Here is a 1153433-nt window from a genome sequence, read left to right on the forward strand (position 1 = left end):
AGGCTCCACACTGCCCGTACAACAGTTGCAACAATCACAGACCTGCATTTTGAGGGTCTTCCTCATCCACCGTATTCACAAGACCTTGCCCCAAGTGATTTCCATATGTTCGGACCACTCAGAGACGCAATGGGAGGAAAGAAGCTCCGTTCTGATGAAGAGGTACGCCACGCGGTGCATGACTGGTTGCGCGGACTACCAAAATAATTTCTTTCTAAAGGAATTTATGCACTTTGTAAGCTCTGGAGGACTTGTATTGAGTGTGGGGGAGATTATGCTGAAAAGTGATACAGCTTTGTACCACTTCTACACAATAAATAATATTTAAAAAATATTTAAAGTTTTCATCTGACTCAAAATGGCTCTGAGCACTATGAGACTTAACAGCTATGGTCATCAGTCCCCTAGAACTTAGAACTAATTAAACCTAACTAACCTAAGGACAGCACACAACACCCAGTCACCACGAGGCAGAGAAAATCCCTGACCCCGCCGGGAATCGAACCCGGGAACCCGGGCGTGGGAAGCGAGAACGCTACCGCACGACCACAAGATGCGGGCTCATCTGACTCACCCTCGTATATGTGTGACTAGGCGATACGTCCTCTTTCGATCTTCTAGCTTCCTTTTCACGTCTCTAGTCAGTAAATCCATAAAAATGATGAGAAAGGTTTCTCTAAATCACAAACAACTTATTATACATGGTGGCCCGGAAAACAGAATTCAAGGGTACAGAGAAATGTAGCACAGGAAAAGAAATACTACACTAACCTGAGTATAGCACATGTTGAAAGTGACCACCTTTATCTCTTGTCTCTTTTGGGCCCATGTCACCAAGTAGCTGAAGCCGGATCGAAGCTGGACTGTTGGAATTACTGCAGTCTCATCCGAAATGCTCTGCTGCAGTTCTTGAACAGTATGAGGGTTGTTGCGATACATCTCAGACCTGAGGGCTCCTCACATGGAGTAATCTGACATTGTAGATCAGGCGACCTCGGTGGCCAGCTGGGACCACGACCAGACTGACTTCTGCTAACAATTCTCTCAGGCGTAAAGAGTGTGTAAACATGCTCCAAGATTCGGCCGGCTGTGTGGGTAGTTGCTCCATCCTGTTGGATGTAAGATTATAGGCATACATTCACATCCAATCGTATACCCCCGTCTGGCCATTTATAAATGCCCCACCGAGCCACTAGGGGCGTGCAATAAGTAATGCTACACATTTTATCTCGGCCAATTTAGGTTGAAAAAATGCAGAATTTGTTGTGGACATCGTGGAAAATTACTGCTCTCCCCCTTTTCCCCCCTCCACTCCCCCCACCGACGGTTTCATGAAGTTCCAATAGATGGCGCCATTATAGGAAGCCTTCAAAATGGCATCCGTAACGGACATGGGTTCCCATCTGAGAACCGTCATTGAGTTTCTTTTGGCGGTGAAGCAGAACATCGCAGATATTCAGAGGGGCCTGCAGGATGTCTACTGAGACCTGGCACTGAAAAAGCACACCGAGTGTTTGGGCGAGCCGTTTTGTCATCACAACATCATCGCACGAACCTGTTCGACCTGCCGCGTGCCAGCCGGCTGCACAGAGATGTGACTTCTGCAATGTTCGAACGTGTGGACACTCTCATTCGACTGGTCGAAGGCTCACAAACACCTCGCTGCTCAACTGAAAGTCTGACGGTACTGATGACACACCGTCCTGAAATTTGGGTATTCAGAGGTTTGTATTGTGCAGCCATCAGAAATTGAAGAAACGACTTCAGCATGTTTATCGCCACAAAATTGCAAACAAACTCCTCCTCCTTCTCAACTACAACGCAAGGTCTCACACAACTCTGCGCAATCAACAGGTACTCAAAAAACTTCATTTGATTCTTCTCCTACATCCACACTACAGGCTGGATCTCACCTCTACCGACTTTCATCTGTCTGGCTCGCTGAAGGATGCCCTCGATGGGAAGCACTATGTGGGTGACGGGGATGTTATTGATGTAGCAAGACATTGCTTCTTAGGTCGGCCGGTAGATTGGTAGCATGTGGGTATAGAGGCAGTCCCAGCAAGATGGCCTAAGGCCGTCGCGTTGAACAGAGATTATACGGAAAACTATGGTTTTGTAGCTAAGAGATTGGGAAATAACTGGTGTATTGTAAACCTGAATAAAAATATCTCTGTTTCAGAAAAAATGTGTTGCATTACTTATTGCACGCACCTCGTGTTTGTTCTTCGAGAAAAACTACTAACGATGTCTGAACTTGACACGACAGTGATGTACAGACTCTGCTGATTGTCGTCCTCTCTGGTTGCGACGGTTATCTTTGGATAGCGGCTGTGGCATCTTATGTAGATGGTTGTGCGAGAGCGTTTCGCAGAGTGGGGAGGAGTGGGCAGTATGTTGTGACCCGAGGAACAGCACGGATTCCAAGCACTTCATAACGGTTGTCTAGGTTAGCAGGTACAGATATAGGAAGTGAGCTACGGTTGTGCTCTGAACATGATCGCTGCACTTGGTGGTTGAGCAACATTTGTGCTATATTAAACTTTATTGCCGACCTGTGTGGGCTGAATTGGATTTAACTATGATACCGTTGTGGATTACATCGGCACGCACAACCTCCAGGAGGGAAGTTGTTTCTTTATAGGCTTTCGCAGTAGGTGGAGCATTAAATTTATTGGCACGATTCCTCTGTGAGTTCAAGTGCTTGATTTGCTTAACTGTCAGCTCCTGCAGTCTTCGGAGTCGTGTGGATGATATTTTTCTGGAGGTCAGATGGTACATCGCCGCACTCATACATTCTACACACAAATGTGAATAGTCGTTTTTTTGCCCATTCCTCCATTGATATTAGAAATTCTGGTGGAATGTTATCTATCCCTTCTGCCTTATTTCACCTTAAATCCTCCTAAACTCTGATTCAAATACTGGATCCCCTATCTCTTCTAAATCGACTCATGTTACTTGTTCTATCACGTCAGACAAATCTCCCCCTCACAGAGACCTTCAATGTACTCTTTCCACCTACCCACTCTCTCCTCTGCATTGAACAATGGAATTCCCGTTGCACTCTTAATGCTACTACCCTTGCTCTTAATGTCACCAAAGGCTGTTTTGACTTTCCTGTATGCTGACTCAGTCCTTCCGACAATCATTTCTTTTTCGATTTCCTCGCATTTTTCATGCAGCCATTTCGTCTTAGCTTCCCTGCACTTCCTATTTATTTCATTTCTCAACGACTTGTATTTCTGTACTCCTATATTTTCCTGAACTTTTTTGTACTTCCTTCTTCCACTGATCAACTGAAATACTTCTTCGGTTACCCATGGTTTCTTCGCAGTTACCTTCTTAGTACCTATGATTTTCGTTCCAACTTGTGTGATTGCCATTTTTAGAAATGTCCATTCCTCTTCAACCGTACTGAGCTATTCTTTATTGCTGTATCGATAGCCTTAGAGAACTTCAAGCGTGTCTCGTCATCCCTTAGTACTTGCGTATCCCACTTCTTTGCGTAGTGATTCTTCTTGACTAATTTGTTGAACTTCAGCCTACATTTCATCACAACGACATTGCGATATGAGTTTGTATCTGCTGCTGGGTACGCCTTTCAACCCAGTATCTGATTACGGAATCTCTATCTACCTATGATGTTGTCTAACTGAAATCTTCCCATATCACCCCGTCTTTAGAAGTATACCGCTTCCTCTTGTGATTCTTGAACAGAGTATTCGCTATTACTAACTGAAATTTATTACAGAATTCAATTAGTCTTTCCCCTCTCTCATTCCGTGTCCCAAGCCCATATTCTCCTGTAACCTTTTCTTCTACTCCTTCCCCTACAACTGCACTACAGTCCCCTATGCCTATGAGATTTTCATCTTCCTTCATGTATTCCTTTCAATATCCTCATATACTTGCTCTCTCTCTTCATCTTCAGCTTGCGACGTCAGCATGTCTACCTGAACTATCGTTGTCAGTGTTGGTTTGCTGTCGATTGTGATAAGAACAAACCTATCACTGAACTATTCACTGTAACACACCCTTTGCCCCACCTTTCTATTAAAAACGAATCCTATTCCTGTTATATCATTTTCTGCTGCTGCTGATATTACCACACTCTCACCTGACCAGAAATCCTTGTCTTCTTTCCATTTCACTTCACTGAACCCTACTATATATAGACTGAGCCTTGTATTTCCGTTTTCAGATTGTCTAGCTTCCCTACCACATTCAAGCTTCTGACATTCCATGCTCCGACTCTTAGAACGCTATCTTTTCGTTGATTATTCAGTCTTTTTGTCATGGTAACCTCCCCCTCGGCAGGGCTATTCCGGAAACTTTTTCCAATGGAGAAATCATCCTGACACTTTTCAGTTACAGGCCACGTGTCCTGTCTTTAATGCAGTGGTTTCCATTGCCTTCTGCATCTTACCGTTGGTCATTGCTGATTATCCCGCCCTTAGGGGCAGTTTCCCTCCCCAAGGACAATAGATTGCGCTGAACCTCTGTCCGCTTCTCTGCCCTCTTTGACAAGGCCGTTGGCAGAATGAGGCAGATGCAAGTTCTTATAATAATAATTGTAATCGTTGCCTGATGAATGCTAATATTTGTTATTTTTCAGATCACAAGAGTTTTTGCCTTATGTAATCTCTTATACTGACCCGTACAGAAATTAAACATTTAACCTTATATCTTGTGGAAGCATTTCATTAAGTCGCTTTGAGTGCAGTTTGTTGTAGTGTGATAATTGTACAAATTCTATACAGCTTTCCTTGAACCGATGAGCTTGGTTACTTAAAATCATCTCACTAAGTGCATGTTTTTAGCAGCAAAATTTCGGTGGGTTCTTTATCAGATAACCTTCGTTTCAAAAAATATTAAATATGTCAAGTCTTTGTTTTTAATTAATAAAACCTGGAAGCTGTCACTATGCACATTGTTAATGGAGACACTGTACAACATGATTTCACAAATAGGTTAGAATTACGCATCGACTCAAGTTTCGGTACGGTCATACGAAAGCACACGTAAATCGATGATTATTAATTTCCATGCTTCAGTATGGGATTTCGTACTTTGTGCTCGCCTGCGGCCTGCTCGGGAGAAATCCTCCATACCACAGTGACTCAGATTGGCAGGTATGATAAACCTCAACTATCTCGGATAACGGGTCGCTCTCCCGCCTCAAGTGAGCTGCGGTCTGCAGAGATGAGTAAGGGAAAAATCGATATGTGGTAACTGATATCGAAATCTGTACTCTTACAACGTATCTCAATATGAATGTTACGCAACGGAATACTAGAAATTTGCCTACTGAGATGAACCTTCTCTCAAGTCCATTTACATCACGAATCGCACTTGTAAAATAGTTAAGACCAAAAGAAATAAATCTTGTTGCTATTTGACCATCCAGAATAATAAAGAAGAACGCATCTGACAATTATGAACACGTCTATAGAGGAAATGAAAGAACACGTCTATATACGATGATGAAGAAATTACTGACTCCTACAAAAATTGATGTTTCATTCCATAAACGTAGCGCATTACATAACTGAAACATATCTACTGACATGCCTTCTGTGTATTTTTAATATGTTCTAGGTACTCGAGTCACCTGCAACCATTGCAACTGCAACACTCTCCCAGCGATCGCCATCTATAATAGAGTGGTGGCGTGAAAGTGTTTTCGTTCAGCGATGTGCAGTGAACACATTAGTTCTACGTATCAACAACACAAACACCAGTGCCTCGAAAAGCATTCAGTTTCAAACCTTGATAGTTAAATGAAAAAGCAAGGATTCAACCAGCTGAAATGCTTACAAAGGAATAGGCTATTTAGCTGAATGATAATCATGATTGTCAAAAGGAAGTGCTGTTGCTGACACCGACAGACTTTATGTAACATCAATACATTCAATTGTAGTGCCAGAGCTTCTATATAAGTTATCTCAGAAAATAACTTTCTCGATTAAGAACAATCACTAACAGTTGTAAGAAACACTGATTACGAAATCGTAACGCCACTAAGGCACGTGAGATCCCGTTCACCTGCATTTTGGCAAAGCCACCAAAATTACTGAACCATCAACTTCCTACACTGAAAACAAACAATGCTTGCTTAGAAAGCGCATCCACTGTAAGTGAGAAATCATTTCCCACAAGTTCAAATACACTCACAAACTATACGTGAAGAGAAAAAAAAAAAAAAAAAAACACAGACACACAAAATCTGCTTTCCAGAGTCTGCCCCCTCCCCTTTCCTAATTGTTTAGAGCAGGTATTATAAACATAATACGAATATGTCACTAGTAAGTATATGTAATGCAGATACCATGGATTCGAGACTAAGACCACCCGAATCCGGCAAAGTAACTCGACAAGAACTCAAATGTTAAACACGATCGCAAATTTACGGAGCATTAAATAACATATGACAGAATAAGGAGAGGCTTTACAGTCCGGAATATCTATGAATAGTCCGAATAATTGGAGTTTAACTATTAACTCAGTTTAAAGCCGCGTGGTTTTCAGAAGCAAAAGTGAAAACAATAAATCACGGCACAGAACATTCCTAAATGCAAAAGGTGAAAAGTCAAATTACTCTGTGGCTCAAAACATGCCATATTGGAGCGATCTCGCCAAAGCAAGTGTGGCTGTGCGTCTACGACAAATCAAGCAGATTGCCCATCGTCCCACAAAAGAATGCCACGAAACAACCCATCTTAGGTCTGGCCGGAAAGAATTCCCTCTCTTGCTTTGTCCATAGTGGCAGTGACCAGAAACTGTCATATCAAAAACATCACAGACTTGAACTCATATTTTAAGGAGAAAAAAATACATTAGCAAGAAATCTATCGGACGAAGAAATTCGGGCCATAATTATTATAGTACTCATTTATCTCATTCTAAATATACCGGTTTTAAACATTTGCGTGCACAGGTTCTCTCTCACTCCGGGTTTACTGTAGAGCCCTAATGACTGAACACTAAATAGCGTACATAGCAGTGGTGAGAGACTTACGTTGATATTATCGGCGGTGCTTTGTTCATTGTGTAAAATGGACGCGGTATCATTCCTCCAACTGGTGCCAGATATTTCTTTGCTTTGAACACTTTCATGTTGTGATTCGCGAATGCAGTGTAAATTAATGAAGGTAAGGAGAGTGTCAAAGAGGTACTGTAGCAGTATTTCGCTGTTAACACTGCTCTTGTGCTTTATTTTCTTAGGCGTAAAAAGTTGACACTGTTAAAGTGAAGTACATAGATGAGCCAAACCATTATGACCAACTGCTTAATAGCTTACTTGTCCGTCTTTGGAAAGAAATACATCACTAATTCTGCGGATCAGGGAACCGACAGTTTCTTGACAGGTTTGTGGAGGTATGTGGCGTTAAACGTCCATGCGCAGGTCATGTAATTCCGGTAAATACAGGCCGCTGATTAGCTTACGGGATGACTGCGTGATGGTGCCCGATAACGACCCAGAGGGGTTCTATAAGATTTACATTTGGTCGCCGAGACATCAGACTGAGTTCAATGTAATGCTACTCAAACCACTGCAGTAAGGTTGTGACTTCGACATGTGGACCATTATACTGCTGAAAGATAACGTCGCCGTCCGGGAAGACATCAAGCATGAAGGGATGCAGATAGTTCGAAGCTGTCAGCGCGTATTCGATTACTATCAAAGGTCCCATTCAGTCACGTGAGAATGTCTCTCACAGCATAATAGTGCTCCCACCTGCCTGCGTCCATGGCACGCTGCACGTTTCTATCCGCCGTTCACCTCGATGATGGCATTTGTTGCGACGACCGTCGACGTAGCGTTTCAAAAATGTGAATCACCCGAAGAGCCTACACGTTTCGGTTGAAATCGGTCGCAGCCCGATATTCCCGTACCCACTGCAACCGTAATTGACGGTGTCGTTGGGTCAACATGTGATCACTTAGGGTGGTCTGCGGCGATGCTCCATTTTCAACAACTTAGATTAACAATGTGCTACGGATCACTTGCGTGTGCACCAGCATTGTGCTTTTTCGACAGAGATGCCACGGTTCACAATCTCTCCTGCCATACTGAGCATACAAGGCTGCGAACCCCACGTTCTGTGAAGAGTCGTGGTCGGCCGATCATTTAGCGCCTAGTGGTAGCTTCAGTGTCCTACTGCTTAGGGCAGTAGCACGTGAACGTTCGACCAGCTTCGCCGGTTTCGCTTTACTCGTTCAAAGGTTCCGGGTGATAATAATCTGGCAGTTGTCAAAGGCGCTCATCTCAATGGATTTCCCTATTTGCAGTCTATATCTTAGCTATTGCGATCCACCGTCCGTTTCCGCTCCGCTACCATACTATTGTTTCCGCGACACATGCCAGCAAAACCATCAGGCTGCATCCGACGTCGCGGTGCACAGTGGTCATGGAAATAAGCGTGCGGCATTGCGGGCCGGGAGTCTTCCATTCGGGAAAGTTCGGCCGCCGAGGGCAAGTACTTACTGCATTCGACGCAACAATGGGTGACTTGCGCGTCGGAGATGGGGATGAAATGATGAAGAGGACAACACAACATCCGGGCCCTGAGCGGAGAAAATCTCTTGCCCCAGCCGGGAACTGAACCCTGGCCCCTTGGCATGGCGTTCTGCCGCACTGACCACTCAGCTAACGGGACCGGACACAGTGGTCATAATGTTATGGGTTACGAGTGTACATGAACCAGCGAAGAGGAGGGCTCTGGTTGCCACTCCCCTGGACAGCACTTTGGGCTCGGGCTGAAGGTGGCTGCAGTTGGACGGAGCGAGTGACGAACAACCGGTGCGTGCGAATGTTTAAAGGCTGTACATTCAGAAGCTCATTACTGCATACTAACAAACCTGAAGCCCGAAACTTCACCCGCTATCGATTTCTATGACCGATAGCCAGCTAATGTTCTTCTTTCCCCTTAAGATGTGGTCAAGTTGGTGATATTTCCCTGCTTGTGTGAATAGCGTCCCTTCCTGTGTCGACCGCTTCCGCTATTTTATATCTTTTCGTCCACGGCCGTAGATGTTTGAGAGACGTCCTCTGAGGGCACGAAGCACACGAGCTTTGAACCATTTCCACTTTTAATTTCAAACCCAGTCTTTGTCTTACGTCAGTGACGTGTCAAGACGTGACGGTTGTAATGAAAACCAGGAGACCTCCCCAGGTGTGATAAAGTACGAATTACAGTGTCAGGGAACACGCTGTCACGCCTTCTTACAAGATTTTTCCCGTATAATCTGTAGTAATTTACCAGTTCTCTTACGGAAATAAGTTACGGGTGTACCTTCCGAAACAGATCTCTTATCCTATAGGCTGACTACATCGACGCTACCTTGCGGGGTACAGGGCTGAGCAAGTCCAGATCGAATACGCTCCGTCCACTAACAACCATTGCTGTAGTACACTTGACATTCTGCATCTGGTTTACAGGTGGTCTTGCACGTTCGTTTAGACAAATGCTGGGCCAGTCCCCAATTTTGGTTTCAGGACACAGTATGCGCATCTGACAATAATATTAAAATAAATTAAATTTTCCAGATCATGAAAAAGAACTTGCTCTGTTTGACAGACAGACAGACACAGATACACAGACAGACAGACACAGAGAGAGAGAGAGAGAGAGAGAGAGAGAGAGAGGGTATGTACAAAAAAAGTGGTTCAAAGGGCTCTGAGAACTATAGGACTTAACTTCTGATGTCATCAGTCCCCTAGAACGTAGAACTACTTAAACCTAACTAACCTAAGGACATCACACACATCCATGCCTGAGGCAGGATTCGAACCTGCGACCGTAGCGGTCGCGCGGTTCCAGAGTGTAGCGCCTAGAACCGCTCGGCCACCCCGGCCGGCTACGTACAAAAATATCACAAATGTAATACTGTAGGGGGAACGTGGTCAATTAGTTTAAAATATGAATAAGAAAATATTTAAAGAAAAATACCGAAATTTCTTTTTAATTGGATTCTTGGGTCATAGCTGCGAGTCGTTGAAACGTTATACCATCTCATGGAATTGTGCTTGTTAACACTAGAAAACCGATCAGCAGTTAGACTACAGTGAGCAGCCATCTGGGTATCAAGTGTCTATTCCGATTGTGGAGGGGGACTACAGTGAATTATTTTTCGTTCAAAACAAAAATGTAACATTGTAGACAGTGCATAACAATGTGCTGTTCAGCAGCTGTTCTCAATTATTAGGCTGTTATTGCTGTTTTAACTTTAATGACTTACATTTGAACTTATATCAGAGATGGAGACATCAGAGAGCATAAAATATCAGATATGGACAAAAAGAGGAATACTATTTAAAATAACAGCAAAAGTTAAGGATACAGTAATTCTGAATGTGGGGTAACAGCTTGATCTGCGTCTGAAATATACCTAGTTACTATTTTGTTTTGTTTAGATGAGGATAACAGATTGACTTGGACTCACGTATTTCAAGAATTATGAAATAATAAATGTTTGGTGGTCTTACAGCAGAGGAAACAATACAATTTTGTTTTATTAAGCATTCGAAGGTGTGCTGAAAAGTAATCCCTTCGATTTTTATCCGAAAACCCTCAAAAGCTTTTTAAATAACACAAACGTCTCTCGTGAAAAGTAAACTGTTCTAAAGTGCAAGCCGTTGGCGTGTGCGTTGTCTCAGTGCGCTCGTAAATATAGGTGTTTACTGTTGGAAAACAATTTATTAAGGCAGTATTTTAGCTTCAATAAGTAAATTAGTATCTATTGTGATCTATATATGGAAGGTTTCGATTTCACTTGTGTAGTTTTCGTGGAAAGTTAACTGCTCCAAAGTGCAAGCATTTGGCGTGGGTTTGTTTTCGTTACTGACTTCAGTAAGTTATGTGATTATTCAATAATTTCCGGGTAGTGTCTGAAGAGTATAGTTTGCATTCGGTTCGTGTTTTCTGTGTTTCTATACTTCCGTACAGTTACTTTTCCATATTGTGCAGTAAGGTCGTCAAGTGGCGTTTCTGTTTCCATTAAAGTATTTATACATAATTCAGTGATAGCGCCTGTTCAAATTTGTCGTAAGAAAATATCCAGTCTCTTCAGTTTCTTACTCGTTTCGTGATTTCCGCCACTATAACCTACGCCAGCAATAAACTTCGCGCTGTTTACATTCACCTGCTGCTACATTCGCCTGACGTCCAGAAATTCTCTGCTGTGCTAGGTCTGGAGTAAAGTCAAGCAGAAAGGAAGGAGTCCTGCTGCTAGGTAGCAGGCACGGAGGAGATGTAGGCCAGTTGCTACAGGATAGGCTAGGAGTCGAGTACCTGCTCGCAAGCATTGTGAAACCTAGTGCTAAGCACCGAGCCAGGTGGCGCAGTGGTTTGACACTTGACTCGCATTCGGGAGGACGACGGTTCAAACCCGCGTCCGGCCATCCTGATTTAGGTTTTCCGTGATATCCCCAAATCGCTCCAGGCAAATGCCGGGAACGTGCCTTTCAATGGGCACGGCCGACGTCCGTCCCCATCCTTCCCTAATCCGATGAGACCGATGACCTCGCTGTCTGGTCTCCTTCCCCAAAACAACCCAACCCTAATGCTAAGCTTAGCCTGGTTACAGAAAACCTAGGGGCCTTGTGCAAAGATTTTGATGGCGAGGATCATGTTCTAATAGCGGTAGGAGTAGGAAAGAGCCTGGCTAGCAATTCGAACTATAGTATTAGGTGTGACCTGGATGTAATAGGTGCCGCAACAGCTCACACTCATGTGGGGTTTGTGGATGTTTTGCAGCACCATGACCAGCCCTGGGTTAATACGGCTGTCAACCGTGTTAACAGAGAGCGGGGGCGTGGGGGGGGGGGGGGGGGGTTACTCTTGGCAGAAACCAAATCTAATATCTGTGCTGTGCCTGCAATTGGGAGGTGGGATTACACTAGTCAGGGCCTGCACCTGAATAGGAGGGGGAAAGATAGATATGTTGATCTTCTTGCAGAAAATGTAGGTGGAGCCACATGCACACAAGACAAAATACCTGCGATTACTGGAGTCACAGGGACACATTTTTTAGTTTAGAGTCTGGTTACAGACAGAGTGCTGAAAGAGATTAAAACAGAACAGTGCCATAATGTCTGTAGCACTATCCAAAGAAATAAAAATTTTTTGTTTCATCAGAACATTAGAGGACTGAAAAGTAAATTAGATGAGCTTCTTGTATGCCTAAAAAATGGGGTAAATTCTGAAGGTATAGATGTTTTGTGTCTCTCTGAACACCATGTAACCGCAGGGATGGAGAAGTTAAATTTGAGGGATTACAGGTTAGCATCTTATTCAGGTAGAGTCAACATGGAAAAAGGAGGAGTTGCTACTTATATAAAAACTGGAAACAAAGTCAAACATATTGAAACAAACAGTTTTTGTGTGGATGAGATCCTTGAAGCATATGCTTGTGAGTTGCTACTGCAATATATTTCTATAGTAATTGTAACAATCTACAGACCCCCTCAAGGTAACTTTCAGCTATTGATGAAAAATCTTGAGGCATTATTGGGCTACCTGTCAGACAAAAAGAAGCAGTTAATGGTTTGTAGTGATTTTAATGTAGATTTATTAAAAGATACGGATAGGAAAAATGAACAAGAATCTTTGTTTGGTTATTTCAATCTAGTATCTGTTGCAAATTTTTCAACTCGTGTGCAGCAGGATTGCAGGTCACTTATCGATAACATTTTCATAGATAGTGCTCCGGCAGAAACAATTAATGTGTACCCAGATGTTAATGGGCTATTTGATCATGATGCACAGTTCATGGAAATACGAAAATAACACATATAGCACCTTACAGGATTCAGGCAGGTCCATAAAAGGCAAGGAGGCTTGTTAATGCGAACAGGATACAGAGCTTTAAGTGCAGCTTAGAAGAGGTAGAATAGGATGCGGTACACACAGAAAATGATGCTGATACCAAATTCAATTTACTCCAACGCAAATATGTCTCAATATTTGAGAGTTGCTTTCCTGAAAAGTTATCCAAAAAAACCATTACAAAGTCAAGTAAGCCATGGATTACTAAGGGCATTAAGATATCGCATAAGAGGAAGAGGGATATATATGGACAGGCCAATAAGTCAGGATCCGACGTTACTTGCTTACTACAGGAAATTCTGTAATATTTTAAGGAAAGTCACTAAGAGGTCGAGAAGCTTATGTGTTCTGACAGAACACATCAGATAAGATTAAAACTATATGGAATATTGTCAAACAAGAGACGGGGCAGCCTGACAGTGCACAGCATACTACAGCAATAAAGCTAAATGATGATGTTGTGACTGATAATTCTCAAGTTGCAAGTATTTTTTACAATCACTTTCTGAATGTAGCAGCAAAAATAGGGTTAAGGGGTTCAGTTGAAGAAGCAATAAAATATGTTAAAAATGTCATTCCCAGAACATTAGGCCTTTAGAAATAGCACCAACAACCCCCACTGAAATTAATGGAATTATAAATATACTGAGAAACAAGACCTCATGTTATGTTAATGGAGTCTCGGACAGAATTTTGAAGACTTGTTCTAATTTAATAAGTGGCGCCCTTAGTGATATATGTAATGCTTCGCTGGCATAGGAAATTTTTCCAGACAAATTGAAATACGCAATTGTCAAGTATCTTCATAAGAAAGGGGACAAGAGTGACTTAAATAATTATAGACCAATCTCATTGCTGACTTCATTTTCGAAAATATTCAAAAAAGTTATGTATTCAAGAGTAGTCTCACATTTAAGTGAAAATAATTTACTAAGCATGTCACAGTTCGGATTCCGGAAGGGTTACAATACTGAGAATGCTAACTACACATTTACCCATCAAATAGTACAAGCCTTAAATAACAAATTATCGCCAGTTGGTATTTTTTGTGATCTCTCCAAGGCATTTAACTGTGTGGATCATGTCACTTTCTTAGGAAAACTCAGGTTTTATGGAATTTAAGGCTATGCACACAGCTCGTTTGAACAGGAAGCAAGAAGTTGTGCTGAATAGCACGAGTAATGTTGGGAGGGTGGTAAATTCTAGTGAATGGCGAATTATCACAAAGGGGGTCCCACGGTGTTCAAGTTTAGGACCTTTGCTGTTCCTTATTCATGTGAATGACCTCCCACTTAACATTCAGTAAGCAGAACTACTACTTTTAGCAGATGACACGAGTGTTATAATAAATCCCATTCAAGAAAAATCAGCTGAAGATATTGTTAGGGATCTCTTTCAAAGAATTATTAAGTATTTCTCAGAAAATGGACTCTCCTTTAACTTTGAACAAAACTCACTATATACAGTTCTGTACACTGAATAGAGTCATACCAACAACTGATGTAGCATACGAACAGGGCTCAGTTAACAGGGGACATTTCTCCAAATTTTTGGGTGTTAAATTGGTGACAACTTTAACTGGAAGAAGCATATTACTGAGCTTCTCAAACAACTAAGTTCAACTTCTTTCGCTCTCCGTATAATCGCTAGTCTTGGTAATAAACAGATCACCCTCCTAACGTACGTTGCGTATTTCCACTCAATAATGTCTTATGGAATAGTTTTCTGGAGTAACACACCACTTAGACATAAAGTATTGATTGCACAAAAGAGAGCAGTGAGAATAATTAGTGGTGTTCACCCAAGGATGCAATGTAGGCACGTTTTCAAGGAGTTGGGTATTTTAACTGCACCATCATAGTACATATATTCGGTAATGAAATTCGTTACAAATAATCCAGTTGCTCAAAATGGAGTACATTATTCAGCAACAAAACTGTTTGATCATTTGCCCACAACATGAAGTGTCTGGCAGGTAGCAGATCAAATTTTAAATCTACCTTAAAATCATTTCTTTTGGACAACTCCTTCTACTCCATGGACAAGTTTCTCTTTCAGAAATGGTAAAAAAAATTGTACCTCTAAATGTGGTTGCATGTGCAGAACTACAAATTTCAGTAATATTAATATTTGCACTATTCACGTGTGTACACATATCTTGTAATCTGACTTGCTCCACATCATATCGGTAACGTAATCGGGAAAGTAATCTAAGGAATATGACATTACTAAAACTAAACTAAAACTTAACGTTCTACATTTTAATCTTCATGTCTACATACTTACATTGGTGCCCTCTGCAGCTAGAGGGCTCCGAACTGTAGCGCGTAATACGACGTTGTGTAGCGTAACTATGTCAGTAAGTGAGGAACACAGTGCTGTAACCGACTTTCAAATCCGAAGAGCTCATCCTTCAGCACGACAATGTCGGACCGCACGCGAACGCTGCGACACCTGCAACCATCAGACCCCCTTGTATTCGCTGTCATTAATAATCCTTCTTGAAGTCCCGACTTTGCCCCATCATTTTTATCTGCAAGGAACACCTTCGAGGACTTCACTTCGACAGTGATGAATCAGTCAAAGCAGAGGTAAGGCTGTGGCCTCGTGAACGATGTCAAACATTGTACAGTGACGGTATCAACGAACAGGCCTCTCGTTGGGAGACATGTGTTACCCGACAGGGGGATTATGTTGACTTACTTGAGTATTGCTCATCAGTGTGGGATCCGTACCAGATCGGGTTGACGGAGGAGATAGAGAAGGTCCAAAGAAGAGCGGCGCGTTTCGTCACAGGGTTATTTGGTAACCGTGATAGCGTTACGGAGATGTTTAGCAAACTCAAGTGGCAGACTCTGCAAGACAGGCGCTCTGCATCGCGGTGTAGCTTGCTCGCCAGGTTTCGAGAGGGTGCGTTTCTGGACGAGGTATCGAATATATTGCTTCCCCCTAGTTATACCTCCCGAGGAGATCACTAATGTAAAATTAGAGAGATTCGAGCGCGCACGGAGGCTTTCAGACAGTCGTTCTTCCCGCGAACCATACGCGACTGGAACAGAAAAGGGAGGTAATGACAGTGGCACGTGAAGTGCCCTCCGCCACGCACCGTTGGGTGGCTTGCGGAGTATAAATGTAGATGTAGATGTAGATGAAATATGTATAAATGAAAAATAAAAATGTGGAACGTTAATAACATTTGATTAAAAATCTTTGTGCGTGAAATCCTCAGTGGACGCCCTAGATAAGGAAACAGTCAACCGGCCAAAGGGAAAGAGGCCGGTCATTTATCACAGCTCATTCGTTACTTCACAAGGGTCCAACAATGTTATTGCAGAGATACCAAAAACACTAACAAAATAAAAGTGAATCAGGAAGTTTCCCCAAAGTTTCTTCAGTAAAACAAACTGATGATTAATTACTTAATTTAAACTGATAAATTCTCCAATTTTGGATGGACTAACAAGCAAGTTGTACAGTCAGATATAACTCAAACACGAGCTTAGCGCTGGGCGAACAATGACAGCAATGACACTAAAGTTTACAATTCCAGCATTTGGTGGCCAAAGATGTGCTTGACATTAACGAATGTAACTTACAAGAAGTGTCGTAACATAAAATTTCAAAAGTCTGGTATCCGACGAGCTGAGGCCCGTTAAGTACTAATATTTTATATACTATGTACAGGAAGGATTCTCAACTCGAATATGCCAACATTTGATCAATATGAGAAGCCCCTTGCGCACAATCAGGGTACTGACGTGGAAAAATAATAAAATACCATTTAACAAATTGAGCGTTACACCAATATTGAAACTATTACGTTAAAATCAAACATCAAACGGAGAAAAAGGGGCAGGGACGGCCAGCCAGGTCTGATGGAGCTGGTTCACAATAGCGGACACTCCTGGTTAAATTAACGCCTTATTGCTACGAGATAGAAACTCGACTTATGAGGGATGCCGTAGCAAAGGCAGGAGGCCGCAACGTCTCAGAGGCTGCGATGAGAAGGGAAGTGGCTCGCCGAACGCGCCCACATACACAGCCGACGCGGACCGGCTACGCCGGATGATCCGGCGGGTAACAGGGCCTTCAGACGCTACGAACAGCTCGGAGAGCCGAGAGTAAACAAGCAGACATATAACCCGTACATAATTATTTTAAAACATATTAACAATTCTCATACCAAGACAAGAAACACAGTGTGGGCGAGGCCGCAAGCTCCAACCAAACCTTACGTATTGCAGTAAGAATATTACGATAAGAATTTCTTAGAGGGTTAACCGGTTAACCTTACAACAAAATATAACAAAAATGTTAATGTAATAACCAAAAAATCACAGGGCTACCCAAAGAGATTAACTTTTAAAAGATAACAGGCAAATCGTAAGGGTTAACAATCAAACAACTACAATAGTAATTATATTTAGGACAATAAACATTAATTTTTTTCAGAGGGTCAAAATTTCGCCAGAGTTACGGAAATTAATTACCTATTGAGCCAAGATTCACTGAGCAGCTAGCCTTTGCTTTATCACGGTCATAGGCAATTTTGTTGCCGTTACATCAATCGGGGAAGCAACAATGTCCGATAAAAGTATTAAGACTCGTAAGACACGATTTATGTCTCAGTGGTCGCTAATACACGTGGTGGCCTAGAACATATGACACAATTAATTTCGGGTCCTAATGACAAGATAAACAGACAGTGCACAAGTTACAATTAAAAGAAATTTTGCAGCACATCAAATAATGCACTCGGATAATTCCAAACAGAGGCATAAAAAGGTAAATTTAATACTTGAGACACAGTGACGGAGAACCATATGCAACCCAGCGCAGTGGGAGGAGCTTTAACACGGCAGCACATGTGTCAACCAAGTAACAATCACCTTACCCCCAAATGGCAGAACAGACGGCACCAGAAAATGAACAGCACTCCAGCAAGTATGCCTGCTCAATCCAGGATAAACCGTCTGCGTCCACATTAGGCCCAAGTACAGCCGACCAACACAACTCTACCGACCACCGGCCCCTTACACAATCGTGCTCTCGTATGCTCCGTGAAAGCTCGCCGTACGTCACTTTTGCATCTTGTCTCTCTCTCCCTGATTGTGACCGACTGCCTGCCCATGTGGCCAACAAACCGCTACAAGAAGCTACAAACCAAGTCTCAACTTGAGAGGCTACTATCGTTATCTTTTCCGGTGGCAACTCTTCCACCTGTTGCCTCTAGCAGTCAGGCCAACTAGATATGTTGCATGCCAAGCTAGAGCTTTTAATATTTGTGCACGGGCAATGTTGATTTGACTTATCGGAACCACTGTACATTGGTAGCAAAGCCCTATACCCAACTGTTTTGCTATAATTTTTTTAATTATTTCATCGCAAAGTGATTTAAGCGCATCAGACTAATACATTTTAAATATGCCACTGTCTGTAAACATTTCCGATCGACTCACTCCACCTTGGCAAGACCACATTCCCATTCTATTGCATTTCTTTTTATCGGAGCTCGACAATTCTAGTAATAGGGAGCTTATAGCAAAAAATGACTGAACAAAATGGCTATCCTCTACTGAATGAGCATGACCACCGTTTTGTTTCATATCTCCTCTTTTATTTTCTGAGATTCTACCACAGCACTGATACAAAATTTCCTCCAATACATTTAAATATAAAAGAAAACAAAGAATTCTCTGCCCAGTGGTCATAATAGTACGTACACATACCGATATCGTATGGTCCCTTAATATTTTCCTTATCACTATAGTGCACTTTCTGGCTTGGTACGGATGTCCAATACTTCTCTCTATCTTTCACTTTCCTAAGCTCATTAATTAATAACCTAGAGAATTTAGTAGCGGCCAGGCTATTCAAAATAAAATTCTTGCTTTTTGGTACAGTACTTGTAATTAAGTCGCCACATTGTAGTGTTTAACAAAAAAATAAAATAAGAGAGAAGAAAAGAAAAAGGCTGAAAATGTGAGAAAAATTGTAAGTGAAAATGGGTTTTTTAAAATCGTTAATGACCGTGAAAAAGGGAAAGAATGAAAAGCAAATCGGACTTCGTGTTGCAGAAAAGCTATCGGACTTCGTAATTCGGAAAAGCTGTTGTTGGGTTGGTCCTTGTGGCATTTTTGAGCAAAAGTTAAACCAATTTCCACTACAAAAATTATTGAAAAAGAACAGAGAATAACAAAACGTAACTGACAGGGGGAAATGGCGCAGATAAGATTTCATCCTAAACCAGGTTAACATGTCTTCTTTCGTGCGGCGTCCAGGTCTACAAAACTGTCCTACTTCATTTCTGCGTGAAAAGTCTGCTCCGAAATCTTGCAATAAGTTTCATTGTCCAGGAATTTCTAATGTACACAAAAACCGTCTTGTTATTAAATGCAATTTATTTTAGTTGCTTCTCTCCATCCTCCGAATTTCATAACAACTTCCACAATGTCTACACATTAATAAGTTTTTTCGTCTTAATAAGATCACGTCTGCATTAAGCTTCCGCTGTCGAGAGACAATTGAAACGGATATAAAAACAAAAAAGAGTTACAATTTCAGTATTTTCTCTGCCGTCGAGCGCTCATACGGCTGCGACGGTATAATTTATATCTGAGGGAACGAGTGTAGCGCGGCGAAATTCAAAGTCCCGCTACATCGCCCCCTCGACTGTCACGCTAAAACATTTAGCGTGGCAGCCCAGCAAACCTAAAAGTCAATATATGCATATTTTCATTGGAAAGGCCACGTGCATCCATAGGGGATAATCTTTGCCAACACTTACTTTCTAAACCTATATACTAAATACAATTATTACAGTTTGGAACCCTTTAACAAAATTAATATACACATATTTACATAGTGTGTGTTTGAGCAAGCTGCTCGCCAGCGCAGTTAATGTTGTGCGCTTCCAGCGTTGGTTTCCCAATGCATTTCTGGCAGCATGTAGTCTTTGCGCATGCGCAATAGCATCAGTGAATTTCGCGTGCGGCAGTTTCAAAATTGCTGTGTTATGACAGTCTTGCACAGTATTCACTTTCACATAGTCTTCATTACAAGTTATTATTCCAGCATAAATGGCATGTTAAGTCCGGTGACACCATAAGATTGAACGTGTGCGTGATCTGAAGCAACGTCCATGTATTCTGTTACGACACAACACTCCATGTCCTTGTGCGTTTTCATGACTATTGTTCCCGGGGCATATATGGTCGATGTAGTTTTTAGCCTCCCCATCGCCTACGACAGGTGCTGAGTTTATTGTCTCCAAAGCATCTGAAGGCCGGCCAGGAACAACGGCGTCGATGTTCGCAAAGGTAGGTGTTTCACCACGTTGTTTACACTTGCCAACAAACGTTCATTTTCAGTGTGAAAATCCTCATTATCGTCGAAGTAAATTGCAGTTTATATCGGTTTACAAACAGTTATTTGGTTTATGCACCATAAGTTTCACAAATAACACAAAATTCGTCGTTTATAACGTTCACAGTTTAACACTGTTTGCAACACTTTTTTGCCATATTTACATTTTAACAAAGTTCACTGTGTCCCAGCATATTTACATCGTTAATTATGAAAGCTTATTCTTAGTGGTCACATTTCAAAATATGTTGACAATATGGAAAGTTTTAACTCATATACAAATACATATAAATTTACAAGAAAATTGGCTTTCTCTTATTGGGATTTATGGTCATTTTGATTTTTTTTATTAAGGTTTGGGCGTGCCAAGGGATATCAAACTTATTATTTAAAGCACGGGCTTCCCTTCATTTATTATTTCTTTCTTTCTTTTGATTCCATATCTTGGCTAGTGATTGACCAGGCTTGTAATGCCATCAATATTCATGTCTCTTTATTCATACCTGAAAGTTTACTGTCACACAATATATTCTTACACTCCATAAACAAACAATATCCAGCTGCAGGAGGTGGTAGGATAAAGGCGAAAGAAAAAGAAGATAGAATGGAAGAAACTATTCACTACCTATAAACTACCAAATCCTAAAGCTACTACATAAAAGAGAACATAATACCTTACAACGTTTGCGTCACCTTCAAGGGGTGTGTGAAAGGAGGTGCTTACCATTTACCAAATCATGTGTAAATGTAAGTGTCCTTACGTCAAGTCTGTGTAGTGTAACCTCATGACAGTTTCTCTGTTTGTGTTCTGACTGTTCATATGACTAAGTGTATTATACATGCATGAGTAAATCACATAGCTGCTCAGTACTTCCTCGATATCTCCACTTCTTGTGGATACCGTCTATACAAATGGAAAATATATCTCACAGAGATTGCCTCTCTCATAATGTGTATTATATAATAACATATCAAATTTCCTCTCAAGAGTTCAACCATGAACTTTCTTCTACTTTAGTGAAGGTTAAACATCATGTATGTTGTATATATATATATATATATATATATATATATATATCATTTCTTTCTATAAAACATAAATAAAGAACATAGTATTATAATTGACAGTAAAATGTCTCTTTCTCAGTGTCCGTTGCTCGACGTCGGCTGCACGGGTGGTGCTCCTTTGCACTTACCTTGCATTACCTGAAAAGTCAAATGTTGTCTTCAAAGTAGATATAATATTGTCATCTGTTTGCTTAAGTGGAGGTGTTGTACGAGTCGCAAAACGGCCTTAATAACTCTCCTATCTTTTGCTTTCTCAGGGTTTTCTGTCGTGTGTAAGTATAATAAAGGCTAACATGGCACTAAATTTCACATTCGTAATTTTTTTTATACAAATGTATTCACATGAGGGCTGTTTAAAAACTATATTCCTTAAAATATCATTCTCCTGTCTGAACACGAACTATAAATGTTTTCTTCCACACAATGGCTTAACAAAACTTAACGAAAGGTTACTAAGTTACACTTCTGAAATGAAGTGTTTGTTTCCAAGTTACATTCTTATTACACTTCTTTCAACAGCTGTAATCATCATTACGTTAACTCCGCTTTTCTTGCATTCGTTCATTTTCAAGGGCACTGTGAATAGATTCACATTTAACGTCTTGTACTCACATGTTCTAACTCATCACAAATGTTTTCTTTCAAACTGAAATTCTTATGTAATCTTAAAGATGTAGACTATTTACTCACTTCTCTATGTAGCACAATATTACCAAAACATTCTCACTCATTCCTTACTCACATATCCATCATAATATATATATCCGTACACATTAAACATATTCCTCATCAAACGTTAATATATCACATACGTGGGGCCATTTGGCACTTCCATTCTCATAAAACTTCAATAATATTTTCCTCAAATAATCTGTCTCCATCAACTACTTCACAGTAACTTACCTTCTTATATTAAATTAAATATTAACTCATTCATACTGATCATTCATTCTTACATCCTCATTCATTCTGCTACATACCTATGTCATTACTGATCTCAATAGCTATTATCTCCTGTCATTAGAGTGCCTTGAAATAACTAACTAATTGTTCATTCACCTTATAATTTACAATTAACAACAACTGTAACCTGCGTAGACCTCATTCCTGTATGAATATCTTTTCTCATTCAGTAAGTGTACTCACCTGAGTTTACATTCTCTTCATAATTATGTGTACAACTGTAACTGCAGTATATAATTTCCATAAATTAACGTTTGTGTTCTTAGGCTGTATAACTTAATGTTCGTGTATTCAATACAAATATTTACGATCTCGTTTTCACACCGACTTGCTCATGTTCAAATCAGTTGTCATTATATTATGTTGTTTTAGTGCACAAAGGGTTTGAAATGTCTGTGGGGATGCAGCCCCCTCGGCTTGTGAGATAACGGGTATTCTAGGGAGTAACAACCTGGGTGAGGTATGCTTGCTATTCTGAAAGGACCTGAATATAATAGCTGCCATTTTCTGTTCAGTTGTTTTAATTTTGTAGACTGGGGATGCGAACGCCAAAGAACAAGGTCATCAACCTGATAGGTTTGTGTATTTGTAACATGTTTGTCATACTTCTCTTTCCTGATCTTGGCTTTATTACACAACATAGTGGATGCCTGTCTTACTTTCTCTTCCAAAGGTGTATGAGTTGTGGGTGCGGTTAGCTTTGGAATGGGTGTAGCCCACTTGTTCTGTTCAGGTTTGATTAATAATAATTCCTGTGGTGGGTATCCTGCTGAGGCATGAGGCAAATTGTTTACTATCTGCTCAAAGGGTGCTTAAAAATTCGATGCACTTTGTGTGTTTGCGAGGTGAACGTATTCTCATGAATTGACCAAACTCTCTAAAAATCCTTACGACTGGGTTCTCTTCCGGGTGAAATGCTGATGTAAGAATATGTTTGATGTTATGTGTGGCAACAAAAGATTTCCATTTTCTTCCCGTAAAATAGGGTGCGTTATCCGTGATAATGCTGTGGGGTTTGACAAACCTTGTAAATTAACTGTTAGTCTAACGTCTAGTAATAGCAGATGCGTTGACAGTGCGGATAGCATACAATTTTAAGTATTTTGAGAAGACATCAAATACAGCAACGATGTATTTCACACCTCCACGAGCTCTGGGATAAGGTCCGGCGATATCCAACGATACTAACTCCAAAGGTCGGGTTGGTACAATAGGATGTAATTCATTCAAAGATGATCGGTTGAAAAATTTTGCTTTTTGGCAGATGATACATTTACGAACAATTTGCAACACTCTCCGATGCAGATTGGGAAAATAACAGTACTGTACTATTTTATCAGTGTATTTGGTGACTCCGTAGTGTCCCCAAGTTCTGTGTGTGAACAGAATAAAATCGTCAACATGCGCGTCGGGTAGACAAACACACCAATGGTGCAAGTCTGGGGTACGCCTATGAAAAAGCACATTTTTGTGTATTGTGTAATATTTTTGTAAATGTGAAGAAGGATCTGCAAGTAATTTCTTTTTTATATTTGACCACCTAGGGTCGCTGTCCTGAAGTGAAGCAAAGTTCTTGCACATATTGCGGTAGTATGGGGCGTATGTACCATCATACATAAGTAAGGTGTTAAAGTCTGATGTTTGCTCGGAAAGTTCCGAAAAATCCTGTATGCCTTGGGGCAAACGGGACAGGGCATCGGCTATTACGTTTGATTTACCTTTAATGTAAATAATTTCGAAGCTATATTCTTGGAGTGAAAGGCACCACCGGGTGAGCCGTGAATGAAGCAATTTGCATGATAGCAAGAAAGAAAGGGCTTGGTGGTCTGTGTATATGCGAGTATGTTTACCCAAAAGAAAGTAGCGAAACTTACGGAATGCCCAAATAATGGCAAGAGCCTCCCGTTCCGTCACCGAGTACGACCTCTCGCACTCAGTGAGCGTGCGGCTCGCAAAACTTATCGGTTTGATGACAGATTGTCATGATTCGGATTGAATTTGAAATAGAAAAGCTCCAAGGCCGTATGATGACCAATCCGTGGCTAGGCAAAAATCTGACGTCATGTCAGGGTGGCAGAGGAGGGGTGCGTTCACCAATGCATCTTTAATAGCCTGAAAATCAGCTTGGCAAAACTCTGTCCAACTCCAAATTGCGTTCTTTTTCAGTAAAGTTAGCAGGTGAGAGCTGTTCAGAAGCTGTTTTGAAACAAACTTCCGAAAGAAAGAAGATAAACCTAAGAATGCTTTCAACTGTTGGCGGTTTTGTGGAGGAGGGAAATTACGAATAGCATCAATCTTCTTAGAATCGGGACGAATGCCTTCCGGCGAGACAATAAGGCCTAAAAACTTGATTTCACGCCTTCCTACTTTGGACTTCGAAAGACTTACTGTGACTCCAGCTTGTGAAAATTTAAATAAAATTTGCTGTAACAGATCAATATGTTCCTCCCACGTATTTGTTGCCAGGACAATATCATCGACGTACGCCGTGACGCGTGACAACAAGCACGGGCCGAGAACGGCGTCAAGCGCCTCGATGAACACGCCCGCGCTTACGCGCAAACCAAAAGGCAACACACAAAACTGATAACTGCGTCCTTTACAAAGGAAAGCAGTGTATTTACGACTCTCATTGTGAAGGGACACCTGCCAGTACGATAAGCGGAGGTCAATATTAGTTAGGTATTGCACATTATAAAATTTTAGCAACTGTTCATCCAAGTTGAGGTGTCTTCTGTTAACTGGTATAATAATTTTGTTGATTTCACGTGCGTCTAGCACCAATCTGACATTGCCATCTTGCTTGCCTACCGCCAGGATAGAACTGCAATAAGGGGAATGTGATTTTTCTATGACACCCCAGGTCAACTTACGCTCGATTTCACGTAAAACTGCAGGTTTCCTCGCCCATGGAATATTATAATGTGTCCTACAATAAGTCTTATGTGGCTTAACATCCATTTTGTAGCTATAACCTCTGATTACACCAGGCCTCTCACTGAAAACTTGTACATAATCACATAATAATTTGTACAATTCTTCTTGCTGTTGTTTCGTTAAATAGTCAGATTCGACACATTTCTGATACAATAAATCCTGCTCAGTCTCCTGATAGTCTCAATCTTCAGGTGTTAAATTACATACACTAACTATGCTAGGATATACCAATTGAAATTGACTTACTTCGTAATGTTTTTGTCGTGGTTCAATCGTCTTGTTAAGTTCAACATTAATTAGTTGTTCTCTTACGGATAATTGACATATGCCATTACTTACATCTATGATCGCTTTGTGTTCATTCAATAAATCAATCCCTAGGATGCAGTGTACGATAAGCTTGTCTACAATCAGAAAATTACACTTGAACTGTGTATTGGAAAATGTGAAGTTAACAAGGGCTTGCATGCGTATGTTCTTAGATTTAGTACCTTTGGCACTAACCACGTGGCAATTCTGTACAGGTAATGTAGGTATGTTTATAATTTGTTTCAATTCATTATAGAATGCGGTTGACATCACACTTGCAGCAGCACCAGTATCGAATAAAATTTGTACATCATAATCGTTAAACTTAACCCATGCCGTAGCTTGTATGAATTCTTTAACACAACTGTCTGATTTAATGTTTATCTCGTCGGTTAATTCCTGTTCTGCTGTCATTTTGTCATCGTACCTGAGGAAACAAACCGTCTCAGCCGTTGCGCTCTTACAACACCTCACGACCGAAGCACGAGCGCTTGGCTCGGTCGTCGACTGTTTTCCGTCGTCTGCTGTGTTTGGCTGGGTTCATTGACCAGCTCCACTATGTTTACATTCCGGCCGGTTGGCGCCCACGCGTCAGCGGATGGCGCGCCGCAATTGTTATTGGTACTTCGTGGCGGGGAGTGCATAACTGTACTGGGGAACGGCGGTGGATTCCGTGGAGGGTTATGATTTGTCATGCATGAATTTTGTGTGTTCCACATATTCTGTCGGTGATTGTTGGGATTGTTATTGTTTTGGTGGTAATTATGTCTGTTATATGTCATGTTCCTGTCAAAGTAGCCCGGGTTGTACCAGTTATTCTCACGTCTCCTATTGTTGTTGTTGTTGGTGTACTGTTTGTGATTTTCATTTTGCTTGTAGTTACCATTTTGATATGGGTGATAATTATTGTTGTTATTATTATTCCACGAATTTCTGCGGTTGTTCCTACTGTCATACACGTTTCCATTTGAATATGTTTCGCACGCTGGCATCGTATTGTGTCGCGGCGCGGACGGATGGTTCCATCAACCACCATTACAGCGGTTCCTTTGGGGTGGGTGCTGATTTCGGTTACTAATATGAGTAAAATTTGAATGGCGTGAATCAGCCTCTGTAAACTACGTCCATTTGATCTAAGAAGTTTAAGAAAGTCTTAACGTCATTCTCTGGTACTCCTATGAATCTGTCTCGATATGGAAAAGGTAAGTGGCTCTTTAAAGTGTGAATTATCGCTGGCAAGTTAGCTGGTTTGCACCAGTAAAGTGTCTTGTCTAGGTATCTCTCAAAGTATTGTCTTAACGTCTCTTTTTTAGGGTCATAGGTCTCGGGGTTGCACACTTCTCTCCTAAGACTCTGTTGCTCATTATCGGACCAGAATTCGTCCAAGAAGGCTTGTTCGAACTGTTCAAACGTAAGGCACCGCCGTTTCATAGCGGCACCCCACTTAACTGCTCGTCCTCTCATGAGATTGGTGACGTATCTGATTTTATCGACTTCTGACCAACTACGTGTATAAACACCGTCAAATGATCTAATAAACACAATAGGGTGGAGTTTGTGCTTGCTCTCACTGGAAAATGTCTGGAAATACCCATGTCTTACAAACGTGTCATCGGCCGTGCCGGTTGGCATAACTGTATTGACGTGGTTTGTGTCACTTGCTGCTCTAGGTGTTGTATCGTAATATTGCTCGTTTGGTGGCAAACAAAGCGGCACATTGTAATTTTGATTGGAAATAGGTGATTCCACAATAGGTGTTCTGTCTGTGTCATTAGCCACGGTTTTAGCTGTTTTGTCGTTCCCTGACGATGCGTTTGCACCAATCACCAAACACGGCACAACATTGTCTCGCAATTTTGTCACTTCGTCTTCTATGTGTTTTGTCTCGTCTTTAACATGTGTCTTTGCTTTTGAAAGTATATCCTGTGTAACTGTTTCAAGTTTTTTGTCCAGATAGTCGTCACACAATTTACATTCGTGTACAATTCTCTCGGCCATGTTGGTGTCGTTGTTTAGTGACGCGAGGTCCGCTCGATCTTCAAATTTTTCTATCTTTTCTTAGAGGTGGGTTTGTTCAAGAACTACCATTGTGAGCTGTTGGGTAATATTTCCCACTTCTTCAGTCAGCTTTTCTTGGGTGGAGCTAGCTGAAGTGTGGGCCTGAGCTAACTCTTCCACACGGGTGTTCACTTCCTGCTGCACATTAACTATTTGAGTTAACTGATTCTCACGTCGGGTGATATTGTTTTTTGTTTCATGTGTGAATGTAACCAAAGTTTCTTCCTGTTTAGTGACTCGGTAGGACAATGCCTCAAATCTCTGGCTGAGCTTTTGAGTGGTGTTATTTAATTCTGTCATCTGTTTTGTCGTTCGTTCAAAATTTTCGGTCATAGTACGGTTTAATGCGTCAAATTTTTCGTCGCTTTTATCTAGCCTTCGTTTAAAGTCCTGACCAAGTGCGTCCAGTTTTGCGTCAATTTTCTGACTAACGTCTCGTTTCATGTCTGAAAATAACTCTAATAGTCGGTCCAGTTTGTCAGTCTCCTGTGTCCGATTTGTGTCACATTGCTAAATTTGTCTCGTATTCGGTTCTGACATTGATATTGACAATGGCGCTGACGGTCTAGTCTCACGTCCATTCCACTTTTCGTCATTTAAAGTCGCCATCTGTGTATTATCACAAATGTTGCGAGTTTGAGGCAAAATTATTGCATTGATCTCTGAACTCGTCCATGAAGGGAAACGCGGACTTCCTTGTTGGTTGAACGATGAATCTATGTCACTTAACTCATCTGCCGAAACTATCTCTACCTTACCGCGTTCCATTGTAATAAGATGTATAATCGTAAGTCAAAAAGCGAATAATATAAGTCTGATTAATAAAGATTTTGCTCAGATTTAGGTTGAAATATTTTCTCGTCAATGTAAATGATTGCTCTATTGCAAACAATGGTTGAGAAAGATGCAGCAGGGCGGACAAAATTTTTCGTAACAAATGACTGTTCGGCGGTCAAATTCACGATCTTTATATGCAGCTACAACAATAGTATAATTACCACAAACTACAATAGAGATAGATAATTTTGGAAAAATCTAGAAGAAAACTACAGGATGTGTAGAAAGGGAAAAATGGATTCTGCAGTTGGTTATTGAATGCTTGAATGAAACATAATTGTGTGACTCACCATTAAATTTTCTTTCCTGCAGCGGCTGGTCAATCACTTCTGTGTAAATCGTAATCGTCAAAATATGGATTTTCTTAATACATCTCCATCGGATAATCACCAAAAGATCTCAAAATAACAGTTTTGCATCAATACATGCCATGCAAAGAAAAACAGATTGAATTAGTTACAAAAATTCTTTACAGTATTGTTGTATAATCATATGCTTAGGTACAATAAAGTTGGTCTTTTAGTTACTATTTAAACTTCAGGATTTTTGGTTATTCTCTGTTGGGAAAAAATACAAATTAAAGTCTCAAATTTGCTCAAAAAGGACACATCCGAAAATTGCGTCCTGTCACGGTCGCCAGTTGTACTGGTTAATAAAAAAGAAAAAGATAAAGAGAAGAAAATAAAATAAAAGGGTGAAAATGGTGGGAAGGAATGGTGAATAAAAAAAGGGTTTTGAAACCGTAAGTGACCGTGAAAAAGGGAAAGAATGAAAAGCAAATCGGACTTCATGTTACAGAAAAGCTATCGGACTTCGTGATTCGGAAAACCTATTGTTGGGTTGGTCCTTGTGGCGGTTTTGAGCAAACGTTAAACCAATTTCCACCACAAAAATTATTGAAAAAGAACAGAGAATAACAAAATGTAACTGACTGGGGGAAATGGCGCAGATAAGATTTCATCCTTTACCAGGTTAACATGTCTTATTTCGTGCGGCGTCCAGGTCTTCAATAATCTCCTACTTCATTTCTGCGTGAAAAGTCTGATCCGAAATCTTGCAAAAAGTTTCATTGCCCACGAATTTCTAATGTACACAAAAACCGTCTTGATATTAAATGCAATTTATTTTAGTTGCTTCTCTCCATCCTCCGAATTTCATAACAACTTCCACAATGTCTACATATTAATAAGTTTTTTCGTCTTAATAAGATCACGTCTGCATTAAGCTTCCGCTGTAGAGAGACAATTGAAACGGATAGAAAAATAAAAAAGAGTTACAATTTTAGTATTTTCTCTGCCGCCGAGCGCTCATACCGCTGCGACGGCACAATTCATGTCTGAGGGAACGAGTGCAGCGCGGCGAAATTTAAAGTCCCGCTACAACATTCGAATTACACAGATTAAACATGTAAAATAAAACAGAACAACTTACTTTAGCCAAAAAGTATCAAAGCTTCCGTACAACAAAATTTCTACCCAGATTCACAAGTCATAGACCTTTTGATTAAATTTCAGACGTAACCTTTCCTAAGAATCTACCACATACTTTTAAGGATTTATGCCCATCTCCCACTGCAATGTAAGTCTCATTGTGTTGCTGGGCAGACAGCTAATTCACCTTTTTCTCTGTCAGACTATTAACATTTCTAACTTGCTTCACACGAATGTAATTAATAATGGTAATTTTGGTATCATGATGACTTAATTATCTTACACACGGATCCCCAACTGAAGTTTGCACAAGCAAAGCAGATTGAAACAAAGTCAGTACTCACCATGTGGAAGTGCTTGTCCCTAATTCAAATCCCGCACACGCAATTCTTACATATTATCAGCTTAAAATTACAAGTGCAAGTATCTCAGCTTAAAATTACCGCACGCAAGTATTTCAGCTTAAAATTACCACACATGGTTTCACTGTGACCGTTGGTCACTGACAAAGAGTCCTAAGTTCCCCATGAGTTTTACCTGTCTACCTTTGCATGGATCTCCACCAAAAAGTTTTGTTCTCGTCGATATTATGAAAATGGAAATCATTACTTCTAGCTACTCTTAAATATTCCACATGCATACGATTCCCATATTCTTTAGTTTTACGGGGCACACTGAAAATAGGTGTTTCAACTTCAGGAATCAGCAACAGATTGTCGGACCATGGCCGTTCACCAGGCCATCCCTCGCTTCCTCAGAAGTGGGGGAGGATCCTGTTGCCATATTGCTGCTCCACATTCTATGCCTTTTATGCCTTTTAGTTCTCTGGAATACTTCCTTTCTTTGGTGCTGCCAAAGGTGACCAGGGGACTGTTTCAAAGATAATTACATATTCTACATCCACTATCTGCGGTCAGCAGACCACAAACCATTCACTCATTTCTCAAACATCACAAAACTGGATATAGGGATCTGTTTTTGAAGGAAGGGCACTTATGAATAATTAAATATACAAATTTTCCTTATTTTCTACATCAGTATCCGGTTCAAGTGCACTGAATAAAATTGTGTTACCATAAAACCACTGTTCTGAGAAGAACAACGAAGTATGTTGTCATACAACGGGTATTACTGTACCCAATGAGGCAAATCTTTTCTATGTCGTGTGATAGTGTACTGTGTCAAACTAACAGGCGACCGAAGCGCCACCCGGCGACTAGACAGACACGGGTCGCCCCAGTAGGCGAAGACGTAAAAACATAGAACAGGCCGACAGGGCTGAGTGCGGTTTCACATAAAAACAATACGGAGGCACTAGTTTTGAGTACGCCTCCGTAAAAGAAACCTGAAATGAACTATATTGCCTATGAGTGTTCTCAAATGCCGTAAAATTTAGGATCGACAAAGATCTGATGTTCTCAAAAAGTGGTAGACACTTTTTTTTATAGATCACTTCGACGTGGTATAGTTCCGTTACAACTACTTGGATCACATTGAACGTTTGTTACCAGACATACAGCGATGAGCAATACATTCCAATTTATCTGAATTTGTTGTGATGTCGCAGTTACTATCAAAGAGCAAAATGCCAAATGGACACAGTTTTGTGATTAACTTTTTCAGTAGTTGACCCTGGGACGTTGAACTGCCATTTGTAGAATCCATTACCATGAATTCCATCATGTAATGAACGTGCTAAATGCATAGCTATAGAATCACTTTTTGCAAAGATAATTTAATATCAACCAGTGAGATAGGTTTTCTCTAGTTGAACTATGAACATACGTCATACGCAAATCCAAGGAAGTGTTGGCTTGGTTACTTCCTTTAGCAAGAAGAGGTCACTAGCTTTGAGTGTCTGTAATTGAATAGCCAGGTTTAGTTAATATTTCTTTCTCCGGCTCGTTTGATAACAGCAGGCACTGTTACATATTTATTAAAAACAAAATTTACGTAATAACAAGTGAATGCTAAACATGCAGATCTTAGAGTCTGTCCGAACATGGAATAGAAGCCTGGACTATGAGCAGTACAGGCTGGAGGAGAGTAGATGAAATTTCGTGATAATTAATAGGGAAATACTGAATGGAACCGGAAACAACAGTAATTTATGGCTGAACGTGATTAACATAAGGGACATAAAGGAATAGTTAATTCGCTAATAAAGGGAAATACTAACATAAATTATCACTTCGCTCCCAAAATTTGCGCATTTGGCTGCAGCTGTCATCCCCTCTTTAAAGACATGTAAATAAAATATTAAAATTACTATGAAATTGCTACATTGAGGAAGGAATCGTTGCTGTAACACCTTCACGAGCAGGAATTAAATAAACGTACTTATTCTTCGACTGCCAAACATTAATTGGTCAATTAACGTTGGTCATTAAACATTGCTAGAACAGCTACTCAGTTAACGAAATTGGGCCCTGCTTCTGCTCTGACCCTATTAAACGTGACACTACACATGTCTTTCAGTTAGCATTAGTTTAGAAAGAAGATATGGGGTAGTTACTTTGAAAGTCTTGATGCGGAATAAAAGGCGCCAGTGTGGGCCGCAAGACGCAGGAACACCTAATTTGGCGTCTGGCACCATGGCACAGCATCTAGATGTGCCCGCTCTATTCTGCACCGTGTGGTCGCAGCTTGTCAAATGTGGGACGTGCTTTTCCTTAGCTGGTGCGAAGAACAGTTGGGCTTGCATGCTGCCGCTCTCTACAGCCATGAGAAACTATTATAGCCACTTCATAATTAGGTTAATCAGATATTAATAAACCTCTGAGACTAGCAATATTATTACTAAGCCAAATAACTTGGACTATAATTTGATTCGTGATTTTGTGCGTGTTCCTAGGGCGTACGAACTATATCAAATATACGCTAGTGACGCTCCAATATAAAGGTCTTTCCACTATTTTTCCGGTCGTAATAGTAATTAATTAAGAAATTAGTAACTTTCACAAAGACGTTTTCCTTTCTAAGGATGTACTTTGTGCTAAGTTTGATGGTGATTTGCGCCACGAGTAAACTGGAGTAGCAACCGAGAACCGGCCCAGAGCATTAGAAGAATTAAGTATTTGCTGTCCTAACGGAACTAACCAGTCTGTCCAAAACTGCACATGTACGTAGTTACATTGGCTAGAAACAGAACAGCAGATCATTATCAGCAGCCGGTTTTTTTTTTCTTCTTCTTTATAGATATTCGAAGTTTCTAGTACCCTTCACAGCGAGAATTCTGCCTCACTACGAGACGAGTTCTTTAGCCGTTAAGACCTTTTTTTGATACAATCTGCTAATTATATGGCTATTTCGTTCACGCGCCATGATGATCCATTTTAACTAAGTGCTACAAGCATCAAAATATCAATAAGAAATTTCTGGTCAGTCGTAAAACAGTTACTGACCTTGTTGCCCGCTTGCTGCGACTCTCATATTGGCGTCCACGGTCGTCTGGGTAGAAAGGCTCGCATATTTCGTATTAGGTTTAGGTCCTCCGAGGTGAACAGAGGAACTGTAACAGTAGAAACAAATTAGCCACACACAAATATAGTCTTTACTGGGCAGCGATACTTACGTTGCACAACTACACTTTGGATGTACTTGCATACAGATGCAATAAAAAATCAGCCGGTCAAGACGTGCATTCTAAATACGTCACGAAGACTATGTCCGTTCTGGGCACCACACTGTCAATCACTGTAGTAAGCACTTTTCTCTATGCGAAGGCTATAGGCGATTCCACTTAAAGACTAAGTCTGATCTGAAGCTACGAACAGCAAACCTGGGACTCCGTTCTAGCACTGTCGTATCCCAGCTTCATTTTGTACATGTCCTCTGATTACTTATGCGTGTGCTTGTTCTTCACTGAATGAACGTGCTGTCCCAGTACCATAGAAACTGTTTCGTATCCAGGCTCTTTTGAAATCTTTTTTAGTGGCCTTTGAAGTTTTTCAATCGTCTGAGCTTCATTATTCATGTAACTGTGAATTATTACGTGTGGCTCCTGAAGAGGGGCAGCAGCCTTTTCAGTAGTTGCAGGGGCAACAGTCTGTATGATGGACTGATCTGGCCGTGCAACACTAACCAAAACGGCCTTACTGTGCTGGTAATACGAACGGCTAAAAGCAAGGGGAAACTACAGCCGTAATTTTTCGTCTCCTACTAAAGATATGATTCGAACTTGTCGTCACACTTACAGGGAGTAGAGCAGGCATGGTAATACGTTACGTGTTGTGCTGGAGGGGGTAACACAGTTCTTGTAAGAGTTGACTACAGACGCAGTCAAATATGTATATTTTGACAATAATTCAAGTTGTTGTTGTCTTCAGTCCTGAGACTGGTTTGATCCAGCTCTCCATGCTACTCTATCCTGTGCAAGCTTCTTTATCTCCCAGTACCTACTGCAACCTACATCCTTCTGAATCTGCTTAGTGTATTCATCTCTTGGTCTCCCTCTACCATTTTTACCCTGCACGCTACCCTCCCATACTAAATTGGTGATCCCTTGATGCCTCAGAACATGTCCTACCAACCGGTACCTTCTTCTAGTCAAGTTGTGCCACAAACTCCACTTCTCCCCAATTCTATTCAATATCTCCTCATTAGTTGTGTGATCCAACCATCTAATCTTCAGCATTCTTCTGTAGCACCACATTTCGAAAGCTTCTATTCTCTTCTTGTCTAAACTATTTATCGTCCACGTTTCACTTCCATACGTGGCTACACTCCTAACAAATACTTTCAGAAACGACTTCCTAACACTTAAATCTATACCCGATGTTAACAAATTTCTCTTCTTCAGAAACGCTTTCCTTGCCATTGCCAATCTACATTTTATATCCTCTCTACTTCGACCATCATCAGTTATTTTGCTCCACAAATAGCAAAACTCCTTTACTACTTTAAGTGTCTCATTCCCTAATCTAATTCCCTCAGCATCACCCGAGTTAACTCGACTGCATTCCATTATCCTCGTTTTGCTTTTGTTGATGTTCATCTTATATCCTCCTTTCAAGACACTGTCCATTCCGTTCAACTGCTCTTCCAAGTCCTTTGCTGTCTCTGACAGAATTACAATGTCATCGGCGAACCTTAAAGTTTTTATTTTGTCTCCATGGATTTTAATACCTACCCCGAGTTTTTCTTTTGTTTCTTTTATTGCTTGCTCAATATACAGATTGAATAACATCAGGGAGAGGCTACAACCCTGTCTCACTCCATTCCCAACCGCTGCTTCCCTTTCTTGTCCCTCGACTCATAACTGCCATCTGGTTTCTGTACAAATTGTAAATAGCCTTTCGCTCCCTGTATTTTACCCCTGCCACTTTCAGAATTTGAAAGAGAGTATTCCGGTCAACATTGTCAAAAGCTTTCTCTAAGTCTACAAATGCTAGATGTAGGTTCTGCCTTTTCTTAATCTACCTTCTAAGGTAAGTCGTAGGGTCAATATTGCCTCACGTGTTCCAATATTTGTTTCAATATGGTCCCTATTTTGCTTATTTTTCGCACACTACATTTTCAGAGTAACAACACTTCAGAAAAGACAAATTGAGTTTTAGAAACTATGTGTAGGAAGAGTATTGTACATTCGCTACATTCACCATATACGATAAGCTGAATTTAAATGGATCCTGTAGTTAACGAACAGCCATTACGCGGACTCTATATTAATTTGTATTCAAATTCATCTCCCATCATACTATTAGTTACGGAAATAATTCTTCTTACTCATCCTCTGCTGTTAATTTCCGTTGCTGTTTGTAATTAATTTGAAGCCAACATTGCTCTCTTCTTCACAAAAGCGGAAAATTTCGTAGTGCGTATTTCTGAATAATACATTATATTCCAAACGGAACAGAATATTAAAATTATTTTTTAATTACTTCGTAAAATAACTGTTCTGTTTAGATATCCAATTTAAACGAGAAACAAGGAATCACTATCAATTTATGATATTTCGCACTAGCAGAGAAGTTATGATAGAAGACAGATCACTTCATCAAATCACACTTTTATACGTGTGTTATATTATCCCGTCCTGTTACTATGTGCTACAGTGTTGCCACTTGGCCGTACCAAGGCATTATTCATACACCCTCATCACTTTATATGGCCTTCATTTGCATTCCCATTGTGTAAAGTCACATTGTAAAAGTGTAGAGGAGTTATACTAATTGTCCGTGGACGCAGGAACAGCGAGCTAAATTTCCCACACAATTACTTCGCAACTTACATTATGTAGAGATTATCGCTTTTTGTTCATCTGACACACTGTGACCCCATTATAACATGGCAATATCTTTGGGTACGAACAACATGACCTACCAGCAGCCGGCAGTTGTGGCCGTGCGGTTCTAGGCACTTCAGTCTGGAACCGCGTGACCACTGCGGTCGCAGGTTCGAATCCTGCCTCGGGCATGGATGTGTGTGATGTCCTTAGGTTAGTTAGGTTTAAGTAGTTCTAAGTTCTAGGGGACTGATGACCTCAGATGTTAAGTCCCATAGTGCTCACAGCCATTTGAACCATTTGAACCTACCAGCAGCTCTTCTGCAAACTCTGCCATACGTCGGCTCATGGAAGAAAGTTTAGTTCAGTCGCTACGTGTGTCGCACGAGAAAGGTTCGAGCCTCAGTCGGACACGTGGTTTTGTTTATTTGGAAGTTTCCAAATTACTTACTCAGGTACAGAATGATGCAATAATTATAAAAACAACCCATATGACGTGTTTAAGCCATTTATCCGCCACAGTTCTCTTCTAGGAGTGGTGGTCCACCAACTACACCTCCCTATCTCTGCTGAGTAAGACATCAGCAGAGCGTTTGACAGAGCCGTGTGTGTGTGTGTCTTTGTTTGCATGTATGTGTGTGTGTGTGTGTGTGTGTGTGTGTGTGTGTGTGTGTGTGTGTGTATGTGTGTGTGTGTATGTGTATGGCAGAATGATCTTTATCGGTCCCCACGGCTCATATGCTTCAATAAAATTGTACTAAAACGGATTAGTTCTAAGTTCTAGGGGACTGATGACTACAGATGTTAAGTCCCATAGTGCTCAGAGCCATTTGAACCATTTGAAATGACTTGGGAAAGACCGAATAGGCTAGGTAAATTGGAAAGACTGGTGTCTTGTAAATCAGGTGTGGAAAGGTGAATTCACGGTAGACACGGAACGATTGTCCGATTGATTCTGCCAGAAGAATGGAAAATTACTATGTGCAAACATCATCACTAGTCAACTGTAGAAAAGTAAAAGATTCCCGGAATCTGTTTTATACCAACAATCAGCTCACAAACGGTCGATAAGTCTCGTATCCCGTTTGCCTTTGCTACAGTTCCGCACCATACGAATACTCTGCGTAGTGGAGAGTAGAAAGCTTTGAGAGACGCGGGGAGTGGCTGCGCGGTTTGAGGTGGCCGCTCCCGCCAGAGGTTCCAGTCCTCCTTGGGGCATGGGTGTGTGTGTTGTTCTTAGTACAAGTTAGTTTAAGTATTGTGTACGTCTATGGACCGATGACCTCGGCAGTTTGGTCCCTTAGGAATCCACACGCATTTGAACAAAGCCTTGAGTGCTGTAATCTGCTGCTATCTGTAACACCTCTGTTGATCATTGCGGCAACGTCCATTCTCTACATCTGGGGGGGGGGGGGGGGGGGGAAGAGGGAAGTGTTCTTTTCGCAAGTGTTTTTTCCTCTCTGTGAAGCCAGCACAAATTCTGTGCCTCAATGAAAAGGCACTGGGAAATTCTGGTCAACGATATCGGTGTTAACAAAATTAATAACTTCAAATCTGGCAATTTATTTTACAGTGCTAACCTGTGATCTATCTTCCAGGTACGCAGTTATTAAGAAATTCGGTGTTACACTCCTGCTCTGCCATTAAGTTTCTTCACTCAGACAGTACCCTCATTTCCACGTCTGTATTTATCACAGTCTGGCGGTTTGCCTTCCTCTCTTCAGCGTTTTTTGCTACGTTTAACCACTGAGGTACATTCTCACAACATTTTGCAAAATAAGAGTGTCCGTGTGCGGAGCAGCGCGAGACTGGCGGCCCACCGCTTTTACAAACAGAAAAGAATTTCTCAAGAACATGCAGCTGCATGGTGTCACAGCACACAGGGATCTGCATCTACTAGACAAGTTAATACTTGCAATCAATGAGGATACTTATTACCAGCATTAAATATTTTTTAACTGACAGGTACAAAACTTAGATTGTGATGGATTTAAATCAGTTATAAATGAAATGAGAAGTATCGCTCCAGCATCTGAATGACGTGCATCATCACACATAAATACATCGAAAAATCTGGAAAAATGTTGCTTTTCCTCAGACTTGTCATAGAGTAACGCAATCAAGCCAATTTTTATTGGTAGGTCCAGATCTAGATTGAAGTGTTTGTTTGGAATGGAAAAAGAAAAGGGTTCTTTCAGTGAAACATTTTCATTTCCATTAACACATCATTTATTCCTAAAGCCATGACATCCATGCCTCTCTACTGATGGCGTGCATGTTTCAAACTTCATTTCAGGGCACAAAATATAATAATGGGAAAACTAGCTTACTATCACATTCATTTTCTTTAGGAAAGGGTTACAGTAGTTACTCCTTAAATAGGTATCTCATCCATACTGAGGTTTTTACAAATTTTGGATTTTTCCTCACTCTCATTCTCTTTCATCCTAATGATGGCTCAATGGTCTAATAGTTGTGGCGTAACAAGCTTGCTACGCCACACTGGGAAGGCAGCCGAAAGGCACGCGTACACACACGCCGACTGGCGTCAAGTCTGGAACAGGATACGTTATGACTGCTATAAAGAAAATACGTAGCTGTGGAATATACTTAACTTTATTCTTTGGTGGTTTACAAAGTTCTTCTTGAGACATTTATACGATAACTCTCAAACTAGGTAAGGCTAATGGCGCCTTGCTAGGTCGTAGCCATGGACTTAGCAGAAGGCTATTCTAACTGGCTCTCGGCAAATGAGAGGAAGGCTTCGTCCGTATGGTCGCTAGCAATCTCCTCGTACAACTGGGGCGAGTGCTATATCGTCTCTCGAGACCTGCCTTGTGGTGGCGCTAGGTCTGCGATCACACAGTGGCGACACGCGGGTCCGACATGTACTAAATGGACCGCGGCCGATTTAAGCTAACACCTAGCAAGTGTGGTGTCTGGCGGTGACACCACACTAATCACATTCACTCTTTGCCCTAGCAATTGATAGCAGTTCACATGAGCACAATTTACTTGATTAGTATGCTATTCTTAACATAATTCACACACATTCCGACTGTACAAGGCAATGCAAATAAAACAGACATCTATTGAAACACAGAACACTAGAATTTTAATCAAGAGACAAGAATAATTAATAATCATCCTTGCATAAAAATGAGAACATATGCTTTTAACCTCATTTATTCCATATTAATACATAATATACGTGATAAAATGACACATACACAATACCACTAAGGAATATAATGAAATATCATCATACAGAAATACAGATTTTGTTAAAAGTTAACCAAGAAATGTAGAAGAGTGTTCTTTGAGTTCAAGACTATTGGCCATGTGTTGATGTGCACAAAAATGTGATGTAAATTAAGTTCCAGTGGCAAACAATGAAGTAGAGATACTAAATTGAATCTTTGTAAACCATTAAAAAATGACCTCCAAAAGTACGCAAGACGTACACTCTCTGACATAAAACTTGTCCGGCGGGCGGCCGCTGTAGAGGCTAAGTCCGCGACACGGGGCAAATAAACTGGCGAACGCGCTAATTCTCTAAATCCGGCTATCTGCACAATCTGGCAACGCTGCAATCTGCAACACTTCCTAGAGGAAGTCTTGTCCCATGTTAGAGACAGCATAGATTGTATACGCCAGTGGTCTAGCGGTAACATGAGTTGTTTCCCTGTACAACGTCTCTGGATCGAGACCAGCTATTGCAAAATATTTTTATAGCCTCTTCTGTCGGAATGCTGAAGATATGACTTTAATGGTAGTGCAGATTCAATCTATTTCACTTTCTGACACACCAATAACAAAATTTTATCCAGTAACCATTTTGCGGCATATTTATCGCAGACTGTCCTCCTCTGGACTCCGTATGCGCCAAAGCTCCGGGATCCACTTGCTGGCTACCAGCAGCAGCCGTGGCTACAAAGGCGGCGCAGCGCTCCCCCGTTCTTTATCGAAAACGCCTGCTACCGCTCATCGCTTTTGATAATTTAAAACTCTTTATGTTGCTCCACAGAAAATTTCTACGATTTCCATGCACGCTCGAATGCAACGGAGATTACTGTATTACATTAATCGCCAAGAGCTGACTATAGCCCGAAATTAATTTTATAGATTGGGACGAAATTAAAGCCCCTCACTACATTCGGTGAATTTATAAATGCCTCATACTTCGTTTCTTTTTCTTTCAAAGTCAATTATTTGTGCAACTTTTGGCCGATATTCTGATGTTTTCGCCAAGGCAGAGTGAGCTTCTGTGGTGTAAAGTGTGTTACAATTTTTGTTTCATTCCTTATGGTAGGTCTACGCGACAAACTGTGCGAATACCTTGCAATGCATGCTCTAGAGCAGTGCAGGAACACTGCCCATTTCGAGTTCCATGTATGGATTCATGAAGTATTTATCGTTGATCGGAAGTAATAGTTAAAGTCATCAGATATAAAGCAGAAGAAGTTATCGTTTTTGAGGTTTCAGAGAACGGAAAGGAATTGCTAACACCGGTGTCAGAAAACCTATTCAGTTAAAAAAATTTTGTGGAGAGGAACTATATTAATCAACATGTTCACTTCATAAACAACCACCTGACATGTTAGATCTATATGACGAACAAAGCTCAAATTCGTATCGTTGACGATCGGTTTGAATGTTTTCAGAAACTAGTTTACAGTGGAGCACCTAGGCATTTACAAAGCAGACATCCGTGATATTAACATAATTTACTAAGTCGAAATCGCACGAAGATTTATGTGTAAAGGCATTCTTCCAATTTCGTATCAGGAATTTTTTATAGCAGTTGGCAACTCCATTAATTAAAATAGAAAATAAACCGTTGTTTTCAGCGGGTTTCAAATGGCTCAAATGGCTCTGAGCACTATGGGACTTAACTTCTGAGGTCATCAATCCCCTAGAACTTAGAACTACTTAAACCTAACTAACCTAAGGACATCACACACGTCCATGCCCGAGGTAGGATTCGAACCTGCGACCGTAGCGGTCGCGCGGTTGCAGACTGAAGCGCCTAGAACCGCTCGGCCACACAGACCGGCTCAGCGGCTTTCACCGAGATTGGTACTGCCATCTCAGATAGCACTAGCATCGCAATGCAAAAGGGAACCGCTGAGCTAACGACACACTGGCGGTACCATGCGGACTATAGTCAATGCGATAGTGCCTGATCGTCAAAACGCAGCATTAAACACACAGACCGGTGTTATTTATGTGAAGAACGTCGATCTTGGTGTCCAGAAATTAAATACACTTTCTGTCTCACCTTCGATGTGAAAAACCAATGCCAAGTGAATTTAGCGAGGTAGTGCCGGGCTACACCCGGAAGTAAATGCACTATCACAGTGTTGACGCTGCCAATTCTCAGCTCTATAACGCCGCACATAACTATACCGAGGAAGTCTGCGTCTTCATAAGTTTCCTCCTTGAAATCGGTATGGTCTATGACATACAAAGTGACCTGATCATTGTTTCCATAATGTTACCCTCTTGTTTGGCTCCTAAACGATGAATAGATTCCAAATGCATGCCTATGAATGAAAGTAGTTGTTCGAACCCTTCCTGCGTTGTTTTTGTGTTTTTTATTTGCTTGGATTCATGAAGCAGACTGTAGTGTCTCCCCCCCCCCCCTCTCTCCCCCCAATCGAGGGTTAGGTAACAAAACTAAACCGTTTTTTATCCACTGGCATAATTTATTCAGATAGAATCAGCACAAGACTATCAAACAAAGCGTTCCATTTACAGTTGCAGCACTCTAACCAACAGCTGACCCAAGAGTATTTCACAGTCACGGTCCGAAATTAGCAGCTCTCTGCTACTGTGGCAAACTCCGTACTACATTTTCGATCCCACACCACCAGTTTATCTGGTAACACTGTGTTAAATCAACAGGAGTAGTTGCACAGTTGTGCCAGCGTATCTGTCTTCCCATTGTCAACTTTATGTATCTCACTTCTTCTGTAGCGTTGATCACGAGGTGCCGAAGTAAATGGTGTATTCTGCATCACGTAACATTCAGTATTCCCTTCTTTCATAGCCACTCTTCATGTGCATCGATACCAAATAGGGATGTGAAAACTCTTGCGAATGAGAGAATGACACTAATAATCGTAACAAGAACAAGCAAATAATGAGTGAAGTTTATTGCAATGCAAAACTAGAATGGCTGTGAAAATGAAAATCTCTAAAAATAGGTTGATCATTGAGTTGGCACGATGCAAATATCTTCTTAGCATTTTGTTACTGAATTTACTTCTAGATGTTTGCAGAGAAAAAAGAAAATTCGGTACTTCTTTTAGTGTAATATAATGTGTACCAGCAACTACCCTTTCCTTAGAACACGACTCAAGCAGGTCCCCAAGTAGCTACCAAGTCACTGCTGCATACGTTCCCTGATATTGTTCTGATGAAGGTTAATGCAGATAGTTCCGATTATGAAATACAAAACGTATTGCAGGTTAGTTCCTAGGATCGTAATGTTAAATTTGCGATGTAGATGGCACATGAACGTGACGACTATCCAGATTACTCGTCAATTAAAAAAGACAATTTTATGGGAATTGAGCATTGTCCCACGGCACCAGTGCTGAAATAGAGTGAATGACCACAGACGTGCTAAACACTTTCAAAAGGTCTGCCAAGTACCAAAGACAGTAGCAATATGAAGAAAGCATTGGACAGATCAGAAAGGCCTTACTGCTATCCACAGCCTGTTTGTGTCAGCCCTGATGGAGGTGAGCTTCCAGAATCCAACCCTATAGCACATTACACCACTGAAACCTACGAATGAATTGTGTACTTATACCGATCAGCCTCAGAGAAATTTGTCATATATGACATTTGTTATATATATCAGGTGTTATTATGGAACTCATTTGGTGAACTCATTTGGTGGATTCACAAAGAAAAATGTAATGTGAGACTACTGAAGAAGAAAGGAAACGATGGGAAAATGGACTGATGTGGATTTTTATACGTGCTTATCTTTATAGCTGCCATAGTTAATACATCAATAATAACCTCGTTTATTGCTTCAGTAACTGTTGATACCGAGATGATGTGAACAACACAAATTCGTGTCACTGACAGTTAATTCTAGTCTCTTCAGGAGCTTAGTCTTGTAATGTTGTTGATGTAAATTGGTATTCACGAAGAATACTACTGTCGCAAACCCTGAGAGGTTTCCATAACACATATGAAACGGAGGTTTAAGAATAGTCTCTTAGTTGTGACCTTTAGAACAGCAGTTGCCGCGTTGTGTGGCCGCGCGGTCTGGGGCCCTGTCACTGGTTTCGCGGCCGCTTCCGCAGGAGGTTATAGTCCTCCCCCGGGCATGGATGTGTGTGTTATCCTTAGAATAAGTTAGTTAGTGTAAGTAGTTTCTACGTCTAGGGACTGATAACCCTAGCAGTGTGGTCCCTTAGGCATTAGAACTCAAAAAAGAGCAGTAGCGGAAGGAATTGATAAGATAAAGCTTTTGCAGAAAAACTGGAACTAGTGAAAGAAAAACAGCTATAGTTACATATATTGAGCACTTTACTGCAGCAGTGCTCTGTCTGCACAGTAGTAAATACTGCCCTTACCATAATCGTAGCTGACGTATACAGCTCGCAACGTGAAACATGAGAGTACGGCCACCCCTTGCCTGAAGCGACCATTTTGAACTGAAACGCGTTTCCTAACTCAAAACTACTCCTTCTGTGGTAATTATTGACAGTATTTTATCGAGATGACAAGAAAATATTAAATGGCTGTAACAGATGAAACAAAATCCCGCAGCCGCAAATCATTCTCATACCAACACAGCTGCCAAATAATGTGTACGACGTTGTGAGTCCTTGACTACGTTAGTGGCAATAAGATTGCATTTCCTTAGCAGGAATTCTTCACGAACTGAGGGGGATACAATGCAATCAATGCATCATCAAATAACAGAAAGAAAGGAGAGAAATACTTTAGGAGTAGACGCCTTGATATTTGAATTAATTTTCGGATGTAGCTGGTTTTCTTTTTCAATAAAGCTATTGTTTCGATTTCCAAACAACATTTCATATCCTTCTTACTTCTGCCGCAGCAGTTATTTTGCTGTCCACATGGGAAACCCCGCCTACGACTACCATCGTTTCATTTCCTAATACCCTCTGCATAGCCTTACTTAATCTTACTACTGCTCATTACTCTTTTATTAGAGGCTATACACCAAGGAAAGACATCTACATGTAATGTTTACCGTGATTCAATCAGGAAATTGTGCTTATAAAAGCGGTCAGAACAGCTGAACGAGCCTTTCAATTTGCAGCACACTCCAGACCGAATGATAGAAAATAATATGAAGAGGTGCAAGTTGACCATAGCGAGCGTGGGGAGTGTTTGATGTAGTGCCGTGAAGTTCGACCAGTTTCCGTCGAATTTAGTTCCTGATAGATCAGAATGTGATCTTGATACAAACGCATCAGTTTACTCACATGGGAACCACTTCCAACGTGTAATTGATAGAATACCTGCTCACGTTAGGTAGCGTTTCGCTTGCGGCCATCACTAATTTTAATTTCAGCAAATTCTTTGATGACGCACTGAAACGTTTTCGAACTTTTCTCATTGATTCCTACCTCAGAGATTTCCTAAAGCGTTATATCGTGTGTTAGTCACACCGTAAGTTGGAAAACCATAAAGCTCTGACTTCATGTAGAGCATCAACTCATTTGAGCAGCGATTCGAAAATACAAAAGACCACTTCTGAAGAGGGGCCTGCTGACAGCAAGTCCTGGAATACAACACTGTGGGCAGTTGCGTAGGATTAGCTGAGCGGTCTAGGCGCTGCAGTCATGGACTGTGCGACTGATCCCGGCGGAGGTTCGAGTCCTCCCTCGGGCATGGGTGTGTGTGTTTGTCCTTATGATAATTTAGGTTAAGTAGTGTGTAAGCTTAGGGACTGATGACCTTAGCAGTTAAGTCCCATAAGATTTTACACATTTTAACATTTTTTTTGAGCAGTAACAATGCCCATGTTTTACGGCACAAGATGCAGAAGTGATTTATATGCTTTTAGAAAAAGTCATTTCATGAATGCCTTCGAGTCCGGTAGCGTATCGGAAGGGTGTTTCTTTGATGATAAAAAGTTGGGTAAGACAGATCTCACTAGTTTCGTTGGATTTGAGAATGGGAGTCAATTTCTGGGTAGTCGAGTGATGTGATTACGGTCAAGACCGACTGCTATTTCTACAACACGCTGGCTGCCGCAGCATTCCAGTTTCGTCAACACAAACACCACTCGACTGGGCACACTGCTCACCAGGTCGCATGCTGCGAGTGACCGCGTCAAGAGGGCGCAGTGTTTTTTCAACATGTTACTCAAGTAATAAGTCAAATGGATTATATGAATATTATAAGTGGGACAGAAACCTTAATTTAACTTTTATTGCTTATCTGTGGTCTGAGTAAAATGAACAACAGTATCGTTTAATAACTTGCCTAGTTATTGTCATGTCTTTCTTAATAATGATTCTTAACAAAGCATATTAACGAAATTTATGTTTTTGTGATCAGATAACTGAAAAAAGATATTCTTTTATTTTGTGGGTCTTCGTTTCTCCACTGAGAAGTAAATGGTTCTCTTTATAAAACGCGTGGTAACGTCACAAGGGCAACAGTCCCAATTCAGTCACAGTGGAATCGAGGGAGTAGGGTGCGTGTGGTTGCACTGATTGAGTATGGCAACTACTTGGCATCAGAAGCTGGAGAAAATTGTGGAGTACTGGCAAGAACAGCTAGACGTTGATGGAAAGAGTACCAGGAAAGGGGCTATATAGGGTGGAAAAGAGGAAGTGGCCGTGGGACCACGCCCAATTCCAATAATGTTATCTTCTTATATAAACGAGTAATCTGGATAGTCGTCACATCGCAAATTTAATATTACGTTCCTGGGAACTAACCTGCAATACGTTCTGTATTTTTCATAATCGGAACTATCTGCATTAACCGTCAGCAGAGCAATGTCAGGCAACCGAATGCAGCAATGCCTTGGAAGCTAATTGGGAAACTGCTTGAGTCGTGTTCTAAGGAATGGGTAGTTGCTGGTACATATTATATTACACTAAAAGAAGTACCGAATTTCTTTTTTCTCTGCAGACATTCAGAACTAAATTCAGCATCAAAATGCTAAGAAGATATTTGCATTGTGCCAACTCAATAATCAACCTACTTTTATAGGTTTTTATTTTCACAGCCATTCTTGTTCTACATTGCAATAAATTTCACTCATTATTTGCTTGTTCTTGTTCCTATTACTATTATCATTCTCTCATTCGCAAGAGCTTTCACATCCCTATTTGGTATCGATGCACATGAAGAGTGGCTATGAAAGAAGGGAATACTGAATGTTACGTGATGCAGAATACACCATTTACTTCGGCACCTCGTGATCAACGCTACGGGAGAAGTGAGATACATAAAGTTGACAATGGGAAGACTGATACGCTGCCACAACTGTGCAATTACTCCTGTTGATTTAAAACAGTGTTACCAGATAAACTGGTGCTGTGGGATCGAAAATGTAGTACGGAGTTTGCCACAGTAGCAGAGAGCTGCTAATTTCGGACCGTGACTGTGAAATACCCTTGGGTCAGCTGTTGGTTAGAGTGCTGCAACTGTAAATGGAACGCTTTGTTTGATAGTCTTGTGCTGATTCTGTCTGAATAAATTATGCCAGTGCATAAAAAACGGTTTAGTTTTGTTACCTAACCCTCGATTGGGGGGAGGGGGGCACAGCGGTCTGCTTCATGAATTCCGTGCAAAAAAAAAAAAAAAAAAAAAAAAAAAAAAAGAAGCGCAGGAAGGGTTCGGACATCTATTTTCATTCAGAGACATTCATTTTTAATCTATTCATCATTTAGGGCCCAAATAAGAGGGTAACATTACAGAAACAATGAGCAAGCTACATAGTATATGATATAAAATACAGATTTCAAGGAGGAAACGTGTGAAGACGCAGACTTCCTCGTTATAGTTACGTGCGGAGCGTCTTTCGAGTTAACGAAAGTAATGTCCCGCCTTACCTCTTCTTAAATCTCGAATGAAATGAATGCCATGAGGAATCGAATATTTGCTGACTGCGTCTCTTCTTGCTTCCATCTCTACCGACATATTTCTTCATTCTCGTGCTAATCATGACATTCTATATATTTGCTGCAAAAGATTGCACGTGGACACATGCAACATCGAGGTACAAAGCGTTTGATAACTCACATATTCAATTCAAATAAGCTTTTGATGGATTTTTACTTCGTTTGTACTTTGAGATGATTATGGTTCAAATGGCTCTGAGCATTATCCGACTTAACTTCTGAGGTCATCAGTCCCCTAGAACTTAGAACTACTTAAGCCTAACTGACCTAAGGACATCACACACATCCATCCCAGAGGCAGGATTCGAACCTGCGACAGTAGCGGTTGCTCGGGAGATGATTATGAACGCTACGGAAAATTGTCTCACATGCTTTATGGTGAATGAGAAACAGTGAATCATCCGTTTTGATTTCACTATGTTGAAATGATATAATGTCAGCGTAAAAAGCCTTCTTCCACGCCGGAAGCTGAAACTTGTATCATTCTGGATTAATGATAGTTGAATGCCTCAAATGTATACACAGCCCACAAGGCGCCGTCAGAAACTATCAGGAGAGAACGCCGCATAAAAACCAAACGTGGGCGCGCGTCTCCCCTCTGAAGAACCGTATCGAACAATCACGACAAACATTTCGCGTAAGAGCTGTCTGGTAAGAAAGCTAAGAATTGGCAGCGTCGTAGCAAGTATTTGTCAACACTGTGATAGTGCATCTATTTCCGGGTGTGGCCCGGCACTACCTCGCTAAATTCACTTGGCATTCGTTTTTCACATCGAAGACTCATACGATATAATGCACTGTAAGATGAGACAGAAAGTATATTTAATTTCTGGACTCCAAGAACGACGTTCTTCACATAAATAACACCGGTTTGTGTGTTTAATGTTGCGTTTTTGGGATCAGGTACTATCGCATTAACTGTAGTCCGCTTGGTACCGCCTTTGTGTCGTTAGCTCAGCGGTTCCCTTTTGCATTGCGATGCTAGTGCTACATGAGATGGCGGTTCCAGTCTCGGTGAAAGCCGCTGAATACGTTTTATTTTCCATTTTAATTAATGGAGATGCCAACTACTAGTAAAAATTCTTTATACGAAATCGGAAGAATGCCTTTACACACAAATCTTCGGGCAATTTCGACTTAGTAAATTATGTTAATATCACAGGTGTCTGCTTTGCAAACGCCAAGGTGCTTCACTGTAAACTAGTTTCTGAAAAGATTCAAACCGACTGTCAACGATACGAATTTGAGCTTTGTTCGTCATATAGGTCTAACATGTCAGGTGGTTGTTTATGAAGTGAACATGTTGATTAATATAGTTCCTCTCCTCTAAATTTTTGCAATAGCATTTAACTGTATAGGTTTTCTGACACCGGCGTTAGCAATTCCTTTCCGTTCTCTGAAACCTCAAAAACGATAACTGTTTCTGCTTTAAATCTGATGACTTTAATTATCACTTCCGATCAACGTTAAATACTTCATGAATTCATACATGGAACTCATGCATTCCAAGGTATTCACACAGTTTATCGCTTAGACTCACCGTAAGGAATGAAACAAAAACTGTAACACACTATACACCACAGACGCTCACTCTGCATTGACGAAAATATCCGAATATTGGCCAAAAGTAGTACAAATAATTGACTTTGAAAGAAAAAGAAACGAAGTATGAAGCATTTATAAATTTATCGAATGTAGCGAGGGGGTTTAATTTCGACCCAATCTATAAGACTAATTTCGGACCATAGTCAGCTCTTGGCGATTAATGTAATATAGTAATCTCCGTTGCATTCGAGCGTGAATGGAAATCGTAGAAATTTTCTGTGGAGCAACATAAAGCGTTTTAAATTATCAAAAGCGATGAGCGGCAGCGGGCACTTTCGGTGAAGAAGGGGGAGTGCTGCGCCGCTGCTTTCGCCATGGCCACTGCCGGTAGCCAGCAAGTGGATCCCGGAGCTTTGCCGCATACGGCGTCCAGAGGAGGACAGTCTGCGAGAAATTTGCCGCAAAATGGTTACTGGATAAAATTTTGTTATTGGTGTATCAGAAAGTGAAATAGATTGAATCTGCACTACCATTAAAGTCATATCTTCAGCATTCCGACAGAAGAGGCTATAAAAATCTTTGCATTAGCTGATCTCGATCCAGAGACGTTGTACATGGAAACAATGCATGTTACCGCTAGACCACTGGCATATACAGTCTATACTGTCTCTAACATGGAACAAGACTTCCTCCAGGAAGTGTCGCAGATTACAGCGTTGCCAGATTGTGCAGATTGCCGGACATAGAGAATTAGCGCGTTGATCAGTTTATTTGTCCCATGTCGGGATCGGCGCGGACTTAGCCTCTACAGCGGCCGGCCGCCGGTCAAGTTTTAATGTCAAAGAGTGTATCATAAAGTAGAAAATGGTACATCTAATCCACAAATTACACACAATAAAAATATGTTGAATCTGAAATTATATCAGTGGTCGAGTTGGCAAAAATATGTCGCTTGCCTGATAATTTTTCCATCAATTTCGACAGACAAGATAATAAATCTACTTTTACAAGTGTCAGTGATAGATCTCCTAAATTAAAAGTCGGTCCGTGAAAGACACACGACATCCCACACAATAAATTACCAGTTCGAAGTTGTAGCTTGTCACATAAGACTTGTTTCACGCACGCCACTTTGTTTGTAAGAGGAAGTGAAACACAGTTACGATTTTGGATGTGGGGTGGATTTTACCAACAGTACCTGAAGGACGTTGTGGGGCAGAACTAGTTTTGACAAGATTTAGTCCAGTTAAAAATTTTTCACGTACACTTCCATTGGAGACTACCATCTAGTATTTCAATACGTTGTCTGCGCTCTACAGACTACCACAATAGCAGACCATAGTCAAGAAAATCAATCTTGGATTTGCATGTTCACACTCTTCACTCGCTGATAGCATCAATAATATCAGCTGGTCCACCAAGAACATACACGTTCAAACAATGTTCCTATGGTCATGAACAACTCAAGCTCTACATAGTCCAGTCACTCAGCTCGAAAGTGTACCTTAGAGCACATTCTCCGTACTGAGATGTAATAGGAATTGTCGCCTCACATGATAGGTCGTGACAGCTAAGTTCCTACATTGCAGCTATCTCAATTATCAACGTCTCCCTCACTTGAGTAATTTTTGTTTCCTCAGAAACTTTTCCTTAGGTAGCGGGCGGTTCTACACTTGCCCAGCATAAAACTGTCAAAAGGGAATAAGCGCTACAGTTCATCACATCTCATGGGTAGAGAAAGTATCAATTTTCCTCATGAAGAACCAACGTAGACGTCACAATGATAGCAAATGTGTATGGAAGTCTTTGGCACGTGATTATTAACGTTTGCATCCCAGCGGACAAGATGATAGGCGGATTTCCAAAGACCGCTGGCGGATAATCTCAGCGTCTGTTCCGGGGACAGATTCCCATCGGCAACTCGTAGTTTGTCAGCGTTGGTCCAGGTAGCGGGACTCCTGTTGTAGAATGCAGCCAACAGCACTCGCCGCATGTTTCTGAGTAACTAGACGGGAAAGTACATATATTTCCATATGTAATGGATTAGAAAACCTAAATGGGCTGAAAAGGTCAAACAAGAGAGAAAGTCATACTTTTGACTTTATTATTAACCACCGCTTACACAATTTATTCGATATGATCACCAAAGAAGTGATGAGATGCTACATCCGTAAAACGAAGGCACCAACAATTTCTCGCAGCAGTGTTCCTAAATACTCGCTTTCAGATCAGGTAGGAACGGAATTTGTTACTGGTAAACGCGTTCTTTTAAATATCCCACGAGCCAAAAGTCACATCGATTCCGATGAGGTGATGTTGCAGGCCATGCATCGGAGAAACCTCTGGAAAAAATACGATCGTGGAAGGTTGCATTAAGCTGATCTTTCACTGTGAGAGCGACATGAGATGTTGCCCCAGCTTGCATGAAAATAGTCGTTTCCACACAGTCGCGTTCTTCCAAGGCACGAATCACATGCTGTACCAGGAGACCCTGAAATCGTGAAGACGTCACGGTACGATGTAAGGTTGTTTATGTGTAGGCTCTTGAAAGAGGAGTCCATGCCACAAAGCCGCATACGGCGCGTGCAGTGGCTCTTCGTGCGGTTTAGCAGCACCCCAAATTTGCCATTTCTGTTATTCACAGCATCCTGTGATGTAAAATGTGCCTCGTCACTTCATAGCATATTGTCCGGCCACATGTCACCAACTCTTGTCCATGCCAGAAACTGGAGAGCATGTTCGGAACGTTGCTGCGAATCATGAGGTTTGAGTTTCTGCACCGTCTGAATCTTGCAAGAGAACCAGAGTAAACTAGACCTCAAAACTTTCCGTACTGTATACCATTGGATGGACAGTCCTTGTGAAACTGCAGAAATACTAGCACTACACGCGGCAAGCGTTGCATTGTCAGTTACAGCAACAACCACCTCGTCAATAGCTTACACCGGGATGGGACGCCTTCCTCTTCCATATGCCACATCGAGATCAACTGTGTTTTCGAATTTCATTTTTGTCTACTTTGAAACATTTACTGACATAAGGTCTCTCCTCAGACCTTTCGGTCGGCATTACTCTCAGTTCTGTACTATAATTACTGTCATTCTCATAAAACAGTTTCAATAACAGCGCACGGTCTCTCTTCTCTATAGCCATGCTGATCACTCACGTTACGGCTTGTCAAACGGCAGTGCGAATGTCCCAAACGGTGTATAGCGCCAAGTTTCTATCCCGTGGCCAGAAGTGGAGTCAATTTTTTTCGTCGTAAATTGGTTTCGCATGACGCATAAGCATTTCTACCAAGTTTCACTGATATACGATAATAGAGGCTATACTGGACATCCACGAGTAGCTGCACTTAAATTGTAACAACCTGGTACATGTGTCACCTGCTGCCTTACTTGGTTTAATGTCTCTCAGGTTTTTCCTTATACGCCGCTAAATGTGCCTGTTAAGTATCCAACACAGCGCAGCAGTATCACAAATGAGGGCGGACGAGCATGATATAGGCAGTCTCTTTAATAGATCTGTGGTATCTTCTAAGTGTTCCCCTAATTAAACGTACTCTTTGGTCCGCCTTTCCCGCAACATTTTCTATATATTATTTACATCTGGAATTGGTCGTAACTGTGATTCCTAGGATTTTAGTTGAATTCACGGCCTTTAGTATTGACTGATTTATCGTGTACCCGAATATTAGGGGATTCCTTCACCCACGTAGGTGTCCTCAGACTTTCCATTATTTAGGGTCGACTGCCAATTTTCGCACCATGCAGTTAGGTCTTTTGGGTTTTGCGTTCGTTTAAATCTGGTATGCTTTCTTCGTTGTTTCTGCAACAGTGTTCTGATCTGTTTAGTGTACCATGTGGATCACCTTTGTCGTCTAATAATTTATTGGGTATAAATCTCTCAAATGCTGCCGATACTATTTCTTTTAATTCAAGCCGCATTTGGTTTACAGTTACGTTGTTAACTTGGAAGAAATAGAGATTGTCTCTCAGAAAAGCGTCAAGCGAATTATTGACTGTTTTTGTTTTTTAGCAGATATATTTCTCGTTTATTTTTTTGGTGAATTTGGGAGTTACAGTACTCACTCTCACTACGGCAACCCTGTGTTGAGTAATACCCGTATCCGTTTTGTTGCTCGTCATCAGCTCAGGAAAATTTGGTGCTAAGAGGTCATGGGTGCTTTTACAACCGTTTACTTTTAGATTGGGCTCACGAACCAACTGCTTGAAATAATTTTCATAAAATTCGTTTAGCACAATTTCGGATAATGTTTTTTGCGTACCTCCGGATTTAAACGTATTTTCGCTAATATATCGTGGGTATGGGCCCTTAGATTCTTGAGAATACCTCCTCACGGTTCTAGTTGCATATCAGACCCAAATCTATCCTACACGCTTCGCGCAGCCGACATAGCATTCTCCTCAAGGTTTGAGCTCTGCAAAATATCGTCCTGCGTGTTGTAAATATTTTCCTGCTGATCAATATAATGTTACTTCTCCACTACACTCATCCTACGTACGTTCTATACACTCAGTCGTGTTAACTTAGGCATTGCCTAGCATCGTTAGAAATTTAGATATGCAAAACACACCTGACATATGATCAGCAAGAATTCAAAAGCAAAAAAATTCCGTTACCTTGCCCATAAAATCATTTCAGTAACCACTATAATTAACTAAATCTATTAACCCTCCTAAATATTTTCAATACCGGTAACAATCCCATTCATAACGCCAAAATGGACCTAATAGAAACTAACACAAAACCAGAAAAATGCTGCAAGACAAATATATGGTATAATTAAATGAGCAAACAACTTAGGATTTTCCGAATTTCTAGTATTTATGGAAGTTATAATTAAAGATTTATTAAAATTTTAACCAAATGAATCGTTACCAGAGACGCTAAGGGCTCAACCATTTCCGAAAAATTTTGGGCAGAGAATAAGTACAGGATTTTCAATTTTATACTTGAGTTACAACTGAAGATCAAAATCTCCAGAGTGACTGAAAACCTGCGCGGGGGTCGCCAGTTCTACGTGAAGTATTAACTGGTCCTTTGAAATAACCCCGGTGGTGTCTGAATTTCCTGCATAGGTGGGTCTGCCCGATGGTCAGTTGGTTCCCAATGGGCTCAATTGCTTTAATATAACTGTAGCACAACTGATTTATAGGAAAAGGATATCCCAGGCAAACAAGAGACAAAATTAAAAGCGGATCGTGCAGCTATGGAATGATGAAATGAAATAGTAGTCCAAATTAACGCCAAATGATTTTAAAGTTCTCTGATAAGGCATACATGAACAAAATTAATCTGGGAGTCTTTCCGACGTTGAAAAATACAGTGTACACAAAAACTGACAATTACTAACATGAAATAGTTCTCACCTAACACTTAATGACGTGGCGAAGAATCGATAGGTTAGGTGCTTTGGAAAGACTGGTATCTTACAAGTAAGTTATGGAATGATAAATTCTGTGTGGACACAGAGGAACTGCCTGCCTGAGCCAGAAGAACAAAAAATTTCTAGATGCGCAGAACATCATCAGTCAGGCTATGAAGGGTCCCTCAGTAATTGAAGAGAAATGTAAGAATCCCGGAACCTATATGATCTTAACGACGACCGCATATCTCACCTTATTCTTCACACTGGCGAACAGAAAGCTGCGAGTGCCATGATCTGATTTCTGCAGCACATCAGCTGCTGACTGCGGCAGCGTCCGTTATCTCCATCTGCAAGCGAAGTGTTCTTCTTAACCTCTCTGAAGATCTGCAGGCGTAGGGCTTCACTCACAATCCCTAGACAAAATATTTGACACTGAAAAGTGTTCTCTTTCGTCTCCGCAAAACCTACGCAACTGCCATGCGCCAGAGAAAAAGCTCTGCAAAATCCTGGCCGACGATATTCTTTTTAACAAAATGAGTAACTCCCTACCTGGCAAAAGTTTTTGCCGTGTTAACCAATCGTCCATCTCCGAAATACGCAGTTGTTTTTCAACTGTTCTGCGCTACACTCCCACCGTCGTCGCGACTGCACAAATATCGCTTCGCCATTTTCCCCCGGCAGCAGAGCTGATCTCAAAAGTTTGTGTACATATTGTCCCGGCTAGTTAAGAACCATTCCCTGCCGTGTGGGTCGGGCATAAAACATTTCTGAATCATGTTGTGAATTTAATTGTGTGAACTAGCAGTTGAAAATTGATCTCGTTTTCTATTTCCAGAGATATGTCATACACTTACAACCACGACGGATCCAAAGACTATGGTTTTATTTATTACTCGGGAATAACATAGCAATCGGGCTCAAGTCTATTTTTCTCTAATTTTTTTCCCCAAATAATTTGATTTAGTTACCTTCGTACTCAATACGCCTTCGTTAAATCCTATTATCTGTTTGTAAAAGATTGATCAGCTTTTCTCAGTAACCCTTGAATATTCACTGATATAATTGTCTGTGTACTAGCTGATTTTTGGGAGTTAGAAAACACGAAGAAGGTCTCGTATATATTCTGTTTCATTGACACATTTCCTTTCTTAAATTAATGATAGATGGCACTGGAGAATCAATGAAGGAGTTGATTTCAGTGTGTGTCGTTTCGGTATAATCAGTCGGTACTACATTCCTTCGCGTTCCTGTCACCAAAGATTTCCCATGAAACTGTCCTTTACCATTAATATCTGATAAATCATAAATATAGCTCTGGCTTTACAATGTCTAAGCTTCTTAATTCTCACGACACGATATTAATTATAAGTTCGAATTCTTTAAATGTCTGTTCAGCACAAATTTAGTCTTCTCACAGGCACTATATCTCACGTCTCGTTTATTAACAGAATCGCCTTGACAACGATCGGCAAAGATAAGGTTTAACTACTTTCTGTACCAGTATCTCAAAATAATTTGTTATCCACCAATCCAATGTCTCATCCAGTTATCCGACCGATATTTAATTGGACTTATAATCCCTAACTTCCGACTACCACGGAAGACTACGAACTTGCACCATTGAAAACAAAGACTCAAGAGAACTAACAATGCCGCTCATTGGTTTATACAATATATTCAAAACAAAACGCAGTTCTGTTATGTCTTCCTTGGATTCCCTATGTACTACTTTGACTTACCCTATTTCAAATATCTACTCTTTGTAAAATTTTAACTGACTATTACTTCGAAATACAACTACCTTGTTTTGGCTCTTTGGTCATTTCATAGTACAGAATTTAATCTCATATTCGTTTCTGAATACCGACTCTCTAAAGAGCGGTTACAACTCCCAGTTCTCAGTTAGGTTTACTTGACTTGAGCCAATACGCTTCGATGGCCAACACGAACGGTCTGCTGCCATCTCTGCAGTTGTTAGCATTCTCTAAACTGAGGTCTCGCCGGATGTGAATAGTGCGATGTTTGTGTACATCTGGTTAAGGTTAACGATTAATATGCCCCGTAATGGTACTTTGACTACCGCGCCTCCGCCAATACAAAGATATAATTCACAATCGCGCACGCAGAAGAGCGCTGCGCCAGCGACCGATTTTTATAAATAATTTTTATGTTATTTTTTTTTTACTTTTCCGTAGGTTTTCTTTTTAACAGCTAATTGATTACTCTCTCTCTCTTCTCTTGATACGAAAGACGTGCATTTTTCCGCGCTGTGTTGAATGTGCTTTTGGGTGGAAATTAAAATTATATTACAAAGCGAGGTTGTTTCAATAGTGATTCGAGGTGGTTATCGCCAAATTTGTGAATTGATCATGACAGTGACAACTTGAAGAAGTTTTCAACAGACGGAGAAAAGTGAAAGACGGGTCATCCTACAAGGGAATTAGGACGACAGCCATGAAGACTATATTGTAATTAGTACTGCGTTTCTAACAAGATTATAAGGTAAATTTCCACTAGTTTCTCATGCTATTTCCGTACAGTCGCTTTTTGTAGTGTTGCCGACCCGGTCTGCCATGCACGGTCAAATTACAGCACTATCGCAATCAATAATACGAAGTCCGCCTTATCCGTAACTGAAACCACCAAAATTCAAAACCTAATCAGATTTTCTATTTTATATTTTCACGGCAGAATCCCAAGTAAAGGAAACACTACAATTGGCGTCCTGGTGACAGGACTTACAATCTCCGGATTTAATACAAGTGCAATTATTATAAATTTTGGACATTTTATCTAATTTTAATCACTTAATAGCATCAGAAAATGAATTTGGACTAAGTCTCTTTCATTTAAATTGTAACGTTACGTGCATGAAATTTACAACAATATTGTTTTCCCTGTTATTAACTCGTGTTAATTTTCATTTTCATGATGAGGAAATTAATTTGTTAAAAAAAAGGAAAAGGATAACGTTCCATAAAATAATTTGGACGGACGCGAAAGAAAAATTTTGGATTCAAAACTGTATACCTGATGCTACATTTGCAACATAAGACTGAAGAACAAAAAAAATTGGTGAGTACAGAAATTTACATTTTTTTCAGTTTCAAGCAGCCATCTGCACTTCCTTTATTCCGATCCATTTATTTCGAAATTATTTTTCCTAATTGTAGTAAAATTGATTTACTATTATTGCAAATGATAAGTGAAGAGCATATTCACAGTCATTTATTTGTGAGAGGGAAATTTCAGTACCAGTTAAATAATTCAATTTCTAATTAAAAATCATATAGAAATATCCATTTCCATAAGAGAAATTTCAGATTTCAACATATCATATTTAAAAAAAATTTTTGCCATTGGAAAATTTTATTTGCAGTTAATTACGAAAATCGCAAGATGGACGCTAGACGCGAAGAAATTGTTTCCGCGGACGAGCTTAGCGAAAGTGACACACTGCAAAACATGTCTGACAGTCAAATGAATACTGAACTTAATAATGAGGATGTTCAAGACATAATATTACCGGATCGATTAAGACAACAACCCCTATATTTAAACAGATATACAGGCGAATGGAGAGTGAGTACTATGCGACAAAACGCGACACTGACTACGTCAACTACAGAACCAGACATCAATCAGACACAAAAAAATGACCAAACCTCCAGACACAGGTTCCCTGACATGCTCAACCAGATGCTGAAATTACTTGGTGACCAAAACAGAAAATTTGACGCCTTAGACGACAATTTAAAACGTGACATTAGGAAATTTGACACTAAATTTGATGAACTGACACGGGACATAAAACAAAATTTTGAAAAACAATCGAGACAAATTGCCGACTTGACAGAAACCACCAGTAGTCTTGGAAGGAAATTTACTGACTTATCAGACAAGGTTACGAGACAAGAAAAGGTATTTATGGAATTCAGTGACCAGACAAAAATTGACTTACAACGATGTGATGAGAAATTGTTAACAGTAGTTTTTGAACAACAGAAAACCAATACCCAAGTTGACGAATTACGACAGTCACACAATTCCCGAAAAACAAACCAAGAACACTTAGACCTGACGATTACAGACCTTTCAGACAGATGAAATGATGTAACATTGGAGCAGAAATCCTTACAGGAAAAGTTAGAAACACTTGAAGACAGAGCAGATGTAGCATCTTTAAAGAATGACACAACTCTAGCAGAGAAACTTGTACATAAATGCAAATTATATGATGATTATTTAGATGAGAAGTTCGAGACAATGACACAGATCATTTTAGATAAGACAAAGGAACAAGTAAAGAGAGAAACAGATAATATTCAGAAAGAGGTACGTAAACTTAAAGAAAATGTAATACCAAGTTTGTCAGTGATACCACAACCCATAACAGGCAACCAAAACACAAATGAGAATCCGAATAATGCTAGACCCAGCACACAGCCGAAAATAGGATTACCAATGAGTGATACAAATCCCTATGAACCATTTTCAATGCTACCACAAGATCAAAATTACTATCAGACATCACCACATACTATGTACAGTTTGACACAAAACGCAGGACCCATAATACCATCGGGAGTAGCTGATGAAACATTAGTACGACATGGATACTTTCAGACATTTTCATGTGATGAGAAAGACAAAGTGCATCCGATTGTTTTCATCCGCTCTCTTAACGGTATTTTCACGAGACATTGGTTAGAAGCTGAAAAAATTCGATAAGTTACAAATTTGTTACGTGGAAGAGCAGCTAAGTGGGGAGCAGCAATTAAAAGACGATATTTAACATTTGAACAGTTTGAACAAGCATTTCTTGAGGAATTCTGGTCGATCACAGAACAGCAAAGTTTAAAACGAGAAGTATACAATCCAGAAATTTACAACCCGAAGAAAGAGACTTTACGTCAACACTTTTAACGCTACCTAGACAAAACATTATATTGGACAAAACCAGCAGATTTACCATACGTAATTAGAACACTTAAAAGCCACTTACCATTTCCTTACCGTGATAAATTAATAGGAGTGTCAGAGGACAACATAAAGAATTTTTTCAGTTATGTTGATGAGATAGATGTTGTTTACAGAGATGAGATCAGGAATTTCAATCAATTGTATCCGATCCATCCAAGAAATTCGCGTATGCACGACAACAGAAATGACAGAGGCTATTGGAATCCGCCTCCGACACCACAACAAAACACTCAAAGAAACAATTCGCACTACACTGGGACAAATCCATTCAATATTAGGAGAAACAACTCGCAGCATTGGCAGGGAAACGGTAATTATTACTATAATGGTTATCCGAACAGTAATTACAATCAGAACAATAACAGTTATATTCAAAATAACAACAACAGAAGAAGGAACCGAAGTCATGGAGATCAAAGAAGAGAGGATAACAGGTAACATCCAGGATATTTTCAGAGAAACAACATACAACAACATCCAAAGATGTATTGCAGGAATAACAGTAATGACAATACCAGTTACAGTCATGGGCGAAATAATGTATGGGGAAATCACAATGGACCACCGCCACGACACATGCAATACAGCAACCCTCAATTCCTACCTAACGGAACTCCCAATGCGACGCGAGTTAATATCAACAACCAAACAGCTGATACTTGGGTGACACTCGACAGAAATGTAAATATTATTGAGTTGGACAATGACCCCAACCCGCAGCAACAACCGAATTTGCCGGAAAACGAACGACGACCGAGCTAAACGCTCGAGTTACGGTCGATAGGGAGCAGAGCGCAACGGAATCGACGATTTGTTTTCTTCGATATGATGACAGTAAGAAAATAGAATAAGAATTATATCAGGATGTAGATTTTAATAGTACCAGTAAAATAAAGAAGATTATTCAGGCTATAACACGAGTTATGATTGGTAGTTGTGAAGTGGAAGTAATGTTAGATACAGGAGCAGCAGAAAGTGTCATTTCAATATCTTTATATAATGAACTCAAACAAATAATGAGCATACAAACATTGCCAGTACAGAATTGTCACATTATAAGTGCCACCGGTAACAAATCAAAGAATGTGAAATTTCAAGCTCTCATTAACTTCACATTTTCAAATATACCACTCAATTACAGTTTTCTGGTATTAGATAAATTAGTTATGCATTGCGTATTAGGAATTGACTTTTTGAATGAATATCAAGCAATCATAGATTTAGGAAAAGGGAAATGTCATTTAACCGTAAACCAACAACAACTGACAATAGAGTTAACACAGGGTAAAAACTTAAACAGTAAACAAGGTAAGTTTGAACAGTTACATTTTGTGTATTCACCAGCAACAAACATATGTGATTTAACTTTTAATGAAGCTGTATCTCAGGGAATTAAACCTAATGATTTATATGAGAAATGCACAGAATCTGAATATCTGATGGAGGAACAACAACTTGAATTACTTGAAGTTTTGCAGCAATTTGCTCAGGTATTTGTGGAGAAACCTGGAATTATTAGAGGCTATACTTATGAGATAGATGTTAAACCACACAAAACATACTGTAGAACATATTATAATATTCCTTGGTCAAAGAAACCCGCAGTTTTGAAAGAGATTGAAAGAATGCAAGCTTGGGGTATCATTAAAATGTCACATTCACCATATTGCTGTCCAATCCCAGCAGTTAATAAAGAGGATGGTAGTGTAAGGTTAGTGCTGGACGCACGAGAAATTAACAAAGTCATAATTCCAATCAACACACGACCTATAAATTGGGAAGAACAACTTTTAAAATTTCATAATGTACAGTATTTAACCAATATCGACCGCCGCTCTTCGTTTCGGCAAGTGAGCCTCCATAAAAACAGCCGTAAATACACTGCATTTCTATGTGAGGGACGTAGTTATCAATTTTGTGTTCTACCCTTTGGTCTACGAGTGAGTGCTCGAGTATTTATTGAAGCCTTAGATGCCGTTCTTGGACCACAATTGCTATCGCAAATCACAGTTTATGTTGATGACATTGTCATTGCCACCACTACTTGGGAAGAACATGTTAATCTTTTGAAGCAACTTCTGACTAAATTTTCTGACGCAGGTGTCACTATCCATTTATCAAAGACTAAATTAGGGAGGAGAGAAATCAAATTTCTTGGTCACATCATATCAACTGAAGGCATTTATCCAGACTCAAGAAAAATTGATGCAATTAAGAATTTTCCATCCCCTCAGAATCGTAAACAACTCAAAGCCTTTCTTGGTCTATCTTCATTCTTCAGGAAATTTGTACCCTACCATCTCCTTAACAGTCCACATCTTCTATCTTTACTCAGAAGAAATAATATTTGGAAATGGACAAAGTTCTGTCAGACAGATTTTGAAGCGATTATAAATGCTTTAGTAAATGCACCGTTGTTATGTCATCCTGACATGACGTCAGACTTTTGCCTAGTAACAGATGCAAGTTCCTATGGGCTCGGAGCATTTTTATTCCAAATTCATGTAGAAAATGAACGAACAGCCATCAAACCTATCATTTTTGCTAGCCGCACGCTCACTGAATGCGAAAAGTCATATTCAGTGACCGAGCGCGAAACACTTGCCATAGTATGGGCATTTCGCAAGTTTCGCTACTTTCTATGGGGAAAACGTACTAAGCTTTATACTGATGATCAAGCTCTTTCTTTCCTGCTATCATGCAAGTTATTACATTCACTTCTTGCAGGCTGGCGTGCATCACTACAAGAATATGATTTTGATATTATATACATAAAAGGAGAATCCAACATTATAGACGATGCTCTATCTCGTTTGCCACAAGGCCTACAAGAATTTTCGGATGTGACAGAACAAACATCAGATTTCAAAATTTTACTCATGTGCAGGAAGTTAGCCATATTGCAGGACAATGATCCCAGGTGGATCCAGATAAAGAATAAATTACGTGCAGGAACAGACCCACATCTTGAAAAATACTACACATTACACAAAGAAGTACTATTTCACCGACGAAACCCTGAATCACAGCATTGGTGTGTTTGCTTACCAGAAGCTCATGTTGATGATTTTGTTTTATTTACACACAGAACTTGGGGACACTATGGCGTAACCAAATGTACAGATAAGATTATACAATATTGCTATTTTCCAAATTTAAGGCGAAGAGTATTGAGGAATATTGGGAAATGCATCATATGTCAGAAAGCCAAATATTCTAATCGCACAAGCATGAATGAATTACATCCAATCATACCTAAGAGGCCATTACAGCTAATTTCTCTAGATATTGCAGGACCCTATCCACAAGCACGTGGAGGAATGAAATACATTCTTGCTGTGTTAGATGTTTTCACAAAGTATTTAAAATTATATGCTTTACGTTCAGTTTCTACCACTGCTATTACCAGACATCTATTAACAGATTATTTTGTAAGAATAGGAAAAACTGAAGTTATGATCACGGATAATGCAGCATATTTTACTAGTTTAAAATGGAAGACTTTTATTGAAGAACAGAATGTTAAACATATTTTAATTTCAAGATTTCTCGCGGCAAGAAACCCGGTGGAATGAACATTTCGAGAATTTGGACAGTTGATGAGAACACACACACCATAGAAGGACACAAAATGGGTAGAATACTTAGCACCATTGAACAAATAGTGAACAATTTAACTCACATTTCTACTGGATACACACCAACCGAATTAATTACGGATAAAACAGAAAGAAATGAATGGACGGACCCTCTACCTAAATTTACAGCAACAACAAATCATGTTAGTTTAGAAGAAAAGGTAAGACACGCTTACACAACATTATGTGACAAAGCTAAGGAAAGAAAGCAGAAATATGACAGAGGTGTCAGGAAAGCACAAACATTTCAAGCTGATGAGTTAGTTTTACTAAGAACACATCCTAAACCCACAAAACTGAAACATTTAAACAGGAAATGGCAGGTCTTATACTCTGGACCATACTGAATTGCAAATATTCCACACCCTGGCTGTTATTCATTAGTATATCCATTAACACATAAACCCAGAGGTCTACATCCACACAGACATTTGAAAAAATATATACAGTAAAATGTTAGCTAATGAGAAGAAGATAATTAATATGATATACAGTTATGACGAGCCTACATTGAAGCTATACAGATACTTACAATCTAATGAATGCAGGTAAGTCTAAAAAGCAATGTGAACCATCCAATAGCTACTAAGATATTTGGTTATAAGAGGAGTTGCTATTGAGGCATATACACATTAGAGGAGGCATATACACATTAGAGGAGGCAGAGAACTGAACAGAATTATTTTCTTTAGGAGGCATGTGATAATAGTAATGTTGACATGAGTGATGTGAGTGACTGAATGAGATGAGTGAATGTAATTTTAGTTTAATAAGAGGACAAATAGTAATATGGAGAGAGGTAAAAGGAATATAAGATGAGAAAAGGGTATTATTATTATTATTATTATTATTATTATTATTATTGCAGTAAAATGTAAGTGATGATGAATAAGAGGAAAAAATATATATAATGCTGAGGATTAAGTATATGTTATTTTGTGAAGAATGAATATTGGATAGGTGAGAATGTTATGAGTAATTGAGAATATGTTGAGAGGGAAGAAACTAGATTTGAACGCTATATCACATGTACTCTTGGAATACAGAATGAAAGTAGTGAAAGAATATTATTTATTGAAAGATTCGTATACCTGAGATAATAACTTATGTGATGTCTTATATATTCTTATAACTAAAGGTGAAAGTATAGATTTATGTGAAAAGAATTATTTACAGCAGCCACTGTTGAAAATATACCAGAAGATTTAAATCGATAACACTTTAACCCTAATCTAATGGGAACTTGTAATGAAACTTTTGGAGTTATGTAGGCTTGACACTTCAGATTGGAAGACTTATTTAAGAGAACATATATGGCAGTCATCTAATGGCATAATTAAAGCTCATCTACTGTACTGAACTAATGCACCATTAAATAGAAAGGAGAATAAGGAGAAAACAAAACGTCAGTCCTCTGTTGCGGCTCACACTCTCATCCCTACCTTTAAAAAAAAATTATACATGTTGATGAAGTATTTGATTTTATATAATTTGTGATTATCTGACAGTATGGAGAGACATACACACATATTTATTTATGAATAGAATTTTACAGGTACCACAAGGTAAATACAGAATGGATATACAACATGCAATGCAGCAGCAATTATCTAAGAAGATTTATTTATTTATTAAGCAAAACATTTATTTATGTTGCTTGATACTCATGAAAGGAAGGAGATGAACTACACAAACTTTATAGGAACATGATTGACTTGAACTAGATATATATATATATATATATATATATATATATATATATATATATATATATACACTTACCACACTGATGTACATACTTGTGGAATCCTAAGATATTTAGAGGGGCACCACTCTTAGAAACGGTAATAGAGGGGTACCACTCTTAGAAACAGCAATAGTGGGGACACCACACTCAGAAACGGTATTAGGTATAGGAAATTTTACATTATATTAAGTAAACATGTATTTTGTCTATCATATTATATTTTGTGTAATCCACTGTAGGAGATAACTTTACTAGTATTTATGAAGTAGTTAGCAAATATCCCATAAACCTATCCTCCTACAGAGGGCTGTCTTGAAGCTTGAAATATGTGTAAATTTTATTCCAGGAAGCAAGAAGAATTTTAAGTTGAATATTCTAGCGAGTTGCCACAATTATCTTAAAATGTTGCAAGTGTAATGAAAAGGAAAGGAACAAAAAATGGAAAGAAAGGAAGAAGAATGAGCTAACAAAATAAATAAAATGTATATTTCAATCTGAATATAATTTAATTCACATGTCAGCACAATAATATTGAATGTAACATAAAAATTTACTATATTTTTCATTTAATTCTGCATATGTACTATATGACAACAATGTAAATATCTCATGTAATGATTAATTGTAAATATTTATATATTTGTGTACTTATTATATCAAGAAATGTATTTTAAGGAGATGTTAATAAACTGCAACGGACTTGTGCATGTACCACATGATTCATGTAAATGGAACTGAAATGCAAAGAAGAAACCAACGTGATGGAACACGGGTCAAGAAATATTTACGTACTGTCAATATGCCTTGAAGTGTATGGTGTAGTGGAAGCTGGCAGGTCTTCAGATTGGTGTAAAGGACAGGCTCATCACCTGTCGTAGGCAGTGAGGTGTTTCCTGTGCCCTCATTGACCATTTATACCCCGGTGGACGCCACCAAAATTCGACTGCTGGAGATCACAATTTCCTGTTGACACAATGAACAAACTTTGGATTTTCTTCAACTCACACGCAAGAGAGCCAGGCAGTACACACACACTCAGAAGCCGATACTACGTTTAAAGACATTGGAGCAATATAATAGAAACATTTATTCTTCGAATTAATTCCATTGTAAACACGAATCATGTGAACTGAATTCAAACGCTGTGCTAAGCAACGATAATACGCCGCAATTCAAAGACATTAATGTTACGACTCCTAAAGAAGATAAACATCAAAAAGACTGTATACAGAGACTGATATGCAAAGAGAATTGTGCTCAGGAATATTTTTTGTACTATGTAAATTTCTTATTTTCTCATATATATGTATGTATGTAAATTTTCTATACTGCCACGCTCGCTTGCGGAGCGTGTCAGTAGAGGAGGCATTGTAATTGTACTTTGACTACCGCGCCTCCGCCAATACAAAGATATAATTCACGATCGCGCACGCGGAAGAGCGCTGCGCCAGCGACCGATTTTTATGAATAATTTTGATCTTTTTTTTTTTTACTTTTGCGTAGGTTTTCTTTTTAACAGCTAATTGATTACTCTCTCTCTCTTGTCTTGATTCGAAAGACGTGTATTTTTCCGCGCTGTGTTGAATGTGCTTTTGGGTGGAAATTAAAATTATATTACAAAGCGAGGTTGTTTCAATAGTGATTCGAGGTGGTTATCGCCAAATTTGTGAATTGATCATGGCAGTGACAACTTGAAGAAGTTTTCAACAGACGGAGAAAAGTGAAAGACGGGTCATCCTACAAGGGAATTAGGAGGACAGCCATGAAGACTATATTGTAAATAGTACTGCGTTTCTAAAAAGATTATAAGGTAAATTTCCACTAGTTTCTCATGCTATTTCCGTACAGTCACTTTTTGTAGTGTTGCCGACCCGGTCTGCCATGCACGGTCAAATTACAGCACTATCTCAATCAATAATACGAAGTCCGCCTTATCCGTAACTGAAACCACCAAAATTCAAAACCTAACCAGATTTTCTATTTTATATTTTCACGGCAGAATCCCGAGTAAAGGAAACACTACAGCGCTCGTGTGAGATAGACTGGGTCGAACGAAGGATAGCGGATTGAAGGGCAGAGAGAGAAAGTACCAAGGTAAGAGCCAAGAGAAAAAGACCTCTGCGATAGTTGGGTCGGGTTGTTAAGAGCAGTAGCGGTTTTCTTGGTGCCTGCTACAGCTCATGCAAGGGTAAGCTTTGTTAGTAGTATCATTTCAGGTCGATACCTTTGTCGTTATGCAGTGGTGTTACTCGGCGGCTGCCGCTGGATGCCGGTGTTGATTTCTCGGTCAGCGTCAGATAACCTGTAACAGTTAGGTTCATCATCGTTTTGTGTTCGATAGGTCATATATCAGATTCACAGTGTAGGTAATGTTGCCGGTTTGTTAGTGCGTCAGTGTCCGAGCTTGTCGCTTTCCCTGCTGCAGCCTATTGGCCGGGTTTAATAGCAGCTGGCATATCCAGTCAACGCTGCTGATATTCAGGGGCTTGCCGACGTTGTCCTTTGTGGGTTTGTGTTAGCTTACCATAGGTCGTTATGTCCTAACTAGTAGCGTCTTTGGCCGCTTATGCTTCCACCCATGGTTGTGATCATAGTTTCCCAGAGTAAGGATGAAAGGACTGTTGGTGTGTCTCAAGTTTCTCTATAGTCGTGTGGCGTGTTTTTTGAATACTTCCTTGAGGGTTCCAAGGTGGTATTCATCGTGAAGATCCATGGAGCATGTGTAGCATGGATCGTTGCTAATGATGCGGAGCACTTTGTTCTGTATGATTTGCAATCGGCGCAGGCGAGTAGGAACTGTGTATCCTCAGGAACGAGCTGTGTACGTTATCAGAGGTCTAATCAGTGTCATGTATATGGACCTCGACACCCTCCAGGGCAGTGTAATTTCCCTGCTGAGCATTGGGTAGAGTTGTTTGAGCCTCGCATGCGCTCTGTGGGAATCGTATTCCGTGTGGTCCTCCCATGTACGTTTCCGGTCCAGCCAAACACCGAGATATCTGACTTTCTCTCCGAAACGTATTCGGCGTTTATGTAGTGTTACCTGTTGATAGTGTTGACGTTTGCGCAGTAGTTTCGGTTGGCGTGTGAACAGAACTGCTCGTCTGCACGTCTGAAATTATTGGAAACTGACTGTTTGACTTCTTCTCTTTTGCTACTTTCTCGCTGTTAACCAATGAGGCGTTTACAAGAGTTCGGACGGGACGAGGGGGACTGGGGGGACGGGGGGGGGGGACGGGGGGACGGGGGGGGGGGTGTTCACCCCACGCCGAGTCGCGTAGAATGTCGGCCGATCGCCTTTACAAAGAAACAAAAGAATTCCTGAACAGAATGCAGCTGCGTTTCATCTCACGGGGCACAGAGATCTCTATCTGAGACTCATTTCCCAAAGCACTGCGTTCTCGGAAGGCTACTCATCGGGGAATAACGAAGATTTTAATGTATTTTGACCAGACGACACAGCTTGTAGAAACCAAGATTCTGCACAAGCCAAAATGTCTACTGTGGTACGTTATGGGATAGAAGTCAGATCTCCATTCTCCGCAGGGTCATAATGAGAGAAGCTTCCAGGAGGTGATTACTTAGTGACAGAGATAAACAATGTTTGCCCCGTTGTGTGAGATATTTCTCCCCAGCGCTTCACTTTCACTTCTGAAAGACGAGCCGAAACTTACAGGGGTGAGGAGCGGGTAGAGGGGGGAAGAGGAGCTAGACTGAACCCTGAGTCACTAACCTCCTGCTCTCTTTTCTCCCTGGCTCATGATGACCCTGCTAAACTACAGAAAATATCAGATGCAAAATTGCCACCAGAGAAGAGAGTGAATTAATACGGGATAGACATCTTAATTCTTGTAGTCAGTGCAGTTACTCACTTAGAGTATTACGTATTTACTAACTGACAGACAGAATCCTTAATCTGATGAATTAAACCAACTATAAATGAAATAAAAAACCTGCGAGTTCAGCAATTGACTGATGCTTATCTGTTAGAACCATCATTATAACTTGCGTCAACGAACAGTGAAACAGAATAAATATCAGAAGGGTTCAGAAAGTGATCAAACAAATACAGAATTGTGAAATATACATTGCTTGTTTACGAAACGACAATATCTGTAGGAACCAAAGGATAGTACTAGGAAAGTGAAATCTCCCTATTGTTGAGATAATTTTTAAACGGGGGAAGAAGAAAACGGTAAATAATGCGGAGACATTTCATTCCTGACGCCAAACAAAAAAAAAAAAAAAAAAAATCTTTGCTAGAAAAGCAAAATTTGTTTTGCACACAAAATCTATACTCATATAATGCATTAATGCTTGAACAATGTAAAATAATGACAATGTCAATAATAAAGTTGATTATATACAGGATATTTAAAGCATTCAATAGATTCATACGTCTTGATATTTTTTAATTCGTATGTAGATGGTATGTTACATTAATTAAAAAATACTAGTAATTACACAAATTTCGTGATAAATCTGTCGTGATGGTTTTATTCTCTGATGCTCATCCAAAAGTATGTCCGTAAGTAGTCTTGACAAACAGCCCCTCAGGAATAATTGCTTATAGCTGAAGTATTTTAACTCAGTATCTCGAAAAGCATGAATTTAGCTATGGCGTTAAAATGACAAACCTAGGTGTAATACAGCCATTGTCAATAGAAACTTTCAAATCGTTTAACTTGTTTGGATGCACCCTATCTTTTAAAGGTGAAATGGGTATTGGAAATAACGAATGTATATTTGTATCATAGGCACGTTATTTAGAATTCAAAATAAAATTGAGGTGATCGGCGCCCAGGAAATGAAGGACAGGTATTTTTGTATTTTATTTGTTCCAAAATAGAAGGCTTATTTCTCTTCAAAATTATGTATGCGTTTTGCATTTACCTAAATTTTTAATATTTTTATTAATTTTCTAAAAATGTACTGACATCCATTTTTCACGACTTCTTGTCTCACCTTTCAGCATTATATATGAAACATTTTACCACATTTGGCAAACAAGGTACTACAAATACAGTGCCTTAACTATTTCCAGTACAGACGGCTTGTCTCAAATATAGCTTAGTGTATTCGTCATCGCTTTGAGGATCTTAGCCCTAGTCTGTTGTAAACAAGGCAAGATTTAGTAATCGTTTATTCAAAAACAAAGAACGTCCAAGAAAGAGTATAAGCAAGAGAATGACAGTACCTTGTGATAGTGCGGAAATTGAGATTGGCAGTAGTGAGGTTGCGTGAGAGGAGACGTCAGTTCTAATTTGAAGTTCACAGTGAGCCTTTGGGGATTACGGACGTGGAAGAGCACGGCTCCGCTAGCGCCAATAGCTAAATCTTCCTGTTTGCTTTGTGCGTGATGATGTAACCAAAATCTAAGTTACTCTTTCCGGAGTTAACGGTCTAAAGTCACAATGGACGGAGGTGATGGTGACAATATGAATGGTGGTGAACTGAACAGTGACAATAGTACTACCATCGACTAAAGTACATACTGTGATAATGGACACTTTAAATACTGTGAACAGAGCCGACAGAGCCAGTACAAAATGAAGATACCGAGATGAGAAGTCTTGATAGGAACTCACAGACAATAAGCAGCAAAGGAGTAGATCCGATAAAGTTCTTTATGCAGATGCATAACGACAGAGTGGATTCTGTTCTAATTTTATCATATCATATGAATGCGATAGTATCATGTGCAGAACCGGTAGGTGGCAGAAGCAAAACAAGTGTAAAGTTTGATGGTAAGCTGGTTTTATTGAATGTGTAGTAGCAACTTCTGTCACCAAATGTAACAGAAACACCAAATGTTGTAGGAAGAGGTAGAAGACACCGTATTAAGACTTGTCCGAGCTTTCCAAGTGTTTTATTGTTTCCAACCGTCGTGCCGCATTCCCCTTGCTCTGCGTCACCGTTTCCCGCCATGCTGAGGACACCACTTTGCTGTCTGCGAAACAGCTTGGCACGGAACGGCTGCCTCGGCGACCTGGGCCACACCCTGTGGTGTGTCGGCCTTGTACGGCCGCAGAGTTGCGGCTATGTCAGGATGCGTCACTCGCCAGGAAGTCGCAAGGCGGCTCAGCTACGTGCTTCCTCGCTGGCGTGGCTAAGATCGCGGCGGCAACAAGCGCCCGCGATCCGGCAGCTGAATCTGCAGCTCTCGCCCTGGACGTCTCTGGTGCATTTTGGCAGCCAAGACGACCGCCCGCGGTAGTGAACCGTGGAGTGGTCCACCGCTGGCTGGCTACGGACCCTGCGTTGGCCTCAGAGGGTCGATCCAGAGACCTGCCGTGGATTGGAACGCTGGTGTCTCATCTGTTGCTGTGTGTAGCCAGCGGTGTGACACGCCCCACCGTGCAGGAGAGCTGTCTCACTTCAATGCTTTGTTAGTGACTAGCACCTATTTGTATACTGCTGTTCGCCTCTGTCTTGCTAAAAGCGTTCCTCCACGTCATGTACTCATAACACTTAGCTTGGCCAGTGGGCCCTTTGTGCCTGCGACTTGCACCATGCAAACTGCTGCGCGTACTTTTTCCAGTGGTTCTACGCCCCTCTGACCTCTATATTACTTCGCAACTGCTGGTGAGCGTAACTCACCGTAAACAGGCCCGCGCCTGGCTGTAACTTGCATGGTCGCAAATATTGCACCAAAACTGACTTTTCCTACACCAAACGGTAGTGCCGGTGCAAAAGCATAGATTAGAATATAAAAAATAATATTGGTCTATTTTCTGAAGATGATATTTCAGAGGTTCTCCAGTACATTCCACCTTACACTGTACTTATACAGTAGGTGGGAATATTTCCAAAAGGCCTATTCGAGTATGCTTAATAACAATGAAAGCCCAGGAACACAGACTACGTTTCTAACTGGGGAGTAAGATGCAACGTGAAGCTTTCTCTACTCTCTGTCCTTCTTTATATAAAGAGCCTGAGATTTAAAAATAGAAAGAATGATTGTCACGCAAGCCTAGACACAAGCAGCGGACTGGGGACCATGAGCGACAAGCCGACCGTCCTTGTCTACATGGCACAGTGCTTCCCAACAACGACAGTAGCTTTGCCCAAACTTCATCATCCGTATCCCCCTCAATAGAATTAAATGGTATATCCAAGTAAAACCAATAAACCTGCTGAACAGTAAATTGCATTTTACCATCATTGTTGTCAGAGGTATATCAACCAGCGCACATACCAAGTAGTGGATTCAAAAAACCTGAAACCTTATTTTTATAGCACTCTAGCTCTTAACGTGTGCTAATAAATCAGTAGTAAATGACTGTCTTACCTTACAATATAATGTCATTTAATGCCAGATGTATAAGGGATAATAAAACAGGTTACTTTTACTTATGAACGAGCAACATAGAGCGATTTGCGCAGTAAGTGGGATGTGGTTAGCTCCATTGACCAAAATCTCAATATCTTGTTTTAACACTGTGAGCGGTTGCAGACAACACGTATAGAAGAAGAGTGCTTTTAATTAAACATGACATTTAGAGCTTCCTCTTGCAAAATTTCACAATGCAGGTGTCTCCATACTCTCAGATACTGGAAACATTGACAAAATCTCTGTATACAGAACACAAAATAATATAAGCCACGAAGATCTTCCTTACTCTTGTCATTACGATATTTTCTTTTTATTCAATGCCAAGATGTAGCTCTTAATTCAGTTTCCCGTCCATGTTCATGAGTAGCCATTTACGTAATAGCGAACTTCGCGTATGGATGAAAATGTCGGTAGGTGCAATGTTGTGGAAAGGAAAGCAATCATATGACGGGACAAGAAGTGATCCTAAAGATAAATTCAGTACGATGTACCTTATCTGCAATGATGACTCATATTCTGTAACTATATTCATTTAAAAAATTAAAAATATTAACGAATGATGACAAATATTTCTCTCAAAAAAACTATTTCTACAAGTGACAGTGTAAGCTTAAAAAGCAAGTTATTAAGTTGTCAGTGAATGTAGAAAATGTATCTTATATGTTATCTGTTCTTGTCGCTTCAGCAATTACCAAAAGAGAAATATCGTTGATGGGTGCAAACTAGCGTAAAGAGAGGGACAGATGTTCAATAAATTTAGATAAAAATAATTGTTCATTTATTTTAACAACATTTCATAAAGCAACACCAAGGATAAACATTTTAAAGTCATCCGAAGATCTAGGCCAGAAGTCTCAAAAAGTAGTACTTAAATAAACAGCTAAATTTTGTAAGTAATTAATTATTAGAAATATACATTTCATTCGTGTCTTCTTCAAATAAGATACGATATCAAACTATAAAATGGTTACAACTCTTTTATGATTCAACTCTAAAAAAAGGCTGAAAAAGTATGTGAGTCAAACCACTGAGACCCGGAGACTGAGGGAAAACATTCATAAAACTGATGTAACCATCCTAAGTCTTGGGTCACCGTGTTGTCTCACAGTAAAAGAAACGACACAAATCTGGAGAGAGAGAGACAAACTTGACATGGACGACGTGGCAGTGGACATTAATTTCATTCGACTGTTCCATTCCACTGAGAAAAACGACTGAACTGTTGCAGGTAAGATCCAATCCCAGGCGCGCGCGTAACACATTGCAACACGGATTCATGCTGTACTCAAGGAGTGCTAAATGGCACAGTATGACAACACCCAGTACATCTTTCAACGAGCCTCCCAGTACGGGGCCATATCGTGTAACATCCGAGCTCATCTGGGCCACAGCGTAAATGACTGCATCGCCGGACGCTCTGACGTTACATTCCGCATAATTTTATACATTTCAGAAACCTCAGTCTCAGAGTCTGGTCATCCGGTCTGATTCTCTGATTCCAAGGGAACGACAGCCTCACTATTGGCACCATAACTTGGTTTACGAATCCTGATAAACTACCTGCTGCGAGAGAAAACATATTGCCTCCAAGACTGTGGCCAGTTGTCTGTTGTAGAATTTAGCTACTGCAGTCTGTCAGTGCTGTTGGTCACCTGATAATGGTAGTGAATGATCCTGAGTCTTCTCTGGTGAAGGGATATACCAAGTGTACCGCCTTCCAGGCTGTGCCTGACACTGCCTCCCTCGTTGCGCATGGCACTGCCTACATGGGTGTAAGCTTTGTTGCATGCTGGAGTCTTGGCCTTCTGCCTTCACAGCAAGCACCCTCCATGATATGTTGTCACCACACGCATAAGCACGGGTAGATCTTCTAGAGTGCTGGGGCAGGCCGCACAAGGCTTGGCCCCTACAGACTCCTGCCAAGGCCACCTGCATGACATCACTCTTGGCTCCTGACCTGCACAACAGCCACAGCTGACACAACGCTGTATCACATTCCTTGTCAAACCCAAGAGTGTACTTCCGGACCCCTTCCGCCACGCTAGAGGAGACAGTCCGCGGTGTAAAATCACAAGTAATAAATACGAGTCCAGACAACGCTGTGTCTCTAGTGCGTTAGGGTGTATGACAGCCACCTTCACCAGCTCCTAAGCTTGGCCGCCTGCACCTGTACCACCCCCAACTCAACTGCTCCGAATACAGACTCACTAAAAATCTGGATACGAGGAGAGAACATTACAGAACGAAAAACCAATCGACTGGCTAATTGGTTGTAAAAACTCGTAGGTTGTCTCAACAGTATGTAGGTTCATTTTCAAGAGGAATGAGGAAAGATAGAATTATACTAATGACAATAAAAACGAAGTTATAGTGATATAGTAACTAAAACAAAAGCAGTCTGTTCCAAAGTGGCCAATTGTATACATTCATGATACATAGACCTGTTTCTACATAGCATCTGGTACCATGTCCCTCCATTCACTTCAGTTTATCGTGCTTGGATACTTTTTTCCTTGCTGCCCTACAGGTGGCTAAGAAGTTACTGATCAGACGTGTTGATTTCTTCGAAAAAGAAGGTCGATCAGTGTGTAATGACAGTTTCTGCGACGATGCGTTGCAAATTTCAATATGTCTGCTGTGGCCGAGGGGGTTCTAGGTGCTTCAGTCCTGAACTGAGCTGCTGCTACGTTCGCAGGTTCGAATTCTGCCTCGGGAATGGATTTGTGTGATGTCCTTTAGTTAGGTTTAAGTAGCTCTAAGTCTAGGGGACTGATGACCACAGATGTTAAGTCCCATAGTGCTTAGAACCAATTGAACCATTTTTCACAATGGTTTCGGACTCGTTCATAGATATCACTGGCCATTCCTTTCGGTTGATTGCTGATTTGCTGCGCCCGGAAGGAAGGTGTTCACGAGCTCGGAGTGGTGTGCGCGTGCATTATCGTCTTGAAAAACGAGCCCATCACCAAAATGATAACTTTATGGTAAGGCAGGAAGTTGGATGATACTGTCCCCATAAGGTACAGCCTTCAAATTACCCTCGGTAATGATGAATGCCGTCCGATATGGGCATACGGTACCGGTACACGTAAATTTATTACAAGCTACAGGGTAAGCAAAACGCCGTCATGTTCATCTACCGCTTTTCTTCATTTGCAGTTCTCTCTCTCTCTCTCTCTCTCATATCAACATTAGACTGCTGTTCTGAATATCAGAAGTTATTTGTTTTCTTACTTTTTAAAACTTGATATGGTTATTATGCAAATAACTTGATAACAAATGGCAGTGCACTTAGCTTCTACGATTTCAGTGCCAAATGCATGTTACTTAAGTACTTATATATGTTTGTTTCACGAACTACCTCGAGTTAGGGAGTCGAATTTGGGCAATGTCTGATGTTATAATTGTGCTATGGGGATTTCTGTTCACCAGCATCCCCAAGGTTACCCACGATTACCAATGTACGAAGGAACTACATGATTGAGGCTTCTAACTTGGATTCCTTGGCAACACAGAATGGTATACCTTGATATATAAGAGCACAATTCAGCAGATCCGTCCTTTTAACGTGTACCATGCTAAAACCTCATCACATTGAAAATTACGTTACTAATCGGTACAAAAATTTAAAAAAAAGAAATGTTCACGATAAATTGTATTTTCCTTTTTTTATACGTATAAACCAATTCGCAGCTTATATTCTAAGATGTATCCTGATCCTTGAGCTGTGTCAGTTTTGTTATGATCAGATTTATGTGATCAGCTTCACAAGTGTGATCGAGCCTTCTCTTATGTTGCGCATTACTACCGCTTTCGTTGCGTTCCATTTGTTCCATGGGCAGTTAGGCAGTTTAGACGTTGTCTTTTTTTCTTAAGTGGACGACGTTTTAAGTCTTCTGCCGTTGCCAACCTCTGAGCCTCATACAAGTACTTGTGTTATTAAACAATAGCGAACATAACAGTGCTTCGCAATCGCTGTATATGCGTGGGAATTGGATATAGCTCCTAATCTCCTTCTGCCCCCCCCCCTAACTTCCCATTTCCTACTCCCCCTCTCCTTGTCTGCCTCCTCATCCTTCCCCCCCCCCCTCTTCCTACTGTTTGTCTCATACTTCCGGCCATCTCTCTGACCTTCAGCCTTTTTTATTGTAATAGCTGATTCAGATTATGTAGCAATATTCAAACGTAGGCCGATAAGCCATAAATACAACTTTTCTGTTTCGTATGAAATCCGACTGCGAGGAAGAGAACCAATGAGCATATTCTTCCCTATGCAATTTTTATTTTAAAATATGTGCAATGAGAAAGAATACGTATCGAAAAACTTTTTTCTAATGGTTCAACTGTCCTTCTATCATAATTACAACTGACTGAGAGAAAGAAAACAAAGCCACACACATTTATAGCACAGCAAACGGCACTATTTTCTTTGGGGCAGTCAGTTGTAACAAAAAACTTCTACGTTCCTATTTAAAAAAGAATATAGCCTGTACCGAAATGAAATTTCAGTAGTTTATCGAGTAGCAAATTGGTCGAAATTTTTCTAGATTTCTACTAACAGCTTCTTCCTATTATACAGTATTATACATTCGTATCTTACACATATAAAAATATATAGCCTGTGTCTATCTGAACGATTATTCGAGTAGCATGTGAAAATTTCAATTACATCAGTCAAGAATTTTTGGAGAAGTTTAGCAAAAGAACTCCCCTTTATACATGGTATTAGGGGCATAGGTGATAAGAGGTGTCTTAATATGTACGGTGCAGCTTTACTGTATGATTAAATGATGATGGCGTCCTCTTGGGTAAAGTATTCCGGAGGTAAAATAGTCCCCCATTCGGATCTCCGGGCGGGGACTACTCAAGAGGATGTCGTTATCAGGAGAAAGAAAACTGGCGTTCTACGGATCGGAGCGTGGAATGTCAGATCCCTTAATCGGGCAGGTAGGTTAGAAACTTTAAAAAGGGGAATGGATAGGTTAAAGTTAGATATTGTGGGAATTAGTGAAGTTCGGTGGCAGGAGGAACAAGACTTCTGGCCAGGTGACTACAGGGTTATAAACACAAAGTCAAATAGGGGTAATGCAGGAGTAGGTTTAATAATGAATAGGAAAATAGGAATTCGGGTAAGCTACTACAAACAGCATAGTGAACGCATTATTATGGCCAAGATAGATACGAAGCCCGCACCTACTACAGTAGTACAAGTTTATATGCCAACTAGCTCTGCAGATGACGAAGAAATTGAAGAAACGTATGATGAAATAAAAGAAATTATTCAGATAGTGAAGGGAGACGAAAATTTAATAGTCATGGGTGACTGGAATTCGAGTGTAGGAAAAGGGAGAGAAGGAAACGTAGTAGGCGAAAATGGATTGGGGCTAAGAAATGAAAGAGGAAGCCGCCTGATAGAATTTTGCACAGAGCACAACTTAATCATAGATAACACTTGGTTTAAGAATCATGATAGAAGGTTGTATACATGGAAGAACCCTGGAGATACTAAAAGGTATCAGATAGATTATATAATGGTAAGACAGAGATTTAGGAACCTGGTTTTAAATTGTGAGACATTTCCAGGGGCAGATGTGGACTCTGACCACAATCTATTGGTTATGACCTGTAGATTAAAACTGAAGAAACTGCAAAAAGGTGGGAATTTAAGGAGACGGGACCTGGATAAACTGAAAGAACCAGAGGTTGTACAGAGTTTCAGGGAGAGCATAAGGGAACAATTGAAAGGAATGGGGGAAAGAAATACAGTAGAAGAAGAATGGGTAGCTCTGAGGGATGAAGTAGTGAAGGCAGCAGACGATCAAGTAGGTAAAAAGAAGAGGGTTAGTAGAAATCCTTGGGTAACTGAAGAAATATTGAATTTAATTGATGAAAGGAGAAAATATAAAAATGCAGTAAATGAAGCAGGCAAAAAGGAATACAAACGTCTCAAAAATGATATCGACAGGAAGTGCAAAATGGCTAAGCAGGGATGGCTAGAGGAGAAATGTAAGGATGTAGAGGCTTATCTCACTAAGGGTAAGATAGATACTGCCTACAGGAAAATTAAAGAGACCTTCGGAGATAAGAGAACCACATGTATGAACATCAAGAGCTCAGATGGAAACCCAGTTCTAAGCAAAGAAGGGAAAGCAGAAAGGTGGAAGGAGTATATAGAGGGTCTATACAAGGGCGATGCACTTGAGGACAATATTATGGAAATGGAAGAGGATGTAGATGAAGATGAAATGGGAGATACGATACTGGGTGAAGAGTTTGACAGAGCACTGAAGGACCTGAGTCGAAACAACGCCCCGGGAGTAGACAACATTCCATTAGATCTACTGATGGTCTTGGGAGAGCCAGTCCTGACAAAACTCTACCATCTGGTGAGCAAGATGTATGAAACAGGGGAAATACCCTCAGACTTCAAGAACAATATAATAATTCCGATCCCAAAGAAACTAGGTGTTGACAGAAGTGAAAATTACCGAACAATCAGTTTAATAAGCCACAGCTGCAAAGTACTAACACGAATTCTTTACAGACGAATGGAAAAACTAGTAGAAGCTTACCTCGGGGAAGATCAGTTTGGATTCCGTAGAAATACTGGAACACGTGAGGCAATACTGACCTTACGACTTATCTTAGAAGAAAGATTAAGGAAAGGCAAACCTACGTTTCTAGCATTTGTAGACTTAGAGCAAGCTTTTGACAATGTTGACTGGAATACTCTCTTTCAAATTCTAAAGGTGGCAGGGGTAAAATACAGGGAGCGAAAGGCTATTTACAACTTGTACAGAAACCAGATGGCAGTTATAAGAGTTGAGGGACATGAAAGGGAAGCAGTGGTTGGGAAGGGAGTAAGACAGGGTTGTAGCCTCTCCCTGATGTTATTCAATCTCTATATTGAGCAAGCAGTAAAGGAAACAAAAGAAAAATTTGGAGTAGGTATTAAAATCCATGGAGAAGAAATAAAAACTTTGAGGTTCGCCGATGACATTGTAATTCTGTCAGAGACAGCAAAGGACTTGGAAGAGCAGTTGCATGGGATGGACAGTGTCTTGAAAGGAGGATATAAGATGAACATCAACAAAAGCAAAACGAGGATAATGGAATGTAGTCGAATTAAGTCGGGTGATGCTGAGGGAATTAGATTAGGAAATGAGGCACTTAAAGTAGTAAAGGAGTTTTGCTATTTGGGGAGCAAAATAACTGATAATGGTCGAAATAGAGAGGATATAAAATGTAGGCTGGCAATGGCAAGGAAAGCGTTTGTGAAGAAGAGAAATTTGTTAACATCGAGTATAGATTTAAGTGTCAGGAAGTTATTTCTGAAAGTATTTGTATGGAGTGTAGCCATGTATGGAAGTGAAACATGGACGGTAAATAGTTGGACAAGAAGAGAATAGAAGCTTTTGAAATGTGGTGCTACAGAAGAATGCTGAAGATTAGATGGGTAGATCACATAACTAATGAGGAAGTATTGAATAGGATTGGGGAGAAGTGGAGTTTGTGGCACAACTTGACCAGAAGAAGGGATCGGTTGGTAGGACATGTTCTGAGGCATCAAGGGATCACCAATTTAGTATTGGAGGGCAGCGTGGAGGGTAAAAATCATAGGGGGAGACCAAGAGATGAATACACTAAGCAGATTCAGAAGGATGTAGGTTGCAGTAGGTACTGGGAGATGAAGAAGCTTGCACAGGATAGAGTAGCATGGAGAGCTGCATCAAACCAGTCTCAGGACTGAAGACCACAACAACAACAACAATATGTACGGACCCACTTCAGTGTGTTAATTCTTTTTCTCTGCCTCTAACAGTCTTCCTGCAAACACATAATGTGACTTACTGTATGTTTCCTACACTTTTGTAACTGTGCCATGAAATGAACCATGCCTATCAGTATACAATTCCCTTTCTGTGTACATATGTCTGCATTTCATTACCTGACCTTGCTTATGCCACACACACATTGAGGTACTACTCAACCTAAAAAACACTACTCCTAATAGCTATAATTGTTAGTCTGCGAGTGAAGTAAAAGTTGGTGCGTTGTTCAGCGCACTGTTCTCAGTATCCAGTAGAAATATCAGCACTTATATCCCGAATATCACGTATATTACAATAAAACTAATACGTTTTATGCAGTGTGTTTGGAAATTACAATGACAAACGTTGAAGAGACGTGAAAGGTGGCCAGAGGGACAAAGTGGAGATAGGAACCTGTGTCTGCAAATGTGCGGGTGCCTCAGTGTGATTCCGTGATGATGTTACAGGCCTTCAAGGGTGATTGAGGAGGATAAATTTATTAGCGTGAGGTGAGAGACCCTGGTCCGGAAACGAGCGACTCGAAATTTATAAGCAAAATTCGTTCTGGTACCTCTGAAGCTGGATGGAATACATGCACCGGTGGTTTTGTTAAGATTGTTGGGTATGCTAAATTCCAGAGGTGGTAATATAGATCAAAACAGAAAAAGAGTGGTACAGATGGGCTCTATTGCGTACTTTAAGAAGTATTGGCACTCGCTCAACAGAGAAGATGTGTTTCACAGTAGCAGAGATAAAGAGGTGCTCGTAGCTCCTCAGGTATGCGTTTTAGAGCCCATGAATTCTGGACATTTTTTCGTGTTTAGGTCTATACTGTCACCTCTGAAAGAAGTCTACCCTACAATCTTAGCAACCGGTACATGTGTATCACTGTCACAGGCGTATCAGAACAATTTTCGCTTATAACTTTTAACTTTTTGCTCGTTCGTTTCCGAACCAGGGTCCCTCACCTCAAATTGATACATTTATCCTTCGCTTCATCCTTGTAAGTTTGTAACATCATCGTGGAATCACTGCTGTATATACAAAGAAATCAACCGCTAGTGCTTAATAGTATCGTTGGATGACGTTTCCGCACATGTGTTCCTGTGCTCATTTTGTTCCTAAAAACACCATCTACATGCCCTCGAAGTTCGTGCGCGTACTTTTGAAACACATTGCATATTAAACAATATTCATCTCATGTTAATGTGAAAGTTCGTTAGATCATTACGTATATACGAGAAATGTATTGGTGAAAAACAATCTGAGATTTTCGCATTATCTGTTATAATACATTTATATACCGGATATATTTTAAAATTATATAGACCCTATCTGTTCGAATGTTCGTTAGAGTAGCGAATAAAAATTACAAGTACGCCGGTCAAGCGCTTTTCGAGATTTTTGGTAACAACTTTTCACCTATACTTTTTATATACAGTGTGACTTATTATTGAACTATATGAAAAAAATAACAACATTAGTTACAAACTACGACGCTCACACACATTATTCAACATGTAAACGTCACTACAGATATGCAGATTTAGGTTATGACATGTTCGATATGTCTGCTATCGTTGTCGATGATGTGGTGCAGACGAATTAGGGAAATTCTGCATGACTCGCTAAAGTGTCGGGACATCGACCCTCTCGATGACCTCCAGAATGGCTGTTTTCAGCTGAGGAATGGTTTTTGGGTTGTTACTATACACCTTGTCATTAATACAGCCCCAAAAAAAGGAGTCACCTGCGTTCAAATCCTGAGAATGTGGCGGCCAATCTTGGTACCCCAGAGCCAAAATGCTATCCCCAAAGTGCTCCTGCAGGACATGAAACACTCTACTGCTTCGGGTCGAGTTCCATATTGCGTGAACCACATCTTGCCGAAATCAGGGTCACTTTGGATATTGGGGATGAAATCATGTCATCAAATCTTCATGTATCGTTCGGTAGCTATCGTGGCATCAAGGTACATCGCACCGATTATTCCGTAAGTGTATATTCCACACCAGACAATCACCCGTTGAGAGTGAATCGCAAAATACGGATTCTCAGTCCCCCAAATGCGCCAGTCTTGCTTATTGACGAATCCATCCAAATGAAAATGGCTGATAATAACAAGCCGCGTGCGCATGATCATACTAATTCCCATCATGCCCCACGGCTATCCGTGGAGTTTGAATGTCCTAACGCATACCGTTCACAAGTTATGACGATTTTATTTCATTAGTTGAATAACTGTCACCCTGTATTTATGTCTATTATGCTAGAGGGCGCTCCAGTAGGTACAGAAAAATACGATCGTATGTGATTGCAATGTTGTGTGATAATTTCAAAGCAATCTGTGAAGAACTATCGGAGATTTAAGATACTGAACAAACGAACATTTACATTTTTATCTGTATAAATTTTCGTGTTTTGTATACTCAAATGAAACATGCAGCTTCTCAAACATTATTCGTGCCCCGTCTCTAAAGTGTGTGTTGGAAACAAAAGCGAAGTACGTCAACGTAATTCAGAGTACGTGATGTTGTTTCACTTTTATCTCCACAGAAGAATCGCGGTGTAGCGAGAGCAAGGTTGAAAACCTATGGCCGTCGGCGCGCGGATTGAGCTGGCGAAACCCGTGGCTGCTGTCAGGCTGACGGGCGCCGTGTCAAAGGGCAGCGGCCATCACTCTGTCTGCAGGGCTGCCAGCAGACTGGAAAATAAAGCGGCGCGACGGGCGCACAGTGAAAATTTCATACCGCCTGCCACGGCGTCAATCCGCGAGGAAGGACGCGGGCAGTGACTGGCCGTGCCTGCCGGGCTCAAATACTGGCTGCGACGTCACGCGGACCGCCTTTCCTGTCTCTGACCGACCCCCCCTACGTCCCGCGCACACCTGCGAAAGCTGCACGTCGTGTGTTTGTTTCGTATGTGCCAGCACCGAGTCTCATTCCGGTGAGCATCATGTCAGACGAAGCTGTCAAATTAGATTATGACATATGCCTCGAGTTTTCAAGTCTTGATGGCAGCTGAAAATGAAACCTTCACCTGTGTACTCTGCTTCCACCAAGTCGATCCTCTACTACACACTGTCGAAAGTCCGGTTAGGACGCAGGAGGCGATACCATTGTGCCTATAGGAAATTTACTACGTAAAAAAATAAACAGTCTTAGGTTGCAGAATGCCCTTTATTAACATAAGAAAGATGCGTTTCGCTCGGAGAGGGCATCATCGGTTTATCTGAAAATACAACGAAGAGCCAAAGAAATTCGTACACCTGCCTGATATCTTGTAGGGGCCCCGCTAGTCCGCAGAAGTGCCGCAATACAACATAGCACGGACTCCACTTATGTCTGAAGCCGTGTTGTAGGAATTGACACCATGAATCCTGCAGGGCTGTCCATAAATCCGTAAGAGTACGACGGGGTGGAGAACTCTTCTGAACAGCACGTTGCAAGGCATCCCAGATATGCTCAATAATAAATGATGACTAACTGAAAGCCTCAGCTGCCGACAGGTGTTGTTGATATACCTCGATGAAGACAGCTGAAAATGTGTGCCCTGACCGGGACTCGAACCCGGGATCTCCTGCTTACATGGCAGACGCTCTATTCATCTTTCTTTTTTTTTTTTTTTTTTTTTTTTTTTTTTTTTTTTTTTTTTTTTTTTCTCACAGTAACAGAACATTTATTGGTTTTCTTAGTTTACACAGGGATATACAGGTATACAGAAAACTTGTAATTTCCTTTTCTTGAACATTAAAACACATAATGCTTCAAACTGTACTAACATGCAAATTTTTAGAATGTTAACTTCCTTTTCTTTTCTAAAACATCAGAAGCAATAACCTTTTAAAAAACTTAAGATTATTCAAAATATTTAAAGGTAGTTACTGAGATTCTAAATTAAACAAAATTTCCTTTTCCTTAAACGTTATAACCAATAACTTAAAAAAAATTAAATCATGCAATGTATTTAGAATAATCACTGAAGCTCTATATTGCCCAAATTCCCTCATATTTAAACATTAAAACAAATAAGTTAAAAAAAATAAAATAAACCAAGGTACTCCCCGCCGGGAATCGAACCCGAGAACCCGGGCGTTTTTTAGTCATAACATTCTACAGTAGTACATATTTTTCAACTGACATTTAAAAGTAATAAAACAAAAGTTCCTTCGCATTTTAGAAAAAAAAAAAAAAAAAAAATCCAAGTCTAAACCAGATAGTGATGTTCGTCACTTGATCGTATTTGTTTTTCAAAGATCAAATTGTCTCTCGTTTCTTCATGTTCTGAATCGCATAATCGAAAATGGAGTTCACATGACTGTTCTTCTCAGGAAGTTGGCGTATGTATCATAATAATTATTCATGCGTAGTAGCTTGTGATGCTGGTCGGAAATGTACGTCCAAAAATCTTCTTCGCTCCTTTCTTTACTGGACAGGAGGTAAAATACTGCGTGTCCCTTCAACCAGTTGACGGCATTTTTCTTCCAGGTGGGGTATAACTCCTCTTCTGGGTATAAAAGGCACGCTGGCGTTATCAAATACGGCGGTTTTCTCTGCATAGTTGCTAATTTTTTTCTGATTGACAACCATATATTATTCGCATTTCCACAGACAAATTGATGTTCATCCGTATCAATCAGGTTGCAAATGGTACACAAAGGGGAATCAGCCAGGTGAATGGAATGTAGTCTGGAGTTTGTTGGAAATTTCCTATTCACAAAGTAGTACCACAATGACCGCACTTTTGTTGGTAAATATGGGTGATGTATGTTCCTCCAGATATCATGCCAAGAGTGACCGACGTATTTTTGTTCTATGATGTTCTTGGTCTGAAAGTTCATTAAGTTTTGGTATATTTTCTTGACTTTGATGACATCTTTCTCGGGTGTTCCCAGTCCAATGTAGCTATACTCTACGAAGAAATGTTTTAGGTGGTAAAGTTCATTTGGGATGTGGTGAACGTCTATTGGGGCGTCCTGGCTGCCCGGCGCTATTTCATTTAACAAGAATGCGGTGACACTGTCGACTGACCGCTTCCACAGTTTATATGTTTTACAGACGTACAATGCTTGTGCTTTATTGTACACGTCTGTGAGATTCAATCCACCATTCCCAGTCGGTAGAGTCAATGTCTGGTACTTGACTTTGAAGATGTGGCCGCGGCTGACGAAATGGCCAAAAGCAGCCAAAATCCTGTTCGCCACTTCCCTCGGCATTGGCAGGGCTTGAGCCACGTAATTTAATTTAGAGGACAAATAGATGTTGACGAGAGCCACTCTTTGTATCTCATCAAGAGTACGGAGATTGTGCTGACGTATACAGGCACGGATGGTGTTGAGGATTCTTCTGTAATTAACTGCGATGGTCTGCCGAATATTTCTTGTGTATTCCACTCCAAGACATGTCATGGTGACAATTTCCTTTATTGGCCCATGAATGGGAACTCCTAATCCGCTTCCAATATTCATTATGCCAGACTTATTCCTATTCATTTTCGCACCAGATACTTGTTCATATTTGTTTATTATGTCGAGTGCTTTCTCTATCTCGTCGTTGTCTTTGACAATAAATGCAACGTCATCGGCATATGCTCTGCAGACAATCCTACGGCCGCGTGTAGTGAATCCTTGTAGGTTGTGGCTGAGGCGAAAAAGCAATGGCTCGATTGCTATTGCAAAGAGTGACATAGACATCGGGCACCCTTGTCGCACCGAACTTTTCATTACAATGGGCTTACTGGACTGACCGTTTACCATAACTATCGATGTTGACTTCTGCAGAAGATTTGTAATAATGTTGATAAAACCTTGCGGGAAGTTCATGGCACGCATGGTGTGAAAAAGATAAACATGATCGACTCTATCGAATGCTTTCTCAAAGTCCAATGATACTATGGCGCATTTTATTTTACAGGCTGCGGCAATGGAAATAATATCTCTGTAGTCGCACAGTGTTTGGTAAATTGATCTGTCTTTTCCTACGCTCGATTGATATGATCCAGTGACTGTGTTCAATACTGATTTTAATCTTTCGTTTATGATGCGGGCAAATATTTTATAGTCCGAATTTAGGAGAGTGATAGGCCTAAAATTTGTTACAGATTTTCCTGCAGGATGTTTCGGGATTAGAACAATGGTTCCTTCTAGGAAGTCGCGTGGGATGCCATTGGCGGGATTCATTAATTCGTTACAGATGCACGCTAATTTGGGAATCAACTGTCTTCTGAACATTTGATAGAACTCGGCCGGGATACCGTCAGGCCCAGGAGACTTATTTTTCGGGCTTCGTGTTATAGCGTCTGCGACTTCTTCTTCTGTGATTTCAGTTAACAAGTTGTTTGCTTCTACTGGGTCGAGCCCGCGTGTGAATCCCGTCATGATGTCATTGTCCACCGGGATATCCATTGTCGTTTTGCCTAATAACTCTGCGAAGTACTTGTGAATTTCGTTCTTGATGTCACTTTGCTGCGTCAGTAACCTACCGTCAGAAGATCTTAGTTCGGTTATTATTTTCCTGCGTTGCCCCTTCCTCTCATTAATCACATGATATATAGATGTTTGCTCTCCTTTTACAGCATCGTGAAGTCCTGTTCTTACTTGATGACCTTCCAGCTGTTTCCGCTTCAGTCCGAGAAGTTTAGCCTGAATCCGTTTTATTTCCACGTAGTTGGCGATTACGGACTCATCAGATTGATATAGGTCACGAAGGACTTGGAAGTAATATTCTATCGTCCGTTTTTGCCAAACACTTTTCTCGCGGGAGTAATTCATCAGCGATTTTCTTATCGCGGGTTTCACACATTTCATCCACCATGCCAGTGCCGAGGTATATGAAGCGAATTTGTTCTCGCACGCGTTCCATACGTTATTGAATATTTCGTGGTATTCAGGGTCTTTTAGATGTTCCACGTTCAACTTCCACAAGCCTCGTCCCCTGTACGTTTCTTGCCGTTTTAAGTTCATGGTACATATGTATGCAGCGTGATCCGAAAAGATAGTGGGCCATAACTCTGTCTGGAGAACGTGTGTTTCCAGGTCGACTGTTACATAGATCCTGTCGATGCGACTAGCGGAATGATTCGTAATATGAGTGAAACCCGGCAATGCACCGTTCTTGAGCTCCCAGGTGTCAATTAAGCGGAGTTCTGTAATTACGGCTCCGAGTTCTGCACAGTTATTAAAATGCGGCGTCTGGTCTTTTGGAGACAGCACACAATTATAATCACCTCCAAAAATGATATGCTCGTAGCGGCCACCGAAAAGGGGAACTATATCATCTTTATAAAATTCAGCTCTTCGCCTCCTGTTCCCGGTGCCAGATGGTGCATAAATATTTATAAAACGCGTATTGTGAATGGTGACAGCTAGACCTCTGGCGTTTACCAGTTTCTCCACATCTTTGATGATAATTCCTTCTTTGGCGAGTATCGCAGTTCCGAGGTCACTGTCGCTCCCTGGATTTACGACTGCATTGTAACCTGTGATGGCATCCAGTCTAATATCTGTTACTTCTTGTAACATAATAACATCAATATCAGCGGCGTAGAGCATGTCTTGCAAGTTCTTAAGGTTTAATTCGCTACGGATCTTGTTTAGATTCAAAGTCCCGATTCTATAAGCTTGTAACGAATTCATGATTAATTAAGTAAGTATACAAGTCGTTATGACCCACTGTCGACAAAGCCTAAGGTTTTCCATGTTATGGCCGAGACGATGTCTCGTCCCTCATTTGCTTGTCTTTCTGCACTGGAATCTTTCCTCCTGGTAGGTGTGACACTTCTTTCATTTCCTCATCTGCGGGAAATTCTTCAATGTCATCTGCCCAATTTTTCGTATCACTGCGTTGAGACAACTCTATCTCTGGCCCACGTTGAGATGGAGTTCTGTTCTTTGTTTCTTTACTTGTGGACCGTTTCGTTTCACCATCGTGTTGCGTCTGCGTTTTCACTTTTCGAAACTCGTCTTTTCCCGCTGTATGCGGGGTCTGTGGGTCTACGCCAAAATTGACGGATGTCATACCACTGATTTTGCGACCAATTTGTTGTGCCTTTTCACGCACTGATTGTACCTTTTGAGGAGCGTCAGGTGGAGCTATCCTCCGTTTTTTATGCTTTTTGGGAAGAGATCCGGATTTCTGTCGCTCTTCAGTCTCGGAAGCCGTGCTGGGATCTTGTGCAGCATCCTCGTTCTCGTCTCTCTGTACATCTTGCTCAGTAGTTCCGTCATTTTTGGAAAGACATCCTGCTTCTGTAATGGGCGCCGCTTCAGGCGACGGAACGACAGTCGTTACTTCAGTAGAGCTAGTGGTCACTGACAAGTTTTGGTCGTCGTCTTTTCTGTCGCCACTGCTCTCCAAAGCGAAACTCGGTGTCGTAGCAGAGTGGCCACGGGTGGCCGTAGCATATGTCACTGGTAAGGTCGTCATCGTCATGGGAGGGACTACTTCCCCCGCCGGCACCTGCGTCACTCTCCTCTGTATACATTCTGAACGTACGTGTCCAGTCTGTCCACAGCCGGAGCAAGTACGCGGCTGTCCATCATACATCACAATAGCTCTATAACCGCATACGTAAACATACGAGGGAATATGCTGCTGAAGATCTAATTTTATTTGCCTGACACCATTTAAAACTGGAAACGTTTGAAAGGTGGTCCATTTTTCCGCAACATTACTAATGACCTTCCCATATGCTTTGAGGACGCAATTAATTTGTTCCGTAGTTATTTCAAAGGGAAGTTCAAAAATACGGACTGTTCTTATCCCGAAACCTGCATGATCTACTTTGACATCACCGACGTTTCCATCACAGTGATTAAATTTAAAAGATCCTCCACATCCTTCAATAATCCTATCACAGCATTTAGCATTCACCATCTTTACATAAACTGTGCTACTCACAATCGATAAGTGGATCCCAATTATATCAGTGGAACTGAGCTTTACTACATCGCGCAAGAACTGTTCTACTTCGAATGCTTTAGGTCGTGCAAAGCGTTCATCGAACGTGAACTTCAAAGTATCTTTGCGAAGCGGTTGCGTCATATTCATGTTCGATTCATTTTCAAATATACAATTGGCGTGTAAGCCACAAGAGCGCCCACTTACTTGTCAGCGCGCGGCCGGCCGCAGCGAGCACGTAAACAAGGCTCGTCCGCACAGCTCGCCCACCGAAGCACGACTGCACATCTGAGCCACCGAGGACACAGATGAATAGCGCGACTGCAGGGACTTATCCCTTGCACGCTTCCCGTGAGACTCACATTCCCAACTGTCCACAATTCTACCTATGTAATGTACCTTATAGACATTTGCCCATTCACTCATTACTAGCGCACGCTTTGGCGATTCCCGTAAGATTCAATAATGTTCATGTCTGGGGAGTTTGGTGGCCACCGGAAGTGTTCAAACTCGGAAGAGTGTTCCTGGAGTCACTCTGTAGCAATTCTGGACGTTTGGAGTGTCGCATTGTCCTGCTGGAATTTCTCAAGTCCGTCGGAACGCACAATGGAAGCCGGTGATCAGAAAGGATGCCTACGTGCGTGTCATCTATCAGAGTCGTATCTAGGCATATCACTGGTCCCATATCACCTGCACGCGCTCCACACCATTACAGAGTCTCCATGAGCCTCAACAGTCTCCTGCCGATATGCAGGGTCCATGGATTCGTGACGTAGTCTCCACACCCGTACATGTCCATCCGCTCGATATAATTTGAAACGAGACTCGTCCGACCAGGCAACATGTTTCCAGTCACCAGCAGTCCAATGTCGGTGTTGACGCGCCCATGGAAGGCATAAAGTTATGTGTAGTCTAGTCATGAAGGGTACACGCGTGGACCTTAGACTCCGAAAGCCCATATCGATGATGTTTTGTTGAATGGTTTCCGAGCTGACACTTGTTAATGGCCAGGCTTGAAATCTGCAGCATTTTGCGGAAGGGTTGCACTTCTGACACATTGAACGATCCTGTTCAGCCATCGTTGGTCCCGTTCTTGCAGGATCTTTTTCCGGCCGCAGCTGTGTCGGAGATATCACGTTTCAGCGTATTCCTGATTTTCATACTACACTCGTGAAATGGTGGTCCGGAACGTCCCCACATCATCGCTACCTCGAGATGATGTGCCCAAACGTTCGTGCGCGCGCCGACTATAACACCACGTTCAACGTCACTTAAATCTTCATTACGTGCCGTTATAGCAGCAGTAACCGATCTGACAACTGCGCTAGACACTTGCAGTATTATATAGACGTTGCGACCGCACCACCGTAGTCTGTCTATTTACATATGTCTGTATTTGAATACGCAAGCCTATACTAGTTCATTCGGCGATAAGGGGACGATGATATTACAATAAAATCAGCGTGGTCCTATTCTGGACTACAACAAAAAGTAAAATAGGCTTCAAAAACTTACGGAATTGAATTATACAGACAAACGCAACACAAATCGCTTTAAAATATCAGAATTTTCTTGCCAAAAATCAGCTGTCAAGAGGGCATCACGCATAAAACGTACTAAAGGGCAACCTATACGGAAAAAATATTAAAAATTACAAACATAAGATCACAGGAATTAGTCGTGAGTAGAGAGAGGGGAAACCGAAAAATGTGTATTACCTCATAAAGGTGATGGCGGGCATAGCAGCGGAGAAGAGGACCTTGCGCGCAAACTGCTAACAGCCATAAACTACAATGACCGCACTGGTCCGTCCGTATTCAGATAGTGCACACATGTGAATGATAGGAGCTCATGTAAAATATTGGACCAGTGGTAATGCCAGTCGCCATGTGGCGCTGCCGTCTGGTGCACAGTGTGACATTGGCGTAAAATTCAAATACTAATGGATAAATTAAAAAAATAAATAAGTCATAACAGAGTATACTGAAATATACAAAACGAGGGCATGCCAGATCGAAAGCTATGCACAGAGACATACCAAACCCTTATGCTTAAAAACAGTGTAAAAATGAAATAAAATACATAGAGCAATAAAATAAAGATTAGGCTACAAATATAAGGCTAAAAGGTAACAGTGACAAAAATATAAAATATAGCTGTATGTACATGACAAGCGATCAAGGTCCCGGTAATAAACAGCTAAAAACTAATAAACTGTTTAAAAATGGGAAACATGATATCACAGAAAACGTAGTTCTTGCTTGATAACTGATCACTGACTAACACATCCGTCTTAGAGACTGTCCTCTAAATAGCAGCAGTAGGAGATTACTGTTCCATCACGCCAAGATGGAATGGAATAACTTGTATAGAAAAGTCGGAGCGCCAGAAGTCTGCGGCAGAAGGTAGGATTGGTAATTGCTTCAGGGCCTAAGGGGCGTAGAAATGTGACGTATGGCATACACATAGGCGAACAGTTCAACTATTATTTCATAAATTTTCGGGTGTGACTTAACAATATTTATTCTTTCGATAGTGGGCTGATAACTAAGAGCTCAATTGGTGACTGAAATTAAGCGACGTGGCACAATGATCTAATGTGAAAATAAATGCTCGCACTGAGTTATAGCCTACAGAGTTGGAAGAGCGATTCATTAAAAGTAGATATAAGAAACATCTGATTAAGAGGGCTGTGACAGCGATATCGCCACACCAACAAACGGAAGAACATGAGGATAGGGTCTTTCTATAATCAGGTGTCAAAAGTTACGGGATGCCTCCAAATGTAGTTTCGGTCCTCTTTTTGCCCGATGCGGTGGAACAACTCGACGGGCCCTGGACTCAAAAAGACTTGGAGGTCCCCAGCAGAAATACTGACTCACGCTGCCTCCATAGCCGTCCATAACTGCGAAAGTGTTGCCGGTGCGGTATTTTGTGAATGAACTGACCTCTAGATTAAGTACTGTAATTTTCCGCTGCTGTTCATGTTGCGTGATCTGAGAGCCCAAATCATTCGCTCGAATTGTTCAGAATATTCTTCATACCAGTCTACAACAACCGTGGCCCGGTGACATCGCACATCGTCATGGAAACAAAGAGAGCACGAATGGCGGCAAGTGGTCTTCAGGTAGCCAAACGTAACTACTTTCCAGTCAACGATCTGTTCGTTAGGACCACAGGACCCAATGCATTTCACTTATACACAGCACAAACCATTATGGAGCCACCACCAGCTTTTATAGTGTCTTGTTGACAACACTTTAGCTGATGATTGTTTCACAAGGTTTTCTCTGGCCATCACTTCCCTGTTCTGTCTAGAGTGCGTACATTTCAGCTCGTAGGTCAAGAAGTTCAGTAGTAAGTCCGCAATTCAACCAGCCTTTCATTAATCCAGTCTCCTACTTACTTACCAGCGGAATGTTGTCTCTGTCATTTCCAAGAAAATCTAATGTATCAGTCAGTTTATGGACTTCACTCCCAACGTACTCGAAACTATTTAGAATTTTAAATTGATAAATTAAGCTGTCTGTGAAACTATGTAACGCGCTTTTACCTGCTTTGCTAGAAACTAGTTTAATAAATATCAAAAATGAAAGACCATTGGAAGGGTTTTTGAAACATTTGGTTTATCAAACATTGCGTTAGCCTATTCAGTTAAATAACTATATATTCATTAATAATGACTCTCCTTTGAAAATTAGGATTGGCAATCAATGCAGAAGCTCTGTATCCGCTTTCCCAGAATGTGGTAGCTTTATGTCTAGTATCTTTTGCATAGATTTACCAAACACACTATTCATCAGTTTAAGAAATAATTCTCAAAATCTGCTTGCACTCAAACGTTTCTGTTCGTTGATCTCAATGCATGGCTTCCTCCAGGGAGCTTGTGTAAATGATAAATTTCTACGAACCTCTTTAACAGCGATTTAGAAAGCAGACATTCTTTTTTGTTTCTGTAGAGAGTAACGTGCAGTAGGGTTTTTAATCATATAGAGTTGAAACTAATTTTTTTCCTTGTTACTGTCAGACAGTAGTGAACTTTAAAAATATGGATGTATGATAAATCCGAATGAAAATCGTGAATAAACTTGGGGTGTATCGGAAAGACAGATTAGACACCGTAGGAAGTGGTGTCTTCATAGTAGTTGACAAAAATATTGTGTCTACTGAGGTCGAAGTAGAGTGTGATTGTGAAGTTATCTGGATACGTTTAACAGGGCTAGGGGAAATAAAGTTAATTGTGGGGTGTTATTACAGGCCACCAGGTTCAACCATGGAAGTTCTAGAATCATTCAAAGGGAGTCTACATTCTGTATCATAGAAGTACCCAGATGATGCTATATTAGTCGGAGGCGACTTCAACCTACCTAGTATAGACTGAGATGTCTATGGATTCATTACAGGTGGTACAGACAAGCCGTCGTGTGAATTACTTTTGAACACATTATTCGAAAACTGTCTTGAACAGCTAAATCGAAAGCCAACGCGCTTTGGAAATATTTTAGATCTGATAGCTACGAACAGACCAGACCTCATCGACGGTGTCAGTGTTGAGACAAGAATTAGTGATCACGATGTTCTCATTACAACTATGGTTACGGAAGTTAAAAAGTCGGTCAAGAAGGCTAGGAGAGTATTCTTACTAGAAAGAGCAGATAAGCACTTGTTAGCATCTTACTTAGTAAATGAATCGACTTCATTTACTTCCGGTACGATGGACATGGAAGAATTATGGGCAAATTTTAAACACATTGTAAATCGCGCATTGGACAAGTATGTGCCGAAAAAGTGGGTTACGGACGGAAAAGACCCACCGTGGTTTAACAGCGCAATTCGGAGAACGCTCAGGAGGCAAAGACAGTTGCACTCGCGGTACAAGAAAGATCGGGAGAATGAGGACAGGCAAAAGTTAGTAGCGATTCGTGCTGCTGTAAAAAGAGCGATGCGCGAAGCATTCAACCACTACCACCGTCATACCTTAGCAAAAGATCTTGCTGAAAACCCAAGGAAATTCTGGTCTTACGTAAAATCGGTAAGCGGGTCGAAGGCTTCCATCCAGTCACTCATTGATCAGTCTGGCCTGGCAAAGGAAGACAGTAAAACGAAAGCTGAAATTTTAAATTTAGCATCTGACAAATCTTTCACGCAGGAGGGTCGTACAAACATACCACCGTTTGAGTCTCGTACAGATTCCCCTATGGAGGACATAGTGATAGACATCCCTGGGGTTGTGAAGCAGCTAAATGGGTTGAAAATAAATAAATCGCCATGTCCTGATGGGATTCCAATTCGGTTTTACAGAGAGTACTCTACTGCATTGGCTTCTTACTTAGCTTGCATTTATCGCGAATCTCTTGCCCAACGTAAAGTCCTGAGCAACTGGAAAAAAGCGCAGGTGACGCCTGTATATAAGAAGGGTAGAAGGACGAATCCTCAAAAATACAGACCAATATCCTTAACATCGGTTTGTTGCAGGATTCCCGAACATATTCTCAGTTCGAATATAATGAATTTCCTTGAGACAGAGAAGCTGCTGTCCATGCATCAGCACGGCTTTAGAAAGCGTCGCTCCTGCGAAACGCAACTCGTCCTTTTTTCACATGATATCCTGCGAGAAGAAATAAAAACCGTGAGGTTCGCCGATGACATTATAATTCTGTCAGAGACAGCAAAGGACTTGGAAGAGCAGTTGAACGGAATGGACAGTGTCTTGAAAGGAGGGTATGAGATGAACATCAACAAAAGCAAAACGAGGATAATGGAATGTCGTCGAATTAAGTCGGGTGATGCTGAGGGAATTAGATTAGGAAATGAGACACTTAAAGTAGTAAAGGAGTTTTGCTATTTTGGGAGCAAAATAACTGATGATGGTCGAAGTAGAGAGGACATAAAAAGGAGACTGGCAATGGCAAGAAAAGCGTTTCTGAAGAAGAGAAATTTGTTAACATCGAGTATAGATTTAAGTGTCAGGATGTCGTTTCTGAAAGTATTTGTATGGAGTTTAGCCATGTATGGAAGTGAAACATGCACGATAAATAGTTCGGACAAGAAGAGAATAGAAGCTTTCGAAATGTGGTGCTACAGAAGAATGCTGAAGATTGGATGGGTAGATCACATAACTAATGAGGAGGTATTGAATAGAATTGGGGAGAAGAGGAGTTTGTGGCACAACTTGACAAGAAGGAGGGACCGATTGGTAGGACATGTTCTGAGGCATCAAGGGATCACAAATTTAGCATTGGAGGGCAGCGTGGATGGTAAAAATCGTAGAGGGAGACCAAGAGATGAATACACTAAGCAGATTCAGAAGGGCGTAGGTTGCAGTAGGTACTGGGAGATGAAGAAGCTTGCACAGGATAGAGTAGCATGGAGAGCTGCATCCAACCAGTCTCAGGACTGAAGACGACAACAACAACATCTTGCGAACCATGTATGAAGGGTACCGACGGATGCCATATTCCTTGACTTCCGGGAAGGGTTTGACTCGGTGCCCCACTGCAGACTCCTAACTAAGGTACGAGCATATGGGATTGGCTCCCAAGTATGTGACTAGCTCGATGACTTCTTAAGTAATAGAACCCAGTACGTTGTCCTCGATGATGAGTGTTCATCGGAGGTGAGGTTATCATCTGGAGTGCCCCAGGGAAGTGTGGTAGGTCCGCTGTTGTTTTCTATCTACATAAATGATCTTTTGGATAGGGTGGATAGCAATGTGCGGCTGTTTGCGGATGATGCTGTGGTGTACGGTAAGGTGTCGTCGTTGAGTGACTCTAGGAGGATACAAGATGACTTGGACAGGACTTGTGATTGATGTAAAGAATGGCAGCTAACTCTAAATATAGATAAATGTAAATTAATGCAGATGAATAGTAAAAAGAATCCTGTAATGTTTGAATACTCCATTAGTAGTGTAGCGCTTGACACAGTCACATCGATTAAATATTTAGGCGTAACATTGCAGAGCGATATGAAGTGGGAGAAGCATGTAATGGCAGTTGTGGGGAAGGCGGATAGTCGTCTTCGGTTCATTGGTAGAATTTTGGGAAGACGTGGTTCATCTGTAAAGGAGATCGCTTATAAAACACTAATACGACCTATTATTGAGTACTGCACGAGCGTTTGGGATCCCTATCAGGTCGGATTGAGGAAGGACAGAAAAGCAATTCAGAGGCAGGCTGCTAGATTTGTTACTGGTAGGTTTGATCATCACGCAAGTGTTACGGAAATGCTTCAGGAACTCGAGTGGGAGTCTCTAGAGGAAAGGAGGCGTTCTTTCCGTGAATCGCTACTGAGGAAATTTAGAGAGCCAGTATTTGAGGCTGACTGCAGTACAATTTTACTGCCACCAACTTACATTTCGCGGAAGAACCACAAAGATAAGAGAGATTAGGGCTCGTACTGAGGCATATAGGCAGTCATTTTCTCTCGTTCTGTTAGGGAGTGGAACAGGGAGAGAAGATGCTAGTTGTGATACTAGGTACTCTCCGCCACGCACCGTATGGTGGATTGCGGAGTATGTATGTACATGTAGATGTAGATGTATTGGAGAACCAACTTCTAAATCGTATCACATCTCAGAATCTTATAGCACGTTTTCCCAAAAGCTTCAATACACGCCTGAGAACGACCTATAAAACTGGGCACTGAAAGATACTGTAAGATTACCAAGGTGCAAAACTAATCTCATCAAGATACACACTGCGATGTGTCCTAATATCGAATCTGACCTGCTTTTGTCCGGCGTAGTGCCGTGGACGTGGTATGGACTCAACAAGTCCTTGGAAGTCCTTTGCAGAAATATTGAGCCTTGCTGCCTCTATAGCCATCCATAATTACTAAAGAGTTCCCGGTGTAGGATGCTGAGCACGAACCTTCCTCTGGATTGTGTCCCATGAAGTTTCAATGAGATTCGTGCCAGGTGATATAGATGGTCAAATCATTCGCTCGAATTGTCCAAAATGATCTTAAAACCAATCGCGAAGAGCTATGGCCCAGTGACATGACATCGTTGTTTGGAACATGAAGTGCATGACTGGCTGCAATATCCTCCAACTAGCTGAAATTAACAATTTCTAGTCAGTTATCGTTTCAGCTGACCAGAGGAGACAGTACGTTCTACGTAAAAACAGCCACAGCTTTATGGAGCCAACACCAGCTTGCACAGTGCCTTGTTGGCAACTCGGGTCCATGGCTTCGTGGAGTCTGCGCCACACTCTAACTTTACCATCACAGGTTTAAGTAGTTCTAAGTTCTAGGGGAGTGATGACCTCAGCAGGTAAGTCCCATAGTGCTCAGAGCGATTTGAATCAACCCATCAGACATAACTGCTCTTCGGCTGTTTGTTGGGTTACGCTAAGAATGAGTGCTAAGGTTACCGGTTCTTGATGCACAGACTCTTATGGCATGAATTGGGGGTCCTGTAAAGGTGGTGACGTAAGAGATATTGACAAAGATATGGAGAGAAATTTAATATTGTTTAGACGATCTGCAAGCAACAAACGGAGCACATGTGGCTTTCTATCCATAAAAAAACTTCATGAAATAAGGTAGCTTTTGCAACAAACCGCAGAACTGGGTCTAGCACAGATCCGGAGAAATAAATTTTTGTTTTCAAGGAAAGGCTGTAAGTTCGCCCTTTATTTTCCTCAGTTTCTATTCACGTAATATAGATTTTGTGTTAATAGGGGCAGAGCAATCACAACTCGCCAGCTATACATCTCTCGGCATAATAATAGCAGGAATATGAGTTCAAAACATGAAAACAATTATTTTGTCCATAAATACGTGCGATCATAGCAACTAACAGACTGAAGGACTGGAAACACTATGTACAAGTTTTAGACCCGGTTGGAGGCTGTCCTCTCCGTTTCCCTACTGTGTCCTTATTAAAACACTAGTACATCAACAGGCGAAATGTAGTGGAGCAAATTTTGCCTGTACTACATTTTTCCTCAATTGGTGCTTCCAACACGAAGATACATAGACCTGGGTGTCACAGAAGGTGCGATGCTAGCCTACTCCTTCTATTTATGAAACTATTCCGTAGAAGTGTTTCTTCTGCTAACCTTTTCATTTCGCACGATATCTATTCACCTGTGAGGGTGATTCAAGTGAAAAACTTAATTATTTAATATTATGCAAGTTAAATATCACAGAAAGATTACAAATGCAGTCTAAGACAAAGAAAGGACATACCACGAAAGAATTATCTAATGGGGCGTAAATCGCAGATGTGATGAACAAACAAATGATTACAAATTCATAAAAATATATTGCGTTCAAACATGAATTACTTCGAATAAAATTATTTATTGACAAATAGTCAGGACAGGTTCAGAATATATCATTTTAGCGAAACGCTACTAACACTTTATTCTCACGCAGTAACGAGTGTTATCTGCAGACGATGTCAAATTGATTCCATATTTTTATATTTAAAGGAGGATTTTGGCTCCGTTCCTCACAAGCAACTTTTAATCAAATTGCGTGCCTATGGGGTATGACCTCAGTTGTGTTACTGGATTCGTGATTTCCTGTCATAAAGGTCACAGTTCGTAGTAACTGACGGAAACTCATCGGGTAAAACTGAAGTAATATCTGGCACCCTCCAAGAAAGTGTAATAGGCCTTCTCCTGTTCCTGATCTATATAAACGACATAGGAGACAATCTTAACAGTCTGCTTAGATTTTCTGCTGATGAAGCAGAAAGTCATCAGATGATCAAAACCAATTGCAAAGTGATTTAGAAAAAATTTGTGTAAAGTGCAAAAGGTCGTAGTTAACTCTAAATATTGGGAATTGTCGAGTCATCCACATCAGAACCAAAAGCAATCCGCCAAATTTCGGTTACAAGATAAATCACACAAATTTAAAGCTATAAATTCAACTAAATATTTTGGTATTCCAGTTACTAATAACTCAAATTGTAACTGTTACGTAGACAATTCAGAGAAGACCAGCGCGTTTTGTGTTATCACGAAACAGGGAAGAGAGTGCCACGGATATAGTGCGTGAACTGGGTTCGCAGTCATTAAAACAAAGGCGTTATTCGTTTCGGCACGATCTTCTCGATAAATCTCAATCATCAACATTCTCATCCGATTGCGAAATCATTTTGTTGCCATCCACCTACATAGGGAGAAACGATCATAATAATAAAATAAGAGAAATCAGAGTTCGCGCAGAAAGATTTAGGTGTTCGCTTTTCCCGCCTAGAAAAATAGCTTGAAGGTGGTTCGAGGAAGCCTTTGCCTGGCCCTAATTATGAATTGCAGAATAATTAAGTAGATGGAGATGTAAATTAAAACTGGACGATTTATTCAAGAGAAAGAGATTCACAAACTGAGCAAGTCAATAACGCGTCGGTCCACTTCTGGCCTTTAAGAAAGAAAATATTCGGCTTGGCATTGACTGATAATGTTACTGGATTTTCTGAGGCCTATCATGCCAACTTGAATCAGATTGGTGCATTAGATCGTCAAAATCCCACACTGAAAGGAGCGCCCTGCTCCAAACGCTCTCAATTGAGTAGAGGTCTGGTGACCTTGTTGGCCAATGTAGTCTTCGGCAAGCACGAAGACAAGCATTAGAAACTCCGGCTGTGTGCGCGTGGGCATTATCTTGCTGAAATGTATACCCGGATGACTTGCCGTGAAGCGCAACAAAACGGGGCGTAGGACATCGTTTGACGCACCGCTATGCCGTAAGAGTACCACGGGCATCGCTTGCCGGCACGGTAACTCAGCGAGTTCGGTCACAGGGTTAGCTGCTCTTTGTAATAAAAAAAAACTGAGTTAATGGATGAACAACGAACTGAAACGGGTGTCTTTCGACGTCCGCCCAGAGCAGATACAACGAACGAAAACGAACAAAATGAGATAAAAAAAAAGAAGAAGAAGATTGGTATTCCACCAGTACCGGGGCGTCTCAAGATACGTCTTCGCTCCTATATCACTTTCCGACGTAGTCACCATGAGATTTAATGCACGCATTACATCGCTATATCGCTCCTATATCACTTTCCGAAGTAGTCACCATGAGATTTAATGCACGCTATGCGTCGTTATAGAAATGCATGGATACCTCATGACACGAAGTATTCTAGTTAAGAAGGCCGCCACTAGTGCACCGCAGTTTCCAGCCCTTCATCGCTTCTTTCTAAAACGCCTGCCTCCTTGCTGTATTACAGCTGGAAAGTTCGTGTGCGAATCAAAGGAGTTGTTTCGTAGGAAGTTGCAGTTAGCGGCACTTGCGTGCACATTATTTTCGTTGGCGCTCTTCAGTTAGTCGAAATCTTCAAGAAAATCTATGGTACGTAATCTTTTAGCTATTGTCTATAGTAGGAGAAGGGCTTAACTCTTTGTCAGTGCCGATACGGCCATTTAGTTTATTGATAAATATATTAGCGCAGTTGAAAATGATGTGGCGCTATTAATTATCAAGGTATTATCGGAGTTTAAACTAGTAATTTGTAAACAATAGTACATCCTGAATTATCTCATTTCTGTTTTATGTATACTTCCACGGAAGTAGTGCGCTATCGTTGTCGGCTCAGGATCAAGCGTAATAGAGAGTACAGTTTCGGAACATAAGAAATTTTCTACTACTTAATTACATTATATATGAACTTGATGCTGACCATTAGCCGAACAACGTCTGTATTCATTGAACCGGGCTTTATACAACACCAGCCACGACTATAAAAGGAACACGAAGGTAACAAGTAAAAATATATTGAGCTGCTTTCTCATCAGAAAGAAAAGTATTAGTACTCTGTTAATTTTCATTACTACATATGATCATAATTCTTCCTTGCAAAAGTGTAACGATATCAAATAATTTTCAAAATGCATTTACTTCAATTCAGTGTAGCATTCAGAAAGTACCGAGAAAAATTTAATAAAATCTAACATCGATTATTTATACAGCGCTTCTCTGAACCGTCGGCTCACTTGGCAGTCAAACCGTGTGAAGACTGTTGAGCAAGGTGGGTGTTCCAGAAATGGGAATTTAATATTCTATGTTGTTCACGAGCCTCAATGGGAAATATGGGGACGAGCATAGTAGTTGCTGCAACGTAATACTTGCAGGCAGAATTCCTCATCGATTACTCCTGTTTACATGGCGAGGGTGATTTCGTAGCACTCTGGACTGTAGATTACTGCTTCCAGTCTTTCTTGTTCAGATACAAAATTCCCCCAGCCATCGACGCTACGGTCTCTCAATTGGCAATTTTTCGAAACGCAAGGATAATTCCAGCCAACTGCCTGGTCGTAATATACGAATGCGTGGTGTCTGCTCTTCCGGACGTCGTTATATTACGCGGAATCAGCAGCGACGAGTGAAAATGTGTACCGGACCAAATTCGAACCCGGGATCTCCTGCTTACTAGGCAGGTGCGTTAACGACTTAGCCATCCGCGACACAGTGTTACCGCAACTGCGCGGAATGTCTCAGCACGTCTCACAAGATAACACTGTGTCCTGGATGGTGCAGTGGTTGAGGCACCTGCCTGATAAGCAGGAAATCAAGAGTTCGAATCCCGGTCCGGTAAACATTTTCATTCGTCGATGCTGAGTCCGCATAATGTCCCGATGCAGGTAACATCAGTAACCAATGCCCTTTTCTTTCCTACAACCCCCCCCCCCCCTTCCACCTTCAATTCGAATATAATGCCAAATCGCAGTTACGGAATTCTATTGTGCTCTTGAGGTTTTCCTTTGAATCACCGTCGTAATTTTATCCGTTCTTCGGTAACATTATGTACAAAATGCTTCCATTTCATTTCTCTCCCAGTTTACTGACGCTCCACGTTTTATTTCCATACCTCTCTGTGCTTCAGACTACACTTTAAGGACTTCTACCTCAATCGCATAACAATAACTGATACGTACAGAATTCTTTTGTTTCAGGAAACCTTATTCGCTTGTGCTTGTCTCTTTTCGATGCTCTCATTGCGTCGCCCGTACTGAGTGATCTCACATCTTAGGTAGGAAAATTCCTCCTCACGAAAGGCGGTCGTTTGACAAAGACCAAATCCCATACTTCACGCTCTGCGTTACGTCACTCTTCGATTCACATAAAACAGTTACGAGTCGACTCGGAATGCGAGATCGATGCATCTTTGCCAAAATGAAGAATGGTAAGTATCGACTAAAACTCCGACTGGCGCATATCAATGAGGGCACTAGGAGCAGAACATTCGTTTATTTCCATTTTGTTTTTGAAATACATTCATTCTGCACTCCTTGTTCGCCACGGCCAGCACACAGTAGCAAGCATTAGTCAGACATACGTCTTTTGTTTGTTATGGATGCATTCGACACGCAGCCTTCAATGTAGTGATAAGATTGCAGGAAGCAGTGAGCATTTCAGTGGCATTCATATGATTGAGATCTATGATAACATCCAAGTTAGATAAAATTGTGTCCACTCTGCATTATCTTTTGCACGTGGAATTCACCTGTTCTAGGTCTTAGTTCAAGTTTTTACTTGCTTCAGTACACGTGATGATCGGAATATGTCTCATGCTAAGAGTATCTAAATTCAAATGACTTGCTGACAGCTTCTCTCACTCACGCCTACTCTCCTAAACCATTCGTCACTTTTTTATCTATTTATACGATGTTCGAAGGAGATGTTAGATATTCTGACGCGATATGATCACGTGATTTGCTTGAACATTATATTGGACTTCGCATACATTTCTACTTTGCGAATTTATTGACCTATACATTTTTATTTGTTCTTCCAGCTCTGCTATTTGAATTTTACCTCTATCTTTGACTCTTTCAGCTTGGTTTCATGTGAAACTCTTTCCATACACTCACGTTATATTTTGCACTGGGACTACATTGTACAAGCGTGCCACGCAGGCATTTATACTTCTTAAGAAAGTTTCAACGACCCAGGTAAACTGATGCAGTTCTCAGAGACGACGTTATTACATATCATCGCTTTCACCGCACAAGCTGCTTATTTTCAGGTTATTAGACGTTGTAGGCCACAGATGACAAATATGACACTATTTACTATATTTTAATATTGTGTAATATGTTGTTTCTAGCCGCGCGGGATTAGCCGAGCGGTCTGGGGCGCTGCAGTCATGGACAGTGCGGCTGATCCCGGCGGAGGTTCGAGTCCTCCCTCGGGCATGTGTGTGTGTGTTTGTCCTTAAGTTAATTTAGGTTAAGTAGTGTGTAAGCCTAGGGACTGATGACCTTAGCAGTTAAGTCCCATATTTCACACACATTTTCATGTTGTTTCTACTTAATACTCATGTGCAATATTCAACTATCACGTTCGAGACACTTCCCCCCATATTCGTTGTACTTGGTGTAAGCTTTGCACTTTCCTATTGCTTTTCCAGAGTCAGATGTCGTTATCAGTGAGTCATATTTCCTGTTTGGAGATATATTTTGCAGCATAAACCGTGTTCATAATCTTGTATGGACACTTTAGCATAGTTTTGAAACGAGTGGCAGCTTATAAACTACTGCATCATTCCGATTTAAGACTAAAAACAAGTGAATGTTCTTAATCAAAATATCCACGCGTATGCTGCCGGTCTATAGTGTCCAACGGGCACAATATTTCGGCGATCATACATGTCGCCATCATCAGGTGAACTGACTGACTGAGCTCCTGTGAACGGGCCGGCAGGGAGATCCGTACGCTATGGATGCTCAGAGGGAACTGGGTTCGGTCGCGGCGGCGGCAGATTTAAATACCCTCCGCCCGCGGCGTGCTCCCTCCGCCGTCCGCGCCCCGCGCCATGGTCGCGTGGCGGAACAGATTGCGACGGCGTCTGAGATGACGTCGGTGTGATGGCTCTGTCCGCCGTGGTCGTCACAACTATACGTTTGCTCGATTTACTCTTGATTAACCCGATCGCTGGTTCCCAAGCCTTGCTAAGATTATAGCCACAGTCACGGTTTATGAGGTCGTCATTGGTGCGAATTTCGATGGCCTCTCTAACAACGCTGTCCCAGTATCTCGACGTCTGTACCAGAATCCTCGTGCGGTCATACTCCATGGCGTGATTTTCCGACAATGTTCAGCGACCGCCGACTTGCTCGGATACATCAGTCCAGTGTGCCTCTGGTGTTCACGGCATCGATCCTCGACGGTACGCATCGTCTGACCAATATACGACTTCCCACATTGTTACTCTTTGCTTCCATTTAATTCGTCTCTAAGGCTTAGTATTGGTATCTATATCCCATTTAGTTTTATTTGTCTTCCGAAAGTACATTTGCCTGCCTAATTTGCTTTACGGTTATAGAAGAAACACTACTGTGTCAAATTCGTTTCATTTAGTTGATTTGTAAATGTAGGCTTTTATTGACAGGCTGCAGGTGAAGGCAATAATTGTGTATGTGGGTGTGGGTGGGGCGGGGTGGTGGGGAGACTAGGTACGTAAGTGGATAGGTAGGTGAGTAGCCCCACGAAATTTTTGTAGTGGAATAGTGGTACATGATGATGTTACACTATGTAGTATAGTACGCAAATCATTACCTGGACGAGAGTCTTTTCAAGGACAGGTAGAGCACAGGTAACAAAATTGCGTCACGGACGTAGTATTAAAACGTAATCAAAATAAAATAATTTCCTAAACGAATATTATCAGTCTTTCATTTGGAAGTATTTCAAGTGAAAGCTGGAGTTATTCTGAACTTGAAGTCTCCGCACTCAAACGTTATAAGATTAGAAGCACCCAGTCTTAAACAACTATGGTGCTGTCAGAGCGTCAGTGTCCTGTACCATACAAATATGTCACCTCATGAGTGGTCACTTGTTCCGCTTAGCGGCTGACATTGTGGGCACCGAGCTATGCGAAAGCCACCATTAAATCCGTCAGGTTACCACTACTAGTAAATCATAAAAACGGACCGCGACCGTAATTCGGGGCAGCTAACAACTTCTGCCCATATTTCATTCGTAATTATGGATTAACGAGCATGCGCTGCTCTTGAAATAATTAACACCAATATGCGATCTCTGTAATTCACATTTTGTTAATTCGAAAGGATTAGCCGAGTTGATTTGCAACATGCTTTAATGGCGCTGCCCACTGTTAACATTTCACCGGAAGCTGTTGTGTTTCGTGGCAACACTGCAATAACCGCTGTGAAACGATCGGTACATATTGACCTTGCCCCAGTCAAAGGCACGTAAGCGAATAACAACTAAGGTATGATAGCTGTGGTACCATTCATATCACTAAGCAGTCTGTATCTTCAAGAATTTGTTTCAAGGATTTGAACGGAAGAGAAACGGAGAGGGGCATGGAAAGATGGAGAGAGAGAGAGAGAGAGAGAGAGAGAGAGAGAGAGAGAGAGAGAGACGGGGGGGGGGGGAGAGATAGATAGAGAGAGAAAGAGAGAGAGAGGGAGAGATGAGATGAGATTCTTCTCCACTGAAGGTATGCTAGCAAACGACGGCTTACTCTAGAGTATTAGACACGAATATATCACATTTACTGCGTATATCCTTGGTATTTTTCTATCCTATTTGAGGCGGACAGAACCGAAAGGGTGTCGTTCCAATTGAGTTACGTTCGAGTAAAATGAATCACTAATAGACCCCGAGGTATGAATCCCGAATAAACCCGTTTTTATGCACACCGTTTTGATACATGTTGGTAACGTGCGCCCTTTAGTCAGACAGTTCAGTGTTACAAGTGAAAAAAGTCAAGCCCCCAAATACTGAACTGGAATCGCTTTCTCTGTAAGAACACTTTTCTTTTCGGTTTCTGCTTCTAGACAAGTTTGTAAATGCAAGAATAGCCAGAGTGTTTAATAAAAATAACATCCAATAGCTGCATTTCCTTTAGTACTAACGTGTTGATTTGCTGAAGATTAGACTTTTGATGTTTGGTGCTTCTGATGTCATGTTTCCTTAGTGACTAATTTTTAAGACCGAAGTCCCTTTCGCAAGGAAGCAAAGAATGAAACCGTCCTTCTCTGATGTACGGCTGTTCACATTTGTAACACGTTCTTATTAAGTCGCTTAGTTGTCCGTTTGTCACTAAATTCCCGATGAGCTAAAGACTTGAAAATTTCAGCGTTACGGCGTAAAGACAAGCGCTGGCACGGCAGTCGGGAACGACAGGGAAGAGAAGGCTGTGAGAGGAAGTCAGCCAATCGCACGCTGACCGACCTCCCTTCCAGGACGACAACGCGATAGGAAGAGGACATAAGCACCGCGACCGACTGGTGACTGTCTACTTCAACAACAGCTTCTGTATTAGGCATTTGGATAGCAGCGTCAACTACAGCGACTTCGATAGCAGTTCTGGAAAGACTTTTGTCAGTTAGAGAACAGCAGTCACTGCAAAGACTGATTATTTCGTATGTCGCCTTTTGCTTGCCAGGCATCTGTGTAATTGCCTAAGTTAAGTATTGTAATTTTCTTGTTGTAATAAAACTCATTAATACGACTTCTTTGATTCTTTTTCTAGCTAACCGAGTATGCAGACTTCCTAGACACTTCATTCAACACAGCTTAGAAATGAGAGACAATGCAGTATTAACTCGCTTTCTTGCCTGGTGTGTAACAGAGAGTACTTTGTTTACCTCTGTCATTTCCTGATGAGCTGGAGTCCTGCGATATAGCTCAGAACTGGATGACAATCCAATTCTAACTCACTTCCACTTCCTTGTCTGGTGCGTCGCTAGGGATACTTTGTATACCACTCCAATTTTCTCCTGTAGCTGTTCCTGTAGCGAATATTTTCTAGTAAGAATGATTACAGATAAATCTCCGTGTGAGCTCGATTCTCTCTAGTTTCTAACTGCACCACCTGTTTGCGAGATATGCGTACGAGGAAGCAATATATTGCTTAATTGAAGAGAAACTGAAGTAAACCTGAAATATGCCACAGTTCTCTGTTGTAATCTCATAAAAATGTATGCAATCGAGTGAAAAATTTTAATTACGCAACATTAAACAGCAGTAAATGATTATTAAACTAAAAATATTTTTAATGTAATACTTTTTTGAATTGGACTGAAAAGAGTAAAATGATTTCTCCTCACGACATACACATTTCTTTCCTCAAAGAGGCCGTGCTGAAAATTTATGCTTGTGAGTTTTTAAAAACTAGGTAAATATTCCTGTCATCTGAAATGAAAAGCGCTGGACGCATGCAGTTGATATCAGTAAAGAGTATACAGATAGTTGTCACTGAGAAAACTTCATTTCATTTGCCGAGAAATAACATTGTTAGTGACTTTGATGAAGTGTTCGTGCATCAGTCTTCTATTGCATACCCACACGTCTTTCGTTTTAATCTTCAAGTATTGTCATAGCTGTTCACAATTTATAAGCACAAATTTTCATGACTATCTGTGGGGGTTATTTTATAGTTCTTAGTCCGTTTTAGATACATGTTCTATTAAAAAGTTATTTCACTTAAATAATTAATCCTATAATATACATTTCTCAGTCTCTTATTGGTCTTTACGTCGGTTTATTCCACTGCTAGGCAGTAATCTAAGTAACTTCAAAACGACACACGACAAACCGCCTTAACCGCCTCATTTGTGTTCTACGAGATAAAAAACGAGTGGTATATCGCTCTTTCGGGCCGTTTCTTGCCGCCTTGTAAGCAGTTTTCAGAGCTGTCATTGGTGCAAAGACGTAGGGCGCCGGTCACGGAATGAGACCGTTTGTGCATAGAGTTCTGATGCACGAGTTACGTGTCTGCTTTATGAACGTTGGACAAAGGTCCGATCACCACGTTAGATTAGTCCAAGTGAGTACTCTCCGGACAATAGCTCATTTAACGCTCCTTATAACAAACCTAACGTTCTACTATTCAGACATTTAAAAGAAAATGGAATTGAGATGAAGTGTAAAATGGGAAAGCAAAAATGGTGAGAAATGATATGTAAGTTTGTAGAAGCTAGTATAACTAACAGAAATGTAGATGCAGCTATAGGTCTATAAATATCAAGAGGTCAAATGGCAAGCTAGCACTAAGCAAAGAAGGGATTGCTGAAATATAGAAGGAACACTCAAAATAGCTATGTACATGTACCTGAAGGTAATCTATACTGCTATATAGACAAGTCATTATTTTACAATGTTACCAAAGATCTAGGAAAGTACTTGAGTGATTTGTTTCAGATAGTCTACACGTTCCTCTCATAACTTCTGGACAGCATAGGCTACATATTTTATTAAATATATGTGGTACATACATACATATTGAAACGTCCCCTTAGAACAATTATACAAGACTGTGCTTAAACTGACACACAATATTTTGTTAGCGCAACGCAATCTGACTTTCAATAATCCCTACAAAAGAATGGGCCCTGACTAACAGTAAACTATACCTTTCACAAATCACTTACCTCACAAAAATCTTCGCTACTCAAGCTACTGCAATACAGCGAGCGCCCCTACTGCCAGATAAATAAAAGATTCAAACTACTGAAGGCACTAACTACTGATAGGGATAGTTAGCAAATGAAAGATATTAATAGAGAACAAACAATGTATTTACCTTGATATCATCATATATAAATATAGCAGTTCATGACAAATTTCAAAACTCCGCCATCTCTCTCCCCACATCCACCACTGCTGGCACCTCACCTCCAACTGCGCAACGCTACGCGCTGTTCACATCCAGCTGCGTAACACTACAATGGCGAGTATTACAACAATGCAAAGCAGCCACAGACTGCACACAGCACAGCCAGTGATTTTCATACAGAGGTGGCGTTACCAATAAAAAAACCTAAACAGCCTACTTACAATATATACTATATAAATGGTAAACGTTGTTGGCAAAAATCGCGAAAAATTGGTTAGTCAATGACGCAACCAGCCACAGATACTTTCTAAATGTCCTATTTTTGCACAATAACTGGTTTCAGGCTAGCATAGCCATCTTCAGGTGGCTAATATTTTCGTTGCACAGGTGTTTTGACCAACAGAATGTCGTCTTCTCCATACTGCGCACGAGCATTTGAGTATTTAGCGCCACTTTGTAAGTGGTTCCATTAATACAAATACGTTAAACTGTTTGCATTTTTATGTATGATGCACAATAGTTGTATTCACTTACATAAGTTACACTAGATGGCAATTGGTTTTGTTGTGGTCAATGCGGTTTTCTAGCTCCATGTATATGTCGTTGAATTGCAGATACATTACTGTGGCAGACTTCAAAATATTCTGTAAATGAGTATTAGAGCATCTCACATGTGCTATACACCTTATGTTTCTGTTTACAATGCAAAGATTGTCATAAAGCAAAGATATGAAGATATCATTCACTACATGCCGACCGAGCATGTAAACAGAGCAAAGACGATGTGTGGGATGTGGAAAATGTAACATCTTAATGACAGAAAAATATATCCCAAGGTCCGTAATGTAGCACTGTCCACTTATCTTTGCACCCATTTCAAATTTAAAAATTACGGCTCATGGAAGTGGCCCGTCCACTACAAGGATTTTGCAAAATATTTCTCTGTGTGTCACTACATCAGCGTACTTCGAATTTAGCTTAAGGCCAAATTTTCCACTTGTTATCTAAATTTTTCTAATCTTGTTATCTATTTTTGTTATCTAAATTTTTCTAATACATTTTTAATGCCTGCTGTGAGTGTTGTCATCTGCATATCATGCGTTGCAGATTAAATACTCCCAGTTTATATTAACTTCTGTATCTCTTAGACTTGCATTTCTCTTTCCTTACTTAGCTTACATTTAAAATATGGTTTCTATATCTGTTAGACATACAGTTCTCATTATGTACTCAGAATACAAACTGAAAAAAATGGACGTAGATTACATTCCTGTCTGACAACTTACCCTATCTGAAAGTTTCTGTATATTCTTGTCGTATTTTTACTGCTGCTGATTGGATTTTATATAGATTTATGATAAGCTGTATAAGGTGCGCTGGTATTCCCATTAAGCTCAGTACTGTCCTGATTTTTCTGCGACTTACGCAGTCAAAAGTTTTGTTGTGTATATAAAATTGTTGATACTGGGAGTGACTCGAAAGTTCGCTCGCCGGGAATTCTGCTCCTGGAGTTCAGTCCCCAGCGAAGGCCCAAGAACGTGCAAATCAGAGCGCGGCTTCTTCTGAATTGCAGACAGAACTTTTCGTGGCAACAGATTTCTGCTCCCCACGTCGGCAGGATTCTTGAAGTGTGTGATCCTTCCGTCTTGCCGCCCGCCCATCCTACCTCGCGTCTGAGGAATTACCAGTGTCTTGTTTTCAGCAGCGCCGCTGCGATGCTGTTGTTTCAAAGTTGAACGCAGAGACGGCAAGTTGCCGCTTCTTCATCCGTGGAGGGCGACAAGGGCGCTGGCCCTGAGGCGAACATGGTTCTTCCAGAAAAGACGAGATCGTCACGCGCCGATAAACTCCAGGCCTCGCAGGGTGAAACTGCTGCTGTGTAGCGGTGACTCCTCTAATGTCTCGAGACAACGAAACGCAGCAAATGGACAGCGTTACAGCGAGCTTGGAACTCTTTTTTGACTATGTTGTTACTCTTTTGCACAGTTTCCACTTTCACTCCATCTTCTCTGTCCTTGAGGTAACTTTTCTCGCTAGCCATTAACTACACTCAGAGCCACTGTTGTGTCACCCTGTCTGTAAGTGACCTAATTTATAAGATAACTAGCGGAGAAAACCCCCGTTGCCTAGGTATTTAGTTTTAGATTTGCGTCCACTCCCGTACTGGGCAGTCCCTGGCTTTGCGCTCAGCATTTATGGATTTATATCCCATGAACTTTCCGTCGTGTAATGATGTGGTATTGTAGGCACATTCAGCGAATATGAGGATTCTGCCTTTGAAATTTATTGCAATTACGTAAGTGAAGGAGTAATAAATTCAAACGTCATGCGTAATGTGGTAGTTTTTCACTCATCGTATTTTTATCATGTGATATCTCCTAGAATATGTGTCATATAATATTATGATTTGGCATTTACATTCAACAGTATACTTAGGCATACTGTAAGTAAAATGTGTCACGAATACAGTTAGTAGTAAAAAAGTAATAAACTAAGTAAAAGACGTATAACTTCATGACTCCTGCGGTACTTTTACGGCATGGACAGTGGAAAAAAGTAAGCACCACTTGCAGGGATTGTTAGTGAGAAAAGAATTTCGTAAAGATTCGTAACTATGTGTAAAGTTCGGTGCAAGTCTCTAAGTACTCTCTTTCTCAAATATTGGATGAATAAGGACCAGGGCACACGCGTCACAGCCTACGCTACTTATTCACCGCCATCACCACGTACATACCCTTTGATAGGTACGTAGTCCGTACCCCACAGTGCTTATCGCCTGTCAGTAAGGTGTATGTGTACCAAATTGGTTCAAATTAGTGCAGTGGTTTAGGAGGAAATGTGGTACACACTCACTATATGTATACAGGGTGATCCATTGACAGTGACCGGGCCAAATATCTCACGAAATAAGCATCAAACGAAAAAACTACAAAGAACGAAACTTGTCTAGCTTGAAGGGGGAAACCAGATGGCGCTATGGTTGGCCCGCTAGATGGCGCTGCCATATGTCAAACGATATCAACTGCGGTTTTTTTTTTATAGGAATCCCCATTTTTATTACATATTCGTGTAGTACGTAAAGAAATATGACTGTTTTAGCCGGACCCCTGTTTTTCTCTTTGTGATAGATGGCGCTGTAATATTCACAAACGTATTAGTACGTGGTATCACGTTACATTTCGCCAGGGAGGACGGTATTTGCTTCGTGATACATTACCCGTATTAAAATGGACCGTTTACCAATTGCGGAAAAGGTCGATATGGTATTGATGTATGGCTATTGTGATCAAAATACCCAATGGGTGTGTGCTATGTATGTTGCTCGTTATCCTGGAAAACATCATCTAAGTGTCCGGACCATTCGCCGGATAGTTACGTTATTTAAGGAAACAGGAAGTGTTATAAAATAATGGTTCAAATGGCTCTGAGCACTATGGGACTTAACTTCTGAGGTCATCAGTTCCCTAGAACTTAGAACTACTTAAACCTAACTAACCTAAGGACATCACACACACCCATGCCCGAGGCAGTATTCGAACCTGCGACCGTAGAGGAAATGTTCAGCCACATGTGAAACGTCAACCACTACCTGCAACAATTGACGATGCCCAAGTAGGTGTTTTAGCTGCTGTCGCGGCTAATCCGCACGTCAGTGGCAGACAAATTGAGCGAGAATCGGGAATCTCAAAAACGTCGTTGGTGAGAATGCGACATCAACGTCGATTGCGCCCGTACCATATTTATATGCACCATAAATTGCATGGCGACGACTCTGACGCCGTGTACAATTCCACCACTGGGCACAAGAGAAATTACGGGACGATGACAGATTTTTTGCACGCGTTATTTTTAACGACGAAGTGTCATTCTCCAACAGCGGTAATGTAAACCGGCGTAATATGCACTATTGGGCAACGGAAAATCCACGATGGTTGCGAGAAGTGGAACATAAGCGACCTTTGCGGGTTAATGTATGGTGTGGCATTATGGAAGGAAGGATAATTGGCTACCATTTTATCGATGGCAATGTAAATGGTGCAATGTATGCTGATTTCCTACGTAATGTTCTACCGATGTTACTACAAGATGTTTCACTGCATGACAGAATGGCGATGTACTTCCAACATGATGGATGTCCGGCATATAGCTCGCGTGCGGTTGAAGCGGTATTGAATAGCATATTTCATGACAGGTGGATTGGTCGTCGAAGCACCATACCATGGCCCGCACGTTCACCGGGTCTGACGTTTCCAGATTTCTTTCTGTGGGGAAAGCTGAAGGATATTTGATATCGTGATCCATCGACAATGCCTGACAACATGCGTCAGCGCATTGTCAGTGCATGTGCGAAAATTACGGAAGGCGAACTACTCGCTGTTAAGAAGTATGTCGTTGCACTTATTGCCAAATGCATTGAGGTTGACGGACATCATATTGCGCATTTATTGCATTTATGTGGTATCAACAGGTAATCACTCTGTAACAGCATGAGTTCTCAGAAATGATAAGTTCACAAATGGACACGTGTCACATTGGAACAACCGAAATAAAATATTCAAACGTACCTACATTCTGTATTTTAATTTAAAAAACCTACCTGTTGCCAACTGTTCGCCTAAAATTGTGAGCCATATATTTGTGACTATTGCAGCGCCATCTATCACAAGGCGAAAAAAGTGGTCCAACTAAAACATTCATATTTCTTTGCGTTGTTGTTGTTGTTTGGTGTTGTGGTCTTCAGTCCTGAGACTGGTTTGATGCAGCTCTCCATGCTGCTCTATCCTGTGCGAGCTTCTTCATCTTCCAATACCTACTGCAACCTACATCCTTCTGAATCTGCTTAGTGTATTCATCTCTCGGTCTCCCTCTACGATTTTTACCCACCATGCTACCCTCCAATGCTAGATTTGTGATCCCTTGATGCCTCAAAACATGTCCTACCAACCGATCCCTTCTTCTAGTCAATTTGTGCCACAAACTTCTCTTCTCCCCAATCCTATTCAATACCTGCTCATTAGTTACGTGATCTACCCACCTTATCTTCAGCATTCTTCTGTAACACCACATTTCGAAAGCTTCTATTCTCTTCTTGTCCAAACTAGTTATCGTCCATATTTCACTTCCATACATGGCTACACTCCATACAAATACTTTCAGAAACGACTTCCTCACACTTAAATCTATACTCGATGTTAACAAATTTCTCTTCTTGAGAAACGCTTTCCTTGCCATTGCCAGTCTACATTTTATATCCTCTCTACTTCGACCATCATCAGTTCTTTGCGTACTACACGAATATGTAATAAAAATGGGGTTTCCTATTTGAAAAAACGTAGTTGACATCCGTTTGACCTGTGGCAGCGCGATCTAGCGGGCCAACCATAGCGCCATCTGGTTTCCCCATTCAAGCTAGACAAGCTCCGTTCTATGTAGCTTTCTCGTTTGACGTTTCTTTCGTGAGATATTTGGCCCAGTCAATATCAATTGACCACCGTATATATATATGGATTACGGTAAGATCTCTGAGCCCAAAATAAAATAAAAATCTGTATTTATTAACGACCGCTTTATTTTTAATAGTTTATCATTTCGCACAGAATATTGTGGTGCCTGCGAAACGTTTCTTATCTTTTTTAATTTTACTCTGATTAATTAACCACTTAAATATTTTTTGACGTATGGATTCTTTTGTGTAATCTTTGAAAAGATGGGATGCAATTAAGTTGATAAGCGGAAATAAGACTAGAAAAAGTAAGTATTTACTTTTTTTGTCTATATTCTATTTTCTGTTTCCTTGATCAGTAAAATGCAACAGAGCCTGTAATCGTGTCCTAGCATTAATACATAAAGTATAAACTAGTCTGCATGTAATGGCGGAAATTATGCTCTACGCTTAGATGCCTTAAGTTAGTCACTTTCGACGAAGACAGAAGACAGACACCCACGACAGTCACTCCGAAACATCTGATGAGCGAAACTCCGTCACAGATAATTCAGTTTAATTCTCTGGCACTGTCATCAAGAAAACTTTATCTTTGTGGAGTCCTCAGCATATTTCTACAGAGTTTTTAAGTTTTGGAGCTGATATATTGTCAGATGAACTGAGCGTGAAAAGAATCCAAGTGACGCTGGCATAACAAAGGATGGGGCAGATCGAGGATTTGTAGGTCTGAAGGATGGTGGGAGGATGCAGTACCCGTGTGCAGCCAGACAGGAGATTCAAGAGGCGGAATCTATTTTGGGCTTTGTGTTGGATCACAAGGAGATGGGGGCTCCCGGTGAGGTAACAGTCAATGGTGAGGCCAAGGTATATTAGATTGGAACTGAGGTGGATAGAATAACCATAAATGATTAGGTAGAAATCATGGAGACGGAAGGAGCGAGTGATACGGCCTATGATGAGAAAGAAGATTGGTAAGGTTAAAGAGTTGGTCATTGGCTGAGGAGGAGGGCCAGAAACCACACTGCGTAAGGGGAAGGAGGTGGGGTTGGTTAAGGTGGCGATGAATATGGCAGGAGAGGATGGACTTCAAGACCTTACTGAACATGGAGGTGAGGCAGATGGGATGACAGGAAGAGGTGTCAGAGGGGGTTTTGTTGGGGGGTAACTCATCCATGTACTGGAAACTAGGGGTGAGTGGCAGGACAGAGGTATCAGTACATTCAAGGACAGTGCAAAAGAGGGAGTAATCAAAATGAGGAAGGTCAGGAATGGAGAATACCTTGGACAGGTGGAAAGTAAAACAGTTAGGCTTACTGAGGTTGTCAGGGAAGGAGCGATTGTCATGGAGAGTAGCGTAATGTGGGGTGGGATGGCTACCAGTAAGATGATGGAAGGCTGACCAGTACTTGGAGGCCGGCCAGTGGGGCCGAGCGGTTCTAGGCGCTACAGCCTGGAACCGCGCGACCGCTACGGTCGCAGGTTCGAATCCTGCCTCGGGCATGGATGTGTGTGATGTCCTTAGGTTAGTTAGGTTTAAGTAGTTCTAAGTTCTAGGGGACTGATGACCTCAGCAGTTAAGTCCCATAGTACGCAGAGCCATTTGAGTACTTGGAGGAGTTGACTGGGTAGGCAGAGTTGAGGTGCGTACAATAGCAACTGTACCTCAGGTGAGGTGAAGGGGATTCTCAGTGCAGTGAAGGAGATAGGGAAAGATGCAGACAACATGGTGTGTTTGGAGGAAGGTTTCATTCAGTATGAAGGAGTCGACCTGATGCTAGGATAGGGCATGGATAAAAAGGTATTTGTTGGCAGGGAGGGAGGGAAAGTTTAGGTAGAAGAGATGATACTGTTGACAAGCCAGGAGGTGTGAGGGGCAAAGGAAGTGGAGGGAGGGGCTTCAATGAGTGTGTCTAGATGGGAGAAGTTGAAGTGCGCCATGTTGTGGGAGTAGGTGGTGTGGGTGTCCAAATGGGAAACAGAGTGGACAGCAAGGTAAATCGGCTGGAGGGTGTGGGAGCATTGGAAGGGGTGGTTGTTCTGCAGGACTATGGTCAGGAACCAGATGATTCCTTCAGCCAAAGGGGGGGGAGGGGGTTGTAGGGAATTGTTGGGGTGGATGGGTTGGTCGATGGGGTGAACAGGGACAGTGAGCTCAAGGTTGGTGGGAGGGGTTTTGGCTTTGCATTTGGAGGAGTGGGTGTGGTGGGGTTCGTTGCAGGTGTTGCAGGACGGATGAGAAATGAGGTTAGGACACTGTTTAAGGAAGTGGGAGCCCTTACAATGGGGGCAGGTGGGAGGAGGGGGGGGGGGTTCTGGCAGTTTGGGGTAAAGTGGTTATTGTGCAGGAGAAATCGTTGGCAATGGTAGGATTGAGGAGGGGAATGGAACAGTTCAATGGGTTGGTGGCGGTTGAAAATCATGTCTTCCTGAGTGAGGAGGTGATCTTCGGAGGGACTGCAAGTTCCCAGCGTCGGCTTTATAACAGAAATTAGCTCCGAAACTCATGTGCATTGGTGGTCATCACAGGAGAGTCCTCTATCGAAATCGGCGCCCTCTGCAAATACTGTTCTGTCTGTGGCGCGCAGGTGCATTCGTAAAGGTGAAACTACATGTCCGCCCTTTGTCGGAATGTACGCTTGTGTGTCTAAAAACAAAACGTCAGACGTCCCCAGACGTGTGATTATGAATAAACTCTCTTCTCTCAGAAGAAATTAGAGAGATCACCGGGTTGTCGGAATGTGCACTTGTGTCTCTAAAAACAAGATGTTAGATGTCCCCAGACGTGTCATTATGAACAAACGTTCTCTCAGAAGAAACTAGAGAGATCACTGGGTCCCAAGCCTTGTCCAGATGAAAACCGCCGTCACGATTTATAACATTTTGTGTTAGGTGTATCTCTAGAGACTCTTTAATTACTGAATCCCAGAAAGTTCTCGCTGGGGCCAAGATTTCTGTGGCAGAAAAATCCATAGTGTGTCCCGTGGTAATATAATGCTCAGCTACAGCCGAATAACTGACCTGAGAAACACGAGTGTGGCGCTCATGTTCAACACACCTTTAACGTACTGGCCTGTGTAAGCTTTGCCACCCTGGCAAGGAATTTTATAGATCCCAGCATTCTGCAGACCCAGATCGTCTTTCGCCGATCCGAGAAGGACACTAATCTTTGCCAGTGGGTGTTTCCTTAGGATCCTGCCTACTTCAGATGAAAGGTTGCCAACGTACAAAAGGAACGCCCTAGACTTGAACAAATCCTTATCTCCTTGACATTGTGGGTGGTCAATTTCCTCCTTCTTAGCGCTGTGCTAATCTTATGTGAAGAGTAACGCATATTTTTGAACACCGACCGCAGATTTTCTAGCTCATTTAAAAGGTTTTTCCATCAGAAACAGCATCAGCCTGGAGCACCAACGTTCTAAGGACGCTGTTAGTTTGAGAAAGATTATGGCAACTCGACGCTTGCAGGTAAAGTTTCGTATGTGTGGGCTTACGGTAGACAGAATGCCCCAATGACCTATCCACTCTCATAGTAAACAGGGCGTCCAGAAACGGTAGTTAACCATCTTTTTCTATTTCCACCATATACTGGATGTTGCTGTGGATTGCATTCAGATGTTGCAAGAAACGTGACAGTTCTTCTTCACCCTGGAGCCACACTGCAAAAGTGTCACCTACACATCGCCAGAAGACTCTCAGTTAAAGTTCTGCTGAATCACGTGCCCTCTCCTCAAAGGCTTCCATAAAAATGTTAGCTACCGTCCGAGCATTCTGTCAGATAGAGCAGTATTTGCAGATGGCGCAGATTTAGAGAGAGGATGACGCTCTTGTGACAGCCGCCAATATGCATGCATTTCCACGCCAATTTCTGCTATAGAGCAGGCGCTGGGAACTTTCAGTCTTCCTTCCTCTCACGCCGTCCTTCCTATGTCACCCTGCATGATACCAACCCCTGTATCTTTTATCCCATTGCTGGCGTCCCCCGTCCTCTCCCCTCTCCTCTCCCTCCTGTACACTGCCAGTATGACCAAGCCACTCGTTCCATCTCCATGATTTCTATCTAACCATCAATGGTCATCTCATCCATCCTTCCACAATTCTTCATCCATCGTATCCTCTGTTATGCCAGCATTGCCTAGTTCTCGGCACCCACCCACTTTTACAAGACCCTCCAAAGTCTAGAACGCCATGTGCTCCGCCTTGCCTTCTGTATCTGCCTTCCATCCCCAACACGATTCCTGTATGATATCATCCCCTTCCCCCACCCCCTTTTCCTCCAACATATCCACACGCTTTACACTGTCTGCAAGCTTGATCCCCCCCCTAGTGTCCTTCCTCTCCACCCCTGCCCACTGACGCGCCTCTATTGCTGTATCCCTCCCATTCGGCACCTCCACACCCTCCATCTCTTTCATCAGGGCAATTTCTAGAATCTCCCCGTTGCAGATGATGAACTTTAACGTGATGTCTACCATTCCTTCCACTTGCAGCCTGGACTTGTTCCCACGCCCCCCTCCCCAACGTCTCCCTTTTCCTCTCCCCTCCTTCCCTCAGAGAGAAAAAAACTTACAGTCTTCAGTGGTGGACGCTTACCTGAAGATGGCTGGACGATAGCCAGCCGAAATATTATGGCAAGACGTCAACATGATCCAGCTGCAATCCCAAAACCTTATCGACGATTCAGTATGCCAGGAAAATTTCAAGATTCACAACTTTACATCCTCCTTATTGCACTTGTATCATTTACAGGCATTGATAAAACGATTCAGTCTAGTGATGAATTGTATGATCCCAAATTTAATTCATCAATTAGCTATCACAGTGAAGTGTACGGTACTGAAAGGCAATGGCATGGTAGTCATTTTCTGTCATTCAGACTATGGACTGGTCTTTTTATAAGATGCGTGAAATCATTGCAACCAGAGAGCTTTCCCTATGCCAGTACGCAATAAGCCTGGCATGTATTCCTCTGGGGTAAGTATTGTATGGCTCTCGAAGCCAATATGCAGCACCTCAAAACAATGAGAGATTGCAGGGTACTCTCACTTCTGGTTCGGTGTCATGCCACTTAATGTTCTTAGGGAAGATTATCTTTATTATGATCTGACGTCATACATCATGATGAAATGATGGGCAGTAGTTAACACTCTTGCTTGTGTGCTCTAGTGAAGGAATAGTGGTAAGCTTTACCTGCATTCACAGGAATAGAGTGCTGATATAAACGACTGCAGTAAAAGCGTACAGTGAGTGAGGGCCGAGGGGAGCGTTTTTTTCTGTGGAACCTGGATGAAAACGTTTGCGGACTGCCGAGTTTAGCGGTTTCGTTGTGCAGACATGTTGGATGGCGCCAGTGGGTTGGGAGCTGCGTCCAGGTAGGCGGACTATCTCCGAGAAGTCGCCGCTGCAACGGGGAGCGCATTGAACACTGTTTATAAAGCAGGGAGCTGATGAGACAACTGTGAGCTTTCTGCGAATTTCCGTGGGACAGGTCACTGGTGTCCAGACGTCCAGACTCTGTTACAAAACATTTTTGTGAAGGCATGAGACTTTTAGCTCGTTTATGGGCGTTCTTAGTAAAGTTCGAAATGGTTGGAACAGGGAAGATAACAATCTTTTAATGGAGGGCTGTGCTTCCATCCTGGTCATGTTGTTAGCAAAAGACATGACGTAAACGCTTGGGGAAGAGTCTACGAAGCAGAATCTTTTTTACCTTTTCTCCCAATTAACTTTAAAGTCTCTAATTGGTCAAATCTGTGTATGCAGAGCAAAGGACAATCTCCCATCTTAGAATGCGGCGCTCCAGCTCGTGATTGGCCAGTCTAAGATGTAAATATGCTTTGCTACCGAGCTGGCGAGGAAAGATGAGAGAAAGGAGGTCACTCTTGTACTGGCGCTTCGCTAGTAAAGAACTGCAAGTCTCTACCTAAACGGTGAGACTTGTGGCCTTTGTTAGTGTGACACTTAGAGCCTGTGCCAGTTACCTGCTGTATCAGCAGAGGTACTGCTTCTAGCATCACGCACACAACGAGTGATGCTTGGGTGTACTTATTTGTCTTGAGTTGGCTGTCTAAACATTTGACATATTCCGTCACATATAATCGTGGGACGGAGTAAAATTGGTTTGGCAGACCATAGAAGGAGTCCACCTGCACACTGGAATCCACCGGGGTTTCAGAGGCTCATAGGGATGTACCAGTGTTCTGAACTAGGCAAACGCGAGACCGCGTACTTGCATTTTTCCGGCGCGCGCCATTAATAACAGATTGCTGCCTGCATGACTTCAGTCGCCGAACGCATCGTGGTGTGCTGCCCTGACCAGCAGAAGCGTAAGATATTCGCTGCTACTGCCTAGGGCTCCATTATATGTTTCTCAGCACCCCGTTCTTTCGAACCATATTTTTCTTTTTGGAACAGTAGAGTATAGATGCATGACGGTGGCGTAGTTTTTGTACCATACCCCGGATTAACGTGTATGGAGTCAGGTAAAGCAATTGTTGTGGTCAGTGACGTGTGTCGATCCCCAGCTGATCACTTTGTCCACCAAAGACCCCATATTAGTGAAAGTGTTTGTCAAGTGAAAATGTCTGTGTGACGTTTCTTTAGCCATTTTTTTGTCTTGTGATGTTAAGAATGAATAAAGCTTTCGTTATTTAGATCACAACTCCTCCCTGTGTTCTGATTAACATTACCTTTGCCATATTTATTAAACTCTTGATTACAAAAGAATGTAGCAAGCTTGCAACAGTTTTTGGAAGGTAATCTGAGTATAAATGACAGTGGAGATGTACATGATGCAAATGAATGTTTTCGCTATTTGTCAGTCGAGTAAAATCGTCTCATGCCTGAACGTCTTTTTCTAGCCTTCTGAAACTTGGCAGACACGCAAAGAATTGACGAGGTAATAAACTGGAGAATAATTTACTTCCATGAAGGCACCAGAAGCTTTCCTGAGCGTTACGATGTTAAAGAAGGTGCGAAGGGTTCTCTAGAACTTCTACAGAAAACAGGCTGTAGTTAACAGTCGACTACCATCGAAGTAAAACACAAGTTCTAATGGGAGACAAGACTGTTGACGCTACCTGATGTCATTCAATCTGTATAGCGAGAAAAGCTGTTGAAGACACGAAGCCCGAATTTGGGAAGGCAATTAATGTTTAGAGATACAAAAATTAAAATGTGGAATTTTGCCGATGACGTTCTAATTATGCTAAGAGACAGGAAAGAGAAAATCAGCTGAAAGGTTACAAGATGAAATAAACAAAAGTAAAACAAAAGTAGTAAAACGTAGTCGAAGTAGATTCGGCATGCTGAGAATTAGATTACGGAATGTGTCACTAAATGTAGAAGAATTTATTATTTCGGCAGAAAAACAGCGGACGATGGCGCAAGTAGAGTGGAGATATAATTATACAGCCAATGAAAAAAAATTCTAAAGAGTAGGCTTCGGAGACCATTGCCATAGTCAATAAAAATCTTCTGCGACTAAAAACCTGGGAGGTCACTTCCAACAGCGGCCGAAAAGTTCGAAGTCTTACACATTGACAATGCAGTGACAGACTATGGAAATTTTATTGACAGAAAATAAATTTAAATATTAGCAGGCGTTTTCTGGAGTTGTTTTCCTGGGATGTTGCCTGTACAAAGTGTAATGTGGATGATAAACGATTCAGACACGAAGAAATGAGAAATGTTTGGAATGTAATTCTCCAGACAAATGCTGAAGCTTATTTGGGTACATGGTGTAACTTTTGAGGAGGTACTAAATCCAATTGAGGGGAAAAATAACGTAACGGTAAAAGCTGACTGCATAAACGTATTGATTAATGAGGCATCAAGGAATCGTGAAGTAGATACTGGAGGGAAGTGTGCGACGTAAAAACTGCAATGAGAAACCAATGGTTGACTACAATAAGCAGACTGAAAATGATGAAGGTTGCGATAGCTATGCTGAGATAAAGAGACTTGCACAGAATAGGTTAGCATGAAGGGCCTCATCAAAGCATTCCTCGGACTGAAGACCACAACATTAACAATTTCGAGTGTCATGTTGGAACATAAAGTGGAGTTGTCCAATGAGCGGAAGAGGGGCAACAACAATATGAACGTTTCTGAGGCAAACGCCTCTTGATTTGGTGAAATTCTAAGTATTGAACACTCTTCAAGAGCTGCTCTGGACACCGGAATACTAATGGTCAGAGAACTGCTCCTTCAGTCTAACGCTCATAGTGTCGTTGTTTCCTGTGGAACAATAAATAGTGAAGAGAGTTTCTCTACGATTCTGGTATTCCGAAGACTGAGGAATCTGCTGACTTAGAATCTGGGTTTTGACACTTTGGGCAGTAAACATAATAAGAGTAGATTGTGAACATAATTCTAGCTTTCTTCTGTAAATTTAAAAAAAATCGAAAATGGAATATGTTTTGTCAATAGTGTAAACAATGTGACACCTATGAATTGTTTTATATACGAGGTGCGGCTAGAAAAAAACCGGACTGATGCTGGAAAAAACATTTATTTACAATTATTTACAATTTCATGTTATCTCCTTCAATGTACTCTCCTCCTCGGTCTCTACACCGCTCCATACGAATTTTCCACTGTTCATAGCAATGCTGCAGATCATTTTCGGTAAGTCCATACATTACTTTCGTCGCTTTTTCTTTTACTGCTTCAACAGTCTCAAATCTAGTTCCTTTCAAAGCTGACTTGACTTTAAGGAAAAGAAAAAAGTCACAGGGGGCCAAATCAGGTGAGTAGGGTGGATGATCTAAGATGGGAATGTTGTGTTTTGCCAAAAACGTCTTCACTGACAACGCACTGTGAGCTGGGGCATTGTCTTGGTGAAGGATCCATGACTTTTTTCTCCACAAATCGCTCCGTTTTCTCCGTACTCGCTCACGTAGGGTAGCCAGGACGCTAATGTAGTAATGCTGATTCACTGTTTGTCCCTCTGGTACCCAATCAATGTGCACAATCCCTTTGATGTCAAAAAAAACAATCATCATTGCCTTGAATTTCGATTTTGACATTCGTGCTTTTTTTTGTCGTGGAGAACCAGGAGTTTTCCAATGCATCGATTGGCGTTTAGTTTCGGGATCGTAAGTAAAAAACCACGATTCATCGGAAGTAATAACATTTTGTAAGAAGGTGGGATCACTTTCAATGTTTTCCAGGATGTCAGAACAAATCATTCTTCGGCGTTTCTTCTGTTCAATTGTGAGACACTTTGGAACCATTTTTGAACACACTTTGTTCATGTTGAAACTTTCATGAAGAATCTGCCTAACACTTTCCTTGTCAACTCCTGTTAACTCAGACACTGTGTCTTCGCGGCCATCTTTAAATCGTTTAAACCACTCAAACACTTGTGTTCGCGATAAACAATCATCGCCGTACAGTTGTTGTAACATTACAAACGTTTCACTTGCAGATTTTCCTAGTTTGAAACAAAATTTGATATTAACACGCTGTTCTTTCTGTACACTCAACATTTTCCGACGCACAGACAAAACGTCAACTACTTAAAACAGACGCCACGGGCAGATTGAGTGCAGGAGGCAGATGAAACTCGAGCAGTAGGCGGAGCGAGAGTCACGTGACAGGCCACGCGACTTTCAGCCTTATTGCATTCATTTTATTGTTTCACCAGTACTAGTCCGGTTTTTTCTAGCCACACCTCGTATTGGAAAGCCAGGCCTATGGAAGGACACGGCGTTAATTGTGAGGCAGGGGAGCATGGCAAGTGTGGACTGATACACGAGGCTCCAGGAACGTCAAAATCCCGTTTCGTTACTGGTCACTGTCAGTTACACTCCGCTCGTATTATGTGGACCAGCAGGAGCAAAGTGGACGCCACTGGGGAGAGCGTCTCGACATCCACGAAGAACTGTGTGATTGGTTTATTTCTGTTCGTGTCTGGAACGTAGCGATTTTCAGTAAACTTTTCTTTCAGTAATAAGTGTTATATATCAAAACTTTGGATCTCCAAACTATTCAGTACCCATGTCATTATCACTTAAGAGGGTGAAAATCCTCTCATTTATTAAATACACGAGTGGCGTTGTTTAAGACCGGGAGAGCGGTGTGCTGACCACATGCCTCTCCCATCCGCATCCTCAATTGAGGATGACACGGCGGTCGGATGGTCCCTATGGGCCACTTGTGGCCTGAAGACAGAGTGCGTTGTTTAAAGCAAAAGTAACTTTACTAAGAAATGGTAACTGATGTGTTGGCAAATGTGCCAACACCCTGTAGATAGAGGAGGCCGAAATGCAATCTATCTAACGCAGACGGGCGTGAATTCTGGAACAGGATAAGTAGTGAATGCTAATAAGAAAAGTATGCAGCTCCTCGAATACTTAACTTTATTCCATCCTTGTGGTACATCGCTCTTGATAATACAAATAAGACTATCTTCAGATACGGTTAATGGCGCCTTGCTAGGTCGTAGTCATGGACTTAGCTGAAGGCTATTCTAACTGTCTCTCGGCAAATGAGAAAAAGGCTTCGTCAGTGTAGTCGCTAGCAAAGTCGTCGTACAACTGGGGCGAGTGCTATATCGTATCTCGAGACCTGCCTTGTGGTGGCGCTCGGTCTGCGATCACACAGTGGCGACACGCGGGTCCGACATGTACTAAATGGACCGCGGCCGATTTAAGCTACCACCTAGCAAGTGTGGTGTCTGGCGGTGACACCACAGTAACAACAACAGTTTGTATTCTTGCTGAAAGCATTCATTAGTGCAATTATTAATGATGCCTTGGCAACTTAACAGTTCTATAGTAATACTCAGAGCAAAGTTCATTCTTGAAATACGAGGAACAATGCTGAAAACGAGATTAATTTCTATTAAAGTGATACTGGTGTATTAAAACCGTTACTCAAGTTGTTATCTTGTGTGGCCTTAGTTCGAATTCCAGCGTTGCAAATGCGGTGAATGTTATCATTTGTGGATCAAAGCGACTTTTAAATTACTCGATATAGGAGATCTAAATGAGATCCATTTGCAAATCTCGTAAGTTATCTGTAAGTAAGGAACCGATACTGTTAGATTACGTAACTTTTAGTATAAGCAAATAAACTTTCAATAGTGAACTACGAGGATTGCCCAGAAAGTAATGGACCGCATTTTTTTCTTAAACAAGTCTTTACTCAACACAATGAGAATTACACACACGAAAGGATGGTATTTATCTACACACTCTTATTTTTCCACGTAATCTCCAACCCGCCCTATGGCCTTCCTCCAGCGCGAAACAAGAGCGTGTATGCCCTGTCGGTACCAATCCTTGTCTTGGGGGTGGAGGCAGTACTCGCTGGGTCAACCACCTCTTCAACGTCTTCAGAATGTCTTCCACGAATGCGTCTGTCCTCGCGAATGACATCATCTTACCGCAACGAGTCAGCGGATAGCCTCCCTGATCGCTGCAGATCATGGAGCTCCACCCAACCGCTTTCTGATGACTTCACCCTCCGTGCCCAGCGACTAACTGTACTTCCGTCGACAGCAGATGTTCCACAGACCTTGCAGTTTCTTTCTCTGCAGTCAGAAATTCAACGATGGCACGTTGCTTGTAATGTGCATCACCGACAGACGCCATTTTGAAACGGTCCTGCAGCTACGAAATCCATCGGAAGTGACGGAAACTAGTCCTGCTGAGTCAGACTTCAAATAATACATACGTAACGTCTCGCATTCGTAGCATTATTTTCGGCTGAGAAAAACAATGCGGTGCAATACTTTCCGGGCAGCCCTCGTATTTTCAGTAACTAACGTCATTGTTCATTCCAGATTACTTCTTTTGATTTTAGTAACGGTGTAAAGGAAATGCTAACATCTCCCGTTATTACGGCGTAATATGATTTGTGTTTGAAACCCGTGTGCGAGCATTCTGCTGCAGCACGTTTTGTTAATCACATAAACGACCACTGCTGTTCTTGTTACCATTCAGACAATGAATACATTTTGTCGTCTTGAACTAGCGATTGGTTAATTACTCCCAAATTGTTCCACCTGACTTTTGTTGTGGAATACTCAAGTTTCGTGACATCCCTTTTCTTATCGTACATCACACTGCGTGACTGCACTGTTTTATGTATACTAATGAAATTCAATATTCTAACATGGCTTCACTTCGGCAACGGTTACAGAATAGCTGGTGAATAAGACATCCAACCAGTTGCAATAAATGGTGGTTTTCATTTGACCTTAACCATGGTTTGAATGCATTTAAATGCGCCTTCTTCAACAGGACAATTTTTATGCATACTGTTTCGTTTTCTGTTTATGTTGTACCAAGTTACTGATTCCGGCACTCCTTCTACGTTCGACACTATGCAGAGACCTATGAATTTTTGCTCTTTTAATATATGTAACAGCGTGCTTATGCACTGACGTTATTACTTTTAGTACGATGATGTACTGCAGGTCTTATTAATCTGCATAATGTCATTTTGCTTGTATTGACGTACTTACGCACAGGCATCGTTAGTTTCGTACGACGATGTACTGTTGGTCCCATAAGGGTCTTAACGTATGCTAATATATTTTTTCTATATTTGTATTTTTTAAAGTATATACACTCGTTTATTCGCATGATGAATTTCTATAATGCTGTTGGTAATTTCAATGTGCTTTCGCTTAATGGCTGCTTATGCCGCCAAGCGTACATGTTTGTCGGCGCATGCGCCTCAGGATTTGTTTTACTGGTATTCAGGCTCTCCACTCTCCCTCAGTCGACATGTAGCTCTTCACGTTGTCTGATTTTTATGTGACTGATTTTACTGATGTGACAAGACCTTGATTTTACGGGCCTTAACTTTTACAAATGGATATGTAGATCGTTGCCGACATATTTCATGTGGAGATGTTAGATCACTTTACTTACTGTCTGGTAATGTGAAGTTTGTAACCCCCAATTTTCCCACGTTGGTATATATCATGCTGTTTGTGACACTTGACGTAGTTAGTAGTTTCTGTATGACACGTAAATTGGTCCTTGATGTTTTTATAGTAACTTATGTTGTCGAATTGTATGCAGGTTTCTTGTCCTTCTGAAGAAGGTGCGTTTAAATACGTTGACACTATGGTTAAGATTAACTGAAAACCACCGTTTATTGCAACTGGTGCCGATAGCTGAGTAGTCAGCGTGCCGGATTGCTCTCCTACAGGCCCGGGTTCGATTCCCGGCTGGGTCGGGGATTTTCTCCGTTTAGGGGCTGGGTGTTGTGTTGTCTTCATCATCATTTCATCCCCATCCGGTGCGAATGCCGCCCAACGTGGCGTCGAAAGTAATAAGACCTGCACCAAGGCGGCCGGACCTGCCCAGCAAGGGGTCTCTCAGCCAATGGCGCCAAACGCTCATTTCCATTTCCATTGCAATTGGTTGGCTGTCTTATTCATCTGCTAATAAAATTCAAGTAAGAAGAGAGTATAGAGAGTGGATCAAGTTGTTCATAAGGATAGTTTATATCCTTCTCCTCACTAATTGGTAATTCTCTTCGGAAGCGACTGCCTTACAAAAGTTTATTGTCACTATTAGCGTCACGGGAACACGGCAATAAAATCGCGTTAATGATAAGTAAGTAAGGAGGGAGGTTACAAGGTTTGGTGCTCAGAACAAATTCATGATAAAGAAAAAAAAAAAGGCTCAAATGACTCTAAGCACTATGGGACTTAACATCTGAGGTCATCAGTCCCCTAGATTTAGAACTACTTAAACCTAACTAACCTAATTATAATTACATTAATACCGTCAGCTGCCAACGTGCGTTGACATATATCAACGGGGACAGGTGAAAATGTGTGCCCCGACCAGGACTCGAACCCGGGACCTCCTGCTTACATGGCAGACGCTCTATCCATCTGAGCCACCGACGGCACAGAATATAGCGCTACTGGAGGGACTGTCTTGCGCAAGCCTCCCGCGGGACCCACATTCTCACCTTGGATGCCCACACACTACATTCGTAGTTTCCCTCCCCAACACACTCATTTCATTACTCGAGGAAGACATTCCTACCAAGTCCCGAAAGAACAGACACCATTGATGACCATTAGAATTATATTAATAGTTTCCGCTACTGACGGGCGTAGATATGTATCACGGGACTTGGTAAGAATGTCTTCCACGAGTAATGAGTGTGTTGGGGTGGGACACTAGAAATGTAGTATTTGGACATACAAGGTGAGAATGTGGGCCGGCCCGAGTGGCCGTACGGTTCTAGGCGCTACAGTCTGGAGCCGAGCGACCGCTACGGTCGCAGGTTCGAATCCTGCGTCAGGCATGGATGTGTGTGATGTCCTTACGTTACTTCGGTTTAATTAGTTCTAAATTCTAGGCGACTGCTCAGAGCCATTTGAACATTTTTTTTTTTTTTATAAGAATGTGAGTCTCGCGGGTGGCGTGCGCGATATAGTCACTGCAGTCGCGCTATCCTCTGTGCCCTCGGTGGCTCAGATGGATAGAACGTCTGCCATACAAGCAGGAGATCCCGGATTCGAGTCCCGGTCTGGGCACGCATTTTCACCTGTCCCCAGATATATATATCAACGGCCGTCGGCAGCTGACGGTATTAATATAATTCTAATTTCGTTCTAGGCGGCTGCAGATCATCAATGGTGTCCGTTCTTTCGGAAATGACCGAAAGAACCGACACCATATCCATATAAGTATATAACTAGCTGTGGTGTGCATACTGTAAGACCTTCAGTACACACACCATCAGATTATTTGACTTGCCGCTCTAACGATGTAGGCGAGTTTCAGCAATATGTCTCATGGTCTTATCGTGGCGTGTTTATCTTCTGCTGTTAGGTCAGACGATAGGAATGCCACTTGCACGCTTAGAGTAGCAGATTGACGGTAACCAACTTTAAACAGAACTTCATTAATTTTCTCACACATTTATTAAAACAATAACAAGCATAAAAATTACTGAACTTCGTTCTGGATGCTATTTACAATTGACAATCGGAAGTTCCTTCGGTATTGGTGCGTTAATCTTATTCTCACATATATCTCTGATACTTGGCAAAAGTGTCTATATATTTATCTTCATGGCTATGTACAGGAATATGGTAATCTTACTAGGCGCAGACTGAAACTTGACTATAAACTGGTACAGACAACTGTAGAACTCGTACAGACTGGTACAGACTAATGCAGACTGGTACAGGCTAGTGCAGACAAATGCGGACTGACTAATCGGAGGTCTGTACACTCGTTATAATACCTCGCCCATTCATGTATCACTACGCGAGTGTGATCCGCGAGGAGAAAAGGTTCTACATTAGCAGCAGTCTCATTGGCTGCGTTACATATTAATACGTGGATCAGTGGAAGCAGAATTTGGTCCGTCTCTATGGCAGTGCCATCGCGTAGTGCGGAGACAGACGAGCACTGCGCCTGCGCTGTTGTGCTTAGCGGGGCGCGCTCTAGTGGGAAAGTTGTGTATGCGCTGACTACGCGGAACTATGTACACAACACTAACCTAAGGACATCACAACATCTATGCCCGAGGCAAGATTGGAATCTGCGACAGTAGCAGCAGCGCGGTTATGAACTGAAGCGCCCAAAACCGCTCGGCCACAACGGCCGGCCATGATTACGATTCTAGCTAAAAATGTGAAATGCAGTGGGAGAATTTCGATAAGCTTGTGTTCTCCTCGAGGTGACTTACAGTTTCTCGAACAGTGTCATCGACTCACGGTGAGTTCCAAACTTATCAGTGATTTCTTCTGCTTCAAATAATTTAAAACAAAATATCCCGTTGACACCGGGATTGCCTCTCACAAAGCTTTGCACCTGTTGTGTAGACGCTTGCGCCTCCGATGTTGTGTGTCGCGAGCGCTACCTGCTGCGAGGGAGTGATTTGGGCCCGAGGCGTCGGCGCCTCAGAGGGCGCGCGACGAGACGGTAAAGATGTTAATGCGACTGTTTGAGCCGGGGCCACCTGCTCGCGGCTTTATTGCCACCATAAAGCCCTACGTGCGCGTGTGCGTGCGTGTGAGGGCGTGTGGGTCCCCGATGCGGATCGTAAAGCCCGGTCCAACTGCGAGACCGCTGCGGAGCTGCTGCAGACTGCTCCTACCTCACCCCGTCCACGTGCCGTGCCCTCCGTAGCCGTACAGCTGGGTCTCGTGGTTACCTACTGATAGCTGCTGGCAACTGTCACCTACCCTTAACCATAACTGGTTGAACTCGTCGTCTAACAATTTCCTACATCATTTCGACCGGATCTGTGAGTGTTCAAAAATTTCTCTCTAAAGCAGAAAACTTCTTTAGGCAAACGCCATCTGATACTAACTAATCTATTTGCGATTCAAGTACTCCTGAACCTTCAACGCTTCTACAACGGAGTAAGATTAGAGTGCCGGCCGAGGTGGCCGAGAGGTTCTAGGCGCTTCAGTCTGGAACCGCGCTGCTGCTACGGTCGCAGGTTCGAATCCGGTCTCGGGCATGGATGTTTGTGATGTCCTTAGGTTAGTTAGGTTTAAGTAGTTCTGAGTTCTAGGGGAGTGATGACCTCAGATGTTAAGTCTCATAGTGCTCAGAGCCATTACATTTCCATAAGATTACACTAATCGATGACAGTAAACAGCCCGCCAAAAAAATTCGAGAAATTAAATTCCTTCCAAATTCAAAAGATAGCCAATGGTCCACCAACTATCACAATAGCCATTTCTCACATATACTAGTCTGCAACTCACTCTCGTCAATTCCTCCAAACCCCAACCCCCAACGTTTCCCTCCCCCATGTTGGCAGAGCTCTTTATTTAAATTTGTTCTTTCCTAACAACCACTGTTATAATTGTTTCTATCCTCTCCTCGTACTTTATCCCTTCTGCTTCTGTAATACTAAGCATGTATTCAAATGTGCTAAAATAATCTACACTGAAGCGCAAAAGTATCTGGTATAGACATGCGTATTCAAATACAGATACATGCAAACAGGCAGAATACGGCGCTGTGGTCGGCAGCGCCTACATAAAACAGCAAGTATCTCGCTGCCGCAGTTGTTAGACTGGTTACTGCTGCTACAATGGCAGGTTATCAAGATTTAAGTGAGTTTGAACCTGGTGTTACAGTCGGCGCACGAGCGATGGGACACAGCACCTCCGAGATAGCAATGAAGTGGGGATTTTCCCGTACGACCATTTCACGAGTGTACCGTGAACATCAGGAATCCGGTAAAACATCAAATCTGCGACAGCACTGCGGCCGGAAAAGGATCCTGCAAGACGGGAGCAATGACGACTGAAGAGAAACGTTCAACGTGACGGAAGTGCATCCCTTCCGCATATTGCTGCAGATTTCAATAATGGGCCATCAACAAGTGTCAACGTGAGAACCTATTCAACGAAACATCATCGATATGGGCTTTCGGAGCCGAAGGCTCACTCGTGTACCCTTAATGACTGCACGACACAAAGATTTACGCCTTGCCTTGGCCCTTCAACAGCGACAATGGACTGTTGATGACTGGAAACATGTTGGCTGATTGGATGAGTCTCGTTTGAAATGGTATCCAGCGGATGGATGTGTACCGGAATGGAGACAAGCTCATGAATATATGGACCCTGCATGTCAGCAGGGGACAGTTGAGGCTGGTGGGGGTTGCTCTGTAATGGTGTGGGGTGTGTGTAGCTGGAATATATGGGACCCCTCATACGTCTAGATACGACTCTGACAGGTTACACGTACCTAAGTATCCTGTCTGCATATCAGTGGAAGCAGAATTTGGTCCGTCTCTATGGCAGTGCCATCTCGTAGTGCGGAGACAGACGAGCGCTGCGCCTGCGCTGTTGTGCTTAGTGGGGCGCATCCGTTCATGTGTATTCTGCATTCCGACAGACTTGGGCAATTCCAGCAGGATAATGAAACACCCCACACGTCCAAAATTTCTGCAGAGTGGCTCCAGGAACACTCTTCTGAGTAAAAACATTCCGATGCCCATAAAAACCCCCAGAAATGAACATTATTGAACATATCTGGGATGCCCTGTAACGTGCTGTTCAGAAGAGATCTCAACCCCCTCTTACTCTTACGGATTTATGGACAGCCCTGCAGGATCCATGGTGTCAATTACCTCCAGCATCATTTCAGACATTAGTCGAGTCCATGCACTTTGCGTGCTCGCTGTTGCCCTACACAGTATGAGCCAGGCGTACCATGGTCTCTCTTCAGTATATATCATTCTTAATGCCCTTTACTATTATTATCATTTTATTAATACTTTCAATTATTGTTTTCTTAGTTTTTGAGTGTCAGTTTTTACTATTATTATTATTTTATTGTTATTATTGCTGACTATTATTATTATTATTATTATTATTATTATTATTATATTGTTATTAACATTATTATTTTTGTGAACTTTTGTAATATCTTTGCTATGTGTTGCTCCTGGTCACATGTAAGAGAGGGCCTTAAAGCGCTAAACTGGTCGGCTTAAATAAGCCATAAATAAATAAACAAGTACACTGTTTCCCATTAAAATCGCAACACCATGAAGCCTTAATGCAACAATTGTCAAATTGGCAAGTTTGATATGCAAATTATTTGCATATATTCTCAACTGCAGAAGATATGTAGAGTATCCTCATCGACGTTCTCTATATCCTGTCTGATCAAAATCATCCTGACATGCCTAAGTAACTCGGAATCGACCGTTAGACGTCACACGGGGACAGCCCAACAATATAAAGGTGGTGGGGAGTATCTGTTAGCAACAGAAACACCGTCATAGCAGAATGGGTCGGTCGGTATAGCTCACTGACTTGGAAGTTGGCCTAATGGGATTGGAGGTCACCTAAGTAACGTATCTAGCAGAGACATTTCAACACATTTGAAGTTGTCAGAACGGACTGTTGATGGTTAGCTAATTATGAACTGTAGAGTATTGATGTAGATGATGCAGATGTCATTCAGGACGAACAACCACAGCTTAAACATGACCACAGAGACTTCATGTTGCGAGGTGCCAGGGCTAGCAGTGTATTTAACACTAAATTCTTCTAGAATCTACATATGTAAATGATGCTCTAAGCCCCCCCTATTCTAACTCCGACATTTGCTGTTGCACAAGGATTAAAAAAATACGCGAACTGACTCTAATCAACCCTGCCAGTGGAGTAGAAGAGAGTTTGGCACCTGCAATAATTTAATTTGATAAATAAGTTAAATAAACGAAGGTTTCATTAACATAGTGAGGAATGATAGGGTTGCTCTACCGATTAACAGAATGAAATTTCTGTCCAAAATAACAATATGATTTATTAAGACTAAACACAAAATAATAAACAAAACCACATGAAACATTTATAATACATCAAATTGGCTCAAATTGGATACTCAAACAAACGCTGTGAATGTGAAGTTGTCCCTAAACTAGATTGTGAGGTTTAGGACGAAGTGGTATGTGGAGCCAATTCCTTGCCACTCAAATCTTAAGAGGGACACACAGCTAACCCAACATTAATTGCTGCTACTCAAGACAGAACAAAGTTAGAAAAAGACGAACAGGCGCGCTCTGCTGAGCTCTGATTATCACCTAGGAAAATCCCTATCTGCCGGTGCTGCGGACATACATTACCAAACTGTCTTCTTAACTGCCAGAACACGATCTGGCGTACCGGAGGCGATGGCTGGTTGCTTCGACATCCTCGACCGACAGGCGAGAGCCGACTACCTAGAGCACTCGTACAGGCCGAACACACAACATTCCCGCCCCCACGACAGTGGCCGTGGTTAAACGTTCCACAGCAACTCGAAAACCGGCGGAAAATTCCACTCCATTGCCGGAGCACTGCCATTCCACCAATGGAGATTCTTGGCGCCAATTTCTGCTCTGATTTTGCTACGTCACGGAGCTATGCCCTGAGCAAGCCAATCACAGTTTCTATTTTGCAGAAAGCGCGGGAATTTTCCCGCCACAACTGCCTGGGTACACAAGTCATTACCACGCCTCGCTGGTAGCCCCCCAGAAAGTGTTTTCGCTAAGATTCTGCGAAGTAATGGAACCTCTAGCCCAGCCGCTACTTCAGACCCCTCCGGGAGTGTCTTTTGACAATGTCGGCGTCTGCAAAGCATTCACTCGACTTCCTCACACCCGTCGGCTTAACCCTTTCCAGATCAACAGAGCCCGCCTGTCACCGGACCACCCGGGTGACGAGAGATGCTGCGTGGGAAGTCCGTGTGGGAAGGAATAGCGACTTATCACTGCATGCAATTAGAGAGGAAAATCGTAAGATAGAAATATGAGAGGGGGCTCATGCCACCTCTCAATGTACAGACGGGCAGGGACCGTCGAGCACCAACTGTGCTTATAAAGAAGCGTTTCTAACCAGCAGGTACACCTAGCAGAATGACCGTGTGTAGGGAGTTAAAGGAATGGAGTACAGTCAGCCGTGAGCTCCTAATAGGTAATTGCACGAGTAATTTGGAGTGATGAGTGACGTTATAGGCAGTGACACTCTATGCAAGGCTTCGCGTTTGGCGAATGTCTGGAGAACGTCACCCGCCGTCATATGTAGTGTCAAAACTATAATATAGTGGAGGCGGTTTGGCAGAAGGGGGCAGGGGAGGCGGTTCTCGATGTAGGAGTATGGTACCCTCATTGCGCTTGAGAAAACACTATATCCGGAAGGAAATTAAATCAATTTACAGCATTGTGTACTGAGTACGGTAGAGGATCAGTTCTTCGATGTTTATTGACTGAATAAGCATGACAGTGCAAAATGGTTCAAATGGCTTTGAGCACTATGGGACTTAAATTCTGAGGCCATCAGTCCCCTAGAACTTAGAACTACTTAAAACTAACTAATCTAAGGACATCACACACATCCATGTCCGAGGCAGGATTTGAACCTGCAACCGTAGCTGTCGCGCGGTTCCAGACTGTAGCGCCTAGAACCCCTCGGCCACTCCTGCCGGCCATGACAATGCATCCAGTACGGGCAGGCACTGGTTTTGTGAATGACATACATGGTGACAGTGAACTATACGATAAAAAGCGTAAATTAGTTACAAACTACAGCGTGCACATACATTATTCAAAATGTCAACGTTACTACAGATATTCGAATTTAGGTCATGACATGATCAATATGCCTGCCGTCAACGGCGATGATGTGGCGCAGACATATAGTGAAATTCTGCATGACCCCAAGTGTCGGAACATCGATGCTGTCGATGAACTCCTGAATGGCTGTTTTCAGCTCAACAATAGTTTGGGATTATTGTGGAATACTTTTTCTTTAATATAGCCCCACTAAAAGGAGTCGCATGTGTTCAGATCTGGAGAATATGTCGGCCAATAGAGGCCCATGCCAGTGACCTCTGGCTAACCTAGAGCTAGAAAGCGGTCCCCAAATTGCTCCTCAGTTACATCATACCTTCTCCTACTTCGATGAGGTCAAGCTTTGTTTTGCATGAACCGCATCTTACAGTCATCAATCACTTTAGATAATGAGCATGAAATCATCTTCGTAAACCTTCACGTATCGTTCGGTAGTCGCCGTGCCATCAAGGAATATCCCACCTATTATTCCGTGACTGGACACTGCACACCACACAGTCATCCGTTGAGGGTGAAGATACATCTCGATCGCGAAATGCGGGTTCCCTGTCCCCCAAATGCGCCAATTTTGTTTATTGACGAACTCATCCAAATGAAAGTTGGCTTTATCCGTAACCAAACCACGCATGCGCATACTAAATTCCATCATGCCCCGCGACCAGACGTGCAGTTTGAACGTCATAGCGCAAATCGTTCAGAACTTACGACGATTTTATGTCATATACACACATAAAAAATGTTTTGCATCAGCCCGATTCCAGAACTCCTGGAGATAGACGATGACTGTGGATACTGTATCACAGACACAGTCCCTTTGACTGTTCAGAGATGTCGCTAAAACCGCCAAAGATGTAAGCAACAATGCGTGAGCAGTGCCGATTACACGGAGGAGATCCGACAGACGATCAGTGCCAGTGATTACACCAGGATAGAGGAACACGGCTCGTTTTGACTGTAGTTCACACTTGCCTAGACGGTCAATACCGTGGTTCGATGGCGTCCGCATTTTTACTTTGTGCTAGGAAGGGCTCCCAACAAGGGAAGTGTCCAGGCGTCTCGGAATGATCCACAACGATGTTGTCCGGACATGGAGGAGATACAGAAACAAAGGAACTCTAAATAATATGCCTCGCTCAGGCCGCCCAAGGGCTACTACTGCAGTGGATGACGGCTACCTACGGATTATGGCTCGGAGGAACCCTGACATAAACGCCACAATGTTGAATAATGCTTTTCGTGCAGCCACAGGACGTCGTGTTGCTACTCAAACTGTGCGCAATAGGCTGAATGATGCGCACCAACATTCCCGACGTCCATGGCGAGATCCATCTTTGCAACCACGACACCATGCAGCGCGGTACAGATGGGACCAATAACATGGCGAATGGACCGCTCAGGACTGGCAACACGTTCTCTTCACCGATGAGTGTCGCATATGGCTTCAACTAGACAATCGTCGGAGACGTGTTTGTAGGCAAGCAGGTCAGGCTGACCACCTTAGATCCACCGTCCAGCGAATGCTGCAAGGTGGAGGTTCCGTGCTATTTTGGGGTGGCATTATGTAGGGTCGACGTACGCCGCTGGTGGTCATGGAAGGCGACAGAACGGCTGTGCGATATGTGCATGCCACCCTCCGGCCGACAGTGCAACCATATCGGCAGAATATTGGAGAGGCATTCGTCTTCATGGACGACGATTCCCACCCCCATTAAGCACGTTTTGTGAATGACTTCCTTCAGGATAACGACATCGCTCGACTAGAATGGCCAGCATGTTCTCCAGACTTGAACCCTATCGAACATGCCGGGGATACATTGAAAAGGGCTGTTTATGGACGACGTGACCCACCAACCACTCTGATGGATCTACGCCGAATAGCTGTTGAGGAGTGGGACAATCTGGACCAACAGTGCCTTGTTGAACTTGCGGATAGTACGCCACGACGAGTACAAGCTTGCATCAATGCAAGTGGACGTCCTATTTGCTGTTGGAGGTACCGGTGTGTACAGCAATCTGGACCACCACCTCTGATGGGCTCGCTTTATGGTGGTACTACATGGAATGTGTGGTTCTCATGGGCAATAAAAATGGCGGAAATGATGTTTATGTTGATCTCTATTCCAATTTTTTGTACAAGTTCCGGAACTCTGGTAACGGAGGTGATGCAAACTTTTTTTGATGTGTGTAGTTCAATAATTGCCACTTTGTACTTGAAATGGAGTGGCTAGCCCGGAATCCCAACACGAACCCAGTGGAATAGTCACTGGGGAAGTTAGAATGTCGACGTATCTCCAGAACAACAGTATCTACATTGGTTTCGGCGGCGCGGTTGAGGCGCCATGTACGGATTGCGCGGCCCCTCCAGCCGGAGGTTCGAGTCCTCTCTCGGGCATGGGTGTGTGTGTTGGCCTTAGCATAAGATAGTTCAAGTAGTGCGTATGTCTAGGGACTGATAACCGCAGGAATTCTCACACATTTGAATATTTGTTTCGGCTCTTAAAGGGAAATGGTCTGCCATTGCACCACAGACATTCAAAAAGATTGTTGGAAGTGTCCGCAGCAGAGTTCAAGCCTTCATGGTGATGAATGGTGGACTCGCCCCACATCAGTGTCTATTAATAGGTCTCTGGGTATTTCTCATGAGACAGTGTATAAGGGAAGTCAACACAGCGAGTTCCTCATTCAGAAATGGCACTCGAATTTTGAGTGTTTGTGAGAAGATAGCGTTGTACATCGTGAAACAAGTACGAGTAGAAACGTCTACCAACATATGACGGAAATCGACTGAGGCAAAATCGTGCGTTATTGGGAATGTGTTTTATCATTCTGCGGTACTGCTGGTCACTTTTATTGTGATCACACGCCTATCATGCCAGTACGGAGTCAATGGCGTATGGAGGTCCATGCTCAACACCATGCAGTCCATTTTTAAGTTGACTAGGATAGGAGATTAATTTTCAGTAGTATATATACATTTCCCTTCCCGTTTCCATTGTGTTTTCCGAAGCCGATTGCATTATTGATTTAAAATGGCTCTGAGCAGTATGGGACTTAATATCTGAGGTCATCAGTCCCCTAGAACTTAGAACTACTTAAACCTAAGTAACCAAAGGACATCACACACATCCATGTCCGAGGCAGGATTCGTACCTGCGACCGTAGCGGTAGCGTGGTTCCAAACTGAAGCGCCTACAACAGCTCGGCCACATCGGCCGGTGATTACATTATTTCTTAATTGTATTGGCTTACCATCACACTGTTATTTCAACTTAACCGAACGGAGTGTGGGGTTTTTATATGGTTGCCATTATCCTACACGACGCATACACTGATGACCAGAACTTTATGTCCACCTGCTTCATAGCTTGTCTGCCGGCCTTTGGAACGAGATACGTCACTGACCGTGCATATCAGGGATCCGACTGTCGCTAGGTTTATGGAGGTGTGTGGCATTAGATGTGTACACATAGTCATGCAATTCGCGCAAATAATGGGCCACTGATTTGTGAACACGGTGATGGCGCTCCATAGTGACCCAAATGGATTCCATAGCGCCGGCCGCTGTGGCCGAGCGGTTCTCGGCGCTTCAGTCCGGAACCGCGTTGCTGCTACGGTAGCAGGTTCGAACTCTGCCTCGGACGTGGATGTTTGTTATGTCCTTAGGTTAGTTAGGTTTAAGTAGTTCTAAGTCTTGGGGACTGATGACCTCAGATGTTAAATCCCATAGTGCTTAAAGCCATTTGAACTATTTTTGATTCGATAGGATTTACATCAGGCGAGTTCTGTCGTCGCAACATCAACGTCAGTTGACAATCATGCTTCTCACATCACTGTAGCACGGTTGCGGTTCTGAGACACGGACGATTGATTATACTGCTGAAAAATGACATTGCAGTCGAGGAAGACACCAAGCATGAAGCAATGCAGGTGGTTCACAGCTGTCAGCGTGTTTTCTATTACTACCACAGGTCCCATACAAGCGCTAGAAAATGTCTCCCATGGCATAATGCTACTCCCACCACCATGCGCCCGTGGGGCAATGCACGTTTCGAGCCTCCCCTCACCTCGATAACGACGTTTGTGGAGACGACCATTCACCTAGTGTACAAAAATATGATTCACTCGAAGAGTCGACACCTTTCCGTTGACTGCCGGTCTAATCTCGATGGTCCCGTACGCTCTGCGGTCATAACTGACGGTGTTGTTGGGTCAACATGTGAACACGTAGGGGCGATCTGCTGCGGAGCTCCATATTCAACAATGTACTATAAACGGTGTGCTCCGAAAGATTTGTGCGTGCACCAGCATTAGCAGAGATGCCTATTTTACAGAGCAGACGAGCCTCCGAACCCCTAGTTCCGTGAAGTTCGTGGTCGTTCAATCCTATAGCGCCTAGTGCTAGTTTCACTGCTCTATATCTTTCCGTAGATTCTCATGACATTCGAACAGCTTCGCCGTTTTCGAGATATACGTTCACAGACTCTGCGTAATTTTAATCTGAGATTTGTCAAAGTCGCTTGCCTCAATGTATTTCCAATCTGCAGCCCATATTTCCGGTAGGGTGATTCCCCGCCCGTGTCAGCTTCGCTTGTACACTGCTCTTTATCATGTCACGTGTCCACAACGCCACCAGATGGCATCCAGTGTCCCGGTGGGCAGTGGTAATAATTTTTTGCAGGATCAGTGTAAGTAACCTGTGTGTTTCAAGTGTAAAAACAACAATAATTTCTCTGTGTCACCGTGTGTGTAATATTTTCAATTAGAGCACAAGTGGTATTTGTATTGGAAAGTCTCTTGCACATCGGCACATATTTTGCTATCAATCTGTCCACTACGAACTTCTTTCCCACACAGTCACCAGCCACCCTCTATCTAGTATAACGTCTTCGATAAATAACTAGAGTGACGGGCTCTCGATCTGGCATTTCCTACCTCGTGTCATATCCAAAGACTCTGTGTGCTTGAAACATATCTAGATACCTAGTTTTGGGTTCTTGTACACCAGTGTTTCTCGTGAACAACAGTTGATAATCACGTTCTCACCTGATCGTTGCGTAATAAGCAGAAAAATTCTTCCTAAGAAACAAATGTTAATGGAGCATGATGCAAGCTATTTTACTATTCAGTCTTCAATATGAATTTTCGTACAATCATGTGCCGTTTCGATATCTTGACCCATCAACGAATAAAAGGAGTGTTGGGCCTTAAGCCCAGCAAAGTGTATGTTTATCTTTCCACCTTCTTAAGTCCCATTGCATGTTCGATTTTCACCTAAAGTACGCGACTAATTATTAAGCTATCATATATATTCACTGTTCTCTCCAGACTTTGCAGTACTGTTGGCAGTTTCACACGCCACGTATACTTACTTTGATCTTTGCACGTTTCGTGAAGGTCAGTAAACAGTTCATACGTTGCTTGAAGAAATGAGGTAGTGAGAATAAAATAATTTTTCCTAGCCTGATTGGTGTGCTAAGTATACTTGTCTGCAGTAGCAGTAATATGAGGGAGTACTGGAATGTGATGCTTCCGAAATTTTTATATGAAAACTCGTAAAGCTTTTTAAAACAAAACAAACTTCGGTATCAGTCACAACTGTCATTTTAATGTCTACTTATTTATTTGTCGACATACGCACCCTGGAGACGAATACATTTGTCCGAACGAGAGACCAGTGTGTTGATACTGTCACTGCAGAATGTTTGATTTTGCAGACGGAGCCACACTGCTTGCACCGCTTCATCAATATGAAAGTTAAGTCATCGAAGTTGTGCTTTAAGTTTTGGTAACAGATGAAAGTGGTCTGGGACAAGGCAGAACGGTATGAAGGATGATCGATTACAAACGACGGATTGCTGCAGACCCTGAAGCTCTCGTTTGTGGTCTGCCCGTTGTCATGCTGAAGGAAAGAATTAGTGCTATCAGTTTTATGAGGGTCTCTCACACACCGACATCGTTACGTTACAGACCACCACTTTACACACAACAATTCAGAGTCCTGTAGCAGCAGAGGGTTGTAACTGGCACCAGTGAAGCTGGAAAGTCGGTCCAGTAATACGCATGACATATAAAATCTCATCCGATACTGAGAACAGGACAAAAAATTCGGATGCAGTACCTTTCAGTATGCCCTCGTCAATTCTAAGTATTGTATACAGGGACCTTCTTCGGAATCAGTCTATCTAAGAGTGAGCACTATATGAAAATTCCTACGGCAAATCCTGGGATCAGCCACAAAATACAGACAGTTAAACGCGGTGGGAGACTTTAATTTATAATATGTAGTGACAGAAGGTAGGTGTAAAGACTTTAGTCGAGCTTCAATCCTCTCTTGAGTTGTGACAGGTGGATACATTTCTGCTTTTCCAACCACATTCTGCCTCAACTGCGGCCGACCGGCTCTTAGATCCAGTCATTGCCACTAGATGTCACCCCAGTTATCAATTAAATGTGGAAAAATAACAATACATGTACTACCCTCTTATCGTTACTATAATTACAAAATAAACACACAAACCTTCTTTGTGAATCACACTTTCTATTAGTTAAACCGTAAGAATATTCCTACTGTACTTCTAGAGATCAACCTTCACATGTACATAAAAGAAAGTGGCCGTGTACGTTAATTATGATGCGTAATGCGTAACGATGTTGCAAAACGACCTTCATCCACATCGTCACAGCCGTGTTTTGTATTTTAAACTCGGCAACTTTTTGCCATTTTACTGTTATTAACAACGTCACCGTTTTATCGCCTTTTCTATTGTTTGTTCTCTCACCATCGTTTGTTTAATTTCTCTCTCGGCTGTAGAGCAGCGTATTAAGCTGCTATCAGCCAGCCCCTCCAGGTGGGGGGGAGTAGAAAATCAGCAACGGAAAAAAAATTGCAGAACAATACAGTAGATTACTGTGGAGCTGTTACTGCTAGCCAGTATGAAATATTAACAGTGAGAAAGAGTGTACAACGCTATAAAGATAACAGATAAATGACAATTATGTGTTGATTTGGTCTCTGAGTTGAGACCTTTCTCTTCTTCGTGAAACACTCTTACCAAATCATCTAACTCAGAATGGCTCACAGATCAACTTACAGCATCATTCCGTCAGTACTTCTTAGCAAATCTTCTGAGATCAAGTGCGTTTAGAATCGATGCTTACGAAGAAGAAAGGTAAGTTTATTGTATCATTTATCAATTCGCTACGTTCAGTGGATCCCACTGTCAAGACGACCACTGAAAAATCATGGCGAGATGTACAGAAACAATTAAAACCAACCATTTGTAGTTAATTCTATAGACTAAGGTGACAATTAAATGTGAGTGATCTAAGTCTTATAGACACCGACAAGAATGCGGTAAATGTTACAGCGAAACCACTTTTACTGGCCGTTTTATGACTGTATTCTTTTTAACACCGATTATCACCTTAGACTAACATCACGGTGCAGAAGTGTTATCAAATGATGAGGGGTGACTTCGTTATCATGAAGGTAAGAACGACACAATTTTTGATAGTATACGGTAACCTGAATAGCCTTTGATAGTATATTTATTTTATTCAAATCAATAACAAGATTAGGTCGTCATGATCAATATCAGATAGATCTGTGTCCTTAAACTCAGTAAAAGTAGTAAATAAAATTTACAGCCATGGTTGACATCGCCATGTAATGTAAAAACACCATGTAACAGTGAGGTACACTCATGGTGCGTGGCGTGACGATGCCAACCTAGCTATAAATTTTATTTATTTCTTTCGCTAAATTTAAGTAGAATCATCAATCTCATGTTGATCAAGACGAAGGAAATCGGTTACTGAACTGGATAAGGCAAATTTGCGATCAAATACTGTTTAGTTTCATATATTGTTGTAGGTACCACTATCACTAAACTACACTGTGCAACGCGATGAAAGACTCACTTATTAAATCTTGTGGTTATCTCCAGTTTTGGCGCTAAGTTTGAAATTTCGGCAATGGTGCCTCAAACATTCCTCTGCAACGGTGAAAATGCTTGGCGTCCCGCAACCTCACCACCGGGCTCGTCGACGCTTCAAACAGCAAGATGTCGACACATGCGAATAAAAGACCAGGTCGCAGATGCTCATGTAGCTGAGAGATGAGTTAATAATATCATTTTGGCACTATATTTCACCAAAATTCTCCCCGACGCCGCTAATAGCGTGTCACAAGATGAGAAGCTTATCACACCCCCTCTTACTTACATTGAACGCTTTCATTTGATGCCTTTGCGATGGAGGTCAGAAGCGTAACGGCTGGTGCTGCAATCATGCGGGTATACTATGGAAGGCAGAATAAATCATTTCGAACAGACCACCGCTCAGAATCGACACGAAAAACTAACAAGACTTGACATAAAGGGCGCCAAGGAATCCACCCCTTACTTAGGGGCACACACTTTTCAGACATTTCGCACTCGAAAATGACAGATCGCAGTACGATGTAGAACTGGACGACTTTTTTGATAAATTTTGTCACCGAACACCCCCCTACCCCTCCCCTTACGGACGAGCCAACGCTTTTATGAAGACATGAAGACATCACAGGGCTGAACCCCAATGAACGTGACATGACGACTTTGGAGTGTAGCGTGACCACACGGTTTGCTTTGGTAATGGATGGAACCACTAGGGACCATTAAAAACCTTTCGACGAAATCTCAACGTTATTCGAAGCAGAAAAGGGTGTCTATACTTCTTCATCCCTCCTTTTTCCTGCCCTCCTTTGTGGTGTGTATGGGGAGATGGAAAACTGAATTCTACCTGGATTAAACGACAAAGGATCCCTGTAAGATTCGCCAGTTCGAGAACACTGTCGGTGTCACCCGCGCATATCTGTTGGGCACCTTAAAATTTCTTCGATTTATCTACCGATCTCTGCCCGTCGGGCAACTGGACAACGCTTTCGACAAACCTCTGATTCCGCATGCAGCCAGCAGGTGGAGTGGGTTGACTGTTCCGCCTGTTGGTAGGGATAGGTGAATGGGTATCGCCGTACAGATCATTTTTAAAATGACCAACAATGGTCCTTGAGTGGCATCGAGGGAGTAGACAAACTGGAGGGCTTTAGAGGAACATTTTGCCATTTCATTCACGTGCGACTCAGTGTCGCTCCGACACGCCACTAAATGGCGCGAAAAAGGAGGGATGAAAAATATAAACATCCTTTTCTGCTTCGGACGACGTTCAAATTTCGTCGAATGGTTTTTAATGGTCGCTATTGGTTTCACTCTGTACACTAAAGAAAAACTTATGGGCAGGCTAGACCACAAAGGTCAGATAACGTTCAAGGAGTTGCAGCCCCGAGATGTCCTTAGAAAAGTGTTGACTCTTTCGTGGACTGTCAGCAGGGGCAAAATTTGTCACGAATATCTTCCTGTCGTCCATCGCTTCGCAACGGTTTCACAGACACCCTTTATGCCCCCTCCTGAGGTCTTTTCGTGTCGTTTCTGAGCAACGTGTGTCCAGAACATTTTCCTCCACCACACATAAGAAATCCGCATGATGTGAATGCTAGGCGTCGCGATTCTGACGTCCGTTGGAGAGGCCTCAAGCGTTAAAGATAGTGCGACGACCTTCCGATAATGTTACAGTTCCACGATGGCGTTAAGAAGAGTTTTGGTGAATATTGGTGCCAATACGACATCATTACCCCATATTACAGCTCCCATGAACTTCTTACTTCTGGCCTTCCCCCGCATGTGTCGACACCTTACTGTGTGAAACACCGCCAAGCCCGATAGTGACGTCACAGGACGCCGTTTTTAGCGTCATTTGAGGGGAAGCCTTTAGGCGCTCTTGAGCAAAATTTCAAACTTCAGTGTCGCTGAGGGGAACAATTAAGTGGTTTTAAAAAGGTGATCCTTTAAATCGGTTCCGCAGTGCAATTTTAAAACTACAGAACAAATAAAATCTAGCGTTCTGATTCCATGAGATGTGACAGATAGCTGACTAAGGCTACTACTAATTACGCTGCCTGTCCCACAATTTTATCAATTAGCTGTTGTTTAGGTTAACTAGAACAAAATTCTGTGATAGTATATATCTGTTTACAATATACGTTGTTTACAGTCTTGCTGTTAATGAAAGGTTACTGTTCTTGATCTACATCTACATGGATACTCTGCAAATTACATTTGAGTGCCTGGCAGAGGATTCATCGAACCACCTTCACAATTCTCTATTAGCCCAATCTCGTATAGCACGCGGAAAGAATGAACACATATATCTTTCCGTACGAGCTCTGATTTCCTTTATTTTATCGTGACGATCGTTTCTCCCTATGTAGGACGGTGTCAACAAAATATTTTATCATTCGGAGGAGAAAGCTGGTAATTGGAATTTCGTGAGAAGATCCCGTCGCAACGAAAAACGCCTTTCTTTTAATATCCAACCAAAATCCTGTATCATTTCAGGAACACTCTCTCCAGAATTTCACGATAATACAAAACATACTGCCTTTCTTTGAACTTTTTCGATGTACGCCGTCAGTCCTATCTGTTAAGGATCCCACACCGCACAGCAGTATTCTAAAACACGACGGACAACCGTAGTGAAGGCGGTCTCCTTAGTAGATCAGTTACATTCTTTGAATGTCCTGCCAATAAAACGCATTCTTTGGCTAGCCTTCCCCACACCATTTTCTATGTGATCCTTCCAAAAAATGGTTCTGAGCACTATGGGACTAAACTTCTGAGGTCATCAGTCCCCTAGAACTTAGAACTACTTAAACGTAACTAACCTAAGGACATCACACACGCCCATGCCCGACGCAGGATTCGAACCTGCGACCGTAGCGGTCGCGCGGCTCCAAACTGTAGCGACTAGAACGGCTCGGCCACTCCGGCAGCCTGTGTTCTTCCAAATTTAAGTTTTTCGTAATTGTAATTCCTAGGTATTTAGTAGAATTTACGACCTTTCGGTTTGACTGCTTTATCTCGTAACCGAGGTTTAACGGATTCCTTTTAGCACTCACGTGGATGACCGCACACATTTCGTTATTTATGCTCAATTGCCAATTTTCGAACCATTCGGATATCTTCTCTAAATCGTTTTGCAGTTTGTTTTGATCTTCTGTTGACTTTATTAGTCGATAAACGACAGCGTCATCTGCAATTAACATTAGACGGCTGCTCAGATTGTCACCCAAATCGGTTTTACAGGTAAGGAACAGCAAAGGGCCTATAACACTATCTTTGGGAACACCAGAAATCACTTCTGTTTTACTCGATGACTTTTCGTCAATTACTATGAACTGTGACCTCTCTGGCAAGAAGTAACAAATCCAGGAACCTAACTTTAATTCTGAAAGTTATATAATTTTTACAGCTATATTTCTTTCCTGTCTGTGGAAATAGCTGAGGTCTCATCTCATGTTCTCTTGTATGATACTACAGACGCTGATGCGATTCCCCAACCGAACTCTGAAATAACACAAGGAAGCTAGGTGCAGGTGGAGTCCATGCATTGAACTTTATGATGTGCACATGCACATCGCCGTTCACTAGAAGCAGAATAGTATTACCGGCAACACACGCCTTAAAGTTTCCTCACAAAGAAAAGTAAGACGCTTCTGGAGACTTCGACAAGATTAGTGGTTACCTACTTCACGCAATATTAACGTTAAAAGTGAAACCGCTATCCAATTGTGAGGCATGAAAACAAGCTTCCACTGCCCTAATTTCTGTCCGGACCTTACCTAAAACATCGAATTCATCTGCTATTGCAGTGGCGATTAGACTGTCTCCTCATAATCACATGGATAGACTAAGAGTAGAAGAGAAAGGTACTTTTCTATTTAAATAAGAGTAGACCACGGACTCACATAAGTGTATATTTTCATAAAGACCTGCTGACATCTTAACAACCAATCTCGCAGATTGAACGGGATAAAGGGCCATTGCAGTAGGTTGCAAAAGTGTTTGGATAGCTCAAAGTTATTACTCGACCGGTAGACAATGTCAATGAAAAATATAAACCAGACCGATAAGTAATCAGAGCACTCACTCAAAATGAAGATATAAATCATGTGATTGAAGGCGAGCAGGAGAGACACTGGGTAACGGTAATAAATGCCAGTAGAACGTGGTTAGTTAGCGTAGTGGTATCTTGAAGGCTTCGGTTGTCGGGATGCGGTGGTAATTACGATCATCCGTCTTAATGCTGGATGATCTGATCGTCGTATCTAGTCAGCAACGGGACCACGGGATCATTCACTATTTCTCTGACTAACAGGCAAACTTCAGTCGACGCTCCTCGTGGCTGTGGTAGTCAGTCAAGCAGTCTCAACGTGTTGCCTAAACGTTAGGACCATGTGGCCTGGAGATATTGTACTAGCCACGGAAACGAGTCTCGATGGCAGAGCTCTTTGTGTAGGGGTTACTTAACACTCCGGGTTTCGAAGACAGCTGCCGACTACACGCAGAGGGCTGCTTTTCATAACCAACGTAACTGTGCTCGCTGACACAGGTCTGGGCAGGTTGTTTAGTGCTTTTAGGTTGCCAGACACTGATTTCTGCTAATGACCAAAACTTCTTCTATGTCGTCTTCGGGTGAACTGTTGCACGAAGGACTGCTAAAACAATAGCACAAAGGACTTACAACAGATAACGCCATCCTGGCGGTATTACTAACTTCTGAATTATCTGCAATTATGACCAGCAAAATTTCTGGGCTGTACCGCAGCATCATTACTGTGTACCTGATATATCTTATTCGCGCGTAACTCGTAACGCCACTAATCACATTAAGTCAAAATTAACTAACATTATTGCTAACTTTAGAGGCTTCTTGATATCTAATTACCATAATTCTGACGTAGAGATAATACAGGGCGAGCAGAAAGTATTGCCCTGATTATATAAATATATAACAGAATAACCGTTTGACATAATGAGTTACGTTTGATGCCGTTACGTAGGTTAGTGTTAGCCTACCAGTTTTTTTTTCTTTTTTTTAAGACCTCTTACGTTAGTAAACTTCAACGTGTGCTCACTTGGTAGCTCGGAAATTGTCGAGGCGGTATTCCAGTTCCCGCCAGATGTTTCGTAACATGTGTTCTGTCACGATACCCACAGCAGCTTGTATCCTAGCCTTCAGTTCGTCGACGTCACCAACAGGTGTGACCAAGACTCTGTCCTTGATATAGCCCCAGAAAAAAAAGTCAAGGGGCGTAATGTCTGGGGAGGGGGCGGCCAGGGTGATGGACCGTTCCTTCCAATCCATCGATCCAGGCATTACTGCCATAGTAACACTAACCTATGTAACACCATTGAATTAAATTATTATGTCAAACGATTATTCTATAACAAATTACTATGATCAGGGCAAGACTTTGTACTCACCCTGTATTTCGTCACCCCTGGAGACGATTTTACCTTATTAGGATGTCTTCCCATCGGTGAATAAAATATATTTATCACCTTTAACTGTAACTCGATAAGGTAACCAGGAGAAAAAGTAAGTAAATAAAGGCAAGCTGTTGACATGAGGTATTCTTCAAACTGCTCCTTAATTAATTAATTTATTTATGCGTTTATCTTATTTAGTGTAAGACAATCAATGCTTACTTCTGGTATCTTACTTTGTTTCCTTTGCGTCACTGTCGAATGAAAGGCGTTGGGCCAATGACATCTAATGCTCTCGTTCCACATAAACTGAGGAGACAAAAGTCTAACATGGTGTCGGACCTCCTTTGGCCCAACGTACTGCAGCAACTCTTTGTTTCATGCACTCAACACGTCACTGGAAGTTCTCTGCAGAAGTATTGGGCCCTGCTGTCTCTATATACGTCCATAATGGGGAAAGTGTTGTCGGTGCAGGATTTTGTGCAGGAATTGACCTCTCGATTATGACACAAACGGTCGATGGGATTCATATCGGGTGATCTGGGTGGACAAATGGTTCGCTGGAATTGTCCACAATGTTCTTCAAATAAGTCGCCAAGGATTGTGACGCGGTGACATGGCGTATTGTCATCCATAAAAATTCCATCTTTGTGTGGGAACATGTAGTCCATGAATGGCTGAAAATGGTCTCCAAGTAACCGAACATAACCATTTCCACTCAATGATCCATGTAAACACAGCCCATACCATTATGAAGCCACCACCAGCTTGCACAGTACCTACTTGGCAACTTGGGCCATGCCTTCCTGAGTACTGCGCCACACTCGAACCATACCACCAGCTGAACTGAAACCGGGCCTCATCTGACCAGGCGACGTTTCCCATTTGTCAAGGGCCCAAAATATATGGTCACGAGCCCATGAGAGGCGCAGCAGGCGGTGTCGTGTTGTTAGCAAAGGCATTCGCGTCGGTCGTATGCTGCCGTAACCCATTAACACCAAATTTCGCCGCACTGTCCTAATAGATATGTTTACTTCACGTCCCACATTCATTTCTGTGCTTATCTTACGCAGTGTTACTTGTCCGTTAGCACTGACAACTGTACGCAAATGCCGCTGCTCTCCGTCGTTAAGTGAAGGTCGTCGGTAACTGCGTTGCCCGTAGTGAGAAACTATGCCTGAAATTTGGTATTCTCTGCACAATCTTGACACGGTGCATCGCGAAATATGGAATTCCCTAAAGATTTCCCAAGGGGAATATGCCTCGTGTCCAGCTCCAGCTACCATTCGGCATTCTTGCAGCCGTGACCACAACGGAAACCTTCTCATATGAATCACTTGAGTATAAATGAGTACTTCGCCAATGCATTGCGGTTTTATACCTTGCGTACGCGATACTGCAGCCATCTGCGTATGCATATATCGCTATCTCAAGTATTTTGTCACCTCAGCGTAGTCGCGTTTGAAGTGATGGAATTGTCAGCATGATACAAATGTCCTCGTCCAATAACACATAATCTATCAACTGGCGAAAACGTAAACGAATTGTATAATTTGTTATTTTCGTGAGTAATTCCACATTGTTTTCAGAAGGCCGTAACTCTTTCGTCAGACAACATGTTACTTCATTATGTGATTATGCCAACGAAAAGTGGTAAGATCCTATGTTAATACATATCAGTACGTAATCATTTTCGTGAATGTCAGTTGATATTGACGATATCAGCTACCTCATTTTCAGCAAGATGTGTACCATAGCGGGCGTACTGTTTGTGGAATTAGAGAGAGAGAGAGGGAGTTCAGAATAACGACGTAAGACAGAGAAAGATGCAGCGAGAAAGGACGCGAGGGAGACGACCTGTGGCGAGGGGTTGGGAAGATTAAGACGAAACTTACAGGTCTTCAAACAGAATAGCTAACTCGGGTCGTAAGTTCCGCGACTGGATTTGTTGGACTTCTGGTTCTCGCAGTTGTGAACTTTGGGCCGGCGAGTTTCTCGACAATTCCACGGGAACTTACATGGGCGTTTATGGCGGCGTCCGACCGCCCACCCCCTCACCCCTTCTTACTGCAACTCTCGACTCCGGGCATAACCCCTTCCTCTCCGCCCCAAACCAACAATCGCACACTACTTGACGTTACGCCAACCAACCCTCCAGGTAGCCTTACCCTTTCCCTGAAACAAGTTCATCATGACGTATAGTAGTAGCACTGGCCTCATTCCCTCTTCGGACGAAATTAATCCTAGCAGTGGTTGAAATGTCTGTCGCGAAGTTCCTTTCCATTTCACCTTCTTTACAGCGTATGACGGGCTTCACAAAGTAAAGTAAGTAATATCCTTTACAAAATTAAGCATTGCTAAAAATGCACTAATAAAATGCTCAAACCTCCCTTATAAGCATTCGTTAACATTCATTTATTGTTCCTTGGAAAAGGCAAATACATTCTTTTTCCTGAAATGGCAGAAACAGTGGCACATAGTGTATATACTTACACGGGATGCAGGCAGTAGAAAATTATTAAATGGTACTTAATAATAAAAGAGAAACATCATGTAAATATTATCTCCCGTGGTATTTGCGGCTTTCACCACTTCTTACTTCCAATTTTCCGTCTTTCTCTGTTCAGAGAGTTTCCTCCGTGTTCTTGGTGTACGTCCTCTTTTCCATCTTGCTTGTAGAACCCGTTTCGAAATTCGTTTCTGCCAACTTTCATCTTCTCTTCTAGGCGACCGAGAGGCAACAGCTCTTTTCGTCTGTTATATTTATTATCGTCATGCTGGCTCTCATAATCTCTCTTATTTTATTACTAGTCACATGGTCCGTCATCGGAATGTCACAAGCTCTTCCCCGAAAGTCTATTTCCAGTTCTCTCTGCCTCTTATACAGATTCGTCCTTTTTGTTACATAGCCATTCGAGAGAGCGAAGTTTCGTAGTCTTATCGCTCATATATCTTGACCGATTTTGTTTTTATATCAACTGCGCTTCTATATCTAATTTCAGTGCTACTGGCGTCAGTGATACTAGAATCATGTACAGGTTTCAGAAGGCATCACATTAAATGATTTTTGCAGTGTGGTATCTTGAACATTTCTTCACGTACTTCAGAATGTTCAGATTCATGCTTATTACTTGAAAGTATCCATTATTCATATTCTTTCGCAATATATAGCTTACTTCGTCCTGCTTGACTAGTCTGTTCGTCATCGAAGAGGAAGTGTAGGAAGTTTTATACTGTACGGATTTTCCTAGACTGCAGCCCTTGTTTCTCCATCTCCACAGGGTAGATTTTATAAACAATTGGTACCATTTTAAAATAAGGCACTAGAGACTTCAAAAGTGTAATTTGGCTGCACAGGCGAGAGACTGAAAGCTAAAAAATAAAAAAGATACAAAAATGTAATTATTAATACTGTTGAGAAACAACTCATCTTAAGTAAAACCTATATTCAAACAAACTTATACAACGCGAGCCGCTCAGTGAGTCGAAGTGCTCAGAAACCATTAATGGGAGAGGCGAAGTTGTTGCAGTGGGAAGGAAACAAATAGCAACATATGGAAGCAACAGATTGGGGGGAACGGAATAAGCCTTGATTGAATACATACAAAATTCTTATTCGTACGTTTTAAAACCAAACGGCGATATAATAATACACATAACTATATACTTGTTTTTAAAATAAGGCTGGCATCAATGTAGTACTCGTTAAAAGATATTGCTTGACGACTATCAAGGAAATTTGACACTTGCTAAGGAACAATTGTCAGTTGCTACGGAACAACCGACAATTGCTGCAGAACATCCGACCAATTGTAGCAAACGAAGTGTCATTGCAGTGACGCCTATGCACGCCCGCCCTTTGTGCATTCGACAATCACGCAATACGTTGTTTGACGAAGGTTGTTGTGGAACCGATTAGTTCGACATTCCGTGTGGTGCGGCAGCATGGCTGCAAGGCATCATTTGAATGCTTAGGATCGTGGACGACCAGCTGAACGAGTCGAAGCAGGCCGAAGTGTCACTATTGCGGCCACAGCGATGGGTGTGTCAAATAGGGCCTTTTCGAGGTTAAAAAAAGGCTCCCGAAGGTACAGTTGCTATGCGATAGCATGCTGGTAATCATAGACGGACCACCACACAGCAGCAGGATCGGTACGTAGCCCTAGCGTCTAAAAGGAACAGACATTTCATTGTTAGCCAGGTGGACGCAGACCTTGCTGCCCCTAACGGTACACGAGTCGCTGCCACAACAATTTTGCGAGGATTAATACCCCAGGCAAATTAGTAAGAAAATCAGCAAATGGGAGAAATATTTATAAAGTTTTGAAACGTCGGGAAATACTCATATGGGGTATAGTAATAAGAAACACAAAACTTCCCCTACTTAGGGGGGGGGGAGGGCGCATCACCGTTTATCCCCTTCAAAAGTCAATTTGTCCCATATTTTAAATTTGTACGCAAAAATGGTTCAAATGGCTCTGAGCACTATGGGACTTAACTTCTAAGGTCATCAGTCCCCTAGAACTTAGAAGTACTTAAACCTAACTAGCCTGAGGACATCACACACATCCATGCCCGAGGCAGGATTCGAACCTGCGATCGCAGCGGTCGCGCGGTTCCAGACTGTAGCGCCTAGAACCGCTCGGCCACCACGGCCGGCTTTGTACGCAAAAGGCTCATTTTTCGAAAAGAGGTCTTATTAGTAAATATACAAAATTGTACACGATAAAGATTTTGTGCATCTTCTCATTTATATGAACGATAATTGAGGTATAAGAATTGGAATAGAACTCTGTTAACGTAATAGTTTGCAGCTTTTGTTGCTTAGCAACCTATTTAAATGAAAGCGTAATTAAGTATATGGAAATATTTCGTAGAGTTATATTCTACATGATGAGATTTCTTCACCGATCAGTAGTGTTGAAATCATGAGTACGTGCGAACAATGAAAACGTAAAGTTCCTCTTCCCATTCACTCATCGCTTCCCTACCACTATTGTCGCTGCCCATTCTTTCTACCCAGCATGGCAGTTCAGTTGCGTTAATGTTGTGAATTGTCAAAGTGGTGCCAGAGAGTTCTGTTTTTGTGACAGTATTCATCAGTTTGTGGTGTTATTAAGTGCTTCTTCTAAGTCATAATTCTCCTGTCTGGACTGAGAAAACAATAATGCTGAAACCTACCACCTGTTTTATTTGTGATAAATCTGTTTCGGAACAATAGTGACTCTGATAGACGTCAGCAAGGAACGGAAGGATGGGGCTCATAATCTTCGACAGAACGCTGTAGTGATTGAAGTTCATAAGGTATGTCGAGGTGAATATATTAAGGAACGTAATATAAGGAAACTAATTATTCAGAATGTTGCACAAGCAGATGATAAAAGTTTGTGATTCTCTTCCGCTTATCCATTCAATTTCAAAAAAGACTTTCATATGTGCTGAAAAGTGTGACATAGAGGCGGAAACAAAAAAGCCACTCGACAAACGCCGCGGACAGTTTGAAGTGTCCTCTTTAACTGTGAAACATCCGCTGCTTGACAAAGCAGACTAAAGCGATGATGATTTCGGTAGGGAAAGGTGGCAGAGCACATCGACAGTGTTTTGTGTTTAGTAGCTGCAGAAGCCCGTTATCATCAAGATTGCCCTGCTAAATTAGTGTCGAACCCCTCCTCGGTTCGAAAAAGAAGCCGCCCTCAAGATACCACCTTTGATGCCACTGTTCAAGAATTATTCAAATTTATACATAATTCAGAGGAATGCCAATTTTCACTGCTCGATTTCTTGTAGAAAGTAAATGAATGTCTGCCAGAAGGAGAGACAATGACTATAAAAACTCTGAAAAATAAACTGACTGAACATTTCGGTGATGGGATCTTGTTTGCCACAATGCCAAAAAATCCCCCAGTGGTATGTTTTCACGGCAGTGGCCACAAACTTTAGAATCAGTGGTACAATGAACGAGCTCTTAATGAAGAAGATGAGAGAAAGAGAATACACACATCACCTCAGTTCAGAGAGTTCCGGAAGCTGTACAGAAAATTGGAATAGAGATCAAGATAAACATCATTCCCACCCTTTTTATTGCTCATGGAAACCACACATTGCATGTTGTATCACCCATACAGCGAGACCTTCAAAGGTGGTGGTCCACATTGCTCTACGCACCAGTACCTCTAATACCCAGTAGCACGTCCTCTTGCATTGATGCGTACCTGTATTAGTCGTGGCATACTATCCACAAGTTCATCAAGACACTGTTGATCCAGATTGTCCCACTGCTCAGCGGCGATTCGGCGTAGATCACTCAGAGTGGTTTGCGGGTCACGTCGTCCATAAACAGCCCTTTCCAATCTAGCCCAGGCATGTCGATAGGGTTCGTATCTGGAGAAAATGCTGGCCATTGCAGTCAAGCGATGTCGTTATCCTGAAGGAACTCATTCACAAGATGTGCACGATGGGGGCGCGAATTTCCGTTCATGAAGACGAATGCCTCGCCAATATGCTGCCGATATGGTTGCACACTCGGTCGGAGAATGGCATTCTTATATCCTACAACCGTTACGACTCCGTCCATAGCCACCAGCGGCGTAAGTGGACGCCACATAATGCCACCTCAAAACAGCAGGGAACTTCCTCCTTGCTGCACTCTCCGGACAGTGAGTCGAAGGCGTTAAGCCTGACAGGGTTGATGCCAAACACGTCTCCGACGATTATCTGGTTGAAGGCATATGCAACACTTATCGGTGAAGAGAACGTGATGCCAATCCTGAGCGGTCCATTCTGCACGTTGTTGGGCCCATCTGTACTGTGGTGTCACCGCCAGACACCACACTTGCTAGGTGGTAGTTTAAATCGGCCGCGGTCCATGTAGTACATGTCGGACCCGCGTGTCGCCACTGTGATCGCAGACCTAGCGCCACCACCAAGGCAGGTCGCGTGATACGAGAGTGGACTCGACCCCAGTTGTACGCGAACCTAGCTATCGCCCAGTTGTACGAAGCCTTTCTCTCTCATTAGCCGAGAGACAGAATAGCCATCTAAGTTAATGGCTACGAACTAGCAAGGAGCCATTTGTATCAGTGCCTATAGCTTACGAGTATTCAAGAGAGATGTATTCCAAGGAATCAATAAAAGATAAGTAAAAAGTATCTACATACTTTTCTTCTTATTCATTCATAAGTTCTCATGTTCCAGACTTCACGCCCTTCTGCTTATTGCCGTTCGTGCACCATCGGCCACAGCATTAGTCTAGCGTGCCTTTCTTTTGGCTACTACCGTGTGGCGTAACAGTCTTGTTACGTCACTACATGTACCGCACTGGATGTTGTCGTGATTGCAAAGATGGACCTCGCCATTGACTTCGGGAGTGAAGTTGCGTTTTATATAGCCTATTGTGCACAGTTTGAATCGTAGCACAACGTCCTGTGGCTGCACGAAAAGCGTTATTCAACATGGTGGCGTTGCTGTCAGGTTCTCCTCCGAGCCATAATAGGCAGGTAGTGGTCATCCACTGCAATAGTGGCCCTTGGGCGGCCTCAGCGAGGCATGTCATCGACAGTTCTTGTCTCTCCGTATCTCTTCCATGTCCAGACAACATCGCTCTGGTTCACTCCGAGACGCCTGGACACCTCTCGTGTTGAGAGTCCTTCCTATCACAAAGTAACAATCCGGATTGGATCGAACCGCGGTATTGACCGTCTAGGCATGGTTGAACTACAGACAACAGGAGCCATGCACCTCCTTCCCAGTGGAATTATTGGAACTGATCAGCTGTCGGACCCCCTCCGTCAAATAGGCGCTGCTCCTGAATGGTTGTTTACATCTTTGGGCGGGTTTTGTGACATCTCAGGATAGTCAGAGGGACTGTGTCTGTGATATATCCACAGTCGATGTCTATCTTCAGGAGTTCTGGGAACTGGGATGATGCAAAACTTTTTTTGATGTGCGTAGTAGAAGCAGCAGCAGCTGTCATTCGTGAAGATATAAGACCGACTCCTTATAATATTGCCGATTATCCAGATATCAATGTCTTCTCAGAGAATGCTGAAGATATGGTTCCTAACACTTTCCACGAATTAGTGAAGGGTGTGATTTTGTCAAAAAAGAATGGTAGTGAACAGTCCCCTTTTAAAAAATGTGCAGCAATATCCCCTGCGATTCTGTCAGCTACCAGGCCACGTTCATTTATCTCCCCACTGCTACTTTATCTTGCTATGTGCTTGTTTCTTAAAGTGGGATCAAAAAACATTGTTGAAATTGTCTCTAACATGGGTTTATGATCTTCATATAGCACTGTGGCTTTATTTGAGGCTTCTGCCGTTCAGTTCTAGAAACCTAATACTTCAAATGATTCGTTATCACAGTTCGTTTTCGATAATGCTGGTTTCAATATTGCAACAACGAGGGCAAGGCTGGCCATTGTGGTCGGAAGTCTGTTAATGCATCCCATTTCTACCATGGCAGCAAGAAGAAAGACTTCGTTTATGTAGGACGCATGGGGGCTGGGGTTCAGCTACAGTCGTCCAGAGTTACGTTCTCCGACGAATCTCGCTTCACTGTGGCAACTGGTTCTTGTCACCAGTTGGTGTGGAGAGAGAAAACGCGTTAGACACCATGGACTGTTCATGAACGTCATCGGGTGGCCCACGCGTTGTGATTTGGTCGTACATTACGCACAATAGCCGTACACCTCTGCATATCATTGCATGAGATACCGTTACAGCACAATGGTATTACAGGGAGATTATTCTGGATCATGTAATTCTCCTTAGGGGTGAGTTAGAGGCTGGTTTTTATTTCACACACAACCGCTGGTATGTTTGACACACTGAAAAGAGGAGATACTAAATGAATGGGACGTCTGCATACTCCTCGCACATAAACCTTTTTGAGGATGCCTGAAATATTCTTTGCAGTAGTTTCTCTACGAAAACCTCCTCCCTGAACCATGCAAAAACTGAAAACCCTATTGAGAAAGGAATGGGACAATATCCCCTAATCCTCAACAGTTTGGTAGTCATCATGAATAACAGGTACATAATGTGCATCAGAGCCCGAGGAGGGAGTATTCCTTACTGTGAATCTGATATCGACTTTGGTATTGTCAGTATGACCTGTGTCAAACATGAACGTTACTTAATATCTGTTGTCCTGCTCTCCCATGTAAGGATATCTGTATGATATTTCGTTGTAAGTTTACCACACTACCAATATTACGTACTGCAGCGGCAAATTCTTCACAAGAAACGCGAGCTTACCTCTAGTGAAGGAGAGGATCCGGTTTACTCGCCGTGAAGTGGACGTCATATCGAAACAGTTGTTTCATCTGCATATGAAGATTGCATTCAGCCTGCCATCACTTTCCTTGTCATGGGTCGACGTCGTGACGTGGGCAAAATCGGACTGGGTCCATAAAGAGTCTGCATCAAGACAGTTTTCGAAGTTGGGCCGGCAGTCAGCAACGTTACCGCAAGAAGATTCTTTTCGACGCTCCATGGTCTATTTAACGGATAAGGTTTTGGACAACGTAACGCTGCCTGTGCTTGGAAAAAGCTTGTACTTCGCCCCTACGCCGAGAACCCTGTTTCTAACTGATTTTAATAGTGCTGTTGAGGAAGCTGTTAGACCTCTTCCTAGCGATGCTGCAGAAGAAATGAGACGTGAAACAAGTCGTGCATTTAAGAAATCTCCACCTCAGAAGAGCAACATTTCTGCCATGGAAAGGACCGCACTACGAAAGCTACGAGAATATCCTCACACGGTGGTCTTACCAGGGGATAAGAGAAACGCCACAGTGCTGTTACCACGTGAGGTTTATAATCAGAAGATTTACAACTTGCTGAGTGAACCAATGTATCGGAAGATTGACGAAGACCCCACAGCGAAAGTGGAAAGGAAAACATCAGCACAACTGCATTCTTCTCCTATTCCACAAGAAGTGGCGAAAGGACTAAGATCTCCTAGTTCTATGCCACCCATGTTATATGGTCCTCCGAAGATCCATACAAAATAGGTTCCGTTACGGCCCATTGTCAGTAATATCGACGCCCCCACGTATGATTTGGCGATACATCTCGCCCCTCCAGTGAGACGTTTTGTGGGGAAGGGCGCACGTCATGTTCGGAACTCGACTGATTTTTATCCATAGACTGAAATCACTTCAAGTCAGTGAACTAGCGAGGTTCGATGTTATCTTACCTTTCACTAAGGCTGCTCTTATGGACTCTTTGTCGCTATCAGTAATATGTTCACGGCCGACATAAGAGCGCATTTCCATCATCTCCTTTCCTCAACCTACTTTTTATTTAACAACGAATATTTTGAGGAGACTGACGGTGTTCCCATTGGAAGCCCTCTCTCGCCTTTGGTAGAAAACTTTTTCATGGTAGACTACGAGGAATGGGCACTTGATTCGGCAGAACTTCAACCGAGAGTCTCCTGGCGATATGTAGAAGACACTTTTGTAGTGTGGCCCCATCGTGAAGAAGAACTGTCACGGTTCTTGCAAAATCTGAATGCAGTCCACAAGAACATCCAGTTTACGATGGAAATTGAGAATGATGGTTGCTTGCCGTTTTTGTACGTATTGGTTACTAGGAGAGTGGATGGGTCGTTAGGGCTTGCTGTCCATCATATGGCCACACTTACTGGCCTTTACCTGCAAACGCCGAGTTGCCATCACCCTTCACAAACTACCGGCGTCCTTAGAACGTTGGTGCACCGGGCTCATGTTGCTTCTGATGGAGACAGCCATACAAAGGAGCTGGAACATCTGGAGTCGGTGTTCAGACGTAATGTTTATTCTTCACGTAAGGTTAACACAGCGCTTAAAAGGAAGAAACTTGACCACCCACAATATCAAGAAGATAAAGATTTGTTCAAGTTTAGGGAATTCCTCCTGTATGTCGGCAACTTTTCACCTAAAGTAGGCAGGATCCTAAGGAAACATCAAGTTAAGGTAATCTTCTAGCCTGCCCTTCTCGGATAGGTATAAGACGATCTGGGTCTGCGGAGGGCCGGTATCTATAAAATTCCTTTCCAGTGCGGCAAAGCTTACATAGATCAGATGATACGAACAGCACATGAAAGGTGCGTTGAAAATGAGCACCACACTCGCCTTTCTCAGCTCAGTAAGTCGGCTCTAGCTCAGCATTATATTACCACAGAACACATTATGAGTTTTTCTGCCACAAAAATCTTTTCCCCAGCGAGAACTTTCTGGAATTCAGTAATTAAAGAATCTGTGGAGATACGCCTAGCGAAAAATCTTATAAATCGTGACGGCGGCTTTCAACCGGACAATGCTTGGGACGCGGTGATCTCTCTAATTTCTTCTGAGAGAAGACAGGTTATTCAGAATGACAAATCTGACGACATCTGACGTCTGTTTTTAGTGACGCGAGCGCGCATTCCGACAGAGGGCGGACATGTAGTTTTCACCTTTAAGCATAAGTGTGCACGCCAGTATTTCCGCAGGGCGCGGATTTCGATAGAGGACGCTCCTGTGATGGCCACCATTGTGCATGCGTTTTCATGCCAGTTTTTTCCTATAAAGCTGGCGGCTGGAACGTGCAGTGTCCACCTCCCGTAAACTCGATCCTCCTCACTCGCTTGTCTCCCCCATCCTCTCCCACCCCCGCTCGCTGCCGCGCCTGTACTCCCATGTCCCACCTGCTCTCCATTTCTCCACCCTCCTTACCCTCTCTCCCAAGGTGGCTTCAGCCAGCTCCCCCTCCCTGATGATGCCCTCCTCCCCTCCATCTACCCCTCCTACCAACTTTGATCCTCCCTCCCTCTTTCTGTGTTTGCTCCTTTGGGCACCCTCCCTCCCATCTCCCCCCATCCCTCCCTCCTCCATTTCTCCCCACTCCTCCCCTGGGCTTCCCCTCCCCTGTCCCTCTACTCCTCCTCCCATCTCCTCCGCCATTGGCAACTTTGTTCTCCCCTCTCCCCCTCCTCACCCTTCTTCCCCTCTTGGCAGGTCCCCGGACTCGCACACGCTAACTCGAGCGCTGGAGATCATCGCCATCAGTGTCTCGTGTGTTCCGTCGCGTTTAGTGTTCAGTGTTCACCGTCGCACTCCATCGTTCACCTGTGCCATCGACATCTTCAGCGTTCGTGCGTCGTGTCAACAGTTTGTAGTGTGGATTATCGTCGAGTGTGAACGGCTCCGTGTTTGTCTGTATGTCTACTGTTTTATTACCCACCATTATGTCACTTATGTGTATTCTTTCTGTTGTTTCTTTGTCTATTCTATGGCTGCACAGCAGCGTAACATGCTGATGACAGCCTGCCTCTTTGTATGGGTTTAAAAATAACAATAAAGAAAAAAAACTTGCAGTCTCCAGTGAATGACACTCACCTGAAGATGGCTGGATGATTGCCAGCCGAACTATCGTGGGAAGAAGTCAACGTAATCCGGCTGCAGTCCCGAAATCTCATCGAACTTTTCGATGTACTCCATCAATCCTGTTTGGTAAGGATTCCACACCGCTCAGCAGTATTCCAAAAGAGGACGGGCAATCGTAGAGTAGTCAGTCTCCTTAGAAAAAAATAGTTCAAATGTTTCTGAGCACTGTGGGACTTAACATCTGAGGTCATCAGTCCCCTAGAACTTACAATTACTTAAACCTAACTAACCTAAGGACATCACACACATCCATGCCGGAGGCAAGATTCGAAACTGCGACCGTTGCGGTGGCGCGGTTACAGCCTGAAGCGCCTAGAACCGTTCGGCCACACCGGCTCATATTGTCTCCCAAATCGTTTATATAGATAAGGAACAGCGAAGGGCCTATAACACCATCTTGGGGAATGCCAGGAATCACTTCTGCTTTACTCGATGACTTTTCGTCAGTGTGACTTCTCTGACAGCAATCAAGGACCCAGTCACATAACTGAGACGATACTCCATAAGCATGCTATTTCACTACATGCCACTTGTGTGGTACAGTGTCATAAGCCTTCCAGAAATCCAGAAATAGTTTGAAAGCTCTAGTCAATAGTACTCAACACTTCATGCGAGTAAAGAGCTGGTTGTGTTTCACAAGAAGGTTTTATTCTAAATCCGTGTTGACTGTGTGTCAAGAGACCGTTTTCTTCGAGGTAATTCGCAAAGTTCAAACACAATATATGTTCCAAAATCCTGCTTCATATCGACGTTAATGATATGGGCTGTAATTTAGTGAATTACTCCTGGTACCTTTCTTGAATATTGGTGTGACCTGTGCAACTTCCCAGTTTTCGGGTACAGATCTTTCGTAGAGCGGACGGTTGTGTATGATAGTTAAGTATGGAGCTATTACATCAGCTTACTCTGAAAGGAACCTAACTGGAATACAATCTGGATCAGAAGACTTGCTTTCTTAAGTGGTTTAAGTTGCTTCACTGCTCCGAGGATATCTACTTCTACGTTACTCATTTTGGCAGCTGTTCTTGGTTCGAAGTCTGGAATATTTACTTCTTCTTCTTTTGTGAAGGCACTTCGGAAGGCTGTGTTTAGTAACTCTGCTTTGGCAACACTGTCAAGAGAGATATTGCTCATAAAGACGGATTTAAATGTCTTCAATACTGTCAGAGATTGCATCTCTTCCCATTTGACAAAAAACTGAAATTGTAGTATTTACGCTTGGCTCACTGGCCCTTTCTTTCTTTAGGTGACGTGCAATAATAGGTTTCTCGGAAGCGTTCAGCCATTCGGCATGTCCTTTGTATCTGATTTCAATCATTCTGTCGTTTTCGCTTATGTGACTCATTTCACATTCAGTACCTTTGACTTTTACATACAATGTTTTGCTTCGAAACTGGTTCTCTTGTTTTAAAAACTGAGTAGCAGTAATTTCTAAGAATCCCCAGGAAGGAAGATGAACAAAAATACAGATACAGTGCTAGCCACTGAAACTGCAGTATCTACATCTTCACCTCTGCACCACACTCTTCACGGTATGTGGCGGAGGATACTTGTTTACTTATGCCCCTTCTCCCTTTTTCTGTTCCAGTCGCGTCTCGTTCGCGGGAAGAAAGATTGCAGGTAATCCTACGAGTGGGTTCGAATCAGTCTAATTTTATCTTCGTGGTCTTTCTGCGAGGTATAAGTAAGAGGAAGCAACATACTGTTTCCTCTAGGTACGTAAGCTCTTGGAACTTCAACAGCAGGTGACAACGTGAAGGAGAACGCATCTCTCACATCGCTTGACACTGAAGTTGGCTGAGCGCCTCGGTGAAGCTCTCGCGCTTACAAAACGATCCTGCAACGAAACGTGCTGCTCTTGTTTGGATCTTCTCTGCTTCCTCTTTGAGACCTATCTGGCGCAGATGCAATACTGACGAGCAGTATTCAAGTACTGGTCGAACGAGTGAATGAGTCTGTCTCGCATCAGCCTTACGATTAATCTTATGTGGTCGATCCACTTCAAATCGCTCCGTACGCCATATTCTTCGATATTTTATGAAAGTAACTACGTCCAGTGATTGTTCTGAATTTTATGCAATCATACAATAAAGGGTCACACTGTCTATGTATTCGCAATAAGTTAAATTTATCGTGATGGTCAGTTGTCACTCCCTGCACCAGGCGTCGATTCTCTGCAGGTCTTCCTGCATTTCGTTACAATTTTCTGGCGCCAAGTCTTCTCTGAGTACAACAGCATCACTCGCGAAATGCCTCAAGGAACTACCGACATAATCTTTTAGGCCATTTACAAATATTGTGGCAACTATGTATCCTCTAATATTACCCTAAGGCACTCCCGAAATTACTTTTACGTCTGAAGACTTCTACCTGTACAGAATGAAGTTTTCTGTTCGATCTGCTAGAAACCCCTCAGTCCAGCCACACAGTTGATCAAATATGACATACGCTCGTTTCTTGTGCATTAGGTGGCAGTGCAGAATTGTACAGAATGCCTTTAGGAAGCCAAGGACCACGTCCTCTACCCGGGCAACTGTATGTATTTTCTATGTCTTGTGGACAGTTCAAAAATGGTTCAAATGGCTATGAGCACTGTGGGACTCAACATCTCAGGTCATCAGTCCCCTAGAACTTAGAACTACTCAAACCTAACTGACTTAAGGACATCACACACATCCATGCACGAGGCAGAATTCAAACCTGCGATCATAGCGGTCGCGCGGTTCCAGACTGAAGCGCCTAGAACCGCTCGGCCACAGTGGCCGGCTCTTGTGGATTAACAGAGCGAGTATGGTTTCACACGATCGTTGTTTTCGGAGTCCATGTTGTTTCCTACAAATGTGATTTTTCGTCTCGAGAAATGTCATTATACGAAAGTTTAAATATGTTCCCAAAGTTCTACAACAGACCGACGTCAGGGATATAGGCATATAGTTCTGTGCGTCTGTTCGTCGATCCGTTTTGAGAAGAGGAATGGCATGTGCTTTTTTTCCAATCATGACAAGGTTTCGCTCCTCGTGAGACCCATTGTACACTACTGCTAGAAGAGGGGAATGTTCTTTCCCATACTCTGCATAGAATAGAATTGATATCCCGACACATCCTATGGCCTTTCCTCTGTCGAGCGTTTTCAGGTGCTTTTCTGTACCTCGGTCACTTATTTCGATATGTCATTCTGTCGTTCGTGCCGGTTGTAGTTCATCATGAAGACTACATACAACAAACGTCAAATCGATGCATGTCAGCACAAGTGTACGCAGTAAGGTAACTGTCACTGCATCTACGTTCTGGGCAGATTCTTCATCGGGTTCCTCATTGGGAATCGCATTTTACTGTTCGTCCTTCTTCGTAAGATCGTGTTATGCCTCGTCCAAGAAGGGGAGAAGCCTACCGGGGATTGGCGGGATTCGACAGTGGATGGACCTTGGCGTATCGAGACAGTTTGTTATCGTTTCGGAATACTTACACCACGATTGTCGTGAAAATATGGAATTCACTGGTTCAAGGCTATGCAACATCTCAGCTACCCTATGCGACTAATGCTCGAAAACACAGACATATTGCTCGATCAACCGTTCACTATCGTGGGTTTGTGTGAGTTTCCTAGTAGTGCAGTCAGTTACCGAAATGTGTTTATTCTCGAGATGGTCAGGCCTGTCTCAAACTTACCTGTACGATTCCAGTCGTAAAAGGGATCAGCGAATGTTAAGTGTGTGCTACAGTAGTGAAAAGTTTATTGTTTATATACTGTCCACTTGGTTGTTACATATTTATCCCTATACCGTAAGCGATTCTTTCATGACACAAGTAAAAAGGGACGAATACCTAGAGTAGCAAAAATTTCTGGACGTCAACGCAAGCAAAGATGGCTGCCAAGAAGAGCGTATTGTAAGGGCACTAGTGACAGACGTCACAGCTTCAACATCGCAGATTTGCAAGCAGAACAAATTTGCAAATTAGATCTCAAAAGTGACAAAACGATCTCTTGAGAACAGGTGACATGTAGCTCCAGTACAGGCACGCACGTCTCTAGTCCAACCTCCACAAACACTACAGTAGCGACGTGTACAGTTGGTGATTCAGCTCCCCCTTATTATAAGTTTTATGTGACATGCAACGCCTTTAAATACTACTCACAAATTTTTATATTCTCTCGTTAGCTACGTGCAGACTATTAGTCCAACAGATAGAATGAACAGGAATTTCTTGTTTTGTAGGAAATTTTATGCAGTTATTTTCGCTACAGGCAGTAATTATTGAAGATAAAGGTACAAAAATTACCTTCAGACGTTTTTGTATTGAATAACTCGAAAACTGTGGCCTCCAGCGAAAACATTTTAGCTACATCAAATTTCCTACACAAATGTTATGTTCATTTATTCTGCAAGTCTAATAGGTTGCGCATAGCGAGTGAGAGAATATGAAAATCTTGAGCATGGGTTTTGAAAGCATTGCAGGTTGCATGAAACCCATAAGTAGGGGCAGATGAATCGTCCTGTATAGCTCGACTTGTACACTCAGGATTTAGAGCTGGTAATCGTGAGAGGTTCCATGCCCTCTTCTGCATGTCATTTTTATCAATTTTATTAATGTTATATGTCATTACACGGTAGTAACAGACCGAATAAGGTTATTGTAATGAGAGTATTTGTACTGAGAGCTCAAAAAATACTTTTCACTTGATTCCTAAACATGTTGTTTTACTTCCGTGGGTGGCCTGGGCGAGGAGAGCATCGTAGGACGCGAGACATTGCGTTTCCGGTTGGGGGCTGCACTTCCCTGAATTCTGAGGGGTTTGTTCTATAGGCTTAAGCGCCTGGCGGAACGACTGACGTCGGTCGAGTTTCACCTATTGCATGCCGGGCGAAACGACCTGCGAGACGTCTGAGTGTCGCCGCAGTTTATGTGTTTTCCATTCCGGCGCGTCCGGAACGAAGATTCCTGGCACCGACTGACTGCATTGTCGTAATGATTCTGTGACCACTTGTGGACTGTGCCCTGCTGAGTAAGACTGTCTGGCGGGGGATGGCCGGTGGTCTAGGCAGGCTGTTTTCGTAGCCAGTCAAATGGCAAGTTCAGTGCCCTCAGCTGAATAGCAGGGGCATGATTGGTCAACTTAAACTGAGGCTAGTTGACGTCATAAAGCCCTGTTCGAAGTTGGAGGGAATGGTCGCTATTGGCGCAAATTATGTTCCGAGACAGTGTGGGAGAATTTTGGAATCAGAACTGAACGATGATTCGCGGTTTTCGAGGAGAATAGGGAGTTGAGCAATTCTGGCTTCGCTGCTTTGCATCACATCACAATGTGAGATTCGGGATCTGATCTTCCTCGGAGTCGGACGGGCTTGCGACTTGGTCGCTCGTTTTCGGTATAACTTAGAATTCTTGGACAGCCTTCGAGGCCAGGGGTTGACACAGAGTTGCTGCATAGCATAAGTCGGTGCCTACATCATCAGAACGCTGCCTACCGACGACGTGCTGCAGATTTCAGTACTGGTACAGTATTTTGCGGCCCCGGCATTGTAGGACCTTATCAATATTATACTGAATCACTCAGCAGCACGCGTGTTCGCTTTGCTACTAGTCCACCTTGCTAGATTCTCCATGTGACCCCATTTGAGCTCTCACTACTAATTGCGATACTGCTATACAGTCAGGAGATTAATATTTGATTCATTAGGGGCTCCAGTCATTATCGTCAATCTATTGCATCCACCTTGCTAGATTCTCCATGTGATCCCATTTGAGCTCTCACTACTAATTGCGATACTGCTATACAGTCAGGAGATTAATATTTGATTCATTAGGGGCTCCAGTCATTATCGTCAATCTATTGCATCACAGAGAGTAGGAGCCACTTGTTCTTGAGCCCACTCTTATTCTCATAATATTTCAGTATACCCTACTTACTGTGTGAGTAGCCAGTCACGTACATGTATGTCCTGATGTATAATAAATCCCATTGTAATATTTAATCCGCATATCATTTCGTAGATATAGGCAGAATCCCATTTCCTGTTGTTTATTATCATAAAGTTCTCTTTTTTTGAGTAGATTACAATTTTTACTAAATTATTGTGAGTGTGCACTCCATATTTTACCAACTAGCAGGGTCCACCATCATTTCTCTCCGTTACCGTTGTGCTCATAATTAATTAGCTGGTAGATAAGGAAGGGGTCGAGTGCACGTCTCGTTCTCATGCAAAATTCGTCTGAATTAAAGAGGTACAAACTCTTCTCCACCCCGGCAGCTCGCAATCGCTGTCTATAAAAGTGCGTTTCAAATGGTTCTGAGCACTATGGGACTCAACATCTTAGGTCATAAGTCCCCTAGAACTTAGAACTACTTAAACCTAACTAACCTAATGACATCACACACACCCATGCCCGAGGCAGGATTCGAACCTGCGACCGTAGCAGCCCCGCGGTTCCGGACTGCAGCGCCAGAACCGCTAGACCACCGCGGCCGGCCAAAAGTGCGCTTCTCCAATACAAACTGGTAACATCTCAGACTTATGGTCGTACTGGGCGCTTCCCGCTTCTCCTTATTGACGGTGACAAAGAGCCGATTCTGTAAGGTTATTCGATTTCACGCACGCAGCCACTGTTCAGTGTGGTAATATTAGTTGCGTCATGTTACGCGTGAAAGTATTTGTAGCACGGGGAGTTAGCTAAAGCCAAGACTAGTAATCATTCGTTACATAGACAAAGAAAATCCTTTAAGGCTGTCAACATATGCAACACTATTTGCATGCAGCTCACGTGCCCAGTGCTATTAACCGCAGAGCGTAATAAGCGCTATGCTTTGCGTGGCATAAACTTTCGCGCAATGGGAGAAGTCATCAGTATAACACACGTACGTAACTAAAGAAATATATAGGGAACATACGCTGACCTTTGATTGAAATATTACTTTATGCTTTTACATGGGTCATTACTCCATTAGTTTATCATTTTAAGTTCGTTCAGAGCTTATTTTACAAATGTATTTCGTAGCAAGACGAACCAGACCGGAGCATCAAAAAACGATCGGTATAGCTTTCTCTCTTAAATAATATAAATAGTGCCTCTTTATTTATCGGGTGAAGCACGTAATATTTGAAATTAAGTCGTTCTGTCGTAATGGCGCTAACCAACAATGCTTTAACGGCAGAGTTCCGCAATGCAAGAAAAATTATGATTATGCAATCCATGCTACTGAATGGAAGTGAAGGTAAAGGAAACCATGACAACTTGAAATTAACAGTTGACACATTGTTCTAAGACACTTACATGACACATAGAGCTTCAACAAGACGATAAATCTATCGTTTAATCAGATACGCTAGTACAGAGATGCGAACTCTCCCTCGAGCGCAGCGGCTGGATCAGAGTGTACAAAAGTTAACAGATAAAAAAATAAAGTTTATAATAATCTTTGACATTGCTTTCGACGTTCTGTGATACTACTGTCATTGGCACTCGCCATTTTGTAGCTCAACACTTCAGTGTATTTCAATCAATATTTATTACAAGGGAACGGCACATGGTTTGTGGTATGGTTATCTACATTATTGTTCACCACTTGTGTTTGTCAAGGGAAGCTGACCGGTAAGTGCAGAATGTTGTTCTACCAATTCTCCTGCCCTTTCTTTCCCATCTGGAGAACTCTTGCCCCACCTACTGCCCATAAAAATCATCTTGTTTTGCTAGATAATCAACTGCTGCCGAGAATTTCCGAGCACTGGAATTGTTTCCAGTTGAGCACATGTGGGACAAAATAGAACGACAAGTGGCTGTAATGAATTGTCCTTCTAGTAACTCTGAAAAGAGTAAATGGTCAAGTCGATCAGGTGTGGAATAATGTATTTCCAGACGGCATTTGCCACTTGTATGATCGATTGCATGCCCGAGCCGTTGCAGTCCATACCATATACCGTTGTGCGTGTTTCGCTATGTGTTGATATTTAGTATCTCAGAACTGTTTTGGCCACTGATCTACAAATTCAGTCATTTCATGTAAAACGACTACACTTACATCTGTATCTACTTCCACCTTTCGCAAACCACTATTAAGTCCCATAGCACGAAGTGTTCCATTTTCTGCCATCCGTGTGAAGTGCAGGAAAAACTATACCTTAAATAGATGAAGATGGTATCTGTTCTTTCGGCCATGCAGCTCCCTTAGAATGAAATAATAATTAAATCAAGACCCTAAACTGTAGACAGGCATTGATATACATCAACGAGGACAGTTGAAAATGTGTGCCCCGACCGGGAATCGAACCCGGGATCTCCTGCTTCCATGGCAGACGCTGTATCCATCTGAGTCACCGAGGGCACAGAGGAAGGTGCGACTGCAGGGATTTATCCCTTCTACGTTCCCCGTTAGACCCACAATCCCAACTTAATGTCCACACGCTACATTCATGGTGCCCCTGCTCATTACACTCATTCTCGAGGCAGACAATCTTACCGAGCCCCGTAAGAGTTCGGGTAACGCGTGTGCATCGGCACACAAGAAGGTTAATGGCCGGTTAGCCTTAACTATATGAAGAAGGACATTCCGAACGAACAGATACCATGGGTGACCTTGCAGCCTTGTAAAATGAAATAATAATGAAATCAAGAATTTTCAACGGTTCACTTGATGTATATCGACGCCTGTCGACAGCTTAGGGTCTTGATTTAATTATCGTTTCATTCTTTAGATGTCTGTTTGCGTCCTGTGGCTAATCTAAACTTGGCCTCGCGGTACGTAATGGAGTGATACGTAGTGCGTTAAAGTATACTCCTAACCTCCCTCATTAATACTGCTTACTAAACTTTTTAAGACGGCTTTCAAGACACAGCTCTTGTATATGTGGGAGCATCATTCACTTCAGGTTTTCAGCAACTCCGTGACTGCCGTGACTCCAATCATCCTGTGATGACTTATGCTGCCGCTCTCCTTAAGAGTTAAATATCGCCTCCTGGTCCTATTTCGTATGCTGAAACGTATTCCCGAAATTCAGCTTAACTATAGTAGGTATAGATGCACTGCCTAAAGCGACGTACTGAACTCTGTGCCATACCGGGACTCGAACCCAGGTTCCGCACTTTTCTCGAGTGATCGCCTCAGCGCTTAGGCTACCCGAGCATGATCGCTGGACTGACCAAGCTTCCATGTGCCGCACACCTGTCTATGTCTTCTCAAAGGTTATTAATACATTTACACACACTCGCACATCTCGTGACTGTCGCTTGGGTTGGTCAGGGAGAGTGCTCGGTTAGCCTAAATGATAAGGCGATCGCTCGTGATAAGCAGGAAATCCGGGTTGTAGTTCCGGTATCAGACAGATTTTCACATGTCGCTTTAGTATCACGTGTATACTTATTACTGTTAAACTGAATTTTAAGAATAAAATTTCAGTATTGGAAAACTGCAGTTCCTCAAATACAGGATGATACAGCTGGCTCTACCACTGTTGTTTTATGCAAACCTCAAAGTTATAGCTGGCTTTTTTAAAACATAGTCGGAATTTTGTCATTCTCTCGCTCGCTACGCGCGAACTAATAGACCTACCGAAAAATGATCGCGACAATATTGTAGGAAATTTATTGTAGTTAACTTTGGAAATGCGACACGTTTTCGCTGGAGGCTACGGTTTTTGAGTTATTCAAGAAAACGTACAAAAGTAACCTTCAGACGCACCTGAATCCCACACTCATGTTTCGCCAGGCAGGATTTTTGGTATGTTGTTCGTCTCATTTCCTCCTACTACTGTACAAAAATTTCCGACTACATGAACTATTCCCTATATTCGACCTTTTTTCGGTCTCTATTGACTAGGATATTCCGCCACCAGCACAATCGGATAATCCTTTAAAATGATTAACTTACACTTGCCCGTGAGAGTAATGAACGAAAAACTACTTTTCTAAACGTTACTCTGAAACTAATTAAGTTGAAAATTCGATCCAAACCCAGTCCTTACAGGCACAGTAGTTTCGTAGTGAAAAGGCCTGACGAATACTAAGATGTAATGGTTTACTTTATGCTACCGAAATTCTCTAAACAGTTACGTAAAATTTACACAAACCAGTTCTGCAATTTTTAGGTTCTCGACTAAGCCGGTGATGTATTAAGGCCAGTCATTGAAGACCGTATAAGGTCAAATGTGGGAAATAGTTCGTGCAATAGCAAATTATTACACAGCTGTAGGAGGGAGTGCACGAACAATGTACTAAGACTCCAGGCCGTTGGTGCATTAGTGTGAGAGTGAGGGTGCATTCGGAGGTCACATTTGTGATTCTTTCTTTAACAAATCGAAAACTAAGGCCTCTAACATATACATATCTCAATACAAAATTTAGCTAAATTAAATTTTCTACAAATAGGCGCTGTTCATATTTTCTATAGGACTAATACACCACTGGCCATTAAAATTGCTACAGCACGAAGATGACGCGCTACAGACGCGACAGGAAAAAGATGCTGTGATATGCAAATGATTAGCTTTTAAGACCATTCACACAAGGTTGGCGCCGGTGGCGACACCTACAACGTTCTGACATGAGGAAAGTTTCCAAACGATTTCTCCTACACAAACAGCAGTTAACCGGCGTTGCCTGATGAAACGTTGTTGTGATGCCTCATGTAAGGAGGAGAAATGCGTACCATCACCTTTCCGACTTTGATAAAGGTCGGATTGTAGACTGTCGCTATTGCGGTTTACCGTATAGCGACATTGCTGCTCGCGTTGGTCGATATCAAATGACTGTTAGCAGAATATGGAATCGGTAGGTTCAGGAGGGTAATACGGAACGCCGTGCTGGATCCCAACAGCCTCGTATCACTAGCAGTCGAGATGACAGTCATCTTATCCGCATGGCTGTAACGGATTGTGCAGCCACGTCTCGATCCCTGAGTCAAAAGATGGGGACGATTGCAAGACAACCACCATCTGCACGAACAGTTCGACGACGTCTGCAGCAGCATCGACTATCAGCTCGGAGACCATGGCTGCGGTAACCCTTGACGCTGCATCACAGACAGGAGCGCCTGCGACGGTATACTCAACGATGAACCTGGGTGCCAAATGGCAAAACACCATTTTTTCGGATGAATCCAGGTTCTGTTTACTGCATCATGATAGTCGCATCCGTGTTTGGCGACATCGCGGTGAACGCACATTGGAAGCGTCTATTCGTCATCGCCATACTGGCGTATCACCAGGCGTGATGGTATGGGGTGCCATTGGTTACACGTCTCGGTCACCTGTTGTTCGCGTTGACGGCACTTTGAACAGTGGACGTTACATTTCACTTGTGGTACGACCTTTGGCTCCACCCTTCATTCGCATTCGATCCCTGCGAATCCCTACATTTCAGCAGGATAATGCACGGCCACATGTTGCAGGTCCTGTACGGGCCTTTCTGCATACAGCAAATGTTAGACTGCTGCCCTGGCCAGCACATTCTCCAGATCTCTCACCAATTGAAAACCTCTGGTCAATGGTGGCCGAGCAACTGCTCGTAGCAAAACGCCACTCACTACTCTTGATGAACTGTGGTATGCTGTTGAAGCTTCATGGGCAGCTGTGCCCGTACACGCCATCCAAGCCCTGTTTCACTCAATGACCAGGCGTATCAAGGCCGCTATTACGGCCAGAGGTGGTAGTTATGGGTACTGATTTCTCAGGAACTATGCACCCAAATTGAGTGAAAATGTAATCACATGTGAGTTCTAGTATAATATATTAGTCCAATGAATACCCGTTTATCATCTCCATTTTTTCTTGGTGTAGCAGTTTTAATGTCCAGTAGTGTAGCTTGCGCCTAGCGAGGGAGAGAATATGAGAATCACGATCGTAGCTTATAAAGCCACCTATAATATTGCTGTCTGCCTAAAACGCTAACAGCAGCGGCCACTGAACCACCCTGTATAAATACTTCGTGTGTGCGCGAAAGACTTGAGCAATAATACAGGATGGGTCGCAGGAGTTAGTTGTACACTGGTTTCATTTTGCCAGGAACATACCAATAAAGTGGAGTCTACACACGCTTTACATACGGCTCAGTTCGTATGGTCATATCATTTTCCCGCACACCATTCTTATATTTTGTTAAAGGCTCAAGCCATCGATCCCCTGGAACTACTCTATTGTCAATAACAAAAAAATTACTGGTACGACACTACTTAGACAAAAGTTGTTGGCTACCTCCTAATATCTTGTCGGACCTCCTTTTGCCCGGTGTAGTACAACAACTCGCGTTGCATGGATGCAGTAAGTCACTGGAAGTTCACTACAGAAATATTGTGCCGTATTGCATCTGTACCGGTCCAGTTCCCGGTGCAGAATTCCGTGCGCCTCTTGATTATATTCCATAACCGTTCTACGGGATCCATGTCGGGCAATCTGAGTCGCCAAAGTACTTGCACGAAATGACCAGAATGTTCTTCAGACCAATCGCGACTTATTTTGGCCAGGAGACATGGCGCATTGTTAGCCATAAAAATTCTATCGCTGTTTAGAAACATGAAGTCCATGAATGTCTACGAATGGTCTCCAAGTAGTCGAACGTTACCATTCCAGTCAATGATCGGTTCAGGTGAACCGGGGAACCCAGTCCGCTTCAAGTCAACACAGCCCACACCATTATAGAGCCACCACCACCTTGCACAGTGCGTTCTTCACAGCTTGGGCTCATGGCTTCTAGGGTTTTCAACACTCTGGAACCCTACCATCCTACCAGCTCTTACCGACTGAAATCGGTACGCGTCTATCGCGACCACGGTTTTCCAGTCGGCTAGGATCAGACCGATATGGCTAAGAGCCAAGGAGAGGCGCTGAAGGCAATGTCGTGCTATTAACAAAGGCACTCGTCTCGGTCCTCTGCTGCCAAATCCCATTAATACCAACTTTCGCTACACTGTACTAAATATGGATACGTTCGTCGTACGCCACACATTGATTTCTGCGGTTATTACAAGCACTGTTGCTTGTCTGTTAGCACTGATAACTCAACGCAAACGTCGCTGCTCTCGGTCGTTAAGTGAAGGCCGTCGACCACTGCGTTGGTCGTGGTGAGAGATAATGCCCGAAATTTGGTAATCTCAGCACACTCTTCACACTGTGGATCTCGGAAGACTGATCCCTAGCGATATGCGAAATGGAATGTTCCATGTGTCTAGCTCCAACTACCATTCCGCGTCCAAGATATGTTAATTCCGTCGTGAGACCATTCTCGCGTCTGAAACCTTTTCACATGGTTCACCTGAATACAAACGACAGATCCGACAGTGCACCGCTCTTTTATACTTCGTGTGTATGGTACTGCCGCCAAGTCTAAACTATGTGATCAAAAGTCTCCGGACAACCCCAAAAACATACGTTTTTCATATTAGGTGCATTGCACTGCCACCTGATGCCATGTGCTCTGTAACATCGACCTCAGTACTCATTAGACATCGTGAGTGAGCAGAATGGAGCGCTTCGCGGAACTCACGTTCTTCGAACGGGGTCAGGTGGTTGGGTGTCACTTCTGTCATACATCTGTACGCGAGATTTCCACGCTCCTAAACATCCCTAGCTCCACTGTGTCCGATGTGATAGTGACGGGGAAACGTGAAGGGACACGTGCAGCACAAAAGCGTACAGGCCGACCTCGCCTGATGACTGACAGAGACCGCCGACAGCTGAAGAGGGTCGTAATGTGTAACAGGCACACATCTATCCAGACCATCACAGAGGAATTCCAAACTGCATCAGGATCCACTGCCAGAACTATGACAGTTAGGCGGGAGGTAATAAGACTTGTGCCGCGCGGGATTAGGCGAGCGGTCTTGGGCGCTGCAGTCCCGACGGAGGTTCGAGTCCTCCCTCGGGCATGGGTGTGTGTGTTTGTCCTTAGGATAGTTTAGGTTAAGTAGTGTCTAAGCTTAGGGACTGATGACCTTAGCAGTTAAGTCCCATAAGATTTCACTCACATTTGAACATTTTTGAACAAAACTTGTATTCATGGTCGAGCGGCTGTTCATAAGCCACACATCGCGCTAGTAAATGCCAAACGACGCCTCGCCTAGTATAATGAGCGTAAACATTGGACGACTGTACAGTGGAGAAACGTTGTGTGGAGTGACGAATCACCGTACACAGTGTGGCGATCCGATGGCAGAGGGTGAGTATGGCGAATGCCCGATGAACGTCATCTGCCAGCGTATGTAGCGCCAACAGTAAAATTCAGAGAGTGTGGTGTTACGGATGGTCGTGTTTTTCGTGGAGGAGGCTTGCACCCATTGTCGTTTTGCGTGGCACTATAATAACACAGGCCTACACTGATGTTTTAAGCACCTTCTTACTTCCGACTGTTGAAGAACAATTCGGGGATAGCGATTGCATCTTTCAACACGATCGAGCACTTGTTCATGATGCACGGCCTGTGGTGGAGCGGTTACACGACAATAACATCCCTCTGATGGATGACCTGCACAGAGTCCTGATCTGAATCCTTTAGAACACCTTTGGGATCTTTTTAAATGCCGACTTCGTGCCATGCCTCACCCACCCCCATCGATACGTCTCCTCAGTGCAGCACTCCGTGAGGAATGGGCTGCCATTCCGCAAGAAACCATCCAGAATCTGATTGAACGTATGCCTGCCGGAGTGGAAGCTGTCATCAAGGCTAAGGGTGGGCCATCCCCATATTGAATTCTAGCATTACCGATGGAGGGCAGCACGAACTTGTAAGTCATTTTCAGCCAGGTGTCCAGATACTTTTGATCACATCGTGTTTGTGTAAATCGCTCTGCCATGACTTTTGTCACGTCCGTGTATTTGTTGCTCCCTGAGAGAAGCAACCTTCAAGTGCTACTTTTAAAGGCTCCCAAAATTCTGTCCAAGGCTCAAGTTAGCTTGTTCTGATGGACCAACAAAGTTTAATCATCGTCAGAAGCCTGTATCTCCAAAGGAAGCATTATTTTTACCTCTGACGAGTTCACAGCGCCAGTAGAACGAAACATACAGAAATTGGCTCTCATATTTCTCCGACTAATGACTAATTCCACGAGAACTATGCGCCGCGGTAACGTGATGCGCGCAGAATTCTTTGGGCCCCGCTTTATTGCGCCGCCTCGTACAAATGGGCGCGCAGACCCGCCGTTTACTTACAAATTACTGCAGCTGCGGATGCACGCCGGCGCGCGCTTTCCCGGCCGGGGCTACTAAAGCCTCGCCAAGCAGTTTCCACTGCGCCCGCTGCCTCTGCAGCAATACCGCGCGCCATCCGCAGCGCGAATACGTTCAGGCGCGCCTCCGCTCCCGCTCGATATTGTTACGTCCGACTTTTATTTACGCTGCGGTCAGTTTACGATCGCTGCTCTAGCAGTGTTTTCCCAATGTCCACATTTATTTGAACGTGAAATTCTAATTTAGCCGAAGCGCTCCCTCCGTGAATTTATGCCGCTTCGTGCCGCCCGCTTAGAGGACCGAAGCCATTCCCACGACCTTTGTGCTATGTCCCTCCCCTCTCTTACCCCCACCCCTTCGCCTTTCACCCTCCCCCCTACCTCACCTTTCCCTCCCCACCCACCGCCAAGTCAGTTAATTTTCTCGAGAAAACGGTGACACGAAATTATAAAATTTCTTTTCCCTACCCACAGGAAATTAGTTCCGGTGGTGAACTCGTTCCTTTGAAATACGCGGCCGCAATTAATTGCAGACTCCCGCAACACTGCTGGCGACGTACTGCCCGCTACACACATTCGCGCAAGAGAAATAATGTTTCGAGCTCTGGTTACCCAAATTTTCCCGCAGTGAGTTCGTTGTATGGGGGCAGAACTGCGAGGCACTTGCATTAACCAAATAAGTAATTGTATGACAACCAATACACATATCCCTTTGCTGTATGTCGGTTGCAGGAATTTGTACGAAAATATTTTTCTTTTATATTTAACAACTGAACGACAGCCTGAGGCAAAAATTTCCGGAATCTATGGTCGTGGTCAACAAAATTTCCGCTCCTGATATTTCGTCCATAATTCCACTGGTCATCTTCCTACATATTTTTGGTTCGAGGTCCACGAGAAAGATAGGCCGTAGTGTGTACGTCATGCCACGTGCCACGGTTGGTCTTACGAGTCCCACCAGCCGTCACAGGCGGGGAGGGGGCAACTACACTGCAGGCCATTAAAATTGCTACACCACGAAGGTGACGTGCTACAGACGCGAAATTCAACCGACAAGAAGAAGATGCTGTGATATGCAAATGATTACCCTCCCAGAGCATTCACACAAGGCTGGCGCCGGTGGCGACACCTACAACGTGCTGACATCAAGGAAGATTCCAACCGATTTCTCATACACAAACAGCAGTTGACCGGCGTTGCCTGGGAAAACGCTGTTGTGATCCCTCGTGTAAGGAGGAGAAATGCGTACCATCACGTTTCCGACTTTGATAAAGGTCTGATTGTAGTCTATCGCGATTGCGGTTTATCGTATCGCGACATTGCTGCTCCCGTTGGTCGAGATCCAATGATTCTTAGCAGAATATGGAATCGATAGGTTCAGGAGGATAATTTGGAACGCCGTGCTGGATCCCAACGACCTCGTATCACTAGCAGTCGAGATGACAGGCATCTTATCCGCATGGCTGTAACGGATCGTGCAGCCACGTCTCGATCCCTGAGTCAAAAGATAGGGACGTTTGCATGACAACAACCATCTGCACGAACAGTTCGACGCTGTTTGCAGCAGCATGGACTATCAGCTCGGAGACCATGGCTGCGGTCACCCTTGACGCTGCATCACAAACAGGAGCGCCTGCGATGGTGTACTCAACGACGAACCTAGGTGCAAGAATGGCAAAACGTAATTTTTTCGGATGAATCCAGGTTCTGTTCACAGCATCATGATGGTCGCATCCGTGTTTGGCGACGTCGCAGCGAACGCTCATTGGAAGCGTGTATTCGTCATCGCTATACTGGGGTATCACCCGGCGTGATGGTGTGGGGTGCCATTGGTTACACGTCTCGGTCATCTCTTGTTCGCACTGACGGAACTTTGAACAGTGGACGCTACATTTCAGATGTGTTACGTCCCGTGGCTCTACCCATCATTAGATCCCTGCGAAACCCTACATTTCAGCAGGATAATGCACTACCGCAAGTTGAAGGTCCTGTACGGGCCTTTCTGGATACAGAAAATGTTCGACTGCTGCCCTCACCAGCGCATTCTCGAGACCTCTCGCCATTTGAAAACGTCTGGTGAATGGTGGCCGAGCAACTGGCTCGTCACAATACGCCAGTCACTACTCTTGATGAACTGTAGTATCGTGTTGAAGCTGCATGGGCAGCTGTACCTGTACACGCTATCCAAGATCTGTTTGACTCAATGCCCAGGCGTATCATGGCCGTCACTACAGGTAGAAGTGGTTGTTCTGGGTACTGATTTCTCAGGATCTATGCACCCAAATGGCGCCAAAATGTAATCACATGTCATTTCTAGTAAAATATATTTGTCCAATGAAGACCCGTTTATCATCTGCATTTCTTCTTGGTATAGCGATTTTAATAGACAGTAGTGTATTTCAGACGAATTTAGAACTTCTTGCCCGCGCGTTGAAAAGCATGCAAGCCCTTGACAGCACACGACTAAGTTAAGACTTTTAGTGCATACCTTTTCAGTTCCCTGCAAGGAGCCGAGCACTCTCTAAAAAAAAAGTCGTTCTTTTCGTCGGTGTGGACTGCTAGAAACATCTGGGGCACTTTTAACTGGACAGTAGTCGTTCCTCAGTAAAACATTTACAACCTTTCCTAATAACATTTTTATACAAAAATGCTGACGCACGCGTATATCCCGTTGGCAGTACGGCGTCAAGAACAACTTCAGTGACTAGAATGTTGTTTAACATAACTCCTTTTCAATGCAGAAAACGCATTCGCATTTGCGAATGCGAAGGTACCGTCAGCTGTATAAGGGAACGACGATAATGAAGATTTGTAATGACTCGAACCCGGATTTCCGGATTCACGCGATTGGTTGACTCAAGCGCTTTGATTTTCCATGAACTACTCACGGCCTGACAAACTTCCGTATGTCGTCGTTGTTCTTGCGACACAACCTGTAGTTGTACACACATTATGTAAATTCCGTACAGGGGAGGACATTTTAAATGGCAGTCGCTGCCTGGTATTAGGCAATAAATATAATATTGCAGTGCCTGTGTTGTTAAGAAGAACGATGGAATCTACCTTCTGACTTGAATGCATGTCCGAAGGAACAAGCACTGCAGCGACTATAGCCGTTGCGAAATACGTGTAATGCATTCGCAAGTCCGAATATGAGCAACTACCATCTGTATATGGAAATAACGATAGTGAAAATTTATGATGGATCACGACTCAAAACCGGATATACCGCTATACCCAAGCGGTTGCCTTAACCACTTTGGCTATCCATGCACGAACCACGCCCAGACCCCAACATCCATATCTCGTAGTTTCTGCGTCACTGCCTGTACTAGTACACACACTGTGTAGTTCTCTTACGGGGAAGCACATTTTAGATGAAAGTCGCATCCTGGTATCGGCGAGTAAATGCGATAAATGCCAGAGGGAACATCGTATCGTTTTTCTTAACAAAATAGGCACAGTAATATCGTATCGTTCTTTTGAACAGACTTTCTCTTGAATCTCAATATACATTAAGTAATGGGACTGCAAAGGTAGATCGATATACTAGAAAATGACACCCCCTTGTTTCACTATTTCCGCCCAGTCAAGATATTATGTACACGTTATGAGATTTTTTTAAACATTCTTGTGGCTGGTTACACTAATCTTGATGCTTTCCTGCAATAGTGCTGCCTCCAGCGTACTCTTTTCTTCTGGTCCCTCACCGGATGGTCATGCAGCTGAAAATAGGTAGACTGGAAGGATAAATGCGTGGCTTAGCATTTCAATCTAGCCGTGGTTTTGAATGTGGAGCAGTTACGCGTTATGCCAGGTAATGTCGCTAACTTTGATATGCTTGTGTCACATCTGAAAAATGAGTCCCGAAATACAGCAGTCATAATATATTCAAGCCAAGCGAGCTGGCAAGCCATAATATAATAATATGAAACAGGCACTGATCAACTACATTCAAATCAAAGACACTTGTTAAATGATAACTGACTGTGAAGCTAGCCTTGGAATTGAATGCAGTCATTTATGTAGTATTAGATCATCTTTATGAGCCCGCATCTCGTGGTCGTGCGGTAGCGCTCTCGCTTCCCACGCCCGGGTTCCCGGGTTCGATTCCCGGCGGGGTCAGGGATTTTCTCTGCCTCGTGATGGCTGGGTGTTGTGTGCTGTCCGTAGGTTAGTTAGGTTTAAGTAGTTCTAAGTTCTAGGGGACTGATGACCATAGATGTTAAGTCCCATAGTGCTCAGAGCCATTTGAGCCAGCCATCTTTATGGAAGCTGAATACATGAACACTGGTTTCTGCGTGGCAATTTTCATTATCTTTCGAGATGTAACACTTCCTAACCAAAATAAAAATGAAACTGAATAAACCTACATTTTGTTGAGTTAGTCCCTGACAAAGACAACGTACAATTAGTAACGTATAATATGACTTCTTTCTACTTAAATAGCAATATCGGAACGATCACATAGCACAACGAGGTTTTCTTTAACAACCAGCAGGGTGCTGATACTACACAAAGCTGCTGTTAATTTTCACCACCTCTCGATGATGTCACAATTTCGAGTTCCAGCATTTGCACGGCTTTCCCAGCTGGTGGTGATGGTCGTCCGTGAGCTTCAGTACTTGAAACTCTTAACTTCTAGTTTAAGATGAAGTTTTAACGCTTTGCGTTTTACCTTGAATCATCTTCCAAGGTTTTATGACTGGTCCTCACGTATGTCTACCATTACTAGCAGCAAATTCAGTGGAATATGGTGTTGCTACCTAATTAGCGTTTGTTTTACTTTTACTTTATTGTTTTTTTTTTTATTTTCACTGCAAATTAATTCCGAGGACGGTGTGGCCATCGTATAGTGAGTCGGAACGCGCCTCAGCTGATACGTGTATTTGCAAAGGCAGCAATCTGTCTGCCGGGTTTATTTGGGAGAGACATAAATAATGTTAAAAAAAGGAGAGTGGTAGAAGTTTACACGCGATCGCCAGAGATAATCCATGTCAGAGTAAAAACTGAACTATCGACTGTCGTCTGTCAAAGGTAATGCTTATCTATGGATTTTGTAAAACTACTGTCCGTATATCACGAGCTTTCATGGCTCATTTTTCGTTAAAATTGCCCCTATGATTTTATATTTTGATGGTTTCTCTATGTAGCGATGGATAGTACGCAGTCACTGTAGATGGAATTTTGTTTTCGGAAAACTCCACTTTATGATTTCGTGACTGAAGAGCACGCTCAGCTACAGCTAATTTTTATGTTGCCTCCCCCCACCCCCGAGCCCCTCCCCCTACCCCCCTTCCCCATAGACGGCAAAGAGCTTTATGTTCCTTCAGCCGCGTATGCACACCTCTCTTGATAGTTCCGACGTACACCTTAACCATGCATACACAGAATTTTATATACCTTGCATGCCGACAGAGGAGGACGTTTACCATTTAAAGATCGGAATGCTTCCCATACTTTCTTTGTTGATCTGAAAATCGACCTGATGCTACGTTCCTTTAAAATCTTTCCGATCTGATCAATTACATTTTCAATAGAAGGCGGTGAAAATATGCCTCTCCAACTTTATGTTTTACCCTTGTTCTCCTACCTACAGTTATTAGATCGAAGATCTCCACTTCTTTTCCCTGAACAGCTTTTTTTTTTTCTCTCTAGCTTCAGAAGTTTAAATTCGGCATCCAAGTGTTGCGATGCGCAAAATTTTTTGCGTGTGTCTACAAGTCTGTTAATGGCTAGATTCAGTGGAACGAGGAGTCGTCTGAAGATGCCCGGCGTAGCTCCGGATGAAACGTTAGGAACGGAAAAAGATTCATGCACCACAGTCACACAACCCGGAAGAATTACCAGAAGCTAAGACAATCGGTCGTGAAAAAACCTTCGTAGAATCTACCGAATGGTGGTTTTAGCTATCTGAACAATAGCTACGAAACACACCGGATAAACAAACTTACTATTCCAGAACGTTATCTCAGACAGCATGCCACCGAGATTTTTGCATGGAATAAGTTTTGCCAAACCTCTACACACAAAATCTGCAAGCCACTGGACACAGCATGGAGGATTGTACATCGTACAATTATCAAAATCTTTCTGTGCTTTTCTATTTCGTGTGGAGCGATGCAATATGTGAACGTCGTTAAACTAAGATGAACGGCATAGCGTGTAACACCATAGCTCTAATGTCGTACTGATTTATTTCGCTTTTGTTTCATTTAATGTTACATCGCTGAGCTTCTGTAAATGTGTGTGATTGAATCGATAACATAAAACTGTATATTTCTTTCTTTGCACAAACTTTGATGTCATGGTTTGGTTCTATGCAATTTAGTGTATCCGTCGTTTAAATGCTTTGTCCTATTTGGAGGGAACAAAACTTACTGTATATGATTGTAATTTTGTGTGAATAATTTTTGGTAGAAATGTCAATATGTACAAATGTTCTGTTTTATTTAATGTGTTTGGTTGCTGTTATGTAAACTGCTGGTCCTCACTTAGGGTTCTTAGTTAGTTTGTATGTAAACGGTGTAGTGGTTTCCCACGGGAACGGAACTGTGTAGTGCGCGCAAATTGTGGTTGGCCTATGTAGAAAAGGTGGAACTGATAGTCAGTCGGGGACGAGCTACGAGTCGGGGACGAGCCACCAGTCGGGGACGAGCTACGAGCCGGGGACGAGCTACCAAACTGTGCACTGTCATGTAAATGTTGCATATAGTGCTGGTTCCGAGAGAGGCTTTTCCTGCCGTTTTCCAATGCCTCGGATGGATAGATAAATAGCTGGAACTATTCTGGAATTTGTATCTGTCGTCGCCACCAAGAAATGACAGAGTCCAGCAATTCTGTCTGCGAATCCACCTATCAACATGCAGTTGCCACCACGTTACGCAATCACTGTAACGTAATACTATAATGATGTACAGTGAAGGATCAGCTTAATGGATGTGCTAATGTGCTCAAATATAAGGTAAATTTTATCTGAATTTATGTACCTACCCTGATTTTTTTTCCTCATCATAACACCTCTCAGGTTCCTCTCCGTTTGAGCTAAAGTGATATGCGAGTGTCCTTACTAAAAGAACATTAAATCTCAATATTTTGCTCATTAATGCCTCTTCAACACAGTAAAAAGAAAGTTAAAATTAAGGTGGCAAGAGAGTGAGTTAAAGTAAATGTTGTTTGCTGAAAATATTCCTATTAAAACTGCTTATTAAAGTGCTGTTGCTAACTTCAAAATTAAAAGTTCTTAAGACTGAGGCTTATAAAGCAAATGATCACATTGCTGTCTGTAGTAAATTCTAAAAGGAGAGTCAGTTTCTTGCTATTTTGTCAACATTGTGTTTCGCTGTAGTAAAAGTGAGAAAGCTGCAGTTGTGAAACGTTATATACTCATGTTTGCTAAGTGTTTGTCTCTCTTGTGTATTAGAAGTGCATATTAATAGTAATGTTATAAAGACCATTCACTTTGTGTAAGCCCTGAAAGTAATAGTGTGTTTCGGTATCTGTTATAATTTTGCAAATAGTTTCTGCTGCTCTAACTGCTAGCTTCATTCTTAACGTAAACAAATGTATGTGTCAGAGTTCACTGCACTCCCGTGTGACAAAGTATAGGTTGTTTTTATCCACTAAAATTACTAATAACTACTTTCTTGAACGAGAATGTTAATCATTCTCTTGCCTAGATAGGCTGGCGACCGTTTTCTTTATCCATTAAACAGTGCAGATAGGCAAAATTTCGTTTGTTACTGTTCAAATATTTACGTAATTCTGACTTTCATTTCCGATAAGCCACCTCCGTTAGGTACAACACTGTCAACATAACAAAATTCCTCTCAGAGGGTAACACTGCTCTGTTGCTTTATACCATAATTGCTTTAACAAAATAATTATATTTCACGACCTGCCTCCTACTTTAAGGTTATGGTATAGCAGTAGCAGACGGGAGAGTTATACGTGGCTTTTCCGTGACAGGACTAATTGTTCTGTTGGGACATCGTATGTACTAAGGCAAACTTGGTATTTGATTGAATAAGCTACGTAAATGCTGTTGCAGTGTTATAAGCGGACGGATTGTCGTAGCCAAGATAGACACAAAGCCACCTCCCAGCAAAGTTATACAAGTTTATGTGCCAACTAGCTCCGCAGATGACGAAGAGGTGAAAGAAATATATGATGAGGTAAAAGAAATTATTCAGACAGTTAAGGGAGACGAAGATTTAATTTTGATGGGGGAGTGGAATTCGATGTTCCGTTTCTCGCCGTTCTCATTTCTTCCACTACTCATTACTTTTGTCTTTTTCCGTTTACTGTCAGTCCCTGTCCTGCACTCACTAGGTAGTTCATTCCGTTCAACATATCCTATAATACTTCTGTACCTTCACAGAGGATAGCAATGTCATCCGTGAATCTCATCACTGTTAATGCAGATTTACTGTTGTGCACAAGTTAAAGCGCCGAGACGAAATTCCGGGTGTTGATTTCTGCCTGTGTTTTCGGAGTGAATGGAATCAGGACGATAGGATCCTCAGTTGTTCATTTCCTGAGCACGGATCAAATGTCATTATGCATCAGAGAAGGTCCGTCAGTACTCTGAATAACCGTTGAATAGAATCAAGATTCTTGTTTGATTCCCAATCTCAAGCGTCCGCATCCTACCATAATTATTTTACCAAATTGTTAATGCTAGCCTCTGTGTCAATAATCAGTTTAAACCATATGTCAGCCAACGGCCGGCCGGTGTGGCCGAGCGGTTCTAGGCACTTCAGTCCGGAACCGCCTGATCGCTACGGTCACAGGTTCGAATCCTGCCTCGGGCATGGATGTGTGTGATGTCCATAGGTTAGTTAGGTTTCAGTAGTTATAAGTTCTAGAGGACTGATGACCTAAGATGTTGTCCCATAGTGCTCAGAGCCATTTGAACCATTTTTTTTTTCAGTCAACGCCCCGGAGATAAACGACTATACATAAATTACAATGGGGGCGAAGTAAAAGGACACACCTTCTTTGCAACCTTGCCGCTAGTACATGAAGTGTTTGGTGAGGACAGGGCAATCAGCAGAGAAAAGAGAAGGAAGAAAAGGAAAAACGATAGGTGAATATGATGTGGGGAAAAGGAAGGGAAAAGGAAACCACCTGGAAGGATTTCCCACACAGCGTAATTCAATCTTCGCTAACACTTATTTAAGAATCTTGAAAAACAGTTTTGTACCTGGTAGAGACCTGGAGACATCGGAATCTTTACGTTTGATTATTTAACAGCAAGAGAGAGACGTCGGAACCAGATTTTAAACTGTAGGACATTTGCAGGGGCAAATGAGGACTCTCACCGGAAATTACTGCTTATGAACTGTGTATTAAAACTGCAGAAATTTGGAAAAAAGGAGGAAATTAAGGTGATGAGACGAGCATAAGTTGAAAGAACTAGAGGCTGTTGAGTTTCATAGGCAGCATCACGTGATGATTGACTACAGTAGGGAAAGGGAATATTAGAAGAAGGATAAAACAGTTCAAAAGACAAAGTCTGCTGGAAATTCTTGGATACCACAGTAGATACTGAATATAAATCAAGATATGGGAATATGTAAAATTATAGCCAATTAAGCAAGCGAAACGGAGTGAAAACATCTAAAAAGTGAGACTGATAGGAACCGTAAAATGACTAAGCAGGAAAGACTAGAGGATAAATATAAGGATACAAAAGCTTTCATCCCCTGGGAAATGTGGATACCGCCTACAGGAAAACCAAAGAGGCCTTAGGAGGAGACAGAAGCTGTATAAATGTCAAGAGCTTTGACAAAAGAAGGGACCACAAACACACACGGCATACACTACAACATCGCATTTGCTCGCCGATACCAGGATGCGACTTTCATCTAAAATGTGCTCCCCCGTAAGAGAACTACACAGTGTGTGTACTAGTACAGGCAGTGACGCCGAAACTACGAGATATGGATGTTGGGGTCTGGGCGTGGGTCGTGCATGGATAGCCAAAGTGGTTAAGGCAACCGCTCGGGTATAGCGGGATATCCGGGTTTGAGTCGTGATAGGTCATAAATTTTCAGTATCGCCATTTCCTTACACAGATGATAGTTGTTCATATTCGCAACTGCGAATGCATTACACGTATTTCATAACGGCTACAGTCGCTGTAGTGCCTGTTCCTTCGGACATGCATTCAAGTCAGAAGGCAGATTCCATCGTTCTTCTTAACAACACAGGCACTGCAATATTATATTTATTGCCTAATACCAGGCAGCGACTGCCATTTAAAATGTCCTCCCCTGTACGGAATTTACATAATGTGTGTACAACTACAGGTTGTGACGCAAGAACAACGACGACATACGGAAGTTTGAGTCAGGCCGTGAGTAGTTCATGGAAAATCAAAGCGCTTGAGTCAACCAATCGCGTGAATCCAGAAATCCGGGTTCGAGTCATTACAAATCTTCATTGTCGTCGTTCCCTTATACAGCTGACGGTTTCTTCGTATTCGCAAATGCGAATGCGTTTTATGCATTGAAAAGGAGTTTCGTTAAACAACATTCTAGTCACTGAAGTTGTTCTTGACGCCGTACTGCCAACAGGATATACGCGTGCGTCAGCATTTTTGTATAAAAATGTTATTAGGAAAGGTTGTAAATGTTTTACTGAGGAACGACTACTGTCCAGTTAAAAGTGCCCCAGATGTTTCTAGCAGTCTACACCGACGAAAATAACGACTTTTTTTTTAGAGAGCTCTCGGCTCCTTGCAGGGAACTGAAAAGGTATGCACTAAAAGTCTTAACTTAGTCGTGTGCTGTCAAGGGCTTGCATACTTTTCAAAGCGCGGGCAAGAAGTACTGAATTCGTCTAAAATGCACAACCGGCTATTAAAATTGCTACACCAAGAAGAAAAGCAGATGATAAACGGGTATTCATTGGACAAATACATTATACTAGAACGGACATGTGATTACATTTTCACTCAATTTGGGTGCATAGATCCTGATAAAGCAGTACCCAGAACAACCAACCACCTCTGGCCGTAATAACGGCATTGATACGCCTGGGCATTGAGTTAAACAGTGCTTGGATGGCGTGTACAGGTACAGATGCCCATGCAGCTTCAACACGATACCACAGTTCATCAAGAGTAGTGACTGGCGTATTGTGGCGAGTCAGTTGCTCGGCCACCATTGATCAGACGTTTTCAGTTGGTGAGAGATCTGGAGAATGTGCTGGCCAGGGCAGCAGTCGAACGTTTTCTGTATCCAGAAAGGCCCGTACAGGACCTGCAACATGCGGTCGTGTATTATCCTGCTGAAATGTAGTGTTTCGCAAAGATTGAATGAAGGGTAGATTGGTTCAAATGGCTCTGAGCACTATGAGACTTAACATCTGAGGTCATCAGTCCCATAGAGCTTAGAACTACTAACCGAAGGACATCACACACATCCATGCCCGATGCAGGATTCGAACCTGCGACCGTAGCGGTCCCGCGGTTCCAGGCTGTAGCGTCTAGAACCACTGGGCCTCTCCGGCTGGCCTGGTTACAGGGCTGTGGACTAAATCGATTATCTTTCTTTACTGTACTTCGACTCTCATGAAAATGCCGGTGTTGACTTAACATGTTACTTCTAAATATGTTTTAAGAGTCATTGCCGCTAAGAAACTATTTTGGCACCTCAACTGCTAGTCGATCTCCCGAGTTGTCGTCCGTGACCGGATACTCACCTACATACACAAACACTCTTGCCGATTTATACAACACGTCATACAGCAACGCATAAACTCAATCTCCCCCAACCGTTTGAGACCTAACAACTGTAGTTATGTTTACCCATATTTAAGGAGAATAATAAAAGGAACTGGAGGATGGAGGGTCTACCCTAAGCTTAACTTTCATTATTTCCTTATAGTAGAGCGTACTTTATATAAAATGTTTATTGACAGATGGTTCAAGAGTGGAGAACAGTGTCAGTAGACAGCAATACTTTTTGTTACTCAATTTCAACAACAAACGCGCCTCCGATATCGAGGTCGCCCTCGCACCCCTGTGTAGTTCCTCTCGACTCGTAAGTTGAAATGGAATGGCTCTGAGCATTATGGGACTTAACATCTGAGGTCATCAGTCACCTAGACTTAAAACCACTTAAACCTAACTAACCTAAAGACATCATACACACCCATGCTCGAGGCAGAATTCTAACCTGCGACCATACCAGCAGAGCGGTTCCGGACTGAAGCGCCTAGAACGGCTCGGACACAACGGCCGGCGACTCGTAGGTAAGCTGGTTCGAATCCGAGTGGTGGGTAAGCTTTCGCTGTCAGTTCCTAGATGGTAAAGAGAGAAGAGGTGGTGGTGAAAAGTTTCCGATAACCATTGTTTGCACCAAAGCCGTGGATTAAATTTCAGAAGTCTCCACTGTATATTACCAAGTTAGGGCATGTGACCGTCTTGATGGTGACCGGTCCGTCGGATGGGGACGTTAAGCTTGGTATGCCCCATTAGTGGTTGTCGAGAGAAGTAGATATGCGCAACCTTATTGTGCTGATAGCAGAAACCTCGTCCAACCACTCACCGTGCTTTTATTCGTTGGCAGCTCTCCGTAGATATTCTGCAAGTGTCTATTAATATTTGCTATGCTCTGATTTACAGCAAAAGAAGCTTGTTAACAGCTCTCTGCTTGGAACTCACCTCCATTACAAACGCCATTTTGAAAGCTACCTGTAGCGCATCACCTATCTAAACTTCATAAAACTACACTGGCCGAAGCGGGAGTATTCCATGATGTCCCACAACAAATTTAGCATTTTTTCAATCAAAATAGGCCGAGAAACTTATTGAACACCCTCCATATAATCAACAACAAGCGAGTGAGATAAGAGAGACGAGTATGCTGAAGATGTTAATGGTTAAAGTTTTTACTAAATTCATTTTTTTTCTTCGCACGCAGCAACAGAATAGCATGTTGTGCGCTGTACCTAGTTGTTTAGTGGTTCATTTGTCCATCAGAGCTATTACATTGCCAATTTTATAAGCCACATCAGAAGCAGCATAACATGTCACTGACCTCGTAGGAAGACGTCGAAGCAGATGACAGCTGAATACGTTTTTATTTTCAGATACGTACCTAAATTAACCAATCCTTGTTATTGACTCCTTGCATTACAGTTTGTTGTCTCTTGGAATGACATAATTACATCACACTCCCGCACAGAAAGGTCTGAACAGTCTATAAGGATAGCGTTTGAAGTCAGTCTGAGTTCTAACAGCTCCCCAACATGCAAAGAAAACTGTGCTGTTCCCGAAATCAAATGCAAGTCATTAATAACCATTAATAACAATTCCGCTACGTCATTGTATATCTGGTAAAAAACAACAGAATTCCGTCAGCCGCAAGCAGTTTGAGTATTCGAGACAGGTTAACGTTGCTACTAGTGTTGCATGTGACATGTGCAAGCAGCCTCATGCATTGAACACGTGCAGTGAATTCAGGAATGTTGCATGTGACAAACACAAAGTCGTTGTGATGTGCAATAACTTGGTCTACGCCTATCTGAAGAGTGATCACGGAGATTCCAATTGCAAATCCATTAGCCGTCATACTTGTTGGAAACGACACTCTGATGCTACACGTAGAGTCACAACTCAGGCGAGATGTAACAAGGAAGGATTCTCCAAGAGACATGTAAGGCAAGCACAGTGACAAATATCTGTAAATTAATGTTCACTGAAGATTAGCCCAGGCAAAATGGTGTTCTTTGCTACAGCGGGAGCAGATCATTGGTATAGTCCAAATTTGTAGACCGACTAGCTACCGCCTTTTTGGAGTACTGAGATTGCCTCATTTGTATGTGTTTTTAAGAATATATCCGGTTTTACTTTTGCAATGACAGTCATGTGAGATGGTAGGAAAGACAGTCCCTTCGAAGTCAACAATGTACATATTGAAACTTGATGTGTATGAAGAACTTTTACCTATATTATCCACTGCTCATGAGCTATGCGACATCGTAACTAACATAATGTTCCTTACTGCTCCATGTGGTCATCTACACTTAAAATTAAATAACATATCGTTTGGTGTAATACACATCGAAAATACATATGTAGTAGTGTGGAGCGCACTTAACTTGGAGTTCGTTTGTTTTGAACTTTTTGTTGCAGACAAGCGGTTTGTGCCCATCACCAACATGTTCAGCCATTGTCTAGTGCTTTTACGAAATTTTTTCGTATATGAAGTAACGACTTGATAAATTTATAAAGCAAGAGCAACGGCCCACAAACAACGTTTTTTTTTTCTTTCTGGGTGCATTCTATCCCTGATTAGCCATTTTTTTCTCCGTTATTAGTGCTTTCTATCTCTGTTGACCCATTCACAGTTAAATTGGAAGTACTTGGTGCTCCCTGTCTTTGTCCCCATGAAAAACTTTATTACTTTCAAAGCGCAACACATACGCCAGCTGCAATCTAGATAGCGCATATTTTCACGGCGTTGTGACGTGCCTGCACGCGGCTCTTTCATGTGGCCAGAATCCAACCCCACACTGACGCGTATCTGTTTCCATTGAGCAATGACACTTACCTAGCCGGCCGTTGTGGCCGTGCGGTTCTAAGCGCTTCAGTTTGGAACCGCGTGACCGCTACGGTCGCAGGTTCGAATCCTGCCTCGGGCATGGATGTATGTGATGTCCTTAGGTTAGTTAGGTTTAAGTAGTTCTAAGTTCTAGGGGACTGATGACCTCAGAAGTTAAGTCCCATAGTGCCCAGAGCCATTTTGACACTTACCATCCAACTTGTCTTGGTTCTGTTGATACATAGACATCTTGACCGAATACTTTGTTCCACCTTCAGGTTTGACATACGACCGTGACAGTTCATACAGTGGCAAAAAGGGTCGCTCAATGCCAAGATGTGCTCAGGTTCTTTCTGCCTGAGAGGGAAGGGTCAAGTCTTTGTACGTGGTGCAAGCAAACGAAATTATTTAATATGTGAACTTAGTAGCTCTACTTGGGTTTTGGTTATTAGCAATATGAGGTCGCTAACTTCAGAAGACTTTTGAGAATCAAAATAAACGATCAATTTTATGCATAGCAAGAGTGTTCAGTTAACATTGCTGGGTAACGTACTGCAGTTGAAGGTAAGCAAATTTGAAAATACCTCGATTTATGCAATAAAGATATTTTACTTCGGAGCTGCAGCCAGGGGGCCAAAATTAATTACCGAGTTTTACAAAAAAAGTCAAAACCACTGAAAAAATCCTAGCAGATTTCGTCCCATGATAAATAAAATACTGTCGATACCTTCAAAAACTTCAAAACGGTCCACGAATATGAAATCCGGAAGAAATACTGGATTATAGAAAGTGCCACATATGTACAACTTGTCATTACTATCAATCTGCAACAAAGGTTCCAGTGTTCATTTTTCACACTCTCTGGTAGAGAGTGGAACTGTAGAAAAATAGTTTGAAAGTGCTTCGAAGAACCCCTCGCCCGGCACTTAAATGTGAATTGCAGAGTACTGATGTAGATGCAGATGTAGGTACTGGAAGATCCATCGTATTCACCTGATATGAGTTCGTGCGATTACGATCTGGTCTCCTGAATGAAGGAACCCGTATGCGGCACGTGGTACAACGTAAGAGAAGACATATCCGTGCCATATGGCGGTCGTTGCGAGACAATGACAGAGATGAACGTGCTAACGCCTTCCATGTGTGTGGGGGAAGGTTGTCGAGATGCGAGGCGATTATATTGAGGACATTTGATAAGGTCTGGTATGAATTATAGCAGTATTGCCACTATTTTTGATCCAATCCATGTACTTTTAAATTGCGGAGGTAGTTGTCTGCCACATTTTATAGATGGTTCTTTGTCTCTCACGCTTATTTAACCTGTTGGTAGCCTCAAGTTGACCAGTGACTTGAAGTTCGTCAAATACGGTTACGACTTTTTGGACCGATTTTTGAGAAGCTGTCGTAAAAAAAGAGTAGAAGTTCATGCTGGAAAAGGAAACAACGGCATCATTTATTTAGATGACAAGAAAGTGAAGCTGCAATGCAGGATGGAAATGTTGATACCGCTCTCCCCACATGCGACCCATGGTTTGAGCTCCACTCCACAACGTTTATCATCTTTTTTATTGAGTTCGAAACATTTTCCTCCAGTTGTATCAACGACAAACCTCTCCGGGAACGGAGAGATTTATCTGTCATCCAAAAGGGCATTATCATTAGCTTTCGGGCCAAGTGTAGAAGCATTTCCGAAACGGCTAAGTTGCCGCTGCAGAACATTGCAATAAGAATTTAATTTGCTAATAAAATGTATCACTATTAAAAAAGTTTCCTTGAGAAATCAGCGGTCATTAACTGGAAGTTAACCCACTGCCTCGACTCAATCCTTTCACCATAGAGATTATCCACCTCAGGTCTCTGCAACACCGTAACGTATGTAAAAAACTATCACTAGTGAACTCAACTATCTCATTTGTAAATATAGTCCTCTTTCTTTTTACACACAGAAGGTACCAAATATGGAACCACTCAGAGGAATTCTTCGAGAAAACGTGACTTAGGAACGAAACAACGGAGTACTTGGTATTACATTCCGCACTTGGCCTTGAAAAACATAAAATATGAAAGCGCGTTTATATCTTTAATCTGTTATGATGCAGTAAACCACTGTGTTCCCCTTAATCCAGCAGATTATAATACTTTAGGCTCTTTGTGGCGTAACGCACCACTGTCCTCGCTTAACTCTTTCCTAAGATTAGTATCACAGAAATAAGCAGTTATTAAGCAAACAGACTGCCAGACACCCGTATTATCTAACCGATATTTATGGTCTAAATTAAACTCTTTATTTCTTGGGACCATTCCATTATCATACAGTGGAGCTACATGTCCTCGGGATATATAACAGTTGTATTTCTCCTTGCTTTCAGCCGTTAGCAGTACCGCCATCGAACGTTAGTCTGTTCTCTCCACAGGTACTACTTTCCTACTAGTTATGCCCACGAAACTGCTATCTGTGCCTTTGATGCAAGCACGTAGCCTCCAAAAATATCTGTGGCTGAAGAAGCATCATTATTCAAATGAAATACAAAAATTTCGTAATATGGAAAGGATGTAAGTAGCATGATATTAAATCTTACTTACTTTTTCTGTTACTTTCAAATCTGGAAATCGTCCAAGGAACTGGATTTTTTCCTCTGAAGAATGTGCATCACACCGTCAGGAAGGGCCCATCAGTATGCATTTCTGTGGTGTAGAATATAGTCAGAAATAGCCGAACCTGCGTTAATTAAATGGGCGTTTGACACTATAGGTGGACACACATGCATTTCGTATGATATACGTCGAGTACCTTACTTAGAAGCAAACGACGTTTCCGTGTATTTATTCACTATAGCGTCAATGAAAGCTACTATTTACGTATATTTTAAACAAGCACGGTGACCTTTACTCACCCGTTACGGAGAATAAGCGTACTGCGATCTCTCGGCGCTGCTAATACATGCAGTGAAATTAGCTACCGTTGCTGGGAAACGTACGCAGCCAGAGAATTCTCATCACAGTGTTGTACCACATACTTCACGTAATGAGTATAAATGTAACATACCTTGTGTAATATGCCAAAGTAAACGAGAAGTTGAGCATAGGTGCATACGTACAAAATAATTATGAAGTCTTTCGCGTACGGCAGAACACTTGTAAGTGTGTGGAACGCAATTAACAACATCTACGGAACAGAGAAGAAAAGCGATGAGGAACGACGTGTTAATTTTTTAACTATCTGTAACCTCACACAACATCCCTATCATTAAATAGCAGAAACGATGTAAGGAGTGATCTGGAAGTTGCCTATCTAACAACTACCATGGTCAACAAATATTTTTTTTAATATTTCGTATAATTGTAACAAACCAAAATTCAAAATATCAAATAATGTCATAATGTATTCATCAACAGATATTACCATATGTCAATTTGCTGTTCGTGAAGCAGTGATTCATTTTAACTGTTTTGTTGTCTTGTTTACGGTCATTTTCTTTGGCTAAATATATTTTCAAGTTAGCGTTTCTTAGCCTCATATCCCATAGTTCTATAAAAAATTTCTTAAAACCTTCTGTTTCAGAATTGTGCACATACTGTACCACGTTTTAATTATATTGTAGTAATCAGTCTAGCGTCCAGATGATTGGATTAATGCAATTCTTAGCGCATACAACTGACATAAAAGTTACTTTTTCCTACAAATTCAAGTCTCATTGTGCTTCCTGTGAAATCAGATCCTCATGAAGATACTGTAAATTGAAAATTGAAGAAGAGGTGTCACTCTGTATCACCGTATCTACTCACAGCAGTCCTAGAAAAAGTTTTCAGGTATTTAAAAAGGGAAGGCAAAGAAGGAATAACTGTTAATAGAACATTTTTAACCACTCCAGTTTTACTGATGACTTTGCATGGTTCACTTCAAGACCAGATCAATGTCAGTAGTGCATGAAAGAACTCAATACATCCCGCTTGAATGCAAGGTTGAAAATCAGTACTGCTATGCATAAAATATTGTATGGGCAACACATCGGAAAGAAAATTTTAAATTTGTCTGTGGACCTTTTCGTAGAGCAAGACTAAAATTCAAATTTAACGATCCACTGTGCGTGACAAAACTTTTCAGTTAGTGTCTACTACAATGCGTCTGACAGTGACACCTGATCTTTCAATGTGTAAACGGGTAAAAAGCTGGAGACTGCTCATAGAGAAATGGAGAGCTCCTTATTGAGAATCACTGCGAATGGCAATGCAGGTGAAAAATTGATCATATAACAGACGTCAGTGGAAGATGAAATTATAGTTGTAATGAAAACAGTATTGAGGTCACGAAGCATGTACTTTAGCGAGTGCATGGTGGATGGATTAAAGAAGCTCTTTCTTGTATTCCAAGAAATGCGAAAAGACCGAACAAACGACCTACTATAAAATGGGTTGATGACATCAGGAACGATAGATGTTTACAGCTACATGTCGCTCTGCACGGAAATTAGAGGGTTTCCGCACGAAATATCCCTGATTTCCAAATGCAAACAACTCAAAAGTTTCGCTAATGTATTTATTCCAAATCATTCCATGTTTTTGTTACTGGTGCTATATAATTGCCAGAAATGACTACACATCATGAGAGATCACAATGCATATAGTATTAAGGGGGCGAAAGTGTCTAATGCTGTCCAATGGAATTTCTGAAGTAAATTTCAAAGAGAGCAACCAAAAGTTGGGACGATAAGGCTCAATGCGATAATATAAAATTTTTCCCGATTACGAATATTTTTGACATTAGCTGTATTAGGCATGGAATTCATATCTATTAGTAACACATGAAAATTTGTAGCAGACTAGAATTCGAACCCGGATATCCTACTGATCGCGAGCGGTCGCCCTAACAATTTCAGCTGTGTGTGCAAGCCTCCAGGACAGGTAGAAACCCCCCTCCCCCCCCCCCTTTCCTCCGCGCATATGCCAGTAATATGCCCATTGCTACCAGCCTACCAGGATTCCCGCATAAGGGTTAATGACACAAACGTGTTCATCGTTAATAATATCGTCAGTTATTTTCCTTCAATCATTCATACTTAGTATGCAAGTTCCTAACTGCTGGGTGTGTAAACATTCAGGTTCTGTCAGGAAACGTATGTCTGATGAAATGGTATATAAGATCAAAGACACCTTTCAAAGAAGCCCCAAAACCCTTTCTGTGAGCATCACGAGGGCTTAACACCTATCGCTCAACAGTTAACAAAGTGCTACTCTCGTAAACGGCTTCGCTTGCATCCTTCAAAAGTTCAGACGAGACGAAACGAATTCCCGCTTTCTATACGAATTTCCTATTGCGGCATTGGACTTGATCGGGCAAAGCCACAGCAATCTATGAAATGACGTTTTCTCTGACGAAGCAAACTCCCACACAAATGGTAATGTTTTCGGCACAACTTTTGCATCTGGAGTTCGGAAAACCCGACAGTTTTCGGGAACGTCTCAGAGACATTGGAAGGGTGAACGTGTGATACAGGCGATTTCTGCAGAACAACTGAGGATGCAATGGCTTCAAGTGCCCTAGGTATGCTTGTGCTGACATACATTAAGACAGAGTGTCGTCAAAGCATCATATGGGCTACGAAAGGATCCAACTTAGAGGTGTATCAAATTTTGGTACAAAACATTTTAGTTACTTTACATGTTGCCCCAAACCGCTATTGTTTATGTCTCAAAGTTTTTAATTGGTTTTGAGAGTCAGGAAGGAATTTCATATATCATGTTGTAAAAGATAAAGCGTGTGTTTATCACTAATTCTTGGTACAGAAACCTTATGCACTACACCAGTAATATGGTTAACATTATTACAGTTGACCCAAAAAAATTTCGAGAACCACAGGAATTCAACCAGACGACCACAATATACACGCTACGAATGGGTAATTTTGATTGCTCAGCCTTCTTCGATAGGTCGTGACAGCCAATCCCACTCTCGGCGGTAGACGACCGTTCCGTGAATGCACGTGACTCTGATCACGTGACGCAAAAGTTTTAAGGGCTGCCTACCACATTGGCCTCCTAAGGCAGAGCTCTTTATGTACTCAAAGGGCCGCCTAGACCCATTTATGGACGCATAGGCCAGCACCAGCGTTCAGGTTTGATGCTAAGCTTTGTTGTCTTGTACTGTAAAAAACATGCACGTACTAATTTTGCGAGGAGCATAGTACTTAACGAGGTTTATGAAGTAACTAAATAAGTTCTATGTTCAGTCTCACATTTTATTTTGACAGGGGCAGTTGGAGTGTAAGATCAGTATTAAGATTGGTTTTCCTATGGAGGTCTGGCCCCCATCGGCCACGACTTCCTCTCCTTTGTCAGTCTGCTTATTTGAGAGTAACAGTTACACATAATTATTTTTTATATACTATAGTACATTCTACACTGCAGTAAGCTCTACATGACCTCTACAATTCCCTCTAGTACCATGCAACCTACAAGGGTTTATTCAAAAATTATACCTCCGTACATTTTGTGTTAAAGGTTTCAAAACTGTTTAAATAAAAGAAAAAACTTTATTAGCATTCTACATATTTATTCTTCATGTCTACACATTTGCAGCCCTCTGCCGCTAGATGGTTCCGAATTGTAGTGTGGTGTGTAACGAAACTATGTCGGTACGCGAGGAACTGCTTGCTGTGATCGAAGTCCGAATTCGAAGAGTCCGTCCAGACATGGAACACCCTTTCCTTCAGCAAACCAATGTCAGACCAAACATGAGCGCTGCATCGTTCACAACACTCTAACGCCCTGGGTTCACTGTCGTCATTCTCCACACATTCCTGACTTGGCCCCATCCGATTTTCATTTGTTTCCAAAACTTAAATAACACATTCAAAGACTTTACTTTGATAATGTTGAAGTGGTGCAGCGAAGGCTGTGGCCCCTCAACAAAGGCAAACACTCTATAACCATGGTATCAATAAATCGGTGTCTCTTTGGGTGAAATGTGTTTGTGGCCAATATGACTATGTTGAGAAATAAATATACAAAAATGAAGAACAAAGCTAAAAGAGTGTTAATAAGCTCCAAAAGATTTCACATAAAAAAATTCGGAGGCATTACTTGTCAGTAAGCCCTCGTATATCCTGATGTCTCGCCATATGTCCTCTCCGATTTCTAACTGTGTGAGTCCCTTAAGTGTTTGCACCGTTTCGTAACACGTATCTCATAAGCTTGGATTCTTTTCATTTTCACTTTTCCAACCGTTCGTGATTCACTTACATACATTATTGTGTTCCAAATATACATTCTCATAAGTTGAATGGGTACATGCTGACAGCTGAAAATTTGACCAGATAAGAATTCGAGCCAGTCCACTCGCAAGTAGTTATTCAAGTCGCGATCTAGAATAAATTTTCAAATGTCACTACATATTCATCACCTGCGATATTCAGTGTATCTGAATGGTTTGCAGCGACGTTATTACACCTTCATTGACTTCACATTGTACAGCCTGAAAAAAATAGTGCACCCTTTTGGACGTTTCCACATCACTGAATATTCATTATTTGCAACAGCGCATATGGAGAACATGAAATGATTACATTTACAAATAAACAGCACAAGTGGTTCTGAGGTACCAGGTATCGACACATACATAAACAACCATATTAGAGTACCGTACGTGATGTACCCTCCGCGGGCGGCTCTGCAGACGCTGAATGGTATCCAGTCGATCGTACAGATGGCGGATACCGTCCTGGAGTACGTTTGCCACGCCTGCTCGCCCTTTTCGCGTAGTTCTGGAAGAGTTGTTGGCTCACGAGTGACCCAAGTCACCTCTCGTCTCATCTTATTCCACACGTGCTCGACTGGAGACAAGTCCGGAGACCGTGGTGCACAGGGAAGTTGCTGCAAGTCTTTCAGACCACGTTGAGTTTCACCGGCTGTGTGTGCGAGCATTATCTTGTTGGAACATCACTTCACCTTCCTGCTGCAAGAACGGCTAAACAACGGGTATGGAAAACATTTTTCACGAACAGAGGGCTGGTTAGCGTCCCCTGTAGAAACACCAAAGGTCAACGAGTTGTAGCTTACGTCTCGCTGGTTATGATGAGATAAATGACCTTGGATCTTATGAAATGACCGATTCCCAAGCTGAAGACACAAAACCCGGAAATCCACTACCATGTAGCTATAATAAAATGTATAGACTTCAACATATAGGAACACTTTGTGTAATAACTATGATGATTACAGACTTCTTAAAAAGATAAGCAATGATAAACCATTATTTGTACTTTATTTTTGCAATGTATTTTTCGAAGATTATTTTACGTGAACAAATCGATATACGATAGTCTTTTCTTTGCTACATGTTGTTGCAGGCAAATCTTTGTTCTAATTCAGTGCGAGTTTGGAGTACGAGTTGGGAGTGTGAGTATGGAGTGCAAGTTATGTGTGTGTTGTGTTAACATGATGATGTTAATTTGCATTGTGAAGCGAAATGATTAAATATCTATCTATTCAACGACAGAAGATAAACCAGTGTTCATATTATTTATGAAAATGAAGGCGAGAATCCTCTAGGCCAGTATAAAAAGTTCCATTTTAGAATCGAATACGAGCATACAACTTCCAACAACGAGGGACAATGTCAGAGGAGTATCATAGAAACTGTTTATTTTAGTTCAACCGTTGCTATCTTTCTCTGCAGTGTGTCACTATCTCAGCGTGCCAAGTGCTGTGACAATGTAGTAATTGACGGAAAGTTATCGGGTAAAACAGAAGTAATTTCTGAAATTCCCCATGGTAGTGTTATAGGCCCTTCGCTGCTCCTTATCTATACAAACGGTTTGGGACACAATCTGAACAGCCGTCGTACGTTGTTTGCGGATGACGCTGTCGTTTATCGACTAGTAAAATCATCAGAAAATCAAAACAAATTGCAAAACGATTTAGAAAACATATCTGTATTGTGCGAAAATTGGCAGTTGAACGTAAATAACTAAAAGTGTGAGGTCACCCACATGAGTGCTAAAAGGAATCTCTTAAACTTCGGTTACACGACAAATCAGTTAAATCTAAAGGCCGTAAATTCAACTAAATACCTAGTAATTACAATTACGAACAACATAAATTGGAAGGAACACATAGAAAATGCTGTGGGGAAGGCTAACCAAAGACAGTTAGAAAATGTAACAGATCTACTAAAGAGACTGCCTGCACTACGCTTGTCCGTCCTCTTTTAGAACACTGCCGTGCGGTATGGGATCCCTACCAGATAGGATTGAAGGGGTACATCGAAAAAGTTCAGAGAAGGGCAGCATGGTTTGTATTATCGCGAAACAGGGGAGTGAATGTCACTGAAATAATACTGGATTTCGGGTAGACATCATTAAAACAAAATGCGTTTATCGTTGCGGCGGAATCTTCTCACGAAATTTCAATCACCGACTCTCTCTTCCGAATGCGAAAATATTTTGCTGACGACGACCTACTTAGGGAATAACGATCACCATCATAAAATAAGGGAAATAAGACCTCGTACGGAAAGATATAGGGGATCGTTTTTTCCGGGCGCTCTATGAGATTGGAACAACAGAGAACTGTAAAGGCATTTGATGAACCCTCTGTCCTTAAATGTGATCTGCAGAGTATCCATGTTGCTGTAAATACAGATGAATGTGACCAGACGCCCAAATTTGAACATACTTCAAAATTAATAAATTGACTTTGGGTTATAAGAGGGTGGTGACGATCAGAACGTCCAGAATCTCGTCTGTGGGTGTGTGAATGTTCACATGACCACAGATACCAGCATCGTTGCACAACTGATGCAGCGCGTCCAACTTGTATGGCAGTTCTTGAGCATCCAGCCACCCAGAAGGCAACAATGTGACCCCTTTCAAAACCGCCCAGTTGGCTGTAGGAAGCAAGAGTGCCTCTCTGTGGCATGTTTGCCTGCTTCCCTCACACGTTTGCACCACCCTTAGCCTTCTGGCTGTGAGCATTCCCTATTAAGGTATAGCAACAGATGGCGCTCTGGTAGCTATGCATCTACAATATCTGTTAGCGGACAAAGTTGAAACCATTATCAGTACATCTTCTATCCCCCAAGTAGCATATGCTGTCATCGGATCAAAAGAGACGTCGTCTTTCCAGGTGTACTAATTTGTTTTCCGGCAGTGTATCTATTGCTTTCCAGCACATTTAATTAATTTCTCAGCAGTATTTCTCATATGTCCATTTTTTGATAGCAGTTGATATCTGTAGGCAATAAATGGTCTCTCAGCCTATGCCTGTTATATTGTAATGACCTCTTCGACTCGTTCGTCATGCGTGTGTTTGCTTCGAAGATAGTGGAATTCCTTCAGCTCTATTAGGTGGCGCCCTGTTCTGATATTAAATGTATCATTAATCTTATTTCTCTTGTTACTCAATATGTTCGCCATTCCCTGCTTTACTCTCTATTCCTATCCTTTGTTCTGTAGACTGTTCATTCCTTTCATCTGGTTATATGATTCTTCTTCACAGTCTGATGGTACATAGACGTGCTCTGTGGAGTATTTATGTGATACTGCATGTTTTTCAAGGACCTAACGTTAAGGTGTTTCCTGGGGTATATCCATGTGACACCATTTAAGAGGCTTCACGCTGTTCCCTCACTCTGGTGAACACAAAAGGGAACATGACAATTTTCAGCAATGCCGTCAGCTTTAATATCATTATCAAATTATTGGCAACCCTGTCGACGATACTCTTCGTCGTCATCAGGGTCTCGAAATACACAGTGGCTGAATTTCCCGAAAAACATCAGTCAGAAAAACCTACGCTTCCCATTTAACGAGGACGAATATGACGAGAACTGTAGGGAACATCTTCGATCGAAAAGATATTTGCCGGAGGTTGTATTTTATGACTGGATTGCAACTGCTTTTGATAAACACAAATACTTCTTGTGACTATTTTCTTTCTGAATTTTCTTTCGGCACATCTATGCTATTACTAAACAGTTAATATTTTATATAAATTTAAGTTAATGTAAAACCAGTGAACGAAGGAGCATATATCATTTTGTCAGCTACTGCCTATCACAACTGAGAACAGGTCTCACCACAAATCACACGTTTTTATCGTTTTTGAGGAGTGGGTGCTACTCTGATATTTCTATCACTGTTGCCTATTAGCAATTCACTTACAAAATTAAGGTTCGAACGAATCAGTAAAGATATTACCAGGTGTAGAAGTATGAAACCGGAATTTCCTTATAGATGGTGTTAGCCGTCAGTGTAGGACACGTGAGACCGCGTCTGCAGACCCATTTGCTTCCTCTGCTAACGAATGTCAACACACAATAACCCAAGTTCCATACATTGGTATCTGTTTCAAACCCGTAAACATGTCAAGTTTTCAGCCTACGAAATACGATTTGCGGACAACATTGGTTTTCTGTTATCATTTGAGGGAAACTGCTGCAGAATCGCATCGAATGCTTGCCGAAGCTTTCAAAAACATTCAAATGGCTCTAAGCACTATGGGAATTAACATCTGAGGTCATCAGTCCCTTAAACTTAGAACTACTTAAACCTATATAACGTAAGGACATCACACACATCCATGCCCGAGGCTGGATTCGAACCTGCGACCGTAGTAATCGTGTGGTTCCGGATTGGAGCGCCTAGAACCGCTCGGCCACAGTGGCCGGCTAAGCCGAAGCTTTCAGCGAACATCCTCTTGGGAAAACATATTGTTTCAAGTGGTTCAAAATATTCAAAAGTTTTGAGTTTGACGCGAGAAACGACGAACGCGGGAAACCACCAAGAAAGCTGTGGGAAAGGAGCAGAAAGTGGGAAAACGGGTTCTACATGAACTAAATGAAAGACAGGAAGCAAATCGAAAGACCACTTGTAAAAACTGCTCGCCAGCTACAAAAGAAAGTCGTTTCTCCATTGAATAGTGACAGGTGATGAAAAATGGATATGATTTGAGACTCCTAAGCGTCGTAAATCACGGATGAATCCAGACAAACCATCTACATCCATTGCAAGACCAAATCGCTTTGGAAAGAAGACAATGCTCTCTGTTTCGTGGGATCAGAAGGATGTCATCCATTAAGAGCTGCAAAAACCTGATGAAAACGTTAACACTGAGCGCGACCAACAGGAAATGATCGATTTAAATCAAGCATTACGTGAAAATCGAGCGGAATATGGAAAAAGGCAGCACAAGGTCATAATGCTCCATGCTAACGCCCCTGCACACACAGCAAAACGGGTCAGGGAAACGATCGAACCGTTCAGTTGGGAAATACTAGGGCATGCAGCTTATTGTCCAGACTTGGCTCCATCCGATTATCATCTGCTTGCATCACTGGCACACGCCTTCGCTGAACAACGCTTCAGTTCGTATGAAAACGTACGAAAATAGCTTGCTGACTGGTTCGCTTCAAAAGAAGAACTGTTGTTTTGGCGTGGAATTCATAGCCTGCCGGAGAGATAGGAGATATTGATAAATAGCAATGGGGGTTGGCGACAGTTTGTTAAGTTGATGGCACCTACAGCATTCTACATTGTGGTCCATGTGTCTTTAACGCACTGTATCTTCAGACACGACTAATTCATTGAGGACGCAATACGTTGCTTTTCAACATCAAAAGATCCAGTCCGACGTGAAGCGCTAAGTATCGTGGGCCATCTTACTGGTGATTCACAGAGATGGCACTGTCTTCCAGTTTTCCGGCTATCCTGTGCTGTCGATCACGACTATGCTACAGAGGCAAGTGACGTTTAAAACCAAAACACCCGCACAGTGCATCGCCCGATGACGTACTGCGAAGCCGCTGACGAATAGGTTATGTCTTAAGGTCTATTTCGAGGTGTACTATAGAAGTAAGATATGTTCCAACCGTAGTTCTTCATTTATGATCAACAGAAACTCGACACTAAACTTTACAGTCCATCCATTAATATAAATCAGTTTAAGGTACAACACAGATTACTTTGTGAATGAGAGCCACAAATGCAATGGACGCAACTGGAACTAGGGTTTTGAGCTCTACTAATAACCAGATTCAAAACAGCTATCTCTGTTTTCGTGTACGATATTGTCTGCCATACGATTCTTTGAATGTACTTGCCTCTAAGCTTGGTCATTGGTAAAGTCAGTAGAAACATTATGAATGTACTCTCTGATACCTATCAACTGCTGCCACTGAACATTTGAAACGAAAGTTTGAACATAGGTAGCTAGTTAATAACGACGCACGGGAAACCTCCCTTAGGTAAGTGCGCTTAGTAACGACGGGCTCCGCCAGATCGCTAGGAGAGGGTACAAGTTTCTAATTACTTGGGAGAACACCATCATGCAGTTTCTTGTTTGTCTTTCTCCACTGAGAGTTCAGGAGGAGCGCGAAGTCTACTACTGCGCTGCGGTGTTTACGAGAGAACAAACACAGTTCCTTACAAGCGAGTGAGAAACTGCCTCCTGTATTCTGTCCTGTCAGAAACGATGTACGTCAAACAGTGCAACCACCAAAATCTCCGTGGACACGGAAAAATGAAATGATTTCATGAACTTTAAAATACTATTGTTATGGTCAAATACATGTCATCAGTTTACATACAACACTAAATGAGTATAGCAGATTGGTTGAACATGTTATGGCTTATTCTTAGAAATCGGTGCCCGGATGTTATGTCTATTAGTGTTGGGCACTCAGACTCCGGCCATCGGATCTATGGAAGTCCCAGAACTGCCATTAAGGACAAAAAGCGAGGCTCGTTCAAGAAGCTACATGGATGAATGTCTGTATACTGAAAATTAATATTACGTCTCATTAAGCTGCACAGTATTCCCGTGTTATTATTGCACGTGTTAATGTCTATACCCACCACACTACATTTATGCGTGCAGCAAGTGTCATGCAATTCGTTTTATACAGGGTGTCCCAGAAATGTTGCGACGAAATCCGAGGGGTTGTAGAGTGTGTCTTGATAACAAAACAGAGGATAGAAACAAGTGTCCAAAAACGTAATCCAACGACGCTACAGAGCGCTGTTGCTATAGACGCCGGCACCTGCCAGTAGGCCTAAACTTCGGCAACAAACGAGACTTTGTAAGCAGGAAGAACCGTAGGGGGAACGTCTCACCATGGTGTTTGTTATTGAGTGATCGTGGCTGATCGCGATGATACACAGTGGAGAAGATGAAGCTAGGTGATGCGTAGTAAAGCCTTGTCTCCTATGTAAGCTATACTCTATTGCCTTAGCGGATAACGGTTTTAGACATGGATTTCCATCTGTAGTTAATTTTTCTCCTGAAACCACTGTAAATCTCAAATTTTTTCCGGTATACACGAGAAAAATAAACTGCGAATCCAAACCCGTCTCCAAAACCGTTTTCCACCAGGGGAGCTGAGCATCGCATTCATAGGAGAGAAACATGTCTGCGTAGCAGCTAGCTCCATCTTCTCCACTAACCATCGTGGCGATCAGTCGCGGTCAATGATGATGAAACCACATTGCGAGACATTCCGCCTACGGTCCGTGAGCGTACAAAGTCTGCTTGCTGCCGAAGGGGGCGCGCAGCGGCAGGTGCCACCGCCTACAACTTAGGCGCACTGTAGCGTCATGGATGACGGTTCCGGACACGGGTTACTGTCTCGATTTGTTCCTCAAGACTCCCTCTACCAAACATCGAAGTTTGTCTCAACATTTCTGGGACACCCCGCATAGAGCCTTACGCAAATACAAATTACACATACACAAAATAAAAAAAAAAAAAAAGGTTTTGCATCACCCTGGTTCCCAGAATTCCTGAAAATAGACGGTGACTGTCGATATTGTATCACAGACATAGTCCCTTTAACTGTTCAGAGATGTCACTAAACCCGCCCAAAGATGTAAACAACCATTCACGAGCTGCGCCTATTAGACGGAAGGAGTCCGACAGCCGATCAGTTCCAGTCATTCCACAAGGAGGAGGTAAACAGCTCGTGTCGTCTGTAGTTCAACCATGTGTAGACGGTCAATACCGCGGTGCGATCGCGCCAGCATTGTTACTTTGTGCCAGGAAGGGCTCACAACAAGGGAAGTGTCCAGTTGTCTAGGAGTGAACAAAGTGATGATGTTCGTACATGGAGGAGATACGGAGAGACAAGAACTGTCGATGGCATGCATCGCTCACGCTGCCCAAGGGCTACTACTGCAGTGGATGACGGCTACCTACGGATTATAGCTCGGAGGAACCGTGGCAGCAGCGCCGTCATGTTCAATAACGCTTTCCGTACAGCCACAGGGAGTCGTGTTACGATTCAAACTGTGCGCGATAGGCTGCATGATGCGCAGCTTTACTCCCGACGTCCACGGCGAGGTCCATCTTTGCAACCACGACACCATGCAGTCGGATGGGTCCAACAACATGCCCAATGGACCGCTCAAGATTGGCATCACGTTCTCCTCACCGATGAGTGTCGCATATGCCTTCAACTAGACAATCTTCGGAGACGCGTTTGGAATCAACACTGTCAGGCTGAACATCTTAGACACACTGTTCAGCAATTTCAGTAAGGTGGAGGTTCCCTGCTGTTTTGGGGTGACATTATGTGGGGCCGCCGTACGTCGCTGGTGGTCATGGAAGGCGCCGTAACGACTGTACGATATGTGAAGGCCATCCTCCGACTGATAGTGCAACCATATCGGCAGCATATTGGCGAGGCATTCGTCTTCATGAACGAAAATTCACGCCCCCATCGTGCACATCTTGTGAATGACTTCCTTCAGGATAACGACACAGCTCGACTAGAGTGCCAGCATTTTCTACAGACATGAACCCTATCGATCATGCCTGGGATGGATTGAATAGGGCAGTTTATGGACGACGTAACCCACCAACCACTCTAACGGATCTACGCCGAATCGCCGTTGAGGTGTGGGGCAATCTGGACCAACAATGCCTTGATGAATTTGTGGATAGTATGTCATGACGAATACCCGAATGTATGAATGCAAGAGGATGTGCTACTTGGTATCAGAGGTACCGGTGCGCACAGAAATCTGGACCACCACCTCGGAAGGTCTCGATGTATGCTGGTACAACATGCAATGTGTGGATTTTATGAGCAATAAAAAGAGTGGAAACGATGTTTATGTTTATCTCTATTCCAAATTTCTGTGAAGGTTCCGGAACTCTCGGAACCGAAGTGATGCAAACCTTTCATTGGCGTGTGTAGATAGAAGGTCCTCGCCGCATTTTTCGGTCTGCATATTATGGCTAATGTCAGGAACTATTGTAGTATTTTGATAATGTTAATGCTAATAGATAGGTTGATTCACAACGAAGGTTTGTGTAGCATAATTCATTGTTTCCATTATTTTGACGAGTGTGTAATACCTGAATACTTATCTCTCCTATACGTAAGTGACATTTTATGGCAATACTGGGATCTACGAGTTGTTCAGATAGGGGGAGTCGGTTTCTAAAGGGAAAAGCAATGTACTCCAGAGAGCAGCGAAGTTTGACTGGGATCCAAGCATACAGAATTATCACTTTAAGTCACTCGCCCCGTTCTTCTGTCTGTGTGCGAAGGATAATATCAAGAAATACCATACTGAATGTGATATAGTTTTCAATAATAGATACACTGATTCACGAGGAAAGTTTGTATATATCACTAAACATTATAAACACGTCGTCCACCTGAAGATATTTAATGCTACCCATGTGAAGGCATGATGAGCACTAGTTTCTTGCTAAACTGACTGTGAAACTTCACCAAATTCTCGTTTAGAACCTCAGAAAACGCCTGTCCCCACAATTCAATACAAGAATACAGTGACGAAAAAAAATAGCAATACCAAGAAGGAATTGTGCAACATGAAGGAAAGTTGACTGATGTGTTTCTACATTCGAGAGATGATGTACATTTAAATTTCGCGCCAGTCGCATAAGAGTGGAGCTATTAGCGCCATTGTGAGGAAGCAAATCAGGTTTTCTTTAAATTCACACTTAACGGTCGTGAGGATTAGTTACCTTTGAGATTGGACGTAGTGAGCTGATATCAGTCAAAAAATGCTTTTATGGTGAAAGAGACACCATTTTCAACACCTCACTAATTTCGAGGGAGGTCTTGTAGTAGCTGGATGTTCCTTCTGCGTTACTGCAGAAAGACTTGGCAGGAACGTAGCCAGTGTACATGATTGCTAGCAGCGGTGTTTACGGAAATGTACGCCTGCAAGAAGACCGGGCTCTGAACGGCCACGTGGCAATACCGAAAGATACAACAATCGTGTTCAGCATAAGGGTCTGGCGCAGCGTACTGCATCTGGAGCAGCAATTTTCAGCAGCAGTACTTGGCACCACAGTGACACAACGAGCTGTTACAAATCGGTTACTTCAAGGACAGCTCCGAGCCACACGCCGTGTAGCGTGCATTCAACTGCCACCAAACCACCGCCATTTGCTACTTCAGTGATGTCAAGCGAGAGATCATTGGAGGGCAAGTTGGAGATCTGTGGTGTTTTCTGATGAAGCTGCCTTGGTGACGTCCGCGTGTTGTTTAGAAGAAGGCTAATTGAGGGACTGTAGTCAAACTTTCTATGTGCTAGATACACTGGGCCTACGCCTGGAGTTACGGACTGCGGTGCGATTTCCTTCCTATTACAGCAAGAGAACTCTTGTGGTTTCCCTATACATTCTGACAGCAAATTTGTATGTCAGTCTGGTGATACGACCTCTTGTGCTGTCATTCATGTACAGCATTCCAGGGGGCGTTTTCCAACACTATAACGCGCGCCCGCTGCTTTTTGAGTCATCAGTCTTCTGACTGCTTTGATGCGACCCGCCACGAATCCCTCTCCTGTGCCAAACTCTTCATTCAGAGTAGCACTTGCAACCTACGTCATCAATTACTTGGAGGATATATTCCAATCTCCGTCTTCCTCTACAGTTTCTACCCTCCACTACTCCCTCTAGTGCTATGGCAGTTATTCCCTGATGTCGTAACAGATGTCCTATCATCCTGTCCCACCTCATTCTCAATGTCTGTCATATATTTCCTTTCCTCTCCGATTCTGCGCAGAACCTTCTCATTCCTTAACTTATCAGTCCACCTGCTTTTCAACATTCGTCTGCAACACCACATCACGATTGGTTCGATTCTCTTCTGTTCTGGTTTTCCCACAGTCCACGTTTCATTACCGTACAATGCTGTGCTCCAAAGATACATTCTCAGAAATTCCTTACTCACATTAAGACCTATGTTTGATACTAGTAGACTTTTCTTGGTCAACAATGCGCTTTGTGCTAGCACTAAAGGGCTTTTGATGTCCTCCTTACTCCGTCCCTCGTTATTAGCAGAATTCCTTAACTTCATCTACTTCGTGACCACCAACCCTACTGTTAAGTTTGTCACTGTTCTCATTTCTGCTACTTCTCATTACTTTCATCTTTCTTCGATTTACTCTCAATCCATATTCTGTGCTCGTTAGCCCGTTCATTCCATTCAGCAGATCATGTAATTGCTCTTCACTTTCACTCAGAATATCAAATCATTTCATTGATATTCTTTCATCTTGAATTTTAATTCCACTCCTGACCCTTTCTTTTATTTCCATTGTGGCTTCTTCGATGTACAGATTGAAGAGTAATGGCGAAAGCCTACTTCCCTGTCTTACACCATGTTTAACTCGAGAACGTCGTCCATTCTTATTATTCGTTCTTGTCTCTTGTACATATTGTGTTGTCAGCCCTCGCCTGCAGCTTACCCCTCTTTTTTTTCAAAGTTTCCAACATCTTGCACCATTTTAGGTTGTCGGTCGCTTTTTCCAGGCCGAACGTGTCTTTAGCCTTGTTTCCATTATCAACCGCAACGTCAGAATTGACACTCTGGTTTTTTACCTTTCCTAAAGCCAAACCGATCATCATCTGACACACCCTCAATTTTCTTTTCCATTTGTCTGTCTATTATTCTTGTAAGCAACTTGGATGCATGAGTTTCTAAGCTAATTGTGTGATGATTCTCACACTTGTCAGCTCTTGCAGTCTTCGGAATAGTGTGGATGATATTTTTGTGAAAGTCAGATGGTATATCGCCGGAGTCATCCATTCTACTCATCAACGTGAATAGCCGTTATGTTACCACTTCTCCCAATAATTTTAGAAATTTTGATGGAATGTTGTCTATCCCCCCTGCCTAGTTTTTCTCTGCCTCGTGATGACTGGGTGTTGTGTGATGTCCTTCGGTTTGTTAGGTTTAAGTAGTTCTACGTTCTAGGGGACTGATGACCACAGCTGTTAAGTCCCATAGTGTTCAGAGCCATTTGAACCATTTTTGAACCTGCCTTGTTTGATTGTGAGTCATCCAAAACTCTCTTAAATTCTGATTATAATACTGGATCCTTTGTCTCTTCTATCTTGACTCTTATTTCTTCCTCTATCACATCAGACAAATCTTCCCCCTCATCGAGGTCTTCAGTGTACCTATCCACTTTCTCCTCTGCTTTTAACAGTGGTATTCCCGTTGACTCTTTATGTGACCAACATTGCTTTTAATTTGAAACGTCCCCTTTGAACAATTCTACACGACTGTGCTTAACCTGACACACAATGTTTTTAGCGCAACGCAATCTGACTTTCAAAATTCCCTACTAAAGAATGGCCCCGACTAACGTTAAACTATACCTTTCGCAAATCACTTACCTCACAAAAATCTCCGCTGCTCAAGCTACTGCAATACAGCGAGCGCCACTACTGCCAGCTAAATAAAAGATTCAAACTATGGAAGGCACTAACTACTGATAGGGATAGTTAGCAAATGAAAGATATTAATAGAGAACAAACAATGTATTTACCTTGATATCATCATGTATAAATATACCAGTTCATGACAAATTACAAATCTCCACCATCTCTCTCCCCACATCCACCACTGCTGGCGGCTCACCTCCAACTGCGCAACGCTACGCGCTGTTCACAGCCAGCTGCCTAACACTACAATGGCGAGTATTACAACAATGCAAAGCAGCCACAGACTGCACACAGCACAGCCAGTGATTTTCATACAGAGGTGGCGTTACCAATTAAAAAACTTAAACAGCCTACTTACATAGAGAAAACATAAACAGCCTACTTACATAGCCCCCATGCTCCCCACAAAAATTTTTACAAATGGTGTTGGGCACTGGCCAATACAGATTTGACAAAAATTTTTCACAATTACAGTAACAAAGATATAAAATGCACACACTTATTAATATTATGTTGGTCAAAAGCTCAAATTTTCTCACAGTCCATAAAGACAGTCCTAATCGTACATAACAGGAGAATAGCAGTGTTTTTTCTCAAAGTCTGAGCAGTAAAAGAAAATGCACACGGAAGTAGTGGATTTCCATGGAGTCTTGAAGAAGCAGTGTTGTCCTTCCAACGGAAAGACAGTGCTGACTCTTGACACGCTGACAGGTAATGGGCCACAACAGAGCAAACCCACAGCAGAGTCATTCGAAGTTTGGAAGAATATTGGTAGGTAGGTCATCACAGAGCAGACCCACTGGAGTCCTGGTAGAGATTACGGTATTGGTGGGCCACCAGAGGTGCAGACCCACTGCAGTCCTTGTAGAAATAATGGTATTGATGGATCATCAAAGATGTAGACCCACTGTAGTCCTTGTAGAGATAATGGTATTGGTGGGCCACCAGAGGTGCAGACCCACTGTAGTCCTTGTAGAAATTGGTGGGCCATCAAAGATGCAGACCCACTGTAGTCCTGGTAGAAATGGCCAGCAGCCATCTGTTGTGACTGTGCAGGTGCACATTCACCATCGAAGAGTCTTGCGGAGAATATAGCAAGTCCATAACCACCACTTGTGCACTCACAAAGTTTTTGGAATTGTCCTTAGAACCAGCAATGCTGTTATCCAGTCCCTTGCTGAGTTATTAACACACGTGCAAACACTAACAGTCCCTACTTCTCACATATTGTCCACATACTATGACCAACAAAAACGTGTGCAGTGAAATGTAACTAACAAGTTAATAATGTCATGAACTGGTGACAATTACAATTTTATAACATAAGAATACAATTACAAAGGTACAAAATACATCATTAAAAACATAATAATACAGATAACATTTGTAGTACAGGCCTTACAAAAGAATAGAAATAAACATATACATCAGTGTTACAAAAATAGTGACATAAGTACATACATAAAATAATGAGAATAGTTTTCGAAACATTAATTTCACACATGAACATTGAAACAGAACAGAATTGTAAACAACTTTACAAAGAAAATAACATATTATTAATGCAACTTATATTTGAGGATAACAGTATTCCTCCTCATAGTGAATATAGCTTAGTATTAGAAGAGAAAAAAATTCTATGAAACAGTACACAGAGACAGGAAGAAAACAAATACTCAAGGGTACACAAACACATAGTGGGATAACACCAATAGGAAAGGACAGGGTTCGTTTTCAGTGTAACATTTGGTCCTGCAGTCCAACCCAAAACTTCATATATCTTTCCTCTTATTTCATCCTTTGTTTCCACCAAAAAAATCCTATCCAAGCATGCTTTCTGTATTTATATGTTCACACATTTCTTACCTCAACATTTATTTCCAAGAAAATCCTACCTAAACCTGTTTTCTCAATGCATTTCTTTACCTATTCTCCATAGTCAGTTTCTTATATAGTCTACCCCCTCTTAAGCTAACTTAAATCTACTGAGCTCAGATGCTAAACTAAGGGACGAGGCAATGCAGCATCACATAACAAATCAACACAAACAGCAATGCAAAAAATGCAAATTGGCAAAGCTAGCAGCATAAATGAGCAAAAGTCAAATTCAATAACACTATGCCTGGCAAACAGCAGCAACTTATACCTAAACATGACATAGCGCAAGCAGAAAAAATATTACACTAAACAACAATGCAGATAAGGGAAATGTATATTCACATCTTAATGTCTATGTAATTAAAGTGGTGCACCACAACAACTGATTGTAAAAAGAAATATTACCATGTACTTGAAAAGAAAATTATGAATGCAGTTACTAGTTCCTTCTTATTGTTCTTTCCTTTCCAAGTGCTCCTTTTTTTAAAGAATGTGGATCATAAAATAATTATTTAATAGATCTGTTGACAGAAAGTGTTCACATTAGCAAATGCATTTTATTTTATAAAAGCAATGCTGCAACACAGCTGGAAACCAGATATCAAGTGAAATAAGCAATTACGCAAACCAAAGCATAAAAACATCATTCAATAGTCATGTGGCATTTCGTAAGTCAGTAGCTCTCAACTCTCATAGAAAGACACTTGTCATAATCAGGTGTGCAGATGTACGAATATTTCCCATCAATTCATAAGCATTTCAGCAATTAGCACAAAGTGCGAGTAATCATATGTTTTCAAGTAACGAGGGTGTCGCATTAGCGATGAAAGGCACACCCTAATGGCTTGTTCTCCAGGTATTTTCCTGTGCTCTGAAAGGCACGCGCTAATGGCTTTTTCTCCAGGCGTCTGACACAGCTGGGTGCCCACGATGCATTATGTGTAGGTGGTCCGTTAACTTTCTTACGGAAATATTTACGACAGCAGTTTCCGCTACAGAGACAGTCGCATATAAAAATATTTCACAGGTCAAGAATTTGCGTTACAAATCTGTAGAAACAAAATGCTATTGATATAACAGTGTCCAAAAAATTTTCATCTGCATTGTAATACATTCACGAATATATACACACATTTCATAACTCTTAAAGTACGTTTCTTGGTTTCCAACATCCTTTTCATAAATCAGAGTCCCTAAACACTACTCATTATTCCTTACCTCATTATACATATACATATTCGTCGACACTTCTTCAATATTTCATCATGAGAAATACGTAGCATAATAAACATTCCTCAACAACATAATACACATCGTCGTCGTAATAATAACATCATAACACCTCAGTCAAATCTCAAAATCGTCGTAACTTCCTCCAATAATTTCTAAGCCTAAAAAAATTCTCTGCTCATGTCAAAAGTGTCAGCTGCCTCAAACGTACTTTAAAAATCATGCTCCCTTACCAAATATATCATTCAAAGCTCTCATAGTATCACAAAGATTCCGAAAAAATATGAACAGTTCACAAAGTACAGACAAAATACAGTTTCATAAGTGTGAAGTTATCCAACTGTGTAATTGCGTAAACATGTGTCACTGATGTAATAAAAAAAATGTTTATCTCTCAGTTAAATGATCAGATAGCTGTGTAATTTGTGTGTTAGAGAAATAAGGTACCGATGTGTAAAGTTGTATAAGCAAATACCATATTAGCTAGGGTTCCTTGTGGTTGCCACACACATGGTACACAAAGTAGGCATGTACCCCCCTGAGGATTAATGTAATTATACCCTCAGGTGTTACAGATTACAGCAATGGAATGAAATGTATCACGGAAAGCTTTCTTTGTAATTAAAAAATCTTTGAAAATAAGTGTTTTAAGTATAAGATTAATCACTCAAATGCGTGTCCTGTAGCGCTAAATGCGCGTCTTGCTGTAAGATAATTCTGTGGAACTGTCGTAGTTATCGTCCTCTGTAAGCAAAGTTCTGCTAAAGTCAATGTACTTACCTCATGATACACAAAAGTGAAATGCTTTGCGTATAGATATCTTAGTTATTACGCTTATTGCCGTGATGAGGAAAGTACTGTACAGTAACGTATTGTTATGCCACGAAAAAGGCTGTCTCATTGTTGCTATACCACAAAAGTTACTACTAAAACATGTTTTTCTTCCTAGAAGAATTCAGAAAACTGTGCAGATATAAAACAGATACACTGCAAAAGCAACATTGTAAATTGTCACTCATTAGTAGCGTCGTGATAAAAATCGTGTAGCTGTCACATAAACTAACTATTGTCTCATCTGGTATCTCACAGAAAGTACTTTAAATCCGGAATGTATTTTCAAGTAAACCAAAATGTTGCATTAAAATCTCATTAGCAGTACCAGATATAATGTTATTTTTCTCGGAGCCAGCCGGCGCACGTGTATGCCTGCCGTGCGAGTCATTGTCTGTCTCTTTGTTGCCGCGCGTCGTTATTGGGATTAGGAGGCCTAACTTCCACAAATTCGCCTTGCCGAGAGGGCCCAGCTCTGTTTAAAGCTCGCCAGTTCTGATGGAATTCAGGTCTGTCGTTTTGTCGGTAGTTTACATAATTTCTTGTTTGTCGGTCATGTGGTGGAGAATTTCTCCCTGAGTCGTAACTGCGTGCTGAACTGTTGAGTCTGAAATTATTCTGCCTCCCTTGACAATAATAGTTCTGGTTACCATATTGTCTATTTCTATGGTTATCTCTGTCATATTCATTTCTACGGAAATGCGATCTTTCTCTGTAACTATTTTTCTGCCAGCGGTTGTCATAAGGGTGGTGTCTGTTTTGGTCACGATTTGTGTTGTGAGAATAGCCTTGTCGTGTCAAGTTATTACTTCTTTCATCGCGGAATTGCCACGGATGTGACCTGTAATTGTTATGTTCCTGTTTCCGCTTTCCGCGATTGTCAGTGTCACTTTCCAGTTCTTGTAACAGTCCCTGAAAAGCTTCAATGTCATCTTTGCAACGTCCTGCTAAAATAATATGTCGTAAATGTTCAGGCAATTTGAGTAAGCAAATGCGGATGAGTTCTGAGGGGCTGTATGGGTTTGACAGGTACTGATTCTTGTGCAACATGTCTTCAAAATATTTCACAAGACTGGAGAATTCAGATTGTTCGAAATGTTTCATCATTATGATACCATGTTTTACGCGGTCTTGTGTGGCTTGAGACCAATATGCTGAGAGGAAGGCATGGTAAAATTCTCCTTCACTGCGGCAATCGTGAATGACCGATCGCATTCTTACAGCTGGTTCATTCTCTAAGTAGCCACACATAAATTCTAATCTGTGTTCCAACGACCAGTTGGGAGGAAAACAATGAGAGAATTGATGGAGCCATGCTTGTGGATGAATGTCGTTGCCAGAATTCTTAAATGTTTTGAATTTACGTGTAGTAATGAACAGCTTATAGTCAAAATCATCATGTCGGCGAGTCGCATATCGGTCATTGTTAGGTCGTGTCGGCCGTTCCATCTCAAAATTCGGTGCACATTCCCAATTTCTTTCATAACTTCCGAAATGCCCTGTGTTATTATTTTGCGTCTTTTCCGTATTTCTAAGTCCCTCTTCCCGTGTTGGGGCGCGAGTGTCCTCTGAAATACGTAATTCTTGTATTACCTGTGTCAGCTGATCTTGTACTTCCCGGATTTCTCTTTGGTGTTGCGTATCAATTTGATTCAGATTTTGTTTCAGTTTCCTAATTTGTTCGCTCTGTTCTGTGTCATTAAAGACTACCGGTTTTGCGTCATTCAGATTATCATCTACCTTCGTAGATAAATTATTTAGCTGATCCGAAAGTTCAACTACTTTCTCTGATAATGAACTAATTTCCTCCATGTGTCTTTCTACTGTGTCCTTTAAGTTTTCCTGAGTTTTTGCAAGTTGCGTAACCGAATCGGTAGATGCAACTGAGTCAATTTTAGCTTGCAAGGTCTCATGATTTTCATGAACAATAATTTGCAGTTCTTTTATGGCTGCTTCGTGATTCTGTAATGTATTTTCATGCCGCGAAAAAATAGGTTGAAAATGCTCACAAATTTGTGTTTTTACGTCATTACAGACTTTTTGACATTTCGATTCGATTTTATGTAACTCAGTAGTTAAATCTTCACGTGTTTGTTCAAGTGTGGTGTCTAACTTTTGAAGATTTTGTTCCATTGTGTCTAACTTTTTTAAGCTTTTGCTGTGTTTGTCTCTGATTTTGTTCCATTTGTTGCATTAATTGCAATAATAATGTATTAGTGTCTGGAATCTGTTTCTCTACGCTTTTCGGCAGTGCATTTGCACCGGAAACATTCACATTTTGACAAGCAGAAAATGTGTCTTGACTTATTTGAGAAAACGGTGATGACCCAAAACCTGAATCTACAGTATTTGCGAAATTGTGTCCTGTCATTTCGGATTCCTGAGGCGAGCTGTTGCCGACCGATCGATCGATAATGCTTCCCTGTTCACTACCTGTTTCACTGTCTACACCATTGTTTGCAGCCCGCTCCATTTCCCTATTCACAATTACCAAATTACTACTTTGAACATCAGTTAATTCACAACTCGGTGGCGCTAACACACTGCTTTCGTCTTCACTGTCATTTCTCAGTTTACTTTGGAGCCTAGTATTACGTTTTTCACACGCCATAATTGTCACAATATTTCACACGACAACGCAGAAAAGCACAATTTGAAGATCAGAAATAAGAGAACACATTAACATGGCACTGAAAATAATATCTAGTTAATTGCAGCTGCGAAATGCTTGGTGCAAATCTACATGCATGCCACAACTGTTTTACTGTACAACAATGAAAGACTGCAACTACAAAGGAGATTTTCTCTACAATTACGCGCTAGCAATAAACAAAATCTACACTAATTACACAAACTACAAGAAAAAATCAGAAGATTCCAGTGAGGTATCCTCGGCTAAGGGTCGACATATGAAACGTCCCCTTTGAACAATTCTACACGACTGTGCTTAACCTGACACACAATGTTTTTAGCGCAACGCAATCTGACTTTCAAAATTCCCTACTAAAGAATGGCCCCGACTAACGTTAAACTATACCTTTCGCAAATCACTTACCTCACAAAAATCTCCGCTGCTCAAGCTACTGCAATACAGCGAGCGCCACTACTGCCAGCTAAATAAAAGATTCAAACTATGGAAGGCACTAACTACTGATAGGGATAGTTAGCAAATGAAAGATATTAATAGAGAACAAACAATGTATTTACCTTGATATCATCATGTATAAATATACCAGTTCATGACAAATTACAAATCTCCGCCATCTCTCTCCCCACATCCACCACTGCTGGCGGCTCACCTCCAACTGCGCAACGCTACGCGCTGTTCACAGCCAGCTGCCTAACACTACAATGGCGAGTATTACAACAATGCAAAGCAGCCACAGACTGCACACAGCACAGCCAGTGATTTTCATACAGAGGTGGCGTTACCAATTAAAAAACTTAAACAGCCTACTTACATAGAGAAAACATAAACAGCCTACTTACAAATTACACCGAAAGTTGTTTTGACTTTCCTATATGCCGAGTCAGTCTTTCCGAAAATCATTTCTACATGGATTTCTTCACATTTTTCGTGCAGCTGTTTCGTCTCAGCTTCCCTGCACTTTCTGTTTATTTCATTATTCAGTGACTTTTATTTCTATATTCCTGAATTTCCATGATCAGTTTTGTACTTCCTTCTTTCACCGATTATCTGAAGTATTTCTTGTTTTACCCATGGTTTCGTTGCGAATGCCTTCTTTGTATCTATTTTTTCTTTCCTACTTCTGTCATTGCCTTTCTTAGAGATGTATATTCCTCTTCAGTTGTACTGCCTAATGAGCTATTCCTTATTGCTGTACCTATAGCCTTAGAGAACTTCAAGCGTATCTCGTCATTCTTTAGTACTTCCGTATCCCACTCTTTGCAGATTTATTCTGCCTGGCTAATCTCGTAACTTCAGCGTACTCTTCATCACTACTACACTGAGATATGAGTCTATATCTGCTCCTGGGTATCCCCTACAATCCAGTATATGATTTCTGAGTCCCTTTCTGACCATGATGTAATGTAATTGAAATCTTTCGCATCACCTGGCCTTTTCCAAGTATATCTCTTCCTGTTCTGATTTTTGAACAGAGTATTCGCTATTACTGGCTGAAATTTATTACAGAACTCAATTAGTCTTTGACCTCTCTCATTCCTTGTCCCACGCCCATATCCTCCTGTAACATTCTCTTCTACTCCTTCCTCTACAGCTGCATTCCAGTCCCTCATGACTATTAGATTTTCATCTCCCTTCACGGACTATAGTACTCTTTCATTGTCCTCATATACTTTCTTTATCTCTCCATCTTGAGCTTGCGACGTCGCCATCTATACTTGAATTATTATTTTCGATGCTAGTTTGCTGTCGATTGCGATAAGAACAACACTATCACCGAACTGTTGACAGCAACACACTGTCTGCCTTACTTTCCTGTTCGTAACGAATCCTACACTGGTTATACTACTTTCTGCTGCTGTTGATATTACCCTATATTCTTTCCATTTCACTTCACTGACCCTTACTATATCTAGACTGAGCCCCTGCATTTACCTTTTCAGATTTTCTAGCTTCGCAACTAACTTCAAGCTTCTGACGTTCCACACGCCGACTCGTAGAACGTTATATTTTCGTTGGTTACTCAGTCCTTTTCTCATGGTCAACTTCCTCTTAACAGTTCTGTCCGAGAGATACAAATGTGGGACTAGTCCGGAATCTTCTGGCAATGTAGAGATCGCCATGACACATTTTCAATTACAGGCTAAATGTCTGTGGATACATGGTATGTGGTTTAATGCAGTGAATTCCTTTGCCTTCTGCAAACCTCATGCTGTTGATCGTTGCTTTTTTTTTCGCCTTTAGGGGCAGTTTCCTACCCCAAGGACAAGAGAATGCCTGAACTCTGTCCACGCCTCCACTCTCTTTGACTAGGCCGTTGGCACAATGAGGCTGACGTCTTATGCTGGAAGCCTTCAGCCGCCGCCATTGCTCATTGTTAATCAAAGTTTAAGTGGTTGTGGGTTTAGAATCCGGGACCGAAAACATTTTGAATAATATTCAAAGACGTTACAGCTTTAGTATTCCATCATGCTCAATATATAGTCGACATCGTGCCTTGGACTGGTCGATGACAATATCTGTCTCCAATCGAGTACATAAGGGACATCATCGGACGACAACTACAGCGCCATCCACAAATACCATTAACCGACCGTGTACTGACTGACCAAGTGCATCAGGCATGGAACTCCTTCTGACGTTCGGCACCAGATCAACACAATGCGTTTACGTTTGCATGCTTGCGTTCAATATTCTGATGGTTACACCAGTTGATATTGTAGTAGCATTTCATATTTGCAATGGCTTATCTTGTGGTTACATTAACCTTTAATCTACCAATGTTAATCACGTCAGTATGTTACCTAGGCAAATATATTCCCGGAATTTCATTACTCTACATTAACTATTTACGTTTACGATTTTCCTTTCCGTCAATGTAGAAATGAAATACTAACAGTGAAAAGATACATTTAGTTTTGTATCACATTAGTTTTATAACATATTAGTAAATCCATTTGGTCAACTACCCGCAAAGCAAGTCCATAAAAACTTTTGAAGCGAACGTATTCCGAATTCTTTAATTACATTTTAATAGTTGATTTATTCCGTCCGCTGTCTAGGGGTAGCGTCCTTGATTAGTAAAGATATCCTGGGTAGTGGGTTCGAACCCCACCACAGCTTCAGTTTTGGGTAAAAAATCATCACCAATGGTGGCCAAAGACTTCGAGCACGAGACGTCACTCTCATTACGCCAACAGCCTTGTCAAAGGCTGTCCGCACGACAGATGTTCATGGCACTCTCTTGCTCTTGGAGTGGGAAACTGCCCATAAAGACGGAAGAATAAGCAGTGATCCATGGCATGAGGGGGCAGAAGACAGTGGTAACCATTGCATTAAAGACACGTAATGCGTGTCCACAGGACATGTGGCCTGTAACTGAAAATGTGACACGGCGATCTCTACATTGCCAAAAGTTTCCGGACTAGTCCCCCATTTGGATCTCTCGGACAGAACTGCTAAGGGGGAGCTGACCATGGGAAAAGGACTGAGTAACCAACAAATGGATAACGTTCTACGAGTTGGGGCGTGAAATGTCAGAAGCTTGAAGTTAGAAGGAAGCTAGAAAATCTCAAAATGTAAGTGCCGAGGCTCAATCTAGATATACACTCCTGGAAATGGAAAAAAGAACACATTGACACCGGTGTGTGAGACCCACCATACTTGCTCCGGACACTGCGAGAGGGCTGTACAAGCAATGATCACACGCACGGCACAGCGGACACACCAGGAACCGCGGTGTTGGCCGTCGAATGGCGCTAGCTGCGCAGCATTTGTGCACCGCCGCCGTCAGTGTCAGCCAGTTTGCCGTGGCAACGGAGCTCCATCGCAGTCTTTAACACTGGTAGCATGCCGCGACGGCATGGACGTGAACCGTATGTGCAGTTGACGGACTTTGAGCGAGGGCGTATAGTGGGCATGCGGGAGGCCGGGTGGACGTACCGCCGAATTGCTCAACACGTGGGGCGTGAGGTCTCCACAGTACATCGATGTTGTCGCCAGTGGTCGGCGGAAGGTGCACGTGCCCGTCGACCTGGGACCGGACCGCAGCGACGCACGGATGCACGCCAAGACCGTAGGATCCTACGCAGTGCCGTAGGGGACCGCACCGCCACTTCCCAGCAAATTAGGGACACTGTTGCTCCTGGGGTAGCGGCGAGGACCATTCGCAACCGTCTCCATGAAGCTGGGCTACGGTCCCGCACACCGTTAGGCCGTCTTCCGCTCACGCCCCAACATCGTGCAGCCCGCCTCCAGTGGTGTCGCGACAGGCGTGAATGGAGGGACGAATGGAGACGTGTCGTCTTCAGCGATGAGAGCCGCTTCTGCCTTGGTGCCAATGATGGTCGTATGCGTGTTTGGCGCCGTGCAGGTGAGCGCCACAATCAGGACTGCATACGACCGAGGCACACAGGGCCAACACCCGGCATCATGGTGTGGGGAGCGATCTCCTACACTGGCCGTACACCACTGGTGATCGTCGAGGGGACACTGAATAGTGCACGGTACATCCAAACCGTCATCGAACCCATCGTTCTACCATTCCTATACCGGCAAGGGAACTTGCTGTTCCAACAGGACAATGCACGTCCGCATGTATCCCGTGCCACCCAACGTGCTCTAGAAGGTGTAAGTCAACTACCCTGGCCAGCAAGATCTCCGGATCTGTCCCCCATTGAGCATGTTTGGAACTGGATGAAGCGTCGTCTCACGCGGTCTGCATGTCCAGCACGAACGCTGGTCCAACTGAGGCGCCAGGTGGAAATGGCAGGGCAAGCCGTTCCACAGGACTACATCCAGCATCTCTACGATCGTCTCCATGGGAGAATAGCAGCCTGCATTGCTACGAAAGGTGGATATACACTGTACTAGTGCCGACATTGTGCATGCTCTGTTGCCTGTGTCTATGTGCCTGTGGTTCTGTCAGTGTGATCATGTGATGTATCTGACCCCAGGAATGTGTCAATAAAGTTTCCCCTTCCTGGGACAATGAATTCACGGTGTTCTTATTTCAATTTCCAGGAGTGTAGTAGGGGTCAGTGAAGTGAAATGGAAACATGACAATGATTTCAGGTCATATGATTATATGGTAATATCAACAGCAACAGAAAATGGCATAACGGGTGTAAAATTCGTTATCAATAGCAAGGCACAGAAAAGAGTGAGTTATTGCGAACAGTTCAGTGACGGGAATGTTCTCATAAGAATCTACAGGAAACCAACATCGACGACGATATTTCAGGCGTACATGCCGACGCGACAAGCTGAAAATGAAGTATATGAGAATATTGAAAGAGTGGTACAGTATGAAAAGGGATATGACAATCTAATAGCCTTGGGGAATTGGAATGCGGTTGAAGAGGAAGGAGTAGAAGAAAAGGTTACGGGAGAAGGAGAATGTGGGCTTGGAACAAGTAATGAGAGAGGAGAAATACTGATTGTGTTCTGCAATAAATTTCAGCTAGTAATAGCTAATCTTCTGTTCAAGAATCACAAGAGTAAGACACACACTTTTAAAAGGCCGGGTGATAGAAAAGATTTCAGTTAGATAGCATAATGGCCAGGCAGAAATTCCAAAATCAGATAATGGATTGTAAGACGTCCGCAGGAGCAGATATAGACTCAGATCACAACATGGTAGTGTTGAACAGCAGGCTGAAGTTTGAGAGATTAGTCAAGAACAATCAGTATCCAAAGAAGTGCTATACGGAAGTACTAAAGAATGACGAAATATGCTTGAAGTTACCTAAGGCTATAGACACAATAATAAGGAATAGCACAGCAAGCAGTGCCGTAGCAGGGGAAGGGACATCTCTAAAAAGGGCACAGAAGTAGGAAAGAAAAACATAGTTACAAAGAAGGTAACTATGAAGAAACCACGGGTAACAAGAAATACTTCAGTCGAATGATGAAAGAAGACATTACAAAAATGTTCAGGCAAATTCCGGAGTACAGGAATGCAAGTCTCTGAGGAATAAAATAAATATGAAATGTAGTGAAGCTAAGACGAAATTGCTGTATGAGAAATGTGAAGAAATCGAGAAAGAAATGATTGTCGAAACGACTGACTCAGCATACAGGGAAGTTAAAAATCCTTTGATGGCATTCAAAGCAAGGCATGGTAACATCAACAGTGCAAAGGGAATTCCACTTTTAAACGCGGGAGAGAGAGCGGATAGGTGGAAAGAGTACATCGAAGTCCTCTACGATGGCGAAGACTTGTCTGATGACGTGGTACTGGAAGTAACAGGAGTCGATATAGACGAGATAGGGGACCCAGGTAGAATTTAGAAGAGCTTCGGAAGACTTATGATCGAATAAAGCGGTAGGGATAAAAAAATTCTGCCAGAATTTCTAAAATTATTGGCGGAGGTGGCAACAAAATGACTATTTACGTTAGTGCGTAGTAGGTATGAGTCTGACGATATACCATCTGACGTTCGGAAAAAATTCATCCACACAATTCCAAAGATTGCAAGTATCGATAAGTGCGAGAATTCTCTCACAATCAGCTTAACACCTCATGCATTCAAGTTGATGGTAAGAATAATGTACAGAAGAATGGAAAGGGAAATTGAGGATGTGTTAGGTGACGATGAGTGTGGCTTCAGGAAAGGTAAAGGCTCCAGAGAAGCAATTCTGAGGTTACGGTTGATGATGGAAGTAAGACTAAAGAAAAATGAAGATACATTCATAGGCTATGTTTTCCTGGAAAAAGTCATTGTCGAACACTTTTTCCAGGAAAACATAGCCTAATTGTGCAAGATGATCGAAATTCTAAACAAATTGGGGTAAGCTATAGGAAAAGACGGATAAGATACATGTTCGAGAACTAAGATGGAGCAATAAGAGTGGAAGACGAAGAACGAAGTTCCCGGGTTAAAAAGCGTCTAAGTCAGGGATGCAGCCATTGACACCTACTGTTCAATCTATACATCAAAGAAGCAATTTCGGAAATAAAAGAAAGGTTCAGAAGTCGAATTAAAATTCAAGGTGCAAGGACTTCAATGATTCGACTCGCTGATGACTTGGCTGTCCTCAGAGAAAGTGAAGAGGAATTACATGATCTGCTGAATGGAATGAACAGCATAAGGAGTACAGAATATGGATTGGCAGTAAATTGAGGAAAGACAAAAGTAATGAGAAGTAGCAGAAATGAGAACAGCGAAGAACTTAACATCAAGACTGGTGATCAGTAAGTAAATGAAGTTAACGTATTGGGATAACTACACAGAATAATAACCCATGACGGACTGAGTTAGATGGACATCAAAGGCAGACTAGCACTGGAAAAAAGGGCATTCATGGCCAATAGAAGTCTATTACTATTAAACATAGGCCATAATTTGAAGAAGACATTTCTGAGAATGTACTTTCGGAGTACAGCATCGTATGTTAGTGAAATATGGACTGCAGGGAAGCCCGAACGGAATTGAAGCATTTGAGATGTGGTGTTACGAAGAATGTCGGGAATTAGATGGACTGAAAAGGTAATAAATGAGGAGGTTCCCGAGAGAAACGGCAAGGAAAGGAAATTAAGGAAAACACTGACAACAGGAAAGTACATGATGACAGGACATCTGATAGGAAATCAGGGAATGACTTCCATGGTACTATAGGGAGCTGTAGAGGGCCAAAACTATAGAGGAAGAGAGAGTTTGGAATATATCCAGCAAATAATAGAGGACGTAGGCTGCAAGTGCTACTCTGAGCAGGCCGCAGTGGCCGAGCGGTATTAGGAGCTACAGTCTGGAACTGCGCTACCGCTACGGTCGCAGGTACGAATCCTGCCTCGGGCATGGATGTGTGTGATGTCCTTCGGTTAGGTAGGCTTACGTAGTTCAAAGTTCTAGGGGACTGATGACCTCAGAAGTTAAGTCCCATAGTACTCAGAGCAATTTTTGAGCTACTCTGAGAAGAAGAGGTTGACACAGGAGAGGAATTCGTGCCGGGCGGCGTCTATAACCGGTCAGGGAACTGATGACTCAAAAAAAAAAAATTCAGTTGTGTAACAATTTGTCCATTATATTTGGACTGTTGAGCTCCGTGGCCGTGGATAATGATATTTCATTGTAAAAATACAGCAACCAGCCACTTTTTAATGCGATTTATTTATGCCAATATGCATTTCGGGTTTGCACCCATCTTCAGCTGGCGAATTACATGGATCTTCAGTTACTACAGTAGTACAATTTCGACAGCAGTTTGGATGCTGCAGCAGGCCTGTGCAAAAGCAACGATTCTAATCACTTACTTCAATTTCGCGAGTTTAAAGTTACGCACTATCAGTTGTTCATTTTACTTACATTCTCCTCTCCTTGTTTTTTCTTGGCTTTTCTTCTTTCTTGCAACAACACAAACACTTTTTACCACGTATTTTACACAGGCGCACTGCGTTATCCGCCATGTTGTCGACTGACAGTTTTTGTTTACATACAAACGGTTTATCTATGGACAGAGTTATATTTTTCGAAAGTGTTGAGGTTATAAGATAAGCTACTGTTTTCTAAACATTGACTTGGGTGACAGAAGTATTCTAAGTACAATGTATACAATTTTTTTTTTTTGGTAGTATTGAAGATAATAAACTAACATAACACATTTACACAACGCAGTAATTCATACATTTACAATATAACAAAGATAGAATTAAGATTTTTATGTTTTATACTATTATATGCATTTGGTTAGGTTTATATTAGATTATGTTATTTCTTGATTGTGCTTAGTGAGTGGTTTGAAAAGTAGAGTGTGGAAGTTTTTAAGAAATATTCGGTTTGGTAGCTCTGTTTGGTCGTTAAGTATGTCAGAAGGGGATGCATGTTTATGTGAATAAATTTCGATTTCTTCTAGGAGGTTCATTCTTTTTCCTTTGTTGGCTAGGTGGAGAACTTGTAGATTATGGGATATGTCTGTTACTTGATGTTCTTCTTGTGCTACATGTTGGGCGAATGTGGATTTATTTAAGTTTTTTAAACGAAGAGCATCCATGTGTTCTCGAAACCGTATGCTGAAGTTTCTCCCTGTTTGGCCTATGTATGTTTTTGGACATTAGTTGCAGTTAAGTTTGTATATTCCTGATTGATTGTACGGTTTGGTATTATTTTTAATGTTATGGATAGCTTTGTCCTTTATTTTGTTATTTGTATAGTAGCTAATTTCGATATCTGTTCCTCGGAACAGCTTTGCTATTTTATATGACAGCTTTCCTACAAATGGCAAGCTTACATATTTTTCTTTTGGCTGTGTTGTGGCATTCTTTAATGTTGTTTTGTTATTGTATTTGTTTATGTGGGGATTTATCTTAGAGTTTAGTTCATCTATTAATTTTGGATTGTAACCATTATTGTAAGCAATTGCTTTGATGGTGTTTAGTTCTTCTATTTGATCAGCTGGTTCTAGTGGTATTTTGTGCATTCTGTTTAGCATTGCTCTGTATGAAGCCGTCTTATGTTTATCCGGGTGACAGGATGATTTATTAATTGTGTTATCTGTGTATGTTGGTTTCCTGTATACTTGAAATTTGTGTTTGTTGTTGGAGCTACTTATGCAGAGATCCAGAAAATTTAAACCTGCTTCTGTCTGGTGTTCTACAGTGAAGATGATGTTCTGATGCATTTTATTCATTTCTTTTGCAAGGTTATCAATTTCTTCTGCTGTGCCATCAAATAGGATTATTATATCATCAACATACCTTTTGTAACAAATTATCTTGTTTACTATCTGGGGGTTTTCTTTAAAAAAATTTACATTCTAAGTTATTGATGAAAATATCTGCAAGCAAACTGGCAAGGCAGCTACCCATAGCCAGGCCATCTTTCTGCTGGTACATTTTGTTATTAAAAGAAAAATAGTTGTGTGATAGTACTAGTGTTAATAGATCAATGAATTCATATATTTCTGGTAATGCCAAACTTTTATGTTTAAGTAAATTGTTTTTAATTATTTCTATTGTTTCTTTGACCGGTATGTTTGTGTAGAGGTTTGTGATGTCAAGTGATGCAAACCTAGCAGTATCAGGAATCTGAATTTCTTTTAGACAATTAATAAGTTCATAACTGTTCTTTACTGAGTATGTCTCTTCAAATTTGAATGTGTTGCTAAGGATCTCATTCAGTTTCTTGCTGATTTTATAAGTTGGGCTGCTCCGAGAATTAACAATTGGACGTATGGGACAGTTAACTTTATGGGTCTTGGGTTGTGCTCGTAGACGTGGTGCATAAGGGTTCATAACAGTGCATTCATGTATATCTTTTGCATTTAAGAGGAAATCACTTTTTTTCATCATATTTTTAAGTTTGTTCTGTAACTTAAGAGTGGGATCAGACTGAATTTCTACTATATTATTGTTACTGAAAAATTCAATGGTTTTTCTTACATATTCACTTTCATACATTACAACAATAGCATTGCTTTTATCTGCTTTTACTACTAAAGCTTTATTGTCGCTTAGTTTCTTATTAACACTTTTAAGTATTGTAGTGTCATGGTGCTTTATACCATTATTATTATTATTTGCTTTCTCTATTTGTTTGGTGATAAAATTGTTAACTTTGTGGCCTATGGCAATCTGATCATTCTGAGTTAGTTTTGCAGTATCACAGGCTATTTTGGTGCCTACTATTAATTCTTTAATATTATTTTCAGTCAGAGGTGGGGTGATATTATGTTGCAGCCCTTTATTCAGCAAACTTACTTCTTTATCACTGAAGATGATGTCTGTTGAATTTACTAGACGTTTGGAGAATTTATGCTTAGTAGAAGGTACATTGTCATTCACCTTTGGAATTTGTGACATAAGCTTTTTCAACTTATTGTTATGCCTACATCTGACTTTATGCTGTTCTTTCATAGCTATTATACTGACAAAATCGAGTGCATGGTTGAATTGTGTGGGAGTAAGTTGTTTACCTAGCTCTAAATGTAATCTATATAACTGTTGGTTTAAAAACTGCTTCTTTCTGTGTTGGTTTCGGATTTCAGATTGGAGCCATATAATTTCACTTCTTTCTTTAGCTATTTTCGCTGCTTTGCTTTGACTGTTGATGTTCACTTTGACATATTTTGGAGTTACATTCGCACTTAAACACTTTTTATTGAACTTGATACTAAGAATTGTTCTTTCTAACTTAATTTTGTACTTTCTGAAGTCATGTAAAGCTCTTAGTACCTGGCTAGGTAGTGTCAATAACAATTTGTCCATTCCAATGTACCTTCTACTAAGCATAAATTCTCCAAACGTCTAGTAAATTCAACAAACATCATCTTCAGTGATAAAGAAGTAAGTTTGCTGAATAAAGGGCTTCAACATAATATCACCCCACCTCTGACTGAAAATAATATTAAAGAATTAATAGTAGGCACCAAAATAGCCTGTGATACTGCAAAACTAACTCAGAATGATCAGATTGCCATAGGCCACAAAGTTAACAATTTTATCACCAAACAAATAGAGAAAGCAAATAATAATAATAATAGTATAAAGCACCATGACACTACAATACTTAAAAGTGTTAATAAGAAACTAAGCGACAATAAAGATTTAGTAGTAAAAGCAGATAAAAGCAATGCTATTGTTGTAATGTATGAAAGTGAATATGTAAGAAAAACAATTGAATTTTTCAGTAACAATAACATTGTAGAAATTCAGTCTGATCCCACTCTTAAGTTACAGAACAAACTTAAAAATATGATAAAAAAAGTGATTTCCTCTTAAATGCAAAAGATATACATGAATGCACTGTTATGAACCCTTATGCACCACGTCTACGAGCACAACCCAAGACCCATAAAGTTAACTGTCCCATACGTCCAATTGTTAATTCTCGGAGCAGCCCAACTTATAAAATCAGCAAGAAACTGAATGAGATCCTTAGCAACACATTCAAATTTGAAGAGACATACTCAGTAAAGAACAGTTATGAACTTATTAATTGTCTAAAAGAAATTCAGATTCCTGATACTGCTAGGTTTGCATCACTTGACATCACAAACCTCTACACAAACATACCGGTCAAAGAAACAATAGAAATAATTAAAAACAATTTACTTAAACATAAAAGTTTGGCATTACCAGAAATATATGAATTCATTGATCTATTAACACTAGTACTATCACACAACTATTTTTCTTTTAATAACAAAATGTACCAGCAGAAAGATGGCCTGGCTATGGGTAGCTGCCTTGCCAGTTTGCTTGCAGATATTTTCATCAATAACTTAGAATGTAAATTTTTTTAAAGAAAACCCCCAGATAGTAAACAAGATAATTTGTTACAAAAGGTATGTTGATGATATAATAATCCTATTTGATGGCACAGCAGAAGAAATTGATAACCTTGCAAAAGAAATGAATAAAATGCATCAGAACATCATCTTCACTGTAGAACACCAGACAGAAGCAGGTTTAAATTTTCTGGATCTCTGCATAAGTAGCTCCAACAACAAACACAAATTTCAAGTATACAGGAAACCAACATACACAGATAACACAATTAATAAATCATCCTGCCACCCGGATAAACATAAGACGGCTTCATACAGAGCAATGCTAAACAGAATGCACAAAATACCACTAGAACCAGCTGATCAAATAGAAGAACTAAACACCATCAAAGCAATTGCTTACAATAATGGTTACAATCCAAAATTAATAGATGAACTAAACTCTAAGATAAATCCCCACATAAACAAATACAATAACAAAACAACATTAAAGAATGCCACAACACAGCCAAAAGAAAAATATGTAAGCTTGCCATTTGTAGGAAAGCTGTCATATAAAATAGCACAGCTGTTCCGAGGAACAGATATCAAAATCAGCTACTATACAAATAACAAAATAAAGGACAAAGCTATCCATAACATTAAAAATAATACCAAACCGTACAATCAATCAGGAATATACAAACTTAACTGCAACTCATGTCCAAAAACATACATAGGCCAAACAGGGAGAAACTTCAGCATACGGTTTCGAGAACACATGGATGCTCTTCGTTTAAAAAACTTAAATAAATCCACATTCGCCCATCATGTAGCAGAAGAAGAACATCAAGTAACAGACATATCCCATAATCTACAAGTTCTCCACCTAGCCAACAAAGGAAAAAGAATGAACCTCCTAGAAGAAATCGAAATTTATTCACATAAACATGCATCCCCTTCTGACATACTTAACGACCAAACAGAGCTACCAAACCGAATATTTCTTAAAAACTTCCACACTCTGCTTATCAAACCACTCACTAAGCACAATCAAGAAATAACATAATCTAATATAAACCTAACCAAATGCATATAATAGTATAAAACATAAAAATCTTAATTCTATCTTTGTTATATTGTAAATGTATGAATTACTGCGTTGTGTAAATGTGTTATGTTAGTTTATTATCTTCAATACTACAAAAAAAAAAAAATTGTATACATTGTACTTAGAATACTTCTGTCACCCAAGTCAATGTTTAGAAAACAGTAGCTTATCTTATAACCTCAACACTTTCGAAAAATATAACTCTGTCCATAGATAAACCGTTTGTATGTAAACAAAAACTGTCAGTCGACAACATGGCGGATAACGCAGTGCGCCTGTGTAAAATACGTGGTAAAAAGTGTTTGTGTTGTTGCAAGAAAGAAGAAAAGCCAAGAAAAAACAAGGAGAGGAGAATGTAAGTAAAATGAACAACTGATAGTGCGTAACTTTAAACTCGCGAAATTGAAGTAAATGATTAGAATCGTTGCTTTTGCACAGGCCTGCTGCAGCATCCAAACTGCTGTCGAGATTGTACTACTGTAGTAACTGAAGATCCATGTAATTTGCCAGCTGAAGATGGGTGCAAACCCGAAATGCATATTGGCATAAATAAATCGCATTAAAAAGTGGCTGGTTGCTGTATTTTTACAATGAAATTCAGTTGTGGCCTTGCAAAGCATTCTTATCTGAGGAACTGACAAGGAAATGGAACTGAATCTTTACCTCAATACTAACCGAATTGCTTAACTACTGACTATCGGTTGTATGTTTGAAAGTACTCAATGGTTGTCGCCTTGCTAAGCATTCTTATCTGAGGAACTGATAAGGAAATGGAACTGAATCCTTACCTCAATACTAACCAGATTGCTTAACTACTGACTATCGGTTCTATGTTTGAAAGTACTACTACTATGTTGATGAAACTGAGTTACGTAACAAGCGTTTAGCTTTTAGCAATGCAGTACGTGGGCTGATCAATAGAAAATATGCTACTGGCCGTTAAAATTGCTACACCACGAAGATGACGCGAAATTTAACCGACAGGAAGAAGATGCTGTGATATGCAAATGATCAGCTTTTCAGAGCATTCACACAAAGTTGGCGGCGTTGGTGACACCTACAACATGCTGACATGAGAAAAGATTCCAAACGATTTCTCATACACAAACAGCAGTTGACCGGCGTTGCCTGGTGAAACGTTGTTGTGATGCCTCGTGCAAGGAGGAGAAATGCGTACCATCACGTTTCCGACTTTGATAAAGGTCGGATCGTAGCCTATCGCGATTGCAGTTTATCGTATCGCGACATTGCTGCTAGCGTTGGTCGAGATCCAATGACTTTAGCAGAATATGGAATCGGTGGGTTCAGGAGGGTTATACGGAACGCCGTGCTGGATCCCAACGGCTTCGTATAACTAGCAGTCGAGATGACAGGCATATTTTCTGCATGGCTGTAACGGACCGTGCAGCCACGACTCGATCCATGAGTCAACAGATGGGGACGTTTGCAAGACAACAACCTTCTGCACGAACAGTTCGACGACGTTTGCAGCAGCATGGACTATCAGCTCGGAGGCCATGGCTGCAGTTACCCTTGACGCTGCATCACAGACAGGAGCGCCTGCGATGGTGTACGCAACGACGAACCTGGGTACACGAATGGGAAAACGTCATTTTTGCGTATGAATCCAGGTTCTGTTTACAGCATCATGATGGTCGCATCCCTGTTTGGAGACAACGCGGTGAACGCACATTGGAAGCGTGTATTCGTCATCGCTATACTGGCGTATCACCCAGCGTGTGGTATGGGGTGCCATTGGTTACATGTCTCGGTCACCTCTTGTTCGCATTGACGGCACTTTGAACAGATGTGTTACGACCCGTGGCTCTACCCTTCATTCGATCTCTGCGAAACCTTACATTTCAGCAGGATAATGCACGACCGCATGTTGCAGGTCTTGTACGGGCCTTTCTGGACAAAGAAAATGTTCGACTGCTGCCCTGGCCAGCACATTCTCCAGATCTCTCACCAATTGAAAACGTCTGGTCAATGGTGTCCGAGCAACTGGCTCGTCACAATACGCCAGTCACTACTCTTGATGAACTGTGGTATCGTGTTGAAGCTTCACGGGCAGCTGTACCTGTACACGCCATCCAAACTCTGTTTGATTCAATGCCCAAGCGTACCAAGGCCGATATTACGGCCAGAGGTGGTTGTTCTGGGTACCGATATCTCAGGATCTGTGCACCCAAATTGTGTGAAAACGTAATCACATGTCACTTCTAGTATAATATACTTGTCCAATCTATACCCGTTTATCATCTGCATTTCTTCTGGGTGTAGCAATTTTAATGGCCAGTAGTGTAGTAATTTTTTGTCATTTCTCACGCTAGAATCTATCCTTACGATGTGCTGCTAGCTTACTGTGTTACAAACACACCGTACTAGTTTCAATGTTGACACTCCTGGTTCCCACCTGTGGGAAGTGGGCTAACTGAGACGTGTTCAGATTTTCTCTCAACAAATCTTCAGCACAACACACGGCAATCGGAATTCTGTAACCTTTTATTTTTATGGAATATAAAATTCAAAAGTATTTCCTTGCAACTCACAAAAATTCTCTAGAAAATAGTCATTAATTTTTTCAACTGTCATCAATATGCTATATAAAGGTCAATATTTCACAACAGGCAGAGTGGCTCTGTGGTACAATGCTCCCTGACACATAAGGGCTTGATTTCGATTTCCAGCGGATGGAAATTTTGAAACAGAGCCGCATATGCTAGTAGTATTTGTGTGACTGGTAATAGCTGGTTCTAGTTTCATAATTTCTTTTCACGTTCATCAAGGGCATGTATGTGCGTTGCTTTTAAGGACAATGATTGGCTGAATTTACATTGCTGACTGATGTAAAACCACCTTTTGAAGATTCAGAGGATAACGTTATTAACCCTATACTACCAAAAACGTCACAGGCCCTTCTGACATGAACGAATAGCATACCTATGATGACCGATACTTCCATTTAGAATTAGTTGACAGCTAATACCAAGGTTCTTCTCATTCAAAAACTGTCTCCAATGTACGTTCCTTTCCTCCACATGCAACATTACTGAGGGTGACAGCACAATCTGGTACAGAGACCATTTCAATTTAGCATTCTTTCTTTCTTTCTAAAAGAAAATACGTTACAGTTGAATAAAAAAAATTTGACAGAAATTAATCAATGTCTAACAATTTGGTAAAGGTGTGGATATTATTCTATGACAGAGCACAACTTTGTGTAATCTGTAAACGTATTGGTTTTTAATGTTAATTTTTTCACAGAAATACACGAATTTACACAGTCTGCAATGTTACAATGTTAGGCTAGTTGTCAAGATAATGCATCCTGAGTAATTGAAATAACCCTAAGCACAACAATATCAAATTTTAACTAGACGTTTCTTTACAACATTATTCTTACTACTACATCAGGAAGGTAGCCAGTACTACGATAAATCATTAGATTCCAGTTCAAAGTTCGGTACTATTTAGGATGACAATCAGGTCTATGGAGGATGGTTATTTTTGTGACAAGTTGAGCAAAAGATTACCCAAGGTCGCTCGAGCATACAGTGGATGCAAGCTCGTGAACCAACAAGTATACACCCCTGCTCTTGGTATTTACCTTAGCTGCGATGAGCTGTCGTCTGCATGGCTGCTCTCGACCTCTGAAATTCCTATAAAGGCTAATTAAAATCTTTCTAATTTTATCAGCAGAACTCTTCCTATGTTTCTTGTTATGTGAGAAAACATGTACTCATCCACAGTCCTGAAATATGGCGTAATGCACACACGTAGCTGGAGCAGCATGGAAATTACAATGCCCTCTCAGTCCTCGCAAGAACAGTTAACTAATTTTCTGGTTTGTTCCTCCACAGTTGGAGCTCAACGACGCTACAGCTAATATCTAGTTGAATGTCAGCTGCAGTGAACTCAGTATTCACACAAATTTCTCCTCTGCATCGTACAGAGAGTTATAGCTCCCATTCTGCATTTGACCCAGAAATTTTCGGTCTTGTGTTTGTCATTGCAAAACTGTCTCCCCACCTGGGTTCTTTCATGCTCCACGTCACAGCTTTTTCTGACCAATACGAGCATCCCTCCTATTTTGTGGAAGCACTCTCTGCCAATCGCAAGGGTCCTACCATTAAACTGGGTCGAAATTTTGGCACTTTACTCCTTCCTAGTTCCTTTCCACCAATCGAACATTTTGTGCCCGCTCCAGACGCCCAAAACTTACATGCATCATGACCATATCATGCGCTGTTCACGTGATAAACTGCATCACTGGTTTGCTCGTATATACTCGGAAATTCGGAAACCCAGTTTTCTAAAGCTTCTTTCTGACCCACTTCTGGTGGCTCGCTACTAGCTCTCCAGCATGAGTCACCTCCCCATTCGTTGACTATCGCCATCGGTCGCCCCCTAAGAGATTTCTGTTGTACCGCATGTGGTGTGTCCTTCATGCCTGCATGCACCTGCTTCCAAACAAAGGTTTTGTCTTGTTTCCCCTAGCTGCTTGTTTCACCTTTTGCTCATCAACATGCAGTATATAGGATCAGTGTTTTAATCTTGTCGATTCAGTGTCATCCTTTTGCATTATATACTTATAGGCAAATCTGCTCATTTCTGCCAAAGTTAGTTAGGTGTCATATTCACCTTCCTGTTACCATGTACAAAACTCTCATATAAGGTGCGAAATTGACCTTCATTTAATCTGCCACGTTACAAATGCTGTAGTGATTAGTGAGTATGATGAGTGATTATAATGATCTCTGACACCGTCCTTTTCGTTGCAACGTTGTTTAATTTCTTGTATCTATTATAAGACAGGATAGCATTGTACTCAGTGGTAGCTGTGGTGTAAGAGCACAAGAGGACGTGAACACCCTGACTTTTACCATGTTGTGAATTTATTGTTTATTTTTCTTTAAATGCTGTTAAATGTCATGTAGTTGGGGTAATCTGAAGTATACAGCACTATATCTAATGTGCTGTGCTACACTGCTTTGTGAAATTTGGCACCAGGGTCGCGAGCACACATTCTGTTGTGCATGCTTTAAGAAGCGTTTGCGCATGCGCAACTGGCGTGACGTATTTGCCTTATGGGCGAAATACATACTATTTTAATAACAATGTGCACAGTTCACTGTGTGTGCAACTAGGTCTTACTATTTAACTGCAATTTTCCATCATTGGCTCCAGATGGTAGCACACTGGAGGAGACCTTTATCCCCATTTGCTTGGCGCAAATACCGCTAGACGGTAGCACATTTCTCATGTATGCCAATTCTCTCGCTATATAGTAAAATTAGATCGGGCATCAATATATGTTATAGTAATGCTGATACAAAAACCAATTTTGTGGGATTCTGAATGAGATACAGTAAATTAAGTTATGGATTTTATTATACAGCAATCCAGTTGAGGCACTAAGACCAATAAAGCACATCATCATCGATTGTGAGACTGTAGCATTTATTCATGCTTCTGATATCTGTTGATCTTACAGTGGGTCAGGATTATCTGTAGCGTAAGCCCACATTGTACATAAATATGAACATTCATGAAAAGCTGTCACACTGGTTTCTCTGATATTCAGTTAAATGTGGGGTCGAGGACTCTGTGTCTTTTGGATCTTATGGCTGTCAGCGCCTCATTTGTATTCTAGTTAAGTGACCTTGTTGGTAGATAGTCCTACTTGAGTGTAATTACTTCCACAAATGGCAGTTTGTGTTTGGAGCTTGTCGTTTACTGATCAGTAATCGGCTTTACTGTGCAGTATCAACCTGAACCCTGTTGAATCTGTTTTAAGTGTTAACAGAATAGAAAATTGTTAGGAAAAATCAGCCGAGAAGCGTGATGATGATGATGTTTCGTTTGTTGGGCGCTCCATTCACGGTCATCGGCGCCCGTTCAAAGTTCAAATTTTACACAAACCAATCAATCCATTGTCAAGAATGATGATGATATGATGAGGACAACACAAACACCCAGTCCCGGGACAGAGAAAATCTCTATCTCGGCCGGGAATCGAACCCGGGATCCCGTAATCCAGAGGCAGCAACGCTAGCCACTAGACCACGAGCAGCCACGAAGGAACCACGCCCTCACATACCAGATCCGTTGACTGAAAAAGCGACGAAATGAAATAAACGTGACTACAAGCGTACATTCGACAAAGAAGTGTAAGTTGTTGTGTGGGTGGATTGTAAGAATGTCTGATTTTCAGCACGGAAGTTAATTCGTTAACTAATACATGTATTAGGAATCTTGTACATTTCTCTGAAAAAAATGAAAAAGGGCGAAAACGCTCACTTACACAAAAATGTGAAACGGAAAGCTTAAACAGTATTTCGTTCTTGACGTAAACTGTACATCATTACTTAAAAAACAACAAAATTCCATAAAGTAGTTCTTTCTTGTTATTATTATTATCAGTGTGACTGTTAAACTGCAGATGCTCTTAATTTCACACTCTCATATTTATCTGAATTTTAAAATTTGTGAGCACCCAGAATGTATACTTCCGAAGCGGCGGGGCTGCTGGCCAGAGTGGCCGAGCGGTTCTAGGCGCTTCAGTCTGGAACCGCGCGACCTCTACGGTCGCAGGTTCGAATCCTACCTCGGGCATGGGTGTGTGTGATGTCCTTAGGTTAGTTAGGTGTAAGTAGTTCTAAGTTCTAGGGGACTGATGACCACAGATGCTAAGTCCCATAGTGCTCAGAGCCGTTTGAGCCGGCGGGGCCGTACTCCACGAGGCCCAGGCAGCAGGTTGAAGGCTCTGGCATTTGGTGACACTTCTCGCCCAAGTGCCGCAGCGCATGGCTTCTGTCATGCCTGTTTAGCATCTTTCCTGCTCTGACAGTGTACTGTGGTAAAGAGCCGGATCGCCCAGATGCTCGTTGCAGAGCCAACCTAGGAAGGTGATAGCTTAGCACGCTTGTACCTGGCTGGGAATCCGCACCCACAAGCTCACTCCTTATTTGCACACGAAAATCTAAAAGAACTATATGACTATGACTATTAGAACATGAAATGTAAAGATTCTTATGGACTTAAAAGGTGACAGACCAGAAAGAAGAACAGCCCTCATCACCTACGAGGTAGCTAGATTAGCTGAAGTGAAACCAGGCGAAGGACACATCAATGAGGTTAGCTCAGGTTACACCATCTTTAGGAAAGATAGGGTGCTGGACTACCACGTACCTGTGGTGTAGGATTTGCAGTAAAAATAAAATTAGCCAAACAAAATCGATTAGCACCTACTGATGCCAATGAAAGAATTATGGCTCTTCGAATTACCCTCGCTGGAGACAGATTTGCCATTCTCGTCTCTAGCTATGCTTCCACTTCCGCCAGTGAGGATGGTACAAAGAATCAGCTCTATCATCAACTGAGCAATGTTCTTGTCAAGATACTGACTGAAGATAAACTATTTTTACTGGGCGACTTCAGCGCTAGAATAGGAAGAAAAAATCGTTTTTGGGGAAACATCATGGGTAATCAATGTGCTGGAAAGCTGCAGTGCAAATGGGCTGCTACTTACAGGGACTGTACTGAGCATAAGTTTTTTATCACCAACACGCAGTTCCGCTTTCCTAATCGTTATAAGACCACAGGGATACATCCACGATCCGAACACTGGAATCTCACTGACTACGTCATCAGTCGGCAGCGTGACAAGAAAGACGTCGTGATCACAAAAACACCTTGAAACATCGATGACTGCTGGCCTGATGACACACTGCTGGTTAGCTATCTGAAGACCCTCGTTCATTGTGAACCATGATTCTACTTCACGAATCCTTCCAGGAGAAAATTCAGCATCAACCGCTTTCAGAACGAAACCGTTCGCTCTCTCTTACAAGACACATTTTTTATCGACTCAGCAATGTCCCATTTATCTCAAAAGATGTTAAACATAAATGGTCCACTTTTAAAAAAAGAAGGAACATCACCAAGAGGACTGAAGAGGAGGTCACTGGTTTTGATGCAAAGAAGAAAAATGACTGGTTTCAGGACAACAATGAAGTGACTAAGAACCTCGTAAATGTCAAGTGGGATACTTACGTATCTCTTGTCCAGCATCCGTCGTCAATGCAAAAGAAAGAAAGTATGCATAAGCTCAGTCAGAAATGTCCAACAGAAATAAGAACAATCTAGAAAGAACTGGTGGCAACAAAAATCCAAGGAATTCCGAAGTCTGTCAGATGCTAGGGAGCTTTAAGCTGGGATAAAAGAAATTTATGGGCCTTTTCGTTCCTCATCAGGAATCCTGAATGCCTCCGGCAGCACGACCATCCTAAATGACTGTCAGGATTGTTGTTGGTTGGTTGTTTTTGGGGAAGGAGACCAGACAGCGTGGTCATCGGTCTCATCGGATTAGGAAAGGATGGGGAAGGAAGTCGACCGTGCCCTTTCAGAGGAACCATCCCGGCATTTGCCTGGAGTGATTTAGGGAAATCACGGAAAACCTAAATCAGGATGGCCGGACGCGGGATTCAACCGTCGTCCTCCCGAATGCGAGTCCAGTGTCTAACCACTGCGCCACCTCGCTCGGTAACTGCCAGGACATCTTGAACTTCTGGAAAGCATTTTGATCAAATTTTAAACCGCTGTTCTACTGCTATTGACGACGTTGTCGAACATTGTCCTCAACATCCAATACAATCCAATATGACAGTCCCACCGACATATTATGAATTCATTAAGGCTCTAGATAGCGGCAAACTAAGAAATTCACCAGGAACTGAAAGCATGCCCCTCGAGATCGCTAAAAGTGATGGCATGCCTCTAAAACCACTCTTCCCCCTGTATTTTCTAATGTGGGAAACCTGTAAGCTACTAGGTGACATGAAGAACTCCACAGTTCTTACCTTCATTAAAAAAAGTGAGAGAAGCATATGTGGTAACTACCGTAGGATGTCCTTACTCACCGTGGCTGGAAAATGTTTTGCTAGAATCCTATTGAATGTCCTCCAGACTCTTTTCGAGATCGTACTTCCTGAATTTCGTCCCTCCAGAGGAACTATGTTATGATCTTCTGTACACGACAACTATAGGAGAAGTGCCAGTTTTTTCTTCGTCAAATTCCAAATGTCCTATTGCTCACCTCAAATGTATAAATGCTCCCTTCACAGTGATGGTCATCCAGACAAACACCAGGCACATAGAATTTTCTCTGAAACATGTAACTCCACAAGGAAATCTTAAACAGCTCTTGCAACCGTAGTTTCCTGGATGTCAACGTTAGCTGTAAGGCAAATGCACAGAAAAATATCCCAAGCTGGGTCTCCCTCTGCCTCACTACCAGCTAACGTGGTAATTGATTGAAGAGAGCTTGAGGCCTCAAAGAGTCGGATCTCAGTCTTTTCTATTCTTTGCTGTAGAATGAAAAATATTAAAAAATATTGTTACGTAAGTGTCTCATATCGCTAAGTGACATTGTTTCGTTTTCTGGCGCTCTTTAGTGATTATGTTATAGAGACTGCGCAACAAGTGGGCTTGGGGCGAAGGCTCTGCATTTTTCGTGGTGGGAAGCTGCACTCCCAGTGTGGCCTCAGAGCCCTGTTGTCTCGGCAGAAGGTAGTCAGCGATTCTCATTAGAAGAGGTGAACCTCCCCAGTCAACAGAGCAGTTTTTGTAGAAATGAGTCTGCGGCCTACTTTGGGCTTTCGTGAGTAGAGCCATCACTTGACCTATCCGTGCCACCACTGATCTCCCGAGAGAATAATTCAGTTTAAATCTTCTGTCTTTTCTGCACGAACACCAAAGGTCGAGACGCTGTGGTGACGCCCAGCCTGCGTGAGAAAAACTGTTGTTTTCGCTCCAAAACCTCGCGCCTGCTACGGTCGCAGGTTCGAATCCTGCCTCAGGCATGGATGTGTGTGTGATGTCCTTAGGTTTGTTAGGTTTAAGTAGTTGTAAGTGTAGGGGACTGATGACCTCAGATGTTAAGTCCCATAGTGCTTAGAGCCATTTGAACCATTTTTCGCTCCAAAATATTGGACATCGAATTGAACTGAGTTGGTGGTGACCATGTTTGGCACAAAGAAGCCGACCAATCTAGGAGACACTGCGACAGCCCGGTACCAATATGGTATTTGCTAAAGTTGTTTTTGTATGTCAAGAGTAGGAAGTTTCTGTGGCTTTCTCTGATTTTTCCTGAAATTAGCGATATTCTCATCCATAGCATTGACAACAGTAATGAGTCATCGCCTACATCTGATATTTGATATTTTGAAAGAAGCTGAGAACCGTAAACTAAAATTCTAGACGGTTCTATTCCAAAATGCTGTGTGGGACTTTTCTGCTCCGAGCTGTCGAGCTGAGCATTTCCTCTGCGGGCCGCCCTCTGTTGCTGATTGGTGCAGCTGTTGTCGGGGAAATGGCAGTGTCGTAACTGCAGTACTGCAATCCATCTTTGGTGCAGCTCTTTACTTGTGCAGCTCGATACGTAACTTGTGTTGTTTAATGTGGTTATAATTGGAGGCTTCCAGCTGTATCGTAAACTTTGATTTTGCGACCTGCCCAGATGAGCATACTTTTTTCTGCCTTTCGCATATTGTCTCCCACATTTTTTGTTACCTCAGGACAGTTTTAGCATCATTTTCTCTGTTGATTTTCGTTTTAGAGGACTTCTCTGGTAATTTTATTGTGATTTTCGGCAATTAGAGAAAATAAATATCTGTTAATATCAGTCTTCACTTATATTTCAACATCGTTTAAATTGTTATACAACTTTTCCATTGTTGAATTGATTCAGTGTCTTGCTTCAATCCGACAAGGTACGGATCCCTAACACTCGAGCAGTGCTCCTTTACAGGTGAACCACACTTTCCTAAAATTCTCCCAATAAACCGACATCGCGCATTCGCCGTCCCTACTACAATTTTTACCCGTTCATTCCATTTCATACCGCTTTGCAGCGTTAAGCCAAGATATTTCAAAGACTTGGCTATGTAAAGCAGAACACTGGCAATACCGTAACCGAACATTACAGGTTTGTTCTACCTACTCATCCGCATTTACTTACGTTTTTCGACATTTAGAGATAGCTACCTTTCGTCACACCAACGAGAAATTTTGTCCAAGTAGTCTTATATCTTCCTACAGTCACTCAACCCTCGACACCTTACAGTACACCACAGCATCGTCAGCAAACAACCGCAGATGGGTGTCCCCTGTCTCCTTCAAATCATTTATGTATATAGAGAACAGCAGCGGTCCTATCACACTTCTCTGGGGCACTCCTGACGACACCCTTGCCTCTGATTAACACTCACCGTCGAGGACAACGTACTGAGTTCTATTACTTAATAAGTCTTCGAGCCACTCACATATCTGTGAACGTGTTGCGTATGCTCGTACCTTCGTTAACAGCCTGCAATGGAGAACCGGGTCAAATGCTTTCGGGAAATCTAGAGACATGGAATCTGCCTGTTGCACATTATCCATAGTTCGCAGTTTCTCATGTGAGAAAAGAGCAAGCTGAGTTTTTCATGAGTGATGCTTTCTAAAACCATACTCATTCGTTGACATAAGCTTCTCAGACAGGTAATTTTATTCGAACCGAGAATATGTTCAAGGATTCTGCATCAAACCGAAGGAAGGGGTATCGGTCTGCAATGTTGCAGGTCCGTTCTTTTACCGTCTTTATACACTGGAGTACATGCGCTTTTTTCCAGTCGCTTGGGACTTTGCGCTGGGCGAGAGATTCACGATAAATGCAAGCTAAGGAAGTGGCCAATGCCGTATAGTAATCTCTGCAAAATCCAGTTGGGATTCCATGTGGATCTGGTGATTTATCCGCTTTCAAATCTTTCAGTTGTTTCTCTACGCCTGGGATACTTATTACTATGTCGTCCATGCGGGAGTGTGACCGATGGTCAAATGACGACATATATGTACGATTCTCCTCCGCGAGCGATTTCTTGAACGTGAAATTTAAAACTTCGGCTTTCGTTAAGCTACCTTCAACTGTCGCACCAGACTGGTCAACAAGGAACTGAACTGAAGCCTCGAATGGAAAACAGCCCACAGTTGCACTAATTATGTTTATTTTAAACCTTGACCATGGTTTCTGCTATACTAATATAGCCTTCTTCAGATGTCCCAAAAAGTTATCTAAATTATATATAGACCAGTAATACAATCTGTACACGAACTTCAATAATTACGTATGTGACAACATATTACTTACATAAGCTTTTAAAAAGGAAAAAGTCTTAGCCCAGCATCTACGTCGAGATCAATGAAATAAAATAACTTAAACAGACATAAGCCTGTTTCGATCATAAGTAAAATTACATGTGGCACAATATGTCCTCCGCCACTATATCTGTTATACTAGGCGCACAGTCGTCTGCGCTACGCCCTGCGGGCCATAGTTGGCGCTCACCACAGTCAGCTACATCGCACCGTTTATCAGGAAACTAGTCGATATCTACGATAAAATATTAATAACAAGCCTACAAGTGCAACTGAAGGACCATATACTTATTAAAATGACTGTCCAACAGATAAAATGCTGTTGCATACGATCATTAAAGTGGTCAAACCTTAACAAATTCATATAACAAAGTTTGCATCACTACTTAAAGCATTATTTCAGAAACGGGGCTAGTATATGCAAATATAACTCCAGCTTACATTACACGCTCTAACAGCTTATAGGGCTAATTCTACCAGCCGACCTTAGTCGTTGTACATAGCCACATTACAGTCGTATCAATAAGTGTATGGTCCTTCAATTGGACCTGTAGGCTTGTTATTAATATTTTATCGTGGATATCAACTAGTTTCCTGATAAACAGCGTGATGTAGCTGACTGTGGTGAGCGCCACATAAGGCGCGCAGGGTGCAGCACACGTGACGACCGTGCGCCCAGTATAACAGATGTAGTGGTGGAGGACATACGGTACCATATGCAATTTTACTGATGATCGAAACAGGCTATGTCTGTTGAAATATTTTATTTATCTTGACGCCGCCGCTGGGCTAAGACTCTTTCATTTTTAAAAGCTTACCTAAGTAATATGTTATCATACACGTAATTTTTGAAGTTTATGTATAGACTGTATTACTGGTCTAGATGTTATTTTGATCACTTTTTCGGGCTTCTGAAGAAGGCTATATTAGTATAGCAGGAACCATGGTCAAGGTTTAAAATAAACATAATTAGTGCAACTGTGGGCTGTTTTTCATTCGAGACAATTTCGTAACGGTTGCTGGTGTTGCTGCCATGATGAAAATAGTGAATGGAAGCCTTAGTCCCGAATAGTGATTTTATATAGGACCAGAATTTTCTTGGGTTCTCTGTTAGATCTTTTCCTAAGGAGGAACGGTTATTGTATGTTTAGCGCATAGATCTTTTCACAGACGCCCCAATCTCTACTAACCTTTGCTTTTCGTCATCTTCGCGTTCTCTTTTGAACGGAGAGTGCAACATCCTCTGCTTCCTCAGCATCTTCTTAATTTCGGTATTAAGAAATGGTGGGTCCTTCCCATCCTTTATGCACTCTCCAGACTACGACTTACAATCTGTTTAAACTTTACCCGTAATTCATCTACGTCCATCTTACTGAAACTAAGTGATGTCAATAGCGTCGATAGCGTATAATAGAACAGCCGGCAGTTGGAGAAAACATTTGCAACGACTTCTGTGGGGGCGCTGAAGTCTTAATGTACCCAAAGAAGAATTTTTAGTTTGGTCTTCCTTCAAACAAACGTATCAATGTTTTCAAAGAAGACCTATTAGGTCCTTTGAAAGATGATTTTTTTTACATTTTCGAGTTTTTTAAGGATAGTTGTCAATTATTCTGAAACAAGAGTTTTCGGGTTTTCTCCGATGAGGAGATAACATCTCCCAAGGAAGAGTTTTCATTTTTTGTGGAGAGAAATGTAGTCCTTTTTTTTTTTTTTCAAAGAAGGCAATTTTTCTCTGAAGGGGTGAGTTTTCGTAATTCGAAGACAAAGACACGTGCAGCTGATTGTCCAGCTTTTTCAGTTTCCGGTATCGTCAGTGTTTTTTTGCTTGTTATGAAAACTGGAATGGGTTGCATTCAGCCTCATGTTTCTGCTTTAATTTTCTGTTCCTACGCCGAAAGTATTGCTGATTCTAATCTATTTAGTACCTGTTTGGATAGCTAAGACATTTAATTATATTGTTTTCCACCAAATATGTGATGCTAAACTTTTGCACATTTTACTTAACTACATCAAAGAATCTGAATCAAAAATGAACATGTGTTCAAAATACGATTTTACTGTACTGGTTTCTGTGTAATTTAAGAACTGCGATTAACTGCTTTACGCGAATGCTTCTATCGTGAATACGGTTTTATGCAGCACAATGATGCTATTTGTATACTGTAAACATTGTACTGTTGATAGCAAAATAGCACTAGAGCTGAATGTTGAAATGATACGCAATGTAATTAGCATAAAATTAAGTGTGAGCTCAATTAGTTAATGCTATACTCATTTATGGTGTTACTGATGATTTCGAAATTATTAAACCGTATCAAAGAATCTGAATCAAAAATGAACATGTGTTCAAAATACGATTTTACTGTACTGGTTTCTGTGTAATTTAAGAACTGCGATTAACTGCTTTACGCGAATGCTTCTATCGTGAATACGGTTTATTGCAGCACAATGATGCTATTTGTATACTGTAAACATTGTACTGTTGATAGCAAAATAGCACTAGAGCTGAATGTTGAAATGATACGCAATGTAATTAGCATAAAATTAAGTGTGAGCTCAATTAGTTAATGCTATACTCATTTATGGTGTTACTGATGATTTCGAAATTATTAAACCGTATGCTACAGCCACAATTACGCCAGCTCAGGCCTTTAAGGCGAACATAAACTCTTTCTTTTGTCATCCTATAACGCCACCCTCATAAACCTCTGCAACAAATACTAAACTGAACGTTACCATCTTCTCCCATTTACGTTGCCTACTTTTTCGTTTCGCAATCAGTCACCACGATTTCTTTCCTACTACGATTTTTAGTTGTATCCTCCACTGTAGCCGAGGTCACAGTCGGCCTTAGGCTGTGGAGCGGTGTGTTGGTTACCGCGCCGCCGCGCTAGTGTCGAGTGTTTTAGTTACGTTCCTGACATTCGCTGGCTCTTTCGTATCGGAAAACCACGATCAAGCTGCAGTTTGACGCTACGTAGTCTAGACCCAAGGCCCACAAAGTAGAGAGATTTTTGCGCGACGTGATACATGTCGACCCGAAAGAGCTCCTGGGTATCCTCTTGCCTGTCGTTTCCAGCGTTGTGTGTCTTAAGTTCACTGACCATGAGGTCTGTCACAAACTTCTCAGACGTTCGATGGAAGTTTATAGATTCTGCCACTTTGACGGAAACGACGGTGTGGTAGCACTTGAACGTATTAAATTTGGGAATACAAAATGTGCGCGTGTTTGAGCTACCATTTGAAGCTCCTGCGGATTTGGTCACCCTTGCTCTTCAAACCTAAGTCACAGTCCTCGGCCATAAAGCCGAAAAATGGAAGACCTTGGAAACTTGCCCTGTCCTTAACGGGGTGCGACAGGTACGTATTTATTTGCACCGCCATATGCCTTCGTATCTCACGATCGCTGGTTGCCGGGCCATAATTATTTACGACACTCAGCCGAGGACTTGCTCCGGATGTGGACGGGTAGGACATGACGTACGGAATGCCCGCAACGCCGTCTCGTGCAGTCGCCCTAAGCTGATCAGATTCGACTGTCGACAGTGACAACTACGCCGTTCCCGGCGGCGAGACGGGAGACGACAGCTGCCTATGACGATCCTTCTATGTTGGTTCGAGCCTTGGACGCCCCTGCAACAGTTCCTGAGGAGCCCCCCCGGCGTCTTCCAGTGCCGATGCCTCCGTTGCCCTCTCGTCGAGCGGTGGAAGTTGAAGAACAGGATACCTCGTCCAGCCCCTGCCCTGCGCCGTACACAGAGGCGAGAGAGCGTAAACAGAAATCGTCGAAGCACCATAAGAAACGAAGCATAACGACAAAGTCAGTTGAACGGCCCAAATCAGCAGCGATGGATGACAAGGTGCATCAGCCGATAAACTGGATCTGACTAGACCGATCCTAACGTACCCGCTAACAGTGTGACCGCGCACTGTGGGGATGCGGGAGGTCAACGAAGAGCCGTCCCCGGGGGTTCGCCCACGACTACGTCTGCCTCTCGAGATCCAGTGGTATCGACATCCCTGGGAGACTGGGCGAAGGTCATGGAGATGCAGGATGTGTTTCAGGACCCTGACGATACACCGATGCCGTTGGCAGCGTCTACATTGACGGCAATAGACGCCTAGGTCGGTATGATCTCACCCGCCGCTTCCTATCTCTTCGACCCGAAGACGCTCCACACCGCGACTACTGCCCACCTGCAATAACAAGTACAGCCCCCGCGACTTGATGGAACAGGCATACCGCCTCACCACGATCAATGTCAGCAGTGTTACTCCTGCTCTCGAAATCCATATGTTGCAACATACATTACGAGCTGCAGATGTGGATGTTGTCTTAATTCATGAAGTCCAATCAGGACACTGTATCAATACGTACGGATATGACGCCTACACTACGCCTTCATGTGTAGGTGGAGGAGGTACGGCTGTACAGCTGAGGAGAGGGATTATGGCAACTGATGTATCCTGTTCACCGTCGATCATGGGGTCTCACGGTTGGTACAGTTCGTCTGATGAACCTGTATGCTCCTTCCGGCAGAGACATAAGCAGAAAATGCCGCACCTTTTATGCCGAAGACGTAGAACTGCTCTTCCAGGGCAATGCCGACCACTTGGTAGTAGGCGGAGATTTCAGACCATCCGACCAGGTGCCACACTGCCCAGAACTTGAGGCACTTGAGGACTTGGCTTTGTCGGACACAAGGGTCATACAACACGGCGACCGAAAGGCATACACCTGCTTTACTAATGATTACGCGAGCCGTTTGCATCGAGTTTAACTCACACGCGGCCTGCGACTGGCAGTTGTCGACACTGAGATGTGGCCGGCAGCGTTCAAGGACCACCCTTCGTATGTGTTAACTCTCACCCGCCCTCGCCGACGCGTCCGCCGAAGTTGAGGTTCGTGGTGCCTCGATGTGGCCCTTTTTGATTAGGTAAATTGCAGACGCAAAGTTGAGTCCACGTGGAGCGGATGCCAACGGCGATTACCCGCCTACGGTTCGACACTTCAGTGGTGGTTACGGTGTGTGAAACCCGCATTGTGGCGAACATTAGCCAGCTATGGAGGAGATAGGGCGCGCTGATATACCACGACCACTGATTTCTATTACACTGCTCTCTGCGAACTGACTGTGCAACTGCTGTCGCCGGAACGACAATCGGTAGAACACCACATCAAGGTACAATTGCTACGTATCACCTCGGTACGTCTCGCGGGTGTGCCGGTGCGGGTGAGAACGACTGATGATGTTAGTGCAGAACGACCTTCCCTCCACCATTGAAGACAGGAGAAGAAGCAAGAGGCAGCTCATTACAGAAGTAGAGACGGAGGAAGAACGACGAGCTGAACTGCAAATGGGCATCGTCCGAGCGTTCACACAGTCGTATACACTTCTCTATGAGCGAGAGTACAACATAAATGTTGGAGTCAGGGAAGTCCTATCCGATCTACCCGTCTCTCGGAACCCACAAGATCATGCTACGCTCTTGTCGGAGGTGACTTTCGAAGAATTGCGAGAGGCTATGTTGCGCGATGCTCCTATCAAAATGCCAGGCCCAAGGCCAGACTTTCTATTAAATTTTAGAAAAGGTTTTTTGATGTCATGGGCCTAGTGTGGGTAAGGATGTACACAGAACTCCTGAACCCCGATTTGATTTTCAAGTACCACCTGAATTCACTGAGGGCCTCTTGATTCCGGTTCCCAAACTCATAGAGGTCAGTCACCCACTTAATTTTCGACCACTGACAGTGCTAAACACCGACTACAAGCTGTTGACATTCATCCTCCGTAAGAAGCCCAAATCTACGCAACGGCGGCCATTCACACTGATCAAACCTGTCTCGGAGACAATACTAACGTGCTTACAACTTTGAGCACCTATAGAGACGTGGTGGCGCTCACGCAAGAACGCGCCTCCACGGCGCTCTTGTTGCGCTGGATTTTGACCATTCTTTCGATTGCGTCGATCATAGTTTCCTGCGTGTAGTTATGGAACACATCGGTATCCCGCACGTGACGATGTCTGTTGTGCTTCGTTTCATCCATGTGGCGGTCACGAGGATGATGCTAAACGGCTGTCGCTCCGCCCCCCCCCCCCCCCCCCCCGTGTCAACAGGTCCGCCAGACAGGATTGTCCTCTTTCTGTCATGTTAATCGCCATTGCTCTCGAATCAGCTCTTCACGGACAGCAGCGACGCTTGGAAGGTCTTAGCCTCCGCTCCGTGACCTTTCGAAGTGACGCGTAAGCCGCTGATACGATGTTCTTAGAACGGACTGGTAACAAATACGAACGGCGCTTTCCTGGTTCCAGCAGTATGAGTTCGTGGCAGGCAGTATGATCAACCTCCGGAAATCACACTACAAGGAGGTGGGACGACGCATGCCTCCAGAACTGGATGTAACCCTGACAAAGGTCCCAATGCTCAAATGTTTGGGGATATCGCTCCGTCGACAAATAAAAGGTACGGCGGCCTTTACGTATCGTAAGGTCTTACGACGACTCCGCACAGAGGCTCGCCTCAAGAAATTTAGATCGTTGGACATTTTGCAACGAGCTCAGTACGCCAGTGTGTACAGGCTTCTCAACTTAACAATTGCGCCCAAGTATTTCCGATGAGACACTCGATGGCTTTCAGGATACAGGCACTAACCAGACACATGGACCATTTTTTTAAGATCCGTTTTGTTAGGCTTACTTTGCCCTTCCACAAAGGAGGTGTTGGACTCACGTCAAGCACAGAGCGCTGGCGCCCTACCTTCGCTCAATGCGGTGACTCTGGCTTTCACCAACAGACAATCCTCCCGGCATCCTGATAACAGAGGTTGCCCCACACGCGCCCTGCCTACCGGCACCTGTTGAACATTTATCGCTCTCCCTATTACATATTAGGACGTTTTTCGTGGAACACAGCCGTATGTTGGGAGTTATGCCGCAGACAAGGTATCCGATAGCAAAGATTTATTATAGTATTCTCCAACACTGGAATACGGTTAACGACACCACCCCACGGTCGACTGTTCCCGGGTTTGGCGACCAACCCACGCGCTCTCCCTGTGCACTTTAGTGCGGTCGACGTGGTATGTGGTCACTAACGAGAAATTTCCGACCCGACGAAGGCTACATGCCATTCACCTAACTGACCATCCCATGTACCCCTGTTGCGCGACGTTAGATACGGACGAACACAGACTGGACTGTGGCCACGCACGCGAGTGCTGGAAACTGATCCGCCAGATACTGGCTTCCTCCTACGACGTTCCTTTGTTTCGATAATACCCCTGAGAGTCTTCCATGAAGACGCCGTCTATTACCCGATGACCAAGATGTATGCAGTCAATTGGGTTCAAGAAATACCTATACACTACACGTACCGCGACGGCGAAAAGATAGTCCTCGATTACTGGCAATACACGATCGACGAATACCTGGTCTTAACGAACAGACCGCAATACCGGAAACTTTTTGCTAACTATTGGGGGTCGTCATTCGTGGACCCACAGCCCAGCTTCGCTGTGTCGTGTGTGAGAAGAAGTTGACTTGCAGACGTGATGTTTCCACGATTGCCCTACGGCTGCAGAAACAGTGTCTGACTGTGTGCAGCGGCCCTGGACAGTCCGACGGTTGACGGCTGGTGATGCCCATTGAAATGACGACCGCCTCTTGCTGGCCGTCCTCTTCAATAAAGTAATCCTAGAGGGCAAGATGGCCCTTTATAGTTCACATTATCAGTATAATTTTTCGCGTATGGCTCCCTTATATTTGTTGATTTAAAATGGAATGATCATATAAAGTTGATCGTCGGTAAAGCAGATGCCAGACTGACATTCATTGGAAGAATCCTAAGGAAATGCAATCCGAAAACAAAGGAAGCAGGTTACAGTACGCTTGTTCACCCACTGCTTGAATACTGCTCAGCAGTGTGGGATCCGTACCAGATAGGGTTGATAGAAGAGATAGAGAAGATCCAACGGAGAGCAGCGCGCTTCGTTACAGGATCATTTAGTAATCGCGAAAGCGTTACGGAGATGATAGACAAACTCCAGTGGAAGACTCTGCAGGAGAGACGCTCAGTAGCTCGGTACGGGCTTTTGTTGAAGTTTCGAGAACAGGCCTTCACTGAGGAGTCAAGCAGTATATTGCCCCCTCCTACGCATATCTCGCGAAGACACCATGAGGATAAAATCAGAGAGATTAGAGCCCACACAGAGTCATACCGACAATCCTTTTTTCCATGAACAATTCGAGACTGGAATAGAACGGAGAACCGATAGAGGTACACAAGGTACCCTCCGCCACACACCGTCAGGTGGCTTGCGGAGTATGGATGTAGATGTAGATGTAGATCATAATTTAAAAAAAGAGAAACGAATCTGATAGCGCGCTTCGATGGTCGGAAGAGGGAGACATCGTGGCCAGGCCTGGGAATTCGACCCCTGCCCGTCTTGCCTCCTAAAGCCTGCCGCTGAATGTGCTCCTCAAAAACAAATAATAATAATAATAACACTAATATAAAATTGGTAGGTTGCCGGGTTTCGATTTCCGGGAAATTCATTTGTTTTTGATTTACTGTTCCGTTTCCTTATACAAGACGTAGAAGAAATCCAGTAATGATTTTTGCCACTGAGTGAACAAAACCTCTCACTCTTTCTTCTTCAATTAAAAAAAAAGTCGTTAGAGCACTTCCCTGCGAAAGGTAAAGGTCAAGAGTTCGAGCCGCATCGAAAAAGAGAAAGAGATCGATAACGCACATTTTTGCGGTGGCTCTGTAGACAGCTAATCCGATTACATTCCTGGCGGAGGTTGAACTTTCGACTGCGAACAATCGGTCGGAAACGGAGAAAATCGTGGTAGAAGGTTGTTCCTTATCACCTTTCTTTACTAAAATATCCTACTTCAAATTCCAAACTTATACACAGCCTCTCATGAAATGAAGGCATGTGACAATTTGATGGTGATCCGTTCATCTGACGAATACGTTAAACTTGGAGGCTTTCTTGGTGCGATTCGAGAGGATTAGCTTGTGTGCTCGCACCGTCTTTGACCCCTCTCCTTTCTCTCATCTTCATCATCATCACCATCATCACCATCACCATCATCATATAACACTACACTATACACACATCCATTACACGAATCTGCACTCCGCAGATTCGTGTTTGAAACAACTCTCAAAGATCAGCAAGGACAGTAACCAAGTGCGTGAAGGAAGAATACCTTCTTCGATTGACAACTGAACTCAACCCATGGGAAAGCCAACAATTCCATAGACTTACATGTTTCTCATGAGTGGTGTTTTATCAGGTTATTCTATATTCCGCTCTTCCATCTCTAGTTTCATATGCATTGCTGTGTGCCCTCATAGTTTCAAATTACCTTCCGGTATTTTGACTCCGTTGTTAAATCCATGAACGAATGTAAATCCTTTTTATTTTTCCCCCTCCTGCACTATATCCGTGTTAATAATGACACAGTGAACATATCGTGTCTGTTTGTTTCTCTGTTTGAACACGTTAATGTCCAAAACTGCTTGACGAATTTTTAGAGGATTTTCACAGATAAATAGAGTGTAGCTTCGTTCAATCTATAGGCTTTATTTCATCAAAATCGAATCTCGGGGAAAAAAGTTATCATGGTTTAAATGCTCATCTAAAACCATTGTGTCTTTCAGCTTGAGCACGATAATCTGGAAAAGTGCTAGACGAAATTCTACGGAGTTTTCACAGGCAACTTGAGCGTAGGTTCGGGCAACGACAGGCTTTATAATGTCAAAATTGGAACAAGAACAAAACCATATTGTAATTTAAACTTGTACCTAAAATCGTCTGCTCAGCTTAATAGAATAGATGTTTAAGCATCACGGCGTAGTACATCACAGTACCTTTAGATGGAGATAGCAGTTGTTTAGTACATCAAAGAAGCAACAGAGTTTGCAGTTATTTTTTAAAATTCGGTGACATATATTTTCGAATGTTTACGTGAATAATAGAATTAATTTCCGTAAATCTTATCATTATGAATACAAGCTAAAATTGAATGTACTCCAAGCCGCGTGGGATTAGCCGAGCGGTCTATGGAGCGCAGTCATGGACTGTGCGGCTGGTCCCGACGGAGGTTCGAGTCCTCCCTCGGGCATGGGTGTGTGTGTTTGTCCTTAGAATAATTTAGGTTAAATAGCGTGTAAGCTTAGGGACGGATGACCTTAGCAGTTGAGTCCCATAAGATTTCACACACATTTGAACATCAAAAAAAAAATTACTCCCATAGGACGTACATATGTACTGATTTGTCCGTTAAAAAGCTTAGCGACGCTACTTTGCTTTCTTTGATAGATTTCCTTTACATTCTGTGGTAGGAAAAAGTACGTTATTAAGTTTTCTTTGTGCTTTGTGTGTCTATTCATAACGTTTAGATTTGGTTCTGTTTATGAATAAAAATGCTTAGAAAATTGTTGTCTTTGTGAATACACCAGAACGGCCAAAAGAATGAGGCCTATGTGGTCTTACGAATCCAGTGAATATTGGGAAGCGAGACAAGCTGCTGCTTGAGAACTTTAGGCTTTAACTCGCTGTTTAGAAACTGCTGCTGAAACCGAGGCGCGATATAACACTAATTGAGAGCGTCATACATTATCTCGCTTCACGGAACCCTTCATTCACACAGGCTTCAACTTACTTCTCTCCAACTAAACATCATGGAAGCAGAAATGTTGAAAGCAAGTGGCGCAGGCAAACGGCTATTTTTTTTTTTCTTTTTTACCGGTAACCCTAATCCAGCTTATTCCCAACAGTTTACATTTCGGTTTAAAGGTGTACGATTCCCGGTTATCTTATGTTATGCCTCGATCTTAAACAAAGCACAGGACTAGACGCTGCGCCTGTGTGTGTTGACCTCAGTGTCAGTTGCTGTCCGTGGGACCTGCTCTATGTAGCTGCCTCCCATGTTGGTGAAGCAGACAAACTCTTCATTCATGTCCCCAATAATATTATTTTAGCCGTTGTATGCAAAAAGCATATGAAATACCAGCACAGTTATTTATAAATAGGTAACGCTGGGTCTCTAAGATAGTTATTTCCTAAATGTTGTAGAATTGTGTATAACTTACGTAATTAGTAGTATATTGAAAAATGGTTCAAATGGCTCTGAACACTATGGGACTTAACATCTGTGGTCATCAGTCCCCTAGAACTTAGAACTACTTAAACCTAACTAACCTAAAGACATCGCACACATCCATGCCCGAGGCAGGATTCGAACCTGCGACCGTAGCAGTCGTGCGGTTCCGAACTGAGCACCTAGAACCACGAGACCACAGCGGCCGGCGGTAAGATTCGACCATGAAAGACTAGAGATACGATGTTCATATTCACAGGACATGTACATTAGTATATTTTGCAGACATGATTAGCATTGAAGCATGTCGGCCCGCTGGTTCAAGATCAACATCGATATCGTGGCGCAACAACACCTACCGTTAAAATGTACCCGCCGCTCTCGTTGTCGCTATAAACCGAAGGTAATGGATCAGTATGACTTGAGCAGACGTCCAGGATACCTCACAGATGCATGGGCGAACCTTACCGTCAAATCAGTGAATTTCAAAGAGGGCGCATTATTGGCTTGAAAGAATGTGATGCATCCGTTCGGGGAAATTGCTGCTCGTGTGGGACGAAGTACTTCGGCAGTGCAATGGGTGTGTGCAGAAATGGTTCACGACGAGATGGGTCAGATCGCACCACCCAGAACACCCCAGGGAAGATCGATACTTCATCCGAATCGCATTGTAGGACAGATCTGCGTCCTCCTCGGCTCTGGTGCAACAGTGAAACAGTGGAACATATCGTACACTGTCAGGGGTGACAGTCCATCACCCGTTTATTACGGGATGGGTTACGTGCGCTTCGTCCAGTTCTCAGCCTACATTCCACGAATTTGCAGAACATGCTAGACATCAGTAGTGTTGGAACGATGTCACTTGGGACAGGAATGGCATCAGATAGTGTTTTCAGAAGAACCCGGGTTCTGTTTGATTGAAAACGATGGCTGCATTTTGGTTCACCGCAGACAGGGGGAGCGGCATCACAGTGACTGCTTTCGCACGAGGCAAACAGTGCCAACTCGAGGCCTTTTGATGTTGGGTGCTATTGGGTACAATCATAGTTGGTGCTTGTCCAGTGTACTGTGATCACTGTGACCTATATGAACGACACCCTGCGAACGGTAGCCATACCCTTTCTGCACAACACCCCAGACACCGTTTTTCAGCAACACAATGCACAGCCACATGTTGCTTCACGAACCCGTGCCTTCTTGGTGTCGCAGTATGTCAGCCTTCTGCCTTGGCCCTCCTGATCACCAAACTTGTCGCCAATCGAAAATGAGTGGGTTATGGTGAGACGACGGGTACAGCGCTGTGAACCAGTGCCAACCACCACTGATCGGAATTAGGTGAATGAAGGATGGATGTCTCTACCACAGGACGCCATTCGCGCCTTATACGTGTTGATGCCATCAATCATGGAATAAGTTTTCAGTGCCAATGGCGGATGCTGTGCCTACCAGGCGCCAGGACAAGAAAAATGGTTCAAATGGCTCTGAGCACTATGGGACTTAACTTCTGAGGTCATCAGTCCCCTAGAACTTAGAACTACTTAAACCTAACTAACCTAAGGACAGCACACACATCCATGCCCGAGGCAGGATTCGAACCTGCGATCGTAGCGGTTGCGCAGTTCCAGAATGGAGCGCCTAGAACCCCTTGGCCACCCCGGCCGGCCGCAGCAGGACACATGCTGAACCGAGGTGACTGAAATGCATATTATTTCTGCAGAACATATCAATGCACAAGTCCTGTGAACAGGAACGTTCAGTTTCTAGTCTTTCAAGGTGTTTTGCTTTTCCTGAACATGAGTGTAGAATGTTGGTTGGACAGTCTTGCCAGTTTAGGTGAATCAGTCAACAAATAAGTACATTTATATAGATCGACATAAATACCATTTCCTTGTAGCACCGTTAAGAAGCACTTGTTATAGGGTACTGGGGAAATATGGATTGTAAAGTCCTGTAAACAGCGAGCACATTACTGGTGCAGCGCAAGCTCGAATTGTACAGCAAAAGGTACGAATTAGGGAGAAAACCTAAATACCGATGGTAGACCCGAACTGAATCCCTGTCCCCCCAGATACTTTATAAACGAGTGAGTGCACTGATATAAGGTAAAGAATTCAATGTACATACACAGTAAAACTTTCTTTGAGGATCTGGTGCATTAACATCTGAGACGATACGTGGATTGCAAGTACTTTTAAAACGTCCTGAAAGACTAAAACTTTGAACCGGACCGAGATTCGAACACTAAATGCTCTTATTGACCGAGCTACCATGGTGGGACTAACCATCTATCGGCACAGCCACACTTTTGCCAATACCCCTCACCTACTTTCCGAATTTTCGTTACAGCTCCCACTCGCCGCAGGATGGACGATTCATTACGGGAACAATACCCTCGGCTGTGGCAAAGCAATACCTTTCCTTCCTGGAATTCTGTTCCATCAAAGCACACAGGAGAGAGCCTGTGAACTTTCTAGGAATGTCGTTGCATCTAGATACAGAATGAAACAGCTTTGTGCACTCGGCTTTCACGACCTGATTACTTCTGTAATAGCAACACAGAACTGTCTTTAACTAAATTAATTACTTTTCTGGAAAGAAAATGATCTTCATTCAAGACGTTATAATAGCGCTACACAGTTAAGGCAATTACCACACAAAACAACACTTCATAATTTACGGTATCTGATTACCATCGTTTCCCCATTCCGTCTTCCTCCTTTCTACCAAACTAATAAGCTCCAAAAACACCATCAATATACCTTCTGTCAACTCCAGTTTCTCTTGTGCTTCACTATTGAATTCTTACTTCTGTGTAGGTCATCATCAGTTACAAACACAAAATACATCAATTAATATTTTGCTTTTTGATCACTCAATTCATTTTATTTGAAGCCAGATTCCTACATGCCGTAAGTGAGGAAACGTGTCGTACCGCTCTGTACAGTCGTCCATAACATAGGCCAATAAATAATTTTTTTCTTTTCTCAAATAATGGTTTAATTCTATTGTTTTGGGGGCTGAATTCATAGCAAATTTTTTTCCCAATCGCAGATAGGTATGTTTTGTGGGCTTAACTTTCTGAAATTTTCCACCACATTGGCTTCAATAGAAATAAGATGTGTGTCATTTCCGTTGCCTGAAAGATTTGTAGCTCTTCCTTCACTGATAGTATACACCTCAGTCAATCACAGTCTATTCAAAGTAAGGTACGGACTTCCATTCACTATGTCAGGTTTAGAAGACATCCTTTCTTTCCATTTCACATCTGAAAGTGCTGAATCCTCTCGTCGATAGCATTTAAGCATTCCCCATGATGGGGTAAAGCTTTCGCATACTATTTCATTAGGCCCATCGTAGAGTGTAGGGGAAGTAACAGAATCTTATTCGGATAAAAAAGTTTCTTATACAAAAAGAAGAACAACCAAAGAGCTTGTCCTACTACTTAGGATGTACAGAGGTATCGTAATTAATAGCTAAAATTTACACTGTTAGAAATATACAATAATAAAAGAAAAAACACTAATAAACGTAAGTCTACAAACGAATGGTTTGCGAGATAGTCTTGACTGTGTAGTAACGAATTTTCAGTGAATTCAGTGTGAAAAATTTTGATTGTCACAGTAGATACCTCGCATATTTGAAATCTACTCTTTTCGGTTTAGTACCCCACCTAACTGGGCTCGAATTTCATGCATAGCCCATTGTTGGGAATATTGTACGAGGGCGTTCGGAAAATGTTTGTCACTGTTTTTCACACGAAACCTTTATAGGCAAAGACAAATACCACATCGCATCACGAAGTATATGTACACTTTGCAGTATTTTTCGACATAGTCGCCACCGACACTGAGACATCTGACGAAGCGTGCAATCAGTTTGAAGAAACTGCGAGTGTCACTCCAAAAGAAATAAACACTAGTTTTGTAAAAATGCAGTTTTCATTCTGCATGTGTGAAAGGTTTACAATGTGTAGATACATCCTTCCCGCTTGTTGTCAAACTTAGTTCAACCTGTTCCCGTGAGTGGCGCCGTCACAGCATGTCTTCAAGATGGCTGCTACACTTGATGTTCGTCAGAAGCAACGTAAAGCACTCCGTCTTCAGGCCACGATTGGCCTACCGGGACCATCCGACCGCCGTGTCATCCTCAGTGGAGGATGCGGATAGAAGGGGCGTGGGGTCAGCACACCGCTCTCCCGGTCGTTATGATGGTATTCTTGACCGAAGCCGCTGTTGTTCGGTCGAGTAGTTCCTCAATTGGCATCACGAGGCTGAGTGCACCCCGAAAAATGGAAACAGCATATGGCGGCCTCTATGGTCACCCATCCAATTGCCGACCACGCACGACAGCGCTTACCTTCGTTGACCTCACGGGAACCGGTGTATCCACTGCGGCAAGGCCGTTGCCTCAGGTGCAACGTGCTGTCATAGAATTCCTGTGCTGTGAAAACGAGACATTGAGAAACATCCACAAGAGATTGAAAAAGGTGTATGGAGATGATGCTGTCGATCACAGTACAGTTAGTCGGTGGGCAAGTAGGTTACGTGATGAAAGCGGGCACGGTAATATTGAGGATTGTCCTCGCAGCGGCAGGCCTTGTACTGTACACACTCCAGACAATGTGCAGAGAGTTAACGAATGGGTGACTGCTGACAGACGCATCACAGTGAATGAATTGTCACGCTACGTTGGGATAGGGGAAGAAAGTGTTTGCAGAATACTGAAAGTGTTAGCGTTAAAAAAGGTTTGTGCCAGGTGGGTTCCCAGGATGTTGAAAATGGCTGACAAAGAAACAAGAAAAATGGTACGTAGCGAACTTTTTGAACAGTACGAGAATGGTGGAGTTGAATTTCTTGGAGGAATTGTGACAGGCGATAAAACATGGCTCCATCGTTTTTCACCAGAGACGAAGAGGCAATCAATGGAATGGCATCATGCAAATTCACCCAAGGAAAATATATTCAAAACCACACCTTCTGCTGGAAAAGTTATGGCTATGGTGTTTTTCAATTCCGAATGACTCTTCTAGTGGACATCATGCCAAGTGGAACCACCATAAATTCTGATGCACATGTGACGACACTGAAGAAACTTCAAGCTCGACTGAGTCGTGTTCGACCACACCGGCAAAAGCAGGATGTTTTGCTGTTGCACGACAATGCACGGCTACATGCCAGTCAAAAAAACCATGGAAGCCATCATATAACTCGGATGGACAACACTGAAACACCCGCCTTACAGTCCTGACCTGGCTCCATGTGACTATCAACTCTTTGGGAAACTGAAAGACTCTCTTCGTGGAAAAAGGTTCGAAGATGATGACTCCCTTGTGCACACTGCCAAACAGTGGCTCCAGCAGGTTGGTCCAGAATTTTACCGTTCGGGTATACAGGCGCTGGTTCGAAGATGGTGTAAGGCAGTTGAGAGGGATGGTAATTATGTGGAGAAATGAAAATATTGTTTCTAAAGGAGGTTTCTACACACTGTAAAACTTTCAAACCGGTAAAATAACACATGGATTTAAAATAAAATAGTGTGCATTTCTTTTGGAGTGACCCTCGTACTATGTTCGAGGTCTAACAGACGAGAAGGATATCAAAGGACGGTATGAAAGTTTAAAGAGAATGATCTGTGGCTGATAAGACCTGGAGTGAGTGACGACTCTAATGCCGTGCGCACAGCGTTTCAGCGCAGTGGGCGGATATCAACACGTCGTCTTCCCAGAGATACAAGCGTATATCAAAGCACTGCGGTGAAGATTTTACAGAGACGACTGCGTTTCCACTCACACAAAGTGCAACTCCTGCAAGCTTACGGCACGAGTACGAGACGTTGTAGAGGCAGTTACACAACGATGTTGAGAAAGATATGGAGCGAAATTATCACCTAGACGTTCTACGGTCAACAAACAGAGCACGAATGGAAGTGAGTCAATAAAGAACTTTATGACGTAAACTATCATTTGCAACAAAGTATGGCAAATTTCATTAAAAATAAGTTTCTGTAATCGGGGAAAGACTTTATAGTCACCTTGTAGAGTTGCACTAACAAGGGAACCTCCCCATCGCACCCCCCTCAGATTTAGTTATAAGTTGCACAGTGGATAGGCCTTGAAAAACTGAACACAGATCAATCGAGAAAACAGGAAGAAGTTGTGTGGAACATTAAAAAAATAAGCAAAATATGCAAACTGAGTAGTCCATGCGCAAGATAGGCAACATCAAGGGCAGACTGAACTCAGGAGCGCCGTGGTCCCGTGGTTAGCGTGAGCAGCTGCGGAACGAGAAGTCCTTAGTTCAAGTCTTTCTTCGAGCGAAAAGTTTAATTTTTATTTTCAGTCAATTATCAAAGTTCAGACACTCACACATAATCAACTTCGCTCTCCAAAATTCCAGGGCATTTTCAGATTTGCTTGGACATATGGAGGATTTGACGGTCTACACATGGAAAAATTTGAAAACGTTAGAAACATATGTTTTGACAGAGCACAGGGAAAAGTGTGCGACTGTGAAACTGTTGGATTCATTTGTTGCAGTTTATGTGACAAACTCTTATGTTTTCATCTCTTTTTTGGGAGTAATTATCACATGCACAAGAAAACCTAAATTGGGCAACGTAGAAGAATCTTTTTACCCATTCGCCAAGTGTACAAGTTAGGTGGGTCGACAACATATTCCTGTCATGTGACGCACATGCCGTCATCAGTGTCGTATAGAATATATCAGACGTGTTTTCCTGTGGAGGAATCGGTTGACCTATGACCTTGCGATCAAATGTTTTCGGTTCCCATTGGAGAGGCACGTCCTTTCGTCTACTAATCGCACGGTTTTGCGGTGCGGTCGCAAACCGCAGACACTAAACTTATTACAGTGAACAGAGACGACAATGAACTAATGGACAGATCATAACTTTGCGAAAATAAAGAAATTAAAATTTTCACACGAGGGAGGACCTCTCACTCCGCAGCTGCTCACGCTAACCACGGGACCACGACGCTCCTGAGCTCAGAATATCCTTGATGTTGCCTATCTTCGTATGGACTACTCAGTTTGTATATTTTGCTTATTTTTTCATAGTTCCACTCAACTTCTTCCTGTTTTCTCGATTGATCTGTGTTCAGTTTTTCAAGGCCTATCCACTGTGCCAACTTATAACTAAATCTGAGGGGGGTGCGACGGGGGGGTTCCCTTGTAAGTAGGACAGTAGTTCATACTGAAGTCACTGGCCGCTCATAACCACAGCAATAATCTTGCAGATGACTCGTTAACTGATTCGTGATTTCACGAAGGGTTACGAATTTGCAAAATACATATTTCGCTAATTATGATGCCCCTGTATACTGCCCAGAGCTACCACTGGTACCGAAAATTTATCGTTATTAATTGAAGTAGTGTGGTAAATATACAGGATGTATCCTTAATAAATGTAGGAAATGAGAAGGCCGGTGAGTGGGTCGTAACAAGGATATTTCACGCAGCAACCCATGCCCGCACCCCTTAGCGTAGAGTGCTAGGCGTAGTTGAACGGTGTTGCGCGCCGCTAAGAGGGTAGGCACACATCATCCCTTCCGAGTCGTCATAGCAGCAAGTTTGCAGGGCAACAATTTCAGTGTATTTGTGACATCAAGCTAAAAAACGTCTGATGTTTACTTGCAAATTCTGTAGTCGACATAGTTGCGATATTCCGTTCGCGATAGCTCTACAGGTTTCAGCCTCTTTCTGGGGCGTGAACACTTTGCTCTTGGCTGTGCAAATGCCTGTTTGACAGAAGTTGTATAGAGAGCAGAACCTGTGCACACTGCGGTGTCTGGTTCACCCTGAGTCAGTTTGTCATCAAACGGAGACACGTGTTTGTTACTGTGAGGTGCGCGGACAGGGAATGAAGCGCTATTCTTGGGAGGAAAGGGCAGACATGCACTTTGCTTATGGGACGGCAGATGCCTATTTCAGAATCATCGAGTGCCAGATCCACGCAAATATACTGCCGTGCACAGGTCCCAACGAGAGACAGGTTCACTTGAGATATGTTTTCCAGTGGCACGTTCTCTTAATGGCATTTGTGCATGTAAGGTGTCCTTCCAAACCCGTTTTATTCGTAGGTTTTCTCGGGTAATTTTCAGCAGTCGATATATGTTTCAAAAAACTCATGTCACTGAACTGCATTAACTGGATTTAGTTACTACTACCGGTATCGGCAGTAAGCCATCACCTGGTATGAAAAATCATTTACAAGATTTCATTTCGTACCAGATGACACTTTACTGCCGAAACCGGTTGTACTAATAAAATGTAATTAATGTAGTTCAGTGTCTGGTGTATTCATTTTATTTTTCAGACGCGGTTGTCAAAAATGGTTCAAATGGCTCGGAGCACTATGCGACTTTACTTCTCAGGTCATCAGTCGCCTAGAACTTAGAACCAATTAAACCTAACTAACCTAAGGACATCACACACATCCATGCCCGAGGCAGGATTCGAACCTGCGACCGTAGCTGTCGCGCGGTTCCGGACTGAGCGCCTAGAACCTCTAGACCACCGCGGCCGGCGACGCGGGTGTCAACGCTCAGTTCGTACACCAGGAGTTGAAGACGAGGCGTTAGGACTACTGGAGAACAAACCCTCAACAAGCTCGCTTCGTATCGCACGGGAAATGGGTGTAAACCATTCCACAATTTGGCGTGTGTGGCATGAAGATGATGTGCACCCATGCCGCCTTCACAATTATCATGCCCTTAACCCACACGGTTTTCCACGCCTGACTGATTTCTGATAGTGGTTTTAGCAATGGTGTGTCGTTCAATCGAACTTTGCAAACCGTGTACCTTTTACAGATGAGGCATCCTTTACACTAGAGGATATGCCCATCAGTCACAATCAAAACGAACGGGCACGGGAAAATCCGCACGCCGTCTTTGTTAGTGGTCAACAGAATCGATTCGCTGTCAACACTTGCGCCGGCTTGGTAAGGGATGACCTGATCGATCCATACATGATACACAGACGACTCAACACAAACAGATACTTAATCTTTTAACGAGAAATTCTGCGAGAGTTGCTGGAACATGTGCAACTTAACATACGACAGCGAATGTGGTTCCAACACGATAATTCACCCGCAAACTTCACACATGCAGTGGGAATGCATTTGGATGAAATCTTTGGTGAGTACTAGATAGGGCTCAATGGGCCGGTGGCATGGCCTGCAAGGTCCCCGAACTTGACGACTTCTGGTGTTTTCTTCTGGGACCACCTGAAATCTGTTGTCTACGAAACACCCATTGAGATTGATGAAGAGCTGACAGCGCGCATTACGGCAGCCTCCGATGTAATTACGACTCTTCCAGAAGTGTTTTAAAGAGTGCGACAGTCACTCCAGCATCGTTACGAGGCGTGCATTCAAGCAGGTGGGCCTAATTTTCAGCCCAAGGTATGCATTGTCGATCCTACGTTTACAGAGACTTTTTTGCTTCTAGTATCGTGTACATTCAACTGTATGCGTTTACGCCATTAATTCTGATACACCCCGTATAACTGCGTCGGCTTCCGCGGGCGGTATCATGATGATTAAAATTCTTATGGGTATTGTATCGTATCGTAGTCTAAAATACTTTGATTGTAAACTTAAAACCAACGTTTCGACCGTATTACAACGGTCTTCTTCAGGGCAATATTTGTCTTGATGGAGGAAAAGTGACTCTATTTATTGCAGACGATCGGTATCAAAAATCAAATGGCTCTGAGCACTATGGGACTTAACGTCTGAGGTCATCAGCCCCTAGTACTCAGAACCACTTTAACCTGACTAACCTAAGGACATCACACACATCCATGCCCGAGGCAGGATTTGAACGTGAGACCGTAGCGGTCGCTTGGTTCCAGGCTGTAGCACATAGAACCGCTCGGCCGCATCGGCCGGCCGATCGATATCAATTGACTGTAGAATATTATAGTCTCTTTTATGGCGGAAGGAGGAAGGTAGGAAAGAAGCTGCTGGTGCCTGGTCAGTGACTGTAGACACTCCACAGATCAGGGCTTGGCCCCTAGTGAGCACATTTTCTCCCTGGTGCGCGTGGAAATGCAGTGACACTTCAAATGGTTCAAATGGCTCTGAGCACTATGGGATTTAACATCGGAGGTCATCAGTCCCCTAGAACTTAGAACTACTTAAACCTGACTAACCTAAGCACATCACACACTTAATTGCCCTAGGCAGGATTCGAACCTGCGACCGTAGCAGTCGCACGGTTCCGGAATGAAGCGCCTAGAACCACTCGGCAACCTTGGCCGGCCAGTGACGCGTCCCCTACGTGTTCACGAGAAGCCAAGCGCTGGTTTGCTGATTATCGCCAATAACTGACAAGCCGGTTAGCCCACCAATAGCTTCATGACAAGCCTGTTATCCTGTAGGGCCAATAAAGTTTCAAAAATATGACGTACTAATACCGACCGTCTGCATTACATAGAGACGCGTTTCCTCCACCAAAACAACTCTTGCCCTGAGGAAGCCCGTTGTAATAAGGGCGAAATGTTTGTTTCAAGTTTATAATCAAAGTATTTTATGCTATGACGCAGAACGACACCCATTAACTTAAAAATTTATTTTAAAAATGTTGAGTATTAGCCTATCTGGGTAAAAAGGAGTAGGGTTAAACGGAGTTTTTTCATGGAATTGAAAACAAATATTTGCATTGCTGACCTGAGATGATCTACCGAAAATATTTTAGACGGAATGAAGCACACTTTTTTATTTTTGTTCCAGTTCACAAGTAATCGCTTTATGAATCTTTACAGTAGCGTGAATATTTATTCATTTTGTATGCACAGTTATATCTAAATACTTTATTGTTTACGAAGAGGTGTCCTGATATTGGTCAATGGGCACTCCTGACAGGAAACAATTTTTAAATATCATAACTCACTGAAGTAGTCGAGTGCGGCGAAAAAAGCAACTCCATTATAATGAGGGCGAGGGTCAAAGTGCAGCTGGCTGGAAGGGTTCCGCTGTAGCGTGACGTATGCATGATGGAGCAGCCTCTCTTCCCCTGTGATCCGGCGTGTGGCCTCCCTGTCAAACGTGATTGACTGAAGAGCTTCGAAAGGCGGTAGTTGTGTCGAGGTAGCGACGAAGCCGTATACCTCCTACAAATACTCGCACTATTTTCTGGGAGGAGGGGATTAATACGTCATCATTTCAAACCATAGATTGCTCATGCCTGGAAACTTAAGCATAAAAGCATAACAAAGTACTACTGTCTTCTTAATGTGTAAGTTCCATAGAAGCAAATATGTGAAGAGAGGCTTTTGGTAAGTGAAACAAAAACAATTTAAAAGCGGAGAGTAATATGAATAGCAAAATTAAATATTTTTTACTTGAAATAGCCAAATATCTGTGCTGTAGAAATACACTACTGGCCATTAATATTGCTACACCACGAAGATGACGTGCTAAAGACGCGAAATTTAACCGACAGGTATAAGATGCTGTGATATGCAAATGATAAGCTTTTCAGAGCATTCACACAAGGTTGGCGCCAGTGGCGACACCTACAACGTGCTGACACGAGGAAAGTTTCCAACCGATTTCTCATACACAAACAGCAGTTGACCGGCGTTGCCTGGTGAAACGTTGTTGTGATATCTCGTGTAACGAGAAGAAATGCGTACCATCACGTTTCCGACTTTGATAAAGGTCGGATTAAAGCCTATCGTGATTGCGGTTTATCGTATCGCGACATTGCTGCTCGCGTTGGTCGAGATCCATTGACAGAAGGAATCGGTGGGTTCAGTAGGGTAATACGGAACGCCGTGCTGGATCCCAATGGCCTCGTATCACTAGCAGTCGAGATGACAGGCATCTTATCCGCATGGTTGTAACGGATCGTGCAGCCACGTCTCGATCCCCGAGTCAACAGATGGGGACGTTTGCAAGACAATAACCATCTGCACGAACAATTCAACGACTTTTGCAGCAGCATGGACTATCAGCTCGGAGACCATGGCTGCGGCTACCCTTGACGCTGCATCACAGACAGGAACGCCTGCGATGGTGTACTCAACGACGAATCTGGGTGAGCGAATGGCAAAGCGGATGAATACAGGTTCTGTCTACAGCATCATGATAGTCGCATCCGTGTTTGGCGACATCGTGGTGAACGCACATTGGAAGCGTGTATTCGTCATCGTCATACTGGCGTATCACCCGGCGTGATGGTATGGGGTGCTATTCGTTACACGTCTCGGTCACCTCTTGTTCGCATTGACGGCACTTTGAACAGTGGACGTTACATTTAAGATGTGTTACGACCCGTGGCTCTACCCTTCATTCGATCCCTTCGAAACCATACATTTCAGCAGGATAATGCACTACCGCATGTTGCAGCTACTGTACGGGCATTTCTGGATACAGAAAATGTTCGACTGTTGCCCTGGCCAGCACATTCTCCAGATCTCTCACCAATTGAAATCGTCTGGGCGAGCAACTGGCTCGTCACAATACGCCAGTCACTACTCTTGATGAACTGTGGTATCGTGTTGAAGCTGCATGGGCAGCTGTACCTGTACACGTCATCGAAGCTCTGTTTGACTCAGTGCCAGGCGTATCAAGGCCGTTATTACGGCCAGAGGTGGTTGTTCTGGGTACTGATTTCTCAGGATCTATGCACCCAAATTGCGTGGAAATGTAATCACATGTCAATTCTAGTAGAATATATTTGTCCAACGAATACCCGTTTATCATCTGCATTTCTTCTTGTTGTAGCAATTGTAATGGCCAGTATTGTATGAAAGTTCCGTGGAAACATATATGTGAAGAGAGGGTTTTGCTAAGTGGAACAAAAACAATTAAAAAGCCGACTGTAATGTGAATAGCAAAATGATATTTTTTTCTTGAAATAGCCAAATATATGCGCTGTAGAAATATGTTCAAGACTATTTCATGTCATAAATCTACACATACTATAAAATAAACTCCATCACCATGGTTTTCTGTCAGTGTGTGAAGACTACACTAAGGATAGACTGACCCATGAAGAAGATTTGTGTGTATCTACAAATGGTACGAACCAGTTATCCATCCGTAGATGCTGCTACCAATTCGAAGCCAGTGAGTCGCTTGAGATCCTGTAAGAGAAGTGGGGGAATGATGCAATAATATATAAAAGTTAACATTACTACACATGCAAAGTAACACAAAATCGACTGTAGGTAATATTCCTGTATTTTCTCTACTTTATCTACTAAACTAAATCACTGTTATTGTAAAAAGCAGGGTGTTCTATTTTAACTGAAAATATCATAACGATTCAACTGCGTTCGATTCCCCACCCTTGAGGTAATTACACGCAATGGTTGCGGAATTTTGCGTTTGAGAAGTTGATGTTAAATATGCAAAAGTGAAAATAATCGCCACATAAATTGTCTGTCAATTTCTGTTTGAAAACTAGAGTACTCGAATGTAATTAACCAGTGATATGGTACGTGTCATCACTTTCATGTTAACATTTCAAGAATTTTTAAAATGTTCATTCCTTAGATAAACAGTCACCAGATAAGTAGTCCTTTGGTGTCTTCTCCAACACATACAGCATGATTTCAGACAGCGGTCCTAACACACTTGTTCCACAATTCTTTGTTTTCAACAACTTATTAACTGATGCACATGACGCATTAGGTTTTCTGCCACGTGTAGGTAGTGACTTCAGTGGGCCAGTAACCTTTTTGTCCTAACGATCTTCATTATCATCAAAAATGAGAAAACAAACGTTACCCCCAATGGAACTCCTGTTTTCTCATTATTTCTGGTTATAGAATTCCCATTCTGGCCTGTCAACCTGATTTCCATTATTAACATTCTTTTTAATCTCAGCTTCTTTAAGCCTCTTTTTCAAGGGTGTGCACATCTGTTCTCTTTCATCTCACCACTATCCCACTCTCCCGTTACACACTAATACGAAAGGATTCTGTATGTTAATCACATTTTGAAATAGAAATCATGCAGTCATACAATGAATGACAGGTTTCATAACACATTCACATGAAAGTAAATTAGTAATAATAACTGTAAGGTAAAGGCAAAAGTACCCAGGAGTGCAAAACTGTAGAGCAAAAGTAACTTTCGCATGAAATGTCACTGCTAAGTATTACAGTTCCATGAAATTTGGACCATACATAGAAAGAATTGCTACAGAGCAGTAAAGAAGAGATTTCGCCACTAACAAATGCAGTTAGTCTGAAAACTCAAGTTTAACTTTAAAGTTCAGTTCCTCTAAAATGAATCACTGCACAGACCAACACATAGGTGTGTCAGTGTTGTTTCGTTACTAAGAATTATATCACTCATGAAATTCTAAGTAGGATTTTGGAACCCTCCATAAGAACAAAGTTCAGATATGGTTCACTCACGCCTCAACTTGGCTTCGTGACATACTGAAGTAATGTGACAGTGTAGCGGGCGAATCTCGTGAACCTATTATATTCAGGACCTTACAAAGAATTTTAACGAAGACTTATGAACTCCCATACTGTTTGGTACTGAGATCTTAGTACTGTTTCTCATATAGGAACAGGAAACTTGCCTGAACTACTGTCATGGAATCAGAAATTATAGAGCAATCAGTAAGGTCAGTGAGGAAAACGGAATCCATGTTCAGAGAGAAGAAATGAAATAATTTGAGGTTTGCTGATGACTATAATTCTATCTGAGAATACTAGGTACAATACATGTATTACATGTCCGACAGTACAGATACCACTCTTTTTGATACAGCGGTCGTAAATACAACTATTTAGAAGGATGTACCGACGTCAGCCGCAATTGGGCTTCGAGAAGCGGGAAATCCGGGTTCGAGGTCCGGATCAGCAAAAATTTTCAGCATTCGCCATTGAATTGTTTCACTGCCCAGTTGTGGCCGATATCGGTACCTCCCTTAAATACTGATATCTCTGTCTGAGAAGTCAAGGGATATGGAAGTTCAGCTGAATGTCTTGGAAAGACACAATAAAATGGGCAAGACGGTATAGGTATACAGGCAAATTAAATGAGACAACACTAAAAATAGTTCATGGGTTTTGTTATTTAGGCAGCAAAGTGGCCATGGCCTAGGTAAAGAGAATGTAAAATGCCGACTGGCAGTTCCAACGAAAGTTTCTCAGAAAAAAATTGTGAATTTTTACATTTCCCCGCGTACTAAAACTTCGATAATGTTTCCGAAACACGAGTAAAACAAAAATTTTAATATCTAGTATAAAATTAGTTGTTAAGAAATTGTAACTTAAATTACTTCTGTTTACGTTTTATCTTACTGAAATTAGACGCTACCTTTACTAATCGGGAAGGTTATACACGATGTGCTTAAGCTCCATTTTACTGAACATGGACATGGGCTGAATTAATACGATTAGCCTGCCCACGGTTGTATTTAGCCCAACGAAATGTCTTTGTAGTTCTGATCCGCGACTTGTAGTCACCGCTTGCGGTGAAATTTGTCTTGGATGCTGAAATTTAAGATATGAAATTAATTCTGCATAATATGTGTAATTACGACCTCTGGAACGGCAGAGGGAAAGTCAGAATATCAGCAACACTCTTGATAAAGTTAATATTTAGTACAAGATTTGGTACGTAGGTCATTCACAACTGATACACATGACAATTGATTTAGAGATATTCGCTTCAGATGTAGTAATTATTTATATTATTTTTATTAAAATTAGTACAATTACCTGGCAGGTTATCCGACAGCGCTAATGAGCTGCTTTCTGGACTCGGGTAGGCGCACTAGCCCCAGATCGAATCCGCCCAGCAGTTTAACGACAAGGGGCGGTGTGCCGGCCAGCCTGGTTGTGGTTTTTAGGCGGTTTTCCACATATCACTAGGTGCATACTAGGCTGGTCCCCATGTCCCGCCTCTGTTACACGCCTCGCAGACATTTGCTAATGTTCGCACTATTTCATGGCTTCCACTAGACGCTGACAGCTGGGGTACACTCATTCCGTCCTGGAGGGGGGGAGGGGTGGCGACAGGAAAGGCATCCGGCCACCTTCTGATACTAACACTGCTAAATCCATAGTAACAGGGCCGACCCTACGTTTAAGTTGACAAAGCCCAAGGAAATGATGATGATGATTATAATTAGTACAATTGAAGTGGATCTCTAAATCAATTAATATATAGCAATATCATAGTAGATGTCCAACACACATCAGTATACAGAATACACGTGTGCAATGGCTGATGCCTCACTTTCAGATACATCTCCAGCTTTAATGAAGCACTATCTGAAGAGTTCATAGTTCTGAAACTACTACAAGGGCGGGATAAAACCAGTATGAACTACAAGGAGGCCAGAATGTCTGCATGAGCCCGCATGCAACTTGAACTACGATCCAATAACTGCATAACATTAAATGCAAGTTTATACCTCACAACCATAGGTGGAAACATAAGCGCCCAAGAACATAATTCACTAGGGAACATTAACCACCAATGGCAAGCTGAAAACCAGACAACTCAAAACATCAGGGAAACGCTGCATCTCAGCAAAGCTGTCTACTACCACCAGCTGAGCGTGCACTGCCGCCCAACCAGCAACAACAGGGAAACCAATCTGCATACTAAACAGAAACAAAACCCACCTAACCTTACACGCCATGTGATTGTTTTTATGTCAAGTCGGCTACTCGTATGACGACTCTGACATGCAACAGGAACGCAGACGCCGCACCTGGTCCAGGTGACAACATCGAAGCCCAGCCTCAGGAGCACGCCACGTTGATAGGAAGTGGTACTCTGTATGACTAACTTAAATTATGACACTGGCACCGAGGATTGCACGATACCCAATGACTAACCATGGCCTTACCCTTGCATGATCAGCAAAATAGGAGTGGAAAATAAAGAAAAAAATCAGGATGATGGTGTCAACCTGCTTTGCCACGGGTGCACTGTGTGCGCAACATGAACCACTTTCCTGTAAAATGGGTACCACAGTCAAAATCTGATGAAGTTTTGCACAGATGCGTTGGACAATGCTTCTAGTATTTCGCCTGATTCATGCAGACTACAAAACATCGCTGTCAAGCGTTTGCTTCTGCATGACAATTCTCGGCCGCACTCTGCAGGGGCAATGAAGATGCTCTTGCAGCGTTTTCGGTGGAAAGGGTTGATAATCCATAATAGAGCCCGTAATTGACCCTCCGTGAGTTGCACCTCTGCTCACATGAACCGCTGGCTATGAAGACTGTGGTGTCACCGTCAGACACCACACTTGCTAGGTGGTAGCCTTTAAATCGGCCGCGGTCCATTAGTATACGCCGGACCCGCGTGTCGCCACTGTCAGTAATTGCAGACCGAGCGCCGCCACACGGCAGGTCTAGAGAGACTTACTAGCACTCGCCCCAGTTGTACAGCCGACTTAGCCAGAGATGGATCACTGACAATTACGCTCTCATTTGCCGAGACGATAGTTAGCATCTTTCAGCTACGTCATTTGCTACGACCTAGCAAGGCGCCATAGCATTTGATATTGACATTATAACATGTATCGTCAAGAGCGATGTACACCAATTGTGGATTAAGGTTAAGTATTATATCAACTACGTACTTTCTTTGCTACTATTAATTCCCTTAACTGTTCCAGACCTCGCGCCAGTCAGCGTGTAATTAAACGCGTGCATTTCGGCTTCCTCTCATTGTGACTTGGCTGTCTTGCCAAGTCACAACAAAGACAACTTTCTGGCACAGACAACACGCTGTAGACCAGCGTAGATATTTGGCAAAAAGCACAGGTGGCTGCCTTCTATGACGAGGGTATTGAAAAGCTGGTACAACGCTGCGACAAATATCTAAATCGAAGCGGCGACTATGTAGAGAAGTAGCTGGAAGATGTAGCTAAGTGTGGCAAATAAAACAATTTTTATCTTCACAGTGGTTTCCATTTTATGATCGATCGGACCTTTCTTTCCGAATAAGCCTCGTATAAGATTTCTCTTTCTTAGCAGCACGACAAATACTATTGGTGAAAGCTAAGAAAAATCTCTTTTCTCTGGGAAAGCGTTTAGCGCATAGAACAGACGCTGGGAGTGCACCGTCTTCACTTTACTACAGACTTCATGTCACTTCACACGCAGGTTGCGCTGACGGTCGCGAACTTGAGATGGAGAGAGGGGAAGGTAACATTTACGGTGTGCGGACATTTGCCACGCCGGACATTTGCCACGATTTTACCTGCCCCGAAGGGTTGGGTCGCTTTTCTCCCCCTCCTCCTCCTCCTCCTCATCGCTTACTGAACCTTTCCGCTGCTTTACTTAACGTAGACTCAGAATTCTCTTTGGATTTTCCGCCACATTTCTAGAGAGAGATTCGTTGTGGAAACTATTAAATGCATCTCGCATTGAAATCCGCACCAAATTTCGAGCCTCGGTAAAACTTCGCCAGTCTTGGAGATTTTGCGTTCGTCTAAATTATACTTGCCTTTTTCGGTGTTCCTGCAGCAGGTTTCTGTCGTGTTTTGTGTACCATGTGGGATCATATCCGTCTCTTATTAATTTATTTGGTATGAATCTCTCGAGTGCTGTCGATACTATTTCCTTGAACTTAAGCCACATATGGTCTTCACTTACATGGTTTGGAAGGATTGGAGACTTTCTCTTAGAAAGACGTCAAACGAATTTTTAGCTGCTTTTATAAATAGATGCATTTCGCATTCAGTTTTGGTGAATTTCTTTGTTACAGAATTGAGCCTCGCTACGACTGTGTGTTCACTGATCCCTATATCCGTCGTGATGCTCAGGATTATTAGTGGCTAAGAGGTCAAGTGTGTTAAAAAAAGCATTTAGAAGAATTACAGAAGTTGTTTTCTATCTACAATAGGGTCTGAAAATCTATTATTGTCAACATACGGAAGGTAGGTTGACGTCACTACCAACTATAATTGTATGAGTAGGGTACCTATTTGTGATGAGACTCAAGTTTTCCGTGAACTGTTCAGAAAGTGTTTCATCTGAGACCTGGGATCGGTAAAAGGAGCCAGTTATTAATTTATTCCGGTTGTCGAATATAAGCTCTGCCCATACAAAGTCACAGGAACTATCTGCTTCAATGTCGCTTATGAGCTGGAGCCCACATTACATTATATTTCCTTAAGTTGTGCTTCTTGTTTCTGTTGTAGTGCAGATCATTAAAATTACGGCTTTTCCCTCCAAAACCTAATCTGCTTTCTCCGTGACCCTGTAAATACCAGAGCTAAACAATGTAGAACAACAACGTATGTTGCAAGCATAGCATTCTGTATTACTTCATTTCCTTATTTGTAACATTTTAAAATTGTACGTCTGCTTTAGATGACATGTCAATCATAGATGTTCTTATCTCTATTTAGTGAACGTATCTTCAGTCATGTTTTGAACATTGTCCCGCTACACTTTATTAACTAATGTTGCGCCGCAAGGGATATCGCATTTTAGAGAGTAAATTAATATGAAGTATGTCTTTCATCTTTTCAAACATTCACATACCCACTTCTTCTTTCCTTATTGTCTTTTGGGCATGCAGTTGTATTTAAAGTAGGCACAAATGCAGTGGTCAAAAGGAAATGATTAGCGTACATTCGCATTCTGTTTACATCGTTCCTTTCTTATTGCTCCCATGGCGATGGACTGTTTCTATCACAATCAGTAAGCGTGAAAGGAAGCTACCGTGCAGACAGAGGGATCTGTATTTCTACTGGGCAGAACTAATTACATACTGACATAATCGTCGGTATTGCTTTCGTTTCCCAAAAGTTATAAATATTTCTATTTCGGAAAAGAAGCTCTGTATTTGGTCAAGATGTCGAAGAAGAAGTTCCCTTACGTGCTGATTGTATCGTGTAAGATGTGGAGACGGCTGTTTGAAAGCGGACAGAAGTAGTACGAGGAAGGGCGTCCCTTACCTGAGGGATCGCTACCTGGCGAAGGGGCAAGTGTGGCAAACGTCCGGCGTGGCAAGTGTCCGGCATTCAACATTTGCCACTAGACTGGTAGCGAACAGAGATCTGGTGAGCTCCTCCTACGCATTTGCGTTCACTCATCTCATCTGCTACAGTTATGGTAAGGTTGTACAGCTGCTTCAATGGATTAGGTCGCAATAATTGTAGGATGTTACTAGACCCAAATAAACACACAGTCTCACCATAACTGAATTCAAAGCCGCAGTGTACCTGTAATTCTCTCTTTTTCCCGATCAAGCAATCACTGTAATTGATTCCATTGCATTTAAAGAATCAGGAGTTGGCTTATTATTATCATACATATTCTTATCAGATGGCCTCCGAGATCCTTGAACTGTGCGTAACGAAATGTAATGTTTTCTGTTAACCAGTCTACACACACTAGTGTAATAACTTTGTGATTTACATAGACAAAGTATTTAATTTCTTAATCAGTAGATCCTTCTCATGAATTCAAGCAGTGTAATGACAGTGAAACGAGATTCAAGTTGATGAAGCTTAGGGGTGGCATTTCGCAGAGTAGGTTTACGGGACGTTTTCTGAGATGCCAAGAAATAGTAACAGTTAACTCGATAAAAGGAGTATACCAAGAAAAAGTGCAGGGGAAAGCTTTGCCTTGACTACAATAGACAGTTTCTAGTGAATGTAAGTTGTAATAATACGGCAGAGATGATGATCCTGACAAAATTGACTATCGTGCAAAGCTGCATCAGATCAGTCGTTGGACAGAGACCACAACAACGATGTGTCATGAACAGCTCTACGAAGTATTTACATAAAAAGCACACAAAGCCCTTTGTAAGCTCTGCTACGGTATTACCGCGTGTGTGTATGTCGCTGAGGGTCGGATGTCCTTCACAGTTCAGCCTCCTATAAATAAATCATAGAACTGGAAGACACTTAAAAACTGATACACATCGCTTCTAGTCAAGAATTCCTACTGCGAATCTCAAAAGAGTTTAATGTATAGGGTGCTTGTACAAGATCAATCGGATTATGTTTTAACAGTTTCAGGATGGAGATCTACAACCCACTGCCACTTGAGTTTACAACAGATTTTGTAGATTCATGTATTAAACAAGTTTGTCAGTAAATAGTCATTATGTTCATGTAATGTATGTTGATAGGATAGGAAGAATGATTTATGTCAAATCATTGTACTAAACACGCTGACCACGTCACGGACGTTGTTTTTGTGTAAAGGAGAAAGTATATCTTTCGTGTAACAATAACACTTTTGGCGCGAGTGCGTACAATCGTAGACGTGAAGGCAGAGTAGTTGAGTTGCGAAACAACGACGGCGTGGTACAGACGTATGTGTTGACGCACAAATATCATAATCTTTTGAGTCGAAAATGTTTTAGTAACATGTAGCAAAGCAAATTCTAAGTGGGCGATCAAGTATTTGCACACAGTGTATGGTCGCAAGATGATTTTGGAAGGATTGAAGAATGTGGCCCCAATTTATTAAGGCTGCTCAATAATCAAGGAGCCTTTTCCATTAACAGGTCTCATAATAAGCACTACTTTGCACCACAAGCAAATCACTGCACAGAAAGACCAAGCCAGTATTTTGCAGTCGTGTAACAGCCATGACAGCGTCTTAAAACATTGTAATGTGTTTAGTCTAAGAACAAACTAGTTGTGCCGAGTCGTTAAGCATCACCTGGTGCCTGTCCTTTCACAATTAATCCCGCGGAAGTCACAAGTGAAAAGAAACAGTCAAAAAAATACAATTTCAGTGACAGTGCCTTTTCAATAGAGTGATTATTGTGATAGAAGGCAGTAGTAACTATAGTTTTTCAGTTAGTATTGTATTACTACTGCAGACAATAAATTCAAATTAAAGGAGATTTAAAGTGAAATTCATGTTCTGTGACGAAAGCCTGCTGGCTTTTATCCCGTCAAAGTAGCTTTGGAATGTTACGTTGTATTTTACAAATGATACCTTGTGCATATGTCTACGTAACATTACTGCTGAAAAACAGTTGTTGTAATAAATTAAACTTCTTACTGCATCTGTGTGAAAAGCATTCACATAGGAAGTAATTATCAAAGAACAATAACCAGTTTTTCTCAAGATTAATTGTATTGTCAAACAGACACCATTATCGTGAGTTATGTAACACGGTACACTTTTCCCTAAAGTGTTGTTAGTCATGTATTACTATTGGTGCTCGTTTTTGAAAGTAACTTCATTGCATTCCAGATTAACGTTTTTGTGTTCATGGTACACTTGTCTTTTACATGTAAGCTAGCGCATGTGCATTTTAAAAAGATGCTTCTTTGTCTTTGCCACACGACATTCGCGTGATCTTAAAGTCATTAAAGTCATTTACTAAATTTAAATTTTTGCTCATATTGGATCTGCCAGTAATGTTATTCTATAATGTAAATTTATTTAAACTAAATTACGACCTTCAAATTTACGACTAAGAGCAGTGAGATTTTAATTTAAGCATGTTTTTCATTTTGTTCGTTGTTGTAAGTACTCACAAACACTCGTGCGATAGCGATCAGGTTGTAGCTATCTATATTCTATCGGCAGGCATTGATCTTCGGATTCGATGCCTTGTCTCCACGAACAGTGGAACATTAGGTGCAAGAGTCATTAATAAAATCTTACATACACCGTACAGTATAGATTTGTGGTAACTACCATATAGAATTTCCATTTACGTAACTTCATCTGTTAGTACAGTATGCCTGCATTCACGGGATCGTTTAAAATTCCCCTGGGAGTGGAAGTAACAGGGTATGCGCAGCATTTAACGCGACAAGGTAAACTTCGTGTTTCGGAGAGCGTAACCCCATAGGCACCGAATATTTCATGAGGAACGCCGCGAAATAACGAACAGACCTGCTACCCGACCGGAGATTAAAACGCATAACGGCGACGGCCGCATAAAGAAAGCATTTAACTCGCTCCTGCAGACTTCAGCTGTGGCAGCTACCGCTAAAGTCGTCGCAACTCTAGCGATTGTGCCCTGCGCACGCGAGTAAGTTAAGGTCTAATTCCGGCAACGCACAACGTGGGTGGAACAGATAAGGAACACTGCAAGGTTTTTTAGAACAAAAACACTTTCACCGTTCAGCTCTAGCTGCTAACTTTTCTAATTGCTCAGGTGGACTCATCCTAGCTATTTCTACGAATTTCATGAACAGCACAGCGGACTGTGTAGCGACAAACTACAGTCATGTTCATAAATTAAGGGTAATCGTAGAATGTGGTGCCACAGAACGTGGCATTACACAAAACTGGCGCTAATAGCATAGGCACATTAGGAACACACACGACAAAGATCTGTGGGTCCACGGTATTGGTTATAAGTTGAGAAAACCGTCCCGAAACACATGTGCTACAAAACGCCACTGTTTCCTGCGCGTGTGCCCCGACATCGATATGGGATTTTATCACCATGCACACGTACACAAGCCGCACAACGGGTTGGCATACTCTGGATCAGGTGGTCCAGCAGCTGCTTGGGTATAGCCTCCCATTCTTGCACCAGTGCCTGTCGGAGCTCCCTGAAGTGTCCTAAGGGTTTGAAGACGTGCAGCGATACGTCGACCGAGAGCATCCCAGACGTGCTCGATGGGGTTTAGGTCTGGAGAACAGGCAAGCCACTCCATTCGCCTGAGATCTTCTGTTTCAAGGTACTCCTCCACGGTGGCAGCTCGGTGGGGCCGTGCGTTATCATCCATCAGGAGGAAGATGGGACCCGTTGCACCGCAGAAAAGGTGGGCATACTGGTGCAAAATGACATCCCGATACACCTGACCTGTTACAGTTCCTCTGTCAAAGACGTGCAGGGGTGTACGTGCACCAATCATAATCCCACCCCACACCATCAAACCATGAACTCCATACAGGTCCCTTTCAAAGACATTAAGGGTTTGGTAGCTGGTTCCTCGTTCACGCCAGATGAAAACCCGGAGACAATCACTGTCTAGAATATACCTGGACTCGTCCGGGAACATAACCTGGGACCACTATTCCAATGACCATGTACTACGTTCTTGACACCAGGCTTTAGGGCTCTCCTGTGATCAGGGTTCAGTGGAATGCACCTGGCAGGTCTCCGGGTGAATAAACCACGTCTGTTCAGTCGTCTGTAGACTGTGCGTCTGCAGACAACTGTTCCAGTGGCTGCGAGCAAGGCTACCTGCAAATACCGTGGATGTTTGCTGGCACTGATGGTGAGATATCGGTCTTCTTGTGGTGTTGTTCACTGTGGACGTCTCGTACTGTAGCGCCTGGATACGTTTCCTGTCTGCTGAAAACGTTGCCATAATCGTGAGATCAAACTTTGTGGCACACATAGGGCCCATGCTACGACTTGAGTGTTTGACCAGCCTCCAGTCGCCCTAGTATTCTACCCTTCATAACGTCTTCATTATGTGTTCTTTGAGCCATTTTCAACACACAGTCACCATTAGCACGTCTGAAAACGTCTGCACACTCACTCGCTGCACCGTACTCTGACATGCACCAACAAACCTCTGTGTATGTGGACTGCTGCCAGCGCCACCGTGCGACGACCGCAGGTCAAATGCATCGCATGGTCGTACTCCAAGGTGATGTAAACATGCAGATCGCACACCAGAGTGTTGTTTTACCATGTATCAGCACTATCCTTAATTTATGAGCATGAGTGTACATAGAATGAAATACGGGAAGCCGTTCTCAATTGCTCTAACAATTTAGTAACTTTTTTCGAAGATTCTGTATATACTCAGTATGCAGATGATAGGCCACGATAAGAAGAGTACAAGATGACATAAAATCCACAAAAACCAGGATGACATAATAAAAAGTTGAAAGACACAATCACTCCATTCCCCATACAATTGTTTTCTACTTTTGCACTGATTCTCTTTCAGCGCTAAATTTGAAATTGTAATAACGACCACATGATCATTCCATCTTTTCTGAATTACCTCCTCATTGGTGAGGTACCACATGGAAGATAATCGCCATGGCAGCAAGAAGGATGTTTTGCCAAATAAACTCTTGCCACCGTATCTCGTTTACGCGAGATATATCTTCTTCACTTCCTATTGGAGGACACAAATCTAAAATGAACCTGTGAGACTGAATTTTTTCATGACAGACTAGTAATACATCTGCATTGTGATAAATCAGGAGGAGAGTGTACAGTGAAACAATGGGTGACGATTCACCAAATTATTTGGAAACAACAGTATCATAATCTTGTCAATATTCTGAATATTTCTGATACACACAGACTATCTGGTTCTTCTGGATCTCACAGGTAGTGTGGAGAATGCAGTACAACACTCATTTTGCTAAATTACTCCACTTTATTATAGATCAGGCTGGCTAGAGCGTTATTGATCCTGTGACATGTCAAGCTGACGCTGCTGAGCGGTTGGTTGGGGAGAGGGTAGAGAGAACCAACTCCTTGGTCATACTGGAATCATAAACTCAGTAGTAACAAAAACTTGTTTACTCAGCAGATTTTGTGTGAATTAATTGATATAAATTATTAAAATAATACAATCTATACTTTAATATAATATTTTATTAAGATAAATACCATTATAATTGCAGTATTAATTACACTCACAAAATATATGGATAATTATATTGTTATAATTAGCTGCAGTGGGATGTTGAGATCTTCGGTACAAAGGATTCTGGAAGAAAGAAAATGGCATCCCTTTAAGCTACACCTACATCAGTATATATATGGGAACGATTTCCATCTCGTGAATAAAGTAATCGTAAATCAGTATTCATGGGGAGATGAATGCTATTTCGCCAATGACGTCACTGTCAATAGACACAATCAACATTACTGGGCTCCTGCAAATCCGCACTGGTTTCGACCACATCACATGCAAACGCACTGGGGAGTTAACGTATGGCGCGGCGTTCTGTGAGACTGCATTACGCACCAGTTTATTTGGCTCCCAGACTAACTGGTCGGCTGTATTTGCAATTCCGACAGAATGTGCTGAATCTTGGTCATCTCCTAAACGACTTCAGTTAGTTGTGAGGCACTGGTTTCAGCACGATGGTGCACAACCCAATTATTGTAGAGTGGTTAGTGAGTATCTCAACAACGTGTCCCCAAACTGTGAATAGATAGTGGTTGTTGCATTCTATGGCCAATGATATCGCCTGATTTAACGCGCAAAGATTTTTTCTTACGAGGTTATATCAACTCCAGGGTTTACGAAACGGAACCAAAAAATCCAGATGTATTAAAAGAACAAACAGTCATTCTTACATTTCAGTATCTGTAGAAAGAGGTGTCCATGCTAATGCAGGGAAAGGTGATCGAAGAAAAGAAAATGGAACGAAACACAGTGATGAGACGGTTCTTATGTCACCTACAGACAATGCGGAACAGTCCCAAAAACACGCCAGACGTGTTCCCCAGGGGAGTGGAAGAACAATAGCAAGAGGATAGATATGGAGCACGGAGGGGAAAAGATGCTGCAAAGGCTAGGGTCCCCGTGGTAGGCAAGCACGAACCCGCTAAAGACCGGCGAGTCCTCTGAAGGATGGAGTGTCTGTTGTATATAGCCATTGTACACAGTATTCTAGCGGTGCGGAATCACATTGGTCAGCTGCGCTCACCAACTGACATCGCAGCAGCATGAGATATTAACAAGGACGCCAGGTTAGTGGAGCAGCCACACCAACGGAACGGTGTGACCTGAAGCACTGCATCTCGTGCCGAGTAGCTTTCTGAGTAGCGTTCGTTTCCGTCGTTTGCCACGATCGCGCAAGCACATGCTTCCCAGTTACCTCACTCTCAGTACCACGTGGCGCACATTTTTTTTTTCTCGGCCAATTTTGGTTGAAAAAACCGAAAATTTCTTGTGGAATATTTTCAAACATTCCCGCTTCGTCTAGTATAGTTTCATTGACTTCCGACAGGTGGCAGCGCTGTACGGATCTGTTAAAATGGCGTCTGTAACGGATGTGCGTTGCAAACAACGGGCAGTGATCGAGTTTCTTTTGGCGGAAAACCAGGGCATCTCAGATATTCATAGGCGCATGCAGAATGTCTACGGTGATCTGGCAGTGGACAAAAGCACGGTGAGTCGTTGGGAAAAGCGTGTGTCATCATCGCCGCAAGATCAAGCAAGACTCTCTGATCTCCCGCGTGCGGGCCGGCCGTGCACAGCTGTGACTCCTGCAATGGCGGAGCGTGCGAACACACTCGTTCGAGATGATCGACGGATCACCATCAAACAACTCAGTGCTCAACTTGACATCTCTGTTGGTAGTGCTGTCACAATTGTTCACCAGTTGGGATATTCAAAGGTTTGTTCCCGCTGGGTCCCTCGTTGTCTAACCGAACACCATAAAGAGCAAAGGAGAACCATCTGTGCGGAATTGCTTGCTCGTCATATGGCTGAGGGTGACAACTTCTTGTCAAAGATTGTTACAGGCGATGAAACATGGGTTCATCACTTCGAACCTGAAACAAAACGGCAATCAATGGAGTGGCGCCACACCCACTCCCCTACCAATGGAAAGTTTAAAGCCATACCCTCAGCGGGTAAAGTCATGGTTACAGTCTTCTGGGACGCTGAAGGGGTTATTCTGTTCGATGTCCTCCCCCATGGTCAAACGATCAACTCTGAAGTGTATTGTGCTACTCTTCAGAAATTGAAGAAACGACTTCAGCGTGTTCGTAGGCACAAAAATCTGAACGAACTTCTCCTTCTTCATGACAACGCAAGACCTCACACAAATCTTCGCACCCGAGAGGAGCTCACAAAACTTCAGTGGACTGTTCTACCTCATGCACCCTACAGCCCCGATCTCGCACCGTCGGATTTCCATATGTTTGGCCCAATGAAGGACGCAATCCGTGGGAGGCACTACGCGGATGATGAAGAAGTTATTGATGCAGTACGACGTTGGCTCCGACATCGACCAGTGGAATGGTACCGTGCAGGCATACAGGCCCTCATTTCAAGGTGGCGTAAGGCCGTAGCATTGAATGGAGATTACGTTGAAAAATAGTGTTGTGTAGCTAAAAGATTGGGGAATAACCTGGTGTATTTCAATGCTGAATAAAACAACCTCTGTTTCAGAAAAAAATGTGTTGCATTACTTATTGAACTGCCCTCGTATATACTGTATTACTATTATTATTAATATTTTTATTAATAGTAGTAGCAGTAGTAGCAGAAGTAGTAATATTAATATTACAATTATTAATATATTATAAGAGCTTGTTTTTCATTGTAGCAGCTGTTGTCATTGATTGTGTTTAAATGATAATGTCCAGAATCACATTTTACCTTTATCACCCTTTTAGACCACCCCTCCAGATGATCACTTCCTCACAAAAATTAAAGTGCACGGCTTAAACAGGTTTCATTACATTTATATGTCAGCTATTGTGCTAACGGCAAGGAATATATATAAACACATATAAAAAGTAGGACCTCAGCACACACAGAAGTTATGTATAACATATTTGAAAAAATATGACACATAGTTCTAATTTATAAAAATAATGGACTAATTTTCACATTTTATAAGAGATGGTATGCAGTAGAAATATAGTTAGTTTTTAATGCAAGTTGATCATTCAATAAATCATTTAAATTTAGGTGTAATGCTTATATACTTCAAATTCATGTAAAAGGTTCATTTTGTAGCCCTTAACTATATACACTGAAGAACCAAAGAAACTGGTACACCGGCTTAATATCGTGTAGGGCCACAGAGAGCACGCAGAAGTGCCGCAACAGGACGTGGAATGTATCTGAAGTAGTGGTGGAGGGAACTGACATCATGGATCCTCCAGGGCTGTCCACAAATCCGCAAGAGCATGAGGGCGTGTAGATCTCTTCTGAGAAGCACGTTGCAAGGCATCCCAGACATGCTCAATAATGTTCATGTCTGCGGTGTTTCGCGGGCAGATGAAGTGTTTAAGCTCAGAAGAGTGTTCCTGGAGCCACTCTGTAGCAATTGTGGACTTGTGGGGTGTCGCATTATCCTCCTGGAATTGCCCAAGTCCGTCGGAATGCACACTGGACATGAATTGATGCAGGTGATCAGACAGGATGCTTATGTACATATCACCTGTCAGAGTCATATCTAGATGCATTAAGGGCCCCATATCACTCCAACTACACGAGTCCCACGCCATTACAGAGCCTCCACCAGCCTGAACAGTCCTCTGCTAACATGCAGCGTACATGAATTCATGAGGTTCTCTCCATACCCGTACACGTCCATCAGCTAGATAGAATTTGAAAAGAGACTCGTCCTACGAGGCAACATCATTCCAGTCATCAACACTCAACTGTCCAATTGGTGGGCCCAGACGAGGCGTAAAGCTTAGCTTCATGCAGTAGTTAAAGCGACACGAGTAGGCCTTTGGCTCCGAAAGCCCATATCGATGTTTCGTACAATGGTTCGCACGCCAAAACTTGCTAATGGTCCAGCTTTGAAATCTGTAGCAGTTTACGGAAAGGTTGCACTTCTGACACGTTGAACGATTCTCTTCAGTCGTCGTTGGTCCCGTTCTTATGGGATCTTTTACCAGCTGCAGCGATGTCGGAGGTATGATGTTTCACCGGATTCCTGATATTCATGGTACACTCGTGAAATGGTCCTACATGAAAATCCACTCTTCATCGCTACCCCGGAGATACTGTGTCCCATCGCTCGTGCACCGACTTTGACATCACGTTCGGACTCACTTAAATCTTGATAACCTGCCGTTGTAGCAACAGTAACCGATCTAAAAACTGTTCCAGACACTTGCTGTCTTATATAAGCGTTGCCGACCGCGGCGCCAGTTTCTATATGTTTATACTTCTCTGTATTTGGCGCTTGAGTTTACATTGATCATCCAGATCATTATGATCACCGATCTACTATCAGTCTAAACGTGTATACGCGATAGCTGCGTCAACTGACGACGAATATCTGCTAATCATAGACATGCAAGGTGCATGCAGCATCAGTGAGCTTGCTATCCGTATGTAGAACGGAGAAGACGCTTGATTTATCTGAGTTTCACCGAGGGCAGATTGTAATGGCTCGTACCCTCTGCACGATCATTTCGGAAACTGCATGATTTGTCGTGTGTTCGAGGAGTTCTAAGGTGAATATCTTCGACACGTGGCGAAACTAAGGTGAAACGACCTCCCGACGTCATTGGGTTGGGCGACGTCCCCTTATTACTGATATCGGAAGTCGTAGGTGTTGTGGCGTAGCAAGACAGCCACGCCACGGAAGTAGCCGAAAGGCACGCGCTAAGCTCACGCAGAATAGAGATAGGTCTGCAACAGGATACGTAATGGATGCTATAAAGAAAAGTACGTAGCTCCTGGAATACTTAACTTTAATCCATCCTTTTGGTACATCGCTCTTGACGATACAAGTGAGACTCTTCAGATACAAGCTATGTAAGGCTAATGGCGCCTCGCTAGGTCGTAGCCATTGACTTAGCTGAAGGCTATTCTAACTACCCGCTCTGCAAATGAGTGAGGCTTCGTCAGTGTGCGTCGCTAGCTACGTCGTCCGTACAACGGTGACACCACAGTGACACCACAGTAGGCTCGGCAGACTGGTAAAAAAGAACAGATGGCGATCTATGGCGGACGAAACATCAGACTTCAATGAAACTTCCTGGCAGATAAAACTGTGCGTCGGACCAAGACTCGAACTCGGGACCTTTGCCTTTCGCGGGCAAGTGCTCTACCATCTGAGCTACCCAAGCATGACTCATGCCCCGTCCTCACAGCTTCACTCCTGCCAGTACCTCGTCTCCTACCTTCCAAACAGAAGCTCTCCTGCGAGCCTTGCAGAACTAGCGCTCCTGAAAGAAAGGATGTTGCAGATATATGGCTTAGCCACAGCCTACGGGATGTTTCCATAATGAGATTCCAACGGAGTGTGCGATGATATGAAAATTCCTGGAAGATTAAAACTGTGTGTCGGACCGAGACTCGAATTCGGGACCTTTGCCTTTCGCGGGCAAGTGCTCTACCATTTGAGCTACCCAAGCACAAGTCACGCCCCGTTCTCACAACTTCAATGTTGGGCAGAGTACAATTGTATCTGTACACCGAACATTCCTGACAGTGGACCTCCACAGACGACGAACCGTGCTTGTGTCAACGATAACACCACGACACCGGCAACTACGACTGAAATAAGCACAGACTATCGTCTCTGAACGTTGATGCAGTGGCAAAGCGTTGCATGGTCTGATGAATCCTGATACTCTCTTCATCGTACCGGTAGGAAGGCGCGAATCCGTCGTCTTCCCGGGGAACAGAAAGTTGACAAACGTACTGCAGGTCGGAGACAAGCTGGCGGCAGCCGCATTATACCCTGGGGACATTCGCGTGGGCACCCATGGGTCCAGTGGAGTTGGTGCAAGGCACCATGGCGGCCAAGGAGTATCGTACACTAGTTGCAGGCCACGTACACCCATTCATCAAGATCATGTTTCCCGACGACAGCGGCATTTATCAACTTCATTATGCACGATGCCACAAGGCCAGGAGTGTGACAGAGTGGTTAGAGGAACACGGTGGCGAGTTCCAATTATTGTGCTGCCTCCCCCACACCCCAAATCTTTTTTTGGTTTGATGCGGCCCGCCACGAATTCCTTTCCTGTGCTAACCTCTTCATCTCAGAGTAGCACTTGCAACCTAAGTCCTCAATTATTTGCTTGACGTATTCCAATCTCTGTCTTCCTCTACAGTTTTTGCCCTCTACAGCTCCCTCTAGTACCATGGAAGTCATTCCCTCATGTCTTAGCAGATGTCCTATCATCCTGTCCCTTCTCCTTATCAGTGTTTTCCACATATTCCTTTCCTCTCCGATTCTGCGTAGAACCTCCTCATTCCTTACCTTATCAGTCCACCTAATTTTCAACATTCGTCTATAGCACCACATCTCAAATGCTTCGATTCTCTTCTGTTCCGGTTTTCCCACAGTCCATGTTTCACTACCATACAATGCTGTACTCCAGACGTACATCCTCAGAAATTTCTTCCTCAAATTAAGGCCGGTATTTGATATTAGTAGACTTCACTTGGCCATAAATGCCTTTTTTTGCCATAGCGAGTCTGCTTTTGATGTCCTCCTTGCTCCGTCCGTCATTGGTTATTTTACTGCCTAGTTAGTACAATTCCTTAACTTCATTGACTTCGTGACCATCAATCCTGATGTTAAGTTTCTCGCTGTTCTCATTTTTACTACTTCTCATTTCCTTCGTCTGTCTCCGATTTACTCTCAAACCATACTGAGTACTCATTAGACTGTTCATTCCGTTCAGCAGATCATTTAATTCTTCTTCACTTTCACTCAGGATAGCAATGTCATCAGCGAATCTTATCATTGATATCCTTTCACCTTGTATTTTAATTCCGCTCCTGAACCTTTCTTTTATTTCCATCATTGCTTTCTCGATGTACAGATTGAAGAGTAGGGGCGAAAGGCTACAGCCTTGTCTTACACCTTTCTTAATACGAGCACTTCGTTCTTGATCGTCCACTCTTATTATTCCCTCTTGGTTGTTGTACATATTCTATATGACACGTCTTTCCCTATAGCTTACCCCTACTTTTTTCAGAATCTCGAACAGCTTGCACCATTTTATATTGTCGAACGCTTTTTCCAGGTCGACAAATCCTATGAAAGTGTCTTGATTTTTCTTTAGCCTTGCTTCCATTAGTAGCCGTAACGTCACAATTGCCTCTCTCGTCCCTTTACTTTTCCTAAAGCCAAACTGATCGTCACCTAGCGCATTCTCAATTTGCTTTTCCATTCTTCTGTATATTATTCTTGTAAGCAGCTTCGATGCATGAGCTGTTAAACTGATTGTGCGATAATTCTCGCACTTGTCAGCTCTTACCGTCTTCGGAATTGTGTGGATGATGCTTTTCCGAAAGTCAGATGGTATGCCGCCAGACTCACATATTCTTCACACCAACGTGAATAGTCGTTTTGTTGCCACCTCCCCCAATGATTTTAGAAATTCTGATGGAATGTTATCTATCCCTTCTGCATTATTTGACCGTAAGTCCTCCAAAGCTCTTTGAAATTCCGATTCTAATACTGGATCCCCTATCTCTTCTAAATCGACTCCTGTTTCTTCTTCTATCACATCAGACAAATCTTCACCCTCATATAGGCTTTCAGTGTATTCTTTCCACCTATCTGCTCTCTCCTCTGCATTTAACAGTGGAATTCCCGTTGCACTCTTAATGTTACCACCGTTGCTTTTAATGTCACCAAAGGTTGTTTTGACTTTCCTGTATGCTGAGTCTTTCCTTCCGACAATCATATCTTTTTCGATGTCTTCACATTTTTCCTGCAGTCATTTCGTCTTAGCTTCCCCGCACTTCCTATTTATTTCATTCCTCAGCGACTTCCTCAGCGACGGGATTTACGGGAATTCGATGACTTGTATGCATAGATGTGGTTCTAGCTCCCTCCAGCGCCCCACCAAGGCTGTTGCTTCCGTGCCACGTCGCGTCGCCGCTGTTATTCACACGAGAGGTGGACATACCGGTTATTGGATCGGCGGTCATAGTGTTCTGACTGATCAATGTATACCACAGTTATTGCCACCAATAAAATAATAAATCTAAGAATATAGCAAATAAAATATTTTAACGTTCGAACGAATCAAGCATAAGGAGAAAGTAAATGTACAGTGCTCTTCCTTGACATTCAGATTTGATTTATGTCATTGACATACGAATCGTCAGTCTACATATGTCCGTTATACACCAAATAAGAAGTAACAGTCTTTTGATGCCGGCCGGTGTGGCCGAGCGGTTCTAGGCGCTACAGTCTGGAACCGCGTGACCGTACGGTCGCTGGTTCGAATCCTGCCTCGCGCATGGATGTATGTAATGTCTTTAGGTTAGTTAGGTGTAAGTAGTTCTAAGTTCTAGGGGACTGATGGCCTCGGAAGTTAAGCCCCGTAGTGCTCAGACCCATTTGAACCAGTCTTTTGATGGCTGAAAATTATTCTTCATTCCACTTTCGTTTTCGTATAAAGACATATATAATTTTCCTCTTCCACTTCGAAGTTGAAACTAAGAGATACAACTCTATGACGATAGCAACAGAAACTGAATAGGCGATCATTATCTCGTGTGAAACATTTAGCAGCTCTTGTAACACAATGAAAGCTGTAATACTTACGTAGTAACATTGGTTTATGATTATTCGCTTATTCAATAATGAAGAAATATTTCACCGTTTATTTTCTGTTTAGTTAATCAGAGAGATCCCGATAGTATGCAATGCCATAGGAAAATACTGTTATAAATGGTTCAAATGGCTCTGAGCACTATGCGATTTAACTTCTGAGGTCATCCGTCGCCTAGAACTTAGAACTAATTAAACCTAACTAACCTAAGGACATCACACACATCCACGCCCGAGGCAGGATTCGAACCTGCGACCGTAGCGGTCGCTCGGTTCCAGACTGTAGCGCCTAGATCCGCACGACCACACCGGCTGGCAAAATACTGTTATAAAGGGAAGGAATGTTCCCTTCCCAGTTTCTGGAAAGGGAGCTAAATCAAGAATTCCTGTGTTTCCTGTGGATAAATAAAACCGTAGACCATCAAACGATGACACATTGGGCTTCGGTGTGTGGTGAAAAAGAGATCGCGAACCTCTGGACAATTTGCTTCCGTCCAGTGTACGCGATCTTCAGTGACAGCGAATAAATTTTCGAGCGGCCGGTCAGTAGTATTGGCACAGCGGAACGCGAGCCATCACGTGAACACACGGTCTGTTTGCGGTCGATACACGGCGGACAATAGAGCGGCGGTCTGCCGATCACCTGTCGCTGTTCAATTACTAAAGGCGGGCCTCACAGCGGCTGCAGAAGAATAAGCCGACCTGCCACACGATGGCAATCCGGTCTTGCGAATTTCATTTGTCAGACGCATTTTAAAACAACGCTCTGCTTTTTATACCTTCAATGGGAAATTAGGTATGTCTCCACAACCTCACTGGTGGAAAAAAATATCGCAACACCAAGAAGGAGTCGTGCAACGTAAAACCCAAGTTTTAAGTCGTAGCCGGCCAGGGTGGCCGAGCGGCTCTAGGCGCTACAGTGTGTAACCGCGCGACCGTTACGGTCGCAGGTTCGAATCCCGCCTCGGGAATGGATGTGTGTGATGTCCTAAGGTTAGTTAGGTTTAAGTAGTTCTAAGTCGTAGGGGACTGATTACCTCAGAAATTAAGTCCCATAGTGCACAGAACCATTTGAACCATTTTATTAGGCGTATTTCTACATCTAACAGACGACGTCTATTTGGATTTCGTGCCAGTCGCCCAAGGGTGGAGGTAATAGCGCCACGATAATGATGCAAATCAGGTGTACTACAAAAACGCTGTGTAGCGCTCGTAAGAGTTACTTATTTTTTTCCGTCAGTGTATTGTGATGTTTTGGTGACATATCTAATTTTTTATCGGAGGTATAAAAAGCAGGGCGATGTTTTAAAATGCGTCTGCCATCGTGTGCCAGCGTCGGCTAATTCTTCTGGAGCCACTGTGAATTGATGTTAGTCAAGAACACAGACGCCTGCGTTTGAACGAGCCATGTAATAGGGCAACGAGAAGCTGGATGTTCCTTCTGCGATACTGCAGAAGGACTTGGCAGGAATACAGCCACTATACATGATTGCTGGCAGCGGTGGTCACCAGAATGTACGGTCTCAGGAAGACCGAGCTCCGGACGGCCATCTTGCAATACCGAGAGGGAAGAACATCGTCTTCGGCTTTGCCGCACCGTACCGCATCTGCAGCAGCAATACGAGTAGACGTTGTCACCACAATGACACAAAGAACTGTTACAAATAGGTTACTTCGAGGGCAGCTCCGAACCAGACCTCTTGTAGCTTGCATTCGCCTGACCTCAAACCACAGACATTTCCATCTTCAGTGGTGTCAAGCGAGAGCTCATTGGAGGCCAGGGTCGAGGTCTATTGTGGTTTCTGATGAGAGCCGATTGGTTCAAATTGCTTCAAGCACTAAGGGACTTAACATCTGAGGCCATCACTCCCCTAGAACTTAGAACTACTTAAACCTAAATAACCTAAGGACATCACACACATCCACGCCCGAGGCAGGATTCGAACCTGCGACCGTAGCGGTCGCGCGGTTCCAGAGTGAAGCGCCTAGAACCGCTCGGCCACACTGGCCGGCGAGAGCTGATTCAGCCTCGGTGCCAGTGATGGCCATATGTTGTTCGAAAGAGGTCAGTTGAGCACCTACCACCAACCTGTCTGCATGCTAGACGCATTGGACCCACACATAGAGTTCGTATTACAGTAGGAGTACTCTCGTGGTTATTCCACTCCAAAATTATATGTCAATCTGGTGACGCGACTAGTAGTGCTATCATTTATTAACAGCATTCCATGGGTGTTTTCCAACAGGATACCGCTGGTCCACACAAAACTGTTGTAATCCTAGGTGCTGTACAGAGTGTCAGTATGTAGTCTTGGCCGGCTCGATCACTAGATCTGTCTCCATTCGAGCGCATATGGGACGTCATCGGACAACTCCAGCGTCATCCACAAACAGCACTAACCAACCCTGTATTGGCCGATTAAGTGCAACACCCATGAAAACCCATTCCCAAAACTGACATCTGGTACATTTACATGCTTGCGTTCAAGATTCTGGCGGTTACACTGGTTATTAATGTACCAGGATTTAACATGTGTAATGGCTTATCCCTCTCTTAGACTAACCTGCGATCTTACAATGTTAATCACTTAAATATGTTACCCAGACAAATGCATTCGCGAAATTTCATTACTGTACATTTATTATTTTTTGGTATAACGATTTTTTTCCGTCCGTTTAGAGAGCCGTGATTTTCATAAAGACAAACGCCGGTATTTTTTTCTTTTATCATCGTTCCTCCTATCTGAACATGTGTCTAATGACGACGTCGTCGATGTGACGTTGAAACCTTACCCTTCTTCCTGTTGTAATGTAGTTCAATGGATCTGGTAATTCACTTAAATTTGTCGTGACGCTGAGTACGTATGACAGAATTTTGATTTTTTGACAAAATGTACTGTATACTTATATGGATATGGTGTCTGTCCTGTGCGGATGTACACACATTACCCGTACTATTACGGCACTTGGTATGAATGTCTTCCACGAGTAATGAGTGCTTTGGGTAGGGACACTACGAATGTAGTGTGTGGGCACACAAGGTGAGAATGTGGGTCTCGCGGGAGGCGTGCGCGAGATAGTCCCTGCAGTCGCACTATCCTCTGCGCTCTCGGTGGCTCAGATGGATAGAGAGTCTGCCATGTAAGCAGGAGATACCGGGTTCGAGTCCTGGTCGGGGCACCCATTTTCACCTGTCCCAATTGATAATATATCAACGCCCGTCAGCAGCTGAAGGTATTTATATATAATTCTAAATGTACTGGAGGTTCACTTCAGTATAACCGTAAATAATTCCAGTATTCAGGGCCTGAATTCTGTTACAAACATAGGCTGCCTTGATAAAAATGAAAATAAAAAAATGCCCAGAAGACACTGCCAGGTGTCAATGTAATTTCGTACAAGTGTATGCCATCAGTTGGTATGTAAATGATTAGAATTACACTTCCCCATAACAGATACAACGGCCACCAGCGTCCATTAGTGTTGATCCGCTTAATTCCGTTACCGTGGAGTATATTTTAGGGTACATAAGAGGCGTAAACAGGCCAACAATGTTCGAACTACACTGAAGCGCCAAAGAAACTGGTATAGACATGCATATTTCAATACAGAAATGTAAACATGCAGAATACGATGGTGCTGTCGCCAACGGCTATAAAGGATAACAACTACCTGGTGCAATTGTTAGATCATTTATTGCTTCTACAAGGACAGGTTATCAAGATTTAAGTGAGTTTCAACGTGGTGCTATAGTCGGCGCACGAGTAATGGGACACAGCATCTCCGAGGTGGCGATGAAGTGTGGATGTTCACGTACGACCATTTCACGAGTGTACCGTGAATATCAGGAATGTGGTAAAACATCAAATTTCCGACATCGCTGCGGCTGGAAAAAGGTCCTACAAGAACGAGAGCAACGACGAGTGAAGAGACTCGTTCAACCTGACAGAACTGCAACTCTTCCGCAAATTGCTGCAGATTTCAGTGCTGGGACATCAATAAGCGTCACCGGGCGATCCATTCAACGAAACATTGCCGATACGGGCCTTCGGAGCCGACGGCCTCCTCGTGTATCATAGATGACTGCACGACTCAGAGCTTTACACTTCGCCTGGGCCCGTCAACGCCGAAATTGGAATGTTGATGACTGGAAACATGTTGCCTGGTCGAACGAGTCTCGTTTCAGATTGTGGCAGGCGGGTGGACGTGTACTGGTATGCAGACAACTTAATGAATCGAGGGACCCTGCATGTCAGCAGGGGACTGTTCAAGCTGGTGGAGGCTCTGTAACGGTTTGGGGCGTATGCAGTTGTAGTGATTTGGGACTCATGATATGTCTAGATATGACTGACAGGTGATACGTACGTAAGCATCCCGTCTGATCACGTGCATCTATTCATGTCCGTTGTGTATTCCGGCGGACTTGGGCAACTTCAGCATTACAATGCGATACTTCACACGTCCATAATTGCTAGAGAGTGGCTCCAGAAACACTCTTCTGAGTTTAAACACTTCCGGCGGCCACTAAACTCTCCAGACATGAACATTATTGAGCATATTTTAGTTGCCTTGCAAAGTGCTGTTCAGAAGAGGTCTCCTCCCCTCGTACTCTTATCGATTTATGGACAGCCCTGTAGGATTCGTGGTGTCATTTCCCTCCAGCACCACTCACTACTTCAGACTTTAGTCGTATCCATGCCACGTCTTGTTGCAGCACGTCTGCGTGGTCACGGGGGCCCTACACGATATTAGGCAGGCGTACCAGTTTCTTTGGCTCCTCATTGTACATTGTGTAGCAGTACTATATAGTTTTTAAATGATTAATGAAATAAATGTTTAAACACTCAACAGCTATTACTTTAATCGTTATTGTTATCTGCGAAGAGAGGTATCCTCTTCAGTTGGGTCACCTGACTGCAGCCAGATATGAATACTCGTCATCATTCCCTACTTGGCTATGCGACCGTCCTCACCCATAACTTTCTCATTCGATGTCAGCTAACAGAACTAAATAGTAAAATAGTGATTCTTCGTACACTGGTCCCCTTTGATTTACCTGAACTTGTTATTTCACCTGATCATCTTCCCGTCTCCCACGTTTTGGTGGTGATATTTATTTGTATTATGATGATTTCAATTCGAAACTAATTGACACTAATAAAAATAAGTAGTAAAACAGATTGTCAGTTTGTATGTATCTTTCACTGTGTACCATTATCCCACTTGACGGAGTGAAAGCCACTCTGCTTTATCTCCATCAGAATTCTACACGATACCCCACCCCCACTCCTTGCAAGCCAAATCATTCAGAATACGTAAATAAGAACAAAATCTACGAAATCTCTGTCAACGAAATTATATTTTAAAGAGTTTACATATGAGGGAGTTCGTTACAAGCACGTGCTGTGGTTCTTTGACTACACTACATTACAAAGAAAACTTCAAAAACATGAAAATTTACCCTGAATCGCAACTTTGACAAAGTTTCCACACCCTTAATACACGTTTGAAACCAGTAACTAAATTAGAAATTACACATTATAAGCCACAAGCACTAAAAAAAGAAAGAGAGAAAGAACTTCCAGGCCAAATACATATACGAGGGCTGTCCAGAAAATAAGTTACAATCCGTCGCGAAATGGAAATAACTATGAAAATCCGATAAAGCTTTGCAAAGATGTGTTGGGCAATGTCTCTAGTATGACTCTAGGTATAATTATGTCGCTCTTTCCATTCCTGAGCTCAATTTTCCCCTGAAGCTATGGAACCAACATTACATAACTGTCGTGCGGTTTCTTCTTCAAGACAATTCTCAGCCTCATTCTGCAGGGGCAATGAAGATGTTCCTGCATCGTTTCAATTGGAAATGTTTGGTTACCCACAATACAGCCCGTAATTGTCTCCCAGTGAGTTTCACCTCTGCTCAAACGAACCGCTGGCTATAAAGACAACATTTTGGCGCAGACAGCGAGCTTTAGGCCAGCGCAGAGAATTGGCGGAAAGCACTGGCGGCTGCCTTCTATGATGAGGGTAATGGAAAGTTGGTACAGCGCTACGACGAATGTCTGAGTCAGAACGGCGACTACGTAGAGAAGTAGCTGAAAGGTGTAGCTAACTGTTACAAATGAAACATTTCTGTTTTCACTGTGATTTTCTTTTCGCGATCAATTGTAACTTACTTTCTGGACAGCCCTCGTACAAATGGCGTTCGAAAAGTTTTGCACTGTTGTCTCTAATATTTTTATTTGCTGCAGGAGGAGAACGAAATTTTTTGTGAACATACTTGTTAGCTATACATCGAGTCTACTCAATGTAGCCTCGATCAGATGTGACGCATCTGGCCCAACATTCTTTCAATGACGTAAATGCACTTTGGTAAAATTCTGGGGATTGACATTTATTCCATCGCTTGACACAGGAAATAAGGTCTTTCTCACTATCAAATGTTTTACCGCGCAGGTGGGCCTTCAGACGACCAAAGAGATAAAAATCAGACGAAGCCCAAGTCCGGACTGAAGGTAGGATGAGGAACAATTTAACAACCCATTTTCCTGATTTTCTCCTGCGTCATAAGGGCTGTACGGGGTTTGGCATTGTCACGGTGTAGTCTGATGAGCTGACCCTGAAGCTGTGGTCTGCGGGTCTTGATGGCACGTCGCAGCTTGTCCAGTGACAAACAGTAACAGTCCCACTTAATTGTGGCGCCAGATTCCAAAAAGTCAATTAAAATGACACGACACTGATCTCAGAAGAAGGAGGCCATCACCTTTCAGCCTGCTGTTCGTGAAAATCGTGGTTACTCCTTCCGAGGGGACCCCCGGATGACGCCACTCCATGGATTGGGTTTTGCTCTCAGGTTCTGACAAGAACAACCATCTTTTATCCTGGGTAATAACGCCGTCAAAACACTTCTTCCACTTTCGGTAACGGTCTTGATGAGACTCTCACACACATTCTTCCTCATCGTTTTCATTTCGCTTGTTAATAATCTAAGCACACAACGTGCACAGATTTTTCTATACCCTAGTGACTGTACCAGTGATACCACACTGCCCAATGACAAACGAGTCATTTCAGCAAGCTATCATGTCATCACACATCTGTCATTTTGGTTGATTTGATCAATGGTCTCCTTATTCACACCACTCACTTCCGTCGGTGATCTACCACATCGTGGATTCTTCAAATGGTTCAAATGGCTCTGAGCACTATGGGACTTAACATCTGTCGTCATAAGTCCCCTAGAACTTAGAACTACTCAAACCTAACTAGCCTAAGGACGTCACACACACCCATGCCCGAGGCAGGATTCGAACCTACGACCGTAGCGGTCACGCGGTTCCTGACTGAAGCGCCTAGAACCGCACGGCCACACCGGCCGGCTCGTGGATTGTCCAGTAGAGAGAAATCACCTTCTCCAAACCTTTGCAAGCACCGCTGGATACTGCTGCGATGCACTGTGTCCTCCTCATAAACACGGAGCAACTTCCTCTGAATAAAAGGGAAATACTTTTATACACCAACTTATAGCTAAATGTTCGAAGTATGTTCACAAAAAATTTCACTCTCCTCCTGCAAAAAATAAGAAAATTAGAGACGACTATGCAAAACTTTTTGAACCCCCTTTCTAGAACTACTATTCACAGAAAATATTTTTAATATTGATAAAAGCCCCACATAACAATTTACCAGAATGAAATATTTTACTCTCGAGTTTACTTACTGAACGTTTACCCACACACAAGGATGCCAGGCTGAGGGTGTGCACCACATTAAGTTACCAAGTCCTAACTGGCTAAACGATCAAAATTACGAAAACTGCTGCATCCCCTGATACTTCCCTGTCAATATTTACGTCATTTTGCTGCAGCACTCTCTTACCAAAATGACATCCGGCGTGGAGACTACTGCACACATCAGATCCCGGCGACAGACTGACGAATAGGCCACCTGGCCGCCAGCGTACCCCTAGTTCAAAAACTGAGAACGACTCATTCGGAGAGCAAACTAACTCCCTCTCGACTATCGATACAGCCCGAAGCCTCTGTTGGCCTCTTTGCTCAACGTTCTCTTCTATTCCACCTTTGCAGACAACCACCTTCTACACAACTTCGATCAGTCTTTTGCTAGTAGTCTGCACGCATACTTTCATTCATTCGTGCACCGGTCAGGAGGGGAAAGACGGTATGAAAGAAGTGTGACGAAAAAGATAAAATAAAATATTGTTTACAGACATATCCTGATTCTATTACTCGTGGTATAATGAATTATTGCTTTGTAGTTTGGCATTAAGCTACAAAATTATTATCACACATAACCGCTTGCCAGTATTTAAATGGAGCATATTTCTAGTACCGCTTCAAGTTTATCATTCCCAGTTGGCAGTTTCAGAATGTCCTTTTTGGTTCATAAAATGTTGGTAGTCTATGTTAACCAACAGCAAACCTGATGGCCAAGTCTCCAGCACTAAGTTTTCTTTTTCGTAGACATTGTTTATCTCGACCTTTTCAATCAGCATTAACAGTTTCCTTTTTTGCGACATACTAGCACTGAAGTACATAAGCTCTCTCACTGAAGACAGAAACATTATGCACTCTAATTTGCAAAACGTTCAATAGCATGACAATGATTGTTGCCGCTTAATTTTCAATCGTCTTTTCTTCTTCGCTGTCCGTTATTTGGAAGTTTATTTTTTGCTAAGGGATACGTTTCTTTGTCTGACTGTTCGCTATTCAGAAGAATTTCACCGTTGGGGCTACTGTTAGTTTGCAGGTGAATTTTACAATATCTGCTACTGAGATAAGTTCGCTATTGAGAAGTGTCTGTCAAGGTAAACTTTACTGTATTTGCCAATTTCGGCAGCTGTTAACGAGTTGTGGATTCAGTTAACGTAATTGTGGCATTTCTAAATTAACCAGGATTATGCATCTGTGAAAACTGTAAACTTCACATTATGGAAACGTGACTGTTTTATTGAACATGATATCAGATTATGACGCTTATCTGTATGCCTTGCAATGTTACCCGTTTACGTGACATCTGACTAACATGTAAGTAAAGGCAATCTGACTGTTAATGACTGAGGTGTCGAAGTGTGATCAAGAACTTGCTCAAACCGCAACGAAGAAAAGAGGGAGGGAGGGAGGGATCTGGGGGGAGGGGGGGGAGGTATGACTAGAGTTAAGTAAGACAAAACTGGGATCGTTGGGGGAGGGGGGGGGGAGGTCACTGGAGTTCACCAAGACAAAACTTAAATTAGAATCCTTACTCTAGAACTCATACATCTACTGATCTTTTGTGTAAGGAATATGTAGCTAATGGATCCATTTGTGGAAAACAAAAGTTTTTGCTATCTGAGCCCTACACTGCCTAATAATGTGAAAAATCCTATGGTTGTGAGGCAGCAGAAATTATCCCGATGACTTCATCTCCATTTGTGTCTTGAATTTCAACAACGTAACCTTATGTATATACGTGAAAATATTAACAGCCTATCCCATTTTAAATATAGTTTAAATGATAGGGTACGTGGAGTTATGGAACACCGGAAAGATTTATTGAACAAACATGAGGGAGGAGGATAAATTCTTTCTGTCCCAAACTGTACTGAAATGCAATAGGCTAATCAGAGTTCGCACAGTTCATACTCAAAGAAATGTGAGAGGTCATCCACATGGATACTAAAAGAAATCAGATAAATTTCGGGTATACGATAAATCTCCGAAATCTAAGGGCTGTCAGTTCGACTAAATACCTAGGAATTACAATTACGAACACCTTAAATTGGAATGACCACATAGATAATATTGTGGGGAAGGCGAAACACAGACTGCGCTCTGTTGGCAGAACACTGAGAAGATGCTACAAACCCACTAAAGAGACGACCTACATTACACTTGTCCGTCCTCTGCTGGAATATTGCTGCGCGGTGTGGGATCCTTACCAGGTAGGATTGACGGAGGACATTGAAAAAGTGCTAAGAAAGACAGCACGTTTTGTATTATCGTGAAATATGGGAGAGAGTCTCACAGAAATGATACAGGATTTGGGCTGGAAATCATTAAAAGAAAGGCGTTTTTCGTTGCGACGGAATCTTCTCACAAAATTCCAATCACCAACTTTCTCCTCCGAATGCGGAGACATTTTGTTGACACCGACCTACATAGGGAGGAACGATCACCACGATAAAATCAGAGCTCGTACGGAAAGAAACAGGTGTTCATTCCTTCCGCGCGCTATATGAGATAAGAATAATAGAGAATTTTGAAGGTGGTTCGATGAACAATCGGTCAGGCACTTAAATGTGATTTGCAGAGTATCGATATAGATGTAGAAGGGCAGCTCGTTTCGTGTTATCGCGCAATAGGTGTGTCACTGACATGATACGCGAGTTGGGGTGGCAGTCACTGAAACAAAGGCGGTTTTCTTTGCGGCGAGATCTATTTACGAAATTTCCATCACCAACTTTCTCTTCCGAATGCGTAAATAATTTGTTGACACCCGCCTACCTAGGGAGAAATGATCATCATAATAAAATAAGAGAAATCAGAGCTCGAACGGAAAGATTTAGGTGTTCCTTTTTCCCATGCGCCATTCGAGAGTGGAATGGTAGAGAAGTAGTATGAAAATGGTTCGATGAACCCTCTGCCAGGCACTTAAGTGTGAATTGCAGAGTAACCATGTAGATGTAGACAAGATTACATGGCTCGAGGATCGACACAATTCATCGAACTATATCTTCTACATCCTCAACTGGTATGGTATTCAAAAGAAAATTCCGAAATTATGTTATTAGTTTCCTGAGTCAGCCGTCGGTAGCTGAATGGTCAGCGTGACGGATTGTGAATACTCTGGGATCGGTTTCGATTCCCGGCTGGGTCGGAGAATTTTCTCCGCCTGCGAGTTGTGCTGTCCTCATCATCATCCTATCATCCTCATCGACTGCAGGCGAACGGCCTGCCCGATGGGGCGCCCTAGCCATACAATTAAATAAACAAAATTAGTTTCCGTAGCATTACGTGATGAGTGAGAGAACATTGAGATAAGCCACTCGGAGCCTTAGAAATAAGAAATGGATGCTGATCCTCACGTGTTCAAAAGAAGCCGAAAATGTGAACAAAGATCTAATGGACCCATTCGACTGCAAAATGCACCACAGAAAGAAGCCTAATTCTCCATGATCTGAAAGGCCACGTAATTTACAATCACGTTAAAGGAGAGCAGATATGCGAAGTTAACAACAATCTCGCAATAACTGCGTAGGCAATCGCTGCGGCACCAGGATCAGAAGAAGAGTGTGTTCTTATGCTGTGACCACGAGGCTTTCGGAACCAAAATACGCTGCAAAACACTCTGATTCGCCAGAGATTCTCAAAGCTCTCTCGTGCCGTCAATTTGCATTTACGTGAGAAGACAGACGTCTGACTGCAGGTCTTTGAGGCTAACAATCGACCGTCCCAGCGTGCACGTATATGAAGAAGTAGCAGAATACAAATGAAACAAATAGATTAATTGAAGCTCGTGCGAAAGCCGTGTCTAATTCGTAAAGGAAGAATTAGAGATTTAAGGTATTTAGCTTTTCTGCTGGAATAATGAATTGGCATCATTACAGGCTTCTTGTAAAATATCTATAGTGCACATCAAAGTTTGCCTTTCATTTTGACGGTGTTTTGGCACGGACTTTAATTTCGGGGCCTGGGGCACGCTACTGCCGACCGCTTAGGCAGCGCGAAGTAGTTGCACCTCCTCTGCAGCAACTCGCGCCTTATCTGCGTGGCCGGGTGGGCCCCACCTCTCACTGCTGGACTCTCCGCCAGATGGCTCCCCGATAACGCGCCAACTTTAATGGAACACCGCTCTTTGGGGGCGCCTGCTTCCATAAGTTCCCCCGACAGAAACCATCACCACGTACTAAGCCTACCTCTCGCCGCCTCCACCTTGGGGACATTTTCCCCATGCGCTCGTGCAGTGTACTTAATACCTGGAGGGGAAATCTATACCTCTGAAACACAAAAGCTGTAAGAATAATTCTCAGGTTAGAGATCGAAAATGAAGAGGTGCAGAGGCGAGCAGATGTGCCGGGGCTTAACCAGTTCACTGCCACCAGCGCTACGACATTATAACGCACTTATTACATTCGACGCCACATTGGGCGACCTGGGCGCCGTATGGGGATGAAATGATGATGACGCCAACACAACACCCAGTCCGTGAGCGGAAAAAATCTCCGACCCAACCGGGAATCGAACTCGGGCTGGTAGGACGGGAAGACGTCATGCTGATCATTTTTTTTTTTTTTGCTCTCATTTTGTTCTATATTGTTCATTGAATTTGTTCGTGGCGAACGTCCGATGACACCAGTGTAGGTTGTTCATTTATCCGTTCACTCAGTTTTTTTTATCACAGAGGGTAGCTAAACCCTCTGACCGAAGACGCTGAGCTACCGTGCAGGCGACCACTCAGCTATCAGGGCGGACAAAGGATTGCCTAATAATCTAAGAGTAAAATTAAAAACGAAAATCACTTCCACACTTCATCATTTTATGCTTCAGTATATTAATGTTAACACTGTAAGGTCTCAGAATTATCAAATGAAGATCTAATGCAAAATATACGAGCTTAAAAATAAGTGGCGCTGAATAATAAGACTTGTTGTTGTTGTGGTCTTCAGTCCTGAGACTGGTTTGATGCAGCTCTCCATGCTACTCTATCCTGTGCAAGCTTCTTCATCTCCCAGTACCTACGGCAACCTACATCCTTCTGAATCTGCTTAGTGTATTCATCTCCTGGTCTCCCTCTACGATTTTTACCCTCCACGCTGCCCTTCAATACTAAATACTAAAAAATTAAAAACTGGACTTTGTCAAAATCGGCGTTTTTACAAAAAAAAATTTCAAGGAGTTAAATATTATACTCAGAAAGATGAAAATTCGTAGGTAGCTTCAAATCATGTAAAAACGTTAAATGTGTGACACCAACAAGCTACATCTATTACTTTCCAAGTTTTTTACTAAAAAACGAATTTGGGATGAAAATGTCATTATTCATAATAGATTAAGTATCACTTGCATTTGTGATAGAAAGTTCAACGTACAGCACTCGATTTCATTCACGTAACAATACAGCTCTACCAAGTTTCAAGACTGAAGACTGTATTTTAAGTATGCTGATTCAAACTCCCTCGACAAGTCTCTGCAATGTTCTCAGCTTATCACCCGAATCAACGTGTCGTTCTGCGGCAACGTTCCAACAGTTTTCCTACTTGTTTTCTTCAGGCACTTCGCCTGAAGATGACAAATAGGAAACTTGTTGAAACTTTACTGCAGAACGACATTTTGACTCGGCTGATAACCCGAGAAGACTTCATCATGTGTTGTAAGGAGTCATAGTATTACAAGGAGTCTTAAAGAGGCAGATCAGAGGTCATGTTCTACTGTCGGTTCCATTCTAAAAATTCTAGCCAGCAAGATTTAAAGGCAGTCAAACTAAGATTTTTTTCGCTAACTAAAGCAAACTTAACTTTATTTGTATAAAAACTAAGAAGATGGTAAATCATTAAACGACACAGCTTTTACTTAATACGTGTCTGAGACAGGGGCCATTTAGATGCTGCTACCTCTACCTAGGGCTAGTGCTAGCAGATGTTCCATTTGGCGATCCGCTGCGCACACGTGTAAACACAGGCAGAGAGGCAGTGGAAGGGACACCTCGCAGTGAGATATCAATCCGTTCGCGTCAGTCAAATGCCTGCGTGTAGTGTACCTCCGATGATGTCAGAGCGCGGCCGACTTGAACACGTTTTCGGTAAAAGTAGAAAGTGAACTGTTGAGGACTGTATACGTACTGGACTGCTTAGTTTCACGAAAGTAACAGTTTGTGCACCACCCGTAATGTCCACAAAACTGCGTAGCAAATGGCGAGGTTATTTCCCACTTTAAAGCAACCAACTTTTGGTGATTAGAAGTCACAGTGATAGTCCAATTTACTTGGAACTTCCCATAGAGTTAGCCTCTTAATTGTTAATAGTGCTGTTACCGACAGACTTATATTTTGTGAGTGGGAACTTTTACTGAATATATCAATGAGGTAACACTCAAAACATTTATTTATAGTCAGAGTTCCTGATGCCGCTGAGTAAATAGCAAGTAAGAACATTTTCTTTCAGTGAGCGCAAAGAGTAATGTAGACTTCCAGACTGAAAATTATGTTTAGTACGTTCTCCATCGCTTTCTGGCTGACCATAAAAATTGTTTTCAGGCTCTTGTAAATGGCGAAGACAGGTGTAAGGCATTCACAGACAATTTAAGTGTCTTTTCATAATAACGTAACGGAGTAATGATCATTTGGATTATTTAACCGCCACCCCACACAGTTCCAGCACTTTGTTTGTTGTACTGTAATATTTGTTGGTAAATATAGTATTGTATGAAGTGTGACGATGCTTGAGAAGAAGCGCAACACCTTCGATGCGAAGCAACCTATACCTCGCGCTAGACGTGTAGGATAACCAGCACTCCGTCGACACACTTTCAGAGGTGGCAGTCAGGAGCAAAACTGGAGAAAAAGTCCAATAGTCGAACGCTCTAAAATGCCTACCTTCAGAGCTATAAGCACTTCTTCATCGTCGATATTCCTTGACACATCTTTTCTATTGAAGGCTCTTTGATTTCATTATTTTGAGAGGTGGGATTATGGACCAGAACAAAAACGAAAATGCCCAGTAAACATGGACTCTAAGGTTCCTACATTAAGAGCAATGAGCACTTGTTCTTAGCTACTGTGTAACATGTCTATTGAAGAACTGCTCTTAAGGTATGCATTTCAGTGCTCCTATTTACTGGATGTTTTCTGTTGTTGAGTCCTGTGTGTTTGTTTGAGTAGGACTGAGCACTTGTGTTGAAGATAGCTAGGTGGTCGCTCTCTCTGTTTTGTGATTTTATTGTTCAGCTTTGTTACTCTACCTTCGTTGTATCATCTGTTTACGTGTATTTGTACTCTGACGTTCACTTCTTTTTGGTAGTTGAACATCTTGCTTAGGCGATGTTCAACAGCGTAACACTTTGCTGTCTTTAATGGTGTTATTTTATTTAACTACCCGTTTCGGTTCGGAACCGTCATCAATTATGTAACACATGTCATACATGCTTTAACATAAATTACTACAGGAAACCACAATCGAAAAGGTAAAATCAAAAATAGTGACAAGAATAAAATATGAGGGCACAAATAAAATAACATTATTACAGACAGCAGAGTGTTATGCATTTTTATTAAATTTGTACATGCTGTTGACCGTCGCCTAAGCAAGATGTTCAACTACCAAAAAGAAATGGATACCGTAGCACAAACAGACATAAACAATTGATACAACGAAGACAGAGTAACGATAAAATTACAAGACAGATGTTCCATCATATTTTAATCTTGTCACAATCTTTTGTTTTATCTTGGCAATTATGGCTTCCTGTGGTAACTTACGTCAATACATGTGTGACAAGTGACACATCTGTGTTAATTTTCCTGCTGTTGATGACGGTTCAGAATCGAGATCGGTACAAAAATAAAGTAATACTATTACAAACAGCAAAGTGTTACGCATTCTTTTTTATTTTTGGTAATTTTCTATGCCCAATGGTACTGTGATTAGTCTGCGGAACAGGCATCACGGATTTTATCTGCTTATTTTGCTCTTTTTCTACTGTAAAATGTATCTTCTTATGAACAGATTTATGTCTATAGGAAACTGTTCAATTTTAATGCTTGGCTCATCTACTTGGCACAAGATGTTATCAAAATTTCAATACATTACATGATGTGTTACCTATTTGTCACTATTGCTATAAGTGTGGACTGTTCAAGGGGGTACATAAATAGCCAAAAAAAAACTTCGTGACAAAGCTAAACAATAAAATCCACAAACATGAAAGAGCAAACACCCAACTGTCATCAACAAAAGTACAGAATCCTACACAACCAAATTTACATAACACAAGAACAGGTAACAACACAAAGTGGGAAAGAAACAGAAGCCAAAAGATGATATACAATGACATTAAACCTCACATACACACCTAGAATACCCAATTTTTTCAACTAAAAGACTTAAAAATAGCACACCAGATCAACTGTACCCTTTAAAGTAATCCCCAAAAAATAAGAAAAAGATTTATTTCAGAAATTAGGAGTATAACAACTGAAATGTAAATAATGTGATGGAAGATACATCGGTCAAATCAAGAGACACCAGATACAAAGCCTATGAAAGGATGTGGAAGTATAAGACAAATAATTCAATTTTTCCAGCAGATCAATATAAAATGGCCACCACCACCAGAGACACAGACATGGAAATCATGAAGATCAATTATAATAAAAAAACACCTTCTCACCCTGCAAGGAAACCACCAAATTCAGAAAACCATAACAGAAAATATACAACACGTAAATGGTCAGACCAACCCAGAAAACCATAACAGAAAATATACAACATGTAAATGGTCAGACCAACCCAGCAAAACACACACTTTTTAAACTAATAGACCACTTGATATAACAGTAAATGTAGTTATATCAACACGTCCCCCCCCCCCCCCCCCCCCTACTAGTCAGTTCCGATTCAGCACTACCATTTCCTTCAGTTGTTTTCCCTATAATCGAACCACTACCCTCAACGTGACCGTCTCCATTCACTTGCCAGTGAAGCGTGTAAGACATCTTCACTAATTTACAGTCACTGACACCCACCTACTCAGACCCACTAAAACACACACACACATTTTTCCTGTACCTTCTCCACAGTGTCTCCTGCCTGCCTCTTAACTCTCTACAAAGTAAAAGTCACTGTTTGACGACGCTTAGAACCTACAAGGAAAACCAATGAAAACATAAGCACTTTAATACTAGGCTCAGTGCAGAACATATGTAACTGTAATTATGTTTCTAAAGTGAGGTGAAGTGGAAATAACGTAGATGCAGGGGAAGAAAAAACGCTTGTAAAAAATACGAGCTTACCGAGCATCGGGCCAGGACTTCGTTACAAATAGAAGCCAACATGTCGCTCTTAACGAAACAAAATCTACACATGTAATGGTAATTCTCGTAGTACACCAAGGAAGTGTGATAGTATCGTTACTCTCTACAATGTACGTAAATAATCTATTAGAAAGCGTAGGAAACTCTTTAAGACTGTTCGCACATGATGCCGTTGTCTACAAAAATGTAGCAACGCCAGAAGACAGTATCGATGTCCAAAATGACCGACAGCAGGTTGACAAATGATGCAGTCTCTGGCAGTTAACCCTGATCGTAAGTTAAGTGCAACATATTTCGCACACATTGAAAAAGAAATCCGCTACTCTGCAACTACACTACTGACGACCAATTGCTAGAAACAATATGTACCGTAAAATGTCTAGGAGAAACTATCCAGAGCGACCTTGAGCCGAACGGAGACATAAAACAAATAACAGGAAAAGCAGAACCCGAATGAGATTCATACGTAGAATCTCAAGGAAATGTATCTCATCCAGGAAATACGCGTCTTCTAAGGCGCTTGTTCATCAATCTGGGACCATTATCCCGCAGGGCTGATAGAAGAGATAAGGTAGATCCGACGAATCGCAGTGCGTTTCATTACTGGACTGTTCAGTCGGTGCGAGAGTGATAGAGAGAGGCCCAACAAAATCCAGTGGCAGACGCTACAGGAGAGGCGTTGTGGATCACGAAGAGATTTACTGTTGAAATTTCTAGAGAGTACCTTCCGGGAAGAGTCGGACTACGTATACTCCCTCCCACATACATCTCGCGAAATGACGAGGAAAAAAATATTTTAGGAATTAAAGCTCCAGAGGCTTACCGACAATCATCTTCCCTCCCACCACTCATTAGGTTAACAGAAAAGGGGGAATCAGTTAATGGTACCAGAAGCACCCTCCACCACACACCGTCTGGTGGCTAGATGAGTACTGATGTAGGTGTAGATGAAGGCGAAAAAACTGCCAAATGCGAATGTTTAACCAAGTTTCTCTCAACCCTAACCTCGGCTAACATCGAAAGAAAAGGCAGTGGCTGGTATAATATGTGAATAAATGGCAGAAACACCGTAACTAAAATGCACGTCAAGATTGTAAAGAAATACTTTCTTTAATAAGTAATAATGAAAATGTACAAGTTTATTATGTATCCACATTTACAGAACGACCATGGAAGATGCTTTGTAATTAAAAGCGAAACGCATCTGGTGTAAAATCATCTTTAATCAGTTGCAGTAACCATAAGACGGCGAAAATAACAATCGATTGTAACAGCTGCTGTGGAAGATGTCCATACAAACAAACGTATTGTTTTTTCTTGTTTTCGTTCATACTGTCTTCTTGCAAAATAATGGGACGAAAGAGACTGTAGTAGAAGTGATTTTTTCCACAGTACTGAACCTGGAAAAGTGCTCTAAGCTCTTAAGGTATACATTCTTCTTCCTATAGAGTTCTTGTTCATCCTGTACATATATATTCAGCATTCGGGCGCACAGGAAAATAGGGACCACCTCAGAATGAAGAGAAAATGCTGCACCTGTGGAATCATCGTATATAAAGAAACTGTCTTTGACAGAGATGCCTGCATCTGCTGTGGAGTAGATAAGCATTCGATGACTCGACTAAGAGAGAAAGAGAGAGAGAGTGCGTGAAAAACGTTGACATTAGCTTTACATGGGATTGTCTGCAGAGCTAGATGAGACTTTCTCCGTTTGTATCGGTACGCGTCTGTGCCCGAAAAGTCCTACTATTGCCTTGTATTTCTGTCCTCTGCCTCCCTCTGTGGTGGAGTCTCCTACGAAAGGAACACAGGAGTTCGGTTTGGCGACTGGCTATCACCATTTCTCTACAGTTTTGTCTTATACAAGGTCAAGGGAGAGAGGGATAGGGAACTAGAAGACAAAAACATCCAAGGAATCTATCTGGGACAAGGAAGAGGAAGTCTGGATGTGAAATGTCTTGCTGTTGCTGACTATATTGTAGTAGCTTTTAAAGACAAAACAGATGCAAAGATGATGACACAAACACATCCCAAAAGTCCAGCTATAACTGGACTTAAAATATCAGATGACGGAACGGAATACATTGAACATAAGCATAACAGCGAAAAATATACACAAACGCAACACGGAAGCATCAGAAAAGTTGATAATTTTAAGTGTATATTAGAATGGATACAGTCAAACGGATCAGGTAAAACTGCAAATAAAGATGCTTAAAGAAAATGGAATCAGCATACAGAATTACCCAAAACCGATATAATAAAAGCCCATTTTCATTCCAACCAAAAATTAAACACTTCGCAGGAGTAAGAAAAGCGCAAGCATTATATGGAACAGAATGCCTTAGACTGAATAAAAGAGGTGAAGAGGGAAAACCGGAAAACAAAGATAGAGTATATTCTGTAAATCAAAGAAAATCGGAGTCATCTGCCAGATTAAGACCGCTATTAAAAATATCTCTGGCACAATCAATATTAAGCAACTCCTGAAGATGGGGCAAATTAATACACAAAAGAACAAAAAGTTAAAATTTTAATAATGAAAGAAATTAGACTCCCAGATGAGAACCCATTGCGTTTTGGAAATTACAGATGCTCAAAACTGAAACAGGCAGAATAATCCTTAGAAATTCATTAAGACTTGGACTGGAACTGGTAATTTCACAAGAGATCGTTAGTTACGTAATCGATGTAAAACCTGTGAACAACAGATTAATGACAATTTCCTTGAAAATTGCAAATAAAATGTACACGGTAATTAATGCACATATGCTGATCAAGCAAATAAATAAAAGAAACCTGTAAAAAGTAAATAAGTCATGGCATTTGACAGAGAATACAATCTCTAAAATTTCCCATATTAATGTGGAAATTATAATAGGCGATTTAAATAGTTATGTGAATAGTCAAATCCGTGAAATTGAAGAAGACTTCCAAAGAAACAACACCAGGACGTTTTATAAACAAAACTGAACAAAGCTAAATGGATACCAGCCGTAAAATCTTTGGTTCAAGAAAGGAAACGGACAACTGACACTCAACAACCAAGGAAATTGAGGAGAATTTTGCAAATATTTAAAAAACTTCTCAACCGTACTCAGTCAAGCGAAGGATTTCCAACAGAAATTGCGCTTAAAACTAGTTCAGAAGCACCAAAAAGAGGGAACTGCTTTACAGGTTAAAATGTTAAAAAAATAAAAATATGCTGCAGAGCTCCTGAAATCAGCTGACCTTAAAACCTCAAAAGAAATTGCACTGACCAAGAAAAGCGTTTGGCAAACTGAAAAAATTCTAGATGACTGGAAACCGCATTAATACATCCGCTAAATAGAAATGGAGACCGAACGGTGTTCATAATTGTAGAGGGATTTCTCTTCTTCCAGTTCCATACAAAATTCAGTCGCATTGTCTCCTGGACCGAGGACAAACACTTTAATGTACAACTGGCGAGTATTTATCAGATACCAGACCAAATAGATCTTTCCCATAACCGATTTTAGTTCTGAAACTAATTCTTCGACATAAAAAAATTTACTATAAGAAATATTATAGCTCAGTCGATCATAATTATCTCCTCCAAATTCTGAGAGAACATGATATGGACCGCAAAATTAGTGAAACACTAAATGATTCAATACCTAAAGAAAAATTTAGGGGAGAAATTTCAGAACATTTTGATATTCAAACGGGAGTGAGACAACGTGATGGACTCTCTTCTTTAATCTTTATATGTGCCTTAGAAGAAGTAGGGAGAGGCGTAGACTAAAGTCAGATCAAACAATTGACGATTTAATGAAATTAGGAAAAACTACTATCAGGATAGACGGACTAGGTTCCGCAAACGACATGGCGTTATATAACAGGACACAGAAACAGCACAGACAGCAATACAAATTCTTATGGAAACAGCAGAAACAGTATGGTTCCAAATATCGCTTGAAGGGAGGAAATACATCTCCCGCAAGGCCCTGGCACCCAGAAATGATATAAACTGAATATGAGAAAATGTAGAAAGTTTTTCGGTTCAAATACTTAGCTAAAACAATCGGGAAATTGGCCTGCAAAAGACTAGTTACGAAATTCGCAGTTACAAAATGGAAAGAGCTTTCAGGCTTGCGAGAGACATCTATAACAAAAAATGCATCTCAAAATAAGCCAAGCTGAGACACTTCAACAAAGGTTTCAAACCAGAATGTCTGTATAGGTATGAGAAATTATCTTTAAACAAAAAGAGAGACAAGAAATGCAAAAGTGAGAATGAAATTTAATCAGGAAAATTTAAGATACTAATTATGCTGAAGAAGAAACGTACAGACTAAGAGCTTATAAAGAAATTGAGAAATACACCGATATGTATCCAGATACGTATAAAAACGAGCTAAACTGTATGGGCACCTTAAAACAAGATTAACTTGACAAGTTGCGGGAGACTCCGAAACCTGCTGTGAGGCCAAAATTAAAACAATTCAATGGATCGGTGCAGTGAAAGAAGAAATGAAACAAGCAGGAATAACATAACATAACATACAAATCAGGAAAACACAAGTACTTGGGCATCGACGTTGAAAGTAAGCTGCTTGTGTTCTCCCTATTTCCTTTGTTGTATGAGAGCTTTTTGCGATGGCTGAGAATTTTCATGCCTGTTTCTGATTAAACTTTCCTTGTCTGCTGTCCATGAAGGGCTTTAACTAGTGGGCAACAATACTGGGTTGCTTCTACTGTACGTAGGCTGCTTCTGTGTTGACAGCGCTGTGTAGCGCTTTGTATTGAATCTCTGACTGCGCTTTCTTTGTAAGAGACTCTGTGGCTGGTTGGACTCGGAAGTTAATCACCAGTAGTGTTTGGCAGTTGGAAGTTAGTCGCCAGCAGTGATGTTGGACAGTTGGAGGTGAACAGCCAGCAGTGATGGATGTTAAATGTGAGAAGTTAAAATTGATGGAGGGTAGAGGTCTGAAGTGTTACCGTAGGTTAACGATCTGATAGTATCCGACTTGGAGATTGAAAAGTATTCATGATTATATATCTTTGTACTGGATGTCAATGGCGATTTATATTCATGTTTGAACTGAATGTCACATTATTAGAGTAAAAAATACATTATTTGGTTTGCAACAAAAATTTTCCTTTCCTAACCACATGCCTATTAGTAGTTAGTGGCTTTAGTAGTTAGAACCTTTTATTTAGCTGGCAGTATTGACGCTCGCTGTATAGCAGTAGTTCGCGTAATTAAGATTTTTGTGAGGTAAGTGCTTAATAAAATGTATAGGTTATTGTCAGGATTCATTCTTATTCAGGGCGATTCTTTTGTATTAATTATTTGAAGTCAGGTTGTCATTTTTTTTTTTTTTTTGAGCAGTCAGACTGCGTTGCGCTAGAACATTATGGGTCGGTGTTGACATGATAAGAAAAAGTAAAGAGAAAGTAGGCTCAGTACGCTCAGTTTTTCTCAGCTGTTTGAGAATCATCAAATAACGCAGAAGTTTCATCTTCTCAGTCATTCAACAATTTAAGTACAGATTCACATGTAAATAAAGAAGTTTCACTACTACTAACCAGCAGTATTAGATCGACCTACCACGGAATTGCACCAAGAGTGCAGAACAAATCGCGTGCAAATGAGACAGAGCTACAGTTGTGGGGGCTATGCATGTAGTATTGGCATTCGAAGCAAGCGGCAGACGACGCGGGAGCAACTACTCTTTATAGCCAACAGAAGAGAACTCATTTGCACAATTTTGGTAACGCTACAAAGTTGAGTTGGCCAGTACTGCCTTCCTCTGAAGGTCAGGATCACCTCACAAACAACTCTCTGGTTCATCCATGTGAGAAGAACCATTCAAACGTAGATGCAAAAGGGTCCCTTACAACAGAAAACGCCATTTTGACGAAAATAGCCAACTTCTGATTTAACAGTAATTACGCCCCACAAAATTTGTCGACCATACTTCTATCCCATGTTCATTATCACTTTCTGTTACGGCTCATCAAGACCACGTAACAGGCATAAAATCAGATATTACAGTTCATAGTAATTACTTTATATAGAAATATTTTTAAAGCCCCAGAAGCCTGATAACCTTAAATCAACGGAAATATCGAGTCAGAACAGCTTTAGACGTTTAAATTTACACGGGTTGTTTATTTGAGAAATGAGTTTCAGGGCTACATTACGCCATCTTCAGGCCCCCTGACCGACGTGTACGAAGAATCCTGTAGTGTTGGCAGAAGAGCCAACACTATGTTACAACTGGAGGCCGAAATGCACGCACTTTAGCTCACGCAGGCTGGCGTGAGGAGGGAAGGACTATACTGACGTGAGGTCTGGAACATGACAAGGAATTAGAATTCAGAAAGCGGACATAATTAGTTTGATACTTAACTTTAATCCATTAATGATGAACGTCGCTCTTGACGGTACATGATTCACAATATTATCTGTTCAGAAGACATATAGTAACTGAATATGGCGCCTTGCTTGGTCGTAGCAAATGACGTAGCTGAAGGGTATGCTAAACTGTCGTCTCTGCGAATGAGACCGTATGTAGGCAGTGAACCATCGCTAGCAAAGTCGGCTGTACAACTGGGGAGAGTGTTAGGGAGTCTCTCTAGACTAGACCTGCCGTGTGGCGGCGCTCGGTCTGCAATCACTGATAGTGGCGACACGCGGGTCCGACGTATACTAACGGACCGCGGCCGATTTAAAGGCTACCACCTAGCAAGTGTGGTGTCTGGCGGTGACACCACAAATCCCACCTCTGATACAGCCGAAATAGTGGCAGGCATTCAGTGGCTGATATCTGACGATTTTTAACACAGTGATCTCTTCGATCATCATTTGTAGGCTGGAACTGGTTGCTCAGATAAAATAACAAATGGAATTTAGACAGCTGGCGGTGTTTTTATTCGACATTTTACTTTGAACAGCCGAGGTCCTGGCATTGAAACAGAGGATGACACGTGTAAAGCTGAAATACTAAACACCTTTTTCCAAAGCTGTTTCACAGAGGAAGACCGCACTGCAGTTCCTTCTCTAAATCCTCGCACAAACGAAAAAATGGCTGACATCGAAATAAGTGTCCAAGGAATAGAAAAGCAACTGGAATCACTCAATAGAGGAAAGTCCACTGGACCTGACGGGATACCAATTCGATTCTACACAGAGTACGCGAAAGAACTTGCCCCCCTTCTAACAGCCGTGTACCGCAAGTCTCTAGAGGAACGGAGGGTTCCAAATGATCGGAAAAGAGCACAGATAGTCCCAGTCTTCAAGAAGGGTCGTCGAGCAGATGCGCAAAACTATAGACCTATATCTCTTACGTCGATCTCTTGTAGAATTTTAGAACATGTTTTTTGCTCGCGTATCATGTCATTTCTGGAAACCCAGAATCTACTATGTAGGAATCAACATGGATTCCGGAAACAGCGATCGTGTGAGACCCAACTCGCCTTATTTGTTCATGAGACCCAGAAAATATTAGATACAGGCTCCCAGGTAGATGCTATTTTTCTTGACTTCCGGAAGGCGTTCGATACAGTTCCGCACTGTCGCCTGATAAACAAAGTAAGAGCCTACGGAATATCAGACCAGCTGTGTGGCTGGATTGAAGAGTTTTTAGCAAACAGAACACAGCATGTTGTTATCAATGGAGAGACGTCTACAGACGTTAAAGTAACCTCTGGCGTGCCACAGGGAAGTGTTATGGGACCATTGCTTTTCACAATATATATAAATGACCTAGTAGATAGTGTCGGAAGTTCCATGCGGCTTTTCGCGGATGATGCTGTAGTATACAGAGAAGTTGCTGCATTAGAAAATTGTAGCGAAATACAGGAAGATCTGCAGCAGATAGGCACTTGGTACAGGGAGTGGCAACTGACCCTTAACATAGACAAATGTAATGTATTGCGAATACATAGAAAGAAGGATCCTTTATTGTATGATTATATGATAGCGGAACAAACACTGGTAGCAGTTACTTCTGTAAAATATCTGGGAGTATGCGTACGGAACGATTTGAAGTGGAATGATCATATAAAACTAAATGTTGGTAAGGCGGGTACCAGGTTGAGATTCATTGGGAGAGTGCTTAGAAAATGTAGTCCATCAACAAAGGAGGTGGCTTACAAAACACTCATTCGACCTATACTTGAGTATTGCTCATCAGTGTGGGATCCGTACCAGGTCGGGTTGACGGAGGAGATAGAGAAGATCCAAAGAAGAGCGGCGCGTTTCGTCACTGGGTTATTTGGTAACCGTGATAGCGTTACGGAGATGTTTAATAAACTCAAGTGGCAGACTCTGCAAGAGAGGCGCTCTGCATCGCGGTGTAGCTTGCTCGCCAGGTTTCGAGAGGGTGCGTTTCTGGATGAGGTATCGAATATATTGCTTCCCCCTACTTATACTTCCCGAGGAGATCACGAATGTAAAATTAGAGAGATTCGAGCGCGTACGGAGGCTTTCAGACAGTCGTTCTTCCCGCGAACCATACGCGACTGGAACAGGAAAGGGAGGTAATGACAGTGGCACGTAAAGTGCCCTCCGCCACACACCGTTGGGTGGCTTGCGGAGTATCAATGTAGATGTAGATGAACCATCTGTATTAAGATGAACTTAGAGAGACTTAATCCAGATGGAGCGATAATATCCTGCCACCCTTTGAGAGTTGTGGAGTCACAACTTCGTTATTCTGATCCAAGAATGAATGGCAATTACAGCCTTGAGCCCGGGCATCAGGCGAGCAAAGTGTAGCGCCCCTGAGCCTTCTTCCTCCGGCCTCTCTCCGCGATGGCGGCATCGGCGCGGCGTCCAGCGGCCCCTGGGGAGCGCCGCGGCCCGCCTATCAGCTGACCGCCGCTGCACTGCGCCCCCCACCCCCTCAGCGCCCTAGCAGCGTGTAGCGCCAGGCGGTCAGATAGCCGGCGTCCCCTGGGGCCCGGGACATCGCCCTGCGGACTCCAATGGCGCCCACGCCCGACGGCCGGACGCCTCACTGCCGCCGCAAAAACACACTCGTAACAGCCGCCGTGCCAGATAGCGGGGGAGAAGGCGACGCTTTTACGCCGTGCCGGGGACGGCAAGTGCCGGCCGGTCGTCGTGCGGGGCCGCGCTGATATCCTCCCGGGAGGTTCGATACCCAGGCTCTGTCAACAGGAGCCTAGAGGAAAAGCGGATACATGAAAGCTGCGCCCAGTGAAATTCACGACTATACAGAAATCTATGAACAATAAATTAAAGAGGGTCCCTCTATTGAGAGAAAACGATTCTTTGTTTAGTTTAATCTTCATATACGTTTCGTCACAATTGTGACATCTTCGGTGGAATTTTTCTTCTACTGCTTCTGTTGTACAGGGTGATTCAAAAAGAACACCACAACTTTAAAAATGTGTATTTAATGAAAGAAACATAATATAACCTTCTGTTATACATCATTACAAAGAGTATTTAAAAAGGTTTTTTTTCACTTAAAAACAAGTTCAGAGATGTTTAATATGGCCCTCTCCAGACACACGAGCAATATCAACCCGATACTCCAACTCGTTCCACACTCACTGTAGCATATCAGGCGTAACAGTTTGGATAGCTGTGTTATTTCTCGTTTCAAATCATCAATGGTGGCTGGGAGAGGTGGCCGAAACACCATATCCTTAACATATCCCCATAAGAAAAAATCGCAGGGGGTAAGATCAGGGCTTCTTGGAGGCCAGTGATGACGTGCTCTGTCACGGGCTGCCTGGCGGCCGATCCATCGCCTCGGGTAGTTGACGCTCAGATAGTTACGAACAGATAAGTGCCAATGTGGTGGCGCTCCATCCTGCTGAAATATGAATTGTTGTGCCTCTTGTTCGAGCTGAGGGAACAGCCAATTCTCTAACATCTCCAGATACTGTAGTCCAGTTACAGTAGCACCTTCGAAGAAAAAGGGACCAGAAATTCTATTGGCTGAAGTGGCGAACAAATGTACAACTAAATGAAACTTTATAGCTCCCTTAATTCGCCGACAAATAGTGCTTAGCTCTGCCTTTTGTCGTTGCAGAGTTTTAAATTCCTAAAGTTGTGGTATTCTTTGTGAATCATCCTGTATATAAAGTGTTTCTTTTAATATGATTCAACTAAATCTCTCGAAAATGACGCATCACGCGAAAAAAAATGTTTTAGCTAAAATTTTAATATCAATAAAGGGGACATCTGCCAGAGCTACAAATGGCCACCTCTTAACCACCACTCTTGCGCGGGCGGGGGTCATCTTCGTATATTTACTTATTTAGTAAACACAGTCGTAGTAACATTTAAGGTGTTAATTGTTGTTTTTAGATTACAGTTTTCGATCTGCTAAAGAGAAAATCATCAGAGCTACATTAAGGAGCCAAAGAAACTGGTACACCTGCCTAACATCGAGTAGGACCCTTGCGAGCTCGCAGAAGCGCCGCAACACGACGTGCCATGGACTCGACTAATGTCTGAATTAGTGCTAGAGGGAACTGACCTCATGAATCCTGCAGGGCTGTCCATAAATCCGTAAGAATACGAGGGGGTTGGATCTTTTCTGAACAGCACTTTGCAAGGTATCCCAGATATGATCATTAATGCTCATGTCTACGGAGTCTGGTGGCCAGCGGAAGTGTTTAAACTCAGAAGAGTGTTCCTGAAGCCACTCGGTAGCAACTCTGGACGTTTGTGGTGTCGCATTGTCCTGCTGGAATTTACGAAGTCCGTCGGAATGCACAATGGAGGTGAGTGGATACAGGTGTCCAGACAGAGTGCTTACTTACGTGTCATCTGTCAGAGTCGTATCTAGAGGTATGACGGGTCCCATATCACTCCACCGGCCCACGCCTCACACTATTACAGAGCCTCCACCAGTCCACTGGTGTCATGCAGGGTCCATGGATTCATGAGGCTGTCTCCATACCCGTACACGGCCACCCGCTCGATGCAATCTGAAACGAGACTCGTCCGACGAGGCCACATTTTTCCAGTCATCAGCAGTCCAATGTTGGGCCCAAACGAGGCATAAAGCTTTGTGTCGTGCAGTCCCCATAACGATAATGTTTCGTTAAATGGTTCGCACGCCGATACTTGATGATGCCTCAGCACTGAAATCTGCTGCAGTTTGCGGAAAGGTTGCACTTCTGTGACGCCGAACAACGCTCTTCAGTCGTCGTTGGTCTCGTTCTTGCAGGACCTTTTACTGGCCGCAGGGATGTCGGAGATTGTATATTTTACCGGATTTCTGATATTCACAGTAAACTCGTGAAATACCCATTTCCTCGCTACCTCGGAGATGCTGTGTCCCACCGCTCGTGTGACGACTGTAACACCTCGTTCAAACTCTCTGAAATGTTGATAACCTGCCATTGTAGCAGCAGTAACCTGTATAAGATCTGCGCCTGACACTTGTATTATATAGGCATGGCCGACCGCAGCGCCGTATTATGCCTGTTTACATATATCAGTATTTGAATAAGCATGCCTATACCAATTTATTTGGCGCTTTAGTGCACAGTCCTTGAGGAAATTTGGATTCTACGAAATCAAATACATCCGGTTCACTCTAAAATTGTTTTCAATCAGTGGTAGATGACGCTGTAATCGACAATCAAGTGTATTTCGTAGTTAAAAACCGACACATCTTATCCTACATTTCATTTACGATGTAAATATAAACCTGCGATTTCCTACTGGATTAGCTATGACTAATATTGGCCCATGCATTACCAGTTGTTTAATGCTTTGTTTTGATACACGCACTTACCGCGATGATGGTGTAAACCCAAATTGGTAGTTATAACAAACGGCAATTAAACAGCTACACTTTATTCATTTTTACAAATACCAACAGCTGTTGGCAAACGCCTTCAAAAATGGTATAACACATCTATTGTAAACAGTAACTGAAAACTATTACGTTAAATATACCATATAAAGAGTATCAGTGTTTAGATATAGAGAAGTATGCTAAATAACGAAAAGTGTGAGGTGATCCACGTGAGTTCCGAAATACATACGTTGGAATTCGATTACTCGATAAATAGTATAATTCTCAAGGCTGTCAATTCAACTAATTACTTGGGTGTAAATACTATGAACAACTTCAGTTGGAAAGACCACATACATAATATTGTGGGGAAGGCGAGCCAAAGGTTGCGTTTCATTGGCAGGACACTTTGAAGATGCAACAAGTCCACTAAAGAGACAGCTTACACTACACTCGTTCGTCCTCTGTTAGAATATTGCTGCGCCGTGTGGGATCCTTACCAGGTGGTATTGACGGAGGACATCGAAAGGGTGCAGAAAAGGGCAGCTCGTTTTGTATTATCACGTAATAGGGGAGAGAGTGTGGCAGATATGATAAGCGAGTTGGGATGGAAGTCATTAAAGCAAAGACGTTTTTCGTCGCGGAGTGATCTATTTACGAAATTTCAGTCACCAACTTTCCCTTCCGAATGCGAAAATATTTTGTTGAGCCCAACATACATAGGTAGGAATGATCATCAAAATAAAATAAGAGAAATCAGAGCTCGAATAGAAAGGTTTAGGTCTTCGTTTTTCCCGCGCGCTGTTCGGGAGTGGAATGGTAGGGAGATAGTATGATTGTGGTTCGATGAACTCTCTGCCAAGCACTTAAATGTGAATTGCAGAGTAATCATGTAGATGTAGATGTAGATGTATTACTTAATATTATTTCGAAATGAATCCACGATATTGTGCAAATAATAGGATTTTCAAATAATAGGTATAAGTTATAATTTTCTCTTACTGCGCGTGAGGCAACAAGCCCTTCACATCTGGATGATTCCACTTATTTCGTGTATTCCTACTTTATGTAACGTTTATTCCCTTTCCGAAAAAGACAGGAATCCTTATGTCGTCCTGGAGGGACGTCTGGTACGTCTGACACTCTTTGGTCGCGAGGCTGGGTATTTGGGAACAAAACGTGACTTATTTATTCGCCAGTTGGTAGTGCGAAATGACGGGAACCATCTCGTTTACCGGAAAACTCCGTAAACGCTGAGGCACCCACTGAGAGGTCGTAATCCGCGCTCTAAATCAAGGCAGTTGTCATCAGATTAATTGCCTTCCCCGTGATGGATAGGCCCATAAATCGCAATCTCTGCGAGCGTTTGGAACTCGGACTATCGCACACGCGTTTTTGTCGAACACTTTCAGTGCCAGTTATTGACAGGTATTAGATTTTATTACATTTCACTGCAAATGTGATTTGCTCTTTTTTTTCAAAAAAAAAAAAAAAAAAAAAAAAAGGCGGGCTACAGAGTACAGGAGTTCGTACGATTAACACAACCGTAGGTTATATTTTCGTCCACGTTCACCTTTAAATTATAAATATGGAAGCATGAGAGGTTTTTGTGGCATTTAGCTGTTTCTCTAACTAGTAAAAATTACCCTGAAGCTGCAACATAAATGAATCATGACTTGTTGAAAGGGCGTAAGTCTAGTTTTACCATTTTTTGGTGAAGTATGTTCTCGGGATCTTGATATACAAATATATACGTTAGTGTTAAAAGGACTTTACACCTTTTAACCTTTGACCAAACTCCAAGGCTTAAATCGTTTCATGTACTGTCAGTAGGACTTAAGTCCTTTTAACACTGATTGTTCATATCCGGTGGCCACAATGCTATAAGAAAGCCACATTACCAATGGAAACAATGAAACTTTCTGTGCCCTAGTGTGAACAGGTTACATTTAAATCTCGTGACTATATGGAATTTAAGTATCCTTCATACGTGAAAGAATGTACAGGTACCTTACTTTACATACTCAGACCTGTATGTCATACATTTAAGCTTTGATGGCCTACTAATATGAATGGTGTAGCTTTCCCTATCACCTTGGCGTATGCCGAACGTAATGTACGCGTCAAAATTAAGAAAAGAGTCGACATTCAGCAAGTACTGCTACATATTCCCTATGGAGGAGAAGAAAACATTTTCTAGCAACGGTTGCTATGTGGAACATTATGGTCAGAGCAGATGATATTAGTGAAGAAGACTGAATATCATGTGTGAATCAGTATTTGTAAAATCACTCACTTTATGTCAGGCTTACAAAACCACATTTTAGGATTTGTTGATTATGCGTTTGGATGTTTTAAAAGTCTTCAAGTATATTACTTCTGGAATATAGTTAGATAACTCCAAAAAATGTAAGAGGTGAACTGTCGTACACGAATTTAGCGGCAATTCACGAAATTATATTAAGCCGCTATCGAGTATTTAAAAAAGTTATGCTTTCAGTTAAAAATTTTGGTTTTAGTGGAAAATGACATCATCATAAACAATGAGAAATACTATTTTCGAAATGATTTTACAATACAGTTGTTATATGGCCTCCATGCACTAAAAGTACATTAAAGTCAACTAAACTGATTATAAAATAAAAAGTTTTGTAATTAGCATGCCCAAAAGCAACAGTGTCAGGAGTTACAGTAATTGGAATGGAAGTCACACAACTGAACCAGATGGCAAACAGTTTTCTTTTCTTTAAATTTTCTCAGAAGTACAGTCAATGGACTCAAGCTATTTCAAAAAGACATGATTCTAATACTATAAAACGTGTAGAAAAATTAAGATATCCTGTCTATGGAAGATTATGCGGATGATAGTATTTTTGACACACCGTGGAATTCGGTTGAACATTACATCGTCTAATTAATCCCTTTTGTTATTTACCTCACTTTCACAGACCTGTACAGCCAGGGTTCATGATTTGGCAGGAAGTATCGAGATTACGATACCTCAGATTTTTTTATGTGAACACTCTCAGAGCTTTCTAAATAACACAGATACTGTTAAACAATCTACACCTTTATTCTTCATGTCTATATATTTATTTCACAACATAGTCACCCCAGCAATGAACATATTTCTCCCAATGAAACATCTATTCATTGATACCGCCACTGTAGAATGTTTGATTTTGTCGATGGAGCCGCAATTTCACGTCAGTTTCACCACTTCATCGTTATCAAAGTGAAGTCCTCCAAGGTGTTCATTAAGTTTTCGAAACAGATGAAAATCAGATGGGGCAAGTAGGGACTGTATGCAGGATGATCGATGACACTGAAGCCGAGGCGTCGGACTGTTGCACATGTCGCATCGCTCGAGTATGGCCTGACATTATCACATTCAAGAAGAGGGTGCTCCACAGGTTGACAAACACTTAGAATTCGAAATTCTCTTACAATGCGCTGTGTCTGAAACACTGAGGTAGCTACGTTATATACTGCCAGTTTTGGAGCTCTTAGCGGCAAAAGGCTGCAAATACGTAGACAAGAAAAATAAAATGTAGAATAATAATATAGAATAACTGTTCAGTGTTTTTAATAAGCGGTAGCACTTCAGCTCTGTAGTAATAGAAGGAAGTTGCACTGACAGCTAAACCCTGCAAAAGTGCCCTACATGCCATCAAATACTGAAAGACTCTTACTCAATTACACTGCTCTGCCGCTGATGACAGGAGTTTGAATATTAGAGCATGAAACCGATCTCCAACCTGTCAGTGTATCACCGCATACCATGTCGATGTAGGATGCATACAATTCGTATCCTGTGCGGTAGAAAATCCCCCTTTTGCATCATTCATATAGCTATTGACTGCCCGACAGTCATACATATACTGCAAAGACAGACAGCACGATATATACTCCTCACAGCACTAGATATTTTCCCACAGCGGACGGTCACAAGTCGTCCACTTGTGACACATAACCAGAGCGCCCTTGGTGGACCAAAGTCACTCTCTGAACTGTTATGCAAAGATGGGCTTGATTCTACACCAATCTCCATACTCTGGGGATTACAAATGGCTTTTGGCTCTTAGTACTATGGGACTTAACTGCTGAGGTCATCAGTCCCCTAGAACTTAGAATTACTTAAACCTACCTAATCTAAGGACATCACACACATCCATGCCCGAGGCAGGATTCTAACCTGCGACCGTAGCAGTCACACTGTACCAGACTGAAGCGCCTAGAACCGCACGGCCACACCGGCCAGCTGGGATTACTAGAACATGTATTTTCACACATGGTTTGTCAGAATATTATACCATTTACGCCATACTTCTCGTTACCGAGCACATGGCAATATCATTTGCATAGCAGTCACACTGTACCAGACTGAAGCGCCTAGAACCGCACGGCCACGCCAGCCAGCTGGGATTACAAGAACATGTATTTTCACACATGGTTTGTCAGAATATTATACCATTTACGCCATACTTCTCGTTACCGAGCACATGGCAATATCATTTGCATAGCATTTTCGCTCGCGCAACAAAATTCTGAAGATAAAGGCGCGAAATGTGCACCCACATGTCCATATTGATGTCTAGTACTACGCTTTCGGTAGAAACGCTGTCTGGGATTTGGAATCAAGTCTTTCCTTTCAACCACATACGTGCATTGTATCTGATGGAGAAGTCCTTTAATGATTATAGCCACTAGTGAATCATATTTCTGGCCTCTCATATCTCGAAATGAGTCAACTTTCTCGAACCTATCTGCTACAATAAAATTCCAACATGGTTTTAGGTAGTCGCTATGCATCTTGCAACTGCCCTTGAGACTCTGTGCCACCATCGCTGCAGCTTCGCGCATGTGATCATACCAACGTAAGTCGGAACTGAACACATTTCGAAGAAAGCCATATCTGCCACCTTCTGCAACGCAGTAGAAACAGGCTGAGCTGAGTTATTGTGATAGGACTGTATTTTGACCATTTGATGGAAATGGGAACATACCAACTGTGCATGATGTGTAAGGTCAGCGCCAAACACAGCTTGCTCCTGCAACACGAGGTAGTATAAAAGACTGTACAGGAACTGGGCGAAGGACAAGGGTTTTCCTACTGCATTGTGGGGCTTCTCCAAACTAAAAACAGGTACTACAGGTCGACGTCCCTCAGGGCCCATTCACGTCTATCACCCCAACATTCTATCATCGTTCTTCTGTACCCTTCAACGGAAAAAAATTACGATCTATAAAAGCTCCATTAACTTCATCCGATAGAGAACTCGATAAGATTTTTGCTGCATCTCTCTCCTCCAATATATCGAAAACAAATACTGCATGTTTGCCAGCATTGATCACACGTGACTCCTATTAAATATACAGCTATTGATCCATTGCATGGGCCAGTGTAAAGTTGCATCACCTGTACTGTGGGAAGATGACCATATCCCACAAACTATTCTATAAGTCGAAGAGACCCTCCCTGTAACCATGTGTTGTTGTTTGAAACATTTTTTTCTGCTGTAACACTCTTCGTACACTGCCATACATTTTGTTTTTTCTGCCATGACTTCGAGGTCTGTGTCAGGTTTTAAACTGACATTAACACATTCTGATCCATTGGTTCTCATAGAAAACTAGATGTTGCGCAGAATAAGTCATGTTGATACTGCTGCTACCATAACACACCACACCCACTGGATGATTTTAAATGAAAGACAGTCACAACATAAGGAAACAGGAAGAGTTTGGCGGCTTTGTGGAGAGTTTCCAAACTGCTGTTCAAAGGTGACTGACGACCTCAACATTTTAACTCATCTGTCACAGTGACGGAATAGCTAATGGCTTTGCATTCTGTTTCGACTGATTCCTCATATTGCTGTCATGTAAGCGAACACTGTTTCGGTGCTAGCCATTACCAGAAGGTGTTGCCCTTCCACCAATACCCTTTCTCCAACTCTAACAAGTGATGTCAGTCAATCATTATGTGGTAACCAATATCGTACCAGTGGATGGACGGGATGGAAATGACCCCATTGATGTACTGTAATAAGCATCACAGTTGATAGTGCGAACAATTTTAGCAATTTTACAGTAATTTCAACATCGGCCAATGATGCGACAGCATGTTTCCCAATTTCTGTATAATATCTATACCACACCTACCCTAATTTGCGAGTATCATTGCAAATGTAGATAAATGACTACACAGTGCGTCCATTCATTGTCAATTTTCGAACATCCCCTTCATCAAAGTATACCAGAAAGCACTCTATATATTTCTAGCACCTCGAGCATAGTGTTTAATTTACTATTTATCTATGTGGATAGGAGTCACAGAGCATTCACCCAGTCTTAGGATAAAACCAGAGACTGAGAGACCCCCATCGCACTGTCTTTGACCAACCCGCCCTGCACAACCACCACCGATTTAATCTGCAGCCGACCGTAAGTACACCGCTACATTCCCTGTCTTGTGAATGAATGGAGCTTGTCAAGTCCTCTCCCATCCCAGGGCACAAGATTTCTTCAGATGCGCTTATGTCAAGGAGATTAGCACTCCTTATCGATGTATAGTAACATATTTGAAACTGTTGTGATATAATAGAAGACTGTTAAGAAGAACAAGAAACGGGTGATTTTTACACATGGTGGAGCTCCAGACAGAAGGAGTTCGAAGCATTTTGCATGTATCAACTACACTATCAATTTTAAAGTACTGTTCTAGTGTCTCTGATCAGTACCAGGAGGAGAACGTAAACACACGCTCTCCTAAGGCTACACGGTTCTGCACTTAAAATAGACTATGATGTTAGATCACTTGAGTTTGCGACCTATCAGTCATATGGAAAGCAGGGCTGTTAATATTCCAATGTACGAAATATATTTCTAGCGTGCGACATGCATCCTTCTTGTAGGTTTCTCTACGATAAACTATTGTAACAAACTGTAAAAAGAAAAAAACTACTTCCTTAAAACAGCGGCTCTGTGTGACATATGCACAATATAGCTTTCCAGAGATGTATAGCATCCACTGTTCACATCCGATCATGGATATACCATGCCCACATCAGTGCTATATAAAATGATCGTTAGTGGCGGATTATACCTCTTATAAGGAAACAGATAAACGCGTAGCAGCAGCGTCCGACATGCGAAATTACAAGTCATGTCGCCACTAACTCTATAAACAGCACATCTGACAAACATATGTATACACGGAGATCACAGTGTCTCACAGACACCTGTCCCTAACCGAGTTATTAAACTGAAGTATCGATTTTACACCCCAGATGTGACAGGGGAATGGAGTACAACGTATAAATATTCGTTCGTTTAGAGTACTGTGTCACGTTTCATCGCACATGAGATGGAAGTCCTCTGATGACGGAGAGGTTTACTGTTAACGATCGCAAGTAGACACTGCTCTAAGACCCACATAGAACACGTGGTTGTATACGAGTCGAATTGAGACTATGTCACACAACTGATGCATCCTGACAGAACGTTAGGAAAAAATGGTCAAATGACCTGCATTAACTTCTCCCCCTCTCTCTCTAGAATGCATCATCAGTCTACCATTAAATCGTACTTCGTTACAACTCCATCTCAGCCGACGACTCCATCCACCCTATGTCATCCATTAATGCTCATGCAAGTAAGTTTAAAAGCAGATGGTTCTCAGTCTTCCTGAAAAGCGTCAAATACAGTACACAACTCGCGTGTATCACTTGTAAGTAGGCTGTTTAGATTTTTATGTTGGTAACGCCACATAGCACTCTGTATGAAAATCACTGCCTGTGCTGTGTGCAGTCTGTGATTGGTTGGCATTGTTGGAATATTCACTGTTGTAGTATTGGACAGTTGGATGTGAACAGCGCATAGCGTTGCGCAGTTGGAGGTGAGCTGCCATCAGTGGTGGATGTGGGGAGAGAGATGGCAGAGTTTTGAGGGTTGACGATCTGGACGTGTTTCCGTCAGAAAAAGGAAATTTGTAAGCGTGGGTGTCATGAACTGATATACATATATATTATGACTAATATAGGTAAATACATTGTTTGTTCTCTATCAAAATCTTTCATTTGCTAACTATGCCTATCACTAGTTAGTGCCTTCAGTAGTTAGAATCTTTTATTTAGCTGGCAGTATTGGCGCTCGCTGTATTGCAGTAGTTCGAGTAACGAAGATTTTTGTGAGGTAAATGATTCGTGAAAGGTATAGGTTATTGTTAGTCAGCGCCATTCTTTTGTAGGAATTATTGATAGTCAGACTGCATTGCGCTAAAAATATTGTGTGTCAGTTTAGTGTTGATCAGAATAAGTAAAGAGAGAAATGTCTGAGTATGTTCAGTTTTGCTCAGCTGTTTGAAAGTCAAATAACATAAAGGTTTTCTAGCACTGTCGTTTATAAATTTTTCTAAGGGGATGTTTCACACTCTTACCTCAATAGACAAGCTGTAGAACGCTGCCTCGACGGAAAAAAGTGACATTTTCCCTGGTTCTCTTCGCGTCCACGTCGATGTTTTCTCGGATACCTCTTGCTGTTGCATGCTTGTTCCGATGTACAAAGTGTTCTGAGCCAGCCAGAAGACACGCAAGTACTTCCTCAATTTCCCCACATTTCAGTGTATTTTCCCTCAATTTATATGTATTTTTCGCAATTATATCGATTTTACCAAGCGAGGTGGCGCAGTGGCTAGGGCACTGGATTCACATTCGGGAGGACGATGGTTCAACCCCGCGCCCGGCCATCATGATTTAGGTTCTCCGTGATTTCCCTAAATCGCTCCAGGCACATGCCAGGATGATTCCTTTGAAAGGGCGTGGCTGACTTCCTTCCCTAATCTGGTGAGACCGATGACCTCGCTGTCTGGTCTCCTCCCCAAAACAGCCATCTAACAATTTTATCTCAGTTCTACCCATGCTGTCATGACATAACCACTTGTTCTGTGTTCTAAAATTGCTCGTAAATGTAGTACAGCTGCCAACACCTAGAGCAAATGCACTGAGCCGCAGGCATTGTATAGCACTGTACTAGATTGTATCATCAGCAGTTCGTGGTCTCACGGCCGTGTTCTCGCTTCACGAGCACGGGGTCCCCGGTTAGATTTCCGCCGGGGTCAGGGATTTTCACGTGCCTCGAGGTAACTGGGTGTTTGTGTTGTCCTCATCATTTACCCTCATTTATGAAAGTGGCGAGATTGGGCTGAGCAAAGGTTGGAAATTTGTACGGGCGCTGATAACCACACAGTTGAGCGCCCACCAAACCAAACATAATAATAATAATCATCATCATCATCATCACCGATTGTATACAGTAGCTTCCACCCTAAATATTCCACATTTGCAGAGTGCGTGCTCTGTTTTCTGTATGTCTGTGTCATTGAGACTTTGCCATATCTATCGCCGCCATCTTGGATACGCCATCTTGAATAAATTTGGCAACAATGGAGAGTAGGGCGGCACAATTTTGTTCTACTACTACCAGTTTCTTTGGCTCTTCAGTGTATAAGCATTATATATCTGTTTCGTGCTACAGAAGTTTTGTTTTGTGATCGAAAAGTAACGTAAAAGTGTATTTTTCTCAATCACATATCATGCCCAGTGTCTGGTTAAAATAACTGCGAGGGTATTAAGGAATTTTCAAACGTCGGTAGAGGAGAATAATTTTCTCCTAAGTTTATGTCGATGCACTCAGTGTGTTGAGACACAGATCGAGGTTATTTTCTTGGTTTGATCACCTAATGGTTTCCCTTAAATTTGGAGAGGAATGTAATTTATGCAAAACTAAATCAATGGAGGATAGAGGGAAACTATATTAGACAAATGTACTCAAAGTTAATATTATTTAGAGGACAATGATAAGCCTTTCTTGTAAAGGGACCTGTTTAACGTATAAATATAATCTCATGTATGTTTTGATGTCGAATACCTGTAAGACCAAACAAAGCACTATTTATTATTACACTTGTCACTTACTGTAGACCATAAATGTATTTTAATTTATTTTTATTTCTTGCTATTAGCTTTACAAGAGAAATTTTAGATTGTCAGCAGTGCATAACATACAAATCCATTATCAAATCGTCCTTGATAGCCTTCCACTGAAAAAGCAATGGTTTTGCTTTTTAAACAGTAATACTTGCTTTCATATAATGATAACAGCAGATTTGCATCAGACGTATGCTCACCTGCAGGATGTTTAATCATGCAGAAGGCTAAAAAACACTATGAAATGCACTAATCACAGGGGATCTCGTAATTACTCTTCCCTGGGAAAGAAACATCATAAGATAATTTGACATAAAACTTGACAGTTCTGGCGACCATTTGAACTGCGCAAAGCAACCACAACAATGAAGTCATGCCTTCATATATGTAGTTGTCCTCAACAGGAACAATAATTAAGCATTAGAACCAAATTTTTAACTCTTTACCCAGCATTCGCTTCCACTATAAATACCAGTAAGAGCAATCTGTAGAATGTACATAAATATGCAAGACGGTAGGCCTGTTTCCAAGCGTGAAATGCCATTTGAGTCTGAAGCAGAACAACCGAATGTAAAAGCTATAAACGAAGGCGCTAGTACCTGAACAGGAAGATACATCGCTAATTACAAAAATATTCTTGTTTACAATATAAAGAAGACACCAAAATAATGTAGCAGCCTGCACGTTGCAAATATCACGGTGACCGGCAGCGACAAATGCTTTTGTATAACAAAAACAAACACGTGATCCTGTGCTAGCAGACGACTAGTATTTCCCAAACTGACGTAGCAAACCAGGGCCAACTGACATCAAATGCGGCGGCGCCTTCGCCTGTTTATGTTGTTTATATAGGTCAGGTTAGGTTAGGTCGTACTCAGCGACCAAGGAAAGATGGAATTTACGTGAAATCGTGGAAAAAGTAGGGGAGAGTGTTATATACCCAGGAACATTTTTTGAGACTTTCACCTCTAGGCAACCCTGTAATTGAAGTTTCACATATTTTCTTACTCAATTTTGAAATTGTTTGTTTTCAGCACAACATCATGTCTCACAACAACAAAAACAGGAGAGTAGGGTAGAGTGGTTCTAACATCAGCCACCAGACTGTAGCACCGAACAGAAAACATTATATGCTCGTAGGTTCACTATCCTCTAGATACAACACTATTTCCTGCTGCTCGATTGGCAAATATTGGCTGATATCGTTTAGTGTTGATCAACGCAGTTCCTTACAGTTGCATATGCATGCAACAGAGAACATTGTAGTGTGTTTCCCTGCGATTAACTAGCTAAATGACGTACCCTAATATGTGCTAGTAGCAGTTGTATGATCCTTTTGTATATTGTCTGGAGCAACTATCATTTTAACCGAGTATCGCGATCGCCCAATGATTTTATCATATTATTTCGTTCCCCCGGTTTGCATTGAGAGGGTCGAAAAAAAGAGAAACTGCCGAATAGGCTGCGGGGATTAGTTTATCCGAAAGCTGTCACTTTCACGGGCAGCAGAGAGAGGCATTTAATTCGTTTACAGAGGACTGCTAGCAGACGGAAAGCGGGAACGATGCTCACACGCTACATGCAGCGCTACAGCAGTTCTGGTCTCCCTGTTCGTATAAAATAATTTTGCCAATTCCAATGGCTGAGCGGAGCAGTTCAATTATTGATGCTCGACTGCAGCAATCAAGTTTCAGCGGATTGGTCAATTACTCGCAATAACGAGTAAACACTTCCTGGAAAGCTGCACGGCCGGCAGCGGCGACGGCCTTTCTCCGGTGACGGACCGTCGTCTGACCGAGATGTCTACGTTCGCTCTAATCGAGCTACAACATGCAACAGTGATGAGATCGACAGCAATAAGCAACATGTGTTGCTGTGACGCTATCCAACTTCCCCTTGCACACACAGACCAGGCGAGATGGCGCAGTGGTCAAGATACTAGACACACATGCGAATGGAAGGCTTGAAACCCCACATCCAGTCTTCGACATCAGTGGTTACCTTGGTTTACTGAATACAATTAACGTGAGTACCGGAATCGACCCATTGAAGGATGCACAAATGACATATTTTTCAATGTTTTAGTATTCCAGCTGGTGATCCGTCACTAATTATCGCGACATAAGAGAAGGTTGAACCAGAGTCCTTGCTTAATTTACTATTGTTCCCTTTCGACACGACGAAACACAGCTGATGTTCTCTAGCAAGTATTAACGAGGGACGATCAATAAGTAATGCTACACCTTTTTGTCTCGGCCAATTTCGGTTGAAAAATTTCGAAACTAGTTGTATGAGATCGAGGAATATTTCCGCTTCAACCCATATACTTCCATGGAGTTCTCATACGTGCCGGTGTTATACGTAGCCTTCAAATGGCGTCTGCGACGGAGGCGTGTTCTCCCCCCACCCCCACCCCCCCGAGTCCTTTTGTATACCCCTCCTCTGCCTCTCCCCACTCCCAGTCGCGTCTGCCCAGCACTCGCCCCCCTCTTGCGGGTCCTCGTCCTCCATCGGTTCCTTTCCCCCCTCCCACCACTTCGTTTTTTTCCTCTCCTTCCCTCCCCCCTCCCTTTCCTTTCCTATCATCTGTCCAGGTTCCTCCCATCTGCCCTTGGCCGTGGTCTATCATATTTGTGCCAATTTTTTAGTGCAGTGTTCAAGTGAATGTTCAGTATTGTTCGTCTTTCCAAAGTGTTGCAAACAGAAAACATGTTGTCACTGGGTGTAAATTTCATATCTCTTGCAAACAGAAACCAGATTGTCTCAGTGTTTTTTTTAATTGTCTGTCTATTCTTTTACCTGTCTGCTTCATATATATTTTATTAGCATCATCAACCCTTTGTTCTTTGTTATAAGTTCCACGATTTTTCGCCATTTTACCATTTAAGTCACCGATTTTATCGCCTGCTTTTATTATTTATTATCGTCATCTTTTTAAAACAAATTCTGTAGGCTGAAGAGCGGCGTACTAAGTCGCTGCCAGCCCGCTCCCATGGGGGAATCGAAACTCAATAAAAAAAAAAAAGTAGGTGAGTTCCAGAAATATCACAGTCTTTCAGTTTCTTTTGGCGGAACAGCAGTATCGCCGATATTCGCAGCCACTTTCGGAGTGTCTACGGAAACCTGGCGGTGAACAAAAGCGCGGTGAGTCGTTGGGCGAAGCGTCTGTGATTAACGCTAGATGGTGGCGCATACCTGTCAGATCTCCCGCGGCCGGCCGGCGGCACTCATCTGTGGCTCTTGCAACGTTGGGACATACGGAAACTCTTATTCGAGGTGATCGACGGATGCAAACGAGCTTCTCTTTCTCCATTACGACACAAGGTCACACGCAAGTCTGAGCACACGAGAACAGCTTACAAAACTTCATTGATGTGTTCTTCCTCATCCACCCTGCAGTCCAGATCTAACCAAGAGAATCACGAATACAAGCCACAAGAAACACAAAAATCTTTGACGACTATGGAAAGCAGAAACAGCAGGTGTAGCAGAGCATTCTCATCAGCCAGGAAGTCACGAAGTGAATTTTTCTGAAACAAAAATTTTATCTAAAGCGACGAACTATGATCCACCATTGAAATATATAAACAAAGTGATAATTTTAATAGGAAAGATGAGACCATGAAACGTAGCGACAAGGACAGTAGCTCTGCAGAATCGCTAAACAGTTTTTTATCTTTGACAAGAGAACAATCGATAATTAAGTTTAATCATTGGCATGCATCATCTCTGCTTATAACGTGAAACTCTGGCGACGCCCTTTCTTCTACTTATATGTGAAGATGATGTTGTTGTTGTGGTCTTCAGTCCAGATACTAGTCTGATGCAGCTCTCCATGCTACTCTATCCTGTGCAAGCTTCTTCATCTCCCAGTACCTACTGCAACCTACATCCTTCTGAATCTGTTTAGTGTATTCATCTCTTCGTCTTCCTCTACAATTTTTACCCTCCACGCTGCCCTCCAAAACTAAACTGGTTATCCCTTGATGCCTCAGAATATGCCCTACCAACCGATCCCTTCTTATAGTCAAGATGCGCCACAAATTTCTCTTTTCTCCAGTTCTATTCAATTCCTCCTCATTAGTTATGTGATCTACCCATCTAATCTTCAGCATTCTTCTGTAGCAGCACATTTCGAAAGCTTCTATTCTCTTCTTGTCTAAACTATTGATCGTCCACGTTTCACTTCCATACAGGGCAACACTCCATACAAATACTTTCAGAAACGACTTCCTGACGCTTAACTCTATTCTCGATGTTAACAAATTTCTTCAGAAACGCTTTCCTTGCTATTGCCAATCTAAATTTTATATCCTCTCTACTTCGACCATCAGCAGTTACTTAGCTCCCTAAATAGCAAAAGTCATTTACTACTTCGAGCGTCTCATTTCCTAATCTAACTCCCGCAGCATCACGCGATTTAATTCGACTACATTCCATTGTCCTCGTTTTGCTTTTGTTGATGTTCATCTTATATCCTCCTTTCAAGACCCTGTCCATTTCGTTCAACTGCTCTTCCAAGTCCTTTGCTGCCTCTGATAGAATTACAAAGTCATCGGTGAACCTCAAAGTTTTTATTTCTTTTCCATGGATTTTAATTCCTACTCCGATTTTTTTGTTTCCTTTACTTCTTGCTCTATATAGAGATTGAATAACATAGGGAATAGGCTACAACCATGTCTTCCTCCCATCCCAACCACTGTTTCCCTTTCATGCCCCTCGACTCTTGTAACTGCCAACTGGTTTCTGTACAAATTGTAAATAGCCCTTCGCTCCCTATATTTTACCCCTGCCACCTTCAGGATTTGAAAGAGAGTATTCCCGTCAACATATGAAGATATGTGCCCAAAAAGGGGCTAACCTTCAAATGTAAAAGCTTAGAGATGAGTGTTGCCGTCTGTTGCTGGGTCCGGGACCTATCGAAATTGCCATTGGCCTCACCCCCAAATATCACATTCGATATTCAGGGGTGAGACCAATGTCACTCTTGATAGTTACCGCACCTAGAAACAGATGATGACACTTATCTGTAAGTTTTTACGTTTTAATGTTAGCCCGTTTTTCGCGCATGTCTTCATATGTCGGTCTCAGACGTCCTACCCTTTAGTCGGCAAGAATAAACGCAGGTGCAATGCCTCTGACGGTGTGCAGCACAATTCTGTACGAAACGTTAGGAATAGAAGAGTTTCGTGGACCATGCCTTTATACCCTAAAAGGTTAACCAGCAGCAAAATCTCATGCAGCCTAGAAGGGAAAGTTCCTACAAGGAAAAGTCCCTATTAAACATTTAGTAAATTTCAATCCCTCACTGGTCGACCTGAAGCACAGTAGTTAAACTGCTACTGCGCATCCTGATCTTTCTGAGACTTCAGACTGTATCCGGCCGTTGTGACTGAGCGGTTCTAGGCCCTTCAGTCCGGAACCGCGCTGCTGATGCACTCGCAGGTTCGAATCCTGCCTCGGGGATGGATGGGTGTGATGTCCTTAGGTTAGTTAGGTTTAAGTAGTTCTAAGTCTAGGGGAATTAAGACCTCAGATGTTAAGTCCCACAGTGTTCAGAGCCATTTTTTTCAGACTATATGCCACAGAGGTAGGTAGGAAATGTTAAACACTATTTTAATCACTAGGAAGCTCGGGGCTACGAAAAGTCTCTGTTATAAGGCGAAAGATCTTCCCACCAAAGAATCAGCTAGTCCCATGAATATTTGGAAGCTTTGATTATTCAAGGAACAGTGGACATCTTTTACATGTTACGGGTTTCCTGCAGACAGTTTTGCTGTGTATGCGTAACAGATGCAGTATAGTGTGGGAGTGAAGTGGCGCGGCACTTGGAAACGTTCTACAAACTTGAAGTAAGCGGTGTAGAATGTTTATTGCGGGCAAAACGTCTAAATTGCACACCGATTTGCCACGAAATTCTGGTGGTGCATGGGCCAAACGCCGTGTCGCTTACAACGGTGGTGAAATGGAGCCAACAATTCCACCAAGACCGCACAGCCGTGGGTGGTGCTGATAGGGAAAGATGGCCATCGATATCGACGACACCGACATATATCCAGGACGAGGAGGAACTCATTCGTAGCAGTCGCAGATTTTGCGACGATGGGGACGTTCACACAACGGTTCTGAAATGGCTCCGTGACCAAGGAGACGATTTTTGATGTTGAAGAGACTTGGTGACTACGCTGAAAAAAAGGTTCACGTATTTGTGTCGCTCCGAAGTGCGACGGGGCGGGTCGTGCTCTCACTATCCTTTAAACAATCAGCCCAACAACCTAGATATGTTTCTCAGCCTCGTGATGACTGGGTGTTGTGTGATGTCCTTAGGTTAGTTAGGTTTAAGTAGTTCTAAGTTCGAGGGGACTGATGACCATAGATGTTGAGTCCCATACAGCTCAGAGCCATTTTTGAACCTAGATGTGCTACAGGTTGTCTGCCTCTTCACTCTGTGATGGTAGATACTGGTTTAGCCGACGCAACCAGCGTTGACGAAAAATCAAGTCAATACTGCGGGCTTTCACAAAAAAAATGTAATAATGAGATGTGGTGGCCCTCAACTACGTACCCTCTGACTCAGAGTTTAAATTTTAAAAGGTTTTCGGTGGTTTCGTTGTCTAGCGGCTGGGATACGTAGTTGCCACATTACAAGCCAAATACTGCTGAGACTATAGTATACAATATAAATATACACAAGAATCGAATGGCCGAAGGTTCCTATGAGTCGGCAATTGCGACTTTTGAACGTAACATAGACATTTATACATGAAAGATTGCAATCAAATAAATTCTGCAGGTTTTTAATCGGTTCTCTCCTCTGCATGATTATGAAAACCACAATTTTATATGGAAAATGGAATGACTGTCGACTTTCGTTTCATCCCTTCTACGCAGGAAAATCCATGCTGGAACCTGTTATTGCAGTGTTGCAACAGGACCATGTAATTTTATTATTTGTATTGTCTTCCTTGTCCGTAAAATTCTGAGTGTTGAGATCACAAGAGGAGACGTTAAACTCTTGTGAGCAGCATAAAAATTTCCTTACTTACGCTCTACACTACGCAATGCCGTCAACCAAGTAAATTTGCTGAGGCAGTGATATTATTCTTTCAATATTTTTTATAGAAGCATTTCATAATTGGCACATGACATTCCCTACCTTCTGAAGCACGAATGGAAGGGAGATGTCGTTGACATACCACAATCAAATGGAAATGGGGTAAACGCTCACACAGTGTACTCGCAAGATGAAGTCGTCGCATACTTGTGTCACTTAATAAAGACAAAATACAAGAATACCGATAACTGTGAATATCAAGTAGCAAAAAAGAAAAAGTTCTGTCCCAAAATACAGGAATGTGTATGTACCGCAAGAATGGTAGTTATCCCAAAATGGTGTCACATCAAAGACAAAATCACTAACAAAGGGTGGTATAAACGAATTCCAACCTCCCTGGGAATAATAACGATAATACAAAGTGTGGTCCTCATTCGGACGTATTTAAGAAAAGTGTATAGAAAGGTGATCGGAGTGCACTGCGAAAAAAAGATACAAAAGGAAAAATTACGTGTTCACACTTGTGGTACCATGCATTGCACGGTCACTTCACTTCGTTCGTTTTGCACACGCAGACGTAGCCTGCGGCTGGGGAGGTTATGACAAGGTTCGTGAAAGTTTGAGTCTCTCTTCTCGCGGTGCCGTAGTTTGGACAAAGAACCGATGCTAGGATAAATGAGGAGAGGGTCTCTAAACAGTGCATCACCAACAGTCTGCCACTTCACTTACATAAAAAATGTCACACAAAGGCCACCCGAGGTTGTAAACATGCAGTGCCAATTAACGAGACCCACTGATCTGCTGCGGATTCGGATAATTCAATTATTGTCTACAAGTATTTCCCATTTGTAGTATGCAGCCATCCAAGCCTTATTTAGCTTAAAAAACTGTCTTTGTTGGTAGCTTCAGACCAATGCAATCCTTTACAAACATGTCCATGATTTCTACTGCTAAAATCGCTTTGTTCATTACAGTATACTTCATTAGCACTCTTCCCAATTTAACAGTCATCTACATCTACATCTACATCAATACTCCGCAAGCCACCCGTCGCTGTGTGGCGGAGGGCACTTTGAATACCTCTATCGGTTCTACCTTCTATTGCAGTCTCGTATTGTTCGTGGAAAGAAAGATTGTCGATATGCCTCTGTGTAAGCTCTAATCTCTATGATTTTATCCTCATGGTCTCCTCGCGAGATATATATACTGCTTCGTAACGCTTTCGCGATTACTAAATGATCCTGTAACGAAGCGTGCTGCTCTCCGTTAGATCTTCTCTATCTCTTCTATCAACCCTATCTGGTACCGATCCCACACTGGTGAGCAATATTCAAGCAGTGGGCGAACAAGTGTACTGTAACCTACTTCCTTTGTTTTCGGATTAAATTTCCTTAGGATTCTTCCAATGAATCTCAGTCTGACATTTGGTTTACCGACGATTAATTTTATATGGTCGTTCCATTTTAAATCACTCCTAATGCCTACTCTTAGATAATTTATGGAATCAACTGCTTCCAGTTGCTGACCTACTATGTTGTAGCTAAATGATAAAGGATCTTTCTTTCTATGTATTCGCAGCACATTACACTTGTCTACATTGAGATTCAATAGCCATTCCTTGCACCATGCGTCAATTCGCTGCAGATCCTCCTGCATTTCAATACAATTTTCCGTTGTTACAACCTCTCGATATACTACGGCATCATCCGCAAAAAGCCTCAGTGAACTTCCGATGTTATCCACAAGGTCATTTATGTATACTCCGAATAGCAACGGTCCTACGACACTCCCCTGCGGCACACCTGAAATCACTCACTTCGGAAGACTCCTCTCCATTGAGAATGACATGCTGCGTTCTGTTATCTAGTAACTCTTCAATCCAATCACACAATTCGTCTGATAGTCCATATGCTCTTACTTTGTTCATTAAACGACTGTGGGGAACTGTATCAAACGCCTTGCGGAAGTCAAGAAACACGGCATCAACCTGGGAACCCGTGTCTGTGGGCCTCTGAGTCTCGTGGACGAACAGCGCGAGCTGTGTTTCACACGACTGTCTTTTTCGATACCCGTGCTGATTCCTACAGAGTAGATTTCTAGTCTCCAGAAAAGTCATTATACTCGAACACAATACGTGTTCCAAAATTCTACAACTACATCTGTGCCAGGCTCTGCTGAATAATTTCTGTCGTTCTTTTTATCGTGTTTCTAGGGTTGTTGCTTCATCTTTTGTTTTTCAATTGTTCGTGTAGGCTCATTTCTTTGCTCCAATGCTTTACATGGTGCGTGGTTCATGTTCTGAGAAAAGCAGAAAACCCTGAATGACTAGGCAATGGACGTTCATATACATGTATATTAGTATGTTCTGCAGGAAGGTTAGCATTTCAGTCATCTCGCTTCAGCATGTACCCTGCTTTTTAGTAGGCACCGGGTCCGCCATGGGCCCCAATAACTTGTTCCATGCGCGATGGCATCGACGGGTAGAAGGCGCGAATGGCGTCCTGTAGTGTAACTATCCAAGCTGTATTCACCTGTTTCCAAAATTCATCTATGATAGTTCGCATTGGGTCACAGCGCTCCAGATATCGTTTCACCACATCCCACACATTTTCGATTGGGACACGTCTGGGGATCAGGCAGGTCAGGGCAAACGGCCAACTTCCTGTGACACCAAGAAGGCACGTGTTCCTGCAGAAACATGTGATCGTGCATAGCGTTGCTGAAAAATGGCGTCTGGAATGTCGTGCAGAAAGGGTATAAATATGGGGCACAAGATGTCATTCACGTAGGTCAACTGGTCACAATGCCCTGGACACGCACCAACTGTTATTTATGGTTGTATCCGGTAGTACCGCACACCATAACGTCTTCAGCTGGCGCTGTATGCAAATTCAATCACCCTGATGCCGCTTCCCCGTCTGCGACGAACTAAAATCGGGCCATCATTTTCAAACGAATAGAACCTAGATTACTTCGAAAACAATCTCACATGCCATTCCTGCCCCCGGTGACGTCGGTCCATACACCATTGCCGTCTAGCACGTTCATGCACATTCGTCAAAGGTAGGCAGAGAAGTGGACAATGCGCACATAGGCCATGCCGTAATGAATGGCGACGGACTGTCACCTTTGATAGCGTACAACGTGTTACACTGTTCCACTGTCGCGCCAGAGCCGAAGAGGACTGCCGGTCGGTGTGGCCGAGTGGTTCTAGGCGCAACAGTCTGGAACCGCGCGACCGCTACGGTCGCAGGTTCGAATCCTGACCCGGGCATGGATGTGTGTGATGTCCTTAGGTTAGTTAGGTTTAAGTAGTTCTAAGTTCTAGGGGACTGATGCCCTCAGAAGTTAAGTCCCATAGTACTCAGAGCCATTTGAACCATTTTTGAACTAAAGAGGACTCAAATCTGCCCTGTAATTCCATTCGGATAATGTGTCGATTTTCTCAGGGATGGTATGGGTAGTATGACCTGACCCATTTCGTCGTGTTCTATGGTCCTCCGTAAATCATTCGGCAAACATCCGTTGCACTGTCGGAACACTTCGTCCCACACGAGCAGCAATTTCCCCGATGGATGCATCACATTCTCTCACGACTGTAATGCGCCCTCTTTTAAACTCAGTGACGATAAGGTTCGTGCATATGTCTGCTCAAGTGACACTGATCCATTACCTACGGTTTAAGGTGACAAGAATCGTAGGCACATAATACCGGTAGGTGATGTTGCGCCTCGATATCGATGTTGACCTAGAACCCGCGGGCCACATAATTTGACTGCTAAACATTTCTGCAAAACTTACTGATGTATATGTCCTGTGAATATGAAAGTCCTGTACCTAGCCGTTTACGTATCACAACCACCGCCGTCTCTCTTTCTTTACAAAATGGAGAACATGTTGCGAAAATTTCGACAGTAAATTATTTCCTGCTTTGCATTTCAGTCTTCCAGTACTAGCAAGAAGAAGGATTCTTGGATTTAACGTCCAGTCGACACCGAGGCCGCTAGAGACCAAGTATAAGCTCGGATGGTATCAAGAATGGGGAGGGATATCGGCTACGCATTATCAAAGGGACCAGCCTGCCACTGGTCTAGAGCGATTTAGGGAAATCCTAAATCTGGATGGCCGGACATGAGTTTGAACAGCCGTCCTCTCGAATGCGAGTCCAGTATGTTAACCAATGCGCCACCTCACTCGGTAGTCTTTCATTACTCAATGGGCACAGATGCATTCTGTTAGAACCATTCAGCACTCTCTGACCCTCTCATGGTATACCCAGTGCCAGTGCACAGCATAACGACAAACGGAGGCTCACCATAGCTCCTGGTTCTCACTCGTGAAGTCTTCATTCTGGACATGGCTGCCCATTGTTGAGAGTCTTCAGACAAACATCCAGGCTCATGCAGCCCCGTGCTGAGCAAGAAGTGAAGTGATGGCCTCGAAGTAATTCATTTACAAGCCACCTTATGTATTGAGGGTGTTGTCAGACAATTTAATGTCTGTCGGATCTTTTGTAACTATCCTGGAAATCGACAGTCATTGCTATGATAAAGTTGGCATCGGACGCAGTTTTATATCCATCTTGCATGTTTAGCAACCACCGAAATTTTTTCCAGCCATATTGCAACGAGACTATGCACTCATAAGTGACAGTTTAAGTATGCTACACTGTAAACAGGACTGTAGAGTTGTATAAGATGGCTGGCTTACAGAATTCAGACTGTTACCAAAGACTCATATGCTAAAGTCAAACTTCGAAATGACACAAACTAGCTTCCGAGGATTTCCAGATACCATCTTCGGATATCCTCTTTGCGTCATTTCATATGCAAGTCCACAAAGGCTCACCTGCTGTTGATTGAGCATCGTGATAAAGAAGCTACTGATCAGTTCTATCACATATGTGTTTGCTATGTGAAATGTCAGGCGAACGTCATTACCTTCTCAGCTGTAAAGACTGGTAAATAAACTGAAAAAGATTTTCACTTGTAAGGTGGCGCTTGAGTGAATGTCAATTGCACACCTTACATGACATATTGTACATCGTAACAAGTAGGTGGATATGTCACCTGACATACTTCGGTGATAGTGAACAGATTTGCCTATCAAAATGTACGGTATACAATGCAAAGGGATGACACTTGATTCGACGGTATTAACACACCGAACCCAAATCTTGCATGTCAATGAGCAAAAGGTGAAAAAGCTGCTGCACGAAACATTTTGGGGGCAGACGCAAGTTGCGCCGTCACGGCAGCGTACAATGGAAGGCTTCTAAAAGGGGCTGCTGACCTACGGTGAGAGGTACAACGAACGCGCAGGGCGATACATCGAGTGGAGCGGGTTGTGGCGCAGCGCTGCTCATGACGGAGAAATTCTTTAGAAAACCACGTTGGGGAATTTACAGATGGATACAAACACATCAGCGACGCACTTGATCATGTGAAATGCCCGTGATAGGCTCGTGATGTACGCGTGTAACTTTTAGGCGTCAGGAGCGGGCACAAAATGTCCGATTGGCTGAAATAAACGCGGAAGGAGAAAAAGGGGCGATATTTCGACTCTGTTTGAAGGTAGGCCCTTCGCGATTGGCAGAGGTAGTTTCCACAAGATGAAAAGAATGCTCCCATTGGTCTGAAAAGGCAATGACGTGAAGCACGAAAGGCCACAAGTGGGGGGACAGTTTGCTACGAAAGACATAAGACCGAAAACTTCAAGGACTCTCCTCTGAACCAGTGTCACGTGTAGAACAGGGCGTATCACGCTCTGTTAGACGCCAAAAGAGGAATTTTTGTGTGAACACTATGTCCATTTTGGCTGACATTCAGTTAGGAATTATGTGAAGAGTCGTGGAGCTTCGATAGCGCAGAAACGAAACAGCCACATAGATAATTGTTCTTGCGAGAACTGAGAGGGCATTGAAGTATACATGCTGCTCCATCTATGCTCGTGTATATCGCCATATTTTCCAAACTAGGGATGAGTACATATTTTCTCGCCTAACGAGAAACATGGGACAGTTTCAGCAGATAAAATCAGTAAATATTTTGATTAGCTTTTTATACGATTCTCAGAGGACGAAAGCAGCCATGCAGCTGACAGCACGCGCAGCTAAAGGTAAATGCCGCTGGCAGAGGTGTAAACTTGTTGGATTACCAGCTTCCGTGCACTGTTAACTCGAGCAACTTTGATTAACCTTTTGCTCATCTGGTCACAAAACCTAACTATCCTCCATAGACTTGATTTTCGTCCTAAATAGTCTCGAACTTAGAACCAGAATTGGATGATTTGTAGTAATATTGGTCAACCTCACTGTTAGAAGTAAGAAAAATCTTGTAGAGAGCCTTCTATTTAAATTTGATATTGTTGTGTTCAGTGTTATTTCCGCTAAAGAGGACGTAATGTGTTATATTGACAACTGTCCTGAAACTGTCGTGTCCCAACGTGCGCTTCTTTGACAACAACAGAGAAATTTGCCGCGCAGGATTAGCCGAGCGGTCTATGGCGCTGCAGTCACGGACTGTGCGGCTGGTCCCGGCGGAGGTTCAAGTCCTCCTTCGGGCATGGGTGGGTGTGTTTGTCCTTAGGATCATTTAGGTTAAATAGTGTGTAAGCTTAGGGACTGATGACCTTAGCAGTTAAGTCCCATAAGATTTCACACACATAAGATTTCACACCCAACAGAACAATTAAACCAATTTTACAGCTAAACACAGTTGTGCTGTGTCGTAGAATAAGGGCAACTCGTAACCCCAAAACGTTATTCTAGTGACGCTAACACACACACAGGGTGTTTTTGCTGTTGTCTGGCGAACGTGAAAAGGAGTGGAGTGTCAGGCACTGTTAGCAGTCCGACTTCACGTTGATGGTTTAGTTAAATTCCTGGTTATTAAGACTAATTTCAAAATAAAAACCATTACATTACCACGTAATACTGAGGGCCATAATACGCGAATAACTGAGCAAAGAAAAATGCCACACACATCAGGAAGTCCTAAATGTCATGTAGCGAGTACGCCTGTCGTATGGATGAACGGGTGGAAAACATACTGTACCACGTGCAGTGACATTTATCTAATCATTTAGGCAAAGAAATTTAAGTTTGATTACAAGACAAGTGAAGACACGTCAAATGCCCTGAAAATACTTCAGTCATATACTACAGCAAGCTGAAAAGTGCATGCCGAATACTCACCATACTCCTTCTAGTTCGTTGCATAAGAATGACCATCGCAAAAAAAACTTAAAGTAAGTTATAACGCTAATCGTATATCAGGAACATGGAAGCGGGGAGACGAGCCAACATCCAAGATCATCATCAGATAACAGACACCACTAGCCGAAAGCCTAACGGAAAGAGAAAAGGGCTCATAAACACGCTATTCGGCCTGTATGGGCGTGGGATAGGCTCCTGCACGCTGTCTCCAAGCATGTTTACACTGGACTAGTCAGAGGTTTTAATACAGCAAGCAATCGATCATCTACTCACGAACGTCTTTGCAACGTACATGCGACTCGTAACTCGCAGGAGAATGAATAATTAAAATGTTGAAATTATAACGAAAGACTTTCAGAAGGTGTGAAGAAATCGATATCTCACTCGTCCGAAACCACTACATTTATCGACTATGGTGATGGCGTTAATGTATGCGTCGCAGCATTAAGTACAGTCATACTGAAAAGTTTCCGGACGATCTGAACTTCATTTCGCCTCATTCGCATGCAACCGGCATAACGCGGCTGTCTAGCAGGTCCTCCAATCGCTCCTTGGTACAGTCGTTTGACTATTGAAAATGGTTCTAACATGTCACCACTAGAAAACTGCTCTGTATCGCAGTAACTCAAGATGTAAAGTAATACCACGATGCTACAAACATCAGGGAATGCCTCATCACAGATAAGACTGTCCTTAAGGCTTGTAAGCTCACATTTATTACAATAAATGGCATACATGAAATGTTACCACTCTCATTATTACGTCAGAAAGGTAATGAACATAGCAAGTTCGTCGTATTCATGATTTCCTCTTCAAAGTAACATACAGTACTTATTATTTAACACAAAATGACATTAAAAACTTAAGTTATCCACGAGCAGCTAGTTGAGAATATGTGTGAACTGCAAATGACACGACGAACCGTCTCGTTCTGCATATGGATTCAAACCCAGGTCAGGTAGACTAAGCAAAGATTTCGAGACTGACGCAAACTAACAGTCATTCCTGATTAGGCATACAGAGAGTGATATACCTCGATTTTAGACAGTATCAGTTAGCAAATATCAACTTTAAATTACATAACGCAAACGTTTTTAACGGACGCGAATTCCTACCCAGCATCTATTGTCCCTGTACCGAACTACGAGAGATATTAAATATTGCTTCTTCACAAGTAACTTGAAAGGCCGCGAGGCAAAGCTTTGTGTTGGACAGGGATTCGAACCCAGAACCTAATCGGATTGATATCGAAGCACAACCAACTGTGACATATCGGATTTTCTCGGCAGTAGCTAGATGTTTTAACTGAAATGACGAGACGAAACATTAATTTTTTCCTTCCCAGGACTCCAACCCGGCACCTATCGCTGTTATATTCTAGAGAAAACGAACGTTAAATATGGGTTTGTTGCACCAGCAGCGACATGTGAGCATGTTTGAACTAGAAATAATATGACGAAGAGTTCAGTGCTCACTAGGAATAGAGCCCCACACATATCGTTGTTGACTACAAACAAAGAGACGTCAGCTACCGAATTTTTCTCCACCAGCAGCTCGGAATAACATCTTGAATTTACAGTGATCTCGCAAATAGTTCTGTGTCCCACTGGGCGTCAAAAACGTCAGATATCGTTAGTGTTGACAACGAATGAAAAAAACATTAAAAATCTAAATTATTAGCCAACAGCAGATAGGTGTTCTCATGCTAGAGCTTGATAATACATAATGAAATCTTTAGTGCCGGGCCAGGATTCGAACCCATTCACGGGTAATATGTGGAGATGTTGAGGAATCTGCAGTTTTGAACAAACAACAAATTGTGGCCGAACTGTATTGTCACGAAGGGATCAAATTCCGCATTAAGGGCGGTCTGAGTTGCATTCTCAGTTCGACATACAAGAGCTCAGATAAAAGATGGAATAAGTGTCCTGTGACCCTACATAGCGTTTGTTTCGTCACTAGAAATAAATGACTAGTATAAGAAAGGTTACTGGTGATAGAGTTTCTACACGTCGCCACTCCAGACTTTATTGTGGTTCAACCTGACGTCTACTTGGAACAGAAAGAATATCATATTTAATGTGAATTTCAGACCACGTTGCCATTATATCTTCTTCACTTGGTGTAGCCAGAAGAGAATGGAATCTTTCTCTCCCTATCTAAATTCATTGACAGAAGTGGGAATCAAACCCAGACCATAGGTATAAGATCCTATCATCAGTCCAACAGACCACCAAATCCTCTTCTCTGTGCCACATTTTTCTATCATAACACCGTTGCGCCACATTGGATGAGAATTCTGACACACAGGTTCTCTGTAGTAAATTGCAGCATCTTCAGTAAATTCATTTAGTTGGTTGACCGAATCACCATGAACTAGCTGCCTCGGCTATCCAGTGTATACATTCGACACTATTTTGTAATCACCGAAATAAAATCACGTAACGGCCACCTACACAGAACTGCCAACAGTGTAGGATGCAGAAATTTAAATATGAAGTGTTCCTTTCCACTTGAGCTATTCTATTGCGGTATCTGTTTGTAAAAAACGTCGTGCAGCGCCAAAGAAAAGCTGTAATTGTTTCTCTCAGAAGTCTAGACCCGGCCATTTGCATTATCTCACAGCGCTGTGTTATGCAGAAGTTCTGGAGGAATTGTTATTCAGCTCTAGAGCTGTTATAGCTATGTGTCAGCTAGTAGTGTAATGGTAAGTGTCGTGCACAATCGATAAGATGTCGTGAGTTCGAATACATTTCCTGCAAAATTTTTTAAAAATTCAATTCTGCTGTCTGCTGAAGTTACCAGTCTAATGGAACTTTTAATAAAACTGAGTGTCCGTGCACAAGCATGCCTCTATCGACACAAATTAATAAAATACTACCCACTTAGATATTGATTGGGTCTATGTTTAATTGGTATGCTGTGTCAGACTCAAGAGGCATGCCATTGTGGCATTTCATAAAAATAGTTATGTATTTCTAGAAACCCAAAATTTTCTTGTCAGCAGCGGAAAGAGGCGTTACCTGTTGTGCAGCAGTGTAAGTTTTTCACCGTTGCACTATGAGCTGAAAGTATTTTCTTGCGATTTCCTTATTGATGTTTGATCTGACTGCTTGTAGCTCTTTCACAGAGCTTTACTTGCGCCTAGAAATGGCTATCGAGTACTGCCAAACCAAAAGGCAAGAGATCTTACTGCCTCAGTTTTATTAAAAGTTCCATTAGACTGGTAACTTCAGCAGACAGCAGAATTGAGTTTTTAAAAAATTTTGCAGGAAATGTATTCGAACTCACGACATCTTATCGATTGTGCACGACACTTACCATTACACTACTAGCTGACACATAGCTATAACAGCTCTAGAGCTGAATAACAATTCCTCCAGAACTTCTGCATAACACAGCGCTGTGAGATAATGCAAATGGCCGGGTCTAGACTTCTGAGAGAAACAATTACAGCTTTTCTTTGGCGCTGCACGACGTTTTTTAAAAACAGATACCGCAATAGAATAGCTCAAGTGGAAAGGAACACTTCATATTTAAATTTCTGCATCCTACACTGTTGGCAGTTCTGTGTAGGTGGCAGTTACGTGATTTTAATTCGGTGATTACAAAATAGTGTCGAATGTATGCACTGGATAGCCGAGGCAGCTAGTTCATGGTGATTGGGTCAACCAACTAAATGAATTTACTGAAGATGCTGCAATTTACTACAGAGAACCTGTGTGTCAGAATTCTCATCCAATGTGGCGCAACGGTGTTATGATAGAAAAATGAGGCACAGAAAAGAGGATTTGGAGGTCTGTTGGACTGATGATAGGATCTTATACCTATGGTCTGGGTTTGATTCCCACTTCTGTCAATCATTTTAGATAGAGAGAGAAAGATTCCATTCTCTTCTTGCTACACCAAGTGAAGAAGATATAATGGCAATGTGGTCTGAAATTCACATTAAATATGATATTCTTTCTGTTCCAAGTAGACGTCAGGTTGAACCACAATAAAGTCTGGAGTGGCGACATGTAGAAACTCTATCACCAGTAACCTTTCTTATATTAGTTATTTATTTCTAGTGACGAAACAAACGCTATGTAGGGTCACAGAACACTTATTCCATCTTTTATGTGAGCTTCTGTATGTCGAACTGCGAATGCAACTCAGACCGCCCTTAATGCGGAATTTGATCCCTTCGTGACAATACAGCTCGGCTACAATTTGTTGTTTGTTCAAAACTGCAGATTCCTCAACATCTCCACATATCACCCGTTAATGGGTTCGAATCCTGGCCCGGCACTAAAGATTTCATTATGTATTATCAAGCTCTAGCATGAGAACACCTATCTGCTGTTGGCTAATAATTTAGATTTTTAATGTTTTTTTCATTCGTTGTCAACACTAACGATATCTGACGTTTTTGACGCCCAGTGGGACACAGAACTATTTGCGAGATCACTGTAAATTCAAGATGTTATTCCGAGCTGCTGGAGGAGAAAAATTCGGTAGCTGACGTCTCTTTGTTTGTAGTCAACAACGATATTTGTGGGGCTCTATTCCTAGTGAGCACTGAACTCTTCGTCATATTATTTCTAGTTCAAACATGCTCACATGTCGCTACTGGTGCAACAAACCCATATTTAACGTTCGTTTTCTCTAGAATATAACAGCGATAGGTGCCGGGTTGGGGTCCTGGGAAGGAAAAAATTAATGTTTCGTCTCGTCATTTCAGTTAAAACATCTAGCTACTGCCGAGAAAATCCGATATGTCACAGTTGGTTGTGCTTCGATATCAATCCGATTAGGTTCTGGGTTCGAATCCCTGTCCAACACAAAGCTTTGCCTCGCGGCCTTTCAAGTTACTTGTGAAGAAGCAATATTTAATATCTCTTGTAGTTCGGTACAGGAACAATAGATGCTGGGTAGGAATTCGCGTCCGTTAAAAACGTTTGCGTTATGTAATTTAAAGTTGATATTTGCTAACTGATACTGTCTAAAATCGAGGTATATCACTCTCTGTATGCCTAATCAGGAATGACTGTTAGTTTGCGTCAGTCTCGAAATCTTTGCTTAGTCTACCTGACCTGGGTTTGAATCCATATGCAGAACGAGGCGGTTCGTCGTGTCATTTGCAGTTCACACATATTCTCAACTAGCTGCTCGTGGATAACTTAAGTTTTTAATGTCATTTTGTGTTAAATAATAAGTACTGTATGTTACTTTGAAGAGGAAATCATGAATACGACGAACTTGCTATGTTCATTACCTTTCTGACGTAATAATGAGAGTGGTAACATTTCATGTATGCCATTTATTGTAATAAATGTGAGCTTACAAGCCTTAAGGACAGTCTTATCTGTGATGAGGCATTCCCTGATATTTGTAGCATCGTGGTATTACTTTACATCTTGAGTTACTGCGATACAGAGCAGTTTTCTTGTGGTGACATGTTAGAACCATTTTCAATAGTCAAACGACTGTACCAAGGAGCGATTAGAGGACCCGCTAGACAGCCGTGTTATGCCGGTTGCGTGCGATACAAGCGAAGTGTAGTTCAGGTTGTTCGGATACTTTTGAGCGCGACTGCACATGCAGTGTCCTCTAGCCTCGAAATGAAATTTCTTTAAGTTCAAACATCTTACATGCACATATTCATACGTATTAAAATAATATATATATATATATATATATATATATATATATATATATATATATATATGTGTGTGTGTGTGTGTGTGTGTGTGTGTGCGTGTGTGCGCGTGTGTGTGTGTGTGTGTGTGTGTGTGTGTGTGTGTGTGTGTGTGTGTGTGTGCGTGTGTGTGTGTGTTCCTGTCACTGTTACTGTCACGCAAAAATCGCTGTGAGGGCAAGAGCTTCTTACCTATCATACTTCAGGAGATATGACGCGATGCACAATAAACAGCCGAACTGTCCATGACATTTAAATGTCATACACTACTTGCCATTAAAATTGCTACACCACGAAGATGACGTGCTACAGACGCGAAATTTAACCGACAGGAATAAGATGCTGTGGTTAGCAAATAATTAGATTGTCAGAGCATTCACACAAGGTTGGCACCGGTGGCGACACCTACAACGTGCTCACATGAGGAAAGTTTCCAACCGATTTCTCATACACAAACAGCAGTTGACCGGCGTTGCCTGGTGAAACGTTGTTGTGATGCCTCGTGTAAGGCGGAGAAATGCGTACCATGACGTTTCATACTTTGATAAAGGCCGGATTGTAGCCTATCACTACTTCGGTTTATCGTATGGCGACATTGCTGCTTGTGTTGGTCGAGATCCAATGACTGTTAGAAGAATATGGGTTCAGGAGGGCAATACGGAACGCCGTGCTCGATTCAAACGGGCTCATATCACTAGCAGTCGAGAAGACGGGCATCTTACCCGCATGGCTGTAACGGATCGTGCAGCCTCGTCTCGATCCTTGAGTCAACAGATGGGGACGTTTGCAAGACAACAACCATCTGCACGAACAGTTCGACGACGTTTGCAGCAGCATGGACTATCAGCTCGGAGAGCGTGGCCGCGGTTACCCTCAACGCTGCATCACAGACAGGAGCGCCTACATTGGTGTACTCAACGACGAACCTGGGTGCACGAATGGCAAAATGTCATTTTTTCGGATGATTCCAAATTCTGTTTACAGCATCATGATTTTTGCATCCGTGTTTGGCGACATCGCGATGAACGCACATTGGAAGCGTGTATTCGTCATTGCCATACTGGCGAGTCACCCGTCGTGATGGTATTGGGTGCCACGTTTTGGTCACTTTTTGTTCGCATTGACGGCACTTTGAACAGTGGACGTTACATTTCAGATGTGTTACGACCTGTGGCTCTACCCTTCATTCGATCCCTGCGAAAACCTACATTTCAGCAGGATAATGCACGACCGCATGTACAGGTCCTGTACGGGCCTTTCTGGATACAAAAAATGTTCGACTGCTGCCCTGGCCAGCACATTCTCCAGATCTCTCACCAATGGGAAACGTCTGGTCAATGGTGGCCGAGCAACTTGCTCCTCACAGTACGCCAGTCACTACTCTTGATGAACTGTGGTATCGTGTTGAAGATGCATGGGCAGCTGTACCTGTACACGCCGTCCAAGCTCTGTTTGACTCAATTCCCAGGCGTATCAAGGCCGTTATTACGGCCAGAGGTGGTTGTTCTGGGTACTGATTTCTCAGGATCTATGCACTCAAATTGCATTTTTTCTTGGTGTAGCAATTTTAATGGCCAGTGGTGTATCATTATATATTATTTCTCTGCTATTCGCTGTACTCGTGATAAATTCCGCGGATAGTATTCACATATGCCGCAAAATGTATCACGGTACGACACAGTTCAGGAGATATGATGTCATAAACACTGAGATGCGTGAAAAACTGCCGCATCATGCATGGAGCTTTAATACATTTATTCTTTACTACTAAACCACTCGTACAGTCGAGTCAAATTAAGGAAATTCCTGACAACTACAAAGCGCAAACGGTTGAGGGCGGAAGCAGTAGTAGTCGTCTATACTGCTTCGAAGAGGCGTTGTCACAGAGACGTTTGCAAAATCGTGTTGTAGACAAGCATTTGCGCCCAGAGTGCACAAACTGTCCGGCACAACACGACCTAAAGATACGGCCAAACACCCGTATCGTGACGTCATACAAAAGCGGTAATCTTAATATACAGCAGCCAGCGCCAAAAGAATTGTGTGGCTCGTAAAGTTAACGATTTTTGAGGTGATAGGAATTAAAATCCATGGAGAAGAAATAAAAACTTAGAGGTTCGTCGATGATCTGGAAGAGCAGCTGAACGGAATGGACATGGTCTTGAAAGGAGGATATAAGATGAACATCAACAAAAGCAAAACGAGAATAGTGGAATGTAGTCGAATTAAATCGGGTGATGCTGCGGGAATTAGATTAGGAAATAAGACGTTTAAAGTAGTAAATGAGTTTTGCTATTTGGGGAGCAAAATAACTGATGATGGTCGAAGTAGAGAGGATGTAAAATACAGACTGGCAATGGCAAGAAAAGCGTTTCTGAAGAAGAGAAATTTGTTAACATCGAGTATAGATTTAAGTGACAGGAAGTCGTTCCTGTGTGGAGTATAGCCATGTATAGAAGTGAAACATGGACGATAAATAGTTTGGACAAGAAGAGAAGAGAAGCTTTCGAAATGTGGTGCTACAGAAGAATGCTGCAGATTAGATGGGTAGATCACATAACTAATGAGGAGGTATTGAATAGAATTGGGCCGAATTTTGTGGCACAACTTGAGAAGAAGAAGGGACCAGTTGGTAGGGCATGTCCTGAGGCATCTAGGGATCACCAATTTAGTATTGGAGGGCAGCGTGGAGGGTAAAAATCGCAGAGGGAGACCAAGAGATGAGTACACTAAACAGATTCAGAAGGATGTAGGTTGCAGTAGGTACTGGGAGATAAAATTCATATAGCTGTTTACGTGGAATAGTGATAAAACTGTTACAAATGCATAATTGCGATTAATTTCGTGCATAGTGTATAGAAAATGACTCGCACGTTCTTAAGCTGCTGGCGATCTGAATGCGCTATTTTCTTGCGTGAGAACTGTTAGGAACATCGAGGGCATTTTTAAAATGACTGTAGTGGTTTAGCAAAAACATTCACACTTTTCCAAAACATGTTTTTCGCACTAGAACACTGAGGTATGCAAATCACAGTCGGTTTTATTCACAAAATTTTCGGTTACCAGCACCACTTCAAGAAGATATTCAGTGTTTAGGATTTCGTTTAATGGAACTAATTTTGAATAGACTTCTGCTTCGAAATGATTATCAGTCACAATATACGGCAATTGGACTGAACAGATAGATCGATACCATAAAAGTAATACACTCTTCTTTCAATACGTTCCCAAATTCTTACGTAAATGCTGTTATATGAAATTCTTTCTAAATACTCATTATGAATGGTTGCGACAATTATCAAGTTTCCCTACAAAACTACTGCCTTCAACGACTTTTTTTTCTTCTTGTCCCTCTCGTGGTGGTAGAGCAGCTGAAGATAGATATGTTGGACAAATCAGAAAAGTACCTGCCACGGCATTTGTCAAGCCGTGGTAATGAAAGTGAAGCAGTTCTGGTTTTTTCCTCTGTGGTAGATGCTACCCATTTAATGAGTCTATCTTTGAAATTCCTATGACACACCTGAGAATGAGCAATGAAATGCATTAATTGTAATACATTCAAGCCAAGTGTTGTTGCAAATAATAATATATCGCAATCTAAAACATACATTAGTAAATTACATTCTAAACGAAACTAACAGCTGAATAATTAGTATCTGTGAAATCCTGCCTTGGAATTGAATGGAGCCATTTCTGCGTCATTATATCGTCTTCAGGAAACGTGAACACGTGAATCTTGTTTCTTGCTGTGTAATTTACGTTTTCGTACGCAACACTTAATAACTGTAATGAGGATGAAACTGAATTAAAAGTGTATTATTTTGCATTAAACACACACAAACAACACTAAATTATTGTCTAATTATCTCGGAACGACCACATAGCACAACCAGTTTTTTATATCCGACACGTTATTTGTACAACACACGACAGCTATTGACTTTCGCCGCTTCTCGCTGACCTCGCAGCTTAGAGTTTTCGCAGCTGTTCGGCCTTTTAGTCTAGGTGGTGTTGTCCGGTATCATATTTCTTAATTTGGATACTGTACTTGTATATGTACATATTATGGATATTTCTCTACACAACCGTTCCATAATTTCAAATATGTTTTCACGAATACACGGAAACGAAATTTTTTCGATACTTCCCTGCCAACAGAATTCATTTTTTGTTTCCGTTTTTAACAGAAACCGACTAAAACGAAGACCTGTGGCCCTATACTGTATCGTTCATACCTGTCGGTGTAGTAGGTTAGGCTCGTTAGTGACGTCATTTTCGGTTCTTTATCGAAATATCCTATTCAGTAAGCTTCTGGGATTTGTTACCGAACGGTCCTCCCACTGATTGTACGACAATTGTACCGAGAGGTTTTCGATTTCGGTCTGGCCCTGTCGATCGGTGAGCTGTGGTTTATGTACACCTATAATTTGTTATTTTAAACATATTTAGCGGTTTTAGCTTTGGATTTAGTGATTGTGTTACTAAGGAGTCACCAGAGGACGCATCCAGTTGTAAAGTCAGTTCATAATAGACTATTTTCCTTTGTTAGAAATATGGTTAGATTAGGTTGTTACTGTGAATTACACTGTTCTACAAAAAAAACCTTTTTTTCTATTTCTGATGAAAAATATTGTGATTCTAGTTGTATTTTGAGTGCTGAATTGAAAACTGTTTTTGGTTTTTTTTCTGTCAGGGATAGTTTATGAGTAATCGCAATTTTATTTCTCTTTCCAGTTTCTGATATAGCGCAGCAAACGTGAGGTGAAATTCGACAAACAAATGCACATCTTTATGATGTTATAAGTTCATCACATTAATGGCGGGTTGGATCTAACATATAACACAGTAACCTTTGTGTATACACTTTGAAACATTTATTTGACATGAGGAATTACAGAAAATTGACAAACAATGAGCATCTGCCTTGTAATGCACATCACTTTTTTTCTCTTGTATTGTGAATCTTTCTTCTCTCGAATGATATTCCAGCAATAATCTGCTAACATAGAAGGTACCCACTTCCCTTCATAGCGCCTTTCTATGGTAGAAATGTCTTTATGGAATCTTTCCCCATGTTCATCCGATACGTCACTACAACTACACTCCTGGAAATGGAAAAAAGAACACATTGACACCGGTGTGTCAGACCCACTATACTTGCTCCGGACACTGCGAGAGGGCTGTACAAGCAATGATCACACGCACGGCACAGCGGACACACCAGGAACCGCGGTGTTGGCCGTCGAATGGCGCTAGCTGCGCAGCATTTGTGCACCGCCGCCGTCAGTGTCAGCCAGTTTGCCGTGGCATACGGAGCTCCATCGCAGTCTTTAACACTGGTAGCATGCCGCGACAGCGTGGACGTGAACCGTATGTGCAGTTGACGGACTTGGAGCGAGGGCGTATAGTGGGCATGCGGGAGGCCGGGTGGACGTACTGCCGGATTGCTCAACACGTGGGGCGTGAGGTCTCCACAGTACATCGATGTTGTCGCCAGTGGTCGGCGGAAGGTGCACGTGCCCGTCGACATGGGACCGGACTGCAGCGACGCACGGATGCACGCCAAGACCGTAGGATCCTACGCAGTGCCGTAGGGGACCGCACCGCCACTTCCCAGAAAATTAGGGACACTGTTGCTCCTGGGGTATCGGCGAGGACCATTCGCGACCGTCTCCATGAAGCTGGGCTACGGTCCCGCACACCGTTAGGCCGTCTTCCGCTCACGCCCCAACATCGTGCAGCCCGCCTCCAGTGGTGTCGCGACAGGCGTGAATGGAGGGACGAATGGAGACGTGTCGTCTTCAGCGATGAGAGTCGCTTCTGCCTTGGTGCCAATGATGGTCGTATGCGTGTTTGGCGCCGTGCAGGTGAGCGCCACAATCAGGACTGCATACGACCGAGGCACACAGGGCCAACACCCGGCATCATGGTGTGGGGAGCGATCTCCTACACTGGCCGTACACCACTGGGGATCGTCGAGGGGACACTGAATAGTGCACGGTACATCCAAACCGTCATCGAACCCACCGTTCTACCATTCCTAGACCGGCAAGGGAACTTGCTGTTCCAACAGGACAATGCACGTCCGCATGTATCCCGTGCCACCCAACGTGCTCTAGAAGGTGTAAGTCAACTACCCTGGCCAGCAAGATCTCCGGATCTGTCCCCCATTGAGCATGTTTGGGACTGGATGAAGCGTCGTCTCACGCGGTCTGCACGTCCAGCACGAACGCTGGTCCAACTGAGGTGCCAGGTGGAAATGGCATGGCAAGCCGTTCCACAGGACTACATCCAGCATCTCTACGATCGTCTCCATGGGAGAATAGCAGCCTGCATTGCTGCGAAAGGTGGATATACACTGTACTAGTGCCGACATTGTGCATGCTCTGTTGCCTGTGTCTATGTGCCTGTGGTTCTGTCAGTGTGATCATGTGATGTATCTGACCCCAGGAATGTGTCAATAAAGTTTCCCCTTCCTGGGACAATGAATTCACGGTGTTCTTATTTCAATTTCCAGGAGTGTATCTGTGAAGTAGTCCAGATGAGAGTCCATCATATGTACCTTCAAAGACATATTGCATCCCAAATCCTGATATGCTTTGATAATATCCTTCACCATTGCTTTGTAGTTAGTATCTCTTCTTCTTCCGAGGAAGTTTTCCGACACCGTCTTGAAACAGTTCCATGCGGTTTTTTCTTTATCAGTTAAACATGCTTCAAAATTTGCATCTTTCTGCAGCTGCCTGATTTGTGGGCCCACAAATACACCTTCCTTTAATTTTGCAGTTGAAAGACGGGGGAATTTGGTTGCTAGAGATGCAAACCCACAGCCTGTTGGATCCATGGCCTTCACAAATTGTTTCATCAGGCCAAGTTTGATGTGAAGCAGTGGAAGTAGTATATATTCAGGAGCTACCAGACTTTCACGTTGTACATTCTTTTCGCCAACTTTCCATCATCGCCTAGGCCATTTCTTTTTCACGTAGTGAGAATTTCGGTCTCGACTATCCCACTCGCAAAGAAAACAGGCATACTTTTGTGTAGCCTTGTTGCATTCCCAGTACCATAGCAATTACCTTGAAATCTGCACATATTTTCCATTTGTGTTCATTGTATTTTAATGAATTTAGCATCCTTTTTACGAATTCGTAATTCTCTTTTGTCAAACTAGCGTAAGCTACTGGAACAGAGGGTATTTTATTTCCGTTATGGAGCAAAACACCCTTCAGACTTATTTTCGATGCATCTATGAAATGTCTCCACTCCTGTGAAATATAAGTGAAGTTCAGCACTTTCATCAGGCCAGCAACGTCATTGCAAAATGCCAGTGCTTCGTCAGTTGAAAAATAAGAAATAAAGGGATGTTCTCTGTGCCTGAACACACTGATTTTAGTACTTTGGTGCAGTAGATTATACTCTTGTAACCTTGAACCAAGCAGCTGCGCCCTTTGTTTATTTAGTCCTAGATCACGTACTAAATCATTTAAATCTGCCTGTGTTAACAAATGAGTGATGACTCACTTGTGCAGTGATATAAAGAATCATCATCTGTGATTTCTTCAGTACTACTTATTTCACTGTCATTCGGAATTTGACCTCGAGCTCTTGAAGGTACTGGAAGGTTGTCGGAATGCTGCACTGGCATTCTCGCTGAAGGCAGATCTGGGTAAATAATGTGCCTCTTCGACTTTTTGTTTGTAAAACCTTGAATTTTTGTTAGACAGAAATAACAATCAGTAACATGGTCCTTAGGCTCCCTCCACACCATGGGAACAGCAAACAACACCACATTCTCTTTACCTTTCCACCACTGAGTTAGTTTGCAGTAACATGTAGCACAACAGAAATGTGGTGCCCATTCTTTATCTTGGTCTCCTACCTCTACTCCAAAGTAATGTTTGTATGCTTTCTTTATGACAAGAAATTTTCTTCCTATTCCTGGCAAAAGTGAACTTCCCACAGACGTAGCAGAAGTTGTCCGGCTTATATCGACATCCACGACAACGTGGCATTTCTGCAAATTTAAAAATACCACTTTGGTAATACACCTGTAATAAATTAATAGTAGGGAACTAGAGGAACACTGATGTGTAAAAACAAGCAGTCGTTTTACCTTGAGCACCAGGCTCAATCAGTTTACACACAGGAACTAAAAAATTCAACCGTGCTCGGAAATATGACAGACAGTTACTTGTCAGCCAAAACACCCACTCGTTAAGACTGACACAAATTGCGGCTAACACCACTGTTGTAAACTCGATGCACCTGCCCCTAGGAGGCGTGAAGCTTTACTGTCGAAGCAGCGATCGGCTGTCGCCGTTCGAGTTAATGAAATGTTTCAGGTGGTCTTAATGACATCGGTGTGGCGGGGGATAACCTAATGATGTCTGATTCTTCCCACCTGCTGTTGCACAAGAAATTATCACGTTCTATCACTACTGGATGCGGCAACATACCCGTATTTCTCTATAACGTCTCTGTGTTTGCCATGAATTGTGAATATACATATATATACATATTACATAAAAAGTATCCCTGACAACGATATTTTGTTTACATATTTGAATTTCCCGCGGTAAAATGGTCTAGAAGCACATACTTTAATATCAGAAATAGAACCCATGTCGAACAGTGTTATTACATCCAGAAAACAAAACTTTTCGGTCAATATTCTCTCAAAATACGTGTCATTATTATGCAAATAAGAGTTTACAGATCATTAAATATCAAGACATCGGCTCTGCTTACGTATATTACTGACGTTACTAGTGTCTTTGTGTACTTTTCCCCACTGTGTTAGTTAGTAGTTATCGAAACGTGTTTATAACTTTCAAGTAACAATGGGAAGCAAATATGTGAAGCCTGATATTGGAAACCTTCCAAACTATCACGCATTTATGATTTACGCAGCACCATTTGGCAACAAAGTCAGCCTACATTATTCTACAGAATACTACAAGAATTAAGCACTGCGTCGCTGTTGTATGGCGTGGCCAAGGGGTTAGTGCGCGGGATAGCGATACGAAAGGACCCAGGTTCTCGCATGGGTGGATGTAAAAGGTTTTTTTTTTCCTCTACGTACATGCAACACGTTCTGAGACCTTGTTATTCGTGTGAGTTAAGCTTTTTCTGCAATATTCGTTATTACGTACATGTAAGAGCACGCTTCCTGGGTAATGATTTTGTGATTTCTGTGTGTTTAAAATCCGAAATATGAAATTGTTGGAGATGAAATTGCTGTGCGTGAAATAGCCGACAGTGACCTTTATATTTTTTTCTTATCAGAAATAATTTCTCCATTTTTTCGAATATGTAGGGATATCCGAGTATGCAGTTAGACAGGAATCTAAGAGCACAACTTAAATTACTGGTAACAAGCAGCAGTCATCTTCATAATCTTGCTTGTCACAAGTATTTATCTGGGACTGAATCCTCAGCCATAGTAGACAGAGATGAAAGATCTCTGCCGTAATGTTTTTAGACTGTAGCACCACATACGAAACATTTTCATTCATCAGATGCATGTTATAAACTTCGACGAACTGCAGGGGCTCCCGAAAATGCGTTTTTTTTTCAATTGAGTTTTTAAGACCCAAATCGTTGATATATCATATAGGGAAGTGGGCTACTTAATCATTTGGATCTCTAGGAGCAAGTTATAACCACATTCTGTTTATCTTCTTATTCTATGAAACTCTCAGAATCAATTTTTCGTGTGTTTTTATAGATGTATTAGTACTGTGTGGTACTACACACTATTCCTAATTCATTTTCCGAATCGTAAAATCCAAAACACGATCTCAGTGTGAATGAGAATAAGGTGACATAATGCGGAATTTACGACAATCTGCAGAATACAGTCAAATACACTATCGTTATTATGCATGCATGGAAACATGCGGTCGGGGAAACTGTAAAAATTTCTATGCATTTCAGCTGAGAATCATGGAAATGGATATACTGCGCCTGATTCTGTTAAGGAGGAGGCAAGGGCGATGAAGGTGGGCACGTCAGCTCGATGGAATGCGGTGTCATGCATTATGGCAACGCAAACGCAATTTTCGGTACTTGGAAGAATAGCGCGTCTGTGTCGTCTGCAAGCCGCTTTGTATTCGTGGCGCTGTGCGTGCTGCAGTGCGCATGCGCGGATCTGCGGCCGCTTGCTTTTGATTGGCTTGCGCGACACGAACCGACAACAGCGCTTCGGTTCTCTAGACCCGAACGGTATCGCTACCGAAATGCATACCGAATAACGCGGGGACTCTAATCCGAGTACTAGACGGTTCGGTGCTCTTGACTACCGAAACAATCGGCACAATGGCGGAAAGATACAGAATAGGCACCGTGGGGGAAGGCGTGTTTGTCAGTTGGTATGTAAATACATAGTTAAGAAACGTGTCAGATGGGTTCGTTTCATGATGTCCAGAACGTTCGCAGTTGTGCGAACTACATCCGCTGTGTCGGAATATGTGCGGCGGATAGATCTGAAAAACGTAAGACCTGAATTCCTGAACGGAACTTTGCACTACTTGTGAGCCTCCCGCCTCAGCTGTCGGCACCTGAGCAGCCCCCTGGGCTTAAACAATTCGCAAGTTGCTCCGCAGCGGGTTACGGATGGCGGCCGTCGTCGGCGGCGGCGGCCGAGGAATTCCGCCTGGGGGACTCCCCTCGCCAGGGCGGGCGTTTACCTGCCGGCGGCGCCGCAGTTTGCGACCGGGGACAAACAGTGCGTAATGTATCGACTATCGATCGCTCGGCGCTCCCCCGGCATGCCTCGCCTCCGCGCTCCCGGCTGGCGCGCAGGCTGTCACTTTACTGCGGGGCCGGCGCCGCGTCAGCACGCCATAACGCCGCGCGCCTCCGCCCCTGTTCCTTCCTTCATTTCTTCCTCGACGTTGGTGCCAACAGCGTCGTTTTCACAACTGAATGACACCTCTATCTCGATCTTTTTTTTTTTTTTTACCTCTCAGCACGTTTTTGTGCTACATTAAGATTTGTTTTTAGGTGGGAAGCAAGGTGCGAGGTGCCAGGAACTGACTTATCCTTTTACTCAATGTCGTTGGAATGAAATGAAATGAAGATACTTTACTGGTTCAGTCTTAGCATTGCGGTACAGCTGACCACCGTGAATAAATGAAGGATGGGGAAAATAGCACCTGTTTCCAAATTATTTTTAGCGCCTTCAGATAGGCAACCCAACTTCACCATCTGCAACTGAGGACGATGTAAGCTGGGTAGCCTGTCGTAAGGTAGAACTGAAACAGGACGTGTTCCAGGTGTACTGGAATAAAATGAGCGTTTTTTTTGTGAAAATGAAACACTAATTTTGAATTGAAAATTAAAAACATTTTATTCAAAGTACTGACCATTGCTTTCTATACATTTTGACCGCCCGCATCTCGTGGTCGTGCGGTACCGTTCTCGCTTCCCACGCCCGGGTTCTCGGGTTCGATTCCCGGCGGGGTCAGGGATTTTCTCTGCCTCGTGATGGCTGGGTGTTGTGTGATGTCCTTAGGTTAGTTAGATTTAAGTAGTTCTAAGTTCTAGGGGACTGAGGACCATAGATGCTAAGTCCCATAGTGCTCAGAGCCATTTGAACCATTAGCCACATTTTGACCACCTTTGTGGCAAATTGCGGACACCATGCCAATAGAAATGTTTGTCTTTTGAAGCAAACCAATCAGACACGCAATTTTCGACTTCTTCGTAGGAATCGAAGTGTTCCTCAGCCAATGCGTGTCCCATAGATGAAAACAAATAGTAGTCGGAAGGGGCCAAGTGTTTTGATTGTATCCTGAACCATTTTTGCTTTGTGTGCAGGTGCATTGTCGTGTAAAAAAAAAAATTACTTTTCCATGTCTTCTGGCCCATTCTGGTCTTCTTTCGATCAATGCATAGTTCAAATTGATCATTTGTTGTCTGTAGCCATCAGTATTCACAGTTTCATCAGGTTTTAGAAGCTCATGGTACACCACACCTTTCTGATCCCACCAAACAGAGAACATTGTCTTCTTGCCGAATCGATCTGTTATTGCAGTCGATGTTGATGGTTGTCCCGGATTAACCCATGAATTTCCCCGTTTAGGATTCTTAAAATAAATCCATTTTTCATCGCCAGTAACAATTCGATGCAAAATTGATTTTCTTTCATGTCTTTGAAGCAAAATTTGACAAATGGTTCTTCGGTTTTCCATCTGTCTTTCATTCAATTCATGTGACACCCATTTTCCACATTTTTGGGTCTTTCCCATAGCTTTCAAACGGTCAGAAATTGTTTGTTGTGCAACATTTAGCATTGCTGCCATTTGCTTCTCACCCAAAGTATCATCTTCATCCAATATATTGCTTGCAATTCGGCGTCTTCGAATTTTTTTGGTGGTCTTCCACGTCTTCATTGCTTACATCAAAATCATTATTTCTCAACCGTTGAAACCCTCTTTTGCATGTTGCCTCTGATAGAGCATGATCAGCATATACCTCGACAAGCATTCGATGCGACTCTGCAGCATTTTTTTTTTCAAATGAAAACAAAAAATTAATGCTTTCCGCAAATCATCACTTTCTGGTACAAAATTCGACATTGTTAACACGATGAAAACATATGATGTTTGTTCCATGACTTGATGTATAGTAAATATCTTTGAGAGATGTCATACCAACAACAAAAAAATTAAGGCTCGTTCACAACAAATGTTCCCTATTGACACATTCGTATCTTAACGCCCATTTCATACCGGTACAGCTGGTATTTGAAGGTATTCCAGAACTAAGACAGATTTCCATTCTCAAGGCAGGTAAATTGTTTAGACATTAAAGAAACTCAGTTAACCAGCGTATATTACAAGTCCCATGCTGAAAGACCTTCTTCTGTTCCAACGTACAAGGTGGTGCACGACCGATGAAGTGTGCCTTAACTGTCCGTAAGACGTCCAGAATGATTCGGTCGCACCTACCGATACCGTTTTACGCAGCCCGCAATATTATATCTGGGTTTCAGAAACCAGGGGAGAGATTTTCATTTTCTCTCACTTGTTAAGCGCTAAGTATTAGTCACACAGGAAAAAATAAACAGGACATTTTTGTAGGGCATCTAAAGTAGTTAAATTTTGTACTGGGATACATTTTCGTTGGAGACCGTAGTTTTCGTGTTACTCAAGAACAACGTACAAAACTGGCATTTAAACGCACCCCCGCTCCCACACTCAGCTACCACAGGTTGGAAATTCTAGCATGTTGTTCATGGCACTCGGTCTTACCACAGTACAAAAATTAGCGCCCGCACGAGTTATTGCCCACATTCGAGCTTTATTGGTCTTCATTGACTGGCATTATTGCGCCACCGGCTTCGTCGCGCAGTTACAAATTGTGAAACTGACATTTGTATAAAGTTTACCCAATAATTTTGTGAATGTTAACAACATAAAATAAACAATGATGTCGTTGTATTCGTCAGGCATCCTGATTACGAAACTACTGTGCTTTTAAGGGCTAAGCCTAGATCTAAGTGTCGACGTAATTTGTTTTAGCGCAACGTTTAGAGAAGTAGGTTTTCTTTCATTATTCTCACGTACGAGTTTAAATTGATGGTGACAACGAACTAACCAGCCATGCTGCTGGCGTAATAGCCCAGTCAATAGAGACCAAAGAAGGTTGAACATAAGGAATAGCTCGTGTAGTTGAAAATGTTTCCATAGTGGTAGGAGGGAGTGCCTGGAACAGTACATTAGAAATTTTGATGTGAGTGGTGAGTGCAGTGATGGAGGTGCCTTTTGAGGTACCTTTTGTATGTTTTGTATGTTCGCCTCCAGCGAAAACATATCCCAGTACATAGTTTAACTGCATTAAATTTCCTACAAAAAGTTTCCTGTTCTTTTTATACGTAGGAATAATAGTTTGCGCGTATCGAGAGAGAGAATATGAAAATCTCGGGCATGGTTCCTGAAGGCCAGATATAACATTGCAGATTGCGTGATATGACGTTGGTATGGACAGCTAAATCACCATGTACAACTAGTTTTAAAAATATATAGGCTTCTTCTTGCCATAACAGTCTGTAACTGAAGAATTAACAATGTATACCAAATAGCTTTAATATTTTATACAACACTTAAATGTGTAGAACTCGAAATAATTACAAGCTCTGCACAAAATAAAACCTCATGTCTAAGAACAAAAAAAAAGAAATACAGTAAACTGCGGACTGCGCTAGTAGGACTTCATGTCATTCTAAAATCAGTAACCAAATTGACCTACCGATAAAGAAACATCACATATACCCAAGTACACTATTCTCTACGATCAACAATCTCATTTACTGCCTTACAGTGTTTAAATGAAAACGGTTCTACCACTGTTGCATTATCCTCTTGTGCCGCAGAGTGAATACCTTTCATGTGGTCTTCTCTATCTGTTTAGGAAAGTTGTTACTATTGCGTAACTTAAATTGCATTTTGTTAAAAAAGGTTGCGGTTTTCAAACAACAAATGCCTTTATGTGCACCAGTCCCTCTTGTAGCAATATTGATTGATACATTAAATATGAGAGTGAATCAAGTAGTAAGGCGAGGAACTACGTTTCTCATTCAGGTGAACTAAGAACGGCTACATTGTTCTGGTCATTCCAGCTTTCCATTATGTTACCTGTTCACCAAATCTTTTTTCTGTGCATTCACTGAAGAAATCAAAAGACCCAGTAGCCGATGTCATATCGGTCGTGAATCATCTACCAACAAAGTACTTCTTTTATGGTCTCAGTACAAAAATAGAAAGAACCACTAGGGCTTATTACGAAGTAGAAGTCTCGGGGCTCATTAACGACAAATCAGAGGGTCGCTTGTGACGGTGGAAGCGAAACAAGCTTGTGTTTTTCAGCAGCAGTATCCCAGAATTCCGTTAATAGATTTAGGAAGACCACCGAAGACCGAAAGCGGAAATGGATTAGATCCTGCTGCAGCAGAATGAGAGTCCCGAAAATTATGACGCCGGCTTTCTCGTTCAGAGCTGAATGAATAGTATGTTTGATATTCCGAAACCATTTGTAGGATTATAACGTGGAAAACAAAATATGTGTTTTGCTTGCTAACTTTGGGGCAGCTGAGGAAAACAATTCGAACTAGCTACAGTTGCAATTAAAATGATCTAAAATTCCATACACACTAACTGATGCAGTCAGAATAACAAGCCTCCCTCCTCAGCCACGCACAGTCAGAAGAATCGGAACAACTCCAAAGGGAGAATTACAACCACGAACACACTTCTATCGACCTGCGGATAATATTTGACTGGATGCCTATGTTGTAAGTTGGGTTGCCTGCCTTAAAGTGTGTGACGTATTTGCCAGGTCAATTACATTTTCCCCATATTGTATAACACCCGTTTAAAAAGTCTTAGTTACTTCGTATGAATTATCTCCCACAACTGAACCCATTAAGCATGAGAATCAGTTAGAATATGCTGGAAGAATGCCTTTCGAGTGATACATTTGAAGCAAGATAGCTAAAATTGTGGGAACCTAGGAGATATGCAAGGCATGGAGTATAACGAGCTCGGCGTAGGACTGTATTGAAACAGGGGCCGTATTCAGTCTCTAGGACATTCGTTCTTACATAGTCGTAATCAGCTAAGTGTTTTCTTTAAGTCATCAGTCTTTGGAGTAATTTGCGCTTCTGCAATCCACCTTTCCCTGTCTCTTGGTAACCCTTTCATCTATACGAAACTCCTACACCCTATATCCCATATACCTACACTAACAATAAAACTGTAGCACTGGTGTCTCTGTCCGTCTGTCTGTTTGAACACGCTAATCTCCAAACTACCAAGACAGTTTTCATCAGGTTTCACAGGTCACTAGAGCGTAGCTTCAGGTAACGTACGGGCTTTATTTACTCAAAATAGGATCACAAAAGAATATATCGTAATTTAAAGTTTTGTCTGTCTTTTTTCACACACTAACCGACAAATGTACTAGACGAATTTTCGTGGAGTTTTTACTGGCTACAAGGCCAACATACAAGGTTATCTTATCAGAATCTGAACACACAAAAGAAGATATCGTAATTATAATTTTATTTAAAATCGTCTGCTCAGCTTAGTACTTCGGACGTTTGCCTGAGAGACGCGATCATCACCATGTATCGCGCCAAACACCCAGTACATGGCGCTGTTAGAATGTAGTATACCATAGAACCAGTAGATACCGTTATTAGTTGACAGAGTTTTTTTCTGTGGTTTACGTTTCAGATAGCCGGCCGTTGTGGCCGTGCGGTTCTAGGCGCTTCAGTCTGGAACCGTGTGACCGCTACGGTCGCAGGTTCGAATCTTGCCTCGGGCATGGATGTGTGTGATGTCCTTAGGTTGGTTAGGTTTAAGTACTTCTTAGGGGACTGATGACCACAGATGTTAAGTTTCATAGTGCTCAGAGCCACTTGAGCCATTTTTTTACGTTCCAGATATTTACGTCTTTGACGCAATCTTATTTTTACGAGCATAAACTAACAGCAAATTTACTTGGCTGAGGTATTCAGATTTAGTTATTTCGCTTTGCGTATGAAAAGCTTAACGATACAGCTTTACTTCTTTGGATACGTTTTATTTGTGTTACTTACTAGGAAAAACTGAATTATCAAGTTTGCTTTGTGATGTTGATGCCTACTAATTACATTTTGATTTCTTTTTGTGTATGAGTAAAAATGAATTGAAAACAGTCGAGTCATAAGTGTGGTGTCACCGCCAGACACCACACTTGCTAGGTGGTAGCCTTTAAATCGGCCGCGGTCCGTTAGTATACGTCGGACCTGCGTGTCGCCACTGTCAGTGATTGCAGACCGAGCGCCGCCACACGGCATGTCTAGAGAGACTTCCTAGCACCCGCCCCAGTTGTACAGCAGACGTTGCGAGCAATGGTTCACTGACAAATACGCTCTCATTTGCTGAGACGGTAGTTAGCATAGCCTTCAGCTACGTCATTTGCTACGACCTAGCAAGGCGCCATAGCATTTGATATTTATCTTGAAGCATGTACAATCAAGAGCGATGTTCTACAATTATGGATTAAAGTTAAGTATTCCAAGAACTACGTTCTTTTCTTTATAGGATAATTACTTTACCTTGTTCCAGACCTCGCGCCAATTTGCGTGAGCTTAACGCGTGCCTTTCGGATACCTCCGAGTGGCTTGGCTGTCTTGCCACGCCACTACAATAAGTAAATCAAAACAACTGAAAAACTGGCCATGCGGTCTCAAGAATCCAATGAAGACGGAGAGATGAGATTTGCTGTACCTCAAGAGCATCAGGCTATTTGGAAGCTCCTTCCGAAACTAAGCACGACCTAACTTTGGATAAGAGCATCATGCTACTACTTATTGTTACTTACTACTTATTATAAACAAGTTACCTGGTCATAGATACTTAGCCGCGCGAGGTAGCCGCGCTGTCTTGGGCGGCTTGTCACGATCCGTGCGGCTCCCCACGTTGGAGGTTCGAGTCCTCCCTCGGTCATGGGTGTGTGTGTTGTCCATAGCGTAAGTTAGTTTAAGTTAGCTTAAGTAGTGTGTAGGCTTAGGGACCGGTGACCAAAGTACTTTGGTCCCATAAGATCTTACCACAAATTTCCATTTCCATAGGTACTTAGTGCTGTCCATGCAAAGCGGCTAGTCCGAACAAATATTGTCAATGTGAAAGTAGACTGCTTAACCGGTTTTGATTAAATGTGGTACAGAGATAACGTCGACCGCGAGGAAGAACAAAGGCTACGTAAGAAAATGTGTAGTACAAAATACTTATTGATTTTAAGACTAGTACACGAACTAGAGAAATATATTTGCTCTACGATAAAACTGTTTACTCTTTGATCTTCGAACTTCATCGCGTTTGTGGAAATACTTTTGTGGTGTCACCGCCAGACACCACACTTGCTAGGTGGTAGCCTTTAAATCGGCCGCGGTCCGATAGTATACGTCGGACCCGCGTGTCACCACTGTCAGTGATTACAGACCGAGCGCCGCCACACGGCAGGTCTAGAGAGACTTCCTAGCACTCGCCCCCGTTGTACAGCCGACTTTGCTAGCGATGGTTCACTGACAAATTACGCTTTCATTTGCCGAGACGATAGTTAGCATAGCCTTCAGCTACGTCATTTGCGACGACCTAGCAAGGCGCCCTTATCAATTGCTATTTATCTTGTGATGCATGTACCGTCAGACCGATGTTCACCAATTATGGATTAAAGTTAAGTATTCCAACAGATACGTACTTTTTTTGCTAGTATAACTCCTTTAACAGTTCCAGACCTCACGCCAGCCTGCGTGAGCTTAAACGCGTGCCTTTCGGCTTCACCTCCTAGTGACTTGGCTGTCTTGCCGAGTCACAACAACTTATTAGTTGACTCATTGTAATGAATACAAAACTAATACAATCCTCAAATTGTGCAATCCACATTTGCATACTAAAATTATTAAATGCCAAAGTAACTCTCTATTACGTTTTCACAACTAGACCACTGAACCGATTTCGATACGGCTGGCTACTGAGACAGCTCGAACTCCAAGGAAAATATTAGCTACTTTATAAAGTAAAAACAATAACCTTAAGAGGGTCAAGTAGGTATTGGAACATCGTTTTTTACATCAGTGAACACAAACCATCTTAAAAAATTATTTAATCTCTTGCATAACGCACACGTTTTATAACGTATAACTACTGCAATAGCACTATGCACAGATGCACACTCCTGCCCATGCCCTTTCACGCACACCACTTGGCAGCGACACTATGCAAACTACTTCATCGTGCGCTGTAGCAGATTGGGAAGGGGAGGTAGGTGGAGGGGGTTGTACATTACGAGCCTTGCTTACCCCAACAGACAGAGACGTTAGGGCAGCATGCATTATCGCATGTAGCAAATCTTTCTTATCATCGATGATCGTAACAAAACTACAGATACACGAGCACAACTGCGGGTAACAGCGAGTCCTCTGAAATCTATCGTCTAGACTTTGCTGTCTACTCCTTCTATTTTCTGTCCTCTACTGCTCCTTCCAGTACAAAGCGTACCTAGATGATGTTCCGCTATCCTGAAACCTTTTCATGGTAAGGTTATTCTTTGGACTTGTTTCCTCACCTAGGCCTTGTAGCTCTTCTTTAAACTATAGGTTTTCCAGTAAGTAACTGGGCAAGCCGGTTCAAAATTGAGGGGAAGGCTAGAGCATATTGTCTTATATAGGACCATGGTTAGCAGAACACTGGTATTATAATCAACCTTCAGGCTGAGGACACCTTCATTGTGGTCTATCTGTGCACTTAGGTTTTAACACTATTCGATAGCACCATGTATCAAATATTTCTAATATCACCTTCTCAGGATTTTATTTGGTCGACGTTTCACTTCCGTAAAATTCTGTGCTCCATACTTCGTTTCATTAGCTTAACAATATATACCGGTAGAGCTATTTTTATGAAGAAAGGCCTCTTCGGCTATGCTGTTCTAACATAATTCTTGCTTCGGTTATTCTGCATAATCTTACTTCCTACATAGGAAAATCGCTTCTATTCTTCTAATACCGCGTCGTTCCAATTTTGTCGAATTAAGCTTCTGTAAAAAGGTACCTGGAGTTGTCACCACGTGTATGGGATCCACGATCCCTTATTCAGCGTTATTAACTATGAAGTCACACAAGTCAAGAGTGTGTGTAAACACCGATTGTCGAGATCAAAGCATTGAGAGCGCAGAGTCAGTGGTTTACGTATACCGCTGCTGGGAAAGTCAGAGTTGTGGTCGAAGTAGCGGGCAGACATTCAGCAGAGAGTGATGAATACGCTAATAGGACGGAACCTGTATTTTCTATTAAAATAGGTGTGGGAATAGACTATAAATAACAAAAATGGTTCAAATGGCTCTGAACACTATGGGACTCAACTGCTGAGGTCATTAGTCCCCTAGAACTTAGAACTAGTTAAACCTAACTAACCTAAGGACATCACAAACATCCATGCCCGAGGCAGGATTCGAACCTGCGACCGTAGCGGTCTTGCGGTTCCAGACTGCAGTGCCTTTAACCGCACGGCCACTTCGGCCGGCTATAAATAACAGCTGTGGCAGTTTCGCATCTACTGCTCCGGTCACAATTAAATTGCGTTGTTGGCTGGATCATAGTGTTGGATACGTGTGTATCAAAGTAGTGTGTTGTGTGACGATCAGTACTTAAATTTTTGGTCTTTTTGGTACTAAACATGGATAATTTGTAAGGCTGCATTTTATCATGTTGAGAAATCAGGAGCGATCTGTTTCACATGGCAAAAGTATCTGAAGCCACGGTCGCATAAATATTCCTTTACTTACAACAACCGGTTTTGACAGATTTCGCTGTCATCTTTACGTCATCAATAATTTTTGAAATAAAATTCGTTCTTTTTGATCTGGAATCTTACGCCATGCCGTCATGTAGATGCAAATTGTGCACATAGCCACGTCCATACGTGTAGCGCTCACAATTGCTACGTCATAAGAACTACAGTACACAATTAAATGGTCAGTAGTCCATCTGTATGCGTTAGCTGGACAAGTTTTAATCGATGTGAATCCACCTTAGATGGCGCATAAGGTACAACTGCAGACCTACAGACCTGAATATGACAGAAGTCCGTCGAAACCGGTTGTTGTAAGTAAAGAAATATTTATACGATCTTGGCTTCAGAAAGATTTTGCCAAGATAATTTTTAAGGCGAAGTGGCCACTGTATTACATTTTGTGTATAAAAAGTATACATTTGCAGACTCAGAACACATTAATATCCAGCTGAAGCGTCGTTGTAATATATCCCTGGCCAGGGTGATTATCCTCATCCATTACGCATGATCCAAAGAATACTCTCGGCAATCATAAATCGGGAGTGTTACACATTTACATTTTTCAGAAATCGGACAGTTCTACCTAGAAAGCATTTCCTTGTGATCTGCCTGAAAGAAAGTTAGAAGCCATTAATTACTGGCTCAGTTTGGTTGCTGCGTCATTCCCAAAGCTTGTTTCGTAACGGTTAAATAGCTCCAGCGGTCAAAAGTTGTCCGGTAACTTACCGAGCACTGTATAATGGAGTTGCAAGATCTTTTATCACAATCGCAGAGTAACCTATATCTGAGCTCTGCGCATCAGTATGAAGTACTTGGCACAGGGTATACTGCATTGTATAATGCACTCATGGTTACAAATTAAGGAAAATCCTGATACATGGTGAAAAAACGCTCTGGTGGCCGGTTTGCGGATTTAAATCACCTCGGGGTATGACCATGCGGTGCATTTGACCTGCGGTCGTCGCACGGTGGCGCTGGCAGCAGTCCACATACGCAGAGGTGTGTTGGTGCATCTCAGAGAACAGTGCAGCGAGTAAGTGTGAAGACGTTTTCAGACGTGCTAATGGTGACTGTCTGATGAAAATGGCTCAAAGAACACACATTGATGACGTTACGAGGGGTAGAATACTAGGGCGAATGGGGCCGGTCAAACACAGCAGGTCGTAGCACAGACGCTCCGTGTGCCACAAAGTGTGATCTCAAGATTATGGCAACGATTCCATCAGAAAGGAAATGTGTCCACGCGCTATAGTATGGGACATCCACAGTGTAAAACACCACAAGAAGACTGATAACTCACCATCAGTGCCCGCAGACGGCCACAGAGTACTGCAGGAAGCCTTGCTCGGGACCTTACCGCTGCCACTGGAACAGTTGTCTCCAGACACACACACAGTCTCCAGGCAACTTAAAAGACATGGTGTATTCGACCGGAGAACTTAAAGGTGCATCCCACTGACCCCTGGTCACAGGAGAGCCCGTAAGTCTTGGTGTCAAGAACACAGTACATGGTCATCGGAACAGTGGTCCCAGGTTATGTTCTCGGACGAGTCCAGGTATAGTCTGAACAGTGATTCTCGCCGGATTTTCATGTGACGTGAACCAGGAACCAGATACCAAACCCTTAATGTCCTTGAAAGGGACCTGTATGAAGGTCGTTGTTTGATAGTGTGGGGTGGGATTATGACTGGTGCACGTACACCCCTGCATATCTTTGACAGAGGGACTGTAACAGATCAAGTGTATCGGGACGTCATTTTGCACCAGTATGTCCACCTTTTCAAGGGTGCAGGAGGTCCCACCTTCCTCCTGATGGATGATAACGTACGGCCACACCGATCTGCCATCGTGGAGGAGTATCTTGAAACATAAGACATCAGGCGAATGGAGTGGCCTTCCTGTTCTCCAGACCTAAACCCCATCGAGCACGTCTGGGATGCTCTCGGTCGACGTATCGCTGTACGTCTTCAAACCCCTACGACACTTCAGGAGCTTCGACAAGCACTGGTGCAAGAATAGGAGGCCATATCCCAGCAGCTGCTCGACCATCTGATCCAGAGTATGCCAAACCGTTGTGCGGCCTCTGTAAGTGTACATGGTGATCATATCCCATACTGATGTCGGGGTACATGTGCAGGAAATACTGGCGTTTTGTAACACATGTGTTTCGCAACGGTTTTTTCAACTTATCACCGATACCGTGGACTTACAGATCTGTGTCGTTTGTGTTCCCTACGTGCCTATGCTATCAGCGCCAGCTTTGTGTAGTGTCACGTTGTGTGCCACCACATTTTGTAGTTATCTTTAATTTATGAGCATGAGTGTATATTAAGGTTTCTTCCCGTACCGGTCACGCGATGAAGCGTGGAAAAAACGTCTACTTGAACGCCTCTGTGTCCTGTAAAGCTGTTAAACCACACTTATACGCGGATAGGAACGTTAACATCGGAAGGAATAATAAATGGAAAACGTCTCTTGCAGTGGACAATAATAAGTATACAATATCCGTCATCAATCGAATGCAACTATCGCACAAGTTGGTACTAAAATCACCTGCTGTATGGACGCTTTAAAATTCGTTAAAATTTGTTGCGTCAAATGAAGCGTTAGTGAATGCCTGGGGGTATGGAACGTGCTTAATATGTGATACCTCTCAGCATCAGACTACCTACTGCATTTCATCTACCAGCATCACACAGCTTCTCTCCTCCTTACATTCCTCGGCCACCAGCGTCGTCTACTGCCGGGCTTACCGCTTTTCACACTAAACACTAAAATTACTTGCCATTGGACCCTGTAATGTGTTAATCAAAGTTAATTTTCACTAGTTACATTTTCTCTCGTAAGGCAGCATTTCTTTCACTAGTTTCGTCTATCTCATAATTATCTAGTTTTGTTTCAGCCTAATGTTTTCCATCTACTACTGGTCGTTGCCCACATAAGTCCCATTAAAAGACTGTTTTAGAAAAATACTTGGTGGTAGTAATAGCCCTTATCACCAACTAACCGCGTCATACAGCCTTGTCTCTTCCAGCCGGACGCCTACTTTCTTGCAAGACCGTGGTTCTCCGAGTCCCTGACGCTGTATGAAAAGTACCTTGACGTTTTGAAACCGTTGATAAAAAGACTGGATAGTCCTATCGGCGCCAGTCTTTCCATCTCTGTCTTTAAAATGTATCCACACTACTGGCCATTAAAATTGATACACCACGAAGATGACGTGCTACAGACGCGAAATTTAACCGACAGGAAGAACATGCTGTCATATACAAATGACAAGCTTTTCAAAGCATTCACACAAGGTTGGCGCCGGTTGTGACACCTACAACGTGCTGACATGACGAAAGTTTCCAACCAATTTCCCATACACGAATAGCAGTTGAACGGCGTTGCCGGGTGAAACGTTGTTGTGATACCTCGTGTAAGGAGGAGAAATGGGTACCACCACGTTTGCGACTTTGATATTGGTCGGATTGTAGGCCATTGCGATTGCGGTTTATCGTATCGTGACATTGCTGCTCGCTTTGGTCGAGATCCAATGACTGTTAGCAGAACATGCAATCGTTGGGTTCAGGAAGGTCATACGGAGCGCCGCGCCGGACCCCAACGGCATCGTATAACTAGCAGTCGAGATGATAGGCATCTTATCCACATGGCTGTAATGGATCGTGTAGCCACGTCTCGATCCTTGAGTCAACAGGTGGGGACGTTTACAAGACAACAACCATATGCACGAACAGTTCGACGACTTTTGTTGCAGCATGGACTATCAGCTCGGAGACCATGGCTGCGGTTACCCTTGACGCTGCACCGCAGACAGGAGTGCCTCCGATGGTGTACTCAACGACGAACCTGGGTGCACGAATGGCAAAACATCATTTTTTCGGATGAATCCAGGTCCTGTTTACAGCATCATGATGGTCGCATCCGTGTTTGGCGAAATCGAGGTGCACATTGGAAGCGTATATTCGTCATCGCCATACTGGCGTATCACCCGGTTTTATGGTATGGGGTGCCATTCGTTACACGTCTCGGTCACCTCTTGCTCGCATTGACGGCACTTTGAACAGTGGACGTTACATTTCAGATGTGTTACGACCCGTTGCTCTACCCTTCATTCGATCCCTGGGAAACCCTACATTTCAGCAGGATAATGCACGACCGCATGTTGCAGGTACTGTACGGGCCTTTCTGGACACAGAAAATGTTCGATTGCTGCCCTGGCCAGCACATTCTCCAGATCTCTCACCAACTGAAAACGTCTGGTCAACGGTGGCTGATAAACTGGCTCTTCACAATACGCCAGTCACTACTCTTGATGAAACTGTGGTATCGTGTTGAAGTTGCAAGGACAGCTGTTTCTGTACATCCCATCCAAGCTCTGTTTGACTCAATGCCCAGGCGTATCAAGGCCGATATTACTGCCGGAGGTGGTTGTTCTGGTTACTGATTTCTCATGGTCTATGCACACAAATTGCGTGAAAATGTAATCGCATGTCAGGTCTAGTATAATATATTTGTCCAATGAATACCCGTTTATCATCTGCATTTCTTCTTGATGTAGCAATTTTAATGGCCAGTAGTGTACAACAAAGAGAGGTACTCGAATTTCATAAGTTTTGAAATTAGCAATACAAGCTTTAAATCAAGCAATGTTTTATTTTCGTTACAAATTACAAGCTTTAATTCTGTAGACGTTGAAAGATGAAACTGCAGAAAGAATTATCGGAAAACTGTAGATAAATACCCAATTGTAGATAAATTAACTAATGAACATTTAACTGGATGCATCAATGTCTTGAAATTGACTCATTTGCGGATGTAGTCACGAAAGAGTGTTTGTTTGTAAACTGTTGCTTGATAATGCATACACATTGTTACAGATTATATACTGTGTATAGCAAATTATCAATTTAAGGTTTTGGCTTCATCCGAAAGCATTTAAAATACACAATCATAACTGTAAATATTAACAACAGTAATTCTAACGGAATTATTGATGATTCTGTAAGTCTGTGACTCCGTAGCTTAAGTAGCATTTATACATAAATGTGAGCATCTCACACAGCGTGAGTCACTAACTATTGCCACCAAGAATAACTCCGAAAGTATGATAGGAGCTGAAAAGTTTGTGGGACAAAAGTTGCATCGGACAACGGGGTCCATAATATGACGTTGCTTCTTGTTGCTAGGTGCGTCGCTTCAGAGATATGAAGGTTAACTTTTTTTTTTTTTTAATTGAATGCTGTAGTTTGGTACTTATTTTCTGACAGTGGCTATCGAGACGAAACCAATGTTGGGAAACAGTAACGTCTTTGGAGGTCAGCTAAGGTCACAAAGGTGGCATGAACGTCCATTTACAGAAGATATTCGAAGTGATTGTTGTGTTGGCAGAAGAGCCAACACCGTGTTACTAGAGAAGGCCGAAATGCACGCGTTTTAGCTCACGCAGGCTGGCGTGAGGAGGGAAGAACTATACTGACGTGAGGTCTGGAACATGACAAGGAATTAGAATTCAGAAAGCGGACGTAATTAGTTTGATACTTTACTTTAATCCATTAATGATGAACGACGCTCTTGGTGGTACATGATTCACAATATTACCTGCTCATAAGACATAGTAACTGAATATGGCGCCTTGCTAGGTCGTAGCAAATGACGTAGCTGAAGGCTATGCTAAACTGTCGTCTCTGCAAATGAGAACGTATGTAGACAGTGGACCATTGCTAGAAAAGTCGGCTGTCCAACTGGGACGAGTGCTAGGGAGTCTCTCTAGACTAGACCTGCCGTGTGGCGGCGCTCGGTCTGCAATCACTGATAGTAGCGACACCCTGGCCCGACGTATACTAACGGACCGCGGCCGATTTAAAGGCTACCAACTAGCAAGTGTGGTGTCTGGCGGTGACACCACAGTGATGACCATTGATATCAATGCAGTCTTTCAATCTTCTTATCATGGATTGAGTTGTATTCCTTATCACATCGGCATTTATTGAAGCACATGCTCTAACAATTCTCTCTTGCATATCTTCAGTGTAGTGGGGACGTCTTTGTAAACAATGTCTTTTACGAATCCCCACAAGAAAAAGTCCAGACGTGTCGAGTCTGACGAACGAGCCGGCTACCAATACATCTCCTCCGCATCCAAACCAACGATTTGGGAATTGTCTCTGCAACTCATTTCTAGCCATCAGTGAAAAATGTGCCGAACACCCATAGTGTTGATCACACATTCTGTTCCTTGTTACTAAAAGTATTTGTTCCAATAATAGACCTAATGTTTCTTGGAGGAATGTGGTGTACTTCCTGCCATTAAGATTTTCTTCGATGAAATAGGGGCCTGTAATTCTGTCTTCCAGAATCCGACACAATACATTCACCGACCACGCTTTTTGGTGTGCAACTTGCCGCAGCCAACATGGATTCTCAGTTTCCTAATAATGCATGTTATGCGAATTAGCATTTCCTTGGTTCGTGAATGTAGCTTCGTCAATAAATAAAATCAAATTAATAAATATGTCATCGCTCTGAATCTGAAGTTGAGCCTATCGGCAGAATTCATTGTGACGCATATAACCTGTACCAGTTAATTCTTGGTGGAGACTGGTATGATAAGGATGATATTTATGGTGATGCAGAACACGAACACTACCCTGACTCATGCCAGATTCGTTTGCGATTTGACGCCAACTAACACAAGGATCTCGAAACACAGTCGCAACAGTACCAATTTTCGTTTCTTCGTTAGTAACTTTCCTTTGCCGGATATGTTTCCGATGCGTTAAAACTCCAGTTGTTCTCGATTTATCATACACATATTTAAATGTGCGACTTTTAGGGTGAGTAAGTTGTGGATATCTTTCAGCATATAATTCTCTAGCTCTCACTGAATTTCGTTGTCATTCTCCGTAAATGACAAGCATATCGAATTGTTCTTCGAAGGAATACATCATTCGCATTCGCTTGATTTGACGATACCAGTCTTACCGTTCCTATTAGTGTGGTGTTGCGAAACCGTGGAATGGTGTTTACATATCAATGGCACATTAGATAGATACGCCGTATTCGGCGAATATTTACACAATATACGAGAGAGAATTGTCAGAGCATGTGTTTCGATAAGTGCCGAAGTGGTGAGCAGTACCACTCAATCCATGATAAGAAGATTGCAGCACTTCATTGATACCAATCGTTACCACTTCGAACACTTTCTGTAAATGGACGTTCATGCCACCTTTTGGACCTTCGTTGACTTCCATAGAACGTACTGTTACACATCATTAGGTTCGTCTCGATAGCCGCTATCAGAAAATAAGTATCAAAGTATAGCATCCCATTTAAAAAGAAAGAACGAAGTTGACTTTCATACCTGTGACGAGGCCCCACCTAGCAACAAAAAAATCAACGTCATATTATGGCCCCCGTTGCCCCATGTAACATTTGTCCCACAAACTTTTCAACTACTATCATACTTCAGTAGTTATTCTAGGTGGCAATAGTTAGTGATTCACCCTGTATAACACAATTCGATTTCTAAGTTCCCTGATGTGTGGGGGCCCTCGATTCCTTTCGCAGTTAGCCAGTTATTAGTACAGCTATATTAGCGTGTGCGAACTACTCGAGTTATAGATTGAGCTGATGATTAGGTCAGGCTGAGAGCCGCCCTAATAGCATTCCCGTATCCTTCGCAATTTTTGAGTTTTCTCTGGAGTGTATTTCGTTACTGAATCTCTGTTTCACGTGGATATTCAGTGCTTGCTTCCAGCACTCTGTGCTTGACAGTATTTTATCACATCTACATCTACATGGATACAATGCAAATCACATTTAAATGCCTAGCAGAGGATTCATCGAACCAACTTCACAATTCTCTATTATTCCAATCTCGTATAGCGCTCTGAAAGGACGATCACCTATATCTTTCCGTACGACCTCTGATTTCCTTTATTTTATCATGAAGATAGTTTCTCCCTAAGTAGGTCGGTGTCAACAAAATGTTTCCGCATTCGGAAGAGGAAGTTGGTGATTGGAATTTCGTGAGAAGATTCTACCGCAATGAAAAACGCCTTTGTTTTAATGATGTCCAGCCCAAATCCTGTATAATTTCAGTGATGCTCTCTCCCATATTTCGCGATAATAGAAAACGTGCTGCCTTGTTTTGAACTTTTTCTATGTACTCCGTCAGTCCTATCTGGTAAGGATTCCACACCTCGCAGCAGTACTCTAAAAGAGGACGGACAAGCGTAGTGTAGGCAGTCTTCTTAGTAGATCCGTTACATTTTCTAAGTGTCCTGCCAATAAAATGCAGTCTTTGGTTACCATTCCCCATAACATTTTCTATGAGTTCCTTCCAATTTAACTTGTTCGTAATTGTAATTCCTAAGTATTTACTTGAATTTACGGCCTTTAGATTTGACTTATTTATCGTGTAACCGAAGTGTAACGGATTCCTGTTAGCACTTATATGGATAACCTCACACTTTTCGGTATTTTGCGTCAACAACCAATTTTCGCGCCATTCAGATATATTTTCTAAATCGTTTTGGAATTTGTTTTGATCTTCTGGTGACTTTATTTGTCGATAAATGACAGCGTCATCTGCAAACAACCGAAGACGGCTGCTCAGATTGTCTCCCAAATCATTTGTATAAATAACGAACAGGAAAGGGCCTATAACACTACCTCCGGAAACCCCAGAAATCGCTTATGTTTTACTCGATGACTTTCCGTCCGTTCCTACGAACAGTGACCTCTCTGATAGGAACTCACAAATCCAGTCACATAACTGAGACGCTATTTCATAAGCACGCAATTCCATTACAAGCCCCTTGTGTGGTACCGTGTCAAAAGCCTTCCGGAAATCGAGAAATAAGGCATCATTCTGAAATCCCTTGTCAATAGCACTCAACACTTCATGCGAATAAAGAGCTATTTGTGTTTCACAAGAACGATGTTTGTTGACTGTGCGTAACAACGAACATTTTTAATCTTTCGTTCTGTGAAGAGCTCTAGTAAAATTTTTAGACATTTAACGAAGCTTTGCTGGTCGTTGTGTGATTTTTAAAATAAATAACTTTGAATTAAACACGGTTCGAACATTATTTTAAGTATATGAAGTTAGTATACAAACCATTTTTCCTTTCAGATCAACGACATACCAGCAGCAGTAACTGTCTACAACGTTGACCCCCTCGTACATAGAAACCAGAGAGACGAAGACGTAGGTAAAGTCGAAACTGCGATACTACGCGTCTTCTTTGACTGGGCACGCAATGTATGCGACTGATTTGTGTCAGAATAAGTCATCGACATAGCAAGTAGAGCTTCCTACCCTCAGACATACTCTGAACAATAAAAGAAGCCGACAATACGAATACAAGAACTTTGCATATCTCTGAGAAGTAACTCGAATAACTTTTATAAAGCTCTAGCGCAGGTTAATAAAGTCATGATCTGCTTTGGAAACGATACCTATCGAATACTAAGTCATAAAAAAATGGTTCAAATGGCTCTGAGCACTATGGGATTTAACTTCTGAGGTCATCAGTCCCCTAGAACGTAGAACTACTTAAACCTAGCTAACCGAAGGACATCACACACATCCACGCCCGAGGCAGGATTCGAACCTGCGACCGTAACGGTCGCGCGGTTCCAGACTGTAGCGCCTAGAACCGCTCGGCCACAAAGGACGGCTGTCGTAAACAATATTCTACCGATGGATTGGAGACGGTTGTACAAGTACGAACTACAGAAAACATTTATCGTAAATAAACATAACCTTGCTCCTGAAGATGTAGCCTTATAATTCAAATGGTGTATACGGAACAGAGCTACATATACTTATATGAATGAATCGGGAGCAATTTGAAGCATTTATCGCAGAAACAGCTGTACGTGTTTGTGGAAAAGAAACCTCCGGCTGTCGTAAACAAAAGATTTACAGCTTGAGTAGAGTTGGTGATGCGCCGTACGAACTAAGGTACGTCGTAAGCGAATATCGGAACTATCGCGAAATAACCCTCCGATATGTAACTCAAATGAAGACTGTGTTGTACGACCTTATCGAGAAGAAATATATAACATACAACTTCACGTAATCAAGTAACCTCCTCCTAGAAAAGCGTGATACCTTGACTAAGTCTTAGAACTGGCGCCAAAACACAAAAGGCAGTATTTTGTTTTCCTTACACAGCAGAGAATAAATAAATCACATGTTGTAAAACTGATGACACGCAATAAAGGAGTGGAATTGAGATTACACACTATGAAACAACGTCACAGAAGCCATTACAATTATGTCGCTGGTCAAAGTCACTCTAAGATATTTAGGTTGAATTTACGATTGTTTTAAAAACCTAGTTCTTCAATAGATAAAACAGTACGGTTAATCAAATGAGACAGCAAACTTACCGTTGCAGCGTTCACGAACAGCTTCCACGCCGCCACGGCTCAGAACGTTTTGTTCTTCGTGGAGCATTGTGCACGGCGGTGATATCACCGTAATCAGGATACGAAAGATGAAAGGAGCATCAATTAACTGAGTTGTTGAACTCATCTTGCTCTCATCTCTGAGCCCCTGGAATTGATACCTGGAGTTACTACAGGGTTTGTTTCAGTATGGCTGCAACTCCTGCTCGTCTTCTTTCATAGCTGCACGACAATGCTATAAGTACGGTTTCCGTGGAAATGTCTTATGACGTCATTCATTCACCCATTGTCTACAAAACTATTACACTTTCACTGGCCAAAGACGATTAGAGGAACCATATGCTTCGTCTAGTCAGTAATAATAGTCTTACGCTTGAGACATTGTACCAGACCTGAATTCGATCTTGTATTTCCTACTATACGTGAGCTGACGCCTTGTCTTCTTTCAAGTCTCTTTGGTCTCCGCTCGGCTTCTAACGTAATTGATGTATCTACCTATGATACCCACAGTAATAACTTTGTGGATAATAGCCTTCGCTATGTGTGTACTTATATTCTTACATCATGCTGTCCTGAGATCCTGAATATCGTTCAGTAAAGAAAGAATGAACATAAGGGATGAATCTGTGACTCAAATATGTACAACACGAGCGAACTGGCCCTTCTTCGCACGGTTAGCATGAAGTATCAACAGCCAGAATACTTGCCTCGCGTAGCGTATTTTGTTTGCGTGCCAACTTGTAGAGTTATGAAGAAAACTCAGACAATATGCACTGAAGCGCCAAAGAAATTGATATAGGCATGCGTGTTCTAATACAGAGACAGGTAAACTGGCAGAATAGGACGCTGAGTCGGAAGCGCCTATACAGGGTGGTCCATTGATAGTGACCGGGCCAAATATCTCACGAAATAAGCATCAAACGAAAAAACTACAAAGAACGAAACTCGTCTAGCTTGCAGGGGGAAACCAGATGGAGCTATGGTTGGCCCGCTAGATGGCGCTGCCATAGGTCAAACGGATATCAACTGCGTTTTTTTTAAAATACGAACCCCCATTTTTATTACGTATTCGTCTAGTACGTAAAGAAACATGAATGTTTTAGTTGGACCACTTTTTTCGCTTTGTGATAGACGGCGCTGTAATAGTCACAAACGTGTAAGTACATGGTATCAGGTAACATTCCGCCAGTGCGGACGGTATTTGCTTCGTGATACATTACCCGTGTTAAAATCGACCGTTTACCGATTGCGGAAAAGATGGATATCTTGTTGATGTATGGCTATTCTGATCTATGTGCTATGTATGCTGCTCGGTATCCTGGACGACATCATCAACGTGTCCGGACCGTTCGCCGGATAGTTACGTTATTTAAGGAAACAGGAAGTGTTCGGCCACATGTGAAAGGTCAACCACAACCTGCAACAAATGATGATGCCCAAGTAGGTGTTTTAGCTGCTGTCGCGGTTAATCCGCACATCAGTAGCAGACAAACTGTGCGAGAATCGGGAATCTCATAAATGTTGGTGTTGAGAATGCTACATCAACATCGATTGCAGCCGCACCATATTCCTATGCACCAGGAATTGCATGGTGACGACCTTGAACGTCGTGTACAGTTCTGCCACTGGGCACAAGAGAAATTATGGGACGATGACAGATTTTTTGCACGCGTTCTATTTAGTGACGAAGCATCATTCACCAACAGCGGTAACGGAAACCGGCATAATATGTGCTACTGGGCAACGGAAAATCCACCATGGCTGCGACAAGTTGAACATCAGCGACCTTGGCGGATTAATGTATGATGCCCACAACCGCCTCTGACTCCTCAAACTCCTCTCTGGCCGGACATGGGGGTTGCACCCCTCTACCATCCTCCACACCAACAAATCCTTAATCCGTCTCATCCTCTGTTATGCCAGTCCTGCCTGGATATCTGCCCCCCCCCCCCAAATTCTATAAGTCCCTCCAAATCCTTGAGTGTCATGCACTCCGCCTCGCCTTCCATATACACATCCCGTCACCCACGCGGATCCTCTATGACCTCATTCCTTTCCCCCATCTGCTCCTATTCCTCAAACATATCTGCATACTCTACACCTCTCACCGCCTTGATCCCCCTCACCCCCTGGTTGCTCCTCTCCTCTCCCATCGCCACCCCCTGCCACGTCTTCACTGTTGTGTAACCCCTACCCTCCATCTCTACACCCTTCATCTCCTTTCCCAAGGTGGCTTCCATCAACTCCCCCTCCTGGATGATGTCCTCTCTCCATTTATCCCTCCTGTCAACTCTGATCCTCACTCCCCCTCCTTTCCTCTGTCCTTTTCCCGGGCTCCCTCTCCCCCCCTTCCATCCTCTTTTTTCCCCACCTCCCCTCTCTCTGCCCCCTTCTCTCCCCTGAGTCCTTTTGCATTTCCCTCCTCTGCCTTTTCCCATTCCCTCTCGCGTCTGCCCTGCCCCTCTCCCCCCTCATGGGTCCTCTCCCTCCTTTGGTTCCCCCCCTTTTCGTTATTTCCTCTCCTCCCTCCTTATTTTCCCCCTCCTCCAGGTCCCCCCCCCCCCCATCTGCCCTTGGCTAGGGAGTGTCATCTTTGTGCCGACATTTTCGTGCAGTTTTTTACAATGAGTGTTTTACAGTGAGTGTTCCGTGTTGTGTGTCTTTTGGGAAGTGTTGCGAACGGCCATTCTACTGTCGCTGGGTGTGATTTTTTATCTCTTGCGAACAGAAACCAGACTGTCGCCATGTTTTTTTAATTGTGTGTCTACTATGTTACTTGTCTGATTCCTGTGTATTTTATTAACATTGCAACCCCTTTGGTTTCTGTTTTAACTTTCCACAATTTTCCGCCATTTTACACTTTGTCACCGTTTTATCGCCTGTATTTCTTGTTTCTTTTCTTATTCCGTTTTTAAAAAAGTCTGTAGGCTGTAGAGCAGTAGGCTGCCAGCCCGCCCCCACCGGGGGAATTCAAATTCAGTCAAGGAAAAAAAAAATCTCCGACATCGCAACGGCCGGAAAATGATCCTGGAAGATCGGAACCAAAGACGACCGAATAGAGGCGTTCAACGTGACATAAGTGCAACCATTCCGTAAACTGCTGCAGATTTCAGTGATGGGCATCGACAAGTATCAGCGTACGAACCATTCAACGAAACATCATCGATATGGGCTTTCGGAACCGAAGGCCCACTTTTGTACTCTTGATGAGTGAACGACACAAAGCTTTACGCCGCGTCTGGGTCCGTCAACATCGGCATTGAAGTGTTGGGAACTGGAAATACGTTGCCTGGTCGGATGAGTCTCGTTTGTAATTGTATCGAGCGGATGGACGTGTACGGGTATGGAACCAACCTCAAGACTCCGTGGACCCTGCATGTCAGCAGGGGAATGTTCAATCAAGTGGAGGCTCTGTAGGGTGTGGGGCCGGCCGGAGTGGCCGAGCGGTTCTAGGCGCTACAGTCTGGAACCCCGCGATCGCTACGGCCGCAGGTTCGAATCCTGCCTCGGGCATGGATGTGTGTGATGTCCTTCAGTTAGTTAGGTTTAAGTAGTTCTAAGTTCTAGGGGACTGATGACCACAGCAGTTAAGTCCCATAGTGCTCAGAGCCATTTGAACCATTCGTGTGGGGTGTGTGTAGTTGGAATGATATGGGACCCCTGATATGTCTAGATACGAATCTGACAGGTGACCGGTACGTAAGTACCCTGTCTGATCACCTTCATAAATTCATGTCCATTGTGCATTCCGACGGACTAGGGCAATTCCAGCAGGATAATGCGACACACCACACTCCAGAATTGCTGCAGAGTGGCTCCAGGAACTCTTCCGCTGGCAATCAGACTTCCCAGGCAAGAACGTTATTTAGCATATCTGGTATGCTTTGCAACGTACTGTTCAGAAGAGATTTCCACCCCCTCGTACTCTTACGGATTTATGGACAGCCATGCAGGATTCATCGTGTCAGTTCCATCCAGCACTACTTCAGACATTAGTCGAGGCCATGCCACGTCGTGTTACGGCACTTCTGCTGGCTCGCGGTGGCTTTACACGATATTAGGCCGCTGCATCAGTTTCTTTGGCTATTCAGTGTATTAAGTAATTGAATATCATTACTATCATATAAATTAAGCGATCAATCAGTAGACGCCAGATATGATCTTCGGAGACGTGAATGTTATGTGTACCATATTAAAAAAGCGTTTAGAGTGATAGGAGCACATCTTGAGATAAGTAATACACATACTGAATGGAATCATGTGTGTGTGTGTGTGTGTGTGTGTGTATGTGTGTTCTTATGGGACTTAACTGCTAAGGTCATCAGTCCATAAACTTACACACTACTTAACCTAAATTATCCTAAGGACAAACACACACACCCATGCCCGAGGGAGGTCTCGAACCTCTGCCGGGACCAGCCGCAGAGACCATGACTGCAGCGCCCTAGACCGCTCGGCTAATCCCGCGAGGCGTGGAAGAAATGATAGGAAAATAAGAAAAAAACCTACATGATCTACATGTTCGGCTCATTTCGGAGCACTTCTCTTGTTAAGTTTAGTACGCACTGGGTTGCGTTGTTCACTCATTGACGCAGTTCTCTGTCGTGGACTCTTTATGGTTGACTCCTTCGCCATACCACGAAAAGAATCATGTCAAAATTTGGGTTTGACTGAAGAAAAGCTTAAAGTTTATAGCTGAGTCATCTGCTGCACCGGTGCAAAATTTTTTTTATCGAAGTGAAGCAAAACTGCCTCTCAACCGGGGAAAGAGGAGCTTGAGTGTAACGTCTAATCTGAATCACCCTTCGCCTCTGTCGAATCTCCACATCATTGAGAGATGAATACTAAGTCAAAAGGAGGAGTGAAAACAAGTGGCCTAGATGGGATTCTTTCGCTTGACAAACAAATACACTACAACTAGATCAACACTCATACTTGTATATGAATTTGTTACTTTTGCTGCTCCTTAGAGTTTTCACGACTGTTTGACAGGTAGCAATGGCATAGGCATTGTTTTCACAGTGGTGAGGAACTTTAATTCATTATAATTCAGATAATTTCTATGAAATATTTATGATATAACTACATAAACGTTCCTCAAAAATGGTTGAAATGGCTCTAGGCACTATGGGACTTAACATCGGAGGTCATCAGTCCCCTAGATTTAGAACTACTTAAACCTAAGGACATCACACATGTCCATGCCCGAGGCAGGATCGAACTTGTGACCGTAGCAGCCGCGTGGTTCCGGTCTGAAGCGCCTAGATCCACTCGGCTACCGCGGCCGGCAAACGTTCCTCGTGAATGATTGTTATCTGTAAGTCAAAACCAGTTCAAAATCCTGATAGCAGTTCCTGAGATTAGCTGCACATGCAGATGTGTAATATTACGAAGAAATGTCAAAAGTGCGATGAGAGATGGTGGGAATTTTTCTAATACATTTAATTTTTATAAATCATAATGTCTTCACATTAATAAATATTCTTATAGCAGTTTATTTGAGTTTATTGATCGTTTTCATTATATTTAATTAGTGTATATCTTGTCATCTAAGGCTTACCATGCACCCCAAGTTGGCACACGTTTGTACGACCTTAACTGCAAATTGTCCGTAGTGCATTCTCCCATATAGTTTAAGATTCCTCCTACGCTATGTAGATCTGAAAGGTCTTTCACGAACAGTCTGCATAGATTATATGTCCAAGTTACTATACACTGAAGAGCTAAAGAAACTGACACACCTACCAATATCGTGTAGGGCCCCGCAAGCACGCTGAAGGACTCGATTAATGTCTAAAATCGTAGTGGAGGGAATTGACACCATTAATTGGGCGGGGCCGTCCATAAATATGTAAAAGTATGAGGAGGTGGAGATCTGTTCTGAACAGTACGTTTCAAGGCATCCCACATATGCTCAGTAATGTTAATTTCTGGGGAGTTTGGTGGACACCGAAAGTGTTTAAACTCATAAGAGCGTTCCTGGAGTCACTTGTAGCAATTCTGGACGTGCAGCCTGTCGGATTGTTCTGCTGGAATTGACCAAGTCCGTCGAAATTCACAGTGGATATGAATCAATGTAGGTGATCAGAAAGGATGATTACGTACCTGTCACCTGTCAGAGTCGTATCTAGGCATATCATGAGTCCCCGATCACTCCAACTGCACACGCCCCACACCATTACAGAGCCTCCGCCAGCTTTGACAGTCCCCTGCTGACACGCATGGTCTATAATTTCATGAGATAGTCTCCATAACCGTACACGTCCATCCACTAGATACAATTAGAAACGAGACTCGTCCGACCAGGCAACAAGTTTCCAGTTAATAACAGTCCAATGTTGGTGTTGACGGGTGCAGACGAGACGTAAGACATTGTGTCGTGCAGTCATCAAGGGTACACGAGTGGGTCTTCGGCTCTGAAAGCCCATATAGATGATGTTTCGTTGAATGTTTCGCACGCTGGCACTTGTTCATGCCAATCATTGAAATCTGCAGCATTTTTCAGAAGGATTGCATTTCTGTCACGTTGAACGATTCTCTTCAGTCGCCGTTGGTCCCTTTCTTGCAGGGTCCATTCCCGGCAGCAGCGATGTCGGAGATTTGATGTTTTACCGGATTCCTGATATTCACGGTACACACGTAAAATGGTCGTAAGGAAAAATCCCCACTTCATCGCTGTATCGGAGATGCTGTATCCCGTCACTCGAGTACCGACTATAACACGGCGTTCAAACTCACTTGAATCTTGATAACCTCCCATTGTAGCAGCAGTAACCGATCTAACAAGTACACCAGACACTTGTTCTCTTATACAGGCGTTTCCGACAGCAGTGCCGTATTGTTCCTGTTTGCATATCTCTGTGTTTGAATACGCATGCCTATATCAGTTTCTTCGGCTCTTCAGTGTAAAATATCAGATTTATCATCTCCATCACTGTTTTCTTGCAATGGCAACAATTTTTCTATAGAGACTTTTAGCACTCAATTTATTCTCCTTTCAGTTTTTATTAACGTACCTCTCGGCTTGACAAGCCTTCATTGGACGGTAGTTTTAGGACCTGGGCAGGAAATATTTTCGTCAAAGAATACACCAGCATGTTAATAGGTTTGACCACAGAGTTGTTTTACAGAGGGAGTACGGTTCATCACCGCAGGGAACTTCCAGTTTAATTAATACACAGTGACAGCAGCCCAGCCTTTGATCTTCAAAGGGTGAATCGTCGCACTGTAACCCCTGTCTGTCTCGGTTAGTTAACTGCGTCATAAAATCAGATTAAAACGAATAGGCTGCCATGTTATTTCGGAAGCCTCGTGCAAATTTTGTCTCCCGTTTCTCTCTTTAAAGAAATAAAATGCAAGGGAAAAAGTTTCACCAATGAACAGATATGAGTGCACCACAGGACATGAGTGAAAAGACCCTCATTGGGCAAAGGCTCATTTGTTGCTACATGAATTTCGTTTTTTACTTCACATTCTCTATGAATCGTAGTTGAAACAACGAACTTTTGTTTGACAAATGGTGAAATCTCCTTGCAGTGGAACAAAATGAGAATGACATTCAAGAGAGTTTTTCGGTGCAAAACTCGTGGCAGAATCCGAAACCTTTCCATCATTTACTCTAACGTAGTGGTTCCCAGCTTTTCTGAGAGCGTTTCGCCTGGTCGCGAGCAGATGTTAACCAATATCCTCAACAAAGTTTGGTACTTAAGTAAAATTCAGACAGAAAGAAAAGTAAATGATGCTCTTGCTTTTAAAGTGACGAATGATGAATAGCATTTAGTTAATATACAAACAAATAAAACGGACATGATTTTACGATTCTATATGTTTTTAAACTATGAAATAATGAACCGATGAGTGCCTGATGCAGCTGCTTTTATTTTTTTTTTAATATTCGATGTAATGACAGTGAGCACTGATCGTAAGTGGCACTAAAAATTCATTTGATTCCCATCTTTCTCTGCGTGGTGCTTTTCCTTTCATACCTGAAAACGGAATTCCGTATTCATGGCTTTACATATAACTGTGGGTACTCGTCACCATTACTACAATAAAATATAACCGGCTTGTGTTTTATTAGAATACCTATCTTCAGCGTGTTGTCCTCGCGGAGAACAAGACAGTGCTCTCGGAACATAGGTAGGTACATGCGACCGTCCATTTCGTTGCATCACTACACAGCTTATTTTCTAGAAGCACTTTGTATTAATCACTCTAGCCCAGGTCAGATTGAAGACCATATGTGTGCACTGTGTTATGTATAAAAAATAAAGAAAAAAAAAAGAACAAGTGGGAGTAGGACTCGCCCTCTGATATAATTATTTATGTAGATATGTGTGTAGGTAACAATAACAATAATGTAGTGTGGCTCAATGGTCTACTGCAAGTATTTCTACTGAATGCCACTTTGGCAAATCACGTGACCTGAACATACCGCAGTTAACCGACGGCTGAAGGGGGACCTGGGTGCATACTGTATAGGAAGTTCGTTTATAGATTTTGATGAGTGCTTTTGCAGGTATCAAAATGTTGTTGTTGTTGTGGTCTTCATTCCTGAGACTGGTTTGATGCAGCTCTCCATGCTAATCTATCCTGTGCAAGGTTCTTCAGCTCTCAGTACCTACTGCAACCTACATCCTTCTGAATCAGTTTAGTGTATTCATCTCTTGGTCTCCCTCTACGATTTTTACCCTCCGCGGTGCCCTCCAATACTTAACTGGTGATCCCTTAATGCCTTAGAATATTCCCTACCAACCGATCCCTTCTTCTAGTCAAGTTGTGCCACAAATTTCTCTTCTCTCCAATTCTATTCAGTACCTCCTCATTAGTTATTTCATCTATCCATCTAATCTTCAGCACCCTTCTGTAGCACAACTTTTCGAAAGCTTCTATGCTCTTTTTGTCTAAACTATTTATCGTCAACGTTTCACTTCCATACATGGCTACACTAAATACAAATACTTTCAGAAACGACTTCCTGACACTTAAATCTATACTCGATGTTAACAAATTTCCCTTCTTCAGGAAGGCTTTCCTTGCCATTGCCAGTCTACATTTTATATCCTCTCTACTTCGACCATCATCAGTTCTTTTGCTCCACAAATAGCAAAACTCATTTACTACTTTAAGCGTCAAATTTCCTAATCTAATACCCTCAGCGTCACCCGATTTAATTTTACTACATTCCATTATCCTCGTTTTGCTTTTGTTGATGTTCATCTTATATCCTCCTTTCAAGACATTTTCCATTCCGTTCAGCTGCTCTTCCAGGTCCTTTGCTGTCTCTGACACAATTACAATGTCATCGGCGAACGTCAAAGTTTTTATTTCTTCTCCATGGATTTTAATTCCTACTCCAAATTTTTCTTTTGTTTCCTTTACTGCTTGCTCAACATACAGATTGAATAACATCGGGGATAGGCTACAACCCTGTCTCACTCCATTCCCAACCACTGCTTCCCTTTCATGTCCCTCGACTCTTGTAACTGCCATCTGGTTTCTGTATAAATTGTAAGTAGCCTTTCGCGCCCTGTATTTTACCCCTGACATATTCAGGATTTGAAAGAGAGTATTCCAGTCAACATTGTCAAAAGCTACCTCTATGTCTACAAATGCTAGAGACTTAGGTTTGCCTTTTATTAATCTATTTTATAAGATACGTCGCAGGGCCCGTATTGCTTCACGATCTTCCAATATTTCTACGGAATCCAAACTGATCTTCCCCGAGGTCGGATTCTACCAGTTTTTCCATTCGTCTGTAAAGAATTCGTGTTAGTATTTTGCAGCCGTGGCTTATTAAGCTGATAGTTTGGTAATTTTCACATGTGTCAACACCTGCTTTTGGGATTGGAATTATCATATCAAAATATGTGACTAATTGTTCCGGTGTAAAAAGCAAGCGCCGGAACGACGGTCAGGAACGGTAGAACAGAGAGGGCTATAATGAAGACGTCAGCCAATAGTATGCTGACCGACCCATCTCTGTGACGACACCGCGACAGCAGCGTCGTCTACACGAAGAGGACATAAGCGCCTCGCCGCCTGGCCACGGCCCGGTTGAAGGCTAGCCGTTCTGCGAGCTCTACAGCAGTAATTTAGTAACTGTATTGTTTAAGTTTTATTACGAATTTTATGTACTGAAGAGACTTCTTATTTGAAACTTCCTGGCAGATTAAAACTGTGTGCCGGACCGAGACTCGGACTCGGTACCTTTGCCTTTCATGGGCAAGTGCTCTGCCAACTGAGCTACCCAAGCACGACTCACGGTTGGTAGAGCACTTGCCCGCGAAAGGCAAAGGTCCCGAGTTCGAGTCTCGATCCGGCACACAGTTTTAATCTGCCTGGAAGTTTCATATCAGCGCACACTCCGCTGCAGAGTGAAAATCTCATTCTGGAGACTTCTTATTTGTCTGTCGCCCATTGCTTCCGACACACCATTGTAAATTCTCTAAGTTAAGTATTTTCATCTATCTTATTGTCATAAAATTTCATTAATACGATTTGCTTGAATAGTTGTCTAGCGTTCCGAGAAATCAGGTTTCCTAGGCACCCTATATTAGACGGGTGGGCAGGACACAACATAAATGGCTACATCTTTTGACTGCATTGACTTAGAATCTTCAGTTTTTTTCAATCAGCAGGTGTCTGTGGACTCTAGTGCCTGGCATATGTTTCAGCATTTTACCTCTTCCTGCTCCTAAAAAAGGACAGATAGACAGAGGAAAGGACAGAACAAAGAACTATAACGCTCGTAACTGCTTCTAATTTCCTTTGACTGGTTCCTATCGCTTTTAATATTCGGTAGAGAATGCTATATGAAAAGTTAATATTTCTGTAGCCCAGCTATGCATGCTGTTCTAGAGGGGGATGCGAGCAAACAAATATCTATTATTTCTCTACACTCTGTCAACTAATTTGACCGAGGTTACGGGCACGAAGGACTGGTACGGACACGAAATGAATACATATATGTTGTTGACATACGTAGATAAATTGTACACTAATATCTGAGAATAAGGGTTGTCGTGACAATTAATGTTTCTATGGATTTTGGTAGGCAAGGTCCCAAAGTATAATTAAAGTGAGGAAGCAGTTTGCCTCCAACAGTTTTGCAAAATCCGTTTCATACACTACATTTTCGTAATGCGGGCGGAAGAATATTGTAGAAAACTACTGTCTTCCATGTAAATCACTATGTCAACATACTTCAGTGCGTGAAAAGTATGTAGAGTTACACTGAACTGACCATTTATAACACATATGTAATTTTAATCTCCTTAGTTACCGCAAGATTAGATTAACCAAAAGCTGACATGAACCCATGTGACACACTTTAAATGTTTGTAGCCGCTATTTTTGTGTTGACCGACGCCAGATAACATCTGACGGTGTGATACCATAGCTGTATTTTTAGCTGCTCCCTGCCTGGGATGACTGCTGCGATATCTTTGGTGCCAAAGCTTCGTTCACTGTATGATCGCTGGTTTGGAGCAAATACAGCTATGCTAAATTCCACGTGGCTAAATATGTAGGGAAAAGAAATGTCACCTTATCTCTCAGTACCACTGTCTTTGTCTTAGATCTCCAACAAACCACACTGATCAAAACTCTTCCTTCTTCTCTTCCCGACAAACATTTCTCTTGTCAATAAAATTGGCGAGTTTTTCCCATAATATAATTTTGTCTTAGTGATTCGCGTAACTCCCTACACGGCCATCCAAGTCTCTGTCTCTGTCTCTCTCTCTCTCTCTCTCTCTCTCTCTCTCTCTCTCTCTCTCTCTGTCTCTCAAAATTAACGTTAAACACTGATATCAATTCTCCTATCGGGCTGAGGTCTGGAATTACAATGAAATTACATACACAAGTAAAATACACAAACGTACATACACTTAATTATCACAACACGACAACATACGTAATACAAAGAAAAACAATACAGAAATGATGAAAATAATAAAAATACAATATAGAGGCGAACATAAACTCTGGAAAAAATTGGCCCATCACAGGACGAAATAGTGTTCCTATAAACGTTCCGATTATACTGACTGACGTACCATGTCCTAAATAAGAACAACATGTTTACACTTGTAGATTCTTTCACTTTCAGTAACAGCACGAGTAGTGTGGAGGATCCTAGATTTTTGTTATGGATTATAGCTCATTATGATATTTGGTATTCGGTACATACCCTCATTGTAACCATACATACAAACAAATCATTATTCGTAGAGTGAAAACTGACATGCACCACATCATATGCAGTGAAATAATGTCAAGAGCATAGAGTACACGGAATTAATTAACGGACGCAAACTGACTCAGTCTTAACGCACGACATACAAATCCTCGATACTTCGCAATGTGTCGAAAAAGAAAGTAGCAGATCAGCCCCATTGAGATACATTACTTTGCAACAGTCACCGTTGTGGCACGACGAGGGCCATAAAGCTGACTTCATGTATGAAAATAAAAAGTCATACTCCTTTCACCCCCCCCCCCCACCCACACACACACACACACAAATAGTAATGTATGGAACAATAATTACGAATGCGTGTTTAATGTATACGATGCTCTTGCTCCGTACAACCTCCTATTTCCACACCTACCTGTGAAGTGCATATCTTAATGAGCATTTAATTGGAGAGGCCTATTGCATACTTTGATTAGAGACTGTTTTGAAAAGAACGCCGTAAGCATTCTTCCACACCATTTACTTTTTGGGAGGCGTAAGCAGTACTTCAGCTTCCTCGCAAACTAGTGCCAGATGTGGACTCAATCATTAGCGCGTTTGCTTAAAGTTCTTGCCACGCTCCATTAACCAGAGCACCAGAGAAGCCTTTCCTCAGCGGAAGCGAGAAAAGAAAGAAGAAAAAAATTAAATTATACCCAGAGGGAAAATTGTGGGCAAAAGTAAGTGCAGTTTGGCTGTGGAGTGAGATGAAGAAACAGAGACAAGCTTCACCCCTGGAAGTGGCGGTAATTCTCATCAGACAACTGCTACTTCTACCACCCCCCCTCCCCCTTTTCATTTCCCTCCCCGCTCCCCCTCCTCCCTAAACCACTTTTTTCTCCTTTTTTTTCTCCTCTCTTGGCTCGAAATTTTCCCTGCTACCTTTTGCTCAGCATCTTAATTGCGTTTCTTACGGTCCTAAACTTTAATCTCCGTTTCATTATTCCTGAGCTTATAATTTACGTCGGAGCGATTCTTTACGAGGGCATATTCCCTGCTATGGAATTAATAAAGAGCGTTTGCGGATACTGTTGACTTTTAATATTGTTATTTCGTACCAGAATCTCGCACCCTGGGCGGTTCGAACGTGGCGTTCCGGTGCAGCCGGCTTAATGCGCGATGTAATATCCTGGACGCCACGCCTCCGTCAGCGTTCGGCTAGAACGCTGTTTTATGAAACAGGTAATTCGGCTGTGTGGAGTGCAGACGAGATTTCATTGGCAGCGGAGCTGTAACTGTTCCGTTTCGGAGGCTCAGAAGTTCTCAGATGGAAAGTATTAAAACGTCTCAGACACTCTCTCGTGCTCAAGCAATATGGAAGCGAGACGTTATGGAATCAAAGGTGATAATAAGTAACACCATTACTTTATGTCATTCTTAAAACTGAATGGTTTATAAACACACCAAAAAAAGTTTTGCATCACCTCGGTTCCGAGAGTTCCGGACCCTGTGCGTAAAATTCTAATAGAGGTCAACATAAACAGCATTTCCGTCCTTTTTATTGCTCATGAAAACCACACATTGCATGTTGTACTACCATACAGCGAGACCTTCAGGGGTGGTGGTCCAGATTGCTTTACACACCGGTACCTCTAATACCCAGTAACACGTCCTCTTGCACTGATGCATGCCTGTATTCTTCGTGGCATACTATCCACATGTTCATCAAGGTACTGTTGGTCCTCATTGTCCCATTCCTCATCGTCGATTCGGCGTAGGTCTCCCAGAGTGGTAGGTGGGTCACGTCGTCCATAAATAGCCTTTTCCAATCTATGACAGGCATATTCGATAGGGTTCATGTCTGGAGAATATGCTGGCCACTCTAGTCGAGCCATGTCGTTATTCAGAAGGAAGTCATTCACAAGGTGTGCACGATGGGAGCGCGAATTGTCGTCTATGAAGACGAATGCCTCGCCAATATTCTGCCGATATGGTTGCACTGACGGCCGGAGGATGGCATTCACGTATCGTACAGCCGTTACGGCACGTTCCAGGACCACCAGTGGAGTACGTCAGCCCCCCATAATGTCATCCCAAAACAGCAGGGAACCTCCACCTTGCTCGACTCTCTGAACAGTGTGTGTAAGGCGTTCAGCCTGACCACGTTAATTCCAAATACGTTGAATGGTGGGTACACTGAGCCACAGCGCCAGAGAGTGCGCCAAAGAGTATTACTCAGCCGCCTCCACTGGCAGTTCTTATCGAGAAGTCGTGGTAGAGAGTGCTTGTTGAGATGTAGCAGTGGTGAGTCGTTGTTGAGAAGTTCCCATGGAGAGTGCTTGTTCAGATGTTGTCATATTGTTTTGATGGGCTAGACACCAGATATTGTTGGATTGGGGATGCTGTAATGATCAGAGTGTGCTTTCTGTCTATATATATGAAGGTAAAATATTCCTTTTTTTTATTATTTCGATGTCTTAAACAATAATGCCTCTTGGTCACAGGTTCAGTCAACAAAGCATCTGGCTCGTGTTCTTGTGTTAGACTGTATTTCTGGTTTCTATGTGCAATTATAGTATTTCTGGTTTTTTTTAATTACTTCAGTATAAATGGTGTTTAAAATATCTGGTCTTATTGAGGAAGAACCGTGCCAGATGTGTACGTTGAATCACACTTCCACACACAGAACAGCGACACTTGTGCCTTGTTGTTTCGTAGCTTTCATAGTTGCTGGGGACTTAATTAAGTAATTGTGTTAAAGGAAGTTTTCTTTCGTTCTTTGTTGTTATTCTATGCAGTCAGATTGCGTACTAATACCAGTCAGGGCCAACCGGTTATGAGACTTCGTAAGCGAACAGACAGCTACTAAAAATTAAAAAATATTTGCATTCTAAAATAATTAAGCCCCCATGCACGTGGCGACCGCTGCTTCGGATCGTGCCTTGGAATCTTCTGATAGTAAAAATAGCAGACAGTAGTATTGTTGTAGTAATTTGTAGTTTAGTAATTGTAGTCTATATTGCATGTGTAGATTTGGTAATTGTCATTCCTCTAATGGTATTTTTTGCAGAATTTAATTTTTGTTGCCTTGTATATGGGTTTGACAATTTTCTGCAATTATGAAGATTTCAATTGTTCGTTAATCGTGTTTGAGGGAAGCATTTCGTGTGAATGATATTGTTGGTGATAAAGTGTCATTGTGTGTAATTTACATATAGTGACGAGTTTTGTATGTTTTGTAAATGATTACGCGATCGATGAAAAAGGCAAAAATGATGAATAGTGAGACTGACGAAATTGTTGACATGGCGAACTCGCCAACACATGAGAACAGTATGATGAATAATGAAGTGGAAAACAATTTAATAAGTCGAGAAAATAGTCTGGAAACGGTTCAAAATTTTTCACAATCAAAAAATTTTTAGAATACGAGATTAACGAGAGAAGATTCTGGAATAGTATCGAACACAGATGCTATGACGAAGGAAGTTAGTTTTATGGCAAATGTTAGGGGCGAAAAGAATTTCGAACCAGTTAATATGGAGCGGTTGATGAGTGCAATATTTAATTTGGGATCTGAATTAAAAACAGTGGGATCACAGTTACGATCTGAATTTAAAACAGAAATAGGAAGAATTAAATCGAAGATGGAAACAATGGAAACACAGTTAGGCTCATGAATAGGGACATGTTTCAAAAACATTAAAGATGAATCAAACAAAGAAATTAGAGAATAAGGACCACGGATTTCGAATGCTCACAATAATAATTTAATTTCAATAGAAATTAGGCAAGAGGAACAGGACAGAGAACAGGGAGAAAGAGATCGCGTGATAGTACAAAAGTTTTCAGAGTTAAATTTACTACGTGCACATGATAAGGAAGAAATACTTGAAAGAATCGAGGAATCCGTACCAAATGACAGAATAAATAACCTAACACAACAGTATGAACAGTTAACTACTAAATGTATCAATACTGAAACCCAAGTCGCGACACTTACGGAAGACGTAAATAAACAGAAAGAAAAAATAGGTGACTTATCGGAAAGAGTTCAGGAGATTTCAGATAAATTGACTAGTCTTAGTTTAAATGGGGACAGAGATTCAGATGATACAGCTCCATTGCCATTTGCAGAAACCGAAGAGTACCAGAACATAAATAAACATGTTGAAAATCAGGGAAAATTTAATGAACGCGTCAAAAGGGAATTTGAGGCATTACGAAAGCAAGTCAAACAAATTGAAGGTGAAATCGTAGGAAAAGACAGTAGAAGAAATTTAGAATCACAGATAGCAGAGGGGTTTGAAGAAAGTAATTTATTTCATTTACGAGAAGCAACAAGAGAGCGCCAGGCGCGCGAACTTGACAATAATCGACGTTCGGACTGGGACAGACGCGGTAGGTCTTTGTCGCCACGAGGAGAAAACTTTGACTATAAACACTTCTTAACTGTTCGGAAATTTAAGATCTTTCGCAATTCTAAGAATGACATACATCCGTGTTCATGGTTAGATCAATTTATGTACGCACTTCCACCAAATTGGCCACTAAGTCACAAACTGGAATTTATGTGCGGCTATTAATGTCCTCAGGGGATTCACTACACTAAGTGAATATGTGCCGTAGCGTGCACAGGGCCCCGAGCTGTAGTGGTGCTATTTCCCTTTTAGGTTTCTGCACTGCTGCCTACTCTTTTACTATTCTTTGTATCTATCAAAACAACTCTTCAACTATCAGTCTATCTAGAGAGTCGGTAAAGAATAACCGGATATGACAATTTTACCCAAAAGTGATTTCGGAAATTACTGTTTGGACTTGCTGTACCTTCAGCAGTATTCATTCATAGTTTAAACGAAATTTTACCTGTTTATCTTCGTGACAATATTACTTCATATGTTGACGATATTCTTATTGTTAAGCGTTCTTGGAGTGAGCACAACAAAATTTTGGATTCATTATTACGTATTTTTGCAAGAGTTGGCATTACAGTGAACTTGGAAAAATCTGAATTTGGTCGTTCTCAGGAGAAATTTCTTGGTCATATTATATCTACAGAAGGTATTCTTCCTGATCCAGAGAAACTAGACGCTATTCATAATTATGCTGTTCCTACCACAAAACGTGATGTTCGTAGTTTCCTTGGTGTCTGTAATTTTCTTAGACGCCTTGTTAGATTGGACAATTTGGGCACACCTCGTTTATGTGAACTATCTGGAAAGAATTCTAATTGGTGTTGGGAAGAGGAAGCTCAGTCAGACTTTGAACAACTTCGTGATGCTTTAGTTGCTGCTCCACTTCTTTCACATCCGGATTTATCTAAAGATTTTGTTTGGCAACGGACTCGTCATACAAAGGCCTAGGTGTACACTCATTTCAAGAGATAGAAGATAACGGCTTTGTAGTACAGAAAACTATTGCCGATCTGTTCTTGCCAAATGCAAATTATGTCAAAAGGCTAAGCCGCCAACTATTTCTCACAGAGCACCGTTGTTTCCTATCATTCCAGCGAAATTAAAGGAGATGGCTGCAGTCGATTTGTTCGGTCCAGTGGTTCGTTCTACTAATGGTTTTGCGTACATTTTGGTAGCAGTGGAATTGACATCAAAATATGTGTGTTTTACACCTTTACGCAAAGCAACAGCTCGTTCAGTATCTAACGCTTTCATCAAACATTTTCTTAAAGAAGTGGGTCATGTTGATAAGGTTATATCAGATAATGGATCACAGTTTCGTTCTAAAATTTGGCTTCGTACTCTACGGCGTCGTAAGATTAAACCAATTTTCATTTCACTTTTTCACCCTCAATCTAACGCTTCAGAGAGATGGATGAAGGAAATCAATAAATTGTGTCGTCTTTAATGTCATCAGAATCACAGAACGTGGGATCAGTATCTTCATATTTTTCAAAACATTGTGAATGAACTCCCTAATGATTCAACTTCTTTACCGCCTATATTGATATTAAAAAATAAAGCACTGACAAATCGCATTTCTGAAATCGTTCCTTTTCCGCCTTCACGGAAACTGCGGCATTCTGAAGTTGTGAATCTGGCTGTACAAAATAATGCATCTGCGGCTGCTAGAAGAGAGAAATCAGCTAAACGTCCTGGTCGTTTAAAAACTTTGTCAGTTGGTCAAAAGGTGTTAATTAAGTCTCATCGTTTGTCTCACAAAGGAAAAGGCTTGTGTCGTAAATTTTTTCTGCTTTATAACGATCCATATAGAGTTCGCAAAATTATTCACGATAACACTGTCGAAGTAGAAACTCTTAAATCTCGACGCTCTAAGGGAGTACATCATATATCTAACGTTAAAATTTTTGTGGAATGACATACTTTCGAGAAACCAACAGTTATACGTAAACATGCGGAGAGTACAAGGATATCGCGCCGTGTCCGGCGGCGGCACAGACTCAAAGCAACAGTCAGGTCTGCGCGCCGCACAAGGCAGTCGTTGACCGCAAACAATTACTTCCTACGTCACGCATACCTACAGCTGATCGAGCGCTCAGTGCGAATGCACTGACAGCCGTAAACAAATACACAGTCTAATTTCTCTGATTAAATTCAGTATAAAGCTATAATGACTTGGTAAATTATGTTATTAACGTTCAGTATTTTTCAGGATACGGTTGTACAAAATATTTAAGAACTTCTGGTAAATTCTGTGTGTCTCCGACGTTAAGAGAACTTGCTATGGAGAAAATTTCAGGAAGAATGTAATTTCGAAGAAAAAAGTAATAAACCAAAAAGGTAACTGTTAATTGAGTTTATTTTTCAGGTAGCATATTTCCATTTAGGTACGTACTTTAGACGTAATTTGTTGCTCGCGATTACGTGATTCATACTTTGTGCTAAATTTCATGTTCTATGAATTTACTTGTGAAACGGCGTGCTTGCGTACATTAACTGATTTTGACAATGATTGATTAATGAACAGGGTTGTTACTTGTGTACATTATACATCGCTTGGCTGCACTGTTTTTTCACTGATGTCACTTTTTTTCATTATGTGCCTGCTGTGCTTATTTATTTAAATTATAATTGTCACCTGATTAATTGTGCTGATGTGGTTATGTATGTAAGTTATACTTTGTGATTTATCTGCTTGCGCCTTCATGTTTACTTATTAAGATTACATATGAACATTTATTTGCTTAAGCTGATATGATGCTACTGACCTGTTTATTATGTAAGATACATATTTGCTGCTTTGCGTATGGATTGCATATTTATACATTTCTGTTTGTTGTCATAACTACTCTTTAATTTGGTACTTAGAAATGCTGATATACTGTGTACGAACATGGAGTTTAGGCCACAGTGTGGTGTTAATTATAGATTGTTCGCTTGGCAGAGCCTCGTTGTAGGAATTGTGCAGCATCCACACTTGTTGACATTCTGTTCTCCACTGGTATATTTACTCGCTATTGCATGTTTTGCTTACGCTCAGTGCTTTATATTTTAAGATAAGAAAATGAACTGCTATAATTCTACGAACGACGTTGGTACAAGAAACTTCATTGAAGTCACATGAGCTGGAGGTTTTATGGAAGCTGTATAAATTTATGATAATAGGAAGGGAGCTAACGACATGGTGTTTAGACCATTGACAGTTACTACACTGCATTCTTCGTGAGCAATTGAAATAGTAAGTGACACTTGACACAAGAAATACTCCACATGTTTGCTTCTGTTTTGCCATGATTCTTCAAGTGGTGTACACACTGTGAAATTTATTCATTCAAAGTCTTATGTGATCTTTCATACTACGTACTCGCACCTACTTACTGAATGTTATTGAAACTGAAGGCTGTTAGGGGTCATGTATGCATTTCTTTTATTTAATGATGGACAAAGTAACCAAAATGTATTTTATGATTCATAATGAGTGGAAGATATGGGTCAGGTGGACTACACAGAGGTTGTGTGTGGACATTGTGTCTTCGGATTGTATGGGATGATGAATTGAGGTTTGCACAAGGATTTTATCTGTACTTGTTCGAGGAGACTGACTAGAGGAAAGTGTTGTTATGGAAGTGAAATGATCTTGGTAATAAGGTTTATATGTATCGACGTACTGAAAAGGTATTATTGAGGTATTGAGATTATGTGAAGTTGATGATTATTGGAGTTTTGGTGGACAAGAGGTAAGGTAAATGATATTGATGATAAGGTTTATATGTATTGACGTAAGAGCTATTATTGAAGTATTATTATTATGTGATGCTGATGATTATTGGAGTTTTGGTGGATAAGAGGTGAAGTAAGTGAGGAGCATTTTTTTTTTTTTTTTGGTCTATATGGAACAAGGAGGATGAAGATAGCAGACTAGAACACTCAAGTGGAAAGAAGATTGTCTACACACACACTTTGTTAAATCAATAAGCAGTATATATATATATATATATATATTTGGAGAGAGGAAGCATTTGCATATCTTGGCACACTGACAGTTGTTCAGTAACCGTACATTTTGATTTGGCTTGGTAAACATTGGTCTTGACATGATGACTACGACGTTGACTAACTATTATTGACTGTTATACATTGCTGCCACTACTACTTTATACACAAGTCGAACATAAAATTTTGGACAGAATCGCATTTACACAGTTAACACTATTCAATTACACAGTAGTACTTAATGTGAATGAAAGATGAGTGAGTGTGTTTTGTGTGTTTTCCTTTCCTAATCCCAAATAATTGGTACCGAGCTATCTCCTAAATATTATTTTACTTGTTTGTTGTGGCTTGCACTGATACCATACATATTATAGGTTTACTGATATTTGAGTATTTGTATTATTTAATATGACAATTATCTGATATCATTTGTGTGTTTACTATTATTTGTATGTTTAGTGTAAGAGCATTGATAAAAATTTTATAAAAGCAATTGTGTGTGCCTTCAAACTGTTGTTCGTGCTTGCACCTATTCAACATTGCTGGGTGCCTATGATGGAACTGCTTCTACTGAAATAATGTCACTTGTTGGTGTCTGCACCTGTCAACAATACTGGGTGCCACTGAAACTGCTTCTACTGACATAATGTCACTTGTTGGTGTCTGCACCTGCTCAACATTGCTGGGTGCCACTGATGGAACTGTTTCTACTGAGGATGTCACTTGTTGGTGTCTGCACCTGTTCAACATTGCTGGGTGCCATTGATGGAACTGCTTCTACTGAAATGATGTCACTTGTTGGTGTCTGCCCCTGCTCAACATTGCTGGGTGCCACTGATGGACTGCTTCTACTGAAATGATGTCGCTTGTTGGTGTCTGCACCTGTTCAACAATGTTGGGTGCCACTGATGGAACTGTTTCTACTGAAGATGTCACTTGTTGGTGTCTGCACCTGTTCAACATTGCTGGGTGCCACTAATGGAATTGCTTCTACTGAAATGATGTCACTTGTTGCTGTCGGCACCTGTTGAACATTGCTTGGTGCCACTGATGGAACTGCTTCTACTGAAATGATGTCACTTGTTGCTGTCTGCACCTGTTCAACATTGTTGGGTGCCACTGATGGAACTGCTTCTACTGAAATAATGTTATTTGTTGCTGTCTGCACCTGTTCAACATTACTGGGTGCCACTGATGGAACTGCTTCTACTGAAATAATGTCACTTGTTGGTGTCTGCACCTGTTCAACATTGCTGGGTGCCACTGATGGAACTGCTTCTACTGACATAATGTCACTTGTTGGTGTCTGCACCTGCTCAACATTACTGGGTGCCACTGATGGAACTGCTTCTACTGACATAATGTCACTTGTTGGTGTCTGCACCTGTTCAACATTGCTGGGTGCCACTGATGGAACTGCTTCTACTGACATAATGTCACTCGTTGGTGTCTGCACCTGTTCAACATTGCTGGGTGCTACTGCTGGAACTGTCAACTACTTGTTTATTGATATATTGACAATATTTTATGTGAATATTTGTATAAACTGATTTTTTGTGTCTTTACTGTTTATGAAATGTTATGAGACTCTTACCTATACCTATTCGTCATTGCTGGTGCCATTGATTGAATGATACTTGTGTAAACCATTATGTAAAATCACATGTATGCAAGCATTTGTATTCCCTACTGTATTTTATATATTAGGATATGGAACGGTCGGTGCAAAGCCAAAATTTTATCTAGTTATGTTATATTTAATTATTAATATTATCTTTTATTTTTGTTTGTGTTTTTTGGACGAATTTGGTGGTATTTTCACCACCAATGCTGGCAAAAATACCATCAAATTCTGGCCCATGAAGGAGGGGCATATGAAACGTGGCTACACTGAGCCACAGCGCCAGAGAGTGCGCCAAAGAGTATTATTCAGCCGCCTCCACTGGCAGTTCTTATCGAGAAGTCGTGGTACAGAGTTCTCGTTGAGATGTAGCAGTGGTGAGTCGTTGTTGAGAAGTTCCCATGGAGAGTGCTTGTTCATATGTTGTCATATTGTTTTGATGGGTTAGACACTAGATATTGTTGGATTGGGGATGCTGTAATGATCAGAGTGTGCTTTTTGTCTATATATATGAAGGTAAAAAATTTCTTTTTTTATTATTTCAATGTCTTAAACAATAATGCCTCTTGGTCACAGGTTCAGTCAACAAAGCATCTGGCTCGTGTTCTTGTATTAGACTGTATTTCTGGTTTCTATGTGCAATTATAGTATTTCTGGTTTTTTTTAATTACTTCAGTATAAATGTTGTTCAAAATATCTGGTCTTACTGAGGAAGAACCGTGCCAGATGTGTACGTTGAATCACACTTCCACACACAGAACAGCGACACTTGTGCCTTGTTGTTTCGTAGCTTTCATAGTTGCTGGGGACTTAATTAAGTAATTGTGTTAAAGGAAGTTTTCTTTCGTTCTTTGTTGTTATTCTATGCAGTCATATTGCGTATTAATACCAGTCAGGGCCAACCGGTTATGAGACTTCGTAAGCGAACAGACAGCTACTAAAAATTAAAACATATTTGCATTCTAAAATAATTAAGCCCCCATGCAACGTCTCCGACGACTGTCTAGTTGAAGGCATATGCGACACTCATCGGTGAAGAGAACATGATGCCAATCCTGAGCGGTCCGTTCGGCATGTTGTTGGGCCATCTGTACGACTACTGCGCTGCATGGTGTCGTGGTTGCAAAGATAGATCTCGCCATGGACGTCGAGAGTGAAGTTGCGTATCATGCAGCCTGTTGCGCACAGTTTGAGTGGTAACACGACGTCTTGTGGCTGCACTAAAAGCATTATTCAACATGGTGGGGTTTATGTCAGGGTTCCTCCGAATCATAATCCGTAGTTGGCAGGCATCCACTGCAGTAGTAGCCCCTGGGCGGACTGAACAAGGCATGTCATAGATGGTTCCTATGTCTCTGTATCTCTTCCATGTCCGAACAACATCGCTTTGGTTCAAATACCTCTAAGCACTACGGGACTTCACATCTGAGGTCATCAGTCCCGTAGACTTAGAACTACTTAAACCTAACTAACACTTCCCTTGTTGAGAGCCCTCCCTGGCACAAAGTAACAAGGCGGACGCGATCGAACCGCGGTATTGACCGTCTATGCATGGTTGAACTGCAGACAACAGAAGCCGTGTACCTCTTTCCTGTTGGAATGACAGGAACTGGTCAGTTGTCTAATAAGCGCTGTTCATGCATGGTTGTTTACATCTTTGGGCGTGTTTAGTGACATCTGTCAACAGTCAAAGCGACTGTGTCTGTGATACAATATCCACAGTCAACGTCTATCTTCAGGAGTTCTGGCAACCGGCGTGATGCAAAACTTTTTTTGATGTGTGTAGATAATGTTTTACATTTCTTTCACTTATACCATGGCTGTTTATGTTTGTTTCTGATTTTGTGCCAAATATGAGCCATCACTATACCTGTGATGGAATCTGTGAAAAGATTGTAATCGATTATTGGTACAAACACTAATAGAAAAAAATTGAAATAACAAAAAATAATTAATGTAAAGTAACGAAATTTTGGAATAAATTTTTCTAGTTGAAATTTGTAACTGATCTAACATTTAAAATCACCGATTAATGTAAGTGCGAGATAAGCCACTGTAAATGTGAAATGCTGGTACATTAATAACCGGTGTAATCACCAGAATGTTAAATATTATCAGAAAATTTGCATGTACTGTGTTGTAAATGTGCTGGATATCAGTTTGTGGGATGCATTTCCATGCCTGTTGCACTTGGTCGGCCAATACAGGTTCGGTTAATACTGTTTGCGGATGACCCTAGAGTTGTTTTCTGATAATGACCCATATGTGCTCCTTTGAAGACAGACGTGGTGACCGAGGAGGCCAAGGCAAAATGTCGAGACTCTGTAGATCATGTTGGGTTACAATAGCGGTATGTGAGCCAGTGTTATCTTGTTGGAAAATAGACCCTGGAATGCTTCTCATGAATGGCAGCACAACAGGTGGAAGCACCTGACTGATGAACAGATTTGCAGTCTAACCAACACAGGGCCATCACTGGCACCAAGAAGAACCACCTTTCATCAGAAAAGAGAACAGATCTCCAACTTGGCCGCCAATGAGCTCTCCCTTGACACCACTGGCACCACAAATGGAGGTGGTATGGGGCCAGTGGAATGCACGCTTCAGGATGTCTGGCTCTGAGCTGTCCTTGAAGTAACCGATTTGTAACAGTTCGTTGCGTCATTGTGATGCCGACTGCTGCTCAGATTGTTGCTGCTGATGCAGTACGATGCGGCATAACAACACGCCGAACACGTTTGTCGTACCCTCTCTGTAGTGCCAGGTGGCTGTTTGGAGCCCAGTCTTCTTACGACCATACATTCTCGTGACCACCGCTTCCAGTAATCATCTATAGTAGCCACATTTCTGCCAAGTTTTTCTGCAGTATCACAGAAGGAACATGCAGTTTTCGTAGGCCTGTTACACGACATCGCTCAAAGTCATTGAGGTATTGATAATGGTGTCTTTTTCGATTTAGAGGCATGTCCAATCTCAAACGTAACTGACGCTCACGACCGTTACAGCGTGTATTTCAAGCAAACCTGACTGGCAACCTTCTGTGACTGGCGCTAAATTGGAACAGACATAATCTTTCGGATGTAGACACGAGAATCACTAATGACTCTTTATTAGTGTTGCGATTTTTTTATCAGTGTATATAGGGTCGATAGAATTCTAACAGTAGGAACAATAGCTTAATTATTAGTATGCAGTAAATACTGATGTAATGTTGTTCAGCAAACCGTCCTCAGTCACCAATTGGAATACATGCACGTATCTCCATTACACCCTGTATATACAGTTTGTATTGGAAATACATTATACAAATTTTGGGGGCTGGTTACTAACACCAAAAGAAGGAAAAACGTGGATTTAATCATAAATCTTCTCTATTAAAGACAGCTTTGAATGATCTCTAGTCAGAAACTCGTAAAGTTCATTTGAAATGCGCTCCACCTCCTTTTATCCGTGAATGTTGCCGAATGCTTTTAGAAACCGTCCTCATCTGTCGTTTTTAATCGCCGGGAGAATCGCTAAAGAGAACGGCTAAAGAGATACAAGATTTCAGCGGTAAATAACTCTGGGTGTACGCGCTACAAGTCACTATACATCGTATGTTCCACCCTTCTTCACATTGATAGTGAATTGAAACATCTATCTGTTGCAGGGTGAGTTGGGAATTCGATTCGAAAAGATCATAATTTTACTTTTTGAAAGGGGGTGGAGAATTGGGACCAATTGCACTTCTCGGTCGTTCATGTGTACGCTTGTGGCTGCTTCCACCATTTCAGCCTCAATTTAGGCCATAGGTGTTTCTCTAATGATAAATTTGACATGATACTTGTCGGTGTGATAGCTTGCAACACCAGCTGTAGCACTCCTGAAATGTAGAGCTGGTGTAGACGTCATCTCGTTTCTTTGCCCTTCTAACGCTCTGTGTCGAGCTCGTAGGCTGAACTACGTAGCCGATTCTGCAACTTGCTGCAGAATTAAGTACACGGCAGAACACGTAAATCATGTCAACAGCTGTACTCTGTCTGATAGATGAACAGATGCACCTCAGATACATAATGAATGACGGTCCAGTTCGCTGGTTTTGAGGAAGGGTACGGTAAGTTTCCCGTGACTGTAAAGGAACTGTTCGTCTTCTTTCAAATATTCCGTTTTGGGAAATCAACTATCCCACTCCCAGCTTACTAGGATTTAAATGTAAAGTTCCAGGATTTACAAATGGTTGCAGTTCTTTTTATACTTGCTTGTTACGAAGTCCCTCTGCCTAAATGAGCGTTGTAGAAGTCCTCTCGTTTCTTTGCTCATCTCACATTAAAAATCAAACTCGCAAGCTGATCTACACCATCCGACAGATGTTACAACACGCAAAGAGAAAACATATCATTAAAATCTTCGTATGTTAGAACCTGGATCCATATCACAGCCAAGAGAAGCCACCACGGAAGAACGGTCGGCGGACAACAGCAGAGAAAACATTGACACTTAAAGATAAACAAGTGCTGTTCAAATGGTTCAAATGGCTCTGAGCACTATGGGACTTAACTTCTGAGGTCATCAGTCCCCTAGAACTTAGAACTACTTAAACCTAACTAACCTAAGGACATCACACACATCCATGCCCGAGGCAGGATTCGAACCTGCGACCGTAGGAGTCGTGCGGTTCCGGACTTAGCGCCTGAACCGCTAGACCACCGCGGTCGGCAATTGCTGTTAATATGTTACTAAACAGGTTGTGGTTAAATAATAACAGACAACGTGCCGTTACTCTATAAGATAAATTTAACCTGTACACTACAGATTCAGCTTGGGAGAGCATGTGATACAAACCGGAGAGCCGCGCGGTATTAGCCGAGCGGTCTTGGGCGCTGCAGTCATGGACTGTGGGGCTGGTCCCGGCAGAGGCTCGAGTCCTCCCTCGGGCATGGGTGTGAGTGTTTGTACTTAGTATAGGTTAAGTAATGTGTAAGCGTAGGGACTGATGACCTTAGCAGTTAAGTCCCATAAGATTTCGCACACACAGACCAGAGAGACCAGAGGGTGATCAGAGAGCCCATTGCACTCATGAGGGTTGGTCGTGGCGACAAAGGAGGTAAGATGCGATGATTTCCTACAACATGGCGATGTCAAAGATGGTGTGCAGCATTCATCAAGCTGACACAACGATCCTGCCTGAAAACAATTACTTGCGTTACGGAAAAATGGTGACGCTTAATAAAGGATCTCATAATACGCCTCTGCCCAAGCTAATAAACAGCAAAACTATAACGAGACTCCGTCCGAAAGGGCCTTGGAAGGCTCAACGGTACCGACCGGCCGCCGTGTCATCCTCAGTCCGCAGGTGTCACTGGATGCGGATATGGAGGGGCATGTGGCCAGCACACCGCTCTCCCGGCCGTACTTCAGTTTACGAGACCGGAGCCTCTGATTCTCTATCAAGTAGCTCCTTAGTTTGCCTCACAAGGCTGACCGGACCCCGCTTGCCAACATCAATCGGCTGACCAGATGGTCACCCATCCAAGTGCTAGCCCAGCCCGACAGATGTAATATACGTTGGCATCTTTAGAACGTGCCATTCGACTCCAACTGCTGTCGAACGAATAACAAAATGGGGGTGAGCCGCATTCGGGAGTCTTATGACCTCAGAGGGTCATTTCCTAAGTATGCTTCCGAAGTCAAACATTCGATCTCTGCTGCCTACTGAGGAATACAGTGCCCAAGTTCTACCTGCTGGGACACAGAAAGCGGAGAATTCCTTCGTTCCTCAGAAGTTTCCTATATTGCCAAGGTGACAACCGAAGCAAGGCGCCCCTTCGGAAGAGAAGGAGCCATTCATATTTTCAGTGGATTTTGACGGTTGTCACCATTTTGGAGAAACTGAGAAGCTCTATTATGATCGAACCATAGATTACACTCGGGATACATCTCTGCAGTACGCAAGGAATCGTTCTATGATTGTCTCTTTACCCTTCGATTTTTGCTTGAGGGGAAAACCTATATTTAACGATATACGGACTTGGAAACAAAATTAATGTTATAACAGAAATCCTACAAGAGCGTTAGTTTAAGGTGATCAATATTCCGTAGGAATAAAAATCTGATTTCAATCAAATGTGGCCTCTTTCTTTGTTGACTATCGACTTTGTGGACTTAACGCGAGCTCTTGTGTTCACGTCTCGACATATAACATGGCTGCATTGAGTTGTCGTGTCACGAAAAGGTTTGATGCCAAACACCTTGACCTAACTCAGCGCAGACAGTGGAAAACAATAAAATAAATAAACTCTCTTCCCTATCTTCATCGTCACTACCAGGAGTGTAGTCTCAAATCAGAAGAAAGCAATGGTAATATTTAACGTCTCCCCGCTACAGTGGTAATTAAAACCAGGGTTCTACGCAACGGGTAGGAGAAATGGCGATGTACTGTTGTTCAAGGCACCATTTTGTTTTTCCTTTAAACTAGTTTACTGAGGACAAGAAAGATCTAAAATGCGAGGACACGATGGGATCTTGAAGCTGAGTCTCCTCCTGTACGATTGCAGCGCAGTGACAACGCGCTACTCGGTCAGTTCCCCGTTTTCGAATATGTACGCTACATAAACACCCACCCATATGACATCTGAGCAGTTCTATTTGTTCCTTCTTTGCGCTGTTGCGTGACTACATTTCATATCATTCGCAGACCGAAAACGATTAAAATTATGAAAAGCGTTAAGAATAAGTGCAGCACGCCGTCTAACTACGGAATAGCCCTTAACAAATACTAGCATCCCTGTTATATTGCTTTATTTGCTTGCTGACAATTTTAATTGGTAACGTTTCATATCTTATAGTCGCATTTATTTTCATTTGTACCCAATTAACAGTTACTGAAAATGATTCGATAATGAAGTCGATCATTAAAAATTATCTTCCATCCTCATATTATTGAAGACAATTTTGAATTTTCAATCATACTTCAGTCTTGAAAAATACCATTTCAGCTTCACTATCTAGTCAACGAAGGAAGGTTAGGCGGAAAGTTGGTATGGTCGCAAATTTTTCTAAAGTGGTGAGAGTCCCTTAGACAACATACTAAACATGAAGACCGGTGGGGGTCAGAGATTGGGGTGGAAGTGAGGGTGGGGATGACGTTACATAAGAAAGTCACTTTTCATGTTTTCTTTGAAAGCTCCAAAACCGCAGTTTCCAGCGAAAATGTTTCACAGGACAAAATTAAACATAAATGATTATTAATGGGTAAATGGTTACGTGGAAAATGATTTGCCAACAGAAACTAGGGAAAGTTAGCCAATGGGAACTCTGCTGTCTACTGAAGTATCGTGTGTCACAAAATTTTGTTGGGTTGCCACCCAATTTAAGAAAAACTGGAAAAATGTAATATAAGAAGTGAATCAGTCACTGGATTGGTAAGCATCAGAAACAGTCTTTAGACGTTGGGCCTGCCTTAAGTTCACACAAACATAACGCTTCACACACAAGAATTTTGTCCATCTTAGTAAGCCAGAATCTCAGAAGTTCATCCTTATTGCTATGATTGTGAGTAAAAATATTGTGAGACTTTTACCGACAAAGAAATTTATCTGCATCTCCTTGTACATCAAACTAAGGTACGTTGGCGTGAAACACCCGCAAACGCAGTGAATATTCATGGACAAAGCAAAATTACTATGTCTCGTGAGAACTACAAGAACACAAATGTAAATCGTATAGACACAAATGGTATGAAAAAAGCTACACAAGTTTAAAATTTAAGCTAAATAAAAAGTAGAAGAAGTAAAACACATACACATGAGAAAAGTTCGCAAACACATTCCAGTTTAAAGAGATGTCAGACAACTGAATTTTAAACCTGTGCTGGAGTAATGAACTTCCTGACCAACTGTTTTGCTTGTACAATGCAAGGACCGGAAAGACTTACTAAATACAGAAAGATATACTCGTGACCACACACTGAAAAACACAAGAGTTCGACTACTGAACTTGAAAATGAACTAGCATATCAAAGTTTTACATCAGTTATAGTAACTGTAGTGTTGGCAGAAGAGCCAACACTGTGTTTCTAGAGGAGGCCGAAATGCACGCGTTTAATTACACGCTGACTGGCGTTACGTCTGGAACAGGTCAGAGAAATAAGACTAGCAAAACAGGAGGTAACTGGTAGAATACTTAACTTTAATCCACAATTGTAGAACATCTCTCGTTACGGTACATGCTTCATAATATTAATTATCAATTGAATACGGCGCCTTGCTAGGTCGCAGCAAATGTAGCTGAAGGCTATGCTAACTATCGTCTCGGCAAATGAGAGCGTAGTTGTCAGTGAACCTTTGCTATGAACGTCGGCTGTACAACTGGGGCGAGTGCTAGTAAGTCTCGCTAGACCTGCCGTGTGGTGGCGCTCGGTCTGCTATCACTGACAGTGGCGACACGCGGGTCCGACGTATACTAATGGACCGCGGCCGATTTAAAGGCTACCACCTAGCAAGTGTGGGGTCTGGCGGTGACACCACAGTAACTACATATCAAAAATTAACACACTCACCACTATAAGGCGATCTTCAATTCGTTGCAGGCTGCTGGCGGAGGTGGTTACGACCGCCGGCATCGTGAGCGGGATGCAAGCAGAGCTCGCAGCATTGTTCCCAGAGTTGTTCCGGGTCCTTTGGTTTCGAGCTTAGTAGAGCGCCTCCACCAAAGGCTTCATGGTCTGTGACCGTTTTGGCCACACATTTATAGACCTACGTTGTCGTGTGGAGATTTGTACAAATCCCCTTGATAGATCAGGGATGCACTACACAAAGTAAGCAGCTACTCGGGTGGTAGAAGTCTTGTGGAGGGTACCTGAGGGTTTTTATAGGTCAGGCAGTAGTCTGAGTTGCTCCGATGAGCACTCACCAGTCGATATGCAGCAAGAGAAGGCAAACGGCGTTCAGACGAAAGACGACTGTAACCTACCGAGTATGACTGGGATGTCCATGGGTTCATTGCAAGCAAACGGACAGACAGTCATGCGAAATATCTTTGAACGCTTTTTCTGAGAGCTGTATTGAGCAGCTAGCTCGTCAGTCCACATGCAGTGGAAATATCTTAGACCCTGTAGCTACAAATAGGCCGGACGTTATCGACAATGTCTGTATAGAAACGGAGATTAGTGATCGTTATGTCACTATACCAACTGTGATACCGAAAGTTAATAAATAAGTCAAGGAGGCTAGGAGGGTGTTTCCGCAAGATAGACCAGATAAACAGTTATTTGTATCTCCTTTAGACAGTGAAATGGCATCACTTAATTCGAGTGAGATGGTTGCAGAGGAGTTATGGGCAAAGTTTAAGCAGATTATAATTCGTGGTCTGGAGAGTTACGCGCCTAGTAAGTGGATAAAGGATGAAAAAGACGCACCATGTTTTAATAACGAAATTTGGAGGATGCTGAGGAAGAAGAGGCTTTTGCACTCTCGGTTCAAAAGGGAATGCACAAATGGCATCAAGCGAAGTTTAGTAGAGATTCGGGCGTCTATCAAAAGATCTACGCGCGAAGCTACAACCGTCACACGTTAGCAAAAGAACTGGCAGAGAACCCGAGGAAATCCTAGTCTTACGTAAAATTGCTATGAGGGTCTAAGACTTACATTTAATCCCTTGTTGACCAATCTGGTGTGGCACTTGAAGATAGCAAAACGAAAGCCCAAGTTTTAGATTTCACGTTCAAGAAATCGTTCACATAGGAGAATCGTACAAACATACGTCATTTGACCATCGGACAGACTCTCGTATAGATGACACAGTAATAAGCATCTCTGGTGTAGAGCAATAACTGGAAGATCTGAAATCAAATAAACCACCAGGTCCGGATGGAACCACAGTTCGATTTTACAAACAATACTGTACGACATTGGCCTCTTACCTAGCTTGCATTTGTCGTGAATCTCTCCCCCAGCACAAACAAACAGGCGCAGGTGAGTCCAGTATATAAGAATGGTAAAAAAACAGTCGCTTAAAATTACAGACCAAGATCACTATCTTCTGTTTACTGCAGAAACCTTGAACATATTCTCAGTTCGAGTATAACAAAGTTTCTTGAGACTGAGAAGCTTACGTCAACGAATCAGCAAAGCTTTGGGAATCATCGCGCCTGCGAAACTCCGCTTGTCCTTTTCTCACATGATATACTGCGGGCTATGTATGAAGGGTAACAGACAGATTATATATTTGTAGATTCCCGGAAAGCATTTGACATGTTATCCCATTACAGGCTGTTAACGAAGGTACGAGAAGGAATAAGTTCCCAGATAAGTGAGTGGCTCGAAGACTTCTTAAATAATAGGAGCCAGTAAGTTTTCCGCGACGGCGAGTATTCATCAGAGACAAGGGCATCGTCAGGAGTGCCCCAGGGAAGTGTGGGAGCACCGCTGTTGGCTCTGAGCGCTATGGGACTTAACTGCTGAGGTCATCAGTCTCCTAGAACTTGAAAATACTTAAACCTAACTAACCTGAGGACATGACACACATCCATGCCCGAGACAGGATTCGAACCTGCGACCGTTGCGGTCGCGTGGTTCCAGACTGAAGCGCCTAGAACCGCTCGGCCACCCCGGCCGGCTAGGACCGTTGTTGTTCTCTATATACATATATGATTTGGCGGACACGGTAGGCAGCAGTCTGCGGTTCTTTGCTGATGGCGCTGTGGTATTCGGTAAGGTGTCGAAGTTGAGTGAGTGTAGGAAGATACAACACCAATTAGAAAAAAAAAAAAATGTGTTGGTTTGACGAATTGCAGCTAGCTCTAAATATGGAAAAATGTATGTTAATGCGGATGAGTAGGAACATCAAACCTGTAATGTTCGTATACATTATTACTAGTGTCCTGTTTGATAGAGTTAAGTTGTTTAAATATCTGACTGTAACACTGCAAAGCGATATGAGATGGAACGAACATGTGAGAACTGCGTTAGCGTTCAAATGGGTCAAATGACTCTAACCACTATGGGACTTAACATCTGTGGTCATCCGTCCCCTAGACCTAGAACTACTTATACGTAACTAACCTAAGGACACCACACACATCCATGCACGAGGCAGGATTCGGAACTGCGACCGTAGCAGAAGTGTGGTTCCAGACTGAAGCGCCTAGAACCGCTCGGCCACAGCGGCCGGCCTGCGTTAGGGAAGGCGAATGGTCGACTTCGATTTACCGGGAGAATCTTAGGAAAGAGTGGTTCACCTGTAAAGGGGATTAAGTATCGGACGCTGGTGCGACCTATTCTTAATTACTGCTCGAGTGTTTGCGATACGTACCAGGTTGGATTGAAGGAAGATATAGACGCAATTAAGAGGCGGGCTGTTAGATTTGTTAGCGGTACATTCAAACAACATGTAAGTGTTTCGGAGATGCCGCTGGAACTCAAGTGGGAATAACGACGAAGGTAAGATACCAAAAATTAGGGTTCATGCGGAGGCATATAGTCAGTCATTTTTCCCTCGCTCTATTTGCTAGTGAAACAGGAATGGAAATGACTAACAATGGTAGTGGGTACCCTCCACCACGTAAAACGCTAGCTTGCAGAGTATCTATGTAGACGTAGAAGTCGCTCTTAAGACTAGCATTTTCATTCACCAAAGCTTCACTCCCGAGTGACGAAAGCGCGCTCTCCCTGTAACGACCTCCCTAGATAGCCGGAAGACATCAGAGGGGTCCTTTCCGCCACCATCTTAACTACTGTCGAATGACTACCGAAAGCGTACAAATCTCTTTGCCTGACTGAGAAAGCCATCTTGGCTACGCCGTTGCTACTACAGCAGACATCCAGACGCGGTACTGCTACCATATAAACAAGTTGAACTTAAACACTCTTTCACTCATTCATACAGAGGGTAAAGAGTGAAAGGAAATTTGGAAGCACAAAATGTACGTAGTATATATAGGGTTACGGAAAACTAATAGTTTAATGTAGCTATGTAACACTGACTGGGGACTAACACGGAAACAAAACTTAATTACGAATGACAGAGCGACAACACGAAATACAAGTTAAGTAATACGAAACGAATCTAACAGAGACGTTTCAAACTACTTTAAAAATCCATGCATAAAACGTCCTACATACTTTCTTTCTAGGGCTAATAGCTTCCACGTTACGATGGACGGAATGACTGCAGGCTTTTAAAAATAATAATTTAATGATGTCAAATTAATGTTTATTGCTAAATGAAGTGGGTTAAGAACAAACATTAAATATTTGCGCAAATGTTAGTGTAGTGTAGTCGTATTAAGGGGAAAATGCGCCCTGACACTGTAACAGGGTAGAGGGAGAGGGGGGGAGGTTATAAGCGCGATGGTAGGAAGGCTGCCGGACTGCAGTTAAGCACATCCGTCCTTCATTGGTCTGCAAATTAAAGAGCGAGTAAGTGATTGTCCACTTCACGACAAGCAATTGCAGTGCGTTTCAAAAAGTTTACCGACCCCCCCCCCCCCCCTCAGTGAGTCTTAGGAATACTGACGATGCAGAGCTCTGATCTGCCCGGAGGGTGTTTAATACCCACACAGTGGGTCAACACTACATGTATGGATATGAGTTGCTAATAATACTAACGCCTGAAATGTATAAGGACGGGGTCTACGTATATGTCAGTAGTCTGTTTCACACTTGTAGAGAGAGAAATTGATTCTCAGTCATCCTGTGCTCCAGCTGTAACGTTGTTCCGAAAATGGTAATTTCTTCCACCACAAGCGCTGCTTCCTTTCCAGTTCACTAACAGGCTTTACCTTCCCAGCATTTCCCGTCCAGTCCTCCTACGTGAGTACAAACAATAAGTTACCTAAATTTGTGTTTACATAGCTGAGCTATTTTCAGTTTCTTAAGTGAATCCTTACTTGCAGTTGTTAAGTGAGCTTTCACACTGAGACAAAAAAAGAGCACCACGAAGAGTTACGCAAATTGATCAAAAACTGATACTATACAGGTATTTACGGAAAATGCTGAATTGTTAACTTTGGCGGTCGATGGATGCATATGTGACGACGTAGCAAACAGGAGGCATGTCGATTCTACGCATAAAGTCTTTGCTAATTTTATTCGGTATACTCAGCTGGACAGTAAGTGTGCCTCGTAGACAGATGCGAGAACGATATACCGGTACGTGTATGTCAGCAGCTGAAAGAGGGCTTCTAGTTGGACTCAAGGAAGACGATTGAGGTAATTAGCGAATCGCTCGACATTTGAATATAAGCGATGCCACTATTCGACGATGTTGGCAGGAATCGCTGAAACATAGCTGAAGGAAGCGGTCGACCGAGAGAAGCGACAGAACGTGAGAACTGAGCAATCTTCAGAGATACACTCAGAGCCCTGGATTCAACATCATTATCGAACCGGTGTGCAACTGGTGCTTCAATGATCACGAAGACCAGTGACAGGCTGCTCACAGAAAAGTGGTTGAGCTCCGGCGCTCCTTCCGCTGACTACCATTGCCTTCCGTACACCAAGTGGTTTCCAGTTGTGTCGGGAACATTCGGCCTGGAATCTCAATGACTGACGCATAACTAGTCTTCAATGATGACTCGCACTTACAACTGAGCTACGATGATCAGCGAAGACGTATAGGGAGACTCCTCGGGCAGTAGTGGGATGCTAACCTGACTGTCGCCCGGCAACGGCCCGCCAACTGGGAGTGATGGTCTGGGGTGTCATTTTATTTCATAGCAGGAGCCCTTTGGTCGTCATCCGTGACATACTTACAGTACAGCGATACGCCTACGATATTCTACGCCCCGTTTTGTTTCCCTTCCTCGCAAGCCATCCTGGGGCTACATTTCAGCAAGATAATGCCCGCCCGCATACGGTGTAAGTTATTACTGTTTGTCTTCGTGCTTGCCAGCTCCCGCTTTAGCCAGTAACGTCTCCGGATCTCAAAATGATTCAGATGGCTCTGAGCACTATGGGACTTAACATCTGAGGTCATCAGTCCCCTACACTTAGAACTACTTAAACCTAACTAACCTAAGGACATCACACACATCTATGCCCAAGGCAGGATTCGAACCTGCGACCGTAGCAGAAGCGCGGTTCCGGATTGATGCGCCTAGAACCGCTCGGTCACAGCGGCCAGCTCTCCGGATCTCACTCCAATTTAGAATATAGGGCCCTCCAACCAGCTCGTGATTTTGATCATCTAATACGCCAGTAGGACAGAATTTGGCACGTTAACCTGAGAAGAACGTGCAACAGCTCTGTGATTCAATTCCAAGCCGAGTAACTGCTTGCAAAAGGGCCAAAGATTGACCAGTTTCTGAAGCTCTTCCTCGTGATTAAATTGTCCAGTTTTTCTGAAATTGTAATCACTTGTTTTTCTGTTCATTTACGTGGCAACTATCGATTTCCGTCCCGCTTGCATAATTTGTTTTTGAGGCGTCAGCTTTTTTTTTCTTGGAGTGTATGTATAATACGTTCCAACAGACAATGTCTGCGAAGTGTTTAATTTGTAAGTGTGATGGTATCAGTAACCTATTGAAAAGGGACTGGATTGATAAATGCGGCACTTTGCCGCTGTCTATCCCTGGCACCATATTGTAAAGCCAAGTACACGTACCTCAGTTGTAGTTTCTTCGTGGTGAACTAATAGGTGACCATAATCTTACAGCACTTCTGTCAGCTTTGATTGTTTTACTGGTCGACGGCGTAATTTTTTTTTTCCACTGAGGAATTTCTGGTTACAAGTCCGCAGTACATCCTCTAAGGTGTATGTCAATATGTCTGATGGGAAGGGAGCCTACAACAGAAATCTGCTCTAATGCACTGTTCGACGCAGCAGTAAATTACGACTGTTACTATGGAGTCAATTTAAGCATCTTGGGCTCTTGAGCTGTGGAAGACCTGTGTCTGCTGTGATGCACTCGATACCCCTCATGCTATGAAAAATGTTCCAACCAGTGGTAGTGGAGACTATACAGTCGACATTCTCGAATACATATTGACAGCAAGTTACACTTGGGACAGACTCTTAAGCATGGTAAACACGTGAAATCTTCTGCTGTTGAACTTTTTTATACAGTCGCTCACTTAACAACAACAAATAAGTACATACTTGGTATGCTGAAAGTAACTACACTACACAAGTATAAGTTCTGTGAGTTTATTTTGTCAGCTCATGTTAGAGAGATGTGCAGGAAATTCTGGGAAGTTGCAGCCTGTCTGTAAACAGAAAAGCGATCAGAGCTAGTTATGGGAAAAGCCGTCTTTCCCGGAAGACCACTGGAGCTGATGTACAGGGTGACCAATGATTAAATTCCCGTCCGGTAGTATGGAGCAGTGTGCTGAGACTTACAGGTATTCCATCCATATTCACTTCTGGCATTAGTATTACTTCCACCTCGTGTCTATATTCTATCTAGTGTTAACACGCTGTGTGGAAAGTAAACGACCTTCTGGGGATGTTCTCACAATGCGTCGCCAGTGATTCATAAGGCTTAACTTTTTGAAACACCCTGCACTTGCTTAGAGACCCATGAGAAATTCGGAACCCCGCAACGAACTTGCGACGCCACATCAGTTGCCTCAGGGCCCTCGAGGAAGACAGGTCACGATGCGTACATCACCAAAGTATGCCTGATCTCGTTTGTTGGCTCAGCTCAGTAGACGAACTGTGTTTCTAAGCCTGCTAGGGAATAATTAGGTAGTTAGGTACAAACGAGAATTGTATCTCCTACTGGAATCCGCTGTTATGGAGTCTTACTGATTGCTAGTAGAGTCCGCACAGAACACCGTGGCAGATAGATACGCAGACGGCAGGACACGTGTGGGGAGAGCGGTAGCAGTGGGGGCTGCAAGTAGGCGCTGCAGGTGTAATGCCGAGTGGTGGAGAGGAAATGCCGTGGCAAACTGAAGCCCACGCTCACATTTTCTGTAAATATTGAGCTGGGACCCTCCACACCTACACTTGCATGGTGACCATTCAAAAATATCTGTCACCTCTGCTAAGTATCTAAACAGAATTCCGTCGAAATTGCAAAGATTTATTTTCGCCTAGTTTGTTAACCTTTTGTAACTTTCAGAGAACTGAATCGAGTGATGAATTTTCAGTAAAACCTACACATTTATCCTGTCGTGATGTTAAAATTTGCTTCTTTTGCCAAAACACTACGGTCTTTAAACAGTCTCACCTCACTGACATGTTGTTCAGACGCAATTACAGGAAAATTCTGAAACCGGGGTTTATTAAGTTTATTAATTGAGGAACTAATGAAAAATAAGGTAAGAATCTTATGAAAAGCACATCCTCAGTACAAAATAAACATGAATGCCTTATGTTGTTCCAAAACCCATAGCATTTCTCCTTTCACCTTCTATGGACGGCCCTTAAAAATTATGTTCTTTAATCGAGATAGTCTGCAGATAGTAGAATAACGCAGTAAACAATGAAGTTTTGCACAACACCCATACGGAGAAATGCTCTCCTCTTTCCATGCTAAGCCGGCCGCTGTGACCGAGCGGTTCTAGGCTCTTCATTTCGGAACCGCGCTGCTGCTACGGTCGCAGGTTCGAATCCTGCCTCGGGCATAGATGTGTGTGATGTCCTTAGGTTAGTTAGGTTTAAGTAGTTCTAAGTTCTAGGGGACTGATGACCACAGCTGTTAAGTCCCATAGTGCTCAGAGCCAGCCAGCAAAATCATAGCGACCTCTATTTTTCGTTGCAATTTTTTCCGAAATTCGCGCAGTGTCTTACTTCCATGCAAAAATATCACAATAACTGTAACCATTACCGAAATGATGGGCACATCATCAAGAACCTGAAATATACAACTGCAAGTAAAGCAAAAACGAATTCTTTTGACCTAATAGTTACTGTAAAATCGTTTGAGAAAGATTACAGGTTGTGCGTTTGGATTCTGTCATCACGGATAGTGTAGGCCTCCCCTTGCGTACAAACGAATGAATTCACCCAATTCTTTGGACGAAAATTGATCCTTGCGCACTAGTCACGTTATCCTGCGTGGATTTACCACAACGGAGCATACAATATCGCAGTATGGTTTAATTTAAGATCTGCACTCGACATAAACGATATAATGGCTCGTTTACAGCATTCAGTCTCTTCTTTCTAACGGTTCTCATTTCGAACAGTATATAGTGTCTCATGCAACCGACAATCGTTTCAGCCTGACTTTGGTATTATTGTACCTATTCTAACTGTAACAAGTTAGTAGTAGGCCTATGGACGTCCGCTCGCTGCAGTGTTAGTAGTCTGTAAGACTCCATAATACCGGATTCCAGTAGAATATGGAATTCCTGTTTGTATGTAATTACCTAGTTACAAGGTAAGGGATCTAGAAATGCAGTTCGTTTCCTAAGCTGAGCGCGCGAACGACCTCGGGCCTACTACTCTCGTGACGTAAGCGACAAAGTCTGTCTTTCTCGTGATCTTCGACTTCCTTTTTGTGACTAGTGGGATGGATAGCAGGGAGAATCACCTGCTCACTCTTTAGTTTGCAGATCTATTAAGAACGGAAGTGCATAACCACAATCCATCGACCTACCTTCCATCGGGCTTCTAACCTCCACCCTTCCCCTCAACTCTGTTACACGACCAGTATACAGTTTATCACTTAATACTACTCTACTGTACTTCGATGTGGTGCACACGTTTAATGTTTATCATGAATCCACTTTATTTCGCAATAAGCATTAATTTGGGACCATTAAGACACTATTTTCAATAATCTGCGATTTTTCCATCTTCTCCAGGACGGAAACTGTTGTCCGCAGCTCGTGGTCGTGCGGTAGCGTTCTCGCTTCCCGCGCCCGGGTTCCCGGGTTCGATTCCCGGCGGGGTCAGTGATTTTCTCTGCCTCTTGATGACTGGGTGTTGTGTGATGCCTTAGGTTAGTTAGGTTTAAGTAGTTCAAAGTTCTAGGGAACTGACTGATGACCATTGATGTTAAGTCCCATGGTGCTCAGAGCCATTTTGAACGGAAACTGTTATTAATCCTACAGACAAATAATTATAACCTTCTTTTGTAGGAAATGTAATGTAGTTGTATTAACTACAGGGAAATATTTTCGACTTATTTAAGAAAAGTGTAAAACGTGAGCTTCAAATGCCCTCCCTCCCATCCATATCAACCATATCAAAACCAGTCGGATTTTTAACATGTTGTTCATGACACTCCCTCCTGTCCCTATACAAAAATCTACTACTGTATCATTTTTTTACTGTTTAGCCTATTTTGGTCTGCTTTGACTGCACTAAAGAAAGCTCAAACCGGTTTTCTTGTGACATATCTTGAATCTGTCTAATCTTACCTATTTCTCCTGTCATTTCTTCAACCAGTAAGGACGATATACTAACAACAATGAGAGTTTCCAGATACACATTTATTATTGAGGGGGGATTTGACTCTCAAGCTTAGCTGTATTACACATACTGGTTATACAATACCAGTCTCAGCGAGGAAGGTACAGGGGTTGGACAAAAAATATGTAAACACCTCGAAAAATGCATGCTTACAACATAAATGCAGATGCTAGTCAAGTCGGCAAGTTATGTTGTTATATTTACCAGTGGGGATCACAGCAGTGTTCTGTTTTGTCTCGAGGGCCTTATGTCGGAGCTTAGTGAATTCGAACCTGACCAAATTTTTTTATGCTGTTATGGTGTGTGCTTCCATAACCAAGGAAGCCAAAGTGTTTGAAGCTTCAAGACGCACGTATCGAAAATTTATACCGCATACAGGGAAAGAGTACAAACATCATCCACTAAGACACAATGCGGACGAATGTGTAATTTGAGTGATCGCGACATATGTTCATTGAAGAGGATTGTGACGAGAGGTAAGAGGATGATAGCTGCAAAAGTCACTCGCACTCATGAAGCCTGCCAGCACCAGGACAAGAAGGGAACACAGAAGCAGGAAACTGCAGGTCAAGCACGTATTCGAAAATCTCACATCAGCGAGGAAAACGTGATTCAGAAACTATAAAAGCTGGGCTGTAGAAGAACGTCATTTGGTCAGATGAGTCTTGTTTCACACTATTTCTAATTTCTGATCGAGTTCACGCCCCAAGAGTGAAACATAGCGGGGATTCGGTAATGATTCGGGCAGCCACATCGTGTTACTCCATGGACCCCATGGTACACTGCTACGTCACGCTACTGCCATGGATTTTGTGATCATTTTGGCTGATCAGCAGGATTGACAGGTTTTTTCAAAAACTAAATCATGATTTCTTACGATTCCTATGCAAAACAAACGTAGGCCTAAAATTCAAAATACAATAAAACAAATCATAGCATTTTACCGTATTATATTTCTACTCGCTTTGCAACCTCATTAGTAGCATCTACCCTTCTTTCTGTACAGAAAACGACGGAACTGCAGGCACGTAAATGAGTAATTCATCTTCACCATTAATTCAGCTTCTGATGTAGCCATTGACCAACGATTTCTCTCAACTCGCCAAATGTTCCTCATGAGGCTGAAAATTCTTTATAAACGCCCTCTTCAAAGTCAAATCATTTTTATCGTTTCTCTACTTAGTCTATATCACGCTGTAAGTAATCTAGCGCTTCTCTTTCGAATGTTTTGACACGATCGTCATTTTATAATTTCAAGAGGACCGAGAACGCTGCAGAATCGTAAAACTGGTCTTCCTTTCTATGTTTCGGAGAGGTTCTTGAGTCTAAGGTCAAATAAGTCTGTTATAGTCGCTTCACCAGATTGAAGTTTCGCATTTAATGGTGCAAAATAATCACCAATGTTCATTACAAAGCCCAGCTATTCCACAGATAGTTAATCTTCGAAAACTTATGTGAGTATCTTTGGTTTGTACTCCTGCGAGAGAAAGTACAATTTGATTGATTCAAAATTCTTCCATATTCGCTGTACGGCCGGAGTGAGAGACGGCTAGCGTGTTGGTAGGTGTATTAAAATACGTTACCATTCAGTGTCTATCCACGTAAAAAATCCGTTAGCTCACTGACTTTATTACTAGACCGACGGAATTCATTATACATCTTAATAACAACGGCTTCTACTTCAGTTCAAATTACATTTCCTGGTTGCTTTCAGGCGTCATTTAAGAGGTGACAGTTACATGCTACCTGAGCCATATTTGGATTTTCTTTGCGCAACTCGACTTGCACGCTTTTATTCTTTCCAAATTTAGCACAGATGGTGTCAGCAAAAAAAGGATGATATTCATCGGTGGTAAAAATGCTTCGGTAAGTTAATTTTCGATTCCCGCTGCAACTGTGTCAGACGTTTCACTATCACTGCTGTAAAATGAGAGAAGTTCTGTATACACCCCTTCGTCATGGGAAAAATAACGTACTACCAATGGAAAGGTTTTAATGTGTCCTTTGTTGAATATATCCGAAGAAACAGAGTAAGGAAAAGAATCGACCAACTGCTTAACCGTTAGCTCTTTTGAATACCGATCAAGTGCTGAGGAAATCATTTTCGTTGCATTTGTCGGTCGACATGTTTGTCATTCGCTACTCGAAAACAACGGCTGTTGAGTCAGGTTTGCCATATTAGGTCACTGACTAAAACCAAAAGGATGATCATAAATTTCGCTATCTGTTACCAGATTGGTCCTCAGTTTCAAACTCGTAGTGAACCATTTAATGTGGGGCTCATTATATTATATGAAATATTGTCCATTTTTATGTGATCGGGATTTTTACCCATCCCGGCAAGGTTTAATTGGGGAGTCGGGTTTTCAGCTGAGAATTCGGGATGATTCCGCCTAAAACAGGATACCTGGAAATCCTACTGATCAGGTCGATCCTTCAGCACAGTGTTTATTCTCCAATGATAACGCTGTTTTGCAAGACGACAGGGCCCCTATTCAAACAGCTCACATCGCCCAGGTCTGTTTTGTGACCACGAGGATGAACTGCCCTGTGCACCACAGTCACCAAATCTCAGTATTATTGAGTCTTTATGGTCTTCTTTGAATAGAAGGGTGTATGAAAGCTACCCACGCCCGTCATCGTTACCTGTGCTTACCACTATTTTGTAGAAAGAATGGTATAAGATGGCTTTAAAGACCATCCATTGACCTGTATCAGTCCAATAAGAGGTGTCTGTCAGCTGTTTTTCCTACACCGTATCACGCATGGTGTATGTGTTATGTTTATGGTGATTCCTCATTTTTCTACACTCCTGAGCAATCAAACAACGACTTTACGCTATTCCAAGTCTGTAATAATACTATTGTACGTTATTGCGCCGTACCACAAATTCGTATTCATTTTCACTCATAGTGTATTGTCTGTCTTCCATAAGGCGCTTAAGAGAATTTACAGCGTGCAGTCTGCGATCGCGATATGCGATCAGTCACTGCATGTTGTGATCTCTATGCCAGTGTCTTCAGCATTGATTGCTTTTGTCATCTATTTCCTAATACAGCTTGTCTCGAATTTTATTCGTGGAATTTGTGTTCGAATATGGATTTAAATGACTGAATGTCAACGAAATAATACCCTTGTCCCTTTCTTATGGTAGCACTATTAGAACCTATTTAGGCCACTTCTCCAGGTTATTTTGAATTACGTTTGTAAGGAATGTCACACTTTAAACAGGGAGTTACACTACCAGTTCTTAATTTGAATATGTGTACCTGTTCATTAGACTAGTTTACAAATGGACAGGGACGGATGAAAAAGTATCCAATACTTGTGTTTGTCCGTGTTTTTACAGTTCAGATCTGTGTCACCATCTGTCAGCATAACAGTCAACAACAGAAAATGTAATGATTTGTAACGTTTCGTTTCTGCCAGTTTTAGAGTTTTCTCACTTTCACGAAACATTATTGGAAATACCGAAAAACGGAGATTAAAATGCGCATTCGACCAGACGTACATACTGCCGCTCCAAATTATGTGACTGAAATGCCAGCGAGACGGAAATTTACGGTTGAATCACAGCGACGACATTAATTTCAACTGATTAACGTCTGGTATATGACAGCGTATAAATTAAACAGTTCGTACTTCCGGAAAATGGAAAGAAAATCGAAATGCCGCATTACATTTTTTGTTCAGTTTATTTAGAACAGCACACAATCGATACTTCACACGTAATTCCAATCAGGTTATGGTATTTAGAATGCTGAGAACAGAGCGACGTTGTCTGAAACAAAGGCAATGAAGATTTTGCCACGAGAATTCAACAACATACTTTCTACGGTGCCTTAAATGATTAAAAAGTTAAAAGCGTACTGAAACTTACAATTTGGAATTTGGAATAATGTGTTGACGATAGATCTATTCTTGGATGAAGCCCTCTGTAAATGTATCTGGTTCGGAATAAACGTTATTAAAACAAGGTTGCATTAGTTTCAAAAGTGTGTCGCTACGGCTGTGTTCCTCTAGAAATTTCTGTACGTGACTATAACAATATCTCTCAACGGAGCAGAGTTGTTGTTTCCACCACGTAACAGTCTCTACAATGTCTTCAGCGTAGTGATGGAGTAGTACGGCGATATAGGGACGACGCCGAAGCGTGCTGTCTGTCTTCTCTGTGCTTCAATAAGTTCAATGATGTTCTTACCTAAAAGACTTATTAGCGGGAGTTTTTTGTAGATGTAATGTACGGCAGCATATTAATATACAACTGACTAATTCAATCGATCCCTCAATTTTTTTCCTTCAGCACGTCAATGCCATACTAAAAGTTCTCGTTCTACTAAAGCTTCTTTATCAGGGAGACTTCTCATATTCCAGAATGCTATCTCCAACGTTATTATAATGTTTAGTTTTTATTTCTTAAATGCTTTTTCCGTTTCTTGGTCCACCGTCAATAGGTGTGAACAGTTACTAAAGGATTTAGTAGGCACTTCAGTCTGGAACCGCGTGATCACTACGGTCGCAGGTTCGAATCCTGGCTCGGGCATGGATGTGTGTGATGTCCTTTGGTTAGTTAGGTTTAAGTAGTTCTAAGTTCTAGGGGACTGATGACATCAGATGTTATGTCCCACAGTGCTCAGAGCCAAAGTAGTTACTAAGAGAAACGTCCAAAAACCAACATTCGCGAGCGCTACGCGAATTAAGTATCATGATCGGGGCTACACCATGACGCTTTAGTGCTCTATTTTAGGATACGAACCTCTAATTTGCGGGTTGCAGCTTCGACTCTTTCGTTTGCTGTAGCTAGCACTTTGGTCTGAAGTAGAGGTTTCACGCTTCGCCATAAATGTTACGGGCTACCCCTTGTGGACGAGGTATTGTTCGAGTTGTTACTTGTCCACGCTGGCCGCTGTCATTCTGATTTATGACGGACAGTTTGTTACCCGAAAGGATCCAAGCGGGCACGGTTATCACACGTCTAGAAATAGTATCCCTAATATTATTATTTTCAGAAGAATCGTTTGCAGCGTGTATATCTAGATTTGTAGCATGAACACTAAGGCAGTCATGCAATCTGAAAGTCTACTCACGTCATAGAAGTCATTAGTATTCAGTCATACTAGAATACCGTGATAGTCCGTGCGAGAGAGAGGAACTGTCTGCTGACGTGGTAGAAGCAAAAACGGTCTTCGATTTGGAAAACACGGGGACGCGGTATGAGATGTAGAGTTTTACAGAATTTTAGGAAACTCGTAACCAAATAAATCAGAAGGGATTTATGAGACTCCTGACAAACTTCTAAAAACAGACAGTCAAACAGTTATTCAAGTTTTCGTACACAGCCTATGAGATTGGTGACCTGCCCCCGGCATTTTGGAAGAATATGGATTCAAAGTAAACAATTAAGATGTAATTATTGAGGGACAGTAAGAATGTGAAAACAAATAAACTTAACGTCAAAATCGAGTCAACATGAATCAAACATAGGTCTTAACTTGAGAAAGAAAGTTCTCAGAGGAACGACTGGGGCACCGCTATATATCGAAGCAAATCATGGTTTGTGGTGTAACCGGGAAAGAAGAATGCTAGCAACCAAGTGAACTGATACGATGTGAACTGAGGTTCTTCACAGAATCCGTGAAGAGAACAATACAAGCAAAACACTAACAAGGAGAAGGCACATGATGATAACACTTCTGTTGAGAGATCAGGGAATAGCTTTCATGTCAGTGTAGGGAGCTGTAGAGGGGAAAAATAGTTGCATATCTTGAAGAAAAATTTGAAGTCGTAGGGAATAAGTGGTACTTGTGGGGAAGAAAGTCCGCAGCTCGTGGTCGTTCGGTAGCGTTCTCGCTTACCGCGTCCGGGTTCCCGGTTTCGATTCCCGGCGGGGTCAGTGATTTTCTCTGCCTCGTGATGACTAGGTGTTGTGTGGTGTCCTTAGGTTAGTTAGGTTTAAGTAGTTCTAAGTTCCAGGAGACTGATGACCATAGATGTTAAGTCCCATAGTGCTCAGAGCCATTTTAACCATTTATTTGGGGGGAAGAAGAATTTAACGCAGGAGGGGAAGTCGTGGCGGCATCGAAACATTCAGAATATTGGTGACAAAAAAAAAATTACAAAGAAATTGTGTCTGAGAGCCCTTATGGACCACGAAGTTGAAGTGTATGCGGCGCTCGTCTCTGAAGCTGTCAGAGAATACGCTTTCCTATGTGTGTGGTGTCGCATGACAAATAAATTACATGGTCTTGCTAGCTAAAATTGAGACAGTTCCCTTGGCTAACACAAGAAGCGAGAGATGCAGGTCAGGACGAACAGCTGGGCATCAGTTATTCCCGGGCTACCTGTTAAAGTATATGATAAAGTGAGGGGTGAGAGCTTCACGAACGATTAGTTCAAAAAAATGCGCGAAACAGGTATCCATATTTCCTTGCTTGTTAACGGCACTTTCTTCACAAAGTGTATCGTCTGAGAGTTTCTTTTGTCGCTGGAGGTATCTTCTGACGGTTTTAGCAATTATCGTACAAGATGGGGCGGCCATTAACACGTATTTTGCGCCTGCCACTATGGCCGAGCGGTTCTAGGCGCTTCAGTCCGGAACCGCGCTACTGCTACGGTCGTAGGTTCAAATCTCGCCTCGGGCATGGCTGTGTGTGATGTCCTTAGGTTAGTTAGGTTTAAGTAGTTCTAAATCTAGGGAACTGATGACCTCAGATGTTAAGTCCCATAGTGCTTAGAGCCATCTGAACCATTTTGAACGTATTTTGCGACAGATTTGAAGGGGGCAATGGAATCGGTCAGACTCTGGTACACAGTGGCGATGAGAGCACACAGGTAAGAAATGGTCGCGCGGTTCCAGACTGAAGCGCCTAGAACCGCTCGGCCACACCGGCCGGCCACTGGTAACCGATTCGCTATCTTCACAGTAGGGGATATAGGAGAGTGTGAGAGTAGACAAAAGGGTCCTGTCTCCATCAGTATCATGATGGTCACACCCATCCCCACCCCTCCTCAAAATCACCCTGAAGGTCAGCCTCCTCCCTCCCCCGTACTTCTCCCTCTAATGTGTTCCCTCCTCCCCAACTGCCTCCCTCCATATTGTCATATTTCTAGTGAATCTAGTGCATCTGCGCCGATCAGTTGCTTCGAACGTCTTCCTGTCGGGACACCTTCGTTCTGGAAACCTGTCTCGATACAAACGTACCGCGCCACGGCTATTGCACCGTGCTAATCCATACATCAAATGGGCATCTGCCAACTCCGCATTTGTAAACATTGCACTGACTGCAAAACCACGTTCGTGATGAACACTAACCTGTTGATGCTACGTACTGATGTGCTTGATGCTAGTACTGAAGAGCAATGAGTCGCATGTGAACACAAGCACCGAAGTCAACATTACCTTCCTTCAATTGGGCCAACTGGCGGTGAATCGAGGAAGTACAGTACATACTGACGAAACTAAAATGAGCTCTAACATGGAAATTAAGCGTTTCCGGACACATGTGCACATAACATCTTTTCTTTATTTGTGTGTGACGAATGTGTCCTGAAAGTTTGGCCGTACCTTTTTGTAACACCCTGTATATAGACTGGGATCGTGCCGCGTCGTGGCACTGCGCAGTGGCAGGACCAGCTGAGGACCCTCTGTCCATCCTGTTCAGTGGCCGCTGGGGTCCAGGACAAGTTTTTGGGATGATCTACGACTGTGTAGCTGAAAACAAAGGAACAAACCTAAATTTTTTTGTGCAATCACTTGCAAATTTCCACTTCCTTAAACTAAAAATTGACCTTGTGCACTACTTGTGGAGCATCATCTGTACCACGATACAGTCTGATAAGTAATCTTCAGCCATAAGAGTCCTTGCAGCAGTATATCGCACACTTTTAACTCGCCAACAAGTAGCCCTCGATTCTTTGCAGTATACACACATATTAGACTGCAGACCTAGAATCCCCTCAGCCTCCAACCCATTCACCTCATCTGTCGTCAAATTAATTACCATATTGTTGACTGGCTTTATACCATAAGGGGCATCGATTTTATATCCAGAATTGTCAAACGCATTAGTATGGTAACTTATCATTTCACATGAACAACAATCTATCGCCCAGTAAATAAAGCTGTCCGTATTTACATAGTGCTACTATGGGTCTCCAAAATGAGTTTTCGGAAAGGAGTAATAAAAACGTTGTGTGTGCAGATTTGACAGATCCCTATACACGAACCAACATAAACAGGTTTCATGAACTGTACTGCACCTTGCATCATCTCCAGAACGAAACATTATTCATGAAATATTGTAGTTCGTTCAAAATTTGCCTAGGTGATCAGTTGTCTTGCTTTCCCCATATCCGTCCCCACGACTGGCTACTTTAAAGTCACGTTATTTTTTAATATCCTTCATTTTCTTGCCAAAAATGTAAAATTTATAATAATCTTTCCCAAAATCCAAATTCACGGATGACCTTTTACCATGTTTAAATTTATGTATGCCTTGAACCAGGGGTGAGGTTCAAGTGGACAACATGGGTGACTCTAATCAGTTTCATATCCCAATTGAGACGTCGTTGGAGGTGTCTATAACATATAATATATCTGTTTATATCCCCAACGTTGTCTTCATCTTTGTGAGGGAATCATGTTTTTGAACTTGGTTCCCTTACCACAGCGGCAGATGACTGCTCATGATGCATGTCATTATGATACACCAAGTCTACCTCCAAGATATATCCTACACCACAATCAACTATCACTGTTAAAAAATCATTTCCATCAATGTAAGCAGGGGCCAGTCACCTAAACATCCCGCTGGAGGAAACTGCTTCATGGCGAACCTGTAGAAACCTTTGACATCCAAGTACAGGATGTAACTTGAGTCGATTGTGTTGTTGAACGGTACATCCATATGTGGAGTATTTATCCTCACATGTCTATGAATACATCGGTAGAGCCCCATGGAACTTGACACACAAACACACAACGAACCACAGCATGTGGACAAAAGCTCGAATTCAGTATGTGTGATTTTGAACATTGTGTCCCACGATAAGCTTGCTATAATGTTTTGTAGACACAATCCAGCCAGCATGCTACCAGGTATACAATCCAGAATCATAAGAGTTTTCCGTTCGACAGTCGTACAATCCAGCATCGTTACGCCAATCACGTAAAATCGCCTTGAGCACTGTTGCAATCATCCCACCGATGCAGAAATTTTAAGATACCCGTTTGGAAAATCACCGTTCCCTGGTGCAAGAAGAAGTCCGTAACTGCCTACTGCACATTCTCGTCCAATAGGACTCGTAGGCTTTTCCACATGCGATTATCGCGCCTCCCATCCTCTGAAGAGGCCTGATAATCGCATGTGGAGAGATCAGTACCATAGGGAGGGTGTTCGAGTTTTTTCCTACGTGAGTTGGCATCATTCGTAATTGATAAGGCTGGCCTCCCAGAACAACCAGCATCTTGTATCGAATCGCGACCAGAACAGAACTTGGTGCACCATTCCATAACGGCGGTTTTTGACAGGCATGATGCTCCATACACTTGGTCCCTGTTCGATCTCTACCAGTGTTTGTCCTTCCGCAACCAAGAAAATAACATCAGCACGTTGATCCTGTTTGGATGCTGCATTTGGTAATAACATTGCCATATGAAACTTCCTGGCAGATTAAAACTGTCTGCCGGACCGAGACTCGAACTCGAGACCTTTGCCTTTCGCGGGCAAGTGCTCTACCAACTGAGCTACCCAAGCACGACTCACGCCTGTCCTCACAGCTTTACTTCCGCCAGTACCTCGTCTCCTACCTTCCAAACTTTACAGAAGCTCTCCTACAGAAACTTGCAGGACAAGTACTGCTGAAAGAAATGATATTGCGGAAACATGGCTTAGCCACAGCCTGGGGGATGTTTCTAGAATGGGATTTTCACTCTGCAGCGGAGTGTGCGCTGATATGAAACTTCCAGGCAGATTAAAACTGTGTGCCGGATCTAGACTGGAACTCGAGACCTTTGCCTTTCGCGGGCGAGTGCTCTACGAACTGAGCTACCCAAGTACGACTCACGCCCCGTCCTCACAGCTTTACTTCCGCCAGTACCTCGTTTCATACCTTCCAAACTTTACAGAAGCTCTCCTACGAACGAATGCAGATATATAGGGTAGCATGGTTTCGTAAAGCCTCTTCGGGAGATCGAGGTATTCGTAGAGGAAGAGCTATCATTTCGCACCGAGCTGGAACTTAGAGTCATTTCTTGTGAGAGGTTGGTTCGAAAACGGTTCAAATGGCTCTGAGCACTCACTATGGGACGCAACTTGGGAGGTCATCAGTCCCCTAGAACTTAGAACTACTTAAACCTAGTAACCTAAGGACATCACAGACATCCATGCCCGAGGCAGGATTCGAACCTGCGACCGTAGCGGTCGCGCAGTTCCAGCCTGTAGCACCTAGAACCGCTCGGCCACTCCGGCCGGCTGTGAGAGGTGTATGCCTGATATAGAGTTTTATCAAATTTCTCTAGCGGTGCCTGTATAAATCTTAACGAATCCAATCTTTGCTTGGTAATACTTATTTGTGTTCTCAGTTAGGACTCTAACTTGGTCATCGCCCGAAACAAAACCAACGAAGTGCTAAATAATGAAATATGCATCGCACCTGATTAAAATGTGGGAAAATATGTGTATGTGCTATGCGAATTTGTAATTCGGGATGCACTGATTTCAGGCTGCGGCGCATAATTTACCGGATAGACGATAGTCATCCGTGCACGGTTTTCCGCTTGTATTAGTCGAAGGCAGCTCACAGATACCAGGGGGTTATAATTAAACATCCCCTATTTAACACGTTATAACATGGCAACTAATTATCATGCGAGTACCAAACTTGGTAGCATTAATTTCCAGGGTATGTGGTGCGTGATTTCCATGCGCCACAACGCCACTGTCCACTTCCAACTATGGCCACCAGGTGCCACGGTCAGTCATCGTGATTCATAGTCTCACACACCTGACCAGTCGCAGTGCACTAGTTGATGTGTCAACATGAGCTTGGACAAGAGGAGCAGGACATTATTAGTGAAGCTTTATTATCAAAACAACAGTAATGCTGCTGCTACACTTAGAGAAATACCCCGACGGAAAGGATTAAGGAAGGGTCCTTTTTCTCCACCTGTTGTGCGGAGCATGATGAAGAGGTTTGAATCAACTAGAGAACTGGGCGTCGCTCCGGAAAGAGGCCGATGACCGGTTGCACCAGAGGAGGTTGATGAAATCGCTGTTGCTGTGGCAGACAACGCTGCGCGTAGTTCCCGATCGTCAGGCAATGCGCCTGCTTTCTCCCGTCAGTTGAACATCCCGTGGTCCACTCTACGGAAGGTGCTTTAAACCATCCTAAAATGTTATCCGTGCAAGATCTATATCGTACAGCAGCTTGCACCACAGCACTCACAACGATGTGTTGACTTCGCTCTCCACTTTCTCGGCACGACTGAAGTCGACGAGGGCTGGCCCTGGACCATCCTACGGACAGACGAAGCTCATTTTTCTTTGATGGGTGAGGTGAACACACAGAACTGCCAAGTGTTGGGATCTTCACCTTCTGTCATGTGCATGAGGTTCCTCTGTATGCTGAACGTGTCACTGCATGGTGTGGCTTTTACGGCTACGTTCATCGTTGACCCATTCTTTTTTGAACAGGTTGGAGCTCGAGGACCAAAGACGTGCAGTGTGATTGGCTAGCGTTATTGCGATGTGCTTCGCCAACATCACATACCCGCCCTATAGGAGAGAGACGTATTGAGGTCAACAGTTTTCATGCAAGATGGGGCCCACCGCATATCGCTGAAGTTCACCTGCTTCACCGAAACAATTTCGAAACGATCAGATTATCAGACGATGGTTTCAAAATGCTTGGTCAGCGCGATCACCTGAACTCATTCTCTGTGATTTCTGGTTATGGGACTACTTGGAGGACAGGCTTTACAGGGGAACTTCACACATGTGCTGATCTGAAGTGCTTGGTTCTGCTGGGCGGAGAGCAATCCTGCGCTTTCAGACTCTTCTGGACACTGTTGGACGCCATACTGAGCCCCTTTTGTAGCAGTAACGGTACCAGTATGTAATGGTATGATTGACCGTAGCACCACATTAAAAGTGTTTCAATTGAATTGATTCTGTATTATTCCACTTTCCCATGTCCTTCACATTAATGGTACCAAGTTTGGCACTCGTACGGTAATTAGTTTCCGTGTTATAACGTGTTAAATGTTGTTGTTGTGGTCTTCAGTCCTTAGACTGGTATGATGCAGCTCTCCATGCCACTCTATCCTGTGCAAGCTTCTTCATCTCCCAGTACCTACTGCAGCCTACATCCTTCTGAATCTGCTTAGTGTATTCGTCCCCCTCTACGATTTTTACCCTCCACGCTGCCCTCCAATACTAAATTGGTGATCCCATGATGTCCCAGAACATGTCCTACCAACCGATCCCATCTTCTAGTCGAGTTGTGCCACAAGCTCCTCTTCTCCCCAATTCTATTGAATACCTCCTCATTAGTTATGTGATGTACCCATCTAATCTTCAGCATTCTTCTGTAGCACAACATTTCGAAAGCTTCTATTCTCTTCTTGTCTAAATCATTCATCGTCCACGTTTCACTTCCATACCTGGCTACACTCCATACAAATACTTTCAGAAACGACTTCCTGACATTTAAATCTATACTCGATGTTAACAAATTTCTCTTCTTCAGAAACGCTTTCTTGCCATTGCCATTCTACGTTTAATATCCTGTCTACTTCGACCATCATCAGTTATTTAGCTCCCCAAATAGCAAAACTCATTTACTACTTTAAGCGTCTCATTTACTAATCTAATTCCCTCAGCATCACCCGACTTAATTCGACTACATTCCATTATCCTCGTTTTGCTTTTGTTGATGTTCATCTTATACCCTCCTTTCAAGGCACTGTCCATTCCGTTCAGCTGCTCTTCCAAGTACTTTGCTGTCTCTGACAGAATTACAATGTCAACGACGAACCTCAAAGTTTTTATTTCTTCTCCATGGATTTTAATACCTACTCCGAACTTTTGTTTTCTTTATTGCTTGCTCAATATACAGATTGAATAACATTGGGGATAGGCTAAAACCCTGTCTCACTGCCTCCCAACCACTACTTCCCTTTCATACCCCTCGACTTAATAACTGCCATCTGCTTTCTGTACAAACTGTAAATAGCCTTTCGCTCCCTGTAGTTTACCCCTGCCACCTTTAGAATTTGAAAGAGAGTATTCCAATCAACATTGTTAAAAGTTTTCTCTAAGTCTTCAAATGCTAGAAACGTAGGTTTGCCTTTCCTTAATCTTTCTTCAAAGATAAGTCGAAGGGCCAGTTTTGCCCCACGTGTTCCAACATTTCTACGGAAACCAAACTCATCTTCCCCGAGGTCGGCTTCTACCAGTTTTTCCATTCGTCTGTAAAGAATTCGCGTTAGTATTTTGCAGCTGTGACTTATTAAACTGATAGTTCGGTAATTTTCACATCTGTCAGCACCTGCTTTCTTTGGGATTGGAATTATTATATTCTTCTTGAAGTCTGAGGGTATTTCCCCTGTCTCATACATCTTGCTCACCAGATGGTAGAGTTTTGTTAGGCCTGGCCCTCCCAAGGCTGTCAGTAGTTCTAATGGAATGTTGACTACTCCGGGGTACTTGTTTCGACTCAGGTCTTTCAGTGCTCTATCAAAATCTTCACGCAGTATCATATCTCCCATTTCATCTTCATCTACATCCTCTTCCATTTCCATAATGTCCTGAAGTACATCGCCCTTGTATAGACCCTCTATATACTCCTTCCACCTCTCTGCTTTCCCTTCTTTGCTTAGAACTGGGTTTCCATCAAAGCTCTTAATATTCATGCAAGTGGTTCTCCTTTCTCCAAAGGTGTTAAATAGTGAAAGTTTAATGATAAGCACCCAGTATGACACACAACAGATTCATCAGACTTTGAATGAACTTCCTGCATTGTAGTAAGAGGAGTGATGGATGATGTTATAAAAGTTTCCATAAACTTTCTCTGCTAGCGCCTGATGCTGAGACGTGGGTTTCCATATCATAGTGTAACGCTGTCATAGCAGCCAGTGGAATGAATGTTAGATCTATCGTCTCGCACAATATGTACCCGGCGACACAGGTGATGCTATGTATGATTTACATATGAAAGCCTAGTGCCTCCACCCCTTACTTCTTGTAACTGCATTGCAGCCAGCTTACTCACCTCGCGGCTTCTAAAAATGTTCAAATGGTTGAAATGGCTCTAAGCACTATGGGACTTAACATGTGAGGTCATCAGTCCCCTATATTTGGAACTACTTAAACCTAACTAACGTAAGGACATCACACATCATCCAAGCCCGTGGCAGGATTCGAACCGGCGACGGTAGCAGTAGTGCGGTTCCGGACTGAAGTGCCTAGAACCGCTCGGCCACAACGGCCGGCTCTAAAAATGTCCCGTAGCCGTTATCCTACTTGGTTTCTTCTCCATCGGTCGCGAGTTCTAAGGCTGTACCATAAACAATGCATAAGAATATGACGAATGAGCGGGTTTAGATGCTAAGCATAGTAAGAATCGTAAAATGTTAGAATGCCAACTAATTTTGTTGTATTAACTGCAAAATTAGTAAAACGATTTCTAAATTCATGTATCGTTAATATTCATACCAAGATTCCAGGTCATTAACGACCCTAGGCACGGCAGAAGTCACAAAACTGCTTCACATGATCTTAGAATCAACATGAGATCACACAAATATGTTTTCCGAGGTGACTATGACATTCACTTGCATCTTTATTTTGACACGCTATTTCGCGTGTTTGCACTTCGAAAACCGATCGTAGACTGCCTTGAATTAATACAATATCGCACAAGTAGTTCATCATAGGCAACTTCTCAAGAAACTGATCCTCTTTACATGAGATCAGATTTCATGTTTTACGTCTTCGAAAACCTATCATAGACTGGTAATGATCTATCTAGGCAGTTTGCGCCTGCCCACTCAAGGTGCACTTGAGATAGGTGCGTCCTTTCCATCAATAAGCACTGACAGTAAATAGCATTCGTAATTATAATTTGCTGATGAACTGAGTAGTAGTAAAATTATTATTAACAAGTTCTCAGATCATGTAACGTCATCAGCAGGGTTGGAGCTGTATATTAATACTTAAACAGCAAAAACATATAATAAAATTGTCTCTACTTGGCGCCCAGCGTTGTAGGTGAATCTCCACTGTCTCTCCGTTCCGGTACGATACTACTCATGCTGGCCCGGCCGTTCTCACGCTATGTGACCATTTGTTGCGTCGTTCGATGAGTCTGCTTCGTGACCCTACCAGTTCGCTAGCTGCCCGTAACAAAATATTTCTGCGCTGTGCATTAAAACATAGCAACAAAATGTGATAATCTTGGCAGGGATATGACATAAAATCCACAGTAGAATTTAAAATAATTACCGTTCTAGCCGTATGAATACACAACCTACTACACTGCGTAGAGCAGTAAATGTCATTGTGGGAGGACTTTGCGAGGCAGTGGGAACATACTCACAGCCTGCTACAGGAATGAGAAGATGTTAAAAGTCAGTGTATACTGCAAATCGTATTCGCCCCTTGTGGAAAAAATTTGCAGCTTTATGAATTTTTGCACCTCAGTAGCTCTGAGCGGTAAGAAAGTGTCACAGTAAACAAATAAAACACGAAAGTGGAAAACAGCAGATTATCTCGGGACGAAACTCTCAGTTTACTCTATCTCTCCTGCTCAGCTTAGAATTTATCTTAATTTGACAGAATTATAATTTATAATTTAATTAACTGGATTATTTAGAAACCTTTGTGGCCTAGACTTTGGTTAAATGCTTTTCTTTCGTTATGCAGAAAGGCTTTAATCGTTCACTCTCTTTAAAACGTTCATGTATCTACACAAAACGGTACATCTGTTCATAAAACTAAACCGACTTTACCACTTCTTAAAATGAAACAAAATTCAGTTACTGATAATTAACCCACATTTACAATTGTCCTTAAGACACAAATTTAATGGTCCTTATTTCCGTAGCAATGTACTATTATCTAACTTTAAATACCTTGTTTGTGATAACTTCCTTTCATGTTTGCTAGGTATTATCACAATTCTAAGCCACAATCCATCACTGTACTTAAATTACAATTCATACTTGATCACATTCATTACATGTCAATCCATATTCTCCCTTCCATATCAAAATCTTAGTTTATCTCACCTAGTTAAATAATCTGTGATACACACACATACACACATATATATTTATATATATTACTATAAAGTGCACACATATGCTAGTATATACAGTACTTTTCCATCTACCTTTATACATTACTAATGAAATACTGAAATACTGAATAACACAAGCCTTTCCTAAAAATATCGACACTACAATATATACAAGGCTGTCCATTGATACTGACCGGGCCAAATATATCACGAAATAAGCATCAAACGAAAAAACTACAAAGCACGTAACTTGTCTAGCTTGAAGGGGGAAACCAGATGGCGCTATGGTTGGACCGTTAGATGGCGCTGCCATAGGTCAAATGGATATCAACTGCGTTTTTTTAAAATAGGAACCCCCATATTTTATTACATATTCGTTTAGTACGTAAAGAAATATGAATGTTTCAGTTGGACCACTTTTTTCGCTTTGTGATAGATGGCACTGTAATAGTCACAAACAAATGGCTCACAATTTTAGACGAACATTTGGTAACAGGCAGGTTTTTTAAATTAAAATACAGAACGTAGGTAAATTTGAACATTTTATTTCGGTTGTTCCAATGTGATACATGTACCTTCGTGAACTTATCATTTCTGAGAGCGCATGCCGTTACAGCGTGATTACCTGTAAATGCCACATTAATCCAATAAATGCTCAAAATGATGTCCATCAACCTCAATGCATTTGACAATACGTGTAACGACATTCCTCTCAACAGCGAGTAGTTCGCCTTCCGTAATGTTCGCACATACATTGACAATGCGCTGACGCATGTTGCCAGGGGTTGTCGGTGGATCACGATAGCAAATATCCTTCAACTTTCCCCACAGAAAGAACTCCGGGGGCGTCAGATACGGTGAACGTGCAGGCCATGGTATGGTGCTCCGACGACCAATCCACCTGTCATGAAATATGCTATTCAATACCGCTTCACAGCACGCGAGCTATGTGCCGGACATCCATCATGTTGGAAGTACATCGTCATTCTGTCTTGCAGTGAAACATCTTGTAGTAACATCGCTATAACATTACGTAGGTAATCAGCATACATTGCACCATTCAGATTGCCATCGATAAAATTGGGGCCAATTATCCTTCCTCCCATAATGCCGCATCATATCTTAACCTGCCAAGGCCGCTATGTTCCACTTGTCGCAGCCATTGTGGATTTTCCGTTGCTCAATAGTGAATATTATGCCGGTTTACGTTACCGCTGTTGGTGAATGACGCTTCGTCGCTAAATAGAAGGCGTGCAAAAAATCTGTATCGTACCGTAATTTCTCTTGTGCCCAGTGGCAGAACTGTACACGACGTTCAAAGTCGTCGCCATGCAATTCCTGGTGAATAGAAATATGGTACGGGTGCAATCGGTGTTGATGTTTTTGAGATTCCCGATTCTCGCGCAATTTGTCTGCTACTGATGTGCGGATTAGTCGCGACAGCAGCTAAAACACCAACTTGGGTACCATCATTTGTTGCAGGTCGTGGCTGACGTTTCACATGAGGCTTAAGACTTCCTGCTTCCCTAAGTGACGTAACTATCCAGCGAACGGTCCGGACACTTGGATGATGTCGTCCAGGATACCGAGCAGCATACGTAGTACACGCTCGTTGGGCATTTTGATCACAACAGCCACACATCAACACGATATCGACCTTTTCCGCAATTGGTAAACGGTCGATTTTAATACGGGTGATGTATCACGAAGCGAATACCGTCCGCACTGGCGGAATGTTACGTGATACCACGTACTTATACGTTTGTGACTATTACAGCGCCATCTATCACAAAGCGAAAAAAGTGGTCCCACTAAAACATTCATATTTTTGTACGTACTGCACGAATATGTAATAAAAATGGGTTCCTATTTTAAAAAACGCAGTTGATATCCGTTCGATCTATAGCAGCGTCATCTAGCTGGCTAACCATAGCGCCATCTGGTTACCCTCTTTAAGCTAGACGAGTTTCGTTCTTTGTAGTTCTTTCGTTTGATGCTTATTTCGTGAGAGATTTGGCCTGGTCACTATCAATCGACCACCCTGTAGAAACGCCCCCCCCCCCCCCAGACACACACACACGAACAGACTCACTCATTACGTTCAAGCACACACACACAGATATATATATATATATATATATATATATATATATATATATATATATATATATATATATATATTCCCATATGTGGAACACTATTGGAAGTATTCCTTGAGATCCTGGTGGGGTACAAGGCCTCCCTTTCCAGTAACGTAACGGGATTGACGACGGATGGTGCCATATGGAATGAGGCTGAGATAGCATTGGCATTCCTGTATTATACCATATCTCTTCTGAAACACCTTGTAATAACTCAACAATATAGTTGTTAAGAATGTATGCTATCTATTGCTCAGATAGTATGTAGATTCCGTTACGTTATTTTCTACTTGCTTCTGTATATTAGTAAGAGTAGTTATCTCAGGCTGCTGCCTATTTAAGTGATGATTCACCATTACTGTAAATTTAAGTTCTGGGCCTTTGCTCCACACAGTACCAACTCACATTTCCCCATGGAGAAATCAGTATCTATCTTTCCCTCAGAGATGAAACCACTTCGTAAAATTCGCTTAACAACCCGAGAACAAATTAATACGAAAGAATGTGAGGTTGCTACATTTCCTACTTTACTTTACACTGAAGCGCCAGAGAAACTGGAATAGGTATACGTTTTCAAATACAGAGATATGTAAACAGGCAGAACATAGCGGTATAGTCGGCAAGGCCTTTATAAGACAACAAGTGTCTGGCACAGTTGTTAGATCGGTTACTGCTGCTGTAATGGCAGATTATCAAGATTTAAGTGAGTTTGAAGGTGGTGTTATGGTTGGCGCACGAGCAATAGGACACAGCTTCTCCGAGGTAGCGATGAAGTGGGTATTTTCCCGTAACACCACTTCACGAATGTACCGTGAATATCAGGAATCCGGTAAAACATCATATCTATAACACCGCTGCGACTGGCAAAAGACCCTGCAAGAATGCGACCGTCTCCTTTCAAATTGCATCGAGTGGATGGACGTGTACGTGTGTGGTGATAGCCTCATGAGTTCATACACCCTTCATGTCAGCAGGGGACGTTTCAAGCTGGTGGAGGCTCTGTAATGGCGTGGTGCGTGTGCAGTTGGAGTGATACATCTACATACGACTCTAATAGGTGACACGTACGTATGCATCCTGTCTGACCACCTTCATCCATTCATGTTCATTTTGCATTCCGACGGACTTGGGCAATTCCAGCAGGGTAATGCGACACCTCACACGTCCAGAATTGCAACAGAGTGACTCCAGGAACACTCTACTGAGTTTAAATACTTCCGCTGCCACCAAACGCTCCAGACATGAACATTATTGAGCGTATTTGTGATGCCTTTGGAAGTTCTTTTCAGAGGAGATCTCCACCCCCTCGTAATTTTACGGATTTTATGACCAGACCTTAATGGTTCATGGTGTCAGTTCCCTCCAGCACTACTTCAGACATTAATGGAGTCCATGCCACGTCGTGTTACGGCACTTCTGTGTCGTCGCTGGTGTCCTGCACGATATTAGGTAGGTGTATCAGTGTCTTTGACTCTTCACTGTATGCACCTTGTTGCCATTTCACATTACATGATCTGCTGCCTACTACTCCCAGTATCTTGGAGTTGCTTACAGGCAACGTAGGATCAACCACGCCTTCTCATACCCTGTTATACAATTCAGTGATGATCACACTAGCCACAGCACTTGTTTCTATAATGACTCTAGTTAGAATATTCGCTAAATAAGCTCTTAATGCAGAATGAGATATGGCAAAGTATAGACTGTCACATTTAACGGTGTTAGGGTGTAGATTGCCCTGAATGACAAATCCTTTATCACACCTAGACACTTGGATTATTTGGCTATAGCCCTAACCTATACTTCAGCCACGCGCTTGGGACTGAATGTGGTTGCAGTTGTTTCCAGGTTGAAAGTGGGTGGATGATATCCATTGTCCGCCACAATCCCATCTGGAATCGGATAATTCCAGTTCTGATTCGTATGGTAATCCTGTATCTGATTCTACCAGTCATGAATTTGATTAGTGGTCTTGTAACCAAGATGATACCATATGTTATCACATTTCCGCTTACACTGATAGAAATGATTATTGTTGTTCCGTCACTGCTTATGGATATTACCATGCTGCTCTCCCAGCGCACCCTACTCTCTGTTATAAGTGTCATGGTCATTTTGCTCTGTACGATGGTAATCGCTGTTATTGAACCTCCGTTCCTGCGAGGACCCCATGGCATCGTTGTGTTTTATATCCAACACAAGACACACACGCTGTACTGAACTGACAAATTGTTTATTTACAAAATTCTGATTATTTCAATAAACGACTTAAATATCCTTGGAGAGCCTTCAGATTAAATACCAAATGTCACAAAACGCTATTTTTGCTACTGCCAAGAATGAAGTCACTGGCTAGACTATACAATGGAAACAAAAGTTCTGAAACGCTACTAGTCCACTCGTCTTGAATGCTAAGTTCTGTTACGAGTACTAGTGGTGTCATTTTAAATTTCCTCACTACAATCCCCGAAATAATGTCCTAGTCCCGACCTACCTAGCTGGTAGTGTTTGGTCCTGGTAGCGCGAAGTCTCTGTCAGAAGAGGGGCGGTGGACTGGACGACGACAGCTGCTGTGGCGGTGGCTCCGGTGATGCTCATCAGTTCCGACTTTATTATGTTTTTTTTTTCTTTATTGTTATTTCATTCCCCTGCCTCACACAGGCAGGGGAGAGCTGTCAGCTGCACAATCCGTCGCTCTTCAATCGAGAGATACTACATGAATTACAACAAAGATGACACGAAACATATAATAAGGCGATAAAAAGAAATATAAGAACATAATAATGCGCCAGACAGTAGGTGTGAAAAATACGCTGACATGGAGATGTTCATTGTGGCACACAGTTAAAAAATGCCCCATGAAGATAAAAACACATTTGATGATATGCACAAGCATAAGATAACAGTAGGCACAAGATAAAATCCACACCAAATCGACAGCACTTCTAAAACACTGCACTAGGCGTAGCACACATCACAAAGATTAAAACTATGAAAAAGAAAAGTGGAGGGACCTGCTGAGGGAGGGGAGACCTGAAAGGAGGAAAGAGATGAGAGAGGAAGGTGCAGCAGGGAAGGAGGAGCTGGAGAGGATGGAATGAAAAAATTGGGTGGGGTGGTACGGACAGGGGCTGGAGACAGGGGGGGGGGGGGGGCGGGGGAGAGGGAAAGCAATCTAGGATTGAGCACAAAGACATGAAAGGGGATCGTTGGAAGGGAGGACAAATCGGTCATGGGAAGGGTAAGGAGGAGAGAGGGAGCCCTGGGGAGGGGGGAAAGGTTGGGCTAGAGGTGGTAGGAGGGGTAGATATTGGGGCAAAGCACATCGTCCAGGAGGGGCAGGTGCTGGAAGCTGCATTGGTAAAAGAGGTGGAAGGAGTGGAGATAGAGATTGGGACAGAATGGTAAAGATGCGGCAACATATGGGAGGTAGAGAGGATAACAGGCACCTGGAGGGCAGGGGGATAAAGTCTGCAGATGATATACAGGGTTTGGATCCATTTGAGGAAAAGGAGAAGATGCAGGAAAGGAATGAAGGCTCCTTGTGGGGGACGGGAGGTGGATACACAAAGTGAGGCAGAGTGCTTCGCGTTCGAGGAATAGGAGGGCATTATAGAACCTGGGTGGGGTGGAAATCTAGGTGTGAAGGATGGCGGTAGGATGCATTCCCCATGTCGGCCCAGACTGGAGTTTCTGGAGGTGGAATCTATTGTGGGCTTTGTGCTGAATTGCAAGGAGATGGGTAGTGCAGATGAGGTGACAGTCGAGGGTGAGGCCAAGGCATTTCAGGGTAGGAGTGAGTTGGAGAGAATGACTGCAAACGGTGAGTTAAAAATTGCGGAGCTGGAAGGAGGCGTGGTAAAGCCTATGATTGCCTGGGTCTTGTAAGGGTTGATGAAAAGAAGCAGTGACGTGGTCGAGGTGGGTTGGAAGGGTACAGTCGGACTATTGAAGGGTAGGATAGAGGGACTGGAGGAGGTGGTCAGGTGGGGGATGTTTGGGTGTATATGCAGTATAAAGTAGAAAGAGGAAATTGGAAAGGACAGAGTCATGGGGAATGACCCCAATGGGATAAAATGTACAGAAGTGAGTATTGAGGACGGTGACATAGGAAGGATGATGGGAGAGGAAGGAAGCAACAGGAGAGACGAAATTGAAAGGAAGGGCATAAGTCTGGAGTTTAAAGAGGATCCCAGGATGCCATACACGGTCATAAGCCTTCTGAATGTTGAGAGAAGCAAAGATAGCAGAATGAAGGGAGCTAAGTAGGAAAGAAAGAAGGTTGGTAAGATTAAGAACTGGTCATTGGTGTAGAAGAAGGGCCAGAAGCCACACTTGTTACGTGGAAGGAAATGGTGCTGATTGAGGTGGTAATGAATGTATTGGGAGGGGATTGATTCAGAGATCTTACTGAACATCGAGGTGAGGCAGATGGGGCGATAGGAGGAGGTGTCAGAGGGGTTGTTGGGTTTGGAACAACAGGATGTGGGAAGTACTCCACTGGTCGGCGTAAAAACTGGTGAAGAAAATGACATTATACAAGGTAGCATGGACAGCCAGGAAGTGGAGGGGAGACTCCTTGAGGTGGCAGTAGGTGATGCAGTTGTGACCACAGGTGGCGATGCATTTAGGGAAAAGTGTGACTCTGACTTTTCTTATTTTACACATCTGGTTCCATAGGAGCAAACTAATGAGGAAATCTCTAAAGCCATGGAAAGTTTCAGTACATTTAATAAGATCATAAAGGTAATAACAGATTAAAAAAATGTTTATGAACACAAAAATGACAAGACATAAGTTTAAGTTAAGCCAATCAACAATATAACATAGGAATCAGGAATCAAGGACTCCTCGACAGAATAGGAGTGACTCATGAGGAAACTCTTCAGTTTCGATTTGAAAGTGAGCGGATTACTGCTAAGTTTTTTGAATTTGTGGTAGCTTATCAAAAGTGGATGCGGCAGTAGACTGCAGACATTTCTGCACAAGAGTCAAGGAAGTGCAATCCAAATGCAGGTTGGATTTCTGTCTAGTGTTGATTGAGTGAAAGCTGATAATTCTTGGGAATAAGCTGATATTTTTAACAAGAAATTACAGTAATTAATATATGTATTGAGAGGCTAGACTAGTGAAGAGGGGTCAACAAGAGGTTCATGAACTTACAGCATCTATTGCCTGAACTGCCCATTTGCGAGCCAAAAATATTCTTTGAGAATGAGAAGAGTTACCCAAAATATAATACCATATGACATAAGCAAATGAAAATAAGCAAAGTAGCCTACTTTTCGTGTCAAATCATCAGTTACTTTAGATACCTTTCGAAAAGTAAATATGAAGATTTTGAATTAGATCCTGGATCTGTGCTGTAATGGGAGTGTTTAAATCTGAGGGGGTTAACTGATCCACGTACTGGAAACTGGGGGCGAGTGGTGTGATGGAGGTATCAGTGCCTTCAAAGATGGTGGGGAAGCGGCAGTAGTCAAAATGGGAATCGTTGGAAATGGATAAGATCTCAGAGAGGGAAGCAAAATGGTTAACCTTACTGAGGTTGACAGGGAAGGGACAATTGTTGTGGAGAAGGGGGTAATGTGGCTAGCACTAAGGTGGTGCATGTCAGACCAGTACTTGGAGGAGTTGACAGGAAGGCTAACGTGGAGTTGTGTAAATGTCTGGCGTCAGTCTCCGCAGTTCTTTGATGGTGAGAGGTTGTGTGTGTCGTAATTCCCGGTGGCGGAGGATTGTATCACAGTCACAGGTGTGGACGAAGGAGCAGTAGAGCCTTGCAGGGTTTACGGAGAAGAAGGACAGCCTGTGGAGGAAGAGCAGGGCAGTGTGGGTGGATAATTTTGTTTGGAACTTGGGCCTACACAGCGTCAGCGATGCTCTTCTGGAGGAAGGACGCTTCGTGGGTGAGGTCAGTAGGGTGTCGAAAGGTGAGTGTGCGGCCTTCGACCTGGGTGGTGGCAATGGATTCCTGGCAGTCTTTCAAGTCAGCTCGGCAGTAGTCACGGACGATCTTTGGAGGGGCACAGGGTGGGGGGGGGGGGGGAGCAGGAGATAGGTGATGGACTGAGGAGTTTGTGAGAAGGACTGGTACGTGGTCATTACCAATAGGGTGTAGGACTTCCGTGGTGATATGACCAAGGAGATTGGAGAAATGAGGATGACATCAGTGGTGGAGTCACTTTTGGGATCAGTGTACTGTGGGAGAGGAACAAAGTTACCTTGGAGAGTAACATGGAACTGATGCTACTGTCAAAGGGTGGTAGGGTCACGGCTGTTGATGACGACATCTGTGGCAATCACATATGTGGAGAAAGTGTGGTTAACATGGGAGGCGAATTCAGGGGACAGATATACATCGTGGCACAGGTGACAGTGAGGAACGGGAAAAAAGAGGCTGTGGATGAGGTGCTTGGTCGGTTAAGTGAGCAGTGATTGTCGCTGGATAGGGATATGCTTGAGGTGGCCAATAGCAGCCCCCACCTCATGCTAGGAGAAGGAGATAGGGAGAGGCGCAGACAACATGGACAGGTTGTAGGAAGGTTTAAGGATGTGGCTCAAATTCAAAGATATAGTAGCAACAGCAATTGAGAGATTCATACCTCATAAACTGCTAAGAGATGGAACTGATCCCTCATGGTGCACAAAACAGATCCGAACGCTGTTGCAGAGGCAACGGAAAAAGCATGCAAAGTTCAGAACGCGAAATCCCGAAGATAGGCTACAATTTACAGACGCGCCAAATTTGGCACGGACTTCAATGCGAGATGCCTTTAATAGGTTCCACAACGAAACATTGTCTCGAAATTTGGTAGAAAATCTGATGAAATTCTGGTCGTATGTAAAGTACACAAGCGGCAAGACGCACTCAATACCTTCGCTGCGCAGTGCCGATGGTACTGTTCCCGACGACTCTGCCGCTAAAGCGGAGTTACTGAACGCAGTTTTCCGAAATTCCTTCACCAAGGACGACGAATGGAATATTCCAGAATTTGAAACACGAACAGCTGCTAGCATGAGTTTCTTAGAAGTAGATACCTTAGGGGTTGCAAAGCAACTCAAATCGCTTGGTACGGGCAAGTCTTCAGGTACAGATTGTATACCGATTAGGTTCCTTTCAGATTACGCTGATATAATAGCTCCCTACTTAGTAATCACATACAACCGCTCGCTCACCGATAGATCTGTGCCTACAGATTAGAAAATTGCGCAGGTCGCACCAGTGTTTAAGAAGGGTAGTAGGAGTAATCCATCGAAAGACAGACCTATATCATTGACGTCGGTTTGCAGTAGGGTTTTGGAGCATATACTGTATTCAAACATTATGAATCACCTCGAAGGGAACCATCTATCGATACGTATTGAGCATGGTTTAAGAAGACATCGTTCTTGTGCAACGCAGCTAGATCTTTATTCGCACGAAGTAATAGCCGCTATCGACAGGGGATCTCAGGTTGATTCCGTATTTCTAGATTTCCGGAAAGCTTTTGACACCGTTCCTCACAAGCGACTTCTAATCAAGCTGCGGGCCTATGGGGTATCGTCTCAGCTGTGGGACTGGATTCGTGATTTTCTGTCAGGAAGGTCGCAGTTCGTAGTAACAGACGGCAAATCATCGACTAAAACTGAAATGATATCAGGTGTTCCCCAGGTAAGCTTCCTGGGACCACTGCTGTTCCTGAACTATATAAATGACCTGGGTGACAATCTCAGCAGTTCTCTAAGGTTGTTCGCAGATGATGCTGTAATTTACCGTCTAGTAAGGTCATCCTAAGACCAGTATCAGTTGCAAAGCGATTTAGAAAAGATTGCTGTATGGTGTGGCAGTTGGTAGTTGACGCTAAATAACGAAAAGTGTGAGGTGATCCACATGAGTTCCAAAAGAAATCCGTTGGAATTCGATTACTCAGTAAATAGTACAATTCTCAAGGCTGTCAATTCAACTAAGTACCTGGGTGTAAAAATCACGAACAACTTCAGTTGGAAAGACCACATAGACAATATTGTGGGGAAGGCGAGCCAAAGGTTGCGTTTCATTGGCAGAACAGTTAGAAGATGCAACAAATCCACTAAAGAGACAGCTTACACTACACTCGTTCGTCCTCTGTTAGAATATTGCTGCGCGGTGTGGGATCCTTACCAGGTGGGATTGACGGAGGACATCGAAAAGGTTCAAAAAAGGGCAGCTCGTTTTGTATTTTCACGTAATAGGGGAGAGAGTGTGGCAGATATGATACGCGAGTTGGGATGGAAGTCATTAAAGCAAAGACGTTCTTCGTCGCGGCGAGATCTATTTACGAAATTTCAGTCACCAACTTTCTCTTCCGAATGCGAAAATATTTTGTTGAGCCCATCCCACATAGGTAGGAATGATCATCAAAATAAAATTAATCAGAGCTCGAACAGAAAGGTTTAGGACTTCGTTTTTCCCGCGCGCTTTTCAGGAGTGGAATGGTAGAGAGATAGTACGATTGTGGTTCGATGAACCCTCTGCCAAGCTCTTAAATGTGAATTGCAGAGTAATCATGTAGAGGTAGATGTAGATGTAGGAGACGACCTGATGCTGGGACAGGGTATGCATGAAGAGGCATTTGTTGGCAGGCAATAGGCAAATGTCTTGATGGAGGAGATGAGAGTGTTGGTGTGCCAGGGTGTGGAGGGGGTGAGGGAGCAGAGGGAGGATGAGAGAGGCTCAAACAAGTGTGCTGAAGTGGGTCAGTTGAAGTGGGCCAGTTTGTGGGCGTAGGGGGTGTAGGCATTCAAATGGAAGATGGAGCAGGTGACAATGGAATCTGATGGAGGGCATGGGGATGGGAAGGGTTGTATGTTCTGGACGACAATGGTGAGGAAATACATGGTGTCTTTGGCCATAGGGGGCTGGCAGAGGGAATTGTTAGGGTGGACGGGCTGATCGATGGGGCAAAAAGGGGTGGTAAGCTCAGAGTTGGTGGCCTTGCATTTGCAGTGGTAAATGGGAAGGGATTTGTTGCAGATGTTGCAGGAAGGAGCAGAGGTGATGTTAGGACACTGTTTTAGGAAGTGAGAGACTTTACAGTGGGGACAGTTGGGGGGTTTCACCCAGTTTTGGGTGATGTGATCATTGTATAGAAGGCATCGATGGCAGTGGTAGGATTGAGGAGGGAAACGGTAGCCTTCAATGAGGTAGCGACAGTGATAAATCAGAGCGTCCTGAGTGAGGAGGTGATCAATAGCTGAGGCAGACACAGCAAACATGTGCATCAGGAAGGTAGGGCCAGAGTCGTTGTAGATTTAACAGGCTGAATGGACTTCTAGGGCAGGGCATGCATTCAATTCCGCTAACAACTCTGCCTCTGTGAAAACAGGGATGAGGTTTGTGATCACAGCACTGAGGTTTGCAGGACGATGAGGGGGGTTGGAGCTGATGAGGAGAGGAGGGGGTAAGAAATAATGTGAGAGGCGCATGGGGGCAAAGTTGAAATTGCTAATTTTCCCAAGTAGGTCAGTGTGAAATGAAGGATACAGAGATTTGATAAGGATGGCGTCTGTGTGGGGGATAAGCTGAGCAGTGGGGGTGCTGTGAACATACTTCCGTATTTCTACCGAGATGGTATGGGGTTTAAGGAATTTGAGATGGACAAATGTGCATAGGGCAGGGGCTGAGGATGTGGGAGGAGGGGTGGTGTCCATGAGGGGGTCAGAAGGTAGAGGTGTGAGCGTTGGTTTCTTGGTGGAGAGGGTGAAGACACTGTCAGCACTTAAATGGTGCTTGCTGGGTTTTTTAGGCGAGGATGGACCGGGAGGGGGGGTGAGGGTCTGGCTGGAATGGAAAGTGAGACGGAGGCTCCGTGTTGGCGACTGTGGTGCGACAGGTGATGACATGGGTGGGGAAAGCAGGGGCAGGTGTAGCAGTGCGAGTGGGGAGAGTGGAAAGCCATCCTGACAGGTGACGGCGGCATCAGTAGGAGCCGGAGTATGAGTGGGAGTGGGAGTGATAGGAGGAGCAGGAGCAGTATGCAGGTGGGGATTAGTGCAGGGGAGGAGATAGGAGGAGACTGTGAAGGGAGGTGGAGCATAGAGGTGATGCTCTGAGGAGGCACTCCAGGAAGTAATGCTGGAGGCAGAGGAAGGGGAGGTGTAGATGATTGTGGTGGTGGGGTTGTCCATGATGGACTGTTCATAGGCCTACCAGTGATAGTTGTTGCCTAAGTAGGAAGAGGTGCCCCCCAGTAGCTGAGTGGTCAGTGTGGCAGAATGTCAATCCTAAGGGCCCGGGTTCGATTCCTGGCTGGGTCGGAGATTTTCTCCAATCAGGGACTGGGTGTTGTGGTGTCCTAATTATCATCATTTCATCCCAATCGACGCACAAGTCGCCGAAGTGGAGTCAAATCAAAAGACTTGCACCCAGCGAACGGTCTACCCGATGGGAGGCCCTAGTCACACGACATTTACATTTAGAAGGGAGAGGAAACGAAGACAGGGCTAATCATGAGTCAGAGACGAGAGGACAGGACAGGATGGCGATGGCGACGAAGGACGACATCTGCGGTGGCGATGGGCAGCAGCAGCAGCAGCAGGCGGTGATGGACACTAGGGGCAGGTGGCCATTGGCACCAGCAATAGGCGGCAATGGCACAAGTGGCACAAGCAGGCGCTGACGGGCACCAGCAGTGGGCGAGAGGTGGTAACTTCCAAAACGTCTATTTTGCCCTTGAAAGTATCCCAGCCAGTAAAAACCTTCTGTCTTGGAAGGCATGGGAATATAGCCCACAGGATGTCCTCTGCTGCGCCCGTGAGAGCTTACATTATCGCTTCGCGAAGGTTTACCTTCATCTGATTGGCTACAGATCTGCAGCACGGAAGTAGAACAGAGAAGCGATCTGCGCACGGCGATTCTAGCTGTGCGCGACCATTGCGGTGTCGGTCCGACCGCAGTACGAGCGAAACTGCGGTCGTTTTAATATTGCGGCCAGCAGGCATTCGGCCTCTGGCGCTCCGTGGTAGGCGCGCCATTGCATCTTGTTTAAATGTTATAAGCGATCAGAATAACAAGAATCCGAACCATATTTTTAACACAGGAAAAGGGCGTATTGCGGAGGGCGAGTGTAAAAACTGATCAGGTGAATCAGCAACAGGAATCAGTCATGACGTTCAAAGTGCTACCGGCAGTCGAACTAGCACATTGACTGAGCGTATTATGTTAAAAAGAATGTGGTACAAATGTCGAGTAGCACCTCATAAACCATAAGTTTCAGTATTCTCTCATAAGCGACACTGGAGGTGGTGAACAGACGACATCAACGGACATTGGATCACTGGAAACGAGTGATTTGGAGTTATAAATCACACTACAAACTGTGGCAATCCGTTGAAAGAGTCTTGTGTTTGACAAATGCCTATCGAATACTAGCTGCCATCACATGTAGTGCCAAAAATGAAGTATGGAGAAGGTGGAGTTGCGGTATGGTTGTATTATTTGGGATTAGGGTGTGGTCTATTTATCGTACTTCACAAAACGCTAACTGTGGAAAGATATGAATATATTTTGCAATACTGCTTACTATGCAAGTAACAAACTAGAGACTGTTTGTTTGTGTCAGCATAACAACGCACCCTGTCGTCAAGATGCATCTGTAAGGCAATCGTTCGCGGTCAATAGCACTCCCGAAATGGATTGGGATGTCCAGAGACCGAGATGAATCCAGTTAAACTACTATGGGATGATTAACAACGTAGATTTTGCACCAGATCCAAGCGTCCAATATCACCTCCTAATCTGGTTTCGATTTTTGATGTATGGTGGGCAGCCATTCCAGCACAGAGATTCAGACACGTCACTGAGAGTGTCCCAGCGAATTTCACCATAAAGGTTTAGAGTGGACACTAAATTAATGTCCACTAATAGGTGTCCAGTGGCAACTGCCTTGCCACAGTGGATACACCGGTTCCCGTCAAATCATCGAAGTTAAGCGCTGTCGGGCATGGCCGGCACTTGGATCGCCATGCGCTGTTGCCATTTTTTGGGGTGCACTCAGCCTCGTGATGCCAAATGAGGAGCTACTCGACCGAACAGTAGCGGCTCCGGTAAAAAAAAAAACATCATAACGACCGGGAGTGCGGTGTGCTGACCACACGCCCCTCCTGTCCACATCCTCATCTGAGGATGACACGGCGGTCGGATAGTCCCGATGGGCCACTTGTGGCCTGAAGCCGGAGGGCGTAACAGGTGTCCGAATAATTTTGATTAGATAATGTACAAATTTACATATCTAAAGTAACACAGGTAATGATTTATACTGCCAGAAGCTGGCAGTGACGACCTCTTCTTTATGAGGTGCTCCTTGGGTACCCACATTACAATGCTGAATCTATCACCTCAGATCATAAAAAATGATAGATTACCTCCATGAAGCTAACAAACTAACTGAAAAATTAACTTCAGCGCAAATCGGAAAACGTTATTTGATAAGATGCTGAACTCCTCCGGAACTTCCTCTGTCGCTTATAGTTGGAGGAACTGGGTAATTCTGAAGAATAATTTGCTTTATTTGTTGCTGAATGATAGAGCGTAATATGATATAATAACATTTATTCAAACATTGTGTGAAAACTTTTCATGGCACATAGAATTGAGGTTATAAAACAATTTGAGAATGAATTTAAATAATTAAAATAGAGCAATAATAAGAACATAGTTGGTTGTTAGGATCGCTGCCAGCATTATACAGGGCAATTACGGTTGAGATGATGCTTAGACACATAAATGACAAGAATTATATTTTCAACTGTGATTGCATAACTTTAAAATTATGCAAAAAGCGGTTGGATTGAGATAGAGTATATAACAGATCAATGAGCAAAGGAAGAATTAGAAGGAAACATCACTAGCCGTATGAGCCCCAATGAGCGAAATAAACATAAGTGGTTACGAGAAAAAGCCCGTGTGAAGCAAGAAATAGATTGCAGAAAAGCTTGGATAACAGTGCGTGAAGTGCGGGGATCAAGTTAGGAACACTAAAAAATAGAAACAAGGATAGACACATCTTTCTTCAATATATTGAGATTCCTGAAGTCAGGAGAGTGCACTGCAAATGTGATCTTACCGTGACCGCCATTGAGGTGGTGGCCGACAAGGCGGGGTGCGCCGCACTGCGGCGCCGCTAACTTCTCCTAGGCTGAACCGAGGTGATGATCTGATTATTCGCAGGGATGCGCGTATGTTCAGAATGAACTTCAAAGACATGGCAGAGGGCTGGAGTCAAGAAAAACATGTACGAGCGCAGAGTTGAGAGTAGTTTTACCCATACGAATCCAAATACGGCTGCTCAGTTTTTGGTACCCTTCCTTCAGACCTCGGAAAGGTACACCACGCAATCTTTTTCAGCCAATTCCAGAAGGGCTTTAAGTGCTTTTCCTATAAGAGATCTGGAAATCCGTTTCATAGCTTCCACTACAAAGTTAAAAGGTATCTACCACTGAGATTCTTGTAGATGGAAACAGGAGACGAGTGTCACCTCGTTCCCACAGCCCGACTTGCTTGTCGCAAATTCCGAAAATTGTGTTGGGCTTGGCACACCGTCCCAACGGGAAGGTCGAAGTTTCGAATTTTGCTTTAGGAGATGTGCGTGCAGACCACACACAGCAACATGACGGCAAGTGGACAGCTGAGGGCTCCACCCAAAGTTATTATCAAGGCAGAGTTCGCCCCCGTTCCACCAGCGGTTTCTCGTTATGCTATTGAGGACACCAGTCTTCTCTTCCACCACCTACTGTTCAAGGAAGCTTAGCCAGGAGGATACTCCCAGCAAAGGGTCGTCCAGCTCTCCATGCGGCCCACGAGGTTGAGACCCTGCGCTCTAAATGCCCGCAGCTCCTCCAGTAAGTGCGAAAGTATCTCCAGTTTTCGCTACTGGGGAAAGGAGTTTACCTGGTCAAGACTAGCTGCAATTAATGGAAAAAAACTGGTAGACGAATGAAATGTTAGAGTGGTGGGTTACCTACATTGTCGCACGCTATCTCCTGCCACTCGTGTAAAATACGTGCAATACAGGTGGAAAGTCGACAAATAAAATGAAATCGGAAAGTAAATAAGGCAAGAGAGACTCGTACGCAAATTCAGTATGCAAACAGAATAAATGTGAGGAGAAAGACCTGAAACAGGCTACCGTCTTACAATATACGCAGACTTATGTGCCGAGATTCTGACGTAGATCCGTTGCCCCCTAGGCATCTGTGGTAACCACTCGGCCAGCCTCCCATACTGGCTTTGTACAGCTCCATGGACTATCCTAGCACGGCTGTCTCCTCAATCCAAATTCGCATTCAGGCCTCAGCCCACTTGGTATTCCCTCTACACTCGAACAGCATTGCAGAGGCTCTCCAGCTGTATTGAAATAGCACGTCAGCACGAAACTGCGGAACCTGTCTGAAAGCCAGACATAGGCGCGATACAAATGAAATTATATACCTTTCCAAGTCTCAAACATCTTTGATAAATATAAGCAGCCTAAAGCGCTGAGTAAATGGGAATTTGGGTTGAAGAGAGGCGTGCTGTGGTAATCCGTGCAATGGTGCAAAGCCGCTGTGCTAGAGTGACATAGTGGTTAGAGCATCTGCCTAGTGAGCACGAGACCTATGTTCGTATCCCAGCCTTGGTAAAAATTTTTGTTCGGCGATTCAGTCTGCTTGTATACAGCATAGCTGTTTGACATTTGATAAGGTCTCTGGAACCATGTAGTTTCATGATAACATAAAAAACATTTAATTAAAGGAAAAGGGAAAAATATATAAGTAAAGACACCTGTGCAAATTGTGGTGTCACCGCCAGACACCACACTTGCTAGGTGGTAGCTTTAAATCGGCCGCGGTCCATTAGTACATGTCGGACCCGCGTGTCGCCACTGTCAGTGATAGCAGACCGAGCGCCACCACACGGCAGGACTCGAGAGGATTATTAGCACTCGCCCCAGTTGTACGGACGACGTAGCTAGCGATGCACACGGACGAAGCCACGCTCATTTGCAGAGCAGATAGTTAGAATAGCCTTCAGCTAAGTCAATGGCTACGACCTAGCAAGGCGCCACTAGTAACATTGCATGTATCTAAAGAGTCTCACTTGTATCGTCAAGAGCGATGTACAACAAGGATGGATTAAAGTTAAGTATTCCAGAAGCTACGTACTTTTCTTTATAGCATTCATTACGTATCCTGTTTCAGACCTCACGCCATCCTTCGTGTGCTTATAGCGTGCATTGCGGTCCCCTCAAACCACACTGTGTCGGCACTTCCGTCGACACGTCACAAATCACGTCACAGTACAAAATACACTGCAGCTAGCCCTTGGCTCTGGCGTGTGCAGTGAACACGTAGCTCTGGTTGTTCACGAGTCTCCCGCTGTACCGGCTTCGGCACCGCGCTGGAACATTTACCGGCTGGTTTCGTTTCCAACAATAGGAGCCGCCGCAGCACACCACAGGTAAGCATGCCACTGACGATGCAGGCCGCGGCGTCAGCAGGCGCTCAGAGCAGAATGGAGCACTGGGGCGGGCCGGTGATGTTGCCGCCGCCCATTAAAACTGATGTCGGCGCCGAAGTCCGCGGCGCTGCGCACTCGCCGCGTTTATCTGAGCCCCGCGCCGCGTGTTGACCATTGTGCCTAATCACTGGGCCCATTGCAGCGCCATTAACAGATGCCGCACGCGATAACGGCTCGCGGCCCCTCACCCCCTCGCGTCCCTCAGCAAACAGCCTGGTCAACAGGCCGCGACCTGAGGCTGCGCCCACAGCGACCCAGCGCACGACGGCGCCGGCGATCTCTGTTCGCAGGCAGCGTGTTTTACACCATTTTGGGCCCATTAATATGGTGACCTTGTTGAAAATTTTAAATTAGAAATGCGTCAGTATTCATTTGGACAATATCTCATATTGAAGTGAGTGGCAGAGCGTAACAGTGCACTCACAACTGTTTTGAAAACGGCTTTTTGAAGGCCCCATATTCAGTGGAACCATTCTACTTCTGTTGTTGCATACTGTCATCCATGTCATTTTCCACTATGACCCCTCCTTCATTATTTTTTCTCTCTGTAAATAAGAGTATTTCTCCGCTTACAGACCGATGGTCTCTGTGTGAGGACCTTCTAATTCTTAATTTTAAAACTAGAGCGCAGCACTTTGCAAAGAACGATTCGGGCGTTCATTTACAACTGATCGTACGCAGGAGATAGCTACTTCTACAGATCGAGAAGGTGTGTAAATAACTATTGTACTTCAGTATTAGATTGAGAAACTCTTTTGTATACGAGGGCAGTTCAATAAGTAATGCAACACATTTTTTTTCTCGGCCAATTTTGGTTGAAAAAACCGGAAATTTCTTGTGGAATATTTTCAAACATTCCCGCTTCGTCTCGTATAGTTTCATTGACTTCCGACAGTTGGCCGCGCTGTACGGAGCTGTTAAAATGGCGTCTGTAACGGATGTGCGTTGCAAACAACGGGCAGCGATCGAGTTCCTTTTGGCGGAAAACCAGGGCATCTCAGATATTCATAGGCGCATGCAGAATGTCTACGGTCATCTGGCAGTGGACAAAAGCACGGTGAGTCGTTGGGCAAAGCGTGTGTCATCATCGTCGCAAGGTCAAGCAAGACTGTCTGATCTCCCGCGTGCAGGCCGGCCGTGCACAGCTGTGACTCCTGCAATGGCGGAGCGTGCGAACACACTTGTTCGAGATGATCGACGGATCACCATCAAACAACTCAGTGCTCAACTTGACATCTCTGTTGGTAGTGCTGTCACAATTGTTCACCAGTTGGGATATTCAAAGGTTTGTTCCCGCTGGGTCCCTCGTTGTCTAACCGAACACCATAAAGAGCAAAGGAGAACCATCTGTGCGGAATTGCTTGTTCGTCATGTGGCTGAGGGTGACAATTTCTTGTCAAAGATTGTTACAGGCGATGAAACATGGGTTCATCACTTCGAACCTGAAACAAAATGGCAATCAATGGAGTGGCGCCACACCCACTCCCCTACCAAGAAAAAGTTTAAAGCCATACCCTCAGCCGGTAAAGTCATGGTTACAGTCTTCTGGGACGCTGAAGGGGTTATTCTGTTCGATGTCCTTCCCCATGGTCAAACGATCAACTCTGAAGTGTATTGTGCTACTCTTCAGAAATTGAAGAAACGACTTCAGCGTGTTCGTAGGCACAAAAATCTGAACGAACTTCTCCTTCTTCATGACAACGCAAGACCTCACACAAGTCTTCGCACCCGAGAGGAGCTCACAAAACTTCAGTGGACTGTTCTTCCTCATGCACCCTACAGCCCCGATCTCGCACCGTCGGATTTCCATATGTTTGGCCCAATGAAGGACACAATCCGTGGGAGGCACTACGCGGATGATGAAGAAGTTATTGATGCAGTACGACGTTGGCTCCGACATCGACCAGTGGAATGGTACCGTGCAGGCATACAGGCCCTCATTTCAAGGTGGCGTAAGGCCGTAGCATTGAATGGAGATTACGTTGAAAAATAGTGTTGTATAGCTAAAAGATTGGGGAATAACCTGGTGTATTTTAATGCTGAATAAAACAACCCCTGTTTCAGAAAAAAAATGTGTTGCATTACTTATTGAACTGCCCTCGTATCTATCGTTCGACAACTGTTCTAGATGTTGAGGATTAGTTCATATTTGTATACATTTTATTTGTTACTATGAAATAACCCATTTCCTGAAGATCCCCGTACGTTGACCTCAGATCATGATGCATATTCGGCATATGTGCATATTCGGCCTTCTACAATGGAATACTGGAAAAATCATTATTTCTACACTCTACACCAATGAATGCAATATTAAATGATGAGCAATTAGAAGCTCTTCTTAATGACAGCAGTGAGGAAGTGTCTCGTTTTTGACACAAAATTGTCCTGCTGAGCTTGATGAATTGGTTGGTAAACAATAAGAACGTTAAGAATGGCTCTGAGTACTATGGGACTTAACATCTGAGGTCATCAGACCCCTAGAACTTAGAACTACGTAAACCTAACTAACCTAAGGCCATCACAAACATCCATGCCCGAGGCAAGATTCGAACCTGCGACCGTAGTGGTCGCACAGTTCCAGATTGAAGTGCCTAGAACCACTCGGCCACACCGGCCGGCGAACGTTAAGATGTCGTGCCAGTCGTTAGGAGAAAAAGACACCCTTGTACAATTAATTTCTCTGACTGTAAAGGCAAATGATGTAGAAAATGTGAATAAAATGCCAAGATGAGCGGTGTTGCAACCATTTTCTGAAGTTCGGTTTTACAATGTCAGCCAAATACCAAAATTGAATGAGGCAATAAATACCTCAAAATGCCAGATTCGTGGGCTACGGTCGCAGGTTCGATTCCTGCCTCGGGCACGGACGTGTGTGATGTCCTTAGGTTAGTTAGGTTTACGTAGTTCTAAGTTCTAGTGGACTGATGACGTCAGATGTTAAGTGCGATAGTGCTCAGAGCCATTTGCAAGATTCGTGGCTTCAATGTCAAGAGAGGAGACATGTGCGTCAAATGTGGAAGTGTTTATGAGCTATGAAAAATAATTGTTTTGAAGCTTTTCATAACACGTACCGTACAGATTTATTTACACATGTGGACCTCCATTTACGCCTCAGTTGAATCATTTTAATATTTCATTTGCGTTTGTATCATTCTTGTTTATTAGTTCGCTGTATGAAAAGAAAAATTTCCTGCGATTTTTTTTTTATCTCAGGAGTGTAAAAGTTAATGGTATTACATCATCCCACTCAATTTGCATTGGACTGTCATCCTATTCCTTTCATACTAAATGGGTGACCTACTACAAGTTAACCATTATGAATACCGAATACAAAAAAAAATGGTTCAAATGGCTCTGAGCACTATGGGACTTAACATCTATAGTCATCAGTCCCCTAGAACTTAGAACTACTTAAACCTAACTAACCTAAGGACATCACACAACACCCAGCCATCACGAGGCAGAGAAAATCCCTGACCCCGCCGGGAATCGAACCCGGGAACCCGGGCGTGGGAAGCGCGAACGCTACCGCACGACCACGAGATGCGGGCTCCGAATACACCGCTCAAGAGGAACTCAACTTCTCTTACATCACAATCTGAAATCCAATCATAAAGTTAACATGGTAGAAGCATTGGTTCTTTATTTTTGGAAAAACTGTAAATTGTGGGTGGACTGAAGCTCATACTTTTTCGCTATTAATGCGGCATGCCGGAATGGGATTCGAACCTGGGGCATGGCCTTTTGCGGGCAAGTGCTCTAGCAATATTTTTTTTTCTTTTTGTGGTACATGAGAAGGTAACATAAACTTCATTTACAGGCAAACAATACACCAAATCAGAAAATAGCTACAGAAAATACAATGGGGAAAACTGACTGTTCCTTTAAGCAGACAGAAGGTACGGATGAGGGGACATGAGTACGAGAAGGTCGACTCTGGCTCGATGGTAGGGCGGGGGAAAGGGGTCGACCGCATGGAGCCTGGCCGTGGCACACCCTACACCACCAACCAACTGTAAGATGAGGATGAAGGAACAGCAGCCAGGGTTCAAATGGCTCTGAGCACTATGGGAGTTAACTTCTGAGGTCATCAGTCCCCTAGAACTTAGAACTACTTAAACCTGACTAACCTAAGGACACCACACACATCCATGCCCGAGGCAGGATTCGAACCTGCGACCGTAGGAGTCGCGCGGTTCCAGACTGTAGCGCCTAGAACCGCTCGGCCACCTCAGCCGGCAGCAGCTACGGAACGAGGTACTTAATCGTAACCACGAAATTTCATCGTGCAACACACCTGTAGTAGGTAGAGCATACGGGAATGGAAAGCAAGGACAGTGTGCTATCAGGTACTGAGCCCACTAGGGGCTTGAAACAACGTGAGGGACGTGTTAGTAGAGCACATCAACAGCAGCCGGTACAACGATACCAGGCACATTGCAGCTGAGAGGGTGTCGTGCAAGTCTCCACGGAGGCAACTGGCGAATAGGTGCGGTATCTGAGCAGTGTCCGGTTCTTCCACGACGTCGTCGCTCCATGCCGATGTCATCGGCGCCTCACATGTGTCCATACGATACAACGCAGACGCTGCCAATGGCGGCGGCAAAACAGCCGAGCCGCTAGTGGGGAAGAGTTTCTCCAGATCGTCGGTGTCCGCAAGCATCGCACTTGTCGCTGCTGGTCCGTCTTCCAAAGTAACGTCGTTCCTCTTCATCTTGAGTAACCACCGAAGCGCCACCACGGTGATTGGCCATTGAATAGGGGATGGGAGACGGGGCATCCTGGTCAGAGATCGCACGACGCCGCCACTTGTGCTCTTTGGTGACCGCTGCTCGCGCATCCGAACTTCATTATCGGAAGACGGCAGGGATTCCCGACGTTCCGGCACAGAAGCCGTAGTAAGAATGATGAGTACTGGAAGTTCCATCAAAGCGGCCGGCACAGCCTCGGCAGGAGTCGATGTGGCAGGAGGACGGAGGGCTCCGGCGCCTACGTTCCGTTGGACGCCGCCAAGCATCCCTCATAGGCTATCGTAAATATTAATGTTTACAATGTCACGGTATTTCTTTTTGACGAGACACTAAATGCCGTTAAAATAAGAGCGTAATTCAATCGAAAAAAGCTTTAGCTACTTCAATATCTCGATACCTAAAAAGGTTTTGATCATTAATCATATTTTAAAATACGCGTCTTTTTACTTGATATCATTTACGTAAAACATCATTACGATGTCCTGAAGCGTCTATGAAATATGACGGTTGATACAACCACATGATTTACCTTGTGCATGGACAGAACACTTGGCATAATGAGCACAACCCTCCTGTAGAAACAAAAAAAATGTCTGGAGAATAGTGACAATCATATTTTTTAAAAGACATTCGTCGTTGACTGTAGAAATTATTTATTTCACAATTACAGTTTCGGCCTTTGGGCCATTTTGCTAAGCAAACTCTTGTGCAGTAAGATGTGCCAAAGGGATTTGAGGCACTTCATTCACTGTTTATTTTTTTACAACACACTTCTTTATTAATAACATTGATAATACCTTTAAAAGGAAACAACACAACAGGCCTTGTAAATCGCCTAACTGCGTAAGTGAACTACTAAAAATAATCGTTAATATGTTTAGGAACACAATAAACTTTCTAGCGGTTCTAGGCGCGGAGTCCGGAACCGCGGGACTGCTACGGTCGCAGGTTCGAATCCTGCCTCGGGCATGGATGTGTGTGATGTCCTTAGGTTAGTTAGGTTGAAGTAGTTCTAAGTTCTAGGGGACTGATGACCAAAGTAGTTAAGTCCCATAGTGCTCAGAGCCATTGGAACCATTTTGAACAATAAACTTCAACTCACAAATAGCATTCAGTTGTTTACTAATTAATTAAATGTCTGTTCACGGCAATTTCTCCACATAATCAACACAACTTCCTTGCTATTAAATGTCTGCATTAGTTAATGGCCATACATAGTAACCTCTGAACAACAATTCAATTGGCTTAAAAAAAAAACACAACCACGTAAACATGTTTACAGAATTATGGGAAAGAAATGCATATACACCTTCTGTTTAGCAAATGAACCACTTTCGGCCTGAGCCACCAACAACATAAGTCGTTCTCATTGCCCACACAGAGCCACTCCGAGGTACTGGAAGCAAAACATAAGTCTTTCACGTGTACACCAAAGGCACGGTTTCCCTGACTGCAAGCCGTAAGAAACCAGCCAACACGCTCCAGCCTCCAAGTACAGGAAGGCGTCGGGCTGGTAGACGACGCCCGCTACGGTGGGCGGACGCGGCTACGTAACTGCTTGCCATAGTGGGTCGGTTCCTCCCACAGCCTCTGCGAAGACCGGTGGCGAAGTTACTGAAATTAGCACCGCCTGTGACACAAATGGCAAGCAACTCACCAACGTAATAAGGACGTAAATTATTTGCATATACAACGTGTCAAAACAGCTGTCCATCCACTACTACCAGCACCTCAGAAGATACCACTTAACACAGTGAATTCAGAGTCATCTAAACATACCGAGCAATCTGCGCAAAACCACATAAACTTCCTGCATGAGCGCACTACGCTTAAAATAAGGAGTATTAACTTAACACAACAAACAAATTCTAAATCTCCTGGTGACTGGCCTGGACTCGTGAAATGGATCTACCAACACTTCATCATGGTCAATAAACCGCCTCCGCTCTCCACTTGCGAGGCACAGATAGGATATGTCCAGAAACACACTGATTAAAATATCTAAAACAGTGTTCGTGCAAGATTAACACTCAATGTCACAGGGAAACATTAATCAGAAACAGACATCGGTTCGTTACAATAAACGCACAAATTACGTGGCTGAAAAACACAACCAAGTCAGTGGCACACAAGAAGGTCAGTAAGAGTAAGGTCCTTTATCATTTTCCCATTCAGAGGGGCGTAAAACAATAACACTTAAGCAGAGAAGAATGAATGCATTTGAGCAATTCAGTGACTGACAACAACTAAGTTTTTAAATGTAGAACACAAGTCCTCACAGCATAAACACGGCCTTACGCAATGGACTCCTAATAGTAAGGTCAAGCGTCCAAAGCACACTGCTCAATAAATACACCACAACGGCAAGCACACTGAGTAATCGCCAGAACGATGGACACTGAGAGCAAAATGCTGCTTATATCCAAACCAACTGTGCTCGCAATGGCATCACATCAGTCACAGAGCCATAGAGAAGAGAATGTAGTCACTAGAAGCAAACGGTAGATCCATCATAAACAAGGAAGCAGCATGTTCCCGACAGCATCGCACCGAGCGAGGTGGCGCAGTGGTTAGCACACTGGACTCGCATTCGGGAGGACGACGGTTCAATCCCGTCTCCGGCCATCCTGATTTAGATTTTCCGTGATTTCCCTAAATCGTTTCAGGCAAATGCCGGGATGGTTTCTTTGAAAGGGCACGGCCGATTTCCTTCCCACTCCTTCCCTAACCCGAGCTTGCGCTCCGTCTCTAATGACCTCGATGTCGACGGGACGTTAAACACTAACCACCACCACCCGACAGCATCGGCGCCTCTACGCACCAAGTCCGCCGCAAACGCCCAAGCACAATCAGGTAACGTGGCAAACTTTCCTCTTGCCACCACACACGGCGTCGGCAGACACAGCTTCACGCTCCGCGCACTACTGCCAATCTCACTGTTTCTCCTCGCCCTCCAAACTCCAACTACTCGACTGTCACAGGTGCCTCGCCGACTTCCCCCACGAGGGGGCGCCACTTCTGTCTTTCCTCCGCGATACAGCGATAATATTATACGCGGTACGTTCGATAGATCAAACCCGAGCCAGTCACGGTTCAATCTGAAAATGGATGTTAAATTCATCTGACAAGTATACATGTCATCGACAAAAATTAGCATTTCCGCTGTAAGAATACAGCATTTGTGGACGAATTCCTGTGAAAGAATACTAAATTACTGAGGTGAACCCAAAGCGACACGCCATTTTTGTCATAGGCTTCTAGAACCCTGCAAAAAGCTACAGGAAAAATCTAATTCTTAGGTATGCAACAATATTGACATAAGTATGTGATTGCCTGTGCAGTAATTCATTTGTAGAAGATCGTGACTGTGACAAACGTAACTCGTCAGAGTAATTGTATTTATTTCATGTCGATGGTGGCTTAAATCGGAGCGGTAGAGGAAGTCCTCACGCCAAGCACTTTAGAGACACTAAGGAAAGGCGAGCAAAGCTAGTACAATGGTACCGAATTGAACGTGGTCCCTCAGAGTAATAGTGCGCGCGGAGCCTAGTAAAACTATACATTCTCATAACCATGAAAGACCAAAATAAGTTAGTAGTTTCAATTTTCTGATTTTATATTATTTCCACGTTATTAGCAATGAACCATTAATGTCTTAATGAAGCTATTTCTGTCTGTTATATAGAGAAATTTGCTTCCATTAATTTTTTTCCGCTGAGGCAGTTAGTTTATCTGAAACGACGTGTTTCATTCCGCACTAGTGGCTACATTCAACCTCGTTCAATTTCAAGTGCAAATTTTCATTTTCCGGGACGAATGACGTTATACCATAATAAAGAACCAAACATGAGAATACAGTACTGGACCCCCGAGAAAATTGGTATCACGAAAACCACATGACAAGCTGAATATGAGGTACTTCAGAGTGCATATGGACATAGAAATGTCCAATTAGAGCGGAATGAAGCATTTTAGTATGGTTTATGAAATTTCGATGCTGCTGGCGGAGTCCCTGATGTCCTGTTCCTTTTATGACGCTATAAGATCTATTAATGCTATATACGTACGAACATACGTAAACACTGACTTGAAGCTGACTAAGTAGGTAAATTTGGTCAGTAGTTTTGAACTAAATATTTTGTTTCAAATGTAATGACAGCAGTAGCAGAATTTTACAAATCTGTCTTCTGTGAAAGTGTTTTTCGATCAAAAGGCACTTGTCTAGTACTTCCTCTGGGCCTGAAGTTATTTCCTAATTTGTGTTTACGTCTTAAATTTATAGAATGCCATTCTATGCTAAATTGTAGACTGTCGGCATACCGTGTTTTATCGTTTTAACTCCCCACATGGCTTCTTATTTATTCCTACAGTAGAATATAAACTGTCAGTTGTACAGTTTCTTTGCCTCACAGACAACCATGTTAATTTTTTACACATTTTGTAATAGTCATGAAATGTATTGTCCTTTATTCCGGTGTAAGCTACAGAAGAAACTGTCTCTCAGTCTAATTTTGAAATGATATTTTGCCGAGAACTGCTTCCTTATTTGATTCCTTTATCTGTGTGGGATATGATAAAATAATTGCTCTCAGTACAACTCTCTATGTCCTCTCAACCACATGCCGCAGGGCTGTACATGGTCACGTGATGCCCCACCACGCACGAAATTCCACCAGAGATGCGACGAAAAGCCTATGAGCAGAGAAAGCACCAATCACGAGCTGCCTACGTCATTGTAGCTGTGCATGCGCAGTACAGCCTGTTGTCTGGCGCTGTCTGGTAACTGCTCAAACGAACTTTATAATACAACATACAGTCACCAGTAGTCTTTATTTTGCAATTGTTGTTGCCTACTTTGGCCATTATAAACACATACTCGTCTGCATTCAGCTTCTTATATCTTCTTGTAGACAAATTAAAAGGCTTGTCAGGAACCAAAGTACCATACGGAACCTTAGTAGTAGACCTCTACTCTCAGCTACACTCCAAGTCTTCCAAGCCAAAATGTTTGCATCAGGGAAAGCTTCAAGGCCACCATAGTCTGCATGGTTCCCCCATACAACAGCCAAGGTCAGCCATGCACTACCTCCAAACACAGCAGACACATCACACGTGAACAGTCCATGAAAGACACTTGGACCACCAATAGGCTGCTGCTAATTGAACTGACCAGCAAGATCAATGTCTATTGCATTCAATGACTTGTACATAGGAACACTGCACCACCAACGGCGACAATAACCACATCACAGAGGCATTGCAGAGGTTCGTCGACGCGTGCGGATGCTTAGCTCTTGGGTTTCACTGGGTGTTGGCTTGCAACGTCCACTTGCGCTCTGCAATGCCTGTGCGACGTGGTTATCGTCGCCGTTGGTGGCGCAGTGTTCCTATGTACATGTCATTGAAAGAGACTGGCCAATTCAGTAAGCAGCAGCTTAATGGTGGTTGAATTGTCTTTCGTGGACTGTTCACGTGTGATGTTTCTGCTGTGTTTGGAGGCAGTACATGGGTGACCTTGGCTGTTGTTCGGGCTAACTATGCAGACTATGGCGGCCTTGAAGCTTTCCCTGATGCAAACATTTTGGCTCGGGAGACTTGGAGTATAGCTGAGAGTACTTGTCTACTGGCTAAGGTTCCGTATGGTACTTTGGTTCCAGACAAGCCATTTAATTTGTCTACAACAAAGCCCACTTAAAGTAGTAAAGGAGTTTTGCTATTTAAGGAGTAAAATAACTGATGATGGTCGAAGTAGAGGGGATATAAAATGTAGACTGGCAATGGCAAGGAAATCGTTTCTGAAGAAGAGAAATTTGTTAACATCGAGTATAGATTTAAGTGTCAGGAAGTCGTTTCTGAAAGTATTTGTGTGGAGTGTAGCCATGTATGGAAGTGAAACATGGACGATAACTAGTTTGGACAAGAAGAGAATAGAAGCTTTCGAAATGTGGTGCTACAGAAGAATGCTGAAGATAAGGTGGGTTGATCACGTAACTAATGAGGAGGTGCTGAATAGGATTGAGGAGAAGAGAAGTTTGTGGCACAACTTGACTAGAAGAAGGGATCGGTTGGTAGGACATGTTTTCAGGCATCAAGGGATCACAAATTTAGTACTGGAGGGCAGCGTGGAGGGTAAAAATCGTAGAGGGAGACCAAGAGATGAATACACTAAACAGATTCAGAAGGATGTAGGTTGCAGTAGGTACTGGGAGATTAAGAAGCTTGCACAGGATAGAGTAGCATGGAGAGCTGCATCAAACCTGTCTCAGTACTGAAGACCACAACAACAACAACAATTCCATGCTTACCACGGAACGAAGACAGCATGTCTGTAGCAGTCAGGGGTTTGTGTGATCACACTACGACAGTGAGCTGAAAAGTGATGCATCGCATCTTTTTTATGCGAGAACTCTTAATGCTTTTTAAATAAAACAAACGTTATTAACATTCTATGTTTTTATTTTTCATGTCTACATATTTGCAGCCCTCTGCCGTTAGAGTACTTCGAAATGTAGAGTGTAACATGGCAGCGTGAAGCATAACTTTGTCAGTGCGTAAGAAGCAGCGTGCTCTAATCGAGTTTCGAATTCAACGAGTACGTCCACAAATGGGGCACTTTCTCCATCAGCATGAGAATGCCAGATCACACACAAGCGCTGCGACATCTACAACAATCCGATGCCTTAGGTTCAGCGTCATCGATCATCAGTCATACGGTCTGACATGGTCCGTCAGATATTCATGTGCTTCCAGAACTTAAAGAACATTTAGCATTTTCGACGGCTTTACTTTGATAGTGATGAAGCAGTGTAAGCATAGATGAGATCGTGGCTTCGTCAACATAGTCAGACATTCTACAGTGCTGGTATCAACAAACTGGTCCCTCGTCGGGAGAAATGCGTTCGTCACCAGGTTGACTAAGTTGAGAAATAAATATGTAGACCTGAAGAATAAAGATGCAGGAAGTTGATAATGTTCTAAAGATTTGATATTGTGATCAAAGACTGGAATAAAAAACGTTTGACAGTACTGGATCACTTTTGTATATGCGATCATGTCGCAGTTGGTGATAATGCTGTAGCTTCTGGCAGCTGGTGTTCTCAGAGTGCTGTCATTTCGGTTATATCAACAGGGTTTTAGAACTATTGCGAGATGGACCAGGCTTGCTCAGTGAAACTTGACAGTGGAATAGTAATGCATGGTTCTTGAGCACAAGCAAGGGTCTATCTCTACCAATGGGTTCCAACGGTGTTGTCAAGAACACGATTAGTCACTGGCGTAACAGGTGAGCTGCTACCTTTGTATCTGTAGCTGTCATTTTGTTAGGTGTTTCACTTGTAGCCCAGCAGTCCTATCTGGATGTGGAAGCTACGCCAGATTAGGACAAAGTCACGAGTTTGGGTGTCCATGACAGTACTATCTTCGACACTTCCACAGTTAGTGGCACTGCGCAGCGGGCTATCCCTTACTGAATACATCGGCAAGCTAGACACCTGCACAGCGGGTCGTATTCCCATGCAGGGCAGCTGTCTTCTGCCATCTCGGTGAGTACACCACAGTAAGGCATGTCTACAGCCACTGGGACAGTCATTCATCGCTGAGCAGGCTACCGCAGCAAGATACCTGATCGCCGTTGTGCGCCAGTAACTAGAGGTGATTGTGGCAAGACTCACGCAGTGTAGTCACCTGCCACACATTCAGCACGGGAGTCAGCAAAGTTTGGCAAGCATTTAGCAGCCAGCCTGTTGGATACCGCTTTTCATGTCACCTGTCACTCGGCCCTCCCCACAAGAAATGGGGCAGTGGTCGCTACCCCACACCAACACAGCACACATTTATAGTAAGATAAATTATTACTTTTGACAGCCGAGTCTCTCTGGACCTTCAACGACCTGATATCCTGTCTCAAATCTCTGTCGCCTCCCATTCTGCATCGTAGTCACTTCTCGACTCCTAGAATAAGATAGAACACCATAAAATAAGTACATTCCAGAAATTAGCAAAAGTGAATGGCATATATACAGAGAGTAGTGGAATAGAAACAAGTAACGACTTTCCAACATAGAAAGCGCTGTTGCCGAAAAGTAAAGTGCGCTGAGCATCCATGGCTGCTAGATGGTATCCAAAGTAATCGTGTTATTTATATTCTCTTACACTCGAATGCACAGGGCAACGAAATCACTCCTTTGGCCCATGCCGAAACACCTTCATGTTCCCAATAAGTCGACAGTGACAGGAAAGATATTGTCGAATGTCAGGCAATGTACACAGTAATTACCTAATGCACACAGAACTAGTGCCAGCAGCTGTACTCTGGGGATTTTTAGCTCCTCGTTATAACTTTATGCTGGTGTGAGTAAAAATATAATTTGAATGACTACTTCTTACTTTCCTGACTAGTTGAGCACCTGCTGTTGCCCAAGTATACATTTATTACAGTTTTCTATTAGTCCAACTCCTCCTACTGTCTTTCTCTGTATATTTCCTTCTCCATTGTTTCTCTTTCCATATCCTCCTAAACCCCCACTGTCCATCTCCTCTGGTCCCGTTCTCTGCCCTTCTTCTCCCAACTCTCTCATGTTCCATCTCTCCCTGCGCCCGCTCCTTCTCTTCCCATTCTCTGTGCATCCCCTCCTTTCCTGTCCCCCTGCCCATGTCCTCCCTCCACTCTCCTCATCTTCTCCCTCATTCTCTCGTCACCTCCCCTTCCACTTATGTGTCCATCTCCAACTTGCCCCTTACTACCTCTCCATTTCCTTCTCCTCCACCCTTCTGTGTCTGTCAACCCCACCCCAATAAGAGGTTGGTGAATGTTACTCCCATCTCCTCTCGATTATTACTTTCCACGTAGTAATTAATAAGTGCTCTAAGGGTAGTTATAATCGCTGCAAGGATTTAGGAGCAGCTTTTTACATGTAGCTTCATTCGTGAACGTACTTGTCACAATTGTTTGATACATATTTAACGTATTTCACTCATTTTTGTACACATATTTCACCTTTATTTCTAGCAAATTTCACCCTGGTCTTTCGTTTTGACACAGATCTACATCTACATCAACATTTATACTCCGCAAGCCACCCAACGGTGTGTGGTGGAGGGCACTTTACGTGCCACTGTCATTACCTCCCTTTCCTGTTCCAGTCGCGTATGGTTCGCGGGAAGAACGACTGCCTGAAAGCCTCCGTGCGCGCTCTAATCTCTCTAATTTTACATTCGTGATCTCCTCGGGAGGTATAAGTAGGGGGAAGCAATATATTCGATACCTCATCCAGAAAAGCACCCTCTCGAAACCTGGCGAGCAAGCTACACAGCGATGCAGAGCGCCTCTCTTGCAGAATCTGCCACTTGAGTTTGTTAAACATCTCCGTAACGCTATCACGGTTACCAAATAACCCTGTGTCGAAACGCGTCGCTCTTCTTTGGATCTTCTCTATCTCCTCCGTCAACCCGATCTGGTACGAATCCCACACTGATGAGCAATACTCAAGTATAGGTCGAACGAGTGTTTTGTAAGCCACCTCCTTTGTTGATGGACTACATTTTCTAAGGACTCTCCCAATGAATCTCAACCTGGTACCCGCCTTACCAACAATTAATTTTATATGATCATTCCACTTCAAATCGTTCCGCACGCATACTCCCAGATATTTTACAGAAGCAACTGCTACCAGTGTTTGTTCCGCTATCATATAATCATACAATAAAGGATCCTTCTTTCTATGTATTCGCAATACATTACATTTGTCTATGTTAAGGGTCAGTTGCCACTCCCTGCACCAAGTGCCTATCAGCTGCAGATCTTCCTGCATTTCGCTACAAATTTCTAATGCTGCAACTTCTCTGTATACTACAGCATCATCCGCGAAAAGCCGCATGGGACTTCCGACACTATCTACTAGGTCATTTATGTATATTGTGAAAAGCAATGGTCCCATAACACTCCCCTATGGCACGCCAGAGGTTACTTTAACGTCTGTAGACGTCTCTCCATTGATAACGACATGCTGTGTTCTGTTTGCTAAAAACTCTTCAATCCAGCCACACAGCTGGTCTGATATTCCGTAGGCTCTTACTTTGTTTATCAGGCGACAGTGCGGAACTGTATCGAACGCCTTCCGGAAGTCAAGAAAAATAGCATCTACCTGGGAGCCTGTATCTAATATTTTCTGGGTCTCATGAACAAATAAAGCGAGTTGGGTCTCACATGATCGCTGTTTCCGGAATCTATGTTGATTCCTACATAGTAGATTCTGGGTTTCCAAAAACGACATGATACTCGAGCAAAAAACATGTTCTAAAATTCTACAACAGTTCGATGTCAGAGATATAGGTCTATAGTTTTGCGCATCTGCTCGACGACCCTTCTTGAAGACTGGGACTACCTGTGCTCTTTTCCAATCATTTGGAACCTTCCGTTCCTCTAGAGACTTGCGGTACACGGCTGTTAGAAGGGGGGCAAGTTCTTTCGCGTACTCTGTGTAGAATCGAATTGGTATCCCGTCAGGTCCAGTGGACTTTCCTCTGTTGAGTGATTCCAGTTGCTTTTTCTATTCCTTGGACACTTATTTCGATGTCAGCCATTTTTTCGTTTGTGCGAGGATTTAGAGAAGGAACTGCAGTGCGGTCTTCCTCTGTGAAACAGCTTTGGAAAAAGGTGTTTATTATTTCAGCTTTACGCGTGTCATCCTCTGTTTCAATGCCATCATCATCCCGGAGTGTCTGGATATGCTGTTTCGAGCCACTTACTGATTTAACGTAAGACCAGAACTTCCTAGGATTTTCTGTCAAGTCGGTACATAGAATTTAACTTTCGAATTCACTGAACGCTTCACGCATAGCCCTCCTTACGCTAACTTTGACATCGTTTAGCTTCTGTTTGTCTGAGAGGTTTTGGCTGCGTTTAAACTTGGAGTGAAGCTCTCTTTATTTTCGCAGTAGTTTCCTAACTTTGTTGTTGAACCACGGTGGGTTTTTCCCGTCCCTCACAGTTTTACTCGGCACGTACCTGTCTAAAACGCATTTTACGATTGCCTTGAACTTTTTCCATAAACACTCAACTTTGTCAGTGTCGGAACAGAAATTTTCGTTTTGATCTGTTAGGTAGTCTGAAATCTGCCTTCTATTACTCTTGCTAAACAGATAAACCTTCCTCCCTTTTCTTATATTCCTACACGTACACGAACGAATAACGTTTCCTACAAATGCAGTAGCCTCATATTAAACAAATGCTGTTTATGACGTCATATCTCGAGAAAAATATGTCGTAGAATGATATAATTTGGCAGCCATATCCTGTGGTGTATATGAATACTGCTCGTTGGAAATTTGTAGCAAATGAAATTAATAAATAAGAAATATATTAAAACGTCATGACTGGTGCTACAGGTTAACAGCATGAACAGTGAAAATGTAGTAATCGATTAACTTTACTCCTTTCATCATTTTGTGATGGGTGTCAGGGAAAAAAAGTTTTGTACAGGTGCAAAAGCTTGTGTAATCTTTTTTGCAAGTCACTAAGTGCACTCAATCTCAGGTATTGGGTAAATAAAATCTGGGAGTTTTCACGTCTTTGGCTACACTTCATTACCACCCCCACACTCTTTCCTTCCATGGATAGGTGGTTCTTACCCTCCCATGACTACTTTCGAGACTGTAAGTCATCTGTGTACCAATTTTGTTAGAAATCGATCCAGTAGTTTAGGAGGAGATTAACATAATATTTATAAGTAATATTTTCTGAAGATATGAAATAACAAACCAATGATATTTAGAAGACAAGAGTTGTTATGCATCGATTATCAGTGAAATGTCAACCAATCAAAAACCAGTTTAATTCGATTCTATATGAGTTAGATTTTTAAAGGGCTGTGAAAGATTTAAAATCAAGTAAGGCAGGAGGGATCGATAACATTTCATCAGAATTTCTTAAATCATTGGTAAGGTGGCAACCAAATGACTATTGGCGTTGGTGTGTAGAATGTATGGGAATAGCAATGTAACATAAAACTTTCGGAGAAACATTATATAGATAATTTGAAAGATAGCACGAGCCGACAAGTGCGAGAATTATCGCATAATCAGCATGATACCCATACATCCAAGTTGCTTACAAGAATAATAAAATGGAATAGAAAATTGAGGATCAGTTAGATGACGATCAGTTTGGCTTTAGGAAAGATAAAGGCACCAGGGAGACAATTCTGAAGTTACGGTTGATAATGGAAACAAGACTGAAGATAAATGGAGACACGTTCAGTGGATTTACCTCGAAAATGTGTTCGACAATGTAAAATGGTGCAAGATGTTTGAAGTTCTGAGATAAATAGGGACAAGCTCTAGGGAAAGACGATTAATATACAATGTGTACAAGAACGAAGAGGGAATAATACACTCCTGGAAATTGAAATAAGAACACCGTGAATTCATTGTCCCAGGAAGGGGAAACTTTATTGACACATTCCTGGGGTCAGATACATCACATGATCACACTGACAGAACCACAGGCACATAGACACAGGCAACAGAGCATGCACAATGTCGGCACTAGTACAGTGTATATCCACCTTTCGCAGCAATGCAGGCTGCTATTCTCCCATGGAGACGATCGTAGAGATGCTGGATGTAGTCCTGTGGAACGGCTTGCCATGCCATTTCCACCTGGCGCCTCAGTTGGACCAGCGTTCGTGCTGGACGTGCAGACCGCGTGAGACGACGCTTCATCCAGTCCCAAACATGCTCAATGGGGGACAGATCCGGAGATCTTGCTGGCCAGGGTAGTTGACTTACGCCTTCTAGAGCACGTTGGGTGGCACGGGATACATGCGGACGTGCATTGTCCTGTTGGAACAGCAAGTTCCCTTGCCGGTCTAGGAATGGTAGAACGATGGGTTCGATGACGGTTTGGATGTACCGTGCACTATTCAGTGTCCCCTCGACGATCACCAGTGGTGTACGGCCAGTGTAGGAGATCGCTCCCCACACCATGATGCCGGGTGTTGGCCCTGTGTGCCTCGGTCGTATGCAGTCCTGATTGTGGCGCTCACCTGCACGGCGCCAAACACGCATACGACCATCATTGGCACCAAGGCAGAAGCGACTCTCATCGCTGAAGACGACACGTCTCCATTCGTCCCTCCATTCACGCCTGTCGCGACACCACTGGAGGCGGGCTGCACGATGTTGGGGCGTGAGCGGAAGACGGCCTAACGGTGTGCGGGACCGTAGCCCAGCTTCATGGAGACGGTTGCGAATGGTCCTCGCCGATACCCCAGGAGCAACAGTGTCCCTAATTTGCTGGGAAGTGGCATCCGTGCGTCGCTGCGGTCCGGTCCCAGGTCGACGGGCACGTGCACCTTCCGCCGACCACTGGCGACAACATCGATGTACTGTGGAGACCTCACGCCCCACGTGTTGAGCAATTCGGCGGTACGTCCACCCGGCCTCCCGCATGCCCACTATACGCCCTCGCTCAAAGTCCATCAACTGCACATACGGTTCACGTCCACGCTGTCGCGGCATGCTACCAGTGTTAAAGACTGCGATGGAGCTCCGTATGCCACGGCAAACTGGCTGACACTGACGGCGGCGGTGCACAAATGCTGCGCAGCTAGCGCCATTCGACGGGCAACACCGCGGGTCCTGGTGTGTCCGCTGTGCCGTGCGTGTGATCATTGCTTGTACAGCCCTCTCGCAGTGTCCGGAGCAAGTATGGTGGGTCTGACACACCGGTGTCAATGTGTTCTTTTTTCCATTTCCAGGAGTGTAGAACTGGATGACCAAGAACGAAGTGCACGGATTAAAAATGGTGCAAGGTCGGGACGTAGTCTTTGGCCCCGAATGATCAGTCTATACATCGAAGAAGCAATGAGGGAAGTATATGAAAGGTCCAAGAGTACAATTAAAATTCAGAGTAGAAGAATAACAATGATAAGATTCGCTGATGACATTGCTAGCCTCAGTGAAAGTGAAGGAGAATTACAGGATGTGTTGAACGGAATGAACAGTCTAATGAGTACACAATATGGACTGAGAGTAAATCGAAGGAAGACGAAAGTAATAGGAAGTAGCAGAAATGAGAACGACGAGAAACTTTCATTGGGATTGGGGATCACGAAGTAGTTGAAGTTAAGGAATTCTGCTACCTAAGCAGCAAAGTAACCCGTGACAGACGGAGCAGGGAGGACATCAAAAGGAGACTAGCACTGGCAAAAAGGGCGTTCCTGCTAGTGTCAAACACAGGTCTTAATTTGAGGAAGAAAATTTTGAGAATGTACGTTTGGAGCACACATTGTACGGTAGTGAGACATGGACTGTGGGAAAAACGGAACAGAAGAAACACGAAGCGTCTTAGATCTGTCGCTAAAGCATTCTCTTGAAAATTAAAGGGACTGACAGTGTAAGAAATGAGGACGTTCCGCGTAGAATCGTCGAGGAAAGGAAAGTATGGAAAACACTGACGAGAAGAAGGGACAAGATAGTAGGATATGTGTTGAGACATCAAGGAATAACTCACATGGTACTAGAGGGAGTTGTAGAGGGTAAAAACTGTAGAGAAAGACAGAGATTGGAATACATCCAACAAATAACTGACGGCGTGGGTTGCAGTTCCTACTCCTGGTTGCCGGGCCGTATGGCAGGCGACAGCCAGGTTGGTATCCCACCACTCTAAGGGGCATCTCCAGGCACGTCTTCGGCGTGAAATTTCATTGACTAGAGTAGAAGACCTTTCATTCATGAGTCTCGCTTCCAATGACCAGCAAAGACGTGAGTGGAAAAGCCTGTGGAATACCAACCTGATTGTCACTCGCTGTACGGCCCGACGACCAGGAGTGATGATCTGGCGTGTCATTTCTTTTCGTAGCAGGACCCCTTTTGTTGTCATCTGCAGCGCCCTTCAGCACACTGTTACGTCAAGATAATCTACGCCACGTTTCGTTGTCCCTCAAGGTAAGCTATCGTTGGCTTACACTTCAGCGAGGTAATACCAGCCCGCTCACTGCGAGATTTGATTCGACACATTCTAAGGCATCAAGGTGTCACCAGTTTAGTACTGGAGGGAAATGTGGGAGATAAAATATATAAAATTATAGAGAGATGAGTACAGTATGCAGATTCGGAAGGATGTAAGTTGCAGTAGTTATCTGCAGATGAAGAGGCTTGCAGTTTTACTGAATAAAATACACTATCTTATCATAAGTATTCGGACACCCCCAAAAACATACGTTTTTCATACTATGTGCATTGTGCTGCCACCTACTGTCAGGTACTCCGTATCAGCGACCTAAGTAGTCATTAGACATCGTGAGAGAGCAGAATGTGGAGGTTCGCGGAACTCACGGATTTCGAATGTGGTCTGGTGATTGGGTGTCACCTGTGTCATACGTTTGTACGCAATATTTCCACACCCCTAAACATCCCTGGGTGCACTCTTTCCGATGTGATAGTGAAGTGGGAACGTGAAGGGACATATACAGCACAAAAGCTTACAGGCCGACCTCGTCTGTTTACTAACAAAGACAGCCGACAGTTGAAGAGAGTCGTAATGTGTAAAGGACAGACATCTATCCAGACCATCACACAGGAATTCCAAACTGCATCAGCATCCACTGCAAGTTAAGCGGGAGGTAAGAAAACTTGGATTTCATTGCCGAGCGGCTGCTCATAAGCCACACATCACGCAGGTAAATGCCAAAGGACACCTCGCTTGGTGTAAGCAGCGTAAACACTGGACGATTAGTGGAAAAACGTTTTATGGAGTGATGAATCACGGTACACAATCTGGCGATTCGATGGCAGGGTGTGGGTATGGCGAATGCCCGGTGAACGTCATCTGCCAGCGTGTGTAGTGCCAACAGTAAAATTCGGAGGCGGTGGTTTTATGTTGTGATTGTGTTTTTCATGGAGGGGGCTTGCACCCCTTGTTGTTTTGCGTGGCACTATCACAGCATAGGCCTACATTGATGTTTTAAGCACTTTCTTGCTTCCCACCGTCGAAGAGTAATTCGGGGATGGCGATTGCATCTTTCAACACTATCGAGCACCTGTTCATAGTGCACGGCCTGTGCCGGAGTGGTTACACGATAATAACATCCCTGTAATGGACTGACCTGCACAGAATCCTGACCTGAATCCTACAGAGCACCTTTGGGATGTTTTGGAACGCCGACTTCCTGCCAGGCCTCACCGATCTACATCGATACCTCTCCTCAGTGCAGCACTCCCCCAGAAGGCTTCCAGCACCTGACTGAATATATGCCTGCGAGAGTGGTGGCTGTCATCAAGGCTAATGGTTGGCCAACACCATTTTGAATTCCAGCATTGCCGACGGAGGACGCCACGAACTTGTAAGTTATTTACAGCCAGGTGTCCGGATACTTTTGATCACAAAGTGTACCATATCTGGGCCACGCTTATGTAGTCAGTTTGCAAGGAGTAGAGACTGTTTCTAAAAGATGTCAATCGAAATTTAATTTGTTTTCTGAAATAGATATATTTTGTGTTTATTTATGGTGGATTTTGATGTTTCGGTATTCAGTCTTGTTACAACGACCTCGTAGTCACTGATCCCTATTTGCTCAGGATTATTTGTTGCCAAGAGTTCATGTTTTCGTATCCACTTACACCTCCAGCGGACTCTTGAACTAACTGTTAAAAATAATTTTCAGAGGAAGAATTCGGGACCACTTCGGAAGACGTTTTATGTCTACCACCGATTTTAAACATCTATTATATCGATGATACATTGACGTTTTCTTTGAACTGTTCAGGGACTATATCATAAGAATCGTTGAGGGGTAGGGAACGGTAAAAGTAACCAATTATTAATTTATCCCGATTGTCAAGCATAACCTCTACCTATGCTAACTCAAAGGGACTATCTACCTCAGTTTCACATCCTTTCCGAAGACCGTTACGGCCGATGTAAAATTTTCGGCTGCACTTATTTCCGGTTTTCGACAGCTTTCCGTACTTACAACAATCTGAGCTTTAGTGCTTTCTATTAGCGCTCAGAGCGCTGGCTTTTTCCCAACAGAGCTATGATAATTTACTACTACAATACCTATTAATTCTAGTTCTACCCTCCTCCTGTGCTCGCTCAGTAACCTTTTAGACTGATGCCCTTTCTGTAGTTTTCATAGACCCTATAACCTAAAAAACCGCGTTGTCCCCCCACATAGCCATCGCTACCCCTGTAGACACTTTCTGAGTGTTGAGGATCCCTGACCTATTAAGCAGAACCAGAAAACACACCACCCTCTAGCGCATATCGAGGATTGTCAGCTTACGCAGTCGCAGAACCGCCTGATTCTCTGATTCATACCCTCTACTAGGCTCTGCACCGAAGGCCCATATTCGCTCCTGTGCGCGATACTGCAGATGGTGAGCTCTGCCTTCATCTTGCGAGCAAAACTGGCAGGCTTTACCACCTCAGCTAGACACACTCTACCAGACAGAATCTCTTTCAATCCAAAGCGACAGACTGCATTAGTACCGACATCAGCCACCACCTGCAGTTGGCTGCACCCTCTGCTCTTGATGACATCTGGGAGCACCTGTTCCACATCTGGAATGACTCCTCCCGGTATACACAGAGATTGCTTCCCCTCCTTGGCAGACATACCCTGAGAGGCTCCATTACTCATCTAATGCTGGAGCTCCCAAGTACCAGCAAGCCCACCCTCTGTGAATGTACAGATCTTGTAGGTCGAAAGGGTTACCCTGAAATAGGGTATGCAACTGCATCTGGCTCAGGATGTTTATCAGACACAGAAACTGCCTGAAATATTTTCGTCAGACGAACTGGCAGGCCCTTCTCTCTTCCCCTGGGAAAGTCTTTTGCTATGCTGCCTGTCCCATCTTGGAACGACCTCTCACTCGACCACAGCTGAAATGTCAACATCAGTGCAGATAGTACCCAGGGGAGCAGGGGAGACACAGTTGTGGACTGGTAGGGGGATACCTGGATGCCCCCTTGGATCCCATGCCCCCAACCCCAAAAAAAAAGAAAAAAATTTATGCCTACCGGCAAAAGCATCAAGCAGGATGACTGAAGCCAGCACTACCTGGAGCTGTGAGCGTAGAGCCACGAGCACAGCTTGATTTTGAACACAGCAGCCACAGTCACTACCCATACAAAAGACAGCACGAATATATTGAAGACAGTTATTAAAACGTGGAACTATGCCTGACAAACATACAAACATGCTACAAATTCAGGAATTTAAGCTAAAGAGCACACAGGGAACTAAGATAAGTCGATTCTCATTAGATGCTGTGTCAACTCACAAACAAAACACTGTATTTCGATAGGCTGCTATATCGACTGCAGTTACCACTACACCAAAAAGAGTGTAAACAAAAGTAACTGTCTCTTGAAATAAAAACAAATGCCTCCGCAATGCCACCAGCGGTACTACGCAGTACAGAGCCAATAAAACGCGGAACTGTGCCCGATAAATACACACACACACACACAATAAATTCATGAGTTTAAAGTAAACAGCACATAGGGAATTAAAGTAAATCGCTTCTTATTAGAAGCTGTGTCAACTCAAAAACGAAATACTGCACTTCGATTAGCTGTTGTAGGGGCTGCAACTACAATGCAACTGAAGAGGGTAGCAACAGTAATTGTCTCAGGGAACAAAAATAAATGCCTTCGCAATGCAGACAGCGGCACCGTGTACTACATAGTTAAGAAAACATGGAACAATGTCTGATAAATAAGCAAAAACGAAAGAAATTCAAGAGTTTAAACTAAAGAGCATTCAGGGAATAAAATGAGATGCTTCCTATTAGAAGCTGTGTTATCCCACAAACGAGATGCGTGGTTCTGCAGCTCAACAGGAATAATAAGCCCTCAGTAGCTTACTTCCTTCATCGATCATTACCTGTGGTGGTCCTCAATGTCGAATTAATGTATAGTACCTCGTCTTTATCTGTTACGTTCATATACACGACAGCATTTCAGAATGTACTTTGAAGATTAGGTCTTTCTATAGCAAAATCTTCTGCAAATATGCCATTACAAAGTTAATAATTAACCCGCACCCCACTCTCTCACTCTCTCTATAGAAACGAAACCTGTTTATTTCTCAGTTTCAGTAGAAACCCTTCTCCCATGCGAAAGGTAGGAAGCCATACCCTTCTCTTGAGATTGCGCTAAAGCCTTTCTCTTTGAAATTCCTTATTCAAACAAGAGTATAAATTCTTATTTGCATGCAAATATCACGAGTGGAGAACCGTTTCAATACGTACAGTCACCACTGAGCAAAGGAAACATTAACTTTAGTGAATAATATGTTTGTACAGTCAATTATTATTCTCGAAGTCAGTGTACCTTAAGCTGAGATAAAACTGTGTATTTGGAAAGCTCCAAAAGTGTTTCCTCGAGAAGCGTCGTGAGTAAAAAATGTGAACTTATGGCTATAGGAATGTCATATATTTAGTTATATTTTTTAACCTGTTGACGAATTACTTTCGCGTATTTTTCTCTTCCTGCAAACATCTTACACGCTTTATTGTAATGGTCTTCAGACCAAAGGCTGGTTTGATGGAGCTTTACTCCTCTTCATCTCTGCGTAACTACTGGAACCTACACCCATATTGATATGATCATTGCAGTCAAGCATTGTTTTTATTCTACAAATTTAGCCTCCTACCCCCTCGCCACAAATATACATACAATTTCTTCTACTACCAAACTGACGATTAGCCGCACGAGGAGTCCAATGAATTGATCCATTCTTTCATTGATTTGTGCCACGAATTTCTTTCTTATCCCAATCCGGTTCAGTACCTTTTTGTTAGTTATTTGAGCTACCCATATAATCTCCAACATTTTTCTGTAACACCACATTTCAAAAGCTTCTATTCTCTGTATGTGTGAACTGTTCATCATCTATGTTTCACCTTTGCACAAGGCTTCATTGCATGAAAATATCACGAGAGAAGACGCGTTAACCCTTATATTTATACCAGATGTTAAAAAACCCCTCCTTATCAGAAATTATTTGCTTGCTACTGCCAGTCTGCATTTTATATCCTCTCCACTTCGACAAAAAATGGTTCAAATGGCTCTGAGCACTATGGGACTTAACTTCTAAGGTCATCAGTCCCCTAGAACTTAGAACTAATTAAACATAACTAACCTAAGGACATCACATACATCCATGCCCGAGGCAGGATTCGAACCTGCGACCGGAGCGGTCGCGCGGTTCCAGACTGTAGCGACTAGAACCGCTCGGCCACCCTGGCCGGCTCCACTTCGACAATTAACAGCAATATTGCTACCGAAACGTGGCCTACCAAAACTGTTCAACAATGTTTAGTGCCACATTTTCTAATCTAATTTCCTCAGCATCACCTTGTTTAATTCGACTATCGTGTATTAAAGAGAGTTGATGAGCAGTTGTTCTGTTATCAAATATAGAATGTACATGTACACTTAAACCGTTATACAAAATATCTGTTTTACTTTTTATTTCACAGTTTATTCAACGTCCACAGCCTCTTTGCTACAAACGGACACCGTATTACTTTAGAATACTGGAGACGCAACTTAAGAAATTTTAACCTCTCGACTAACAGAGGTACTGTTTCTGTCATGTTGCCATTTGTGTCCCCGAAGCCGGTTGAATACCAGTGCGCCAGGCTTAGAACTCTCAGGGGACGAGAGTTTGTCGGGTTGCATACGAAACAGGAGGCGAAGTTTGCATTCTCTAAGGCCCTCATTTGTTTTGCGGAGACGCGCACACCACTTGCACTCTGACTTTGTTCAGACTGCGTCACTTCGCTGCGTCCGTGTTTCCGCGCTGTGTGGAAGCGGGAGCTTCCGTGATTATGTTTGCTGATCTCTAAGCTCCAGGTTCCCGACATAACTGTAACTCCGCCTGGCATGCAGCCTCCGTTCCAGAGAAGCAGCGACAGTGTTTACCGACACAGCACAATCCACACATTTCAGCTCACACTAACACCTTTCCGAGGCGAGGGGAGAGCAAAATGTTATTATCCAACCTGTGAATTCCCCATTTATGGTGCTGACTGATTACTCTATCGCTTCGTATCAGAACAACTTCAGAAACAAAACGAAAGGTACAGAATAGGAGATGAGCTACATCATTAATTTATTTCGTTAACTGGTTAACGGTTTACAAGGCCACGATCAGACTAGGATAGAATTAAATTCAACAGAAGAGACGTTTAGCATGTGCCGAAACAACCTGATAGCCTTCTTGACAATTTGCATCGAGTTAAAAATCACAACAAAAGAAATTAAATACGAGACAAAAGAAATGAAGAATAAATTGATTAGGTATTAAATATGGAAGAGTATCAGTAAAAGGGTAACACACGTAATAGATATAAATGGCAAATTTAACAGGAAATACATAAGCTAAATTAATCACCATTAATATGAAGAATTATCTCTTATGTAGGGAATATCTCCATATTATAAAACAACAGAATACATAGGGTAAATAGACAATAACAATAAAATAAATAAATCCAAGAAACGATGGAGGAACAGAATGAGACAGATAGTGTGGGAAGAACTGGAGAATTGTGGGACCTAAGTGAACATTTGGAGAGGGAAGTATTGAACTATTACTGGTCATGTGCTAGATGTTTATTCATTTACAGGGCATCCAAATGATTAAAGTTTCTGGCCAGCTAAGGGAAAGACATGGACAGTGGCCAATCAGCTGTGGCCCCCACTCGGTAGATGTTTAGCAAATATAGAGTCAGAATTCTGTATTATCCAGCTGCCAGCTGCGTTCATGTGAAGCTAATCCCCGTGCTGTGTTCTTACCTCACTGAGCAATATTAAACGTATCACAGTCAGGACAACTAATTTTTTAAATACAACTATTGGCTAGTAAGTGGGTCTTGCCTTTGTTATTGAAAATATACTGAGCTGCGATGTTCCCCAGGTAACAGGAAATTTTATAGCTGCACGATTTTAGTGCTTTGTCTACACTTTGTGATACTTGTCATAAGTATGGGTTAGCACCACTTTCTGCAACGTTGGCAGGATCAGTAGGGCGACAATAGATCAGGGATATAAATTTTAGTTTTCGTTTTTTGCGTAATATGTAGTCCATCAGGACTGGGGAATAGTCACTGGTTGAGACAATAAATTTTATCGTGTCTAAATCTGCTTTGAAATCTTTGAATATTGGAGTAGATAAGAGCCAGTGCACCATTAAGAGGAAGCCTGCATGTTTGTGTGACACTAGATTTTGTGACCAAGCAGATACTGCTGTGTCTGCACGTGTAGTTACTACATAAATATTTTCCAGTAATGTGTTTATGTACTGATGCTGATATCTAGAGCTAGGAAGTTAACGAGCTGTTGCCAATATCTAATGCGAACTGAATGATTTTATGTTAACTGCTCAGGTTAATAAAAATTGTGTTGAGCTATCGTGTAATGCTTGTCCATGGTACATTATCTACATGTCTGAACTAGTATTTAACTCTACTGTTTTTTACGCAATGATTTTGTATTTAGAATGTGCCGGAATGAGAACTGGAAACTTGCTGTGGCATAAAAATAAAATTTACAGGTTTTAAAGAACCCTCCTCCACTTTAAAATTTCATTCCCGACGCCAAAAGACCAACTGAGAGTATCGTGAATGTTAATAGACAGGACTGATAGTGTTGTTCGTGTGTTCAGGCAGGCCTGTGACAGGGAAGTGACGCTTTGTGTTTGTCTGCTGTGTGACACTCTTCGCCGTGATCCGTGTATGTTTTAATCGGCGATGTTGGATACATCTGTGTACATGCACTACTATCTTTACAACAGTGCCTAAAAAGAATGCTTCTAAGTAAATGAGACGTGAGAAGCCAAAACAAGTACTTTTCACATTATAATTAAATACAATACTGGACATTAAAATTGCTACACCAAGAAGAAATGCAGATGATAAACGGGTGTTCCCCCCCCCCCTCCTCCCCCTCCCCCCCCCCCCCCCCCGAAACCATGCACCTTGCCTTTGGTGGGGAGGCTTGCGTGCCTCAACGATATAGATAACCGTACTCCAGGTGCAACCACAACGGAGGGGTATCTGTTGAGAGGCCAGACAAACGTGTGGTTCCTGAAGAGCGGCAGTAGTCCTTTCAGTAGCTGCAGGGGCAATCGTCTGGATGATTGGCTGATCTGGCCCTGTAACACTAACCAAAGCGGCCATGCTGTTGTGGTACTGCGAACGGCTGAAAGCAAGGGGAAACTACAGCCGTAATTTTTCCCGAGCGCATGCAGTTTTACTATATGATTAAATGATGATGGCGTCCTCTTGGGTAAAATATTCCGGAGGTAAAATAGTCCCCTATTCGGAACTCCGGGCGGGGACTATTCAAGAGGACGTCGTTATCAGGAGAAAGAAAACTGGCATTCTACGCATCGGAGCGTGGAATGTCAGATCCTTTAATCGGGCAGGGAGGTCAGAAATTTTAAAAAGGGAAATGGATAGATTAAAGCTAGATATAGTGGGAATTAGTGAAGTTCGGTCGCAGGAGGAACAAGACTTCTGGTCAGGTGAAAACAGGGCTATAAATACAAAATCAAATAGGGGTAATGCAGGAGTAGGTTTAATAATGAATAAAAAATAGGAGCGCGGGTAAGCTACTACAAACAGCATAGTGAACGCATTATTGTGGCCAAGATAGACACGAAGCCCACGCCTGCTACAGTAATACAAATTTATATGCCAACTAGATCTGCAGATGATGAAGAGGTTGATGAAATGTATGATGAGATAAAAGAAATTATTCAGATAGTGAAGGGAGATGAAAATTTAGTAGTCATGGGTGACTGGAATTCGACAGTAGGAAAAGGAAGAGAAGGAACCGTAGTAGGTGAATTTTGATTGGGGCTAAGAAATGAAAGGGGAAGCCGCCTGGTAGAATTTTGCACAGAACATAACTTAATCATAGCTAACACTTGGTTCAAGAATCATGAAAGAAGGTTTTATACATGGAAGAACCCTGGAGATACTAAAAGGTTTCAGATAGATTATATGATGGTAAGACAGCGATTTAGGAACCAGATTTTAAACTGTAAGACATTTCCAGGGGCAGATGTGGACTCTGACCACATTCTATTGGTTATGAAGGGACCTGGATAAGCTAAAAGAACCAGAGGTTGCACAGAGATTCACGGAGAGCAAAAGGAAACCATTGACAGGAATGGGGGAAAGAAATCCAGTAAAGAAGAATGGGTAGCTCTGAGGAATGAAATAGTGAAGGCAGCAGAGGGTCAAGTAGGTAAAAAGACGAGGGCTAGTAGAAATCCTTGGGTAACAGAAGAGATACTGAATTTAATTGATGAAAGGAGAAAATACAAAAATGCAACAAGTGAAGCAGGCAAAAACGAATACAAACGTCTCAAAAGTGAGATCGACAGAAAGTGCAAAATGGCTAAGCAGGGATGGCTAGACGACAAATGTAAGGATGTAGAGGCTTATCTCGCTAGGGATAAGATAGATACCGCCTACAGGAAAATTAAAGAGACCATTCGAGAAAAGAGAACCACTTGCATGAATATCAAGAGCTCATATGAAAACCCAGTTCTAAGCAAAGAAGGGAAAGCAGAAAGGTGGAAGGAGTATATAGAGGGTCTATACAGGGGTGATGTTCTTGAGGACAATATTATGGAAATGGACGAGGAGGTAGATGAAGACGAAATGAGAGATATGATACTGCGTGAAGAATTTGACAGAGCACTGAAAGACCTAAGTCGAAACAAGGCCCCGGGAGTAGACAACACTCCATTAGAACTACTGACAGCCTTAAGAGAGCCAGTCCTGACAAAACTCTACCATCTGGTGAGCAAGATGTATGAGACAGTCGAAATTCCCTCAGACTTCAAGAAGAATATAATAATTCCAATCCCAAAGAAAGCAGGTGTTGAGAGATGTGAAACTTACCGAACTATCAGTTTAGTAAGACACAGCTGCAAAATACTAACGCGAATTCTTTACAGACAAATGGAAAAACTGATAGAAGCCGACCTCGGGGATGATCTGTTTGGATTCCATAGAAATGTTGGAACACGTGAGGCAATACTGACCCTACGACTTATCTTAGAAGAAAGATTAAGGAAAGGCAAACCTACGTTTCTAGCATTTGTAGACAGAGAAAGCTTTTGACAGTGTTGACTGGAATACTCTCTTTCAAATTCTGAAGGTGGCAGGGGTAAAATACAGGGAGCGAAAGGCTATCTACAATTTGCACAGAAAGCAGATGGCACTTATAAGAGTCGAGGGGCATGAAAGGGAAGCAGTGGTTGGGAAGGGAGTGAGACATGCTTGTAGCGTCTCCCCGATGCTATTCAATCTATATATAGAGCAAGCAGTAAAGGAAACGAAAGAAAAGTTCGGAGTAGGTATTAAAACCCGTGGAGAAGAAATAAAAACTTTGAGGATCGCCGATGACATTGTAATTCTGTCAGAGACAGCAAAGAACTTGCAAGAGCAGTTGAACGGAATGGACAGTGTCATGAAAGGAGGGTATAAGATGAACATCAACAAAACCAAAACGAGGATAATGGAATGTAGTCGAATTAAATCGGGTTATGCTGGGGGAATTAGATTAGGAAATAAGGCAATGAAAGTAGTAAAGGAGTTTTGCTATTTGGGGAGCAAAATAACTGACGATGGTCGAAGTAGAGAGGATATAAAATGTAGACTGGCAATGGCAAGGAGAGCGTTTCTGAAGAAAAGAAATTTCTTAACATCGAGTATTGATTTAAGTGTGAGGAAGTCGTTTCTGAAAGTATTTGTATGGAGTGTAGCCATGTTTGCAGGTGAAACATGGACGATAAATAATTTAGACAAGAAGAGAATAGAAGCTTTCGAAACGTGGTGCTACAGAAGAATGCTGAAGATTAGATGGGTAGATCACATAACTAATCAGGAGGTATTGAATAGAATTGGGGAAAAGAGGAGTTTGTGGCACAACTTGACTAGAAGAAGGGATCGGTTGGTAGGACATGTTCTGAGGCATCAGGGGATCACAAATTTAGCACTGGAGGGCAGCGTGGAGGGTAAAAATTGAAGAGGGAGACCAAGAGATGAATACACTAAGCAGATTCAGAAGGATGTAGGTTGCAGTAGGTACTGGGAGATGAAGAAGCTTGCACAGGATAGAGTAGCATGGAGAGCTGCATCAAACCAGTCTCAGGACTGAAGAGCACAACAACAATAAACGGGTATTTATTGGACAAATATATTATACCAGAACTGACATGTGATTACATTTTCAAGCAATCTAGGTGAATTGATCCTGAGAAATCAGTTCCCAGAACAACCACCTCTGGCTGTAATAACGGCCTTGATACGCCTGGGCATTAAGTCAAACAGAGCTTGGATCGAGTGTACAGGTACAGCTGCCCATGCAGCTTCAACACGATACCACAGTTCATCAACAGTACTGACTGCCGTATTGTGACGAGCCAGTTGATCGGCCACCATTGACCAGACGTTTTCAATTGGTGAAAGATTGGATAATGCGCTGGCTAGGGCAGCAGTCGAACATTTTCTGTATCCAGAAAGGCCCGTACAGGTCCAGTAACATGCGGTCTTGCATTATCCTGCTGAAATGTAGGGTTCTGAACGGATCGAATGAAGGGTGGAACCACGGTTCGTACCACATCTGAAATGTAACGTCCACTGTTCAAAGTGCCGTCAATGCGAACAAGAGGTGACCGAGACGTGTAATCAATGGCACCCCATACCATTACGCTAGCTGATACGCTAGTGTGGTGATGACGAATACACGCTTCCAATGTGTGTTCACCGAGATGTCGTCAAACACGGATACGACCATCATAATGCTGTAAACTGAACCTGGATTCATCCGAAAAAATGACGTTTTGCCATTCGTGCACCCAGGTTTGTCGTTGAGTACACCATCGCAGGCGCTCCTGTCTGTGATGCAGCGTCAAGGGTAACAGCAGCCATGGTCTCCGAGCTGATAGTCCGTGCTGCTGCAAACGTCGTCGAACTGTTCGTGCTGATGGTTGTTGTCTTGCAAACGGCCCCATCTGTTGACTCAGGGATCGAGATGTGACTGCACGATCTGTTACAGGCATGCGGATAGGATGCCTGTCATCTCGACTGTTAGTGATACGAGGCCGTTGGGGTCCAGCACGGCGTTCCGTAATACCCTCCTGAACCCACCGATTCCACGCTCTGCTTAACAGTCACTGGATCTCGACCAACGCGAGCAGCAATGTCGTGATACGATAAACCGCAATCGCGATAGGCTACAAACCGACCTTCATCAAAATAGGAAACGTGATGGTACGTATTTCTTCTCCTTACACGAGACATCACAACAACGATTCACCAGGTAACGCCAGTCAACTGCTGTTTATGTATGAGAAATCGGTTGGATACTTTCCTCATGTCAGCACGTTGTAGGTGTCAGCACCGGCGCCATCCTTGTGTGAATGCTCTGAAAAGCTAATCATTTGCATATCACAGCATCATCTTCCTGTCGGTTAAATTTCGCGTCTGTAGCACGTCATCTTCGTAGTGTAGCAATTTTAATGGTCAGTAGTGTAGTAACGCCTAGCGCGCAGATCACTAACTCGTTCAGTTCACTGCCTAGAAAGCAAGAGTTCCTCTGTCTAACACCTTGGACACAAAAGACACTCTTTAGAATACCATTCAACTTCTAGAAGCGAAAGATAATGCTGGAAGTGATACGTTAAAATGATGCAGTAGGTCTTCCCATTGTGTTACAAATTCAAACGGACGTATAAAGAAACTGCGGTTTCCAGGAAGGTAGAGAAGTTATTGTGCAGTATGAGCACTAAATACGTACGCTGAAGAAAGAGGCTGCAAAGATTCCTCATATGCATTCATAGATTCGAGCACTTTACTTACCTCCAGTGTCGATCAGCAATGAATGATTTGGATATGTCTCAAGGATCGTGAGACAAATTTGCCTAAAAGGAATTATTTCCCGTTGGCACATTCTCCTGAGTATTTACTTTTTACTAGTGGATGAAAAGTTCAGAACAATACAATAACTTAATTGCAGCACATTAAGTCATATCAACAGACAGCCATATGTTCAGTAAAACAGTGAAATAGTATGTGACAAATTGGTTTCCTTGTTGCTGGACAGGTGGTTTGTTACTACCATGCAAAGTTCGTTTACAAACGCTATAGTGTTCTGCTTGAAGATTACACAATTTCGGATGAAAACACAAAATCCTGAAAGAAATATCTGTGTTCTATATTTAGCGTCTTTGACTGGTTATCAGATCGCCCTGGGTCCTTAATTCAAACCCAGCCCCTGCGTAAATTTTGAATAAAAATCATTACAAATGACATCCGAAGGCTTTCTGTATAAGGGGTCATCCTCGTTGTACCAACCGCCTTCTCAAAGAGGGCGGAAGGACGGACAGTGATTCAGGGCTACCTTATGTCATTGGGGTGGGAACTATCCCTAAAGAACGGAAGAATCACCAACGATCAAAGGTATGGGAACGCAGCAGGGAATGGAAACCACTGCGTTAAAGAGAACGTGGTACGAAAGGATATGTGACCTATGAAGTTAAAAAGTGTCATGGCGATCTCTCCATTGACAAACAGTTTCGGATTAGTTCCCCATCTAGATCTCTGGGAGTGCACTGCCTAGGTCAGTGGTTCCCAAAAGTACCCCCTGAAGGTTAAAAATAAATTTTCTAAGGGCTGAAACTATGCACTGCCTAGGTCAGTGGTTCCCAAAAGTACCCCTGAAGGTAAAAATTAAATTTTCTAAGGGCTAAGACTATGCACTGCCTAGGTCAGTGGTTCCCAAAGGTACCTCCTGAAGGTTAAAATTAAGTTTTCGAAGGGCTGAAACTATGCGCTGCCTAGGTCAGTGGTTCCCTAAAGTACCTCCTGAAGGTTAAAATTAAATTTTCTGACGGCTAAAAACCAAACAATTCTTTCTGTTTCAGTCATTGAACTAAATTATTTTCAAAAGATCATTTCTGTTATCACAATTTTGTAAGACTATAATACTGATTATAGAACTTATGAATAATTAATTTTTCTCAGTAGTAGGCTCACATAGTCCACCCACTACTGACATATGTTGTTTTGACCGACATATCGCCGACGATAAAAGTGAGACATATACGAAACAAATGTTCAATATCTGAAGAAAATGTATTCTCCAAGTTGTAGATAGTACTTGTTGTATTCCAGAAATTGCTTCTTTACTCGCTTCAAAACAGCTAAATGAGTTCACTGATAGAACGACACAGCAGTAACTACATAAGGGCCGCTATACTTCATTATTATTATTACTCTTTCCTTTCTCAGACGTCATGTCTGGTTAAAAATGGAAAGTGATGCGGACCTTGATCAAGCGTGACTTCCTTTTAACTGTACGGTATACGTTACATTGCATTTAGGAACTTTTGGGTAATTGAACAATTGACAATAATTACAGATTTCTGTAGTTGTATATATACGTTTGGATGTAGCTGTATTGCGTTGATGTACTGGTGGATATTGTGTGGTACGACTCCTGTAGTTGATAGTATAATTGGTATAATGTCAACTTTATTCTGATGCCACATGTCCTTGACTTCCTCAGCCAGTTGGATGTATTTTTCAATTTTTTCTCCTGTTTTCTTCTGTATATTTGTTGTATTGGGTATGGATATTTCGATTAGTTGTGTTAATTTCTTCTTTTTATTGGCAAGTATGATGTCAGGTTTGTTATGTGGTGTTGTGTTATCTGTTATAATGGTTCTGTTCCAGTATAATTTGTATTCATCATTCTCCAGTACATTTTGTGGTGCATACTTGTATGTGGGAACGTGTTGTTTTATTAGTTTATGTTGTATGGCATGTTGTTGATGTATTATTTTTGCTGAATTGTCATGTCTTCTGGTGTATTCTGTGTTTGCTAGTATTGTACATCCGCTTGTGATGTGATCTGCAGTTTCTATTTGTTGTTTGCAAAGTCTGCATTTATCTGTTGTGGTATTGGGATCTTTAATAATATGCTAGTTGTAATATCCAGTGTTTATTGTTTGATCCTGTATTGCAATCATGAATCCTTCCGTCTCACTGTATATATAGCCTTTTCTTAGCCATGTGTTGGATGCGTCTTGATTGATGTGTGGCTGTGTCAGATGATACGGGTGCTTGCCATGTAGTGTTTTCTTTTTCCAATTTACTTTCTTTGTATCTGTTGATGTTATGTGATCTTAAGGGTTGTAGAAGTGGTTATGAAATTGCAATGGTGTAGCCGATGTATTTATATGAGTGATTGCTTTGTGTATTTTGCTAGTTTCTGCTCGTTCTATAAAGAATTTTCTTAAATTTTCTACCTGTCCATAATGTAGGTTTTTTTTATGTCGATAAATCCCCTTCCTCCTTCCTTTCTGCTTAATGTGAATCTCGCTGTTGCTGAATGTATGTGATGTATTCTACATTTGCGGCATTGTGATCGTGTAAGTGTATTGAGTGTTTCTAGGTCTGTGTTACTCCATTTCACTACTCCAAATGAGTAGGTCAATTTTGGTATAGCGTAAGTATTTATAGCTTTTGTCTTGTTTCTTGCTGTCAATTCTGTTTTCAGTATTTTCGTTAGTCTTTGCCTATATTTTTCTTTTAGTTCTTCTTTAATATTTGTATTATCTATTCCTGTTTTTTGCCTGTATCCTAGATATTTATAGGCATCCGTTTTTTCCATCGCTTCTATGCAGTCGCTGTGGTTATCCAATAAGTAATCTTCTTGTTTGGTGTGTTTTCCCTTGACTATGCTATTTTTCTTACAATTGTCTGTTCCAAAAGCCATATTTATATCATTGCTGAATACTAGTGTTACCTTTAGTAATTGATTGAGTTGTTGATTTGTTGCTGCCAGTAGTTTTACATCATCCATGTATAGCAAATGTGTGATTTTGTGTTGGTATGTTCCAGTAATATTATATCGATAATTTGTATTATTTAGCATGTTGGAGAGTGGATTCAGAGCAAGGCAGAACCAGAAAGGGCGTAATGAGTCTCCTTGGTATATTCCATGCTTAATCTTTATTGGCTGTGATGTGATATTATTTGAATTTGTTTGGATATTAAGTGTGGTTTTCCTATTTTTCATTACTATGTTTAGGAACTGTATCAATTTAGGATCTACTTTGTATATTTCCAATATTTGTAATAACCATGAGTGGGGTACACTATCAAAAGCTTTTTGGTAATCAATGTATGCCTAGTGTAGCGACCTTTGTTTAGTTTTAGCTTGATATGTCACCTCTGCATCTATTATAGGTTGCTCTTTACATCCTCGTGCTCCTTTGCAGCAGCCTTTTTGTTCTGCACTTATAATTTTGTTCTGTGTTGTATGTGTCATTAATTTCTGTGTAATGACTGAAGTTAATATTTTGTATATTGTTGGTAGTCATGTTATGGGGCGATATTTTTCTGGGTTTGCCGTGTCTGCTTGATCTTCAGGTTTCAGATAAGTTATTCCTTGTGTAAGTGTATTGGGGACAGTGTATGGGTCTGCAATGTAACTGTTAAATAACTTAGTCAGATGTGAATGTGTTGAGGTGAACTTCTTTAGCCAGAAATTTGCTATTTTATCTTTTCCAGGGGCTTTCCAATTGTGTGTAGAATTAATTGCTTGGGTGACTTCATGTTGCAAAATTATTACTTCAGGCATTTGTGGTATCATCTTGTATTTGTCTGTTTCTGCTTGTATCCACCGTGCATGTTTGTTATGTTGTACCGGGTTTGACCATATGTTGCTCCAGCAGTGTTCCATGTTTGTTATGTTTGGAGGATTGTCTATTTTAATGTGTGTCTTACATACTGTCTGGTAAAATTCCTTTTGGTTTGTGTTGAATGTTTGGCATTGTTTCCTTCTATTTGCACTTTTTTTGTATCTTCTAAATCGTTTGGCCAATGGTTGTAATTTCTGCTTCTTTTCATCTAATTGCTCTATCGCTTCTTGTTGTGAGATTTTACCTAACCTTTTTCGTTTTTTTCTGATATTTCATTTCTTATAAATCGTGTTAGCTGTCCGATGTCTTTTCTCAGTTTTTCTATTCTGATCTATAGCCGGTGTTGCCATGCTGGTTTTGTGGGTTTCTTCTGTGTGTTGGTTGGTTCTGATCTCTGCCTAGTGTGTATATTTAGTGTAGTGATTGCTCCTATATAAACCAGTAGTTGTAACTCTTCCATAGTTGTATTTTCATTTATTTTGTTGTGTATGATTGTGTTGATAGTTGTTATTCTTGTTTCGACTTGTGGGTTATTTGGGGGTCTATTCAAGAATGGTCTAATATCTGTATTTGTGTCTTTGTATTCTATACTGTATATGTCAGCTGAAATTTTTCTTCTATATCTAACATTTGTGTCATTTCGTGTTCTATTTGCGCTTATTCTGGTGGCTGTCTTAAGATTTCGGTTTCCTCTGATTGTTTAATTGATGCATGTTGTTCTTTGTTTGTTTGCTCTGGGATGTTTCAGTCCATTACTGTATTTTCTTCTTCTTATGATTGCACATTATTTTGTTCCAGTATTTGTTGTACCTGTTGTTTGATGTTTTCTAATTCTGACTGGGGTATCCTGTTATTTTTGATTATTACGCGGATCTGATCAGCTAGTCGTTGTTCTGTTAAAAATTTTAATTCTGGGTATCTAGTAATAAATGTTGTGTATACTTGTGATCTGTGTCCTGTTGTGTTGGTTTCTAACTTCGTTGCTTGGTAATAACAGAACAGGAGGTGTCGGTTAACTTCATCTGACCGTTTCATCCTCTGTCTTTGTTTTCCTTCTAGGGTGGTTGCAGGAAGCATATCCTGCAAAACACCTCTATTTGGATTTAAATCATTTTCCGTGTGGCTAACAGTGTCGTTTCCACTGTGGACAGGAATACGGTTCAAGCGTCGTCCCAGACCATGACAGCGCTTGTCCGAGGCTTCATTAGTTCTGTCCTGAACCAACTAATCACACTAAAAGGGGAGTTAGCCCTATTAGTGGTTTGTTCTTTTCGTCTCCTTTTACGACTGGCAGAACATACTGGAGGCCTATTCTTTTCCCGGGCCTCCACGGGGTTTATTATTATTACTATTATTGTTTTTGGAGTGGTTAGACAAAAAGTAATAACAGCCTGAAGTCGTCGAACGTCTGGCAGTTCAGAGGGCAGGAGTGCAGCAATGAAGTGGTAGACAAACGGTAAGTACAGTGAACACATCTGAAGTAGCTTGATTTTAAATGGGGTTGCAGTGAGCAGGTCAAGCGAGTGCTGCAATGGAGAGGAGTAATGCAGGGGAAGAATGTTTTGCAACAAGTGTGTAACCTTACTGCGGATAGAGTTATCTGAAGAGTTATCTCACTCACACACACACACACACACACACACACACACACACACACACACTAAATATCGTTCATCTTTCATCATTTTAAAAACAAAAGTGTTCCAGGAAAATTCTTTCATTCTACAGTTTAGTTAATTGCTAAAGTTGGTAATAATGTGGGGAAGGCGGTCGGCAACAGATGGTGGGGAGGGGGAGAAGGGGATACTAACTAACATCTGGTATCACTCAGGGGTAATGGTCTCAGAAAGGTAGGAACCACTGGCCTAGTTGGAGGTGACCATTCCAAAAATATGGAATAAACAAAGAAAGAATAACATTCTACGAGTCCAAGAGTGGAATGCACAAGTATGAACGGGGTGGGAAAGCTAGAAAATCAAGAAAGGGAAATGCAAAGATCTGATCTAGACTTGATTAGCTGTGAGACTTAGTGAAATGATGTATAAACATGATAAGGATTTCTGGTCGGACGAATACAGGGTTCTATCAAAAGCAGCAGAAAATGTTAGAAGGGGAGTAGCATTCATTATGAGTAAGAAGGTAGGGAAGAGAGTGACTTACTGTTAATAGTTAAGTGATAGGATTATTCTTATCAGCTTCGACAGGATACCACCGCAGACAACAACAGTTCATGTATACATGGCGACGTCGCAAGCATACGATGAAGACACAGAGGAAGTGCATGAGGATATTGAACGGGTAATTCAGTATGCGTTACTGCAGACTATGGGCCTGGTAGGAGGAATGAGACAGAAAAATACTAGCTGAGTTCTGTAATAAATTTCATATGGTAACAGGGATACTCTAGACAAGAATGACAAGAGCAGGAGGTATACTTCTGAAAGGCCCGAAGATGTGAGGGGCTTTTATCTGAGTTACGTCATGGTCGGACAGCGAACCCGAAATCAGATATTCGATTATAAGACGTGCCCAGAAGCAGACAAAGACTCAGATCACAGATGATGTTCAAATGTGTGTGAAATATTATGGGACTTAACTGCTAAGATCAACAGTCCCTAAGCTTACACACTACTTAATCGAAATTATCCAAAGACAAACACACACACCCATGTCCGAGGGAGGACTCGAACCTCCGCCGGGACAAGCCACACAGTCCATGACTGCAGCGCCTTAGACCGCTCGGCTAATCACAGATGATAAAGAGTGATGTGAATTTCACGAGAATCGTACGGAAGTTCCAGTACAGATGAAGTGGGATACTCAACTACTGAGGAATGATGAGACGTCTTTGAAGTTCGCTAAAGATGTGGATTCAGCGATTAGGAATACTACAATGGGAGTGACCATCTCTAAAAAAAACACTCACAGATGTTGGACAGACAAACATAGTTATGAGGGTGATTCAAATGGCTCTGAGTACTATGGGACTTAACTTCTGAGGTCATCAGTCCCTTATAACTTAGAACTACTTAAACCTAACTAACCTAAGGACGTCACACACATCCATGCCCGAGGCAGGATTCGAACCTGCGACCATAGCGGTCACACGGTTCCAGACTGAAGCGCTTAGAACCGCACGGCCACACCGGCCGGCAGATATGAGGAAGGTAACTGCAAAGAAACCTTGGGTAGCAGAAGAAGTAATACAATTGATTGACGAAAAAAGTATGTTCAACAATTTCCAGGGTATGACAGGAATATAGCAAAGTAAATCGCTTACGAATGATGTAAATAGGAAGTGAAGGGAAGCTAAGGCGAAGGGGCTGAGAAAATACGTAAAGAAACCAAGGAGGAAATGAGGAAATGATTGTCGAAAGGATTGGATCATCGCATAGAAAAGACAAAACCACAAAAGCTCTATCCAAAAATTGAGATCAAATAAGGCAGAAGGTATGGACAACACTCCACAGGAATATATAAACTCAATACGGGGGGAGGGCGGGGGGAGGTGGAGGTGACAGCCAGACAACTGCTTATGCTGGTGTGTAGATTCTATGAGACTGGTGACTACCATCAGAATTTCAGAAAACTTACATCCACACAGTTTCGAAGATGGCAATGGCAGACAAGTGCAATAAATGTAGCACAACCATCTTAACAGCTCATGCATCAAAGTTATTGACAAAAGTAATATACGGAAGACTTGAAAGGAAAATTCGGAATCTGTTGGATGATGACCAGTTTGGCTTTAGGAAATGCGAAGGCACCTATAAGCAGCTCTGATTCTGCGACTGACAATGGAAGCAAGACGTAAATAAAACCAAGACATTTCCATAAGATTGGTCGATCTATACAAAGCGTTCGACAATGTAATATGGCACAAGATGTTCGAAATCGTAAGAAAAAGCTGTATGGAAATACGGGTAATATACGATAACTGGATTATTCAAGAGGGAACAATGAGACTGAAAGACGAACAACGACACCCTCGCATTAAAAGGTGTGTATGAGAGTGATGCATTTTTTCCGCAGCATCTGTTTAAAGTATGCATCGAAGATGCAGTGACGGAACTAAATGAATGGTTCAGCAGTGTAACTGCAGGATGAAAGGGAATCAACGATAAGATCCGCTTATGACATTGCTACCCTCAGTGAAATAGAAGAGGCAGTGCGGGATCTATCGAATGGAATAAACAGTGTAATGAATATAGAATATGGATTAAGAGTAAACCGAACAAAGACGAAAGTGATGAGAAATAGCTGAAATGAGAATAACAGGACGCTTAACATCTAAACTGGTAATTAAGGTGTAAACGAAGTTGAATAATTGTTCTACCTTGGAAGCAAACTCATGTCGGACGAGGCAAGGAGGGAATAAAAAACGCACTAGCACAGGCAAAGAGTGCATTCCTGGCCAAAGGAAGTCTAGCATACTAGTATCGAACATAGGCCTTAATGTGAGGAAGAAATTTCTGAGAATATGCGTTTGGGGAAATGTATTGTACGGCAGTGAATCGCGCACCATAGAAAACTGGAAGGAATCGAAGCGTTTGAGATGCGGCAATATAGAAATATATTGATAATTAGGTGTACTGTTAAGGTAAGAAACGAGGAAGTTGTCTGAAGAATCGTCGAAGACAGGTATACATGGGAAACACTGACAAGAACAAGAGATAGGATAATAAGACACGCGTTAAGACATCAGGTAATAACTTCCACGGTATTAGAGGGATCTGTGGAGGGCAAAAACTGCAGGGGAAGACAGGGGTTGGAATTCATCCAGCAAACAATTGAGCACGTAGTGTGTAAGTGCTACTAGGTGAAAAGATTGGCACAGAAGAGTCGCACCAAACAGTTCGGAAGACTGCTGACTAAAAAAACATGATTTCTCTTTTTACATTTTTTTTCCTTTTGTTCAAGATATTTAGGGCCCACTATTAACGAAATTCATTCTTTTCAACCGAAGGGGTCATCAACTGAGAATATTTCCAAGCGAATTTCTAGTCCCCACCATTCACCTCACAATCACAAAAGATCTACGAAAAATATTGACCGGAACTGGGAACGTCACAATATTTTTATTTCTTGGGCAACATGGACCGTTAAACAAGGGCTTAAAATATCTTTTTATGTTTTTCGATGCGTTTATTCGTGTAGGAAGCATAGCTCCATGCTTGCGTTGTCATATACATTATGAGACACACCACTGTAAATATGACTATCTACAGCCGCTAAATTTCCTTTCGTTTTCCCTGTCACATTCGTACATAATTTGCTGTAATTATTTCGATTCCATAATGGAGGCTACAACAATAATTGGCCCCATACGGTTCCTACATGCTTCCGATAAATGTATCGTTATTCATTTGTACAGCGTTAGTGAAAACTGAAACCATAATTTTTTTTAAAAAATTTGCCATTTGCATCTGCGAACGACAATGTACACGCAATTTATATGATCTGCAAACGTACTGAAACACAGGGTGTAGCGAAACTGGTGCACACGGGCTTCGCAGCGCTACGCCTCACATGCCAGTCATCAAAAAATGTCTCTCAAAAACTTTCGGCGGGCGAATACATCCGACAAAAAGGACGTTAAAGAGTGTCAATCTGAAAACTCTATCAGGTAGTAGGTGCAGAGAACAGAGTTTCGGATTAGCATACAGGAGGTCGAGGGTTCAATCTTGGTTTGGGCAGCATTTTTTTTTTAATTTCCAAATTTCATTCTCACATTACATGTTATGTTATGTTAACCGGGGACCTAGAAACGACGGAGAGGCTCCGTCCACGCCCCAGCCGCTGTGGTCCGCAACCCCATGACGACTACCGCAGTCCACTTCACCCCTCCGCCGCCCCACACGGAACGCAGGGTTATTGTGCGGTTCGGCCCCCGGTGGGCCCCCCCGCCCCCCTCCCCTCCCCTCCAAGCCCCCCCCCCCCCCCCCAGGGAACGTCTCACACCAGACGAGTGTAACCCAAATGTTTGCGTGGTAGAGTAATGGTGGTGTGAGCGTACTTGGAGCAATCGCCGACATAGTGTAGCTGAGGCGGAATAAGGGGAACCAGCCCGCATTCGCCGAGGCAGATGGAAAACCACCTAAAAGCCATCCACAGACTGGCCGGCGTACCGGACCTCGACACAAATCCGCAATATACACCGTTTATTAGGTCACATGTATCCCAAATTTTCAACATTTTGTAACCCTGAACATAACAAACACGTCGTCAGATAAATAGAAAATAGACAGTACAAACAAATGACCTGTCATACGAATAATAACTACAAGAACAAATCAATTTCGAGATACTAAAGGTAATAGCACAGTACAACAAGACAACATCTACTTGTCATTTATACAACACGTAATATGAGCGCTCAGATGTCGCACATCAGCAACCAGTGACAATAATAATGTCCATTTTAATGACCACATGACTTCCACAGTAGAATACGTTGCCCTCAGAACGACAGATGCTCAAAGCGACATCCTTGCACGTCCAAACATTACGCTATCCGCCAGATCGTACAGCTCTGGACCCTTCGCAGCAAAGCTGCGTCCACAGTAACAAGAGCAGCATGAACACGCGCTACCAATTCTTCCACATTCGTCGACGGAATGGAGAACACTACACAAGCTGCTACAGGAAAAAATCCAGGGGCCAGGTGAATGCAGTGCTCCCAAGTCCGAGCCATCTCCCTGGAAATGTTCTGTTCAGATACTGTCGCACATTAATTTGAATTTTGAAATTTGTGGTAAGTTCCTATGGGACCAAACTGCTGAAGTCATCCCCGAGGGAGGTCTCGAGCTGCGCGAACCATGGTAAGGCGCCTTACACCGCGCGGCTATCACCCCCCCCCCCCTCCACCAGCGCATATTAATTCCAGAGTATGGAGGTGCACCATCATGTTGGTACCATATCCTTTGCCGAACAAACAGGGGAACATCTTCCAGCGCTTCAAGCAGATAGTTTAAGAGGAATGCATGATACTTTCGTGCAGTCAGCACCTGTAGCCGAATATTCCGGCCCAGATGTCGATACCAAAGCGAACTTGACATTCACGGTCGCGGGTGACGTTGGGTGTAACCTCACACCAATGGTGGGCATTGTGCATATTGTAGACACACTCATGACTGAATGCTGCTTCATCCGACCATACTACGGTGTTAACGATGTCATCGTTGGATTCCTGTTGTTGTTGGAACCATACACAGAATCATGAATTGATGCCGGTCTGCATGATGCAGGTGTTACGTGAAAGCATAGTGACAGGGATGCAGCCCAAGCTTGTGCAGCACGTTAGCGACTGTGCATCGTGAAACACGCAACTGTTTGCCCTGAGGTACTTGGTGTATGACATTCCTCGGTAACTGGAGTCCAGCGAGTCCGTGGACGACTCCTGCCACGCAATGGTGGAAGGAGAGAACTTGACTCCCAAAGGTGCTGGTCTAGACGACAAACACCTTTTTACCTGGATGTCGTCGACGAGGATGTCTAGCAGCGCATTCACGAGCGGCAACACGAGCCCTGTTATCAGATGCGCCCAGGACCAAGCGCATAACCACATATTCATCGTTTGAGTATGGCATACGTCAGCCACACTGGTTTAGAGGTTTACAATGAGAAATTCGATACATGTACGCATTTACATTGGAGTCTGTCAAGGGCACATTACTCTTCTCACAACTAGTCCCTATCTGGTGGACAGCGCACACAGTATAAACAGGACGTCAGCCCTGCGTGCTGTTCCACCTAATACACGTTACCAGTTGACAGATTTTGTTCTGCATGTTTCATCCCGACACTGTTAATTGTGAAAGGTTCGGTTTTGAGATACGTACTAAATAGCTTGCAGTTATCAGACTCAGCGCTGAAAGGCATAATTAGTGGGACCATTGTGATAACACATGCAAATGGTAACAGAGTTAGGACATTATTCGTTAAGCAGGTTACTAGTACTGCTGGTAACGTAAGGCCCTAACGAAATGTAATGGACCTGAACGAGGCAAGAACAATAGTTGTTGCTAATGAATGGGACCATTGGAGGAGGGTACAAAGAAATCAGGTATCGCATCTAGTAGATGAGGTGGTGCGAATTAAACAGAGGAAGTTACCATACATGTGGTGCAGTCTTGTCAGATTGGCACCCTTTAATATCCTTTTTCTTGCCGGATGTACTCAGTGGACGAAATTTTGTGGTTCAAATGGCTCTGAGCACTATGCGACTTAACTTCTGAGGTCATTAGTAGCCTAGCACTCAGAACTAATTAAACCTAACTAATCTAAGGACATCACACACATCCATGCCCGAGGCAGGATTCGAACCTGCGACCGTAGCGGTCGCTCGGTTCCAGACTGTAGCGCCTAGAACCGCACGGCTACTACGGCCGGCAACGAAATTTTGTAAGCGATATTTTTTTTTTGCGCTGGCATGTGAGAAGTCGCGCTGCGAAATCCAAGTGCGTGAATTGCGCTTCACCGAGTATATTCAGGAAATTTAAAAAAGAACAAGGAATAGCCGACTGACTACAAATTGTTAACATTTGTTTACCATGTATAAAGAGTGGCAATTTAGTTCGGAATCTAGGAAGTTCACTGCGTGTAGTTACCAGTTGCGCTGCATCTCGACTTGGTTTGTGGAGTATAAAATTACAAGTGATTAAAATGCTTAACTGCACATCCCACACTCAAGATATCTGTTTTATTTATCAAAAATACGTAAGCTTCTACAGAAACACAGACTCAGTGTCCATAGTGATGTTACTGACACATCTAAAACGTCTTCAGAAACATACTAAGAGTGTAAGTTACAGCACTAATATGTCTAAAATGTCTCTGTCTCTCAAAAATACGTAAGTTTCATCATGTACACACACACACATACACACACACGCACACACACACACACACACACACACACACACACACAATGTTTACGTTAAGTGTCATGACGTTATTCCCACATGTAAAAAGTCTACCAAACGTAAATTTTCTCATCTAAAATGTCTATCAAAGACTACTGACTAACTTACCAATTAAGCTGCACTGGACAAAGAGACAGGGTCGATCGTTGTGCAAGCCACAATGGAGCCCCATATTAAACATTTATACATCCAAACTTCTTGTATTACTGTACTGTAAACGTACAAACCTCGTCTTAGTTAAAATAATGTGTCAGTTATTGTAATGGTGCAGTTCATGTGTAACTTGCGGGTTAAGATACACTTGATGCCTGAAGCATGACTATCGACTCTGAAAGCAAGTGCCACAAAGCGATTTCCAGGTATAAATTGACTGTATTATTAATTTGTAACAGAATAAAATGCATGTGGCTAAAATAACATGCTCAGTAGGCGATGCAGTAATAGTTGACACTTTCTCTTAGACACGAATGAGGTAGTATTTCTGGCGACACAAAAGAAGCCTGAAAAAGCAATACTTGTCTGAGAAAAAGATAATGCATTAAGAAAAAAAATTAACTTCAATGATTGAGTAACGTAGCTTTGTTTATTACTTTTGATCTGGGACTTACCTACGCTTACGTTTCACTGGTCTAAAAAAACAGATTTTAAGGAAGACTATGACTTTTACTGAAAGAAACTATGGTTTCAGGCTATCTAAAGAAGTTTGCAAACCGTATCTCTTGACTGGAGTACTCTCTTTCAAATTCTAAATGGTGCAGGGGTAAAATCCAGGGAGCGAAAGGCTATTTACAACCTGTACAGAAACCGGATGGCAGTTATAAGAGTAGAGGGGCATGAAAGTGAAGCAGTGGTTGAGAATGGAATGAGACAGGGTTGTAGCCTCTCCCCGATGTTATTCAATCTGTATATTGAGCAAGCAGTAAAGGAAACAAAAGAAATATTCGGAGTAAGTATTAAAATCCATGGAGAAGAAATAAAAACTTTGAGGTTCGCCGATGACAATGTAATTCTGTCAGATACAGCAAAGGACTTGGAAGAGCAGTTGAACGGAATGGACAGGGTCTTGAAAGGAGAATATAAGATGAACATCAACAAAAGCAAAACGAAGATAATGAAATGTAGTCGAATTAAGTCGGGTGATGCTGAGGGAATTAGATTAGGAAATGAGACACTTAAAGTAGTAAAGGAGTTTTGCTATTTGGGGAGCAAAATAACTGATGATGGTCGAAGTAAAGAGGATATAAAATGCAGACTGTCAATGGCAAGGAAAGCGTTTCTGAAGAAGAGAAATTTGTTAACATCGAGTATTGATTTAAGTGTCAGGAAGTCGTTTCTGAAAGTATTTGTATGGAGTGTAGCCATGTGTGGAAGTGAAATATGGACAATAATTTGTTTGGACAAGAAGAGAATAGAAGGTTTCGAAATGTGGTGCTACAGAAGAACGGTGAAGATTAGATGGGTAGATCACATGACTAATAAGGAAGTATTGAATAGAATTGGGGAGAAGAGGAGTTTGTGGCACAACTTGACAAGAAGGGACCGGTTGGTAGGACATGTTCTGAGGCATCAAGGGATTACAAATTTTGCATTGGAGGGCAGTATGTAGGGTAAAAATCGTAGAGGGAGACCATGAGGCGAATATACTAAGCAGATTCAGAAGGATGTAGGTTGCAGTAAGTACTGGGAGATGAAGAAGCTCGCACAGGATAGAGTAGCATGGAGAGCTGCATCAAACCAGTCTCAGGACTGAAGACCGCAACAACAACATCTCTGTAATCAAGTACTAAATAATAGCTGCATCTACAGCATGTTTATCTATCACTTACCCACTTTCTGACACTTTAGCACGTGGGAAATCTGTAAGAAATCTGCAGTATGTTGTGTCACTTAAACTACACACTTCCGTAATATGAAAGATTAGCTTCAATGTGCACCACATATGATGTCTTGGCATCCTAAATATCGACCAGTAAAAGACAGTGGTGCGCAAGGCTCCTTCAAATCTCTGATCGTAATAGATAATTCTGTCTTTGGTCATTGCCGAGTGCAGCTTTACCTGTTAGTTAGATCTGTAGTGTCATATGCGTTTTGGTAGACATTTTAGATTGAAAGTACTGTAAATTATACCAAACACTTGATATAAACATTGTGTGTATGGGTGTTTGTTTTGGTGATGACGGTTACATATATTTGGAAAATAATAGAAAACATTTTAGACGAGTATATACTGTAACTGACACGCTTTATGTCATTGAAATAACACTGACATAAATTTCGGGCATGTGAGTGCTTACATATTTCATTTTTTATGTATTATTGTGTATAGATTTCTTCTATAATAATAGAAAACGCGTGTGCCATAACTGTTGTAATTAATCGTATTTTAAGTACTATAAGACGCATTTTTTTCTTCGAAGAATTGCCTCCAACATTCAGATGCTTCTTATGCTCGAAATTAATATAAATATGTCCAGTACTTGACTTAAAACTGCCGCAAGTCTTAAAAATGGCCATATAATCGATCACGCAGAAAATCTATCACTATCTTTCAACACAACTCAACTGGCAACAGCAATGCACCGATCCGATGAACATGAGTTTTGGGGATTTGCAAGCTTACCAACAGTGTCTCCCTCTCGCCCCGCCAACACAAACTCAGAACACTGTTCAGCCTAAGACGCGTCATTGCAGTGTATGGTGGCAGTGAACTTGAACTGACAGTGCTTTGCGTTATGGGTAACACTACAATATTTATGTGAGTAGCTAGTTTCGTAACGAAAAAAGGGTGTTCATATCATGCATGCTATAAATTGAAAGTATAAGTAATAGCATCTGCAGAAGAACGTGAAAACAGAGCAGCTGAGTGGTATTCCTGTCCTCCACCAGCAGAAACAAAATCATTCGCGACTGGTGGGCTTGTAAAGAAGAACTGAAAAAAAAAAAATGAAGGAGACTGAAGGTGCACATACAGAACTGAATGCATGATGGTAAACCAGATGATGATTTTCAGTGATTTTAAAGGTCAGTTCGGTTTTGTAAACGAAGAATTTTTTTAGTCTGGCTTTCCAATCTAATTATAAAAATGGTAAAAATGTTATTTTAAAAAATGCTTAGCAATTAATGTGTGTCTTATATTCCATAGCGTCGTATAGTCCGTAAAATATTTTGTTCAAACACACTGAAGAAGACTCATTAAAGGGCAAAGATTGCCGTTTTGTGGCTGCAGAAAACGTGTCACGTCAATCCGCTGCAAACCACACTTACATTGTTTACTGAAAATTTCATTTCAAATGATGAAATATTGTCTCTGCTGAAGACAGTTTAAGTTCTCTCGTAGTTAAATATATAATCGACTCGAACGTATTTCCTGCATGAACAAGGTTTAAATGAGCACACGCCATGATTTTGGGTAATGAACAGGGGACTGGAAATTAATTTCATAAGTGATCCATATTATTGTAGAGCTGAAAATAAACTGTTGTGTTATTCACAAAGTGGATACTGAAACTTATGAATAATGTATAGAATTGTCCTTCTATCTATACAGAACCAAACATTTACAAATACAAAAAAATAACCACAGGTTCATGATCCCCCCCCCGAAATATTGCTTCATGAATGGGAAAGTAATGAGATACGCGACTTGTATGCTCAGATGACCGAAAGGAAATCAGATATCGATCTTCATAGGATCAACAAAAGACGTGAGTTGGAGCAAGGAATAAATAATTACACGTATGAAACACATCTGTCAAGTACCTTACCTAAGAACACCTGAAAAATCTCGTATCTTCTACGTATGCTAAGGCGGAGCAATCAACCTATAATATCATAAAAATTATTGACGATGTAATGACTCCCTTCCATTATCTCAAGCAGAAGTGTCCATACATTAAAATTTGTCATGTTCACGGGAGCAGGCAGAAGAGTTGTATACGGCGGAAGGCGAGAGAGTGTCTTTGTCCGATAAGCCACGCCCGCCTAGCGAATTCGGTTCTCTACACCAATCAATACGATTGTCTGACTGGACTCCCAGTTCAGATTATTTGTTAGAAATACGCTGTGGAACCCCAAACCAAATATGATGTTACCGTAGCACTCAAGAAGGCAACGGCCTTGCCCCAGTGGATACACAGGTTCCCGTGAGATCACCGAAGTTAAGCGCTGTCGGGCGTGATCGGCACTTGGATGGGTGACCATCCAGGCGGCCAAGCGCTGTTGCCATTTTTCTGGGTGCACTCAGCCTCGTGATGCCAATTGAGGAGCTACTCGACCGAATAGTAGCGGCTTCGGTCAAGAACCCCACCTTACGACCGGGAGAGCGGTGTGCTGACCCCACGCCCCTCCTATTAACGTCCTCCACCGAGGATGACACGGCGGTCGGATGGTCCCGGTATGCCACTCGTGGCCTGAAGACGGAGTAGCAGTCGGAAATATTAACTATAGATTCTCTGAGTGATACAAGCGCTTATAGGCTCACTTATAAAATCACGACACGAAAGTCGTCCACAGCAGACGGCTTTCAATTGGTAGAAGGTAGCCGCCGCCAGCAGCGTGATGTGGCTCCGAAAAACTGAGATAGACAGTAAAATTTCACCCACAGTATTGCCCATACACAAATACGGCACATTTCCTGCCCCTCAATCTCTCTGTCTATCCCATTCTGCACCTGCTCTCTGTCATCTTCTTCCCCCTTTCCTCTGCCCTCTTTCTCCCCCTATATCTTTCTATGTCTTACTCCCCCTTCTCCCTGTCCACTTTCTCCAGCCCCCTCGGTCTGCCCAACTGTTCCTCTCCCTCTTTCACTGCCCCTCTCACCTGGGAATCTGTCTGTCCATCTCCTACTCCTCTCTCTTTCTATCTGCCTTGTCCTCCACCTTGTACTATCCAACTCCTTTCTCCTCTCTTTTTCTGTTAAGTTGTGGCCATTCACTCCTCTAGCCCGTGGAATACACTGGAAATTCTACCCACACAACATACCTGTCCTGCAGGGCAGCTTAGATCGTATATCCATTTCCATCTAGGCTGTCATGAAAGAACACCGACAATCTTTACAGACAGCTTCCAAACCAAAACAAGACAAAAATGTTTACTATACAAGGGCTCTAAAGCACATACCTTAAGAGATATGAGCACTTGTCCGTCTTCGATATTGTGAAACACGTCTCTTCTACTGCAAGGTTTTTGCTTTTCATATTTTGGGAGGATGTAGTATGGACCAAAACAAGGAAAAAAGTCTGGGAAACATGAGCTTGAACATGTATACCTTACAAGCTATGAGAACTTGTTCAGTAGAATGGGTGTGTCTCACGCTAGCAAAGATCATCAAGTGTTCATAGCTCTCGAAGTAAGCCTTTTAGACCCCATGTTTAGTAGACTTTTTTCCTTGTTTAGTCAATAATTTCTCCTTCCAAACTATGGAAAGCAAAGAACTTGCAGTAGAAGAGATGCGTTTATAGTAGCGAGGATGAACAAATGTTCATATCCCTAAAGGTATGCAACTTAGGGCCCATGTTTACCAGACATTGTTTACTTGTTTCTGTATAAAAAACCTGTCCTTAAGTTCGTCGGTGTTTTACGTGGCACACCCTATATACGAGTATGTTTATGTATGATAATGATGAAGTCCCATAGTCCTTGTCAGAGCGTAGGGGAACGATGCGGGAGACCCGCACCGCCGTACAAGGCAAGGTCCTAGTGGAGGTGACCCCGCTGGGAATCGAACTCGGAACCCCGTGCTCGGGAAGCGAGAACGCTACCGCGAGACCACGAGCTGCGGACATGTTTGTGTATATGATATGATAAATATAGATTAGATGGCGTAAGGAGACGAAATGGACGCCTTTCACTATTGATATCTCAAAATACGTACACTCCTGGCCATTAACATTGCTACATCAAGAAGAAATGCAGATGATAAACGGGTATTCATTGCTCAAATACACTCCTGGAAATGGAAAAAAGAACACATTGACACCGGTGTGTCAGATCCACCATACTTGCTCCGGACACTGTGAGAGGGCTGTACGAGCAATGATCACACGCACGGCACAGCGGACACACCAGGAACCGCGGTGTTGGCTGTCGAATGGCGCTAGCTGCGCAGCATTTGTGCACCGCCGCCGTCAGTGTCAGCCAGTTTGCCGTGGCATACGGAGCTCCATCGCAGTCTTTAATTGTTTTCCATTTCCGTATTATTTATATTATTTGTAATGTATCTAAAAGCTGCACAACGAACAAAAACGAACAAATAACGTAAAAGCCCGCCTCCACGTGGCAAGACTTGGGCAACAGTGTGAGTGGGATCGGGAACAGGGGAGGTAACTCACATAACCACTCCTGGGCCCGAGCCCAGTCACAGTGGCTAAGAGGCTTAATACGACCCACCATAAGCAATTAGAAGGTGGGTCAATAAATAAAGAGCAGCAAGTGAAAAAAAAAAGAAGAAAAAAAAAGTCTTTAACACTGGTAGCATGCAGCGACAGCGTGGACGTGAACCGTATGTGCAGTTGACAGACTTTGAGCGAGGGCGTATAGTGGGCATGCGGGAGGCCGGGTGGACGTACCGCCGAATTGCTCAACACGTGGGGCGTGAGGTCTCCACAGTACATCGATGTTGTCGCCAGTGGTCGGCGGAAGGTGCACGTGCCCGTCGACCTGGGACCGGACCGCAGCGACGCACGGATGCACGCCAAGACCGTAGGATCCTACGCAGTGCCGTAGGGGACCGCACCGTCACTTCCCAGCAAATTAGGGATACTGTTGCTCCTGGGGTATCGGCGAGGACCATTCGCAACCGTCTCCATGAAGCTGGGCTACGGTCCCGCACACCGTTAGGCCGTCTTCCGCTCACGCCCCAACATCGTACAGCCCGTCTCCAGTGGTGTCGCGACAGGCGTGAATGGAGGGACGAATGGAGACGTGTCGTCTTCAGCGATGAGAGTCGCTTCTGCCTTGGTGCCAATGATGGTCGTATGCGTGTTTGGCGCCGTGCAGGTGAGCGCCACAATCAGGACTGCATACGACCGAGGCACACAGGGCCAACACCCGGCATCATGGTGTGGGGAGCGATCTCCTACACTGGCCGTACACCACTGGTGATCGTCGAGGGGACACTGAATAGTGCACGGTACATCCAAACCGTCATCGAACCCATCGTTCTACCATTCCTAGTCCGGCAAGGGAACTTGCTGTACCAACAGGACAATGCACGTCCGCATGTATCCCGTGCCACCCAACGTGCTCTAGAAGGTGTAAGTCAACTACCCTGGCCAGCAAGATCTCCGGATCTGTCCCCCATTGAGCATGTTTGGGACTGGATGAAGCGTCGTCTCACGCGGTCTGCACGTCCAGCACGAACGCTGGTCCAACTGAGGCGCCAGGTGGAAATGGCATGGTAAGCCGTTCCACAGGACTACATCCAGCATCTCTACGATCGTCTCCATGGGAGAATAGCAGCCTGCATTGCTGCGAAAGGTGGATATACACTGTACTAGTGCCGACATTGTGCATGCTCTGTTGCCTGTGTCTATGTGCCTGTGGTTCTGTCAATGTGATCATGTGATGTATCTGACCCCAGGAATGTGTCAATAAAGTTTCCCCTTCCTGGGACAATGAATTCACGGTGTTCTTATTTCAATTTCCAGGAGTGTATATTATACTAGAACTGACATGTGATTACATTTTCACGCAATTTGGCTGCATGGATACTGAGAAATCAGTACCCAGAACAACCATCCACGAGGCTTTTCATTGCGCCGATGCGCCGGAGTTCCCGGCCAAACAATGGGCGTTGATTTTGGTTCTTATTATTTTATGTTTTATGTACTTATAATTTTGGCTTTTTTAGTTAAGTTGCCAATATCCGTAATGACGGCCTCGATATGCATGGGTATTGAGTCAAACAGAGCTTGGATGGCGTGCACAGGTACAGCTGCCCATGCAGCTTCAACACGATACCACAGTTCATCAAGAGTAATGACTGGCGTATTGTGACGAGCCTGGATTCATCCGAAAAAATGACGTTTTGCCATTCGTGCACCCTGGTTCGTCGTTAAGTACACCATCGCAGGCGCTCCTGTCTGTGATGCAGTGTCAACGGTAACCGCAGCCATGGTCTCCGAGCTGATAGTCCGTGCTGCTGCCAACGTCGAACTGTTCGTGCAGATGGTTGTTGTCTTGCAAACGTCCCCATCTGTTGACTCAGGGATCCAGACGTGGCTGCACGATCCGTTACAGCCCTACGGATAAGATGCCTGTCATCTCGACTGCTAGTGATACGAGGCCGTTGGGATCCAGCACGGCGTTCCGTATTACCCTCCTGAACCCACCGATTCCATATTCTGCTAACAATCATTGGATCTCGACCAACGCGAGCAGCAATGTCGCGATACGATAAACCGCAGTCGCGATAGCCTACAATCCGACCTTTATCAAAGTCGGAAACGTGATGGTACGCATTTCTCCTCCTTACACGAGCCATCGAACAACGTTTCACTAGGCAATGCCGATCAACTGCTGTTTGTGTATGTGAAATCGGTTGGAAACTTTCCTCATGTCAGCACGTTGTAGGTGTCGCCAACGGCGCAAAACTTGTATGAATGCTCTGAAAAGTTAATAATTTGTTTATCACAGCATCTTCTTCCTGTAGGTTAAATTTCGCGTCTGTAGCACGTCATCTTCGTGGTGTAGCAATTTTAATGGCCAGTAGTGTATATGAAAATTCAAGGATACGGTTGCTATTGAATGGTATAGATGAGGAATAGCACAATATGACCACACTGCCCGCACAATGAATCCTGTGCAGAAGCGCCAGCGTCGACGACGGAACGAAGAATGTTTCGATCCCAATGCAATTACGACGTGCCTGCTCTGTTTCCACAAGGCTTTTGTTTGCGCCGATGCGCCGGAGTTCCCGGCCAAACAATGGGCAGAAATCTACTTTACACTTCATCACGATGCGAAATATGTAAAAATCGAACGCCAACTGCGCCGCTCGCGGCCGACTGGTCCCAGATTGGGGACTCCACGTGCTGGTGTGCGGGAGGAAGCGCCCGGAATTGTTGCCCACGGGACCCTGGGAGCCGTTACGAATTCCGGCCGCGCCTTGTCCTCTCGCAATCAGGCACCGCGTCAGAGGCGCGGAGGGGTGGCGCGAGGCGGCGCAGAATGAACGCTGATTGCGTCATGCGTCCGACGAGCTCACTTTGGCGGCCGGCCGACGCGTCAAAACAAATGCAAACGGGCAAGGGGCGAGAGCGAGGCGGTGCCTGCATGATCTCGACACTCTGCGCTCGCATGGAAATTAATGCAGCTAATAAATTGCAGCCTATCCGCCGACGTTATTCAATCTGCACACCGAGGAAGAAGTTGAGGAAACTAGGGAGAAATTTGGTAATACTTCACTGACGGGCAAAAAATCGCAAAAGCAAGAACGAGTTGTGCGACATAAACGAACGGTGGTAGGCGTGTTTCTACGAGGTGCGACAATAAAGTGGAAAGCATCGCTGCTGCGAAACGCAACTCGCCCTTTTTTCCCATGATATCCTGCGAACCATGGATGAAGGGTATCAGACGGATGCCATATTCCTTGACTTCCGGAAAGCGTTTGACTCGGTGCCCCACTGCAGACTCCTAACTAAGGTACGAGCATATGGGATTGGTTCCCAAACATGTGAGTGCCTCAAATATGGTTCAAATGGCTCGGATCACTATGGGACTCAACTTCTAAGGTCATCAGTCCCCTAGAACTTAGAACTACTTAAACCTAACTAACCTTAACTAACTTAAACCTAACTAAGGACAGCACACACATCCATGCCCGAGGCAGGATCCGAACCTGCGACCGTAGCGGTCACGCGGTTCCAGACTGTAGCGCCTAGAATCGCTCGGCCACGCCGGCCGGCGTGTGTTGCTCGAAGACTTCTTAAGTAATAGAACCCAGAACGTTGTCCTCGATGGTGAGTGTTCATCGGAGGTGAGGGTATCATCTGGAGTGCCCCAGGGAAGGGTGGTAGGACCGCTGTTGTTTCCTGTCTACATAAATGATCTTTTGGATAGGGTGGATAGCAATGTGCGGCTGTTTGCTGATGATTCTGTGGTGTACGGGAAGGTGCCGTCGTCGAGTGACTGTAGGAGGATACAAGATAACTTGGACAGGATTTGTGATTGGCGTAAAGAATGGCAGCTAACTCTAAATATATATAAATGTAAATTAATGCAGACGAATAGGAAAAAGAATCCCGTAATGTTTGAATACTCCATTAGTACTGTAGCGCTTGACACAGTCACGTCGATTAAATATTTGGGCGTAACATTGCAGAGCGATATGAAGTGGGACAAGCATGTAACGGCAGTTGTGGGGAAGGCGGATAGTCGTCTTCCGTTCATTGGTAGAATTTTGGGAAGATGTGGTTCATCTGTAAAGGGGACCGCTAATAAAATACTAATACGACCTATTCTTGAGTTCTGCTCGAGCGTTTGGAATCCCTATCAGGTCAGATTGAGGGAGGACGTAGAAGCAATTCAGAGGCGGGCTGCTAGATTTGTTACTGGTAGGTTTGGTCATCACGCGAGTGTTACGGAAATGCTTCAGGAACTCGGGTGGGAGTCTCTAGAGTAAAATAGGTGTTCTTTTCGTGAATCGCTACTGAGGAAATTTAGAGAACCAGCATCTGAGGCTGACTGCAGTACAATTTTACTGCCGCCAACTTATATTTCGCGGAAAGACCATAAAGTTAAGATAAGAGAGATTAGGGCTCGTACAGAGGCATATAGGCAGTCTTTTTTCCCTCATTCTGTTTGGGAGTGGAACAGGGAGAGAAGATGCTAGTTGTGGGACAAGGTACACTCCGCTACGCACCGTATGGTGGATTGCGGAGTATGTATGTAGATGTAGATGTAGAAAGTAATGAGACTGATTTTCTTGTAAGATGTGGCAACCCTGCAGGCTTGCGTAGGCACAACATCTTTGACCTTGGTTTATAAGCTGCTTCTTGTCCAAGCGGCACATCGATGCAACTGCTCAGTCGTGAATTGTGCTGTAATAAGTTAACACGTGTTTGTGTCTCTCGTCACAGAAATGGAGCCGCATAACATTGCGAAATGCTATGCCATTTCTTTTTGCATTATATTGGGTGAATACGCGACGACAACTTATTGTAAGCTTCAGAAGGCTTTTGGAGAGGAGGTTATGTCAAGAGCTCAAGTTTTTCATTGGCATAAAATGTTTAGTGAAGGCAGAACGAATGTTGAAGATGAAGACCGCAGTGGACGACCATCAAATTCACGGACAAATGTGAACTTGGCCAGGGTGCGTGAACTCGTATGATCTGATGGAAGATTATCCATGAAAATGATTGCAGAAGAACTGAACATAAATCGAGAAACGGTTCGTCTAATAATAACTGAAGATCTTGGTTTGAGAAAGACTGGATTCTGCATCACGATAATGCGCCATCCCATACTGCTCTGTCAGTACAGCAATTTTTAACCTCAAAACAAATTTCAGTGCTACCACAGCCACCTTATTCACCAGATATCGCTCCGCACGACTTTTTTTCTCTTTCCAAGAGTCAAAACGGCGGTCAAGGGACACCATTTTCAAACAATACAATATGTCCAAAAAGCTGTGACTAGGGTCTTGGAGGATATTACAGAAGATGAGCTCCAGAAATGTTACCATCAAGGGCAGAAGTGCTCGTAAAAGTGTGTGCAATCAGGAGGGAACCACTTCAGAGGAGACAACACTAAACTTGACTAAAACGGTAAGCAACATGTTTTCTCACATCAGTCTCATTACTTTATTGTCGCACCTCGTACATATGAAAGATGACGTCTATTCAGATCTCGTGCCAGTCGCATACGGGTGGCGCTAGTAGCTTCAATATGGGGGTGCAAATAAGGTTTGCTTTAAATATATGCTGCAACGGTCTTGGACATTAGTTACCTTTCAGATTTGACGTGATGAGGTGACGTTAGCCAAGACTGCTTTTAAGGCGACGAAGACGACGTCATCAACGCCTCACTGGGTTTGAAAGAGGTCGTACAATAGAACTACGAGGAGCTGTGTGTTCCTTCTGCAATATCGCTTAAAGATTAGGCAGGAATGTAGCCATTGTGCGTGACTTCTGTCAGGAGTGGTCACGTGTGTGAACGGTCGCATGAAGACCGGACTCCGGATGGCCACGTGGCATTACCGGGAGGAAAGACCGTCGTGTTCGGCGTTTGGCACTGGAGCGTCGTATTGCGTCTGCAGCACTTACTGAGCAGCAGTTCGCACTACAGTGTGCCGGCCGCGGTGGTCTAGCTGTTCTAGGCGCTCAGTCCGGAACCGCGCGATTGCTACGGCCGCAGGTTCGAATCCGGCCTCGGGCATGGATGTGTGCGATGTCCTTAGGTTAGTTAGGTTTAAGTAGTTCTACGTTCTAGGGGACTGATGACCACAGATGTTAAGTCCCATAGTGCTCAGAGCCATTTGGACCAGCCAGCACTACAGTGGCACAACAAACTGTCACCAACTGGTTACTTCAAGGACAGCTCCGAGCCAGGCCTACTGTAGCGTGCATTCCACTGACTCCATACCACCGCCATTTGCGACTTCGGTGGTGTCAAGCAAGAGCTCAGTGGAGAACAGGGTGCAGTTCTGTTGCGTTTTCCGATGAAAGCAGGTTCGCCATTGGTGCCAGTGACGTCCATGTGTTGGTTAGAATGAGGCCATTTGAGTGCCTGCAACCAACCTGTCTGCGTGATACGCACACTGGTTTTATACCTGGAATTACCGTCTGGGGTGCGATTTCGTTTCGTGGTTATGCCACGCTCCCTGGCTACAGATTTGTACGTCAATCTGGTGGTTCGACCTGTTGTGCTGCCATTCATGAATAGCATTCCAAGGGATGTTTTTCAACAGGATAACACTCATTCACATATCTCGCTTGTAATCCAACATGCTCTACAGAATGGCAACATATTACCTTGACTTCTCAGTCACAAGATCTGTCTCCAATCGAGCACACACGGGACATCATCGTATAAAACCAGCGTCATCTAAATACAGCATTAACCGTCCCTGTCTTGGACGATAGTCCAACAGGCTTAGAACACCGGCCCAGAAACTGACATCCGGCACCTGTACAACATAATGCAGGCAGTTTACATGCTTGTATTCAACATTCTGGCTATTACACAGGTTATTAAAGTACCGCTACAACACATTTGCAATTCCATAACTCACTCTTACATTACCCTGTTATCTTGCAATGTTAATCAATTAAATACGTTACGTAGGCAAATATATTTCAGAAATTTCATTACCCTACAGTAATTATGTTTTCGTGTTGCGATTTTTTTCCGTCAATGTACTAAAATTCAGGATGGACAAATAATTATGTAAAAGTTTTTCAGTGACTGTGTGATTCTGTCAGTGACGGCAAAGGAGTTTCTTGAACAGAATATTCAGTTTCTTGAAAATAAAGTACAAGAGCAACATCAAGAAAAGTTGCGAGAAGTAATGGAAACTTGGAGGTTAGCCGATGGCTTAGTAATTCTGTAGCAAACGGAAAAGACTTGGATCAAATGAATGGAATGGATAGTACCTCGAAAAGCGGATGTAGAATGAACATCAATAAAAGTAAATTAAGGTTAATGGACCGAAACACAACTGTATTAGATGGTCCTAAGGAAAGTTACGTATGGCAATGTGACACAAAAAGTAGTAGTCGAGTTTTGCTGTTTCAGTAACCAAATAAGTGACGATGGGGGAAAAAAAGATTGGAAATTTGTGGTAAGGCCTTATGGGGCCAAACTGCTGAGGTCATCGGTCCCTACTTAATCTAACTTTAAGTTAAGCTAAGGACACCACACACACACATGCCCAAGGGAGGATTCGAACCTCCGACGGGGGAAGCCACGCGGACCGTGACAAGACGCCTAAGACTGCTCGGCCACCCCCCCCCCCCCCCCTCCCCCGCGTGTGCCGGTGGGCGGGCTAAAGAGGATATAAAATGTAGCCCAGCAGCTGGACTAAAAGGACTCCTCAAAAGGGAAATACGTTAATGTAGACTATAAAATCATGTATCTGCAAATCTTTCCTGAAACACATTGCCTAGAACATATCCTTGAATAGAAGCAAATCGGGGATATTATGCAATACAGAGAAAAAGACAATAGAGAATTCTGATACTGTTGTTATAGGAGAATCCTCACGTTTCTGTGGGTAGATCTAGTAAGTAAGTGCCAGGTACGACACCATATTGGGGAGAACAGATCTTTATGCCATAACTTTACTAAAACAAGTGGTATATTTATAGTAAATAGTGTCAGGCGTAAGATAATATAGCCAATATGGATAGAAACTGTATACAGAAACAAAGACTGCACTAAAACAGTTCAGTTGGATGTGGGACAGACTATTATGGGGACCTGTCCCCTCATCGAGAGCGTTCAAAACCAACAGCATCCTTAAGTTTTCATATATATATTTGAAGTTATACCCAGTGAAAGGCATCTATTTCATCTTCTGATCGAAGAACACTACAACACGAGAGATGAAAGTATTTCTATCAACTAAACACCTATGACAGTTCTGTAAACTATCACTAAGTGACATTCTTTGACTTCCTGCCACTATTTGGCGGTTCTTTTGTTGCATGTATTGGGGATGTTGTGAGAAAACGTATGAAATCAGTGAAACGAAACTCTCATGCGTTACAAAGTACCACCAGCAGTCTAGCTAGTGGAATGGCTGTGCGTAGGGAGTTAAAAATTGCATAGAATGGTTGAGCAGCTCTTCATATGCCACACTTTTCCGTTGCCGGTCCTAAGCGACGCTTGAGGCAGTGTAAAGAGAGACACCAGTGGACAGTGGATGACTGGAAATTAGTGATTTGGAGTGGCAAAGCACACTGTACCCTATGGCAAACTGACGGAATGGTCTTAGTCAAATGTTGGAAACGTTACGTGTCGTCATGTATAGTGCCCAAAGCTCCGTACAGAAGAGGCAGTGTTATTGTAAGGGTGCGTTTTCCGTTGTTAGAGTGTAGTCGTCTTATTGCATTTAAGAGAACGATAAACGCGAAAGGATATAAACACGTTTTAGAGCATTGTGTACTGTGTATAGTAGAGGAACAGTTCACAGACAGTAATTGCTTATATCAGAATAAGAAAACAACTGTCGTAAAGCGTCGTCTGTGAGACAATGGTTTGTGACCGAGCTAGGTGGCGCAATGGTTCGAGGCAGGACTCGCTTTATGGAGGACGACGGTTCAAACCTGCGTCCTGCCATTCTCATTTACGTTTTCCGTGATTTCCCTAAACAACTTCAGCCAAATGTCGGGATTGTTCCTTTGAAAGGTCACGTCCGGCTTCCTTCCCCATCCTTCCCTAATCCAATGGAACCTATGACCTCACTGTTTGGTCATCTCCTCCCACATCAACCAACCAACCAACCACAATGGTTTGTGCCCAATGAAATTCCTCAAGTGCACTGGTCAGTCCAGAGTGTCGACCTGACCCCCAGTGAAACACCTTTGAAATGAGTTAAAGCATTGACTTTACTTCAGACCCCAGAGTCAAACATCACTATGCTCTCTGATCTCGGCCTTTGAGAAAGAATGGGATGAAGCTTGTCCGTAGACGATCAGGTACCTCATTGAAAGGGTCCCCAGCACAGTTCAAGCCGTCATAGACGCAAAGGTCAACTAACAAATCCCGATGCTTTTGATCAGATAGTGTATTAACCATTGTTCGGACTGAAGACCACAATGGTAATAAATCGTTGCTGCAGAAAGAACTGAGTGACTGCTTCTAGAATCCTGAAGTAATAATGGGTAATTGAATTTCCAGTAGGCACAATCCTACAGAAATGTTATTTCACTCGTAACTGTGCTTCGTGCAATGTGACACATAAAAGTGTTTCGTGAACAATTACTAAGGTACTTGCTACGTGACCATTTTTTTGTAAAGCTGCCCCGTAATTAATATAAAATCAGAACATCAAGACCCATTAGATCGGAATAATTAATCAGCACTGAGAAGTGAAGCGCATATTAGTACCAGTTATTATAGCTAGTTAATTATCTCAGTTTACATTTTTAGTGATATTTGCAATGGTTTACTAAGTATGAAGTCATTTGGAGGCACACTGCGATCAGCTTTCAGCCCTCTGGCGAGTAGCTGCGTAGAGGGACCAGGCCCGCTTGATTACCCAGAAGAAGATGCCGAGCGGGCGAATGTCACCAAACAACTCTTACGGGAATTTCATTGGGACGCGTTTGATCATCCTCCGTACAGCCCGGACCTCGCTCCTATCGACTTTCATCTCTTCTTACACCTAAAATGTGTCCTCGGTGGTCAACACTTCAACGATGATGACGAGCTGAAAGAACATCTTACCACGAAGTTGAATACATCCCGACAACCTTCTATGAAGAAGGCATAGAAAAACTTGCGCCACGCTATGACAATTGCCTACAAAATTTCGGAAGCTATGTAGAAAACTAGTTTAATAGTTCTAGATTTTTGTACAATAAATATTTTTCCTGTATCTGTACACGTTTGTTTTATATAACCAAACCGAACTTACTTTGTTGACATACCTCGTACAAGAAATCGGACCTGACTTTCCGAATAAACCTCATGATGATAATGACTTTTATTACGGTTAATGACGACTGCACAGACTGCGTTCATAAGCTAATATTAGTGCCATTTCATTCTCACGCGTTGTCATGAGCGTGTCCAAACGTGGTAGCTCATTTCTGCCATTGTGTCCTATCACACGATGACCCATATTTCTATGCTGATTCCATACAACTGACTGTCACCTAAACGAAACTTCACTGCCGTGACTCAAGTCAGTGGTGGAGAGTAGCGTGACTCTCTCGCACCACTTACACAGCGGCTACAACTCTTCAAAGTTAGTAACTTAATACTCTTAATGTCGTGACAAATATTTTGTCCTGTGAGATTACTTGGAACACTCCAAAAGAGGCCACTATACACTGAGGTAACAAAAGTAATTGAATAGCCACTAATATAGTGTCGGACCTCCTTTTGCCCAGGGTAGCGCAGCAACTCGACATGGCGTGGACTCAACAAGTAGTTGGAAGTCCCGTGCAGAAATACTGAACCGTGCTGCCTCTACTGCCGTCCATAATGACGAAAGTGTTGCCGGTGTTGGATTTTGTGCACAAACTGACATCTCAATTATGTCCCATAAATGTTCTAACGGGTTCATTTCGGGTGATCCAGGCGACCAAATCATTCCCTCGAATGCCCAGACTGTTCTTCGAACCAATTGCGAATAGTTGTGGGCCTGTGACATGGCGCTTGGTCGAATATAACCATTTCCAGTCGAATATCGGTTCATTTGGACTAGGGGAGCCCACACCAGTATGGGGCCACCACCAGCTTGTATGGCGCCTTGCTGACAAAGTCATACCATGGCTTCCTGGGATCTGCACCACACTCGAACCCTGCCGTATGCCTTTACCAATTGAAACTGCGACTCGTCAACGAAATTACAGTCGTTTAGGGTCCAACTAATATGGTCACGAGCCGAGGAGAGACGATGCAGGCGGCGTCGTGATGTTAGGAAAGGTACTCGCATCGGAAACCTGCTGCCGTAGGCCGTTAACGCCAAATTTCGATGCTCTGTCCTAACGGATACGTTCGCCGTACGCCACAAGCTGATTTTTGAGGTTATTTCACGCAATATCGCTTGCCCGTTAGCGATGATAGCTACGCAAACGCCGCTGCTCTCGGTCATTAAGTGGAAGATGTCGGCCACTTCGTTGTCCGTGGTGAGAGGTAACGTCTGAAATCTGGTATTCTCGCCACTCTCTTGACACTACAGCTCTCGGAATATTGTATTCCCTAACAATTCCCGAAATGGAATGTCCCATGCGCGTATCTCCAACTACCATTTCGCGTTCCAAGTCTGTTAATTCATGTCGTGCGGCCATAATCATTTCGGAAACAATTTCGCGTGAGGCACCTGAACACAAACGACAACTCCGGCAATGTACTACCATTTTATACCTTACGTACGTGATATTACCACCAGCTGTGTATCTGCATATCACCGTCCCATCACTTTTGTGAGCGCATTGTACAGGTATACCTGTGAAATTGGTGATGGTGTTCGACTTGATTGAAAGAGAAATAAAAGAGATATTTTTCTTACGGAAACACGTATGAAGAACAGTGGCCTGTCAACTGTTTATATCTGAGCAATAAAACAGTTCAATGCGGACTGTCTGAGCGCTGTCAGAGTAGGACAAAAATGGCTCTGAGTACTATGGGACTTGACTTCTGAGGTCATCAGTCCCCTAGAACTTAGAGCTACTTAAACCTAATTAACCCAAGGACACCACACACATCCATGCCCGAGGCAGGATTCGAACCTGCGACCGTAGCGGTCGCTCGGTTCCAGACTGAAGCGCCTAGAACCACTTGGCCACTCCGGCCGGCAGAGTAGGACATTTAGCGCCACTGCAGTTTCCTATTATAAACTAGCTACGCCAAGAGTGCTATTTCAAAAGTATGTGTCGGAAGCACTTAAAACCTGGAGGAACAAATGTGGAGGTGTGGTAGTCCTTGTGTGTGATGAAATCTTATACACACTTCTCTTTCGCTGACGACCAGGTTGTCGGAGCAGGAGACCAGGACGATCCTTAGAACATGCTTCGGATGTTTTTAGAGTATGAAAGAAGGGACCTCACAATAAGGGTGACAAGAACTGAATATCCGGAAGCTGAGACCAGTAAGATCAGCGGATGACAGTGTTTTAAGCACCTCGATGTTATGATGTCATCAAACACAAAACGGGAGGATGGCATAAATAATAAATTACTTTTGAATACATTATGGGAGTGAACAGCGATCAATGTGTTACAAATATTAACTATCAAAAACAGTCTTGATCACAAGTAAGTTCATTGGTCTGAAGATGATCACAGCAGTGGGCGAAACCGGTGACCGTAATAAATAAATTGTGATCAAGACTGTTTCTGATAGTAAAAATATATAATAAAATACGACAGGGCAGGAGGGCAATACTACAACTGAACTCGGTCTCTTAGGACAAGAAAATAACAAAAAAGACCAAGGTGACTGAAGTGTCCCACGGTGGGGATACTCCAACAAGAATACATGAATATCCAAAACAAAACACGTTTTATTCATAAGTTTTAGCTCTGAATGTTTGAGGCATAAATCGATAAATAAAGATTTATAACTAGACAAAAGAACCTTGAAAATGGAGATGACGAAAGTACCTCTTCAGGAAATAGTCGCTTCCACTTATTGCAGTTAATTAATTCGTGGATCACTATGTTGATTAAGAATCACTGTCCGGTGTCCAGTGCGTTGGTAAAGACGCCCACTGAGAAAATTAAGTCCGTTCAACCAAATATTACCTTCCTCAGCGTATAAGGAAAACTCTGAAGTACACTGGCGAAGCCTATAGTCCGCGCATAAAGTGCCTTTGTAAACTTAGAGTTCACTACGACAGCCTGAGACAAGTCCACCGATCAGTTCGGCCAAAATCAAACACTGCTGAGATATCGCACTTCCAGCCGCACGGCGCTCTTGCGGAGTGGGGTGATGAGGAGCAGCCGTCGTGGCGTGTTGTGGTGATCGGCTGCGTCGGCGGCAGGAAGCCGACTATGACGAAGCTTCCTGCGGAGCAGTCAACCCAGTCCTAAATGCACTAGTGGCGGAAGCAGACAGAATTACTACTGGCAGCTCGATGTGTTTGCGGAATCATAATGTAGTGCAGTATAAGCCGCCAACAAAACCAATGGTGCTGGCGCGCCCTAACCGCGTCACCTGCACGCAGCAGAAGCCGAACGCTCGGTCGGTCGCTGTGGCCGAGCGGTTCTAGGCGCTTCAGTCCGAAACCGCGCTGCTGCTACGGTCGCAGGTCCGAATGCTGCCTCGGTCATGGATGTGTGTGATGTCCTTAGGTTAGTTAGGTTTAACAGTTCTACGTTCTAGGGGACTGATGACCACAGATGTTAAGTATCATAGAGCTCAGAGCCATTTGAACCATTTTCAACCGTCACTCGTCTGCTGCCGCTGGCCTGCTGCAGAGGTCAAGTGGTAGGAAACCCCGCCATGCTTTTTGGGTGGTGTCGCGTCGATGCACAGTCGCCACACGCCACAGGTTCAAATGGTTCTGAGCACTATGGGCTTTAACAACTGAGGTCATCAGTCCCCTAGAACTTAGAACTACTTAAACCTAACTAACTAACGACATCACACACGCCCACGCCCGAGGCAGGATTCGAACCTGCAACCGTAGCGGTAGCGCGGTTCCAGACTGAAGCGCCTAGAACAGCTCGGCCACACTCGCCGGTTGCGCCACAGGTGAGATATATTTCAGTTGCTGAAAACGGCGCTAGCTCTGGCGCAGCAACGTGGTTAATATACAAGCGTAGGAGAAACAAGTTCCTTGAGCTAGAGGTGGGCTTTTGGAAACAAAGTTGTGACGTCTCTAGGCTGGATGATGTACCAAATAAAAACATAATAGACACCATATAGATGAATTCGCTGAAGTATTACGGAAATCTGGAAAGGATGGAAGAGGGCCAGTGGCCAAAGAAAGTGTGGCAGTGGACCCCATAGAAAAGACGACCTAGGAGGAGCTGGAGTCGAGAGGTCCAGGTTGTCACTGCTACCACAGGATTGCAAAGAGAAGATTGGCATGATCAGAAGAAGTGGAAAACTGGAAGCGATAAGCGCAGCCAGCAGCAGATGACCGTGACTGAACTGTAACCAAATCCTTTTTTTCTGCCCCTCAAATATTTTCCTTTGAACCCAAAGGATGGTACCCACTGTTAAACTTTATTCATCTTTTGCCGAGTCTACCCGTTCTTGAGTTACTTGCCAACCCCTCCTCCACTGCATCTGACGTGACCGACTGTCAGTGTACGGCGCTCCGGGTTGCAGCGGCTGCTGGGTGAGCAGCGGGTTGCGGCCCGCTTACACGGCGTCATCCGCAGGCGGCGCAGGGGCGCGGACGACCGCAAGCGGGTCTGCGGTAAGGCGCTTACGCCGTGTAAGTCACCGGCCTGATTAAGCGCGCCGCGGCCGGCAGCAAGTGGTTCCTGGCTGCCACGCTGTCTGACGTCGCCTACTGTTGCTACAACTCCAGCGGGAGCTGACTGTGCGCAGTGAGTCTCACCAATTGTCTGAATCTCTTCACTTGAGTATAATTAATTTTTGATTCACTTTGAAACACATTGCGTATTGTTAGTACTGGTGTTCGTTTAATTGCTCTGGGTGTACTTCATTTGGACCGCATGCATAAAATGATGAAAAATGGTTTTGCGTCCATAGCTGAAGGAATTGGCAACACAGAAATGTGTGAAAAGCTCATTAGTAAATACTTATTACACACTACTGAAATGCATTTTTGTTAGTAGTGTGTGATACACCACTGGACCATTTCGCCGGAACAACAGTTCTTCTACATCTACATCTACATCTACATGATTACTCTGCAATTCACATTTAAGTGCCTGGCAGAGGATTCATCGAACCACAATCATACTATCTCTCTACCATTCCACTACCGAACAGCGCGCGGGAAAAACGAACACCTAAACCCTTCTGTTCGAGCTCTGATTTCTCTTATTTTATTTCGATGGTCGTTCCTACCTATGTAGGTTGGGCTCAACAAAATATCTTCGCATTCGGAGGAGAAAGTTGCTGACTGAAATTTCGTAAATAGATCTCGCCGCGACGAAAAACGTCTTTGCTTTAATGACTTCCATCCCAACTCGCGTATCATATCTGTCACACTCTCTCCCCTATTACGTGATAATACAAAACGAGCAGCCCTTTTTTGCACCCTTTCGATGTCCTCCGTCAATCCCACCTGGTAAGGATCCCACACCGCCCAGCAATATTCTAACAGAGGACGAACGAATGTAGTGTAAGCTATCTCTTTAGTGGATTTGTTGCATCTTCTAACTGTTCTGCCGATGAAACGCAACCTTTGGCTCGCCTTCCCCACAATATTATCTATGTGGTCTCTCCAACTGAAGTTGTTCGTAATTTTAACACCCAGGTACTTAGTTGAATTGACAGCCTTGAGAATTGTACTATTTATCGAGTAATCGAATTCCAACAGATTTCTTTTGGAACTCATGTGGATCACCTCACACTTTTCGTTATTTAGCGTCAACTGCCACCTGCCACACCATACAGCAATCTTTTCTAAATCGCTTTGCAACTGATACTGGTCTTCGGATGACCTTACTAGACGGTAAATTGCAGCAGCATCTGCGAACAACCTAAGAGAACTGCTCAGATTGTCACCCAGGTCATTTACATAGATCAGGAACAGCAGGGGTCCCAGGACGCTTCCCTTGGGAACACGTGATATCACTTCAGTTTTACTCGATGATTTGCCGTCTATTACTACGAACTGCGACCTTCCTGACAGGAAATCACGAATCCAGTCACACAACTGAGACGATACCCCATAGGCCCGCAGCTTGATTAGAAGTCGTTTCTGAGAAACGGTGTCAAAAGCTTTTCGGAAATCTAGAAATACGGAATCAACTTGAGATCCTCTGTCGATGAAAACAGTGGATAACAAATTATGTGGCAACTTCCTTAACAGAGCACTAAAGATATTCTCATAAATGATGAGTCTTAGAGGGGATGAGCGGTGCTTAACATTCAGACCTCAGCTCTTGACCACCTGCTACACTGAAGCGCGAAGGAAACTTGTGATGATGACGATTTACGGCGGAGGGCGCTACCAAAGAAACTGGTATAGGCATGCGTATTCATATACAGAGATACGTAAACAGCAAGAATACGGCGCTGCTGTCGGCGAAGCCTATATAAGAGAACAAGTGTGTGGTGCAGTTGTTAGATCGGTTACTGCTGCTACAATAGCAGGTTTTCAAGATTTATGTCTGTTTGAACGTGGTGTTACAATCGGCGCACGAGCAGTGGAACACAACATCTGCGAGGCAGCGATGACGTGGGAATTTTCCCGTACGACCATTTCACGAGTGTACCGTGAATATCAGGACTCCGATAAAACATCAAATCTCCGACATCGCTGCGGCTTGAAAAAGATCCTGCAAGAACAGGACAACGATGACCAAGGAGAATCGTTCAACGTGACAGAAGTGCAACCCTTCCACAAATTGCCGCAGATTTCAGTGCTGGGTCATCAACGAGTGTTAGCGTGCGAACCATTCAACGAAACATCGCCGATATGGGCTTTCGGAGCCAAAGGCCCACTCCTGTAGGCCAGCGGAAGTGTTTAAACTCAGAACAGTGTCCCTGGAGCCAGTCTGTAGCAATTCTGGACGGATTAGGTGTCGTATTGTCCTGCTGGAATTGCCCCAAGTCTGTCGGAATGCACAATGGACATGAATGGATGAAGGTCATCAGACAGGATGCTTACGTACGTGTCAATTGTCAAAGTGGTATGTAGACGTATCAGGGGTCCCATTCTCCAAGGCGGGGTCAGGGATTTTCTCTGCCTCGTGATGGCTGGGTGTTGTGAGCTGTCCTTAGGTTAGTTAGGTTTAAGTAGTTGTAAGTTCTAGGGGACTGATGACCATAGATGTTAAGTCCCATTGTGCTCAGAGCCATTTGAGCCATTTGTACCCATACTCCAACTGCACACGCCCCCCACCATTACAGAACCTCCACCAACTTGAACAGTCCCCTGCTGACATGCAGCGTCCATAGATTCATGAGGTTGCATCCATATCCGCACAAGTCCATCTACTCGATATAATATGAAACGTGGCTCGTCCGACCAGGCAACATGTTTCCAGTCATCAGCAGTCCAATGTCGGAGTTGACGGACCAAAGCGAGGCGTAAAGCTTTGTGTCGTGCGGTCATCAATGGTACACGAGTGTTCCTTCTGCTTCGGAAGCCCGTATCGATGATGTTTCGTTGAATGGTTCGCACGCTGACACTAGTTGATGGCCCAGCATTGAAATCTACAGCAATTTGGGGAAGTGTTCCACTTCTGTCGTGCTGAAAGATTCTCTTCAGTCGTCGCTGGTCCTCCTCTAGCAGAATCTTTCCCCGCCAGCAGCAATGTCGGAGGTTACTAGATTCCAGGTATTCATGGTACACTCGTCAAATGGTCGTACTGGAAAATCCCCACTTGATCGCTACCTCAGAGATGCTGTGTCCCATCGGTCGTGCGCCGGTTATAACACCACTTCCAAACTGACTTAAATCTTGATAACCTGCCATTGTAGCAGCAATAACAGATCTAACAACTGCATCACAAACATGTCTTATATAATCGTTTCCGATAGCAGCTCTGTATTCTGCCTATTTGCACACCTCTGTATTTGGATACGCATGCCTGTACTAGTTATTTTCGCGCGTCACTGTTGTTCTGTTGAATGTGGTTTGCAATTGCATCTGCTGTTTGCTGTGGTCTCCTTCTTGCCCACTGCACATTGTATCGGTCATCTGCTGCTGTAGTTGACCGTGGTCGACGATCTGCTTTCTTCCGGATAACAGTGCCTGTGGGTTGTAACTAGTGCTGTTGATAAAATATCGACATATCGACCTTTTTGCAACAAATACCGATATATATCGGCGATATTGTTTCGGCCTGTAAATCGATACATAAAATGAAATATGGAGTGCTGATATTTTTATTTTATATTTTTTTCCCAATTTTCGGTAAATATTTGAAATTGTTCTTTTGAATTTGTAGTAGAATGTAATTTTTCTTTCACTGTGTCAAGGAATCTTACTACTTTCAGTGCTTTCATCACGTACAGTCTTTGTCTTTCACTGTATGAAGTAAGTATAGGTGGCACAATCGAGTCCGGTTGCCCTGGGGATGGCGGTCTGAATAGAATAACAATATTTCCGGTGTGAACAAGTAGCACACCAGTAGTGTTAAGAAATATATTTTAAGGGAACTAATGTGGTGTTTCTTTATATCGGCTTTCCTCCAAAACACTTGCTGAAAATGATTAACAAAAATATAAATGACAAGATTGGTCTTTGCGGTGGGCGGAGACGTGTGACGGGAAACTCTGACGTAATCGGCGCTCGGCACTACGAACAGCAACTACAACGTTTAACTTCGCCACGCAATTTTGGCACTACGACTGCTAGTTCGCTGGCGCTTCAGAAATGAAAAAAACAATGAAGTTGAAATAAAGTGTTCCGGACAAATGCGATATGTGACTAAACCGTCCGACGCGACGGACGCATCGGACACCTTTTATTGCGCTACTTACATGCAGCTATCGTTGGTAGCAAAGTGGTTACCGCCAAACATCGTCTTCCTTTCAATTCTTGCTCTGAGGCGCATAAGCAGGCTGCCTGCTTATTGATGTACAAAATACGTAATAATAACTCAATCCTTAAATATACAGCTTTAAAAGCGGCAATATATATACAATGTGAGCTTATTGATGTACAGAATACGTAATAATAACTCAATACTTAAATATACAGCTTTAAAAGCGGCAATATATTTACAATATGAGTTTATTGATGTATAGAATACGTAATAATAACTCAATACTTAAATACACAGCTTTAAAAGCGGCAATATACACTCCTGGAAATGGAAAAAAGAACACATTGACACCGGTGTGTCAGACCCACCATGCTTGCTCCGGACACTGCGAGAGGGCTGTACAAGCAATGACCACACGCACGGCACAGCGGACACACCAGGAACCGCGGTGTTGGCCGTCGAATGGCGCTAGCTGCGCAACATTTGTGCACCGCCGCCGTCAGTGTCAGCCAGTTTGCCGTGGCATACGGAGCTCCATCGCAGTCTTTAACACTGGTAGCATGCCGCGACAGCGTGGACGTGAACCGTATGTGCAGTTGACGGACTTTGAGCGAGGGCGTATAGTGGGCATGCGGGAGGCCGGGTGGACGTACCGCCGAATTGCTCAACACGTGGGGCGTGAGGTCTCCACAGTACATCGATGTTGTCGCCAGTGGTCGGCGGAAGGTGCACGTGCCCGTCGACCTGGGACCGGACCGCAGCGACGCACGGATGCACGCCAAGACCGTAGGATCCTACGCAGTGCCGTAGGGGACCGCACCGCCACTTCCCAGCAAATTAGGGACACTGTTGCTCCTGGGGTATCGGCGAGGACCATTCGCAACCGTCTCCATGAAGCTGGGCTACGGTCCCGCACACCGTTAGGCCGTCTTCCGCTCACGCCCCAACATCGTGCAGCCCGCCTCCAGTGGTGTCGCGACAGGCGTGAATGGAGGGACGAATGGAGACGTGTCGTCTTCAGCGATGAGAGTCGCTTCTGCCTTGGTGCCAATGATGGTCGTATGCGTGTTTGGCGCCGTGCAGGTGAGCGCCACAATCAGGACTGCATACGACCGAGGCACACAGGGCCAACACCCGGCATCATGGTGTGGGGAGCGATCTCCTACACTGGCCGTACACCACTGGTGATCGTCGAGGGGACACTGAATAGCGCACGGCACATCCAAACCGTCATCGAACCCATCGTTCTACCATTCCTAGACCGGCAAGGGAACTTGCTGTTCCAACAGGACAATGCACGTCCGCATGTATCCCGTGCCACCCAACGTGCTCTAGAAGGTGTAAGTCAACTACCCTGGCCAGCAAGATCTCCGGATCTGTCCCCCATTGAGCATGTTTGGGACTGGATGAAGCGTCGTCTCACGAGGTCTGCACGTCCAGCACGAACGCTGGTCCAACTGAGGCGCCAGGTGGAAATGGCATGGCAAGCCGTTCCACAGGATTACATCCAGCATCTCTACGATCGTCTCCATGGGAGAATAGCAGCCTGCATTGCTGCGAAAGGTGGATATACACTGTACTAGTGCCGACATTGTGCATGCTCTGTTGCCTGTGTCTATGTTCCTGTGGTTCTGTCAGTGTGATCATGTGATGTATCTGACCCCAGGAATGTGTCAATAAAGTTTCCCCTTCCTGGGACAATGAATTCACGGTGTTCTTATTTCAATTTCCTGGAGTGTATTTACAATGTGTAGCCGATATTTTTAGGCCGGTAAATCGATATTTTCCAGTAAGTATATTGATATACTTTTCTATTTACCCATGGCTAATAATGAACGTCTTTTAAATATCGATACATCGGGCACCCGATATGTTTAAAAATGTCAACAGTCTTACTCTTAACGCTTCCTGTTGACGGAAATAATGTTGTGAGCAATACTAGGATACACTCGTCAGACTTCGTCGTTCTTCTAGTTTACGGAGGTACTTCCCCGTGTGAAGTTATCCAGGCTTTGTCTCCGAACCATGTTTTAATGAACATCACCACAGTGCACTGTAACTGCTCGTTAATTGGCACACACTGTCTCTTCCAGTTCGTTAATTTGCCTAGTGTTGGCGGCCGCTCACCGTTTTGCTCTATAGTCACGTTGACACAACCCGATATGACGTTCAGCTTTGTGCGCGCGACTGAGAGACGTCTCTCAACATGCTCACACGCTTTCAATCATTTCCGTCAAGTGGTTAATTTGTTATGTTACTACATCTATGTCGTCTTTAACTTTTATTGAGTTGTTTATAAGGGCCGGCCGGAGTGGCCGAGCGGTTAAAGCCGCTACAGTCTGGAACCGCACAACCGCTACGGTCGCAGGTTCGAATCCTGCCTCGGGCATGGATGTGTGTGATGTCCTTAGGTTAGTTAGGTTTAAGTAGTTCTAGGGGTCTTATCACCACAGCAGTTGAGTCCCATAGGGCTCAGAGCCATTTCAACCATTTTTTGTTTATAAGGATAAATATAACCAAACAGACTCAGTCAGCTACAGAAGTTATCTACCAGGTCATGTACAAACAGTGATCATAATCAAAAGCGAATACTCAGAAGTGTGGAAGCATATGATAACAAAATGTTCAAATGTATGTGAAATCTTATGGGACTTAACTGCTAAGGTCATCAGTCCCTAAGCTTACACACTGCTTAACCTAAATCATCCTAAGGACAAATACACACACACCCATGCCGAGGGTGGACTCGAACCTCCGCCGGGAGCAGCCGCACAGTCCATGACTGCAGCGCCCTAGACCGCTCGGCTAATCCCGCGCCGCATATGATAACAGAAACATGCTCCAATAATCGTACATGTATTTGAAAAGTAAACCTTGTGATTAGGGCGCTTTCAAACTGGGCTGCTACATGCAGCGTGGGTAGCGGCATGTTTTGCTGTTGATGCGAGATGGCATGTGACACTGTCGTACAGTTCAGGATGGATATGTCGAGCGGGACCTGTACCTCGACCTCCTACATCATCTGATCTCAACCTGCTAGGTTTATCTGCCACATCGTCTCAAAAGTGATGTGTGCAGTATTGCACTTCCGTTGGTACAGTTTAAGATCTGGGACAGCTAAATGTACTGTCATGTCAAGACTCAAGAGATGATACTGGGGCGTTTTAAAGAGTTCTTGGGTGTGGAGAAGCCAGGGCAGCAGCCATGTCCAGTCTCCTGACAAAGATGAAGTTACTAATTAAATTTAATTTACATTTCCCATCACAGATTCGGACTGCCTGTGCAATTGCGAATCTAATTCTATTAGTTAAGGGTTGTACAAGTTATTAACTCGAAAGTCGATAACATTAGATGATGAGTAAATGATATTAAGGTTAAGTATAGCCAATAATTTACAAAACGGCTTAACTCTGTAGAGGTTCTGAGCCACTGCCTTGAATTTCCAGCTGTGGCTACCTCGGCTCGCACGGATGCCAGGCTCTCCAGCCTTTCCAGAATCAGCACCACTCCTGCAGAGTGCAATTCAATCTCCCCAGACCGGGGTGTCACTGGCTGGAACAGGCTGTAAGTGGCAACATCCATTAGGTTGGCTATGGGACCCTCTTCCTGCCGACGCACGCCTACCCTGGTGAGGCGTCAGAATCCACGAAAGTGCCGTCAGACGCTCTCAGCAACCCATTTCGTTGCATTTCTTAGTCGGGGTACACCGCGATAGCAGTAGCACTTCTTTTGCCGCCATTTTCAGTGTCTGTAAGCTTGCTTCCGTTGTTTAGTGGCGGCCCTGGACCGAGAAGCTCGTTTTAGTTCACATTTCCTCAATAGAACGCTCACGGTAGTTTCGGTCAAGATTTTCAGTTAATACAATCAGTCTATGACGACCATATACTAGCCACGTTAAAAATTTACCCAGTGCTTTCCAGAACCGCTACGTTTATTCTTGCCATACGAAGTAGGTGTAGTAAACGAAGGCATTAATATTGCGTTGTCACCGCCAGACACCACACTTGCTAGGTGGTAGCTTTAAATCGGTCGCGGTCCATTAGTACATGTCGGACCCGCGTGTCGCCACTGTCAGTGATCGCAGACCGAGCGCCACCACACGGCAGGTCTCGAGAGACTTACTAGCACTCGCCCCAGTTGTACGGACGACTTAGCTAGCGATGCAACACTGACGAAGCCTCGTTTATTTGCAGAGAAGATAGTTAGAATAGCCTTCAGCTAAGTCAATGGCTACGACCTAGCAAGGCGCCATAGCAATTGATAGTTATCGTATGAAGCATGTCTCATCAAGAACGATGTATACAAATGATGGATTAAAGTTAAGTATTCCAGAAGCTACGTACTTTTCTTTATAGCATTCATTACGTATCCAGTTTCAGACCTCACGCCATCCTGCGTGAGCTTATAGCGTGCATTTCGGCCTTCTCTAGCAATATAACAAATATTTTGTAGGAGGAAGAGACCGGACAACAGCTGCTAAATCGACAATCTTTCACTGCATGAAAGACCAGTTACGGAACGCTTAAAGCTTTTAAAAATGTCAGGGAAGTAAATAAGCAACTAATATTTGTAAAATAAAATGAAAAAGAGAACAGGACGTGCCTTAAAATTAAACTCACTTAACAATCTGAGATGACCCTCATTCTTTGAAGGCATTAATAACTTAGTAAGCCCATAATTTTCAAGGACCTCTTCCTGCAATGAATTACCAGAGATGTGAGAATCTCGGAATAGTAGGAAAATCTCTCCTTCACCAGCTTCCACACAGTAGTTCAGCTGAAGGCCAGTCGCAGCATCTGGCAGTTCTCGTAACCTGAGCGCACAGGACAGAATAAACTGAGCACAATTGCATTCTTTTTTGTTAACTTATATCTTGTCAGTACATGGAATATTTTTCCCTTACTGCTAATGTTTATACCTCATTTTATATTCAAGTGCAATCGTGCAAATATTTAACATCCCTATTTCATCTTGTATTCTAAATATATTTGCATTTATTTCATATGGAATTAATTGGGCCTTCATGACCTCTCTTGAACCTAACAAGATCGAGATATCTTTAGACAGTTAACCACAACCAAACCATATATATATATATATATATATATATATATATATATATATATATATATATATATATATATATATATTGTGGCAGATGGCGCTGTAATAGTCACAAACGTATAAGCACGTGGTATCACGTAACATTCCGCCAGTGCGGAAGGTATTAGCTTCGTGATACATTACCCGTGTTAAAATGGACCGTTTACCATTTGCGGAAAAGATCGATATCATTTTGATGTATGGCTATTGTGATCAAATTGCCCAACGGGCATCATCCAAGTGTTCAGACCTTTCGCCGGATAGCTACGTTATTTAAGGAAACAGAAAGTGTTCAGCCATATGTGAAACGTCATCCAAGAACTGCAACAAATTATGATACCCAAGTAGGTGTTTTAGCTGCTCTCGTGGCTAATCCGCACATCAGTAGCAGACAAATTGCGCGAGAATCGGGATTCCCAAAACATCGGTTTTGAGAATGCTACATCAACATCGCTTGCACCCGTACCATATTTCTATGCACCAAGAACTGCATGGCGACGACTTTGAATGTCGTGTACAGATCTGCCACTGCGAACAAGAGAAATTACGGGACGATGACGGATTTTTTGCACGCGTTCTATTTAGCGACGAAGCGTCATTCACGAACAGCAGTAACTTAAACCGGCATAATATGCACTATTGGGCAACGGAAAATCCACGATGTCTGCGACAAGTGGAACATCAGCGACCTTGGCGGGTTAATGTATGGTGCGGCATTATGGGAGGAAGGATAATTGGCCCCCATTTTATCGATGGCAATCTAAATGGTGCAATGTATGCTGATTTGCTACGTAATGTTCTACCTATGTTACTTCAAGATGTTTCACTGCATGGCAGAATGGCAATGTACTTCCAACATGATGGATGTACGGCACATAGCTCGCGTGCGGTTGAAGCGGTACTGAAGAGCATATTTAATGACAGGTGGGCTGGTCGCCGAAGCACCATACCATGGCTTGCACGTTCACCGGATCTGACGTCCCCGGATTTCTTCCTGTGGAGAAAGTTTAAGGATATATGCTATCGTGATCCACCGACAACGCCTGACAACATGCGTCAGCGCATTGTCAGTGCTTGTGCGAACATTACGGAAGGCGAACTACTAGCTGTTGAGAGGAATGCCGTTACACGTATTGCCAAATGCATTGTGGTAGACGGACATCATTTTGAGCATTTATTGCATTAATGTGGTATTTATAGGTAATCACGTTGAACCAGCATGCGTTCTCAGAAATGACAAGTTCACAAAGGTACATGTATCACATTGTAACAATAGAAATAAAATGTTCAAACGTACCTACGTTCTGTATTTTAACTTAAAAATCCTGCCTGTTGCCAACTATTCGTCTAAAATTGTGAGCCATATGTTTGTGACTATTACAGAGCCATCTATTACAAAGCGAAAAAAGTGGTCCAACTAAAACATTCATATTTCTTTACGTACTACACGAATATGTAATAAAAAATGCGGGTTCCTAGTTTAAAAAATGCAGTTTATTTCCGTCTGACCTATGGCAGCGCCATCTAGCGGGCCAACGGGCCAACCACAGCGCCATCTGTTTTCCCCCTTCAAGCTAGACAAGTTTTCGTTCTTTGTAGTTTTTTGTTTGACCCTTATTTCGTGAGATATTTGGCCCGGTCCACGATCAATGTAGAGAGAGAGAGAGAGAGAGAGAGAGAGAGAGAGAGAGAGAGAGAGAGAGAGAGAGAGAGAGTGAGAGTGAGAGAGTGTGTGCATGATAATAAGAAAAATAATAATAACAGATAATGTAATCGTAACAAAATGCATAGCAAATGAGCATTGCATAATAAGAGTAATATAACAGAACTCCTGGTGATATTAAGAACGTAATAAAGAGTGAGAAAATAGAAATATAAACGTCGCATAGTGACGTGTGACTGCCATGTCACACCCTTGTACCAAGTGGCTTCTCATATGACCTTACGAGACTGAGTGGACTCCGTTCCAGTTCTTGCCACCACTGGGAAATCTGGGATGGTAACTGGAAATCGAAACCTTGGACTTATTAGCCACCAATGCTAACCATTAAACCACGGAGACGACCTTAAAAACAGTAACGAATACATATGGCCTTTCTGAAATTTGAATTCAGTTAACCGGTTAAAGTAACTTCCTCATTACATTCCTCTCGAATGTCAGTTATGACATCCAAACATACACTCCTGGAAATGGAAAAAAGAACACATTGACACCGGTGTGTCAGACCCACCATACTTGCTCCGGACACTGCGAGAGGACTGTACAAGCAATGATCAAACGCACGGCACAGCGGACACACCAGGAACCGCGGTGTTGGCCGTCGAATGGCGCTAGCTGGGCAGCATTTGTGCACCGCTGCCGTCAGTGTCAGCCAGTTTGCCGTGGCATACGGAGCTCCATCGCAGTCTTTAACACTGGTAGCATGCCGCAACAGCGTGGACGTGAACCGTATGTGCAGTTGACGGACTTTGAGCGAGGGCGTATAGTGGGCATGCGGCAGGCCGGGTGGACGTACCGCCGAATTGCTCAACACGTGGAGCGTGAGGTCTCCACAGTACATCGATGTTGTCGCCAGTGGTCGGCGGAAGGTGCACGTGCCCGTCGACCTGGGACCGGACCGCAGCGACGCACGGATGCACGCCAAGACCGTAGGATCCTACGCAGTGCCGTAGGGGACCGCACCGCCACTTCCCAGCAAATTAGGGACACTGTTGCTCCTGGGGTATCGGCGAGGACAATTCGCAACCGTCTCCACGAAGCTGGGCTACGGTCCCGCACACCGTTAGGCCGTCATCCGCTCACGCCCCAACATCGTGCAGCCCGCCTCCAGTGGTGTCGCGACAGGCGTGAATGGAGGGACGAATGGAGACGTGTCGTCTTCAGCGATGAGAGTCGCTTCTGCCTTGGTGCCAATGATGGTCGTATGCGTGTTTGGCGCCGTGCAGGTGAGCGCCACAATCAGGACTGCATACGACCGAGGCACACAGGGCCAACACCCGGCATCATGGTGTGGGGAGCGATCTCCTACACTGGCCGTACGCTACTGGTGATCGTCGAGGGGACACTGAATAGTGCACGGTACATCCAAACCGTCATCGAACCCATCGTTCTACCATTCCTAGACCGGCAAGGGAACTTGCTGTTCCAACAGGACAATGCACGTCCGCATGTATCCCGTGCCACCCAACGTGCTCTAGAAGGTGTAAGTCAACTACCCTGGCCAGCAAGATCTCCGGATCTGTCCCCCATGAGCATGTTTGGGACTGGATGAAGCGTCGTCTCACGCGGTCTGCACGTCCAGCACGAACGCTGGTCCAACTGAGGCGCCAGGTGGAAATGGCATGGCAAGCCGTTCCACAGGACTACATCCAGCACCTCTACGATCGTCTCCATGGGAGAATAGCAGCCTGCATTGCTGCGAAAGGTGGATATACACTGTACTAGTGCCGACATTGTGCATGCTCTGTTGCCTGTGTCTATGTGCCTGTGGTTCTGTCAGTGTGATCATGTGATGTATCTGACCCCAGGAATGTGTCAATAAAGTTTCCCCTTCCTGGGACAATGAATTCACGGTGTTCTTATTTCAATTTCCAGGAGTGTATTTATGGCGACATTATGCAAGCAATTTTATCTGTAGAGGTAGACTAATCTCCAGAAGAGCTAGAAGTAATAGAGGAAGGTAGTCAGATGAGACAAAAGAAATAAAATAGAAATATAGGTGAAAAAGCATGGATGGTTCTGAAAGTGTGACAGAAATACTAATTCACTGTTAGGCAGAATGAAGGCAGCTACGATATGTAGAGATTTGTTGTATGAACCAAAAGCTTAAAAATGAACAAAAAAGTACTGAATAACTTTGTATACTGTCAGTACAGATACTTTCATTCTGACATTGTCGAAAAACGTAAAAATATTTGTAATTGATGTCGATATGAGACATAGTATCCGATCTGGTACTGGAACGTTCCTGATGGGGTGTAGGATATGCAGAGACACCTAAACATTATACCTCATTGATATTGGAGAGTTACCTATATTGTACAGCCTCCTAAAATATACCACTGTTATAAAATTCGTGCCCGATGTACTCTCCGACATGTAGTGAGGTCAGCTTGAATTTCGTGTTTCTTGGAGCCATATTGTGAACAATGAGTTCTATGTTTTGAGGAACAGTTTGTATGAAGACAGATTTGGTTTTGTTGTAGTTTACATCTAATTTATTGACTACGAGAGGAAGACAGTTACTGCTTTAAGTGGTAACATAATCTTTTATTTATTCGTGAATATACGTGAAACAACTCTAGTTTTGAGACAGTCGGAAATTTGTATTCATTTTGGTTCATTTTCAGAAAACTGACAAAGACGAATTAGCGACGTTGCCAAAAATGTACCGCTACAAGTTTCTGATATCTTACCACTACAATTTCATAAACTTGGTCGTGTAGTGCGACGTAATGTAGAGATATCAAGTGATGGATTTTCAAAGCGTTCTTCATCGTAAGGTATTAATTATTTTGTTACAGGATGGCATCAAAAAGGTGATACGGAAAGTGGGGTTCGGCTGAATTTCATTTATATGTAACAGTACATCTAATTGGATATCATCAATTAAGTGAATAGGCAAGCATACACACTATGCCAAAGCTAAAAATTAAGAGGCAAACTTAAAAAGAGCAAATGGCAACATAAAAATCTTTGGACCCAGTAAAGCTTTCTCCAGTGACCTCGTACACGAATTGGAAGATACATTCTCACATCTGAATATATGATGTTTGGTTCAAGCATGCCGGACGTAGGAAAACTTGGATTCTGTGTCGCAAAACGAAGCATACTGCGCCATAATTTAATTTCAGTAGAAGCTATGGCTGCAAAAAGTGGCCGGCCGCTGTGGCCGAGCGGTTCTAGGGGCTTCAGTCCGGATCCGCGCTGCTGCTACTGTTGCAGGTTCAAATCCGGCCTCGGCCATGGATGTGTGTGATATCCTTAGGTTAGTTAGGTTTAAGTAGTTCTAAGTCTAGTGGACTGATGACCTCAGATATTAAGTCCCATGTTGCTTAGAGCCATTTGAACCTTTTTTTATTTTGCAAAAAGTGGTCTAAGGGACCCATCCAACAAATGTTTCCGAATAGACTGAGAGATCCAAGCAAAATGTCTAGCTGAAGCAAAGGAGTCTCTGAACTGACCAGCAGTTCATAGGAAAAATCTAACCGAGAACTAAAGCTGCACTTATGAAAAGGAAGATGTATTTAGAAGACTCTACGCGAAAGGCAACATAAAAACTGATTTCTGAAGAGAGGAATAGTACTGCGAGGTGTGTGAAGAAAAGCGATTGGAAGAAATGATCAGATGCATGAGATGCAAAATGCCATTTCATTCAAAGATACAGAGGTGGGGAAAAGATTGTAAAAGTTTCGTACTAATGCCTGAAATAGTCATGTAAGGACTAAAATATGGAACATTTCCGTAAACATAGAGTAGTACTTACCTCGGAGCTCAGGGATGTAGTTTATAAGGGCGGTACAATTTATGGAACAAACTAGGAAATCAGACTTCTGACATGTACCACTTGCGGATATTTAGTAAATTAAGCGTGTTTATTCTTCTCAGACATTCCGTCCTTCAAATCAGAGACCAAGAAAAAGATACTCCAGTTGGTATTGGGACTGTTAAAATAATTTTCTAGCTTAAAAAGTAATATCCATACTATAGTAAAATGAATGTACGTACATATTAAGTACGTACGTAAGTTCCACATCTCCTACTAAACCGCTGGGCCGATTTTGATCAAGCTTGGTACACTTATTACTGCTGTCTTGGAAGAATCGGTGTGGGGTTAAGAACCATCTACCTTTAAAGAGGGTTGGAGAGGGAGTGAAAAAGTAGTGTAACCTATGACACGCGAATAGCCAGGATTTATTCATACAGTATTTAAGAATGAGAGTACTTAGTGATTTTTACCAAACTTAGCATATACTTTCAGACCTTTATGAAAGGTTTTCTCGCTGATGACGCCCGCAAATCGATGAAACAGAAAAAGTTTATCACTTGCTACATTTCCGCTGTTCATGCTGCGAAACTACTGCATCAGGTACGACAATCTAATTTATTACTTCTTTAATACAAAGTATATTCGCACCACATTTTACAGACTTTATTCATATGTAGCACTGAAGGTACCTGGAAAATTATATCATTTTACCGCAAATAATTCAGAAGGTACGACGTCACAAACAATGAGACGCGTAAAGAAGTGCCACATAATGCCTGACGTTTAAATTTATTACCGTACTTCTTTGCGACCAACTCTATTCGTAAGGCGTTTTGCAGGTAGTATACAAAAATGTCGTCGAATGCACGTACAAAATTATACCATTGTATGATGTCAGTTCAGAAGATATGAAAACATAAAACCTGAGATCCATGAAACGCAGCCTGCATCACATTTAAATTTATTACTTCTTTGCTACCAACCCTATTCGCAATACATTTTGCAGGCAGTAGAGATGTATCCCTCTAAATGTACTTGCCAAATTATATCATAATAAGAGATATGATATCATAAACATTGAGCTGCCTGAAAAGGAAACTGCAGGCCAAAATTCGCTAGAGATACGCGCGAACTATTTCTACAATGTTGTCAGAAATATTTTAAGTAAGAGTAACATGTACACATGTGGGCAAAGCCATGTATAAAAAAACTCTTCCTAAGGTAATGAACCGATTTCAACCGAACTTGATATACATACTACTTAGAATCTGTAGAGAAATAGTAGCTGGCCGGGGTGGCCGAGCGGTTCTAGGCGCTACAGTCTGGAACCGCGCGACCGCTACGGTGGCAGGTTCGAATCCTGCTTCGGGCATGGATGTGTGTGATGTCCTCAGGTTAGTTAGGTTTAAGTAGTTCGACGAGATGGAAGGAGAGAGAAAAGAGGAAGAGATGGGCAGAGAAACGAAAGAGGAGAAGCTGGATAGAGAGAGGGTTAGGAGGCGTTGGACAGAGAAGGAGCCATGACTAGAAGATCAGACAGGGACAGCGAGAGGGGGAGAAGGAGATGGACAAAGAGAAAGGAAGGAGGAGATTGACTGAGAGGTGGGAGTGGGAAGGCTTAGGTTTTGATTGTTAGAGGGGAAAGGAGCACATAGACACACAAAGGAAAGGAGAGAGGAATAGATGTACACAGTAGAAGGAGTGAGGAGGAGGTAGAATGGGAGGAGGAGACTGACTTAAAGGGGAAAGGAGGATATAACAGAGGGGGAAGGGAGAGATGGAAAGAGGGAACTCTCCCCTACAAAGTACAGCAAATACCCATCGTTGGTAGTCGGCCCCAGTTTTGTTTCCGTCCTGGCCCCTGCAATATAGGCGTTACGCGTCATACGGCGAGGCGTCGTTGGAGCAAGAAGTGTCCGCCGCGTCGGGCGGCGAGGGCGCATGCGCATGCGCAGGCTCGGCAGGTGGCTGCGGACGCAGGCCTGCCAACCCCGCCTTGTCGCGCCCCGTTAGGCTAATCGCGTGTGCGCCGGCGGCTGCTATCGCCGCCCTAATGGGATTTCCATGAATTAGGCGGCAGACGGCTGCCCCGGGACACTGGAGGCCCGCCTGTAGCCGCTAATTTGTACAAACACGGCGGCCCCCACTCCGCCCCCGGCCTCTTCCCACTGCTGCTGTGTTGTCCGTGGCCCGTCACTTGGGCTCGCTCCTCCCAAGAGTCTGCCGCTACGAGCGGGAAGTGTCATCTAGGAGCATTAGTGTGTCCACAATAAGATTTTGTAGCTGTTGTGGTCTTCAGTCCGAACACTAATTTGATGCAGTCCTGCACGCTAGTCTTTCGTGTTTGTTTATTTATTTTTATTTATTTACTAACTGACAAACACGGGGTATTCATTTTGCCAACTTTCTTTACGAAAATAAAACAAAATATGAACTTTGTTTGCAGTGAAGTTCAAAAATTCAATTTCCACGTATTCGTGAAAACACCTTTTAAATTATAAAACGCTCCTACAAAGAAATACATACCGGGTGATCAAAAAGTCAGTATAAATTTGAAAACTGAATAAATCACGGAATAATGTAGATAGAGAGGTACAAATTGACACACATGCTTGGAATAACATGGGGTTTTATTAGAACAAAAAAATACAAGACTTCAAAAAATGTCCGACAGATGGCGCTTCATCTGATCAGAATAGCAATAATTAGCATAACAAAGTAAGACAAAGCGAAGATGATGTTCTTTACAGGGAATGCTCAATATGTCCACCATCATTCCTCAACAATAGCTGTAGTCGAGGAATAATGTTGTGAACAGCACTGTAAAGCATGTCCGGAGTTATGGTGAGGCATTGGCGTCGGATGTTGTCCGTCAGCATCCCTAGAGATGTCAGTCGATCACGATACACTTGCGACTTCAGGTAACGCCAAAGCCAATAATCGCATCGACTTAGGTCTGGGGACCTGGGAGGCCGAGCATGACGAAAGTGGCGGCTGAGCACACGATCATCACCAAACGATGCGCGTAAGAAATCTTTCACGCGTCTAGCCATATGGTTGGTTCTAATAAAACCCCATGTCATTCCAAGCATGTGTGTCAATTTTTGCCTCTCTATCTACATTATTCCGTGCTTTATTAAGTTTTCAAATTTATACTGACTTTTTGCTCACCTGGTATAATGAACAAATGTATAAGTACAGTATACAGATTACGAAATATGATCCCGGACGGTTTCTGTATGCTGGGCACAGCCGCTTCGCGTGTCCACAACGTGATTTTCTGAACATCTCTATGGCAATGCCTCTCCATAGCTCAATAGTTGGCTATCGTTTTCCCCTGAATCCGTTAGCGCTTTGCATCTGAAAGCTGTCAAAAGCGCTGCCAGACGCCGGAAATTCCCTTAAGATGACTCGACTGTACGAGTGCCTTTAAAGTAAAGAGTAAATGTATTAAAACATGGTGCATGATACAGAAATTTTTCAAACATCTCAGTGTTTATGACGTCAAATTTCTTGAATTATGTGTCCCACAATTGTCTGTGTAGGTACATTCAGTGGCTTACGTGGATACTGGTTGCGGAATATATTGTCGATAGAGGTAGCAGCAAAGAAGTAATAAATGTAATGCCAGGCATTGTGCGGCGTTTTTCACGAATTTCAGTGTTTATTACGTGATCTCTCCTGATGTAATTTTGTAGGTACATTGACCAGCCTATGTGGACGCTCTGCAAAATGCGCTAAGAATAGAGTTAGTAGAAAAGAGGAAATAAATTTAAACGTCATCCACAATGCGGTGGTCTCTCACGCATTTCAGTGTTTATGATATATCACTTGAAGTATGTGTGGTACAATGATACACTTTAGTAGATGCATTTAGCAACGTGTGTGAATTTTTTCTGCAAAATGTGCTGTGCATACACTTAGTAGCACATAAGACAGAAGTTTAAATGTAATGTGTGATGTATCACGTATTTCATTGTTTTTCACGTATCTCATTGTTTATGATGTCATATCTCCTGAACTATATTGGGCTGGTGGCTCTTACCCTTACAGCGATTGTTACCTGACGGTATAGGATATGTGTACCAAGTTTTGTTGAAATCGCTCCAGTGGTTTAGAAGGAGATGTGGAAAACACACACAAACATTTTTGTACTGTGTATGGATTTACCATATGCCGTAGTATATCGTTCGTTATCTCGTCTTCTCCGTTGCCTTTTATCGTTTCTTACAAGGGTTCGGCGTTGTTATATAGGTTGAGGCAATCTTAATGGATGTTGACGGCCGGATCTCTTCCTCACGCCACAACACTCCCCGTAGACCAGGATGGAATCTTTGTACTACGTCTGTCTGCGTATACAGGAAACCTGTGTTCGTATGTGAGAAGGACTGCTAGTTTGTACAGCCGTGTATTTGAGGCAGGACATAGCTACCATCCCAGTAACAATTTAGGTGTATGTGGGAAACGAATGGTGTAGTACATCGCATGAATGATTCCAGTACTAAAAGTGCACCACTCAGACATTAAGTATGCATATAAAACATACAGAGCGTATAAAAAGAAAGAAACAATAGATATAAGAATATATAAAAAACGTAAAAGAAAGTAATATGCGGAAAAAAACAACCACAGCCGAATGTCCATACTGGTATTCTAAAGTCTTTTCGGTAGCATGTAGGAATTCAGAGCAGTTACACGTGTAGGTCAGTCGGCAGTCTTCGAGTATATATTTAGCGGTTTGCCTGGCAGATCCACAGTTCCACTTGAGAGAAGCTGTTTTCTCCCGTTCAACGTGTCAGTACAATCACCACAATTCGAATAAACTCTGTTTAGGGTAGACCACGTGTTGCGACTACTGTCGAATGCAAGTGGTGTGGGTTGCGAGGCAAGATATGTTAGGAAAGACGTGGGATGCCTGTTTGGTCCACTCCTCTCTCCAGCGATCAATTATGCTCAATCCATTTTCAACCAGAATTCTTCAGATCTCATCATCTCTCCGTCATTATTGCAACGTAAATTCACTTCTGCCTGCTTTCTGCAGTGAAGTCTCGATGATTATCTACAGTTCTTATTCCAAAAATTTTCCTATATATCCAAATACACTAGCTATTCCTTGTTGCCTGAAGAAGTGTTGTGTCACTCTTTTACGCAAGTGATAATCGTTGTTTCTTTTAGCACTTTAGGCTGCTACTGCGCATAAAGTGAAACTGAAACATCCTAAGTGTCCACCAACAGAGCCATACAGATAATGTTGTTCGGCGTCAGCACGGCAACTGGCTACTGCCTAAAGCCTGTGCGTGATGGAGAGGCAGAAACTGAAATGCTTCTGTTACGATGAATGATAGCTGCTTTTACCTGGCTACCTGAACTCTCAGAACAATCGATGACAGGATTCTGAAGAGCCTCGTCAGCTACATCAAGGTTTCTGCATGATGTATAAACATAGGTTTGGTGCGCAATTAGTGCAATACCATTTATTCGACTGATATTTTACTACCCAACTTCACTTTTGACTAGTATGTGAAAAATACGCTGTAAGACAAACCCTTTTTTTTTCAGAGAACAGTCAACTAGCGAAGAAATCTACTGTTATTTCAGACAGTTTAGTGCAGGATAATGCAGGAGCACACTCCACCAATCTGACCATTACGGCATTACGAGGTATTTTTGATAGCGGAACAGATGACTGGCCTCCTGATTCCATAGATAAAAGTCGACATAATTTTTATGTTTAGGGTATGTTAAAACATAACCTGTGAGCAAGAAAAGGACGTACAGACAACGAGTTAGAAGCCAGTATTTGGCTCGTGGTTTCAAAGAACTTCAACAGATGTTTGACAGTATGTTCAGGTACTGTCAGGTTGCTGTCGCCGCGGAAGGGCATCACTTTGAGTAATTTCTGTAATCAGAGGAAAACTCAATTCAATACCACTCCGGCTTGGTTTACACTCAACTGAGCGACGATGTTTAGAGCCGTTCTAACACTGCCAGCAAGGTATTTACGACAATACTATATTACTCCTTTCTACACACATTTCTCCTTTCGGTCAGTCCTACACTTGCGTATTACGAAACGAACTACAAAATATTTAATTGATAACGATTAGTAGTGATCAAGAAATGTATTAAATGTTATTACGAGGGTTATCCAGAAAGTAACGCACCGCATTTTTTTTTCCTCAGCCGAAAACAATGCTACGAACGCGGATCGTTACGTATGTATTACTTGATGTCTCCTGAGATAGCGCGCCAAGTTTGCGTCACTTGTGACAGATAGCGTAGCTGCAGGACAGTTTCAAAGTGGCGTCTGTAGGTGATCTATGTAACAAGCAACGTATCGTCATTGAATTTCTCACTGCAGAGAAAGAAACTGTGGGGAATATTCACAAACGCTTGTATCAAGTCAACAGACATCTGCTGTTAACAGAAGTACCATTAGTCACTGGGTTCGGCGGAGCTTCACGACCTGCAGCGGTCGGGAAGGCCATCCACGGCTGTCCCACCTTACAGCCCTGACCTAGCCCCCTCGGACTGCCACTTGTTTGGGTTATTAAAGGTGGCCATTCGTGGAAAACATTTTGAGGAAGATGAGACACCATTCTCATTATGTTCAATAAAGAATTGTCCAAGAAAAAATGCGGTGCGTTACTTTCTGGGCTACCCACATAACACATAACAAACTCTTTCGCACAGAAACTTCAGACACAACGGGAACACGGCGCTCTAATTATACTGAACGTAATCTCGAGACGTGTGCAATTCCATCCCGATTGTATCGGAAAACGTGTCTGTATCTCAAGAAAACACTGATAAGGAGAAGGGACAGGATGATATGACATCTGCTAAGACATGAGGGAATGACTTCCCTGGTACTAGAGGGAGCTGTAGAGGGCAAAAACTGTAGAGGAAGACAGAGATTGGAATACGTCAAGCAAATAATTGAGGACGTAGGTTGCAAGTGCTACTCTGAGATGAAGAGGTTAGCACAGGAAAGGAATTCGTGGCGGGCCGCATCAAACCAGTCAGTAGACTGATGACCAAAAAAAAAAAAAAAAAACTCAAAAACGCTGCCAAACAACTGGGCTGACTCAGTTATAACCACCAGTGCATGTGCGACACGATAACAATAATAAGTCACAAACCAAATGCCAGCAGGAAAAGATCATTTTTAGAGTTCCGTATGTCAGTCGCTAAAATCGGAACCCTAATAGTACAACTTTGTTGTCTGTCTGTATGTCAGTCTGTCTGTCTGTCCGTCTGTTAAGACCGCGTTTTCTCAGGAGCGGCTTGACAGATATCAAGTTGAAATTTATGTCACATAGGATTTATATTGCCTTGTCGGTGTCAAAATTTGAAGCTTCTAAGTCAGTTTAGTCGGCCATTTATGTCACATATTTTTGACACTCGCAAATTCACTCTTCAGAACTTATAGGCTATTTCCCTTAGGCCTAGAAACAAGAAAATTGGCAAGGAGTGAGGTCTCACAGTACAACCAAAGGAAAAAATCCGAAAACTGTAAATGTGTAATTATATGACACGAAGAAAACTGTCATTTATAAACTGATTTCCTGTCTGTTCATCTGTTAAGACTCCTTTTCTCACGAACAGGTAGACAAATGGCTCTGAGCACTATGGGACTCAACATCTTAGGTCATAAGTCCCCTAGAACTTAGAACTACTTAAACCTAACTAACCTAAGGACATCACACACACCCATGCCCGAGGCAGGATTCGAACCTGCGACCGTAGCAGTCCCGCGGTTCCGGACTGCAGCGCCAGAACCGCACGGCCACCGCGGCCGGCAGGTATACATATATAAAGGTAAAATTTATGTCACATATTAAGATCTATGGTTCCTTGGCGGTGTAGAAAATTGAAGTTTCTAAGTCAATGCAGTCAAAAGACACTGCCATTTACGTCTCATATTTTGATACTCGCAAACTCTTTAAAAGCCGCTAGGGTGCTTCCCCTCCCATCGCCATAGCATCATGACATTTGGCAAGAAGCAAAGTTTCACAGTACAAGCACAGTGAAAAATCCAAAAACCGTAAACCTATAATCATATCATGCTAAAAAATATTTTTTATCATTTATTAGCCGACGTCGAACTTGAAACTTACACATTCTCGAGAATCTTGCGAACTCTGGACCGATTTCTCGCTAGTATCAATGTCGATAATAGGCAAAATGGTCAATATTCTCGATTCCGGAATGGATGAACTGTCTATACACAAAATTAAGTTTGTACGGAACTCTTAAATACGCGAATCCTACTCGCACCTAGAAATTGTTTTACTTCTGCAGATAGCTTAACCACCTGTTTGCTGCATCACCATCGATACTCAAACAATAAATGCTAAAACATAAAAATAAGTAATAAATTCTAAGACTTAGTAAAGATAGGATCCTCACACTGACGTGCGACAGCTGACAGCTGCCGTGCGAACTAACACGTCACATCCTGTGCGAACTCTGGGCATGCCTTTGTGTCGTACGTGAAACCTTAATTATATATATAGGGTGTTACAAAAATGTACGGCCAAACTTTCAGGAAACACTCCTCACACACAAAGAAAGAAAATATGTTATGTGGGCATCTGTCCGGAAAAGCTTACTTTCCATGTTAGAGCTCAATTTATTACTTCTCTTCAAAACACATTAATCATGGAATGGAAACACACAGCAACAGAACGTACCAGCGTGACTTCAAACACTTTGTTACAGGAAATGTTAAAAATGTCCTCCGTTAGCGAGGATACATGCATCCACCCTCCGTCGCATGGAATCCCTGATGCGCTGATGCAGCCCTGGAGAATAGCGTATTGTATCACAGCCGTCCACAATACGAGCACGAAGAGTCTCTACATTTGGTACCGGGGTTGCGTAGACAAGAGCTTTCAAATGCCCCCATAAATGAAAGTCAAGAGGGTTGAGGTCAGGAGAGCGTGGAGGCCATGGAATTGGTCCTCCTCTACCAATCCATCGGTCACCGAATCTGTTGTTGAGAAGCGTACGAACACTTCGACTGAAATGTGCAGGGGCTCCATCGTGCATGAACCACATGTTGTGTCGTACTTGTAAAGGCACATGTTCCAGCAGCACAGGTAGAGTATCCCGTATGAAATCCATTGAGCGTAGGTGACTGACGAAACTAAAATGAGCTCTAACATGGAAATTAAGCGTTTCCGGACACATGTCTACATAACATCTTTACTTTATTTGTGTGTGAGGAATGTTTCCTGAAAGTTTGGCCGTACCTTTTTGTAACACCCTGTATATATATAAGCCTTGGTCCCTGATGATAATCGCTAATGACTCGAAACGCATCACTTTTATTTACTAAGTTCTTACTCTTCAAATGTTGTGACTGGTTGCGATACGTAGGCTACATGTAATCTTTATTACAAAACTGACAAGAAAAAAGATCCGTCGATACGGTTAACGATTCTACGACTATAATCATTACACAATTAGTGTGGCATTAGAATTACAAGAAAAATAATTGGAAAAAATCAACTGGGGTACTTAACACACGATGAGCTGCTCTTTGGATTTTCTGCCAGATTTCGAAACAGAGTTTCGTTGTGGGAACTATTAAAATCAACACGCATTGAAATTTGCACTAAATTTCGAGCTTCGGTAAAACTTCGCCAATCTTGGGGATTTTAAATTTTTTCGTTGCTTCTATAACAGAGTTCTGACCTGTTTTGCGTACCATGGAGGGGTCAGTTACATACAAGGGTTATTCGGAAACTAAGGAACGATCGGTCGTGAAATGGAAAATACAGTGAAAATCTGATGAAGCCTTGCACAGATCCGTTGGGCACTGTGTCTAGTACGCCCGTAGATCGCATCATGTCGCAGTTTTCAGTTCTGAGCTCACAGTGATAACGTAAACATGGCTAAAAATTAGCGTCTCCTGCCAAGTATCGGAGCCTGGAGAAAAAATTCGCCTGAAGCTATGCAATCCACACAAGATACCTATCATGTAGTTCTTTCTACATGACAGTTCTCGGCCGCACTCTGCAGGGTCAATGAAGATGCTCCTGCAGCTTTTTTGATGGGAAGTGTTTGATCACCCACAATACTGCCCGTAATTGGTTACCCCTGAGGTTCATCTCTGCTCAAATGAACTGCTGGCTATGAAAACAATATTTTGACACAGACAACGAGCTGCAGTCCAGAGTAGAAAATTGTCGAAAAGCACTGACGACTGTCTGCTACAACAAGGGAATCGAAAAGTTGGTACAACGCTACGACATATGCCTAAGTCTGAGCGGCGACTGTGTGGAGAAGTAGCTGGAAGGTGTAGCTAACGGTTGCAAATAAAAGAATTTTGATTTTCACTGTGGTGACCTGTCGTTCCTAAAATTTCCGAATAGCCCTCGTATTTATAGTCTGAGATATTTGAATAACCAGAGATTCCTTTTCACAGATGTACAATGACAGAAAAAAATTGCTACACCAAAAGCAGTAGTGTCACATAAACTAAAGTTGGTAGGAGTGTTTCTGCATCTGAAAGATTATATCTATTCAAATTTCACGAGAGTCGCATAAGAGGGGCGCTATTAGCGCCATTATGAGGAAGCTTAAATACAGGCTATAACGGTCGTACGAGTTAGTTGTCTTTGAGATTGTAAGTGGTGAAATTGTATTAGTCAACAATGCCTTTAAGGCAACCAATACGCCACAGTCAACATCTCACTGACTTTGAACTTTGTCATATAAGAGGGCTACGAGCAGCTGGATATTTCTTCTGTGATACTACAGAAGGACTTGACAGGAATGTAGCCACTGTACATGATTGCTGGCAGCAGTAATCAAGAGAATGTACAGTCGCAAGAGGATTGGGCTAGGGACGGCCACGTGGCAGTACCGAGAGAGGTGACAATCGTTTCGGCACTTCACTCTTTCGCATCTTACTTCATCTTCAGCAAAAGTATGAGCAGCAGCTGGCTACAGAGTGACAGAGCGAACTGTTAGAAATCAGTTACTTCAAGGACAGCTCCGAGCCAGATGCACTGCAGCGTGCATCCCACTTACTCCAAACCAGCGCCACTTGCAACTTCAGTGATGTCAGGCGGGAGCTCACTGAAGGGCAGGATGGAGGTCTGTTGTGTTCTCTGATGAAAGCCGGTTCCGCCTCAAGACTGTGATGGCCGTATGTTGGTTAGGAGGAGGAATGTTGAGGGCCTGCAACCAACTGGCAGAAGCACACTCGCGGGTACCCCATTCACCCTGGGTGCAAATTTGTAGGTCAGTCTGGTGATCCGGTCTGTCGTGCTGTCATTCATGAACAGAATTCCAGGTAGTGTTTTCCAACAGGATAACGCTCGCCCACACACCGCTGTTATATCCCAACATGTCGACATGTTGCCTTGGCCAGCTCGACCACAAGATCTTTAATCGATACGGGACATCATCGGACAACTGCAGCGCCATACACAAACATTTAACCTACCTTGTACTGACCGACCAAGTGCAATAGGCATAGAACCCCATCCTAAAACCTGACAACTGGCACCTGTACTACACAATACATACACGTTTGCATGCTTTCATTCAACATGCTGGCGGTTAAATTGGTTATTAATGTACTAGCGTTTTCCATTTGAAATGGCTAATCTCACGCCCACATTAACCTGTGATCTTGCGGTGTGAATCACTTACCTAGGCAAATGTATTCGCAAAATTTCATTACTCTACAGTTATTATTTTCGGCGCTGAATTTTTTTTTCCTTCATTGTATTTTAAGCACAGATTTCACGGATGTTTTCAAGAGTATGATATTGAACTATAGCGTAAATCGGAATCTTTTCCGTGAATTTCAGTACAAGGTGCCCAACAACAGGCATAAAGCTGACTTGTTCCGTAAAGGTGCTTTGAATGGAACGCTCGTCGTGGCGTCTGGGCTGGATTTTCGGCCGCCTACGCACGTTATTAGGGCGGCGGCGTGAGTAATGGGCCGCATGTAAACGAATCCAGCGTTTGCGGGAAGCCGCCCGTGACGGCGGAGGCGAAACATCCTTTGTGAGCGGCCTCCAGACCTCCACCTGCACGAGGAAATTGTATTCATCTTTGACTTTATGGCACGTACTCGATCACACCTCAAAGAGGGATGCGGGAAACGCTTTCATATTTTTACCCGGTTCCTTTGCGGGCGCGCCGGGCAGGGCCGTGTTATAAAGTCTACCGACTTGCCGATGACAGGAAGTATAACACGGTGGTATGGGTGGTGAGGGGGGGATGGAGTGGAGGGGGGGGGGACTGCTTGTGGGAACTGGAGAGGCCAGGGACTGGGAAAGGGAAGGTAGTTTCCTGCGGAGCCTGATATGAAATTCTACTTTGTGCTCTGAGGTAATGCAATATCGATGCGTGCGGCGGCAGCGAACAGAGAGGTCACGCAGAGATCACAGCAAAGTGAGGCGACGTGCTGGCCGGCGAGGTTCGTGACTGGCTGGCCTGTGGGCCCCAAGAGGTGGGCGGCGGAGCCGTGCGCCGAACATGGCGGGGGATCAGCGGGGCAGTCGGAGGCAACGCCACGGTGGATTTCCTCCAACTGCCCTATCAGCGAGGGTCCTGTAGGTTCCGATCCGAATATTCTCAGTTACTCACCTTTTGTAGATTCAACGTATCCATTTTCCAGGCCAGCTCAGCGGCAGTGGGCAGAACAATATCACTTTCAATTTGGAATAAATCCACCTGCCCGATCAGAGAGGGCCATGTAGGTCCCGATCTGAATATTCTCAGTTAATCACTTTTTATAGCTTCAACGTATCCATTTTCCAGCCCAGCGCAGAAGGAATCGGAGCAATGGTATCACTTTCAATTGCAATTCATCCTCTTACTTCAAATTCCAAACGAGACTGACAGGAGTTAATATCCGCATCTATATTTACATCTGATTACGTAGGCTTTCCCGGCGTAAAAATGGTTCAAATGGGTCTGAGCACTATGGGACGCAACTTCTGAGGTCATCAGTCCCCTAGAACTTAGAACTACTTAAACCTAACTAACCTAAGAATATCACACACATCCAGGCCCGAGGCAGGATTCTTACCTGCGACCGTAATGGTCGCGCGGTTACAGACTGTAGCGCCTAGAACCCCTCGGCCACCCCGGCCGGCTTTCCCGGCATAATAAGCCTTGAAAGTATCTTCGGGTTTGCTGTCGGATCCTAAAATCAACTTGACTCGATATTTCGGCGATCCAGCTGGTCGCCATCTTCAGGAAAATGCTGCTTCTGCTGATGAGTCCCGCTGAGAACTGACGCCAGGTTGCAAATCGACGCGGACGGCTTAACCCAAGAACTTGCGCATTTGATGGCTGTTTTTAAGGAAAATGGATACTCCGAGAAGCAGATTCGTCGGGCTGTGGAGTTTGGACCATCTCCGGAGGTGCATAAAGAGGAACATAGATCGGTGGCCTTTCTTCCTTATGCTGGAGGCTTATCGTTTAAGATTGGACGAATTTTAAGGAATTTTAACATTAAGAATGTGTTCCATCCACCTTTTAAGGTTAGAGCACTACTCGGCTCTGTGAAAGATGATTTGGGGCTTAGGAAACCCGGAGTGGAGAAAATTCCGTGTCAATGTGGGAAAGCTTACATTGGCCGTTCGATTCACAAAGTACATGACAGGTGTGTGGAACATCGCCGCCATACGAGGCTACAACAGCCGGAAAAATCGGCAGTAGCAGAACACTGCTTAAATGAGGGACACAGTATGCAATTTGATGAAACTGTAGTAGTTACCAACATTTCCGGTTTTTGGAACAGTGTCTATAAAGAGGCGATTGACATTAGGTTGGCGGATAATTTAATCAACAGACACAATGGGTTTTCTCTTAGTAAGACGTGGAATCCTGTATTGTCTTGCATCAAAATTGAACGTTCTTCGCTGCGGCCCTGAGTGCGATAAATCGTTGCCGGCAGTGTTCCGCTAAGTGCGGCGGCACACCTCTGTGTCTGAAGCCAGCAACCGTGATGGGCGACGCATGCGCCGTGTACTGAACGGTGACCCATATAGGACGTCGATTTGCAACCTGGCGTCAGTTCTGAGCGGGACTCATCAGCAGAAGCAGCATTTTCCTGAAGATGGCGACCAGCTGGATCGCCGAAATATCGAATCAGGTTGGTTTTACGATCAGGCAGCAAACCCGAAGAGACTATATTTACATCTGCTTTCCTTTCCTGGTGCTTTCGTAAGTTTGAGCGAGGGACGCCAACATACGAGCCCTAATTTCTTACCCGAGCGGCTCTAGGCGCTTCAGTCCGGAAACACGCTGCTGCCCTTGTGTAGACCCTCTATATACTCCTTCCAACCTTCAGCTTTCTCTTCTTTGCTTAGAACTGATTTTCCATCTCTGCTCTTGATATTCATACAGCTGCTTATCTTGTTTTTCCTACTACTCCGAATTAACTAACATATTTTCTACGTTTAGAGCAAGCTGCCACTTATCACACCAACTAGAGTCTATATCAAAGTCAACCTACTGGTGTCATTCAATACGATACCCCGCCGCACACCATAACATCATCAGCAAACAACGGCAAACTGCTGTTCGCCCTGTCAGTCAGATCATACAGAATAAGATCGGTCCTATTACACTTATCTGGGCACTTCAGACGATACCTGTAACTCTGATGAACCCTTGCCGTTGAGGACCATTCTGTAGATTCTGTAATGTAAAAGGTCTCCGAGCCATTCACATATCTGGGACCCTAATCCGTATGATCGGACCTTCGTGAACAGTCTGCAGAGGGGCATCGTGTCGAAAGATCCGGAAATCCAATAATCTGTAATCTGCTTCTTGGCATCTATAATTGGTTTGTAAGATATTATGTGAGAAAAGGGAAAGCTGGGCACAACGGATGATTTCTAAATCCATGCTGATTTGTTGACAGAAGATTTATATTCGAACTCAGAATATGTTCAAAAATTCTACAGCAAACCGATGTTAAGGGTATTAGTACGGAATTAGGCGAGCCTATTCCTTTACCTTTGTTACACGTAAGAGTCACCTGCTATTTTTTCCAGTCGCTTGGAACATTTTTGCGGGCCGAGAGATTCTCGATTAACGTACGGCAAGTAAGGGAACAGTCCGTAAAACCGAATTGCGATTCCATCACGACTTGGCGACTAATTTGTTTTTAACTCTTTCAGTTGCTTCTCTGCACCAGGGACGCCTACCCCTACGTCCTTCATGCGATCATCCGACGTGAATGATTTCTTAAATGTGAAATTTAAAACTTCAGTATTGCCGAACCATCAAACCATGGTTACAAAATATTGACAAGAATTTTTTCGGCAGAATGGGAAAACTAGGGTAAGCCAGTCTTGGGGAGGTTCAGTTTTTGTTCTGGAGTAATATGTTTTCATACCATGAAATACGGAAAACACTAGAGAGAAAGGAGTTGGAAAAACAAACAACTCTAATCCTTCAAGCAAAGTATGACTAAAGCTTCAGGTAAATCCGGACAAAAATTGGAACGCATGTTTGGTTTAGCAACGTTACAAGGTTGAGACAAGGAAGTGTGGTGTCAGCATGGGTTATATACAGTGGTGGTGGATCAAATCGTGAAAGAGACCAGAGAAGCTCATAGTGAAAGGGAGCTCAAGTTATGTTCTTTTACGACGATATTGTGGTGTGGGAAACCAACAGCAAAGATGAAAAAAAAATCATAAAATACAGTATAGCAGGCCAATCGTGGTATCCAGAGGAGACAAAGATGGCAAGCCACAAATTAACATTAATGGACAGGATATTAAAATTGTGACATAACTTTAATCAACTAGGAAATGTTTTAATGGAAAACACAAGAATGGAGGCACGGCATAGCAATGGGTTTTACCACAGTGTGAGGGGCTTACTGTTAGCCTAGGGAAGGGAGGTGCCAAGAAGTGTAAGGAAATGCTGTTCAGGACGGAACTTTACACCGATGTTGACGTATACAGGGGGATAATAATTACAGTTAAACTTTCAAACAGCTGGAGAAATGACACCACTGGTCAGAATGATGTCAAATTGCAACGTAATATTATCGGAGATAGGGGAAAACGTATGCCATAAGAAAAATAACTAGCCACAAAATTGCGCTGTAAGCACCATAATTTAGTAGTCGTCGACTACGAATGACAAATGAATCATACAACAATGCCTAAGGTGTATGTTCGATGTCAAACAAACTGTACTATACGGAGTGCACGGGTGTACAGGTGTGATGCTGTTAGTTACGTAAGCCCATCCACCACGCCAAGGTCATATCACGTTGGATTGGAAAAATCGCTTTTTAATTGTCCTGAGGCAAAAAACCGCATGAAAAGTATCACTCAAATCTGTTTTTAATTGTCCTGACGCCAAAAAAAGCATAAAAAGCACCGATCACATCGATTTTCAATTGTCCTGAGACCAAAAACTGCATAAAAATTATCAGTCACAATCAAATCGGATTATTAATTTCTGTGTGACTGGCGCAAAACATTTTCAATATGCTGTCCACCGTTTTCTGCAACAAGTTGAAATCGAGAAACAGCATGTTCCACATCTGATCGTAGTGTTTGCGGGGTCACGTTCAGAATGTGTTCCGCAATGCGTGCCTTCAATGCAGTTAAGTTTGCAATTGGATCACTGAACACAACACCCTTCAGATAGCCCCACAGCCATAGGTCACAGGGATTAAGGTTAGGTGATCGAGACGGCCAGGCTGTAGGGAAATGGCGGCTTATAATTCCAGCATTTCGGGAATGGCGCTTCAGCAGCTGCTTAACTGGATTTGCAAAGTGCGGAGGTGCGACATCTAGCATAAAAATGAACCCATCCACTCGCCCACGCTGTTGGAGAGGTGGAATGACGTAGTTCCGCTTACCGGTGACGTTACTGGTAACAGGACCGGAAGCACCTGTCTCTTCAAAAAATTTGGTCCTGTGATACATGATGCCGTAAACCCGCATCACATAATGATCTTTTCGGGATGAAATGTCACTAGTTTATTTGTATGTGAATTTTCCGTTGCCCATATTCGACAATTCTGTGTACTGGCGTATTCTGTCGGATGGAGGTGGCCTTCGTCTGTCCACAAAATCTCCCATGGCCAATCATTGTCCATTTTCATGCGAGCAAGAAATTCTAAAGCCAAGGTCTCTCTTGCTGGCTGGTCCACAGGAAGCAACTCGTACACATGAGTAATTTTGAATGGATAGCAAAGAAGGATGTTTTGTAGGATTATATGCACTGTGGTGATGGGTATGTCCAATGTCCGGGCAATTCTTCGTGCACTACACGTTTGCACACCACGACTCGTCTCCTCCTGCATTGCTGTGGGCACTGCTTCCACTGACGTCGAATCAATTCGTTTCCTCCCTCTACCAGGTTGCACACCGAAAGAACCCGTCTTTTAGAATTTCCGAATCGTTTTCTACAAACCCACGGCAGTCATCGGACCAACGCCTTTTTTCAAACCCTTCAGTGTCCGGAACTTCTGCAAAGCAACGTGTGCACAACCATCATTTTTGTAATACAGATTTACAAGCAAAGCACGATCCTGCATTGAGATAGTCACGGCTAAGGTAGCAGACGCGAAAGGAGGAAAAGCCGTGTACCCGGCGTGTTTATACCAACTTCAGTGGGTCGTGCGCATGACACGTGTTTTCATTTGCGTCTGCTGACACATACAGCGTCATCTACTGATCAATCTTCGCACTATTTTTTTCTTCTGCCATAGGTTTTTCCCTTATCCGATAGCATTTCGTTGTAATTTCACGTCATTCTGAGCAGTGGTGTTATTTCTACAGCGTTTTGAAAGTTTAATTATAATCACCCCGTACATCGGAGACCTGGACAATGACAAGAAGAGAGGAGAGAGAATCCAAGCCAGTGAAATGAAATTCCTAATAAGTATGTTAGGGAAAACGAGGAGAAACAGTGAGAAGTGAATATGATAGGAACGAAATTGGGAGAGAAAATCTCGATGGGAGAATTGAGAGCAACAGAGTAAAAATGCTTGAACTTAAAGATAATAATGGAAATGGAAGAATACCAAAAATAGTTATGGAAGTCAAGTTTGAGGACAAGAGGGAGACCTAGAGCAAGATGGATTGACTCAGTAAAAACGAGTTTAACAAGGAAGGTTGTGGACTAGAACAAAACACTTATACAAGAATAATGGTGGGAAGACAGGAAAAAGTGGAGAAGTACCACAAATGTCCCAACCTGGCCTGATAATGAATAACTGGAAACGAAGACGACGACGACAGTGGCAGGAGTGTCGATTACGACCATGTTTTCATCCTGTCCCAGAAGTGTTCAATGGGTATGCCAGTTTAGAGTCTGATAGCGATAATATGCACACCCATCAACCTGCGTACCACAACATTTTAAGGTTCCATACTTGACACACATGTTATCTGATATATCCGTACGCAATATATGTCACTAATGACGGGCTATAAGGTCGAATGAGGGTCTAGCAATTAAATAGTTTTACACGCAACACATGGTGTGCAGGGAAATGTCTTTTAATAAATACTTTCTTCGGAGCACCAAGCATATAAGATTTAGAATAGGAAAAGCATTTTTTCACAAAAACAGAATCACAAAAACAGAGTTTAACTACCCAGTGCCATAGGTCATCCAGAACATACATACAACTGATAATGAATGTTTAACCTTGCTAAACTCGTAGTGAAAGTAAAAGTAGCTTGTATTTGTTATCTAGTAATTTTCTTTACTGACGTAATGTTAATACGAAGAAATATTAACTAAAGTGAAGAGAAAAATAGTACACCGACTTTTTTTTTAAAAAAAAAGATAGAGGTATAAAAGTAATATTGACTCCTGATAGAGCGATAAAATAAAATAGATAATGTATTAAAAGAAATTCGAGTAACGAAGATATTGGCATTAAAAAAGGATATACTATAATACATGGCAGACATTCTTTGCAGGTAGATATTTGTCTCGCTGTTGAAATAAACATTGACATGAGATATTGTTCTATTAAATTACAAAAAATCGGGAAACGTGAGTAATATGGTAATTTGAAAGTCTTGTGCCCTCTAATATATAAGAACTGCTTGATAATGAAGTCTTTTAGTTTCTAATCAGGGCATAAATTCGTGATTTTTCGTGAACGAAGACGTAAAAAACTTTTACTTCTATTCAGTGACGTAGTATTTTTCCGCTTACCATTCCGTGTTTAAGTGTGTGTCAGAAATTTAATTAAACTCGTTTTAGTAGCGATTTATTATTAGCGCTGAATAGGAGAGCATATGGAACTACAGAAAAGGCTTCTTCTATTACCTACATATTATTCATGCACTCTGTACGAAAGGAGCAAGAAACTTACGATTTCTTAAGAGAGTTGTCGCAGGTTTACCGATATAGATTTGGTCAACCGTAACTACGTTTATTGAAAATAAAATTAAGGTGAAGTGTTCCCTGATATTATGGCCAACAATGTTTCCGCGTAGTTACCGTTTAAAAAGACAGTGTTGCCTAGTTAACTATCTATTACTGGACATTTAAGAATGTTATAGTAGTAGCACTCAGCGTACCGGCGTTCCTAAACAGCTTGGAACCGTTCCACGAAACAACCTAAGTTAGATGCTAACGCGCATGAGGTTAATAGCTAGCGCGATCAAACATTAAAGACAAATGCTGTTTTGGGAGGAAGGAGTAGATTTCACAGTAAATAAAAGAGCATAACCTTTGAGTACCATCACAGGGTTTCATGCAGCTTTAAACGCTTCACACCTTTGAGTACGTATTTTCATATCTTCATAGCGACTGCTCCTTACACCTATTTACTCTTTCTTAATGTAGTCAAGCTTTTCCTTGGTCACCCTCTTCAATTTCCCTCCCCTCAGACCAGTCACACACGACACTTTGATGTCTCAGGATGTGCGTTTTATGACCCTGTGACTTCTTATTATTCATCTAGTCATCAACATTCTTTCCTAACACCACATTTCAAAAGCCTCTAGTCTTTTCTTCTCTGTTCGACTTAACGTTCACGTTTAACAATCACGTAACGCTACACTCCAGGCAACATGACGTCGGAAAACACGTCCCAACATTTATATTTACACTCGATTCTGTGTTTACATATTTCACTTCCATAATTTTTTTTTCTGTAGCCACTCCACCTCTTCTATCCTTTTTATTTCTCCCATTTTCAGTTACTTTATACGTCAACAAGAAGTTTGGTCTGTTACTCGCAGCATAGGTTACCGCAGCAACAAGTCGCATAATTCGACTATCCGCCATTATCGTAGTTTAACTTTTGTTACTGCTAACGTTCAAGTCGCCTTACAAGTTACTATTGCTTCCATTTACTAGACCTTCCAAGCCTTTTGTCGTCTGTATCAGAATTATAATGTTAACCGGAAGCCTTACAGTTATTGTTTCTTCTCAATGAAATTTAATTCGCTTTCAAATTACTGCTTGGTTGCTCTTACTACTTGCACATCGTACCACGTGAAAAACATGAGGAATAGGCTACAACAATGTCTAATCCCTTCTCGAATTTTGCCCCTTCCGTTTCATGTCATTCGACAGTCAGAACTGCAGTGTGTTTTCTGCCCAAGTTTTACAACTAGACGACCAGACAATTGGATTTTTGTAATTTTTTATATGTATGGGAAGTGAAATTCAGAAGTAAAGCATCGAACTAAAACATTTTCAGAGAAAAGGCTTTGAAGGTTCCTGAGGAACTCTGATTCACCAAATTTAAGACGGTTTTCACAATGGGTTGCATGCCTAACTTGGTAGCGTAATGTTAATTGGGTAATCAGTGGATTGCTGGTTCGATTTTGGCTGTGGTTCTTTTCTGTGATTTGTTTTTTGTTCAATCTGAATTTCTATGTCATTTAAATATGCCGTTAACACATATCTAATTATTTTTTAATGAAATATGCACATCTTCTTATTTCTAATTAAATACCACATGCATTGCAGATATAATTGATTATTGATATTTTATAAAATATTGTTCATGAAAATTGTTTAAAGTAAGAAAAACATTTCCAATATATTAACGATGTTTTATAAAACATCGATAATAAGAATTCATATTTGCAATGATGTGATAGTAGTTAGAAACAAGAAACCGGCCATTTTTCGTAAAGAATGGTGATTAGACATGTGTGAGTTGGCATATATTTGATGATTGTCTTTATTTAAATGATGTAGGTGTTCGAAATGAACGAAAGAAGATTCCATAGAGATGTTTGAACTCGTGAACCTCTATTGTCCAGTTCCCAATCTCCAATGCTACCGAAATATTTTCTTTTTTGTTATTACAGCATTTTTTTTAAATTTAGGGTTAGATAGACAGCTACAACTGATAACAACGCTTACAAACATAAGAAAATCCTACGGCGACAGGTAAAGTGCTTACGTTTGGAGCTCAATGGAATAAGGACCACAAAAATGTACCATAGGTGTATGATCAAACATTTGAGTATCTCGCAGCATATCTGTTTATGCTATAGGCAGATATATGTTTTTAAGGAAAGCCCTTAATTGTATAAGTAGTCTTTATATGTTCGTGCCACTATCTGTAAGTACATTTAAACAATGGGTCATCCTTAGGTTGTACACAACCACAAACAAAATATTGGCGGGACAACGCTCAGTTGAATTTAGAATGAACAAAAAAATGCAGGGCATTGTGATTATTAAGACCTCTTTTAGGTTAATACTGACACTTCAAAATTTAAAAAAATTGTCATGTCAAAACAATAGAGGAAAGTTTACTTTCTCTTAGCCACAAAAGTGCCCCATAAACTCAGAAGGTTATTTTTGAAACAGACCACTATGAACACTAACATTTATTACCGAAGTATTTACATTAAACAGAAAAGGACTGCCTGCTTTTGATATACTCATTTGAGTTCCGTTTCTCTCGGAGAATAACCGACTTCAGTATCATCCATACCACTGCACAAGCCGACTTGAGTAAGTCACTCAGACTGTGCTAACAGGCCCATCACTATGACTAAATATTATTCTGCCATCGGTGGTTCTGTCTATACGTCCACAAACGTCATTATTTTTACATTCCGGATACACACTATTCATAGTATTGTCTATTTGAATACCTAAAACACAGAGTATCATTACTTTCAATTGCAGGTTCGAAATTAAGCTTCACCCGGTGGGTCCGGTAGTTGGTCTGCCAAGGATATAATACACTCCTGGAAATTGAAATAAGAACACTGTGAATTCATTGTCCCAGGAAGGGCAAATTTTATTGACACATTCCTGGGGTCAGATACATCACATGATCACACTGACAGAACCACAGGCACATAGACATAGGCAACAGAGCATGCACAATGTCGGCTCTAGTATGCAATGCAGGCTGCTGTTCTCCCATGGAGACGATTGTAGAGATGCTGGATGTAGTCCTGTGGAACGGCTTGCCATGCCATTTCCACCTGGCGCCTCAGTTGGACCAGCGTTCGTGCTGGACGTGCAGACCGCGTGAGACGACGCTTCATCCAGTCCCAAACATGCTCAATGGGGGACAGATCCGGAGATCTTGCTGGCCAGGGTAGTTGACTTACACCTTCTAGAGCACGTTGGGTGGCACGGGATACATGCAGACGTGCATTGTCCTGTTGGAACAGCAAGTTCCCTTGCCGGTCTAGGAATGGTAGAACGATGGGTTCGATGACGGTTTGGATGTACCGTGCACTATTCAGTGTCCCCTCGACGATCACCAGTGGTGTACGGCCAGTGTAGGAGATCGCTCCCCACACCATGATGCCGGGTGTTGGCCCTGTGTGCCTCGGTCGTATGCAGTCCTGATTGTGGCGCTCACCTGCACGGCGCCAAACACGCATACGACCATCATTGGCACCAAGGCAGAAGCGACTCTCATCGCTGAAGACGACACGTCTCCATTCGTCCCTCCATTCACGCCTGTCCCGACACCACTGGAGGCGGGCTGCACGGTGTTGGGGCGTGAGCGGAAGACGGCCTAACGGTGTGCGGGACCGTAGCCCAGCTTCATGGAGACGGTTGCGAATGGTCCTCGCCGATACCCCAGGAGCAACAATGTCCCTAATTTGCTGGGAAGTGGCGGTGCGGTCCCCTACGGCACTGCGTAGGATCCTACGGTCTTGGCATGCATCCGTGCGTCGCTGCGGTCCGGTCCCAGGTCGACGGGCACGTGCACCTTCCGCCGACCACTGGCGACAACATCGATGTACTGTGGAGACCTCACGCCCCACGTGTTGAGCAATTCGGCGGTACGTCCACCCGGCCTCCCGCATGCCCACTATACGCCCTCGCTCAAAGTCCGTCAACTGCACATACGGTTCACGTCCACGCTGTCGCGGCATACTACCAGTGTTAAAGACTGCGATGGAGCTCCGTATGCCACGGCAAACTGGCTGACACTGACGGCGGCGGTGCACAAATGCTGCGCAGCTAGCGCCATTCGACGGCCAACACCGCGGTTCCTGGTGTGTCCGCTGTGCCGTGCGTGTGATCATTGCTTGTACAGCCCTCTCGCAGTGTCCGGAGCAAGTATGGTGGGTCTGACACACCGGTGTCAATGTGTTCTTTTTTCCATTTCCAGGAGTGTATATAGTACCAGTGTTTTCTCGCAGATCATGAAATTCCTCTGCATGTAACCCTGAGATCAGCGCTGTATAAGTGCACTTATCTTCCCTTTTATTTTTCTGGATAGTAGGGACTGGAGTTTGAATTTCTATTCTCTACTTCTTCGTTGCTTGCCATATTTATTTTGAACAAGGTTCTGTTGTTGGCTTGTGCTTTCGCTGGAAGTATTGTGAAGACTGTCGCAGTGTAGAATGGTTTTTGGTAGGGCCTCCGGATTTTTCCAATGTGGGTTATTCATCGTAACATGTCTTTTCTGCGTCATCAGAACACCTAGTTTCACTCTTTTTACAGTCACCAACTCTTCCTGTCATCTCCACATCCTCTTCCATTTCCAGACGCGCAGTCTGACGTACCTGTTGGCGAATGTTGGCAGTGACGATGTTTCCAGTTTCTTCATTTAACACAAGAGTACTTCGATCATTTGCTGTGCCGCTCTCCATTCCGTTCCCTTGCTCTGCGGCGGTAGTTTCAGCAAAGCTCTCTGTAACCTCCGTATTCTCTTCCACTTCCACAGAAGCATTCAGGTGATCGTCATGTGTGTCGTCGGTGACTCCGCTACCAATCTTGTCGCTTGAGTTACTTGTATTATCACATTTATTGCTGTCCGTTCGGTTCTCTTGCTGGTCCTGGATGGATTCTGTGTCTCCCTCATTCACATTTTTCCGACTGCCAGGCACTGATGAACCCATAGTAGGGTGATTCTCCTCAGACAGAACAGTTACATATACCACTGCTTCGGGTGGAGCTTTCTCCGTAGCCAATTGAACAAAGCGCCTTAGGTCACAGTTTCTACTCACGTGTTCGGTGGTTATGCATACGAAGCATGTACGAGGAAAAAAAAAAAAAAAAAAAAAAAAAAAAAAAAAAAAAAAAAAAAAAAAAAAAAAAAGAAATGCTCTATGACGTCATGCAGTCACAGAAGAGGTAAAGTGCTTTTGTAATACTACTTTAGCTATTCTATTGCCGTTGACCCTGCCATGCCAAAAGTTTTTTCACCCTACTTCGTCTCTGATACCGTAAACTGTCCCATATAAACCAAGCATTTCTCTGACCCTTCCGAGTGGCCCTTAGAATGGTAAATTACAGACTCTCACAGATGGAAAACCAATACCTGCGTACGTTATTGATATTGTGCTAATAGACCTATTATTATGCTTAAATTTTACGTTACCATTAGTGGTCGTGATTACTCGTACACAAACGTCGCTATTTATACATTTGGCATATACATTGTTCACATTATTGACAGTTTGAATACCTAATACTGCCACTTCAAGAAACTTCACATTTAGGTGACAAAAGTCATGGGATACCACTTAACATCGTCTTGAACCTCCGTTTGCAATGCCTAGTGCAACAATTCGATGTGGTATGGCCTCAACAAGTCCTCGGAAATCCCCTGTAGAAATAATGAGTCATGCTGTCGCTATGGACGTCCATAATTGCAACAGGTTGCCAGTACAGGATTTCGTGTACAAACTGACCTCTCGATTATGTCCCATAAACGTGCAATGGGATTCTTGACGGACGATCTGGGTGACCACATCATTCTCTCTAACTATCCAGAATGTTGTTCAAACCAATCGCGAACATTTGTGGTCCAGTGGCATGACTGCCAACGCGAAGTCCATGAATGGCTGTAAATGGTCTCCAAGTTGCCGTCAATGATCGCTTCAGTGGGCCAGAGAACTCAGTCCATTCCATGTAAACACAGCCCACACCATTATGAAGCCACCACTAGCTTTCATACCACCTTGTTGACAACTTAGGTTCATGACTTCGCGGGGTGTGTGCCACACTCGAACCCTACCATCAGCTCTTACCAATTGAAAGTGGTATTAATTTGATCAGGGCACGGTTTTCCAGTCGTCTAGGGCCCAACGGAATGAGTAACGAAATCAGACGAGGCACTGCAGGCGATATCATGCCATTAGCAAAGATTCTCGCTTCATTCGCGTGCTGCCACTGCCCATTAACGCCAGATTTCGTCGCACTGTCCTAATGAACACGTTCATCGTACGTCCCACATACATTTCTCCGGTTCTTTCACGCAGTATAACTTGTTTTTTTTCCTTTTCATTTACACGTCTCCTTCCGTAGCAAATTGAGGAGAAAATGTCCAGGGTTTTGGACCGTGTCAGTACATGAAATTAAAACATAAAAGTAATAACGGATAAAATCAAATGTTTATGATTCCGAAAAATCGAGTCATAAGTTTAAGTAAACGGAATCAACAATATGACACAAAACTCAGCTTAAGTTTTCAGGGAACTCCTCAACAGAATAGAAGGACTGACGCACGAGCCAACTCTTCACTTTTGAATGAAGGAGCGTGGATTACTGCTAAAAATTTTTAATTCTTGTGGTAGCTTATTGAAAATGAATGCAGCAGTGTACTGTACACCTTTCTTAACAAGAGTTGAGGAAACGCGATCCAAATGCAGATTGGATTTCTACCTAGTATTGAGTGATAGCTACTAATTCTTGGGAATACGCTGACATTGTTAACAAGAAACGCCAGTAAATTTTATATATATATATATATATATATATATATATATATATATATATATATATATATATATATATATATATATATATTGAGAAGCCATTGTCAAAATACCCAGAAGGGTTCGACAAGAAGTTCGCGAACTTACACCACTTATTGCCCGAACTGCCTGTTCCTGGGCCAAAAATATTCTTTTACAATGGTAAGCATTACCCCCAAATACAATACCAAACGACATAAGCGAATGAAAATAAGCAAAGTAGACTAATTTTCATGTCGAACGATCACATACTTCAGATAAAACTGCATATTTTCTACAAGCCATGTTGAACACAGCATCCTTTACTACCAAGCTAGTGTCATCAGCAAACAGAAATATTTTAGAGTTACCCGTAATACTACAGGGCATTTCATTTACACTATGTGAAAAAAAGTATCCGCACATCCCCGAAAACATACGTTTCTCATATCAGGTGCATTGTGCTGTCACCTACTGCCAGGTGCTCCATATCAGCGACATCAGTAGGTCCACTGTTTCCGATGTGATAGTGAAGTGGAAACGTGGGGATATGTACAGCACAAAAGCGTACGGGCCGACCTCGTCTGTTCACTGACAGAGACCGCCGACAGCTGAAGAGGGTCGTAATGTGTAATAGGCAGACATCTCTCCAGACCATCACATAGGAGGGAGGTGAGAGAACTTGGATTTCATGGTCGAGCGGCTGCTTATAAGCCACACATCAAGACGGTAAATGCCAAACGACGCGTCGCTTGGTGTAAGGAGAGTAAATATTGGACGACTGAACAGAGGAAAAACGATGTGTGGAATGACGAATCACGGTTCACAAGGTGGCGTTCCGATGGCAGGGTGTGGGTATGGCGAGTGCCCGGTGAACGTCATCTGCCATCGTGTGTAGTGCCAACAGTAAAATTCTGAGGCGGTGGTGTTACGGTGTGGTCGTGTTTTTCATGGAGGGGGCTTGCACCCATTGTTGTTCCCGTAGTACTATCACAGCACAGGCCTACACTGATGTTTTCAGCAGCTTCTGGCTTCCCACTGTTGAAGAACAATTCGGGGATGGCGATTGCATCTTTCAAAACGATCGAGCACCGGTTCAGAATGCCCGGCCTGTCTCAGAGTGGTTGCACGACAATAACATCCTGACCTCACCTGAATAATATAGAACCCCTTTGGAATATTTTTGAACACCGACTTCGTCCCAGGACTCACCGACCGACATCGATACCTCTTCTCAGTGCAGCAGTCTGTGAAGAATGGGCTGCCTTTCCCAAAGAAACCTTCTTGCACCTGAGTGAACGTATGCCTGCGAGAGTAGAAGCTGTCATCAAGGCGAAGGATGGGCCAACACCATAGTGAATCGATGGAGGGTGCCACGGTGTCCGCATACATTTGATCACGTAGTATATACAGGGTGGTCCATAGATAGCGACCGGGCCAAATATCTCACGAAATAAGCATCAAACGAAAAAACTACAAAGAGCGAAACTCGTTTAGCTTGAAGGGGGAAAACAGATGGCGCTATGGTTGGGCCGATAGATGGCACTGCCATAGGTCAAACGGATATCAACTGAGTTTTTTAAAACAGGAACTCCAATTTTTATTACATATTCGTGAAGTACGTAAAGAAATACGAATGTTTTAGTTGGACCACTTTTTACGCTTTGTGATGGATGGCGCTGTAATAGTCACAAACGTATAAGTACGTGATATCACGTAACATTTCGCAAGTGCCGACGGTATTTGCTTCGTGATACATTACCCGTGTTAAAATGGACCGTTTACGAATTGCGGAAAAGGTCGATATCGTGTTGATGTACGGCAATTGTGTTAAAAATGCCCAATGGGCGTGTGCTATGAATGCTGCTCGGTATCCTGGACGACATCATCCAAGTGTCCGGACCGTTCGTCGGATAGTAACGTCATTTAAGGAAACAGGAAGTGTTCAGCTACATGTGAAACGTCAATCACGACCTGCAACAAATGATGATGCCCAAGTAGGTGTTTTAGCTTCTCTCACGGCTAATCCGAACATCAGTAGCAGACAAATTGCGCGAGAATCGGGAAGCTCAAAAATGTAGGTGTTGAGAATTACATCAACATCGATTGCACCCGTACCATATTGCTATGCACCAGGAATAGCATGGCGAAGACTCGAACATCGTGTACAGTTCTGCCACTGTGCACAAGACAAATTACGGGACGCTGACAGATATTTTGCACGCGTTCTATTTAGCGACGAAGCGTCATACACCAACAGCCGTAACGTAAACCGGCATAATATGCACTATTGGGCAACGGCAAATCCACGATGTGTGCGACAAGTGGAACATCAGCGACCTTGGCGGGTTAATGTACGGTGCGGCATTATGGGAGGAAAGATAATTGGCTCCCATTTTATCGATGGCAATCTAAATGGTGCAATGTATGCTGATTTCCTACGTAATGTTCTACCGATGTTACTACAAGATGTTTCATTGCATGACAGAATGGCGATGTATTTCCAACATGACGGATGTCCGGCACATAGCGCGCGTGCGTTTGAAGCTGTATTGAATAGCACATTTCATGACAGGTGGATTGGTCGTTGAAAATACCATGGCCCGCACGTTCACCGGGTCTGACGTCCCAGGATTTCTTTCTGTGGGGAAAGTTGAAGGATATTTGCTATCATGATCCACCGACAACGCCGGACAACATTCGTCAGCGCATTGTCAATGCATGTGTGAACATTACGGAAGGCGAACTACACGCTGTTGAGACGAATGTCGTTACACGTATTGCCAAATGCATTGAGGTTGGCGGACATCATTTTGAGCATTTCTTGAATTAATGTGATATTTACAGGTAATCAAGCTGTAACAGCCTGCGTTCTCAGAAATGGTAAGTTCACAAAGGTACACGTATCACATTGGAACAGCCTAAATAAAATGTTCAAACGTACCTACGTTCTGTATTTTAATTTAAAAAAACCTACCTGTTGCCAACTGTTCGTCTAAAATCGTGAGCCATATGTTTGTGACTATTACAGCGCCATCTATCACAAAGCGAAAAAAGTGCTCCAACTAATACATTCATATTTCTTTACGTACTACACGAATATGTAATAAAAAATTTGGGTTCCTATTTTTAAAAATGCGGTTGATTTCCGTTTGACCTATGGCAGCGCCATCTAGCTGGCCAACCATAGCGCCATCTGGTTTCCCCATTCAAACTAGACAAGTTTCGTCCTTTGTAGTTTTTTCGTTTGAGGCTTATTTCGTGAGATATTTGGCCAGGTCACGATCAATGGACCACCCTGTATAAAAAAGGAACAGGAGTGGCCCCAACACTGATCCTTGATCGTACCTCACTGAGACCACACATCACAGCCATTCTCAACACTGTGAATAATGACCTTTTGCAGTCTGTTGTTAAAGTAAGAGGTGAATCAATTGTGAGCTACTCCCCGTTTTCCGTAATGGTCCAACTTCCGGATCACTATTTTGTGGTCAACACAATCAAACGCCTTAGTTCAATCAAAAAATATGCCTAGCGCTCGAAACCTTTTGTTTAATCCATCCAGTACCTCACAGAGGAAGGGTAATGTAGCATTTTCAGTTTTAAACAACTTCTAAAGCCAAATTGTACACTTGACAGCAAATTATATGATATAAAACGATCAATTGTCGTTCCATACACAGCCTTTTCAATAACTTTAGCAAACATGATGGCATAGAAATAGGTCTAAAATTGCCTACGTTATCTATTTTTCCCTTTTTATGCGGCTTTACTACTTAGTAGTTCAATCGTTCAGGAAACTGACCGTTCTTAAAAAAAATTACAAATATGGCTAATTGCAGAGTTAAAATGTGCAGCACATTACCTTAATTTTCTGATAGGCACTGTATCATATCCATGTGAGTCCTTAATCTTCAGTGATTTAATTATTGACTTAAGCTCCCTCTTGTCAGTATGACAGAGGAGTATTTCAGACATCAGTCTCGGAGAGGCATTTTGCAAGAGAGTTATATGATTCGCTGTAGAAACTAAGTTTTTGTTTAATTCACCAGCAATACTCAGAAAACGATCGTTAAATACTATACATATATCTGACTTATCAGTAACAGAAATATTTTTACTACGAACTGACTTTATATCGTCAATCTTGTGCTGCTGGCCTGACACGTCCTTCACAAGTGACCATATGGTTTTAATTTTATCCTGTGAATTAGCTTTGGGCACAAAAGGCTTTTAGTGTTAAAGTTTGCATACTACACACTCTTTGCCTTCCCAATAACATTTTCATGCATTTTACAATACTGTTTGTAATGGTATACAGTAGCTTGATCGTGATTACTTCTAAAATTTTGATATAATTCCCACTTTATTCTGTGTGATATCCTTATCCAACTAGTCAGCCACCCAGGCTGCCTTTGACTGCTGATACCCAGTTTACAATGTTCTAGTGGAAAGCAGCTCTCGAAGAGCATGGGAAATATGTTAAGGGAAGCATTATATTTGTCGTCTATGTTATCAGCACTATAAACATCCTGCTACTCTTGTTCTTTAACGAGGTTTAAAAAACTCTTTATTGCCGTTGGCCTAGCTTTCCTACATAGTTTGTAATTATATGTCACATTTGTTTGGGCACAAAAGGCTTTTAGTGTTAAAGTTTGTGATTGGTGGTCTGAAAGGCCATTCACCCTTTTACTAAAAGAATGTCCATCTGGTAATGAAGAATTAATAAAAGTATTGTCTATGGTTGTGCTACTGTTCCGATGCACCCTAGTTGGATAAAACACAGTCTGCATCAGATCATATGAGTTTAGGAGATCTACCATGTGGTGTCACCGCCAGACACCACACTTGCTAGGTGGTAGCTTTAAATCGGCCGCGGTCCATTAGTACATGTCGGACCCGCGTGTCGCCACTGTCAGTGATCGCAGACCGAGCGCCACCACACGGCAGGTCTAGAGAGACGTACTAGCACTCGCCCCAGTTGTACGGACGACTTCGCTAGCGATGCACACTGACGAAGCCTCGTTTATTTGCAGAAAAGATAGTTAGAATAGCCTTCAGCTAAGTCAATGGCTACGACCTAGCAAGGCGCCATTAGCCTTACATTGCATGTATCTACAGAGTCTCACTTGTATCGTCAAGAGCGATGTACAACAATGATGGATTAAAGTTAAGTATTCCAGCAGCTACGTACTTTTCTTTATAGCATTCATTACGTATCCTGTTTCAGACCTATCTCTAGCATGCGTGGGTTAACGCGTGCATATCAGCTTCCTCACTCAGGTAGTGTTCGTAGTGTTGGCTAACTGCTAACACTACATACCAACATCCTTTTCCTTGTACAGTCATAAACAAAATTAATACTGAAGTCACCACATATGACAAATTTTGGATACTTCCTGTGTAGTGAACCAAGAACCGTCTCTATCTTGAGCAGAAATGGTCTGAAGTCAGAGTTAGGGGACATATAAGCAACTACAATTAGAAGTTTAGTTTCACTAAATTCAACTGCCCCTGCACAACATTCAAATATCCGTTCAGTGCAGCAGACTCAAACGGAATACTGTTTTTTACGTACATGGCCACTCCCCCACTCCGGAAGGAACTCCTTGAAAACAGCCTGCTAATCTGTATCCTGGGGAACGAAGCCTCTGAATTGTCAAATTATTTAAATGGTGCTCCGATATACCAATAATGTCAGAGTCAACATCTATAAGCAGGTCACTGACTTTATCTCCAATACCTCTTATATTTTGATGAAATATGCTAATTCCTTCTCTACTTCGAAACATGGCCTCGTCTCCAGGTGATTCCTTTGTTAGAGGGACTCCCTTTAAGCAGGTATACATATCAGCTGACTTCAATCTAAATGACGTGCAGCTCTAACAGAACTACTACAGGAATTTTTGCGTTAGTGGTACTACCCACTACATTGTCATCCATAAACTTGGCTAGCCTCCCCTTCCCATACCTGTTGAGGTGCAGGCCATGCCTAGTGAAACCCGATACTGATAGACTATGCCATCGCCGTCCTCTCCAGCCCCATGTTAGCACCCCCAACAGCCGCAATAAGATGAGGCCGATCACGACACCGAAACAGTTGCACGAAATGCACATTAGTACCAACGATTTGAGCAGCTGTCTATGAAGACTATTCCCTGCTCCACCCGGAATCACTGCCTGATCCTCTTTCATCAAATTCCTACACAACTCCCCTATGCTGTCAGTCACCTGACCCAACCCTGCACTAGGCTTCACAATGCTGGTGACCTTTTACTGAGTCTCCAACGCTGCCTTCAACTGCTGACCCACACCTCTACCATGCAAACTACTGAGCAAGAGAACCCCCTTCTTTCTGTTAGACTTTGCTGAGGACTGCCGCGTGTTTCCTACACCTACAGCTACAAGAGGCTCCTCTCAACTCAACCCTGACATTTGGTCAAATCTATTGCATATACACAAAGTACAACTGTCTGAATACCTCCTTCTCCTAACTGCCTTCTTGTCAACTGCCCGTTCCCATTCCTCACACCCTTCACCTTCCTCACCTATCTAGTTCCTCCTTTGCATCTGAAGGGCACAGGTCTTAGGCTCCTGCTCCTCTATCTACTTATTTATACTAAAGATTGTGCATTTCCAGGAGAGGATCTCGCTAGAATGCCCACTGGCTTCTCCACTGCGTTCCCCCCAATGAAAATACTTTAAACAAATCCCCACACCGTAACCCATTACTCACAAACCTACGACAAAACCCACACTTCTTATTCATGGTAAAATTTTACTGTTACTCGAAAAAAACTAAACATGTTACTTGAGTTCAATTACACGAATAGAACTCTTTATGGAACTAACAATAGTAGTCTCGAAATTCTCTGTCTACTAAGAAAGCAGCAACTTTTATTAATACTACTAAACCACAACAAATAACAATACTAACAAAACTTCTTGAAATTTATTAGCTAAAATCAAATATTCAAGAGGCCACTGGAACACTCAACGAAGTTCAAACAGTGAACGAAAATTTTACTGAAATATTTCACTAGAAACATTAAGTAAACTACAGCATGAAATTTGCTAAACGACTTCAAAGCAAAGAAAACTCTGAAAACACAGTGAGCGAACGTTTCCAAAAGATTATTAAACCGTTATTTCCCCACTAACAGCACGAGACACTGTTGAAAACTACTACATTAAATAACTGTGTAACAGTGCACTGACAACTTTGTCAGAACTGAACTTAAGATCCGCTACAGCTGCAGTTGATTTCCGTTTGACCTATGGCAGCGCCATCTAGCTGGCCAACCATAGCGCCACCTGGTTTCCACATTCAAACTAGACAAGTTTCGTTCTTTATAGTTTTTTCGTTTGAGGCTTATTTCGTGAGATATTTGGCCAGGTCACGATCAATGGACCACCCTGTATAAATAAGGAACAGGAGTGGGCCCAACACTGATCCTTGATCGTACCTCACTGAGACCACACATCACAGCCATTCTCAACACTGTGAATAATGACCTTTTGTAGTCTGTTGTTAAAGTAAGAGGTGAATCAATTGTGAGCTACTCCATAGTATTGTCCTCAAGTATATCGCCCTTGTATAGACCCTCATTTGGTTAGCAATAAGAAAATTAGATGAAACTAACGCCATTTAAAATCAGACGGTGACGCCTCGGCCACCCTGTACTGTGTGGCATCGGAGGAACTTGACAGCAGCGCTCCGCCCACCCCTGGCGCCATCTGCAGCGGCGAGTGGCGGCTGGCCGTTCTCGGCAGGTGACAGCCGCCCCTCACTCCACGCGCGGTAGGCCTGCAGATAGGAGGCCGTGGGGACCGTGTCTGCACGTCCCCACCAGATGGCGCCGACCCGCGCCGCGCTGCGCCGCGTAAACGTTCGCTTACACCGGCGCACTCGGATATTTGTACGCTATCCGATAATCAATAGCTAATGTGCTTCCTTCTAGGCTCCGTTAAACACTTTCCGATACTGCGCCACTGCTGTTGCTCGTTCGTAACGTGAGGGGAGGGGTGGTATGGGATGGGAGGGTAGCGGGGGAGGCGGGGACGGAGACGGAGGAATGCTGGAGAAACAGCTCCGTCGGGTTCCACGGCACACTTCCTTCGTCTCCGCTACTTGCTGGCAATGTATAACAACGAGGAAAACACGATTTGTTAGGTGAACAACGCAGATTTTTCAATAAGGAATAGTTACGACTTCGAAAATGGTTATCAACTATACGGGCTGCGTTCATCTCTCCAGACGATATTACGAATTAGCCTGAATTTGAGCCACAGTTATTCATCAAAATTTAAGAACGGAAAATTAGGATTAGCTTTACTTGCGAGACCCTGCAAGGTTGTTCATAAGTACCTCCTCGATTTGAGAACACAATTGAACGAAAACTACAATTCATAAATATTATAAAAATGGTTGTATAGGAGGGTTGTGCAGAAAGTAAATTCCGATCGGTCGCGAAATGGAAACCACAGTGAAAACCAGAAACGTTTTATTTGCAACAGTTAGGTACACCTTCCACCTACCTCTCTACATAGTCGCCGCTCCAGCTTCGAGTTTTTTCGTGGTGTCGTATCAACTTTCCAATATCCTCGTCACAGAAAGCAGCCGCCTGTGCTTTCGACCAGTTATCTGTACTGGTCTGCAGCTCGGTGTCGGTGGAAAAACTTTGTCTTCGTAGCCAGCGGTTCTTGTGAGCAGAAATGAGAGTCAGGGGGAGCCAATTACAGACTGTATTGTGGGTGATCAAACACTTCTCATCGGAAACGCTCCAGGAACGTCTTCATTGCCCCTGCAATGTGCGGCCGAGAATTGGCAAGAAGAAGGAAGTGCTCGGCTGTTGTGTTATGTGGGCTGCATGACACAGGCGAAATCTCTAACCAGGCCCTCATTCTGGGTGATCAAGAAGTCAGTATAAATTTGAAAACTTAATAAACCACGGAATAATGTAGATAGAGAGGTAAAAATTGACTCGCATGCTTGGAATGACATGGGGTTTTATTAGAACAAAAAAAAGAGCAAAACTGCTACAATGACGGGTGAGAGGTACGCCAATGTGTTACAGAATCGCCTCATCCCCAGCCTGGCTGATAAACACCTGCTGGAACGTACGATGTTTATGCAGGATGGCACTGCACCCCATATTGCTAGACGCTTGAAAGATCTCTTGCGCGCGTCGTTTGGTGATGGTCGTGTGCTCAGCCTCCCAGGTCCTCAGACATCAGTCCGTGCGATTATTGGCTTTGGGGTTACCTGATGTCGAAAGTGTATCGTGATCGAGCGACATCTCTAGCGATGCTGAAAGACAACATCCGACGCCAATGCCTCACCTTAACTCCGGACATGCTTTACAGTGCTGTTCACAACATTATTCCTCGACTACAGCTATTGTTGAGGAATGATGGTGGTCATATTGAGAATTTCCTGTAAAGAACATCATCTTTGCTTTGACTTACTTTGTTATGGTAATTATTGCTATTCTGATCAGATGAAGCGCCATCTGTCGGACATTTTTTGAAATTTATTTTTTTTTTTTATTCTAATGAAGCCCCATGTCATTCCAAGCATGTGTGTCAATTTGTACCTCTCTATCTACATTATCCCATAATTTATTCAGTTTTCAAATTTATACTGGCTTTTTGATGACCCGGTACTTGGCGAGAGACGCTATTCCCTACGCATCTTTACGTGCTCACTGTTCACTCAAAACTGAAAAGGGAGACGCGACACGATTGACGGGCATACTAGAGACACTGTCCAACACATCTGTGCAAAGCTTTACCGGATTTTCCAAGTGGTCTCCATTTCGCGATCGATCGGAACTTACTTTCTGGACAACCCTCGTAAATAAACGTATGTTTCTATATAACCCTGGGTCTTCCACACCTGAACCGATTTAAACCAAACTTGAAACACATATCACTTACTCTCTGTCAAACCGGTGGGGATGCAAAAGCAGTGTAGCCCACCATGCGCGAACAGCCATATTTTAGTCAACCACTATTCGAGAATAAGAGCTCTTAGGGACCTGGATCAAACTTTCACAAGTTTCTCGCTCAGAACCTCCACAAAGTGATGAGACGAAAAAAAGTTTATCATTTAGTCAAATGTGCAAATGTGTGACAATTTCTAAGGGACCAAACTTCTGAGGTCATCGGCCTTGAACTATCTTAACCTAACTTATGCTACGAAAAACACACACACCCATGCCCGAGGGAGGACTCGAACCTCCGCCGGGAGGAACCGCACAATCCGTGACAGGGCGCCTAAACCGCGCGGCCACTCCACGCGGCTATTCACTTACTACATTTTCGCTGTTCATGCAGTACAACTGCTGCATGAAGGAAAGCGTTTTCATTTGTTACTTCTTTATTACTCACTGTATTCACGACACACTTTTCAGACAGTATATAGACATATCACTGAATGTAGCAGAAAAATTATATCATTCTACGAGACGTACTTCGGGAGATATGCTGCCATAAACACTTAGATGCGTGGAAAACTGCTGCATCATGCATGACGTATTAACATATTATTTCATCAGCTCTATTTTCAGCACATTCCGCAGATAGTAACCACATATACCACTGGATCTACCTGCAAAATTACATTATTTTAGAGAACATAATTCAGGAAATACGATGCCATAAACATTAAGCTGGGTAAAAACGGAACCACAGGAAGAAATTCGTTAGAGATATGAGTCAAAGATGAACAGTTAAGTCTGAAATATCTTAAATATATGTGAAATATGCTTGTCATGTATGTACACGGGCTAAGCCACCGGTAGAAAGTTTATCCTAAGCCCATGGAACGATTTCAACAAAATATGGTACACATATTACGATCTGGAAAGAAATGCTGTGGGAGTAATAATCACCAGCGTCCTGTTGTGGCGAGCGTGATAACTTGGAGAGACAGAGAGAGAGAAGAGGAGAGGAAGAGATGGACACAGATAGGGGAAGGATAAGATGGACAGAGAGAGGGAGAGGAGGAAAAGGACAGAGAGAGGGGAAACGAAAAGATGGGCGGGGAAATGAAAGAGGAAGAGATGGGCAGAGACAGGAGGAGGAAGATATGTGCAGAGAGAGAGGGGGTGGAGGAGTTAAACAGAGGAAGAGGAGGAAATGGGCAGAGAATGGGAACAGGAGGAGATGGAAAGAGAGAGGGAAGAGCTGGAGACGGTCAGAGAAAGGAAAGAGGAGGAAATGAACAGTGATAGGGAGGACAAGGAGATGGAGTAAGAGAGTGAGTGAAGGATGAGATGTATAGAGAGAGAGAGGGGGGGAAGGAGGACATGGATTAATAGAAGACTACAACATACAGATACACAGTCAACGCCAGGTACTCAGCTAGTACATACATGAAAATGACACATGTAATAGAAATGGTTCTCCCCAAGTTCTTGGCTCACATTACAGGTGCGCAATATGGACAGAGTTTGTGACACAGCAAAAGTCAATACGATGGTAAAATTATTGTCGTACACTTCCCCACACCTCGTGGTCGATACCAGTGACCGCACTGATCAGCCTACTTTGCATTTCATCCAAATCATATTAACGCAAGTAATCGTTGTGGGAGGAAGCATGTCTACTCCATTGACGAGGCAGTTCGTCAGGAGGTGATCGAGAACATCAGAAATAAAGTGTAGTGGAGACCGTCAAACTGCAAAATGAAATCTCCACTACCTTGTCGTAATTATATCATAAGCCATTGCTACAGCATGTCCAGGTACACGAAACAAGTCAGTTTCCTCCACGAAGAATAATGGTCCGTTAATTTGGAAGACATGTCACAAAAGACTTTAACTTTATGTGAATCACGGATGTGTTCTATAGTCTCAAGTGGATGTTTGGTGTGCCAAATACGCACGTTATGAGAATTCATCTTTCTCGACTAATGAAATGTGGCTTTGTCATCTTCTGTGAAAAGCCATTTTCCTCCAGCAACCACAGTTTCATTTCGAAAGGCAGAAAGACGCTCTGTATTACTCATAATCAGTGTGTATAAAAGCTGAGGCCGTATAGTTTTACACTCTGCCGTTTGCGAATAATGCTCAAGACAGTTGACTGCAGCATCTGCTATTCCGTCCCATCACGTGTCATCGATTACTTTTGGCTTCTGTCACATGAATCCTGCACATGCTCCACCTGCTATGCTGACAATTCTAGCTGGCCCGCTGCTTTCGCACCATATACTCAGGCACTCTCATGGAATGTGTCTACCACCCATAGATTATTTTCTCTGTTGGAGCTCGTACCGGATACTTTCTATGGAATTATCGCTCAGTCTTGACAACTGCCTCACATTTAACGATTTCGAGGACACAAAACGTGCATATCGCTCCATTATAGCCATGTTCAGACATACTTGCCCTCTAGCTGTCAGCTCTGCAACGACGATACAGTGCATATTACGAATGGTAACTTGGAGATACGATCTACCCACTTATCTGTATAATTTTAAGGAGTTCATACTTCAATCGGTAAAAACGGAATCCTTATAGAATCATTGTTGTCCGCTTATCTGTGCGTCTGTCTGTCTCTCCTACTGTTAAGGCCCATTTTTCTCAGGAATGGGAACAGGTATCAAATTTACGTCATATGATTAGGTCAAACTTCCTTGGCGGTGTAAAAAATCAAAGCTTCCATGTTCAAGCAATCCAAAAATACGGCCATTTATGATGCTCGCAAACTCACCTGCCAAAACCTACAGCGTACTACCCGTTGGCCCAAAATAATACAATTTGTCAAGAATTTGCAATTTATAAAAATATACTAATGGCCATTAAAATTGCTACACCACGAAGATGACGTGTTACAGACGCGAAATTTAACCGACAGGGAGAAGATGCTGTGATATGCAAATGATTAGCTTTTCAGACCATTCACACAAGGTTGGCGCCATTGGCGAAACCTACAACTTGCTGACATGAGGAAAGTTTCCAACCGGTTTCTCATACACAAACAGCAGTTGACCGGCGTTATCTGGTGAAACGTTGTGATGCCTCGTGTAAGGAGGAGAAATGCGTACCATCAAGTTTCCAACTTTGATAAATGTCAGATTGTAGCCTATCGCGATTACGGTTTATCGTATCGCGACATTGCTGGGTACAGAAAATGTTCGACTGCTGCCCTGGCCAGCACATTCTCCAGATCTCTCACCAATTGAAAATGTCTTGTCACTGGTAGCCGAGTAACTGGCTCGTCCAAATACGCCAGTCACTACTCTTGATGAACTGCGGTATCGTGTTGAAGCTGCATGGGCAGCTGTACCTGTCCACGCCATCCAAGCTCTGTTTGACGCAACGCCCAGGCTTATCAAGGCCGTCATTACGGCGAGAGGTGGTTGTTCTGGGTACTGATTTCTCAGGATCTCTGCACCCAAATTGCGTGAAAATGTAATCATATGTCGGTTCTAGTATAATATATTTGTCCAATGAATACCTGTTTATCATCTGCATTTCTTGTTGGTGTAGCAATTTTAATGGCCAGTAGTGTAATTTTCTTTTGATTACAAACATACATTGCGTTCGTAATCCGTCAAAAATATCAGGGACTACAGTAGGGATTTTGATCTGATTTTCAGTAATTGATATAGTGCAGTAGGAGGAAGGTTTGTGTATGTAATTTACAAATATTTTGTGCTAATTGGCTGAACTATATTGAAGTTTAGTTCTCCAGCCGCTGTGAATACGATGTCCTTTCATCTATTGGTGGTAGGCGTAAGGCGGCCAACTTACAGCATCACTGTCTGTCTCTACGACTGTTAAGACCCCCTTTTTCTCAGGAACGAGTAGAGGTATCAAGTTGAAATTTATGTCAAATACGAAGGTCTACGGTCCCTCCAAGGTGTAGAAGTTTAAGCTTCTAAGTCACTGCAATCAAAAGATGCGGCCTTTTACTTCACGTATTTTGAGACTCGCAAACTCACATATCAAAACCCATAGGTGAAATATCTATTTACGTAATTAATTTTTATGAGAACCTCAGGGCGCGATTTCTAATCGCACTTATCGTGTTTTTCTGTGTGCCTCGTCGTTTTCGCGTAGTCGTGTTTCAATCCTCGATGGTACTCATGAGTATCTCTGTACAGGTTGTGTAATGTGTTCGCTTAGTACAGAAGTCAAGTGACCTTTCGCCTCCTTGGCTTTTGCTGGAGAACATCATTGGTAGTTTTTCGACTGGAAACAGATTTTAACCAAATACTGTTATAAGTGTAAGTCAGGGAATGGAGAAGGGAATATCTGTGACAGAAATTATGAAAGAACAAGTGGTGGTATGAAGGCCTGTGCTGCAACTGAAATTTTTAGTCTATCTGTTAACGAAAGGCGAGTGTGTTACACTAAGTTCTTCGGCAATGGAGGCTCAAAAGCAGATAACAATATAGTAGATGCTCAGCCTTGTGGTGAGAAGATTAACACAAAACTGCAATGTGTTGGTCATGTCCAGAAGAGTATGGGCACCAAGTTGAGGAAGTTGAAACAAGGTTTGACAGACAAGAAACTTTCTGATGGTCATATCGTATGAGGCAGGCTGACAGACAAAATGATTAACGAACTACAGCAATATTATGGCATGGCCAATAGATATAATACTAATGATTTGTTTAAAATGAAGCAGGCAGTAGGGGCTACCTTCTTCCACAGACTGTCAACTGATGATAAACCAGTACACCGCCTTGCCCTCCTGGGCCTGATTCATGGCGCAAATACCGCAATGCCCAGTACTCAAACAGTTCATACAGCCATAAACATTCCATCCAGCAGCACTCATGGATGTCATAAAACCTATTTACAGAGACCTGGCAAATCCTGAATTACTGAAGAAGTGTCTGCATGGTCAGACTCAAAATCCCAATGAGTCTTTCAATAATCTTATATGGACACGATCACCAAAAAATGTTTTTGTTGCAATGAAGACATTCAAGTGGGGACAAGGATGCTGTTATTGCTCTTATGATGGCAACATAGGTAGGGTGAAGCGCTACAGTATATGGGAATTAATCCCGAAGAAAACTACATCAGAGAATTTGAACAGATGGACAAGGTTCGCATTGATAAACGGGAATATGCAGCACAGGTGGCCACTAAGGAGACCAGAAAAAAAGAAAATAAGAAAAAACTTGGTGAACGATCAAGAGGATGATATACAGTATGGTGTAAGGTGCTTCTGAGTGACTAAAAATAAAAAGTTAAGCATATATTAAGTGAGTTACAGTCTTTTAAAACTTTATAAGCCGTTTCCGAAAATTTACATTTTCTGTTGCATTTTTCCCTAATTCTCAAATACCACTTCGATTAGAGTATTCAAATTTTCAGGGAGTAATAACATATATACCCTGAGGCTACTGAACTAAAAGAAGAACATAATGTTATATATAATTAAAATTATTTAGAATAACGTACAAAAAAGTACACAAAATTTTAACCATGTAATTAATAAATTGTATTTCCGAAATCAGTGGCTGAAATGCAATTATTGTTGATCGGTAGACTCAGAAGATACAGTTTAATGTCCCGTAAAAGTTTCATGTCAATGGCTACAGTGATTCCTGAAATACAGTGAAGCCAAGTCACTAGATTTAACATTGTCGGGATAGGGCGTTCCAATTCCCCTTAAAAATAGTGGCGTTCTACCACAATTACGGTTCGGTAGTTTTAGTACATTACATACATGTCATAGTAAGTGGTAGGATTACCAGAAATAGTGATAACCTTGGTAGGGAAAGAAACATAAACGAAAGTGTGAGAGAGGAACTGTATCCCGATGACATCTCCCTGTTTTTTGTTTGTTTGTTTTGTACATAATTAGAACCGTATATCATTCAATGTTAGTCCATTGTGTATTTTATATCCTTAGAAAATATAAATGGCATTTTATAAATAAAAAATTAGCTACTCACATAACTTCTGTGCTTTTATGCGAGCAAAAAAAATGGTTCAATTGACTCTGAGCACTATGGGATGTTAAATCTATGGTCATCAGTCCCCTAGAACTTAGAACTACTTAAACCTAACTAACCTAAGGACAACACACAACACCGAGCGAGCAAAAAAAAATTATTTTCTATGCAAGTACAGCTTACACGAACAACACGAAAGATCTATACAATTAGTGAATTATTGTTGTCGTTTTGCACTGAGTAGAATGTTCTTCATCATGATCGAAGGCAGAAGTTTCCTGTTATAATCGATAAGAGCAAAAGTTGTTTAGCAGTAACACAAACTCGACGAACAATTAAAGCGAAATTTGATAGATTTTTTTTTTTATTTTACCTTTCTTTTGGTGGGGGTGGGGGGGGGGGGCGGGGAGAATGGCGTTTTCTAAAGCTATATGATAAATCTACATTTCTTTAAATTTTTACTACAACATCCCTCTGTTACGCGTTACAGATCAGATTAGAACTTATGGAATAAAACTTGGCCGGCCGGTGTGGCCGAGCGATTTGTCGCGTCCCAAGCGTGGGTATTGCGAGGGATTGGGCGACACGGTTCGTGGATGGGATTTTAGCCGGTTGACCTTAGTGAGAGGGAGACTTTTTGATCTGGCTAAGATGTAGAAATCCCTGGTTTTCACAAGGCTATGAAGGTGGTAGAAATTAAAGTCGTGATAACTTTAATAAATTGCAGTTTATTCTAAGTGAATACAAATCGTCCTATCTGACGGTGGTTGCACTCACAGGAAGGCCAAGTCTAATACAGAGACGGTGACTGACTCCACCGTTCCGACTGCCTACTAGAAGTTCTGCAACGTTTCTTAACACCCTACGTTAGAGTCCCGCGGCTACGCCCTGACGCTCTCCAGCGACTATCTCCGGCTGCCTGCCTACAGCCCGTTCCCCAGCCCAAGACGGCTGCTGCTATCTAACTCTTCGCCCTCACCAGACAAGACCCGACACGGCAAGCCCTCAGAGCGGCGTGCTCTCGGGTTTTGATAGCGTTTCCCCTTCGACCCCGCCAGCGCTTGGCCTGACGTAGCGTCGAAGGCAACGTGTCCTTATTTGGTATCGTTAAAACATTGTTGTTGCTATTGTTCTTCAGAGGCTGAGTGGAGGGGCAGAGGCGCCTCTCCCTATATGGTCACGCACTGCGTCCTGAGCCCTTCATTGGCTCCTCGTGACGTAGTGCGGTCCCCACCAAGGGCCCTCTTTCTTTCTCTCTCCACTCCCAGACCTCTCTCTCTAGCCAGGAATGCTTTCTGTTGATATTCTTAATTGAATGCTTATCACGAGTCCCTGTACAGACCTTCGTTTGTATCTACTGGCTGTTTACTTTCTTATCAAAGCACCCAGCTGCCCAGCAGTTTGAGTGCCGCCTCAGCTAACCCTTCTGCCACGCCTGGCGTCCAGCGCTACAGTTTTAACTTCGTCCTACGTACTATTCTTAAGGTACTGCAATTAGACTTGGCTTGTTCCTGCGGTTACAACACCTCCCCCGCCAGGGAAATTGGCGTTACTCCTCAGAGTACCGTCAATTGTGATTCTCTCATTTTATTTGATTACATTTTCTTTGTTACATCAACACTTCATATGTTTCTTTATCTTTCGTATACACTTAATTCCATTAAGTTCTTTGTGAGCCACAATCATATTATACATACATTTATCAAGATACATTTTCTTCTCTTTTTTTTTCAATTCATTGCTACAACAATTATTTATCAAACATACATTTATCAAGGTACATTTTTTTTTTTAAGTCATTGATACAATTACAATCAAGGTACATTTTTAAAAGCATTGATACAAATTACCATTTTCATTCAACAAATACGTACACTTTCAAAAATAGACAAAACACTAAAATAGATTACACCTCTTCATAAGACACCTCTAATATATTTTATCTTTTGATTTTACTTAACGCCTGTTTCTGAACAGAACTGAATCTTCTTGGTTTTGCCCACATCTTTCGTATATTACTACCTCTTCAGTGTCTTTATTAGATTGTCTTCTACTTAAGCTAGTCTCTGGATATTGATTTACTATAGTGTTTCTTATACATACTTTACCACAGCAGTTATTATCGTCAAAGTACTTCCATAAACTTTTGAAGCATTCCTTACAGCATTTACAATTTTTACAACAACATGTTATTACAATAACAATGACTATTGCTATAGCTATGTATGTAGTTACTGAGTAATGGGTCAAGTATCTGGAGTATTTTAGTTCCTCCTCCTACCTTTCGGCCATCCACTGGACATCGTCCAACCTTTTCCAAGCGACTTTCAAGTCGTCTAATTGTGTTACTACCTGCTCTAGTGGTAAATCTAGCGTTAACATTGAGACATTCTTCTTTTCTTCGTTTACTACACAACAGTCAAATTCTAAATTAATTTGAGGTATTATATCCTTCTTTGTTACGTTACTATGAATTACTCTATCTGTTTGTATGAACACTCTCGTTCCATACCCTTTACATTTGCTATAAAAACTTATCTTTCCTACCCCTTTCATTAATAAATCCTTCGGGGGTTCTTTTCCACATAATACTGTCAGTCCTTCTTCCTTAGGAGCTACATATAGCCATTCGTTACTGTTTAGATGGGTCCAAAGGCTCTGATTCAGTGCGACTATTTTTCGCACACAATCTTCCGGAATTTCTCTTACCGGTTGTAATAACTTGGCTTCGCATTCCTCATGGTCGAATGTCGATAGCAATGCAAATGACTGTCTGCACAGTCTTTTGTTCTTACTCAATTCTTTACATTTTAAATCATCCCCAGAAAGTTTCGCGTACTGCCTTTTGGATTCATCTATCAGTAGAAATTCTTTCTCTGGCTGTATGTATATGTACCTCCCTTTCATATTTGGGATCTCCTTTGGTAATGGAAGAACTCTGTACAAATTGAAATTATTATTGTCTATTAAGGGGATATTAATTACGTACCCTAGTATGCTACCGGAAATGAAAACATCTAGATCGATTATTCTTAACAAGAGGTAGCCTGATGACTCCGCGAGAGGAACAGGAAACTTCACGTCCTTTAATTCGTCTTGGATTAAACTTAGATACTTCACAATTTGTACTGGATTAATGATGTGAGGCTGAAGTATTCCTTTTTGAGCATTTACAATGGCGTTTATCATTTGCTCGTACTCTTCTTCGATTTGGCCAAAGACTGCCGCTAATTGCAGTACTTGTTCCGTTACAGTGGCAAAAGTTGCTACTCGTTTGAAACCCATATCTGTCTCCTTCACGTATTCCTTCATGAACCTCTCTAGTCTCTGCATGCCTGTCCTTAGAATGTGTTCGTTTGATTCTAGTGTATATACTGTTCTGTTTACTCCCGCTAATGTGGCCCTTACCACTGCCACTTGTTCCTTAGTTAACCTCAGCAACCCTTCAGAGTTCTTTTCCATAGCATCTATTCTTTCCTTATAGTATGCTGCGTCTGCTTCGTCCAATGTCCCGAACAGTATCTTACTTACCTGTCCGACGAAGTTGAATACTCCTCTCTTTCTTCTGGTTTCGTGTTTTGTGAGTTGCTGTACGAGTTGCTGTAACCCTGTAACCTTTTCTACGTGATGTGTAACTTGCTGATCTAATACTCTACATTCTATTAATCCAACGTTTAGTTGTTTCAATGTGTCACGGCACCTCTGTACCGCTGCCTTACCGTACCTCTCTGCTTTTTGAAATCTTTCTGTTATTACATCTAAGTTAACATATGTGACTATTCTCCATGTGGTACTGTATATCTCTATTTGTCCTACGTGATCGTAATACAGTCCTGATGAACTTGGTATTGAGGTTACTTTGAATTCGTTCGTTTCGTATCCTGATGCAACGAAGCTGTATGTTGCTACCACTATGATGAGTTGCACCACTTGCCACTTGAGTGCCATACCTCAAATTTTAAAAGAACTGTTTCAGCCTGTTGGCATGTACTTTTGTTTCCTTATTTCTCTTAACTCTTATGACTACGTTAGGACCTTCCACTTTTAACACTTCAAATGGACCTCTCCATTGCGAATCTAGTTTCCGAGATCTACCACGTCTCACAGATTCGTCGTGTAATAACACCTTGTCCCCTACAGTAAATTCTTTTGGATTCTGCTTCAGATCATACTGTCCTTTACTGATTATCTTACTCCTTATAATAGAATCTTTAGCCACTCTATGGGCTTCCTGCATTCGTGCTCTTAGCTTATTTACATACGAATCATAATCGTAACTTACCTGCGGTGTTTCTTGCTGCAGTACTCCTGGTATGTTAACCTTTCTTCCGTATATTAACTCGAATGGCGTATAACCTGTGCTACTGTGTGGTGTAGTGTTGAACACAAAAATTGCATACGGCACCCATTTGTCCCATGAACTTTGATCTCCTGTTACAAAGTGTCTGAGATATTCTACAATTGTTCTATGGCTCCTTTCTAGAGCACCATTTGACTCAGGGTGGTACGCTGTAGTATTTATACGTTTTACCTTCAACAATTTACATACACTTTTAAACACATCACTCAGAAAATTTGATCCTTGATCTGTTAACAAAACTGATGGAATCCCATACCTTAATACTATATTTTCTACAAATGCTTCTGCTACAGTTTCAGCGTCTTGCTTGTCAATAGGGACTGCTACTGTGAATTTACTCAGATCGTCTTGGAATGTTTACATGTACTTTTTTCCTGTACTAGATACATCTAGTGGACCCACTATATCCATTGCACATTTTTCAAATACTGTTTCAGCTGTGTCTGTAATTTCTAAAGGCATCCTTGTTTTCATTTGTGTGTTTTTGTTCTTTTGACATGATGGACACTTCCTAATATAATCTTCAATGTCCCGCTTCATTCCGCGCCACTGCTTGTACGCTTTTATCCTCTCGAATGTCCTATGCATTTCCTGGTGCCCTCCCAAGGGATTATCGTGCATCTCCTTTAATATACTTTCCTTTTCTTCGGGGCTAATTTCCTCATTACTATTTGTTTCCTGGTCTATCTCACCTGACACTTGCGCTTGCCGCACACTTACGGAACTCTGTTCCGCCTCAGCTTGTGCTACGGAGGTTCTTTCTGCCTCCACATTTCGCTTTGAACTTATCTCTTCCTTTCCTTCATGCCTTATCCGCCTTAACGCGTCTGCATTACTGTTTAGCCTTCCTGGCTTATATATTACCTCGTAGTCGTACTCTTCGAGCTTCAGTCTCCACTTTAGGAGCCTCGAACTCGGATCCTTCACACTAAATATCCATGTTAGTGGCTTATGGTCTGTCACCACTGTGAATTTTCGCCCATACACGTATGGTCTAAACTGTTTTACCGCGTACACTATAGCCAACAACTCTTTTTCCGTTGTACTATAGTTCAGTTCTGCTTTGTTCAGTGCTCTGGATGCATATGCAATCGGCAAGTCTTCGCCAATCTTTTTCCCTTGCGATAACACGGCTCCCAACGCTGCGTTACTCGCATCCGTTGTGATTATAAACGGTTTCGTAAAGTCGGGATACTGAAGTAACGGAGGATTCACTAATTTCTCTTTCAGTTCCTCGAACGCATTCTTCTGTCGTTCTCCCCATTGGTATTCTACTCCTTTCTTTAAGAGTTCATGGAGAGGTTTCGCAATTTTGCTGAAATTTGCAATGAAACGTCGATAGTACCCTATCAATCCTAGAAACCCTTTTAGTTCTTTTGTTGTTCTCGGCTGTGGGAAGAACTTCACCTTCTCCACCTTTGCCACATCCGGTGATATTCCCTTGTCCGTGATACAATGACCTAGGATGATTACCTCCTTCCTCAGAAATTCACACTTGTCCGGTTGCAACTTCAAATTGTGCTCTCGCAACCTGTCAAATATTTCCCGGAGTTTTTCGTTATGCTCCTGCAGGTTTTTCCCATAACATAATATGTCGTCCAAATAGACAAAACATTTAACACCTTTTAAACCTGCCAATACTGTGTTCATTAGTCTCTGGAAACATCCTGGGGCTCCTTTCAGTCCCATCGGCATTCTTTTGTATTCGTAATGTTGATAGTTTGAGCTGAATGCCGTTTTCTCTCTGTCCTTCTCGTCCGTCAATATTTGATGGTACCCGCTTGCAAGGTCAAGCGTCGAGAAGTACTAGGCTTGCCCTAATTGATCCAGGATATCGGAGATATTCGGCAGTGGAAATGCATCGCCTACCGTGATGTTATTTAATTGTCGGTAGTCCACTACTATTCTCCATTTCTGCTTGCCACTGGCATCTAACTTCTTCGGAACTAACAGTAACGATGCGTTCCATGCGCTCTTGCATTCGACAATTATGTCATCCTTGAGCATCTGTTCTATTTGCTCTTTTAGCACTTCTTTTTGCGCTTCAGGGATTCTGTACGGTCTAGCGTTCACTACCTTCCCCGCGTGTTCCGGCGCAATCGGTATTCTATGTTTCACTGCAGAAGTATAGGACAGTTTGTCCCCCGGTAGATGAAATACATCTGCGTACTCCGTGCAGACCTCTGCTAGAGCGCTCTTTTCTTCGACGTTCAAATGATCCATTCTGAGTTGCCTTCGCAACACACTAGCACGACTTTCCGTCTTACCTACTGCATCAGTGCTGCATTTTACTTCGCGTACTTTCGCTATTCTTTCTAACTTTTCCGTTGTTAATCAGACATTTCCTAGTTGAACTCTGTCCTCTGACACGTTTAATGCACTTACTATGCATTTCCCATTTCGCACTTTTACTAAGGACTCTGGTACATGCACCCCTCGTGCAATCTCCTGCCTCGGTATGACCATTTCTCTTTCGATTCCCCGTGGTACCTTTCCGTCCACTTCCAACAACATTATTCTTTCTTCCCGGGGCCCTATCTCCCCGCCTATTTCTGAATCTGCTTCTATCTCTTGTCCCTTTGGTTCTTCCTCTACTACTAAGGGTATATCTCGCCCTTTTAGTCTTATTACTTTACCCGCATAGTCCAGCTTGACTCTGTGCTGTGTTAAGAAATTTCTCCCTATCAATCCGTCGTACGGAATGTCTAGGCCTCTACCGTACACGTGAAATTTCTGTTTCACCTCTTCAGATCCGTCTATACTTAAGTTTATTTGTACCGTGCCTATTGTGCTAACGGCTTCACTCGTTACACCTTTTAACCGAAGCTTTTCTGTTTCATTGATTCCCAGCCTACTCTTTACCGGAATGCTCGTCCTCTTTAACAAACACAATTGTGCTCCTGTGTCTATTAGCAACTTTAAGTACTTCTTTAGTTCTACGCAGTACAACATTACCACGTCGTTTTCTGTTGCACAGTCGGTTACCCTCACTGTGGGTTTACCTATTGCAACAAGGCCCGACTGCGCGGCCTTGCCGCCTCTTAGTTTCCCTGTACTACCTTTCCTGTTTTGCTCGATACTGGCACCCTGCCTTTTCTCCAGGCGTGCCAGGGCCCTTCGTGGCAGTCTTTCGCGTAGTGGCCCTGCCGCTTACACTTAAAGCACGCAACATCTTTTACTCTTGTGCACGGAACTCCGCAGTTCCCTGGTAAATTACACTGTGGACATCTCCACTCTCGTAACCCTCCATCGGTTTCTCTATGATTCCCTCTGAATTCCCTTACATCTATCGGGTGAACTTTCCTTAACCGCACCCTGCATTCCATGTCTGTGTGTCCCGGCTTGTCACACCCATAGCAAAAGTTTGTAAATTCTTTACTTGTCATGGCTCGTACTCTATGCTCTGGCCTGCTTTTCCTACACTTGCTCGCTATGTGACCTCTCAGCCCACAATTGAAACATTTCAACTCTTTACTTTCTCTCACGTTTTTTACAGCTTCCTTGTTTCGAGTGTACGTTACCCTCGGGGCTAGTCCCCGCTCTCTCATGGACAATATCGCACTCTCCTCCTGCAGTGCCAACTCCACTGCTGCTGCCAACGTGATTTCATCGCCTCTGCTTCTCACTATTGTTTGTATTCTGTCATTACTTAAACCCTGTATAAAACACGCTCTTCCTAAGGAGTCAACTAGTTCTATTGCACCTTTCAAGTTTTCTCTGGCCGTAACTCTATTTACTGCTTCTCGAAAGTCTCTCTGCATTTCATCAAATCTGCTTGCCCACATTGCTATCGGTTCCCCTTGTCCCTGTCTGGCTTGGAAAATTTTACATGCGTAGTAGTCTATAGTACGCTCACTGGCATAATTTCCTTCTAAAATGTGTTTCACCTCTTGCCACGTACCTGTGCGATCACGCACCTGCAATCTCGAGCTGGCCTCACCGGTTATCTTTGCTTTCACGAACTTCAATAACGTTTCGTGTTCCTCAGGCTTTACTAATTCAAAAGCTGCATCTACGTTTTCGATCAATTCTCTTAAATCCTTCTTGTTCTCTTCGAAAACTTTCGACACAATACATAGGGCCTTTTTCACTGACATCTTACCACTAGTGGAGGATGACGCAACTTCATTATTTAGGGGCATCTTAACTAAGTTAACACTTTACACAACAAAATACAATATTCTTAATACAGTTTTACAATTACCGCTTCTCGTGTGGTGCGCCGTCTGCTCTGTTGGCTCGCGTCGTCCTGCGCTGCTCCGCGCTCTCTTTGTGCCCGCGCTGTCCCGCTGTTCCGCGCTGCTCCGCGCTGTCTCTGCGCCCGCGCTGTCCCGCGCTGCTGCTATGCGCCGGCCGCCGCTCTGCTGGGCTGTGCCGACCCCGTCGCTCTCCTCGGTTGCCGCTGCTACGGCTGCTGCCGCTTCTGCTGCTGCTCGGCCCGGACCCTCGGACTCGAACGCTGGCTGCTTAGGCACCTCTGTGCCTCGTCGCTCTGCGTCGCGCTGCCGCTGTCCTGCGTTGCCCTGCACCCGCGAGGACTACCTTTCTGGACTCTGACGTACTGGTGCTACTAATGCTGAAAGTTGCGAGTCGCCACAACTTCCTGCCAATTGCCACAGTCGCTGTAGCAAAATCTAATGTCTCCTGGAGGTAGGAGCCTATGCGCCTTTGTGATAACCCCACACCTGGCACCAAAAGTTTTTATTTATGTCGCGTCCCAAGCGTGGGTATTGCGAGGGATTGGGCGACACGGTTCGTGGATGGGATTTTAGCCGGTTGACCTTAGTGAGAGGGAGACTTTTTGATCTGGCTAAGATGTAGAAATCCCTGGTTTTCACAAGGCTATGAAGGTGGTAGAAATTAAAGTCGTGATAACTTTAATAAATTGCACTTTATTCTAAGTGAATACAAATCGCCCTATCTGACGGTGGTTGCACTCACAGGAAGGCCAAGTCTAATACAGAGACGGTGACTGACTCCACCGTTCCGACTGCCTACTAGAAGTTCTGCAACGTTTCTTAACACCCTACGTTAGAGTCCCGCGGCTACGCCCTGACGCTCTCCAGCGACTATCTCCGGCTGCCTGCCTACAGCCCGTTCCCCAGCCCAAGTCGGCTGCTGCTATCTAACTCTTCGCCCTCACCAGACAAGACCCGACACGGCAAGCCCTCAGAGCGGCGTGCTCTCGGGTTTTGATAGCGTTTCCCCTTCGACCCCGCCAGCGCTTGGCCTGACGTAGCGTCGAAGGCAACGTGTCCTTATTTGGTATCGTTAAAACATTGTTGTTGCTATTGTTCTTCAGAGGCTGAGTGGAGGGGCAGAGGCGCCTCTCCCTATATGGTCACGCACTGCGTCCTGAGCCCTTCATTGGCTCCTCGTGACGTAGTGCGGTCCCCACCAAGGGCCCTCTTTCTTTCTCTCTCCACTCCCAGACCTCTCTCTCTAGCCAGGAATGCTTTCTGTTGATATTCTTAATTGAATGCTTATCATGAGTCCCTGCACAGACCTTCGTTTGTATCTACTGGCTGTTTACTTTCTTATCAAAGCACCCAGCTGCCCAGCAGTTTGAGTGCCGCCTCGGCTAACCCTTCTGCCACGCCTGGCGTCCAGCGCTACAGTTTTAACTTCGTCCTACGTACTATTCTTAAGGTACTGCAATTTGACTTGGCTTGTTCCTGCGGTTACAACAGATTGTAGGCGCTTTAGTCTGGAACCGCGCGATCGCTACGGTCGCAGGTTCGAATCCTGCCTCGGGCATGGATGTGTGTGATGTCCTTAGGTTAGTTACGTTTAAGTAGTTCTAAGTTCTAGGGGACTGGTGACGTCAGATGTTAAGTCCCATAGTGCTCAGAGCCATTTTTTTTAATAAAACTTGAATTAAACAATGGCAGTTTCAGTTTTGCTATGAATACTGTTTATTTTTAAGTACCAGACATGTGGATGAATATGTAGAACAAAGACGTTCCGTACGTTACGTGGTCCTTTACATATTCTCAATCATTTTCTAAGCCGTTCAAAGCTTCCAGTTTCTATGGGAATCTAGTAAGAGGCTGATCGCACGAGTAAACAAAACGATAGAAATGAGGTAACGCCTGATAGGTGTGCAACATATCTAGTGTACAGGTAATTCTGTTGCCAAAACTACATGGAAAACTGTCGTAGCCTACGCTTACTTACAATAGCCTACGGTAGTGTACGGTAGTTTTACAAGTCTTAAGCAACACTGTGGTTCGGCTCGGAGGTATGTATCTTTTGTGTTTAGCCTATTTACTCTGTAATTCCTCGTGTATTCCCTGGGCTTGAATTTCGCAGGTTCTCGAAGCATGTGAACCCCTTGGATCTCCCCTACAGCCCGTAGTACTACCGCTTCAAAGGACAAGAAATTGAAGTTGCTAGGGCGAAACGTAGTTGTGAGCCAAATACATCTGAAAGCGGCGACATAAAGGCGGTCGGCGCGCTCTTTCAACGCCGTTTATTTTTCGCCCAGGGCAACTAGCGCATTCCGACCGCCAGTGGGGCTATGGAACACTCGCCGGGCCCTCTCTCCCCCCCCCCCCTTCCCTCCCTCCACCGCCCTACCCGCCCCAGCGTGTACAAAACGCGAACAGCCGCTCACTCCTTCTTCCCCGTTCTTCCCTCCTCAGTCTGCACGCTGCGGGTTAACGGCCTTTCCTCTGCATATTCGCCTTTGAAAACACTACAGCATGATGTTATTTCACGCTCCGTTTAACATAATCCGAAGGCCGGCGCATGACCGTAGGGGCAGACAGGCGAACGGAGCTGTCTCATTCCGCAACGATGATGCCCTCACAATAACAGCTCGTGTATTTACTCTTTCGCGGTGACTTCTTTCTTCTGAAATGTTGAAGTACTGTTCCAGCGGTAGCAAAAATGCAAACAACATTTCTTTAGCCGGCTCGGAATATGTATGTACAAAAACACACAACACACATACACACACACACACACACACATACACTGGTTATATGCGGATGCTTACGCTCGTAGTCCCATATGGCGCTGACATTCCTCCACAGGTTCTCCCTCACGTCCAGCACCCCTTGAGCATGGATGCGGCTGGGTATTGTCTCGAGAACGATGATGGAAGTTTCTGCAACGATATAATGAATCTTCATCTGTCTACTCCAAGAAGGGTCTACTCCATACTTAAGGCAATCTCCATTCCTTCCGAAGTGACTATGCAAATGTAGACGAGATGTGGATCAAATTCAAAGATATAGTACCAACAGCAATTGAGAGATTCATACCTCATAAATTGGTAAGAGATGGAATTGATCCCCCATGGTACACAAAACAGGTCCGAACGCTGTTGCAGAAGCAACGCGAAATCCCTAAGATTGGCTAAAATTTACAGACGCGCTAAATTAGGCACGGACTTCAATGCGAGATGCCTTTAATAGGTTCCACAACGACACATTGTCTCGAAATTTGGTAGAAAATCCGAAGAAATTCTGGTCGTACGTAAAGCACACAAGCGGCAAGACGCAGCCAATACCTTCGCTGCGCAGTGCCGATGGTACTGTTACCGACGGCTGTGCCGCTAAAGCGGAGTTATTCGAACGCAGTTTGCCGAAATTCCTTCACCAGGGAAGACGAGTGGAATACTCCAGAATTTGAAACACGAACAGCTGCTAGCATGAGTTTCTTAGAAGTAGATACCTTAGGGGTTGCGAAGCAACTCAAATCGCTTGATACGGACAAGTCTTCAGGTACAGATTGTATACCGATTACGTTCCTTTCAGATTACGCTGATACAATAGCTCCCTACTTAGCAATCATATACAACCGCCGATAGATCTGTACCAACAGATTGGAAAATTGCGCAGGTCGCACCATTGTTTAAAAAGGGTAGTAGGAGAAATCCATCGAACTACAGACCTATATCATTGACGTCGGTTTGCAGTAGGGTTTTGGAGCATATACTGTATTCAAACATTATGAATCACCTCTGAGGGAACGATCTATTGATACGTAATCAGCATGGTTTCAGAAAACATCGTTCTTGTGCAACGCAGCTAGCTCTTTATTCGCACGAACGAATGGCCGCTATCGACGGGGGATCTCAAGTTGATTCCGTATTTCTAGATTTCCGGAAAGCTTTTGACACCGTTCCTCACAAGCGACTTCTAATCAAGCTGCGGGCCTATGGGGTATCGTCTCAGTTGTGCGACTGGATTCGTGATTTCCTGTCAGGAAGGTCGCAGTTCGTAGTAATAGACGACAAATCATCGAGTAAAACTGAAGTGATATCGGGTGTTCCCCAGGGAAGCGACCTGGGACCTCTGCTGTTCCTGATCTATATAAATGACCTGGGTGGCAATCTGAGCAGTTCTCTTAGGTTGTTCGCAGATGATGCTGTAATTTACCGTCTAGTAAGGTCATCCGAAGACCAGTATCAGTTGCAAAGCGATTTAGAAAAGATTGCTGTATGGTGTGGCAGGTGGCAGTTGACGCTAAATAACGAAAAGTGTGAGGTGATCCACATGAGTTCCAAAAGAAATCCGTTGAAATTCGATTACTCGATAAATAGTACAATTCTCAAGGCTGTCAATTCAACTAAGTACCTGGGTGTAAAAATTACGAACAACTTCAGTTGGAAAGACCACATGGATAATATTGTGGGGAAGGCGAGCCAAAGGTTGCGTTTCATTGGCAGGACACTTAGAAGATGCAACAAGTCCACTAAAGAGACAGCTTACACTACACTCGTTCGTCCTCTGTTAGAATATTGCTGCGCGGTGTGGGATCCTTACCAGGTGGGATTGACGGAGGACATCCAAAGGGTGCAAAAAAGGGCAGCTCGTTTTGTATTATCACGTAATAGGGGAGAGAGTGTGGCAGATATGGTACGCGAGTTGGGATGGAAGACGTTTTTCGTCGCAGCGAGATCTATTTACGAAATTTCAGTCACCAACTTTCTCTTCCGAATGCGAAAATATTTTGTTGATCCCAACCTAAATAGGTATGAATGATCATCAAAATAAAATAAGAGAAATCAGAGCTCGAATAGAAAGGTTTATATGTTCGTTTTTCCCGCACGCTGTTCGGGAGTGGAATGGTAGAGAGATAGTATGATTGTGGTTCGATGAACCCTCTGCCAAGCACTTAAATGTGAATTGCAGAGTAGTCATGTAGATGGAGATGTAGATGTATGTTTCTGCAACGATATAACGAATCTTCATCTGTCTACTCCAAGAAGGGTGGTTGAGTTTAGCATCCACATTTATGTGGACTCTAAAGACATCGCGAATTTTTTTCTTTAATGAAACGTGTGTGACAACTTTCCATCAGCACTTGAAGCTTTCGTTAATATAGTGTCTTTTATGAGGGTTTCTTTACTTCCAGTTTGAAATAACAGTGACAGCAATCTTCAGGTAAAACTTCCCACTTTCGTGACTGCCCATATGGATAATATGTATTTGAAGATCGAGTCTGCCTCTTTATTCTGTAGAAACATTGTTCTCGCGACTTCTTTCACATCGTACAACGTTTTGAAAGGTATGTGCTAAGGTCTGATCAAGGTAGCTACAAAAAATGGTTCAAATGGCTCTGAGCACTATGGGACTCAACTGCTGTGGTCATAAGTCCCCTAGAACTTAGAACTACTTAAACCTAACTAACCTAAGGACATCACACACATCCATGCCCGAGGCAGGATTCGAACCTGCGACCGTAGCGGTCGTGCGGTTCCAGAATGTAGCGCCTTTTACCGCTCGGCCACTCCGGCCGGCAAGGTAGCTACAGAATATAGTCGGTAGTTGCCAACCGCAAGGTAGAACGAGTATAATATCTTTGAGTAGGAGGTTCTTTGATGGTTAAGAGAGCCGGGCGCGGGCAGTAAATAACTGTGGAGTCGCAGCTAGGTGCCCGGAGGAAGCAGACGTGTGCGGACAGCTTTAAGGTAGGTCACGCTCGCTGCCCCTGACCAAACCTTAGCACGTAAATGAGAGAAGATATATAATGATTTCAAATTGGTTTTGTTAGATAATATTCAGAGTTAGGATTTGTATGCCCAAGATTTGACACAGTAAGCGTTTGGTATAGTTTTTGTAAGAGTGTTTCGTGCTACGGTAGGTTTTGTGTATGACTTAAAATTTTAACAATATATATATATTGAGATCAACATTGTGTTTCTAACAGCCTGAATCATAATCCAAATCCTTTGCTTAAATTGAATATGAAAATAAGTAGTAGAGTAAAGTTAACCACCAATGAAAGAACCAAGTAAACATCAGAGCCAAAAGTTAATTTTCCAGTACCATCTTAATGCCATTATTCTCTTAAATTTTATTGCTGAGTCAAATACATGTCGCATTTCTGGAAAAATGGAGGAGTGCAAGAAACAAGTTCACAGACGCAGTCAGATGCAGGTTTGCTGAATAATTAATTTAGAACAATCTTATCACGGATACTTTCACAGAATAAAATGATACAATTTTGGTTAGATACTTTCAGTTTTATTTTTCCAATTTCGAAAGCTTAGGGTAATGTCTATATTTCTACACCATAACAAAAAATATCTCTCTCAATCTTTTTAAGCTTGAAACACTAATGCGGACTGTTATTTTTGCCGCTATCGATCTTTGTTCTATTCTACTCAGAGCCATATATTTGCTGGTGCTGTCTTTGCATTGAGAAATAATTTACCAAATGGAAAGTTATGTATTTTGTGGATTACTGTAGGACATGGTTCAAATGGCTCTGAGCACTATGGGACTCATCTGCTGTGGTCATCAGTCCCCTAGAACTTAGAACTACTTAAACCTAACTGACCTAAGGACATCACACACACCCATGCCCGAGGCAGGATTCGAACCTGCGACCGTAGCAGCAGCGCGGTTCCGGACTGGAGTGCCTATAACCGCACGGCCACCGCGGCCGGCTGTAGGACATGAGCCGCATAGTAAATGACATCGTTTCAGACACGACAGAGAAGGAAACAGTTCCTGATCAGAACGAAAATGCTACGACAGGATAGAGATAGCTGGTTGAAAATTTCACAACTCAACGAATCTCTCACATTCACTTCTTTCAAGTACTGTAACCTCCTCCTTCCAAATCGTCCTACTGGGTTGCGATATAACTGACCGTGATCGCATATGCCTAATGAAATTTTACAGTAAGACTATCGTTACAGAAGGAAAACAACACTGGTTAGTTGGAGGAAAGCGTACAACAGACTCTTCTGAAGGAACAATCTATTCTAAACTGAAGCTAAATACTGATGATAATTTTGGAGTGGGTAGAATATAGTGCAGTCGCTCACGAGCCACACAGGGGGCAAAGGATATCACGTAATATTTACTACAGAGATTACCGATAATACAAAAACACTGATTACCTAAAAAGGAGACAATGAAACGGTTGCCATCCCGCTAGGGCAATGAATCTCCAGAATCTTAAGAAAGGTAATGGCAAATAAATTTAAGCAAATAATCACTGGCGTGGCAACATAAAGATGTCAATCTTTTCCACAGCAAAGAGTTCACGAGGAAATAAATGAATGAGAGAGCAATGAGTTGGAAGTTACTTACTCTGAAATACTAAATTCTGAAATTAAAATTAAACGGAGCTACTGGTTAAATAAATGGCTGGGTAACATAAACTTTGTTATGTAAAAAATGACTTTCAGTAACCTCAGTGTAACGTAACGCAAAATTTAGAAATAGGCAAGCTATTTAGTTTCGATTATTGAAATATTGAAGTGAATTTACTTTAAGCAAACAGGCGACCGAACTTACTTTTAAAACAACAACAATAAGATACATAACAATCCAGCAGAAGTCACTCGAGAAGCTAAATACAGAATAAATGAAATACGCACTGTTAATTTGTGCTGTATCTGTAGTTATTAGTTTTGCCAGCGAAATTTTACGTTACTTAAAGGAATGGGGTTTATACGCAAAATTGCAAATTATTTAGGACTCTGTTATGCAATACAAGAATGAGCAGTTGCTGAGAAAGAAAATTTCGACTGAAACTGCTCATTAGCAAATACACACAACTGGCCGTAAACAGTTAATCAATTTTCATATTTTTACGACACTCGGAGATTGCATGGAAAGGAAAGGGACCCTGCCTGTAATAATGTCTGAGGACAATGACAACACAGGTGCGCTACAAGTTTTAAACATTGCAGGTTATTATTCAAGTTCGTCATACTTTGTGAAAGAAATGCAACTGGGTAGTGCCTCTACAGTACTATATCCGTCAGTAAACAGTCTTACGACGTTGTAGCTGTGCAGACGACGCAGTATGTAGCCGACGACAATGCTGAGCTGCCGCTGCTGCTGCTGCTGTTGGATCAGGACCCCCAGCTAACTCCCAGAGCCACGGATAATAATGGGACAGCCAATAGTTAGAACTGCAGCTTCCTCCGGCTGTCCACTCCTACCGTGATCTCAATAATCGCGGGTTAAATAAAGAATTAGGTGCACCTACATTGGTTCAGTCACAGCTGCACCCCGCGACTCCGGGAACGCCCGACAAACACTACGTACTCCATCATGACCCAAGCTGCTCAGCCTCCTCTCTGTTCGCAACGCGACAGAGTATCTCCATACGCAAAGATAAACAACGGCACAGCTACTGCCATTTCGTCATTACCTTCGATACATTTAACTTAAGTTCCCTTGGCTATTACCCATAAATTTACAATATTTTCGTTATATTTACGATCAATTATATACAGTCAGAAATAAATACACTATTACATCAATTACGTATTAAATATAGTTTCTGTAATAAAGCTTACAAATTCAGAATTAGAAGTACAGTACAAGTTATAGACGGATATTAAACGGTGAACATTTTAGATGATGCAGAAGGTATTTTATCTGCATTTTCGGTATTAAAGTGTAACAGCAGAATGAGATTATCACTCTGCAGCGGAGTGTACGCTGATATGAAACTTCCTGGCGGATTAGAACTGTGTGCAACACCGAGACTCGAACTCGGGACCTTTGCCTTTCGCGGACAAGTGCTCTACCAACTGAGCTACCCAAGCACGACTCACGCCTCGTCCTCACAGATTTAGTTCTGCCAGTACCTCCTCTCCTACATTTAAAACTTTACAGAAGCTCTCCTGCGAACCTTGGAGAACTAGCACTCCTTGAAGAAAGGATATTGCTGAGACATGGCTTTCCCACTGCCTGAGGGATATTTACAGAATGAGATTTGACTCTGCAGCGGAGTTTGGGCTGATATGAAACTACCTGGCAGATTACAACTGTGTGCCGGACCGAGACTCGAACTCGGGACCTTTGCCAACTCTCAGATGGTAGAGCACTTGCAGAGTGAAAATCTCATTCTGGAAACATCCCCCACTCTGTGGCTAAGCTATGTCTCCCCAATATCCTTTCTTTCAGGAGTGCTAGTTCTGCAAGGTTCGAAGGAGAGCTCCTGTAAAGTTTGAAAAGTAGGGGACGAGGTACTGCCAGAAGTAAAGCTGTGAGGACGTGGCGTAAGTCGTGTTTGGGTAGCTCAGACGATAGAGCACTTGCCCGCGAAATGCAATGGTCCCGAGTTCGAGTCTCGGTCCTGTACACAGTTTTAATCTGAGAGCAAGTTTCAGTATAACGGCAGTTTCGCTAGCGGGGGTGATTTTAAAAACTTTCTGTCTGCACTCGATAAGTGAACAGACAAGCTTTTCAACCAACCCTGTCTGGTCTTGGGAGGAAGGACCAAAATGTGTTAATTTTGTGATTTATTATTTTCAGTTCCTTTTACTTCAGCCTAATTATAATAAGGAAGTCTTTGGTGCTATTTAATCCATTAGTGTGCTTAGGAAGATGTAGTGAGGCGACCTTTGATTGTCATGGTAGTCAGTTGTAAGAGGTTAAGTCTCTTGCAGTTGATTATAGTCCGAGAACCTTCATTGGAGGTTCTGTCAAATTAGTCCATCTTCACAGCGCGGGATTAGCCGAGCGGTCCAAGGCGCTGCAGTCATGGACTGTGCGGCTGGTCCCGGCGGAGGTTCGAGTCCTCTCTCGGGCATTGTCCTTGGGATAATTTAGGTCAAGTAGTGTGTAAGCTTAGGGGCTAATGACCTTAGCAGTTAAGTCCCATAAGATTTCACACACTTTTGAACATTTTTTAGTCCATCTTCCGTCTGAAAATGATTACGCCGATTTCCTATTGGCAGGTTTTCTGTTGTTCCCTGTAACGAGTTTCGTGTTAGCGTCAGTAACTGGTGTACGTTGATTGTTGTCATGCTACTAGTTACTGTCAAGATGCAGTGTATGGAGTTCGGGATGCTGGACAGAATGAGTTTTTGTGTGGTGGGAGGATTTCAACATAACAGTAAGTTTTCGGATTTTTTAAAGAGTTTCGTGGGTCCCCAGTTTTCGCTCAAGCAGTGCTCCCTCCCCAGTCTGTCACTATTGTATTACCATAGTGAGCATTTCCCACCTCTTTAAATTAATGTCACACTAAATCTAAACTATTGTGTGTTCTGATATCTAATGTAAAGTCGTATTGAAACACTTGTCATTGTTCTAAAAAGAAGGAATAAAAGGTTTTCGTTATAAAGGACAGAGGCAATTCACTGTTTATATAAAAGTATCCCAAGCATTCCCGATATTTTTCCCCACACCCCAAGTGGTTTAATAAGAAAGAGTAAGAGAGACTGACCAGTAATAACCTTTCGGGGTCCAGCTACCTCAAACTTGAATTACCATGTTCAACAGGTAGTAATGTTGTATGCGCTCCGCCAAGACGTTTCTACCACGTTTTTGATTATAAGATGTTATTCTCTTACCAAAAATCGGATTATCGATTCATCCCGCCGTGTTTAATTGTTATTCCATACTCAGCACGAACGTAACAGTTAAGGCAAGGTGACTTAAGGGAACAAAGCAAAGGTGAAAGGGTAAGATTTCACCTATGTCCACAGTTCTTTCAAGGAGTTGTGGTCGAGCTATTAAGCACGCTACTATATAATATTTTCTCTGTACAATGGCCGCTATTACTATCAGACGGACAGCTTTCTGATCGGAATCACGTTAGCTCAGGCTGTTGCAAACCTCTTTGTGGAGAATTTTGAGGATATTGTCATATGCCACAAATCTATACAAAACCAGAAGACAGATGAATTATACCTGCGCCTGCGACAGTGTGGGCACATCAGAACACACATTGTGGGTCTGCACGCTCTATGAAGATGCAGCGGGTAATGGACGCCAGGTCTTAAGGATACTGTATCCCAAAGCAGCACTAACGAGTGAGTCGACCCGGCATTTCTTGCACGATACCGTAGCCGCAGTATCCAGGAAGGCCCAGGAAGACATCTTGAGCCATTGAACCGTAAGTCATCATGCTGCCACCAAGGATAGAAAACATACTCTGCAGATGGAGAGGACGTAGCTGAGGTCGTCGACCACCGAATGAAATACTGTCCCAAGAATCTACATTGCATTGGTGCAAGTGATCATGGAAGTGTGGACTTGAAGAAGTAACAGTGATTGGTGGACTTACATGCTATTGTGGAAACGCTGCTGACATGCCGCCCGACGCCCAAGGAATCCAACAGACTATGGCTGTTGACCAGGGTAGTATGAGGGCGGATCCAGTAATGGAGACAGCCACTTACAAGTTAAATGCACGAAAAGAAAGCAACAAACAGAGAACAAATTTTGGAGTATCTGTAGTAGAATAGTGTCTACGTAACTGATTAAGGGTTTGAATGTAGTTTTGTAATAGTAGAAGTAGTAGTAGTTTCTTATCTCTTCTTTTTTTTTAAATCAAGTATCAGACTTAAATGTTGTTGTTGTTGTGGTCTTCAGTCCAGAGACTGGTTTGATGCAGCTCTCCATGCTACTCTATCCTGTGCAAGCTTCTTCATCTCCCAGTACCTATTGCAACCTACATCCTTCTGAATCTGTTTAGTGTATTCATCTCTTGGTCTCCCTCTACGAATTTTACCCTTCACGCTCCCCTCCAATACTAAATTGGTGATCCCTTGATGCCTCAGAATATGCCCTACCAACCGATTCCTTCTTCTAGTCAAGTTGTGCCACAAATTTCTCTTCTCTCAAGTTCAATACCTCCTCATTAGTTATGTGATGTACCCATATAATCTTCAGCATTCTTCTGTAGCACCACATTCCGAAAGCTTCTATTCTCTTCTTGTCTAAACTATTTATCGTTCACGTTTCACTTCCATACATGGCTACACTCCATACAAATACTTTCAGAAACTACTTCCTGACACTTAAATCTATACTCGATGTTAACAAATTTCTCTTCTTCAGAAACGCTTTCCTTGCCATTGCCAGTCTACATTTGATACCCTCTCTACCTCGACCATCATCAGTTATTATGCTCTCCAAATAGCAAAACTCATTTACTATTTCAAGCGTCTCATTTCCTAATCTAATTCCTGCACCATCACCCGATTTAATTCGACTACATTGCATTATCCTCGTTTTGCTTTTGTTGATGGTCATCTTATATCCTCCTTTCAAGACACTGTCCATTCCATTCAGCTGCTCCTCCAGGTCGTTTGCTGTCTCTGACAGAGTTACAATGTCATCGGCGAACCGCAAAGTTTTTATTTCTTCTCGATGGATTTTGATTTCTTCTCCGAATTTTTCTTTTGTTTCCTTTACTGCTTGCTCAATGTACAGATTGAATAACATTGCGGATAGGCTACAACCCTGTCTCACTCCCTTCACAACCACTGCTTCCCTTTCATGCCCCTTGACTCTTATAACTGCTATCTGGTTTCTGTACAAATTGTAAATAGCCTTTCGCTCCCTGTATTTTACCCCTACCACCTTCAGCAATTGAAAGAGAGTATTCCAGTCAACATTGTCAAAAGCTTTCTCTAAGTCAACATATGCTAGAAACGTAGGTTTGCCTTTCCTTAATGTATTTTCTAAGATAAGTAGTAGGGTTAGTATTGCTTCACGTGTTCCAATATTTCTACGGAACCTAAACTGATCTTCCCCGAGGTCGGCTGCTACCAGTTTTTTCATTCGTCTGTAAAGAATTCGTGTTAGTATTTTGCAGCCGTGGCTTATTAAACTGATAGTTAAATAATTAATACATCATTTATTACTGTCCAAGGAAATGTGATTTTGTATGGCCTGTTTTAACTTTACAGATAATTGGCTGTAATTATGAAGAAAAAAGAAATAAAGAAGTATTGTTTTGGACATGGCCCCTTCAAAGCGCAATTGTTTCTTCCAATACGTTGACATGGCGTTCGACGTAAGTCCCCGCGGAGGAGAAAAATGCCACGAGTTCTTGGAACATATCAACAGCAAACCGTATTGCAAACTGGATGGAGGCATCTTGAGTGATTACGTAACATGGTGCTTCATTACTGTGGTGTGCATACTGTAAAACCTTCGGTACACACACCATCAGATTATTTGACTTGTCGCTCTAACGAAGTAGGCGAGTGTCAGCAATATGTCTCGTGGTCTTATCGTGGCGTGTTCATCTTCTGCAGTTAGGTCAGATGATAGAAATGCTACTTGCATGCTTAGAGTAGCAGATTGACGATGACCAACTTTAAACAGAATTTGATTAATTTTCACACACATTTATTAAAATAATAACAAGCATAAAAATTACTTAACTTGGTTCTGGATACTATTTACAATTGACATTCTGAAGTTCCTTTGGTATTGGTACGTTAATCTTATTCTCACATACATCTCTGATACTTGACAAAAGTGTCTATACATTTATCTCCATGGCTATGTACAGGAATACGGTAATCTTATTGGCGCAGACTGAAACTTGACTATAGATTGGTACAGACAAATGTAGACTGGTACAGACTGGTGCAGACTAATGCAGACTGACTAATTGGAGGTGTGTACACTCGTTATAATATCTTGCGTGTTCATGTATCACTGCGCGAGTGTGATCCGCGAGGAGAAGAGGTTCTACGTTAGCAGCGATCTCATTGGCTGCGTTACATATTAATACGCGGATCGGCGGAAGCAGAATTTGGTCTGTCTCTAAGACAGCGCCATCTCGTAGTGCGCAGACGGATGAGCGCTGCACCTGCGCTGTTGTGCTTAGCGGGGCGCGCTCTAGCGGGAAAGTTGTGTACGCGCTGACTACGTGGAACTACGTACACAACAATTACAATGCACCCATGCAAAATATCAATAGCTTTAGAGGCATCAACATTCATATTTTAATCTGTTTCGACAGCCGCTGCCATCTTGTAAATGGTAGGACTCCAGCTGTACATACAATGTCCATGGTCTGGAGACATCTTGAGGAGTCAGTGATTACGTAACTGGGTCCGCTTATATTCACAGCAAAGTGCCTGACGACACAATCCAGGCAGCTGATAGGAGCAACGCGGCGAAAGTTGTTTCCGCGGCAGTGGCTCCGTAAATCTAGGAGCCTGTGGCCTCTTTGGCGCGCTTCCAGGAGTCTAGGGGTGCGCGCTGCTACGGTGACGCAGTCTATTGAACTGACAGAGCCAGCCCCGGGGGGGCCTCAGACAGCATCTTAAGAGTGCCCCTGAGAGCTACTGCACTAAGAAGGACCCATTTTTCGGCTATTGGCAAAGTCGACGAATAATTTTATATATTAAATAAAAAATTTGCACTACTTTAAATACTATTGTACGAAGTGTAGGAATAGGTGAAAAAGGGGCCAAATCAATAACAATAGTAGTAGGTCTATTGAAAATCCCTTGACCTAGGTTTCAACGTCTTTAAAAACGTCTTCTTCAGAAGGATCAATGATTGACACTTACAATGGTTGACATCATATAATATGTGACTCTCTTTGGAGGTCATTAGCAACAAGTTTGAGGAGGACATAGTAGCAATATTTAATCACGTGCTTACTGCAACATACTTCTTATTTCAAGACCAATATTTTGAACAAGTGGATGGTGTCGCCATGGGAAGCTCCCTGTCTCCTGTGGTGGCCAATTATTTTATGGAGGACTTTGAAGAAAAAAGTGCTACATTCAGCCACTCTCAAGCCCCCTTTTTTCTGTGGTATGTAGATGATACATTAGTGGTACGGACACATGGACTTGTTACTCTGCCTACGTTTCTTCATCATCTGAATTCGCTCCATCCGAATGTAAACTTCACAATGGAAGTGGAAAAGTTGGTACTTAACCCTTTCTGGATGTTTTGGTACAAGAGAAAGCGGGTGGAACCTTGGGACACAGCGTCTACCGCAAGCCAACGCATACAGATCTATATCTGCAGGCCACAAGCTGCCATCATCCTCCTCAATGTGGTAGTGCATTACGTACGTTAGTACATACAGCACATTTGGTTTTTGATCCCGAAATCCCGTCGAGTGAACTACAACATTTGAAGACAGTACTCTGACAAAATGGTTATTCTGAGAGACAGGTACGTAATGCATTCGGGCCTAGGCGAGTTCGAATCTACAGAGCAGAATGAAGATACGAAGACACTCACCATTCTAGCCTTTTTGCCGTATTTTGGTGCCATGTCGTAAAGAATCCGAAGAATTGTCGGAAGATATGGCATTAAGCGCGTTTTTCAACCATCTGCAAAACTGAGAAACCTGTTTGGTTCGGCTAAGGATAATCTTGGCTTGAGGAAATGTGGTGTGTACAAGATTCCTTGTCAATATGGGGCAGCATATATAGGCCAGACATGTCGCACATACAAGAACGCTGCGATGAACATCAGCCTCATACACGGCTTCGTCTGCCGGAAAACTCGGCAATTGTGGAACACTGTCTGAATACAGGACATCGCATGATGTATGAAAAGACGGAAGTTTTAATCCCGGCATCATCTTTCTGTGACTGCGTCATTAAGGAAGCAATACATATCCTTCCAGCCGATAATGTCATCAACAGAGATGCGGGATTTCAGCTCAGGACAGCCCGGAACCCTGCACTGGCTGCTATTAAACCACGGCGCAAAAATCAATATTTTTCGATAACAGACCCGTCATAGCATTAGTCGCGTACGGTCTTTGGTGAGTAACGTCGTAAATGCAGCATACAGTGCACCCGCAGAGAGCCGCTCTGCGATTTTCGGCAGTTGGCGTTTGATCGCACAAGTGCAAATCAATGCGCATGCACTATTTCGGCACCTGCGCATTCTTCGCGCGCTTGTTCTAGAAACGGGGCGTCGACGTGCGGATACTGTCAATCGTACCTAGCCACCAGCAAGGTTGAACCACCTGAAGATGTCGAACAGTTGCTCCTACGAAATATTGTGTAATTTACACAACATGATGCGGTGGCAAACCCGTGAAGACTATTTACTACACCATAAAACATGTTAAACTATATATAAGGCAAAAATAAAAACAAACCACTGATTTACAAGAAATCTTTTCACTTCTGGTTACATGATGTTGTGGAGGTACGTTAAATATGTGGGGAGAACAGACAAATGAAGATCAGATTTGCTTCAATGATAAAACCACATGATTTCGAGTGATTGTCATCTAAAAGTGCTTCTGATATAAAACTAGTGAACTGACGTCGCACCGATGTCTCTTGATCTGAGGAAAATTTAGGACACGAAGGGGCAGGCACAACATGTATGCGTGGAATATGCAAAAACGGAGGAAGTACAGCCCTAAAATAGCTACAAAAGGAGTAATTATTAAACTATTGTTACAGATTTATACTGCCCTTTTTCTTATATCAATATTTTAATAATTTAGTCGTTTTCTAGCTACTTCAGTGCTGTTCTTTCGTACACTTTTGCGCAGTTATTCCGCACATACGTGTAGCACCCTCTCGCGCCCTAAATTTACGTCGGCTGAAGATACATTATCGCAACGTCAGTTTAGTAGTTGCATTTGTGAAGCACTTTCTAATGGCAGTCAGCACGATATTTTGTATTTTTTTATTATGGGGGTTATTTGATCGTCATTTGTTTCTTATGGCTACAGATTTGAAGCACCTCCACAACATCATGCAACCAGTAATTGTAAATTTCTTTTTAAGTCAGTGACTCATTTTTACTTTTGCCTTATCATATGTATTACTTTTACATTTTCAGCTGCTGACGATTTATCCTTCACAAGAACACTTTTTTTTTTTTTTTTTTTTTAGTGGCTCTGAGCACTATGGGACTTAACATCTGTAGTCATCAGTCCCCTAGAACTTAGAACTACTTAAACCTCACTAAGCGAAGTACATCACACACATCCATGCCCAAGGCAGGATTCGAACCTGCGACCGTAGCAGTCGCGCGGCTCCGGACTGAAGCGCCTAGAGCCGCTCCGCCACCGGGGCCGGCATGGGACTTAACATCTGAGGTCATCAGTCCCCTAGAACTTAGAACTACTTAAACCTAACTAACCTAAGGACATCACACACATCCATGCTCGAGGCAGGATTCAAACCTGCGACCGTAGGGGTCTCGCGGTCCCAGACTGAAGGGCCTAGAACCGCTCGGACACTCCGGCCGGCAGTTTTTTGTTCTTACAATGAGAAAAATACCATGCGTAATGCAACAAGGTGATTTGCTATGTCATAACATATTTATATCTATCTCATTAAAATTCATTACCTATTAAATGTTGTACATAATTAAAATCTTTACTCTTTATATAACCAATAAAATTTAGAAATGAGTGACATGTATAAAAAAAATCTCAAGTTGATATGACGTCATGAGTCACTACTGGTTTCGACTCCCCTACACTCACGTGACGCAGAAAGATCACAGATATTAGAGGTTACTCTGAACGATGGCAATATGGTGTTATGTGCTGTTGTTTTTTAACCAGTCATTCCCGCACTCATACAAGTTATGAACATCGTACATTGATTAAAAGTGGGGCCTATCTGGATTTGCCCATTAAATAAACCAGAAACGTCATAATATTTGTCCACACTTTCTAAGCACTTTTTCACAAAAATATTACACTTTCACTTCACTGCACTAACTTCACAACACTATTAGTTGAGAAGCCCATCTTTAACTGACTGCACAAAGCAGTCAGACGGTAGTGTTATGGACCTGTAATTCAGCGGATTACTTCTACTTCCCTTTTTGGATATTGGTGTGACTTGAGCAATTTTCCAGTCTTTAGGTACGGATTTGTCTGTGAGGGAGCGGTTCTACACAATTGCTAAATATGGAGCTATTGTATCAGCATACCCTGAAAGGAACCTGACTGGTAGACAATCTGGACCGGAGGCCTTGGCTTTATTAAGTTATTTAAGCTGCTTTGCTGCGTCGAGGATATCTACTTCTGTGTCACTCATCTTGGCAGTGGTTCTTGATTGGAATTCAGGAATATTTGTTTCGTCTTCTTTGTTGAAGAAGTTTCGGAAAACAGTGTTTAATAACTCTGCTTTAGTGGCACTGTCATCAGTGCCTTCACCGTTCTTATCGCGCAGTGAAGGTATTGATTGCTTTATGTATGACCAGAATCTCTTTGGGTTTTCTGCCAGATTCCGAGAAAGAGTTTCGTTATGGAAATTTTTAAAAGCATCTCGGATTGAAGTACGCGCTATATATTTCCAACTTCTGCAAAACTTTGCCAATCTTGGGGATTTTGAGTTCCTTTTAATTTGGCATGCTTTTTTCGCTGCTTCTCCAACAGCAATCTGTCCCGTTTTCTGTAGATGGTGGGTCAGGATCATCACTTGTTAATTTATGTGGTATACATCTCTCAATTGCAGTCGATACTATCTCTCTGAAATCATTCCACATCTTTCCTACGCTTACATGACCAGATCGGAAGGAATGAAGACTTCCTCTAAAAAGGCATTAAGAGCTGTTGGAAATTTGTCGTTACGTTCCTATGGGACCAAACTGCTAAGGTCATCGGTCCCTAGGCTTACACACTACTTAATCTAAAACTAAGTTAGGCTAAGTACAACACATACACTCATGCCCGAGGGAAGACTCGAACCTCCGACGGGGTAGCCGCGCTAGTCGTGGCATGCCCCCATAGACCGCACGGCTGCCCCGCGCGGCCTAAGAGCTTTTATATCAGCTTTTTTAACTAGATATACTTGCGTTTACTTTTAATAGTTGTAGGTGTTGCTGTATGCGGGCTAGCAACAACTGCCATGTGGTCTCCAATCCCTGTATTCATCATGATACTCTCTATCTGTCCAGGATTACTTGTTGCTAAGAGGTCAAGTATGCTTTCGCAACCAATTATGCTTCGAATGGGCTCATGAACTAATTGTTAAAAACAGTTTCTGGAAAAGCAAGTATAATTTCGGATTACGTTTTATGCCTGCCGCCGGCTTTAAACGTACAATTTTTCCAGCATATCGAGGGTATATTGAAGTCACCACTGACTATAATTGTACGGGTGGGGCACCTGTTTGAAATGAGATTCGAGTTTTCTTTGAACTGTTCAGCAACTATATCTTCTGAGTCGGGGGGTCGGCAATACGATCCAGTTAATAGTTTAGTCCGATTCTCAAGTATAACCTCTACCCATACTATTTCGCAGGAACTGTCTACTTCAGTTTCACTGAAAGGTAAACTACTTCTGACAGCAATAAATACTCCACCACCAACTGTATATACTCTATCCTTTTTGAACACCGATAGGTCGTTTGAAAAAATTTCGGCTGAACTTATTTCCGACTTTAGCCAGCTATCGATCCTAATCGCCCCTATTTTAACTCTCAGTCATATGCCGTCTTCTTCCTCTTGAATGCAAAATGAAGTTGAGACAGCACCTAATATATCAAGTATTGGGGCTCTAGTGACCTGCTAATCAATGGAAAAAGAAGCAGAAGGAACAACGAGAAGCTACCGCGAGTCTTTAAACGCATTAATTTAGGTCGTAGCCGGGAGGGTTATAATATGTCAGGTCATGCCAAACGGGAAACTGGAAAGTGTTTTTTAAAAGTCAAAATTTAAAGAACTGTGCGTTCGTCTACAGTGTCAGTCTCGTCAAGTATGAGGCGCAAATTTTAACGAAAGTACATCAGGTCACATGGAACTACTATGTGAGAGACATAGAGCGACAAGAACCAGATTTCAGATTACCTGAGCGGTCAGCATGAAAATTTAATATCCAACAATGCTGAGTATCGGTGGAGAAAATGTACGAGTACTGTAGAATACATTTTAAACGGATACGTGCCGAACAAAGTTGTAATGGATGGGAAAGACCCACTGTGTTTCGACAGCCGTGTTAGGAAGCTGCTACGAAAGCAAAGAGAATTTCACTGGAAATTTACAAGTAACAAAAGCCTCACAGACGAACAAAAACGATAAGAAGCCAAAATCAGAATAAGTAGAACCAAGCGTGAAGCGTTCAACGAATTCCATCAAGCAATTCGGTGCAATGACCAGCACGTTGCTGCGAAAGCATTGCCGGTGCAGGATTTTGTGCACGAAATGACCTCTCGATTTGCTCTATAAATATTCGATACTATTTCTGTTGGACGATCTGGGTGGCCAATTCATTTGCTCAAATTGTCCAGAATGTTTTTCAAACCAATCGCGAACGATAGTGACCCGGTGACATAGCGCACTGCCATTCATGAAAATATATGACGGTAGTATCTGTTCCCGAAAGAACAATTACCGTTGATGACCATGCAGTTTTGCTAGAAATGAAATGATAATTTAATGGACAGACTAGCTGCAAACAGGCGTTGTTATACTTCATTGGAACATGTTGAAAATGTGTGCCCCAACCAGGAGTCGAACCCGCGATCTCCTGCTTACATGGCAGACGCTCTGTCCTTCTGAGCCGCCGAGGGCACAGAGAATAGTGCGCCTGCAGGGACTTATCCCTTGCACGCTCCCCGTGAGACTCACATTCCACATGTCCACACCACATCTAGTAGGCACATTTTCAACATGTCCCCAATGAAGTATATCAACGCCTGTTTGCAGCTAGAGTGTCCATTTAATTATCATTTCATTCATAAAAATTCCATCGTTGAACGGCTACGAATGGTCTGCAAGTAGCAGAACATAACCATTTTCATTCAATGATCTGTTAGTTGGACGACAGTACCCAATCCACTCCATGCAAACACAGCCCATACCATTATGTAGCCACCACCAGCTTGCACATGCGCTTGTTGACAACCTGCGTCCATGGCTTCGTGGGGTCGGTGCAACACTCGAACCTACCATCAGCTCTTAACCATGGTTTTCCAGGTGCTAAGCTCCAGCCAGTATGGGTGCGACTCCAGGAGAGGCGCTGCAGGCTATACCATGCTGTCAGCAAAAGCACTCACCTCGGTCGTCTGCTGCCATAGCTCATCAACTCCAAATTTCACCTCCTTATCCTGACGGATTCGTTCGTCGTACGCCCCACATTGATTTCTGCGGTTATTTCACCCAGTGTTGCTTGTCTGTTGGTACTGACCACTCTACTTAAATGCCGCTTTTTCTCGGCCGTTAAGTGAAGGGCTTCGGCCAGTGCGTTGTCCGTGGTGAGAGATAATGCCTGAACTTTTATATTCTCGGCATACTCTTGACACTGCTGACCCCGGAAGACTGAATTCCCTAGCGATATCCCAGATGGAATGTCCCTTGTGTCTAGCTCCAATTACCATTCCGCGCTCAAAGTCTGTTAATTCCAGTAATGTGACCATAATCACGTCGAAAACGTATCCTCATAAAATACTTGAGTACAAATGACAGCTTCCCCAGTGCACTGCATTTCTTGTCTACCTGATACTATTGCCATCTACATATGCACATAAGGCTATCCCTTATTTGTCACCTCATTGTAGTATCACTGAAACGGAGGACGACACACAAAAGGCCGAAAAATGGAAATATCACGCTCTTGTCCTTTTTCGTCGTCACACGAATGTCAGATGTTCGGATGTGTGTGAAATCCTATGGGACTTAACTGCTAAGGTCATCAGTCCCTAAGCTTACACACTACTTAACCTAAATTATCGTAAGGACAAACACACACACCCATGCCCGAGGGAGGACTCGAACCTCCGCCGGGACCAGCCGCACGGTTCATGACTGCAGTGCCCCTGACCGCTGGGCTAATCCCGCGCGGCACACGAATGTCAAATGATATATATCGAAATAGGTGCCAATTACATACATAAACAACTGAAATTACTCAACAGAAGAAAGCTCAATGGACATGACGGGATGTAGCACTGAAACGGAGGACGACACATAAAAGGCCGAAAAACTGAGAAATATCACACTCTAGTCCTTCCTTTCCGTCGTCACACGAATGTCCAAATGGTATACCGGGTGATCAAAAAGTCAGTATAAATTTGAAAACTGAATAAATCACGGAATAATGTAGATGCTTAGAACGACTTGGGGTTTTATTAGAACCATAAAAATACAAAAGTTCAAAAATGTCCGACAGATGGCGCTTCATCTGATCAGAATAGCAATAATTAGCATGATGTTCTTTACAGGAAATGCTCAATATGTCCACCATCATTCCTCAACAACAGCGGTAGTCGAGGAATAATGTTGTGAACAGCACCGTAAAGCATGTCTGGAGTTATGGTGAGGCCTTGGCGTCGGATGTTGTCTTTCAGCATCCCTAGAGATGTCGGTCGATCACGATACACTTGCGACTTCAGGTAACCCCACAGCCAATAATCGCACGGACTGAGGTCTGGGGACCTGGGAGGCGAAGCATGACGAAAGTGGCGGCTAAGCACACGATCATCACCAAACGGCGCGCACAAGAAATCTTTCACGCGTCTAGCATTATGGGATGGAGCGCCATCCTGCATAAACATCGTACGTTCCAGCAGTTGTTTATCAGCCAGGCTGGGGATGATGCGATTCTGTAACATATCGGCGTACCTCTTACCTGTCACGGTAGCAGTTTTGCTGTCCAGCGCCATCTGTCGGACATTTTGAGAACTTTGTTTTTTTTTTTTTTCTAATAAAACCCCATGTCATTCCAAGCATGTGTTTCAATTTTTACCTCTATATCTACATTATTCCGTGGTTTATTCGACGGGACGTTAAACACTAACCACCACCACCACCGTGGTTTATAAAGTTTTCAAATTTATACTGACTTTTTGATCACCCGGTATATCGAAATAGGTGCCTTTACATATACAAACAACTGAAATCACTCAGCGTAAGAATAGCCATTGGACATGACGGGATACCAATAGACTTCTAGATAGAGTATGCGAAGGCTATTGCTCCTCTTCTAGCGGCAGTGCGTTGTAGATCTCTGTTGGAGCGCGGTGATCCTGTTGATTGAAAAGAAACATAGATCATTCCAGTTTTCGAGGAGGATCGTCAGACAAACGTACAGAGAAACAATTATTATGATAAAAATTCGACACGTGGCACCATTTCCGTGTTAACTAGCGCTGAAGTTACCAAACCAAGCCGTTGCGCGCGAAGATTCAAGCGGCCCGCCAGGTACAATAAACTACCGCCAGTTGTTCTCAAAGCGTAGATGACAGTGCACGAGACTGTTCAGACGTTTAGTTCGCCTGGTAGGTCATCTATGGAGACCGAAAGTCCCCTCTGTGTGGTTCAATGTGATTTCCGAAAACAACGACCGTTGGAACCCAGATCATTCTGTTCGTACACGAGGCACAGAAAGCAGAAAATAGAAGCGTCCAGATAGATATCGTGTTTCTTGACTTAAGGAAGGGGCTCGATTCAGTTCCAGACTGCCGCGTTTTGAACAAAATACAAGCCTACGGAATAGCAGACCATGTGCGTGACTGGACTGAAGAATTTGTAGCAATAAACGGAGGGGAGGCTTCTCACGGATGACTCTGTTGTACCCGAACAAGTCGCAAAGCTAGCAAAATCGTAGCGAAATGCTGGAAGACCTGCAAACAATCGACGCTTGGTGTGGGTAGCGGAATTTAATCCATAACATAAGTAAATGTAAAAAAGTCTTCAAATTCAGACACCAGAACGCTATCCTTTATTTCCATCTGATCGGTTTCGGGCCAGTTACCCTTCTTCATGTCTATCACAACTGAATTGTTTTATAATTTCAATTTGTGCAAATTACAAATTGTTTAATATTTAGTATTTAGAAAGCTTCATGATTGTTACGAAATTAGTTATAATACAAATTTGTGCAACATACCGTGTGTTACAGTTACAGAGTAACTTGTCGAATGTTGACCATACACTTGCCTGTTGCGGCTTTATAAACCTTGTATGTAATAAACCAGGTTGGTGCAATACCTAAAGCGCTAAAATGCTCCATCTACTTGTAGAGGGTGGACTGATGTAATTAATATGAAATGATCCTAGGTACAGCATAAAACACTGATATCGAATTTAGTGGGGGAATGTAGGCGAAACGTGCGCAGCGGGTAAACATGTGCGTCGCTGTTTCTGTGATTTAAAAGCTTTGTTGAACTTTGTAACCAGTGCTATACCTAGTGGCAAGTTAGCGAACTACTTCCGTTTGGTCGCTGGGCCGCCATTACAGTCTCGCGTTCAGTGAGTTTGCAAATGGTGAAACGTGAAGTTCAAATGGTTCAAATAGCTCTGAACACTATGGGACTTAACATCTGTGGTCATCAGTCCCCTAGAACTTAAAACTACTTAATCCTAACTAACCTAAGGACATCACACACATCCATGCTCGAGGCAGGATTCGAACCTGCGACCGTAGCAGTCGCGCGGTTCCGGACTGAGCGCCTAGAACCGCTAGACAACCGCAGCCGGCGAAACGTGAAGTTGTGATCTAATCTGCAGTCCTCGGGATTTAAGACGGTGAGTCTCTATTTATTACGTTGACTGAATTTACTTGTGAGATAGTTAAAGCCTGTATGTTACGGGTATGTTTTGACGTGAGTCCTGTTTGGTTGTAATTAGTTTTAAGAAAATTGTGGCCAAAATTTATTTCCAAGCCACTATGTGGTAAAGGTGCGCACCGATGCGCACGTTTTCCCCTCATGTTGTTAAATACCAGCAGGCCACCAACAGTTGGTTTTATTTTTTATTTTATTTTTTAAATTTATTTTTTGTTTTAATATGCCGAGAAAGTACATCCGGAAAACAGAGCAGTACAGTTATACTGTAGACACTCTTAAACAAGCAATACATGCAATAAGAACAGATGGGAGGAAAATCAGTGAAGTCGGTAGGAGCTTCACAATACCAGATTCAACAATACGAAAATACCTCGCGAAGCCCATTAACGAGGTAACACAGCCAAGTTTGGGGCGTAACTCTATTATTCCAGTAAGTGTTGAGCAAGAAATGGTTGATTTTATCGTCCTTCTTTGCAACTTGTTCTATGGCCTAACACCTAAAGGCTTACGGAAATTGGCATACGACTACGTTGAGAAGAATGGTATTAACCACAATTTCAACAAAGAGAGTGGCTTAGCCGGCAAAGATTGGATGTACAGTTTTCTTAAGCGCCTCCAGATCATCAGACTGCGGCAGCCGGAAAATACTAGTGAGAATAGAATCAATGCCTTCAGCAAGGAAGAAGTTACTCAGTTTTTTGACAATCTGATAACTCTAAAAGAAAAACTGAATATTGATCCCACAAGAATGTACAACCAAGATGAAACTGGCATAACCAGTGCACAAAAAAAGTGTTCTAAGGTGTTTGCTACCAAACGGTAAAAGAGGGTAGGAGCTGCAACTTGCGCTGAGAGGGGCAGGACCATCACTGGTGTGTTTTGTATGAGTGCTGGAGGTCATTTCATACTTCATATGATGATTTATCCAAGAAAACTAATGAGGGCAAATCTTCAGAAACATGGACCGTATGGGGCCATTTATTGTTGTTCCAACAGTGGATGGACCACCACAGAACTATTCAATGAGTGGATTTTTCATTTTAAAAAACATACTCGCCCAACAGCTGATGAACCAATGCTCCCCATACTTGACAACCACAACAGCCACATTTCCATTGAGTCTTACGGGTTTTGAAAAGAAAACCACATCTACATGGTCTCTCTGCCACCGCACACGTACCACCGCCTGCAACCGTTGGATCTAACCTTTTTCGGCCCTCTGAAGAACGCTCTTTCTAGAGAATATGACCTTTTCATGATACAAACAGGGCACCAGAGAATTACTGAGTACGAAGTTGCTAAACTTGTGAAGAATGCTTTTCTTAAAGCTGCTACATTGTCAAATGCTTTATCTGGCTTCCGTGCAGCTGGTATTCACCCATACAACCCCGACAAGTTTTCTGAACTTGATTTTGCCCAGCTCGAAAACTAGACGAGCTAAGAGTGGAAGTAGCCACTGATTGTGATAGTCCTTGATCATCCGCAGCATATAAGACCCCATCGACTGCTACAAGTCCGTCTGTGGGACTATTTGATGACGCTACTTCCTCAACATCCACAGGAGGTTTTACTGAAAGCCACAAGAAGTTTATGACCTAAAGAAGAAATCTGATAGACCTAAGCCTAACGAGGTTAAAACAAGAAAGCCCAGAGAAAAGCAGCACTCTGAAATACTAACTAGCACACCCATGAAAATAAAGCTTGTGTAGGATATAGAAAAGAAAAAGGAAAAAGAAGAGGTGAAACAGCAAAGAATTGCCAATAAAAACATAAAAGTTGCTAGAAAGCTTAATCTTGGCTATAGGCCTAAGCCTAATGCAAAAGAATGTATGGCTAAGAAGATACTTCAAAACAAGAAAAAGGATAATCATACTTTTGGCCAGAAACACTTACAAAAGAAGGTAAACAAAAATAAGATCATTGAAGAAGAATCAGACGATTCAGATGTTGACGAAGTTCCACTGTGTAATGACCATGAGTCTGATGTTATCGACATGGAGCTGTTTGACCCTGGCGCACTTCAAGGAGCCGACGACGAGATTTGCGGACTTTGTGCAGATCAGGGTAAAGACAGGGAACTGTGGTACAGTACTTTGTGCGGAAGATGGTGCCATGCGGCTTGTACCGCAACGGATCCTGCTAGAGATTTTTTTTAATGTGATATGTGCAGTGAAGGACTTATTTAACTAAAGTGCGCGTCATTTATGTTGGCGGCCGAGTTTAGGATCGTTCTGTGCATCTGACGTCTCAAAACACAGCCAGCCAATGAACAGAGAACGACGTTGCCAGATCTCGACTGCAGTGCAGAGCATGGACGAGTGTCTTCAGTTTTAGAAACGTTCAGTCATAAATAAAGTAATAGAACAAAACCAATGTCTTGATAGCAGACTTTCTTTTATACTGCTTTTTAGCAATAAAGAACAGCGGTAATTGTTTATTTCCTATTGTACTTCGACGAAGCGTGAGTATTTCATAGTCATACCAACAGTGTTTGTCAGTATTTTGCGTCACGTGTTATACTTTTTAAGGAGTAACAAATACGTGTGAGTTGCGTTAGCGTAATGGTATAGGTGATGGGCTCCTACGCAAGAGGTTACGAGTTCAATCCTTGTGAGGTGCATAATTATTTCTTTATTTAAAAACAATATTGAAGTGCCATACTTAACGAATTTTAATCGTTTCAATGCAATTTTTCGAAATTTCTAGTGCTTTGTCTCTTCATTAACCCTTTCGCTGCTGCAGACACATGCTCCCCGCATTCCGCGCTGTGCGCGATTTTGTCATCACTGCACTGTTCGCCTGTGCAGACACATAGTGTTCCCACTGCTTTGACACACTTATCATTCGATTTCACAAAAACTATTTGGCCCAAAAATTAGATTTTTACACGTCTTCTTGACTGATACCTTTTCCCCATAAATGACTTAATTTTGTTTCGATGTTCAACGCAGTTATTATACAGCTTAACCATTGCACGAAATTTTGAAGAGTTTGCAGAAGTAAAAGTCCATAGCGTATACTTTCCGTATGGTCGATTTTAGTAGCCACAATGTTGAGAATGAAATGTGGACAAGATACCTAAATTTAATATAAAATTTACTGTATAACAATATCTCATTTAGTTAAGTACCACATAGGTGTCGTATGTAATATTGAGAAATATTCCGTCTTTCGCGACTGTAATAAAAGTTTTATTTACACCGGACGCGTATGGCTTTATTTTAAAGCACTTCAATCAATGAAAGTGTAACGTTCCCTGGCAAACTCACACATTAACAAACTGAAATTTATTTGTACCATATACGCCACTCTGAGCAATTTGTATATAATGTAATTATTTAACAAAAAATATTATTGAATTTTGTGTAAAAGACATTTGTTATTATTGTAATATTTTTTGTAGTAATATTCTCTCTGTATTTAGGATGGTAATATTTCTGTATTAAATATGTAATTGCGAAATGTGTCAATATCTGAGATAACAGAGATGTGAAATTCAGCCAGAGGGAAATAATGTCGTGAAATTACAAAGAAATGTTAATAGTCAGCAATACTATAAAAGCACAATGCACTATGTATTCTTTGGTCTTCCTCGTTTAGAGCTGAAAGCGGTAGGAAGCTGTGTCGATGTATTTGGTGAATGGGTAGACGTCATTTGTCTGTATCTAGATTTAGCCGCCATTGAAGGAGATATTACGAACTAATGTGAGTTGAATTATTGCTTGATCTAAATATATCAGAATTTATAAAAAGTGTGTATTATTAATGTAAATTAGCTTGCCCATGTCATCTATAATATTTCTTTAAAGAGTTTTCAGCATTTTTTTAGCGGTGTTGCTGGGCTGTGCCGCGACTGATCGATTTGCAGCGGCGGCACATTTAAAAAATTGTTCCGCTAAAGGAAAAATCAACCAAACCCGTAAATCGGGAACAGATAGATAAACATTAACAGTGAACTAAGAGAATGTTCTTCTTTTACAGCGATCCAGAGACTGACTGAGATTTAAAAAAAAATAGTTACACATTTGTGCATTCTTAGACGGATAGTTAACATTGAAATTTAACAATTTTGGTTCTTTCAAATAACTTTAATGTATAGCGAAGTAGGTTTGATCAGTGATAATTAAATGTCGGCTTGGTAATAATTAACCATTTTCTGCTAATAGTGATAATCTTGTGTTCAAAAGCTAACGCCGGGAAAGAATTCAGTAAAAATATTTAACAAAAAATCCACTGCATTTAGAAAATGTGTGCCAAGGCCGAATGATGTAAAGAATTTGATTTTCAACCAAATATTCTTAATCAGTTAATATGAGTTCACGTAATTTTTAAATGTACGTAATTCTTTTGAAAGTGAAAATTTTTATTACCACACGTAAATAAGAGAGAGGTTCTACAACAAAGTTCGCACGCAAAGAAAGTAAGGTAAAGAAAATTAACTTAAAAGCAAATTTATAATTCTTTAACGAAATTTACACAGCAATTTCGTTAAAAAAGGTATGGCACATACACAATGGTACTCATGTTCTCTTTCTTGTTTTTGTTCCACAGTCGCAGTTTTACCAATGGTACTGAAATATATTCCTCTTCTGCAACTGTAATAAGCGACTTATTTATACCAGACGCGTTTTTCTCTTTTGAAGCATCTTCAGTGGACAGTATTTTGTCTCCTCCATTGCCAAGTCACCTTTCGTAGTTTTGTGCTGCGGTAACACAATATTCAACGTTTGTGTTGGCTGATCAGTGTTTTAGCAAGTAAATGATGTTTGTGTGTGCCACACACAAAAATTATATTTGACATAGCTTAGAGCACTTCACTGATAGACGGTATATTCAAGTCCTAATGTTTTTGTTAGTCCACAGTTTTGTTTAATGTATTTTGTCTACTTCCTTTTGATTGATTGAAGTGCTTTAAAATAAATCCAAACGTGCTCAGTGTAAATAAAACTTTTGTTACAGTCGCGAAAGACGGAATATTTCTCAATACTACGTACGACACCTATGTGGTACTTAAATGAGATATTGTTATACAGTAAATTTTATATGAAAATTAGGTATCTTGTCCACATTACATTCTCAACATTGTGGCAACTAAAATCGACCATACGGAAAGTATACTCTATGGACTTTTACCTCTGCAAACCCTTCAAAATTTCGTGCAATGGTTTACTATATTTAATGCTGCATCATAACTGCGTTGAACATCGAAACAAAATTAAGTCATTTATGGGGAGAAGGTATCAGTCAAGAAGATGTTTAAAAATCTAATTTTTGGGCCAAATAATTTTTGTGGAATCGAATGATAAGAGTGTCAAAGCAGTAGGAACACGATGTGTCTGCACAGGCGAGCAGTGCAGTGACAAAATCGCGCACAGCGCGGAATGCAGGGAACACGTCTTTGTAGCAGCGAATGGGTTAATGCGGCCGTGGTGGCTTTACTTTATGAACTGCGCGCTCCCCCCTAAACGTAAGCTTGCGAACTATGCTATACTATGGCGCTGCTTCTATTGGCGCGTGCGTTGTGTGCAACTGGCAACGCAGCAATCTCCCGCGTCTGGGCGGGCATGCGCGAGCCGCCAAGATAAAAGAAGTGAACTATAGTTAAATCTGTAGACCCCTAATATCAAAGAAAACTTTGCATTTTATTTGAAAACCAGTAGTCCTGAACTATGTTGAATTCTGTAAAATTTGATTAAAACTTATGTTTAACCCAATCTAATATGTGCCTTATCAATATAATCTTGGGAACAAACGTTGTATTGTTTTTTTTCCTCTCCAGGTACTACTGCTTATCAATTCTTCTAACATGCGCACAATTACCCCAACCGATGTGCACGTTTCCCCGACGTTCGGGAAACCATGCGCTTAGGTAGTGTCTTGGAATTTTGTTTTTGGTGTGTTTATTTTTGAATATTTTGTGTTATCTTAATTTTTTACAGATACTAGAATAGTTGCTCTAAGTTTTGATATAAAATGAACTTTATTTAACGATATCAAAAAATTTTTAAGAAAAGTTCCGCTTTGGTGCGCATGTTTCCCCTACTTTCCCCCAGCATTGATATATTTTGAAGGAGTAAAACAATTATCAATTTTTTAAAATTATGTTATAGTGACCTTAACTGGTGCAAAGTATAGAGCGCTCGAAAGGGCGCTCTGTTGACTGATATATAACATAAAATATGTTCCTAAATGTAACAAATGAAACATTTATAAGAACATTATTATTATTAAAAACTTTAAAAGAACTTAAAAACATTCCAAAAATATCTTCTCCTCCCAGTTGGCTATCGTAGAACCAGTAGAGCATAAAAATATTCCTGAGCGTAACTTATAAAAAACAGTGCTTTAATATCACTAAACTTTAAAAGGAACATAGAACATTCTAAAGTTGTCTTCTCTTCGTCTTATTTGGCAGCTGTAGAGTTTCTAATACGCCAACCGAACACCGCGCCACGCTGAAATTTCCTCTGCCGTTTCCAGTTTGCCGCCTCCAGTATACTGAGGTCCGCCGCAGCTGATGTTTGATAGTACGTCCTACCTCATCGCAAAGCAAGGCTTCAACAAATCTTTGAAAATTTATTAGTTATTATTAGGGGAAAATGATAAAAACATGTAGATGAAAATAAATTGATTCACTCTCAATTAGAATATTGAAAAGCTAAATGGTGTACCTATGATAAGTTTAATTGAGGATGAAGTGAAAGAGAAAATACAGTTAGAGTACAACCACATAGCCGGCCGGAGTGGCTGTGCGGTTCTGGGCGCTACAGTCTGGAGCCGAGCGACCGCTACGGTCACAGGTTCGAATCCTGCCTCGGGCGTGGATGTGTGTGATGTCCTTAGGTTAGTTAGGTTTAATTAGTTCTAAGTTCTAGGTGACTGATGACCTCAGAAGTTAAGTCGCATAGTGCTCAGAGCCATTTGAACCATTTTGAACAACCACATAACGAAAGATATAAATATTAAAAACTGAATTAACAAGCAAGTTTAGTTATAATTCTCACTTCAGTATGATAAACAAATAGTTCTGGAAAATTATGATACAGTGCCATGCGGATTAACAAGCAAGTTTAGAAATAATTCTCACTTCAGTATGATAAACAAATAGTTCTGGAAAATTATGATACAGTGCCATACGGATTTTAACTTTCGTTAATGAATTTTGTTCTATATAAATCGGAGTCTTACTGCAGAAGCTCAACATTGTTGACAATAGTAATTTGTCTGAATAGATTAGTGAGTCAGAAGTAAATTTTTTATATAATGTGAACATTTGAATACTAGATATGGAGATAAAGTACGTCTGAAACTGAATAAAGAATGTACAATTATTTTACGACACAAATATTTGATATTAATTAGCGCTTGGGATCTTAGAATTTTTGAAGGACTGAATATTAAACAGAGTGAAGAAACATTGAAATTACGATAGTGAATGTCATGATCCGGAATTATTGCTGTGATTATTTCGCGGTTATATCGTGGAGGATGACCATCCGTTATTAAAAATTCATTCTAGTGGACTCAAAATGCCCATTGTTTTCGATACAATATATAGTAGTAACTGGGTACATTGAGAGCGCTAGACATGTTTTTAATGCACTACCTTTTTTGTGAACTGTATAATGCTATCTAGTAGTAACTGGGTATGTTGAGAGCACTAGATATGTTTTTAATGAACTACATCTTTTATGAATTTCATAATGCCATCTTCATGAAATTTTAAAACATTTATGTAATATATTTATATATTAAATATATAGCTTTATTAAATTCATAAGAAAAGGCTGTGCATTAAAATGATGCCTAGTGGCTGAAGTCACGTTGCTCGTTAAGTAGCTTCTCTCGGTCTTTCACTTGATGCTGTAAATTTCTACTTCCTCCAGCATAATAAAAACTTTTCGGAGCTCTGTGTATCACTTCCATTTGCTCGCTTATTGCGATAACCTCGTGTTTGCTATCTGTGACATACGCTCCAAATGTTGTCCGATTACTCTGACTGCAATGTTCCCTGTATCGGATTTCGAAATTTCGCCCGGTCTATCGTATTTAATATCTATCACAGTGAGCGCATTTGATTTTGTACACTCCGAAGTTGAAGTATTTATTTTTCTACGTCGCAGTTGTTTTATGCTTTAATCTATGCGCCATTGCCCTTCATTCTGAAAATGTCACGACAACGTTTTTTCGAAAAACTTCAGTAACTCTTTCCGACACTCGCACTTTGTATGTGAAACACTTTGTATGTGAAAGTGACTAATTTGTTCTTAACTTTGCTCTTGCAGTTCCCCCCTCTTGTACTGGAAAACTTGTTTTTCATTTTATTAAACATAGGCATGACATCTGGTGTCACACACCCACTAGCTGCAGCAACATGCTTAATAATATCTATTTCTCTTTGTAATTACTGTTCATTAAGGGGCAGTTTCAGGGCTCTGATGTACGTTGCATAGAAATATACTCTTTTATGTTGGATTGGATTGCACGAGGAAAGCCCTATAATACTGTCTTGTAAAAACACTGATAGTATGACTTCCTTCCTTCCTTCTTACAGTCAAATCTAAAACGTTAATTGTTGATTTATCCTCCATTTCCAATATTAAAAGCATTTTTGACCGTTGCTCTTTTAAAACCCCATCATTTCCATAACTTCTTCTTCCCTCCATTTAAAGAGTAGAATAGAGTCGTCAACATATCGTCTCTAATAGATCATCTTGTATCAAATTTTTAGAAAAGAGCTGAAAAATTTGTGCTCGAAGGTCATATATACATACCGTGAGTGGTAACGTTTCCATAACACTTCCTTTGGGTATACTCGAAATTATGTTTACATCTGAAGACTTCCTCCGTTGAGAATGTGATGCTGTGTTGTGTTTGCTGGAAACTCTTAAAAACCAATCACACAGATGCTCCGATAATCCGTGCAATCATATTTTGTTCATTAACCGTAGTTTGCAACTATATCGAACACGGTATCTACGTTGGCGCCTAGGTTTTCAGCTTTCTGTGACTCGTAGACGGACGGAGTGATTTTGCTTTGAACGACCGTTAATTCCGGAAAACATATTGAATCCTAAGGAGGAGATTTCTCGGTCTCTACAAATGTCTTAATAAATGAACAGACTGACTTCATACATGCAGGTTGGTCAGAAATAGTCCGAAAAGCTTGTGAGGATGTTGCAGGTTAGGCTCCGCTGAGAAATAATTGTTTAGAAGAAAAGCTCGCTTTTGAGGTATGGTCTTTTTTCCGCAACTTTCGAAACCCTGCTATTTGCAGCAAGGCCGAAGGTGAGGACGTAGGACGCCACGCCCTTGCACCACTACAAAGGGAGGCACTAAGCACCTTTGAGCCAAATTTCAAACTTATGTTTCACAATAGGAGACAGCTACGGGGTATCGAAAACGTGATCCACTAAATGTCTTGCGCAGTGTAGATAAGATGCAAATAAGAGAAGCACATTTCGTTAGCCGGCCGACGTGGCCGTGCGGTTAAAGGCGCTGCAGTCTGGAACCGCAAGACCGCTACGGTCGCAGGTTCGAATCCTGCCTCGGGCATGGATGTTTGTGATGTCCTTAGGTTAGTTAGGTTTAACTAGTTCTAAGTTCTAGGGGACTAATGACCTCAGCAGTTGAGTCCCATAGTGCTCAGAGCCATTTTGAACATTTCGTTACAGGTCCATTTAGTAAGCACGTAAGCTTCAAGGAGATGCTCAGTCAACTACAGTGGCAGACGCTGTAACAGAAGCGTACTGCATCACGATGTGGTCTACCGTACACTGACGGAAAAAGTCGTAGTATCAAGAAGGAGTTACGCGACATAAAAGAAGGCTGGTTTGCGTGTCTTCGATTCTGATGGATGATATCTATTCAAATTTCGCGTGAGTCGCCGAAGAGTTGCGTTAGTAGCGCCACTATGAGGACGGAAAGCAGGTATGTTTTCACACACGTTGTAACGGCTATGAACGTTAGTTACCTTTGAGACTGCTTATAAGGCGACACACACCATCATCATCACCTCACTAAATTTGAATGAGGTCGTGTACTAGGACTACGATAGGCTGGTTCAGATTGTTCAAATGGCTCTAAGCACTATGGGTGCACATCTGAGGTCAACAGTCCCCTAGACTTAGAAACTACTTAAACCTAACTAACCAAAGGACACCACGAATATCAATGCCCGAAGCAGGATTCGAACCTGCGACCGTAGCAGCAGCGCGGTTCCGGACTGAACCGGTTAGAACCGTTCGGCCACAACGATAAGCTAGATGTTCCTTCTGCGATACTACAGGAACACTTGGCAGAAATGTAGCCACTGTAGATAATGGCTGGCAGCGGTAGTTACAAGACTGTAAGGGAGCAAGAAGACACCTGCGGTCGGCCACGAGCCAGTGCAGAGGGTAAGACCATCGAATTTGGCGCATGGCTCTGGCGCATCGTACTGCGTCTGCAGCAGCAATTTGAGCAACTGTTGGCACCATAGTGACACTACGAACGCATATCGGTTACTTCAAGGACAGCATCTAGCCAGACGCCCTACAGCATGCAATTCACTCACCCCAAACCACCGCCATTGGCGATTCAGTGGGGGTAAGTGGGAGCTCACTGGAGGTTTGTTGCGTTTTCTGATGACAGCTGGTTCCGTATAGGTGCCAATGATGGCTTCGTGTTGCTTAGGAGGCATGTTGAGGACCGGCAACCAAGCTGCCTGCGCGCAAGACACACTGGACCTAGACCTGAAGTTATGGTCTACATCTACATCTACATGGATACTCTGTAAATCACACTTAAGTGCCTGGCAGAGGGTTCATCGAACCACCTTCACAATTCTCTATTATTCCAACCTCGTATAGCGTGCGGAAAGAATGAAGACCTACGGGGTGATCAAAAAGTCAGTATAAATTTGAAAACAGAATAAATCACGGAATAATGTAGATAGAGAGGTACAAATTGACACACGTGCTTAGAATGGCATGGAGTTTTATTAGAACCAAAAAAATACAAAAGTTAGAAAAATGTCCGACAGATGGCGCTTCATCTGATCAGAATAGCAATAATTAGCATAACAAAGTAAGACAAAGCAAAGATGTTTTTCTTTACAGGAAATGCTCAATATGTCCACCATCATTCCACAACAATAGCTGTAGTCGAGCAATAATGTTGTGAACAGCACTGTAAAGCATGTCCGGAGTTATGGCATTGGCGTCGGATGTCGTCTTTCAGCATCCCTAGAGATGTCGGTCGATCACGATACACTTGCGACTTCAGGTAACCCAAAGCCAAAAATCGCACGGACTGAGGTCTGGGGACCTGGGAGGCCAAGCATTACGAAAGCGGCGACTGAGCACACGATCATCGCCAAACGACACGCATCTGTCGGTCATTTTGTAAACTTTGTTTTATTTTTGGTTCTAATAAAACCCCATGTCATTCCAATCACGTGTGTCAATTTTTACCTCTCTATGTACATTATTCCGTCGTTTATTCACTTTTCAAATTTTTACTGACTTTTTGATCACCCGGTATATCTTTCCGTACGAACTCTGATTTCCCTTACTTTATTGTGGTGATCGTTCCTCACGATGTAGGTCGGTGTCAACAAAATATTTTCGCATTCGAAGGAGAAAATTGGTGATAGGAATTTCGTGAGAAGATTCCGTCGCAACGAAAAGCGCCTTTCTTTTAATGATCTCCAGCCCAAATCCTGTATCATTTCTGTGACACTCTCACCCATATTTCGCGATAATACAAAATGTGCTGCCTTTCTTTGAACTTTTTCGATGTACTCCGTCAGTCTTATCTGGCAAGGATCCCACATCGCGCAGCAGTATTGTAAAAGAGGACCGACAAGCGTAGCGTAAGCAGTCCCCGTAGTAGGTCTGTTACATTTTCTAAGTGTCCTGTCAATAGAACGCAGCCTTTGGTTAGCCTTCCCCACAACGTTTTCTATGTGTTCCTTCCAATTTAAGTTATTCGTAATTGTAATACCTAGGTATTTAGTTGAATTTACGGCTTTTAGATTGGAGTGATTTACCGTGGGATGCGATTTCGTGAGACGGCAGGTGCACTCTCGTGGCTATCCCATGCATTCTGACAGCAAAACTGTACGTCAGTTTGATGATTCGAACTATTGTGCTGCCATTCATGAACTGCGTTCGAGGGTGTTTTCTAACAGGATAACGCTCTCCAACAGCGTTGTTGTAACCCAGCACGCTCTACGGACTGTCGAGGTGTTGCCTTGGCCCGCCCGATCACCAGATCTGTCTCCAGTCGAGCACATACGTGTCACCATCGTACAACAATTTCAATATGATCCACCAACAGCATTAAACGACCCTGTATTGGGGCATGGAACTCCAGCCCATATAATGACATTCGGCACATGTGCAACACAATGTTTACACTCAAAATTCTGGCTGTTACAACGGTCATTAATGCACCAGCAATTTCACATTTGCAATGGCTTATCTCACATTTATATTACCCTGTGATCTTGAAAAATCAGTCTTGTTGTTGTTGTGGTCTTCAGGCCAGAGACTGGTTTGAAGCAGCTCTCCATGCTACTCTATGCAGTGCAAGCTGCTTCATCTCCAAGTACCTACTGCAAGCTACATCCCTCTCAATCTGCTTAGTGTATTCATCTCTTGGTCTCCCTCTACGATATTTACCCTCCACGCTGCCCTCCAATACTAAACTGGTGATCCCTTGATGCCTCAGAACATGTCCTACCAACCGATCCCTTCTTCTAGTCAAGTTGCGCCACAAACTTCTCCTCTCCCCAATCATTTCCAATACCTCCTCGTTAGTTGTGTGATCTACCCATCTAATCTTCAGCATTCATCTGTAGCACCACATTTCGAAAGCTTCTATTCTCTTCTTGTCTAAACTATTTATCGTCCACGTTTCACTTCCATACATGGCTACGCTCCAAACAAATACTTTCAGAAACGACTTCCTCACACTTAAATCTATACTCGATGTTAACAACTTTCTCTTCTTCAGAAACGCTTTCCTTGCCATTCCCAGTCTACATTTTATATCCTCTCTACTTCGTCCATCAGCAGTTACTTTGCTCCCCAAATAGCAAAACTCCTTTACTACTTTAAGTCTCTCATTTCCTAATCTAATTCCCTCAGCATCACCCGACTTAATTCGACTACATTCCATTATCCTCGTTTTGCTTTTGTTGATGTTCATCTATTATCTTCCTTTCAAGACACTATCCACTCCGTTCAACTGCTCTTCCGAGTCCTTTGCTGTCTCTTGACAGAATTACAATGTCATCGGCGAACCTCAAAGTTTTTATTTCTTCTCCATGGATTTTAATACCTACTCCGATTTTTTCTTTTCTTTCCTTCACTACTTGCTCAATATACAGATTGAATAACAATGGGGAGAGGCTACAACCCCGTCTCACTTAATTCCAACGACTGCTTCCCTTTCATATCCATCGACTCTTATAACTGCCATCTGGTCTCTGTACAAATTGTAAATAGCCTTTCGCTCCCTGTGTTTTACCCCTGCCACCTTCAGAATTTTAAAGAGAGTATTCCAGTCAACATTGTCAAAAGCTTTCTCTAAGTCTACAAATGGTAGAACGTAGATTTGCCTATCCTTAATCTAGCTTCTAAGATAAGTCGTAGGGGCAGTATTGCCTCACGTGTTCCAATATTTCTACGGAATCCAAACTGATCTTCCCCGAGGTCGGCTTCTACTGGTTTTTGCATTCGTCTGTAAACAATTCACATTAGTATTTTGCAGCCGTGACTTATTAAACTGATAGTTCGGTAATTTCCACATCTGCCAACACCTGCTTTCTTTGGGATTGAAATTATTATAGTCTTCTTGAAGTCTGAGGGTATTTCGCCTGTCTCATACATCTTGCTCACCAGATGGTAGAGTTTTGTCAGGACTGGCTTTCCCAAGGCTGTCTGTAGTTCTAATGGAATGTTGTCTACTCCTGGGGCATTGTTTCGACTCAGGTCTTCCAGCGCTCTGTCAAACTCTTCATGTAGTATCATATCTCCCATTCCATCTTCATCTACATCCTCTTCCATTTCGATAAAATTGTCTTCAAGTACATCGCCCTTGTATAGGCCCTCTATATACTCCTTCCACCTTTCTGCTTTCCCTACTTTGCTTAGAACTGGGTTTCCATCTGAGCTCTTGATATTCATACAAGTAGTTCTCTTTTCTCCAAAGGTCTCTTTAATTTTCCTGTAGGCAGTATCCATCTTACCCCTAGTGAGGTAAACCTCTACATCCTCACATTTGTCCTCTAGCCATCCCTGCTTAGCCATTTTGCACTTCCTGTCGATCTTATTTTTGAGATGTTTGTATTCGTTTTTGCCTGCTTCATTTACCGCACTTTTATATTTTCTCCTTTCATCAATTAAATTCTATATTTCTTCTGTTACCCAAGGATTTCTACTAGCCCTCGTCTTTTTACCTACTTGATCCTCTGCTGCCTTCACTACTTCATCCCTCAAAGCTACCCATTCTTCTTCTACTGTATTTCTTTCCCCCATTCCTGTCAACTGTTCCCTTATGCTCTCCCTGAAACTCTGTACAACCTCTGGTTTAGTCAGTCTGTCCAGGTGCCATCTCCTTAAATTCCCACCTTTTTGCAGTTTCTTCAGTTTTAATCTACAGTTCATAACCAATAGATTGTAGTCAGAGTCCACATCAGCCCCTGGAAATGTCTCACAATTTAAAACCTGGTTCCTAAATCTCTGTCTTACCATTATATAATCTGTCTGAAACCTGTCAGTATCTCCAGGCTTCTTCCATGTGTACAACCTTCTTTTATGATTCTTGAACCAAGTGTTAGCTATGATTAAGTTGTGCTCTGTGTAAAATTCTAGCAGGCGGCTTCCTCTTTCATTTCTTACCCCCAATCCATATTCACCTACTACGTTTCCTTCTCTCCTTTTTCCTACTGCCGAATTCCAATCACTAATGACTATTAAATTTTCGTCTCCCTTCACTATTTGAATAATTTCTTTTATTTCATCATACATTTCTTCAATTTCTTCGTCATCTGCAGAGCTAGTTAGCATATAAACTTGTACAACTGTAGTAGGCATGGGCTTCGTGTCTATCTTGGCCACAATAACGCGTTCACTATGTTGTTTGTAGCAGATTACCCGCAATCCTATTTTTTTATTCATTATTAAACCCACTCCTGAATTACTCCTATTTGATTTTGTGTTTATAGCCCTGTATTCACCTGACCAAAAGTCTTGTTCCTCCTGCCACCAAACTTCGCTAATTCCCACTATATCTAACTTTAACCTATCCATTTCCATTTTTAAATTTTCTAACCTACCTGCCAGATTAAGGGATCTGACATTCCACGCTCCGATCCATAGAACGCCAATTTTCTTCTTCTTGATAACGACATCCTCTTGAGTAGTCCCCGCCCGGAGATCCGAATGGGGGACTATTTTACCTCCGGAATATTTTACCCAAGAAGACGCCATCATCACTTAACCATACAGTAAAGCTGCATGCCCTCGGGAAAAATTACGGCTGTAGTTTCCCCTTGCTTTCAGCCGCTCGCAGTACCAGCACAGCAAGGCCGTTTTGGTTAGTGTTACAAGGTCAGATCAGTCAATCATCCAGACTGTCGCCCCTGCAACTACTGAAAAGACTGCTGCCCCTCTTCAGAAACCACACGTTTGTCTGGCCTCTCAACAGATACCCCACCTACGGGAAGGTCCATGGTTCATGTTGGGAAGCCAATCTTAATCACTTAAATATGTTACCTAGACAAGTTTATTTCCGAATTTTCATTACTCTACATGAATTAACGTTTGATGTTCCGATTTTTTTTCGTGAATGTAGATAAAAATGGTTCAAATGGCTCTGAGCACTATGGGACTTAACATCTGTGGTCATCAGTCCCCTAGAACTTAGAACTACTTAAACCTAACTAACCTAAAAACATCACACACATCCATGCCCGAAGCAGGATTCGAACCTGCGACCGTAGCAGTCGCGCGGTTCCGGACTGAGCGCCTAGAACCACTAGACCACCGCGGCCGGCTGAATGTAGATACATTGTCTCAAGATAATAAATGCATCTCACTATTAAAAGAACTTTCATTTGAGAAAACAATTTTCGTTAATTCTCGTACAGCACAAAACGGGATACGAAATATTTTCTGCGAATATTATGTTGGCAGTCACGCAGTCTTTAGGTGCAGTCCTAAACCCTGTAATATTTGTGGCTTCGTAGTCATCATAATTACTCAGCTACAAGCTCTGCTTGAAGCAATTGAGAAGGCAGCAGTGGAAGCTGACATATTGTGGTGTGATCTACCGGTGACCGATAGTTTATTCGGTTCGTGTATTGTGAGGAACACCGCCTTACTTGTGGACGTTCTCCGCGATTGACTGCTGTGCTCGGAAGGAGCGCGCCACAATAATAAACTTCCTTTGTTAATATCAGAAAAACTAAACAGTGAATTTACTTGCCTTTCATATAAAAGCATCTCTCAATAGCAGACTACCATTCCACTATTTCGAAAGTGTTAGTTATCAGCAGAATAATGAAGAAAAGGCAGTGGAAGCAATTCGGAGATCTTCAGCTCGCGCCTAAATTGGGTGTCTGGCAGAATGGTTCTGCTGTAAGAACAGTGCTGGTTCGACAGTCTTAGAGGACAATATGTTGTCTTGCGCGGTCGGTATCAGTTAAGACTTAATTATCAATCTGTGGTTTGTAAATGTAACAGATCGATCGGCTGTCTCGGAGGACAGGCAAATTGCCTGCCACAATCGGTACTGATTAAGAACTCAATTAGCAATCTCTGGATTTTGGACATGTTACTGAGAACTAGTGTGATAGTAATTACAGAGACATCCTGTTCATTACTTTGTTTATTCTTTGTGCAAGTTTGAATGGTGGAAATTATATGTGATTCATAAAGTGGACTATAACTGTGTAGTTTCTCGTATTCTGCTAATAAAAAGCTAGTGGCATCCCGTTTATGCAAACCAGTTCAAACTGTGCAGGGAACAGCAACTGTAGAAGACCGCGTTTTGATGAACATCTTTCAGAACTTACGCGTTCCACTCAGGGCTGTGGAAGCAACTAGGCACCTCGCTGGTGCTGTAGTCTTAGTACAAATGAGATCAGTGACACGTCATGTCTGGTACCACAAAGGAGATATGAAGGAAGGACATTTTCGAGTGAAGGGAATTATCATACACACGTCTCGCTATCTCTCTCTTCCACTCACCTTAACCCCTGCTTCGTTAATAGGGGCTACTGTGCTACTCCAGTCAACAAGATCTCGTCCGTTATCTCATGCCCATTTCTCCGCAGCGCCGACGGTACTAGATGCGCGAACGGGTAATTTCATTGGACGGAATGTAATAAACCGGAACACCTTTTGCGGCATCTCACCTGTGCGTTTAACACTGTGGTCGCAGAAGCCTCGGCCTGTGTTGCCTGAGCACGCACGCACGCACTGGGCACTAAGGCAAACAGAAACGAGTGCCTTCTGCCGACCAACCCCGCAAGCAACTCATTAATTCTGCACGCAAGCCGCGCCGGGAGCAGAAATATTTAAATGTTTGACGCAGGCAGCCGCGCTGACTACAAACGGGCGATTCCTGGTGACCACCACCACCACAGTCAACGCGACGCTTTCCGTCCGCGGTGGCGAGAGACGAAACGCCATATTCCCGTGCACGCCGCACGTGAGAATGTCAGCAAGCGGTACCCTCAAAATGGCCGGCCTATAAGGAGAGGAGTAATGCGAGAGAGAATGAGGCGAAACAGTAATTGTTAGGCAGCGTGTTATTTACACAAACCTTTAATTTTGTTTTTCACACTAGGAGCGGCACACGCGGCTGCAGCCGTCGTCAAGAGTTTACTCGTACCAGCGAAACGGCGGGAAAAAAAGCTCACCGGAGCTGGCGGTGGGGGACGCAAATTAAATTTCGCATTCGTAGTTGACAACGTTTACTTTTCAGTCTGCTGTTTTACTGTGTCTCGCTGTTATGCGCGCGCCGCCCCCGACTCACGCAACAGCAGGCAGAAGTGGAAGACATGGGGGCGGAGGAGGAAAAGGAGCGACAAGACAAAAAAAGAGAGAGCAAAGAAGACGTAGAGTGGGGAGAGGGCAGTGGAGGTACGGGGATGTAGCGGAGTTGCGAAGGTGAGGCGTCCGCTTTATCGTGCAACGGCGCGCAAGTTTATTTTGTAAACAGTTCGCTGTGCCCACGCGCTGAGCGAGACACAGCAAGGGGTCGCCCTTCGCCCGCACGCAAGCTCGTTCGCTGGGCCCATAGGAGCGGCTGCTGCCGTTGGCCACTTAGCGAGACTTGTATGAAAGTTTAATTCCGCCCCCGGAGGAAGTGCGTTCGGCGTGCGGTGCGGTGCGGGCTTTGGCCGGATACCGGCGGTGGCGTTCGGCACACCTCGGTGTCTGTGGGGAGAACACCAGACCCGCCAAGTTTTCACAGGCGCAGAATCTCGGAAGAGTCAGGTCGTCATATGCTTCGGTGTAGAACGAAGTGAGAAGAAGCAGGTTGCTCGAGATTTTTTTCTCAGGAGGATGAATACCGTCTCGAGTCGAGGCAGTGGCAGATTATCGTTAATGTTGTTGTTTTTTGGGTCTTCAGTCAGAAGACAGATTTGATGCAGCTCTCAACGCTACTTTATTCTGTGCCATCCTCTCCTTCTTCGAATGACTACTACAACTTACATTCTTTTGAGCCCTCTTGCTCTACTCATCTTTTGGTCTCCCTCTACAATTTTTATCTCTCGCTCCTCACTCCAATACTAAATTGGTGATACCTTGATGCTTCAGAAAGTGTGTTATCAATCATTCCCCTCTGCTAGTCAGTTTGTGCCACAAATTTCTTTTCTTCCCAGTTCTGCTCAGTAATTCCTCATTAGTGACATGATCTACCAAGCTATCTAATCCGTAGCATTGTTACGGTGGCAGGTTCGAATCCTGCCTCGGGCATGGATGTGTGTGATGTCCTTAGGTTAGTTAGGTTTAAGTAGTTCTAAGTTCCAGATGTCTGATGACCTCAGAAGTTAAGTCCCATAGTGCTCAGAGCCATTTGAACCATTTGTAGCATTGTTAAGTATATCACATTTCAAAAGCTTCTATTCTCTTCTTCTTTAAACTGTTTATCACCATTTTTGACTTACATACATGGCTACAATCCAAAAAATCCTAATATTTAAATCCATATTCGATGTCAACACATATATTTTGTTCAGAAACGATTTTCTTGCTTTTGCGTTGACATTTTATATACTCTCTACTTCGGCGGTCATCGGTTATTCTCCGGCCCAAATAACAAAACTCATCCACTTCATTAAGTGTCTCGTTCCCTAATCTAATTCCTTCGACATCACTTGATGTAATTGGACTACATTCCCTTATCCTTGTTTTGCTTTTGTTGATGTTCACATTATATTCTCCTTTCAAAACACTATTAATTCCCTTCAATTGCTCTTCCAACTCTTTTGGTGTCTCTGACAGAATTACAGAAATACGTTGTCATCGGCAAAACTCAAAGTTTTTAATTTTTCTCCGTGAACTTTAATTTCTACTCTAGCTTTTTCCTTGGTTTCCTTTACCGCTTGCTCAGTATACAGACTGAGTAACATTGGCGGTAGGCTACAACCCTGTCTCACTCCTATCTCAAACACAGCTTCTCTTTCTAAACCCTCCATTCTTACAACTGCCATCTGGTTACTGTACAAGTTGTAAATAGCTTTTAGCTACCTGTATATTACCCCTGTTACCTTCGGAATTTCAGAGAATGTACCAGTCAACAATTTCAGAGCTTTCTCTAAGCCTACGAATTTCTGTAAGCGTAGGTTTGCCTTAATTCATTTTCTAAGATGCGTAGTAGTGACAGTATTGTCTCGCGGGTTCTACATTTCTCCGAAATCAAAACCGATCATTCTCGAGATCGATTTCTGCCAGTTTCTCCATTCTTCTATAAAGAATTCGTGTTCGTATTTAGTCACCATGACTCATTAATCTGACAGTTCCGTAATATTCATACCTGTGAGTACCAGTTTTCTTTGGAACTGATATTATTGCATTCTTTTTGAAGTCTGGTGTTATTTTCCCTATCTTATACATCTTGCAAACCAGTTGGAAGAGTGCTCTTATAGCTGTCTCATTCAGGGCTCTCAGTAGGTCTGACGGAATGTCGTCTACTCTCATAGCCATATTTCAACGGAAATGGAAAGTTTATGAGACATAAATACTGTGGCAGTGCGGAATGAGAAACATTTTAAGATAGTGAAGTGTAAATAATGCAGCGCGAGAAATACTGCAGAATGCCAAAAATTGCCGAGTGCAAATGTGAAATGTAGCCTTTCGATACCAGCCGTTGCTAGCAAGGACGGAATGAGCAAAATATCTGAAGCAACACTAATAAACACGGATATGCGTTATAAATAAAAAACGAAATGCACGTGGTGTAATTATTTTTTATTAGGTTGCTGTCATTTCGAGACGGATAACCTACGGTAACAGATTTTAACAGCTGTCGCGGAAGATGGCCACGCAAACAAACGACTTATTCTATTCTTCCTGCAAAATAGTGGCAAGGTCTGGTACGAAACGATGATGGAGGTGGGTAGCAATCGCACATCCTTTTCTCCAAGTAGACCACAAATGTTCAATAATATTCCGATGTGGTGACAGGTGTCCAGGGAAGATGCGAGAATTCATCCTCGTCCTAACAAAACCAGCCCTGGACGGTGTGAGCTGTGTGAATTGTATCCCTATCGTCTTAGAACACAATATAACCCTTTAGAAGAAAACATCGTAAAATGCGATAAACCTGAACAGCCAAAATGGTCATATATTCCTTGACAATAAGACCTTGCAGAGTAGCCATTGGGCCCATGGAATAGCACGATATGGCTGCCAAATCATCACCGAAACCCCGTCATATTTCACTCTTGGAACGTTAACTCGGCCCCAGATTGGAAACACTGTGAAACAACACACATATGACCAAATTACTTTTCTGCATTGTTCCATAATTCAGGTTTTATGGCTTCGAGCCGGCCGCGGTGGCCGTGCGGTTCTAGGCACTGAGTCCGGAATCGCGCGACTGCTATGGTCGCATGTTCGAATCCTGCCTCGGGCATGGATGTGTGTGATGTCCTTAGGTTAGTTAGGTTTAAGTAGTTCTAAGTCCCATAGTGCTCAGAGCCATTTGTACTATTTTTTATGGCTTCGGCACCAAGTTTTCCTGTTGCTGGCATTTGCACCACTGATGTGTAGTTTTGGAATTCGTGCTCCCCTTTAATTCTCTCTCCGTTTGTGTCGTTTTTCTGCTGACATAGTTCGCGAATACGACGTTCCCTTATGCAGTGATTTTTGCAGCTATCGTTCCCTTATTTTGTGTCACATTCCTCTTCAACGGCCGTTCGTCACCACTGCTCAACACATACTTTCGTCCGCGTTGTGATTTAGCAGATGATGTTTTTCCTCTTTCCTTGTATGCGATACAAATCGTCAAAACAGTGTCTCTTGTAACACCAAACATTCCCGCCACCTTCGTTACGAAAGCACTTACCATGCGAGGGCCAACAATCTTTCCACGTTCGAAAGCGCTTTGCTCCGACATAATACGCACACAACAACCCAAAACATTGTAACTGCATTTATGTTCAAGAATGCATTTCTTTCGTTGTTTCCGTATTTTTGTCCAAACTCTGTAACTAATATAATCTAAAATTTAGTAACAATTTTTTATACTGTTATACATAAATGTTTAACATCATTACAGCAATTTTGTAGTGGTATTACGGTTGGATTTATCTATGCCTAGTGAAATCACATTGTCTTTCCCAGGTTTAGTCTATGGTTTAGCATGCCCTAGCCTTTTCTGCTGGTAGTTTTTAAGTTTTACCCAATCGCTGGGCAGTGTTATGCCCATCATACTCTCTCTTTTATCCAACCAGGCTGGTAGCAAAGGGAAAACATCGCCAACTAAAGGTACTACATTACTGAAGCATTTACTCCCTTAAGCCGTCTGCCATATTTAGTTGTAAGACGAACAACCTCGAAAGGCAGAATAGTTCCGATGTTTCATAACAAATTTCTCTGGATACACTTGCTAGTACTCCATATCATGTTAGTTTTTCTTTATTAATTCAATACGGAGGCGTTCTATGTGCCCTCCTCTACCCCTCTTTCGCACGTTCCTCCATGGAATTGCTATACAACTTCCAAATAAGCAGAGTAACACTATATGATCAAAAGTATCCGAACACCTGCCTGAAAATGACTTACAAGTTCCTGGCGCCCTCAATCGGTAATGCTGCGATTCAATATGGGGTTGGCCCACTCGTAGCCTTGATGACAGCTTCCACTCTCGCAAGCATTCGTTTGTAAGTAGGCTGTTTAAGTTTTTATATTGGTAACGCCACGTAGCGCTCTGTGTGCAGTCTGTGGCTGGTTTGCATTGTTGTTGTTGGAATATCTGCCATTGTAGTGTTGGGCAGCTGGATGTTGACAGCGCGTAGCGTTGCGCAGTTGGAAATGGCTCTGAGCACTATGGGACTTAACATCTGTGGTCATCAGTCCCCTAGAACTTAGAACTACTTTAACCTAACTAACCTAAGGACATCACACACGTCCATGCCCGAGGCAGGATTCGAACCTGCGACCGTAGCAGTCGCGCAGTTCCGGACTGAGCGCCTAGAACCGCTAGACCACCGCGGCCGGCGCGCAGTTGGAGGTGAGCCGCCAGCAGTGGTGGATGTGGGGAAAGAAATGACGGAGTTTTGAAATTTGTAAGACTGGATGCCATGAACTGCTATATATATTATGACTTTTGATGATATTAAGGTAAATACATTGTTTGTTCTCTATTAAAATCTTTCATTTGCTAACTATCCCTATCAGTAGTTAGTGCCTTCCGTAGTTTGAATCTTTTATTTAGCTGGCAGTAGTGGCGCTCGCTGTATTGCAGTAGTTCGAGTAACGAAGATTTTTGTGAGGTAAGCGATTTGTGAAAGGTATAGGTTAATGTTAGTCACGGCCAGGCGCGGCTCGTGGTTTCTATACTGGGGAAGGCTGTGGCATTTATCGATCGGAGCCAACATAGACCTCGGGTAACGCTACAGATTAGTCTGACATAAACAACTAAGAATTCAGGGGGAGGGGGTGGGAAGATCACTCCCTACCCATAAATTTACGTACTGTATCTTCTATAATCAGGTATTAAATATCATTAGAAGCTAACTTCGAGTTAAAATCTGAGGTTAGTGTTTTTATACGTCATCATTACATTTTCTGACACTTTGCAGCAAATCATATGAAAAGACGCGTTTCGGAGAGATCTTTAATGCGGGTCTGGATGCACCAAGTTCTTTCACTTTCATCCTATGGCCGTGTTCCAAGTTTTTACCTATTAAATTGCACAATGAATTTATTTGCGCTTGTTTCACACTCGCGGTATGTCGCAGATATTCACCAGCAAGTAAAACTCACTAAAATCTTGCAAAATATACTCCGAAAAAGAAACTTGCTAATATCACACGGTATCAACAAAAGCAGTCAGCATCAGCAAGCAAGGAAAGTAAAGTAACGGGACAAATTTCGCGCGCTTTGTCCTCGAACCACTTATGAAACTCTCGCTAGGTGGCAGTACTGTTATGTTACTGTAGTGCAGTGCACTCTGGCGGGATATTTGCAAACTTATTCTAAATGTGGATAAAGTAGCCAATGGCAGAAACAAAGCAACTACGTAAAACATTATCAAAACAATAATACTAAACGTCGATTAACGACGCATCGAAGCGTAGTAGAGATGTGCAGAAACAGAGACTGGGTAGCGAAGTTTCGGCCACTCTACATTCCTTTATTACATAGATACTGGAATCTGAAAAATGTGTGGTGGTTGGTATGACACCCTTAGGCTGCAAGCTCTGAGCCTTCGGGTCGCCCATGAAGAGAAGTACTATGTACAAGCCACGCCCCCAAACTGCTACTACATGCAGCTTACGGATGTTCCAAGGCGCAGCCTAAACACTACTAACCGTTCGGAAAACATCTATCGATACAAACAGTTCCAAAAACGTTGACCGCCGTTATTTTAATCGGAATGGGAAATATGCGAAATTCGTCCTGATAACTTAAATTATGTAATACGTTCTTACGAAATTTACTTTAACATATATTTTCGGGCGGCTCCGCCTCAGAGCCTTTAATTACGAGCCGCGTCTGATCAGGGCCATTCTTTTGTAGAGATTTTTGAAAATCAGATTGCGTTGCGCTAAAAATATTGTGTGTCAGTTTAAGCACAGTCTTGTATTATTGTTCAAAGGGGACGTTCCACGTTCAGTCAGGTGCTGGAAGGTTTCTTGGGGAATGGCAGCTCATTCTTCACGGAGTGCTGCACTGAGGAGAGGTATCGATGTCGGTCGGTAAGGCTTGGCACGAAGTCGGCGTTTCAAAACATCCCAAAGGTATTCTATAGGACTCGGGTCAGGACTCTGTGCAGACCAGTCCATTACAGGAATGTTACTGTCGTGTAAGCACTTCATCACAGGCCGTGCATTATGAAGAGGTGCTCCATCGTGTTCAGAGATGCAGTCGCCTTCCCCGAATTTACCTTCAACAATGGGAGGCAAGAAGGTGCTTAAAACATCAATGTAGACCTGTGCTGCGACAGTGCCACGCAAAACAACAAGGGGTGCAAGCCCCCTCCATGAAAACCACTACCACACCATAACACCACCGCCTCAGAATTTTGCTGTCGGCACTACACACGCTGGCAGCTGACGTTCACCGGGCATTTGCCATAGGCACACCCTGCCATCGGATTGCCACATTGTGTACCGTTATTCGTCACTCCACATAACGTTTTTCAACGTTCAATCGTCCGATGTTTACGATTCTTACACCAAGCGAGGCGTCGTTCGGCATTTGTTCGTGATGTGTGGCTTATGAGCAGCCGCTCGACCATGAAATCCAAGTTTTCTCACCTCCCACCTAACTGTCATAGTACTTGCAGTGGATCCTGGTGGAGTTTGGAATTCCTGTTAGATAGTCTGGATAGATGTTTCCCTATTACACATTACGACCTTCTTCAACTGTCGGCGGTCTCTGTCGGTCAACAGACAAGGTAGGCCAGTGCGCTTTTGTACTGTACGTGTCCCTTCACGTTTCCACTTCACTATCACATCGGAAACAGTGGACCTAGGGATGTTAAGGAGTGTGCAAATCTCGCGTACAGACGTATGACACAAGTGACGCCCAATCACCTGACAACGTTCGAAGTCCGTGAGATCCGCAGGGGGCCCCATTCTGCTGTCTCACGATGTCTAATGACTACTGAGGTCGCTGATGTGGAGTACCTGGCGGTAGGTGGCAGCGCAATGCACCTAATATGAAAAAAGTATGTTTTTGGGGATGTCCGGATTATTTTGATCACATAGTGTTCGTGCCTATCCCAGGATACAGAATTACTGAACATTTTGCAACCGGCCATAGAATGTGTACAACAGCCTTTATCATCAAATGGTGACTAAATTCATAAATTTACAAATTTCCGTGTCAGGTATTTATAGGGTTATCGCCAAGCAGTTTGATTTCACTAATTCAGCAAATATATATACACTGAAGCGCCAAAGAAACTGGTACAGGCAAGCATATTCAAACACAGAGATAAGTGGTGTGCTTTGGATCTGAGGAAATTCTCTCTGGATTCCAGCGGCTACCTGATTTGGTGAAGGCTGCCTGTCTTGCTTACGAGATGAAGGCAGAGCTCACCATCTGCAGCATCGTAGACAGAACCGACTGCGGACCTTGGTGCAGAGCTGGGTGGAGGGTCTGAATCAGAGGCTCAGACGGTTTTTCGACCGTATCGGCTGCAGATTCCTTGACTTGCGCCATACGGTGTTGGGGTTTCGGGTTCCGCTGAATACGTCAGGAGTTCACTACACTCAGCTGGCGGCTACACGGGTCGCGGAGGCTGTGTGGCGTGGACTGGGTTTTTTAGGTTACAAGGCCTCGGGAAAGTACGGGGTGGGCTGCAATCTCAAAGGGCGCATGGCAAATACAGGACGTGCTTGGATCAAGGAACAGTCGGAATTGTAGTTGTAAATTGTTGTTGTTGTGCTGGGAAAGTCCCTGAGCTTCAAGCGCTAATAGAAAGTACAGAAGCTGAAATCGTTATAGGCACAGAAAGCTGGCTAAAGCCCGAAATAAGTTCTGCGGAAATTTTTACAAAGTCTATGACGGTGTTCAGGAAAGATAGATTAGGTAGAATTGGTGGTGGAGTGTTTGTGTCTGTCAGTAGTGGTTTATCTTGTAGTGAAGTCGAAGTAGATACTCCGTGCGAATTGGTATGGGTGGAGGTTATACTTAACAGCCGAACTAAGTTAATAATTGGCTCCTTCTACCGACCCCCAGACTCCGATGATATAGTTGCTGAACAGTTCAGAGAAAATTTGAGTCTCATAACAAATAAATACCTCACTCATACGGTTATAGTTGGTGGGGACTTCAACCTTCCCTCGATATGTTGGCAAAAATACTTGTTCAAACCCGGTGGTAGGCAGAAAACATCTTCCGAGATTGTCCTAAATGCTTTCTCCGAAAATTATTTCGAGCAGTTAGTCCACGAACCCACGCGAATTGTAAATGGTTGCGAAAACACACTTGACCTCTTAGCCACAAACAATCCAGAGCTAATAGAGAGCATCATGACTGATACAGAGATTAGTGATCACGACGTCGTTACAGCTAGGCTCAATAGCCTTTCTTCCAAATCCACCAGCAACAAATGCAAAATAATTTTATTTAAAAAAGCGGATAAAGTGTCACTAGAAGCCTTCCTAAGAGACAATCTCCATCCCTTCCGAACTGGCTATGCAAATGTAGACGAGATGTGGATCAAATTCAGAGATATAGTACAAACTGAAATTGAGAGATTCATACCTCATAAATTGGTAAGAGATGGAACTGATCCCCCATGGTACACAAAACAGGTCCGAACGCTGTTGCAGAGGCAACGGAAAAACTATACGAAGTTCAGAAGCACGCGAAATCCCGAAGATTGGCTAAAATTTACAGATGCGCGAAATTTGGCACGGACTTCAATGCGAGATGCCTTTAATAGGTTCCACAACGAAACATTGTCTCGAAATTTGGTAGAAAATCCGAAGAAATTCTGGTCGTATGTAAAGTACACAAGCGGCAAGACGCAGTCAATACCTTCGCTGCGCAGTGCCGATGGTACTGTTACCGACGACCGTGCCGCTAAAGCGGAGTTATTGAACGCAGTTTTCCGAAGTTCCTTCACCAGGGAAGACGAATGGAATATTCCAGAATTTGAAACACGAACAGCTGCTAGCATGAGTTTCTTAGAAGTAGATACCTTAGGGGTCGCGAAGCAGCTAAAATCGCTTGATACGGGCAAATCTTCAGGTCCAGATTGTATACCGATTAGGTTCCTTTCAGATTACGCTGATACAATAGCTCCCTACTTAGCAATCATATACAACCGCTCGCTCACCGATAGATCTGTACCTGCAGATTGGAAAATTGCGCATGTCGCACCAGTGTTTAAGAAGGATAGTAGGAGTAATCCATCGAACTACAGACCTATATCATTGACGTCGGTTGGTATTAGCGTTTCGGAACATATACTGTATTCAAACATTGTGAATCACTTCGAAGGCAACGATCTATTGATACGTAATCAGCATGGTTTCAGAAAACATCGTTCTTGTGCAACACAGCTAGCTCTTTATTCGCACGAAGTAATGGCCGCTATCGACAGGGGATCTCAAGTTGATTCCGTATTCCCGGGTTCGATTCCCGGCGGGGTCAGAGATTTTCTCTGCCTCGTGATGACTGGGTGTTGTGTGCTGTCCTTAGGTTAGTTAGGTTTAAGTAGTTCTAACTTGTAGGGGACTGATGATCATAGATGTTAAGTCCATAGTGCTCAGAGTCATTTGAACCATTTGATTCCGTATTTCTAGATTTCCGGAAAGCTTTTGACACCGTTCCTCACAAGCGACTTCTAATCAAGCTGCGGACCTATGGGGAATCGTCTCAGTTGTGCGGCTGGATTCGTGATTTCCCGTCAGGAAGGTCGCAGTTCATAGTAATAGATGGCAAATCATCGAGTAAAACTGAAGTGATAACAGGTGTTCCCCAGGGAGGCGTCCTGGGACCTCTGCTGTTCCTGATCTATATAAATGACCTGGGTGACAATCTGAGCAGTTCTCTTAGGTTGTTCGCAGATGATGCTGTAATTTATCGTCTAGTAAGGTCAACCGAAGACCAGTATCAGTTACAAACCGATTTAGAAAAGATTTCTGTATTGTGTGGCAGGTGGCAGTTGACGCTAAATAACGAAAAGTGTGAGGTGATCCACATGAGATCCAAAAGAAATCCGTTGGAATTCGATTACTCTATAAATAGTACAATTCTCAAGGCTGTCAATTCAACTAAGTACCTGGGTGTAAAAATTACGAACAACTTCAGTTGGAAAGACCACATAGATAATACTGTGGGGAAGGCGAGCCAAAGGTTGCGTTTCATTGGCAGGACACTTAGAAGATGCAACAAGCCCACTAAAGAGACAGCTTACACTACACTCGTTCGTCCTCTGTTAGAATATTGCTGCGCGGTGTGGGATCCTTACCAGGTGGGATTGACGGAGGACATCGAAAGGGTGCAAAAAAAGGGCAGCTAGTTTTGTATTATCACGTAATAGGGGAGAGAGTGTGGCAGATATGATACGCGAGTTGGGATGGAAGTCATTAAAGCAAAGACGTTTCTCGTCGCGGCGAGATCTATTTCCGAAATTTCAGTCATCAACTTTCTCTTCCGAATGCGAAAATATTTTGTTGAGACCAACCTACATAGGTAGTAATGATCATCAAAATAAAATAAGAGAAATCAGAGCTCGAACAGAAAGGTTTAGGTGTTCGTTTTTCCTGCGCGCTGTTCGGGGGTGGAATGGTAGGGAGATAATATGATTGTGGTTCGATAAACCCTCTGCCAAACACTTAAATGTGAAGTGCAGAGTAATCATGAAAATGTAGATGTAAGTAAATAGGCAGAATGCGGCGCTTCGGGTGGTAAAGCCTATGTAAGACAACAAATGTCTGGCTCGGTTGTTAGAAAGGTTACTGCTGCTACAATGGGTTGTTATCAAGATCAGAGTGAGTTTGAACATAGTGTTATAGTCGGCTCACGAGCGATGGAACATAGCATGTCCGAGGTAGCCATGAAGTGGCGATTTTCCCAAACGAACATTTGACGAATGTACCGTGAATATCAGGAATCCGGTAAAAGTTCAAATCTCCGACATCGCTACTGTCGAAAAAAGATCCTGCATGAAAGGGACAAACGACGACTGAAGAGAATCCTTCAGCGTGAGAGAAGTGCATCTCTTCCGCAAATTGCTGCAGATTTCAATACTGGGCCATCAACAAGTGTCAGCGTGCGAACCATGCAACGAAACATCATCGAAATGGGCTTTCGGAGCTGAAGGCTCAGTCATGTAACCTTGATGACTGCACGACACAAATTTTACGCCCCGTCTGGGCCCGTGAACACCGACACCGGACTCTTTATGACAGGAAATATGTTGCCTGGTCGGACGAGTCTCGTTTCAGATTGTATCGAGCAGATGGACGTGTATGGGTATGGAGACAACCTCATGAATCCACAGACCCTGCATGTCAGCAGGGGACTGGTGAAGCTGGTAGAGTCTCTGTAATGGTGTGGGGCGTGTGCAGTTGGAGTGATATGGGACCCCTGATACGTGTAGATATGACTCTGACAGGTGATACGTACGTAAGCATCCTCTCTGATCACCTGCATCCATTTATGTGCATTGTACATTTCGACGGACTTTGGAAATTTCAACAGGACAATGCGACTCTCCACACGTGCAGAATTGCTACAGAGTGACTCCAGGAACACTCTTCTGAATTTAGACACCAAACTCCCCAGGAACACTATTCTGAGTTTAGACACCAAACTCCCCAGACATGAACATTACTGACCATATCCGGGATGCCTTGCAACGTGCTGTTCAGAAGGGACCTCCAACCCCTCCTAATTTTATGAATTTATAGACAGACCCGCAGGATTCATGGTGTTAATTCCGTCCAGCACTACTTCAGACATTAGTCGAATCCATGCCACGTCATGTTGCGGCATTTCTGCGTGCTCGCTGGGGCCCTAGACGATATTAGGCAGGTGGACCAGTTTCTTTGGCTCTTCAGCGTATATAAGCACTTTTTTCTTAAGTAGCAAAAAAACATTTTTCCTCTTCCGTCAACTAAAGGAAACGGATAATTCCCTAGTCAGCCCAATATCTGTTCTTAGATAGCGTATCACTGCACAAAAGATCACTTCTTCCGCATCAACATTTGCAAGTAGCCATCTGAAAACCCAAACGCGATTTAAGTGCAGTAGAGTGTCTACAAGGAGCGTAAGCTGACCGGTGAAGCAGAAATATGGCAGACGATCCTGCATGTGCAGTATAAATAACGGAGTGTTTACACGACCAACTAAAAGCGTTATTGGAATATTGGGTTACGGGAAACCAAGGTTGGCAACCTATGTGAACGTAGTAACGTAATAACAAATGGTGCACAGCCTCACTTACGGAAAAATTTGACGAGTATTTGGCCAGCCTTACGTTTACAGATCCATCGAAGCAACCAACAAATATCTTTTAATGGAACACCAAGAGAAGAAAAAACTTACTATCTCAAGTACAAGTCTATTGTCTTAACTAAATCGTCTCATCAGTTGGTATCCAAAGTTAGAGTGCATCGAAATTGCTGAGGTTTTGTGTTTTGAAGGTATATTGCAGCATATCTGTTCCAAGTCAAGTGAACTAATGTATATCGTAGTTTATGTTTATGGATTTTAATATCAGCGATGATAGAAAGAGATCCTTCCACGTGGTAGTACTAACTAGTGCAGTGTAATTTGCAGAAGTCAACAGGAAAGTTTGTTATTAGAGCAAGTTTCAATCACGTTTTGATTAGGGTGTTGAGTGGCTGCAAGGTTAAATCGTGAATTAGTAGCGCCAGCTGTTCTGGTCTCATAATATCAGAAACTTGAATGAAAGATCCCACAAATAATGTCCCACTTCTTCGTTGGGTAGAAGGGGTGGTAAGTGACAATTACGGTTCCTTTTGTGAGTGCCTAATGTGGAGTGAGTTCCTGAAAGACTTTTTGCAATTTAACTAGTGCAGTAGTTTTTGATGACATGCTGCAGAACTAATAGAAATATGGAATAGGATTTGGCTCGGAGCAGTAGACTCACTTAAATCTTACTTAAGCGACAATGACTTGTTTTGTTCTTTGGAAAAATCGCATCTCTATATTAATGTGCACTCTAGCCGACATAACAGCCATCCTGGTTAAAAAAAATGGCTCTGAGCACTATGGGACTCAACTGCTGTGGTCATTAGTGCCCTAGAACTTAGAACTACTTAAACCTAACTAACCTAAGGGCATCACACACACCCATGCCCGAGGTAGGATTCGAACCTGCGACCGTAGCAGCAGCGCGGCTCCGGACTGGAGCGCCTAGAACCGCACGGCCACCGCGGCCGGCTCAGCCATCCTGGTATTTTATTTTCCACCAGGGCTTCAAGGAGTCGAAATTAAAAAGGCGGATACTGAGGTGAAGTACTACGAGATGCACCAGCCAATATTGGCCTTCCTAGGGATGGGCTAAACTAATAACTAGGGGTAATAGGTTAGAACATTGCAAATCCTACCAGACAATGGATTCCAGGAACCTGTTAATTATTTGATACATTCCATGTAGCCCATGAAGTGCGCTGAAATACGCGAAAAATTAGCATTAGTGTAGAACACGGGCAGCCAAGAATTCGGCTCGTGAGCTGTCCCCTGGTTCGTGTGCCGTACTGCTCATCCTGGCTGCACACTTTCCCCACCACCACACCACACTGTCTGAGCTTCAGTAGGAGAAGAGAGGGAAACTGCGAACGTGCCATATTGAGAAGGCAGTGCAGTCGCACTGTGTACGACTTAGTTTCATATTTCATGTTTGTCAATATCACAGAATATAAATGAAGTAAATTTTCGGTATTGTTTAATTACTTTTGGAGTGCTGACGATATAATTTTTAACGGATACAAACCGTTGGCTTACGGACATAGGTGGACAATACCACAGATTTTCGTACTCAATTTACCAAGTAATAGTGCCTTATTTAGTTAATATATAGTTGCATAATCGAAAAAAAAGATCTTTCACTCGCGTATATTGATCGACTTGTTGTAGCAACTTCACAAGTCTACCAGAGGAAAACAATATAGACGCCCTGCACAGTTTTTTAGTAAAAGGATTTGTCTTTAAAACAGGAGTTACATTTTAGATTCATCAGTTTCATCTGTAGGTGCAAAGTAACTGTTTCCGTCGGTGAGACAACCTTAACTGGTTCCCATGTCATACAGGACGGCGTGTTATATCACTTACTGTTATTATCTAAGACGGTGTAAGACCATCATACACATTGAATTCTACCCAGATTTTTTTTTTTTTTACTATACGAGAATGCACAGCACTCTTTTTAATGTCTAATACGTTGCAAGTTCTGTGTTTGTGGGTAGGTAAAGTACATATTGAAAATGACATATCCTAATGATGACTGCAGTTCAGTTCCGTAAATTATTATATTTTTTACGCATTTTACACAAACACGCAATTAGCTAAGTAAAAGCATTGACATTACGATATTGCTCATACACTCTATTTAATTCTATTACAAGATTTTCGTTATAAACCATTACAGATCTGAAGTTAGCCACTGAACTGGCAGAAACTGGTTATCTAGGTGACAAAACTTGCGATCTAGGCAATAAAGTGTTGATAAAGAAAACTAGATCATCATCGTTAACAATACCAAATCACACACGTAAACTTCCGCGGATTTGATCGATGCACCAGTACCAGTGAATTTTGATCATCCCATACACGGATATTTCTACTGTTTAACTTTGCCTCTCTTGCAAGAAAAGGCCTCATCTGTAAGCATCAGGAAAGCAGGAAAATTCGGGTTATCTGCACGTTGTTGTAGGGGCCAATTTGTTAACACCACTCGAAATGGAAAATCCGAAGGCTGCAATGATTGCACCTTCTATTGACGATAAGGGTGCAACTGCTGTTCATGTAAGACAGTTGAGGACGTGTGTTCAGCGTTCGTGCAACGAGCCTACTACTAGAGACAGGATTGTCACCAATAGCGTGTAATGCATTCTCTGCAATACCGTGCGTTCTTGAGTATCTCACACAGCCCGTATCTTCCAAAAGAAGGATCCAGTTTATCGTAAGGCACATGGGTACAGTTGCAAACGGACTCTGATGTGCATGTGACCGCAGTCGGTGCAGAAACAGCTGAGACTAGCGTTATTGTACGCTCGTCAGTTGGATTCAGTAAAACCACACATCAGGTGCATATCTCCCAACATTTAATCAGCAAATGTATCCATTGCAATACTGCGTGTCAGTGTTCACGCAGAACTAACGCTGCTGGGAAACAAAACCATGGGCAGAACCGAGAAATACTGAACGCAAGCTTGAGGGCAACGAGGTGAGAATGGCTTTATTATTGTCAATAGCAGGTACCGTGAGCGAATGGAAACAAAACACACAGCACATACCCTCGACATTTACACTTTGTAAAGAGCCACTCAGAAATTAACCTTTGGAAGTTTGTCGGTGGAGTCCTGGTTGACCCTGTAGATAGGGAGGAAACTGTTCTGAATGGTGCAGTGCCTAACCGGTTGTCGTTGTCCAGCAGGTAAGTGATTTGACAGACTGTGTGTCTCGGCAGCCAGCTGCACACATTTGAATACAGCCGACAGATGGCAGCCGAGGGCAGCGCAGCGAAGGAAATGCTTCGCCACACAGTGTAGGAGAGCATATTTAGCGGGAGTTTTGCAATTGCCACGCACTACGCAGTCTTTCCTCATTGATCAAGTACACAGTCCTATCTTGTGAAGGTACGGCTGCACTCATGAATCTTAATTCAGGGTCGGCTTCTGATGAGGAAAAAGACATGCTGTTGTTATATAGCACTTCAAAACAGAACTAATCAGAACGGAAAAGCGCCACACGAACAAGTGAAACACTCGTGGCGAATTTGATTTGACAACAAGAATTTTTTGATAAGCAGTTCGCGAAGTACAACCGTTTAGACTGGACTCAGTGCCACGAGGTTCACAAACATGCGCGGAAATCTATATTTTCCGAATGTTGTAGTGACCAAAACCCAATTGGAAGTGAAGAAAAACCCTCTGTGTTCTTGAGTTTTACTGAAATTCAAAGTAAAGACGTAAGCAAGAGTTAAATAGGTTATTTTGGAAAATTAACTAAGGAAACTGCTGTTAGTATTCGTGAGTTATGCGTATGAGTCAACAGCTGCAATTGAAGACGCGTCCATTTCACTATTAAACGTATCAAAAACGCACTGCTGGCTTCCGACGTATACAGTGGATAGGGAGCACTTGATGAGTCGTAACTTTGATGTAGTTCGAATTCTTGAGCTGGTGTTGTGTGACTTTCTAGGAGAGATGCCGCAATGTGCGAAATACACTCCTGGAAATTGAAATAAGAACACCGTGAATTCATTGTCCCAGGAAGGGGAAACTTTATTGACACATTCCTGGGGTCAGATACATCACATGATCACACTGACAGAACCACAGGCACATAGACACAGGCAACAGAGCATGCACAATGTCGGCACCAGTACAGTGTATATCCACCTTTCGCAGCAATGCAGGCTGCTATTCTCCCATGGAGACGATCGTAGAGATGATGGAGTAGTCCTGTGGAACGGCTTGCCATGCCATTTCCACCTGGCACCTCAGTTGGACCAGCGTTCGTGCTGGACGTGCAGACCGCGTGAGACGACGCTTCATCCAGTCCCAAACATGCTCAATGAGGGACAGATCCGGAGATCTTGCTGGCCAGGGTAGTTGACTTACACCTTCTAGAGCACGTTGGGTGGCACGGGATACATGCAGACGTGCATTGTCCTGTTGGAACAGCAAGTTCCCTTGCCGGTCTAGGAATGGTAGAACGATGGGTTCGATGACGGTTTGGATGTACCGTGCACTATTCAGTGTCCCCTCGACGATCACCAGTGGTGTACGGCCAGTGTAGGAGATCGCTCCCCACACCATGATGCCGGGTGTTGGCCCTGTGTGCCTCGGTCGTATGCAGTCCTGATTGTGGCGCTCACCTGCACGGCGCCAAACACGCATACGACCATCATTGGCACCAAGGCAGAAGCGACTCTCATCGCTGAAGACGACACGTCTCCATTCGTCCCTCCATTCACGCCTGTCGCGACACCACTGGAGGCGGGCTGCACGATGTTGGGGCGTGAGCGGAAGACGGCCTAACGGTGTGCGGTACCGTAGCCCAGCTTCATGGAGACGGTTGCGAATGGTCCTCGCCGATACCCCAGGAGCAACAGTGTCCCTAATTTGCTGGGAAGTGGCGGTGCGGTCCCCTACGGCACTGCGTAGGATCCTACGGTCTTGGCGTGCATCCGTGCGTCGCTGCGGTCCGGTCCCAGGTCGACGGGCACGTGCACCTTCCGCCGACCACTGGCGACAACATCGATGTACTGTGGAGACCTCACGCCCCACGTGTTGAGCAATTCGGCGGTACGTCCACCCGGCCTCCCGCATGCCCACTGTACGCCCTCGCTCAAAGTCCGTCAACTGCACATACGGTTCACGTCCACGCTGTCGCGGCATGCTACCATTGTTAAAGACTGCGATGGAGCTCCGTATGCCACGGCAAACTGGCTGACACTGACGGCGGCGGTGCACAAATGTTGCGCAGCTAGCGCCATTCGACGGCCAACACCGCGGTTCCTGGTGTGTCCGCTGTGCCGTGCGTGTGATCATTGCTTGTACAGCCCTCTCGCAGTGTCCGGAGCAAGTATGGTGGGTCTGACACATCGGTATCAATGTGTTCTTTTTTCCATTTCCAGGAGTGTAGCTTCAAATATTTTACCTCAGACGAAATGTTGACTTGGTGGCATATTTTTAGTTGCTTGTTAAAAAAATGGTTCAAATGGCTCTGAGCACTATGGGACTCAACTTCTGAGCTCATCAGTCCCCTAGAACTTAGAACTACTTAAACCTAACTAAGCTAAGGACATCACACACCTCCATGCCCGACGCAGGATTCGAACCAGCGACCGTAGCGGTGGTGTGGTTCCAGACTGTAACGCCTAGAAACTCTCGGCCACCCAGGCCGGCAGTTGCTTGTTACATCGACATGAAGAAATAGCAGGGTGGGTCACTGCCACATTTTGAGTCTTTAGTCTTTGTACGTTTAATCGCTCTTTCGTTTGCCCTTTGTCCACCCTGCACAATGGAATATTGTACAAGCTTGGAAATCTCAAGTTTCTTCTTTCTTTTTTTTTTCTTTTGTTATTCTTTACAACATCTCTGCTTGACTAATAAGGTAATGTCTGCTTCTGCAGAGATGTAATTCCTCGTTACCATCAATATTTCCAGTACCTTCGCTTTAGTTGTTCACAATCTGAGACACCACCCTAGGGAGCACGTGTGTTGTTCGCGCAGTAAAATGTGCCTAGCACTGCTCGGCGCACGCGAAAGTAAGCTGTGTGCTGTGCTGCCGTGCCCTGCCTGCACCTCAACTATCGCTGTGTTTTATTTACACTCCTGACTCTCAAAAACCTTCTCTGCGCTGCCATGTCCTGCCCTTCGTCAGCTGTGACCCAATATGCGCCTGACGTTACACACTATGCGACAGCCGACGCCAGTTCTGCGTCGGGGGCAGCAGTTTACCTCGGAATCCAGGTACTGGCTTGTGCACCAGTGGTACGCAGAAAGCCCAGTTCCTGCAGTGTAGACACGCACCTACGACTTGGTTGCAATGAAATGCCCTGTATCGCACATGTTCCATACCGTGCCATCGACTGTGACGGCAACAGCGTGGGATGATGATGACTGAATCACGTGATGCGCAGAATTATGCCATTTTCTGTGGAGGCAAGAGTGTTGTCTCAAACGGATCATATATATCCATTTCAGCTGCTAATGAGTGTTATCTTTACACAAATTTCACTTAATGCACAAGTGCGAATGTTTGTCTGGTGGTCACATAAGATATTGCCTATCCTTATTACTAAACTAAAGACCATTACATTTCATCTGTATATAACCCCTGCGAACTCCAAATCACCAACTGACAAGGTCTACAGGGCTACAGCTCTAAACCATGAACCTTTAGTTATTTGTACTTAATCAATGAAAATTAACGTCATTCAGTGAATACGAGTTATGAACACTTTTTACATGTGGTTAACAGAGCTGTATCTATGTTACAAAAGTGGCACACGTTAGTAGATCCCCTGCAGAAAAGAAATACCATAAGACTGCAAGATTTTCAAATTCAAACTGCAAGTCCCCACTGCGAATCATTTTTCTTATACATATGGAGATTCTCTCGCAAAGTAGGGTAATTCTCTCTCTGTAGTACATTACTTAAGTGTATGCTAAGAGAAATCGTTTTTTCCTTGTTCTTCAATTAGCATTTTGTGTACTTGATCTATAATGATCTCCATTAGTGTGAGTAAACAAACATTCATCGTAATAGGCCCCAGACATGAAGCTGACATACGTATGTCCCAGCAACTGTTGTTGATGTTCTGACGTTTGGGAGCACGGCATATGCGTCACCCGTATGAGAGACCAGGCGCCGAACGATTGCCCGCAATAAACTGATTTAATGTTATGCGTGGCAGTATTCGCTTCGTGGAACCCACGAAAGTCACAACTTTTCAGCTGTCCTTTTTCCTCCATATATGTTTAACGTAACTGATTTATGCTAGTGAGTTTTTGCCGTATTATTAAACCTTATCTGATATTTAATAAATCAGCGTAATGGAAAGTAATAAGGTACCATATCTATATTAATAACCTAATAATATTCGGCACCATAAATTCTCTGATGTCGGCGGGCCACGAGAAACAAGTAGAGGGTTCTACCAAATATCATCAGTGCAATAATTAACTTTACCAAATTACCATTTGTCTTTTATAAATGAAAATGTATGAAGCGTCTGACTATCTTTATGCGCTGCAGGGATCTAGTAGGGGCATCTGTAAATACGACCGGTGAAATTAGTGGTAATAAACTACCCAAGTCATTCCCTGTGTAGCAGTGCAGCAAAGTGGCATTAACTTTCTGGGCACGTTCTGATGGATGTATTGTGCCGTTTCATTCTTCCGACCTATAATGATTTTAGATATATATCCCGCTCGCCCATTTGTACAGTGAAGTGTTCTGTTTCTACGGTTATGAATGATTGTCGGGATGCCACTTGAGAGGCTATCAATGCCGGCACGTGGCTATCTCTTCTCAACTAGCACAACTGAAAGTGCTGGCGCAGTCGTAAGGAACTGGATCACTGCCTGGCAGGGCAGCGTTCTGTCCCTCGCCCGTTCCCGTACATTTCCTTTATCCGCCCTTGCCCAAAATTTACTAAGGCGAATCATTGCACAGTTACTTAAAAAAGGAAATGGCCAGTTTCCATTCTCATCCTTTCCCTGTCCAAGCAAGTTGTCCATTTCTGATCTTCCTTCTCTTCAATAGCAACTGATGAGCATACCACACTAGAAAGGGTTACAAGCCCACACTACATGATACACAGTGGAGTGGCTCAGCATTTTTCCTCAAGTAGGGATGCACAGTCTGGTATTTCAATATTATATGCTACCTCTTATCTTCATCTTCTTGTGCAAATACTGGTTAAGGAAATTTGAAGAACATTATCGGCACAGAGCGTCTCTGTAATAGCGACTGTGATAGGTATCAGCTACGGAAGCGAGTAAGAAACTGTTATATGTGGCAACTACCATTAGAGAGAAGTTTATGATTGGAAACAGGCAAAATACTGGTGTAATATTCTACATTATTTATTATTTATTTCACAAACTGGTTTTCGACTTTTACGCCATCATCAGGTACAAAGATAAATATGTGGTAAATCATTTATATTATTCTTGTTACCTTATACATGTTTAACGCTGCGTCAATCTTCGGTGGCAATATGAAGGTTGTATTATTCTTGAAAAATCAAGTTTGTCAAGATCGCTAGTAATTCATTTTATTACTATTGCTATTACGCCGTCATAATATGATCTTTTGTAACATTATTAGCAACACTGAAAAAAAGCATGTACGCCTAATACTGTTACAAGATACGATGATGACAGTGCAGTTTAAATCATCACCGCCATGTTTCACTCTGAGGACGTAAACTTGACCACAAGCAGGAAATAGTGTGAAACAAGATTCATCGGACACAAATGACTTTCTTCCATTGTCCAAAGACTATATTTTATGGTATTTGCACCACAATTTCTTGTTTTGGCCATTTGTATCACTGATGAGAGGTTTTGGAATTCCAACTAGCCCTGCAATATTTCCTTCGCTTCCACCATGATCCCCAAGTATTCTGATGAATCCTTCCTGAGTTCAACAAGTCACTTGGGTCTTGTCTTTCCTCTCCCTCCCCCATCCCTCCTCTTCAAGCTATTTCCATCATTCTACCCATATTCATCGTCATCACACATCTCCAAATATTATACTTTTCAGTCCCATTTCCCTCATATATATGCTTAGAATTTATGTTAGATGTAATGTTCTACGTGGAAATGGTGCATTCCGACAAATATGCCTTTTAGCCTCAGAATCTAATGTAGGAAAATTGTATGGTTATCTCCAGCGCTATATAAAGACAAGCTTTAGGTAAATGTTGTTACCAAAATTCTCGAAAAGTTGTCGACCGATTTACTTCAAATTCTTACACGATACTGTTATAAATGCTGGGACGCACGAAATGTAGACACCTTATGACCCATGTATAGACAAGTCGTACTTTACCGTTGTTACCAAAATATTAGAAAATTTCAAGAGTTTTACACGATATTCTTGTAAACTTTCAGACAGATATAGGGTGCATATTTTTAGTATATATATGTTGAACAGTAATAAAACCGATAAGCTCAAGGACGGATTCCTGAGTGGAAATTAAGGAAAAAGGTCCTAAGAAGACGGGCCTGGAAATAAATCGTTGCCACAGTAGATTGTAAGTTCCTCTAGGCACGTGCTGTATGTGTTGCGGGGTCTATAATTGACGCACCGTACTGTAACCAGCAGAATGGTCCGGTATTCATGTCGGGAACAAGCCGAGACGGTGTTTGTGTACGGCCAAGCAGATGTAAACAATCAAGAGGCAGCACAGCTGTACCGAAGCAAGTGCCCTCACAGACACCAATCACATCACACAACATCTCAAGCCCTTTCTGGGAGTTTGTGTTATCATGGATCCTTCCAGACATATAAATATATATATCAGGGAAATGGCGTTAGCAAAATCTGGAAAAGCTCTTGACCAACTTACTTCAGATCTTTACAAAATACCATAATAAACATTGGGACAGGTGTTGACTACATATTTTTTCTATGTGTTGTATATAAAATTATATGCAATGCTGTAGTTCTATATAACGACAGATCAAAGTCTGATGTTGTTACTAAAAACCTCCAAAAGTTCTTGACCAAATTACTTTAGATATTTACACTATACTCTCATGAATCTTCGAACAGACATAGCCTACATATTTATAATATATATACAGCGAAGAAACGTATACACTGTATAAAGTGGAAATGTAGTTACCAAAACCCTTGTAAACTTCTTGACCAATTTACTTCAGATTTTACACAACCGTGTAGTAAAGATTCAGACAGCCATACACAGTACTTTAATAAGCATATGGTGATTAATGGTGCTAACGAAAGTCTCGAAAACTTCTAGACTCATTTATTTAAATTTTTTGTACATGATACTTTAATAAACATTCCGCCAGACATATATGTATATAGTAGCCATATATATATATATATATATATATATATATATATATATATATATATATATATAAATGAAATATTTTTGGCAAAAATCTCAAAATATTCTTGACCAATTTATTTCAGATTTGTACACTAAATGTTCATAAGGACATAACCTACATATTTTAATATTTATGTGGGGTATAAATATATGTCTAATATGTAAAGGGGAAACTTAGCAAACGTCCTGAAAATTCTTGACTGGTTTACTTCAAATTTCGTATGTCACTCTAATAAACATGTGGACAGGCATAAATAACAATTTTTGTAATGTTTATCAAATACAAATGTCTATACAATACATAGAGGAGAAACATCGGCAGCAAAAATTCGAAACAGTTCTTGGCTGTTTCACTTCAGATTTTTACACACAACTCTGCTAAATGTTCAGATCGACATAGGTCTATACTTTTGAAATATGTATTGTATATAAACATATACATAATGTGTAAATAGGAGTCATTTTAGCTAAACTCTCTAAAAGTTCTTTACCGATACTCTAATAAAATTTTGATGGTCAATAGACTACATCGTTTTTGAAATATAAATAATATATGAATATATGTAAAATGTAATTGGAAAATGATGTGAAAAAAATCTCAAAATCCTTCTTCTACTTCCATCAAATGTTTCCACAATTCTCTAATAAACATTCAGATGAGCACAGACTATATATTTTTCAAACAACTTACAGCTTTCCTATTAAAATTTTCTGTAAGGAAGAAAATGCTGTGTTGTGCTATGCTGTAAAATTTTCAGTTTACTTTTCTTTCTCGCAGTCAGATAATGAAGATATCAAGGCACTTAAACCACTAGGCAAATTGTTTCTCCTGTGTATGTTCTTTCCCCCTATTTATAAAAAAATCTCAAAATCCTTCTTCTACTTACATCAAATGTTTCCACAATTCTCAAACAACTTACAGCTTTCCTATTAAAATTTTCTGTAAGGAAGAAAATGCTGTGTTGTGCTATGCTGTAAAATTTTCAGTTTACTTTTCTTTCTCGCAGTCAGATAATGAAGATATCAAGGCACTTAAACCACTAGGCAAATTGTTACTCCTATGTATGTTCTTTCCCCCTATTTATAAATCTGAACAAATTGTGTATACATAACAATAAAGTGTTTCCTTTCTCCTGCACCACTGGTTTTAACAGAAAATAGGAAAGTTTTATTTATGGTTTACCAGCTTATAATTAATTAGAATATTAGTATGAAATATGAACAGTTTGAAAATTTGTAATTGTACTTATTCATAGATTGAAACAGTGGGAAATGCTATCACTGGAGAAACTAACCTCACAGATCCAGCAGCCGGAAAGGTCTTACTCATCCACCATGTTCTAATGATATCAACCAATTTGCCCATTCATTTCAAACATTTTTAGTTCGCAGAGGACGTTCCCTTTGCAAGAAAGACAGGGGAATGACAAGTCATTCACAGACATTGGACGAACAGAACGACTGAGAGGAGGAAGAGGACTTTGTAGCGTTTTGTGGTATATAACCAATAGGTAAAGTACGGCGGTCTATTAATACAACGGTAGATGCAAACTACCTGCGCGAGAGATAAATACTCTGTGGAATTGACTGTATTAAGCTACGGCAAAGAGATAATTATTCCATGTTGGACATTGGAGGAGAGATCTTCTATGTCGGATTGAGAGGACATTGTTGGAAGCTATCATTAAGGAAGTAAACTAAGTTTTGTGGTATTGAAGAAAATAAATACATGCAACAACACGAAAGAAGTATCAGGTGTATAGAGTTCATAAACCTTAATAATTTCAAAAGAAATATTCCGTGATTATAAAGACGCAAGTCGTTCGGAAGTGTTGTGTGGTTTGATGGTGCGAATCTGTAGTTTTACACAGTTTTGGGATTCGTCGAGAATATTTCTCCGAAGACCTAAAAAATTTCCCGAACCAAAGTTGGACGACACATTCCATACACATGACGCAGCATAGCACTTGGCTCTAACGATCGATTTCCGTAGAGCGATAAATCATCTTTAGCGATTTCAGGTGGATAAAGTCCAGCAAGGAGACTCAACGAGATCTGCTGCTGATAAACGCATATGGTATTACCGTATTCTTTTACTTGCGGCGAACAGAGGTCCCAGGTTTGATTCCTGGCTGGGTCGGAGATTTTCTCCGCTCAGGGACTGGGTGTTGTGTTGTCTTTATCATCATTTCATCCCCGTCCGGTGCGCAGATCGCCCAATGTGGCGTCGAATGTAATAAGACCTGCACTAAGGCGGCCAATGACCCCAAGCAATATAGAATTCATAACCACTGCAAACATAATTAAAAGGACTCAACTTAAATAAAAGGAGCAAACAGCTAAACCAAGCCATAAATAAAAATCAGTTAATAATAATATGGAATCACATTAACTAAACGCTCATTAAATAATAGAGAGAATAAAAAAAAAAAAAGAACTTTAAAACGAGATGATGGACAGAGAAAGCGGGGGGAGTTGGAAGAGATGGACAAAGAGAGGGGTGGGGGGGGGGAGATGAACAGAGAGAAGAGGGAGAGAGAGATTAGGACGCACATTCAATTACCATGCACATTTAGCAATTGCGGAGCACTGACGGGTTTGCTAGCATAATTTGGTTTTAAATTTTAGTTTTCTTTCTTTCTTTATTACCACTTGATCAGCGCCATACAACCAACCATGACATATGCAGAGTGTCACTCTTAATCGTTGTTCTACTACGCACTTCATTAGTTATCACTTACAAAAAATTAGAGTATGAATAAACGATTGCTATATGACACCACTACAGGCTACTCATAAACTTATTATACCATACTAATAGCAAAAAACATAGCATCATACTTAACATCACACGTCATGTAAACGGTATACCTAGACAGTTAGATGTCACATATTTGAGTGGTTGAAAATCACATTAAATAGTAGTTCAATCTTTTAGCTATACAACAACACTGCAACTTTTGCTCGGATAAATTATTTTTGTTGTGTCTTTTATCTGGTAAACGAAAACAGCGGATGCTTCACGTCACCTTCTTCATTGCATAAATCACGAAATGGAGATTCATGAAATCCTATACGGAACAGCAAGTTTTAAATTGTGTCTCACTTTTTAATAGTGAAGATTGATGTCCGCCCCGATAGCTGAGTGGTCAGCGTGACGGATTGCCGTGCTACGGTACCAGGTTTGATTCCTGGCTGGGTCGGAGATATTCTCCGCTCAGGGACTGGGTGTTGTGTTGTCTTTATCATCATTTCATCCCCATCCGGCGCGCAGATCGCCCAATGTGGTGTCGAATGTAATAAGACCTGCACTAAGGCGACCAATGACCCCAAACGCTTATTTCCATAGTGAAGTTTGATAAATGCCTCATTCATCTACATCTACATCTACATTTATACTTCGCAAGCCACCCAACGGTGTGTGGCGGAGGGCACTTTACGTGCCACTGTCATTACCTCCCTTTCCTGTTCCAGTCGCGTATGGTTCGCGGGAAGAACGACTGCCGGAAAGCCTCCGTGCGCGCTCGAATCTCTCTAATTTTACATTCGTGATCTCTTCGGGAGGTATAAGTAGGGAGGAGCCATATATTCGATACCTCATCCAGAAACTCACTCTCTCGAAACCTGGACAGCAACCTACACCGCGATGCAGAGCGCCTCTCTTGCAGAGTCTGCCACTTGAGCTTGCTAAACGTCTCCTTAACGCTATCACGCTTACCAAATAACTCTGTGACGAAACCTGGTACGGATCCCACACTGATGAGCCACAGTCAAGTATAGGTCGAACGAGTGTTTTGTAAGCCACCTCCTTTGTTGATGGACTACATTTTGTAAGGACTCCCCCAATGAATCTCAACCTGGCACCCGCCTTGCCATCATTTAATTTTATATGATCATTCCACTTCAAATCGTTCCGCACGCTTATTCCCAGATATTTTACAGAAGTAACTGCTGCCAGTGTTTGTTCCGCTATCATATAATCATACTGTGGTGTCACCGCCAGACACCACACTTGCTAGGTGGTAGCCTTTAAATCGGCCGCGGTCCGTTAGTATACGTCGGACCCGCGTGTCGCCACTGTCAGTGATTGCAGACCGAGCGCCACCACACGGCAGGTCTAGAGAGACGTCCTAGCACTCGCCCCAGTTGTACAGCAGACTTTGCTAGCAATGCTACACTGACAAATACGCTCTCATTTGCCGAGACGATAGTTAGCATAGCCTTCAGCTGCGTCATTTGCTACGACCTAGCAAGACGCCATTACCAGTTGATATTTATCTTATAAAACATGTACCGTCAAGAGCAATGTACACCAATTATGGATTAAACGTTAAGTATTCCAAGAACTACGTTCTTTTCTTATTAGACTAAACTCCTTTAATGGTTCCAGACCTCACGCCAGTCTGCGTGAGCTTAAACGCGTGTATTTCGGCCTCCTCTAGCAACACGGTGTTGGCTCTTCTGTCAACACTTTACATACAATAAAGGATCCTTCTTTCTACGTATTCGCAATACATTACATTTGTCTATGTTAAGAGTCAGTTGCCACTCCCTGCACCAAGTGCCTATCCGCTGCAGATATTCCTGCATTTCGCTGCAAATTTCTAATGCTGCTACTTCTCTGTATACTACAGCATCAGCCGCGAAAATCCGCATGGAACTTTCGACAATATCCACTAGGTCGTTTATATATACTGGGAAAAGCAATGGTCCCATAACACTCCCCTGTGGCACGCCAGAGGTTACTTTAACGTCTGTATACGTCTCTCCATTGAGAACAACATGCTGTGTTCTGTTTGCTAAAAATTCTTCAATCCAGTCACACAGCTGGTCTGATATTCCGTAGGTTCTTACTTTGTTTATCAGGCGACAGTGCGGAACTGTATCGAACGCCTTCCGGAAGTCAAGGAAAATGGCACCTACCTGGGAGCCTGTATCTAATATTTTCTGGGTCTCATGAACAAATAAAGCGAGTTGGATCTCACACGATCGCTGTTTCCGGAATCCATGTTGATTCCTACAGAGTAGATTCTGGGTTTCCAGAAATGACATTATATGTGAGCAAAAAACATGTTCTAAAATTCTACAATAGATCGATGTCAGAGATATAGGTCTATAGTTTTGCGCATCTGCTCGACGACCCTTCTTGATGACTGGGACTACCTGTGCTCTTTTCCAATCATTTGGAACCTTCCGCTCCTCTAGAGACTTGCAGTACACGGCTGTTAGAAGGGGGGCAAGTTCTTTCGCGTACTCTGTGTAGAATCGAATTGGTACCCCGTCAGGTCCAGTGGACTTTCCTCTGTTGAGTGATTTCAGTTGCTTTTCTATTCCTTGGACATTTATTTAGATGTCAGCCATTTTTTCGTTTGTGCGAGGATTTAGAAAAGGAACTGCAGTGTGGTCTTCCTCTGTGAAACAGCTTTGGAAAAAGGTGTTTAGTATTTCATCTTTACGCGTGTCATCCTCTGTTTCAATGCCACCATCATCCCAAAGTGTCTGGATATGCTGTTTCGAGCCACTTAATGATGGTACATAATTGTACCTAACGTCTGGGTGACAACACGTGAAGCTCTTAGGTATGTAATCTTACATTCTGTCTGGTCATATCGACTTTTCCTGCAACCAATAAAACAGAAACCAAAAAAAGAAACGGATTCTGACGGTAGCGCTGGGGGGGGGGGCGAGGGGGGGAATCCAGCTCCCAACTGTAACAATGCCAGCAGCGCCGCCACCTGCTCTGATAGCACAGTGTCAGCGCAACGGACGCGATCGGCTGGCGCTTCCTTTGGCTTACGGCGCGCCGAGTCGGCAGCCGGGGATCAATAGGGAGGCCTCCGCCTCCACATCCCTCCTCCAGCAGCCATCCACTCCCCCCCGCGTCGCCAGCTTAAGTGGAGCACCCGGCGCCGCTAAGTGCGACGCACCTATCCACTTAGCCCCTACCTAAACCGATCAGCTCAGTAGACAGGTAACGCCGGCAGATACCGAGTCGTCTGTGCAGGAGGAGAGCCAGGGTGCTGCTACGCGCGAAGCGTAAACAGTCGCGTCGGAAACACTCCTGCCACTTCGAAAAGTAAAAATTGCTATCACCGTCTAAAGACAACCCCATAATAATAATAATTAAAACAATTTTGGACGGTGAAAAAGTTTTAGTGACTGGGGAGAAAGCAAATAGGTATTCCACTCCGGTTCCGTACGTGTGTGAATGAACTACCACTTAACACTCATCAAGCAGAATTGGTACTTCTTTGTTAACGGTAGTAGTGTTATAATAAATCCCATTAAGGGGGGTAGGACATCAAACAGGCCGACTTGGAGCAGGAGGGGCATCACAGGACATTTTAATTTTCACTGTCGATATACTTTTACAAATAAATTCATAAAGCTTTCTCAGCATGACCAGTAATGATTCAGAATTCCACTCATAGCAAAGGAAGTTCCAAAACGTAACGAAGTAATTGTTTTTAGATGTGAAATTTCATCATTTTTTCACTTACTAATGGCAGCATTTGTTGCTATAGGCCGGCCGGTGTGGGCGTGCGGTTCTAGGCGCTTCAGCCTGGAACCGCGTGACCGCTACAGTCGCAGGTTCGAATCCTGCCTCGGGCATGGATGTGTGTTATGTACTTACGTTAGTTAGGTTTAAGTAGTTCTAAGTTCTAGGGGACTGATGACCACAGATGTTAAGTCCCATAGTGCTTAGAGCATTTGAACCATTTTTTGTTGCTATAGGTACACTTTCCTTCATAAGTATGAGAGATGGATTGATGAATTTTGCACAGCATACAAACCATACTTAAAGTTGTATGAAACTCTAGAATTTTCCAAATCTATAAAAAACTGTGGTAAAAATTGAGGTAATTAACTACAAAATTTGTGTTTTTTCTAAACATGAAGTTTAAAATACAACAGATCATTCTTTTTTTCATAAATTAATTAAATTCTAGAGTTTCATACACCTGTAAGTATGGTATGTATGCTGTGCAAAATTCATCGAAGAATTCCTCTAACTTATGAAGAAAAGTGTGCCTATAGCAACAAATGCAGCCATTAGTAAGTGAAAAAATGATGAAATTGCACACGTAAAAAAAATGGCCGCTGGTACGATTTCGTATGACAACAGGAGAACTGTCATGGTTACCCCTGGCACCATTGCTGTAAATGTGCACGACAGTCTGGTGATTTGACGTATAGTACTGCCATTCAATAACTGCATTCCAGGGCTGGTATTTTAACCTAGCATTCACCTCTCAACGTTGTGGTCATTTGTCAGAGGCAAACGTGGCTCGCATTCCTTGCTAAATTATGCGTCTCATTTTGTCAGACCTGAATCATAGTTGGGTTTAGTGATCTAGCGATAACGTGTGGGCGGATCAAACCTCTCACCAATGGGTTGTTTGTTTGTAAGAATAATTTCACAGTAAGTGCTCAAAAATGTCGCCGCCCATTACGATGCGCTTATGTATCGGAACATGGAATTATTAGACACATCTGAGAAGTGCTTCCGATGTAATCTACTGACACGCATTGGTGATACGTAGCATCACGTTTTAGCGAGTCATTGAGACTTCATTATAAACTTTCACTCTTCAAGTAACACCACAAAGAAAAGGTAGGCGAAGTAAGATCTGACTCGCAGGCCAAGACATTAGACCGCCTCTTCCGACCCACCGTCGATTGTACATGCTATCTAATGTGTGCTGCTGCGGAATAATGTGCAGGACATCTATTATGTTGAAACCAAAATGTTTGTCTCAAAACCATGTGAATGTCTGCAGGCAATACTGGAAGGTAGTTCTACAAGAATGTTCGATATATATCATCAGTGAAGGTGCCATCGATAAAGAATGGACCAATGAGTTTGTCACCAATTATTCCAACCAAACGTTCACATTCCTCGGACAACTCGACGTATCCAGTGTTGGTTTTCCACATTCCAGTAACACAAGTTGTGGTCGAATCGTCAGATAACAACACTCGAGCAAAAAATTTGAGGTCTCTTTGTATTTGCTGAAGTGTTAACTGGGAAAATGTTACATGGTTCTGAAAATCATAGCTATGAGGTTCCTTATGAAGGTGGCTGGTCGCTAGTTTCATATAATTGCCAATCTTCAGTCAACGAGTCAACCTCCTGACATATTTTGCATGTTTTCGCTGAATTATATCCTATGTAATAGTTCTCTGCAGTAATTCGTCCTTCAGAGGAATGTCAGTAATGGCCGTGTGTTGCTTAGAAGAAGACCAGTTAAGGGCTTGCAGTGAACCTTTATGCAAGATAGACTGGATTTACAAAAAAATGTTCAAATGTGTGTGAATTTTTTTTTTTTTTTTGTCATCAGTCTACTGACTGGTTTGATGAGGCCCGCCACGAATTCCTTTCCTGTGCTAACCTCTTCATCTCAGAGTAGCACTTGCAACCTACGTCCTCGATTATTTGCTTGACGTACTCCAATCTCTGTCTTGCTCTACAGTTTTTGCCCTCTACAGCTCCCTCTAGTACCATGGAAGTCATTCCCTCATGTCTTAGCAGATGTCCTATCATCCTGTCCCTTCTCCTTATCAGTGTTATCCACATATTCCTTTCCTCTCCGATTCTGCGTAGAACCTCGCCATTCCTTACCTTATCAGTCCACCTAATTTTCAACATTCGTCTATAGCACCACATTTCAAATGCTTCGATTCTCTTCTGTTCCGGTTTTCCCACAGTCCATGTTTCACTACCATACAATGCTGTACTCCAGACGTACATCCTCAGAAATTTCTTCCTCAAATTAAGGCCGGTATTTGATATTAGTAGACTTCTCTTGGCCAGAAATGCCTTTTTTGCCATGGCGAGTCTGCTTTTGATGTCCTCGTTGCTCCGTCCGTCATTGGTTATTTTACTGCCTAGGTAGCAGAATTCCTTAACTTCATTGACTTCGTGACCATCAATCCTGATGTTAAGTTTCTCGCTGTTCTCATTTCTGCTACTTCTCATTACCATCGTCTTTCTCCGAATTACTCTCAAACCATACTGTGTACTCATTAGACTGTTCATTCCGTTCAGCAGATCATTTAATTCTTCTTCACTTTCACTCAGGATAGCAATGTCATCAGCGAGTCGTATAATTGATATCCTTTCACCTTGTATTTTAATTCCACTCCTGAACCTTTCTTTTATTTCCATCATTGCTTCCTCGATGTACAGATTGAAGAGTAGGGGCGAAAGGCAACAGCCTTTTCCTACACCCTTCTTAATACGAGCACTTCGTTCTTGATCGTCCACTCTTATTATTCCCTATTGGTTGTTGTACATATTGTATATGACCCGTCTCTCCCTATAGCTTACCCCTACTTTTTTCAGAATCTCGAACAGCTTGCACCATTTTATATTGGCGAACGCTTTTCTTTCTTTCTTTCTCCAGGTCGACAAATTCTATGAAAGTGTCTTGATTTTTCTTTAGCCTTGCTTCCATTATTAGCCGTAACGTCAGAATTGCCTTTCTCGTCCCTTTACTTTTCCTAAAGCCAAACTGATCGTCACCTAGCGCTTCTCAATTTTCTTTCCATTCTTCTGTATGTTATTCTTGTAAGCAGCTTCGATGCATGAGCTGTTAAGCTGATTGTGCGATAATTCTCGCACTTGTCAGCTCTTGCCGTCTTCGGAATTGTGTGGGTGATGCATTTCCGAAAATCAGATGGTATATCGCCAGACTCATATATTCTACACACCAACGTGAATAGTCGTTTTGTTGCCACTTCCCCCAATGATTTTAGAAATTCTGATGGAATGTTATCTATCCCTTCTGCCTTATTTGACCGTAAGTCCTCCAAAGCTTTTTTAAATTCCGATTCTAATACTGGATCCCCTATCTCTTCTAAATCGACTCCTGTCTCTTCTGCTATGACATCAGACATCTCTCCTCTGCATTTAACAGTGGAATTCCCGTTGCACTCTTAATGTTACCACCGTTGCTTTTAATGTCACCAAAGGTTGTTTTGACTTTCCTGTATGCTGAGTCTGTCCTTCCGACAATCATATCTTTTTCGATGTCTTCACATTTTTCCTGCAGCCATTTCGTCTTAGCTTCCCTGCACTTCCTATTTATTTGATTCCTCAGCGACTCGTATTTCTGTATTCCTGATTTTCCCGGAACATGTTTGTACTTCCTCCTTTCATCAATCAACTGAAGTATTTCTTCTGTTACCCATGGTTTCTTCGCAGCTACCTTCTTTGTACCTATGTTTTCCTTCCAAACTTCTGTGATGGCCCTTTTTAGAGATGTCCATTCCTCTTCAACTGTATTGCCTACTGCGCTATTCCTTATTGCTGTATCTATAGCGTTAGAGAACTTCAAACGTATCTCGTCATTCCTTAGTACTTCCGTATCCCACTTCTTTGCGTATTGATTCTTCCTGACTAATGTCTTGAACTTCAGCCCACTCTTCATCACTACTATATTGTGATCTGAGTCTACATCTGCTCCTGGGTACACCTTACAATCCAGTATCTGATTTCGGAATCTCTGTCTGACCATGATGTAATCTAATTGAAATCTTCCCATGTGAATTTATAAGGGACCAAACTGCTGAGGTCATCGGTCCCTAGAGTTAACACACTACTTAAACTAACTTATGCTAAGAACAACACACACTCACACACCCATGCCCGATGGAGGACTCAAACCTCCCGTTGGTGAGGCCGCGCAATCACTGACATGGCAGCTCTAACCGCGCGACCACCCCGCGCGGCCAAAGGAATTTGGAAATTTGTGGTAAGATCTTATGGGACCAAACTGCTAACGTCATCGGTCCCTAAGCCTACGCACTATTTAATCTGGCTTAAACTAACTTACACTAGGGACAACACATACACCCATGCCAGAGGGAGGACTCGAACCTCCGCCGGAGCGAGCACCTAGAGTTATGATGTGGGGGCGATTTCGTATGAACTGTCGTGGTTATTCCACGCACCCTGACTGCTAATTTGTACGTTAATCTGGTTATTCGATCTGTTGCGCTCCATATATGAAGAGCATTACAGATGGTACTTTCTAATAGGTTATACTCGCCTACATACCGCTGTTGTAACGCAACATGCTGTACAGCGTGTGGAAATTTTGCCTTGGTTTGTGCGATCATTAGATTTGTCTGCAATCGAGCACATATGTGACATCATCGGACGACAACTCTAGCGTCATCCACAACCAGCATTGACCATCCCTGTACTGACTGATCAAGTGCAGTAAGCATGGAACTCCGTCCCACAAACTGACATCCGCCACCTGTACAACACGATGCATGCACATTTGCATGCTTGCATTCGACATTGTGGCGGTTACACCGGTTACTAATGTACCAGCATTTTCCATTTGCGATGCAACACCTCCCACTAACAGTAACCTGTGATCTTGCAGTGTCAATCACTTACTTATGTTACCTAGACAGATGTATTCCTGAAATATCATTACTCTAGGTTAATTATTCTTAGATGTTGCAATTTTTTACGCCAATGTGTATACTTAGGCTGTATAAATATTGTGGCAGCACTGTTGTATCATGAAGGATGTGCATCACGTGGCCTACCTGCTCTCTGCTGCTGACAGCAGAAGGTCAGCTGGAATACTGCAGTTAGCGAAGATGTTTGTGTTTGACCTAGCTGCTGTATGTCCCGTCTGGAAGTGTGGGAGGCCAGTTCAAGCACCATAACAGCATGTTTAGAAAATATCAGCAACATCTGTGGATTAAGACTGAAGTGACACGTGGTCACAGCACATGGCAATGTTTCCTTCTGCCTCTGCATCCTATCATCCTTCATGACGATGCATGGTGTCAGCCGGCGAAACCTGTGGATGAGCTCCAGCGTACCTGATGGTGGGAGATACAGGAACATCCAACATATTCACGCCATATGAGTCCATTCGATTATGACTTGTTGGCCAAAATGAAGTAACCTCTTCATGGAACGCGCTGCAACACAAGAGAAGACACAATCTGTGCCGTAGGGCAGTCCTTGCAAGGGATCAACAGAGAGGGATGTGCTGACGGTGTACAACGCCTTCAATCTCTGGGGGAAGATGACCGAGATGTGGGGCGATTACACTGAGAGCATATAATACAGTGAACATCTGTCAGTAATGTCTGGCATGAATTATAACCGTGTTTCCATTACTTTTATCCAAACCCTTATATTGCCATGAAATACGAAAACACTCCAGCTAACTAAAGGTATTGTTGGTTGGGACAAGGTCGTGAAAACCAGAAAGATAATTAGTGTTCTAACATGTGTGAGAGTGGCTCGAAGGTCTATTTTCCTAACACAGTTGCGCAAGGACGCTCTGTGAGTGTTTAAGGAAATTGGTGTCGAACCTATGGCGTGCAAGGTAGGAAGATACCATCTTATGCATGCAGAGTTCAGGAGAGTGCAGCAGAATGGACAGTGATATAATCAGACAGTGATTTCAATATCGGTTCCACTACATTCCACGTAAAGGAAACGTTATCGCTAACAGAAATTACTGTATGGGTTCAGGTGTAACTATATGTTAGCAAAAATGAAAATCTTACATTTTCGTTATTAAGGTTTATTTTTACTCTAAGTATGACTTCATGACATAGCAATGTTAGCAAAATTACGTTCAGGATGGAAAATAATGACACTGGATGTTCATAACTGTGAAGCGACATTCGTAAGTATTATACGGTTCTTTAATAGTAAGCTGGTTGATGTACATATCTGGGGGTCGATGAAATACAAACAAATTAAGTAACATCGGAGCCAGAGATATCAATTACGCTAAAATGCACGATAAAAATACCCAAAATTGAATGGGGCCGATAAAGAGCAATCAAAAAGAAGGACACAGTTAAAGCAATGCATAACTCTGCAGTGGCTGATCAATCCTTTTCGTTAGATCTGACATCTCGCATTTCTGATTCAATTAATCCCGATAATCGTGAATGTGTTTAACTACAGGTCACGGCTGAATGCACGAAAATTAGGAGAGGTGGAGACGGGTGAAGCTCTGAGTGTCATTTGAATATCACTTGCCATCGTAGTGCGAGCGCTTGTCATTATCGTGAGTCAGCGGTGGCAGTGGCGGCTCTCGGCGCGAGCTGTGAATCTGAGAATGTATTCTAAATCTCTCTTGACTGTTAAACACCAGTCTGATACATTTCCTGCATCTTTGGTAAAGCCAAGACTCCTGTTTATTTCCTAGCTAAGTTAACTGGTATGGTACACGCTGTTTGGCTGGAATAGTACGTACGTCGTTGCCCTCAAATTGCTCGCTAATGTCAGTGCTCGGTGCGAGTCTCTTTAATAGGAGACTTTGAAGTTTAACTCCGTACAAGTTAAGGCGAGCCTGTGAACAAGTGTTCACATAATGACTCTCGCAATCATCTCAGAGTGGCGCGAGTCGCCTTGCTCAAACGCTCGGGAATTTCTGCAAGAGAAGAAGCCTCTTAGTCTGTCTGCAATTTGCCTATATCAAAGCTGGTGGCCACGCATTTTCTTTCTGGCCAGTCTGGGTGTTCATACATTTTATAACTTCGCCCACTAGAGTTTTTGTAGCCTATCACAGGCATCATTTCTTTCGAAGGGCAGTGTTTAACTTCTGCTACGTAATACTGAGATAAGCAGCTTTTTTTCATGCGATTTTTAACATAGGTGGCTACATTGAGTCACCAATGTTTTCAGTTGGGTTTCTATTGACATTTATCTTTCATCTACTGCCGTGTTCCTGTAGAAAGCCTTTTTGAAGGGCTGTCGTTAAAACCAGGGACAAGGGCTGCTTTTGCCCGCAGCCTACGCAGTGGCTGTCGTGTACCATGGTCTCCACTAGATATCCTGTGGCGAGGGTTCCAGCCATGCAGGATGGCGTGCCATCATAAAATTCTCCTTTCCCTCAGAACTGCGTCTCGTAGCTCGGGTCAGGAAAATTACTTGCATGCAATTGCTAGTGTAAGTCTTAGTGGTTTATATTCACAAAATGTCGGTTTGTTTATACGCTTTGCTTTGCGTATCAATAAAAATTCTTAAATTTTCACATAACTATGTCACGTGATATATCTAGTTAACCGGAATTGTTTCAGGAATTCAATGTAAGATGTGTTATTTCAAATGGTTCAAATGGCTCTGAGCACTATGGGACTCAACTGCTGTGGTCATAAGTCCCCTAGAACTTAGAACTACTTAAACCGAACTAAACTAAGGACATCACACACATTCATGCCCGAGGCAGGATTCGAACCTGCGCCCGTAGCGGTCGTGCGGTTCCAGACTGTAGCGCCTTTAAGCGCTCGGCCACTCTGGCCGGCGATGTGTTATTTGTTTGACACCTTACATGTTACTGTTTATTTGCTGTAGTCTTCAGTCCAAAAAGTTGTTTGATGCGTCTCCTCAAGCTACTCCATCCTGTGTAAGGCTTTTCATCTCTGTAAAATTGCTGCAACACAAACCAATCTGAAGCTTCTTATTATGCTCAAGCCTTGGGGTCTCCACACAATTTTCACTTTCTTCTTTCCTTCCATTGCCATTTGATGATTTTGGATTAGTCTTTGTTATAGCTCTGCTTTTTTTCCCATCCTCGAATGTACAGGTTGGTTAAGATTAAACTTTCGCTACCTGAGCCAGTGTAGATGGGAAACTATTTGCCATGTGAGTATCTAGCAATATATAAATGAGGTTCAGACTGTGCGCCATAGGATTTACGTTGTTAGTAATGTTACTCGCAATTGATAAAATGTTCTGGGCTACTGTGACGCAGCAGCTATCCAGGGTGTAAATCGGAAACTCAAAAAAGCTACGATCCCCAGTGATAATGGCCCCCAATGATGGGGACGAAACATTGGTTTTAAATGTGAAATCCAATTGAGGGCGGCACAATAGCCTGGAACATTTTTTTTAATTGTGACATTTCCGGTCGTGAAAGTTTTCGTTTTACAAGTAGTGTTACTGTCATGTCCTGCTGTGAAGAGCCGGGATTGGTCCAGCGACGTACGGTTGAAGAAGAAGCATCAGTGTGCTTTACAGTTGCAGACATACAACGTGTGTCTGGACAATATATGCAGGGCCTTATTCATGAGACTCCCTTACACAAAACAACAGCAATAATGCTGCAGTTCTTCGCGAGTAGTGACTCATTAAATGAACATGTAGAGGTCCTCTTTGTGTACTAGTATTGAAGAACATGATCGGGAAATTAGAATTAACTGGCGAGGTAGAAATGGCTCCTGGGAATAGCCGACGGATAACTGAGCTACAAATTGCTGAAGAAGCTACTCTTGCCATGCCTGACAGTGCTGGGTCCAATGTGCGATCTTCAAACAGTTCACGATCTGAGTCACGACAGCTGAACATTCCAACTGTGAAATGGTACCCAGGTTGTCGTGGGTGAAGATGGTCCTCAGACTGAGGAACTTCGGTAACCTGCAAAGTAAACGTAGTCTGCAATTTACAGTTGTTCCCCTCTCATATGGAAATTAAAATGTGTTTATTTCAATGGTTTATTCGTTATACGTCTTCAGCATGTCATTATAAGTGATTCCACAAACTGTGTCCTACAATCACTCGTTTTTCATGGAGGCTCTCTCTAGTAGCGGAAGTTTAATCATAACCTCCGTGTATTTACGGTACTATATAGTTTGTCATGACAACTGCAATGAAGCCTAGTCTATCTAGCCTGTTGTTACAGAAAATGAATGGCACAGAATAGTATACAAGCGACTGTCAATGATGCCTTTGTCTCCAACAACACGGGTTTGCTACCAAATTGCTAGATTCACTTCCTATCTGTCATAAGCAAGCATAATGGCACACACGCAACACCTACCAAGGTCCATAGGAAGGTTAGGTTGAGCTGTAAGCATTCCGTGTAGCTATTGAACTGACGCTGTTACGTCACTAAGGATCAGCTTCTTCCTCGGGAACAGTGTTATAACATGTGGCCTGTGTATTTATGCCATGTATTTCTGGAATGTATTGAAATAATGAAATGTAATTTGCTGTTCTGTTAATATTAGTGTATATGATGTCTGTTCATTAAAGCGTGTTCAAAAGACAGACACTATTTTGATCCTGCAGCCACTATGAACCAATACACAAAGGAATTACAGTCGTTAGCTGCAAGGGGTAGTGACTTATGTCAATGGGGTAAGTTGAAAATTTGTGCCAATCCAAGATTCGAATCTGGGTCTCCTTCTTATTAGGGAGATTCTCCGACCACAATACCATCCACACACAGTGGTCAGCGCCCCTGCACGTACTGCAGGACGCCTCCCGTCACGCCCAAAATCTCAATTTATACCACACTCACTACTGATGTAGTGCCCCTGCGCATTGGCCTCATTACTCGCAGCCTCTCACAGATACCCGTAAGAGTTGAAGCTCGGTATGCATCTGCACTTAAGGGTTCATTGGCCACCATCATCGTAAGTATATATGTGTTGTTGCTGTCTTTCGGACTTGTCCGAAAGAACAGACGCAAATTGACCACACAGCCACTAGTAATCAATACACAAAGGAATTAAAGACATCAGCTGCCGGTGGGCACTGATTTATATCAATGGAGCAAGTTGAAAAGTTGTGCTGGACTTGAATTCGAACCTGGATGTCTTGCTTACTAGTGTTGTTGTTGTCTTCAGTCCAAAGTCTGGTGTGATGCAGCTGTCGATGCTACTCTATCCTGTGCAGGCCTCTTCATATACGAGTAACTACTGAAACATACACCACTCTTAATCTGCTTAGTGTATTCACATCTTGGTCTCCCTCTATAGTTTTACCCTCCACGCTTCCCTCCAACACTAAAGTGGTGATCCCATGAGGCCTCAGAACTTGTCCTACCGACCGATCCCTTCTTCTAGTCAAGTTGTACCACAAATTCCTCTTCTTCCCAACTCTATTCAGTATCCCCTCATTAGTTACGTGATGTACCCATCTAAACTTCAGCATTCTTCTGTAACACCCCTTTTCAAAAGGTTCATTTCTCTTATTGTCTAAACTGTTTATTGTCCATGTTTCACATCCATACATGGCTGCACTCTGTACAAATAATTTCAGAAAAGACATCCTGATCCTTAAATCTATACTCGATGCTAACAGATTTCTCTTCTCCAGAAACGCTTTCCACGCCATCGCCAGTCTACATTTCATACCTTCCCTACTTCGACCATCCTTAGTTATTTTGCTGCCCAAATAGCAAAACTTATCTAATACTTTAAGTGTTTCATTTCCTAATCTAATTACCTCAGCATCGCCTGATTTATTTCAACTTGTAACAACAACAACGCTGTACTATTGTACATATAAGTAAATATTTTTTCCATCTGATTTTTCGATAAATTAGTGTAATTGATGTTCTGATTTCATTTCTTTTTTGTTTCATGCCATTATGTTAAGGAAACTGTAAACAATTTTCAATGCGAATATTGATGTTTATGTCAAATGTCAAGCAATATTGTAATAGAATTGAAATGTAACAAATGTTGAAACTATTGTAAGATGTTTAAAATTGTAACTGTACGTCTGGTCCATACGTAGGCAATGTGTTAGAATATGTAGAATGTAAAACCTCAGGTGAATACCCTGTCTGTAAGGGAGCGGTAAAAGGTGGATGGCAGGCGAGCGCGGGAAAATGCACGCGGGCACTGCACGGCACAACGGGCTCAGTAGTAGTTGGAGTTTGGCACTGGTTTGAGCAACAGCTTCTGGAGCGAGGAGGCTCTCCTGGAAGACGTAGCTTCACTGAGCCTCGGGTATGCCGTTCCAACGCCCACACAGCATGGCAAAAGTCCATAGGCACTAAATGGAAAAGTATTGCGACGTAAAGAAGAATTAAAGTGCCGATACTTCAAGAGCCATAGTACAGGCTTTAATGAGTATTGTGTGCCCCACGCGCGCGTTACAAACTACATTTCATTATCCTCATTTTGCTTTTGTTGATGCCCATCTTAAAGCCTCCTTTCAAGAAACTGCCCATTCCGTTCAACTGTTCTTCCAAGTCCTTTGCTGTCTCTGACAGAATTACAATGTCATCGGCAAACCTTAACGTTTTTATTTCTTCTCCCTGGGTTTTATTTCTTACTCCAAATTTTCATTTGGTTTTGCTTACTCCTTGCTCAGTGTACAGATTGAATAACACTGGGGATAGGTTACAACCATGTCTCACTCCCTTCTCAACCATTGCTTCCCTTTCCTGCTCCTCGACTCTTATAACTGAGACTAATGGGCTGGGGCACTACATCAGTAGTGCGCGGTAAGGTTGAGAATTTGGGTCTGACGTGAGGTTTCCTAAGATAATTCGTCCAGTTGCGGTCACCGCATACTAGTCAGCGTATCTGCCTAGTCAGCAGCAAACGCGGATTCTAATCCTGGTCTAGTATAAATTTTCCACATGCCCTTTTGACATTAAACAATGCCCACTAGCAGCTAAAATCCTTAATTCCCCTCTTTCTTATTATTACTACCTGGGTGGCACCTGAAACTGCGGTTTATCCAAGAACACAAGGTTGACACTGCACGTAGAGGATATTCGAGTATTTCCATGAGACAATTGTTAACTTTTATGCGAGACAGCGTGCAAAGTACTCACGTTATAAATGTCCTCCTTGACCCATCGAACGGAATAGCGATATGCACATATACAGACTGCGGTAGTATCACGCACAGAAGGGCAGTGCATTGACGGAGCTGTCACTTGTACCATCCTGATTCACGTGTAACCGTTCCCGAAGTGAGTACGGCGATACGACGGGAATTAGCAGACTTTGGACGCGAAATGATAGATGCAGCTAGGTGCACGAGACATTCCATTTCGGAAATCGTTGGGAAATTCAATGTTTCGAGAGCCACAGTGTCAAGAGCGTGCCGAGAATTCCGAAGTTACGCAATTACCTCTTACACAGGATAAAGCAGTGGCCGACGGCCTTCTCTTAACGACCGAAAGCAGCGGCGTTTGCGTAGAGTTGTCTGTGCTAACAGACGGACAACAATGTGTGAAATAACAGTCGAAATTCAAAAAATGGTTCAAATGGCTCTGAGCCTTATGGGACTTAGCATCTGAGGTCATCAGTCCCCTAGAACGTAGAACTACTTAAACCTAACTAACCTTAGGACATCACACACATCCACGCCCGAGGCAGGATTCGAAACTGCGACCGTAGCGGTCGCGCGGTTCCAAGCTGCAGCGTCTAGAACAGCTCGGTCACACCGGCCGGCTACAGTCGAAATCAATGTGGGAAATACGACAAGCGTATCTATTAGGACAGTTAACCGAAATTTGGCGTTAATGGGTTATGGCAGCAGACGAGCGGCGTGAGGGCCTCTGCCAACATCACGACATCGCCTGCAGCACCTCTCCTGACTCGTGACCATATTGGTTGGACCCATGACGATTGGAAAAGCGTGGCCTAGTCAGACGGGTCTCTATTTCAGTAGGTAAGAGCTGGTGGTTGCGTTCGAGTGTGACACAGAGCCAAAGACGCCAGGGATTCAAGCTGTCAACAAATCACTGTGCAAAATGGTGGTGGCTCCATAACGGTGTGGGATGTATTTAAATGGAATGAACTGGGTCCTATGGTCCAAATGAATCGATTGTGTACTGGAAATAGTTATGTTCAGCTACCTGGAGACCGTTTGCAACCATTCACGGATTTCGTGCTCCCAAAAACGATGTAATTTTTATGGATGATAATGCGCCATGTCACCACGCCACAATTGTTCGTGACTGGTTTGAAGAACGTTCTGGACAGTTCGAGCAAAGGATTTGGCCACCCCGATCGCCCGACACGAATCCGATCGAACATTTATGGGACATAATCGAGAGGTCAGTTTGTGCACAAAATGCTACAACGGTAACACTTTCGCAGTTATCGATGGCTGTACAGGAAGCAGGGGTCAATATTTCTGCAGGGGACTTCCAACGACTTGTTGAGTCCATGCCAGGTTGGGTTGCTGCAGTACGCCGGGCAAAAGGGGGACCGACACAATGTTAGAAGGTATCCCAAGACTTTTGTCACTTCACAGTGTTTACTCACGTTACTTGAAACGCTCCTTTCTTGTTTGTGCAGCATGTCGTATGCTGTCATTGACGCCACTACTACAAGGCAAATTACATTGTGGAAATGCATCGCTGGTAAGCACTTGTTTCCACGTAAATTTTGCAGTCTCAAGCATTATCAGTTTCTTTGAAATTATGACGGCTAATCTAGTAACGCCTATATTCTCAGCGTCTTCTCTACAGCATTTCGACAGCCATATCTTCTGCAGACTTGCATCGCGAAGGAATGCATGTAACACTGTTTCAGTTTCTTTAGTGTTGCGATTGTTTGAATCATAGCCAACAACAGCGCAGCCTGGCATTATTTGTCCACATTCGAAATAGTTCCACATGCAAATTATTCACCACACAAGTCAGTAAGCATAAACGATCACACTCACGAAACTACACAGCCTCCGACATGTAAATACGGGCGTGAGGTCTTCCACTGTGACGTTATGCGTGGAATGGCATTACAGCAACACATAAAGATTCGCGAAGGAAGGAGAAAGATTAGGGTTCAACCGAGTCTAACATATGAGTTACAAAACTCAGAGATTTTTTCTAACCTCCCTACTGTAGCACTGCCAAGTGGCTGGCCTTTATAAAGGTAACGTACTGAGAAAGGAGTGTACACGTATATGCGGTGGGGAGAAGCACATTCTAAATTCGCTCGTATTTAGGAGATTATTGTGGCGCTATAAATCTTAGCAACAGTCAAAAATATAGTAAAGAAATTTCTCTTTTTCGATTGTCAAAGGATAGTGGGAGTCAGGTCAAACAATGTTTCGAGCCATTTGAACCATTTGATGTGTTTGTATCTTGCAGACTTATGCCTGCATCTTCTTATGGTACTGCAGAATTCTTCAAAAAAGGATGAACTCTCCGTTGGCGTTTTAGCGATTGCAGTTTCAGAGGACCTGTTGTTGTTGTTGATGTGGTCTTCAGCCCTGAGACTGGTTTGATGCAGCTCTCCATGCTACTCTATCCTGTGCAAGCTTCTTCATCTCCCAGTACCTACTGCAGCCTACATCCTTCTGAATCTGCTTGGTGTATTCATCTCTTGGTCTCCCTCTACGATTTTTTACCCTCCACGCTGCCCTCCAATACTACATTGGTGATTCCTTGATGCCTCAGAACCAACCGATCCCTTCTTCTAGTCAAGTTGCGCCACAAGCTCCTCTTCTCCCCAATCCTATTCAACACCTCCTCATTAGTTATGTGATCTAACCATCTAATCTTCAGCATTCTTCTGTAGCACCACATTTCGAAAGCTTCTATTCTATTCTTGCCTAAACTATTTATCGTCCATGTTTCTCTTCCATACACGGCTACACTCCATACAAATACTTTCAGAAACGACTTCCTAACACTTAAATCAATACTCGATGTTAACAAATTTCTCTTCATCAGAAACGCTTTCCTCCCCATTGCCAGTTTACATTTTATATCCTCTCTACTTCGTTCATCATCAGTTATTTTGCTCCCCAAATAGCTAAACTCATTTACTGCTTTAAGTGTCTCATTTCCTAATCTAATACCCTCAACATCACCCGACTTAATTCGACTACATTCCAATATCCTCGTTTTGCTTTTGTTGATGTTCATCTTATATACTCCCTTCAAGACACCATCCATTCCGTTCAACTGCTCTTCCAAGTCCTTTGCTGTCTCTGACAGAATTACAATGTCATCGGCGAACCTCAAAGTTTTTATTTCTTCTGCATGGATTTTAATACCTACTTCGAATTATTCTTTTGTTTCCTTCACTGCTTGCTCAATATACAGATTGAATAACATCGGGGAGATGCTTCCCTTTCATGCCCCTCAACTCTTATAACTGCCATTCGGTTTCTATACAAATTGTAAATAGACTTTCTCTCCCTATATTTTACCCCTGTCACCTTCAGAATTTGAAAGAGAGTATTCCAGTCATCATTGTCAAAAGTTTCTCTAAGTCTACAAATGCTAGATACGTAGGTTTGCCTTTCCTTAATCTAGCTTCTAAGATACGCCGTAGGGTCAGTATTGCCTCACGTGTTCCAATATTTCTACGGAATCCAAACTGATCTGCCCCAAGTTCGGCTTCTACTAGTTTTTCCATTCGTCTGTATAGAATTCGTGTTAGTATTTTGCAGCCGTGACTTATTAAACTGATAGTTCGGTAATTTTCACACCTGTCAACACCTGCTTTCTTTGGGATTGGGATTAATATATTCTTCTTAAAGTCTGAAGGTATTTCGCCTGTCTCATACATCTTGCTCACTAGATGGTAGAGTTTTGTCATGACTAGCGCTCCCGAGGCCATCAGTAGTTTTAATGGAGTGTTGTCTACTCCCGGGGCCTTGTTTCCACTCAGGTCTTTCAGTGCTCTGTCGAACTCTTCACACAGTATCATATCTCCCATTTCATCTTCATCTACATCCTCTTCCATTTCCATAATATTGTCCTCAAGTACATCGCCCTTGTATAGACCCTCTATATACTCCTTCCACCTTTCTGCTTTCCCTTCTTTGCTTGGAACTGGGTTACCATCTGAGCTCATGATATTCATGAAAGTGGTTCTCTTTACTCCAAAGGTATCTTTAATTTTCCTGTAGGCAGTATCTATCTTACCCCTAGTGAGATAAGCCTCTACATCCTTACATTTATCCTCTAGCCATCCCTGCTTAGCCATTTTGCACTTCCTGTCGATCTCATTTTTGAGACGTTTGTATTCCGTTTTGCCTGCTTCATTTACTTCATTTTTATATTTTCTCCTTTCATAAATTAAATTCAATATTTCTTCTGTTACCCAAGGATTTCTACTAGCCCCCGTCTTTTTACCTACTTGATCTTCTGCTGTCTTCACTACTTCATCCCTCAAAGCTTCTACTGTATTTCTTACCCCCATTCCTGCCATTTGTTCCCTTACGCTCTCCCTGAAACACTGTACAACCTCTGGTTTAGTCTGTTTATCCAGGTCCCATCTCGTTAAATTCCCGCCTTTTTGCAGTTTCTTCAGTTTTAATCTACAGTTCATAACCAATAGATTGTGGTCAGAGTCCACATCTGCCCCTGGAAATGTCTTACAATTTAAAACTTTGTTCCTAAACCTCTGTCTTACCATTATATAATCTATGTGATACCTTTTAGTATCTCCAGGGTTCTTCCATGTATACAACCTTCTTCCATGATTCTTGAACCAAGCTATGATTATGTTATGCTCTGCACAAAATTCTAGCAGGCGGCTTCCTCTTTCATTTCTTACCCCCAATCTATATTCACCTACTACGTTTCCTTGTCTCCCTTTTCCTGCTACCGAATTCCAGTCACCCATGACTATTAAATTTTCGTCTCCCTTCACTATCTCAATAATTTCTTTTATTTCATCATACATTTCTTCAATTTCTTCGTCATCTGCTGAGCTAGTTGGCATATAAACTTGTACTACTGTAGTAAGCGTGGGCTTCGTGTCTATCTTGGCCACAACAATGCCTTCACTATGCTGTTTGTAGTAGCTTACCCGCATTCCTATCTTTTTATTCATTATTAAACCTAGTCCTGCATTACCCCTATTTGACTTTGTATTTATAACCCTGTATTCGCCTGACCAAAAGTCTTGTTCCTCTTGCCACCAAACTTCACTAATTCCCACTATATCTAACTTTAACCTATCCATTTCCCTTTTTAAATTTTCTAACCTAACTGCCCGATTAAGGGATCTGACATTCCACGCTCCGATCCGTAGAACGCCAGTTTTCTTTCTCCTGATAACGACGTCCTCTTGAGTAGTCCCCGCCCAGAGATCCGAATGGGGCACTATTTTACCTCCGGAATATTTTACCCAAGAGGACGCCATCATCATTAACCATACAGTAAAGCTGCATGCCCTCTGGAAAAATTACGGCTGTAGTTTCCCCTTGCTTTCAACCGTTCGCAGTACCAGCACAGCAAGGCCGTTTTGGTTAGTGTTACAAGGCCAGATCAGTCAATCATCCAGACTGTTGCCCCTGCAACTACTGAAAAGGCTGCTGCCCCTCTTCAGGAACCACGCGTTTGTCTGGCCTCTCAACAGATACCCCTCCTTTGTGGTTGCACCTACGGTACGGCTATCTGTATCGCTGAGGCACGCAAGCCCCCCCCCCCCCCCCCCCCAACAGCAAGGTCCGTGGTTCATGGGAGGACCTGTATCTCTGAAAAATGGTATTGCAAGTCATTATGAGCATATGACAGATTTATTGAGTACGAAACCTTGGACTGAATCATGGAAATTCGTAGACTGCAGTGGTGAAGATTGTACTGGAAGAATCTTGTGCAAAACAGGATTGCAGATGAATGTCTCCTAACTGAAATTGATGATAAATGACCTCATAACAGGACGTGACAAATATCTGTTAATAAAGAGGGTAATCCAAGATGGGCTGAAGAACATTTTTACAGCTATCAGATATAAATGGGTGTTCTGTTGCAGACTCGCCCCAAAGCAGTTCATTGCTGCTCTTAATAATGCTACACTAGGTATGTTGATGACATGCCTGTCAGCCCATAAAAACTGTGAATGAGTAGATTGGGTGAAGACAGTTTTATATGTTAAGGCTGTACAAGTTATTACATCTCCTTTGTGCTACAGTTATTTGAAACCCAGCATCCCGGAACTTCCTTTTGTAGATAAACTGGTATACATGGGTTGAAGAAAATTGTCTGAGACATGTTTGTGGCTATGTTGTGAGAAAAATATTGTTGTCTCATGAATGTGAAACATGTTCTGACTTTGTAACTGATGTTAGCAATGTGTTATATAACAGTAATACACTGCCCAGCTATCTCAGAAACTACAAAGGGAACAGTACTTTCGATAGATTAACTATGTGTAGTAAAGAGCTGTTTACTTTCTAATAAAATGTGAAACTACATTCGCTAGGAACTTTGAGAGATATCCTAATGAACATCAGTTTGGCACTGTGTTTGTAAAGAAGTTATTGGAAGTTGTAGGTTTCGTATGGAAACAATGTTTCTAATTATAAAATACTTTGTAAGATTAAGGTTCTGTTTCATTCTCAGATTCAGAATAGTGAACTGTTAGTAAACGAGACCAAGAACATAAAAATACTGGCAGTTCAGACATTTAGGATGTTAACTGACATCAATTTTTATTTCAAAAAGAAATATGTTTGCCCTACCAATTACTGTAGTTGTTTATTTGCACCCATACATTCTTTTCCTGTCCTTTTAATGCTGATGACTGTAAGTTTTTTAAAAATAGTGGCACTGAGGTAAGCTAATTTTGTAAAAGGGAATGTCAATGGATGGTCAAGTTGTAAATGCTATATCAGATTATATGGGATTTGAACTTATATTTTTTCTGAAATACTTAGGTATGACATCAACAGTGATTAAGTGAAGTGTAATTTTACAGATGATCTATTTGAATTACGTAGTACTAGTACATGGCTGCATTACGTGTTTGTCGTCAGTTGCATGTATACGGTTTGTAACATCTGCCAAAGACAAATACAAGACGTTGATTGAAAAAATCTGCTTATGCTTGCAGTAATCCTTACATTTATAACTCGCACAGTGTGTCACTTTACACTTACTGTAATTTACATTTGTATACACATATATTTACAATATTTATACATCCACTGTGTGAATGATTTCTACATGTAAATGCCTAGACAATTTGAAGGAACAGAATGATGATCAGATTTTATTTGAAAAGCAAAACCACTTCATCTGGCAGTGAGAGCTCTTAATCGGTTCTTAATTACGAGTGTGACAATAACAATGTAGAATGTGTAAAAAAATTTCAGTTTTTGCAAAAAGAGATGGATGGGGGCACTCCAGAAACAGATTTACCACATTGTCAAGATACAGAGGAAAACCAAGAGAATGTATATTATTTTCGTTAATATGGAAAAATATTTTAGAATGTAGTATGAAACTTTTTTCTTTAATTAGGAAGCATGTTATCGATAACAGAGGGATATAGATAACTACACTCCTGGAAATGGAAAAAAGAACACATTGACACCGGTGTGTCAGACCCAGCATACTTGCTCCGGACACTGCGAGAGGGCTCTACAAGCAATGATCACACGCACGGCACAGCGGACACACCAGGAACCGCGGTGTTGGCCGTCGAATGGCGCTAGCTGCGCAGCATTTGTGCACCGCCGCCGTCAGTGTCAGCCAGTTTGCCGTGGCATACGGAGCTCCATCGCAGTCTTTAACACTGGTAGCATGCCGCAACAGCGTGGACGTGAACCGTATGTGCAGTTGACGGACTTTCAGCGAGGGCGTATAGTGGGCATGCGGCAGGCCGGGTGGACGTACCGCCGAATTGCTCAACACGTGGGGCGTGAGGTCTCCACAGTACATCGATGTTGTCGCCAGTGGTCGGTGGAAGGTGCACGTGCCCGTCGACCTGGGACCGGACCGCAGCGACGCACGGATGCACGCCAAGACCGTAGGATCCTACGCAGTGCCGTAGGGGACCGCACCGCCACTTCCCAGCAAATTAGGGACACTGTTGCTCCTGGGGTATCGGCGAGGACCATTCGCCACCGTCTCCATGAAGCTGGGCTACGGTCCCGCACACCGTTAGGCCGTCTTCCGCTCACGCCCCAACATCGCGCAGCCCGCCTCCAGTGGTGTCGCGACAGGCGTGAATGGAGGGACGAATGGAGACGTGTCGTCTTCAGCGATGAGAGTCGCTTCTGCCTTGGTGCCAATGATGGTCGTATGCGTGTTTGGCGCCGTGCAGGTGAGCGTCACAATCAGGACTGCATACGACCGAGGCACACAGGGCCAACACCCGGCATCATAGTGTGGGGAGCGATCTCCTACACTGGCCGTACACCACTGGTGATCGTCGAGGGGACACTGAATAGTGCACGGTACATCCAAACTGTCATCGAACCCATCGTTCTACCATTCCTAGACCGGCAAGGGAACTTGCTGTTCCAACAGGACAATGCACGCCCGCATGTATCCCGTGCCACCCATCGTGCTCTAGAAGGTGTAAGTCAGCTACCCTGGCCAGCAAGATCTCCGGATCGGCCCCCCATTGAGCATGTTTGGGACTGGATGAAGCGTCGTCTCACGCGGTCTCCGCACGTCCAGCACGATCGCTGGTCCAACTGAGGCGCCAGGTGGAAATGGCATGGCAAGCCGTTCCACAGGACTACATCCAGCATCTCTACGATCGTCTCCATGGGAGAATAGCAGCCTGCATTGCTGCGAAAGGTGGATATACACTGTACTAGTGCCGACATTGTGCATGCTCTGTTGCCTGTGTCTACGCGCCTGTGGTTCTGTCAGTGTGATCATGTGATGTATCTGACCCCAGGAATGTGTCAATAAAGTTTCCCCTTCCTGGGACAATGAATTCACGGTGTTTTTATTTCAATTTCCAGGAGTGTAATTCACTCTCTGTCTTGAAAGTTGTTTTCATAGTGTGTATTCACAGATATATATAAAATTCGCTGCAAAAACTATGAAAAATCTACACACGACAGACTGGTAGAAACTTCATCACTAGATATCGAGATCATTTTAGATTGTGTGACAACAACCCATCCACTTTTTTCCACCACATTAATAACGCACAACACACAACAGACAGTTTGGAAATTGCGGTCGATATTTTACGCATAACACCAAAAGGAGAATATGTTGCAGGAAATCGAGATATATTTACACACAATAAACTACCCATGTTCAACCACCAACAACATAATTGACATAAAATATAAACATTTCATCTGAAACTTTATTGACATTATCAACCATGATCCTGGTTAAATTGCAACCAGAGACAAAATTTAAGTAACATAACAACACAGATATCCATTCAGTATACATTCTATATACAAAAAAAAATGCTCGCAGAATATTACAACAAGTCAATCTCAAGATAACATCCAATAATGCAATAGCTGTAAAGGCAGACAAAGGAAATAGTCTAATCACACTACAAAAAAACGACTACATACAAAAAGTGAATGACTTCCTCAAGTTACAGAACATAACACAGATAGCTAGGGACCCAACAGACAAATATGCAGCCCAATCTAAGAAAATTATAAAGCAATGCAGTCCACAAAATGACTGAATACGAAAAAAGAGCAGTTGTAGTAATGAACCCAAGGTTCCCAGATTACGTGGGCACCCAAAAATACATAAACCTTTATTTCCAGTCTGCCTGGTTATGGATTGTACAAACAATCCTATGTATCTGATTATTAAAAAAGTGTATAGTATCCTTAAGAAATATTATGCATTAAACAAAACTTACACTACAAAAACTCAAAATCATTAGTACAAGAAGTCAAGGACATATAAATACTTCCAATGGCAAATTTTTCTCTTTTGACTCCACAGATCTCTACACATACGTACCACTACAAGAAGTAATCACTATTATTGAAGAAAATTTACTAAGATACCAGAAAAGATTTATAAAAGAAATCAATGAAATAGTACGACTGATACACTTAGTACTAAATTCAATGACAAAATTTATATGCAAAATGATGGAGAAGCAATGGGATGTAGCATTGTTGACATAGTAGCCAATATGTTTCTAAACACATTAGAATGGGGTGTAGCATTGCTGGTGTAGTAGTCAATATTTTCTTAAACACACTACAAGAAAAATTACTTAGAACCACTAACACTTCCATTAACGAAATATTACTACAATATCTCGACAACACAATAATGCTTATAGATGGAAACAACAAGGACATGGAAGACACACATACAACCCTCAACATTCTACATCAAAAAATGAAATTTACGATGGAACCAGAAACAAAAAAAAAATCAATGAACTTCATCGACTTAACCATACGTAACAGTAACAGCGCTCATAAATTCGAAATATACTGAAAGGTAACAACAACTGCTTGCATTATGAATGCAAATTCCTGCCATCTGAAATCACACAAACAGGCATACTTTCATGCCATATTCAGTAGAATGATTAAAGTGCCTCTAGAAAAGAATGGTATATAAAAATAAATTTAAACCCTGCAATATGTGGCACAACAAAATGAATGCGATCCACAACCAATTACAGAGCTATATAACAAATAAACAAAACCCTCCTGAACTACTACACTTAAAGAAATAATATTCATCAGAAGTAAACTAATAAAACAAAATTGCACATATATCCACCACACACCTTGGAAGTATAACAAACTAAATTAATGCACTATTGAGGTATACGAAAATACGTTTCGCTTAACAAACACGACATAATATAAAACAAAAGAAAAAGTCATGGTACTGGAAACCACTTATATACTCAGACCCAGGTATATACAACGGTTGGGACTTTAATAGTGGCAACTATTTATTTACAGCTCGTACTATGCACATACGCGTTTCAAAGTTTTACTGACCTTCAAAGTAGTCACCAGCATTGTGTATAGCTCGTTGCCTGTGATGTTGAAGTCGTAGGATATTCTTAACAGTGATAGTTGTGTTGACAGTTCGAGTGGCGCGTTCTGTTGCCCGGTGAATTTATGGCAGATCTGAAGCGAATGCCGTGAAGTGTTTCCTTCAGTTTAGAAATCGAGTTGAACCTCCGAGTGCTTACGTCAGAGGAGTGCAGTAGGTGGTATAGCACTTAGGAGCCCCGTAAGTCAAACAAATCAGTAACAGCTTGCACAAACCTGCTTGAGCACTGTCCTGCAAAATGATAGTCAGGTCCCGCAAAAGCGTCATCACTTCTGTCTCTATGCTGTTCATTTTTAGAACATAACCTACGACCAGCTTAGAGACAGAAGTGATGACACTTTCTGCAGGACCTGACCATCATTTTGCAGGACAGTGCTCAAGCACATACAGTGCAAGCTGCTACTGATTTGTTTTACTGATGCGGCTGCTAAGTGCTATACAACCTACTGCACTCCCCTGACTTAATCCCTCGTGAGTACTACTCGATTTCTAAACCGAAGGAAACACTTCACGGCATTCGCTTCAGAACTGCTGCAAATTCGTCGGGCAATAGACCGCGCCACTCGAACTTTCAAGACAGCTGGCGCTGCTAAAAGAATCCTGCGACTTCCACATCACAGGCAACGAGCTATACACAATGCTGATGACTACTTTGAAGGTCAGTAAAACTTTGAAACACGTAGCTATTTTGTACGAGCTGTAAATAAATAAAGGCCACTATTAAAGGTCCAACCCTCGTATAAAATTCGCTGCAAAGATTGTGAAATATTCTGCATAGGACAGACAGGTAGATATCGAGAGCATGTTAGACTTAAGTTACAACAACCCATTCACCTTTTCCCACCGCATAGAAATAAATAACACAAAATAGACCGACTGAAAAATGCTTCTAAGTCAAACTATTTCAGCACATAATGACGCTGCTAAAGTGCAAGAAGTGAAATGTGTAGGAAATATCCAAGTAGCCCCCCATGTGACTCCTACATTTCACGAATTCCGGTATGCCTCAGCCATGAAGAACAGTTGACTTGATTATCGACCTTGTACACTCTTGTTGGCTGAGTCACCAACACTGCTAGTAACACCGTTCAGAACTTCTGCAAGGCAGAAACCGCTCGCAATCAAATTAGGTAAACTAATGACAGTAAATGTTCCCTCGATGACGCAGATACTCCGTTCAATTAATGTTTGAATTTATGAAACTAATGTTTACATATGTTGTTGTGGTCTTCAGTCCGAAGACTGATTTGATGTAGCTCTCCGTGCTACTTCATCCTGTGCGTCTCCGAATAACTACTGCAACCTACGTCCTTCTTAATCTGCTTACTGTATTCGTGTCTTGGTCTCGTCTATGATTATAACCCACACTTACCTGCAGTATTAACTCGGTGACTCGTTGATGTCTCAGGATGTGTCCTATCGACCGAAAACTTCTTTTACTCAACTTATGCCACAAATTTCTTTTCTCACCAATTCTGTTCAGTACTATCTTGTTGTTACATAAGTTACCTGTCCTCAGCATTCTTCTGTAGCACCACATTTGAAAAACTTCCATTCCATTCTTGTCTAAAGTGCTTGTCGTGGATGTTTCACTTCCATACATCGCTACACTACAAACAAATATCTTCAGAAAAGACTTCGCAACACTTAAAAGTTATATTCCATGTTAAAAAACTAATTAAAAACGCTTTTCTTGCCATTTCCTCTCCACTTCGGCCATTACCAGTTATTTTGCTGCCCATATAGCAAAACTCATCTACCACTTTAAGCGTCTCGTTTCCCAATCTAATTCCCTCAGAATCGCCTGATTTAATTCAACTAAATTCCACTGTTAATGTTTTGCTTTTGTTAATGTTCATCTTATACTCTCTTTCAAGATACTGCCTTGCTTATTTTCTGCGGAAAATGGCCAAGCCAAAAAATTTGGATGAATGGAACAGATATCAGTCAATGAGTCCGTGGTTTTCTCTATGTCCTGCGCTTTTCGGAGGTAATTTCCCTCTTCCAGGACCATAAATCATACTTTCAGCCTTACGTTTCTTCCCTTTCTCATCTATTTTCAAACAAATCGAAACACAAGGTAATCTTGGGCGAACGATGTTTTTGATGAAATTAAAGGTACAGATTACAGTGAATATAAGTTTTCAGTACTTACTATTCTTTTTTTACCGAATATTTTCTGTCTACATCGATTAGAAAAAACCTCCAAATTTGCAAAAAAATGTTCAGATGTGTGTGAAATCTTATGGGACTTAACTGCTAAGGTCATCAGTCCCTAAGCTTACACACTACTTAACCTAAATTATCCTAAGGACGAACACACACATCCATGCCCGAGGGAGGACTCGAACCTCCGCCGGGACCAGCCGCACAGCCAAATTTGCAATCACACTTTATTAAACCCAATAGTTTCACACCAGTCGTTAGTTGTGTACAAGCTTTTAAGAACAGATTTATTCGAAAATCTCCTAAAAACAAGTAATATTACCTCCAGATATAAAAACTGATAACCTGTAAAGTATAACTTCATTTTTTACGACCGCCAGACAAGGTTCACGAGCACAGTTTCTTCGGATTGGAATACAAGACCCCTGCAGATTCTGCCCCCCTCCAGCACTTCTGTGAACATGCCGAATCGCCAGATTGCACCATCCGGGTTTTTTGGACGCCGGCACGGGAGGTGATGTGTGGAGGGTGGTCTATCAGGCCGCGGCCCAAGATGGCCGCCGCTGGCAGCGACAGCTGACAAATGAGGATCGGGCCCCGCGGCCATCTCGCACGCCAGACCACGGCGCGGCGCGTGTGGTGGACGGTCGCTCAGACACGTAAGACGCCCCCGGGCCCTGCTACCTGCATACCCCCACGCTAGAGAGTGCCCAGAATCTGAGCTAGGAGGGTACTACATGTGTAACTGGAAAAACAGTTTTGAGATTTCACGATAACTGTTTCTGGGTAGACTTCTAAGAATTAGTATCCATTACATGTTATGCCTTCCTTCCAGTTGATACAGAATTGATATGTTTTTCTGTGTGGCGGGTCAGGATGAGAGAAGAGGGTACCATTCATGAAAATCATTTTTCTCTGTGGGGGAGGAGGAACACAGATGGTAGAGAGACAATAGGTAATTTTTTCTCTTTCTTACATAATTTGTTTCTGTTTCTTAGACTGGGTATTCACATCTTTCATGATGCAGCATAGCTGTGTGTGGTAAAAATGTTAAGACGTAACAGCAATTTATTTCTTCTTCACTAATGGATAGAACTGTTCTCTTACTATTACTTGAATATGGAAGACTTTAATTTGTTTATTTGTAATATCAACTGTGTTGTGAAGAGCTGCTATTTAAATCGCAGACATGAGAGCAAAAAGAACGATATCGAACGTAACAGTTAAGGGTGATGTACACACTATGTTACAAGCGACACATCTTCCGAAAGACGAAAACCGAATTTCGGATACCCTTTTTCGCTGTCGTGTTTACATGCTAAGGTCTGTAGCGCATTTGCTAGACCAGTTAAATATGGCGCATGGAAAACAGCTGATACATTTATGATTTAGTCATCACAATGGCTATCTTCAATTAGACGTGGTGTAAACAGCTTCAGTCCAATATTTCTACTTATCCTTCACTGTAAAAAAGCCACTCAGTCCATTTTACCTGAAAATTTTTAGAAAAAGGACGAAATCTGAAAGTCCAAGCATGTTTCAAAACCGGTTGTGTTGACGTGGGGGCGAAAACTGATTGCGGAATCGGAAAACCAGCAACAAGAAACGGATTTTCAGAATCGACTTCTAAGTGTTTACATGACCACCTAGAAGTGATATTGGGAAATAGGTTTAGGAGCCCCATGTAAACGGGGTGAATGTGAGGGAGTAGTCAGTGAGTGTGCGATAATATGGAATGACGCGCGCTGTAGATTTAGGATCCAGAAACCTGCCGAAATAGTGAATCAAGGAACTTAACGACTGGCGATTGGGATTACCGTCGCCGTGGGTAACTAAAATTAAAGTGATGATTATGAGCAGATAGATAATACAGTTCGAGTATTACTAAATGGACTCTGTCGCAATTGGTACTGACAGTGGTTACGCAGGTAGTCATTATAATTATTGTTACCGTGTGAGTGAAACTGTTTTTACATGAGACTGCTTAGCGACAGAGAAGACTTTATAAAACTGTGTATTGTTTTTGTCTTCTTAATGAACAGCCGAGTGTTTGAGGCCGTAACTGTCGCGGTGAGCCGGCCGCTGTGGGCGAACGATTCTAGGCGCTTCAGTCCGGACCCGCGGTGCTGCTATGGTTGCTGGTTCGAATTCTGCCTCGGGAATGGATGTGTGTGATGTCCTTAGGTTAGTTAGGTTTAAGTATTTTCAAGTCTAGGGCACTGGTGACCTCAGATGTTAAGTCACATGAAGCTTAGAGCCATTTGACCATTTGTCGCGTTGAACATACTTACATTTGTGGATCAGTAGCATGAACGATTTACTGATTTTGTATTCGCGATCGTGGTAGTCATGTGCAACCGTGGCGATCAGTGCATAAAGTATTTAAACGAGAACTAGGTGTGTATAACGAGCAATGAAAGTGCACATGCTAAACCTGTGGATTATCACTAACAGTTAGGTTTATTTAGCCAGTGGCCTGTTAAACGCTACTGCGGATGACTTTGCTGCATAACTAAGAAGATAGTTCATCAGCATGCTTCACCGTGGAAATAAGGCAAACGGAGTTGCTGTAATAACTTCATCTGCAACATCAAATACTGTCGCCGTCATCTCAACAGGCCGGAATTCCTCTCCAACAATGAACGGATAATATACCCATATGGATATGGTGTCTGTTCTTTCGGACATGTCCGAAAGAACAGATATCAATGATGACCGGCAGCCGTATAGACCGTAATTAGAATTATTCATTAATACCTTCAGATGCTGACGGGCGTTGATGTATATCAACGGGGACATGTCCGAAAGAACAGACACCACATCCATATAAGTATATTGTTCTGGCAATACCGGCCATGACCTTCCTCTTCTGTGCGGATGCACGCATAATCCCCGAACTCTTGCGGGACTTGGTAAGAATGTCTTCCACGAGTAATGAGTGTGTTGGGTAGAGACAGTACGAATGTGTGGACACACTAGGTGGGTATGTGGGTCTCTGGAGGCACGCGCGAGATAGTCCCTGCATTCGCACTATTCTCTGTGCCCTCGGTGGCTCAGGTGGATAGAGCGTCTGCAGTGTAAGCAGGAGATCACGTTTTCAACTGTCCCCGCAGGTATATGTCAACGTCCGTCAGCAGCTGAAGGTAATAATATATAATTCTAATCAAGAACGTGTAAGGTCCATTGCTGTGCGCTGTCCCAAGTTAAAGACTAACACAACTCCGCAGTTCAGATTGTAGATCGTTTGTTTCGTTGCAAAACTATTTTTCTTCTTTACCTTTTCTTGTCTTTTGCTACGTAAATAAAATTGCGTTAAGTAAGCTATTAACTTTCAATGTAGCTTTGTTGACCCATCATTATTTATAGGCCTAAGCGTTTTTCTTGTTTTTAATATCTTTGCATGAATTTTGTGTGGCTTTTGGAGGAAAGTGTTACAAACTTGTGTGCAGAGTTATTTTCAAAGTGAGTCTGCATCACTTAATGTTTGATGTGGTCGCGCGTGTGAATCGTCGCGTCCGCCATTTGTTTCTGGGCGTCGACCAATAGAGTTATAGCTCCTTGTTCGCTATTGTTCTTAGCTTCGCGGCGAGGGCAAAACTGAATGCGACAGTTGTCAAACCACGCGGACTATGTTTATATCATGTTATCACACTTTCACGAGTAATTACTTGGTTGTTGATGATTACAGGTTTAAGTGAACAGATGTATATCTAATCTTACAGTGCCGTGCGGAATGGCCGCGTGGTTTGAGGCGCCATGTCACGGATTGCGGTGCCGATCCCGGTTGCCATTGCTGATGATTTTCATTCAACATGAATGGGGTTCGAACCCGGTTGATTACTAGTCAAAGACGCTAGCCCTAGACAACGGGTTTGTACGTGAAATACGATCTAAATAAGTCACAACGAAAGATAATTTTTCGTTACGGTAAAGGGAAAACTTTACACAAATATAAATACTAATAAAGCATGTTTTTAATGTATGGTTTGGATCCAGGTTTAGCATTGGGTGATCTTGGCAACTTTCATCTACACTGAAACGTTTATTTACTACACAGCAGCTAGTTATTCAAATACTAAAACTTACGAAAACGAGTTCATACAGTCAAAATCACGTTTGTAATTAAAGTCCGCAACAAGCCCTGTGTTTCTCTGCTGGACAGTTTTGTATTTTTTCAAACATACAGTTCAAATCAGTAATGGCGGCACGCCGAGTAGTTGCAGCGACAGTCAGGTCAGGCACACGGCTCGGGGAAAATGTTTATTGAACAAACGTGTACATCCTTTTGTAGCAGTCATATAATAAATTTACAATCATCAAAACAGTTTTCTTTTTGCGACTCTAGTCTGACTTTATTTAATCCTGCATTGGGAAAGGACCACATTTTGTGTAGGTCAGGACCACAATGCCTACTTATAGGGCAAAAATTACCTGTTGCGTAGAGTATCAAGCGAAAACTAAGACAACAAAAAGAAAGAGCAAAAACACGCCAAAAGGTGAGCAGATCACATACTTTGAATCCGCATCGAGGTGAGATAACTGTATTGGCTCAGTACTGGCTTACATGACAAAAATTAATGTTCACATGGCTCTGAATAATGCTGATACTAAATTAATTTCCCCACTTTGTCTTATAGTAACATGATTTGATAGGTACTTCACACCATAAGTCTACACAATAGCAAAACTGTGATAAATTGCCTCAAAACTGCAGCAAATTGTCCTGAAACTGTAGTAAGTTACCATATTTTCATAGCAAAAATTGTGGCGAATTTCCCCACGTAACAGTGAATTAGAAACAAAACACACGATCCTGTTATTTTGTTTTGTTTTGTCTTGATCCCTTACCTACATGGGGTTCGCAAAGTTATTATTAAAGTTAGAGGGTCCTTCCAATTGCCACCCATCCACCCAAAGATAGAATCTGCGTATTGCAATTGTCTATGTGTAGCGTTATCCATGTTAAATGGTGAAAACATTTTCTAAATAAATGATGGCGAATCGTGTAACTCAGGCAGATGTAATTGATGCAGAATGTTGAAACCAGCCCGGTATTCACCTTGTTGGATGTGGGAAAGGGCTGAAATCTATATTCATGTTGGCGCTTGTCATTAACCAGACAGGCATGTTCGGTCTGGATTCGGCACGCCTGCCCGTATCATGGAAGTGGCGTGGAAAAAGATGTGTCTATCTGGGTGGGTCAATTTCGCACTTCTCAGTGTACGTGAGTGTTGGATAATTTTAGTAATGAAGTCTCAAAACAGACTATCACCAGTACGTATAACTGTGGTGTGCAGTATTCAAATACCGACGGTGTTGCTGAATTTCCATATACTGTGTATGGGGGGCTAACCCAGAACAGCAGAAATATACAGTAATGATGTGTGCTTGCAGAACAGTCTCAGACAAGATGGAAACTGTTTCTTATTTTGTGGTTTTCCATGTTCTGTTCGTAGCTTGCACAAACATGTTTTCTCCCAGACAGGCTGAAAGCTGCAGCAGATTCAAACTTCAAAATGCTCACAGACATGCTAATTGTAGGAACTTAGTGTTATCCATTCATCGGAATGTGACACATTAAGCCACTTAGCAGGGTAACATTATTTATTACCGTCACCCTACAGGTAATAGCCTGCATGAGCACGTCTAAACCAGAAGCACATTCTATCGGCTTTCCAGCTTGCAAACATTCCACAGCTGACAATCCATGATTTCTCAGCCTTCTGATGTTCAGATTCCAAGATAGCAAACCTAGGGATATGGGTGCAGTCAGCAATGTGGTCAGTTCAGAACAGCTGTTCTAATTCCGGCAGCACTGCAGTTTCATACCCCCACCACCCATCCACAACGTCTAGGGTCACTAATCATCAGGTGAAGTGGACACTCCTGCTCAGTACACCCCTGTAAACGCATGTTCATCATGAAGCATCATGAGAGATCCACAATCATCAAGCTTAAAAAAAAGCATGCTCACACAGTTGAGTATAAGCATAAATCCCTCTCAGTATTCATTACTATTCAATATGTGTATGTGTATGTGTTATCAGGTTTCTATTTATTTCTCCTTCAGTACAATGGCTCTATGACGTAACTGAGACAGTGTCTGATACATCTGAGCAGCAGTTGAATCGAGTCAGAATGCAAGATACAATACCTGACAGATTGGATCAGGACGCAGAATTGTTTCCAGTCTTCCAGTTTCCAATATGCCAAACATATGTACCAGTCATCGTGCCATGAGCATTAGTTACCCATCTAGTACATTACGGGAGAAATCATGTTAGAATGCAGAATTGTTTCCAGACTTCGAGTTTCCACCATCACCATCGTCTGCACCATTGAGTCAATACCATGGAATAATGCAGCTACGATAGTGTTGTTACTATCTGCAGTACGCAAGTTGGATGCGAGTGACAGTAAATGGGACAATGTAGGCTGGTCCTCAGATCATAAGCTCGATGTAATGTTAATCTTTGAAAACTCACTATTTTGTCTCTTGAAAGTACAGCTTGCAGACTATGAGTGGTACCAATTATGTCATAATTTTACACAAATCATTACAATTCGGAACACTCAAACGCCTGAGTGTTAGCTCAAATTTTAAAAAAGTGAAAATAAATATTTATTTCTATGAACTGTGTTTCACTTTGTAAGGTGTCAGACAAATCCAACACCTTCCATGAAAACACTGACGTGATAAGCAAATCCAGTAGTATGTAACATAGCTCCGAATAAATCGTGACATTAAATTAACCAAAGTAATACGAGTAACGAGTGAGCAAATGGAATACCACAGACTAACACAAGAATGCCTAAATGCATGTCATACCCTCCCACCGTGAGACAGACGCAGTTCCGAGGGGAGAAACGAGAACAGAAGCCGAGAGCAGAACTGTGTTAAGCGAGAAGGCCCTACGATAAGGGACGGACACCCACGTCGCCAGCTAACCGCTACGACAACACTACCCGCAAGTTTACAGCTTGAGACTTTTTCGCGTCTCTGTTACGTTAGGACCACCCCCCAGCCCATGTTAAAAGATAGAGCCCTCCAGAATAACAGTATAGATCTTACGATAACGCTAAAACGACCACACCAGCTGCAAGTTTTAGCGTGAGACTTCTTAGCTTCTCTGTTACGTTGCAAACTTTAAAAACATTGGCCCACCACGAAAAGTATAACGTTTCTCATTGGATAGACAGAATTTTTGTAGGTGGAGCTTAAGGTTAACATTGAGACCCTGATTGGTCAGATAAAAATACAGCCAGATAGTCTTTTTTTAAGCCCACTTCGATAAATTGTAGTAAGGAGAAGTGAGGAGAGAGTTGCTTCCGAGAGGGCGAGCTGGACGGAGCTGCGCCGGCCACCGCCCCCTGGCGAACACCGACAAGGTAATGAACGCACGTGGTGCCACATTTTTGAGTGCATAAGACTTCACTCAGAACTGCACAAGTCTCATCTGTTACATCCCCTTTACGTAATACTAGTGTCGATCGTCAATTAAAGCTCGTGGTGTTTACATTTGCCACTTGAAGTAAAAATCTGAAACTCGATGATTTTTCTGTTATATAATTATTGAGAAGCCACATCAGCCACTGTAATGTACGACAAGTTAGATAAGTAATTAAAGATAATTGAGGGTCACTGTAGACCATTTTGATAGTTTTCTCTCTTGTGAAACTTAATTTAAACCTAGATTGTAGATGTGATATGGCATAGGTCATCCTTCGATCCATTGTAGAACTTGGAAACCCATTCAGGGAATATTCGTTCAAATTTTTATTGAACGTAGTTGGTTTTTACCATCCTGTATTAAAGCATTTCCTTTTATCAATAGTGCAATTTATAAACAATTTTTGTGAGTAGAATAAAATTTCCAATGGTAAACTTAACTGCTTTTTTGACGTTATTTTTACCAGCTAACTAAAAATAGGAAAGTCTTGAACCCCTTCCACTAAATTTAGTTAGTATTAAGATTCTTTTACAGGGAGTGCAGTGGAGCTGACGCTGAAATCATTAAGTATTTGGTTATATCATCGCTAGTCTCACTGAACTCTTCTGAATTCTACATGTCATGTGTGGTCTGGTGTCTCCTTACCAGCAACTGGTCCCAGGTTCAAACTAGTCAATTCCCTAAAAAAACATGCTCAGAGCGTCGTTGCGCGAAAGTGGTAGGCAGACACGATATAGAACAAACAGACATCACGCAGAATGCTTAGAAAATGGCGACCCTGCCAGGATGGTAAAATACTATGGTTGAAGGTCGACCACATGCCTAACTAGGTCAGAAAATTATCCTGTTGAAAAATTTTCGTAAAAAAAATAATTTTTTTTGAACGTCGAAAACAGTAGCTGCAGCGATATATAGTAAGAAAGTATTCAATAGATAGACATTCTAGCAGAGAAAATAGCATAATTAAGTTATGAATTTTAAAAATAGTTGGAATTAAGTTTTCTCCCCAATGCAAGCGCACAGGTGGCGGATGCATCGTTGACAAGTTGGTTCTGACCCAACAAGTAAGTGAATGGATTGTCAGTCTTGGTTGTGTCAAGTCGTGTGAACAAAAAGTTTATGAAACGCGTGAGATCGTATGAGCGCTTGTTGACGCGAAGTAGGGCGCGTGAATTGCTTTTAAAACAGAAAATAAGGGATTCGGAAAGATTAGCAATGGCAGATCGAGACCTTGACCGAATTGAGGTAGAGACCCAGTATGAAACTGAACAGAGAATAGAGGACAGTACAACAGACGATGCAGTATCGCGAGAAATAGGACACATAACGCACCATAACGAGGATAATGTACGTCAAGGCACAGAAAACCTAGGTCAGCATACGACAGAGGAGCAGGAAAGTAGAGAGACAGTCGATGAGAATTCTAACTTGCGTCTTGAATACGTAGAACCCATAGTACAAGTAATCAGAGCTCCCTCACCACAGAGTACAAGGAATGCGAGCAGAAACGTGTCACAGCACAGTTCAATGCAATCGGTTGCGAACCAACACTTGGGCGAAAACACAGAGCGTAGGACGTCGGAAGAAAACGCAATAGGACTCATCAATCTGGCAGAATTATTACAATTAATGACGGAAACCATGACAAGACAAAATAAAGAAATTGCGAAACAAATTAAAATTCAGAATGCAGAAATGACGAAACAAAATGCAGAAACGACGAAACAAATTGCAGAAACCACGAGACAAATGCGTGAGATTAAAGAACAAAACAAAAAAATTCAGTTACACCTAAGTCATATTGAAGACGAGGCAAAAGAATCTCGAGAAGTGATAGGGAACTTAATAACAGGTCACAATCAATTGTGAACAGACATTGACAAGGTACAAGCGGACGTACAAACATTGCGTAATGACACTCAGGACGAGATCAAAACATTACGTAACAACACCCAGGGAGAAGTTAAGAAACTAGAGAAACAGATAAACGAAACTACTAGACAAGCAGCAGGTACAGCGCGTGAAATTGTTGAAAACAGTGTGTTACACAAACGGAGCACGAAAGCAGCGCTGAAAAGATATGATAACCGCATAGTCAAAAAAGAAGCGCAAACGAAGCGACAATTTCAGAAATTGCGAACAGAGTTGTTGCAAACCATTGAAGAGCGTAGTGAACAGGATCGAACAAGCACTGAGTCTGCAACCACATCCGTATCTGTAACAGCACCGGAAAAACAAGCAATTAACGAAGATATTACACATTTGCGATTACAATCATAGGCGGAAAGTAACATACGTGAAATCAGACAGCCTGCACAGCAACAAACACGTTTCGAAATTCTTGATGAACAAACATCATCACAAACACATGCGGAACCACAAATGTATGTTTCAAGGCAGTTTGGATCGTGCAATGAAGCAGCAAGGTTAGCCAGACAAGATACCGAACCAATACCTGATAATGGAAAGCCAGGTCGCGAAGAGTACAGTGCAATGCATTCAGCTAAACGTTCACAACCGATAGAAGAAAATTATTGCGTACCACTCCAACGATACTACGCAAGGGTAGGCGAAAGTTACAGTGGACAATATCCAATGGATCTACCACAATCGGAAAGAACGACGGGAGAAATGATCGGAAACAAAAGTGGCGAAGAATCGCGAATTTCATATGGAACTATGACGAAGTACGACAACGATCATTTCCTCACAGTAAGAAAATTTCAACACTTTCGAGAAGGAAACTCATTACATCCACGAACTTTTATTGATCAATTCCGAGTAGGATTACCAGAACACTGGACGATAGCATACAAATTAGACTTTATATGTGCACACATGTCAGGAACAGTCGCAGAAACCATGCAGAATGTTGCAGCGACATACCGATCGTACGAAAATTTCAAAGAGAAGTTTCTCTCACGATATTGGTCCAGCGAAGCACAGAACAGAGTGAAGTACGAATTATTATAGAACCCATATTTTGAAAATTCAGGAGAGATGAGTCCCGTGAAATTTTTCAAATTAATGGCAAAGAAAAATCAATGCTTAGATGTGCCATATAGTGACGGAGAGTTGATTAAATTATGCGCGATGAAGCTACCATTGAAATACCAGCAATCCTTAGTAGGTCGCGGAGGCAACGACGTCGAAGCATTTAAAGGTATTCTAAGGGAACTAGATGTGGTGTCACCGCCAGAAACCACACTTACTAGGTGGTAGCTTTAAATCGGCCGCGGTCCATTAGTACATGTCGGACCCGCGTGTCGCCACTGTCAGTGATCGCAGACCGAGCGCCACCACAAGGCAGGTCTCGAGATACGGACTAGCACTCGCCCCAGTTGTACGGACGACTTTGCTAGCGACTACACTGACGAAGCATCGCTCATTAGCCGAGCAGCTAGTTAGCATAGCCTTCAGCTAAGTCCATGGCTACGACCTAGCAAGGCGCCATTAGCATTACATTGCATTTATCTAGAGAGAGTCTGACTTGTATCATCAACAACGCTGTATACAAATGATGGATTAAAGTTAAGTATTCCAGCAGCTACGTACTTTTCTTTATAGCATTCATTACGTATCATGTTTCAGACCTCACGCCACCCTGCGTGAGTTAGCGCGTGCATCTTGGCCGCCTCTTTCTATTAGTGTACGTAGTGTTGGCAAGTCTGCCGACACAACACATATTTGGCGACGAGGCTTAAAAGAGGAATTAGCGTTCGTATTGCCCTAATTTACTTGTCATGGCTTCGCCACATTCTCCAGATGTACTGTCCAAATTTTGTCGCTTGCAGAATCAGCAGACGCAGGCGTTATTGGATGCCCTTGGACAGCTCGTCCAGGGTCAACGTGCAATGCAAAGCGATGCGGCAGCCGCCGCTTCACCGCTACCGCAGCCACAACATGCAGTTGCACCCCCATTTCGACCGTATGACCCGGCACTGGAAACCTGGACACAGTGGTCACGCCAATTTGGATTTCATCTCGCCGCCTACAGAATTCAAGGTAACGAGCGGCAGCCTCACTTACTGTCGTGTGTAGGGATGCAAACGTACCGTGTGATAGTGAAATTATTTCCCCGATGCGACGTAGCAACTCTGTCCTATGAAGAAATTTTGTCTGCTTTAGATGCCTATTTCAAGGAAACAGTTAATGTAGTTGCAAAAAGGTATACGTTCTTTCGTACAAAACGTACGGCCGGTCAAACTAATCGGGAGTGGGTTGCAACTTTGCAAGGCCTCACAAGGGATTGTGCTTTTGAGTGTGAATGTGGACTCCCTTATTCAGATACAATGGTACGTGATGCAATTGCACAGAACGTTTCTAATGTTTGTATACGGGAGCAAATTTTGAAACTCGTCAATCCCTCCCTTCAACAAGTGATGGACATATTGGATAGGCAAGACACACTTGACTTCGCTCAGGAATCATTTGAAACTTCGCCAGCTGTGTGTCACGTTAACCGGCCCGCGGGGCGAGCTGCACGGAACTGTAAACAGCCCTCGCGCACGTCCGCGCAGCTGCCACCCAGCTATCAACCATGTGTCCCGCGCAAGCACGCAAATGCAGTGAAATCATGCCCGCGGTGTGCTACTAGACATTCGCGTGAGAATTGCCCGTCATGCCAAGCTATTTGCTTCTTCTGTAATAAGGAAGGACATGTTCAGAGTGTTTGCCAGAAAAAGCTCAGATCGGACACTAACAACCACGATTCCAGGCCCTTTGCTTCGCGCCGGAATCGAACCAAGACTGCTCAGGCTCGTGAACCTTCGCCCATGGACATTCATGTAGTTAATTCCACTCCACCCAGTGCCACTCTCTCTAACAGCGACTGTGTTCGTCCCACAAAAAGTGTGCGTCGACATGGACGGAAATCACGTCAAGTCGCGAGTGCGTCTGTACCAGTGTCTGTTCACGTTGCACGAGACAGTCGCTCTTGTCGTCAGCAGGACAATAAACTTTTTGCAGACCTGGACATTAATCGCAACGTGATCCCATTCCAGCTCGATAACGGAGCTGCAGTTTCATTGGTCAATCACGACACGTACAAACAACTGGGCACACGTCCCTTGCGTGCCGCCAATGTTAAGCTAACTACATATTCGTGTCAGAATATCCCTGTGTTAGGACAGTGCAGCCTTCTTACAACATACAAAGGACAAACAAAACTTGTGTCATTTTACGTCCTTCGTTCTTCTTCTGCAGTGAACTTGTTTGGTTTCGATTTATTTCAGTTGTTTAACTTGTCAATAGTCAATCAGGTCCTACCAGTGAACCAGACTGTGCCTTCCGCCAGTGTTTCTCGTCTATGCGAAGAATTTGCAGACATTTTTGCACTGGGCCTTGGTTGCGCTGAGAGCTATAAAGCACATTTGGAACTGAAAGTAAACGCGCAACCGAAAAATCAGAGGGCGCAATGTTCCCCACACATTGCGTGATGAGGTCGCAAGAACATTACACGATTTAGAATCACAAGGTGTGATCGAACGTGTGCAAGCTTCTCTCTGGGCATCACCCTTAGTGATTTTGCCAAAACCTTCCGGAAAACTGCGACTTTGTGTGGACTTCAAGGCCACAGTGAAGCCACAACTAGTGATTGCCACTTTTCCTTTACCCCGCCCGGAAGATCTTTTTGATAAACTGTGCCTGGGTAAATACTTTTCGAAGTTGGACCTAGCCGATGCGTACTTGCAAATACCGGTGGACAAAGAATCCCAGCGCGTCTTGGTGGTTAACACGCATCTTGGTTTGTACCGATTCAAAAGACTGCCATTCGGGTGTGCATCCGCCCCTGCATTGTTTCAGCAATATTTACAAACTGTTAGTGCGTCGGTTCCTACTGCAGCGAACTATCTGGACGATATTGTGATCTCCGGAAAGACAGCAGATGAACATTTAGCAAATCTTCGAACATTATTTCAGGTTTTGCAACAAAATGGTCTTCGGTTGCGGAAGGACAAATGTGTGTTTTTTGCTCGTGACTTGCCATATCTGGAATATGTCATCAATGCCCAAGGCATACATCCTAGTCCAGAGCACCTCCGTGCCATACAAGACTTGCCTTCGCCGCAGAATTTGAAGCAGCTACAGAGTGTGTTGGGAAAAATTAACTATTATCATAAGTTTCTCCCGCATGCCTCTTCCATTTCAGCTCCGCTTCATCGCTTACGCCGTAAAAGTGTTCCGTTCGTCTGGACGACGGAATGCGAACGCGCTTTTCGCCAGTTGAAATCGGCGTTGCTTTCAAATACTTGCCTTACGCCATTCGATCCCCAGAAACCCCTTTTGTTGATGGTAGATGCATCGGATTTCGGGATCGGTGCTGTGCTTGCGCACAAAGATGGATCGCATGATCGCCCTATTGCCTTTGCGTCAAAATTGCTCTCGTCTGCGCAAAGAAATTATTCACAAATCGAGAAAGAAGCTTTGGCTCTCGTGTTTGGTGTTACTAAGTTCCATGATTTCTTGTATGGTCGTCACTTTACCATCATCACAGACCACAAACCTTTGACATCGCTTTTTCATCCGAACGAGCCTGTACCTCCACGTACAGCGCTGAAATTCATTCGCTGGTCTATTTTCCTCTCGCAGTACCGTTACGATATCTTGTATCGGTCCACTGCTAAGTACGGAAACGCCGATGCGTTGTCCCGTTTGCCTGTTGCTGAGGATAGAGCATTCGATTCTTCCGAACTTGCTTGCATGTTCATTGATTCGGAAACCGATGACGTGGTCGAATCGTTTCCGATTGATTTTCGTCGTGTAGCTACAGCTACAGCTTCTGACCCTGTCCTTGCTACGGTTTTGCGTTTTGTTGCTACGCAATGGCCCTTGTCAAAGTCACGGATAGAGGATCCGTTGGTTCGCAGATTTTTTGCTCACAAGGAGAGACTTTTTGTTCGACGTGGTGTTTGTTGTTGTGTTCTGATAATGATCAGTCCAGGGTCGTGGTCCCACGTTCGTTACAGTCATCTGTCGTAAAGCTTCTCCACCAAGGACATTGGGGTATAATGCAAACGAAACAACTTGCTCGTCAGCACTGTACTTGGTTCGGAATCGATGCTGCGATTACGAATATGTGCTCTTCTTGCATGGCGTGTGCCGAACAACAATCCGCACCACCGCGGAAATTCTTTGCATGGCCGAAAGCCACTTCCCCTTGGCAACGCTTGCACATCGATTTTGCTGGTCCATTCTGGAATGCTCGATGGTTGGTTGTGGTCGATTCTTTCAGTAATTTTCCTTTTGTTGTCCGGATGTCTTCCACGACGTCATCTGCCACCGTCCAAGCGTTATCCGCTATCTTTTGCATTGAAGGTCTTCCACAGACTATTGTTTCCGACAACGGCCCACAATTCATGTCCGCAGAATTTCAGTCATTCTGCAAGGCCAATGGTATTCAACATCTGACGTCCGCGCCGTTTTCGCCTCAGTCAAACGGTGCCGCTGAACGACTGGTCCGGACTTTCAAGTCACAGATGTTGAAGTTGAAAGAGTCGCATTCTCGGGAGGACGCACTGTTGCTCTTTTTGTCTTCGTATCGCTCTCAGCCCCGAGATGGTCGCTCGCCGGCTGAGTTGCTCAACGGTCGTCCTCATCGAACCTTGGTGTCTTTGCTGCATCCGCCGCATCAGGTTCCTGTGCAGCGGCAGACTCCTGCTTTTGCTCCAGGCGACGTTGTATTCTATCGCAACTATCGAGGTACACGGCGTTGGCTTGCAGGGCGCATTCTTCGCTGCCTCGGCCGCGCGCTGTATTTGGTTTTGGGGGCCTCTGGTGAGGTGCGTCGGCATCTCAATCAGCTGCGCCTCTCGTCGCACGGGTACTGCCGCTCGCCGTCTGCTTTCAGCGACGGTGCCGTCCGGTCAGCGCCCTGGGGACCCATCTAATAGCTCGCCTCATCCCCAGGTGTTTCCGACGCTGCATTCCATTTTGCCCCACGGCGACGCGCCGCCGCCGCCGCCGCCGCCTGTTCTCCCGCCGGCGCCGCCCGCAGTGGACGCGTCGCTGCACCCGCCTGGCGCCTCCCTGGGTCCCGCGCCGCCGATCGCTTCCCGTGATCAGCTGTCCTCCGCCATGGAACTCTTGCCCGCTCCGGACCACATGGCGTCTTCGCGCGTCGGGTACCCCGACGCAATGGAGGTCGACCCTTCGGCTCCTCCTGTCTCTTTACGGGCGCATACACCGCATGTTGACGTGCACCCTGGACTAGGTTTTCAGGCGTTTCCTAGCTCCCCTCTGACCGAATGGCCGGGTGCGGGTGGCACAGCGTCGCCTGTTGTTGGGCTCCCCACCTCATCGCATACGTCAACATGGGGTCCTCCCCACGGCGGGCGGAAGCCTTATAACACGAACGTTCGCCGATTTGCGGGGGAGGAATGTGGTATCACCGCCAGACACCACACTTACTAGGTGGTAGCTTTAAATCGGCCGCGGTCCATTAGTACATGTCGGACCCGCGTGTCGCCACTGTCAGTGATCGCAGACCGAGCGCCACCACAAGGCAGGTCTCGAGATACGGACTAGCACTCGCCCCAGTTGTACGGACGACTTTGCTAGCGACTACACTGACGAAGCATCGCTCATTAGCCGAGCAGCTAGTTAGCATAGCCTTCAGCTAAGTCCATGGCTACGACCTAGCAAGGCGCCATTAGCATTACATTGCATTTATCTAGAGAGAGTCTGACTTGTATCATCAACAACGCTGTATACAAATGATGGATTAAAGTTAAGTATTCCAGCAGCTACGTACATTTCTTTATAGCATTCATTACGTATCCTGTTTCAGACCTCACGCCACCCTGCGTGAGTTAGCGCGTGCATCTTGGCCGCCTCTTTCTATTAGTGTACGTAGTGTTGGCAAGTCTGCCGACACAACACTAGAGTTCATATTTTCAGAAGATGACGCAAGAAAAAGACGAAGCGCTCCTGAAAACTAAAGCAAAAAGCGGTGGAATCCACAAGACACAGTACGAAGAAACTATAATTACGAACCATGTGATAACTTTGCACCAAGAAACGACAATAGATTTCAACAAGGAACCGGTTATGGATTTAGAAGAGAATATGGCAATTACTATAATTCACCCAGGAACGGCAACAACTATTACAGAGGGAATAACGACAACCGGAACGGGTACTGGAGAGCCAATAGACCGACAAATTATCAACAAAGAAACCACTATCAACAAGCTGAACAAGAAAAGAGAATAAAGATAGAAGAGGTGCAGGTAAGACCACCAAACCCCGATAAACGTTCGAATTGACAGCTAAGCGCCCATGCCAAAGAGAATGACGCACCGACCCAGGACAATTGCAGCACCTTGAACAGAGAAGTAAAAATCTTATCACGAGAAGAGAAGAAGGAAGAAACAAATCCGCAGGGACCAGATGAAAACGTAGACAGGAAAATAACAATATCTTGTTGGGACGAAATTAATTGGGAGAATACTGACGAGGCAGATGAATTACCAGAGGCATGCACAACGAATGTAGGAGGAAAGGACGAAGTAATGAGTATTGCAGAGCTATTTGAGATGGAAACCAGGGAAAGCGAATTCAATGACGATAATGCGCAGTAGACAGAAGTTGAAAATAAGTTACGAGTGGGCACACAACCCAACGTATATAATGAAGGAAGTTATGAAGCGATAATTAGAGCATTTAGATGCGATTATGTGGAAGTAGCGACGAAGAAAGAGAAGATAGACGAGGATGAGGAATAAGTGGAGGATGTCGAAGAAAGCGTAAATGAAGGAAGAAATAGAGAAGAGGAAATAAAAGAGAGAGAAGTAGCAGTCGAAGCTTATCCTACAGAAAGTTCGAATTCACAAGGGAAATTCCTAAAAAGACTCATGTATGATTCAGTGGACGATTCGTTGATGCAAGAAGAAGAAGAACAGAACCAACCCTTTCAAATTCAACCAATTGTGAAGGCCATGGTAAAACATATCCCAGTCAATATTGTAATTGATAGCGGAAGTGAACTGACTGCGAGCTCAGAAAATTTATTCATGCAGTTTAATGCCAATGAGGAATTGCCAGTTCTGAAAACACGCAAGATTAAAGTAAGAGGTCCTATTAGAAACAATGCTGCGGAAGTTACGAGACAAACAAGGTTAACTCTTTCGTGTCAAGATCAAAAGATCGAAGTCAACTTCGTGATTATACCTTAACTAACTGTAGATTTGATTATAGGTGCAGATTTTTTAAATGAGAGACGAGCGATAATAGATATGGGGAAAGGTAGCGTAACATTCGGGAATGTCACACTTCTCTTTGAGCAAAAGCTAAAATTAGAAGAAATACCGGTTATAAACACACAATTAAGAATGACGCGAGATAAAGAGGATGAAGAATTAGAATGGTATGCACAAAAGGGGGAATCGCCTCAACTCATGTTAGAAGTCCATAAAGAAATCGAGGAAAAATTGCAAGAAGTTCAAGGTATTTCGGAACACAGTAAAAGAGAATTAGAGGGTATTTTACGAGATAAAGCAGAGGTATTTTTACCTAAGACTAGCAGTATTAAACACCATCAGTACAAGTTTGAAGTAAAACAGCACAAACCATTTAGAGTGCCACCCTATACAATCCCATTAAGCTACAGGAATAAAGTATTCCAGGAGATATCTAGAATGTTAGATGACGATATTATTGAACCAGCTACCTCCACATATAACAGCCCGCTCCATATTGTACAAAAATGAGATGGGAGGTTAGTGCTTGATTCCAGACAGATCAACACAATCGTAATCACTGAGACAGATCGCCCAGAAAAATTAGAGGAATTAATACAAAACTTCCACGGTGCTAAGATATTTTCATCAATTGATTTACGGAGTAGTTTCTGGCAAATAGAATTGGCCCCAGAATGTAGAAAATTTACAGCATTTATCGTATTCGGTAGATGTTTCCAGTTTAAACGATTGCCATTTGGCTTAAACATATCATCAGCAGCGTTTTTTAGGGGATTTAATACTATACTCAGTCCTGAAATTTTACAAAAAATTACTTGTTATGTTGATGATGTGATTATAGCAGAACCCTCTTGGGAACATCACAACGACACATTAAATCAGTTTTTACAGATTATGAAAGAGCATGGGGTCACAGAAAATATAACAAAATCCAAATTTGGAAGGCGAGAGGTCAAATTTCTAGGACACACAATTTCCGAGAAAGGAGTAATGCCCGACCCAGAAAAACTAACGGCAATCAAAGAATTCTGTACTCCATATGATAAGAAAACTCTCAGAGGATTTCTAGGTCTCACCGGATTCTATAAAAAATTTATTTGGATCGACTCTCTCGCAACACCACGCCTATGTGCATTGACTGGAAAAAACACGCCATGGGTATGGGATCAACAAGCCAATGAAGAATTTTTAAAAGTGAAAAGCGCGCTAACAACAGCACCGACCTTAGCACATCCTGATCTAACACAAAATTTTTGCATGGCCACTGATAGCGCGAAAACAGGTTTAGGAGTTGTTTTATTCCAAGAATACGAACAGGCAGGGCTAAGATCTTATAGAACAATTGCATCTGCCAGTCGGGTACTTACGAAAAGCGAGAAAAACTATTCAGTCACGGAGCTGGAAGCAGTGGCCATTGTATGGGGCTTGCAACGTTTTCGATAATTCCTATTCGGAAGAAAAACAAAAGTATACACTGACCACAAAGCATTAGAATTTCTGTTATCCGCCAAACTAACTCATGGGAGGTTTGCCAGATGGATGTTAACACTACAAGACTTTGACTTCACCATTACTCACATCCCAGGACCAGCGAATGTATTAGCAGATGTAACTCTTCAGGCTTTCCTGGCGACCTAATGACATCTTGGGTTGTCGGGTGTTCTGCCGGATATCAGCGTCGTCCTTGCACGATATTTCGGTCACGTAGCTCGTAACCTTCATTAGGTGCGACCTGAGACTGCTCCTCGAGTGGACCTGGTCCAATATTTATGCCTATGGCCTTCCCCCTCCACCAACGGCTGCAGGCGCTTCCTCTGTGGTCCGCGCCCATTCCCTGCGACCTGCTGGAGCGTTGCTGCTCCGTTTTCCGTCCGCTGCGGTTCTAGGTGTTCCCTCTGTGGTCCGCGCCCACCAAACCCGCTCCTGGGGGTTTCATCTACGGTCTGGGGTACCAAGCGTTCCCCCTGCGGTCCGCCCCCGCTCACCATGATCTGTTGGAGCGTTGCCGCTCCGTTTTTCGTCCGCTGCGGCTCTGGATGTTCACTCTGCGGTCCGCGCCCACCAGTCCCACTTCTGGGTGTTCCATTTTCGGTCTGGTGCGCCTGGCAGTCCGTCAGGGGGCTCGTTTTCCATCTCCATGTCTCTGGTTCTTCTGTTTGTGTAGCGTTGCAGCTGGCCCCGTTGCTCCTTTAACAGTTCCGGAGCTGGATCCCAGGCTCTGCTTAGCTGGTACCTGTTGTCACGGTTCATAAGATCGTCAGCCATTTTAAATTAAATTTGCCCGCTAGGCGGAACCCTGCTGGGACGGAACACGGACCCACAAAGTAGCGGAGCCCTGCGGAGACGCGACGGGACGCCGAACGCTGGAAGGGTCTCCGAGCGCCCCCACTCAGCGGAGCAAGCAAAAAACGGCTGGAAGAGAAGACCGCTTGGGCAAGCCACCACTGGCAAAAAATATGTGTAAAAGTCACACTACCGCTATTAAACAGCACGCTGATGCATGAAACTGAAGAAAACGTCCACAAAGTAAAAATGACACGCCCAAACAATTTATCAAACTGTTACTAAGAGGAGAACTTCAAAGCGACTAGTCATCAATAAATATTTCCATATCCTGCCCAGAGAAGAACCAAGAATCAAGTAAGAAGCAGAGAAAAAGCAGGAAGAACAGAAGTTGAAGATTCGCAACATTGAGACCAAGAAAGAAGATTGGTGAAGAATAGACGACATACCTTCCCAAATCCCCATCCTATTGTAAACTAGTCGTCTGCGAAGTACTACAACGAAAAACGACCGCTTTCAGCGACACATAACGATGATTTTCACGCATACAAAGCCAGTAAACCACGAGATTCTGTACTCACAGCTCCATTCCAATATGGGACCTCCACAACAGAAACACACACTTGCAAAGCCAACAAGGAACGACGAACGAAGCTGTACATCAAATACTTGCCCACATCCATCTCGCTCAAGTCCATCACCTTCATGCAAAAACATTCGCCAATCTCATGCTTAAACATTCATAGGATTGTATGAATGTGTGAAATCAAATTATGTGATGTAGGAATTGTGCAAAAGAAACGTGTGAAAAATTAAATAAGTTAAGCACACCAGACAGCTAATAAACTACAAAATAACAGTCATTGACTATGGACTTAAATAAAAAATAGACTATTGATAAAAATAAGTCATTAGTTCTGAAATGGACAGTATATAAAGAACAAAAGTAAGGCATAATAAACACTAAAACTACATGCCGCTTATTTTCTCCTCATAAAAATAAAAGAATAACTATATTTTACTTATTTTCTCCTTATAAAAACAAAGAATAAAAAATTATCTTGTTGGATGTTTTCCCTTTTTTTAAACATTTGTACCATTTATTAGGATAATATCTCAATACTTGTGTATGTATTTTTCTTAGTCAAAGCAATTCTTGGAAATAATTCTTATTTGTTAGTGTAACAATGTTGAAATGAGTGTCTAGAAACAAAAACATTTTACTTGTACATGATATTTAGTAAATGTGTTAGGATAGATTTTACTTAATTACTACATTTATAAAAACAATATTTCTAAGAAAATCGATGAGAAAGACTCCTCACTTTCGTTAACAAACTTCTTAAAAAACAAACTTCACACTTAAATGTTGTTGTTGTTGTTGTGGTCTTCAGTCCTGAGACTGGTTTGATGCAGCTCTCCATGCTACTCTATCCTGTGCAAGCTTCTTCATCTCCCAGTACCTACTGCAACCTACATCCTTCTGAATCTGCTTAGTGTATTCATCTCTTGGTCTCCCTCTACGATTTTTGCCCTCCACGCTGCCCTCCAATGCTACATTTGTGATCCCTTGATGCCTCAGAACATGTCCTGCCAACCGGTCCCTTCTTCTCGTCAAGTTGTGCCACAAACTCCTCTTCTCCCCAATTCTATTCAATACCTCCTCATTAGTTATGTGATCTACCCATCTAATCTTCAGCATTCTTATGTAGCACCACATTTCGAAAGCTTCTATTCTCCTCCTGTCCGAACTATTTATCGTCCATGTTTCACTTCCATACGTGGCTACACTCCATACATATACTTTAAGAAACGACTTCCTGACACTCAAATCTATACTCGCTGTTAACAAATTTTTCTTCTTCAGAAACGATTTCCTTGCCATTGCCAGTCTACATTTTATATCCTCTCTATTTCGACCATCATCAGTTATTTTACTCCCTAAATAGCAAAACTCCTTTACTACTTTAAGTGTCTCATTTCCTAATCTAATTCCCTCAGCATCACCCGATTTAATTTGACTACATTCCATTATCCTCGTTTTGCTTTTGTTGATGTTCATCTTATATCCTCCTTTCAAGACACTGTCCATTCCGTTCAACAGCTCTTCCAAGTCCTTTGCTGTCTCTGACAGAATTACAATGTCATCGGCGAACCTCAAAGTTTTTACTTCTTCTCCATGAATTTTAATACCTACTCCGAATTTTTCTTTTGTTTCCTTTACTGCTTGCTCAATATACAGATTGAATAACATCGGGGAGAGGCTACAACCCTGTCTCACTCCTTTCCCAACCACTGCTTCCCTTTCATGCCCCTCGACTCTTATAACTGCCATCTGGTTCCTGGAAATATTGTAAATAGCCTTTCGCTCCCTGTATTTTACCCCTGCCACCTTCAGAATTTGAAAGAGAGTATTCCAGTTAACATTGTCAAAAGCTTTCTCTAAGTCTACAAATGCTAGAAACGTAGGTTTGCCTTTTCTTAATCTTTCTTCTAAGATAAGTCGTAAGGTTTGTATTGATTCACGTGTTCCAACATTTCTACGGAATCCAAACTGATCTTCCCTGAGGTCCGCTTCTACCAGTTTTTCCATTCGTCTGTAAAGAATTCGCATTAGTATTTTGCAGCTGTGACTTATTTAACTGATAGTTCGGTAATTTTCACATCTGTCAACACCTGCTTTCTTTGGGATTGGAATTATTATATTCTTCCTGAAGTCTGAGGGTATTGCGCCTGTCTCCTACATCTTGCTCACCAGGTGGTAGAGTTTTGTCATGACTGGCTCTCCCAAGGCCATCAGTAGTTCTAATGGAATGTTGTCTATTCCTGGGGCCTTGTTTCGACTCAGATCTTTCCACACTTAAATAAAGAAAGAAAATAATTAGTAATTAATAGTAGCATAAAAATATTCTTCTCTTGTCATTTTTAAGAATAATGTTGAAGAATATAAAAATATAAATTAGTAATACTAACTAGCATAGAACCAGAATAACGTGGCTGAACAGTAGGCAACGAAATTGAGATAAAGCAATAATTTTTTACTGACTTAGACAACGATTCAATCATTGCCTAACTTCAGTGCAAAAATTAAGTTCAAAGGGTGGTGATATGTAAGGTGTCAGGCAAATCCAACACCTTCCATGAAAACCCTGACATGATAAGCAAATCCAGTAGTATGTCACATAGCTCCGAATAAATCGTGACATTAAATTAACCAAAGTAATACGAGTAATGAGTGAGCAAATGGAATACCACAGACTAACACAAGAATGCCTAAATGCATGTCATACCCTCCCACCGTGAGACAGACGCAGTTCCGAGGGGAGAAACGAGAGCAGAAGCCGAGAGCAGAACGTGTTACGTGAGAAGGCCCTACGATAAGGGACGGACACCCACGTCGCCAGCTAACCGTTACGACAACACCACCCGCAAGTTTATAGCGTGAGACTTTTTCGCGTCTCTGTTACGTTAGGACCACCCCCCAGCCCATGTTAAAAGATAGAGCCATCCAGAATAACAGTATAGATCTTACGATAACGCTAAAAGGACCACACCAGCTGCAAGTTTTAGCGTGAGACTTTTTCGCTTCTCTGTTACGTTGCAAACTTTAAAAACAATGCCTCACCACGAAAGTATAACGTTTCTCATGGGATAGACAGAATTTTTGTAGGCAGAGCTTAAGGTTAACATTGAGACCCTGATTGGTCAGATAAAAACACAGCCAGATAGTTTTTTTTAAACCCACTTCAGTAAATTGTAGTAAGGAGAAGTGAGGAGAGAGTTGCTTCCGAGAGGGCGAGCTGGACGGAGCTGCGCTGGCCGCCGCCCCCTGACGAACACCGACAAGGTAATGAACGCACGCGATGCCACATTTTTGAGCGCATAAGGCTTCACTCAGAACTGCACAAGTCTCATCTGTTACATCCCCTTTACGTAATACTAGTGTCGATCGTCAATTAAAGCTCATGGTGTTCACATTTGCCACTTGAAGTAAAAATCTGAAACTCGATGATTTTTCTGTTATATAACTATTGAGAAGCCACATCAGCTACTGTAATTTACGGCAAGTTAGATAAGTAATTAAATATAATTGAGGGTCACTGTAGACCATTTTGATAGTTTTGTTTCTTGTGAAAATTAATTTAAACCTAGATTGTAGATGTGATATGGCATAGGTCATCCTTCGATCCATTGTAGAACTTGGAAACCCATTCAGGGAATATTCGTTCACATTTTTGTTGAACGCAGTTGGTTTTTACCATCCTGTATTAAAGCAGTTCCTTTTATCAATAGCACAATTTATAAACAAAGTTTTGTGACCAGCGTAAAATTTCCAATGGTAAACTTAACTGCTTTTTCGACGTTACCAGCTAACTAAAAATAGGAAAGCCTTGAACCCCTTCTACTAAATTTAGTTAGTATTAAGATTCATTTACAGGGAGTGCAGTGGAGCTGACGCTGAAATCATTAAGTATTTGGTTATATCATCGCTAGTCTCACTGAACTCTTCTGAATTCTACATGTCATGTGTGGTCTGGCGTCTCCTTACCAGCAACAGGTCGCAGGTTCAAACTAGTCAATTCCCTAAAAAACACGCTCAGAGCGTCGTTGCGCGAAAGTGGTACGCTGACACGATATAGAACAAACAGACACCACGCAGAATGTTTAGAACTTCATTAAAAATTTTAAACATACTGAATAAAACATTCAGTTAAGATTGCTAAAGTGCAAATGGCAACCAGGATGATTTACATATTCAGTAAACTAGACAAAGATCAGTCTCGACATATCTCATGGAGGAGCTCAAAACATTTACTAACGGCAGGAGCGTGCACAAGAAATCTAACTCAAGTTCATATAAATGGTTGTCCGTGCACAGGTTACATACACATCTAGTACAACATTCTTATTGTGAACTGCTGTGACCTTGAAGTCCAAAGACTTAGCATGTTTTGCAGGCGACAAAATTTAATAGTTCCCAAGTTGCAATGTCGGAGAGAAACTTAACAGTTAATGCACTACTGGTCAAAAGTTTTCGGTCCCCCAAGCTAAAACCTAATTACTCCAAATCCCCACATTTCTCTTTTCTATTGTCATATCCTCTGCACAATTCAGAAGCACGTTTGGGATCATCGTCCTGCTGCAGAATAAACGCACAATCAACAAGTCTCCCCCAGGTGGAACTGCATTGTTGATCCTTCCTATATATTCTTCCTATATAGTGCTCCATTAATTCTCGCTAGACACCAAGCTTCATCATCCGCAAAGCGTCCCCACACCATGATGGCTCACCGTTGGCGTTATTTAGTGACTCTTCATACGTTCTCCATAAATTCGATGAACAAACATTCGACGATGGATTCATAATTCTTCGAACTTAGAGCCGTTCATGAATAATGCCTTGTACCATCGCTGCTCGGTCTAGTTTTTATGTTTCTGTGCCCTCTACAATCTTATCATCTTATTTTGTTTGCGTTGTAAAGATGCTTTGGCCGCTATGCATGCCTTTAAACCTTGCACACGAACACAGCGTTGCACTGTTGAGAAAGAGATTGGAGCTCCTCGCATACTATTTACTTTCTCGCGCATTTCAAGAACAGTACGAGCCCTCAGACGTTATCTCTATGTATATATGAACTGATCTTCCCTCTATGTTGTTACTCAGGGTCTTCCAGATCGCGAGACGCTTGCATTAGCAACAGTTTGTTTGATTTTTGCAATGTATGCACCCCTGTACATTGGGCTACGCCAAATTTTGTTGCTGTTGTTCTACTTAAATAGCCTTCCTGAAGGAACGCTACAATTATAGCCCGTTTATTAATTCCAATTTCCTGCTTCCGTTTTATGAGGAGGTAATAAGGTATGAACCTGATCAGGCACGAGTATACAAACACTCTGCTAGATGCACACAATGTACTGTAAACCAATATGAACTGATCGCAACATAGACAGCTGAAGGAATGAGGCGTATTCGAACAGAATTGTCTTCGGTAAAGCCATGTCAGTGTTGCTATGGATCATCACAAGCACCCCTCTATGTGAACAAGTAGTCAAATATGTAACAGAGTTGCCTTGTTTTTACATGTTTACACTTGTTTGCATGCAGCTTTAGTGTATTGTTAAATGATGATGGCGTCCTCTTGGTAAAATGTTCTGGAGGTAAAACAATCCTCTATTCGTATCTCGGGGCGGGGACTACTCAGGAAGACTTCGTCGTCAGGAGAAACGATACTGGCGTTCTACGCATCAAAGCGTGGAATGTCAAATCGCTTGATCCGGCAGGTAGGTTAGAAAATTTAAAAACGGAAATGGATAGGTTAAATTTAAATATAGTGGATATTAGTTAAGTTCGGTGGCAGGAGGAACAAGACTTCAGGTCAGGTGAATACGGTCTAGTAAATACAAAATCAAATAAGTGTAATACAAGGGTAGGTTTAGTAATGAATAAAAAATAGGAGCGCGGATAAGCTACTATGAACAGCATAGTGAACGCACTATTGCAGTCAAGATAGACCACGAAGCTCACGTCTACCACAGTAGTACAAGTTTTGTACGCCAACAAGCTCCGCAAATGATGAAGAGATTGAAGAATTGTTATGATACGATAGAAGAAATCATTCAGATAATCAAGGGAGACGAAAATTTTATAGTCATGGGGGACTGGAATTCTATGTAGGAAAAGGAAACAAGGAAAAATAGTAGGTGAATATGGAATGGGGATAAGGAATGAAAGAGGAAGCAGCCTGGTAGTATATTGCACGGAGCATAACTTAATCATAGCTAACACTTGGTTTAAGAATCATAAAAGAAGGCTGTTTACGTTGAAGAGGCCTGGAGACAATGGAAGGTTTCAGATGGATTATGTAATGGTAAGACAAAGATTTAGAAACCAGGTTTTAAACTGTAAGAGATTTCCAGGGACAGATGTGGATTCTGTCCACAATTTATTGGTTATGAACTGTAGATTAAAACTGAAAATACTGCAAATAGGTAGGAATTTAAGGAGACGGGACCTGGATAAAGTGAAAGAACAAGACGTTGTAGTGAGTTTCAGAGAGAGCATTAGGAAAGATTGACAAGAGCAGGGGAAACAAATACAGCATTAGAAGACTGGTTAGCTTTGAGAGATGAAATAGTGAAGACAACAAGAGATTGAATTTAATCGATGAAGGAGAAAGTATAAAAATGCAATAATTGAAGCAGGTGAAAGGAAATACGAATGTCTAAATAATGAGTTCGGCAGGAAGTGCAAATTGGCCGAGCAGGAATGGCTAGAGGAAAAATGTAAGGATGCAGATGCATACAACACTAGGGTTAAGATAGATGCTGCCTACAGGAAAATATAAGAGACCTACGAAGAAAGGAGAACCACCTGTATGAATATCAAGAGCTAAGATGGAAAACCAGTCCTAAGCAAAAAAGGTGGAAGGAGTATACAAATGGTCTATACAAGGGAGATGCACTTGAGGGCAATATTATGAAAATGGAAGAGGACTTAGAGGAAGAAGAGAAGGGAGATATGAGACTGCGCGATGAATTTGACACAGCACTGAAAGACCTAAGTCGAAACATAGCCGCAGAACTAAACAACATTCCATTAGAACTATGATAGCCTTGCGAGAGGCAGCCATGACAAAACTCTTCCATCTGGTTAGCAACATGTATGAGACAGGCGAATTATCCTCAGTCTTCAAGAACGATATAATAATCCCAATTCCAAAGAAAGCAGTTGTTGACAAGTGTGAAAACTACCGAACTATCCGATTAATAAGTCACGGCTGCAAAACACTAACACGAATCCTTTACAAAAGAATGGAAAGGCTCGTAGAAGCCGACGTCAGAGAAGATCAGTTTGGATTCCGTAGAAATTTTGGAACACGTGAGGCAATAATGACCCTACGACTTACCTTAGAAGATAGATTAAGGATGGCAAACCTACGTTTCTAGCATTTGTTGGCTTAGAGTAAGCTTTCACAATGTTGCCTGGAATACTCTCTTTCAAAATGTAAAGATGGCAGGGTAAAATACAGGAGGCGAAAGGCTATTTACGATTTCTACAGAAACCGAATGGCAGTTATAAGAGTCGAGGGGCATGAAAGGGAAGCAATGGTTGAGAAGGGAGTGAGACAGGATTGTAGCCTATCCCCGATTTTATTCAATCTGTGTATTGAGCAAGCAGTAAAGGAAACAAAAGAAAAATTTGAAGTAGGAATTAAAATCCATGGAGAAGAAATAAAAACTTTTTAAGCTTACCGACGACATTGTAATTCTGTCAGACATGAAAAGATCTGGAAGAGCACTTGAACGGAATGGACAGTGTCTTGAAAGGAGGATATAAGTTGAACATAACAAAAGCAAAATGAGGATAATGGAATATAGTTGCCTTAAATCAGATGATGCAGAAGGAATTAGATTAGGTAATGAGGCACTTAAAGTAACAGATGACTTTTGCCATTTAGGTAGCGATATAACTGATTATGGGGTCGGAGTAGAGAGGATATAAAATGTAGACTGGCTACGGCAAGGAAAGCGTTTCTGAAGAAGAGAAGTTTGTTAACATGGAGTATAGATTTAACTGTCAGGAAGTCTTTTCTCGAAGTATTTGTATAGAGTGTTGCTGTCTACGGAAGTGAAACATGGACGATAAGTAGTTTAGACAGGAAGAGAATAGAAGCTTTCGAGGTGTGATGCCACAGAATAATTCTGAAGATTATATGGGCAGGCCACGAAACTAATGAGAGGGTACTGTACGGAACTGGGAAAAAGAGGAATTTGTGGCACTACTCGACTAGAAGACCCTTGGTTGGTAGGACACATTCTTAGGCATTAAGGGATCACCAATTTAGTATTGGAGGATGGCGAGAGGGTACAAATCGTAGAGAAAGACTTAAGAGATAAATATACAGATTCAGAAGAACGTAGATTTCAGTAGTTCTCGGAGATGAAGAAGCTTGCATAGGATAGAGTAGCATGGAGAGCTGCATCAAACCAGTCTCTGGACTGAAGACCACAACAACAACTTGTTTTATTAACGGAATAGCGGTATGATAGAATATTCAAAACTAAATTCCCGTTTTAACCAAAAAACCATAGTTATCTTAGATGATGGAAAAGTTTTGACCGATATGTACATTTTCAGATGTTATAGTTATGTTAGAGAAACTTAGCAGTTCATGCATTTTCAGCTATTGTTGGACTTAGTGAGTCATTATTGGAAGAGACAAAGTGCACATAGAACATCGTTGGTCTAAAATTAAAAGTATGTGGAGGTAACCGTGCAAGATGTTTGCGGGAGGGAGGGAAACTGCCCCGCGTGAAAATGTTCAAACGTGTGAGAAATCTTAAGGGACCAAAGTGCTGAGGTCATCGGTCCCTAAGCCTACGCACTACTTCACCTAACTTAAACTAACTTACGCTAAGGATAACACACACACCCTGCCCGAGGGGGGACTCGAATCTCCGACGGGGCCAGCCGCCCGGACCGTGGCAAGACCCCTAGAGCGCGCGGCTACCCCGCCCCCGATTGAGTGCCACCCTGTTCCGGGCTGGGTATCATGGCTGTGTACGATGCAACTCTTGCCTGTTTCTGGAATTGCATCAGGTGTTCCGCACAGCATGGAATATGGTCCGGATATTGTATCCAAACAGACCATATATTGCATAGTCCAAAAAATATACTTGGTACTGCATCGTACTATCCCATACGTTACTCCACGCATTGCATCTGTAGTGTGGCGCTGTATTGTACCTCCAGGTATCTTGGCGTTGTACTGTACCATCCAGGCATCGATGATACTATCTCATCCGTAGGTGTGTGACTCACGCAGGGATGGAAACCCTCCCAACCACTGGCACCGTAAATGGTTCACCTGTAGATATTTTAATTTTTAAGAAATCGCATTCAACACACATTTAGTCTCTTATAATAATGATCGCGCCGACCAACAACAGCAAAAAAATATGGAAACTGGTAAGTTTCTCTAACATAGTGACCACAACTGAAAATGTATGAACTGTTAAATCTCTGTCTGTCATAGCAACATCTGAACTGTTAAGTCCATCTCATGCAATATGCGCGAAGTCCAGTCAACATAGAAACAAATTGGCCTGTATATTCGGTTTTATAGGTGCTGCAATTATGAGTCAGCGACAGGAAATGGTAAGTGTCTACAATCACTAGGCAGTTATTTCTCAAACCATGTGCTTGACTGTTTCTGTGCGCAATGGATAAGCATGAGACAGTGCTCTTTTCTGTTCACAATGATAGTACAATATCATCAGCATAATGTAAGTTCAAACGCTACTGCCCTGTACACATCTGTTTCTGTCATGGAGTTTGCTTTCAATACTTTGACAAGTGAGATTCACATCGATAATACCCAATTGTTTTTGTAACTACAATCGATAACGAATTGTGATACATAACAAGATAACAGTTTCCGATAGGCATTGTTTAAAATCATAGGCGTGTTTCAAACATGTGAATAGTGCGTAGAGTACAATGCTCGTGAATCACAGTGATTGGGAGTGTACACTACTGGCCATTAAAATTGCTGCACCACGAAGATGACGTGCTACAGACGTAGAATTTAACCGACAGGAAGAAGATGCTATGATATGCAAATGATTAGCTTTTCAGAGCATTCGCCACTGGCGAGACCTACAACGTTCTGACATGAGGAAAGTTTCCAACCGATTTTTGATACACAAACAGCAGTTGACCGGCGTTGCCTGGTGAAACGTTGTGATGCGTCGTGTTAGGAGGAGAAATGCGTACCATCACGTTTCCGACTTTGATAAACGTCGGATTGTATCCTATCGCGATTGCGGTTTACCGTAGCGCGACATTGCTGCTCGCGTTGGTCTAGATGCAATGACTATTAGCAGAATATGGGATCGGTGGGTTTAGGAGGGTAATACGGAACGCCGTGCTGGATTCCAACGGCCTCGTATCACTAGCAGTCGAGATGACAGGCATCTTATCCCCGTGGCTGTAACGGATCGTGCAGCCACGTCTCGATCCCTGAGTCAACACTTGGGGACGTTTGCAAGACAACAACCATCTGCACGAACAGTTCTACACGTTTGAAGCAGCGTGGACTATCAGCTCGGACACCATGGCTGCGGTTACCCTTGACGCCATATGACAGACAGGAGCGCCTGTGATGATGTACTCAACGACAGACCTGGGTGCACGAATGGCAAAATGTCATTTTTTCAGATGAATCCAGGTTCTGTTTACAGCATCATGATGGTCGCATCCGTGTTTGGCGACATCGCGGTGAACGCACATTGAATGCGTGTATTCGTCATCGCCATACTGGCGTATCACCCGGCGTGATGGTATGGGGTGCCATTGGTTACACGTCTCGGTCACCTCTTGTTCGCATTGACGACACTTTGAACAGTGGACGTTACATTTTAGATTTGTTACGACCCGTGGCTCTACCCTTCCTTGGAACCCTGCGAAACCCTACATTTCAGCAGGATAATGCACGACCGCATGTTGCAGGTCCTCAGCGGGCCTTTCTGGATACAGAAAATGTTTGACTGCTGCCCTGGCCAGCACATTCTCCAGATCTCTCACCAATTGATAACGTCTGGTCAATGGTGGCCGGGCAACTGGCTCGTCATAATACGCCAGTTACTACTCTTGACGAACTGTGGTATCGTGGTGAAGCTGCATGGGTAGCTGTACCCGTACACACCATCCAAGCTCTGTTTAACCAGGCGTACTCAACGACGAACCTGGGTGCACGAATGGCAAAACGTCATTTTTTCGGATGAATCCAGGTTCTGTTTACAGCATCATGATGGTCGGCATCCGTATTTGGCGACATCGCGGTGAACGCATATCGCCATACTGACGTATCACCTGGCGTGATGCTATGGGGTGCCATTGGTTACACGTCTCGGTCACCTCTTGTTCGCACTGACGGAACTTTGAACAGTGGACGTTACATTTCAGATGTGTTACGACCCGTGGCTCTACCCTTCATTCGATCCCTGCGAGACCCTACATTTCAGCAGGATAATGCACGACCGCATGTTGCAGGTCCTGTACGGCCCTTTCTGGATGCAAATATGTTCGACTGCTGTCCTGGCCAGCACATTCTCCAGATCTCTCACCAATTGGAAACGTCTGGTCAATGGTGGCCGAGCAACTGGCCGTCACAATACGCCAGTCACTACTCTTGATAAACTGTGGTATCGTGTTGAAGCTGCATGGGCAGCTGTACCTGTACACGCCATCCAAGCTCTGTTTGACTCAATGCCCAGGTGTATCAAGGCCGTTATTACGGCCAGAGGTGGTTGTTCTGGGTACTAATTTCTCAGGATCTCTGCACCCAAATTGCGTGAAAATGTAATAACATGTCAGTTCTAGTATAATATATTTGTCCAATGAATACCCGTGTAACATCTGCATTTCTTCTTGGTGTAGCAATTTTAATGGCCAGTAGTGTAAAAGATACTGTGGAAATCAAATTGCGAGTTAACAAGTTAGTGGTACTTGCCACACACTTACCAATGCGTGTAAGCGAAGTTTAATAGTGAGATATTACTAGAAGTATGTACTATGTGATACGTCGTGATCGGCCCATGACGGTGACAAAGATATCGTTGTTAGTGCTGATGTAGTGTATTGGTCGGAGTCGGGAACCATTGTAACTATTATATCTGAGGAGCTGCGTACCCTCAACGACATACGACGACAAGTAAACAGCGTCGTTTTTAATAAACATCTGATGTAATACACTGAGGTGACAAAAGTCATGGGATACCTCCTAATATCATGCCTCACCTTTCGTCCAGCTACTACAGCAGCTCGACGTAGCATGCACTCAACAAGTCGTTGGAAGTCCCCTGCAGAAATATTGAGCCATTCTGTCTCTATAGCCGTCCGTAGCTGTGTAAGTATGGCCGGTGCAGGATTTTGTGCATGAAATGAACTCTCGATTGTTGTTGTTGTGGTCTTCAGTCCTGAGATTGGTTTGATGCAGCTCTCCATGCTACTCTATCCTGTGCAAGCTTCTTCATCTCCCAGTACCTACTGCAATCTACATCCTTCTGAATCGGCTTAGTGTATTCATCTCTTGGTCTCCCTCTACGATTTTTACCCTCCACGCTGCCCTCCAATACTAAATTGGTGATCCCTTGATGCCTCAGAACATGTCCTACCAACCGATCCCGTCTTCTGGTCAAGTTGTGCCACAAACTCCTCTTCTCCCCAATCCTGTTCAATACTTCCTCATTAGTTATGTGATCTACCCATCCAATCATCAGCATTCTTCTGTAGCACCACATTTCGAATGCTTCTATTCTCTTCTTGTCCAATCTATTTATCTTCCATGTTTCACTTCCATACACTGCTACACTCCATACAAATACTTTCAGAAATGACTTCCTGACACTTAAATCTATACTCGATGTTAACAAATTTCTCTTCTTCAGAAAAGCTTTCCTTGCCATTGCCAGTCTACATTTTATATCCTCTCTACTTCGACCATCATCAGTTATTTTGCTCCCCAAATAGCAAAACTCCTTTACTACTTTAAGTGTCTCATTTCCTAATCTAATTCCCTCAGCATCACCCGACTTAATTCGACTACATTCCATTATCCTCGTTTTGCTTTTGTTGATGTTCATCTTATATCCTCCTTTCAAGACACTGTCCATTCCATTCAACTGCTCTTCCAAGTCCTTTGCTCTCTCTGACAGAATTACAATGTCATCGGCGAACCTCAAAGTTTTTATTTCTTCTCCATGGATTTTAATACCTACCACGAATTTTTCTTTTGTTTCCTTTACTGCTTGCTCAATATACAGATTGAACAACATCGGGGAGAGGCTACAACCCTGTCTTACTCCCTTCCCAACCACTGCTTCCCTTTCATGTCCCTCGACTCTTATAACTGCCATCTGGTTTCTGTACAAATTGTAAATAGCCTTTCGCTCCCTGTATTTTACCCCTGCCACCTTTAGAATTTGAAAGAGAGTATTCAACATTGTCAAAAGCTTTCTCTAAGTCTACAAATGCTAGAAACGTAGGTTTGCCTTTCCTTAATCTTTCTTCTAAGATAAGTCGTAAGGTCAGTATTGCCTCACGTGTTCCAGTGTTTCTACGGAATCCAAACTGATCTTCCCTGAGGTTGGCTTCTACTAGTTTTTCCATTCGTCTGTAAAGAATTCGTGTTAGTATTTTGCAGCTGTGACTTATTAAACTGATAGGTCGGTAATTTTCACATCTGTCAACACCTGCTTTCTTTGGGATTGGAATTATTATATTCTTCTTGAAGTCTGAGGGTATTTCGCCTGTTTCATACATCTTGCTCACCAGATGTTAGAGTTTTGTCAGGACTGGCTCTCCCAAGGCCGTCAGTAGTTCCAATGGAATTTTGTCTACTCCGGGGGCCTTGTTTCGACTCAGGTCTTTCAGTGCTCTGTCAAACTCTTCACGCAGTATCGTATCTCCCATTTCATCTCTCGATTATATCCCATAAATGTTCGATGGGATTCCCGTGGGGCGATCTGGGAGGCCAGTCCATCGCAAGGACTCTCCAGAATGTTCTTACAGCCAAACGCCAACAACTGTAGCCTGGCGACATGGCGCACTATCATCAATTAAATTCCTATCTTTGTTTGGGAACATGAAGCTCTTTAGCAGTTGCAAATAATCTCCATGTAATAAGCACACAGTCCACTCCATATTAAACACAGGTCACACCATTATGGAGCATCACCGTTAGCACACTGCCTTGTTGACAACTTGGTCCATGGCTTCACAAGGTATGCGCTACACTCGAACCCTACCATCAGCTCTTACCAACTGACTCATCTGACCAGACCACAGCCGGCCGGGGTGCCCGAGCGGTTCTAGGCACTACAGTATAGAACCGCGTGACCGCTACGGTCGCAGGTTCGCATCCTGCCTCGGGCATGGATGTGTGTCATGTCCTTAGGTTAGTTAGGTTTAAGTAGTTCTACGCTCTGGGGACTGATGACCTCAGAAGTTAAGTCCCATAGTGCTCAGAGCCATTTGAACCATTTTTGAACCAGACCACAGTTTTCCAGTCGTCTAAGGTCCATCCAATATCATCAAGAGCCCAGGAGAGGCGCTGTAGGCGATGTCGTGCTGTTAGCAATGGTACTCGCGTCGGCCGCCGGCTGCCATAGCTCGCTAACACCATATAAGGCGGCCCTATCCTATCGTATACGTTAGTCGTACGTCCAACATTGATCTCTGCGGTTATATCACACAGTACTGCTTGTCTGTTATCACCGACAATGCCGACGCTCTCGGTCGTTGTGATACGGCCGTTGGCCACTGCGTTGTCCGTGGTGAGATGTAATGCCTGAAATTTGGTATTCTCGGCACACACTTGACGATCTGAATCTCGGAATATGAAATTTCCGAGGTGGATGTCGCACACGTCTAGCTCCAACTATCATTCCGCGTTCAAAGTCTGTTAATTCTCGTGCGGCCGTAATCACGCCAGAAACCGGTCCACATGATTCGACTGAGTACCAACGACTGTCCGACAATGCGCTGCTCTTTTAAACCCGGTATAAGCGATACTACAGCCATCTGTATATGCGCATATCGCTATCGTATGACTTTTGTTACCTCAGTGTATATTGAAGTGTGCTAAAATCATTAAGAAGTTTGCTGATTCTCTCTTCATCCTTTATTTCAAGAAACCAGTGCAATACGGTACGATGGCTTAAGAAAAACCTACTGAGTTATAACTGCCACCTTAGCTTTTGTTTACAGGCGAGAATACGTAAACGGTACAAGACACGTAATATATAAATTTACTGAAAGTCATGGATGACCAGAATGAGGAATTTCGTTAAATTGTATCAGGTACAGAATGAGGTCACAAGGGGGTGAGGATGGCCAGTGGCTTGGGCTCGCCAGCGCTACCCGTCTCCGAGACAACCGTGGCAGATTTCTCCGTGGGAACCTCTTGGCCCTGCCTGCTCGCCGTCAGATCCACCTCTCTCGTGGCGGTATCTTTCACCTCTTGTTCGCGCTCCGCCGGAACTTCCGCTGGTTGCTCCTTCTCCTCCCCTTCCTCTTCTCTCGCCACCCCCTTCGGGACCCACGTTGCATAGCGCATTGAAACTACGGTGTTCCGAGGGTGCATTAGCCGACCGCGCCGGTCGAGGCGAATTTTGCGGTACTTAATACCGACTGGTGTGGGCGTCCCTTGGTACAGCACCTGCGAAAAGAAGGAAGTCGCTGTGTGAGTGCTTCTTTCACGAAATTGGCGTTACAACAATGAAATCTAAATCCTGTAAATGCGTTTCATTTTCTCCCACCTTTGCTGAACTGGCATTCAGTTTACAGAGTCATCATAAGACGTCAGGTTTTAAGCCAAAACCTGCGAGCAGATAAATGATGCAATAAGATCAACCAATGGTTCAAAAATTTTCTGTCTGTTAGGTGCAGAGCGAAAACGATACGAACATTCTAAGATTTACAATTAAATGAACACCCTTACCTGCTTACAGTCGTTGACATACGTCAACGGGGACAGATGAAAATGTGTGCCCTGACCGGGACTCGAACCCGGGATCTCCTGCTTACATGGCAGACGCTCTATCCAACCGAGCCACCGAGGACAAAGAGAATAACGTGACTGCAGGGATTTATCTCTGACACGCCCCCCGCGAAACTCACATTCTCAACGTATTGTCCCGCACTACATTCGTAGTGTCCCCGCCCATTATACTCGTTACTCGCGGCGCGTTGCCGATTCCCGTAAGAATTCGGGCACTGTTTGTGCATTCGCACAGAGGAAGAAGATGGTCAAGTGGCCGGTGAGCCTTAACTATATATATACTAAGATGGTATCTGTTCTTTCGGACATGTCCGAAAGAACAGATACCATCTTAGTACACTCCTGGAAATTGAAATAAGAACACCGTGAATTCATTGTCCCAGGAAGGGGAAATTTTATTGACACATTCCTGGGGTCAGATACATCACATGATCACACTGACAGAACCACAGGCACATAGACACAGGCAACAGAGCATGCACAATGTCGGCACTAGTACAGTGTATATCCACCTTTCGCAGCAATGCAGGCTGCTATTCTCCCATGGAGACGATCGTAGAGATGCTGGATGTAGTCCTGTGGAACGTCTTGCCATGCCATTTCCACCTGGCGCCTCAGTTGGACCAGCGTTCGTGCTGGACGTGCAGACCGCGTGAGACGACGCTTCATCCAGTCCCAAACATGCTCAATGGGGGACAGACCCGGAGATCTTGCTGGCCAGGGTAGTTGACTTACACCTTCTAGAGCACGTTGGGTGGCACGGGATACATGCGGACGTGCATCGTCCTGTTGGGACAGCAAGTTCCCTTGCCGGTCTAGGAATGGTAGAACGATGGGTTCGATGACGGTTTGGATGTACCGTGCACTATTCAGTGTCCCCTCGACGATCACCAGTGGTGTACGGCCAGTGTAGGAGATCGCTCCCCACACCATGAAGCCGGGTGTTGGCCCAGTGTGCCTCGGTCGTATGCAGTCCTGATTGTGGCGCTCACCGGCACGGCGCCAAACACGCATACGACCATCATTGACACCAAGGCAGAAGCGACTCTCATCGCTGAAGACGACACGTCTCCATTCGTCCCTCCATTCACGCCTGTCGCGACACCACTGGAGGCGGGCTGCACGATGTTGGGGCGTGAGCGGAAGACGGCCTAACGGTGTGCGGGACCGTAGCCCAGCTTCATGGAGACGGTTGCGAATGGTCCTCGCCGATACCCCAGGAGCAACAGCGTCCCTAATTTGCTGGGAAGTGGCGGTGCGGTCCCCTACGGCACTGCGTAGGATCCTACGGTCTTGGCGTGCATCCGTGCGTCGCTGCGGTCCGGTCCCAGGTCGACGGGCACGTGCACTTTCCGCCGACCACTGGCGACAACATCGATGTACTGTGGAGACCTCACGCCCCACGTGTTGAGCAATTCGGCGGTACGTCCACCCGGCCTCCCGCATGCCCACTATACGCCCTCGCTCAAAGTCCGTCAACTGCACATACGGTTCACGTCCACGCTGTCGCGGCATGCTACCAGTGTTAAAGACTGCGATGGAGCCCCGTATGCCACGGCAAACTGGCTGACACTGACGGCGGCGGTGCACAAATGCTGCGCAGCTAGCGCCATTCGACGGCCAACACCGCGGTTCCTGGTGTGTCCGCTGTGCCGTGCGTGTGATCATTGCTTGTACAGCCCTCTCGCAGTGTCCGGAGCAAGTATGGTGGGTCTGACACACTGGTGTCAATGTGTTCTTTTTTCCATTTCCAGGAGTGTATATATTCTAAGATTTCGTTGAACGTTTTGTCGTTCCAAAGATGATAAGAAACCCCGCTATTTAACAAGAATAAAATCACTTTCAGATGAAGACCATAAAGCCATGCGAGGTACAAAGTTGAGAAAAAGTTCTAGAAGTGACACTTTATTCAGGAAAGCTGCTAAAGATGGAGAAAAAATAATACCAATGGAACTTGCTAAATATTGAGTTATAATGGCAGACGTACTGATTCGAGAGGTACAGTAGCCGTCATCGGCTTATAATTGGTTTTTTATGTCAGTGACATATGCGGTAAGACACAAGTGATCATGACTAAATTCAGTTGTATGTATATAATAACATCGGAATGTCTTCCTTGTACTTGATGGAGCTACAGAGGATAAAAACAGTACTGGAAGACAAAGACTGGAATATATCAAAATGGTTCAAATGGTTCTGAGCACTATGGGACTTAACATCTGTGGTCATCAGTCCCCTAGAACTTAGAACTACCTAAACCTAACTAAACTAAGGACATCACACACATCCATGCCCGAGGCAGGATTCGAACCTGCGACCGTAGCAGTCGCGCGGTTCCGGACTGCGCGCCTAGTGGAATATATCCAACAAATAACTGACGACGTTGGGTGCAAGTGTTACTGGGAGATGAAGAGTTCGAGTCTCGGTCGGGCACACAGTTTTAATCTGCCAGGAAGTTTCATATCAGCGCACACTCCACTGCAGAGTGAAAATCTCATTCTGGAAACATCCCCCAGGCTGTGGCTAAGCCATGTCTCCGCTTTCAGGAGTGCTAGTTCTGCAAGGTTCGCAGGAGAGCTTCTGTAAAGTTTGGAAGGTAGGAGACGAGGTACTGGGAGAAGTAAAGCTGTGAGTACCGGGCGTGAGTCGTGCTTCGGTAGCTCAGTTGGTAGAGCACTTGCCCGCGAAAGGCAAAGGTCCCGAGTTCGAGTCTCGGTCGGGCACACAGTTTTAATCTGCCAGGAAGTTTCATAAAGAAACTGTTAATCAGCCAGCATTCTCTCCATTAAAAGCCAAAAATTCACTGAAATTACTGCGAGCCGAAAAAAAAAGACTTTCAAAGACCAGAAATTAACTACCTAATGTTAACTTACTTCACTTTTTCATGTTCAAAGATCAGAGTCTTTCAGCCCAAAATTGGGCTACATCACATGCTTCACTTCATTCCTGCCCTAGTTCGTCGAGAGTACATTTTCTGAGGTAGCTAAGAGCAGCCAGGAGTTGCTCAGTGTTCCGATATTAGCCACAACTCCGTCTGTTGTCATATTCATCAACAAGGCCGCACTTACTACGGTTTGTCTTCACTAGTGCTACATACTTTCTGGTGCTTTACAGTGCACTACAAATTTTCGGGCTAAGATATCCACCGCTGTAGATCAGGATAGAAGTTTTGGGGCTACGTGACTTCTTTGGTCAATAATCTCTTGCGACATTTAAGTCTTCCAGGTCTCAGGTAGCTCCAAACAAGGAATGGCATTGATCAAAGATATACATATTTGAAAACTGGGGGTCACTAAAAAGACCGCTTTGTATAGTTTATCGAGCGATGAGGGTTTCAAATAGCCAGTAATTAATCAGCATTGTAACGTATCTGCAACCAATATGTAAAGTACCTGCAACCAATATTGCCTATGTTCGTCTGTAAAAATAGACTTGATTAGCAACCTGAGCTATCAGTAAACGGAATGTAACCTGCATAACACTGTGGCGAAGACGCTGTGTGGCGTCGCAACTAGTGCGCGATCGCCCATTTGTCTATTAAAAGCTTTACTTCAGAATGTATGTGGGCTGCAATGTGACTTTTCGCATTATGTGTAAGATGAAGTCTTGGGATGACTTCAGCGTTATGGTCCAGTGTTAATGGTATCTGGTAGTGACCAGAAACTGTTTATGAAAACTTTAGAGTGCTGTGATAATTCGTTCCGACGAAAATCGCGAGTGGCAGTACTGAGTATATTCTTACTGAGTATTTTATGGCGAGCATAAACTTTTACTAAAGACAACCATGAATATCGTGTGCAGAAGTAACTGGCCGATCATTGACTGTGTCACTAGTTATTGGATTCGGAATTTGGGAAGGTAAAAGTTCTGGCTGTTTTAGGTATGGTGATAACTGTGAGCAGAAACTCTAGTAATTTTCGTAAATGTGGGCTGATGATCTTGCTTAACGGCAATAAAGATCTATTAAGGTTTAAATTTGAGCTTCATGTTTAAAGTACAAGTGACATCCCCTTTCCGAATCATTTCTTTAAAGTACATAGACAATTTTCAGCAAATTTTACTTATAGCGGCCTCCGGCGTGTAGCTATGAGGTTACAGTTTCCTCAACACTGCTTTTCTGTGATCTCGTAAGTAGCTGCAGTCTGGAGTTTACGTGCGAAGATCTACCGCTGTAAAGAGGTAGGTGAACAAAAATTATAAAAGAAATTGCATTGCAGCAGCAACGTATAATCCGCCGCAATTGGTGCATCGCACACAGGCACGTAAAAATCCGTCGCAGCTGCATACGACAACACGCTGCCAGGGGAAGCCGTAAACATTCGCACGTGTGCCCGAGGCAGCAGAAACTAGAAACTTAGAGCGAAAAACCGTTTTGTCACTATTCTAGGTAACGCGGACAGAGCGACGAGTTGAATAGCAACAGCACGAATTGGGTGTCCAAGAATCTCAAGTGGCCCGAGCAATTTTGGCCGTTTACCGCGAGCAGAATACCTGGGAACGTAGCGGCAATACTTAAAGGGAGACGTCTTGGTTTATTTGTATACTCTGTCTCACACAGGGCATCGCTCTCTTTTCCTCGCGGAATGCGACGGCAAGGAGGGAAGAAATTTTGAAAGGTACCTCATCATTAGCGAGAATGTAATGTTCGCTTTGAAAAATAGAACGAGCTACGTAATTTGCGGAAGGGCGGAGACAAGACGCTGGAGGGGAGCGGCTCTCTCTCTCTCCAGGTGCGAGGAGCACACTAGTATTTGGCATTCCGAATTTAGCCTCTGAGGAGGCAGGAGTTCACTCTTGACTGCTTCCGATAAACAACGATTCTCTTATCGCTTGTCATGAGACAATGCACTTTGCATTCGTCGCAAACAGCGTAGAGAGCGAAGTTTGTTAGATCCAAGTAGGCGAGCTTCACTCACTGTGCGTGTTATCGAGAGCTTAACTCAGGATCACATTTTGATTTACTACATGTCCGATGACGGTAGTGCTGTTAGAACAGTTTTGAGCTTTGTTTAACGCAGTTTCACGTAGGTTTGCACTTGCAGATGGACGCATACCGTCGTCCAGTAATGATAACTTCCAGTAGCAGGTTTCGGTCACTATTTTCAGCGTAGGGCATGTTAGACGCTATCAACTACGTCACCGGCAGAGTCTTGATGCAGCCGCACGCAGTCAGCAGACTCCACCGCCACATCGACCACGCTATGAACATGGTAATACAGAAAACGCCTGCTTTCCTAGCTGCGCATTCTTCAATTTCTTTGCAATGTGCTAGATGCTCATAAAGACGCAAGGCACAATATTCACCGTTTGCCCGCTAAGAGTGTCATATGTTCAGCTTTTTTTTTTTAATTCCTTTCTCATTTATTACACCAGGTCAACCCATCTCGTGTAATTTTATTTATATGTTAAATTAGAATGAAGTCATACAATGCTCATGTTAAAAGGCAAATACCAGGGCAGGCACCTTATATAATTCACTTGTTGTGAGCTCTTGGTGTCAATTCAATCCTATTTGTTGTTTTCTCTCGTTTTTCTTTTTTTTTTTTTTTTTTTTTGACACTTTCTACAGTATCTGGTGATACTTTTTTATTTTTGTTTATCATTATTTGAATAATTTATGAGTGAATGTTTAATGAATTTGACAAAATTTCAATAATTATTGCATATGAAGTTTAATGCAATTTCACTGAATAAACCACTTATATGTTGAACAGCACTCCTTGCATTTCATTTATAGAATCTAAATAAATTCACATCTCTTTCTCCCTCCCACACGAGGTATCTTGCAAAACCACTAAAACATAATGGCAATAATAATACATAGGTATCACTAATGGATGAGTGGTAGATTAACCAATTATTTCAATTTCAAAGTTACATTAACATTTAATAACCACAGCATATTTATTAACTGATGTGGAGGACAGTTATTGTTATTTGGAAGATAAACAGGCTTCTTTAACTGAGAAGCAAAACAAGAGATTATTGCAAACTCGGAGTAGCAATCAGGTGCCTAAGCCTGCAATTGTGCTTTAAGCTATGCTTGAGAGTTTTTCTTTGAATTCCGTCTTCAAGCGTGGTTAAGCTACCTAAATCTCTCCTGGCTATATAAATGAAATCAGGGCTTGAGTGTGGTAAGATGTGCCATCACCGACGTGCGGGTAGCGTGACACGTCTTCCGTCTCCACTCTCGCAGACAGACCTCGTCTCACAACAATGTTTAGAATCGCGTTCCAATGTTTCGCCCTCAGGTCGATAGCTGTGTGCTTACACAGTGCAAAGAATAGCATTAAGTTGATTATATTGTTTTCAATATAATGGAGGGTTCTGACACACTCTGACACACTCCTTGCAGCATGTTTAATTTAAGATTAATTTGACCTTTCTGATATATAGATCTGGACAACATCGAAAAAGCATGTTCTGCTGTGGAAAAGGATAGTGACTGGGGTATGGTTTTCAGCACCTTTCGTCGAAAGGCTCAGCTGCTGCCCGCTAATTTCATCAGTACGTTATTTCTGGCTACGACTTTATGACGTATTCTCTCACAGTGATGCTTGTACTCAGTGATCGGTCCAGTACGGCACGCATGTATGTTGATTTATCTGAATTCCAGGGTGATACCATTCCAGGTTACATTCAGTATACGCCTTGCCTATTTTGTGCGAACATGGAAGGCACTGTGTCTTTGGAGGATTTAGTTTGAGGGAATTTTTCTGGTAATACTCTGACAGGATGGTTAGAGCACGTTCCAGGTTTTTTTCTACCCTCTCAAACTCTTTCCGTGTGTCATGATGGCCATATTGTCGTCGTAAGGAAGTGACTCGAGCAATTTCCTATTTGTTGGTCGTTGGTATACAGGTCGAATAGGAGGGGAGCCGAGACACTGCCCTGGGTGACCCCATTTTCTACAGAAGCCATCGTCTCTTTCTGCCCTCCAGCGTCACATAGTTCATTGTCTTCTGTAGCAGGAATTTGGTGACTTTTACAATTTGGTAATCTTGAAGTGAGTCAGACAATTTTTTATGTGCGATTCATGGGTCACTGTGCCGAGTGCAGAGCTTATGTCAACCAAGGCTAGTCCAGTTATTTGTCTATTTTCATATCCTTCCTGGTTTGGCTGGTGGAAGGTTTTTCCAGGTCTGAAACCGACATGTTACCGCAGGAGCTTTGAATTCGCAATGACCGCTGTGCTGTTCAGTATCAATAGTTCATAAAGATTGTGTGGGAGACACACGGAGGATATCGGGCAATAGTTCATCGGTCTGCGTCTGTCCCTGGCTTTAACAGTGATACTGACTTGGTTTTTCTACGTAACTGTGAGACCTTGCAAGTTTTGAGGCAGTGATTTGTAAGGTCCACGATCCACCGTTTGGCTCCAACTCGAAACTGCTTTACCTGTCCCACACATACGTCACCAACCCTATCTAATTTTTCATTTTTTATTGAGTTCAGTCCAAGGTTGAGTTCTTTTAAGGCAAATGGCACAACAAAGATATTAGGTGCTTTCTGTTGTCGTCTATTGATTTAGAAGTTTTGTTTGATCTTCATTTAGGAGAAGTTGGTAGACACCATGGTTGGGTGATACTTTTTACTGTTGTTTGATTCCCTTAGTACCACAATTGAGTTTCTGACTACGTTAGAGGCCGTTTTACTGCACCAGGTTGTCCTTCCAAGATTTAAATCCACTTCTACTGTCTTTCTTCCTTTGATTCATCTGTGAGGCCTGGGATAAAATATTGACTGCAGCCTCCCAGAATATGTATCTCTGGAAGTATTTTGGAGAATTGGTACGGATCTTCTGTAGTTGTCTCGTAATGGATTGTCCTAATGGCTCTAAGCACTATGGGACTTAACATCTGAGGTCATCAGTCCCCTAGAACTTAGAACTACTTAAACCTGACTAACCTAAGGACATCACACACATTCATGCCCCAGGCAGGATTCGAACCTGCGACCGCAGCAGCCGCGTGGTTCCAGATTGAAGCGCTTAGAACCGCTCGGCCACCGCGGCCGGCACGTAATGGATTGAGTTTACTTAATTTTTCGTCGAAATTTTCAATAAACTCCAGCCTCCTGGTCTTTTTAAGTTGCAGAATCGTATTTTTGTTGGTCTAATAGGCATCGGTAGAGCACGTTTGCACTGGAGAAGCAGTTGTCAGGGTTGTAATCGTGCTTCCATATTTTTCTACCAAAAGAGCACCGTAAATCTGCCCATTGTTCCTATTGTGGTCGTTGTCATCCGTTTCTTTGTAGCTCTACCTTGCGCTCTGATAATTAAAGTCTGTTATAGAAATTTTGCATTATTGTCTGACTGACCTCCTCGACCTCTACTTGGAAAATATGATTGACCAATGTTCATTAGATGACAAAGGCGTAGAAATTGGAGGAAGAAGAGTAGGGTGTTTGAGGTTTGCTGATGTCATGGTCCTTCTAGCCACAGGGGAAAATGAATTACAGGATTTGGTGGGCACCATTGAAACTAACGGAAAAAATATGGAATGAAAATTAACAAAAATAAAACAAAAGTATTGGCACTAGGAGGAAATAAGGAAATAAAAATTATGGTGAATGGAGAAATACTAGAACAGGAGCAAAATTTTAAGTATCTTGGAAGCAGGACAGATACCGACTGGAAGTGCACCACAGAAATTAAAACAAGAATAGCAATGGCAAAAGAGGCGTTTTATAAGAAAAGGAGAATTTTCTGCAGCGGTCTGGACAGAGAACTCAGGAAGAGACTCATAAAATGTCTTGTATGGAGTGTTGTTCTATATGGCGCTGAAACATGGACTATGAGGAAGAAAGCAGAGAAGGGCTGGAGGCTTTTGAGATCCGGACATGGCGGAGGATGGAAAGAATAAGTTGGATGGACAGAGTAAAAAATGAAGAGGTACTGAGAAGAGTGGGAGAGAAAAGACAGTTGCTAGATGTAATAAAGAGAAGAAAAAGAAATTGGATTCGGCATATATTAAGAAAGAATGACGGACTGATAAAAACAGTTTTAGAAGGTTATGTAGAAGGGAAAAGGAAGCGAGGAAGGAAGAGATTCCAGATACTGGATGACATGATAAGCGGTAACAACATACAGCAGCCTTAAGAAGGAAGCAATGGATCGCAGAAAATGCAGAGGCAAAGGACCTGCTAATATAGCAGATAACTGATGTTGATGATGACCTCCTCAGGCGATTTGTACACACATGACACGGTGAAGGTGCTGCATTCGACTGTCAGTAGCTCGGTATTGTTGCATTTGCACCTGCCTGTCGATATTTTGTGAAGATTGCGTTGCCGTATATTATAGTGTGGAGTTCGCATGGCTAAACGCATTCCCTCAATTTGTAGTCTTGTTTCTCCTTTGTCTCGGAGTGTTTTACCAAGCGAGGTGGCGCAATGGTTAGCACACTGCATTTGCATTCGGGAGGGCAACGCTTCAAACCTTCGTGTGGCCATTCTGATGTAGGTTTTCGTGATTTCCCGAAATTACTTCAGGCAAATGCCGAGATGGTTACTTTGACAAAGGGCACAGCCGATTTCCTTTCCCATTCTTGCCTAATACGAGCTTTCGCTCCGTCTTTAATGACCTCGTTGTCGACGGGACGTAACCTCCTCCTCCCTCCTCCTCGGTGCGTTTCATGGAGGCACAGTACGTCTCATTTGTGTGTGCAGCAAAGCTCTGGCAGTACTTGTAGTTTATTCCTGGTAATTCCCTCATTTAGTTTTTTTTTCCGGCTGTGGAGGGACAAGGGAACAGTCTCCGCGCGTACTGGAGGAAAAAGGAATTTCGGCCTCTCCTGGAAACATTGCGATAAAAAGGAGGGTCAATCCCAACTTTAGACGAGGATATAGCTCAATGAACCGCCTGCATAACATGCAAAAGAATACTGGTAAAAAGTGAGCTAATTTGCACCTCGAGATAACACTAGTCAAGTCTAAGATTAGCAAGAACATTTTAAGTTTTGACACTCTATGTAGCTTCCTTTTTTTCTTAATGTTACTCTTTTTATCGTTCACAATCGAGAGCTTGGATGTTGTGGTTTAAAGTTTCAGATAAATTTACGATCGAAGATCTATGTGTTTCTGGAGATGCTAACCTGTAAAGAATATCGCTGCACTCTTAAGGAAAACTAATACAACGGTTCAGTCGTCATTTTGTGTTAAGACTTTGGCCAGACAGGCTTAACCTTGTAAGCGACTGTTAATTATTCCAATTGGGGACTGGGGACTGATCTGTGTTGAAGATACGCTGAGACAATGACGAAAAGAAATACTGTTTTACACCCATAAATTTAATAAACGAAATTATCCGATGACAACGCTGTTTGCCAATGACCACCTTATTACAGCTGACGCGAGGATACAAATGTTTTATATATGAAATATAACGACCCCGATCTACAATTTAAAATTTCGAACCAAAAAGTGAAAGTAATGACGTTTAAAGGTGAAGACATGGTCACAACAAAAAGAAATGAAGCCAGAATAGAGAAAATCAATGAATTCGACTTCACAAACGAAAAATACTTACATAAAAAAATTAAAGTACATTTAAGAAACAGATGAGAAAAGAAACCCTAATAAGGTTATCAAAAAAATGGCTTTACCATTGGCATTCGTGGCAGTGAGACCTGTACAAAAACAAAATAACAAGTGGAAATGAACGAAAAATGCAAGACGTGGAAATGAGATTTTCAAGAATGACAGCTTATTTTAGACAATCTGATAAGGAATTCAACAATCAGTCAAGAACTATGACTCATAAGCGTAAATGAACAGGTCGTAGTGTATAAAGATAAATGGAGAAATCATGTGACAAGAATGAGTCGAAGAAGAATGCCTAAAACCTAATGAATTATGGAGCAATAGGGAAAGTGACAATAATTAGATGTAGAAAAATGTGGAGATTCAAAATGAAATAACTATAGGTGTTATCGCCTAAAGTCAGCTCTGGCACGCCAGTCCGGAACGACAGAGAAGACATGGCTTTGAGATGAGGTCAGCCAATCGCACGCTGACCGGCCTCCATCCAGGACGACAACGTGACAGCAGCGGCCCCTACGTGAAGAGAGCATAAGCGCCGTGTCAGACCGGTGGCAGCCATTTCGATAGCAGCTTCAACGTTAGTGACTTCGTTAGCCGATGCATCGTAGCCTCTATCATTAGCAATCTCTATGTATCACAGACTTGTGTTTGTCTCTTCTGAAGAAGACTGATTATTTTGCATGTCGCCTTTTGCTTGCGGCTCATCATCGAAGTTAAGTACACAACTGGCCATTAAAATTGATACATCAAGAAGAAATGCAGATGATGAACGGGTATTCATTGGACAAATATATTATACTAGAACTCACATGTGATTGCATTTTCACGCAATTTGGGTGCGTAGATCCTGAGAAGTCAGTACCCAGAACAAACACGTCTGGCCGTAACAACGGCCTTGATACGCCTAGGAATTGAGTCAAACAGAGCTTGGATGGCGTGTACAGGTACAGCTGCCCATGCAGCTTCAACACGATACCACAGTTCATCAAGAGTAGTGACTGGCGTATTGTGATGAGCCAGTTGCTCGGCCACCATTGACCAGAGGTTTTCAATTCGTGAGAGATCTGGAGAAAGTGCTGGCTAGGGCAGCAGTAGAACATTTTCTGTATCCAGTAAGGCCCGTACAGGTCCTGCAACATGCGGTCATGCATTATCCTGCTGAAATGTAGGTTTTCGCAGGGATCGAATGAAGGGTAGAGCCACGGGTCGTAACACATCTGAAAAGTAACGTCGCTGTTCAAAGTGCCGTCAATGCGAACAAGAGGTGACCGAGACGTGTAACCAATGGCACCCCATACCATTATGCCAGGTGATATGCCAGTATGGCGATGACGTATACACGCTTCCAATGTGCGTTCACCACAATGTTGCCAAACATGGATGCGACCATCATGATGCTGTGAACAGAACCTGGATTCATCCGAAAAAATTACGTTTTGCCATTCATGCACCCAGGTTCGTCGTTGAGTACACCATCGTAGGCGCTCCTGTCTGTGATGCAGCGTCAACGGTAATCGCAAGCATGGTCTCCGAGCTGATAGTCCATGCTGCTGCAAACTTCGTCGAACTGTTCGTGCAGATGGTTGTTGTCTTGCAAAAATCCCCATCTGTTGACTCAGGGATCGAGACGTGGCCGCACGATCCGTTACAGCCATGCGGATAAGATGATTGTCACCTCGACTGCTAGTGATACGAGGCCGTTGGGATCCAGCACTGCGTTCCGTATTGCACTCCTGAACCAACCCATTCCATATTCTGCTAACAGTCATTGGCTCTCGACCAACGCGAGCGGCAATGTCGTGATACGATAAACCGCAATCGCGATAGGATACAATCCGACCTTTACCAAAGTCGGAAACGTGATGACACGCATTTCTCCTCCTTACACGAGGCATCACAACAACGTTTCACTAGGCAACGCCGGTCAACTGCTGTTTGTGTATGAGAAATCGGTTGGAAACTTTCCTCATGTCAGCACGTTGTAGGTGTCTCCACCGGCGCCAACCTTGTGTGAATGCTCTGAAAAGCTAATCATTTGCATATCACAGCATCTTCATCCTGTCGGTTAAATTTCGCGTCTGTAGCACGTCATCTTCGTGGTGTAGCAATTATAATGGCCAGTAGCGTATTTGTACTTGTTATAAAAAATTTCATTAATGCGAGTAGTTCTAGACGCTTCAGTCCGGAACCGCGCTGCTGCTACGGGCGCCAGTTCGAATCCTGCCTCGGGCATGAATGTGTGTGACGTCCTTAGGTTAGTTAGGTTTGAGCAGTTTTAAGTTCTACGGGTCTGATGACTTCAGAAGTTAAGTCCCATAGTGCTCAGAGCCATTTGAATACGAGTGGGCCGGCCGAAGTGGCCGTGCGGTTAAAGGCGCTGCAGTCTGGAACCGCAAGACCGCTACGGTCGCAGGTTCGAATCCTGCCTCGGGCATGGATGTGTGTGATGTCCTTAGGTTAGTTAGGTTTCATTAGTTCTAAGTTCTAGGGGACTGATGACCACAGCAGTTGAGTCCCATAGTGCTCAGAGCCATTTGAACCATTTGAACCAATACGAGTGGTTTGTTTGCCTAGGGAATCCAAGTATGCAGGATTCCTAGTCACAAAAATAGGTAATAGAGATAAGAAGAGACCGTAGCAGTAAATGGCCTATACTTGAGGAAAGAGGAAGGACAACTCATGACAAATGTTTATTTGACAGGTACGCGTAACAGTTGTGTTTATGTATGACGTGTATAGGTATGTATGTAAGCACGTATTTTATGTCTTTACGTATAGCCGATTCTTATATATTTCACGTACTTGGTGCAGCTGGAAACAGTTATGTATTTGATATTGGGGAACCTTCTTTAAACTTGTGTAGTATTAATATATCTGTCGTATATAATGTTACACAGTAATTATTTTGCCTCGTAACGTTTCGTATAATTTTTATCCATATGTAGATGACTTGAATATGGACTCTTGACAGAAACTAGGTGTCTCAGAATACTTATTAATTACCGTAGCTGTTGATAACTTCACGAAGCCATTCTTTAAGGAATGGAGGGATGAACAGAGCTGTCTTGCGTTCAATGATGAGAGCTAATTCTTTTCTGGAATGGAAGTCTCTGGAAAGATAGGGACAACAGCACGACTAAAGCTAAATAAAGGTTATAGAAATAATTCTAAACGCGTGAAATCTGTGATAACTTCTGATTTTAAAAGGGGCAATCCGTCTATCGACAGAAATGCACTGATCAGCATTATAAAGGAATTCGGACTCGTTAATAAAGCAGCCAAAATAATTAAAGGAACTTAAATACAACATCGAAAGAAAATTTACGGAGAAACTATCAAATCCTTTTGAAACAGAGTCGGGTGTGGCTAAAGGAGATGGTTCCCCACCTCTGATTCTCAACTTATCATCTGAGACGGTCGTAAGACAATGGAGGAAATCCATCAATACTAAAGCAGTTCAACTAGGAAAACGTCAAAATTAAATTACCATAGGTCGTCGAGGTTTTTAAGACGACATAGCGTTTGTTATTAATCACTGGATAGTCCCACAGAACAAATTGGAGAGCTGCAAAAACAAGCAGCCAAAATACGACTACAATAGCATTTGAAAAAAAAAAAAGAAAAACGGAGTTCATGAAAACTATTAATACGAACATCAAAATCTTAAAATTTATGACAGCGCAGTGCCTAAAATAAATTATTTTAAATACTTAGGTGGATGGATAGCCATCTGTATAAGAGAAAAGATGGCAATAGGAAACAAAATACATACGACAGAGTGATGAAAAATAATGCTTCCCAAATTTTTATGTGAAAGCTCTTAAAGCCTTAGAACAAAGTTATTCTTCATGCCCTACATGTTTTCAGCCCCTTGACGCTAGTCGGCTCCGAAGTTAGCGTGTAACATTGTGTTGTGTAGCCTTGCGTTTATTGTCATCGATCATGCTCCATACAGTCCCGACATGGTCCCATCCGATTTTCATCTGTTTCCAAAATTTAAAGAACATGTTTGAGACTTTCACTTTGATCGCGAAGAAGCGGTGCAAGCGAAGTTGAGGTTGTGGCTCAGTCAATAAAGTCAAGCATTCTAAAGTAACTGTATCAGAAATTGGTCTCTCGTTGGGAGAAATGTGTTTGTCGCCACAAATAAATCATTAGACATGAAGAATACAGATTTAGAACGTTGATAACGTTTCTTTTATTTAAAAAGGTTTAAGAGTATTATGAATATTTCGGCAAGTCTTCGTAAAATGGCAAGAGCATTCCATACGACAAAAAGCACATATAACAATTCCTTTTGTGTCGGTAAATAAAACTAACAACAATATTCTATCGAAAAGTGTTAAGGATCAGGTACAGTATGCAACAGAAACACTTAAAACGATCAAATTTGGGGAACTCGGAAAACTGGAACAAGTTGATAGAAGACCCTTAAGGAAATTACAGTGACCTAAAAGTATTAGTAATGCCGAATACAAACTGAGATGAAACTAATAAGTCTATTTGAAAATGGACAAGATAACAGAAGTAATGAGAAAAAGAAAACTACAGTTCGGAGCTCACATAACGAATGGATAATAACAGATTAACCAAGCGAACTTTCAACTTACTAAATGTTTACAAATCCAGATCCACACGACTGAGTAAAACTAACAAAGATAAGAAAGACATTGGAGTTAAAAAAGGTCTGACTGATGACAGAAACAACTTTGTTAGGTTAGTACATAAGTCAGTAGCTTTTTTGTTTTGCATATCGGTATTCCGGTAGCTATGGGTTTATTTATCGATTGTCATTTTTTGTTTGTAGTTCACTGTTGCGATCTGAGTTTATGTACTGTCACTTTGTCATTGGGATATAGTAAGTGGAACTGCGAGTGCCGTGTGAAGTAAGCGGAACATATGCGACATTCTTCTGTTTAGACGGGTGACAACGGCGAGGCAGCCAGAAACATTTCGCCGTGTATGGAGATAATGTCATTCGACAGAGAACGGCAAGAAAATGATTTTCTCGTTTTTAAGGAGGATCGTTTTGACATTAGTGACTCTCCACGTTCAGGACGACATTTGCAATTTTATGAAAGTCGTTTAGACGCATTAATCCACAATGATTCACGTCAGTGTACTCGAGAACTGGCAAATTTGATGAACCGTGATCAGTCCGCCATTGTGTGACATTTGCATCCAAAAGGGAACGTCGTAAAATCTGTCGAATGAGTACCGCATGCTTTAACCCAAAATCACAAACACTTCTCCACACGGAAATCCATTTTATAGCGTCCATAGCTCCACTCACTATGTCCAGATGACAAAGTGACAGTATATAAAATCGGAAAGCAACAGGGAACTACAAACAGGAAATGACAATCGACAAATAAACCCATAGCTACCGTATGTGCATCTCTGATCATCAACTGGCTCTTGAACAACGCCGAACATTCCTGTCCTGTATCATTACTGGTGACGAGAGATGTTGTCTTTATATTAACATCAGGAAATAAAGTAATGGTTGAGCCCAAACAAAGCAGCAATTCCCCATACAAAGACCTTGCACGCATCCACAAAGAATAAAGTTATGCATCTGGTGGAACAGTGACGATGTGGTGTACTGCGAATTGCTTCCCCGAGTTGTAACCATCACTGTTGACAGTTATCAACAGGACGCCTTGCAGGCACAGTCGAAGAACAGCAACCTGGAAGACTGCATGAAGTATGCTACGGCACGATAACGCCCGCCCGCATTCGGCTAGACCGACAAGAAACACTACAGAAGTTAGGTTTGGAAATCATTCCGCGCCATCTTATGCACCTTACCTTTTGCCGTCACATTCTCGGCTTTTCGGCTCTCTGTCGAACAACGTTCCAGGAACTTCCTTGTCGTATAAAGATGCGTCCAAACATGGTTCGCTCTTTGCCTCAAAGTTAAGTGATTTCTACATTCGCGGAATCGAAAAGTTACCCAGCGTTAGCAGACCATCAATGGTGAAGGAGAATGGATGTCTCAAAAGAAAGTGTGTATTTGAAGAGCTCTCTGCGCATGTGCAACAAATTGGAGGAGAGGAAGACGGGGGGACGTTCACAACTTGTTTGACCCTTAGGAATTCAGTCGGCATAGAGTTCTTCTCAGGAGCGAATGGAGCGCTCTGTGGGTGATAATTTAGAAAAACGGTGATTCTGAGTGTAGGACGGAGAAAATTTTGGAGTGATCGTGGACTGCGTTATGTAAATGATTCTCCGGGTGTTCTCCTTATCCGAGCAGACCGGCTTAATACTGGCCAAAACGAAATCTGGGCGTCCAAGGTGATCAGCAGCGGGTGAATCCGCGGAGAGTGTAAACCGGTCTATTCGTGACGATGCTAACTTCTCCATTCGTAAGGATGCAAATTCTTTGAACGTGCATAGATCATCTCTGCACCGAATTCCGCAAAAATACCTTAAACTGCACTCTTACAAAATCCGACTGATGCAAGAACTAAAACCTCAGTATGCCAGGCATAGGCTGCAGTTCGTTACTGATGTGGCAGAGTGCTGTCCATTTAATATCTTGTTTCCTGACGAGGCTCATTTTCACCTGAACCGTAGAGTCAATAACCAAACTTGCTACTACCAGAGTGTAACGAATCCTAAACAGAAGCAAGAGAAACCTCTTTGCTTGCCTGAAGTTACTGCAAGGGCTGCGTTGTCGGCACGAGGAATAACTGGCCCGAACGTTTTCGAGGCGAGAGCTATCGCGCAGTTACAATGAAATCGGATCATTATGTGACGATATTAAATGACATTTTTGCGCCTGAAAATTTCAAAACTTTCTTGGTTATAACCAGAAAATATGGTTTCAGCAAGACGGAGCCACAGTACAGACATCCAATGCGTCTATACAGCGAGTTCGTGTTATTTTCCCTGCAAAATTGATCTCTAGGAAGAGTGACATAAATTGGACCCCTGAAGTTCAAATTTAAGTCCCACGGATTTTTTCATATGAGGGTATCTCAAATCTAAAGTGTATGGCAGTAATCCGACGTCTCTGGAGCAACTGAAAAATATATCCCTAGCGAAATGGGAGCCATCTCAGTGTCTACATGCCGGGCCGCCATGCAAAATTTTGGTCTTCCTTTAAATGAATGCCTTAGGCGTACTGGGACTGGATTTAAATGATATTATTTTTAAGAAGTAAATTCCTGAACTGTATATTTCAATAATAAAAACAAAATTTTGTCAGCAGAATTAGTAACGGTAACACCACTTATCTTGAACAACAGTCGCTGCTAACATTATATCTTTGCGAGGAATTTTTGATAAGATATGACCGTGGGATAACCTAATGGAAACATATAAATCAAACTGGGTATCGTTTTCGAAACGCCAGCCTAATTAGGCATTCTTATGTCTAGCAATACAAAATACAATAAAGCAGAAGGCAATGCTAAGGCTACCCTAACTTTCTTTGACACACAAACTAAATTCTTTATTTATATTTGTTCACACTACAACACAGTAATCTAACCTTACAAATAAATGTATTGCTAACGTGGAAGTCAAACAAACAAACCGCCAATGAGATAGTAAACAGAAACATATGCCTCTCAACATCACGTTCCTTAAATTAACTAGATACAGCAGTTTATAGAACAAACTCACATGAAACTAGTAGCAATACCAAACAGGGACGAGCATGAAATGATTCTAATTTATATCAGAGGTTCTGTTAATGATCATACTCTATAAATTCACTGCTTAATACAGGGTCTCTAATCCTGTGTATTGAACAACTTGCATTAGAATAGCCAACACAGAAAATATTTCTTTCAAAAATGGTTCAAATGGCTCTGAGCACTATGCGACTTAACTTCTGAGGTCATCAGTCGCCTAGAACTTAGAACTAATTAAACCTAACTAACCTAAGGACATCACACACATTCATGCCCGAGGCAGGATTCGAACCTGCGACCGTAGCTGTCCCGCGGTTCCGGACTGAGCGCCTAGAACCGCTAGACCACCGCGGCCGGCAATTTTCTTTCTTAAGCTCGGTTTGAGGCAATTAAACGGAGTGCAAATCTCGCTACACTGGCTCTGAAGGAGCTTTTGCATCGCTTCATTATTAATTATGTAAAGCATAACAAATTGTAACTCTTTAAATAAGAAATGTGCTTTGATAAGCAGTCTTTTAACCTACTCAAAATATAATTGGCTATGCTAATGTCAACATAACATTAAATGTAAGTTCAAACCATTTATCATGAAATGAACACCGATAAAAGTTTGAAATCCTGATCAAAGCGGATAAATGCAACAATTAATAATCTTCAAAGAACGAGTTGCCACTAGCGTGCCAACCGCACCTTTCCCACTCCGCCAGGCTACTTCCGTAGCTGGGGACTTCCCCACATCCTTTACATTCAACCCTATGTTCCCTAAGTAAGGACCAAGTTATTTACAGTACATTATACAACGATCATTCCAGTAGTTATTTAAATCCACAAGCACAGTTTAAATAACATCGTTCAAAAGTTCACATAACTAAAATATGTATATTTAGTGAAAGAATTTTTATGAGAGATGCAACATACTACATAAGCAACATTACAAATTGACATATAGATATCGATACAGACACATAATAGGTCGAAAGTAGGTGTTACAAATGCAGCCTCTAGTTTATTCTGACACATCAAACATAAACTTTCTATACAGACATCCTCTATTATTGATGAGTGAAGTCTCTGTTATGTGTATCTGTCGTTTTATTAAACTCACGGGAAAATCGCTGTGAACTTATACACTAACCTAATAGAAAAGCAACACAGACAGCACTGACCGAGGTGACGCACTCGGGAGGAAGACGGACAATCAGATTCAGATTTTCCGTGATTTCTCTAAATCATTTCGGGCAAATGCCGGAATGGTTCCTCTGAAAGGTCACCGTCAATTTTCTACCCCATCTTTGACACAATCCGAGTTTGTGCTCCATCTCTAATGACCTCGAAGTCGACGGGCGCTTATACACAACGTTCCTTCGTTCCTTTAAACAGACGATGGGATTTCAAGAAAGAAACAGGTCCGCATGTGGAAGGAAGTGGACCGAGGAAGAAAAGGAACAACTTTCTCAAAGGATGAAATAAGAGTGAGCAAAGAAAAGCAAAGACGAAGACAGGTGAATTGATTTACAAAGCCCTTCATGAGGGCTATTCAAATGAATGTACGCTACTGACCATTAAAATTGCTACACCACAAAGATGACGTGCTACACGCGCGAAATTTAACCGACAGGAAGAAGATGTTGTGAAATGCAAATGATTAGCTTTTCAAAGCATTCACACAAGGTTGGCGCCGATGGCGACACCTACAACGTGCTGTCATGAGGAAAGTTTCCAACCGATTTCTCATACACAAACAGCAGTTGACCGGCGTTGCCTGGTGAAACGTTGTTGTGATGCCTCGTGTAAGGAGGAGAAACGCGTACCATCACGTTTCCGATTTTGATAAAGTCGGATTGTAGCCTATGGCGATTCCGGTTTATCGTATCGCGACATTGCTGCTCGCGTTGGTCGAGATCCAGTGACTGTTAGCAGAATATGGAATCGGTGGGTTCAGGAGGGTAATACGGAAAGCCGTGCTGGATCCCAACGGCCTCGTATCACTAGCAGTCGAGATGACAGGCATCTTATCCGCATGGCTGTAACGGATCGTGCAGCCACGTCTCGATCCCTGAGTCAACAGATGGGGACGTTAGCAAGACAACAACAATCTGCACAAACAGTTCGACGACGTTTGCGGCAGCGTGGACTATTAGCTCGGAGACCATGGCTGCGGTTACCCTTGACGCTGCATCACAAAATGGCTCTGAGCACTATGGGACTCAACTGCTGTGGTCATCAGTCCCCTAGAACTTAGAACTACTTAAACCTAACTAACCTAAGGACATCACACACATCCATGCCCGAGGCAGGATTCGAACCTGCGACCGTAGCAGTCGCACGGTTCCGGACTGCGCGCCTAGAACCGCGAGACCACCGCGGCCGGCCGCTGCATCACAGACAGGAGCGTCAGCGATGGTGTACTCAACGACGGACCTGGGTGCACGAATGGCAAACCGCAAATTTTTCGGATGAATCCAGGTTCTGTTTACAGCATTGTGATGGTCGCATCCGTGTTTGGCGACATCGCGGTGAACACACATTGGAAGCGTGTATTCGTCAACGCCATAATGGCGTATCACCCGGCGTGATGGTATAGGGTGCCATTGGTTACTCGTCTCGGTCATCTCTCGTTCGCAGTCACGGCGCTTTGAAGAGTGGACGTTACATTTAAGATGTGTTACGACCCGTGGCTCTACCCTTCATTCGATCCCTGCGAAACAATACAATTCAGCAGGATGATGCACGACCGCATGTTGCAGGTCCTGTACGGGCCTTTCTGGATACAGAAAATGCTCGACTGCTGCCCTGGCCATCACATTCTCCAGATCTCTCACCAATTGGAAACCTCTGGTCAATGGTGGCCCAGCAACTGGCTCGTCACAATACGCCAGTCACTACTCTTGATGATCTGTGGTATCGTGTTGAAGTTGCATAGTCAGCTGTACCTGTACACGCCATCCAAGCCTTGACACAATGCCCAGGCGTATCAAGGCCGTTATTACGGCCAGAGGTGGTTGTTCTGGGTACTGATTTCTCAGGATCTACGCACCCAAATTGCGTGAAGATGTAATCACATGTGAGTTCTAGTATAATATATTTGTCCGATGAATACCCGTTTATCATCTGTATTTCTTCTTGGTGTAGCAATTTTAATGGCCAGTAGTGTATTAAGTAGATTAGTAGCCCCTGGCGACACGTACCCTCTCGCGGTCCCTGATGCAGATGCGCATCTCGACCTCGGCGGCGGCCAGCGTCCTGGTGACGAGGTAGACGGTGGAGGCGCCCCTGAGCGCCGCCTTCTTGAAGGAGAGCAGCCCGCGGCCGGGCACAGTGAGACAGCGCAGCGACAGGTCCCGCAGCATGAGGCATAGGCTGTCGCGGCCCGTGCCTGGGTCTCTCACCACCACCTCCACCGTGTCCGGACGATCCACCGGCAGCGGCGCAGGCTTCTGCAACACGCCCACCATCTGCACTCACACCGAGCGAGATGGTGCAGTGGTTAGCACACTGGACTCGTATTCTGGAGGACGACGGTTCAAACTCGCGTCTGTCCATCCTGATTTAGGTTTTCTGTGATTTGCCTAAGTCACTTCAGTCAAATGCCGGGATGGTTCCTTTGAAAGGACATGACCGACTTCCTTCCCGCATCGATGGGACCGATGACTTCGCTGTTTGGTCCTCTCCCCAAACCAACCAAGCAACCAACCGTCCATCTGCACTCACGTGATAGTATCTGGCTTCGACGATTCCGCCAGCCACGTAGGTTGTATGACTGGTCCAAAAGTTACTGTAGACTAGGACGTCCACCAAAAGTTGTACAATAAGGAGCAAGATTCTAAAGCTGCCCTCTTCGACAGCAAAAAGCTGGAGAGAACTGTAACGTTACGCGTACGTAGGCGATTTAGTAAGAAGAAATTGATGAATGGCTAAACGGTAGTGGGATCAGGGCTCAGGATGCGCGGCAGCAGTTCCGGTTAGGTGAACAGTACGGGTGAGTCCAGGTACAAAGACAAGCAACGTGGCAGAAATGGGTAAATTCCAAAGCTGGGAATTTGGATGCAGAAGAATTTTGCAGAAGATGCACCAAAAATGGCAGAGCATCCGACGAGCTGAAAGATGGCCTCTTAAAGCTCTTTGAGAATCTACGAGGGCTATCCACAAAGTACATTACGTTTTCGTTTGTGTCCGTTAGGGGCGGGGCTAGCGCCGTCATCTTGGTGTCATGGCATTCCGCCGCTCAGTCGGCATCCTGCCGTGCTAGTGAGAGGTTCGTGCTGTACTCCGTTGAGTTACTGTGACAGTTTGAAATGTCAGCGTTAATTGAAAATGCCGCGAAGTGTGAAGTGCATGCTGTAATAAGGTTTCTGACTGCAAAAAACTGTACACCGATAGAAATCTATCGGCACCTTTGTGAAGTGTATGGGGACAACATAGTCACTGAAGGTGGAGTGCGTCAATGGGTCATAAAATTTGAAAATGGCCGAACTAACGTTCACGACGAAGAGCGAAGTGGAAGACCCAGCATAGTGACTGCCGAACTTGTCGAAAAAGTCGATGCCGCGGTCCGTGAAAACCGTAATTTCACAATAACGGAACTCTCTATGAGTTTTCCACAAATTTCACGAAGTTTGTTGCACGAAATCATTACCGAAAAGCTTGGTTACCACAAGTTTTGTGCAAGATGGATACCAAAAATCTTGACAGAGATTCACAAAAATCAGCGAATGGCTGCAGCGTTAACGTTTTGGACGCTTACGAGAAAGATGGCAACTCATAACTCGATCGCATCGTTACTGGTGACGAATCATGGGTTAAGTATGTGAACTGCGAGACAAAATTGCAGTCAATGCAGTGGGGGCACACAAATTCCCCCCAAAAACCCAAGAAATGCATGCAGACAATGTCGGCAAGGAAGGTGATGGCGACTGTCTTTTGGGACAGAATAGGCGTGATTTTTGTGGATTTCCTGGAAAGAGGCACTACAATAAACTCTCAAAGGTATTGCCAAACTCACAAGAGCAATAAAAAACAAGCACAGGGGAAAGTTGGGCTCAAAGATCTTGCTGATTCACGACAACGCCCGGGCCCACACGGCAAATGCCACTCGTGAAGTTCTCGGATCTTTTAAGTGGGAGTTGTTTCCTCATCCGCCGTACAGTCGCGACCTGGCATCGAGCGACTTCCACTTATTCCCAGCAATGAAGAAGTGGTTGGCTATGCAGCGTTTCGATGACGACGCACAGCTTCAAGAAGAGGTAACCACGTGGTTGAAGGCGCAGGCGGCCGAATTTTACGACGAAGGAATTTCCAAGCTCGTCCATCGCCACGATAAGTGCCTTAATTTAAATGGCAACTATGTAGAAAAGTAGTATTTAAGTGTGGCTTTCATCTGTATATAATAAAAAATTTCCAATACTTTATTTATTTTTAATTCCAAAACGTAATGTACTTTGTGGATAGCCCTTGTATAATAATTTACAGTCAGGCATTAAATCAAATCTGGATTCATCTGCGATCTCAGAAAAATGAAGCGCATTCTATGGTACAACTGTGGTATCATGAATTGACATAACCCTACTGGTATTGCACAGTTGGCAATGGAATAGCAAGTTTCCATCTCACGCCCATTGAGCCACGTCTGCAGCAGCTCTGTACTACCAGCACACACGGCCGTGAGCGACATAGGAAGGTCGGTGCCAACCACGTGCTCCTCTTGCACTTGGAACCGCATCACTACGACACCTTCATTCGTGCTTACTTTACCGAGTCTCATCCTAGTTGGCATTGTGATAGCTGGACTGTGTTTCTTGCTGCATTATCTATGATGAGTCTTCATACACTTGGAGAAATACACGGTAAGTAAATCTGCTGTTTGTTGCGTTCACTTGTTCACTAATCATTTCTCTTTCTGTCCAGCTTTCCTATGACGACAGCTGCTGCATCACTCTGACTATGCTAATTTAAAAGTGGCCAGATGAATGTGTGAGCAAACATCACAATTGAAAAAGAGAAACAAAAGACGTTCTTGTCAAGAATGCGTCAATAATTGTTTAAACAAAATTTAACGAGAATTCTTTCCCATTTAACGTGAGCGCACCTGCACAAGAATGCTGAATTATTCATTTATGAACAGAACTTTATTTCTAATTATTGTGAACAATCTGAGTGTGATCGAATATTAGCAGCACTTCTTTATTTAAATGTTGTAACATATTAGTTTAGTCCAGCAAGTGGTCAGTAAAAATAAACTAAACTCTACCCAAACAGGCCATGAAGGCCCAAAGGTACCGTTTCATCCTCAGCCCACAGTCGTCACTGGATGTGGATATGGAGAAGCATGTCGTCAGCACACCGCTCTCCCAGCCGTATGTCAGCTTATGAGAGCCGAACCACTACTTCTCAGACAAGCAGCTCCTCATTTTGCCTAAGGGCTGAGTGCACACCGCTACCTAACAGCTCTCGGCAGACCGGATGGTCACCCATCCAAGTGCTAGCCCATTCCGACAGCGCTTAACTTCGGTGATTTGACAGTAAATGGTGTTACCATTGCGAAAAGACCGTTGGCGGGAAATGGTCAAGCTGAATCAAACTATATCTGTAAAGTTGACGGAGCATATATTTTTGGTGGGGACGATTTTCAGCCGGTGGAAAAGCCGGTGACTTTGGGAGTCAAGTGGAGACTGGGCCTTTTCGAGTGAACTGCTCAAGTGAGCGATTCTGACACCCTGATGCTCGTTCTGGAAGAACAAGGACCTGACTCTCGTAACATGAGTGATTCAATCGTGTGAGTGTTTGATTCTGGGTGGTGAACGGCCGCTACAGTACTTTAATTTCTGGAGGGACTTTGTATTTCAAGAGGTCTGAATGTGCTCCAGAGTAGGACGTTTTCCACTTGTATTACTGAACTGACGATAGGCAGAGTATTCCTTGTATCACGTGTGATGATGTACAAATCACCATGTTGAACTCTGAACTATTTTCAGCTGGTGAATCTTCCGTGTATTGTGGTCACAAAATAGACTTACTTTTCATGAGTCTTTGATGACTATTTAGTTTGAGGATTTTGCTACCATTCCTGCGTTCCTCTCATCGTAACTTGAATGTATTTTAGAACAATATTTCTGTCTGTACTATACATCATTATCGTAGGACAACTTTCTGTTTATCTGGGATGTCCTTTCTTGAATAAACACTATTTAACATAATTCTCTGTCACCTACATCAATTCCAGGCGTTAGAATAGAACCGTTGTTATTAAATTATTCATTTAATTTTTATTTTGTATTTCTGTGTATTTTATTAACTCGCAGTTCTAGCCTATGCATACACTATTTGACTACAGAATCACAGCTACAAATTATTATTTGCAGCGAATTAGTCACGAGGCATGAAAGCAGATGTACGCTGCTCGACGCAGACTAATAGCACCTACACCACATTTAACCATGTCTGTAAGGAGATTATTTCCGTTTTAGACAATAAAAATACTTAAATCATCTAATCAGACTCAGTAACTTGTTTCCTAATTAGCATCTCTGTTCTTGTTATGGAAAAGGACTGCCATTTACCTTGGAGTCTTCCGAAAAAATTTTTGCTTGTATGATTTTGCGAAACGCAGGTTTACTCCAGATAAACCACTGGCCTTTTGTCTTCCGTATACTACAAATGCACGGTGCGCAAAACTGCACCTCATGGGGAGTCAGTATCCCTGATTACTTTACAGATGAGTTAAGGTTTTGAATATTTGACTCTAAGACTGTAAGTGGGGGTCGGTTTAGAGAAGGTTTGAAATTATATTAAAAGCTTGCTGTAAGTCACTAAGTACTTAAAATCCCGAAATACGCGTGAATTCATTATGCTAAAATTCCTCTTCCAATTATGAATATATGAATGAGTAAACGTGTAGGGTTACAACGTCACTCTTGCATGCTTCTTGTTGCATGATGTTATCCTGGAAAATCATGTTTCACTTATTTATTGTAGACATATGTCTCTCTTTGGCTTTGTGCACCTTCTGTTTGAGGTATTCGTTGGGCTATAGACAGCTTTGGGTCGCAGCAGCCGATGTCGTGACGTCAGAGCACGTGCCGAGAGACCTCATCCCCAATCGCAGCTGCAAGGAACAGCCAGACGGAAGGTTCCTTGAACCCTAATGAAGAGCGCTGTAGAAGAGAACATCGAGCTTGGATGTATAGTTTTAAACAGTCTCTTGTCTGAAGTCTCTAGATCAGCGAAGCCCAACGTTTTGAGATGACCTGGTCCGCACTGGAAGAGGCCGTACATAATATACTTAACGCCATTAACAATAACTGCTTGGAAAAAACCGGAAAAGGAAACCGGGATGGACCAATGAGAGAATATTATCATGTGGCGGGCGTTTCATATCGCAAATACTCTATTTATAACTTTACACAGATAAAATTTTATCGACTTCCCTTTTTACTTACTCGTGTAATAGATGGTCACTTCTTGGGCCGCAATAACGGCCCACTGGCTGCGGGTTGACACCCCTGGTGTCAAGTGAAAGACCGAGCGAGGTGGAGCAGTGGTTAGCACACTGGACCCACATTCGGGAGGACGACGGTTCAAACCCGCGTCCATTCGTCCTGATTTAGGTTCTCCGCAATTTCCGTAAATCGCCTCAAGCAAATGCTGTGCTGGTAGCTTTGAAAGGGAACGACAGATTTCCTTCCCCATCCTTCCCTAACCCGAAGGGACCGATGACCTCGCCCTTTGGTACCCCCCCCCCCCCCCTCCCTCAAATCAGTCAAACAATCAATGTAAAATGAGGACACCAGCTGCAAAAATGTCAGGCTGACGAATTTTCTGACACAAAACATTTTGCTGAAACAGTTTGGAGTACGCACCTATTACAGACTTCACCTGGGATGTTTTATTTGTAGCTATGACTCCATCGCATCATACGCAAAGATCATCATCAGTTTCACTTTTGACTGTTGTCAGCGAAATTTTCCGGTGTGAATAGCCGGGGCTTTTCCATTGGGACGAGCGAAACTTCAGTTCAGGCTCAAGATCTCGTATCCAGGTTTCATCAATTGTACTAATCATTTTCAGAAACTGTTTTCCATTTACCTGACGACGATGAAGCAATTCTTCTTCCATTCTTTGCGACATGCTTTCTGCTCTTCGCTCAAATTATGCGAAACCATCTGGTAGCAACTTTTCTCATCTTTAACTTTTCAGTTACGGTTGTGTAAATGAATTGACAGACATCATAGCCTCATATGTAAGTTCCTCACATGTTTTTCGTCAGTCCTCTCTCAAAATGTCATTGACAATAACCTGAGAGGTATAGTCTCTTACAATGGCCTTCCACTTCTTGAGTCATCCTAAGTGCTTACCCGACCTTCACGGAGACGAGAAGCCCAAAGTGATACTGCGCTACGATCCAATACATTATTCCCAGACGCGTTTTTCAAAGCGTTGTAAATTTCCGCTGGGTTCTTTCCACTTAGCGACTCAATTTTGATGTAGGTTCAAATGGCTCACTATGGGACTTAACATCTGAGGTCATCAGTCCCCTATACTTAGAACTACTTAAACCTAACTAACCTAAGGACATCACACACATCCATGCCTGGGGCAGGATTCCAACCTGCGACCGTAGCAGCAGGGCGGTTTCGGACTGAAGCGCCTAGAACCGCTCGGTCACAGCGGTCGGCTCTGATGTAGGAAGGCTGGTCATTGTGTGTAATCTGACATGACTCGGTTTCAGCTTCTATTTTAAACTGAGTTACTCGTGTACCAGCAAACACACACACGACCATCACGCCTAATGTCTCACTCAGAACTGAAATGAATTTCAACTTGACTACGCCATTGTAGTGGTCGTGCATGCACTGTCTGCAGAACTTTTGAAATGGCCCTCCGACATACTTGTTTTTACTAGGAGCGATGAGACAGATGCTTCATTAGCAAATCACCAGCATTTTTGTTTCAAATTAGTTACGTTTAACAATAATTTTATCTTGGAACGCTTCCATTTGGTCCGTGCTTGCATAGAAAAACAACAATATCAGAAATTGAGTCCGGCTTGATGCAAACACCTTGTTATTCGTTTACTTCCTTATTTTCCCAAACTTGTTTCGGCGACAAGTATCACCATCATCAGTGGGTTTTTCAATCTTATTTATTGTATGTTACAGCATGTTTTTTTAAAATTATTGTCGCTGTTTGCGACATATTTTCTGTGCGCTATATTTTGTTGCCGTTTTCACTCAGCGAACATTATTCGATCTGCAAGTTCGTTGGATGGTATGTAGCTGATTCTGTACACAGAAAAAAAACTTGCTCACTTTGTTTACGTTCTAGAATATTACGTCATCTTGCTGTTCGCGTGTGTGAACAGCAAGATGGCGTAATCCTCCCTTTTCATCATTGTTAAGAAATGTAATTCTCTACGAAGGAAGTACCGTACAAAATTCTTAAGTTCTACACTAGAGCGACAAAAATCATGGCGTACCTCCTAATATGGTGTCGGACCTCCATTTCGTACGGCTTTGTGCAGCAACTCGACGTTGCATACACGCAACAAGTCGTTGGAAGTCCGCAGCAGAAATAAAGAGCTAAGCTGCCTCTATAGGCACCCGTAACTGGGAAAGTGTTGCCGGTGAAGGATGTTGTGCACGAACTGACCTCTCGATTACGTTCCAGAAATGTTCGACGGAAATCATTTCGGGCGATACGGGTAGCGGAATAATGCGCTCTAAACGTCCAGAATGTTCTTCAAACCAGTCGCGGACAACTGTGGCTCAGTGACATGACGCACTGTCATCCATAAAAATTCTATAATTGTTCGGGAACATGATGTGGCATCAACGTTCGATACCACACTTGTTAGGGGTTGCACTTATCGACCGCGGTCCGTAGTAGTATCGCTGGACCCGCGAGTCGAGACTAGCGCCGCTCCGCGGGTCGCTACAAGTCTCTAGCGTGCGCTCGTCCACTCTTGCTCGGGATGGACTGCGCAAAGGTTGGGAATTTGTACGGGCGCTGATAACCGCGCAGTAGAGCGCCCCACAACCCAAACATCATCATCATCATCTTGTTCAGGACGGCAAGTAGGAAAGCAGTGTAGCCTTCAGCTGATAAGAAGCAACCTCTAAGAAGACGCTTAGTTAAAGTATGGCCTATGTGATGCCTCTATAGCTCTCTGTTTGTAATTAAAGTCATCCGGACTATGAAGACTCCTGTACCACCAGTTAAGTACAATATATTATTTTTACCAACGACGTCTAATTATTTTAGACGTTGTAGACCCAGACCATGCAGCCAGTTCCTTATAGACTTCACTGACAAACCTGCTCTATATGCAAAGAAGAGATCTAAATGTTTCTATTTAGCACAGGCCACCAGTCATTCACATTGGCGACGATTCGTTCGTCGTCATCGTAACACATGATACCAGGTTGCACAGTGCCTTGTTGACGTCTTTGGTCCACGGGTTCCTGGGTCTGTGCCACACTCATACCCTACAAGTTCTTACCAACAGTAATCAGTACTCATCTGACAAGGCCACGGTTTTTCATTTGCCTAGGGTTCAACCGAAATGGTCACGAGCCCAGGAGAGGTGCTGCAGGCGATTTCGTGCTGTTAGTAAAGTCACTCGCGTCCGTCGTCTGCTGCATTTCTCATTAGCTCTGAATTTTGCCACACCGGTCTAACTGACACTTTCGTCGTACGTCACACATTGATTTCTGCGGTTATTTTACTCTACGCAAACGCCCCTGCTCTCGGTCGTTACGTGAAGGCCGTCGCCCACTGCGTTTTCCGTGGAGAGAGGTAATGTCTGAAAAATGGTACCGTCGGTAGACTCCTGACAATGTGGATCTCGGAATATTGTTGTTGTAGTTGTTGTGGTCTGCAGTCCTGAGACTGGTTTGATGCAGCTCTCCACGCTACTCTATCCTGTGCAAGCTTCTTCATCTCCCAGTACCTACCGCAATCTACATCCTTCTGAATCTGCTTAGTGTATTCATCTCTTGGTCTCCCTCTACGATTTTTACCCTCCACGCTGCCCTCCAATACTAATTTGGTGATCCCTTGATGCCTCAGAGCATGTCCTACCAACCGAACCCTTCTAGTCTAGTTGTGCCACAAACTTCTCTTCTCCCCAATCCTATTCAATACCTCCTAATTAGTTACGTGCTCTACCCATCTAATCTTCAGCATTCTTCTGTAGCACCACATTTCGAAAGCTTCTATTCTCTTCTTGTCCAAACTATTTATCGTCCATGTTTCACTTCCATACATGGCTACACTCCATACAAATACTTTCAAAAATGACTTCTTGACACGTACATCTATACTCGGTGTTAACAAATTTTTCTTCTTCAGAAACGCTTTCCTTGCCATTGCCAGTCTACATTTTATATCCTCTCTACTTCGACCGTCGTCAGTTATTTTGCTCCCCAAATAGCAAAACTCATTTACTACTTTGAGTGTCTCATTTCCTAATCTAATTCGCTCAGCATCACGCGTCTTAATTCGACTACATTCCATTATCCTCGTTTTGCTTTTGTTGATGTTCATCTTATATCCTCCTTTCAAGACACTATCCATTCCGTTCAACTGCTCTTCCAAGTCCTTTGCTGTCTCTGATAGAATTACAATGTCATCGGCGATTCTCAAAGTTTTTATTTCTTCTCCATGGATTTTAATACCTACTTCGAATTTTTGTTTTGTTTCCTTCACTGCTTGCTCAACATACAGATTGAATAACATCGGGGAGAGACTACAACCCTGTCTCACTCCCTTCCCAACCACTGCTTCCCTTCCATGTCCCTCGACTCTTATAACTACCATCTGGTGTCTGTACAAATTGTAAATAGCCTTTCGCTCCCTGTATTTTACCCCTGCCACCTTTAGAATTTGAAAGAGAGTGTTCCAGTCAACATTGTCAAAAGCTTTCTCTAAGTCTACAAATGCTAGAAATGTAGGTTTGCTCTTCCTTAATCTAGCTTCTAAGATAAGTCGTAGGGTCAGTATTGCCTCACGTGTTCCAACATTTCTACGGAATCCAAACTGATCTTCCCCGAGGTCGGCTTCTACTAGTTTTTCCATTCGTCTTTAAAGAATTCGGGTTAGTATTTTGCAGCTGTGACTTATTAAGCTGATAGGTCGGTAATTTTCACATCTTTCAACACCTGCTTTTTTTGGGATTGGAATTATTATGTTCTTCTTGAAGTCTGAGGGTATTTCGCCTGTCTCATACATCTTGCTCACCAGATGGTAGAGTTTTGTCAGGAGTGGCTCTCCCAAGGCCGTCAGCAGTTCTAATGGAATGTTGTCTACTCCGGGGGCCTTGTTTCGCCTCAGGTCTTTCAGTGCTCTGTCAAACTCTTCACGCACTATCGTATCTCCCATTTCATCTCCATCTACGTCCTCTTCCATTTCCATATAATTGCCCTCAAGTACATCACCCTTGTGTAGGCCCTATATTGTATATCCTACATATTTCGGAAACGAAATGTCCCGTGCAACTACCATTCCGTAATTTCCGTCGTGCGGCCATAATCACGACGGAAACCTTTTCACATGGATCACCTGAGTATAAATGACAGCTCCGCCAATATACTGCCCTAATTTATACTTTGACTACGCGATATAACCGCCAGCTGCATATCTGCATATCGCTATCCCAAGACTTTCGTCCCCTCAGTTTATTGTTGAGTACTGGTAAACAATATGGAATCCATACCAAGTCGGACGAAAAGAAAAGAGAGAGGGGGTGTGGGATCCATCAATAAGCCCCTTGTTGCGCCACGAGATCGTTTAGTATGCGCGACAGTATAACAGAGATGTTCAATAAACTACGGTGGCAGATGCTACAAGAAAAGCACTGCACTTCGCGAAAACGTTTACTGCTAAAATTCCGAGAATTTACGCTCCGTGAAGAATCGCACAACGTATTAATTTCTCCCAACAACGAGAAAACAGAGAAACTAAAGCTCTTGCGGAGGGTTGCCAGTAGTCGCTCTTGCCGCGCACCTTTCGCAGACAGGACAGGGAATACGAGAAAAGATGGTGGCACACTTATTTACAAACAAATCTGTAAAGACGTTTAAGGTTACCCGTGTTGTAATTTTTTCATATGTAAGGCACATTTTATACGAAACTGGCAACGGTTTTGCCGCAGTTGATACACCGGTTCCCGTAAGATCACCGCAGTTAAGCGCTGTCGGACGTGGCCGGCACATGGATGGGTGACCATCCGGGCCGCCATGCACTGTTGCCATCTGAGGAGCTACGTGACCGAATAGTAGTTGCTCCGGTCGAAGAAGACCATCATAACGACCGGGAGAGCGGTGTGCTGACCGCATGCCCCTCCTATCCGCATCCTCAGTGAGGATGACACGCGGTCGGATGGTCGCGATGGGCCACTTGTGGCCTGAAGACGGAGTGATTTTTTTATGAGAAACTAATGGGAATAAAAGTTAGTATAAAATATGGGTTGTAGGTTACACATTTCTAACCACTTTAACAGGATTTCTAAAACTGTTGACAGTTTTGGACTACAGTTATTTTTGTAAGAAAATGGACATCAAAATAAGAAACTGTCTACTTTTATCTATGTATATAAGCCTATAGCTTCTATGATATTCACAAAATAGGAAAAGCCCCTGTGTTGAAATACGCATAGTTCTCATTTTAGAGTATCCTGTAATTTCGAACAAATTCTGGTGTGTAGAAGCTGAAAAAAGGCACTTTATTCTTCAGAAATACGACTTACGGGGAACAGCCATTAATGTTGGCAGTGCATCCCAGCTCCGTAACATGGTTTCTCTGCATCCTCTTCCACGTCATCTTCCTATGTCCTTTTTCCTGCTCGACTGTCTTGTCTTGCCCTTGTTTCAAGATCTCTAACAGTTCTCTCTGATACCCTAACTCTTACTTAACCTAACATTCGTTTCACTATGAGACGACCAACCGTTCGTAGCAGTCTTTTCACGACTTCACACCTTGCAACATTTCCTTCATTGAACATTGCCGCTGCATCAAAGACACCAAAATGCAGTGTCTTAATTTACACAAACGCTGTCTTTGATATTCTGGCCCAGATTACGCTGTCGATGACTCGTTGGGACGCGGCCATGAACACATTTCTTCAACAGTCTTACATCTCATGAATCTCTGAGAGTTTCTTTCAAGACTTCCGCTATAACAAAAGGTATAGCTGGTTCGCGAATAAATTTCTCACCACTTTGTTCTGATGTATTTCCTTCGTGGAGGACATCCGATATGAATGGGTTTATCGTCTGTTTGAGTTGAAACAAAGTTGCCCATACAGCTTGCCTCATAGCTTCTCCGCTATTATTTCCCAGCAGCCATGCCATAATAATTTTGGATCCTTTGAGTCTATTCTTACCACCTAATGCTTTGCCATCTTGCAATTCCTTTCCCTTGAATGCAGTTTTCAGCTGTCGCTACTAGTACTCAAACGTTTCTGTACATGACCTATGCACTCCAGTTTAGGAATAGTTACATTTTCTCCACTTGGCTTCTCTTCCTCAACTGCTTTGATAGCTTTTCAATCCCTGTCTCCTAAATAACTGACGAATCTTACCTTCTGGATCCGTTCAGAATCATGGAAAATAGTCGCACCCGAACAGGGTTTTGTTTAAATGAACGAATGAACTAGGAATAGGGCAATAATATATACAATGATAAGGCAAAACATTATGACCACCGCCCACTGCGAGGTTGGATACAGCATGGTGACGTTGCGGGCACGTGACGAGCTATAAAAGTATGTTAAGTACAGCAGAGACGGATGGGGCACCACCCTAGGGAATATATGGCCTGCAAATGGGGAAATCCACTGAGATAAGCGACTTTGTCAAAGGACAGATTATTATTACGCAAAGCCTGTGAACGAGTATCTCGAAAATGGCGAAGCTGGTCGAATGTTCACGTGCCACTGTCAAGAGCATCTGCGCACTCAGGTAGGGCAGCGAAACTACAAGTAGGCGCTAAATGATTGAACGTTCACAGCTCTTCACAAAACGGAGGGCTCGAAGGCTTCTCTGGTCTGTGAAGCAGAGTAGATGGTGATCTGTGGCATCTCTACGGAAAGAGCAAATGCTGGTGCACGGACAAGTGTTTCGGAGCACGCCACATCGTACATCGGTGAACATGGAGCTCCGCAGCAGACCACCCCTACGTGTTCACATGTTGACCAAATGACATCGTCAGTTACGACTGGAGTGGGTAGGAGACCATCGGGATTCGACTGTCTATCAATGGAGACATGTCGGTTCTTGGTGTGAATCACACTTTTGTTACACCAGGTCGATGTTCGTCTCCACAAACGTGCAACGCGCCACGTGTAAGTAGGCTGTCTATGTGTTTGTATGTTGGCAGCGCTATGTAGGGCTCTGCATTAATAACTCTGACAGCGCTGTGCGCACTCTGTAAGAGACTCTGGCTGGTCGGACTAGCAGTTGGAGGTGAACAGCTAACAGTGATGGAAGTTGGGTGTAGGTAGTCACCAGTGATGGAGGTTAGAGGTTAATAATTAACAGTGCTGGAGGTTTTGCAGTAATAGCGCGAGCGGACGGTCTAAATGTATATCCGTCATTGAGATTTATTACTGATTATTATATAATTTTTGAACTGGTTGTCACATTCTTAAGGTAAATATATTGTTTGGTCTGCGACAAAATCTTTCCTTTGCTAACCACATGCCTTATTAGTAGTTAGAGCCTTCAGTAGTTAGAATATTTTATTTAGCTGGCTGTATAGGCGCTTGCTGTATTGCAGTAGTTCGTGTAATGAAGATTTTTTTGAGGCAATTGACTTATGAAATGTATGGGTTATTGTTAGGATTTCTTCTAATTCAGGACCATTCTTTTGTATTAATTATCTGAAGTCAATTTATCAAATTTAAAGCAGTCAGATCGCGTTATCCTTGAATATTGTAAGTAATTAATGAATAGGAAAATTTTGAGTTCTGTTTGTCAGGGCAAATTCTGTGGGTCAGTGTTGCAATGATAAATAATAGCTGACAGACAGTATAGTCAATTTCACTCAGTAATATCAGTAAAAGTTTAATTAAGAAGTTACACACGGACACAAGCTCGTGGGAGTAGTATTATGCTACGAAATACATTCCTCTGCCCTTGCATATGACCTGTGATAGTAATTGAAGACACGCTGACAGCTGCAAACCACTTGCATACCGTCATGCTTGATTTCTTCCCCGACAGGGATATCATCTTTCAGCAGTCTGACTATCCGTGTTTCGGAGTCAGAATCAATAACAGAGGTTTGAGGACCATTAAAGTGAACTTACGTTGGTGTGGCGGAGACCAAATTCGCCTGATGTATATCCTATGGAACCCATCTGGGTCGCTATAGGACGCCATCACCGCGTGCGGGAATCAGAGGTCCGTTATTTACCCGAATTACGTGACCTGTGGGTAGACATCTAATACCACATACCTCCTCAAAGTTACCAACAAACTATCAGATCGCCGTCCGGGGTGGCCGAGCGGTTCTAGGCGCTACAGTCTGGAACCGCGTGACCGCTACGGTCGCAGGTTCGATCCTGCCTCGGGCATGGATGTGGGTGATGTCCTTAGGTTAGTTAGGTTTCTGTAGTTCTAAGTTCTAGGGGACTGATGACTTTAGAAGTTAAGTCCCATAGTGCTCAAAGCCATTTTGAACTCCCGGATCCGCGGTAACGCAGGATCTGTGATGTTTTCAGTTTCAACGGACTCCGCGCGGGATTTGCCGAGCGGTCTGGGCGCTGCAGTCATGGACTGTGCGGCTGGTCCCGGCGAAGGTTCGAGTCCTCCGTCTCGCATGGGTGTGTGTGTTTGTCCTTAGGATAATTTAGGCTAAGTGGTGTGTGAGCTTAGGGACTGATGACATTAGCAATTAAGTCCCATAAGATTTCACACACATTTGAACATTTGAACAACAACGGACGAATAAGGTACTAAGCAGGTGGCCACAATGTTTTGTTTACCAGTGTATGCATTATATACACTACTGGCAATTAAAATTGCTACACCAAGAAGAAATGCAGATGATAAACGGGTATTCATCGAATAAATATATTATACTAGAACTGACATGTGGTTACATGTTCACGCAATTTGAGTGCACAGATCCTGAGGAGTCAGTATCCAGAACAACCACCTCTGGCCGTAATAACGGCCTTGATACACCTGGGCATTGAGTCAAACAGAGCTTGGATGGCGTGTACAGGTACAGCTGCCCATGCAGCTTCAACACGATACCACAGTTTATCAAGAGTAGTGACTGGCGTATTGTGACGGCCAGTTGCTCGGCCATCATTGACCAGACGTTTCCAATTGGTGAGAGATCTGGAGAATGTGCTGGCCAGGACAGCAGTCGAACATTTTTTGCATCCAGAAAGGGCCGTACAGGACCTGCAACATGCGGTCGTGCATTATCCTGCTGAAATGTAGGGTCTCGCAGGGATAGAATGAAGGGTAGAGCCACGGGTCGTAACACATCTGAAATGTAGCGTCCACTGTTCAAAGTTCCGTCAGTGCGAACAAGAGGTGACCGAGACGTGTAACCAATGGCACCCCATAGCATCACGCCAGGTGATACGTCAGTATGGCGATATGCGTTCACCGCGATGTCGCCAAATACGGATGCCGATCATCATGATGCTGTAAACAGAACCTGGATTCATCCGAAAAAATGACGTTTTGCCATTCTTGCACCCAGGTTCGTCGTTGAGTACACCATCGCGGGCGCTCCTGTCTGTGATGCAGCGTGAAGGGTCCATGGTCTCCGAGCTGATAGTCCACGCTGCTGCAAACGTCGTCGAACTGTTCCTGCATATGGTTACTGTCTTGCAAACGTCCCCACCCGTTGACTCAGAGATCGAGACGTGGCTGCACGATCCGTTACAGCCATGCGGATAAGATGCCTGTCATCTCGACTGCTAGTGATACGAGGCCGTTGGGATCCAGCACGGCGTTTCGTATTACCCTGAACCCACCGATTCCATATTCTGCTAACAGTCATTGGATCTCGACCAATGCGAGCAGCAATGCCGCGATACGATAAACCGCAATCGCGATAGGCTACAATCCGACTTTTATCAAAGTCGGAAACGTGATGGTACGCATTTCTCCTCCTTAGACGAGGCATCATAACAACGTGTCACCCGGCAACGCCGATCAACTGCTGTTTGTGTATGAGAAATCGGTTGCAAACTTTCCTCATGTCAGCACGTTGTAGGTGTCGCCACCGGTGCCTACCTTGTGTGAATGCTCTGAAAAGCTAACCATTTGCATATCACAAAATCTTCCTCCTGTCGGTTGAATTTCGCATCTGTAGCACGTCATCTTCGTGGTGTAGCAATTTTAATCGCCAGTAGTGTAGCACTGAAAAGGGGGATTTCGGTAGATCGAGATCCATAAGAAAGCAAAAATAAAAAAATTATTGATTTCGGGCAGTGCATAGATCATTAATTTAAAATGAGGTGAGAGGGTATGAGACTTACGCGGGCAACGGCGTCGCACCAAGGGACGTCGGTGTAGGCCTCGTCCAGTACGTCGGCGATGTTGCCGATCTCCTGGTAGGTGCGCCTGCGGCGGCCGCGGCCGCCCGTCTGCGACGTCTTGACGAAGACGGAGCCCACGTTGAAGCCGGCGTCGACGCCGGCGTCGTTGGACTCGGCGGCGGCGTCGGTGGCCAGCGGCAGCTTGGGCACGGCCGTCAGCTTCTCCTCGCAGAGCAGTGAGTCGAGATACCCGCGCAGCACCAACCACGCCGTCTCCGCGTGGCGCGCAGACATGTCGCCCAGCGGCCGATACGCCCGCAGCTCTACCGCGGCGCGAGACTGCCGCTTCCGCATCAAGGAGAAGGTGACGGGCCCCTTCTGCACTTGGGTGTCGTCGCCCCACATGTCACCTGAGCAGCGAGTGGGCCAATTTCCACTGAGCAGTTGACAAACGTATGCTACTCTATTCCAAATCACTTGGAACCTTTATCTTAGAGATGAAAATATTAACCAAGAAGAACGAAGATTCCTTCGGATAGACGTTCCATTTTCAGTGGCACGTCCTTATCATCACTGACTCTTTCGAAAACGAGTTCTCAGCATCGCAGTGAAAGGTGTGTGTATACAGGGTGGTCCATTGACGTGATCGGGCCAAATATCTCACGAAATAAGCTTTAAACTGCGTTTTTCAAAATAGAGACCTCCATTTTTATTACATATTCGTGTAGTGCGTAAAGAAATACGAAGTTTTAGTTGGACCACTTTTTTCACTTTCTGATAGATGGCGCTGTAATAGTCACAAACACATGGATTACATTTGTAGACGAACAGTTGGTAACAGGTAGGATTTTTAAATTAAAATTCAGAACATAGGTACGTTTCAACATTTTATTTCGGTTGCTCCAATGTGATACATGTACCTCTATGAACATTTCTTAGAACGCATGCTGTTACAGTGTGATTACCTGTAAATACCACATTAATGCAATAAATGCTCAAAATGATGTCCGCGTCAACCTCAATGCATTCGGCAATACGTGTAACGACATTCCTCTCATCAACGAGTTTTCGCCTTCCGTAATGTTCGCACATGCATTGACAATGAGCTGACGCATGTTGTCAGGCGTTGTCGGTGGATCACGATAGAAACATCTTTCAACTTTCCTCACAGAAAGAAATCCGGGGATGTCAGATCCCGTGAACGTGCGGTCCATGGTATGGTGCTTCGACGACCAATCCCCCTGTCATGAAATATGCTCTTCAGTACCGCTTCAACCGCACACGAGCTATGTGCCGGACATCCATCATGTTGGAAGTACATCGCCATTGTGCCATGCACTGAAACAACTTGTAGTAACATCGGTAGAACATTACGTAGGAAATCTGCATACACTGGGCAACTTAGATCGCCATCGATAAAATGGGGGCCAATTATCCTTCCTCCCACAATGGTGCACCATACATTAACCCACCTAGGTCGCTGATTTCCACTTGTCGCAGCCATCGTGGATTTTCCGTTGCCCAGTAATGCATATTATGCCGGTTTACGTTACCGCTGTTGGTGAATGACGCTTCGTCGCTAAATAGAACGCGTGCCAAATGCAATTCCTGGTGCATAGAAATACGGTACGGGTGCAATCAATGTTGCTGTAGCATTCTCAACACCGACGTTTTAGAGATTCCAGATTCTCGCAAAATTTGTCTGCAACTGATGTGCGGATTAGCCGCGACAGCAGCTAAAACACCTACTTGGGTATCATCATTTGTTGCGGTTCGTTGTTGACGTTTCACACGTGGCTGAACATCTCCCGTTTCCTTAAATAACGTAAGTATCCGGCGAACGGTCCGGACACTTCTATGATGTCGTCCAGGATACCGAGCAGCATACATAGCACACGCCAGTTGGGAATTTTGATCACAATAGCCATACGTCAACACGATATCGACCTTCTCCGCAATGGGTAAACGGTCCATTTTAACACGGGTAATGTATCACAAAGCAAATACCATCCGCACTGGCGGAATGTTACGTGATACCACGTACTTACATGTTTGTGACTATGACAGCGCCATCTATCACAAAGCGAGAAAAGTGGTCCAACTAAAACAATCATATTTCTTTACGTACTACACGAATAAATGATAAGAATGGGGTCACTATTTAAAAAAACGCAGTTGATATCCGTTTGACCTATGGCAGCTCCATCTAGCGGGCCAATCGTAGTGCCATCTGGTTTCCCCCTTCAAGCTAGACGAGTTTCGTTCTTTGTAGTTTTTTCGTTTGATGCTTATTTCGTGAGATATTTGGCCTGGTCACTATCAATGGACCACCCTGTATAATTTTATGTGTAACTTTCTTGTTTTTTGAATGTCTTGAGAAGCGAATCTAATTTGTATCGCTATGCACGCGCAACCTCGTCAGAGATGCTGCGCTGCCAGGGGACTAGTAAGGTCACATTTGCTCTGCGAAGATGCGCGGATGCTAAGTGTTGATCTCAAGGAGAGGAAATAAGGAGTTCTAGCGTGGTATAGTGGCAGTGAGCTTGGGCAGAGAGCAATAGGTGCTTTTGGGAATCATTTTATTGATCTGATGGAAGATATTATTATTACAAAAGGAATATTATCATTATGCACTGAATGAGAAGGATTTACTAAGATAGATACTATTTTGAGAATATTGGGATTTAAGATAACGAACGAACATATTTTACTTTATTGCAGAAGCAGTTAGTTAAGCATTCTTGGTTCAACACACACTTCAAAATCAGGAATTTCTTGCTATTTTTATAAAGTTTCCCACATTCAGTGTTAACGGATTTGAAGAGACGAAAAGAATTCAATCATTAGTATGAGTGTTAACGGATTTGAAGAGACGAAAAGAACTCAATCATTAGTATGAGGACGTCTGTGTTAGAATATTTTTTAATGTTGAGTTACATTTTTCTATTTCTCCAGAGCTAATCTTACTTAATTGTAATTTGCAACGAAATATTTTCTTATAGTTCGCCTAAGCCTTCGGCGGCAAAATTTTGTAAATGGAATAGTATCAAGAAATTTCTTTGAGATGAATTTTTTTTAATACAATTTCTTCAGGAGAAATCAGTCTACCCTCATCATTATCGAGCTCTCATTACCTGACGAACACTGTTTTTTTATGAGAGATTAATTTTATAAGAATCAAATTTGTGTTGCATGTATTTAAGCGATCGCATTACACTATCGCGATTCTCTGTAGCTAGAAGCAGCTCAAAAACTGCGACACGGGTAAGCCAAATACAGGAGATAAGAGTTTTCAGTTTCACAAGGTCCGCTAACAGTGGTGAGTTTAATTATTCTCATTTACGCTCAAATTCAGTCATTCTTATGCAACACATAGTATTGGTTAGGGACAGGGCGTATTTCACTTACTTTCCCGCAGTCAGATTCGCTTTTCACTCTCGCAGATAGATTTAGATATTAACTGTAAACGTGACGTTGCTTATGCATATATGTCTGTTTTATTAATTGAATTATTTGGTATGCAACAGATTATATTAATAAAGAGAATATCCATTAGAAAGAGACAATCCAGAGGTAAGGCAAACAAGTGCAAATCCACATAATCTGCTTTATCTTTTATTTATTGACATAATTTTCAGAAGTTGTACACAAAGTTGATGTGACGATTCTCAGAGCTGGTATCGCTATCATCGTTTAACAACATAAAAGATTTAAGCGTAAACACCACTCATGGACTAGGATTATGCCTACTCTCAATGGCCGATGCTAAGCGTAAACACCACTCATGGACTAGGATTATGCCTACTCTCAATGGCCGATGCTAAGCGTAAACACCACTCATGGACTAGGATTATGCCTACTCTCAATGGCCGATGCTGCCTATGAGACAGTGTGAGAGGCGATCTTTGATCGTGGGACATATGATCTGCATGACGACAATCCTTCCAACCTTCATTGCCAGTAGATGAATCCTGATGATGCCGCTACATCTATATTCAAGTAGCTCTCCATCTGGCTTGTTAAGGCTGATTGCACGTCATTAATCGCCCCACTCCAGAAAAATCGGAGGAGGTGACGGGAATCGAAATTGAGTCTTTCCACACCGAAGGCACCGATGCTAATAATTCGACTACGGAGGCGGCATCATAAAAGGTTTAATTATGGGCATTCAGATCTGCCTACTATGTACAGAACTATTCTCTACAGTGGCTAAATGTTTCATCACACTTGTGTTATCATCAGTGGGTGCTTATATTCAGGTCTGTAAAGTGTGAAAATATTTTAAGTAACAACTGACAAGCCTAAAAACATTTAACGCTTACTGCGATAATCACTTTAGTCTTTAGAATGTTAGATTCTATAGGGCCTCTCTTTAATATTATATAGCTTGCCATCGGCAGCGAAATGATTTATTATAACGTTGGTTGGTGAATTAACAAAACACTTATTATTATTTCTTTATTTCTGTCTCTCGGTTGCACTGTCAACTTTGGTTAGAAGTGACTAGTTTCAAACGAGTCTGTTCATTATCGAACCGTTGCCTTAGCGTATGTCTACGTTATTTCACACAGCAAACATTTATAGATGAATTTTATCCTGGCACGTGTCTTGAGTGTACATCCTGTAACGGCTGAGAGTGCACGTATTTGTGGATTTACAACACTGTATTGGTATAAGAATCAGCAACTGTATTCAATCCGATTTTTTCTTTACTTTTACGTCTCAGCTGCACAGCCAATCTGGGTTACAGGTGACTAATTCTAAAGAGCCTTTGTCTGTAGCACGTATGATAACATCAGTACGTAATTTAAAAATAACAAAACTAGTACGTTCTGTACTTTAAAATGCCATAATGAGATAAATAATCATTTTTGGGGGAACCCGACGTAATGAAATAACATATTCAGAACACAGTAGTGTATTGTTAGAATGATAACTGGTGCGTGACTGGAATTTCCAGCTGACTTCTCTCCAAAAAGCTTGGTATTTTTGGCAAAGAGATACATACATATTAGTGTACTTTTTCCTCTTTACCAATATTACGCCTTTAAAAATGTGCAGACAAAAAGTTGTAGTATCTGCCATTACGTAGGGAGTGAGATATGAGGGTATCTTAACAATATCTTTGAACATATTCTGAATAATTACGTAGAGATGGAGAGTGAATTAACAAATTCCTTATTGGTCAAAACCTTCTACTTCAATGAAGAGTTTGTTCGAGAAAATTTATAAAACTAATGTGTCCAGTGCCCCTAGAATCGGAGAGAATCACATATATCATTTCTCAACGACATTTGTGGTCAGTACGCCACACCATCCGTATCACTTAATCAAGGCTAATAATTGACAAATCGTTTTCAAGATTTTGTTCGTCACTACTGACGAAAAATAAACAAACAGTTTAGAGTTATTGTATTTACTAAAAGACTTTATTTTCAAATCATTATAGCTTTTCGCTATCATCTGCATATTCTATTCTCCTGCCGAAATGCCTGAGTTAGGTCAACATTTCAGGGTGCACTTGCAGAAGATTTTCAGAGACGACACACGCCAACCGAAGCATACAACCTCACACTACTAGAGTTGGAAAATGTTTTTAAATATCGTGGCAAATCTTGTCAACAATTCAGTCTGCCGATCCCTGCTGTGATCTTCGCGCAACACACTATAGAAGTCTAGGACACAGAAGAAGAACGTATGAACGGCAAGATATTACAGGAAGCTAAACAAAGAACAGAAGCCAATAGCTGAGGAAGTCTTATATGCAGTAAGAAATAAGATACCCAACTGTTACCTCACTGACGGACTCGGAGGCTCTCGGTACAATATTTTTCTACAAAATGTGTCACATTTTAAGAGGCGGATGTAAGGTTGTTTTTAACAGTTGCATGAACAGTCCTTGCTGACAATCCCCTACCAGGGGAACGCGCATCACACTCGATTTTCAAACTCCCTGTGCCCGTTTGGAATATATCGGTCATAACGATGCACAGTACTCCCGTGACTCTGACCTCATCATTTGGAACGACATTTCACTGGTTCCCAACGAGGTGCTAATAGTTGTCGATCGACTTCTCATGGTCATTATGAATATTGATGGAGGCAAAATAATTCTCTTGGAGGAGCTTTGCATCAACGATACCCGTTGTTAGACATGCCAATAGAACAGCCGTTGACGCAACTGCAGATAAAGGGTAACCCAGATAAAGGATAACTCATACGTTCTCAAGTTAAAAGTCTTATGTTCACTCAAAATATGAGGGCAAATGATGACCAGGGCCAGTCTTGCCACTGACAATCTGCACCGTGGTCGGCAGTCTCCATGTGAGAGTGCCAAGGGGTTTCATCAAGAGTGCTGAGGTGGTAGTCGCACTAGGTGGTTGAAATTCTGGCACCTCCGTCTCCCCTCCACCGTCGCGAGTACAGCATGCGGCCGTTGCGCTGACCTATGGGGGCTATGTTACGACTCGCTGGACGAGGCGTCAGCACTTCTTCGCACATGCACATTTAGGCCCAGCCGCCGGTCGCAGATCTGAAGATGCGTAGAACTCTGTACACTTTGCACGATAAACAGATGTTACTGCAATATTACTGTATCGCTGACTCTTCGGAGGTAATCTGGACCACTCACGCACTCGGTGCTCTATCTCCTGTTCACAAGCCGATCCCAACTTCATGGGTCGCAACAGTATATAAACAACATCTAAATCTTAGTCATTTTTGCTGCATCCCAAAATCTCCTGTCAGTTGAAGCCAAGAGGTATGATTCATAAGAAGTAAAATGTAAAATGTTTTCTTGTTAGATGTCGTATTAGGAATAAATTTATTCTAAAACAGTTTCCAGTAATACAAAATGAAAGAAGCTTAGCTGATATAGAGCTAAGCTGACGTACCCCACACAGTGCATCTTCTGTGTAGCGTTTACTATTCTTCTTGTGTGATTTACACAGGGTTGACAATAATATGGAAACACCAAAAACACAACACATCACAGTGCCTAATACGGTGTAGGGAAGCTGTTGGCACTCAAAGCAACTTCCAGACGTTTAAGTTAGAATGAACCGTTAAGATCTCAATAATATTCATTTATTAACCGGTTTCGGCTTTTGTAAAAGCCATCTTCAGAGTTTTTTCCCCCGTATGGCTGGTGCTGGTGGCTCCTCGGTTGTCTCGTCATACTATTCGTATGATCGTGGCATCACGAGACAATGGACGAGCCGCCAGCACCAGCCCTAGGGAGTCAAAAATTCTGAAGATGACTTTTACATAAGCCGAAACCGGTTAATAAACGAATATTATTGCGATCTTGACTATTCATTCTAACTTAAACATAATATCAGATCGCTGTTTCTTCATAGACTATGTTGTGTAAATTTATGAACTTCCAGGCGTATCGGAATGGATAACTGCAGGTGGTGTTTGGTTTTCAAGAGAATCTCGTACCAACTCTCGCACACGGCACTGCCGGGAACTACAACCGCGAGGCCAAAGATAAAACAAGGAGGCGAATTTTTTCTGCAAAATAGTTCTCTCCAAGGTAGACCACAAAGGCTCAATAGTATTCAGATTCGGTACCTTTGTTACCCAAGGGAGATGGGCAACTCATTCTCGTGCTGACAAACAAGTCCCGGGAGATGTATGTTGTGTGAACAAGGGAGCCTGTCGTCTAGAACACAGGATCACCACTGAGGATCAAACACTTACCACGGGTCACCATAATCCCTGGCAGTAATGTGACCTAGCAGAGTAACATGATATGGCTGCCCAAATCATTACCGAATCCTTACTACTTCTCACTCTTGCGACGAACACTCGACCAGAAGTGCGAAGCAAGACTCATCCGACGAAATGACACTCTTCCACTTTTCCTTAGCCCGAGTTTTATGGCCTCGACGGCACCTGTTATGTTAAGGGGGGAGGAAGAGGAAATTTGTGATTAATGTCCCTTCGACAACGAGGTCATTACAGACAGTTCCTACTCGCGGCATTTGCATCACTGCTGAGTGGTTTTGAAATTCCAGTTCGCCTTGCAACTCCCTGCATATGAAGCTTCCTTCGGGTTGTTTTGGTGCTGCCGCTTTTCTTGAGAGTTACATTCAATTCTGCTGTGATTTTTGCAGCTGTCCTCTTATTTTTTTCAGAATCCTATTCAATGACCAGTCCTCACGATCACTCAACACACAGTTTAGTCCTCCTTGTGACTTAGCGGATGATATTTTCTTCTTTCCCTGATTGCGGCGTACGTCTTCGATCGGTGCCTTTCGAAACACCGAACACTGCGGCTCTCTTGGTTTCGAAAGCACACGCCATACGAGCACAAACAATTTGCCCCGTTAGCCCGCATACAACGAACTCACAACAACACAGAAAACTGTTGTGACGACGACTGACACTTGCAGCGAGTTGAGGACGTTGAGCCGGCCGAAGTGGCCGTGCGGTTAAAGGCACTGCAGTCTGGAACCGCAAGACCGCTACGGTCGCAGGTTCGAATCCTGCCTCGGGCATGGATGTTTGTGATGTCCTTAGGTTAGTTAGGTTTAACTAGTTCTAAGTTCTAGGGGACTAATGACCTCAGCAGTTGAGTCCCATAGTGCTCAGAGCCATTTTTTTTGAGGACGTTGAACAGGCGCTGCTCGTCGCTCGAATACAACAGCGCAACATGCAGGGTTGGCCAACATATGCATTTATGTTCAAGCACGCATTTCTCCCGGTGTTTCCATGTTTTTCTCCAACATCTGTACTAATGGAGTATAATAACTTTTCTTGTTTTATGTAGATTACATGAAAAATACTATTAAATATTATTATTATTATCCCTCCATATATATTGATTTTATTAACAGCTCGGACGGGAAGTGTCATTTTTCGTGCAACATAGCTTTTTCTTTCTGTAAGTCTTATAAAGTGGATATAATACCTAAGATGTGATGTATTTGGCAAATACCAGAGAATCGCGTAAGAAAGCCTTATAATTCCGATGTGCTGTGATATAAGGGCCGGCCGCTGTGGCCGAGCGGTTCTAGGCGCTTCAGTCCGGAACCGCGCTGCGCGCTGCTGATAAGGTCGCGAGTTCGAATACTGCCTCGGGCATGGATGTGTGTGATGTCCTTAGGTTAGTTAGGTTTAAGTACTTCTAAGTATAGGGGACTGATGACCTCAGATGTTAAGTCCAGTAGTGCTTAAAGCCATTTGAACCATTTTTGTGATATAAGGGGCACAGTAGAGGCACTGCCTCGCTCCGCAGGTGGCGCAAATCAGCATGTAGTTTTTTATATTTGGGCTATAGGGCTGTGGGAATACCAAAGGAAGACACAGCTATCGCGACCGCAGACAGGAAGCTGCGACCGGAACAGCCGTGCGGAGTTTTGACAGGAGCAGCGGAACGAGCAGCAAGAGGAAAACGCTTGGCTGCGAGCGGTTACGAGGGAAAGCGAGACGCCCTCGGACTACGTCCTGTACATTACGCCTTCAGATGTCGTACAGCGCAGTAATTTGCGCACATGTCAGACTCCTTGATCTGTGTTTCAAAATGGGTCGGGAAGTCGTCAAAAGCTGAAATGCCGTCGACGTGAACGATTATTCCGCCCGAGAGAAAGCAGAGCAAACATCGGCGCGTGTCCGGGATTAGACAGGAAGATCGGGTCACTAATGAAGAAGCATTAAACTGGATCGGAGACAGAATATGGTTATGACACAAACCGACTGAAAAAGATCTAAGTTGTTATGACATATCCTGAGTTATCAAGGAACAGGTTCATTAAATGCCAAGTGGCCTAAATTTAATCAAGGTTCCAACTCGCCCCTCTCCATTTTTTATGATATTTTAACAAGATGTATGCGCGAGTGTTACATGTGTTAAATAGTATAGTGAGGCCACTAGTCATGCTTTTGGAAACACGAATTTTTCCACACCGGGACAGGGATGAAGAAAATCCCCAAGTTTGCTTTACTCTTTCTCATTATGCAATGGGACTCTCAAACTTAAATTTGGTGATTGTGCTCAACACATGATCCAGACTTGTCACGGCAAAATGTATGGGCTACTTTGGCAACAAATTGTGAGAAATCTATTGTGCACTGAAGACATAGCTCAGCAACTAGACTGTTGCACCTAAAATGTTAATCAGATTCATCAAATATCAGCACGGGAGTCACCTTAGATCACGAGTAACAATAAAGAAAACATGGCAATATATTTATATCTGTCGCTTTATGCATGGCTAGTGGCCTCACCGTTCTACTTATAGAGCTGAAATTTGGCATGGTTGCATGTAAGACCTGTCTATACTTCCTGTAAAAGCTTGATAAAAATTAGAGAGGATCGACGGTGGACCCTTAGGCCACTATATGTGGAATGAGCCAATAGTTAATTTGGTAATGGAAGAAAGTGGGGGCTGGGGAGGGTTGTCGAGGGAGCCCATGTATTGAATTAATTAACCAGATTCCTGCGGATGTTGTTTCGAGAAGTTATGTAGATATGAAAGGACATATTAGCGTGGAGAGGTGCGTCAAATTAGTTTTCGGACTGATGAATACAATAAAAACACTCTTTTCCAGTATCGAATGAGACTCAGACCAAACACGTCAAAGAGTGGCAAAACTACAAGTATAGCAAAAATGTTTTGTCATCCTCGATTCGGAAATAATATATTTATCCGAGTTTGCAAATAATTTCATGTTTTACTCTGCCTAAAGAATGTTTCTTTTTTCAAAAATCTTTAAAATTAATAATTATAGTTGTTACCATTAAACTCACTTTAACTGTCAATCGAGAGTAGATTTACCTTACTTTAAAAAATGTAAAATTTCTTTTAATGATGCATGTAAAAAGTCTTTTATAAAAGCTTATCACATTGTCCAAATAGGTAATAGCCACCATAAATATTTCAAAGAGCCCAGTGACGCATTTTCTCGTTGAAAATTAGGGGTGGCTCGCCATAAGGATCCCTCTAGAAATACGGTAAATGACACAAATGGGAAATAGGTCGACGAATTACGATGTGTCGGAAGAACTGGAAATCTACATTCTCTAACTAAAAACACCTAGCGATATGTTTAATGACAACAAGATTATATTGATATTTACAACATTTTAAGAATTTTACAGTTATGCTTTGGAATAAAAATAGGAAATATTGAAGAAATTTTTAACATAAAGTCTCTATGCGACAAGCATACATAAATGTCAAAGAAACACAGAAACGTCACAGAAAATCATTGCACAGCTTGCTGAAGCTGTCGTTTTTAAGTTCTTTTTATGAATATCTGCCTTTAACGACACAGTAATCGATATATGTAGTAATGTAAGCATTTTGCGAATAAAGGGCGCAAAAAATTATTTGTGAATCTTCTCAATAATATCCTTTCAGTTTACCATTCAGAAAGAAATGAAGGTCATTCAGAATTCTTGTGAAAAGAATATTATTTTCGTAACAGACATAGAAACTACCAAAAAACTAATGTGTGAGTGTGCTATGCCTGTAAGCGGCACCTGGAGATGAAAATAAACGCTTAGATGAGCGTTGAACGTTAATAAAAGAAAACTGAATGAGAATCATTTGTATATTCAGCTTGAAAACATCAGTCACTGTTGAAACAGTTTCTGTCATGGATAAAACAAAAAAAATTAAACTCGATCATGTGATAATACGAAAAACGAGAGTCGAATCAAATGGTTTTTGACATACTGTGGCAGAAAATCATTCGTAATACCAACTGACGAGTACATATGTAAAAGTGTAATTGCTCATTGCGTTTTACAACAAGCTAAATCATGACGGTTAACTTGTTCCTTACCTCATCCAACACATAAGCTCATCTTATATCGAAAGACCAGTCGGTATATGAGATAAACATCACGAGAAGCGTTAATGCGAAATTGTGAACTATAATTTTCGACATCCCCTATTTATGCTACGTCACTGAATGTTAATAGTGGCGATACTGTTCTTTGTACATAAACAAACTGTAAACAGAGGGTACAGTGCTGATAGATAAGTTTATATCGTATACGTACCTATCATACATTGAAAAAATGTTTGCGTTTATCGTTGTTGGTTCCCACTGATAATGGCATTTTTATAGGACGTGGGCAGATATACCTAAGCGAATGAAGAGAAACATGCTGAAAGAGAACATGATGAAAATAGAATATTTTGTGTGACAAGTGTTAAAGCTTTTTAAATGTTATCAGAATTTTTTGTCTTTATTCTTTATTTCTCGATATAGTCACGCTGGGGACGAACGCATTTCTCCTAGTCAGATACCAGTTTCTTAATACTGCCACTGCAGAATGTTGGACTTGCCGACGGAGCCATAACCTCACCTCTGCCTGCTCCGCTTCACTATTACCAAAGTGAAGTCTTCGAAGGTGTTCTTTAACTTTTGGAACAGACTAAAATCGATTGGGCCCAAGTCGAGACTGTATGGAGAATGATCCATGACAGTGAACCCAAGGCATCCGATTGTTGCAGATGTCGCAACGCTCGTGTGTGGTCTGGCTGGTCTGGCATTGCAATGGCGACCGAGATTGTGCTCTACATATGGACGATTTCTTCGACTCTGAAACTCGATTAGAGAACGCTGTGTCTCACGCACCGACATAGTTACTGTATACATCGCCATGTTACACGCTAACATTTGGAGCCGTCTAGTGCCAAAGGGCTGTAAATATACAGACATGAAGAATAAAGACGTAGAATGTTAATAAGTTTTGTTCCATTTAGAAAGCTTTAAGAGTTTTCACATAAAGAATTTGGACGCATTACTTTTCAGTACGCTCTCGTGTGTTGATATTGCCAGACAATTATTTGGGCCTTGCATCGTACAGATAAAATCCCACAGGTCTATCTCGCTTCGCATGTTCACATTTGCGAAGTGCTGCTGAAAGAGAAGACACAGAACATGGCATAGAATGGGTAGGCTTTGTAACATATAGCCTGGCATATAGTAAAGATAAAACATATTTCAAGCTAAGGAGGATTAGCGGAATGAAGAATAACAACGACCTAGACGTCAAATTCTTGGAGATGCAGTAGAGCAAGTAGAAGAATTTTGCTTCGTGGGAAACAAAACTACTTATGGAAACTGTTACGACGATTCATTAATGGAAGATATTTGTTACATCAAACTCTAAACTAAAACCAAAGAAGCACTTAGTACATACATTTCGAACAATGGACCCTGCAGAAGTAAAACATGAGCAGGAAACGAAGAAACAGAGAGTTTATGGATTATAAGGTTTCATCATATGACGGAAGATACACAAGGGAAGGTTATTAGACGGAACAGATGAAGAAACAATACTATACAAAAATCACACTAGAAGAAGGGAACCCTTGCCCACTCCAAATTATGATCTCTTCCTCCTTGAATAGGTCATTGTATTTATGACGTTCCATTAATGTATATACAGCCACCCAAGAATAATTGCAGTACACGATGTTTTAAAACTTACGGATTTTTTTCTGCCAGAGCAGCCTTTAGTCTCAAGAATAGGCTTTTAGCCATATGTATTCGCCACTGTTTTTCCATCTCTGTAAAAGGGAATCTAAAACTTTATTAGGTTTTCTTACGTATCATTCGTATATGTGTATAATTAGGATTTGTAATAAAAATCTGAGTGCTTTATTTAATGGAGCAGTGACACTATGTACTTTTTAGAGTCGTCTCACATAACTGTTCTCTTATCTTTATAGAATTGTGTATTATCTAATAGCAGTGTTTTATATTGTGTAGCTAGGCCTGACTAATATCTTGCTTGTATCATAATATCTAATAATTGTATCCGAGCGAATGAACTTTGCAACAGAAGGAGAGAGATGGGAACGGTTAGGGACAGACAACCTGGAATGAGATAATGGAATTAACAATATATCGTCGGGCAAAACGAAGGTATCTGATCACTAGCGACTGTATAAAAGAAAGGCAAATATAGTTTACGTAACATGCACTAGTAACAGATGCAGGTCAACCGGAAATTCAATAGTTGTTACAGTCAAGAGCATTATAACTCGAAACAAGCACCAGCCTGACTATGGAGCATTTCTCAAGCAGTCAGGCAAGGTAAGGAATGTCAGACGCATTAGGGGGCTCAATTAACTTCGTGTGAAACATCCTCAACAAGCCTTTCTGGACGGCGACGTGATTTTCGACGTGGTCTTCGGCGTATTCAACATGTTGCGCGACTCAGCAGACTAGGCCATCTTCTGCCTGCTTCGTGTATTTAATAGTAGTGTTCCTGTGCTCAGAGTACTCTTTGTAGAGTGTGTCGTGATATGAGTAGAGATGCGTGTGAGAGAGTGTGACTTCTGTAGCCTGTACGGAGGCCATTGTTACAGAAACTCAGCAGAGTACTACGAAAATAATCACATTAAGAGAAGAACTGAAAGTAAAACTAGCACTAAATCATATGCCAAGAAATCTCAGGTTGATTATAGCTTGTACAAAATAAAGAGAAGAAAAGCTGTCCACATTAATAACAGAATTTAACTCAACGAAAAGCAAATGTTAGCAGACGACGCTAATGACGGAGTGAGTCAAAGGGCGTCTGGGTGGAAGATGCCGTTGATGATTATGATTATGAAGTTAATGGGTGCTTCCAGAGAGGAGAAAGAAATGGACTGTCGGTTAACAAGCAGAAGAGAGCGTACGAAATATCGGACCAGCTTTGCGACTGGATTCAGGGTTTCCTAGGAGACAAACCCAAGCGCATAATTCTTAATGGAGAGTATTCGGTAGATTTAAAGCTAGTCTGGAGACTACACCAGGGCAGCGTTAGAGGGCAGTAACTGTTCATAAGATATTTACATAAATGATGTTGCCGATAACGTTGAAAGCTCAAAGGTCTATTGTTGTATATGGAAAGTCGTAACGCCACAAATCAGCAGCAAACTGCAGTAGTACGAGACAAAAGTGTGAACTTGATACGTCTACCGCTTCCGGAGAAAAAAAATTCTTAACAGTCGGATGGATAGACAGACCGACAGCAGATAAAAAAACCATCCCATAAGGGATCTGTTTGTACAGCGAGAGCTTTGGAACCCTAAAACTAATCCAACTCTAGTGATCGCGTAATCCGGATGTCTTTTCTTTCAAAGTACGTTCTACATAGACATTACTCTGTAACAAAACTTAATTTCTGAATCTTATCCCTGAGCAAAAAACTAAAAGTAACAATTCATTTCCATCAAAGTAATCTTTAGGTGCTTTCAGTGAAACACGAAGACCTACTGTATTGTTGTAGCCTCAATAACAATGAGGTATCTATTACACTGAATGGAGAGATGGAAAATACATTTTTTTTAGTTTGATAACGGAGATTTTTAATTCTATATCTCATAAATTATTTCACTTTACACCGTAAAATGTGGGACATAAAACATTACCCATCTAATTTCATACTGGCGTGTCCCATGTTGCACCGCACCAGCAGCCAAATGTGCATGGGCTTCGCGTTAGGTTTGGTGCTTTTACTTTATGACGTAGGGTACAGAACAGCTGTCATAAATGCTCAATTCATGACATAAAATGCGCCGTTTTCTATGGAAAGCACTTCATTATTCTCGGCACATAGGAGCCTAAACTGTAATGAACAACTGCAGTGAACGTGGAACAACAGTTAGAAGTAACGAACAAAATTGAAAGGTAAAATAAACAATTAAAACGACTCTGTTTTTATAAAAGTACTCGGGAGAGGGTTTCTAGGACAACTGGCGTACATGATCCAAAATTATACGCTGAAGTGACAGAAGTCGTGAGATAGTGATATGCACATTTACAGATGACGGTAGCATCGCGTACACAAGGTATAAAAGGGCAGCACATTGGCAGAACTGTAATTTGTACTCAGGTGATTCATGTGCAAAGCTTTTCGACATGATTATGGCCGCACGACGGGAATTAACAAACTTTGAGCGAGTAGTGGCAGTTTGAGCTAGACGCATAGGACATTCTATTTCGGATATCGTTAGGGAATTCAAAATTCCGAAATCCACAGTGTCAAGAGTGTACCGAGAACACCAAATTTCTGGCATTACCTCTCACCATGGACAACGCATTGGCCAACGGCCTTCACTTAACGACCGAGAGCAGCAGCGTTTGCCTAGATTTGTCAGTACCAACAGATAAGCAACACTGAGTGAAGTAACCACAGAAACCAATGTGTGACTTACGACAAAGGTATCCGCTAGGAATTTAGCGTTCATGGCTATGGCAGCGGACGACAGACGTGAGTGCCTCCGCTGAAGCACGACATCGTCTGCAGCGCCTCTCCTGGGCTCCTGACCATATCTGTTGTACCTTAGAAAAACCGTGGCTTGCCTGGAAACTGTTATGTTTGGCTTCTTGGAGACCATTTGCAGCCATTTATGGACGTCATGTTCCCACACAACGATGGTACTTTCTTGGATGACTACGTGTCTTGTCACCTGGCCTCGTTGGTTCGTGAATGGTTTGAAGAACATTCTGGACAGTTCGAGCGAATGATTTCTCCACCCAGATCACTCGACATCAATCCCATTGAACATTTAAGGGACATAATGAAGATATCAGTTCGTGGACAAAATTTTGCACTGGCAACAATTTCGCAATTATGGACAGCTACAGAGGTAGCGTGGTTCAGTATTCCTGCAGGGGAGTTCTTGGAACTTGTTGAGTCCATGCCGGGTTGCTGCACTATGCCGCGATAGCCATGCTTAGAGTATTTTATATCTTGTTGTTAACGGATGAGCTCAGTAAGTGTGATAACGTTACAGCGATTCTCGTCTAATTCTACTGTCATAATTTAAAGGAAGATGAAGGCACCATATCAGTAGCTTCCATGTACATCTTGTGAAACGACCACGACCGGAACATCGGAGAAACTGAAATCCTTACGGTGACTTGGCTACTCATGAACGCACAGGAAAAGTTGAAATTATAGAGGCACCAGTAGTATCCTCAGACACAAGAAGTAATGTGATTTCCGGAGTAGAGATGTAAATGAAGATATTTTCGGATTATTTCAAGGTTAATTTCGCTCAGTGCGCTTGCTACTGCTGCATAAACAGTGATGAGGTAGAGGTGGAAAGAACTAACCGGTTAAAACCGTCATGGATATTTCAGTTCGGAATAACGGGTATTTTTGGTGTTTCTTTGGTCTCGGTTATAATGGCTGTTCGTTTTTATTTTTTACTAACAATCGAGTAAAAAAGCGAAATATCAATTACCCAGAGCAGCAGTGTAAAATTCTCGTTTTTAAATAAACCTTTTTTAAGAAAGGAGTATTCGCGAAATCTGTGTTGCCTTGAAATATTGCCTTATGCAATACATGTTATTTAAATAACAATGCCGACAAAGAAGAGTAACAAACACATCGCACAAGAATTGCTACAGCACTGCTGAGACAATAGTGCCCCTGTTGCCGTGTGTCGTGGTTTAAGGTACGTGTTGTACATGCAGTGTGACTAGCCGCCATTTGGTCCATAGTACAGTAAAGGAGTTCTTTTTGCTTGGTAAAAACTAGGTTGAAGATTTAATATTTTTATCTTGCGCTTACTGACGAGAGTATATAGAATTCAAGTTTTTGACCTCCATGACCCTCGTCACAACTTTTTGTGGCCAAAAAAAAACAAAACAAAAATAACAAAGAAATTTTGGCACTTTCAGGTTTTCTCCTGTTACTCTGAAACCATGCATCCTACTGAAATTTTAATATCACCACAATGAAAGAGCTTAAAATTTTGCGTCAAATAACCTACTTCATCTCAAAATCGGTACTGCTGTTTGGCCGCAATTAGTTGCCAAAGTTCTGTTATTTTTCTCAAGTTGGCTAAAAAGTCGGCTCCAACGCCTGTAACTCAAAAACGGCTACTTCAAATGAAAAATGTCAAGTTATCAAAGCTGTTGAGCATGAAATATCGTGTTACAAAGGCATCTTGTTTCTCAGTTTTAGGCATTATTAAACGTTCATACACCTTAAAGGCAAAGTATGTTTATTTAGGTTTTTTTAAGTCAAAGTTATTCAATAAAATGAAGTTTCCAGTGGCAACGCAGCTCTCTAATGAGCAAAATGTTTTTTCTATGTATATCTTTTTATATGAAGCTCTCGAAGAATGAAATTGCAATGAAATCCGTAGCATTAGCTGCTTACAGCTGTTGATAAATATCAGCAGGGACAGCTGAAAAGTTTGCTCTGACCGGGGCTCGAACCCGTGATGTCCTGCTTACATGGCAGACGCTCTATCTGAATTTTTTCCAGTATTGTTCGTTGCGTTTTGGTCTGGGCGGACGCCACATGACATTCGTTCAAGTTGATCGTTGAGTCCTTTACTTAGTGTTTTTATTACAAAGGGCCAGCGCCTCGCTGACCGAACTCCGACTGAGCCACCGAAGAAAAAGAAGATAGGGAGACTGCAGGGACTTACCTCTGGCACGCCCCCCGTGAGACCCACATTTCCTACTTTCTGTCCACACACTACATTTGTAATGCCCCTGCCCACTATACTCATTACTCGCGGCACTCAATCTACCGACATGTCCGTCTTCATATAGACAAAGCTTACCTGCCAATGATCTCCGTCAGTGCGGATGCACTCACATTGCCCCAACTCTTACGGGAATCGGTAGATTGACTGTCGCGAGTAATGATTATAGTGGGCAGAGGCACTAAAAATGTAGTGTGTCGACAGAAAGTTGGAAATGTGGGTCTCACGGGGAACGCGCCAGAGATACGTCCCTCCAGTCGCGCTGTTCTCTGTGTCATCGGTGGCTCCGTCGGATAGAGCGTCTGCCATGTAAGCAGAAGATTCCGGGTTCGAGTTCCGGTCGGCGCACACATTTTCAACTGTCCCCGTTGATATTTATCAACGCCTGTAAGCAGCTAAGGGTCTGGCTTTCATTGTAATTTCGTATCGTTTTAAGTTTCTTCATTCAGGTGTATTTTTCTTCATTTTTAATCCGTGCCTTAATTGTTGAGGGTGGGTTAGTAAAATGGAATCCAAGTATTTATGTACGAATAATATAAATATTTGTCAAATAAACAAAAAGTAGAATAACAATATTTAATAAACACAATGTAAATATCAGACTCATTTATTGCCAAGTTTCAATTCCGTCGAGGTCGTTGGGGAGGCTGCGGTAGCTCGCAGTCTATGATCTGATCTTCAGGATCAACTGCGGCACGTTCTTCAGCTTTCTCGTCCTGGAACATATCAACAATATCTTTGTCATCCTCGTCGAGCTCAATTTCTGTGGCATTCTCGCAAGATAAGCCACAAAAGTGTTAGCACATAGAGGAGCAGTTCAGTCCGGATTTGCGACATCCACATATTGCTGTACATCCTGCTTTGCATGCGCAGGAAACCACCTTCATCTTCAGCAGCATGTGTGGTGCCTCGTCTTTCGTCATCATCACGGGAAAAAAACCTGGTAAGTTTTCCTCCAGCCCCATTGGCATGGATCTGTTTTCTTCCCCAGCCAATATTGTACTTGACCGTAGGATAACAATGAGTGCCCCCGTGCTGCGTACGATGTCGGAGATAGCCTTCCAAGTTTGAAATATTTTCTCGGGGCAGACTTTTCAAAAGCTCGTGCCTGAGAGCGCCCAAAGACGTGCAGTTGGAATTCCGATACAGTGCTAAAATCAGCTATTCCCCTGCCTGTGCTATTACGTCTTGAGAGACTGAGCGTTTAACAAAATCAGCAGCTTGCAATTTGAGGTGTGCTTGTTGTTCCATAAGATTTAGTAATTTCCCTTTTCCTTGGCAATAAAAGAAGATGTGGTATCACACCCTGTAAAGGCGTGATTGGAAAGGGTAAATGAAGTATCGAAATTGAAAAAATTACTTGATTTTCCTCTTCCCGGCTTACGGAAGTACAAGATATTATTTTTGTTTCCTAGGCCCACTAGAAGTACGAGCACATCACTGTTCTCGTTCACGATTGCCACACTGTAAGACTCAGCAACTTGGAAAACAGCTGTCTCCACAATTAATGAATCCGCATTTCTTCTGACTACAGCAGCTGAATACCTCCACTTCCCAATGAACATCAAAATCAAGCGGTTCATGTTGCTGTTATTTACGAGTAACTCTTCCTGTGTGACTGTAACATTTGTGACTTCATCGAAAATATCTGATGAAGAACCTTGTGTCTTTAAACGCCGATATCTTTCAGAAGAGTTTGTTTCCCAATGCGAAGCATCACTTGAGTAGCCAGCGAATACAAATGTGATTCCGGATACGTTGAGATTTCTGAAATAGATTTATGTTTTATATAGATGTGCCAGACACCCTTATGGAGCATGTGACCACCATCCACCACAAAGCTTCTTATTTTGGGTACTTCATTCTGTTGGAGAGGTGTGAATGCATCATAGAGAGATGATTTTGTACCTGTATTGAGACCGTCTTCTGTAAATAACGATATGGGGAAAGTTCAAATGAGAAACAGAACTCTCAAGTCTTTATCACACTGCTTGATAACACACAGTCTGTGAAACAATGTTAAGGGGTTTCTGGTAGGAATCCTCTCCATGTCTATACTGAGAGCCGTAGTGCAGGATGCAAGTGTTATAACCTTGAAGTTGCGTTGAAATGAGACGTTTTTAAAGTTCTCTCCTTAAATTCTGGCGATCCCTTAATTCCTACTACTAATGCAACATGACAATTTACTGATTCGTCAACAATTACGCCACTGTTTATTGACATAAGCACATTACAGTTTGAAAAAGTTGGCTGTCTTACCAGCCAGTCATTCAGTTCGTCACTGTCTGTTGCTTTTTGTTCTCTGCGTGAAGTCCTAAATCCACATGTTGCTCGCCTGTTCATGATGATGTATCACAGTATTCTTCAATTTTTTGACAAACGACCTGTAAGGATGCATCCCTAAAGCCCATTTTGTGAGTACAGAATCTGTAATTCCAAGTCCGTGAGTTAAACCGCCTTTCTATTTCATTGTCTTCATTAAGGTTACTGTGTTGTCATATCAGATCACACACCGCACCAAAATTTATCACTTCGCCTAATGGTGAAGTAACATTCAGTTGTAAAATTGTTGAATTCAGCAGCTTCCATTCGGTGTTCCATTATGAGCAACTGTTGTAAGTAAATGTGAGCACTTTTAGCATACATGTAAAGACCAGCAGAATGAAAGTATGGTAAAATTTTCTTAATCGCGATTAAGTGCAGATTCCAGTTTCTAGCAGGTTGAGCTTCGATTAACTGTTTTGTGAGTGTAACCATGGCTTTCAATCATATGAACGCTTAATAATGCGTATTAAATGAAAAACTAGATGCTTTTGTAAGATGAAATTTCATGCACTACAACTCTGATTACTTGACATTTTTCGTTTGGGGTAGCTATTTTTTACGTTGGAGCCGACTTTTTAGCCAAGCTGGTAAATATGATCGAATTATGACAACTGATTACGGTGAAACGGCTGCACCTATGTTTGTCATTTAAGCAGGTCAATCGAAGCTAAATTTAATGCTCTATCATTACGCTAAGGACAAGATTTTCGGTAATGTGCATGGTTTCCGAGTAGTAGGCGATAATCTGAAAAAGTGCGAAAATTTCAGAGTTTTTTGGCACGAAAAGGTGTCCCGAGGGTTTTGGAGGTCGAAAACTTGGATTCTAAGTACTCTCAATTACACTGAAGAGCCAAAGTAACTGAAACACCTGCCTAATATCGTGCAAGGCCCCCGAGAGCAGGCGGAAGTGCCGCGACACGATGTGGCATGCACTGGACTAATGTCGGAAGTAGTGTTGGAGGGAACTGTCACCATGAATCCTGCAGGGCTGTCAATAAAACAGTACAAGGGGGGTGGAGATTTCTTCTGAAGAGCAAGTTGCAAGGCATCCCGGATGTGCTCAACAGTGTTCATGTCCGGGACGTTTGGTGGCCAGAGGAAGTGTTTAACTCAGAACAGTGTTTCTGGAGCCACTCTGTAGCAATTCTAGACGCATGGGGTGTCGCATTGTCCTACTGGAATTGCCCAAGTCCGTCGGTACGCACAATGGGCATGAATGGATGCAGGTGATCAGACAGGATGCTTATGTACATCTCACCTGTCAGAGTCGTATCTAGACTTATCAAGGGTCCCATATCACACCAACTGCACACACCCCACACCATTATAGAGCCTCCATCACCTTTAAAAGTTCCCTGCTGACATGCAGGGGCCATGGATTCATGAGGTCGTCTCTATACCCATACACGTCCACCAAGCTCGATACAATTTGAAACGGGACTCGTCCGAACCGGCACCATGTTTCCAGTCCTCAACACTACAACGTCAGCGTTGACGGGCCCAGGCGAGCGTAAAGCTTTCTGTCTTGCAGTCATCAAGGTTACACGAGTGGGCCTTCGGCTCCGAAAGCCCATATCGATGATGTTTCATTGAATGGTTCGCACGCTGACACTTGTTGATGGCCCAGTATTGAAATCTGCAGAAATTTGCGGAAAGGTTGCACTTCTGTCACGTTGAACGATTCTCTTCAGTCGTCGTTGGTCCCGTTCTTGCAGGATCTATTTTCCGGCCGCAGCGACGTCGGAATCTGATGTTTTATTAGATTCCTGATATTCACGGTACACCCGTGAAATTCCCACTTCATCGCTACCTCAGAGATGCTGTGTCACATCGCTCGTCCGCCGACAACAACACCACGTTCAAACTCGCTTAAATTTTGATAACTTGCAATTACAGTAGCAGTAACCGATCTAACAACTGCGCCAGATTCTGCCGGATTCTGCCTGTTTGCGTATGTCAATACGCATGCCTACACCAGTTTCTATGGCGCTTCAGATGAAAAAATTAAATATTCTACCTCATTTTTTGCAAGCAAAGGGCCTTTTTTGTGACGCCGCTATTGGACTGCCATGCCAGCAACCTGGTCCCTATCACCAACTAGTGGGTGTTCTAGCTGTAATGCTGGGCAGCGGGCAGTAGGGACTTTAAAAACATGTTCATTAGGTTTTCAAAAACAAAAAAAAAAAAACAAAAAATTTACGCAGTATATGGCAGGAAATTGCTGTTATGTGGTTTGACTTGCTGTAACTCTGCTTTAAAAATTTTATAAAGTTAGCTTCGTTATTTTACAAATCCCTATTAGTGTGGAACCGTTGGACGGTTTGAACATTGGGCGGTAGGTGATCCCTGGTATGCACTGTAGTTTCTCACCGGGCATCGCACCAGCACTAGTCAGGAAATATTTTTACGAAGAGGCCTAGCAATGAAGTAGAGTATTTCATTTGCTTTAAGAGATTAAAGATTTGTCTACGAAGTAATGAAGGAGGGAGGAAATTATGTTAACTGTAATAAATTAAACACTTAACAAATCGTTCATAGTATACAATAAAAATAGGAAGTAGGTGATTTGCTGCCCGTGTCTGCATTATATTCCTTTACCTGGTTGTAGACCTTGAAAACAGACAAATTAACACAAAAAATTCACTTCTTCAACCTCAGTTTTCATCGATTAGCACTGACAACTCACTTTGTCCAAGTATTACTATGATCCCCGATACAACATGACTTTTGAGCCTAGTTTTAAAATATTACAATAAGCAGGAGAACACCCGATGACTTTTTGTAGTATTCGATCACTTACCACTTTTCCAGAACAGCAGTGAACGCTGGACAGCCTGAGTTTTCTTTATTTGGCTATTTGATTTGACATTTTAATTCTATGTACCGCGGTCTAAGGCGCTTTCCCTCGGTTCGCCCGGCTCCCCCCGTCGGAGGTTCGAGTCCTCCCTCTGGTATGGTTGTGTGTGTTGTCCTTAGCGTAAGTTAGTGTAGTAACACCTTTTTTTCCAAAGGTGTTTCACAGAGGAAGACCGCACTGCAGTTCCTTCTCTAAATCCTCGCACAAACGAAAAAATGGCTGACATGGAAATAAGTGTCCAAGGAACACAGAAAAGCAACTGAAATCACTCAACAGAGGAAAGTCCACTGGACCTGATGGGATACCAATTCGATTCTACACAGAGTACGCGAAAGAATTTGCCCCCCTTCTAACAGCCGTGTACCGCAAGTCTCTAGAAGAACGGAGGGTTCCGAATGATTGGAAAAGAGCACAGGTAGTCCCAGTCTTTAAGAAGGGTCGTCGAGCAGATGCGAAAAACTATAGACCTATATCTCTGACATCGATCTGTTGTAGAATTTTAGAACATGTTTTTTGCTCGCGTGTCATGTCATTTCTGGAAACCCAGAATCTACTCTGTACGAATCAACATGGATTCCGGAAACAGCGATCGTGTGAGACCCAACTCGCTTTATTTGTTCATGAGACCCAGAAAATATTAGATACAGGCTCCCAGGTAGATGCCATTTTCCTTGACTTTCGGAAGGCGTTCGATACAGTTCCGCACTGTCGCCTTATAAACAAAGTAAGAGCCTACGGAATATCAGACCAGCCGTGTGGCTGGATTGAAGAGTTTTTAGCAAACAGAACACAGCATGTTGTTCTCAATGGAGAGACGTCTACAGACGTTAAAGTAACCTCTGGCGTGCCACAGGGTAGTGTTATGGGACCATTGCTTTTCACAATATATATAAATGACCTAGTAGATAGTGTCCATGCGGCTTTTCGCGGATGATGCTGTAGTATACAGAGAAGTTGCAGCATTAGAAAATTGCAGCGAAATGCAGGAAGATCTGCAGCGGATAGGCACTTGGTGCAGGGAGTGGCAACGGACACTTAACAAAGACCAAAGTTATGTATCAGCGAATACATAGAAAGAAGGATCCTTTATTGTATGATTATATGATAGCGGAACAAACACTGGTAGCAGTTACTTCTGTAAAATATCTGGGAGTATGCGTGCGGAACGATTTGAAGTCGGATGATCATATAAAATTAGTTATTGGTAAGGTGGGTACCAGGTTGAGATTCATTGGGAGAGTCCTTAGAAAATGTAGTCCACCAACAAAGGAGGTGGCTTACAAAGTACTTGTTAGACCTATACTTGAGTATCGCTCATCAGTGTGGGATCCGTGCCAGGTCGGGTTGACGGAGGAGATAGAGAAGATCCAAAGAAGAGCGACGCGTTTCGTCACAGGGTTATTTGGTAAGCGTGATAGCGTTACGGAGATGTTTAGCAAACTCAAGTGGCAGACTCTGCAAGAGAGGCGCTCTGCATCGCGGTGTAGCTTGCTCGCCAGGTTTCGAGAGGGTGCGTTTCTGGATGAGGTATCGAATATATTGCTTCCCCCTACTTATACCTCCCGAGGAGATCACGAATGTAAAATTAGAGAGATTCGAGCGCGCATGGAGGCTTTCCGGCAGTCGGTCTTCTCGCGAACCATATGCGACTGGAACAGGAAAGGGAGGTAATGACAGTGGCACGTAAAGTGCCCTCCGCCACACATTGTTGGGTGGCTGGCGGAGTATAAATGTAGATGTTAATGTAGATGAAGTAGTGTGTAACCCTAGGGACGGATGAACTCGGCAGTTTGGTCCCATACGAACTTACCACAAGTTTCCAGCATTTATATCTATCTTGAAACTTTGCTCGATTTTTGTGTATACCACAGTAAATAACATGAATAAAAAACCGGAAACCGGTTATTTTGAGCGGTTTTAACAATCAGATTACACTGGCGTGGAAATAAACTGATATAACCGAAAACCGGTTTTTTCAGTGATAACCGACATTCTTACAATGAGATGCAGGAGTCTTGGCCAATTCAAAACAAAATTCGCGTACGTTTCTAAACCCTTTTTTTTTCCTGCAACCTGCAGCCATTCTTAGGTGACAGCGCGTCGTTCTTCCTTGCGCGCGAGGGAGCCAAATCTCTTAGCGGAGGAGTCGCCTTGCATCTGCGGCTGCATTGTTCCGCCAGCTTCCGAACGGCGCTTGATTAAAAGTGGGATTGTATAACGCGCTGTGGCAGCTGCGTCCGCCGCGAAAACAATGAGCATTGTTGTCAGGGGCAACGGGGAAGTGTCGGCCGGCGGCCGCGGCCACTTCCTGTTCATTAATCAAAAGCAGCCGGAGCGCGCTACATTTTAAATCGTTAACACAGACAATACGCCGCGCCGTGCGGAGCCGTTGTGGCAAACGGAATAATTCCGGCCTCCTCGCCGTGACAGCCCAGATTGTGATTTATTACTCTTTTCGCTGAATCCTCCGTCTGCTGAAAATGGATGGATAAACAAATAAAAAGTTGATCGTATCAGTCACACATTTGGACAGGTGGAACGAACAACAGATAAAGCAACAGTCTGATATTCCGAATTTCAAGAAGTTGACTATAATAAACAGGATTCGTGCTACTGAATCTGGAGTGCTATAGCCGACTGTTTCACGTAGTGCTTATCAGTAGTTACAAGGCAGACATCAAGACTAAAGGTCAAAAAGACAAAAAGTACTAGAGATCAGTTCTGTGTCGCAACATCTATTCACGTAACTTGCATTTCAATTTTCTGTGCAGTCAGCTTTATTGTCAAAGTACTTACAATGGGGTGACTAAAGTCATTGGAAAGCGACATGCACGTATACAGATGGCAGTAGTATCAAGTACACAAGGTACAAAAGAGTAGTGCATTGGTAAGCTAAATGTCGTGTGACTAGGGCCTTCCGTCGGGTAGACCTCTCACCTGGTGCAAGTCTTTCGAGTTGACGCCACTTCGGTGACTTGTGCGTCGATGGGGATGAAATGATGATGATTAGGACAACACAACATCCAGTCCCTTAGCGGAGAAAATCTGTGACCCAGCCAGGAATCGAACCCGGACACTTAGGATTGACATTTTGTCGCGCTGACCACTCAGCAACCGAGGGCGGACTAGTACATTGCCGGCCAGGGTGGCCGAGCGGTTCTAGGCGCTACAGTCTGGAACCGCGCGACCGCTACTGTCGCAGCTTCGAATCCTGCCTCGGGCATGGATGTGTGTGATGTCCTTGGGCTAGTTAAGTTTAAGCAGATCTAAGTTGTAGGGGACTGATGACCTCAGAAATGACATCCCATAGTGCTCAGAGCCATTTGAACCATTTTGACTAGTACACTGGTGACGTGGTTATGGCTGCACGACTGGTAGTAACGAACTCTGAACTTGGTTGGCAGTTACAGCTAGACGCCTGGGACATCCCCTTTCGGAAATTTCGAGATCCACGGTGTCAACAGTGCGCCGACAATCCAAAATTTCAGACATTACCTCTCACCAAGGATAACGCAGTGGCCGACGGCCTTGACTTAATGACAGAGAACACTGGCGTTTGCGTAGTTGTCGGTGCTAACAGACAAGCAACACTGAGCGAAATAACAGCAGAAATCGATGCGGGACGTATCCGTCAGGGCAGTGCGGCGAAATATGGCGTTAGTAGGCTCCGGCAGCGGTTGATCGACGGGAGTTCCTTTGCTAACAGCACGAAATCGTCTGCAACGCCTCTCCTGGGCTCGTGGCGATATCGTTTGGACCCTAGACGACTGGCAAACAGTGACTGGTCAGATGAGTTCGAATTTCAGTTGGTAAGAGCTGATGTTAGTGTTCGAGTGCTGCGCAGACCCTACGACGCCATGGACCTAAGTTGCCAACAGGGTACTGTGCACGCTGGTGGTGGTTCTGTAATTATGTGGGTTGTGTTTACGTGGAATGTACTGGATGCTCCACAACTGAATTGATCATTCACTGGAAACAGTTATGTTCGCTACTCGGAGACTATTTGCAGCCTTTCATGCTCTTTATGTTCCTGAACAACGATGGAATTTTTATGGATGACAGTGCGCCATGTCACTGGGCACAGTTGTTCGTGATTCGTTTGAAGAACATTCTGGACAACTCGAACGAATGATTGACCACTGAGATGGTGCGTCATGAATCAAATCGAACATTTGTGGAACATAATACAGATGTCAGTTCGTGCACAAAATCCTACATCGGCAACGCTTTGGCAAGTATGTCAGCTATAGAGTAGTGATGGCTCAATATTTCTGAAGGGGACTTCATACGACTTGTAGATTCCATACCACGTGGAGCTGCATTACGCCGGGTAAAAGGAGGTGGAACACGATATTATCACATGACTTTTGTCATCTCACTGTATTTTACTAAGCTTCAAGATTTTTCTCAAAAGCCCTGCATAGAGCTGGAACTCTATTCAGCCAAGAAGAACTGAAGATTTCGACATTTTAGTGAGAGAGTACCATTTCATGCTGCATAGGAGGAGAGCCACTGAATACAAAACGAGGGCTCTTCGTTTGCACGTTGAGTGTTTGGCGCCAATCCTAGGTTAACAACAGTTTCTGGCCTTGCGACTTCTCTATTTGCAGCAGCTTCATCCAAGACAACCTCACGGAACCATCAACATTATCTCTCACCTAATTTATATGTATATCTTGAACTGTAATGGTTCTATGACACATCCTTGTTGATAGTAAGGCTCTTGCTAGACCCTTTATCTAATGAACATGACGGTTCTGCTTCAACCAACCGACCAGGTAGAAAAATGAAGACTGGTTGCAGGCGTCTTAAAGAGCGAACGGTAGCTTTTCTTTATTGTAATGTTTCCAGCCAAGCTTTTTTGATTGTAATGATCAAGTCTGGCCCAGCTTGTGGAAGGAGGTAATAGTTCTTTCCACATGTGAAACTGAGTTACAAATAACAAACTTTTAGGAACACATTTGTAAGATTATTTCATTAAATTACAGAACTACATATTTTCATCGCGAATGATTGTTCTTGTTTACGTAAACCATGTTAGACCGGTTTCGGCTATACAGCCTCTTCCAAGTTGACAGATCCATAACTATGTCTGTGAAATCATAAACCACAATTAGAGCAACTAATTTAATTACAGGTCGAAGCCATGAAGTGATATCGTTACCGAGAAGGTACTAATGGTGATGTGTTCGATTATGTGTTGGTTGTGTATTAATGTTCAGAACCTACGGATAAATATTATTATACATCGGTCTTACGAAATAGCGTGCGGAAATTAAATACTAGCGAACCCGGCAACGCTTCCCAATAGCTAAATATGTACGGAAAGTGGATATACGTCCTAATCTCCTTTCCCCCCTCTCTCTGTCCCTCTCCTCCTCCTCCCTCACTTTTTGCATCTCCTCCTCTTCCACCTTACCTCTGTCCATCACCTTCCCCCGCTCCCTGTACCTCGTAATCCCACACTCTCTATATCCACCTCCTCATCTTTCTGCCTATATCCTTCTTCTCCTTCTTTACATCCATTTTCTCTCGTATCCTCTGTCCCTCTCGCTCCTCCCCTCTCTCTGACCTTATTTATTGTTATTGTAAACGGAATCTTGATTGAGAATGGATGTCAAAATGTATGGGCAAATCGTTTGGAATCATTAGTATGCGAGATATGAGAGAGACCTTTCCAGTTGCTGGATCTGGGAGGATAGTAGCTATAATGACAGTATTTCGCATGGTTTTAATCTACGAACGGGTAGGATTAGAAAGTTATCCGTAAACACGACTTTCTTGTTTTCTGCCAAAAACGGCACTTTTCCACAACACAGCATAGCATAGTCTTTCTCGCAGTCGGTTTAATAGAAAATATTGGTTAACATGCGTATCTACAGTGGCTGAGGCTGTGTTATGTCAATCAGTCAGGCAGTCATTGGTCGAGAAGGGCTTCATCCGACAGAATCTTACCTTGTATTTGTGTGAACTGAAACAAAACAGATTCAGCAAGATCAAGAGTCTTTCGTTCCATTTCGTTGTACTGAAACAGAACAATTTCAGTAGGTTCATGAATTTACTGAAATGAGATAATTTGGAATTCATTGTTTCGACAACAATTTGGTGTTTTTAAAGCGTTCATCTCTAGGCTTGATGATGAACAATACTTTATGTCTTCCCGTCCTGAGAGAAAAGGATAGCTATGTTGGTTTACCGACTCTTGAGCATGCTACATGCCCATGGGATTAACACGGCAGTTCAAGGTTTATTCTACACACTTCCACCGACTGACCTTGCGGATTATTAATCACCATTGCGAATGCACTGGGAGATGGACACGCTTCCATTGAAACGGTAAGTCGGTTGGAATCGGTACTATTATTGAATCAGAAAATTATCGCCTTTGAACTTTCCTATGATTATCACTGCTTCAATCTCGTTGTTCATCAGCTCTTTAAAAGCGAATCTTGTTCCACTGGATAGTTTTGGTGGGTTCAGATAGCGGAACAGGAGCATCACCGAGCCTACCATGAGCTGCAAACTGTGCGGTGGGATTCCTCACAAACCCAATGAATTCAGCAGTCTCTTTTGTCGACGTTCAAAATTATTTTGTGCTATGCTCCAACATAGGAAGTCGAACTCGACTATCCGCTGTTCTTGAGTCATAATCAATCGCGCTGGAGAATTTCTTATCCCATTTACCTCCACATGCTGTCTACGCTGTTCGTCGGTCTCACTGACTCGACCATCATGTGGTTGGCTTGCGTTGCTCGTACACCTACCGATATTTCGACGCCTCACTGTTGGCATTTTCGACGAAAGAAACCATGAACTGAAATCAATTGAATCTTTGCAACAAACCAAATTACTAGGAACTGACATCAATTAAATCTTTGAAACACACCAAAGATACTCTCACTATCGATAACACGTTGCAGTAATCGCTTTCAATCGTATTGTTTTCCCAAAATATTCATTGCAGAATTTGTTGCTGTTATGAAAACATGCGACAGTAAAAGTATCAAACTGAACGTCACTTTTTTTTATGAAAACTTGTGACAGGAGAAATGTCAAAACGACAGTCACACTTTTTCCATTGAGATTTTCATACAAATATACCATCCAGGCTTCCAGCCTTTCCAGGGGATTTTCCAAAAATGTTCTTTCATACAAACCTTCTCCTGACAATTACGAACACAACAGCAATCAGTCAAATCGATCGAGCCATTCAGAGTGATGATCCATCATACATGCGGCAACTGATGTTTATTTCTGTATTACGCTGTCTTCTCTTTGCTTTTGACCACAACAGGAACTTCGCTTATTCTTTTTACGCACGGGTAGTCATCACCACAGGTAACAGTTTTCCTATGGATCGATGCTACAATACTTGCCTGAGGGAGGATACTTTTTTTTGCGAAAACTCCCATAGATTAAACACTTTCCTTTGTGAAGTTTTTGTAATTTTAGCCATTGGTGTCACAAGAAAACTAAACCCAGCTCACGTGGCAACAATTATAACGTCCTTTCGCATTTATTACCTAAGGATGACTTAAAAAATGTGCACAAGAAGTGTAATCTGCGTCGGACCATAGGCTGTAAACTGCATTATTTTTGCACTTTTATCGACATAAGTGGAAGTAAACGTAATACGAACAAGATTATATCGCTTAAAAGTTTAGTTTCATTTCTTCTGAAACTACTTTTGGCTGAAGTTGTGTTTAGTTTGGATAAAAACAGATGAGAAATACCATAGCTAATGTTGATGTGTAATAGCAGCAATAATCACAATACTGAGAGAAAAATTTCAGTAACAGAATGTGCTGTGTATACTCATAAACGTTAGTAACAAAAATTTATAAGTTTTTACTGCGAATTACTGCACGAGAGTAGAATTTATGTTAATTCTCAATTCCAAAACTCATTGCAACACTTTTCTTAATATTCACATGCGAAAAGAAATGTAAATATGATGCTTCAGATTTCATTTGTCGCGTTTGTATCTGTGTGACTATTATTAAGTTAACTGTAAAGCGAACTGTAAAGCCACGTATTTTATGCTATTGTAATAGGTCTCTCGACTGATAAAACTATACTCTGTTCATCATAAGAACAAACCTGCTGTAAACATTACGCCATGTGTTCTTCCGCGTTTGCTTGAATCTCATTGGATTTCGTTTCACGTGGAGCAGAAGCCAAGTTGTGACCAGTACAGTCAGCTACGATCATAAGGATATGTTTTATGCTGTGTTACACGCACATAGGCTGAACGATAATGTGCGGGACAACTACCTTACCGGCACTTTAAACTTTTACAGCACTGGCTAATCGGCGGTCCAACTAGCCCGCAATACTATGACCAGTTGCAATTCAGACGGAAAAAGGGACGGGCAATGAAACAATATAGCTTCGAATGTCATTTAATTTTTAAAGAGACAAAACTCCAGCGACCACGCGCTTCTTAGGTTACCAGACGGAAAGCATAAAACGCTCACGTTCTCTCTTGATATAGTATTATAATCACAAACAAGAGTGTTGAAAATTCCTAACTTAAACACAGAGTAATTTTTCTGAGCGAGCGATGTGTGAGGCAAAATATATACTGCAGAGATTTCACATTACTGTTAACCCAGTTAAAGTATTAATTATAGTCAGTAGTCTGGTAATTTCGTAGCTCCTTCCTTATCCGAATCCGAAAAATACATTTCAGTACTGGAACTGTCATCTGTTACGTTGATAATGAGTCAATCAAGAACAGAATCCACGAAACCACCCGGGCGCCGCATTTTCTCCTCTTCTTTTATTACGTGTCATTCTATATCCCGCCAACGTTCGGCATATCTGTGGTATAAAGCAATGGACGTAGTCCAAATAAAGAATATTTAGTTCCCATATTTGCCTTAAAAATTAAATTGTTTTGTTTTCTTTTTTTAAGCAACATTTGTTAACGGTCTTTCATAAAATATCGATAATTGAGAATTTATATTTGAAACGAAAACACGAATTTCGCATGCAATATGTTATTAAAAACAAGAAGACGTGCATTATTCACAAAAATGATGATGAATTTTACAGTTACGAGATGTCGATAATTCAAAGTGAACGAGAAAAAAAATTGACGCAAGCGGGACTTCAACCAGCGGACCACGTGCTGCAATAATTCATCCATTTATTACATACCAATTCCACTGTGCACCAACACTTTTTAACCATGTTCCAAACGCGTTTCACTACGGAGCAGCAACCAGCCTGTCATTTTCATACTGCGTGTTAACAGCGCGACAATCAGAGCACAACAGTGCAGACTGTGACTATACACTATTTTTGAAACAAAAACTACATAACCAAAGATTTTAACTAAGAAAAACGTTGATGGCTGTTAATACATTGAACATCTTAAAGTTTCATTTAACGTAACTTAGTAATAATTTATCTAATACATGAGTAGGCCCTACTTCCAAGAGCGTAACAACGCCAGTGTACGTGTGCTACGGCTTCTGACCAATCAACGCGTTTGTGTTTCTTTACATCAGGTTTATTCTTATGGTGAACGGAATATAGTACAGTGTGAGAAAAAAGGCAACTGTCCGTACCACTTCAGATCGTGCCAGTAACAGGGACTCACCCTTAATCTACGTGTGGCTGGTTTCAACGATGAGCACGGAAGAGATAGTGACGGACATCATGAAAGTAAAAGAAAAAGAAGAGAGGTGTTATTACGTAAAAAACTTGAAGCCGACGGCCGCCGTTTGAAGTAGCTCAAAACGTTATGTTCACCGCATTCATACCTCTATGGTTCACCGCGGTGATACTTCCACGTGACGTCAGTCTGACGTGCAACTGTGGCGTGCCCGCCCAGTTTCGACCGTGCTGGGTGCTTTGTGTGGAGACGTAGTTGTTTCATCAAAATGCCAGCTTGGGTTGTTTACTGATATACTAATCAATCCGATCGTAGTCTTAAGTTTGTAGGAATCACATTTCATTCGTAAGTGGAGCCGTTCAAGCAATACCTTATTTTGTATACATGAATTATGGTTGCACTGCTTACTTTTATCGTTGTCGTTTCATTTCTGTCGTTTGAATTAAGATTTGCCATTCTTTACTCAATGCCCGTTCTTTTTCTTCTTTCCTGTGTTTTTCATTGTCTTCCAAACAGCAAAGGCTCCGACATCCGAGCCACATTGTATCAACGGTTTCGTCAACGCGAAATAAACACCTACGTAACCGGACTAATTATTGGGGCAGCATCTCTCCCGCCGGTAATTATTCATTGTTCACCTTTCCTCCCTCTTTAAAAAACATTCTGGCTAGCACAGCCGGAGACAGCGGTCATGTGTTTGGGAGTTTTGTGTGTATGCTTGTATGAATGTGTATATATGCTTTCCATATTTTCTGAAGAAGGCTTTGGCTGAAAGCTAATGTGAACACTCTTTTCGTCGTGTCTGCATGCTGCTTGGCATGCGAGAAGCAGTCTATCGGTTTCACAGCAGTTATACTCTCATGAAGTTTGTTGTAAATAATCTACTGCACTTCAGTAGGAACAACGTTGTACATAATTGCGATACCAGAAAAAATTACATTCTTTACGCCACATCAAGGTTGTCTGCAGTACAAACAGGGGTTCACAATGCTACAACCAAAAGTTTTGATCACTTACTCATTGATATAAAATGGCTGACCGGCATCAACGTAGAATTTGAAAGTAAACTGAAAACGTTTCTCTTTGACAACTCTCCTATTCCGCAGAAAATTATCTGTTACTGTAATGTGTAAATGGTGATGGACAGGAATTACTAAAATGTCTGTCTTTAATTAAAAAACGAAAAAACTAATGAATGATCACTATGGAGCCACATTTACAAAAAAAGTTGATGTCAATATAATGACTCGTTCCACATCATTATGAGTTATTGTGCAAATGATACATGGAACGTGAAATTAATTAACTTGCTATTGCTATAACACAAAGCATGGTATAGGCTTATGTACTGTGAAAACCTTAAAATGACATTCAAAAGTAAAATCAAGCAGATGATCAAAGCAGATGTACACTCCAATTGTGCTACGTTTGGTTATTCCTGAAAAAACTGACAGAGGTAGGGGCGAGAAATTTTTCCTGAAAAGAAGCAAATAGGCTACTGTTGGAAAGGTAGAACTACATCTTAGATAGATTAGGCTATCATTACTAAAAGTTTACTTACACAGTGTTGAGGCAAAATATTTATTTTATGGGGGTCTTAAGCAGTTGAGACCGTTCCCTTAATCACTTTTATAGGATTTAAAAATGCTGGAAGATATTTAAAAAATTATCTCAGATAGAGATTTCTAATACTTAGTCGTTTTTTAAGCGAATACACGTAAGTGTTTAGATGAGACTGACGACTTTCTAGCAGATACAACTCATTACATCATTCCTGGATGAGAGAAATCGTCAGATTTTAAAGTTGCTATGGTTGTTCCATAAGGGAGATACTAACAGTCGTTTCTAACCAGCGGCAAAATGTTAGTGGCTGATGCTACATCACTTCGTACTAGGTATTTTGAGTTGTATTCCTCTATAGCGTTATTCGTTGCTATGTTTCCCTCGTACTTTGTTGTTTGTCTACACTTTAAATGTAACGGTTTTCTTCGATTCTCGATTCGTTAATTTTGTGATATATAGTTATAAATGTGATAATCGCTTCACTGTATTCCTGATTCACACATTTCGTAACTTTGTATCCCACTACCCACTTGAGATATACAAAGTAAACCCAAATTTCGGCGACAAAGTTTCGGATTTTATTCAATGATATTTTCTAAGTATTCTGGTGTTAGGAACCCGTAGTCTCCGTGGGCTCGTTACGGATTAGTAACGAAATTATGATTTGTTCAGTTTTTGCCCGATTTCCTTTTGTTTCTGTGAAAATAGTTCCACAACAGTAAAATGGCCTGTAATATGTTGTCACCAAAACGCGACAAAAGGCACAGAGAAATGCAGCAACTCACAGATAGATGCACAAGGACAATGATGTGGCTGCTTTCGCTGCGAGAACAATGTAGCATTGAGTTGTTGTGCCGTTCTTCCACTGTTTCATCAAACCCATACGTCCTCGTCAGTAAACAAATCCATACTGCAGTGTATCGCTGATTACATACAATAACACTGAAAGAAAAAGAAACCTATGTCATAGGAGCCAGTACCGAATGCAAGCTTCACGGCACAGGGTAGAGTGGACACTACTGCTGTGAACACAGTCATGAAGAGAACAAGTATGCTTCCAACCAATATTCACAGTGAATACCTTCGACATTTGAATTGTTGTACAAATATTTTCAGCGCAGTTAAGATACCGTCAGGTGGCTTGCGGAGTATGGATGTAGATGTAGATACTAAGCTAAACTGGGATAGAAAATTCAACGAAATGGAATTGCTTTAGCCATTAACGAACAAACGGAGACCGCGGGTCCTTTAAACCAAAATAATATGAAAATAGGCCTTAAGAATCTCCAAAACTTTGTCTGTCAAATTCAGGTTCATCCTTGTAGAAAATTTATTTTCTTCATGTTAAATGAGTTTCTTTTTATTAATCTCGTTCTTTGAATCGTGGCCTCCAGCCCATCCGTAGAGCTTTTCTTACGACACTCGATTCATCGATTAGGTTTTTTTTTCTGGCAGACTTGTCTTTTAAGTGTCAGTAACTGAGTATCACGATTGTTATTCGAGAGACTGTATAAAAAATTACAAAAGCATTCGCAACCAAAACTTTTTCGTTCACGTTTGAAAATAGGGAAACCTTATTTCCACCCGAACGGCCAAAGGATGTGACGAAAAATAAAATGATGTAGCCGAGCGCTCGTGCCGAACGTTCGAGATTTATGTCGACTGTAGCTGTTGCTTTGAGTGGTTTCTGACACAGAAGCGTTTCAAAAAAATGGTTCAAATGGCTCTGAGTACTATGGGACTTAACTTCTAAGGTCATCAGTCCCCTAGAACTTAGAACTACTTAAACCAAACTAACCTAAGGACATCACGCACATCCATGCCCGAGGCAGGATTCGAACCTGTCACCATAGCGGTCTCGCGGTTCCAGACTGTAGCGCCCAGAACCACTCGGCCTCCCCGGCCGGCTAGAAGCCTTTCACTGGCAGCAACTTAATCTGTGTTGTTACGTTCCAACCCAACCATAACCACGGAAATAGTGACGTATGTCACTTGCACAACGCTCGCCGATCGACATACATCGCGAAAGTTCGACATAAGCGTGACGTCATTCCCTGTGTCGCGGGACCAACGAGATATACGGGCCCTGCAAAGAACTTGTGACGTCACACTAGTCGGCCTGTCAGCCGCACTTCACGAATGCTCGGCTCTTTGCAGGGGTCATGGCAAAGCAATATGTAACTGAAAAAGTAACGACTAACGGTCTCAAATTTCTCCTGTACTATCGAGAGACAACATGCATGTAAACAAGCAGGCAAAAGTGTTAAACTTGTCTATAAAATAGTTACTCGATCCCCGCCGGAAAAGGCTTCTAGCACCCGTTAAGGGGACCACACCGTGGGTCAGGACTAAAAAAGTCGATTTTCGGTTTTCATCATATTTCGATAGATTAAAGTTTTATTTAAGCACTCTGAAAAGGATTTTGCTGAAATTTTTTTTCAAGCATTTAAAGAGCATTTTCTTGCCACGTGTGTTTATGTGCCACGACCACTTTTCTGCATCTTTTTTTAGATCTTTATATCCCCTACCTTGCACGTTAGGGACTTTTTCTTTACTCCCGAGTATGTTGGCTATCCTTGGAATGCAACGGTCGGTATATTTTTGTTTCTGCTATTTTTAAACAACACACTTTCAAACACGCGGTTAGTCTTGTTCAAGTGTGATTGCAAGTAGTTTTATAGAAATATTGTAGGTATACTATGGGCAGGCAATTAAGAGAAATAAATAAAATCTGGAGGCACTAAAGAGAGATGTTTGGGCCATATTCTTCCATAAGTCCTCTATTGATGATAAGCCATGTCATGGATCGTGTCCATCAGGAGAAAATTCGTGGTACAAATACAATAGCGCTCAGGCAACTAGAGAATCTTATTCTCACCAGCATTCTCTTCCTGCTGCTGTTATTGCAGCAGTTAAACCTATTTTGAGAGAGTTGGCTCATCCTGACTTAAGGAAATGTCTGCATGGGCAGACACAGATCCCAAATGAATGTTTCAACAGCATGATTTGGAACCGCCTTCCTAAAACTGTATTTGTAGGCAAGCATACAATGAAACTAGTAGTTCATGATGCTGTTATTACATTCAAGTGTGGCAATATTGGAAAGTGTTGGGCACTGAAGAAGCTGGGAATTAATCCTGGTGAAAATATGAACACTTAGTTGCGATAAAATGAGGATAGTCGATGCAGACAGGTCTGTATCTATCAAGAAAGGAAGACAAACATCCAGGAAGGTGAAAAAGAAGCTGGAAGACCTGCTAGAGGCCAAATAAGTCATCATATGCAGCAGGACAGTTTTAATTAACTGTAAGTAAGAAATTTCAAAAGTTAATTCTTTAAAATCAATTTCCCGCCAACTAAAATTTTCAGTACATATGCCCCATTAAATCAGAAACTATCATAGTTAAATGAATGAAAGTTTCAGGATCTCTGCATAACATAAAAGGCCACCTCTGGTACCACATTCATTAATATTCCCCCATCAGGAAGTTTACAAAAAAATATTTTCTGCAGAAAAAAATTAAAATTTTTTGTTAATAAATTTTAAAAAGTATTTCTTAAAAACTATAAAATGGATAAAGTAGATTTTAGTAGAGTTGACTATCAGCATCATGTAACATACAGTAAAAATATTAGGGTCCTGCATCAAATAGTTTTTTCAGAAATGGGTCAAATACTTGCCTAAATTAACATGGGTTAGATAGGCAGGGTGTGGTCCCCTTACGACAGACCGGCAGTGTCGCGTGCTGTGACGTACGCTCCACTGCCCGAGACCCACGATAAAGACAGGACGTGGCGCTTACGTCACAACACGCGACACTGCACGTCTTACCAGTGTCAGCAGCCGTCTCCGGTGAGGAGCGAGCAGTTATTTCAAATGGGTTTAATAATTATTGACAGCGTGCTTAAATGCATGCATGTTCTCGATAGCACACGACACTACTAATATCTTCTGTGGATACCTTTTCAATAAAATATTGGTTCTCCGTGTGCCCTGCAAGGAAACGAGCGTTTGCGAATTGTGGCGTACAAACCGACTAGTGTGACGTCATATGTTCGTTGCATGGCCCGTATATCTCGTTGGCCCTGATGTGGTCGTTCGAGCGGAAACAAGGACTCCTTTCAAATGCTGGGGAAGATATGAAATTAGCAGACTCCATGTTCGTTACATACTGTGAACGTAGCCGGTATTAACATTACGTTACTAATCATAAAGAGGAAATAATACATCACACAATGTAGGCTTTCACTGACGATATTGTCTTCACTTAAAACTTCCGGGCCGATAGGTCGTGGTCGATGTATATGTATTTCGAGACATCCTCCAAAGTAAAGCAGGGAACTGCCAAGAGAACTCGAGGAACCGCAGATTATATAGGCAGTGCAGAGGGCGCCGCCGTCCATCACGTGGCGCCGGCTGTGAAACTTGTCTCTGATAATGCCAATATTCTCCACTGAAATTGATCGATCGTCACGCTTCCGGTGCAAAGCTGACATCCTAATTTTATCCAGGGACAGGAACGTTGGGCCATAAGGTGTATAGAAAAGTCACACATACTGATAGTTATAGCATAAAGATTCTAACCACCACGCTAGACAAAAAAGAGGTGTAAAAAAATCTTGGTAAACAGGGCGTACAAAATTTGTGAAACTGTTTATTGAAAAGATGAGACTGAACATCTACAGTTGACTCTCGTGAAGAATGGCTATTCTAGGAAGGAGACAGATAGAGCACTTCGCTCTAGGCAGAGAATGAGGAGCAACGACAAACAACAGCCGCCCAACGGCAAGGTTTTTCTTCCGTTCTTTAGTATGGTCACAGATTGCATTCGGAAAGTGTTAAGCAAGTATGGGTTGGAGACTATCTTCAGATCCACCAAGAAAATAAAAGAATATTTAAGATCGTCAAAAGATGCACGACATCCTTTGGCTACACCGGGGTAAAAAAAATTCCTTGTAGTTGTGGACAGGTTTATATCGGTACCACAAAGAGAAATGTTAACACCCGTCTTGTTGAACACAACACGAATTTTCACCTTGGCCACACGGATAAATCGGCCGTAGCTGAACTTGTTTACCAGGAAGGTAAAATTCGGCGAGACAAGCGTCATATCTAAAACATCGAATTACTATGTGCGCACGTATAGAGAAGCTATCGAGATTGATAAACACCGTAATAATTTTAACAGGAAAAGACGAAGGTGTTAAACTGGATAAAATTCAGATGTCAGCGTTGCACCGGAAGCGTGACGATCGATTACTTTCAATTGAGAATTTTGGCATTACAAGAGACAGTCTCAGCCGACGCCACGTGATGAACAGAGGCACTGCCTATATTATAATCAGCGCTTACTCGAGGTCTCTTTGTAGTTCGCCGCTTTACCTCGGAGATGTCTCCCGCAGTCGGAGACGAAACGTCAGGGGAGAGTTTTATACATCGACCACGGGCTATCAGCCCGGAAGTTTTAAGTGAAGGGATATAATACAGCTATTTCAGTATCCTTTTTTCTCTGATTCCTCTAATTTCAAGGCGAAGGGCTGCTTTTTCGCTCTGAATAGCCTTTGACGAATAATTTAGTACAGGACACGCTCTTGACAGAGAATGCACCAATGTGCGATGCAAAGCTGTAGCATTGGAAATACGAATACTCAAAAGTTTGTCGTATGCTACCTTTTATTTAGCTATTCATATTCGATAAAATACAGCCCACTTACATATTAGAACATTATTGGTAGCAAAAAAAATTAATTTTATTTTCATTGTGTTTTTTGACTATGTTGCTTGAGCCGAGATGTTTCCATTTGTTAAGCTAGCATTAACTGAAAAGTGAGAAAATGTGGCAGAATAATATTTACAATCCTTGGATTAATTTACTGTCTCTCTCTTCGACAGCATCTACACTTAAAGGGGCTTTACAAGACGCACTGGAACGTAAGGCTTGTTTCCTTTCATCACGACAAATTCCGCACGATTGTACGAGTGCGTACTCACAAGTGATGCCTCCGAATTTTTTATGAGGAAACATTTAAAACTTTTCAAATAAAACACACGTTGTTGTGGATTGGCAAGACAGCCAACCCACTATAAGGAAGCCGAAAGGTACGCGTTTAAGCTCACGCAGGCTGGCGTGAGGTCTGGAACAGGACACGGAAATGAGACTAGTAAAAAACGTACGTAGCTTCTGGAATACTTAACTTTAATCCATAATTGGTGAACATCGCTCTTGACGGTACATGTTTTACAGCATCAATAGTAACTGGTAATGGCGCCTTGCTAGGTCGTAGCAAATGACGTAGCTGAAGGCTATGCTAACTATCGTCTCGGCAAATGAGAGCGTAATTTGTCAGTGACCTGTCGCTAGCAAAGTCGGCTGTACAACTGGGGCGAGTGCTAGGAAGTCTCTCTAGACCTGCCGTATGGCGGCGCTCGGTCTGCAATCACTGATAGTGGCGACACGCGGGTCCGACGTATACTAACGGACCGCGACCGATTTAAAGGCTACCACCTAGCAAGTGTGGTGTCTGGCGGTGACACCACACACGTTATTAATATTCTACGTCTTTATTCTTCATTTACAGACTTTGCTGCTAGAGAACTACCAATTGCAGAGTGCAACGTGGCGATGTGCAACGTTTCTACTCGTAGGTCGGTGTGTCAGAAGGTGTGCTACACTCTGGTTTCGATTTCAAAAAAATCGTCCACACATGGTGCACCCTCTGCTTCAGCATAACAGTGCCAGATCACACATGAGTGTAGCGACAATTGCAACAATCCCACGCCTTGGATTGACTGTCATTGATCATCCTCCATACAGTCCCAGCTTGGCACAATCCTATTTTCATCTGTTTCCAAAACTTTAAGAACACCTTCTAGGATCATCCTTTTAATAATGACGAAGCGATGCAAGCAGAGGTGAGATTGTGGGTTCGTCAGCAAAGTCAGAGTCTAGAGTGAAGGTATCAAAAAACTCGTCTCTCGTTGGGAGAAATGTGTTCGTCGTCAGGGTGACTGTTGGAAACAAATACCTATAGATGAAGAATAAAGATATTGAATGTTTTATTTAAAAAGCTTTAACCATTTTTATGTGAAACATTCAGAGCCATTATTTTTTTCAGCACGCCCTCCCACTATGGTGGCCGAGAGACAATTTCAAGCTGGGGAGTCGCTTTACTGAAGTAAATAAACAAGTCTTTAGTTGGCATAATATCTTCATTTTATAGAAAAATTACTGTTTAATAATTTTTACTTTATGTTGCCTGAAAGTGGACTTTTTTGGTAGCAAAAACTCGTTCCGAGTCCTTTTGGTGTTTTCCTAACTAGACATCGCCCTATAACCAGTGAGGTAAGGGAAATGTCATTGGCGCGAATTTGTGTTATTCTTTACATCGTTGTGTCTTGTTATATTTTTGCTAGTGTCGTGTATCTTTGTTTCCACTTCAGCCTGCCCCGTCGGAGGTTCGAGTCCTCCCTCGGGCAGGGGTGTGTGTGTGTTATCCTTAGCGTAAGTTAAAAGTTAGATTAAGTTGTGTAAGTCTAGGGACCGACGACCTCAGCAGTTTGGTCCCAAAGGGACTTACCATAAATTTACAAAATTCCACTTTATCTGTAAGTTTCTCTTTTTAATTAATAGGTGAAATCTTTTTGCGATAACCGCTTCGACCTATGCCTGGTTGCGACTTGTTTGAGTGTGTGTCGCGTTCATCGGTCATATCTCTGCCTCCACTAGAGCTGTATAGTTTTTGAAGGTGATCAGGTCGTTTTGTATCCAGCAAATGTTTGACTGATTAGTCTCTCCTAACCTTCGTTGTAGGAACTCGTCTTATTTCTTATTCATCCACAAAATTCACTTTATCAAAACGGCACCATTTATGACTCAAATATAGCCAGATATGACGTTTTAGTCACCATGCAGCGGTCTGTATACCACAGAGTAGTAAAATATAAGATCAAACCGCAATTGTCAAATGTCGTAGGTAAAACGCTGTAGTTTACCTTTTGTATTGTCATCAAATTTCAATATTTCATGTATGTGCCGTGTTTTTATGCATCTGTTTACTACTAACAGCAGTGGTGAATAATAACTGCCGCTGTTAACGGATACAAATTGAAACAATTTAAAGGAGAAGAAGAGGAAGGCTTATTCCGTATCGAAGTCACGTGACGCTGGAGGGAGCATATGTTGACGACAAAAATGTGGATTTCTTACTCACTACAAAAGATATCCCTGCAGCATGCCCTCTATCAGAGATCAAAACCACCACGCTGTCAAAGTGTGCGTTAAACTATATATATGCATAGACCATGCACTCCATGGAGGTAAAAAAAGAAGGGACATGGCACTATAGACGTACGCTGTACATTGTTTTGAAGCCAGAGTTGGCGGGGTCTGCTGCCATTTTAAGTAGCTTAAAACATTAGCAGCCTGGTATTTGCGATTGTTTCTTGTTCATTATTTCTGTAATGTGCACGCAACAGCTGTTCTAAATACTAAAAGTTGCAGTGCTTACATGAATAACACAGTGTCAGGAAGGCAATTTCGAACGTTTTTTTGTTCTAAGTCCGTATTTGCTCCTGTAATACGACACATTTGGCCTCGTTAATGTAACTTATTTATTGTTCATATATTTCGCATAGCCGAGAAGAGAAGAAAGTGATGTGCAAAGCATGCTTTCGTAATCCATTTAATTCCACTTTTACTATATTTTTATGGATAGCAAATGCAGTTGGAACTCAATCTAATGCTTGTTTACTTGCTTCTACCGCTTTTTGTTAGTCACATTTTCAGCTTTCAACTATATGCACAACATTTCGTTCACGTTCGCAAAAAAAATTTGCTACATGTTTTTCTTAGCCCATAAACGTGTGCAATGAGGAAGGAAGCAAGGCATGATATCGTCAACAAAGTGAACGATTATTGAAATGCAAAGAAACAGAACTGTATAGAAGTATACCTCCATGCAGAATATTGCTCTTGTTTTATTAAATTGTCAGTGCATTATTTTCGCTGTAGTTTACACATCTTCTCACCTTGAAATCTTACCACGATCTTACACTTCCTAGAGTACGATCGTGGTATCATGTGAGAAACCGAGGTGCCGCCAGCACCAGCCACAGGAGACCCAAAAAAATCTGAGGATGGCATTAACATAAGCCGAAACTCGTCATAATAAACAAATGTTACTGCGATCTCGACTGTTGTTTTAACAAAAAACCGTTTGAACTGTCAAAAACTGTCGAGCTGTATCTTTGAGAACAGACGTGGGTCGTTTATCCTTATAATTTTCTAATCCGTTAGGTTTAATAGCAAAGTGATGGCATAGAGGTTTCATGTACACTACTCGTTGCATTCCAAGACTTTCTAGAGTACCACGATGAGCTTCTTTGCGTTATGTATAAAAACTGCTGTTTATTAAACCCCCTTTACATCGGAGCGAAAGGAGGAGGAGGAGGATATTAGTGTTTAACGTCCCGTCGACAACGAGGTCATTAGAGACGGAGCGCAAGCTCGTGTTAGGGAAGGATGGGGAAGGAAATCGGCCGTGCCCTTTCAAAGGAACCATCCCGGCATTTGCCTGAAGCGATTTAGGGAAATCACGGAAAACCTAAATCAGGATGGCCGGAGACGGGATTGAACCGTCGTCCTCCCGAATGCGAGTCCAGTGTGCTAACCACTGCGCCACCTCGCTCGGTCGGAGCGAAAGGAAGCGAATACAGGCAGCGAATGCACATTCACATACAGTCTGCCAGTCTTCACCACAGTTCGTCTGTATCTGTGAACAGCCTTCTAAACTAGAGATAACGGAAGAGAAAACGAGATATCAAACACGGGCTATGAACGTTGCATTATTGTTTTTTTACGCTAATAGTTGGAACACGGGATTGAACAGTATATCAGTGAAGCCTGTCATGGTCAGAGGGAGAACCGGCGGTTATTAAACACAAATTTTCAAAAGTAAAAACTTTTATTTCCTAGACTGCAATTTTCCTACCGCAATTAAAGTTCGTTAACTAGTTTAGGTTGCTATGCAGTCATCTTCAGATCGTTAAGATTATGAGAAGGCGGTGAATAATCATAGGAAAGCATCGTTAGCTGTAGACATGTAACAACACGCATTCATAAGTGCCAATACAATAAAAGTACATAGTGGATGTCAACCTGCGAATTTACCGTCTATAACCCGGCTTGCTCAAGCTGACCTTTTTTTATAAATCAACACTATATAGTTAGAACCACGATGCAAAAATTTCATATTAAGAGCATTATTTTGCATGGGAAGACGACTGTTTTTGAGGAGGTAAGAATAGATGTCTCAGTTTGCATGTAAACATGAAACGCGTGGAGGGCATGCACTGAACTGCAGCTCCAGCTTTCTTTAGCATTAGTCCCAAACTTTGCACATTAATCGGTTGACACTTTGCACTGGCTTCTTAAGACAGCTGAGGACTAAATTCAAAGGCAGAACGCTTAATTATCGACGACCAACATAACCTGAAGAAACGATAGCATTTACGCTCCGAATATTAGCAACCAGGGACATTTGCCGTTAGCGATTGTTTCTAACTTCAGTATTTGCTTTATATCTAACAGTTTTTCAACTTGCATTGTCATATGCGAAACTCTTCTTAGATTTTATTACAACAAGTGTAAGAAAGATAATGTCAATAAAATATGGTTAACGAAATGTGAAATATACATACAACCTGTCTTACAAGCAACTTATAAAATCTGCTGTTCAGGATGTTCAGACTTATAGGACTTTTAGAGGCAAGTAAGTACATAATAGATCGAATAGGAAACCTACCATTTCCATTCTTCGATATCTCAGTTCAGATATTTAACTTACAGACTAGTGGTTGAGGAACTGACGAGATAGAAATATTAGGTAACCATACGAAAGGAAACATAATGAAACTTCTATTTATCACTTAAGCACATTTTTTTGTATTAACACTTAACACTACGATCTGTACGTACAGAATCAGTATTCTGGGGTCTTTGTAGTTGAGTAATGTTCAAATGTTTGTAACAGGAATTTCAGAACATCCTGTATAATTTGTTAGGGAGAAAGTAGCGTTTAAACTATTTATGTTTATACCGTTTTAGATAAAAATCTGTGACATAATAGTGATACATCAGTCATGTTATAAAATCTACCACGAAAGTACGCAACGAGAATGATCATACCGTATTTTGCTATTTTTAATTTAAATCAAGCTAATAGATAAATATCTCCATTTGCTTTACCTTCAAGTAAATATAATTTGCTTTTCCTTTTTATTAATAAAAATTACAAAGCTTGTATTTATTCACTCCGTTCCAGCCTTATGCAAGTATCTATACAATCTATCGTACTTCTCACGTCCCCAGCCAAGGTCGTTGAGTACGTCGGCAATTTTTTACCAATCGTATTTCTTTTCGTTCGGGATTTGTGTTGTATCTCTTGGATCCCAAAAGAACGATTACATTATCTTCGGACCAGTCCGTTACTCAAGAAACTTACGTCTACACCAACAAAAATGAGGAATACAGCATACGGAAGCTTTCTGTTCTGCTAGCGCCGTAGCGGAGAGGACACGAACTTCCTTTGATGGTTCGCGATAACTCGTGGAACGTGAGCAAACACAAGCGAAAGCGAATCGAACATGACAGAACGCCGTTTTGCTCATGTGTGCCTAGCGTTTACATCAGAGAGAATCTCGTTCGCTGTTCCACATTTGTGTCCGTTAACTTTGGTGTAAAGAGGACTTTACGAAGCAGATTTCATAAACCACTGCTGACGCCTTGATCAATGATGTTATGCTGCTACTGTAAAAACTAAACACACGTGAAATATTCAGAAAACAGAATAAAAAAAACACTCGTTCAATGCCAGCCAACGTTCACTGTCTTTGCGTGGGTTACAGCGTATGCTTTACACAGTGCCAGCGTAAGTTTAATATAAACTGCAGGGCCCTATTCAGCAATATGTACTTGCGTATTTGAAGCAATTAAACTACAACACAATATGTGAACATAATGTCTAATATAATATTTATTCATAAATATGAGCATTAACAAATACTATAGTCGGGATAGTATGAAAAGCTCCCTGACAGTTGGCAGCGCTGTTGCCAGCTTTCAACTGTACAGCGATAACGGCTGCTGGCGAACTCAGTGGCCTTCTACACAGCTGTGACAACACTGAGGCGCTACCAATGAGACGTTTTCAAAATGGCGTTCCATTATAGGTGGCTGCATGCCCGCGAAGCTGCCGCACCCAGCCGAATGCAACTGTCAGCAATCAATTAACGCCGACTCAGCTATACGCACTTCGGTTTTTGCACCACTGTATGAAAAGCATAGTAAATATTATGCCAGAGAGGGAAACCATCCTACACAGGAGACCTTAATTAGCTCAATTCACAAAGAAAGAAAAAACCAATTTTTAGAAAAGTGAGTGTTTTCCGTCGCTTTCCAAAAAAATAATTCTTAACACGCAGGGGTAGGTACGCAACAACGGTCTAGGCATCCATATTGTAGAGGCGAGTGATTTCTCGATCCTTGATTCGGGTAAAAGCAGGTTTCCGTTGCGTGCTACATTTGGTAACTTTATACTCGGTGAATGAAGAGAAGTGAACACGACGAATGATAAGTTGGATAATTAGACAAGGCAGAACCAATGAGAAAACAGTCTTCGCTAAACGTCGTCATAATTAGGAGTACACGATGTTACGTGGCGGCCTAATGGAATATGTTGTACATAATGTTGTCATATAAAACAGAATGTGTCGTAAAATTCAAACTACACCTTTAGGTCCATAACTATCCATAAACTCGCAAATGACATTTCGAAAATACCTCACAAAGTTTTCGAAACAATCATTGGGCTACGCTACAGATCAATTTGTTACCACAACCACATGTTTACAACCTCATCCGTTGGCTTCGCCAACTTGCAAGGAAACTGTAACATTTCAACATAACCCAGATCTCCAGCCACGCTGGAGATCAGACCGTTAGCACAACCACATTTTCCTCCATTCACTTTCGTTGCCTTCCCCAACTCACAACCGAACTATAACATTAGGATAGGAAACAATATCCGCAGAAATCCTGCAACGCTTCGATAAACAAACAATACCAAAAAATAAGTTAGAAAACTAGCAAGCAACTTCATAATCCGTAATAACTAGACCAAAAATTGTCAGACTCTCTCAATCCATAACGAAAATAAAAGCAATCAATTGGTATCTTCCGCTAAAACAAGTCATTATATTCAGCGGTTCTCGTTGGCTTCTGTATTGTATCACTGATAGGCTACGACCAACGGAAACGTGTAACTTCCAAGAATGTTTGCCTATCGAAGCCTCGGGCTCCAAACGATAGATATCGAACGTGCGATTCTAAATCGATCCCGCGAATGTGTTGGCGGCCGTTATGAGCAGTGTGTGTAAGTTGTCACTACAGCAACGACAAAAGAAGAGCTCTGAATAAACTACTTGCAATTACAAAGGGAATGACTTACCTCACTCGTCATCGACGTTGTAGTCATGAGAAAGTGCCTTTGATGTGTATGTTGCGGGAAGCATTCCCGTTTTGCCATAACTTGGGTAGACTCTATGTCACACAAAAATATGGTTAGAGTGTTACATGCGTCAACTTCTCCTTGCAACTGGAAGTTATGGAAATATACATTCTGAAACAAGTTGAGTTGGTCCCTTTCTCCTCGACGCCCTTCTCTTTTAATGGAAGATTTCACTGATCTCCACAGCCGCTCGATGTTCTGCGTATGCACACTTGGATCATCGCAAGACACGAACTCGTTGGGCAGCGTAAAATGTTTATCAAAAATGGCTTCAAATGGCTCTGAGCACTATGCGACTTAACTTCTGAGGTCATCAGTCGCCTAGAACTTAGAACCAATTAAACCTAACTAACCTAAGGACATCACACACATCCATGCCCGAGGCAGGATTCGAACCTGCGACCGTAGCGGTCGCTCGGTTCCAGACTGCAGCGCCTAGAACCGCACGGCCACTCCGGCCGGCTAAAATGTTTATCAAACAGACTAAAGTCACGTTGTCTCTGGAGAACACTATTACCATAACGTACTTCTGGGACTGTTTGCCTATACCACCGAATATCTAAATATGCTCGATTTGATGCTTAAAAGGTTGTCCTCTCTGGTTTTTCCTCCTTGCTATATGCGACTAGTCCATTTCACCAACTTTACTTCGTCGACCTATCGGTACACCGTTGTTCGTCACTATAGATAACATACTTCTCTGGAAAATCTGAAACAGTCGCACTCGGTATTGGTAGATAAGTCAGTTTCCGATGCTGTTACTTGCAGAGTGTACTCCCTGTTGTTGTTGTGGTCTTCAGTCCTGAGACTGGTTTGATGCAGCTCTCCATGCTACTCTATCCTGTGCAAGCTTTTTCATCTCCCAGTACCTACTGCAACCTACATCCTTCTGAATCTGCTTAGTGTATTCATCTCTTGGTCTCCCTCTACGATTTTTACCCTCCACGCTCCCCTCCAATACTAAATTGGTGATCCCTTGATGCCTCAGAACATGTCCTACCAACCGATCCCTTCTTCTGGTCAAGTTGCGCCACAAACTTCTCTTCTCCCCAATCCTATTCAATACTTCCTCATTAGTTATGTGATCTACCCATCTAATCTTCAGCATTCTTCTGTAGCACCACATTTCGAAAGCTTCTATTCTCTTTTTGTCCAAACTATTTATCGTCCATGTTTCACTTCCATACATGGCTACACTCCATACAAATACTTTCAGAAATGACTTCCTGACACTTAAATCAATACTGGATGTTAACAAATTTCTCTTCTTCAGAAACGCTTTCCTTGCCATTGCCAGCCTACATTTTATATCCTCTCTACTTCGACCATCATCAGTTATTTTGCTCCCCAAATAGCAAAACTCCTTTACTACTTTAAGTGCCTCATTTCCTAATCTAATTCCCTCAGCATCACCCGCATTAATTAGACTACATTCCATTATCCTTGTTTTGCTTTTGTTGATGTTCATCTTATATCCTCCTTTCAAGACACTGTCCATTCCATTCAACTGCTCTTCCAAGTCCTTTGCTGTCTCTGACAGAATTACAATGTCATCAGCGAACCTCAAAGTTTTTATTTCTTCTCCTTGAATTTTAATACCTACTCCGAATTTTTCTTTTGTTTCCTTTACTGCTTGCTCAATATACAGATTGAACAACATCGGGGAGAGGCTACAACCCTGTCTTACTCCCTTCCCAACCACTGCTTCCCTTTCATGTCCCTCGACTCTTATAACTGCCATCTGGTTTCTGTACAAATTGTAAATAGCCTTTCGCTCCCTGTATTTTACCCCTGCCACCTTCAGAATTTGAAAGAGAGTATTCCAGTCAACATTGTCAAAAGCTTTCTCTAAGTCTACAAATGCTAGAAACGTAGGTTTGCCTTTCCTTAATCTTTCTTCTAAGATAAGTCGTAAGGTCAGTATTGCCTCCCTAATCCAGCAAAATACAAGAATTATGCTGGTGTGGATCGATAATTTTGAATAGTCAAACCATGTATTCTTCCTGATAGTCGTTCGGTTACTACAGTTTCCATAATGAAATGGTAAAGCCCGCATCTCGTGGTCGTGCGGTAGCGTTCTCGCTTCCCACGCCCGGGTTCCCGGGTTCGATTCCCGGCGGGGTCAGGGATTTTCTCTGCCTCGTGATGGCTGGGTGTTGTGTGCTGTCCTTAGGTTAGTTAGGTTTCAGTAGTTCTAAGTTCTAGGGGATTGATGACCATAGATGTTAAGTCCCATAGTGCTCAGAGCCATTTGAACCATTGAAATGGTAAAGATGTTCACTATCAGAACTCTTCTTACGAACCTTTCTAGACTTTGCCCCAACGCAGTCTACATAGCCCCTCCTTTCGTTATCCGGCATTAGTCCATATTTCCGACAAAAATTCAAACAATTTTCTACATCACATAAGCATCGAATTACATTCTTAAACGAGAGTCAATCAGCCGAAGAAACGTCTACACCACCAGACCATCCCAACTCACTACCGACATAAATCGTTTAGGTTTCCATGGCAGCTCACAAATAATTTATCATAACGCCTGCCACCACAGTCGCGTGATCTCTTTAGAATCGCTAGTTCGATATCTATCGTTTGGAGCCGCCAGCTTCGATAGGCAAACATTCTTGAAAATTACCCGGAAACGCACTGCCAACAGCACTACACAGCGGAAGAACCGCTGACACTGTAAGTGCACTTTAAACTTCGGTTCGAACCTATGTCTTTTTGAGTTGATTCTGCTTTTTTATCAGCACAGCGCGCATCCAGACTAAGTAAGCTCATGGGCTAGATAATCGTTTCAGTGTCAGTTAGGCTTTACATGCTTTACACGTACAGCAAGAATATAGAAAAGAGTGAAACTTTTAAGGCTGATAGACTGATAGATTTCGACACTTAATATATAGACCCAACCGTTAGTCATGGTCAGACTAAAAGGCAAAGGACATTTATGCAAAAGGAAATGAGATAAATGTGTCGGGCTCTGCATCTATCTCAGCTTTCTCCTAAGAATTTAACCCCTCCCTTATAATGTTTACGGGTCAATTTTAGTGTCCGATACCACCCGCCGGCTTTGACCAATGACGTAATGTGTGATGTTATTTTGCTATCGATGAACGTTAAATGATTTCTCTGGATTTCCTCGTTTCGCGCGTATATTAAAAATTCGATGTAGATTGTATTGTTTTCATCTCGTAATTTTCTTTCGGCATCTTTTGTTAATGAAAGTAGTCGTGATTTATAAGTAATCGTGATTTATCAGGTTTCGATTTCTCACGCTGTTCGTTATGGATGAGTTAGTTGTTTTTACTGCGAAAATTCTGCTTCGGAAAATGAGTGACCGTAAATCAACTATAAAATTTTTGCAATCATTGTGCGTCATTGCTGAATTTTGCAAGTGCAGTGTCTGTGGAAATTATGTTTTGACGAAGGTTGCGTTATCACGAACTTCCGACGAATACACGTGGAGGTGCAGAAAAAATAACATATTGAGATCCATACACAGGTGGACGTGCTTCGAAAGATCGAGGCTGAATTTAGAAGTAATTGCCATGTTAACCTACTATTTTTGCTATGAATATTCCTGCAAATCTGTCATGCACTAAGCAGGGGTCTCGTGTGGTACTGTATTCGCCTAGTTCTTGTTTTGTAGAAAAGTCTGCGGGGAATTAATGAAGTATAGGGAGTCATTGGGGGCGGGGAAGGAGGGCAGGGGTTATAGTAGAAGTAGATGAGTCACATTTTGGAAAGAGAAAGTAAAAACTGTAGTTCACTAACAAGATCATTCTAAGTACGTTTCTGATATGTTATAATATTTTTGTGCAACAAACAGTAATATTGGAAATGGTAACTAGAAATGACCTCCTACATAGGTTGCTTCTAGTTACCGATTCCAACTATTCGACAGTTCATTCTTGCAGTACGTGTGGAAAATACAAACGCACTTCTAATTGCTCTCGTGTTCTTACATATTTCAGTCATCATCAGTTCGTTTAAATGAAATTCTCGCGTAAATAATAGTCGCGTGAAATGTATTATTTTATGGCATGCTACATTCGTTTAAGATTATGATCCGTTCTATTCATAGATTGTCCATTACAGCATTTTTGCCTTACGTATGACGTCATTGGTCAAAGGCGACGGGTGGTATCGGACACTAGAATTTGTCCAAGTTTAGGCCTACGTCTAGAATCAAATTTCGTGCCACACATCACCTAGCTATAAATGTTGCGAAACATTTCTGATCTACCGGTACTTTATGTTGTGCTAAGCGATGGATGCTAGAAACGTACACTGTGACATTTGACGGCGCACGTTGAGAAACACTGAATCTGATAGGACAGTGATGATGACGACGGTATGATATTGACGGACGGGAGTCCCCACTTGCGGAAGTTCGGTCGCCAAGTTGTAGGTCTCTTCACTTGACACCACACTGTAGGGTTTGCATGTCGAAGATAATGAAACCACGACACCCAGTCCCAGAGCGGAGAAAATCTCCGACGCGGGAGGGGAATCGAGCCCGAGCCCCTTGCATGGCAGTCGAACGTGCTGACTACTGAGGTAAACGGGCGGGCGGAATGTAAAAAAAGCACTCAGCAATTACTAATCCTAATCAAAATGAAAATCTGGGGACTAGTGCAGCAGGGGATACAACCCGTCGGCTTTGGACAATGGCGTCACAAGTGGCCAATCGAGAAGCGATTCTTCTTAGTGTTGTAGCTCCCTTCAGTGGCTGATAAGTGTTTTTTGGCTTTTAAAAAAAAAATCTCACGACATAGAATAAACAGATCCACTTTATTAAGCAATCAGTAAAAAAACGAAACTGAAACATAACAGCAAAAGCGAAAATGGGAAACTGCTCTCTGGCGGCTTGTGACGTCCTTGTCCAAAGCCGACGGGTTGTATCCCCTGCTGCACTAGACCCAAAATCTGTATCTTAACTGCCCGACTGTATCGCGAAGTGGTCTATGCCACTCCAGGTACCGGTGTATCAACAAACGATTTTTGGCAAGTCTGTTAACAAAGCAACGCGCAATCTCGGTCGACAATAAAATGGCGCAAGTTAGTAAAAACGCATTCTAGGCCAGATGTGTGCCACTTTGTAACTCGTATTATTTGTTTAGTAAGTGCAACTACGACGAATGTGTTCTACAAATGTTCTAAAATAAATACAATTTTATGTGAATGCTATGCTTTAAAACTACGCCATAATCTTTAGCACATAACGCTGAACAGCATTATCATCTTCACTTCACTTTCAATAATCGTTAATTTTCTACCATTAAATTTGGCGATGCGCTTCCGTACTAACAGGCAGCGCTGATCCGGGCCATGTGCTACTGCGATAAACCACCTCTGATTTCTCAATACGAGCAACGTAACGCACACGCCTCACATTGTCGTTCGCTGTTACAACACACGACGCTGTATTCGCTGTCGCAGAGAAGTGTAGAAAGCCCGAAAATATCTGATTTGATTTCCTGTCACGAAAAAGCGGCATTAACAGATCTTTACTTTCGCATTCAATGGATGCTGTTGTGGATCTCAGTAGAACTACTTCCGTTGACGATATACAGTTGCTGCCAGAATCCTACATGTCAGGTCTTCTGCGACACTGAACGTAATCAAATAATCGCGCACGTCCGATTCATTTGCTAATAAGTGGGTCGCATTTTTCAGATCCACAGCAACAAGCGTGAACCATCCATTGAATTCTATGTGCCTTTAACAGGACAGTAAAACACGCGGGTTAGTAACTCAGGAAAAAAAGTGCAGATAATACACAAAAGAATAATACAGAGCCGGAAAACTACCCAGTGAAGGATGATTAAAAACGAAGCTCAAATGCGCACATACCCAGTGCATGTTAGCGGTGACAGCGTGTGAACTATGACCTCTCAGTTTCATATTTCAAACTATTGCAGAAACACATAGTAATGATCTAATTGACAGTTACGAATCGATAGGTTTTTAAATACACAAGCCTTAACACAGCAGCACATCAGTAGTAATGCGTGCGAGATGCTACGGGAGGCACTCCAAACAATTCCGCAATACATTGTTAGAACACAATTTATTTATAGTCTACCTGGCACAAATCCAACAGCAAATACTTTTTTCTCACTGATTAGAGAAAAAGAATATAAAATCCTAATCGTTTAAACGATGAATTTATGTATCAAAATTAGGCACAAACGTTAAAGGTATGTAATGAGAAAGGAACATACGTACTGATTATATTCCCCGCTTGCCCAATGCTGATAGAAGCCTCAAATGATGGCCAGCTCATTGAAATTAATTGAGTACCCTTGTATCATGCAACGAAACAAGACCAAAACAACTGAAAAACATATCCAGCAAGATATTAACAAAGAGTCTGCATCACACGAACTACATTGACTCTTTGCAAGGAGTTTATTATACCTTCATCACTCTTTGATTCCTGTGGGACTGTCTTTGACTTTCCTCTTAAGTGCGTAATGCTCGTTTCACAATAATTCCCGCAAACGTGACATCAATGATGTCACGCGAAATATTAACAACCGCATGATCAGATATCGACTTTGTGATAGGGAAGAAGATAATTTCCAAGAATGATTGCCTCTCGAAGTCACGGTCCAAACGATTCATATCGAACGAGCCATCCTAAATCGATCGCGCGACTCTGGTGGCGGGTGTTAACGAGTATGTCTACGGTGGTCACTACAGCAACGACAAAAGAAGAGCGTTACAAAAATACTTGTAATTACGAAGGAGACGACTTTACCTTACTCGTTGTCGGTGTTGTTGTCACATGAAAGTCCATGTGATGTGTACGCTACGAGAAAAATTCTTTTTTTGCCATTAATTCGCAGAGGTGTGTAACTTAGAGCAACTAAAGGAACGACGGAAAACAGATAAAAATGACGATCACAAATGATTGATCATAACGCTCGTCACCAGAGTCGCGTGACTGATTTAGGATCGCACGTTCGATATGTATCGTTTGGACCCCGCGACTTCCGAGAGGCAATCATTCGTGGAAATTATCGAGAAGAATATGAATATAATTGCTCCTCGATTCAGTCACAGCAATTTAAGCTGCCTTTTATGTCCCTGCCTAACCGCCTAACCTTACACTCCGAAGTCACTACATATTCGGAAGTAATCAGACAAGTATTTGTGTGAGAAGAAAAAAATACAAATTTTATTGCAATTCGTTTTAGTCGCAGCATGTGGAACCTCTTAGGTTCCAGACTAACCATACACTCGAATATCACCACGTATTCGGAAATAAAGCGCCAAATATTTGTGAAAAGGTAGAATACAAATGTTATTGCTGTTTCAGTCACAGCAATCAAAGTTGTACTGTTAGGTTCCTGCCTAACCACAATCTCGGAATAAGCCACACATTCCTTAATAAAAAGCGAAATATTTGTGACAAGGGAGAAAGTGAATGTTGATGCTGCTCGTTTCACTAGCCATTCGTACGCCGGAACATTTCGAAAATATTTGTGAGAAGAAAGAATATAAATTTTATAGTCGTCCGTTTCAGTGGCTGGAATTTAAGCTAACCTCTTAAATTGCTGCCTAACAACGTACTCGGAAATCGCTAAATATTTATTTCATCCTTCGTTCTTATATCAGATTGAATGTAAATATCCATAATGGTAGAAAATACTTGTATTACATTCGTAAGGAAATAACAGAACATGTTAACAACGCTAACATAAAGGAAATTGCAGGCAATGGGATGCGAATCAACAACTTTCTTCTCCAGAAGCCACGACTCTAGCACTTAACGATGTTTAACTCTGGTCTTTGTTATTCATTTTATCTTGATGCGTTATTAATTGACATTTAATGATAATGATGATGAGTTTGTGATAAATTTCCAATGCTCCGTTACATTGAAACGGCGTACAACAAATTATAAAACAAATGTGTTTCATTCTTAATTTGTAAATTATTGACGATAATAACTCACTTCGCACAAGAGCGCTGTTATATGAAGGCATTAAGCGTTGATAAATCATTACGTGACATTTTATTATAGCAATAATTATAATAAATCATTCCAAGAATGACGTGCTTTCGTAAATCTCCGGTACGCGCACATGAAAGCTTGTGAGATGCCCGTATCGAATGCTGACGAAAGTCGATAGGCGATTAGGCGATCATGCGGTCGTCAATACTGCTTACAGCGTCAAAATGACGTCAGATTGTGTGAAATGTGAAACGAGCGTTATCCCTCTTAAGTAACTTGCTTTTTTTGTTTTTGTTTTTTTAAGATTGGATTATTTCCAACTCATTTTCTGTAGTTTCACTGTTTTTTTTTTATTTTGTGATTAAATAATTACAGAGTATTTACATTTGAATATTAGTTAGGTGCTTTCACGTGGGAAGTCTCATGATCATTAGATAATAACAATATGCTGAGTGCATGGTAGCGTCAAATGAGCGTAATATATACACGACCCGCGTTGATTGTTTCATTTTTTCTTCGTAATAGAGTAAAATATTCCACATTGATATGAATACACGGCGAGCTACTGGACAGTGCCTGGCGGAACTTATACTGAAGCAATATCACAGCTTTCCTTTCTTATGCCATTCGCGAACTCAACAGAAGAAGAAAAAAAAGACTGTCTGTATGTCTCTATACATGCCCTAACATTTCTTATCTTATTCCCATCCTCTGTATGCGAAATACATAACACAGGCTACTTAATGTGGCTTCTTCCTCAACAGTATGCCGATACGTACTCAGGGTGAGGTACAACCACGAAGCTTATCTGCGGAGAGGCCCGACGAAACTATGGTTCCTGAAGAGGGAAATCAGCCTTTTCAGTAGTTGCAGGGGCAACAATCAGGATGACTGCCTGATCTGACCTTGTAACACTAGCCAACTTCGCCTAACAGCCCTGGTACTGCAAACAGCTGAAATAAGGGAAAACTATAGCAGTAACTTTTCCTCCGAGGGGCTGCAGCTCTACTATATGGCTTGATGCTAATGGTATCGTTGGAGGTCTTCAGTTCAAGACAGTACAGGATTATCAAACAATATCAGATAGAGATAATGCAGCAGTAGATCTAAAACGGCATGAACCATGGACCTTGATGTTGGTGGGGAGGTTTGCGTGCCGCAGTGTTGCAGACAGCCGTACCGTTGGTGCAACCACAACGGAGGGGTATCTGTTGAGAGACCAGACAAACATTTTGTTCCTGAACAGGGACAACACCCTTTTCAGTAGTTACAGGGGCAACAATCTGGATGACTGACTAATCTGGCCTAGAAACATCAACCAACACGGCCTTGCTCTGCTGGTACTGCGAACGGCTGTAAGCAAGGGGGAACTACAGGCGTAGTTTTTCCCGAGGGTATGCAGCTTTACTGTATGGATAAATGATGATGGCGTCCTCTCGGGTAAAATACTCCGGAGGTAAAATACTCCCCCATTCGGCGTCCTCTTGGGTAAAATATTCCGCAGGTAAAATACTCCCCCATTCGGATCTCGTGTGGGGACTACTCAGTAGGACGCCGTTATCAGGAGAAAGAAAACAGCCATTCTATGGACCAGATCCGGAAATGGATAGGTTACATTTATATATAGTGGACATTAGTGAAGTTTGGTGGCAAGAGGAACACCACATCTGGTCAGGTGAATAGAGGGTTATAAATACAAAATCAAATAGGGCTAATGCAGGCGTTGGTTTCATAATGAATAAAAAAAGTAGGAACGCGGGTAAGGTACTATTATCAGCATAGTGAACGCATTATTGTAGCCAAGATAGATACGAAGCCCACGCCGCCCACAGTAGTACAAGTTCCTATGCCGACTAGCACCACAGATGATGATGAGATTGAAGAAATGTATGACGCGATAAAAAAAATAATTCAGATAGTTAAACTCCGGGAGACGAAAATTTAATAGTCATGGAGGACTGGAATTCGATCGTAGGAAAGGGAAGAGAAGCAAAAGTAGTAGGTGAGTATGGACTGGTTGTAAGGAATGAAAGAGGAAGCCGCCTGGTAGAATTTTGCATAGAGAATAACCTAATCACAACTAACACTTGGTTTAAGAATCTTGAAAGAAGGTTGTACACGTGGAAGAGGACTGGAGACACTGGAAGGTTTCAGATAGATTATATAATGGTAAGACAGAGATTTAGGAACCAGGTTTTAAATTGTAAGGCATTTCCAGGGGCAGATGTGAACTCTGACCACAAATTCTTGGTTATGAACTGCAGACCAAAATAGAAGAAACTGCCGAAAGCTAGTAATTTAAAGAGATGCGACTTGGATAAACTGAAGGAATCAGAAGTTATAGAGAGTTTCAGAGAGAGCATTAGGGAACGATTGACAAGAACAAGAGAAAGAAATACAGTAGAAGAAGAATGGGTAACTTTGAGAGATCGAGTAGTGAAAGCAGCAGAGAATCAAGTAGGTGAAAGGCGAGGGCTAATGGAAATCCTTGGGTAACAGAAGAGATGTTGAATTTAATCGATGAAAGGAGAAAATATAAAAAATGCAGTAAATGAAGCAGGCGAAAAGGAATACAAACGTCTCAAAAATGAGATCGACAGTAAGTGCAAAATAGCTAAGCAGGGATGGCTAGAGGACAAATGCAAGGATGTAGAGGCATATATCACTAGGGGTAAGATAGATACTGCCTACAGGAAAATTAAAGAGGCCTTTGGAGAAAGAGAACCACCTGTATGGATATTAAGAGCTCAGATGGAAAACCAGTCCTAAGCAAAATAGGGAAAGTAGAAAGGAGTATATAGAGGGTTTATACAAGGGCGATGTACTTAAGCGCAATATTATGGAAATGGAAGAGGACGTAGATGAAGATGAAATGGGAGATATGATACTGCGTGAAGAATTTGACAGAATACTGAAAGACCTAAGTCGAAACAAGGTTCCGAGAATATACAACATCCCATTAGAACTACTGATTGCCTCGGAAGAGTCAGCCATGACAAAACTCTACCATCTGGTGAGCAACATTTATGACACAGGTGAAATACCCTGAGACTTCAAGAAGAATATAATAATTTTAGTCCCAAGGAAAGGAGGTATTGACAGGTGTGAAAATTACCGAACTATCAGTTTAATAAGTCACGGTTGCAAAATACTAACACGAGTTCTTTACAGACGAATGGAAAAACTGATAGAAGCTGACCTCGGGGAAGATCAGTTGGGATTCTGTATAAACGTTGAAACGCGAGGCAATGCTGACCCTACGAATTATCTTAGAAGATAGATTAAGGAAAGGCAAACCTACGTTTGTAGACTTAGAGAAAGCTTTTGACGATGTTGACTGGAATACTCTTTTTCAAATTCTGAAGGTGGCAGAGGTAAAATACAGGGACCGAGAGGCTATTTACAATTTGTACGGAAACCAGATGGCCGATTTAAGAGTCGAGGGGCATGAAAGGGATGCAGTGGTTGAGAAGGGGGTGAGACAGTGTTGTAGCCTATCCCCGATGTTATTCAATCTCTATATTGAGCAAGCAGTAAAGGAAACAAATATAAATTCGGAGCAGGAATTAAAATCCATGGAGAAGGTATAAAAACTTTAAGGTTTGGCGATGCCATTGTAATTCTGTCAGAAACGTCATTGTAATTCTGTCAGAGACAGCAAAGGACTTGGAAGAGCAGTTGCACGGAATGTACAGCGTCTTGAAAGGAGGATATAAGATGAACATCAACAAAAGCAAAACGAGGACAATGGAATGTAGTCGAATTAAATCAAGTGATGCTGAGAGTATTAGACTAGGAAATGATACACTTAAAGTAGTAGATGAGTTTTGCTGTTTGGGGATCAAAATAACTGATGGTCGAAATAGGGAGGATATAAAATGTAGACATGCTGTGGCAAGGAAAGCGTTTCTGAAGACGAGAAATTTGTTAACATCGAGTATAGATTTAAGTATCAGAAAGTCTCTTCTGAAAGTATTTGTGTGGAGTGTAGCCATGCATGGAAGTGAAACATGGACGATAACTTGTTTCGACAAGAAACTTCCGAAATGTGGTGCTACAGAAGAATGCTGAAGATTAGATGGGTAGATCACGTAACTAATGAGGAGGTACTGAATAGAAGTGGGGGGAGAGGAATTTGTGGCACAAATTGACTAAAAGAAGGGATCGGTTGATAGGACACGTTCTGAGGCATCAAGGGATCACCAATTTAGTAGTGCAGGGAAGCGTGGAGAGTAAAAATCGTAGAGGGAGACCAAGAAGTGAATACACTAAGTACATTCAGATGGATGTAAGTCACAATAGTTACTTGGAGATAAAGAATCTTCCACAGGATAGAGTAGCATGGAGAGCTGCATCAAACCTGTCTCTGGACTGAAGAGCACAACAACAGCAACACGTCTAAAAATGTATAAGACAGTAGGGATGCGGATGATGGAGAGACGAACGGAGTGTGTGACGAGATAAAGTAATTAAGTAGATAGTTAAGCTAGACGAAAATTTAATTGTGATGGGGGAGCAAAATTCAATAGTAGGAAAAACAAAAGAAGGAAAATTAGCAGGGGATTGTGGACTGGGGGAAAGGTATGAAAGAGGAAGCCGTCTTTTAGAGTTTTGCACAGAGCGTAATTTATTCATTGCTAACGCTTGGCTTAGGAATCGTGTAAGGAATAATTCTTGAAGTTTTTCCAGCGTGATGACTTTCATGATGATTCATCTGAAGATGGCAAAATGGCTGTGAGCCGAAATATCGTTTCTTGACACGATGCCGACGTCATGTGGCTGCAAGCTCCAAACCATACCGAGCGAGGTGGAGCAGTGGTTAGCACACTGGACTCGTATTCGGGAGGACGACGGTTCAATCCCGTCTCCGGCCATCCTGATTTAGGTTTTCCGTGATTTCCCTAAATCGCTTCAGGCAAATGCCGGGATGGTTCCTTTGAAAGGGCACGGCCGATTTCCTTCCCCATCCTTCCCTCCCCCGAGCTTGCGCTCCGTCTCTAATGACCTCGTTGTCGACGGGACGTTAAAAACTAATATCCTCCTCCCCCCCCAAGCTCCAAACCTCATGAGATAATCACGTAGGAAGGCTGTTACGTGGAAGAGACTTGGTGACAGTTGAAGGCTTCAGATTCGTTATACAATGAAAAGAAAGGTTTTGAAGCCAGGTACTTTAAGACATTTCAATTGGCAGATGTGGACTATGAGCGTAATATTTTGAGCAGATTGCTAAAATCCACGCTTTTAAGGAGGTGAGATATGAATAAACTGAGACAAGCAGAGGCTGTTGAAAATTTCAAACAGACCATTAGATAACGACTGACAAAAAACTGAAAGGAATGCAGCAGTGGACGCATGAGGAGCTGCGAGAGATGAAGTAATGAAGACAGCACACGTAAAAATAGGTGAAAAGATAAGATGTAGAAGAAATCCTTAGAGAACGCAGAAGATGGCTAGTTCAACTGACGAAGGAGCAAATATAGCACCGCAGCAAATGAAACAGGCCAAAGGAGAATACAGAAGTCTAAAAATGAGATCGACAAAAAGTGCAGAACGGCTAAGCAGGAATAGCTAGAGGGCAAATGCAACTATAAAGAAGCAAACATAACTAGGAGAAAAATTGGCACTCCCAGCATGATAATTAAAGAGATCTTTGGAACAAAGAAGCACGTATATGAATATCAATAGCTCAGATGGGAAGCCCGTACTAAGCTAAGAAGAGAAATCTAAATGGTAAAAGGAATGTATAGAGGAGCTGTGAGAGGGAAATTAACATGAAGACAGTATAGCATAAAGGGGAAGAGGAAGTAGAAGAAGATGAGAATAATTTTACAGCCTTCTGAAACAAGGCCCCTGTAATAGTTGACGTCCCTCAGAATTATTAAGATCCTTGGAAGATCCATCTGTTATACAACTGTTCCATCTGGTGTTCAAAACATAGACACAGGTAAATATTCTCGGAGTTCAAAGAGAATGTAATAATTTCAGTTCCAAAGAACAGAAGGTTCTGACAGGTGTGAATATTACCAAACTTTCAGTTCATTAACTCATGGCTGTAAAATAAGGACACGACTATTTACAGGAGAATGAAAATCACCTAGACGCCGACCTCGGGATGGAATAGTTTCAGTTCTGAAGAAATTTAGGACACTTTAGGCAATACTTAACCCCACGAACTATCTTAGAAGATATGTTGGAGACCCAAAAATCTATGTATATAGCATTGTAGTATAAGAGAAGGTTTCTGAAAATTTTGACTGGGAACACACACTTTGAAATTATGACAGCAGTAGGAATAAAATACAGGGAGCGAAAGGTTATTTACCTCTTGTACAGAAACCAGACCGCAGTTGTAAGAGTCGAAGAACGTGAAAGGGAAGCGCTGGTTGAGAAGATAGTGGGACAGGAGTGTAGCCTACTTCCGATGTAATTTAATCTGTATAATGAACAAGCAGTAACCAACGAGAAATTTGGAAACGGAATTAAAGTTCAGGATGAAGAAATAATCATTCTACGTCTTGCTGATGGCATTGCAGTTTCCTCAGAACCGCCAAATGACTTAGAAGAGCAGCTGAACGGAACGGAGATCGTCTTGAAAAGACGCTGCAAGATTCATATCAACGAAAGTAGAACAAGTATAATTCAATGTAGCAAAATTAAATCAGGCGATGTTGAGGCAACAAGATTAGGAAATTAGACACTGAGAGTAGCAGAGTGGTTTTTTTTATTTGGGCAGCAGAGTAACTGATGATAGCCGAAGTAGAGAGGAGTTAAAACGCAGAATGGCCATAGCAAGAAAACAGTTTCTGCAAAAGAGGAATTCGTGAATATTTAATATAAGTTTAATTGTAGAGGAGGGGTTCCTGAAGGTATTTGTCTGGAGTGCAGATTTGTACAGATGTGACTGTTGGCCCATAACTAGTTCAGACAAGAACAGAACAGAACCTCTTCAAATTTGGTGCTGTAGAAGAATACTGAAGATCTGATGTGTAGATCGAATGACTAATGCGAAAGTACTGAATATAATTGGAGAAAAGAAACTGATGCCACAACTTGACAAATATGAGGGATCGGTTGATAGGAAACAACCTCGGACATCAAGGAATCTCCACTTTGGTACTGGAGGGATGGTTCAAATGGCTCTGAGCACTATGGGACTCAACTGCTGAGGTCATTAGTCCCCTAGAACTTAGAACTAGTTAAACCTAACTAACCTAAGGACATCACAAACATCCATGCCCGAGGCAGGATTCGAACCTGCGACCGTAGCGGTCTTGCGGTTCCAGACTGCAGCGCCTTTAACCGCACGGCCACTTCGGCCGGCTACTGGAGGGATGTTGATGTTGTTGTTGTTATTGTGGTATTCAGTCCCAAGACTGGTTTGATGCAGATCTCCGTTCTAATTTATCCTGTGCAAGGCTTTTCACTCCCAATAACTACTGCAACCTACATCCATCTGGATCTACTTCCATCCAGTACTAAAATGATGATCCCTTATGTCTCAGAATGTAGCTTATGAATTGATCCCCCTTTTTTTAGGCACTTTGTGCCCCAAATTTCTTTTCTCCCCAGTTCTATGCAGTGCCTCCACATCTACCCATCTGATCTTCAGCATTCTTTTGTAGCACCACATTTAGGAAGCTTATATTTTCTTCTTGTCTGAACTGTTTATCGTCCATGTTTCATTTCTATACATGAATACAATCCAGACAAATACACTGAAGCGCCAAAGAAACTGGTATAGGCATGCGTATTCAAATACAGAGATATGTAAACTGGCAGAATACGGCTCTGCGCTCGGCAAAAAAGTGTCTGGCGCCATTGTTAGGTAGGTTGCTGCTGCAACAATTGAAGGTTATCGAAATTTAAGTGAGTTTGAACGTGGTGCCATGGTCGGCGTATTAGCGATGAGACACTGCATCTCCGAGGTAGCGACGAAGTGGAGATTTTCTCGTAAGACCATTTCACGAGTGTACTGTGAATATCAGGAATCCGGCAAAGCATCAAATCTCCGACATCGCTGCGGACGGAAGAAACATCCTGCAAGAACGGGACCAACGATGACTGAAGAGAATCGTTCAACGTGACAGAAGGGCCCGTCAACACCGACATTGGACTGTTGATGATTGGAAACAAGTTGCCTGGTCGGACGAGTCTTGTTTCAATTTGTATCGAGTGGATGGACGTGTACGGGTATGGAGACATCCTCATGATTCCATGGACCTTGCATGTCAGCAGGAGACTGTTCAAGCTGGTGGAAGCTCTTTAAAGGTTCGGGGCGTGTGCAGTTGGAATAATATGAGAGTCCTGCTACTTCTAGATACGACTCAGACAGGCGACACGTAGGTAAGCATCCTGTCTCATCACCTGCATCCATTCATGTCCATTGTGCTTTCTGACGGACTTGGGCAATTCCAATAGGACAATGCGCCAGCCCACACGTCCAGAATTACTACAGAGTGGCTCCAGGAGCATGCTTCTGAGTTTAAACACTTCCGCTGGCCACTAAACTCCCCAGGCATGAACATTACTGAGCATATCTGGGATGCCTTGCAACGTTCTGTTCAGAAGAGATCTCCAACCCTCGTACTCTTACGGACACTCCTGCTGGATTCATACCGTCGATTCCCTCCAGCACTACTTCAGACATTAGTCGAGTCCACGCCACGTTGTGTTGCGGCACTTCTGCATGGTTTCTGGGGCCCTACGCGATATTAGACAAGTGCACTAGTTCCTTTGGCTCTGCAGTGTACCTTCAAAAACGACTTCGTTACACTTACGTCTATATTCGATGTTAACAAAATTCTCTCCTTCAGAAAACATTTTCTTGCCCTTGCCAGTCTACATTCTATATCCTCTCTACTGCGGCTATTATCAGTCATTTTGCTGCCCCCATTACAAAGTTCATCTACTACTTGTAAGTTCTCGTTTCCTAATCTAATTTACTTCGCACCACCTGATTTAATTCGACTACATTCCATCGTCATCCTTTTGCTTTTGTTGATGTTCTTCTTGTCTACTCCTTTCAAGACACGGTCCATTCCCTTCACCGGTCTTACAAATCCTTTGCTATCTCTGACAGAATCGCAATGTCGCAGGCTACCCTCAAAGTTTTGTTTTCTTCTCCCTGACCTTTAATTCCTACTCCAAATTTTTCTTTGGTTTAACTAAGAGCTTGCACGATGCATAGCTTGAATAACATTGGGGATAGGTTACAACCCTGTCTCACTCCCTTCTCAACCGTTCCTTCCCTTTCATGCCCTCGACTCTTTCCATTGCCCTCGGGTTTCTGAACAAGTTGTAAACAGCCCTTCGCTCTCTGCTACCTTCAGAATGGAAGGATGTATGAGATGTAAAAATCATATATAGAGAGAGAAAGAAGAGGATACGTATAGTAAGCAGATTCAGATGTAGGGTGAGGCAACCGTATTTGGTGGTACACCTAACTTGGTGATATATTTCATCTCGTCTCTTGTTAACTTACGAGTGACTCAAATAATTCTCAACATCGATCATAGAGTCGGGAAATGTCTTCTTTGTATTGCTCACAATTGTAGCAAACGTGAAAGGTCTGCGCGCAGATTTGTAGCGGTAATTTCACTTTTTTGTGAGTAAATTTATACTTTATTTCTTAAGCATATACTGATGTAAAGAGAATCGGTCAAGTGTATTCCGTTCTCAAAATATTACTAAGACCTTAGAGAAGTATATTTTTTACTTTCTTTATAGTTACTCTTTGTATCAGCCTAGAATTTTCGTGAAACATAAAGGTGTCTCAAACATGTTTATGAAGTGATCTTATAAGCATAAATTGAAAATATCGTAATTTATGTGTAATTTGTTATCTATAGTTTCCAATGCTTTTATATGTTAGCATCTGCATAGAACTAATCTTTTTTAGTAAAAATATTTTCATTCAGCGTATTACCACGTAATTACGTGGAACCACCAACTTAGGTATGACTGATTTATTTTATCGCTTACTTTAAAAAATGCAGTATCACCGGAGGGAAATACAATCTATCGTCTCTCCAGCTCTAGAGCAATGTTGGACTGGTTCAGCAAAATCATATTAGCATTTACAAAGCTGCAAAAGAGAATGAGGTGGCCTGGAGCTCTTTAAAAAGGTTCCGGACAGAAAATGAAAATACTGTTGGGGCTGTCGGTCTGAAGAAAATAGGTCACCCATTCGACTTAGAGTCATAATTAAAATAGAAATTATTGAAGTACACAATTTCAGTGCAAGAGATGGGCTTTGGACTTACTGCCATACAAATGAGGGCGGTTGCATCTGAAGTGGCTTAGAGTCATAATTAAAATAGAAATTATTGAAATACACAATTTCAGTGCAAGAGATGGGCTTTGGACTTACTGCCAAACAAATGAGGGCGGTTGCATCTGAAGTGGCAGATGCAACTGATCGTGAGAACATTATTTAATAGTGAAAAGAAAACTGTAAACAAGAAATGGTGGTTCAATTACAAATGACGATATGGTCTGACTTTGAGAGTGCCGGAAAATTTGTCCGCACACCAGGCTTGCATGTCTTATCCTATTATGACAGACGATTGTTCAGGCAAAATTTCAGATACAATTAAGAAACTAGGCTTGTCTCTTCTAAGCAAGGTGGAAGATCATTTGTGGAATATTATGATGAGCGTCCTGAACCGCAGGTAGGTCTAGCAGCTCCTGATGCAAGCAGATCATCAAATGGGAGTTCGCGGGCAGATACTATTGAATGCCACGAACTCCAGCAACAGTTGATAACATCCTAAGAAAACCAGCAGGAAATGTACGAAGCAACATCCCAAGAGCATGGATTGTTGATGCAATGGCTAGCCTCATAAGACGATATGAACCAAGAGCTTCGGCATTGAGCGTGGACTTGTGGCACATATGGAGACCAATATTCAACCGACGAAAGAGAAAAAATGGAAAGAAATGGCTGCAATACTCATTCTGCCTCACTCCCAGCCATGAATTCTGCCGAAGCGAATCTGCAGTAGAACATATTTACATGTGTGCCTCTGCTGTTTCACAATGAGTGAGATGATATTGTTGAGACACTGTGTGCTGTTAAATTAATAGTACTTAGTTATTTTTTTTTAATTAATGTTAACTGTGTACCTGAACAATTTACTTGGTATTTGAAGTGATGTTACTTTATAAAGATTATTTTTATTAATAATCTGTAGTTTTTGATAAATTTCTTGATTCATTATGTTCCTTTTGATTGTGTAATAAAAATGTTGAAAGATATGTAAATAATTTTGTCGTATTTATGACTCATGTTAATGTATCACCAAACTAAGAATCAATATTACGAAATTGGCTACCCTTATCATCAAGTTAGGTACAATTGTACAGTTTTCATTTAAATATCCTCAGCTCAACCAAAACGAAACCTAACGCTATCAAATTGCAATTATTGTGTCGTACACATATAAACCTAAGTCGCATAAACGTTTTCCGCAGGAATATATGGCTGATCCAGTAATTACTTGTAGAGTTATTGGTTTTATCACCAAATTAGGTAACTTTACCCTTCACATACGTGGCGTGCAACAGTTATCCAAAAGATAAAGATGACTGCACAACGTCGAGAAGTGTGGAGAGATGCATCAAACTAGTTTTCTTGCTCAGGACCAAAACAACCACAACAACTTCTTGTCATACTTACTTGATACAGACTCCAAACGCTGGAATAGTAGCCTAGAATCGGTTGTACCTGTGTGTTATATTCTATTTTCTTTACGCAGTGCGTTTTTCCAGGACTCTTCCAACGAATGCATGTCTTTTATTCGCCTTCCGTAAGAACTATTTTCTGTGATCGTCTGATTTCGTATCGTTTCTAATGTTACCCCTTAATACTGTTTCGATCTGACATATTCGAAATGTTCACCGCTAATCTTGACTTACTTCCGTTGCTATGAGAATTTCGCAAACTCGAGAAGTTAATGGTTCTGATCGGGTATTTCTTGCTGATGCACTTGACAGTAAGGGAGTTGACTATTATTTTTAATAAAGGTGCTGCACACAACCTCTGCCAAAATAGAGTTCAGTTAAGTGTGCAATAATTTTCCAACACCTGATTAAGTGATGGAACCAGTTACGCCGGCCGGTGTGGCAGTCTGGAACCGCGCGATCGCTATGGTCGCAGGTTCGAATCCTGCCTCGGGCATGGATGTGTGTGATGTCCTTAGGTTAGTTAGGTTTAAGTAGTTCTATGTTCTAGGGGACTGATGACCTCAGATGTTAAGTCCCATAGTATTCAGAGCCATGTTTTTGAACCAGTTACATGTAGGTTTGGATGGATGGATAGTAGGATGACGTAAACTCTGCTCTTACTGTAGTGTAAGCGAGTGATTAAGCCATCGCTCGTTGAACTGGCTCCGAAGTGTGTGTAGTGCCTTTGTGAACATGCACAGAAAATTAGCTTTTTGCGTCTTCCATGGTTTGCTGTGTTAAATTACCTTTCTAGATTACCTGTACTGTAAGTTGCTTTTTCTCTCTCGATTATCTCCGGAACATCGTACTTATAACGGTTCATTCGTAGATTTGAGGTATGTTGTTCTAATGTTTGCAAGATTCTATCGATTCTGTCAAATTTATGGTTTATCACATTGAAATATGTCATTAACAACAGCTTCCTTTATGGATAATATTTCAGCTGTATGGACACCAGTTTTTGAAAACTTACACATGAGATATGGTAGATTTACGAGTGTTCCCTCTCTGCGCTTATTGTACTCTTCGTCCATGGTTGGATAAATTCACACAATTACAAAAGAACCGCGCAAATATAAGCACATGTAACTGAATAACGGTTGTGAAAACTGCAACACGATCAGAGTAACGGCTCACGAGATATTTACGTTTTACTTCAGAGTGCTAAAATTCTGACACACATCATTCTGCAGTGGTCTCTCTATGAGGTAACGACGAAAAGTATTCTAGCATCAAAAATATTTACAATTACTGAAGTTGGTAGCGTGACGTCATTTCCGCCCTTTTGGGGCAGGACATTGGAGGATTGTGTTCTGTTAGTGGCCTTTGATTCAATACGTCTCACAAACGCGAAAACAGTGCTGACAATTTTTGCTAAATTTGCGGACAGTCTACAATGAAATTGCAAAGGAGGCCAATAACGCCCCACATTAGTAAGGTATAAAGTCTGTACTTGGACTGTAAATCAGGGACATGGGAAAGCCTCCTGGATGTTGCATATCTTGTGTCTTGAATATTCATTCGCGGTTGAATCGTAAAAGATCTTCCGTGGGTTTTGCTATACCCATGATATGGTGAGGACCATCAAATCACGTGAATGATTATTATTTGCGTATGAAAACTCTATTAACTCATGGTATTTCCAAGAAGAAAAAGTCTTCCTTCATATATTATAACATACTATCGACAGTGGGGTCAGTGCCTCATAGAGACGTATTGCCTGTTCCAGCCCCATGTAACTGTGATAGTGATGAGTGCGGTAGTGAAACTAGTGTTACAACATCACCTTCAAGACCCAGTTATTCGAAAGATCCTGATTTTGAGCGTAACAAAATAACACAATGTGAACTTCGTGACCTACTGAGAGATCAGCAATTGCCGAAAGGTAAAGATGAACCGTTGGCGTCAAGACTACAACTGTTGAATGGTCTTGATAAAACGGTAAATGTGACTACCTTCCGCAACCATCATATGCTATTCCTTCCATTTTTCGAAAGTGAAATAACTTGGTATTTTGTAGTGATGTACAGGGACTAATGGCAGCTATGGGCATTAACGATAAAAGTGATCAGTGCAGGTTCTTCATCGACTGCTTCAAAGTAAGTCTCGAGTGCGTGATATTGCGCAGTATCACGCGTTACCATCGACTCGCTTTTAGTATGCACCTTATAGGACGAAAAAATATGATAACACGAAAAAGCTGTTACGCTATCGTTATTGAACTGTGACAAGTTCAAGGCAGATTTCCAGTGATCTGAAAGTCATAGGCTTATTGCGTATTGAACCGGAGACCTAGAAACGACGGAGGGGTTTCGTCCCGCCGTAGCCCTCTGTGGTTAACAACCCCACAATAGGCCACAGAAGTCCACCCACCACACCGACGCCCCACACCGAACCCAGGGTTAATGTGCGGTTCGGTCCCCAATGGACACCCTCGGGAACGTCTCATACCAGACGAGTGTACTCCAAATGTTTTCGTGGGAGAGTAATTATGGTGCACGCGTAAGTGGAGACAGTTTTTGCGCAGCAGTCGCCAACATAGTGTAACTGAGGGGGAATAAGGGGAACCAGACCGTATTCTCCGAGGCAGATGGAAAACCGCCTGAAAACCATCCGCCCGCATCTCGTGGTCGTGCGGCAGCGTTCTCGCTTCCCACGCCCGGGTTCCCGGGTTCGATTCCCGGCGGGGTCGGGGATTTTCTCTGCCTCGTGATGGCTGGGTGTTGTGTGATGTCCTTAGGTTAGTTAGGTTTAAGTAGTTCTAAGTTCTAGGGGACTGATGACCATAGATGTTAAGTCCCATAGTGCTCAGAGCCATTTTGAAAACCATCCACAGGCTGGCCGGCACACCGGACCCCGAACACTAAGCCGTTGGGCGGATTAGTGCCGGGGATCGGCACGCGTACCCGCTCGTGAAGCAGGGCGTTAGACTGCGCGGCTAGCCGTGCAAACCATAGGCGTATTACGTGAGGTGCAACACAGCTACACCAAATTCTGTTGCTTCTTGTGTCTCTGCTATAGTCAGGCCGAAGTACTTCATTATTAAGGAAAAATTGGCCTAAGCCTCAATTACTTGAACCAGGATCTCGTAACATTGTGCACGAAGGACTTTTCGAATCCAAGAACGTAATTCTCCCAGCTCTTCATATAAAATTGGGCCGTATTAAAAACTTGGTTAAGGCAACTAACAAAAGAGGGGAAGCATTTCTGTAGTTGCGAGAGAAATTTCCACGTCTTAGTGAGGCTAAAATAAAAGAGGGAATTTTCATGGGTTCCCAGATACTCAAACTGTACATAGATGAGCATCTCAAAACCATACAAATAGGTGATGAAACGTTAGCTTGGTATGCCATTGTTCAAGTGGCAACAAACTTCCTAGGCAATAAGAGGGCAGTAAGCTATAAGGATTTTATGGCTAATCTTCTGCAGTGCTACAGCATAGTGGTGTACAACACGTCCTTAAAGCTACATTTCTTAGATTACCACTTAGACATCTTTCCTGACAACTGTGGTGCTGTAACATATGAGCACGGAGAATGCGTTCCACCGGAAAATTTCGGAGATGGAAATGAGATACCAGGGAAAGTGGAGTCCATCAATGTTAGCCGATTACTGCTGGACACTAATCAGGGAATTACCGGCAGAAAACTACAAACGCCAGTCAAAGCGGTGGCGCCTTCAATGATCCTCCTTTGAGGAATAACAGCGAGGTAAATACTTGCATAAGCTTATACAGACAATTACGTAAATTTATCATCTTCAATTTTCATTAACATTTTCGTTAACAGCACACCCGAAAACATAGAGATTAGCTGTTTTCATGCCAGCTACAGAAAAATGTAAAATTTTGCTGGCTAGTGCTGTAATTGTGTCTTCTGCTGCAGGTAGTTTGTCTTGCGTATCGGAAGCTTCGGCTCAAGAGGCAAAAGTTACGTTCGCGAGCTCACTATGAATAGTGATCGAAGCATCTGGAACTTTGTGCCATTGTTGCGACGAATGTACACATCCGAAAGTGAAGGGAAATGACCTCGACAGTACATCAAGATTTTACCAGACTTTCCTGTGATTATTTGCGAGGGTAACTACTTCCCAAGAGTATTAATTTCGTAGTAGTTTCGTACTTTGTATTCAGTGGCTGGTGTGCAATGAGCAGTTAGCTGCCCTGTGGGTAAGTCAGATAAGTTTGACAGGTGTGGATTTTGAGTTTGGACTTAAAATTTGCAGAAACACAAATATATACGCAGCCCTGTTAGACTACAACGTCCTGATACAAGCAGTTGACGTGTTATACATTGCTAGTTAGCGATCGTGTCGTCATTATTTCCTCTCGTCACATACCGAATTGTTTTAATTTGGTAGAGACGAAAAATGTAACAAGGCTAATTTGCTTAATATTGGAGAGGAAATACCGGAAAGGTTGTAGACTGGTGCATTTTTCTGAAGTCATGGGTATGATACAGACAAGGACCACCTATACAAGAGTAATGTGGTAGTTGGGGTACAAGGACAATTTTGACAGCTGATTAATGGCTTGGTTCAAATGGCTCTGAGCACTATGGGACTCAACTGCTGAGGTCATTAGTCCCCTAGAACTTAGAACTAGTTAAACCTAACTAACCTAAGGACATCACAAACATCCATGCCCGAGGCAGGATTCGAACCTGCGACCGTAGCGGTCTTGCGGTTCCAGACTGCAGCGCCTTTAACCGCACGGCCACTTCGGCCGGCTAGCTGATTAATGTATTATCCTTGGGGGTAATCCATGATTCTGAGAAACCCCTCCTCACCAACCCCTCGCCATCCCCTTTCCCCAGCATGATCGCTCCCCACGCCTCCCCCTTCACCTAGCACGATCACAATTTTGACTATTGTCAATCAAACTGACTGACTGTTTTATGACCATTGTTGTTCTGCTACGTATGCGAGGATGGCTGATGCATCTTTAAAACTAATACATAAAATACCCCTACCTTAAATCCTTCCAATCCGACATACAAAAACGGGAAAAACTCTTGGAAAAAGCACATAAAATTGACTGATTGACAGTTCATTTGCAGGAGGAAGGTTAAACTCTTAATAACTATGTAACACGAGATTACAAGAGCAACCTCCTCCGCTCACTGCCTGCCCTACACACCGCTGCGTCGACAGTGAGATTGCAGAGAAACATTTGCCGGGGGCCGCACAGTCCACCACTGTGTCGACTGCGAAGTCGTACTGCCAGCAGAGAAACCTCTGTCGCTGGCAGCACAGTCCACTGGCAGGAGGCCCCCCCCCCCCCCCAACGATGACTGTCCGAGCAGACTTGCGTGCCTGCCTGCCCGAGAGACCTCCTTTCGTTAACACGGCCCATGCATCAGATGGGGGCACTTCTTTGAATGGGAAATTCCAGACTCGCTTCCTGTCTGTTCTTCTCTCTCTCTCTCTCTCTCTCTCTCGCATCACTATAGCTAGTGAGTTAGACTGGCCAAAGCTACTCACAGCTAATACGTCTAAGAACCACACATATAAATTTTACAAATCAAGAAATTATATTTCTGGCACAAATTGATCATAACGCTAAATATATGTAGGAGGTCTTGTATGCATCGACGTTTGCGAACACAAGCACCCTCCTCCATGCCCTACCTCACTCACCACCACAAAGTTTCAAACATATCTAGTGAGAAAGAAAAGCCTTCCGATCACACACACTTGCGATCGCGAAGTACGCCCCTTCTGCCGACTGCAGAAGTGCCAGGAGCTGCGGCGGCGTCCGCCGAGACAGGACTAGAGACCCGCACGCAGGTCGGTCATGTCGGCAATTGCGCGCCCATGTCCCTGTATCCACACGACGGCCGTAATACACGCTCAGACGCACCAGAGACTGTCACCATTACCGCCCAGCTATCAACAGATCAGTTTACAAGTTTACTTACGGGGAGTTAACGTCCAGCACAAACATTCTCCACATTGAATCTTCTCAGTTTCCATATACAAGTAACTGAATACTCGCCACACGCGCGTCTGCTTAAACCGCCGTTTTTTTCTTTTTTTGTGTATATGTAGTGTGGGCTGAAGAGCTCATCCTTGATGACTTATTTTTCTAGGATGGGATGTAAGGATAAAAGGAAAACACTTCATTTATTACACATTCAGTTAGGTTTGGGCACTCAATGGGTCCTTTAGCCTGCTGTCTTTGGTGATGTCTATCTGCTGTGGAGGGTGAGATGTGTCTAGGCTGTTATGTCTGACTACTTCCTCGTGTTATGACAGATTGCCTATGGGGGTTGAAACGTTATTGACTTCGGTACTCGATATTTGTGCCATCTTGCAGGGTTTACCGTTCCTACCGATTTTAATTGTCGAACTTCGTCCCTAAGGGCATCGATTTTGTCAAAAACTGGTAGAGCCTTGTCATGGACCTCCTCTTATATAGTGGTCTCGTGGAGTGCGGTGCGGATGTCGACGTTTCTTGTCCACCATGGAGCTCCTGTGATCCATCGACAGCAAATGTTTTGCAGCGTTTGGAGTTTGTTGTAATTGGAGACGCACGTAGTTCCCCACGAGGTGGAGCCATTCTGCCGCCGTTCAACCAGCATACTGATTATTTCACTATTCAGCAACTTATAGGGCGCCGAAAGTGCCGCCGCCAGGACTTGACCCCATGGCTGGGGGCAAGACCCGACAAGCCAGGGTCAAGCCCCTGTGAACGCCGCAGATGGGTCTCACTAACCCCTGGGAGACAAGCACGATCAAATTGGGCATAGAGCTCTAACTGCATTTCCACCCCTGACTTGGACGACCCCATTTTAAAATATCAACATTACCCAACCCTAGACAGGGATTTTGTTGTCCGTACACCTCAAATATCTCATGCAAAATGTATATTCCTCCTTTTGGCACAAGTTATTCTCGAAGACAGAAGGAATTTAGACGCGTTTTCAAATCGCTGAAGTACCGTTATCTGTTGTGAAATGGCTCTGAGCACTATTGGACTTAACATCTATGGTCATCAATCCCCTAGAACTTAGAACTACTTAAACCTAACTAACCTAAGGACAGCACACAACACCCAGTCATCACGAGGCAGAGAAAATCCCTGACCCCGCCGGGAATCGAGCCCGGGAACCCGAGGGCGGGAAGCGAGAACGCTATCGCACGACCACGAGCTACGTACCCTGTTGTGAAAATCCCATACTATATTTCCTCGAATATTTTCTCATCAGGTAAAAAAAATTGTTCTTATCACCGCAACATCTGTTACGCCCAGCACCACAGGACTAGAATATTAAATTAATCTTAGTCTCATGACCGAGTGCTGAGAGCATGCTTTACCTCCGTCAGAGTATTCGTCCTTACATTCGATCTCTCTTAAGGTAGCCTAATGCCTTGTTACCTACAAAGTCTCTTAAATGATGCAAATAGCACCGACACAGCCGCCCAGTGGCACGTCATTGATATTAGACTGATTTACGAGGTGCATTCAAGTTCTAAGGCCTCCAATTTTTTTTCTAATTAACTACTCACCCGAAATCGATGAAACTGGCGTTACTTCTCGACGTAATCGCCCTGCAGACGTACACATTTTTCACAGCGTTGACGCCATGAATCCATGGCAGCGGCGAAGGCTTCTTTAGGAGTCTGTTTTGACCACTGGAAAATCGCTGAGGCAATAGCAGCACGGATGGTGAATGTGCGGCCACGGAGAGTGTCTTTCATTGTTGGAAAAAGCCAAAAGTTACTAGGAGCCAGGTCAGGTGAGTAGGGAGCCTGAGGAATCACTTCAAAGTTGTTATCACGAAGAAACTGTTGCGTAACGTTAGCTCGATGTGCGGGTGCGTTGTCTTGGTGAAACAGCACAAGCGCAGCCCTTCCCGGACGTTTTTGTTGCGGTGCAGGAAGGAATTTGTTCTTCAAAACATTTTCATAGGTTGCACCTGTTACCGTACTACCCTTTGGAACGCAGTGGGTAAGGATTACGCCCTCGCTGTCCCAGAACATTGACACCATCAGTTTTTCAGCACTAGCGGTTACCCGAAATTTTTTTGGTGGAGGTGAATGTGTGTGCTTCCATTAAGCTGACTGGGGCTTTGTTTCTGGATTGAAAAATGGCATCCACGTCTCAACCATTGTCACAACCAATGAAAAGAAAGTCCCATTCATGCTGTCGTTGCGTGTCAACATTGCTTGGCAACATGCCACACGGGCAGTCATGTGGTCATCCGTCAGCATTCGTGGCACCCACCTGGATGACACTTTTCGCATTTTCAGGTCGTCATTCAGGATTGTGTGCACAGAACCCACAGAAATGGCAACTCTGGAGGCGATCTGTTAAACAGTCATTCGGCGATCCCCCAAAACAATTCTCTCCACTTTCTCGATCATGTCGTCAGACCGGCTTGTGCGAGCCCGAGGTTGTTTCAGTTTGTTGTCACATGATGTTCTGCCTTCATTAAACTGTCGCACCCATGAACGCACTTTCAACACATCCATAACTCCATCACCACATGTCTCCTTCAACTGTCGATGAATTTCAATTGGTTTCACACCACGCAAATTCAGAAAACGAATGATAGCACGCTCTTCAAGTAAGGAAAACGTCGCCATTTTAAGTATTTAAAACAGTTCTCATTCTCGCCACTGGCGGTAAAATTCCATCTGCCGTACGGTGCTGCCATCTCTGGGACGTATTGACAATGAACGCGGCCTCATTTTAAAACAATGCGCATGTTTCTATCTCTTTCCAGTCCGGAGAAAAAAAAATCGGAGGCCTTAGAACTTGAATGCACCTCGTATTAACTAATTAAATTAATGATGAGGCTTCCTTTGTATGGCGAGTATTTTTTTTTCCTGCAGTCGGATTACACTCGCCATGTCACTGTTACAGACGCTTCTGTGATGTCTCTGGGGTGTCCTCACATGACATGTAGTTGCTTTTCCCAATACCAAGATGGGTGGAAACCGTCATCAAATAGCTGAAGACAGCCAACGTTAATTACGTTCAGTCTGTCGGTTGCCTTGTCACGCTGGTAGAAGTAAGTCACTTAGAGTTCCAGTATAGTGCTGCCATTCTATCCTGCTGAGACCTGTCGGTCTATGGGTTGAAGTAGGATGTTTCACTCTCTACTCCACCCCTCACAATGCCTCCACCCCTGCCCGGCTACTGCCACTGGGTCGCATGTGAACAGCTTCCACCACTGTCACCAGGTCGCAAACCTCTGCCTGCACATCAGGCCTGTACCACTCCCCGTCGAGGAGCCACTGTTCGCCATCCAGGCTGTTGTTAAAGATTCCAGACACGCAAAAGTTCTCCTATCCTTCTCAGCAGGACTGGATGCTTAAATGTCACTGGGGCAAATACCAAGATGTTGAACAACATGCTTCCCCTCCTTCCACTTGCAAACTGAATGGTTCTGAGATTTCGAAATACGCCGGAAAGGCTGACCCGGCGATAATAACAAAATACGCTTCTCCTGGCCACTCCATCCCAAATATGTATGAGCTCAATACAGCACTGTGGAAGCATTCCTATCAGCTCCCTCCTTATTAGTGGTTGCATGCTTCAAGAAATCAAACCGGAATTCCTGAAAGGGAGGCAATGTTCATTTGGGGGAATACTGAGAAAATTTAGAGAACCTACATTTGAAGCTGACTGTAGGATTCCACAGCCGACAATGTACATTTCATCTAAGGGCCATGAAACGAGAGACGAAGAATTAGCTCTCATAAGGACGCATACAGTCCTTTTTTCCCTCTCTCTATTTTCGATTGGAACAGGATAAGAATTGATTAGTAGTAGCAAAGGGTACCCTCCGCCACGCACCAGAAAGTGGCTTGCGAATTATACATATGGATGTAGATGTAACTTTAATCTACCTATTCAGATGTTAGTTCATCTATTTGTAGGCACACAAAACTCGCGGAAGAATGTTGTCCCTCATTTATCGAGAAAACGAAAGATTGAACTTCTGCTGCTAACTGTCTCTTGGCAAAAAACTGCGTATTAGTCCCTAATCTTCTCACTGAAGTCACTTCGTGAGACATATGTGAGAGGTAGTAATATGTTTGCCCATAACAGAAGAAGCGGTATAGGGCTCACCTCTCAACTCCCCTTTAGGCAGGGTGTACTCTCACGAATCTTCCGGTCTTCGATACGTAGCATTTGAATCCACCCGATTTCGATGAGTGAGAAATCTCCCACGCCAAGTCACGAAACCCTGCTAATTCTCTCGGAATCCCATCATGCTTTTACAGCACTGTTCCGTTAGTGAGAAGGCTGTCTAGTCCTCCACCCATCACTGCCTAGACAGAGAGCTATCATAACGAGAGAAATAGCACACTAACGTACAAATGGAAAGTCACGACCATGCTAAGTACACGTGGACTGCGCAAAAAAATTCAGAAACATAACACCTACAATTCACTGATATTGAGTCATTGTCTAAAAATATCCCCCTGTAAGTACCATGAACTTCTTTATCGTATTCCTATGATTACTGTGCTACAAATACGACAGTGAAATGATGTCAGGATCTTGGTTAATAGCATAGCGTTTCGTAAGAAATACATCACCTTTGTTCAATTGGAGCATACCTCCATAATAAGAATCTAACAGTATGATAGAGCTTGCAATATACTAACCATTGAATCCTTTTCGTTTACATTGGTGCAACGGTCTCACACCTCCATGTATAATTCAGAGCTACTGCGAGAGGGGGTGGGGGTGGGGATGTGGGGTGCGTAATTCGCGACCTAATCAAAGCATCATTTTTTAGCACCATGAGCTGTTTAATGGCATACTGACCATGTTACTGATTTCCGTCTAGAGCAGGGTATATCAACATAGGTAGCACACATATGCATAGTGCTAGTTATTTATTTAGAAGCTAATGCAGTACTTGCATGCTTACCCAACTATCATTCATCAAAAGCCAATTAACCAACAAAACAAGCCATACCAAACCAGTGTCACTGTTCCTTCCAGCAACATCATTAAAAGTATTTTATGTGAACATTTGTATAAACTGATTTTTTGTGTATTATGCAAACCATTATGTAAAGCCACATGTATGAAAAGAATTTGTATTGCCTACTGTATTTTATATATTAGATTATTGAAAGGTCAGTGCAAAGCCAAAATTTTAACTACTTATGTGGTATTTAGGTATTAATATTATCTTTTATTTTTGTCTGTATTTTTCTGGACGAATTTGGTGGTATTTTCACCACCAATGCTGGCAAAAATACCATCAAATTCTGGCCTGTGGAGGAGGGGCATATGAAAGGTGGCTACACTGAGCCACTGCGCCAGAGATTGCGCCAAAGAGTATTATTAAGCCGCCTCCACAGTGCTTGTCGAGAGCTCGTGGAAGTCAGTGCCTGTTAAGAACTCGTAGAAGTCAGTGTGTGGGCAGAGCTCGTAGTAGTGAGTGCTTGTCGAGAGCTCGTAGAGGACAGTGCTGTTAAGAACTCGTGGTAGTCAGTGGGTGGAGAGAACTCGTGGTAGTCAGTGCTTGTTGAGAGCTCGTTGTAGTCAGTTCGTGCCGAGATGTGCTAGTGGGCACTGCTTGTCGTGAAGTCGGAGTGAGATGTGGTAGTAAGGAGTGTTTGTTCCATGTTTTATGCAGTTATTTGATGGGAGAGATAGCAGATGTTATTCTAATGGAAATACTGTAACGATCAGAGTGCTTTTCGTCAATATATATGAAGGTAAAATATTGCGTGTTTTTTCATTAATTCCATGTTTTAAATAATGAGTCATTACAGGTTCAGTCAACAAAGCATCTGGCGTGTGTTCTTGTATTAGAGTTTAATTCTGCTTTCCTTACGCAATTGTAGTATTTGTAATTTTCTTGTATCACGTTAGTATAATTGGTATTTAAAAATTCTTGTCTTGTTGGAGAAGAACCGTGCCAGATGTGTACGTTGAGTCACACTCCCACATACAGAACAGTTACATTTGTGCTTTGGTTTTGTAGGTTTTATAGTTGCTGGGGACTTAATTAATTAACTGTGTTTATGAAAAATTTCATTTCATTCTTGTTGTTGTTCTTTACAGTCAGATAGCGTAATAATACTAGTCAGGGCCAACCGATTACGAGACACAGCGTAATCGGACATTACAGCTACTAAACACATGAAAATATTTTCAATCATATATTTAATTAAGCCCCCATGCACGTGGCGACCGCTGCTTCGGATCGTCCCTTGGAATTCTTCTGATTGTGAAAATAGTAGACGGTAGTATTGTTGTAGTAATTTGTAGTTTAGTAATTGTAGTCTATTTTGCATGTGTAGATTTGGTAATTGGCATTCTTCTAATGGTATTTTTCAAAATTTAATTTTTATTGTCTTGTATAAGCGTTTGACAATTTTATGCAATTATTTCAATTGTTCGTTAATCGTGTTTGAGGGAAACATCTTGTGTGAATAGTATTGTTGGAGATAAGGAGCCATTGTGTGTGATTTTCGAACAGTGACGAATTTTTTTTATGTTTTGCAAATGATTACGCGATCAATGAAAAAGGCAAAAATGATGAATAGTGAGAATGACGAAATTGTTGACATGGCGAACTCGCCAACAGAGGAAAACAGTGTGGTGGATAATGAGGTGGAAAACAGTGTAATAAGTCGGGAAAATAGTCCGGAACCATTTCAAAATTTTTGGCAATCAGATAATCCACAGAATCCTAGATTAACGATAGAAGATTCTGGAATAGTATCGAACACAGATAGCTTTACAGCTATGACGAAGGAAAATGGTTTTGCGGGAAATGTTAGGGGCGAAAAGAATTTAGAACAAGTTAATATGGAGCAGTTAATGAGTGCAATATTAAATTTACGATCTGAATTAAAAACACAGATGGGAACAATGGAAACACGGATGGGAACAATGGAAACACGGTTTGGATCTGAATTAAAAACACAGATGGGAACAATGGAAACACGGTTTGGATCTGAATTAAAAACACAGATGGGAACAATGGAAACTCGGTTAGGATCAGGAATTAAAACAGAGATGGGAACTTTGGAAACACGGTTAGATTCAAGAATAGGGACATGTTTCAATAATATGAAAGATGAATTAAAGAAAGAAATCAGAGAGGAAGTACAACCGATTCTGAATTCTCACAATAATAGATTAATTGCTGTAGAGATTAGACAAAGGGAACAGGATAGAGAACAGGAGGAAAGAGATCGCGTGATAGTACAGAAATTTTCAGAGTTACATTTACAACGTGCACACGATAAGAAAGAAATATTTGAGAGAATCGAGGATTCCGTACCAAATGACAGAATAAATACTCTAACACGACAAAATGAACAGTTAACTACCAAATGTGTCAATACTGAAACCCGAGTCGCGACACTTACGGAAGACGTAAACAAACAGAAAGAAAAAACAGATGACTTATCGGAAAGAGTTGAGGAAATTTCAGATAAATTGACAAATCTTAGTTTACATGGGGACAGAGATTCGGATGATACAGCTCCATTACCATTCGCAGAAACCGAAGAGTACCAGAGCATAAATAAACATGTTGAAAATCAGGGAAAATTTAATGAACGCGTTAAAAGGGAAGTTGAGGCATTACGAAAGCAAGTCAAACAGATCGAAGGCGAAATTGTAGGAAAAGAAAGCAGAAGAAATTTAGAATCACAGGTAGCAGAGGGGTTTGAAGAAAATAATTTGTTTCATTTACGGGATGCAACAAGAGAGCGCCAGGCGCGCGAACTTAACAATAATCGTCATTGTGACTGGGACAGACGCGGTAGGTCTTTGTCGCCACGAGGCGAAAACTTTGACTATAAACACTTTTTGACTGTTCGGAAATTTAAGATCTTCCGCAATTCTAAGAATGACATACATCCATGTGCATGGTTAGATCAATTTATGTACGCACTTCCGCCAAAGTTGCCATTAAGTCACAAACTTGAAATTATGTGCGGCTATTAAAGTCCTCAGGGGATTCACTACTCTAAGTGAATATGTGCCGTAGCGAGCATAGGGCCCCGAGCTGTAGTGGTGCTATTTCCCTTTTAGTTTTCTGCACCGCTGCCTACTCTTTTACTATTCTTTGCATCTGTCAAAACAACTCTTCGACTATCAATCTATCTAGACTGTAAGTAAACATTAACCGGATATGACTATTTAGTCCTCAGGGAATTCACTACTCTTAAGTGAATATGTGCCGTAGCGAGCATAGGGCCCCGAGCTGTAGTGGTGCTATTTCTCTTTTAGTTTTCTGTACCGCTGCCTACTCTTTTACTATTCTTTGCATCTGTCAAACCAACTCTTCGACTATCAATCTATCTAGTGAGTAAGTAGACAATAACCGGATATGACTACTTGTACCTAAAAGTGATTTCGTAAATTACCATTTGGACTTATTGTACCTTCAGCAGCATTCATTCGTAGCTTAAATGAAATTTTACCTATTTATCTTCGTGACAATATTACTTCTTATGTTGACGACATTCTTATTGCTAAACATTCTTGGAGTGAGCACAACAAAATTTTGGATTCATTATTACGTATCTTTGCAAGAGTTGGCATTACAGTGAACTTAGAAAAATCTGAATTTGGACGTTCACAGGTGAAATTTCTCGGTCACATTATTTCTACAGAAGGTATTCTTCCTGACCCAGAAAAATTAAACGCTGTTCGTAATTATGCTGTTCCTACCACAAAACGTGAGATTCGTAGTTTCCAGAATTTTTGTGGAATGATATACTTTTGAAAAATTTTTGTAGAATGACATACTTGTGAGAAACTAACAGCTACATGTAAACATGCGGAGAGTACAAGGATACCGCGCTGTGTTTTGGCGGCGGCACATACTCAAAGCAACAGTCAAGTCTGCGCGCCGCACAAGGCAGTCGTTGACCGCGAACAATTGCTTCCTACGTCACGCGTCTACAGCTGATCGAGCGCTCAGTGCGAATGCACTGACAGCTGTAAACAAATACACAGTTTAATTTCTCCGATTAAATTCAGTATAAAGCTATAGTGACTTGATGAATTATGTTATTAACATTCAGTATTTTTCAGGATACGGTTCTATAAAATATTTAAGAACTTCAGGTAAATTCTATGTGTCTCCGACGTTAAGACGACTTGCTATCCAGAAAATTTCAGAAAGAATGTAATTTCCAAGAAGAAACTAATAAACTAAAAAGGTAACTATTAATTGAGTTTATTTTTCAGGTAACATATTTCCACTTAGGTACATACTTTAGACGTAATTTGCTGCTCGCGATTACGTGATTCATACTTTGTGCTAATTTCATGTTCTATGAATTTACTTGTGAAGCGACGTACTTGCGTACGTTAACTGATTTTGACAATGATTATTAATGAACTGGGTTGTAAGTTGTGTATATTATGCATCGCTTGTCTGCACTGCTTTTTCACTGATGTCATATTTTTTTATTATGTGTCTGCTGTGCTTATTTATTTAAATTATAATTGTAACCTGATTAATTGTGCTGATGTGGTTAGGTATGTAAGTTATACTTTGTGATTTATCTGCTTGCGCCTTCATGTTTACTTATTAAGATTACATATGAACATTTATTTGCTTATGCTGATATGATGCTAATGACCTGTTTATTACGTAAGATATATGTTTGCTGCTATGCGTATGGATTGCATATTTATACATTTCTGTTTGTTGTCATAACTACTCTTTAATTTGGTGTATAGAAATGCTGATATACTGTGTATGAACATAGAGTTTAGGTCACACTATTGTATTAATTATAGATTGTTCGCTTGGCAGAGCCTCGTTGTAGGATTTGTGCTGCATCCACTTTTTGACATTCTGTTCTCTGCTGGTATATTTACTCGCTATTGCTTGTTTTGCTTACGCTAAGTGCCTTATATTTTTAAGATAAGAAAATGAACTGCTATAATTCGACGAACGACATTGGTACAAAGAACTTCGTTGAAGTCACATGAGCTGAGGTTTTATGGAAGCTGTATAAATTTATGCTAATAGGAAGGAAGCTAACGACATGACATACCAATACTAGGTTTAGACCATTAACAGTTATTACACTGCATTTTTCGTGAGCAATTGAAATAGGAAGTGACACTTGATACAAGAAATACTTCACATGTTTGCTTCTGCCATAATTCTTGAAGTGGTGTACTCACTGTGAAATATTATGATCATTCACATTCCGTAATCGTACTTAATTACTGAGAGTTATTCGAACTAAGTTGTTAGAGGTCATGTATGCATTTCTTTGTTAATAATTCATAATGAGTAGAAGATTTGGGTCAGATGGATTACACAGAGGTTGTGTGTTGACAGTGTGTCTTCGGATTGTATGGGATGATGAGGTGTGCATTAGGATTTTATCTGTACTTGTTCGAGGAGACTGACTAGAGGAAAGAGTTGTTATGGAACTGAAATGATATTGGTAATAAGGTTTATATTTATCGACGTATTAAAGAGGTATTATTGAGGTATAGAGATTATATGAAGTTGATGATTATTGGAGTTTTTGTGGACAAGAGGTAAGGTAAATGATATTGATGATAAGAGTTATATGTATCGACGTAAGAAGTATTAGTGAAGTATTGAGATTATGTGATGCTGATGATTATTGGAGTTTTGGTGGATAAGAGGTAAAGTAAGTGAGGAGCATATTTTTTTTTTTTGTTGGTCTTATGGAACAAGGAGGATGAAGATAGCGGACTAGAACACTAAAGTAGAAGGAAGATAGTCTATACACACACTTTGTTAAATCACTAAGCAGTATATACTTTTTTTTTTGAAGAGAGGAAGTAATTGCATATCGTGGCTCACTGACAGATGTTCAACAACAGTACATTTGATCTGGCTTGGCAAACATTGGTCTTGACATGATGACTATGACGTTGACTTAACTATTATTGACTGTTATACATTGCTGCCACTACTACTTGATACACATGATGAACATCAGATTTTGACAGAATTACATTTACACAGTTAACACTATTCAATTACACAGTAGTACTTAATGTGGATGAAAGATGAGTGAGTGTGTTTTGTGTGTTTTCCTTTCCTAATCCTACCCACCTATCTCTTGAATATTATTTTATTTGTTTGTAGTGGCTTGCACTGACACCCATAAATATTATAGGTTTACTGATATTTGAGTATTTGTAATAGTTAATATGACAATTATCTGACATCTTTTGTGTGTTTATTAGAATTTGTATGTTTAGTGTAAGAGCATTGTAAAAGCTTTTGTGTGTGTTTTCAAACTATTGTTCATGCCTGAACTGTCAGTTTAGTGAAGGTGAATATTATGGACTGTTACCTGCACTTTTCAACGTAATGTGTGACACTAGGACATGTTTAGTTTCTGCTGATGAACAGTGTGATTAGTGATAGTGAATATCCTGGACTGCTCTCTGGACCTGCTCATCATTGCTAGGTGCAACTGATGGACTACTTGTATGGAAATGAAGTCACTTCTTGCTGTCTGCACCTACTCAACATTGCTGGGTGCCACTGATGAACTGCTTCTACTGAACTAATGTGACTTGTTGCTGTGTGTACCTCTGCAACTTTACTGGGTGCCACAGATGGAACTGCTTCTGCTGAAATGATGTCACTTGTTGGTGTCTGCACCTGCTCTCAACATTGCTGGGTGCAACTGATGGACTGTTTCTGCTGAAATGATGTCACTTGTTGGTGTCTGCACCTGCTCTCAACATTGCTGGGTGCAACTGATGGACTGTTTCTGCTGAAATGATGTCACTTGTTGGTGTCTGCACCCGCTCTCAACATTGCTGGGTGCAACTGATGGACTACTTCTACTGAAATGATGTCACTTGTTGGTGTCTGCACCTGCTCTCAACATTGCTGGGTGCAACTGATGGACTGTTTCTACTGAAATGATGTCACTTGTCGGTGTCTGCACCTGCTCTCAACATTGCTGGGTGCAACTGATGAACTGTTTCTACTGAAATGAAGTCACTTGTTGCTGTCTGCACCTGCTCAACATTGCTGGGTGCAACTGATGAACTGTTTCTACTGAAATGAAGTCACTTGTTGCTGTCTGCACCTACTCAACATTGCTGGGTGCCTCTAATGGATTGCTTCTACTGAACTAATGTGACTTGTTGCTGTGTGTACCTGCTCAACACTACTAGGTGCAACAGATGGAACTGTTTCTACTGAGATAATGTCACTTGTTGCTGTCTGCACCTGCTCAACTTTACTGGGTGCCACAGATGGGACTGCTTCTGCTGAAATGATGTCACTTGTTGGTGTCTGCACCTGCTCAACATTGCTGGGTGCAACTGATGGACTGCTTCTACTGAAATGATGTCACTTGTTGGTGTCTGCACCTGCTCAACATTGCTGGGTGCAACTGATGGACTGCTTCTACTGAAATGATGTCACTTGTTGGTGTCTGCACCTGCTCAACATTGCTGGGTGCAACTGATGGACTGCTTCTACTGAAATGATGTCACTTGTTGGTGTCTGCACCTGCTCAACATTGCTGGGTGCAACTGATGGACTGCTTCTACTGAAATGATGTCACTTGTTGGTGTCTGCACCTGCTCAACATTGCTGGGTGCAACTGATGGACTGCTTCTACTGAAATGATGTCACTTGTTGGTGTCTGCACCTACTCAACATTGCTGGGTGCAACTGATGAACTGTTTCTACTGAAATGAAGTCACTTGTTGCTGTCTGCACCTGCTCAACACTACTGGGTGCCACTGATGGACTGCCTTTTACTGAAATAACGTGACTTGTTGCTGTGTGTACCTGCTCAACATTGCTGGGTGCCACTGATGGACTGCTTCTACTGAAATGATGTTACCTGTTGGTGTCCTTTTTTTTTGTATAAACTAATCATTAAAAGTATTTTATGTGAACATTTGTATAAACTGATTTTTTGTGTATTATGCAAACTATTATGTAAAGCCACATGTATGAAAAGAATTTGTATTGCCTACTGTATTTTATATATTAGGTTATTGAAAGGTCAGTGCACAGCCAAATTTTTAACTACTTACGTGGTATTTAGGTATTAATATTATCTTTTATTTTTGTCTGTATTTTTCTGGACGAATTTGGTGGTATTTTCACCACCAATGCTGGCAAAAATACCATCAAATTCTGGCCTGTGGAGGAGGGGCATATGAAAGGTGGCTACACTGAGCCACTGCGCCAGAGATTGCGCCAAAGAGTATTATTAAGCCGCCTCCACAGTGCTTGTCGAGAGCTCGTGGAAGTCAGTGCCTGTTAAGAACTCGTAGAAGTCAGTGTGTGGGCAGAGCTCGTAGTAGTGAGTGCTTGTCGAGAGCTCGTAGAGGACAGTGCTGTTAAGAACTCGTGGTAGTCAGTGCGTGGAGAGAACTCGTGGTAGTCAGTGCTTGTTGAGAGCTCGTTGTAGTCAGTTCGTGCCGAGATGTGCTAGTGGGCACTGCTTGTCGTGAAGTCGGAGTGAGATGTGGTAGTAAGGAGTGTTTGTTCCATGTTTTATGCAGTTATTTCATGGGAGCGATAGCAGATGTTATTCTAATGGAAATACTGTAACGATCAGAGTGCTTTTCGTCAATATATATGAAGGTAAAATATTGCGTGTTTTTTCATTAATTCCATGTTTTAAATAATGAGTCATTACAGGTTCAGTCAACAAAGCATCTGGCGTGTGTTCTTGTATTAGAGTTTAATTCTGCTTTCCTTACGCAATTGTAGTATTTGTAATTTTCTTGTATCACGTTAGTATAATTGGTATTTAAAAATTCTTGTCTTGTTGGAGAAGAACCGTGCCAGATGTGTACGTTGAGTCACACTCCCACATACAGAACAGTTACATTTGTGCTTTGGTTTTGTAGGTTTTATAGTTGCTGGGGGCTTAATTAATTAACTGTGTTTATGAAAAATTTCATTTCATTCTTGTTGTTGTTCTTTACAGTCAGATAGCGTAATAATACTAGTCAGGGCCAACCGATTACGAGACACAGCGTAATCGGACATTACAGCTACTAAACACATGAAAATATTTTCAATCATATATTTAATTAAGCCCCCATGCAAATGAGAGCAATTTGCAGCTGCCAACAAATTTTAAACATAATTTCAAACTATCATATTGGAGTTTTGAGCTCCATTCCCGCACTTGTAGAAGATAATAATGAATTAGTTCTCCCTACGCCAGCTTAACAAATTTTTACCGATGTCCACAGGTCAGCCCAACTACAAAAAACACCTTTGGCACACAGGAACAAACTTATCACGTTTCAGGACTGCCCAGATACTACAATGGTAAGGACAAAAACGGACATAAGCCACGATTTTTATCTGACCATACATTTTATAGATTGGGCTATAAACAAAAACTGAATTCAGACGATGTTATAACATCCCTCACGTTTCCGAATGACATGGTCTACTAATTTAGATCCGTGGCTGATTTTGATTGACAGTTACAGGACATATACAACGTAAAATAAAAGGTAAAGAGCATACGTAATTCAAACAACAACCAAATCCAATGCAACTCATTTTCTAACCTAAATATAATCTGCATGTATGTATTCCAGAAAAATAAAAGAAAAAGCCAACTGAGAATGCCACAACAGTAGTGAAACATGTTTGGGTGTTAAAAGAATAATTTTTTTGTTAAAATGCCTCACCCTCCTTAATTTATTAGGAAAATAAAAGAAAAAACCGACTGAGAATGCCACTTACGTGGTGAAACGTGTTTGGGTGTCAAGAGAATAATTGTTTGCCAAAATTCCTAACCATCCTGAATTTATTACAATTTTAAACCTTTCCGAAACTGATTCTCGCCTTCACACTAACATTGAACAGCGTAATTAAACTGTAAAGAATCAGACGTTTGAATCTGTTTCGGGATTTACTGGTGCCTCCTAATCAACCTAATCTTGCCTTTATATACCTATATTACATTTGCTATTTAGGGACAGGTTGTACGTTTTTCTCCTCAAAATATATTTCGAACCCAAATTCTCGAATACAGTTTCATCGCTCCACCTCAATGTACTTTACTGTATCGTCAGTTAAATTTTAGCGACTACACAGGCATGAAACTTTGGCCTAGAGTATTGTCTTCGTCCAGCACATTTCGTTTCTGCTCTACGTTATAAAATATCATATCAAGGTCATAGTCTACGGCCATTTGTCATCGCATATGTCGACTAATCATTAATGATTGTTCTGAAGATTGGTCGGTAGCGTTTCTCCACGCTACTCGTTTCTCTGATTTCGTCTTCATCTCTTCACAATTCTTATATTCACCGTGTTCTCTATTATGATCCATGTAGACATTATTTCCGTAGTACTGTTATTGTAACTATGCACCCCTTTTACATCGATAAATTCGTCGTATAGATACGATTAGGATGAATGTCCAAACATACGTTGTCAAGTTTCTTGGAAGTATCTCGTTATTTGTTAGATTTTCAGTCAACTGTAACTTCACCGTTCGTCGGTAACACCAAAAATCACAGTCGTACACAGCACCACGTCTTCGAGAACTCTCCCCTATTTCTTGGACTGAGCAGAACTATGTAGTAAATATGCTTTTGTACGCCAGTCCTTTGTGATCTTATACTACCTCCACAGTTTATTTACAAATACGCAATGTCAAGATAAAAACACCTTGATTTTAGTTGGTAAAACATTTAGACGTAACCAATGTACAGTATTTATTACTGAAAAAAGAGAAACGTTAACATAAAATCTCAGACTTTTCTATCGGTGTTAAACAAAGAATTAAGAAATAGTAATCTAGTTTTAATCTAGCTCGTGAAGCTGGTAGGGTTTTACAATGATGTTCAGTTATTTCGACGGTAGTTGGCATTAAACCAAGTTGCAGAATACAGTCACACGAATAACCTGATAATTTTATCAGCTAATAATAACAACATTAAGAAGTTAGCAGATCGCACATTCACCATTGTCGCTGATATTTTGGGAAATTTTCCTTAAAGTATGCATTCCGCAGCGCTTTATGTAGTGCGGATCAAAATAAATTCCAAGCAACTGGCGAACATCACTTACTCTATCTCTGTTCTTTAGGATAGCGTTTACTCGTCAGCTCCGTCTTTTGTTACGTATGACAGAATTTTTTTTTGGATCCGTCTCCAGTATATGGTGCCCTCACTCGTCTCCACATTTTCGTCTCGTTACCTACAGCTGTGTGCCTGTGAACTTCTAAGAGAGACTTACTACTGGAAGTGTCACTTCAGTTTAAACCAGCGGCAACAGTCTTCATCCCTGGCTTTCTACCATGTCTGCTCATCCAACCTGGCACCCACTCCACCTACCCCTTCCTCACAACCCTCCTTCCTTCCTCCCCTCTCTTCTGGAACGCTCCAGCAGAATCTCAAAGCTAAATAAGAGACTACAGGGGCCCTCTCCTTAACAACCTCCAATTGAGTTTCTTCATGACGGCAAGCCACTGCACCGCCCTTTTAAGGTTAATTAACTCACGGGCGCCGGCGTTAAAGCCTCGGTAATCACTCTATGGAACGGACAGCAACATTAATTACGCGCCGTCATAGTCCATCGGTGCCAGTCAAAGGTTCCTGAATCCTGAAGGCAGCGGTTCTTCCAAGTTAAACCAATTTGCATCTTGTTCGATGTTAAGTCTTCAGCCGGCACAAAGGAGATGGCTGGCTACACGTCCCGTCGTCAGACTCTCTCGTTCTTTGCTGTCTTTAAAAATGGCAAACGTTTAAATAAACACAAAATTGTTTCCTAGATCCTCGCCACTTTCTAACAAGGCTTTTGAGGGCTTTTTCTCATCAAATTAGCTCAGTAGTTGCTGGAAAGAATAGAACACACGATGCTAAGAAACAATATAAACGGACCCAGTATTGTCTAATCAAAGATTTACTTACGCGCCATTACTTCCGATTCGAAGTTTCATGTGCAGCCACACATTTCTCTTCAAAACTTCGTACCAATTCTCCTGCAACTTTACTGTGTAGCTTTTGAACACGTATCAGGTCCCAGTAGTAGCGCTAAGTGAAACGACTCTAAGAAAGTGTAATTCCTTCGAATAATCGTATTTTTCTCTTCGCCATAATAAATTTAAACAGTTGCAGAATCCTCGTGTCATCTTAAGAAACACGATTTATTAACTCAGTAACAATCTAGAAACGTTGAAATTTCGCATTTATCTTACATCTCTTGCCCCTGCCGTTACCGTTAAAATACTGGATAAACTGAATGATACTACGACCGTATGCTTTATAATTCTTTTTTTTTTAAATTACTGTTCCGTTGGCTAGGTAATTGTACTCCGTGCCTGTTCGCAGCAAAAATACGAGGCATCCGAGAGAACCGATTATAGTTGCTAGAGAAAAAAAAATCTTTAATTTGCGGGGGATTTGTGTACTGCCATCCGAGTAAGGGCTTAAGCGAAGAGCTGAATGGAGTTATATAAGTTACTAAGTTTCCAGAGTTTCCACTCCTCACTCCTCATTCTAAATCCATCGATTTTGGAGGAAACAGTGGGTTCTACTGTTCCTCGCACTTTAGTTCAATGTAGTTGGTACTCCCGAGTAACTAAATTGCGACGAAATGCAATGGCTGTAAAGCATAGGCTTCCTGCTGCTTCCAGTACAACACTATGATAAGCAAAATTAAGATACAAAACGTGCCCCTGAAATATCGCCGGAGAAATGGTTTAGCGTCTACAGACGATCTTAATAATTTTAATTCACACTATTAGTAAGTAGCTTGTCTCTAATTAGCCTCAAAGTTTCTTCCAATACTATGACGAGTAATAACAAAAATGATACACAAATCTATCATACTACGGTTCATACTGATTGTGAAATATTTTTCAGTCCATTTCCACATTCCGTCTGTATTCATTTTGTGAGCAATTACTAACTTCCAACGTTCCAATACTACTTGACCTGGGCAGATAGAATTACGAGAACACACAGAACAAAATGTTTTAAAGTGAATGTGTGGTTGAGGGAACATTAATTGATCATTCTTATAAAATGTACTTAACAGCGACGATTTGAATTTATTACCAAAGGACAAAATGACAGAATAAAACCGGGCATACACTGCGTACTGCTAAAAAAAGAAATACTTGAGTGCGTCTTTGTAATTATATCTTTCGAGTGAATAAGCCAGTAAGTTATGTACCAGCAGTTAATATCAAACTAATTCTTTACACGCTGGTGTTAATCTATAAATCGGGAAAGGTCCAAACATCTGATATAATGATAGGTTTCCTTTCGTATACTACCTTAAACTGTTGCTAGAAAAATATGATAAAGGGGCCGTGGAGTTATCAATCACAATCAAGTGTACTAACCTGAATTGTGTTGGATTAGCATGTTGCAAGACATCTAACAGATGGTAGCAGCAGAGGAACTAGTCAACCAATTGTCTGTAATTTCTTCATTGCTCATAGTGCGGACCATGTTACAAGACAAATATTGATGTCATCAGTAAAAAAGTTGAAGGTATATCTATGAAAGATCGTAACTAGCAATCAATGATCTCTGGCCACAGCGTATGAATATCTGTGGATCGATCATTCAGTTGCATATAACGATATTTTTGTCGCAAAATACGACTCCAACAGTGACGTGATTACGATGCGGAGTGATATTTGTCCGTAGGCATTCTGCAGATCTTTAGTGCAATTACATGGGTAGCACAGACATAGGGCGCTCAAAATGATTAGGTATTTTAGTACGCGTGTCTCAGGGGTATCTTAATTTGCTTCGATGTCTGGAATGGGCTTGGATTACAGCTTGTAAGGTATGAATGAGAGAGCATTTCTCATGTTTTCAACAAGTGTCATACCGCAGAGACCGCTATTATTTCGTTATAGTAATGTGAGGGATAGTCAGCTATTTTTAGGATTTTCACCACGCTTTACAATATTGGTGAGTTATCTGTTTTTTATGAAGTATTACTGGAAGGCGGCAACACTTCACAATTGTTGATTATGTATGGGAACGGGACATATGCCATAATGCGGGGTATTTCTGAAGAATTATGCCAGAACGCAAATTCCGCTGGTCGTTGCGACTTCGCCCACTTTGAAGGTATGGATCTCAAAATTATAATAGTTCTTGCGTAATATGAACGACTCCTTTATTTTCGATTTTGGTTTTATTGTTTTTAAGATTTTATTTAAATATTTAGCACACAATAAAATTTAAAAAAATTCCGGAAATACAAAAAAATGGCTCTGAGCACCATGGGACGTAACTTCTGAGGTCATCAGTCCCCTAGAACTTACAACTACTTAAACCTAACTAACCTAAGGACATGATACACATCCATACCCGAGGCAGGATTCGAACCTGCGACCGTAGTGGCCGCGCGGTTCCAGACTGTAGTGCCTAGAACCGCTCGGCCACCCCAGCCGGCCCGGAAATACAACATTTTTCGTTTTTTACATATTCCGTGGTAAGAGTATGAACTGGTTTCCTGAACTAGTAGTTCGTGAAAGGGCAACATACAACTGACGCGAAGACCACTCTAACCGTAAATCAGTTCCAACGTTTTTGAATGTCCAACATTTAAACCTCTTTATTGTTTCTGAAAACGAAACACTGGTTCGCTTAAACTGAATGGGTTAATCGGTTGAGATACCTCACCAGCTGCTTGGATCGGCGAGGATAATAGGCTAGCATCAATGACATTACTTCGCACAAATTTAATCTGCGAACGAGCAGCATTACAGAAGTTTCGGACTATTCAGTTTGCACACTAGTATTCTAATGGTTACCCGATAAGCTATAAATGCAACTTTCCTAATCTACTGTATAGATTTTCTTTTAAAATTGCAAGAAAACAAGACACTTAATTGTTGAGCTAATCATAAGCCGATAAGCCATAAATGCAATTTTCCTAATACAGTATAAAGGATTTCTTTTAGAACTTGGAGAAAACAAAACAAAGCATGTTTGTGTATATCGTTTTGTTTGGAATTCAATATATGGAGAAAAAATATGGTACATGGGAGAAACAATTGGTATAAAGGATTAACCGCCCCACTATCGTAGTTAAAATCTACTGCGATAAAGAAAACAAAACCTCACATTTTCACAGCTCAACACAACATTTTCTTTCACGCCGGGGCCGTGGTAAGGGGGACGGTGGTGCTATGGGGCCTATAGCCCCCCCCCCCCCCCCCATGGAGTATCATATTACACTGGATAAAAAATATATTACTCCAACAGATTCAATGATTTTTTAAATTATGCAGCAATATAGTTTGCAATGTATTCGAAACACATTTTAACAAAAGAATAAGAGCGGCAAATAGTTTACTACCTAAACCAATAAATATCATTTACATATTTTTTACCAAAAACTGCTTTAAGCAAAACCAAATTTTATCAGTTTGTCGGTAGAGGACCCCAACTCTCCTTTTGTTAAGCCATACTCCATTCCCTCAATCCCCCCTTGACCGACTTCTAGAATCGCCTCTGCTTTCTCGCAGTCGATTTTAACATAAAAAAACGTGTACATTACTGTTTAAAAAACTTGTAATCCATGTCCATTCAAATGTCTATTAGTGTACCGTGTAAAAAGCGGAAGTGAATGGGAGAAGAAGTGTTCCACGTATGTATCTTAAGTTCCATTTGGTATATTACAATGGATGTTGCTGCGTCAATGTGAAAGTCTCATAATTATTTTTGATTTTAGAGGTAAGATGTGGAGAAAATTTTTGTGTGTGTACTCCATACACAGTTTTTATCTCCAGATGGAATATGCTCCAAATATGTATACGACCAAAAGATTGACTGGTGGCGCACTCCGGCGCTACAGGATTTGATTTCCACTTACCTCGGAAATATACGGTCACTCAGTCACATAAATTATCTCCACGATTTTATAAACTCATTACACTGTGTCCCGAAATTAACTCATTACACTGTGTCCCCAAATTAATCAACTTATAAAGCGTTTCTTAATAGTATGATAACTGTAATGTACGCTTTGTGGTATTTAAGCAATAAAAGTAACTTTTCTTCATTTGAAAACTTCAAATTGCCTCCGTAGTAGCAACAGTTCACCCTCGTAGCTTACTGATAATTAAATATGCGCTAACTGAGTAAATACGTGGAATGGGATATTAGTGTATTTTTTAGCACAAAATGTAAACCAGAGTGTCATACCGGTAACCGACTGACGTTGGTCCCACCCTCAGTACGCTAAACTCATTCCACAGATTCCTACACTATGGTATCTACTGAGAGAGATTGTCCAACTGCAGTTGTCTTTGCGTGGTAGCCAAAGTTCATAGCATTTCTTTCTTGACCAACAGCACCATGGCGGCCATAGTAAAAATATTGCTTGCGAATTTGCACACACGTGAGCCTTTTAACAGGATGTTCCACATGTCTGGTGAAGAACAAAAGAATTTGTTTGAAGGTTAGTACAAAGGTCGATGACAGTTCAGCTATATCATTTCAAAACAATGTCATCTGGACATTGAAAGGTTGCTCAGAAAAACGGTTCTGCTGTATTTCAGCTTTTGCGTACTTATACGTCTCGTTGTGCAAAATAACGCCAAGAAACCCAGTAGAAATCGAAAAATTTTGGGCTATTTTACATTTACGTATGTGTAATTCGTAAAGCGAAGTGTTATAAGTAAAGCAGACCCCCTTTTGAACAAAGCTGAAACTGTCCGGAAGAACAGATACCATCAGTGACCGTGCAACTCGTTAGAATGAAATTACAGTTAAATCAATACCATGAAATGGATACCCTTAGCTGCATACTGTTACGGCCATCGGTAAAGCCGCGAGTAATGAGTGTAATGGGCAGGGGCTAGGAATATAGTGCGGGACAATAAGTTGGGAATATGGGTCTCATGGGAGGCGTGCCAGAGATAAGTCCCTGCAGTCGCACTATCCTCTGTGTGCTCGGTGGCTCAAATGGATATAGCGTCTGCCATGTAAGCAGGCGATCCCGGGTTCCAGTCTCGGTCAGGGCACACATTTTCAACTGTCCCCGTTGACGTATATCAACGCCTGTATGCAGCTAAGGGTATTCGTTTCATTGTATTGATTTAATTGTAATTTATTCCGAGAAAGAATACTTACAAAGTTCGAAGAACCGATTTTAAATGATGACTCTAGGAATATACACTATACGCTAGGTATCGCTCCTGTAGGGATCTGAGGACAAAATTATATTACCTGATGCACGCGCGGACGCATTTAAACAATCATTCCTCCAGCGCTCAATATGTGAATGGAACTGCAAGAAACCCTAATACCTGGTACAACGGGACGAACCTTCTGCCACGGACTTCATACTGATTTGCAGAGTGTAGACGTTGATGTATGTGTTGATTACACCACCATTGTTTATTCCCAAGTTCAGACTCGTCCGAGAGATACTGCAGAAGTTGGTGCTCGTTTATTCTTGTGCAGTGAGCAATAAGAAGTGTCGATTGAACATGGGTGGCCGGCCGGAGTGGCCGAGCGGTTCTAGGCGCTTCAGTCTGGATCCGCACGACCGCTACGGTCGCAGGTTCGAACCCTGCCTTGGGCGTGGATGTGTGTGATGTCCCTAGGTTAGTTAGGTTTAAGTAGTTATAAGTTCTAGGGGACTGATGACCTTAGCTGTTAAGTCCCATAGTGCTCAGAGCCATTTGAACCATTTTTGAACATGGGTGACAACAACAACAAAAAAGGATACATTAGTGCAGTTTCAACATGTGACAACATCTGTATAGGTCGATGCACTGTTCCTTCGGACATGCATGCATGTTACACTGTCAACACAGACACGCACTAATGTACAGTACATGGCAAAGTCAAGGCAACCTCACGTGAAAAATTAATATGAGTATGTCTCTCCATGTGCGGGAATCACATAACCGTGCAAGCACTATGAGAAGCAGGCAATGGGACATACGGATGTTTGGACCGGTCCTAGAAGTGGAGAGCGGCAGGTGTTAATGTGACCTCTCCCGAAAACCAGGATTTTTTTTTCAATTTACAGTCTTCGGGATTTCAATTATGACGATACGAACGTAAGAACAACACAACACCCAGTCCCTGAGCGGAGAAAATCTTCGATTCGGCTTGGAATCGAATCCAGAAATTTGGGTTCTAATCCTGGTCTAGCACATTCTTGTTTTGACGAAATTTTATAGGTTTGTGGTACTGTTTTCGGAGTTTGCGAATGCATTTAACATCAAAAATGAGTGAAGTTAAAGAATTAATTAATATGCACCACAGAAAGCCTGAACCATAGGACATTACATGAAAAGGTTATAAAAACAGTTTGAAGAAACGCAAAGCCTTAACAGAAGTGTCGGAAGAATTTAAAACGACCGTAGAAGAGATTCAAACAAAAATTTATAACTTAAGAAATCCATTTAACAACGAATTTAAAACAACAGCAAAGAAAAAATTCCATCTAGGGCACTGAAGAATTGGAATCGCAGAGGGTGTGCTATAATTTACTTTTATTTCAGCAAGGAGGCTCACCTCGCGATAGGTAAAAATGTACATAATATTTTATTTCGTTATTCCAGTTGAATTTTTTTACAAGGATCTGTATTGCCAAGGAACTTCCTTTGACTGCTGATAAAATAATCCCTATGCTTTTTGCGTACTTCTTTAGCATTCTTTGAATAGTTATTACTGCCTTATTGTGACAGTGATAGCAGGCTACCAACTGGCGGATATTCATTTTGCCAGCTTCCATGTATTACTTCGCCTGTTTCTAAATTTTCTCTGTTGGGTGTACCTTCGGGAGCATATAAATTTGCAGAATATTTTTCAGACAGTAACCAATCATGTAGACTGCAGACGTCAAAACAGCAGACTCCTTAAGTTCTGGAGAAAGAAGAAGCTCTTTCATTAATACTCTAAATACGCTAGACATACGTACGAAAGTCGTTTCCCACCATTCCCCTTGCTCTAGATTGTCTGTAGTTATAACTTCTCATGGAAGCTTGACTTTTAAATGGGAGTGGTTTCGTAATATGAGGTTGTAAAGGGAAAACATAGTCATCTGCAAAAACTTGTGGCGCACATAATCTACTTCCTGGTGGACGCGTCTTCTTAGGACCTGTTACTGCACTTTCAACGAAACCTGCAACTGTCTTGGTTCCGGAAAGCCCTCCATCTGATTTTACACCATTGTTGCCAACTATGTCCATGAGGAATTTGTAGGTGACGTCAAAAACTGTCATTAAGACAACACTATGATGCCCTTTATAGTAAAAATGGGACAAAACGTTTATGGAAGTTCAACTTGAATCTGAAGTTTTGAAGACACTGCCAGTCCTCTAATGAGGACGTGCCTGCAACAAAATTTAAACAGTATGGCATTTGTTGCAATCTATGCCTAACTTAATTTATTTCCTTTATTACATTTTAACTAGACTGCTCTGGAAGAGGCTGAAAATGAAAACAAGGCACTATCTGACAGCCAACGTACATCGGAAGAGACTGAGGAATCGTTGTGACTTGTAAAATTCCTTGCTGGTATAAGATTCCACGGCTTCGGACGTGGACCAAATCTTGTGGCTCCAAGTAATCCGGCACTGGCTCCACTCGATCGTGGTTTCACTATGTGTAGCTAAGGAAACATCACATGACTCCCTCACCCATATGAGACTGGGCCACTGATGTTACGCTGCACATTTACATCGAATAAAATGCTTAGTGGTGACGATCGGACCTACGTGGCAGATTTGCATCTTGTAATACTGGCATGCACTAAGTACAAGGAATCACTAGACCTACTGCTTATGAAACTGGCTGCAAGGTGTTTACCACTACTTGAATGTGTTACCTCCTTATTCTACTGATTCGATGTGAATAAGTACAATTTCTACTCAAAGTTTTATGTTAACTCTGCACTACTATAACTATCGTTTGCTGTATGTTCAAAGTTCCCTAACCCCAAAATAAATAAATACAAGAGTGATCCCACAAGTTAGGTCTTCAGTTTTATAAAAAGTATAAAGAAACGTTTTTTTTACAGTAAATTGTACATAATTTTGAAGCTTGAACATTTTTCTGTTTTTGACCTAAACTCCATTTCGATCGATGCATTTTTGTAAACGCTGCAGCAGTTTTTGTATACCCATGTTCCACCAGCCTGCCGCCATGCTACTGAATAAGCGTCTGACTTCATCTTTTACTTCGTCACCGTCGCTGAAGCGCCTTCCAGCTAAGTGTTTTTCTACTTGGGAAGCAAGTGGTAGGTAGTCACTGGGAGCTAATCCCGGGCTATAGGTGGATGGATGTGATGTCGCACCCAAATTGTTAGAGAATATCCACAGTTTGAAGGGCGATGTGGAGGACGCCCATTGTCATGCCATCGCTCAACATTCCTCTTCTTCGGTTCTAAATCACCCGCTTCAGTTTTTTTAGTGTCTGACAATACCTGTCGGCATTTATTGTTGTCCCAGAAACCGTGAAGTCGACCAGTAATATCCCCCTTCGATCCCAAAACCCATTTGCCATGACTTTACCGCCAGACTGCGTTCTTTTGAATTTTCGCTGCTTGGGTGAATCGGAATGCCGCCACTCATGTGACTGTGGTTTTGGCTTAGGCGTGAAGTCCAAAGCCCAGCTTTCATCACCCATGACAACTGAATCAAAAAAGCTGTCCTTCTCATCTACATAGCGTTGAATTAATTGTCGGGGAGTTTCAATGCGATGGCATTTGCGTTTTTCTGTCAGCACTTTTGGGACACTCCTTGCGCACACCTTCCGAAATTTCAACGCTTCAGTTAAAGCCCAATGAGTGTTGCTTCGAGAAACCTCAGGAACAACATCGCAGAGCTCATAGAGAGTGATCCGTCGATCTTGGAGCATGGTTTGTTCAGCTTCTGTGCCGGCATGATAAGTTACAAGTCGAATAACAATGTAAATTTTCTTAGTTAATAGAACATTGTCAAGAAATAAAAATAAACACACACTAAACTTAGCTTATTAAACAGCTATTGTAAATTAAGAAGCGTTAAAAATATTTAAATATGTATAATAAATGAACTTTGGTTTGACAGTACATGGGTTGCCCTCTCAAGACCTGTTAGTGATCCATTTGGAAGCACTGGTTGCCATGATGAAGTTGGACGCCGTTCCACAGATGAGGCATCAGGCTTCTTTCCACTGAAGTTGTTGTAAAGTCGATAGGCAAACTAGTGGTTGCCATGGGGAGGATAAACGCCAGTGCAAAGTTGTGAGAGCAGGCTTCTTTCTAACGAAGTTGCTGCGAAAGTGGAATGGCGAAGACTGTCACGTCAGACGATGTATTATTGAGCAGCTACATGTCTTTATTGAAACCATTTTCAATGAGTAGGCTGCAATTACCTTTAGCTGACATGTATAGTACATGCAGCACAGAAACGAAACGAAGTGGTTGTCCATATTTATGAAATATTGTCTATGAAGTTCGTATGTACATTGCATTTTTTTATGAATTACATGTGACAATTTTTAAAAAGGCATTGCTATTACTTAAGTTGCATGCCAATCTTATAAACAAACAAAAAGAATGAAAATGGAAGGAATTTAAAATTATAATACTATGAGCCGTAGTGTCAAAAATAAAAGGATGTGAATTAGCAATATGCTGTAAAAGCATATAAGCAAACATTCTAAAACAGATAGTCATAAAATAATGTTTGGTGAAATAAAATTACAAAGTAAAAATAAAATATTTCCTAAAAGTCTTAATAATTTTAAAAACGAAGGTCAGAAGAGTGAACATTCTAAGGCAGATCATCGAAAAGTTCAAAGAAATGTTTGTCTTTGAATTGTAGTTGTTCGTTTAAAACAGATAATGGATTACTTTTGTGAAGTGAAAAGATTTCAATTTCTTCTAAAGTATTTAGCAGTAGTCCTTTTCGCACAGTATGTAATATTTTCAAATTGTTAGAAATGCAACCCTCAGAATGATTGTATCCATCAATCCATCAAGATGTTTCCTTTATTAGATGTATCTGTAGCGATAATGAAGTAAATTTTATGGCGCCTTTCAGGACAACACAATTTAAGAGCTGTCACTGCAATTTCTTCAGCTTTGGGGGCGTGTACATCTTTGACTATACTTTCAGATTTAGTTCTGCACAGGACTTTTTTTTTTTTTTTTTTTTTTTTTTTTTTTTTTTTTTTTTGCAGTAGATGAGTCGGGTAATATATAATATAAGGGGAAGCAATTCACGGCACAGTACGTGGATGAGTACGAAATATTATGTTCAATACAAAGATACGTTTCCGTTAATTCAGCCAGGATCATCATATTAATTTCTGCTGAATTACATTTTGGAAAAAAAGTTGTCATTATGTTCGATGTGTTTCTCGAAAGCTGTTACTTTTTATGCTCGTTTCCATTTGTGTGAGGTTTCACGTCGCTCAATCCGCCGTGAGATATGGAAAAATCCATATCGCAAATTCTGCATCGTGCGCAAAAAAATTTAACAGCCTACGGCTACCCATGAATTACTGTAATCATTCATCACGAAATTTGCATAAATGCATTGCCTCTTTTGGGGGGAGTACACTGAGATATTTTTGCAATTTTTCCATTTTGGTTATCATAATTATTGTCAGTTTGAGGATTACTCTTTAAGGCAAACTGTTTCATGAAAAGAGAGAAAAACATCAGGCCAAGCCATGTCATCATGATATCTCCAGACACCTATAAAAAAAATTAAAAAATATTACAAAATTAAATAAATGTGCATATAAATATTTATACGGCAATCCTGGCAACTCAGTCCCTAGAACTGTAGTTAATCAAAAAGCATAAAACGGTGTCGCGTTTGGTGAGAAAGACTTGTTATTTTATTACCTACGTGTAAATGCAAATTACGCCGCAAGGAGCGTAACATAGGAAGGAACTTAGAAGTTAACCTATTTGCCTGAAAAAGCTCCGAAAGCCCGCCAGCTGTCACACAATACTGAACACATATTCACATTACTATAAAATGATTATTGTTATTTATGAAGTGATACTCATACTCACCACTAACAATTATCAAATCACACAAAGCGAATATAACACAGTTGTAAATTTTCCAAATACACGTGTGTCTATGTATTCTCTCGTCCAAACTGGCCACACGACTGTCTACGCGAGTATTGCACGGGGGTGGTAGGGGGGAGGGTGGGGGGTGGGGTGGTGGGTGATTGAGTGGGATAGCCGGCCGGTGTGGCCGTGCGGTTCTAAGCACTTTGGTTTGGAACCACGTGACCGCTACGGTCGCAGGTTCGAATCCTGCCTAGGGCATCGATGTGTGTGATGTCCTTAGGTTAGTCAGGTTTAAGTAGTTCTAAGTTCTAGGGGACTGATGACCTCAGTAGTTAAGTCCCATAGTGCTCAGAGCCATTTGATCCATTTGAGTGGGATACGGGTCACGAGCGCAGGGTGTGACTGGCGCAGGATGGCAAACTCGAACAGAGTGCGATTTAATGAGTCAGCGTCAGACAAACGAATTAGCTGAGTAGTTATCAAAAATCGGGACGAAACAGATACGCCGTCGGGACGCGAGACAAAACCTTGAAAATCTGGACGGTCCCGTCAAAATAGGGACAGGTGGCAACTCCGGTGACATTCGTCGCCACACGACCCTGTAGTGTGATTAAAATAACGTGATAGTTGAAGTCTGTCACTTGCCGCTACAGTGTTGTCATACCGGCTGCCGCTCGGTTTTGGGTGACACACAAACAGGTCGGGTCACTTCACAAATGCTGTTGGCGTGTGAGCGTAGCTAAGTTGGTAGCGGCCGCCGCGAGGTATGTCGGAAATGCGAGATGCTGTGTTGGCACCAAGTTTTAGGTGATCATGACTGAACTGCAGCCGACGATGCGTTTTGTAGCACTGAATTTAAACTTATGTCCTCAGCTAACCAAAATATAACTGTGGTGTCACCGCCAGATACCACACTTGCTAGGTGGTAGCTTAAATCGGCCGCGGTCCATTTAGTACATGTCGGACCCGCGTGTCACCACTGTGTGATCGCAGACCTAGCGCCACCACAAGGCAGGTCTCGAGATACGATAGAGCACTCGCCCCAGTTGTACGGACGACATTGCTAGCGACAATACGGACGAAGCCTTCCTCTCATTTGCCGAGAGACAGTTAGAATAGCCTTCTGCTAAGTCCATGGCTACGACCTAGCAAGGCGCCAATTGTAACAGTGCATGTATCTTACGAGTCGCATTTGTATAGTCAAGAGAGATGTATCACAAGGAATAATAAAGTTAAGTATATTTCACAGCTACGTATTTTCTTGATAGCAGTCATAACGTATCTTGTTCCAGACTTGACGCCAGTCGGCGTGTGTGTACGCGTGCCTTTCTTTCGGCTACTTCAGTGTGGCGTAACAGTCTTGTTACGTCACAACAATAACTATTGAATCTAAAATAGCCAAATATATCTGCTACAGTTGTATTTCATCATTGACTAAAAAAAGAAAAAAACTCGAAGCAGTACCAGTCGTAAAAAAGATCTGGATGTAAGCATCTGCATGGCGGTGAAGGTCTCCCTCAACATTAGTATGCCATCTTTTCTCGCTGTGATTGCGCACAACATAGCCACTGACAGGTAAAGGAACAGTTCTGTCGAAACTTGATGAGATTTCGAGGGAATTAGCATTGGTGAGTGACTTGGCTGGTCGTATGTATCGTTGCATACAGACTGGAAGATTCGTACGAATATGGGAGGTTAACTACACTTTAACAAAAGAGAGAGTGAAAGATGATCTCTTCACCGCTTCTTCTAGTTGTTGTGAGTAAATACAGTACTCCGTACCACATACGCAGTGAGAAAATTAGCAGGTATACATCAATTGATCGACAAACTGAATGAGGAAGTATAAAAATGTTCACAGAAAGACAGTGACACGGCTATATCAATACCTTAGGAACTAAATGAACAGGAAGTGCAAGGCAGCCACAGCCATATGGCCGCAGGAAACAAATATGTAGAAATCTAAAAGGAAATAATCGTCAGAAAGGATTGACTCAACTTACGGAAAAGTTAAAAGATCTTGAGTGAAATTAAAAAGCGAAGGTGGTAATATTAAGAGCACAGTGAGAATATCACTGTTAAACACAAAGGAAAAAGCAAATAGGTGGCAAGAGTACAGTGAAGGTCTCTATGAGGAGGGGAACTTTTCTGATGACGTGACTGAGAAGAAATTGGAGTCTGTAAGGGGATCCCAATTTAGAGTCAGAAGTTAAACGATATCTGGAAGACTTGAGATACAAATAAAGCAAAAGGGATTGATAACATAATGTCATAATTCCTAAAATAGATCAAACGACTACCCAGGCGGGCGTGTAGAATCTATGAGACTGGTGGCATACCGTCAGACTTTCGGAAAAGTATTTTCGACACAATTCCAAAGATAGCAAAGAGAGGCAAGTGTTAATACTATCGCAAAATCAGGTAAGCATTCATGCAACCAAACTCCTCACATGATTAATATACAAAAGAATGGTAAAAGGAAATTGAGGATCTGTGACGATGTAATTCCGATATGTAGAATAAATTCAATTTACACATCAGGATCCACCAGGTATGCGATACAATTGTGCGAACAACTATATAACAGTGATTGGGAAATTCGATTTCACTGAAGGTTATTGATGATTAAAAACTGTGTCTTTGGAGATGTATATATGTTGTAAAACATATTAATATATACTAATAGGTATTTGGGTATTTTTGATATGATGGAGTTACAGGTGTATGTGTCGATTTTGTTGGTATGTTAGAGTTCCATATACTTCCAGAGGTATACTTAAGCTCTGCTCACTGATTTGTGGGAACTAATATGATCGCTTCTACAGGACGCTATCCTGGGGAAAACCCAGGTTTGCAGCCTCATACATTTTTTGGATGGAGTGGTCAGCAGACAGGTATTTTGCTATTGTTCAGATGGTCGGCTTTCCTGGAATATCTCGAAAACACGGTTCTGGAGGTTGGTGGCACTAAGTGTGCCATTGTTCTAGGAGTGTCTTTGCTCTTTGTCGGTATTTTGGGCGACACCTAAAAGAGTATTATGAGCAGACTGATAACAAAGCAAGCTGCCATAAAAGTTGGCCTAGGGAATACCCAGGTCTCTAGGCTTGGATGCATTTGGGTTGCGCAGTTTTTTGGGCAAGTATTTTACTATTGTTTGCGTCTTTAGAACCACACATACAGAACGCTTAACGATTTGACAGAAAGCGCTCCTGTGTTTTCTTCCAGTTCTGGAGATCGCCTGTGGACACAAAGAGTTGCCATCAGCGTGCATGTCCTTGGGTTTACATGGACCACTGTAGGCTTTTGGGCAGCCGGTGGCCTACACGCAGCTCTCCCCCAGATCAACCAGTCGCATCCCCCTGCTAGCTGGGCAGGGGGTGGGGTGAGGTCCACTGGGTGGCACGCGCATGCAGTCTGAGCACCAGTTACCCAAGTAGTGAAAGATGGCTACACTGGGTCACAGCGCCAGAGATTGCACCAAAGATTATTATTCCGCCGCCTCCACTGGGGCAGTAGTAGTTCAGAGGATGTCGAGAGCAGTTGTGTTCTGTTGGGCGAGAGAATAGACGATATGATTGTTCACTGAAATATTGTACTGTTCGGTTGGTGTAATGTATAGATGAAAGAAGATGCAATTTTCAGAATATATTTGAGAAAGGAGATGGGCTTTTGATTTATGATGCTGGTGTAATGGAATATTTTCGTCAATATATAATGAGGTAAAAAGGTATTACAGTTTTCTTTAATAACAACCCCTGTTGCTCACAGGTACAGTCAACAAAGCATCTGGCTCGTGTTCATTTATTAGAATTGTAATTCTGGTTTCTATTTCCAATTATAGCATTTCTGGTTTTTCAATTAGTTCATTGTAAAGTGAGTTTAAAATATTTTGTCGCATTGAGAAAGAACCGAGCCAGATACATGTACGCTGAGTCACAGTACCACACACAGAACAGTTACACTTGTGCTTTGTTGTTTCGTAGCTTTTATAGTTGCAGGGGATTTAATTAATCAATTGTGTTAATGGAAATTCCTTGTCATTCTTTATTTTTATTTTATGCAGTCAAATTGCGTGCTAATACTAGTCAGGGCTAACCGGTTACGAGACTTCGTAACCGGTCACACAGCTTGTAAAATTATTGCATTAATTCGTTAATATTAGTCTTTTCTTTTCAATTCAGCCCCCATGCAGTAGTTTCAACATCCGCCATCAGCCGCTGGCTGCCACAGCATGCAAACGATCTTTAGACTCCATTTGCAGTATGTACTGTGCGCATTTATGATATGTAGGTGAAGTTTATGATGCTGGGGTACGGTATTTCATGATATTTACAATATGTTTAGATCTTTATGTGATCAGTAGGTGAAGTTTAGATGACGTTTCAGTCGTTCTGGGATACTGGTTTCTGCAGGATTTCAAGAATCCTTATATGATCTGTAGGTGAGGTTTTTAGGTGTATTGGTTTTAAAGTATGTAATGGAGGTCTGTAACTGTGCATAGAGGTCTTTATGATTTTTTAACTGTTCTAGAGTGATGATATGTAGCAGTGTAATTAGGGCATGTAGCTGTTGTTTGACCCACCAGGGTAATAACTGCACTTTTATGAGCTTTTCCCGCCAATTTCTGGTGATGTTGGAAAATTCTTCCAACAGGATAACACCTGATCACCCACCAGAATATTGATGAAATGAAGAGATCCTTTTACACCAACAACTCAGCACAGACTGAGACTTTCCCACCAATTCCCAGGTGGGGCAGGGGATGGGTGGAGGGGAGAGTGGGTGGATGGGGGAGATGGGGAGTGCAGGGGGAAGGGACAGGGAAAGGCCCGTTCATCATGTGGTGATTTCATCAGTGCGATGTTGCCACAACTATGGACGTCATCTAGACATATATTTGGCAACAATGCAGGTTGTTTCAGCTTCAGTTTTGTGCCACTGCTCCTAAAGTGTCTACCTGTACGTAACAGACATGAAGAGTATAAGAACAGGTTGGCTCATGTCTCAAGAGGTACTGCTTTCTGGACATAAAGGGTGTCTCCCCTAAGAGTCGTCAGAAGGATTTTCTTTGGTGTTTGAACAAGTATCCACAATTTGGTGTTTGCAAAAAATGGTTCAAATGGCTCTGAGTACTATGGGACCTAACATTTGAGGTCATCAGTCCCCTAGAACTTAGAATTACTTAAACCTATCTAACCTAAGGAAATCACACACATCCCTGCCCAAGGAAGGATTCGAACCTGCGACGTAGCGGTCGCGCGGTTCCAGACTGAAGCGCCTAGAACCACTCGGTCACATTTCCAGCTTGTGTTTGCACTATGTAGCTGAGTCAGCCCAATGGAACACCATTCCTCACCTCTTTCATGTGACGGTCAGTGTCATCGGAAAACGTCGTTTTATTAAAAACAAAATTATTTTCATATCGTCATTTCAGGAATTCAGTTGACAGAGTGGTCCCAATATCACACTAGAGCGATATAAGAGGGACAGCAAACCACGACGAATAACCTGTAGTCCAGCTGCAATTGAGCAGCGCAGCTACATGCCGGTAGCAGTCAGCACGAGTTAGAACTGCGCTGTTGGAGTACTAGTTATTCTTGGTGATTTACTGTCCATGTTAATACACAACCGTGAAACAAATATCGCAGTATACTAATTTAGGGCCGCTCTGTCCAATTGGCACGTAACATCCGCTTTAAGAATCATTTTGTTTGTAACGGGAAGCAAACCAGCCATTTCCATAGACACTGGTCATCGCTGCAAAAACGAAATGGCAGATATCTTCCGAAAGACCAGACGAAGCTCCTGATGACTCTTAGTAGAGACACCCTGTATATTTATAGAACCTCATTTTGACTTATCCTACCTACCTCCTACAGAAATAAGCGACACTTTTTTGCAAAACCCCCTGTGCATTCTACTATCGTCAACATTACATTATCTTTGACCAACTTCTTCGCTCACGTCAACAGCAACAAAACTAGACAAGAGAGCGGAAGAGAGAGGAAGCGAACCACCTTTAATGTTCATCTACATCTACATTTACATTCCGCAAGTCACCCAACGGTGTGTGACGGAGGGCACTTTATGTGCCACTGTCATTACCTCCGTTTCCTGTTCCAGTCGCGTATGGTTCCCGGGAAGAACGACTGCTGGAAAGCCACCGTGCGCGCTCGAATCTCTCTAATTTTACATTCGTGATCTCCTCGAGAGGTATAAGTAGGGGGAAGCAATATATTCGATACCTCATCCAGAAGCGCACCCTCTCCAAACCTGGCGAGCAAGCTACACCGCGATGCAGAGCGCCCCTCTTGCAGAGTCTGCCATTTGAGTTTGCTAAACATCTCCGTAACGCTATCATGGTTACCAAATAACCCTGTGACGAAACGCGCCGCTCTACTTTGGATCTTCTCTATCTCCTCTGTCAACCCGACCTGGTACAGATCCCACACTGATGATCAATACTCAAGTATAGGTCGAACGAGTGTTTTGTAAGCCACCTCCTTTGTTGATGGACTACATTTTCTAAGGACACTCGCCTTACCAACAATTAATTTTATATGATCATTCCACTTCAAATCGTTCCGTACACATACTCCCAGATGTTTTGCAGAAGTAACTGCTACCAGTGTTTGTTCCGCTATCATATAATCATACAATAAAGGATCCTTCTTTCTATGTATTCGCAATACATTACATTTGGGGTCCAGTGAAGCAGAGGATACAACCCGTCGGCTTTGACCAATGACGTCATACATTACTCATAGATAATAATGTCTTCACTTACAGCCATAGATAAAAAAAACAGTTCTGTGTTCCGGATAAGCGCTATCATTGTACATTAAAATAATTGAGTGTGATTTTAAAAGAGATCCTGGGTCCAGTTTAGCAGGGGATACAACCCGTAGGCTTTGACCAATGTCGTCAGAATTGGCCAGAGAGCATGTATTACTAAGATGAAAGAGCTGAGAAGAATGTTCAGAAACAAAGGAATGCAAGAGAGAAAAACTGTTCTTCACGTATATAAGGGCCAGTAGTATTTTCACTTTAACTATATCGCGTGTTTGGATCTTAGTATTTCTCCGCAAAATACAATGGAAAGAAATGAATGAAATATATTACTAGCAAAGAATACATCACGTTACATGTATGTCAGTTGTATCTCGAAACTCTTTCTAACTGTAGTGCTTAAGTGCAGTACGAGATACAAGTTCAACGTACGTCTATTTCTTAGTTTCAACTAGCATTGCTGTCCTGTTGTTCACTTGAACTATGTATCCCCTGCTTCACTAAACCGTAAATGAAACACCCGATACAAATTAAAGGCTCATTCGAAATGTGTTGCTTAACTACAGTGCGGCATACGAGTTTGTCGTACGTCGACTCCTTCGTTTTCACTATGTAACACCTCCGTTTGTTTATCCCGACCTGATCTGATCGAATAGCAGCTCAATAATTATTATTAATGTGACCGTGTATCTAATGGGGCTGGCAATCGGAATTGACTGCTACAGAAGTTGTTGCTTTCCTGTTCGTCCTTCTCAAATGCTGTAATAATGAAACGTCTGGTAACAAGAAAAACATCAACACAGTTTCACTAATTACGACCTATATTCGTCTCAAAAACACAAAAAGGAGGAGACAGCCACTGCCTTCGTCATACATATCTAAATACGGCTAATCTCAGCACAGGCCTCTCCATTTTCCATTATCGTCACACGCTAAGCCATCACTGCAATCCAACACTGCAATCCAAAGTGATGCCGGCGCAGTAGACGCGAAACTAAAATATCGGCACTAGAATGTCACTAATCACTTTCGTAATAATACTTCTTCACCTTCCCGATATTATTCTAGTACAAAGGGATTAAACCACGGCGGTAGCAACTCCCTTTGTCGTTAAAGCCTTGCATTACAACAACTGGCTTCCGCACACCTCTACCCGCAACATGGCACTGACTCAACTCACACTCGCTCTCGCAACACGACACAATCGATTGTTCGCCCTATCGACCTGTGCCGAGTGCAAACTTATAGTAAGGGCCTACGGACCCCTTACATCCCCACCCTCGAAAACTTCTTTGGAGCCTCTGGCGTAAAAGAATCGGCAAGGAAATTAGATATCATTACATCTGAACAAAATACATAGTGTAAATAATTAATGAAATTACAATTCACCAAATAACCCCTCGACTCCGGTAGTGGGCTGCCTCCACAACAATATTCTACAAAAGGTTATTACATCTCACAAACATGGCATTGTCCAAATCACAATTTTTTATCAAGCAGCAACAATCCTCTATAGTCCATATTGAATGTAACACACAACATACAATCAGAAATTATTACGTGAACACATGATATATGAACTATTATATTACAAATTAGTTGTTACAGGTTTTACACCCATTCTCAGGTAATCATCGATATGTTCTAGCTATAATACATCAGAAAATACAATGCAAATAAACATTCCCCTCTTTTAAATGTCCGTTTAACAACTAAATGTTCTAAACATGTCTTACCCAACTACATCAAGGAGCTTGAACACTCTCATTTCAGACATTCGCCCTAATCAAGTTCCCCTTCCTCATCTGGGTTATCCCTGTTCTCGTGTGAGTAGTACCTTTTTATGTTTTCCACATGCTCCTTACCATGCACTCTCTTTGTCCGTGCATATTCCAACTCCACCGTGTTAGGATGACCAATTTTTATAATCCTGTATGGTCCATTATGAACGTGGTTGAATTTGTGTATTTCAGAGTTTACTTTCCTTGATTTTGCATGAACCTTTGCTAGTACCAAGTCTCCCACTCGGTAAGTTATCGGTTTCACTAGCTTGTCGTGTCTTTCCTGTCTTTTCCTAGCCTTCTCCTTCATACTTAATTCCACTAGCTCCACTTTCCTTTCCCAGGTCAATGAACTTCCTGGTGGGTAGACTAGCAACTCGCAAAAAATACTGTCGGGTTCTTGATTGAGCAATACTTCACGTGGTGCAAACCCTGTAGAATCATGTGGGAGGTGATTCCTGACCCGCTCAAATTCTTCCAGACATTCTTTCCATGAACCATGCTTCCTATGACAGTATGTTCGGCATAAACGGTTCAATTCCTTCATTGCTCGTTCTGCAGGGTTAGAAGCTGGCCTATATCTAGAAATGGCAATTTGCTCTATTCTGTGTTCATTTAGCATCTCTGTCCACTCTTTTGACCTAAATTATGACCCATTATCACTCAAAATTCGCTTAGGAAGACACACCTTTCGAAAATAGTCTTTCTCAAACTGGTTAATGATGGCTCTACTAGTGGCTTTCTTTAACGGGTAAAATTTTATGTACTTTGAAACCAGTTCTTCCACTACTAAGATTTGTGTGTAATTCCCTCGTGAGGCAGGAAGTGACCCAAAGAGATCCACTGCAACTGTGTCCTTAATTGCTGTTGGTACAATTGGATGCATATATCCTTTGTGCTGTACTCTAGTCGTTTTAGATTTTTGGCAAGTGTCACATGTACTCAGTATCTTACGTATACGCCTTCCCATGTTGTTGAATGCACAATCTAACTTCAACTTTTCCAGACACTTCTTCGGTTCATAATGCGCATTACTATAGTGCGCATACCAAATTAATTTTTCTACCACATGCTCAGGCACACAGAGTTTCCAGTTCTCCTCACTCTCCTTGTTTCTTTTATAAAGTATCCCATTATAAATATAATAAAATGTGCGAATTCTTTCCTCTCCTGCGCACCTGTATTTGTTTTTAATTGTCTTTAATTTCTCGTCCTCGCTCTGTTCCCTGCGCACATTCTTTAGGAACTTCCTTATGAATTCTTCATACTGTACTCCTTTCATCAGGTTAATTCTAACTCCTTCTCCTCCTGGCCTGTCCACCAACATTCCTCTCGAGTCAGCTGGTAATCTTGACAAGGGATCAGGTATTATATGGGTTGCTCCTGGCTCATAAACTATCTCGAAGTCATAGTCCTGTAATGCCAGGGCCCATCGCGTTAGTCTGCTATGCCTCAACTTGCTTGTGGTCAGAAATGTAAGGGCCTTATGATCAGTCACTACTTTCACATGCCTCCCCGCCAAATAATAACGGAAACGCTTAAACCCCCACACAATTGCCAATGCCTCCCTTTCAGTAATAGAATATTTCCTCTCCCAAGCATTTAAACTCCTGCTACCAAACGCTATTGTTCTTACACTTTCACCATTTTCGCTCCTCTCCATTTGGTACAAATGTATTCCCAGTCCATAGTCAGAGCTGTCTGCTCCCAAATAAAAATCCTTGGAAAAATCCGGGTGGTACAATATGTCTGCACTATATAGTGCTTCCTTAATATTCTCAAACTCGGTTTGGCACTCTGCACTCCAATGCCACGTCATCCTTGCCTTGGTCAATTCCCTCATACTCGGGGCATTAAGTACGGATCCTTTTACAAATTTTCTATAAAACTCACAAACCCCAAAGAATGCTCGCAACTGCTTCTTACTATGGGGGGTCGGAAAATTTCTAATAGCCTCCATTTTACTAGGATCAGGATAGATACCCTCCTCTGATATTATAAGGCACAGGAATTTTATCTTTGATTTGCCAAATTCCGACTTTACAGTTACCCCTGCGGTTTCAAAAGCTGCCAAGACTGCATCCAATCTATCCAAATGTTCTTTCCATGATTCACTTCCTATCAAGAGGTCATCCACATAGACGGTGACCATTCTAAGTAACTCCTCGCCCAGTATCTTATCCATTGCTCTGATGAATTCAGACACTGACACATTAAGCCTAAACGGCAACACTCTAAATTGATAGCACCTCTCTCCATAAGTATATGCTGTATACTGGCGGGACTCTGTGGCCAATGGTATTTGCCAGTAACCAGCAGTTAAGTCGATACTACTAAGTACCTTCGCCCCTCGGAATTTTTGAATCAGTTCTTCTATAGTCTCAGGCTTGTCCCGCTCCGGCTCGATGATCTTGTTCACTGTTCGTGCATCCAAAACTATCCTCACCTTACCATCCTTCTTATCAATGACAAATAGGGTGTTGTTATATTGACTGTTGGCCCTTTCTGTAACACCAAGGTCCATCATCCTCTGTATCTCATCATCTACTGCTCTTCTTTTCGCCTGGGGAATGGAATACTGTTTTATATTGAACGGTTTATGGTTCTTTATTTTTAGCTTACACTCCACCTCTTTCATAATACCTGGCCGTTGAGAAAATACCTTATGACGCCTGTATAACACTGTGCCTAATTTCCTCTTAATCTCCCCATCTAGGTGTGTCATTTCCTCCAACTTTTTACTGATCTTGTCCTCTTTACGTCTATCCTCTCATGCTAATCCCTCAAGGTATATCAACACTTCTTCTTCTAGTTCCTCTTCCCCATATCCTATTGTTGGTTCCTCTTCATAATACAAACTTATCCTTTTGAATTCCTCCCCTTCTTTGATTGCGCTACCCTCAGCAAACTTTAACCTCTTCTCTCTTTCTTTCTTTGACCTTGATAGTACCTTCATCAAAACTCACTACTGCATCAACTTCATTCAACCAATCTATTCCTAAAATAATTGATGTATTCAGTCCAGCCACCACCAAAAATGTTGCTTCGTATTCCTCTCCTTCTATCTCGAAGGTAATCAACACTTGTTCTTTAATAGGTTTACTCCTTGCACCCAACGCATTCACAATTCTCACTCCACTCACTGGGAAACTAGGCAAGCTAATGTTTGTTTTCAGTACCTGTTCGTACAACCTCTGGGATATTGCACATGTTTCACTTCCTGTATCGACTAATGCCTCGATATTCAGTCCACATAGCTTGATCCCTATCGTGGGTAGTATAGGTTCTTTGGGAATCCTACTTCTTTCCTCCAGTAGATCTCCTCTTAGATCTCCACCATTGTCGTGTCTTAATAGGTTTATTCTGGTCCTTGTTGAAACACGTATGTATTCATTACCAGCGATGGCGAGGCATGACAGAATCTCTGACCAGAGAGTTATTTATCGTTGCTAGTCTGCGCTTGACCGCGCGAGTTGCGAGTTGCACTCTGTCTGCAGTAGTAGTTTGTCGGCCGTAGTGTGTGACGAGTGGGCAGAGAGAGCAGACAGTTGGATAGTAGTAGCAGTCTGGTGTAGTAGTCGGTGCTAGTCTGCGGGAGTCGGCATGCGTCGACGGCGTGCTGTTCTTCCGAATCTGGTCAGGATTGTGGTGGACGGTGTGTATTATAGTAGAAGGTAATGAAGCAGCATTGCGCTCAGCTAAAAACGTGTGTTAATTGTAATTAATCTGTTCAAGAAATGCTCCAATAATAATTTTTTATAAAGTAAATCTTTTAAAGAAAAGTAATCATTTCAATTTAAAGAATTTTTCCACTTTTTAAAGAAAAAGATTCATTTCAAGTTAAATAATATTTCCTATGCATTCCCTCCAAGAATCAAAATCAAATCTGGGCCAGCATTGCACGGAGCTGTCCCGAAAAATAAGAGCAGATATAGATGCAGTTTTATTGAAGTAAGAATTTATCAGGTTTAATTATTTCACAGGGTCGAAGGTCAGCGTTGCTGCCCTTATAAGATTTGTCAGGTTTAATTATTCTGTTCAGATGTTACATTCAGTTCATGCTTCATTATTTAATTAATATTATTGCGGGTTAAATGATCAATCATCATTCTTCAATTTTCTCACGGGGAGGTTACACTTGGCGACACCCGGACCTGGATCGTATTTCTTTGAGAATCTTCTGATAAGAAGTCAGATATCTGCTCTTATTTACTTAAATATGATTAGCATTTGGCGCAACGCTTTTACTAATTTTGTGACTTTCTCTCACAGATCATCGGCAATTCGTTGCTCTTTGTTGTATTTGTGTTTGTTGCATTTTGTATTGTCTTTGTTTCATTATTGAATCATTGTGATTTGTGTAAAAAATGCCGCGAAAAACTGTTAATAGTACATCGCGAGGTATAATGAGTGAAATAACCGACTTAAACAACTTGACCGATAGTACTTGCGACATGCAGTGTAATTATGACAATCCTCCATTTACAGACAATCTGTGTGTACCGACCATTAATGTTGATTTTGATCCTAGTGCTGAACAGACGAATTCAGTTGTGTCCTCTGTTAATTTAACGACAATAGATGACGCGGGGCGGTCTGTTGCAATGAGCACTGCCCAGCTTGACACACCCGGTTTGCAGGATTTACGTGACGAACAGATAAATTTTTCTAATGAAAATGAACAGAGTAATCAGAGTACGATGGACTTATTTAATTCCAGTGTAGTGACTAACAGTGCACATCCGATTGGGAAACATTTTCAAGAATCACAGAATAACCAAATGTTTACACAAAACATGACAATTGCAGGTACGTCATCAAACAGCACAGAGAATAGAGCCGGTAATATTGACTTGGAACAAATTATGGCAAGATTGCTACAACAACAATTTAGTGAACAGAACAAACAACTTAATAAAAAATATGACAACCTTAATGAAAAGTTAGACAACTAATTCCAGACAGTTAAATGAAAAATTAGACAACAATTCCAGACAGCTTAGTGAACAGATTAGAGCCGTTGCCGCACAATGTCATGATACTAAGGAACAATTACGCGAGGAAATTGAGGCTTGTGCTAGGAAAAGTAGCGAAGAAATTAGATCTGTCGCTCAAGAATTAAGGGAAATGCAAACAGCTACAACAGAAACACTCAGAGACGAAATTAGTACAGTCAGTAAACAATGCTCTGAAAAAGCTACACAATTACGCGACGAGTTTAAAGCAATGACAGCAGAACTTTCGCGCACAATGGATGCAAAGACAGACGCGAAACTCGACCAACAGAACACTCAAATTGACGAACGTTTTAATCATCACCTACAAAACAGTGATACGCGTTTCCGTAAATTTATACAGGAACAGAATAAAGTAAAACGACAAGTCATGGAAACAATCACCGCACAGAGACAGGAAGATAAACGTAAATTGTTTGCGAAAGCAAAAACATACGTGGACAACAATATTGCTACAGTGTCCGACGAAATTTATACCATCAAGCAGTTGAACACAGAATTAAGTGATGAAATTTCCGATCTTAAATCGAAAACAGACACACACACAACAGACTTTCAGACAGTGACAGACAGAGTCGAACAATTAGAGCTAACACAGGATTCTGATGTCATCAAAGCTGACGTTAAAAAATTGAGCGAAACCACACGTAAAATACAAAAGCAAATTAATGCTTCTGACACTAAAACCGATGATCAGGTAAAAATACTGACTGAAAAATGTGATGAATTGGCCAGTCGTATTGATGTTATTGAAAGTAATAATGACAGCAAATCAGACGATACTGCACCGATTTTGTTTAACCAAACACCTGAATTCCAAAATTTACAGCAGACAATCAATGAGATTACGTAGAAAATTGTCAAGTTTACAGCAAGAGATAACAGAGATAAAAAATATTTCAGTTAATAACACGTCACAGCATACAGATTCACCCTCAGGATTGGATACAACAATTCAGCTTTGCTTTTCCACCGACTTGGCCTGTAACACATAAACTTGAATTTATTTGTAGTTTTTTGGAAGGTGAACCGGCAACTCGTATGAGACCGATCGAGAGACAATGTTACTCGGTAGAAGAATTTCAGAATGCTTTTCTGTCAGCGTATTGGTCGAAGACGACACAGCGCGGAATTAAGGATCAATTAATTAGTTCACCAAATTATGAGAACTCAAATTTTTCCACAGTCACGCTATTTTTTCAGCACATGGTCCAACAAAACCAGTACCTAAGTGAACCTTACAGTGAGTCTGCACTTATTCAATTATGTATTTCTAAATTACCACGGTCATTATGAGTGTCACTTTTAACGGATCAGCAGAAGGAAAATATTTCGGCATTCAGAGATCTGTTACAGCTTTTGGAAGTGCAGCAATCGGATTATTCCTTTGTAAACAAAAATTTTTCATATAATAACCAAGGCCAACAAACTTACAGTAATTACGATCAGCCACGCAATTTCAATAGTAAAGGTAATAGACGCTTCAGGAACGACAACCACCAGAATTCTAATAACAGGCAAAATTTTAATTATCAGTATCGACAAAATTATCAGCAAGAAGAACTACATTTTTGTAACAATAGACGTTTTTCTCCGCAACAGCATCAAAGCCAGCCGGTTAGTACACCTAACCAACAATGTAATGCACAAGGTCAACCAGGCTTTAATGTTTCGCCGCGTGCACGTATAGTCTCAGCTCCCACAAATAGTAACGCACGGCAGCAATGAAATAACTACGTGCAGAAAACACAGTATTTCAATTCCTATCGCAATGCGCCGTATAGAAATGACTATCACGACAGACGTAAAAACAATGAGCATAATTTTCAGCGTACATCTAATAACAGTCGGTCTTACCAACAGCAAAATCATCCGCAAGAACATATTCTCATGAATGAACCAGATAGTGGATATCATCCAGAGCGTAATACGTCTGGAAGAAATAACAGAACAGTTCAAATAGTGGAAATGCCACAGCATCCTCCCGAAAATAATAACACGTCAGATAGAATTTGACTAGATACAGTACCGGTCGCATCTTCCAGTAACACAAGCACTACTCTAGACACGCAGAATGTTGTTCACGAAAATGTTATTACTTTTGACGACATCCGAGACAGTCTTTTACAGGAAAGACCAGTTGTTCAGAAAACCATTTCACATCCTGTCATCGAAATTAAAATTGGTTCATCGAAATTTTCAGCAGTAATCGATTCCGGATCACCTATGTCAGTAATAAATGAAGAAACTTTCAACGAGTGTAACAAAGAGAATACCTATCCTACATTATCACTAGGCAAAACGAAAGTGAAAGGAGCAGTGTCGAGTAAAGGAGTAGATGTTAAATTACAGACGCATTTATCATTTTGTATTGCAGGTCACACATTTCACTCAAATTTTTGGTTTGTTCCTTTATAGACAACGGACGTTATTTTAGGTACTAATTTTCTGGTACAACACGACGCAGTCATTGACATTCAAAATTCATATTTAATGTTGAAGGATGAAAATGTACAATTGGCTTTAGAATTTCAGCACTCATTATCTGCAGAAGAAGAAACAATTAATCGCACAGAGGTCACTTCCGTATCACGTAGCATAGACTGTAATTCCACATTGTTCACAGATACGTACGCGCATAACTATAATACTCCAGACGAAGCTGACTATGACGTAATACAGATGATTTCTAATAAAGTTATACAAAGCAGTGCAAATACAGACGACGAACGCACTCAACTACACAAAATTCTTTTACAGCAAGCTCCAGATTTTGACAATGTTCCTGGTACTATGTCCGGTTTTATGTATGAATTTCAAGTCAAACAGCACGACACATTTAAAGCCATGCATTATCCCATTCCATATATCCATAGAGAACAAGTTAAGAAGGAATTGCAAGGTATGCTTGACGAAGGAATTATTGAACCGGCAGTTCGTCCGTACATAAACCCGCTCCGTATTGTTAAGAAAAAAGATGGTTCACTTCGCCTCGTGCTTGATTCACGTCACATCAATGACATAATTATTAATGAAACAGATAGACCACAGACACTAGAGGAACTACTACAGAAATTTCACGGTACTGCTATTTATTCTACATTAGATTTGAAATCGGGATTCTGGCAAATTCAGCTCCATCCGAACTGCAGAAAGTACACAGCATTTCTCTGTTTTGGTGACTGTTATCAATTTTGTAAATTACCATTCGGTTTAACTATTTCTTCTGCAGCTTTTATTCGCGGTTTGAACACAATGCTTCCGACAGAACTTAAAGACAGAATCACAACGTACGTAGACGACATTCTTATTGCGGAAGCTAACTGGTCTGAACACAATCTGATTCTTGAACGACTGTTGCAAACTTTTCGTGCACAAGGACTTACAGTTAATCTCAGTAAATCGCACTTAGGTAAAACTTCTATAAAATTTCTTGGACACGTAATTTCAGCAGAGGGCATTGCGCCTGATCCGGAAAAACTTCAAGCTATACGTGACATTACTGTTCCTACGACGAAGAAACAACTACGCAGTTTTTTGGGTTTAATTAACTTTTTTCGTAAATTTATTCATTACTCTGCTTTAGACACCCCTAGATTATGCCAGTTGACAGGGAAAAACACTATTTGGTCCTGGGATAAGCAAGCACATTCTGAATTTATGAACCTGAAACATGCTTTGTTGAATGCACCACTTTTATCGCACCCAGATCTTACCAGAAATTTTTCCATTGCCACCGACATTTCTAACACCGCTTTAGGCGTACATATTTTCCAGGAAATTGAAGAAGATGGCTCAACAGTAATTAAAAACATCGCATTTGCAAGTCGCATTCTCTCACCCGCTGACCGAAATTATTCTGTTACAAAACTGGAAACATTATGTGTTGTTTGGGCTTTTACAAGATTTAGGCATTTTCTTTATGGAAGACATACCACCGTTTACACAGACCACAGAGCGATACAATTTTTACTTTCGGCTAAATTTACACACGACAGATTAAGCAGATGGAAACTTTACTTGCAGGAATTTAATTTTACAATTGTTCACATTCCCGGCTCACAAAATGTTGTAGCAGACCCACTATCTCGTTCTCTCGGCAACAATCAGCAAGACATCGAAACCAACTTCTGCAAAGCAAATTTCAGCGTCATGTACATTCAACAAGTTGCATTTGAAAATTTCATTTCGTCGTCATTACAAGACATAGCACAAGAGCAGAGTAAAGACAACGCGTGGAAAGAGATTAAACACCTTTGGCAAGATAGAAATAATGTTACCATTAGAAACCATTACACTGTACGCAATGACATTCTGTTTCGCCGCTCTCATCCTGACAGCAACAATTGGTTATTATGCATTCCTGACGAGCTTGTTAACAAATTAATCTGGTATACTCATTTAAGTTACGCACATTACGGAGCCAGAAAATGTTTTCTTATACTGAGATAGAACTGTTATTTTACGAACATGGAGAAACGTATATGACGAGTTTTAGCGTCATGTAAAATCTGCCAGAAAGCTAAGTCAGACACGACTTCACATATTCCTCCATTACATCCCATTGTACCTGTTAAATTAAGACATATGGCCGCTGTAGACATTTTTGGTCCGATTCCCAGAACTAATAGAGGTTTTTGCTACATCTTTGTCGCTGTTGAACTCACTTCAAAATTTGTTACTTTCACTCCGTTACGCAAAGCTACTGCTAGAACTGTTTCGAAAGTATTTGTAAAACATTTTCTATTTCATGTAGGGCATGTGTTGAAAGTAATTTCTGACAATGGATCACAGTTTCGATCTGCTATATGGACACGTATGTTACGAGCTAGAAACATTTCTCCGATCTATATATCCAGGTACCATGCTTCTTCGAACCCTTGTGAACGAATAATGAAGGAAATTGGTAAACTGTGTAGAATTTACTGCCATAAAAAGCATATTGATTGGGACACACACATACTATCATTCCAAGATGTAATTAATTCCTTACCAAATGCCGCAGAGCACCGGAGAAGACAACAAGAACAGGTTTGTACACGCCATGACTTTCACATTGGACAGAAGATATCAGTACGTACACACTATTTATCCAACAAAATAAAAGGTAGGTGCAGTAAATTTGAACTTCTATACGCAGGACCATATCGGATTCGCAGCATTCCACACCCCAATGTTGTACACGTCGAAACTTTGAGAACCAGAAAATCGAAAGGAAACCACCACATATCGAATATTAAACCTTTTATTGAATGAAGATACTTTATGATTTAACACACTGTAATGCCATTTCCAAATTTTTTATGACCGCTTATGCAATTATATTCACATGAACACCTACTGATGATTATCGTATTTTTTCTTAGCAAGTTCCCGGCAAGGTAAGGTTAGCAGGCCGCTTTTCTTGTCGTTACACATCAGACCGTGCACATTTTCCATTTTTTATGTATGCATGATTGTTTTCCTGTTTTGTTTGTATGTACTATGAAATATTTAAGATATAACAAACACCAGTTGACTTTAACATTTTGCCTTATGATAGCTAAACATCGTGACTATTTTACATTTTTTTTTTTTTTTTTTGCTGCTACATTGTGATACACTGAGTACATTTTTGCTTCTGAACACTGTCGATGTTTTTGACATATTACGTTTTCTGTCATGCTATGCTGTATGCTTAATTATATCACTACAAACCAATTTTTGTCTAATGGGTATATGAATTAAATGCAAGACATTAATCTTTGTTCATCATTTTCAGAAAGATATAACGTGTAAAGGAAATAAATTAAACAGAAATGGAATTTCACCTACGGAATAAACGAAAGAAGATGCAAAAACCTTATGAGGAAGAGTAAATGGATCAGGATTAACAAGCATTAACAAGAATATACTATACACATCGTAGAATAGCAGTCTTAACTAATTTTTTCTTTCAGAATACAAAGCGATTGATGCAGGCTGTCAGACAGAACTTCACATCTTAGTTTTAGTGGTGAAATATGATAGAAATAAGGAATAATTGTATAATGAATAATGAAGTGACTTTTTTGCAGATGTTAATGAATGATGATGAATAATGATGAAGAATATGCTACTATGAATAATGAAGTTTTTCTTTACAGGTGATGATAATAATGGAGTTATGATAATATGGATAATGAAGTGATGGATAATGAAGTTTTTTATGTACAGATGAGGATGATGTTGAAGTTTATGTATTTATGCTATGTAGTTATTTAAGTATTTGTTGCAGTTCGTTTTGACAGTATGTGTTAAATTGCATAGTAGGATGGCTGAAGGTGTTGGAAAGGACAGCTAGGGAACACATATTTCTTTATACACATTTCACTACCTGTTAATTCGAAGTTCACTACTTTTCAGCATAAAATGCGTTTCTTCTTTCAGTCTAATAATCCATTTTTGTATATTTTGCAGGAGAAATTATTCATGAAATTAATGTACTATAAGCAGTTGTTCATTAAACCCATGTCATTTATGAATGTGATTACATATACTCTACTTGTTTCATAATCTTGATACAGCTGACTTATGACGAATGTCGTTACACATCTTCATTTGCAGCAATAACTCAAAAGCAAATATTGTTATTAATTATCGATCCCAACGCAATGCATTGCTAGCACAAAAAAATGCTTTGTAACTGGTAAATGAATGCCACTGATTAATGTAATAAGATGAACTATGAGGACAATGATTACTTTAATTAGATTAATCATGTGCATTATTCTGTAATACTGTGATGATTTCTGATGGTTTGTAATTAGTCAACGAATGCCAATGTTCTCTGTAAATGACTTCTGATGGTTTGTAATTAGTAAATGAATGCCAATGTTCTCTGTAAATGACTTCTGATGGTTTGTAATTAGGCAATGAATGCCAATGTTCTCTGTAAATGATTTCTGATGGTAATTAGGCAATGAGTGCCAATGTTCTCTGTAAATGACTTCTGATGGTTTGTAATTAGACAATGAGTGCCAATGTTCTCTGTAAATGACTTCTGATGATTTGTACTTAGGCAATGAGTGCCAATGTTCTCTGTAAATGACTTCTGATGGTTTGTAATTAGACAATGAGTGCCAATGTTCTCTGTAAATGACTTCTGATGGTTTGTAATTAGACAATGAGTGCCAATGTTCTCTGTAAATGACTTCTGATGGTTTGTAATTAGGCAATGAGTGCCAATGTTCTCTGTAAATGACTTCTGATGGTTTGTACTTAGGCAATGAGTGCCAATGTTCTCTGTAAATGACTTCTGATGGTTTGTACTTAGGCAATGAGTGCCAATGTTCTCTGTAAATGACTTCTGATGGTTTGTAATTAGACAATGAGTGCCAATGTTCTCTGTAAATGACTTCTGATGGTTTGTAATTAGGCAGTGAGTGCCAATGTTCTCTGTAAAGTTACTCATGAACATTATTCTGTAATACTATGTACATGGTACAGAAATGTTCAATGACTGGGCAATGAGTGCCATCCATTACTAGTGTAATTCTCAATGGAGACTAGTATGTGACTTAATGTCCTTCACCTTCTCACCTAATTACCTGGCCGTGCGGTTAAAGGCGCTGCAGTCTGGAACCGCAAGACCGCTACGGTCGCAGGTTCGAATCCTGCCTCGGGCATGGATATTTGTGATGTCCTTAGGTTAGTTAAGTTTAACTAGTTCTAAGTTCTAGGGGACTAATGACCTCAGCAGTTGAGTCCCATAGTGCTCAGAGCCATTTGAACCATTTGAACCTAATTACCTGGAATTACTGCAATATCCGTTTGTCCTGTATATCCTCATGATCATGGAGCACTATATTTGGTTTTTGCACTAAATTCTACGTTGTTGTAATAGACAAGAACGTGGTGTTGACACGACATGCTGTCCACCACCATGAGTGATGAAGATGCTATTATGGTCCCACTGTTTGAGGTACCTAATGTACTACCAAAAGGATAACATGGAATATTACTACGGCATTTCAGTGTCTTGGCTATGCTGGTTAATACTTCTGGGAAAAGAACTTTAGATTGCCTCACTTGGTGTTGTGCTTCTGTAGAAAGATATGGACTTTCAATGCAGCTGCGTGCAACCTAAAGTGCTACAACCGTGACGCAATCCTTCCCTTTCCTATCCTAATTCTTGTGACATAGTTAAAAAAAAAATCATGATTTGTATTTATGGCCTATATATATTTTTGTGAATTGCAAATATGTTCTGAACTACAGTGCATGTGCACTTTTGTCATTTTGTTAACATGATTTCTACTCATTGCATATACATTTTTTGTGATTTGCTGATATGTTCTGTACTCATTGTATATATATTTTGTCATTACCTGATATGTTCTGTACTCAGTGCATGTGCACTATATTTCCTTCATGTTCTACACCTATATATCTGTATATTCTGTGATTGTAAAGTTAGTTAAGAAAAAATTTGTTGCTCATGGCAAGTCCAAATGACTCACCATCACTGCCAAATTTTTGCCCCCCGCCCCCAGTGGAGGGTTATGAAACACGTATGTATTCATTACCAGCGATGGCGAGGCATGACAGAATCTCTGACCAGAGAGTTATTTATCGTTGCTAGTCTGCACTTGACCGAGCGAGTTGCGAGTTGCACTCTGTCTGCAGTAGTAGTCTGTCGGCAGTAGTGTGTGACGAGTGGGCAGAGAGAGTAGACAGTTGGATAGTAGTAGCAGTCTGGTGTAGTAGTCGGTGCTAGTCTGCGGGAGTCGGCATGCGTCGACGGCGTGCTGTTCTTCCGAATCTGGTCAGGATTGTGGTGGACGATGTGTATTATGGTAGAAGGTAATGAAGCAGCATTGCGCTCAGCTAATAACGTGTGTTAATTGTAATTAATCTGTTCAAGAAATGCCCCAATAATAATTTTTTATAAAGTAAATCTTTTAAAGAAAAGTAATCATTTCAATTTAAAGAATTTTTCCACTTTTTAAAGAAAAAGATTCATTTCAAGTTAAATAATATTTCCTATGCATTCCCTCCAAGAATCAAAATTAAATATGGGCCAACATTGCACGGAGCTGTGCCGAAAAATAAGAGCAGATATAGATGCAGTTTTACTGAAGTAAGAATTTACCAGGTTTAATTATTTCACAGGGTCGAAGGTCAGCGTTGCTGCCCTTATAAGATTTGTCAGGTTTAATTATTCTGTTCAGATGTTACATTCAGTTCATGCTTCATTATTTAATTAATATTATTGTGGGTTTAATGATCAATCATCATTCTTCAATTTTCTCACGGGGAGGTTACATTGTAGCTCTCACTCCTGACCGGACCTCATCTGGAGTGTCATTCAGTTTTCCGGTCTCTCCGCCTCTTCTATATGCACTGTGTCATTCATTCGCCTATCCCTTCCTCTCTCATGATCTCTTGGTTCTTCACTCCTTCTCCAATCATTTCTCCATTGCCGTTCACCACCATGGTTTCTATACCTATGGCCACCACCTCTTCCTCTATAATTAGACGACTTATTGAAATGATTCCTTTGGTCACTATTTCCCTCTCGGTTTTGATCATTAGCTTGATTGTGTTTCTGTGATCGAAGAGATTCCAACTGTTCCAGTATCTCCATCAAGGCCTCCCTATCTTTAATTAGGCTCCCGGATACAGTTTCTTGCATTCTCCGGCTCAATCTTCTTTTTATCGCTGATATCATTATGTCATCACTCAGGGATTGTTCCAAGGTCTCGTTCAATTCCCACAAATGTTCGGCAAACTCTCTCAACGTTCCTCTCCATGTATTAAGTGACTTGCGGTGTAGTAGGTCCTCAATTGCTGCACACTGATGACATTTGGACCAGTATTTCTTCAAGAATTCCCCTTCAAACTGATCATAATTAGTAGCCCCTTCCTTCTTCCTGACTCCCCAAGTGAAAGCCTCACCTTCCATCCTATCTATTACAAATTGAATTTTGTCTGCGTCTTTAAAATGTGCTGAGAAAACTCCTTTTAACCATTTCATAAATATCATTGGGTGCAACCCTCCTTTCGGTTTAAATTTCTGCCCTGTATTACTTTGGACATACTGATTATCACCGCTCATCAAGGTAACAACTCTACCTTCCCCAACTGTTAAAGTGGCACTGCTAATTCGTTTATCAATTTCTTCTGTCTTGCTCTCCAATTGTTGCACTCCCTGTTGTAATTGCCTGACCTCCATTGCAACCCTCTTGTTATCCTCTTCTCGTTGCACGGCTATAGCATTTCTCAGATTGACAGCTAGTTGGTTTTGCCTATCTCCTATCCCCTTAACCGCATCATTGCATTGTTTCTGCATCTGCGTCACCTCGCCGATTCGATGATTGCAATTTGTTTCCACTTCGTTGATCCTTTACTCTTCTGTAGCTTACTCTCTCTCTCGTTGATGTCCATCTTCAATCGTTCTTGTAACTCCTGCATTTCCTTCTTCAGATTACATTCTATCTTCATTTGCGATGTTTTGATCTCTTGTGCTATGGTTTCCTTAAATGACTCTTCTAAGCTTTCTTTGGTTTCTTGTAAATCTTCCTTTAATGATTTGCGGAATATTTCTTCCCTTTCTCTAGCTTCTTGTAAACCTTCCTCTACTGATTTGCAGAATATTTCTTCCCTTTCTCTAGTTTCTTGTAAATCTTCCTTTAATGATTCTCTAGTTTCTTGTAAATCTTCCTTTAATGATTCTCTAGTTTCTTGTAAACCTTTCTCTAATGATTTGCGAAATATTTCTTCCCTTTCTCTAGTTTCTTTTAGCAAGGCTGCCAACATCGACCACGTATCTGCACCCTCTGAAACTGACTTATTTCTCATCGTTTGTCCCGGTGTCTCGGGGTAACTAGTTGAATGTGCTAATGGGCTTTCTAATGACAATCCACAATCACTGATTCCTGAATCATCTCTGTCTTCCTGTCCTATCCCTTTCCTTTCAACTACTGCCTCACAAACCTGCTTATCTTCAGTAGACATGTTTGGTTATTTTTAATGCACAGGCAAGTAATACAAAATAACCTCTAGTAACCCAAAACACTCGTAATTACCGCGAAAACTAATCAAACAGTAACTGCAGTATCTTCAGTTAATCCCAAAATTGATACAATACGTATGAATACTGAACATAACGACTCTCAAAACCTAATAATTTCAAATATCAATTTTCACATACAGAGTTTATGTAAAATGTTTTAAATAAGATAAATCACACCATTCATTAAATCTATAAATGTAAAATCCCCAAAAACAATGAGCATATCTGTGTAATCACCATTGAGACAGCGCAGCATGCATCAATAAGTATGCTATATTTCAGAGTATGTTTCGCAAACCTTTCGGAAATTACTGTAATTGGGCACTTGTCCTAAGGTAAAACTCAGTTTAAAACTGTTTATTTATCGTGAAGACAGTACACTGCAATTTAATGTTATGCTAACCAGTTGTCTTCACTCACCAATTGACGTTACCACAAGTCGCGATGTTTTGACATTTGAAGTGGGCGTGGCGCTGTACTGCCCCCGGAGCCGCGTGAAGTCGCGCTGAAGATCTGTGGCGAGTCATCGTAGTTCTCAGTCGGCCGCTCCGTGGCTCTGCAGGCGGGCATAGTTTGTAGTTCGGCTGCTAGATGCCGGGTTGGCGCTCGGTGTCAGTGTAGCGCGTCTGAGCCTGACCTACTCCTTGCACAGGTAGTTGGGATGACGTGTGGAATCACCTCACGGATCGAAGCTCTTTGGTGCAGCTGCTACACGGGTCTGCGTGACGTCACTCAACAATTGCGTCGCCACATATATTGTCGCCTGCATAACAGTTTATGGGTCCACATGAAGTTGCTCGATTTTCACTACTCAGAGAGCAATTTCGGTCACAACATTACTACTAAACACTTCTTTAAAAGCTTCCATGACGAATTCTTAGCTCGTTTTGCTGTGGTAATGTTCACACGTGTCTTTCTTTGGTGTTCACTTTTCACAATTTTTCGCGCGGATTTACGCGTTTGCACATTATAACACAGTTTATCGACACTATTACTCTTATCTAATATGGCAAGGAAAAAACAGTTTATTCACAATTGTAAGATGCTATTACTTCGTATTGTTCAAAATGCACTGTTTTTTGTCGCGATTTTAAAGTTTATACTCTGTTTTCATCCGAAATTGGAAAAATATTTTCTCGCGTTAAGCAAGACAAAATTACCTATTGTTCTTACTATTCGTCCGAAAATTGCACTTGTCCTTACACGGTAAGCCAAGGTGTAATACCTCCGTTTATTTATCCCGACCTGATCTGATAGAATAGCAGCCCAATAATTATTATTAATGTGACCGTGTACCTAATGGGGCTGGCAATCGGAACTGACTGCTACGGAAGTTGTTACTTTCCAGTTCGTCCTTCTCAAATGCTGTAATAATGAAATGTCTGGTAACAAGAAAACACCAACACAGTTTCACTAATTACGACTTATATTCGTCTCAAAAACACAAAAAGGAGGAGACAGCCACTGCCTTCGTCATACATATCTAAATACGGCTAATCTCAGCACAGGCCTCTTCATTTTCCATTATCGTCACACGCTAATCCATCACTGCATTTCAACACTGCAATCCAAAGTGATGCCGGCGCAGTAGACGCGAAACTAAAATATCGGCACTAGAATGTCACTAATCACTTTCGTAATAATACTTCTTCACCTTCCCGATATTATTCTAGTACAAAGGGGTTAAACCACGGCGATGGCAACTCCCTTTGTCGTTAAAGCCTTGCATTACAACAACTGGCTTCCGCACACCTCTACCCGCAACATGGCACTGACTAAACTCACACTCGCTCTCGCAACACGACACAATCGATTGTTCACCCTATCGACCTGTGCCGAGTGCAAACTTACAGTAAGGGCCTACGGACCCCTTACAACTAGCATTACTGTCCTGTTCTTCACTTGAACGATGTATCCTCAGCTTCAGTAAACCCTAATTGGAGCACGGGATACAAATTGTAGATGTATTTTTTATTTCGTCTCCGCTTTTACTAACAGTCTTTTCTTACGTACATATCAGTACTACTGATGACAGAAGGACCTACGTATGTAATATACGAGGGCTATCCACAAAGTACATTACGTTTTGGAATTAAAAATAAATAAAGTGTTGGAATTTTTTTTTATTATATGCAGATGAAAGCCACACTTAAATACTACTTTTCTACATAGTTTCCATTTAAATTAAGGCACTTATCGTAGCGATGGACGAGCTTGGAAATTCCTTCGTCGTAAAATTCGGCCGCCTGCGCCTTCAACCACGTGGTTAATCAGTAACCCGGTAGAAATACGATTTTTGTGGATTTCCTGGAAAGAGGCACTACAATAATCTCTAAAAGGTATTGCCAAACTCTGCACAACCTCAGAAGAGCAATACAAAACAAGCGCAGGGGAAAGTTGGGCCCAAAGATCTTGCTGATTCACGACAACGCCCGGGCCCACACGGCAAATGCCACTCGTGAAGTTCTCGAATCTTTTAAGTGGGAGTTGTTTCCTCCGCCGCCGTACAGTCCCGACATGGCACCGAGCGACTTCCACTTATTCCCAGCAATGAAGAAGTGGTTGGCTATGCAGCGTTTTGATGACGACGCACAGCTTCAAGAAGAGGTAACCACGTGGTTGAAGGCGCAGGCGGCCGAATTTTACGACGAAGGAATTTCCAAGCGCGTCCATCACTACGATAAGTGCCTTAATTTAAATGGCAACTATGTAGAAAAGTAGTATTGAAGTGTGGCTTTCATCTGTATATAATAAAAAAATTCCAATACTTTATTTATTTTTAATTCCAAAACGTAATGTACTTTGTGGATAGCCCTCGTATGTACCAGACTTCCGTTGACCTCTGTATATGTACACTGCTAACGAAAAGGTGGAAATAGACGAACGTTACATTTGCAAACTGTACCTTAATTGAACTACAGAGAGATAGAAGAAGACACATGTACAATTTGTATCTCGTACTTCAGTATGGGGTACTGTTTTCTTGTTGCTTTGGACGCTAATAGTATCCCATTCGTTACTTGAGCTATATAGCTATACGCAACATTTGTATCTTGCTCGCCAATTGACATATATATAGTGTCAGTGTAAAGGCGAAGTGAAGGACGGGATAAAAATTTTAGTTGTGTCGTCAGTGTAAAGGTGAAGTGAAGGACGGGATACAAATTTTAGTTGTGTCGGGGGTTTCGTCTGTAATATAGTAAGTACACATTCGAAAATGTCGTACTGATACTAGCGCTGGGAAACGAAAGAAGATCGACAGCTGAGAAGTTTCTATTACGTACTTCACAACACGAAAATATACATATTGGTGGAATAAAACAGTGAAATATGTAAAAATAGCGAAATACAGTGAAAGAAGCAAATGGAAAAGTGAACCTACCACACGGAAATATCGAGGAATAACCGAAGCTCGCCTAGACAGACAGTAATGAAAATTACGTACCCACAAACAGACAAATCCATTCCTACAATGGAAATAAGACACTAAAAATTGTTCTACAATAACAAACTAATACTCCAAATTACCTCAATATCACTACGAATAATTATTTTAATGTACAATGATAGCGCTTATCCGGAACACAGAACTGTTTTATTATCTATGCTTCGATGTGAAAACATTACTATCTATGACTAATGTATGAAGTCATTGGTCAAAGCCGACGGGTTGTATCCCCTGCTTCACTAAAAGACCAGCGGAAAACGGGCAAACGCAAGAGAATGCGAACCGAACACGAGTGAACGCCGTTTTCCCAGGAGCACCTAGCGGCGTTTACACTAGAGTGAATTCGCGTTGTCTGTTACACGTTCGCCTGTATTCGCTCGGCTGTGCCGCAGACTACGGTAGCGAGCTTCGTGACCTTCTGCTAGAGAGCAGTGAATCCCGCGGCGCCGCCGGTCCCCGCTGATAGCTAATTAAGCGGCGCGCGCCCCCTGGATGGATCAGCCGGGAGGAGCAGACAATTACTGCGACTCGCTCCGGCAGCCGCGACGTGCCGTCCGTCTGCCCGAGGCAGATGAGCGGCCGCGTCTGTCGCCGGGATATTGGTTCTCAAGTGGAGGGAAAACCGCCCCGTCTACCCGGCCCCCGCCCCAATTGATTTCCCTTTCCTGTGCCGACGATAAATCGATTTAGAGGGAAGGCTGCCCACGCCCCTGACTGATAGCCGGCTCCCTTTGAAGTCCGCCGCCCACCGCCGGCCGCACCCGCTCGCCCTCTCCGTGTCTTTTGCCTGTTCGCCGAGAGGTCCCCCAGCGGCGGAAATTATCCCGCGTTCCAAGAACGATTGAAGTAACTGCCTTTGGTAACAGTCCCGTCGGAGATTGCTACCTGCCGACGGTGTTATTTGACCGGAACCGTTGTTAGCTCTTTTGACTCGGACTCTGCAGCTTTTGTTCTCCCACTGGTACAGTGCCGTTTCTTGTATAATTCGGTGCTCGCTCGCTTCCGTGAAGCCGGTCAAAAAGCCAGGAAATTGCTCGGAACTGGCGCTCGGATGTTCTTTGTGTCCATGGGTGCAGAGATGAGCGAGAAGGACTCTATTTTCACTATGATATTTCCGCCTTCGCATAGGTGAGCATGACCGATATTTTGATCGGCTGCCTTCACTCACAAGTGAAGTGCATGATCCTGAACGCTGAGAAATGCACGAAAATAGGCTCCGAATACACGATAAATAAGTCATGACAAAATTATTTGTATGTGCCTTTCAGATGCTTAATTACACCGGTTATACGAGAGACGTATCTGTGGTGTTACCGCAAGGCACCACACTGGCTTGGTTTTAGGCTTCAAATCGGCCAGGGTCCGTCAGTACACATCGGACACGGGAGTCGCCACTGTCGACGCGAGCAGACCGAGCGCCGCCACTCGGCTGGTCTTACGAGACAAGCTAGCGCACTGGCCAGTTCTACAGCCGACTTTAATGGGAATGGTTCACTCGTTATAACCTGAGAGATCTCATGGGCAGAGACGCTAGTTAGCATAGCTTTCAGCTAAGTAAGTAGCTACGACCGTGCCAGGCGCCACATGCAGTTTATGCATTGACAATTGATCTATATGTGTGAAGCAATCAGAACTGTAAAGAAGTATTCGCAGTTCAGTCTATAACTGCACTTGTAAGTATTATTGTACAACGTCAAGATCGACGTTCACCGCTGATACTGAATTAAAGCTAAGTATTTAATTGTATTCCTGTCTACTAACTTCCTAATCACCTAAGATGTTCCAGATACATCCCGTCAAGTACAGTTCATTGATCCTCACGTCAGCCTACGTGATCAACGCGTGCAATTAATGGCCACACCTCGTGATCAGACTAAGAGTCAAATTGTGTGACTCAGTTAGGTCACCCTTTTTCCACGAGGCCCATAGTTCCGACTCATACACAAGAATATCAATAATCCATGTTGTTTATATGGAGACGAAAGAGGCGACTCAAAATTTTTACCAAGGCCAGGATTCGAACCCAAGTCTCCTGCTCATTCGACAGATGTGCTGACCACTACGCCACCATGACACAATGGCTTTGCACACCTGCACGGTCTACCCTAGCACGCCTCTCCCTACTCGAGCGAAATTCCCATTCACACTTCAGCCCACTTGTTATTCCCCCAAAACGCGAACTGTATTGCAGAGGTTCTCCATCTGACGGCCGGTGTGGCTAGTCTGCAACCGCGCGGACGCTACGGTCGCAGGTTCGAATCCTGCCTCGGGCGTGGACGTGTGTGATGTCCTTACGTTAGTTAGGTTTAAGTAGTTCTAAGTTCTAGGGGACTGATGACCTATGAAGTTAAGTCCCATAGTGCTCAGAGCCATTTGAACCATTTTGAGCTCTCCATCTCTATTGGAATAGCAGCTCAGCATCGAACGAAATAGGGAACCCTGCGTGACGCCAATGAAATTTGTGGTAAGTTCCTATGGGACCGAACTGCTGAGATCATCGGTCCTTAGGCTTACACACTACTTAATCTCACTGTAACTAACTTACGCTAAGGACATCGCACACACCCATACCCGAGGTAGTACTCGAACCTCAGATGGAGGGAGCCTCACGCACCGTGTCACAGCGCCCTAGTCCGCACAGCTACCCCGCACGACCCACCCCGGCTGAGGAGTGAATGGTAATTTGGATTGAGGAGGGAAGAGCGCTAGGGTGGTTCTTGCAGTTGTGCAAAACTGCAGTGCCAGGGTGGCGTAGTGGTCAGAGCATTGCCTAGTGAGCAGGAGACCCAGTTCGAATCCGGCCTTGGTACAAATTTTCGTTCCCCACTTCAGTCTGCGCATATACATCGTGGATGTTTGAGACTTGACAAGGTCTCTAGAACTATAAAGTTTCATTTGATTTTGTTTCAGGCAGGATTCCCCACTTGGTTCGATGCTGAGGTCTCTGTTCCAATACGGTTGGAGAGCCTCAGCAATGCAGTTCAATTTAGGGGGAATACCAAGTGGGCTGGGGCATAAATGGGAATTTGGATTGAGGAGGGTGGCGGGATTTTAATAATCATCTACTCAAAGCGAACTTAGGCAAAGCAAATAAAGTAAATATCAAAGCAAAGATATTTCAATGTTTTCACTTGTTATATTTACCTCTGCTTAAAATAATTACGCTTTCTCAACAATAAACGTTTTTCTACAGACCTGATAGTACCGCAGAGTTACTCAGTCTTCGAAGTACAGGTGTGGAATTTCAAAGAAGTCGTCAAAGCAAAGTGCGCGGAAAAACATGCTTAACTGTTCGCACTGTTCTCGAGTCTCCAGCCAGGTGCAGTCGTTTTCAAACCACGATATTTCGACAGCGTTCCTTGCCGTCATCTTCAGCTGATACTGGCAGACTGAGCGTCTCCGCTGAATCTCCTCCCCTGGCCTGGCCTGCCGTAAAACTTTTTGGGACTGAGTTCTGAAGGAGGCGATTGAAATACGTGTAGCTGATCAACAGAGACGCCTGGTTCAACCTCAGCAAAGCCTGGGACCCAGCACTCAGCCAACTAAAAGCACAGCGCCGACCCAAAGCGACTTCCGCGCCCGACGAAGGCCACAGGACACTTTTTTTTCACTAGCTGCTTATATTTTATGACCCACCGTCTAACTTCTTATGGTGGGTCGTATGTTGCCACTTAGCCGCTGTGACTGGGTCCGGGGTCCGGAGTGACTGAAAGTTAACACCACACCGGCTCCCGTCCCCACTCACACCGTTTCCCGTGTCCCGCCACGTGGAGGCGGGCTCTGTTTAGATCCATTTAATATCTTTTTTTTGTGCAACATTAGAAAAACTTATAACTAATACAAAATCAAGTAAGATATTAATAAACAAAACGAAATTAAATATTTAGAAAGAAGGAAGGAAGAGAACTGAATAGAGAAGTTATATGCCACAGGACATCCGATGGTCCACAGTTCGCATCCAGCAGGCAGCAGCCCGCCCCTCCCCACCACCCCTCCACGCGGCGCCGCTTGCGGCAGGACGCGGGGGAAGGGGTGGGGAGCGATCGGAATATAAAAGGGAGGAGATTCAGCGGAGACGCTCAGTCTGCAAGTATCAGCTGAAGATGACGGCAAGGAACGCTGTCGAAATATCGTGGCTTGAAAACGACTGCACCTGGCTGGCCACCAGAGAACAGTACAAACAGTTAATTCGCTGGGAAAGCCTAAGATCACACAACACGCTTATCCGACTAAAGCCACTTTTTTATATCCAACGTCACTTCTGCATTTGAATACCGAATACCGCATTAATTTCTTTTTCAAAGGGTGATACTGGTATGTCAGTGTCGTAAGCCTCCTTTTGCCAAGCATACTGTAACACTGTCTTGTACTTTCCTGCAGAAAGTTGACTGTATAATACAGAGTGAAGTCTAGCGATGAAATGGCGACCGTGTAATCTTCCTTGTAGTTTTTCAAATTGTATCTTAGAAAAGCAACGATCCCTTACATGTAGTTCTTATATTAGCTACAGAAGTACACAAGAAGTGGAAATACATTGATGGAGAAAAATCCTAACAGCAGGAACGAGTTGTGCGAGTTGGTAAGCGCGTTTCTACAACTGAAAGATGACGTCTATCCATATTTCGTGCCACTCTCCAAGAGTGGCGCTAGAAGCGCCAGTATGGGGAATCAAATGAGCTTTGCTTCAAATACACGTTGCAACGGTCGTTAACTGTTAGTTACCTTTCAGGACGGACGTTGTTAGTTGATGTTAGTCAAGAAGGCCTGTAAGGCGGCAAAGACGCATTTATCAACAATTCACTGAGTTTTAAAGAGGTCGTGTAATACGGCTACGATGAACTGGATGTTCAAATGGTTCAAATGGCTCTGAGCACTATGCAACTTAACATCTGAGGTCATCAGTCCCCTAGAACTTAGAACTACTTAAACTTAACTAACCTAAGGACATCACACACATCCATGCCCGAGGCCGGATTCGAATCTGCGATCGTAGCGGACGCGCGGTTCCAGACTGTAGCGCCTAGAACCGCACGGCCACCCGGCCGGCCAAACTGGATGTTCCTTCTGTGATTCTGCTTGGCAGGAATGTAGCAGCTGTGGTCACGAGAATGTATGGTCGCACGAAGACCGGGCGCCAACCGGGCACGTGGTACTGCCGAGTGGGAAGTCCATAATGGTTGGAGTATGTCTCTGGCGCATTGTACTGCCTCTGCGGCAGCAATTAGAGCAGTAGCTGGCAACACAGTGACACAACGAACTGTTACAAACTGCTTACTTCAAGGAAAGCTCCGAGACAGACGCCCTCTAGCGTGCAGTCCACTGACCCAAAACCACCGTCACTTACGCCTTCAGTGGTGTCAAGGGACAGTTCATTGGAGGGCGGGGTGAAGGTCTGTCGCGTTTTCAAATGAAAGCTGCTTCTGCCTAGGTGCCAACGACGGCTGTACTTTGGCTAGAAGCAGGCCAAGTGAGCGCCTGCAGCCAACCTGTCTCCGGCCTGTGCATATTGTACCTACACCTTATGTTATGATACGGGGTTCCATTTTGAATGATAGCAGGATCACTCTCGTGGTTATTCTACGCACCCTGGCTGTAAATCTCAACGTGGATCTGGTGATTCGACCTGTTGTGTAGCCATTCACGAACAGAGTGTTTTCCAACAGGATAACGCTTGCCCACATACCGCTGTTGTGACCCAATATGCTCTACAAAGCGTCGATATATTATCTTGGAATGCTCCATCATCAGATAAGCCTCCAATCGATGCACGTATTGGACACCATCGGATGGCAAGTCCAGCGTCATCCACAATCAGCGTTAACCGTGCCTCTGTTGACCGACCAAATGCAACAGCATGAAATTCCATGCCGCAAACTGACACACTACGACACAATACATGCACGTTTGCATGCTTTCACTTAATATTTTGACAGTTACAACGGTTATCAATATACCAGCATTTCACATTTGTAATAGATTTTCTCACCCATACATTAACCTGTTATCTTGCAACGTTAAACAATTAAACGTGTTACATAGACAGACGTACTCCCGAAATCCCGTTACTGTACATTAATCATTTGTTGGTGGTGCGATTTTTTCCGTCAGTGAATTTTGTAGTCTTCAGTGGCAATGTTGTGAGTATAACATCGCTCTTCAGGATTTTCCAGAATGAGATTCTTGCTCTGCAGGGGAGTGTGCGCTGATAGGAAACTTCCTGGCAGATAACTGTGCGCCGGACCGAGACTCGAACTAGGGACTTTTGCCTTTCGCGGGTAAGCGCTCTACCAACTGAGCTACCCAAGTACGACTCACACCCCGTCCTCACAGCTTTACTTCCGCCAGTACCTCGTCTCCTGCCTTCCAAACTTTACTGAAGATCTCCTGCTAACCTTGCAGGACAAGCACTCCTGAAAGAAAGGACATTGCGCAGACATGGCTTAGCCACAGACTAAGGGATGTTTCCAGAATGAGATTCTTGACAGAAAATCCTAGGAAGTTCTGGTCTTACGTTAAATCAGTAAGTGGCTCGAAACAGCATATCCAGACACTCCGGGATAATGATGGCATTGAAACAGAGGAGGACACGGGTAAAGCTGAAATACTAAACACCTTTTTCCAAAGCTGTTTCACAGAGGAAGACCGCAGTGCAGTTACTTCTCTAAATCCTCACACAAACGAAAAAAATGGCTGACATCAAAATAAGTGTCCAAGGAATAGACAAGCAACTGGAATCACTCAGAGGAAAGTCCACTGGACCTGACGGGATACCAATTCGTTTCTACACAGAGTACGCGAAAGAACTTGCCCCCCTTCTGACAGCCGTGTATCGCAAGTCTCTAGAGGAACGGAAGGTTCCAAATGATTGGAAAAGAGCACAGGTAGTCCCAGTCTTCAAGAAGGGTCGTCGAGCAGATGCGCAAAACTATAGACCTATATCTCTCACGTCGATCTGTTGTAGAATTTTAGAACATGTTTTTTGCTCCAGTATCATGTCGTCTTTGGAAACCCAGAATCTACTCTGTAGAAATCAACATGGATTCCGGCAACAGCGATCGTGTGAGACCCAACTCACTTTGTTTGTTCATGAGACCCAGAAAATATTAGATACAGGCTCCCAGGTAGATGCTATTTTCCTTGACTTCCGGAAGGCATTCGATACAGTTCCGCACTGTCGCCTGATAAACAAAGTAAGAGCCTACGGAATATCATACCAGCTGTGTGGCTGGATTGAAGGGTTTTTAGCAGACAGAACACAGCATGTTGTTATCAATGGAGAGACGTCTACAGACGTTAAATTAACCTCTGGCGTGCCACAGGGAAGCGTTATGGGACCATTGCTTTTCACAATATATATAAATGACCTAGTAGATAGTGTCGGAAGTTCCATGCGGCTTTTCGCGGATGATGCTGTAGTATACAGAGAAGTTGCAGCATTAGAAAATTGCAGGAAGATCTGCAGCGGATGGGCAACTGGTGCAGGGAGTGGCAACTGACCCTTAACATAGACAAATGTAATGTATTGCGAATACATAGAAAGAAGGATCCTTTATTTATTGTATGATTATATGATAGCGGAACAAACACTAGTAGCAGTTACTTCTCTAAAATATCTGGGAGTATGCGTGCGGAACGATTTGAAGTGGAATGATCATATAAAATTAATTGTTGGTAAGGCGGGTACCAGGTTGAGATTCATTGGGAGAGTCCTTAGAGAATGTAGTCCATCAACAAAGGAGGTGGCTTACAAAACACTCGTTCGACCTATGCTTGAGTATTGCTCATCAGTGTGGGATCCGTACCAGATCGGGTCGACGGAGGGGATAGAGAAGATCCAAAGATGAGCGGCGCGTTTCGTCACAGGGTTATTTGGTAACCGTGATAGCGTTACGGAGATGTTTAGCAAACTCAAGTGGCAGACTCTGCAAGAGAGGCGCTCTGCATCGCGGTGTAGCTTGCTCGCCAGGTTTCGAGAGGGTGAGTTTCTGGATGAGGTATCGAATATATTGCTTCCCCCTACTTATACATCCCGAGGAGATCACGAGTGTAAAATTAGAGAGATTCGAGCGCGCACGGAGGCTTTCAGACAGTCGTTCTTCCCGCGAACCATACGCGACTGGAATAGAAAAGGGAGGTAATGACAGTGGCACGTAAAGTGCCCTCCGCCACACACCGTTGGGTGGCTTGCGGAGTATAAATGTAGATGTAGATGTAGATTCGCACTCTGCAGCGGAGCGTGCGGTGATATGAAACTTCCTGGCAGATTAAAATTGGAAGGGAGGACACGAGGTACTGGCGGACGTAAAGCTGTGAGGACGGGGCGTGAGTCGTGCTTGGGTAGCTCAGTTGATAGAGCACTTGCCCGCGAAATGAAAGGTCCCGAGTTCGAGTCTCGGTCCGGCACACAGTTTAATCTGCCAGGAAGTTTCGTCAGGAATTGTCCATACAATGGTACGATCGTTAGGACTTGGCCAGGAATCATCAGCAATAGGCCCTTCGCGTTAGCAAGTACATATTCAACACAGACTGTAGTTAGAAAACTTCTCATATGCTCTTTCGTCATTTTTCCACTTTGTTTTACCTCCTTACCAATATTGGTCACTTCAAGTTTCTTTGATTCTTTTGGACCAAAAGTATTTTGTGGCTCTTGAAATCGGATATACAGGGTGGTCCATTGATAGTGACCGGGTCAAATATCTCACGAAATAAGCATCAAACGAAAAAACTACAAAGAACGAAACTCGTCTAGCTTGAAGGGGAAACCAGATGGCGCTATGGTTGGCCCGCTAGATGGTGCTGTCATAGGTCAAACGGATATCAACTGCGTTTTTTAAAATAGGAACCCCCATTTTTATTACATATTCGTGTAGTGCGTAAAGAAATATGAATATTTTAGTTGGACCACTTTTTTCGCTTTGTGATAGATGGCGCTGTAATAGGCACAAACGTAGACTTACGTGGTATCACGTAACATTCCGCCAGTGCGGACGGTATTTGCTTCGTTATACATTACCCGTGTTAAAATGGACCGTTTACCAATTGCGGAAAAGGCCGCTATCGTGTTGATGTATGGCTATTATGATCAAAATGCCCAAAGGGCGTGTGCTATGTATGCTGCTCGGTATCCTGGACGACATCATCCAAGTGTCCGGACCGTTCGCCGGATAGTTACATTATTTAAGGAAGCAGGAAGTGTTCAGCCACATGTGAAACGTCAAACACGACCTTCAAAAAATGATGATACCCAAGCTGGTGTTTTAGCTGCTGTCGCGGCTAATCCGCTCATTAGTAGCAGTCAAATTGCGGGGGAATCGGGAATCTCAAAAACGTCGGTGTTGAGAATGCTACATCAACATCGTATGCACCCGTACAATATTTCTATGAACCAGGAATTCCATGGCGACGACCTTGAACGTCGTGTACCGTTCTGCCACTGGGCACAAGAGAAATTACGGGACGATGACAGATTTTTTGGACGCGTTCTATTTAGCGACGAAGCGCCATTCACCAACAGCGGTAACGTATGGTTCAAATGGCTCTGAGCACTATGGGACTCAACTGCTGAGGTCATTAGTCCCCTAGAACTTAGAACTAGTTAAACCTAACTAATCTAAGGACATCACACACATCCATGCCCGAGGCAGGATTCGAACCTGCGACCGTAGCGGCCTCGCGGTTCCAGACTGCAGCGCCAGAACCGCGCGGCCACTTCGGCCGGCTAGCGGTAACGTAAATCGGCATAATATGCACTATTGGGCTACGGAAAATCCACGACAGTGCGACAGTGGCAGAAGAATTGTACAAAATACATCTTTCCTGATACTGCGAGATCCGGGAAAAGGTAATTTAAGAAAACTGCATCAGCTAAGAACACTTAAAAATGAGGAAGATAAGGTTGGAAAGAGGATGTACAAGGGTAACGGGTGCATTCAAGGACAATGTTATACATTATTGTTGCTTTGGTAGATATGCAGTTACCTGTCTTCTGAAGCTGGAGATGTTATTTAATTCTTCAATATAATGCGGGAGGTTGTTCCAGAGTCGTGTTCCTCCTACCGAGAAGGACTTCGAGAAGGTGGCTGAATGATGGAACAGGACAAAAAGGACTTTTCTCTGGTGTGAGCGGCTCTTTGTGCCGTTTGTTCAAATAAAAAGTCAAGATCGAGGAGAGAGAGAGTGTCCATTGATAAGACAGTAGATAAGACAGTGTATGGAAATTTCTACGCTTGTCCGCAGTCAGTCAGGGTAGCTGTGCATATGATGGCGAAATGTGATAAAAGAATCTAACATTACAGATATAACGAACACAGGCATTCATAACAGTTCCAGGTACAGATAGCTTCCATGAGATAGGCCTAAAGGCATAACATAGCTGTAATCAATCATTGAAAGCGTAAGTGTTTGTACAAGTCTTTTTTCAGGTCAAGAGAGAAGAGCTTGTTGTATTTTTGTAGGGCATGGAGAGATGCTGATGTCTGCCTTCACGTTTGCGTTACGTGCTCAGTCCAATTTAGATTTTCATCTGTTATTACTCCTAGGCCCTTTGCCGAAGGAAAAAAATATATATTTGTCACGTTTAGGGTTAAAGATGGTGAAACTAACCCTTTAATTATTTCTTTTACTAAACACTTACCAACAGAATTTTCCCTGACAAAGACAACTCAAACTTAACCTATTCATTTATTACCAACAACACGCAAGCCCACTGCTATACATTAACAACATGACTTCAAATAATTAACACAAAAGAATAGTCCTGAATAGCAAGAAATCCTAAACTAATTTCAATCACGAATCCGATAGTGGAAACTCTATTTTTTTTCATAAGTCGCTTACCTCACAAAAAAACTTCATAACAGGAACTACAGCAATTACAGGAGGTAGCAACAACAGCCAGCTAAATAAAAATATTCTAACTAATATAGACTGTAACTACTAGGATGCATATGGTTAGTGAAAGAAAGATTTTCTTGAAGAGCAAACAATGTATTTAGAAAATTTTACCTTATTCATGTGACATCCAGTTCCAAAATTATATAGTTGTCAATAATTCCACTAAAAAGAAATTATCAACCGTACATCCATTTTCATACCTTTTCTTGCATCTTTTCTTATAAGAAACTTCATCTCACTTTACATTGCGTCTTCTACCAACTCAGACTCTCCACTAAGGAAAACATGTCCATACACTTTTCTATCCACTCGCTAACTGCTAGTCCGCCCAAACACAGAATCTCTTGCCAGGGGCGCAGAGCGCTGTCAGCGATATTAGTCTATAGCGCTGCCAACGTATAAACAGGCTACTTACACTAGTAGGGATTCCCGATATTTCGGGCTAATGAGCCTAGAACGATCAACAAGTACCGCTTAGGTTCTGGGGCGTTTCATCTTTAACCCTATATCTTGCGCCCATTTTCATAGTGGACACAGATCCATATTGAGATTCTCGACAACTGTCTTCAGGTTTATTGGTTTTACACTTAAGTAGAACTGGAGGTCGTCAGCGTACAGGTGATATGGGCGATAGGACAAAACTGATGACACATCATTTACGTAACTGAAAAGAGTATATGACCTAAAACGGGACGTCGGAGGACACCTGGTACCTGTCTTCATTGTGATTTCCTGTCAACAAAGTCTTTTAACTTTTACTGCAACTCGTCTCCATCTTCACGATCCGACCACCACTTCTAGCTGCGACATCTACCTAATGCCACGTCCGTTCGTTGTGTACTGGGAAAATGCTGGTGCGATCCGGCAGTGTTCATGCCGCTGATAAAAAGCTCATAGGGTACCAAAGATTCCGGAATTCCAGTCTTATGATAAGGAATATGTATGTGGCAGAGCCACTACTCTACTGGCAAGCGACAGATATGAAGAGCTGAATCCGTCCCACCTGACAATTTGCCACGAAAACGCACTACTGAGCGCGCAGGACGCATGCGCATTCGCGAGGAAACCAGAGTGAGGCCAACAACGTATATGCATCGCGTGGCAAACGTCGTGGTACATCATGCTTATAATTCTTCGCAAGTTGCAGCGACCGTCTCCAGCAAGGAACGAGTTACTATTTGTGGCCGGTTTAATACTTCGTAGCTGCGAGTTAAATTCACTCACGCTCTCAATAACAGACGAAAAATTTAAGGGCTTTAGTGACTATCTTTTGATGTACATACTGATTTTCCGTCTGGCCCAGGACGTAGCCGTGCACTCGGGATGTATGTCGGGCAGGTCAACTAGTGTGACGTCAAGTGCGTTGCGGGGCACGTACTTTCCGAGAGCCCCGGGCAAGGAGGCGCATGCACCTCTCCAAAATCGCACTAGCCTCTAAACTGTGCACACGGATCTTCGAGGGCAGGCGCAGGCCACCCCCCCCCCCCCCTTCCGCCACGACACCAGAACATCAAGCGGGAAGACACGTGTAACAATCATGCCCCCGTCCGCAGTTCTACCCGTTTGGTTTGTAATCCACAGTGATAATTTGCCAGTCCAGAGAAGTCACCATGCAACTAATTTTGATCATTCCATCGATACCACTTTCAACATTTACTAATGTTGTTCGATAATTTACCGAATCCCGCGGTTAAAAAATTAAGTTTTTCGCATGCAGTTAAATTTGCCTTTGCGTTAGCGCTTTGGCCGGCCGAGTTGTCTAACAGGATAAACATAAATTTGAACAGTATTATCACGTACTTCCTTTTTTTCTGACTGGTTAATTCCGTGGATTACAGAGACAGAGTGAAGGTAATTAACAGATACGGATACTCACAAATAAGAACTACTTGGAAGAAACAAATCCAAACATAACAGAAAGTCTTCGGTCACATTTCGGATGAAAATATATTGAAGAAGAAAAGTATTTTGGGGCTCTTGTGTTGAAGACTTCCTGGATGCTTTACGGTCTGCTTTCATCATAAATAATATGCGTCGACAAAAGCAAATAAAGGAACAGCAAATAAAGGTCAGGAGCGAGGCGGCCATTAAATGTCACTAAAACAGGAAATTACTCTACCGGGGCCGGCAGGAGTGGCCGAGCGGTTCTAGGCACTTCAGTCTGGAACCGCGCGACCGCTACGGTCGCAGGTTCGAATCCTGCCTCGGGCATGGATGTGTATGACGTCCTTAAGTTAGTTAGGTTTAAGTAGTTCTAAGTTCTGAGGCCATCAGTTCCCTAGAACTTAGAACTACTAGTGCTCAGAACCATTTGAACTCTACCGGGAAATGTCTGTCGCAAGAAATCCATGCAAATTCTGGCTGCATGCGAGGTCGCTCCGTCTTGTTGAAACCATACTTGTCGCACATCCGCATCGACCATACCTAATTGGGTAAGATCGAAGTCTTGCAGCATCTTTAGGTAGCGTTCACTGGTGGCAGTTACAGCCACACCGCTGTCATCCTCAAAGAAGTAAGGGCGAATAATCCCAAAGGAAGCAACTCCAAACCACACTGTGGCACGAGAACTGTGCAAGGGCTTGATGTGCTGTTCATGCGGGTTTACATCACTCCAATAGCGCATATTCTGTTTATTCACTAAACCAGATAACTCTAAATGAGCTTCATCTGACATCAGAATGGTGTGCAACATTTGTGAATTTTGGCGAAGGAGATGACGCATGGTTAAGCAGAATGTTTTGCGTGAAACCCAATCTCGTGGCATAATTTCCTGAACAATCTGCAGCTTATATGGGTGAAAATGGAGATCTTCGTGCATTATTCTCCTGAATGAGAGATCGGACATGCACAGTTTGCGAATGACGACGAGCAATCTTTTTGGGCTACGCAAGAGTGTAGCACGAACGTTTTCCACGGCTTCGGGTGTCCGCACAGTTCTTTCACTTCTTCCCTGTTTACCATTGCAACGGAACCTGTTGTTCGAAATGCACGTACCCACGTCACAATCGTCCGTCCATCTGGAACCTCCGCATGAAGTCCCAAGTTGAAATGTTGCCGAAATATGCGCTGGATAGCAATAACAGAACGTTATTCTTGAAATAGCTTTAAACAGCAAAGACACGATGCTGTGCACTCCACCGCTCCATATCACTGTCACACTCGAATGGCAGCTCATTAGTACACGAAAGCGGCATGATCTGGCGCGCATTCCTGCAGTACATCATTGTACTACGCAAGTCAAATTATGCTATGAACGCTGCCGCACCCTGTATGTTGTGCTGCTCCTATACGCTCTTAGACGGCGATTTCGGATGGGAGTCAAATCAGGTTGTTTTGCTAGTTAACAATTTTCTGTGACTGCACAGACCTAGTAGATAGTGTCGGAAGTTCCATGCGGCTTTTCGCGGATGATGCTGCAGTATACAGAGAAGTTGCAGCATTAGAAAATTGTAGCGAAATGCAGGAAGATCTGCAGTGGATGGGCAACTGGTGCAGGGAGTGGCAACTGACCCTTAACATAGACAAATGTAATGTATTGCGAATACATAGAAAGAAGGATCCTTTATTTATTGTATGATTATATGATAGCGGAACAAACACTGGTAGCAGTTACTTCTCTAAAATATCTGGGAGTATGCGTGCGGAACGATTTGAAGTGGAATGATCATATAAAATTAATTGTTGGTAAGGCGGGTACCAGGTTGAGATTCATTGGGAGAGTCCTTAGAAAATGTAGTCCATCAACAAAGGAGGTGGCTTACAAAACACTCGTTCGACCTATACTTGAGTATTGCTCATCAGTGTGGGATCCGTACCAGATCGGTCTGACGGAGGAGATAGAGAAGATCCAAAGAAGAGCGGCGCGTTTCGTCACAGGGTTATTTGGTAACCGTGATAGCGTTACGGAGATGTTTAATAAACTCAAGTGGCAGACTCTGCAAGAGAGGCGCTCTGCATCGTGGTGTAGCTTGCTCGCCAGGTTTCGAGAGGGTGCATTTCTGGATGAGGTATTGAATATATTGCTTCCCCCTACTTATACCTCCCGAGGAGATCACGAATGTAAAATTAGAGAGATTAGAGAGCGCACAGAGGCTTTCAGACAGTCGTTCTTCCCGCGAACCATACGCGACTGGAACAGGAAAGGGAGGTAATGACAGTGGCACGTAAAGTGCCCTCCGCCACACACCGTTGGGTGGCTTGCGGAGTATAAATGTAGATGTAGATATAGATTTACTAGAAGCATTATAGGGTTATCAGGGTAATAATTTTACTGTCACTTAACTAAATTCAGGTGGGCGAGTACTTGTTCTTTACGTGGTCGTGATTCCCTTCATGCATTGTGATTTCGACTGAGTTTCGTGTTTCTCTCTGCAGCAAAGCACAAGCCATTTTGGACGACTCTATTTTTGCTAGCTACTGGTGAGTACTCTCTTAGGTTATTCTGTGAAAGTTTGAGTGTGAGCATAAGTGCATCCATGTTGCGTCTCTGAGCAAGCCTAATAATCGCTGAATCATAGTGATTAATACAGTTGACCCTTACAGAAGCATACTGTTGAGATGTTATACATGTTCCATTTCTAAAAATGGCATGGAGTACACTCTGCTACGTGAATAAATGTTCTTAGGCCCTTTAAGGATCAATTAGTTCGTTAAACTTTTCTCAGATCTGCATACCAGCACGCCTTCCATCATCCTGCGACAACAAACCTCACGTGCCCTGTAAAAGAAAGTTATTACGAAGCGTTTAGTAAAGCTTCATCCCTGATCGATAGATCTGAAGTCTAGTAGTTAGACTTCCCTCGTGCGATTTTCTTGTGACAGGGCTAAAATCCAATTATATTTCTGGGACCTGAGACGACTTGGCACTTACCCGATATTAGGGAATGCTAAGTATAGTATTTGTTTAACAGCAAACTTCTAGCTACGAAAAGACCCTCCCATTAGGTGAAAAATCACCTCACCAAAGACTCCACCACCAATATTTAGGTGTTTTGAATACTCGTGAAACAGTGGGCGCCTTTTAGTGTGTTTCACGAAGGCAAAATAACGTTAACATCATGCAAGAATGCAGCACACAAGCTTTCCGTTCACCAGTCGTCCACGAAAACGCAATGGAAGTAAACTATTCTTTTACGTTTAATGAAATTATATACAAAGAAAAAGAGGCTGACACAGAAACATCGTCTATGCTTCATTCAATGGTTCACAATGGTTCAAATGGCTCCGAGCACTATGGGACTTAACATCTATGGTCATCAGTCCCCTAGAACTTAGAACTACTTAAACCTAACTAACCTAAGGACATCACACAACACCCAGTCATCACGAGGCAGAGAAAATCCCTGACCCCGCCGGGAATCGAACCCGGGAACCCGGGCGTGGGAAGCGAGAACGCTACCGCACGACCATGAGATGCGGGCTTCATTCAATCAAACATATTCATAGCGTTATGTTTGCTCTTTATAAATATATTCTTGCATGTGTTTTCATATTCAAAAATCTCTGCATAATATGCGCTCGGACGCATACAGTCAACGTAAAGTATTTCGATAATTATTAGTCCGTATTCAAAATAGCGAAATATTAAGCAGATGAGCAACTGTTGCCATTTTTGGTGCATCCAACAGAGGAAAATCTTGACACTTTTTCCACTTGTTTCGCTGATACTCATTAAGAAATAAGCCTGGCTAAACAGGTTGAACATGCATATAACCGACAAACTGCGGGGACAGATTACTGACTGGAAATGGAGGGAAAAAGGTCCTATCGTGTCCGGAAATGGACGGCGTGGGTGCTACGATTATAAATCGTCACGAAACACAAAACGCCCCAACCCTTTCCCGAGGACTGCCTTTAGCCCACAGAGAACGTTACGCACAGTGGTGACGCCAGTTCTGGTGGAGGTTGCATCCACGGTAAAGATGACAGAAACCCCGTTATTTTATTGGTCTGGTGTAAAACCCATCGACAGTGTCCTCCCCACAGAGGGAAATCCGCTCCCGATAATCCTTGCACTTGTAGGTGATAGGGATTATGACTGCTGATATTTTTAAAAATGTCTGGTATCCAATATATTGATATTTAAAAGAATATCGCTAGCTGTCATCGACATGTCGAGTATGAGCGTCGATGAGGATGAAGATAATGTTTGGTTTGTGGGGCGCTCAACTGTGCAGTTATCAGCGCCCATATAAATTCCCAACCTTTGCTCAGCACAATCTCGCCACTTCCATTAATGATAATGAAATGATGAGGACAACACAAACATCCAGTCATCTCGAGACAGGTGAAAATCCCTGACCCCGCCGGGAATCGAACCCGGGACCTCGTGCTCCGGAAGCGAGGACGCGACCACGAGACCACGTGTTCCGGACACGAGCGTCGACATATCGACTGAAATAGTATGGACGTAGCGGTCACACTGTAAATATACTATCGGTTTTAGAGCTGTATATTTAAGTATTGATTTATTATTAGACATTCTGCACATCAAAAAGCTAGCAGACAAGAAAACGACGCACGTTCACGCTTGGCAGCTTGGCGATAACCACTGTGCTAACAATGGTAATTGCGTAAAAGGTGGGCGATGGTTCCGTCATTCGGTTCGGCTCCCCTATTTTTTAATTTGTGCAAACGCCAGCGACCTAGCGGCAGTTTCTGTTGGTAGCGCCGAGCGCCGATTACGTCCGCATGTCCCCTCACATTTCTTCGCCCAACGAGCGAGGTGGCGCTGTGGTTAGCACGCGTCCGGCCATTCTGATTTAGGTTGGTTGGTTGGTTGGGTTTAAGGGCGCTCAACTGCTGAGGTCATTAGCGTTCTGATTTAGGTCTTCTGTAATTTCCCTAAATCGCTTCAGGCAAATGTCGGGAGGCTTCCTTTGAAAGGGCACGGCCGACTTCCTTCCCCATTCTTCCCTAATCCGATGGGACCGATGACCTCACTGTTTGCCCCCCCCCCTCTCCCCCCTTCCCTCCTCCGATCAACCAACCGTCCCCGCCCACGGCAAAGACCAGTCTTGTCATTTAGATTTTTGTTCATCATTTTCAGCAATTCTTTTTGAAGAATGCCGATGTAAAGAAATAGAACACTAGTTGCGTTAAAAATAGTTTTTTGAGGCAGCTGGTGTTCTGTTGCTTCACATCGGAAATCTTGTTATTCCATTCGCACCACCACACCCCACTGCAATCGGATTTGTTCTTGTGCCACCTATACTTGCTTCAGGCAGTCACAGGGAAAGACTGGACGTGATTGAAGTTCAAAAGGTAGTAAGACTCCTTCACACAGTATAAGTGAAATTATGTTCTACTACAAATTCAAAAGATCAATTTCAGACATTTACTGAAAATTACGAAGAAAATAGAACACAAAATAAAAATATCAGCACTCGATATTCCCACTTCGATATCGATATACCGATATTAAGTTATCGTCGTCGATATATGTCGATATACTTAAAAAATTTCGATAGATGTGTATTTAATCAAATGCCACAATAAAGATAGTAGCGGTTGTCATGCAGGATACACATAATCGTACTTTGGCTTACAGCATGTTCACGGGCCTCTTGCCTGGAGCTTGTGCTAGGTTTCGTCTCAGTATCCTGCAGAACCCGGGCCCGCAAATCTGGTGTACGCACAGTCCGCAAACTCCCAGCACGTTCGTCTGCCTGAAAGGACCCACGATCACACAAACTGAAATGTTGTGTGATGTGTTTAGTGTCTGTGAGGGCCCCTGTTTTTGGTATAGACGTGCTACCTTTGGACCGTTTACATCTGCTTGGCCGTACGCAAACACCATCTCGGCTTGTTCCCGACATAAATACCGTAAGCTTACAGTACGCTGCGTCAATGACACAGCGTGGAATACACAAGGAACGCACTCCACGTGTTTAGAGGAACTTTCATTCGACAGCGCCACCTATTGTGGCAACGGTGCACTTCTGCATACTTATTCACAGGATCTTTTGTCTTCCATTTCCAGTCAGGATTTCATCCCTGTAGTTTGTCGGTTTTGTTAATGCTCACCCTGTACACGGGATGTCTCTTCTTACAGTCATCAGGTGCATTTAATCTTGTGTTTCGGGAGATGTTTGCAATATGGTTTTTGCAACATTCCAACATATAACTGGAGTTCGCTGAAACAAACACTCCCCCACGTGGATCCTCTACGACCTGATTCCTTTCCCCCATCTGCTCATATTCCTCAAATCCACATACTCTGTACCTCCTCTATACCCCTCATCCCCTGGTTGCTCCACTCCTTTCCAGCCTCCGCTCTCTGCTGTACCTTCTCTGTTATGTTTCCCCTACCCTCCATCTCTATACCCTTCATATCCATTCCCAAGGTGGCTTCCGTCGACTACCCCTCCTGGGTGATGCCCTCTCTCCCTCCATCTATCCCTCCTATCAACTCTGATCCTCACCTCCCCCTCCCTTCCTCTGTCCTTTCCCTGGGCTCCCTCTCCTCCCCTTCCATCCTGTTTTTTCCTAGCCTACCCTATCTCTGGCTCCCTTCTCCCCCCCCCCCCCCGAGTCCTTTTGCATTGCCCTTCTCTGCCTTTCCCCATTCCCTCTCGCGTCTGCCCTGCCCCCCCTCCCCCCCTTCTGAGTCCTCTCCCTTTGTCGGTGCCCCCCCCCCATTTCGTTTTTCCTCTCCTCCCCCCTTTTTTCCCATTATCTGTCCAGCCCCCCCCCCCCCCATCTGCCCTTTTCTGTGGTGTGTCATCTTCGTGCCGACCTTTTAGTGCACTCTTTCCAGTGCATGTTAAGTGTTGTCCCTGGGTGTGATTTTTATATCTCTTGTGAACAGAAACCAGACTGTCGGTGTGTTTTTTTTAATTGTCTGTCTACTATTTCACCTGCATCGCCACCCCTTTGTTTTATATTTTAACTTTCGACAATTTTCTGACGTTTTACAATTTAAGTCACCGTTTTATCGCCTGCTATTATTGTTTACTATCTTCTTCTAATGTTTTAAAAAATTTTTACGCTCACGAGCGGCGTACTAAGCTGCTGCGAGCCCGCCCCCTTCAGAGGGAATCGAAAATTAATAAAGGTAAAAAAAAAAACAAACGCTTATCACAACGTCTTTCACGCCCCCCTCAGCGCCGATACAAAGCTTCGGTTTGTTTTCCGTTACAAACAAAATGAGTTTTAAAGTGGAATTTTACGTGCCCATTCGAGAGAGCGATCCCAAATTAGTCAAATTACGATATTTGTTGTAACGACGTGTATTAACAGAGACGTTAAAATACGAAGAATAACCAGTACTTCAGCAGCGGCCAGGCTGACTGCTACCCCCATGCAGACTCGCTGCTCAGTCGCTGTTGGGGCACTCGATATTCTTCGTGTTTTAGTGTTCCTGTTAATACACATCGATAAAGCGAACAACGCACTAGATTAACTTGGGACCACTCTATTGAATGGGCACGTAAAATTCCGATTTAAAAATCATTATCTTTGTAATGGAAAACGAACCGAAGTTTCCCGTCGACGCGGGACATCGTATGAAAGACTTGATAAGCAGGCTTTGTTTGGGCTGACTCCAACTACAAGTTGCAAAGACGGAATTTCAGATATCTGCCGTAACACCGGAGGAAATGCACCCGACGTGCTATTGGAGATACACCCAGTACGGCTCTGAGCACTATGGGACTTAACATCTGAGGTCATCAGTCCGCTAGAACATAGAACTACTTAAACCTAACTAACCTAAGGACATCACACATTTCCATGCCCGAGGCAGGATTCGAACCTGCGACCGTAGCGGTCCCGCGGCTCCAGACTGAAGCGCCTACAACCGCTCGGCCACTCCGGCCGACTACACCCAGTATATTTGAATTCCAGATCCCTTTGTGTTAATTCTAGCTTTAGAAACGTCTTTCTTTTTTAAAAAAGGTCCGGCAGCGTTCAGTTTAGAAGTGTCATCTTGGTAAAAAATTCCGACTACGTTCAGAAAAATTCTAGGAAATCCTAACTTGAACGTTGAGGTTGTGCTGGAAGACTGCGCATTGCTTCGTCTTTTTGCCTTTCCGGTGTGTTGGGTCTCTCGTGAGTCACAACATAACCCCAGCAGATGGCGATATTTCGGTTTATTTCTCAGAACTCGCTTATATACCATTCAACAGTCTTTTGTATGTATAGGTCCACTGCCGCTGTGAATGTCTTGAGGAAACTCATTTTCCTGCGTGTGCTATTGTGTGGAATATATCGCGCTATATACTTAACAATTTTTAATGTGATGCAGCATGAAAATGCTCAATAGGGCAAAATGAACTAATTACTGTGTTAAAAACAAAGTGTTTATTTCAAAGTAAAACAAGGGCCTATGCAGGAAAATGACTACCCTCAGTAAATGTCATTCGACGGGGATGATATCGTTCTGAAACGTAAGAAATTGCTACAGCAGCAAAAGTTTCCGAAACACTAGATGACACGGGGCTTCGGGCAAGCTGTGGAGACCACCGTTTTTCTCGTCGTCTTAATGGATGCGGTACGTGACTCGAAAGACAGAAACAGAAAAATGACCGAGTGAAACAAAGCAACTGTCTCAAAGTAAGTCCATCTTACAGTTGGGCTGTTTAGAATGGTTTTTACTGTACAGGTCACTGTGTGGGTCACTAATGTTAGTACGCTGCAGAGAAGTCAGCGTCTCTGATATGATTCGGTAACAATTCAGCTTCAGAGAAGCTTGTATTCGGCGAAAGGCGTAAATTAAAAACTCAAAATATATTTTAATAGATACAAGTGCACAGCAGATGGTGTTCAAAGTCACACATCATACATCTTTTCTGTGTGCCATAAACGAGATTTTAATCTATATATAAATCTGAGCCAATAGATTTGTTAACATTTGCACTCGAGCGGGTGGGCGTGTGGGCAAAGTACGTGAACCACAAATAACATTGTCTCGTACTGTTGCATTGTTGTTTTACAACTGCGAATCCGCACCTATTCCTTCATAACTGCTGTGGTTAACACGGTGCTAAGTTGTGCTCTCATGCGTCCAAGTCAGCAGTAACATTAAACAGCGACCTAGGCGAGAAAAAATTTACGATCCGTGAAAGAAAATTACCTAGATTCCGAGCTAGCTGCACAATCCCACAATGCGGCAGTTGCCTATGAGATAATTAGCAATCGAATAAAAAGTTGGCTTGGATCTGATGCAACTCCGCCGTTTATTACTTCGAGTGGGTCATTACTATAAGGAAATGAAATGATCGTATGGCACTTCTTGGCCGGGATATCCCCTTCGGGGTTAGGCCGCCGTATTGCAAGTCGTTTTAGTTGACGCAACTTCGGCGACTTGCGTGTCAATGATAATGAAAATGATGATGAATGGTTCAAATGGCTCTGAGCACTATGGGGCTTAACGTCTGAGGTAATCAGTCCCCTAGAACTTAGAACTGCTTAAACCTAACTAACCTAAGGACATCACACAAATCCACGCCCGAGGCAGGTTTCGAACCTGTGACCGCAGCGGTCGCCCGGTTCCAGACTGAAGCGCTTAGAACCACTCGGCCACACCGGCCGGCAAATGATGATGAAGGATACACAACACGAAATACTTTTACATGGCAACAGAGTGATATAATGAAGGATTATTTCATTCCTGTTTAGTTAAACAGTGACGTAGCTAATATAATATAAGTTTATTTTAAAATTGTTTTATCAAACAAAGATTAAACTGTGACTTTGCTCATACATGTTATCCTCAGTATTCCGCTCGCCCGCTCGTGTTATAAAAAACGGCGCGCCTGCTGGAGGGTTTAGTATGCACAGAATTTAGTAATCGTAGCTTAAACTGCTATTTTTTTAAGTTTATCGATCCATCGCTTTTGAAGAACTCAAGACTTCTCATACGTCGAGTACAACACAATTCTTTATTTTTTCGCAATAAATTTTGGATCCTGCCGCCGGGGACAATAAATCCGAAACTGCTATCGCGAAGCATTCACAGAGCTCATCTGAAAACGGTTTCTTACCCATCGCACAGGCTGACAAATATTTATCTTCCATAAAGTTCGGGGGAAGAACTTCTGTGCTGTGAAGTTTCCGGAAAATACTCAGCCAGTGAGACGAACGGTTAACGGAGTGCGCCGAAGTTGCTAATATTGGCAGGGAAATGGGGTTCGGCGGAGGTGGGAGGAGAAGGTACATCCCCTCTTCTCGAGCGCAGCAGGGGGGAGGGGGGGATAGAGAGAGCGAAAGATGGTCTGGGGAGGGAGGGAGGGAGAGAGAGAGAGAGAGAGAGAGAGAGAGAGAGACAGAGAGAGAGAATCGAGGATGCGCTCACGTGAGACACAGCACCGGCGACCGTGGCGCTGTTTTCTTTCCCTACCGGAAGTTGAATGGGTCCACGAGAGGACGGAGGTAAGGGGTTGGCAGATGGGCAGCAGGGGGTGTGGGGTGGGTGGAGATACTCCACTCGGCGTCAGCTTCTCTTTCCCCTCCCCTCCCCTCCGCCGATCCGCTTTCGGCGCCGCCTCTCCTCTCCCAACACCTAAAACGCCGGCGCCGTTGTCCGCTGCAGCACAGCGGCGCCGAAGAAAACCGGCAGCCGAGGGAAGAGCCCCGGTTTTAAAACTTCCCTTCGGCAGGAGCTGCCGCCGCACCGCTTCGCGCTGTAGCGCTATGAGCGCCGTCCCGCCTCACACGCCAGCGCAGGCAGTTTCCGCAGAATTAAAAGTAAACACCGATATAATTGAGGCGTATCTGGAGCGATAGCCAGTTGTTCGCGCGCCTGCTGTGACAAGTAACTTTGTAATTACTGGCTCCCGAAGCACGTTGCGCAGAGGAGGAAAGCCTGGCTGCTACGGGGAGGGGTGGTCTGTGAGGGGAGGAAAGCAGCAGCAGCTGGTACGCTTTTGTCCTTCCTTCCCGCCCCCAGCCCACCCTTCTACCCTTCCCGGCCGTGGCACGCTGGTTGGAAAGCCGCCACTTCGGAAGAGCCACTTGCCTGCTGCCGAAACAAGGGATGAGTGGGCGCCGAAAAGACGCGCTGCCCTTTTTGTTCCCCCCTGTAACGTCCCACGCAGCCATGCACAACATTCGGGGTTCCAAAGCGGAAGCCCAACAAGTGACAGCGAGCGAAAAACAAGTACCTCCGCTGTCGCAACAGCGCTTTTAGAAAAGACGCAACAAACTGGTAGGCGAAGCTGACGTTACTGTCTCTTACGCGCCCTGCTTCTTTTCTGTCGCTTTCATTCTGCTCCTAAAATACCAACGTAAAATTAAGTACAATCTTACGGTAAATAATAAAATGGCTGTGTGACGCAAGGGCCTGGTGCAAGTCTTTCAATTCCACGCTAGTTCGGCGACTTGCGAGTCCCTGAGCCAATGGCGCTCGGTGTATCCAGGTACTAACTGGGCTCGACGTTGCTCAACTTCCCTGGTCGGGCGAGGAACCACGGTTTGAATGTGGCAGTCGTATTGTGATTCAAACTGGTTAAAATGGCTCTAAGCACTATGGGACTTAACATCTGAGGTCATCATTCCGTAGACTTAGAACTACTTAAACCTAACTAACCTAAGGACATCACACACACCCATGCCCAAGGCAGGATTCGACCAGTGGCAGTATTAAAACTACTTAAACCGAACTACCCTAAGGACATCACACACATCCATGCCCAAGGCAGGATTTGGCCGGTGGCAGTCGTATTGTGGTACAAAAGGGTTCAAATGGCTCTCAGCACTATGAGACTTAACCTCTTAGGTCATCAGTCTCCTAGACTTAGAACTACTTAAACCTAACTAACCTATGGACATCACACTTATCCATGCCCGAGGCAGAATTCGAAGCTGCGACAGTAGCAGCAGCGCGGTTCCGGACTGAAGTGCCTAGAACCGCTCCGCCACCGCAGCAGGGCCGTATTGTGCTGGAACAAGCGATGTATCTTTGTAAGAGGTACAGAGGCTAGCGAGTGTACTGCGACTTAGGCACAGTTCACTATTTTAGCGCCACGTCAAGATAACGTGCCTGTGTTTAACATATAAAGGCTTGCACCATAATCTAAAAGTGAAATTAAAAATTAAAAAACTGTTCTAAACTTTGTCGGTGTGTGTTTCAGTGTATAAATGTTGACATTGTTGTGAAGTCTCAGATTGATCAAATGAATATGGTTCGCGAAATACGGGGTGATTCAAAAGTCCCTCGGCATTTCCTTCAAATCGCTAACCAGTGTCTCTTATTTTCTGCAGCTACTCCTGAACAATGCTCAAAACTGCAGAAAGAATAGCCACTGTTTCGTCTCGACTGAGAAGCATGACCTACTAAGAGGTCCAACAGGATTGCCTGAGGAGGTTTAGAAACGGAGATCCATCTAGGCAAGCTATCAGGGATTTAGTGAATAAGTTCAAAAGAAGAGGAAGTTTTGCTGATGGCGTCCATAGACGCCATACAGAGTGGTATCGACCGCTGTCCAACTGCCTCAAAACGACTGCTCAGTAGGGAGCTAAATGTCCCGCAAACGCCTGTGTGGCGGACACTGAGATTCACGTTGAATAAACGTGCATCCTACATCCAGACTACGCACCACCTTGACCCTGAAGACACTGCTGCTCGTATTGCCATATGAGGAGACTTGCTACAAGGAATTGAAGACGGAAACCTAATGGAAAACTTTCTGTACAGTGATGAATCCATATGTCACACGTGTGTCAAGGCGAATTGGCACAACTGTCACATTTGGGTGGATGAACAGCCAAATGCAGTTCAGGATTGGGAACGTGACACGCCTAGAGTGAATGTGCGAATGGGAGTGACCAAAAGAGAAGGTATACGGACCTTTCATGTTTGCTGAAAAGACAATTACAGGAACAATTACCTAGACATGCTTCAACAGTATCTGGGACCACAGCCGAAACATGATAGTAGAAAAGACTGTTGTTTCCCAACATAGTTGGCGCACCTCCGCACTTTGCAATCATCATTCTGGATTACTTGGACGAAACATTTTCTGGTAGACTGTTCGTGTAACACCTAGAGTCCTAGACGATAGGCTGCCCAATCTTCTGACCTACAGCCTTTGGACTTCTTTGCTTGGGTTTGATGAAGTCAAAGGTTTACCTAGTAAAGATTAACAGCCTAGACCATTAGATACATCGAATAACCGATACAGCAGGAGAAATAACACTATACATGTTGGCAACCGTGTTTCGTGCCACACAACACAAGTGGGAGCTGTGGCTAGATTTGCAGGGTCACCACAATTAAATGTATTCGTGTGCAATGAAGCTGTAACTTCCGCTTTGTGAACAAACATGTGTTTCCCCAAAATGTCAAATGACTTATGAATCACCCTTTATATTATTTTAAGAAAAATAAGTGGCACTAAGAAATAAAGCTAGAACTCTAAAGACTGTTCAGAATGCGCAAATGTATATCACAATTGAAAGTTTCAGATCTCAACTTGATCAGAGCAGTATTTTGCCAACATCGGCGTTTTTATGAAAAACTGAAGGCGCTAAATATTAGACATAGAAAGATGAAAATTCGTATGTAGCCTCAGTTTCATCTAAGAACTAAGGTTCTGTGACATCAATAAGCTACCTCCATTAATTTTCAAGTTATTTACTAAAAACGAAATCTGGATTGAACTGTCCTTATTCATAATAGATTAAGTATCATTTGTATTCGTTACAGAAAGTTCTAATTAAAGAACTTGATTTCATTCATTAAATAATGCAATTATACCGAGTTTCCTGACCTTATTGCAAATAACAATCATTACAAGGAATCATACAGAGGCAATTCAGAGGTCGTGGTCTAGTGTCAGTTCCGTTCAAAAATTCTAGCTGGTAAAGTTTAAATACAGTCGAGCTAAAATTTATTGAGTAACTGAAGCAAACTTAACCTCATTCATATAGAAACTAGGAATACTGTTAATTGTAGAACGACAGAGCTATTAAATTAATACGTGTCCAAGAAAGGGGAGATTTAGCTGCAGCTACCTGTGCCTAGACCTACTGACAGCAGATGTTATATAAATACAACCAGAGGCAGTAAGAAGAGACACTTCGTACCGAGATATCAATCAGTCCGCGTCAGTCAAACTCCTGTGTGCCCTGTGCTTCGGATGACGTCTGAGCTAATCACCTACCAAAAGTGTTTACGGTAAAAGTACGAAGTGAACTCGCGAAGACTGTACATCATTCTGGATAGCATAGGTGTCACGGAAGTAACTGTTTGTCTGCCGCCCATAATGTTGACAAAACTAGGTTGCACGTGGCGAGATTATTTTCCAGTTTTAAGGTGAGCAATTAACGTTTGGTGTAGAGAAGTCGCCGGACGGGGTGGACGAGAGGTTCTAGGCACTACAGTCTGGAACCACGCGACCGCCACGGTCGCAGGTTCGAATCCTGCCTCGGGCATGGATGTGTGTGATGTCCTTAGGTTAGTTAGGTTTAAGTAGTTCTAAGTTCTAGGGGACTGATGACCTCAGAAGTTAAGTCCCATAGTGCTCAGAGCCATTTGAACCATTTTGAAGAGAAGTCAGAGCGACAGATCATTTTACCTGGAACTTTCCGTAGAGTTCGCCTCTGAACTGTTAACGGTTCTGTTTCTGATAGGGACATACGCAGACTATTAAAGCGCCTTTGGATAACGACGAAACAGCAAGTAAAGACAAGTTATATTGCATACCCGCTGCCCCACAGTATGGTCCACAATTCCTCGGAGAACCCCGAAGGGTGCATTGGCCGCCTAGTTGGAAATATTTTCAACGACTGTTGATGGAGAACTCAGCCGACCACCGGCCGTATTTATATAGAAATGTTTTACTTAATTGCCAAATACAGATGTGACCATCATGATGCTGCAAACAGAACATGGATTCATCCGAATAAATGACGTTTGGCCATTCGTGCACCCAGGTTCGTCGTTGAGTAGACCATCGCAGGCGCTCCTGTCTGTGATGCAGCGTCCAGGGTAACCGCAGCCATGGTCTCCGAGCTCATAGTCCATGCTGCTACAAACGTCGTCGAATTGTTCGTGCACACGGTTGTTGTCTTGCAAACATCCCCATCTGTTGACTCAGGGAGCGAGACGTGGCTGAACGATCCGTTACATTCATGCGGATAAGATGCCTGTCATCTCGACTGCTAGTGATACGAGGCCTTTGGGATCCAGCACTTACTCTCCTGAACCCACCGATTCCATATTCTGCTAACAGTCATTGGATCTCGACCAACGCGAGCAGCAATGTCGCGATACGATAAACCGGAATCGCGGTAGTCTACAATCCGACCTTTGTCAAAGTCGCAAACGTGATGGTATGCATTTCTCCTCCTTACACGAGGCATCACAACAACGTTTCACCAGTCAACGCCGGTCAAATGCTGTTTGTGTATGATAAATTGGTTAGAAACTTTCCTCATGTCAGCAGGTTGTAGGTGTCGCCACCGGCGCCAACCTTGTGTGAATACTCTGAAAAGCTAATCATTTGCATATCACAGCATCTTCTTCCTGTCGGTTAAATTTCGCGTCTGTAGCCTGTCATCTTCGTGGTGTAGCAATTTTAATGGCCAGTAGTGATTAAGCAGATTGACAATACTTAACTTTAAAGCCCAGTTTACGCGACGACATTTATAGTCCGTGAGACGAGTGATTGGTACTGACAGTTCCGGCGGGCAGACGGCGCTGTTGCCGAACGTGGCTCACAGCACACGGCGCCCTGTCTGCTACACGCATTCTCTAGCAGCAGAAATAAAAGCGAGACAAAATACAAGTCGTATTGGTAGGCGTGAATTTTAAAGTTGATGCTTGAAATATATTAACTCAATAACTGATAAGAGCTATTTAGTACAAGTATCTAAGATGCTGAAACATAATAAAGTTATTTGTTAAACTTCACAACTGAAATGAAAACTATTTTCGCAAGTTGCTGAACATTAGCAGTTTTGGTTTCCCTTGTTAAGTATTAGCATTATTAGTTTATTTTACTACAAGCTACAGAATAAATGGTCAGTGTATTAAGAGTTATAATCTGAAGAAAGTACTCACAATATGATGATCTGGTTGTAGATTGATAGCAAACTCCCTCCCTACATTCCTGAATACGTTGTAGTTACTGTAATGGAAAAACACCACTCACATCACTGTCAGAATCTGATTTGACATTGTCTTCCTCAGCACTACTCGAACTATCACTGCTCTCTCCCAGATGTATAATTAAATTTTCGATGCATTCTTCCACAACCCCTTCGGTTTTGGCCGCCTCTCTGATGGCACTTGCAGTGCTGTTTACAATTTTAGCCCACGTCTCGCTTGTCACTTTATTGATAGCTGCTGGAGGGAGAGTTTCCACTTCAGAGATCGTGAATTTTTTATTGTTTGCAGCAATGTAATTTTTTATCTGCGCCCACACTCCGTCAATTCCATTGAAGTGACAGTGGTATGGAGGAAGCCGTACGATTTCATGCCCGTGCCTTTTAGCAATCTCGTCAATTACATATGTTGGAAATTGGGGTTTCTTTTGTGCCACGATTTTGAGCAGTTCCGCCTTCCTTAAGTCTTCTATGAAATTTACTTTTCGCCGTTTCAACCACTGAATGATATCGTCTTTTTTTGTTGCCAAGGTTGGTGCCTTATCGTGAACAACGGAATGCTAAGGCGCATTGTCCATAACAATCACTGATGGACTTGTCAGATTCGTCATAAGCGATGTCTCGAACCATTCTTGAAATACTATACTGTTCATCTCTTCATGGTAATCTCCCGTCTTTTTTGACCGAAACATTTTCAAGCAGTTTGGCACAAAACCTTTCGATGTTCCTGCATGTAAGACAATAATACGCCCTCCTTTGCCAACAGGCACTGCCATTGTCCCCTCGGGTGTTCCATCATTCCAGCCTCTACGTAAAGAATGGCTGGCATTGACCCAAGTTTCATCTAACCACACTATACTTTCGAATTCCACACCCATGATCCTGCGCAGAAATCTGCACCGCCATGCAACTACATCTGTCCTTTCCATTAATATTTTGCGTCCGTTAAACAGTGAATAGCTGAAGCCTATGTCTTTCAACACTGTACGCAATGAAAATTTCCTCCCTTTAAAAAGATCGTCTTTCTGAAGCGACACCTGTAATTTAGATAGAGTGGGATGTTCCCTTCTCTTATAATAGCTGTATATATGACGACGGACAGCGTCTTTCTGAAAATCGTCCAAAGCTGTCACCTGCTTATTTCTCGGTCGCTTCTTTCCTGGTGTGTGCAGCTTTGTTGTGCCACTCTCGTCACAATCTACACTATACTGTTCTTTCCCCATCTTTACAACAGTGTTCTTACTTATTTTCAATGCTGCTGCAGTTCTCTTCACAACCTGAACAACAGGAATTAAAGGCCCACCTTTGTCCTTTTCTTTCTCAAAGTAATCCCTCACAGAGCACACGAATTCACGGGCCTGGGTGTGTAGCACACTTTTCTTCCTCCGTTTCACTTCTTGTGTTGGGCTGGTACTACCCGCCGCACTAGACATTGTTTACAACGAAAGATAAACAAAGAAACACTAAAAACAACAAAAACGAAATAAACTGCGAATTCAACTTCAGACAAACCTCGAACGACCGCACCACCTGCACGCGAGACGCTGGTAAGTTTCATAAGCGCGCGCGACCGGGTTTCAGAGCGGCAACGTGGCCCTTGCTACCCGCTAAAAGTCAGGCCGTCATTGGCTGCCTGCCTGCGGTCGCTAGGCAACGGAAAGACGCTACCGAGCTGTCAATACCAAAGACTCGTCTCCCAGACTGTAGTTGCGCCACTCGTTGGGTGGAATGAGTTGCACGCAATGGGTATCATATTTGACTATAAACACGGCGAAAACCAGTATAATTCAGTTTCGTCGTTTTGCTGGTTCCTGAGTCGTGTCTCAAATGAAAGTTTTGGCAGTTGCACGTCTCACGAGTTGTGATGGAGTTAAAGCTTGTTGCGTGGAATCGCTGCATAAGCAAAAAATAAGAAACGTCTTTCGATTCGTGACTGGATGAAGAAAAGACGTCAGCTCGGTTTCTCAGCAGTCTTGCTGAAATAATTTGTAATGGAAGACCCAAGAAGCTCTTTTAATTATCTTAGAATGTCACCAGAACTGTTAACGTTTCTTCTAAATAGGTTTAATTATGCGATAAGGAGTAAAGATATTGTAATGCATGAAGCACTGTAGCCAGAACTGAAATTACATATCGCATTGCATGCATTACAATCGAGAACACTCGGCATGCTATAAGATGCGGATTCAGTTGGTGATGACGCTTTTTGATTAATACCAATAATTATTAACTGTAATAATTATTAACACTAACAGCAGTAATTATTCGAAGCAGCCCGCATTAAGAAGAGAATAGTAATAGTTTGCCAGCTACTCTCTTGAAGATGGCAATATTTCAAAATTCAAATATTTGTGAATGGGGAGCACTGCTGTGACGGTTTAAATAGATGAATATGGTTCAAATGGCTCTGAGAACTATGAGACTCAACTGCTGAGGTCATTAGTCCCCTAGAACTTAGAACTAGTTAAACCTAACTAACGTAAGGACATCACAAACATCCATGCCCGAGGCAGGATTCGAACTCGCGACCGTAGCGGTCTTGCGGATCCAGACTGCAGCGCGTCTAACCGCACGGCCACTTCGGCCGGCTAAATAGATGAATATTTAATAAAGAATGTAGCTTCTTGATTCCCGTAGCCTTCCCTCCTGTCAACAATATTTCTTTGAAGAAAAAGAGTGGGCCAACTCGAACGATGGGATTTTAGTCTTGCAGACTACAGCTAGAATTACATTTGCTTGTATTTTTCGTAATTCAGTTGTATATGTGCTCCTAATTCAATAAATTTTGCCCTGCGGCTCAGATATTGTCAAACTATGTATGTTCTGATCGCACATGAGGGTCTCAGGAGCAGCAATATGTTTCTTATTTTTGTAATCAGCATCAGTGAAATCCCACAAACACCTATGCAAAGCATATACACTCCTGGAAATTGAAATAAGAACACCGTGAATTCATTGTCCCAGGAAGGGGAAACTTTATTGACACATTCCTGGGGTCAGATACATCACATGATCACACAGACAGAACCACAGGCACACAGACACAGGCAACAGAGCATGCACAATGTCGGCACTAGTACAGTGTATATCCACCTTTCGCAGCAATGCAGGCTGCTATTCTCCCATGGAGACGATCGTAGAGATGCTGGATGTAGTCCTGTGGAACGGCTTGCCATGCCATTTCTACCTGGCACCTCAGTTGGACCAGCGTTCGTGCTGGACGTGCAGACCGCGTGAGACGACGCTTCATCCAGTCCCAAATATGCTCAATGTGGGACAGATCCGGAGATCTTGCTGGCCAGGGTAGTTGACTTACACCTTCTAGAGCACGTTGGGTGGCACGGGATACATGCGGACGAGCATTGTCCTGTTGGAACAGCAAGTTCCCTTACCGGTCTAGGAATGGTAGAACGATGGGTTCGATGACGGTTTGGATGTACCGTGCACTATTCAGTGTCCCCTCGACGATCACCAGTGGTGTACGGCCAGTGTAGGAGATCACTCCCCACACCATGATGCCGGGTGTTGGCCCTGTGTGCCTAGGTCGTATGCAGTCCTGATTGTGGCGCTCACCTGCACGGCGCCAAACACACATACGACCATCATTGGCACCAAGGCAGAAGCGACTCTCATCGCTGAAGACGACACGTCTCCATTCGTCCCTCCATTCACGCCTGTCGCGACACCACTGGAGGCGGGCTGCACGATGTTGGGGCGTGAGCGGAAGACGGCCTAACGGTGTGCAGGACCGTAGCCCAGCTTCATGGAGACAGTTGCGAATGGTCCTCGCCGATACCCCAGGAGCAACAGTGTCCCTAATTTGCTGGGAAGTGGCGGTGCGGTCCCCTACGGCACTGCGTAGGATCCTACGGTCTTGGCGTGCATCCGTGCGTCGCTGCGGTCCGGTCCCAGGTCGACGGGCACGTGCACCTTCCGCCGACCACTGGCGACAACATCGATGTACTGTGGAGACCTTACGCCCCACGTGTTGAGCAATTCGGCGGTACGTCCACCCGGCCTCCCGCATGCCCACTATATGCCCTCGCTCAAAGTCCGTCAACTGCACATACGGTTCACGTCCACGCTGTCGCGGCATGCTACCAGTGTTAAAGACTGCGATGGACCTCCGTATGCCATGGCAAACTGGCTGACACTGACGGCGGCGGTGCACAAATGCTGCGCAGCTAGCGCCATTCGACGACCAACTCCGCAGTTCCTGGTGTGTCCGCTGTGCCGTGCGTGTGATCATTGCTTGTACAGCCCTCTCACAGTGTCCAGAGCAAGTATGGTGGGTCTGACACACCGGTGTCAATGTGTTCTTTTTTCCATTTCCAGGAGTGTATATAAAATAAGCGAGCATTATTCTCCATTTCTCACTTCATATTTCAGTTTGTCTATATTCTACGAACTTACATAACCTCAAAGCTAATGCAACTAGGATCGCCGGCCGTTGTGGCCAAGCAGTTCTAGGCCCCTCAGTCCGGAACCGCGCTGCTGCTACCGTCGCAGGTTCGAATCCTGCCTCGGGCATGGATGTAGGATCTGTCCTTAGGTTAGATAGGTTTAAGTAGTTCTGAGTTCTAGGGGACTGATGACCTCAGAAGTTAAGAGTCATTTGAACCAATTTAATGCAACTGGTGTCGCCAAAGTTGGAACACGTCGAAACCGTTTAGTTTCACGAACGAGTTGCGCAAACGCTCGCCGCACATGCGCAGTGGCCGGTAGCGCAGTTGCCTGCAACTTAGTGTCGTGTAAACTAGGCTTAATGTAAAAAGGTGTCGCAAGTGATGCGCGACATGCAACATAAATCTGAGTCCTTGCTATACACAATGTTCAAACAAGCATGCCTGTCACACACTTTGTGGATCACTTCTAACTGTTCTTGTAGCACTCTCTGCTAGGCCGTGCGATGCTCCGCAAATACGTTCCACTGATGTCCGGCCGACGCTGCAGGAACTTCGCTTCTTGCATGTGTCGCTCCTGTCGTGGTGCGGTCCTAATCAGCGCACCATTGGCCGGTTTTGTTTCACCGCCTTCTCTGGTCTTGGGTTCTTCGTCTTCGTTCCTGCGCTTGTGGTTACGCCAGAACATTCGCGTACTAAATAAAAATGTTAGACGTCAAGTGTATTCCGGAGCTGTGATTGTCATGAAAAATATTGTGAAGTGTTTTTCTCACAGTTCTTTTTCTGGTACGTGTGTATATTGTCACTAAAATGCGCAAGGAGAAATACGAGACAAACGACGTTTACTACATCAAATGTGAGTAAAGATAGCTCACGTACTTTATGTGTTAGCTGTTGTAGCACATTAGCTTACATTTCTCCATTATTCAGCTCGTCCCCGTCCAACTATGCAAATATTCATACGCAGTTCAAATGGCTCTGAGCACTATGGGACTTAACATCTGTGGTCGTCTGTCCCCTAGAACTTAGAACTACTTAAACCTAACTAACCTTAGGACATCACACACATCCATGCCCGAGGCAGGATTCGAACCTGCGACGGTAGCAGTCGCGCGGTTCCGGACTGAGCGCCTAGAACCGCAAGACCACCGCGGCCGGCTCATACGCAGTGCAGGAGAGGAAGACATCATCCTGACGCATCTAATATTATAGTAAAACAAATGAAGATAAGTATGACAGCCCGAAATTGTTAATGGTCATGAAACAGAGTTTTTCCAGAAGTATTTGTTGCTGGTTCCGTTCCCCATCAGTAGTCATTAACTGAATACAGCTTCGGTAAAATAACATAGAAACATTTCTGTTCCTGCGTGGACGTTGGAATCTTCTCTTCGGGAAGTGAGGAAGTCTTTTCGTAGGATAATCTTTGACTATGAGTGACTGTTATAGATATGTGTCTCGAGACCCACGAGAAAGACAGGCCGCGGCGCGTACGTCACGAAGGTAGGCCTGAGCTCGCTCGCTCACTTAACTCAGCGGGCAAAATGCGTTTCTAAACCTATTAACTCGCAACTGGGTATGCAGGTACTAACGATAATTGTATCTTCTACTGGAATCTGCTATTATGAAGACTTACTGATTACTAGTCGTAGAACAAAATTAAATGGCTCTGAGCACTATGCGACTTAACTTCTAAGGTCATCAGTCGCCTAGAACTTAGAACTAATTAAACCTAACTAACCTAAGGACATGACACACATCCATGCCCGAGGCAGGATTCGAACCTGCGATCGTAGCGGTCGCTCGGTTCCAGACTGTAGCGCCTAGAACAGCACGGCCACTCCGGCCGGCAACAAAATTAAAATCAATGCTCCACATTGCTTATAGCAGTTAGTTTCTTCTGCGTAACAGTCCTCATTTCATAGAAGATGTGGTGCCTTATGCAACTGATAATCATTTTGGCATGATTGTATTGTACCCCAGCACAGCCGTCACAAGATGTTAGTATGTCTGCGGACTTCCTATAATTGCAGGACTAATAACAGTAAGGTTCCATACTAGTGGATTCCAGTAGAAGATGCTGTTCCCGTTTGCACATACACACCCAGTTACGAGTCAACAGGTGTAGAAACGCAGTTTGTCCGCTGAGTTGCTCGAGCTTGGCCTACCTTCGTGACGCCGCGAGGCCTGGTTTTCTCGCATGCCTCAATGCGTGTGGGATGACGCACTGTATGTGTTGAGTGATGAAAGAAAGGGGAGGGTGAACCTGCTGCCAGCACGTGGTCTACACCTCAAGGATAACACCAAGGAGGTCGCCGAGCTTTATGTCCCCATACAGCAGACGGGTCTCCGTGAAATTGTCACACGCTTCATTCCATGAGGCGTCGAGCGCAAGTTAGTTTTGGAATTTAACCTAGGAAATTGGCGCAGAGTCTCGTAATAAGGGACTTCACAATACGTTCTTTTTTCCACTATTGGAGAAAATTCTTTCCCCCGCTAGGATTCAGACCAAAATGGGATTATAGTCTGCAGCCGATACACACCTGTAAGCGAAATTGTGATAGTTGTGTGACCTAGGCCTCGGACTAAGATAGAGGTCAGCCTGTCACCACGAACAGGCTTTTTGGTTTCACAATCGTTGGATTTTATAACACACAACCAAACTGTCACATTCCAGCCCCACCGAGACGTCGTTTGAAAATGGCAAAACTGGTAATAGCAAAATAAATTATCATAAAAAGTGATTGGTGGGAGTTCTTTCAACTTTTCAACATGCATTGAAACTAATTCCTAATAACACGTGTCATAGACTACAGCAAGCCGTTCTACAATGCTCGGCAGGGAACAGTACTTAGTGTACTGCTATGCTACCGGCGAAAAACCGCTTGTCGTGGCAAATGCGCCATGTACGGCAGAAATAAACCGCCCTAAATGTGTTACTCTGTACTCGTGTATGAACCGCTCAATAAACAAAGATTTTCTGGAGCAACAGTTAATATTTTATGAGGTGATAGTACAGACGAATTCGAACAAAACGTTGGCTGCAATAAACGTCCAGTTTTTATTCGTTTCAGAGATACAGCCTTTAGAATTTCACCCAAATAAATACTCGCATGATGTGTTAAGCAAAGGCAAAAAATTAAGTTCGAAGTGAATTTTCACAAATTTCACCACTGACTTCAATGAACATACAAATTCTCTTGGCAACACGACATGTAGATCACGTTGGCGTTCTTTAACGAGGGCAGCACTATCCTTGTCGACTACGCCGTCTGAGACGAAACTCTAACGGGCGAAGGCCCGGAACCTTGGTGTCCACGGAACGTGATCATTTCTGCCGTTCCATCTGCTGGGAATGTTGTGTCTAGTTGATTACTAGAATGTGCAGCGGCCCCGTCATGCAGGAAGAACATACACATCATTGTAGTCAAAGGAAGCTCTTCCAGTAATTCTGGAAACTTGTAAGACGATGTCGTAACACAACAGACCGAGTCAATTTGTTTGCTTAGTAAACGACACGACACCTTTACAGAGAACTCTTCTTGAACGTGTCACAGAGACACAAGGGTTTTCGTAGGACCACTGATGCGCATTACGAGTCTTATTAATAGCGTCACGAATGAAAGAGGCTTCATCAATAAACAGAATTAAAGGGATTACTCGGCGACTTGCAAGTTGTGAACGACAAGACTCCACTCTTCTACCTCAATCTCTTTCCAGCAAGTTTTAATGCGCTATAAATGAGGACAGAGACCGTACAGACGTAATACCCGCCATATTCTTGTTTGTGGAACACCGATGTACGTAGTTATTCTGCCTGTGTCTGTTAAATGACTACGCTGTACCAGCTGGATTATGTCTTCTGCGTCATTCATACTCTGTGCATTTCCAAGTTCAAATGAAATATTACTATTGGGCAATGGAACAGACTCACACGGTTTAGTGAAAACACGAGTAAACAGTCTTTAATCTGGCATTCTCCGGTTGAGTTGTTTACCGTATTTGTTACTAGCAGCAGCAGCGTTTCATTATTAAACTCACACATATCTATCGTATGGCCTTACGCTGCATTCATAAACAAGTGTGGCCTCAACAAATCACAGTTGATAACTTCAAATATTTGAACTCAAGTAAATCTTCACAACTCGAACTTGAAGTCAGTAAATCGATAACACTACTTCTATTACAGTCTGAACCTGCGAATTTTATTATGTTTGAGTTGCTGGAAGATAGCTTCTAGCAAACTGGAGGGGAATTATTTGCAGTTTGAAAGTTATACATAATATGCTTTAAATCGATAAATAAACCCGCAACGAAATGAATACAAGATGTATCCCTCTAATCAATAAAAAATTGTAGACTTGTTACATGGAATCCGTTATTTGCATTAATCTATATTACCATCTCCTAAAATGTATATTGTTCTTTCTGAATGACGACAAAATGCGATAAATGCTGGTAATGACATATGTACATTTGCATCACACCCGGAGGTGGGAATGATTCATAGAGAAAATCTTGCTACTGCCATTACAACTTGAATCTGTTGAGTTGCAGAAAGTAAACTAGTGGCAACTTTGAAACCAGTTATTTGCAGTTTGTAAGTTGTACATCTTAAAAAGATTGCTGCTGTGTTTCGTAAGTGGTGGTGGTGGTGATGGTGCTAAGTTCTTACGGAACCAAACTTCTGATGTCATCGGTCCCTAGGCTTACACACTACTTAATCTAACTTAAACTAACTTACGCTAATGACAATCCAAAACCCTTGCCCGAGGAAGGACTTTAACTTCCGACGGGGAAGAGCCGCGCGAACCGTGAGAAGGCGCCCTGGACCGCGCGGCTACCCCCTGCGGCTGTGTGTTTCGTAAGGAATACTCAGCTGAAAAGGATAAAATTATCCAATAGAATACTGACAACATTAGTTTTCAAATTCTGTGTCACCTAATTTAAGCATACCTACCTACTTTCATGAAACATGATACTGTTAAAGAAATGATATATGTCATCTAAGGAACGGCCTAACTGTGAGTTAGAAGAAATTGTTTAGATTTGGAATACAGATTTTGAAAATCGAAAATTTATGTCAGTAACATCAGCATGAACGCCGAATGCATTTATAATAAATTGTCAGTCTTCAGTAGATGATGTCCCAATACTTACAAAAGATATAACACAATCAGCTACGCAGATACAATTTTCAGATGCAGTAAAGAAGAAATCTGGTCAAGAATTTTGGTGATGAAAATAAAGTTAGTGACAAACGTCAAAGATGCACCACAATACATGGCAATAGAAATACGTGATGTATACAATGGATGGAAGTTCATTATCTTGGAAAAGCCGCAAAGTACAATAAATTACAAAAAATCTATATATGAAGATGGCAACCATCTTCATACACTCCTGGAAATTGAAATAAGAACACCGTGAATTCATTGTCCCAGGAAGGGGAAACTTTATTGACACATTCCTGGGGTCAGATACATCACATGATCACACTGACAGAACCACAGGCACATAGACACAGGTAACAGAGCATGCACAATGTCGGCACTAGTACAGAGTATATCCACCTTTCGCAGCAATGCAGGCTGCTATTCTCCCATGGAGACGATCGTAGAGATGCTGGATGTAGTCCTGTGGAACGGCTTGCCATGCCATTTCCACCTGGCGCCTCAGTTGGACCAGCGTTCGTGCTGGACGTGCAGACCGCGTGAGACGACGCTTCATCCAGTCCCAAACATGCTCAATGAGGGACAGATCCGGAGATCTTGCTGGCCAGGGTAGTTGACTTACACCTTCTAGAGCATGTTGGGTGGCACGGGATACATGCGGACGAGCATTGTCCTGTTGGAACAGCAAGTTCCCTTGCCGGTCTAGGAATGGTAGAACGATGGGTTCGATGACGGTTTGGATGTACCGTGCACTATTCAGTGTCCCCTCGACGATCACCAGTGGTGTACGGCCAGTGTAGAAGATCGCTCCCCACACCATGATGCCGGGTGTTGGCCCTGTGTGCCTCGCTCGTATGCAGTCCTGATTGTGGCGCTCACCTGCGCGGCGCCAAACACGCATACGACCATCGTTGGCACCAAGGCAGAAGCGACTCTCATCGCTGAAGACGACACGTCTCCATTCGTCCCTCCATTCACGCCTGTCGCGACACCACTGGAGGCGGGCTGCACGATGTTGGGGCGTGAGCGGAAGACGGCCTAACGGTGTGCGGGACCGTAGCCCAGCTTCATGGAGACGGTTGCGAATGGTCCTCGCCGATACCCCAGGAGCAACAGTGTCCCTAATTTGCTGGCAAGTGGCGGTGCGGTCCCCTACGGCACTGCGTAGGATCCTACGGTCTTGGCGTGCATCCGTGCGTCGCTGCAGTCCGGTCCTAGGTCGACGGGCACGTGCACCTTCCGCCGACCACTGGCGACAACATCGATGTACTGTGGAGACCTCACGCCCCACGTGTTGAGCAATTCGGCGGTACGTCCACCCGGCCTCCCGCTTGCCCACTATACGCCCTCGCTCAAAGTCCGTCAACTGCACATACGGTTCACTTCCACGCTGTCGCGGCATGCTACCAGTGTTAAAGACTGCGATGGAGCTCCGTATGCCACGGCAAACTGGCTGACACGGCGGCGGTGCACAAATGCTGCGCAGCTAGCGCCATTCGACGGCCAACACCGCGGTTCCTGGTGTGTCCGCTGTGCCGTGCGTGTGATCATTGCTTGTACAGCCCTCTCGCAGTGTCCGGAGCAAGTATGGTGGGTCTGACACACCGGTGTCAATGTATATATATATATATATATATATATATATATATATATATATATACAGTTAAGGCGCATCGGCCATTTGACCGTTTTCTTCTTGCGGATGCACAAACAGTGCCCGAAATCATACGGGAATCGGCAAAAAGCCACGAGTAATGAGTATAATCGGCAGGGTCACTATGAATATAGTGCGGGACGATAAGTAGGGAATGTGGGTCTCACGGGAGGCGTGCCGGAGATAAGTCCATGCAGTCGCACTATCCTCTGTGTCCTCTGTGGCTCATATGTTCCACATTTTGATGTTTAACTTAATTCTTTCTGGTAATTTAGTCATTAACACAATCTTCTGGTGTCTTTCTTTAACATCAGCATAATTGCAACGATCAAAATGTTTTTGTTAAAATCACTTCACGTATAACTTGTGTACATGGTTAGTATGTGTACTTAATATGTATTTGGAATGTGTAATATTATTTTTTTAATTACTGTTTCATATATGTAAAACAAGATGGACAGAGCGTCTGCCATGTAAGCAGGAGATCCCGGGTTTGAGTCCCGGTCGAGGCACACATTTTCGACTGTCCCTGTTAACGTATATCAACGCCTGTATGTAGCTAAGCGTAGTAATTTCATTGTAATTTCACAAATTACAAAAAAGACTGTAACCTCCCCACAAAATAAAATAAATTATATGAATATGATTCTAATTTAATGTTCTTTAGTATCATGACATTGTTCGGCAACGGCTGTAATCTGTTCACTAAGTTGTTTGAAATTGTTGTCTTGCTTATCATTCGACTGTTTGAGATTTTCATTAATGTTGTCTTGTTTTTCATTAAGTTGCTTGTTCGATTCATGAAGTTGTTTGAAATTTTCATTAAGTTGTAGCAATACTGCCATAACTTGATCCATGCCAAAATTAGCGACTCTATTTTCTATGCTGTGTGCTGGTGTATCTGCATTTGTCACGTTTTGTGTAACCATTTTGTCATTCTCTGATTCTTGAGAAGGTTCGCCAATTGGATATGCACTGTTGGTCATTAACCGGAATCAAATAAATCTGACATATTTTGAGTACATAGTTCACCATCGTTAGAAACAATTATTTGTTCGCTACGTGAATTTTGCAAATTAGGTGTGTCAAACTGGGCAGCGTCCATTGTAACGGAACGTGCCGCGTCATCATTTGCCGTTAAATTAAGTGTGGACATAAATGAATTTGCTAGCTCATCATCTGGAATAAAATCATTACTAGTGATCGGCACGCACTGATTATCTGTAATTAGGCGATTATCACTATTACACTGAGTGTCGCAAGTATTATCGGTCAAATTATTCGAGTCGGCTATTTCACTCATTGCACATCGCGGTGTACTGTTAACAGTTTTTCGCGGCATTGTTCACAAACCAAAATTAAGCACAAAATGAAACAAAGACGAAGCAAAAATGGAACAAACACAATTACAACAAAGAGCAATAAATTGGCGATGATCTGTGAAAGAAAGAGTGACAAATTAGTAAATGCGTTGCGCCAGATGCAAACTACATTTAAGTAAATAAGAGCAGATATATAACTGACTACTTCTCAGAAATTCACAAAGAAATACGATCCTGGCCGGTTGTCGCCGAGTGTAGCCTCCCCACAAAATAAAATAAATAATATGAATATGATTCAAATTTAGTGTAACCTCAAAACAGAAAAATTCCTAAACCTCTCAACAGTAAAAATTATAATTGTGTCGTTCACATTCAGTGTAACATCCCAACAAAAAAATAAATTCAGTTGTTGTTGTTGTTGTGGTCTTCAGTCCTGAGACTGGTTTGATGCAGCTCTCCATGCTACTCTATCCTATGCAAGCTTCTTCATCTCCCAGTACCTACTGCAACCTACATCCTTCTGAATCTGCTTAGTGTATTCATCTCTTGGTCTCCCTCTACGATTTTTACCCTCCACGCTGCCCTTCAAAGCTAAATTTGTGATCCCTTGATGCCTCAAAACATGTCCTACCAACCGATCCCTTCTTCTAGTCAAGTTGTACCACAAACTTCTCTTCTCCCCAATGCTATTCAATACCTCCTCATTAGTTACGTGATCTACCCACCTTATCTTCAGCATTCTTCTGTAGCACCACATTTCGAAAGCTTCTATTCTCTTCTTGTCCAAACTAGTTATCGTCCATGTTTCACTTCCATACATGGCTACACTCCATACAAATACTTTCAGAAACGACTTCCTGACACTTAAATCTATACTCGACGTTAAGAAATTTCTCTTCTTCAGAAACGATTTCCTTGCCATTGCCAGTCTACATTTTATATCCTCTCTACTTCGACCATCATCAGTTATTTTACTCCCTAAATAGTAAAACTCCTTTACTACTTTAAGTGTCTCATTTCCTAATCTAATTCCCTCAGCATCACCCGATTTAATCTGACTGCATTCCATTATCCTCGTTTTGCTTTTGTTGATGTTCATCTTATATCCTCCTTTCAAGACACTGTCCATTCCGTTCAACTGCTCTTCCAAGTCCTTTGCTGTCTCTGACAGAATTACAATGTCATCGGCGAACCTCAAAGTTTTTACTTCTTCTCCATGAATTTTAATACCTACTCTGAATTTTTCTTTTGTTTCCTTTACTGCTTGCTCAGTTTACAGATTGAATAACATCGGGGAGAGGCTACAACCCTGTCTCACTCCTTTCCCAACCACTGCTTCCCTTTCATGCCCCCCAACTCTTATAACTGCCATCTGGTTTCTGTAAAAATTGTAAATAGCCTTTCGCTCCCTGTATTTTACCCCTGCCACCCTCAGAATTTGAAAGAGAATATTCCAGTTAACATTGTCAAAAGCTTTCTCTAAGTCTACAAATGCTAGAAACGTAGGTTTGCCTTTTCTTAATCTTTCTTCTAAGGTAATACAATGTAACTAACCTCTCAATTAAATTGTCGCTCACTTATAACTTTTCAGTAACTGACTGTGAAATTAACCTGGTAAATTTTGGACGTCAGCAGTGCTGCGTCATGTTCCTAAAAGATCATTCTGAATAAGAAAGAGAAAAATTCTTACCTCAATGAAGTCGCCGGATAACGCATATATCTGCTCTTACAAAAAAAATCTTTTTTTTGCACAGCCGTGTGCAATGCTGGCCGATAGATTTGTCATTTATGAAAGCAAACAACTGATTTTTCTTTTGCAATAATCGGGATGATCGTGGATTGGAGAAATTAGTACATTCTTTAAATTGAAATGAATGGTTGTTAAATGTTACTTTATATGAGAAAGATTATTATTAGGACATTTTTAAAACATTTACATAGGACTTGAGATAACATTACTACATATGCGCGAGGCTGCTTTTTACCTTATACAATAATACTCAGGCTCCGGCATCGCTGCACCACGACCGGCCCAGCGAACACGATACACCAGACCAGACCAGAACAGACTGCTCACTAGCAACAACTTACTGCTACAGCTACACAGTTCGTACTGTAGTCAACACTGCTCTCTGGTCTGAGAGTCTCTTATACCTTGCATATCGCAGGCAGCGCATGAGCAATGTTGTGACTTGGCAAGACAGCCACTAGGAGAGGAAGCCGAAAGGCACGCGTTTAAGCTCACGCAGGCTGGCGTGAGGTCTGGAACAGGTAAAGGAGTTGAGTCTAGTAAAAAGGGTACATAGCTGCTGGAATACTTAACTTTAATCCATAATTGGTGAACATCGGTCTGACGGTATATGCATCGCAAGGCAAATAGCAAATGATAATGGCGCCTTGCTAGGTCGTTCAAAATACACTCTTGAAGTAATTATAGTAACTGAATATGACGCCTTGCCTTGCTAGGTCGTAGCAAATGACGTAGCTGAAGGCTATATTAAACTGTCGTCTCTCTAAATGAGAGCGTAATTTGTCAGTGAACCATCGCTAGCAAAGTCTGCTGTACAACTGGGGCAAGTGCTAGGACGTCTCTCTAGACCTGCCGTGTGGCGGCGCTCGGTCTGCAATCACTGATAGTGGCGACACGCGGGTCCGACGTATACTACCGGACCGCGGCCGATTTAAAGGCTACCACCTAGCAAGTGTGGTGTCTGGCGGTGACACCACAGGCAATACATCGAAATTACATCTGCTAGGACCTCTTACATAACCCTCCACTGGGGGAGCAAAAATTTGGCAGCGATGGTGAGTCAATTGAACTTGCCATGAGCAACAAATTTTTCTCTAATCTACTTAATTACTAAGTCTACAGACACAGAGTATATACATATATATAAGTGCAAAACATGAAATGATCGCATTCGGGAGGACGACGGTTCAGTCCCGTCTCCAGCCATCCTGATTTAGGTTTTCCGTGATTTCCCTAAATCCTGTGGTTCCTGTGAAAGGGCACGGCCGATTTCCTTCCCTGTCCTTCCCTAACCCGAGCTTGCGATCCGTCTCTAATGACCTTGTTGTCGACGGGACGTTAAACACTAATCTCCTCCTCCTCCATGAAATGAAATAGAGTGCACATGCACTGAGTACAGATCATATCAAGAACTGACAAAATGTATACGCAGTGAGTACAAAACATATTAACAAATGACATAAAGTGCACATGCACTGTATATATTTTTACCATTTTACAAGAACTAGGCAAGGGAAGGATTGCATCATGGTTGTAGCACAGTAGGTTGCACGTAGCTGCACTGAAAGTCCATATCTTTCTACAGAAGCACAACACCAAGTGAGACAATCTGAAGATCTCTTCCCTGAAGTATTTATCAGTGTAGCCAAGACACTGAAATGTTGTATTAATATTCAATGTTATCATTTTGGTAGTACATTAGGTACACCAAACAGTAGGACCATAATAACATCTCCACCGTTCAAGGTGGTGGACAGCATGATGTGTCAATACCTCATTCTTGTAGAATCCATACTCTTTCACCAACGTAGAATTGTGCAAAATCCAAATATAGTGCTCCATGGTCATGAGGATGGACAGGACAAACGGATATAGCAGTAATTTCTGGAAATTAGGTCAGAAGGTGAAGGACATTAAGTCTTATGCTAGTCATCATTGAGAATTACACTAGTCTATCAACTGATTTCAATAATTGTTGGCACTCATTGCCTAGTTACTGAAAATTTCTGTGCTAAGTATGGAGTATTACAAAACATTATTCATAAGTCATCTGATTACAGTAAATATTGGCACTCATTGGCCAGTTACAAACCATTTTTATACATTATTCAGAAGTGATCATTCAAAGCAAGAGTTAATTAATGGCATAGCATTTACATAATTCATCTAATTATAGTAATCATTGGCATTCATTGGCCAGTTACTAAACATGTAGCAAGTATTGAATATTACACTCCTGGAAATGGAAAAAAAACACATTGACACCAGTGTGTCAGACCCACCATACTTGCTCCGGACACTGCGAGAGGGCTGTACAAGCAATGATCATACGCACGGCACAGCGGACACACCAGGAACCGCGGTGTTGGCCGTCGAATGGCGCTAGCTGCGCAGCATTTGTGCACCGCCGCCGTCAGTGTCAGCCAGTTTGCCGTGGCATACGGAGCTCCATCGCAGTCTTTAACACTGGTAGCATGCCGCGACAGCGTGGACGTGAACCGTATGTGCAGTTGACGGACTTTGAGCGAGGGCGTATAGTGGGCATGCGGGAGGCCGGATGGACGTACCGCCGAATTGCCCAACACGTGGGGCGTGAGGTCTCCACAGTACATCGATATCGTCGCCAGTGGTCGGCGGAAGGTGCACGTGCCCGTCGACCTGGGACCGGACCGCAGCGACGCACGGATGCACGCCAAGACCGTAGGATCCTACGCAGTGCCGTAGGGGACCGTACCGCCACTTGCCAGCAAATTAGGGAAACTGTTGCTCCTGGGGTATCGGCGAGGACCATTCGCAACCGTCTCCACGAAGCTGGGCTACGGTCCCGCACACCGTTAGGCCGTCTTCCGCTCACGCCCCAACATCGGGCAGCCCGCCTCCAGTGGTGTCGCGACAGGCGTGAATGGAGGGACGAATGGAGACGTGTCGTCTTCAGCGATGAGAGTCGCTTCTGCCTTGGTGCCAATGATGGTCGTATGCGTGTTTGGCGCCGTGCAGGTGAGCGCCACAATCAGGACTGCATACGACCTAGGCACACAGGGCCAACACCCGGCATCATGGTGTGGGGAGCGATCTCCTACACTGGCCGTACACCACTCGTGATCGTCGAGGGGACACTGAATAGTGCACGGTACATCCAAACCGTCATCGAACCCATCGTTCTACCATTCCTAGACCGGCAAGGGAACTTGCTGCTCCAACAGGACAATGCACGTCCGCATGTATCCCGTGCCACCCAACGTGCTCTAGAAGGTGTAAGTCAACTACCCTGGCCAGCAAGATCTGCGGATCGGTCCCCCATTGAGCATGTTTGGGACTGGATGAAGCATCGTCTCACGCGGTCTGCACGTCCAGCACGAACGCTGGTCCAACTGAGGCGCCAGGTGGAAATGGCATGGCAAGCCGTTCCACAGGACTACATCCAGCATCTCTACGATCGTCTCCATGGGAGAATAGCAGCCTGCATTGCTGCGAAAGATGGATATACACTGTACTAGTGCCGACATTGTGCATGCTCTGTTGCCTGTGTCTAGGTGCCTGTGGTTCTGTCAGTGTGATCATGTGATGTATCTGACCCCAGGAATGTGTCAATAAAGTTTCCCCTTCCTGGGACAATGAATTCACGGTGTTCTTATTTCAATTTCCAGGAGTGTACAAAACACTTTACATAACTCATTTGATTGCGGTAATTATTGGCACTCATTGGCCAGTTACAAAGTATTCATATAGTTTTATAAAACATTGTTCAGTATTATTCAGAAGTCATCATTCAAAATGAGAGTTAATTATTCGCATAGCATTTATAGAGTATAACAAAAATATTATTTACAGAAATTATTGGCATAGCATTTATTCACTATTACTAAACATCATTCAGTATTACTCAGAACTCATCATTTAAGTGATATAGGACATATTTAAAATGTAACACACTATAACTATTACCCAAGGTCTGTGGTCCAATAATACATAGATATAATGGATTCAATACATCTGAGAAATTAGCATTATATTTAGAACTAGAAATATCTCTTAAACTGGTAGCATTATTTGGGACTGGTAATACATTTTTTTGTGCTAGCAATGCATTGCGTTGAGATCGATAATTAATTGCTGGGGCATGAAAATATTTGCCTTTGATTTATTGCTGGAAATAAGGATTAATAAGGTCATTCGTCATGAGTCAGCTGTAGCAAGGTTATGAACAAGTAGAGTACATGTGATCAGATTCATGAATGACACACACAAATGGGTAAAAAATATGCAAGTACTAGAACAGGTTTAATGACTAACTGCTTGTAGCACATTAATTTCATGAATAGCTTCTCCTGGAAAAAATACAAAATGGATTATTGAGCTGAAAGAAGAAACGCATATTATACTGAAAAGTAGTGAACTTCGAATTAACAGGTAACGAAACGTGTACTCAATATATATGTACTCTAGCTGTCCTTTCCAAAACATTCAGCCATTATACCACGCTACATAAGGCATACTGTCAAAACGAACTGCAACAAATACTTAAATAACTACATAGCATTTCTTAACCAACAGTAAATATATAAACTTCATCATTATCCTCATCTGCAAAGAAAAACTTCATTATTCATATTACCATAACTTCATCACTATCATCACCTGCAAAGAAAAACTTCATTATTCATATTAGCATATTCTTCATATAACTATTCATCATCATTCATTATCATCTGCAAAAGAGACACTTCATTATTTATTATTCATATTACCATTTACTTCTACAACTATTCATAGTATAGAGTTTCTTATTTCTAGCATATTTCATCACTAAAACTAAGATGTGTAGTTCTGTCTGACAGCCTGCATCAATCGCCTCGTATTCTGAAAGAACAATAATTAGTTAAGACTGCTATCATACGATGTGTATAGTATATTCTGGTTAATGCTTGTTAATTCTGATCCATTTACTCTTCATGACAAGGTACTGCATTTTCTTTCATTCATTCCGAAGGTGAAATTCCCATTTCATAGTAATCCACTGTGGTTTGTTTAAGTTATTTCTTTTACACGTTATTGCTTTCTGAAAATGATGAATAAGGATTAATATCTTGCATTTAAATCATATATTCATTGAATAAAAACTTGTTTCTAGTGATATAATTAAGCATACAGCATAGCATGACAGAAAACGTATTATGTCATAAACATAGACAGTTTCCAAATGCAAAAAAAAAAAAAAAAATTTACACAGAGTATCATAATGTAGTAGCAAAAAAAAAAAAAATGTAAAATAGTCAAGATTTTGAGATATTATAAGGAAAAATGTCAAAGTCAACTGGTGTTTGTTACATCTTAAAGATTTCATAGTGCATACAAACAAAACAGGAAAACAATCATACATACACGAAAAATGGAAAATGTGCACAGTACGATATATAACGACAAGAAAAGCGATCTGCTAAACTTACCTTGCCGGGCACTTGCCAAGAAAAAATATGATAATCATCAGTAAGTGTTCATATAAATATAATTGCATAAGTGGTCATATAAAATTCAGGAAAAGGCATTACAGTGTGATAAATCATAAAGTATATTCATTCAATAAAGGGTTTAATATTGGAGACATTGTGATTGCCCTTGCTTTTTCTGGTTCTCAAAGTTTCGACGTGTACTACATTGGGGTGAGGAATGCTGCTAATTCGATATGGACCTGCGTATAGAAGCTCAAATTTACTGCATCTACTCTTTCCTCTGTTGGATAAATAGTGTGTACGCACTAATATCTTCTGTCCAATGTGAAAGTCACGGCATGTACAAACCTGTTTTTGCTGTCTTCTCCGGCGCTTTGCGGCATGTTTGATGTTGTTGAGTGCAATGTCAATTATTTCGTGGTGGCGTAGTCGACGAGATGTAGGAAAGGATACTAATTCTTTAATTTTGTTAGGTGGTTCAACATTTTTCAATATAGTAGTCAGAGATAGCATATTAGATTCATTTGGTATCGAGTTAATTACATCCTGGAGTGACAGTATGTGTGTATCCAAATCAATATCTTTTTTATGGCAGTATATTCTACATAGTTTACCAATTTCTTTCATTAGACGTTCACAAGGGTTCGAAGAAGCGTGATACTTGGATATATAGATAGGAGAAATGTTTCTTGTTCGTAACATACGTCTCCATATAGCAGATCGAAACGGTGGTCCATTGTCGGAAATTACTTTCAATACATGCCCTACATGAAATAAAAAATGTTTTACAAATGCATTCAAAACAGATTTATCAGTAGCTTTGTGTAACGGAGTGAAGGTAACAAATTTCGAAGTGAGCTCAACAGCGACAAAGATGTAGCAAAAACCTCCATTAGTTCTGGGAATCGACCAAAAATGTCTACAGCGGCCATATGTCTCAATTTAACAGGTACAATGGGATGTAACGGAGGAATATGTGAAGTTGTGTCTGACTTAGCTTTCTGGCAGATTTTACATGACGCTAAAACTCGTCGAATACGTTTCTCCATGTTGGCAAAATAACAGTTCTGTCTCAGTATAAGGAAACATTTTCTGGCTCCGTAATGTGCGTAACTTAAATGAGTATACCAAATTAATTTGTTAAGAAGTTCGTCATGAAGGCATAGCAACCAGTTGTTGCTGTCAGGGTGAGAGCGGCGAAACAGAAAGTTATTGCATACAGTGTAACGGTTTCTGATGGTAACATTATTCCTATCTTGCCAAGGGTGTTTAATTTCTTTCCACACGTTGTCTTTGCTCTGCTCTTGTGCTATGTCTCGTAATGATGCCGAAATAAAATTTTCCAATGCAACTTGTTGAATATACATGACGCTAGAATTTGCTTGACACAAGTTGGTTGCGATGTCTTGCTGATTGTTGCTAAGAGAACTGGATAGTGCGTCTGCTACAATATTTTGTGTACCGGGAATGTGAACAATTGTAAAATTAAATTCCTGTAAATAAAGTTTCCATCTGCTTAACCTGTCATGTGTAAATTTTGCTGAAAGTAAAAACTGGATAGCTCTATGACCTGTGAAAACGGTAGTATGTCTTCCATAAAGAAAATGCCTAAATCTCGTAAATGCCCATACAACACATAATGTTTCAAGTTCTGCAACATAATAATTGCGTTCAGCAGGTGACAGAATGCGACTCTCAAAGGCGATGTTTTTAATTACTGTAGAACCATCTTCTTCAATTTCCTGAAAAATGTGTACGCCTAAAGCGGTGTTAGAACTGTTGTTGGCAATGGAGAAATTTCTGGTAAGATCTGGATGTGATAAAAGTGGTGCATTAAACAAAGCTTGTTTCAGATTGACAAATTCAGACTGCGCTTGGCTATCCCAGGACCAAATAGCGTTTTTACCCGTCAGTTGGCATAATCTAGGGGTGTCTAAAGCAGAGTAATGAATAAATTTACGGAAAAAGTTAATTAAACCCCAAAAGCTGCGTAGTTGTTTCTTCGTCGTAGGTACAGTAATGTCACGTAAAGCTTGAAGTTTTTCCGGGTCAGGCGCAATGCCTTCTGCTGAAGTTACATGTCCAAGAAATTTTATAGAAGTTTTGCCAAAGTGCGATTTGCTAAGATTAACTGTGAATCCTTGTGCACGAAAAGTTTGTAACAGTTGTTCAAGAATCAAATTGTGTTCAGACCAGTTAGCTTCTGCAATAATAATGTCGTCTACATACGTTGTGATTCTGTCTTTTAGTTCTGTCGGAAGTATAGTATTCAAACCGCGAATAAATGCAGCTGAAGAAATTGTTAAACCGAACGGTAATTTACAAAATTGATAACAGTCACCAAAACAGAGAAATGCTGTGTACTTTCTGCAGTTCGGATGGAGCTGAATTTGCCAAAATCTCGATTTCAAATATAATGTGGAATAAATAGCAGTACCATGAAATTTCTGTAGAAGTTCTTCTAGTGTTTGAGGGCGATCTGTTTCATAAATAATAATGTCATCGATATGGCGCGAATCAAGTACGAGGCGAAGTGAACCATCCTTTTTCTTAACAATATAGAGTGGGTTTATGTACGGACTAACTGCCGGGTCAATAATTCCTTGGTCAAGCATAGCTTGCAATTCTTTCTTAACTTGTTCTCTGTGAATATACGGAATGGGATAATGTTTGGCTTTAAACGTGTCGTGCTGTTTAACTTGAAATTCATACATAAAATCGGACATAGTACCAGGGATGTTGTCAAAAACTGGAGCTTGCTGTAAAAGAATTTTGCGTAGTTGCGTGCGTTCGTCGTCTGTATTTGCGCTGCTCTGTTTAACTTTATCAGACCTCATCTGCATAACGTTATAGCCGGCTTCGTCTACAGTATTATAGTTGCGTACGTACGTATCTGTGAACAATGTGGAATGACAGTCTATGCTACGTGATGCAGAAATGACCTCTGTGCGGTTAATTGTTTGTTCTTCTGCAGATAAAGAGTGCTGAAATTCTAATGCCAGTTGTACATTTTCATCCTTTAACATTAAATACAAGTTTTGAAAGTCAATAACTGCGTAGTGTTGTACCAGAAAATTCGTACCTAAAATAACGTCTGTTGTCAGTAAGGGAACAATCCAAAAATTTGAGTGGAACGTAGGACCCGCAATACAAAATGGTAAGTGTGTCTGTAACTTTACGTCTACTCCTTTACCAGATACTGCTCCTTTTACTTTAGTTTTGCCTAATGGTAACGTAGGATAGGTATTCTCTTTGTTACTTTCGTTGAAAGTTTCTTCATTTATAACTGACACAGGTGATCTAGGATCGATTACTGCTGAAAATTTGGATGATCCAATCTTTATTCCAAAAACAGGGTGTGAAATGGTTTTTTTGAATAACTGGTTTTTCCTGCAAAAGAGTGTCTCGGATGTCGTCAAAAGTAATAACATTTTCGTGAACAAGATTCTCTGTGTCAAAAGTATTGCTTGCGTTACTGGAAGATGCAACCTGTACTGTATCTACTCAAATTCTTTCTGACGTGCTGTTATTTTCGGGAGGATGCTGTGGCATTTCGACTATTTGTACTGTTCTGTTACTTCGTCCTGACGTATTAGGTTCGGGATGATATCTACCGTCTGGTTTATTCATGATAATCTGTTGTTGCGGTTGATTATGCTGCTGGTAAGACCGACTGTTATTAAACGTACGCTGAAAATTTTGCTCATTACTTTTACGTCTGTCATAATAGTCATTGCTATACGGCGCGTTGCGATACGAGTTGAAATGATGTGTTTTCTGTACGTAGTGATTTCCTTGTTGCTGTGCGTTGCTATTTGGTGGAGCCGACGCTATACGTGTAGGCGGCGAAACATTAAAGCTTGGTTGACCTTGCACATTAGATTGTTGGTTAGGTATGCTAACCGGCTGGTTTTGTTGCTGTTGTTGGGAAAAACCTCTATTGTTACCAAAATGCTGATAATTTTGTCGATACTGATAATTAAATTTTTGCCTGTTATTAAAGTTCTGGTGGTTATCGTTCCTGGAGCGTCTATTACCTTTGCTATTGAAATAGCGTGGCTGATCGTAATTACTGTATGCTTGTTGGCCTTGGTTATGATGTGAAAAATTTTTGTTTACGAAAGAAAAGTCTGATTGCTGAACTTCCAAAAGCTGTAACAGATCTCTAAATGCCGAAATATTTTCTTTCTGCTGTCCTGTTAAAAGTGATACTCTTAACGATCGTGGTAATTTAGAAATACATAATTGGATAAGTGCAGATTCACTGTATGGCTCACTTAAGTACTGGTTTTGTTGGACCATGTGTTCAAAAAATTGCGTGACAGTGGAAAAATTTGAGTTCTCATAATTCGATAAACTAATTAGTTGATCCTTGAGTCCGCTCTGTGTCGTCTTCGACAAATACGCTGACAGAAAAGCATTCTGAAATTCTTCTACCGAGTAGCATTGTCTCGCGATCGGTCTCATACGAGTTGCCGGTTCGCCTTCCAAAAAACTGCAAATAAATTCAAGTTTGTGTGTGACGGGCCAAGTTGGTGGAAAAGCAAAGCTAAATTGTTGTATCCAATCCAAGGGGTGAATCTGTGTTCTGTCATTTTTAAATACTTTAAATTTCCTAACGGATAGAAAGTGCTTGTAATCAAAATTTTCGTCTCTGAATGTCTGAACAGGTTCAGGATTGTATGCTAGTCTGTTTGTCTGTGACTGTTCGGAATCTAACTCACGTACCCTCTGTAAATTACCTAAATTATACTGGCTATGTGAGTGTGAGAAATGTTCCGAATGTGGCGTATGCTGTGCCGTGTTAGAGGCTGAAATATTTTTCATCTCCGTCAATTCGTGCTGTAAAGTTGACAATTTTCTACGTAATGTGTTATTGGACGAACCTATCTCACTGATCGTCTGCTGTAAATTGGAATTTGGGTGTTTGATTAAGCGAAACTGGTGACGTATCGTCTGATTTGGTGTCATTATTATTTTCGATAACATCAATACGACTGGCCAATTCATCATATTCTTCAGTCAGTGCTTTTACCTGATCATCGTTTTTAGTATTACAAGCATTAATTTGTTTTTGTATTTTATGTGTGGTTTTGTTCAATTTTTTAACGTCTGCTTTGATGGCATCGGAATCCTGTATTAGTTCCAACTTTTCAAGTCTGTTGGTCATTGTCTGAAAGTCTAATGTGTGTGTGTCTGTTTTTGTTTTAAGATCGGAGATTTCATCATGCAATTCGGTGTTCAACTGATTGATTTCGTCTGATACTGTAGCAATATTGTTGTCTATGTATGCTTTTGCTTTCGTAAACAATTTACGCTTATCTTCCTGTCTCTGTGCAGTAATTGTTTCGATGACTTCTTGCTTTACTTTACTCTGTTCCTGTATAAATTTACTGTAACGCGTTTCACTGTTTTGTAGGTGGTGATTAAAACGTTCGTCAATTTGGCTGTTCTGTTGGTCAAATTTCGCATCCAGTGTGCGTAAAAGTTCTGCTGACATTAATTTAAACTCGTCGCGTAACTGTGTTGCGTTTTCGGAACATTGTTTAGTGGCTGCACTGATTTCATCTCTAAGTAATTTCGTTGTGGCTGCATGTGTATTACTTAATTCTTGTGCCACAGATCTAATTCCTTCACTACTGTTCCTAGCACAAGCCTTAATTTCCTCACGTAATTGTTCTTTAGTATCATGACATTGCGCGGCAACGGCTGTAATCTTTTCACTAAGTTGTTTGAAATTGTTGTCTTGCTTATCATTCGACTGTTTGCGTTTTCATTAAGGTTGTCTTGTTTTTCAGTAAGTTGCTTGTTCGATTCATTAAGTTGTTTGAAATTTTCATTAAGTTGTAGCAATACTGCCATAACTTGATCCATGCCAAAATTAGCGACTCTATTTTCTATGCTGTGTGCTGGTGTATCTGCATTTGTCACGTTTTGTGTAACCATTTGGTCATTCTCTGATTCTTGAGAAGGTTCGCCAATTGGATATGCACTGTTGGTCACTACACCGGAATCAAATAAATCTGACATATTTTGAGTACGTAGTTCACCTTCGTTAGAAACAATTATCTGTTCGCTACGTGCATTTTGCAAATTAGGTGTGTCAAACTGGGCAGCGTTCATTGTAACGGAACGTGCCGCGTCATCATTTGCCGTTAAATTAAGTGTGGACATAAATGAATTTGCTTGCTCATCATCTGGAATAAAATCACTACTAGTGATCGGCACGCACTGATTTTCTGTAATTAGGTGATTATCACTATTACACTGAGTGTCGCAAGTATTATCGGTCAAATTATTCGAGTCGGCTATTTCACTCATTGCACATCGCGATGTACTGTTAACAGTTGTTCGCGGCATTTTTCACAAATCAAAATTAAGCACAAAATGAAACAAAGACGAAGCAAAAATGGAACAAACACAATTACAACAAAGAGCAATAAATTGGCGATGATCTGTGAAAGAAAGAGTGACAAATTAGTAAATGCGTTGCGCCAGATGCAAACTACGTTTAAGTAAATAAGAGCAGATATATAACTGACTACTTCTCAGAAATTCACAAAGAAATACGATCCTGGCCGGTTGTCACCAAGTGTAACCTCCCCACAAAATAAAATAAATAATATGAATATGATTCAAATTTAGTGTAACCTCAAAACAGAAAAATTCCTAAACCTCTCAACAGTAAAAATTATAATTATGTCGTTCACATTCAGTGTAACGTCCCAACAAAAAAATAAATTCAGTAACCTGGTAATAATACAATGCAACTAACCTCTCAATTAAATTGTCGCTCACTTATAACTTATCAATAATTGACTGTGAATTTAATCTGGTAAATTTTGGACGTCAGCAGTGCTGCGTCATGTCCCTGAAAGATCATTCTGAATAAAAAAGAGAAAAATTATTACCTCAATGAAGTCGCCGGATAACGCAAATATATCTGCTCTTACAAAAAAATTTTTTTTTTTTTTTTGCACAGCCCTGTGCAATGCTGGCCGATAGATTTGTCATTTATGAAAGCAAACAACTGATTTTTCTTTTGCAGTAATCGGGATGATCATGGATTGGAGAAATTAGTACATTCTTTAAATTGAAATGAATGGTTGTTAAAAGTTACTTTATATGAGAAAGATTATTATTAGGACATTTTTAAAACATTTACATGGGACTTGAGATAACATTACTACATATGCGCGAGGCTGCTTTTTACCTTATACAATAATGCTCAGGCTCCGGCATCGCTGCACCACGACCGGCCCAGCGAACACGATACACCAGACCAGACCAGAACAGACTGCTCACTAGCAACAACTTACTGCTACAGCTACACAGTTCGTACTGCAGTCAACACTGCTCTCTGGTCTGAGATTCTCTTATACCTTGCATATAGCAGGCAGCGCATGAGCAATACATCGAAATTACATCTGCTCGGACCTCTTACAAGACTGACTACGGAAGAAAGACCAAATACAAAGCAAAGTAGCTGTAGTTTTGTTAAGAACATTAGTGATAAGCAATGATATCTTGAAATGTAAATGAAATACAACCTATACAGTGGTAAAATCAGATTGTTAATATGCATGTGAATACTGAACAGTGACTTCCGGAACGGATAAAACTGAACAATTAGCAACAAGAACTGTAAGGTGAAATTATAGCTACAAAACAAACAAAAGATGGATATAAATGTAACTTGAATAGGAGCAGTTAGGACTCGTGCACTGGTGGTCACGTACAAACTTAATTATGTATATTGATAGTTCATCCATTTCTAGAATCGAGAATCTCGACCATTTTTGCTTGTTATCGACATTGATAATGGCAAGGCACCGACCCCAGAGATTCCAAAAATTTGAAGAGTGTTTTAATTTAATAACGTGTACGTGACAAAAAATCTTGCAGGAGGCATACTACCATTATAATAATAATCAGTAGTTCTCTGACCAAGCTGACTGGTTCGCAGTGGTAAAAGTCGAACATCAGGCAAGGAAATCAGAAGCAGCACGTAAGCAAGAAAATGATAATACGGGAAGGAGATGAGGAATAGATCAGGGAGTAGATACTATGTTATTAGAGGGAGCTGTGTAGCTAAGTAATTGAAGAGGCAGCTAGAGGGTGGAAAATATACAGCAGAAAGTGAGCCCTTCATCTATGTGAGAGTGATCAAAACGTACTAGGTCCCTTGTTGGAACATCGCCGCGGATTAAATTTTGAATAACAATAATCAACAATGGCATTCGAAGAGTTCCGGTATAAGAAGTCACCCTCATTCTGGCGACGGCCTTTTCCAAGAAGACGGATGAGCGGAAAGAGGTTTAGGCTATCATCTTGCCCTAGGGGTGGTAAACTGTCCCTAAAAGGCGGAAAATCAGCAACGATCAACGGTATGACGCTATAGAAAGCAACTGAACCACTGCATTAAAATCAGTATTTATCCACAAGACATGTATCCCGTAATTGAAAATTTGTCTTTGGATCTCTCCATTGGCAAAAGATTCCGGATTAGTTCCCCATTCGGATCTCCGGGAGCGTAACGCCGTGGGGGAGGGATAATATTCTACGAATCGGAAAGTGGAATGTCAGAAGTTTCAGTGTGGTAGGGAACCTGTTGTTGTTGTTGTTGTGGTCTTCAGTCCTGAGACTGGTTTGATGCAGCTTTCCATGCTACTCTATCCTGTGCAAGCTTCTTCATCTCCCAGTACCTACTGCAACCTACATCCTTCTGAATCTGCTTTGTGTATTCATCTCTTGGTCTCCCTCTACGATTTTTACCCTCCACGCTGCCCTCCAATGCTAAATTTGTGATCCCTTGATGCCTCAAAACATGTCCTACCAACCGATCCCTTCTTCTAGTCAAGTAGTGTCACAAACTTCTCTTCTCCCCAATCCTATTCAGTACCTCCTCATTAGTTATGTGATCTACCCACCTTATCTTCAGCATTCTTCTGTAGCACCACATTTCGAAAGCTTCTATTCTCTTCTTGTCCAAACTAGTTATCATCCATGTTTCGCTTCCATACATGGCTACACTCCATACAAGTACTTTCAGAAACGACTTCCTGACACTTAAATCTATTCTCGATGTTAACAAATATCTCTTCTTCAGAAACGATTTCCTTGCCATTGCCAGTCTACATTTCATATCCTCTCTACTTCGACCATCATCAGTTATTTTACTCCCCAAATAGCAAAACTCCTTTACTACTTTAAGTGTCTCATTTTCTAATCTAATTCCCTCAGCATCACCCGATTTAATTTGACTACATTCCATAATCCTCGTTTTTCTTTTGTTGATGTTCATCTTATATCCTCCTTTCAAGACACTGTCCATTCCGTTCAACTGCTCTTCCAAGTCCTTTGCTGTCTCTGACAGAATTACAATGTCATCAGCGAACCTCAAAGTTTTTATTTCTTCTCCATGAATTTTAATACCTACTCCGAACTTTTCTTTTGTTTCCTTTACTGCTTGCTCAATATACAGATTGACTAACATCGGGGAGAGGCTACAACCCTGTCTCACTCCTTTCCCAACCACTGCTTCCCTTTCATGCCCCTCGTCTCTTATAATTGCCATCTGGTTTCTGTACAAATTGTAAATAGTCTTTCGCTCCCTGTATTGTACCCCTGCCACCTTCAGAATTTGAAAGAGAGTATTCCAGTTAACATTGTCAAAAGCTTGTTCTAAGTCTACAAATGCTAGAAACGTAGGTTTGCCTATTCTTAGTCTTTTTTCTAAGATAAGTCGTAAGGTTAGTATTGCCTCACGTGTTCCAACATTTCTACGGAATCCAAACTGATCTTCCCCAAGGTCCGCTTCTACCAGTTTTTCCATTCGTCTGTAAAGAATTAGCGTTAGTATTTTGCAGCTGTGACTTATTAAACTGATAGTTCGGTAATTTTCGCATGTCAACACCTGCTTTCTTTGGAATTGCAATTATTATATTCTTCTTGAAGTCTGAGGGTATTTCGCCTGTCTCATACATCTTGCTCACCAGATGGTAGAGTTTTGTCTTGACTGGCTCTCCCAAGGCCACCAGTAGTTCTAATGGAATGTTGTCTACTCCCGGGGCCTTGTTTCGACTCAGGTCTTTCAGTGCTCTGTCAAACTCTTCACGCAGTATCTTATCTCCCATTTTGTCTTCATCTACATCATCTTCCATTTCCATAATATTGTCCTCAAGTACATCGCCCTTGTATAAACCCTCTATATACTCCTTCCACCTTTCTGCCTTCCCTTCTTTGCTTAGAACTGGGTTTCCATCTGAGCTCTTGATATTCATACAAGTGGTTCTCTTCTCTCCAAAGGTCTCTTTAATTTTCCTGTAGGCAGTATCTATCTTACCCGACAAGCCTCTACATCCTTACATTTGTCCTCTAGCCATCCCTGCTTAGCCATTTTGCACTTCCTGTCGATCTCATTTTTGAGACGTTTGTATTCCTTTTTGCCTGCTTCATTCACTGCATTTTTATATTTTCTCCTTTCATCAATTACATTCAATATTTCTTCTGTTACCCAAGGATTCCTATTAGCCCTCGTCTTTTTACCTAATTGATCGTCTGCTGCCTTCTCTACTTCATCCCTCAGAGCTACCCATTCTTCTTCTACTGTATTTCTTCCCCCATTCCTGTCAATTGTTCGCTAATGCTCTCCCTGAAACTCTATACAACCTCTGGTTCTTTCAGTTTATCCAGGTCCCATCTCCTTAAATTCCCACCTTTTTTCAGTTTCTTCAGTTTCAATCAGCAGTTCATAACCAATAGATTATGGTCAGAATCCACATCTGCCCCTGGAAATGTCTTACAATTTAAAACCTGGTTCCTAAATCTCTGTCTTACCTTTATATAATCTATCTGATACCTTTTAGTATCTCCAGGATTCTTCCAGGTATACAACCTTCTTTTATGATTCTTGAACCAAGTGTTAGCTACGATTAAGTTATGCTCTGTGCAAAATTCTACAAGGCGGCTTCCTCTTTCATTTCTTCCCCCCAATCCATATTCACCTACTATGTTTCCTTCTCTCCCTTTTCCTACTGACGAATTCCAGTCACCCATGACTATTAAATTTTCGTCTCCCTTCACTACCTGAATAATTTCTTTTATCTCGTCATACATTTCATCAATTTCTTCATCATCTGCAGAGCTAGTTGGCATATAAACTTGTACTACTGTAGTAGGCATGGGCTTTGTGTCTATCTTGGCCACAATAATGCGTTCACTGTGCTGTTTGTAGTAGCTAACCCGCACTCCTACTTTTTTATTCATTATTAAACCTACCCCTGCATTACCCCTATTTGATTTTGTATTTATAACCCTGTAAGCACCTGACCAGAAGTCTTGTCCCTCCTGCCACCGAACTTCACTAATTCCCACTATATCTAACTTTAACCTATCCATTTCCCTTTTTAAATTTTCTAACCTACCTGCCCGATTAAGAGATCTGACATTCCACGCTCCGATCCGTAGAACGCCAGTTTTCTTTCTCCTGATAACGACGTCCTCTTGAATAGTCCCCGCCCGGAGATCCGAATGGGGGACTATTTTACCTCCGGAATATTTTACCCAAGAGGATGCCATCATCATTTAATCATACAGTAAAGCTGCATGTCCTCGGGAAACCTAGAAAATCTAAAAAAAGAGAAATGCTAATGCTCAGCCTAGACATAGTGGGAGTCAGTGAATTGAAATGGAAAGAAGGATTTCTGGTCAAATGAGTACAGGGTAATATAAATAGCAGCAGAAAATAGACTAACGGAGTAGGATTCGTTATGATTAGGAAAGTGGGCCAGAGAGTGAGTTACTGCAAATAGTTCAGTGACACAACTGGAATGATAGGATACGCTTGTCGTTCTCGGAGGCTACAGATAGTGTGCAAATGAATAGCTCAGTAGGCAGTTCGGTTGAAGAGAAATGGACATCTGTAAAAGGGCAATCACAGAAGTTGGAGAGGAAAACGTAGATACAAGGAAGGAAACTGCGAGGAAACCGTGGGTAACAGAAGAAATTTCAGCTGATCGCCGAAAGAAGGAAATATAAAAATGTGCAGGGACACAGAAATAATAGACATTTTCCTAAATAAATAGGAATTTGGGGGAAGCTAAGGCGGCATGGATAGGAAGAAATCGAAAAAGAAATAGTTGTCGGAAGGACTGACGCGCAGCACATATAGAAGTCGAAACAACCTACCGTGAAATGGAAAGAAAGGGTGCTAACATTAAGAGTGCAACGGTAATTCCATTGTTAAATGCAGGGGAGAGAGCTGACAGGGGGAAAGGGCACACTAAAGGTCTCTATGAGGGGCTTGATGACGTGATGAAAGAATAAATAGGAGACGGAAGAGATAGGGGATCCAGTATTAGGATTACAATCTAAAAGAACTTTGGACGACTTAGTATCAAATAGTGCAGAAGGGATAGATAACGTTCCATCGGAATTTCTAAAATGATTGTGAGAAGTGGCAACAAAACAACTATTCACGCGTATATGTAGAATATGTGAGACTGGAGATAATCCACCATACCTTCGGAAAAAACATCATCCTCACAATTTCGAGAATAGAGAAAGCCGACAAGTGCGAGAATTATCGCACAATAAAATTAATAGCTCATGCATCAAAATTGCTCACAAGAATAATATACAGAAGAATGAAAAGGAACACTGAGGATGTGTTAGATGACCATCAGTTTGTCCTTAGGAGAGGGAGTTTGTTCTGACGTTGCTGCTGATAATGAAAGCGAGACTGAAGAAAAATCAAGACATATTCACAGGATTTTTCGACCTCGAAAATACGTTCGACAATGTCAAATGTTCGAAACTCTGAGAAAGAATGGATAAGGTATAGGGAAAGACGAGTATTGCACATTGTGCACACGAACCAAGAGGGAACAATAAGACTGGATGACCAAAAACGAAGTGTTCGGATTGAAAAGGTTGTAAAACAGGAATGTAGTCTTTCTCGCCTACAGTTCAGTCCATACACCGAAGAAGCAACGACGGAAATAAAAGAATGATCCAACAATGGGATTAAAATTCAAGAAGAAAGCATAATATTGATAAGATTTGCTAACGATATTATTGTCCTCAGTAAAAGTGAAAAAGAGTTACAGGGTCTATTGAATAGAATGAATAGTCTGATAAGCACAAATTGTGGATTGACAGTAAAATGAAGAAATACGGAAGTAATTAGAAGTAGCAGAAATGAGAAGAGCGGGAAACTTAACATCAGAATTGGGCATCACGAAGTAGAAGTAGTTAAGGAATTCTGCTACTTACGAGGGCAGTTCAATAAGTAATGCAACACATTTTTTTTCTGAAACAGGGGTTGTTTTATTCAGCATTGAAATACACCAGGTTATTCCCCAATCTTTTAGCTACACAACACTATTTTTCAACGTAATCTCCATTCAATGCTACGGCCTTACGCCACCTTGAAATGAGGGCCTGTATGCCTGCACGGTACCATTCCACTGGTCGATGTCGGAGCCAACGTCGTACTGCATCAATAACTTCTTCATCATCTGCGTAGTGCCTCCCACGGATTGCGTCCTTCATTGGGCCAAACATATGGAAATCCGATGGTGCGAGATCGGGGCTGTAGGGTGCATGAGGAAGAACAGTCCACTGAAGTTTTGTGAGCTCCTCTCGGGTGCGAAGACTTGTGTGAGGTCTTGCGTTGTCATGAAGAAGGAGAAGTTCGTTCAGATTTTTGTGCCTACGAACACCCTGAAGTCGTTTCTTCAATTTCTGAAGAGTAGCACAATACACTTCAGAGTTGATCGTTTGACCATGGGGAAGGACATCGAACAGAATAACCCCTTCAGCGTCCCAGAAGACTGTAATTATGACTTTACCGGCTGAGGGTATGGCTTTAAACTTTTTCTTGGTAGGGGAGTGGGTGTGGCGCCACTCCATTGATTGCCGTTTTGTTTCAGGTTCGAAGTGATGAACCCATGTTTCATCGCCTGTAACAATCTTTGACAAGAAATTGTCACCCTCAGTCACATGACGAGCAAGCAATTCCGCACAGATGGTTCTCCTTTGCTGTTTATGGTGTTCGGTGAGACAACGAGGGACCCAGCGGGAACAAACCTTTGAATATCCCAACTGGTGAACAATTGTGATAGCACTACCAACAGAGATGTCAAGTTGAGCACTGAGTTGTTTGATGGTGATCCGTCGATCATCTCGAACGAGTGTGTTCGCACGCTCCGCCATTGCAGGAGTCACAGCTGTGCACGGCCGGCCCGCACGCGGGAGATCAGACAGTCTTGCTTGACGTTGCGGCGATGATGACACACGCTTTGCCCAACGACTCACCGTGCTTTTGTCCACTGCCAGATCACCGTAGACATTCTGCAAGCGCCTATGAATATCTGAGATGCCCTGGTTTTCCGCCAAAAGAAACTCAATCACTGCCCGTTGTTTGCAACTCACATCCGTTACAGACGCCATTTTAACAGCTCCGTACAGCGCTGCCACCTGCCGGAAGTCAATGAAACTATACGAGACGAAGCGGGAATGTTTGAAAATATTCCACGAGAAATTTCCAGTTTTTTCAACCAAAATTGGCCGAGAAAAAAAATGTGTTGCATTACTTATTGAACTGCCCTCGTAGATAGCAAAATAACTCGATGCAAGGATAGAAAACCAGACCAGCAACTACGAAAAGGGCATTCCCGTCCAAGAGAAGTCTACTAGTATCATACATGGGCCTTAATTTGTGGAAGAAATTTGTGAGAATGTAGGTTTGGAGCACAGCTTTGTGTGATAGTGAAACATGGACTGTGGGAAACTCGAAACAGAGGAGTATAAACATTTGGGATGTGGTGCTACAGAGGAAAGTTGAAAATTGGGTGGGCTTGAAAGTTAAACAATGAGGACGCTCTCTGCAGAATCAGCGAGGAAAGGAATACTTGGAAAACACTGACACGAAGAGGGATAAGGGTGACAGGACATCTATCAGGACATCACTGAATGACTTCCGTGGTATTAAAGGGAGCTGTAGAAGGTAAAAACTGTAGAGGAAGACAGAGACTACAATACTTCCAGCAAATAATTGAGGACGTAGGTTGCAACAGCTGCTCTTCGATGCAAAGGTTGGCACAGGAGAAGAATTCGTGGCGGGCCGCGTGATACCAGTAAAAAAAAAAAAAAAAGGAAGAGTTGATTTTGAGTGGTCATCTGAAAGAAGAGGGGCTCAATAAGGCCGTCAGAAGAATGACGACAAAAATCGGTTGAATAGGAAGACATGTGAGATGGAACAAGGAGAGGAGAGAATTGGACTAAAAAGACCAGAGACACACAGTCTAGATAGTCTTACTACTATGTGACTGAATCGGTGCACAGTCGGATTTGCAGGTTGTAGTTCTAGCAGCTTGTACAGTCAATAAGTCTTGAATTTTCAATATTTCATATAATTAATGATACAGTTTAAAAATCTAAAATACTGTTATAATCTGCCCATTCAGAGGTACACATATCAAATACAGTTTTGCAACACCCGAGTTCCCAGAACTCCTGCAGATAGACGTTGACTGTGAATATTTTATTACAGACTCAGTCCCTTTAACTATTCAGAGATGTCACTAAACTGGCCCAAAGATGTGAACAACCATACATGAGCAGCTTCTATTAGACAGTGGGGGTCCTACAGCCGATCAGTTCCAGTCGTTCCACGAGGAAGGAGGTACATGGCTCGTTTTGTCTGTAGTTCAAGCATGCCTACACGGCCAATACCGCGGTTCGATCGCGTCCGCGTTGTTACTTTGTGCCAGGAAGGACTCTCAACAAGGGATCTCGGAGTGAACCAAAGCGACGTTGTTCGGATATGGAGGAGATACAGGGAGACAGGAACTGTCGATAACATTCCTCGCTCAGGCCGTCCAAGGGCTATTACTGCATTGGATAACCGCTACCTACGGCTTATGGCTTGGAGGAACCTTGACAGCAACGCCACGATGTTGAATAATGCTTTTCGCGCAGCCACAGGTCGTCGTGTTACGACTCAAACTCTACGTAGTAGGTTGAATGATGCGCAACGTCACACCCAACGTCCCTGGCGAGGCCCATCTTTCCAACCACGACACCATACAGCGCGGTAGAGGTGAGCCCAACAACATGCCGAATGGACCGCTCAGGATTGGCATCACGTTCTCTTCGTCAATGACTGTCGCATATGCCTTCAACCAGACAATCGTCAGAGACGTGTTTCGGGGCAACTCGGTCAGACTGAACGCCTTAGACAAACTGTCCATCGAGTGCAGCAACGTTGAGGTATCCTGCTGTTTTCAGGTGGCATTATGTGTGCCGAAATATGCCGCTGGTGGTCATGGAGGGCGCCGTAACGGCTGTACGATGCGTGAATGCCATCCTCCGACCGATAGTGCAACCATATCGGCAGTATTTTGGTGAGGCATTCGTCTTCATGGACGACAATTCGCGCCCCCATCTTGCACATCTCGTGAATGACTTCCTTCAGGATAACGACATCACTCGACTAGAGTGGCCAGCATGTTCTCCAGACGTGAACCCTATCGAACATGCCTGAGATAGACTGAAAAGGGCTGTTTATGGGCGACGTGACCCACCAACTACTCTGAAGGATCTACGCCGAATCGCCGTTGAGGAGTGGGTCAATCTGGATCAGTAGTGACTTGATCAACTTGTGGATGGTATGCCACGACGAATACAGGCATGCATCAATGCAAAAGGACGTGCTACTGGGTATTAGAGGTGCCGTTGTGTACAACAATCTGGACCACCATCGCTGAAGATCTCGCTGTATGGTGGTACAACATGCAATGTGTGGTTTTCATGAGCAATAAAGATGGCGGAAGTGATGTTTATGTTGATCGCTATTCCAGTTTTCCGTACAGGTTCCGGAACTCACGGAACTGAGGAGATGCAAAACTTTTTTTGATGTGTGTATAATACGCAATTTACTCAGACTATATTCATCAAGTATTTGAGAATGAGAGCAGTTGACGAGTTCCAAAAAAACATTTTTTTCTCAGACACTAAAACACTAAAAGAAAAAAATGTTTATCATTTACTACATTTTCTCTGTTCATGTAATAAGATTTCAGCATGACGTATGACGAAGTAATTTGTTACTTCTTTACAACTAGCTCTATTTGCAACACAGTTTGCAGACAATGACTACATATACCACTGAATGTACTTGTGAACTTATATCGTTGTACGCCTAATAGTTCAGGACGAGTGATGTCTTACACATTGAGATGCGAGCAAAACTAGATTTTATTAAAACGGACCACAAATTACCTATACAACACCCATCCAGTGTTTGATACAGAGAGCACTTAGCGACATAGAACAAGGCTTGTAAACAGCTTTGGTTTGGACTTTTTCATTATCCTGTGGGTGAATAATGCCAACGCCCTTCCCGCTGTGGTATCAGCGGTTCCTGTCTGATCACCGAAGTTAAGTGCTGTCCGGTTTGGCTAGCACCTGGATGGGTCATCAACCGGGTCTGCCGAGTGGTGTTGGCAAGAGGGGTGCACTCAGCTCTTGTGAGGCCAATTGAGTTGCTACCTTATTGAGAAATAGCGGTACCGGTCACGGAAACTGTTACCGGCATGGAGAGCGGTTTGTTGACCACATGTTCCTCTGTATCGGCATCCGGTGACGCCTAAGGGCTGAGAATGACATGGCGGCGGGTACAATTTGACCTTAAAGGTCTGTTCGGACGTTCTTTGTTTTGTGTGGGTGAATAATGTGAAACTAGTAGAAACTAGATGATTAGGATTTTGCTTCTTCAGCCATAAAAGCTGTAAACGCTTAACGCCAAATGTTTAATTCGTTTGTAAAGTAAACAGACGCTACACGCCGTTTTATACATGGGAGTCAGGTTCATTAAAGAATCGGAGGTGGGGAAATTTCCAGTATTTCTCTCATTTGCCTGTACAGCGCTTTATTAAACATTCACCGAGGCAGCTGTGAGAAATCCAGCTGGAAAATCTGGCGGTGCTTTTCGAGACGATATAACAGCTGACGCTAAACTTACGCAAGGCCATTTCGGAAACACAGTTACTTAAAAACGAACCGCCAGAGCACTTTTCCACTCAGAGCGGTACCACGCTAATCACGTGCGAGTGCTGTGCAGAGTCGCGTCGCAGCAACGGCGGTGGCGTGTTATGTGTAACAACACAGTCTTAGCAATTCATAACAGCGCCACAGCGCAGCGTTTCATCGGCCGGCCAACCCCCCCATGTTATGCCGGCGTCCAGCCATAACACGATATTAATAAAATACCGTTTGATGCGGCCCTCGGCTGGCCGGAACGCTCTTATAAGCTTTTTATCGGAACCACTTTGCTGCGACGCTGTGTGCTGGCCTTAGATAAAAGCAATGGAAGGTATCCTAATACTTTATGGTGTGCTCTTTGGTACGAGTCCTCACAGTTAGGAATCAGACATGCAGCACACATTTCGCATTGTAACGCCTGCTGTGTAGTTGATGGAGGAAATGAAGAAAACCAGGGACATCACTGTTTCCCTCTCAGACAACTAGCAGCACTTAGAACACTTGAAACTTCCCCCTTGAATGTAAAGAATGATAGCGCTGGAAAAGCTCTTACGTTATTAGATTTTCAAACAGCTGAGCAAACCTCAACGTACTCAGACAGTTTTCTCTTTACTTATTCTGATCAACACTAAACGGACACACAATATTTTTAGCGCAACGGAGTCCGACTTTCAATAATCCCTACAAAAGAATGGCCCTGACTAACAATAACCTATACTTTTCATGAATCACTTAGCTCACAAAAAACTTAGTTACTCACAAGGGAACCTCCCCATCGCACCCCCCTCAGATTTAGTTATAAGTTGGCACAGTGGATAGGCCTTGAAAAACTGAACACAGATCAATAGAGAAAACAGGAAGAAGTTGTGTGTAACAATGAAAAAATAATCAAAATATACAAACTGAGTAGTCCATGTGTGAGATAAGTAACTTTTAGAATGATGCAAGCTCAGGAGCGCCGTGCTCCCGTGGTTAGCGTGAGCAACTGCGGAACGAGAGGTCCTTGGTTCAAGTCTTCCATTGAGTGAAAATTTTTATTTTCAGACAATTATCAGAGTTCAGCCACTCAAACATAATCAACTTCGCTTTCCAAAATTCCAGGACATGTTCAGATTTCCTTGGACATATACATGATTTGACGCTCTACACACGGAAAAATCTGAAAACGTTAAAAACATATGTTTTGAGAGAGCACAGACGAAACTGTGCGAGTGTGAAACTGTTGCATTCATTTGTTGCAGTTTATGTGACACACTCTTATGTTTTCATCACTTTTTTGGGAGTGATTATCACATCCACAAGAAAACCTAAATCGGGCAAGGTAGAAGAATCTTTTTACCCATTCGCCAAGTGTGCAAGTTAGGTGGGTCGACAACATATTTCTGTCATGTGACGCACATGCCGTCACCAGTGTCGTATGGAATATATAAGACGTGTTTTACTGGATCAAATGTTTTCGGTTCCCATTGGAGAGGCACGTCCATTCGTCTACTAATCGCACGGTTTTGCGGTACTGCAATACAGCGAGCGCCAATACTGCCAGCTAAACAAAAGATTCTAACTACTGATGGCACGAACTACTGATAGGCATAGTTAGCAAAGGAAAGATTTTGATAGAGAACAAACAATGTATTTACCTTAATAATGTTCAAAAGTCATCATATATATATCTATCAATTTACGACATCGATCTTTACAAATTTCCTTTTGCTGGCAGACTCACGTCCAGATCGTCCGTTCTCAAAACTCTGACGTCTCTCTTTCCACATCAACCTCCGCTGGCGGCTCACCTCCAACCGCGCAACGCTTCGCGCTGTTCACATCCAACTGCCCAACACTACAATAGCGAATATTCCAACAATGCCAACCAGCCACATATTGCACACAGCACAGTCAGTGATTTTCATACAAAGCGCTACGTGGCGTTACGAACAAAAATCCTAAACAGCCTATTTCACACTCTAACGGTTAATACAATAAGAAATCTACCCAACAACGCTACTCCTTTACTAGAATTTTTAGTTGAGAGTGATCGTGTGAGCTAGCAGAAAGTAGTCAGACTGAAATTCTTCAAGTGAAGGTTTTACGTAATGAAAGGCTGCAGGAATTATTCGAGCGGGAGTCGAACCAGTGTTGTTTGAAAGAAAAGCTGTTCTCATGCAAAATAATACGGTCGCCAGCCTAATTAGGCAAAATTAATTTTCAGTAAATGAATAGTAAACGAGGTTCGAGTCCTCCCTCGGGCATGGGTGTGTGTGTTGTTCTTAGCGTAAGTTAGTTTAAGTTGTGTGTAAGTCTAGAGATCGATGGCCTCAGCAGTTTGGTCCCTTTGAAATTCCCCAAAACAGAAAATAGTAAACAAAGTAAACCAACTGCTGAAGATTACGTCACTCCCGAATCTGTTACAGCTTAATTAAAGTAAAGTATGATTTTAAAAGCATAAACAGTTCGACAATAAGTTTTGCATGAATCTGCACTGTGGCTTGCTGATTAACTGACTGCAACTTGGGGATGGGAGAGTCTAAAACTGTTCTGTCTCAGAAAACATTTCTTAATTAACTCTGTCAATAACAAACAACAGTAATAACATACATAATAGGAACGTGCACACAAAATCATTATTTACAAATCTGTTATGCCTGTGTGAGTGCTGTTGGCCGTCACACTTACGAACCTAAACCTTGTTTCCGTAATCACTGTTCCCTGGTCAGTTACACGTTATAAGAAGTGATTTTAATAATTTTTAAAAGTTTCACTTCAAAAAGAAATTGTAATTAAATGTGATTTTAATGTAGACCGAACTTAAGAAATTTAATCACCATTATATTCATAAGACTATATGCGAAATCACATTCTATAACTTCACATAATTTAGTAATTGTTTTAATTTTTTAAATTATTCATTGAAGCACTTCCACTTTATCCGAGAAGGAAAAATTCGGAACGTTTCTCTAAAGGCTTAGGATCCTATCAAGATGAATGGCTTAGGATAAAATACGGTTCTTGAAACAATGTTAATCATTTATTACCGTAATACTTCCGTAAAAACTGGTCTATCCTTGAATTTACAATATTAAACATCAATTTGCCTGATAGTGGATGCAGTGGCGATCCTCTGGCGGTAGAACAAAGACGTATGATGCAGTAAAGGCTCTTGGTGCAACATACTCTATAATTAGCTACGTAAATGCAAATTTCAGAGCAATCCCATAAATACCGTGATACACCGGCCACAAACATTCCACATCCGGGTCATAATTACCCAACTTTTGCAGAAGTCTTTTCCTCGTTTATCATACGGGAATTTGACTCGTCGAGAGCTAGCCACTAAGTGTCATTGGCACAAAGACTTCTCGCGCCTCTTCGTATCACTCCATCTTTTCATTCTCGCCAAATCTTTTCATTGTGGAGGGGACTTCCCTCTAGCTTCTCTGTTGTATACCGTTACGTATGTTACGATTCAGAACATGAAATGACATAGCTTCAGATAAGCCAGTTGTAAATTAGAAGGACGTGCTGAAAAGTAATACTTCCGAATTTTTTATGTGACAGTTCTTAAAGCTTTTTAAGTATATCCAACCTCATTAACATTCTGAATCTTTAGACATAAAGTCTTCTAATCTGCAGCCCTTTGCCGCTAGAGGGCTCCGAATTGTAGCATGTAACATAGCGGTGTGTAACGTAACTATGGCGGTGCGTGAGAAACTTTGAGGTAAATGAGTTTTGAATTCCAGGAGTTCGTCCACACAGGAGCACTCTCTCCTTTAGCATGACGATGCCAGATTACACACGAACTCTGCGTCTTCTTAAACAATCCGACGCTTTCGGTTGACTGTCATCCATGATCCTAGGTAAAATCCCGACACGGTCACATCTGTTTTTAATCTGTTTCCAAGACTTAGAGAACGTATTCAAGAACTTCACTTTGATAGTGATGAAGCAGTGCAGGCAGAGGTGAGGCTGCGGCTCCGCCAACAAAATCTAACGTTCTACAGCGACGCCATCAACAAACTGGTCTCTCGTTGGGAGACACGTGTTCATCACCAGCGTGACTATGCTGAGAAATGAATACGTAGACATGAAGAATAAAAATGTAGAATGTTAATAAAGTTTGGTTTAAAAGACTTTAAAGAGTATCAACATGATAAATTTGGAGATATCACTTTTCCGCAAGCCATCGCCCTTCCTGATTATATTAAATTAGAGACGGAGAAAAAATAATTTACATACACCTTAAGTCTAAGAAGTTACTGAATGTAGATGTTACAGTACGAATAAATGACGTGAGTGTCACAGACTCACTTGTTAACGGCCTGTTCGTCGACCGTTAAGACATCAGGATTCTTCCTTTTACAAGTGTTTCGTCACCTAATCGATGCTGTGATGTAAAGGAAAAGGAACACTGGGAAAGTTTCAGCACAGTGACAGCTTGTGAAATTTGAATGTACCTTGCAGGAAGACACACGTCTGCAAGATAGCCTGTGACAGTGTCTCATAGAAAAAACCCACAATTACCAAGTGTTTTGACAGCAACTAAGATTGCTTGCGGTTTTGATGGTTTAAGTTTCAAAACCCATGCTTTGCGGTCGCACTGATAGCGCAGGTAAATCGACATTTACATGCTGGATGGGTGTGTGTACCCGTTTGTTGGACTTGCACTCAGGTATAACTGAATTTCGTAAGTGTACAGGTGAGTTTGCAGTGGGAGAGCATTTTTGACACATCATACACTTATAGTGAGAAGAATAACGATCCTGATACTATTCCCTTCCACTGCGACCACTTTGTTTCAATCATTACACTCTGTTGGCGATATGTAATGTGTGGGCGGAACCACTGTACAACAGTTTTCACTTGTGAGTTTAGCAAGTATTGGATCGGTGCTTAAGTTCGTAGAGTTTTCGGGTAAGTTTAATAAACACAACAGATACACATAATCAGTGCTGTTTTGCAGGGAGAACACTGGGGGATGCGTACCCCTAAACTTTCTAGTCGACAAAGTAATTTTCTTACGATGTTGAGAACTTGGAAGAGTGCCAGAGATTTATTTCAGGGACGTAAATTTTTTATTTCATTTTTTTGGTGTTTCTAATTGCAATATGAACGATACCAGTGCACTTTTTGGTGGGAAAAGTGATGTCATTGACCGTTTCAAGCATTTCGAAGCTGCGGCAACTATTTCCGACAACAAGCACGTAGTTTCCTCGCCCGCTATAGTGGGCGATGGTAGTGCTAAACGGATATGCGTACGCTCAAACGCCGAGCTAGAGATAGATGTCTCTACGGTCCCGCTACAATAATCCTTCGGGATTAATTGCCATCTTTGTCTTGTTGTTCTTTATTCGTTTTCGTTTGCTGTTCCATTCTTGTCCTGTCTACCGTTGCAACTTGTAAGTTAAGTTGGAGGTGAGAGATGAGCAGAAAACTAACAAACTACGGTATTTTACTTGTTCTCCTGCATCTAAAAAAACAAAAACTGTCAATGATTTGTGCGCGAGTGAAAATCCAGGAAGTTCAACATCAGTGGATGACGAAAGTGAAAGTGTAAACCTGAGCACTGAATTTCCGTGTGAAAATGGAGTGAACGAATGTGCGCATGAAATAAAATTAAATGATCGTCCAGAATGTTGGACTTTGGAACAAGAAATCGCATTTTGTGAGAAAAATGACTGGTTGATCATTTCAAACAAAAAACTTGGCCGCAGAATTTGCAAAGAAGTAGGAAGCTTAGGTTCAAAAAATGGCTCTGAGCACTATGGGACTCAACTGCTTAGGTCATTAGTCCCCTAGAACTTAGAACTAGTTAAACCTAACTAACCTAAGGACATCACAAACATCCATGCCCGAGGCAGGATTCGAACCTGCGACCGTAGCGGTCTTGCGGTTCCAGACTGAGGAAGTTTAGGCATAGAAGGAAATAAACAAGGTATGAACATTGCACAGCCCTTGGGCAACAGTATCTGTGTCATCTTCAGGTGGTTCCAGAAAAGAAGAAATGGTTTCTTTGCGTAAAAAAGTATTTAAACATAAAGAAAGTTACATTCATCAAGCTGCTGCCCAAATAATACTTCGTGCCAAACAGAAGATTATGGAAAATGACGTCATGCCTAAAAGCAGATGGGTGGTATCCAATGCTTCAGTTATAAGTAACTTACACTGCATTATATCCAGTGTCGGAGTACCCTCAAACTATTTTTACAAAAAAAGCACTGCACATAACAGAGACTTTCGTTATCAATAATATGGTCTCCTCCACTTTTTACAACAGTTTGCCAACAGTGGAGTGACTTACTGATTTCGCGACTACAAGGCCGACACGTCCATATAGGCGAACTAGGCGATGACCTAGGACTTCCGAATTTGGGGGGAGGCATGACGCTCGTGCGCAAAGAGTCCACGTGCACTTCGTGAGGTCTACTTTGCTGTTGGTCTTCGTTACCCGGAGCGATGAATCCCCAATTACTATACATAAATACAGTAACAGACAAGACGCAAGTCAATATTCTCTTTGACTCTTCAGACTTCTGCGAGTAGGGGTTAAATCAGTTGATGAGTAGTAGTTGTTTGTGTCAACTATGCATCTAGCAGTCCAAGCTGTTCCAGCTCTGTTAGTGCCGACTTCAAAGTTATAATTAGTTTGTTGAGAGCGTCCTCTTCTATTTGTTCATAAAATACAGTGTTAACGCGACTGTAATGGTTAGAGACCAGATTGTATGCAACATAAAAAGCTCAAAATATGCATGAAAAATGCTAAATACATGCACGAAAAGTGTCGAAAGATGCAAAACCAAATAATAAATAGACAGTAGGTACTGCGTGCGAATCTCGAAACTGGATCTCTGCATATCGGTTGCGAGGAAGGGCACCGGCCACGCGAAAAATCGATACATTTAGAATGCTGATATCATGATCTGCATACTTCGTGGCAAAGATTGGGCATGGTCCTATTTGAGATTAAAGTTTAAAAAATTGCAAAAAGGAGACGGACGCCATGTTTCAGATATTGCTCCTTCTTTGATATTGTTGTTGGTAACAAGCGAATGCCATACGTGTTAGTCACCGCGAAACGATCGATATGCACTGGTCTTCGAGATACGATCGCACCAAAAAGTATTGGCACAGCTACATTTTCGTGGTTGTAGATCAAACGAAACGTATATTTCAGAACAGAACCCAGACACGTGCCACCTTACATTACATAGTTTACAAATATGTCCAAATCACCTGTCTGTAAAGTAACATACAGTGTTATGAAAATAAACATCGCTCTTCTGCATCCAAAAAAGTATTGGCACACACGTATGAATCGGACAGTGTGCTCGTTTTCTTCATTGGTTTTCACCTTCTAATAGCTAGTGTGCGTCCCTTTAGCATTTATAACAGCACTAAGACGCCTAGAAATGCTTTGTATTAAATTCCGGGTGATATCAGGGGTAATTTTCGACCGTTCCTCAAGTAGCACTTTCTCCAAGTCGTTTTTACCGGACGGACGCCTTTTACTAACTTGTGTGTGAAGATGAGCCCACAGGTTCTCAGTGCGGTTCAAATCGGCTCTGAGGTGGTGTTAGAACCCTTCTGGGGGCTTGTACAGTAACCACTCCCGGCTTTTCATGGCAGTATGTTTTGCTGGAAATGAAACACCCCAGTAAGGCCCGATGTCTGTGCACTAGCGTGTAAATTACCTCGCAACACGTCGATGTATCTCATATGATACATTGTATCGTGGATTACAGCTAGATTTCCAACGCCGGACGCCGCCATACAGTTCCAGGCCATGATACCGCCCCCACTGTGTTTCACTCTGGGATGCATGTGTTCGATGTTGAGATGCGTATTCGGCTTGTGCCAAACTTTCTTTCTTGCATCAACTCCGAACACATTGAACTTCGATTCGTCGCTAAATATCACAGTGTTCCAAAACTCCATCGGCTTGCTGATGTCGTCCTTGGCAAACTGCAGGCGTTTCTACCGGTTAATTTCCGATATGTATGGCTTTTCCCTGGGAGGACGTCCATGCATGTCAGCCTCATTCAACACATTTCGTATAGTTTGGACACTAAACGTCTTGTCGGACGTTGCCTAAACAACCTCAGAAATAGTTGCTGCACTTGTAGCAGGTTCCTTCCGAGCAAGTACGATGATACGGCGCCGCTATCGGGTTGTAAGCACTTTTGGTCGTCCAGGACGACACTTATTCACTGTTGTTCCAATCTCTTTATATTTATGAATGATGGCTCGTACCATGGTGTAGGCAGCTCTGCTCCGATTTGTCCATAGCTTCTCCCTTGTGAACGGAGCAATACCACTCTCTCACGAAACGCCACTGAATGTTCCTTCTTCTTCGGCCCCATGCTGACCACATCGCGCAATACAGCAACATACTAGGCACTGGGCCGTCAACAACGCGCAGTATCTATTGCGTCAGCAGATGGCGTTCCGGTACCTGAAAAGCCAGCAATACACCGAGAAGCCACGCTCTGTGCCAATACCTTTTGTGTGCAGAGGAGATACATGTTTGCCCTTAACACTGCATTTCTTTGTTAATGGTCGGCAGAACTGTAATGTCTGGTATGTGAGGTAGCACGTACATGTGCTGTGTACCGGAAGGTGCGGCGTTTGTAACTTGCAACGATAAATACGCACGTGTGCCAATACTTTTTGGTGCGATTGTACGTCGCACGCGAAGGGGCACGCACAAGAGCTCCGTAATATTTTATTTCTAAAGCAACGTACGATCAGGAATTTTTTGAACAACATTTACGTCTAATTAATGCGAGGGCTGTTCGGAAATTAAGGTCCGATCGGTCGCGAAATGGAAACCACAGTGAAAACCAGAAAAGTTTTATTTGCAACAGTTGGCTGTACCTTCCAGCTACGTCTCTACATACTCACTGTTCAGACTTTGACATCTGTCGTAGCACTGTACCAAATTTCAAATACCCTAATCATAGGAGGCACCCGCTTGTATTTACAGCGAATTATCTACAGTGTACGCTGATCTACAACTTGCTGTCTGTGCCAAAATGTTGTCTACATAGCCATCGATTCATGTTAACAGAGACAAAAATCGGAGGGGGCCAATTCCGGGCTGTACAGTGGGTGGTGAAACACTTCCCATCAAAAGCGCTGCAGGAGCGTTCTCGTTACCCGTGTAGTGTGCGGCCTAGAATTGTCACGAAGTAGGAATGCATGACAGTTACATTGTGTGGGCTGCATGAAAGCAGGCGAAGTCTCTCACATTCACACTTGGAGGGAGACACTACTTTCTAGGCATCTTTAAGTGTTCACTGTGCGCTCAGAACTGAAAAGAGTGAAGTGACGCGATTGACGGGTATATTAGAGACACTGTTCAACACACCTATGCAAAGCTTCATCCGATGTTCACTGTGGTTTCCATTTCGCGATCGATTGGACCTTACTTTCCGAATAGCCCTGGTACAATCGGACGGAAGTACCGTTTACAAATTAGTTTACATTTTTCTACTATTGTAAACATAAACGATAGGTACCATTCCAAATGTTCAGTAGTAAGATTGTCTCTTCGATCACTCAGAAGATTTGTGAGAAAAGGGCTGTTCTACATCAACGGAGGCAACTGAACTCGGGGGCAATGTTGGCACTTATTGTTTCTGGCAAACGTTCACCCGTCCCATTAATAAAACTATAAATTTGGGCCAAGGGTTCAAAACCTGGGTTATTGCCCAAAATGCTCTCAAACTTTTGTTTTAAGTTTTCCCGGGAATACCTCCGACGAGGAAGAGTTCACTACACTAATTTTATTCATTAACTGAATACACTCGTTCAACACCAAACCTTGAGTTTCAAGCTTTTAAATACTCGCAGGTATGTGCCAAAAATGAGTGCAATCACAGAAATGTTTTTTTTTAAATACTGGAATCATTAAATACTTTTTTGCGCTGACAAAGTGCCAAAGCGCTGCACTATCGACGTTACTTACTACGCCTTTGATGGCCTCGAAATGTTCATTGTAAAACAACACAGCTTCGACCCACGTACCGCAACTAGTTTAGCACTGGTTCGAAAGGCAGTTTTTCTTTGTAGGCCTTGATACGAGCTGGTGCCTTAAGAAATACTTACTTTGGGGACGAATCAGTTTATTTACGTTCCCAAACGTGGATCATTCATTTTCAGTAAGACGATGTGCTCCGTGAGCCAAGCACCTCACACGAATAAAATGGGGATAAAACACTTCGAAGGCTTTTCGTGCTTCGATCATATAGGGAGCCGCATCTGAGAGAAACACATCACCCATTCATGTGCAGAAGATTCTGCAAACATTTTTCTAGTATCCTCAGTCACAAACCTGGCGATCGTAGAAGAAGTTGTCTTTTCAAATTCTTTGCAGGCCATTAAATAGGAAGAAGAAGGCCCTTGTTTTAAAGCACCGACAACTAAACTTCCAATGTAGCGGCAACAAGTGTCGGTATTTGCGTCAGCTGAAATCCAAATAGTGTTGTCCTTGAGTTCATAGACTGTTTCTTCCAGAACATGAGGGTAAATTTTTGGTATATAATTTTTACGCAATGTTGATTCATCTGGTATATTTTGATTTAAGCAATTTGTTCACAAGAAACCTTTGAGGATAGAGTCTGTAAGTTTTAGAAGAGGAATATTACTTGCATTGAATGCTTCACAAATATCAGTGTTAAAGCGTTTTGTTTGGTTATCTTTGGCCGTTGAAACCCAGCTACTGCTAACTGCCACTGACAAAAACTGTCGCCGTGGGCCTTTCTTTTGCATTCCTGTGTTGTGGAGACTTGTCTTGGCATGCTGGTCTATTTGAAACTTTTCTTTAAGCGAAACGGCTTTCTCGCAAACTCGACAATCTAAAACACTTCCGTCACATGTAAATGTTCCAGGATGATGAGCTATCCACGAAACGACATTTTTGTCGGGATGAATGGTGGACAGCATGTAAAGACGTTGAACTTTGTACAAATAGTAAAGAAAACTGAACTCAAACAATGGTCGTGCGACTAACAAATTGCGTAGTTTAATTGTTGCCGACGCGAGTGGTATGACAGGACAGGGGATTAAGCGGTGGCGTGGACGGCAGGGGCATTACATCTGTCCGCCAGTCCCAGTTGAGTAATCAGTTCGCTAGCCAGTAGCTTCTCGGTTAGCGATCGCACGCAATTGTATGTCGCGGTCACTCTGTGAGACATCAAAACGAGATAGAGCTAGAGCCCGCCCGTCTAGATTTTTAAACTATTGCGAAGATAGACCGAAAATATGCATCATCACTAGTTTTTAGTGAAAATATGCAATAAATAGTGAAAAGGAGCCAAATATGCATATACATATGCAACATGCAAATGCGCATAATCCGGTCTCTACTTATGACGCTTTAAGTAATTATTTTCACATGCAACAATAGTTTTGTGACGTACAAAGGCATTGTGAACATGCGTATCTCTCATTGGAGAAATGCGTCTCATGAAATGAAGCAGGAGAGGGCTTCCCCAACCACACAGGTTGATTTTTTTCCTCCGTGTAAAAACTCTAGGGATTGATCGATGAGAGGACACGGAACGAAAAAGGTCTAATGGACTTAGGTACCGAAATGCGTGGTTTTCATGCCAGAGACCATTTATTCAATCATAATTTGTTCCATAAACTGCGATCTTATACGCGCCGTACCACGCATCTACAGTTTACAGCATGCATGGTTTCCTCCTAGAAGGTCGTACTGTTCCTCATACATCACACCCTAGTGCCTTTGCTGCCATAGTTACTGGTAATGTGTCAGATTCACTTCTCTTGCTGACTCACCTTATAGAGGCTGTGGCACTGCATCGTACAGGATGGTTCCGTATTCGAATAGAGTGCTTGTCGACTTCATGTTTACTTGCGCAAAGGCAAATGGCAACAGGCGGCGGGCAGCAAGATTGTACCAGGAGATCTATCCCCGCCGACAGCAACCAGCTTTCAATGTTTGCAATAGGGGTCGCCGTTTGTCTGACGAAGGGTCTTTTCAAGAAGCCGGAAATCGTGAAGTACGTACCCGACATGTTCGGACACCAGACTTGGAGGAAAATATGATTAACACTGTGGAAGGAGACCGCCCTGTCAGTACCAGACAGTTGGCCAGCCAGTACAGGGTAAGACAGACGACCGTGTGGAACATCATCCATGACAATTGTTGCCACCGTTATCACTTACAGCGTGTACAGGGCTTACTGGCGACAGACTTTGCACATCGGGAGCAGCTTTTTTGCTGGTTTCTTCACCAGGCAACCACGATTCTTGGATTTGTGTCATCAACTATATTTACAGGTGAGGCCACCTTTACACAGAGTGGTATCTTCAGCTATCATAAGAGTCATCTGTGGGATAGTATGCAGTACCCTCATGATAAGGTGACAGGGAATCTTCAGCATTGATGCAGCTGCAATGTGTGGACCTGGACAATTGGCGACCGTATTTTGGGACCAGTCCTCCTTCCACGTCTCCTAACAGGTCTGAACTATCGGCGCTTCTTGCGGGTGACTTTGCCTCCCCTGCTGGAAGAAGTGCCACTGATGATTCGAAGGATTATGTGGCTACTGTGTGATGGTGCTACAGTCCGCTTGCCAGCTAACATCCGGACGCATCTCACTCGTGTCTTCCCTGGTCGATGGATCGGACTAATGAATCCAGTCGGATGGCCTGCTCATTCACCGGATCTCAACCCCTGCGATTTTTGGTTATGGTGCCATCTCAAAAGTATCGTGTACACAGAGCCTATTCCAGACGTGGAGATACTGGAGCAGCGTATTCACGCTGTCTTTGACACTGTTTGGATGCAACCTGACCGCTTTGAACAGGTGACGCACAACCTGCTACGGCGCATTCACGCATGGGTTGTGGCATATGGAAACCATTATCCACACGTATTGTAACTGTTGCTGCATGGTACAGAGCTTATTAGACCGTAGTCTCTGTAGCAGTGTATGATTGAATAAATGGTCTCTAGCATGGAAACTATGCATTTTCGGACATAAGTTTATTCGATCTTTTTTGTTCGTATCCTCTCATCATTCAATCCGTAGAGTTAAAATACGGTGGAAAAAACACCGTGTATATATCTTTGTTGCTGTCAAAACCATACATCCACGGACTACAGGACAAGAACAGTAGGAAGTATTTGTTTACTTGTAGTAGCGTGCATGGCGTCAGCTACCCCCACGGCCGCCCTTTGGGAGCACCAGTCCCTCGAGACACTTATTGCAACAGTAGCCTTTGTCTGTTACGCTCTTGTGAGTTAGTTGAATTACTGCTTTGTTAATCGTGGCTTTGAAGTAGAAAACAAGACCGGGCAGACAATCGACCTACACCCATACAGAGTCACAGGAAATAACTGCAACCGGCTACAAGTAAGTACATGACTTGTCATATTCAGTTTTAATACGTTCTATATAAAAAATATTCTGTAGCACTGTAAATACTTCAACTCGTATAGCTAGATAAGTACCAATTTACTTCACGTTTACCGAGCGAGGTGGCGCAGTGGTTAGCACACAGGACTCGCGTTCGGGAGGACGACGATTCAATCCCGCGCCCGGCCTTCCTGATTTAGGTTTTCCGTTATTTCCCTAAATCGCTTCAGGAAAATGGCGGGATGGTTCCTTCGACAGGGCACGGCCGACTTCCTTCCCCATCATTCCCTAATCCAGTGATATCGATTTCGTCTCTTCCACCAAATCAAACCAATCCAACCTCACGTTTGCGTTCTGCAGGAATCTGAAAAACGAAGAAATGAATTTGTGTCGTAGGCGTGACAAAATAAATTAATAATATGTAGGTGTTAACATCATTACCCGGTGCGATAGCCGAGTGTGTTAAGCGGTTGCTTCCTTGCTACTAGGTGGCATAATTTCGAGCTCACCCTGTTGTGACTTGGCAAGACAGCCAAGCCACTAGAAGGTAGCCGAAAGGCACGCGTTTAAGCTCACGCAGGCTGGCGTGAGGTCTGGAACAGTTAAAGGAGTTGAGTCTCGTAAAAAAGGTACATAGCTGCTGGAATACTTAACTTTAATCCATAATTGGTGAACATCGGTCTGACGGTACATGCTTCACAAGATAAATAGCAATTGATAATGGCGCCTTGCTAGGTCGTAGCAAATGACATAGCTGAAGGCTATGCTAACTATTGTCTCGGCAAATGAGAACGTAAGTAGGCAGTGAACCATCGCTAGCAAAGTCGGCTGTACAACTGGGGCGAGTGCTAGGACGTCTCTCTAGACCTGCCGTGTGGCGGCGCTCGGTCTGCAATCACTGATAATGGCGACACGCGGGTCCGACGTACACTAACGGACCGCAGCCGATTTAAAGGCTACCACCTAGCAAGTGTGGTGTCTGGCGGTGACACCACATTCCTCCCCCGCAAATCGGCGTACGGTTGTGTTATAAGGCTTCCGCCCGCCGTGGGGAGGACCCCATGTTGACGTATGCGACGAGGTGGGGAGCCTAACAACAGGCGAGGCTGTGCCACCCGTACTCTGCCATTCGGTCCGAGGGGAGCTAGGAAACGCCTTAAAACCTAGTCAAGGGTGCACGCCAACATGCGGTGTACGCGCCCTTAGAGAGACAGGAGGGGCCGAAGGGTCGACCTCCATCGGGTCGGGGCACCCGACGGGCGAAGACGCCATGTGGTTCGCAGGGGGCAAGAGTTCCATGTCGGAGGGCAACGGGTCACGGGAAGCGATCGGCGGCGCGTGACCCAGGGAGGCGCCCGGCGGTGGCAGCGACGCGTCCACTGCGGGCGGTGGCGGTGGCGGCGGCGGCGGCGGCGCGTCGCCGTGGGGCAAAATGGAAGGCAGCGCCGGTTACACCTTGGGCTGAGGCGAGCCAGTAGATGGGCCCCCAGAGCGCTGACCGGACGGCACCGTCGCTGAAAGCAGACGGGGAGCGGCAGATCCCGTGCGACGACAGAGGCGCAGCTGATTGAGATGCCGACGCACCTCACCAGAGGCCCCCGAAACCAGATACATAGCGCGGCCGAGGCAGCGAAGAATGCGCCCTGCGAGCCAACGCCGTGAACCTCGATAGTTGCGATAGTATACAACGTCGCCTGGGGCAAAAGCAGGTGTCTGCCGCTGCACAGGAACCTGATGCGACGGATGCAGCAAAGACATCAAGGTGCGATGAGGGCGACCGCGCAGTAACTCAGCCGGCGAGCGACCATCTCGAGGCTGAGAGCGATACGAGGACAATAAGAGCAATAACTCGCCCTCCCGAGAATGAGATTCTTTCAACTTCAACATCTGTGACTTGAAAGTCCTGACCAAACGTTCAGCGGCACCCTTTGACTGTGGCGAAAACGGCGCGGACGATAGATGTTGAGTACCATTGGCCTTGAAGAATGACTGAAATTCGGCGGACATGAATTGTGGGCCATTGTCGGAAACAATAGTCTGTGGAAGACCTTCGATGCAAAAGATAGCGGATAACGCTTGGATGGTGGCAGATGACGTCGTGGAAGACATCCGGACAACAAAAGGAAAAGCACTGAATGAATCTACCACAACCAACCATCGAGCATTCCAGAATGGACCAGCAAAATCGATGTGTAAGCGTTGCCAAGGGGAAGTGGCTTTCGGCCATGCCAAGAATTTCCGCGGTGGTGCGGATTGTTGTTCGGCACACGCCATGCAAGAAGAGCACATATTCGTAATCGCAGCATCGATTCCGAACCACGTACAGTGTTGACGAGCAAGTTGTTTCGTTCTCACTATACCCAAATGTCCTAGGTGGAGAAGCCGTAAGACAGAGGACTGTAACGAACGAGGGACCACGACCCTGGACTGATCATTATCAGAACGCAACAGCAAAACACCACGTCGAACAAAAAGTCTCTCCTTGTGAGCAAAAAATTGGCGAACCAACGGATCCTCGATCCGTGACTTTGACAAGGGCCATTGCGTAGCAACAAAACGCAGAACGGTAGCAAGGACAGGGTCAGCAGCTGTGGCTGTAGCTACACGACGAAAATCAATCGGTAACGATTCGACCACGTCATCGGTTTCCGAATCAAGGAACATGCAAGCAAGTTCGGAAGAATCGAATGCCCTATCCTCAGCAACAGGCAAACGGGACAACGCATCGGCGTTTCCGTGCTTAACAGTGGACCGATACAAGATATCGTAGCGGTACTGCGAGAGGAAAATAGACCAGCGAATGAATTTCTGCGCTGTACGTGGAGGTACAGGCTTGGTCGGATGAAAAAGCGATGTCAAAGGTTTGTGGTCTGTGATGAAGGTAAAGTGACGACCATACAAGATATCATGAAACTTAGTAACACCAAATACGAGAGCCAAAGCTTCTTTCTCGATCTGTGAATAATTTCTTTGTGCAGACGAGAGCTATTTGGACGCAAAGGCAATAGGGCGATCGTGCGATCCATCTTTGTGCGCAAGCACAGCACCGATCCCGAAATCCGATGCATCCACCATCAACAAAAGGGGCTTCCGTGGATCGAATGGCGTAAGGAAAGTGTTGGAAAGCAACGCCGATTTCAACTGGCGAAAGGCAGATCTCGTTGAGTATCTTTGCTGGAACTAAAAGATAATTTATTGCTCTACGGAAATCGATCGGTACAGCTAAGTGCTATGCTGTGTCATGTGTATGGAACGTGTCGTCCTACTTTGGTTCGTAAAGTTATTTAGGTCTACGGAGAAATATTCTCGACGTATCCCAAAACCGTGTAAAACTGCTGGTTCGCACCATCAAACCACACAACACTTCCGAACGACTTGCGTCTTTATAATCACTGAATATTTCTTTTGAAATGATTAATGGTTATGAGCTCTACACACCTGATACTCCTTTTGTGCTGTTGTATGTATTTCTTTTCTTCAATACCATAAAACATCGATCATTGCCTTAATGGCGGCTTCCAACAATCTCTTCTCAATCCGACATAGAACATCTCTCCCCCAATGTCCAACATGGAATAATAATCTCTTTGCCGTAGCTGAATACGAATATCTTCGTTATCGAGTTCGCACGTAGATGCTTAAATTCCACAGAGTATTTATCTCTCGCGCAGGTATTTTACATTCAGCGTCGTATTAATAGTCCGTCGCACTTAGTTAAGGGTTTTTGCATCACGAAACATTACATTATAAAGCAGACGATGAAGATATTCGCGACTCCCAAAATCAGTTCAAAATTAATTTATGGGTTTTTGCATCACGAAACATTACATTATGAAGCAGAAGATGCACCTATTCGCGACTCGCAAAATAAGTTCAAAATTAATTTTTATTTTGGAATGTTAGATACCGCAATAAATTCAATTGACGACAGATGCAATCGGATTACAAATGAAAATCGTGGTTTTGGCTGTCTCTGCAACACTCTTGATATACAAAATAAAACCTCCAAAGCTGTTCTCGAAGGATGTGTAAATTTGTAAGACTTTCTAACTCACAAAGACTCTAAATATATTGATGCAACTGACCTACGCAACGCATTAGACGCCAAAGCTAGAAGAATATTGAATAACTCAACTCCACAGGAAGCTCTGAATTATATTTGTAAAAATGCACTTATAGACAGTGTACCTAAATCAGGTACTGAGCCAAACGTGTTGCTTACACTTCCTGTATCTGTGGCCATGGGTGAGTGCAACTTCTCGAAATTAAAATTAATAAAAACATATATGCGTTCTACAGTGACTCAGGGAAGACATGTGATGGTTGGTAACTCTGTCGATAGAACAAGAAATAGCTGAAACGACTGATTTTTGAGATCCTCTCCGATGTCGCAAAACTCAAGGCAAGGAAAATGAAACATACACGATTCTAAAACACGTTGTACATAATGAAACTTAAAATCATATCACTTACTGTAAACTATAAATCCTTTTAAAAGACAGAATGAAAAAAAAAGATGAAAAAGTAACATTGTTTTATAAAACTGTGTGATGTGTCTGTGTGGGAAAATATGTTTATGTAGTGTGTAAGTTGTGGTTACGTAATTCAGTAAAAATTGCTCTATATATTTGATATTAATGTTGTAAATTATTGAGATTTCTTTTGACGGGGCGCCGTTAAAGTAATTCACCAAAGACGCTGAGTTTGTTCGGGCAGGCGATGCGCGACTTTAGAAATCACGGTGTTTTGATGCAAAGAACTCGTTGAGCCATGTCCTGAGCGTATTTTCGTTCGGGAAGGAAATTCCTTGAAGACTGTTGGATAGAGAGTGAAAAAGGTAAAATCTGAGGGCACACGATGAGAGGAATAAGGTGGGTGCGAAATGACTTCCTACCGCAACTCCTGTGCAGTGTTTTTGTCAGTCTAACAGAGAGCGGGCAGGCGTTATCGTGGACTAGCATCACTTCACCCAGTGTTCCTGGTCGTTGTTCTTGGACTGAATCTCCTGTTGTTGACAATAAATGTAATTTAATGGTTACACCCTGGGGAAGCAATTCATAGTACAACCACACCGTCGCTGTTCCACCAGATACATAACATTACCTTATAGGATGCGTGTAGGTCTTGCTGCTTTGTTTGGTCTCAACCATTCGTTTCTTTTCCTTATGTTAGCACCCAGATACTATTTCTCGTCACCAATAACGATAAAGGGTAGGAATGGTCGGTTATGTTCGCGAACCCTTTGATGACGAGCAAGTAGAGATGCACCTATGCTACCTGCTGATTTTGTGATTTTGGCTTGGAGCATGCAGTATCCACACACCAGATTTTGAACCTTCCCCAATGCACGCAGATGTCTCACGATGGTGGAATGAGCATAGTTCATCGCATTTGGCAGTTCTCATGTACACTGACGAGAATCATTGTGCATTAACGCGTTTAAACGAAGGTCTCCCTGAATGTGGAGAATGAGTAATGATAAAACTCTGCTCCTTAAAACGATAAAACCATTTTCTAGCCGCACCCTGTCCAATGGCATTATCCGCATTCACGGCGTAAATGTATCTGGCTCCTTCCGCTGCTGTCACACCTCTATTGACACCAGAAGAATATGTCGGAAACCTCTCGATTTCTCCTCTAGGCATTCCATTTTCTAGAGTCCACAGCACCACTCACTATATCAAAATGACGAAATGACAATACTTTGAACTGAAATAGCAACAGTGAGCTACAAATAAAAACGACAATCGATTAATAATTCTATAGCAACCGGAATACCAACATGCAAAACAAAAACTATGAACTTACGCACCAACCTAAAATAATGAGAAGGGTAACACGTCCAATATTGATCCTCGCGGGTCCCCTGATACTACATTTCTCCACTGCGACCTTTTCTTTCCAGTCGTTACACACTGTCGAAGGGCTGTAAGGTGTGAATGGAACTGCTATACAGAACTTGAAGAAAACTTTTGGCTGGTGAGGTTAGCAAGTAAAAGGTCAGAGTTGAAAGAATCAAAAGCTTTGATCAAATCCAAAATGCGCGCGATAGTCACCTGTCATTCATCCATGTTGTTTCAGTTTGACAGTTACACTACTGGCCATTAAAATTGCTACTCCAAGAAGAAATGCAGATGATAAACGGGTATTCATTGGACAAATATATTACACTAGAACTGACATGTGATAACTTTTACACGCAATTTGGGTGCATAGATCCTGAGAAATCAGTACCCTGAACAACCACCTTTGGCCGTAATAACGGCCTTGATACGCCTGGGCATTGAGTCAAACAGAGCTTGGATAGCGTGTACAGATACAGCTGCCCATGCAGCTTCAACACGATACCACAGTTCATCAAGAGTAGTGACTGGCATATTGTGACGAGCCAGTTGCTCGCCCACCATTGACCAGACGTTTTCAATTGGTGAAAGATCTGGAGAATGTGCTGGCCAGAGCGGCAGTCGAACATTTTCTGTATCCAGAAAGGCCCGTACAGGACCTGCAACATGCGGTCGTGCATTATCCTGCTGAAATGTAGGGTGTCGCAGAGATCGAATGAAGGGTAGAGCCACAGTTCGTAACACATCTGAAATGTAACGTCCACTGTTCAAAGTGCCGTCAATGTGAACAAGAGGTGACCGAGACGTGTAACCAATGGCACCCCACACCATCACGCCGGGAGATACGCCAGTATGGCGATGACGAGTACACGCTTTCAATGTGCGTTCACCGCGATGGTCCGCAGCTCGTGGTCGTGCGGTAGCGTTCTCGCTTCCCGCGCCCGGGCTCCCGGGTTCGATCCCGGCGGGGTCAGGGATTTTCTCTGCCTCGTTATGACTGGGTGTTGTGTGATGTCCTTAGGTTAGTTAGGTTTAAGTAGTTGTAAGTTCTAGGGGACTGATGACCATAGATGTTAAGTCCCATAGTGCTCAGAGCCATTTGAAGCATTTCACCGCGATGTCGCCAAACACGGATGCGACCATCATGATGCTGTAAACAGAACCTCGATTCGTCCGAAAAAATGACGTTTGCCATTCGTGCACCCAGGTTCGTCGTTGAGTACACCATCGCAGGACCTCCTGTCTGTGATCCAGCGTCAGGGGTAACCGCAGCCACGGTCTGAGAGCTGATAGTCCATGCTGCTGCAAACGTCGTCGAACTGTTCGTGCAGATGGTTGTTGTCTTGCAAACGTCCCCATCTGTTGACTCAGGGATCGAGACGTGGCTGCACGATCCATTACAGCCATGCGGATAAGACGCCTGTCATCTCGACTGCTAGTGATACGAGGCCGTTGGGATCCAGCACGGCGTTCCGTATTACCCTCCTGAACCCACCGATTCCATATTCTGCTAACAGCCATTGGATCTCGACCAACGCAAGCAGCAATGTCACGATACGATAAACCGCAATCGCGATAGGCTACAATCCGAGCTTTATCAAAGTCGGAAACGTGATGGTACGCATTTCTCCTCCTTACATGAGGCATCACAACAACGTTTCACCAGGCAATGCCGGTCAACTGCTGTTTGTGTATGAGAAATCGGTTGGAAACTTTCTTCACGTCAGCACGTTGTAGGTGTCGCCACCGGCTCCAACCTCGTGCGAATCCTCTGAAAAGCTAATCATTCGCATATCACAGCATCTTCTTCCTGACGGTTAAATTTCGCGTCTGTAGCATATTCGTGGCGTAGCAATTTTAATGGCCAGTAGTGTAATTTTCTAAGAGCAGGACCGTAAGAAACTTATGACCTAACTTCTTCGCCGAATAGAGGTCATTAGCAAAACAAGGGCGGTATTTCACGGTATGAGTTGGTGTCTCCTGTGTATGACTAATTTATTGTCCGGTCTGCTAATAATTACTATGACCACTAAAGCTGCGCTCGTTTCAGACTTGAGGCCTGTCCGTCCACAAGACTAGAGCTTCTCTAGGAGAGCGCCCACGCAGGATTTGTTACGGCCTTTTGACGGCCTTTTGCCGCGCGTCGTCCAGTGACCGGGACGCGAACGTCCAGCAGGGAACCGAGGGCGGCGTTTGTAACTGGGCGCGGCGCCGCCTGTGAATTTCAAATTACAATAAGAGGCGCCGCCGCCGCCGCCGCGGCTGATGCAATATTCATGCGGCGCGCCGGACCGGCCGGTAATGGCGTGCGTGGGCCGAGCCGTGGTGACGCGTGTGTATAGCCGCGCTGATGGTAATGCTTCTGGCTCTCTCTCCTCTTACTGAGCCTGTAGCAGGCCGGCACAGGGCAGCCTCACCAGCCGCCCTCCGCTATTCACTTGCCGCCGAGACTCGGACCACTCTGGACACAACTCCCTGTCTCCGTTTCCAACGCTAATGCTGAAGCAGCAACTTACTACGACAGGGGATGTCAAATTGATTCCATATTTATAGATTTCCAGAAGGCTTTCGACACCAATCCTCACCAGCGTCTTCTAATCAAACTGCGTGCCTACGGAGTATCGACACAGCTGTGCGGCTGGATTCCTGATTTCCTGTCAGAAAGGTTGAAAGACGTGCACTTCATTCACCATTCAGTGCTCGTATTTCATATTTCTAATCCCAGCACTCTGGTACTCGGTAAAGTAATAAGTCAGGTAATATTAATAATTTCTATGGGTTGCCTGATTTATTTGACGATTTTTACAGCTTGTCTCACACTGATCTGTGAGAGGAGCTTGGTACTAGAAATTTTCTTTATTTATGGGCGAGGGCAGCAGTCTTCCTAGCAGCCATGATGGCTTCCCGTTTCCCATCCTTTTTCCGATCGCCATGGTAGCACTTGGTGTCGTTTGAACATTCAGAAGTGGCCAAAGCTTCTCCTGTTCTCAGTTCCCCAGCCTGCCTTACCAACCTTGTAACTGCTATTTCTTCTCGATTTTAACGTCGCGAGGTCGCCTCCCTGTGAAATTCCGGCCCCATGATTGGCAAGTTCAGATGCGCGCCTGTTTTTCGTGGGCGGGCGCCAAACGCCCTCCGCGGATGGGTGGTGGACAAAGGGGTAGTAGCTCAGTTCTAGTGAGACCGTGCTGGAGGCCGGAGGTGCCGCTTCCAGCAGATGAAGTTCGGTAAGCATGAGGGCCGCCGTGAACTGTAGATTCGCGCCCTGCGGCCCAGAGGGAACCTGATAGGTCAATGTGAATAGATTCTCGTCTTGCGGGTTTTATTGCTTTAGTACCGGAGGCTACCGAGCGATTCTTCTCAGTCTTTGGCTAATTGCCTGCAACCCCTTCCTTTACTAAATGGGATTCTATTTGATAATACGGCGATCATTACTAAAATTCCTTTCCTCCTGCTATCGTGGCGTGTTATGAACGTACGTTAGGGCAGGCTGCTGAACTCGATTCTTTCTTCCCCCCCCCCCCCCCCACTCATCCCCTGTTGGATTCTCAACTGTTTACTGTTTAATAAATGAGTCCGTTAATCTTACATTCTCTCTCTTTCCTTACGTGACCTCACCCCTAGTGCAACAGAATAATGCGGAACTATAGCGGTTGCTATAAGGTCGTGCAGGTCTCGCGCCATTAACGATAGTACAAAGATTAAGTATTGCGCGCCTGGCACGACCATTGCACGCATGGTACCGATAACAGTAGTAATCATGTTCAACTATTCCCCATTGATAAACTAGGAAGAGTTCACGGCTCAGTGTGAGTATGTGAGCACTAAATCCACTTGATGTGGTGGACGTAGTGGCCTCTGTTTTGCCCTGCTGGTTTAGTCAAAAAATATCAAAAATCACAGCCTCTACAGCAAGGAATAGTAACCTGTAAAAATAAAAAAAGACGGGCCACCGCTTTTAAGGTCACAGTTCGTAGTAATAGACGGAAAGTCATCGAGCAAAACAGAAGCAGTATCCGGCTTTCCCCAAGGAAGCGTTATAGGCCCTCTATTGTTCCTGATCTATATTAACGGCATAGGAGTAACCGTCTTAGATTGTTTGCAGATGATGCTGTCATTTACCGTCTTGTAAAGTCATCAGATGATCAAAACGACTTGCAAAATGATTTAGATATCTGTATGGTGCAAAAAGTGGCAATTCACACTAAATAAAGAAAAGTGCGAAGTTATTCACATGAGTACTAAAAGAAATCAGCTAAATTTCGATTAGGCGATAAGTCACACAAATCTGAGGGCTGTCAATTCAACTAAATACTTAGGGATTACAATTACAACTAACCTAAAACAGGAACGATCACATAGATAATATTGTGCGTAGAGCAAACCAAAGACTGCGATTAATTGGCAGAACACTTAGAAGGTCTACCAAAGAGACTGCTTAAAAAAATGGTTCAAATGGCTCTGAGCACTATGGGACTTAACTTCTGAGGTCATCAGTCCCCTAGAACTTAGAACTACTTAAACCTAACTAACCTAAGGACATCACCCACATCCATGCCCGAGGCAGGATTCGAACCTGCGACCGTAGTGGTCGCGCGGTTCCAGACTGTAGCGCCTAGAAGTGCTCGGCCACTCCGGCCGGCAGAGACTGCTTACACTATGCTTGTCCGCCATATTGTGGAGTACTGCTGTGCGGTGTGGGATCCGCATCAGGTGGGACTGGCGGATGACACTGAAAAAGTACAAAGAAGGGCAGCTCGTTTTGTATTATCGCGAAATAGGGAAGATAGTGTCACAGACATGATACGTGAACTGGAGTGGAAATCATTAAAACAAAGGCGTTTTTCGTTGCGACGGGATCTTCTCATGAAATTTCAATCACCGGTTTTCTCCTCCGATTGCGAAAACATTCTGTTGGCACCCACCTACATAGGGAGAAATGATCATCAACATAAAATAAGAGAAATCAGGGCTCGCACGGAAAAATTTAAGTTCTCGTTTTTCCCGCGTGCCGTTCGAGAGTGGAACGGTAGAGAGACAGCTTGAAGGTGGTTCATGGAACCCTCTGCCAGGCGCTTTATTGTGAATAGCAGAGTAATCACGTAGATGTATATGTAGATGTACTATGTTCTTGAGTTCTGTCTCAGTTCCCGAATTGAAGTAATAGAAGCGGAAGGTCAAGCCAACAGGTTGTAGTGAAACAAACTTTTTCGTTCAATACCACACGGCTGGATAATGAGGCAACGTTACATAGACCGAGGAATCACGCCATTATAGTAACTTGATCAATAGTGCGTTGCCAACGGCCTTGCTGCTGTGGTAACACCGGTTCCCATCACATCACCGAAGTTAAACGCTGTCAGGCCTGGCTAGCACTTCGATGGGTCTTCGTCCAGGTCTGGCGAGCGCTGTTGACGAGTGGGGTGCACTCAGCCATTGTGACGCCAGTTGAGGAGCTATTTGATTGAAAAGTAGCGGCTCTGGTCACGAAAACTGACAACGGATGAGAGAGCGATGTGCTGACCACGTGCCCCTCTATATCTGCATCCAGTGATGCCCATTGGCTGAGGATGACATGGCGTTTGGGCCTCCCCAGGCCAGTTTTGATGGAGATCAACAGTGTGTTGGTCCACCCTTGGAACGCAATACAGCAGGATTTCATCAGTTTAACGAGTCCTTGGTAGGTTTCCTGAGGTAAGTGGCACCAGACGTCCATGTACTGGTCACGTTATTCCTGTAAGTTATGAGTGATTTGTGGACGAGGAGCTAGTGCCCAATAATGTCTCACACATGTTCTCCACCCCATCCAGATCAACTGAATTTGGTGCCCAAGACACCGACGTGAGTTCACTATCAGGTTCTTCAAGCCAGTGTAGCATGATTACAGCCTTGTGACATGTGCAGTTATCCAACTAGACGGTGTTGTCGTGGTCCACAGTTGTCATGATGCCTTCGATTAATGCCAAAGATCCGATGGAAGCCTGGGTGAAGCTCGCTCATGCCACAATACCGTCCCCATCGGTCTGCCTCACCAACCATGCTACGCTTTCTTGGCGGAGCTACCTACCACGTCCACTCACCATGAAGTCCGCTGCCAGAGTGCTTTAGAACAACACATCACCCAGCATTCTGTGTTCTCCACGGAAGCCCTCCAAAGTATCTTAAAAGAAGCTCCCTTCTTACTGCCAACCTTACCCATCTCTGCTTGACCAAGACCTGAAGCTTCGACTAGCTATTACTCTCTTTGGAGCAGCCATACATCTCTGTCCAGCAGACGCTATCGATTTCTGCAATACTGAAATTGTGCAAATATCTTTCTTTCTTTCTCTCTCTCTCTCTCTCTCTCTCTCTCTCTCTCTCTCTCTCTCACACACACACACACACACACACACACATACATACATACACAACATGGGATATTGATTTAGGGAATTACACGGGAAATGTTGACGTTACAAGGTGTAACATTAATAAATAACCACTGGTTTTGCGTTCCTTGAGTTTGCTATTACGTTTTCTGTCTCGAGCAGGGACCTCTCAAAAGAGTGGTCCTTGGTGCGTCTTCCTAGATTGCTCACGAGCTTTGACGGTATTTCCATCTGTTGGTTCCTATTGTCGTAATCGTTCTAAAGAAATCACGTTAGCTGTACTGATAAACCACAACATACGACCACTGATCACCATGACAATGAATGCCGTCCGATGGCTCTGTGGGCACCTGACGTGGTAAGGAAAGAATATAAGCGTAACAGAGACAAATGAGGAATCATTCTAGCCGCGATATAGGCAGCAAATGACTCAGGGCAGATTTTTATGGTTTGTCGCGAAGGAACGAGCATTCTCGGAACCGGCGAAGCTTGTCGGCTATTAGCGTGCAGCTGTTGCGAGTATCTATGGAGACCTGTTGAGTGACTATGAAACCAGATTAGGACGCAAGGGATTTATACGATAGCGACTCATCACACAAAGCGTTGACCGCACAAAAAAATTGTTCAAATGGCTCTTAGCACTATGGGACTTAACTTCTGAGGTCATCAGTCCCCTAGAACTTAGTACTACTTAAACCTAAGGACATCACACACATCCATACCCGAGGCAGGATCCCAACCTGCGACCGTAGTGGTCGCGCGGTTCCAGACTGTAGCGCCTAGAACCGCTTGGGCACCCCGGCCTGTGGAGGTCGCACACTTACCAGCTCTCTAAAAGAGGATAGAGGGCGATTTGTGGCAGATACGACGGCAGAAAACAATACCGGTGCAGGAGCAAGTGCTTTGGTGCATACCGTTCTGCGCGCGTTGTTGAAGGTGACCTCCATGCCTTCTCATGTCGACACATGACCTGTCAGTTAAGATTGAACTGGGCAGGGAGTCGAAGTGATTGGCCCGTGAATCAATGCGAAGATGTCGTATGGTCGGATGGATCACGTTTCTTTTTCCACTAGTTCGTTCGCCGTGTCTGGATACGGAGTCGACCAAGCAAAGGTCAGCTCGGTAGATGCACCACGCCAGGGGTGCCGGTGGGGGCTATATTATACTGCCGGGGACATTGGCCTGAGCCTGCATGGGACGAGTGGTAATAATATAAGCCAGTTTCTTTCTCTCTGTGATATAATATTGGTACCTCATCAAAGTAACCATCAGAGGGACAGAAAGTCCGAGAGAGAGACAGAAATGAAATTTGACATAAACGTTTTTAGTGGAATAAATTTTCTGATGAAACAGGAAAGTATTTAGAATAAACGTTTTTAGTGGAGTATAAAACAGAAAACGGAGACAAAACAGCTCATGAGGTAGAATTTTAGGTGATGTTTATGTTAGATAAATAACACAGGTGTGGAAAACCAGTGATCATCCATGTTCTGTGTGTGTGTGTGTGTGTGTGTGTGTGTGTGTGTGTGTGTGTGTGTGTGTGTGTGTGTACTCAATTCAGTGTGTCATTTTATGTAAGTTGCGCTTCTCTTTGGACCTTTAAATGCACCAGTATAACATTGTCGTTATTAAATACAGAGGTACATACATGTTCGTAAATATCTTTCACATTCCTACGAAGTAATGTAGCTTAGCACTATTTTTACACATATGTACCGAAATATGACGAAAATTACTCGTGTATTTGATCTTGGCAACTACCCAAGTGAAGGATACGTAATTTTATATGGTATGTATGGCACATTTTAATACTACACTATAATTTTTTAGAGAGGAAGGGGAGGGGAACATGGTGTATAAAACACGAATGAGCTAGTGGCCGCCTTGTATTTTGATTGGCTGTTTTGTATTAATACTATGTTGTGATTAGTCGGATGGGGCAGGGGAGGAGTATAAGCAGCAACTGAGTTACATTTTTAATTTCCCACTAGTGTAACTGGGTTTGTACAGGCATTTTTCATTTTTTTGAGTGACACACCAAACTATAAATCTCCAGCAATCTTACTTTTTTTTCAAATTTCCCGTCTACATTTAAATTTCTCTCCAACCCCTATGTAGGACATTTTAATTTTTCGTGACTGCAATGCAGCGACTGTGGCACTGACTAGTGGCGGAATTGTAGCCCAAAGTCTCCCCCCATCCCCAGATATACTACTTACATCACCACTAGATTCCAGAGGAGAATGAAATTTGATATTAGGCTACATAACTATGTGAGAATTATTTCCGACCACCTGCACCCCTTCATGCTTGATGACTTCCCCCGAAGGCTATGGCATCTTCCATTAGGATAATGGTGTCACAATGAGGGAATTGTGCTTCAATGATTAGAGGAGCATGATAGCGAACTCACGCTGGCGTCTTGTCCACCAAGTTCGCCTGATCTGAACCCATTCGAACATATCTGGGACGCCGTTGCGTAGAAATCTGGTGCCACTTACCTGCGGAAACTTATCACAAACTTGCCGGTGCCGTGCTACGCGGAATCGCGTCTGTGTTGCATTACAAACGTGAATCAACACTCTATCGAGCTTGATAATTTTTTGGCTCGTCGGCTACAACGGACAGTGTTAAAGAGCACACATTTCGTGGGATTGTTTCCAAGAAATATGAGTCTTCACGTGGAAGGTTATTCAAAGTAATCGCAACTTCGAATCCGTAATTACCGCACAGCCCTTTTTCACGACGATTCATTAAGTATCATACGCACTGACTGGGGTAATATTCCTGTTCTTGTAATAGAGCCCCGCAAAAATTATAGTAGAGATGTTTCTAACCAACGGAATCGAACGATGTAAGAATAGGAAAGTTAGATGAAGTTGGGTAGACATCATCAGATTCTGGACCAGGTGTTTTAGACGTCATTAACCACAATGGCCGACACAGATTTTAGTTTGTATATATTTCTCCTCCAGTGAGAGTCATATTTATCATTGAGGTGTGTAAATATGTGTTTATAAGGGCAAGGAATGAATTCAGATGGTTTCTGAAGTTTCCTTACTGATACGTATTTAAAGAAATCAGTACTTAAAAGCTTCACAAGAGTTCTTTATTACAGGCTGTAATCCGAAATTTAAAAACTGCCCTGCCTTACTGTAATACTTATGCTGACATAGACTAAAAATTGAAATGTTCATTTCATAAAAATAATTTTTTAAGGTTGAATAACAAGTCCACTTTTTGTGGAACAAAAACGATGTACTTGTTATTCAACCTTAAATATGGAATTGTTCTACCAAGAAGTAGCTGAATAATATATAGGAGAAATTTTTTTTGGTTACAGATAAACTGACATTGATGAAAGTGGATGATCAACGAACGGTGGGAATAACCAAATGTTTTATGTGACTTGGAGAAGTGTATAATTTGCCAGCCTGTAGACAGTCAGAACACAGTTACCAAAGACGACTAAACAAAAAGAGTACAAGAAGCAACCGCCATGACAGATGACATAGTTTCAAAAAGTCTGAGCAATGTGGCTTCTCATGTTGTTTGTGTATCACGTTACCAACCACTGCTATCGGTACTCATCCAACAGCATGTGCTGCCTAATATGTCCCAAAACGTGGCGTGCTTAAAAACAGGATTTTTACGATGCTCATACCTTGGGTTCTATTTTTTGTATATCCAGCAGAAAGGTGATCTGTCACTATTATGGATATAACACACTTTCCCCTACTTAATCAAATGGTTCTTTTGCATTTAATATAGTCTACCGTGGACCTAAGGGGCTTATGGAGACACCATTGGTTCATTGGCGATTCCTTAGAAAATGCCAGCAAAAAGGATTATTTACCATTTATTCGCACCAAAATCCAGACGCAGATACCAAGACGGCTACGCACACATCTTTGCGATGTATACTGATCTCGAAAGTGCCTGAAAATTTAATAGATATCTTTACCCGTTTCCGAAACACGGAAGTTCAAAGTTGTCTTACTTGTACACATAAAATACGCACATAAAAACCAGTCTGAGGTGAAATCTAAGTAATAAATAACAGCGGAATGTTACTCAAATTTTAACGTCATATTTCCTAGACATTTATCTAGAAGTACCATATAATTGTTTTCAAAAATCATTATCTGTTATAGAGAAACACCCCAAAAACATGGTTTTTGGGTACCAAAACCGAACCGCGGATTCCAACACGGCTAAGCGCAGCGAATGGTTACACTTCTTACGATCTGTTCCCAAGATCTCGATCTCGTATAATGTTCAAAATTTTCTTTATATCTTTATCCGTTTTCGCGATACAGAAGTCGAAAGTTACGTTGTTTGCACACATGAAAGACGCACATACTCGTAAAATCTGGGATGAGGCGAATATGCAATTCATAAAGTGACGGAGCATAGTTTATAAAGTGACGTAGCACACAGAAATATGATGTAAACTTTCTCCGTCATCGTCGAAAGGGTTCTGGAAACTCCACGTCCTAGTACTGAAGCACATTCAGAGTTTTTGAGCACGTAAAATTAGTTTCACGATATTTCAAATTCACACAACTAAACTGTCAAGATTTTACTGACCCATAAAATTTGTTTCCATATTAGTGACATGCTCTGCTGTGGCAGGAAAAAGAAGGGAACCAGAGGAAAAACGCTCCTACTGAGGACAAAAAGACGAATACATTCCTGTGAGACCTGAGTTTCTCTTGGCGTATACAACTTTCAAATAACTTCCGGGAATTCAGCCAGGTAACACTTGCAGCGACCGCCGATATTTCGGCGGGAGAACACGCCGCCATTTTCAAGGCAAACTGCAACGGACAGGCGGCGTACATGCAAATTTAAAACCTCGGTTCTCGGACTGAAGCAGGAAAGATAACACACGCACTGAACACTAGTGCCACCAAAGATGACCAAAGTCAGAGCTATCGATAGTGAGACTATGAATTCGCAGGTGAGGTAGCATTGACTCTGTCCCTCTGTTTTTTGACAAGGGAGAGAGCCGGATTCCAAACAGAATTTAATCTCAACTGCCTAGCTAATAACACTGTCCCAATAGCTGGACGTGCATGCCAATATCTCGGTGTTATTATATAACATGGGGTGACCAATATCCAAGCAGCCCTTTGGAAATGTAAAGCAAAGAACAAATATGAGACTACCCTTCAACATGCTCAGAAAATAAAATTAAATATTTCAAATCAGAATGTGCATACAAGCCCCACAGAATTTAACAAAATTTTGCAATGAGTAGAAGTTTTGTGCAAAGACTTTCAGAGATTTAGTAGTGATTGTGCTATGAAATTCAAAATGTGTAAGAACTGTAAACTTGTGCAAGTTCCTTGTAGCAGCTGACACAAATGTCGATTGGGGTAACCACCTTCCATCTATTCCTTGTATTCCGTGAATTTGACAGTACAAACCACTTAAAATATGCGCCATGATACTTGGGGAAAAATAAGACGGTTAGATGAGGAACATCCTGAAGTATATCAGAAATTTAAAACAGGTCATTTTGTAGTTCGTCAATCCAGACGATCAATTAGTGCAGTTTCACCAGACATGTAATTAGAACAAACTACCCAACAATCTTAAAAGAGTTCTACTGGGGTAATAGAAAAAACAAGATAACAAATATACATGCTTAACGAGACTTCCCGTACTAGGAAGTGCTAGAATTAAGCAACCGTTTCTGAGGAATACTTGCAGTACCGGTTATAGTCAGGTAAGTCTTGATCTTGAATTGTCTATGAACTTGTGTACCAACATGTTCAGATGCGTTAACGAACTCTGTGAATTTATGAACACAAGCTGCAATCCATATGAAACATCCTGCCAAACACAGTTGCATAATTTTATGAACTACAAATGTATACCTAGGGAGATGCTCTCTGTCTATTGAAAGTTAAATAGCGTGGACAAAACGGATAAGAGCAATTTAGAAATGACAGTTTTCAAATAAAACTTAAAAGTTTTCGGAGGTAGTACAAAGGCTAAGAAACCAATAATGGAGAGGAAAACATTAGTTCCAACTGTAAAATCAGACACTAGATTCTCAGAAAAATACTTCAAATGGCTCCGAGCAGTATGGGACTTAACGTCTGAGGTCATCAGTCCCTAGAACTTAGAACCACTTAAACCTAACTAACCTAAGGACATCACACACATCCATGCCCGAGGCAGGATTCGAACCTGCGACCGTAGAGGCCGCGCTGTTCCAGACTGTAGCGCCTAGAACCGCTCGGCCACACCGGACGATCAGAAAAATACTGTTGCTGTAGCTGAAATAATAATAATTCACATAGCTACGGCGAGAAGAGAAACTATGAAAGATACACTTCTGGGGAAAAGAGTTGGTACACCCTTTCAGAGGTTTCCAATTCACACAGTATTTGTTGCTGGAACAGTGTACATAAAATGATTACTTTTATAGATCACTAGAACAAGCGGTTCTCGATTTTCAAGCATCGACTCATGGTGAAACACACTTATTAGTAAATGGTGTAGCCTCTACAGGTGGTAGTACATGCCCTGAGTCTGGCTCAGTCGATCGTACAGATGGCGAATCCTGTCCTAGCATACGATATGCCATACCTGCTCGACCTGTTCACATAGTTCTGTAAGAGTTGTTGTTTGACGAGTCACATGAGTCACTTCTCGTCCCATACATTGTCAATTGCGGAAAAGTCCGGAGGCAGTGCTTACCAGAGAAGTTGCTGCACATCTTGCAGAGTATGTTAAGTTTCACGAGTGGTGTGTGAGCGAGCATTCTCTTGTTGCAACAATACATCACCTTGCTGTCGCAAGTACGACAAAAGAACGGATCTAACGACGTACTGCACGTGCTGAGCGCTGGTTAGCATCCTCAACAGAAACGCCAAAGGTGAACGAGAGTCGTAGCTTATAGCACCTCAGGCCATAAGGTCTAGGGTGGGGAGTGTGTCTTGGATGAATGCATTATAGGAGACAGCTCTCACCAGGTCTACGTCGTACGCTCAAACGACCATCAATTGCGTACAGACAGAATCAGCTTTCATCGCTGAAGACCGCGGCGCGCTGTTCAGTCTTCCACGTGATCCTCACGACACCAGTCGAACCGTATAAGTCGATGCTGTGGCGTGAGTGGAAGACAACTCGAGATGTGCATGTTCATAGTCCAGCTGCAAATGAGCGGTTCGGAACAGTTCGTCTTGACACGTCTTATCTCACAAGCCCTCTTGTCTCTGTTGTGGCAGGTGTACGATCTGTGATACCAACATTGTTGCACAACTTGTGCGTCGGTTCTCCGAATGGGCCGTCCCTCCACTCGAAAAAGCACATGTGACGCTTTCAAACTCGCTCAACTAGCTGCAGGAAGCACAAGCGCCTCTCCATGGCACATGACACGGTTGCCTGCTTGCCTCTCACGTTTGCTCCACACTGAACCTCCTACCTGTGAGCATTCCCTATTAAAGGGTAGACACAGATGGCGCTGTGGTAGCTACGCAACTACGATATCTGTTGGCGGACGACGTTGAAAACATTATCAGGTACGTCTACGATCCCTCAGATGGCATATGGCATCATCAGATCAAAATGGACGTCGTATTTCCAGGTGTACTAAATTTTTATCCCGGTAGTGTATTTTGCAATATGAACTGTTGCCAGCTAGTAGGCTTACGTTGTTTGGTAATGGTGCCTTTCAAATGACTCATGATTTTTACGACGCAAATATTGATGCTGATGACCTAATGGATATTAAAGTTAAAATGCTTGTAAGAGGAATTCTTAAAAAGTAGTTTAGATATTTGATTATACCGTAATCCGTCTCTTCCAGTATTAAACCCTCTGAGGTTGATATCTCTGCTGTATCTTGTTCAGTTAAACCTACAGTATGCTAAGGCTGCCGTAGTTAAGATACTCGACTCTCATTCGGGGTGATTAGAGTTCAAGTCACCACCCAGTCACTTAGATTTAAGTTTCCTCCGTATTTTCTAAATCGATTAAGGTTAATACGAAACTAACACTTTGAAGGAAAAAATTAATCTCACTGGTAATTAAAATAGAGTTAACAAACTCGCTAATACTGTGAAATTTTCAAAGCAGTATCCCGCAAGATCGTAAGGAAGTGTTTCCCCTATTTGCCTAGTTCGTAAGAAATGAAATTTTATTCGGATAGAACTCGAAATTTGCACGATACGGCTACCAGACATCAGTATCATCATGCCACGGTGTTGAAGAAAGAGAACATTCTTAAAGATATCTGCTGCTGTCATCCTTTTAACGTGCATTTACTAATGAATATTGCATCATACTTCTGGACGACACAGGCGCAGCAATATCATATTTATCTGCCGACACCGGGCAAGCCAATTTTAATTAAAATGACTCTTTTGTACGGGTATATAAATAATGAACGTACAATTGCACGTTGTAGTCACATGGTTGACGACATGTGGGCCTGGTTGTGGAGTGTTCTTAGATGGCCTAATGGTAATATTGGTGTTGGACTAACGGAAGAGTGTGTAGCACCTTTGCGTTTCAAGGATACCTTGAAATGCCTAGGGTTTATTTTTACCAACGAGATATGTCGCACAGCTGCGTACAACAATAAGAAACTACTATAGTCAGTCCAGATGGGCTTCAAAGGGAACATCACACCGGCTTTAGACGTGATCCAGCGGATCACATATGTTAACACCCACCTGGCGTCACGAATTCCGCACTTTGCTCAAGTACTCCCGATGCTGGTGATGACAGAACGACAAATATTGTCGGCTTTCAGTTCCTTCGTGAGTGCACGTCTACTATTTGAAGTAAGATACGACGCACTTAGTAGCGGTGGATTTGGTCTTGTGCATGTTCACGATCGAGCTTTAGCGCTCTATATTAGCGCAATGTTAAAACTGTGAGGACGACATCAGACTTGTCTGACAGGAATCTTAATAGAAGAACTACCATCAGTTTCTCCAACGACGCTAGTGGCGGTCCAGCACATTTCCCGGTCACTCCACCATATACGCGGCTTTTTTATAGAGTACAGGTACGGTCACACGGCTCTGCCGGAAACCAGACCTGCAACGGTGCGTGACATCTGTAGGATACTAACGACTGGACGCGCAGCAATCCTATTGAGATCTCAGGTTCGAATCCTGCCTTGGGCATGGATGTGTGTGATGTCCTTAGGTTAGATAGGTTTAATTAGTTCTAAGTTCTAGGGGACTGATGACCTCAGAAGTTAAGTCGCATAGTGCTCAGAGCCATTTGAACCATTTTTTAATACTGTTGAGAGGAAGCATCAAATGGTTCAAATGGCTCTGAGCACTATGGGACTTCTGAGGTTATCAGTCCCCTAGAACTTAGAACTACTTAAACCTAACGAACCTAAGGACATCACACACATCCATGCCCGAGGCAGGATTCGAACCTGCGACCGTAGCGGTCGCACGGTTCCAGACTGTAGCCTCTACAGCCGCTCGGCCACCCCGGCCGGCAGGAAGCATCCTTATATCAATTGGCGTGAAGTATGGCTATCGATAGACTATGTCTCCTTAGACACAGAGATACGTGCAATGTGGTACCTCACAGTTAACGGCTAAAATGTCACCCGATCCCGACTCCATGCGATTCATATGACACATTCACCATTTTGCCCTCAATGCCAAACTCTGTAGAACAACGAAAACCGCCTCATATGTGGCGGAAGTGTGGTGTCTGGCGACACAGATGATCGCTTTCTTTCTTCAAATGGGACATCACAACATTGGTCCAAAGATTACATTCTTCCCGGGCGGTACGAACTACCCAAGTGCTAAAATGAATGCAGTAACGTGGCTTCGAGGCCAGACAATTTTCTATTTGTTCAGAGATCGTACAAAAAATGTGATGCACTTCTCGACCTTTTTTTACAGGAACTACATCTGAAGGGTGTGAGCAATCGGAAATACCGATAGTATTTCTCTAACTTCTCATGGAGTGCGTTTCAAGATCTCCGCATAGCTGGAACGTCCAGTGTAGGAGAAGTTAAATTATCGATGCAGTGAAAGAATGAACGGAAGATAAGAATCGATGGATACCATATGCCTACGAGAAGACACACCCGGATGACAGTAAAAGGGGGGGGGGGCTTGGAAATGCTGTTCTCCATTGTGCTGTGTGTTTCTTCGTTTATGTTATGCGAGAATAATGTTCGGTTTAATAGTTTCAATCAATACGGAAATATTACTTGTGGTATGACAATGAAGTGGTCGTTACTGAAATTTAGCTTTCCTTAAATTTGTACCAGGATTGCTTTAATTTGTGAAAGATAATCATTAAAATTTGAAGCATAGTTGAACAAGTATTCCTTTTTAAAATTATTTTATTATGTTTTTCAATTTCTGATGTATATTTAAATTTCCAAAGATTACTACTTATTACTATGTTGGTTTTACGTCAGTTTGGTATATAGTTATACTGTTCAGCTTATATAAAAATTGTTATTCTCATTTTGTAACTCCAACAAAAAGGCAGTTTTATTGTTTCCCGTTGTTTCTATTTAAATCTAAAAAAGGCGGTAGAACACTTAAAAATAATAAATAAAAAAGTAAGCAGGAGATCCGGGAAAAATTAGATTGCTGGGACAACAACCACGCACGAAAAAAAAAGTAAGGTGAGCTCTCGCTATAGCAAGGATATCCGAGTTCGACTATCGATCCGGCACACATTTTCGCTGTCATCATTCCATTATACTGCGAGCATGTCATGTATTCCGGGCGGGAAGGAGCGCCTGGTCCCTGGCACGAATCCGCCCGGCGGGTTTGCATCGAGGTCCGGTGCACCGGCCTGGCTGTGGATAGTTTTTAGGCGGTTTTCCATCTGCCTCGTCGAATACGGGCTGGTTCCCCTTATTCCGCCCCAGCTACACTATGTCGGCGATTGCTGCGCAAACAAGTTCTCCACGTACGCGTACACCACCATTAGTCTACCACGCAAACATAGGGGCTACACTCGTCTGGTGTGAGACGTTCCCTGGGGGGGTCCACCAGGGGCCGAACCGCACAATACCCCTGGGTTCGGTGTGGGGCGGCGGAGGGGTGAAGTGGACTGCGGTCGTCGTCGTGGGGTTGTGGACCATTGCGGCTGCGGCGGGGACGGAGCCTCTCCATCGTTTCTAGGCCCCCGGTTAACATACAATACAATACAATGTCTCATGTATTTTATAACGGTGGTAATCGCCGCAGTGGCTGTTCCTTTGGACATCCTTGTATGTCCGAAGGAACATTGCATCGCACTTCGGAACGACACAGACATTTCAAATATCGTATATACTTTTATCTTTCACAAATTAAGTCCACAAAACATCTAAACATCCTCGTTCATTTAGAAAATAACAACAGACGTCGAAAACAAAGTGGAAACAGTCATTCCTCCCATCGTCTTGGGTTCTTTTCACTGTACTTTGAGAGCTTCAGTAACGTGTATACCCACTGTGAGCGTGTATCACTGCTATCATCTACGTGGTACGTCTACGGAGGTCACACTGTGATGTCCACTCCCATTCTTCAATAAGAGTCCGTGTTAGTTCTTGGAGAGATTGTGGTGGGTCAAGAATACCACGAACACGGTTGTCAAGCAAGTCCCACACATGCTCGATGAGGTTTAGGTCTGCGCTCAACGCTGATCGTTCCAGTACTTCAATGTCCAGACTTCGCGACACATCCCTGATGATGCTACTACAGGGGCTCCGGCATTATAGTGCTTGAGAAGGAATTTAGGATAGCACTGTATGCAGCAGCCACCACATGGTCCGAATGGATCTTTTCAACGTACAGGACGACGACCACAGACAACGGAGAGATCTGTACGACTGTCAACACCGATGCCTCCACACACCATCACAGTACCTTGGCCGAATCTGTCGATTTCCTGGACATGTGGCAGGTTCCGCTCACCATGGTGTTTTCACACAGGAACGCGGTCATCACCGTGCGGCAGTCGAAATCTTGTGTATGTGTGTCACACATTTCACCAGTGACGAACTTGCCAGTTGACATGGGATTGGAAGAACTGAAGGCGAACTGCGAGATGTTATCGTGTCAAGTGGAGTACCCGAAAAGGACGTCTAGATCGAAAGGTCTTTCCTCGTAGCCTCTTCTTTACGGTCTGGTCAGACATAGCGGCTACAATGGCCCTTCTAAGACTGTCCTTCATTGCTCTTGCGGTGGGCATACAATACCACATTGCAGAGCTGGCCAGATTTTCGCTCTTCACGTGGGGTTGTAAACCATCGGTGACCTTTGTAAGTAGGCTGTTTAGGTTTTTTTTATTGGTAACGCCACTTCTGTATGAAAATCACTGGCTGTGCTGTGTGCAGTCTGTGGCTGCTTTGCATTGTTGTAATACTCGCCATTGTAGTGTTAGGCAGCTGGCTGTGAACAGCGCCTAGCGTTGCGCAGTTGGAGGTGAGCCGCCAGCAGTGGTGGATGTGGGGAGAGAGATGGCGGAGTTTTGAAATTTGTCATGAACTGCTATATTTATATATGATGATATCAAGGTAAATACATTGTTTGTTCTCTATTAATATCTTTCATTTGCTAACTATCCCTATCAGTAGTTAGTGCCTTCCATAGTTTGAATCTTTTATTTAGCTGGCAGTAGTGGCGCTCGCTGTATTGCAGTAGTTCGAGTAATGAAGATTTTTGTGAGGTAAGTGATTTCTGAAAGGTATAGTTTAATGTTAGTCAGGGCCATTCTTTTGTAGGGATTTTGAAAGTCAGATTGCGTTGCGCTAAAAATATTGTGTGTCAGGTTAAGGACAGTCTTGTATAACTGTTCAAAAAAGGGGACGTTTCATACCTTGTCCATCTCGCTTTGTGCATTAAACTGCCTCGTGAAGCATGTCCACAACCTCTGAATAACAGATTTAATCGTAATTCTTGTAATACTTTCTCTCATAGCACTTAACTTCTCTATTTCATCTTTAATACACAGGGTAATTGTAATTAAAGATAAACTTTCAAAACGCTTTAGAAATAATGACCTCAAATTGCAACGGATTATTATCGGAGAAGGAGGAAAGCCCATGACAGAAGAAAAAAATAGAGTGAAAATTGATCAGTAGATGGCGCTGTATGTGTCAGAATACGTAAATGAAACACCTGTCATGCACACGACCCACTGAAGTTGGTATAAACACGCCGGGTACACGACTTTTCCTGCTTTCGCGTCTCCGACGTTCGCCGTGACTCTCGATGCAGGATCGCGTTCTGCTTGTGAAGCTGTATTACAAGATTGATGACTGTGTACACGTTGCTCTGCAGAAGTTCCGGACACTGAAGGGTTTGAAAAAAGGCGTTTGTCCGATGACTGCCGTGGGTCTGGAGAACATGATTCGGAAATTCGAAAAGACGGGTTCTTTGGTGTGCAACCTGGTGGAGGGAGGAAACGAACTGATTCGACGTCAGTGGAAGCAGTGGCCACAGCAATGCAGGAGGAGACGAGTGGTGGTGTGCAAATGTGTAGTGCACGAAGAATTGCCATAACATTGGCCATACCCATGAGCACAGTGCGTAAAATCCTACGAAACACCCTTCTTTTCTATCCATTCAAAATTATCCACGTGCAAAGTTGCTTCCTGTTGACCTGCCAGCAAGAGGGACCTTTGCGAGACCTTTGCTTTTGAATTTCTTGCTCGCATGGGAGTGTATAATGATTGGCAATGGAAGATTTTGTGAACATGCGACGCTCACTTCCGTCTGACAGGATATGTCAATAGACAGAATTGTCGAATATGGGCAACGGAAAATCCACACGCAAATCAACCAGTACCACTTCATCCTGAAAAGGTCACTGTGTGGTGCAAGTTTATGGCATCATTTATCATAGGGCCATATTTTATCTGTAACGTCGCTGGTAAGCGCTATGAGTGTCTTTTGCACAATCAAGTCATTCCAGCTCTCCAACAGCGCTGATGTGTGGATGGGATCATTTTTATGCAAGATGGCGCACCTCCGCACATTGCATATCCAGTTAAGCAGGTGCTGAAGCGCCCTTTCAGAAATGCTAGAATTAACAGCCGCCATTGCCCTACAGCCTGGCCGCTCCAATCACCTGATCCTAATCCGTATGACTCCTGGCTGTGGGGCTATCGGAAAGATGTTGTGTTCAGTGTTCCGATTGCAAACTTAACTGCATTGAAGGCACGCATTGCACTACACATTCTGAACATGAGCCTGGAAATACTTCGATCAGTTGTGGAACATGCTGTTTCTCGATTTCAACTTGTTGCAGAAAACGGTGGACAGCTTATTGAACATGTTTTGCGCCAGTCACACGGAAATTAATAATCCGATTTGATTTTGCTTGATGCTTTTTATGCGGTTTTTGGCCTCAGGACAATTAAAAGCTGACGTGATTGATGCTCTTTATGCGGTTTTTGGCCTTAGGGCAATTAAAATTCGATTTTTCCCAGATGCGTGTGAATTCCTAAGGGACCAACTTCTTAGGTCATCGGTCCCTAGACTTACACATTACTTAAACTGACTTATGCTACGAACAACACACACACTCATGCCCGAGGAAGGAATCGAATCTCCGGCGGGAGGGGCCGCGCAGTCCACGACATGAAGTCTCAAACATCGCGGCCACCCCGCGCCGCCGATTTTTCTCATCCAATGTGATATGAACTTGCCGTGGTAGCTGGGCTTACGTAACTAACAGTATCAGACCTGTACACCCACGCACACTGAGTAGTACAGCTGGTTTAACGTCAAACGTACACCTTAGGCATTGTTGTATGATTCATTTGTTATATGTAGTCGACCACTATTGAATTATGATGCTTACAGCGCCATCTGTTGCTACATTTTGTAACTATTTATTTTTCTTGTGCCTTACGTTTTACCCCTTCACCGATAGTATTCCGTTGCAATTTAAAGTCATTCTGACCAGTGGTGTTATTTCCACAGCAGTTTGAAAGTTTAACTTTAATCGATAACACTTCGTCTGTATACTTCCAGATTTACGACTCTGATTTTTCCACAGGCCACATCAATGTAATAATCTTTTGGTTTCCTTCCATTGAGCACTGTACGAAGGGAAAGTGAGTTGGAAACGGGCGGGAGGGAAACAGGTTCATTTCACGTCAAGAACACACTAAAAATGACGAGATGTAAATGAAACTTTTGATTTCGTGTGCTGTTGCGTCTATACAAGAGACTAATCATTGTTTGTGGGGCTACATTTTCAATTTTGGTAACTTATTTATTGCTAGCACCTAACCGATCTTACCACAGCCTAGCAGAAATGCTTTGGTCCAGATATCTCTCCAGACAGCTCAGGATTCGACTGTACAAAACCCTGATCCAGCCTGTTGTTCTATATGACTGTGAGACATGGAGTATCTGGAAACAGGATTTCCATAAGCTCCTTGTTTTTGAGAGAAAAGTCCTTCGGAAGATATTCGGTCCAGTTCTGGATGCAGATACGGGGGAATGGAGGATCAGATACAACCAAGAGCTTGAGGAACTATACCAGCAGCCCAACATAGCAGGAGCTGTTAAAGCCAAACGAATGCAGTGGACCGGCCATGTGGCCCAGGATCACAGATGGCCTCGGAAGCTCCTGGATTTCACACCTACAGGAAATAGATCGCCAGGGAGCCCCAAGAAGCGTTGGAGAGATGGACTCCATGAAGATTTAAACCAAGTGTCAATAGATGTGAACGGATGGCGGATAGCAGCAATGGACAGAATACAGTGGAGGAGGAAACTTGTAGATGCGTGCAGTCCACTGGGCCTGATCACGTAGTAGTAGTAGTAGTGGTAGTAGTAGTAGTACCACCGATTTCAACTAGTAAAGATATTTTTCTGGGTAGGATGACTTCCGCCTGTCAAAGGATATTTCTACAAATACGGAAATCGTTATTCGTTTAGTAGGTTGTTACTTTACATGGAGAGTGTGTAACCTCCCCCTCACTTGTCGACCTTAGTGACAGTGAAACATTAAACCGCGTGTCCCTAATGGAAATTTGGGAAAAGCAATCGTCACCGAAGTTAAAGTGTCGGTAAAGAGGGAGGAAAGGGTTACATCTAAATGAAAGGAAAAATGCAAGTGAAACTGGTGGAAATTAATTTTGAAAAGGGGTAAAGTTAATAAAGAAAGTAAATGTGCGACTGTTACGTTAACAATTAACTAGCGGTAATTAGATATTTGAGATTTGGGGGAAATTACGGTCGCCAGTCCTATGGACGCTTACTCTAGCAACTGAAAAAGAAAGGTTATTACACATATAATTAGCACTAGAAGCGTGGCAACTGAAGGTTGACACGTGTAGTGTGAAAACTGAAAGTTTGTCAGAAGTAATAAATTTCGCTACACTCTGACTTAATTTAGCAAAAGAATTAATAAAACCGGAAAATCGAAAGTTAATTTAGTGACTGAAGTTAATAGTGAGCTTTCTTTCTGAAGCATATCGAAATTCGGTAAATACGGTTAGTCTTGGACTACCTCAACAATCATTTCAAAAGCTACTTGAATCTACGCAATTTAGAAATAAGAAATTTAACTTTGGACTTGAATTAAATGATTCTGAACAATTAACAATAGTAAAATTTAGTACGTACCAAGATGAGCTGGAGTCACAGGTAAGCTAAAATATGCAAACAAAACTCGCACTCTTAATTTGTGCTTGTGTAATCTAAATATTGTAGCCAGCTATGAATACCTTAACTGAACTTTGAAATTAAAGCAGTGAAATCGAATGCTTTTACTTTAATGCTGGCGTTTGAATTTCAACGACACTCGAGTTCATTCCGGAAAAGGAAGGGACCCTGCTTGGTAATGCAATTGGGACAATGAGCAACAAATGTTCATGCTAAGTTACTGTAATTATAGTTACGAAAATGGAACAATTTGAAAAGCTGAGGTCTGCCATACAGTTCTAAGACTTTACGTGCTTCCAATCTTCCTTGTTGGCTGATTGAAGGTTTGAAGCCGTCGATCGAGGAGGTGGCGACAGTCACTCATTGTCGGCCGTCGCTGTTGCAGAAGCTGGATGTTGGCGCGCCTTCTTCTCGACACGGTCACCAGGCGAAACGGGCTCTTGATGTGCGCCAGCTAATGCTTCCCATCCGCTACACCGTGTCAGAAACTATCATAGCAAGTCGAGCGCAATTACATGCTGCCCAACCCCGAAAGCGCCGCAACTCGCGGGAGCGTCACACAACACACCTGCTCCACTGCACTACTCCAGCCAGACTCTCTCTGCTCAGCCCGCGCTCCACGCGGCAGAGTTAACACTACCAAAGATCCTAAACACTTTCGTTCTCCACACGACCTATCGATGTATTCGTCCGATATCATAGTTTTCCCTAGGCCAGACCCAGCGTATAAATACAAATAATATTCACAAAACAAACCAATTATACATCGACATAAATGCATATATATAAAAATAGTAAAACAATTACAATATACAAAGACACAGAAATGTTATATCTTCAGGTAAAAAATAAGGAAAAAAATTTGCAGTGCAATAGATGGAAATCGGAGGATATGCATTTCCGGCGTTACACGTGCCCCACATTGTCTGAGGATGTTCGTGTAACCTAAACAGACTCAGAAAATGTCCCAAAAAAGAAACAGCGGAAATGCATGTGCTCAAAACATCAACAAAATTTAGTATTCGTCTAATTAAGCATAAATCAATTTTTAGACCATAATAATTGAGTGGAGACACTCCTAATCTTATTCCACTCTGTCATCTTGCATAAAACAAAACAGGTTGACAACATATTAAACTTCATAGAAAACATAGAAAATGGTTTAGCTATTCCAAGATCGTCAAAATTCGTAACACTATCAAGAAATGGAATACTATTTACAAAATTAATCAGAGTACATGGTCATAAAAACAGGTAGATCAAAATACGCAAATTAATTATTGATTACATATTATACACATTTCTATGTAAGCTTTTCATAATTAATATTCTCGTCATGAGAGTCCAATTAACGCTAAACAAGAAAATAAAATTCAACAGATCGAAAAAACCATAAATATTGACAGCAGAATTCTTTCAGCTGTCCGGGAAGAAAAACAATTCCGCCTTCCGTACTCGCAAGTGCAAAGAATGCCGACAGCGGCACATGAGCCGACAGCGGCTCCGCCTCGCCAGAATTGTTGCGCCCGCCTGTGCGGCACGCTTGATCTCACTCGCCTGTGTAACGGCATTTTCAGAACGTCCGTTTCACTTAATTCTTTCGGAAAAACTCACTCCCGAGTAATCTCAAGGAGTCCATTAACACTATCATAGTGGATAACTCAACAGTCCATCATCACACATGTACAAGCCTGAAACTTAAAACATCGTCTAAGTACATCGGCAATGACTAGTAAAACACATATTCATGAAATCTTACAGCTTGTTACAAAATCATATTTCCATTCCTTAATCTACTGTGACTCAGCTAAAAACTTAAACTAGCAGCTTGGATTTTTCAGTAGATTAATAATCAGTTTCTCTTAAATCATTTGGTAAAAATTAATTACTTATTAATTACAACTTCTTTAATGTCCTCTTGGTCAGGCAAAAGCATGGCAATCTAGCAAATCGTTTAAATCTTACACTCTATATTTACTGTACAAATTACCCATTCTGTGGTATTAATCAATCCTAGGTTGGTACAATTTCAAGTCTACAATGTTCCGTATACCTAATAGTTTTCCAGAGCTTGGATACTCTAAGCAATAAGCATTTGTGTGAGGTATACCAATGACTTTATATGGTCCAGTATAAACAAATTTAGAGATTTCATTGTCTATCTCTCTCGATTTCTCATGAGCTTTTACAAGTATTAAGTCTCCGATTGCAAACTTAGCAAAACGCGCTTTAGGGTCATGACGACGTATGCGAGCATCGGCTTTTACCTTCATTATTTTTCGCAAACGATCTTTTTTCACACCAATATTAATGTCAGTCTGTGGAGGGAATTTGATTATCTCTTCCACAAGTCCCGGTTTGTCTGAAAACACACTCTTATTCCTGATTATTACTTCATACAGGCCTCGTCTTTGTTCGTGTGTTACGTCTGACACACTGTCTACAATACTTCCCAATTCACTTTCTACACTATTGTCAATGCCGAGACTCCTCACGTTACAGTAGTTCAAATTCCTACCTACGTCAATGGCATCCGGCCAGTTAACAATGTTTATAGGCTGGTATTGCCTATGCACACCGTCTCCTGCCTCATCAAAACTAACTACTATTGTTTTATCTTGGGACGTACATGTCACAGTTTTGCTTTCGCAATTAATCACTGCACGGTACTTTAATAGCCAATCTAACCCGATAATTACTTCCGTAGTTAAGTCTGGCACGACGACAAACTCTTGTTCAAATCGTGCCCCACATATCTCGAAGTTGACAAAAATCTGTTTTGTGACCGGTTTACTGGCCTTCCCAGTAGCACCGATAATTTTCACTCCTGTTACTGGCATAACTACGATGCCAGGTCTGTCTTTCAGTAATTCAAATATTTTCCCAGATACAGCACTCAATTCTGCACCGGTGTCAATCAACACGTTTAGTTGTAGGTCGTGCATATTAACAGACACTACTATCTGTCTACACTTGTCCTCGACTGTTTCTTTATTTTCCCACAGTAAATCCTCGTCTATATCCAGGTCATTCCAGAAAAAAACCATCCGGCTTTGATCCTAAATCCGGTTTATCTGGCGGCCTTTTCAGCCTCTGTTCACATACAGTTTTAATTTCAACACGTTTGTCCTGAGGCTTAGTCTGTAGCTTCGCCTCCAATACCGAAACCTTTTCCTGTAACTCGTCAACTAGTGAGTGTTGCTTTGCTATCAATTCACTAATTGTCTCCTTCGTTGATTCCTCTTTGGTCAGATTGATCTCATCTGCCAATCTACCTGGAGGAATGTGCCCAGTAATATCTGCAATTACTTCCTCTGGATCTGCGCAACCCACATTGCTACCGTCTGACCGTATAACGTCAGCTCTAACCTCATACACGCTGTAATCTACGTGCTTTTCTACCAGTCGTGTCCGGCTATCACTAAAGTTCTCGTAATCTTTCTCCTCAATACTTTCGCAATGTTTAAACTGGAATTTTGCGTCGGGTGGGTCGGCCACTTCTAACACTATAACTTTCGGTAAAGTCTGCCGGTCAGGACCAGAACTTTCCGTTACTACTTCAACATCCAACTCCTGCGGGACGAAACACGACGAATCTTGGCCGTGCTCCCCATTAACATCAACTATTTCTGGTAAAGTCTGCCGGTTAGGGCCAGAACTTTCTATCATTTCACAAACACTATCTTCCTGCGGGACGACACGCGGAAAATCCTGCCCGCGCTCCCCTAAACACTTCTCCCATACAGGCCCCTATAATCTCTTAGTTCGTCGTATAAGCGACCGAACTGCCTTAACCAGACCTCATCCCTCTCTGCATCCCCTCGCTCGATGACGGACGTATTATCCAACATCTGCTCTTCTCTCAACAATTGCGAATCATTCCTAAACTCAACTCCATTTCCACTGTGGGTGTTACAGCTGCCACTTTATAATCGATTTCCGGAACACTACTTAAATTGTTCTCACTGACAGTGAATGTATTTTCTACTGCCGTGTCTACAGCTGATATACTACTTGTGGGCGCACTCCTTTCTCCTAACACTGGCACACTCTCCCGCCGTTGATTATTCCACACGGAATTTTCATAACGACGACACCTGGGTTTTCTCCTGTTATCGGGCCGCCAAAATTTCTCCACGCCCGGTCGGCCCCTCACCGGCGCGGCTAATGGTTTCCCGTCTCGTCCCAGCAGATACGCTCCCCGGATGCTGCTGAGGCGGCTGATCACACCCTCTGGCGTTATTACTATTCTGTGAAGCCCGTACCACGTTAGTATGATACTGGTTTCCGTCATTCCTGTAATTATTTGTGTTGTACCGATTGTTATTATGGTCCGAACCATTATTGTTATTGCTGCCATGGTTGCGGTATGCATTATTCCCATGGTTATCGTTGTTGTGGTTGCTGTGGTACTCGTTGTTGTTACCACGGCCTCTGCCACTATCACGATTATTGCGCCAATTGTCCTCGTCCTCAACTCTTTCCAGGAAATCATTGATTGTCCTGTAATTGCTTCCTATGTAGCGTTTTGTATCATCTGGAAGTTTCTTGTAGAGTTCCCAGACTATTTCGGATTCCGTGCGGCGATCACGCAAATATTCCAACTTGCGGATCCAGCCCTCACAAAACTCCTTCATCGAACCACGCGAATTCGCATCGAAAGGCCTCGATACGACACATTCGCGCCAGACACTTTGCTGTTTTTGCTCTGACCAGTATTCAGCCAGAAACAAACTTTTAAACTCGTCAAAAGTCAGGTTCGTAACGTTGAGGTTTAAGCCCCAACGCTTGGCATCACCAGCCACATCAATAGCCACATTAATTTTTCTCTCATTAGTCCATGATCTGGGTAAAACTCTTTCACAATTTTTAATGAAATCCGTCGGGTGTATACCGCCTTTTTTCAAGGGGTCGAACCGCCCCTCTTTCGTCAACAATTCCGAATTATGTGCACAGATTGGCACATAGCTCTGTTTTTCGTCAAGTTTCTTTTCTAATTCCGAAACTCTCGTAATTACTTGGCAAGTGGTTGTTGCAAGCGTTTCTATTTCCCTTTTTTTCTCTTCGCAGGTATTAGCCTGCTTCGTCACTTTAGCATCAACCTCGGACACTAAAGCCTTTAAAGTTTCCACCTTCTGTTGATCCTCTTTTTTCACTAACTGAATTTGTTCCGTCACCTTATTCTCGATCATCGGAGCAACTGCTTCTCCTACACTTTTCTCGATTCTGCTAATTTCGGAATTAAAACGAGTATTTATGCTCGCAATTTCCGCCTGAACGCTTACCATTTCCTGTTTAAGATTACCGATTTCGGTATTAATTACAACAATATCTTCTTTCATTTTATCAACTTTTGTGTTAACAACTCTAACATTGTTGTTAACAACATTAATAGCTTTGTTCTGATTGTCTAGCTTCCGTTCAATTTTTTCAGCCTGAGCTTCTTGCTTGGCAGCCTGACCTTTAATTTCTGCCGATTGACTCTCGATTCCATTAATCAAAACATTCAATAAGAAAGTTAAATTCCCGGAAACTACCGGTTTTACTTCCGTAGCGGCTTCCTCTTTAATTGTCCCTCCGCTTTCGTCATCAAGGGGTTCAGATTTGATTTTCACTTCCGATTCCGAAACATTTTCTAAAGTTTGGAATTCCATTTCTGCTCTTTGTTGCGTTTCGGCGGTCACGTCTTTCATGCTAGCCGCCTGCCCCTGAACAATGGGTACCGCGGTGCGCGTTTCCCACTGTTCGACCGATTGTTCCGTATCCAAGTCTACCAAATTTTGGTAATTGTTGTCTTCACTCATTTTAATAATTTTCAATATAAATGCCAAATCTCAAATATAATTAGGATTCCTCCCACTACTTAATCTCGCTGACGTAACTACCTGTTCGTAACCAATACTTTGTTACGACATTTGCACCATACAAAATTCGTGTCCAGAACAACCTCAAATTTGAAGATTGTCCTGTCACCAGGTCGCCACGTGTAACCTCCCGGTCACTTGTCGACCTTAATGACAGTGAAAAATTAAACCGCGTGTCCCTAATGGAAATTTGGGAAAAGCAATCGTCACCGAAGTTAAAGTGTCGGTAAAGAGGGAGGAAAGGGTTACATCTAAATGAAAGGAAAAATGCAAGTGAAACTGATGGAAATTAATTTTGAAAAGGGGTAAAGTTAATAAAGAAAGTAAATGTGCGGCCGTTACGTTAACAATTAACTAGCGGTAATTAGATATTTGAGATTTGGGGGAAATTGCGGTCGCCAGTCCTATGGACAATTACTCTAGTAACTGAAAAAGAAAGGTCATTACACATATAATTAGCACTAGAAGCGTGGCAACTGAAGGTTGACACGTGTAGTGTGAAAACTGAAAGTTTGTCAGAAGTAATAAATTTCGCTACACTCTGACTTAATTTAGCAAAAGAATTAATAAAACCGGAAAATCGAAAGTTAATTTAGTGACTGAAGTTAATAGTGAGCTTTCTTTCTGAAGCATATCGAAATTCAGTAAAATACGGTTAGTCTTGGACTACCTCAACAATCATTTCAAAAGCTACTTGAATCTACGCAATTTAGAAATAAGAAATTTAACTTTGGACTTGAATTAAATGATTCTGAACAATTAACAATAGTAAAATTTAGTACGTACCAAGATGAGCTGGAGTCACAGGTAAGCTAAAATATGCAAACAAAACTCGCACTCTTAATTTGTGCTTGTGTAATCTAAATATTGTAGCCAGCTGTGAATACCTTAACTGAACTTTGAAATTAAAGCAGTGAAATCGAATGCTTTTACTTTAATGCTGGCGTTTGAATTTCAACGACACTCGAGTTCATTCCGGAAAAGGAAGGGACCCTGCTTGGTAATGCAATTGGGACAATGAGCAACAAATGTTCATGCTAAGTTACTATAATTATAGTTACGAAAATGGAACAATTTGAAAAGCTGAGGTCTGCCATACAGTTCTAAAACTTTACGTGCTTCCAGTCTTCCTTGTTGGCTGATTGAAGGTTTGAAGCCGTCGATCGAGGAGGTGGCGACAGTCACTCATTGTCGGCCGTCGCTGTTGCAGAAGCTGGATGTTGGCGCGCCTTCTTCTCGACACGGTCACCAGGCGAAACGGGCTCTTGATGTGCGCCAGCTAATGCTTCCCATCCGCTACACCGTGTCAGAAACTATCATAGCAAGTCGAGCGCAATTACATGCTGCCCAACCCCGAAAGCGCGGCAACTCGCGGGAGCGTCACACAGCACACCTGCTCCACTGCACTACTCCAGCCAGACTCTCTCTGCTCAGCCCGCGCTCCACGCGGCAGAGTTAACACTACCAAAGATCCTAAACACTTTCGTACTCCACACGACCTATCGATGTATTCGTCCGATAGCATAGTTTTCCCTAGGCCAGACCCAGCGTATAAATACAAATAACATTCACAAAACAAACCAATTATACATCGACATAAATGCATATATATAAAAATAGTAAAACAATTACAATATACAAAGACACAGAAATGTTATATCTTCAGGTAAAAAATAAGGAAAAAAATTTGCAGTGCAATAGATGGAAATAGGAGGATATGCATTTCCGGCGTTACAAGTGCTACCTACTTAGCAATCGTATACAACCGCACGCTCACCGATTGTTCTGTACCTACAGATTGGAAAATTGCGCAGATCGCACCAGTGTTAAAGAAGGGTAGTAGGAGTAACCCATCGAACTACAGAAGTATGTCATTGACGTCGGTTTGCAGTAGGATTTAGGAGCATATATTGTATTCAAACATTATGAATCACCTCGAAGGGAACGATCTATTGATACGTAATCAGCATGGTTTCAGAAAACATCGTTCTTGTGCAACGCAGCTAGCTCTTTATTCGCACGAAGTAATGGCCGCTATCGATAGAGGATCTCAAGTTGATTCTGTATTTCTAGATTTCCGGAAAGCTTTTGACACCATTCCTCACAAGCGACTTCTAATCAAGCTGTGGGCCTATGGGGTATCGTCTCAGTTGTGCGACTGGATTCGTGATTTGCTGTCAGGAAGGTTCGTAGTAATAGACGGCAAATCGTAGAGTAAAACTGAAGTGATATCAGGTGTTCCCCAGGGAAGCGTCCTGGGACCTCTGCTGTTCCTGATCTATATAAATGACCTGGGTGACAATCTGAGCAGCTCTCTTAGGTTGTTCGCAGATGATGCTGTAATTTACCGTCTAGTAGCGTCATCCGAAGACCAGTATCAGTTGCAAAGCGATTTGAAAAGATTGCTGTATGGTGTGGCAGGTAGCAGTTGACGCTAAATAACGAAAAGTGTGAGGTGATCCACATGAGTTCCAAAAGAAATCCGTTGGAATTCGATTACTCGATAAATAGTACAATTCTCAAGGCTGTCAATTCAACTAAGTACCTGGCTGTTAAAATTACGAACAACTTCAGTTGGAAAGACCACATAGATAATATTGTGGGGAAAGCGAGCCAAAGGTTGCGTTTCATTGGCAGGACACTTAGAAGATGCAACAAGTCCACTAAAGAGACAGCTTACACTACACTCGTTCGTCCTCTGTTAGAATATTGCTGCGCGGTGTGGGATCCTTACCAGGTGGGATTGGCGGAGGACATCGAAAGGGTGCAAAAAAGGGCAGCTCGTTTTGTATTATCACGTAATGGGGGAGAGAGTGTGGGCAGATATGATACGCGAGATGGGATGTAAGTCATTAAAGCAAAGACGTTTTTCGTCGCGGCGAGATCTATTTACGAAATTTCAGTCACCAACTTTCACTTCCGAATGCGAAAATATTTTGTTGAGCCCAACCTACATAGGCAGGAATGATCATCAAAATAAAATAAGAGAACTCAGAGCTAGAACAGAAAGGTTTTGGTGTTCATTTTTCCCGCGCGCTGTTCGGGAGTGGAATGGTAGAGAGATAGTATGATTGTGGTTCGATGAACCCTCTGCCAAGCACTTAAATGTGAATTGCAGAGTAATCATGTAGATTTAGATGTAGATAGTACTTGTTGGTGCTTTATTGATTTCAGAAATTTAGTCCAGTTGACTGTTGGAGCCAGGTACTGGAGAATACTGGAGGGATAAGTGGTAAATAAATCGGGGTATTCATATCTTAATAAATGCTGCATCTATCGTCGACGCTGTATTCTCTGCCGAAGTTCACGATGGAACGCCGCCGAACGGAAAAAAATTGGCCCTCCCCGAGAAAGGAAGGAAATTTAAAAAGGAGGAAATTCCTCTTTTCCTGATTCCGCCGGAGAGGGCTGCGTCGGCGGAGAAGACGCGTCAGCTAATTTACCCCGGCCTTCGGCGGCCGAAGCACTTGCAGCGCCGGTCATTGATCACGCCATCCTTTGATCGGCTCTCCCGCGGGCCGGTGGAAGGACAAAGGCCCTCGGCATCAAAACAGGGGCCTCCAGGCGGTGGCCGGAAAGGGCTGTAGCACGGGCCAATTAATGCGGCCGTCCAGAAGTCCCGCAAATATGGACCAACTCCTTTCATTCCCATTGTTTCCTTTCCTTCTTCATCGTCCTGCTCCGCGTTCGTGGAACGTGATACGGACGTTTAAGTACTGACGCAAAAGGCGGAATGGGTATTCATCGTCTGAAAAATTGCTCGGGGATAAGGTGAAAGGTGACCTTTGTACTCCGCAATATCTGAAATGAATGAAAATATCATTAAATAAAATATTCTCAGCTATCTTGCCTATCGCTGAGAAATGATTTCTTATATGGGCTGTTCCATTCCGCTTTCGACAGCAGGAAACCTAGCATCATTTCGTGGGGGTTTAATTTTCTGCAGTCTGAAGTAAACATCAAGTTAATATCATTTCCAAACAATCGGCTATTATAAGCAAATGCTTCTGGATATTTTAAGTTTCTAGGTTACCGTAACTTGATAATATCACTCCATCCTGAGACCCGCAATACAGAAATTTTCCAAGGTAAAATTTTATGTAAGATCAAACATGAAGGTAATATTGTGTAGATGGGAGTGTTATTTTTTCAGTTTCTCAAGAACTTTCAAATAGCTTTCAACACTTTTCGTATTTTTCTGAAAAACGCGATTTTAAATGGAATAAAAATGATGCCTTATTGTTCAGCATTTTATTTAAAATAGTACACTACTGGCCATTAAAATTGCTACACCGCGAAGATGACTTGCTACAGACGCGAAATTTAACCGACAGGAAGAAGATGCAGTGATGTGCAAATAATTAGCTTTTCAGAGCATTCACACAAGGTTGGCGCCGGTGGCGACACCTACAACGTCCTGACATGAGGAAAGTTTCCAGCCAATTTCTCATACACAAACAGCAGTTCACCGGAGTTGCCTGGTGAAACGTACTTGTGATGCCTCGTTTAAGGAGAAGAAATGCGTACCATCACGTTTCCGACTTTCATAAAGGTCGAATTGTAGCCTATAGCGATTGCGGTTTATCGTATCGCAACATTTCTGCTCTCATTGGTCGGAATTCAATAACTGTTAGCAGAATATGGAATCGGTGGGTTCAAGAGGGTAATACGGAACGCCGTGCTGGATCCCAAAGGACTCGTATCACTAGCAGTCGAGATGACAGGTATCTTATCCGCATGACTGCAATGGATCGTGCAGCCATGTCTCGCTCCCTGAGTCAACAGATGGGGATGTTTGCAAGACAACAACCATCTGCACGAACAGTTCGACGACGTTTGCAGCAGTGTGGACTATCAGCTCGGAGACCATGGCTGCGGTTACCCTTGACGCTGCATCATAGACGGAAGCGCCTGCGATGGTGTACTCAACGACGGACCTGGGTGCATGAATGGCAAAACGTCATTTTTTCGGATGACTCCAGGTTCTGTTTACAGCATCATGATGGTCGCATCCGTGTATGGCGACATCGCGGTGAACGCACATTGGAAGCGTGTACTCGTCATTGCCATACTGGCGTATCACCCGGCGTGATGGTATGGGGTGCCATTGATTACACGACTCGGTCTCCTCTTGTTCGCATTAACGGCACTTTGAACAGTGGACGTTACATTTCAGATGTATTACTACCCGTGGCTCTACCCTTCATTCGATCCCTGCGAAACCCTACATATCAGCACGATAATGCACGACCGCATGTTGCAGGTCCTGTGCGGGCCTTTCTGGATACAGAAAATGTTCCACTGCTGCCCTGGCCAGAACGTTCTCCAGATCTCTCACCAACTGAAAACGTCTGGTCAATGGTGGCCGAGCAACCGGCTCGTCACAACACGCCAGTCACTAGTCTTCATGAACTGTGGTATCGTGTTGAAGTTGCATGGGCAGCTGTACCTGTACACGCCATCCAAGCTCTGTTTGACTCAATACCCACGCGTATCAATGCCGTTATTAGGCCAGAGGTGGTTGTTCTGGGTACTGGTTTCTCAGGACCTATGCACCAAACTTGCGTGAAAATGTTATCACATGTCAGTTCTAGTACAATATATTTGTCCAATGAATACTCGTTTATCATCTGCATTTCTTCTTGGTGAAGCAATTTTAACGGCCAGTAGTGTATTAGTGACATTTTGTACGGAATATTTCATGGTGATTACCAGAAAGAATAAAAAGTTAATAGAAATAATGGCACAGGCCAATGTCGATCGCCAGCTGTTTATGTTTCACGTCATCCCGTAGCAACATAAGTAGAGCATGACCTTATGGTAGTTACTTTTTAACTAGGTGTTCCAGGCCACGCGTTGTTGTGGCTCATTCTGGTCTGATAGAAATGAAAGAAAACTGAAAGCACACGTTTTCAACGTTTATGGGAATTCAATACACGTCATGGTCTCCTTCTCCCTCCAATCTCTGTCCATAGAAATCCACAACTGTACAGCTACACTATTGATGGCAAACGACTGGAGACACTGTGTGCCGTAATGTGTCTAGGAGTAACTATCCAGAGCGACCATAAGTGGAATGACCATATAAAACAGATAGTGGGAAAAGCAGACATCAGACTCAGATTCATCGGAAGAATCTTAATGAAATGTAACTCATCCATGAAAGAAGTGGCTTATAAGGTGCTTGTTCGTCAGATTATTAAGAATTTTTCATCTGTCTGGGATCACTATCGGGTAGGACTGATAGAGGTGATAGACAAGATCCAACGAAGAGCGGCGCCTTTCGTCAAGGGAACGTTTAGCTGGCGAGAGAACGTTATGGAAGCGTTAAACAAACTCCACTGGCAGACGTTACAAGAGACGCGTTGTGCGTCACGGAGAGATTTACTATTGAAATTTCGGAACACCACTTTCCAGCACTCGGACAACATATACTCTCCCCCTACATATATCTCGCTTATTGACCACGAGGAGAAAATTCGATATATTAGAGCCAATACAGAGGGTTACCAACAATCATTCTTCCCAAGCACTATTCTCGAGTGGAACATGGTTGGAGGGATCAGATAGTTGTACCAAAAGTAACCCTCCGCCACATACCATTAGGTGTCTTGAGGAGTATGATGTACATGTAGATCCCCTCCTTCCCTTCCCTTTCTCCATCACCTTCTCATTGTAATTGCCTGTGCCTATCACCTCTTCCCTCCTGTCTACATCCATCTTTTCGCCCCCCCCCCCCCCCATCTCTTCATCTCCCATCTCTTCATCTCCTCTCTCTCTCTCTCTCTCTCTCTCTCTCTGCATCTCCAACTTCTCACTTTCTACCTCCACTTCTTCCCACCCCACTGCCATCTCTTTTTCCTCCTTTCTGAGCATGAGCCTTGTTTATTGTTATAGCATGTTCAGAATCTGTAGTAATACTCTAGTGATAATCCGATAAGCCATAAATACAACTTTCTTGTTTGCTAAAATGTACAGTCTCTATCCGTCCAAATGTTCGTCAGATTACTGTGTAAAATTCGAAAGCAAATCGATCAATAACTTTGTTAGTATTTTATAATACATATTTTTATGGTTGTGTATATTAAAACATTGGCGTAAGAAAAAGCACATGTATTTCGCTGTGTCATAATTTCGAAGCAATCTGTGTAGAACTTGCCGAGATTTATGATTTTGAACGCACGAACATTTGCATTTGTATTGATATTTATATAGAAGTAAATATTCGTTTGTAAAAAAATCGTAAATCTCCAAAAATCTGCGACGATAGCTTTAAAATTTTGACACTACATTGCATTAGATTATTCGCTTGTTTTTATGTACCTGATGAAGCGGCGTGTGGTATATACGAGTATAAATAATATGATTATAAATTAGTTACACAAAAGTAGCCTTCAATATTGTGAAAGAAATGAAAAATGATCGTGTAGCACTGATGGCCGGGAGGCCCATGCCGCGGGAGTTTGACCGCAGAGTTGCAAGTCTTACTTCGAGATGACGCCACATCGAACTTTTTTTTGTGGCAGTTTACTAATATACAGCGTCACCGGTTCAGATCTGGTCTCAGTGGACAAGTGAGAGGAGACTCAGAGCAACGGCTGAATAACAACCGAGCATAGCACGTTGAAGTTGTGGCGGTGCAACTTTAAGTCCCGTGCCACCCTCCGATGGTGGAAGTACAGAGGAGGGGTGCGGTAATGTGCCAACTCTATGGTCAAAAAAAGAAAAAAGCGGCTGGACGAGAACAGGCCACTGCTAGTGACTGTACGAAAACGGACATAAAAACGTGGTCGTGCTGGGCCTATCGTCAGTCATAGCCCGAATCCGAGTCCTCCAGGATGGTGAGCGGAACGGGGTGTCGGTGCCAGCACCGTGGAACTGTGGTGCCGATGGTTTGTAGTCCAGCGAGGGCGTCCACTTTACTGTACAGTTGGCGAGCCTTACGGCGAATGGTCGTCTTGAGAAGGGCCGTATTTGTCTCCTCATGCAGAGTGACAATCCTGGTGAGCGGAGGGACGTGAAGACTCCACCTGAGAACTTTATTCTGTAGGCGCTGGAGCGTCAGCATCCGGGATTTACTAATCGTGGCCCACGCAGGGGAACCATATGTTAGTGAGGGTAGGACAACTGAGTGATATAGCCGGAGTTTGGTATCTAAATTCAGCTCTCGGCTGGAGAAGAGCGGCCTTTGTCAACTTTAATCCTTTATTGGTGATGTATTCTGCGTGGCGGTGGAAGAAAAGTTTCTTCTCCAACCAGACCGCGAGATACTTGCTAGCCTGGGCCCACGGAACCGGGACGCCCCCGACTGAGATGCTGTGGCGGAGTATAGGGCGCCGTTTTGTGAAGTAAACTGCCGTAGTTTTGGCGGGATTAAGGGCCATCTTATTGGAGCGACACCAGGTGACTGTTTCGTCCACTTGCCTTTGGAGGCGAGCAATGAGTTGATCAGGATTGCGGCCGGTCGTATAAAGCGCCGTGTCATCGGAGTATTGCGCCAAATGGCCATTACGGATGATGGGCATCTCATTGACATAGACATTAAAAAGAAGAGGAGACAGCACAGAGCCCTGAGGGGTACCCATCGACATGTGGTGTACACTGGAGCGCTTACCCCGCTGAGCAAAGAGGATCCTCTGGTGAAGAAAATCATCCAAAATCTTAACGTAGATGTCAGGGGTGGGCGTTTGCGTCAGCATCTTATACACCAGGTTGTCCTGCCAAATCTTATGATAAGTATTCTGCATGTCCAAGAAGACCGCTGCCGTCGACATGCTGAAATTAAAACCCTTGCTGGTGTGCTCCGTGCACATTAAACGACTTACGTGTCGCTAATGAAGCGGACAACACAACACCCAATCCACGAGCAGAGGAAATCTCCAACCCGGCCGGGAATTGAACCCGTGCCCCCTGCCTGGAACGCAAACACGTTACCACACAGCTAAGCAGGCGGATGTTGTGAAAAGAGTTAACAACTTACGGAAATGTTTGATGCATCACTATATTTGCAAGTTTTATTCCCACCTAATAGAGCTTGTTCCAGACGTTCCCGCTAGGTGGCATGCGCAAATGAGTTATTACAACATTCATCATAGTCTTATAATGGTGCAGGGCGAGTGTAATGTTGTTTATGGTTTTATGAATCCAGAAGTGCTAGTATAGTTCTGATACAATTCAGGACTAAATATCGCAAGCCATCACCTTATAGACAAACTGCTATTTACTGGCACAGTCGTTTCACTGAAACTGGGTCTGTAACACATAGGACGCCGGGTCAGTGTCGGCCAGCAGTCTCTGATGCTGGAACTGAACCAGTTCTGCAGTCTTACATTCATAGACTTGGTAAATGAACGAAACATGCCAGCTTAGAATTGAATATGCCTAGTATTATAATTTGCAAGGTATTACGGAAACTACTTTCATTCAGAACCTACGAGATGGAACACCTGCAAGTCTTAAAAGAAAGTTACAAAGAGATACGAGCCGAGTTTTGTTTAGAAGTATTTAACAAAATGCAGACTGAAAATGATTACGTTAATAAAATTGTATTCAGGGACAAAGCCACCGTCCATACCTGCGGTAAAGTGAATCGACATAATGTTCGCATACGGGCCGAGCAGAAAACAGTTCACATAATCGATTATTTGATGGACTCGCTCAAGGCAAATGCGTTTTGCACTGTAAGCTGTAACAAGGTTTACGGTACTTTCTTTTTGCCGAGTCAACTGTAAGCGGCATATCGTACGTATACATGTTTGAACATTGCCTAATGCCTGCATTGCAACAGGATATGGGCAATAAATTTATTTTCCAGCAAGATGGCGCGACACCGCATTCTCATCGTGAAGTTATCGCACGTCTCCTTAGGAATGTGCCGACTTCAACTGAACATGGTAGAACAAAATTCTGTTCTTCAGTATCACCTGATTTAACCCCGATAGACTTCTGTGCATGGGGTTACATTATAGACAGCGTGTTCGTTCCTTCACGTCGATGAGCTGCGATAACGAAGAACGCAAGCACCTGCCACTATACATCAAGACTTGCTTCGTAGGATTTGGCAGGAAACTGAGTACAGATGGGACACTTTGCATGTTATGAGAAGAAGCCACATTGAATATTAGTAAATATCTTTGAACATATACTGCATACAGTGCTGCATCAAACATTTCAGTAAGTTATTTATCTTCTCACAAAGAAAGCTAGCTTTTCTATGATTAATTTATGCACTATCTGTATACAAAAACATAAATAGGGTAGGTTGTTAGCAGGAATCTCATTTTCCTTGTTCAAAATTTTAAACCTTCGAAGCTTCTTCACCCAGTCTTTGCGTTCCAGTATGTATATGATTTTATGTAGCTTCTAGAGTGCTGTAAGGAGTTGTGCAACATAAACGAAAGTTGGTAGGCATGTTTCTGCATCTGAAAGATGATGCCTATTCGAACTTCGCGCCACCCGCATAAGTGTGATGCTAGTAAAGCCACCGTTTCCCGAGCGGGAGGGCGTATCGGTCCTCGACACGAATCCGCCTGGCGTATTAGTGTCGAGGTCCGGTGTGCCGGCCAGCCTGTGGATGGTTTTTAGGCGGTTTTCCATCTGCCTCGACGAATGCGGGCTGGTTCCCCTTATTCCGCCTCAGTTACGCTATGTCGGCGATTGCTGCGCAAACACTGTCTCCACGTGCGCGTACACCATAATCACTCTACCACGCAAACATTTGGGGTACACTCGTATGGTATGGTATGAGACGTTCCTGGGGGGAGGGGGGGGGGGGGGTCGGTCCACTGTGGGGGCGCACAGTAATCCTGGGTTCGGTGTCGGGAGGCGGTGGGATGGGTGGACCGCTGTGGCCTGTTTTGGGGTTGTGAACCACTGAGGCCTACGGCGGGAGGAAGCCTTTAATACACAATACATACACACAATGGCAACGTGAGGATAGCAATCATGTTCACTTTAAATACACGCTGTAATGGTCATGAGCGTTAGTTACCTTGGAGATTGGACGTGGTGAGTTGGTGTTAGTCGGGAATGCCTTCTAGGCGACAAAGACACTATTGAATGTCGGGCTCCATAAGGCTCCCTTTCCGTGCAGCGACCGCGGAATATAAAATTATTAAGAATGTAGCAACCAGTGGCGGAAACATAATTTACGAGGGCCGTTCAGAAAGTAACCTCCGGTTGATTTAAACAAATACACCAAGTTAAATAAAAATATTTTAATATATACATCTTACAACTACATCTTTGCACTATTTTTCTACATAGTCTCCATAGCGATTGAGGCACTTATCGTATCTCTTCACAAGCTTTGAAATTCCTTCTGCATAAAAATCACCCGCTTGTGCCTGGAGCCAGCCTGTAACCGCATCTTTGAGCTCTTCGTCGTCATCAAACCGCTGTGACCCGAGCCATTTCTTCAAATGGATGAAGAGGTGATAATCACTTGGCGCCAGGTCTGGGCTGTAAGGTGGATGGTTGATAACGTCCCACTTGAAGGACTCAAGAAGGGCCGTTGTTCTGCGAGTAGAGTGAGGACGGGCGTTATCGTGCAAAAAAACGATACCGGAAGTCAGCATACCGCGGCGTTTGTTCTGTATAGCCCGTCGTAACTTTTTTATTGTTTCACAGTACACGTCTTGATTAATGGTCGTACCACGTTCCATGAATTCAACCAACAACACCCCTTTGGCATCCCAAAACACCGTTGCCATCAGTTTTCTGGCAGAAAAATCTTGCGAGGCTTTTCTTGGTTTGGTAGGCAAATTTGTATGTGCCCACATCTTTGATTGTTCTTTTGTCTCAGGGTTCACGTACTTAATCCAGGTTTCGTCACCGGTCACGATTCTGTTTAACAATGGTTCTCCTTCGTCCTCATAACGTCACAGAAAGTCTAATGCAGAGGCCATTCTTTGAGTTTTGTGGTGGTCGGTAAGAATTTTGGGCACCCATCGTGCACAGAACTTACGGTAACCCAATCTTGCTGTCACTATCTCGTACAAGAGAGTCTTAGAAATCTGTGGAAAACCAGTAGACAACTCCGACATTGAGAAACGTCGATTTTTACGAACTTTTGCATCAACTGTCTGAACGAGTTCGTCAGTCACCAATATGGTCTACCACTCCTCTCTTCATCATGAACGTTTTCTCGTCCACTTTTAAATAAACGTACCCATTCACGGACAACTCCTTCACTCATAACTCTTGGTCCGTACACGGTACAAAGCTCACGATGAATAGCTGCTGCAGAATATCCTTTGGCTGTAAAAAACCTTATGACAGCACGCACTTCACATTTGGCGGGGTTTTCTATTGCAGCACACATTTCAAACTGCCACAAAAACTAAACTAGCGCAGGTACGACGTTCACTCGACCACGGCTTGATGCCGACTGACCTGTTGAGTGCGTGAACGCACAGATGGCGTCGCTACTCCCCCCACAACCCGCACTGTGACCAATCGGAGGTTACTTTCTGAACCGCCCTCGTATTTATCCGCCAAGGACAGTACCTCTACTTGTGGTACGTATCGGTTAGAAAAATGCACCGATGATGACTGATAACAGTCGAAGTCAATTTGCAACGAGATAAATAAGTTATGTTTCCGTGACTGGTTGCTACATTCTTTACAATTTAAAGACGCTATTGTCAACACCTCGCTGAATTTGAACGAGGTCGTGTCATAAGGCTACGAGAAGCTGAATGTTCGTTCTGAGATATTGAAGAAAGACTTGGAAGGAATGTAGACACTAATATGACTGCTGACAGTGGTGTACGCGAAAATGGCGACGTGGCGCTACCGAGAGAGAAAACACCAGTGTTCGGCGTACGCCTGTGGCGCATCGTACTCCATCTGCAGTAGTAATTTGAGCTGCAGTTGGCACCACAATGACACAACGAACTTTTAAAAACCGGTTGGAGGCGACCTTAACCTACCGAGTACGGACTGGAATGTCTATAGATTCATTGGTGAGGGTGGCGGGGGGTGGGGGGGGCAGTACCGACACAGTCATGTGAAATTCTTTCGAACGCGTTTTCTGAGAGCTGTCTTGAGCAGCTATCTCGGCAGCCCACACACAATGGAAATATTTTGTTGCTTGTAGCTGCAAATAGACCGGACCTTATCGACAATGTCGGTACAGAAACGGGGATTAGCTATCATGATGGCCGCCCTGGGTGGGCGAGCGGTTCTAGGCGCTACAGTCTGGAACCGCGCGACCGCTACGGTCGCAGGTTCGAATCCTGCCTCGGGCATGGATGTGTGTGATGTCCTTAGCTTAGTTAGGTTTAAGTAGTTCTAAGTCTAGGGGACTGATGACCTCAGAAGTTAAGTCCCATAGTGCTCAGAGCCATTTGAGCTATCATGATGGCAGTATTGAAACTGTGATTACGAAAGATAATAAAGCGGTCAAGAAGGCTAGGTGAGTGTTTCTGCTAGATAGGGCAGATAAGCAGTTATTAGTATCTCACTTGGACAGTGAACTGGTATCACAGAGTTCCAGTACAATCGATAAAGAGGAATTATGGACAAAGTTTAAGCAGATTGCAAATCGTGGTCTGGAGAATTATGTGTTTAGTAAGTGGATAAAGGATGGAAGAAACCCACCATAGTTCAATAATGAAATTCGGAGGATGGCGGGGAAGCAGAGGCTGTTGCACTCTCGGTTGAAAAGGGAACGCACAAATAACTACACGCGAAAATTAGCAGTGTATCGGGCTCTGTGGAAAGATCTATGCGCGAAGCATACGACAACTACTACTGCTACCATCACAGCTTCGCATAAGATTTGACAGTGAACCCGAGGAAATTCAGGTATTATGTAAAATCGCTAAGCGGTTCTAAGGCTTCCATTCAGCCCCTTGTTGACTAGCCTGGTGTGACAGTTGAAGATAGCAAAACGAAGGCCAAAGTTATGTCACCTTCAAGGAATCGTTTACACAGCAGAATCGTAGAAACATACCGTTATTTGGCCATTTGACAGACTCCTGTATGGATAACATAGTAATCAGCTACCCTGGCGTAGAGAAACAGTTGAAATATTTGAAAGTAAATACATCACCACGTCCGCACGGAATCTCAGTTCGATTTTACAAAGAGTACCTTACGACATTGGCCCCATACCTAGCTTGCATTTATCCTGAATCTCTTGCCCAGCACAAAGACCCAAGCGACTGGAGAAAGGTGCAGGTGACACCAGTATGTAAGAAGGGTAAAAGAACGGACCCATAAAATTCCGAACCAATATCCCTGAATCCAGTATGCTGCAGAATCCCTGAACATATTCTCAGTGGCCGGCTGTTGCGGTCGAGCTGTTCTAGGCGCTTCAGTCCGGAACCGCGCTGCTCCTACGGTCGGGTTCGAATCCCGCCACAGGCATGGATGTGTGTGATGTCCTTAGATTATTTAGGTTTAAGTACTTCTAAGTCCAGGGGACTCAGGATTCAGATGTTAAGTCCCATAGTGCTCAGAGCCATTTTAACCATTTGAGCCATATTCTTAGTTCAAATATAATAAATTTTCTTGAGACTGAGAAGCTTATGTCCACGAATCAGAATAGTTTTAGAAAGCATCGCTCGTGCGAAACTCAGCTTGCTCTGCCCTTTCTTACATGATATACTGCGAACTGCGGATGAAGGGCAGCAGGCAGATTCCATATTTCTAGATTACCGGAAAGATTTGACACGGTGGCCCACTGCACGCTTTTAAGGAGGACACTAGCATATGGAATAAGTTCTCAGACATGCGAGTGGCTCGAAGACTTCTTAAATAATAAAACCCAGCATGTTGTCCTCGACGACGAGTGTTCATCATAGACAAGGATATCGACAGGAGTGCCCCATAGAAGTGCGATAGGACCATTGTTATTCTCTATATCCGTAAATGATTCGGCGGGCAGGATGGGCAGCAATTTGCGGTTGTTTGCTGATGACGCCATGGTGTACGGTAAGGTTTCAAAATTGAATGACGACTTAGACAAAGTTTTCAGTTGGTGTGATGAATGGCAGCTAGCCCCAAATGTGGAAAAATATAAGTTAATGCGGATGAGTAGGATGATCAAACCTGTAATGTTCGGATACAGTTTTACCACTGTCCTGATTGACACAATCAAGTCGTTTAAATATTTGACTGTAACGTTGCAAAGCGATATGAGATGAAACCAACATTTGAGAACTGTGGAAGCGAAGGCGAATGGTCGACTTCGGTTTTCTGGAAGAATTTTAGGAAAGAGTGGATCACCTGTAAAGGGGACCGCATATAGGACGCTGGTGCGGCCTCTTCTGGAGTACTGCTCGAGTGTTTGGGAGCCATACAAGGTTGGATTAAAGGAAGACATCGAAGCAATTCGGAGGCGGGCTGCTAGACTTGTTATCGGTAAGTTTGGACATGTTACGGAAATGCTTCAGGAAGTCAAATGGGAATCCCTGGAAGGGAGGCAACGTTTTTCCCGAGAAACTCTATTGAGAAACATATATTGCGGGTAACGACCACGAAAATAATATACGAGAAATCAGGGCTCATACGGAGGCATCTACACCGTCATTTTCCCCTCGCTCTATTTGCGAGTGGAACAGAAAAGGAAATGACTGTAGTGGTACAGGGTATCCCCCGTCACACACAGTACGGTATTTGCGGAGTATCTATGTAGATGTACATATACTTCAAGAATAAGTCCGAGGCAGAAGCCATGTAGCGTGCATTCCACTGACCTCAAACAAACACCACTTGCTACTTCAGTGGTGTCAAGCGAGAGCTCATTCAGGGATAGGGTGGAGGTGTGTTGTGTTTGTTGAAGAAAGCTGGTTGTGCCTCGGTGCCAGTGATGGCCGTGTGTTGGTTAGTGGGAGCCTGCAACCAACCTGTCTGCGTGCCAGACTCACTGGACCCACACCTGGAGCTATGGTCTGGGGTCCGATTTCGCAAAACACCAGGAGCACTCTCATGGCTATCCCACACACCATAAATGCAGTTTGTACTTCAGCTTGGTGCTTCAACTATTTGTGCTGCCATTCATGAACAGTGTTGCAAGGTGTGTGGATGTAGATTTTCCAGACTGGTAGCAGTATTATAAATCCGCGACGTACCGATGAGTGACTCATTCATCATCTTGCGAAGTGTCGAGGTTTTGAGGATGCTGTCCTAGTTATATCTGTGGTGTGTACCTTTCCACCTGGCTCCGGGTGGCTGGGTACAGGGAGGCCGGCGGTCAGAGTGGGGGGTGAAGTCGCGGTGGTGCGAAAAGGAGTGCCGTTCACATCTCTGTCAGAGCATTCGCACCCTGTCTCGTGAGGACGACGGTGTTGGGCGCTTTCTCGACGAATTGCCTCTACTGCTGGATTCCACGCCGCACTCAGTTGGTATACCATGTCTCTGTTGACAAGATTGTCGTGAATCTGAATTTCGATGGACTCTTTTTGTAATGCTGACCCAATAGCCGGCGGCTCGGCAGAGCACATTGGTGCTCTCGAAGCTAAATGTGTGGTCTTCCGAGATGCTGTATTCTACTATCGCCGATTTCTCCGACTGTCCCAACTTCAAATGCCTGATATCTTCCTCGCAGTAGTTACGAATAAATCGCTGCGTTGCTCCAGTGTGCTGTTGACCACATTCGCAGGCGATGCTGTCAATTCCTGGTACGTTAAGTGGGTCTTTCGCAAAGCTAAGCCACTCTTTCGTCACCGGCGGTGGTGGAAGACGGTTTTTATAAACGATTTTTCAAGAAGCCTCCCAGTTTTGGCTGACAGTGGTCCAAAATGTGAAAGAAAAGCTAGTTTCATGTCTTTTTCTCTCTCTTTCCGATTTTCCACGACCTGTCTCGTCCTAATCTGTGCTTCGCTATACCGATTTTTACGAAAATCCTCCTCCAGGTGCTGCAGTTCGTCAGAGAGGCTTTCTTCATTGCGGGATGACTTGCGTCCTAGGTATCAAGGCGACAGTTCTATTTGTCGCTGCGCTAGATGATGTCGGCTTCTGGCATGCAGTCTGTGTGAGTCTTTTTCCTGTATACCGAATGGCGTAGCATGTCATCTGACTTCTTCCTTATTAGTACATCCAGAAATGCGAGACAGCCTTTCTCCTGTGTTTCCATAGTGAAGGCGATGATTTCATCCAAACTGTTAAGGTGGTCGAAAAACTTATTCAGTGCCTGCCTGAATATAGGTATGTCACTTGCCGAAACGTTGTGGTCTTATAATATGCAACCCACCTGTAAATTCGTGCGTTTTATTATCAATTCCAGTTGGTGTTGTCTAACAGGATAACTCTCGCTCACATACCGTTGTTGTAACCCAACGTGCTGTACAGAGCATGGCTTGCTAGATCACCAGATCTGTCCCAAGTCGAGCACATCTGGCACATCATCAGACAGCAACTCCAGCGTCGTCCACAAACAGCAATAACCGTCTCGGTATTGACCAGACAGCTGCAATGGGCATGAAACTCATCCAACAAGCTGACATTCGGCACTGTACAACACAATGCATGCGCGTTTGTACGCTTGCCTTCAATATTCTGGCGGTTAAATCGGCCATTATTTTACCAGTATTTCACATGTGCAATGGCTTATCTCACACTTACATTAACCTGTGATCTTGCAATGTTAATCGCTTAAATATGTTTCCTAGACAAACGTGTTCCCGAAATTACATTATCCTACATTAATTAGTGCTGCATTTTCTCCAAACACTCAGTAAAGAACTTTCTGAGATTTAAAATATTGAGCAAAGAACATGAGATTTTCGCTAAGAGTGCATCTCACTTACATATTATACACTAAAGACCCGAAGTATCACTGTCTAATATCGTTTAGGGCCTCCGCGAGCACGCAGAAGTGCCGCAACACGTCATAGGATGGACTCGACCAATGTCTGCAGTAGTACTAGAGGGAACTGAGGATATGAATGCTGCACGACTGTCCATAAATCCGAAGCAGTTCGAAGCGTTGGAGATCTCTTCTGAAAAGAACGTTGTAAGGCATCCCAGATATGCTAACTAATCTTCATGTCTGGGAAGTTTGGTAGCCAGCGGAAGTATTTAAACTCAGAAGAGTTTTCCTGGAGCCACTATGTAGCAATTCCGGACGTGTGGAAAGTCACATTGTCCTGCTGGAATTGCCCAAGTCCGTCGGAATTCACAATGGACATAAATGGATGAAGGTGGTCAGACAGGATGTTTACGTACGTGTCACCTGTTTGTTATTTGTTCAAAGTATTTCCATTTGGGGGAATGCAGTGGGGAAGCCAGTGGGCATTATAGCGAGATCCTATCCTGGGAATGCAGAATCTGTAGCAGAAATAAGTTTACAGAGGAGCAGGAGCGTAAGATCTCTGCCCTTCAGGTGCAGTTACAACGAGCAAAGGAGGAACTAGATAGGTTGAGGAGGGTGGAGGTTGGTGGGGAATGGGAACTGGCAGTTGGCAAGAAGGCAGCTAGGAAGAGAAGTTATTGAGACAGTTTATTCTTTGCGTATGTGCAATAGATTTGACCAACCGTCAGAGTTGAGTAGAGAGGAGCCTCTTGTAGGTGTAGATATAGGGAACATGCAGCAGTCCTCAGCAGTTAGGAGGCTTAGGTGAGTTGCACGGAGAAAGAAGGAGATTCTGCTGCTAGGTAGTTTGCACGGCAGGGGTGTGGGCCAGCAGTTGCAGGAACTATTGGGGAGTGAGTACCAAGTCACCAGCATTGTGAAGCCTAGTGCAGGTTTGGCTCAGGTGGCTGACAGCATAGGGGAGTAACGTAAAATTTTACGGAGGAGGATCAGGTAGTGATAGTGGGTACAGCAGGGATCATTCTTGATAGGGACAGGGAATGTGATGTAGGTGGTGACCTGGTAAAGATTGCTGCTCAAACTGGTGGCACTAATGTGCATTTCGTGCAAATGTTTTAGTGTCATGATCGGCCTCATCTTAATGTGGCTATTAGGCGTATTAACATGGAGCTCCGGCCGTTGTAGCCGAGCGTTTCTAGGCGCTTCAATCTGGAACCGCGCGACTGCTACGGTCGCAGGTTCGAATCCTGCCTCGGGCATGGATGTGTGTGATGTCCTTAGGTTAGTTAGGTTTAAGTAGTTCTAAGTTCTAGGGAACTGATGACCTCAGATGTTAAGTCCCATAGTGCTCAGAGCCATTTGAACCATTTTTGAACATGGCACTGGGGAGGGCGCTGATGGCAGAGGGCATGGGTCACATTTCAGTGGTGCCAGCTGTGTCCATCAGTAGATTGAGTTTCATTAGGCGTGGCCAGCACCTCAAGAGGTATGGGAAGGGGAGACTGGCATAACGTATAGGAGACAGTGTAGTGGTTGGTCTTGGGATCACTCATGGAAAAATTCCTGTAGTAGTTGGTGTTAGAGCTACACCTTTTTTTAGATTGAAGTCAGCTTATAGCGACGCCTTCTTAAAGGAAGCCCCTCTAACTAAGGGCCCACCTTCAGAGGAAGCCATATTTCATCAAAATATAAGAGGCATTAGAGATAAAGTTACTGAACTGCTTATAGATGTTGAATCTGGAATTATTGGTATGTTGGAGCACCACTTAAATAATTTGACAGTTCAGAGGATTCCTTTACTAGGATACAAATTAGCTGGCTGTTTTTCAAGGAGTTCCTTCTGGGGTGACGGAGTGGCTATTTACGTTAAAAACTGTTTTCCATTTGAGTCTGTAGTCATATCACAGCACTGCACTGAACAGATATTTGAATGCTGTGTAGGGCAGTTGAATTTAGTGAAACTAAACTTCTAATTGTTGTTAATTATGGGTCTCCTAACTCTGACATCAGAACATTTCTGCTCAAGCTAGAGAGGGTTCTTGATTGACTTTGTAGGAGGTACCAGAAATTAGTTATACGTGGTGACTTCAATATAAATTCATATGATCTGATACAGACTGTGTGTTTTTCCAAATAGGGTGCAGGGGAACAGTACCACAGCCAAAGACAATATTTTTATTCATTCTTCATTACTAGAAGGGCATTCCGTTAGTAAAAGGGTGAATGGCCTTTCAGACCATGGTGAACTAATTTTAACACTAAAAGGCTTTTGTACTCAAACAAATGTCACATATCATTACAAACTATATAGGAAACTTAATCCAACAGCAATAGAGAGTTTTTAAACATGGTCAAGGAACAAGAGTGGCAGAATGTTTATAGTGCGATAACATAGATGATCAATATAATGTTTTCCTTAACACATTTCTCATGCTCTTTGAGAGTTGCTTTCCATTAGAACGTTCTAAACGGGGCACTAGCAGTAATAGGCAGCCTGGGTGGCTGACTAGTGGGATAAGGATATCATGTAGAACAAAGTGGGAATTACATCAAATTGTTAGAAGTAGTCACAACAAAGGTGCAGTAGCCCATTAGAAACAGTATTGTAAGGAACTTAAAAATGTTATTGGGAAGGCAAAGAGTATGTGGTATGCAAATAGAACAGCTAATTCACAGGATGAAATTAAAAACACATGGTCAGTTGTGAGGAAAGTGTCTGGTCAGCAGCACAAGGTCACAGTAAAAATATTTCGGTTACTGATAAATCAGATATATGTACAGTACTTAACATTTATTTTCTGAGCTTTGCTAGCGAATTGAATAAAAATTTAGTTTCTACTGGGAATCACATAGCTTTGTTGGCAAATTCCTTTTCGGACACTGATGTGTGAAATACTCCTCTGCTGTGATACAGACGAGGGGGAGATTGCATCAATAATTAAATCACTGAAGACTGAGTACTCTCATGGTTATAATGGAGTGCCTAGCATAATATTACAGTACTGTGTTGCAAATGTTAGTCCCATATTTAGACATATTTGTAATTTTTCCTTTAGTAACGGTCAGTTTCCTGCACGATTAAAGTACTCAGTTGTACATCCGCTTTATAAAAGGGACAAAGGGATAATGTAGATAATTTTAGACCTATTTCTATGCCATCAGTGTTTGTTAAACTTATTGAAAAGGCTGTGTATGTAAGGATAATAGATAATTTTATATCATATGATTTCCTATCACATATACAGTTTGGCTTTAGAAGCCGTTTAACAATTGAAAATGCTATATTCTCTTTTCTCTGTGAGGTACTGGATGGGTTAAATAAAAGGTTTCGAACGCTAGGCATATTTTTTGATTTAACAAAGGTGTTTGTTGTGTTGGTCACAAAATATTGCTCCAGAAGTCGAAACATTATGGAATATGGGGGTAGTCACAACTGGTTCACCTCTTACTTTAGCAACATACAGAAAAAGTCATTATTCACAGTGTTGAGAATGGCTGTTATGTAGGGTCTTAGTGGGGTACAGTCAAGTGGGTGTGTCCCAGAGATGAGTGTTGGAACCACTCCTGTTCTTTATTTATATAAATGATATGGCCTCTTGTATTAAGGATAACTCTAAAATATTTCTGTTTGCTGATGGCACTAGCTTGGTAGTAAAGGATGTTTTGTGCAACATTGGCTCGGTTTCAAATAGTGCAATTCATGAGCTACGTTCATGGCTTGTGGAAGGTAAACTAGCGCTAAATCACAGTAAGGCTCAGTTTTTACAGTTTCTAACAAACAATTCAACAAAACTTAACATTTTATTTTCACAGAATGGGCATATGATTAGTGAAAATGGACAGTTCACATTTCTATATGATCGTATAGGTAGTAAACTGTCGTGGAAAGCCCACGTTCAGGATCTTGTTCAAAGACTTAATGCTGCCATTTTTATATTCGAACGACATCTGAAGTGAGCGATCGTACGACACGAAAATTAGTTTACTTTGCTTATTCTCATTCTCTTATGTCGTATGGTATTATATTTTGGGGTACCTCTTCCCATTCTAAAAGGATATTTTTGGTTCAGAGATGGGCGGTACAGGCAATAAGTAGTGCCAGTTCACGAACCTCTTGTCGACCCCTGTTCACGAGTCTGGATATTTTGACAGTGGCCTCAATATTTATACTCCTTATTGTCATTTCTTGTTAACAATGTTAGCTTATGCCCAAGAATAAGCAGCTTTCACTCAGTTAATTCTCGGCATAAATCAAACCTGCATTTGGATCGGACTTCCTTAACCCTTGTGCAGAAAGTTCTGCAGTAATCTGCTGCATCCATTTTCAATAAGCAGTAATCCACGCGCTTTCAAATCGAAACTGAAGAGTTTCCTCATGGGTCACTACTTTTATTCTGTCGAGGAGTTCCTTGAAAAATTAAGCTGAATTTTGTTGTATTGTTTCTGCGTTTACCTTAACTTATGGCTTGACATTTTTCCGATTCATAAACATTTTATTTTTATCTGTTATTACTATTATGTTTTAATTTCATGTACTGACACGTTCCGTGACCTTGGAGATTTGCTCCTCAGTTTGATCCTACGGAACTTGACATGTAAATAAAAAAATAAGAAAACGTGTCAGAGTCATATCTAGACGTATCAGGGTTCCCATGTCACTCCAACTGCACACTCCCCACACCATTACAGAGCCTCCACCAGCTCGAACAGTCCCCTCCTGACATGCAGCGTCAATTGATTCATGAGACTGTCTCCATACCCGAGACTCGTCCGACCAGGTAACATGTTTCCAGTCATCGACAGTCCAGTGTCGGTGTTGATGGGCCCAGGCGAGGCGTAAAGTTTTGCGTCGTGCTGTCATCAATGGTACACGAGTGGGCCTTCGATTCCGAAAGCCCATATCGATGATGTTTTGTTGAATAGTCGCACGCTGACAGTTGTTGATGGCTGAGTATTGAAATCTGCAGTAATTTGCGGAAGGTTGCACTTCTGTCACGTCAGTCGTCGTTGGTCCCGTTCTTGCAGGATCTTTTTCCAGGGGCCAGCGATGTCGGAGAATCGATGTTTTGCCTGATTCCTGATATTCTCGTTACACTCGTGAAATGGTCGTATGGGGTAATCTCCACTTCATCGCTACCTCGGAGATACTGTGTCCCATCGCTCGTGCTGCGACTATAAACCACATTCAAACTCATTAAATATTGATAACCTGCCATTGTAGCAGCAGTAAGCGATCTGACAACTGCGCCAGACACTTGTTGTCTTATATAAGCGTTGTCGACCGCAGCGCCGTATTCTTCCTGCTTACGTATCTCTGTATTTGAATAAGTATGCGTATACCAGTTTCTTTGGCGCTTTGGTGTATATACAGGGTGTTTATAAATTAGCTATACAAAAGCAAAAACATGCATATACTCGAGAGCAACGTTGTGTTATTATTTCATGGTAATCCCTGAAGTACTGTCGGAGATTTATGATTTTGCACAAATGGATGTTTTTATTTCTATTATGTAGATTATTTTTCCACGCTCCACAGAAGAGGCTCCAATATACTTAAAACATAGACCAGTGTATAGTAAAATGAGGGTTGAGTCTATGTAAGTTAAATTTTTATGAAAATTCAGCTCATGCTTAATGTGTGGTAAAAGGTTTTTGAAACTTGTATTAATTAATGTTATGTTATTGTTGTATACCTACTTCAATAACATACATTCAGCTTCAAAATGAATTTTAGGTCTCTAAAACCTGATGTAAGGTTTTTGGTTTATACGACAGATAATTTGTTGTGTTCGGAAAATGACGTAAATGTTACCGAATTTCAACTGGAAAACTATAGTAAAAATTTAATAGATAACTTTACGAAAGATGTTTTCTTTGACGGTAAGTGACACGTGTAAAAATTATTAATGATTTTAAAAAAATGTGACGTCCATTTTCTCATTTTTCGTCTGATTTGAAGCTGAATCGCCCGTATGTACCGTCTCACAAATGTCTTCTGACTTCAAGACAGGAAGCCCACTTTGTGCCTCTGATTCCCTAAAACTCAAGATGACACTCCATTTGGAATCCAAAGTATTCTTCATTCAGGTGATGAAACAGAGGCCGAAATGCACACGTTTTAGCTCACGCAGACTGACGTGAGGTCTGGAACATGACAAGGAATGAGAATTCAGAAAGCGGACGTAATTAGTTTTATACTTAACTTTAATCCATGAATGATGGACGTCGCTCTTGACGGTACATTAGCCACAATATTATCTGTTCAGAATACACTCTTGAAGTAATTATAGTAACTGAATATGGCACCTTGCTAGGTCGTAGCAAATGACACAGCTGAAGGCTATATTAAACTGTCGTCTCTGTAAATGAGAGCGTATGTAGACAGTGAACCATCGCTAGCAAAGTCGGCTGTAAAACTGAGGCGAGTGCTAGGGAGTCTCTCTAGACTAGACCTGCCGTGTGGCGGCGCTCGGTCTGCAATCACTGATAGTGGTTCAAATGGTTCAAATGGCTCTGAGCAGTATGGGTCTTAACATCTATGGTCATCAGTCCCCTAGAACTTACAACTACTTACACCTAACTAAGCTAAGGACATCACACAACACCCAGTCATGACGAGGCAAAATCCCTGACCCCGCCGGGAATCGAGCTCGGGAACTCGGGCGCGGGAAGCGAGAACGCTACCGCACGACACTGATAGCGGCGACACGGGGTCCGACGTATACTAACGGACCGCGGCCGATTTAAAGGCTACCACCTAGCAAGTGTGGTGTCTGGCGGTGACACCACACTAGACATACTGTGCTCTTTCTGGTCTCCCATTCTTTTCATTTCATCTTGGAACTGGAACTACCTGCTATTTGGGTGACATATGTGAGTTTGGGAAGCCACAGGACTTCGAATTTGGGTCAGGAGGGACAGACTGGTACAGAAAATGAGCAGCTCTCTGACCTTGAGTGGAGACCGCGGTCTCAGATGCCCGTATTCGTGGAAGCTGGGTCGCCAGCGCCCGCATCTCGTGGTCGTGCGGTAGCGTTCTCGCTTCCCACGCCCGGGTTCCCGGGTTCGATTCCCAGCGGGGTCAGGGATTTTCTCTGCCAAGTGATGGCTGGGTGTTGTGTGCTGTCCTTAGGTTAGTTAGGTTTAAGTAGTTCTAAGTTCTAGGGGACTGATGACCATAGATGTTAAGTCCCATAGTGCTCAGAGCCATTTGAACCATTTTGGGTCGCCAGCGTGCGGCCATTGAGGCCAGCAGCTATTGTGTATTTTTACTATCTGGGTCTGCCTAGCTACAGAACGTCGGCCGAGTAGCCACGTAAACAGTGGGAGAACACCGCTTTCCGATGTTTCGAAAAAAGCTTTCATACATAACCATTGCTCGCTCTGCCAAAGAAACACGCAAACTGAAATAATGAGCCTAGCCTCTTGTACGAGGTGCATTCAAGGCCTCCGATTTTTTTCCTCCGGACTGGAAAGAGATAGAAACATGCGCATTGTTTCAAAATGAGGCCGCGTTCTTTGTCAATACGTCCCAGAGATGGCAGCACCGTACGGCAGATGGAACTTTACCGCCAGCGGCGAGAATGAGAACTGTTTTAAATACTTAAAATGGCGACGTTTTCCTTACTTGAACAGCATGCAATCATTCGTTTTCTGAATTTGCGTGGTGTGAAACCAATTGAAATTCATCGACAATTGAAGGAGACATGTGGTGATGGAGTTATGGATGTGTCGAAAGTGCGTTCGTGGGTGCGACAGTTTAATGAAGGCAGAACATCGTGTCACAACAAACCGAAACAACCTCGGGCTTGCACAAGCCGGTCTGACGACATGATCGAGAAAGTGGAGAGAATTGTTTTGGGGGATCGCCGAATGACTGTTGAACAGCTCGCCTCCAGAGTTGGCATTTCTGTGGGTTCTGTGCACACAATCCTGCATGACGACCTGAAAATGCGAAAAGTGTCATCCAGGTGGGTGCCACGAATGCTGACGGACGACCACATGGCTGCCCGTGTGGCATGTTGCCAAGCAATGTTGACGCGCAACGACAGCATGAATGGGACTTTCTTTTCGTCGGTTGTGACAATGGATGAGACGTGGATGCCATTTTTCAATCTAGAAACAAAGCCCCAGTCAGCTCAATGGAAGCACACAGATTCACCGCCACCAAAAAATTTCGGGTAACCACGAGTGCTGAAAAAATAATGGTGTCCATGTTCTGGGACAGCGAGGGCGGAATCCTTACCCATTGCGTTCCAAAGGGCACTACAGCAACAGGTGCATTCTACGAAAATGTTTTGAAGAACAAATTCCTTCCTGCACTGCGACAAAAACATCCGGGAAGGGCTACGCGTGTGCTGTTTCACCAAGATAACGCACCCGCACATCGAGCTAACGTTACGCAACAGTTTCTTCGTGATAACAACTTTGAAGTGATTCCTCATGCTCCCTACTCACCTGACCTGGATCCTAGTAACTTTTGGCTTTTTCCAACAATGAAAGACACTCTCCGTGGCCGCACATTCACCAGCCGTGCTGCTATTGCCTCAGCGATTTTCCAGTGGTCAAAACAGACTCCTAAAGAAGCCTTCGCCGCTGCCATGGAATCATGGCGTCACCGTTGTGAAAAATGTGTACGTCTGCAGGGCGATTACGTCGAGAAGTAACGCCAGTTTATCGATTTCGGGTGAGTAGTTAATTAGAAAAAAAATCGGAGGCCTTAGAACTTGAATGCACCTCGTACAGCTCTTTAATTTCAGGGGACCTCTAATGCAAGACTTATGTTGAACCAGAAACGTCCCATTAGTAAAGTAGTCAGTGATATCAAAGAGAAATAGTTGAACTGACTGCTTGTTAGAAGTGGGAAGGTGATTTTCAGTATGAATGGACTGGTATTGTGAGAAGTCTTGGCAGGATTCTAGGTGCTGGAGGGAATGCACATTGTTGGGCCGCCTTATATACACTTTTCGCTATTGGCAGACATGTACGGCTTGGCAGGAGAATATTGCTGGTTGTAGGAAGATGCAAGGAAATAAAGAGACTGTGGTGAGAATGCGGAGCGAGTGGTTGGGACGCTGAAGTTGCGAAACGAAGAGTGCATCATACTGGGCGATCAGGATTACTTTCAAAATTTCATGGAGCATAGTCTTGTCAACATTTTTATCTTGTTACAATAGCAAAAAGTTAAATAATTGTATAGCTGGTAATATTTTGTCCACTTTCTAAGTTTCAACAGTGCGGGCCGTTTTGGCCGAGCGGTTCTAGGCGCTTCAGTCTGGAACCGCGAGACCGCTACGGTCGCAGGTGTGGCATGGATGTGTGTGATGTCCTTAAGTTTAAGTAGTTCTAAGTTCTAGGGGACTGATGATCTCAGATGCTAAGTCCCATAGTCCTCAGAGACATTTGAACTAATTTTTTTTTCGTTTCAACAGTTTTGATAGAAGGAACATTTTTAATTAACACTGAAGCGTTAAAAAGTTTGTTATTTGAATTGACTATGCAACTGAAAAGTTTGCTTCCGTAATCAGACAGTGGTTGCCGAAATATGGTTTCATACGTTTTTGGGGTAGGCAGTAGGTAAATACCTCTAACAGTAGCTTTATTTACAGTACTAGGGACAAAAGGTAGGTATGGATGATGAAATGGATAATGTACATATTTCACCTAGGGACCGGTACAAGTACGACAGGAGAGAAGTGATTCCTTTGTTAACTTTACCTACATGTATCTGCAAAATGATTCATCAATTGTAGTACAACTTTTAGGTTTTATAAAAAATAGTGTACAACAAAATCACAAAAGGAAAGCTTCCTAAAGTAGTTCCATGCCCTTGGTACCAATGTAAACGGTGCCGCCGATGCGCGAGTAGCCGTTAGACATAGATACTACAATTTGCAGTCGCCTTCCCACTGTGGAGCGTGAAATTGCGTGCCTCGAAGACCTGTTAAACGTGGTTGCAACAGCATCGCCGTTTGACGTGAGCCCCTTCTTCCCTGTTGCATAATGTAGCGGTCATCTGCACGTCGCACTGCGCCCTTCTTCCAGTTTCCTAATGATTCTTCCTTGTGTGAAGTCATCGCATTGTTGTCTCCGGGCCATGTTTTGAACGGTCTCTTCAACTGCCTTGTTTTGCGGGACCAGCCCCTTTTCGTGCTATAGTCACTCTTACCTCACGCCATGTGACATTCAACTTTGTTTGCACCTCTGGGACACCCCTGGCAACACGTTCCCGCACTTTCATACATCTCTACTGTGTAGTTAGTATGTTACGTCACTTAATCTACTTCGTCCTGCTGAACAGTGTTTCATGAGGAAATGCAGTACTGGTGCAAATACGTAAAGATACATAACTGTATGTTCAAACATTTGGAACCTTTCAGTACAATCAAAAGACGAAAGCATATTTTGGTAGAAAGACTTGTAAATGTTCGGAAAGATTAGGTACAGAGTAGACAACCCTATGTGGGCTATTGCAATTTGTCTCCAGTTCCGCACTGAATCTTCAGTTCTGAGTTCTGTAGTTCAAGGCCCATAAATAATAAAATAAGAGCGTTCTTCCTACTTTCAGCTGAGAGAGAGAAAGAGACAGAGAAGGAGACAGAGAAAAAGAGAGAGAGAGAGGGAGAGAGAGAGCGAGAGAGAGGAAGAGACAGAGAGATGTCGTAATGCCACCGACGCTAACAGATGTGTTATTCACAACTGAATATCTCTATCTGTTTGGGCGTATTTTTCCGAAATGATCACAAAGGAACGCTTAGTTTCCTTACCATTTGAACTAACAGGCGACTTTAGAATTTACTCTATATGAACATCACACGAAAGCAACACGGTCTGCAAAACACGAAAGTGATACACACATGAACTGTACAGATTAAACCAAAAACACGCAAGCGATCTGCATCCTCGTCGGTACGGTACGAAAACTGGCACCAGAACGGCTTCCTGTGGCGAACATGTCGCGAACTGAAGTTTTCGCGACGCGTCTTCAATCCGTCTGCTGCACCCCAAAGGCCTTAAAACCGTGCGCGACATACCACACTTGGCGGCTCACTATCAGACACAGTTTTGCCACTCAGCCAGACATTAGCACCTGCCATGGTGTAGCGGGGAGATGAAGCAAGTGTTCCCGAATTGAGGGCCGCCATCTGCAGGGATAATATGGATACTGCCCTATGATTTGAAGGGTGTGAGAGACAAAGAAAGGAAACACAAGAACAAAATTAAACGATTTTTACTTCACAACTCCTACTCAATAATCAATGTATTAAATGAATGTAGTTTCTTAGTTATCTACACTCCTGGAAATTGAAATAAGAACACCGTGAATTCATTGTCCCAGGAAGGGGAAACTTTATTGACACATTCCTGGGGTCAGATACATCACATGATCACACTGACAGAACCACAGGCACATAGACACAGGCAACAGAGCATGCACAATGTCGGCACTAGTACAGTGTATATCCACCTTTCGCAGCAATGCAGGCTGCTATTCTCCCATGGAGACGATCGTAGAGATGCTGGATGTAGTCCTGTGGAACGGCTTGCCATGCCATTTCCACCTGGCGCCTCAGTTGGACCAGCGTTCGTGCTGGACGTGCAGACCGCGTGAGACGACGCTTCATCCAGTCCCAAACATGCTCAATGGGGGACAGATCCGGAGATCTTGCTGGCCAGGGTAGTTGACTTACACCTTCTAGAGCACGTTGGGTGGCACGGGATACATGCGGACGTGCATTGTCCTGTTGGAACAGCAAGTTCCCTTGCCGGTCTAGGAATGGTAGAACGATGGGTTCGATGACGGTTTGGATGTACCGTGCACTATTCAATGTCCCCTCGACGATCACCAGTAGTGTACGGCCAGTGTAGGAGATCGCTCCCCACACCATGATGCCGGGTGTTGGCCCTGTGTGCCTCGGTCGTATGCAGTCCTGATTGTGGCGCTCACCTGCACGGCGCCAAACACGCATACGACCATCATTGGCACCAAGGCAGAAGCGACTCTCATCGCTGAAGACGACACGTCTCCATTCGTCCCTCCATTCACGCCTGTCGCGACACCACTGGAGGCGGGCTGCACGATGTTGGGGCGTGAGCGGAAGACGGCCTAACGGTGTGCGGGACCGTAGCCCAGCTTCATGGAGACGGTTGCGAATGGTCCTCGCCGATACCCCAGGAGCAACAGTGTCCCTAATTTGCTGGGAAGTGGCGGTGCGGTCCCCTACGGCACTGCGTAGGATCCTACGGTCTTGGCGTGCATCCGTGCGTCGCTGCGGTCCGGTCCCAGGTCGACGGGCACGTGCACCTTCCGCCGACCACTGGCTACAACATCGATGTACTGTGGAGACCTCACGCCCCACGTGTTGAGCAATTCGGCGATGCGTCCACCCGGCCTCCCGCATGCCCACTATACGCCCTCGCTCAAAGTCCGTCAACTGCACATACGGTTCACGTCCACGCTGTCGCGGCATGCTACCAGTGTTAAAGACTGCGATGGAGCTCCGTATGCCACGGCAAACTGGCTGACACTGACGGCGGCGGTGCACAAATGCTGCGCAGCTAGCGCCATTCGACGTCCAACACCGCTGTTCCTGGTGTGTCCGCTGTGCCGTGCGTGTGATCATTGCTTGTACAGCCCTCTCGCAGTGTCCGGAGCAAGTATGGTGGGTCTGACACACCGGTGTCAATGTGTTCTTTTTTCCATTTCCAGGAGTGTATATTAGGTCTCCATCAAAGGATGGGAAGTCTTCTTCTTCTTCTTTTGCTACTGCCTTTATGCCGCATTGTGCGCAGGGTCGGCAGGGTTAAGTACGGATTTGGTATGGTGAATATTTAGGGTGTGGCCAGATGCCCTTCCTGCCTCCACCCCATACCCCCCGGGACGGAATTAGTGTACCCTAGCTGTCTGCGTCTAGTGTAAATCGTGAAATAGTGTGAATGAGTTTCAAATGTCTGCGAGTCGTGTAACTGAGGCGGGACGTGGGGACCAGCCCGGTATTCACCTGGGAGGATGTGGAAAACCGCCTAAAAACACATCCAGGCTGGCCAGCACACAGGCCGTCGCCGTTAATCCGCTGGGCGGATTCGATTCGGGGCCGACGCGCCTACCGGAGTCCAGGAAGCAACGCGTTAGCACTCTTTTTTTAATTTTTTTTATTTTTTAATTGAAAAATTTGATTGATTTTGAAGAAAAAAAATTACACGAGCAGGACTCGAACATGGTACCTCCAGCGCTGTAGCTGTAAAACATTTTTTCCCTTTTTGTTTTTTCTTTTTTCTTTCTTTTCTAATTCTTTTTTATTTTTTATTTGTTTTAATTATAAATTTTTTCTCTATCAACCTTTTTTTTTATGGAAAAGGCGTCTTTCAGTTACGACAAACAAAATGTTATATCCTAGCCAGTAATGCCAACCGAGCCCGCTGCCAAAAGGTTGGCAGCATCAAAGTCCGGACGCCGTCCGCATAAGCAGCGCCAGCGATACAGGAAATCGCCGCAAGTCTGCGCGCGCCACCGCTGGCTTCTGGCTTCTTAAGCGCTGGAGTCTCGAGCGCTAGGACAGTTCTGTATTCGCCGCTCAGTTGTATACTCGCCACCGAATTGTGTACTTGTTAGTCAGTTGTGTGTTCATCGCAGCAGAGTTGTTGTTTGTCGTCAGCCGACGCTGACCTAGCCGCTCCGACTCGAACTAGACAGATTTCTGTAGACACGGAGCTCATTACTGTGTTTCTGTATCTTCATTAAATAAAGATAAGTACCGACTTTTATTTAATCTGAGTGTTTGGGCTTTCATCTTTCTGTTCACTGTTCCAGCGGACCGGTCGGCCCGCTATTAAAAGGGTGGCGGTGACTTCGTAAGCCATTTCTACAGCCAAGTGTTTGTCGCTACGAACACCGCCACAAAACAAAATTAGGATGTACATACGTAGCAACAACAGAACAAGAGTTCCTTCTAAACTATGAAATACAATTTGGAACTAATAGTATGATGATAGATAATAAAGAAAGAAAAATGTAACCAAACCCCGCACGCCATTCCATGTTCATGGCCCATCCGCGTACAGATTCCATGTACCAAATTGATAAAACATTTCGCAGCATGTGGAGCTCCATTACGGCGGTCATCCTCTGCCCGGTACTCCCCAACTGTGAGGGGGATTATCGAAGACACTGCGCAAATAGTTCGCAAATAGTTGTCGGTATCAGGGTGTACACTCAAGTGTGCTATGACTGTCCTGGAGAAATTGCCAGTAGTCAAGTACCATCTTCTCATCATCTCTAAAGAGGTAGTATATGGACATGCCTTTAATCCATGTGAGAGCGTGAGTCTTCGCAGGTGGGAAATAAGTATCCTTTGGACAAAGGAGGAGCCGTGGCTCAATTGTGCGAGGCGCGATACGTAGGTAGCAGGCGAGGATCTTCTGCACTAGCAGCCATGCCTCTAACGCCGATCCACATGTTAAACGGTGTTCGTCAGTATCCACGAGGTGGCAATGTGGACAAAGGGGGGAATCCGTCATCCCAATAGCGTGCAGCCTTCGTCGTGTTACAACCTTCCCGTACACAACCTGGTACCACGCGGCTCGTACCCGCGTGGGGAGGAACGACTCCTGGACCGCTCTCCACACTGCAGGCCATAGGGTCGTAGGGCTCTTCCTCTCAATCACATTGCGAGGGATGGACCTGAGCAGCAGCCGGTAAACGCCTTGGGAGTGCGAGTGTTGGGGAGGTCTGGGTGCACGTAACTATACTCAAGAATAAATGCCGAGAGGTGCGAGAGTGAGGGTGTAATGTGCGCAGCCGTGACAGGTGGCAGAAGAAACGCCGGCAGCAATTCCTCTAACAGACGTCCCGTAAGGGAAGTATCTTTGTGGGCGGACTTTGAATGGATGTCCGGCGGTAAGGTAATATCCAAACGCTGCCTGCAGTCTGTGTGCCATCGCTGTCGATATCGGTAGGACCTGAGCCATGTGGATCATCTTAGTCGCCACGTGAAGATTGAGGTATTCCACACGCTGTAGGAGGTCCATCCGTCGGAGTGGGTTCCGGCGAACTTCTGTGCGTATTGCGTGTTGTAATCGTGCATAGTTCATGGCAGCCGTGCGGCGCACATCCTGTGTAAATGTTATGCCGAAGAACCGGTTCGTGTTGACTAGTGGGAGTGGGGCTAAAGCGTCCTCCTGTAGGCCTCTCCCAATAGGCAGCGCTGCCGACTTGGTCACATTCATGAGGCTGCCCGCTGCCAATCCATACCGATTGATCCATTGTATCACCGAGCGTACCTCGTCACCAGATTGGACAATTAATAGAAGGTCATCAGCATATATCCTGCAGTGAAAAGTGTGATCCCTCAATGACATGCCCGAGAGCCTGTTTTTCAACCCTCCGACAAGTGGTTCTAGTGCGATCGCGTAAAGGATCATGGAGAGCGGGTATCCTTGGCGAACTGACCGTCGGATCGGAAAGGGACCCGCAATCCGTCCATTCACCAGTGCACGGGATGCAGCTCCACGGAGAAGGCGCTGAAAGATGTCGAGAAAGTCAGGCGGGAAGCCCATGCGGGCCATAACGGACAGAAGGAACTTGTGTTGAACTCTGTCGACGGCGTGGTCGAAATCAATGGAGATCAGAGCAGCTCGAAGGCGACAGGATGTGGCGATGGCTATTAAATCCCTGCATTCGCTGGTTGCCGTTTGCATGTTGGTCACTCCGCCCTGTGTCGTTTGCTCCATGCAGAGGAGTGGGGACAGAACCTTCTTTATGCGGCTGGCGAGTAGTCGGGCGAAGATTTTATAGTCCGAGTTGAGCATTGTAATTGGCCTGTAGTCCCCGACCGTCCGACCTCTGGAAGGCTTGTGTATCGGTATGAGGAGACCTTCCACGAATCCAGGTGGCGCGTGGGAACCGGGGGTCATCAGTTCTTGGTACATGGTGATCCATCGGGGCATCATTAGATCGCGGAAAGTCCGATAAAACTCGAGCGGTAGTCCGTCTGGCCCGGGAGATTTGTTGAGGGCTCCCTTGTTAAGCGCGTCCTCGATGTCGTCCCGTGAAAGTCCAGCTAACAGCGTCGCCGCCGCTGCATTGTCGAGGGTGTGCGACACGTGCTGCAGTATGTCGTGATCGTCCGCTTCCTCTGTATTCACCCCGTCGTAAAACCGGCGATAGTGACTCTCGGCTATCCTGGCAGGTCATAGAGAGACGGGGAGTAACAGATATCTATTCAAGAAAGTAGCGTTTATTTCTTACAAGCAGGCGCGAAAACGAGTCGAGTTATTGATTCGAGGTAGCTGCGTAAAACTTACGAAGTAGCCTATAGTGAGATTGTTTTATGATTCAACAAGTTTCTCACTTTCGGCTCCTGTGTAATATTTCTGACATACTTCTGCGCCTATATTCTACGCTTATGTTCCACTTTTTATTTTTGTATGACATAGTTTTATCTACCTTCCTTTCCACAATTTTATTCTAATTTTACTTCGACTAACTTGGACTTGAATAATTATAATCTCCACTATAACCGGAACAAGCCACTTCGCATTTACACTTTTTTTTGAAGTAACAGGCAGAGAGAGTCGTTATGAACGTTATTTGCACCCAGTATGTTATAGTGTATGCAACGTTTTAACAGATATTTCACATCATTTACTAACAATAAGTGCAAACGCAGCGCTGCCATGGAAATGGCGGTTACAGTCGGAACGCTACACTATCGCCAGTGAGCAGTCTCGTTATTTTTAGTAAGCCTGAGGCTGGTCTTAGTAGCCTAAGACACTTTCTTTATCATTCACTAACTGCAATTACTTCCACCATCTCCTCACGAAATTTTTTTATGTAATCGTATGTCACTGCATTGCACTTGGCGGAACACAGTCATTGAATGTAAAGCGTGATGTGCTTAGTATAGCTGCACTCTGGAAAGATTTATTGTCTTTATCTGGTTTGCTGCTCAACTACTTGTTAACTTTCATCACTTTCGACCTATACATTGTTGCCAATTGCCGCAAGGTGCGTGACGAGAGTTTGTTAGGACCAGTTTAACATCACAGTAGCACACATTAAGATCACGCACACTTAAGCATTGCATTTCAAAATTATCTTCTGCGTCAGTTTAGGTAAAATACTGTTCAGATTGTATTTGTTTGTCAGACTGTCTTATTCTTCAGTGCAGTGTTACATGTTCGCGTGTGCATAATTTAATGTTTGGAATTTTATTTGGTACGTATAATTACAAGGTATTTTAATAAAAAGGTTCTGGATATTTAGTCTTTCAAAATTCGATTTGTTATTTTATGAGGATCTTTACTCTGTTACATTTGTGTGTTGGAACTGCGAGTCACGTACTGTGACGTCACGTATTGTAGCACTGTTCACTTCACTGCATAATACATACAAAATTTCACAGGGTAGTTGCTTTAGCATACAGTTTTATGTTTCCTAGTTATTTTTGGTAAAAGTTAATTGCAGTATAGTTAGAGAGTTTCAGATGGACGTAGCGATTCATTTCATGAGGTAGTGTTTACGTAATCACATTACTTGGATTGTTGAGATTCATATTATAACACAGACACGCACAGAAGTTAAGAATAGTAAACCAGTTTACATTACAACAGACAATAAGAAACAAAACGGTTAATAGTATCAAATGAAATGGTGATAGGGAACGTTGCACTTCTGTCACGGATGTTAGTTGTTCATGCAGATTGTCAAAAAAAAAAAAAAAAAGTCGTCAGTCCCCTAGAACTTAGAACTACTTAAACCTAACTAACCTAAGGGCATCACACACATCCATGCCCGAGGCAGGATTCGAACCTGTCGTAACGGCGACCGGAACAGTCGCGGGGTTGTAGTGACGGAAACGCGGCGGGACCCACGGAACGGCCCGCAAACAACAACACAACGAGAGAGGACGGACACGACCGACGGAGGACCTTACGACACAACAAGAACGGACAAGAGAGTACGAACCAAAGCAAGACAACCACGTCCACCGGAATAGAAACACGAAGTCAATACGCTGTCTGAGACGATGTGTACTGAGACGCAACGCAATGTTAAGAATGCTGGCTGAGCGCGAGGCAGGCGCTTAATTACTCTATCGGGGGCTCCGCTATTAGCCGCTGGGACCGCGTGTTCCACTGTGGCGCCCTCACACAAAATGCGGGCCAGGAGGCGCGCGCCGCCACAGCTTACGGCGTGATGGTGCAGAGACCTCTAGGGGTCTTAAGACGTCCATGACGCCTGGCGGGGAATCAAATTCCGCGGCGCGCGGTACCAGAGAACCTGCGACTGTAGTGGTCGCGCGGTTCCAGACTGTATCGCCTAGAACCGCACGGCCACCTCGACCGGCGCAGATTGTCATGCCGGTCACTGTTTCTCTGTTAAGGAGAGATGGATACGTCGACGGCTCCATGTTCTCCATCGTATGCCGTATGTCAGTTGAACAAGTGTCCTCGACTAACAGGTCGGATCTGTCAAAAATATCCATGGAACTGTCTCACAGCTCTGCCTGTCTCACAATTACGCTCATGTGTGGCCAACCACTCTGTAAAAGACGATAAAGGGCTACTAAGACCAACTGTGCGAGTTCTAGGCGCTGCAATCCGGAACCGTGGGACCGCTACGGTCGCAGGTTCGAATCCTGCCTTGGGCATGGATGTGTGTGATGTCCTTAGGTTAGTTAGGTTTAAGTAATTCTAAGTTCTCAGGGACTGATGACCTCAGATATTAAGTCCCGTAGTGCTCAGAGCCATCTGAACCAACTGTGCGAAATGAATAGTGCCTTGAAAGAGGTTGTAAGATGAACAAGCACCCAAACCAAAACAGATGCACACCATGCATCCTGTCAATGTCAACAAGCGCTGCTCTTGCCAAACCCAGTACAAAGCGGGTGAGCGAGGACTGGTAAATGACGCGAACTCCCGCGGCGGCGCAGCCGGCGGAGGCGCTGACCGGCCCGTATAACTGGATTCGCCGATGAGAGCTCGGTGGGCGGGTGTCGGGCGGGGGCAGAGCTTCGGTCGCCGCGGATCAATTTTCAATTCCGCGAGCGGGACCGCAAACAGCGGGTCTGCCGGGCGTTCAGTTTAGAGGGGGACGACGGGGTAGCGGCATACTGCAGTCCAACTCCTGCTGTGCGAATCCTTCACAGCATTTGCGTGACTGTCTGTTTCCCATTCATCTCGTCAGAAGCAAAATCACATTGTTTCGACACAATGCAATTCTATTCATTTTAAAGTTAAATGAAAGAGAGTACATAACCATACCAGACAAATAATTATTCGCCATCAGGGTTGTTGTTGTTGTTGTGGTCTTCGGTCCTGAGACTGGTTTGATGCAGCTTTCCATGCTACTCTATCCTGTGCGAGCTTCTTCATCTCCCAGTACCTACTGCAGCCTACATCCTTCTGAATCTGCTTAGTGTATTCATCTCTTGGTCCCCCTCTACGATTTTTACCCTCCACGCTGCCCTCCACTACTAAATTGATGATCCCTTGGTGCCTCAGAACATGTCCTACCAAGCGATCCCTTCTTCTGGTCAAGTTGTGCCACAAACTCCTCTTCTCCCCATTCCTATTTAATACCTCCTCATTAGATACGTGATCTACCCATCTAATCTTCAGCATTCGTCTGTAGCACCACATTTAGAAAGCTTCTATTCTCTTCTTGTCTAAACTATTTATCGTCCATGTTTCACATCCATAAATGGCTACACTCCATACGAACACTTTCAGAAACGACTTCCTGACACTTAAATCTATACTCAATCTTAACAAATTTATCTTCTTCAGAAACGCTTTCCTTGCCATTACCAGTCTACATTTTATATCCTCTCTACTTCGACCATCGTCAGTTATTTTGTTCCCCAAATAGCAAAACTCCTTTACTACTTTAAGGGGACCGATGACCTTTGCAGTTTGGTCCCTTTAATCTTTAAACCAACCAACTACTTTAAGTGTCTCATTTCCTAATCTAATTCCCTCAGCACCACCCGACTTAATTCGACTACATTCCATTATCCTTGTTTTGCTTTTGTTGATGTTCATCTTATACCCTCCTTTCAAGACTCTGTCCATTCCTCGGGCATGGATGTGTGTGATGTCCTTAGGTTAGTTAGGTTTAATTAGCTCTAAGTTCTAGGCGACTGATGACCTCAGAAGTTAAGTCGCATAGTTCTCAGAGCCTACTACTCTGTCCATTCCGTTCAACTGCTCTTCCAAGTCCTTTGCTGTCTCTGACAGAATTACAATGACCATCAGGGTACATGACATTAATATCGTCTCACACTGCTCCTACGAGGCTAGTCCCAAAAGTAAGGTCTCCTATTTTTTTTATAAGTACATAGACCCGTTTATTTCTACAATGGTTTACATCAGTTCACAGCTTGAACATTTAGCTACTATCCAACATAATCACCATTTCTGTCGATGCATTTTTGCAGACGCTGTGGCAGTTTTTGTACGCCATGGTCATACCAGCTGGTCGCCATGCTGTTCAGAAAGTTACGAACCTCTGAATCGCTTTACGGCCACATGTTCTTTTAACCTAGGGAACAGGTGATAGTCACTGGGCTATAGGGTGGGTGGGTGGGTGATTATGTTGCGCTGAAACTGTTGCAGGAGAGCAATGGTTTGACGAGCGATGTGTGGGCGAACGTTGTCATGGAGAATGTGTACGCCTTTGCTCAACATTCCTCTTCTCCGGTTCTGGATTGCCCGTTGGAGTTTTTTCGGAGTCTCACAGTACCTGTCTGAGTTAATTGTGTTCCCAGCGATTCAGCTCCGACGAAGAGATGAAAGAAGAGGTTCATAACTTTCTGAACAGCATGGCGGCGAGCTGGTGTGACATGGGCATACAAAAACTGCCACAACGTCTACAAAAATGCATCGACAGAAATGCTGATTATGCCGAAAAATAGCTAAATTTTCAAACTTTAAACTGATGTAAACCACTGTAGAAATAAACAGGTCCATGTAATTATAAAAAAATAGGAGACCTTACTTTTGGGGTTACCCTCGTACCTATGACACCTGCTTCTATCTATTATACTGAGCTCAACTCGATGAGGAGTCCACAGTTTTCTTCAGAAATTCCATATTGAGCTGAAGCCTCTGAATAATGATTAGATACCAAAGGGTTGCTGACTACTACGTTTCAACCGCTGTTCGAAATAGTACCAAACATTTCCTAAGCGGTTAAGATCAGATCATTTAGCTTGCCAGGTCAAGTACGTTAGTGAAGCTGAATGTCAGGCAAACCAGGGACGTATGTGTTACCTTGGAAGACGTGAATGTCCACAGTGTACTCATCTTGAAGCAATAAAAAGAAGGACAACGCTTAGTCAACAAGAACGTTGAAGTAAACATACTAGTCCTTGTTGACGGTAACCTAAGTGAAGGACCAAAGTCGTGGAACGAGAAACATTCCCACAACGTAACAGAACCACTTCTCGCATGAACTGCACCCTCCACACGCTGTCAGTTAAGCCCGTCAGTTAATCGCTGGTGCGTTAGACGCCTTACATCTTTCGAAAAGAGGCTAAGTTGCGGCGCTTAATGCCACACCAAACGCTTCCAGTCACCTATTGTCCAGGTTATGTGTTGTTTCGTAGACCTTATGGTCTAGGAGCAGTGTGTATGATAAGTAGCAAAAACGATCTCAGTCTCAGGTTCGAAAACCTCCACCGCTTAAATTTGGAATAAAAATCCTCGTTGTTGGCGGCCGAAGACTTCCGGCCTAAGAAGCCACCCCTGTTCAGCCAACAGGCTCGTCAAAGAGGGTGGAGAAGTAAACAAAGGTTTAGGGCACTCACTAGCCCTTTGGGTGGGAAATTGCCCCTGAAGGCGGAAAAATCAGCAGTGATCAACGTCGTGAGGATGCAGAAGCCAAGGGAAATCACTGCATTAAAGACACAAAACGTGTACCCACAGGACATGTGGTCTGTAACTGAAAAGTGTCTAGATGATCTCTTCATTGGCAAGAGATTCGGGAATAGTAACCCATTCGGATCTCCGGAAGTTGACTGCCAACGGGGGGAGGGGGGCGAGGACCATGATAAAAAACTGAATAACCAACGAAAGGATTGAATAGCGAAACGAGTCGAAGCGTGGAATGTCGGGTGTTTGAACGTGGCAGGGAAGCTAGAAAATCCGAAAAGGGTGTAGATACAGTAGGGGGCAGTGAAGTGAAATTGAAAGAAGACAAGGATTTATGATCAGATGAGTATAGGGTAATATCAACAGCAGCAGAAAATGGTATAAGGTTATTAGCATTCGTTATGAATAGGAAGGTAGGATACAGAATGAGTTACTATGAACAGTTCAGTGGCACAGTTGTTCTAATCAGAATCGACAACAAACCAAAATCGACAACGGTAGTTCAGGTATACATGTCGAGGACGCGAGCCGAAGATGAAGAATAGAGAATGTATGTGAGGATATTGAAGGGATAATTCAGACTTAAAAGAAGATGAAAATCTAATAGCCATGGGAGATTGGAAAGCGGTTGTAGGGGAAGGAGCAGAAGAAAAGTTTACAGGAGAATATGGGCTTGGGACAAAGAATGAGAGAGGAGAGAGACTCATTGAGATCTGTAATAGAATCCAGCTAGTAATAGCAAATACTCTGTTCCAGAATCACAAGAGGAGGAGATGTACGTGGAAAAGGCCGGGTGATACGGGAAGATTTCGGTTAGATTACATCATGGTCAGACAGAGATTCCGAAATCAGATTCTGGATTGTAAGTAGTACCCAGAAGGAGATGTAGACGCATAATACAGTTTGGCAGCAATGAAGAGTAGGCTAACGTTTAAGAGACTACCTCAGTAGGCAGTTCAGTTGAAGAGGAATTTTCACCCCTAAACTAGGAGCTGTAGCTGGAAGGAGATAACGAGGACGACCGCGGACAAGATGGAAGGACAATATTGACAAGGACAACGAGGACAAGGGAGTAGGAGCGGGCGAGTGGTGGCATGAGGCTCCCAATCGGGAACGATGGAGGAGGAGTGTGGAGCAGGCATATAGTCACTAAGGCCCAAGCCACTGATAAGTGAAAGAAAAAAGAAGTGAAAACTGGCAATCACAAAAGTGGCAAAGAATAGTTGGAAAGAAAAACACAGGTGCAAAGAAGATAACTGCGAAGAAACCTTGGGTAACAGAAGAAATACTTGAGTTGGTCGATGCAGGAAGGGAGCACAAAAATGTTCATGGAAATTCAGGAATAGAGAAATAGGGTACAAGTCACTTATGAATGAAATAAACAGGAAGTGCAGGAAGCTAAGGCGAAATGGCTGCATGAAGAATGTGAAGAAATCGAAAAAGAAATGACTGTCGGAAGAACTGACTCAACATATATAAAAGTCAAAGAAACCTTCGGTGAAATTAGAAGCAATGCTTCTAACATTAAGAGTGCAATTGTAATTCCACTGTTAAATGCAGAGGAGAGAGCGGTTAGGTGGAATGAGTACACTGAAGGCTTCTATGAATGGGAAGACTTGTCAGATGATGTGAAACAGGAGTCAGTATAAAAGATACAGGAGATCCAGTATTTGAATCAGAATTTAAAGGAGCTTTGGAAGACTCAAGATGGAACAAAGCTGAAGGGATAGATAACATTGCATCGGAATTTCTAAAATCATTTGGGGAAGTGACAACAAAGCGACTATTTTTCACGTTGGTGTGTAGAATGTATGAGTCTGACTTCCGGAAAAACATCGTCCGAAGGTTGCAAAAACCGCCAAGTACAAGAAACATTGCACAGTCGGTTTAACATCTCATTCATCCAAGTTGCTGACAAGAATAATATATTGAAAAATGGAAAAGAAAATTGAGGATGTGGTAGATGACGATCCGTTTGGCTTAAGGAAAGGTAGAGGCACAGAAGAGGCAATTCTTACACTGCGGCTGACAATAGAGGCAAGGCTAACAAAAAATTAAGACACGCTGAAAGGATTCGTCGATCCGGAAAAAGTGTTCGACAATGTCAAATGGTGCAAGATGATCGAAATTTTGAGGAGAGTGGGTGTAAGCTAATGGGAAAGACGGGTAATGTGCAGTATACAAGAGTCAAGAGGAAATAATAAGAGTGGAAGACCAAGAACGGGGTGCTCAGATTAAAAAGGGTGTAAGGTAGAGATTCGGTCTTTTGCTCCTTCTGCTTAATCTATACATCGAAGAAGCAATGACGGAAATTAAAAATAAGTTTCAAGAGTACAATTAAAATTTGATGAAAGTACATCAACAATAAGATTCGCTGATGACATTGCTATCCTCGTTGAAAGTGAAGAAGAATTACAGGATTTGCTGTATGGAATGAGCAGCCTAATGAGCACAGAATATGGATTGAGAGTAAATCGAAGAAAGACTAAACTAATGAGAAGTAACAGAAATGAGAAAAGCGAGAAACTTTGTATTAGGGTTGGTGATCGCGAAGTAGAGGAATACTGCTACCTAGGCAGCAAAATATCCCATGACGGACAGAGAACATAAAACAGACAAGCACTGGCAAAAATCGCGTTCCTGGCCAAGGGAAGTCTTCTAGTATGAAACGTAGATCTTTATTCGAGGAAGAAATTTCTGAGAATGTACGTTTAGAGCAGTGCAGTGGACTGCGGGAAAACTGGAACAGGAGTGGTGCTATAGAAGAATGCTGAAAATCAGGTGGACTGATAGAGTAAGGATTGAGGCCGTTCTCCAAAGAATAGACTAGGAAAACAAATGTGGAAAACACTGACAAGAAGAAAGGACATCTGTTAAGTCATCACGACATAACTTTCGTGGTACTGGAGGGAGCTGTAGAGGGTAATAGCTGTAGAGGAAGACAGGGATAGGAATATATCCAGCAAATGTCTGACGGTATAGGTCGCAAGTGCTACTCCGAGAGGTTGGCACACGAGAGAATTAGTGGTGGGTGTGTCGCATCAAACCAGTCAGAAGGATGATGACTTTTAAAAAAAGTGTTATTTTGCATGTTGAAGGCGTGCTGCTTTATACGCCGCTGTGAGCAGTGGACTTTAGCGAGGTAAAATGAAATGAGCGTATGGCATCGTTGGCTGGGAGGCCCCATCCGGGGAAGTTCGGCCGCCTCGCGTTGTTAGCCGAGCGGTCTAGGGCGCTGCAGTCATGGACTTTGCGGCTGGTCCCGGCTGAGGTTCGAGTCCTCCCTCGGGCATGGGTGTGTGTGTTTGTCTTTAGGATAATTTAGGTTAAGTAGTGTGTAAGCTTAGGGACTGATTACCTTAGTAGTTACGTCCCATAAGATTTCACACACATTTGAACATTTTTTGTAGTTCGGCCACCAAGAGCAAGTCTTATTTCAGTCGACGCCACAATGGGCGACTTGCGCCCCGGTGATAAGGATGAAATGATGACGAGGACAACACAACATCCAGTCCACGAGCGGAGAAAATCTCCAAACGGCTGGGATTCAAACCAGCTGCACGGGAGGCAAACACGTTACCATCCACCTAAACAGGTGGACATTAGCGAGGTGCCCAACATCAGATGTCCATTGCATGCATTTCCTTATGCAAAGTCCAGTCATCAGCAGGCCTAGATGAACCTGCATTCAGTGACAGCAACAATTCTTGTCGGTTCTGAAACCGATTCTCATTGACAATTTTTTTACATGGCTATGAATCGCACACTATTCATTGTAGATACGTAAGACATACAACCGACTGGCACTCACATGTCACCTTACAGGCATCTCTTACGTCAGGGGATGAGGGGGTACATGCTGTAGTAAAGGCTCCGCCAAGAATTCGGCGCTCAGCTTGGCTGCACACTTTTCCCACCAACATCTGACCGCGAGGAAGGTAAGAAGTGGAAACTGCCAACCTGCCGCATTTAAAGGGTAATGCAGTTACACTGAAACAACTTCATTTTATATTTCATATTTCTCAACGACATACATCACAAACAAAACAAATTTTCATTATTATTTAATTACCTTGGGCGTTCCGAAGACATAATTTTTATCTGGTACAACTGTTGGCATATGGACAGTCGAAGACTATTTCACAGAGTTTCGTACTCAGGTTGCCATGCAATCGTGACTTATTTAGTTTGATTGAAAACGTCTTTCACACAAATCCCGAGCGAGCTGGAAGGTCCTGCTCATAATACTCCAAACATTTTCTGTTGGGGAGAGATGCCGTTACCTTGGTGGCCAAGGTAGGGTTTGGCAGGCATGAAGACAAGCAGCAGAAACTCTTGCCGTGCCGGGGGCGGGCATTACCTTGCTCAAATGTAAGACCGGGATGGCTTGTCGTGAAGGGCAACAAAAGGGGGCGTAGAATATCGCCGACGTACCGCTGTGTTGTAAGGGCACTGCGGATGGGAACGAAAGAGCTTCTGCTATGAAAACAATTCGCACTTCAGACCATCACTTCGGGCTGTCAGGCCGTACGACGGGCGATCTTTAGGCTGGTATCCTACCGATGTCTGGGACGTCTCTAGATACATCTTCACTAGTCATCGAGGCTCGGTTCCTACTGGAACACATCTCTGAAGACAATTCTACTTCAGCCAATGAGATTCCATACCGAGGATGCTGTGGCCTTCTCCACCAGACATCACGGCACCTAGAGTATCAGCAACCAAACTGACAGCCTGTAGCCACGGGTTGCCCACTTCGCAGGCACACCGAAGCACTACACAACCGAAAGGCAATATTGATGAAAGGCCACAACAACAACAACACAGCAAAGACACCAGCGGCCCCCAGGGGCTACTACCGGCCCACATAAACATAAGGAAGAATTCGCTGCTGATGCCGGAACTATTTTCACACGTCAAACCACGTGATGGAAAATAGTTCCGAGGTAATCATAACGCCGAAGCGCTATAAAGGCCGGCGCTCGGCCGCACTTCGGCAGTTCATCGACCGCCAGCAGACTTAGGTAGCTGCCGCCCCGGCAGCCCGGCTTGGATGTAACCTCCCCACAAAAAAATTTATAAAATAAATAAAATAAATAATATTCTCGTTTAGTGTAACCTCAAATCAAAAAAAATTCCTAAACATCTCAACAGTAAAAATTATAATTATGTCGTTCACATTCATTGTAACGTCCCAACAAAAAAAATAAATTCAGTAACCTGGTGATAATACAATGTAACTAACCTCTCAATTTAATTGTCGCTCACTTATGATTTTTCAATAATTGACTGTGAATTTAACCTGGTAAATATTGGACGTCAGCAGTGCTGCGTCATGGCCATGAAAGATCATTCTGAATAAAAAAAGGAAAAATTCTTACCTCAATGAAGTCTCCAGATAACGCATATATATCTGCTCTTACAATAAGTTTTTCTGGCATAGCCCCGTGCAGTGCTGGCCGATAGATTTGTCATTTATGAAAGGAAACAACAGATTTTTCTTTTGCAATAATCGGGATGATCATGGATTGGAGAAATTAGTAAATTCTTTAAATTGAAATGAATGGTTGTTAAAAGTTATTTTTATGAGAAAGATTATTACTACGAGATTTTTAAAACATTTACATGGGACTTGAGATGACATTACTACATATGCGCGAGGCTGCTTTTTACCTTATACAATAATACTCAGGCTCCGACATCGCTGCACCGCGACCGGCCAGCCAACACGATACACCAGAGCAGACCAGAGCAGATCAGAGCAGACTACAGACTAGCAACAACTTACTGCTACAGCTACACAGTTCCTACTGCAGTCAACACTGCTCTCTGGTCAGAGATTCTCTTATACCTTGCATATCGCAGGCAGCGCATGAGCTATACATCGAAATTACATCTGCTCGGACCTCTTACATGTATCTTCTCGCTGACCTCTGGATTAGGCTTGGTATATCGGAGAAACCTCTGGCGGAGACTAGTAGGAAATTATTTCAGTTGTTTTCTATATTATTGTTGTATGTAGTTGTGATTATTCACTGTTTTGTGTTGGTGTTGTACTTGGAGAATTTGTTTTGGTTAATTAAACAGTCCGATAAATTGTTTTCGCACTTTGATCGTTAGTTTCTTCTGCTTACGCAGAAATAACAGAGGAAATTTCTGAAGACGTGTCGGACAGCGGTGGGGTATCAACGTAACTGTCGTCTGCCACACGACCCGACACCCAGGAGTGATGGTATGTGGTGTCATTTCATTTCATAGCGAGACAACAATGGTTGTCATCAGCGGCATTCTTACAGCACAGCGGCAAGTCGACGATATTCTAAGCAACATGGTTCAAATGGCTCTGAGTACTATGGGACTTAACATCTGAGTTCAGCAATTCCCTAGAACATAGAACTACGCTACTGGCCATTAAAATTGCTACACCAAGAAGAAATGCAGATGATAAACGGGTATTCATTGGACAAATATATTGTACTAGAACTGACATGTCATTACATTTTCACGCAATTTGGGTGCATAGATCCTGAGAAATCAGTACCCAGAACAACCACCTCTGGCCGTAATAACGGCCTTGATACGCCTGGGCATTGAGTCAAACAGAGCTTGGATGGCGTGTATAGGTACAGCTGCCCATACAGCTTCAACACGATACCACAGTTCATCAAGGGTAGTGACCGGCGTATTGTGACGAGCCAGTTGGTCGGCCACCATTGACCAGACGTTTTCAGTTGGTGAGAGATCTGGAGAATGTGCCGGCCAGGGAAGCAGTCGAACATTTTCTGTATCCAGAAAGGCCCGTACAGGAACTGCAATTTGCGGTCGTGCATTATCCTGCTGAAATGTAGGGTTTCGCAGGGATCGAATGAAGGGTAGAGCCACGGGTCGTAACACATCTGAAACGTAACGTCCACTGTTCAAAGTGCCGTCAATGCGAACAAGAGATGACCAAGACTTGTAACCAATTGCACCCCATACCATCACGCCGGGTGAAATGCCAGTATGGCGATGACGAATACACGCTTCCAATGTCCGTTCACCGCGACGTCGCCAAACACGGATGCGACCATCATGATGCTGTAAACAGTACCTCATTCATCCGAAAAAATTACGTTTTGCCATTCGTTCGTCGTTGAGTACACCATCGTAGGCGCTCCTGTCTGTGATGCAGCGTCAAGCGTGACAGCAGCCATGGTCCCCGAGCTGATAGTCCGTGCTGGTGCAGACGTCGTCGAACTGTTCGTGCAGATGCTTGTTGTCTTGCAAACGTCCCCATCTGTTGACTCAGGGATCGAGACGTGGCTGCACGATCCGTTACAACATTGCGGATAAGATGCCTGTCATCTCGACTGCTCGTAATACGAGGCCGTTGTGATCCAGCACTGCGTTCCGTATTACCCTCTTGAACCCACCTATTCCATATTCTGTTAACAGTCATTGGATCTCGACCAACGCGAGCAGCAATGTCGCGATACGATAAACCACAATAGCGATAGCCTACAATCCGACCTTTATCAAAGTCGGAAACGTGATGGTTCGCATTTCTCCTCTTTACACGAGGCATCACAACAACGTTTCACTACGCAGCGCCGGTGAGCTGCTGTTTGTGTATGAGAAATCGGTTGGAAACTTTCCTCATGTCAGCACGTTGTAGGTGTCGCCACCGGTGCCAACCTTGTGTGAATGCTCTGAGAAGCTAATCATTTGCATATCACGGCATCTTCTTCCTGTCGGTTAAATTTCGCGTCTGTAGCACGTCATTTTCGTGGTGTAGCAATTTTAATGGCCAGTAGTGTAGTTAAACCTAACTAACCTAAGGACATCACGCACATCCATGCCCTACATCTACATATATACTCTGCTAGCCACCAAGCGGTATTTGGCAGATGTAACATTTCGTCCCAAAGTCATATTCCCCCCCCCCCCCCCGCTCCCCTCCCCTCTGTTCCACTTGTGGATATCGCGAGGGGAGAAACGATTGTCTGAACGCCTATCAGTACAAACTCTTATTTCCCTTATCTTTGAATGGTGATTATTGCGCGATTTGAATGTTCTTGGTAATAATATATGCTCTACATCTTCGGTGAATATGCGATTTCGGAATTTAGTGAGCAGCTCCTTCTGCTTAGAGCGCCGTCTATCTGCAAGTTTGTCCCACTTCAAACTTTCTATGAGATTTATAAAGTTCTCGCGATGGCTAAATGTACCAGTGACGAATCTTACCGCTCTCCTTTTGACCTTCTCAATCTCATGAATCAGACCCAACTGGTAAGATTCCCATACAGATGAACAATATTCGAAGACTGGACGAACTAACGTATTGTAAGCTATTTCCTTTGTTGAAGGACTGCATCGCTTCAGGATTCTACCAATAAACTGCAATCTAGAGTTCGCCTTACCCGTTACTTGTGTAATCTGATTATTCCATTTAAGATCATTTCGAATAGTCACACCCAGATACTTGACGGACGTTACCGCTTCCAAAGACTGGGCATTTAGTTTGTACTCGTACATTAATCGGGATTTTCGCCTTGTTATACGCAGTAGGTTGCACTTACTAATATTGAGAAATAACTGCCAGTCATTACACCACGCATTTATTATCTGCAAATCCTCATTGATTTGTTCACAACTTTCCTATGATACTACTTTCCTGTAGACTACAGCATGATCGGCAAACAGTCTAAGGCCGCTCTCAATACCATCAACCAGATCGTTTATGGAAACCGTAAAAAGCAGAGGACCTATTACGCTGCCCTGGGGCACACCTGAAGTTACGCTTGTTTCTGTTGAAGTCACCCCGTTCAGGACAACATACTGCTTCCTGTATGTTAGAAAACTTTCTATCCAACCGCATATGTCATCAGAGAAACCGTAAGCGCTCACTTTTTGTAGCAAGCGACAGTGCGGAACTGAGTCGAACGCCTTTCGAAAGTCGAGAAATATGGCATCAACCTGTGAGCCGGTATCTAGAGCCTGTTGTATATCATGCACAAAGAGGGCCAGCTGTGTCTCGCATGACCGCTGTTTCCTAAAACCGTGCTGGTGAATGCAGATTCAGGATTCGAACCTGCGACCGTTGCGGTCGCGCGATTCCAGACTGAAGCGCCTAGAACCGCTTGGCCACATCGGCTGGGTGATATTCTAAGCCTCATTTTGTTTCCCTTAATGGCAAACCTTCCCGGCCTTACATTTCAGCAAGGTAATGCCCGTCCTGACGCGGCGAGAGTTTCTATCGCTTGTCTTCATGCTTGCCAAACATTACCTTGGTCAGCAAGGTCGCCGGATCCTTTCCCAATTGAGATTGTTTGGAGCGCTATGGCAGGGCCCCCCAACCCGCTCACGATTTTGACGATCTAACGCGCCAATTGGACAGAACCTAGATTGATATTCCTGAGGAGGACATCCTAGAACTCTTTCAGTCAATTCCAAACCGAATAATTGTTTGCATAAGGCCAGAGGTGGAGCAACACGTTATTTTCCTCCTGAATAAGTCATCCAATTAATATGAAACTGTAATCATTTGTTTTTCTGTACGTATACATCACATCCACCGATTTCCGACCCATTCGGACAAGTGCTTCGTGGTGCGCCTTTTTTCTTCTTTCTTCTTCTTCGCGGATGGATCACTTAGGACCACGCGTAATCAACATTTGTTGGCCTTCCTTTTCGCCCAGTCTTCCTTCATAAACAACATTCGTTGCGTAGACCACGTATGTCGGTTAGTTTTTCTCTCTTCTTCCTAAAAACCCCGCGTGTTTCTGATTTTTCTGATTTCATTTCTATCATGTAGATTTGGAGACCCAAATTCTCTCAGATCTTTCTCCGTCTGTTTGTACCAGTTCGGTCTTGTAGTTTTGTTCTTTAAAAACGTATGGATTTTGTGCGTTAACCTGTTTGAGTCCATTCTTTCTAAATGCCCCATGAATTGGATTCTTCTCATGCGCATTGTGTCTGTTATTTTGGGGATATTTTTATATATTTCTGCATTGGGTTTTGGATAATGCACACCATCTTTAGTTCTTGGTCCTAGGATTTTCCTCATTATTACGTTCTTTCACTTCTAATTCCTGTTTTATTGTTCTGTGTTGAAGGTTTAGTGTCTCAGATGCGTAGAGAGCTTCGGGTTTAATTACCGTTGTGTAGTGTCGTATTTTGCATTTCCACAAGAGACTCTTTTTGTTATAAATGTTTTTTGTTGATTGGAACGCCGTCTCCATTTTCTGGACTCTTGATCTGACAGATTTCTTTTCATTACAATTTTCTGCAATCCATTCATATAAATATTTAAATTCTTTTACTCGAGAGATGTAGTTATTACCAATTTTGAGATCAGAAGGTACATCTTTGATGTCAGTTTTAAATTTTGTTTTTTCAAAGGAAATTTGTAATCCTATTTTTGCTGCCTGCTCTTGTAATAATTCTAGCTGTTTCTGTGCATCGGTAATGTCTTGTGCGATCAGTGCCATGTCATCAGCAAATGCTAAACAGTCTAATTCTATGCCCTCATGTCTTGGTCCCAGTCTGTGTGCTGGTACACCTGCTTTTCTCCATTCTCTAACAACTTTTTTAAGAGCATAATTGAAGAGCACTGGGGACAGTACATCCCCTTGTCGTACTCCTGTGTCTATTTCAAATTCTGTGCTCAATTCTCCCATAAATTTTACTTTGAATTTGGTCTCCGTGAGTGTTTCTTTTATGATGTTTGTTGTCTTTTGATCTAGTACAAATTCTGCTAATACTTCAAAAAGGGATTCTCGATCTATACTGTCATATGCTTTTTTAAAGTCGACAAACGTGACGACAAAACTTTTGTTTGAAGTACTATGCAAATATTTCATTGAGTTTTTCAAGTTAAAGATTTGTTCTATGCATGATCGACGTTTTCTGAATATACCTTGTTACTCGCCTAGTTTTGAATCCAGCTGAGGTTCTGGTCGGTTTAGTAGGACTTTAGACAGAATTTTGTATGTTATTGACAATAAAGAGCTTCCACGATAGTTGTTGGGGTCTGTTTTACTTCCTTTTTTGTACAGAGAATGTATGATTGCTGTCTTCCAATCTGTGGGGATTTTTTCAGTTTTCCATATTTCATGTATAATTTCTTTGAGTTTTAGAATAAGATTTTCTCCTGCATTTTTCCATAATTCTGCGATGATTTGGTCTTCTCCTGATGCTTGGTTATTTTTTAGTGACTGAATTATCTCTTTAATCTCCTGTAAACTTGGTGGCTTTGAGTCTGTGTTTCGTTGTGTGTGATGGAACTCAAATTTTTCTGCAGGCTTTTCACAATTCACTAATTTAGAAAAGTATTTTGCAAGAATTTCACAGTTTTCGGTGTTGGTATGGGCAATTTCCCCATGTTCATTTTTGAGTTGGAGTGATGGAGGAGAGTACTTTGTTAATTTTTGTTTGAATACTCTGTAGAAATTTCGGGAATTGTTTTTCTTGAAAACTTTTTTTATGTCTTGCAATTTTTTGTCTTCGTGTTGTTTACGGACTGTTCGTATTGCTTTTGTGACTGTTTTCCTGGTATCTTTGAGATCTTCCAGGGACTTTAGATTTTTGTTGCACAACCAATTTTGCCACGCCTGTTGTCTGAGATTTATCAGTTGGTCACACTCATCTGTCCACCATGGGTGTTTACGTGTTCTTGTCTGCGGTGCTACAGTTTCAGCTGCTTTTAAAAGTCCTGCTTGCAGTTGTTGCCAATTTTGTGGTTTTAAATTTTATGTTTCTTTTGTAAATTGTTCATAACCATTTATCTTTTGTACATCATATTTACGGTGTGGAGATTTCTTAGTGAATTTTCTTTTTTCTGGAATGACATCTAGGGAGAATTTTTTGTCTTTTAGTAAATTCTTCCCTGAAGCAGTTACTTTCAAAGAAACAACAATCTATTCAGACGAACACAGTATTTAAATTTATTTTTAAGAATTTGACCTAGAGCCCTAGGAAAGACGACTAATGTCTGAGGGAGAGGTAAGGAGGCGCTAAGTGATAAGCCGCTTGTGTGAAAAAAATGTTCTCGATCAAGCCCTGATCTAACCTGTGGGTAAAGCTCATGTTAGTCCCTCTTTGCATACTTTCCCAATTACTATAGCGTGAGTGACAGAAATGTTTGCTCTACATACAACCAGTCAGCTGTCTCATCAGACGAGTTCACATCTTCCACCACTGCAACGTCATGTGACGTGTGTCACACACTGGAAGGTGTCAGTGTCGGGGAAGGGAAGTGGACACAAATGCATGAATCAAGAAATCACTTCAGAGTAATTACATTTAATCAAGATTAAGGAACTTGTCACTAAACGTCGTAGAAATGTGAATGAAAATATTACAGTTGCCGTTCGCACAGTGTCTTTCAATTCAATCTCCCTGTTGGGGACTGGAGACTTAATCCGGTTTTATTCGTCTCTCAGTCGACAGGCCTGCCGCCAGGAAATGACGTTTTATCAGACTCACAGGAACGCGAACGTAGGTTTCGAGGGGCGGCGTGGCGTGACCTGTAAAACTATAATCAGAAAGAACGGAAGAAAGGGAAAAGCATCCGCTGTTGTATTTGCAACGCTGGAAACACGCTCTTTTCATGTGAACGGTAATGCAGAGCGGTGTTTCTGAAAAGAGACGTGGGCTCCAACGCATTTGAAAGAGACATGGCTGCCATGAATGTGATAACGCCGACAACAAAATCTACTCGTTGCCGTGCAGCATCATGAAAGCATTTTTTTCTCAGTGCTTTCGATTGAACCTGTATACCTGATATTTTTAAACTCTGTATATGATATCACCGGGCTAAACAGTAACTATTTCTGACACAAATGCACGTCCAACATTTCTTCTATCACTTCCAGATGCAAAAGGAGATTTTACACTCTAAAGAACATCGCATCAGTTTGTGAAATCGTGACATCTGTGTACACGTGAAGTATTACTAAGCTTTTTTCTGTCTCGCCGACAGACCGTGGCAACTAGGGAGGGCAGTTAATGTTATAAAGTGGAGTTAGTTTCAAGGACTTACGAAAACGATGTCGCTCACTGACTCCATAGTCTCAAAAGCTTAGCTATGGTAGAGGCTCGATTTTCACACTCGCAACATTCGCACATGCCTCACAAGAACACTGCCGAAATTTATTTGCACACCGTGATACTAATTCCGAGAAAATCACATGTCCTTCTGACAAACGAGCATGACTACAAGCTCTCTTAAAGATGATCTTTGAGGCCGGAAATAACGTTTGGTGAGCTGCTTACATCCCTCACAAAACCTCTCTGAAAGTCCTCCAGTTTTGCCAACCTTATGGCACAACCAGAATCGTGTCGGTTGTTGGAAAGCTCACGTAATCATTCTATCGTTTTATTTACCCATATTCATTTTTTGTTTATTTATTTACCAGAACCCACGGGCCCATGCCAACCGAAGCTACTGGGTCATGAGACGATTCTGTACATAGTTTCAGGACACTTACTAAAATATTTCAGTCTTTCAGAATTAAAAGGCAGTAACTGTCATTGTTGTGTAAAATGAGTTATACACAGGCAAGTGTATTTTCCTGGCGGACTAGTCAATTGAATTAGCGACGGCAGCTGCATTTGGATGTAATTCAGAACGTACTCTTTACAGTTTGAGGAAAAAAACTAAATGCTGCATTTATTTCTCTTCAGTTCCAAACATTGCAGTACATCATGTCACAGTGGCGCTATGGTGGAATAACTGAAGATTATGTGACCAAAGAAACATTCATGATTATCTGCGTATTTTCCATTTTTCAGGATTTATTGTGTGTGACGTAATACTGTGCAATGTTTGCTGGAATTATACAGCAGATGTGTGGGGTTGGAACAAGCACTAGATGGGCAAAATTTTCTAGATGAAGGTAAAAAGTCAAAGACAGGATCTGAAAAACTAATGTGTAATATTAGGAGGGAAAAGAATGTGAAAGAATAAACGCACACAAGGTGTTCAAGAAAAGTAATTGCTGAGAAAAATAATCAGTATTCCAGTACGTGAGTGAAAACTCCGCAAATGCTATATGAGTTTCACAAAAGATGATCAGACAGACATTCTATTAAAACTTCATGAATTTATAAACAAAATTGAACAAGAGCTTCATCACGGAAGTCTCATGGAAGGTTGACATTAAACGCTGTTTTGATCACGGTTAACATTGAAAACAGCGAAGAACAAGTTTAAAGTTCTGTGCACTGCGTAACTTAAACCGCACTGAAATTTGTAGAAAAGCTTTCATAAACCTATACTTTGTATCACAGAAAAAAAATCTTTTCAGGTTAGGTTCACTTTTAATCTCAGGCATCAAACGCTAAGATAACATGATTTTCAATATAAAGTTCAATACACTTCCACGGATGAACTGCAGAGGTATTTCTGATCACGTAAGTTCAACCACTGATAAATCGTCACATTGTGGAAGAAAAGAAATAAAATATCTGCACATTGAATTAAGTCTGAGGACGATGTGCAACCTCTTTAAAATGTCTCATCCTGGAACTACAGCTTTTATTTACGATTCTCATAAGTCAGTAAAAATTTAAATTTAAATTTCGGAAGATGACAAATTGATGTCTGCTGCACCTATGAAAAGCTGCAGAGCAAGGGTGTGGCCAGGATTTTGTCAAAGGGGCAAGGGGGAGGGGGCGGTTTGTTAAAGAGAACCTAAAATAGACCCATCTTTTTAATTTCATTCTGAAACTACAATTCTTTATTCTATGTACATAATTTGTTTTTCGAGGACCTTCAAATAAATAGTATTTGATCTATAGAATTAAGCAAAAAAGCTTTTCTTCCAAAAGTATAACATATATTCTCAAGAGTATATATAAGAACTACCCAAATACGGAATTAAATATTACTTTATTTGCCAATATGATGACTACACCCTAATGCCAAACGAATTAAAATTCGAATATAATGTATTGCCTATTTGTTAAAAAAACAAAGCTCAGTCTTCTACTGTCAGTTTGACTCTAGGACAGCAGAACAATCTTAACATTTGGTTGAATAACTTATACAGTTTAACGGGTTCAAACCTTTTTTTAACTGTAGCTTTATTTCGCTTAAATAATCGTGTATTTAAATTTACGGCATATCTGAAACCAAGTCAGAATTTCTTCAGCACATCAAGGCATCTCAAGTTTCTCAATTCAAACTCATATTTTATAAAGTTTATTTCACGTCATTAAAATTCTTCACTTTCCTTAAGTGATCAAGAACTATTTTTGAAATTATTATTTCATCAGTCAATTTGAAACCATAGTAACTAAATTTATTCATAAAACAGAACGAAAACCACAAATACTATGAGCTACAGTTTCGAGATCTTAACACTGAATCACGCGTTAATTTCCACTAGATTTCGAATGTACGCAACCTCATAAATGAGTCTGTGTTAATCCCTGATAATATAATTATATAGTTTTTGATGCTAATAAATTTTCTGCTACAGGGTGACAATTATTGAACTATATGAAATAAAATCGTCATAACTTCTGAACGCTTTACGTTAGAACGCTCAAAGTGCACTGTTGGCCGCGGGGCATGATGGGAATTAGTGTTCGCTGTATGGTTTGGCTTAGCGACAAAGTCCACATTCATTTGGATGGGTTCGTCAATAAGCAAAACTGGCGCATTTGGGGGAAGAGAATCCGCATTTCGCAATCAAGACGTCTCTCCACAATCTCCAGTCACGGAATAATCGGTGTAATATTCCTTGATGGCACGGTGACTACCGAACGGTACGTGAATGTTTTGGAAGGTGATTTTATCCCCTTTATCCAAAGTGGTTCATGCAAGACGGAGCTCGACTCCCTCGAAACAGGAGAGTCTTTGATGTCCTGGAGGCGCACTTTGTGGACCGCATTCTGGCTCAAGGGTACCGAGAGGACACTGGCATGGGCCTCGATTGGCCGCATTATTCACCGGATCTGAACACATGCGACTACTTTTTGTGGGGCTATATTAAAGGCAACATGTACAGCAATAGCCACAAAGCCATTGCTGAGCTGAAAACATCCATTCAGGAGGTCATCGACAGCATCGAAGTTTCGACGCTTCAGCGGGTCATGCTATTCGCCCGAATGCATCTTCGCCAATTATGGCAGGCATTTCGAACATGTCATAACCTAAATCCAAATACCTGTAGTGACGTTTACGTGTTGGATAATTTGTGACCACGCTGTAGTTTGTAACTAATTTACGTTTTTTCATATAGCTCAATAATTGTTACCCCGTGTGTAAAACATACGTTGTCGTTTATATGCCGTTTATTTACAAATACATTAGGGACTCACTGTTCCAAATACATTACGAATAGGACATGTGACAGTAGATCATTGTTCTTATTGTAAACTTTCTTATTACCACCTAATCCAAGAGTTAGGAACTGTCAAAACAGGAGACAGCACAAAAACAGTAAGTGGCAGGACTTACATTAATTTCAACTGCAAGTAACAACTGAACTGCTTAACAAAACAACAACTCAGCTCGATAAAGGCCAACAATGTACAGTAGTTAGTCCAGGCTAAAGAAGGTATAGGTGATAGCTGATGTTGCTATCTATACATCGATATCTTAAATCTATCGTTGCCCTCGTTGACTGTTGATTGTGCATAACTCGTCGTATCATAGAAAATCAGAATATAAGAAGCGATCAAAAATTTTCCGTTCAATGGCTGCACAGTCCAGTATTAATATGCCACTGAAGCAAAATCTCCATGGGCATGGAGGCAATTATCCCACAGACCCACCAGCTATCAGTTTGGTAGAAGAGCGTGTCCTGTTGCGTAAAGAAGTACGTAACTGCTTGCTGCACATACTCTTCCGACACGTTGGTCCCGTTGGGACACATATGGGAATAACGTCGCCACAGTTTACGTTTCCGCATATACCGCACGCATGTCGGAAGGACGCGAGTGCCACACTAAACCCTTGCCACATGTCGGCGTTTACATACCCGTATCGGAGACGCGCTCCGTTTCTTATACGTAGCAATGCTCTCAAATTGAAACTTCTAATCGACCCTTATACTTTTCAGTTTCACTACACGGCAACTAGGTCTTGTGTAACTTCGTTTAGGTGATAGGGGGAGAGAGGGGGGGGGGAGGGGAAGAGGTCCGAACTCCCCTTGACCTCCGTTTGGCTACGTCCTTGTGCAGACCCAATTGAAATCACCTCACCTGTCCGAATCTGCTAAACGGGCGACACAGGGTGATCTCGGCATTCACAGTCGAAAAAGTCGGAAGCTCTACATGGAGAATCAGAAGTGTAGCTAACTAACTGACAGGGACGACTCGGTGTGTGGACTTATGTTCGACTTTATACAGAACTCGTTTATGCCGTGCATCCCTGTGCAACAAGTATTTACTTGAGACAGTTATCTGTGTTCGTTTTCGTGTAACAAGTATGAAGGACAACAGTTCTATTATTTACGTATACACCGAGGGAAATGCGAAGAACCCCCGTGAGTTGTGTCCACAGAAGAAATAATAGCCAGCTGTAGGAATATTGTCTCACGCAAAGCCTCCAAAAGGTGATTTAACAGTGGGTGAGAGGAATGTCTCAAAACGCCTGAAAGAGGACGAATGCAAGGATGGTTTTGAAAGTGACCGACTGCCACAGTGAGACTAACGACTTATTAGATCCGCAAACATATAGGAAACTAAGTAAAGACACCACTGACAAAGTTCTTAGAACTTTTACGCGGTTGATAAACAAGTCCTCTGTCGAACAAAGCGTTCGCAAAAGTCTGTTCAATTCAGTTGTGCTCGCACCAAGACTTTATGGATTGCCGAAGGTGTACAAAGAACATGTTCCTCTAAGGCCTATAGTAAGTGCTATTGGTTCGCCCACCTATTCGATTGTCAAGTTATTGACAACATTATTACGAACGTATGTGGGCCGATCGGATTCGTATATCAAAAAATCGGCACATTTTATCGGTAAATTAAACGGCATAGTGGTACAACCGGAGGACAAGTTAGTTATTTTTGACGTGGCGTCGTTACTCCCTATGGTTCCTCTAAATGAAGTGTTGCGACAGCTGGATCGAATTTTTTCCTCCCGATTTTGCGGAACTGTTTAAATATTGCATCACAGCCACCTATTTCAAATGAAACGAAGAGTTCTATGAACACATGGATGATGTCGCCTGGGGAGTCCCATAAGCCCAATTATAGCGAACTTCTTTATAGAAAAATTCCAGGAGAAGAGTTTGAACACTACGAACAAGATACCGAATGAAAGTTCCTGGCAAATTAAAACTGTTTGCCTGACCGAGACTCGAACGTGGGACCTTTGCCTTTCGCGGGCAAGTCCTCTACCGTCTGAGCTACCCAATCACGACTCAAGGCCCGTCCTCAAAGCTTCAATTCTGCCAGTACCTCGTCTCCCACCTTCCAAACTTCACAGAAGATCTTCTGCGAACCTTGCAGCACTAGGACTCCTGGAAGAAAGGATACTGCGAAGACGTGGCTTAGCTTCTGTGAATTTTGGAAGGTAGGAGACGAGATACTGGCAGAATTGAAGCTTTGAGGACGGGTCGTGAGTCGTGCTTGAGTAGCTCAGATGGTGCCGGCACAGTAGCTCAGCGTATTCGGTCAGAGGATTTAGTTACCCTCCGTAATAAAAAATAAAAAATAAAAAAACAGAGTAAACGGATCAACGAACAACCTGAACGAGTGTTATCGGACGTCCGCCACGAACAAATTCAAGGAAAAATATATAGAACAAAATGAGATCAAAAAATGAGATGGTAGAGCACTTGCCCGCGAAAGGCAAAGGTCCCGAGTTCGAGTATCGGTCCGGCACACAGTTTTAATTTGCCAGGAAGTTTCATATCAACGCACACTTCGCTGCAGAGTGAAAATCTCATTCAAGAAACCGAATATCAGGTTCCGTTACGTGGATGATACGTTTGTTCAGTGTCGGCATGGCATGGAGGAACCGGAGTTTTCACAACATCTGAACGGGAACAATCCGAAGCTTCAGTTTACAGAGGAGGAGGAGGAGGAGGAGGAGGCAGGCAGAAGATTAAATTTTCTTGAGGTGCTAGTTTTCAGGAAAGAAGATGGTAGCTTGGGCCACACAGTTTACCGAAAACTGACGCACACAGACCGTTACCTACACCGGGATTCGAGCCACCACTCTCAACAAAAGCGAGGCGTCATAAAAACGTTAGCGGATAGAGCAAGGAAAATCTGTGAACCAGAGCTGCTTGGCGCAGAATTAAAACATATCACCAGTGCATTGCTCAAGTATGGTTATTCGTCCGCTAAGGTGGAAAGAGCGTTAAGACCACCGCGTCGAAATCATAGTGATGCTTAATCGCCTGTGAAATCTAAAGTTTTACTGCCATTCATTAAGGACGTGGCTGACCGCATAAGAAAAATATTGAGAAAGAGGAACATCGCGGTAATTTGCACACCCACACGGTAGATACAAGATCATCTAAAATCGGCCAAGGATGCTCACCAACTGCAGGAAAAAGCTCGAATTTATAGGATTCTGTGTAGATGTGGGAAGGTGTAGGTGGGTTCTACAAAAAAGAACTGTCAAAAAACGACTTGAAGAGCACAAGAGCAACTGCAGAAGAGGGGAGATTGACAGATCAGCTGTTGTGGAACATGCTTCACAACCAGGAGATCAGCACATTCATTTTGACCTTACTCTAGTACTGGCAGCCACAAACGGATACCACGAAAGACCACACAGAGAGGCATAGAGATTGTGAAACAAGCTAGGAATTTTATAGGAAGGAGGAGGGCATGAAATTTAATGAAATTTGGATTCCGGTGCTGAAGAAGATATGTACCAGTCTTTCACCGTGGGATGATAGTAACAGCTGACGACGGCAGTCGACAACGGCCAGTAGCGCTCCTGTATTCAAAACATATGACGTCACGCCTCTGTGAGGAAGTGGAATTTTGCTGTAGTCAGTAGCGAGCCAAGGTGTGAATCGGATGATCAATAAAGCTACGATGCCCCTTGAAAATGTCCTCCGCAGATGGGGACGAAATGTCGGGTTTTGAAGTGAAATCTTTTAGACCTCAGCATAATAGCCTGGAATATTTTGTTAACAGTGAAAATTCCGACCGTGAAAGTTTACATTTTACATACGTAGGGAACAAAATTTAGTGACAAGGGTACAATCCTAGGATCACGTCAGTGTTACGCTAGATCTGACAGACATAAAACTCTAGTAACATTACTTCACTACAAGCCTCATAATTAGATGCAGAAATAATAAAATACATCCCCACACTCAAAGCAGAAAAAAATAAACTCTTCCCGTATACAAAGTCATAGACTCGCAGAGGTCTCAATGCTGTGAATTGCAGCCTTAGAGAGCATGCACCGTATACCAATAAACCAATTTTACGAAGACCAATTGCCAACGTATTAAAAAATGCGAACACACACACACAAAGATAGATGGGAAAAGACGGGTTGCACCTACCAGACAACATCGCAATCAACTCCGTTTTTATGACGAGAATTTGTGTGTCTCTGTCGAACAAGCACCGCGACACCTGCTGAAGCGACTGTGAGCCTGCAGAAAGCCCGTGGAGTAATGATCAAATTTTAGTCGTGCAACATCACTCTCGCATATCCCATCTCATTGGCTCTGGGAAAAATCATACGTAAACTGAGAGATGGGTGAATCACAGAGGAGTGACGGTCCAGAATTCCTTTCCAACGGCTTTCTTCTTCTATTTAGCGCTAACTCAGTCACATTGGGACAGTTGAATCAGTAGCCGAGGATCGCCCACGCACCGTCAGTAGCAGTGAAAGCCAGCGATTGATAATGACTACAGTGTTTAACACTTGCCGAAGACCCGTAATAGCCAGAGACAAAAAACCATACTAAAATAAATTTATATTTCACGTCTGTGAGCTGCTGCATTCGGTTATATTAACAAAAAACCATTATTTAGCTGCAAAAACACTTTATACTTGTACACATTACAATAATATCAGCAAATGTGGGACCTTAAGATTCTATGGAAAGTGAAAAAATGTTTATCGCTTACCAAATTTTAGCTGTTGATGCAGTAAAAATTTAGCATCAGGCATGATGTTTTAATTTTATTTGTGGATTTTCCTTTATAAAGTCCCTACATATTTCAGATCCATGGATGACCATTGGACTTCAATGATCGTATAATAATTCCTATTCTAAAGAAGGCACGGTTTGACAGGTGCGAATATTACTGAATCATCAGTTCAATAAATCGAGTTTCCAAGATGTTGAAACGAATTATTAACAAACGAAAGAAAAAATACAAGTAGTAGAAGTAGACCTCACGGAAGATCAGGTTAGGCTTTGGAGAAATGTAGGAAACCGCGAGGCCATACTGACCCTCCGGCATATCTTACAAGATAGATTGGCCACGGGCAAACCCAAGTTCATATCATTTATAGATTTAGAAAAAGCTCTCGACAGTGTTCGCAGAAATGCACTCTTTGAAATTATGAAGGTACCAAAGATTCAAATAGAGGGGGCGAAAATTTCTTTACAGCTTGTACCGAAACCAGACTGATGATCCGCTGTTTAGATAATTTATCGCTAATCTCAGTTCTGCTTAACAATGAACAAAGGACAGCCAAAAAGTGATGAAGAGAGTAATAGCATTGTTGTACAGCAGAACAGTTCAGTTTGGTAAGGCAGAACATTTCAGCAGCGGCGCTAGTGTGTCAACAGCAGGGGTGAGAGTCGTAAGCGAGTCCACTTGGCGAGCAGGCTGACAAAACAGCAAGGTTAATAAGGCATTATGTGATTGCGAGCGACTCAGCAGGAAGTTTGTGACAGGAACAGAGGTAAGTAAATCTCAGTGCAACTTCGTGACGTTATACAAGAAGCCACAAAGCAAGATATCTTTTGTATGTTCACTCACTGTGTGTTTGTCAAATGGCTCTGAGCACTATGGGACTCAACTGCTGAGGTCATTAGTCCCCTAGAACTTAGAACTAGTTAAACCTAACTAACCTAAGGACATCACACACATCCATGCCCTAGGCAGGATTCGAACCTGCGACCGTAGCGGTCTCGCGGTTCCAGACTGCAGCGCCAGAACCGCGCGGCCACTTCGGCCGGCGTGTGTTTGTCAAGAGGACTAACATACCAAAATGAATTGTGAACCAAATGTAGCAGTGGGAGAGACTGATGACGGCTAGGAATAAAGGAGAACAGTTTGGTCACTACAAATGATATCTAATAGCGGAATCTCTTCCTCAACCATAATAAATACACCAGCCAACAGGCCAGCTGGGACTTGATGAGAAGTATCAACGGCATTCACCTGATTTGCACTCGATTCTCTGTCTAAGTGTACCCATCCTCCCAGATGTAGTGCCCGGAATGCACGTGAACATGTTCATGGTGTGATGTATACTAATGTATCCACCTCTGTCATAGCTACGTATACAAAACCCTCTCCTGGCATTTGCGCCTATACCTACTGTCATTCAATTTTCTTGTTTTATCAGTAACAAGAAACCTGTACTGTGTGTGATTCCAGCGATCTCCACATATCTCTACAAGTTCATTGAATGATGTACCAGTTCCTACACGTGATTGCTAAATGTACCTTACATCCAAAATGCCTTGTTTGAAGGCATTGGTAAGGTTTGGATTATCCCTCACCAACCGTTTTGGAATTCTGGGATACGTTTCACTCAAATAACATACGTCAACACCCGTGTGATGACCAAAACGGAAATGTTGTAGAATTTGATACTGGTTTTCCACAGCCACATCATCAAATATGAACGTGGGTTTGCCTTTGCTTTTTCTGCTGGAGGGATTTCATACCATCGACACCTTTTAGTAACTTTTGCAGCTACTGGTACTTGGACTGAAACAGTGTTTTTGAAAATAAACATACATGCTCGAATCGGACTTCATACAGGTGTTTTAGCAGTGACATGAGAATATTTGTCTTGCTGCAACTGGATGAACTTCCAGTTACCACTTGTATATTATCTGAGAAAAGTATCTCATTCTTCTTCTTCTCATCTTCTCCCACACCATCACAGTACTAGTCACTTATAAAAAAGTTCTTGTCTTGAGTATGCTTCACCCACTGTGCCATGATACTGAGTGCATTATGTGTGATGGGCTTTTAAAGAAAATGTATGTAACCAACTAAGCTACTGGGTGTACACACACACACACATATCTGAAAAGCTTCATCTATCATTCACTTTAACAATGACACAGTGACTGAAGACATTGACTGCACTGACGATGTGTTTCAGACAGCTGCTGTTGCAGTGTTCTAGAATTGGCATCGAAACTACTGGAAACAGTATCATTATTGTTATTGTTATTTTTGTTACTATGAGAAGAGCAGAAGAAAAATATGATTTGCTATAATATACATATTGCTTTTATTTAGTAGTCATATACAGGATGTACAACATCATAAAAACCAACAGGTTTTTGGCTCATCTTCCCCTCCTATACAGAATTTGGCAAATAAAGCTTTCTTGTACGCATAGAATTCCCTCAAAGTGATGGGTATTCCTATAGCTTCTTATTTTGGCATCGTGTTGATACAGTGTTCTAAATCGTCTACATGCACACTATACATATGGAGGTAGTTTATATTGTCTTTGTAGACAGTTTGAACATAAGGAACCATCTGTCGAGTCTTTCAAAGAATAGCACCATCTGCAGGCTTAACAAATTTGTAATGGTGGAGAGCTGTAAATAAATGGACCATCCACCCAATCTAAACATAAGTGCAGCACAAGTGTATGGTGACATCATAGATAGAGTCAGGACAGCACAGCAAATGCCTCAGGGAAGAACAGGATAATACTTGGTGGCCATGAGTTGATTGAGTTAGAGTTCTGCTTTATACAGTTCATCTGATTCCAACTCCATAAACTACACTTTAACACTTCTCGGTGTATTTTGATCTCGAACACAACATGACAGGGAGCAACTGTCCACTGTGCTTTTATACCAGCATTTAAATGCTTTGAAGGGCCAGTTGTTAAATTGTAAATTGAACTGAAAAAACACTAGAGCGCGGGGAGGATTCGACAGCTTCTCATCCATAACATCAACATCAGAATGTTCCAGGATTGTGCGTATGTCAGAGACCAGTACAGACCTGCACAGTGTAGTGTCAGATCCCCATCCCAACTGTTCTGACAGTCATGGACTGGCTCAATGTCTTCATTACCCAAATCGACAAGTGGTACTGATAATAGCGGTTTGTTGTCCTGATCCTACATGTTGGTCAGGTGCACTACCGAATCCCAACAGGCTGGAGGTCACTGCAGGTCTTGAAGTATGGACATGCCTGAGGTCGCTGAACAAAGAAGAAGAGGAAACAACAGACAAGGACACAGAGTTGAACAAAGGCATGGAACTAAATCACATGTACTTACTTTTAGACTTCTTCTGCAAGGCTTAGACAGATGACTATCGCAGTTGTTGTTGGTGCTTCATGGTTATTCCACTGACTGACTATGACTGAGACCACACCCACCTTATATTCCATAGTGTTACTATCACATGATCTGATGTAACATTCCTAGCTTCTTGGTGACTCCTGCCAATTTTCGGGTGGAGGAGGGGGATTGCTATGTTCCTATAGATTGGCGCCAATTTTCCCCCATGTCATTTAACTTTTGAGCATCCTTTGTTGATGGAATTATTAACTAGGCTAGTCAGTCTGGGGCTGCTAAAGGGGAGAGGTCACCAGAGACCTGTCTGGCTGCAGGAGAACTGTAATTAGTTCAGCATATTACTACTATCGGTGTGCTGCCCACCACAAAAATGTTGTACATAGGAATAATGTCACTTAATCTGCTGGATTGGCGGACGTCTCTTGCATGGTGGAAGAGGCAGGCTGGAGAGCCATTTCAAAGGAGGAGGTTGGCAGGTAGAGCACCAACAACTGCCTGTATCAGTTGCAAAATGCAACTTCACCCTATCCCATTGCATTTTCGTTATTTGGCGAGAAGTATTCTTCTTTCACTCTTCCGTCACCTGATCTTTCCAGCCATCCAGAAGGACACTATCACCACAGTCCTCGATCGTATTTTTACATGTAATACAGTTACTGATCTTCTCTCTTCTTGATACCCACAACTCAACAATAGTTCACACACACACAGACACACACACACACAGTACCATCTATGTCAACAGCTTAATGCAGATTGTGCTTTTCCCAGTAAATCACAAGTGGGGAATGTGAGGCAAGTGTAGGACACTCAACATATAAATAAATAATGACAGTACCTTACGTCCTTCCTCTCCAGCATCTCAGTACATACTGAGTGTTTCTCCTGCAAATTCATAAAATGGGGAAGGGGAGGGGAAATGGGGGAGGGAAGAGAAGTGGCAATGGAGGCATTATGTGACGTTGCGACTTCTACACCTCAAGGAGAGGAGGTGAAGGACCCCACAGAGAGCCGCCATCTTGAATAAATTTGGCAATAATGCAGGCTGGTGTCACTTTCGCTTTATTCCTTTACTTGGGGCTATACTCGCAGACGATGGTCATCTGGGCTAATGCACAATCATGATTCAGTGCAGAGCACACTGCCACGCCATTCATTAGCAGTCCTTTCTTTCCGCTTATGGCACTGCTCGAAATACAGTGGTTTATATTGTGCTGTTAGCGGCAGCCTATGGAACGACTGCTAATTCCCTAGTGCCTTTATTATTAATTTCCGCCCAATGGTGTGGGATGACACGGAATGTTCCAGGGAATAGATTACTTCTTCTAGAATGGGAGGTGCAGGTGTGAGGGGGTTAAGATGTGCTTGGTGTACAATACGGCGATCGTTTCTTCTGTTGGTCAGATGTGGTCGACTGGAATCTTAAGTGTGCCTGCCCTCAGTTTCATATGTGGTCCAACATCGAACCACAGTGGCATTCGAATGTCCCACAAATCTGTAATATGCCATGATTTGACGAGCTGACCAAATGGAGATGAACAATGAGGTTACTTTCAAAGTGAGTTAGGTATATGAGTACACTACATGTCTGTGTCTTTTACAGTGATGACGCTGTTCACGCCATTTGTATTCCCTACTTAGCCTGGCAACAATGCTAGATACAAACAACAATACTGCACTCTGCGGGTCGTTCTACCTGTAACTCTTAATCATTTACGTACTCAACAATGGTGTGTATATGATTAAGTTACATTGTCATCAGACCTTATCTTTTGAGTACTTCACTTTTCTCTGTGAGGCACTGTGAAACAATAAGAAATGAAACATGTCATAAGTAATATGTTACCATGATAGACTAATAAGTGAGAGGGGCTAATAGGCAGAGTGGGTGTACAGCCACACGAGATGATCGTGAGCATGCGTTGCGTGCCACATGTCCACACTGCTGTAATGAATTGAGCTGTTTAGTCCGTATATTGTCTCTATGCTGGATCATTACGGCAGAAATGGACTTGTTTGTGTCGATGATTGAAAGCTACCTGCTATCGACTTCCGTTGTCTAGAATCCACAAACACCTCATACAGCAATTGGCTGTGTGTGCATGAGCTCTGTGACAACTTTTAGTGGTTTGGAACTATGGTCGATTAAGTACTTGTTCGTAGTGGTATCCAGGATCTGAAATTGATGGTTTGTAGCTTATCATATGAACTACATGGAGGCAAAATTCGCCAGAAACTGTCCAGGGCCTCTTTTATTCAATGCCACAGTGCTCGAAACTTCAGGTTAAAGCACCAGGTGGCCATCCATTACATTGACATCCAAAATACAGGGATTTTCAATAGTAATACAGTATTTATCATTTGCCTGTTTCCTTGCACCTTCATTTTCGGTGGCGGAAGTTGGGTAATAGGCTTCAAAAATTGATGAACCTATTTTTTACTTACACTGCTTTGCAAAATTTAAAGACTAAAGTAACTTTCGCATTACGTGTCACTGCCTAGTGACATACAAGACAACTTTCACGTAAGTTACGGTGAGCGCCGGTGTGCTGTATTGCATAATAACTAAGTTGTGCCAGGGGCGAGTGAACTTGTTGGTTACCGAAAGAGTTCAGGTGGTCCATTTATGTGCTTTTCTGTATTCTAGCTTTTAAGGGAGTGCCAGAAGTAACTTGCGTGTGTTTGGGGAATCTGAAATTGTCTGTGACAATTGCACCGCCTGCGCGGTAATTTTCTCGTAAATAGCTTTCCACAATTGTGCACTGTTTGACCAAAGGGGTCTACAGAAATTATTTATCCATGGCAGAGTTTGTTCGAACAGTTTATGGATGTTAAATATGCAAAGACTGTTTCTTTATTTCGGATGATCTGCGATCGTTTTTAAGGCACTACTGCAAGTGAGGTAACATGTTTTTTTTTCTGTTTTACAGGTCTAAATCTTAACTGTTCTTGATCTACCTGTGTGAAACTAGTGGGACGCCAGGATGCAACTGTGTCAGATGTAAGTACCAGCAGAGCAAAATTTCTGAATGATGCCTTGGCGCTCTTCTTCGGCTTGAAACCTGGTTTGTAATTTAATCTGCATCATTGGAAGCCTGTGTGTATTAAGTTTAAATCTATGGAATATTACACTGTTTATTCTAATTACTGGCGTCTGTAAAACAGATCAATTTGGCCTTTGAGGTCTCTTGATGGTAAATTATGGTATTGGTGCCTTCTAAAATAATATTTTGATATACGTTTTCTAATTTTGTTTTGATGTTTTCTAAAACGTTTTTCAGCCATACGATACTTTTATTGTCACCTGTAAATTATTTTGCTATTATCAACTTCTAATCCAATTATGGGCTGCCCTCTAAGTAAGTTTGTGCTGAGGGGGGATGTAATGGAAAATGGAAACATTTATGTAAAAAAATCATTACAGCAATATTTATTAATGCACAAATCTAAAATTTTGCATATGTGAAGCAAAAGAGCTGTGTTTTAACGGAAAAATGTAATAAAATATGCAGAATTAATATTTGAATTTTTTGTTTTTTATTGTCTTCTTTATAAAAAGTCATATCTCAAAATCTAATCATGCAATTAATTTGAAAATTTAATTGTAGTGTCCTGAGATGGTTACAACACCACTTAACTACAGTTATTAAATTATGGTCCAAATTGTGTCATTTAGAGATTTTTAATTTTGCACACCCAAAATTAATTTTTTTCTGCATACAATCATCTAAAAATCAGAATTTAATTGCAGTTACTGAAAATTTCATGACATTAGCGCATATACTTTTTTTGAGAAATGGCTTCTTATAACGTAAAAAATGAAAAACAAGGAAAAGTTCATTCAAAGACCTTCTTCTCATACTTCTAAATCTAATAAGCTTACCTCAATTTTAAAATCCTCCATACTGATACTCCCCATCTTCCAGTTTTCTCTTCCCCCCTCTTCGGTTCTGCCTGGTCCTCATTTGGAAATTTGTGGTAAGGTCTTAAGGGACCAAACTACTGAGGTCATCGGTCCCTAAGCCTACACACTACTTAATCTAACTTAAACTAACTTAGCCCTATGGACAACACACGCACCCATACCCGAGAGAGGACTCGAACCTCCGACGGGGGAGCCGCACGGACCGCGACAAGGCGACTCAGACCGCTCGGCTACCCCACGCGGCTGCTTGGCCTGTATTTGCTGGTAAGACACTGATCTGTTAGCTTTCTTGAACCTACTCTCGTCGATGGTGTAAAATGCTGTTACTGTAAACACACCAGGATCTATACCAACTCTCTTCAGCACTTCAATTCTGCCATTATTTCCGTTATTGTAACATAAAACTGCATTACAGACAATTATTTTGAGTACTTCAAGTCCACAGACTGTCCTTTTTAGCATCTAATCCAAATTAGATTATTCAGTCTTTCATTTACAGCCGGCCGGTGTGGCCGAGCGGTTCTGGCGTTCAGTCTGGAACCGCGCGACCGCTACGGTCGCAGGTTCGAATCCGGCCTCGGACATGGATGTGTGTGATGTCCTTAGGTTAGTTGGGTTTAAGTAGTTCTAAGTTCTAGTGGACTGATGACCTCAGATGTTCAGTCCAATAGTGCTCAGAGCTATCTTTCATTTACATTTTGTGTTTCCGAATAGACAATTCCTCAATAAATCAGAGTTTGCAAGAAACCTGATTGTGGACTTAATTGCATTCATAGCAGGTTCTGCTAATGAGTGCTAATGTGAATACGTCTCATTTCTGTTGTTGAACATACACCAATCGCCTTTCGGACACAGACTGTGCATTGGTGTTTGGTCAGTGGATAGTTTGTGGAAAAAAATTGCCCACACAGCTCGCCTCATTGTTTCTAAATTACGTGTGTTTTTCCTTATAAAATAACTGCAGAGAATCAATTTCTTTCAGAGTAAGCCCGCCTTTTCCTCCTAGCGGTTTTCCATCCTCAAGTACTTCACCTTTCTCCTCTTTCAGCGAGTGACGAACCCTACTATTAAGCCTCTTTTGGATGTGGCCAACACATTCCAACTTTTCTATTGTTGTATTGTACTGATTTTTATCTGTTACAGCTTTGAACCAAGAGAAGTCCCCATCACCAAGGGAAATAGCATATCTAACACCATACCGGTCCTCAGATCTGGAGAACATCCAGATAACTGCAGCAGCCCCCATGCCCTCACTTGAACCATTATAATTTTTAGAGCATGCTACTGCATGATTTTCCTGCCCCAGTTTCTCATTGTCTTCATCGTTGGACATTTTCCTTGTTGCACACTGGTGGCAGTATTTAGATATAATTTCTCAACCTAAAACTCTACCTGAGTCAATACCAATAACAGATGCAACTCCATACAGAGATGTGTGAACCCTTTTCATCCAGGTCCCATCTACAGACACACACAGGTCAGTAACATTTGTACGAGATTCTCTGTCATGAATATCCACTTCAGGGTCTATTTCTTTTTTGTTTATTTCAACCAGTTACTACTCTGCTTTCTTCATAGAAACTTCGGGAGCATCGCATACAACATCAGACATTTCTTTATTTATTTTTTTCAAACCTTGCACAAAGTGGAAGCATGTTCAGATAACCACACAATAAATTACCTCTTTCCCTGCCCTGTCCAAGACATCTCAGAGCATATGCTAACGTGTAATGGCTTTCATAGGTACCAGTATCAGTTTTTTGAAGGAGGAAAATGAAAATTCATAGCCACACGAAATACAAATTAAATTCAAATCACAAGCTATTCCCACTATTATTTCTTCAACAACAGTCATGTATTCCGTATTTTTACAGCTAACACATGAACATGAAAACCTTACAGCCTGGTAGAGAAGCTCTTAATCAATAAGTTTGAATATAGTGGAATCCATATCAACATCATTCACGCATCTGTACAATTCTTCTGTCCCAAGTTTAGATGTTGAAGCTGAGAGCTTATGTTCTTCATTTCGAGCTGCTTCCTCTTTTCTGTGGTAAACAGATTTCCATGAAACCTCTGTTTCCTAAACACAGTTTTACCACCACCCTTTATGCGTAAATCTTGGCTTCCACGTAAAGGTTTGCGAATTCAACCTTCCACCTACTAATATGTATTAGTATTGTCAAAACGTAAATAAACCACATGCAAGAAAGTTTTCAGGCAAAGATATAGATGTCAGCCGGAGATATAGATGTCAGACAAAGATATCGAAAGAAAATAGCCCTCTCACGAGCAAAAATTCTGCGGAAGCAAGCGGTTTCCCAAACGTCGGAAAAGGTAGGAGTGGCCGCCAGTGCAAAGTTAATCAGTTTAACAGTTTTAAGGCATTTCTAAAGGTGCTACCACGATAAAATTCACACGCAATTAAACTGTGTATATCAGGAAAATAATATTTTTGAAAAATGTTCTACGGATAAATACTTAGGGATTAAATAAATTTTGATGTTTTCAGTGCTTTAATCAGTGGCGCTTTATAGCTTTCAGTGTCATCGTATCAGATCTTTCATTTGAGCCCTTGGTCTTAGGATTTGATGTGTGGTATACAGTCTCATAATAATTTGCGTTTGCTTAACTGAGCAATCAAGTGTGCTCAGTCTACCAGTGTCTTGTGTAAAATGATCATGTTAAGCTGAACTGTAAAATTTGATTGAGCGTGGGTTCAGTCGTCTACAACTTCCCAGATCCCTGCATCTTACACTGTTTCAAATCACATTGAGGTCACTGTAATTTTTGATAGTACAAAACGTGGGGCTTGATTCTTAAAAGATTGTCTTATCACAATGGATGGTAAAACATGCTATGCAGCGTACTCCCATCTGGCCATAAGTTGGGTAATGAGTTCTTGGAGAAGGGTATTCAATTCCTGCATCAGTGCAGTTGACAACTCCCGGATGGTTTTAGTGCATGTGGACGTGTTGCAATATGTCTCCACAGTGCGTCCCTCACCTGCTCATTGGTATTTAAGTCGGGGTGAGTGGGTAGGCCAGTCCATTCGCCTAAAATCCGGTCATTCCAAGTGCTTCACCCCCTGAACGGTTCGATGAGGTCGTGCATTATCATCTATAAAAATTAAGCCAGGACCAAATGTGTGGTATTGTCCAAAGATCGCAGCGCCACACCAAAGTCGATAACACATCCATACCACAGATACTAGCAAAGTCTTTTTGCAATCCACAACGACGAATGGGATTCAGGAGACACACCCTCTCTGTCAGTACGACAATGTCCTCGCATGATGGTCAGTATAGAAGCGAGCTAGGAAGCGCTCTGCTCCTCTTTGTAACCTCCGCTGAAGCAGTCAAGATCATCCAGACTGACTAAAGTGTCAGAACGAAATGCACCTCAGTAAATGTTGAACGTCGTACTTCAAGAGAAGCGTCTCTTAATTAGTGCTAGTTCGTTGTAATAGTCAATGACAGTTTTAAATTATCAAGCATTCCTATGGAAAAGAATAGTACCAAGTTAAGAAAATCTTTTTATGATTCGTATCACAAAAAAAACTAATATTTGATAGGTTGTAGTTCAATCCCTCTCTCAGAACAATGAAAGACCCCACAAAAGGGCGATTGTAGTTTCCTTTGGTCATAACAGAATGCACTCCTGAACAGACACACCTGAGGAAGACTACAGTGTCACGATAATGTCGACCACTTAGTGTACTGTGTTCAAAGATTCGGAAGTCAGTATTGCCAATGCAATATTATGCCTCCCCATAGCATAACACATGGATGACCAAAACGATAATTCGCCAATGTTTCTGGATCCATTACATGTTTCCACCTCTGGTCATATCAGGGTACATCCAGAATCATTAAGACTGAGTCTGCTCTTCTCTGAGTAGAGCACGTGCCCTGACTTCTTGATGGCCCAGTTGAAAGACAGCAAGTTCTTTGGGCTCACCTTTCTTTCACTTTAATTGTACAGGTCATGTGAACAAATCCAGTTGGGGTACTTGTATCTAATTAGGAAGGTGCTGTGACCAACACGATGCTTAATAAAGAAGGTTAACAGTGGTTGGGTACTGAGTTCATTGGTATCTATCTGGACGGAGTAATTTGAGGTGACAGGACTCAGTTTATTATTGGCAGAAAGTTTTGTTGGACAGTTATGGTCACAGCTGGCTGAAGGGAAGCTCACCGGGCATAGATGGTGAAACGGCCGCTTTATTGATGTTAGTTCAGAGGGGCGCAGGCGTAGGTATTTCAGCCCAGTCTGGGAGACTGGGTCGCTGCTTTCACACAGACGAAGGCACGCTGGTGGACCTGGCCTGGACAGCAGGGGACCCCAGCCACATACAGAGAAGGCTCTTAGCAGGGCTCAGTACATTGTCCCAGAGGCTTGCGGCGTTGTGGCACAGTCTTTTTCAACAGAGTCACGACGGTCTAGCACCCTGATAACTGGTCCCCGTCAGGGAGAGGCCTTTCTTCAAATTCTGCAGGTATTCGCGTGATGTTTTCCGTGGGACTTCCTGCGAGATCCTTATCTGAAAGGGTAGTGAAAATATTTCACCACAGTGCCTGAAATGTGCAACAACGCAGGACGCCTGGTATACTGTCACCATGATTGCTGTTGCATTTTTTAGGGGTCACAAAGGTACCCACAGCAATTGATTTGCCTTCTGAGGAGAGAAATGGTGCCATGATTGGAAACCCAATGATGATTTCAGAAAACGGATCGCAAGTCGTCTGTTCTCCATCACGGAAAGCGATAGGACGCTTTTCTGGAGGGAAACTGTACTTAGAGAACAGAATTATGTGATTGGCGTAAAGAAGCTCTGGCACATTTCGACTGGTAGTTTTAGTATTTTCCGTAGTACTCCACATGAAGTGTATTTGGGAATAATGGGGGAGAGATGGAGAAACTTTTAATCAGACTTTGGTCAATAGGTGAGTGAGATCGATTATCGTGTTTTGGCTGTGAGGGAAGGGAGATTGAAATTCGGGCTTTGACCACGAGTTCCATTAGATTGTGGTGACAGGTTTTGTGCTGGCGACATTGTCACAGATCCTGGGGTGAGAGAAGAAGCTGGAAGTCCACCAGCTCAGTCACCACAGTGGCATGCTGGTGACATCGCCGCAGACTCCTGCTGGTGTGTGGTGAACATTTTGTAGCTCCTGCACGTTAGGACCTTCAAGGTGAATTATCAGTGCCTATGGTATGCTCGTTGAAACAGCAGCAGTCAATGTCCAATTTATGCACTTCATTGCATCTCGCAGCTTTGCAGTTCAATTCACTGTCAGCCAAAGTAGATTAAGTCACAATGCATTATCTCCATTTAAAGTCGAATGCACCATTAATTTTCCACGCACTTCCCTACATTGTCAATTGTACATCAGTACACACTTTATTTCATTAGACAGGTGCTTGACTGTAATCTATGTAATTTATTTCTGTTTGTGTCCGATATCAGTCTTGTTCTTTTGTAATAAATCTATAGTTATTTTGCTTATCGTCTCTTATTTCGGAAGATACCATTCCTTGATCATTATTTTTGTTCACTAATGTGGAAGATAATAGTAGTATTTTGGAGTATAATACGTGTTATCAACTTCACCTTCACTGGTAGAGCACGGAATTAGTCATTTGCACGTAAATATTACATTGCCGTTGGTTTCACACACAGTGGTATAGCTGGAGAGTGGGTCTGTGCTTTAGAATACTCCAGGGCAGAAGATCATTATAGTTACACCCACACTGCCATCCCACTGTACGTGTTGGACACTTTCTATGCTCTTGGCAACATCGCAAACGATGCCGCCGATCTGCGGGTGGCAATGGAACACTCTGTACTAGTTGCAGGGCAAAGAGACCACCCCAATGCAGTCGTTGAGCCACTGAGGAGAGTGAAACTGCCTGATTTGCAGTCCTCTTAAACATGGCTGCAACTGCAACTGCTGTCTTACACGGACTCCTTCTTGCCTGTTACACAATGTAGAGGCCTTCTGCTGCAGTGCCTCACTGTGGTCGATCACATCTTCTCCTTTGGACAGCTGTGCCTCTGATTCGGAACACTCCCGATGCAGGTGAAACAACGCTGTGGCCGATACCAAATTTTGGGGCTACATTCGTCACACTTCATCCTTCTCCCAGTGTCCCGATGTTTCTGCTCCACATGAAGTCCTCCTAATGTTGTGTGTGGGCCATGTCTTAATGAAGGCTACCATCACAGTGCATCGTAACTGCTCCGTGATTGACACACACTACCTTTTCTCGGCCGTTCAACTGCCTCGTATTGCGAGGTCAGTCCCATTTGGCGCTCTAGCCACGCTGATCTCACGCCATGTGACGTGCTACTTTCTGAGCACGACTAGCAAATGTCTTTAAAAATGCTCCAGCACTGTCATTAATTTCTAACGAGTAGTTCACATGTTATTTTACTTCATCTAGCTCGTCATAAAGTTTTGCATAACAGTGTATGTGGGAAATACTTAAAATAAGATAATTCGAGAAAAACAGTCCTTTAGATATTCTCACAGTTAATTTAGATTTATTGAGTATGTGTAGTGCACAGAAATAGCACTTTAGCGTTGAATACATTTTACAACAATTTTCCCCTCTAATGGAATGATGCATTATACTGGGAGTGTAATTTGTTGCAAAACATTTTCTAAGCTGTACTAACAGTTTCGTTAACATGACTTTATTTATGTGCAGCCTTAAGACATATGCTTATATGCTCGTTACCGTGACATGCAGTTATGATAAATACAATAGCTGGTAATTTTTGGCTTACTTTGAACGAGTTCAAGTTTTACACTTCGTACACTGTAGCCAGAGTTGACAGTTTGTTGATTTTGACCAACATATCAAACGTTTGAGCCACATCTCCATCTCTACAACTTCTTGTTGTTGGAGCTATAGTCCTGTTGTCTGAAGGAAGTAGACCTGCATGCGTGCTTCTTCAGATGACGTACTTTTGCTTTATATACTTCAGTATTCTATTTTAATATTCTATTTTAATATTAGTTTTCGTTGCTTTGTTTTCATCACTGGTTAGTCAAAACTGAAGGTTTAATTTTTCGTATTTTGAATGCTATTCACCGCTCTTGCACTGGGGATGCAGCAGTATCTGCTACAGAACACTCTCAATATACCCATCGTTGTATAGTTTAAATGTACACTACCTACCCATGAACCATGGACCTTGCCGTTGGTGGGGAGGCTTGCGTGCCTCAGCCATACAGATGGCCATATCGTAGGTGCAACCACAATGGAGGGGTATCTGTTGAGAGGCCAGACAAACGTGCGGTTTCTGAAGAGGAGCAGCAGACTTTTCAGTAGTTGCAGGGGCAACAGTCTGGATGATTGACTGATCTGACCTTGTAGCACTAACCAAAACGGCCTTGCCATGCTGGTACTGCGAACGGCTGAAAGCAAGGGGAAACTGCATCCGTAACTTTTCCCGTGGGCATGTAGCTTTACTGTATGATTAAATGATGATGGCGTCCTCTTGGGTACAATATTTCGGAGGTAAAATAGTCCCCCATTCGGATCTCCGGGCGGGGACTACTCAAGACGACGTCGTTAACAGGAGAAAGAAAACTGGAGTTCTACGGATCGGAGCGTGGAATGTCAGATCCCTTAATCGGTCAGGTAGGTTAGAAAATTTAAAAAGGGAAATGGATAGGTTAAAGTTAGATATAGTGGGAATTAGTGAAGTTCGGTGGCAGGAGGAACAAGACTTTTAGTCAGGTGAATACAGGGTTATATATATAAAATCAAATAGGGATAATGCAGGAGTAGGTTAAATAAGGAATAAAAAATAGGAGTGCGGGTAAGCTACTACAAACAGCATAATGAGCGCGTTATTGTGGCCAAGATACACGCGAAACCCACACCTACTACAGTAGTACAAGTTTATATGCCAACTAGCTCTGCAGATGACGAAGAAATTGAAGAAATGTATGAGGAGATAAAGGAAATTATTCAGATAGCGAAGGGAGACGAAAATGTAATAGTCATGGGTGACTGGAATTCGATAGTAGGAAAAGGAAACGAAGTGGGTCAATATGGATGGGGGGGAAGAGAATGAAAGAGGAAGCCGCCTGGCAGAATTCTGCAAAGGGCACAACTTAATCATAACTAACACTTGGTTCAAGAATCATAAAAGGAGGTTGTATACATGAAGAAGCCTGGAGATACTGACAGGTTTCAGATAGATTATATAATGGTAAGACAGAGATTTAGGAACCAGGTTTTAAATTCTAAGACATTTCCCGGGGCAGATGTGGACTCTGACCACAATCTATTGGTTATGAACTGTAGATTAAAACTGAAGAAACCGCAAAAAGGTGGGAATTTAAGGAGATGGGACCTGGATAAACTGAAGGAACCAGAGGTTGTACAGAGTTTCAGAAGAGCATAAGGGAACTATTGACAGGAAGGGTGGAAAGAAATACAGTAGAAGTAGAATCGGTAGCTTTGAGAGATGAAATAGTGAAGGAAGCAGAGGATCAATTAGGTAAAAAGACGAGGACTGGTAGAAATCCTAGAGCAACAGAAGAAATATTGAATTTAATTGATGAAAGGAGAAAATTTAAAAATGCAATAAATGAAGCAGGCAGAAAGGAATACAAACGTCTCAAAAATGAGATCGACAGGAAGTGCAAAATGGCTAACCAGGGATGGCTAGAGAACAAATGTAAGGATGTAGAGGCTTATCTCACTAGGTGTAAGATAGATACTGCCTACAGGAAAATTAAAGAGACCTTTGGAGAAAACAACCACTTGTATGAATATCAAGAGCTCAGATGGAAACCCTGTTCTAAGCAAAGAAGGGAAAGCAGAAAGGTGGAAGGAGTATATAGAGTGTCTATACAAGGGTGATGTACTTGAGGACAATATTATGGAAATAGAAGAGGATGTAGATGATGATGAAATGGGAGATACGATACTGTGTGAAGACTTCGACAGAGCACTGAAAGACCTGAGTCGAAACAAGGCCCCGGGAGTAGGCAACATTCCATTAGAACTACTGATAGCCTTGGGAGAGCCAGTCATGACAAAACTCTACCATCTGGTGAGCAAGATGTTTCAGACCGGCGGAATACCGTCAGACTTCAAGAAGAATTAATAAATCCAATCTCAAAGAAATCAGGTGTTGACAGTTGTGAAAATTACCGAACTATCCGTTTAATAAGTCACAGCTGCAAAATACTAACGCGAATTCTTTACAGACGAATGGAAAAACTGATAGAAGCCGCCTCGGGGAAGATCAGTTTGGGTTCCGTAGAAATGTTGGAACACGTGCGGCAATACTGACCCTACGACTCATGTTAGATGAAAGATTAAGGAAAGGCAAACCTACGTTTACGTAGACATAGAGAAAGCTTTTGACAGTGTTGACTGGAATACTCTCATTCAAATTCTAAAGGTGGCAGGGGTAAAATACAGGGAGCGAAAGGCTACTAACAATTTGTACAGAAACCAGATGGCAGTTATAAGAGTCGAGGGGCATGAAAGGGAAGCAGTGGTTGGGAAGGGAGTAAGACAGGGTTGTAGCCTATCCCCGATGTTCTTCAATCTGTATATTGAGCAAGCAGTAAAGGAAACAAAAGAAAAGTTTGGAGTAGGTATTAAAATCCAGGGAGGAGAAATAAAATCTTTGAGGTGCGCCGATGACATTGTAATTCTGTCAGAGATAGCAAAGGACTTGGAAAAGCAGTTGAACGGAATAGACAGTGTCTTGAAAGGTGGATATAAGTTGGACATCAACAAAAGCAAAACGAGGATAATGGAATGTAGTCGAATTAAGTCTGGTGATGCTGAGGGAATTAGATTAGGAAATGAGACACTTAAAGTAGTAAATGATTTTTGCTATTTGGGGAGGAAAATGTCTAATGATGGTCGAAGTAGAGAGGATATAAAATGTAGACTGGCAATGGCAAGGAAAGCGTTTCTGAAGAAGAGAAATTTGTTATCATCGAGTATAGGTTTAAGTGTCAGGAAGTCGTTTCAGAAAGTATTTGTATGGAGTGCAGCCATGTATGGAAGTGAAACATGGACGATAACTAGTTTGGACAAGAAGAGAATAGAAGCTTTCGAAATGTGGTGCTACAGACGAATGCTGAAGATTAGATGGATAGATCACATTACTAATGAGGAGGTACTGAATAGGATTGGGGAGAAGAAGTGTTTGTGGCACAACTTGACTATAAGAAGGGATCGGTTGGTAGGACATGTTCTGAGGCATCAAGGGATCACCAATTTAGTATTGAAGGGCAGCGTGGAGGGTAAAAATCGTAGAGGGGGCCAAGAGATGAATACACTAAGCAAATTCAGAAGGATGTAGGTTGCAGTAGGTACTGGGAGATGAAGAAGCTTGCAGAGTATAGAGTAGCATGGAGAGCTGCATCAAACCAGTCTCAGGACTGAAGACCACAACAACAACAACCTGTAAAGGATGTGAAGGTAAGGGACTCACTGTAAGAGAAAATATGTAGGTCCGGTAGCGCAATTTAAAATTTTGCTATGTAGAATACAATGGGAACTGGGGAGGTTGGCAAAAGTTGCAGGTTTGTGATTGTTTCTTATCGAGAGAAGGGAGGCTCGTAGCGGTCAAGATGTAAACTACGCTGGAACAACTTTTAATATCGTCCGTGTATCCTCACCCTCGCCTATAGAGTTTGTTTGAGTAAAATGCATTGTTATCGCTGTTACAGTTTTCCCATACGTCTGTATGCAGTATTCATCTGTCATTTTTGCTTGTACGTAACTGCTTCCTTCTCTGAGACATAGTTCTACACTTCACACTGGCAAATGTTTTGTATAGGACTACAGCTCTAAAGAAGTGGTAATGATTGTTTTTGTTGGAAACCTTCTCTTTACTGAAAAGACAGAACATCATCCATAAACCAGAGCATGTGATGTGACTACTTTACTGACGAATACATTTTTTCCTGCTTTTATTTCCAATTTGGTCCACTTGAGTTCAAAGCAGGGAAAAAGGCAGGGGTTGGACTAGGACGTTGAAAACAAAAATCGAGTTTTGTTCAGGTCATTTAGTGTCTAACAGAATTCCAGTCACATAACGCTTTAACTAATACCACTCTATTCCTGAGGGGCAATGTACAATATGAGAAAAGAACGTCAAATAAAGCCCTATTACCGTCCTGTAACTATTTTGAGCAATTTGTTTGCTTTCAGAACCCACACTTTGTTGCTACAGCTTTTCTTTCTTTGTGGTTTTGGCTCACCACTGAGATTGAAATGCGGAAGTACATTTCTGGAAAATAAGAATTTAGCTGGTACAGTTGTCTCCCTGAGAAGCGATATTTCATATCAAAACTGAACGTCAGATTAACCCCTTTTATAGTTTTGTAACTATTTTCAACAATTTCTTTGCTGTCAGAACAAACACTTTGTTGTTATATGTTTTATTTGTTGAGGTGGTGGTCCAATACTTATAATGTAAAGTGCAAGTACATTACTGGAAAATTAAAATTGAACTAGTGCTATATAAGAAATAAATAGAAATGCCAGACTACAAATGTCAATTACATGACGTCCGGCGATATCAAATAAAAAGTAGTTTCGAACTGGTAGTCTTCTAGTCTTTTCGCGTAACTGCCCTTTCCGCTGACTGCACAAAGGGAATACAGTTAGGAAACAACTTTGACAGTCAAAGGAAGCCAATTTGCGCAAATGTTCGTTTAACTGCACCGGCACTCCAAGTTTCGCCCCTGCGGCTCGCCTGAGAACTTGACGTGCGGCTTTTGATACGCAGCATACCTTGACGCAGATCTCATTAGACATTGCCCAGCCGGCGAGGCACGTCAGTGCATCATCAGAAGGAGAAACAAAATTTATCTTAACTCCAGCTACGGCCGTGCCACTGCATGCATATCTGCGAAAAAATGAGGCGAATGCCGGTTAAAGAGTTGTTCAAGTAGAGACTGGTTCATCACTGTTAACATGAAGAAAGGAATGCAGTATACTAAAGAGAACTGTAAACCGCCCTCACCTTGCCAAGTCCTGAGAAATAATACACCAACAAATAAAAAAAATTAGCACCCACAGTTTTCATTTTAGTAAGCTACTTCCGTATTAAATACTTCATTTGCTATGTACGTTTCCTTACGACAGCGGTTCTAAAATACTTCGAATGTGCGGCCCACTTCGGCATCAAGGAGTGCCATCGTGGTGCCTTCCTGTTCCTCTCTCCTTGTATTTTTCACGAGCTTTTGTTACATTTTGAGTGATGTTATGACACACCAAGATGAGGTAAACAGCAGAGTAATTTATTATCTGTAAATCACAAGAATAACAACGAGGACACCCAGTGAAAAGCCAGGTAATCACACGCGACTACATAAAGTAACTAATAAGACCGGTAAATGAAATAACGGATTTCAATTCCCTTCGTCCGCAACACAAACCCCTGTTATAATTTTGTAACTGTTTTCAATAATTTCTTTGCTGTCAGAACACACACTTTGTAGTTATATGTTTTACTCTTTGAGGCTGTGGTCCAATATTTATAATGTCATGTGCAAGCACAGTAGTGGAAAATGAAAATTTAACTAATGCTATATAAGAAATAATTAGATGCCAGATCACAAATTTCAATTGCTACAGACATGGCTGATGGTGCGCACTTATAGTCGGTTACAGACACTGCGGATTTTTTCCGCCGCGGTCAGTTGACCATCGCCGCACACATACGGCGGGTAAATCCTCCATCGCCGTTGGAATTGCACTTTCACCATCTAACCAGTTTACTTAATTTTACTGCGTTATTTAAATTATCTAATGCTTTTAAACACACAGTGTTGTTTGAAATGCACAGAGAGTAAATTCTAGGTTTATTGTTACTATGACGACGAGTGGGGGTTTGTTCAATTCATCAAAGAAGATGGGAGTCTGAAGTGTCTACACGTTGTTTAAATTGTTGAGGCAGGAAAAGACGAAATTCAGTTACTTCCAAGTGTTGGTGACGTCACTTGACAAACTCCGTGAGCAGTTGAAAGATACCACCAGCGCAAAAATACCTAAATGAGGAATTGTATTCAGCCTGCAGAAGTGCTGACAATAGTGCTGAGGTTTTAATGGTACTAGTATATATTGATACTATGCTGTAAAAACATACAAAATTCTACATTACCAGACCTTTATATACACTTTCATACACAATGAACTATTGTAAATTGGTACCCATTGTACTATATGAATGGTATTAATTGTCTAAGAACTTCTTTCGCGGTCTTCTTTGTCAACATACTGAACTGAATTTTCAGATAGTGGTCGGCTACTGTACCTTTTCGATTTTGTGCTTCTAATGGGTTGCGAAGGTGAAGTAGACAACTGACTTAAGACAGAAACTGAGTGAATCGATAATGGGTCGTAGAGTGGGAGATATGGAGACTGTCACGGATTCAAAGCCAGAGTTTCCAATAATGGATGAGGTTGCCTTAGTTGGGATCGTGAGTGGACAGTGCACTTTGAGCTGAGACAGCGGGTGTCGTTGGAAGGGCATAAGGTGGGAGATGTGGAAACTATGTGTAAATGGGAGTCACAGAAGATTTGAAAGGTTGAAAGGTGGCTACACTGAGCCACAGCGCCAGAGATTGCGCCAAAGAGTATTATTCCGCCGCCTCCACTGGCAATGCTTGTCGAGAACTCGTAGTAGTCAGTGCTTGCTGAGATGTCGTGGTGGAGAGTGCTTGTCGAGAACTCGTAGTAGTAGTGTGCTTGCTGAGATGTCGTAGTGAAAAGTTCTTGTCGAGAAGTCGTAGTGGAGAGTGCTTGTTCCATGTTTTATGCAGTTGTTTGATGGGATAGACAGCAGATGTTGTTCGAATGGAGATATTGTAATGATCAGAGTGCTTTTCGTCAATATATATGAAGGTAAAATATTCCCTGTTTTTCATTATTTCAGTGTCTTAAATAATGCGTGATTACAGGTTCAGTCAACAAAGCATCTGGCTCGTGTTCTTGTATTAGAGTGTAATTCTGGTTTCCTTACGCAATTATAGTATTTCTTTTTTTAAATTACTTCAGTATAAATGGTATTTAAAATTTCTTGTCTTGTTGGAGAAGAACCGTGCCAGATGTGTACGTTGAATCACACTCCCACACACACAACAATTACACTTGTGTTTTGGTTTCGTAGGTTTTATAGTTGCTGGGGACTTAATTAATTAATTGTGTTAACGAAAATTTTCTTTCATTCTTTGTTGTTATTCTATGCAGTCAGATTGCGTACTTAAACTAGTCAGGGCCAACCGTTTACGACACAGCGTAATCGGACATACAGCGACTAAAAATTTAAAAAGAATTTGCATTTAATAATATATAATTAAGCCCCCATGCACGTGGCGACCGCTGCTTCGGATCGTCCCTTGGAATTATTCTGATTGTAAAAATAGTAGACAGTAGTATTGTTGTAGTAATTTGTAGTTTAGTAATTGTAGTCTATTTTGCATGTGTAGATTTGGTAATTGTCATTCTTCTAATGGTATTTCAGAATTTAATTTTGTTGTCTTGTATACGCATTCGACAATTTAGTGCAATTATTTCAATTGTTCGTTAATCGTGTTTGAGGGAATCATTTTGTGTGAATGGTATTGTTGGAGATGAGGAGTCATTGTGTGTAATTTTCGTACAGTGACGAGTTTTGTATGTTTTGTAAATGATTACGCGATCGATGAAAAAGGCAAAAATGATGGATAGTCAGAATGACGAAATTGTTAACATGGCGAACTCGCCAACACAGGAGAACAGTATGATGAATGATGAAGTTGAAAACAATTTAATAAGTCGGGAAGATAGTCCGGAACAATTAAAATTTTTCTCAATCAGAAATTTCACAGAATACGAGATTAACGACAGAAGATATGGAGCAGTTGATGAGTGCCATATTAAATTTGGGAGCACGAATGGAAACACGGTTAGACTCACAAATAGGAACAATTAGAACTGGTATGGGAACAATGGAAACACGGTTAGACTCACTGGGATCACAAATAGGAACAATTAAAACTGATATGGGAACAATGGAAACACGGTTAGACTCACTGGGATCACAGCTAGGATCTGAATTAAAAACAGAGATGGGAACTTTGGCAACACGGTTAGACTCACAAATAGGAACAATTAAAACAGAGATGGAAACAATGGAAACACGGTTAGATTCACGATTAGGGACATGTTTCAAAAATATGAAAGATGAATTAAAGAAAGAAATCAGAGAAGAATTACAACCGATTTTGAATGCTCACAATAATAGATTAATTGCAGTAGAGATTAGACAAAAGGAACAGGATAGAGAACAGGAAGAAAGAGATCGTGTGATAGTACAAAAATTTTCAGAGTTAAATTTACAACGTGCACACGATAAGGAAGAAATATTTGAGAGATTCGAGGAATCCGTACCAAATAACAGATTAAATAACCTAACACAACAATATGAACAGTTAACTACCAAATGTTTCAGTACTGAAACCCGAGTCGCGACACTTACGGAAGACGTAAATAAACAGAACGAACAATTAGGTGACTTATCGCAAAGAGTTGAGGAGATTTCAGATAAATTGACAAGTCTTAGTTTAAATGGGGACAGAGATCCAGATGGTACAGCACCATTGCCATTTGCAGAAACCGAAGAGTACCGCAACAGAAATAAGCATGTTGAAAATCAGGGAAAATGTAATGAACGCGTCAAAAGGGAATTTGAGGCATTACGAAAGCAAATCAGACAAATTGAAGGCGAAATCGTAGGAAAAGACAGCAGAAGAAATTTAGAATCACAGATAGCAGAGGGCTTTGAAGAAAATAATTTATTTCATTTACGGGATGCAACAAGAGAGCGCCAGGCGCGTGAATTTAACAATAATCGTCATTGTGACTGGGACAGACGCGGTAGGTCTTTGTCGCCACGAGGCGAAAACTTTGACTATAAACACTTTTTGACTGTTCGGAAATTTAAGATCTTTCGCAATTCTAAGAATGACATACATCCATGTTCATGGCTCGATCAATTTATGTACGCACTTCCACCAAATTGGCCACTAAGTCACAAACTGGATTTTATATGTGGATATTTAGAAAATGAACCGGCGACGCGGATGCGTGCACTTATTAGAGATTGTAATAATCTAAATGATTTATCTCATGCATTTCTATCGGCATATTGGTCCGAAAACACGCAAGACAGAGTCAAACACAGTCTTATTATGCAGCGTAATTTTAAACAGTCTGAGTTCCGCACGCCAGCATAATACTTTGAAGACATGATTCTAAAGAATCAGTTCCTTTCCAGCCCTTATAGCCCGACTGAATTAATTCGCATTTGTTTAACTAAGCTGCCACAGTCCATAAGACAAATTGCTTTAGCCGGAAGATGTAAAGACGACATTGAGACTTTTAAGACTTTGCTACAAGAACTTGAGTATGACAACGACGACGGGACTTCTTGTAATTTTTTCAGTAACAGTAATTACAATAGATTTTCAGAGAAAAGGGATAGTGAGCGGAACGGGCGTTATATGGGTAACTTTGAGAATGACAGACGTAACAGACAGGACAATAGATACCAGCCTTATGACAATAACAGACGTTCTAACAGAAATTACACAGATAATAACGGTAATTCCTACCGGAATGATCACTCATACGGAAACAGTAATCGGTATCATCAAGACAGAAATTATTCATACAATAATAGAAATTCTTACTACAGAAATAACCAGGGTAGTAGATCTAACAGTAATTTCAGAAGTGACAGTCGAAATTACACAAGAAGTAGTTATGCAGACAGACAGGAAAACAGAAATTTTAATAACAGACACAACCAAGAATTTGCATCTAACAGACAGGAAGGACCTAATTGGCATCCTCCACGTGACAGAGCTTCAGAGAGACAAGTGCAAATCGTAGAAATTGATTCGCGAAATGACGCGAATAAACAAAGACGTGACGCAAGCAATCGACAATGACTTGTAGCTTCGGCTTCTGGCAGCAATATAGACTTTACACTACGTACGCCTGGAAGACATGAGAGACATTTTGCTAGACGAAAAGGAAAATAATGTAGACGCATTTTTACATCCTGTTATTGAAGTATGTGTGGGTAAGAATAAGTTCACTGCAGTTTTAGATTCTGGGAGCCCATTGAATGTCATTAGTGAATCAGTTTTTCGTATCTGTGTAAGAACTATTGCTTGTCCTGTGTTACCTGTTTCTAAAACTACAATTCGAGGCGCTATTTCTGGAAAAAGTGTGGAAGTTAAACAACAGACCAACTTAAATTTCATTTGTCAAGGATACAAATTTTCTGCTAATTTTATTATTGTTCCATTACTCAGTACACAAATTATATTAGGTATGGAGTTTCTTAACACACATAAGGCAATTTTGAACTTTAAAGAAGGAAGTGTGAATTTGACTGTTGCCGGAATGCCGAAATGTTTGAAATTTTTCGAGTGTTTAACAAGATCTGAATCAGATACAAAATGTTTAAGGTTTCTTACTTCTGATGTTTTCGCTGAGCATCAGGACGACAGTGTGTTTATTAATGACAATGACATTAGATACAGAGACGCAATGGATGATATAATTAATAGCGAAGAATTAATTAATGAAAAGGTTAAGATAGCTGAAGTGCCAGATGACGTTGCAAGAGAAGAGCTGGACCACATTTTGACTTCACATGCTACAGTATTTAGTCATCACACAGGAACTATACAAGGCTTACAATATTTATTTAAAGTAAAAGAACACACACCATTTCGGGGGGAAACGTACGCTATTCCTTTGGCTTACAGAGACAAGGTTAAGAGTGAACTTCAATACATGATAGATCAAGGCATTATTGAGCCAGCAGTCAGTCCTTATACCAGCCCATTACACGTTGTTCTTAAAAAGGATGGGTCAATTCGTTTGGTTCTGGATTCCAGACAGATAAATAATATCATCATTCCTGAAACTGACCGTCCACAAAATTTAGATGAACTTCTTCAACATTTCCATGGAATTAAAGTTTTATCCACGATTGATATGCGCGCAAGTTTTTGGTAAATAGAACTCCACCCTGATTGTAGAAAATATACTGCCTTTTTAGCCTTTGGTAACTGTTACCAGTTTCGGAAATTACCGTTTGGACTTACTGTATCTTCTGCAGCATTCATTCGTAGTTTAAACGAAATCTTACTTGTTTATCTTCGTGACAATATTACTTCATATGTTGACGATATTCTTATTGCTAAGCATTCTTGGAGTGAGCACAACAAAATTTTGGATTCATTATTACATATTTTTGCAAGAGTTAGCATTACTGTGAACTTGGAAAAATCTGAATTTGGTCGTTCTCAGGTGAAATTTCTTGGTCACTTTATTTCTACAGAAGGTATTCTCCCTGATCCAGAGAAACTAGACGCTATTCGTAATTATGCTGTTCCTACCACAAAACGTGATGTTCGTAGTTTCCTTGGTGTCTGTAATTTTCTTAGACGCTTTGTTAGATTGGACAATTTGACCACACCTCGTTTATGTGAACTGTCTGGAAAGAAATCTAATTGGTGTTGGGATGAGGAAGCTCAATCAGAATTTGAACAACTTCGTGATGCTTTAGTTGCTGCTCCACTTCTTTCACATCCAGATTTATCTAAAGATTTTTGTTTGGCGACGGACTCATCATACAAAGGCCTAGGTGCACATTTATTTCAAGAGATAGAAGAAGACGGCGTTGTAGTACAGAAAACTATTGCATTTGGAAGTCGTATTCTCTCTAAATCAGAAAAGAATTATTCGATTACGGAACTTGAAGCCTTGGCTGTTGTTTGGGCTTTCACAAAATTTCGCACATTTTTGTTTGGCGGACATACTAAGGTTTACACCGATCATCGAGCTCTGGAATTTCTTATGTCGACAATATTAACTCATGGAAGATTGTCACGATGGGCGCTGTACCTACAGGAATTTGATTTTAGTATTGTTTACATACAGGGTTCTTCTAATATTGTTGCTGATGCTTTATCACGTGCACCTATGGGTTTGAAACAAAGTGCTGAAGAGGACTGCAAAGAAAACAATTATTGTTTGATGTATATTCAAGGTGTTGCGTTTGAGAATTTTATTTCGTCTTCGCTCCAGGACATCGCTAAGGAGCAAAATAAGGATCCAATCTGGAAGGACATTAAGGAGAAGTGGAGGAGAAAGGAAAGCGTAGCGATTAGACAGCATTATTTAGTTCGCAATGATATTCTTTTTAAACGAAAATCGGTCGACAACTCTGTTTGCTTAGTTTGTATTCCTGATGAGTGGGTTAATAAGCTGATTTGGTATACGCATTTCAGTTATGCATACTTTGGCCCCAGAAAATGCTTTCATAAATTACGAGATAATTGCTACTTCAGTAATATGGAAAAACGTATTCGATCTGTTCTTGCCAAATGCAAATTATGTCAAAAGGCTAAGCCGCCAACTATTTCTCACAGAGCACCGTTGTTTCCTATCATTCCAGCGATATTAAAGGAGATGGCTGCAGTTGATTTGTTCGGTCCAGTGGTTCGTTCTACTAATGGTTTTGCGTACATTTTGGTAGCAGTGGAATTGACATCAAAATATGTGTGTTTTACACCTTTACGCAAAGCAACAGCTCGTTCAGTATCTAACGCTTTCATCAAACATTTTCTTTAAGAAGTGGGTCATGTTGATAAGGTTATATCAGATAATGGATCACAGTTTCGCTCTAAAATTTGGCTTCGTACTCTACGGCGTCGTAAGATTAAACCAATCTTCATTTCACTTTTTCACCCTCAATCTAACGCTTCAGAGAGATGGATGAAGGAAATCAATAAATTATGTCGTCTTTATTGTCATCAGAATCACAGAACTTGGGATCAGTATCTTCATATTTTTCAAAACACTCTGAATGAACTTCCTAATGACTCAACTTCTTTACCGCCTATACTGATATTAAAAAACAAAGCACCGACAAATCGCATTTCTGAAATCGTTCCTTTTCCGCCTGCACGGAAACTGCGGCATTCTGAAGTTGTCAACCTGGCTCTACAAAATATTGTGTCTGCGGCTGCTAGAAGAGAGAAATCAGCTAAGCTTTTTCAGTTGGTCAGAAGGTGTTAATTAAGTCTCATCGTTTGTCTCACAAAGGAAAAGGCTTGTGTCGCAAATTTTTTCTGCTTTATAATGGTCCATATAGAGTTCGCAAAATTATTCATGATAACACTGTCGAAGTAGAAACTCTTAAATCTCGACGCTCTAAGGGTATACATCATATATCTAATGTTAAAATTTTTGTGGAATGATATACTTTTGAAAAATTTTTGTGGAATGACATACTTTAGAGAAACTAACAGCTACATGTAAACATGCAGAGAATACAAGGATACCGCGCTGTGTTTTGTCGGCGGCACATACTCAAAGCAACAGTCAAGTCTGCGCGCCGCACAAGGCAGTCGTTGACCGCAAACAATTACTTCCTACGTCACGCGCCTACAGCTGATCGAGCGCTCAGTGCGAATGCACTGACAGCCGTAAACAAATACACAGTCTAATTTCTCCGATTAAATTCAGTATAAAGCTATAGTGACTTGATGAATTATGTTATTAACGTTCAGTATTTTTCAGGATACGGTTGTATAAAATATTTAAGAACTTCAGGTAAATTCTGTGTGTCTCCGGCGTTAAGAGGACTTGCTATCGAGAAATTTTCAGGAAGAATGTAATTTCGAAGAGGAAACTAATAAACTAAAAAGGTAACTATTAATTGATTTTATTTTTCAGGTAACATATTTCCACTTTGATACGTACTTTAGAAGTAATTTGCTGCTCGCGATTACGTGATTTATACTTTGTGCTAAATTTTATGTTTTATGAATTTACCTGTGAAGCGACGTGCTTGCGTACATAAACTGATTCTGACAATGATTGATTAATGAACAGGGTTGTTAATTATGTATATTATGCATCGCTTGGCTGCTATGCTTTTTCGCTGATGTCATATTTTTTTTAATTATGTGCCTGCTGTGCTTATTTATTTAAATTATAATTGTCAACTGATTAATTGTGCTGATGTGGTTATGTATGTGGGTTACACTTTGTGATTTATCTGCTTGCGCCTTCATGTTTACTTATTAAGATTACATACGAACATTTATTTGCTTATGCTGATATGATGCTAATGACCTGTTTATTACGTAAGATATATGTTTGCTGCTGTGCGTATGGATTGCATATTTATACATTTCTGTTTGTTGTCATAACTACTCTTTAATTTGGTATATAGAAATGCTGATATACAGTGTACGAACATGGAGTTTAGGTCACACTATGGTATTAATTATAGATTGCTTGCTTGGCAGAGCCTCGTTGTAGGAACTGTCCTGCATCCACTTGTTGACATTATGTTCTCTGCTGGTATATTTACTCGCTATTGCATGTTTTGCTTACGCTCAGTGCCTTATATTTTTAAGATAAGAAAATGAACTGCTATAATTCGACGAACGACATTAGTACAAGAAACTTCATAGAAGTCACATGAGCTGGAGGTTTTATGGAAGCTGTAGAAATTTATGCTAATAGGAAGGAAGCCAACGACATGACATACCAACACTAGGGTTAGACCATTGACAGTTATTACACTGCGTTCTTCGTGAGCAATTGAAATAGCAAGTGACACTTGACACAAAAAATACTCCACATGTTTGCTTCTGCCATGATTCTTGAAGTGGTGTACACACTGTGAAATATTATGATCATTCACACTCTGTAATCGTACTTAATTACTGAGAGTTATTCGAACTAAAGGCTGTTAGAGGTCATGTATGCATTTCTTTTGTTTAATGATGGACAAGGTAACCAAAATGTATCTTATAATTCATAATGAGTAGAAGATTTGGCTCAGATGGACTACACAGAGGTTGTGTGTGGACATTGTGTCTTCGGATTGTATGGGATGATGAATTGAAGTTTGCACTAGGATTTTATCTGTACTTGTTCGAGGAGACTGACTAGAGGAAAGAGTTCTTATGGAAGTGAAATGATATTGGTAATAAGGTTTATATGTATCGACGTATTGAAGACATATTATTGAGGTATTGAGATTGTATGAAGTTGATGATTATTGGAGTTTTGGTGGATAAGAGGTAAGGTAAATGCTATTGATGATAAGGTTTATATGTATCGATGTAAGAGGTATTATTGAAGTATTGAGATTATGTGATGCTGATGATTATTGGAGTTTTGGTGGATAAGAGGTAAAGTAAGTGAGGAGCATATTTTTTTGTTGGTTTATATGGAACAAGGAGGATGTAGATGGCAGACTAGAACACTCAAGTAGAAGGAAGATTGTCTACACACACACTTTGTTAAATCACTAAGCAGTGTATACTTTTTTCTTTGGAGAGAGGAAGCATTTGCATATCTTGGCACACTGACAGTTGTTCAGCAACTGTACATTTTGGTCTGGCTTGGCAAACATTGGTCTTGACACGATGACTATGACGTTGACTAACTATTATTGACTGTTATACATTGCTGCCACTACTACTTGATACACATGTCGAACATCAAACCTTTGACAGAACTGCATTTACACAGTTAACACTATTCAATTACACAGTAGTACTTAATGTGGATGAAAGACGAGTGAATGTGTTTTGTGTGTTTTCCCTTCCTAATCCCAGAAAAGTGGTACCGACTTTTCTCCTAAATACACTCCTGGAAATTGAAATAAGAACACCGTGAATTCGTTGTCCCAGGAAGGGGAAACTTTATTGACACATTCCTGGGGTCAGATACATCACATGATCACACTGACGGAACCACAGGCACATAGACACAGGCAACAGAGCATGCACAATGTCGGCACTAGTACAGTGTATATCCACCTTTCGCAGCAATGCAGGCTGCTATTCTCCCATGGTGACGATCGTAGAGATGCTGGATGTAGTCCTGTGGAACGGCTTGCCATGCCATTTCCACCTGGCGCCTCAGTTGGACCAGCGTTCGTGCTGGACGTGCAGTCCGCGTGAGACGACGCTTCATCCAGTCCCAAACATGCTCAATGGGGGACAGATCCGGAGATCTTGCTGGCCAGGGTAGTTGACTTACACCTTCTAGAGCACGTTGGGTGGCACGGGATACATGCGGACGTGCATTGTCGTGTTGGAACAGCAAGTTCCCTTGCCGGTCTAGGAATGGTAGAAAGATGGGTTCGATGACGGTTTGGATGTACCGTGCACTATTCAGTGTCCCCTCGACGATCACCAGTGGTGTACGGCCAGTGTAGGAGATCGCTCCCCACACCATGATGCCGGGTGTTGGCCCTGTGTGCCTCGGTCGAATGCAGTCCTGATTGTGGCGCTCACCTGCACGGCGCCAAACACGCATACGACCATCATTGGCACCAAGGCAGAAGCGACTCTCATCGCTGAAGACGACACGTCTCCATTCGTCCCTCCATTCACGCCTGTCGCGACACCACTGGAGGCGGGCTGCACGATGTTGGGGCGTGAGCGGAAGACGGCCTAACGGTGTGCGGGACCGTAGCCCAGCTTCATGGAGACGGTTGCGAATGGTCCTCGCCAATACCCCAGCAGCAACAGTGTCCCTAATTTGCTGGGAAGTGGCGCTGTGGTCCCCTACGGCACTGCGTAGGATCCTACGGTCTTGGCGTGCATCCGTGTGTCGCTGCGGTCCGGTCCCAGGTCGACGGGCACGTGCACCTTCCGCCGACCACTGGCGACAACATCGATGTACTGTGGAGACCTCACGCCCCACGTGTTGAGCAATTCGGCGGTACGTCCACCCGGCCTCCCGCATGCCCACTATACGCCCTCGCTCAAAGTCCGTCAACTGCACATACGGTTCACGTCCACGCTGTCGCGGCATGCTACCAGTGTTAAAGACTGCGATGGAGCTCCGTATGCCACGGCAAACTGGCTGACACCGACGGCGGCGGTGCACAAATGCTGCGCAGCTAGCGCCATTCGACGGCCAACACCGCGGTTCCTGGTGTGTCCGCTGTGCCGTGCGTGTGATCATTGCTTGTACAGCCCTCTCGCAGTGTCCGGAGCAAGTATGGTGGGTCTGACACACCGGTGTCAATGTGTTCCTTTTTCCATTTCCAGGAGTGTATTATTCTACTTGCTTGTTGTGGCTTGCACTGACACCCATAAATATTATAGGTTTACTGATATCTGTGCATTTGTAATAGTTAATATGACAATTATCTGATATCATTTGTATGTGTATTATAATTTGTATGTTTAGTGTAAGAGCATTGATAATAATTTTGTAAAAGCAATTGGGTGTGCATTCAAACTGTTGTTCACACCTGCACCTGTTCAACATTGATGTGTGACAGTTAGAAATGTTTAATTTCTGCTGATGAACTGTGTGATTAGTGATAGTGAATATTATGACTGTTACCTGCACTTTTTCAACATAATGGGTGCCACTTAGAAATGTTTAATTTCTGCTGATGAACTGTGTGATCAGTGATAGTGAATATTATGGACTGTTACTTGTACTTTTTCTACATGATTGGTGCCACTAGGACATGTTTAATTTCTGCTTATAAACTCTGATGAACAGTGTGATTAGTGATAGTGAATATTATGGACTCTGTCTGGACCTGTTCAACATTGCTGGGTGCCACTGATGGAACTGCTTCTACTGAAATAATGTCACTTGTTGCTGTCTGCACCTGTTCAACGTTGCTAGGTGCCACTGATGGACTGCATCTATTGAAATAATGTCACTTGTTGGTGTCTGCACCTACTCAACATTGCTGGGTGCCACTAATGGAACTGCTTCTACTGAAATTATGTCACTTGTTGGTGTCTGCACCTGTTCAACATTGCTGGGTGCCACTGTTGGAACTGCTTCTACTGAAATGTTGTCACTTGTTGCTGTCTGCACCTGTTCAACATTGCTGGGTGCAACTGATGGAACTGCTTCTATTGAAATAATGTCACTTGTTGGTGTCTGCACCTGCTCAACATTACTGGGTGCGACTGATGGAACTGATTCTACTGAAATAATATCACTTGTTGCTGTTTGCACCTGCTCAACATTGCTGGGTGCCACTGACGGACTGCTTCTACTGAGATAATGTCACTTGTTGGTGTCTGCACCTGTTCAACAATGCTGGGTGCCACTGATGGACTGCTTCTACTGAAAAGATATCAGCTGTTGGTGTCTGTACTTGCTCAACATTGCTGAGTGCCACTAATGGAACTGCTTCTGCTGAATGATGTCACTTGTTGGTGTCTGAACCTGTTGACCATTGCTGGGTGCTACTGCTGGAACTAATCATTGAAAGCATTTTATGTGAACATTTGTACAAACTGATTTTTTGTGTATTGTGTAAACTATTATGTAAAGTCACATGCATGAAAGAATTTGTATTGCTTACTGTATTTTATATATTAGGTTATTGAAAGGTCAGTGCAAAGCCAAAATTTTATCTAATTATGTGATATTTACGTATTAATATATCTTTTATTTTTGTCTGTATTTTTGTGGACGAATTTGGTGGTATTTTCACCACAAATGCTGGCAAAAATACCATCAAATTCTGGCCCGTGGAGGAAGGGCATATGAAAGGTGGCTACACTGAGCCACAGCGCCAGAGATTGCGCCAAAGAGTATTATTCCGCCGCCTCCACTGGCAGTGCTTGTCGAGAACTCGTAGTAGTCAGTGCTTGCTGAGATGTCGTGGTGGAGAGTGCTTGTCGAGAACTCGTAGTAGTAGTGTGCTTGCTGAGATGTCGTAGTGAAAAGTTCTTGTCGAGAAGTCGTAGTGGAGAGTGCTTGTTCCATGTTTTATGCAGTTGTTTGATGGGATAGACAGCAGATGTTGTTCGAATGGAGATATTGTAATGATCAGAGTGCTTTTCGTCAATATATATGAAGGTAAAATATTCCCTGTTTTTTCATTATTTCAGTGTCTTAAATAATGCGTGATTACAGGTTCAGTCAACAAAGCATCTGGCTCGTGTTCTTGTATTAGAGTGTAATTCTGGTTTCCTTACGCAATTATAGTATTTCTTTTTTTAAATTACTTCGGTATAAATGGTATTTAAAATTTCTTGTCTTGTTGGAGAAGAACCGTGCCAGATGTGTACGTTGAATCACACTCCCACACACAGAACAATTACACTTGTGTTTTGGTTTCGTAGGTTTTATAGTTGCTGGGGGCTTAATTAATTAATTGTGTTAACGAAAATTTTCTTTCATTCTTTGTTGTTATTCTATGCAGTCAGATTGCGTACTTAAACTAGTCAGGGCCAACCGCTTACGACACAGCGTAATCGGACATACAGCGACTAAAAATTTAAAAAGAATTTGCATTCATTATTTATATAATTAAGCCCCCACGCAAGGTTGTTGAGGTGGCTGTGGATAGATGTGTGGCTGGAACTGGGAACGGATTGCGTGGTGTAACCTAGATAGTGAACAGATGCAACCTTTTGATTCTTAATACTGGAAATGACTCTAAGAACCTCCTCAAATCTGCTTTGTCTATTTTCGTTATTGGAAAGAAGTTTTTTCATCGTGCCAGTTGTTAGGCTTACTTCATGTTCCTATTTCTGAGGAGGTTGTTGCCACGAGCCATCAGTTTCATGCTTCTTCAATTATTGTACGCCAAAATTATATGTACTCTTTCTTGTTTCGTACAAATATTTTAAGAAACTGGATTTCATAGTTAGATATGAACTTCCAATTTTACTAGCTTGTGACCACTAATTTTGCCTCTTTTGTCCTCGTTTCAAACTTTGGTTTCCTTATTTCCATTGTTTAGTCATTTCGTTACTAAAAAAGAAAAAAAACTACGTGCGATCTACACTCCTGGAAATTGAAATAAGAACACCGTGAATTCATTGTCCCAGGAAGGGGAAACTTTATTGACACATTCCTGGGGTCAGATACATCACATGATCACACTGACAGAACCACAGGCACATAGACACAGGCAACAGAGCATGCACAATGTCGGCACTAGTACAGTGTATATCCACCTTTCGCAGCAATGCAGGCTGCTATTCTCCCATGGAGACGATCGTAGAGATGCTGGATGTAGTCCTGTGGAACGGCTTGCCATGCCATTTCCACCTGGCGCCTCAGTTGGACCAGCGTTCGTGCTGGACGTGCAGTCCGCGTGAGACGACGCTTCATCCAGTCCCAAACATGCTCAATGGGGGACAGATCCGGAGATCTTGCTGGCCAGGGTAGTTGACTTACACCTTCTAGAGCACGTTGGGTGGCACGGGATACATGCGGACGTACATTGTCCTGCTGGAACAGCAAGTTCCCTTGCCGGTCTAGGAATGGTAGAACGATGGGTTCGATGACGGTTTGGATGTACCGTGCACTATTCAGTGTCCCCTCGACGATCACCAGTGGTGTACGGCCAGTGTAGGAGATCGCTCCCCACACCATGATGCCGGGTGTTGCCCCTGTGTGCCTCGGTCGTATGCAGTCCTGATTGTGGCGCTCACCTGCACGGCGCCAAACGCGCATACGACCATCATTGGCACCAAGGCAGAAGCGAATCTCATCGCTGAAGACGACACGTCTCCATTCGTCCCTCCATTCACGCCTGTCGCGACACCACTGGAGGCGGGCTGCACGATGTTGGGGCGTGAGCGGAAGACGGCCTAACGGTGTGCGGGACCGTAGCCCAGCTTCATGGAGACGGTTGCGAATGGTCCTCGCCGATACCGATACCCCAGGAGCAACAGTGTCCCTAATTTGCTGGGAAGTGGCGGTGCGGTCCCCTACGGCACTGTGTAGGATCCTACGGTCTTGGCGTGCATCCGTGCGTCGCTGCGGTCCGGTCCCAGGTCGACGGACACGTGCACCTTCCGCCGACCACTGGCGACAACATCGATGTACTGTGGAGACCTCACGCCCCACGTGTTGAGCAATTCGGCGGTACGTCCACCCGGCCTCCCGCATGCCCACTATACGCCCTCGCTCAAAGTCCGTCAACTGCACATACGGTTCACGTCCACGCTGTCGCGGCATGCTACCAGTGTTAAAGACTGCGATGGAGCTCCGTATGCCACGGAAAACTGGCTGACACCGACGGCGGCGGTGCACAAATGCTGCGCAGCTAGCGCCATTCGACGGCCAACACCGCGGTTCCTGGTGTGTCCGCTGTGCCGTGAGTGTGATCATTGCTTGTACAGCCCTCTCGCAGTTTCCGGAGCAAGTATGGTGGGTCTGACACACCGGTGTAAATGTGTTCTTTTTTCCATTTCCAGGAGTGTACATTAGCTCCGTAAAAATACGAAATAGTAATTTGCTTCTTCTTCAGGAATTAAATTATTATTTTTCTCTTTTTAAATATCTAGCAATGTACTTTCACCGACATTCGTTATTGTTTCAGACTAGGAATCTCAACAGCAAGTGTGATAGGGATGTTTGCCAAGCACTGGGGAAGGTTACCCAAAGCGAGTCCACGTCTCCTCTTACAAAATAAATTTGGCAATCAGTAGCGAATTAATTTGGACATCCAGCAAACTTTCCCCATTGCATTAGGGTGGCAGATGTAAAGCATGTTCGCATCGTGAGTCCAATTGAAAGTGAATCTTTGTATTTTAATTATAAAGACAACTATGCTCGTTACGTGTGTGGATTTTGAAGATAGTACGTGCCATTTTGTTAATGCGCAATTTAGTTGCTATGGAAAATTTTGTGACTCGTCGATCTTTAAACACACTCCTCGGTGAGGAGTGCCCACCGACCGTAGAAAGTCCGAAAGTGTTATATTTTTTTGCATTTTTTATTTGTGATGCTGCGTTCCAACTCTATAAACATCTCTAAGGCCTTATACTGCGACACATTTAACAGTCGAAAAGCTAAAACGTTATCTTTTATTTTTTGTTTAACTGTTGTTCAAAATGATTCCTCATAAACGAAGAATCTGTTTGTTCTTTAATAGATTTGATGAAAGCTTTTGCTGGAGAGCAACTTATCAATAAACCATAGCAGTTACGTATAACGGAATTTGTAGATCTGAGTAAAATGGGATTCCATGTCCTGGAAACAAATGATAAATGTGATGTTACTCCTATACTTTCTACTTATTTACTCTTCTGCTGTCTGAGCTTGTACTGATAATATGTAAGCATAGCCCGTCTCTAATTGCTGGTTTCATAATTACGCTATTTGCAATACATAGCCGTTTTAATTATTCAAAGTGATTGCCCAATCTCTGTCTTCTTCTACAGTTTTTACCTTCTGCAGCTTCCTCTGCCACCATGGAAGTTATTCCGTGATGTCTTAACATATGTCCCGCCATCCTCTCCCTTTTTCTTGTCAGTGTCTTTCATAAATTCCTTTCCTTGCTCATTCTATAGAGAACTTCTTTGTTCCTTACCTTATAAGTTAACCAAATTTTAAACAATCTCCCGTAGCACCACATCTGTAATGTTTCGATTCTCTTCTTTTCCGGTTTTCTCGCAGTCTATGTTTTACTACAATACAATGCTGTGCTCCAAACGTAGGTTCCCTGAAATTTCTTCCTCAAACTAAGGCCTATGTTTGATATCAGTAGACTTCTCTTAGCCAGGAATGCCCTTTTAGCCAGTGCTGGTCTGTTTTGTATGTCCTTCTTCCCCCATCCGTCATGAGTTTTTTTCCTACTTAGGTAGCAGATTCCTTAAATTCAACTAATTTGTGATCACTAGTCCCAATATTAAGTATCTCACTGTTCTCATTTCTGCTACTTCTCATTGCTTTCGTCTTTCATTGACTTACTCTCAATCCGTGTTCTGTACTCATTAGACTGTTCATTCCATTCAGCATCTGTAATTATTCATCACTTTCACTGAGGGCAGCAGTGTCATCAGCGAATCTTATCACTGATGTCCTTTCATCTTGACTTATAATTCCGTTCTTGAACCTTTTTTTTTATTTCCGTCATTGCTTCTTCGATCTATGGAGTGAACAGAAAGGGCGAAATACCACATCCATGTCAGACCCCCTTTTTAACCAGAGCGCTTCGTTCTTGGTCTTCCATTCTTGTTGCTCCTTTTGGTTCTTGTTCATACTGTATATACCCGCCTTTCCCTATACCGTGCTCCTATTTTCTTCGGAATTTCGAACATCTTGCACCATCTGACATTGTAGAACGCCTTTTACGAGTCGACAAATCCCTTGAACGTGTCTTGATTTTTCTTTAGTCTTGTTTGCATTATCAACCGCAGTGTCAGAACTGCCTCTCTGGTAACTTTACCTTTCCTAAAGCCGAACCGACCATCGTCTAACACATCCTCAGTTCGCTTTTCCTCTCTTCTGCATATTATTCTTGTCAGCAACTTAGATGCATGAGCTATTAAGCTGACTGTGCAATAATTATCGCACTTTTCGGCTCTTGCACTCTTCGGAATTGTGTGTGTGATGTTTTCCGAAAGTCGGGTGGTATATTGTCGATCTCATATGTTCTACACACCGACGTGAAGAGTCATTTTGTTGCCAGTTCCCTCAGTGCTTTTAGAAATTCTGATGGAATATTATCGATCCCTTCTGCCTTATTCGACTATAGGTCTTTCAAACCTCTTTCAAATTCTGATTCCCATTCTGGTTCCTCTATGTCTTGGATATCAACTCTCGTTTCTTCTTCTGTCACGTCGTCAGACGAGTCTTCCCCCTCATAGAGGCCTTCAATCTTCTCTTTCCACCAATCTACTCTCCTCTCTTCATGTAACAGTGGAGTTCCCATTGCACTTGTGATTTTACCATCCTTCTTCTTAATTTCATCGAAGGTTGTTTTGACTTTTCTGTATGCTGAGTCTCTCATTCCAACAATCATTTCTTTTCTGATTTCTCCGCATTTTCCAAGCAGCCATTTCACCTTAGCTTCCCTGCATTTCTTAGGCAACGGCGGTACTGTACGCTCCACTGTCATTTAAAATAAAGAGTAAATGGTTGCGATAGGATACATGACTCTTAGCAATAAATAATCCTGGAGAAATAGGGAGTATCGCGACGAATACAGGGATTACGGACCACAAGGCAGTTGCTGCTACGCTGAATACCGTAACACCTACAGCCATCAAAAAGAAACGGAAAGTATATCTATTTAAAAAAAACTGATAAAAATACTCATAACGCCTTTTTAAGAGACAGTCTTCACTCCTTCCGATCTGATCATGTAAGTGTAGAAAAGTTGTGGAATCTTTTCAAAGAGACAGTATCGACAGCAACTGAGAGATACATACCACATAAAGTAATACGTGATGGTACTGATCCCCCTCGGTACACAAAACAGGTCAGATCGCTGTTGCAAAGCAACGAAAAAAGCGTGCCAAATTTAAAAGAACGCAAAATCCCCAAGATTGGCAATGTTTTGCAGAAGTTCGAAATTTACCGCGTGCTTCAATGCAAGATGCTTTTAATAATTTCCATAATGAAATTCTGTCTCGGAATCTGGCAGAAAACCCAAAGAGATTCGTGTCATACATAAAGTACACCAGTGGCAAGACGTAATCAATACCTTCACTGCGCGATAACAATGGTGAAGTCACTGATGACAGTGCCACTAAAGCAGAGTTATTAAACTCGGTTTTCTGAAACTCCTTCACCAAATAAGACGAAGTAAATATTTCTGAACTCCAATCAAGAACAACTGCCAAGATGAGAAACATAGAAGTAGATATCCTCGGTGTCACAAAACAGCTTAAATCACTTATTAAAGGCAAGGCTTCTGCTCCTGATAGTATACCAGTCAGGTTCCTCTCAGAGTAAGCTGATACAATAGCTCCATATTTAGCAATTATATACAACCGCTCATTCACAAAAAGATCCGTACCTAAAGACTGGAAAATTGCTGAGGTCACACCAATATCCAAAAAAGAGAGTAAGAGTAATCCGCTGAATTACAGGCCTATACCACTAAAGTCGATTTGCACTAAGGTTTTGGAACATATACTGTATTCGAACATTATGAGTACCTCGAAGAAAAAGATTTATTGACATATAGTCAGGACGGATTCAGAAAATATCGTTCTTGTGAAACACAGCTAGCTCTTTATACTCATGACGTAATAAGTGCTATCGACAGGGGATCTCAGATTGATTCCATATTTTTAGATTTCCAGAAGGCTTTCGACACCGTTCCTCACAAGCGTCTCCTAACCAAACTGCGTGCCTACGGAGTATCGCATCAGATGTGCGACTGGATTCGTGATTTCCTGTCAGAAAGGTCACAGTTCGTAGTACTAGACGGAAAGTCATCGAGTAAAACAGAAGTAATATCCGGCGTTCCCCCAGGAAGTGTTATAGGCCCTCTATTGTCCCTGATCTTTATTAACGACATAGGAGACAATCTGAGTAGCTGTCTTAGATTGTTCGCAGATGATGCTGTCATTTACCGTCTTGTAAAGTCATAAGATGATCAAAACGACTTGCAATATTATTTAGATGAGATATATGTATGGTGCGAAAAGTGGCAATTGACTCTGAATAGCCGGCCGAAGTGGCCGTGCGGTTAAAGGCGCTGCAGTCTGGAACCGCAAGACCGCTACGGTCGCAGGTTCGAATCCTGCCTCGGGCATGGATGTTTGTGATGTCTTTAGGTTAGTTAGGTTTAACTAGTTCTAAGTTCTAGGGGACTAATGACCTCAGCAGTTGAGTCCCATAGTGCTCAGAGCCATTTGAACCATTTGACTCTGAATAAAGAAGCGTGTGAAGTTATTCACATGAGTACTAAAAGAATTCAGCTAAATTTCGATTACGCGGTAAGTCACACAAATCTGAAGGCTCTAAATTCAACTAAATACTTAGGGATTAAAATTACAAATAACCTAAATTGGAACTATCACATAGATAATATTGTGGATAGAGCAAACCAAAGACTGCGATTCATTGGCAGAACACTCAGAAGATGCAACAGGTCTACCAAAGAATCTGCTTACACTACGCTTGTCCGCCCTATTCTGGAGTATTGCTGTGCGATGTGGGATCCGCATCAGGTGGGACTAACGGATGACATCGAAAAAGTACAAAGAAGGGCAGCTCGTTTTGTACTATTGCGAAATAGGGGAGTTAGTGTCACAGACATGATACTTGAATTGGAGTGGCATTCACTAAAACAAAGGCGTTTTCCGTTGCGACAGGATCTTCTCATGAAATTTCAATCACCAGTTTACTCATCCGATTGCGAAAACATTTTGTTGGCACCCACCCACACAGGGAGAAACTATCATCACGGTAAAATAAGAGAAACTAGGGCTCGCACAGAAAAATTTAAGTGCTCGTTTTTCCTACGTGCCGTTCGAGAGTGGAACGGTAGAGAGACAGTTTGAAGGTGGATAACAACCCTCTGCCAGGCACTCTATTGTGAATAGAAGAATAGTTGATGTAGATACAGATATATTTCATTCGTAAGTGACTTGTATTTCTGTATTTCTGAATTTCCCTAAGCATTATCGTACGTCCTTCTTTCATCGGTCAACTGAGGTATTTCTTGTGTTACGCGTGATTTCTCCGCAGTTACTTTCTTCATGCCCATATTTCTCTTGCCAACTTCTGTTATTGTCCTTGTGAGAGATGTACATTGCTCTTCAATTGAACTGCCTACTGAGCTATTCCTTATCGCAGTATGTATACCCACAGAGAACTTCAAGCGTATCTCTTCATTCCTTAGTAATTCCATATCCCACTTCTTTTTGCACTGCTTATTCCTGATCAGTCTTTTAGACTGCATCCTACTCTTCATCACTTCCAAATTGTGATCTGAGTTTGTATCTGCCCCTGAGTGCGCCTTACACCCCAGTATCCGATTTCAAAATCTCTGCCTAACCTCGATGTACTCTAACTGAAATCTTGTATCTCCCGGCCTTTTCCAGGTGTACCTCTTCCTCTCGTGATTCTTGAACAGCGTATTCGCCAGTATTAGCTGAAACTCTTTGCAGGAATCAATTACTTCTTCTCTCTTCTCATTCCTAGTACCAAGCCCATATTCTCCCGTAACCCTTTTTCTACTCCTTCCCCTACAACCGCATCCCAATCCCTCATGGCTATTAAGCTTTCATTTCCCTTTACGTACTGAATGATCCGTTCTATATCCTCATATACTACTTCTATCCCTGCATCTTCAGCTTGCGACGCCGGCATGTATACCTGATCTACTGTTGTCAGTTTTGGTTTGCTGTCGATTCTGATAGAAAAATCCTATCACTGAACTGTTCATAGTAACACACCCACTGCCCTACCTTAACGATTCCTTCTCCTGTTATACTTTTTTCTGCTGCCGACTTGTAGTTAGTTCCGAAAGTCCAGTACATCTTTAGGTCCATCGCGAAATAAATATTTCACGCAGCCGATGGACTCACGTGACTGCTTTGGGTTTGGTGCGAGGAGAATACGGTTCATCCGGTGCGATATGTTCCGGGCTGACCCGTAGAAAGTAAGACATAATGTCGATGTACCATGTTCAAAAATGATTCAAATGGCTCTGAGCACTATGCGACGTAACTTCTGAGGTCATCAGTCGCCTACAACGTAGAACTAATTAAAACTAACTAACCTAAGGACGTCACACACATCCATGCCCGAGGCAGGATTCGAACCTGAGACCGTAGCGGTGGCTCGGTTCCAGACTGTAGCGCCTAGAACCGCACGGCCACCCCGGCCGGCTGTACCATGTTGATCGGACATCTGTATACAGTGTAACCGCGTGTATCGTCCGCCACACCTCCTTCCACTTAACATGAGGATTCTTGACCTGCACGACGTATGGTGGACGCGATACATCTCCTGCACCTTCGCCTGTTTCGTCGTTGGTAATGGTCAATGTAAAAGAGCTCAATATAAAAGTGACCAAAGTGGTAGAAAGGTATGGGGTATGTCTTGCATCGTCAGTCTAGGTGTAAGTGAGGGCGGAGCTAAGGATTGCAGCAGCAAACCCGTCAGACTTTCCGGGCGGTGGCACCACAGCTTGATGTGCTAGCTGAAAAACAGGGCCACCGCTCTGTCGTGAATATGGACTAGGCCAAGACTTCTCCTGTGTGAGGGAAGGGTCAGCGATTCATAACTGATGTAGGTTTCGAATGTCGCTAATGTACGTCGAGCCATCGGTAACGGTGTTGGATGTATACGAACTATGTGTGGAAGTCGCTCTGCTATGTAAATATTGACGAAATTTGTCCTTTGAAGAATGTCGAGGGCCCGCTGACGAAGGTTGGAGATCTGGACCCAAATTTGTTGTAATAAGCGGCAGTAGTTACGGGCCGCAGTGCACCGTATGTCGTCGTGAAACTCTATTACGAGACATTTGATAGTGCCACTAAGCTTTATAGGGGTTCGACACACGCCGGGGCCATCCTGTCTCCAATGTTCATGGTGACCGATTTGGTGACGTTGAGGCAGCTGCATGAGGCCACACCAAATTTTGCAATCCGTTGTAGTGCGCTGTTTACATCGTCACAGTAGCGAAGCACGAGAACCGGATCGTCTGCATATGCTGTAGAGCGGAATGTCACGCCACGTAAGGTTAATCCAGTGTGGCTTTGACAGAGGCCACAGAGGAGCTGTTCCAGTGCCGGACCGTAGAGTAAGATCGACAGGGGCAGCCTTGACGCACCGATCTGGAAATCTGGAGAGACGGCGTGAGACCCCCGTTAATGGGCACCTTGTGGGTAACCCCTGGGAGGAGGTGCATCACGACGTCCATGAATTGCTGTGGGTTCTGCAAGTGTTGGAGAACGGACGTCAGGTGCACGTGATCCACTCGATCGAGAGCTTGGGTAAAATCTAGTGATTCCAGCATTCCCGGGATGCGGCGTAGCCTCACTATTTTGTCACGCTATCGACACGGCGCTGTGTAGATGTTATTGACACTCCTTAGGGAAGCCTGATCTGGTGACAAGACGTTAGGCAGTGTCGATCGTATACGATCTGCTAATAGTCTGGTGTACATCTTTATGTCACAGTTGAAGAGTGTCAGTGGGCGGTAATCATGTATTCGAGCGACACCTGTCGGTTTCTGAACTGGTATAATCATTCCTTCGAAGAAGGCTTTGGGGAGCTGCAATGCGTGGGACATACGCTCCCGACAGATGTCTATCAACTTGGGGGTCATCAAATACTGAAAAGTTCCACAGGGAGCTCGTTGGGACCAGGAGACTTGTTCGACGCTCCTTTACGTATGGCGCCGATAACTGCATTCTCCGTAATTTCAGTCAGTAATGCAGTTTGTAAGTCCTGTGTAACAGTGCCGTAAACTAATCGTGAGACTCCTGTCACCGTCGGGGTCAGGAATATGAGCAGACTAAAGTCGTGAGTAATGGTCGAAGAAGGATGCACCAATAGTGGTTGTGTTGTGAGGCGACATCCGCAGTGGTGATGGCCTATATCAGTGCGTATCTTCGCAGTTCACGTTCTCAAATGACGTGGTATGTGGTGGGTCGTTCCATTGCTAGTCTGTCATGTTTCCGAACTCCGACGATCGTCCATTCGAGGTGTCGGTGCATACGGGCTACGATCTGTGCCTTTGCACGCTGTACTGTCGTCTGTGGTTCTGGTACGGGTGGCAAGGAGGTACATTCGCGAAGGACGGTGAAATAAAAATCGCGTGTACGCAGCCTCCGAGCAGCGGTCCACTACCATAAGTAATCAAGGTCCTCCCCAGGGCAGGCTTGGTGCAATTTAACTACCATCTGATCGATGTAGGAGATGTTGGGAGACGGTGAACGCACGAAATTGATGTGTCATCCATAGGGGCGCCACCAATCCGGAGAATCGAGATAAGCGAGGTTTAACTTCCAGCGACGGAGGATGATGGCACAGATACAGGCTTCATGATCAGAAAAGACTACTGGTCACACTTATACGTCGCTCACTATTGCCGCGAGAGAAGGGGAGACGTAAATCCTATCAACGCAACTAGACGAGTGACTCGTTAAATGAGTTAATCGCGGTCGATTTCTTTGAACATGTTCCCGTGTATCTTCCACCTGGAAAGCGCTATGAGCATTCCAAATTCTGAGCTCGGTGAATGGTGTGCCAGCTCATCTTAAGCTGCCTGGGTGCTACTGAAGTCGCCTCCTAACACCAAGTCGTCGTGCCTGCCCTGAAAAAGCGGTGCTTCTCCTTCCGCGAAGAGGATTGTCCAGTCGCGACAGTGACAAGTCCCGGAAGGAGCACATTGATAGCGTCGGGGGATACGTTCTTCGTCCTCGTCTGCTTGGGGAGAACTGCGACACCACTATTAGTCGGCGAGGCGTGGGACACATGAGCCTTGTAACCATACATACCCTGGTAATCATCGACGCACACCTCTTAGAGAAAGACGGTATCGATGTCTACTCCACTGAGCATGTTTTGGAGCAGCAACAACTTCGTACGGGTCCGAATGCTGTTAACGTTGGTAAACGCCAAGCGATAGGTCTGTAGATCGACCGCTACAACGGGGGTCGATGACAGCGTCACCGTAAAAGTCGGGGCCTGTAATCTGCACGCCGCGTCCTCGTCGTCATCTGATACCACTCGGGACAGGCCGCAGTCTGTGAAGAGACACCCCTCTCCTCACCCACCGCAGTGGGCGTAGAATCTTCTTCAATGTCGTCCACCCAAGTTCCGTAGGACACTTGCGAGGTGGGTAACCAAAGGTTAATTCGCGGTTGTTTCTGGCTGCGTATCAGTGGCAGGCGGTGTTCTTGTGGTCTGTTTGCCCGAGAGAGCGGAAACGGCTGTTTCGAAGTCAGGGAAAGCAGCAGGTGAGGGCTATCCTGTGTCAATCATGTTTCCCGTCACGTCGGACGCCCAGTTGTCAACCGGAGAAAACGTCCGCAGGAGGCAACCATCTGAGGGAGTGCGACGTCGCTTTTTGTGTTTCCTCGGTGACATCTGTTCGTAGACGTGGGTTTCCATGTCCGAAAGAGTGTGTGGTTTCCGCACCAAATCACACTCTGGCAGAGAAGTAGAGGTCGATGCAACTCTAGTGTCGAGTTCCATTCCGAATCTCCCTGTGGAGTCGATGGACGACCTTCACCAATCTCGATCGATTCTGTAATGGTGTTGGTCAATCCTGGACATGGTGCGGCTAACGTTCGCTGTCTTCGAAGTGTCCTCCTGTCTGCCATGACGGACGACTGTGTCACCCCTGGGTACTTTAGGGGTAGGGCCGCTACTGTAGGGGACGGCGCCATAGCACCTAACGAGATTTGTGAAACCCGACGTGGAATACACGCAGAATGTTCATGATCCTCTTGGTTGCAACCAGAACAAGTATGAGGCTGTCCATCATACATCACCAATGCTGTTCATCCACTTTCTTCTTTTTGCTGTCGTGTAATATTCATAATTTTTTTATTTTCTCAAGGATAGGACAGGTACTTTATTTCAATTTCTATAATAATGCGTGACATCACCAACAATTTTAATCTTGACACAATTCAGTGCATCTTTAACCCATGCAGACACAGACTCTGATTCATTTACGACGATTCCTTGTCCTAAGAACCAATGGCACTGTAGACATATAGTAAGATGAACCACGATCTCTGTTATACACTTCACATATCTGAAATGTACGATAAGCAATAACTTCTTGGCTGTTAAAAGTCTACAGCCCTGATACAGTCTCCACTTTACCACCACGAACTAGAGCCACAGATACCCGACCATTACCATGTGCACTGGCATCAGCATTAGTAAGTGTAAAATTCAGTACGCATCCACAAAACACTGAAGGACCATGAAGAATAACTTGCGCACCTACTCCGCTCTTCTTAGTAATAGATATATTATCAGTAACTTTATAGACAGTAAGGCGCGAACGTCTTCTCCTCCTAAAATAACGCGCCATAACTAGTCCGTGTCGAAGCCGCTGCACGTGCGGCTGCTCGACGACTGACGCTGTCTTACCAGTATCGTCACTTATATACACTGCTGGCCACCGTAAATGCAACACCAAGAAAGACAAGAGGTAGCACAACAAAATTTATTTTGTAGATAACATGTTGACCAAGTATCAAATGATTACGTTTACAGACGTCTGTGACGTGTGGTTCCTGCCAGAATCAGTAGCCAGAGTAGCCGCCATTGTTGGAGATCACTGCAGCCACACGTCTCGGCATTGAGTCAAAGAGACGTTGGGTGCGTTCCTGGGGTACAGCAGCCCAAGCAGCTTCCACACGTTGCCAAAGATCATCTGGTGTGGCAGCTGGGGATGTAATCTGGGTCACTCGTTGAGCAACCATGGACAACATGTTTTCTATCGGCGAAAGATCCGGAGAGCGAGCCGGCCAGGGAAGCAAGTCAATCTGGTTATTGACGAAGAACCTTTGGACAATGCGTGCCACGTGTGGCCGCGCATTATCCTGTTGAAATATGGCTGTGGCCGAGCCCTGAAGGTAAGGAAGGACAACTGGCTCCAGCACCTCGGATATGTAGCGCCGGCTATTTAAAGTACCGGCAATGCGTACTAGAGGCGTGCGAGAGTAATATCCAATACCGCCCCATACCATAATACCCGGTGCAAGACCAGTGTGGCGGTGCATAATGTAGCTGTCCAGCATCCTCTCTCCACGGTGTCTCCACACTCGAATCCGACCATCGTGGTGCTGCAGACAGAAGCGTGCCTCGTCAGTAAAGACAACGTCATTCCATTCTGCCGTCCACATCCGTCTGTCATCACACCATTGGCGACGGAGACGTCTGTGGTTCTGCGTCAATGGTAGACGAAGCAATGGACGTCTTGTGGACAGACCACTCTGCTGTAAACGGCGTCGAATGGTACGCGCAGACACTGGATGATGCGTTACAGACGCAATGTGCTGTGCTATGGTTCGGGATGTCACTGAGCGATCCGTCACTGCAATGCGCACAATTTGCCTATCAGCACGTGCAGTGGTGCACCGAGGTGAATGCGATCGACCACGTCGGTCCGTCGTACCCTCCTGCATCCAACGGTCACATATCCGCATTACAGTTGTTTGGTTTCGTCCAACACGACTAGCGATTTCTCTGTATGATAATCCACAATCTCGGTAAGCCACTATCCTTCCTCTGTCGAACTCGGATACTTGATCAAACGATGTTCGATGTTGTCTACGAGGCATAACTGATCGTCTTGTGAAACAACCACAAGGTAAACACACGTGCCGAACGTACACTCGTCGAAATCGCCAAGCCTTAAATGGCGCTATGAGGTGGCGCCACAGTTGCGCGTGATGTGCGTCTGCGCTGAAATTCTAATCAGTTGCATATCTCATCGCTGCAAACCCATGGTGTAAATTTCACTTGATTCGGATGCTTCCTTCAGGGTGTTGCATTTACGGTGGCCAGCACTGTAGCTGCCAGTTACGAGAGCAACGCCGTCCTTATCAGCTTCCGGTCGGGGAGCAATAGCGCGCGCGACGCTAAGTAAAATTAGTAGAACGCCCAGTGGGCAACGCAAAGTACCTAGAACGCCGCACATAGGCACTAGCATATCGAAGATATATATCGTAGCAAGTGGCAGCAAATGAATGTTTATATACATATATAATCAAAGATGGGATCAAAGCTGCCCCCATTGCCATGGTTCCATCCTCTGAGATGTCAGTGTCTGTTTAGGATGGCACATGTTTCGTTAATTCAGTTTTAACTTGTCACACGCCGCTGAGGACGGGGTACGTTTGAAGGCGTTCCAATTTTTGTCCACATGGCTAACTACCGTCCCATATGAAACTTCCTGGCAGATTAAAACTGTGTGCCCGACCGAAACTCGAACTCGGGACCTTTGCCTTTCGCGGGCAAGTGCTCTACCAACTGAGCTACCGAAGCACGACTCACGCCCGGTGCTCACAGCTGTACTTCTGCCAGTACCTCGTCTCCTACCTTCCAAACTTTACAGAAGCTCTCCTGCGAACCTTGCAGAGCTATTGCTTCTGTAAAGTTTGGAAGGTAGGAGACGAGGTACTGGCAGAAGTAAAGCTGTGAGTACCGGGCGTGAGTCGTGCTTCGGTAGCTCAGTTGGTAGAGCACTTGCCTGCGAAAGGCAAAGGTCCCGAGTTCGAGTCTCGGTCGGGCACACAGTTTTAATCTGCCAGGAAGTTTCATATCAGCGCACACTCCGCTGCATAGTGAAAATCTCACTCTGGATACCGTCCCATATGGTCGGAAAGGCGCGATGACTACGTCCGGCGGCACTTTAAATGGGAGTTCGAAGGCTCGTAATGTGTATAATCCTAGTCCTGCGTCGTCAACGGTAACAGCTCTGATGTGACCTTCGGAGTGTTTGACGTTGAGAACGTTCGGACAACTGCTCAACAACAGCACAACATAACGTCTTGAGGTAGACGACGCTACTTGTGATGGGTAGGTCGATACTGGTGATGTGCTGTGGTGTTATTTGAACTTCGTCACAGTTGAAGCGTACGATATCAAAGGCTCATGGTCTCGCGTGGTCGGACTGGAAGCTGATCTTGATGGTAGCTTTTCTGTAGAAATGAGCCATAGCGACTCAGTGTCAAAGGATACGAGTACTAGCTGTGGCAAGGAAGTAAACAAACTACTCTCACCTGTTCTGTGCTCACCTGCCGAAAGCAGACTGCCCCTAGACCATCCTTAACTAAAGCTTTTCGTAAGAATTGTGCAGATTTGATCCGTCATCTGCCATAGATTAATGATTGCCATTCAACCTAGCCATTGGTTTCATACTGCACTGATTATAAAAAATTAAATGATGGACCAATACAGGTGAAAACTCAGTCGAAACCAGAGATTTACCAGTGTACTGCACTGCACGGTGCTCTTAACATTAAATTGTTCTCCATCATCAGTGTGTCTGGTCTTCTTGTTGCGACAGTTAACTTGCTGTCGTATATTTCATTCTGATGTCGTTCTTTAAGAGACTGAACAAAACTACTTTTCGTCAATTAATGAGATTAAAATTATTATCTATATCTGGATTACTCATGTTTGCAATAGAAAAAAAGATAACAACTGTGTACACTCACGAAGGCTCAGTCACACCGAAGAAACCAAATCTCGACGACACGCGTGTGGTCACGCGCGCCATTACTTGAGCTGTGATGGTAGCGCCAATGGTTGCCACAAGTCGCGCAGCTACTGCAGACAGCAAGTTTACCGGTCTTTTTTTTCTCCGCTTATTGTGCAAGCTCTACTTTACTTCAGTGCACTATTGTTGGAATGGCAGCGACGCTCAGTTGACCACGGCTGAAAAATCTGCCTCTGCCATGTGTGAAACCGGCCTATGAGTACTGCCTTGCCCGTCGGTGCTTGCTGAGTCAAATGCTAATCACATGGTCAAAGTCACGCAGTGAACACATGACCGTAGACGATCGACCGTTTCACTCTGACAAGAAGACCACACGGCTACCGGATTTTTGAATTTTTTATGTTTATGGTGCATAAAGCTTGTAAGAGGTCCATGACTAAGGAATTTATTGCTAGCGCACTCGAGCAGACGTAATTTCGATGGATTGCTCACACGCTGCCTGCGATATGTATGCTACAATAGAATCGCAGAACAGAGAGAGGTGTCGGCAGCAGTAGTGGTAGTAGCTCGCAGTCGGGCGGTTGGGTCAGGTCGCTCGTAGAGAGCAGTTGTCTAGTTGTATAGGTCACAGAGAGTACTTGTCTCCTGTGTTGAATTACCAAGGCTGTTCATGGAGAACGATGGCGGTGCCTGAGCGATGTAGTATAAGGTAAAAGCAAAAATAAATAAATAAATTCTAAATATTTATTGCCACGCGAATATGTAATTTGCAACAAGTAATTTTGTGCTATTGTTATATCAAAGTCAGATGTAAATAATTTTCAATAAGTTTTCAATAATAATCTTTCTTATAAAGATAAGTTTTGACAGTCATTCATCTGAATTAAAAGTTTTTACTAATTCTCCTATCCATAGTCATGCCAATTATTGTAAATAAAATCAATGGTTTTTCATACATAACAAAATCTAGTGGCCAGCACTGCAGTGGGCTGTGCCAGAAAAATTTCTTATAGGAGCAGACATACACGCGTTATCCGGCGACTTAACTGAGGTAAGAATTTTCAGTTTATTCAGAATGACTTTTCAGGCCCATGACGCAGCATTGCTGAAGACTAGATTTACCAGTTTAGGTTCACAGTCACTTAATTATTGAAAGGTTATATATGAGTCACAATGTTTTTCGAGACGTTAGTCACATTTCTTATTGTGAGGTAACGAAAATAACTGTTGGGAGGTTACAAGCTTCGAACACAAAGTGTATATCATCCAAAACTGTTTGTAGCAGATGCGAAACATTCTCCACAAAACTGACGTTGAAGTGTACCACCCACGTTTAATATTCTAGTGTAAGGTCATTCATTTTTGAGAAGCATCGTGGTTCTGCGCTAGAGCGCTCGCCTGTCATATGTGGGTGCGTGGTTTTAATTCCAATTAGAGTCAAATTTTTAAACCAAGTTGTATATTATTCAAGCATTTCCGAGAAGTCTAATACACACAACTGGAAAAAATTTCTATTTTTTTTTTCAAATATAAACAATCTTACTTAACGATATTTTACGTAAGATTGGTAATTAGAAGACGTGCATTTATCATAAAAACTGACAATTATATATGTAAATTAACATATTTTTGATGAGTTTTATATGTAAATGTGATAAGGGGCCGGCCTTGTGACTCATTCCCTCTTTCACTTTCTGTGCAGGGACGCAAACCCCACCACTTTCCGCCATTCTCTCGAGCAAAGACAACCCGGTCAGATCTTGCGTGTCAGAAGATGGAGTGACAACGTGGACACCAGGGGCTACCAACAGCACTAAGTGTGTTAGTCGCCGGGACCCTGATATTGCTGTTGCGCCAAGCAGTAGTCAGAAGTCTGTCGACCATGTCCAGTGCAGCATCCAGGCATTTATAGGCAGCTAGCCGCTGCTCACAACACGTACAGTTCCTACTCATATCGTACTGTGTAAAAAGAAAATTGAATAGGGTCGCAAAAATACAGATAGAGCAGTAAGTAGGTAATGAGGAAGTACAAACAGACCCCTCCCAAAAGAGAAAATTACCTGGCTGTGGTGCTAGTGAAGTGAGAGTGTAGACAAAATACAAACTAGAGAATAAAGAAACACTAAAATCTGCTGTGCACAGTTCTCATTTCAGCCTAAGACAGAAAGATCCACTAGCTCTTAAAACAGAAATGGTTCAAATGGCTCTAAGGACTATGGGATTTAACATCTGAGGTCATTAGCCCCTTAGACTTGGAACTACTTAAACCGAACTAAGGACATCACACACGTCCATGCCCGAGGCAGGACTGGAACCTGCGATCGTAGCAGAAGCGCGGTTCCCGACTGAAGCGCCTAGAACCGCTCGTCCACAGCGGCCGGCGGTACGTTTCACCAGAAAAGGAAAGCTACTGCAGGAAATAAATACACTAGCTCTAAAGCAATAATCTAAACTATACGCTGTGCACTAACAAGTGATTTCAATCGAGTCCCGTGACATGACTCTTCGCTTTGATGTGCACTAAGATTTAGTTGAAAAAAACTTAAGAGTAAGTTAGGAAACACTAGTCTGCACAGTAAAATACACAAGTGACATTGAAGGGCATGAGTTCACTGTTGCCACAATTAATGGCAGGATTCCACGGGTTGTTAATGATTTTTGGAATCCCAGTTTCCAAAATGGGTAGACACACCTTAAGGAAAACGGTAGAGTCCTGGTAACCTTCACTAGAGTTATCTACGTGGGATTGCAAGATCCAGTCCCCAAAAGCACATGTAACCACAGAGTAGCCGGCGCGTCAGTCTGGAACCGCGTGACCGCTACGGTCGCAGGTTCGAATCCTGCCTCGGGCATGGATGTGTGTGATGTCCTTAGGTTAGTTAGGTTTAAGTAGTTCTAAGTTCTAGGGGAACTGATGACCTCAGTAGTTAAGTCCCATAGTGCTCAGAGCCATTTGAACCATTTTTGAACCACAGAGTAGTCAAAGCAAGCAACTGACCTGATGCTGATGTGGATATTTGTTTGTGGGGCGCTCAACCGCGCAGTCATCAGCGCCGTTCATTAACATTGTGGATTAGAGACTGCTACTACGTTCAGGGAGAGGTTACAACAATGCGTATGAGATGGTTTAGGGCCCAGTGAATGCATCTTTGCCGGACCCAGCTTAGGAGAACTTGGTGTTGGGCAGCCCCAAACAGTGCTGGCAGGCTAGAAGAATGCATAATCAGGTTCTGCCATTGTGTTATTGGTACATGCCTGCCTCCAGATGATTTCAGTACTCCCGCAAAAGAAGAAATTATATTGATAAGTGTCTTATATAACTATTCCAAAGTACATATACAGACATCAATAAAAATAGATTCTAGTACTCATGTAATAATTTTTCATCATGTGTGTTGCTGAAATATATGGCTCTCATCTATTTGTAAATCAATGTACTGCTCTTAGCAGCGATTCCAGGTAATAATCGACCTCTTCATTGCAATACCATGACCTAGTACACTAAGAAACAATAAAATCTCAAAAGAAATCCATGCAATCCAGTAAAAATTTCTGTCATTGTAGAATAGAAAAAAATGAACTGCTGCTATTTACATTACATCCCCTTAACCATAGGTGTCATTCTCCATGCGCTCATACTGGAGAAATATGTAATTGGTTGGGATGGGTCATTCACCTGGATAACAGTGACTTCAGTGTCGACTCATTCACCCATATCCATATCTTACATGCGCCCGCCCGCAGGAGACTCGAGTCCTCCCTCTGGCATGGGTGTGAGTGTTGTTCGTAGCATAAGTTAGTTTAATTAGTATTTAAGTAAAGGGACAGATGACCTCAGCAATTTGGTCCCTTAGGAATTCACATACATTTGAATATTTTTTTCTTATATGCAGTGCATGAAAGTGTGTAAAAATTGTTATTATTAATATTATTGCTAACATCACTGAAGAGAAAATGAACTACTACTACTACTCCTACTACTACCACAACTACGAAGTTATGTAACTGCCCCTATGCGTTAGGTGTCATTTCCCATAAGCTCATGATTAAGAAAGATCTGGCTTGGGATTGTCATTCAGTTGTACCTCAGCAGATGTGGCATTGACACATTGCCCCATAGGAATATGCAATTGAGAATACCTACAAAGAACAACAACATCTCATAAGTAATAAACACAAGTGTTAATTATTGTAGAAGAACAAGAAGAAGTATCACTTACTAGATATTTAGGCTTTCTTTAATAGCAGGCGACATTCCCTTTGAATTCATAATATAAAAAGATGTCATAGCATGAGATGGGTAAATCTCCGAGATTTGTGTCACTACCCTACTGCACAAGTTTATAATATTATCCAAGTCTCCTAGAATTAAACAATAACGTTTCATAAACATCATAAGCATGCTTGATTGTATAACTCACTTACGCGAATTACTAGAACCACTTTTGCCTTAGAATGTATATAGGTTGTGTCAAGTCCTTGGTGGTCACAATAATGACCTTATCAACCCAAGTATTTCTATAAGAAAACTTGAGACAATGCACTATGTAAGTATCATGCACACAAATACACATACAGTGATACGTAACATATTGCTCCTAATGATCTGCTGTACGTGAAGTGGGAATTGTGTCAACTTCAAACGTAGGTTTCAGAGTGGATATAGTCTGCTTGTGCACAATAATGGGGCTGCACTGCAATGCATCCAACGCACTGCTGCAACCTTGTAGAAAATTCTAAAAGGAAAGAAAAACATTATGTTAAATGACCGAAGTATTATTATTCACACATATACACAGAGAAACAGAGAATAAATATGCAAAATAAATATGAACATACAATCACTAAATTCACCATTTGATGGCTGGCACTGTTTCGCCAATACCGAGCCAGATGGTACCCTCTGAAGTACCTATCAACAACACTAAATCTTTTAATGTACTATCTTGCATTTGGGGCGACTGTGTACATCCACCTGCTTTAAATCGAGGGCACTTGCTAGCCCCTGCTGCAGTATCACACTCGGTCGTGTCTGCTATAAGACTACCACTGATAATCTTGTACTGGCACAGACTAGAACTCAAATGATCTCTCTTGGAAAAACGCCTCTTATTTATATCTGGAAAACAGGTTAAACAAAAACTTGGCAATGACAGACTGGATCCTGTCAGTTTGTTATGAGCACACTTCCGCTGCAAGACAACGTAGCGTGGAACCTACAGAGAAAGGTAGCATTAGCATTAAGTGTGACCAGTAGGATACTGCGAAGCTGTAATCAGCATGTGCTTTCCTCGCTGTCAGCGCTTTACTATATTCTGTAGAGCATAGACACAGCACCGCTGTCGTCGACACATCGTAGTTTTCAGTTACTGGGAACCCGTTGGGCTGGTATCAGAGATGTTTCTACACTCTAACTGCCAGCAAAACGTCGTTCACGTATGCTCCTGCCGGGAGATATGCTGGACAGCTAGGGTGTCTGCATGTCTGTATCCAGCCAGTGCGCACTGCGGAGAATCACACAGAAATGCTAATATAGAAAGGGCTGGGTGACAGCTCGTTATTATAAAGCATGACGAAGAAGAGGAAGAAAGTACACTTCATGGCTTCTGAGTTCACACTATAATTGACCTGGATTCAGGCTTACACGGATAGGTCCTTGACAACAGGCAGCAGACAATCGTTGCCATTTCCAGCACCATGTAGAAGAGACATCTAAAGTTATCTGACCCATCCTCAATGAACGCCATAGACAGCGAGTGATAAATTCTTAGATGAAACCTGTCAGTTGTAGAGCGGAAGGAACGATGAACCGAATAAACAGAAAGTTTCATTTATTGGGAACCCAACTTCAGAGTATTAGTACACTATCTGAAGCAGACATGAACCCATGTTCTTCTCAATATGTAAGCTTGAGTTGTTAAATTGATGGATTGTTGTATGAATCGGGATTGCGAATAGGTGTGCTGTTGTACATTTCATCCAACCATGACACCTTTTCATGATCTCTGATGTAGATGATCCTGTCGGATCAAAATTTTGGAGCAATGTCACCATATCTTCGCATACAATTCCAACAGCACACCAGTGTTTTCCGTGATGGAAATGCGTTAACCATGAGAAGATTTTTCAAGTCTTGGCGCGCTTTACTGTCCTAAACAATGTGGATGAGCGTAGATAACTTCGTTATTTCGTTTGTGAATGTGAGGAATGGAATATCCTTAAACTCAAATTGCTTCTTTGTCGAAGTCCTTTGTGTCCGCTATGATGTCCACTCTCTGAAGTGTTATCGTGTAATGCCTCGAATGCGAAGCAGCACTTGTTAATTTATACAAGTCATTGTACAGTCAGAGTGAGAGGTGAGTAATTTATTGCATAATCGTGTAACAATAATGCCTAACCTGGAGTGGTTGGAGGGAACTTGTCGGAAGATTCAAATTCAGTATAGTTGTCTATTATCCCTGATTTTACTCTTTCAGTTTGCTTTGAGGGATGTATCATGATAACAGACGCTAGTGCTTTAAATTTGCTGTGAGTTGAGCATGCACCAAAATTCATCACCCTCAGGGTAGGAAGAGTGAAACATATCGTACTGTAGGCAAATATTGTTAGTATCCCAGTCAAACTGTAAATTTTTGTATGGGAAAAATACAGAATAAACTAAACTCTTACAATGGTTAGTTAACAAGTGTAGAAGATGCTGGAGTCCTTTTTCAGATTTCGAATCGCATCTGTTTGCAGCGCCATAATAATACATCGAGGTAGGCCTATTTCTATTTGAACTGCTGTTTTAATGGCCCATGTCTGGATGTCATCGGTAGAATTGGAAATTCAAACAGTTCACATGAATGGAAACTTTATGGCAGCTGAATGTCTTGATTCAATGAAAGTATAAATTTCAGACCCTCCTCCTTTACAGAAATATGAGGCATTTTGCAAATAAAGTTTGGTTTTCTTGTTATTCTCTTTGTGCGTATATTATCCATCGTACTTTGGACCACAATGAGTTCTTGTTCAGTGTTTATTATGATACGTCTGTCATCCTCAAAGAACCATTCTGCATTTGAAGACCATTGAAGACCTATGTTGATGCAGAAACATATGTTTTGAGGGTGAAGGTGTTCCCAAATTTCTTGTGCAATCTATTTCGATGCAAGTAACGGCGTATCTTATTTCCTGAAACACAAGGGCCAACACTCAATGTGTAATTTGTGATGCTGTTGTATGGTTCTCAGCCTTCTTCCCAAATGTGCCTTAGAAGTATAGGAAACTGGTACTCAGAATTGTTAAATCGTCTTGGTGTTGAATGAGAATCATTATCATCAAACATCGCCGAAGCAGAAGATTTATGGAAGGAATATTCCTGGTAAAAGTTTCTCTCATCAAATTGAAATGACGCACTTTTATCAGTCATTGAGTGCTTTTAATCCTGTCGTTTTAAGGAACACGTAATTGTTCAGTGTTATCACAATCTACTTCCGCTGTAAAGTGATGTACTTTTGACTGTGTGCATCGGTACCTTGTAACTTGTACCCATGCTGCTACTTCAGGTGAAAAATACCACAATTTCCTCTAATTGGAAATCGACTAGACTACTGTCCTGGTCAAGAACATTCAAATCGAGAAGGTCTAATGTCTTGAACAGTCACCGGGAAGTATACTGGGTTGCCTCGCTGCTTAGCGAATTTATGTCCTGGTGCCACTGTAGAAAAGAATCCATTACTCTCTGTATTTAAGTACCTTTCTGCAAAACGTGAGGGCATCGGTAGGTGTATTTAGTGGGTCATAATCGGTCACCTTCACCCCTATATACTTTATCATGCTGCAGAATTAGTTCCAGACGTACCACGTATAATGCTGAATGTTCTCATTGGCAGTTATTACCTAAAAGTCACTCTCAGGTGGTAGGCGTACATTCACGTGCTTCAATTCAGTGGCATTCACGTTGTAAATATTGGCAAAGAGCAACATTCTGGAAGTTCTTATCTGCAGCTCGGCGGCTTGGGGAAGCTCTCTTGGCCGCTGCTGTGTCTCTAAATGCCAGATCTGATGCATCAGGAAGGCCGAATGTAGATTGCTGTTACTGTAGTGGCGCACACAAAAGAAACTCGAACACATGCATGTCCTTGTCCATCATTTCTGCTAATGCCGCATCAGGAGTGTGTCTTGCGGTTGGAAAAAAATAACAAAATGTAACAAGGAACACTTAGAATGTTAATAAATAATAGTAGTAGCACTAATATTTATAATAATAATATGCCGTGTTTGAACTCTTCTGCCGCTGCTGTGCATCATGTTCCTTTCACGTAAGTGTACAGACCTCGAATAACGAAGCCCATGTAGTCGGATATATGATGAAAAGCGAAAGCGGAGGCGTAAATTGATTTCTATTGGTCTAGAGCGAGAAAGGAAGGGAGAAGTTTCGTGCCTTTTGCCCCAGAGGTGTATACGGGCACATGTCATGATGAGTACCTGGCTTCAATTTCCCATGAGTTTTTAGTCACCCAACTGCTCAAGTTGGGTGGGCAGAGGAAGAGTTCCACAGGGTTGCTTGGATGGAGGGGGGAAGAGGTGGCGGGGGGAGAGAAAGAAAGATTTTTTTGTAACCGCAAAGATAACAAGCCCAGCTGTAACCCAATACTGGAAGTGATCTTGAGATAAGATGTTTATATTAGCTTGTGTGCTTCCAGCTATCCAGCTTTACAGTAATTCAATTTGGCTAGTATGAGTTGTTGGGTCTAGCAGTTGCCAAGAATTGATTACGACCTCAATAACTGAAGTAAATACACACACACAAAAAAAGGTTTGCTTTACCTCAGTTCCTAGAGTTCCGGAACCTGTACGTAGAGATCAATATAAACATCACTTCCGTCCTTTTTATTGCTCATAAAAACCACACATTAAATGTTGTACCACCATACTGCGAGACCTTCAGAGTTGTGGTCCAGATTGTTGTACACACCGGTACCTCTAATACCCAGTAGCACGTCCTATTGCATTGATGCGTGCCTGTATTCGTCGTGGCATACTATCCACAATTTCATCAAGGCACTGTTGGTCCAGATTGTCCCACTCCGCAAAGCCGATTCGGCGTATGTCCCTCAGAGTGGTTGCTGGGTCACGTCCGTAAACAGCCCTTTTCAATCCATCCCAGGCATGTTCGATACGGCTCATGCCTGGAGAACATGCTGGCCAGTCTTGTCGAGCAGTGTCGTTATCTTGAAGGAAGTCACAAGATGTGCACGATGGAGGCGCGAACTGTCGTCTATGAAGACGAATGTCTCTCCAATATGCTGCCGATATGGTTGCACTATCGGTCGGAAGATGGCATTTACGTATCGTACAGCTCTTACGGTGCCTTCCATGACCACCAGCTCTGTACGTCGGCCCCACATAACGCCACACCAAAACCGCAGGGAACCTTCACCTTGCTGCACTCGCTGGGCAGTGTCTCTAAGGTGTCCAGCCTGATCGGGTTGCCTCCAAACAAGTCTCCAACGATTGTCTGGATGAAGGCATACACGACACTCATTGGTGAAGAGAACGTGATGCCAATTCTGAGCGGTCCATTCGGCATGTTGTTGGGCCCATCTGTACCGCTTTGAATGGTGTCGTGGTTGCAAAGATGGACCTCGCCATGGACGTCGGGAGTAAAGTTGCTCGTCATGCAGCCTATTGCGCACAGTTTGAGTCGTAACACGACGTCCTGTGTCTGCACGAAAAGCATTATTCAACATGGCGGCGTTGCTGTTAGGGTTCCTCCAAGACATAATCCGTGGGCGGCGGTCATCCACTGCAGTAGTAGCCGTTGGGCAGCTTGAGCGAGACATGTCAGTGACAGTTCCTGTCTCTCTGTATCTCCTCTGTAGTGACGTAACAAGACTGTTACGCCACACGGTAGTAGCCAAAAGAAAGGCACGCTAGACTAATGCTGTGGCCGATAGTGCACGCACGGCAATAAGCATACGGGCGTGAAGTCTGGAACATAAAAACTTATTAATGAATAAGAAGAAAAGTATGTAGATGCTTAGTACTTATCTTTTATTTAGTTCGTGGAATACATCTCTCTTGAATACTCGTACGCTATAGGCACTGATACAAATGGCTCCTTGCTAGTTCGTAGCCATTAACTTAGATGGCTATTCTGTCTCTCGGCTAATGAGAGAGAAAGGCTTCGTACAACTGGGCGATAGCTAGGTTCGCGTACAACTGGGCGGTAGCTTGGTTCTCGTACAACTGGGGTCGAGTCCACTCTCGTATCACGAGACCTGCCTTGGTGGTGGCGCTAGGTCTGCGATCACAGTGGCGACACGCGGGTCCGACATGTACTACATGGACCGCGGCCGATTTAAACTACCACCTAGCAAGTGTGGCGTCCGGCGGTGACACCACATTCCTCCCCCGCAAATCGGCGAACGGTCGTGAGATAAGGCTTCCGCCCGCCGTGGGGAGGACCACATGTTGACGTATGCGATGAGGTGGGGAGCCTAACAACAGGCGAGGCTGTGCCACCCGCACCCGGCCATCCGGTCCGAGGGGAGCTAGGAAACGCCTGCAAAACTAGTCCAGGGTGCACGTCAACATGCGGTGTATGCGCCCGTAAAGAAACATGAGGGGCCGAAGTGTCGACCTCCATTGCGTCGGGGTAGCCGACGCGCGATGACGTCACGTGGTCCGGAGCGGGCGGGAGTTCCATGGCGGAGGACAGCTGGTCACGGGAAGCGATCGGCGGCGCGTGACCCTGGGAGGCGCTTGGCGGCTGCAGCGAAGCGTCGAATGCGGGCGGCGCCGGCGGGAGAACAAGCGGCGGCGGCGGCGGCGGCGGCGGCGGCTGCTGCTGCTGCGGCGGCGGCGGCGCGTCGCCATGGGGCAAAATGGAAGGCATCGTCGGTAACACCTGGGGATGAGGCGAGCCAGTAGATGGGTCCCCAGGGCGCTGACCGGACGGCACCGTCGCTGAAAGCAGACGGGGAGCGGCAGAACCCGAGCGACGACAGAGGCGCAGCTGATTGAGATGCCGACGCACCTCACCAGAGGCCCCCAAAACCAAATACATCGCGCGGCCGAGGCAGCGAAGAATGCGCCCTGCGAGCCAACGCCGTGAACCTCGATAGTTGCGATAAAATACAACGTCGCCTGGAGCAAAAGCAGGAGTCTGCCGCTGCGCAGGAACCTGATGCGGCGGATGCAGCAAGGACATCAAGGTGCGATGAGGACGACCGTGGAGCAACTCAGCCGGCGAGCGACCATCTCGGGGCTGAGAGCGATACGAAGACAAAAAGAGCAACAATGCGTCCTCCCGAGAATGCGACTCTTTCAATTTCAACATCTGTGACTTGAAAGTCCGGACCAATCGTTCAGCGGCACCGTTGGACTGAGGCGAAAACGGCGCGGATGTCAGATGTTGAATACCATTGGCCTGGCAGAATGACTGAAATTCTGCGGACATGAATTGTGGGCCATTGTCGGAAACAATAGTCTGCGGAACACCTTCAATGCAAAAGATAGCAGACAACGCTTGGATGGTGGCGGAGGACGTCGTGGAAGACATCCGGACAACAAAAGGAAAATTACTGAAGGCATCGACCAGAACCAACCATCGAGCATTCCAGAATGGACCAGCAAAATCAATGTGCAAGCGTTGCCAAGGGGAAGTGGCTTTTGGCCACGCAAAGACTTTCCGCGGCGGTGCGGACTGTTGTTCGGCACACGCCGGGCACGAAGAACACATATTCGTAATCGCAGCATCGATTCCGAACCAAGTACAGTGCTGACGAGCAAGTTGTTTCGTTCGCACTATACCCCAATGTCCTTGATGAAGAAGCCGTAAAACAGAGGACTGTAACGAACGTGGGACCACGACTCTGGACTGATCATTATCAGAACGCAACAACAAAACACCACGTCGAACAAAAAGTCTCTCCTTGTGAGCAAAAAATCGGCGAACCAACGGATCCTCGATCCGAGACTTTGACAAAGGCCATTGCGTAGCAACAAAACGTAAAACAGTAGCAAGGACAGGGTCAGCAGCTGTGGCTGTAGCGACACGACGAAAATCAATCGGAAACGATTCGACCACTTCATCGGTTTCCGAATCAATGAACATGCAAGCAAGTTCGGAAGAATCGAATGCTTTATCCTCAGCAACAGGCAAACGGGACAACGCATCGGCGTTTCCGTGCTTAGCAGTGGACCGATACAAGATATCGTAGCGGTACTGCGAGAGGAAAATAGACCAGCGAATGAATTTCTGCGCTGTACGTGGAGGTACAGGCTTGGTCGGATGAAAAAGCGATGTCAAAGGTTTGTGGTCTGTGATGATGGTAAAGTGACGACCATACAAGAAATCATGGAACTTAGTAACACCAAACACGAGAGCCAAAGCTTCTTTCTCTATCTGTGAATAATTTCTTTGCGCAGACGAGAGCAATTTGGACGCAAAGGCAATAGGGCGATCATGGGAGCCAACTTTGTGCGCAAGCACAGCACCGATCCCGAAATCCGATGCATCTACCATCAACAAAAGGGGTTTCTGGGGATCGAATGCCGTAAGGCAAGTATTAGAAAGCAACGCCGATTTCAACTGGCGAAAGGCGCGTTCACATTCCGGCGTCCAGACGAACGGAACACCTTTACGGCGTAAGCGATGAAGCGGAGCTGAAATGGAAGAGGCATTGCGCACATATTTATGGTAATAATTAATTTTACCCAACACACTCTGTAGCTGTTTGAGATTTTGAGGGGACGGCAAGTCTTGTATGGCACGGAGGTGCTCTGGACTCGGATGTATGCCTTGGGCATTAATGACATGTCCCAGGTATGGTAAGTCACTTTTCCCTCGTCGCCAATCTGTAGTGACGTAACAAGACTGTTACGCCACACGGTAGTAGCCAAAAGAAAGGCACGCTAGACTAATGCTGTGGCCGATAGTGCACGCACGGCAATAAGCATACGGGCGTGAAGTCTGGAACATAAAAACTTATTAATGAATAAGAAGAAAAGTATGTAGATGCTTAGTACTTATCTTTTATTTAGTTCGTGGAATACATCTCTCTTGAATACTCGTACGCTATAGGCACTGATACAAATGGCTCCTTGCTAGTTCGTAGCCATTAACTTAGATGGCTATTCTGTCTCTCGGCTAATGAGAGAGAAAGGCTTCGTACAACTGGGCGATAGCTAGGTTCGCGTACAACTGGGCGGTAGCTTGGTTCTCGTACAACTGGGGTCGAGTCCACTCTCGTATCACGAGACCTGCCTTGGTGGTGGCGCTAGGTCTGCGATCACAGTGGCGACACGCGGGTCCGACATGTACTACATGGACCGCGGCCGATTTAAACTACCACCTAGCAAGTGTGGCGTCCGGCGGTGACACCACATCCTCCATGTCCGAACTACATCGCTTTGATTCACTCTGAGACGCCTGGACATTTCCCTTATTGAGATCCCTTCCTGGCACAAAGTAACAATGTACACGCAATCGAACCGCGGTATTGACCGTCTATGCTTGGTTGAAATACAGACAACACGAGCCGTGTACCTCCTCCCTGGTGGAAAGACTGGAACTGATCGGAAGTCGGACCCCCTCCGTCTAATAGGCACTGCTCATGCAAGTTTGTTTACATTTTTGGGGGAGTTTAGTATCATCTGTGAACAGACAAACGAACAGTGTCTGTGATCCAATATCCACAGTCAACGTCTATCTTCAGGGGTTCTGGGAACTGGAGCGACGCAAAACTTTTTTTTGATTGATGTGGTATGAATTGTTATTCTTTCAAAGCAAACTTTGACTTAAATTTTAAGAACTTAATTATTCCGAAAGAAAAATAGACGCGTGTTCGATTTGCACAACAGTCAGTTTTTGTACGTAACTCCTTCTCACAATTAATCATCCCTTACCCTTGTCCGACTGCCGCAAGAAAACTCTTTCAGTTAAGAATCAGCAGAATACAGCTGGAGGAACATTACACGTGGTTCATAATTTTCTTTTATATCTGTCCACCTGTTTTTACTCGTTTGTCGTCCAAATAATATTTTGTACACACGTGTGAAACTGATAACCATGCAGCATTGCATCTCCATATCTCTGGCATATATTTCAATCTGCCGCAATGGTTCATCGTTCTGGATGTTAGTACAGTGGTTCGTATTTTCTTTGGTGGCTAGAGAATTATTTCAGCACTCAGAGGTACAGAGCTGAGAACCTGCAGCTGCATGTCCAATTTCTCAGAGATGTAGTTGATTCTGAGTTCCCCTTAAGGATTCAATTCTCTATTTGATAAAGGAAAATAAGTGATTCATAACAGTATTGTTTGGGAATATGCTAGTCCATTCTGGTACCAATACCTGTGATTGCTACCTATAATTGTCTTATAACCCATTCGGTTTACCATTCCATCCATACATAGTTCACCCTCATAGATTTCAATGCTCTTTTGGATAATGGGAAGTACGTGACTGATAACATTACTACTTCAGAAGATATCAGTCCATTCTGCAACAATACCCGTGATTTTACATTTATGTATTTGTTTTCCAGACCATGACCTTTACCGGTTAGACTGTAGAAGACCGTAATACTGTGGCCTCGTTCGCTGGTAACAGCTTGTGGTACGGTTCGAGTGTGGCGCAGATCTCACGAAGCCATGGGCCCAAGTAGTCAACAAGGCGCTGTGCAAGCCGATGGTGGCTCCAGGATGATGTGACGTGTGTTTACATGTAATGGATTGGGTCCTCTGATCCAACTGAATCGACCGTTGCCTGGAGAACGGTTATTTTCGGCTACTTGGAGACCATTTGCAACCATTCATAGACTTAATGTTCACAAATACCATAATGATGGAATGTTTGTGTATGACAATGCGCCATGTCACCACGCAAAGTTGTTCGCAATTGGTTTGAAGAACATATGGAGTTGGTGTGAGTTTTAACGGTTCTACTACTACCTACATTTTCTTTCCGCGAGCTGTGTGTAGAGTGATTGTATATGTGAGTTGACTTTTCTTGCAAAGTAGGCTGTCGGACCTCCAACAGTAAATCGCATCGTAACGACAACACCACTCTTTTAGCCCCTTTGTTGTACTTAGGTGAGCATCATAACGCTTGCGCGCCTGCTAAACAATCATGTGTCGAAACGTACCACTCGTCTATGGATGTTACTCTATCAGTCCGCTTGTTTTTGTGAGGTATTGATGCAGGTGTGGGGTGGGGGGTTATTCTGGAAATATCTTTTCAAAGTTCAGTTTAAAAGATGTTGAGAATTCAGAGAATTTCGCATTTGCCCTAGTTTCTCAATGCACTTCATCCCAATTATTTCATGACTTTTTGACTGCTGGAGATACTTTTTACGCAAGGCAAACTGTTATCTGGGTTTATGCGAAAAAATGTGCTTCTGCTACCCATGACCGTGAATGGGTCGAGATCCATCCGCGAGACTTTCATGTACCAATCTTCCTTTCCTAGTCCTGTTTAGGTGTAGGTCGTGACTAATGAAACACAGTCTATTGGCCAGCCAGAGTGGTCGAGCGGTTCTAGGCGCTACAGTATGGAACCGCGCGACCGCTACAGTCGCAGGTTCGAATCCTGCCCCAGGCATGGATGTGTGTGATGTCCTTAGGTTAGTTAGGTTCAAGTAGTTCTAAGTTATAGGAGACTGATGACCTCAGAAGTTAAGTCCCATAGTGTTCAGCGCCATTTGAACCATTTGAACAGTCTATTGATAGTCGCTGGGGATTATCTTCTAGAATGTGTTGAACGATGCTCTGTCCCTGCAGACAGCACCTGTAAGAAGTGGCGAGGCAACGTATAGCCCTACCAGACAATCAGCTACAATTTCAACCCACACACTAACCTGAAACTGATGCTGATGTCTAACCTGCAATGTAGCATGAGGATTGCGATTGGCCAGATATGTGGATTGTGGAAATTGTTTATACCATCTGTTTTAGACGTTGCATCGTCTGTAATCAAAACTAAGGAGGTAAACCACAGAATGGCAGTTTGCGCAACAAAGCATCGGCTCACTTTCTCCGATGGTGGGAGAGTGACATGCGTAAGACTCTGGACACGTTGAAGATGATACAGATAATTGGTTTGGTCGCAAAGTAGCCTCCATACTGGAGTTAGAGATGAACCACATGCCAGGATCACTTGTTTTGCGCTGATGCCTGGTTTTTCTTGCTCTTTCTGCTCAGCCGTACGAGCAACACGTAGTCTTCTTACGCCAGTAGTCTGTGGTGCTACGGATCCTCTATGGGCAAGGCGGCGATAAGCATCAACAAAGGCTGGATGACTCGGCTGTCCTCGCTCCGGGAACGCCGTCTGATACAGCCGTGAACCCTCGCGTCCATCGTCATTGGCTTGGCCATAGATAAAATTCATGTCTGCGTGCTCGCGAAATAAATATCCCACCATGTTCGAACGGAGCATTTTTAGCTAATTCAGTGCATGTAGTACATGTACACAATGGACACGTTAAAGGCAGACGAATGTAAACAAATATCCATGGTAACAAAACGCCATGAAGGATACAATGAGTGAAATGGGTGCATAGATAAATGAAGTTGTTGAGCTGTTCCAGGAAAGCCCCTGAACATCAACTTTCTTTAGTAACGCGAAAAGGAAAGATTTTCGGACATATTTTAACGAAGTTTTATTTTTGTTTTGGTGTAGGGAGCCTGCCTCGTAAGATCGTAAAACTATTTCTAAAAAACCCCTTTATATAGAATGGTGAACGTAAAGCTGAAATCGGCAATCAGTTTAAATAAGCTAAAACGAAAAAATGACTATAGCTTCTTCGGTTTAGTTTAGTTTACTGCACATTAATGCGCTTGACATACAGCTTATTTGTAGCAGCTTTCAGTGGAAAGATGTTCTATATCCACTCAATCAGGCATGCACGAACGCACACACACACACACACACACACACACACACACACAAACACACACAGATACGAATAAGCATACATTAAGGGTGGGAAAGAGTGAGAATGGGAGAGGGAGAGGAGAGGGAGATAGAAGTGGACAGAGAATTCCTTGAAAAACTGGCAATTTTGCCACCGGTCCTTTCATTATGAAGACTATAAAGCAACCGGAACATAAATTCGTGGATCTCTTTGCGTGTAAGCTAATTTATCTGCACGTCCCATACACAGCATAGCCGGCAAAAGGTAGGAGAGGGAAGAGCAGCGGCGGCGATAGCGGGTATAAAATTTACGCCAGATACCTGGCCGCTCTCTCCGCTACACCCCGCCGTCGGCGTCTCTGATTAGTAATTATGGCGTTCCCCCGTAGTCACACACCTCGTACACTCTGTACCCCTCTTTTTGTCGTGCTTGGCGGCCGCACCATGACCACAAGCGCTGCCGCCGTACAGTAATATCGCAACAGCACGACCGACAAGCGAGCGCGCACCCTAGAGACGGCTTGTTGGCAACTCTTGATGCTAGGCAATCTATCTGAGCAGAAAACAAAACAGTCGCAAAATTGTGTGAATTCTGGCTGCGTCGTCAGTTTTGTCCACACGCACACCCACCCATCCACCCACACACACGCAACCACACACACGCACAAGCACACACACGACACATACATCCCACACACAGGCTAACACTCACCCACTCCACGCGCACACACACACACACACACACACACACACACACACACTACTGATAATAGCGAAGCTTGAGACATAAACATATGGCTATTTACAATTTGTACAGAAACCAGATGGCAGTTATAAGAGTCGAGGGACATGAAAGGGAAGCAGTGGTTGGGAAGGGAGTGAGACAGCGTTGTAGCCTGTCCCCGATGTTATTCAATCTATATATTTAGCAAGCAGTAAAGGAAACAAAAGAAAAATTCGGAGTAGGAATTAAAATCCACGGAGAAGAAACAAAAACTTTGAGGTTCACCGATGATATTGTCAGAGACAGCAAAGGACCCGGAAGAGCAGCTGAACGGAATGGACAGTGTCTTTAAAGGAGGATATAAGATGAACATCAACAGAAGCAAAGCGAGGATAATGGAATGTAGTCGAATTACATCGGGTGATGCTGAGGGGATTAGACTAGAAAATGAGACACTCAAAGTAGTAAATGAGTTTTTATATTTAGGGAGCAAAATAACTGATGATGGTCGAAGTAGAGAGGATATAAAATGTAGACTGGCAATGGCAAGGAAATCGATTCTGAAGAAGAGAAGTTTGTTGACATAGAGTATAGATTTACGTGTCAGGAAGTCGTTTCTGAAAGTATTTGTATGGAGTGTAGCCATCTACGGAACTGAATAGTTTAGACAAGAAAAGAAAAGAAGCTTTCGAAATGTGTTGCTACAGAAGAATGCTGAAGATTAGATGGGTAGATCACACAACTAATGAGGAAGTATTGAATAGGATTGGGTAGAAGAGAAGTTTGTGGCACAACTTGACTAGAAGAAGGGATCGGTTGGTAGGACATGTTCTGAGGCATCGAGGGATCACCAATTTAGTATTGGAGGGCAGCGTGGAGGGTAAAAATCGTAGAGGGAGATCAAGAGATGAATACACTAAGCAGATTCAGAAGGATGTAGGTTGCAGTAGGTACTGGGAGATGAAGAAGCTTGCACAGGATAGAGTAGCATGGAGAGCTGCATCAAACCAGTCTCTGGACTGAAGACCACAACAACGGGACATAAACAAACGGAAAACTTCTGTCTTAGACCACAGCATATTATTAACTAATGGCTATTTTGTTACGACGTAATATTTTATTTCCCTTCCCAGTTAAGAACATGGAAGAAACTCAGTACTTTTCGATGTGGTCTGCATCAAAAGGGCACCTACATCCACGTATCTAGTCGGAAGCCACTGAGTGTCCAATGCTCAAGATCTATTTCAAAAAATAGTGAAAAACATTTAAAACGAAGCTGGGGGGGGGGGGAAACGAAATAATTTTTGGTGCTAAAAGATTTTCGAGGTAAAGCATGCATGCGAAAATAAACTGCAGTTTCGATCTTTTCGAATTTTTCTGCAATAGAGTAATTCGATTTCCTTCTAAAATTTACTATTGTAGGTACAAAGAGCGCTCTGAAAGCCTAATTACAGAATACTACTACTTTTTCGAAAAACTCTATTACTGTTATTCAAATTGAGATACCAATTAGAGAACATAGCAGCAATCAACCTCTGTGTTTATGTTCGCCTTTTTGTACTTGTCCCAATGACCAATAGTGATAGTTTTTCAAACGAACCAAATTGCACTTTTTCCCCTGAACACGATTGTCCCTTAAACGCCAACTTTTTTTATTTATCAGTGGCAAAATTAGCTAGTTTTACTGGTGTTGAAGACATATTTGGTATCATATTGTTCAGTATTAACGCATCTTAGTGTCATGGTTGGTAGTAAAAGAAAGGAACTGTGGTATCTTCCAGAAATCGTGGTGTTACACCAAAGCGGCAATGTGAACAGCAAACAGCGAAGAGCACTTCATCTCAGATTCAAGAGAAGTAACAGCCTAGCTCACAAACAAAAGCTGAACGATGCGAAAATGGGCGTAAGGAGAGCAACGAGAGAAACGTTAAATGATTTTGAAAGTAAAACGTTGTCAACCGACCTGAGTAAAAACCGTAAGAGATTTTTGGTCGTATGTAAAATCAGTAAGTGGGTCAAAATCATCTCAGCGACCACAACGGCTCCGAAACGGAAGATTAGAGAGAGAAGGCCGAAATATTGAATTCGGTCTTCTAAAGTTGTTTCACCGTGGAAGATCGTATTACTGTCCCTCCTTTCAATCTCCGTGCGAACGTCGAAATGGCAGGTATTGAGATAACCGATAGAAGAATTGAAAATGAGCTACAATCGCTCAGTAGTGGAAAGGCATCAGGACCAGATGAGATACCAACAAGATTCTATAAAGACTTTGCGAAAGAATTTGCTCTGCTTCTAGGAGTAATTAATCGCAGATCGTTTGAGCAACAAAAGGTGCCTAACGACTGGAAAAAAGCGCAGGACATTCCCGTTTTTAAGGAAGGCTGTAAGACAGATCAACACAATTCTAGACCTATATCGTTGACGTCAATCTGTTGTAGAATTATGGAACATGCTTTATGTTCAAGATTTATGATGTTCTTGGAAAATGAACATCTCCTCTATAAAAATCAACATGAATTCCGCGAACAGAGATCCTGCGAAACTCAGCTCGCTCTGTTCCTCCATGGGATCCACAGCCCAGTGGACATTGGCGCTCCGGTTGATGCCATGTTCCTTGATTTCAGTAAGACATTTGACACCGTCCCGCATATCCGTTTCATGAACAAAATACGAGCTTACAGAGTATCGGAGCAGACCCGCGATTCGATTCAAAGCTTTCTTGCGGATAGAACTCAACACGTCGTTCTTAACGGAACTAAATCGCCAGATGTAAAGGTAATATCCGGAGTACCACAGGAACGTGTGATAGGGCCGTTGCTGTTCACAATATATATAAATGATCAAGTAGAATGCGTCGGATGCTCTTTAAGGCTGTCCCTAGATGATGCAGTTTTTTATGCCAAAGTAGCAACGCCAGAAGATAGCAAGAATTTGCAGAACGACCTGCAGAGAACTGATGAATGGTGCAGACTCCAGCAGTTGACCTTGAACGTAAATAAATGTAACATATTGCGCATGCATAGGAAAAGAAATCCACTACTGTTCTGCTACACTATTGATGACAAACAGCTGGAGACAGCGTCTGCCGTAAAATATCTAGGCGTAATTATCCAGAGCGACATTAAGTGGAATGACCATTTAAAACAGGTAGTGGGAAAAGCAGACACCAGACTCAGATTCATCGGAAGAATCTTAAGGCAATCTAACTCATCCACGAAAGAAGTGGCTTATAAGGCGCTTATACGCCCGATTCTTGTGTATTTTTCATCTATCTGGGATTCCTATCAGATAGGGGATAGAGAAGATCCAACGAAGAGAGGCGCGTTTCGTCACGGGATCAGTTAGCTGGCGAGAGAGCGTTACGGAGACGCTAAACAAACTCCACTGGCAGACGTTACAAGAGAGGCGTCGTGCATCACGGAGAGATTTATTATCGAAATTTTGGGTCAGCACTTTTCGCGAGGAGTCGGACAACATATCACTTCCCCCGCACACGTCTCGCATGTTGACCACAAAGAGAAAATCCGAGAAATTAGAGCCAGTACAGAGGCTTACCAACAATCATTCTTCCCACGCACTATTCTCGAGTGGAACAGGGTTGTACCGAAAGTACCCTCCGCTACACAGCATTAGGTGGCTTGCGGAGTATGATGCAGATGTAGATGTAGATGAATGGATATCACATACATTAGCGCTGCAATCCACAACCAGTCGGAGGCACTCCAGAAGAACACACCCTTCTCTTAGCATAGCAGCGCACTAATGCTGAGGTCAATATAGAGTCGAGCATGCAAGAGCTCAGCCGTCATCTGAGAGAGCCAACATCACAGTGTAGGACGAAAGAGGTGTTAAAGTTTCTGATAAACTTGTAATCTGGAACCTCAGTTTGTTGATGAGCATATTAAGTGATGCTTTGCTAGTCAGAGACAGTTGCAAGTAATCCAGTAGTCCTGCGGCAAAGAAGTGTGTCAAGTTAAGTAAGTCTTTTTATCATATTTTATGTAATACAGTGAACTAATATTACATGTACGATGTTGTAGTGTGTTGCTCCGAATTACGATGCAATGTTCCTTCGCACATTCATGCAGACACTGCAGCGACTACAGCCGTTATGAAATACATGAAATATAGAATGAAATTTTCACTCTACAGCGGAGTGTGCGCTGATATGAAAAGGTCCCGAGTTCGAGTCTCGGTCCGGCACACAGTTTTAATCTGCCAGGAAGTTTCCCATGAAATGTAGTCGCAGTTGCAGTAAGCGGCAAATTTGGGCTCGAGTCACTGTGCGGCAGAAATTTCCATTGTCGTCATTCCATTATACACCTCATGCTTGCTCATATACGCAACTCCGAATACATTTCACGCGTTTCACAACGGCTGTAGTCGCCGCAGTACCTGTCCCTTCGGACATACATGCATGTCCGAAGCAACATTGCATTGTTATTCAAACACAGGTAATGCAATATCGCATTTATCCAACGATATCGCGCAAGAGACATTCTTGTAAAATGTCTCGCCTGTGATGGAATATACACTACTGGCCTTTAAAATTGATACACCACGAAGATGATGTGCTACAGACGCGAAATTTAACCGACAGGAAGAAGATGCTGTGATATGCAAATGATCAGCTTTACAGAGCATTCACACAAGGTTGGCGCCGGTGGCGACACCTACAACGTGCTGACATGAGGAAAGTTCCCAACCGATTTCTCATACACAAGGAGCAGTTGACCGGCATTGCCTGGTGAAACGCTGTTGTGATGCCTCGTATAAGGAGGAGACATGCGTACCATCACGTTTCCGACTTTGATAAATGTCGCATTGTAGCCTATCGCGATTGCGGTTTATCGTATCGCGACATTGCTGCTCGCGTTGGTCGAGATCCAATGACTGTTAGCAGAATATGGAATCGGTGGGTTCAGGAGGGTAATACGGATCCCAACGGCCTCGTATCACTAGCAGTCGAGATGATAGGCATCTTATCCGCATGCCTGTAGCGGATCGTGCAACCACGTCTCGATTCCTGAGTCAACAGATGGGGACGTTTGCAAGACAACAACCATCTGCATGAACAGTTCGACGACGTTTGCAGCAGCATGGACTATCAGCTCGGAGACCATGGCTGCGGTTACCCTTGACGCTGCATCACAGACAGGAGCGCCTGCGATGGTGTACTCAACGACGAACCTGGGTGCATGAACGGCAAAACGTCAATTTTTCGGATGAATCCAGGTTCTGTTTACAGCATCATCATGGTCGCATCCGTGTTTGGCGACATCGCGGTGAACGCACATTGGAAGCGTGTATTCGACATCGCCATATTGGCGTATCACCCGGCGTGGTGGTATGGGGTGCCATTGGTTAAACGTCTCGGTCACCTCTTGTTGGCATTGACGGCACTTTGAACAGTGGACGTTACATTTCAGATGTGTTACGACCCGTTGCTCTACCCTTCATTCGATCCCTGTGAAACCCTACATTTCAGTAGGATAATGCACAACCGCATGTTGCAGGTCCTGTACGGGCCTTTCTGGATACAGAAAATGTTCGACTGCTGCCCTGGCCAGCACATTCTCCAGATCTCTCACCAACTGAAACCGTCCGGTCAATGGTGGCCGAGCAATTGGCTCGTCACGATACGCGTCACACTCATGATGAACTGTGGTACCGTATCGTATTGAAGCTGCGTGGGCAGCTGTACCTGTACACGCCATCCAAGCTCTGTTCGACTTAATGCCCAGGCGTATCAAGAGGCCAGAGGTGGTTGTTCTGGGTACTGATTTCTCATGATCTATGCATCCAAATTGCGTGAAAATGTAATCATATGTCAGTTCTAGTACAATATATTTGTCCAATGGATACCCGCTTGTCATCTGCATTTCTTCTTGGTGTAGCAATTTTAATGGCCAGTAGTGTATGAGGGGCATTCAAATGAAACACAGTCACTAGTGTAAAGTAAGTGTAACGATTTTATTGACTCAAAAATTTAATTGTAGACAGTACACATACTCAAAAACCGTCGCCAAAATTGTTGGCACATTTATGCCATTGTGACACTAGCCGGTCGATCCATCATTGAAGAAGCTAGTACACTGCTGTCGGATCCAGGCCTGGGCCCAGTCACACACTTCATCGTCCGTTGCGAATCGATGTCTGCGAATAGCTTACGTAAAGGTAGATTAACTGACTAGGTATCAATTGAATGAACCTCGTGCATAATGGATGTAAGAGTACAAGTTGTATACAATTGGTAGACGGCATATGGAAGTTCGGTTCTAGCCGTGAGTCGTGCTCGGATAGCCTAATTATAAGGTGATCGCTCGCGATAAGCGAGAATCCGGGTTCGAGTCTCGGTTCGGCAAAAATTTTCATTGTCATTCCATTATGCAGCTGATGGATATTCATATCTGCAACTACGAATACATGTCATGTAAATATTTCATGTGTTGTAGTTACTAAAGTGCTACTTCACCAAGCAATGAATGAACCCACTTTTATGACCGGATGAGTGTAGTTTCTTCTGGTCATAACAGAAAATGTATCATATAATGTTAACATAACGCAAAAGCATGGTATCAGGAAAGACATGCTCCATGTGATGCAAGGCTAGCAGAAAATGTCCACGCGCAGAGGCGATTGCCACTGCAGGGGCAGTTAGCTTAACAGTGCCCAGACAGTCGAGGAAAATACGGAAATGGTAGCAGAGCCGCCTGTGTTTGAGAATCATTCCAAGAAAGGCTGGACGTTTCCTGAAATAAGGAAGAGACCCTGGCAGAAGCTTGTCCAGGAGCCATTAGAAATCAATATCAAATATATTATGGAAGTACGTGTGTTAAGTGCGTGCTGCTAAAACTCAGAAACGAATCCTCGTACGATCAAAGGCGTTATACTGTGTGGTAGCCGTTTATCCAAAAAAATGGCTCTGAGCACTATGGCACTCAACATCTGAGGTCATCAGTCCGCTAGAACTTAGAAATACTTAAACCTAACTAACCTAAGGACATCACGCACATCCATACCCGAGGCAGGATTCGAACCTGCGACCGTAGCAGTCGTGCGGTTCCGGACTGAAGCGCCTAGAACCGCTCGGCCACCCTGGCCGGCACCGTCTATCTCCCATCGATGATGAAGGTTCCCGTTTTTACCTGAAGAATTTGCTGGTCTTCAGGTTCAGGGAAGTTTCAGGTTCAGGGAAGGTTCAGGTTCAGGGAAGTTTCGCCCTCTATAAATTTCTAAAACTTTCCTAAGCATTCGAGAGTTTTAAAGAACATTACAGAACACAAGAGAGTATTCCGGAGCATTCCACATTCCGGAATGGCCGGCCGCGGTGGCCGAACGGTTCTAGGTGCTTCAGTCCGGAACCGCGCGACTGCTACGGTCTTAGGTTCGAATCCTGCCTCGGGTATGGATGTGTGTGCTGTTCTTAGGTTAGTTAGGTTTAAGTAGTTCTAAGTTCTAGGGGACTGATGCCCTCAGATGTTAAGTCTCATAGTGCTCAGAGCCATTCCGGAATGTACCGCTATGATCTGGAATGTTCGGGAATAGTCTACAGTATTCGGGAAGATTCCGGAATGTTCCAGAACATCCTGGAACTTCCCAAATCATTATGGAACATTCTCGAATGTTGGGGAAAGTTCTGGACCATTGTGGAGCATTCGAAGCCTAATTGGTATGTTATGGAATTCGCCACTGGTGGGACTAACCTTTGGGAGCGATATATAAAGAAAGACCCGTCGTGGATTCGAACATCAGTTTCCTATCAGTGTCTGGAACTGCATCAGGTCTGTGTCTTTTAGCTGTTCCCCTTGTTCGCTGTTCGTCTTAGTCCCTTCACTGCATGTGTTCCTGTTTTTCTGCGTTTGGGCGCTGATGACCCCGCTGTTTAGCGCCCGTCAACCTCAAACACACACACACACCTATCAGTGTCGAAGGGAGGAACTGAATAAGCGTGCGTTGAGCGAATAAAAACAAACAGTGAAGTGTGAGTAGTCAAACTGATGCAATGACTGAAAATAAAGTGTGAAGTGTACTTAGGGTACTTACTAGTAAAAATTTGATCTGATTCATATTTTATACAATGCACAAACATAAAAGAGGAGGACATCTTGCCAGTTCTGAAGCAAAACGGCAAAAACAAAAAGAACAGTGAAACGTAAGAGGCACTTTTTAAGTTCCTAACAAACAACAATGAGCACCGTGAGAAGCAGATAAATTGAAGAAAAACGAAATGAACGGATTGAAGAAAAGAACTGCGACGCAATCTTACGATAAAAGACTGCGAACTCAAGCTAGCTATGAAAACATCACCTACGAGAAGCGCGGAAGAGGGCAAGTAAACAGTACGACCTAACAAATGAAGCATTCCACAATGACTCGACGAAAGAAGGTAACAAACACGAACACGTCGTAATCGCAAAAATGGATTACATCTACCAATCTTTCAACGCGAAAAAATTTAGTAGAGAAACACTAAGATTCCGCTGCATGAATAGAAAAGTTCAATTACGACTACTGGAAGCATTTCCGCAGGAATTTTTTCATTACATGTCGGGGAAAACTCCAGAATCAACACACTTTCTTCAGAATACAAAAGCACGCAACGCCTGCTTCCAAACGACTTCTTTCGGTGTCTCTTCGATCAACACTAACAGAGGTGAAACTGATTATATTTTTTTCATCCAAGAACAAAGTCTGTTACAGCATTGGATCATTACTACCACTACCCAACGAAGACTTAAATTTCTGCGAATATATTTCATCGGAAGTGCAGAAATAGGAACTGATGAACGAAGCACAACTATCAGTGGACAGACAGGAGAAATAGTTCAGGATGTACAGAGGAGCTTACATAAATACGATATGCTGAGTGACTTATTCAAAACACCACTAGACCGAAAGATTTCTGATGATTATAATGTTATAATTCGAGCCGCCAAAAGACACCTGGAGAACACGAACTTCAGTTTAATGCACCTCAGATAGACGAAATCGCCTTCGTGGTTGTGGACAATGAAAACAGAAGCCGTGACATAACGGTACAACGAAGAAGAGAAGGACTACAACGCATTACAGACAGGCACCGTTCATATGATGCGCTCCAATATGCAATAATATTTCTGCACGAAAGGACATATATCATTTTAATGTGAAACAAGTCGAACCTGAAACAGGCGTAGAAACAAACAAAAAAGACGCTTCCAAGGAGTTCTATGCTTACCGCTTAATGATCAGAGACAATTATTTTTTTATTTAGCGTATGGCTAATACAGACATATCATGAAATTACATATATATATGTACATATTGGCACACAAGAAACTTAAGTTTGTTTTTACAACTGAATATCCAGTCCTTCAATCCAGCGCACTGCATCTGGAGTTGCTAGCAGGAAGTCCTCTTTGGCGCCGTGATAGGCTCGAATCCTGCATTCACTGACGATGTGGTGAACAGTCTGGTATGGAGCCCCGCAGTCACAAGCTGGATCAGGCAGCTTGTTCCACTTAAAGAGAGCATCCCTGCATCGCCCATGGCTGGTACGGATTCTGTTGAGAGTAGACCACGTCTTGCGTGGTAAGTCGAATCCACTTGGAAGTTTAGCACCTGAGAAGATGTTATGCAGGTGCACATCTGTCACTGCTTCCCACCGACCTTTCCATTCTTCAAGAGGTTTGAAATTCTTAGCCACCATGTCAGCAGCATCGCACAGAGTTGGATGACGTGATTTCAGTCTCTTGCGATTTAAAAGTGGCAGGTCGCTATGCACGGGTAGGTTAGAATTCCTGGAGATCTTGTGGAATTCTCTCATAAGGGCAGTACATCTGCGTAGATCAGGAGGCATTATACCAGTTAACAGTGGAAGCCAATAAACTGGAGTAGATCTGATTGTGCCAGATATTATGCGCATTGTCTTATTCAGCTGGGTATCAACAAGCCTTGTATGATGACTATTCATCCAAACAGGTGCACAATACTCAGCACTTGAGTATACCAAGCCCAGAGCTGAAGTTCGCAGGGTGGTTGCTGAAGATCCCCAGGTAGTTCCGCATAGCTTATGGAGGATGTTGTTTCGAGTCCTCAGCTTTTGAGCTAAGTTAAGAAGGTGTTGTTTGAAGCATAGTGTACGATCCAGGGTGACACCAAGATATTTTGGGTTCCAGTTGTGATGAAGAATTCTGCCTCTGAAACTTACCTCCAGTTTTACGTTCGCCAACTGGTTATTTAGATGGAAGCAACACACTTCTGTTTTACTCACACTGGGTTGGAGTCTCCAGATTTTGAAGTAAGAGACAATGAAATATACAATCACGTTCTCAACACTCGCCGTTTATCCAATAATTCCTGGTGGATACGTATGCAAAAACAGAAGTGAAACGGATGCTTTACATAAGAGTAAATCAGAAGAAACTAAGCACGGAAGAAGAATACATCCACCTTCGAGGCGTAGTCATAAATGACGGTAACGTTGATGACATTGGAACAATGGCAATCTTATCATCCGCATACATGGCAGCTCCGAGGCACATGCGCGAATATATGTGCCATGACCTACACAAGAAAACATGAAGACCTAATCTCTTCATAGCATTCACATGCAAGTCGTCGCGGCCAGAAATGAAAGAACAACGGAGACACGGACAAGCCCCACGCACTGACACAACGTAACAACTCAGTTTTCCGAAAAAAATTAGATTTATTGAAGTCTTAGACGCTGGATGTACACAGTCTAGTGGCAAAAACGAGGACAGCCTCACTCACAAACTCTCACCTGGCTGCACGACAGAATTCATTCCGTTGATATGGACAAAATCATCCAAGCTGAATTTCCCAATCCACAAGAAAATCCAGAACTGTACGACGTAGTACTGAAAAACATGATTCACGGACCATGCGAGCCACCAAATCTCAATTCGCCATATATGAGTGACGGAAAATGTACAAAAAATACACAAAACCATAATTGGAATACACACAAACTGGAGTTAATGGCTATCCCAAATAGGGAAGACGATCACCCAAAAACGGTGGCTTCACACCAAAAATTCGAATACGAGGCAGCGACGAAGTGAAAACAGATAATCAATACGTAGTACCATATAGCACGTTACCAAAATATTCCAAGTGCACATAAACGCAAAATAATGTAATTCAGTTAAATCCATGAAACATATCTCTATGTATGTTTACAAAGGCAGTGACATGGCAGTATTTCAAATAGTCAAAGACAATGAACAACAAAACAGAAACGACGAGATCCTCATGTACCAAATGGGAAGATACATCAACAGTAAAGAAGCAGCGTGGCTGATTTTCGGTTTTCCCGTGTACGAACGAGAACAAACTGTGCAACATGTAGCAGTAGATAATGAACAGGGAGTTTACTTCACAAAAGACACCGCCAGAAAAACTGCAAGCGAAACACCTCAGACCAAACGTTAATAGCTTTTAACCAACTGTGCCGTATACCCCCGGTAGCTGAGTGGTCAGCGCGTCAGAATGTCTATCCTAAGGGCTCGGGTTCGATTCCCGGCTGGGTCGGAGGTTTTCTCCGCTCGACTGGGCGTTGTGTGGTCCAAACCATCACCATTTCATCTCCATCGCCGCGCAAGTCGCCGAAGTGGCGTCAAATCGAAAGACTTGCATCCGGTGAACGGTCTACCAGACGGGACGCCCTAGTCACACGACATTTACGTTTATTTACCAACTGTGCCAAACGGATCCATTCGCGAAAACATTATTATGTGTCAACATCCCTACCTATTGTATGTGGAACACAACAAGAAAAATCTTTCAACGACGAAAACGAATTCCAGTAGAAGATCATCCATTAATCATGACAACTGGCGCACTACACCGAGTACACACAGTACATTCGAACAACGCCGAATGTTTCTATTTCCGGATGTTGCTACACGAAAAGGGGGGGGGCAACAAGTTTCACAGACCTCAGGGCTGTTGATGGTTACCTTTGCCAGACGTACAGAGATAAGTACCAAGTCTTAGGACCACCGGAAAACGGCAACCGCTGGGAATCAACGCTACAAGAAGCCTCACTCACGCCTCAGCTGGACAAATGAAAGACTTATTCGCCACAGTTCTAATAATATGTAACCCGTCGAATCTAAAACAGTCACGGGACTCCTTCAGAGAGAGTATGAGTACCAAATCCGACAAGCTCATGGAAGATAAATATTTAGCAATTAACAACCAGACCTTAGTACAACTTGAGATGCAAGCATCACGAAATGATGTTACCAGTGTGCTAAACTTCGAAACCATAGAGGAAAAAAGTTACAACATCAACGAACGACTTCAACACATTGCTCACCCCCAATCACTCCTCAATGACAATGAAAAGGAAATTTAAAATGTTGTTATGGACCTGGTCAACAAGAACATTGGTGGAATTATTTACTTGGATGCTCCAGGCAGCACCGGGAAAACGTTTAAAATAAATGTATTGCTGGTGGAAATGGGCGCTAAACAACACACCACACTTGCGCTGGGGCCGGCGGCGGTGGCCGTGCGGTTCTAGGCGCTCCAGTCCGGAGCCGCGCTGCTGCTACGGTCGCAGGTTCGAATCCTGCCTCGGGCATGGGTGTGTGTGATGTCCTTAGGTTAGTTAGGTTTAAGTAGTTCTAAGTTCTAGGGGACTAATGACCACTGCACTTGAGTCCCATAGTGCTCAGAGCCATTTTTGAACTTGCGCTGGGATCGTCCGGCATTGCAACGACACTTGTCGATCAGGACGAACTGCCCATTCCGCCCTACAACTACCGGTGAATATAGCCGAAGCACAATATCCCGTACGTGAAATCTCAATAGCATTTGGATGGGGTGAATTTCTAAAGCAAGCTATAATTACCTTCTGGGACGAATGAACGATGGCACATAAAATATCACTCGAAGACGTGAACAGAACATTACAAGACTAGCGAGGAAACTCTGAAGTTACGGCAGGGGCTCTACTCATACTCTAAGATAATCAACAAATACGTACTTAACTGACGGATTTCGAACGCAGTCAGGTGATTGGGTGTCATACGTCTGTACGCGAGATTTCCACACTTCTAAACACACCTATGAGCACTTTTTTCAATGTGATAGTGAAATGGAAACGTGAAGGGGTACATACAGCACAAAAGCGTACAGGCCGACCTCGTCTGTTGACTGACAGAGGCTGAAGAGGATCGTAATGTCTAATAGGCAAACGTCTATCCAGACCACCACACAGGAATTCCAAACTGCATCAGGATCCACTGCAAAGTACTATGACAGTTAGGCGAAAGGTGACAAAACTTGGACTTGAAGGTCGAGCGGCTACTCATAAGCCACACATCACGCCGGTAAATGCCAAACTACGCCTTGCTTGGTGTAAGAAGCGTAAAGATTGGACGATTGAAGAGTGGAAAAACGTTGTGTGGAGTGACACATCACGCTACACAATGTGGCGATCGGATGGGAGGGTCTGGGTATGGCGAATGCCTGGTGAACGTCATCTGCCAGCGTTTGTAGTGCCAACAGTAAAATTCGGAATCGTTGGCGTTAAGGTGTGGTCGTGTTTTTCATGGAGGGGGCTTGCACCCCTTGTTGTTTTGCATGGCACTATCACAGCACATGCCTACGTTGATGTTTTAAGTACCTTCTTGCTTCCCACTGTTGAATAGCAGTTCGGGGATGGCGATTGCATCTATCAACACGATCGAGCAGCCATTCATAATGCACGGCCTGTGGCGGAGTGATTACACTAGAATAACATCCTTATAATGGACTGGCCTGCACAGATTCCTGACCTGAGTCCTGCAGAACACCTTTGGGATGTATTTGGATCCCGACTTCGCGCCAGGTCTCACCGACCGACATCGATACCTCTCCTCTGTAAAGCGTGGGCTGCCATACCCTAAGAAACCCTCGAGCACCTGACTGAACGTATGCCTGCGAGAATGGAAGCTGTCATCAAGGTTAAGGATAGGCCAACACCATGGACGCCACGATCTTGTAAGTCATTTTCAACCAGGTGTCAGGATACTTTTGATCACATTGTGTATCTGCTTGCGTGCAGTCGCAACGAGAAACAGTTAACATTTTCTGTCTGTCTGAATATAAAGATGAACAACTGTTGTCTAGATCTTGTCTTTGGTTAACGTATTTGATTATGTTTTGTGGGAATGAGTTGCAAGCGAAACGCTCGTCTCTGATAGAGCAAGGTGAACACAGAAATTAGGTGTTGTTGGAATGGACTAACATATAGAGTGGTCGGTTGTTTTCATTAACTGGTAAACATATACAACCACTGTAAGACACCTCTCTGAATAAGATTAAACAATTGGGAGAATAAATTGTTTTTGAACTGATCCTTCAATTTTTGCACCCTTATTCACCTCCTATAAATCACAACTTCTCCTCTCTCTCCGATCCAGAATCATCTGTGTTAAGCAACCTAGGAGACTTTCTCCCTCCCACTCCGTTAAGTGGGGTTTAGTAGGCCTCAGCCAGTCTCTGGGTCTTTGTGTTTAGCTGTTGCCATACTGGCTCGAAGGTACTACAGTCAAACATGGCCGTAATTTTTATTGTTAATTATCGTGGACAGTATGAAGTTAGCAGTGTCTAATCATTTATTGAGTTCCTTTTTCTGCTCCTGTTTTACCGAATACCTTAAGCAGCTCCATTTTAAGCGGAACAGAAATTTGCTTTCATTTGAATTATTCTGCCGTTTCTCTTAAAATCGTTTTCACTGACGCTGATACGACAGTTCGTAAACTCATTGTAGTATCTGACAATGGCGGTACCCAAAGACAAGCTGTAACATAGCAGCAGGAGCAGCTACTTTGCTCGGTAAAATGATAAAAAGGCCAATAAAAGTGAGTGGCATATCAGTTTTAGGCATCAAGTACATTTATTCGTCCGAGAAGTCAAATATCTTCGTTATAAAAGATTTTAATTTGGTGTGAAGAGAAGAAATGTATGAAATCATTGTGTTTTGTCGAGACCCTACCTGTTTCGTGTTAACCGATTTTTAGTGTTAACCATTTTCCTATTAAGCGTTTTTCATTGTACAAAATCATATGAATGGATTCTTCCATCATTTCTTATTAGTGAAATCACGTATGTAAGTAGGAAGACGTAATGCGCCACTGCTCTCAGTATACGTTTATTGCGAAACGATTTTCGGTTTATTAGGCCGTGGTCAGGTGACAAGTGACCATCAACTGTAAGTACTCCAGATTCCAAGGATTCAGGGCATGTGCTTCTGTTGCTCTCATTTCCTCGTTTCTCTCCCCCTCCCCCCACCGTTCCCCTTTCAACGCTGCGGACACATGCTAGCCACAGTGACATTCATGACGTGGTGCGGTCTACATCTCAATCCAAAATAATTTTATACAATGAGACACTCTCTGCAAAAGCCTGCGAAATTGCTAGATACTTGATGTTACAATGTATTTGGAAGGTTAGGAAGGTGTCTACAGACAGCTGTAGTACTTTCCGTTTATTATCGGCAAACATGTCTCACTTCTTCGGCACGAAGAGTCGTAGAAGCCCTGTAAAACATAGCCTACACAACTGATTTCGTTGTTGTATACTACGATACCGAATAGAAGTCATTTGTATTTTACTGATGTCGCTCTAAAATTGCGATGTGTCTTATTTCACTTCGAGCAGTTTCAGGTATGCAGTCCAATATTGTTGCCACCAGCTTTCCACAGAAATGCGCTACGATTTTTACGATAATAACAGAAAAAGGCGACAGTTACACGTAATTTTCTAACTCCTTTGTTTTTAAACGGTAATTCGGATAATACCAGTACAAAGGGCTATCTTATTATACCGAATGCCTCTCTACGTGGGTCGTTAGGAGAATTTTCTCTACTGTTTCGGCAGTAGAAATCGCTGATATCTGCGGAAACAGCAGAGAAAATTCTCTCGATGACTTTTAAGAGAAACACTCAGTATGTAACCGAAACTTCACTCTATATCCCACTTCATAAACCGTGTTGCATATTTAATGGAGGTTGGTTTAAATGCTACTATTTCGTATTTTGTGTTGTCAATAGCCCAGCTATTATATTAAAGGGGTTTTAGTAAACTGCGAGGGCCACCAGAGATTATGTAGCCACCTTATTTATTGTTCTGTTAATCTAATAGACGAATAAATACCAATAAACCGAAACAAAACCGATAATGAGACTTCTTTCTCGCCGTGGCACTAACGACTATTATAATTCGAGGTACGGTTGGTCGATGTTTTTTCGCATTTGTTCTGAGCGTCTCAGATAAATCAGATATTATTTGCGCTCAGTCACGTTTTAGGGTGATGTTTGTTGTTAAATTCGAATACAATGCCACCACCAACGGGAAGAGTGCTCTCATTTTATTTCGTTGTCATACCTTTTACTTACCCCCATTATTTGTCGTGTATATAATCTAACGTTTCCGTATCCGAAAGGAATTTAAAAAAAAGGACAGCTATTGTTACTTCGATTCAATTGCCCGCGCAAACCTCCCTAAGCGTAGCCTCCTGATACATTTTGAAGTTAATCCCAACATAAATCCTAAATAATATTACGATTCAGAACACTAGCACATTAGCCACAAAACAAAAGCAAGATCATCGCCGTACATTTCTGCACCTTAACGGTAATTTTATAACTGTATATCCATACTGTCTAGAATCATGAAAGCGACAACTATCCAACCAGTCCACTGTATACGTAAACAGCTACATTAACATCACCACGTCAGAATAAACTCAAGGAGTACCCTCTCTGCCTTTTTTAATTACAATAATTGCAAAATTTTACAGACAATGGCAGCTGGCTTAATTATTTCTAAGAATGTAAAAGTGATACCACGTTACGGTCAATTCCATGGGCTCGCTAGGTGGCAGTTTCTTATTATTGCTGTGTGTCTCAAACTCCATCGTACCGTATCACCTCAGTCTCGTGATTTATGCAGTTTTGTTCGTGCGACACTATTCCGTCCCTTTTAGTTCCACTAGACGAAGTGTTAGAAATAGTCTCATGATACAAACTGCTGGAATATCTTTAAATAGTGAAACGATTTTCACTTACATGTGTTTTTAGGTACCTTGGTTCTGTTTTGACTGGAAAATTATTTGGATGTCAGTTTAATTCGAAGCGCTTCAGGGGCAATTTGTTGATTACTGCTGATTATTCATAGCGAAAACGAATATCACCTTAACCCGGTGGTTGGAGAATTACTATAGTGGAAGATATGACAGAGAATAGCACTGCCTGCGTCAGCTTGAACAACAACCTGTGTAGCCTGGTTGTCCGCCAGCTTTGTTAACCGATCCTATCCAAAATTCTATCCAGTAACATATCATGTATCCGTACGAGCGTTGGTTTGTGACCATTTACTATTACCACTGCTTGCACCAGTTCCCTTTCTCATCTCTTCAGAGAGTGGAAGCTGTAGAGAGATCACTTTAATCTATGTCTAACGTAGATACTGGCTCCATTGGCCTTAAGAGGAAGATCATGGCGCGCTAAGCACATACAGACTTTTCTGATCCAAAATCGTCAGTATCCGAATCCGTTGACTGGCATCCACTCGAACGTGTTTTCACGCGACCACTTATGGATAATGAGATCTTATGGATCCTTGCAAGGTACAATGGGAAGATCAAACAGATTGATGGAATTAAGGTCCAAAGTTAGGAGACTCCCTGGCTACTGCACTACTGGCCATTAAAACTGCTACACCACCAACATGACGTAATACGGACGCGTAATTTAACCGACAGGAAGAAGACGCTGTGATATTGAAATGATTAGCTTTTCAGAGCATTCACACAAGTTTGGCGCCGGTGGCGACACCTACAACGTGCTGACATGAGGAAAATTTCCAACCGATTTCTCATACACAAACAGCAGTTGACCGGCGTTGACTGGGGAAACGTTGTTGTGATGCCTCATGTAAGGAGGAGAAATGCGAACCATCACATTTCCGACTTTGATAAAGGTCGGATTGTAGCCTATAGCGACTGCGGTTTATCGTATCGCGACATTGCTGCTCGCGTTGGTCGAGATCCAATGACTGTTAGCAGAATATGGAATCGGTGGGTTCAGGAAGGTAATACGGATCCCAACGGCCTCGTATCACTAGCTGTCGAGATGATAGGCATTTTATCCGCATGTCTGTAGCGGATCGTGCAACCACGTCCCGATCCCTGAGTCAACAGATGGGGACGTTTGCAAGACAACAACCATCTGCACGAACAGTTCGACGACGTTTGCAGCAGCATGGACTATCAGCTCGGAGACCATGGCTGCGGTTACTCTTGACGCTGCATCACAGACAGGAGCGCCTGAGATGGTGTACTCAACGACGAACCTGGGTGCACGAATGGCAAAACGTCATTTTTCTGATGAATCCAGGTTCTGTTTACAGCATCATGAAGGTCGCATCCGTGTCTGGCGACATCGCGGTGAAAGCACATTGGAAGCGTATATTCGTCATCGCCATACTGGCGTATCACCCGGCATGATGGTATGGGGTGCCACTGGTTACACGCCTCGGACACCTCTTGTTCGCACTGACGACACTTTGAACAGTGGACGTTACATTTCAGATGTGTTACGACCCGTGGCTCTACCCTTCATTCGATCCCTGCGGAACCCTACCTTTCAGCAGGATAATGCACGGCTGCACGTTAACGTCCTGTAAGCGCCTTTCTGGATACAGAAAATGTTCGACTGCTGCCTTGGACAGCACATTCTCCAGATCTAAACAGTGGTATCGTGTTGAAGCTGCATGGGCAGCATCCAAGCTCTGTTTGACTCAATGCTCAGGCATATCAAGGCCGTTATTACCGCCAGAGGTGGTTGTTGTGGGTACTGATTTCTAAGGATCTATGCACCCAAATTGCGTGAAAACGTAATCACATGTCAGTTCTAGTATAATATATTTGTCCAATGAATACCCTTTTATCATATGCATTTCTTCTTGGTGTAGCAGTTTTAATGGCCAGTAGTGTGAAAAGCATCAGGTTAATTTTCAGGCTGCAGGGAGGCTTGTACAGCAGGTTAAATTTTTTAAAAATTAAAGGTTATGGTGTTTAAACTCTACATCCGGGTTTTATATGTGTTTACGCTGATGGACGTAAGGGCAGGGAGTTTACAGGCTGCTAAGCTGTGTTCTGCAGGTGCCCCTTCAAGTTAACAGAGCGAGATAGGGCGCTGATTACAACACTGGAGTCGTATTCAGAAGGACGACGGTTTAAATCCGTGTCCGGTCATCTAGATTTAGGTTTTCTGTAATTCAAATAAATCGCTCCAGGCAAAAGTTCGGATGATTTCTTTGAAGAGGGCACGGCCGTTTACCTTCCCCATCCTTGAAACATTTCGAGCTTTCGCTCAAACGCTAATGACGTCGATGTCAATTGGACGTTAAAGACTAGTCCTCCTTCCTTCCCTCAACATATGACTCCCAGAGCAATTTTCAGTTTACTGTGCAGAAATGATTGCATTGCAGAGCACTCTGCAACAAAGGAGACAACATGATGACAAAAATTTCGCATTCCTCCGATTTCCAATTTGTCCTTCTTTTCAAGAGAAAAATGCACCCGACAAGCAGGATGTTTCGTGGTTTACAGGGTGCAGTCTTTCTCCTGAAAAGGAAGGAACAGAGGATAATTTTGTGCTGGGTACCAGCCAACATGCGAATTCGGTTAAATGAGCATCCTGGTGAGACCTCCAAGAAGACCTACTGTCTCCAAACTGCTCCTTTAGCCTCCTGCTAGCAGTCACCACGTAGGTAACAAGAAGTGCTGTTGCTAGCGTGCGAGGATAAACACAATTCCTTTCTCGTAGTAGCAATCGCTTAATACGTAGACAACACTGACTGTAGAATGTAGAACAAGATGGCAAAAAAAAAAACAGAATTATTTACCTTTGTTTTACTATCGTAACTTAACGTTCCAGTTTAAATTTGTTTGAAAGCTCAGGTACTGAGACAAAGATAGATTGGCCAGTACTGACTTGTCTGCTGCCACTACTACTGCCTGACTCATGCTTCGTTTTAAAGGACTATCGCTTTCAGGGTGCTATTTGTTTATAACAAGACGTGAATGATGGGGCTCTAACGCAGTTACCTTTTGGCGATTAGGATGCATCTTCTAGGGGCGCCAAACCGGTCGTGACTTTTAATAAAAAGTACTCTACAGCCAGCGTGGATTATTTTTTTTCAAAACAATTGTAGAATATCTGATCTTCTTCGATGCAATAATTTAGCAAATTCAGGAGTAGCAGCCAGATTTCGTTCCGCTCATTCTAGATCATCCAGACGACTGGTAATAGAATAATTAATTTTAAACAAGCGCCGGTGAGTGAACTGGCGCCAGAGATACAATGTCTTTGTCGTCACGACTCGCGATGTTGATTACAGAGATATAATTTCCTACTAAAATTCCAATACATAAGATTAAGCTCATCGAAATGGATGCTACAGTGATGGACTCTGGGTTTTGTATGGCAATTTGTTTTCACTTTAAATAAATAAACCAGTAGTTGCTTAGCGAACGCAACAAACAGTTCACTTCAAGACAATGTAAACGACTACCTGCATCTCTGCAAACAAAAGCGAAATGCAAGTAATGTGATACCAACGCGGAGCAGTGGACTGTGGTATCGACCAGTGCCACGTTTGAATAACCGCGGCTCGAGCTACATTAACCCTAACTATTTTAACTAGTAAACCTCCCATTTGATGACCTGTCCCATGCGTCTACTATACTGATTTTGCCCTAGAACTGTGTTTGTTGTAGGTAGCCTGCATTAGAGGTTATCACAGTTATCAGAATCTAACTGAACCTGAATGCTGAAATGGAATGGTGACCCAGTCATAATTTTTGTCAATTGCTGATCGTTATTAATGTATCAACACGAGATTGATATTTCATAAGAGGTACGACACGGGTTTATTGATTAAAACTGGACAAAAATACATGTTAAGTACGATGACCAAAAATAACATTATCTGATGGTAGCACAAATATGCAACGAAAACTTGACAACTCTATAGGGCAGCTGGTTGGCAAAGATTAGTGTTTGTCCTCTCTCACCATTTGAAGCATTTCAGTCTCAATGACATTTGAATGTCTGTGTCGGTACTCAGTGGCATGACAAGAATTTCCTATTTTTATAATCGTGAAATATATCCTTTGGATGTGTGAACAGACCCATCTGTATTTAATTTTGATGTGTCACAGTTTCCTTTTCCTGTCTATACCCTTCCATGACTGTGTGATTGTGTGAGTGTGATGGGATGTAGAGACGTGCGAACTAACCAAAGATAGTTGAAATGCAGCGTGTTTGTCAGCGTATAACCTGCGGGAAAGCTAAGCAAGGAGACAGCCGGCCGATGTGACCGAGCGGTTCTAGGCACTTCAGTCCGGAACCGCGCTGCTGCTACGGTCGCAGGTTCGATTCCTGCCTCGGCCATGTATGTGTGGGATGTCCTTAGGTTATTAGGTTTAAGTAGTTCTAAGTCTAGGGGACTGATGACCTCAGCTATTAAGTCCCATAGTGCTTAGAGCCATTTTTAAGCAAGGAGACAGCCGGAGAACCTTTCAAAAGACCGACAAAATCGAGATCAGAGGCTAGATGGATACAGTCAGTAGCAGAGGATGTCTTTGGGAGTGTGCCATGCTAGGCCACTGTTACAAGAGCTGATCTGAGGTGTGGACGCTGGTGTGGAGCTCTTGGTGTTATGGTGAATGAAACGTATAAAAATGAGTTATATCATCGTCGATTATGTTCGTAATGTGTTGGTTAGAGCCTGTTTAGTTAAGGAAGTGTTAGGTGACGAATTAACTGTCGCTATTTTGACAGTATAGAGTAATCGGCAAAATGGTGAAATTTGTTCAGTTGAGAGAATTTGTGGAGATGAATTCTTACTATACTTTCGTAGGATAAAGTTGATTTTTATACAAATTTCTTTGTAACGTGTCCATGAGGATATATTCGCGCCAATTCTTTGAGCGGAGATTAAGAAGTAGAAATTCAAAGTTTTTTTCGGGAGGTTGATCACGTTAAATATTTGCTGAAGAAAATCGAAGTCTAGCTAAAATCTTTTTATTCCGTTGATTGTATGAATTTTGGGTTGTTCTTCTGTGATTTGTACTCTAGCTACAGTGCTCACCACGTGTGCTTGTGAAATCTGTTCTAAATCCGTGTAAGGTATCAGAATGTGTTGAATTATCTTAATGTATTTTTAAAAATGATTCCGGGGAATTTGATAGCCATTTCTGTGAGAAACTTCCTTCGAAGCTAACATCTATCTTTGTGAGGCCTGAGCAAGTGTGTAGCAGTAGTTGATGTGGCATCAAAATCGAGAGTGACTCAGCTCTCACTCACGTCTTACCAAATGATACAGTAATTTTCGTTGAGTTGCCTTTATCGATGCCAACGGACTACATGTGTTCCCGTCATCGCAAGTTCGTTAGCCCACGCTCATCCAAGCACCTTGTTTCAATCCCTTCCTATGGAATAATAGCCCACCAAAGCTAAATTTATTAACTTATCTCAAATTTTAAACTTCGCATTAGATTTTATTTGTGCAGCCAATCGGAGTTGGTATCCTTTACTAGAACGGTGTCTGATACGGTAGACATCCTGATAATGTAAAATGTAATTTGAGTATTCGCCAATGTTCAGCTGTGTACAATCGCTCAGGAATTTACGTTTTGATCCGCTTTCGGACACAGTAAGCTGGTGCAGTTACTCGGAATCACGCGCATCCACCTCCCTTTTTCCTGTGTTTTTCACGTGTTTATGTGTGAGTGTTATGTTGTATGCTGTTGTGCTGAACGACATGGAAGTTAATTCCTGTCCCTAGCCTATATTGTGGCTGACGTTTTTGCAAGTATGAGACCAAAAAGAGTAAAACTGTTGTCTTTATTTGAATCGTGGTTATCATACCGAGGATTATTATTATATAACCCCCATATTAAAGCTGTATTTCAAAAGAATGAAAGTAGATAATTTTAAAGAATCACGCTTTGAATCGTTCTAACCACATCACAACTCTCTCTCCATATTTTATGCAGAATGTGTTCAATCTTACTGCAAAAACTTATTTGAAGGATGAAGTAAAAGCTGGGAGGAGGAATAATTAAAGCGTTAATGGAACGGAAGTCAATAGCGGCAAAACTGTGGTCATGGTAAAATCTAACAGTTATGCGACCCCTGCTGAAAGTGCTACTGCGAGGTACAGTTAGCATTAACTGTTGCATTGTTAAACTGATTAAAGTTTCAGGTCCAATGTAATACCAGTATAAACCTAATTAAAATCGAACCGATACTATCAATTAAGATCACAGTATCGAGAACGCCAACATGTACACTATGAGATTAAAAGTATCCGGACAGCCCCAGAAACAACGTTTTTCATATTAGGTGCATTGTGCTGCAACCTACTGCACGTACTCCATGTCAGCGACCTCAGTAGTCATTAGACATCCTGAGAGAGCAGAATGGGGTGCTCCGCGGAACTAACGGACTTCCAACGTGATCAGGTGGTTGGGTGACACTTGTGTCTTACATCTGTACGCGAGATTTCCACACTCCTGAACATATCTAGGCCCACTCTTTCCGATGTGATAGCGAAGTGGAAACGTGAAGGGCCACGCACAGCACAAAAGCGTACGGGCCGACCTCGTCTGTTGACTGACAAAGACTGCCGACTGTTGAAGAGGGTCGTAATGTATAATAGGCAGACATCTATCTAGGCCATCACACAGGACTTCCAAACTGCAAGTATTGACAATTAAGTGGGAGGTGAGAAAACTAGAATTTCATGGTCGAGCGGCTGCTCATAAGCTACACATCACGCCGGTAAATGTCAAACGACGCCTCGCTTGGTATAAGGAGCGTAAACAAACGGCGATTGAACAATGGAAAAACGTTGTGCGGAGTGACGAATCACGGCACACATTGTGGTGATCCGATGGCAGGGTGTTCGTATGGCGAATGCCCGGTGAATATCATCTGCCAGCGTGTGCCTTTCAACAGTAAAATTCGGAGGCGGTGGTGTTATGCGTGGTCGCCTTTTTTTTATGGAGGCAGCTTACACTCCTTGTTGTTTTGCTTGGCGCTATCAGAGCACAGGCCTAAATTGATGTCTTGCGCACCTTCTTGCCGTCTGCTGTTGAAGAGCAATTCGGGGATGGCAATTGCATCTTTCAAAACGATCGAGCACCTTTTCATAATCCACGGCCTCTGGCGGAGCGGTTACATGACAGCAACATCCCTGTAATGGATTGGCCTGCACAGAGTCCTGACCTGAATCCTATGGAACACCTTTGGGATGTTTTGGAACGCCGACTTCTTGCCAGGCCTCACCGACCGATATCGATACCTCTCCTCAGTGCAGCACTCCGTGAAGAATGGGCTGCCATTCCCCAAGAAACATTCCAGCACCTGATTGAACGTATGCCGGCGATAGTGGAAGCTGTCATCAAGGATAAGCGTGTGCCGACACCATATGGATTTCGAACTTTACCGATGGAGGGCGCCACGAACTTGTAATTCATTTTCAGCCAGGTGTCCCGATACTTTTGATCACATAGTGTAGCAAGAGATTGAGATTTGCACAAAAATTACCGGAGAGTAGCCAAAGGAGCAAGCAGAGTCATGAATACAGAAAAAATATGACAGAATAGGAGAGTAATTGTAATTCACGTACCATGGTTCCATTTAACACTACCGGCGGTAACGTTGCAGCGTTCCACGTTGATTTACACCCTGTTTCTTCCCATCATTCTTGGAGCGACATTTGATTCATTATTATAGTTTCAATTATTGTGGTCCAACCACAGGTAGCAGGACAATCACCAGACGTGTAATCCCTTTACAGTGCAGACCATTTCCCCAACTGATGTCGTTACGCGAGCGGACAACATGGAGCGTGATCATCAAGAACGGTGCTGGACGACGTGGTTTCCATGGAAGGGGACTGTAAACATTGTGGACATTCACAGGCGATTACGTAGTAGTGTGTGGATTGTGAGCATCGTCGCGATAACGCTCGTCCCCATACGAATGGAAAAACCACGTCTGCCATTGCTGAAATTGGGTTCCAGATACCGCCACACCCAACATATTCTCCTCACCCGTCTCCTTTAACCTCTGTAAGCACTCCGCAGAACACTTCTTTAGAATGTTTCAGACACATCGAGGGACAACTGATCGCAGTACCTTGACGTCTGCGAAATAATAACCACGCAGGACTCTTCACCTCTTCATAGCCCAGAACAGATCGTGTGACTGTACTAGGACCTTACTTTAGCGATGCAGGCACTGTTTTCCTGGCTCGTATGTGGCGGAGCATTGTCATGTTTCGAGAGCACTTTTTCGTGACGGTGCAAGTCTCCACACAGTGCCACCAATCGGCTGAGAACATCCGCGGCGTTTACACCGACCTTTCACAGATATCATTTCGCCCAGCTTTCTTCTTGATGACAACACACCACGTTCTCCACTCACGTAACGACAGCTGTCGGGAAAATGGGCTGCACTGTGCATGGATTTCTAGCGATTGTCCTGCCAACTACAGGTAGTCCGAAGTACTATCTACTTGTGATTGTAATTAATGATTAGTGAAATGGCGCACCATGAGTGGCGGCAAAAAATAAAAAGTAAATTAATAGGGAAAAACCCTAGTAGATGGGAACAGGAAACGACTAACTCTGAGATTCATTTGAGGTTGAAAAAGACATACTAAGATATCCTTGTTCTCTGCAACAAGTCATTTAGAAAAGTAAGTTAATGAACTAAGTCAGTTTTATCGACTATTAAAGATATTTCACAAAAATGGCTGCGTGGCTGCGTGTCGTAATGACGAAAACAGTAGTGCATTTTACTAATGCTACGAAGCAAATGTATAAACAGACGGGTTCAAAGCCATCAGCAAGTATACAAGTAACTTTTATATCATTATATCCCCTTCAGCAGCCATTAGCATACAGACTGTAAACGGTTAACTGTCTACGACGTACCACAGTGGTGTAGGGGAAGTCGAGACAAACAATCTGATACGGGAAACTTGCGATTTGTCAGCCTGGGCGAATAACCCCAACTTGGCCAAAAAAGCCACCTCAGCTACAGCTAATGCACGCTGCTAGAGATTTTCAATTTCCTCTCGCTCTCTTTGGCCGCCAGCTGTCGGCTGCTTCGATAACGTTATTAATTTCAACTTTACAGTGAGTGTAATGAAAGAAAAAAGACTTTTGTAATAGTTGTCCAAAGTTAATTACGTTTGTAATTCACTCTAAACCTAATTCTTACAAGCACATCGCTTTTGTTATAAGGATACCAGGTAAACGCAATGATTTAATTGTTTTTAAATGAAATCTTCGACTTTAGGCTGTTAAAGGGAATAGTTTGGTCTTTATCAATTGAGAATTAAATTAATAAAGTACACGATTTCTTTTCTGGCAATGGTATTATAAAGTCAAATAACGATCCAGCTAACAAATTTAGCGCTTAGTCATAAAAAATTTACAGAAATGTCATTTT

The 1153433-nt window shown here is 42.7% G+C and overlaps 2 non-coding genes and 2 pseudogenes across 2 annotated transcripts; 2 read left to right on the plus strand and 2 right to left on the minus strand.

The window, feature by feature from the left end:
* Positions 1-127304: 127304 nt before the first annotated feature.
* Trnat-ugu lies at positions 127305-127379 on the minus strand. The gene has a single exon. It is a non-coding gene; the product is annotated as a tRNA-Thr (tRNA).
* A 373286-nt stretch (positions 127380-500665) lies between these two features.
* On the plus strand, positions 500666-500783 carry LOC124796856 (annotated as a pseudogene).
* Positions 500784-716649: 215866 nt separating this feature from the next.
* On the minus strand, positions 716650-716724 carry Trnat-ugu. Its single transcript has one exon. It is a non-coding gene; the product is annotated as a tRNA-Thr (tRNA).
* A 32250-nt stretch (positions 716725-748974) lies between these two features.
* LOC124796570 lies at positions 748975-749092 on the plus strand (annotated as a pseudogene).
* Positions 749093-1153433: the final 404341 nt, after the last annotated feature.

The sequence above is a fragment of the Schistocerca piceifrons genome, chromosome 4, assembly GCF_021461385.2.
Source record: "Schistocerca piceifrons isolate TAMUIC-IGC-003096 chromosome 4, iqSchPice1.1, whole genome shotgun sequence".
Lineage (NCBI taxonomy): Eukaryota > Metazoa > Arthropoda > Insecta > Orthoptera > Acrididae > Schistocerca > Schistocerca piceifrons.